The 1,153,433-nt window shown below is 40.2% G+C and overlaps 8 protein-coding genes, 2 long non-coding RNA genes and 2 pseudogenes across 33 annotated transcripts; 6 read left to right on the plus strand and 6 right to left on the minus strand.

Annotated features, from left to right (window-relative positions):
- The first annotated feature begins 12,623 nt into the window (after window positions 1-12,623).
- Window positions 12,624-65,883, plus strand: MRPL3 (mitochondrial ribosomal protein L3). Of its 2 annotated transcripts, none has more exons than XM_045503639.1 (10): window positions 12,624-12,894; window positions 14,390-14,574; window positions 15,604-15,695; window positions 23,998-24,096; window positions 31,725-31,824; window positions 34,142-34,202; window positions 47,578-47,686; window positions 50,641-50,718; window positions 55,048-55,125; window positions 65,526-65,883. In XM_045503639.1, exons 1-10 carry the CDS (start codon window positions 12,803-12,805, stop codon window positions 65,676-65,678), a joined length of 1,047 nt encoding a protein of 348 aa, XP_045359595.1. In that variant the 5' UTR covers window positions 12,624-12,802; the 3' UTR covers window positions 65,679-65,883. The 2 variants fall into 2 exon arrangements, with proteins under 2 accessions (XP_045359595.1, XP_045359596.1); XM_045503640.1 differs by having other exon boundaries at window positions 12,645-12,894; window positions 65,504-65,883.
- Window positions 36,700-118,922, minus strand: LOC123611569. Its single transcript, XR_006718735.1, has 4 exons — window positions 118,820-118,922; window positions 47,888-47,960; window positions 45,261-45,416; window positions 36,700-36,807 (listed from the first exon to the last, which is right to left on the minus strand). It is a non-coding gene; the product is annotated as an uncharacterized LOC123611569 (long non-coding RNA).
- Window positions 118,923-147,887: 28,965 nt separating this feature from the next.
- NUDT16 (nudix hydrolase 16) lies at window positions 147,888-150,544 on the minus strand. Its single transcript, XM_045503641.1, has 3 exons — window positions 150,353-150,544; window positions 149,979-150,248; window positions 147,888-149,231 (listed from the first exon to the last, which is right to left on the minus strand). Exons 1-3 carry the CDS (start codon window positions 150,488-150,490, stop codon window positions 149,052-149,054), a joined length of 588 nt encoding a protein of 195 aa, XP_045359597.1. The 5' UTR covers window positions 150,491-150,544; the 3' UTR covers window positions 147,888-149,051.
- A 7,914-nt stretch (window positions 150,545-158,458) lies between these two features.
- Window positions 158,459-434,078, minus strand: NEK11 (NIMA related kinase 11). Of its 13 annotated transcripts, XR_006718736.1 has the most exons (19): window positions 433,970-434,078; window positions 430,718-430,986; window positions 389,176-389,341; window positions 374,853-374,971; window positions 344,913-344,977; window positions 343,585-343,711; window positions 323,835-323,984; window positions 323,620-323,698; window positions 323,160-323,195; window positions 320,736-320,821; window positions 317,595-317,714; window positions 315,125-315,218; window positions 309,167-309,281; window positions 288,709-288,744; window positions 268,263-268,423; window positions 244,065-244,125; window positions 215,119-215,215; window positions 158,751-159,619; window positions 158,459-158,496 (listed from the first exon to the last, which is right to left on the minus strand). XR_006718736.1 is itself a non-coding variant. In XM_045503655.1 (18 exons), exons 2-18 carry the CDS (start codon window positions 430,885-430,887, stop codon window positions 166,444-166,446), a joined length of 1,953 nt encoding a protein of 650 aa, XP_045359611.1. In that variant the 5' UTR covers window positions 430,888-430,986; window positions 433,970-434,078; the 3' UTR covers window positions 163,120-166,443. The 13 variants fall into 13 exon arrangements, 11 of the variants coding, with proteins under 11 accessions (XP_045359620.1, XP_045359615.1, XP_045359616.1 ...); XM_045503655.1 differs by lacking the exons at window positions 158,459-158,496; window positions 158,751-159,619 and adding an exon at window positions 163,120-166,714; XR_006718737.1 differs by lacking the exons at window positions 288,709-288,744; window positions 323,160-323,195.
- Window positions 317,610-323,080, plus strand: LOC123611576. Its single transcript, XR_006718738.1, has 3 exons — window positions 317,610-317,698; window positions 320,792-320,954; window positions 322,818-323,080. It is a non-coding gene; the product is annotated as an uncharacterized LOC123611576 (long non-coding RNA).
- A 136-nt stretch (window positions 434,079-434,214) lies between the features above and the next one.
- ASTE1 (asteroid homolog 1) lies at window positions 434,215-448,037 on the plus strand. Of its 5 annotated transcripts, none has more exons than XM_045503651.1 (5): window positions 434,215-434,415; window positions 435,704-437,025; window positions 443,424-443,634; window positions 445,474-445,669; window positions 447,413-448,037. In XM_045503651.1, exons 2-5 carry the CDS (start codon window positions 435,721-435,723, stop codon window positions 447,741-447,743), a joined length of 2,043 nt encoding a protein of 680 aa, XP_045359607.1. In that variant the 5' UTR covers window positions 434,215-434,415; window positions 435,704-435,720; the 3' UTR covers window positions 447,744-448,037. The 5 variants fall into 5 exon arrangements, with proteins under 5 accessions (XP_045359607.1, XP_045359605.1, XP_045359606.1 ...); XM_045503649.1 differs by having other exon boundaries at window positions 434,222-434,505; XM_045503650.1 differs by having other exon boundaries at window positions 434,235-435,562.
- On the minus strand, window positions 445,117-616,099 carry ATP2C1 (ATPase secretory pathway Ca2+ transporting 1). Of its 4 annotated transcripts, none has more exons than XM_045503646.1 (28): window positions 615,672-616,099; window positions 539,663-539,773; window positions 537,173-537,289; window positions 535,738-535,827; window positions 532,531-532,566; window positions 529,043-529,104; window positions 523,919-524,027; window positions 505,967-506,122; window positions 504,742-504,810; window positions 503,711-503,786; window positions 499,313-499,379; window positions 494,034-494,158; window positions 493,061-493,158; window positions 491,011-491,106; window positions 490,834-490,923; window positions 488,890-488,994; window positions 484,509-484,665; window positions 481,413-481,583; window positions 479,768-479,865; window positions 470,443-470,493; window positions 469,324-469,490; window positions 467,895-467,963; window positions 467,151-467,267; window positions 466,171-466,318; window positions 465,537-465,632; window positions 462,690-462,831; window positions 461,358-461,452; window positions 445,117-445,699 (listed from the first exon to the last, which is right to left on the minus strand). In XM_045503646.1, exons 1-28 carry the CDS (start codon window positions 615,777-615,779, stop codon window positions 445,628-445,630), a joined length of 2,898 nt encoding a protein of 965 aa, XP_045359602.1. In that variant the 5' UTR covers window positions 615,780-616,099; the 3' UTR covers window positions 445,117-445,627. The 4 variants fall into 4 exon arrangements, with proteins under 4 accessions (XP_045359602.1, XP_045359601.1, XP_045359603.1 ...); XM_045503645.1 differs by having other exon boundaries at window positions 461,328-461,452; XM_045503647.1 differs by lacking the exons at window positions 445,117-445,699; window positions 615,672-616,099 and adding exons at window positions 581,275-581,457; window positions 581,748-582,039 and having other exon boundaries at window positions 460,659-461,452.
- Window positions 612,062-613,129, plus strand: LOC123575972 (annotated as a pseudogene).
- A 90,081-nt stretch (window positions 616,100-706,180) lies between the features above and the next one.
- PIK3R4 (phosphoinositide-3-kinase regulatory subunit 4) lies at window positions 706,181-785,778 on the plus strand. 2 transcript variants are annotated; one of them, XM_045503642.1, is made up of 21 exons: window positions 706,181-706,241; window positions 709,898-710,511; window positions 711,254-712,030; window positions 720,094-720,227; window positions 722,492-723,074; window positions 726,149-726,283; window positions 727,853-728,074; window positions 734,543-734,716; window positions 738,837-738,982; window positions 741,424-741,627; window positions 751,410-751,611; window positions 753,896-754,083; window positions 755,075-755,285; window positions 758,334-758,499; window positions 774,151-774,315; window positions 778,453-778,664; window positions 780,327-780,458; window positions 783,340-783,440; window positions 783,970-784,058; window positions 784,369-784,477; window positions 785,209-785,778. In XM_045503642.1, the coding sequence occupies exons 3-21, from the start codon at window positions 711,298-711,300 to the stop codon at window positions 785,377-785,379; spliced, it is 4,077 nt and encodes a 1,358-aa protein (XP_045359598.1). In that variant the 5' UTR covers window positions 706,181-706,241; window positions 709,898-710,511; window positions 711,254-711,297; the 3' UTR covers window positions 785,380-785,778. The 2 variants fall into 2 exon arrangements, with proteins under 2 accessions (XP_045359598.1, XP_045359599.1); XM_045503643.1 differs by lacking the exon at window positions 706,181-706,241 and adding an exon at window positions 709,238-709,491.
- A 2,939-nt stretch (window positions 785,779-788,717) lies between these two features.
- On the minus strand, window positions 788,718-954,607 carry COL6A6 (collagen type VI alpha 6 chain). The gene is made up of 37 exons (XM_045503667.1): window positions 954,395-954,607; window positions 908,252-908,349; window positions 905,370-905,969; window positions 903,456-904,076; window positions 901,633-902,193; window positions 900,306-900,863; window positions 897,587-898,162; window positions 894,610-895,179; window positions 886,757-887,100; window positions 886,595-886,673; window positions 882,479-882,633; window positions 880,347-880,439; window positions 878,900-878,953; window positions 877,116-877,187; window positions 877,003-877,029; window positions 876,411-876,455; window positions 876,270-876,323; window positions 875,154-875,216; window positions 869,180-869,245; window positions 867,678-867,731; window positions 857,985-858,020; window positions 856,089-856,151; window positions 854,416-854,478; window positions 847,271-847,333; window positions 842,817-842,879; window positions 841,976-842,026; window positions 839,826-839,861; window positions 839,037-839,099; window positions 826,794-826,856; window positions 825,694-825,729; window positions 825,542-825,578; window positions 823,641-823,652; window positions 819,965-820,458; window positions 812,758-812,854; window positions 808,823-809,494; window positions 805,832-805,925; window positions 788,718-789,321 (listed from the first exon to the last, which is right to left on the minus strand). The coding sequence occupies exons 2-37, from the start codon at window positions 908,310-908,312 to the stop codon at window positions 789,129-789,131; spliced, it is 6,789 nt and encodes a 2,262-aa protein (XP_045359623.1). The 5' UTR covers window positions 908,313-908,349; window positions 954,395-954,607; the 3' UTR covers window positions 788,718-789,128.
- A 28,843-nt stretch (window positions 954,608-983,450) lies between these two features.
- Window positions 983,451-1,109,386, minus strand: COL6A5 (collagen type VI alpha 5 chain). 3 transcript variants are annotated; one of them, XM_045503668.1, is made up of 41 exons: window positions 1,107,006-1,109,386; window positions 1,077,140-1,077,229; window positions 1,075,342-1,075,944; window positions 1,070,661-1,071,281; window positions 1,064,207-1,064,767; window positions 1,060,570-1,061,124; window positions 1,057,597-1,058,172; window positions 1,054,376-1,054,951; window positions 1,051,938-1,052,278; window positions 1,051,743-1,051,824; window positions 1,049,472-1,049,614; window positions 1,048,567-1,048,659; window positions 1,047,167-1,047,220; window positions 1,045,326-1,045,397; window positions 1,044,915-1,044,941; window positions 1,044,760-1,044,804; window positions 1,044,617-1,044,670; window positions 1,042,679-1,042,741; window positions 1,041,726-1,041,791; window positions 1,041,219-1,041,272; window positions 1,037,516-1,037,551; window positions 1,036,941-1,037,003; window positions 1,035,248-1,035,310; window positions 1,034,136-1,034,198; window positions 1,032,500-1,032,562; window positions 1,031,019-1,031,069; window positions 1,030,853-1,030,888; window positions 1,029,158-1,029,220; window positions 1,027,827-1,027,889; window positions 1,025,452-1,025,487; window positions 1,025,298-1,025,334; window positions 1,021,959-1,021,970; window positions 1,019,445-1,019,932; window positions 1,016,577-1,016,664; window positions 1,015,368-1,016,027; window positions 1,012,110-1,012,200; window positions 1,009,676-1,009,884; window positions 995,832-996,521; window positions 994,384-994,480; window positions 993,376-993,620; window positions 983,451-984,054 (listed from the first exon to the last, which is right to left on the minus strand). In XM_045503668.1, the coding sequence occupies exons 2-41, from the start codon at window positions 1,077,198-1,077,200 to the stop codon at window positions 984,035-984,037; spliced, it is 7,821 nt and encodes a 2,606-aa protein (XP_045359624.1). In that variant the 5' UTR covers window positions 1,077,201-1,077,229; window positions 1,107,006-1,109,386; the 3' UTR covers window positions 983,451-984,034. The 3 variants fall into 3 exon arrangements, with proteins under 3 accessions (XP_045359624.1, XP_045359625.1, XP_045359626.1); XM_045503669.1 differs by lacking the exon at window positions 993,376-993,620; XM_045503670.1 differs by lacking the exons at window positions 993,376-993,620; window positions 994,384-994,480; window positions 995,832-996,521.
- Window positions 1,109,387-1,142,005: 32,619 nt separating this feature from the next.
- Window positions 1,142,006-1,144,300, plus strand: LOC123610402 (annotated as a pseudogene).
- The last annotated feature ends 9,133 nt before the right edge of the window (window positions 1,144,301-1,153,433 follow it).

Here is a 1,153,433-nt window from a genome sequence, read left to right on the forward strand (position 1 = left end):
TGAACAGACACGATTTCCCCCATTTTTCTCCCATCCTGATGGCCGGGGTGAGATTTCTAAGAAAGGAATTTCTTTCACAGATGATTAAAAGGTACATTATGTTTCAAAAGGAGATCTTTTCTTCTCTCTCACATATTGAATGATTTTTCCAAGTAACATAAAAATGCTAGAAAGGACCTCCTGCATTCATTAGCAGCCCAAAGGTAAATCCTTAGCAACAAGCTGGGATCCACTGGGATTGAAATCCTTGCATCACGGAAAGCAATCAGAGCACCAAATGTCAAACCCAGGTGGACTGGAGTGTGGGATATTAAAAATACGTACACCCGGAGAGACTGGATTAGGCTGAGAAAATAATTTCATAATCTAAACTAATTCATTTAGAGTTTAACAGGAATCAAATGAATTGAAAGTGGCTAAAAATATCATTAAATATAGCCACGACCCAGAAATTACCACCACATTCTGTCTCGGTCTCTTTATTTAATATCCTCAGGATCAGAACAAGCTTAGCTGAGCTGCCATTCTGCAGATCGCACTTCACCCTACGATGTGCATTTATCCATTCTAGCAAGGATAGTTAACAAGCTGGCCTGACCCTCCTGAAGAAGGCAGAATCGTGACGGTTATGAGCAAGAGTTTTGGTGTCAGGCAGAAATATGTTTCCCAGAGAATATAAATTGAGTTACCCTCTCTGAGGCTCAGATTCCTCACCTGTAAAATGGAAACAATATCATCTGTCTCTTAGAGTTCTTGTGAAGACTTAAGGAGATATCTTTAAACAGTCAGGCTCAGGGCTCCTAGGTGGCTCAGTCAGTTGAGCGTTCAAGTCTTGCTTTTGGCTCAGGTCATGACCTCTCAGTTTCATGAGTTCGAGCCCCTTGTAGGGCTCTGCGTTGACAGAGTGGAGCCTGCTTGGGATTCTCTCTCCCTCTCTGTCTCTCTTCCCCTCCCCCCTTGCATTCTCTCTGTCTCTCTCAAAATAAATAAATAAACTTAAAAATTTTTTGAAAACAAAAATTACAAAATGTCAGGCTCAATGGATGGCACACAGGAAGTGGACTCTAAGTCATTATTTATAGTATACCAGGTAAGCTGTGTAGCCCAGAAGACAAAAGCATGGTGAAAAAAAATAAGGTAGGCTAAAAAAAATACAAAACACTGCAGCATTTAATGGCCCTCATCATAGTGACTGGCTCACGGATAAACATGTTAATCCAAACCCCAGACTTGCTGGAGCTCTCAGGAGAGGGTAAGTTTTCTTTGCTGTGGCTACACCAGGAGGACATGAATCTTCATGGGCAAGAGGCCATCCTGCCACCTCATGGGGATGAGGCCAAAACAGAAGAAAGCAGAACTAAGTGGTAAAATAAGAAAAAGAGGAAGATGGCTGCCTGATGACCTTCTCCATCAGCCTCCGGATCCAATTCATCACTGGAATTCTTAGCCACCAAAGCCCATAAATTCCCTTATCACTTAATCCAGTCCAAGTTGGATTTCTGTTGCTTGCAACCAAAGATTTCTGGTTGATGTAGCTTGACCTTGGGCAGAAAGGAAAGATGGCTGGGGCTGGAAGCGGGCAGCAGGGGGTGGGGAAACAGTGCTGCACAGCCATTCTTCTCCATTCCTACCAGCCACAAACAGAACCCAATTCCCAGACTTCTTTCTGGTCACTGAACTCTTGTAGGGATGAGAAGTCTCTAAATTAATATATGGCCTACCTATTACTATTTTACTCTACATATTCTGCCTTAGGACCTTGGAGAACAGGTTCATCTACGATTTCCCTGTAGGATCTAGCACACAGACAGCAGATGGCACATAAGATTTGGGACATACAAGGTACTTGGATATTCGTTGAGTGAAATAAACATGTTGCCCATCCAACCAGCCTCTACTCCCCTTCTTATGTGAGATGGAAAAGAAACAGAAGAGATACAGGTAATTTGTTCCTAGACTGGATAAAATCAGTTGAGTTGCCACTGCAAGGAAAGGGCAAAAGGACAGGTGATTATAGTGTCCCCTCTCCTCTGGGAAACCCACTGTGCTCCTTCCTGGTAGTCTATATTCTACCACTTCTTACTATTTCCCCTTGACGTTCATTATATGATGACCCACTGCATTTTTCACTTCAGGACTTGGATTAAGATCACTCAGATTTATAAGCATGGAACAATGGAGAGATTAAGGTCAAAACTCTCTCACGTTCTTGGAAAAAGGAGGGAAATGGCAATTACAGTGTTCTCCAAATTTGCTGGAAGTTTGAGGTGGGAGGAAAACTGAGGGAAGTTAGAAGGAGAATGGCTCCTTGTCCTATGAACTGGCTTCTTTGTTCTCCTCAGGAAAGGCCACTTACTTTTGAGTGCAAGAAAGCATTCATTATGACCAGCAACCTTTCTACTGCTTGAGGCCTCCCCACTGCCCAGTGCTAGGACCTTCCCCTGAGCCCATGAGAAAAAGCGTCAAGTTTAGGTGACAAATTCAACTTCCCCAGGAATCAATTTCTAATATATTCTATTTGGTTGCCTGACCAAGTCCCAAACTCCCTTTTGCAGAAGGACTTGCACACTCAGAATGACATTTTACGTTAGACACTTCCAATCTGTTGATATTTCACTTTAAAGATCATTTTTTCCCCTCTCCTGCTGGCCACAACTTAAGCAAGGAGACATTTTACAAATAACTTCTTTCACTCATCCAAAACAGCAAATCAAAGGCCCAGCATCATGTAGAGTGGAAAAAAAAAAAAAAAAAAAAAAAAGGCGGGCCCCTGGGTGGCTCCGTCAGTTAAGCGTCTGATTTTGGCTCGGGTCATGATCTCACCATTTGTGAGTTTGAGCCCCACAATGGGCTCTGTGCTGATAGCTCAGAGCCTGGAACCTGCTTCAGATTCTGTGTCTCCCTCTCTCTCCACTCCTCCCCTGCTTGCACTCTCTCTCTTTCAAAAAAAAAGAAAAAAAGAAAGAAAAGAAAAAAAAAATACAGAATGAGAATTAGGAGACCTGGGTTCAAAACCAGACTCAGCTAAGTATGCATAGCTTTACTAGGGATGTTTATTTACTAGATGTGTGGTCTTGGACAATTTACCTAATCTCTCTGGCCACAGTGCTTTCCTCATAGATTATTCTGAGGATTAAATGAAATAATATTTGCAAAACATTTAGCATCACACCAGACACTATATGAATGTCCTTAAAAAGAAATGTTTTATGAGCATGTTCATTAGTGTATTACTACTTTTATGGTATAACAGCAGTTTCATTTCTGAAGGACACGTTCTCTCAAATGACTGTTCCCGTCATGACTGACTCCCTTGATGGAGACTGTTTTCCTTTAAGGCAAAGTTTGCAGACCCACGCCTGGCATTCTCTGCCTTGCTCCTGGGCTGGGGATTGCAAATTCCAAGGAGACAGAAAGGGATGGAAGGATATGGAAGGCAGAGAGAGAAGTGGGTTTGACGTGCACAGCTGGTCCAGAAAGGAGCCCTGATTCCCTGACTGTGGTGCATATCTGATGATGACATGGTGTTTTTTAATAATGGTAACACTGTTCCTGCCCGTGTTGTATCTCTGTAGCGATGAGAGGAGATCAGCACGCACAGAGATAAAGGAACTTGAGGCCAAAGAACAATGAAGAGATCCCCTAACCTCTTGTTAGGGACCTGGCATGATTGTGTCATGATGAGATTGTCCATGTAGAAAATACCAATGGGAAAGTCAAAAAAGGACGAATCAAGGTTTTTTGTAATTATTGTAATATCTAACAGAAGGTGAATATAATTATATTTTTAATAATAGGAGTAGTCAGCACTTGTTTAGTTCTTACTATGTGCCAAGGACTGCGTTAAGTACATCGTGTGCATCATTTCATTTAAGCTGTACTATTGCCTGGGGAAGGACATTTTTTTTTAATCATATTTTACAAATGAGGAAGCTCAGAGATACTAAGTGATTCACCCGGGTGCATGGAAACACTAGCACTGATCTGAACCCACTTCTAAAAAAAAGACTATTGCTAGCCATTACATGGGTATATCAAGTCCTCTGCTTCTCTTCCTGTGGGTGAAAGAGGAGGCAGAAGGAGCATGTTCGTGGGCAAGGCAGAGCCCTTTCCCTTCTGTTAGACATTTGGTGGCTCAAGTTCAGGCCCTTTCATCCCGGCTATGGCTCCAGGGTTGCCTGTACCCTGGTTGCTGTGGTAATTCAGCCCGATGTCAGTATTTTACATCCGATTTCCATATATGTTCAATTTTCTTGTTAATGAGGTATAATTCACAGAACATAGAATTCTCCCTTTCAAAGCGTGCACTTCAAGGGCACCTGGGTGGCTCAGTTGATTAAGTGTCTGATTCCTGATTTCATTTCAGGTCATGGTCTCGCATTTGTGGGTTCAAGCCCCTCATTGGACGCTGCGTTGATTCTGCACGGAGCCTGCTTGGGATTCTGTGTCTCTCCCTCTCTCTGTCTCTCTCCCTCCCTCGCTTGCTGGCTATCTCTCTCTCAAAATAAATAAACATAAACTTAAAAAAAAAACAAAGTGTACACTTCAGTTGTCTTTGGTATATTCACAAAGTTTTGCAACTATCACCACTAAAATTTCCAACTATCTCTGGAGCTCTTAGTTTAAATGCAGCATTTCTGGGAGAGCTGAGGGAATATACATTACCCTGCCTTTAAAGAGTTTGCAGTCATGTTGAGAATACCTGGTTTATAAACTTGAGGCTTCTCCCTACTTATAACAAAGACAATAACACGGTGTGAGAACATGTGTGCATAGGGTAGGTGCTAAGACAGGACAGGAATTCACAGCCAGGGCTACCATTATGAGGTGATTGTCATGGAGGAGGCAGGCCCTGGGCGGACCTTGCAGATGAGGGAAAATTGGAGAGGCGGTATGAGCTGAGAGGGGGTCAGAGGCAAGGACTGTCAGGCTAAATGACCTGAGCGTTAAAGTCTTGCCAAGCATAACTATTTACCCTACTGAGAGACTGGGTGAGGCTGCAGGAGGAAACAGAAAAGAGATTAGATGAAGCCCAGTGATTTCAGCCAGAGATCGCTGGGTCTATTTGAAGGTAATTTATACAATAATGACCAGCACTTCCTCTCAGAAAGTTGGCGGTGACGCTCATTGGTTGCAGCGGGATGTGTGCTTCACAGAGTGAAGACAGCATTTGGCCCTTGGTTGGAAATTCCTGCTTTAAAAAGCCATTTTGTTCCATTTTGAAATAAAGTGGGAGTGAAAGCCATGCCCCATGATGCTTCGTGGCTAATAAAACTGCAAAGGCATTTCTGCCTGGGCATAAAAGATTATTTTAAGCATCATCTCCCGGGCTCCTCGGTTACTAAGGGAATCCTGTCTCAGCTCAGCCGCGCAAACGGGCGAGTTGCCATGACGACCCTGCTAGGCCTGGCTGGAGTCTAAATACAGGAGAGAGAGGAGCCACAGTCCCTTCCTGACTCCTGAGCAGTCCAGCAGTGCCCTCCCTGCCCCTTGCGGTTTGCGGCTACTCCTCCTGCTGGACGCACGTCACTACCCAGTCCTCGCCACTAGGGGGCACAGGCACAGTTGGAAGGGCCCTCAGGGTCACGGGCTCACCCTGTTTGCCGGTCAGTCTCCCCTTCTGTTCCAGAGAGTGTCGTTGGTGCCAGTGATATTCAAGTCCTCTTTGGCACATCCTTCAGTCCTGGCCTTTGCCTCTCTGACTAGAGGATATACTAGACGCCTACCCAGAAGCTGTACTAGGAAGCAGAAGAAAATCTGGAATAAAATTTAGTTCCTTTCCTGTAAACCAGCCGGGCATAATCTGGAACTTTTTTACAGGGTCAATCTATCATGGTAAATCTGTCAGCAACTTCTCAATTCCTGCAACTACCTAGGTGCAATTCTTTTTCTTTCACACGGAAATACACGTGGTGTTTGTGCCAGATTATATTTTCTGAAGATGGCTGTAACAATGTTTCCCACCTCACCTGCTCTTCTAACAAGGTGGTCTTGCCATGTTCACACCCAGGGGTGGGTTTATGTTCTTTCCCCCTTGAATCTGGGCTACCTCGTACCTGAAGTGAAGTAATAGTACGTAATTTATGAAGATAGGTCATAAAAGGTGACACAGCTTACATCAGGTTCTCTTGAGATGCTTGTTCTTGGAACGCAGCCACCATGAGGAAGCCCACGCAGTCCCACGGAGAGACCATATATACATGTTCCAGAGAACAGCCTAGCTGAGGTCCTGACTGATGGCAGCATCTAGCACCAGACATGGAACGAATGAGCCTTCAAATTATTTCAGCCCCACAGCTAACATCACCTCCAGTCTTTGAGTCATCCCAGCTGAGCTCCCAGACGTCATGAAGCAGAAACAAGCCGTTCTCCCTGTGCTCTTTCTGAATTCCTAACCAACAGAAGCCACACAAATAATAAAGTGGTGGTTGTTCTACGCCAAAAAGTTTTAAGTGGTTTCTTACCCAGAATAGCAGCTGGAGCCATGTTCCCTTTACTTAGAATGTCCTTTCACTACTCTGCCCCTGAGCACTCTTACTCTCCTCTCAAGGAGTAATTCAGATGTTACCTTCTCTATGAGTAACCCGCCTGGACACTTTGAACATACACCTTTACTCTGGCACTTACCACCTTGACTCTTTACCTCCTCTGTCTTGCCTGCTTTACTGTAAGTTCCTCAAGGACTCAGGGTATTTCATCTTGCATGTTTGAAGCAGAAGCCATAGAGTAGAGCGTCTGGGGATTTTGGAGTCAAACATACCTACATTTTGAATTCCAGCTGGGCTACTTATTCGCTAATTGGCCAGTTACTTACTCTCTGAGGAATCTTATATATAATCACCTCTGTAAAATGGTGACCATACCTATCATTGTGAGGAGCAATCTTGATGGTATGTATTCTGAGCCCAGCGCTTGGCATAGAAAATGCTCCATAAAGAGCAAGTATCATCATTATCATTTTATTACCCCATGCATTTAGTGCAGTGTGATTCAAATTCATTTGATTATTCAACCAGTGTTTGCTGAGTACTTACCATGTGCCAAGCACTATGTATTTCATAGTCGATGGTCAATAAACATTTCTGACATACGTATGTACAAAATAACGCAGTTGGCAATGGATACAAACCTTCTTACCAAGAATTATCCTTCTCAGACTCAAAAGCGAACTTGAAAATACAACAGTGATTTTTGCCTTTTTGTCACATCTCAAAATGGTCCAAAATCAAGGTCTGTTTATTCCATGAGTTATCAGCATTTAGGACTTTGGGCGTAAAGGTTTATATTAGTTTTCTATTGCTGCCATAACAAATTACCACTTAGTAACTTAGTGGCATAAAATGACACCAATTTATCATCTTACAGTGTTAGAGGTCAGAAGTCCAACACAAGTCTTAGCGAGCTAATCTGAAGATGTCGGCAAGGCTGCATTCTTTTGCGGATGAGAGAACCCACTCTTTGCCTTTTCTGTCTTCTATAGGCCACTCACATTCCTTGACTTGTGGATTCCTTGCTCTATCCTCCAAGCCAGCAGAGACGGGCTGTATCCTTTCCACCTTGCATCTGTCTTACTTTTTTTTTTTCTATTCTTGCAGCCAGGAAGATTCCCCAAATTGAGAGACTCCTGTGATTACGTTTAAGGCCCACCCAGATAACCCAGGATCCTTTCTACATCTTGAGACCCTCAACCCTACTCACATCTGCAAAGTCCTTTTTGCCATGTAACAGAACACATTCACAGCTTCCAGGGATTCAGATGTGGATAACTTTGGGAACCATTATTCTGTCTTCTACAAAGAAGTTGACTTAAAAAGCCTGGAAGGAACCTCAGCTGAAAAAACCCTGCTCCTCTGCCATCTCACAGATGGACAAACAGGTAAAGTGACTTAGTGTCATTTTAGGTTGGATCCCAAGTTCAGAATTCTTTCTACAATGCTGCTACTCGGAGTTGGTCTGCTCACCAGCACCTACATGACCTCACGGGCTTGGTAGAAAGGCAGACTCTCAGGCCCCACCTCAGTCCTACAAAATCGGCCTCTGTATTTTATCAAAATCCCCCAGGTAATGTCTAAGTACCTTTAGTTTTGAAAGGCACTGATGCAGGACATCACAGAGCCTCCTGTTTCTTTCCCAACAAGAAGGTTATACGAGGTTATAACAAGAAGGTTACAAGTGAGTGAGCATCTCAAGCTATTGACCTCATTGTTCTCTCTTGAGCCCGACTGATTCTGATCCAGGCTGATCAAGTCTCTAAAGATGCAGACTGAACACGACAATCCCCAGTCTTTGTTTGTCCAGGGCAACCTCTGAAAGCCAAGTTCAGTGTTCCAGTAGCGTGTCATGTGGTTTTTTCTTCTTGGGAGAGAGGCAGTACCACAGAGCAGTTAGGCACTTGGACTGTGGAGTCACCTTGTATGGGCTCGACTCCCGAATCTACCACTTACTTAACAAACTTAAGGTTTCTGACCTTGAATGAGCTCCTTGTTTTCTCTGGGGCTCGATTTCCACATCTGCAAATGAGGATGAAAATAATAGTAGCTACAATGATAAGCGAGGAGCTACTCAACATATGTAAAGCCCTTAGAGCGGTGCCTGCCACTCAGCAAGAGTGACATGTTGGTTGTTTCTCATTCTTCTGGGACCCCTTCCAAGAATGATCAAAAATCCCAAATGAACTCAGCCCCTATGAATTTCTCGAGACTCTGTATCTTCTGGGCTCAGAGGGGACACCCTGACCGTGGTTCCAGGTGACAAGAATATTCACTGGTCTAGAGTCACACTCTAGCCATCAGAACTTCACTGGCATCAGAAGAAAGACCGGGGAGAAGGGCCTGCCTTTGGTTTAAAGCATTTGGTCCCCTGGGATGTGATGCCCCATTGGAGATAACTAACACTTCTGTTCAGTCATCAAAGAATTTTAGAGAAATGTAGATGGGCTTAATTACATTGAGGTTCAGAACCATTCTGAATGCAACATAGGGGGGACAGGACGCTGAGAAACTTTAAACCCATATCACTACATGGCCACACTCTTCCCCTTTCTCCATCTCCTCCTTCTCCTCCTCCCCTACGTTTCTAACTCCAACTCCTCCTCCTCCTCCTCCTCCTCCTCCTCCTCCTCCTCCTCTGTCTTCTTCTCTTTTTTTAGGCTTTCCAGTCTGGTCATCTCTTGGACCCCTAAAGTCTGTGAGCTGACTTAAGAATTTATAAATAAAATCATGTTTTCAAAAGCTTTATATTAAAAGTGAAAACTATAATTTGGTCTTGCTGGAGGACACTGAAGCAGAATTCATCATCTTACTGAATGAGCATCTGTGGATTTTGCAGCATGGTCTTTTAAGCTTTCTATGCAGCCAGCAATGGAGTCTCAAAGTTCAAGGTTTCTTAAAGTTCATCTCATCTACTGCCCTGTCCTATACTCAAATCACCTTCATAAGATCTCTATTGATTTTAGAACATGCTAAATTCTCACTTTTAGAAAAAAGGGAAGAAACCCACGATTAATTAAAAAAGTCTAAGCTCACTTCAAAAAGATTTTTAATTTCAAATATAAGGCATGTTATGAACTAAGAGACAGCATAAATGAATATAAAATGCAAATTAGACAACAATGAAAAATTAATTATTCTGCAATAATCCAAGCATATAGGACATATCACAAACATTGTAAGAACTAACTGAAGAGCCTAACGGCAGAAACACATAGCAAAGATATTTCCAATAAACTATTGGTTTGAAACCTACTCCTTCTGTGGTGAATCTCTTTTGTTGGACATGGCTTTAGAAGTTCAGAAGTGAAACTATGCTTAGTGTCCTACTCAATAAGGGGAACATTGGTTATATCAGCTTTTTTAATTACAGGAATAAGAAGTATAGAACCGTAGTACTAAAAACAGATTGTGGGGGTTATCTTTGTTCCAACAAGGAACTGAAGTCCCAGACAGGAAAAGTGCTATTAGGGGTAGAGGTGGATCTGAAGGATGACATCAGAAAGGATAGGCATCTTGAGCTCCGTGCCCGAGTGCAGTAAAGGAGTCCTGGCTGGTTCCCTCAAGAACTGGACCTGGTCCTTGCCACTTAGGAGCATACTGCCATGGCAAAATCAAATATGATGACACCTCAGGCCGGCTGGCACACAGGAGATGCGTGCTATGTACCAGCAGACAAAGCACACTTTGCTAAGTTCCAGTTAAGCAGTGGTGCCTGCTAAGGGTTTCATTGACTCAAGGCCTCTATTATGGACCAGGAGAGAGCTGGCACCAGGGGCAAAGGCTAGAGTGAATAGCCACCTCCTCAATCCTCACAGACCACTGTGTGTGATAGGTTTTCTTACCAATTTCCCGCTTTAGCCAGAGAGAGATTCTATGCAAGGGAAGTAACATATTGGTCACAGAGAGCCAAGGAAACAAAATTGCTCGCATTGCTCACAAAATTGCCCTGTGCTCACACTGCTGAAATTTAAATCTTGGCTCTACCTTTTACTGGCTGAGTGACCGTATTTAAGTTATGTAATCTCTCTGTGGTTTTTTTTTTCCTCTTGACTGTAAAATAGAGATAATTATACTATTATCACACAGGGTTGTTATAAAGATTAAGTGGGAAAATAAACCGAAAGAGTGAAAATGAATTGTTAGTAATCAGACTGCAGTGTTTATAATGGAACGTCAACACAAGGTTTCTAACATATCATACTCAAGGCCACACGACTGCCACGAAATGACTAACAGTTCCTTCTTCTGAGTAATTTCTGCCTTCATCCCAACATCATCCTGAGTCTCACTTTGTTCTTCTTGTCTCCAGAGCAAAATTTTTGAGATGCCCAACGTCCTTGATTCTTTTTTTTCTAATTTTTTTAATGTTTATTTATTTCTGAGACAGACAGAGCATGAGTGGGGGAGAGGCAGAGAGAGAGGGAGACACGGAATCCGAAGCAGGCTCCAGGCTCTGAGCTGTCAGCACAGAGCCCGACGCGGGGCTCAAACTCACAAACTGTGAGATCGTGACCTGAGCTGAAGTCAGTCGCTCAACCGACTGAGCTACCCAGGCACCCCCCAATGTCCTTGATTCTTGATAGCATTCCAAAACAAGTCCCAACTTCCCTGATGCCCACTTAAAATCTCCTAGCATAAGTCCAAATCTTATAACAAGCCCTACCCAACTCATTTGTATGGAGACACCCTCTGGTGTATGCTCTCTCTTGCTGTAGCAAGCTAATTGAACTTAACTTTGTATGAGTTCAGGTGTGGCCCTGGTGGTCTTTGAGGGATTGCCACAACACTGAGCATATACTGTATGCACAAGAAATGCTAGCTATTGGCATTGATAGTAAAATCTTTTTTCCTCTGGCTTTTTATATGTAGCATACTTCAAGGCACATTTGTTCAAAGAAGAGCCTTTCTTATGTAACTGGGAAGCCAGAGAGCATGGCTAGAATTAAGAGATGTAATTTTTCCTCTAAGGCCCAAAGTGTTGTTTGAAAGTGTCCAGGGTAACAGCAATAGCAATTGGTGGAAAGGAAGAGCAAGCAAAGCTTTTGAGACTACTGAATCCCAAGTAGTAACCAGGAATTGACCACCGTCTGGACATTTTAAGCCAGGCTAGCCAGATCACTAATAAAAAGAGCTTTTGAAATTGCTACACTTTTTAAGTTCTGATTCCCAAATTTCTACAAACACCCATTTGGCAAATAAGGAAATGGACTTTTGGAGAAGTAGAATGAGCTCCCAAGGCACACACACTATGATTGGGTTGGGTCTGGAAACCAGCACAAGGGTTTATTTGTACAGAAGGTATGTTGGCTACGTATTGCTGCATCACAAATCACCCTAAAACTTAAAAATAAGAGTCATCATTTATTCCCTTTGACAATTTTCTGGTCAGGAACCTGTGAGTTTCTTGGCTGGGTGGTTCAGGCTCGAGGTCTTTCATCACATGCAGGCATCTGAAGGGTTGCCTGGGACCAGAGGATCCACTTCTAAGAGGCTCACTCCTGGCTGAAAAGTTGGTTCCTCTTCATATAGGCCTTTCTACAAGGCTGTTTGAGTGTCTGCGGGACATGACCACTGGCTTTCTCCACAGGGAGCAATCGGAGACAACGCAGAAGGAGCAATACTCTGTATAATCCAGCCCTGGAAGTCACACATGATCACCTTGGCCATATTCTGTTGTGAACACATGCCAGCCCTGTTTCAGTGCCAGCTCTGTCCATCTGCCAGATGTACTATTTTGGACCGGCACCAAAATTCTGAGTCTCTGTTGCCTCATTTAGAATATAAAAATAACAATTTCCTTTTGGAGTTGTTTTGAACGTAAACCAGTGTAACAGTATCAAGGGCTGTTTAGTACAATGCGCTGCCCAGCAGAGAGCATTATTTAGAAGTGACCTGGCCTCCTTAAGGAACCTGTCCCTAGTTCGCTTCATTCTGGCAAAGTTTAAATTCCGAACATTTCCTTATTTCCCTCCCCCCGCCCCCCGCTTTTTTTTTTTTTTTTTTTTTTCCAAACCCTGGAGAGACAAATCAGTTAGACCCCGCCATCCCTACCCTAACTGGGATCCAAAGTAGGACTATCCGCAGGCGGAACTCTAGTTCCGGGGGTTGACCTCGGTGCCCGGAGCGCATTAGGAAACGGACCGGAAGTGGCTCCAGCGGCTCCTTTCCGACCTGGGAGGGCAGCGGTACAAAGTCAGCGGGAGGATCCCGGAGGGCTCCGGTGGATTCGAGGCTGCAGCGTGGGGACGTCTTGAAAGCAGAGCGGCGGGGCGACAGGAAGAGCGGCGGGCCGAGCCCTCCCCGGCTACTCCATGCCTGGTTGGAGGCTGCTGGCTCAGGCCGGCGCCCGGGTGCTGGGCTGCGGCGCGAGCGGCCTGGGTGCTGCCCGGGGCTCGGGAAACAGGTGGGTGTTCGAGACTGGGTGTGGAGGTGTGGTCCCTGCGAAACACTGCGACCCGGAGCAGTGCCATGGCCCAGTGCGGAGGGGTCTGCCCTGGGTGGAGGAGAAAGGGGCTGTCTCCAGACCGCAGGCACACAGGAGTTAGGAGCGGTACTCCAAGGAAGCGCCGTTTAAAGGACTGAAGGGGTGGTTTTTTGTTTTTAATGTTTATGAGCCAGCGACTGGCAGAGAGCATTACCAACAGCAGTTATATTATCTACCAGTTAGTGGGCGTTTTCTCTGTACCGAATGCTTTGTTGAGTATGTTAGGCGTCTTAGTTCTCGTAGCCTTATGAGATAGAACTGCTGTCGTTATTCCTTCTACAGATACTATCATTATTCCGTAGTCATGATTACGTTTTGCAGATAAAACGGCAGCCTGGGGAAGTAAGATAAGTCAACTAATTAGTGCAAAATTTGTGACTCTAACGTGGATGCACCTGACTACAAAAGGGGCATAGACGACAGAAAGCTTTACTCCTTTTCTGACCCTCTCTGCAAGAATTACACACCTCCTTCCCGACTTTCATCCCCTGAAGTCTTCCTTGGTACGTTCAAGTGGTCAGAGACCATGTCTTTTATGTATCTTCTGAGCTTTGGCAATGTCATTGCAGGGAAGAGGTGAGCTTATCAGAGAAAGGTCAGCATCCCACATTCTGCCACCTCCACTGGATGTAAACTATTAAGGGACATATACTAATGGGTCAGTGGCTTCTCCTTTGTAGGACAGCTCTGTTAGAAATTGGTTTATACCATGGGGCGCCTGGGTGGCGCAGTCGGTTAAGCGTCCGACTTCAGCCAGGTCACGATCTCACGGTCCGTGAGTTCCAGCCCCGCGTCGGGCTCTGGGCTGATGGCTCAGAGCCTGGAGCCTGTTTCCGATTCTGTGTCTCCCTCTCTCTCTGCCCCTCCCCCGTTCATGCTCTGTCTCTCTCTGTCCCAAAAATAAATAAACGTTGAAAAAAAAAATTAAAAAAAAAAAAAAAAAGAAATTGGTTTATACCAGAAGAGAAGATGAAGACCTTTTACTGTAGGGTAATCATTGACAGTAAATATGTGAATCCCGGGGCGCCTGGGTGGCTTGGTCGGTTAAGCGTCCGACTTAGGCTCAGGTCATGATCTCATGGTCCGTGAGTTCGAGCCCCTCGTCGGGCTCTGTGATGACAGCTCAGAGCCTGGAGCCTGTTTCAGATTCTGTGTCTCCCTCTCTCTCTGCCCCTCCCCTGTTCACGCTCTGTCTCTCACTGTCTCAAAAATAAATAAACGTTAAAAAAAAAAAATGTGTGAATCCCATTTTTGTCATAAGAAATGTGAGGGGAAAAAAAAAAAAACTTGCACAGATTCCAGACCCTTTCCTAAGGGCCAGACTACACTTTCCAACGCATGTGACCTCCCTTCCCCATGTTAAATGGGGGAACCTTTTATACTGTGGTTTGTTTTCCAATTTTTGTTTTTACAGAGCAGACATCTGGCTTTTGGTTAGAAGTCTCCATGGCAGGAGTGGTACTTGGTGGGATGAGCATCTTTCTGAAGAAAATGTCTCATTTGTTAAGCAGTTGGTCTCTGAGGAAAATAAAGCCCAATTAGCAAGTAAACTGTGTCCTTTAAAAGATGAACCATGGCCTCTACATCCTTGGGAGCCAGGTAGTTATTTTATATTTGAGAAGTTCTCATTCCCTAATGTGACTGGCATACTCAAAATCATAGTGACTGCGGCGAAATGATAAATTTCTTGAATTTATTTTTCATGTCTCAAGTGTGTCTGTTTCAATGTAGTTAGGTTTGCAAGTTTATTTCTAGAATGCTGGTCTACTCTGAGTGAATGTCTGATGGTAATCAAGATTTCCTCAAGAAGCTATTTTGCAGGTGAAAGGAAAATCCTTCTGCATATGTCTTCTTGTTTCCTTCAGATAAAAAAATAAAATAAAATAAGTCAGGGAAGGAAAGCTGGAGGAGTGTAATTTAAACTGCAGTGTTTCACAGTGATGTTTTCAGTTGGGGTTCTAGCACTCCAGGTTTGCAAAGCATAACTCCAGAATCAGCAACTTGTAGCTCGCAGAGTATTAAACCCATGTGTAGCCAGACCAAGAAGAATAAGGCCTGTCTTGTTGAGAGTGTGGTCTCTGGTTGGGGTTTATTGTGTCAGTTGAATTGTATAGTGATCAGAAGTTCTTAGTGGAGTAACTTTCCGAACTTATGCAAAAAATCTAAGGGGCATGGTGGAGGCTGACATATTTTAGCAACGTGACCTCTTGTGTATCCCTGTAACCCCACCTAAGTTCTTAGAATTTGAGTGGTAGATGTTTCCCAATTAATGAGGTTAGATATAAATTGATACTAGGAAAGCAAAGTGTAATGATAGATTTATGCCCTCTCTTAATAGCATTATTTTAAAAGCAGAATATTATCAGTTTACCTATTTTCTTCATTTTGTATAGTTCTCGTATATTTGTTCATTATACAGAGATTTATGAAGTACCAATATCTTACCCAGCCATGGTTGAAGTCTCTTACATCTCTAAGGAGCAGTTGTATTTTACTCTATGAATATATTAACATGTGTCTTAGCTGCCTATTGCTCATATTGAAACCACAGTGTAGGAAATACTGTTGTATCATGTTGACGAGTGTTGAAAAAGTTTGTAATAACACTGATTTGTGTTTAATTACCAGGTTCCTCTAGAGTAGGCCTTATCGCCCTAAAGCTGGGTATGATGCCTTTATGGACCAAAGATGGTCAAAAACATGTGGTCACATTACTTCAGGTAAGACAGAAACAGAAGATGTAACAGATCTGTACGTGTACCAAGATCTATTTGTGCAAATCTGAACGGGCAGTATTTGTATCCTAAAGTACATAAGTGTATGGTGAAGAATGGGCTAATGTCAAGCATAAATACTATTAAAGAACTTCTGATTATTTCAGTAAATGTTTCACTTTTGCCTGAGTGGTGGTCTTCGTGATACTGGCTTTGGATTTAACTAGGGCAATGAATAAAAAACAGTGTAACCTAGCTTCTCACAGAGGTACCAGTTTAATTCATAATCAGAAAAAATCTGTCCCAACTTATTTTCATTCTTTCCTCTCAAAATTAACATTTTGGTCTTGTATATATACAATGGAATATTACTTGGTGATCAAAATGAATGAAATCTTGCAATTTGTAACTGTGGATGGAACTAGAGGATTATGTTAAGTGAAATAAGTCAGTCAGAGAAAGATAAATATATGATTTCACTCGTGGAATTTAAGAAAACAAGTTAATTTAGGGGAAGGGAAGGAAAAATAAGATAAAAAGAGAGATGGAGGCAAATCATAAGAAACCTGATTTTTTTTTATTCTTTTATTTTTTTATTTTTTTGAAATGTACATCCAAATTAGTTAGCATATAGTGCGACAATGATTTCAGGAGTAGATTCCTTAGTGCCCCTTACCCATTTAGCCCATCCCCCCGCCCACAATCCCTCCCCTAACCCTCAGTTTGTTCTCCATATTTAAGAGTCTTCTCTGTTTTGTCCTCCTTCCTGTTTTTGTATTATTTTTGTATCCCTTCCCTTACATTCATCTGTTTTGTCTCTTAAACTCTTCACATGAGTGAAGTCATATGATCTTTGTCTTTCTCTAATTTCAGTTAACATAATACCCTTCAGTTCCATCCACATAGTTGCAAATGGCAAGATTTCACTCTTTTTGATTGCTGAGTAATACTCCATTGTATATATATACTACATCTTTTTTATCCATTTATTCATCGATGGACATTTGGGCACTTTCCGTACTTTGGCTATTTTTGATTGTGCTGCTATAAACATGGGGGTGCATGTGTCCCTTTGAAACAGCACACCTGTATCCCGTGGATAAATGCCTAGTAGTGCAATTGCTGAGCTGTAGGGTAGTTCTATTTTTAGTTTTTTGAGGAATCTCCATACTGTTTGCCAGAGTGGCTGCACCAGCTTGCATTCCCACCAACAGTGCAAAAGAGATCCTCTTTCTCTGCATCCTTGCCAATATCTGTTGTTGTCTGGGTTGTTAATGTTAGCCATTCTGACAGGTGTAAGGTGATATCTCATTGTGGTTTTGTTTGTATTTCCCTGATGATGAGTGATGTGGAGCATTTTCTCATGTGCCAGTTGGCCATCTGTATGTCTTCTGGGGACAAGTGTCTATTTATGTCTTTTGCCCATTTCTTCACTGGATTCTTTGTTTTTTGGGTGTTGAGTTTGATATGTTCTTTATAGATTTTGGATACTAACTCTTTATCTGATATGTCATTTGCAAATATCTTCTCCCATTCTGTCAGTTGCCTTTTAGTTTTGCTGATTGTTTCCTTCACTGTGCAGAAGCTTTTTATTTTGATGAGCTCCCAGTAGTTCATTTTTGCTTTTGTTTCCCTTGCCTCCGGAGACGTGTTGAGTAAGAAGTTGCTGCAGCCAAGATCAAAGAGGTTTTTGCCTGCTTTCTCCTCGAGGATTGTGATGGCTTCCTGTCTTACATTTAGGTCTTTCATCCATTTTGAGTTTATTTTTGTGTATGGTGTAAGAAAGTGGTCCTGGTTTGTTTTTCTGCATGTTGCTGTCCAGTTTTCCCAGCACCATTTGCTGAAGTGACTGTCTTTATTCCACTGGATATTCTTTCCTGCTTTGTCAAAGATTAGTTGCTCATACATTTGGGGGTCCATTTCTGGATCTCTGAGTTCTTTTTTTGTGCCAGTACCATACTGTCTGGATGATTACAGCTTTGTAATGCATCTTGAAGTCTGGGATTGTGATGCCTCCCACTTTGGTTTTCTTTTTCAGGATTGCTTTGGCTTTTCAGGGTCTTTTCTGGTTCCATACAAATTTTAGGATTGTTTGTTCTATCTCTGTGAAGAATGCTGGTGTAATTTTGATAGTGATTGCATTAAATTTGTAGATTGCTTTGGATAGTATCAACATTTTAACAATATTTGTTCTTCCAATCCATGAGCATGGAATATTTCTTTCATTTTTTTGTGTCTTCTTCAATTTCTTTCATAAGCTTTCTACAGTTTTCAGTGTATGGATTTTTTACCTCTTTGGTTCAATTTATTCATAGGTATTTTATGGCTTTTAGTGCAACTGTAAATGGGATCGATTCCTTGATTTCTCTGTCTGTTGCTTCATTGGTGGTGTATAGGAATGCAACCGATTTCTCTGCGTTGATTTTATATCCTGCAACTTTGCTGAATTCATGAATCAGTTCTAGCAGTTTTTTGGTGGAATCTTTTGGGTTGTCCATATAGACTATCATGTCATTTGCGAAGAGTGAAAGTTTGACCTCCTTCTGGCCGATTTGGAATGCCTTTTATTTCTTTGTGTTGTCTGATTGCAGAGGCTAAGACTACCAATACTATGTTGAATAACAGTGGTGAGAGTGGACATCCCTGTCTTGTTCCTGACCTTGGGGGGATAGCTTTCAGTTTCTCCCCATTGAGGATGATGTTAGCGTTGGGTGATTCATATATGGCTTTTATGATCTTGAGGTATGCTCTTCTATCCCTGCTTTCTTGAGGGTTTTTATCAAGAAAGGATGCTGTATTTCGTCAAATGCTTTCTCTGCATCTATTGAGAGGATCCTATGGTTCTCGTCCTTTCTTTTATTGATGTGATGAATCACGTTAATTGTTTTGCGGATATTGAACCAGCCCTGCATCCCAGGTATAAATCCCACTTGGTCGTGGTGGATAATTTTTGTAATGTATTGTTGGATCTGGATGACTAATATCTTGTCGAGGATTTTTGCATCCATGTTCATCAGGGAGATTGGTCTATAGTTCTCCTTTTCAGTGGGGTCTCTGTCTGGTTTTGGAATCAAGGTAATGCTGGCATCACAGAAAGAGTTTCATAGAAAGGAGTTTACCTTCCATTTCTATTTTTTGGAACAGCTTCAAGAGAATAGATGTTAACTCTTCCTTAAATGTTTGGTAGAATTCCCCTGGAAAGCCATCTGGCCCTGGACTCTTGTTTTTTTGGCAGATTTTTGATTACTAATTCGATTTCCTTACTGGTTATGGGTCTGTTCAAATTTTCTATTTCTTCCTGTTGCAGTTTTGGTAGTGTATATGTTTCTAGGAATTTGTCCATTTCTTCCAGATTGCCCTTTTTATCGGCATATAATTGTTCATAATATTCTCTTATTATTGTTCTTGTCTCTGCTGTGTTGGTTGTGATCGTTCTCTTTCATTCTTGATTTTATTTATTTGGGTCCTTTGCTTTTTCTTCAGGATCAAACTGGCTAGTGGTTTATCAATTTTGTTAATTCTTTCAAAGCACCAGCTTCTTGTTTCATTGATCTGTTCTACTGTTTTTTTTGGCTTCGACAGCATTAATTTCTGCTCTAATCTTTATTATTTCCTGCCTTCTGCTGGTTTTGGGTTTTATTTGCTATTCTTTTTCCAGCTCCTTAAGGCATAAAGTTAGGTTGTGTATATGAGATCTTTCGTCCTTCTTTAGGAAGGCCTGGATTGCTATATACTTTCCTCTTATGACTGCCTTTGCTGAGTCCCAGAGGTTTTGGGTTGTGGTGTTGCCATTTTCATTGACTCCCATATATTTTTTGAATTCCTCTTTAACTTCTTGGTTAGCTCATTCATTCTTTAGTAGGATATTCTTCAGTCTCCAAGTATTTGTTACCTTTCCAAATTTGTTCTTGTGGTTGATTTTGAGTTTCATAGCATTGTGGTCTGAAAATATGCACGGTATGATCTTAACCTCTTTGTACTTACTTAGGACTGATTTGTGTCCCAGTGTATGGTCTTTCCTGGAGAACGTTCCATGTGCACTGGAGAAGAATGTATATTCTGCTGCTTTAAGATGAAATGTTCTGAATAGATCTGTTAAGTCCATCTGGTCCAGTGTGTCATTCCAAGCCATTGTTTCCTTGTGAATTTTTTGATTAGATGATCTGTCCGTTGCTGTGAGTGGGGTGTTGAAGTCTCCTACTATTATGGTATTACTATCAATGAGCTTCTTTACGTTTGTGATTAATTGATTTATATATTTGGGTGCTTGCACATTTGGCGCCTAAATGTTTACAATTGTTAGGTCTTCTTGGTGGATAGACCCCTTGATTTGATACAATGCCCTTCTGCATCTCTTGATACAGTCTTTATTTTAAAGTCTAGATTGTCTGATTTAAGTATGGCTACTCCAGCTTTCTTTTGTTGACCATTAGCATGATAGATGGTTCTCCATCCCCTTATTTTCAATCTGAAGGTGTCTTTATGTCTGAAGTGGGTCTCTTGTAAACAGCATCTAGATGGGTCTTGTTTTCTTATCCATTCTTTTACTCTATGTCCTTTGATTGGAGCATTGAGTCCTTTGACATTTAGAGTGAGTACTGAAAGATAGGAATTTATTGCTGTAACGATGCTTGTAGAGTTGGAGTTTCTGGTGGTGTTCTCTGGTCCTTTCTAATCTTTGTTGCATAAATTTTTTTTTTCATCTTTGCTCCCCTCAGAAAGTCCCCCTTAAAATTTCTTGCAGGGCTGGTTTAGTGGTCACAAACTCCTTTAATTTTTGTTTGTCTAGGAAACTTTTAATCTCTCCTTCTCTTTTGAATGACAGCCTTTCTGGATAAAGAATTCTTGGCTGCATATTTTTCTGACTCAGCACACTGAATATATCCTGCCACTCCTTTCTGGTCTGCCAAGTTTTTGTGGATAGGTCTGCTGCAAACCTGATCTGTCTTGCCTTGTAGGTTAGGGACTTTTTTTCCCTTGCTGCTTTCACGATTCTCTCCTTGTCCGAGTATTTTGTGAATTTGACTATGATATACCTTGTTGATGGTCAGTTTTTGCTGAATCTAATGGGGGACCTTTGTGCATCCTGGATTTTGATGTCAATGTCTTTCCCCGGGTTAGGAAAGTTTTCCGCTATGATTTGCTCACATGTCCCTTCTACCCCTATTTCTCTGTCTTTCTCTTCTGGGACCCCTATGATTCTGATGTTCCTTTTTAATGAGTCACTGATTTCTCTAATTCTTAAATCGTGCTCTTTTGCCTTAATCTCCCTCTTTTTTTCTGCTTCATTATTCTCTGTAAGTTTGTCCTCTGTATTGCTGATTCTCTGTTCTGCCTCGTCCATCCTTCCTGCCGCTGCATCCATCCGTGATTGCAGTTCAGTTACAACATTTTTTATTTCATTCTGACTATTTTTTACTTCTTTTATCTCTGCAGAAAGAGATTCTAATCTGTCTTCTACTCCAGCTGGTATTCTTATTATCGTGATTCTAAATTCTGGTTCAGACATCTTGCTTATATCTGTGTTGGTTAAATCCCTCTCTGTCGTTTCTTCGTGCTCTTTCTTTTGGGGTGAATTCCTTCGTGTTGTCATTTTGAAAGGAGAAAAGGAATTAATGAGGTAGAAAAATTAAAATTATAAAAACATTAAAATTAAAATATTAAAATTAAAAAATAAACACACACACACAAAATCTAAGAAATGATGCTAGATCCTAGGTGTGTTTTGGTCTGGGTGTTGATAGTGGTGTGACATAGGAAAAAGGGGGGGGGGGGAGGAAATCATTTGAGAATTTGAAAAAATGAATACACTGATGTAGACTAAAATGAGATAATGGGAGTAAAATAGAATTTGAAAACATTTACACAAAAGTAAAGAATATAGTAGGAAGAAAATTAAAGAAAAATATTTCTAATAAAAATTAAAAATGAATTTTTTTCTCTTTCTATATTCAAGAGAAAGAAAAAAAAGGAAATCTTTTGTGAATACAATGTGGTAGACTAAAATAAAATGATGGAAGTAAAATAGAATATGAAAAATTTACCTAAAAGTAAAAAATATAGTAAGAAAAAATTAAAAATGTTTTTAATAGAAATTGAAAGTAAGAAATGAAGTTTTTCACTGTCTGCATTCAAGAAAAAGAAATGAAAAAAGAAAACACGGAAATTGTTTGAAAATTTGAAAAGCTGAATACACTGAAGTAGACTAAAATAGAATGATGGAAGTAAGGTAGAATTTGAGAAAAATTACACAAAAGTAAAGAATATAGTAAAAAAATTAAAGGAAAATATTTTTAATAAAAATTGAAAATAAAAATGAATTTTTTGTCTTTCTGCTGAATTCTGTGGTTCAGGTTGTACAGATTGTTGTGTTAATCCTCCAGTCAGTTTTCTAGGTGTGTAGGATGGTTTAGTGTTGGTCAGGCTGTATTTCATGGACGCGAGGCTCACAAAGAACTTCGATGCTGTTCTGCCATCTTGCCTTCTCTCCATAAGAGACTTTTAAATACAGATAACAAACTGAGAGCTGTTGGAGAGATGTTGGGTTGGGGGATGGGCCAAATGGGTGATGGGCATTAAGGAAGGCATTTGTTGGGATGTGCAATGGGTGTTATATGTAAGTGATGAATCACTAAATTTGACTCCTGAAATCATTGCACTATGTGTTAACTAACTTGAATTTAAATACAAATTTTTTAAAAAATTTGATCTCTTTGCTAACTTAGAATGTAACGCTCTTGTCTAGGGAAGCATTTTGTTCTCTGAAATGATACAAACTCTAATTGTTAAAAATGTGGTTGCTGGGACCAGAATACTTTACTTCACATCTTGATTCTTCCACTGCGTAGCTGTGTTCCTTGGAGCACTGTGCCTCCTCTGTAAAAGATAGAATTGTATTTGGTAAAGGAAATAACTATTACCTACCTCAGAAGGTTTTTGTGAGAGTTGCACAAGGTATAAATGTCAAGCATTTAAAATAGTGTTAAATGTCCAATTTATATTGGCCGCTGTTGTCTTTACAATTATTATTAGAGAAAGATCACTGATGGAGTTAGGAGACCATCATTCCCCAAATTGGGTTGGACATCTGAGTTCATCTTTGGGGCCTAATCCTAGACAGGTGATTGGACAGATGGTGGTGATTAAAATGAGTGCTCATGCACAGAAGTACGCTGAGTGCTCATAGGCCCCAGGGGGCCTTATAGGCCTTAGGACATTGTTATTGACCCTGAATGATCAAAGGGAGGATTATAGTTTCTAAAACTCTAGGGAACTTTGAGAGCTTTTAGGAATGCCTAGTTGGATTGTAAATTGGTACAACCGCTTCGGAAAACAGTTTAGCATAATTATGTAGTAAAGTTGAGATTGGTGAACCTTGTAGTCTGGCCATTTCACTCCTGAATGTTTAACAGACAACTTGAGCAGGATACCTCTACAACAGTTATTATAGCAGTATTGCTCTTAATACTTCCCCAACTAGAAATAACCCACGTGTCTAACAGAATGGATAAATAAGTCATGGTATTCACACAATGGAAAGCTGGATAGCAGTGAAAATGAACAGAAGAGAGCTACACACAACAATATGGATTAAACTTAGAAATATAAACAAGTGAAAGAAGCAAAGCATGGAAAAGCACCTACAGTTTGATTCTATTTGTACAAAGTCTAAAGCAGGCAACACTAAACTACATTATTAAATACTTTCAAAGGTAGCAATTATAAAGAAAAGTAAGTAAATGATTACCGTAAGTGTCAAGAATAGTAGTTATTTCTAGGGCAATGCTTCTCAAATTTTAGTGAGCCTCAGAATCAACCTGGAAGGCTTATAAAATGAGATTCTGATTCAGTAGGTCTGGGCTGAGGCCTAAGGGTCAGCATTTTCACCAAGTTCCCAGGTGATGTCGATGCTGCTTCTTTGGAGACCACACATTGAGAACCGCAGCTTCGGGGTAAAAAAAAAAAAAAAAAGGCAGGGAGGTTATTGGGAAGAACCACGCAGAGGTTTTGTGGATTCTACTTCTTGACATGGGTGGTGGTTAATGCCCATTTTCTTCACAACTACGCGTTCTGTTGTATATTTTTGTTTTAGGCACTTTTCTCTATGTGTTGTCTGTATGCTCTGCCTGTACTTGACTTTTTTTTTAAGGGTATTTCTATAATTTAAGATTGTGGTTGGTGTTAGAGGAATGGTGAGATAATTAACTTTAGGGAATTCCTCATTGTCCTAAGGCTTTGGTGTGGCTGGTATGATATGTTAAAATGTATCTTGGCACATAACTTAGTTTTTTTATATTTGTTTTCTTAGGTACAAGACTGTCACGTTCTAAAATATACTCCAAAGGAAAACCATGATGGAAAAATGGCAGCCCTAACTGTAGGAGGAAAAACTGTGTCACGTTTCTATGTAAGGATGTATTTTCATTCTTTAGAATAGTACATTTCAGGGGCGCCTGGGTGGCGCAGTTGGTTAAGCGTCCGACTTCAGCCAGGTCACCATCTCGCGGTCCGTGAGTTCGAGCCCCGCGTCAGGCTCTGGGCTGATGGCTCAGAGCCTGGAGCCTGTTTCCGATTCTGTGTCTCCCTCTCTCTCTGCCCCTCCCCCGTTCATGCTCTGTCTCTCTCTGTCCCAAAAATAAACGTTGAAAAAAAAAAATTTTTAGAATAGTACATTTCATAGGCTTCAGATCTGAATTCTTTAAGGCTATTCCGTAGTCACAAACTTGTGTTTGTCCATGTGGTAAATTATGGATTTGGGGTAGAGGTAGTTTGTTGAAGCCCTTGAGCCCAGCATTCTCTATTGTTCCAGTTCCTCTCTTTAGTATTTGGAACAAGTAACTTTACCCTCCATGCTGAAGTATTTACCCATCTGTACAATGGGGATAAAAATACTACCTACCTAAGAGATTTGTTACCAAGATTAATGAGATTTTTCATATGTATCTTCTACAAAGACACATGGAAGAGGGTATGTGTGCTTGGGAAGAGAGGTGTGGTGTGGGAGATCTTAGTGTGTGAGCGTGGGGGAAGGTAGTTAAGGTGCAAAGGTACACCTGTCTGGGTAGAGTGCTGAAGGGTTCAGACTTTATCCTGTAGACTCCCAAGCACTTTCTAAATTCTTTAAAAAAAAAAAAATTTTTTTTAATGTTTATTTTTGAGACAGAGCATGAGTGAGGGAGGGGCAGAGAGACAGGGAGACACAGAATCCGAAGCAGGCTCCAGGCTCTGAACTGTCACCACAGAGCCCCATGCGGGGCTCGAACTCGTCAACTGCGAGATCATGACCTGGGCCGAAGTTGGATGCTCAACCAACTGAGCCACCCAGGCACCCCAAGAGCTTTCTGAATTCTTTAACTGTGGCAGTAATGTGGTCAAGTCGTTATCCTGGTTAACTAGATAAGAAGAATCTGGATGCGAGGAGGACATTTAGGAAGTTGTTTTAAGCTCTGGGAAGAGTGGACAAAAGGCTTTGAGCCAAGGCAGTTGCATTGGGCTTGGAGGAGACAGGGATTTAAAGAAGACTGGGTGAGTATATGGTGAGGGGATGCAGGCAGAGAGTGGTTCCTAAGTGAGCACCTGGTTCATTGCTAATGCTGTAACCTGAAATAGCAACAAGGAAAGAGGAAGTTTTGGAGGAAAGAAGTGTGTGTGGCGTTTATAGAAAATTCAGGTGGGGTTGTCCTGTAAATAGTGGGATATACATGGGGCGCCTGGGTGGCTCAGTCGGTTGAGCGTCCGACTTCGGCTCAGGTCACGATCTCGCGGTCCGCGAGTTCGAGCCCCGCATCAGGCTCTGGGCTGATGACTCGGAGCCTGGAGCCTGCTTCTGATTCTGTGTTTCCCTCTCTCTCTGCCCCTTCCCCGTTCATGCTGTGTCTCTCTCCGTCTCAAAAATAAATAAACGTTTAAAAAAAAAAAATTAAAAAAATAAATAAATAAATAGTGGGATATACTGATCAGTGAATTCAGTTATATGGTTAAAACCATATAGAATCATCAGAGTCCTATAGTTTGGTAGGACTAGAGTCCATTTAGGCCTGTCTCATAAGTGTTAGAGAAGTTAGTTACTTTTGCATATTATACTAGTATAGCCTATTTATATTTTTAGTTCTGCTAAAAATTCTGCTATTCACTCTTGACAATTTATTGGCTAATAATTTTAGGATTTAAAATAATTTCACAGTAATGAAAAGCACAGTGAGGTATTTATGGAAACTTTTTTTAGATGTCAGATTTTTTTCAAATGTTTGAATATTTTAAATGTATATATGCTAGTCTTCACGTGAATAATTGTTTGATACATGTTTCCTCATTGATTGTGCTTCTGTGTTTTTGTTATGTCTAGCACCATCATCTTTATTTTCATTACCAATTTTGTAAATTCATGACTTTATTGCCTTGATACTTGTAAATCAAACATAAAATTGGGATAATCCACTCTGCTCCAACAGATCTGTGAACATTACTTCCCAGAACTGTGAGCCAGTGGAAAAAAAAGTGGATGTGGGGTCAGAAGAGCTGAGTTCTAATTCTCACTTCTACCATTAGCTCCCTTCACTCTACTTTCTTGAACATCTGTTTTCTTATACATAAAAACAGGGAATTGGACTTGATGGCTGCTAATCCTCTTTTGGTTCTAAAAGTCTCACATTAACTCTCAAATATTTTAGTTCTCAAGGAAAAACAAAAGTTCCCCTCAAAAATGTATTTGGCAACTCATTTTATTCTATTTTACTTAATGAAGAAAGTGTCTTATAGATAAGATTTTATTAGCATAATACTAATTAAAATATTTCAGAAATGGTAGTACTACATTTTCATACTTGAGACTGTGGTCTACACATTTTAAGCTTTATTCTCTTTCGTGAGTATACCGCACAGCAAGGTGATTTGGATGCTCTATTGTGGGATTTCCACCCACTTACCTTGCACAGATTTTTTTATTTACTCTCTGGTATAGGAAGTGCTACAGAGACCTTTCATGCTCTTCAAGATATAAATTTTCTAGGTCCAGAGAACATGTATTAAATACTAAGAAAATCTTTGTCTTTGACCTTTTTTTTAGAGTGAGGTGTGAAAATGAAGTTTTAGAATTCTTTATAAGTAAAGAATTTTGGTTCAGAAAGGAAAAAGATTTTCAAACCTAAAAGTAAGCAGACGTCCTTTTGCGTATTGTATCCCTCAGAGAAACTGCAAGTACGTTGGTTATAGAAGGTTTTAAAAACAAATACACCGATGAATATAAAATCTCAACTAGTTAAGCATTCTAAAATGATTGATTGAATCAGTTTTTTTTTTAATTTTTTTTTTTTTCAACGTTTATTTATTTTTGGGACAGAGAGAGACAGAGCATGAATGGGGGAGGGGCAGAGAGAGAGGGAGACACAGAATCGGAAACAGGCTCCAGGCTCTGAGCCATCAGCCCAGAGCCCGACGCGGGGCTCGAACCCACGGACCGCGAGATGGTGACCTGGCTGAAGTCGGACGCTTAACCGACTGCGCCACCCAGGCGCCCCTGAATCAGTTTTATTTATAATAGGGCTAGAACTATTTTGGGTTTTGTTTTGTTTTTTTTAACTCTGTAAAGACTTTTTTAGGCCTCCCAGAAATTAGACTGTTTTGCTTTTGCTGTTTTTGTAGTTTATTGTAAATAAAAACATAGTGTTTTTGAATAAGGACGTTAAGTGGCCTTAAAAGTTGATCGAATCAATTCATCTTAGGAGCAGAGAAGCATTTTCATTGTGAGAGGGATAATTGCAAAGAACTTTGAAGAGGGAGACAAAAAATGCAGCTTCATAGATGGGATTATCCGAGTGTGACATTGCTGTCAGTCTTTTAAATTGCCTTTTGAAATCATTTATTTGGAAGTCAAAAAAAAAAAAAAAAAAGCCTTGTGTTACACCACTGCTGCTTTCGGATCCACTTGAGCATTTGGTGTTTTTCACAAACAATACCTAATTAGTTTTATGATATTTTGATTTTTAAAAGAAAATATTAAAGTATTCAATTTTACTGAAATTAAAAGATAATCAAGAAGTATGTTATATATTATCTTTTATGTCTCAGTCTGTAGTTACTTAGGGCAAGATGTTTATCTTTATTTTGTGTTGCTGAAAAGTAAAAGACTTTTCTTAGAAGCTCCCTCGCATACTTAGAAGCTATTAATAAAATGCTTTTTAAATCATCAGGTAGAATATGTGAATGTCAAATAAATTTGAAATCTATTCTAAAATGTAATAAATCTAAATCTGAACATCAGTAAAATAATTGCAAGGAGCCACATTTTTATTCTTTTTTTTTTTTTTTTTTTTAACGTTTACTTTTGAGGCAGAGAGAGACAGAGCATGAACGGGGGGAGGGTCAGAGAAAGAGGGAGACACAGAATCAGAAGCAGGCTCCAGGTTCTGAGCTGTCAGCACAGAGCCCGACCCGGGGCTCGAACTCACAGACCGCGAGATCACGACCTGAGCCGAAGTCAGATGCTTAACTGACTGAGCCACCCAGGTGCCCCAAGGAGCCACATTTTTAAATGAGAACTTATGTGTTTGCTTTTGTTGCGAATGAAGTGTGTATGGTTGATGAAAAGTAGGGGACTTAATAAGTGTGTTGTTGAATATGAGTGTTGGATTTGAGCATGTGGGAGGTGAAACTATAGAGAATGACTGGGATGAACTTATGTCATCATTCTTTTGGAGGAAAGGAGGAAAGGATAGCTTCTTGAGGGAACACTGAAGTACAGAACAATCTTTTGTAGGCATCCAAAGCAGGGCTTCTCAGCATCTGTTGCATGGTTCCACTAGAGGGCTCCAGGGTTTGTGGGCTGACCCAAAAATTAACATTCTATACTTACGGGCCAGTGCCACCCAATTTCATGTCTATCAAAGGCAACCTTCTCAGTGTTACAGGGTGGCCCTAACAGTCCACATTTTAAACTGAAATCAAGGAACTGCAGTTTGCTGCATATTCACATATTCTACAATTAAGTCTGGCTGTGCAGATACTCCATTGGATTGGGTGTGCAGTGATGCTTGATTATCCGTTCATCATCAGCATCCTCTTGAGTCGGCTAGGGTTTTTCAGTTGCTGCTGTGCTTGCTTTTTTAATTACAAAATTACTCTTGGTTTGGTTTCATAATATAGTTTCCTGAAGATTTGCTCATCCTCAGAATAAGCTGTAATGTTTATTTTAGGCCTGCAATTTTTTAAATAACTAGACTCGAAGATAGCATTGTAAACACAGTAATATTGTGTGCCAAGAACTGATGCAGCAGCAAGCGTGGAAAGGCGGGGTGGCTTGGGAAGACAAACCAGGACTTCACGTCTAGACGGATGTCTGTCCTCCATCTCTTGTGTCTTCACCATTCACTTAGCTCACTTCTGCAGTGTCTGACTTGCCACTGTGCTTAGCTCTAAAGTTACAGATACAGGTGAATAAAACAGCTCGCCACCCATATGCTCCAGCAGACAGGCAAACATTCACTGGTAAATGTAAGGTAACATGAATAATAATTGAGATGTATGCAAGGTCTAGAGATAACAGACAAGGAAGTAGTCTGCTCTGGCAAGGCGGCCCAGGCAGGAATCTAGACAGGAAATATCACTGGAGCTGGGACTAGACATATATTGAACAGATTTTTAACATGCTTTGGAGGTACAGAGGTGGAGAAGAATTACAGGCCAAGGGACTGGCGTAAGCAGACATAGGTGAGCATACATAGAGTACTATGGCTTGTTGGGCTGCAGGTGTTTTTTTTGTGATGAGAGAGGAAGTTGAAGGGGAGAGAGCATCAGGAAGATAGATACACCTATGTTGGTTATAGTCGCATGAAAGAGGTACTCTTCACACCAGAAAATGTAAAGTGGTACAACTCTTTTGGTAAGTCTTCCAGCAATCTATATCGAGAGTCTTAATTAAAAAAAAGACCCAGGACATCATTTTAAGGAAATGAGGTGTCCATGAAGTTTTCCATTCAAAGATATTTTTTATTCAAGGATATTTACAGTAGCAGAAAAAAGGGCAAGGGTGAAGGGAAAAACAGGCAGCAGGACCTACCAGGAGCTGGGGATGTAGCAGCAACTAAAGTTTCTGTTCTCAAAGCTTACATTTTGGTGGGCTTGGGTGTGAAACAGGGAGGCTGTAGCATAGAAGATAAACAATAAAAAATGGCTGTAGAAGTGCTTCTAAGACTAATAAAGTAGGTTGAGAGGATTGCGAGTGACAGAAAGTGGTGGTATTTTAGACAGAATAATCAGGAAAGGTAAGTTAATCTTTGGATAGAGGCCTGAATAAATTGAGGGAGCAAGGCCTGGAAAAAATCTGGCAGGAAAGCATTTCAGGCAGGGGGGACAGTATGTGCAAAGTACCTGAGGCCATTGTTTAATGTGTTCTTGGACTGGTTAGGAGGAATGCATTGTACCTGAAGCAGGGTGGCCAGGAGGAGAGTAGTAGATGAGGACAGAATGTACAGAACCTTGTAAACCGTGTTAAGGATTTAGGATTGATTCTGCATGAGATGGAAACCATTGTGGAGACATGAGTTAGCTTGAGTTTTAAAAGGGTCATGCCAGCCTGTGACTAGAGAACAGAGCGTGGAGCCAGGAGTGTGGATGTTTGGAGACCGACTAGGAGGCTATGGAAATAATCCAGGAAAAAGATGGTGGATTGGGGTGCGGGTGAGGAGTAGTTGATGTGGGCTGTATTTTTTTCTCTTTTGTTAGAGAGAGAGCGTGAGCAGGGGTGGGGCAGAGGGAGAGAGAGAATCCCAGGCAGTCTCCACACTGTGATGGTGAGGACCCTGTCATAGGGCTTAATCCCAGGACCTGTGAGATCATGACCTGAGCTGAAGTCAAGAGTCAGACCCTTAACCGACTCAGCCACCCAGGCACACGTGGACTTTATTTTTAGAGTCTACGGGAACTGCTGATCAGTGGGACGTGGGACGTGAGAAAGAAAAGAGTCAAAGGTAATCACAAGATTTTGGGTCCAAACAACAGAAGTATGGAGTTGCCCTTTGTTGAGATTTGGAAGATCAGAGGAAAGCAGGCTTCTGGGGGGAAGTTGAGTTCAATTTTAGACATGTCAGATTTGAGTTGCTGTATGACATCGAAGTGAGATAGTGAGTTGTCATTTGGATGAATGAATTTGCAGTTCAGAATAGAATTTGCAATTGAAGTTAAAAATGTGGGGTTTTTAGCGTGTGAAAGAACAGAGAGTGACAGCCTCAAGGAGAAAGTGGTCACCTGTGCCGAGCATTGCTGATAGAGCCAATAAGATGAGTATTGACTGGTGTGTTTGACCACATGGAGATGGTTGGTGACCTTGACAAGCGCTTTGCATTGAGTATTAGGGGCTGCAAGTATCTAATTAAAGTGGGTTTGAGAGAATGGGAAGATAGAACGTAGATTCAGCAAAAGTCTTTCAAGGAGATTGTAAGGGGGAATGGAAAGATTAGCTAAAGGAGGCTGTGTGGTCAAGAGAAAGTTTTGGGTTTTTTGTTTTTTGTGTTTTAAAGTTTTTGTTTTTTTAATTAATTTATTTTGAGAGAGTACGCATGCACACACAAGGAGGGGCGGGGGGGGGTGGGGGAGAGAGAGAATCCCAGGCAGGCTTCATGCTGTCAGCACAGTGCCTGACGTAGGGCTCGATCCCGTGGACTGTGAGATCATGACCGGAGCCAAAATCAAGAGTCGGACGCTTAACCCACCGAGCCACCCAGGTGCCTTAGGATTAGGTTTCTTGATACTTACAGTCTCCAGTCAGAATTCACATATGATGACAACTCTTTCTTTTCCTACAGAAGAAAAGTCTTTCACCATTTAGTGTATATGAGCTCCACCATGCACATGGTGGATCCTTGGTGTAATGGGTTATAGATAAAAATCCCACCTCCCCAAATAAGAGGAATGTGGTGCTCTTTGTTCATTAGGGGAACAGTGTGCTCTTAATGATTTGTTGATAACTTGGTTTAGATCTCTGTGTATTGAACTCCACCTTTAGTATTAATGAGTTACTTATGTGTACTGCTTTTCCTCTAGAAATCTCCATCTCTATTGGAATTTTACCAAGAACTTGGATTGCCGCCAAAACAGAAAGTTAAAATCTTCCGTGTAACAGATAATGCTGTGATTAAACCAGGTAATCTGAGGTTGGGGAGAGGAGGGAGGCAAAAATACCCAGATACGTGGTTTGTTTAATGTTAGTCCTTTTGGTAAAGTTGAATCCACAATACAAAGCCCCAAACATTTATTTTTAAGATTTTTTTTTTTTTAATTTTTTTTTTTCAACGTTTATTTATTTTTGGGACAGAGAGAGACAGAGCATGAACGGGGGAGGGGCAGAGAGAGAGGGAGCCGCAGAATCGGAAACAGTCTCCAGGCTCTGAGCCATCAGCCCAGAGCCTGACGCGGGGCTCGAACTCACGGACCGCGAGATCGTGACCTGGCTGAAGTCGGACGCTTAACCGACTGCGCCACCCAGGCGCCCCAACATTTATTTTTAAATAAAAAATGGCATCTAATTTAATCACTGGGGACAAACAAGCCATTTTCTTTTTTGACTAGAAAGAACTGTAGAGAACTCTTTGTTTTCCATTAAAGAGGGAGGGGCGCTTTTGTTTTTAACTTGTACAGAGAGTTTTACATTTGGAAGAGTCACTCCAAATAAATACACTAACTTTTATTTATTTTTATGTTTTATTTTTTTAAATACACAAACTTTTAAAATGTGAAGTTCACTCGGTGTAGGGTGGCATTTTAGTAAGTCAGGAACAGCTAGACCCCCGTTGAGATAGAAGAATTTGAGAAAATATGAAACAGTAGAGTGACTGACCATAGCACCTCGATCCTTACTTAAAAATTCCAAAGTATTTTACTTTACAAAATGTCAAAAAGTACAGTTTGGCAATGTGTTTATGTCGGTTTATGTAGTTAACAACATTTTGACATCTTTGAACTTCAGAAAAGCTCCCTCATGTCTTGAACTTGAGTTCTAACAATTAGACAGTCAGAGGGTGTCTTGAGATTTAATACTTTAATATCTGAACTGAATTTCATGAAGTAAAATACAATTTCAATAGGCCTTATTAATTGGAATGACAGAGGATCAGCCTTGATATAAGCTAGAATTAAAAGTGTTTTTTGAAGTGCAAGTTTTATAGTTTAAAGCTAAAGTGAATGGAATTAAGGGAACAAATGTAAAAATTAAGTCCATATTAACTTCTGTTGTAGCTCAAACCATTTAAAATTGTTTTTGTGGTGAAAAGTGTTCATGTATCAACAGTTCAAGTCATTCAACCTCCTAGAAATTTAGTCAGTTTTAATCTCCCCTATTTTTTCTTAGTTCAATGTTTTTCTCTGCCCATACAAATCTAGGTTAAGTCCTTCATTAAAGGATACTACCCCTCTGATATCCCACAGAATCTTACTCCCTGTTTTAAATGAGCCAAAAATAGCATTCAATTATATTCCCTATTACATTGATTATGGCTTTTTTTTGTTTTGTTTTTAAGAAAAATGTCTCTTATTTGATGATGTTAATGTTGATTCTTCACCTATATAATAAATTCTTGAGGTCAGGAACCATGTCTTATACTTCTGTATTTCTAACTGTACATATGGTAAATGTGTAGTATTTGCAGATTATCAAATTAAATAGTTCTCATAGTGTTAACTTTAAATTGATGCAAACAAAATGTTGTGAAGGACTTTCACTTACAAAATTCCTTTAAATTTTTCTGGTGTATTTTAAGTAAGACTCCATTTACATACAACTAGATTTGGAAATGTTAGTATATAAAACTAGGGGTATCAATAATAGCAATTTTTCAGTATTCTAAATGATCCAGGCATGCTAGAATAACTATATTTTATTGATACAGTGACCATTCTACCAAAAATAGATACGTACGGGCTATACATGGATATCACACATCCAGTGTACAATGAAGCTGGGTTCAAACACTTAAGTTCCTACTTTTGGATAACTTATCTCTAATGGTTAAAGATTTGATCCAGCCAGAACATTTTTTTGAGTCATTCTTTTATTTTTATTTTCGTTATATGAAATAGGAAAAATATCTTGTCAGTATATTGTTATTTACCAAAGCAACAAAAAATCATCAAACCCGTGTATTTACCAGCAAGAACACAGTGTCTGTCATGTGAATTACCCATTTCAACCAGTACCACGTTGGCCTCTGTGAAGGCACAAGCCCATCCGCCAGCCATGATCTGTTGGCCCGACATCCTGGGACACATTGTTCTTCAGCCCATGGACAGTCGATTAAAACATGTTTGATGAACAATTTTAATTATTGATGTTTCTAATAATTATAATTGCAGAAGAAAATCTTCTACTTTTTTGGAAACCTGATAGGCTTTCTAGATGTAGTTTATGTTCAGTGACGTTGTTCTGGGCCGACATTTCATATATTGCTTGTTTTCTTTTCATAAAGGCACTCCTCTTTATGCTGCTCACTTTCGCCCTGGACAGTATGTGGATGTCACAGCCAAAACGTAGGTCCGCTTAACAGGTTCTTTTCCTTTTGTTCTTCTCATATTAAAAAATTACAGAGCAAGTGAAAGTATAGCCTTTCAAGTCAATGAGTAAAGATTAAGTAACCATTATTCTCATTCGTAATTCTATAATGTTACTGATTGTACTGGATTTTAAATTGCACTGAATTAGTTGTATGTGAAGAGTTCACATCAACTTACAGGTTTTAAACTGAGACGCATGCTTCTGGAAATGAGACTGAAAGAAAGGTCACATTACTCAGGTTCTTTGTGGGTTGGGCCCGCTTCTATTTTTAAGACCAAAGGCTACCTGCTGTTTGATGGTGAAATATAAATGAACAGTGCTATGCAGTTCTTTTGAGATTGTGTCATCTAGTAATTGGTGGTTCTTTCCAACTCTAGGAGATGGTTAAATTAGAAACATTACAAACATTTTATATGGTTTGTGATGGTTGTTTTGCTTAAGGTTCCCCCAGGGTAACTATAAAACATTTTGTTAACTGTGTTAAAATAAAAGCCTATCAAAAGCTGCAAGAAGTAGCATTACACCTTAGACCTCTAGCAGTGTGGGGTTATCTCTCAGTGCTGGACAAGTGAGACTTCTTCCATAGAAACAGAATATTTTTTTATCCTTAAACAAGGGTTTAATTTGGCAGAAATCAACACTTATTTGTGACACTAACAGAAAAATGCTGACTTTGAGTCATTTTCAGACTGGGCAATGGTATTTCTGGTACTGTAGTTTTTTCATATCTTACTGTCAGATGACTTAAGATAAGTTCGGTACTGGCAGGATGATCTCCAGGAAACATTTAGCTCTTAGAGAAGCAGCAGTTCAAAATTTGGTTAAGGTTACTTCACTATGGAATGAAGTAACTGATCCCCCATCTATGTTTGTGTAGAAATTGTTCAGTATATGTTAGTAGAATCCACCTGACCTAGGCTAAACCAAACTCCAAATATCAGCTCTTGGCTCTTCTTGTTTCTTGTTCTGTCACCACAGATGATAATTTTACTTCTTTTGTGTGCCTTTTTTGTCATTTGAAAAATGGGTCTGGGAACCGTTTGAAAATTAACGGTGGTCCACAGGTGCTCTGGAACAGTCTGACAATCACAGTGACTGAGCCAAAGAGCTTTTAAGCAAGGAAGCCAGATGAGTGCCAGCATCAGTTTCCTTAATGCAGTCAGATGCACTTTATTTCCACTCAGGTAAGAGCCATAGCAAACAGCTCTTACCTTTGATTAGCTATTTAGAAATGGAGTCCGGATAGATGGACAATACAGTGGGTCCTCTTTTTAGAGAGATTATGGACTTCTCCCCCTTTTTTTCCTGCATCCTGATTGTTGCAGACTCATTCCTACTTACTGAGGCCTCTAAAATTACTTGGTAACTTTCTTTGTTCTGTCTTTCCTTGTCAAGAACTCAGAATATTGGAGCTGTAAAACTTTCGTTACCTAGGGAGATGTGTGTGTCGTGAATCAGATGATTTTCCTTTTTAATTTCTGAGTTGATTATTACGTATAATAAAGTACCTCAGAAATTTTGTTAATATACACACAGCTGATAGTGCATAAATTCCGTTACCTAGTTTACCGAATATATGAGCTATTCTGAGAAGTCCTGCAAAGTCAGAGGCCTTTGTTAGCAGGTGCCTTGTGCTGGGATTTGTGACTAGCTTGGACTAAAGCCAGCTTTTCAGATGGCTGTGTTCAGCAAATGCTTTCATTTCATATGCTGCTGTCAAGTTTCATTGACTTCTTAAAAGTTAGTTTTAAAACTTCATCCTTTTTATTACGAGTATAAAATGAAAAGGAAACTGTTTTAATATCATGTACCTAGAAAACTGTAAATCCTTGTGCCAGTCTCAAGACTAGATGGCTGATAAGAGCTGGGGGAACAACTAGCCCTGGGATTTAAAGTAGTTGCCGTTCAACTCTGGAGAAGGGAGGACCTTCATTTGAGAAGATCTCACTGTTGTGTGTGCTGCAGTCCAGGATTCTGTTTGACTTTTCACCAGGTAACTGGCAAGAGTTACCCCACACAAGTGTGCACTTTAGTCTCGTGGGCGTGTCTTTACGTCGTATTACTTCAGATGTGATGAAATAAGACTTTCGCTTTTTGCTGAATATTTCCAGTGACTCTTGTAGCTAGCATGTTATTATGGCCTCAAGATGCTTCTGAGTGTTTGTAAATTAGTGGGACTCTGTCCTTCTCACGAGGAGCCGTTTTGAATTCCTTCCAGGGGCAGCATTGGATCCTCAACTGCATGCAGTCCTGGTGGCTGCTGCCTCTCCCTTTTGCCCTTGACAGATAATGGAGGACACACACACGCATCTGCTCGCTTTTCTTTTTCCTTTTTAAATCCTGTCTCCTTTTCCTGATGCTTCTCAGTTTACGGAGTTGAAGTTCTTTACAGCCAATGAGAATGTTCTTCTCCTTGTTGACTATAAATGAAACCATCATCTTTTGGGAATAGATTACGAGTACTCTCGGTCCCTTACTATGTCTTGCTTACGGCCAGAGATTTGCTTCTTTGTCCTCCATTTCCAGCCCCTGTTTTAAATGTTTTGATATGTCTGGACCCCTTTTTCTTGATTATTAATCCTGTTAGAAAAAAATCGTACAGTGACACAGGTCACACGATGAAGGATACGGATTTACAGGCAGGGGCAGTGGTTGTCACACTTGAGTAGGTTTCAGAATCTGCAGGAGGGCTTGTTAAACACAGATTGCAGGACACCCCACCCTCCAGGCCAACCCCCCCCCCCCCCCAGTTCTTTTTTTGGTAGGTCTGGGGTAGTACCTGAGAATTTGCATTTCTAACAAGCACCTACTGAAGTAGATGCTACTAGTCCAGGGACCACACTTTAAGAAACACTGGACTAGAGAACAGTCAAGGGCTCACCAGTGGAACCACATTCCCTTCCTACTCCTTCACCCAGCTTGGAATCCTAATCCTTTCCTTTTCCTAAGTCTGTATTCAAATTATAACACATAAACATCTGTTTTACAGCAAGCAAATTTAATCAATCCAGTTTTGAGTAACAGGGTCAATAAAAGTAGGCCTATTTATAACTCACATTTTAGTTAACATAAAACTGAAAATTGGTCTCTTTAGTAATTAATGGTCTTCATCATCTTCTTTCCATTAGAAAAAGAAAAATCGGAAATTAATCTCATTGAAAATCTTCATTTTTCTCACATTGTAATATTTATATTTAAGTGTTAAATCTGTACTTATATTTTGAGTATTTCAATTTTTTTTACTTTATACCTTCAATTTTAATTGCTTGACTAAACATAGTTTAGGAATAACTAAGAAAATTTGGGGCGCCCAGGTGGCTTGGGCATCCAATTCTTGATATCAGCTCAGGCATTTATCTCAGGGTTGTGAGTTCAGGCCCCTCATTGGGCTCCCTGCGGGGCATGAAGCCTACTTTACAAAAAAATTAAAATTAAATTAAATTTGAAAAGAGGGCTTAGTTGGTTGGGCACCTGATTTATGCTCAGGTCATGATCCCAGGGTAATGGGATTGAGCCCCACATTGGGCTCTCTGCTGAGCATGGAGTCTGCTTTAAGATTCTCTCTCTCTCTTTTCTCTCCCTTTCTCTCTCTCTCTCCCTCCCTCCCTCCCTCCCCCTCCATCCCCTGCTCCCTCCCGCCCCTCTACCTGCTCACACTGTTGATTGATAGATAGATAAGAAAATTTAAAACAAAATACTACCTAAAATAAGAGAATACAGTGTTAATAGAAACTACTTCAAGGATGAAATCGTCTGCATTTTTTTTAAGTGACCAGTGACCAACAGTAGTAACTTCTTCTTGAAGACTTTCTTAAATTTTTAAATGTTTCTCAGTTAATAATTGCATTGGAAAATCTGCTTGCATTGAAAGATACATTGTATTTATCTGTGCCAAATTTGGGTATGATTCTCTGTATAAATAAGTATTTAGCGTCACTTTGGAATATGAGGTAAATACATACTTTCCAGAGTTCATTTTAATTTTTACTTTTATACCAGAAATCATTTTTCATCCAGAGGGCTTGAGAATCTAAATTTAATTTAAATTAATAGGAAAGGTTTTTACATCTAATATATAAAACCATTCTAGGAGGGGCGCCTCGGTGGCTCAGTCAGTTAAGTGTGTGACTTTGGCTCAGATCATGATTTCACGGTTCGTGAGTTCAAGCCCAGAGTCGGGCTCTGTGCTGACAGCTCAGAGCCTGGAGCCTGCTTCAGATTCTGTGTCTCCCTCTCTCTCTGCCCCTCCCCCGCTCACACTCTGCCTGTCTGGCTCTCTCTCTCTCACAAATAAATAAACATTAAAAATAGTTTTTTAAAACCATTCTAGCAGAATAATTTTTCAGTTTCATTATCCTGTTTACAGCTATGCTGTTAAAAGCCCTGTCTTTGAAATATGACAGTTTTATGTAATTCATTCTAAATAAATATTTAAGACTAGCATGTACAGTGATGTGTTCCTCACGCCCTGCCCTAGCATCTTTTAAAGTTTATATCCCTGTTCTATAATGGCAATTACATTCCAGTGTCACTTCTAATAGATGTTCTCCCTTTCTTTCACTCTCAGCTTTGAGAAGGAAATGGCTATGAATAAACAGTAGGTGAGATGAGAGTGACTGTTGATTCTGTCCTCAACATAGGATGCTTAGCCCATTGTTTTCTGGTGAATCCTAATGGTGCTTGTCATATTTTATAGGGTTTTTTTTTAAAGGAAAGAAATTAGACAAGAATGAAAGAATAAACAAAAAACTGTAAAAATGCACTCTACATTGTAGGGAAAAGCGGTCAGGTCTTGTCTGAAAGGACTGGAAGGACACCCGACGGTGCTGATACCTCTATGATGTGGGCGTGGTGCCCTTTCCTGCTAAGTGTTTTATTAAGCTTTATTATTATTTTTAATGTTTATTTTTGAGTGAGAGAGAGTCAGAGTGTGAGCAGAGGAGGGGCAGAGAGAGGGGAGACACAGAATCCAGAGCAGGCTCCAGGCTCCGAGCTGTCAGCACAGAGCCCGACACGGGGCTTGAACCCACAAACCGTGAGAGATCATGACCTGAGCCGAAGTTGGACGCTTAACTGACTGAGCCACCCAGGCGCACCTTATTAAGCTTTAAATCGTGACAGTGACAAACCTGCAGTAAGCTTTTTTTCTGCTTGTCTGGAACTTACTTGTTCACTTATCTATTTAAATTCTGAAACCCAGAATGAAGTTAGAAAACAGTTCATTCAGCTATTTAAAAGATTTTTTTCTTTCTGTACAAAGGATAATCTAACAATCCTGTTTACAAGTCTGGGCCAATTACAATAACCTGTATATTTTCGGGCATAATCTTAATCCCTTAAACTCATCACTGCTCTTTCAATTCTTACTGCCCTTTGGCCTTGAAATAGAAAAATAGGCATTTACCTTGATAATGTTATCTTTGGTATTAGAAATGAAAGGAGTGGGGGAGATTAGGTGACTGGTCCAGCACCTTTGCCCATTACTGAGATTTGGTTAATTTGGGTTCTTTCATTAAAATACCACATTATATACAGAAATATGGTTGCCCTTCAAAGTCTTAAGGTGATTAAAATGCCAGGTGGATTCTTAAAAGAGCAAAGACTCTTTGGGCTCTATGCCCAGTCCTGCATACTGTCAGAAGGGTGCCTGTATCCTGGCAGAAACCTTCCCAACTAGCCCGTTATTCTTCTTTCTAGCGGATGCTTGCTCTGAACTCTAGGAGGAGAAAACAAGGCATGTGCTGCCTTCAGGATACAATTGCTGTTTAGCCCTGTACATTTTCAATTTTAATTCATTTTTAGTAAGTTACTTTACTATTATTCAAAGCAGTACATTTTTAAGCATAGTAATGAAACAGTTTCAAAATGAGTGATTAAACTATAGAAGAAAATAACCTCTATAAAAACTAATCCCTCTTAAATCGGAGTGAATGTGTGTTTCAAGATAAAGGAGAGTTTGGTGGGTAGTGTTTTGGGGTTGTATTTTGTTGTTTTGTTTCTTTAAAAATTTGTATAGTAGTCATCTATTATCGCCTCACTTTTAAGTATACGAAATAGCATTTTTTACTCAAAATCAGCAAAAGTAAGGCCTAATGTGAGGCAGAATAGGGAATGGCCAAAAGCACGGGCTTTGCTTCCCTTTAGCCGTGTGACCTGGGCAGCTTTCTCAACCTCTCCGTTGCCTCATCTTCAACATGAGAATAATTCTAGCACTGCCTCATAGCCGTGTTGTAAAGATTGAATGAGAATGCACAGAAAGCTATTAGCTCAAGGCCTGCCACGTATTAAATGCTCAGGAGTATTGGCTGCATTCACTATTGTTGATATTACTGCTTTTTTATTTGTTTTCAGATTTTAGGGGAAAAAATGTTTTTTTCAGTAGGAAATATCTTTTAAAATGAATAAAAAACATTAAGTCATTAGGAATTCTGGTGTGGTGGTATTTTCTGATACATCTAGTTATTGCCATCTTAAGATTGACTTGCATAGCAAAGTTGGAGCTTTACAAAGCACTCTATGTCGTTTTAAGATTACATACTACCTGCTACATCTAGAATTTACAGAGTAATGAGGATGCCTTTAAAGCTTTGTGACCCTCCAGCGTACTGGATATTTTTGTGTTTTTGCTCTAATCTGGTTCCCAAGAGGCAGTATGACCTCGGTTGAAAGCATGGCCAGATGCTTCCATTTACCAGGGATTTGTCCTTGGGCAGGTGGCTTAACTTGTCTGAGTGTAGATTTCATGCTCTTCACCGTAAGGGCATGAGACTACATGGTTTGGCATAACTCACTCTTATCTATATTAATGAAGAGGAAGACTTAACAGTCGATTCAACAAAATAGCAATATGGTCTTCTGATCTATTGAAGAAAGTGATATGGCTAAAGACCTGCAGAAAACTATTATGTCCTTTCAGGATATTATGAAATGATACAGTTATTTGAGGGTTTTTTGTTTTTTGGGTGTTGTTGTTGTTGTTGTTGTTGTTGTTGTGTGTGTTGTGTTTCAGAAGCACACAGTGAACTTAGGACAGCAAATATGGTTTTCTGAGTTTATTTAGGACAGCCAGGAAGTGCTCCCTTTTATAAGAGGATTCAAAGGAGTCACTGCATATTTGGTTCTTTGTACTGTTGAATAAGCTGGATTTGAAGTCAGGAAGCTATACGCCGTGCACTCCTAGCAGTCACTTGTTGATAAAAATGTTCCCAGATATTGATGGGAGGTGTGTGGTTTTTAGACAGAAACAGTACATTCTACATTTCGGGTCATGCTGTCACAAACTCATCCTAGACGGTAACCGCTATACCGCTGTTCGGTGCCAGCTTTTAACTAAATGTGATAGAACATAAAGCAACTGAAAAATTCCACTGTGCCTTGTGGGCTCAGGAACTGTATATCACTGATTGAATAGGTTTAGACAACAGTGAATCAGGTACAAATTGATTCCTAAAGTTTATGGGGGCCCTCGGAGAGATGCCTTATCCTTGGAATGTGCAGAGATGAAAGTAGCATGAGTTTGTTGAAATGAGAAGCTATAATGAAAGATTGAAACATTTGTGCCTTATTAGTTTATCATAAATTAAAGGCTAATCCTGATAGAGATCATGAATTAGCTAATAGGGCCTTTTACGTGTATATAATTTATTTTCTTAAAAATTTTCCTTTTTTGTTTACTAGTAAAAAAAAGTTTTAATTAAAAGCTTTTGTCTGGAGGAGGGAGGGCTCCTGGGTGGCTCAATCGGTTAAGCATCCGACTCTTGATTTAGGCTCAGGTTACGATCTCCCAGTTGTGAGATGGAGCCCCGAGTCTGGTACCACACTGGGTGAAGATTCTCTATCTTTCTCTCTCCCTCTGTCCCTGTCACACAAACTCGGGCTCTCTCTTTCTCAGTCTCTTTGTCTCTCTCTCTCATTAAAAAAAAGGAAAGAAAAAAGCTTTTTGGGTGGTTTGAATCGAAAACATAGGAAAGTAATATCAAATTATATCCTACAAGAGAGTCTTTTGATTGTTAATTTGGACATTATGCCTTTATATTTCACATTACTTTTTCACAAGTAAAGATACCATCTTACTCTAATTCAGTTGCTCGATTTCATAAAGAAGCAGCCCAGTCATGATTTTGGTGAGGACCTGATGTGAGTCTCCATTTCCCTGTATTCATAGGAATGTTTAACCATAGAGAGGCTGGTTTTCAATCAGTTGATTTCTTTACTTTCCCACCCTCACCTCCATAAAAATATAGTCTGATCTTGGGGTATCTTGAGACAAGTCAAGAGTCCTCTCTTCCATTTAGTACTCAGTTATTTTTTTTCTGAGAGATTATGTACAAGTCACTTAAACTTTTTACAGCATAAATCAGGTAAAGAGAAAAAGTAAAACTCAATTTAGAAATGGTTCTGATACAAAAACCTCTGCTTACAGTATGGATTTTGATTATTTTTAATAAAAAAAAATCAAGTACTCTGTAGCTGATGTAACACATGACGACAAACACTTTCAGTTCTTTTTCATGGTAAAAGTAGAAAGACAATGCAATGAGAAGGGTATTTGAGGCTGAGGGAGCAGAATGAGCAAAAACAGGAAAGAGAGTGGCATACTTAGGGATTCACAGAATAATCTGCTATGACTAGGATGGGCAGTGTTTGAAAGGTAGAGTGGACCTAGTTATAAAAGGTCTCGTATACCCCAAGCTAAAGAAGTTACTGACTGACAGCCACCTAAGGTTATGGTTTAGTTTGCTTGTTTTTGTTGTTGTTGCTGTTGTGCTTTTTAAAGCAGGGGAAAGCTTGTGTGAAAAGACTGTTGTCTTAGGAATGTCACTCTAGTGTCTCTATAGGAGCATAGCTTGAAGAAAGAGAGATGTTCAGTTTCTGTTTCTGAAACATTATGATTGAATGGCTGTGATACTTCTGATTAGTTATGGACAGTACATGTTTGGAATGCGATAGTAGCAGAATTCTTGCCAGAGGGCAAGGTTTGTGAAACCCTGGCTTGTTAGTAATAGGTTCAAGAGTCAGCAGACTTTTTCTCAAAGGGCCAGATTTAAAATTTTTGAGGTTTACAAGCATTATGTTCTCTGTTGCAAATTATAGCTCCATAGCAGCCGTAGGCAATAAGTAAATAAATGTACATGGCTATGTTCCAGTAAAATTTTATTTACAAAAGTGGCCACTATAGGCTGTTGTTTGCCAACCCTGATTTAAACCATATTGAAATGAGGGTCAGCAGCAGGACTCTTAAGACCATCGTTTCATGTAGCAGCAAGAGGTAAGAAACTTCTCAAAGAGTGTTAGAGAAGCAGAAAAATAGGGAGGAAATGATGACTGAGAGTAGTGAGGGGAAGGGTGGTAAGCAGGAAGGATAGAGGACAACTCTATTTTTAAAAAGGCCATAGAAATTTGAATACTGACTAGTTATTTGATATTAAGAATCACTAATTTTTTTAGATTGTGATAATGGTATTGTGGTTTTGTTCTTGAAAAGGATCTTTAAAAGAGATCCATATTAAAATGTTTATGGATGTGGGGCGCCTGGGTGGCGCAGTCGGTTAAGCGTCTGACTTCAGCCAGGTCATGATCTCGCGGTCCGTGAGTTCGAGCCCCGCGTCGGGCTCTGGGCTGATGGCTCAGAGCCTGGAGCCTGTTTCCGATTCTGTGTCTCCCTCTCTCTCTGCCCCTCCCCCGTTCATGCTCTGTCTCTCTCTGTCCCAAAAATAAATAAACGTTGAAAAAAAAAATTTTTTTTTTTAATAAAAAAATAAAAAATAATAAAATGTTTATGGATGAAATGATATGATACCTGGAATTTGTTTCAAAATAATTCATTAACAGAGGAGGGGAATAGATAAAACAGAATAAGCCTTGAGTTGATAATATTTGGCCCTGGGTGATGGGATACATAGGTTATTCATTGTACTTGTCTCTCTGCTTTTGACTAAGTTTTGAAATTTCCATAATAAAAATTGATTTTTATAAAAGTCTTTGGATTTGGGAATGAAAGGGGAACCATTTGCTTTCCCAAGAAGGAGAAAAAGCAATACCAAGGAAAGAAAGAAGAAGCCCATGTCGAGGGAAAAACTTGGTGATGAGAATTTGGGAGGAAGTTCTCCAAGGACTCAGAATGAATGGAGTTGAGAGCATTCCTCACCTGTGGGCATTCTGTTTTATCACCTATACAAATATATCTAGAATCATGCAGTCAACGGTCATACATGATGGATTTGTATTAAAATCTGTGTGTCTATTGATAGACATTTATGCTTTTGACATAATACACCAAGGGAATGAAATTCACATAACAGTGATCTCTAGAGATTTATAAAATGCAGTGGGGAAACATTAAATTATGCATTTTCTTCTGTGAGATACTATGATTGTCATACCTTTAAGCCCCTCCTCCCCCTTTTTTAACACCATCATCTTAAGGCATGCCCGTTATATACAACGTTTGGCAACTATAGGACAAAATATAGGAAAAGAATTAGCCTTCTTCCTAAGACACAGCTATAGTCAGTAACAAAATAACTGACTTTTCTAGGTTGGGTACAGGGGTTGAATAAAACACGATCCCCTGCCCTTCATGAATTTAAAGTATACTAAGGGGAAATGGACTGAGAAACAAGGGCAGTATTCTCCTAAATTTAATAGGATCTCTGAGCTTACTGATGAATTTTTGATTTATCAAGTATAAATGCTTTAAATAAATTTTTATGTTTTTCCTAATTTTCTGATAAATCTCACGAAATTAGGAACATCTCACATTGTGTTCTTTCTGACTTGAATTTTCCTTTATTTGATATTTTTTCTGCTAACTAAAACCTACACCAGAAAAGGGGTAGGGAGGTAAAGCATATGTGTTATGTGCTGTGTATCCTTTTTAGTAAAATAAAGGTTTTCTTTTATGTGACCTGTGAAACCTTATATTTGAAATGTGACCGGGTATGCTAAGTATATAGTTCAGTTCTCTTCTTGGCTTTTGTTTTGTTTTCGTTCTCCAGTTGGGTGACAACTGAGAGAAGCAGTAGAATAGATACCTGTACCGCCCATGGATCAACAGGTGCAGTCTCTTCTCCATCATCTGAATTGGGCCAATAATTTGTCATGTCATTTGGATTTATCCTGTTGTTTAAAGGTTATTTACTGAAGAGGTTCCCATTGTTCACAGCATAACAACATGATACATTCTAGAACTAGATTGAAAAACAGTCTGTAATTAGTCAACAGATAATTAGCACTTTCAGGATGCCGCTTTCGTCTTATAAGCATGTACTCTTAAAACGACCTAAATTATCTTCTGTAATCTACCTGGCATTTGTTTTATTGGTACACACACTAGCACTCTTTAAGTAAGCGATGAATCAGTTTGAGAACTCAGAAGGTACTAGTAAACTTTCTACCAAGAATGGCCAGAGTTAGAATGTGGTATTTTTAAAACATGTTCAGTTTAGATTAGTGTTGCTAGTCCCCTCTCTTTTTCTCTTTAAAGTGTTATTTGCCAGATACTATCCGGAGGGTCAAATGACTTTGTAGGTATTTCTTCTTTATTTTTAAATTGCCAAGCATTTTATTTTTCAAATGTTCTAAAATGCAGCATTAACTAGAAATATTTAAGTTTCAGAAGCAAAATTTCAGTAAAACATTTGATTATCACAGTTTCTGTTCTTAGATGATAATCTCCTCGCAAAAGTTATAGTGGATTTCTCATTTAATATATGTTAAGTTACTATTTTAGCTCTTTGACTAGGAATAAACATTATCTTGAGTTTTTGAGGCAAGGCAGAATTATGTGCACATCATCAGTGATGCATTCAGTTGATTAATGTGAAGAAAATGGTGTAAGCTACATTTAAATCATTCCTATACAAGTAACTTTTGACCTGTGATTTGATAATATTCAGCTGTTAGGTTCTACACATACATAGTTCATATTGTTTTTATGTTGAATTACTGACTTAATTTAAGACAAACTTTTACTTGTATGGGCTTACTTCAATCCATTACTCTCTGATAATTGACAAATACTTAACAAAGTCCTTGTGGAAAGAATATGGTTTTTATGATCTTGTGCTTTTTGTCCATTTTGTAAGTGGCCTGAACTATGCACTAATAATATTTAGCTTTGTTAACATTAAGGAATACAGCATTAAAAATATGTTGACATATTATCTAGTGAAAGGCGAAAAAGTTATTATCTTAAGAGTATACAGATACATTTGGTACAGCCTTGCAATGCATTCTAGCCCTTTCATTGTATCTTTGTACTGATATATTTGACAAAGACAACTTTAATAATGCTGAACCTTAGTATTATCCACTTTCTACTTGCATCACAGAATGTTTCTCTACTGAGCAGAATTTGAAAACAGAATGGTTTTATTTAAAAATTGAAATACTAGATTTTTAAGAAATTGCTAGTCTCTGATTCTATTTCTCTGTGAGCTTCCTATTCAAACCTTGAGAGCAAGATCCGTCGGATAACTTATAAAAGTAAACTTTGTCCAGCATTAGGGCATTGTTATAGTTTTATTTAGTGTTCTATTACCTATTGCCACCTAACACATTACCCCAAAACATAACAGCTTAAAACAACAAACATGTATTACCTCACAGTTTCTGGGATCAGGAATCCCAGTACAACTTAGCTGAGTGCCTGTGGCTCAGGGTCTCCAACAGGGCTGCAACCAGGCAGTCAAGGCTGTAGTCATCTCAGTTCAACCTGAACACTGCCTTCCAAGCCCACTGACCTGGCCTTGGCAAGGCTTAGGACCATAGCTGTTGGCTGGAGACATCTTTACCACATGACACTCTATAGGAAATGGCAGTTGACTTCCTCCAGAGCCCAGCAGGAAGAGTGTGCCAAGTAGTAAGCTACAGTCTCTTTGTAACCTAATGTCAGAAGTGACCTTTTATTGTTTTGCCACAGTTTATTCCTTAGACCTGAGTTCCTAGGCGCACCCAGACTCCAGGGGAGGTGATTACACAAGGGCATGAGTACCAGGTGGTGGGGATCTTAATGGTTGCCTGCTACATAGCTTATGAGTACTTTGGAATTTCTAGAGATTTACCCTTGTTTTACAGGATAATAAAACTCCCTGTTCAGATAGAACTTCCTCTGCTTAGCTTGTCTCATAATTTTGAATTAATCATTTTATATGGAATGAGGCTCCAGGAAGGGATGCAAACCAGGACATAGGTAAAGAACTGTTCATTTGCAGTTTTCCTTGCATAGCTTTTCCCAGTTATTTAGATAAGCAGCGTTGTTAAAATTCTAAGGTACTATTAAGAAAATGCACAGTTGGGAATATTTTATGCTCTGTTTATTATATAAATTCTAATGTCTACCTTGTTCAGTATTGGTAAAGGTTTTCAAGGCGTCATGAAAAGATGGGGATTTAAAGGCCAGCCTGCTACTCATGGTCAAACAAAAACCCACAGGAGACCTGGGGCTGTTTCAACTGGTGTAAGTATAACTTGAGTGACCTCTTTTTAATGCTAAATATTCAGCTTTTGCACATACAGTGCTCTAGTCTGTTCTTGGGATCAAGTCACATAATTTTAATCTGACTCCAGGTGGGTCATAGTACTTGTCACATTTTTATGAGTCCTGGTCTCACTTTCCAGAGCCAGACGTGAATCATTTCATAATAACCCACATACTTACAGCCAGTCTTCTCAGTACTTTTCCTTCCTGCTTTCTCATTTCTATCTCTGTCTCCCATCCTGCCCTCTGAAGTCTGCGGCAAGAAATCAGATATTAGAATGCCCTTCCAATCTGCCCCACTGGTTCCTTCCCAGAGTCATCTTTGCCTTAACAGACTGTTGGGGAAAATTGTCAAGAATGGTACCATGCAAGGGAGAGGTAGTAGAAGAAAAATGGAGAAACAAACAATAAGAACATAGAAAATGGAGAAGGAATTTTGTGTTCTGAAATAATTTCCTGTAAATTATAGGATTGAATATGATAAGTGAATATATTGATAATGGGAGCAAATTTCTCACTATTAGAAAAAGATACTCAGGTATGAAAAGGAGGGAAATTAGAACAAACCCTATAGGGTTGAATTCAGATTGTAGATATCAGTATACATTTACTGTATATGTATGTAAGAGAAATAGATATGTTCATATGTGTGTATTTATTTGTTCCTTAGCTCTCTGTCTGCTGAATATTCATAGCAGTATTCATAATAGCCAAAAAAGAGAAATAACCCAAATGTTCATCAGTTGATGAATAGGTAATTAAATGTAGTATATTCAGGGGCGCCTGGGTGGCTCAGTCGGTCAAGCGTCCGACTTCACCCGGGTCACGATCTCACAGTCCGTGGGTTCGAGCCCCGCATCAGGCTCTGGGCTGATGGCTCAGAGCCTGGAGCCTGCTTCCGATTCTGTGTCTCCCTCTTTCCCTGCCCTTCCCCCGTTCATGCTCTGTCTCTCTCTGTCTCAAAAATAAATAAACGTTAAAAAAAAAATTTAAAAAAAAATGTAGTATATTCATACAATGTTACTTAGCAATAAAGTGGAATGAAGTACTGATACATGCCGCAACATGGATGAACGTTGAAAACATGCTAAGGGAAAGAAACCAGTCACAGACTACATATTGTATGATTCCATTTACGTGAAATGTCCATTGTAGGCAAATCTGTGGAGATGAGAGTAGATCAGTGGTTGCACAGGGCTGGGGGGAGTTGGAGGGAGTGACCACTAATGGGTTTGGAATATCTGTTTGAGATTGAATGAAAATGTTCTAAGATCGTTTGTGGTAATACACGACTCTCTGTGTATACTCAAATCTTTGAATTGTATACTTCAGGGGAGCCTGGATGGCTCAGTTGGTTAAGCCTCCGACTCTTGATTTCGGCTCAGATCACGATCTTATGGTTCAGTTCGTAGGATCGAGCCCCGTGTTGGGACGCCACGGAGCCTGCCTAGGATTCTCTCTCTCTGCCCCTCCACCTCTCACATACACGTGCTCTCTCAAAATAAATGGGTAAATTTTTAAAAAATGTTTTTTATTTTAATTGTATACTTTAAAAAGAGTAAAATGTGTGGTATATGCATTGTACTTCAACAAAGCTCTTTTATTTTTTAAAATATTTATTTATTTATTTACTTAGAGCTTGAGCAGGGGAGGAGCAGAGAGAGAGGGAGAGACAGAATCCCAAGCAGGGTCCATGCTCAGCTCAGAGCCCTACATGGCACTCAGTCTCACACCGTGAGATCATGACTTGAGTTGATGTCAACAGTCAGATGCTTAACCCACTAAGGCACCCCTAGCTCTTTTAAAAATCAGGCTTGTTTTCTCTCTCTCTGTCTCTCTCTCTCTCACACACGCACACACACAATTAAAATAGCATGTGGAAGAACATGACTCGTTAGTTAATTGTCATGAAATAAATGACATGTAGAAGAACCTATTTTTATCACTCAGCTTAGTTATTTGTCATGAAGTGCACTGTTCTATGTTTGTAAATACTGCCATTCAGGATTAGCTGGTAAATACCTTTATAATCCAGAGAGGGTGTACTTTTAATGAGAATGTAAACTTAATCGGGGAGGGGGGCGGGCAGAGTCCTTTTTCAGTAATGTAATGTTAAACAAGGTGTGCCTATCACTGTGTTTCTAGAATGAATAAGAGTGATAGTCTGTAACATGCAGAATTGTCTTTAATCTGTGTTGGTTACATAGTAACCAACTCTAATGTATGGTGAGCAACTTCCGTGGGAGTTTTGCGGGTTGTCAGATTAGTGATACAGAAGTGTTTATATTCCAAGAGTTCATGTGTCATGAGAAGCTTTCCCATTTGAGATGTAATTCAAATTTGCTTCTTTAGATGTAGTATTATCCGTTACCAAAGCCAGAATCAGGGAGACTGTGTGAAGCTGTTTGAATTATATGAATCAGAGACAACCAGGACTGGACAAACTCGATATTCTAATAACTAATTCTGTCCTTTAATCATTCTGGGGAAGGAGAGTAACATCAAAAGCAAGAGTGGGGGAGTGGAACCATTCCAGCAGCAGTGGTGTAGATGGATAATACAGAACATTAGTGAAAACAGACCAGGCAGTCAAGTCTGCCTTGAATGGTGGTGTGACGTGTATTTATGTCCTGTAATTTTTCTTTTCTCCTTCTCAACTGGTGTTAGCTCAGTTGCTACTCTCTTCTTACTGAGTTTTTCTCCTACATATGTTTCTTAGTCTGTATTTATTTTGTTGCTCTAACTTAATTTAGAAAGGAAATCCTCTGGGGTAAATATGTCTAAATCCATATTTAGTTCCTTACTGGGCCCTAGCAGAATGAGGAAAAAGTCCAACATTTTAATAACTCCTATCTCAGTTTGCATTTCAGTTTGATCTGTTCTATTTGAAATTGAGAGTACTTAACAGTGCTAATTTTGGTTTTCTCGTGTAGGATGTTGCCAGAGTCTGGCCTGGAACTAAAATGCCTGGACAAATGGGAAACAAAGATAGGACAGAATATGGACTAAAAGTAAGTTTCTGAAGTGACTCTTTTTTAGGAATAGTTAAATTAATGCCTGAATGCAAAGGCACCAGAGGATGTTCTGCATGTGTGTCTGTGTAGAATCATTCTGATACTTGAACTCTGTGTGTGTGTAGCCATAGTCTGTGTTGGTAATGTGTTCATCTAACACCCAAGCTGTGGAATGTGCCGTCATAAAAAGAAAAAGTCATCTATTTGACCTGGTAGGTTTCTACAAGAAGACAGCGTGTGAACAAAAGTCAGATTCAGAGCATTGTGTAGAATACTGCCCTTTTATCAACTAATGAACAAAAGCTCCCTACATGTATATGTGGCTGTGCCGTTACATAAGCACAGAGAAAAGTGGGATTACGTGCCAGATTATTTTGGATTATATGTCAAAGGTGTGGATGGATAAAAGTGGATGTAGAGGAGGAGAGAGGGAGACCATCAACACAGGAGGGAAAGATAGTACTAAAAAAAGGATTGTGGTATATATCCATCTTTATAAAATAATTATATATATTTAAAGGGGAGAAGTTAAATTCAATCCCCGCTAATCTGAGGAATTTGACAAATAACCAATGTTTCTATATGTATGTGTATACATTTCAAAGTATAGAAAGTACAAAGAAAATAGCTATTCTTGAAAACAATACCCCAAGATAAACACTATTAACATTTTGGTTCATGTTCTTCCAGCCTCTATTCTAGATATATATTTTTTTACTTATTTATAAATTTTGACCAGCAGAGTTTTTTAAACTTTATGTAATTAAATCTGAAGGTTTGTTCCCTTTTTTTTTTTTTAATTTATTTTGAGAGCTTGCATGAGTGGGGGAGGGGCAGAGAGAGGGAGAGAGAATCCCAAGCAGCAGAGCCCAATGCAGGGCTCAGTCCCACAAACCAAACATGTGATCATGACCTGACTGAGCTGAAATCAAGAGTCAGACATTTAACCCACTGAGTCCCGCAGGCACTCCAAAGATTTTTATTCCCTTCTATTATTTTTACATCTGTGAGAGATCACCTGTTTGTATCTGTTTGTGGATATTTTCTTTGTATGTCCAGGGTGGGGTGGTGGTATTTGCATGTGTGTATATGTGAGATATTTCAGTTTCCATAGTATGTTAACAGCCTTTATTAGCTATGAACTGTGGGTCAGACTTTATTTTCACCTCACATGCTTTGTTCTTTCACTACCATTTCTTGACCATTCTCTCCCTTTGTGTAAATTTTTTTTTCACATGAAAGGCCATGGACATGAGAGCCATCTCCTCAGCACACTTATTTTGAAAATGAGACCCAGAGAAGTTGTAACTTCCCTAGTTTCTATTTGCAGGAAGCTAGTATTAAATAAAATTGAAACAAAATTACTTTATTTTCAAATTTTTATTTAAATTCTAGTTAGTTAACATACAGTTCAGTATTGGTTTCAGGAGAATTCAGTGATCCATCATTTACATCCAATACCCAGTGCTCATCACAGGTTCCCTCTTTAGTACCCATCAGCCTACTACTTCCCTCCATCAACCCTCAGTTTGTTCTCTATCTTTAAGAGTCTTTTGTGGTTTGTTTCCCTCCCTCTTTTTTCGTTTCCCCCCCTCCCATATGTCCATCTGTTTTGTTTCTTAAATTCCATATATGAGTGAAATCATATGGCATTTGTCTTTCTCTGAGTTATTTCACTTAGTATAATATACTCTAGCTCCATCCACGCCGTTGCAAATGGCAACACTCAATCTTTTTGATGGCTGAGTAATATTCCATTGTATCTGTATACACACCATATCTTCTTTATTCATCAGTTAATGGACATTTGAGCTCTTTACTTTGGCTATTGTTGATAATGTCGCTATAAACATAGGGGTGCATGTACCCCTTCAAATCTGTATGTTTGTATCCTTTGGGTAAATACCAAGCAGTGCAATTGTTGGATCATAGGATAGTTCTCTTTTTAACTATCTGAGGAACCTCTGTACTGTTCTCCAGAGTGGCTGCATCAGTTTGCATACCGACCAACAGTGCAAGAGGTTTCCCCTTTCTCCACATCCTTGCCAACATCTGTTGTTTCTTGTGTTGTTAATTTTAGCCATTCTGATAGGTGTGAGGTGGTATCTCATTTTGGTTTTGATTTGTATTTCTCTGATGATGAGTGATGTTGAGCATCTTTTCATGTGTTTATTAGCCATCTGGATGTCTTCTTTGGAAAATGTCTTTCATGTCTTTTGCCCATTTCTTCACTGGATTGTTTCTTCGGTGTTGAATTTGATAAATTCTTTATAGAGTTGGGATACTCACCCCTGTATTAGATATAATCATATTTATATTTAAAATGAGAGTTGGGGCACCTGGGTGGCTCAGTCGATTAAACATCCCACTCTTGGTTTCAGCTCAGGTCATGATCTCACACATTCACGAGTTTGAGCACCATACAGGCCCACACTGACTCTCTCTGCCCCTCTTGCACATGCTCTCTCTCCCAAAATAAATAAACTTAAAATGAATGAATAAATAAAATGAAAACTTGCTACCACGTTTTTTTTTTATAATTTACTTATTTTTTAATTTCCATCCAAGTTAGCATGCAACAATGATTTCAGGAGTAGATTCCTTAATACCCCTTACCCATTTAGCCCATCCCCTCTCCCACAAACCCTCCAGTAACCCTCTGTTTGTTCTCCATATTTAGTAGACTCTTCTGTTTTGTCCCCCTCCCTGTTTTTATATTACTTTTGCTTCCCTTCCTTTATGTTCATCTGTTTTGTCTATTCACGTCCTCATATGAGTGAAGTCATATATTTGTCTTTCTCTAATTTCACTTATCATAATACACTCTAGTTCCATCCATGTAGTTGCAAATGGCAAGATTTCATACTTTCTGATTGCTGAGTAATGCTCCATTGTATATATATATACCACATCTTCTTTATCCATTCATCCATCAATGGACATTTGGGCACTTTCCATACTTTGGCTATTGTTGATAGCACTGCTGTAAACATTGGGTTGCATGTGCCCCTTCGAAACAGCACACCTGTATCCCTTGGATAAATACCTAGTAGTGCAGTTGCTGGGTCATAGGGTAGTTCTATTTTTAATTTTTTGAGAAACCTCCATACTGTTTTCCGGAGTGGTGCACCAGCTTGCATTCCCACCAACAGTGCAAAAGAGATCCTCTTTCTCTGCATCCTCGCCAACATCTATTGTTGCTTGAGTTGTTAATGTTAACCATTCTGACAGGTGTGAGGTGGTATCTCATTGTGGTTTTGATTTGTATTTCTCTGATGATGAGTGATGTTGAGCATTTTCTCATGTGTCAGTTGGCCATCTGGATGTCTTCTTTGGAGAAGTGTCTATTCATGTCTTTTGCCCATTTCTTTACTATTCTCCCTTGCCTCTGGAGACGTTGAGGAAGACGTTGCATGACCAAGGTCAAAGAGGTTTTTGCCTGCTTTCTCCTCAAGCATTGTGATGGCTTCCTGTGTTACATTTAGGTCTTTTATCCATTTTGAGTTCATTTTTGTGTATGGTTTAAGAAAGTGGTCCAAGTTCATTTTTCTGCATGTCACTATCCAGTTTTCCGAGCACCACTTGAAGAGACTGTCTTTATTCCATTGGATATTCTTTCCTTCTCTGTCAAAGATTAGTTGGGCATACGTTTGTGAGTCCATTTCTGGGTTCTCTATTCTGTTCCATTGATCTGAGTGTTCTTGTGCCAGTACCATACTGTCTTGATCATTACAGCTTTGTAATACAACTAGAAGTCTGATGCCTCCTGCTTTGGTTTTCTTTTTCAAGATAGCTTTGGCTATTCAAGGTCTTTTCTGGTTCCGTACAAATTTTAGGACTGTTTGTTCTAGCTCTGTGAAGAATGCTGGTGTTATTTTGATAGGGATTGCTGCTACCACTTTCATAACACATCTGTTATACTCTTATATTACAAGTCATCCATAGCATTTGAATTTTTCCTATTCTCATTCAACATTTTGAAGTGCTAGGGGGTGCCTGGCTGGCTCAGTCAGTTGGGTGTCCCTTCGGATCAGGTCTTGATCTCGCAGTCTGTGAGTTCAAGCCCCATGTCAGGCTCTGCACTGACAGCTCAGAGCCTGCAGCCTACTTCAGATCCTGTCTCCCTCTCTCTCTACTCCTCCCCCACTCACACTCTGTCTCTCTCAAAAATAAAAACATTAAAAAAATTTAAAAAAATTTTTTTGAAGTGCTAATATGATTACTTTTTAGGCTACTTATAGACTCAGCTTGTAGTAACATATTGCTTGTTTTAATACAAGTATATTCTCAAATTTTTAACTATTGAAATTGCATTTCTTACTTTAGGTGTGGAGAATAAACACAAAGCACAATATAATCTATGTAAATGGCTCTGTACCTGGACATAAAAATTGCTTAGTAAAGGTATGTATATAAAATGTATGTAAACTCTTTATTTTCCGTTGTTTGGATATGTGAATATGTGCCATAAATTCTCCTTTGGCCCATAAATATGGCTTGAAAATAAGTGGCTGTTTTTCCATAATCTTTGCCAAATTAAATTTTTTGCCACTTTTCAGTAGTACCTGACTGAAAAAGTTGTACAAAATATCCTATACCTGTGTTCATAAAAACATGAACCTGTGAGAATGGTAGGACCAATAAATAGAGGCTCTTTAGAAATGCAAAAAGGTGGGGTGCCTGGGTGGCTCAGTAGGTTGAGTGTGTGACTTCAGCTCAGGTCATGATCTCACAGTTGTTGAGTTCAGTCTCGGCTTCAGGCTCAGAGCTGAAGCTAACAGCTGTTAGCTCTGAGCCTGAAGCCTACTTCAGATTTTCTGTCTCTCTCTCTCTCTCTCAAAAATAATATTAAAAAAAAAAAATAGAAAGGCTCAGAGGGGAATATGGTGGCATAGGAGGACGCTGGGTTCACCTCATCCTGCTGATCACTTAGATTCCACCCACATCTGCCCAAATAACCCAGAAAACCACCAGAAGACTAGCAGAATGGACGTTCCAGAGCCAAGCATAGACAAAAGGAGCATGGGAGAGGGTAGGAAGGGCAGAAAGGTGGTGAGTGCTACACGGACTGGTGGGAGGGAGCCGGGGTGGTGGAGGGGCAGCCTGCCCAGCAAGACAGAGCCCCTGAAGTCTGGCTTCAAAACGGAGGGGCCAGACTCCGTGAGTTCTGACAGCCAGTGGGCTGTCATCTGGAATGTTAAAATTCAACAGCTTTGCTCCCAGACAGCAGGGAGGGCAAGAGGACATCGGGAGGGAGAGTTGCTGAGCCCAAGAATACAGAGCTCAGCTTGATGGGAGAACAAAGGCACTGGTAAGCACCATCGCCCTCTCCCATCCCCCGCTGAAATTCAAAAGGGAACCAGTTCCCGTCACTGAACTTACTTGCACCGTGCAAACGCCCAACGCTGTGATCCTGTGGATCCATCCCTCTGGCGGGTCGGCCTCCCTCCTGGTGCTCCTCCCGGTGCTGCAGGGCCCCTCCTGCAGGGGACCACTGAAGGCAAATGGAGCTAAGCCTGCCCCTCGCGGCCCTGTGCACCTTGCAGATCCACCCCGGCTAATACGCCAGATCCCATCAAAGCAGCACCACAAGCCTGGCAGTCTGCAAGTAGCCCAGACGGGCCACGCCACTCCACAGTGAGTCCTGCCCCTGGGAGAGGAGAAGATAAGGTACACACCAGTCTGACTGTGGCCCCGACCACCAACACAAGTTACTCCAGACAGCACAAGGGAAGTGCCCTGCAGTTTGGAGCCACTGCAGGGACTACCCAAAATGATGAAACAGAAGAATTCTCCTGAAAAGAAACTCCAGAAAGTAGCAACAGTTAACAAATTGATCAAAAACGATTTAAGCAATATAATGGAACAGGAATTTCGAGTAATAGTCATAAAATTAATCGCTGGGCTTGAAAAAAGCATAGAGGACAGCAGAGAATCTATGCTACAGAGAGCAAGGGACTAAGAGATAGTCATGAGGAGCTAAAAATGCTATAAATGAGGTGCACAATAAAATGGAGGCGGCCATAGCACAGATTGAAGAGGACGAGGAGAGAATAGGTGATTTAGAAGATAAAATTATGGAAAAAGAGGAAGCTGAGAAAAAGATTTAAAAAATCCAGGACTATGAGGGGAGAATTAGAGACCTAAAGTGATGCAAATGGAACAATATCCATATCATAGGAATTCCAGAAGAAGAAAGAGAGAAAGGGGCTGAAGGTGTACTTGAACAAACCATAGCTGAGAACTTCTCTGATCTGGGGAAGGAAAAAGGCATTGAAATCCAAGAGTCACAGAGAACTTCCTTCAGACATGAATTGATCATCTGCATGACATTATCATAGTGAAACTGGCAAAATACAAGGATAAAGAGAAAATTCTGAAAGCAGCTAGGGATACACAGGCTCTAACTTACAAAGATAGACACATAAGAGTAGTGGCAGACCTATCTACTGAAACTTGGCAGGCCAGAAAGGAATGGTAGGAAATCTTCAATGTGATGAGCAGAAAAAAACATGCAGCCGAGAATCCTTTATCCAGAAAGTCTGTCATTCAGAATAAAAGGAGAGATAAAGGTTTTCCTAAACAAAAACTGAAGGCATTCATCACCACTAAACCAGCCCTACAAGAGATCCTAAGGGGGATTGTGTGAGTGAAATGTTGCAAGGACCACAAAGTACCAGAGACATCACTACAAGCATGAAACCTACAGATGTGACAATGATTCTAAACCCATATCCTTCAATACACTGAATGTAAATGGACTAAACGCTCCAACCAAAAGACACAGGATATCAGAATGGATAAAAGCACAAGACCCATCCATTTGCTGTCTACAAAAGACTCATTTTAGACCTGAGGACACCTTCAGATTGAAAGTAAGGGGATAGAGAACTATCTATCAAGCTACTGAAGTCAAAAGAAAGCTGGAGTAGCCATACTTGTATCAGACAAACCAGACTTTAAATTAAAGGCTGTAGTGAGATGAAGAAGGGCATTATATAATAATTACAGGGCCTATCCATCAGGAAGAGCTAACTATTATAAATGTCTATGTCCCGGATATGGGAGCCCCCAAATATATAAAACTATCACAAACATAATTAACCTTATTGATAAGAATGTGGTAATTGCAGGGGACTTTAATACCCCACTTACAACAATGGATAGATCAACTAGACACAAGATGAATAAAGAAACAAGGGCCCTGAATGATACATTGGATTGGATGGACTTGACAGATATATTTAAAACTCTGCATCCCAGAGCAACATAATATACTTTCTTCTCAAGTGCACATGGAACATTCTCTAAGATAGATCACATACTGGGCCACAAGACAGCCCTTAATAAGTATAAAAGAATTGAGATCATACCATGCATATTTTCAGACCACAATGCTATGAAGCTTGAAATCAACCACAGGAAAAAGTCTGGAAAACCTCCAAAAGCATGGAGGTTAAAGAACACCCTACTAAAGAATGAATGGGTCAACCAGGCAATTAGAGAAGAAATTTAAAAATATATGGAAACAAATGAAAATGAAAATACAACAATTCAAACGCTCTGGGATGCAGCAAAGGCAGTCCTGAGAGGAAAATACATTGCAATCCAGGCCTATCTCAAGAAACAAGAAAAATCCCAAATACAAAATCTAACAGCACACCTAAAGGAAATAGAAGCAGAACTGCAAAGACACCCCCAAACCCAGCAGAAGAAGAGAAATAATAAAGATCAGAGCAGAAATAAACAATATAGCATCTAAAAAAACTGTAGAGCAGATCAATGAAACCAAGACTTGGTTTTTTGAAAAAATAAACAAAGTTGATAAACCTCTACCCAGGCTTCTCAAAAAGGGAGATGACCCAAATAGATAAAATCATGAATGAAATTGGAATTATTACAACCAATCCCTCAGAAATACAAGCAATTATCAGGGAATTACTATGAAAAAGTATATGCCAAAAAACTGGACAACCTGGAAAAAATGGACAAATTCCTAAGCACCCACACACTTCCAAAATTCAAACAGGGAGAAATAGAAAACTTGAACAGACCCATAACCAGCGAAGAAATGGAATCAGTTATCAAAAATCTCCCAAAACATAAGAGTCCAGGACCAGATGGCTTCCCTGGGGAATTCTACCAGACATTTAAAGCAGAGAGAATACCCATCTTTCTCAAGCTGTTCCAAAAAATAGAAAGGGAAGGAAAACTTCCAGGCTCATTCTGTGAAACCAGCATTATTTTGATTCCTAAACCAGACAGAGACCCAGCAAAAAAAGAGAACGACAGGCCAATATCCCTGCTGAATATGGATGCAGAAATTCTCAACAAGATACTAGCAAATGGAATTCAACAGCATATAAAAAGAATTACTCACCATGATCAAGTGGGATTCATTCCTGGGCTGCAGGGCTGGTTCAATATTTGCAAATCAATCACTGTGATACACCACAATAAAAGAAAAGATAAGAACCATATGATCCTGTCACTTGATGTAGAAAAAGCATTTGACAAAATTCAGCATCCTTTCTTAATAAAAACCCTCGAGAAAGTCGGGACAGAAGGAACATACTTAAACATCCTAAAAGCCATTTATGAAAAGCCCACAGCTAATATCATCCCCAGTGGGGAAAAACTGAGAGCTTTCCCCCTGAGATCAGGAACACAACAGGGATGTCCACTCTCACGGCTGTTGTTTAACATAGTGTTGGAAGCATAGCATCAGCAATCAGACAACAAAAGGAAATCAAAGGCATCATAACTGGCAAAGATGAAGTCAAGCTCTCACTTTTTGCAGATGACATGATATTATACATGGAAAACCCAATAGACTCCACCAAAAGTCTGCTAGAACTGATACATGAATTCAGCAAAGTCGCAGGATACAAAATCAATGTACAGAAATCAGTTGCATCTTATACACTAAAAATGAAGCAACAGAAAGACACATAAACTGATCCCATTCACAATTGCACCAAGAACCATAAAATACCTAGGAATAAACCTAACCAAAGATGTAAAAGATATGTATGCTGAAAAGTATAGAAAGCTTATGAAGGAAATTGAAGAAGATACAAAGAAATGGAAAAACATTCTGTGTTCATGGATTGGAAGAATATTGTTAAAATGTCAATACTACCCAAAGCTATCTACACATTCAATGCAATCCCAATCAAAATTGCACCAGCATTCTTCTCAAAGCTAGAACAAGCAATCCTAAAATTTGTATGGAACCCCAAAAGACCCCGAATAGCCAAAGTAATTTTGAAGAAGACCAAAGCGGGAGGCATCACAATCCCAGACTTTAGCCTCTACTACAAAGCTGTAATCATCAAGACAGCATGGTGTTGGCACAAAAACAGACACATAGACCAATGGAATAGAATAGAGACTCCAGAATTGGACCCACAAAAGTATGGCCAAGTAATGTTTGACAAAACAGGGAAGAATATCCAATGGAAAAAAGACAGTCTCTTTAACAAATGGTGCTGGGAGAACTGGACGGCAACATGCAGAAGAATGAAACTAGACCACTTACACCAGTCACAAAAATAAACTCAAAATGGATAAAGGACATGAATGTGAGACAGGAAACCATCAAAACCCTAGAGGACAAAGCAGGAAAAAACCTCTTTGACCTCAGCCACAGCAACTTCTTACTCAACACATCTCCAAAGGCAAGGGAATTAAAAGCAAGAATGAACTATTGGGACGTCATGAAGATAAAAAGCTTCTGCACTGCAAAGGAAACAATCAAGAAAACTAAAAGGTGACCGACAGAATGGGAAAAGATATTTGCAAATGACCTATCAGACAAAGGGCTAGTATCCAAAATCTATAAAGAAGTCACCACACTTCACACCCGAAAAACAAATAACCCAGTGAAGAAATGGGCAGAAAACATGAATAGACACTTCTCTAAAGAAGACATCCGGATGGCTAACAGGCACATGAAAAGATGCTCAATGTCACTCCTCATCAGGGAAATACGAATCAAAACCACACTCAGATATTACCTCATGCCAGTCAGAGTGGCTAAAATGAACAAATCAGGAGACTATAGATGCTGGAGAGGATGTGGAGAAACGGGAACCCTCTTGCACTGTTGGTGGGAATGCAAACTGGTGCAGCCGCTCTGGAAAACAGTGTGGAGGTTCCTCAAAAAACTAAAAATAGATCTACCCTATGACCCAGCAATAGCACTGCTAGTAATTTACCCAAGGGATACAGGAGTGCTAATGCATAGGGGCACTTGTACCCCAATGTTTATAGCAGCACTTTCAACAATAGCCAAATTATGGAAAGAGCCTAAATGTCCATCAACTGATGAATGGATAAAGAAATTGTGGTTTATATATACAGTGGAATACTACGTGGCAATGAGAAAGAATGAAATATGGCCCTTTGTAGCAACATGTATGGAACTGGAGAGTGTTATGCTAAGTGAAATAAGTCATACACAGAAAGACAGATACCATATGTTTTCACTCTTAGGTGGATCCTGAGAAACTTAACAGAAGACCATTGGGGAGGGGAAGGGGAAAAAAAAGGGGGGGAGGGAGCCAAACCCTAAGACACTCTACAAAACTGAGAACAAACTGAGGGTTGATGGGGGGTGGGAGGGAGAAGAGGGTGGGTGATGGGCATTGAAGAGGGCACCTGTTGGGATGAGCACTGGGTGTTGTATGGAAACCAATTTGACAATAAATTTCATATTAAAAAAAGAAAGAACTAGAAAAAGGATATTAGGATAACTGTTGCCAAAATATCAATATCAAAAAAGAACTTCTAATTTTTTTTAAAAATACTTTGACACAGGAACTGAAAGTACGCAAAATGGCAATTCAGTGAGAGAGTCAACAAGACCATTTGGTAAAGGGGCACTTGACTGGCTCAATTCGAAGAGTATGTGACTCTTGGTCTTGGGATTGTGAGTTCAGGCCCCACGTTGGGTGTAGAGATTACTAAAAAAAAATAAAACTTTATTTATTTATTTCTTTTAAAGAAAGGTGGTAGGGGCATCTGGGTGGCTCAGTTGGTTAAGCATCCAACTTTGGCTTGGGTCATGATCTCACAGTTCGTGGGTTCAAGCCCCACAACTGTGCTGACAGTTCAGAGCCTGGAGCCTGCTTCGGATTCTGTGTCTCCCTCTCTCTCTGCCCCTCCTCTGCTCACAGTCCGTCTCTCTCAAAAATAAACATTAAAAAAAAAAAAAGGTGGTAAAAGGTAAACATTTTAAGGAGGGATTCATTGTTACTAGCATTGTTATGATTATACTTTTAGTATTTTAAAAATATTCACATTCATATTTATGTTCAAAAACAAAGTAAAAGAAAAATAATAGCATAAATTGGGGGGAAAAAACTCTTGTACTCTCACAGACTTGTTTCTATCAAATAAAATAGAAAGTAAATATTTTGCCTGGGATTTAGGCCAACATAATACAACATATAAGAAATCACTTTGGGATTTTGTTTTTTTGTTTTTTTGTTTTTTTTCCAACGTTTATTTATTTTTGGGACAGAGAGAGACACAGCATGAACGGGGGAGGGGCAGCGAGAGAGAGAGACACAGAATCGGAAACAGGCTCCAGGCTCTGAGCCATCAGCCCAGAGCCTGACGCGGGGCTCGAACTCACGGACCGCGAGATCGTGACCTGGCTGAAGTCGGACGCTTAACCGACTGCGCCACCCAGGCGCCCCTGGGATTTTGAATCATACATTCTGAAAATAAATTTGTAGTAGAAATAATACCAGCTTATTCCCAGAAATTTTCCAACAATAACAACGAAAATAGATTGAAACTTCAACCTCTGATTTTTCACATTGGGTCTTTCTCTATGTATTCTTTTCATTTCTTAAAGTAGGTTCTATTAGTAGCATAAAGTATAACACTTGTTTTAATCCTACAGTAATTAAAATTCCCTTTCTGTAGTTCACTTTTTGACTGAATTGTTCTGATTTTTCTTAAAGAAAAAATACATCTTATGAATTGTTGCAAGAATTTTTTTTTTTTTTTTTTTTTACTTTGCATGTTTTCAGGTTTAAGTAGATTTCCAGTCTCCAGATGACCTGGTTGTTTACACAATGACAGGTTGTTGAGACTGACAAGTTGGCATGGTACTTCCTATAACAGTTTGTCTTCATAATTAAATGTACCCCCTCCACATTACAGGTTTATTATATGTTACAAATATCACAACCTAATAAAAGAGAGAAGAGGGAAATTAAATTATTTTCCATAATAAAATTATACTGTACAACAGATGAATTTTTATATGTTGTCAGATCTTTTCTCCCCATTTTGCTGCACACATGGTTCTAGGATTGCTTTCCAGCTGAAAGTGGAACACCTCAGCATTTTCTTTGACACCAGTATAGATGAATAGGTCAGCTGTCTTGAAAAACCATAATATGTGCAGTGATATTCTGACTGGTTGTTATAAACAGTTTATAGTCAACATTTATTACTCTTCCACCTACTTCAACAAAAAATTGCCTCCAAAAACTCAACTCTGTTGATGATGGCTCGCCATTACTGAAGACATTCAGAAGGTAGACCACAGGCAATTCCCAAAGGGTAGTCCAAGTATATTTCAAGAAACTAGCATCAAAGAATGTCCAGTCCACTTCGAAATGTTAACACACCAATGAATGTATTTTCAAGAAACATATTTTGATTAAAAATAGAACGCATCTTGAGAAAATCTTCGAACTACAGTGTCTAAACAAGTCTTTTGTAACCTTACAGAAATGTCCGTCCCAAACATTAAGATGTGGGTTTGGGGGTGTTTTGTGGGCTTGTGTTTTAAGAGAAGTGGCGGTACACAAGTGTGGTCCACTTTTTGAAAACTTTTTCTGTCATCCCACTTGTTCTATCCTTCCCAGTGATTCCATAGCAAGTGAAAAGAGCCCCTTTGCCCATGGAGATTGAGGCTCTTCCTAGTGGACAGGCAGCCTCTTCAGCATTCTCTCATCCCACAGGAACTTTTGCACCCCACCCCCAGAGTATAGGGCTGCCAGTAAATTTTTTTTAATGCTAAAGTTAGTAAAGATGGTCTTAGGGATGATCAACCCGTTTAATTAACGTAAGCATTTTTTGTTGTTGTCTAGATTCACTAAACGTATTAAAAAAAGCCTAAAGAATATGTTTACAGCATTATGTGGTGTATATTAACTAATATTTGTGTGTGCTTATTCCTGTAGCCTAATTTATCATTTAAGTGTCTTCTAGATTTCCTGTTTGTGTGTGTGTCCTACCCCTCATCTTTCCTCAGAGGATTTGAACTGCCTTGCCAATATACAGAAATATAAAAAGAATGAGCCAGAGAGTTGAGAGAGTTTTGGTGAAGGTGGGGAAATAATGAAGCCAGAGGTTAGATTAAATGCACAAAAATACATACTGTTGAGTCTTACACATTTGTTAAAGATGGGATGCAAACAAGCTTTAGAACCACCAAGACAAAAGAGATTTAAATAAAATGTCATTCATGTTTCCAATCAATGAATTATAGTACTGTAACATTTATAGTTAGAATATATAAGTAGTGCTTTTCTCTGAAATGTTCAAGTATGATAGATCTATCAAAATGTAAAAGCAACTGAGAATTTGCTGTTTAGATCATTTATGACTAAATTTTCACAGTTATCAAATTAGCACAGAAAGTTTTGCTGTTGTTGGTTTGGTTGTTTATTTGCTTGGGTTTTATTCTCCATTCTAAATTCTGAAACAGTTTAAATCAGTAAGAATATGACTCCCCCTGCCCCCACCCAAGTTCAAGTTCAACCCAAGATTAGTGACTTGGAAAGAAAAAATTAAATGAGTTTATTTTCTTCTGAGCAACTAACTGAAAATTCCTTGGAACAATTTTAATGAGAGAGATTAAAATAGATGTGTTTCTGTACATAGCTGTTCCTAGCAGCTGTGTACTTATTTCAACCAAATTATTCGTTTCTTATTGCCAAAATGATTATGCCGTGTTTTACTCTGTGTGTATAATTACATGTAATTTTTTTTTAATTTCTCGCTGAATGAAAGCTGTAGAATGACTCAGAAGCTTTAAAGAACCAGTAATGTTTTCCAAAAATAAAACCCAACATTTTAGATCATACCAACATCTGAACTGTTTCTTGGTTTATGAATTTACAGATATAATTAGAATATTTTTAGATTAGAAAGAGCTTATAAGACTAGTGTAAAGACTTATGGAATGATTGTTTTTTGCTAAATATTATTTTGTCCTTCTCTTCTCAGTGATAATGGTACTTGTTAAATGTAAGCTTATTTCCTTAATAAAACTTGGCATTTTTGGTTATGTGCCCTTTGATATAAGACTAACAAAAATACAGGTAAATTCTTTTTTAAAACCTCAACTCAAAAGAATCTATGGTAGAAAGTAAAATAATAAAAATATATAATAATAAAATAAGATCAATAAGAAGTAGATGGTAATAACTTTTAGGCACATAGTTTGGATATAGTTGATACCTAAGTAGTAATTTTAAAATATAATTTATCCTCCTGGGCAGTTCTAGAGATTTGTAAGTTATGAGTAAGATATGTAATTATCAGGGTAATTTAGAAGGCAGATGACTGAGTTGAGGAAGGTTGTATTTCTGATTGGATTAAGTTTATTGGAATAAAAAGAATACATTGAGTTCCTTTCACTTTATGTAACAGTTGTGTTATTCACATTAGAAAATGTAGGAATAGATATTGTTTATTAATAATTAAAACATACTATCTTTAAGTAACTTAACTGGTACTACTTATTAATAAGGTCTTTGTCCCCCTCCTTCCAGATCAGAGATTCTACACTGCCTGCATATAAGGACTTCTGTAAAAATCTACCATTCCCTACATATTTTCCTGATGGAGATGAAGAAGAACTACCAGAAGATTTGTATGATGAAAATGTGTGTCAGCCTAGTGCACCTTCTATTATATTCTCCTAACCTCTGTGGACATGGCAGAACGTCCTGTATTTTATGAGCTTTGATGAGCCAGAGCAATATATAACCAGGAAATATATTTTCCTTTCGTAATCACAGTACCACACTTGTCATCTTTGTCAAGGGCATAAATACATCATTCCATCCCCCAAACTAAATTTTGGTTTAAAAAAATTACCACATTAAATAAATCAGTTAAATAGACTGGGTATGCCAGATGTCGATGGACCGGCCGTTTGCATACGAGCAAAGTCTTTTGTAATTTGTGAGCTTCATCCTTTTTTACTACATATTCTAAAGTTATCTTAAGATGCTTATGAATCCAGCCTCTTTTGTTAAAGATATTTCTGTCTTTCTGAAGGGGTAGATGTGGAACAGTGGCAAACTTACACTTTCTAAACAGAAAGGAAGTAAGATTTTTATTTAAATTATATTTTAATCATTTTTCCTTGCTTTCCCAGAAGGATTGGAAGTGGCCTGGGGTTGTACATTCAACAAACTTATGAATCACCTATTTTTAAAAATATTAATGTCCCCTGGGTTTTTTCATTGTATGAAATTAAAACGTGTTTGCTAATGGCTACATTATGTCAAATAATCAAGCTTAACAATGCAAGTATAAGCAGTCCTTATTGAACCACTGGATTTCCTCTGAACCCAGATTCCTGAGGACCCACAGGATCTAACTTTTAACTCAGGATGTTTTCTGAGACTTGATTCATACAGCAACCCAAGAGACATTAATCCTACTGCTAGATCACCATATAATTTCCTAATAACTAATGGATTTGTATTTGAAAGGTCCAACAGTATTTTTTTTTTTTTGCTGATATTTCATTTCTCTCATTTTTTATTTCAAGTCCAAATATAGTCACATCTTTTTTAAAATTTCCATTATTCTTCACCTAATTCCAGGAAGATTTGTTGCAATTGACAGAAAATCCATACAATAAAATAGTTGGGGCACCTGGGTGGCTGAGTTGGTTAAGCATCCAACTCTTGGTTTCAGCTCAGGTCATGATCTGGTTCATGGTTCAAGCCCTGCATCAAGCCACTTGGGCTTTCTCTCTCTCTCTCTCTCTCTCTCTCTCTCTCTCTCCTTCCCTCCCTCCCCCTCTCCCTCCCCCCACCTCCGGCTCATGTGTGTGTGTGTGTGTGTGTGTGCGCGCGCATGCTGTCTCAAAATGAATAAAAATAAATAGAAAATAAAAGAGTAAGTGAGGGAAAAACACCTAGGATAACATAAATCAGTATTCAGTGGGGAGTTGGGAAAGAATGGTAACCATATGATACAGATGAGCAGACTATGACATGCAAAATCATTGGACTCAGTTTGACTCTGAGCTGCCTGGATACCAAAGTAAAACAGCATTGATTTTGTTACATATTACTCTTTAATCATGAGTTCCTCAAGAGGAACTGTTTTAAACTGGAGTAAGTCTTGGTCACCATACCATTTTTTATTCAAAAAATAACTTATCAAACTGGAAATTCCTAGACTTGTTAAAAGATTATCTCAAACATATTCAAGGGTAAAATATTAGACACATTCTTGTCAGATCAAACAAGGATAGATAATCTTTACTACTGCTGTTCAACAGTGTTCTTGGAAGTCTTTGTCAGTACAGTTACTAAAACAAGAAAAAGTAATGATATAAATATTAGGAAGTGAGAAGATTGTAAGAAATATCTACCTGTAAGACAATCAACTGACAAGTCATTAGAAACAATGAAGGAGGGCGCCTGGGTGGCTTAGTCGGTTAAGTGTCTGACTTCAGTTTGGGTCATGATCTCACAGTCCATGAGTTCGAGCCCCACGTCGGGCTCTGTGCTGATAGCTCAGAGCCTGAAGCCTGCTTCGGATTCTGTGTCTCCCTCACTCTCTGCCCCTCCCCTGCTCAGTCTCAAAAATAAATAGAAACATTAAAAAAAAAAAAAAAAACGAAGGCAGTTCAGCAAGGTGACTGTAAAGATTAATATATAAACATAGCAATATTGAGAAATTTTATGGGGTGGGGGGAAATGGCTACTATTCCAATAGCAATTTTTTTTTAAAGCTTACCTAGGAAAAAGCCTTACAAATGTGCTGGAGTCTTATTGGAGAAGTTAAAACTTCATTGAAGAACATAAAAGAAGACAAATAATGGAGGGGATTATCATGGTTATGAATGGGGAGACTTAATATTGTAAAGAATTCAATCCTATTTTTAAAATCTCAACAGGTTTTACCATAGAACTGTTCAAACAGACTCTAAAATGGATGTGAATGTGTACATTCAAAAATAGCGAGCACATGAAATCATAACTATTAGGTATGTCCCCATACTATGCTTACTTACGCTTTACTTTGAAATTCGGCATACTGTATGTCTTAACTACTTAAGTTGCATTTGATCAAAAGATTTTAATGAACTTAGAGATGCATGAAATTTGCTGATAAACCAATGGGAAGCAGCTGTTACCTTGCAAGACAAATGAACAATTATTGCTGGGAAAACATAAAAACCTTGTTTCCATATAAAGCATCTGCAGAGGTGGAGAGAAAGGAATCCTAGCGTCTGAAGATAACCAGGTGGACAGCAGAGCAAGGAGCCATTCAGCAGCCATTTGCCCAGGACATACAGTGTTTTGAAGAAGGCAGGGAGCCCTTTGCACTAGAAAGCTGTCCCTAGACCCACCACCATTTGTCTGTAGAGTCTTTAGTCTTTGGATCTGCACTTGAGTTTAAAGGAGAAAATTTCTGATCATCTTTTAGGGTCATGAGTGTGAACCCTACCTTCTAGAGTCCGGGAGCAAAGCATCCACTTACACCCCCCACCTTCGTACACCTCCTACTCCCCACTGCCAGGGCCTTGCAGCAATCAAAGAGGATCTGGGGCCCATCCCTGCGAACTTTTTCAGTAGCCCAGAAGTAACCCAAGATGTGTTCTACTGACCCAGGTGGTAAGGAGGAAGCCTTCTCTACAGCTATGGAATACATAAGCCAGGGTCTGCCTGGTCCAACACTAAGGAAGACAGGGAATTTGCTAAGAACCGTGGGTCACTCTTTATGGCTACAGTGCCTATCATCAAATGTTCAGCTCGAGGAAAATAGAACTTAGCCTATTATGGATAAGCACATGGTCTGGACACTGCTCACCTCACCGTGTGGAGTCCAGGCAATAAGGGGCCGCCGCCTCCACAGTAACGGCCAATGCTCAGGTGTGGAGGCAGTTCGGTTCTCAGCAGCGGAGCGCACTCGGCTCCTAATTTGGGCTTGAACTTGATTTCTATTTTAGATTTGTTTTGGGAACTTTTTATAACTAACTTTCATTCAAATTACACATTGGTTCCAGCCTTTGTTGGTACTAGCTATTAGTTATAAGATCAGTAAGCGCTGAATCTTATAAAATTGGGAGGCCTGGGGAAGTCCAGCCGGTCAAGCATATCCACTTTAAGAGTTACACTGGGCACTGGTTGTCCTTCCCTCCAGGACCCTCACCTTACTGGAGTAGCTGAAGCTGAAACGTTAATGCTGATTAATCTCGTCTCCACAGTGGGCCCTGGCATGGGGTGAAAAGTGGACGGTGACAAGCTGTCACAAGCACTAAAATGTCAATGAAAGCGCTTCTTACCCACAGCAGATGTAAGGATATAATTTGCAAGGAGATTAAGTTTTTCAAAGTCAATAAATTGTGCTTTCAGTAACCTTTAAGGCTGAGATACAGACCTGCTTTTCGGCTTTTCACAAGGGACGGCATAGAAGGGTGACTTTTACAGCTTATTTCCAAAGGTGAATTTGTGAATGGAACCTGAGTGCATCTGAGAATATAGGATGAAATACATACACAACTATGGGGTTTGGGTTGGGCAGGGGGGTGTTTTTAGTGTGAAGCATTATGACACACGCTAGTTAAAGCAGCCATTCAGGGTTCCTGATACTACAGAAGTTCCACCAGCCTGTGTAAGAACACTGTTTTATGCTCAGCAACATCTGTTTGAGTAATCCAAAGAATGTCTATTTGAGAAAAAAATAACATATGTCAAAATGAGAGCCTCTCCTTTTTGCAGCGAGACCGGACCTTGGTCCTAAGTCACTGCCCACAGAGAACGGAGTCAGCCGCACCACGGTAAGACCCACTGCGGGAGAAAAGAGCAGCGTTTGGCTTGCAGAGGCAATCTGGCCTGGTGTTCGGGCCTCTGGGCCGGATGTTCACGTGAATGCCTTTCTTTAAGTGTCTGTATCACTCCTCCTCCTTGTCAGAGTGGAAATACACCACCACAGCTGCTGGTGCCGTCCCGCCTTGCAACACGGTCTAGCCTCCCGTGTGAGGTCTTCCAGCAGCACTCTGTTGTTTGCTTTTCCGTGGCTGGTTTCTTTCTCTTGTTATTACTCTAAAAATGCCCGCTACTGCCTGTAGCGGTCGGTACTTCGAAGCTCTCCCCTCCACTTGCAGGAAGGATGGCAGGGAGAATGGACTTCAACTGCTTATCTCGTTTTTATAAATAGTTGTGCAGTGGAGCCCTTTAGTGACGAGGAAGGGCATGTTGCTGATTTCAGTCTTGCTGAGCCAAAAGAGGGCATTTAAATACAGACAGACAGAGGTAGGTCACTGTGCTGTGAGGCCCCCTTGGGCAAACGTCTCCAGGAGCTTTATAATCAGATGTGTCACTTTGGGGCTACCTGTTTTCTAGATGGGAAGCAATTCTTCACTTGACTAATGATGGATAAAGTTTCTTCCGCCTTTGGGAATTTTCTACCAAGTTGACTCTTGTAACAATCCACATTTCTCCTTCAGTTTCCAGCTTTACTGCTGTATGAGCTGTAATACCTCATCTGCCAGCTTCCAGTAATAATTGCTGGCAGAGCAGGTGGGAGCTTGGCCCCAGAAATGGCAGTGGTCTCTCCAAGCGTGCCTCACGAAACAAATGCTGCCTGCCGTCCAGATTCTGCCTCTAGCAACTGCCTAGGACTCCCTGAAATAAGAGGACCCAATTAAAGTGTCATCATCTCCTCCAGAAAATAGCCAGAGTCCTGAGTGCAGGTTGCCAGCCTCCATTTCATCATTTTGTTTTCTGCTTTTAAATGTTGTTTCCACAGAACTTACAGAAGCCCACCTCACGCATTGCTTTTCACTCTTTTTAAGACTAATGAGGTGACCTGTTCAGGTTAGACAAGCCAAATTAATTTCGACGAATGCAACCCATAACACCATAAAAGCAAATAAATGATTCTACCTCAGCTGGCTAAAACATCTTCTTGGCATGGGAGGCACAGAGTGCCATTTGACTGGAAGAGTGAAAGTGACAGTTGTGCCCTGATCCTCCAAAAGTGGACTTCATATAAGCACCAGAGTATGTGCTAGGGCATCTAGAAAGTTCATTGTTTTGGTTTTTAAAAAAAAAAATTTGGGGGGCGCCTGGGTGGCGCAGTCGGTTAAGCATCCAACTTCAGCCAGGTCACGATCTCGCGGTCCATGAGTTCGAGCCCCGCGTCGGGCTCTGGGCTGATGGCTCAGAGCCTGGAGCCTGTTTCCGATTCTGTGTCTCCCTCTCTCTCTGACCCTCCCCCATTCATGTTCTGTCTCTCTCTGTCCCAAAAATAAATAAACATTGAAAAAAAAATTAAAAAAAAAAAATTTAATCATAAAGCATCTTTTTAAAAAAAATTTTTTTTTTAATGTTCATTTTTGAGAGAGAGAGGGAGTGTGAGTGGGGAGGGGCAGAGAGAGAGGGAGACACAGACTCCGAGGCAGGCTCCAGGCTCTGAGCTGTCAGCACAGAGCCCGAGGCGGGGCTCAAATTTGAGAACCATGACATCATGACCTGACCCAAAGTTGGACACTCAACTGACTGAGCCACCCAGACGCCCCTAGAAAGTTCATTGTTTTTAAAGAAAAAGGATAAGATGCCAAGTTGTGGCAGTGCCTCAAATCTGCCTTGAGAAGGAACTAACCAAATACTCCATCACAGAGGTCCTGACAAAGATGCAAGGATGACTGTGTAAAAGGGACTGTGTCAGAAGGAATAATAATAAATGCCTCTCTTGGGCAGCCAACATCCATTTCCTCATCTAAAATGGCGTGATAAAGCAAAGATGGCATCAGAGCCTTGGCTGGCAGTCCATCTTGTTCTGCGAAGTGCAGAAACACTCAAGTGTGGAGTGCCTCGTGGAGGAGTGCCGGGCCTGGAAGAAGGGCGCCCTTCCCCTCCGCCAGCAGAGCGGTTCACAAGCGGCTAGTAACAGCCAGCCTGCCGCCAAAATATCTATGAATGAGAACCAAGGCGACAGGATCCACAGAGGAAAATGCGTGTTGAGGAAAACATGAACCAAAACTGAGGAAGTAAGCAAAGGAGAAAGAAAAGTGATAAAAAGGAAGGAAACAGGAAAAGATGTTCCATAACAACTCGAACCTTTTTCTACCTGTACAATTACAACAGGGAGTATCTCTTCCCTGCTTGCATGGTTCACTCCTCTAGCCAGTAACTGATAAGCACAGCTCTACCATGGGGGAAAAGGTTGTGATTTAATGATCCAAAGCCCTTTGTTCAACTCCACCTCCCATAAAAAGAGAGGCTAAAAGTGCTGTGGCCCAGGAGCCCTTGAGCTGCCCACCCAAACAACTGGACCCCGGAAGAGAGCTCCTCAGGCACAGATAATTCTCACAGTGGTTTACAAAGGCCGGTCTCACCTTCACCTAACACAGTGCTCCTTATCCCTGACTGCACGTTAGAACCACACAGGGGGCTTGGAGAACCCCAGCCCAATGTTCTTGGACTCTGTGGGGCTCAGCCCCGGGCACCAGTATTTTTTAAAGCTCTCCAGTACCAGTGTACAAAGTTCAGAACCACTGGCCTAAAACAACATGATGTATAGGGGGGCAAGTCATTTGTGGTACCCAGGCCAGTTATTTGGGAGCCATTCACATCGGAGAAATATTTATAAAAATATAATAATAGGGATGTTTTATATGTGTGTGGTGCTTTATATTTCAAGGTGTTTTTATGATCTTATGAGAGTACCGCCCTGGGAAAATGCTTTAACATCTTGCAAGAATATATATACATGTTAGATATCATCCATCTTGTATGACTGAGAAAATATGCAGACTGAGAAGTCTAGGACTTGGTTAGGGCCTCACTAAACAAGTGGCTGGCAGAGCTTGTGCTAAAATCAGGTGTCCGATTTCCCTGTACCCTTCCACACCGCAAACTGAGATTCATGACTTTCTTTAAAGAGAATCTAATATATTGATATAGTTGGTTTCCTCTGTTGTGAACTGTGATTTAGCCTCATACACATATGTATTGAATTGTTTCAGAAATGTGTGACTTTAGTACCTCACCTCTGATTAAAAAAAAAAAAAAAAAATCACAAGTGAAACAAGCTGTCAATCTTAGCTTGTCTGAATTTTTCAGTTTATTATTGTTGTTGCCAATATTTTCTACTTTGTTTATTTCACTTGTCCTGCACCTGTGGCAAGTATCAAAAGCTTTGAAAAAGTCACTGAGAGGAAATATTGAAAATGGAGAGAATTTTATGCATAAACATACTTTCTTTTTCTGCAAATTGGGATAGATCAAGACTCTCTTCCGTTTTCATGGCTGAGAGCTTTAGAACAACTCCAGAGAAGCTGATGTGGAGATGGAGGGTGTTGGATGTAGGGTGAAGTTACACCAGCAGATTCCTAGGGGTTGACATATTAATCAGTGAATCCTCCCTCTTGGGCCATATCTGGACCCCTTCCCTTTATGCCTTGAAGGTTAGCAGTCAGAACTATAGGACATTTATTGAACACTCACTGAGCGTCAGATGTTTTACATGGTCTCTTGTTTAATCCTCAACCACCCTGCCAGGTAACTGTTATCACCTCTACTATATACATGAGGAAATTGAGACTCAAAGATTATGTAGCATTTCCAAGTCAAATACCTAGTGAATGACTGAGCTGGGACAAGAACTGAAGGTCACCTCTGGACTCCAAGTCATGCATTCTGGACAGAGCCCCAGCTTCCAGGCACCCGAGTTTCCTAAACATCTGATGGAAATCACTGAGTTAGCCCTCTTTTCCACTGTGGGGAGAGAGGAGCCCTGTGCCTGTTTGCTGTACCTGTAGATAGAATTTAGACAACTTCTCTGCGGGGTAGTTTCTACCATGGAAGTCAGTGTGAGGGGATGAGCTGGGCATGAGTGTGGGGGTCTCTTGCTACCAGACCGTGGAACTTTGGTGGAGGCCCCTCCTATTTAGAATGGAGTGAAACTGCTCCACTGGCAAGGCTTTCTTCACCATCCTCAAAGGGGAAAAAGATTGAGGGTTTGGGGAGGATGAGACCTTCTGCCCTTTCACTCCAGGTACAGGTCAAGATGATCATATTACCCTCTCAGCTAGCTCCAAAATGATTGTTTGGAACTGAGCAAAGGTCTTAAGCTTGACTAATAGATATTGATTGGACCTGCAAGTAGCTCCAGGCAGTAAAACAGTATGAGACCTAAAAAAAAAAAAAAAAAAAAAAAAAAAAAAAAAAAATCCTGAGTTTCCAGAATATCAAAGAGGTCAGACCAACTAAAACTGCTGAATCAACTTTAAAAAAAATAAGGCATTGATTCAAAATTTAATTGAACAGAGAACTCTCGCAGCTTTTATACACAATATCCCAATTTTCTCTCCATCTCATGGGTAGTAAGGTGCACAGGACCCGTCTTAATGGGTGGACAGGCCTAGGAAAAATATCTGTGGATATTGATAGGATTTATCCTATTTATTTCATAAGTTGGGTTGACCTAATTAATCAAACACAGAAGGTCAAGGATCTGGCAGGTTTTAAAATGTTCCCATGGGGTGCCTGGCTGGCTCAGTCAATTGAGTATCTGACTCTTGTTCTGAGGGTCGGGAGTTTAAGCCTCACACTGGGCATGGAGCCTACTTTAAAAAAAAGAAAAGAAAAAAAATGTTCTAGTGACCCTTTTCTTTCACCATCAGGTGGGCAAGTATCTGAACTTTTAGGATGGTGATGCTCCCCTGCCATGGAAATCCCACTGTTTGCTCTTTGCTGGTCTCTGTGTGGAATTATTTGTCTGGCCAAGGTAGGGGTCCTCCTTGTCACTTCCTGGATTCTTGGTTTGTTGAGTCTGTGTTGAACCAGAGTTAGTTTCCTGTTCTCACTGAAATGATAAAGAGACATTCAGAGAATCCACCAAAGGAGTAAATAAAGATTGGGAGAAGGTCACTATGGATCAATCACCCAGTTTGATCTTTATGAAGACTAAAAAAGGAATACGATTTTTTAAACTTAAAAATAAACTGTCTATTTCCCATGATAAAAGCAATATTTGTTTACTGAAAAGATTTGGAAAATGAGGAAAACACTTCATGATCCCATCTTGCAGTTATTAAGACTGTTGACCTCTTCTAGAACTTCCATGCCTATATATGTGCACGTTTGTATAATAAATAGGATGACTGTTCCTGCTCTTTGATAGTCTTTTTTTTTTCAGTTGATAATATATCTTTTTGTGTCATTAAAATTTGGGGTTTTTGTGGTTTTGAACTTCTTTTTTTTTCCCCCCTTGCAATTGGAAACCAGGCTGTGATGGACATCTTTATAGCTAAATCTTTGTGGCCATCAATAATTATTTTCTTAAGTAAATTACTAGAAGCAAAATCACTGGTTCAGTTGATGTATAATACTAAATTGCCTCTGAGAAAGATTGCTCCAGGTTAAATGTGTTCAAAATATCCTCTGTTTACTTACAACAAAAATAGCTGGTCTGTCACTTCCTGACGTGAGGTGTGTTTAGGCATCTTCCTCAAGCAGTTGCCCTAGTATTTCTCCCCTGGTTCCAGCTGGGGGGTTGCTTTTATCCTTTCCTTTCCCAAGTTCCAGATGGTTCAGTTCCCAAGTATCCTTTATTTCACTTTTCTCCCTCCACCCCTAAAGATTTATCTCCTTAGTGAGACATGCAAGGTCTCTCAATACCAACTTGAGATTTCCAGAATCTCTAGGAAGACGTCATGCCCAGATGATGTTAGTAGGCCATTGCATGGAAAGCAGAAAGGAAAGCAAAAGCATATATCACTTCCACCTCTGATACTGGATGGGTCCAAGTATCTCCATCAGAGCCCCAGGAAGAATGTTCCATTGCACAGCAAGGGAGGAAGGAAGCTGGCTTCACTGGGTCTGCTGGTGGAAGATGGTATTCGGACTGGCCATATTGGAATGGTACTAACACTGGACAACCATCACTGGCGTCTCTCCAGTAAACCACGCCTGTGAGGCCAAAGAGGGCAAGTGTCGTCATGAGCCCTACTGCTAGGACACTGTCCACATTGTGTACGCAGGGGGCTGCATGATACATTTTCTCAAGGATTAATATTAGAAAGATCTGTTTTCTCCAGTCAAAAAGAGGACGATTCCTTGAATCGGGGAAAGGAAGGTTGTATCTTTAATGTGCCTCTACCTTGACCTCACGCAAAGAAGAGTAAGGTGAACTGGCTATTCTTAGCCTAGTTTCTAGGACGATTATCTCTCTTCACCCCATCTTTCCTATCCAAGTTGCATGGCAATTAATGTTTAGTTGTATACTTTTAGGTATACGCAGTCCTACTCCATCTGTGTCTCTTAGGGGAAGTCGTAACACCTTTTCAAAAGAAGGAAAGAAGAGGATTTCATGAAAGAAGAGGAGCCAAGATGGCGGAACAGCATCGAAGTTTTTTGCTTCCCTCACGTTCATGAAATACAGCCAGACCAACACTAAACCATCCTACACACCTAGAAAACTGATTGGAGGATTAACACAATTTGCACAACCTGAACCACAGAATTCAGCAGGTACACAGCACGGAGGAGTGAACTTGGGGAGCGAGAAGCTGCAGAGGGCAGGGAGGTGCTTTTGTGGGCGGAGAGAGGATGGAAACTGCAGGGGGGGGAATACAGGAAAAGCACCCCCCCACACACACAAAAAACAGCTGGACAGAAAGTGGAAAATTGGAAACAGCTGCAGAGACTAAACTAAAAAGGGAGAAAGGAGAAAGCAGAGGGTTTAAATTCTGTTAAGACTGTAAACAAGGGGAGTGAGTGCAAAGGCTACAATTCTGCAGCTCGATAACTGGCGATGCTCTGGTGGGAAGGGCAAATACCCAGGAGCAGAGTGGGGTCCAGGAGGTTCTCGGGCTACACAGGGAAAAGCGGTTCCACTGCTGGAAGGACATTTGGTAGAGACTGTGAGGCAACCTGGTCCCAGCAGACCCCAGAGAACAGCCACATTCACTGCTGCTAGAACAAAGTCATTAAGGGTGAAGTCTGGTGTCAGATGTGTGTTGTGGTTTTCCATAATCCCTGAAAAGCTGCTACTACACTGTCTCGTGAACTTTTTCTGGGGCGGGCTGGCACCTGGCCATAGTCTCGGGGCACCGGGAGCAGCAGGGTCCAGCAAGCGTTCCTGGGTGTAGCCGACATTCAGCCTTTGCTTATTCGACCACTGCTCAGTGAGACCCTCCCGCAGAGGGGCGGAAGTCCTTCAGAAGTAAGGGGCCGGGGAAAACAGATGAATCTGAGACAAAACTCAAGAGAGAGGTACTGCCTGGGGCCTGGTCATGGACAGTGAAAAAGGAGGGAGTGGAGGAGAGCTGAAGACAGAGGACCAGTGCACAATTGCTGATCTGGGAGAACAGAGTTCCGATGCTAGAGACTGGCTAGCTGGGTGATGCCATTTTCAATGCTCCCACGCATGTGCATAGGCACCTACAAGCACCACAGCAATCCACCCCAGTAGGTTAGCAGCGCCATCTAGTGGAAAACGGAGCCATTACACTGACCCTGCCCAACTGGGCCAACCTCGCTCTTCAAAATCACAAGTCTCACAGCCTACATAGTTTATGGACTATAAAGCGCTACATACTCTGACTTCTAGGGGAAAACGAGGTAATTTCAGTGTCATTTCAATCTGTTATCAGGTTCATCTTTTCAATTTTCCTACTTTTTTTTCACCTTTAAACTACTTTTCTTTTTCTTGAATACAGAAAGAGAAAAAAATCATTTTTATTTTTCAATTTTTATTGAAAATATTTTTAATTTTTTTACTGTATTTTCTACTTCAGTGTAAATTTTATCAAATTCTATTTGACTTCCATCATTTTATTTTAGTCTACTACAGTGTATTCACCTTTTCAAATTTTCAAACGATTTCTTTTTCTTATTTCTCTTTTTTATTTCCTTTCTTTTTCTTGAATGCAGAAAGAGAAAAACTTCATTTTTACTTTCAATTTCTATTAAAAATATTTTTCTTTAATTTTTTCTTACTAATTTTTTTGCTTTTATGTGAATTTTCTCAAATTCTATTTTACTTCCATCATTTTATTTTAGTCTACTACACTGCATTCACTTTTTCAAATTTTCAAAAGATTTCCTTTTTTTACATTCCTCTTTTTTCTCTTTTTCATTTCTTTTCTTGAATACAGAAAGAGAAAAAATTCATTTTTACTTTTATTAAAAATATTTTTCTGACTTTTTTTCTACTACATTCTTTAGTTTTGTGTAAATTTTTTCAAACTCTATTTTACTCCCATCATCTTTTAGTCTATTTCAGTGTATTCATTTTTTTTTATTCTGATTTCCTTACCCCACCCCTTCCATTTTTTTCTCTAATCTGTAAACCCACTTTCAACACCCAGACCAAAACACACCTAGGACCTAGCATGATTTCTTCAATTTGTGTGTGTGCATGTGTTTTTAAGTATTTAATTTTCATTTTTTTAATTTTAATTTCGTAATTTCAATTTTTGTACCTCATTAATTCCTTTTCTCCCTTCAAAATGACAAAACGAAGGAATTCACCCCAAAAGAGAGAGCACGAAGAAACGACAGCCAGGGATTCAACCAACACAGATACAAGCAAGATGTCTCAACCAGAATCTAGAATCACGATAATAAGAACACTAGCTGGAGTTGAAAACAGATTAGAATCTCTTTCTGTGGAGATAAAAGAAGTATAAAAAAAATGCTATACCTGACCTGCAATCACAGATGGATGCCGTGGTGGCAAGGATGGATGAGGCAGAACAGAGAATCAATGATATAGAGGACAAACTTATAAAGAATAATGAAGCAGAAAAAAAGAGGGAGATTAAGGCAAAAGAGCATGATTTAAGAATTAGATAAATCAGGGGCGCCTGGGTGGCTCAGTCGGTTAAGCATCCGACTTCTGCTCAGGTCATGATCTCGCGGTCCGTGGGTTCAAGCCCCACATCAGGCTCTGTGCTGACGGCTCAGAGCCTGGAACCTGTTTCAGATTCTGTGTCTCCCTCTCTCTCTGACCCTCCCCTGTTCATGCTCTGTCTCTCTCTGTCTCAAAAATAAATAAACGTTAAAAAAAATTAAAAAAAAAAAGAATTAGATAAATCAGTGACTCATTAAAAAGGAACATCAGAATCATAGGGGTCCCAGAGGAGGAAGAGAGAGAAATAGGGGTAGAAGGGTTATGTGAGCAAATCATAGCGGAAAACTTTCCTAACCTGGAGAAAGACACAGACATCAAAATCCAGGAAGCACAGTGGACCCCCATTAGATTCAACAAAAACTGACCATCAACAAGGCATATCATAGTCAAATCCACAAAATACTCGGGCAAGGGGAGAATCATGAAAGCAGCAAGGGAAAAGTCGCTAACCTACAAGGCAAGACAGATCAGGTTTGCAGCAGACCTATGCACAGAAACTTGGCATGCCAGAAAGGAGTGGCAGGATATATTCAGTGTGCTGAATCAGAAAAATATGCAGCCAAGAATTCTTTATCCAGAAAGGCTGTCATTCAAAACAGGAAAGATAAAATTTTCCCAGACAAACAATAAGTAAAGGAGTTTGTGACCACTAAACCAGCCCTGCAAGAAATTTTAAGAGGGACTCCCTGAGGGGAGAAAAGATGGGAAAAAAAATTTATATACATATATATCTCAAAAGCAACAAAGATTAGAAAGGACCAGAGAACACCACCAGAAACTCCAACTCTACAAGCATCATTACAGCAATAAATTCCTATCTTTCAGTACTCACTCTAAATGTCAATGGACTCAATGCTCCAATCAAAGGACATAGGGTAAAAGAATGGATAAGAAAACAAGATCCATCTAGATGCTGTTTACAAGAGACCCACTTCAGACATAAAGACACCTTCAGATTGAAAATAAGGGGATGGAGAACCATCTATCATGCTAATGGTCAACAAAAGAAAGCTGGAGTAGCCATACTTATATCAGACAATCTAGACTTTAAAATAAAGACTGTATCAAGAGATGCAGAAGGGCATTATATCATAATCAAGGGGTTTATCCACCAAGAAGACCTAACAATTGTAAACATTTAGGCACCAAATGTGCAAGCACCCAAATATATAAATCAATTAATCACAAACATAAAGAAACTCATCGATAGTAATACCATAATAGTAAGAGAATTCAACACCCCACTCACAACAATGGATAGATCATCTAATCAAAAAATCCACAGGGAAACAATGGCTTGGAATGACACACTGGTCCAGATGGACTTAACAGATATATTCAGAACATTTCACCCTGAAACCGCAGAATATACATTCTTCTCCAGTGCACATGGAACGTTCTCCAGAATAGACCATATACTGGGACACAAATCAGCCCTAAGTAAGTACAAAGAGGTCAAGATCATACCGTGCATATTTTCAGACCACAACGCTATGAAACTCAAAATCAACCACAAGAACAAATTTGGAAAGGTAACAAATACTTGGAGACTGAAGAATATCCTACTAAAGAATGAATGGGCCACCCAAGCAGTTAAAGAGGAAATTAAAAATATATGGAAGTCAATGAAAATGATAACACCACAACCCAAAACCTCTGGGACACAGCAAAGGCAGTCATAAGAGGAAAGTATATAGCAATCCAGGCCTTCCTAAAGAAGGAAGAAAGATCTCAGACACACCACCTAACCTTATGCCTTAAGGAGCTGGAAAAAGAACAGCAAATAAAATCCAAAACCAGCAGAAGACAGGCAATAATAAAGATTAGAGCAGAAATTATTGCTATCGAAACCAAAAAACAAAACAAAACAAAACAAAACAAAACAAAAAACAGTGGAACAGATCAATGAAACAAGAAGCTGGTGCTTTGAAAGAATTAACAAAATTTATAAACCACTAGCCAGTTTGATCAAAAAGGAAAGGGCCCAAATAAATAAAATCAAGAATGAAAGAGGAGAGACCACAACCAACACAGCAGAAATAAGAACAATAATAAGAGAATATTATGAGCAATTATATGCCAATAAAAAGGGCAATCTGGACGAAAGGGACAAATTCCTAGAAACATATACACTACCAAAAGTGAAACAGGAAGAAAGAGAAAACTTGACCAGACCCATAACCAGTATGGAAATTGAATCAGTAATAAAAAATCTGCCAAAAACAACAGTCCAGGGCCGGATGGTTTCCAGGGGAATTCTACCAAATATTTAAGGAAGAGTTAACACCTATTCTCTTGAAACTGCTCCAAAAAACAGAAATGGAAGGAAAACTTCCAAACTCTTTCTATGAAGCCAGGATTACCTTGATCCAAAACCAGACAGAGACCCCACTAAAAGGAGAACTATAGGGGAGCCTGGGTGGCTCAGTCGGTTAAGCATCCGACTTCGGCTCAGGTCACGATCTCGCGGTCCGTGAGTTCAAGCCCCGCGTCAGGCTCTGTGCTGACCGCTCAGAGCCTGGAGCCTGTTTCAGATTCTGTGTCTCCCTCTCTCTCTGACCCTCCCCTGTTCATGCTCTGTCTCTCTCTGTCTCAAAAATAAATAAACGTTAAAAAAAAATTTTTTTAATAAATAAATAAATAAAAAGGAGAACTATAGACCAATCTCCCTGATGAACATGGATGCAAAAATCCTCAACAAGATATTAGCAAACTGGATCCAACAATACATTACAAAAATTATTCACCAGGACCAAGTGGGATTTATACCTGGGATGCAGGGCTAGTTCAATATCTGCAAAACAATTACCATGATTCATCACATCAATAAAAGAAAGGACGAGAACCATAGGATCCTCTCAATAGATGCAGAGAAAGCATTTGATGAAATACAGCATCCTTCCTTGATAAAAACCCTCAAGAAAACAGGGATAGAACAGTGTACCTCGAGATCATAAAAGCCATATATGAACGACCCAATGCTAATATCATTCTCAATGGGGAAAACTGAGAGCTTTCCCCCAAGGTCAGGAACAAGACAGGGTTGTCCACTCTCATCACTGTTATTCAACAGAGTATTGGAAGTCTTAGCCTCAGCAATCAGACAACACAAAGAAATAAAAGGCATTCCAAATCGGCCAGAAGGAGGTCAAACTTTCACTCTTCGCAAATGACATGATAGTCTATATGGAAAACCCAAAAGATTCCACCAAAAAAACTGCTAGAACTGATTCATGAATTCAGCAAAGTTTCAGGATATAAAATCAACGCAGAGAAATCGGTTGCATTCCTATACACCACCAATGAAGCAACAGACAGAGAAATCAAGGAATCGATCCCATTTACAGTTGCACTAAAAGCCATAAAATACCTAGGGATAAATCTAACCAAAGAGGTGAAAAATCTATACAATGAAAAGTATAGAAAGCTCATGAAAGAAATTGAAGAAGACACAAAAAACTGGAAAAAGATTCCATGCTCATGGATAGGTAGAACAAATATTGTTAAAATGTCGATACTATCCAAAGCAATCTACATATTCAATGCAATCCCTATCAAAATAACACCAGCATTCTTCACAGAGCTAGAACAAATAACCCTAAAATTTGTATGGAACCAGGAAAGACCATGAATAGCCAAAGCAATCTTGAAAAAGAAAACCAAAGCAGGAGGCATCACAATCCCAGACTTCTAGTTGTATTACAAAGCTGTAATCAAGACAGTATGGTACTGGCACAAGAACAGACACTCAGATCAATGGAACAGAATAGAGAACCCAGAAAGGGATGCACAAGTGTATGGCCAACTCATCTTTGACAAAGCAAGAAAGAATATTCAATGGAATAAAGACAGTCTCTTCAGCAAGTGGTGCTGGGAAAACTGGACAGCGACATGCAGAAGAATGAACCTGGACCACTTTCTTACACCAGACACAAAAATAAACTCAAAATGCATGAAAAACCTAAATGTAAGACAGGAAGCCATCACAATCCTTGAGGAAAAGGCAGGCAAAAACCTCTTTGATCTTGGCTGCAACTTCTTACTGAACCCATCTCCAGAGGCAAGGGAAACAAAAAGCAAAAATGAACTACCAGGACCTCATCAAAATAAAAAGCTCTGCACAGCGAAGGAAACAATCAGCAAAACTAAAAGGCAACTGACAGAATGGGAGAAGATATTTGCAAATGACATATCAGATAAAGGGTTAGTATCCAAGATCTATAAAGAACTTACCAAACTCAACACCCAAAACACAAAGAATCCAGTGAAGAAATGGGCAAAAGACATGAATAGACACTTCTCCAAAGAAGACATCCAGATGGCCAACTGACACATGAGAAAATGCTCCACATCACTCATCATCAGGGAAATACAAATCAAAACCACAATGAAATACCACCTCACACCTGTCAGAATGGCTTACATTAACAACCCAGGCAACAACAGATGTTGGCGAGGATGTGGAGAAAGAGGATCTCTTTTGCATTGTTGGTGGGAATGCAAGCTGGTGCAGCCACTCTGGAAAACAGTATGGAGGTTCCTCAAAAAACTAAAAATAGAAATACCCTAGGGCCCAGCAATTGCAGTACTAGGCATTTATCCACGGGATACAGGTGTGCTGTTTCGAACGGACACATGCACCCCCATGTTTATAGCAGCTCTATCGACAATAGCCAAAGTATGGAAAAAGCCCAAATGTCCATCGATGGATGAATGGATAAAGAAGATGTGGTGTATATGTACAATGGAGTATTACTCAGCAATCAAAAAGAATGAAATCTTGCCATTTGCAACTGCGTGGATGGAACTGGAGGGTATTATGTTAACTGAAATTAGTCAGAAAAAGACAAAAATCATATTACTTCACTCATATGAGGACTTTAAGAGACAAAACAGATGAACATAAGGGAAGGGAAACAAAAAGAATATAAAAACAGGGAGGGGGGGAAAACAGAAGACACTCATAAATATGGAGAACAATCTGAGGGTTGCTGGAGGGGTTGTGGGAGGGAAATGGGTAAGGGGCACCAAGGAATCTACTCCTGAAATCATTGTTGCACTATATGCTAACAAATTTGGATGTAAATTTAAAAAACTAAAAAATAAAACAAGTTAAAATAAAAACAAAAGAAAAAAAAAAAAGAGGATTTCATGAGAGGCTAATTTGAAACTGAACTGTGAGTCTCAAATTCCATTCTGATTTACCTAAATACTGGAAAGAATTTTCTGCCTTCCATTTATCCAGGACTAGATGGAGAAAATAAATGTTCATTAAATTCTTGTGCGCTGAAGACTTAAGTGTGGGAGTTAGGAAAACACTTGATGTATTTTTTCCCAAAAATCTGTGGGAAGGAGAGAAGGAGAGGTGGAAGGAAAGAGGAGGGAAGAAGTCAAGAAGGCGGTGGAAATAAGTTATGGCCTGGGGGCATCAGTTTAAACCACAGAGGGAGCTAAAGCCTACAATCACTGCAGCACGGTGAACATAATGCTTGCATCTGGGGACTCAGGGTTAGTCTGACAGAGCGACAGGATCCGGGCCACACCCAGGAGTTTTCAGCCTCCTGAAAGGTGCTGAGAAGCTAATAAACCCTAAAGAAATTTGCCGAGAACTTTTCGGCCCCCTACACTGTAACTGCCAGAGGTGTCCAAAGATCTTAATTGCTTATTGCAGAGCCCGGAAAGCAGAGGCCTGAATGCTTTCTAGTGATGCCGTTGGAAGTCCCTGCCCTTCCCAGACAGTTTTATCCCTTGGAACAGGATGTAAAGAGTGGAGATCTCAGGAAAAGTTTACAAATTTTAAGTTATTTTTTTTAATGTTCAAAAAAATTGTCAAATATACCCCCTGGACTTTTTCTGCCCCCTGTGCTTTTATTTGGCAAATGTGCCATTTCCCCAGGCTGTAAGTTAACACGTTATGAATTAGTCAGATAGCATTTTATTGACGCTCATCAACAGAACACATTAATAATTTTCCAGCCAGCACTTTACCACCTGCTGTATTAAGCAGCGTTTCCTATTACTTACCTAAATCCACTGTCTTCAAGCTACAGGAAGCTGCACTGAGTCAAGATTTTTGAAATTAGATAGACAAGTTCATGATCATTCCGTTCCCACTTCATTAGGCATTAACCCTATAGCCCCTTAGTCTTCTGTGGACTCCCAGGGGGAGGAGCTGTGGTTTCTTTTTTTTTTTTTTTAATATGAAATTTATTGTCTAATTGGTTTCCATACAATACCCAGGGCTCATCCCAACAGGTGCCCTCCTCAATACCCATCACCCACCCCCCCCCTCCCTCCCACCCCCCATCAACCCTCAGTTTGTTCTCAGTTTTTAAGAGTCTCTTATGCTTTGGCTGTCTCCCTCTCTAACCTCTTTTTTTTTCTTCTTCCCCTCCCCCATGGTGTTAAGTTTCTCAGGATCCACATAAGAGTGAAACCATATGGTATCTGTCTATCTCTGTATGACTTATTTCACTTAGCATCACACTCTCCAGTTCCATCCATATTGTTACAAAAGGCCATATTTCATTCTTGCTCATTGCCACGTAGTATTCCGTTGTGTATATAAACCACCATTTCTTTATCCATTCATCAGTTGATGGACATTTAGGCTCTTTCCATAATTTGGCTATTGTTGAGAGTGCTGCTATAAACATTGGGGTAAAAGTGCCCCTATGCATCAGTACTCCTGTATCCCTTGGGTAAATTCCTAGCAGTGCTATTGCTGGGTCATAGGGTAGGTCTATTTTTAATTTTCTGAGGAACCTCCACACTGCTTTCCAGAGCGGCTGCACCAATTTGCATTCCCACCAACAGTGCAAGAGGGTTCCCGTTTCTCCACATCCTCACCAGCATCTATAGTCTCCTGATTTGTTCATTTTAGCCACTTTGACTGGCATGAGGTAATATCTGAGTGTGGTTTTGATTCGTATTTCCCTGATGAGGAGCGACGTTGAGCATCTTTTCATGTGCCTGTTAGCCATCTGGATGTCTTCTTTAAAGAAGTGTCTATTCATGTTTTCTGCCCATTTCTTCACTGGATTGTCTTTCAGGTGTGGAGTTTGGTGAGCTCTTTATAGATTTTGGATACTAGCCCTTTTTCCTATATGTCATTTGCAAATATCTTTTCCCATTCCATTGGTTGCCTTTCAGTTTTGTTGATTGTGTCTTTTGCAGTGCAGAAGGTTTTTATCTTGATGAGGTCCCAATAGTTCATTTTTGCTTTTCATTCCCTTGCCTTTGGGGATGTGTCGAGTAAGAAATTGCTATGGCTAAGGTCAGAGAGGTCTTTTCCTGTTTTCTCCTCTAGGGTTTTGATGGTTTCCTGTCTCACATTCAGGTCCTTTATCCATTTTGAGTTTATTTTTGTGAATGGTGTAAGAAAGTGGTCTAGTTTCAACCTTCTGCATGTTGCTGTCCAGTTCTCCCAGCACCATTTGTTAAAGAAATGTCTTTTTTCCACTGGATATTCTTTCCTGCTTTGTCAAAGAGTAGTTGGCCATACTTTTGTGGGTCTAGTTCTAGGGTTTCTATTCTATTCCATTGGTCTATGTGTCTGTTTTTGTGCCAATACCATGCTGTCTTGATGATTACAGCTTTGTAGTAGAGGCTAGAGTCTGGGATTATGATGCCTCCTGCTTTGGTCTTCTTCTTCAAAATTACTTTGGCTATTCAGGGCCTTTTGTGGTTCCATAGGAACTATGGTTTCTTCATTCTGTGTCCCCAGGGCTGGCAGTGTCTCACAGGTGACATGGGAGGGCCTCTGAAATGCCCTATATAAGAAGGGAATGAAAGGACCATATTGAAGCCTTTGTTTTTCCTTCTACTCATTTAACTTTATTTGCTCTTCTCTGGTCTGGCTTCCCCTCTGTGTCCCCATGTCTAGCACAGTGCCTGGCAGGTGACAAGTAGAACCTTCAAAAGTCTTATTTGGTCAGTGAATGAAATTAGCATATTGAAGAGTCTTCTCTCTCTCTAAAGAGTCTTTACATGTTCTTGGTTATGTTATTTGCTTTTCTCTTGGTTGAGTCCAGCACCATAGTGACATACTTATAAATGTTTAAAATCCTTTGAGAATCACACAGACCAATAGCACATCTGTGTACCTGATGCTTGTAGAAAATGTGTTCATTATAAATGTTACTGGTCAGATTAAAACTTCAATAAATAGAGAGCAGACTTGCTCATGATAAAAAGACCACATATCATAATATTGTCTGTTATTTCTAAATGGGTTTGTAGGTCCAATACAGTGGGTTTTTTTGTTTTTTGTTTTTTTGAGACAGGGAGAGAGCATGAGTGAGGGAGAAAGAGGCAGAATCTTGAGCAGGCTTAATGCTTAGTGCAGAGCCTGATACTGGGCTCTATCTAGTGACCCTGGGATCATGACCTGAGCCGATATCAAGAGTTGGAAGCTCAACTGACTGAGCCACCCAGGTGCCCCAGTCCAATACAGTCCTACCAGAATTGCACCAGAATTGAGGGAAGGCAGTGAAGAGAAAAGGCATAGGGAGTAAAATTTCATAAGAATGGTCCTAAAATTCATCCAGAGTAATTAACTGGAAGAAATATCAAAAAAATTATAGACAATGAGTAAGGGGGAAAAGATTTATCTTTCCAGATTATAAACCATAGATGCTGCTTTAAGAATGAACAAAGCCCGGGGTGCCTGGGTGGCTCAGTCAGTTAAGCGTCTGACTTCAGCTCAGGTCATGATCTCACAGTTCGTGAATTCAAGCCCCATGTTAGGCTCTGTGCTGACAGCTCAGAGTCTGGAGCCTGCTTCAGATTCTGTGTCTCCTCTTTCTCCGACCCTCCCCTGCTCATGCTCTGTCAAAAAATATATATATATTTTAATTAAAAAAATTAAAAAAAAAAAAGAATGAACAAAGTCCTTGTGGTACAGGCACAAGATATAAATAGGTTTTAAAAATTAAAACAAGTATAGAAAGGTATTTTTGAAAGTCAATTAATTTTAAACCACTTGAAAATAGAGGAATCCATGAGTCCATACCAGTAATAGGTATAAATAAGTGAGAGAAGGGAGGACTGTTACTTGCAATAGAATGTTGAATGCCAACATTCAGTAAGTGTGGAAGGGGTGCCAGAGGTGGAAATCATCATTTTATAGCCGTCATGGTAAAGACTGGCTCACACAAGAATCATCAATGGATACTAAATCAAGGGGGAGAGGGGATAGAGTGATGGGGAGCAGGGTATTTGCATGGCCTTTAAGTGGCTTCCCAGGGATTGCTTGTTCATCGAAAGGGGAAAATACCAACTGTAGAGTGATTGCCAGGTGATCAAAATTAACATCACCAATGAGGGACAGATGAACATCCTGTGTCACCAGCTATAATACAACGAGAAGGACATAATGTCATTTGTATAATAGCCCAGCTGCGAATGCATAACCTGAATCTAATAATTAGGGAATGTCAGGCAATTGTCTCCAAAAGAAAAAACTGACTGAATTCTTAAAAAAAAAAAAGTCCAACGTTATAGAGGCACCCAGGTGGCTCAGTTGGTTAAGCATCTGACTTTGGCTCAGGTCATGATCTCACAGTTTGTGAGTTCGAGCCCTGTATCAGGCTCTGTGCTAAAGAGTCTGGAGCCTGCTTCACATTCTGTGTCTCCCTCTCTCTCTGCCCCACCCCTGCTCACTCTCTCTCTCTCTCTCTCTCTCAAAAATAAGTAAACATTTAAAAAATTGTTTTTAATGTCTAATGTTATAAAAGACAAAAGAAAAAAATTGACTATATATACCACAGTAAGAGATGTGACAACAAAATGTAATACCTGATACTAGATTGAATCCTTAATTGGAGAGAGGAAATGCTATAACAGACATCACTAGGCCAGTTGGTACAATGGGAATATGAACTTTAAGGTACTGTGTCAATGTCAAATTTACTTCAATTGATAATCCTATTGTACTTATGTAAGAGAAATTCCTTTTTTTCTCCCTTTTTTTGTTCTATTTTATTTTTCTTTTTCTTCTTTTTTTATTTTTAAACTTCTAGGACATGTACCCTGAAGTATCTAGAGGTAAAGAGCCATGGAGGAGGCAACCTACTCTCAAATGTTCAGGAAAAGGTGCAGGAGGAAATACTTATGTAGAAGATTATAGATAGATGATAGATGATAGATAGATATATAGATACACAGATGATAGGTAGATAACAAAGTAAATGGGGGGAAAGTGTTAGCAATTGGTGAATCTGGGTAAAAGCCACATGGAGTTCTTTGTACTGTTATTGTACCTTCTCCATAAATTTGAAATTATTTCCAAATAAAAAGGTTTTTCTTTCTAGTTCCGTTTTGTGGGGTTCAAGAATAGGCAAAACTAATAAATGATGTTAGGGGTCAGAATAAAAATCTGGAGGTTATCTCTGCAGAGAGGGGAGAGGAAACTGGGAAGGAACTCACAGGAACCATCTGTGGTGTTGGAAACATCTTGTACCATGATCTCAGTAATGGCCACATGAATGCATATGTATCTATGTAGTGAGTTGTTGACTTGAAATTTGTGTGCTTATACTATATATTATATCTCAATTACAAATTAATTTTTTAAAATTTCATTGTGAGTTGAGAGCAAGTCACATGTATGATAAGGTAGGAATGGTAAGTGAAGGATCCAGTGAAGGGGGTGGGATGATACCAAGAAATACATTCTTCAAAATGTGCCTCAGAAATTTCACACATGAAACAACTAAACGGTTCTAGAGTACCATAGAACCATGTGCAACAGGGTGATATAATTTACCCATCACTGCTGAAGGATTGGCAGGGAGGTTGGTTAGAAAAATTTCCAGGAAACTTGAACTGAGGCTTGGCAGAAAATACAGGAGTTGGAGAGGGAGAGGAATGTAGAACACACGTCCTCCTAATTTCCCTTCTTTGACCATTTATGTGAGATTTTACATTTGTGAGGCTTTGATTTGAAACTGCTTTGGTCTTTTTTAATGCACAAATACGAAACACAGAAAACCATACCTATGGAGCAAAGAAATAAACAAGCATGTGTTATCTCTCTGAGAATAAGCTTTTAAAAAGACTACGATCACGGATTCTCAAGACCTGAGGCTGCAAAAGGCAGCTGGCACGAACCAGGTCAGCATACTTAATAAAAATCCACGTTTATGGAGGAGCCTTTCTCATGTCCTCAACACTGGGCTAACTCTGGGGACACCAAGTGTGCTGTTCCTGGCCCCTGCCCTCAAAGAGCTTACACACTCATGGGCCTATATAACAGAGACACATTACAAACGGCAAGTTGGGACATCTCACCAACAAAGTGAAATGAGATCACATTTTTTCGCACCCCCTCTGCTCCAAAACACAGTAGTGATAGTTGAAATATATAAATTGATATAGCCAGGCCCTACAACAGATAAACCAGAAAAGGGGGTGAAGAAACAAACAACATAAAACAGACAACAAACTGAAGCATAAGCCTCTTAAGACATGGATAAGAAAGAAAATGAGAGGGGAGCCTGGGTGGTTCAGTCGGTTAAGCGTCTGACTTCAGCTCAGGTCATGATCCCGCGGTTCGTGAGTTCGAGCCCCATGTCGGGCTCTGTGCTGACAGCTCTGAGCCTGGAGCCTGCTTCGGATTCTGAGTCTCTCTCTGTGTCTCTCTCTTTCTCTGCCTCTCCCCCTATTTGCACTCTCTTTCAAAACACATAAATTAGGAAGGAAGGAAGGAAAGATGGATGGAAGGAAGAAAATGAGAGCATGGGGTTAAAGGGACCAAAATGCTTGACCCAAGAAGGGAGACTAACGTAGAACTTGTTCCATGAAGCTTGGTGAAGGGCTTTGCCATTCCAATACCCTCGCCATATGAAGACAAGGGAAAAGAAACAAAAACAAAACTAGTGCTGTCTGTGGCACTTGCTATGTCAGAGGTTACAGCCTAAGTTTTATAACCGAGAGACATACCACATTCCCACTAACCCAGTAACCGGATTTGCTCCATTCTCCATTATCACCAGAGATCAGGATCTTTTGAAATCGTTTTGGACTAAGGGCCCCGAAGGGAAGTAGAAGCAACTGCAAACCATCAGATGAGGACAGAAGGGCAATGAGGTAAAAAATAGAAAGAGAAAATGCATTTTTAAGAGTAAATAAATGTCTCCCTTTTAAAACCAAATCCTAAAAACACAAGAAATCAAATGGTAAGAAAAAGCCAATACAATCAGCAATCAGAATGAAATCCCCCCACGTGAAGTTAGTCATAAATAGTACAACAAAGAGCTTAAAATTAATGTGTTTATGATGTTCAGAGAGATGACTAAAATTTAGATTCTATTCAACATGGTAAAAAAAATAGCAAAATAAAAACAGACAGGAAACAAGAATAGATTGCTATATCATGAAATGGTATACTCCTAACAATTTAATTCAAATGACGTAAAGCACGTACAAATAAAATTACAAGAGAAAAATAACAAAATTTGAACATATTTCTATCAGGTATGTTAAACTGATAGAAGAAGCAAAAAAAAAAAAAACACAAAAACAAAAACAAAAACAAAAACAAAACAGTAAGGACATAGGAGATTTGAACAACACAATGAAGAAGTTTAATCTAATGGACATTTATAGAGCCATTACTTCCTGGCAGCACAAAGTTCCCTCTGGACCCTTCGTGGCGTTAATTAATATTTTACTCTCTTCTGGAAAATTCATCTCAGCTTTAGTCTAGATGAGACTCCTGTCATTTCTGCCTTTATTGCATCAGTGACAATAATAATAGCGAAAACTTATTGAGCCAGGCCAAGGACTACTAACTACCTTGTTAGCTAATTTAATCTTCAAAATAACTCTCGAAGGTTGTGCTTTCCAAAATGGGAGCTACTAGCCACAGGTGACTCATGAATAGTTGAAATGTGGCTGATCTGAAATTGAGTTGTGGTATAAACTGAAAATGCACACCGGAGTCCTAAAACTTAGTACCAAATAAAAAGGTAAGCCATTAGTAATTTTTATGTGTCTTACATTTTGGACACAGACAACTTCATCTGCCCAGCAGCAAACAAGGCGCCTCTGGGACTCTGGTGGAGCAAGGCAAAAAACAAGATCACTCTGAAATTGAACACAAATGAAACCTTTAATAAACGTAACTAAGTATCCACCTCTCCTGGCTCAACTAAATGACTACTTCGTTACCAATTACAGCTTTTATCCTTTTGTTCCTCTCACCTCGGAGTGATGAAAGTTAGTAAGGTTTAATAGAATCACTCCTGCTCTCAGCACCCAATAAAGGAAAACCACACTATTTTTTTTTCTAAGAAATGGTTTATCACTTCTATTTTTTTGTATAAAACACGTGGGAGAAACCCAGCCAATCACCACACAGCTGCTCCCACATGGGAAGTTACTTTCATCAGACTTCCAGTGAAAGAGCATGCAAATGAATGTTGCTTTCTGTGTCTACAGTGATTGTCTCTGCTTTTCCAATTAACTGGGTTTTTTTTTTTTTCAGTTTATTTATTTTGAGAGAGAGAGAGAGAGCAAGGGGAGGGACAGAAAGAGAGGAAATGAGAGAGAATCCCAAGTAGGCTCCACACTGTCAGCACAGAGCCGATGTGGGGCTCAATCCCACGAATCATTAGATCATGACCTGGGCTGAAATCAAGAGTCAGACACTTAATCAACTGAGTTACCCAGGCGCCCCTCCATTTAGCTGTTTTTAAAAATCCACACATCCCCATGATTTCCTCCATCCCAGTTATAGTACAATGACGAGAGGAAGAGGATTGGTTAAAACAACTCTCTGAGCAGTCTTCTGCTGTCCTTTCTTTGCAATCAGAGATTTGTGGAGGTAAGGGTCACACCACCCCCTGGCTACGACAGCCTTGGTAAGAGAATCCAAGCCGTCATCAGCAAGGGTGAATCCGCTTTACTCTGACATGGTGCGAGCATCAGCTGCCAACAGGCACATGGGCAGTGAGGCACTCTGGCTGTGCTGTGCTGTCCCTGGCAGCAGTGGCCACCCCTTCTGTGGCCTGTGGTGTGGCCAGCTCTCTGAGTGAGACGCTGCCTCAGACTTGGGCTCCCCCCAGTCCTTTCAAGCTTTGCCTCCAGCAATGGTCTCCAGTTCTCCCTCCTGCCCAGCCACAGCCACCAGGGAAAACCACACCTCTTTGAATTCTCTCCCAAATCACCTAATGCAAGTTCACATCTTACAACAATCCCTTCCTAACACCCTCTTTCTGAAATGCCTTGTGGCTCTCGGGGGAGTGTTACTTCCCTCATTGCTGCAAGCCACTAAATCAACTTTGTTCACAGACAGTGATGGTCTTTAGCTGGAGGGCATTAGGCAAGCCCATTTAACAAAGAAGAAAATTGAGGCACAGAGAGGCTAAGTAACTCATTTAAAGTCACACAGATTACAGGCCTACAATCCCTGATCTTCAACCCTGCCTGTATATCAGAATCTCTGGACATGGGACTCAAGTATTCATATATATTAAAAAGCTCCCGGGGTGCCTGGGGCGCTCAGTGGTTGAGCATTCGCTCTTGATCTCACCTCAGGTCCCGATCTCAGTTTTATGAGTTCGAGCCCCATGTCTGACTCTGTGCTGACAGTGCAGAGCCTGCTTGGGATTCTCTCTCTCCCTCTCTCTCTGTCCCTCCCCCATTCACACTGTGCCTATCTCTCTCAAAATAAATAAATAAACATAAAATAAATACATAAATAAATAAAAAAGCTCCCCACCGTGATAGCCAGCCAAAGATATGTCTACTGCAGCACATCTCAAACTTTAACATGTCAATTGATCCCCCGGGGAAATCTTATTAAAATGCAGATTTTGATTCAGTAATTTGGGGTGGAACTTGAGATTCTGCATTTCTAACAAGATCCCTGTAGACTCTGATGCTGCTGTTCCAGACCATATTTTGAATAACAGGGTTTAAAGTCCCTTACAGCTGACTTGCCAGAAATGTGCTTTGTCTCTCTACTTTTTTAAGTAATTTATTCATTCTTCTGTTGAGCACCTATATATAATTCATTAAGCACCATGTGAGACATTAGCGACCCAGCAATAAACCAGACAGAACATGTCTCTGCCCACCCAGAGCTGACTTTCTAGGAACTGAGAGGGAAGTATCATATCTGGTTGAAGCCCAGAGTGTAGTTTAGAGACCTAGGACCACCATTTTACGCTCTAGGCTGGTGATCGTGGTGATTAGGGCCCTAATATCTTCCTTTGGGCATCAACATTGTATTATTTCATTTTACCCTGAATAGCATGAATTTGGGAATAATATAGTATTCCAGATGTATTCATTTGCTAAAATAACTATAATATTGGGAGGTCACAGTATGTTCAAGGTTATGAGAATGGTAAGTGTATTGTAATAAAAAACCAACAACTGTAATAGAACTTAAAAGTAAATTATTTAGCATCCATGAGATAATCCCCCCCCCCAAAAAAATTATCACAATTTTAAAGTAGGTCAACTTCTGGAACTATGTGTCTCTAGACTGTACCTATGATAAGTGAAACTCAAATGTTTTCATTGCTTTTGTATTTAAAGGGTTTTGACATGAAATTTTAATTAGTCTTCAAAAGCCATCATATGTCTACTGCTGGGACCTTGGGAAATTTGTTAACCCTGCCTTTTTTTTGTTTCTCTGGAATGTCAGAATGGCAGCACCAGTTTGTCGAAAGCTGGGATTTCCTTCCTCTTAATGTTTGGTCAATTGTGTGGGTGAAAAGGAAAAAAGGAGTCCTTGACACCTAAAGGCTGGCTTGGTGCTATCGGTGGGGCGTTGCTGCCCTCTCATCAAACAGAACAGGTGCACAGAACGTCTGCACCAACGAGGAGCAAGGGAGAATCAGGAATGGGGGTGTCATCTTCAGAAGCACTGGCTTCCAGGGAATAAAGTGGCATTTCGAATGTCTTTGGACAAGAAGGAACAAATCCCTGTTTGGAGCGTGACCTTTTACTGCCCATCCCTCAAGATCTGAGTCATCCCATATATAAGCCCTTTTATAATAATTTATTTTTTTAAGGTGGTTTTCTCTTTCTTTCTTTCTTTCTTTCGTTCTTTCTTTCTGTTTATTTTTGAGAGACAGAGACAGAGTGCGAGTGGCAGAGCGGCAGAAAGAGAGGGAGACAGAGGATCCCAAGTAGGCTCCACGCAGAAAGCAAAGAGCCCAATATGGGGCTCGAACTCAAGAACCGTAAGATAATGACTTGAAACAAAGTTGACACTTAACCGACTGAGCCACCCAGGTGCCCTCCTTTGCCAGCATTTCTACTCTTGACCCGTCTTTGGGTGATGTGGGTCACTACCGAACGGGAGGCAGAAAAGTTCATAGCTTTATTGTAGGATTTTTTACCTCAAAACCCGGGTTCGTTGTCTCGCCGCTTCGAAGAACGAAGAGGTGGACACGGAACGAGCAGCAGGCAGAAGTTTATGAGAGTATAAGCTCAGAAAGGAAGAACAGCAGGAAAGCTCTCTTTACAGAGAGGGGGCATTCGAAGGTGAATGCCTTCTATAGGCAAGGGGTCCTTGTTTTATCAGGTTCTGGCTGTCCCCTTCCCTGCCCCCTCGTTCCTTCTCAGGTTCTACCCTTATTGGCTTGATAACTCTAGATGCTGGGTTGTCCACTCCTGATGCTGGATTCCATTGTATGAGGGGTGGTCTATGGCCATGATGTTCCTTGTGGGTCATTTGTTTTATGGTCTACCACATATTTTTAGTCAGGCCGTTTGTCAAATTCCTGAGGGGACCCTGAGGGGGAGCAGGTGGTGTCTTACAATCTTAAGAGGAGCCTTATGCCTGAGGGGGTTTGCTATGGTCAAACACTCCCAGCATTGTTCCCAAATAGGTGTTTTTCCCCACCCAGGGACCTGAGGTCCTAACCTGTCCCTCTCTGACTACTCAATCCAATCTTTTCCTATTATAGCTTCACATAAACCCAGAAGCTCTCAGCTAGAAACTAGCATCTCTCAGCAGGGTGGGTGGGGACCATTTCTGGAGTAGAAGTTGTTTTCAGGGAATGCCTTCAGGGAAGTGACCTTTCTTGAAATGTCATAGCCTACGCAAACTTCCAGAGTTTGGTTGAGCAAACGTAGGTGCCTGGGGCTGACAGGAGAGGAAGGCCCTGGGGAAGACCTGTTGACATTACTGAGGACTGTCTGTTTAGAAGGGGCTGGGAGCACAGGGGCTTGAAACCTTTTGCAAAAAAAAAGCTCTTTCCTTTTTTCAAAGGATCCCTGAGTTTACCTAACTTCAATGTTGTCAGGTGCTGAGGAACCAAAACTTTCTCCCCCAGGCTAGTATGAATGGCAAAAAAACATCCCTCCCAGGGTGTGAGCCCGTGCTATGCCCAGGAGGAGTCTGGGATCCCTTAAACCAACCGTTCTTCCTCTTTTTAATAGTTATTTTTCATAGTTAAAATCCATAATCATTTTACAGAAACTACAGTAAAATAGAGACTAGAAAAGGAAAAAAAAAATCATACACCCATCTCTCTAATGGACCCACCCACTGTTAGAATCTCAGAGTATTTCTTTTTTCGCATGGTTTTTCTGGGTTTTAGAAAGCTGCAATCAGAGAACAATACAGCTCCATAAGGCCACCTCTCCCGAGGGCTTGTGCCTGACCACCCAACCTGAAAAGGCCACACCATCACTCTGCCCTGCTTTCACGTTCCTCATCACCCTCATCATAATCTAGAAGCCCATGTGTTGTTATCACCTCCCTATCTATTGAATGTCTCTTCCCTTTCACCCCATGTAGGACTACGGCCCTGCTCCACCCCAGATTGTACCCAGGACCTACAAGAGCACCCGTCACAAATAAGTGTGTGATGCATTCATTGGACGGATGGAAAAATTCTGTATATTCTCTTTTCTCTTGTTTTTTTTTCCCGCCTATACAATTGTTGGACCTACCAGAAATAGGATTAATGTGCAGTTTCCTCTGAAAAATAAAAATCAAAGCCTGGTTTCCAAGCATTCTCTACCCAGTGTTCCTCCTCCATCTGTCTTTTTACCCTAATTACCCTGTGTTAAAAATAAAACCCAAGGCATCTTCCAGGAGGTGGAAGGGAGACATCACAAAGGTGGAGTGTGGGCAAGGGAGGCAAGACAACGTCAGGATGAAGTCAGAAATCATGTGGGCTTTTACCATCAGATTGGCCTGGTTTCCAATCCCAATTCTGCTGCTTGCCTGCGGTGAGATCCTAAGTAACTTAACTTCTCTGTGACTCTGTGTCATCATCATTTCTCCTTCCACTTGTTGTAAAGGTAAAAAAAAAAAAAATTTTTTTAACATTTATTTTTGAGAGACAGAGAGTGAGCAGGGGAGGGGCAGAGAGAGGGAGACACAGGATCCAAAGCAGGCTCCAGGCTCTGAGCTGTCAGCCCAGAGCCTGACTCGGAACTCGAAATCATGTGTCATAAGATCATGACCTGAGCAAAAAAGTCAGAAGCTTAACCAAATGAGACACCCAGGTGCCCCCACTTGTTGTAAAGGTTAAATAAGACCATGTATGTAGAGTACCTGTGTTTTTTTTTTAGGCAGTTAAAGGTATCTTTATTGATATTACCATGAAACAGACACAAGAATAATTGTTAAGTAAATAAATTACTAAATTCTCAATAAATTACACACTTCAATATCATACTGACAAGGCAATGCTTTCATAGAGAAATAACTTATGGGGTAGGCAATTATAAAGCTCATGGTTGGTAATAAAAAATTTGTTGTGTAGAAGCAATTTGTCCCCCATCTGTATGTAGAACCACTAGCAATGGGCATGGAACAAGAGAATAAATAACAGCTTTATGCTTTCTTTTCTTTTCTTTCTTTTTTTTAAAATAATTTTCATGTACAGAATTCAAATTCATATGTCATTTTGCTTCAAACAGTGCTGTTTGCAAAATGCAGAATCAAAGAAGGAAAATGTTACTTGGTTTGTGTCACAACAAATACACACATTTGACTTGTTAATACTGATAGAGATGCTATTGCAGATATCACTGGAGAGATACATACATTTGAACACTAAATCCTGGCTGCCTCATAGAGAAAATGCAATGTCAAGGGTTCTTTCCCTAATTAGCCCCCCTCTCTAGCATGCATTATATGCCAGGTTGTGTTTACATGGATTATCGGATCTATCCTGACCACAACCTGGGAAGATCCTATTGTTCTCCTGTGGGAAGGAAGGGAGTGATTCATTTTCAGAAACAACAAATAAAAGCTGTGCTGTCCAGTTAACAATAGGTTTACAACCTAATGGAAATATGTACCAACCTCCCACTCCCACCCCACAATTCACCTCCTAGTTCTTCTTCCCCTCTCCATTCTGCCGGCTTATTTTCACTGGCTTTGCAATGAGCATACACCAAATAACAGAGGGAGGAGGGACTGAAAGTCTCTGCATCACCTCAGGAAATGTACATTTGTTCCAATCAGACTACTCTTTGGCCTTACGTGGGCATAGGTGACGACCAGGTAAGGCTATAACCTCTGCAGAACTCAGCCAATGAGGAATCAGGGGAGGGACTTCCTGCTAGGAGATAAATTGTCTGCTGTTAGTGCCCTGAGTGTGCCTGTCCATTAGACACCTGCTCTTCCAAGAATGTTGGTTAAAACCTTGTTTCACTGTCTCTTGAGTCTCCATGTCCCTTCTTTGTTTGGGTTCAGTGGGCTTATTTCTCACATCCTCACACTGTACAGATGCCGATGGAGTTGGATTCAAACCCAGGGAGTCAGGTTCCAGAATTCATTCTCTTTAGAGTCAGAACTGTTCTACCTTTTTAAAACTTAGGCAAGGAAAAGAAAAGGTTTTCAGTGACATAAAAGTGACATTAGACAACCCTCTAATAGTGCACACTATCTGTGGTATAATAAAACATATATGTGGGGTGCCTGGGTGGCTCAGTCAGTTAAGCATCTGACTCTTGATTTTGGATCAGGTCAAGGTGTCAAGGTTTGTGAGATGGAGCCCTGAATCAGGCTCTGTGCTGACAGATGTTGGGATGTTCTCTTTTCTCTCTCTCTCTCTCTCTCTGCCCCTCCCCCATTCCTTCTCACCCTCTCTCTCAAAAATAAATGAACTTTAAAAAAAAAAATGCATATATGTGGTCTTTCCTGGAACAGAGCTCCTAAAATCCCTGGAACTTCCCAAGTGATGAGAGTGTCTTTTGTTATTCATAATGAGCCTCTTTTGATCGCACTTGAGTTTGTGTCAATAAGGTGACTTAGGGTGGGGTCCCTGACGGTCAAAGATGGGGCTAGTGACCAAAGAGACCAAGTGAGTAAAGGGTTGGAACTCTTAGCTCCAGCCCCACCTCCAAGGAGGGGAAGGGGATGGAGACTGAGCTCCATAAAAACTCTTGAACAATGAGATTCCAAGAGCTGCTGGACTAGTGAACATCTCAAGGTGCTGGGAGGCCCAGACAGGGCATGGGACTTCCATGCCCTCCCCTCCTGTATTCTTTATGCATCTCTTTCATTTGGCTGTTCCTGGGTTGTATTCTTTACAATAAACCAGTGAACAGTAAACATAAGTAAAATGTTCTGAGTTCTGTGAGTCGTTCCAGCAAATTATTGAATCTGAAGAGGAGGTCATGGAAACCCACAATTTGTAGCCAGTCATAAGTAAAGGTAGCCTTCCAGGATTTTCACCTGTCATCTCAGGTGGGGCTAGTCTCGTGGGATGGAACTCTTAACCTGTGGGGTCTGTGCTAACTCTACCTTTTAGTTATCGTGAATATGCTGTTCGAGCATATAGCATACAGCATATGCTGTATAGCAGTGTATGGATATCTGTTCAAATCCCTGCTTTCAGTTCTTTTGGGTCTATACCTAGAAGTAGAATTCCTTGATCATATGGCAATTTTATGTTTTTTTGAGGAACTGCCTGATAGTGTTTCTGAGAAATCCCTTTAAGAGGGACTGGTTCCGTGGGGTCCACACCTTTTCTTTTAACCCCTCCCTTATTCCTTTGCTTCCTTTCTAACATAGATGCAACAGCCGGCGCTTCAGCAGCCATCTTAGAACCTGAAGGGACTTTGAGGCTGGAGATCAGGAGCTAGGAGAGAGGAAAGTATCCTGATTAGATTGTGTAGTATAGAAACAGGATACTGCTGGTCTTCAGGTTTCTTTCATGCGAGAAAAAACTCCAGAGTCTAATTTGTTTTGGCAGGGGGTGGGGAAGAGTGGTCTCTGATACTTAGAGAATACAATTCCTAACTGATACATCTCTCTTAATACTGACATCCATCCTGGGGTAACAGTGGTTCAGTTTTGCTCTGCTGAAAATGATCTGTTGCCAAGAAACAACGCTGATGCGTCCTGTATGCTCCAGAGCTCCCAGGGACCGGGTTGGCTGTGTACCACGGTCATCGTGTGTCAGTCATGTACTACCGTTCTCCTTCCCCCACCCCATCCTGATTCTTCCCTCTGCTTCAGGAAGACTTGAGCTGATAAACACCATGCAAGTTAAGCAAAAACAGTCTGACCCCTCATGCTTCCCAGCTGTGTGCCATTCAGTAAACTACTTGAATTTTTACATCTATGAGAGGCAGATAACCATCTCTCCTTTGGACACTTATTGTGTGGATTCAGTAAGTTAATGCATGGAAAGTGTCTAGCACTTGTAATGGCATATGCTGTTAATATTATTATAACTTCTTTTGGCAAAAATCTCATTGTCCATTCAGCTTCACACAGGGATTCACAGAAAAGAGCTACATATTGAGTGTTCATTAAGCAGCAGACAATAGGATTCATGTGTATTTTCCCATTTAATCTTCATGAGAACCCTATAAGGTGGTTATCATTAATATCTCCATATTATAGTTGAGGAAGTTGAGGCTCAGAGAGATTAAGTAACTTTCCCAAGGTCACACAGCAAGAAAGTAGTGGAGCCAAGATTCAAAGCTGAGTCTCTCTGTATCCAGAGGTGTGAAATATTAAGAAATATATATATTGGTCTCTGCCCTTGATTCCTGACACAGAGCTCCTAAATAAAACCCTTATACATAAGGGTGCTAGGAAAATCTTTTGTTCTAATATTTAGTCTTTGACTCCAGTTCCTGACACCAAGATCAGAATTTCCCCAGGTAATAGGAGCATCTTTTGTTCTAATGAAGTGACTTGTGGTAGGCTCCTGACTGGGGGCTGGTCACAGGAAAGACGTGTTATCACAAGCAGTGATTAGAAGCTTGGAACTTTAATGCCACCCTCCCCCCCCCCCCCCAATTCTCAGGAGAGAAGGGAGGGGCTGGAAACAGAGTTCATAATTTCTCATGCCCACATAATGAAGCTCTATAAAAACCCCCATTGTCCGGGCTTGGGAAGCTTCGAGGGTTGGTGAACACATCCACGTATGGGGAGGGTGGCGCATCCCAACTCCACTAGGAAAGAAGTTCCTGCACTCAGGACCCTTTCAGACCTTGATCTATGTAACTGGCTGTTCATTTGTACCTTTTATCTTATCTTTTATTATATAATAAACTGGCAAACGTGTTTCCCTGAGTTTTATGAGCTAGTTTAGCAAATGATGGAATCCAAGAACAGAGTCATGGGAACTTCCAATTTGTAGAAAAGTTGGACAGAAGTTGTGGGTAACCTGAGGACCCACTATTTGTGTGCAGCTGGCATCTGAAAAGGGGGGCAGCCACATGGGGCTGAGCCCTTAACCTGTGGGGTCTGCACTAACTCCACTTAGTGTCAGAATGGAATTGAATTCTAGGACACCCAGCTGGTGTCACAGAAAATTGCTTGGTGTGGGGGATACTCCCACACATGTGGTGACCAGAAGTGTCAGAAGTGAAGCGTTCTCTGTGAATTATAAATGAGGGACCCAGGAGTGTGCTTTTCCTGAACAGGAAGCCAAAGGTTTAACCACCTTGGGGCATAGCCTTCTGTCCTGTGGCTTTTTTCTCTACCATCAAACCCTTACTGAAGCAGCAAGGGCTAAAATAAGGACTGTTAGCTTAATATTAGCATTGGGAGGTCTTGGGGAGAATACAGATTTAGATATTTACTTATATATGTATATGTATATTTATATATTTTGAATTGTATTTTCACTGTGGGAAGATAACCCTCAGTACATACTCTAGACCAAACTAGGGCAGAGCTGAAGAATGAAATTGCTCTGCATGTAAAGTTGGAAGCACTTTGAGCTTCTGTGGGAGCCCCAGGGAGGAAGAGAAGGGGCTAGAACCAAAGAAACTGGGCAAGCTGATTGGAAACCAAGCAAGATGTCAGTGGGACCCAGAAGAGACAGTGAGAGGCAAGGTACATGTGACATGTGTGGCTGAGGGACTTCTAAGAACAGGCACACCCAGTATCTGACATTAACTGACCTGCTATGCTGGCCCAAGTGCCCTCCAACCCAACCTATGGTGGTCTGCAAATCTTAATAGCAAAGATTTCACACAGTGTGAGTGGTGCTGGGGGAAGCAGAGAAGGGTGGCCAGGTCTAATGTTTGGGCAGATGCAAGGCAGAGAGAAGGAAACAGCGACAAGAAACAAAATGGGATCAAGAAGTCAGCAGAAGCAGGAAATCAGAGCAAGCAATAACCAGGAGAAACATGTGCACTTAAGACTGTCACTAAATATGTAGGAAGGAAGGATTTTGGAGGACTTAGTCATCCAGGTGGTGCTGGCTCAGACTGACTGGAAATTGGCTGGTGGCCTCCTACTTGGTGTTCATGTCCCTGCAGTGGGAAAGCCAGGACCCGGGACAAGCACGGCCTTGGCCTCCTCCAACCAAGTCCCCTAAAGAATCCTACAGGAGAGTGACACCGCCTCACCCCAGGTCACCTGGGAGCATGCGTGTGTGTGTGCATGTGTGTGCAGGCAGGAAAAATTCTCCAGGACTGGTGCTGCCACTACCTTCCTCTCCCCTGAGGATCAGCCTTTGAGAACTGAGGTGGGAAAACCACAGGCTGGGTTGGTGAGGGCTGGAGGGAATCATGCATATGAATGGACTCTGCAAGGACCTAACCTTTTCCCTCCTCCGAACCCTCTTCCAGCCCTGGTAAAAATAAATGCTGCTGACATCAATACTTAATGGGACCAGGCCTTGCATACTAATGAAAATCTCTGCAGGGCAGTCACTGGAGAAAGAAAAAACAGGGGACTTATTAGCCATCAAGCAGCAAGACCACGTTCCCTTGCCTTCTGCCCAGGCAAGGAGGCCCTCATGTCCTCCATCTAGAAGTGAACCTGTCTAATTATTCCGTGCTGTCGAGGGCAGGGGAGCAGGGACGAGGGTCTGACCATCTTGGGGTTTGACCCCTCCCCTACCTGCCTCTTTCCTACCCAGAGTGACAAAGGGGAGAGGGAGGGAATGCAGCTGTCACAGGGCCCTTCTAGTGCTTTACTTCCCACATCTCACAGCAAACGCCAACCTAGTCCCCCCTCCTTTGAATGTTGTCTTCTGAGGTGTGGGAAGGGAAGAGGACTCGGCTGCCTCCATTTTGACCTTGAACTTCCCAGCTGGCTCTTCTTTCCAGCTTGTCTCTTGGCTCAGGCAAACTCTAAGACTCTAAGGCTAAAGCATCCCCTAACAGGAGCCCAAACTACCCTCCCAAGCAACACAGACTGCCCTGAGTCAGCAAGACCCGGCCTGATCCAAAACAATGACTGACTGAGCCTCGCTGCCCACCTGCATGCACCCATCCACCTTGGCCCCACATTTTCCTTATATAAACCCGGAAGTATTTTTGGCACCTTGGAGACAGTCTTTGAGACATCAACCCACTGTCCTCCTGGTGTTGGCCTCCCTGAAATAAATTCCTCTCTTGTTCCACACTACTCATTTCTCTGCCTTTGGATTTTGTCAGCGGTGCCTGGCCAATCCTGGTCTGTTTGGGGCCCTCAGGGTCAGGTGCTCTTGCCCCCCTGCACCCTGGCTACAGAGGCAGCAACGTACAGTGGAAGAACAAGACAGCCTTGGGTTCAAAGCCCACCCCTGCTGCCCCCCCGGAACTTGCAAGGTGGGAGGTCTTGTATAAGGAGCGACCCATTTCCTTCCCAGTAAGATGGCGTTGGCAATCCTGCGCTCACAGGAGAGTCCTAAAGAGGGCAGCGGATTGTGAACGCAACTTGCTTGGAATGGAGAACGTGACAGCTTAACATTTGCTCTGAACGAACCCAGAGCACTTCCCCACAATTTGCTCTTCTGCCCAAGTCAACTAGAAAGGCAACAGGAGGCCCGTAATGTGATGTGAAGGAAGAAAAATATTTGCAAGTACCTCCCATGAATCCAACAGGGGCTGAGGGCTTTCCTTAAATGAAATAGCAAATGTGTGGGAGAGCCTAACAAGGAGCCCAGGTGCTCATCACCAACCTGGGCTGCTGCCTCACCTGCTGGTAGGGGGGGCTGCAAGCTTGCTGTCTCCGGGGCACGAAGACCAGTTGCATCTGGGGGAAGTTAGGGAGAAGATGAGGCTGAAACGGTCTTGGGGGAAGGTAGCTGCCATGCTGTGGGAACACTCAAGCAACACTGTGTAGAGGCTTGTGTGAAAGAAAACCTCGAGGCCCTTGGCCCACAGCCAGCTCACGTTGTCAGCTGCACAAATCAGCCATCTTAGAAGAGAGAACAATCTGAGGGTTGATGGGGGCGGGGGGGGGCGGAGAGGAAAATGGGTGATGGGCATTGAGGAGGGCACTTGTTGGGATAAGTACTGGGTGTTGTATGTAAGCAATGAATCATGGGAATCTACTCTCGAAGGCAAGGGCATACTGTATGCACTGTATGTTAGCTAACTTGACATTAAGTTAGGTTTTTAAAAAAAAAAAAGAAGAGGAATTCTTGTATCTTGCTGCCCTAGTCAAGCCTTCAGCGGGCATCTGACTTCGACTTCAAGAGAAACACCAAGACAGAAACACTCAGCCAAGTTGCCTCCGAATTCTCAACCCATCATGGAAAAAGAGATAATAAAATATTGCTGTTGCTTTAAGCCACTAAGTTTCAGGGTGATTAGTTATGCAGCAATAGAAAACCAATACACTGTTTTAATTCCAAATAATATTCCAAATAAAATTGCATTTGAAAAACTCTGCTGCTTAAAACAAAACAACGGCAAACTGAAGAGTTTATAAAGTGGTCATCTAATCCAACATTCTTAATCCATTGATAATGAACAGCCATGATCAATCGGTTAAGCGTCTGACTTTGGCTCAGGTCATGATCTCATGATTCGAGCCCCACATCGGGCTCTGTGCTGACAGCACAAAGCCTGGAGCCTGCTTTGGATTCTGTCTGTCTGTCTGTCTGTCTCTCTCTCTCTCTCCCTCTCTCTCTCTCTCTGCAGCTCCCCCACTTGCTCTCTGCCTCACTCTCACTCTCAAAAATAAATAAACATTAACAAATTTTTTTAAAAAAGTAACAGAGCCATATAAGGTCAGGATGTGGCGATATAACTAAGTCATAGCAGAACCAAAATCAGCACTCAACTATGATTTCTATTTCATTACAGCTCATTCAACAAGATCAGGTATTCAGGCAAGGAGGTATTCAGATTTTGATTTAGGGAGAAGAATGGTTTATCCAACCTGGTAATTAAGGCAAGTACCAAGATATTCATGAGTGACCATTAGGTAAATAACAGTCTTCAGTTTTGATTAGACAGCAAGAGTTGAAACAAACGATTAAAAAGAGGAGCCAAGATGACGGAATGACATGGAAGTTTTGGGTGTGTCTTGCGTCCATGAAATACAGCCAGAGCAACACTAAAGCATCCTGCACACCTAGAAAACTGACTGGAGGATTAACACAACAATCTGCACCACGTGAACCACAGAATTCAGCAGGTATACGGCGCGGAGAAGTGAACTTGGGGAGCAAGAAGGAGCAGGAAGAGAAGTGCTTCTGCAAGGAGAGAGGACGGAGACGGTGGGGGGTGGGGGGGTCGGGAGGAATATGGGAAAAGCACCCCTCTCCAAAAGCAGCTGGAGAGAAAGTAGAAAATTGGAAACAGCCGCAGGGACTAAACTAAAAGGGGAGAAAGGAGAAAGCAGAGAGTTTAAATTCCATTTAGACTGTAAACAAGGGGAATGCAAAGTCTGCAACTCCACAGCTCCATACCTGGCGGTGCTTCGGTGGGAAGGGTGAATCCCCAGGAACAGAGTGGGGTCCGGGAGGTTCTTGGGCCACACGGGGAAAAGCGGTTCCACTGCTGGAAGGACATTTGGTAGAGACTGTTGAAGCCACCTGGTCCCAGCAGACTCCAGAAGGCGGCCACATTCTCTGGTGCTGAAACAAGGTCGTTAAGGGTGAAGACTGGTGCCAGATGTGTGTTGTGGTTTTTCATAATCCCTAAAAAGCTGCTGCTACGCTATCTTGCAAGCTTTTCTGGGGTGGCCTGGCACCTGGCCGTAGTCTCAGGGCACTGGCAGCAGCAGGGTCCAGCAAGCATTCCTGGGTGTAGCCGACATTCGGCCCTTGATCATTCGGCCACTGCTCTGTGAGACCCTCCCGCAGAGGGGCGGAACGGGTCAAAGCCGCAGTCCTTCAGAAGTAAGGGGCTGGGGAAAACAGCCGCATCTGAGACGAAACTCAGGAGAGATGTACTGCCTGGGGCCTGGTCACGGACAGTGAAAAAGCAGGAGTGGACGAGAGCTGAAGACAGAGGACAGGTGCGCGACAGCTGATCATGAACAGAGTTGTGATACGAGAGAGTCGGTAGCTGGGCGACATGCTCACCGCTCCCGCGCATGCGCATACGCATACGCACCTACGAATGCCAAACACTCCACCCCAGTAGGCTAGCATCGCCATCTAGTGGAGAATGGAGCCGTTACACCGAGCCCCGCCCAAGTGGGCCAACCGCGCTCTTCAAAAGCACAAGTCTCACCGCGTACTTAGTTTATGGACTATAAAGCACAACATAGTCTGACTTCTAGGGGAAAATGAAGTAATTTCAGTTCTACTTCAATCTGTTAGCAGGTTCATCTATTCAATTTTCTTTCCTTTTTTTTTTTTTGTCTTTTACACTACGTTTCTTTCTCTTGAATGCAGAAAGAAAAAATTCATTTTTATTTTTCAATTTTTATTAAAAATATTTTTCTTTAAATTTTTTTACTATATTTTGTACTTTTGTGTAAATTTTTCCAAATTCTATTTGACTTCCATCACTTTATTTTAGTCTACTTCAGTGTATTCACCTTTTCAAATTTTCAAACGATTTCCTTTTTTTCTCTTATCTCTTTTTCGTTTCCTTTCTTTTTCTTGAATGCAGAAAAAAACTTCATTTTTATTTTCAATTTCTATGTGAAATATTTTTCCTTAAGTTTTTTACTGTATTTTTGCTTTTATGTAAATTTTTTCAAATTCTATTTTACTTCCTTCATTTTATTTTAGTCTACTACAGTGTATTCACTTTTTCAAATTTTCAAAAGATTTCTTTTTGTTCTTTTCTCTTTTTTCTCTTTTTCATTTCTTTTTCTTGAATACAGAAAGAGAAAAAATTCATTTTTATTTTTAATTTTAATTACAAATATTTTTCTTAATTTTTTTTCTACTACATTCTTTACTTATGTGTAAATTTTTTCAAATTTTCAAATTGACTCCCATCATCTCATTCTAGCCTATTTCAGTGTATTCATTTTTTTTAATTCTCAAACGATTTCATTTCCCCACCCCCTTCCATTTTTTTCTCTAATATGTCAAACCACTTTCAACACCCAGACGAAAACACACCTAAGATCGAGCATCATTTATTTGATTTGTGTGTGTGTGTGTAATTTTTTAATTTGAATATTTTTTACTTTAATATTTTTTTAATTTTAATTTTTCTACCTCATTAATTCCTTTTCTCCCTTCAAAATGACAAAATGAAGGAATTCACCCCAAAAGAAAGAGCATGAAGAAATGACAGCCAGGGATTTAACCAACACAGATACAAGCAAGATGTCTGAACCAGAATTAGAATCATGATAATAAGAATACTAGCTGGAGTCGAAAATAGACTCGAATCCATTTCTGCAGAGATAAAGGAAGTAAAAACAAGTCAGAATGAAATAAAAAATGCTATAACTGAGCTGCAATCGTGGATGGATGCCCCGGTGGCAAGTATGGATAAGGCAGAACAGAGAATCAATGATATAGAGGACAAACTTATAGAGAATAATGAAGCAGAAAAAAAGAGGGAGATTAAGGCAAAAGAGCATGATTTAAGAATTAGGGAAATCAGTGACTCATTAAAAAGGAACGACATCAGAATCATAGGGGTCCCAGAAGAGGAAGACAGAGAAATAGGGGTAGAATGGTTATGTGAGCAAATCATAGTAGAAACTTTCCTAACCTGGGGAAAGACACAGACATCAAAATCCAGGAAACACAGAGGACCCCATTAAATTCAACAAAAACCGACCATCAACAAGGCATATCATAGTCAAATCCACAAAATACTCGGGCAAGGAGAGAATCATGAAAGCAGCAAGGGAAAAAAAGTCCCTAACCTACAAGGCAAGACAGATCAGGTTTGCAGCAGACCTATCCACAGAAACTTGGCAGGCCAGAAAGAAGTGGCAGGATATATTCAATGTGCTGAATCAGAAAAATATGCAGCCAAGAATTCTTTATCCAGCAAGGCTGTCATTCAAAACAGAAGGAGAGATTAAAAGTTTCCCAGACAAACAAAAATTAAAGGAGTTTGTGACCACTAAACCAGCCCCGCAAGAAATTTTAAGGGGGACTCCCTGAGGGGAGAAAAGATGGGGAAAAAAATTTATATATATATACATATATATATATGTGTGTGTGTGTGTGTGTGTGTGTAGCAACAAAGATTAGAAAGGGCCAGAGAACACCACCAGAAACTCCAACTCTACAAGCATCATTACAGCAATAAATTCCTATCTTTCAGTACTCACTCTAAATGTCAATGGACTCAATGCTCCAATCAAAGGACATAGGGTAAAAGAATGGATAAGAAAACAAGATCCATTTAGATGCTATTTACAAGAGACCCACTTCAGACATAAAGACACCTTCAGATTGAAAATAAGGGGATGGAGAACCATCTATCATGCTAATGGTCAACAAAAGAAAGCCGGAGTAGCCATACTTATATCAGACAATCTAGACTTTAAAATAAAGACTGTATCAAGAGATGAATAAGGGCATTATATCATAATCAAGGGATCTATCCACCAAGAAGACCTAACAACTGTAAACATTTAGGCGCCAAATGTGCAAGCACCCAAATATATAAATCAATTAATCACAAACATAAAGAAGCTCATCGATAGTAATACCATAACAGTAGGAGACTTCAACACCCCACTTATGGCAACGGACAGATCATCTAATCAAAAAATCAACAAACAATGGCTTGGAATGACATACTGGACGAGAAACATATATACTACCAAAACTGAAACAGGAAGAAGTAGAAAACCTGAACAGACCCATAACCAGTATGGAAATCAAATTAGTAATCAAAAATCTGCCAAAAAACAAAGAGTCCAGGGCTGGATGGTTTCCAGGGGAATTCTACCAAACATTTAAGGAAGAGTTAACACCTATTCTCTTGAAGCTGTTCCAAAAAATAGAAATGGAAGGAAAACTTCCAAACTCTTTCTATGAAGCCAGCATTACCTTGATTCCAAAACCAGACAGAGACCCCACTAAAAAGAAGAACTATAGACCAATCTCCCTGATGCATATGGATGCAAAAATCCTCAACAAGAAATTAGCCAACCAGATCCAAAAGTACATTACAAAAATTATTCACCACGACCAAGTGGGATTTATACCTGGGATGCAGGGCTGGTTCAATATCCGCAAAACAATTAACATGATTCATCACATCAATAAAAGAAAGGACAACAACCATAGGATCCTCTCCATAGATGCAGAGAAAGCATTTGACGAAATACAGCATCCTTCCTCGATAAAAACCCTCAAGAAAGTAGGGACAGAAGGAGCATACCTCAAGATCATAAAAGCCATATGTGAACGACCCAACGCTAACATCATCCTCAATGGGGAGAAACTGAGAGCTTTCCCCCCAAGGTCAGGAACAAGACAGTGATGTCCACTCTCGCCACTGTTACTCAACCTAGTATTGGAAGTCTTAGCCTCTGCAATCAGACAACACAAAGTAATAAAAGGCATTCCAAATCGGCCAGGTCAAACTTTCACTCTTCGCAGATGACATGATAGTCTATATGGACAACCCAAAAGATTCCACCAAAACACTGCTAGAACTGATTCATGAATTCAGCAAAGTTGCAGGATATAATATCAACGCACAGAAATCAGTTGCATTCCTATATACCACCAATGAAGCAACAGAAAGAGAAATCAAGGAATGATCCCATTTACAGTTGCACCAAAACCCATAAAATACCTAGGAATAAATCTAACCAAAGAGGTGAAAAATCTATACAATGAAAAGTATAGAAAGCTTATGAAAGAAATTGAAGAAGACACAAAGAAATGGAAAAAGATTCCATGCTCCTGGATAGGAAGGACAAATATTGTTAAAATGTTGATACTACCCAAATCAATCTACATATTCAATGCAATCCCTATCAAAGTAACATGAGCATTCTTCACAGAGCCAGAACAAATAACCCTAAAATTTTTATGGAACCAGAAAAGACCTCGAATAGCCAAAGTGATCTTGAAAACCAAAGCGGGAGGCATCACAATCCCAGACTTCAAGCTATACTACAAGGCTGTAATCATCAAGACAGTATGGTACTGGCACAAGAACAGACGCTTAGATCAATGGAACAGAATAGAGAACCCAGAAATGGACCCACAAACGTATGGCCAACTAATCTTTGACAAAGCAGGAAAGAATATCCAATGGAATGAAGACAGTCATTTCAGCAAGTGGTGCTGGGAAAACTGGACAGTGACATGCAGAAGAATGAATGTGGACCCTTTTCTTGCACCATACACAAAAATAAACTCAAAATGAATGAAAGACCTACATGTAAGACAGGAAGCCATCAAAATCCTAGAGGAGAAAGCAGGCAAAACCTCTTTGATCTTGGCCACAGCAACTTCTTACTCAACACGTCTCTGGCAGCACGGGAAACAAAAGCAAAAATGAACTGCTGGGACCTCATCAAAACAAAAAGTTCTACACAGTGAAGGAAACAATCAGCAAAACTAAAACTAAAAGGCAACTGACAGAATGGGAGAAGATATTTGCAAATGACTTATCAGATAAAGGGTTAGTATCTGAAATCTACAAAGAACTTATCAAACTCAACACCCAAAACACAAAGAATCCAGTAAGGAAATGGGTAAAAAACATGAATAGACACTTCTCCAAAGAAGACATCCAGATGGCCAACCGACACATGAGAAAATGCTCCACATCACTCATCATCAGGGAAATACCAATCAAAACCACAATGAGATACCACCTCATACCTGTCAGAATGGCTAACATTAACAACCCAGGCAACAACAGATGTTGGCGAGGATGTGGAGAAAGAGGATCCCTTTTGCATTGCTGGTGGGAATGCAAGCTGGTGCAGCCACTCTGGAAAACAGTATGGAGGTTCCTCAAAAAACTAAAAATAGAACTACCCTAGGGCCCAGCAATTGCACTACTAGGCATTTATTCAAGGGATACTGGTGTGCTGTTTCAAAGGGACACATGCACCCCCATGTTTATAGCAGCACTATCCACAATAGCCAAAGTTTGGAAAAAGCCCAAATGTCCATCAATGGATGAATGGATAAAGAAGATGTGGTTTATGTATACATTGGAGTATTACTCGGCCATCAAAAAGAATGAAATCTTGCCATATGCAACTATGTGGATGGAATTGGAGGGTATTATGCTAAGTGACATTAGTCAGTCAGAGAAAGACAAAAATCATATGACTTCACTCATATGAGGACTTTAAGAGACAAAACAGATGAACATAAGGGAAGGGAAACAAAAAGAATATAAAAACAGGAAGGGAGAGAAAACAGAAGACACTCATAAATATGGAGAACAATCTGAGGGTTGCTGGAGGGGTTGTGGGAGGGAAATGGGTAAGGGGCACCAAGGAATCTACTCCTGAAATCATTGTTGCACTATATGCTAACTAATTTGGATGTAAATTTAAAAAAATTTTAAAAACCTAAAAAATTTTTAAAAAAGAAATAAATGATAAAAGAGGTCACTGTTTATCACTATCCTGAACATAAGGAATGATGAGTTGGAACTTTAAGGATCTTTTTTCTTTAATGTATTTTATAAATAAGCTCGAAACTCATCAATCCATTAAGCGTTGCTGCCCAAACATGGCAATTTCCCAAACACCAAATCAGTGATTTGCAACATAAATAAAGCAATCAGAGTGATGAAAATAGAAGGCTTCCAGCAAAATCCACTTCTGAGAGTTGCCATCACAGGGAGAAGGAAAAGCATTTTCAGGCTAAAATCTTGACTGAAAATGAACTGAGAATACACTGAAAATTGTCACCTCTCTCTGAATCCCAGTGGTTAATTATGCTGTTCTCCAGCAAAGTGGGTACAGACATAGCTGGGATAAAGAAAATAAATGTGTGGAAGGAATTCAAACCACAGTTCCTCTGATGGTACAGTAGTCGTTTTTTTTTCCTACTATAGGCCAGGTCACAAATGCCATGCTGACTTCTCTCCATGGTGGACCCCAAATTGCTAGTAAATGGCGAAAGACCTTTGCCCTGTCTCTTCAAATGACCAGCACTCAGACCTCTCATTTGAATACTTCCTTTTCATTGCTATTCATGTTGCCCTCTGGAAGCCTACGGCAGCATGTGGGATCAACCCCAGAATTTTCTGGGGTTCCTGGTGCTTCCTCTGGCTGTCTGAAGAGTGATGACGTGTAATGTTTCAAGTGCAACAGCTGAGTCACTACCACTCTCAACGGATATTTTTTCCCCAGGACTCAACACATGATTTACATTACGATGTAATTTATGTAAATACCACCTACTTACATACAAAGACAGATAAAACGGGACCATTGAAACAGTCTGAGCATCACTGTAGCCCAGGCAGCGGAGTCTTTCACTGAGGTTATCAGTTTGTGGATTTCCACAAGTCTCTCCTGCAGTTCTAAACTGGCATCAATATTTCCTTGCCTCAGGGATTATTGTAGATAGAGAAGAACACAGGGACTGCTTCAAGTTGAAGGAGCCTCTTGAGTTTTGAAAACACTGGAACTCAAGAAAGAAATCAGCCTGAGAGGAGCAGAGAAGAGCAGAGTCCCCAAGAAAGTATCAGGAGAGAGATTTCCAGAGGTAGGAAAGATGAGAGATCTGTGAGCCCCAAACCCCCACCCTGGCCTGGGGCACAGTCTGGAAGAGACAAGGCTTCAGATGGGCTGGACCCAATTTGGGGGGCCCTAAAGCTTCTACAGGACTCTCTTTAAGAAAATATATAGAAATTAAGACATTAATAGTTGTTTAGAATGAAAAAAATCGATCACAACACGTGAAAAAAATACAATCGTTATGACAAATACCACACCTGTCATAATATTGAGAAAAACAATATAATATTTTTATTAATTTGCTGCTCTTTACACCTAAATAATCACCTCTACAACCTTTTTCCCCTACATTTTTGGGAACTTTTTTATCTCTTTTTTCAGATGGCCATTTGGCAACATCATTTCCTATGGAGAAAATGTAAAGACAGTGTTTGGGAGGAAAAAGTCTTCCGGGACCCTCTTGAGGCCTCTGGTTGGGTCTGAAAATTAAACTGACAAAAACAGATTAACCGGAAAAAAGCAGGCACATTTTATGAAATTTCTGCATGTACTTGGGGGCTTTCACAAGAGAATGAGGTCCTGAAATGCCCAGAGCAGGAAGCTTTAAAAAAAAAATCTTTTTTAATGTGTATTTATTTCTGAGAGATGGAAAGACGCAGAGCATGAGCAGGGGAGGGGCAGAGACAGAGGGAGACACAGAATCTGAAGCAGGCTCTGGGCTCCAAGTTGTCAGCACAGAGCCCAACGCGGGACTTGAACTCACGAGCTGTGAGATCATGACCTGAGCTGAAGTCAGCTGCTTAACTGACTGAGCCACCCAGGTGACCCAAGAGCAGGAAACTTTTGGACAAAGAAACAATACATTTGTGAGGAATTGACAAGACAGAGGGCTTTGGGCAGGGGGTTGGAAATGATGAAATACCTAGGAAAATAAGGGTTAGACTAACAGGGTTTGCTTTTATACCCATTATTAGGCTCCAACTTCCCTGTCTCTGGTGATAAGAATATCTCCCTTCCTCCTGGTGCAGGGAAGGTAACTTTCACCAGGGGATTTTAGGACCTGTTTCCAGGAAGAAGGGCGAGGTGGGGCAAGTCAGAGTACCCCTCCTGCTTCTGCTGTTTTCTCAAACTCCTTCAGTTTAAGATATATGATATTCCAAGGTGGTATATTTTGGGATAGTATATCTTGAGCCTCATCATTAATTTATTCTCTTCTCTATCATAGTTGATTAAAATTAATTATTATTATTATTGATAGCTTTGAAAAGTTTTATCTTTACTATTCATTATTAGTAAAGGTATGTGAGTTTCTTAGATTTATTAACAAATTAGGAAGCTATCGATTTTCTTTCACATGCCTTGGAAGATTTCAAGGCATGTCAGGTTTTCCTGCACAAAGAATTATCACCTCATGGGGCTCCTGGGTGGCGTAGTCGGTTGAGCGTCAGACTCTTGATTTTGGATCAGGTCATGATCTCATGGTTCATGAATTCGAGCCCCACATCAGGCTCCACACTGAGAGCACAGAGCCTGCTTGGGATTCTCTCTCTCTCCCACTCTCTCTGCCCCTCCCCAGCTCGCACATGTGCACGCTCTGTCTCTCTCTCAAAATAAATACATAAACTTAAAAACATTGTAAAAAAAAAAAAAAAGAATTATCACATCAGTATATACCTAGAAGTCATTCCTATACCCAGTCACATACAACAGACCCTCTGCTAAGGGTCTGACTTTATATGTGAGGCCAATGCCTTCAAAGTTCTCCTGGGAAGTTTTGGCCTGCTGCCTGGTTGATGAGGCCCCAGACTCACAGGTGGTAACAAAGCTCACACCGGGGCAGGCCAGGGTGCCTAAAACCCTGAGAGGATCTCAAAAACAGAGGGATTTACTAAATTTACAGGTTCTCCAGGTTAAATGTGGCAGGCAGAATTTCTTGGGCTTGGTTTCCAAGCCTCAAAATAGGAAAGAAAATAATACATTCCAAAGTCTAATTGTGACTCCTGCTCCATATGGTTGCCCAATACCGCATGGCTCTAGAGTTGCAAAGCAAGCCCAAAGCAACCTGTGTGATTATTTAACACTCTTACTGCACCTCATAAATTATCAGGCCAAATCGAATGAGAGCAGCCTTTTCTGTGATCAAAAATAATCCTTGCATATTATTTATAATCACAAAGGGGGAGACTGCCTAGAAACATTATCCTAAAATTGAAAATAAGCAAAAGAGATTATTGGGCATTCCTTCAGAATATATTGACCAGACCATTTTACAACCCTTGAGGAGTAAAGGCTAATGGTAGGAAACTGGTAGCAATGCAGGTGATGCCTGACAAATGCAAATTTCATCTGATAGTGAGACAATTGATTTCCATTGGTAAAAATGATAATCCCCAACACCCTTTGTTTGTAGGGTATTAACCAATTTCACATCTATGAACAAACTCATTTTGGCTTTTTTTGTTTATTTGCTCTGACTATTGTAAAGCTCTGTTCCTCAACTTCTCGTTTGACTTAGTTTTAACAAGGTATGGTTGCCTAATGAGTAGAATAAAATCTTTGACACATTTATTTTATATTTGTATAAAGGTCATATATTTAGCTTTTTGAAAAGTATTCTTTAGCACGTACACTAAAAATATTCCAGAAATTTTGTAATGAGGCTCTGTTGCCCAATTTTACCCTCCAATTCATACTGCAGAGCCAGATTAAGCTTCCCATTGTCCAACACTGATTATATCACCTCCTTGCTCCTCTTGATACAAAAAGGTTCAAATGCATTAGGTTTGTATTCCAGGCCTTTTCCAATCATGCCCCAACCTCTCTAGACTTACCCTTAGCTCCAGGTAGACAGTAAGCACCTGATAATGCTTGGTAAAAAAATGGATAAATGAACTCATTAATATTATTTTCCTGAAGGTAGTGGTTTGCTTCTTATTGTTAAGAAAGAATGAAAGCTATTCCTTTCCCTTATTGGGCACCCCACCTAAAATATTTTGGTTATCCTTGTCTCAGTTTGGTTATTCTGAGAGACAGACTCAAGGTTCTAAGACAAAGATTCAAGGACAAATAGTTTGAGAGGTGATCTGAGAAAACACCAGCAAAGGAATAAGAAAGTAGCTGGGGAGGGACGTTTGGGTGGCTCAGTTGGTTGAGCATCTGACTCTTGATTTCAGCTCAGGTCACAATCCCAGGGTCATGGGATGGAGCCCTGCATTGGGCTTGTGCTGAGCATGGAGCCTGTTTAAGATTCTATTTCTCTCCCTTTGCCCCTCTGCCCCCTTGCACTTTCTCTCTCTCTCAAATAAACATTTTTTATTTTTTTTAACGTTTATTTATTTTTGAGACAGAGAGAGACAAAGTGTGAACGGGGGAGGGTCAGAGAGAGGGAGACACAGAATCTGAAACAGGCTCCAGGCTCGAGCTGTCAGCACAGAGACCAACGCAGGGCTTGAACTCACGGACCACGAGATCATGACCTGAGCTGAAGTCGGCCAGTTAACCAACTGAGCCACCCAGGCGCCCCAAATAAACATTTTTTAAAAAGAAAGTAGCCAGGGAAGAGAAAGAAAGCAATAAAAGGTATATTATTAAGCCAGTTTCCATAGTAGGTAACTGGAGTGCAGTTCATTTGGGGTGCTCTGGGGATAGAGCAGGACTCTCCTCAGAGATGTACCAGCCAAGAGGCAAGGACACAGACTTTATCTACTAATTCCCCACCTGTCATTGGTTGAGTGTTGCTTCTAAGGATATGATCTCCCGACAGTTCCAAGCATGCTCCCTCTACCAGACGAAACCCCTCAGGCAGAGAGTCAAAGATCTTCAGTTCACAGCACCTACAGTCTGGGCTACCACAATGGAAAAGCCAAGTAACTCAAGGTGTTTCTTCAAAGACAAAATCTATTCTCTTAACACCTCTCTGTCAGAAGCTGAATTTTTTCCTGATTATATTCTAGCACTATTGAATTCCAAACGGTCCTAAATTTAGGCATTATAGCTTTGCAATATACTGGAGGGTCTCAGGAGTCTGGAGTAACTAGTAGGAAAAAAATGGATTAAAAAATGGACAGAGGACCTGAATAGACATTTCTTCAAAGAAGACATACAGATGGCCAACAGACACATGAAAACATGCTCAACATCACTAATCATCAGGGAAATGCGAATCAAAACCACAATGAGATATCATCTCATGCCAGTTAGTATTGCTAGTATCAAAAAGACAAGAAATAATAAATGCTGGTGAGGATGTGTAGGAAAAATAAACTCTTGTGCACTTTTGGCTGGAATGTAAACTGGTGCAGCCACTATGGAAAACAGTATGGAGGTTCCTCAAAAAATCAAAAATACAATTACCCTATGATCCAGTAATTCCACTTTTAGTATTTATCCAAAGAAAACAAAAACACCAATTCAAAGAGATACATGCTACCCTATGTTCACTGCAGCATTATTTATAATAGCCAAGTTATGGAAGCAATCTAAATGCCCATCAACAGATAAATAAAGATATGGAATATTGCATAATTTAATTTAAAAAAGAATAGAATCTTGCCATTTGTGACAACATGGATGGACCTGGAGAGTATTATGTTAAGTGAAATAAGCCAGACAGAGAAAGACAAATACTATATGATTCTACTTACATGTGGAATCTAAAAAACAAAACAAATGAACAAACAAAACAGAAACAGACTCATAGATTAGAGAAACAAATTGTTGGCAATCAAAGGTGGGGAGTTTGGGGGGAAGCAAGAAAATAGGTGAATGAGATTAAGAGATACAAATTTCCAGTTATAAAATAAATCACGGGAATGTAAAGTACAGCATAGGGAATATAGTCAAAATATTGTAATAACTTTGTATGGTGACAGATCATAATTAGGCTTATCATGGGGATCATTTCATAAGGTCTAAAAATATTGAACCACTGTGATGTACACCTGAAACTAATAGGATATTGTATGTCAATCATACTTCAATTTTAAAAAACGATTGTATAATGAGATTGGTTCGGAATCCTGCTGGCCTTCATGGCATTACTTCTCCATGCATTTAATGTGCTCCCTCTGGGCTCTGTTTAGCATGCAGGTCATAGTGTGGGGAAGCAGAGGGAAGCGGAGAGACCAAGTGCTGGAAATCAGAATCATCTTTGTTAAAAGATATTCTACATGCAAATGAGGAAGGCCAACAGGAGGCTCATATCTCTCTGCAGGAGATGCTTGAAAAGCAATCACAGGAAGCTATCTGTTCACCTCTGGAACGGAGGCTAGAATGGAACATAGCTTTGGAAACTCATTGGGTCATGAGAAATTTTAATTGGTGGCAAAATATAACCACCATTGTGGTACGATACAATTAGAACAAGGCTGACTTCCAATTTCGGCTGAATAATTATACTTGGAGAAAAGCTGTAACCCGTGAGCTTTCTTGCCAAACTGCCAGGCTGCTACCACATCCCTCTGCCTCTCCTCCCCATATTCAGGAAGTTCCTTACCTCCCTGGGTTCTCATGTTCTTAGACAGACATTCAGGTTTGCAGTAATACTTGTGAACATTGGTTCTTAAATGTTAGCTGCATCAAAATCACTGGAGGTTTGCTAAAATACAGATTGCTAGGTTCTACCTCCAGACTTTCTGATTCGGTAGGCCTGGGGTGAATTTACAGCTCTAAGAAGTTCCCAGGCAATGCTGGTCCAATGATCATACTTGGATGACTACTGCATCCCAGACTTACTGGTTCAGGGTTTCCATTTTGGCACGATCTTTAGGTGGTCCGTGTGCTCAATGAAGTCTGAGAAGCACTATTTCTTCATTTTTTCCAAGGATCGTACCATTCTAGATGCATAGAAGAGAAGTTAATTTATTATATACAATGGATGCTTTGGGCATTATGATTTAATTTTCCCCTAAAATGATTGGTAAAAGCCGAAATGTCTAGAAAAGGAGTTCCCAAGTTTGTCAAGAATAGAATCCCTTTATAAGGTCAAAGTATTTTATATGCACTCCTCCCCATGTGAGTATCCATTTAATAGGAAAATAATTGACCCATTAAAACACCCAAGTATCTAGTATGCACAGTGTGAAACTCCTACTCAGGTGTTAGAGACCCCAGTGGACCATGGTCAGACAAGCCGCAGGGACAAATAAGTGAAAGCCACCAAGCTGAGACAGGAAAGGCAAAGCAAGCAGGCAGGGGCCAGGAAGCTCTAGGAGTTCTGAGAACTGGAATAAACTGAAAAGTTAAGAAAGTCACAGCATAAGCAAGAAGTTTTGCAGCTGAGGGAGACATGGCTACCTTGCTTCAGCCAGAAAGTCTTCTCTATGCCTGCGGCCATGGCGGCGTCTTCTGAAACTAGGACTTGGTGTCTAGGGCCCAGGACCCAAAGCAGAGCTTGATGCAACAACACCTCCATACATCACAGGGTCTGACTTTGTGGGCCTGGGAGAGAGAGGGCTGAGCAGCAGCAGAGCAGCGAGGAAGATTTCTGGAGCCAGACTGCCTGGGTGCAGACTCTGCCGGTACCACTTGCCAGCTGGCCATCAGACCTGCCCTGAGCAATGGGCCGCAGCCGGGCTGACTGGCTGCTGAGAGCCCTGGTGCACAGACTTTCCCAGCTCCCCACTGGGTGGCAGCCTGTCACCCATCCCACAGGATTCCCTGCGGTTGGGTATTCACACGTGGAAGAAACCAGCTACAAATCAGGGCTTCTTCCGCACCACCCACCCCCACCCCCAGCCAGAGTTGATTGTGAAACATTTACCAGCACAGCACTGCTCACTGCTAACTATGGGGATCCAAGGAAGAGTATATATACATGTAGACTCAGGTATGTCTAAATACTGAAAAATTATAAATCACATTAACACACTGTTTTATAGAATAGTTCTATCCTCCAACCTGGGCAAACAGACCTTCATGATGACTGGAAAGCCATGTTCATATTTAGAATTTTATGTGGCAATACCATGCTGTCTTGATGATTACAGCTTTGTAGTAGAGGCTACAATCTGGGATTGTGATGCCTCCCGCTTTGGACTTGTTCTTCAATATTACTTTGGCTACTCAGGGTCTTTTGTGGTTCCATACAAATTTTAGGATTGCCTGTTCTAGCTTTGAGAAAAATGCTGGTGCAATTTTGACTGGGATTGCAATGAATGTGTAGATTGCTTTAGGTAGTATTGACATTTTAATAATATTTATTCTTCCAATCCATGAGCACGGAATGTTTTTTCATTTCTTTATATCTTCTTCAATTTCCTTCAGAAGCTTTGTATAGTTTTCCGCATACAGATCTTTTACATCTTTGGTTAGGTTTATTCCTAGATATTTTATGCTTCTTGGCACAATTGTGAATGGGATCAGTTTCTTTGTCTTTCTGTTGCTTCATTGTTAGTGTATAAGAATGCAACTGATTTCTGTACATTGATTTTGTATCCTGCGACTTTGCTGAATTCATGTATCAGTTCTAGCAGACTTTTGGTGGAGTCTATCTGATTTTCCATGTATAATATCATGTCATCTGCAAAAAGTGAAAGCTTGACTTCATCTTTGCCAATTTTGATGCCTTTGATTTCCTTTTGTTGTCTGATTGCTGATGCTAGCACTTCCAACACTATGTTAAACAACAGTGGTGACAGTGGACATCCCTGTCGTGTTCCTGATCTCAGGAGGAAAGCTCTCAGTTTTTCCCCATTGAGGATGATGTTAGCTGTGGGCTTTTCATAAATGGCTTTTATGATGTTTAAGTATGTTCCTTCTATCCCGACTTTCTTGAGGGTTTTTACTAAGAAAGATGCTGAATTTTGTCAAATGCTTTTTCTGCATCGATTGACAGGGTCATATGGTTCTTATCTTTTCTTTTATTAACGTGATGTATCACATTGATTGATTTGCAAATGTTGAACCAGCCCTGCATCCCAGGAATGAATCCCACTTGATCATGGTGAATAATTCTTTTTATATGCTGTTGAAGTCGATTTGCTAGTATCTTGTTGAGAATTTCTGCATCCATATTCATCAGGGATATTGGCCTGTAGTTCTCTTTTTTTGCTGGGTCTCTGTCTGGTTTGAGAATCAAAGTAATGCTGGCTTCATAGAATGAGTCTGGAAGTTTTCCTTCCCTTTCTATTTTTTGGAACAGCTTGAGAAGGTAGGTATTATCTCTGCTTTAAATGTCTGGTGGACTCTTATATTTTGGGAGATTTTTGATAACTGATTCCATTTCTTCGCTGGTTATGGGTCTGTTCAAGTTTTCTGTTTCTTCCTGTTTGAGTTTTGGAAGTCTGTGGGTGCTTAGGAATTTGTCCATTTCTTCCAAATTGTCCAGTTTGTTGGCATATAATTTTTCCTAGTAATTCCCTGATATTGCTTGTATTTCTGAGGGATAGGTTGTAATAATTCCATTTTCATTCATGACTTTATTTGGGTCATCTCCCTGTTTTTTTTTGAGAAGCCCAGCTAGAGGTTTATCAATTTTGTTTATTTTTTCAAAAAACCAACTCTTGGTTTCATTGATCTGCTCTACAGTTTTTTTAGATTCTATATTGTTGATTTCTGCTCTGATCTTTATTATTTCTCTTCTTCTGCTGGGTTTGGGGGTGTCTTTGCTGTTCTGCTTCTATTTCCTTTAGGTGTGCTGTTAAATTTTGTATTTGGGATTTTTATTGTTTCTTAAGATAGGCCTGGATTGCAATGTATTTTCCTCTCAGGATTGCATTCGCTGCATCCCAAAGCATTTGGATTGTTGTATTTTCATTTTCATTTGTTTCCATATATTTTTAAATTTCTTCTCTAATTGCCTGGTTGACCCATTCATTCTTTAGTAGGGTGTTCTTTAACCTCCATGTTTTGGAGGTTTTCCAGACTTTTTCCTGTGCTTGATTTCAAGTTTCATAGCATTGTGGTCTGAAAGTGTGCATGGTATGATCTCAATTCTTTTATACTTATTAAGGGTTGTCTTGTGACCCAGCATGTGACCTATCTTGGAGAATGTTCCATGTGCCCTCGAGAAGAAAGTATATTCCTTTGCTTTGGGATGCAGAATTCTAAATACATCTGTCAAGTCCATCTGATCCAATGTATCATTCAGGGCCCTTGTTTCTTTATTGATCCTGTGTCTAGATGATATATCCATTGTTGTAAGTGGGGTATTAAAGTCTCCTGCAATTACCACATTCTTGTCAATAAGGTTGCTTATGTTTGTGATAGTTTTATATATTTGGGGGCTTCCGTATTTGGTGCATAGACATTTATAATTGTTAGCTCTTCCTGATGGATATACTCTGTGATTATTATATAATGCCCTTCTTCATCTCTTGTTACAGCCTTTAATTTAAAGTCTAGTTTGTTTGATATTAAGTTTGGTTACTCCAGCTTTCTTTTGACTTCCAGTAGCAGGATAGATAGTTCTCCATCCCCTCATTTTCAATCTGAAGGTGTCCTCAGGTCTAAAATGAGTCTCTTGTAGACAGCAAATAGATGGAATTCTATGGCTATTTGGGGATGAGCTGAGAGATGGAGGGACAGCCTCATGGGAGATAAGCAGGCAATGTCCAGTCTAGGTAGGGCCTCACAGACCACAGAAACGTAGAGTTTGTTTTTGTCCTAGAAGCAATGGGAAGTCATTGGAGCAATTTAAGTGTGGGGAGTACAGGATCAGATTGCCACCTGGATGGCTCAGTAGGTTGAGCATTGGACTCTTGATTTCAGCTCAGATCATGATCTCACAGGGATCATGCTGGCATTGGGTTCCTCACGGGGTGTGGAGCCTGCTTAAGATTCTCTGTCTCCTCTTTCTGCCCTTCTCCTGCTCACATGCTCTCTCTCTCTCTCTCTCTCTCTCTCTCTCTCTCTCAAGTAATAAAATAAAATATGTGCCTAGAATCCACCCTAAACATTCTGATATAGGAGGCTTGAGTTGAGACCTAGGAAATCTGTATTTGTAGCAAGCACTCCGGAGGATGTTGTCACATCAAGTAGTCACTGAACCTTCACATAAAGCAGCACTGGGATATTCTGATTCTTCAAAGTGTTGCTAAGCATCCAATGACTCTAAACAAGACTTGGGCATTGCAGAAATTTGCCTCAGAAAAGGACACCAGTAGGGTTTTATCAAGGCCAGATGGCTTGACTAAAATAGAACCAAATGCACAGAGCAGTGTGCTATTTTGCAGGGACAGAAGGTAGGGGACTTTGTCAGCTTGGTAACCATATAGTGTGCCCTGAGACAGTCAGGCCTTGCACTGTTCTTTCCTGTTCTTGAGGGTTAACCCCAGAATGACTTTTTAGTAGCCAGATTTCAAAATGGCAAGTTCACAATTCCTTGCTCATCCAGGGAGTCCAACAGAGGCAAGACAGGGGTTTGTAGACCATTAGCTCCAAACTTTGGGCAATCTCCATCCAGGTTTTTCCCCAACTTTCCTTAAAGCTGAGAAGCCAATGCCTGTGATATTTTGTCTTCAGCTTGCTAATTTGTGTACAATTATCACTGTATCTCAGCCTAATCTCTGTGGGGTGAACAGATCAGGTGGAAGCCAGCATTGCAGGCAGTGAGAATTCATCCAAAGCAGAACAAAGGAGATAGATGTTTATTGAATACACTACAAGGGAGCATTAAGCAGGACAGCAAAAGAGAGACCGTCTGCCATAAGGCAGTGGAGGCGGGGGGGGGGGGGGGTAGGGGGCAGTGAGGAGGTATGGTAATGAGTGGAATTTTCCTTTTTTGTTAACTGTTCCTGGATTTAAGTAACCAATTGGTCAGCAAGGGCATATGGCTATTTTGAAGTGGGTCGCCATAATGAACCTGTTTTCATTCAGCCTAGTGGTCACTGTGGGCCCTTTTACCATACTCAGGGTTCCATTGCTCAAGCCTGTTGCCTAAAAGTGTCCTCTACAACCCCTAGTTTTCCACACAATGATTTGTCTGCATGACACTTGAATTTTAAAACTATAAAATAAGCCAGCAGAGACAACCAGCAACACTCGTGGCTCTGTCTGCTCTCTGCCATGAGAAGATACAAGAAGTCAGCAGTCTGCAAGCCAGCTAGAGGGCCCTCAACCAGCGCCCAAGCATGCTGGCACCTTATCTCAGACTTCCAGATACTTCCAGAACTGCATTACTCCTGATGAGGCCTAGTGTTGGAATTTGCTTTGTCAGCAAATCTCAACACCACTCTTTAAAAAGATAGGAGCCAGTACAATATGGTAAGCAAAGGAGATCAAAGGAATCTATTAAAAAGAAAGCCATTTTACCTGCATGCAACATGATCATCTTTGTAAAATATCCTATGGAACCCTCAATAAAGCTATAATAACTAGCAATGCACTTGGCCCTTCTCCGTGCAAGGAAAAAGAAGATGAATAGAAGTTGCTCTCCTCCCCTCCCCACCGGAATATTTTGACTCTGCAGCTCAAAGGGACAGCTTAAGTTGTAGAAAACTTATGTAGATACAATTGGATAGAGTCATTTTTTCCTTCAGAAGTTTAGAGTGTATAAACTAAGAAACCGAAGTTTGCAACACCTAAAAATCCAAACAAGAAGAGAGGTAAGCAGAAAACTATTAACATAGAGTGAAAAATTGAAAGAGAAAGAATGAACACATCATAACACCACTGATGGTCCTTGATCTCTCCGGATCATTTTCTCCTTTTCAGACGTAAAGAAAATATGGGCTAAAAGTAAGCAAAACAATAGCCACAAGTAAAAAACCATCACTGCCAAAAAAAACAAAAAAACAAAACAAAACAAAACAAAACAAAAAAACCAAAAACCAAGTTTGAACATTTATGAAGAAAAATACTTGATAAGAAGGGCAGAATTGAAGTCAGTCAATAAATTGTGAAATCCCTTAGCAAAATGTTTTATATTTATTAAATTAATCAAGTATTTTTAGGGGGAATATGTTCTTACAAGAAAAAGAATAGACTTCTTTAGCAGTGGGTTTGGGAGATGGTTTATCAATCAAGTTTGGAAAATAATAAGAGCTCTTTTTGAAAAAATGCTCTCATAGATACAAATAAAAATGTTAAAAAGCCAAAAAATATGAATTCATTACCTCTAAAGTTTGAAGAATTAATTTAAAAATAAACACTAGCCACTGGAAATAAAGACCTGAAACTGATATATGTTATGGCAGTTATACCTCAGTTAAAAAAAAAAAAAAAAAAAAGTGATTGGAATAAATTACTAGATGTAAAAAATTAAAAAAAGAAAGGACTTAGGAAAATAAGACCAAGTTATGCTAAGGCTTTTTCCTGGTCTCATGAGAATCTGGGCAATGATGGTGGCTTGAACTAGGGTTGCAACGATAGGAGATGGAGAGAAAACCGTGAAATAGTTTGGAGGTAAAAGCTTGCCCAGATTGCAAAAAAAGTCCTCACCTCATTACTGGGGTTGTTCAGGGTCAGAGTGACAGGATTAGGACAGGCCTGCCCCTAAATCCCGTCGGAACGCAAATCTCCCAGAGAAAGATAGCCTTCATCTCCGTCCTTATCGAGCCTTGCCACCTCTGTGTGGCTAACGCGACCAGACCTGACCCCGAGGAGAAGCCAGTGCACAGTGGAATGACGCTAAATGCCAGGGCACGAGTCCCCAGCTCAAAGGCCTACCTGGGCCGGCAGGTAAAGTGGGTGAGTGGAGCCGCCATGGTCGGAAAATACGAGGCAGCCAAAGCCGTTGCCAGGCAACAGGGGAGCCTGGAGAACAAGGGACACAGGCTACCTGGGAGGTACAGCCCTATGCCAAGCCCAGCCCCTGACGAGCCCGGGACAAGGTGGCCACAGTATTGCTAAAGATTCCGGTTTTCTAAGAGGTGCCAGAAATGTAGATTTTTTTTTTAAGTGTGAGAACACTCGATGTTTAAAAATTGGAACTAATTCAAATTTTAGAAAAAAATCAGGGGGTGGGAAAGGGGAAATAGGATCCATAGGTCAAACCTTGCAATAATTTTGGAACTTCTAGTCTACTTTGTTAGACATTAACTCATTTAATCCCTACATTAATCCTGTGAGTTTAAGTACAATTGTCCCTACTTGGCAGATGAGAAAATTTAGGCTCAGAGGGCATGGGATTTGTTACAAAATCAAAAATATTCAAAGATTGTGGTTGGGTTTCTTCTGGCAATGTAAGAGCCGCACCTTTTGTCATTTTTCCTGGCATTCCTCTTCAAAATTTGACTTAATTTCCTTTAAAAAAATGTTTTTTTTTAATGTTTATTTTTGAGAGAGAGAGAGAGAGACACAGCATGAGCAGGGGAGGGGCAGAGAGAGAGAGAAAGATTCCGAAGCAGGCCTCAGGCTCTAAGCTCTCAGCACAGAATCTGATGTGGGGCTCAAACTCACAGACTATGAGATCATGACTTAAGCCGAAGCTGGATGCTTAACCGACTGAGCCACCCAGCTGTCCCAAAATTTGGCTAAATTTTTTATGGGATTGTCTTTTTCTTTACTTCTTTGGTATTTGTCATATTGTTCACGGTTTTCTCCACAAGGAACAGTTTTAAAGGTGGGTGCTTCAAGAATACATTGTTCAAGACTGATTCTGTTTGAAAAGATGTTTGTGTCCTTTTAATCTCAAAAAAGAAAAATTGTGTCCACCTATCCTGGCTTATTCTGAATCCCCCGTGTAAGCACAGGAATGTGTAGTCCCACAGGGGTTGGAGACACAAGCCGCATCTGAAGTGAGCTAGAATTACTGAGAACCATTATAATTTACTTTTGAAGCAAACCTGTGGCTGAATCCATGTGTGTTTGAGGCCAGTCACATAACTAGGATGTGAAACTTACACGTTATTAAAACTCAGTCACAGCACTATCTTAGAATTTAGGCCAGTGAGAGACTTTTGAGGGGAGCAGTGTTGTTAGCATGACCTGTGTGTGATGACAGTAAAAAGCAAGTTGACTTTTAGTCAGTTTATTGTTTTTATATCCTCTATATACAATGCAACCTTGTATTGCTTTACCTTGGGCAACTGCTCTCACCATCTACTCTTGGTATGCTGCTCTACAGATGCCGATTTTCAAGCATAATTCTGGAAAAATCCAGAGGTGTGATAGCATCTAATGCTGGCCAGGATTTGGGGTGTCTGGGGGGTAGGAGAGAGACAGAGGGGGAGAGGAGAAGGCAGAATATACTCATGTGTTGCTGGAGGAAATGGGGATCATTGGGCGATAGCTATGAATATTAAACATAAAATACCTTTTAATTCAATAATCCTACTCCCAAGAATCAGTTCTATAGAAATAAATGTCCTAATTCTTAAGGAGCTATGGGCAACAACATTTATTGGGGATTGTTTGTGGAAGGGAAAAATGAAAAACAGCTGAATGCACATCAAAACATTGTCATATATCTGAACCATGGAGTTCCACATGGCCACTAATAAGCTACATCTGTTTTCATGATGTTTTATTAACTGAAAAACTCAAGAGGGCTAAAATTGTTCACCACCATCAAGACCCATGGGTATGGGTCTAGGAGCCAAGAGAAAGGCATAGGATTCACACACATCTCGCTTATTAGGAGAAAAGAGGTGAAGGGTCAAAGCAAGAAAAAGTATGCCCTAGGTAAGAGAGAATAACAAAAGAGTCCCACAATAAAAAACAGCAAACAAAATATTCCATTATATAGCATTGCATGTATTTGTTTGTTGTCCCAGGGATCTATGAAAAAAGGCCACCAAACTATTCAGCGCTGTCCATTAGAACTTTCCACATGATAGAAATGTTTTCTATCTGTGCTATCCAAAACAGTACCCAGTAGACACATGTGGCTATTGAAGTGTGGTTAGTGACTCAATGGGTTCAGTATCTGACTCTTCATTTAGACTCGGAGCATGATCTCATAGTCGAAAGATCGAAGCCCGCATCAGGCTTCACACAAATGGCACAGAATCTGCTTAGGATTTTCTCTCCCTTTCTCTCTGCCCTTCCCCTGCTCATGCTCTCTCTCAAAATAAATAAACTTTAATAATAATAATAATAACAGAAATGTGGTTAGTGTGACTGAGAAACTAAATCTTTATTTTTTAATTTCTTTAAATGTTTATTTTTGAAAGAGACAGAGTGCAAGCAGGGGAGGGGCAGAGAGAGAGGGAGACAGAGAATCCAAAGCAGGCTCCAGGCTCCGAGCTATCAGCACAGAGCCTGACGTGGGGCTCGAGCCCACAAACCGTGATATCATGACCTGAGCCGAAGTCAGACCCCTAACCAACTGAGCCACCCAGGTGCCCCTAAATCTTTAATTTCATTTAATTTTAATTGAATTTAAATAATATAGCTATAGACAATGATTTTCTATAAGCAGTAGAGTTGCAGTTCATTTGTATTTTTTTCCTTCTACTATTCCATAGTGTTTGAATGTTTCCATGAAGAACAGTTATTTATGTAATCAGTAAAAAAAAATTGTCAAGAAGCAGTATGTGTAGTGATTAAGAGTTCAGATTTAGATCCAGACAACCCAGTTCAAATCCTGGCCTTGTTACTCATTGCTAATAATTTTGGGCACATTACTTAACCTCAAACTACTTTCTCCATTGTGTCTCAGCTACCTCACCAGTAAAATGGGATTGATCATGAAACCTACCTCATGGGGTTATTGTAAGGTATAAGTAAGTTCATCCATGTAAAGTACTTAGAACAATTCCTAGCACATGACAATTGATATTATTAGCTGAACTTGTCAGATGTCTTCACCGTAAGCGGTAGAAGACACTGGCTAAGGAATTTACTAGACACTGGTGGCTTCACAAAAATGTTGAGATATCTGGGGGAACAGGTTCAAGACTAAGAGAGGAGACCCCAAATGATGTCTCACTACTGGTTCTGATAGAGAAGCCACCGATTCCAACATCTGTTGTCTGGGAACAATTGCTTCCTTTCTATTCCTGAGTGGAACTCCCGCCTAGGTATATCAGATTGGCAGAGCCTAGGTCACATGTCTGGGCCTTAGCTGCAAGGAAGTCTGAGAGAGAAAGGCCTCTGCCTAGCACTCTTGGCTTCTGTCAGGGAGGTGGCCATAAGATGTGGGGGCTCCCCCCAAATAAGAAAGATTTCATGTGCTGGGCAGCCAAAAACAAAGATAGAAAAGACATTACGAATGCTATTTAAACCAGGGCAAGAGTGGGGAGAGACAGGAACGAATGCAAATGTTCCAAGTAGACCTGTGTTCTGGACTCATTAGCTCAAAGTAGCTTTGCAACTTGCCGAGGTAGCTGTAGCTGTCGGGACCCTGGTTTTCATACCTGTAAAATAAAAGTGTTGGCTCAGTGTCTGGATGTTGGCAGCTGTGAAATGTCACATTCTCTGTGACTGTTGTCATTTGAAAAGAAAGAACATCCAGAAGATCTCATAATTATGCTGGGAAAAAAAAGGTTTTCTCCAAAGTTGCCTCAAAATCCATTTTGGGAAACAGGCAGTGTCTACATTTTTATAGGAGTTTTTATTCCTTCCTTTAAAAATACCTTGCCAAAGTTACACTGTTGGCTACTGGAAGAATTGAGAGCAGACCTTCAATCTCTAGATCCCAAAGTTGGAAATGGCCCCAGTTGTTTATAAACAGGAGAGACAAAGTTGTCATGAGGTGAGAAAGGGGACCCAAAAAGGTGGACTCTGCTCTTGTAAATGTCCTTTGGAACTTGCTGGCTGTTTCTGTTTTAGCCGCATCTGGAAGTAAGGAGAGGAAAGCTCTTGTTGTCTCTGCCATTTGCCCCACGAAAGTTGCTAGGCCTCTCTCAGGCTTTCCTTCTGAATCACTATAATATAGTTTTAGGCCAGTTTCCATGTCATTCGGAAGTTTTTCTTCCAATGTACAGTGCATGTGCATGTGTCTAAGTTTCACTCACACCTCAAGTGAAATTCCATGGCATCTCAATGTCTTTTTTGGTGGGGGGACGTATCTCTTAATTTGTAAGCCTAATTCAGGGGTTTCCAGAGGTTTTCACATCATGGCACTCAGGAAAATGGTATTAGTATAGTAGATGAGGTAACTTCAGATCCTGAGGTGGCTGTCCAGTGGCTCCGGCCTCTAGCTTCCCTTGTCCTAGCCCAGCGGCCCTGAACACTGACAGCATCGACAAGGCCGCCATCTGTCTCCCATTTGTGGCTCACCTATGTGTGAGCACTTCTCCAGAAACTCTGGTCTAAGCCAGATAAACCAATGGGTTTGATAGACCAAAGCACTCTACACATAATTTTCCCAGAATGGATCTGTTGATGTGTGCAACAGATCAGAAAGGGTAGATCTCATGAGTGGACAGAAGAGTGGAATGGCCTGGTGTCATCAACAGAAGAAGAGTTAAACAGACTGCAGTATATTCATACAGTAGACTTTACTTGGGAATAAAAAGGAAAGAATATGGACTCCATGCACCCACATGGATGAATGTCAAACACATGCTGAGTGAACACCACACACGAAAGAGAATATACTTGTGTTATTCCATTTATATGAAGTTTGAAAACATCTGAAATGAGTCCATGGGGATAGGGTGGTAGGGATGGGGGGGTTGGCTGGAAGGTACATGAGGCAACTTTCTGGGGTGATGGTCCTGTTCTTTATCCTGATATAGGCTTGGGTTACACAGGCATATGCACTTGCTACCTAAGATTAGTGCGTCTCACAGTACATTAGCTTATTGTTTATTTATTATTTATGTTTATTTTTGAGAGACAGAGTGCAAATGGGGGGAGAGGGGAGAGACAGAGGGACAGGGAAAATCCCAAGCAGGCTCCACAGAGCCCACCCAACACAGGGCTCCGTCTCACGACCGTGAGATCATGACCTGAGCTAAAATCAAGAGTCAGATGCTCAAACAACTGAGCCACCCACCCAGGCACCCCAACACAGTACATTAGCTTTATCTTAAAAATAAATAAATAAATAAACAAGTAAATAAATAAATAAACAGATATTGAAACTCTAGTTAATACTGTGCTTGCTGAAAAGTTTAAGGGTGAGCTATACTGGCATCTGCAACCCACTTCAAGTTACACCAAAAACATGTGATGGGATGCAGGACAGACAAAGGAACAGGTAGGTGAATCAAACTGCGGTACAGCAGGTGAAGGAATATGTTAATGGTAGCATGTAGGTGGTGGGTACACAGAATCTGAGTGGCTGTTGCCTGTGCCATTCTTTCAACTTCTCTGGATGTTTGAAAATTTTTATAATAAAGTGTTAGAGAAGACATAAAAAAAAAGATATTAATGTGGGCAATTCATAAAAATTATTCGCTGTATTTAGGGTAAGGATACTCTTGTGCATTTGTAGATGGTAAAGAATCCCAGAGAAGGAAAGGGTCTTAGAGATATATTCCAGTGATCTCATATGACAGGTAAGTAAACTGAGACCCAGAGAGTAAGCTACTTGCCGTACGTCACAGCTAGCTGATGGCAGGCCGGGCCTGGAACTGAGGACCTTCTTGGGTCTATCGTTTAGAAAGTGTTTTTGCCTCAGACTGAAGCATTGCTATCAAATGCACTTTAGAATCCTGGAGTTTTATATCTGTCTAAAAATATACTTTTGCAAAAGATAATCTTTGGTATTACCCGAGCAATTAGTTCAAACACTGTATTTTTAAAGTTTGTAGACACTGAGGATTAAAAAAAAAAAAAAAGAATGAAATGGTACTTTATTTTAAGCAGCTTAATTAAAGTCTTTAGCTACTTATCTATTTATTGCTTTATTCTAAAGTGTTTTTGCAATGCCCAACTGCTTTGGCAGAGCAGAGAGAGAAATACAATTATTAATTACTATTATCATAACCACTTCACAAAGTGGCAAGTACTTAGACCTTCACCATACTTCCCAGGAGCAAAAGTTTTGCATCAACATTCCTCAAAGACAAGCAACTTCAGAGTAAAACATTCCTATGAATCATCAAGAGCTATTCTTAAACCCTTTGCAGAATTTCTGAGTCATTACCTAAAAGAAGATTCAACTTGGGTTTCATTTGAGGAGAAAATAGAGGGCTAAAATGTAATATTTTTCTTCTCCCTTAAAAAGTTCTGGTCCTCGACCATGTTTCCTTGTACTGCCCATCACCCCTTCTAAGAGAGAAGTGCCATACAGCGGCATGCTGACCCCTCTGTAGAGCTGAAGTATGTCTGTGAACACGTTGAGGCCTCTTCCTCACTAATAATTCACTGACTGATGCCTCTAGTCTCTCCTTTGTTTTATCCACTCTTTGCTGGGCAGTTGCCATGGTCTTGCTAAAATATTACATACATATATAAATTATGATTCCATTTATATAAAGCTCTAGAAAGTAAAAACTAATCCCTACTGACAAGAAGCAGATCAGTGGTTGCCTGGAGATAGGAGTTGAGGAGAAAGGAAGGACTGAAAAGGGGCAGGAGAAAACATTTGGAGATGATGGATCTCTCTCTCCACAGTGTTTACGGCCTCAGTAGCATATTACATAGGTGGATACTTATCAAAATGTATACTTTAAATACGTGCAGCTTCTTGCATGCCAACTATATCTCAATAAAGTTGTTAGGAAGAAAATGAACTTAAAACTTATTGACAAAATAAAAGGCAAATCCAGTGATGTAGCTGTATTTTACACTTCAGTGGTTTCCCCACTTCTCTTTGGGCAAAGCCCAGTCTCTACAATGTTGGCTTGGAAGGCTTGATGATGTAGGGCTTTTCAGTCTTAGTGCAACCCTTATCATATCCAACCTCTCCAACAGGGGCCCTAGACATCCTGAATTTCTTCCAACTCTTGGGCCCATTCTGGGCATTTGCATCCTTTTGCTTCTTGGAATGTTCTCCCATGATCCACTCCTACACATACATACATTACCTGGATAATTGCTTTAGGTTTCTGCTTAGATGCCCCTTCCATGGAGCTTCCACTGACCATCTTCCCCCACCCCCATGACTGAGCTCGGCACCTCTCCCATGTGCACCTGTAGTACACAGGGATTTCCGTATCTCAGCACTTATTCTTCTGTCTTGTATCTGCCTTTTTGTTTCTCTGAAGCCCCTCACCATCCTGTAAAATTATGAAAGCAATAAATGTGTCTGTCTTATATCTCATAGCTCCAGTGCCTTGAACACTGTCTAGAACATGGTATGTTTGTTGAATGATTTGATAATTAAATCAATGGTATACAGATGATCCAAGGGTATATCTTTTTTGTTTTGTTTTTGTTTTTGTTTTTGTTTTGAGACAGAGAGTATGCACGTAGGGGAGACGGACAGAGAGAGAGAGAGAGAGAGAGAGAGAGAGAGAGAATCTTAAGCAGGTTTCATGCTTAGCACAGAGCCCAACACAGGGCTCAGTCCCATGACCCTAGGATCATGGCCTGAGCCCAAATCAAGAGTCAGCCGTTTAACCAACCAAGCCACCCAGGCGCCCCCCTTTCCCCCACCAAGAGGATAACTTAATCACTAAACTTAAAGAAGCCCCAGGCCAATCCTGTAAATGGGGCAGACACATGGTAAGGGCTCAGTCTTCAATACCACGTAGACTTGCGTTCAGATACCAGCTCTGTCACTTAGTGGTGTAAGTTCCCTAACATCATTGTGCCTCAATATTGTCCTCTGTTAAACGGAGACAGAGTGCTACCTGTCTCATTGGGTTGTTTTATGGATTAAACGAGATAATCTATGTAACTTGAGGTCTGGTGCCCAGTTTGGCCCAATAAATGTTAACCACAACTAAGCATAACAATATCATAGTCCTTAGGAACAAAAGGAACTAAATCATAATAGAAGCCAGTCACATAAATGTTTCTTGTATAACCAAAATGGGGAGCCTCGTGTCGGGCAAAGTAGCTTGCTTACTTAAGTTTGGTGACTCAAACTTACACGTCTGCCTTTGAGGCTTTCTGTGCAATTTTCCTGAAGTGTTTCTTTGGTGACTCTGAGGCTGGTGAGGTCTTTGCGTTTCTGCAAAACCCTGCTGAAGTAATACATGGAGGGGAGGAGTCCATAGGAATGCTCCATCAGGCAGCTGTCACTCTCAGCATACCTTGAGTAGGCTCCTTGCTGTGGAGGCGGTGGGGTGCTTCCCAGCTTCTAGATGTGTTGGCGGGAAACACTCGGGTGAAACCCTCTCTGGGAACTGCCATGGCCGAAGAGGGCCGCCTTACCCAAGCCACACTTCTTCCCAGGGGCAGCTGCACCCAGTGACTGGCTGATATGGGGGGGTACAGAGGCCTGGCTATTTTGCCCCACTTAGAGATGGCTTTGAAGGTCATTCCAGCTCCAGAAGTCCCTGTAGGACTGGCTTCTGTTGTGGCTGCACAGTGGTTCAACATTTCCCCCTGCCCAGTTTGCATCTGAGAGCACTTCTCAACAGACTTCTTGCCTGCACGCCTCTGGTTTGGAATCTTTTCCCTTGGAAACTGAACGTGTGATGCCCTTTAAGTCCAACCAGCCCTCTCTTGAGTCTCTGGACATCCTGATGCCCATATACTCAGGTGACCCTGGGCAAACAGCCGATTGAGGGCCCCGGCGCTTCCCTGAAGCCAACACAATGGAGGAACAAAGGGTGTTTTGGATCAGAAGAATAAAAGCAAATTCCTACTACCCTGATGAATTTGAGATGTTAGTTATATTTCAGGGCAAGTGGCACTTGGGATTGGAAAGGTTAGTGAGGGTGGAAATCTGGGAGATCAGGACACAGGCAACCGAACTGGTCTTACTAAAATGTAAGCACCTGAGGGTAGACATTTTTGTCTATTTTGTTCACCACTCTGTTTCTAGCATTTAAAAACCATGTCTGGCATATAGGAGATGCTCAATAAATATTTACTGAGTCAGTGAGTATAGGGTTTGGCAGGGAGGAGGTGGACAGGGAGGGAGGCAAAGCTGAAAGCAAAATGAAAAATATAACTTAATTCAAGTCCCATAGAGACAGCGAGGGAGGGAAGCTTGGTGGGTCAGCTCATAAGCTGTGACCACATACAGACCTGAGTTCAATTCAGGCTTTGCTACTTTTAGCTCTATGGCTGCTGGAAAATTGTTTAATCTCTCCAAGCCTGTTTCCTTAGCTGTACAATGGAACTCAGATTTAATAAAATGACCGCAGATTAAATAAAACGATTTAGTAAAAGGCGAAAGATTTATACGATCCGAAGAGAAACCAGAGTATATAGATTAAATAAAATGATTTAGATTAAGTAGCTAGTACATAGTAGACACTCAATTCTGTTCACAAATGAGGACATAATGATACACACGTGCACATGCGTGCACACACACACACACACACACAATCTCATGGGAGTCTAGGGTGACAGTGTTTGAAGCATACCTCCAGACGCTCCGGAGGAAGGAGTATGGTCCACTGGCAATTGTAAAAGGCTTGATAGCCTGTTGGCTTTTAGGATGACAAAAACAGACGCAAAATGTTCTGGCCAAGTAGAGCCTGTGAAATAAACTCACAGGGCTACACCAGCCCATTAATTTGAGTCCTAACCACATTACAAATTTTAGAGTCACTTAAGCAAATAAATGTTTCGAAACACCCTTTGGAGAACGGCCTAATTTGTAAGTGATTTTTTTTTTAATTGGCCATTTGAGATACTGCTGCTGAGGCTTGAATATTCGGCTCTGACTTAGAGCAGAAGGGCTCCGATCTCTGCCCAAGCATTCCGAACAAGAAAAGCAACGAACACAGGATTAGCTATGGTATCTAGTTAGCACAGTATATAAGCTACAAAATCCGTTTCTGACTTCAGTCTCTGGCTGAATGCGGGTGGGAGTGGGGAGGCTGCCAAGGAGAGGCAACATTTCACACAAATCCTTCAATTACAAGGGATTGTTGGATATCAGGCAGAACAATACTTTTCATTTGTGCCCCTCCCCCACCCCAAACTGTGATTGACAAAAATAATCATGTTTTTAATTCAGAGGTAAAGTTCTGCCTTCTGTGGCACCTTTATTGCAAATTTGGGCATTGTGGTTTTCTTCCCTCTCTCTACTGAATGGCAGCCATGAAATCTGAATAGAATTGACCCTCACTTAATCCCATGCCCCGAGGCAGAGTCTCTGACTCAGGTCTGTCCCCAGCCTAAGCCAATTAGCTCATGGCCTTCCTTTGGCCACAGTGATTGGCCAGGCCTGGCCCATTCATGGCAAAGCGAAAGACTCCTCCCTTGGGTACAAATAAGGGGAAATAGCTGGAGATGGAGACTTCACTCTACAATACAAGTGTAGTGAGGGAATAGAACCAAGTCATTGAGCGTGTGGGTCAAATATTCCTGAAATTGACATACTTCTCAGATTTCCAGGTATATAAGCTAAAAGGTCTTAAATTGGACAGTCTGTTACTCACAACCAAACATTTCATGAATAATATAGGCCCATCAGAATGTGGAAATGTATTTACATTTCCAAAATTACCTTGACTTCCTGCATTTCGTGAGAGGGGGCTTTGCCCACAGTTCCTGGTAGTAGCATGCATAATCAAGGTAGAGGATCTTACTTAAGCAAAATGATTGTCCTTCAAATCTGAAGTAGAATCTGAATCCTGAATTTGCAACTTGTTTGTATGTGAGCACCGCACATTCTGATTGCCTCTGAACGGTGATGATGTTCACAGGAGATGGGAAAACCAAGGCTCAGAGAGGTTAGGGAAATTGCCCAAAGTCACACGAACACTGGGCTCGTAAATTCCAGTCCAGGGCTATTTGCCACAACATGAAAAAAACGTGTTGAAAAGAATTATTATAAGTTGGTATTCAAAATGAGCTTCTACAGGCTTGTTTAACTTCCCTAAGAGAATATACTTTTTAAGAAGCATGCATTCAATAAGCATTTTAGACTGCTTACTGAGTCTATTTTATTAGCAACATGCCAGATGCTGGGGAAATAAGGTCGTGTTCTAGTAAGGCCAAAAACAATTTAAAGGAAGAATCCTGGTCAGTGGGATGGCGCCATTGTGGAGGCATGCTCAGGTTGCCATAGCAACCCAGCAGTGAAGGGTGAAAGCTGCTCTATTGGGGTGATGAGCTTTGAAGGACAGGCGGGCATTACAGAGGCTTGGGGCAGGTGGGAACTTCCAGAAATAAACAGCATTTAATGTAATTAACATGTTACTAAAAAGAGGATTGGCATTTTCTCAGCAGTGCCTGAGAGCCGGTGCCTGATGCCTATGGAGACCATGTGTCCAGTTTCAAACATTTGGCTCTTTTGTCCCCAAAAGTTGGAGCAGCTTCAACTGGTGACAGATCCTAGTTTGGGAGATGGGGTAACAAAGCCAATATTTGAACACATCTTGAAGTACAAGGTGCTCAAATCACTACAAGTGTTTCAAGTGGCTAAGTTATTCTACCCAAATCATCTGTCCCAACCACAAACTGAAATGCAGTTTTAACTCTTTCCATAAGCTACAGATCCGTAAAGGTTATCCTTCCACCCGTGCTTGCCCTCAGCCAGGCAGCTCTTGAAACAGTTCCATGTCTACTTGGGATCCCCTGCCCTGCTTGTCCAGGTCCTGTGAGTCCCCCTGACGGGATACAGGGGGCTGGGCTGGTCCCTAAGGGCACAGACAGGGAGAAGGCCCTCCCAGCCTGGTACCTCAGAGCCTCCTTCCTGTTCCGTCACCCAGCACTATCCCTCGCTAGCCCAAAAGCCACTTCAAGCCACACTGTTTGGTCTCCATCATGCCACCTCTTCATTTCCATGTTCATTGCTGCCCTCACCTGGCCTCTGTCTGGTGCCTCGGGTAGAGGATGAGCCAGAATGGCCACATTGTTGGCATTTCTGACTCCTTGTCTCTCAGACCTCACTGCACACCATGGGCTATTTCTTACAAGTTGCATATGACTTTGGATGCCTCCAAGGGGAAAAATGAGACTTCTACCCCTCCTGGATTTCACCCACGTTAAGGCCTCACTGATTGCAACACGCCTTGTTATTTATGTACCTCTAAGAAAGAAAATTACTACCATTAAGCCATAACACAATGCTTTCCTATCACTTAGACTTTTTTTCTAAGTTTTCTATATATTGAAAGAGATTTTGGGGGCATTTTTAGATATCACTTTTCATCACAGATTACTCTTGTGTATACACAGAAAGGAACTACAAGCAAAATCAATTGACTCAGATAGTCCTAAAACTTCTGCACGGTGTCCAGCTCTTTCAAATCGTTTTTCAACTTGGGGTCATAGGTGTCTGTGTTTTTCTACACAACGTTGACTTCTGTGCCATCAAGAGCCATACTGGTGGCACATGTCTTGGGAGTTCTCCACAGTAGTCTCTGGGATTTCCTCCTGACTGTGGACAGTTCTTCCAAATGTTTTCAGGTGGTGTGCAGCAAGGACAGCTATGTTGAGACCACTACTTGGCATCAATGGTAGGACCATCCTGATTTCAGAGATTTCAAAATGTGCATATTAGAATAATGGAAACAACGGCAAGTCTAACCTCATGTTTCTGAGCGCATTCTCCCTGCTTTAAAACTTATCATAGAAGGGACACCCGGGTGGCTCGGTCAGTTAAGTGTCTGACTTTTGATTTCAGCCCAGGTCATGATCTCATTGTTCGTGAGACTGAGCCCCGCGTCGGGCTCTGCGATGACAGCACGGAGTCTGCTTGGGATTCTCTCTCTCTCCCTCTCTGTCTGTCCCTCCCCTGCCTGCTCTTTCTCCCTCTCATAAATGAATGAATGAATGAATGAATGAATGAATAAATAACTTATCAGAGAAAAAAAATCCAGGACCCCCAGCCACCTTGTGTCCATCTCCAGAGATTTCTAATTTGTGATTTGGCTCTTCTCGGCAGCCTCTTCCCTGTCAGGCCCATTTCAGGTAGGAGAAGTATGAGAACTTCAAAGCCTGCACCATAGCAGGACGGACCCACTGTCAAGGACTCTCTGATTTTAATCCAGCCCAATTCGTGCCTGGATCCATCTGAAGAGTACCTGGGGCTGAGTACTGAGGTAGGGTAGGCTTGCAACAAGCATTCTCAGATCCAATATTCTCTTTTTATAATAAACATTTCTAGACACCCAGTGGCAAATTATATTTTCCAAAGATGGCCACAAAAATATCTGTCCCACATGATCTTCTAGAACTTTGTCCCTCCTATATCAAGAGATGGAACCTAGTGCCCCACCCCTTGAATCTGTGTGAGTTTACATCTTCTTTGTAATCAATAGAGGGGGACAGAAGTGAAGTTGTGTCTTCTGAGACTAAGTCAGACAAGGCCATGTGACTTCCATCTTGCTTGCTGGAACAGTCATGCTGGACCCTGACCTCACAGCCATGCTGTGAGGAAGTCCCCAGAGACTATGTGAAGAGAGACAGAGAGAGAGAGAGAGAGAGAGAGAGAGAGAGAGATTCCTGCTAGCCCCCCACTGCTCAAGCTCCAGCCGCTATCTGACTCCAACCACAAAAGATAAAGTGATTGTTGTAATTCTAAGCCACTGAATTTTGGGATGATTTGTTATACGACAATAGTAACTAGAAAACATCCTTTTGGGAGGGGGTGCCACTCACACGGAGGACAAGTGGCCCAGAGTTATTAAAGCCTTCACATGACCAATACCAGGGAAAGGCTTGAAGCTCAGAGACCACTGTTTCCCAGACACGTTATGCTCAGAGATTCAATTATTCTCTCTCCCTCACCTCTTCTCTTCATCATTCCTAAGTTCTAGAATAGAAAATTTAGACAGCTTACCATCTATTGCATAAATAAGGAATAATTTGAGTTAGCTCTAGAAGCTGAAAAAAAGTTAAACAGATGACTATGAATTCCCTATTTAGTTGCACCTCGCCTTCTCCTTTGGGCACCTGGGCGGCTCAGTCAGTTAAGTGTCTGACAGTTCGTGAGTTCAAGCCCCATGTCAGGCTCCTCTGCTGTCAGCCTGGAGCCTGCTTTGGAGCCTCTGTCCCCCTTTCTCTCTGCCCCTCCCCTGCTCATTCTCTCTCTCTCTCTCTCTCAAATAAATTAAGAAAAAACAATTTAGAATATCAAAACACAATAAACCATAACTTTAAAAAGCTGAAAAAGACCACACAGTTGACAAAATCCAGGGAAAATTACAGAAAATTACAACGAATTGCCTGGTACACCTTTCTAATATTCTTTCCTACTTTTGGGGGGTTGCTTGTTCTTTTATTCTATTTTATACTATCATTTTCAATATAGTATGAGGGAAATTAATCTAGTCTGAAAGGTCAGGGCCAGAGAATGTTTCCCTCAGGAAGTGACACTAAGGTCAGAGTCAGAGTTATGGAGGCAAACCATGCCTGAGGCAGGCAGGTGAGAGCTGAGGGAGGGTGAGGGCAGTGGCTCCTGGAAAGGCAGTGGGAATTGATCCTCAGTAAGCCTGAGCTCCGAATGGTTTTCCTAGCTCCAGAGGGTTGGAGGATAAGCAACTAAAGAGGAGGTGATGATTTGGGGTGTCTGGGTGGCTCAGTTGGTTAAACGTCTGACTTTGGCTCAGGTCATGATCTTACATTTCCTGAGTTCAAGCCCTGGATTGGGATCTGTGCTGATGGCTCAGAACCTGGAGCCTGCTTTAGATTCTGTGCCTCTTCCCCCCACTCACTCTTTCTCTCTCTCTCAAAAAATAAATAAGCTTTAAAAAAAAAAAAAATAAAGAGGAGGTGATGAAAATGTAGAGAGACATCTCTGGGAAGCACTAGCACTGCCCCTGTCTGAAAAAGGAGGAAGTTTGGGTGCTTGGCCTTTTATTATTATTATTATTATTATTATTATTATTATTATCATTTAATGTTTATTTATTTTGAGAGAGACAGAGAGAACATGAGCAGGGGAGGGGCAGAGGGAGAGAGAATCCCAAGCAGGCTCCATGCTTCAGCAGGGAGCCTGAGGAGGAGCTGGATCCCATGAGTGGAAACCCAGAGGCAGACGCCCCAACAACTGAGCTACCTAGATGCCCCAAGTGCCGGGCCTTTTAAAAAATCAGCTGTGTGACATAGGGTCACTGCCACCTGCCTTGGAGAGCTGTTCCTTGCCCACATCTGCTCCCCACTCCCCAGCCACCCAGAGGGGCAGCACCCAGGCCAGCAGGGACCCAGGGACAAGGGACCCACACCTGCTCCCTCAGGACTCTGCTTGCATTTTCTCTTTTGGGGTTGGAGAATGTAGGTCCCCACAACTCAACAAATTCCCCCACTATTCTAGGATGGGTCCCTTCCCACCCCCAAGTCCCTTCCTTGTTTTTTCAGATGTTGGGGGGCTGGTTTTCTGTAAAGTCACACATAAAAAATTATTTTTTTAACTAGTCATTTATAATGAATGAATACATAGTGTAGAAGATTCAGACGATATGAAAAAGCCTAAAAGAAAAATCAGAATTTCTGTCATTTATTTTGCGTTTCATCACTTTGTGGTCACACAATGTGATATGTACTCTGTTCAGTTTGGAGAAGGGGGTACAAGACTGGAGAGGATTTACTGAGGTTTTACAAGGCCCAGTAACTAACTTGCTAAGTGTTTCCTGGGTCCTTAAAGGTATATTCTCTGCTTCAAGTTAGAGTTCAGTCTTTATCTATTAGGCAAAGTATATTAATTATTTTGTTGAACTTGTGCCTAAGTTTCTTTATTTGGAGTAGGGAGATGACAGTATTTCCATTTCATATGGTTGCTTTAAGGACTAACATGTTCATTTATGAAAAGAACTTGGTCTAGAGCCTGCCAGGCAGCAAACACAGCCAAGGACTGAGGAAACGTGTCTGTGGTCTCCAAAAAATATTGTCGGTTCTTCCTTGCATTTCCCATAGATCTTGCTGTGCATAATCTGAAATTCATGACAGTTATGTGACCATTGTGGATAATCTCCTCGTTGGTTCAAGAATTCGTAGGGGCACCTGAGTGGCCCAGTAGGTTAAGCGTCCCACTTCGGCTCAGGTCATGATCTCACGGTTCGTGGGTTCGAGCCCCACCTTGGCCTCTGGGCTGACAGCTCCAAGCCTGGAGCCTGCTTTGGATTCTCTGTCTCCCTCTCTCTCTGCCCCTCCCTTGTTTGTACTCTCTCTCTCAAAAATAAACAAAAGTTCATAGTTTCACTTAATGCTTTTGACCCTGCATTTTGATATTAATATTATGACAATTATTTGCTTTTTGACTATAATTGCCTGGTATTCTTTGCCCATCTGTTCACACTCAGCCAGAATCCTATTGCTCTGGCATGCCCCTTGAAATATTAAAATTTCATGTTTTCATCCAATCTAAGGTCATTATCAACTTCAGAAACCAAACAGTACCCATTCATTTCTCCAGTAAAATTAGCATATTTTTATGTTTCTTCTCATCTCCTCCCTCTTAACTTTTTACTTAGAACAGTCTACAATCTGGGGACAAGCATATTAATCAAATTATTATTTTATTTTTACATCAGACCTATTTTCTTTCAGTCAGTAGCATTTGTATTACTTTAGACCCATCGTTAGCACAATTACTTGGTACTAAGTATGTATCCTCTTCTAAGAGGAGGTACCGCTCACAAGTTTCTTACACAATTTCCCCACTCATTAGTGTTTCCCTTTGATTGATTCATCTTGGAGACTGCCAAGAACGCTTCTGTTGTTTCCCAGATAGATTACGTTTTGCATTTAAGTAACAGTTTGGGTAGATGGGAAGTTTTTGCTACTGTAAGTGACCTAATTTTCCTGCCTTCCAATTGTCTTGAAATGAAGAACGCCATCCTAATGTTTTTCAGTTTTTATCTCATTTCCCTCTTCTGAACACATCGAGTCCTGCCAATCCACAGGTTTGGGTTTCTTTCAGTTTAGGGAAGGGTTTTTTTTTCCCCTTGTTTCCTAAAATACTGTTTACTTTACATGCTAATATTTAAGGCTTTATTATTAGAGCAGTACCAGGTTCACAGCAAAATTAAGAGGGAGGCCCCCTCGCCATGTGCCCCCCACCCAAAGCATGCACATGTGGCCCCCAGGTGCCCCCCACCCAAAGCATGCACAGCCACCCCGGTGATCAACGCCCCCCACCAGCAGTACGCTTGCTAATTGATGAACTTATATGACAGATCATTCCACCCAAGGGTCCAGAGTTTGCCTCAGGTTCACTCTTGGTGTGGTACACTCTATGGGCTGCCTGTTAATATTTTCATTCTGTCAATTAGCAATACTCTGGATTTCCATTGTGTAATCTCTCCATCTCCTGGGTTCTCTCTGGTCACTTTCCTTGTTTGGCACTTGTATTTGAGGTGGTTTTTGTAAGCCTGCTCTTCACATCAGTGGTAATTTCCTCCGGTGTGGGTGGCACTCTTCGCTGTTCTAGTGTAATTCTGAGCTAATGGAGAGACCTGTCTCCTTAAATCCGTTCCTTTGTGCTGCCAGCTGCTTCTAATCTTTCACCTCATTCCAGAGTCCATGTTTTTCTTTATTCCCTGAGCAAATCCTGCTTCTTTTTGTTGGAATAAATCTTCCAGAGCACGTTCTTTATCATTTACACCCAGGATTCTTCCCTTTTTTTGAACAGACCTCATAATTTCCTATTTACTTAAGTAGAGGCAATCTTCTATTCTTTGGCCCTCAAACAAACATGGGATGACGCACCTGCCCCCGCTTCCCTGTCTACCTGGACTTTGCCTATTCCCCACCCTGAAATTAGTCCTAGACAACAGGAGGCTGTGCATTTATCAGTCTGTCCTCAGTGGCCTGAAGGTGGTGGGCAACTGGGGCTGTTGGGTAATAGCCTTCCGCACTGTGGTTTTCCCAAGGGTTCTTTATAATTATTGAAAACCCACTCAGGAGTCATCTCCCTTAGTGGAAAGAGGGGTATCCTTGCCACTTCATCAGCTGGGAATGCCTATGGAGAGTAACAGAACCCGTGGCAGGAGAGAGGGCAACAGAGGTTTGCGTCTCTGCATGGGGGTGAGCTGAGCACTTGGGGGAAAAACCTGCACGCTGACTCCGTCTGGTGAGGGGCTTCCTTTGCAGGGTCAGACCTTCCGTGTATCCCTCTGCCAGTGTTGCTTTGTCTAGAGGTGATTTCAGCTTTCTGCCAGGCTGCCTTTAACGCTGGAGGGATCCTGAACTTCCTTATTCAAGCTGAGTCAGATAGGAAGTAGGAAGACCAGGGGAGGTGAAGCCACATGGTTTGGGGGGTTTCCCTTAAATCCAGTGGATGTTTCTCTTTTTCCTCTGCCCTGGCGCATGCCCCCCGTTCTTCTTCAGAACTGTTTTAAATATAACACCCCCACCTCCTGCTCTCCTGCCCCGAGATGGGCCAATGGCCAATGTCTGTTACTTTGATTCAAATTCTGGTGCCGACTGCTAATTTCATCACAGGTAAAATGTTTATTCCTCTCATTTTTTTCCTATTCATTTTGTCTGTTTGGGGTAGAAAGTATGGCAAATGAAATGTTCTCTGTGCAATAAACTGAAACTCGCAGAAAACACCCCCTCCCACTTCTCCATCTCTGCCTTAATCTGTTTCACTTAGCAGCCTCCGGGGACCCAAGTCACTGGGAAGGACCAGCTACTCTCCCCTCAAATGTTTCTGCCTAAAAATAGGTTTACCAGAAACTTGATAACTGAGCAAGACTCTGGCTAGGGACAGCATGGGGCCCAGAAGTGTTAACTTAGCACCAGCAGCCACACACTCCAGGAAAATGCACAGAACTGAGAAGTGTGAACATGTAGCTGATTCCGCTGAGAAAAGCAGAAACATGCTTGGAGGAGAGGCAGCCTGGGCCACTCTGCTTCCAAGAGAGCAACGTGCTAACAAAAGGGAGCGAAACGTGGATGGCATGAGGTACCGATAAATAGTGCTGGGCACGCCTCTTCAGAGCCATGTCCCAAGTGCAGCCGCATTTAACCCTCACCACAGGAGCCAGTGTTTCAGATAAGGAACAGGTCTAGCTCCTGGCTGAAGGTCACTGCAGCAGTTTAAGGGGAGGAGGGGTGAGGACTGCTAGGAAGCCTCCTGTTTTCCTCCCACCCGATGACTGGTTTCACAAGGCCAAGGACATCCCACATGGGCAACCATACCCAGGTCTCCTCATACCCAGCAGCAAGATGGCAATGGGTGAGAGAGGGGGAAACCAGAGGGAGAAACTTGCGTGGACCCCTGGCCCGCCTGTAGACTGGAGGGACGAGGCAAATGACATGCACTCAAGCCACAGAATGATGGACACCCTTTAGGATGGCTCACCGAGACAAGAGCTCCTGACTGGGAGGGTATGTGTGTGGGATGATACAGAAGGCCACGGATTCTCCCTCTCAACAACATCAGACTTACAAAAATAAGGAGATCGAGTGTGAATGAAAAAGCAAGCCAACGACTGAAATGCCAGGAGGCACCCAGCCTGGTCGCTGCAACACTCCAGCAGAGTACCACGCGGCACTGTGAAGAGGCTACATGTAGGCCGTGCGACCCTGGGCCAGATTACACCCAAGAATGAGCTCCAAGAATGAGACCTGCCCAGGCCGGATCTCTGCCGCTGCTCCCCACCCCACCGCCTCCCAAGGCCAAGAACTGCCACGGGACCCACACTGCTTCCCGCCGCCCCTCCAGACCACTACTCACCCCTCCCTTGTGCAAAAGCCCCTCTTCTTGGAGGCTCCTCTCGCCCTGTCACGCCTCCTGTCTCCTCCTGGCAGCTGTCACTGGCCTTTAGGTCACCCCTGTTGTTCACTGAGGATGGTGGCTTCTAGTTCACACTATCTTCTCCAACATCTGTCACTTTCTTGCTTCATCACATGGATCTTGACTTTACCTGTGACGGCTCCACCTCTCAATTTCAAAAACATCCCTCTTTGGCTCAAATACACCTCCCACTGCACCCCATGGTGGAGTCCTACCTCATCGAGACTTCTAATATGTTAACCCCCCTGAAGTCACCTGCCTTCACTTCCCTTTGTACCCAGATTAAACCTCTTACACCACAGCCCATCAGTTCGGTTTCTCTCGCACATGTCATCTTAACCACCTTGCCTCTGTCCCTTCTTTGGGCTCCTCTGTAAAACCCCGGGTCAGCACAAGGGGCTTCACCCTAGCTGATCAGAGAGGATGGGAACACGTGTATGCATGCAAACCCCTCCATGTCCCAACACGTCTGAGGGCCTAGATTCCTACTGTAAATGGACTCATGACTCAACCTGGCCCCGCCATTCTGTTTCTTTCATCAATTTTCTTTTCTTTTTTTTTTTTCAATGTTTATTTATTTGTGTGTGAGTGTGAGAGAGAGAGAGAGAGAGAGAGACAGAGAGAGAGAGCAAGCAGGGGAGGGGCAGAGAGAGAGGGAGACACAGAATCCAAACCAGGATCCAGGCTGTGAGCATAGCACCTGATGCAGGGCCTTGAAATCACGAACTGCTAGACCATGACCTGAGCCAAAGTTGGACACTTAACCAACTGAGCCACCCAGGTGCCCCCATCAACTTGCTTTTCCATGCCATGATGAAGGACCACTTCGTACCTTCTGAGAACATCACCCATATCCAGCTGGGTGGATCTCACTTCATTTTACCAAGAAGAAAGTCAAACTCGATCATCCCACCACTAATTCAGCCTCTTCATCCTCTACTCTTGCCCCTTCTTCTCCTTGAGCCCTGTGACTCCTCAGGACTGTCCCCCCTCCTATGGACGGTCCACCCCTCCTCTTTGTTCAAGGACTGTGGCCCTTTAGCACCGCCTCTCTCTACCTCGATTGTTCCCATCGACAAACTCATGCTCCGTCTCCTGCTGTAAATGCTCCCCTTGACCCTGCAGCCCTCTCCAAGTGTCAGGCCATTTCTCCACAGCCCTTCAGGACCAAATTCTCCCTCTGTCTAGTCCCCCACTACCCACCCACCCAACTCTGGGCTGCCTTTCACTCCCCTCCCACCAAAGTCATCAAAAACCTCCTGCTACCAAATCCAGTGGGCAGTTCTGTCCCTCATTTTACTACAACTCTCCTAAGCACTTGGCAGAGTTCACTTTCTTCAAGCAGGTTCCTCTCAACTTCTGGTTCCCTTCAGTATGTCCTGCCCCTCATCCTGAACCCCGAGGCCTAGGCTTCCTCAGGGCCCCATCCTGAGCCCTCTTCTTTTTTTCTCTCCCTGCCTGACCTCATCTGACAAACTGCCGTACCATCTTTATGCAGAGGACTCACAAATTTATGTCTCAACATGCCCAGAATGATCTTGATTCCGTCCCCTGCAAAACCATCTCTACCCCCCCCCCCCCCACCCAGGCTTTCCTCCCATCCACAACTTGCACAACTTAAGACACACTGAAGTCATCCTTGAATCCTCTTTTCCCTCACCTCACACCACACGCGGTCCATCAGAAGGCCTGTCAAGGTCACCAACACTTCTCTCGAATGCATCCACTTCTGCCCACCTCCTCTACCACCGTGGCTCCGACCACCACCATCTCCCACGTGAGCTACTGTGGCAGACTCCCCTGTCACCGACTCCCTTTTCCTACCCCTTCCAGGCCACGCTGCACACACCACCAGGCCCTGACCCTGCCTTGGGAGCCCCTGTATCCTCTGGCTCGTCTGCCTCTCCGGTGTCCTCTCCCCTTGCTTACTCTAGCCTAATTACACTGGCCTTTCAGCATTTCTAAGCCATGCTCTAGTAAATCAAAGATGACTGCAAATTCTTTGCATATCCCTCTGCCACACCAATTGAGAAATGGAGTTTAATCCCCTAACCCTTGATGTGGGATAATCTGCCAAGATTCTTCCTCAGAACCCTAACCCTAGGCCTCCCTTCCCTAGTACCCTACACGCTACTCCCTGGAATACCTAGACTACTCTTCCCACGCTCCTACCTAGTACTTCCTTCTTATCCTTCAGCTTAAATGCTCTTCAGAGAGGGCCCTTCCAGACCACCTCAGTGAAAAGTAAAAAAATTTCAAGGCGAGACCTATATCAATCTTTTATTTCCTTCTTAACACTGACATACATGAAACAAGTAAATAGGCAATATAATTAAACTGACTACTTATCTTCCTCTCTAGAGCAAGCAATGGCACACTACTGCCCTCAGGCTGGACACCTCCTTTTACAAAGAAAGTTTTACTGCAACACAGCTCCGCCCATTATGTTCATCGATACTTATGAAATGATAAGAGTTGAGCAGATGCTACAAAGACAATGTAGCCCATGAAGCCTGAAATATTTGCCACTTTAGCCCTTTAACTCTGTAGAGGGTAAGAGCTATGGCTCTCTCATCCCTAGATCTCCAATACCTCAGAGTGTTTGTTGAAAAAACTGAAGGGCTTTGAGGCTTTGCTGTAAGTGCTTCAGCTGTAAGCCAGGGCTAGACCAGGGCTGGGTCCCTTCGGATGTCCCGGATCTAAAGGGTCCTAGATGACGGCTTTGGAAGAGATACAGCAGGACTCATAAGTCTCAAGTCCAAGGTCAACCAAGGAGACCAAACCATTTCTCTCACCCCTTCCACTCAGTTTCATGAGAGGCCAGGAGGTTGATTAGGACCCTCTACCACCTTTTGGGGGTATATCGCTTTTGCTAACACTCGGGCAAGGATGCAACCATTTTCAAGGGGAAAAAGGGTCCTCTGCTTCTCTGTCCTCCCCAGCAAGCATGGGCTGGACTAGACCCTGGAGAATAGCCATGTAGGAGTGTGGGAAGAAATGTTGCCCTGGTTCAGAAGCTCCTCTCCAACATGGAGATGGCTCTGGTGACAAGCCAGGCCCCACACGTGCCACGTCCTGTTAAACTGCACATGGGGGTTATGGGGAGGAGTGAGCTTGTGCACAGGCACAGACTGTACATTCATATGTCTGGGGGCTGCCATGCCATGTGTGTACAAACGTACGGAGAGGAGGCAGGCTCTGAGAATGTGCCAGGTCCCTGAGATGAGCTGCAGATTTTTGTGCCAGATGTTGAGTTACTGTGGGGGGGGGGGGGGGGCTCTGCTCAAACATACTGCACATACTTCTCTTTTTAATCTGTTATCATCTGTCAGGCCCAGGGCCAGAAGAGAAAGCTTTCCCTGTTCCTGCCTCCCTTCCCCAATACCAAGGTCCTCATCTCAGGTTCCGTGGGTCCACGAAGGGCTGCATCTAGCGAGGTAAGGAGATCTTACGGGCTGTAAGAGAGCCGGATTCCACCAGTTCTAAATCCTGGATGGCTTCCAGCAGCTGCTCCCGTGCAGTTCCAATAAAGGAATTCTCCAGGAAGGCAGGCAGGCCTCCCACACCATCCCGCAGGGTATACAGGGGCACACGTACTAGGCCTAGCACCTGTGAAAGGAAGGAGACAGGTGACAATGAGACAGGTAGCTCATCCTAGACAGATCTTTCCAGCTCAGAGGTCTCACCACTTATCAGTGCAGCAGAACCAAGCCTGAGGACTTACGCCTTATACCTAGTGCGCCCACCTCTCTACCGACAAAAGACCCAAGTCATGCTATTCAGCTTCAAAAATGCTAATCCTTCCTACATCACTAAACTTTTGGTGGCTCTTTGCCTCCAGGATGCATGCTTGCCCCTACACCAAGTAGTTCTCAAAAATACACCAGACCAGTCATTTCAGCACCATTTAGCAACTTCTGAAAAATGCAAATTCTCAGGTCCTTTTCTCTCTCCCCCACTGAACCAGAAATTCTGGAAGTGGGGTCAGTAATAAGCCTCCCAGATGATTCTGATACCTGCCCAAGTTTGAGAACCATCTCCATACACAATCTGTCCCCCTACTCCCCTAGCCTAACGACAAAGGTTTCCCCACAAAGTATCAGGCCACATTTCCCACCCAAGAAAATCACGGGCCAAGGGTGCAAGGCTTAGCCAAATCTATGGGGAGAAGGGAGTCTTGGATAGGTATGTTCCAAAATAACAACTGCAGAGGTCAGTAAAAGGGGCAGACTACGCCTGCTGTGCCTAGTCAACCAGATGAAAGAAGCCCAAGGCCCCAGCTACTCCAGGAAAGTGGGGGAGCGGCTTTCGGGGGGCAGGGAGGCCATGGGGCTGGGGTTCCCGGGCCGGCCCCACCTCCAGCCCGTGGTCCTTGGCACGCGTGGCGCCCATCTCCACCGCAACCAGCTGCTCCAGCGTCAGGCGCTTGGCGTAGAAGTGGGCCACGACGTGCGGCCCGGACCCGGCGTGCGAGCTGCGGTAGTCGGCGCGCTCCACACGGAAGTCGGCCACGGCCTCGCCCAGCTCCTCGATCAGCTCGCGGTTCAGCCCGGCCTCCAGACTGGTGTCCTGCAAGTTGACGAGGCCGCCGGGGAAGCCGAGGCGCCCATCAAAGCGCATCTGCATCTGCGGGAGAGGGAAGCGGGGTTGCCCGGGCGCCCGGTCGGCGTCCCCGGGGGAGGGGGAGGGGGAGAGGGAGGGGACGGGGCGGGGCGCGTCCCCCCTCTCACCAGGACGGCGTAACGGAGCGGGATGCGGCCGAACAGCAGCGCCGGGTCCGGCGCGTAGAGCAGCGCGTGGCACGCGTGCCGCCAGCCAGGCCCCAGCGCCAGGGCCTGCTCCAACGGCAGCTTGCGGGCCCCGGCCATGGCCTGACGCTATCCCCGCCGCAGTCCGGAGGGCCCACGTGGGTGGGCGGGCCGGGCGGCCGCCAATGGGGGCGGGGCTTGCAGGCCCCGGGGGCAGGTGACGGCCGCATCCGGATTGGGCCCCGGGAGGGGCGGGGCGGAGGCGTGGCCGGCGCCCTGGGCGCAGAGCTGGCGCGGAAGTAAAGCTTCAGTCACAGTGCCGGGCCTGAGGGGTATCCTGGCTGGCTGTCATTAGGGCCGAGGCCTGCGGCTGGGGGCGGCACGCGAGTCTGAGGGAACTGCATCTGGTTTGGTTTGGGTGGCACTCGGAGACCGGAGCTGGGGCCGGGGCTACCGAGGCCGAGTTGGCTTTAGACACTTGGCCTGCCCTTGGAGAGTGGGGATTGGAGAGGAGCGATGGGTGTTAACAGCTGCCCTGCGTGGCGGAATTAGAGGGGACTCAGTGGAAGTTTGAACGTTGGGGGAGAGTTGTGCTAGGATGAGTTCAAAGTTTATGGCCTGGGTGGTTGGTGGCGTATGGATGGGTATCGTAGGACAGGGGTGGTCAAGAAGTGTGGTTCTAAACAAATTGCGAGTGGTCATAAGCAGCGGATAGGACAGGTAGGATAGGAAAGGATTGATGTGATTTTCAGGGGAAGAGTTAAGTGAGGAAAGAGCTGTGGGTGAAACCCTGTGGGCGCAGGAAGTGTCAGATTTAGAAGTGGATGATAAGGCTTTCGGGCTTTTACCCAGACACACTCAGACCCTTGAGCTGTGAAGGAAGGAACAGCCCATCCCCAGGGCAGGGCACTACTCTGGGCTTGATGCCGAGGAACTGGGATTCAGAATCCCTCACCCCAGACCACTCCTTCCCCACGTTTCTCAGGTCCTGTGCAGATAGATATAGCCTCTACAAGAGTCCGTGTTTATTACACAAAGGAAGGGAGGAGGCAGCTCCTTGAGAGGGCTTGAGCTTAAAGTCACAGCCTGTAAGTGACAGCACATGATAAGAAAGAGCCCACAAACCTGCACAGATGCAGGCTTGGGACCTTAGCAAGTCATTTAACTCAGATCCCTAGTTGCTCATCTGCTAAGTGTGGATGATACCAACCTTTTAGGGATAGTGAAATGTTTAAAGCACTAAGAACAGTGCCCAGCACAAAGTTAATGTAGCCATCCTTGGAGTCGAGGGTAGGTGCAAAGTGATGTGTCTAATATTAAAGACCTGTGGGTTGGAATTCAGCCAACATCAGGCCTCAGCATTTGGAGGGGAGAGGGAGTGTCCCTGGGATCATCTTTCCTAGCTTAGTCTTCTGAATAACATGGCAGAGACGGCATCCACTAGTATCAGGCAATTGAACCAAGGTGATGAGACTGTAGGTGTGCCACAATTCATTGGCCTGTTGGAGTACTAGGGGTTTGGAAATCGCCCCTGTTGCACATTAGAATCACCTTGCAAAAAGCTCGTGAAAACTGCCAATTCCAGGCAGATGCCCAAGACCAACTGAATCAGCATCTCTGGTGGTGGTTTTAAAATTTGATTCAGGTAACTACTAAGCAACCAGTGCCCTAACCCTTAACCCCTAACATTCCAAAGTTGACTTGCTTTTTCTCCTACATGGGCTTCCTTGATGGATTTAGGGTCAGGCATGCCCTTTCCAAGCTTCAGGCTATTTTTCTTTCCTGGTTCCTTGAGGAGGCTTTTAAAGATGGATTCAGCTATATCTAAGGCAATGTGGAAAACACTATGAAACCAAGGCAACAGCTATTAGAGAACTAATGAATGACTTTGGAGACCAGAGCTTTCTCAGGATGAATGAATATGGAAGCCCTCAAGACCCCCCCCCCCCGCCTCACCCCCTCCACACACACACACACACAACCTTGTCATCCCTTTACAAACTGCTCCCTGCCTCTGCCGGTGAGTGCAGTCTCCATCCCTTTCCCCCATTCCACCCTCCTGAGGCAGACTGTCCAGGGGTCAAGGCTGGAGGTAGATAGCTGAGAGCAATTCCATGTCCCTCAAGAGCTACTCCCAAGTTCATAATGACACTCAAAACTAAAAATAAATCAGTGGTCAGCCTCAGAAGATGCTAAAGAATGAATTCATTTGAAAAATAATCAGGAGGAAGGGGTGGGAGGGCTAGGCAAAATAGGTGAAGGGGATTTAGAGGTACAAAACTTGCGATTATAAAATTTGGTAAGTCACGGAGATGCAAAGTACAGCATAGGGAATATAGGCAATGGTATTGTAATAACACTGTATGATGACAGATGGTGACTGCACTTATCACGGTGAGTGCTGAGTAATGTATAGACTTGTCAAATCACTATGTTGTACACCTGAAACTAATATAACGTTGTACATCAACTATACTTCAATACTAAAAATTAAAAAAAATTTCTGAAATTTAAAATTTAATAAGTACATTTTTTACTTATTTTAAATGAAGCCTGATGTTCCCAGGCAGTGCACCATACCGACTTTCAGGGGCATTGAGAGATACTTTAAATTTCCTGAGAAACGTAGCAGTCTCTTTCAGACATCAAGAGCAGTACTAGCTTCCGTTCAATGATTAGATTCGACAGTAGATGGCTACGTCCTTTTTGATGATGTCCTATCTTTGTGAAGCTGGGTTTTTAGCAGTTGTGATGAGAAGCAAATATGAGATGAGAAAATCAGTGTGGAACAGGGAATGAGGGTTTGAGATGTTAGATGGTGACAAACGGGTGCCATGTTGTTAGGATATAACACTTATTAAGATGTTTGGATCTAACCATTTAGCAAATGACATTGTTAGCTATTTCTTTTGGCTTAAGGGGACCGTGAAAAATTTATGGACACCCTAAATTACAGAGAACTGAGAAATTTTGGGAGTCTCTGAGATAATCAATCCATTAATTCAATAAATAGTATTTGAATCCTGAAATAATAATAATAAGGAGGAGGAAGAGGAGGAAAAGAAGCATTTATCCTGTCTTTTTTTTTTTTAATATGGGCTGTCCCTCGGGACTCCCAAATAGTTGATAAGGGCAAGTTTATGTAGGGTATTCTAGTCAAAGAAAAAAAGATAGAGCCAATCATAATTTTACTATTTTTAAAACTTAGGTAATAGATAGTAGGAAATGATCATCAATGACTGCTAACATCACTAAAAGAAAATCGGATCTTTCGTGCCTCACAATGGAAGAACGCACCACCTTCTATGAAATATTCTTACCAAAAAACTGAATTTGAATCTGGATCTGATGACAATTTTATAAGAAATACAAAAGAACATCTTTTTTTAAATATCAGGAAGAAGCTAAGAAGATCCATGTGGTAGTGTATCAGAGCTGGAGACAGCAGTATGAATTTGTGTTTAGCTTAACTTGGATACAGATGATTACGCATAGAAATAGTTATGGCTATGTGAATATACAAGGGTTAGTGTACACAAATGTCCTCACTCTGTCAGCTGACAGGGAGTAGAAGCAGTGGTACCCCAGCAGCAAAAAGCATGCCCAGAGCTTGATTACCAGTACCATTTTCCTTTTTTTATTAAAAAAATTTTGAGTTTGTTTATGTATTTTGAGAGAGAGACAGAGAACACAAATGGGTGAAGAACAGAGATAGGAGAGAGAGAATCCCAAGCAGGCTTCACACTGTCAGCGCAGAGCCCAATGCAGGACTCAGACTCATGAACCATGAGATCATGACCTGAGCCGAAACCAAAAGTCAGATGCTTAACCGATTGAGCCACCAGGGGCCCCTCTTTTTTTTTTTTTTTTTTTTTTTTTTTTTTAATGTGTAATTTTGAGAGAAAGCAAGAGCATGGGCACACATGGGGAAGGGGCAGAGAGAGGGAGACAGAGGATCCGAAGTGCGCTCCGTGCTAACAGCAGAGAGCCTGATGCAGGGCTCAAATTCATGAACTGCAAGATCATGACATGAGCTTTAGTCAGTCACTTAACTGACTAAGCCACCTAGGTGTCCCTCCAGTATCATTTTCTAATGAAAGGAACTAAGACTCCTTGGAAAAAAGGCTGATTCTAGCACTGGGACAAGAAATATACCTGATAGATACATGATAGACCTGGAGCATATTGTGATGCCAGAATTTTTTAATGAAAAGAAAAAAAATAAAACATATTGATGGGAGTATGTCAAAGTGACAGGGATACAGGAACCAATTAGAGTTCACAATGGCCAAAGCTGAAACAATTTGAGCAACAAAATAAAGTAGTATTGGATTGTAACCCAAATTATAAACTAATATCTAGCTCTCTGATGTAAATAACACATAAGTAGGGGCACCTGTCTGGCTCAGCCGGTAGAGCATGCAACTCTTGATCTCAGGGTCCTGAGTTCAAGCCTCATGTTGGGTGTATAGTTTACTTAAAAAAATAATAATGCATAAGTAAATAAGTGGAAAGAGACAAATTTCTCATGCAGAAGAATTTGAAATAATTTATATAGATACTCTGCCCTCCAGAAGGTGAGGCACAATTGCCCATTCCTCAAGTTTGGGTTGTGAATAATGACTTCCTTCCAAAGAGGACAGTAGGAAAAGGGGGCTGAGGAGCAATTTGGTAACTTTGAGGAGAAACCTGACAAACATTACTTTAGCCAGGTGATCAAGGTCAACATCAACAGTGATAAGTCATGTTGATGGTATGCACCCTTGTTATGATGTGATGAACATGGTACTTAGTTGTCTTCCTCCAAAAATGACATAACCCTGGTCTAATTGTGAGAAAAGCATTAAACCCCAATGGAGGGACATGCTACAAAACACCTGCCCAGCACACCTCAAAACTGTTGTCACTGAATATGAGGAAAGTCTGAGAAACTGCCACAACAAAGGGGACCTTCAGGACTCATGATGTTTGAATGTAATAAAGTGGTATCCTGGATAGGGTCCTGGATTAGAAAAAGGACATTAGATCAAAGCTAAGGAAACCTGAATAAAGTATGGACATTGATTAGTACTACTGTATTGAGGGGCACCTGGGTGACTCAGTCGGTTGAGCATCCGACTCTTGATTTTGGCTCAGGTCATGAGCTCATGATTTATGAGATGGAGCTCCACATCAGGCTCTGTGCTGACAGCATGGAGCCTGCTTGGGATTCTCTCTCTCTCTCCCTCTCTCTCTCTGCCCCTTGCATGCTCACTCTCTCTCTCAAAATAAATGAATAAACAAAAAACAATATATTGATATTGGTGCATTATTGTAACAAATATACCATGCTAATGTGAGATATTAATAATAGGGGAAACTGGGTGGACCGTTTGGGAACTTTCTATACTACCTTCACAACTTTTTCTGTAAGTCTAAAACTTCTACAAAAAATATTTTTTTTAAAAAATGAGGAGGGTATAATCAGTAAAATCTAGACTAAAGGAAACTCAACAAAGACAAATGACCTGCTTCCTTCAATAAATGAATTACAAGGGGGAAAAAGAGATGGAGGAGGCATATCACTTGAGGCAATTGGGCTTTACTTAGATCCTAATTTGAAGAAACAACCTTATAGAAAAAGTAAGACCGGGGGAATGTGAATACTGAGTGGATATTTGATAGATAGCAATTATTGATAATTTTTACGTGTAATAACAGTATTGAAGCTTAAAAAGTATTCTTTTTTTAAATATGAAATTTATTGTCACATTGGTTTCCATTCAACACCCAGTGCTCATCTCAACAGGTGCCCTCCTCAATGCCCATCACCCACTTTCCCCTCCCTCCCACCCCCCATCAACCCTCAGTTTATTCTCAGTTTTTAAGAGTCTCTTATGGTTTGGTTCCCTCTCTCTCTTTTTTTTTTCCCCCTTCCCCTCCCCCATGGTCTTCTGTTAAGTTTCCCAGGATCCACATAAGAGTGAAAACATATGGGGGCGCCTGGGTGGCGCAGTCGGTTAAGCGTCCGACTTCAGCCAGGTCACGATCTCGCGGTCCGTGAGTTCGAGCCCCGCGTCGGGCTCTGGGCTGATGGCTCAGAGCCTGGAGCCTGTTTCCGATTCTGTGTCTCCCTCTCTCTCTGCCCCTCCCCCGTTCATGCTCTGTCTCTCTCTGTCCCAAAAATAAATAAATGTTGAAAAAAAAAAAAAAAAAAAAAGAAAACATATGGTATATGTCTTTCTCTGTGTGACTTATTTCATTAGCATAACATCTCCAGTTCCATCCACGCTGCTACAAAAGGCCATATTTCATTCTTTCTCATTGCCAAGTAGTATTCCATTGTGTATATAAACCACAATTTCTTAATCCATTCATCAGTTGATGGACATTTAGGCTCTTTCCATAATTTGGCTATTGTTGAAAGTGCTGCTATAAACATTGGGGTACAAGTGCCCCTATGCATCAGCACTCCTGTGTCCCTTGGGTAAATTACTGGCAGTGCTAATGCTGGGTCATAGGGTAGATCTATTTTTAATTAAAAAAAATGATTATCTTACAGAGATACATGCTGAAATATTTATAAATTATATGATAAAAATAATCAGTGAGGTGGTAGTGGGTGAGAATATAAATAAAATAGAATTGGTCATGAATTGATTATTTCTAAAGCTGAGTGATGGTTCTGTAACGAGGATATTATATTATTCTCTTTACTTTTATACAGTTTGATGTTTTCCATAGTAAAAAGTTAAAAATAAAAAAAATCTTTGACTTCTCCTGAAGCTAAAGGTTATAATTTACATTTGAATAAAGCTTTGCATTTCACAGAACTCTTTCACAGACAGGATCCCTTTTGGTCCAGGAGAGGGAGAAAAAGTTAAGGGTCTAAGTCTCACTTTTTAGGCCTAAAGAAGTCTGTGACCAACATCTATCATCTACTGGGAAATTTTTAATTATTCCACTTAATCCTCATGAAATTTTCCAGATGTTGCAAATGCAAAACCACGGGTGAGAATCACTGCTTTTGAAGAATATACAATGGGGGAGTGGGGAGGAGATGCCCCCAGCAGAGAGCTGCCAGATAAGATGGGGTTTATCCCAAAGGACTTACTAAAAGGGCTACATGCTGTGATTATTATTGGGGGGGGGGGCACTCACATATCTGAAGTCAAATCTAGCAGACTTAAAAGAGGTGGCATTCTATAGAAGGCAACTCTACTCTTAGTTGTCTGCAGGTCCAACATTGAAAATATCCACTGTGTTGTCTGGAGCTCATTAGGTGGACCCATTGATTATAAGAACTTTCCAGACACCTCCAACTTCATGCCCAGACCTCTTCACCTGAATATCCCACAAGCACCCCAAACCCAACACACCCAGGAATGGACTCAGTGTTTCTCCCCCCGCCACCAAACTCCCCCACATCTCCTGTATCCCTAGGTCTGTGAATGGCCCAGTCACCCATGCTGGAAACCTAGGAGTCCTCACAAACCACCCCCCACAAATCAGTTCTCAGTTCTTCTGATTCCCTTGAATTGATTCCATTGTCAGTGATGGGGTTTTGGGGTGATGGTGGGGTTTGGAGTTGATGGCCAAGAAAGAATTCTTGAAGATGTCTTTGGTGCAAGGTAATTTTTATTAAAGCATGGGGACAGCACCCGTGGGCAGAAAGCACTGCCTAGGTTTGTGAAGAGTGACTGATTATATACCTTCAGGTTGGAACAGGGTTAGGGACAGTGTGAATCTCTAAGCAATTTTAGAAGCAAGGTTTCCAGGACCTTGAGAGGCTAGTGGTTAGTAGGAAAACATTGTTATTACTGTTTAGTAAAACCTCAGTCATGAGACCCTTCAGATGTGTATCATGGGTCATAGGTTTGGAGTATAATTGCTAACATATACTTGGGGGTTAAAGATAAAGGGGGCTTGCAAAGGAATTTTTATGTGTTTAAGGAGACTCACAGGATCCTGGGGGATCAGGATAATGTTAAGCCAAGCCCTAGCAAGTGTCATCATCAAGGCAACTGAGCTCCTAGAGGAAGGTCACTCTACCTGTTTCAAGGACTTGTCAGTGGGGTGTAGGCAGTAAGGAAATTTAATTTTTCATTGCCTTTAGTTTCCCACATTACCATATCAAGCAATTAAACCTCCTTATATCTTTTTTTTTTTTAATTTTTTTTTCAACGTTTATTTATTTTTGGGACAGAGAGAGACAGAGCATGAACGGGGGAGGGGCAGAGAGAGAGGGAGACACAGAATCGGAAACAGGCTCCAGGCTCTGAGCCATCAGCCCAGAGCCCGACGCGGGGCTCGAACTCACGGACCGCGAGATCATGACCCGACTGATGGATCGCCCGGTTACGGACGCTTAACCGACTGCGCCACCCAGGCGCCCCTAAACCTCCTTATATCTTGATGAGGGTGATATTAGGGCTCCAGGAAATGGAGTCCGTAGGTTTCTAGAGATTAGGCTATGGATAAGATTGCCTTTTCTTGCAGTTTACTAAGTTATCCATAAACTGAAGGAGACTCCTGTCCTGCATGGCCATGATCTCTATCAGTCAACCATTTGCTTTCTTTCCTTTCTTCTGTTTTTGGGCAGCCAGGAGTGCCTGAGGACTATCACACATATCCCACCTGGTGGGGAGAGGGGATGCTGTTGGCCTGTACTTTGCTTCAGCTTGACTTATGCTCCCTCATCATCAGTGCCCTGACTTGAACTTTTCTCACCTGGACACAACTAACTGCCTCTCCGTCCTGCCCCCAGTCTCATGCTGTTCAAACCTGCCCTCCACACAGTTTCATGAGGCAGCTAAAAGCCATGCCCTGGTGATATCTCTTTAGGGGCTGCCCCTGGCTATAGAACACAGCAGCTCAGATCTGAGCATTGCCTTCTATATTAGTGATCTATTACTGAATCATATTGGGAAATGTAGTGGCTTAAGACAACAGTGAACACTTATTATTTCACATTGTCTGTGGGTCAGGAATTAAGGAATGGCTTAGCTGGATGGCTCTGGCTCCAGAGAGTTTCTTGTGATGTTTTAGGCCAGATGTAAGCAAGGGCTACAGTCAAATGAAGGCATGATTAGGGCTGGAGAATTTGCTTTCCTGGTGGCTCAACTTGGCGCTGGCTGTTGGCAGAAGCCTCAATTCTGTATCACATAGATCTCTCCATACAGTTGCTTGAGTGTCCTCACAAGATGGTAGCCAGCTTCCTTCAGAGTGAGTGATCCAAGAGAAAGCAAGATGGAATTCATGTCTTGTGACCTAGTCACAGAAGTCAAACGCCACCATTTAGACAGTATTTTATGGGTCACATGGGCCGCCCCTCAGGCCATGTGAGAAGTAACTGCATAAGACAGGACTATCAGAGTGAGGATCATTTCGGAGGCCATCTTGGAGGCTGCCCACCACACCTTCCTCTCAAACATGATGTAATCATTCTCACACTTTGTATACCACCAGCACAAAAAGATTTCAAACTCCTAGAACCCACATGCTGTGTCTTGTGTCTTCCATGTTTGTGTTCTTAGGCCTGCAAGATCTTGCATCCCTCTTATTTGCCTGATGAAATTTTTCCCAGCTTTATTGAGGTATAATTGACAAAAACTTTATATATTTAAGGTGTTTTGATATACTTAAACAATGTGAAATGATTACTATAATCAACCTAATTAACATATCTATTACTTCACATTGTTACCATTTTTTGTGTGTGGTAAAAACACTTAAGATCTATTTTCTTGGCAGATTTCAGGTATATAGTAAGACGGTATTCTAACTAGAGTCACCATGCTGTACATTAGATCTCGAGAGCTTACTTGTTCGGTAGAACTAAAACATTATAAATTTTATTTTTAATGTTTATTTACTTTTGAGAGAGAGAGAGAGAGAAAGAGAAAGAGAATCTGAAACAGGCTCCAGGCTCTGACCTGTCAGCACAGAGCCCGACACAGGACTCAAATGCACAAACTGCAAGATCATCACCTGAGTTGAAGTTGGACACTCAACCGACTGAGCCACTCAAGTGCCCCAAACATAACTTTTGATGAACATCTGACAACCTAACCCCAGCCTGGCAACCACCATTCTGTTCTCTGCTTTTATGAGCTTGACATTTTTAGACTCCACATATAAGTGAGATCATGTAGTATCTGTCTTTCTGGCTTATTTCAGTTAGTATAATGTCCTCCAGGTTCATCCATGTTGTAAAAAATGGCAGGTTTTCCTTCTTTTTTAAGGCTAAATCATATTCCATTGTGTATATTCATAAATATGCCACATTTCCTTTACCCGTGCATCTGTCAACAGACATCTGGGTTGTTTCTATTGCCTGTTGAATGCTTATCATTCAAAATTGTGTGTCTAAATGCCTGGTATGGAATGAGAACTCAACACACGTTGATGTAAAATCCAAAGAAGAATGAGACCATATCTGCAGATGAAGTGGTCTTCGTAGGTTCCACACTCCTGCACGGCATTGTCTGGAAGCATGCTGAAAGCCAGGAAAGACATTTCGTGGTTCACCATTTTGAAAAAGAGTATACACATTTTTTCTGAGAAACCACTAAATCATTATCACTAAACTTTACCCAAATTTCTAAAAATCAGTGCCAAGAAAAAGGAAGCCCAAAGACTTGATAAAAAGTGTTAAGGGATAGAGAGCGATATCGGGTATATTGGTTAGCTTAATGCCATAATAATGCAGTGTAATAAACATAAAACCTGAGTAGAGCATACAGCAATGAACATTTGCTTCTGGCGCAAGAATCTGCAGATTGGAGTGCTTCTGCCTTCTTTGTTGGCTGGGGTGACTCTACCGGTTGGCTGGGGTGGTTCTGCTCCCGGTCCCTCATCCTTCCCCTGTAATTGGTGGGCTGTCCGGTGAGGGCAGAGGCACAAGAGAACATAATGGAGTGCCCCTGCATGCTTCCTGTTCCTAGTGATCACTCGGCCAAAACAAGTTCCATGGCCAAACTCAGAGTCAAGGGGTAGAGAAATCCACTCCCCCTGTGGGGGTGGGAAGACCTATGAAGTTATAAGGGAACAGTCAGGGGTCCAGGGAGGGGCGAATTGGAACCAAAAGTTCAAAAGTTCAATCTTTCAGAGCAAGAAAAGGTCACAATATTTTAGAGAGAAAAAAATGTCTAGCTGTTGGAAGATTGTCTCCTAATCTAAACTTACAAATCTACTTTGAAAATATTCCTATGGGAGTGAAGATTTCAATTCTGTATAAATGCTAATGACTCTGGCATTCCTAATGAATATATTATTTTATAATGCACATTTGTTGGACCAGATTTCTGATTTTCCTTCTGAAGTTAGGGAAGAACTGAGCTTCCTAAGGGTACTGGTAATGTTGCTTGCTTTGGGGTCACACGGGGCAGGGTAATGAAATGTGAAATGTGTTGCAGCATTGTGTGGACTCAGAGCTGGCCTCAGAGCCCACTTGCTTGCCTCTCCAGAGCTGCTGCCTTCATGGCCCTATTAGCTCTTAGCTGACTGTCAGCTAAATTCTAGTCGAGCTGGCTAAAAATGGCTAAAAATGTATACTTTTTGGGGTGTGTTTGTATGGTAGTAGTAGAATCTTAGAAGCCTAAGGGATGAATCTCCAATGATGGGATATCAAGGAGCCTGACAAGAAAGCTAGTGATTCCTTCTCCAAAGTTACGGGAATCTTCCAGATTGAAAGCATCTCCACATATCACGCTAAACCTCCTTGCCAATTTCATGTGATTCCGCTTATTACATTATCTTACTTGTTCTGTACAGCAGTCTTCAGACAAAAGCAGGAAAAGGCTCGGAGAAAATGACTTGGCCTAGACCACACACAAGGGGGAAGAGGGCATCTAGAATCCAAGTCGTATGGTATTAAGTTCTGTTTGTTTCCTTACGCAGATTGTGGCAGAAGCATCTTAAAACCCTCTTCATGGTGTGTCCGACCCTGCCCCCTCCACTGTCTCCCTCCCCTCCCCCACACCCCTTCTCTTTGCCTCATTTTTCATTTTTTGCCTCTTTATCCTCTGGGTGTCCTGGCCCCATCTTCTGACACATTAGCTAGTGATCCCATCATCTGGAAAGAGGAGTGGGGTGTTTCCCCCCTGGAGCTACTGTTTAATTTGTCAGCCTCCTTTATCCTGAGCCCACTGTGATGGCTGGACTTTATAATAGACCTAGAGCTTTCGCTCTGGCCTCAGCCCCAAATACATTAAATAATTAACTTCCATCACTCTCCTGTGTGTGCCTTATCTCCGCATCATCCAAAATAGCCGATGGCATTTCCTCTGCATCAATAGAAAGCAGAAAGGTCAATTGGTGTTCGTGAAAATAAAGATATATATTTTACAAAGCAGCAAGGTAGCAGGGTTCCTTTATTCTCTCATACCTGTGACTACTTCTTAACAAACACCTTCTGACTTCTTTAATCTCCAGCCAGTTTCCACCCACCATCTTGCAGTTTGGTTAGTGGTTAATACCAACCTGGGAGTCACCCCAAATCCAGACTGAGTCTGACTGAAGGAGAAAGTACTTTCCCAATAGTAATAATACAAAGGTACTTTCTTCTAGTCACCTTAAATCCTGCACCACTGCCCTCACTCCCAGTAAACCAAATGAAAAGTGAACCTGAATGAGTTTCTTTTATAAGGCATGGAGTCATGATCCAAGATGGATTTCCCACTCTCCCCCCCCCCCCAGCTTTCTCTTTTTGAAAGCTGATATAATGTATAGCATAAATCTCAGGAGGATAAGATGTTTTCAGTCTGGACCGATCTTTCTAAACATTGTTGGGGGCCAGGATATACCACCCCCAAAATAAGCCGTTTTGGCATAAGGATTATTTTGAGCTGAAAGCGAGTGAGAAACAGCAGATGCAGGAAAAGCTTTGTGCCTTCCCCTTCCTGCCTAAAACCATACATTTCCTAGGAGAAAAGTGCCCTCCATGAGCCAGAAAAGCCCATTCTTATCATTGGAGATGGCGTGTCAACCCTGAGAAGGATCTGTACAAACAAACCTACTAAAATGACCTTTATCTTCCATTAGTTTCCCCCATATATTTCCTCGTTACTGTCCCACAATTTGCCTCCCTTAGGAGCTTAAATCCCCTTCCTTTGTCTTGTTACTTCTCTACAAATTGATTCCTCTTGTCAAAATGGTATATAAGCTCTCAGAGCTTTGAGGTTTTCACTTCTTCCTGGAAAGCCCCCTTCTGCCATGTAAAAATATTAACATCAAATAAAATTTGTATGCTTTTTCTGCTGTCAATCTGGTTTTTTTTTTGTCAGTTCAACTTGTAGGCTCCAGCCACAGAGCCTATAGGGTAGAGCTATGACCCTAACAACATGTTCTTAAACCCAGGCTACTGTTCCCTGGGCACATTCATCGGTGAGAGATGGTAGAGGCTACTTGAAATCTGGCTATTTCTTATTCTGACCCAGCAACTCACACAAGTATTCTGTTCTGATGTTATGAAAACCATTAGTAAAAAGATTCTGAAACTTTTATTAACTTGTATAAGTTGCTACTACTGTCTCCTTCTTCTAGATCCATTTGAAATCAGGTTGGTCATAAAAGGATACGGGAGCTTCAAGGAGCTCTTCTCGGGGGTGAGTTTTCCTCCTTGTTACCATGATGGCAATGTCCCGGGTTTTCCAGGGCAAACCTGATCTTCAGTGTTCTATGCTAGCAATGGTCACAGGTTCTGGATTTTGGCTTGAACAACATATCAAGTTCAGAATTCTGCAAAGTCTCAGATTCCGCCTCCAGGAAGGAGCCCATGCTTGAGGCCTATTTTTCCTGTCCCAGACACAGGAGCTGTGAGATAAGCAACATGACTGTCACCGGCCAACCAGGAACAACTGCACAGCATGCAGGGGTGGGGATGGGCACCATCAACTCTGGGAAGAGGCAGAGTGAAGATCTGTGCCGGCCCCAACACCCCTCCACAGTGTGAAGTTGGGAGTTGAGGGAACACAGAGGAGTGATGTTCACAAGCCCTTGAGCATGGCAGAGGTTCACTTAGGTACCCCGTGGTTCGTTCGGCTGCTGGACAGAGGTGGGAATGGGACCTAGAGCACAGTGGCCGTGCTCCCTTGTCCTTGAACTGACCCCATCAGATTCCCCAAAGCCTAGTCACACTTTGACCTTTTCTCTCCCAAACGCTGCCTCTTCAGAGTATTCACTGCGGGGCATCTGAAGTGTTTGGGCCCTTCTTCCCAGTCCTCACACGACCTTCAGAAATGTTCGTGAGATGAATTAGCCCCAAGGAGAGCAGGCCAGAGTGCTGCTCCAAATAAAGACAGGGGACACAACAGGAAGAAGGGTCTGAGTGTGGTTCTCACACCAGGAGCGTCAACATCACCTGGCAACTTGTGAGAAATGCAAATTCTCAGCGTCCACCCAGACCTACTGAACCAGAAATGCTGGGGGTGGGCCCTGTCATCTGTGTTTTAACAAGCCCTCCTGGTGATCCTGATGCTCAAATTTGAGAAACACCGACTAGTCTAAAAGGCACTGCATCGTGCTGGGGGCGCGGCATGTGGACAACAGGTGGGTAAGGCCACAGGCCTCTCTGCCTCAGTTTCTTCAACTGTTAGCAGAGGGCGGACACTGAACACTATATAATCTGTGCATCAGATTCACCAGGGAGTTATGTAACAGAGACGTGCTTGGGCCACGTACCTACCCAGAGAAAGGAGGGTGTGGGGCTGGAGATGGCCAAAGGTTCTCTGTTTGACTGAAATTCAGACAGGCTCCTCTGAGCACTCTTTTGGCTAGGCCTCCACCTGGGCCCTATCTTCAGGCTGCTGAGTCCAGCTGAGCAGGAATCCTGTCAAGTCAGTTTATTGAGAATCACCACCCTTGATATCTGATCACCCCAGCCTGTCTTCAGCAAGAGTCCTGTTAAGTCAATGTGACAAAAGTCTCCCCTACTCTAGATGTCTTCTCCTAGTAACTTTATATCCCCAGAGTCCTGCTGTGCCCCATCCTATCCCTGGTTATAAATCTCCAGCTTTCTGTGCTATGTTTGGAGTTGAGCCCTGTCTCTCTCCCCTATTGCAATAGTTCTGAATAAAGTCTTCTCTACTGTTTTGACAAGTGTCAGAATAATTCTCTAACACTATGTTTACACATGTGCATGTTTCAGAAGCTCCTCAAGCAAGTCTGATGTAGCCTCTTGGTTGAAAACCCACATGCGTAGCGGTTAAGAGCATGGGTGGTGGCATCGGAGAGACCTGGGGTGACAGCTCAGCTCAGCTCTGGTAACTGAGTAAATAAGCACATCAGCTAAAAGAGGGGGATAATGTCTCCTCTCTCTCCCTGTCTCCCTCATCAGTGAAAAGATCCAATGACGTAGGTCCTTAAACTTGGAAGCTCAGAGCACAGCACTGGCACGTGACAGGCACCAAATAAATCCAATGTTAGCTGCTCTGGGGAATAATTATTACATAGATGTGTTACATTCATCAATATACTTCTAGATAAGGAAAAGATAAAATAGGTGATTTACTTTATAACCATGGGAAATATATTTATTAGAATAAATGTCTTGAATACTCCATGGATGAGCTTGGAGAATAAATCACAGAAGAGAATTGCTTTTTGGATTTTTAGTCCAGGTCCTTATATATATGCACATCTTGCTTGTTAGCCAGGAAAGGGCAAAAGTGGACCCAAAATGGGTCACCTGAAACAAATATTTGTGACTCCTGGTTAGCAGCTCCGTGTGTCGGAGGCCAGTGTTCAGCGACCTTCAGGAGCCAGCTGGCCACAGAACACTGTGACTCAAAGCAGACAGGCACCGAGCCTGTCCTCCAAGTGGAAATGGTAAAGAGTAGATGATTCTCCAGGCCATCACGGGGAGGTCCAACCCTCTGGAAGCCCTGAGGGCACGAGTGCGGGAATGCTGTTCAGCAAGCCACGCTTGGTCCAGAAGCTCACCTCAGAGTGTAGACCAAACACCAACTGGCCCGGGGTTCCAGGTACAGGCAGATATGTTTACTACTCTCTAAAGGACTCCCTCCTCTTGATAAGGAATTGAAAGTAGAGATGGTAGCTCCAGCTACGTACTCATTTCCCATAACGGAGTCCAGCTATGTGCTGAATGGATTTGTCCCCTTGAACTTGCTTGCTTTTGGCAGTTGTTGGTGTGGGTTCCAGAGTGTGGGCCCTTTACCCATTGTGATCAGCAATTGCTCCTCAAAGTACAGGAGCTGGTCAACTTCAAAACAGTCACTGGCATGAGGCACCACTTTTTCTAGAGCTGCCCGGATCTCGGCTTCGCTGGCATTCTGGTGCCTTGCTGTCTTGAGGTAGTTATAGACCTCCTCAAACACTTGTGCTCCCAGCTTCTGCATGGCTGATCTGCCATACAAGTCAGAAGAGGTAGAAAAGAGTTATGCATTCAAATCGCCCACAAGAAACGTCTTTTTAAATCATTAATTACACAGACCACATTGTGGCTCTGAGATTAGAAATAAAGGGAAAAAATAAGACGTGATGGCTCTACTGTGAACATTCAATAGTGTTCAAGAGACCCTTCTTGAATATGTATTATACACCAGGTGCCTTCTAGGAACTCGGAATACGACATTGGACACATTAGGTAAATTCCTGACTTCGTAGAGCTTCCCTTTTAGGGGAAGAAGAAGAAAGCAGAGAAATTAAAAAATACACATGCAATAAAATATCAGGCAGTGCTATGTGCACTGAAGAACAATAAAGCCAGGTGATAGGGAGAGAGAGAGAGACAGACAGACAGACAGGCGAGGAGCTGGCCAGTCCCCTGTGAGGAGGTGTCATTTGAGCAGAGACCCACATGAAGCGAGGCCAATACTGGGGGGAGAGAACTGGGGCCCTGAGGCTGAAACATGTTGGAGAAATATCGAGAAGGCTGGTGTGGCTAGTCAGGAGAACAAGGGAGAAGAGGAGAGTGGGATATGAAGTCAGAAAGTCCATTATTAATATTAATAATATTAATGAGAGCAATATAATAACAATGAGGAGGAAGAGGCAAAGGAAAGGTAGGCACTTTCCTATGCACTTAACCTTTACAACAGCTCTGGAAGGAGGCATTTTTAAAGTCCCCTCCCCCCCTTTTTATCAAAAACATTTTTTAATGTTTATTTATTTTTGAAGGAGAGAGAGACAGATGATGAGCCGGGGAGGGGCAGAGAGCCAGGGAGACACAGAATCCGAAGCAGCCTCCAGGCTCTGAGCTGCCAGCACAGAGCCCAATGGAGGGCTCGAACTGACAGACCATGAGATCATGACCTGAACTGAAGTCGGATGCTTAATCAACTGAGCCACCCAGGTGCCCCTCGCCCCCCCTTTTTTATACAGATGGAGAAAATGAGGCTTAAAGGGGTGAGGGCAATTGGCCAAATTCCCACCAAGACTCATGTTTGTATTTCTGTGCTCAACTCCGGCCCTTGTCCTTTCGTGGCCACAATCTGGGCATCATCATAATAATGTCACACCTGCTATGTTTATTTTGCCTGCGTTTCCCTTGACCTCCAGCTAGGGTCACAGACTAAAGGCCTGTGAGCAAAACTAGGCCCAGGGCATGTTTTGTTTGATCAGCACTATGCTTTATGTTCTTCTGGTTTATGATTATTTTTTAGCCTTTTAATGTGGAAGTCTAGGCGCGGCCTGTGCTCCCCATTCTCCATTTCTTTACTGTCCTGCGCCCACCTTCCTCATATCATTTTAAAACAGGCTGCTTCTCATGTTTCGCCGACCTGCCTGACTCAAGGGCATTCAAGTTTTATGAATTTCACTCTATGGTTCAAAACTGTCATTTTTAATGCCTCCATAACTGTTACACTGAATTTATGTGCCGACTTTTACCTAGTCATTCTTCCACCAAAAATTTAGTGTTTTTCACTGTAACACTGAGTGAACATCCTTAGGAACAAAGCTTTTTCATCCGGGGGAATATTTGCAGGCATCACATTTCTAGGAGTGAGGCTAATTACAGGAGTGTGTTCCCTCTGTGAAGAGTCATATGGGCATTTGTGATTTCTGTACTTTTCTGTATATACGTTGGGTTGGATTCAAGGATTTAAAAAAGTTTGTGAGAATGGAATTATTAGGTAAAAATGTATACATTTTCTTATGACTTTAACCTTAAGAAATGCTTCTTTATTCTTCATTTCAGTGGATTTGGTGAAATGAAAGGTCAGAGTTTTGGGGGTATTTTTTTCCTAGAATTTTCAAAGCATTACTGCTAGACAGTGCTGATGGTGATGCTGACAGTAACCACTGAAGGCATTAGTCACAGGCTCTAATTCATTTTATAAGCTGTTATTGATCAGTACTATTCAACACTGCAATCTCCAGAACATAAGCCAAAGGTATTGTGGCAGACAAATGTATCTAGTTTAGAGGCTAGAAATTATAATGTTACGACACATACATTTTAAATTTTAACTTACTTTTAAACGGTACTTTAGAGTTTGTATAATACTTTTACATTCATTATTTCAAATGATCCTTGTGAACAAGGCAAGTCATTGAACACCTACCTCTATTTGATGGATGAGAATAAGTACGTTGGCTTTTGCAAACTCACACAGCTAGTGGCTGACGGAGCTTAAACTCAAACACAGGTCCTGTAATTCCAAGTGCTGGGGGGATCCGCAGCCCTAAGGCCCTGGGCTGTCCGGCTTGAATCAATTTCCCACCTTCTGCCTGGAGATTATCAGGACCCATCCCAGGATGCCTCACATCCCTAGTCACCTCATTCACTGCTAGAAACCCAAGCTTGCCTCTTGCTGACATTTAGCAAACCCTGTCACTCCCCCCGTGCATGGATGACTTCGGCGACCCGCCCTCTTTCTCCCATACCCTACTCCTCTCACCATTCTTGTGGTATCATTATTCTTGGTCTCTCTGACTTTGGCCGTTCTCATATCCAATTACCGTTCTCTTTACCCTCCTCAGTTGTCCACCCCCATAATCATTCCCTTGACCTCCTTGGCACCAATAACCCTGCCTCTTCTGGACTCAGCTTCAAGCCTTGCACTCTACAACCATCTCTTTATACTCTTCCACCATACTTACTCCAGCTCTTCTACTTCATGGTCACCTGCAGTCTTTCGGCCTGTCGCCTGACACCCTTGACTCTTTCACTCCCCTCTTCCTTTGTCAGACTCCTCGAGCAAAGCTGTAAGTTAAATCCAGACATCTACTTACTTATGCCTGTACCTCAACAAAAACATTCCAGGAGAGAAATACCCAGTTCTCCAAAAGGTCCTGTTTAAATAATTACTGATCATAATTCGAAATGGCCCACATCACTGCCCATGATTCTACTATACTTCTCTGGTATTCTTATTTTCCATGGCTCAAAGTAACTATTTCACACCTTCTTTATTCTACAACTTGCTAAGTCCCACCAGGTGATGACTTTACCTAATATCCCATTGAGAAAATAGAAATGAACACATAGAGATTCCCCATCTTCTCAGTGCCCAAATTACCCACCTCCCTGAATCCATCACCACTTACTTGGCCTTCCCTCTGTCCCTAGTGAAGGGACCATCCATGCTCCTGTAAAAGACCATCCTCTCTCTGAGTGCTTTGGATCTCAGCCTCTGTCACCATCCCAGTGACCTTCCCTCCAACAGCTATCTTCTTTCCTTTCCTTCTCCTCTATTTCTACGTCTACTGGAGCATACATATCAGGACAGAATATGATCTCATGCCCCATTTTAAACAAGAAGCTTCTCGGGCACCTGGGTGGCTTAGTCAGTTAAGTGGCTGACTTCAGCTCAGGTCATGATTTCACGGTTTGTAGGTTTGAGCCCCGCATCAGGCCTGGAGCCTGCTTCAGATTCTGTGTCTCCCTCTCTCTCTGCCCCTCCATTGCTCATGCTCTGTGTCTCTATCTCAAAAAAATAAACATTAAAAAATTTTAAACAAGAAGCTTCTCTTGACCTCCACACTCAATCAGTTCACTTGCTTCCTGATCTATCACTTTGACCTCCATTGCTAGCAAAGCTTCTTGAAAGGGTTGCGTGTGGCTGCTGTTTCTACTTTCCGACTGCACACTCTCTTTTAGTCTACTCCTCTTGGGCCTTAGTCCTCCTTCCTTTCATAAACTACTCTTGTAATGACCTTCATGTGGCCAATTCCCCTGGCATCTTTGTATGTATCTTGACATCTCAGTGCATTCAACAGCTGACCGCTCTCTTCTGCAGACCCTTCCTTCTGTTGCTGTTGGTGACACTGCCTTCACCAGGAGTTTTTCCTATCATGCTGCCTGCTTCTTTTTAGCCTCTTTGGCCTTTAGCCTCTTCCTCCTCTACATTTCAGAGTCTTTAATACCATTTATAGACCGAGGACTTCCGGTATGTCCACCCTGTCCTTCACCTATAACTCCAAAGCTTGTGAATCAACTGCCCAGTTGGTACTGCCAACTGGATATCTAAAGGGTATTTCACTCAACCTCAATATGGTGACAAAAAGAACTCTTAATTATAAGTAAAATGCTATGAAAGTTGGGAAAATAAAACCCCCCATGGAGGAGGAGAAGACACTATCTCACTTGGGCCATAACAGGTGGAGGGAAGCCAGGTGGCAGCGAATAGTGGGAGTGCTGGCAAACCAGTGAGTCAGTTTGGCATGTGAGAAGGGCGTGTGAAGAAGTGTGAGAACCAGATGACCGTAACAAATGTTAAAGAAACTTTAGAATCTGACCAGTAATTTCACCTGTTGATGAGAAAGAAGCCCCAAAATGTCCCCTGAAACCACAACAACTAACAGTTTCTGAATCTTCTCTATGTGCCGGGATCTATTCTGAGCATCTCCTCAGACCATCCCATTAAGTCCTATGGATATGATATTGTTATTTCCGTTTTACAGATGAGGAAATTGAGATATAAGAGGATATCGAATAACTTGCCCACTGTCACGTAATTTTTAAGAGGTGGAGCTGGGACATGAATTGCAGTAATTTCTCTCCAGGGCTCACTTTTCATCACTGTGGATTCAGAGACCCTGGAGTTGAATATTGACTCTACCTGTCACTGGCCATGTGATTTGGGGCCACCTCCCTGAGCCTTGAATTTTCATATTTAAGTGCAGATTACACACATGCACACGTGCACACACAGACACACATATCTTAGCATAGCACCTGTCACCTACCACATGCTTATTAGCCATTGTTTTATTACCACAAACATTACCATTGTTTTCCTGATGGTGGATTGCACCATAGTCCGATTTCAGTTTAACTGCAAACTTTAAGCAGTTTTGTAGTTTTACCCCTGGTTAAGACACTATTTTAAATATTTTTATCTTCTCTGAATGAATTTGGAAGAAAAAAAAAGACACAAGAGAGCCAGTGGCAGAGTGGAAGTAAAAAAAAAAAAAAGTAATTTTGTAGGAATAATCATAAAAACCTATTTTAGCAGAAAGCATTAAGAGAACATAGATTATTCTTCAGGCATAGTTTAAGGAAAGCTTGAAAATGATTTTATAGAATATAAGAAATCCCTGAACATCAAATATGTATGAGTCACTGCAGGAACAGAACAGTGCAAATGTATTTCCCCATTAATACTGTGGCCTTAGTGATCATTCAGCACTAATTAGCAGTAGGAAACTTTATCAAGGATGGATTTTGTACCCCTCCTCTCCACATCTAGTATTTCAAACGGCTGTCTCTGAATCTGGTGGGCAAAGACAGAACAGATCTCTCTACAGAGGCAGACAGCTGCACTGTTGATGCTTGGGTGACATGTGGCACCCTTACCTCCAGAGGACATGTGACTTTCAGACCCCTTTTTGTAAATGGTGCTTGCCTTCTGCTCTGTCCTCCCTGGGCAGTAGAATCTTGAGCGCAACAGTTGGTTGGAGACCCTGGCAAAGCTAACCTTCCCTGTAAGGATTATTTTGTTTGTGACTTATGTACCCTCCATTGTTCATAACCACTGAACATGTAGATGGATAAATACTGACTAAAACCCAAAATCTGGCTTGTTTACAAGAGATACACCTAAAACAAAGGGCATTGAAAGGTTGAGAGTAGACAAATACATTTAAAAAAAGATATGCCAGGCAAATAACCAAAAGAAAGCTGGAGATAGCTAAATTAACATGAGACAAAATAGATTTTAAGAAACAAAGCATTATTAGGATAAAAAATGCCTCTAGATAATAAAATAGTTTAATTCACCAGGAAGAAAAAAATTCTAAACTAGTATGCATCTAATAAAGTAGAATCAAAATATATAAATCACTACAGGGAGAAATAGTCAGAAATGTCCCCATAATATAGGTTTTCAATACACCTTACTCAGTTACAGACGATAGGTAAAGCTTTAAAAAATTAGTAGTGATACAGAAAACCTGAATATACTTAATAAGCTAAATGTAATAAACATATATTAGACCCTCTCCCTCCCTGACAATTAGAGAACCCTCATTCTTTCTGGGCTTTCATAACATTTACAAAATCTAACCATATTCTAGACAGCAATTCAAGCCTCAACATATTTCAAAGAATTGATTTTATACAAAATCTAGTTATCTGACCACAGTACAATTGATAGGAATATGTAACAAAGATACAGATTAAATAGTACTGTGTTTGTAAATTTTTTTATTCTAAATAAATTACAGGTCAATGAAAAAGTGAGGCATGCTATAAACAAACTCATTTTAAGTCAAAAGAAAAGTGATAGGTACTCTAGCATTATAATATTTCAGTGTAAATTTATTCTGACACTCAGAAAACATGCTGTAATATCTCTGCAATGATGCATCTGAGTATTTTAGAAATCATAAAATAGAAAATTCTATTTAAGGGGACTTTTGCTGTTACCTAAGATGTGAGAAGAGAGGGGAGTACTCCTTATGCAGTTCAAATTAAGGAAGAGACTGTAAGTTTGTTTTTTTCTACTGGAGGGAGGGAGGGAGAGACAGGGGGCAGGAACCACCCCTTCCATTAGGTGGGTATCTCAAATTAAAAACAAAACAAAACAAATGCATATTTTCAAATAAAAAGAACTACATGTTTTCATTCTTTCTCATCTATTTTTTCCTATGCTCCACATCTTTAATCAATTTTATTCTCTTGTTCAAAGTCTTTTAAGTATTTAAGGGATCCTAAAGGTCATGTTAGTCCAGATGCTTCAATTATAGGCCAGAGCTCTTTGGGCTGGATCTCTGTCCTGCCCAGATGGATGGCAGACACAGGGGAGCTAGAGAAAGCCTCCCCAGGCTTCTGAAGGAGCTCCAGCTTCCTGGAGCCTACCTCCAACATGTGTTTGGCTGATTCCCCAGCTAAAAACTTCATTAAACTACAAGAGAGCACTTTCTCCCCTGCCTATTTTCTCCAAACTCAATCTCTCATCCTTCAAATTCCTTTACTGACTAACCTCCTCTCCTGTTTACTTATAATTTGCAAACAATATATTTTATCTCCTCTATTTATTTACCCATCAATATTGACTGCTCTGTGTGCCTTCTAATTATCTATCTCTCTCAGGAGCTTGGAAGAAGATGCCCAACAAAAATATCCTCATTTTTTAAATTTATTTTTTTAAGTGTATCTATTTTTTAGTGATCTCTGTACCCAACTTGGGGCTCAAATTCACCACCCCGAGATCAAGAGTCTCATGTTCTACCAACCACGCCAGCCAGGTATCCCTGTCCTCACATTTTAAGTATTATTTTAATTTTGCAACAATCTCACCCTTAGAGAAAAGTTACAAGTATAATACAAAGAACCCTTTTTTTCACTGAGCCTTTTGAGAATAAGTTGCTAACCTGATGCCCCTTCCCCTTTATACTTGGTGTGTATTTTCTACAAATAAAGACACTCTATTACATAACCATAGAATGGCCATTAGGATCAGGAAATTAACACTGATACATTACTGTCATCTAATCCTCTAATCCATTCAAGTTTCCCCAGTTGTCTAATAACGTCCCTTATAATAAAAGGATCCAGGTCAAAATAATCATGTGCTTTATTTAGTTATCATGTCTCTTTATTCTCCTTCAATGACTATTTTGTAGACTGTCCCTCATTTTTGTGTTGCCCTTGCTTCTGGGAGTTACCGACTCCCACCCTCTGGCTATCTCTCTTTTTATATATCAGCCTGAAAGATAGGAGTAGAACCTTCCATTATTTTGGGACATTATTAGAAAGCTCCAGCTACACCAGTTCAAGAAGTTTAGCTCTTCTCTTGGGTCCAAAAAAATGCTTTGGTAATAATAGTATCTTGTTACTTTCAGGTGCCTAGTTGTTAATTCATCCCTATGGCTTTGTTCCCTGTATTCGGTAAGAAATAAGGGATCCTCATAGGGAAAGGAAGTAACTTGTGAATTAAGTTTCCAGAGACTCAAGAAAGAATGCCCTGAACATTCTGCTCACTTTGTATCTACACTTGAACAACAGGTAGAAATCTTATAGTTGTCATGACCAATTTAATTTCCAAGCTTCCTCCCAAAATATCCTAATGCTGCAGCCTTCCCCATTTCTGTTCATGTCAGCTCCTGCCTTCCAACTGCTCTGGCCAAAAACCTTAGAGTCATTCTGGTTCCTCACTTTCTCTCCTACTCCAGTAGTCCAGCATCTCTCATAACCAGACCAGTTAGTAAATCCTATCAGCTCCATTTTCAAAATGTATGCAGGACTCCCACACTTCTCACCATCTCCATCACATCTGCCCTGGTCCAAGCCACCACACTCTCTCACCTGATTGTTGCAATGGCAATGGCATCTCAGTTGATCTTCTGCTCCTACCCTTGCTCCCCTATAGTCTGTTGTCAATTCAGCAGCCAGAATGAGTCAGATCCCTTCACTCCTCTGCTCAAAACCCTTTCTTGGGCTCCCCATCTCACTCAGAGTGAAGTCAAGGTCCTTCCAGTGGTCTACAATATCCTGAACGATCTTCCCACCATGCTCTCCAAATTCATTTCCTCCCCACCTCACTCCATTCCCCCTTACTGGCCCCTTGCTCTTCCCTGAATACCTCAGGCACATCCCACCCCAGGGCCTTTGCACCTGCTATTCCCTCTGACAAGAATATTCTTTCTCCAGATATCCATATCTCCCTCATTCATCTTCTCCAGGTCTGTGCCCTCATGTGATCTTTTCAGAGAGACCTACAGGACCACCCTTTTTAGAAATGTAACTTTTACACCCATTCTGCACTATTATCTTTCCCTGTTTTTTTTTTTTTTTAGCATTTGTTACTTTCTAGCACAATCTGTTCTTCCCTAATATTTTACCATCTGTCATCACCCCCATTACCGAATATAAAATCCATAGGGCATGGATTATTTTCATGTTTCTCGTTCACTGATCCCATTACCTAGAAAGTTCCTGGTATATAATAAGTACACAATAAACACATGTTGGATGAATGAATAGATGCTTTGAAAGCCAAGTAGAAAAGAAATATGGTGATATCATATATTTTTTACATATTTATTTATTACATACATATATTACATAATTTACATATTATATTTTACATAATATTTATATTATGCATCTCCAGGGTTTGTTCCAAGAATTAGCACATAATGAAATTGTAACCTAATTTTGCAAAGTATAAGATCACTTTTGTGATCTTTAGTTGTTGTTTTTCAAGATAAATCGCCAATCAAGTGTAGCTTTCAGTATTATTATACTTTCATCCCTATTTCAAATGGAATGGCTTTATGGGGCCTATACAATCATCCCTGGATAAAGATGAAAGGACTGAACTTCATGCTTGACACACGGGGCCATCTGGAAAGCAGCTGAAGTCTGCCCCCAGCTGCCAAAAGCCCCCCTCCCTGCTGCCCATGTGAGGCCTTGGAGAAGGAGAGCTCCAGAGGCCCTCAGCACCTCGGAGGGAAGAGGTGGCCAAATCAGCACTGTTTGACAGATGTCACCGTCTGCCATGCGAGTTAAATAAGGCAGAGAGCAGCAGCTGAGGGGATGTTAGCCTCCTGGTCCAAAGGACATTTTAGTGGAGCAGCAAAAAATGTTTAACACGTTCCCCCCTCCCAGAAAAACAGCAAGCAATTTCTCTTCAGGGAGAGAGAAGGAATGAGCTCCCACCAGTTCTGGTAGGTCATCAGGTTGAAAAGCTCCCTCATTCCTTATCTGTTTAGACAAGCTAACAGAAAAGTATCTTCCCTTCCTTGGAGCCTACTTGCCTTGTGGATCGCTTCTCTACCCAGTAGAAGCTCCCTGATGATGGCTACATTTACAGTTTTATTTTCTGACTAACTAACCACTTGAGGAGGAAAAACTAAAAGCAAAGGGTTTTATTTGTTTTCAGGTTGGCTCCCCAATGAGGCTTGAAGCCTTGGGGACAGAGTCTTTCTTTCTTTCTTTCTTTCTCTCTTTCTTTCTTTCTTTCTTTCTTTCTTTCTTTCTTTCTTTCTTTCTATTTTATTTTGTTAATTTCATTTTATTTTTAAATTTACACCCAAGTTAGTTAGCATATAGTGCAACAATGATTTCAGGAGTAGATTCCTTAGTGTCCCTTGCCCATTTACCCCATCTCCCTCCTACACCCCCTCCAGTAACCCTCTGTTTGTTCTCCATATTTAGGAGTCTCTTATGTTTTGCCCCCCTCCCTGTTTCTATATTATTTTTGTTTCCCTTCCCTTAAGAGTCTTTCTAAGTCACTCTCGCATCCAGTGTGGTCCTGGCACCGGGCTGCACCCGACTTGTTCGTTCAGCACATTTTTAATGAACACCTGGTACATGCCAAGTGCGGGGAACGCTGCCATCAGCTTGTGACCTCACAGAACTCATATTTTAGTGGGAAGATGACAGATATTAAACAAGGAAACACGGTTTTTATCAGTGCTGCAAATAAAATGAAAAGGAAATGGAAGACAGAGTGGCTTGCCCAGAAAAGGGTTTGGACCCCTAGGAAGAGTGGGGGTAGAAACGATGGTTGGTGCCAGCCCCCTTTTGACCACCAGGCCCTGTCATGTGAACCAGCACCCTCCTCTTCTTGGTCGGCCCCCACTTCAGAGGAAACATTTGTGGGGATGTGGCGAGAGTACAGAGGCCCACGCGTGTCCAAATGATGAAAAGTTATGAACCAAGTTAACAAACTGTTCAATAAAATATGGTCTACTTCTTACCCAAATTAACTTTCTAAAGACCTGGAAGGCCAGGTCTGCATTCAGCATTCTCAAACTCCTCAGAGCTCTGCATCAGAATAGGGCAGAAGGTGTGATCCCGCCCCTGGCCCTTTGCCCCTGGATGTCGGCCTGTCCCCTTGTCTTCTAGTCTGGCTCTGTTTCTGGTTGCGAGGGGGTGATTTGCATACACATTTGATACCTCTATCCCTATGTCCAGGATTCACCTATGCTTTCTTCAGATAGCCTTCCTGTGATCTGCCTCAGGGTTAGGGGAGCCTTAGGGGCAGCCCAGACCTCGCATGGGAGGAGAGTAGAGGCCCTGTGAGGTAGAGGCCCACAGACTCCGCAAATGGGTTTGGGGCCCTCTGGAGGAAAGAATTGTAGGGCCCCGGGTAACTAGGGCTTGGTGTAGAAGAGGAGAAACAGGCTTTGAGTATGCAAGTCCCCTTGGCCCCATGGTCTCCTTGCTTTACGGGGAAGGATATGGCTGGAGGATGACCATACTGGCACCCTCTATAGCACAGACCCAGTATCCCCCTTTTGCCTGGGGCTAGGGTGGTACTGGAGGAGGGAGGCTACTCTTGCTAATGTAATTAAGAAAGACCTCTCTGAGGGGTGGGAGCAGGGCGGACATTTGAAGGGAGACCTGAATGGTAAGGACAAGTCACCCCTGCACGACTCCCAGGGTGTGGGAGAAGAGAATTTCCCAACTAAGGGAAGAGGAAATGCCCTGTCACCATAAGCCCTGTAAGGAAGAAAAGAAGGCAGTAGTGGTTCGGGCCAGATACGGAGGAGGAGATGACAGGATGCGAAGACAGATGGTTAGGCAGGGGCAGGCCCTGGAGGAATCCGTAAGGAGTCCTCCATCTTGATGCAATGGGTGGCCAGTGGGGGACAGACATGATCTGAGCCCTGCTATAACCATAGCATGCTGGGGGCTGTGCAAAACAGATGAATACTAAGGAACCACTGTCAAGAGCAAATCAATAGAAGCACTGCACAAAGCGGTCCAGTGCCCTTTATGTAAGGGTCCTAGCGATTAATTCCTCCCCAAATTTCAGAAGGAAGAAAAACTCAACTCTCCTACTGAGCTGGTTTTTGTAGCTCGTCGGGGTTCTCCTCTTGCGCAGACCACCTGAAAGCATAGAGCTGAGCTGGTGCTTATTTCCAGAGGTGACTATTCATTTCTCGATCTGGCATCCAATCTCAATTTTATATCTCATTACCCATATGTTTTCTCATAGACTTTCCTCAGAACAGCATGAATTATAAGTAAATGGCAATAGTAATTACATATACAAGTAATCGCGGCTCAAGAGACTGATATCCGACCGATAGTGCTTTTGGCAATTGTACACCGAAGTGTTTTGTTTGTCTGGTGTATTGTAATTGCAGGGCGGGAGGCAGGAAGATTCCAGTGTGTGCTGCTGGCCTTGGCTACTAAAAAATTATAGCAAAGGCTTGCTATAGTCTTGCTGAGACTTGCTGAGCAAGTTTGCTGAGACTGTTTCCAATCTCTACAAACAGATTTGTGCTATATCTTTTCATGATCCTCCTAACTTTATTATAAGGATGTATAAAATGTTTGTACTTTAGACAAAAAGTATAAAGCATAATACAATGAACACTCACATATTTAACTCCCAGTGTAAGGAACCAAGCAATAACGAATACAGCTGAAGCTCCCTGAATTCCCTGCCCAAATCATAAACCCCTTCCAGTCCCCAGAGGTCACCACTATTTTGAATTTTGTGTTTTATCATCACCGAGCATTTAAAAACTACTTTTACTATATAGTAAGTGTGGCTCTTTGGAAATAAGTAGAACTGCTTTGTGTGGTTTTACATTTTGTGTGGTATTAGACTTAGTCTTTTTTCTTGCTCCCTTTTGCTTAAAATTGTTGACATTTATCCCCTTCAATTCTGTAGTTCATTGATTTTCACTGTGTGCCATTCCATGACTATTTCTATATTCGTTCACCTGCTGAAGTATATTTCGGGTTGTTTCTGTTCCTCCCCCACCCCCTGCCCACCTTTACTAATAAGGCTGCTACAAACATTCTTGCATGCATCTACTTGGATTCATTATATCTTAAATTACAAAACATAAGCACACCTGGGAAACTCAGCTCTTCAGACACAGTTCTGACCTGACATCATTATTGTCAGATTGGTTTCCCATCACTCATATTTGGTCCTTCATAATAGCATCAAGATGGATGTTTATAATAAGAAGATATAATCCAGAGAGGGATAGAATGATTTAAAAATTAGAACTTGGAATTTTTGAAAAGCCCTGTAAGTTACCAAGGAGTTCATCTAGTCAAACACTTTCATTGTATAGACAAAGGAAGTGATTCCAGAATGGGACTAAGGACAGTGGATCCTATCCTGGGTCCCCGGTGTGATGGCCATACATATGAAATATAGAAAAAGTAAATTCCCTTGCTTTTCCTTCTATTCACTAAGCCCCCCTAAACCATGCACCATGAAATGGTGACTGCTCAACAAAGTCCTTCCTAGCTGAATTATAACTGTGTTTCCCTTAATCAATTCAAACCACATTTTTTATTTTTCAAAAGTCATTTTTACCACAGCTTTGCTGAAGTAGAAGCAAAAGACCTGAAACTAACATAAATTTCCTATTCAAACACAGTAAGAACAATTGGATTTGCAAAGGAAAATAAAAAGAAATCACAAAGGAAAAGAAACTAGAACATTAATATGTTTGGAAGAATTTGTTGGGGACAGGATGTGGGAAACTATGAATTTCCTGGGAGAAGAGTGAATTTCAAAAGCTGCCTGTCATTTGGTGAGATTCTCCAAGGGCTCCCTCCTTGACCAAACTTTAGTCAGTCCCTACCCTTGATACCTAACCTAGTTCCTATTAGTAACTCTCCATCCACTGACCCCACTAATACTGTCCGTTGACCATAAATCCCCTGCTCGTGTGTTGTGTGGGGCTGCGTTCAATCTCTCTCTCCCCTATTGCAACAGTCTTAAAAAATCTTCCTCGCCTGTTTAATTCTGTTAGGTGCAGTTTTTCTTGGACAGATTTACCTCTCAATGCAGAGAGGATCCAGACTGTCACTGGGTCCCACATTACAAGCTGTCCATGTTTGCAATAACCTGAGACAGTCTCAGTGTGTGCCTGGCACGGGAGTATAATCACCAGTGGTACCCATTCCACTGTCAAAAGTGCCCCAGTTTGGACAATAAATCATAGAATTACCCACACATGGTGTGAAATTTACTGGCTAAATTGTCATTGGGACTCTCAGTGCCAAGAGGACCTGCTGGACTTTTAAAATGGTGCTACAGCAATTCAAAGAACAAAAGAGAGCAGACTCCTTAAATGAGAACACCCCTTTCCAGTCCTGACCCCTGAGGCATAGTTACGTTAGAATTGTATCATTTTATGTCTAAATTAAAACATTTCTCCATAAACAAAAAATGATGATTTTCATCACTTTGTCTCTCAAACATGTTCATACATTGCCTTTATTATACCTCTCCTTCGATGACTATGGAGGGGTTTATCACAGCACGCTTACCAGGAATGTGACATGCATTCCAGAGCAATGGGGAGAGAGGGAGGGAGGAGACAGAGAGACACCAGGAAGGCCAATGTGGTGCCGGCCTTAGGAAAAACAACTGAGAATGGGGAATCGATACCTCATTCTCCCATGAATTGCATTAAAAGGCTGAAATGAGTTTGCAAAACAATAATCGAAGCTGACAGCTGCTCTCGACAGGTTGGGACAAATGAAAATTGAGCTGGGCTTTCACATGCTGTGGGGAGCGGGCAGGACAGGCAGGAACCTCCTAATGCCTTTCACTTGGAAACACTGGGTTTCCTAATTGTCTCCTGTCCTGAAGCCAAAGGAGAAGATCCCTCATTAAGGTGACGTTTGCCGAGTGGTTTTGAGAAATGGACGTTTTAGCTCCTTTCACTTGTTTGAAAGTATCTGCAAGAGGCCCATATCGTGCAGGGCTTCCAGGAGTCCAGAGGGACAGGAGAAGTCAAACTCCATCAGCAGGATCTCAGGTAGGGGCCTTCAGGCACAGGCCAGGGTGGGGGTGGCAGGGGGAAGGGCTGGATCAGATAATCTCCAAATTTCATCCTATTGGGAAAGTCTATGATTCTGCCTCCATGCACTCTCGGCATGAGTTTGTTAACCCCGTTTTATAGGTAGGAAGATTTGAATGAGGGAAGAGCAAGGACACTGAAGGGGAGCTGAGCCTCCTGACTCAGCTGAGCTCAGTATGAGACCTGAAAGATGAGACTGTTGATTTAAAAACAGGAGACTGTTGATTAAAAAAAAAAAAAAGGAGTTGGGGCGCCTGGGTGGCTCAGTCGGTAAAGTGTCCAACTTTGGCTCAGGTCATGATCTCATGGTTTGTGGGTTCGAGCCCTGTGTCGGGCTCTGTGCTGATAGCTCAGACCCTGGAGCCTTGCTTCGGATTCTGTGTCCCTCTCTCGCTCTGCCCCTCCCCTGCTCATGTTCCATCTCTCTCTCAAGAATAAATAAAACGTTAAAAAAAAAAAAAAAAGGAGCAAAGGCCATCAGGAGGTTGCTTTACTGAAACCTCACCATTCAAAACGGGGTCCTGCCTGCATCATCACATCTCTGAACTGCTGGTTAGAAATGCAGAATCTTAGATCCCACCCCAGACCTGCTCAATCAGAATCTGCATTTAACACGATCACAGTGGATCCAAAACCTTTGAGATGCAGCAAAAGTGGTTCTAAGAGGGAAGTTTATAGCAATACAGGTCTATCTCAAGAAGCAAGAAAAATCTCAAATAAACAACCTAACCTTACACCTAAAGGAGCTAGAAAAAGAAGAACAAACAAAACCCCAACAAAACAGCAGAAGGAAAGGAATAATAAAGATTAGAGCAGAAGTACATGATACGACACTAAAAAGACAATAGAACAGATCAATGAAGACAGGAGCTGGTTCTTTGAAAAGATCAACAAAATTGATAAACCTCTAGCTAGAATCAATAACAACAACAACAACAACAACAACAACAAAACAAAAAAAGAGAGAACTCAAATAAACAAATCACTAATGAAAGGGGACAAAGAAAACTGACACCACAGAAATACAAATAATTGTAAGAGGATATTATGAAAAATTATATGCCAACAAACTGGACAACCTAGAAATTCCTTGAAATGGATAAATTCCTTGAAATATATAACCTCCTTAAACTGAAGCAGGAAGAAATACAAAGTTTGAACAGACCAATTACCAGCAACGAAATTGAATCAGTAATAACAAAGACCCCAAACAAACTGAAGTCCAGGACCAGACAGCTGTAGGTGAGTTCTACTAAACATTTAAACAAGAGTTACTACCTGTTCTCAAATACTTTCAAAATATAGAAGAGGATGGAAAACTTCCAAAATCATTTTATGAGGTCAGCATTACCCTGATATCAAAATCAGATAAAGACACCACACAAAAGAGAGAACTATAGGCCAATATATCTGATAAAAATAGTTGCAAAATACTAGCAAAATGAATGCAACAATACATTTTAAAAAATCACTCACCATGATCAAGTGGGATTTATTCCTGGGATACAAGGGTGGTTTAATATTTGCAAATGAATCAACATGATATATCATATCAGTAAGAGAAAGGATAAAAACCAAGCATTTGACAAAGTACAACATTCATTCAGGATAAAAACTCTCAACAAAGTAGGGTTGTAGGGGACATACCTCAACATAATAAAGACCATATATGAAAACCCCACAGCAAACATCATACTCAGTGAGGAAAAATGGAGACCTTTTCCCCTAAGGTCAGGAATAAGACAAGGATGTCCACTTTCACTACTTTTATTCAACATGGTGTTAGAAGTTCATGAGATCAAGTCCCGCAGAGCCTGTTTGAGATTCTATCCCTGTCTAAACAAACAAACAAACAAACAAACTTAAAAACAAACAGGGGTGCCTGGGTTGGCTAAGCATCTGACTTCAGGTCAGGTCATGATCTTGCAGTTTGTGAGTTTGAGCCCGCTTTGGGCTCTGTGCTGATAGCTCAGAGCCTGGAGCCTGCTTTGGATTCTTTGCCTCCCTTTCTCTCCACCCCTCCCCTGCTCATGCTCTGTCTCTCTCTCTCAAGAATAAATAAACATTAAGAAAATTAAAAAAATAAAAATAAAAGGCAAGGTACTGAACGGAAGAAGAAATTTGCAAATGACATATCCGATAAAAGGGTTAGTATCCAAAATATATAAAGAAGTTATACAACTCAACACCCAAAAAACAAATTATCCAATTAAAAAATGGGCAGAAAACACGAACAGACATTTCTCTAGAGAAGACGTACAGATGACGGACAGACACGTGAAAAGATGCTCAACATCACTCATCATCAGGGAAATGCAAATCAAAGCTACAATAAGCTATCACCTCACACCTGTCAAAATGGCTATAATAAAAAAACACAAGAAACAACAAGTGTTGTCAAGGATTTGGAGAAAAAGGAACCCTGTGCATTGTTGGTGGGAATGCAAATTGGTGCAGCCACTGTGGAAAACAGTATGGAGGTTCTTCAAAAAATTGAAAATAGAACTATCCTATGATCCAGTAATTGCACTACTGGGTATTTACCCCCAAAATACAAAAGCGCTAATTCAAAGGGATACCTGCATCCCTAAGTTTATTGCAGCATTATTTAAATAGCCAAATTAATGGAACAGCTCAAGTATCCATCGATGGATGGGTAAAGATGTGGTATGTAAATATATGTACATATATATCCATATTTATCCATAATTATATATATTATATATATAATGAAATATTATTCAGTCAGAAAAAAGAATGAAGTCTTGCTGTTTGCAACAACATGGATGGATCTAGAAAGTATAATGCTAAGCAAAATAAGCCAGTCAGAGAAAGACAAATACCATATGATTTCACTCATATGTGGAATATAAGAAACAAAATAAAGGAGCAAATAAATAAACAAAATAAAGGAAAAAAAGAGAAAAAGAGAGGCAGACAAACCAAGAAACAGATTTTTTTTTAAGTTTTTATTTAACTAATCTCTACACCCAACATAGGGCTTGAAGTCAGGACCCTGAGATCAAGAGTCACATGCTCATCTGACTGAGCCAGCCAGGCGCCCCAAGAAACAGACTCTTAACTATAGAGAACAAACTATGGTTACCAGAGGGGAGGAGGGCAGGGGGATGGGTGAAATAGGTGAGGGGGACTAAAGAGTATACTTATCATGGTGACAAAAAAAAAGAAAAAGAAAAAAAGATCACAGTTCCTTCACATATTCATTCACACTAGCCGAAGTCAAGAATTTCTAGGAAACGGTTTATATTCTTAATAAAGAACAAAAGTTTTTGAACCAAAAAGGAAAAAAAAAAACCCAACAAAAACAAGAAAGCACCCTTCCCACCATAAAACAAAACCCCAAGTCATTTGTAGGCACTTGAGAGTTTGAGAAGCAATGACTGGAACTCTGGATCACACTTTGAATAGCAAGACTCCAAAAAGCATTTAAAGCTACAAATTCTCTTTTGACAGAGTTCTGAGGCTTTTATGCAATCAGGCCAGCTTCCCAAGCTCTGAGGCATCATTTCGCATACCAGCACCCTCTGCAGAATTGCTAAATTTGCTTTTTTACAACATGAGTTTAAATCTGATAAGAGTCATAGGAAAGGGACCTCCATCAGTTTCAGACTAAAGCACTCTCTTTCTCTCTCTCCCCTCTTCCCTTTCCTTCTCCCTGGAGACCTGGTGCACAGATTTGGGTTGGTAATAATCTTGTATTCATAACACATTCTTAGCATCATGTTTGTTTCAAGAGGAAGACTCCAGCCTTGCTCAGGTTGAAGATTATGAATTACAGTTTGTTTGGTAGTTTGCTGGGTTTGCTAGAAATCTCTTTTTTGACTAAGCAGGAAATCGGTTTTTCCTTCATTTCAGGAAATATTGTGTTCTAATTTTATCTTACTGATGATCTGACTGGGAAGTGACAACCAAGCATAAGCCCATGTTAATAATTTTGTCTTCTTTTCTTTGTTTCTGCAAAAACCACTTGGTGTGAAATAAAGTTTCAATTAGGTCTAATATATGGGTTGTCTTGGGATACACTTGGGAAGACACAGGAAGAATTAAATTGCAGGTTTTAGTTGAACCATATGAAATTGCCACTTTCACAGGTTAAAGAGCAGCGAAACATTGGCAGCTTCTTTTAATCAACCTAATTATAATGTTTCAATTTAGAATTTCTTGACCTAGGGAATATCAAGAGAGTAGCAAGTGCTATTTGTGGAGGCTGGGCTGTTCTATTTCCTTGGAGATTTTTTTTTTTTTGGAGGTTAGGACAAATGCTCTGAAGGCTAGATAACCATTTTTTCTATTCTGAGAAGCCAGGGAGAAATGGTGTTAGAAGGTCAGGTTTGGTTATAGATTCAGGATGAAAGTATGTATCCTTGAAGGAGGCTTATCACCTTCCGAATCTGTGAAATCTATAAATGGTGCCAAACCTTGACACGACAAACTAGGGTGAATTTCTTTTCTACTTCCTTGTTATAGTCAAGTGCAGGTAATGGTTTAACTCTGATCACAGCAAGAAGAGCTTTTCCCTATCACAAACTAACACCACTCTTTAGTCAGAATGTGGGAGTGGAAGAGTCAAAGGGAAGTGTAAGAATCTAGTCCCTTTCTTATTCTTATCACAATTATACTGTAGGCATGCTGTGTTCCATGGTACTCTAAGACTATTCTATCATATTCTATGATTCTATTCTATGAATCCCATCAGAGTGTAATGAAGTATTTAAGCATGCTGGCCCAGGATCATGCTTTAAGTAGCAAAGGTAGGAACCATGTATTATTTGTAATGGTGTGCATTGTGCTTTTAAGAGATCTTGGCACACAGAAGGCATTAACAACTGTTTTATCCCAAGTTTTAAGATTTGTTGAGGGGCTCCTGGGTGGCTCAGTCAGTTAAGTGTCTGGCTTCAGGTCAGGTCATGATCTTGAGGTTCATGAGTTTGAGTCCTGCATCGGGCACTGTGCTGATGGCTCAGGGCCTGGAGCCTGCTTCAGATTCCGTGTCTCCCTCTTTCTGTCCCTCCCCTGCTCACACTCTGTCTCTCTCTCTCTCTCAAAAATAAATAAACATTAAAGAAATTAAAATAAAAATTTGTTGAATAATGGGGTGCCTGGGTGGCTCAGGCATTCCTTTAAGCATCTGACTTCGGCTCAGGTCATGATCTCATGTTCCTGGGTTTGAGCCCCGCATTGGGCTAGGTGCTGACAGCTCAGAGCCTGAAGCCTGCTTCGGATTCTGTTTCTCTCTCTCTCTCTCTCTCTCTCTCAAAAATAAATAAACATAAAAAAAAAGAAATCTGTTAAAATTTGTTGAATAAATGGTGACTTTTAATAACCAATCACATTACCAAGAATTGAAGATATTACATTAAAAATCTTTGTGGATCATAAAACCAATTTGGCAATAAATATCAGGAGTTACATTCTATGAACCAGTAATTATAATAAAAGGTCATATCCTATAAACCAGTAATTGCAAGACACTTATCTTAGGAAAGTTAAATTGTTTGAAATGTTTGAAAACACCATTAGGTAAAAAAATATTTACCTTATATACATGAGTTGAAAAAAACTGAAAGCCTAAAACCCAAGAATAAGCTATTATAAAGTAACGATATTTTTAGACTATTTAATATTTAATAACCTTGGGAAATACTCGAGAAAGGTGAGGGTGAAAAACCTTGACACCAATATCTTATCCTTCTTGTTACCTAGCACTATATCATAAAAATGTCCCAAATTACTTAAAATTCTGCCAAAATAGTATTTTTAATGGCTGTAGAATATTCCATTGGATGTAAATAAAGTTATTAACTGTTTCGTGAATACACATACACACACATGCACTAAAAAATAACATGCAGATGGGATCATAGCATCCCTATTGTTCTGTACATTTTCTTAGTTGATAATATAGAGAGCTCATCACATAAGCACACACAGATCTTCATTAATTCTTTTCATCTTCAATGCCAGGATAGTATTCCACTGCAGAGATACATGTTGATTTTTCAAAATAGCTCTTATTGATTCCTTTAGGCTATTTATAGCTTCTTTGCTATTAAAACAACCCTTCAACAGATACATACATTTTTGTGCATGTATGCAAGTATTTCTGTAGGATAAATTCTGAAATTGCCAGATCAAAGAGAATGCCCATTTAAAAAATTTGAATAGACATTGCCAAATTGCCCTCCAAATTATCGCACCAATTAACATTCACTTCAACAGTATATGAAAGTAACTGCTTCATTTTAAAGTGGAAACAGTGAGGAATGCCTGGGTGGCTCAGTTGGTTAAGTGTCTGGCTTTTGATTTTGGCTCAGGTCATGATGTCATGGTTTGTGAGTTTGAGCCCTATGTCAGGCTCTGTGCTGACAGTGCAGAGCCTGCCTGGGATTCTCTCTCTCCCCCTCTTTACCCCTTCCCCATTCCCTCTCTCTCTCTCTCAAAATAAATAAACTTAAAAAAAAAATAAAGTTGGAACACTGGATGGGATACAGAGTTGATGTCTGAACAACATGGGTTTGAATGGTTTGTGTGGTCCACTTACATGCGGATATTTTACAGTATAGTACTGCAAATGTATTTTCTCTTCCTTATGATTTTTCTTAATGATGTTTTCTTTTCTCTAGCCTCCTTTATTTTAAAATACAGTATATAACACTTACAGCATACAAAATATGTATTAATCGACTGTTGATGTTATTGGTAAGGCTTCCCTTGAACTGTAGGCTCTTAGTTAACTCTTGGGGAGTCAACATCATATGCAGATTTTCAATTGTGTGGGGGTTGGCGCCCCAACTCCTGCATTGCTTAAAGACCAACTGTATTTATGTGTATATGTGTATGTGTTTGAAATAGATCTCGTGAACCCCAACCATACTATGGCATGATTGTAAATGAGGTCCCCTTTTCTCCTTCCCTACATCCCTTTCCACTTTTTCTTCCTTCCTACCTTACTTTTTTCATTTTTTTCCTTCTCTTTCCTCCCTCCCTTTCTGCCTTCCATCTTTATTATTTTATCTAACGGGAAAAGAGACAGAGGGAAAGTCAGGGTAAGGTGAAGGCCAGTGAAGAATTTATGTGGCATTTAGGGAATGGGAAGAAAGCAGGAAATGGGCTTCAGATGGAAGCAAAGTGCTTATTTTGGCAGCATATGGACCAAGATTGGCAATCATGCCACAAAACATACATATAGCAAACCATCGCGTTGTACACCTTAAACTTACGTAACGTTACGTCATATATATCTCAATAAAGATGGAAAAAACTCAGAAGCAGAATGTTGTGGGAAATACCTGGAAATGTGTGGTGTGGGGCAAGTCAGACATACTGGGGAGGACGGTTTGGATGTGCATTGCTAATCTTCATGAGCACAGGATTCACCTGAGGAGCTTGTTCAGATTCAATAAGTCCGGATGGGGCCTGACAACCTGCATTTCTAATGGGCTTCTGGGCAACACTGCTGGTCTGGGACCACACTGTGAGGAACAGAACTTAGTCGACAAAGCCAGCTTCCAGAAACAACAGGCAGAAGCATTAGTAAGCAGTGAGAAGAGCTGTGAGCATTACCATTTGGAGCCAAGAATGCCTTCTGCAAATGTTACATACAAGGTGATAAAAGTCGTGAGCTGGCTCCTTCCATTACTACTGTGTCACCCACCCAATTCAGCTTGGCCCACACCAGCACTGGAACCAGACGCTTCACTCAAACCCATGCTTGTTTCTTCTACTCTTGCAGGAATCCTGATCTGGAGATCAGATTGTATTTGATTTGCTTCATCTCCAAAAGTTAGTAATGATGTCAGTCACACAGAGTCCTCCAACGTTTCCTTCATTCACATAGCGCCTGGTGCTGCTGACACTGTGCAAGGTTTAAGTGGCAAGTGCCCACCTTAAGTTCAGTCCTGAAGGTGCCCACAACCTGCAGCTGGCAGGATTGAGGCCACACCTTGTTGCTTTCCATGCTGGGTGAGGACAAAATGGGAACTATTGCCCAAAGGCCCTGTGTTAAAGTCCTTTGGACTTAAACCATTTTAAGGCTCCTCTACAACTTTCCCATGTTCCACAGAAATGTTTTCTGAAGCGTTATGTTGCGGCAAAGCTAGGATTATTGATGTATGTTTGGGAACTGGGACGTTTTTATATCTAATTCTTCCTGTGGGATGATTTCTTTGCCATCAGTCCTTGTAAATCAAGGGAAGTACAAATGCTAGCTTTAAAAATTCACAAGCTGAGGTTGACAGAAACATTTTTCACCTCTCTGATCCAAGCCAGGCAGTGTTTGATGCTGGCACACCTAGATTTTCCCTCTCTTAGTTTCTGCCTAAGGAAAGCGAGACATGAAGTTACTGGTACACACACACAGGCACACACACATGTGTGTGCTTGCACACAAAAGCTCAGGCTTCGAGCCTTAGGGAAACTAGTAAATGAATAGTCTCCTTTTCAAAACATAATAAAAAAGACAAGACTCAGTGCAGGACTTAAGAACTTTGTCACCTGTTGAGGCTGTTGTTTGCATTTAGGAAATAGGTTCAATGTGAGTAAAAGTGTGTGTTTCTCTCAATCCTGGAGGGACATGCAAGGTTAGCTTTATGAGTGATAGGTACAGACTAAGGATACATGAGAAAAGCTTCTAATATGCTTGTATTCGCTTTAAATTTTGCTCTAATAAGGGATCATTAAAAATATGATTAGCAATTAGGTTGTTTTTATGCTTGAATCACACTTTCATTTGCATTAAAAAGTTCTATTTGAGTAGAAAAGTCAGAGAGGCATAATGTTTCTTCTCTTTTTCAAGAAATCAAGCTGTTTAAACTGTACAACAACCGCAAAACTACATCTACCTGGTGAACAAAAGAAAAACCAACAGCGGAGAGTTATCTTTACATATCACATAGACAGCCATAAAAATGTTTTGTGTTAATGACTTAAAAGAAATAGAAACATGGAAGTTGAGAGAGCCTGTCCCAGGACCACTTAATGTCAAGGCTCTGTCCCACCAAAGATGTTGGAGGAATTGCTGAAGGTTCGTGGCAAAGCAAGAAGCACATGAACACAGTCTGTCTCAAGAATGCCTCTGAGGTGTGATGGGCTGGTAGGTGGTGCCAGTTTATTAACCTATTGCCTTGGCTCCAAACCCACGCTTCTGGACTCATTCTTCTGATGCTGGGCCCCAGACTCTGTGGACCTTTCTGTCTTGCCCACTGCCCCTTATTAGGCTCCATTAATAGAAGGTTCTGGAGGAAAATGGGAAAGCTGGAGCAGAAAAAAGGGATTTGATCTCCAGTTCCATCAGATGCTCTGGTGACAGCACATCTTCTGTCTTCCGGCCAGCAGCAGCTCACTTCAGTGTACGGTGTCTCCATTCCTCGCGGACCCAGCCTCATTGGTTCCATTCCGAGACACCAGCACCAGCGGCTGGCACCGTGTCCTCCAAAATCTGGGTACCATTCCATGGAACCTCTCCTCAAGTTCAGAGACACCAACATGGCCCAGCAATGGCTCCTCCTCAGGGGTCTGCACCCTGGTCTGTGGGCCCCTCCTCTGAGCCTCTGAGTCTTCATGGTCCCAGCCTCTTCCTTTTATTCTCCAGGTCTACGTGGTAGCTGCTCCCCACATTTGTTGCTCCATGATATGCCAGCATCTTTTTGTCTTTTTAGTTGCCCTAATACTTGGATAACAATGCTATATTAAATTCTCTCCATTAAAGTAATTGGTGTGGTTTCTTTCTCTTAATAGGGCCCCGACTGATAGACAAGCTGAGAAAGGCTGGGCAGGATTCTTTTTCAAGACACAACATTCTCTAAGCACGAAAGATTTTCCTGTAAGATTTGTTGTGCAATTTGGTTATTGAATCAGGTATGGGTCAAACTACCTGATCCTTATTTGGAACATCAGAGCACAAGAAAAATCCAGTATCTTGTAAATGGTTCCATGAGCTTCCACCTCCATCTATTGTTGTTTATGCTCTAAAAGGATAGATAGGATGTAGAGTGACCTGAGATGGTGGTTATGGTATTCTCTAACTTAACTTCCTTAATGGAACACACACACACACACACACACACACACACACACACACACACACACAGTTTCTTCTATGGAGAAGATGGAAGAAAGCAATGAGAGGTTTCTGGAGATGAATCTGGAGATTCACAACCAGAACTCCAGGTATGGTTAGATGAAGAGAATTCTATGTCATTGAAAGAATAAATGCCAGCTTTGTTGGATTGGCAGCTGACACTAAGTTCTCTATAGAACGGACTAAAAAGTAAATGTATCCTGATTTGAAAACCTTTCAGATGAGTGGGAAAAACTGTCATTTCATTTATTTTTAGTAAAAGCACAATGTTGAAATGCTACTTGATTCAGATGACAACGTGGGAGACAGGACTGCACCCAGAACTTTGCACTACAGTCATTGTAGGAGGAAACACCTGGTTGTACAAGTCCTGGTCACACACATTCCTGAGATCCTTTAGTTTGTGCTGGTTTAAAACAGCAAGATTGCGTATGGCAACAGTGACAGGAAACACTTCAGATTTCTTGCTTTGTCTATAACAAAGTGAGGACTGTAAATACTTCCTTTGTCTTGTCTCTTGTCTACAGATGATAAAACTAATCTCAAAGACGTAATGCAACTAGCTCAAGGGCATATACTTGTTTAGTGGCACAAAGTCAGAATTTGTATCTGGGTCTCCCTGACTCCAAGAACCAAGCTTCTAATATCTCAAGGCAATGACACATCCTCAACCAACTCTTCCTCCTCATTTTGGCTTTAGGTACTTTCCTTTGGGTGATCACAATTCATAGTCTGGTTACTTCCTGAGCTTCTCTTACCTACCTGATATTTATGATAGTTTCTAATATTTTCCTAAGATGAGTTAAGCCAATCAGTTCTTTAATTAAAAAAGTTTAAAATATCTCTAGTCTTTGTGGTCTTATATTGAATTAGCCAGTATAGCTCTCTAACACACCAGCCAGTGGTTTTACAACTTTTGCTAAATCCTCACCTTCTCCAGGATGTTTACTACTAGACTTTACTGATTTGCACACACCAAATGTTTTCAAGAACTATACCCTTCAAAGATTGTCCCTCCAAGTGGCAAATCTGCTGCCTTAGCACGTTAATACTTCTGCTCTTGCATAATCATCCATTTTCCTAAACATTATTCACTCATCAATATTCAGCCAACACCATGGAGTACAACGGCGTGTTTCTGTATGCTTTACTGCATTTAATTCAAGGTTCATAATAAACAAATGACAGTAGGCAACATTATCTTTCCCGTTCTCTGGAGCAGAAGGAGGCTCAGAAAGTTCAGGCAGTTTGTGAGAGAGCTACAGAGCTGGTGAGTCACAGAGGAGATTTGAGAGTCCCAGGCTTCCAAACCCAAAGGACTGATTCAGTTGTGGACACACGTAAACGAAGGATGAGGGATCCCAGGAACCACACTGATCCACTGTGGAGCCCATGGGAGGGAAGAAATAACAGGGCCAGTGGATATCTCTTGCTCCCTAACCAGGGCTGAAGAGGCGGGTGGTGCTCATGCTGGGGGGCTAGAAGCAAATGCTGGCTGCACAATGGCAGGGCAACAGCAGCTCCAAAGCTCATTTCAGAGCAGAGTTTGGATGACGCAAATAGCTTGAGATGCCCCAGTGTGTCGTTATGTAATTCCTGTCTGTCCCTGTATTCGTCATTTTTCCTTATAGATACACACTGCACTTTCTTCTATTGATTTTCAGAAACAGCCAAGAAACACATCCCACTGTGGCTGACACTCAGAAGGTATGAATGCTAGGGCTTCTGCCATTGCTTTTCACCTCTAAGTTTGAAAGTATCTTGGTCATGTAAGAAGGAAATTTCTTTAAATTAGAAACAAACAACAACAAAAAACCTCTGAGATGCAAGAGATTTAAAAAATAAAATGAGGGGCGCCTGGGTGGCGCAGTCGGTTAAGCGTCCGACTTCAGCCAGGTCACGATCTCGCGGTCCGTGAGTTTGAGCCCCGCATCGGGCTCTGGGCTGATGGCTCGGAGCCTGGAGCCTGTTTCTGATTCTGTGTCTCCCTCTCTCTCTGCCCCTCCCCCGTTCATGCTCTGTCTCTCTCTGTCCCAAAAATAAATAAACGTTGGAAAAAAAATTTAAAAAAAAAAAAAAAAAAAAAAAAAAAGAAAAAAAAAAAATAAAATGAAATCTCTAGAAGATAACAGTGAAATCATTCATCGGTGATGCTGTCTACAAAATGTCTCCCCACCTAGACCTGAGAATTCACCTTGAAGGCCCCACTGTCTTCTCGAAACACTTCATGTCAGGCCTCACATGAAAACTGCATCTCACTGCAGCCCTACACACCATCCAGAGAAAATCAACCTATGCATATCTGAAAATTGCCCCTATAGCCCATTTACCTTAAGCCCACTCACGATCCACCCAGGGGGTTATCAGAGATTTATGAGCAATCTTTTGCAGATTTAAGGATGCAGTTAAGGAAGGAACTCATTTTTTTTTAATTTTTTTTTTCAACGTTTATTTATTTTTGGGACAGAGAGAGACAGAGCATGAACGGGGGAGGGGCAGAGAGAGAGGGAGACACAGAATCGGAAACAGGCTCCAGGCTCTGAGCCATCAGCCCAGAGCCTGACGCGGGGCTCGAACTCGCGGACCGCGAGATCGTGACCTAGCTAAAGTCGGACGCTTAACCGACTGCGCCACCCAGGCGCCCCAGGAAGGAACTCATTTTTGTAATGTCCTCATATTTCATTCATTCATCCACTCATTCATCCACTAGTTGTTTATTGAACACCTGATCTTTGTGCTGAGAAATCAGCAATGAATCAAAGAGTCCTGTCAAATCATCTCAGTATCTTTTTTCTTTTTTAAAAAATAATTTTTTAATGTTTATTTTTGAGAGAGAGAGACAGAGCATGAGTGGGGGAGGGGCAGAGAGAGAGAGGGAGACACAGAATGTGAAGCAGGCTCCAAGCTTTGAGCTGTCAGCACAGAGCCCAACATGGGGCTTGAACTCAAGAACCATGAGATCATGACCTAAGCCCAAGCTGGACATTAAACCAACTGAGCCACCCAGGCACCCCTCAGTATCTTTTTTCTATTGACAAAACGCAACAAGGAAATCATACAATCATATCTGCCTTTCAGATTTCAATGTTCCACCCTCACATTTCTGAACATGAGGGGAGTTTTCTCTGTAATGTTCTTCAGGCTGTCTGACAAATGACTCACCCCCTAAGTTAACTTACTCATTACTCATTATCACAGATAATGAGTAGATTTAGTGTCACAAAAAAACAATATTAGAAAGCATTTTTCTTGTATCTGAATGTACCAGTCTATGAAGAATCTTGGTGTGATTTGGGGGGGAATGAAATGTCATTGTCTGGGAATTCTGTTTAATGAGAACACCTTCCTGAGCTACTGTGAGCAGGGGGAGAGGAGTGTCATGGCGTCCATGCCTCTGATAGCAGCAGATCCACATTAGCCTGGTCTCAACTAGGAAATTATTCTTTTCATGCCAATGATTTTTCCTTCTCCTTCTTTTTTCTCATTCTTCTCCTTCTTCCTCCTTCTCCTTCTTTCTTTTCTTTTCTTTCTTTCTTTCTTTCTTTCTTTCTTTCTTTCTTTCTTTCTTTCTTTCTTTCTTTCTCCTCCTCCTCCTTCTTCTTCTTCTTCTTCTTCTTCTTCTTCTTCTTCTTCTTCTTCTTTTTCCTTCTCCTTCTCCACCGCCTCCTCTTCCTCCTCCCCCTCCTCCTTTTTAAAATAGACTAAATAACAACTTCAATTTCAGAGCCCCAACTTGTGTTACTTTGGTTTTCTGAAAGACTCAAGTGGGAAAGAGTCTCTTCCAATGAATTTTAATATGTTTTTCCCAATACCATGGCAGGTAGAATATTCACGCAGAGAACAGGAGTCCTGTATTAAAGAGAGCTATATGCCAAGCAAACAGAGCATACTGGGGGAATTAAGTAGTACTTGGCATTTTACAGAATGCTTTAGAAGGTGCATGAGTTATATATAAAAGACAGACAACAATGACAACACTTAAATTGAATCTTGAGAATCCCCAGGTGCAAGTATAAATAACTTTTGCAAACTGTAAAAGGGCCCTGATACAAAGAGTAGATATCATAGTCCAGAACAGAGTAGGCAGAAGACTACCAGCAAAATGTGTATCATACAAGGAGGAGAAAAATGAAGCCCAGACTGGAAGAGTCACACTGTAAAAGGGTAATCCCCAATTCTTAGAGAGGATGGAGATTTATTGTGCTCATTCTCCCTCATCCTCTGCACTCTTTCATTTAACCATCAGAATTTGTTCTTATATTCTGTGTTAAAAAGCTGTTTACATGCCAGAGGATAAAGTTGATCATACTGAACAATCCCTGAGATGTTTAAAGAGTTCTGAGTTAAGAAACCCCTGCATATTTTAGTATATTAAGATTTTCCTGGGGCGCCTGGGTGGCGCAGTCGGTTAAGCGTCCGACTTCAGCCAGGTCACGATCTCGCGGTCCGTGAGTTCGAGCCCTGCGTCAGGCTCTGGGCTGATGGCTCAGAGCCTGGAGCCTGCTTCCAATTCTGTGTCTCTCTCTCTCTCTCTGCCCCTCCCCCGTTCATGCTGTGTCTCTCTCTGTCCCAAAAATAAATAAACGTTGAAAAAAAAAATTAAAAAAAAAAAAAAAAAAAAAAGATTTTCCTGGCGGTTATGGTAAGATTCTACTGCCTGTGTATGGGCAAACCAACCGAGCAGAATCCCTAACCAGAGTCTGATGAGGCTCCACATTAAGTTATGAGTGGATGTTTTTCTGTGTCCTGCTTGTCTTAGAACATCTCTAATAGTGACTGTACTTTAACACTCCTTGATTAGGAGATGACCATAAAAATAGAAAGTCAAAACACTATTAGTTAATTAACGCATGATAATAGGGAAACATACTTATCAAATCAGCCAAGGGCATCCCTGTCATTTATTCCTCAGAGAATTTAAATTAAAATCTGCCTTCAGTTTTGCTCTTATCCTTTCTTCAAGGGTCACATATTTTTAATTTAAAAAATGAGAAGCAAACATTTCATTCTAATTAAAATCAATTGACTGTAAATTCTCTGGGTAATCTTTTACCTTTAAATGGAGTTAGACCCCTAGAAAACTACATGGCTTAGTTAATCATAAAACAGCTTTTTATTTTACCAAAGAAGCCACCTTTATAAAAGCACATCTACATTTCCTGCAGAAGGATTGTTGAGGATATGAGTTTACTCAATATGCCATGTATAAAACACCATGTGAGGAGCCCTGTCTTCCATAAGGACCCACATTCATGTTCCTAATAATGAGAACTAGGAATTATATTGTATTTCCCCTTTTTGACTTGACTTTCTGGAAGCTCAGGGCCATATTACACACTCAGCCATAGCAACCATGGTCACACATTGACTTCTTCACTCTCTCTGATCTTCATATTATATATATATATAGTATATATAGTGTATATATATATATATAGTATATTAGGATGTGATGTGTATATTATGATAGTACATAGGATGTGAAAATGGATTAAACAAACTTCTCTCAGGTATTAGAGGTAAACTGTGATCAGCAAAGCATGCTATTCATATGCGTCAACTGGTAATTTGATTTTCAAATCCTTTTTCACATAGAGTTAGAGAATAAATTTTTAAGTAAAGTAGATTTTCAGTCTCTCAAAGGCAAAGATCGTCTTCCATTTCTCTCTTCATTATTCTCTGCAAACAACAGGGGCTCAACAAAAGCCACCAAAAGCAAACGAGAGGCAACGCTTGCTTACTGAGGGTTTGGTTCATATTTCTTGGAATTTGAGGTAACCTGGGAGGCTATCCTGAAATAGGAGGTTCAGGATAAGAGGTAGATGAAGAAGATCCTGATCTCGCCAGTGAGCAGTTATCTGCTCTTACGGAGGCGGGCAGATGTGTAGGAGTCTGGGTGTGATTACAAGGTGTCCTGAGGCTGGTGCATCGTCGGGTGCAGAGAGCTCTGGTGGAGCTGCAGAAACCTTGGCAGCACCGTAGCAGCAGGAGACCACCCTGAGCCTCACTGAGGAGCACACCTGCTCCCACGCCCACCCAGCTGGTTTCAGTGGGCACAGGTGCACAGAAAACACCTCTTTCATATGGAATTGAAAACACTATGATTCTGGTATTCTTCCAGTTTTTCTAAGGTTTGCCCATTATTCTGTATCTGACTCCACTCAGGGTGCTTCTGGCTATTCCGTTTGCACACTCAGGTTATACAAGAGTGACATGGTCGCCTGTGTCCCTCACACCCAGAGGGGCTTAGGGAAGGACAGCTGCGACTCCCTGACTCTATGCCATCTTATCAAGAATCAAAAATAACATTTGTTTCAATTATTTCTTTGCCAATATCTTCATACTGTACTGTCAGAAGGAGTCTGCCTTCTTCTTAAGGTCCTGTGGGTTGGGAGCCCAGATGTGACAGCTTGTTCCATGGCTGGGAATTGTAAAGGTCGGGTTGCATGATTTCTTTTTCTAATTTGGCAAATTGAAAACTATTAGAGTCAAAGCTCAACAAATACAGCAATAACATGAGACTTCCTGCTTAACCTGCAGTACGTGGAGGTGTTTAGGGTTTCCAGCATCAAACACATTGAAGATATTTCAAAATATTATAGGAACAGCTGTGTGAATTTATTACAGCTTTATCCTAAATGTGCTTAATTGTTTCAAAATAATGCTTATTGCCCCAGCTGGGAAAGTACAAATTTACTACAATTCAGGCATGATCTTAATGGTGATCAAAGACAAGTAACACATTTGATTTTTGGCTCTAAAAGGAAAAAAAAAAATACATCAGCAAGGAAGAGTAAACAAGGGATACTAGGAAGACTGAGGCTCTGATACTTCTTACCTAAATAGTCCTTGAACTTGTGCCCCCACCTGGTCCCCACTCCCCGACTTGGACATCTGTTTTGCAGTTGACAACAGTTAAAGGGCCCTCTTCAGGACTGTTTGCTTGGGAGCAGGATTTCAATTTTGTGTGGAGAAAAAAAGAATATGCATTTCATAGTCAAGTAGATACCAATTCATAAAGTCAGGGACCCGCTGGGTGGCAGTTGAAAGATCCAGAAAGAGGTGTGAAAAGAGCCATCTAGCATTTATTGGGTGCCCACTTAGTACTAAATAGAGTGATATATAGTACTTATGCTCATTATTTCTCCATTTTGCAGGTGAAAAAACCAAGGCTTGAAGAGGCAAAGGGACTTGTCCAAAACCAGAACATAAGAAGGGGAGCTAAGTTGTAAATTCAGATCATTCAAATCCTAAGGGGCGCCTGGGTGGCGCAGTCGGTTAAGCGTCCGACTTCAGCCAGGTCACGATCTTGCGGTCTGTGAGTTCGAGCCCCGCGTCGGGCTCTGGGCTGATGGCTCAGAGCCTGGAGCCTGTTTCCGATTCTGTGTCTCCCTCTCTCTCTGCCCCTCCCCCGTTCATGCTCTGTCTCTCTCTGTCCCAAAAATAAATAAACGTTGAAAAAAAAAATTAAAAAAAAAAAATCCTAAAATCCACCTCTGCTCATTACAGCGATTTACCTATGATGCGCCCTGTTGTTACTGAAATGGAACAATTGGAATTTGGGTGCACGTGTGTTAAGCTTCGGTTGGTGTATACACACACACACACACACACACACACACACACATGCAGTATTTTGAAAAAATACCTAGAGAAGACTTTTTCAGGGAAGATGAAATCCTGATGACACAGATAAGAGCAAAAGCCCAAGAAGTAGAGGAATTGCCAAGGTGCCTGGCATGAGAACATTCTATTTTACTCCTGAGAAAGGGATGAAAGCAAAAGATGCTGGAAAACTGGAGTGAAGCTGGGGTGGAGACCTCTGGGAGTATAGCGGACTTTGGGCTGTACCCCAAGATCCCCCTTTAGGACTGAAGTCTCATTCCCCAACTTTGGCGAGTGGGCATGGCAGGGAGCCCTCAGCCCATGGACCTCTAGAGAGCTGCCCTTGTGCCAGGGCGAACACCCCTTTCTGTGGCCCTGCAGCCCGTGACTGGTGTGCACAGGGCTCTCAAGCTTAGTTCCCTCAAGCCAACTTGGGACAACTTTGCAGGGCCGTTCCAGCTTTAGCACATCCCCTCTGGCCAACGAGGCCTTGATGAGACAGTACCACAGCCCAGCTTCTCCTTCTGCTCAGTCTGCCTTCCTTCCATCCCCCAACACGAGTGGACCCAGAGAGCCAGCCCCCATGCAGGAAACCTTCTGCAGGAAAATGATCTCAGAGCCTGCTTTCCAGTGAGCGGCCCTGCAACAGGTGGCTACCGAGCACTTCTTTAAGAACAGGGGTGCCTAAGTGACCTTAAGTCTTTGTGACACGATGCCTTTATCACTGGCTTCCAAATTTCCAAAAAAGTCTAGTGCCCTCACAAATGATTTGGTTAAGTAGAAGTATTGGGGAAAATGGATAAAGAGGTTAGATTTTCAGTCTAGACCAATATGGTGCAGCATGGGGACATGGGAGACAGAAGATGAGATATGTACAACTTGTAGGGACTTTCAGAACTCCCAGAAAGGGCTGTGAACTACCATAGGACATGGACATAGGGCCTGAGCCAAAGTTGCTGAGACCTAAGGGCCAGAGACAAATGGGCTGACATGTGGGTTAGCAATAATGAGGCTGAGCTTCACCTTCACAGAAAGGAGATAAGTAATTCCTGGGCCAGGCAAGTAGACGTTAACGGGTCCATGAGAGTGAGAAGGCATCATGTGAGCAGTGCATGGACCTGTCCATCCCTTTGAAAAGACGGATCCCTCTCCTGAACTCCCTGGGTGTTGGCTGCACTCAGGTGATGCTTGACATTCTCCTCGGTCTTGTGAATCACACTTCAGGTGCCCAGTCTCCTTAGCTAGGGTGTAAGGTGTCTCCCTCATTATGCACCTCAAGGCACTTAGCACCTCACATGACAGACTCTCAAGAAAAACACAATTAATTGATTGTAGATCTTGACACAGCTGAGTATGAAGTCTGACCAGCTCTGTAAAGGCTCTCTTAAACCTAATAAGTAAATTTGGAACCACTGCTCCATAGGCAAGAAGCCCTCATTTGCTGGTCACCAAGCCTTCCTTTCCTACAAGTTTTTGTTTGTTGTTTTGCAATTGAAATGCTGGTTTCAATCAGCAGTTCCTTCGGAAGTGCTGCTGCCTGACACTGACCTTTTATTAAAGGAAGGGAATGTTGGAGGCATAACTAACACCTCTTCAACGAGATTTGGAAAGCGAAGAAGAGAACATCATCTATTTCTCCACTGAAAGGTTATTTCAATCAGTGAGATAGAATGAGCTTTATTCAGAAAGCACTTGGAAATCCTGCAATGCCAAGTTCTTTGTATTAAAAACATGTGTTTAACAGAGGAGAAGCCTGGGCTGAGACGATGAGATGCTGTCAAAATATAGAGACCAAATACCCACCAACTGAGAAAGGCATGGAACAGGACCTAGGATTTGAGAGCGGCAGACCGAGCCTGGAAGCTAGCTTTGGCCTTGTGTGTCTCAGTTGGCCTTTCTGTAATCACAGATTGTTCATCTTTAAGGTATGGTTGCATGTACTTATGACAACAAAATGAGCACAAGTAGGTTCCAGAACATGATGCCAGGCACATGGAAGGCTCATGGGAATGAAAGGCTCCTTTAGAACATTTAGGGTTCTTGATGGGGACCCGGGCTTTTGTGTCACTTGGCTCTCACTGGCACCATCCGACCCTGGCTGTGGTTAGCAGCACTAGTTTTGGAATTACCCATACTTCTTTTTTTATTTTTTAATTAAAAAAATTTTTTTAATGTTTATTTATTTTTGAGACAGAGACAGAGTGCAAGAGGGGAGGGACAAAGAGAGGAAGACATAGAATCGAAACAGGCTTTAGGCTCTGAGCTGTCAGTGCAGAGCCCAACGTGGGGCATGAACTCATGAATGGTAAGATCATGACCTGAGCTGAAGTTGGAAGCTTAACCGATGGCCACCTAGACGCTTATTATTATTATTTAAAAAAAAAAAATTTTTTTTCAACGTTTATTTATTTTTGGGACAGAGAGAGACAGAGCATGAACGGGGGAGGGGCAGAGAGAGAGGGAGACACAGAATCGGAAACAGGCTCCAGGCTCTGAGCCATCAGCCCAGAGCCCGACGCGGGGCTCGAACCCACGGACCGCGAGATCGTGACCTGGCTGAAGTCGGACGCTTAACCGACTGCGCCACCCAGGCGCCCCGCTTATTATTATTTTTTAATGTTTTATTTTTTAGAGAGAGATAGATAGATAGAGCACAAGTAGGGGAGGGGCAGAGAGAGGGGAGACACAGAATCTGCAGCAGGCTCCCGGCTCCCGGCACAGGGTTCGAAATGGTGAACCGGGAGATCATGACCTGAGTGAGCCAAAGCTGGCTGCTTAACTGACTGAGCCACCTAAGCGCCCTGGAATTAATCATACTTCTATTCTAAACATAGCCTTGCCACTTACTAGCTGTGTGACAGTAGGGAGGTTTCTTAACCTCCTGAAATACAACTCCTTTGCTTATAAAATGGGGAGTTTTGCCATCTCACAGATGTGTGGTGAGAGCCGCCTGTGGTAGCAGGTGTCTGGCTTAGCACACGTTCCTTATCACCCCTCTGGGCATTGAAAGCAAGCTTCCCTTCACATAAACATTGCTATGGCTTTGGTCCAGTTTAGAACCTGAGCTGATACTATTACAAACCTCATGCTACTCCATCTTGGAAGTATTTTAGCAAGTGCTTAACGCTCCACCACCATTTTCTTTTACAAGTGATTGCTACTGCATGATGAGCCATGTATCAGGTTAACAAGAAGAACAATAAAGGTCATGGGCTTCTCATTTCCAGTTTGACCTTCTTCGGTCAAGGTCATCGTGTGATTGAAAGTGAAAGAAAAATTTCAAGAACTTCTGAGGCAGCTAGCTGAGACTGAACCAATTACTATGTTTGACCTCAGGGTTACTATAGAACCTCCTTGTGCCTTCTGCAGCCTCTAAATAGTTGACTTCAGCCCTCATCACAGCACTCGGCCAGAGCTGTGCTCTAACCTTGCCCAGACCTTTTCAAACAGTGGACAAGAGAGTTCAACAATGAAATTGCCAGAAAATTCTCCACAGCCCTGCAGCACTCAAAGAGGGCTCTGCAGCTGCAGCAGCTAACACAGGATCCAGTGCCATCTGGCCAAGGACAGGCCTCTATGATGCACACCCACAAATACGTAAACCAGTTCTGAGTATCAAAGTGGCACGCACTGTGTAGGGCATGCTCACACAGGTAAGTCGTGAGTGCATCTCACCAAACACACTAGGCAGCTCCACGGGAACCACCTTTCCTCCCGTCCTCTTCAACAAAGACTATCTATTCACTGCCTACTTACAGGAGAGCAATGCCCAATGGGCATGATGCCGCACATCACCACACCGACTCTAGGTGTTCAACAGCTACGACCGGTGACACCAAAACCAACACTTCTGGAAAAGCGATTCCTCCGACATGTTAGGGCACCGTGAGTTTCTTCACCTCATTTAGATAATTCACAAAAATCACTAACCCTCTCCCCCCTGTCAAAGTGTCACTTTTTATTAACCCATGTGAGCAACAGCAGTTGATTCTCAATAAACAATATTTCTGGTAAACTGGGTTGGAAAGCTCAGCTGAACCCTGAGGCCAAAAGTGGCTTCTTCTCTTCCACTGCAAGTCTAGACTTAGAGACATTTTCTGTTCCTGACTCTCAAGTGTGTTTGCTGACAGAGATGAAAATACAACTTCCTATATTCCAAAAAATATACCAAAAGCAAAGAAAATAGGTCACAAGGTAAAAGACTAAGTTTACTAGAGAGAGGGAGAGAGAGAGAGAGAGAGAGTGAGAGACGAAGATAGTAGAAAACATAAAATCCAAAAGTTTGATAACATACTCTGTGGAGAAACCGGAGAAGAGGCACTTGCATACAATGCTGGGTTGGAATGCAAAATGGCATTCGGTGATACCTACCAGAGCTATATACGCATTTACTTTCTGATCAAGCAATTCTGTCTCTAGAAATCTATCTCAAAGATAAACTGGAAATAAAACAAAAAAAGTAAATGCACAGGGTATTCATTATAGTACTACCTGTAATAGCTAAAGCCTGGAAAAACCCATATGTCCATCTGGGGAAAGGGTGAATAAACAGTCCCTCCGCACAAAGGACATCTTGGAAGCTGTGAAAAGGAATGGCGCCCATTGCTATACACTACTGTGAAGTAATCCCGAGGATATATTGCCAGGTGAAAGAGACCAAAGTGTGTATAATGTGTTGCCAATTTCTTAAGAAGTGAGAAATATGATACCTTTATTTGAATATCTTTTTTAAATGAAAGGATGAGCCATACATTTTTTTTAATGATTCCCATTTGTGGAAGGGAGAGAATAGGGTAAGGGATCAAGGATAGAAGCTATCTTCTTTAAATATGCCTTTTTATGGATTTGACTTTGGACCCATGGAAGCACTTTACATAATTAAGAAACAAAAGTAATAAAACAAAAGCAGTTTCTAAATATGTGAACTAAATAAACTTTTATATACCCACATGGAGCCTAATGATCCAGTTAAATAGAAATGGGTTGCATGCACGTGAGGAAATTACTGAGGTGAAGGAAAGAACCATGCAAAAGAGTTATAAAGAGGAAACTGCTTTATGAAACTTTTTATGAAGACTGCCTCTTCATACCTGCCAGGTTGTCATTTATTATGAAACCCGACAACTCACTGGTCATTAGGTAGAGTACACAGAAGGGTCTCGCCTCAGTAATGGGCTATGATCAGCCATAGCTTGAAGGCTGCCGGGGGTCCCACCTGACAAAGCTCAGAAGTAAGACCCAAATGTATCAAATTGTTTCCTACTCATTTAACCGAATCCTAAAACAAAACTTGAGACTACTTTTTTTTTTGTTGTTGGAATACAAAAATACAAAAATAACCAGCACTCAACAAAGTAAAATTCACAATGCCAGACATTCAAGCAAAGATTACCAGGAATACCAGGCAGTAGAAAAATATTACCTAAAATTAGGAGAAAGATTAAATCAACCAATTGACACAGAAATGACACATATTAGCATTAGCAGATAAGAACACCAAAATAATTAAACTATATTATACTTGTTCAAGTAACTAGAAAATATATTGACCATGTTAATCAAATACGTGAAAAATATTTTAAAAAGAGACTGAAATCAAACTTATAGAGATGAAAACTATAGTATCTCAGATCAAAAATATACTGATTGGGATTAACAGCGGATCAGACATTGCAGAGGAAAAGACGAGTTAAGTTGAAAACATAGCATTAGAAACTATTCAAAATGAAACAGAGGGAGAAAAGGCCTTAAAAAAGACCAGAACATCAATGAGCTACGGACGACTTCAAGAAGCCTGATACATGTGTCACTGTATTTTCCAAAGAGAAAACACACATCTATGCAGACAGATACTTTGTTTTTCCTGTGCCTGTGCATTAATTATTAACGCAGAGGTGATTCAGAGCTGTGGTCACCACAAAGAGCTCCCATCCCTCTCATTAAGAAAATTTAGGGCCCGGATGTTTCTCAGGGCATTGACTTCCAACTGGAGAAATGGGCTCAGAAGCTCCCTGAGACCTTTAGGCCTTCTCCATAGGTGCCCCTTCTCAGGCTGAGTCTTAGTAAGGTGGGTCCCATGCCTAGAACTTTGTCCCACTGAGCAGGATGTTAGAGTCCACCCCTCTGCCCATGGTTTCCAGGCAGTAAGACCTCTTGGCCACTGTAAGAACCTGATGAGTCCCTGACAGGGAAACCAGAAGTTCATCTTCAGAATTTCCCGGGTAGTGAGTCCCTCTAATAGCAGGCTTAGTGGGTCCACAAACCTTTAGGACAAGTGCTCATGAGGTGCCTGAAACTATACACTAAACCTGGCTCTCCTTGTAACAATTCTATGGGAAACAAAGGAAAAAAACTACTACAAATGTCTAACATATCTAGTTCACAGATTTAGATCCATATCCACAACTACCATCCATTTACAATTAGGACCAATAATGCTCAGTGATGAGCCCACTTACATGATATTCTGGAAAAGATAAAACTATAGGGACAGAAAACAGATCAGTGGTTGACAGGGGCAGGGTATGATGGGAGAGATGGGTTACAAAGAAGAAGCACAAGGAATATTTGGAGGTTCTATAATCTTCTATAGAAACTTCTATAATCTTGACAGTGATGATGGTTATATAGCTATATGCACTTATCAAAACTGATAGAGCTATATGGTAAATAGAGTGAATTTTATTGTTACACATTTGTCAAAACTCATAGAACTATACAGTAAAAAAGGTAATCTTTATTAGATATAAATTATACCTTCCTTAATAAAATAGAAAACAAGTAAATAAAAAAGAATAAAAAATTGAGGCCTTAAAGACATAGGTATATTTTTATATTATATTTGGCTTTTATTAAGGTGATCCCAACTCATACTCTGGTAACAAACTCCCTCCAGGTAAAATACTTTAGATTCAGTGCTTCTCAAACTTTAATATGGATATGATTCTCCAGGGAACTTATTAAATGCAGATTCTAAGTTAGGAGGGGTGAGGGCAGAGATTCTGCATTTCTCACAGCTTCTAGATGATCTCCATGCTGTTGGTCTGTGGACCATACCTAAGTAGCAAAGCCAAGGATTCTAGTGAGATTACTTGATATATAAAGGTCAGGAGAACTATTCATTCAGGTTGAAAAACACCTTCGTGGCATGACACGTTGTCTTGGCCTGTGTATTAGAGTTAGAGGATCGATCTTTTAGCAATAGTGTGTCACTTACTCCCCTCAGAGCTGAGAGCTGACCAACTGGACCATTCTGGAGCCAGGCCTCAAATCAAATCCAGCTAATGGTGGTAAAGAAAACTCTTCTCAACAGAAACCCTTTTGGATTTCTACCCTTCTACCCTTGCTGTGAGGGTAGAAGCTTCAGGAGTTCTTTGAAGCCACAGAAGCCCATGAAGTCACAAAGGGCCATCCATCCATCCATCCATCCATCCATCCATCCATCCGTATATGAATAGCAACCTTTCTTCACATGTGCATGGAAATTACTTAGTCAGGAAGGAAGTCAATACTGGTTTCTTGTGATTCTGCTGACAATCTAAAGACTTTGAGCGGCACCACCTAATAGCTGCTAACACCCAGTGCTGTCCATGCCCCCAGCAGTGAGATTCATCTGTGGAGTGGTCTCCCAACAGGAGTAAGAAGTACCTGTGACAGGGAATTAAGTGTTGGAGGATGGTAAATCGCTGGTTTTTATATTCAACAACTTCCTGATATTTTCCCAGAGACCTGGCACTTCTTTTTGCATGCTTAAAAAAACCCACAAAAACACTATATAAATATCTTCACAGCTTCTTCGCCCACAGATGCCCTTAGGTATAAAACATCACTTAGCAGACTAACACATGCCAGCACCTTCAGATACTTCACTTGGGGCTTTTCAAGAGGCAGCAACCACATGGATATTGAGAGTCATATTATAAGTTGTTAACATTTTATTGAGTATATGCTATGTGCCACAAACTATCCTAAGTGCATTTCATACATTCATGATCTCAACATGAGATCACCTCACAACAACCCTGTGAAGTAGGAACCAATATTGGCCCTACTTTCTGATGAGAAATCTCAGGTACAAGGAGGTTGGGTAATTTGTCCAAGGATGCACACTAGTAATGATGAGCAGGGATTCAAATTGCAGCAATTGCTGTCTCCCTGCTTCACGCCCTCCATCCTGACCACTATACCAGGGTCTGCTCTAGGCCTGGCACTGCATACATGAATGCTCCCTAAACTTGACGAGGGAGCTTGGAGAGAACTAGAAGAAACACGGCAGGGGGTCATCACATGCATTACTCCCCAGTTTCCTTAGAAAGCTTTACTTTCTCACTGTGGGAGATGATGAGGCCACTTGTCTGACACCCCTAAACCACCACACACTAAGCCTTTAGAAGCACTGATAACTGAACTGGAAGGTTTGTTCTTCCCTAGATCTTACCTTTCTCATGTAAAGATGGGGAAGGCTGTGAAGGGAGGAGGTTTGGGAGGGAAACCAACCAGGAGTTCAGTTTTGGACATCCTGAATCTGAAATGCCTCAAGGACACCCAAAGAGAGATGTCAAGGAACAGGTTCAAATTCACATATTACTGAAAAATTAATGGATGAAAAGATACGGTGAATGGGAGTCCCTTAAAAGTAACATAGGTGAATAGTTGGAAGTAGAGATAAAACAAGGTTTACCATGGGTTGATAATTGTTGAGCTGACTGATGAATCCAATGGGATTAACTATACTATCCTGACTACTATCTGTAACTTCCCAAGTTAAATTTTTAAAAATTCAGAAGGACACAGCATCATTTATATAGGATACCATAACAAAAAAGTAAAACCTAGATTTAATCACAAAGGAATAATAGACAAACCCAAATTGAGGGGCATTGTACAAAATAGCCCATCTTGTACTCGTAAAAAATGTCAATGGCATGAAAGACAACAAATAACTGAGGAGCTGTTTCAGAATAAATGACACCAAAGAGACCTAACAACTAAGAGTCTCATGCTCTACCGACTGAGCTAGCCGGGCAGTTGAGACCTAACAACTAAATGTAATGTGTGAAACTGGCATGTATCCTGGGTCGGAAAAAAAGTATTGCTACAAAGGGTATTATTCGGTCAATCGGTGAAATTTGAATGTTGGTTAGTATAGTCTATGGTATATATCAATGCGAAATATCTTAAATTTAATAATTTGCTGAGATTACATAAGAGAATATCCATGTTCTTTGGAGTTTCACGCTTAAATATTTAGGTGTGAAACATCATGATGAGTGAAATTTATTCTCAAATGACACAGTAATAATTATTATAATCATGTATAAATTAGGATGTGAACAGCTAATGCAAATGTGACAAAATGTTAACAACTGGTGAATCTAGGTGAAGCATATGTCAGTATTTACTGTGCTATTCTTTCAACATTTCTATAGGCTTAATATTTTTGAAAATAAAATTTGAAAAAATTAACACTGATATAATTAGTATCCTGATATAATTAGTATCCCTGATATAATTAGTATCCTGATATAATTAGTATCCCTGAAATACATCGCTTGTATGCCCTTCCTTATAGTCTTTTGAATAAAAAGCTATCTTCTTTACTCCTTAATGATAGGCACTAAATACTTGATTTTTCCTTAAGAATGCCACTTGTATGTATCAGTTTGATATGCATTACATCACTTGCTCATCGTAGCAGGCCCTGCAGGTACTCTCCCACTGTGGGGGGTACCACTGGTGGAGAACCTTGCCTGGAGAATGTCCTTTTCAGTCACAATCCCTTCCTAGATGGCCCATATCCAGTCCTTGACTGACCTGGGGCTGCAAAGGCCTGGCCCTCTCACCCGAACTCTGGACAGTTCTGCAGGGCCATCCAAGCTTCAGAGTTCTCTGCAGGGTCCGTCGAGGCCTCCACTGAGACCACGGCACAGGCTGATGTGTCCCTGTGCATAGTCCACTTCCTTCCCCTCCTTTCTACATGTGCTGGCGTCATGAACACCCCCTCACAGACCTCCTGCGCAGTAATCCCCACCTCCAAGTCTACCTTCCCAGGGATCCAACTGTGGCAATAATGTTATAACCATTTTGCAGATGAGGAAACTGAACCTTTGAAAATCACTTGCCTAGGGTCTAAAAACTGTTTATTGGTGAAGTCATGACTCAGATTCCATATATGCTGGCCTCCAGCCTCACCTTTCTTCTATTTACCTTTCCAAATCCTACCTCTCTAGTAAGGACAAAGCCAAGTTTCCACTTCTCCCAGAGGCCTCCTTGACTTCCCCTTTCTGATCCGGAAGCTCTCACCACCTGCTCCATTTGGCACATGGCCATGGTCCCACTTGGGGGCTTTTCTTAACTGTTACCTCATATAATAAAACCATTGTGTTGTTATTTGGCTTTCCACTTTGAAGTTTGGTGCTTTCTCTGCCTTACACCTTCCCTGGGACAAAGGTCATTCATTGGTCTTTGTGCCCCAACAGTTGCTGTCATGTGCAGAGCACACAGTAAGTCACTGCACCAAGAATGTGAGAGCATGTGGCAAGGCCCTCTCTCTTCTGGCCATGCTCTGCGACTTAGAAGAGGAAACACAACAGCCTGAGAAGATACTCAGCCCTGATAGAGGGACACTGATCTGCAGAGGCACACCCGTTGAAAGATAACCAAACAGAGGGAGGAGCCAAGATGGTGGAACAGCATGGGAGTTTTTTGTGTATCTCATGTCCATGAAATACAGCCAGACCAACACCAAACCATCCTTCACACCTAGAAAACTGATTGGAGGATTAAGAAAACAATCTGCACAACCTGAACCACAGAATTAAGCAGGTACGTGGCGCAGAGAAGTGAACTTGGGGAGCGAGAAGCCGCAGAGGGCAGGGAGGTGCTTTTGTGGGCAGAGAGAGGATGGAGATGGGGCGGGGGGGAGGGGGGGTGGGTGGGGAGAATACAGGAAAAGCAACACCCCCAAAAGCAGCTGGAGAGAAAGTGGAAAATTGGAAACAGTGGCAAGAACTAAACTAAAAAGGGAGAAAGGAGAAAGAGAGGGTTTAAATTCCATTAAAACCATAAACAAGGGGAGCACAAAGTATGAAACTCTGCAGCTCCATACCAGGCGGTGCTCTGGTGGGAAGGGCGAATCTGCAGGAGCAGAGTGGGGTCTGGGAGGTTCTTGGGCCACATGGAGAAAAGCGGTTCCACTGCTGGAAGGACATTTGGTAGACACTGTTGAAGCCTCCTGGTCCCAGCAGACCCCAGAGAACAGCCACATTCGCTGGTGCTGGAATGTCGTTGGGAGTGAAACCTGGGGCCAGATGTGTTGTGATTTTCCATAATCCCTGAAAAGCTACTGCTACACTATCTCGCAAACTTTCTCTGGGGTGAGCTGGCACCTGGCCGCAGTCTTAGGGCACTGGCAGCGGCAGGGTCCAGAAAGCATTCCTGGGTGCAGCTGACATTCGGCCATTGTTCGGCCATTGCTCGGTGAGACGCTCCCACAGAGGGGCAGAATGGGACAAAGCCGCAGTCCTTCAGAAGTAGCAGCTGGGGAAAACCCAGGAGAGAGGGTACTGCTTGGGGCTTGATCACAGACAGTGAAAAAGTAGGGAGTGGACGAAAGCTGAAGACAGAGGACAGGTGTGCAATTGCTGATCGGGGAGAACAAAGCTCCGATACTAGAGACTGGGTAGCTGGGCAACGCCATTTTCACTGCTCCCGCACATGCGCATATGCACCTAGGAGTTCCACAACACTCCACTCCAGTAGGTTAGCAGTGCCATTTAGTGGAGATGGAGCCGTTACACTGAGCCCCACCCAACTGGGCCAACCTCGCTCTTTAAGAACACAAGTCTCACTGCCTGCTTAGTTTATGGACTATAAAGCACTTCATAAACTGACTTCTAGGTGAACACAAAGTAATTTCAGTCCAATTTCAATCTGTTAGCTGGTCCATCTATTCAATTTCCTTTTTTCTCTCCCTTTTTCACTTCTTTTTCTTGAATACAGAAAGAGAAAAAATTCATTTTTATTTTCAATTTTTATTAAAAATATTTTTCTTTGATTTTCTCTATTATATTCTTTACTTCTGCGTAAATTTTTTCAAATTCTATTTTACTCCCATCATCTCATTTTAGTCTACTTCAGTCTATTCATTTTTCAAATTCTCAAATGATTTCCTCCCTGCCCCCGTTTTTCTCTACTCTGTCAAATCACTTTCAACACCCAAACCAAAACACACCTAGGATCTAGCATCATTTATTCAATTTGTGTGTGTGTGTGTGTGTGTTTTTAATTTTAATTTTTCTACCTCATTAATTCCTTTTCTCCCTTCAAAATGACAACACGAAGGAATTCACCCCAAAAGAAAGACCATGAAGAAACGACAGCCAGGGATTTAACCAACACAGATATAAGCAAGATGTCTGAACCAGAATTTAGAATCACGATAATAAGAATACTAGCTGGAGTCGAAAATAGATTCGAATCCCTTTCTGCAGAGATAAAAGAAGTAAAACATAGAATGAAATAAAAAATGCTATAACTGAGCTGCAATCACAGACGGATGCTGCGGCGGCAAGGATGGATGAGGCAGAACAGAGAATCAGCAATATAGAGGACAAACTTATAAAGAATAATGAAGCAGAAAAAAAGAGGTAGAGTAAGGCAAATAAGCATGATTTAAGAATTAGAGAAATCAGTGACTCATTAAAAAGGAAGAACATCAGAATCATAGGGTTCCCAAAAGAGGAAGAGAGAGAAACAGAGGTAGAAGGTTATGTGAGCAATTCATAAAGGAAAACTTTCCTAACCTGGGGAAAGACACAGACATCAAACCAGGAAGCACAGAGGACTCCCATTAGATTCAACAAAAACTGACCATCAACAAGGCATATCATAGTCAAATTCACAAAACACTCAGGCAAGAAGAGAATAATGAAAACAGCAAGGAAAAAAAGTCCCTAACATACAAGGGAAGACAGATCATGATTGCAGCAGACCTATCCACAGAAACTTGGCAGGCCAGAAAGGAGTGGCAGGATATATTCAGTGTGCTGAATCAGAAAAATATGCAGCCAAGAATTCTTTATCCAGAAAGGCTGTCATTCAAAACAGGAGAGATTAAAAGTTTCCCAGACAAACAAAAATTAAAGGAGTTTGTGACCACTAAACCAGCCCTGCAAGAAATTTTAAGGGGGACTCTCTGAGGGAAGAAAAGATGAAAAAAAAATTTATGCAACAAAGATTAGAAAGGACCAGAGAACACCACCAGAAACTCCAACTCTACAAGCATCATTACAGCAATAAATTCCTATCTTTCAGTACTCACTTTAACCGTCAATGGACTCAATGCTCCAATCAAAGGATATAGGGTAAAAGAATGGATAAGAAAACAAGATCCATCTAGATGCTCTTGCACTGTTAGTGGGAATGCAAATTGGTGCAGCCACTCTGGAAAGCAGTGTGGAGGTTCCTCAAAAAATTAAAAATAGACCTACCCTATGACCTAGCAGTAGCACTGCTAGGAATTTACCCAAAGGATACAGGAGTGCTGATGCATAGGGGCACTTGTACCCCAATGTTCATAGCAGCACTCTCAACAATAGCCAAATTGTGAAAAGAGCCTAAATGTCCATCAACTGATGAATGGATAAAGAAATTGTGGTTTATATACACAAGGGAGTACTATATGGCAATGAGAAAGAATGAAATACGGCCCTTTGTAGCAACGTGGATGGAACTGGAGAGTGTGATGCTAAGTGAAATAAGCCATACAGAGAAAGATAGATACCATATGGTTTCACCCTTATGTGGACCTTGAGAAACTTAACACAAACCCATGGGGGAGGGGAAGGAAAAAAAAAAAAAAAAGAGGTTAGAGTGGGAGAGAGCCAAAGCATAAGAGACTCTTAAAAACTGAGAACAAACTGAGGGTTGATGGGGGGTGGGAGGGAGGGGAGGGTGGGTGATGGGTATGGAGGAGGGCACCTTTTGGGATGAGCACTGGGTGTTGTATGGAAAACAATTTGACAATAAATTTCATATACTGAAAAAGAAAAAAAGAAAAAAAAAGAAATTGTGGTTTATATACACAATAGAATACTACTTGGCAATGAGAAAGAATGAAATATGGCCCTTTGTAGCAACGTGGATGGAACTGGAGAGTGTTATGCTAAGTGAAATAAGTCATACAGAGAAAAACAGATACTATATGTTTTCACTCTTATGTGGATCCTGAGAAACTTAAGAAAAGACCAAGAGGGAAGGGAAGGAAAAAAAAGGCTAGAGAGGGAGACAGCCAACATATAAGAGACCTTTAAAAACTGAGAACAAATTGAGGGCTGATGGGGGGGTAGGAGGGAGGGAAGGGTGGGTGATGAGTATTGAGCATGGCACCTGTTGGGATGAGCACTGGGTGTTGTATGGAAACTAATTTGACAATAAATTTCATATTTTAAAAAAAAGAAAAAAAGAACTTCAAAAAAAAATAAACTAAATGAAAGTTCATGAAAAAAAAAGAAAATACATTACCAGCTTTAAGTTTAGAAATAATTTTCATCACTTTTTTCTCCTTTGCTTCCTTCCTTCCTCCCTCCCCCTTTCTTTCTTTCCCTCTCTCTCTTTCTCTCTTGTTTAAATAGGCCCAGCATGGAGCCCAAGGCAGGGCTTAAACTTATGACCCTGAGACCAAGGCCTGAGGTACAATCAAGAGTTGGATGCTTAACTGACGGAGCCACCCAGGCGCCCCTCTCCTTTGCTTTCAAACATCAACCTGTATGATGATGTGTGGTGTTGCAAGAACAATCTAAATGCAAATCGACTGAAAAATAATTTTTGCCTAACTTCCCTAACTGTTCATGAACAGCGCCAATACAGGAAGTAGACTTTAGAAGTTTAGCAGGGGTCTTCAAACGATAGAGCCACAGGCCAAATCAGTGGCCTGTCACCTGCTTTTTGTACATTTTGTGAGCTAAGAATTGTTTTTACATTTTTAAATGGTTGAAAAAAATCAAAATAATAATATTCTGTGATACTTGAAAATTGTATGAAATTCAAATTTCAGGCTGAAACAATGTTTTATTGAAGCACAGCCACGTTTACTTATTTACATATTGGCTAAGGCTGCTTTTGTGTTACAACAGCAGAGTTGAGTGATTGTGACAGAAATTCTAAGGCCCACAGAACCTAAAGTATTTATTACATCACCCCTTATAGAAAGAATTTGTCAACTTCTGATCTACAGACATGAATTGTCCAGGAAAATTTGGACTAGGAGGCTGGGGTTTCTTCTTTGCCCAGAAGCCTGTCACCGGTGCTGTCTTTATTCTTCAGGGCTGCTACAGCCTACCATAGACTGCGTAGCTTGTCAACAACAGAGATGCATTGCTCACAGTCCTGGAGGCTGAGAAGTCCAAGACCAAAGCACCTGCATGGTCAGCTTCTGGTGAGGGCCCTCTTCCTGGTTCAAAGCCAGCAACTGCTCCCTGTGTCCCACATGGCACCAGGGGCTAGGGAGCTCTCTGGAACCTCTGTTACAAGGCACCAATCCCATTCATAAGGCCTATGTGCCAGTCATTAAGTGCCATGATTTAAGTACTTCCCAAAGGCTCCACCTACTATTAACATGTCCTCTGGAGGTTAGGATTTCAACATATGAATTTGTGGGAGGGGGGCACACATTCAGACCACAGCAGGAGTTTTTGATGCAGATTCAGGCCTTTCCAACTGAGTTTTTACACCGGCTTCTAGAAGAGCACAGCTGTTATGTCTGTGGTGTCCAAGTGGAATAGCATTATGTGATAGGATCACACTCCTTGTCAATATGGTCTGATGTTCCACTCTCCTAGGGGTCAGGCAACATGCTACTTACTCCCTCATGTGTTTCATCTTGGTCGCGGCCACTGTGCTGTTGAACATTGTTAGTCCCGGGGACACGTCTGGAGCCGTGCTGGGGATCGTCCTCGCATCTGAAAATCAATGCACAGCCCTTATTGACTTCATCAGCACCCTGGCAACTTCCAGGCAACATTCAAGGGCAATCAGAAAACAGAAGTTAATCCACCTGTGCCACTAGGTAATGCTACATTAATTAGAGGTGAATTCAGTTATGACATGAACATTAAGGAGATTTATTCCTAATGACAGGATTATTTATAGTTTTAATATGCACAAGGAATTCCAGGGCCAAGCCTCTGTCAGAAAGGATTATTTAAATGGGACACTGCTATTTAAAAGACAGGATTTTATAGGAGAGAACTCAGGGGAAATGCATCTATGGAAAAGCAAACGTTCTCGAGGAGCCTTTGGCAGTCTCTTTCGGCAAGTGTGGTATGAAATCATACAATATGTATCCTTTTGTATCTGGCTTATTTCATTTAGCATACTGTTTTCAAGGTTCATCAGTGTGTGGCATGTATTAGGCCTTCCTTTCTATACCTGAATAATATTCATTGCATGTATATATCACGCTCTGTTTAACCATTCATCTATTGATGGACACTTGAGTTGTTTCCACCTTTTTAGTGTCATAAGTAATTATGCAATAAACATTGGCCTACAAGAATCTGTTTGAGTACCCATTTTCTATTCTTTTGAGTATATATCCAGGAGTGGAATTGCTGGGTCATATACTAATTCTATACTTAGCTTATTGAGCAGCCACCAGACTGTTTTCCACAGCAGCTACACCATTTTACATTCCCTCTATTAGTGTATGAGGCTTTCCACATCTTCAACAACACTGTTATTTTCTGGTTTTTAAATTATAGCCAACCTAGTGGATGTGAAGTGGTATCTCATTGTGGCTTTGATTTGCATTTCCTTAATGAGTTTTCATGTGGCTTTTGGCCATTTATAGATCTTCTTTTAAAAAAAAAGGTCTATTCAAGTACTTTGCCCATTTTTAAATTGAGTTGTTTGTATTTTTGTTGTTGAGTTGTAGTTCTTCACATATTATGGATATTAAACTTTTATTTGATATAGAATTTGCAAATATTTTTTACCCTGTTCTTTGTGCTTCCAAAGTTGATCTCAGCATAAGGCATGTATCATATTAAATTTATACTTTTTTGATGCTATTTTGATGCTATTTTTGATACTTAAGTATTTTATTTTGATGCTAATTCATTCTTGAAATGTTCACTGCTAGTGTATAGAAATACAACTGGTTTTAGTGTATTGATCTTGTATCCTGCAATCTTCTTGTTTATTAGTGTTAACAGTTTTTAGTGGATTTCTTAGGGTTTTCTATGTACAAGAACATGTTATCTTTATTTTTTTTAATTTTTTTAACATTTATTTATTTTTGAGACAGAGAGAGAGAGAGCATGAACAGGGGAGGGTCAGAGGAAGAGGGAGACATAGAATCTGAAACAGGCTCCAGGCTCTGAGCTGTCAGCACAGAGCCTGACGCGGGGCTTGAACCCACAGACCGCGAGATCATGACCTGACCCGAAGTCGGACGCTTAACTGACAGAGCCACCCAGGCGCCCCAGAACATGTTATCTTTAAATAGAGATAGTTTTACTTCTTTTCTAACCTGGATGCCTTTAAAAAAAATAATTTATTTATTTTATAATTTACATAAAGTTAGCATATAGTGCAACAATGATTTCAGGAGTAGATTCCTTAATGCCCCTTTCCCATTTAGCCCGTCCCCCCTCCCACAACCCCTCCAGCAACCCTCTGTTTGTTCTCTGTATTTAAGAGTCTCTTCTGTTTTGTCCCCCTCATTGTTTTTATATTATTTTTGTTTCCCTTCCCTTATGTTCATCTGTTTTGTATCTTAAAGTCCTCAAATGAGTGAAGTCCTATGATATTCGTCTTTCTCTGACTAATTTCGCTTAGCATAATACCCTCTAGTTCCATCCACATAGTTGCAAACAGCAAATTTCATTCTTTTTGATTGCCAAGTAATACCCCTAGATTCTATATAAGATATGTAATCTTATCTTCTTTATCCATTCATTAACCTGGATGCCTTTTATTTCTTCTCCTTACTTAATTTCCCTGGCTAGAACCTCTAGGACAGTACTAAATGGAAGTGGTGAAAGAAAACATCTTTGTCATGTTCCTGATCTTAGGGGAAAAACACTCATTTTTATACCAAAAAGTATGAATTAGCTACAGTGTGTTCATAGATGCCCTTTATCTGGTTTAGGAAGTTCCTTTCTATTCTTAGTTTGTTGAGTGTTTTTTTTTTTTTTTAATCAAGAAAGGATAGGGGAGGAACCAAGAGGGTGGAAAAGCATGGAAGTTTTTGTGTGTCTCGTGTCCATGAAATACAGCCAGACCAACACTAAACCATCCTAGACACCTAGAAAACTGATTGCAGGATTAACACAACAATCTGCACAACCTGAATCACAGAATTCAGCGTATGTGGAACGGAGAGCTGAACTTGCGGAGCAAGAAGCCGCGGAAGGTAGGGAACCCTTTTGTGGGAGGAGAGAAGACGGAGACTGGGGAGGGGGGGAGCATACAGGAAAAGCATCCCTCCCCAAAAGCAGCTGGAGAGAAAGTGGAAAATTGGAAACAGTCGCAGGGACTAAACTAAAAATGGAGAAAGGAGAAAGGAGAAAGGAGAGGGTTTAAATTCCATTAAGACTGTAAACAAGGGGAGCGCAGTCAGCCAACTCTGCAGCTCGATACCTGGTGGTTCTCTGATGGGAAGGCTGAATCCCCAGGAACAGAGGGAAGTCTGGGAGGTTCTCAGGCCACACAGGGAGACATGATTCCACTGCTGGAAGGACATTTGGTAGAGACTGTTGAACCCACCCAGTCCCAGAAGACCCCAGAAGGCAGCCACATTCGCTGGTGCTGGGGCAAGGTCTTTGAGGGTGAAGCCTGGGGCCAGATATGTGTTGTGATTTTTCATAATCCCTGAAAAGCTGCTGCTACACTGTCTCGTGAACTTTTTTTTGGGCAGGCTGGCACCTGGCCGCAGTCTTGGGGCACCGGCAACAGCAGGGTCCAGCGGGCATTCCTGGGTGCAGCCGACATTCTGCCCTTGCTCATTCGGCCACTGCTCAGTGAGACCCTCCCGTAGAGGGGCAGAATGGGTCAAAGTCGCAGTCCTTTGGAAGTAAGGGGCTGGGGAAAACAGCCACATCTGAGACAAAACTTGGGAGAGAGGAACTGACTGGGGCCTGGTCACAGAGAGTGAAAAGTGGGGAGTGGACGAGAGCTGAAAACAGAGGACGGGTGGGCGATTGCTGATCTGGGAGAACAGACTGGGTAGCTGGGTGGCGCCATTTTCACCGCTCCCATGCATGCGCACCTACGAGCACTGCAACAATCCACCCCAGTAGGCTAGCAGCGCCATCTAGTGGAGGGTGGGGTTTGGTGTAACAGTTCAACTGAGCCAACTTCACTCTTCAAGAACTAAGCTCACCTCCAGCTTAATTTATGGACTATAAAGAGCTACATGGACTGACCTCTAGGGGAAAACTAAGCAATTTCAGTCCTACTTCAATCTGTTAGCAGGTTCATCTATTTAATTTTTTTTTTCCTTTCTTTCTCTTTTTTCTTTTTCTCTTTTAAAATTCTTTTCTTTTTCTTGAATACAGAAAGAGAAAAAACTCATTTTTATTGTCAATTTATATTAAAAATATCTGTCTTTAATTTTTATTACTATATTTTTTACTTTTGTTTAAGTTTTTTCAAATTCTACTTTACCTCCATCATTTTATTTTAGTCTACCTCAGTGTACTCACCTTTCCAAATTTTCCAACATTTCCTTTTTTCTTTCTTTTTCTTTTTTTCTCGTTTTCATTTTTCTTTTTCTTGAATGCAGAAAGAGAAAAACTTCATTTTGCTTTCAATTTCTTTTAAAAATATTTTTATTTAATTTTTATTACTATATTTTTTGCTTTTATGTAAGTTTTTTCAAATTCTATCTTACTCCCATCATTTTATTTTAGTCTGCTACAGTGTATTCACTTTTTCAAATTTTCAAATGATTTTTTTCTTTTTCTTTTTTTCTGTTTTGTTTCTTTTCTTTTCTGGTAAATACAGAAAATGAAAAAAAATCATATTTCTTTTTAATTTTTACTAAAAATATTTTTCTTTAATTTTTTTCTACTATATTTTCTATCTTGTGTGTATTTTTTTAAATTCTATTATACCCACATCATCTCATTTTTGTCTACTTCAGTGTATTCATTTTTTTAAATTCTCAAAGGATTTCCTTTTTTTTTTTTTATCCCGCCCCCCACTTTTTTTCCCTCTAATGTGTCAAACCACTTTCAACACCCAGACCAAAACACACCTAGGATCTAGCACCATCTATTCGATTTCTGTGTGTGTGTGTGTTTTTAATTTTGAATTTTAATATTTTTTTATTTTAATTTTTTTAATTTCAATTTTCTATTCATTAATTCCTTTTCTCCCTTCAAAATGACAACACAAAGGAATTCACCCCAAAAGAAAGAGCATGAAGAAACAACAGCCAGGGATTTAACCAACACAGATACAAGCAAGATGTCTGAACCAGAACTTAGAATCACAGTAATAAGAATACTAGCTGGAGTCGAAAATAGATTAGAATACCTTTCTGCAGAGATAAAAGAAATAAAAAATAGCCAGAATGAAATAAAAAACGCCATAACTGAGTTGCAATCATGGATGGATGCAGCGGCTGCAAGGATGGATGAGGCAGAACACAGAATCAGCAATATAGAGTACAAACTTATAGAGAATAACGAAGCAGAAAAAAAGAGGGAAATTAAGGCAAACGAGCATGATTTAAGAATTGGAGAAACCAGTGACTCATTAAAAAGGAAGAACATCAGAATCATAGGGGTCCCAGAGGAGGAAGAGAGAGAAATAGGGGTAGTAGGGTTATGTGAGCAAATCATAGCAGAAAACTTTCCTAACCTGGGGAAAGACACAAACATCAAAATCCAGGAAGCACAGAGGACCCCCATTAAATTCAACAAAAACCGACCATCGACAAGGTATATCATAGTCAAATTCACAAAATACTCAGGCAAGGAGAGAATCATGAAAGCAGCAAGGGAAAAAAAGTCGCTAACCTACAAGGCAAGACAGATCAGGTTTGCAGCAGACCTATGCACAGAAACTTGGTAGGCCAGAAATGAGTGGCAGGATATATTCAGTGTGCTGAATCAGAAAAATATGCAGCCAAGAATTCTTAATCCAGAAAGGCTGTCATTCAAAACTGAATGAGAAATTAAAAGTTTCCCAACAAATAAAAATTAAAGGAGTTTGTGACCACTAAACCAGCCCTGCAAGAAATTTTAAAAGGGGCTCTCTGAGGGGAGAAAAGATGAAAAAAAAATACATATATATATATATATATGTATATCTCAAAAGCAACAAAGATTAGAAAGGACCAGAGAACACCACCAGAAACTCCAACTCTACAAGAATCATAATGGTAATAAATTCCTATCTTTCAGCACTCACTCTAACTGTCAATGGACTCAATGCTCCAAACAAAAGACATAGGGTAACAGAATGGATAAGAAAACAAGATCCATCTAGATGCTGTTTACAAGAGACCCACTTCAGACCTAAAGACACCTTCAGATTGAAAATAAGGGGATGGAGAACCATCTATCATGCTAATGGTCAACAAAAGAAAGCCGGAGTAGCCATACTTATATCAGACAATCTAGACTTTAAAATAAAGACTGTATCAAAAGATGCAGAAGGGCATTATATCATAATCAAGGGGTCTATCCACCAAGAAGACCTAACAATTGTAAACATTTAGGTGCCAAATGTGCGAGCACCCAAATATATAAATCAATTAATCGCAAACATAAAGAAGCTCATCAATAGTAATACCATAATAAGTAGGAGACTTCAACACCCCACTCACATCAATGGATAGATCATCTAATCAAAAAATCCACAAGGAAACAATGGCTTGGAATGACATACTGGACCAGATGGACTTGACAGATATATTCAGAACATTTCACCCTGAAGCAGCAGAATATACATTCTTCTCCAGTGCACATGGAACATTCTTCAGAACTGACCATATACTGGGACACAAATCAGCCCTCAGTAAGTACAAAAAGATCGAGATCATACCGTGCATATTTTCAGACCACACTGCTATGAAACTCGAAATCAACCACAAGAAAAAATTTGTAAAGGTAACAAATACTTGGAGACTGAAGAACATCCTACTAAAGAATGAATGGGCTAACCAAACAGTTAAAGAGGAAATTAAAAGTATATGGAAGTCAATGAAAATGATAGCACCACAACCCAAAACCTCTGAGATGCAGCAAAGGCAGTCATAAGAGGAAAGTACATAGCAATCCAGGCCTTCCTAAAGAGGGAAGAAATATCTCTGATACATAACCTAACCTTATGCTGTAAGGAGCTGGAAAAATAACCACAAATAAAATCCAAAACCAGCAGAAGACAGGCAATAATAAAGATTAGAGCAGAAATTAATGCTATCGAAAGAAACAAAAAAAAAAAAAACCAATAGAACAGATCAATGAAACCAGAAGCTGGTTCTTTGAAAGAATCAACAAAATTGATAAACCACTAGCCAGTTTGATCACGAAGAAAAAGGAAAGGACCCAAATAAATAAAACCAAGAATGAAAGAGGAGAGATCACAACCAACACAGCCGAAATAAAAACAATATAAGAGAATATTATGAGCAATTATATTCCAATAATATGGGCAATCTGGAAGAAATGGACAAATTCCTTGAAACACATAGACTACCAAAACTAAAACAGGAAGAACAGACCCATAACCAGTAAGGAAATTGAATTAGTAATCAAAAATCTGCCAAAAAAACAAGAGTTCGGGGCCAGATGGCTTTCCAGGGGAATTCTACCAAACACTTAAGGAAGAGTTACCATCTATTCTCTTGAAACTGTTTCAAAAAATAGAAATGGAAGGAAAACTTCCAAAATCTTTCTATGAAGCCAGGATTACCTTGATCCAAAACCAGACAGAGACCCCACTAAAAAGGAGAACTATAGACCAATCTCCCTGATGAACATGGATGCAAAAATCCTCAACAAGGTAATAGCCAACCGGATCCAAAAATACATTAAAAAATTATTCACCATGACCAAGTGGGATTTATTCCTGGGATGCAAGGATGGTTCAATATCCGCAAAACAATTAACATGATTCATCATATCAATAAAAGAAAGGACGAGAACCATAGGATCCTCTCCATAGATGCAGAGAAAGCATTTGACGAAATACAGCATCTTTCTTGATAAAAACCCTCAAGAAAGAAGGGATAGAAGGAGCATATCTCGAGATCATAAAAGCCATATATGAATGACCCAATGCTAATATCATCCTCAATGGGGAAAAACTGAGAGCTTTCCCCCCAAGGTCAGGAACAAGACAGGGATGTCTACTCTCACCACTGTTATTCAACATAGTATTGGAAGTCTTAGCCTCTGCAATCAGATAACACAAAGAAATAAAAGGCATCCAAATCGGCCAGGAGGAGGTCAAACTTTCACTCTTCACAGATGACATGATAGTCTATATGGACAACCCAAAAGATTCCACCAAAAAATGGCTAGAACTGATTCATGAATTCCACAAAGTTGTAGGATATAAAATCAACATACAGAAATCGGTTGCATTCCTATACACCACCAATGAAGTGACAGAGAAATCAAGGAATCGATCCATTTACAGTTGCACTAAAACCATAAAATACCTAGGAATAAATCTAACCAAAGAGGTGAAAAATCTATACAATGAAAAGTATAGAAAACTTATGAAAGAAATTGAAGAAGACACAAAGAAATGGAAAAAGATTCCATGCTACTGGATAGGTAGAACAAATAATGTTAAAATGTCGATACTACCCAAAGCAATCTACATATTCAATGCAATCCCTATCCAAATAACACCAGCATTCTTCACAAGGCTAGAACAAACAACCCTAAAATTTGTATGGAACCAATAAAGACCTCGAATAGCCAAAGCGATCTTGAAAAAGAAAACCAAAGCAGGAGGCATCACAATTCCAGACTTCAAGCCATACTACAAAGCTGTAATCATCAAGACAGTATGGTACTGGCACAAGAACAGACACTCAGATCAATGGAACAGAATAGAGAACCCAGAAATGGACCCACAAGTGTCTGGCCAACTCATCTTTGACAAAGCAAGAAAGAATAAAGACAGTCTCTTCAGCAAGTGGTGCTGGGAAAACTGGACAGCAACATGCAGAACAATGAACCTGGACCCCTTTCTTACACCATACACAAAAATAAACTCAAAATGGATGAAAGACCTAAATGTAAGACAGGAAGCCATCAAAATCCTCCAGGAGAAAGCAGGAAAAAACCTCTTTGATCTTGGCTGCAGCAACTTCTTACTCAACACATCTCCGGAGGCAAGGGAAACAAAAGCAAAAATGAACTACTGGAACCTCATCAAAACAAAAAGCTTGTGCACAGCGAAGGAAACAATCAGCAAAACTAAAAGGCAACCAACAGAATGGGAGAAGATATTTGCAAATGACATATCAGATAAAGGGTTAGTATCCAAAATCTACAGAAAACTTATAAAACGCAACACCCAAAACACAAGGAATCCAGTGAAGAAATGGGCAAAAGACATGAATAGCCACTTCTCCAAAGAAGACATCCAGATGGCCAAACAACACATGAAAAAATGCTCCACATCACTCATCATCAGGGAAATAAAAATCAAAACAACGAGATACTACCTCACATCTGGCAGAATGGCTAACATTAACAACTCAGGCAACAACAGATGTTGGTGAGGATGCGGAGAAAGAGGATCTCTTTTGCATTGCTGGTGGGAATGCAAGCTAGTGCAGCCACTCTGGAAAACAGTATGGAGGTTCCCCCCAAAATTAAAAATAGAACTACCCTCTAACCCAGCAATTTCACTAATAGGATAAATATCCAAGGGATATAGGTATGCTGTTTCGAAAGGACACATTCACCCCCATGTTTATAGCAGTGCCACTGACAGTAGCCAAATTATGCAAAGAGCCCAAATGTCCATCCATGGATGAATGGATAAAGAAGATGTGGTGTATATATATATATATATATATATATATATATATATATACACAATGGAGTATTACTCAGCAATCAAAAAGAATGAAATCTTGCCATTTGCAACTACGTGCATGGAACTGGAGGGTATTATGCTAAGTGACATTAGTCAGTCAGAGAAAGACAAATATCATATAACTTCACTCATATGAGGGCTTTAAGAGACAAAACAGATGAACATAAGGGAAGGGAAACAAAAATAATGTAAAAACAGGGAGGGGGATAAAACAGAAGAGACTCATAAATATGGAGAACAAACTGAGGGTTACTGGAGGGATTGTGGGAGGGGGGATGGGCTAAATGGGTAAGAGGCATTAAGGAATCTACTCCTGAAATCTTTGCTTCACTATATGCTAACTAATTTGTTTTTTTTCTTTTTCCTTTTTATTTATTTATTTATTATTATTATTTTTTTCAATATATGAAGTTTATTGTCAAAGTGGTTTCCATACAACACCCAGTGCTCATCCCAACAGGTACCCTCCTCAATACCCATCACCCACCCTCTCCTCCCTCCCATCCCCCATCAACCCTCAGTTTGTTCTCAGTTTTTAACAGTCTCTTATGCTTTGGCTCTCTTCCACTCTAACATCTTTTTTTTTTCCTTCCCCTCCCCCATGGGTTTCTGTTAAGTTTCTCAGGATCCACATAAGGGTGAAACCATATGGTATCTGTCTTTCTCTGTATGGCTTATTTCACTTAGCATCACACTCTCCAGTTCCATCCACGTTGCTACAAAGGGCCGTATTTCCTTCTTTCTCACTGCCACATAGTACTCCATTGTGTATATAAACCACAATTTCTTTATCCATTCATCAGTTGACGGACATGTAGGCTCTTTCCATAATTTGGCTATTGTTGAGAGTGCTGCTATAAACATTGGGGTACAAGTGCCCCTATGCATCAGTACTCCTGTATCCCTTGAGTAAATTCCTAGCAATGCTATTGCTAGGTCATAGGGTAGGTCTATTTTTAATTTTCTGAGGAACCTCCACACTGTTTTCCAGAGTGGCTGCACCAATTTGCATTCCCACCAACAGTGCAAGAGGGTTCCCGTTTCTCCACATCCTCGCCAGCATCTATAGTCTCCTGATTTGTTCATTTTGGCCACTCTGACTGGCGTGAGGTGATATCTGAGTGTGGTTTTGATTTGTATTTCCCTGATGAGGAGCGACGTTGAACATCTTTTCATGTGCCTGTTGGCCATCTGGATGTCTTCTTTAGAGAAGTGTCTATTCATGTCTTCTGCCCATTTCTTCACTGGATTATTTGTTTTTTGGGTGTGGAGTTGGTGAGCTCTTTATAGATTTTGGATACTTATGCTAACTAATTTGGATGCACATTTTAAAATAAAAAATAAAATTAAAAAAATAATAGTAATAAAAAAAGAAAGGATATTGGATTTTGTCAAATACTTTATCTGCATCTATTAAGATGATCATATAATTTTTCCCTTTATTCTATTAATATGGTATATTTCATTTATTGACCCTCTGATATTACATGACCCTTGCATTCTCAGGCAAATCCTACTTGATCATGTGTAATCCTTTGTTTTTTTTAATGTTTTTTAAATGAATTTATGTTAGTAGTGTTTTGTTGACGATTTTTGCATATCTATTCATGATGGATATTGGTTCATCGTTTTATTTGTTTGTTCTTGTGATGTCTTAGTCTGGTTTTGGTATCAAAGAATGGCCTCACAGAATGAAGTCGGAAGTGTTCTTCAAATTCCATTTTTTTGGAAGAGTTTGTGAAGAACTGGTATTAATTCTTCTTCAAATGTTTGGCAGAATTCACCAGTGAAAGCTTCTGGGCCTGGGCTTTTCTCTACTGGAAGTTTTTAGTTTACTAATTTGATCAACTTCTTTTAGGTCTGTCCAGATTTCTTCTTCTTCACTCAGTTTTGGTAACTTGTAACTTTCTAGAAATTTGCCCATGTAATCTAAGTTCTCTGATTTGCTGCCATACTGTTGTTCACAGTATACTCTTCTCATCTTTTTCATTTTTTTAAGGTTAGTAGTTATTCCTCCCCTCTCATTCCAGATTCATGAATTTGAGTGTCCTTTCTTATTCCCTGGACATTATAGCTAAAAAATTATTAATTTTGTTGATCTTTTCAAGAATATTTGGTCTTATTGATGTTCTGTATTGTTTTTCTATTTTATTTCATTCATTTGCTATTTATTTCATTTATTTCCACTCTTGTCTTCATTATTTCTTCCCTTCTGCTTGCTTTGGGTTTAATTCACTCCTCATCTTATAGTTTCTTAAGGTAGGGATTATATTTTTGATGCTCAAAGTTAGGAGTTAAAGTAATGTAAATAGTAGCCATGGTCCTTAACCCAGAAAGAGCTTAATCTATTTCTAAAGACAGGGTATCTGTCTAGATACTCACCAGGAGTACTACTTTGTATGTATACATAAGACACTTGGTGGGGGGACTACCAAGAGGTGTAATGAAGATCTGTGCAAAAAGCACCAGCCTTCAAGTTAGAGGATCATAGTTATTGTTCTAGCTCTACTCTCACCAGCTATGTGGCCCTCAGGTCACCTCTCAGAGCCTCATCTTCCTCATTTTATATTTAAGTGGCTTCATTAGACTGACTGCCTTCTCTCAATGCAAACCTTCTATGACCTGGTATGAGACATCTTCCCGGACCTTTAGGGGGGTGGAATTTCCCTGGGAAGACAACACTAATACTGACAACACAACAAAAAGCAATCAAAAGGACCAAATGTTAAGAGGCAAATGGCTGGGACGAAACATAAACGCTGCAGGCATTACAAAAAGCATCAGGCAAATCATCCTGAAGTCTTTCCACACCTGTGAAATATAGGATGATGAGGATTATAACACTTGATACTACCCCATGGGCTGTTTTGACACTGAGATGAACACAAGATGATATGAAGAGTCGTTAAGCAACTAGAAGCTGTGCTTCTTAAGACTGCGGAGCACAGCTCCTAATAGTAATATTGTCGGGATTCCTCCTACTTCTGTGGTCTCTTACCAGCAGAGCTATTTTCTCTAAAGGAGTGACAGCTTCATGATTCTGCCATTTCACCAGCAGAGAGAGATTCTTCTCTCATTTCCAAAATTTCCCTTTACTCATTTACTTTACTCATTTTTTCCCCCAGCTCAGTTCCTATACAAATGACCTTGATGGTAAAAGAGAAACCTGCGTTTTCCCTCCCTGCTAAACATCCTGCTGTGGGGGTAATAAATGAGCTGATGCAGGGATTGCAGGGGTGGATATTTTGGCAAACAAGATCCCACTTAAGGACATTGCTTACTCAGGAATCCTTGCAGACGCTGCCCTTGGTGCACAGTATGTTCAGGATGCTTCTCTCCTCATCTCCTTTGACCCTCCCCTTTTTCGCAACTGCCCAAGGAATACTCCAGAAATGTTACTTGACAGACACCTCTCTTGGCCCAAATTATTGCAAAGGCATGTCCTCATGGCCCATATTGTTCCTTCTCCTCTTTAGAATGGCACGTGATGGAAGATTTGCCTAGGGGATGGCAAATTTTTTTCCGTAAAGAGCCAAGTAATAAATATTTTAGACTTGCAAGACAATCTCTGTTGCAACTACTCAACTCTGCCATTGTTGCATGAAAACAGCCATAGACAAGAGGCAAAATATATGAGCATGGCTGTGTTCCAGTAAAACTTTATTTACAAAAACAGGTATTGAGCCAGATTTGGCCTGTGGGCTGTAGTTTATTGACTCCTGGCCTACATGTTGGAGAAGCTTCATGATCCTGAGCTGGAAGTGACCACAGACTTCTTCATGCCAAACTATCTTATCTTATGGATGGGGAAACTGAGGCCAAGACAGGCTGTGTGGCTTGCTTAAGGTCACAGAGCTATAAGGAAAGAGGCAGGGTCAGGACTGGAACTGTGGTTTCCTGACTGCCAAATGTATATTCTTTCTAATCCCCCACAGAAGTGCCACACCCAGATAAGAATTTTCATGAGCTGATTTTTAAAAATCAGTAAATTATCAGAAAAAAATCTCTCCTCCAAAAATGGAAGTTTGGGAAGAACATTGCATCTGCCTTCTCCTCTCTCCACCGCTCCAGATGATGGGAGCCATGAGCCAGTAGGGAGTGTGAAAGCTGTCCCACTCTGCTAAGAGGCTTGGCTGGCCTTCATCTTCATGAAGATTTTCTCCTTGAGATGTTCTTGTGATACACTGGACCTCATGATGTCAATAAAATTGCCTAAGAATCTGCAAAGCAGGCTGTTCTCTGTCTTCGCTATGTTATCTCAGCGCCTCAGGGATAGCAATGTACCACCCAAGTTTCTTTCAAGGAAAGAATTGTTCCACAGCTGCTAGAAGCCTCCAGCTGTGGTCCCTTCACGACCTGCCTTAGCCACAGAAACCTGCCTTGCTCAAGATCATGTCCCTCCCCAGACTTCAAACGGCATTACAAAGCTGTAATCATCAAGACAGTATGGTACTGGCACAAAAACAGACACTCAGATCAATGTAACAGAATAGAGAACCCAGAAATGGACCCACAAGTGTCTGGCCAACTCATCTTTGACAAAGCAAGAAAGAATAAAGACAGTCTCTTCAGCAAGTGGTGCTGGGAAAACTGGACAGCAACATGCAGAACAATGAACCTGGACCCCTTTCTTACACCAAACACAAAAATAAACTCAAAATGGATGAAAGACCTAAATGTAAGACAGGAAGCCATCAAAATCCTCCAGGAGAAAGCAGGAAAAAACCTCTTTGATCTTGGCCGCAGCAACTTCTCACTCAACACATCTCCGGAGGCAAGGGAAACAAAAGCAAAAATGAACTACTGGAACCTCATCAAAATAAAAAGCTTGTGTACAGCGAAGGAAACAATCAGCAAAACTAACAGGCAACTGACAGAATGGGAGAAGATATTTGCAAATGACATATCAGATAAAGGGTTAGTATCCAAAATTGATAAAGAACTTATCAAACTCAACACCCAAAAAACAAATAATCCAGTGAAGAAATGGGCAAAAGACATGAATAGACACTTCTCCCGCAAAGAAGCCATCCAGATGGCTAACAGACACATGAAAAAATGCTCCACATCACTCATCATCAGGGAAATACAAATCAAAACCACAATTAGATACCACTTCACATCTGTCAGAATGGCTAACATTAACAACTCAGGCAACAACAGATGTTGGCGAGGATGCGGAGAAAGAGGATCTCTTTTGCACTGCTGATGGGAATGCAAACTGGTGCAGCCACTCTGGAAAACAGTACGGAGGTTCCTCAAAAAATTAAAAATAGAACTACCCTCCAATCCAGCAATTGCACTAGTACGTATTTATCCAAGGGACACAGGTGTGCTGTTTCCAAAGGGCACATGCACCCCAATGTTTATAGCAGCGCCATTGACAGTAGCCAAATTATGGAAAGAGCCCAAATGTCCATCCATGGATGAATGGATAAAGAAGATGTGGTATATATATACAATGGAGTATTACTTGGCAATCAAGAAGAATGAAATCTTGCCATTTGCAACCACATGGATGGAACTGGAGGGTATTATGCTAAGTGAAATTAGTCAGAGAAAGACAAAAATCATATGACTTCACTCATATGAGGACTTTAAGACACAGAACAGATGAACATAAGGGAAGGGAAGCAAATATAATATAAAAACGAGGGGGACAAAACGTAAGAGACTCTTAAATATAGAGAACAAACAGAGGGTTACTGGAGGGGTGGTGGGAGGGGAGATGGGCTAATTGGGTAAGGGGCATCAAGGAATCTACTCCTGAAATCATTGTTGCACTGTATGCTAACTAATTTGGACGTAAACTAAAAAAACAAATAAAATAAAATGGTAAAAACAAACAATATCATGTCCCTCCCATGTGGCCCACATTTAATGACCTACCATGGTATAGGTTTGGCCCATGCACACAATTCCTATAAGTCCAGAACTCCCCATGGGGCTGGGGAAGGATCATCAGGCCTGCATCAATGCACTGTCCTTCCTCTAACTGACACTGCTTCCTTCCCCTCCTGTCCACAGGACTCTCCTGGGGGCACTCCCAGATAAAGGTCCTGCCCGCTCAACTTTACGTCAGAGGCTGCTTCCTGAAGAACCCAGGCCATGACACATGGGTACCTGGTTGGGGGGATGTGGGGGCATAAAGGTGGTTCTCTCATTGACTTCAACAAGTTGAGTAATAAATAAGAATGATAATAAATATACAAATGGAACCCTATACTCCCCCCCCCCAACCACACACACACTTTTGCGCTTCTTTCAGAGTACTATTCTGTAGGCACAGGGCAGAAACCACCAACCAAGGAAGTTGTTGCCAACGGTGCAGCAACAGCTGTGTCTGAGACAAACCCCATGAGGAGGCTGGCGAAGAAAGCAGTCAGGGGGAAAGAAGAAGGTCCAGGAAGGAACAATCTCCGGAGGCTTCCAGTAGGAAGGGAGCCAGGGTACATTCAGATGAGCACTGTGAGCTGCCTTAGTACCCTAAGTCTTAGTACCTTAGACTCTGTGATGTTTGCCTAAGTTATAAAACTTCCGTGACTCAGTTCCCTCACCTGTGCAAAAAACCTGTACAAAAAGCACTAGTAAAGCTCAAATGCAGCGATTATACAGAAAGGTGCTCTGTTGTTGGTAAAGGCCCAAGGTGGATTTACACCACCTCCCTCTTCCCCATGGCCCCCACCATAGTGCTTTGCACAGGGCAACTTCGCAATAAGTAAATAGCACCCCATTCTCTCCACCAAAATTAAATTAGTCAGAAAAGGTGGGTCAGCTTGAGAAAGAAAACTTGCTACCCATAGGGGAGATAATAAATACCAGAAGATAGGAAATAAACTTTCTATTTTTACTACATGGTTATTTCACACAACAAATATTCAGCTGAACTGTATGGAAGACTACAAACAACAGGCGTTTGAGGTTTGCAAATGCTTGTTTCCTTTCAACCTTTCAAATGTATCAGAAGAGGCCTCTAAGAATAGCACCTATTAGTATAACACAAAAGTTGGGGTGGTGGGAGGGGGGAAGGGTGTCTGGTTTTTAAATAAACAATTAAATGTGGATATAGGTTAAGAAGTTTGTGGAACCCAGACTCTAACTTCTTCAGCTGCACTTACTCTCTGGAGCCAGAAGCCAGTATTTATGGAGTTTAATTATTCTAAGGGGCCAATGCAGAAAACCCTGGCTTTAGAAACAAAACCTGCTTTTCTTGTAACGGCAAGACTGACTAAAGTACTTAAGGTGAATGTGTCAGTGCCTCTTCTTTTAGTAGAAACCGATCACATAAGTCATCCATGCAGATGATGTTAGAGAACCGCAGACAAGTTAGAGAACACGGAAGGGAAAAGCTGCTTAACAGAACCATTACTAACACTTTGGTGTTTCCAAATGCACACACACACACACACACACACACACGCACGCACACACACACACGTGTATGTGTGTGTGTGAGTGCATGTACGGTGAACTACAGTTTTGAATACTTTATAACACCTTTCATGCAAGTGAATACGTAACTACATCATCGCTTTTAATAAACTGTGAAGAACTTTTTTCTAGAAGATGTACTAGCTCCCATTGCTAGGCATTTATTTTGATTCCAATTTAATTGGAATTCATTAATTAATTAAATTAATTTCACTATTGTAAGAAACACTGCCATGAAAACCCTTGTATATTTATTTATACCACTCTCGTCAGTGGGATCATAAATATATTAAAAATTGAATGTGGGGTACCTGGGTGGCTCAGTTGGTTGAGTGTCCAACTTCAGCTCAGGTCATGATCTTGGGGTTAGTGGGTTTAAGCCCCATATTGGGCTCTCTGCTGTCAGCATGGAGTCTGCTTTGGATCCCCTTTGCCCCTACCACTGCTGTCCTTCCCCCACTCACACACACACACACTCTCTCTCTCTCTCAAAAATAAATATTAAAAAAATTGAATGTGAGGCATTTTTATTAAAAACTTGATTCAATTTATCAAAATTTGTCAAAAATAAGCATTTTGTTTATAGAGCCACAGCTGGAAGAGAGTGCTTCTAGCCCAGTGGATCTCAAAGTATAGTCCCTGGACCAGCATCATCAACACTGCTTGGTAACTTGTTAAAAATGCAGATTTTAACCTGGGGCACCTGGGTGGCTCAGCTGGTTAGGTGCCCGACTCCTGATCTCAGCTTGGGTCTCGATCTCAGGGTCGTGAGTTCAGGCCCCATATTGGGCCCATGCTGGGCATGGAGCCTACCTTTAAAAAATGCAGATTCTCATGGGATGCCTGGGTGGCTCAGTCGGTTGAGCGACCGACTTTGGCTCAGGTCATGATCTCATGGTTTGGCTTGTGGATTCGAGCCCCATTTCGGGCTCTGTGCTGACAGCTCAGAGCCTGGAGCCTGCTTCTGATTCTGTGTCTCCCTCTCTCTCTGCCCCTCCCCCACTCATGCTCTGTCTCTTTCTGTCTCAGAAATAAATAAACATTAAAAAGATTTTTTAAAAAATGCAGATTCTCAAGACCTACCTTAAACCTACTGAAGCAGCATCTCCAGGGGTAGGGCGCAGTGAGCTGGTGATTCTGATCTTCCCACTCATCTTCACTGATGTTTACTACTTCCTGCCTGGAATTCTAGTCATTTGGTCTAGAGATGTTCACACCACTAATTCCTTGAAAATATGAACTGTGAATCATATTCCTGTTTGCACTCTACCACGGTTCTGTGCCAGGAAAGCTCAATAGACACTTCATCACCAAGTGATTTGTAGTTAAATGCAGTCTTACCCATATTTCTAACTTTTTGTGTAAATAACCTTATAGTTCTAAATGAACCAGAAAAGAAATGCTCTGCCCCTGCAAATAGGTGGACTAATTCCCTCTCTTCCAGTGACACAGCTTTACTGACCCAACTAGAAGTGGTCTCAAAAAGCAATTGGTCTGGTACATAATTACTGCCAGAAAGAACAGCTCAATATTGTCCTTTCCAGAACAAGTAGTCTCTAAAGTTCAAATGGCCAAGTTAATTAGTTCATTTACTGGGGTCCAGGAGCAGCCACCTCACCTAGGAAGGCACATGGATGGTCATCTGTGCCACATGCAGTCAGACATACCTAAGAGCATTACTGAGCCCCTTCTGGGGCTGGGATGGACGATGGAGGGTCTGTGTCCCGACTACCTCTTTTCAGCTGAATAGAGTAGAACTGGGGTCTCAGCTGAGCACTCAGCAAAGCAGATCCAGGATCATATGTCTTGGTTCTGCACGCAGGCATTCACTCTGCAGAGTTTAACCCCACTGGCTTGGCCCTGGTCCTCTGTCCAGGATAAGTTCGCACCTTTTATTAGAATGTCAATCCTGACGGCTGCTGTCCGAAGCAGATGGCTCCCTCTACAGACAGCAGCGCAGAAGATAAATCGAAAAAGAATTCTCTTGAATCATCTATTCCTTCTGTGAAAGCCAAAAGAGATGTTTCCACAAAACACTGCAAGGGCCATCTCTCCTTCCACATCTCCTAGAACAAGAAAGTTCACTACTACAATAGATATGTATTATTATCTTTGGCCTCACATTCTTCTTCTGTTGTTCAAAGAATCTTCCACTTTGTGAGACAGAGTCTGGCTCCCACTAAAGAAGCTAAAAATACTGGACGCTCATTCTCCCAGCCTCCCTTATTGTAGGCACGTTGTGTAGGCGCATGACCAGCCTCTGCCAATGACAGACATCTTCTGCAGAGTGTCCATCAGAAGTTAGGTAATGTCAAGGGACAGAGATCACATGGAATCCATCCAGACAGGGGTAGGGCAGGAGTGGTGGCCACAGCCAGGTTCCCGAGGTGGCAGTGGTAGCCAGTCTAGCAATGATGCTCAATGTCCAGCATTAGTGGCCTTGAGGATTCTCAAGTCACCTTGTGAAAAGGAAATGCATCCTCCAGAGTCAGTCCAGCCTTCAGATGATTGTGGTCCTGCGTCTGACTATGGCCTCATGGGCGCCATATGAGCCACAACCACCCAGCCAAGCCACTTCTAAATTCATGACCAAAGAAACTATGAAAAATAGAAAATGATTATTGTTGTTTTTAGCCAAAAAGTTTTTGGGTAATTTTTTATGCAGCCACAGATAAGCAATATAGGCACCGACTTTTATGAAGTATCAGGAAAAGAAACAAATATATGAAGACTGCTTCTGCATTGACCTTAACACCAGTTTTGAAATCCCTGTTGTACTGCAGCTTGGTTGCTTTAGAAATGCTATGCTACTCCGCTCTAGAAAACAGTGTGAAGGTTCCTCAAAAAATTAAAAATAGATCTACCCTATGACCACCAATAGCACTGCTAGGAATTTACCCAAGGGATACAGGAGTGCTGATGCATAGGGGCACTTGTACCCCAATGTTTAGAGCAGCACTCTCAACAATAGCCAAATTATGGAAAGAGCCTACATGTCCATCAACTGATGAATGGATAAAGAAATTGTGGTTTATATACACAATGGAATACTACGTGGCAATGAGAAAGCATGAAATATGGCCCTTTGTAGCAACATGGATGGAACTGGAGAGTGTTATGCTAAGTGAAATAAGCCATACAGAGAAAGACAGATACTGTATGGTTTCACTCTTATGTGGATCCTGAGAAACTTAACAGAAGACCATGGGGGAGAGGAAGGGGGAAAAAGTTACAGACAGGGAGGGAGGCAAACCATAAGACACTCTTAAATACTGAGAACAAACTGAGGGCTTATGGGGGTGGGAGGGAGGGAAGGGTGAGTGATAGGTATTGAGGAGGACACCTGTTGGGATGAGCACTGGGTGTTGTATGGAAACCAATTTGACAATAAATTATATTTAACATAAAAAATGTAAAAAAAAAAAAAAAGAAAGGCTATGCTACTAACTTTGTAGAACTTATTAATAGAAAACAAAAAGGTGTCCTTTGGAGATAGATAAATGTTCTTTTTTTTTTTTTTTTTTTTTTTAATTTTTTTTTTTTTTCAACGTTTATTTATTTTTGGGACAGAGAGAGACAGAGCATGAACGGGGGAGGGGCAGAGAGAGAGGGAGACACAGAATCGGAAACAGGCTCCAGACTCTGAGCCATCAGCCCAGAGCCCGACGCGGGGCTCGAACTCACGGACCGCGAGATCGTGACCTGGCTGAAGTCGGACGCTTAACCGACTGCGCCACCCAGGCGCCCCTAGATAAATGTTCTTAAAAATCATGTGGGAAAATAAATGTCAGAAGGTAAGAGCATTTTGAAAAATTAAGAAAGTTGGAAGGTAATTGTACTATCAGACATTAAAACGTTCCATAAAGGCAGTGTGACTAGAATACTCCGGTACTGACAGAAGATGAAGAAGCTAGAACAGTAGACCAAAATAATCGGAAATGGACAATATCCAGGAGTTTCAATATGACAAAAGGAGAATTTAAGTGGAAAGGAATAATTCTACTGCTATAAAAATTATGAAAAATAAGACAATAAGAATCCTAGAAGAAAATTTAGGAGTTCATATATATGACTCTCTTTAACAAACAGGAGAGCTAGAGTCTATCAAAACATGATAGAAAGGGAGTAGTAATATCTTTGTAAGTATTTAGCTTAATATATTGAACATTGAATCAGGAGCAAGTAGTAGGAACATTTTCCTCTACATAAAAGGGTATTAGATATTAAATGTCCTAGTAAACACTTTTTACAAAGAAAAGAAGACCTTATTTGTTTAAGAAAAATAATAAAAATTCGGTGTATCAATAGTTCATGTTGTATTAACAAGGGTGATAACTCAGGCAAATAACACCAAATGGAACCACTTTCCTGAGCAAAGTCCATCTGCTCCTGCCTGTTTCTGCCTCTCTGTTCCTTCTTACCCTGTCCCTTGCTCCTGCAGGGCCTTCATCTTCTCATGGCCAAACTATGCCTATGTCAGGAATGATCTCAGTACCTTCTCCTGGAGGCTTCCTTGATGACTTCTATTCCCCCAAATAAAAGCAATCTCCCCATTTTCTGAATCCTTACTCTTGTATAGTTATTTATGCCCTCCTTAGTTCTCCTCTGAAATGATAAGCCTTTAGTGGCAGGATGCAGGCCTAAGACATCATTGTGACCTAATATCATTCCTCTACAAAGTACTCCGTTGGTGGAGGTCATCGAGAAGACCTGACTGCTGGCTGATCAGTGAGCTAGATCTTGGCAATCAGAGGCTCCTCATCCCTTCCTCTGTCATTGGAATGTTCATTCCATTTACCTTCCCTGCTCCCAGAGACTCCTCCAAAGACACAGTCTTGAGACAATGATGTGGTATTGAGACCATCTGGATAGTCAGTACACATGACTAAACCCAGTTAAGACCTCTAATAAATTTTTAATATTTGGTGGATGGCTGTGGAAATCTAATTGTCTTGCAGCCACTCAAGACAAGCCTTGTATATAAGTTCTCTTGCTTATTAAACCTGCCACCTACCAATCTGGACTGGCCACTCCCTTTCTTTAGTCTCTCCTCCCCTGCCTCGGTGTGGGGCCAGTTTCAGATTATACACAGGAAGCTCCCAAGGAGCTTACAAACCAACGTATATTAACTTGGTGAAATCATAATGTGTGAGTAATAAATGAGTGCATGATTACTGAGTTTCTCTCTTAGATAAATTTGATCACTGGAACTTTTTTTCTAGATAGTAGTAATAGACAGAATGTTCTTTGCTAAGAGTATACTATTAAGAATGAATTATACTATAGTTTCAGGGATTTATTTATATTACAAAGCCTTTTCCCTTCCCCTGTCTGTATCACCACACATCTGCCAAATGAAAGTGGCATGGGTATATTCATGGTAGCAGACACATAGTAGGTTCTCTATAAATTGCCACTAATTCTAAATCTGTTACATCCTTTCAAGGATTAAAGGACTCAAAGGAAGTATTAAATTTCTTTAATATATAAACAGAAGGGATACTGGCAAACTGATATTGTGCCTTGTGCACCCACATCAAAATGATTCAAGTAGTTTATGATCCAAAATAATCCTCCCCTCCTCAAATGTAGCGGTTCCAGTGTGCCATTAATGAAGGATAAAACACTATGTTGAAATCATTCTAATTAGTATGAGAAATTCATTTATTTCAAGGTGAAAAACACAACAGTCCAAGGTTAAATGGCTATCAGTCAACTCTACAGTTAACAGCTTAGAGTTTGAAGAGCTTAAGCAAAGAAGTTTCTAAAAGATTCAGAAGCCCTGATACCTTCTCTGGTCTGTATCAGTCACATTGTTTAGTAGAGATTAAGTAGTTATTACCAAGGTTCAATGGAAGAATTGAGAGGTAACAATTTTCAAAAAGCCAAACTGATCAGATATCTGAACACACTAAAGAGTTGGTTCTTAATGGGCAGAAAAGTCATGACGCATCTGTCATATTCTAATTACTTCCGTGACAACATCCAGTTTGGATCTACAAAATAAGCCTTCTTATATAGTTTACCAACGACTTATATCATTCTGCTGATGACTTCTTTCTCTAGAAGCACAGCCGATTTCACAAACATTTAAAAACATTAAATTTCATATGCTGCCTTGATTCATAATCTGGCTACTAAGAAATATGGAGACATAATTTTCCTTTCTAAGTTCGATGAAGAGGAAGTCAGAAGTCATTTTCTATTCTCACTCAGTAGAGAGGGCCTCAACAGTTACTATAGTAACACCATCTACTGTCTGTGTAATGAGAGCCCATAACCTGTTCATCATCTCAAGTCACTCCTTTCAAAACAACCTCCTTATTGTTTGTTAAAGGTAATCTTTTCTGACCATGTTTAAAAACCACTGGTGCCCTAACCCACAGGATAAAATTCAAGCTCCTTAACCTAGCATGCAAATTATCCATGGGTTTGGCCCTACACAGCCAGGTTTGTTGATCCCTTCCTCACATCTTATATTCCAGTAATACCAAACTTATTAATAGTTCCATGAATATACCCAGTTGTTCATACTTCTGAGCTTTCATGCTGCTTGATCCTTTCCAGAGAATATTTCCCCCTCCAACCACGTGGCAACTCTACTCATCTTTCTATTAATTCATCAAAATATTATTGAAAAAATACTATGTGCCAGCCTATATGTTAGACTTTGAGAATACAACAGTAAATAAAATCTTGGGAGGGGCGCTTGAGTGGCTCAGTCGGTTGAGCATCTGACTTCAGCTCAGGTCATGAACTCATGGATATTGGGTTCGAGCCCTGCATTGGGCTCTGTGCTGACAACTCAGAGCCTGGAGCCTGCTTCAGATTGTGTGAGTGTGTGTGTGTGTGTGTGTGTGTGTGTGTGTGTGTGTGTGTCTGTTCCTCCCCTGCTTGTGCTCAGTCTTTCTCTCTCAAAAATAAATAAAGATAAAACAATTTTTTAAAAATCTTGTACTGCCTTTGGCACAAAAACAGACACTCAGATCAATGAAACGGAATAGAGAAGCCAGAAATGGACCCACAAACGTATGGCCAACTAATCTTTGACAAAGCAGGAGAGAATATCCAATGGAATAAAGACAGTCTCTTCAGCAAGTGGTGCTAGGAAAACTGGACAGCGACATGCAGAACAATGAACCTGGACCCCTTTCTTACACCATACACAAAAATAAACTCAAAATGGATGAAAGACCTAAATGTAAGACAGGAAGCCATCAAAATCCTCGAGGAGAAAGCAGGAAAAAACCTCTTTGATCTTGGCCGCAGCAACTTCTTACTCAAGTCTCCAGAGGCAAGGGAAACAAAAGCAAAAATGAACTACTGGGACCTCATCAAAATAAAAAGCTTCTGCACAGTGAAGGAAACAATCAGCAAAACTAAAAGGCAACCGACAGAATGGGAGAAGATATTTGCAAACAACATATCAGATAAAGGGTTAGTATGCGAAATCTATAAAGAACGCATCAAACTCAACACCCAAAACACAAAGAATCCAGTGAAGAAATGGGCAAAAGACATGAATAGACACTTCTCCAAAGAAGACATCCAGATGGCTAACCAATACATGAGAAAATGTTCAACATCACTCATCATCAGGGAAATATAAATCAAAACAACAATGAGATACTACCTCACACCTGTCAGAATGGCTAACATTAACGACTCAGGCAACAACAGATGTTGGCGAGGATGCGGAGAAAGAGGATCTCTTTTGCATTGTTGGTGGGAATGCAAGCTGGTGCAGCCACTCTGGAAAACAGTATGGAGGTTCCTCAAAAAATTAAAAATAGAACTACCCTACGACTCATCAATTGCACTACTAGGTATTTATCCAAGGGATACAGATATGCTGTTTCAAAGGGATACATGCACCCCAATGTTTAGCAGCACTATCAAGAATAGCCAAAGTATGGAAAGAGCCCAAATGTCCATCCAGGGATGAATGGATTAAAATGATGTGGTATATATATACAATGGAGTATTACTCAGCAATCAAAATGAATGAAATCTTGCCATTTGCAACCACATGGATGGAACTGGAGGGTATTATGCTAAGTGAAATTAGTCAGTTAGAGAGAGACAAAAATCGTATGACTACTCATATGAGGACTTTAAGATACAAAACAGATGAACATAAGGGAAGGGAAACAAAAATAATATAAAAACAGGAAGGGGGACAAAACAGAAGAGACTCTTAAATACGGAGAACAAACAAGAGGGTTGCTGGAGGGGTTGTGGGAGGGGGGATGGGCTAAATGGGTAAGGGGAATTAAGAAATCTACTCCTGAAATCATTATTGCACTAATTTGGATTTAAATTAAAAAAAAAAAAAAAAAACTTGTACTGCCTTTATTGACACAGACACAGAAATTAGAAACCTCACCCTCCTCTGTAAAGTCTTCCAAGCTGCACCCCACTAGTGGACCCTTGTCTTCCACTTGCCTTGTTTATTCTGTGTTGTCCTCATCACAGGTGCCTTGTCATTATCAGCCTCCCTGGCTACACTCAGAGTTCATTAAAACAGGGACCTTGTTTTCTTCATCCTCTATGATATTTGGCTTATGTATGTGCTTTATAAACATTTTGAGGAAAGAAAGGAACAGAAGGTGGGGAGGTAGGATACACATTTAAAGCATGGAAATTCCTTGTTTTAAAAGTATCTGCCCTTGGTGAAATGGCCAAGAATGACTACATTCTTGGCTGTTTCCCCCATGTCCTCATTTCTGGATTTTCCTGCTCTCTTTTTAATTTCCTTTCTTCCTCTCTGTCCTAATTTCATGTGGGATCTCTCGACATCCTGTTCATGGCTAGCCGTGTCTTGTATACCATGGGAAATTTCAGGGGGGATTTAGGGCTTCAGAAATGAGTTGCCTCCATTTGGGACAACAGGTCCTCTATGTGTGAAAGAAGCACCTAGTGGGTGCTCTCTGGTATCATTATAAAGCTCTGCCCTGGTTTGTCCAGGACTCCACCTGGTAGCTGGGACTATGTCCCAAATAGGTCTAAAAATCTGACTCCTCACACAGTGCCTTGAACACACCAGATCTCCCTAAATGTGTGACGCAGATGCTGAGGATGAGGCAAAAATACAATATTGCTTCCAAGGATGCTCAATGACTCTTATGTACAGTGCCAAATAGCTCAGCACACAGACAGTACCACATAAAGAGGAAAAAAGTGTAGGAAGAAGCTATTTTCAGTTTAGCTTATAGGCAAGTTCTCTATAATTTTAAGAAATAAAATTTTATTTTATACTTTAGTAATATTTTATTTGGGCTATAAATCGGGGTGGGTGTGCATGGTAAGAATTTCAGGGCTTAATGGCTTTAAAGCTATGGTTCTTAGAATGTGGTCTGGATCTGGACCATCAGCATCACTTGGGAACTTGTCAGAAATACAAATTGTCAGCCATGTACCAGACCTGCATTTTCACAAGCCCTCTAAGTGATTCTGATGCATGCCCAAGTGTGAGAACCACTGATATAAGGGCTTTAAAATGACCTCATGTATAGAGGATACTAATATACTGAACTTGGAATTCAAAAGAACACCTTAAAATCCAGGATCTCTTGAAGCTACACAAATGCTAGCTCATTCACTCTCTCTACTTCCCATTGATACAGGCAGGGAAAATACCACTGCCCCTGTTTTATATAGAAATAAAACTAAATCTGGGGTTGGGTTGGGGTAAACCACTGCATACAACATTTTCAGGGCCGCAAAGTTAAAATTTGCATGGTCCAAATAACCAGAAAGGACATTTGCACCTGTTGTTTCTCTTCTCTTGTTGAGGGTTGGAAGAAACTCTTGAAAACATCTTAACATGCTCAACAGGCAACTGGACATTTCCCAAAAGCATAGGCTGATGCTGAATGTGAGCAAAGCCTAGCTCAATTCACAGAGGTGTGTTTCATTTCTGAGTGACAAGGCTTATACTCCGACATATTTTAGTTTAAATTGTCCCTTGTATCCTGTTAACATTCTGACATATATGAACACTACAGTGATTATCGTAGCTGTGAATCTCCCCAAAAATGTAGTTAGAGCAAAACAGGTACTGGCTACCCGAACAGGCTCATCCCCTGTAAAACCGCACAAGGATATTTCTTCAAGGCTTCTATGTAATAATGGAAGCCCAGAGTTCGGAAAGTAATAATATTCTCATCTGCAATGAGGGCCCTGCTGTGAGCATCTCCCCAGACAAGTATTTCAAAAGCATGCTTCCTCATCATCTATCAAAGTCTGATAGCCTTTATCTGCTCTCCTTTCCTGCATACTCTTAGGCATTTAGCTTTCACCTTGTGTCTTCTAAATTGCTTACCACATATCCATCTGTTTCCTCTCTTCTCAAATGAGCTAACATCTCCCACCTGCTCCCATCTTTACTGTTCCCTTTGTCCAATAAGTTTATACTAGCTTTATTCCCTTTCTGTCACTTGAGGGGAGCTCTAGGCAGAGATAAATGCAATTTTTTTCAAGTTTTATTTAAACTCCAATTAGTTAACATATAGTGTAATACTGGTTTCAAGAACAGAATTTAGTGATTCATCACTTACATACAACACCCAGTGCTCATCACAAGTGCCCTCCTTAGTACCCATCACCCATCTAGGCCATCCCCTGCCTACCTCCCTCTATTTACCCTCAGTGTGTTCTCTATAAATGCATGTTTTTGTTGCATGTTCCTAATGCTCATTTTTATAAAATCATACAGTCTAAAAGGGAATTTAGATATCATCTATCCAATCCAGTGTTAATTTCTTTTTTTGTAGTGGAATCTAGCTTTTTCAAGACACAACCTTATGTGTAAATCTAATATATAAAACAGATAAGAGTGAAACTATTTTGGTTGAAGCTGGTAAAGGAGCAGGGTATGCATCTCATTTCTCTTCAAAATATTTAAAAATATCTGTTAAGGGCCTCCTCTGCACCAGACGCTGTGTCAGACTCTGGAAAAACACAGATGAGCAGTGCAGACATGGGTTCTGTTTAGCTGCTCAGAGCCTTGCCCACTCTTCCCCAAGGAACCCAATTTGAAACTTTCTGATCGAATCTGAGATCCAGAGAAGAAAAGTGACTTAGCCAAAAGAAAGATTTCTGGTCTTCAAATCCACACTTGGGAGCTAAATGTACCTAGTAAGTGTTACTGATGTGCAATTGAACAGATCATACCATGATGATCAGGAGAAAAAAATCCAGGAACTATGTTATGACTGAAACTTCACACAGAGAAGTGGAATAAGCTACAAAAGGCTATAAACTGTGCATAAAGCTTCTAATAAAATAGTGGTGAATGCCTGCACATCTGAACACTTTATTTTTGAGAGAGGGAGTGAGAGGGGTATGAATGAGTGAGGGGCAGATAGGGAGAGAGAGAGAGAGAGAGAGGGAGAGAGAGAGAGAGAGAGAGAGGGAGAGAGAGAGAAATATCCCATGAAGGCTCCATACTGTCAGCGCGGAGCCCAAAGCGGGGCAGGAGCTCACCTGAAGCAGAGTTCAAACTCTCCCAATGCTGGGCTTGAACTCACAAACTGTGAGATCATGACCTGAGCCAACGTTGGATGCTTAACCAACGTAGCCTCCTGGACACATGATCTTTATTCCTGCCACTCCCTTTTAAGAGATCACTTTTGGTCATGAAATTTAAAACTTTAAAATAAAAACTCACAATCAAATTTCAAAGAAAAAAATCTCAGCCCTTTTCACCAGGGCCTATAGGTATAGCCTCTGCTAGTCTACCAATATTAGGTGTGACAATTTATCATCTAGTGCTAGAAGTTACCAAAACTGGGCTTTTTAGATTCAAGAAAAAGAAGAAAAACTAAGAAATAGGGTTTTATCCTTGAAGCTCAGCAATCCCATTTATCATACAGACAATGCTAAAGAAATTTCAGCTTTGTTTTTCAGACCAAATCACTTCCAATAACTGACTGACCTTCAGAGTGATGGTCACTTGGCTGCATGCCTAAGTGTGACCTGTTTCTACAGGAAGAGTTACAGGTTCCTCTTCCAGGGAACCTGGAAAGCCTGTTATGCACTGCCACTGTTGGATCACAATGGATCACTGAATTTCAACTATTTATTTCACCCTTGGAGACTGGGGATCACTTACACTAAGAAATTTTGAGTTGCCTGGCCCTATGCCAGACTTTCAACTTCTCTTGGCCTCACTTTCCTCCTGTATAAAATGAAGACGCTGGACTGAAATATCTGTAAGATTCCTCCCAAGCTTTTCTACTCCTTGGATATTCCATTAGAATCAGCACATATCACTACATTTTGGAATCTGAAGCAACTTACCTGGAGAGGTGCAACCGAGGACATTTTCCAAACACCTGACCAGTGCTTCAATATCACTGTCCTGTCAAAACAAGACAGATTTACTTCCATGTATGACAGAAGAATATTTACTGACATAGAAAAATGTTCTTGCTACATTTAGGCAAAACAGAACACACATACACACACACACAAAACTGGTTGTAAAATTATTTGACGATATGATCCCATTAAAATTTTTTTCATTGAAGTATAATTAATGTACAGTATATTAGTTAACATACATAACTAATATATATTAGTTTAAGGTGTACAATACAATGATTCAACATTTCCATATATTACTCAGTGCTCATCAAGGTAAGTGTACTCTCGATCTCCTTTATCTGTTTCACTCATTGCCCACCCCCCTGCCCCGGCACCTCCCCTGTGGCAGCCACAGTTTTTTCTCAGTATTTAAGAGCATGTTTTTTTTTTTTTGTCCCTTTTCTCTTTGTTGTTCATTTGTTTCTTAATTTCCATATATAAGTGAAATCATATGGTATTAGTCTTTTTCTCACTCTAGGCCCATCCATGTTGTTGCAAGTGGCAAGATTTCATTTTTTATGGCAAATATTTTATTGTATAGACATACCACATCTTCTTTATCCATTCATCTATTGATGGACACTTAGGTTGCTTCCCTAACTTGGTTATTGTAAATAATACTGTAATATACATAGGGGTGCATATATCTTTTCAAATTAGTGTTTTCATTTTCTTTGGGTAAACAGTCAGTAGTGGAATTACTGAATCTTCTGGTAATTGTATTTTTAATTTCTTGAGTAATATCCATACTGTTTTCCACAGTGGCTGTACCAGTTTGCATTCCCACCAACAATGCATGAGGGTTCCTTTTTTTCCCCATTCTCACAACACTTGTTATTTCTTGTATTTTTTATTTTAGCTGTTCTGACAGGTATAAAATGGTATCTCACTGTGGTTTTCATTTGCATTTTTCTGATGATTAGTGATGTTGAGCATCCTTACATGTTGGCCATTTGTATGTCTCTTGTAAAACTGTCTATTCAGGTCCTCTGCCCATTTTTAAATTGGATTGTTTGTTGTTTTAGTGTTGAGTTGCATAATTTCTTTACATACTTTGGATATAAACCCCTCATCAGATACATCATTTGCAAATATCTTCTCCCATTCAATAGGTTGCCTTTTTATTTTGTTGATGGTTTCTTCCACTGTGCAAAACCTTTTTATCTTGATGTAGAATGATCCAATTTTTTACAAGAAAAACACCTGTATGTATATGTATATCTGTATCTCAGTCTCTTCATATCAATCTATAGATCTATTCCTCTAGCTCTCTGATGGGAAGAACCTACACTGAAAATGTTAACAGTGGTTTTGACTATAAGGAAAGATTATGGATGATCTTTATTTTCTTCTTGGTGTGCTTAAGTATTTTCTAAATTTTCTACAATAAACAAATATTACTTATTTAATCAACAAAATAGTAAATGCTACTTAGGATGGGGAAATGGTTTTATTCAATCTATATCATCTATTCAATACATCAAAAATGAAGTGAATATTTTTTTTCCTAGGGAGTGCCTCTACCAGCTCTTCTTTGGAAATGTGTGGTCTTCATAGGGTCATAAATCTAAGAATTGTATTTCTTATTTGCCTTAACTCTCAGTGAGAGTCAGATACCCCCCTGAGGGCCACAGGGATCCCAGAACTGTATTTGGCAACAAATATTGTCTCTAATACAGAATAAATATCTGCCCTCTACCCAAGTGGCTAGAAATATCCACAACAGTGTCATAATGATCTGGGGAAAAGAAATCACTTACTTATTTTCAGATTTGTGACTACACTGAGGGAAGTTAATAATTTATGGCTCATCTGCTCCATTTCAAAACAAGCAACACATTTCATATTGGAGTAATTGTGAATTTTAGAAAAATGTACTATGGTATAATAGACTACTCTAAAATATTACATACGTGTGTTATTTCATAATATAACAACTGGTGGGATTTGGACCACTTTTTATGAATGTGGTGAAACCCAGGATCATTTCATGTGCGGATGTATAGAAGAGGCAATGATGAAGAAGATATGTCTGGTCAATCCTGGTCAATGAGGCCAAAGCACTAACTGAAGAACTTGGTGTCCAGCCCAGGAATAGGGAGGCAGGAAATCCAGAAGAAAAAACAGATCCCTTCCTTCTTCTGTACCCTTGTGGTCTCCAAACTTAACAGGGACAGCCTTGAGGCAAAGAGGAAACTGGCAGAGACATGCTCTGTCGGAGGAAAAGCAGAGCACCCATTGGCACACACAGGTGATGACACCACCCCAGCAAGCCCGGGTTCTAAGCCTTGCTGCTCTACTAAGTGTGCTGGCCTAGGCCAAGTAGTTTGACTTCTCAGGTCTTAGTTTCTGCATCTATATATGTGAGGCCAACTTGGTCCCCAGGCCAAGCTTCCGGCCAAATGCAGCCACGTGAGTGACTTCAAACAATATCACATGGAAAAGAAGAACTTTCTAGTGAGTCTAGGCAACCCACAGAATCATGAGACAATAAATCACTGTGTTTTTTTGTTTTTGTTTTTTAATGTTTATTTATTTTTGAGAGAGACAGAGACAGAATGCAGATGGGTTAGGGGCAGAGAGAGAGAGGGAGACACAGAAGCAGAAGCAGGCTCCAGGCTCTGAGCTGTCAGCACAGAGCCCGACGCGGGGCTCGAACTCAAGAGCTGTGAGCTCATGACCTGAGCTGAAGTTGGACGCTCAGCCGACTGAGCCATCCAGGCGCCCCAATAAATCACTGTTTTAAGCCATTAATTTTTGGAGCATTTTGTTACACAGTAAAAAGATAACTGAGGGGCGCCTGGGTGGCTCAGTCGGTTGAGCGGCCGACTTCGGCTCAGGTCATGATCTCGCGGTCCGTGAGTTCGAGCCCCGCGTCAGGCTCTGTGCCGACAGCTTGGGGCCTGGAGCCCGTTTCGGATTCTGTGTCTCCCTCTCTCTGACCCTCCCCCATTCATGCTCTGTCTCTCTCTGTCTCAAAAATAAATAAACATTAAAAAAAATTAAAAAAAAAAAGATAACTGAGATACTAAATAAACTGAGATGGCAGATCATGTACTTTACATTTTTATTTATCCAGCACCCCGCACAGTCCTGGGAACATGACCCATGCTAAATGCTCACCTGCCCAGGTCTCTTCCAGCTTCCATGATTTGCAAGTAAGTAAAACAGAAGACTGACATCTACTCTTTAGATCATAGTCTATCTCTAGGTGGACAGCAGGGCTCTTCCCACTCAAAATTCATCCTTACTGGGAAAGTAGAGGAAAAAGCATACTACTTCTTAATTCTATGGCCTTAGTCAAGTAGGTTAACATCTCCAAACCTCATTTTCCTTCATTTGTAAAGTGAGGAGAATAATGTCCTGTATCTCACATAGGGCTCTAATGAAAAGAGAATGAAATAATAAAAAGCCTTTAGAACAGGATATGGCTTGTTGGAAATAGTCAATGGGTGGAAGAAGAGAGTTGGGCAGAATGGGATGGGACGGGAAAGGGACAGAGACATAAAAGATTAAAAAGTCCCAATCACTGTGCCTGCCACAGAACATGGAGATTCACAATAAGTATTTGAGTTGAGTGCAAGCAACAGAAACAGCAAGAACCGGAGTCAGGTTGTAGGAAGCATCCAGATGGTTGGGACATTTCAGTTATATCTTCCTAACACAGAGGATAGGGAATCCTGTACAAGGGTGTGGGGAGGGCAGAAATAATTCTAATTCAATTGAATGAATGAATGAATGAATGAATGAATGAATACTAACTTTTACTAAGGTCTTAATATGTGCCAATGTTGCACCAACTTACATGTATTAATTTATTTAAACTCAGCTAAGTGGTACTATTGTTCTCCCCATTTAATAGCTGAGAAAACTGAGACACATACAGATTCCCTAATGTGACTAGGTTCATGCAACTAATAAGAGGTAGAAAGGGTGGTGTGTCTCCAGGGCCTGAATTCTTCTTAGTCACTACAATACACATATAGTCGAAGGCAGGGCTCCAAACCCAAGCGGAGCTTCACAATATTACTGAAGGAACCAGGGTGTAAATTCATGACAAAGACTCAAAAACAATTCCTTGCTGTTGACTGGAACTTGTGCATTTCCTCACTGTTTCATGATTTAAATTGATCTCTGCCAGAGCTAAGTGGCCTAAGAGAGCGACCACGTCAAGACAGATGCCAAATTACAGTGCCACCAGCCTTCACTCATTTCAGCCAAGGCCAGGAAGCCGACTTTCATATGCTGTGAAAATAACACAACGGTTCTTTTGCTGATGAATTTAGATGCTCTTCAAGTCTCCTTCTCCCATAACCACCAAATCCTCCCTAACAGGAACAGGCCTTCCAGGCATGAGGAACGTCTTGTAAGATTCAGTTCTGAAAAACTGTCCCACAGATTCAAGTTCAAACACCCAGATTTTATTTTATTTTTTTCAGAAATAGATGCAGTAATTTGGCCAGTGAATTAGAAATTACATCTTGGGGCGGTTGGTGGGGGCGGGGGGAAGGTAGCTGTTTTGAAAAGGTTAAGTCAGATCTGTAATGTATGTGAGAACCAGCAACGCCTGGCCAGTGGCCCCAGAGAGAGCTATGATATCTGGGGCCACCTCTCCTTTTAAACTGTGTTTATAAAGAGATATTAAAAATAATATGTCCTCTAATAATTTACACTTGTTTTTTATCCTGGAAAATACTAGGAAATTATCCAAAGAAAATAAGTATCACCAAAGAACTCATCGCTATGAATGCAACACGCACAAAAATATACACACATATCTCATCAGTGTTTTCTACACAGATCTTTCAGATATTTGAAGTTATAGTGCAGATGTAGAGTATACACAGAATACACAGACCCCCATGCAGTTTTGTCTGGACTTTCATCCCATGCTATTTTTTTTTTTAATTTTTTTTTCAACGTTTATTTATTTTTTTGGGGACAGAGAGAGACAGAGCATGAACGGGGGAGGGGCAGAGAGAGAGGGAGACACAGAATCGGAAACAGGCTCCAGGCTCTGAGCCATCAGCCCAGAGCCCGACGCGGGGCTCGAACTCACGGATCGCGAGATCGTGACCTGGCTGAAGTCGGACGCTTAACCGACTGCGCCACCCAGGCGCCCCTCATCCCATGCTATTAAAAATTCTTCAGAAACATAATTTTAATAGCAGCATAATATTGCACTCTAGTGCCATATCACATTTATTTACCCATGCCCCCCTCATTGGACCTCCAGGTTACTTCCACTTTTCTTTATTTTAAGTAATATTGCAGTGACTATCTTTGGACATACATCATTGCCCCATGTTTAATATTATTTCTTTAGGTTAGTAGAATTATTGAGCCAAAGACTGTAAACATTTAGAAACGGTCCTTTTTTCTCTGCTCTCGCCCTTATCTTCACACTCTCATCCATCCCAAGCAGAGCATTTTCTTCACAATGAGCTACTTCATACTTTGTTTCATCATCCTCTCATTAAAATTTGCTTTCCCTCAAGAAAAGATATGGCATATCCATTTAAAGCCAAGTTAATTGATAAGCCTCATGTGTTATCTCAGGATATTTGTGTTTCAATAAGGGATATAACCTCATATCAGAGGAATGAATTTCTAATAGCAAAAGTTTAGGCAGCAGAAAGCAAGCATGTCAAAAGGAAAAAGTCAGGTGGTATCTTTACAGGGCTGTAAAAATCATACCGCACAGATTCTCATTTAAATATCAGCAAGTTCTGTCTGACTAAATAATCCAGATGATCTCCTCACCTTAGAGCTAGTCGTGGTGAACAATTAGTTAGGACAAACACACACACACACACACACACACACAAAAGGTCACTTCATTACCCAGCTGTATTCCATTCAGAAAACACTTACTGAATACTAGTTACATGCCAAATGTATACAAAGATCAGGGAGAACAGATGAGCCTTACTTAGCCCATGGTTTGAGGACATATCACCCATTTCCATAGATGGAAGGGAAGAGGGCACATGAACTGAGGCCAGGAGGGATGAGCTTGTGTCCCAGAGTACAACAGACCATCCTCTTTCAGCAGGAAATTCCATTATTTCCCGTGCAATACGTCTTCTCCACAATCAGGTGGCTGGTAGGGTCACAGAAGCCAAACCAGGAAACCAATACAAAGGCCCTTTTTTTTCTATTAAAGGAGAAAGAGCCACATATTAAAAGTAAACAAAAATCCAATAACTACACTAGCTACCCTAGCTCAAGCTACCATCATCTCTTGCCTGGACCATGCAACAACTTCCTTACTCCTTTGCTTCCACTGTGGTTTCACTTCGATCCATTTCCCTCACAAGAGCAACTACTGCGTTGCTGTGCACAGAATAAAATCTAGCCCTCTGTGCATAGGATAAATCCTATCATGGCTTTTCCATGCTCTGTGTGATCCAGCTCCTCCTGATCTTTCCAACCTCACTTCTTTCGTATTTCCCTCCTGTTCACTATGCACCGACCACATTGCTCTCTTTTCTTCAAATGCATCAAGATTGTTTGCACCTTGGGGCCCTTCTCATTGGCTGAGAACGCTCTTGTGTCACATATTTAAGGGACTGCCTTTCTCATCCTTGAGGTCACAACATTCTCTCACATGCTCAGGGGTTCTCTGAGCACCTATCTGAATTATGTTTCCACCACCACAGCCAGCCCTATCACGGTGCTCTGCTTTGTTTTGACTCACTTTTCCAAAGAGAAAATTAATGTTCTGTTCATTATCGTGAGCTACATGAGTGCAGAACCATACCTGCTCAGAGCTGGGCACACAGGAAGCAATCCATAAACCTTTTCCAAACATGTTGATGAAAAAAAAGCCACACCAGAACAACAGACAGAATATTCTTGTTTCTACCTCACTGCACATTTTACTTAAATTCAGAGCTTCTCAATCCTGTGCAAACTTTGAGTGCATCTTCCCCACTGAATTCTTTTGGAGGATTTTATCCGCAGAGCTTCCTTTTGAGCCATCTGACTGTGCAGCTCGTGCTTCAACCTGTCTTTTCTTCTCGCCTCTCAGATGTCTTACCATAGGGCTATTTTCTGACTCCTTCTGAGCTGACCCCAGAGACAGATATGACCTGACAGGCTGTCCCCAAACTGGAGCTTCCTTTGGTGAAATCCTTCTCGTGAGCCTTCTGGGAAACTTCCTGTTGCTACCTTCTGAATGTCCCCAAATGAGGCATGTGGTTTCCAAAGATGACCCCACTATGGGCCACAGCCTTGCCACCACAGGGTCCACACCACTGGGCACTGTGGGATGTATAACTGTTAAGGGATAAAAGCCTCACATGGAGCATGTGAGTGTCAGGTTTAGAATTGCTCATCCCAAATTTAGCTTTCTGCTCATTAGTCTCTCAGGCTTTCCTCATTTCATGGTTGGTTCTTCCTGGGGCTGGCTCACTATTCTTCCCAATTCCACATTCTAGCAAGCCTCATGTTACTCATCCTACAGACCCTGTGACCCTTGAGGAACCGGAACCTTTACTCCCTGGGTCACAGATTCATCTATTGTGGCCTCAAGAAAACTATCCCTCATCAACTCAGTCTACAAAACCATCCCTGCTGCTACTGTTACGAAACATTTGCTGATATTTACCAAAGTATGAGCCAAAGAACTTTAAAATTTTTACTTAAAGTTTATTTATTTTAGACAGAGAGACAGAGGCAGAGACAGAGCATGAGTGGGGAATGGGCAGAGAGAGAGGGAGACACAGAATCGGAAGCAGGCTCCAGGTTCTGAGCTGTCAGCACAGAGCCTTATGTGGGGCTTGAACTCACAAACCATGAGATCATGACCTGAGCTGAAGTCAGACACCCGAATGACTGAGCCACCCAGGTGCCCCTAGAACTTTTTAAAAGGAATCTATGAAAATACGTCTCAGAAATACTGTGTATGATATCTTGGAGATTCACAACTTTCATGAACATATTGAAAGCTCTGAAAAGCTCTCTAGTAAAGATTTAAAATCTTGTTTAACACAGTATTTCCCAAACCTAATTGCCCATGAAAGCTAGTTCATTCTGTGAAAGTTGCAGGAACATACTTTGGGAAATCCTCATGTGAACAAATAGATTAACAGAGCCTCCCGTGTTAGTTCATACATTCTAGGATCCCCAAGCGTCTTTACCGAATTTAGTCCTGGGACTTCTGCAAGCTTCTTGTCCTTACTCTTTTGTTCAAGTAAAATTTTCTACTACGAGAACCTCTCTTCTGTTATACATAATAAGCTCCTCTTCATTGGAGGAAAGATTGTTTAGTTATCTTTACTAATACCTTTAATTTTTCAATTAAAGAATTTCTTTAGTTCTTTGAGATTAAAAAATAATGCCACTTTCCCACCATTGCCCTCAAATCTCTTTACTTAAAACAGTTAGCAAGAACTAGCATTTCAGCTAGTAGATATCTGCATGTAGTTATTTATATCCTGCCACTTCACATTAGAACCAGGATTCTTTAGATTCTGGAGCCACTTCTAGAAAAAGCATGGAGCACAGTTTTGCTCTTTTTCCTCTGCATAGATTGACTGAAAGGGTTTTATACTTTACCTTTACAAACATAGGTCACAGTTACCCAAAGGGTTTTAGGATGAAACTAGAAAAGTATTTTCAGAATCAGTAACTCACATTTGGTGATGGCAGACCTGTATCAAATCCTGTGTTAATTTGAGTATTAAAATTCAATGTGCTTCAATTAATTTCTCACTCCCCCCCTTTTTTAAAACTGAAGTGTAAAAAAAAAAAAAAAGAGGTTAGAGTGGGAGAGAGCCAAGGCATAAGAGACTGTTAAAAACTGAGAACAAACTGAGGGTTGATGGGGGGTGGGAGGGAGGGGGGGTGGGTGATGGGTATTGAGGAGGGCACCTTTTGGGATGAGCACTGGATGTTGTATGGAAACCAATCTGACAATAAATTTCATATATTGGAAAAAAACTGAAGTGTAGTAGACATACAATATTATATTCGTTTCAAGTGTACAACATAGTGATTCAACATTTATATACATTACAAAGTGATCACCACAGTAAACTAGCTACCATCTCACTCTCCTTTTAATTGCTGACCTGTGGAGAAAAGCCTAAAAGGGGCAATGGGAAAACAATTAACAGGAAACTGTTGCACGGGGCAATTTCTACCTCACACTTGTGATAGAGAGGCTTTCCAATCTTGTTTTGTATTCTTAGCAAATGGAGCTCTTGGCCTATCAGCTTTGGAGATGAGGTCTGCAAACATTTGTGGCTGACTATTCTCAGAGTTAATGTCATTAAAGCAGCCAATGAGTGTCTGGGAAGCAACTAGCTGTTCTTTTTTTTATTCAGTAGATACATAGTCCTCTTACCCGATGATTCTCAAATTTCACTGTGTGTAGGAATCATCCAGGGATCTGGTTAAGAATGTAGAATCTGATTCAGTAGGTCCAGTGTAGGGCTGAGATTATGCATTTTAACAAGCTCTCAGTAGCTGCTGATGCTGCTGGTCCACGGACCACAATTTCAAGAGCAAACTTTAACCAACATGAATGTTATGGACATTGAGTTCAGGTAGACTTCTGTAATGAGCGGGCCACGAGGATTGTTCTAGAAAGGTCTATCTGCCTCAGTGAATTCTCTTTTATTCAATTAGTGTGAATGTTACTTTAAGCTGGGAAGAAATGCCATGAGCACCTATTTTGCCAACTCAAGACTTTCTGACTACAGCGCCATTGACATGTTGGGCTTGGTAATTCCTTGTGTGGGGGACCCTGGTGTGCACTTAGGGTGTTTAGCAGTATCCCTGTCCTCCACCCACTACTAGTACCCTCCCTCATCCCAGGTTGTGACAATTAAACACACCATTAGACATTTCCAAATACCCCTGGAGGGCAAAACGCCACTGTGCTTACATGGAATCACATGGCATCATATTTGTTGTGTTCTATTCCAGAGTAGCTGAGTTTATAGTTTTAATTGACCACAATGTGGATGTAGCTTACAACTCTAAAGTCATCTCCATGAGGGAGAACTATTTAAGTACTAAGACTAAGACATTTCACCTTCCCTGCATGGCTGCAAGAACATGATGCCTTTTCTTTCCTGACATTTAGGATAGTGGGATGTGTGTGTCCAAACATATATATGTATATGCGGGGGGGGGGGGTGTATAACCATAGAACTTACATTGAAACCACAGACATTAATATATTAGACACATTATAATATATGTTTAAAACAGTAGCAAAATCTCCCCCTTTACTCTTATTTTCATTCAAGAAATACGTGCGGAACTTTGGTGTGGAAAGTATGGTACTAGATATTTTCATGATGAATTAGAGAGTGGCAAAACTCAAAAGAATCACTGAAGTGCTCAGTGTCAGACACTTTAATATTTTGACTCTTGCATACACTGGAAATTAAAAGTTAATTTAACTTTTTAAATTTATTTTTGAGAGAGAGAGACAGAGTGCAAGCAGGGAAGGGGCAGAGAGAAGGAGACACAGAATCCAAAGCAGGCACCAGGCTCTGAGCTGTCAGCATAGAGCCCGACGCGGGTCTCAAACTCACGAACTGTGAGATCATAACCTGAGCCGAGGTCAGATGCTTAACCAACTGAGCCACCCAGACGTCCCCAAAAGTTCATTTAAATGTTAGCTTTGAGTTAACACTTTTTTAATGTTCTGAAACCTTTCTTTGGGCTGTAACAAAACAAAACAAAACAAAACAAAACAAAACAAAACACCCTATCATTGTCAACCACTTCTGTTGCTTCCTTAGTCAACTTAGTATTGATATAATTAGAGAAGTATGACTCCTGGAAAACATAAAAATCTCCCAACCATAAAGAATTCAGTGGTGTAGAAAAAGCAGTTTTCCTTTACAGGAAGAAGACTTTCTATGAGCATTATTTTGTTGGGATCTAATACTCTGGTAGATGCAATGGACCAAATTCTTAATAACATTTGCATATGGATACTCAATAACAGGACAAGGTAGTCAAAACATAGTTACAAGGTATATATCAAACCAGAACTACAGGGCATCTTACATTTTCATAATTAGTGCTAGAGGAAAGCCCCAAATACTGTCAGCTGTGCATATCACAAGCATTGCTTTGTTCCTTGAAATTCAAACTTTTACTTGAAAGTTGACAAGAAGCTGTTTTGAAAAATATAATCCAATAACTACACCACCATATTTCTATGCCAATATTCTTGCTAGAAAAAGAAAAAGAATCTTAATTTAGCATCTATATTACCTAGGACAGTTTCAGCTACAACTAACGAAAAACCTACATAAACTGGCTTAAACAAAGAGCACGAGTATGTTACTTTCCATGCATTTGCAGACCCCCTCTTCTCCAAGAAAATATATCCTCACACTTTTTGGCCACAATGGATTGCATATTCATCTTAAACCAATCCCTCTCAAGTGGAGTCTGATCCCAGTGGCCAGACTGGGTGGAATGAAGCAGGACTTAGGATTTATCCAAAATCCTTTGGCCACTGGCACAAAGCTGAGGCTCTACAGAATGGACCAAGGGAGAGGAGCACAGCCTAGTGGTTAAGAGCATGGACTCTGAAACAAGCCTGCCTGAGTTTAAATATGGCTTTGCCATTTGCCAGTCTTGTGTCTTGAGCAAATTACTAAACCTATCCATGCCTCCATTTCCCCATCTGTAAAATGGGTTGTTGGGAGGATTAAATGTTAGCATCTGTAAAATGCATAGATCGATGCCTGGCACACATTAATTGTAATATGTGTTTGTTAAACAAAATGCTCAAAAATGTTTTTTTGGTACACAGCCAATATGGCTCAGCATCTTGGAGTGAACCAGCTTAACTTCCTGGTCAAATTGTTGGAATGGGTAATGCAGTTGAAGAAATCTCTTTCTGAAGCAATTTGCTTCTCAAGCTATTGTGGATAGTCACTTATTCCCCTGAGGGAACAAAGCAATAAGAACCCCCTCACAGAGAGTCCTAGTCCCATGAGGTTTGTTGTCCAAAGTCTAAGGACATTTGACCTTTATCTGGATGAAGAAGACACTGCAGAGGAAGGAGCCCAAAGAGAGGAAGGCAGAGACATAGACGCTGTGCCCTTCACTCCGCCACTCCCCACCCCACCACCATGAATGTCTTCCTCTCATTAAGTGAGAGAAAAAGAATTGCAAGTTGGCTAAAAAGAAACAAAGCACTTATTTAAAAGAAGTGTTACAGGCAGAGAGCCAAAGCATAAGATACTCTTAAAACCTGAGAACAAACTGAGGGTTGATGGGGGGTGGGAGGGAGGGGACGGTGGGTGATGGGTATTGAGGAGGGCACCTTTTGGGATGAGCACTGGGTGTTGTATGGGAACCAATTTGACAATAAATTTCATATATTGGAAAAAAAATAAAAAGTGTTACACAAGTCTGAAACTTGAGCAGTTGAAGAAGAGAGGCCTTAGTTACAAAGTTAGGTAAATGAAAACAATTTACACAGTTCTCTTTGAAGCTGAAGATAGATAGATCGATCAATCGGATCTAGCAGTTGTATCAGTAAAATGGAAACAAGTTCACAATGTTGTGCCCTTCTTGGAATGAATTCTGAATGAGTGAATGAATGAACAAATGAATGAATGAAAGGCAACTAGCTGTCAGAAGATCGTATTTTGGGATAAGGGCTCAGTTTGGGCACCAGGAGCCCTGAGCAATTGTATGTCTATCTTTAGGCATTCTCAAGAACGTCCCAGAGGGTTCTTGGTCTGCGCCTACACCTTGTGATGGCGAAAACTCCACCATCTGTCGGCATCTAGCACCATCAGCCCTCTGCCAGTGGGTGGGCTATGCTGACTCCCCAAGGCATATCCAGAGAAGCCTCAGCAGATAGCAGCACAGACATGAACAGTTTCACAGCTGTGAAGTGTCTTATGTCTCCAGGGGCTGAAGGCTGCCCAGGATAAATGGCAATGGATACCTACATGGTGTGCGGCCAGGCCTGACACCATTTCTGTCGGGGGAACGATCCGAAACAGAGCTCTATAAATGGATGTACAAAGTGGCCATAACCTTCCCTTACAGCTCCAGCCACAGAGGGGAGCTGGGCCTCATCTCACTCAGACCCTGGGGCACATCCTCCCACTCAAGGGTCCCTATGTCAGCGGCCGTGAGGGTGTGAAGGGGCTGGTTTCTTTTACCTCTTGGTCACCTCTTGTCAGTCATTCCACAGGGTGAAACTAAACCACACAGAACCCCTTTGCCCACTCATGCTCAGTCATTCCGGACTCACTTTTTCCCTAAGACACCTCATTTGAGTGTACCCGGGACCTCCCCGAAGCTGCAAAGTCATGCCCGGGCCACAGACTGCCGAAGAAGCAGCCTTGAGACAGGCTGACTTACAAGTGTCATTATATATGTATGAATATCACAATTCTGTTGTAGTTTTTTGGGGGGGAGGGTAGTTTTTCTTGTCTTGATGACTTTGTTGATGATGTATTATTTTTATCAAGGTAAGATTTGCATGCAGGGAAATGCCCAGATCTCAAGTGTATTATTGGCTAAGTTTTAGAAAATGTATACACTCGTGTAGCCACCACCCCAAATAAGATAAAGAACACCCCTGTCATTCCTGGAATTTCCCTCATGCCTCCTTCCAGCCAACCCCCACCTTCCACTGCTACTGTTGTGTTGATTTCTACTGCCATCGATTCATTTTAAGACTTTACTGGGGTACCTGGGTGGCTCAGTCAGTTAAGTGTCCGACTCTTGATTTCGGAGCAGGTCACGATCTCACAGTTCTTGGGACTGAGCCCCATGTTGGGCTCTGCACTGACGGCATGAAGCCTGCTTGGGATCCTCTGATCTTCTCTGCCCCTTCTCTGTTCATGCTCTCTCTCTCTCTCAAAGTAAATAAATAAACTTGAAAAAAAAAAAAGACTTTACTTCAGTTGCCCTTCACTGGATTGGCCTTGCACTTAAAATAAAATCCACTCTCCTCACAAGACCTTCATGACGTAGCTACTGCTAGCCTGACCTCTCCAACTAACATCGATCTTCTTGCTCGCTATGAAATTTCTCAAACTTGCCAAGCCCTTTCATGACCCTGGGCCTTCCTACATACCCTTCCTCCTCTCTGAGACTGTCCCAGCTCTGTTCCCTTACATCGAGGGGCTGGCTTTTCTGTCCTTCAGGTCACAGCTGGAAAGTCCATTCTAGAAATTCTACCTGACACCCCCCCTCAGTGGGCATCCCCGCCCTTCCCCCCAGAGCCCATTTACTCCATCATTTCCACTTCTTCCTTTCCTCATTGCCCCAGCTGTATGCATGCTGGCTTGCTGGCTACCTGTATCACTAGACTGTCCACTGGCAGGCATTCACTCATCCACTGATTCCACAACATCTGCTCAGTATTTGCTCCGTGCCAAACGCTGTTCAAGGTGCTGGGAATGCAGCAGTGATACAAACAGAATCTTTGCCCTACTAGCTTCCATTCTAGTGGGGGAAACAGGCCATAAATGAATAAGCAAATAAACAGTTGGAGGTCAGATGATGAAAAGACCTATGGAGGACAAGAAAGCAGGGAAAGGGCAGGACTTCTCAGGCCAGCAAGTGCTATTTTCTATAAGTTGTCTGAGTTCTCCCCAATATGATGACATAGAAACACAGACTTGAAGGTAGAGAGGGAGCAAAATAATTTGTGTATCTGGGGCAGGGGGGCATTCTAGGCTTTCAACGGCAGAAACATGCTTGGTGTGTTCCAGAAACAGGAAAGAGGCTAATATGACTAAAGGGGGATGGGTGAGGGTGATTCTCCCAGTGATGGAAAGGAGAGGCTCTTCCATGGGCAATGACGGATGCTGCAAGGTCATTTTGAACAGACTGTGCCTTTTACTTTGAGTCAAGTATGGGGTGGAGAGAAGGAGGGTTACTGGGAGGTCAATTAGAAGCTATTGCAATAATACACTGGGGAGGTGATGGTGGCTCTGGCCATAGAAGTAGAGGTGATCATATTCTAAACATTGAGTCAGCAGGTTTTGCTTCTGGACTGGATGTGGAATTTGAGTGAAAGGACATGAGTCAAGGCTGACTCAGGAGGAGCCAATCTGGACTGGGGCTGGGGTACATTAGCTCACTTTGGGACGTGCTTAGTTCAGGGTGTCTATTAGAAGTCCACATGATACCTAACCCCACTCCCAGGAACACCAGGTATGTGAATGTGGAGTTGTGGGGAGACAAAACTCAAGGATGGAAGACACATCTGGGAGCTGACAGACAGCCTGTGGGTACTCTGTAAATACACAGCACTGAGTGGGATGTCCATGAAGGTGGCATTGTGTCTCTTTTGTTCATTGCCTCATACCCAGTGCCTAGAACACTCAGGCGTGCGATGTGTAAATGAATGATCCAAGCAACAACCCACCCACGTTCTTTCCTGCGAGTTGCTTTACTAAGCTACTGTCTACTCTCCTACAAACTATATCCACCATATCCTAAAAAATGTCACTAAGTTATGGACACCGAAACACCTCAAGGTGACCTTATCCATTTGCTGCACACTCACATGTACCTTTCACATCTTGCTTTCATCTCATTAGAAGGCAAGCCCTCGCTTATTTGCATTCATAATTCATAGGAAGACAGAGGGTGCCGTTTAGTACAAAGCCATAGGACAGAGCGGATGGCACCTTCATGGAGCCTGCCCTGGAATCTGGAAGCTGACGTCTTCACTCCTATCTCACTGCCAATGGTCGCCTTCTGTCAAGGATAAAAGGTCTCCAAGTGTGTGTAGTGAAGGGAGCACAGAGCCACATCTGCAAAACTCAAACTGCAAACAAGCCCCTCCGGCTCCTGTAACACTAACCGCCTCTGTCACTGAATTCGGAGTCACCGAAACGTGACTGTCAATGTGTCCGCATTTCACTGCTAATGCCTTGTTTACTCTGCATTATTAAAACCTTCTCACTGCAGCTGTCTCGTATTAATGCCCAGGTTCTCAGCAAGTTGTACCTGTGGGGTTACATTCGGGTCACAGACATTCATAGGTATCCAATACAGGACTCTTCAGACATTTTGGATTCTAGTTTGGAAATGTAAAGGATGGAGAGAAGAGAAGAGAAAGTAGGGCCATTGGAGTGGCATCACGGTGCCCAGCCAGGAACTTGGGCAATGAATTTTTCAGGAGCCGGGGAGGCTGGTACCTTTGCTGTGATCCATTTCTCGAGAGGCAGCAGGCGCAGAGGGGCCTGCCCCCAGTCCACCCACTCCCTCCCAACAGCTCACTTGTTCTCGATGAACTGTTTTTCTCTTTTCACGCCACATGCCCAGTAGTCTAGGGAAGAAAGTCCTGCAATTTAAGGAACATTTATTGGTTCATGTTGCAAAAGGTAGCCCTTGCAACACATAGTTCTTTATTGCAGGTTAGTTACGATTTTTGACTCCAGTTCTAGCTTTATTCCTACATAAACCTCACAGAGTAAGTGGAAAACTTGGCCCTCTGTTTCCAACGTGGTTTAAAATCACCTGGTCACGTGTTCACACCTTTTGGAACTGTCCCTTATGTCCCAGGTGTCTTTTTTCCCTCTCCTTTACTAACTTCAACATCCAGTTCTATATGCAGCTCAAATGTCTGGTTGACAAGGAATATTTGCTGGTTTGAATTCTAGCTCTGTCAATAGACTGGGTGACCTAGGTCAAATCAGTTATTCTTTCTTTCTGTTTCACCCTCAGTTGTAAGGTGAGATGGAAGACGTTCATTCCATAATGTGTGTGTGACTATAAAATGGGATAAGGCACGTATAAGACTCAGCACGGCGCCAGACATGCTGCTAGGCTGGCTCCGATTTATTAGGAATGATTATTGTTTTCTCTGGCATGGGGTGGACCCATGTGCTTCCAGATTAGCAGGTTACATAGAAAGGACAGTCCCTCTGACAACGTCTCAGATGTGTCACACTCCTTTCTTCCTAGACTACACACCATGAAACGGTGTTCACTCTCTCTTCCCAGATGAATAAAATATTCAGAAAATAAGATTAAACTTCTCTGTATAATTGAATCACAAGGATGGGCTCCTTGCTTGCAACGGCTGTTTCGGAGGAACTTCCTATTCTTTGCAGACTCTCTTATACCCTGTATGGTTAGGGCACCTGAGGTCAGATGATAGCTACGGACGCAGGAATTGGTGTTGGCACAGTGGGTGGGGGTTTGCTGGAGAGGAAAGCCCCAAAGGTGCCATTCCGAGTAGGCTTACCAGCTCTGTAAAACCCAGATTACACCACTCCACCACACTCACCCCCAGCTCCAGGAGCAGCACGGCAGAGCGCGGTGTGGGTTACTGCTGTCCCCTTGCTCTCCCAGCTGCTGTGGACCTCTGCTCAGCCGCCAGCAAGGAGGTGGTGGAGGCTAGCGGGGGCTCCCACCACCAATGCTGAAAGGAGTGCACAGACTCATTACACTCCTGCTCAGTGTGGCTTTGTCTTTATCCACCCTATCGTCTTCCTTCTTCTTCCTCCATTCTTTGGGATTGGGGCAAAAAGTGTAGGTGTGATCCTCAACACGACAGTGGATCTAATGTAAAAGGTTAGGGACTGAAGGCCTTCTGCAAAGCTATGTCCCAGAGCAAGGTGTTGCTGGTCCCTGTCTGACCAGCAATGAACTATGCTTTATCCTGGACAAGAAATGGTAGAGAGGGGAGGGAGAGCAGCTATGATGGAAATGAGGGCTGGGTAGGGGCAGGGGTGGAAACTGTCCCATCACAGTCCACTAACACCTCAGCAAGGGTGGCTGCTTTATAGCCTGGGACATGGGCCAGGGGGATGCTGATGGAGAGATGACTAAATAGTGGGGCTAGCTGTTTCTTAGAACTGATGCCATCTAAGGTCAATTCAAGACCAAAACTGTTTCCTCCCACCCATGAAGGTAAATCAATCAAGGCATGCAAAATAGCAGTGAAATCAGCCCTACAGTTTGGACTCAAGAGCTCTGGCATCTTCTATTAAAACAAACAAGAAGATAGGAGGAGGAGAGAGATCTGTATCCCACAACAGATTTGGGAGGCAGGCTCCTTTTTGGTTTCAATTTTCACAATTCAACACTTTTCTTAGAACCAGTATCAATTTTCCTTTGTGCACAGCTCGTAATTCTGTTTGGTAAAACAGGTCAGATAATGCAGTGGCCCCTCAGCTATTCCCTCGCCTCCATGATGATGTTCATTCAATCATCACGGAAGAGGGATTATAATTGCTATAACTAAATTGTTGTGCCGGGAGAAAACTGTATAAGGGAGCGGCTTAACAATGTGTCAGCGTGGGCAGCTCTCTTGCTAACTGTGTGGCCTTGGAGACGTTACTTCGCTTCGCTATGCCTCAGTTTCCCCTTGTGCAGAGTGAGGATCTCACAGCAGTCTCATCTTTCAAGGGACATGAGTTTTTTGTTTGTTTAATTTTTTTTAATGTTTACTTTTGAGACAGAGAAAGACCATGAGTGGGGTTGGGGGAGAGAGAGAGGGAGACACAAGATCTGAAGCAGGGTCCGGGTTCTGGGCTGTTAGCACAGAGCCCGATGCGGAGCTCGAATTCACAAGGAGTGAGATCATGGCCTGAGCTGAAGTCAGACGCTAAACTGACCGAGCCACCCAGGCGCCCCTCAGGGAACATGAGTTTTAAAGTCAGTGCTTAATACGGTAATGAATTACAGACAAAATGTGCTGTTTCTTTTAGAGCAACAAATGAAATAGTTGAGCTGCACTTAGGAACTGCAGATTATGAAGAACAGTAGTTTTAAATACTGTGAGTCTAGGACAATAATTCAAAGCACCAAGATGTTTTCCATCTGATACACACGGGCCCTAAGAGGCAGTGGGAGAGTGGATTTATAGCTCTCAGCTCTCTTTCTCCATAGGGGACACCCACTTTTTGGTTCAAATGTCAGGCAGAACTGACTGAAATCACTAATCCACACTCTCTTCCTTTCTCTCACCCTCCCTGTTTCCTCACCCTCACCTTCTCACCTTCACCCTTTCTTGAATTCCAGCCAGTTTGATGTAGTTGCACTACAACACATGCATCAGAGGGTCTTTGCGAGAAGTGGCTGTGACAGTGGGGGGGTGGGGGTGGGGGCAGCATTTCCATTTCTCTTCAAGAGCCAGCCTGCTGACAGTGAAGCTGTGGAGTCAGCTGACCACCCCCGGCCACTGCCCCTCAGGATCCACTCTTCCTCGGCAGCTCCCAGCCCGTTCGAGCTTGGGGATACCAGAGGCAGGCCATTCCTGCCCAGTTTGGTTTCCTCTGATGGGCAGGGCAGTCTCTGCTCTGGGGCTCTCCTATCAATTGCCCTGCATGTTGACAATGCCATCCAGTCCTTCTTCCCCTTCCATCCTTACCCTCAAAGATGCAGACCAGCATTGTGGTTTGAGGCTCTCCCCAGTTCTGTCTTGTAATCCGCTTCCCAGAGGACCTGACCTGACACAACGTATAACGTACAGGGCATAGAATAAAAGGTTCTAGAGATGTTAGGCGTTAGTGTTATAATACCAATTGGATTTGATAAAACTAATAACTTCACTAACAGAAGACACTTGTAGAGGCACATATTCTCATGATGACCTGATCCAAGAGTCCTCAGTAGACTCTTAGGCCTTGCCTAGCCTGTATCCATTTCTCTGCCCCTGTGGCACTATTCCAAGAAGAACATTCTGCTCTTTCTAATGCTTCACTGTGTGGAGAGAATTTCAAAACCACTAGAGGATTTGGTGAAAGTTACAGAATTAGCTGGAAAAATGGGCCTCCACAGCCCTTCATCTTGGCAAGAACAAACACCATGGTCCTAAGAGCCTTCTTTTTTTTAAATTTTTTTTTTTCAACGTTTATTTATTTTGGGGACAGAGAGAGACAGAGCATGAACGGGGGAGGGGCAGAGAGAGAGGGAGACACAGAATCGGAAACAGGCTCCAGGCTCTGAGCCATCAGCCCAGAGCCTGACGCGGGGCTCGAACTCACAGACCGCGAGATCGTGACCTGGCTGAAGTCGGACGCTTAACTGACTGCGCCACCCAGGCGCCCCAACTAAGAGCCTTCTTAAAACAAGTATTAATGAAAGCTACCTTCATTAAACAACAGAGCCTTTCCCAGGGGAGTTCTGTGTGAAGTCATTATGGTCTACCTAGCGTGTGGATTCCTGGTGCACATGGGACATTGATTAGTCTTACCGGGGGAAATGATGGTCAAGGCAGCAAGGGAAACACATAAGGGTCTCTGAACACACCCATCAATCTGCAGCCCTAAAGCATGTCCATTAGAGCAAAACCCTTTTCAGTGACAGGTTCCACAAATACTGTTGAAAACCCTGTGATGATGACAGCTATAAACTCCGTTCTCCTGAGACCTATGAGGCTGGTTCTGATTCAGCGACCACAGACTTCACAGAGCAGCTATCAACGGTATGATAATGGTTTGTGATAAAGGTGCTGTTGATGTTCTGCTGAAAGCAGCAGAGAAACAACTGATGATCAACAGCAATTAGGTGCTTAATAAAACTGCTTTGGAGATGCTGCTGCTTGAAAAGATTGTCATGGGTGGCGCAAGGGACTCAGCAATCAATCCCAATGAAGCCCGTGCCTATCTTTCTTTTTGAAAGCACTTCTTCCATCGAACACAAACTGTGAGACTTTTGCTGCCTCCGAAGGAAGGAAAATCAACTTTGATCTGATTAGTCACATAAAAGCCTTGGGCACAATAATCACCTAGGCAGACCCTGGACACACTTGAGTCAAGGGTGAGACCGGGGAGAGGGCAGAAGAGGAAAATCCCAGTGAGGCCTGCAGGTTTCACCCAGTCTACACAGCCAACGGTGACTGGGTTTCGGCATGCACTTCTGTAACTATAATTTGTGTGTTGCTAATAAAATAACCTAGAAAGGGCAGAGGAGACAGCCATCACAACCCTACACTCACCACCTTTCAGGAGGGGGAAATTATTTCAAACTACTAGGCAAAACAAAAGGGATTGTAGTTACCTATCTCTAATTCTAGGTTGATACACCTTTTGTACCAGAAAAAAATACTGGCTTGAGGACATGACAGACTTGGGCCTGTGCCTGGTTCTGAGCCTTCCCTAGCTGTGTGGCCATGGGCAAGTTGCTTCTCTTGGAGACTCGGTTTCCTCATCTGGAAAGCAGAAATAAGAATAACTACCTGACAGAGTTTTGTGAGACAAAATACCAACATGTATGTGAGAGGCCTCAGCATCTTGTCCTTATAGATTTAAAATCAATTCACAAAGCTTAGCCTGTATCTGTTTCTCTACCCCTGTGGTATCATTCCAAGAAGATCATTCTGCTTTTTCTAATGCTTCACTGTGTGGAGAGAATTTCAACTATCATATCACATGTGACAGATGTGCAGCCCAGACAGCAAAACTGCTGGCCTATATTTATCATTAGCCTTAAGAAATAAAAAGAAGGGATTTTTTTTTTAATATTACAGTTGTAAAATCTCACTCTAACATTAAAGAGTTTTGGAAATATCATTAAAAAAACACAAGATGGCTGGGTAACTTCATCATAATAATAGCTAATATCTCATTATTAATTACTTCATTATTACTTCAATATAGACACTATTTTAAGTAATCTATATCGATTGCTTCATTTAACTCCCAAACTACTCTATGCGGTAGGAACCATTCGTCTCTCTCTCCCACCTTACAGATTAGAAAACTGAGGCACAGTGAAATTTTGTCTGCACAAGGTCACACAACCTGTAGGTTAACAAAGGCTAGTCTCATCTACAGGCACTTTGATTTCCAACCCTGTGTTCCCACAATTATGCCAAAGATGGGACTTCTAGAGTGGCTACTAAAGTTCTATTTCCTCACCTGGGTGGTGTTTGCTGTACATTTTATTCATGTGATCTTCTGAATCAGTTTTATACTATTAAAAAAGCATTTTAGGGGCGCCTGGGTGGCGCAGTCGGTTAAGCGTCCGACTTCAGCCAGGTCGCGATCTCGCGGTCCGTGAGTTCGAGCCCCGCGTCGGGCTCTGGGCTGATGGCTCAGAGCCTGGAGCCTGTTTCCGATTCTGTGTCTCCCTCTCTCTCTGCCCCTCCCCCGTTCATGCTCTGTCTCTCTCTGTCCCAAAAATAAATAAACGTTGAAAAAAAAAAAAGCATTTTAAAGTAATAATACTAGTAGCTAAAATTTTGCCACTCAATGCTCTGGGCAAAAATGGATGTGTTTTGCAACCATAGGCACAGAATTATGGTTCTATAATATTGTAACATTTGTCTCTCAGGGCACCTGGCTGGCTCCGTAGGAAGAGTGTGCAGCTCTTGATCTCAGGGTCATCAGTTCGAGCCCCATGTCAGGTGCAGATATCACTTACATAAATAAAACTTAAAAAAATATATTTGCCTCAGTTGCTTAGGACAGTGGCACAGAAGAACATGGAAACTGAATTTTCATTTTGTAGTCTTAGGTGCTACTTGGTCACCAGAGTCCATTGGAAATGGGGAAATAGTATAAGGAGAGTAATTTTTATTTTGACATGCTGAGTCACTCTCCGCCTTGACTATATTTTTCTCAGCATTCATTTGCTTGTCTTTTCCTGTATTTGTTCTTAATTTCTCTTGCTCATACTTTCTCTTTCTCCTTCTCTTTCTCTCGTCCCTTTCTCTTCTTAACCTCAGATCCACACCCTTCTGGTTCCCTTCTCCGTGCCTCTCTCTCCTTTTCTTTTCTTTTCTTTTCTTTTTTAATGTTTATTTATTTTAGAGAGAGAGACAGAGACAGAATGTGAGTGGGGGAGGGGCAGAGAGAGAGAAAGACAGAATCTGAATCGGGCTCCAGGCTCTGAGCTATCAGCACAGAGCCTGATGCGGGGCTTGAACCCACCAAAGTCAGACTTAACTTACCTGAGCCAGAGTCGGACTTAACTGAACCACCCAGGTGCTCCCTTTTTTTTAATACATAAATCATTTCTTGTTGGTCTTATTTATTGAATATTATGATGGATTGTTTAGTCTTCATTAAAAAGTGTTGAATAGATTATATACAAACTTCAATTAATCCTGCTGACTTAAGTTTCCATTGCCACATGTACTCCCTGATTGACTTCTATTTCAGTAGCTTAATGGTTCCCAGTTATTAAAAACCTTTTGTACCTTAAGAAAGCTTAGGACTGGAAAGGTTAACATGTTATGGCCTAAGAAGAAAATAAAGTATATGAGCATAAGTTGCCCAGAGTAATCCGCTTTGTCGTCACATACTTCTTGCTTTTCACTCTCTTGTAGACACCCAACAGAGAAATCACATGCCAGGGATGTTTCTTAGCCTATGACGCAACAGAGCTTAGTCTTGCCCATTAAGGAGATCTGTAAACACTGAGAGACTCTAGCGCTTTATGTAAGGATGGGCCCACAAAGGCTGGGAGTGGCCAGAAAGATCATCCCCTGAGCCAAGGATCTCTGGGCCTCAACTCCAGAACTAATTTGTGCGCTAGGACATGACTCAAAAATCTTATAACCAGGTAGAAAAGTATGCATGTGTGTGTGTGTGTGTGTGTGTGTGTGTATGTGTATGTATAAATTTATATATACATAAATATATATATACATAAATATATATATACTTATTTTTTTAATGTTCATTTATTTTTGGGATAGAGGGAGAGAAAGAGCCTGAGCAAGGGAAGGACAGAGAGAGGGAGACACAGAATCCAAAGCAGGCTCCAGGCTCAGACCTGTCAGCACAGAGCCCAGTGTGAGGCTTGAACGCATGAGCTGTGAGATCATGACCTGAGCCAAAGAAAAGTTGCCTCCAGAAGAGTATATTTTAAAAAATCCCCTTCTCTCTGCTAAAGAGACACTTGCATTCTTTATTCAACAGCTGTATATAGGGTGCTCCTCAGTGTAGTACATATCATCTTCCCACCTGCTTAAGTACTGGGTACTCTAGCCCTTCCCTAATCAACATGGTCCACAGCAGATTCTAAGAATTCCATGGGGCCCTGCCTTCCCCTGAACCTTGGAAATAAAGACCCATCACATGGCACCTTTGTAACAAATCCCAGTCCCCATCTCCCACTTCAGGTTCTAAGACTTCCTGGACCCTCTGGGAAGTCACAGCCTGATCGGTACCTCACACAGTTCCACTATATCCACTGGGGAGCAGCATATACCTGTTGGATTGTTCTGTAAGCAGGCTGGGGTCCTTCATCCTTAACCTCTTCCTCCGGTCCTGAGAACACTATTTCTTCTTCCTCCTCCTCACTTTCTTCAGAACAGGAATCAAATGCATCAGCATAATATTCTTCAGCCACAAGCGGGTCTTCTGGGATGTCTGAAATAAAGAATAAACAGCAATCAAGTCCTACCAGTCATTAAAATTGTAACAAATCTAGGATCTCCTATATTTTCCCAGAGATGTATATTATGTTTGTGCTGATAAAGCTCTCAGGAGGGTAGAGCTGAATCTTAGCTTCCTGAAAGTATCTGGTTGAATGTAATAAATACTCAGCAAAATTAAACCCGTAAAGGAAAGGAGGAATGACTCTACCAGCAACCATATTTTGAAGGTGGAAGAATAAAGCCATGAAACAAGAAGAAATGATCTCTTGGAGGCATAAATCTTTATTACAAAGGAGGGGATGTAGGAGCAGAAGCAGGATGAGATGCCTTGCCTGCAGGGCTCTCTTACACACCCACACAAAACTTCTGCAGAGGCAGCTGGAGTAGAACTATGACAGCACTCTTCCTGGGAATTTCTTTTTTAAAGAATAAGTGGTGAGACCAGGTAAGATGCATAGGATATACAGGAATGGCATTTTGGCAAGCTGGGGAAAACATCACGGTTCTTTTTTAATAGGCTATGAAGGCTTTTGAAATGGCGTTCACTCTGGGACCCTGCTTACTTACATCTATATGTGGCATTTATTGTTTTAAAAAGGAAGGATCACTCACTTAAGTTGATGCCAAGAAGTGACTACCTAAGTTACATGATGAAATGTTATTACTAACTAAAAATATAATCGGTGTTTATAATGGTTTTCAACCAAGAAAGGCCAAGACTGGATCACAAAAAAATAGTGATATCAACTCCAATTTAGTAATGAAGGCCTAGAAATAGGGAAATGTGCTCGGGGAAAGGAGCAAATTACAGAGTGACACCATATTAAAACCATGGGCATTTTAGGCTCTGCACCATTGTCTGATTTATAAACAAAATAATTCTTCTAAATAAATTCTTCTAAATCATAACAAACAGCACTGTTTTTCAACCTACTGTTGCTACTCTGTGTTTCTTGGGGGCGGGGGGGGGGGATATGGAATTTGGCGTCAGAGAATCAGGTTGGAATCCGGCTCTACTGCCTCTTACAGGAGAACCTAGACAAGGTATTTGAACTTATTGAGCTCCAATTTCTCCAGTAAAACTGGCATAAGGGTAACCTGGCAGGGTAGCTGGGAAGATTCAGTAATAGGATTCTTAGGAAACCACTGTATACAGGGAAGCTTTATAAAATGTTCACTCAATTTCCACATCTGTAAAAATGGACTTTTCATTAAGTGATTCCAGAATCCTCTGGAAGTAGGATACTTAGTAGAGGTAGAGTTCCCTGATAGTCTGACAGCGGGGTACTTTAAAATCTTCGCTAACTATGGTTTCCCATAAAACACAAGAGGCCAGTGCCATGACCTCAAAATTAACTCAAAATACAAAAATTACATATATTAAAAAACTGTCTTTGCCAATTCCTTAGGAAGGGGCACACTGGGGCTCCCATACTTCTGGTAACTCCAACACAGCCTGTTTTCCCTTTAGATCACTGGTTTTCTGTTGAGCAGCAAATGAAATAGATTATTTGTATATGGGAGCCATGTTTTATAAAAATCTTGACTCAACTCACACTCAGAATGGCTTGAGGAGTAGATGCAGCATATATGAAATATATGAGCAAGATAAGTATATGAAAACTAATAGCTCCCAAGTAGATAATTCAAGTCTCTAGTTTTGTCCTCAAGTAGGGGCACTTCTCACTGAATAGAATGGTGGACAGGACCACACGACTTCCCACCTCTGTTCCTTCCCCTCCACCTCTCCCTCCATCTCTGCATCTCTTTCACAGACTTGTCCACTCTGTCTTCTTCTTCCCATCTCCTCCTATTTCCTCTCCCTCTCCCCCCAGAGGCTCTCTGTCTCTTTGACAGTTATTCGTTCATTTATTTATTCCTATTTTTCTCTTTCTTTCCCTCTATTCCTCATCTCCTCCACGTTAGGCCAGAATATTTGCTTTCAAATTTGACTGTGACACAATAAGAATATCATTTACATTGTTTCCCATTACCCAGAAATGTGCTTATATTTGTGTATGAACATAAATATATTTGTAGTTGAAATGAAAGTTTCATGCATCCAGATTTACCCTTACTAAATATGACAATTCTGGTCTTTCACGTTCTATTCAAGAACACTGTTTTAAATGCTAGTTGCAACTTGTTGATTTCTCACCACACAATTTGAAAAACACTGGTTTAGAATGCTGGCTTTGGAATCAAAAAAGAGCTGCATTTAAATCAAGGCTCTAATATCAGCTCTATACCAGCTCTATTCCTGCCCTTCAGCTTTCTCATCTGTAAAATGGAGATGATAATGCCCATCTCTTAGAATTGTAGAGAACATTAAATAGTATAATGGATGCAAAGCACCATGCACGTTATGTACCCAGTAAATGTCATTACTAACATTTACCATAAAACTCTGTACACGTTTTGCCTGTAATACACAACACCAGGAAGAAACAGAAATATTGGACAATCACAAATATATACACAAAATAGAATCACTTCTCAAAATCCATACTGTACCCAACTCAAATGGGTAATAAGGCAAAAGGCCAAATCCCACAGCCAAACGGTTCTCTTGATAAATACTGAGCCCCACCTCCCATAACATGACTCCTTGTGCACAGAGTCTTGGTTTTAGAGGAAAGATTCCCTCTCTTACCAAGGATCCCCTCCCAGGAAGGAGAGGAAGGAAAGAAATGGTAAGGAGGAAAGTGCCCTCCTGCCACTTGTGCCTAAGTCATAAAGCAGACGGGGATGAATTCATCTCCAGTATTTCTTAAACGAGCACCACCATCTTGGTACAGCTCAGAAAAGAGATCATTTTCAAAAGGAAAAGTCAAAAGAAATGTAAGTCTGCTCAAACGGTGTTTGTCAAGCTGTGTGTTTTTCTTATGCAGGCCCAATTTGAAGCCTTGTTAGGCTAAGGCTCATTTCTCCTGTCATTGAGGGAAAATGGTCTGTGATAAATAGCTTTAATTTCCTCACACCCTGAAGTCAGCCTCATAGCAGATGCACTGGAGCGGCATTCCAGATCTCTACTAGGCTGGGTGGGCAGCGACAGTGTGTTTATGAAGGAATCCAGTTGTGGCTGCCTGAACTTGGGCACAGTTGTTACAGATCCGTGCTGGAGAAAAAGAGAAGCAATCACCCTGTTCCATGAAAAGGAGGCTCTTTGCCAGACCCTTCAGTTAAGACCCTAATAAATCCCTTTCTCTAAGACTTAAGTGAATATCAGGACCACCTGCAGGGCCTGTTAAAACACAGATCACTAGGCCCCACCCACTTGCTGATTCAGTAGGTCTGGGGTGAGGCCTGAAAATGTGCATTTTGAACAGGTTGCCAGGGGATGCTGGTCTGGGGCACAACGTCCAAACTGTTGCTATAGGATGTGACTAATTCAAATAAAAGTACTATCATATATCATTATATAGAAGCACTATAATAGAATATGGAAGACTACATCTTCCAACCTTATATGTTATAGACCAAAAAAATGAAGACATAAGCTTTACTTTAGAAGAGTTCAAATTGTTGTACCATTAGCTGTCACGATCTCTGTGGAGTTGTAGGGCACTCTTCCCATTTTTACTGATGGAGAAGAACAAAGCTCTGAGTGAGCAGTCCAAAGTCAAAGCACTTTACAGTTTGCACAAGCACATTGACATCCATTATCCCATTTAATCATTGCAACAGTTATTCAAGTTAGACCAGGACATTTTTATCATTTTTTTGGATAATGAAAGTGAAGCTCAGGCAGGCTAATAACCAATTGAAAGTCACAGAGCTGTATGCAGGGTGGACACTAGACCAGAACACAAATAACCTGAATCCTATCTTTCTTCCACCGAATTGGTGCTATTTCATGGTTAGCTAGGAACGTTCGTCTTCGTTAGTAAAACCACGTCATGGATAAAAGGTGTGATTGTCTTCCCCCATCGCTCTGAAAGATGTTGGACAAGGGATAGGCTTTCCACTTAGGAGACGGGAAAACTGAAACACTTATCCTGGTAAAGTGTCTGAAAGGAGCTGGGAATATTGAATGCCAAGGGCTCTCCCTCAGACTCAGCCCAACTGTCACTACCCTCAACCTCAGATGTGCTCAAACTGGAGTGTGCACTGGGATTGCGTGGAGGCCTGTTAAAACAGATTCCTGGCCCCACGCCCAGTGTTTCAGATTAAAAAACTGGTGGTCTGGGCGGGGGTTTGTGGGGGGGGGGGTGGCAAGAAGTCTACATGATGCTGCTGCCGCATCTTGGAGAACCATTGCTCTACCTTACAGGACCTTCAGGGAGAAAGTGACACACAGGTATAATTGTTGAATGAGAATTTCCCTGATACTTCATCTATTATTGTACCAGCCCTTTAAACTTCTCAAATGATCAGAAAAATGCACTAAAGAATTTATTTTTTATTTTTTAAGAATTTTTTTAAAAGAATAACATAAGAACTTTGCCTAAAGTCAAAGCCTCATTTCCTTTAGAGGAACTTAGTGATGTGGAAGGAATACCTCAGCCTGTGCACCTACCACCACGCTGAATGATTCTAACCATCTGTATGTCTTGAGTAAATGCATGTCATGAATTTAGCACAATGGTTTTCAAACGGTGCTCCCCCAGAAGAGCAGCAACAACATCACCTGGGATATTACTAGAAAAGCAAATTCTCAGGCTTCCCAGACTTGCTGAATCAGAAACTGAAGGAAGTGTCCAGCAATCTGCATTTTAATAAGCCCTCCAGGGGGATCCTGATGCAAACCTAAATTTGAGAACCGCTAATTTCGCACAATGACTGGCACTTTCTGCTCAAATAAAAATAGCTTCTACAGATATCCCCAGGTGATAAGCTCTTGGGAGGCAGGAGCCAAGACGGTCCTGTTCCCCACGATTTCTCAAACCCATGGCTCAAAGCAGACACTCCAGGATGCTCTGGTTTCTCTTCAGATCTATAAATCTTTTGCCTTTTCAAAGCAGACACTCCAAACTCAAAGCTTCCTGTCCAACAAATGAATGCCTACACCTCTAAGAGATAAGCACTTTCAAATTTCATGCAAAGAATTTCCTAATCTTTGTTTTGGGGAAGGGCAGGAAAAGGGCAGTGGGGGACATAAAGATTTTTTCCTCCAATAGTGTCAGAACTGATTGGTGACCAAGTGACTTGTGACTTGGGAAATCCAACAGATTCACTCACCACTTTTCTGCCCCTTCTCCTAGGAAGTCAACAATACCCGCAAGGTATTTTTTTTTTTTAAACAATTTTTTTCAATGTTTTTATTTATGTTTGAGAAGAGAGAGACAGAGCATGAGTGGGAGACGGGTAGAGAGAAAGAGGGAGGCACAGAATCGGAAGCAGGCTCCAGGCTCTGAGCTGTCAGCACAGAGCCCCACGTGGGGCTTGAACTCACAAGCCGTGAGATCATGACCTGAGCTGAAGTTGGAAGCCCAACCAACTGAACCACCCAGGCGCCCCTCCACAAGATATTTTTAAAATGGTTCTCATTATGCCTACCATCTCGGGGAAAGCATCTCCTCCTAAAGAGAGGATGTTCTCTATGTCAGCTGTGGTGGGGCAGCTGGGGGTGAGGAGGGGATCTCGTGGCAGGCAGCTGCCCAGACATGCCCTTCTTTATTTTTCCTTTCTTTCCTAGTTTTCTGAAGTGGGCAATGGCTTTATCTTGAGCCAGAAAATACTGAACAAAAGCTATAATAAGAACGAACTGATCTATTGTTAGATCTTGATGTGGCCTCTAAAGACCACGTTCTCACATCACAAACTGGAAGCAGCGGTGCTCAGAATGACAATAGTTATTATTACACTGACAAGGCAGTTCTCCAGATTTCTTATTTTCCTAAATATGGCACTTGTGGGTGTGAAAAAGATCGCCTTAATCCATTTTTTTAATGAAAACATTTTAAATAAAAACATCATCTTCTCATATGTTGAAGAAACCTATGATTAATATGCCACAACATTCCCAAAACTACTGGGTGAGAGAATGCCTTGAGAAGGCACTTAGATGCAGACACTGTCTCTGCTGAGCTGCCTCAGTTTCCCCAGGGAGCTCTATCTTGTGTAAGGTGCAGGCAAATTGGCATGAAAAAAAACCACAGAAATTGAAGCCCAAGTTAACTGGTGATGTCTGCTGCTTCTGAGAGATTAAGAGGATAAACTGTAGGGTCAGGCTGAGGTTCAAATCTGGTCTCTGCTGCTTATTGGCTCTGTGACCTTGGGCAGCTGATGTCACTTCTCTGGTGGTTTTTCCCATTTGTATGTAGGTGTAGTGAATACTACTGATGTGCCACCCAAACCTCCTTACCAGGCGCACCCCAAAATATAACTGACACACTCATCCAGCTGCTGTGAGCGCTGGCTGCTGTGTTAGTCTCTGCTGGGGCTACCGCAACAAAATGCCACAGACCGGGGACTAAAACAACATTTACTCTCATCGTTCTGGAGGCTGGAAGTTCGAGATCCAGCTGTTGGCAGGTTTGGTTTCTCCTTGGCTTGTGGGGGGTTGACTCTCTAGCACTGGTTTTTCAGGGTCCTAATCTCTGATCTCCTCTTCTGATAAAGACACCAGTCAGATAGGATTAAAGTCCACCCAACAGCCTCATTTTAAGTTAATCATGTCCTTAAAGGCCCCATCTCCAAATACAGTCACATTATGAGTTACTGTGGGTTAGGGTTCAAAATATGAATTTTAGGGGAACATAATTCAGCCCATAACAATTGCTAACAGGGCACAAATGCCCTTCTCCAGACAATTGCTCTCAGATCAAAGAATTTCCTTATCAAAGAGGTTATGTGTTCCCTACACCCTGGAGCAAAGTCCTGGCCAACGACTTAATGACTCAAGTGGACCTGGCCCCCTCGTATCCCTCATGCTCCAGAGCTTTTTGTGGGTCTAGATATACCCTCCCCCTGAAACCAAGAGCTCTCCCTCAATAAAACACATACACCAGAATAACCATTTCAGGCTCTGCATCTAAGGAGCCCAATCAAAGACTTGGGGGTATTATAATAATACCTTAACTCACAGCTGTAACATACAATTCTATACGAGGTGGGTGATGTTGTGCAATGATCTAAACACCTCTTAAAGGAAAATAGTCAGATGCCAACAAGGTCACATTCTTTTATGTTATACATTTATTCCCTCAGACTTTCTACAAACAATACCTACGGACACTGCTAAAGTGAGTCATTTGTCAGATATAAATTATATCTCAGACAGCCCAATTTTTTATCTGTTGAGGTCTAATATACTTGCCCTGCGCAAAGTTTTCTTTTCTTTTCTTTTTAAAGTTTATTTTTATTTATTTTTTGAAAGAAGGAGAGAGAGAGTGGGCACATGAGTGGAGGAAGGGCAGAGAGAGAGAATCCCAAGCAGGCTCTGCACTGCCAATGCAGAGCCTGATGCAGGGCTCGAACCCACAAACCATAAGATCATGATCTGAGCCAGATCAAGAGTCAGATGCTTAACTGTCTGAGCCACCCAGGCAGCCCTCAAAGTTTTCTTAAAATGCTCTATCTAGCACAGTGTCTAGAACGTAGTAAGTGCTTAATAAATGATCATTACTATTCCCTTAGCAGGTAGAGAATGTTTGTTTTCTTCACAGTTTTCATACCAAATATAAGCACCTATCATTCTAATTTTAGTAAACGTGCTGCTGAAGCAGGCACCCAACTGTAAGCATTTAGAAAAATACCTGATGAGAGTGCAGGGAAAGACAATACGATCCCTCTGCCAGAGACAAGAAGAGGACTTTGGCCTTACTCCAGAAAAGGGGCTGGGAAGGAGAGTAGGAGGGGTCAGAGCCAGCAAGCTGGTGGCACATCAAACACTTGGTGTAGTAGGCGAGAGACTGGGTTTGCTGTGTGAATCAAAAGGTGCCAAAGGAGGCCACCAGCCTCAGAACATGAGATGGAGGTGGACGGAGCCTGCCCATCAATTACAAAGAGAGCTCTGGACAAGCTTCTGTTTGAGTCAAGCTTCCCAAATCTTGGGACAGGGCATCCAAACTGATGTCTGGGTTACCTCATCCTTGGTACATCAAAGAAGCACTCATGTATAAAGGGTCAACAGCAGAGCTACAGCAAACTCCCCAGGTAGAGGCGACGTGTCTTTCAGGGAGACAGCTGGACTCCACCATGGCTGAGTCCCCAGCCTTTCATTCTCCCAGCAGCTAATAAAGGTACTAGGTCTGTCACCCTTGGACATATCTTCCCTTGCACTGTTAGAAGAAAAAAACTGGCTTGGAAACTTTGCTGTTTTGGAAAAGGCATTTTGCCAATTTCTAAACTTCAACATATACTGGGTTTATTTTTCCTTTTCAATTTTTAAAAGCCATCCCTCCCTGCGCTGTGAACCATGAAACGGGTTTTCAGGGTTATTCAGTGAGTCATCAGCGGGGCCAAGTTCTCAGGGTGTCCTAGTTCCCATCAGCAGCCATTAAGATTGCTCATGGGAGCTTAGAAGTCCTGGAGGGGGAAGGGTACGCTCGGAAAATAATTTTCCATGTGAATCATCCCCTTTTATGGATACCATGGGTCCCTGCTGGAGGGCCTGGAGAGGCTGTTACTCCATATTCCAAATGCTGCTGCATCTCTATTTCATTACAAAGAGCCCCCTTCTGGGCCTGTGGGAAGCAACTGTAATTTTCAATCACCATAGTGTTTAGTGGGGCTGGAGGCTTACAGCAGCACATTTGCTAAGGAACATTTTGAACCAATGTTCAGTCCAGGGAAAGATATGGACATCCCCCAGTGAAATGAACACACTCATACTCCAAAGCAGAAATAAACACTCCAGATAATGTCTTAACACGCAGCTTTTGCAATCACCTCCAATCTTAACACAGGATGCCACAAATTCTGCCTAATGCACTCACTACCATGTCTCTCTTCCCCATCTGTCTCCCCCACTGCCAATAAAATGGAGTATGAAATCTTCAGCTTGGCAGTCCAGGCCTTCTATCACCTGGGTGTACTCTCTTTCCCAGACCTGTCTTCTCTTACCAATGAATTCCGTAGCTCTCAGTTAAAGGTATGCACCAAAAGGGATTCTGATTGGGTAGTCCTGGGCTGGGTCCAGGCAGTTTTATTTTTCTGATGCTTTCCAGATGGTTCTCTCATGTACCTTTAGATCAGGACCTTGGCTTTTGTGACCTGGACTCTACATTTTCTCCTGAACTCACTCTTGCTGTCTAACCTCATTCCTTTCAAGAGCTCTCCTTCCAGAACTGCCTTGTCCAATATGGTAGCCAGCATGCACAAGTGGTTATTAAAATTGAAATTAATTACAATGAAATAAAATGACAAATTCAATTCCTTAGTCACACTGGCCACATCTCAAGCACTTGAAAGCCATCTGTGACAAGATCATAGAACACTTTCATCATCGCTGACAGTCCCACCAGACAGTGAGGTTCTAGAGTGTCCTCCTTTATATGTCTAGCTATGCTGGACTACAGCCTCCAGTTTGGATTTGCCTAGACTTCTTTGAAACCCTGGGATGTGGGTCACTTCACCTTTCTGACCTTTTGTTCCTCCTCTGGCCAGCACACCCTCCACCACCACCAATCCTGATCCCTGCAAACAAGAAGGTACAACTATAGCCCCAGAGGTTTTCTGACTCTCCTAGTCCTGGACTGAACAGGGAAGAGGCAGTGACTTGATCCCACCCTAATGCTGGGCCTCCTCTGCATGTGCCCAGAGCCACTTCAAAGGACCCATCAAATCAAACCTTCTCATCTAGAGGATGCCTTTTCCACCTTCTTTTATATAGGACCAACAAGTAGAGCTTTTCTACCCATTTTTAAAGTTTTTATTTAAATTCTAGTTAGTTAACATACAGCGTCATACTAGTTTCAGGTGTGCAATATGGTGATTCAATACTTCCATACAAATGGAATGTAGAATTTTCATAGATATTCATCTCCCTCCCTTCACCCCAGAGAAAGGTGGCTCATGGACCTCCTAGATCCCCAAAGTAGACAATGTGTTTTACTGCATAGCAGGTATCACATCTACTTTATTAATCAGATCACTAACTGTAAGTGGAACTAAAGCTCAATTACAAACAATATGTTTATAGTCTTGGGGACATGGCAGTTGCTTGGTTTTATGTCTTTTTGATGTTCTCTTCTCTCACACGATAAGCTATAGGTTAGTATTAATAGTGTGACCTATTCTAAAATAAAGCTTCAAAACTAAGGCTAAAATTAGTCTTGTTGATTGGCTTAGCCGGCAGCATCACACATGAGGCTGTGAAAAAATTTTCTTAGCCAAAATGCATATTCACGACCCTTTTTGTAAGGAGAGCTAAATTAAGTACAGTACAGTGCCTTTCTTATATATAGGACTGCAGGTTCTGCTATGAGGAGTTCTTTGGGTGACATCTGTTTGACTGAGTATACAAAAGCCTCCTCCCCCCCCCACCCCCCACACACATGACAGAAATAAACTCCCATGATCCGTTTGGAAATAGGTCTCCCTCAAGGTCTAAAGTGTGTGCTTTTATTCTACATCCCAATGTGATTCTCCCTTAGGCAAAACTATAACATTTCTCTGAACTTGTTTTTCTAGTTTAGAAAGCAAAAGTCAAAATAAGTAGGTAAGTTTGTCTTTCCTCCACCAGATTCAGAGAAATAAATATAGGCCAGAGAATCTACCCTCTCAAGGAGAAATATAGGGAGACTGAACAGAGACTCTGAAGGAGCTGGTACTCCCTGGGCCTTAGGGGTCTCATCTGTAAACAGGGGACAGTAATAATTCAGCACCCTAAAAGTTGGACACTGAACTACATGATTTCAGGCTGTTTTCCTGCTCTAAGATTTGCAAATGTAAGACATGGAAGAATCAATGAGATCAGCATGTATATGAATCCTCTGGAGCACCTGACGAAATATGAATTCTGACTAGTAGGTCTGAAGTGGGGCCTGGGAGTCTGCAATTCTGACATGCTTGGGGTGATGGAGATGCTGCTGGTCCACGAACCACAATTTGAGTAGCAAGAGATTCGACCACAGCTTTCTGCTCCTGGTCACCAAGTGTCTGTCAAGAAGTGAGATTACAACTAAGATTTTCATGAAGCTGAAGAATTTAAAGTGCTATCACAAGGAAGTGTCTGCCTGTGTCTTATTTTTCTTTGGCTATATTTCCTCATTAAACAGAAGCTCAGTTGCGTGGAATGCATTTAGCAATTTGTTTGTTGGCAGAAACAACACCTTGTGAGCCAAATAGGATTTCCTCTCTAATGAAATCCTGAAGTTATAATTTCTCTTTCCCACCTCTATTCTCCTGGAAAATGTGTTTCCCATTGGCAGCACCCCTCAGTTAACTGGCCAGCTGGAGACAGTCAGGAAACTGCCAGAAGATGCCTGCTGGTGTGGACGTGCTTAGCTCACCAATGTAAACAGGCAAACTGAATATGGCAAGATGGGCCAATAATCACAAAAACACGAGGGAAATCTACTGCACTGATACTGTGGGCATGGCATTCATTTAAATGTTTTAATTAAAGGAAGTGAATATTATACACATCGATTTAGGCAACTTTTTATGGTCCTACTGAGGAAAATTTCTATTGCAATGTTATATTTCCTGGGTGACCTACCCTTTCTGGACCTGGCTACTTCTTGTGGCATGAGATATGGTCTTAGAGAGGAAGGTAAGCCCATGTTTAAAAGGAGCTGTTTCATGGTTTATAAAGTCTAGACAAGCTTCCATTTACATATCCTCAAAACAGTAAGTAATAACAATTATTTACCTTTGTACAATCCTTCACAATTAAAGTGCTTTCAAATACTCTTTCTCACTTAAGCCGCCCTCACAACACGGTATGATACGGGTAGGTGGTGTTAGCCCCCCATGTTGCAGACAAGGAACATAACATTTAGAGCTGCTTGACCCTTTTTAAGTTAATTTGAAAGTGGCAGACACCAAACCACGTCTTCTGATTCAAAATCTAGTGCTCATTTGTATTAAGTCATGCTGACTACATAATTCTGTTTGGCCATTCCTTAGAGGTAGCCACTCGATTTCATCACATACCCACAAATGCAATATTTGCAAATGGTGACTTTTTAAATTCACTGCAGCCTCCAAGTCTTATCCATATGCCATCTCTTTCTCTTCCTCTTCCCAACCACTATCTCTACCACATGCATACCACTAAATACTACAGAGCACTTTCAAGTAATGTCTAGGACCCTGACCAGAGGTTAAAATGTAATTTTTTACACGTGAAGTCACTAGAAAGAGCCATTCAGCAAAAATTACTGAATTAGTTATCTATTGCTGCATAATATCTATTACTGCCCCAGACTATGACTTAAAACAACAACACACATTTATTATCTCACACATTTTCTATGAGTTAGGAATCCAGGAGTGGCACAGGTGGAACGTCTGGGTTCAGGGCCCACCATGAGGTTTCAGCCAAGAAGTCATCTGGGGCTATAGTCATCTGTAGGCTTGATGGGGACTGGGACATCCAATCCTAAGCTCACTCATGTGGCTCTTGTCAGGAGACCTCGTTCCTTGAACAAGACCCTCTCCATAGGGGAGCTGTGTCCTTACCACACAGCAGTTGGCTTCCCTCAGAGGGAATGGTCCAAAAGAGCCAGGCAGAAGCTGCAATATCTTTTGTTATCTAGCCTTGGAAGACACGTTTTTCAATTTCCACACAATCCCTACTGGTTACACAGGTCAGTCCTATTCAGCGTGAGAGAGGACCATTCAGGGGCATGAACACCAGGAGGCAAGAATCATTGTGAGGTATATTGGAGGATGGCCACAAAAAAACTATGTAGAAATTTCCAGCTTTTCTTTCATTTTTTAGGAAAATATTTATTTTATCATCATGTATAAATAGTTGAGTTGTTATATTGAGGTTACATAATGAATCATGACAGACTTTACACTAGAACTCTCTCCTAATATCCAAGTTGGTGATATCCCAACCTTTAAATGATTGTAAAGAGAAAAACATACATGTAACAGGATTAGGCTCATAATTAGGACACATAATGGATTTGAATAGTCACATACTAATGAAATTTCACATTGTTCCTCAAGTGGTCAAAGTCATATTTAGGGGAAGTAAGTATGTAATTATTTTTAGCCTCACATTACATTGCTAGAATTCTAAGTATTCACAAAACTCATGGGGAGAAAAGTGCCATAAAGCTAAGATGTGCCATAACCTACATGAAGGTGGGCATGAACTGATTAAACAGAGAAATGTACAGAATATGAGACTCTGACTGGGGGACATTTAATGGGATCTATGCCAGAATTCTCTGAAGAAACAGAACCAATAGGATATGGAAACAGAGAGACAGAAAGAGACAGAGAGACATAAAGAGACAGAGAGACAAAGAGAGACAGAGACAGAGACAGAGAGACAAATTATTTTAAGTTATTGGCTCTCATAGTTGTCGTGGGAGGCTGGCAAGTCCAAAATCTGTAGGGCAGGACAGCAGGCTGGGGGCCTAGGCAAGAGTTAATGTTGCAGTCTTGAGTCCAAAGGCAGTCTGGAGGCAGAATTCTTTCTCAGGGGGAACCTCAATTTTTTTCTCTTAAGATCTTCAACTGATTGGATAAGGCCCACCCACAGTGGTGTTGGAGCAAACATCTGTGTACCATAGTCTAGCCACATTGACACATAAACTTAACCATCATGAGATCTAACAGGAATATTCTTTCCCAACTTGGACTCTGGCAGAGAAGATGAATGGAGCTGGCAAAGAGAACTCAGATCTTCCATGTAGATTGCAGAAGTCCCAAATAAGTAGAATTCCAGGACACTTCCGGGATAAAGTGCCACCCCAACACTTAAATGCTGACTTGGGGACCGGTTACTTGACAAATGGAAACAAGAATCTACTTCCTACCTTGAAAATCTCTTGGTCTCTAAGTATTCATGGTAAACTGTCCACAGATCTCTGGTAGAGTTCTCTTTACAGTCATTCTCAGAAAATCTTGTCATCTTCATTTTGTTTGGAGTTTTAAAACCTTTTCGGTGAGTCTGACTGATTATTTGGGTCAAAACACTGATGGCCATCATGAACAACACCAAGGCCACCATGCAGAGTGGGATCTATGCAAGACTTCCTTCTGGCAGGCGTGGGTACCCAGTGTTGCACCATGACCATAGAGCAAGTATCTGCAGAAAAGGCTCAGGGAATATTAAAGTCATTTTTCCTTAACTATTACTGATTAGTGATTCAAATGGGGGTCCTTTGACAGAGACAGAAGACCAATAAAACCATCAAAGTGAATTTTTGAAAAAGCTTAATTCAGAAAAAAAACAGATAAGAAAAACTCCCCTAGGTCTCTTATAATAGCCAGGAACTACTTCCAACTTAAAAAAAAAAAAAAAACTAGGTGTCTTAGATTGGATTCCCCAGAAACAGACTCTGAGATGAGGACTTTCATCAAAGTTATTTGTTAGGAAAGGATCCCAGGAACCACTGGTAGGGGGTAAGGAAGTGGGACAGAGAGGGCTGGCAGCCATGCAAAGGGCCCATATCAAGCAGAGTCCCACAAGGGGTAATCATGGCTCACCACAGAGCTCTAGGGACAGTTGGTGGAGGCACTGGAACACTTACACTCTTGCACACATTCATCACTTTTAAAAGGCTGCCTTGGGTAACTCTGGGTGTGAGGTGGGGGGTGCATGGCAGGAGTGAGGGGCAAATTCCTAGGCACTTCTGGCTCTCTTTGAGTACTGGAAAAGCAGCCTCTGGGAGTCTGAGAGCAACCTTCCCCTCCCCCCACCCCCAACAAAAGAAACATAGGTAGGAGACTGAGTCCAAAAAAATGGTAAGGGAATGGAAGGGGATATGGATGGAACAGTGACAGCAGCTGCTATATGGGGGAAATGTTTTTCTGACACTTCCTTCTTAGTTAGAAGTTCTATTTACTTGGTTCATCCAATCTGATACCCTCCTGTCACATACCTCCTCTAAAAACAAGTAATGGAATCCCAGGTGTTTACCTGTTCTTCATCCCCAAGTGCCCCCCTGAAGCACTTAACCCGACTCACATCTTCAGTCACTTCTTGGTTCTCTACATTTTTGACCATCATCACTTTCACTTCTTAGTTACCACTTACATTTCAATTTGATCACCCAGTTGTGACTCTGTCCCACCAACCCAAATCCCAAATCCAAATGAAATTTCAGTTTGCTTTGCACCCAGTCCATCCAACCCCATCAACTTGCTGCACAGAGCTCAGTTCCTCAAGGACAGTGAACCTCCCCCAACCCTAGCTCCACTTGGTCTCTTGATCTGAACCAAGGTATTGCTGAATTGTTCAGCCATGGTGTTTATGGAATTCTAACTCATATATAGGTGGTAACATTCCCAAGAAATCAGCACCCACAAAGGAGAAGAAAAAAAATCTTGAAATCACAAGGTTCAGTGCCCTCTCCCTGTTAATATCCAGCTCCTCCTCTCAGCGCATATATGTTTTTCTGATCTGTGATTGTCCTCATCCAACACATAATGAAAAAGTCCAGGGCACGCCTACTGATTTGCATCAAAATCTTTTCACAAACAGCAATAATGCTAAGTCATCCCACTAGAAAATTAATGTCACCCTATTTAATAACTAAGAAGAAATGGATGTGCTATATATTTGCATGGTAACAGTATCAGAAGTGTTTGTTTCAGTGAAGCCAAAGCCAAGTTTCAATAAAGGAAAGGAGGACATCCTGCAAGCAAATTTCATTTCAAATTTACGTTTTCCAGTGCCATTAGTGAATTTACCAACATTCTCAGAACCCAAAGACAACGGGCAGAAAATTACTTAGACCAAGGGTCGGCAAACTAGGGCCTATGGGCTAAATCTGGGCCTGCTTTTGTAAACACAGTGTTCCTGGAACACAGTCATAGCCTCTGTCATCCATGGCTGTTTTCTCTCTATGATGGCAGAGTTCAATGGCAAAGTTGAGTAGTTGTGACAGAGATAGCGTGCTCTGTAAGACCTAAAATATTTACTATCGACCATTTAAGAAAGTTTGTCCACCTCTGCTATAGACAGTAAGCAGTTACTGGCCACTCCAGATAAATACATTCAGAAACTGTGGAGCTGGGAGCTGCCTCTCCTTCAAATCCAGGAGCCTTGAAATCCACCAAGAGTCATCTCAGTAGAACTAAAGATATTCCTATCACTCTGGAAATTCCAAAGGATTTAGGAACTTTGCCTCATGAATCAGGGTCAAAGACCAAAGAGTAGAACAGAAGATCATTATGGTACTCTTATCCCTTAGGATATTACAAGGGTTTTGGGAGCTCTGTGCCAGGAACTGGGGACAGAGAACAATATATACATTTTCTATTAACTTCACAGAATCCAGTTTATATCTGTGGCTGAGGGAAGGATTCTCTGAGAACAGGACATTCAAATTGAGGCCTGAAGAATGAATAGGCATAGACCAGGTACACAGTGAGATAACATGATGTGGCTTCCAGAAGAAAGAACATTTGCAAAGGATGTGAAGTGGGAAAGATATGGGCATATCCAAGGGAAAGAAAGGAAGCCAGTGTAGCTGGACCGTCAGGAATAGAGTGGCCAACTATTCCAGTTTTCAGTGCTAAAACCGAGAAAGTCCCAGGCAACCTAGGACGGCCAGTCTCCCTAACAGGAGTGACATGAATCATAACATTGGGCAAGGTTGGCCAAGTGGGGAGCAAGTAAGCAGGGCCCTTGTGGGCCCTGTGAAAGATTTTCTATTTTGTATTCGAAACACAATAGAAAGCCACTGGAGGACTTTAAGCAAAGCAATGACAAACTCTAATTTACATTCTTAAAAGAACATTTTGGCAGCCATTTAGAGAATGAACTAGTTGGAGGCCAGAGACTAGCTAGAGGCAGGTTTAACACACCAGGTGAGGTGACAGTTGCTTAGCCTTGGGCAATTGAGGCATTAGGTGAGTGGCCTGGGAATGGATTCTCAGAACCCATGTTAGAGATGACAATCTGAGACTTGCAAAAGTTAGAGGACTTGTCTAATGTCATACAGCCAGTGTGGGAAGCCTGGACTTGACCTTTCTTTGTATTTATCAGGCAAAAGACAAAGTTAAGAAGATACATCCAACTACATGATCCTTAGTAGGATGAAAATTTCTAAGAGAAACAAAAGGGGGAAATAGATTTTGTATTTTGTAAGTGATTACGGTTTCTCTGATTTGATCAACTGCAAAACTTAATTTAAGACACAAGTGAAATTCAAAATAAATAAACAAATAAATAAAGCACAAGCAAAATTCATTGCTAAAATGGTGGGATAATTTTTACCAAATTATTCAACAAGAAAAATTTACAAAAATGTGACAATGCAAATAGCATAAGTATTGTGCTGATTCCCTCCATAAAATGAAAAATGAGGATTGTAAACAACAGGGAGGAAGAAAAGGATTAATGTTAAAGTGAGAAAATGTTACGCATTTCTGACCTTAGGAACTGAATTAACAGGATCCTATTGAAAAGCCCCCAGAAAACTTAATAGGATAGAATAAATCTTCACAACGGAAAGGTATATATACATAAAGATATATAAATTCGGACCCATCCTTGCTTTTGCTGTGTATTCTACTCAAAATGAGAAAACTAGAATTACATTTATTCCATCAGTACATTAAATGCCTTTGTCAAATGCACCTAAAATTTTCATAGGCCATTCAACTAAAAATAATTTCATACCTTCCCAAGAGAAAATTAAACAAAATAAGAATATATTAATCTAAGATTATAACTACAGACACAAAAATAGAGATAGCTGTTGTGTAATTTATCAATGTTGACATAGAACAGTGTCCCTAAAGGTATGGTCTGAAATCCCACGCCTCCAGGGAAAGAGCACATTTTACTGTCTCCATACCTCCCAGTCTCTGGTTTTATTTCCATAACAATAAAAACGGAAAATCAACCTGCTCTAAAGCATTGATTGCATTTGCTGATGCTACAGCTCTCCAAGGACTATTTTTTGGAAAAGTGAAAGAGAAATACAAAATAATTTATCAGACAATTTGCATCTTATTTGGGATTCCTCAGTGGTGAAAACTGCTATGCATAGCAAATGCTGGAGCCAGGCATTTGGGTGGTTGACTGAGAAACTCCCAAGCTCTCTGGGGGTAAATCTATAAGTAAATGAACACACTTCACCACACAATTATCCCCACAGGAGGCCCCTCAAACAATTTCAAGATCTTGCATCCACCTACTTAGCACATAAAATGATGTCGATTAAAGCATAAAAGTGTATCATCTCAGTAAGACTGCAGCTTTTATGACCATTACAATAACACTGGCAACATCATGTCTGCTTATTAATGATTTCACACCTGTGAAATTCAAATAGAGTAGGTTTTCTACCTTAGAGCACCATATTCAGGAAAGGAGATCCTGCTGCTTTGTTATCCTTTATGCCGGTTTATTAAAAATTATTTAACAGGGCAGTACAAATGGAGAAATTATTCATGATACCCAGGAATACTTAATGCTGGCTTTTCCAGTATCTCACTTCATGACTAGAAGAACAGTCCTCAAAGAATAGTCCAGGGACCGTGGCAGTCCCCAAGACCCTTTCAGGAGAGCCCCAAATCTAAACTACTTTCATAAACAGCACTAAGATCTTGTCTTTTTCACTTTGATCCTCTCATGAATACATAGTTTTCCAGACACTATATTACATGTAATGTCATGATAAATCTAAATGAAAATCAGATATGAGAATCCAGCTGCATTCTATTAAGCCACTTTAAAAAAATTGTAAAGGTATAAAACAATGCCACTCTTCTCAATAAATTTTTTATTGTGAAAAATAGTCAATTTTCATAATAGGCAACAACATGGATGAACCTTGAGGACATTATGCTAAGTGAAATAAACCAGTCACAGAAAGACAAATACTGCGTGATTTCATTTACATGAAGTATCTAAAATATTTAAATTCATAGAATCAAAGCATGGCTTCCAAGGACTGGAGGAAGGGGGAAATGGGGAGTTATTAATCAATAAGCATAAAGATTTAGCTGAGCAAGACAGGTTCTAGAGATCTGCTGTGGAACAGTGTACCTATAACTGACAGTACTATAGTTCACTAAAAAACCTAAGAGGGTAGGGGCGTCTGGGTGGCTCAGTTGGTTAAGGGTCTGAGCCTTGGTTTTGGTTCAGGTCATGATCTCATGATTTCGTGGGTTCGAGCCCCACCTCGGGCTTTGAGCTGACAGCATGGAACCTGCTTGGGATTCTCTGTCTCTGTCTCTGTCTGCCCCTCCCCTGCTTGCACTGTCTCTATTTCTTTCAAAATAAATAAATAAACTTAAAATTTAAAAAAAAAATCTAACAGATTTTTATGTTAATTCTTCTTAGATTTCATGTTAATTCTTCTTACCACAATGAAATAAAAGTTTAAAAAATTAAAATAAAAAACTAGCTGCCCTGGCGGGGTGCCCCCTGAGAGGAGTGCCCTAGGACCATGCTCCCCCCACCCCAGTTTACATCCACTTCAGCTTAAGCTATTCTGCCAAGGTGACCTCTATGCATAAAGCCCTGGGACCCCATGGCTTGCACTCACTTCATTTATCTTGCCAGAGTGCCTTCAGTGATTAGAACCCTGGGCTTCCCCTGACCTGTACCCACATCAGCTTTAGCTACCCTGCCAAGGTATTCTCAGTGCATAGGACCCCGGGACCCCCTCCTCCAATCTACACCCACTTCAGCTTTAGGTATCCTTCCAGGGTACCCCCTGCATGGAGAGTCTCGAGACATCCCCAGCTCACACCAGCCAGCTCTAGCCAGCCAGCAAAAGTCACCATGCATGCATAGTCTTTTTTTTTTAAAGTTTATTTATTTTGAGAGAGAGTGTGTACATGCATGAGTTGGGGAGGAGCAGAGAGAGAGGGAGAGAGAGAATCCCAAGCAGGCTCTGTGTTGTCAGCACAGAACCTGGTGTGGGGCTTGAACTCATGAACTGCAAGATCATGACTGGAGGTGAAATCAAGAGTTGGATAGTTAACCAACTGAGTCCCCCAGGTGCCCTGCACACATGTTCTATATAGGGGACACCATACATGAGACCATTTCTCCAAGTTTAGAAGTAATTGTTCCACCTAATCTATAGAAACAAATAGAAAGTAAAGCAAAATGGGGACACAAAGGAATATGCTCCAAAACAAAGTCCAAGACAAAGCCTCAGAAAAATAACTAAACAAAACAGAGATAAGCAATATACCTGATAAAAAATTTTAAGTAACGATCATAAAGATACTCACCAGACTGGGAAAAAGAATGGAAGAACTCCGTGAGACCTTCAATAAAGAGACAGAAAATATGAAAAAGAACCAATCAGAGCTGAAAAATACCATGACTGAAATAAAAAAACACACTTGAGGGAATGAACCAGTAGATTAGCAAATGCAGAAGAACATATCAGCAATCTGGAAAACAGGGTAATGGAAAGCACCCAAGCTGAAAGCAAAAAAAGAGAAAAAAAACTAGAAAATGAGGATAGGTTAAGGGATCTCTTGGACAACATCAAGGAAACAAACATTCCATTTTATGGGTCCCAAAAGAAGACAGAGTGAAAGGGGCAGAAATCTTATTTGAAGAAATCATAGCTGAAACTTCCACAACCTAGGAAAGGAAACAGACATCCAGGTTCAAAAAGCATAGAGAGTTCCAAATAAGATTACCCCAATGAGGTCCACACCATGACATATAATAACTAAAATGTCAAAGGTTAAAGATCAAGAAAGATTTTAAAAGCAGAGGGAAACAAAAGTTTCATCAAGGGATACCCTAAAAGTCTATCAGCTGATTTTCCAGCAGAAACTTTGCAGGCCAGCAAGGAGCGGCATGATATATTCAAAGTGCTGAAAGAATAACACCTATAACCAAGAATATTCTACCTGGCAAGGTTATAATTCAGAATTGAAGGAGAAATAAAGAGTTTCCCAGACAAAAAAAAATCTAAAGAAGTTTATCACTACTAAACCAGTCTTATAAGAACTGTTAAAGGGACTTCTTTAAATGGAAAAGAAATGGCCATAATTAGACATAAGAAAATCATGAGTAAAAGATGTACAATATGACAGCATACACAAAAAATGTGGAGGAGGGAGTTAAAGTTTTTTGTTAGAATGTGTTTAAACTTAAATAACCATCAACTTAATATAGACTACTATATACTTAGGATGTTATACATGAACCTCATGGTAACCACAAACCCAAAACTTAAAATGGATACCAAAAAAATAAAGAGAAGAAAGCCAAACATTACACTACAGAAACTCACCAATCACAAAGAAAACAAGAGAAGAAGAAAGGAACAGAGAAGAACTATAGAAACAACCAGAAAACAATGAACAAAATGGCAGTAAGTACATACCTATCATAATTACTTTATTTTTTTTTAATTTTTTAAAATGTTTTATTTATTTTTGAGATAGAGAGAGACAGAGCATGAGCAGGGGAGGGGCAGAGAGAGAGGGAGACACAGAATCTAAAGCGGGCTCCAGGCTCTAAGCTGTCAGCACAGAGCCCGACACAGGGCTTGAACTCACGGACCGCGAGATCATGACCTGAGCCAAAGTCGGACACTTAACCGACTGAGCCACCCAGGCGCCCCTATCATAATTACTTTAAATGTAAATGGGTTAACTGCTCTAATCAAAAGACATAGGGTGGTAGAATGGATAAAAAACAAGACCCATCTATAGTCTGCCTACAAGAGACTCACCTCAGGACTAAAGACACATACTGACTGAAAATGAAGGAATGAAAAAACATTTACCATGCAAATGGAAACAAAAAGCCAGGGTAGCAATACTTAGATCAGACAAAATAAAAAACAAAGACTGTAACAAGGGACAAAAAAGGGCATTACATAATGATAAAGGAATCAATTCAACAAAAGGATATAACAATTGTAAATATCTAGGCACCCAGCACTGGAGCACCTAAATACATCAAGCAAATAAATACTAATGGCATACAGAGAGAAATTGATGGTAACACAATAATAGTAGGGAACTTTAACACCCCACATCTAGGCAGAAAATCAATAGGTAAACAGTGTCTTTAAATGACACATTAAATCAGATGGTCATAACAGACATATACATAGGACATTTCATCCAAAAACAATAATACATATTCTTTTCAAGTTCAAATAGAACACTCACCAGAATAGATTACATGTTAGGCCACAAAACAAGTCTCAATACATTTTTAAAAAGTGAAATCATACCATGCATCTTTTGTGACCACAACAGTATGAAACCAGAAATCAATGAGGAGAAAAAAACTGCAACAAACATAACATAAGCACGTGGAGGCTAAACAATCAATGAGTCAATGAGGGAAAAAAAAAAAAAAAAAAAAAAAAAATATATATATATATATATATATATATATACACATACATACATGCAAATGAAAATAAAAACACATGGTCCAAAATCTTTGGGACACAGCAAAAGCAGTTCTAAGAGGGAAATATGTAGTGACAGAAGCCTACCTCAAAAACAAGAAAAAGCTCAAATAAGCAACCTAACCTTCCATCTAAAGGGACTAGAAAAAGAAAAAAAACAAAACGAAAGGTGAATAGAAGGAAGGAAATAATAACAATCAGAGCAGAAATAAAAGACATAGAGACTAAAAACACAACAAAAAAAATCAATGAAACCAAGAGCTGGTTCTTTCTAAAGATAAACAAAATTAAGACATCCTAGGCTGGACTCATCAAGAACAAAAAAGAAAAGACTCAAAATCAGAAATGGAGGGGGAGAAGTAACAACTGACACCCCAGAAATACAAAGGATTATAAGAGACTCCTACAAAAATAATAATAATAATAATAATAATAATAATAATAATAATAATAAAAACAAAAACAGTAAAAACACTAATAAATAAGCAAACAGATAAAATTAAGAACTCAGAAATGAAGAAGCTATGGTAAAAAAAAAAAGTTTGATAGGTTCATTGAGGCCCTTAGTTCAGGTTAAAATTCCAAGACAATCTCCCTATTTAAAGAATAAAGATCTCTGGGAATTATGGTTTTAGAACAAAATTATGGCTGTCAGCACAGAGCTAAAATTACAAACTTTAACAATGTAAAAACAAAATATAATTAGAATTGGGAGGTAAGGGAAGTCACCCCGGAAAAGCCCTAATGTTTTGACTTACCAGGAAGAGCAGGAATTCAATAAATATTATCTAAAGTGACACACATAGGGGTGCCTGGGTGGCTCAGTTGGTTGAGCATCCGACTTTGGTTCAGGTCATGAACTCGCATGTCGGGTTCTGTGCTGACAGCTCAGAGCCTGCAGCCTGTTTCAGATTCTGTGTCTCCCTGTCTCTGTACCCTCTGCTCACTTGCCCTCTATCTCTCTCTCAAAAATAAATAAAAACAAACAAAAAATAAAAACAAAATAAAGTGACATACATAGCTAGCAAATACCATAATGACTCTAGCCTTCACACATTTTTATGATCATTATTTTTATCCTTAAAGAATTATTTTAGTAACTAATATCTTTTGTGATAAACATTTATCTGAAGTTCAGCAATTACTCAATTTCAGTTTTTGATTTGTTAACTTCAAGTAAAATTACATTTAATACCTAGGGAAAAAAATACCACATTGCTTTTCTATTGCTGCTGTAACAAATTATGATGAATGTAGCGGCTTACACAACATGTTTATTATCTTACAGTTCTAGAGGTTAGTCCAAAATGGGTTGAACTGGGCTCAAATCAAGGTATTAGCTGGGCTGCATTCCCTCTGGAGGCATTACAAACCTTCCTTTTCCACATTCTAGAGGCTGCCTGCCATCCTTTGCTTATTGTCCCCACCCCACCTCCAGTTTCTCCATTTTCAAATCCACCAATGTCAGGACAAGTCCTAATACTGTTATCCCTGTTTTTTTTCTCTTCTTCCCTCTCTCTTCCACTTTCAAGTAACTTTGTAATTATACTGAGCCCACCCAGATAATCCAGGAAAATCTCCCTACTTAAAAAAATTTTTTTAATGTTTATTTACTCGAGAGAGAGAGAGAGAGAGAGAGAGAGAGAGAGAGAGAAACAAAATGCAAGTGGGGTAGGGGCAGAGAGAGAGGGAGACACAGAATCTGAAGTAGGCTCCAGGCTCTGAGCTGTCAGCACAGAGCCTGACATGGGGCTCAAACCCATGAACTGTGAGATCATGACCTGAGCCGAACTCAGAGCTCAACTGACTGAGTCACCCGGGAGCCCTGATAATCTCCCTATTTTAATGTCATCAGATTAACAATTTTAATTTTCCTTTGCCATGTAAAGTAGCATCTTAAAAAATTCCAGGGGAGGAGCCAAGATGGCAGAACATCATGGAAGTTTTTTTGTGTCTTGTGTTCATGAAATATAGCCAGATCAACACTAAACCATCCTGCACACCTAGAAAACTTATCTGAGGATTAACACAACAATCTGCACAACTTGAACCCCAGAACTCAGCAGGTATGAGGCATGGAGAGGTGAACTGGGGGAGAGAGAAGCAGTGGAGAGCAGGGAGCTATTTTTACTTGCGGAGAGAGGGCGGAGATGGGGGTGGGGGTGGGGGTGGGGGAGAATATGGGAAAAGCACTCCCTGCCAAAAGCAGCTGGAGAGAAAGTAGAAAGCAGAAACAGCCACAGGGACTGAACTAAAAAGGGAGAAAGGATTTAAATTCCATTAAGACTCTATAAACAGGGGGAGTGCAGAGTCTGAAATGCAGCAGCTTGATACTTGGCTGTGCTCTGGTGGGAACGGCAAATCCCAAGGAGCAGAGTGAAATCTGGGGGTCTTCAGGTCACATGGGAGAGGCGGTTCCCCTGCTGGAAGGACAACTGGTAGAGGCTCCCCCAAAGGCAAGGCCCCAGTGGACCTGGGAGAACAACCACATTTGCTGGTGCTGGAACAAGGTTGTTAAGGGTGAAGCCTGGTGCCAGATGTGTGTTGTGATCTGCCGTAATCCCTGAAATGCTACTGCTACACTAACTCGTGAACTTTTTCTGGGGCGGGCTGGCACCCAGCCGCAGTCTCTGGGCATCAGCAGCAGCACGATCTCATGAACTTTCCTGGATGGGGCCAACACTGGCCACTGCTCAGTGAGACCCTCCTGCAGAGGGGCAAAACGGATCAAAGCTGCCGTTCCTCAGAAGTAAGGGGCTGGGAAACACAGCCACATCTGAGATAAAACTCAAGAGGCAGGTGCTGCCTGGGGCTTGGTCACAGACAGTGTAATGTGGGGAGAGTATGGAAGCCGAAGACAAAGGACGGGTGTGCAATTGCTGATCGGGGAGAGCAGAGCTCTGATACTAGAGACTGGGTAGCTGGGTGACACCATTTTCACTGCTCCTGCGCATGCGCATACACACCTACCAGAGACACAACAATCCACCTCAGTAAGCTAAGCAGCGCCATCTAGCGGAGAACATAGCCATTACACTACGACCCAACCAACTGGGCCAAATTCATTCTTCAGGATCACAAGTCTCTGACTGCTTAGTTTACGGACTATAAAGCGCTTCATAGTTTGACTTCTAGGGGAAAACGAAGTAATTTCAATTGTATTTCTCTCTGTTCACCAGTCCATCTATTCATATTTTCTTTTTTTCTTCTTTTTTCTTTTTTCTCTTACTCATTTTTCTTTTTCTTGAATAAAGAAAAATTTATTTTTATTTTTAATTTTTATTAAAAATATTTTTAATTTTTTCCTACTATATTTTTTACTTTTGTGTAAACTTTTTCAAATTCTATTTGACATCCATCATTTCATCTTATTCTACTTCAGTGTATTCATTTTTTCAAAATTTCAAACGATTTCCTTTATTTTCTTTTTCTTTCTTTCCCCTTTTTTCTCTAATCTATCAAGCCCCTTTCCCACCCAGACCAAAACACACCTAGGATCTAGCATCATTTAGTTGATTTTTGTGTGTGTGTATTGTTTATAATTTTTTAATTTTAATAGTTTTAATTAAACAAATTTTAATTTTAATACATATATTTTTTTTACCTGATTAATTCCTTTTCTCCCTTCAAAACGATGAAACAAAGGAATTCACCCCAAAAGAAAGAGCAAGAAGTAATGACAGCCAGGGACTTAACCAACACAGATAAAAGCAAAATGTCTGAACCAGAATTTAGAATCATGATAATAAGAATACTAGCTGGAATTGAAAACAGATTAGAATCCCTTTCTGCAGAGATAAAAGAAGTAAAAGCTAGTCAGGATAAAATAAAAAATACAACTGAGCTGGAATCTCGAATGGATGCCACAGTGGCAAGGATGGATGAGGCAGAGCAGAGAATCAGCAATATAGAGCACAAACTTCTGAAGAATAATGAAGTAGAAAAAAGAGGGAGACTAAGGCAAAAGAGCATGAATTAAGAATTAGAGAAATCAGTGACTCATTAAAAAGGAACAATCTCAGAATCATAGGAGAATCATAGAAGAGGAAGAGAGAGAAAAAGGGGTAGAAGTGTTATGTGAGCATCTCATAGTGGAAAACTTCCCTAACCTGAGGAAAGACACAGACATCAAAATCCAGGTAGCACAGAGGACTCCCATTAGAGTCAACAAAAACTGACCATGAACAAAGCATATCATAGTCAAATTCACAAAATCCTCAGGCAAGGAAAGAATCATGAAAGCAGCAAGAGAAAAAAAAGTCCTTAACCTACAAGTGAAGACAGATCAGGTTTGCAGCAGACCTATCCAGAGAAAGTTGGCAGGCCAGAAAGAAGTGGCAGGATACATTCAATGTGCTGAATCATAAAAATATGCAGCCAAGAATTCTTTATCCAGCAAGGCTGTCATTCAAAATAGAAGGAGAGATTAATTTTCCCAGACAAACAAAAATTAAAGGAGTTTGTGACCACTAAACCAGCCCTTCAAGAAATTTTAAGGGGGATTCTGTGAGGGGAGAAAAGATGAAAAAAAAAAATAATACATACATACATACATACATACATACATACACACCAAAAGCAACAAAGACTAGAAAGGACCAGAGAACACTACCAGAAACTCAACACCTATTCTCTTGAAGCTGTTCCAAAAAATAGAAATGGAAAGAAAACTTCCAAACTCTTTCTATGAAGCCAGCATTACCTTGATCCCAAAACCAGACAGAGACCCCACTAAAAAGGAGAACTATAGACCAATTTCCCTGATGAACATGAATTCAAAAATCCTCAACAAGATATTAGTCAACTGGATCCAAAAATACATTACAAAAATTATTCACCACGACCAAGTGTGATTTATACCTGGGATGCAGGGCTGCCTCAGTATCGGCAAAACAATTAACGTGATTCATCACATCAATAAAAGAAAGGACAACAACCATATGATCCTCTCAATAGATGCAGAGAAAGCATTTGACAAAATACAGCATCCTTTCTTGATAAAAACCCTCAAGAAAGTAGGGATAGAAAGAGCATACCTCAAGATCATAAAAGCCATATATGAACGACCCAACGCTAATATCATCCTCAACAGGGAAAAACTGAGAGCGTTCCCCCTAAAGTCAGGAACAAGACAGGGATGTCCACTCTCACCAGTGTTATTCAACATAGTATTGGAAGTCTTAGCCTCAGCAATCAGACAACACAAAAAAATAAAAGGCATTCCAAATTGGCTAGGAGGAGGTCAAACTTTCACTCTTTGCAAATGACATGATAATCTATATGGAAAACCCAAAAGCTTCCACCAAAAAACTGCTAGAACTGATTCATGAATTCAGCATAGTTGCAGGATATAAAATCAATGCACAGAAATCAGTTGCATTCCTATACACCAACAATGAAGTGACAGAAAGAGATATCAAGGAATTAATCCCATTTACATTGCACCAAAACCCATAAAATACCAGGAATAAATCTAACCAAAGAAGTGAAAAATGTATACACTGAAAACTATAGAAAGCTTATGAAAGAAATTGAAGAAGACACAAAAAAATGGAAAAATATTCCATGCTCCTGGACAGGAAGAACAAACGTTGTTAAAATGTCAATACTACCCAAAGCAATTTACATATGCAATGTAATCCCTATCAAAATAACATCAGCATTATTCAGAGAGTAGAAGAAACAGTCCTAAAATTTGTATGGAACCAGAAAAGGCCCCGAATAGCCAAAGAAATCTTGAAAAAGAAAACCAAAGCAAGAGGCATCACAATCCCATTTGTATTACAAAGCTGTAATCATCAAGACAGTATGGTACTGGCACAAGAACAGACACTCAGATCAATGGAACAGAATAGAGAACCCAGAAATGGACCCACAAATGTATGGCCAACTAATCTTTGACAAAGCAGGAAAGAATATCCAATGGAATAAAGCCAGTGTCTTCAGCAAGTGGTGGTAGGATAACTGGACAACGACATGCAGAAGAATGAACCTGGACCACTTTCTTACACCATACACAAAAATAAACTCAAACTGGATGAAAGACCTCAATGTAAGGCAGGAAGCCATCAAAATCCTTGAGAAAGCAGGAAAAAACCTCTTTGATCTTGGCCACAGCAACTTGTTACTTAACACTTCTCCAGATATAAGGGAAACAAAAGCAAAAATGAACTATTGGGACCTCATCAAAATAAAAAGCTTCCGCACAGTGAAGGAAACAATCAGTGAAACTAAAAGGCAACCGACAAAATGGGAGAAGATATTTGCAAATGATATATCAGATAAAGGGTTAGTGTCCAAAATCTATAAAGAACTTATCAGTGTCAACACCCAAAAAACAAATAATCCAGTGAAGAAATGGGCAAAAGACATGAATAGCCACTTCTCCAAAGAAGACATCCAGATGACCAACCAACACATGAAAAAAATGCTCCACATCACTCATCATCAGGGAAATACAAATCAAAACCACAGTGAGATACCCCCTCACACCTGTAAGAATGGCTAACATTAACAACTCAGGCAACAACAGATGTTGGTGAGGATGCAACCTTTTGCCCTGCTGGTGGGTATGCAAGCTGGTGCAGCCACTCTGGAAAACAGTATTTTTAGTCCTCAAAAAACTAAAAACAGAACTACCCTATGACCCAGCAATTGCACTACTAGACATTTATCCAAGGGATACAGATGTGCTGTTTCGAAGGGATACATGCACCCCCATGTTTATAGCAGCACTATCAACAATAGCCAAAGTATGGAAAGAGCCCAAATGTCCATCGAGAGACGAATGGATAAAGAAAATGTGGTATATATATATACAATGGAGTTATTACTCAGCAATCAAAATGAATGAAATCTTGCCATTTGTAACTACATGGATGGAACTGGAGGGTATTATGCTAAGTGAAATGAGTCAGTCAGAGAAAGACAAAAATCATATGACTTCACTCATATGAGGACTTTAAGACACAGAACAGATGAACATAAGGGAAGGGAAGCAAAAATAATATAAAAACAGGGAGGGGGAAAAAACATAAGAGACTCTTAAATATGGAGAACAAACTGAGGGTTACTGGAGGGGTTGTGGGAGGGGGGAATGGGCTAAATGGGTAAGGGGCATTAAGGAATCTACTCCTGAAATCATTGTTGCACGATTTTCTTTTTCAGGATTGCTTTGGCTATTCAGGGTCTGTTCTGGTTCCATACAAATTTTAGGGTTATAATTATAATCCAGGTAATTTCATGTGATGATCCTTACCTTAATTACATCTGCAAAGACCTTCTGAGACCTTGTGTCTCAGAAAACCTTCTTGATTTCATTATAAACCCAGGGCAGAGAGTTCCATTAAAATAACTGCATGTATTACCTGGATATTTTCATTGCAAAATTCATAGTTATGCCTACCAATATCTGTATTTTAATCTGAATTTGGCCTAAATCCCACATGAGACTACAGTGGAAAACTAATATATATTCTTGCCCTAATTAGGCTCCTTAGTACAAAATATATTTACATTTATAATGTATTTAGGGAAAATACTTGGAAATTTTAGCTGCCAGTTTATGGGCTCAGGATGGCTGGCAAAGAAGCATCTTTTTGAGAAAGAACTTTGTCCCTCCCAGGTCCTACTTCTGAGTATAACAGTGGCATTCCTGGCTCACCAATGGGAGGACACACGCATCTCTGAGAATCTGACTTGGGTTCTGCAGGCTGTCTATGGTGTTGACAAAGAAGATATTACCTATATCTATATCTATATCTATCTATATCTATCTATCTATATATCTGCTAAGCTAATCAGCACAAATGGACATAATTCAGACCATAATTTGACAGGTGGAACTAAGCAGACTGAGTGATTTTTATATTTCTCATAAATACAAAAACTACAGCAAATAGAGTATTCCAAATCATACTTCATTCATATTGTAAAGGTGCTTTTAAGCTATAATCAGAAGGTCTCCTGGGTAGTTAAAAACTGAAATAGTATTCATCCAATTCAGAGGTTTTATGTGGAAATTGAGAAAATATTGCAACTTGCTTTGACATTGTATTTTTTTAGTAAGATACTGTTGTACACTTTCTGTTTCATGCACTGTTCAAAGTTCTTTGTTTATATCTAATTTATTCTTTCCTTAACCCTAGAAAATTAAGTATTATTCCATTGTGCAGATGAGAAAACTAAGGGTTAGCAATTTCTTCTGCATTCACACAGCTGGTAAATGGCTAGAAGTGGGAAAAAGACAAAGTCTGGCTCCAAATTTCTTTCAAGCACAACAGTGGCTTCCAGTCTAGTGGATTTTTGTAAAGTGTCTATGGATATTCCAGAAGCTTTAGTTATTCTTCTTTTACATATAGTGGAGGTAAGTTTCTCTAAATTAGAGAAAAGTACTGCATATAGATTGCTAACTGAAATACTATTTTATTCACCTCAAGCATATAGAACAACTCAACTTGACCACTGTGGCATCTATTGAGGGGAATGTGTCAGCTGTCCTTCCAAGAACTTGCCAATTAGCTGAAGAGCATGTGGTGAGCTGGCAGTCTCCAGCTGTAGCATCTGAGGATCCATTGAGCAGGAAGGGATAGTAGGGCACAGCATTTCTGCACAGTGCAGGATTCCTCTATGGGCAATCTTTGATCCAGAACTCTCCATCGGAGCTATAGTAAGGTCTGAGCCTCTTCCTACCCATTCATCCTTCCTTCCTGCTCACATCTCACAGGTGTCAGACCCACAGCGTAGTCTAGAGGCTCTCTTTGGCTACCCCTGATCCCACCCCTCATTTTTCTTTCAACAAAAAGTACCCTCAATACATCTCCTGCACTTCTCTTAGTGTCTGCTTCCCAGATGACCCAACAGATAAAACCACTAAAGAGTTACGTTCACATACAGGCTCAGGGGACCCAACAGATAAAACCACTAAAGAGTTATGTTCACATACAGGCTCTAGCAAGCCTGTTATAAGAGTAATCTACCAACCAGCATTTGCCCGTGCCCTGTCATCTATAAAGTACAGTCATAGATTCCATGGGGATACTAGGCTGATGCGAACAGAAGAGACTTGGGTGCACCTGTAACAGACTACACTTCATAAAACTCCTTTATTCCCATTGAATGTGTACACTTAATGAACACATGAAGGGGTCTGAGAGGATTATTTTGTGGGTGACCACTTCTTTAAACTAAATAGTATGGACATTGCAGAGGAAGAAACCCTATTTTTGCACTGTGGCAACTCACATTAAAGATTATCTAAATGGAGGGGTATCTATAAAGAAAGATGCAATGGCTAGGGGGCTCAAAAAGCATGCATGGAAGATTTCTATTCCCATGTCTCCGACACTATTCCTCTATTTTTCATCTTTCCAGTATCCATCTGGTAAAATTAGATTACCACCTTCCTTAAGAAGAAAGAGTAAAAATTATAGGTGAACACCAATATACACAAATTAGCCTCTTCTGGCAACTTGTTATTCTACTGTTTTCCCAAATGAACCAATCTCTGCAAGAAATGTAGGCTGCTTATGACAAAAAGCATTAGTGTTCTTACAGAACTTTTCTCCTAGATGTAATCGTTTATTTAACAAATATTTACCGAGCACCAACTCAGAGCCAGTCACTGTCAGCAGGTGGGAATAAAATGATGAACAAGACAGACATAGCCCATGCTCTTGTGGAGCTTAGGGTCTAGCTCAGGCTCTTGGAACTTGAATGTGCATACACATCACTGGGATTTTGCATCTACTGATCCAGGAAATCTGGGGTGAGGACTGGGATTCTGCATTTCTGACAAGTTCTCAGGATGCTAATGATATCAGTCCTCAGACCATGCTTTGAATGACAAAAGACTGGCCTGTTTGCTCTCAGTTGCCTTGGTGTGACCTGCTTCTGTACTGCAAGTGCTTCTCAGAGGTGCCATCAATTGGAATCGATGAGTATTGCCAATATAATAGGAAACATAGACTTTTATCATGATGCCTATTTAGTGGAATTTTGAGTTGACAGATCAACATTTGTAGGAGTATGATTTACAGAGAGTAAAAAGTTAAGAGGTAAGGTATGGAATGACATCAAGATGGCATTCTGGGAATAGGTGAGAGCATGGCCTCTGAACACGCTGGCCCAGTCAGAGCACTGACTCACTCTCCTCATCAATGACACAGAGCTAATGGGGCTAAGGGGAAAATTTATTTTAATTTTCTTAAAATTAAAACTGCTTTTTCTTAACCAGTAGTCACTTTATAGCCCTCTCTAGTATACCACTAAAATTTCTCATCCAGAATGCTAATGAACACACAGAGGTTAGTCTTCTTCAAAATGTGTAATCTCACAAATTAAAGGCAGCCAAATATACAGCTACAGACCATACGCTGATAAGCAACCACTTATGACAACTGTCAAAGTTATCTCTTAAAATGGGGGTGTGAGGAGATGGAAGGTAGAGGGAAGGGAGTTGACTTAGTTCTAAGCTGTGTGAAGCCAGGAAAGCAGGCTGTGTGGAGTTAAGCTTTGGAGGGAGGTTGGGTTTGTTCTTTTTTCCTGTATTCAAAAGAGAAAATGAATCTGAGATAGAAAAAGGGTCAAGTCACTCTGCTCTCTCTCCAACCCCAAATGCCCAGGTACAAAGTGCAGTGAAAGCCTGCACGCATCTTAAACTCCTCTACAAACATGTACTTAGCTGCCTAACCTTGAACAGTGAGAACTCTCATTAATAATTTAAAGGAGCCATGGCCAGAAAAAGAAACTGGGACAGGTCAAGGGATTAGCAGGAAATACATGGTTAGCTGTGAAGCTAGGGATGCAGAGTTACACTACACACTCCTATGCACAGAATAATAATGTGAGTTTCTAAAGAAATCTTCCCACAATCTCACAGACAAGTCTAACTGCAAATGCTGCAAATGCTGAGAATGTCACAAACATCACTTTCTGCAGCAGATGTGGGAAAACTGACTTTTTCAGAATAAGTCAAATTCATTATACTGCTCGTACACAGACACACTACTATGAAACATGGCAATCACTCTGAAACTTTCTGTATGGTTCCAAGTTTTCTTTGTCTTCTTATTTTTTTTTTTTTTGGAAGTGAGAGAAGAGAAGTTCAGTGGAAAATGCTGTTAGTCAGGAATGACAAAAGGTATTAGATACTGCTGCCACGGCTCCTTGCCAGAACGGTTTTTTGTTTGGGAGATGTGCTATTTCACTTCAAAAACCGACAGACTGACAATTGAACACAGGAGGTGGCTGATACTGCCATGGCCCTCACTGCCACAAAAGAGCCTCTCTACAAAGATCACACAAGACAGATTTAAATTCCCATCACAGATACCTACATTAAAGTCTGGTTTAAACAAACACCAAGATACAATATTTCAATGGATCAAAGATGGTTAGTTGACTGGAGGCAAAACACCATCTGAAATAACAGTCTTAGTGTTCTGTGACAGCGTTACTACCTTTGGGCATCATAATGATATTCTCTTGGTGGCGGGTGCAAGAGCCCTGGGCACAACTGTGAACCTTGTGTGCATGGGAAATAATTTCATCAACCAAAGAAAAGTCATATTGTGGTATGTCCAAAATGCTGCCTGAAGCACACATTATGTGAGGGTTTAGTCTATTATATTTTGTAGTCTATCTGACCTGAAAGCCATGATTGATGCTTCTTTAATTTTCTGCTTAATTGATTCATTCCAAACACGACCCATGACAGGCCCAGCAAGGCCATTTAAGGATGCTCTCTGACCTACCTGCAACACCTGTAGTTGAATAACTACTGTATAATTTGTATTTGGCTAAAGAATGGACCATGGAGTCACATACAGCTGAGGTGAGAAGCTTATTTTGAGGTGTCCATGGGTACTGATTTTCTATATGAGTAACTGATGTTCTTGGGGACTGATTTTCCTCTTATTTTTATAATGCCTTTTAGGTCCCAAGAGTGAAGTGGTCGGTTGGGCAGGTGTTATTCTGCATCCACTTCAAGTTTTCAAATTGGATACAATCTTTTAGATTTCAGTTAGAGGCACCTATCCAGCTTGTCTTATGGAAGAAACATTCTAAACTATTAAATATGCCTCAGGGTGGAGAATTGGCACATCTTTATTCAATAGATTCATTTTAATTATCCTCTTGAGCTGAGGGAATTAGAGAGCGTCCGTAGGACCCTTTATTCCGGGGCGTAAATATGAGAGTCAGGTGGAAACACTACCATGCAACGCAAAAGTAACCCAACGGAATATGTGACAAATATGAAATAAAACCACCATCAGTTTATATTTATAAATCAAGCCTTTAAGACATGTAAAGCTCTGGGAGTGATGGGACATCTAGGAACACAGAAATGGCCGCCAGCACTTAGTCTTTTTTTTGAAGGCTGATAGCCAGGGGGCTCTACCAGCTTCTTTGTCCTGGGCTGGGTTTAGCAGCCTCGGCTGTTACTTTTTGTTCTAGTATTTTGGGGCTGCTTTCAGAGGACACGAGGTCCTAAGAGACTTGCTGGTATGGGTTCCTTGCCACAGCAGTGTGATCCCTCCAACTATAAAGACTGAAGAGAGGAGGTAAGGGATCCCAGCCCCTCATGTTTAAGCCAATTTTCCTCATGAGAGAAGACCTCAAAGCTCTGTTAATACTCTCTGTGGAAGGTAACATTGCTTAGCTGACATTAGAATAAAACCCCTGATCACTCTCCAGACTAAGGACTTTGTGTCCCAAGTAATACTAAAGATCTTCCCAGTTGCCTTCTATCTCCACGACGTTACCAGGGTCTCTCTGGGCCATTCATTAGCTAAAGCACAGACTGATGGCCATTACTCATAATGGGTTTTTCCTTTCTTTTTTTTCTGGATATCTTATCAATGTTCTTTTTACTTATCAACTTTGTTGAGGTATAATTGATAGACAATAAAAGGCACTCATGTAAAGCATCGAGTTCAGTGAGTTTTGACAAATATATACGTCAAAGTAAACTGCCATCACAATCAAGGTATCAGATTTTTCCATCACCACAAAAGGTTCTCTTGTGCCCTTTGAGTTAACTCCCAATGGCCAGACAACCCACTGGCCTCATTTCTATCACTACGGATGAGTGCTTCTGCTTCTAGAACTTCACAGAAATGGACTCATTCAGTATGAACTCTTTCATTTGTGGCTTCTTTCACTCAGCACAATATTTCTGCTGTTCATCCATATTGTTGTGTGTACTGATAGTTTGTTCCTTTTCATTGCCAAATAGTGTTACATTGCATGGATAAATTGCAAGTTTGTTTACCCATTCACCTACTGGTTGGCCCTTGACTTATTTCTAGCTTTTGGTATTATGAATAAAACTTCTAGGAACATTTGAGTACAGATTTTCTTGTAGACATACTTTCATTTCTCTTAGGTAACTATCTAGAAGTAGAATTGCAGAGCTGATAAATGTTTTCATTTGTAAAATGAAAACAATAAAAATATATCATTGTCTAACAGAGTTCAAATTACTTTATTTCCATTTGGACGTTAAAAGGGAAGAGTTGACGCCGTAAGTCACAGAGCAGCCCTCAACTGCAAAGGGCATGTGGACTTCATACGGGCAAGCAAAGCACAATTCCCTTGAGGGTGGCGATTTCTCTGAGCACAGGGAAGGGGCCCCGGATTTGCTTGTGGAGTAGCTGAAAGGGTAATTAAGTGACAATTGGCCAGGCTATGGGCGGGCAGCCGAGGCCCACATCACTGAAGCCTTCGCATCTGAAGAGTTGAGACCCATGCTCTGCCTGGACCATGCTCATGAGCCTCAAGCTATCCCAGCTTTGCAAGAAACCCTATTCTGAAACTCAACTGTGAATTGCTGAAAACAAGGCTAAAGTGCAATGAAATTGCTGAAAACAAGGGTAAAGTGTAATGAAATTCTGGCAAAAATTAACGTTCAAGAAATCATCAGTATTACATATAAAGAGTTAAATAGGGATCATTTCTTTAACATTCCAGTTGTGCCTTCTCATTTGATTATAATGGTTATCCATGACTTTGCCTATATTAAATCAGCTGTAGTCAACTAAATGCATATCAAATGTAAATAATGTCTTACTCTGTTTTCTTTCTCTGCAACTAACTCCTCACATCCCAAAGGGAATTTCCCAATTCAACATCAAAGACTGATTAAACATTTGGTGTAGAAGCTTAAAAAAAAAAAGACTGTAATTTTATTCTACATATACATGCTAGATAAAAAATAAACAAAAACTTCCTCTGGATGCTGAATGTTTGGAGTCATATCTTCTAAAAGGCAAAGAGAACAGGGGGACGCCTGGGTGGCTCAGTTGGTTAAGCGTCTGACTCTCGATTTCAGCTCATCATGATCTCACGGTTCCTGAGTTCAAGCCCCCTGTTGGGCTCTGTGCTGACAGCATGGAGTCTACTTGGAATTCTCTCTCTCCCTCTTTCTCTGCCCATTCCCTTGCTCTCTCTCTCTCTCTCTCAAAATAAATAAATAAACATAAAAAATAAAAAAGGCATAGAGAATGGGAGAAATAACAACTTCAGAACTCATCAACGAATTAAAGTCTCATGCCTCAAAATTTTATGATTAAGATATGTGGTCACTAACAATCTTCTGGTTGCCCACAACTCTAATCAATCATCAACACAAAGAACATTTTCATAGTTCTAAATCTCCCTTTTTGGCAAGGGAATTAAAAGAAAAATGAACTATTGGGACCTCATCAAAATAAAAAGCTTCTGCCCTGCAAAGGAAATAATCAACAAAACCCAAAGGCAACCGACAGAATGGGAAAAGATATTTGCAAATGGCATATCAGACAAAGGGCTAGTATCCAAAATCTATAAAGAACTCATCAAACTCCACACCCCAAAAACAAATAATCCAGTGAAGAAATGGGCAGAAAACATGAATAGACACTTCTCTAAAGAAGACATCCAGATGGCCAATAGGCACATGAAAAGATGCTCAACGTCACTCATCATCAGGGAAATACAAATCAAAGCCACACTGAGATACCACCTCATACCGGTCAGAGTGGCTAAAATGAACAAATCAGGAAACTACAGATGCTGGTGAGGATGTGGAGAAACGGGAACCCTCTTGCACTGTTGGTGGGAATGCAAATTGGTGCAGCCGCTCTGGAAAGCAGTGTGGAGGTTCCTCAGAAAATTAAAAATAGACCTACCCTATGACCCAGCAATAGCACTGCTAGGAATTTACCCAAGGGATACAGGAATGCTGATGCACAGGGGCACGTGTACCCCAATGTTTATAGCAGTGCTTTCAACAATAGCCAAATTATGGAAAGAGTCTAAGTGTCCGTCAACTGATGAATGGGTAAGAAGATGTGGTTTATATATACAATGGAATACTAGTTGGCAATGAGAAAGAATGAAATCATGCCATTTGCAGCAATGCATATGGAATTGGAAGGTATTATGGTTAGTGAAATAAGTCAGTCAGAGAAGGACAGATATCATATGTTTTCATTCATATGTGGATCTTGAGAAACTTAACAGAAGACCATGAGGGAAGGAAAGGGGAAAAAAATAGTTACAGAGAAGGAGGGAGGCCAACCACAAGAGACTCTTAAATACAGAGAACAAACTGAGGGTGGACAGGGGGGTGGGGAAGAGGGGAATATGGGTGACGGGCATTGAGGAGGGCACTTGGGATGAGCACTAGGTGTTGTATGTAAGCCAATTTGACAATAAATTATATTCATAAAAAAACAAATCTCCCTTTTCAATTTAGAAAATATGAATTTACAGGGAGGAAAAAAAGGGAATGTTTAAACTATTCTACAAGGCATTTGGCTCAATTAAAACTACAATGCATCTTTTGGATCTGACAGTTTATTATGGTAGTGTTTCCTTATAGCATAAACAAGGTAGTCATAGGAGTAGATTTGACCATTTCCAGTGTGGCTGGTAAATCAATACCTGGTCTACCATATTGAAACCTCCATGACAAAAGATAAAGGAGGATATTGGCTTGAGTTTCCCAGTAGCAGGTGCAACCTGTGGTCAGGGCTAGCCAAAGAGTAATCTGACTACTACAGTTCACAAAAATTAGCATAGGGATACACAAAGACTCTACCTTTTGAAAGTCCAATTCATTTGACTCCTGTCTGCTTCTTACAAACCTATTGCTCCCATCCACCACCTCCAAATACATACACTTTGGGGGAATGGAAAGGGTGCTGCTCTAGAAGTTAGGCACTTCTGAGTTCTTGAGCAAATTACTTAATGTCTTTGGTTTCTCCTCCATGGAATGAGTAGTAAATACTTTTCCTACTTAAAAAAAAAAAAACTCTTTTACCGTTTATTTATTGTTGAGAGACAGGGAGAGACAGAACATGAGCATGGGAGGGGCAGAGAGAGGAGGAGACACAGAATCTGAAGCAGGCTCCAGACTCTGAGCTGTCAGCACAGAGCCCGACACGGGGCTGGAACTCACACACCGTGAGATCATGACCTGAGCCGAAGTCAGACGCTTACCCGACTGAGCCACCCAGGCACCCCGGTACTTTTCTTATTTGAGACACAGAGGTTGGGCCCAGACTTCTTGATCCTAGACCACCCACTCAATATCCTGTCCTGGGGATTCCTCTTTTTACATAGTGATGGCTCTGCCTTATATAGCAAAGCATAAGCCTTCCATATCAAGTGCAATCCAATGGCCTCTCAGTTTTATATTTTTGGAAGGAAAGGCCCATTGGATATTTCTATTCTCCCAAGTTTTACCTTTGGAGAATAACAACATATTAAAGAAATACTTGAAAAGGATTTAAGATGCAAATCCACCTGATACATATACATTTGTTTGTCAATAATACCTGTTACCAGATGGCTTCCACAGTACCATTTTAAAATGTCAACCTAAAAAGCTTTAGATGCTAGTTTCCTTACAGGTGAAGGAGACAGCACAAGCTTTAATGGCTCTGGCAGGAAGATATCAAATGTGAATTTGGGCTGTGATGACCAGTTAATCCAAATTTCACCACTTTCACCCTCAGTTTGGAAAGAGAACTCAACTACTGCCAGAGAGCTGTTACACCATTGTGCAGCCATGAGGATGCACCTTGAAGACCTCCCACTGCAAGGAGTGTAACTGGCCAAGGGCCCCAGGGCTGTGTTCTGAAATCCATCCCTGTGTTCTGTCAGAGGCCACTACCACTGCCAGAGTGCAGCAGGGATACTCGGGCAAGCCCCTAGCGACTGACTTTGCTTGAAGACTTCCTGATGTCTTGGTTGCCTCTGTCTGCCTAGCAGACTAGTACACATCCACCAAACCTTGCTTTTTTTACTTGGAACATGACTTGAATCATGGCCTGATGATTCTCTCAGCCTTTTCCAGCTCCTTCCCTAATGCCTTCCATGTAGCCATTTCCCTTAATAATATCCTTGCACTTTTAGTCCCATGTTGACATCTGCTTCTCAGAGGTCGAGACTAACATATCATTCATTTATCTATTCATCCATCCATCCATCCATTCATTCATTCAAGAAATATTAATGGAGTTCCTACAATATTCCTAGCACTTTGTGCTAGGCACTGGGGATAGTGGTACAAGACTGAGATGGCCCTGAGATAGTCATAACCCTTCCTCTCAGGATCATAAATGCTTCCCTTTCTTTGGCTCTTACTTCGTGTGGGGCACTAAGGTAAGAGCACATCACATGCCTACTCTCATCTGCTTTTCACAACAACCCTTAAAGAAGATATTATTCTTGCTTTATGGATAAGGAAATTGAGATCTAGAAAGATTAAGTTGCCAGGGGCTTCCCTAATACAGGTAGCTTTTTCACTCCTAAATCATGTTTTTAACCATTAAGCTAGGATAGATCTCCCTCATTTGGGTAACAGTTCTGAGCACTTTTCTTCTGGTATTGTTTGCACATCCATTATCATCCATATAGTTGATTTTCCAAGGTCTGACTTCATTTATTCACTTTACATTATGAAAGCCAGGGAATCACTTATAGAAGAGGGACATGGTAATTCAGCACATTCACGGTCCTACACTATTCCAAAGTCAGTTAATTATGACATTGTTTAACTCATGTAGAAGAGGTTTCTCGCCTGGTGTGAGTTTCTAACTCATCTTCATCTATCACAAAGGAGATAGGAGAGGACAAACAAATCCCTTGGCTTCTCTGCTTTTTATCTTGGTCCCAGCTCAGCTCTGGAAAACTGATGGAAGCTGGTCACATGCATCCAAAGCTTTTCTCAGAAGCCAGCCAGGCCTACTGGAGGGTCAGCCATACCAACCTATGTGCCAACCCTTCTGAATACTGATGCAAACTCATACCATGATCTCCAAGGTCAGCTATGGTGTCTTCTATACTTGACTCAAGTGGGCCAAGATCCAAGGAAGGAATGGGCTGAGACTCAGGCAGGTTCTCTGAAGTCAGGTCATCAGATTCCTTGTGGAAGGTAATTAACAATTCATGAGAAGCTGATAGAAAAAAAAAACAGCATTACCACAAATGAAACAATATTGTTTAGAAGACTATTTGGAAATAAAAGTCTGCCTAATCCTCTCCCTTAAACATGATACCATCTCAAATTTTAAGAAGGCAGCTTGAGATAAGAGAAACACCAATTAAGGTGACCTTAATCTTCTACACCATCAATTTCAGCTCCATGACTAGGGTGAGGCAGGAGGAATGGCCATGAACACAACTGAAGGGGGTACTGACTTTTAGGCTCCTGAAAGAGAAGGAGTGATCAGCAGCTAAGAACAAATACCCTCTTCAATTCTGCATCCAGGGTATCACATCTACCTCACCCTAGCCCAGCCCTGCTCAGTTTCCTCATCTCAGAAGTACAGCTGTTGCCTTGGATGACTTCCACGTTCTCTTCTAGCTTTAACGGTTCCATGATGCTGTGAATTCCAGTTTCCTAAAGAAAGAGATCTAAAAGACCACATGAAAGAATTCACACTTGGGTGCCTTGGGGGCTCAGTCAGTTAAGTGTCAGACTTTGGCTCAGGCCATGATTCCATGGTTTGTGAGTTCCAAGCCTCGCATCGGGCTCTCTGCTGTCAGTGCAGAGCCTGCTTTGGATCCTCTCTGTCCTTCCCCCACTTACACACACTCTCTCTCTCTCAAAAATAAACAAACATTTAAAAAAAAGGAAAGAATTCACACTTCGAAAAAAGTAAAATTCTCAAATATATATATCGGTATTCCAATAGATCATTTTGCTTTTTTTTTTCCAGTTTTTTTTTTTTTCAGTAGAGCTAATGTTGAACTGACCTATTTTCCTTGAAAAGTGGCTTTCATGGAGAACTACTCTGAGAGTATCTTATTAAAAACAGAAAGTTAAATTCAAACTAATCTTAAATGAATAAGCAAAACAAAGCTTGCCATACTGTGGTATGGCATTTGTGAAAACAGTCATAAAATATTTTTAAGAAGTCCATTTTTTGTGCTGTATACTTGTTGCAGGAGGTGAAATTGGTTCCAAATTTGAAAGGTTCACTGATAGCACACAGGCAGCTTTAAGAACTTTAAGCACACAGAGACTGCGCGAAATGTGTTTTCACTTTTACATCAGAAATCATTGGAAAATCAGTACCTGGACCCTCAACGAACTTTGATTCACTAAGATTCTCTTTGAAAAAAACAGATAGAATTGTCATAATTGCTTCTCTTAGCAAGAACTTGATCCGATCGTTGATTCCCATTATTATTTCATTCTTGGAGACCTGAGCTATTACGCACTTCTCCACAGAAAGCCAGTTCTGGCCCCATCACAACTGGATGTGCCGCAGGATAAAAGAAAGATCAGGCTTCTCGTGTGTATTACAGGAATCTAGTTTCTGTTTTGTTTTGTTTTGAAGCTACCATCCTTTAAAGAAATAGTGCCTAACCTGAATCCACATTCAACTATGCTTCCAGATTTCAACACCCAGATTCAGCCAAGCAGAAAATGCCTGCCAAAATAAAAGGCCTCTGTCAGTTAGGGTCTGGAAAACAAAACAAGCTATTCTCCTAAACGCCTTGAAGAATTTTTATAACATGTTTAAGAAATGACAGAGCCAGCCCATTTTTCTCTCTTAACTCTGATTTTTATCTTATATGACTGCTTTTGAAATATAAGGTAGTTTGCTTCAGCTGGCAAGAAAAGGAAGAAGGAATTGAGAACAGAGCCCCAGTGAAATCAGGATGAAATTAAATCCTAAATATGTGTATGGGTGAAGATGGGAGCATTTTCCTCTTCCTTTTCTCTTCATCACGTTTTTCTTCAGCTTCTTGCATCTGATTAATCCAATTTGTTTCTTACATTTTATTTCATCTTTTCCAGCTCACTAGTGCTTTTCCTTGAGATGTTTAAAGCTCTCCAGTCCCTCTGCAAAGTGTTTAGCTTCCCATTTTCTCTCTCCTTTGTTCTTTGAGTATCATTAAACCTGCCTCACTCTGTGCCCATGAATATGATTAAATGTGTCTCTTGCCTGCTCAGGCCCCTCTCTTCATCCTCCTTCTGGGGCCAACAAGGAAGGCCAAGGTCACTTCCCCTTTATGTCTGTTCCCTTTAAATGCTTTTTCCTAAATAGTCTATAAGAAAGTGTTCATCGGTGGCTTTTCCAAGCCTTCCTTCATCTGAAGGTGAATGGCTTTCAAGAGCCCCAGTTCCTCTCCATTATTAATCAGAATGTGGTCCTACACCGGCAGGTCGGAATCACCAGGGAGCTTGTTAAAAATTCAGCACCCTATGCCCCATCCTAGACCAAACTAATCAGAATCTGCCTTTTAACAAAATCAACAGATGGTTTGGGTGAATTTTGAAGTGTGAGAAGCACTGCTGTAAGCCCTAAGAATTTGGAGGAGAGGGGCACATGGATGGCTCAGTCGGTGAAGCATCCAACTTTGGCTCAGGTCCTGATCTCGCAGTTCCTGGGTTTGAGTCCTGCGTCAGGCTCTGTGCTGACAGCTCAAAGCCTGGAGTCTGCTTCCGATTCTGTGTCTCCCTCTCTCTCTGCCCTTGCCTTGCTTGCTCTCTCTCTCTCTCTCTCTCAAAAAATAAACATCAAAATAAAAAAAATTAAAGAATTTGGAGGAGAGCCAGTGGTTGCTGACCTGTGAGGTCAAAGAAGATTTTTCTGAAGAGAAGGTGACATTTGAAATTGAGAAGGTGGGATGCTAAGAATGTGCAGAAGGAAGTGGCTGAGAGAACTTCATGAAATAGGGCAAGATACCTGGGGGTGGCTATGCAGCCCTGTCTGTAAGACTGAACCAGCTAGAAGAAGATACTGTCTGCAAGAACCACGCATCTGCTCGCAACATTTCCTGTCCCCATCAATATGTAAACTTAGGAATGTGCTTCTGGAAAGCTCAGAGTCAAAGATGTTCATGACACTAAATCTCAGCTGATCAAAGAATGAACCAACACCTCTGGACAAGACAGCATTAGGCACTTCCCCTCCTGCTCCTTTTGCTCCTTGCTGATGGAAACGAGATAGAATTAGAAAGAACTAGGTAGACACTGGGAAGTTGGGGGTTGGGACTTCATGAGATCTTTATGAAATCCTTACTTTCCTTGTCTGAGTTGAGCCAAGATCTAGACTATCCTGTCTGGATCTCATGTTCTGTGGGATAATATACAATTAATAAAATCTCCCAAGATTCTGCCTGCCATAAGGTCTCAGTTTTTTTTTTTTTAATTTTTTTTTAACATTTATTTATTTTTGAGACAGAGAGAGACAGAGCATGAACGGGGGAGGGTCAGAAAGAGAGGGAGACACAGAATCTGAAACAGGCTCCAGGCTCTGAGCAGTCAGCACAGAGCCCGACGCAGGGCTCGAGCCCACGGACAGTGAGATTGTGACCTGAGCCGAAGTCGGACGCTTAACCGACTGAGCCACCCAGGAGCCCCAAGGTCTCAGTTTTTAAAAACATGTTTATTTATTTGTTTGAGAGAGAGAGAGAGAGAGACAGAGACAGAGACAGAGACAGAGACAGAGAGAGAGAGAGAGAGAGAGAGCGAGCAGAGCCCAATGTGGAGCTCTATCAGTGCAGAGCCCAACGCAGAGCTCGAACTCACAAACCGTGAGATCATGAGCTGAGCTGAAACTGAGAGTCGGACACTTAACTGACTGATCCACCCGGCGCCCCCATATGGTCTCAGTTTTACCTTAAAGTTACTGCAGGATCCCCCAAGGATCCCAGCTTACAGGAGGACAGGATCACTTATAGTGTATAGGATCACTTACAGTTGTTTAACACTGATAATAATATCCGAAATGAAAAAATAACTCACAAATTATTATTTTGAAAGGTCAATGCAGAAAAGCAAAAACATCAAGTAAATTATCAGACACTAAAATGTAAGATCATACTTGAAACTACATTTGTATTTGCCATACAGCAACTTCAGGAATAAAGAAAGTTATTTAGGTCTTATACAACAAAATATTACCACATCTGTACTTCTCAATTTCTAATCTCTGAGGATAAAATCCCTTAGAAGCAAGGGTCCTTTAACATTCCAGGGAAAATGTCCCAGTTTTATTCAGATGATTAACAAGTAGTTTCACACACACTAACAAACACAGAATCTCTATAATCATGCCAGATTCCTCCTAAGGACCTTGGCAATTTGCAATTCTCAGTCCCATGGCAAAGAAAGCTGACAGACCTAGGAAAAGTCATGCACCTCCAGAAGTTATCATTTCAGGGCCTAAAAACTGAGGAGCTGAAGACAGGCACTCAGTGCTTAGAGGGGGCTCAGGTCCTTCCATGCAGTGGTGAAATCAAGACCTTTCTCCAAGTAGGGATCCAACATTGCTGCTGACCCCATCTCTTTCAGCCAGCAATTTCTCTGTTCACTAGGTTTCATGAGTGGGAATGATACCAACTCCCATGTCTCTGGGACCCATAACAGATCCCACAGCTGGCTTCACGTAATGGAGTGGGCAATGGGAGGAGAGTGGGGTGAGTGGGATTGAGCACATGTCAGCAGTGTCCCTACATTATCTGCTAAAGGGTCCAAGAAAGAGATACTCTTTTTTAAAAATGTTTATTTCTTTATTTTGAAAGAGAGAGAAAAAGAGTGAGCAGGGGAAGGACAGAGAGAGAGGAAGAGAGAGAGAATCCCAGGCAGGCTCCTCACTGCCAGTGCAGAGACCAACATGGGGCTTGATCTGAAAAACCTTGAGATCATGACCTGAGGCGAAATCAAGAGTCAGATGCTTAACCAACTGAGTTACCTAGGCACCCCAAAGGAGAGAAACTCTTAAGGTCAGAGAAGCCTGGGCCCCTCAACTGGTCCAACTTTGGGTTTTCAGAAATCTACAACACTCACAACCACTAAATATTTCAGAAAGGTGGATTAACAAGTGATTCTAAGCTCTGCCTGGTTGAGAGTTTGGTGCTCTCTGATCACTGAGCTACAGCAAAGCTAGTGTCCCCAGACTCCAGGGATCATCCCACAGCTTCAGGGGGCTTGGTTCTTCCTGCTAAAGAAAAAGAATCAGATGCAGAGATCTCCAACGAATGAAAAACCAGAATTTGAGACAGTAAAGTTCTCCATGAAAATGACTCCTTCCCATGTTGCTTTTACCAGAAGAGATAGGAAGTTGGAGTTGAAGTCTATTGTACAAATACGACCCTGAAGAAAGACTTCCTTAAATATCAGAGCCTATACCAAGACCCATGATGTTTTTAACCATTAGGGAAAATGGTATTTGTTATTCAGGAGCTTGGGATGCAGGGGACATGATTCAGGGTCCATTTCATGGGACTCCAAAACCCTACTTATTATTGGACTTCTAAGGTAATTATTCAAAGTTCAAAGGGGTATTAACACAATGCACAATGATACAGACAGGAGACAGAAAATAAAAACTGAAAGAATAAAAGATAAGACAGAAAGAGAACGATGGACTAAAGAGGTAAAGCAACAAGAGCATGGCTGAAATTCAAAATTAGAAATGAACACATTTGCTCTGCAAAGTCATAATTTTACTCCTCAGTTGTTCATTCCGTGCTGATTGAGTTATCCTGAACACAGTGTGCACTTGGATGTTTTTGGATGAATCTATCCATCCATCTCTAAGTACAGCTGCTCTGAATTACTGTCATCACTAACCACTGGCCTGTATTCTAAAATAAACCCTACTACCTCCTCCCTGAATGGGGCAAAGTTGGTCTGGATGCCTTTTTTCTCCCCTTTGTCCCTCTTCCTGCCTGATCAGCCACATGAATGTGATGAATCTGAAGCAATTCAAAGTCTGATGTGAAATTTAAAACAAGAGAGCACTTACATGGAGAACATCAATAGTTAGCTGCTCAGAGTTCCGAGATCTCAACTCCTGCATTCGTTTGTTATTTTCTTCATATTTTTCTTCTGCAAGCTTTCTGCAGATTTAAAGTGAATGTAGAAAAAACAGCTGCATTTTGCTAAAGCCACATCTATACTATGCAGGTAAGCGTGATCCCTGTTTCAACAGGCAAACCGGGGTGTTGGGAAACCAGGTCAATGGGTCTCTCCCTCATCAAGGAAAATGCAGTGCAGAACCCACCTGATTCTCTTTTAAGCACACATGATAATGCTCTGGCTCCTCGTCCATCCTTAAGGCCCCTAAAATGAATGCCTGAGGCATGCCTCTGAGGCAAAAGAAGGTGGTTCTTTCTTTGATCCCTGGGCTTCTCTGTGGTGGCAGGGGTGTGCGCCCCTGACGTCCAGACAGTGCCCAGCACATACTGATAACTCGACTACTGTTCTCAGGATGAATTAACCCACACACAAGGAGATTAGAGCTAGATTTCAAAGAATTTACGCAAAGAACTTGAGAGTCACTGTAAAGGGGAATTTTTCTCAGACACATTTTGTTTTGCGTGTAGTATAGAAGAATAGAAAGTAATAGACCTGCTACTAAACTGAAAGAAAGATTTGAGTTCTGGTGATTACTTGTGTGCTAATTTCGATTTCGATTGTTGAAAAGTCACTGAACATCCCTGTAGTCAAATTTTGTTTATCAAGTGGGTACATTATATCCCTTCTGACAATAGAGTCTTTTTATGACTGCACTTGAATCCTAAAATAATGATCAAAAACAATTCCAATGTAATTTATTCACAAAATTAGGACCAAACTTTAGTTAAAACCATTGCCTTTAAATAAGAAACATATTGAATGTCATGTGGAAGATGGATGACTTACTTTGTGTATAAAAAAGTTTTAATCTGAAACATAATTTGTAATATGCGTATAAGTTATTAAATTGCCTTTTTAATCTGTTCCTGTCAGAGATTTCATTTTCCTCTTACCCTCAAACAATGACATGAGTCATGGTACCTCAGGAATATTGCCATTCCCGAAGAGTTAGAAATAGGCCTGGGACTGTGACAGTGGCTCAAGGGATTTATGTAAATATATTTTCTCAGTAAAACCCATACTCAGTGGTGCCGTGGTTTGCAGAAACCAGCTTGCACTAGGTTCCCAAGAGCAGATTGTGTCCATATCTTCCAACTGAACATTCGATGATATCATACCGGTGGCTTGAAATTGGCCATCATGGGAGTATTTACACTCCCTGCCCCACAACCCCAGAGGTGGTTGTTAAACATTTACCAGCACACGACTACCCCTGATGCACTCTGACAGAAATACCTTTCCACACTGATTACAGAAAGCGTGTGTTAAGGGAAAAGTAGTAGTCTCACCGATTCTTACTTGGTTCCACATGATAACGCACTGCAAGTGCGAGAATACCTCTAAATCCTCTTTCAGATATGCTACCAAGGTCACAAAATGAACAGATTTGAGTTTCAGGTCTTTTCTGTCTCTCTAGTTGTTAGTTGGGGCTTCTAAACTACTAAAAAGTTGGCAGAGGAACAAAGAAGAAAAATGAGGAAACTGGATAATCTACCAACTGAAAAATCTGTCTTTCAGAAATTGGGAGTCTAGGTCTCTTTGGAATTTTCCCTTTTCACGCAAATACTTTAATTCCTAGTGATACTGTCCACCAGCAGCCCGCCTTGAGCATTGACTTTTCAAAGGGTTTCACTTGGCAGAACAGAGCTGCTTCCAATCTGCTTCCTAAAGCCAACAATTTCCTGCTGGGACATTCTTCTCCCTATAGACCAGCTAGGTCTCCTAGCAGAGGGAGTACAGCAAACATCTGGGGAGTGAGGACAAGATAGTGAAGCCACCCTCTTCACTCTCTTGCTGGCATATGTACAAGAGGTGTCAGGGGCGCCTGGGTGGCTCAGTCGGTTGAGTGTCCGACTTCAGCTCAGGTCGTGATCTCGCAGTTTGTGAGTTTGAGCCCCGCGTCAGGCTCTGTGCTGACAGCTCGGAGCCTGGAGCCTGCTTCAGATTCTGTGTCTCCCTCTCTCTCTGCCCCTTCCCTGCACATGCTCTGTCTCTCTCTGTCTCTCAAAAATGAATAAACATTAAAAAAAAAATTTTAATAAAAAAAAAAGAGGTCTCAGCAACAATGAGGCTTCATTTGTAGGCTGACTCTATATTTTCATCACTAATTACCTCCCTGATAGTCAATCTTTCTTTGCACCCAAGACTAAAAGCCTGACATTAATGGTGGCTGGCATCCAATAACCACCTATGGCTGAAATAACTGTCTTTTGAGGGGACGAGTAAGTGACGAAACAAATATAAATGCGTATATGCATTTTGATTTCTTGTTTTTGCTTTTGCTTTTCTTTAGTAAATTCCTTTGGAGTCCTGTGAAGTGGCCAGAGCCCAAGGTACCCTAAGGAAAGGCAACTTACTTCAGCTTCCTGGCCTTCTCATCAGCTGCCTGGAGCTTCCTCAGCCGCATCCTTTCTCTTGGTGTCATTTTCTGCACTTCAGACAGCGCCCGCAGAGTCTGCAGGTGGATCTTTTTTTGCCTATGAATAATAAAGATCCCCCACATGCAGCTCATCCCAAACATGCTCAGAAAAATTAAACAAATATTTTACAGAAGTATCATTACATTACCGAGAAGGGGGAAGCATCTGGAGACAGGCCAGGCAAAAACTAATAAACTCAGGGTAGGTAATGAGCCAACCAGGACTGTGGTTAATTGGCAATATTTTTCAAATTAGACTTTTGTTTAAAAGCAAATTACACATTTAACAAATTTCTGCTCATTTCATTGCCTATGACTGCTTTTTATAATGTAAGGATCAAATTAGGATCTTGGCCATCAAGGAATAAATGGACTGGCAGACTAATTCAACCATGTGCATAGGATATACTTTGGAATTAGGCAGGGTTTGAACCCCATCTCTACCACACATCAGCTCTGTAGCCTTGGGCGAGTTACTAAACCTCAGTTTTCTCATCTGTAAAGCACAGGCTATGGTGAGTACTATATGAGATAACGTATATACAGTATGTGACACATAAAAGGCCCCATATGGTAGTATTTTAGTAGCTACATTTTGTTGACTATGTTGTAAATTCTATGCTTCATACAGTAGGTAAGCATGGCACAGTGGTTATCACACAGATTAATAACAGTCTCTGGGTTCAAATATAGTGCCCAGGTTACATGTATAGGCCCTCAGGGGGTAATGTTTTAGGCATGTTCCTATAACCTAGTTTCCTTGAGTTGCTAATTATTCTTTCCCGAATGCCTGGATTCTTATTTTATTTTATATTAAGTTAGAGATGTGACAGTAGTGGATATTTTTAAAAAACTAGACTAATCTTGGCTATTACTTTGTACTGCAACTGTGAAATAGTTTACCTGATGGCGCTTACAATTAAAGTTACTTAACCTCTCTATGATCATTAAAATAATAATAATAATAATAATAATAATAATGACACTTAAGTCATAGGGTTCTTGTGAGTTTCAATGAGTTGACTCATGTAAATGCTTATAACAAAGCCAAACACCCCCCAAAATATTAGTCAATATTATTATTTAAGAGCCTCTTTCTTCAGGTAAAGAAATGTGCTTACATTACTCATGTATTGAAAGATCTGCAACCATATTCTCAATGACATTTGTTTCTGTGCCTGACTTGGTCAGGGCCTGATACTGCAGAATGGCTTTTGTATTCAACTCCCTCCTTAAAAAACACTAGAGAAGTCTCCTCTATTTCATTTATTCCCACTCTAGTCTTTATTATTTTGTAATAATTCTAATTATTTTGGAATATTTTGTGTAATTATAATGGCTACTTGTAGATAGCTCTTATCCCTCTGGAATACAGTTGGAGCCTCTAGAAGACACAAAATTTTCTGGAATATACATCCTTTATTTTGTAAGATCAAATAGAGATCCCTAAAACATAGTCATACATAGTGAAAAAAGTGACAACTTGAAATCATATTTTATGATGAGAAAGACCACCCAAACAATTGGATTCCAGCACACTTTAATTGTAAGTGCCATCAGGTAAACTATCTCACAATTGCAGTGCAAAGTAATAGCCAAAATTAGTCTAGTATTTAAAAAATACCTACTACTCTCACATCTCTAGTTTAAAATAAAATAAAATAAGAATCCAGGCATTCGGGAAAGAATAATTAGCAACTCAAGGAAAGTAGGTTTCCCCTAGTTAGCCCCTGAGGTACAGGGTATTTTAACTGGAAATCATGCATTAAACAAAGACTTTGATGAACCAGTTTCCTCAGTTTGAATGTGAAACTGGAAAATAGTGCAGTTGAAAACCACTGGACTAAGGGGTAGAGTAACATCTGTGTTATTTGGCCTTGAAGATTAGGCTAATGAGGGCTACTGTTCCCACCTACAGCCTTGCACATCTCTACCTTTGCACAGGGTCATTAAAAATTAAATAGAGAGTTCCTTCAGCAAAACTGTAGATTTGGTCTTTATAAGTGGTGCTCCCTGGAGTTGTGCAGTCCACAGCCTGAAGGGCGATACATGGCTGTTCAGAAGTAACCTAGTATTCTACGCTCTTGTATGGTATAGCACAGAAATTTTGAATGAGGTAGGAGAGAGAAGTTAAATAATTATGGGGGCGCCTGGGTGGCCCAGTAGGTTAAGTGCCTGACTTCGGCTCAGGTCACGATTTCATGGCTCGTGAGTTCAAACCCCACATTGGGCTCTGTGCCCAGAGACTGGAGCCTGCTTCAGATTCTGTGACTCCCTCTCTCTCTGCACCTTCCCTGCTCACACTCTGTCTTTCTCCCTCTCAAAAATACATACAAACATTAAACAAATTGTTTTTAAGAAATAATTATGCTTGTTGGGGCATCTGGGTGTTCAATCAGTTGAGCGTCTGACTCTTGGTTTCAGCTCAGGACATGATCTCACAGTTCATAGGATTAAACCCTGCATTGGGCTCTGCACTGGCAGCATAGAACCTGCTTGGTATTCTCTCGTTCTCTCTCTATCTGCCCCTCCCCGACTTGTGCTCTCTTCATAGTTATATATCTCTATATTTATAAATGAACTTTCAAAAAATAGTAATAATTATGTTTGTGAAAAACACATTCTCTAGTTATATGTGTATCTGAAGAAATAAATTTTGGCTTATTTTCAATTGGCCTAGGACTTTACAATGTTGTCTTCTCAAAAGATACTCTGCCAGTTCCTGTTAAACAAACAAGATGTGAAAACCATTTATGCTTAATATAGAAGGTTCATTAGCATAAATATCACTAAATGTTTGAGATATTAATTTCTCTATATACTTACAAGGCAACTGCAGAGCTACCCTGCAGATCTGTAAGCTGTGCAGTGGTTTAAAACTTTTATAATTCAATTTTCTACCACCTGGGGCAAAGGGGCTTTGGAACGCCAAGATACTGAAGCTCCTTAATTTCTTGGCAAGACTTAAGTGAATTCTAGGAAACTCCAAGCAGTCAGCTTAGCACTAATAGATTTTTAAAGACAAATGCATTTAACATTTATGCTCAATGGGCTTTTTAAAAACAAAGCAATTACTTACATGGCATTAATTATCTGAGCAGCCTCCTCCTGACAATTCAAATTCTTGTCTTCCAGAGTCATCTCCGAATATCTACACATCAGGTGCTAAAATAGAAAACAACCCTGATGCACCTTAAATACTCCTCTTCAGGGATGAAAGGGCATAAAACTACCAGGGGTCTTTTCTGATGTGCAATATTAATGACCATGCCTGGGAGCTTGAAAATAAAACCCACTGGTAACTATTTTTCCTTCTATAAAGTGTTACAAAAAATTGCATGGTAGTTTACGCAGCTTATGCTTGTCTCTCCAAGTTCATCTTGCACTGCCTGCTCTCTCACTCCCTGCTACCCACCACGGGCAGGCCTCCCATCAGCTCCGTGAACACACAGGCTCTCCCCGGCCTTGGGTCCGTGTCCCCACTCCTGGGGCCAAGACTAGGATGGGACAGAACGAGGCACTCACTGCAGGTGCAAAACTGAAGGGGCACCAAAAGACTCAGTAACCAAGATAAGTCATATTTTAAGGCAATATTATAAAAAATCAAAATTAATGCAAAAAGCCATGGAGAATACAATATCAAATGTTTAGATCTTGCCATTTGCAACATGGATGGATCTAGAGGTATAATGCTAAGTAAAGTAAGTCAGAGAAAAACAAATATCATATGATTTCATTCTTATGTGGAATTTAAGAAACAAAACAAAGGAAAAAAGAGACAAACAAACAGACCTTTAACTACAGAGAACTGCTGGTTGCCAGGTGGGTGGGGGATGGGGAAACGTGACGAGGATTAAGAGTACACTTACTGTGCAATGAGCACTGAATAACGTACATACAGAACTGGTGAATCACTGTATTGTACACCTGAAGCTAATATAACTGTTAACTTTATGTTAATTATACTAGAATTAAGAAAATAAAATAAATAAAAATTTATAAAGACAGGACCCAACCCTGAACATGCACCAGACTACCTCATTTGCATCACCCTAATCCCAGCCCTGTTGGATCCCGTCTTTGAATTTTTGATATTTTGTTACCATGGACTTTTAGAATTTTTAAAATGTTTATTCATTTTTTTGAGAGAGAGACAGAGTGTGAGTGGGGGAGGGGCAGAGAGAGAGAGAGAGAGGGACACACAATCAAAAGCAGGCTCCAGGCTCTGAGCTGTTAGCACAGATGGGGGGCTCAAACCTAGGAAACGTGAGATCATGACCTAAGCCAAAGTTGAATGCTCAATGAGCTGAGCCATCCAGGCGCCCCATTAATTTGGATTTTTTACAAAATGTTTATTTTTTTATTTTGAGAGGGGTGGGAGTGGGGCAGAGAGAGAGAGAGAGAGAGAGAGGAGAGAGAGAGAGAGAGAGAGAGAGAGAGAGAATCCCAAGTAGGCTCCATGCTGTCAACACAGGGCCCAACGCAGGGCTTGATCCCATGACCCTGGGATCATAACCTGAGCTGAAATTGAGAGTCGAATGCCCAACCAATTGAGCCACTCAGGCGCCCCTAATTTGGATTTTTTAAACACTGCAATCAAATGTTATTTATCCTGATTACTGAGTTTTTGATGGTCTCTTTAATTTTGTCCAAGGGTAAATGCCTTACTCACCTCATGCTAGTCCCAGCAGATCCCCTTGGATTCCTTTCAGCTTTTTTTTTTTGGTATGCTCACAGCCCCATCAGGGTGGTTTTGATCCCAACAGTTAGTACCTGTGCCTCTTTTTCAGCGGCCTGCCCTTAGGCTAATGGAACTGGCTTTGCATAGGGAAAGTTATACACAGCGAAAGCCAAAAGTCCCTGGGAATTTCTACCTCCCTTCCATCCCCTGTCCTGCTCACCCCACTTTTCCTCAGGGGCTTCTGTAGAGAGCACATTGTTGCATAAGAACCCTCCCCTCCATGTCTCCCTTTAGCAACATAATCTGACTCTGGGCTCTGTCCCAGCTAATTCCCTGTGATTCCAACATTCTCTCAGGCTCTTTACATGTCTGGGTGTTTCTCACCATCTCACTGGTAGAGAAATGTAACCGATTCTTTCTTTGACCACCAAAGCCATCCCCTTCCCTTACTTTACAGCATCCTGTGTGCTTTCTTCCTAGTGTTCCTGATAATGTATGATTACTTTTTCTTGGGTACTGGGTCCTCTTCCCAGCAATCAAATTGCAAAAGACGGGAGCCATAGACCTTCCTTTCAGTTGTGCACCCAGCACACAACTGATGGGTGCACATCAAGTCAGCATCCTTGTTTCCTGCCAACGTAGAAACTGGACGCGGACGAAAAGGTGTGACCATTTTTGAAGGTGAATGACTGTTTGTGGGTCCACTTAAAATTAGTCATAAAATTAAAGGAAATTTGCCTGAGGCACTCACAAAAGCCTAATTTAAAAAACAAGAACAAAAAAAAAAAATCTCCAATAGGGTACTGTTTGCTTTTTTCTTACCACCAGAGGTAGATTCTCTGCATCAAAATTTCTAATCTACAGGAAAACAAAATAAATTCACCTGATCAATAAAATGGATTATTAAGACCCATAACAAAGGAGTGGAATAACAAAGACTCAGTGAAAACCCCAGATTTTAGTAGTATTAGTAGCACATTCTTGCCTTAGCAGAAATATATTTGCAAAGTAAACCAAGAGCTCTATGGGTCAATGTTGAGTTTGGGCCAAAAATGACAATCCTAACTTCTCATATCTGGGGCTCCAGGTAACTGTGGAGTTCACACACCTTCTTTTCCAAAGAGATTGTCTGACTAATAATTTCCCTCAGCTTAAAAAAAAAATCTTATTTCTCCTTTCTCACTGATTCTTGATGCATCTTATTCTCACAGCATATCTTCAAGTTCTAGAATGTATATAAATGCTAATACATGTTTCCCAGTATCCCTTCCATTTTAAATACCTGTAGTTGTTCATCAATGTAAGGGATTTTTAAAATTTCTATAGCAGATGGTCTCAATGAAGGACTCTTGTTCAACATGCTGTAATGTTTAAAAAGAAAATTATTTTAAGAAAAGAAAAAGAAAAAAGAAAAGAAAAAGAAAATTATTTTTCAAATGAACTAAAATATAAGTACAATTTAAAATTGTTTTTGTGGCAACATATTTATTTTCATACCGTTCCATGATGGTATTCAGTTCTCTTGGGTATCTCTGGGGGAGAGAAGGCGTGTCACCTTCAACAATCTTTAAAACAATGGACAAGAAATTGGAGCCAGTGAACGCATGGTTCATGCAGCACATCTCATATAAAATGCATGCCAGAGACCTAAAGACAAAGTCAAAGAAATTAAATAAGGAACAAATGCCCTATTTTAAATTTGATCACCATATAAAACCTTGGATGTATCAGGGCATTGGTTGTGAGACACTAACATATCCTTTGATTTTTTTGTTTGTTTAAAAGCTTCAGTACTATATTTCTTTTCCATTTAAACACATGTTTAATAAATGAAGAGGGTAAAGTGAAAAAAAAACCTTACAAAATGTAAGTCTGAATGACCACTTTTTGTCAGAGGAAAACAAACAAACCTACTATGTCTGCACACAGTAGGGTAAATAAACATTTGATCAATGTAGTAAAGAAACTCTATGAAGGAACAATAAAATACAGCTAAATATCTTTCTAAGGCAGTTTTGTTAATTATATGCAAAATAAAATTTTAATTTATCAGCCTAAACTTCCCTCAAATGTGTATCCAAACATTTTGAAAAGGAAGCTGGCATTCTTTATTAGTTTTCTGAATAGAATCCATTTACAAGTAGGGTGGAAAAGCAGCTACTTGTAGCTCACATTAAAATGTATATAATTCTCCCTTTGAGGGTATGAAATAAGAGTATTAAAATTCTAGATCAGTCTGACACTGATAGGATTAACCATGCAAATCAGTAACCTCTAAACCAGCAGAATAATCTTTTAAATAACTCCGCATCATTAAGAAAAGGGGGAAATCTTGCCTGAACTTAATATTAAGAAAGAACTGTACTTCTCCTAAATTAATGGATTATTTTTAATCTCATGAGTATTTCGGATTATGTAACTAGCCAGGTCTCCCTTTTCATGTTAGTTGCTAGAAAAATCAGGAATAAACTTACAACCAACCTTGTGTAAGTTGTGTTTCATGTAACTTTAAACACTGTCCCACTTTCTTATAAAAGGTAGTGTCTGTATAAATAAATATATACATGAATACTATCATTTTAACCATTTTGTGGGTATCATAAAAATGTTCACTAATAAGAGAATCCTGGATATACTGAATACAATGAGATGTTTCTGTTTCAGTACATAACAGTAACACTAAACATTTCTATCTAATTCGTACTTTACATATATTACAAAGCAACTTCCAGATATAACTAAACAGAATCTCATAACTTCATAGTGACGTACAGCCACTATATTTTTCCCATGCAACCTGGCTCTAAGAAGTTAAACGGCTTGATCAAATTCATAAGGTATTTTCCCTTCCACATTCTAGACTATTTTTATTACAGAACGCCAGAAAGAAGGAGGATGTTAGGAGAAAACCCATGATAGTGACTAGAACACCAAGATCAATGTAAATATTATAAATTATGAAAATTAATTTTGTACCCATCCATAAGACTATTAAATAATGTAGCACATATTTAGGTTTCTATACTAGGAAAAATTTCCTTCAATAAATGTGAAATAAAGACATTTTTAGACAATCAAAAATTAAGAGAATTCGTTGCCAGCAGGACAGCACTAAAAACAACCCCAAAATGGAATTCTTCAATTTGAAGAAAAATGATTCCAGGCAGAAACAAGGAATGCAGGGAGGGTCACACCTGTCAGAATGGCTAAAACTGACAACACAAGAAACAACAGGTGTTGGTGAGGATGCGGAGAAAGGGGAACCCTCTTGCACTGCTGGTGTGAATGCAAACTGGTGTAGCCAGTCTAGAAAACAACATGGAGCCTCCCCAGAAAAGTTAAAAAAAGAACTATCCTATGATACAGCAATTGTACTACTAGGTATTTACCCAAAGGATACAAAATTGCATATTTGAAGGGGTACTTGCACCCGAATATTTAGAGCAGCATTGTCAACAATAGTCAAACTATAGAGAGGGCTCAAGTATCCATGGACTGATGAATAGCTAAAGAAGATGTGATATGTATATATAAATACATATTGAAAGTTTATGCTTTTATTTTGACATTGAGAACAAGATAAGTATGCCTACTATCACTACTTCTATTCAATATTGTAATGAAAGTGCTATTCAGAACAATAAGGCCAGAAAAAGTTAAATGAAAGTGTGTGTGTGTGTGTGTATAAAATGACAAATAAAAATACAAATATACAGTAATTATGTTAAATGTAAATGTATAGTTTCAATTAAAAAGACTATCAGACAGTAAAAATTATATATATAAAGATTAGAAAAATATATTAAACTGTTATTAGCATGTCAACATGGTTATGTATGTAAAAGGTCATTCAATAAGCCTGTGACAAACATTTAAAAAATGAAATGCATAATGCCATTTACATTAACATCATACAGTGTCAAATACCTAGGAATAAATCCAATGAAAGATATACACCCTACACTGTAAACCACAATACATTGCTAAGAGAAATTAAAGAACCTAAAAAAGGGGGGGGGCAGTGTGGAGGGGGAGAGATCCACACGTGTGGTTTGGAGGAGTCAAAATAATGAAGATGTCGATTTTTCCCAGAATGACCTATAGACTCAATGCAATATCAATCAAAATCCTAGCAGACTTTTTGTGGGAATTGACAAACTGATTCTAAAACTTACATGGAAATGCAAAGGGACAAAGATAGACATGGTACATTGGAGGTCTTATATTATCAAATACCAAGATTCATTATAAAGTTACATTACTTATGAAAATGTGATATTAGCAAAGAAGAAAAAATAGACCATGGAATGAAACAGAGGGCTGAAAAACAGTTCCACACAAATTCAGTCACTTGACTAATGCAAAGACAAACTGCACTATGGTAAAGAAAGAAAATGATCCTTTTAACAAATTATGCTGGGCCAACTGAATACACATATGGAAAGTAATATATGTGGACTACTATCTCACACCAGACACATGCACAAAAATCACCAATTTTTACTATGAAAAATAAGATCATAAAGCTTGTAAAATAAAACAGGAGAATATCTTCCTGATCTTGGGGTAGGCAAAGACTTCCTAAACAAAACATAAAAAAACACTGGCAGTAATGTTATGGACTGATAAAATGGACTCCATTATAATTAGGAACTTCTATTCATGAAAAGACACCACTAAGAGAGTGAAAAGGAAGAAACAGAGTAGGAGAAGACATTGCAGCTCAAATATTCATCAAAGACTGGTATCCAGAACTGGTTAAAGTTCATTAATTAATTACAACTCCTACCAATCAATAAGAAAAAGGAGAGAATCCAATGGAAAAATGGACAAAAGACTTGAAGAGACACTAAATGGCCCCAAATCATGAGATGTTTGACATTATCAGTCATCAGAGAAAATGCAAATTAAAACCACAGTGCAGCACCATTACACACTTTCACCGTAAGAATTGGTGAAAATGAAAAAGACAATATCAAGTCGGTACTTGTTATACTATGAGAAAAGTTTTCTTAACAAAAAGAGAGGGGAAGGCTACACATTACTAGTAAAATATAATCATCAAATCGAATCAAATACTTTTATTTGGGTGGATATGTGTAAAAGATTTGTGTGTTATCAACTCTGCCCCAATATGCTGACTTATTTTCCCCAAAGAAGAGTCTAATTTGAACCTTGAGAATGTTTAAAATAGTAGACCTACAGGTCTACCAAGATTTGCTAATTCTAAACTCTCATTGTATCAGTGAGAAAACCAAAACTCAGAGAAAGGAAGTAATTTGCCCAGAAAGGTGCCATATTAGATCAGCTTGTTTGGTATTGGTATTGTTCTCATTCAATATATCTTAAAAATGTTTTCTAAAAAATTTACACTAACTACATACACTCTGCTATGTAATCTAATGCACATGTAGTAATTTTAACACTGAAAAAAAGGAATGAAACTCACAGGTCTAAGTGTAGAAGGCTATCAATCACTCAGCACCCACATACTCTTCTGAGGATTTAATTCAGCTCCTCCTGTGGGCTCAGAGTCTTCTTCAGGCCTTGGGTTAAAAGCACAACAAAGCCAGATAATCTCTCCTGGCTCTGATAGGTTGGAAGGGTTGGATAAAAGCAACAATCTCTGATACAGGACATTTTGAGCTGACTTGGGAGCAGACTATTATATTATCTCTATCAATAATACAAGTGGTAACAATAATAATTGTAATCAGAAAAATACTAGCTGAGGGGCGCCTGGGTGGCTCAGTCTGTTGGGCGACCGACTTCGGCTCAGGTCATGATCTCGCGGTCCGTGAGTCTGAGCCCCGCATCGGGCTCTGTGCTGACAGCTCAGAGCCTGGAGCCTGATTCACATTCTGTGTCTCCCTCTCTCTCTGACCTTCCCCCATTCATGCTCTGTCTCTGTCTCTAAAATGAATAAACGTTAAAAAAAATTAAAAAGAAAAAGAAAGAAAAATACTAGCTGAAATTTTAATAGTGTTTACTAAAAATTAGGCCCTGTTCTATATTCCTTACATATATTAACTCATTTAATCATTCTCATAACAATCCTAATGAAGCAGAAACTATTATTATCACTCCCATTCTTCAGATGAGGAAACCACAAGATTAGGTCAATTGTTAATGTTTCCATATTGAGTAGCTGGTGGAACTGGGATTGCAACACAGTTTGTCTGGCTCTAGAGACATGAAGTCTATGCCATCCTGCCTCTCAATGCTGTATTTCTGATCATTAAGGGCTCTTTTGAATTGGAAATCATGGCTAAACCAATGGAAGACCTTCAGGCAGGGGCTGATTTCCCAAGCTTACTTTGGGTTCTACCTGGAACCATAATTCATCTTCAGGGATCCCTAGGGCCTAAGACAAGCCATGCAGGGCATCAGACCATGTCAAATATAGGGCATACAAACAATGAGACCCTCTTTGGCAAAAGGAAAGGAAGGTAGGCAAGTTTGGCTTTTGTTTTTCTGTTCCTTCTCATGTAAAGGGAGTTAGTGGTCTATTAAGTACAGCGAGTAGATCATGAAGTCAAACTCTACTTTTATGGAGACATAACTCTACCAAAGCCACATTTTATGGATATACTAGGGTTATAAAAAGCTGTGGAATTATCTGGCTAAACAGATTATAGAACAATTAGATGTAGAGACTAACTTAGTAATCAATTAATTTTGATACAAGACTATTCTCTTTCTTGGAAATCCTCTCAGCTTCACTAAAGGCATTCTGTTTTCCATTCACCTGTCTCATTTTGATCTAGTGAGATTTACTTGCACTTGAGCACATGGAAGAGTGACTTGTAGAAAGGGACTTTCCCTGGTCCCTGTGCACCTGCCTGCAATAGATATAATCTGATTACAGACACCACCAGGACACTTTGGGCAAAAGATTTTTGATTATCCTGTTACAAAGTTGTTTTTTTTTTTAAGTTTATTCATTTTGAGAGAGAGAGAGAGGGAGACCGCAAGCAGGGAGGGGCAGAGAGAGAGGATCCAAAGCAGGCTCCAGGCTCTGTTCTGTCAGCACAGAGCCCAATGTGGGGTTCAACTCACAAACCACGAGATCATGACCTGAATCGAAGTCAGATGCCCAACTGACTGAGCCACCCAGGCGTAGCTATCCTGTTACAAGTTAAAATTTATCTACTATATATACATTTTATTCTAGTAACTATACATCTATGTACCTATGGTTTTAATTTTTTTCCAATTTCCAGCTAAACATTTCTAATGGGAATAATTATATAATCTTGAACTCATCAATTCCATCCTTTTTGAAGATGTTTATCTTACTTGACTCCCAGTCTTAAATCTGGCAGTGAGGAGGTGGTTGAGGGGAAAGTAGAGGGCAAGTTGAAAAAAAGAAGGTGCATTTTATTTAGAACCCTATGATTTGTATTCCTTTTTTTTTCTCCAAAAGATAGCTAACTGTGAAGAAGTAAGCAAATAAATCCCTGAAGGAGGAAATTTAGCAGTGAAAGGGAAATCTGGGATCAGGTGCGTGTGAAGCAAATTACACCTGAACTCCATAAACTCACCATCTGTCCAGCTTGATCAGAACTACCCAAAGGATTTCAGGAGCACAGGTTGGTAATGAATTGCAAATGAAACTCAGACGTTGTCTTGTCTCAAGGAACTAAACTTACCCTTTGAAATCTGTCCAGACTCTGCAAACAGAAACCTATCCCACCATAGCAATGCATGACTCTGGTTGGGGCAGCTTTACTGATCTTTTAGATATTTTTATTTTACATAATCGATGATCATCCTGATATCCATCTAGAAAAGAGTACACAGGGGCGCCTAGGTGGCTCAGTCATTTGAGCATCCAACTTTGGATTTCAGCTCAGGTCAGGATCTCACAGTCCTGGGGTCTAGCCCCACACTGAGCTCCATGCTGGGCATGGAGCCTGCTTAAGATTCTCTCTCCCGCAGCAGACCTATCCACAGAAACTTGGAAGGCCAGAAAGGAGTGGCAGGTTATATTCAGTGTGCTGAATCAGAAAGATATGCAGGCAACAATTCTTTTTTTTTTTATTTTTTTAATGTTTTATTTATTTTTAAGACAGAGAGACAGAGCATGGGTGGGGAGGGGCAGAGAGAGATGAGGACACAGAATCTGAAACAGAATCCAGGCTCTGAGCTGTCACCACAGAGCCTGATGCGGGGCTCAAACTCATGAACTGTGAGATCATGACCTGAGCCGAAGTTGGACGCTCAACCAACTGAGCCACCCAGGCGCCCCTGCAGCCAAGAATTCTTTATCTAGCAAGGCTGTCATTCAAAATAGAAAGAGAGATAAAAAAGTTTCCCAGACAAACAAAACTTAAAGGAGTTTGTGACCACTAAACCAGCCCTGCAGGAAATTTTAAGGGGAGTTCTCTGAGGGGAGAAAAGATGAAAAAAAAAAAAAATATATATATATATATATAAATACCAAAAGCAACAAACATTAGAAAGGACCAGAGAACACCACCAGAAACTCCAACTCTACAAGCATCATTAGGACAATAAATTCATATCTTTCAGTACTCACTCTAAACATCAATGGACTCAATGCTCCAATCAAAAGACATAGGGTAACAGAATGGATAAGAAACAAGACCCATCTAGATGCTGTTTACACGAGACCCACTTCAGACATAAAGACACCTTCAGATTGAAAATAAAGGGATGAAGAACCATCTATCATGTTAATGGTTAACAAAAGAAAGCTGGAGTAGCCATACTTATATCAGACAATCTAGACTTTAATATAAGGATTGTATCAAGAGATGCAGAAGGTCATTATATCATAATCAAGGGGTCTATCCACCAAGAAGACCTAACAATTGTAAACATTTAGGCACCAAATGTGCAAGCACCCAAATATATAAATCAATTAATCACAAACATAAAGAAACTCAACGATAGTAATAACATAATAATAGGAGACTTCAACACCCCACTCACAACAATGGATAGATCATCTAATCAAAAAATCCACAAGGAAACAATGGCTTGGAATGACACACTGGACCAGATGGACTTAACAGATATATTCAGAACATTTCACCCTGAAACCGCAGAATATACATTCTTCTCCAGTGCACATGGAACGTTCTCCAGAATAGACCATATACTGGGGCACAAATCAGTCCTAAGTAAGTACAAAGAGGTTGAGATCATACTGTGCATATTTTCAGACCACAATGCTATGAAACTCAAAATCAACCACAAGAAAAAATTTGGAAAGGTAACAAATACTTGGAGACTGAAGAACATCCTACTAAAGAATGAATGGGCTAACCAAGCAGTTAAAGAGGAAATTAAAAGTATATGGAAATCAATGAAAATGATAACACCACAACCCAAAACCTCTGGGATGCAGCAAAGGTGGTCATAAGAGGAAAGTATATAGCAATCCAGGCCTTCCTAAAGAAGGAAGAAAGATCTCAGATATACAACCTAACCTTACACCTTAAGGAGCTGGAAAAAGAACAGCAAATGAAACCCAAAACCAGCAGAAGACAGGAAATAATAAAGATTAGAGCAGAAATTAATGCTATCAAAACCAAAAAAACAGAACAGATCAATGAAACCAGAAGCTGGTTCTTTGAAAGAATCAACAAAATTGACAAACCACTAGCCAGTTTGATCATGAAGAAAAAGGAAAGGACCCAACTAAATAAAACCAAGAATGAAAGAGGAGAGATCACAACCAACACAGCAGAAATAAAAACAATATTAAGAGAATATTATGAGCAATTATATGCCAATAAAATGGGCAATATGGAAGAAATGGACAAATTCATAGAAACATATAGACTACCAAAACTAAAACAGGAAGAAATAGAAAATTTGAACAGACCTATAGCCAGTAAGGAAATTGAATTAGTAATCAAAAATCTGCCAAAAAACAAGAGTCCAGGGCCAGATGGCTTTCCAGGGGAATTCTACCAAAAATTTAAGGAAGAGTTAACACCTATTCTCTTGAAGCTGTTCCAAAAAAATAGAAATGGAAGAAAACTTCCAAACTCTTTCTATGAAGCTAACATAACCTTGACTCCAAAACCAGACAGAGACCCCACTAAAAAGGAGAACTATAGACCAATTTCCCTGATGAACACGGATACAAAAATCCTCAAGAAGATATTAGCCAACTGGATCCAAAAATACATTAAAAAATTATTCGCCATGACCAAGTGGGATTTATACCTGGGATACAGGGCTGGTTCAATATCTGCAAAACAATTAACGTGATTCATCACATCAATAATAGGACAACAACCATAGGATCCTCTCAATAGATGCAGAGAAAGCATTTGACAGCATCCTTTCTTGATAAAAACCCTCAAGAAAGTAGGGATAGAAAGAGCATACCTCGAGATCATAAAAGCCATATATGAACGACCCAATGCTAATATCATCCTCAACGGGGAAAAACTGAGAGCTTTCCCCCTGAGGTCAGGAATAAGACAGGGATGTCCACTCTCGCCACTGTTATTCAACATAGATTTGGAAGTCTTAGCCTCTGCAATCAGACAACACAAAGAAATAAAAGGCATCCAAATCGGCCAGGAGGAGGTCAAACTTTCACTCTTCACAAATGACATGACACTCTATATGGAAAACCCAAAAGATTCCACCAAAAAACTGCTAGAATTGATTCATGAATTCAGCAAAGTTGCAGGAAATAAACTCAACACACAGAAATTGGTTGCATTCCTATACACCAACAATGAAGCAACAGAAAGAAAAATCAACGAATCGATCTCATTTACATTGCACCAAAACCCATAAAATACCAGGAAAAAATCTAATCAAAGAAGTGAAAAATCTATACACTGAAAACTATAGAAAGCTTATGAAAGAAATTAAAGAAGACACAAAGAAATCGAAAAAGATTCCATGCTCCTGGATAGGAAGAACAAATATTTTTAAAATGTCAATACTATCCAAAGCAATCTACATAGGCAATGCAATCCTTATCAAAATAACACCAGCATTCTTCACAGAGCTAGAACAAATAATCCTAAAATTTGTATGGAACCAGAAAAGACCCCGAATAGCCAAAGCAATCTTGAAAAAGAAAACCAAAGTGAAAGGCATCAAAATCCCAGACTTTAAGGTATACTACAAAGCTGTAATCATCAAGACAGTATGGTACTGGCACAAGAACAGACACTCAGATCAATGGAATAGAATAGAGAACCCAGAAATGGATCCACAAATGTATGGCCAACTAATCTTTGACAAAGCAGGAAAGAATATCCAAAGGAAGGAATAAAGACAAGTCTCTTCAGCAAGTGGTGCTGGGAAAACTGGACAGCGACATGCAGAAGAATGAACGTGGACCCCTTTCTTACACCATACACAAAAATAACTCAAAATGGATGAAAGACCTCAATGTAAAACAGGAAGCCATCACAATTCTCGAGGAGAAAGCAGGAAAAAACCTCTTTGATCTTAGCCGCAGCAACTTCTTACTCAACATGTCTCTGGAGGCAAGGGAAACAAAAGCAAAAATGAACTACTGGAACCTCATCAAAATAAAAAGCTTCTGCACAGCAAAGGAAACAATCAGCAAAACTAAAAGGCAACCGACGGAATGGGAGAAGATATTTGCAAACGACATATCAGATAAAGGGTTAGTATCCAAAATTGATAAAGAACTTATCAAACTCAACACCCAAAAAACAAAGAATCCAGTAAAGAAATGGGCAAAAACACGGATAGACACTTCTCCACAGAAGACATCCAGATGGCCAACCGACACATGAAAAAATGCTCCACATCACTCATCATCAGGGAAATACAAATCAAAACGACAAGGAGATACCACCTTACACCTGTCACAATGGCTAACATTAACAACTCAGGCAACAACAGATGTTGGCGAGGATGCAGAGAAAGAGGATCTCTTTTGCCCTGCTGGCGGGAATCCAAATTGGTGCAGCCACTCTGGAAAACAGTATTTTCAGTCCTCAAAAAACTAAAAATAGAACTACCCTAAGACACAGCAATTGCACTAGGCATTTATCCACGGGATACAGGTGTGCTGTTTCAAAGGGACACATGCACCCCCATGTTTATAGCAGCACTATCAACAATAGCCAAAGTATGGCAAGAGCCCAAATGTCCATCGATGGATGAATGGATAAAGAAGACGTGGTGTATATATATACAATGGAGTATTACTCGGCAATCAAAAAGAATGAAATCTTGCCATTTGCAACTACGTGCATGGAACTGGAGGGTATTATGCTAAGTGAAATTAGTCAGTCAGAGAAAGAGAAAAATCATACGACTTCACTCATATGAGGACTTTAAGAGACAAAACAGATGAACATAAGGGAAAGGTAACAAAAACAATATAAAAACAGGGAGGGGTACAAAACATAAGAGACTCATAAATATGGAGAACAAACTGAGGGTTACTGGAGGGGCTGTGGGAGGGCGGATGGGCTAAATGGGTAAGAGGCACTAAGGAATCTACTCCTGAAATTATTGTTGCACCATGTACTAACTAAACAGATGTAAATTTTTAAAAATAAAAAATAAAATAAAAAAAATGATTCTATCTCTCCCTCCCTTTCTGCCCCTCCCCCAGACTTGTGCTCTCTCTATCTCTCTCTCAAAAAAAAAAGAAAGAAAGAAAGAAAGAAAGAAAGAAAGAAAGAAAGAAAGAAAGAAAAGTATACATAATTTAAGCAGTTGAATAGAGAGTAATATAAATTTAATAAAAGAATAGTGGGATTTGCTTTAGTGTGTTGTACCCTAAATGAAAATGTGTAGTGAGGTGGAGTTGAATATCAATATAAACTTTATCTAAATAAAATGAAAGACACTGGACTCCTTAAACTAATACTTCAGAAGCAGTATTATATAGCAACCATTTTATAAGGGCCTAACATATCCCAGAACCTCTATTAGTTCTCCCTGACCTTTAAGACGCATACAAATCACCCAGGGATTTTGTTTAAATTTTGATTCTGAATATTTGGGGGAAAGTGGCAACTACATCAGAAGCATAGTTTCTGCATCTTCCTTAAATTCACATGGAAAGCAGAGCAGCTAGATAGCAAAACCAAAACAATGACCAACATTTTCAACAAAGTTAGGTGGCAAGGTGTCCCTTGAAACCTAGAAATACAAGGAAGTGGAGACAAACAACAGTCACCATGTGACCTACACAGTATCAGCATCTTTGTGAGAAGAAGCAGAGAGAATCAATGGAGCAATTGAAGGACCCCATAACAGACGAACTTCAAAATGGCCCCAAATTACTTACTGAAAAGCACAGTAGACCCATTCAAGAATAGCTTCTGAAAGTATTAGGGGATCTGCCCAATCCAAAAGCTGCATGAATGCAAGAAAATCCCAGGGTAAGCCCCAAAGGGTCTGGAGCAGAATATTCCAGGACTGTCCAATACAATTTTTTTGCAATGTCAGAAATATTCTATGTTTCTGTACACAATAACCAGTAGCCACATGTGGCCACTGAGCACTTGAAATGTAGCTAAGGTGTCTGAGGAACTGAATTTTCAAAAGAATATTTATTTTTTTTAATGCTTATTTATTTTTGAGAGAGAGAAAGAACATGAGTGTGGCAGAGGCAGAGAGAGAGGGAGACACAGAATCCGAAGCAGGCTCCAGGCTCTGAGCTGTCAGCACAGAGCCTGATGTGAGGCTCGAACTTGTGAACCATGAGATCATGACCTGAGCCAAAGTCAAACGCTTAACCGACTGAGCCATCCAGGCACCCCTCAAAAGAATATGTAAAAGCAAAGGTGAATGTATTCTTTCCACCCTATCATCCAAATATACTATCATGTTTGCAGGAAGACTCACAAAAATTCAGAAGTAAAGTTTGGGTGAATTTCATCTTGTACATACCAGCTCTTTTTAATTACTTTCCTCCATTCATTGAGCACAATGTTTGAAAGAAGATCATCTGCTCTTCCTCCTGTGTGGTGGTCCTATGTCCTCCACACCATAAAAATTTGGCCAATGGAAAAACAGAAGATGGAAGCAACAGCAAGGGGAGAGAGGAGGACAGGGAAATCACAGTGTGGTTGAGGAGAAAATGAAAGGGAAATGTGTTTTTCTTTTGCATCTTTAGCTACTCTTGGGGTCATGATCACAGATTCCATATAAACTATAAAGTTTGGGAAATGAATATGGGCAGTGTTCAAAGTTGGGGTGAGAAGGTGGATTGGCAATGGAAATGATGATCCAAGTATTCCTCCATTGCCGATTATTATTCACTCAGCCGCTCCATAAAGGCTGGATACGGCAACAGCCTGCACCGCTTCACATTTTGATGGAATGGCTGTGCTCCAACTGCTTTAATCATCTCTGGTAGTTTCCATAGGGTCTTTTAAGATGGACAGAGCATTAGGAGTATGGAATATATGAAATTAATATAAGTCCTGCCTATCTCCCTTCTTTAGGTTCCATCAGCCTCTCCCTGCTCCAGTCTATTTTTTAACACTGTTTAACAGAGGAAACAGATAAATAAAAATCTTTAATTCCAACAGTAAGGCCTTGGGGAGAACAGTTCCAAAGTGGTGGCATCATGAGGAGCTCAGCAGACCTGCTCCTTAGCAAAACAGCTGTAACTAGTGAAAATTACCAAAAACCCCCAACAATTTAATGTCACTGAAAATTGTCTTAAGGACATACTGTAAATGAGGAGACATTTATTCAAAAAAATCTATTAAGTCTCTGTAAAAACAAGAGTTTGTGGCACCTAGCCACTCCCTCAGCTTAATGTGACAAAAATTTCACTCTGAGCAAGTGTGGCCGCGAAGATGGGGTTCCCCCTTCCTCCAGAAACCAGTCATGGGCTTGGATATCTCTCCAGGAGGAACAAGCTTCTGGCATTTCTCATCTCCCCAGCTTTGTTATACAGATTAAATGCCAGGTGAGTGTACACAAGACATTAAGGGCTCCTTTCCTCTACCTAGTTCCTACTAGTAGAATGGGGGCTCTACCCCAGGAACAGCAGACAGAGAATACTGGGGTGCCCTGATCACCTTTGCTCACAGGGTAGAGGTTCCACCCCAGAAGAGGCAAGCCAAGAAGAGAGGCTACTGCCCCTGGCCAGTACCCTGCTCATGAGCTGGAGTGTCACTCTAAGAAAAGTGGGCCATGTCCCTACCTCCATCTCCTGAGCAGTGCTCAGATATTTTGCCTAGGGCTAAGACAGGCCATAATAAGAGAGGGTTCAGAAGCTCTCCCCAAAGGGACTGATTTTATTTGGAACAGAGTGTAGGAAATTTAAGCCTAAACTCCACTCTCAGAAATGATGAAGATTTTGGTGGCAAGCAATTAAGAGGAGATTGGCAGTTTCATGAGCACAATAAGCTACTTCACCAGAGAAAATCAGGGAAAGAGATAGTTAAAAACATCCAAATTTCAAACCTGAAAGACTGGCCTCAAAAACTACATCTGCAAAGAGGCTCAAATTTAATTGGAACAGACTGGAGAGCAACCTCAAGGCATTGTTGAAAATAATAGAGCAATGAGTTGGCAATTAGTTAAGGCTAACAACTGGGTGTAATACCAGCAGAAACAGCTCAACAGAGAGATAGGGAAAGGGACAGAGAGCCTTTCTAAAACCACGGTCATCCCAATGCTCACTGCACACGTGCCCAAGGCTATACTCTTTGAGGAATGACACTAGAGGTTTCACATTGGAAGGGAAATAGGTTTCAGTAGAATAATCAGGTATGTCACTAAGTGAATAAGGAAGCAAACAATAGCAGGGCACCTGGGTGGCTCAGTCGCTTGAGCACACAACTCTTGATATTGACTCAGGCCATGATCTCACAGTTCATGGGATCAAGTCCCATGTTGGGCTCCATGTTGACACCACAGAGCCTGCTGGTGATTCTCTCTCTCTCCCTCTCCTTCTGCCCCTCCCCCACTCATGCACTCTTATGCTGTGTCTCTCAAAATAAATAAATAAACTTAGAAAAAAAAAGAGAGGCAAACAATAGTAAGCCTCAGAGAGGTGGGAGGAATGCAAAGAATAAATATTCAGAGTTGATACAATGCATTATCTAAAATGTTCAGTTTTCACTAATAGTGAGATATGCAAAGGAAAATATCCATATACAGAGAGGGAAAGCAGGAAATAGAAACTAACTGAGAGGTCTCGGATATCAGATTTAACAGACAAAGACTTCCAATCAACATCATAAATATGTTCAAAGAACTAAAAGAAACCATGTTTAAATAAGTAGAGTACGATATAAATGTGACACCAAATGAAGAATATTGGTAAAGAGATAAGAAATTATATTTAACAAAAAGCACCAAATAGAAATTCTGTAGTTGAAACGTACCATAACTGAAAGAAAAAAATTCGCTACAGGGGCTCAACAGTAGACTTTAACTAGCAGAAGAATCAATGAACTTGAAGATAGATAGACAGATATTATACAATCTGAAGAACACAGAGAAAAATTAAGAAAAATGAATAAAGCCTTAGAGAAGTGTGGGAGACCATGAAGCACACCAACATATGCATAATGGGAGTACCAGAAGGCAAGGAGAGAGAGAAAAGAGAAGAAAAAATACACAAAGAAATAATGGCTGAAAACTTTTCAAATCTGAGGAAATACATCAATCTATATGTCCAAGAGGCTCAACTGACTCAAAGTAGGATAAATGCAAATCCACACCCATATACACTGCACCCTAAAAATGCTTAAATACAAAAACAAAGATAAAATCTTCAAAGAAAACATTAAATAATGCTTAATAAACATTACTGGTTGAAAAAATGATTGTATCCAAGTATAGAATACTATGCAAACATTTAAATGATATGTAGATACATTTTGTTAATGCAGAGCAATATTTCCTTTTGCTAAGTGAAAAAAAAGCAGGTTGTAAAATTATAAACTGTATGATTTTTTTTTGTAGTGACAAATACACTTATTTGGATAAAGTGCTTAGCACATTAACTGTCAATCACAGAGTAAGCACTCGATAGACAATTCTGGTTCTGTTGCTGCGGCTGTATTATGACCTTTAGTAAAACTGACCAGGCTGGATATTATCTCCAGATTTTATATCAGTCATTTCATGCTAGTCATTGAAAGCAGGTATTAATATCCAAATCTACTGCACTTGACTGAAATGTTTTCCTACTTCGCTTCTGTTGGGTGAAAATAATGACACCAGTTGTCACTCCCGAGGAAGGCATTCCTTGCCTAACAGCTTAGTTCTAAATCCACAAAAGAATTTCTCAGACCATGGGAAGGTGAGAGAAATGGGCTCTCTTGCTCCAGAGCTTCCTTCACCAAGATGGAGCTGTTGGCTGCCAGCTACTTGCAGGCCCCACATTAGCTACACGCACTGCTGCCAAGTTGGCCTTGCTTTCCTCAATCCTTCACCCGAAAACAGACTCGTTCTCCCCCCCGGCCCCTTTCCCTGTCCAGTTTGGGAACGCTCTCCTATGAGGATACTTTCTTAGTTCTGGTAGATCAGGCAGGTGCCAGTTCTTTGTTTTCTTCTACCTGTGGCTAAGCCTTGTCTGACATTTCTGCCCAACATCACTAAAGTCTGACTTAGAGTGTGAACTAGACTCCTACCATGTCTCTTAAGCAGCCAACCTTTGGAGCAGATCTCTGAGCAAAATCCTGAGAGCTTCGCATTACACTCTGATACCCCTACTATGCCCACCATCATTCCCTCCACTAAAATTGTCCAAAGAACATAGAGGCACAAGATTAAAGAGCCATCTGGTTGCCTTTCTTTTTTTTTTTTTTTTTTAATTTTTTTTTTTTCAACGTTTATTTATTTTTGGGACAGAGAGAGACAGAGCATGAACGGGGGAGGGGCAGAGAGAGAGGGAGACACAGAATCGGAAACAGGCTCCAGGCTCTGAGCCTTCAGCCCAGAGCCCGACGCGGGGCTCGAACTCACGGACTGCGAGATCGTGACCTGGCTGAAGTCGGACGCTTAACCGACTGCGCCACCCAGGCGCCCCATGGTTGCCTTTCACAAGAGAGGTAAGTCCAACAATGAAATATTCTGTTTCTTTTCTGTTTAATTATAGAACCATTATTCCAATAGTATTGTCCTTTATTTGTTTCTCCTACCAAAACAATAAATTCTAACTATTCAAAGTTTAAATCAGTTGCGGGGCGCCTGGGTGGCGCAGTCGGTTAAGCGTCGGACTTCAGCCAGGTCACGATTTCGCGGTCCGTGAGTTCGAGCCCCGCGTCGGGCTCTGGGCTGATGGCTCAGAGCCTGGAGCCTGTTTCCGATTCTGTGTCTCCCTCTCTCTCTGCCCCTCCCCCGCTCATGCTCTGTCTCTCTCTGTCCCCAAAAAAATAAATAAACGTTGAAAAAAAAATTAAAAAAAAAAAGTTTAAATCAGTTTAAAGAGCTGGCCTAGGAACCCAACTCCTATATTATATTTTTTCTGTGGGGGAGAAGTGTTCAGCAACTGCTTATACAAATCAGCAGTGTTCAAAGTACTGTTCTCAATGAACCTAATTATCCTAACCTTCCAGTGTTTATAAACTTTTGGAACCTCACCCACTTTTAAGAGAGAGACTTCTCTTTACTTGATTGCTATAAATAAATGAATCCCAAAAGGTTTAACAGATTGCAGAAAGAGGATAAGGTTACAATGGGCAAACATTAGCAGATGAAATATAATTAGTAGTATACCAATTCTTCATTAAGTATTATAGATATCATAAGTACAGCTATTAGTGTTAAAACAAAACACCTGTCAATTATTCACAAGTATTTCCAATTATAAGAAAATATTCCACAGTAAACATATGCTACACACTGAGATTCGGAAAACAAATTCTCAACCCCATTCAATCTATTTTTTCTGAGTGCCTCCCAAAGATTACTCATCACACTTATGTATATGCCACTATAATTAATAGTCCTCTGTTATTCTTTCCACTTTAGGTTTGGCAATAGAGATTTCATTACCAGATAAGCCTGTTTTGATTCAGATACAACTAAGGTAATTACCAAATTCATAATAAGGTGGTTATTTGGGGTCAGGGTGATGATAAGTCCTTAGCTTGTACTTGCTGAATAGTTAATAATATCTGCAAGGAGAGCTGACCTACTGCTCACAAAAAATACATTAAAATTCTCCTGCATTTTTATATTTGGGAGGTTTTAGGTTTTTTTAAGTTTTGTCTGAGACAAATACCATTTTTATAAGCTTAAAACATTATAGCAATACTATTCTTATTATTCTATAGCCCTGTAATTCTGATATTCTTGATAATTCCTATATTCTTTATGATATTCCTATAATTCCCGTATTAGGAATATTCCTATAATTCTTTATGCAATACTGATATTCCTATAATTCTTTTGCAATATTAGGAGCAGGGTTTTTTTTTTAATGTTTATTTATTTACTTTGAGAAACACAGTGTGAGTGGGGGAAAGGCAGAGAGAGAGAGAGAATCCCAAGCAGGGTCCCTGCTGTCAGCACAGAGCCGGATATGGGGCTCAAACTCATGAACCATGAGATCATGACCTTAGCTGAAATCAAGAGTCAGATGCTTAACTGAATGAGCCACCCAGGTGCCCCTAAGAGCAGATTGTAAAAAAAGAACTACAATAGACCCAATGAAGACCAAAAGAACTGTGTGCTTTTTACTCTTCCGTCTGTGGGTCCTGTTGCCCAAGTTTCTGAGGGGACATACATCTGATTCGGCAAGCAGATGTAGATACCCGACCAAAAGAGCCAGCCTTCTTGCTACATGTAATTCCAAAGGCTTAGCAATGGGCTTCATAAATTAATTTATTCTTAATTCAAATGAGAGGATGTAACATCTTCCTGACGTACCATGTAATTTTAATTATGAAGAAATTATAGATTTGAACCTATTTTTAAATGTCCAAATAATAAACAAAATTAAGTGCAAAGAGAGTTGTAAATATGCAACCCAAATCCAATCCAAAGCCCAAGACTGATCTTCTCGAACTGAAGAAAGCTACTCAAAACAGAGCAAGAAGACTTCCTAAGGGGCATCTAGTAGTAGATGCTCGATAAAGCAAAATCTAAAGAAACGCATTCCCTGGAACATACCTTTGTGGTTTTTGTTTATTTTGTGTTTGTTTTGGGAGGAGGGTATTAGGGGAAGGTTATGATAGAGGAAAGATGGTAGGTAAATTGGAAAAGACCATCAGGGTAGAAACGGGCTAACAATGAAAAAATAAAAACCACTGAAGAATGTAGAAATGAATAATCACAAGAATGAACTGAAGGGACAGGATGGATGGCTATCTGCCATAGCCAGACCTAATGTTGACAGTGTTCTCTCCCACTTGGGAGGCACCAGAACAAGAACACGAGTAATGACCCTTGTGAAAATCCAAAGTCATATCCACTGTTGTGCTTACTTTTCCCTAGCTGCAGGAAAGGTAACTTTCTACTTTATCTTCTTTAGAAGAATGAAGTAGACATAATCTTTCACTGCTGCTGCTCATCTTTGAAAGCTCAGAAGTACTTAAGTTGATTTGCATACAATAATTATTTACTTAATTAACAGGCTCTCAACTAGATTGTCCTTTCAACCCTTAACAAGCTGAAAATTATATGATTCCTCTTCAAAGAGAAGAGATTTTCCCTAAATAGGATCTATTGCTAACAATAGAATACAATTTTCCACGAGGCTTCTGTACTGAGATTTGACTGGTTCCATGACAAAGAATGAGAGATTCCTTTGGTACAAGAGCACATATAAATGGAGAAATCTCAGATGCATCTATCATTGAAAACCCAGACATTTTTTAATTCACATTTATTCTTAAAAGCTAGTATCTTCAGTAAAAATTCTTATATGCAACAAGAAGAAAAAAAATAAAGCTGTACATTCTCCACAGAAGTGGAAGCTAATCTTAAATAAAATAAAGCACAGTGTTTAAGATTATAACTACTTTATATAATAGGCTAGCAGAAATCTATCAACATTTAATGTTTATGATACATTAATAACTTTCCCTTGTGGTTCAAGAAGAAAAAAATCCAAACTAACCAATTAACCTGTAAATAAAGAGAATTTTTGAAATTAATATAATGAAAATAGCAAGTTCGAAATCCAAAAAAACTCTCCTTTACTCTGGTCAAAGAATGACTCATACTTCAAAAATAAAGTGAGTGGATGTAGCAAGTAAATGAGCCTAAAACCAAAATGCATTGTTCTCTCAGTGCAGCAGATGTATACGTCATCAGGACTAGCCCACTGCCCACTCACCAGATGTCCGACTTTGTGTTGTAACCTTGGTGTTTCAGAGCCTCTGGACTCATGTAATGAGGAGTTCCAGTTAAAGTGGTGGCTAGATCACAGGATCCCATTAGGAGTCGAGAAACTCCAAAATCCCCTTGAAATAAAAATTAATTTTTACAAATACTTTAAAACAATGAAAACCAGCCTGGAAATTAACAACTGTCTAATTTGACAATTTTAAATATGCAATGACTCATACCGTTTTAAAGGAAAAGAGAAGAAAAATAATATCTTTTAAATCACACAATGCTGGTGAATAGTTTTAAAAAACATAGCCTTAGGGGTGCCCGGGTTGCTCAGTCAGTTAAGTGCCTGACTTTGGCTCAGATCATGATCTCACGGTTTGTGAGTTCCAGCCCCGGACTCTGTGCTGACAGCTGGGAGCCTGGAGCCTGCTTCGGATTCTGTGTCTCCCTCTCTCTGCCTCTCCCCTGCTCACGTTCTGTCCCTCTCTGTCTCTCAAAAAGAAATAAACATTAAAAAAAACCACATAAACACAAAACATAGGCCTTATAGGAGAAATAAGACTTTGAGCCAGAAAAGCTAAAACTTTTTATTTCTGGAATTACGGAGAACCAGCAACTTGAAACAAAAAGCTACTTCAGGTCTGAAATAACAAACAAACAAAATTATTCTGGAAGGGCTGAATATAATGCTCTGCAATTGCACCTGAGGGGGGAGTGTTTGTTCTTCATTTACAATAAAGAAAAAATTTCATATAAAAGACCTGAGACTTTTGAAGAACACGACTATAGAAGTTTGAATCTATTAGCTTCTCTTTACTCACCTAACTAGTTACATGCTTTTATGCTTTCCCTTTCTAAGAACATCTGACAGGAATATTAAACAATCCAGTAACCATTATGAATGGAAGCATGGTTCTGAAGAACTAAAAATTAACAAATCTATTATATCAACATTTTAATTATCTGTGATAACTGCCAGTTGCTTGTGATAAAATAAGTGGAAAACCTGTACTAATTAATCAAACTAGTAAAACAGGTCTAACTACTTGCAAAGTGCCTGGCATGGAGTAAGAAACTCAAAAATTATTAGTTCAATTATCAAGTACATAGCAAATGTCTTACACTTCAATTTACATCAGATACTTGGAAACAAAATAATTGGGACTTTTGGCCTCAACCAAGAAAAAACAAAAGTTTGAGAAGTTAAAAATAAGCCAGAAATTACTCTAACACTTCTAGATATGATATACTTTAATGTGATATATTTATTGATAACATCTAGAATATACTCTCCCATGTTTCTGGAATACATATTTTAAAAAATCTTACCAATTTTAAGCAGATTATTTTTCAGAAATATATTCTTTGATTTCAAGTCTCGATGAAGTATCTTCCTACAAAAAGGCAAAAAAAACAAGATATAGAATTTCATGCAAAATATAAATTTTTTTATTCCTAACATAAATAATATATATAGGTATATGTGAAGTGATTCACACATAAATACATATTCCCATAGATATGTCTTTCAATGCTTAAAAGCTACAAATCCACAGCATTTTCTAGTTCTCCTAAGGAAATAAGAGTTTAAAAAACATTTTTTAAGTGAGCAGAACTTGTAGTTGGGAGAAGAGTGATGTGGTTTAAACTCTTTCAATAGTTCACTGTGTTTCAAATTTTATTGTGTTTCTGTAGCTGATATACACAGTACTGTATGTACTAGCCATACACTTAGTGGACAGACCAGTTATCATAAAGTTTTGCAATCTACTATAGATAATCTATTACATATTATATGTTATACTTACATATAACATTTTTGTAGAACATATAATAGTTTCATATTCTAGAAATATTATATATATATAAACTATTATATGTATTAAATCAAAATGTTCAGGTTTTATGTGTTTGTGGAAATAATAATGCTGATGGTGATATTTAAATAATAGATAACATTTATTAAGTCTGACTGTATAAGCCAGCAATATAAATTATGTCAGTTAAGACTTTTGTTTCCGGAATTATGAAGAACTAGACAACTTGAAAACATTTACCTAAGAAACACCTAAAAACGAGTCATAAAGTGTACAAATATCTTCACATATGCACAGCTGAGCCTACAAGAAAATGAAACAAATTCCTGAGGCTTTATACAAAAAGAATACTGAAAATCCGAGTGGGCAGTAGGTACTGATTTCTCAGCTGCCCCAGGGGGTGTGCTAAGGTCAGCAACCAATGGGCCAGTTTTAACGGCCTCATAGAAATAAGAGCCAAGACCTTGAGTCCATGTAATGTGGAGACCCATTAGTGGTTTGTACCTTAACTGAAAGGATGACCCAAGAAACACTGACTCACAAGTAAACAAAATGACAAAAACTTTATCTGTACAGGTCTGAATTCTGAGTGGTAAAAAAAAAAAAAAAAAGAAAGAAAGAAAATCTCTTTTTTTTCTGTAACCATACCTCTCTGCTCACTCACATTTGGGATTCAAATATGCAATAGCTGTATGGCTTCAGAAATCCCAAGCCAAGAAATTAACATAAAAATTGGTTCTCAGCTGCTTATACCCTCTTGGGGCATCTACCAGAAGCAAATGCAAACTAAGAGTCAGCAGATAACACACACTAAAATTATACCCCTGAGATTTTCAGATAAGCCAGAAGGATTCAAACTCTGAAATAAGTTTATTTTAAGAGATTAAAATCATAAAGAAAGGAATAGAAAACAAAATAGAAACAGGATACTATCCAGAAAAAGATGATGCTGATTTGAAAAACAACCAGATAGAGGGACGCCTGGGTGGCTAAGTCAATTAAGAGTCCAACTCTTGGTTTTGGTTCGGGACATGTTCTCACGGTTTCTGAGTTTGAACTCCATGTTTGGCTCTGTGTGCAGATCCTGCTTGGGATTCTCTCTCTCTGTATCCCTCTGCCCCTCCCCACTCATGCTGTCTGTCTGTCTCTCTCTCTCTCTCTCTCTCTCTCCCTCAAAATAAATAAATAAACATTTTAAAAAAGAAAAAGAAAAAAAGAAAAACAACCAGATACAATTTCTAGGGGAAAAAATGTGATTGAAATTAAAAACTCAAAAATAAAACCTCAGCTTCAGCTATGATGGAGTAACTTTAACACTAAGTCTCCCACTTTCCATAGCTGTACAGAGAACACTGAAAAATTTAAACAGTGTAAAATCTGAGTAAAATTTAAAAACAACAACAGGTCTTTGAAGACATCGGAGATCAGCTAAGGCAAACTTAGGCAGTCAGCACCTGAGGAGCCAGACCCTGGAGAAAACAGAAATGCTGTGAGGTGAGCCCAACACTTAAGATTGTGTGTTCCTCTCAGGGCAGTTGACACAAGCAGAATGCTCTAGGCTAGAGCTTGCAGCACCTTCCCTTGGCTTAGAAGACAAAAATTACAGTTCAAATCTACCAAGGCAGCTAGGACTTGAGGGGGAAATTTTCCAGCAAAAAAGGGAACAAAAGAGAAGTGAGTGACATTCTGCAAGGCTTTTACCCTTGAGGCACTTACTGAATTCTAAATTGTTAGGGGAAGACAGTAAGGAGAAGGTGGCTGCTAAGAGGTTAAAAACTAAGTAGAGCTTTAAGTAGATTAACAAAGATGAGGCTGGGTCTTGGAAACCTTGAAGGACTACTTCTTAGATACTGGAACAATACCAGCCTTCACAAAGTCTCAAACCAGCCTTAAACCAACTCAGTACCCGATTAGTTCAAGGTGATCTGCCCCTACTATAACTACCACCCAGAAAAACATTAGATCCTCTCCAGAAGAAGATAATACCACCCAACATATCTACACTATTTCATATATATTGTCCACCATTCACTCAAAAACCAGCAAAAGAAAGTAGGGAGAGGAGAAAAAGGTATGTAACAAAATACAACGGTAGAAATACATTCCCTATATTGTTAATCACAAAGGATTCAAATCATGAATTAAAACACAGAGAAACAGGACTAAACTAGTTTTTAAAAACTGATATGAAGAACTTAACAGAAGACCATGGGGGAGAGGTAAGGAGGAAAAGTTACAGAGAGGGAGGGAGGCAAACCATAAGACTTAAATACTGAGAACAAACTAAGGGTTGATGGGGGGTGGGGAGGAGGGGAAAGTGGGTGATGGGCATTGAGGAGGGCACCTGTCGGGATGAGCACTGGGTGTTGTAAGGAAACCAATCTGACAAATTATATTTAATAAATAATAAAAATTAAAAAATAAAAACTGATATGAAGAACACACTTTTTAAAAAACATTTTTTAAGTTTATTTATTTTATTTTGAGAGAGAGAGAGCACAAGCAGAGAGAGAGGGAGAGAGAATCCCAAGCAGTTCTGCACTATCAGAGCACAGCCTGATGTGGGACTCGAACCCATCAACTGCAAGATCATGACCTAAGCTGAAATCAATAGACACTTAACTGACTGAGCCACCCAGGTGCCCCAAAGAACATCCTTTTTTAAAAAACATAAGGACAGGGGCACCTGGGTGGCTCAGTCGGTTAAGTATCCGACTTCGGCTCGGGTCATGATCTCACGGTCCGTGAGTTCAAGCCCCGCGTCGGGCTCTGTGCTGACCGCCCAGAGCCTGGAGCCTGTTTCAGATTCTGTGTCTCCCTGTCTCTCTGATCCTCCCCTGTTCATGCTCTGTCTCTCTCTGTCTCAAAAATAAATAAACGTTAAAAAAAAAATTTTTTTTAAACATAAGGACAGAGGTTGAAAGCAAGAGGACAGAAAAGATATTCCAGGCAAAAGAAAGCTGGTAAAAAGAAGTATTAGGTAAATTAAGGATAAAGAGTATCAGTACATAATGAATAAACCAATAATTTATTGGGAAAAATTTTAAATTCTGTACTTGTGTGCAACTTATGACACAAGCTTAAATACACTATGAAAAGTAAATATTAATAGAACTTTAAGGAGAAATTGACAAATCCACAATCACAAGGGGAAATTTAACATATTTCCCTCAGTAATTAATAGATTCAGTAGAAAAAAATTAATAAGGATATAGACTTTAACAAAACAATCAGATTTGAAAAACACAATTAGGTTGAGCTAATATACATAAACTGGATATTTTATCAAAAAACTTAAAAATGCATGTTCTTTCAGGAATATATGGAATATTTTCAAAAACTGACAATTAACTAATCCATAAAGCAAGCCTCAACAGATTACAAGAATCAGCACCACATAGTCCACACATTCTCTGGTCTCAGTGAAGTTACGTTAGAACCCCATCAGATGCTTAGAACAGTGCCAGGCACTGGCAATGACTGATCAAGACAGACAAATTCTCTGTGTTTATGAAGTTTTCTGGTCAGGTAAATAGAAAACAACTAAATGAGTGTGTGTGTGAGTGTGTGTGTGTGTGCGTGTGTGTGTGTGTGTAGTGTCAGCTAGCTTAATGTTATTAAAACAATAAAGCACAGCAAGGAGCTAGAGATTAACCAGGGTAAAGAGGTGCTAGTTTAGATCAGGTGGTCAGGGAAGGCCTTAGAGAAAGTGACATGGGACAGAGATGTGAATGAAGCAATGGAATGAGCCATGGTTGTGGCGGTTGTTACCATTACTGCTCATATTTCTACTGTTATTGTTAGCACCGATATATCAAAAAGGAAAGTCTGTGCGAGGCTATCAAGCAGAAATGAATGATGAACTACAGGGAATAGTTGAAGCCACATCGTCCTTCCCCCTCACTCTTTATACCCCATTCCTTGCTCAAGACCCTCTGTGACCCCTACTGTTGGCCAAATCAAAGACAGCTTCACATTTGGAGTCTTCCTTTTCCAGCCTCCTCTTTCACCTATTTATACTTCTGTAAGAAAAGGCCTGATAAAGGATTTTTTCCAATTGGTCATTTATTCATACAGAAAAATTTAATGAAGAAATAAACATTTAGTTACATATTTGAAGTACCTTTTAAAAGGGGGAACAAAACCCTGAAGAATAATTACAAGCCAAGAAAATCCAGGCTAAGAAATTGTCACATCTCTGTTGAAGCCAATAAGGCACTTGCTTTATCTTAAATGCAGCACAATGTTTCTTCCTCTATGTCACAGCTCATATTAAAATGCCTTCCTCTTTCATCTCTGCCTCTCAGAATCCTGTCTGTTTCTTCAGGACTATATTGGATACAAACCTCATGTACCTCCTTGGAGTCCCCTGACTCCCCCCTTCCTTCCAAAGATGCTGGTACTGGAGGCTAATTAGTCACTTGCCTGGGGATGCCAGGCCTTCTGGCTCCTGCCCCATCTGGACTGGGATGAAACACCACACTGCAGGATATGGAATCAAGCATTCCAATTGGCAATGTAAGGAACTAAATGACACAACCAAAAAATGCAAGGGTGTTAATTCCTTTGGAGTGGACCAGTGAGAGACAAGAGGAGATAGTAGCTAGGCAATCCATTTCTCTTTTCCCACCCAAGGTATGTTACCCATGTGTCTATAAGTCATATAAATATCCCTGCCAAGCAACCTGTTATCTTTCCCCAGGTCTTTGTGAAGTGATGGCTAGTGCCGTAACACACTTCTCTGCCTCACATCTTCGCCTTGGTTCAATTTGTTCCTACTCTCACCATCCTGGGTCTGTACCACCTAAGGCAGATATCAGCATTTCAATCCTTGCCTCAGGCAGTGTTTCCTAGAGGCCCAAGCTTAGAAAAGGATCCACCTGTATCACTTTCTGCTAATTCTTAACCAACACTCCTACCACCATCAGCAAGTTAGACATACTCTTCCACTTTTGTTCTTCTTTTTTTTTTTTTTTTCAACGTTTATTTATTTTTGGGACAGAGAGAGACAGAGCATGAACGGGGGAGGGGCAGAGAGAGAGGGAGACACAGAATCGGAAGCAGGCTCCAGGCTCTGAGCCATCAGCCCAGAGCCCGATGCGGGGCTCGAACTCACGGACCGCGAGATCGTGACCTGGCTGAAGTCGGACGCTTAACCGACTGCGCCACCCAGGCGCCCCTGTTCTTCTTTTGACACCATATTCTAAAATTGACCAATCATTCTTGCTAAATTATAAGCTCTACAAGGTCCATATCTTACCTGACTATATTATCCCCTGTAATACTATAAACTCTAATTAAATTGGTAGGTTGAACTTGATTGAATCCTTGGGTTTACATATGTCTGAACTTTTCAAACTATTTTTAATATCTTTCCAAGTTAGACTATATAATTCCCCAACTTCATAAACAAAGGATGTTTTTATCAACTCATGATTATAATATGCATCAATTGTTATCATGTATCTAATCACCAGACCTATAAAGGAAACCCCTATTTGGGACCAGTATTTCTGAGACTTAGGCTTGGAGCAGGGATATGGCTTTATAAAATTAAAATCTGTTCTTGAACCCCTAACTTAAAACCTTTCCATGGCCCTGCACTGCTTCCAGAATACAATGTAAAATCCTATATGTGGCCTATGACAGACTAGAAGATCTGGACATACCAATGCCTCCAGCAGCCATAGCAAAAGCTCAGGCCAGGTCTGTGTCATCGTTTCCTCTTCCACACTGTTCTTTACTCATGGTAAGAGGCTCAATAAGTGTATGTTAATTTTAGAAACACTGAACCTTGGCACAAAAATGAATACCATCTTGTGGGGCTCATTCATTAATCCAAAAAAAACAATTAACGAGTGCCAACTACATGCTATGTGCTGTATTACATTAAGGTGAAAAATATAAAGATACATAAGACAAGGCCATGCACCCCATAATGCTTACAATCAGGTTGGAGAGATGCACAAATAACTATAAGAGATGGCAGAAGGGAACCCAATCATCATCACTTTATAAAAAATGATTTATAATTATAGTTACCAATACATTCACATTCAGAAGGAAACTTCTCTCCCAACAAATGATTACTCTTATGAACATGCTGACAAAATTATACTATTATCAGTTAATGCTAGAAATATTAGTTATAAAAATAATTAACTTTTTACCACTATAATTAGTGATAATACAGGTGTAGCAGTGTTATCTTGCTACAGTGGTCAGACCTCAGCCATCCAGAGCAAAGCTGTAAAGCATGACTGAGGAGCAGAGCCAAACAAAAGCCACTCATGAAGTTCATCTACTTTATATCATGGAGACAAATGGTCACATGCTCAAACAGAGAATGCAATTAGAATTGTACATAAAGAATCGAGAATGATGAAAGGGGTTTCCTCTAATTTAAATAATCTTTATTGTCTTGAAGTCTTTGGAGTATTAGAAAGGAACAAGCAATCTTTCAAGAGTGGAGAATAAAAGGAAGAATAAAAGTGGACAACACAGATCTGGGCCACTTCATCTTAGGGTGAATAACCCCAGGTGCTATCACCTAAAGCACTATGCTATAGTCTGGAGATGAGAAAATCACAGCTTAGAGAGGCTAAATAATTTGCCCAAGGTCATATAGCCTGTGAGTACGAACAAGTCTGTTTGATTCTACAAAGTACTATAGGTCTTTCTTACTCATGGTAAATACTCAATAAATGTATATTGATTTTAAAAGCACTATCCTTGGCACAAAGATGAATACCATTTAGTGGGGCTTATTCATTAATTAAAAAAATAGGAACTTTGCCTTTAATCAATATTCTTTGCCTTCTTATATTCCTATAACATCTAAAGCTGGTCTCTATGTAAGTATGTTTACCACTTAAAAATTAAAGGGAAAACAATTATATTTAACAAAAGAGGGTTAAGTAAAATTTGGCCTCTTCTATGCCCACTTCTGGGGTTCTCTTGGTATGGCAGGAACTGTTGAGTACCTACCCAATGACCATTTTCCTGCTCTTTTCCCTTGATATCAGAACCCCATGAGCTCTGGGGAGGCTGGGCATCCTCAGTCCTGGTAGATAAGAGCAATGAGGAGGGAAGAGAGTAAATGTGGAACAGATTATGGGAAATACATTGAGGTAATCTCTTTTCCCTACAGGGTGCATGGTTTAGGTATGTGATGTAACCAAAGTCTGGCCAATGTTAAAGTATAATTTTCAAAAAGGTAAAATCATGAATATCGTGAAAACATGACATGAATACGTGTCAAGGATTTTGTTCAATTCATTAATCAATGAAGAAACTGGTAAAATGTTAAAATGGAGTCAAAGAGTCTTTGACAAGATACATAGCTGGATTAGGAACACAACTGGTTAGTGGCCAACAGGACTGTAAACCACATCTCCAGAGTTACCTATTCCAGTGAACAAAAATTATTTGCATCTCTTCTAGACAAAAATATTCAAGTTAACCTCTGCCTCTACAGAGTTATAAAATAGCCCAGATGATAGGAAATTAAGTCCAGCACTGCACTGAAAGAATACCCAGTGATCTCGTCCACCTTTTCTAAGTTTTGGAAATTATTTCTAACACCAATGAAACATAAGGAAGTCTAGTGGAAGCTTATAGTTAATATTTCCCCACTCTTAGAAAAGATGAGAAAAGATGGTGACATATGGCCCTTTTGCCTTTTCTGGCTTTTGGTAATAGTTGTTTGGGGGGGGGGGCGTGACACATGGCGGTGCTTCAACCATCGGGTCAACTACAAGAAGACAATTTTGATTACAAAAGCCAACCATACTGACAATGGAAGTAAAGAGATAGAAAGAACTTGAAGTATTGCTGAGCCACTAACATCAACCACCCCCCTTGGACACTTCTTGTTAGGTGAGTTAATGAATTTTCTTTCTTGTTTAAGCTGCTTCTGTTACTTGCACTTAAAAACATCTTAAGTTGATTCACTTGGTCCCTGATGCTGTTGATTTGAGATCTGAGGAGAAAGTACTGGGTCTCTTCCAGCTACAAGTACCAGGGAGTCTGAGAGTCCAAGGATTTAGAATTTGGAATAGCAAGCTTTGGGGCTGACCAGGAGACCAGTACTATAAATTTGGAATAAGTAATATGTTCAAGAGAAACTTACCCAATGACACCTAGAAAGGAGAAGATGAGTTTCAGACAGCAATGCATCAATAGCCCTCACATATATAAATATAGATGTATGTAGATCAGCACTAAGTATTTTAAGAAGAAGGCAAACAATATGTTAGAAATGTTATGAGAAGTAATTGGTTGGCACCATTGCAATGAAATAATAAATTCTATATAACAGACAAGATATCGAACTATTTGGTAAATTTGGATAAAATATAATTTACTGGCTTTCTGGTTACAGTAAGCAAAAATAGTTCCAGCAAGAAAGCCTTGTCATATACTTGGTTAATATCCTTTCCTTTGAAGCATATAAAAATCAAATCCAAGAAATAGCAAGGTAACTGGCAATAAAGGCAATTTATATAAAACCTTTCTTCTAAAAAGTTCAGAGTAGCCCTTCATCTATTACATCATATGTCCCATGCCATGTCTCTAAGAGTGGTGGGTCCCTCTCATTTCTAAGTTTCATGATCCTCAAGAGAGATAAGTGACTGGGCAAAATTAGATGACACTTGTGCTCAGATACATGGCAGAGCTCCTGCCTCTGTCTCCTCCATCAGGTCATTTTCTGCCTCCAGGACCACAGGAGAATGAAGAACAGTCTGTGAAGGTAGATGCAGTAGGTGTTTCTCAGGCTCTCAACCCAGGATAGGACTGTGGAGAAGGTAGGCACAATTTAACCTTCATCTCCACTTAAAATCTTATCTTCATAGTTTCTGAAACCTCAGCTCCCTCTCCATCTGGTAGGATCTCAGGGTAGATCACAAACTCTTCCTGACAAAGGTACTGGCACAAACAGTGACTCCTTGGTGATGCATGGCTCAGGAGGCCCCCACCGCTGGTCTCTGCCATGTGGCATCTGTCCTAGACTCTGAGGCACCTGCCTGGCTTTCTCACTGGTACTATAGGCCCTCAAGACCAGGACGATTCCTCTGTGTTGTAAGCGAGGGGTGGAGTTAGGCCTCCTTCAAACCTGGCTACTGCCAACACAGCAGGAGCTGCATACACCTGGCACTGGGATGGGGATGGGAGTCTCCTTGAATAAAGTGACCTCAGGACATCCTCAAGAAGTAGGAACCAGGAGAAAGTAGGAATCACAATACAAACACCACAGCTTCCTACTGCTTTTTCATCTACAAACTTGGGGTAGCATACCACCATCCCCCATCATATTTACCAACCTGGATTTCCAGATTCTTCTTGGGAGCCTCACTACATTAAAAATAAATTCCGGGGGTGCCTGGGTGGCTCAGTCGGTTAGATGTCCGACTTCAGCCCAGGTCACGATCTCGCGGTCCGTGAGTTCGAGCCCTGCGTCGGGCTCTGGGCTGATGGCTCAGAGCCTGAAGCCTGCTTCTGATTCTGTGTCTCCCTCTCTCTCTCTCTGCCCCTCCCCCGTTCATGCTCTGTCTCTCTCTGTCTCAAAAATAAATAAACGTTAAAAAAAATTAAAAAAAAAAAATGAATTCCTGGTGCCACCTCTCAGGGAATATTTAGCCATTCCAACACAATACCTCACACCAAGCTGGCAGGGAAACTGTGTGGGCTGCCAGGTGATGAGGCAGTCACCTTAGGGAAAGTGCCCCCTTCCACCCCTGCCCCACTCCACTCTCTCCTCCACTGTGAAAGCACCAAAATCATCAAGGTCTCAAGATCACTACCAAAGAGGCTCTCTGCAGAGAGGCTACTCTGTCCTTCATCCTAAAAATTCTAGGATAACTAGACTCCTCCCTCTTCAAGAGGAATGAGTTTGGGGTTTTCTTTGGTTTGTTTGTTTTGTTTAGTGGTTTCCATATTAGCACTGGGCGGGGGGGGGGGGGGAAGATGAGCAAGACACAGTCTCTGCCCCCACGAAGCTCTCTTTTGCCCAATTCTGCTGTGGCATCCAGAGAAGATGATGTTTCAAACATTAGCCAATTAATTGGACCAAAGAGAAGAAAGGCTACAGGACTACACTTTCAGAGAGAGGATGATTCAAAGTTCCAAAGCCCCTCAAATACTGGACTAGCCTATGGAAACTTGAGATAGTTGGCAAGCAGCCTCAGAACACACACACCTTTAAAAAACTTCCATCCCTTTGTGAGGCAGAGGTGCGGGCCCACTGGGAAGAATAAGTTTTAGTGCTACATTCTCAAGATAGCTTTTAGTGAACTGTGAATATTCTCAGCTCTTAGCATCATTATTTATGAGTGTTCATGCCATATGCTATAGATTTAGCATATTACATATTTATAAATAAACCAAATTAAAATAAGTACAGGACAGCTCCAAAGGAGTAAACAAAATCTTCATTTCTTCTGTTAACCTCACTTTTCTTAGTTTTTCCTGGGTCTTCTTTATCTCCTCTGCTGATGCACTGTATTAGTCAGGGTTCTCCAGAGAAACCGAACCAATAAAGATATAGATGAAAGATACAGATATAGATATGGAGATTTATAATGAGAAATTGGCTCACACAATTATGGACGCTGAGTAATTCCACGATCTGCAAGCTGAAAACCCAGGAAGGCTGGTAGTATAACTCAGTCTGAGTCTAAAGACCTGAGAACCATAGGGAATTGACTGTCTAAGTCTCAGTCTGAGGACACAGGAAAAGGGGGCAAATTCCTCCTTCCTCTGCCTTTTGTTCTATTTAGGCCCCCAAGGGATTGGATGGTGGCCAACCACATTGGCAAGGGCAATCTACTGAGTTCACTGATTGAAATACTAATCTCATCAGAAACACCCTCACAGACACACCCAGAAACAATATTTAATCTGGATACCCATGCATGGCCCACTCAAGTTGACACATAAAATTAACCATCACCTGCACTAAAATAATATGCAAGGCATTTTCAACAAAGGAGCCAAACCTAACTTCCTCACATATGTTTTTTCCAAGGTAATCTTCCTAACTCATTCATAAGCAATCTATGTCATTTTCAAAATACATTTTAATATATACTATATACCATATGAGGAAAAGGTTGGAACAATGTTTTGTAGACCTATTTTTATTGGCTATGATTTGAAAGAAGCACAATGAAGCATTGTGATAGGCTGTACTCTTGCTCCCAAATAGTAACACCTCTTGTGGCTTGCCCTGAGTCCCCTTTGGGAAGAATAGACTCCACCACTCTTCTGACATTGGGTTTGATCATGAAATTTGCTTTATCAATAGGGGTGACTGTCAAGTCTGAGGAGAACCTTTAACTGCCAAGGCGACTGGGTGGCTCAGTCAGTTAAGTGTTGGACTCTGGCTCAGGTCATGATCTTGCAATTCCTGAGTCCGAGCCCTGCGTCAGGCTCTCTGCTGTCAGCATGGAGCCTAGTCTATCTCCTTTTCTCTCTGACCCTCCCCCACTCATTCTCTCTCTCTCTCTCTCTCTCTCTCTCTCTCTCTCCCTCTTTCTCAAAAATAAGTAAACGTTAAAAACAAAACAAAACAAAAACCTTTAAGAGCCATTGTGTGTTTCTGCTGAGTCTCTGGCTTTCCCTTTGCTGTGACAAAAGCTTGTCTCACAGGGGAGCTGCTCCTTCAGCCTTGATACTGGAACGGGAGGGCAGGTAGAGCTGACTTGCACCTCCTATGTGGCTGCCAACATGCAACATGAGTCAGAGATTGTTGTAAGCCACTGAAATTGGAGGTTTTTTTTTTTTTTTTTAATATATGAAATTTATTGTCAAATTGGTTTCCATACAACACCCAGTGCTCATCCCAAAAGGTGCCCTCCTCAATACCCATTACCCACCCTCTCCTCCCTCCCACCCCCCATCAACCCTCAGTTTGTTCTCAGTTTTTAACAGTCTCTTATGCTTTGGCTCTCTCCCACTCTAACCTCTTTTTTTTTTTTTTTTTCCTCCCCCTCCCCCATGGGTTCGTGTTAAGTTTCTCAGGCTCCACATAAGAGTGAAACCATTTGGTATCTGTCTTTCTCTGTATGGCTTATTTCACTTAGCATCACACTCTCCAGTTCGATCCATGTTGTTACAAAAGGCCATATTTCATTTTTTCTCATTGCCACGTAGTATTCCATCGTGTATATAAACCACAATTTCTTTATCCATTCATCAGTTGATGGACATTTAGGCTCTTTCCATAATTTGGCTATTGTTGAGAGTGCTGCTATAAACATTGGGGTACAAGTGCCCCTATGCATCAGCACTCCTGTATCCCTTGGGTAAATTCCTAGTAGTGCTATTGCTGGGTCATAGGGTAGGTCTATTTTTAATTTTCTGAGGAACCTCCACACTGCTTTCCAGAGCGGCTGCACCAATTTGCATTCCCACCAACAGTGCAAGAGGGTTCCCGTTTCTCCACATCCTCTCCAGCATCTACAGTCTCCTGATTTGTTCATTTTGGCCACTCTGACTGGCGTGAGGTGATATCTGAGTGTGGTTTTGATTTGTATTTCCCTGATGAGGAGCGACGCTGAGCATCTTTTCATGTGCCTGTTGGCCATCCGATGTCTTCTTTAGAGAAGTGTCTATTCATGTTTTCTGCCCATTTCTTCACTGGGTTATTTGTTTTTCGGGTGTGGAGTTTGGTGAGCTCTTTATTGATTTTGGATACTAACCCTTTGTCCGATATGTCATTTGCAAATATCTTTTCCCATTCCGTTGGTTGCCTTTTAGTTTTGTTGGTTGTTTCTTTTGCTGTGCAGAAGCTTTTTATCTTCATAAGGTCCCAGTAATTCACGTTTGCTTTTAATTCCCTTGCCTTTGGGGATGTGTCGAGTAAGAGATTGCTACGGCTGAGGTCAGAGAGGTCTTTTCCTGCTTTCTCCTCTAAGGTTTTGATGGTTTCCTGTCTCACATTCAGGTCCTTTATCCATTTTGAGTTTATTTTTGTGAATGGTGTGAGAAAGTGGTCTAGTTTCAACCTTCTGCATGTTGCTGTCCAGTTCTCCCAGCACCATTTGTTAAAGAGGCTGTCTTTTTTCCATTGGATGTTCTTTCCTGCTTTGTCGAAGATGAGTTGGCCATACGTTTGTGGGTCTAGTTCTGGGGTTTCTATTCTATTCCATTGGTCTATGTGTCTGTTTTTGTGCCAATACCATGCTGTCTTGATGATGACAGCTTTGTAGTAGAGGCTAAAGTCTGGGATTGTGATGCCTCCTGCTTTGGTCTTCTTCAAAATTCCTTTGGCTATTCGGGGCCTTTTGTGGTTCCATATGAATTTTAGGATTGCTTGTTCTAGTTTCGAGAAGAATGCTGGTGCAATTTTGATTGGGATTGCATTGAATGTGTAGATAGCTTTGGGTAGTATTGACATTTTGACAATATTTATTTTTCCAATCCATGAGCAGGGAATGTCTTTCCATTTCTTTAAATCTTCTTCAATTTCCTTCATAAGCTTTCTATAGTTTTCAGCATACAGATCCTTTACATCTTTGGTTAGATTTATTCCTAGGTATTTTATGCTTCTTGGTGCAACTGTGAATGGGATCAGTTTCTTTATTTGTCTTTCTGTTGCTTCATTGTTAGTGTATAAGAATGCAACTGATTTCTGTACATTGATTTTGTATCCTGCAACTTTGCTGAATTCATGTATCAATTCTAGCAGACTTTTGGTGGAGTCTATCGGATTTTCCATGTATAATATCATGTCATCTGCAAAAAGCAAAAGCTTGACTTCATCTTTGCCAATTTTGATGCCTTTGATTTCTTTTTGTTGTCTGATTGCTGATGCTAGAACTTCCAGCACTATGTTAAACAACAGCGGTGAGAGTGGGCATCCCTGTCGTGTTCCTGATCTCAGGGAAAAAGCTCTCAGTTTTTCCCCATTGAGGATGATGTTAGCTGTGGGCTTTTCATAAATGGCTTTTATGATCTTTAAGTATGTTCCTTCTATCCCGACTCTCTCAAGGGTTTTTATTAAGAAAGGGTGCTGGATTTTGTCAAAGGCCTTTTCTGCATCGATTGACAGGATCATATGGTTCTTCTCTTTTTTTTTGTTAATGTGATGTATCACGTTGATTGATTTGCGAATGTTGAACCAGCCCTGCATCCCAGGAATGAATCCCACTTGATCATGGTGGATAATTCTTTTTATATGCTGTTGAATTCGATTTGCTAGTATCTTATTGAGAATTTTTGCATCCATATTCATTAGGGATATTGGCCGGTAGTTCTCTTTTTTTACTGGGTCTTTGTCTGGTTTAGGAATCAAAGTAATACTGGCTTCATAGAATGAGTCTGGAAGTTTTCCTTCCCTTTCTATTTCTTGGAATAGCTTGAGAAGGATAGGTATTATCTCTGCTTTAAACGTCTGGTAGAACTCCCCTGGGAAGCCATCTGGTCCTGGACTCTTATTTGTTGGAAGATTTTTGATAACCGATTCAATTTCTTCGCTGGTTATGGGTCTGTTCAAGCTTTCTATTTCCTCCTGATTGAGTTTTGGAAGAGTGTGGGTGTTCAGGAATTTGTCCATCTCTTCCAGGTTGTCCAATTTGTTGGCATATAATTTTTCATAGTATTCCCTGATAATTGTTTGTATCTCTGAGGGATTGGTTGTAATAATTCCATTTTCCTTCATGATTTTATCTGTTTGGGTCATCTCCCTTTTCTTTTTGAGAAGCCTGGCTAGAGGTTTGTCAATTTTGTTTATTTTTTCAAAAAACCAACTCTTGGTTTCGTTGATCTGCTCTACAGTTTTTTTTAGACTCTATATTGTTTATTTCTGCTCTGATCTTTATTATTTCTCTTCTTCTGCTGGGTTTAAACTGCCTTTGCTGTTCTGCTTCCATTTCCTTTAGGTGTGCTGTTAGATTTTGTATTTGGGATTTTTCTTGTTTCTTGAGATAGGCCTGGATTGCAATGTATTTTCCTCTCAGGACTGCCTTCGCTGCGTCCCAAAGCGTTTGGATTGTTGTATTTTCATTTTCGTTTGTTTCCATATATTTTTTAATTTCTTCTCTAATTGCCTGGTTGACCCACTCATTCGTTAGTAGGGTGTTCTTTAACCTCCATGCTTTTGGAGGTTTTCCAGACTTTTTTCTGTGGTTGATTTCAAGCTTCATAGCATTGTGGTCTGAGAGTATGCATGGTATAATTTCAATTCTGGTAAACTTATGAAGGGCTGTTTTGTGACCCAATATATGATCTATCTTGGAGAATGTTCCATGTGCACTCGAAAAGAAAGTATATTCTGTTGCTTTGGGATGCAGAGTTCTAAATATATCTGTCAAGTCCATCTGATCCAATGTCTCATTCAGGGCCCTTGTTTCTTTATTGATCGTGTGTCTAGATGATCTATCCATTTCTGTAAGTGGGGTGTTAAAGTCCCCTGCAATTACCACATTCTTATCAATAAGGTTGCTTATGTTTATGAGTAGTTGTTTTATATATTTGGGGGCTCCGGTATTCGGCGCATAGACATTTATAATTGTTAGCTCTTCCTGATGGATAGACCCTGTAACTATTATATAATGTCCTTCTTCATCTCTTGTTACAGCCTTTAATTTAAAGTCTAGTTTGTCTGATATAAGTATGGCTACTCCAGCTTTCTTTTGGCTTCCAGTAGCATGATAAATAGTTCTCCATCCCCTCACTCTCAATCTAAAGGTGTCCTCAGGTCTAAAATGAGTCTCTTGTAGACAGCAAATAGATGGGTCTTGTTTTTTTATCCATTCTGATACCCTGTGTCTTTTGGTTGGCGCATTTAATCCATTTACATTCAGTGTTATTATAGAAAGATATGGGTTTAGAGTCATTGTGATGTCTGTATGTTTTATGCTTGTAGTGATGTCTCTGGTACTTTGTCTCACAGGGTCCCCCTTAGGATCTCTTGTAGGGCTGGTTTAGTGGTGACAAATTCCTTCAGTTTTTGTTTGTTTGGGAAGACCTTTATCTCTCCTTCTATTCTAAATGACAGACTTGCTGGATAAAGGATTCTCGGCTGCATATTTTTTTCTGTCTAGCTCACTGAAAATCTCGTGCCAATTCTTTCTGGCCTGCCAAGTTTCAAAAGAGAGATCAGTCACGAGTCTTATAGGTCTCCCTTTATATGTGAGGGCACGTTTACCCCTTGCTGCTTTCAGAATTTTCTCTTTATCCTTGTATTTTGCCAGTTTCACTATGATATGTCGTGCAGAAGATCGATTCAAGTTACGTCTGAAGGGAGTTCTCTGTGCCTCTTGGATTTCAATGCCTTTTTCTTTCCCCAGTTCAGGGAAGTTCTCAGCTATTATTTCTTCAAGTACCCCTTCAGCACCTTTCCCTCTCTCTTCCTCCTCTGGGATACCAATTATGCGTATATTATTTCTTTTTAGTGTATCACTTAGTTCTCTAATTTTCCCCTCATACTCCTGGATTTTTTTATCTCTCTTTTTCTCAGCTTCCTCTTTTTCCATAACTTTATCTTCTAGTTCACCTATTCTCTCCTCTGCCTCTTCAATCCGAGCCGTGGTGGTTTCCATTTTGTTTTGCATTTCATTTAAAGCGTTTTTCAGCTCCTCGTGACTGTTCCTTAGTCCCTTGATCTCTGTAGCAAGAGATTCTCTGCTGTCCTCTATACTGTTTTCAAGCCCGGCGATTAATTTTATGACTATTATTCTAAATTCACTTTCTGTTATATTATTTAAATCCTTTTTGATCAGCTCATTAGCTGTTGTTATTTCCTGGAGATTCTTCTGAGGGGAATTCTTCCGCTTGGTCATTTTGGATAGTCCCTGGCGTGGTGAGGACCTGCAGGGCACTTCCCCTGTGCTGTGGTGTATAACTGGAGTTGGTGGGCGGGGCCGCACTCCAACCTGATGTCTGCCCCCGGCCCACCACTGGGGCCACAGTCAGACTGGTGTGTGCCTTCTCTTCCCCTCTCCTAGGGGCGGGATTCACTGTGGGGTGGCGTGGCCCGTTTGGGCTACTTGCACACTGCCAGGCTTGTGATGCTGGGGATCTGGCGTATTAGCTGGGGTGGGTAGGCAAGGTGCACAGGGGCAGGAGGGGCAGGCTTAGCTCACTTCTCCTTAGGTGATCCACTTCAGGAGGGGCCCTGTGGCAGCGGGAGGGAGTCAGATCCGCTGCCGGAGGTTTGGCTCCGCAGAAGCACAGAGTTGGGTGTTTGCGCGGAGCGAGCAAGTTCCCTGGCAGGAACTGGTTCTCTTTGGGATTTTGGCTGGGGGATGGGCGGGGGAGATGGCGCTGGCGAGCGCCTTTGTTCCCCACCAAGCTGAGCTCTGTCGTCCGGGGGCTCAGCAGCTCTCCCTCCCTTTGTCCTCCAGCCTTCCCGCTTTCCAAGCAGAGCCGTTAACTTATGACCTCCCAGAGGCTAAGTCGCACTTGCTGTCGGAACACAGTCCGTCAGGCCCCTCCGCTTTTGCAAGCCAGACTCTGGAGCTCTGCTTGGCCGGGGAGCCGCCCCTCCGCCCTGGCTCCCTCCCGCCAGTCCGTGGAGCGCGCACCGCCTCGCCGCCCTTCCTACCCTCTTCCGTGGGCCTCTCATCTGCGCTTGGCTCCGGCGACTCCGTTCTGCTAATCCTCTCGGAGGTTTTTATTCAGACAGTAAGACCTCCTTCAGCAGGGAGACTTTCAGTGTCATATTCTCAAGGTAGCTTTCAGTAAACTGTGAATGCCCTTAGCTTTTTACATCACTATTTTAAAGTGTCTATGCTAGGTGCTAATAGAATCATTCTTTTGGGAAAAAAAAAAAGAATCATTCTTTTGGATTGAAATCTCTTTAAGAACAGAGAATTAAGGGGGCGCCTGGGTGGCGCAGTCGGTTAAACGTCCGACTTCAGCCAGGTCCCGATCTCGCGGTCCGTGAGTTCGAGCCCCGCGTAGGGCTCTGGGCTGATGGCTCAGAGCCTGGAGCCTGTTTCCGATTCTGTGTCTCCCTCTCTCTCTGCCCCTCCCCCGTTCATGCTCTGTCTCTCTCTGTCCCAAAAATAAATAAATGTTGAAAAAAAAAATTAAAAAAAAAAAAAAGAACAGAGAATTAAGATAGTTTGTTTACTTTTTAATTAATTATTTCAAAAATTTTTAATTCCAGTATAGTTAACAGTGTATATTCATTTCAGGTGTATAATATAGTGATTCAACAATTCCATGTGTTACCCAGTGTTCATCAAGATAAGTGTACCCTTAATCCCCATCACCTATTTCACCCATCCCGCCACCATCTCCCCTCTGGTAACAACCTGTTCTCTATAGTTAAGACTATGTTTCGTGGTTTCTCTCTCTTGTTCTTTTTCCTTTCTGTTTGTTTGTTTGTTTGTTTGTTTGTTTGTTTGTTTTTTGCTCATTTGTTTAGTTTCTTAAATTCCACATATGAGTGAGATCATATGAGACCTGTCTTTCTCTCACTGGCTTATTTCATTAGCATTATACTGTCTAGATCCATCCATGTTGATACAAATGGCAAGATTTCATTCTTTTGTACGGCAGAATAGTGTTCCTTTATATATATATATATATATATATATATATATATATATATACACACACACACGCACATAAACACGTGTATATGTATGTATATATGTATATATGTATATATATACATATACATGTGTATATGTATGTATATATGTACATATATGTACATATATATGCATATATATACACACACACACACACACACATATATATATACACACACACGCAACCTAAGTGTTGCAACCTAAGTGTTGTTTAGATACATAAATGGATGGTGTGTGTCACACCACATCTTCTTTATCCATTTATGTATCTAAACAACACTTAGGTTGCTTCCATAATTTGGCTATTGTAAATAATGCTGAAATAAACATAGGGATGCATGTATCCCTTTAAATTAGCATTTTTTTATTCTTTGGGTAAATACCCAGTAGTGCGATTACTGGATCATAGGGTAGTTCTATATTTAATTTTTTGAGGAACCTCCATATTGTTTTCCACAGTAGCTGCACCAGTTTGCATTCCCACCAACAGTGCACAAGGGTTCCTTTTTCTCCACATCCTTGCCAACGCTTCCCGTTTCTTAAGTTTTTGATTTTAGCCACTTCTGAGGCGAAAACTCATAGTAGTTTTGATTTTCATTTCCCTGATGATGAGCGATGTTGAGCATCTTTTCATGTGTCTGTTGGTCATCTGTATGTCTTTGGAGAAATGTCTGTTCATGTCTGCTGCCCATCTTTTATTTATTGGTTTTGGGGTGTTGAGTTGTATAAGTTCTTTATATATTTTGGATACTAACCTTTATCAGATATGTCATAGGCAAATATGTTCTCCCATTCCATAGGTTGTCTTTTAGTTTTGTTGGTTGTTTCCTTTGCTGTGCAGCTTTTTATTTTGATGTAGTCCCAATAGTTTATTTTTGCTTTTGTTTCCCTTGCCTCAGGAGACATATCTGGAAGTATGTTGTTACAGCTGATGCCAGAGAAATTACTGGCTGTGCTTTCTTCTAGGATTTTTATGGTTTCAGGTATCACGATTAGATTCTTAATCCATGTTGAGTTTATTTTTGTGTATTGTGTAAGAAAGTGGTCCAACTTCATTCTTTTACATGTCACTGTCCAACTTTTCCAATACCATTTGAAGACACTGTCTTTCATGAATAGACACTTCTCCAAAGAAGACATCCAGATGGCCAACTCACACATGAGAAAATGCTCAACGTCACTCATCATCAGGGAAATACAAATCAAAACCACAGTGAGATACCCCCTCACACCTGTCAGAATGGCTAACATTAACAACTCAGGCAACAACAGATACTGGCGAGGATGCGGAGAAAGAGGATCTCTTTTGCATTGTTGGTGGGAATGCAAGCTGGTGCAGCCACTCTGGAAAACAGTATGGAGGTTCCTCAAAAAGCTAAACATAGAACTACCCTACAACCCAGCAATTGCACTACTAGGCATTTATTCATGGTATACTGGTGTGCTGTTTCGAAGGGACACATGCACCCCCATGTTTACAGCAGCACTAACAATAGCCAAAGTATGGAAAGAGCCCAAATGTCCATCCATGGATGAATGGATAAAGAAGATGTGGTGTATATATACAATGGAGTATGACTCGGCAATCAAAAAGAATGAAATCTTGCCAATTGCAACTATGTGCATGGAACTTGAGGGTATTATGCTAAGTGAAATTAGTCAGAGAAAGACAAAAATCATATGACTCCACTCATATGAGGCCTTTAAGAGACAAAACAGATGAACACAAGGGAAGGGAAACAAAAATAATAAAAAACAGGGAGGGATACAAAACAGAAGAGACTCATAAATATGGAGAACAAACTGAGGGTTACTGGAGGGATTTTGGGAGGGGGGATGGGCTAAATGGGTAAGGGGCACTAAGGAATCTACTCCTGAAATCACTGTTGCACTATATACGAATTTGGATGTAAATTTAAAAAAATAAAAAGTAAAACAAGTTAAAAAAATGAAGACACTGTCTTTTTCCCCTTATTCTTTCCTTCTTTGTCAAAGATTAATTGACCATATAATTGTGGGTTTATTTCTGGGATTTCTGTTCTATTCTATTGATCTATGTGTCTATGTATGTTATGTGCCAGTACCATATTGTTTTGATTACTACAGCTTTGTAATATAACTTGAAGTCTGGAATATCTCCAGCTTTTTTTTTCTTTTTCAAGATTGCTTTGGCTATTTGGGGTCTTCTGTGGTTCCATACAAATTTTAAACTGTTTGTTGTAGTTCTGTGAAAAATGCTGTTTGTAGTTTGATAGGGATCGCATTAAATTTGTAGACTGCTGGGGCGCCTGGGTGGCTCAGTCTGTTAAGCGTCCGACTTCGGCTCAGGTCATGATCTCGCGGTCCGTGGGTTCGAGCCCCGTGTCGGGCTCTGTGCTGACAGCTCAGAGCCTGGAGACTGTTTCAGATTCTGTGTCTCCCTCTTTCTCTGACCCTCCCCTGTTAATGCTTTCTCTCTGTCTCAAAAATAAATAAATGTTACAAAAAATTGTAGACTGCTTTGGACAGTACACACCTTTTATTTTTTATTTTTTTTATTTTTAAAAATTTTTTTCAATATATGAAATTTATTGTCAAATTGGTTTCCATACAACACCCAGTGCTCATCCCAAAAGGTGCCCTCCTCAATACCCATCACCCACTCTCTCCTTCCTCCCACCCCCCATCAACCCTCAGTTTGTTCTCAGTTTTTAAGAGTCTCTTATGCTTTGGCTCTCTCCCACTCTAACCTCTTTTTTTTCTTTTCTTCCACTCCCCCATGGGTTTCTGTTAAGTTTCTCAGGATCCACATAAGAGTGAAAACATATGGTATCTGTCTTTCTCTGTATGGCTTATTTCACTTAGCATAACACGCTCCAGTTCCATCCATGTTGCTACAAAGGGCCATATTTCATGCTTTCTCATTGCCACGTAGTACTCCATTGTGTATATAAACCACAATTTCTTTATCCATTCGTCAGTTGATGGACATTTAGGCTCTTTCCACCATTTGGCTATTGTTGAGAGTGCTGCTATAAACATTGGGGTACAAGTGCCCCTATGCATCAGCACTCCTGTATCCCTTGGGTAAATTCCTAGCAGTGCTATTGCTGGGTCATAGGGTAGGTCTATTTTTAATTTTCTGAGGAACCTCCACACTGCTTTCCAGAGCGGCTGCACCAATTTGCATTCCCACCAACAGTGCAAGAGGGTTCCCGTTTCTCCACATCCTCTCCAGCATCTACAGTCTCCTGATTTGTTCATTTTGGCCACTCTGACTGGCGTGAGGTGATATCTGAGTGTGGTTTTGATTTGCATTTCCCTGATGAGGAGCGACGCTGAGCATCTTTTCATGTGCCTGTTGGCCATCCGGATGGCTTCTTTAGAGAAGTGTCTATTCATGTTTTCTGCCCAATTCTTCACTGGGTTATTTGTTTTTCGGGTGTGGAGTTTGGTGAGCTCTTTATAGATTTTGGATACTAGCCCTTTGTCCGATATGTCATTTGCAAATATCTTTTCCCATTCCGTTGGTTGCCTTTTAGTTTTGTTGGTTGTTTCCTTTGCTGTGCAGAAGCTTTTTATCTTCATAAGCTCCCAGTAGTTCATTTCTGCTTTTAATTCCCTTGCCTTTGGGGATGTGTCAAGTAAGAAATTGCTACGACTGAGGTCAGAGAGGTCTTATCCTGCTTTCTCCTCTAGGGTTTTGATGGTTTCCTGTCTCACATTCAGGTCCTTTATCCATTTTGAGTTTATTTTTGTGAATGGTGTGAGAAAGTGGTCTAGTTTCAACCTTCTGCATGTTGCTGTCCAGTTCTCCCAGCACCATTTGTTAAAGAGGCTGTCTTTTTTCCATTGGATGTTCTTTCCTGCTTTGTCGAAGATGAGTTGGCCATACGTTTGTGGGTCTAGTTCTGGGGTTTCTATTCTATTCCATTGGTCTATGTGTCTGTTTTTGTGCCAATACCATGCTGTCTTGATGATGACAGCTTTGTAGTAGAGGCTAAAGTCTGGGATTGTGATGCCTCCTGCTTTGGTCTTCTTCTTCAAAATTCCTTTGGCTATTCGGGGCCTTTTGTGGTTCCATATGAATTTTAGGATTGCTTGTTCTAGTTTCGAGAAGAATGCTGGTGCAATTTTGATTGGGATTGCATTGAATGTGTAGATAGCTTTGGGTAGTATTGGCATTTTGACAATATTTATTCTTCCAATCCATGAGCACGGAATGTGTTTCCATTTCTTTATATCTTCTTCAATTTCCTTCATAAGCTTTCTATACTTTTCAGCATACAGATCTTTTACATCTTTGGTTAGATTTATTCTAGGTATTTTATGCTTCTTGGTGCAATTGTGAATGGGATCAGTTTCTTTACTTGTCTTTCTGTTGCTTCATTATTAGTGTATAAGAATGCAACTGATTTCTGTACATTGATTTTGTATCCTGCGACTTTGCTGAATTCATGTATCAGTTCTAGCAGACTTTTGGTGGAGTCTATCTGATGTTCCATGTATAATATCATGTCATCTGCAAAAAGTGAAAGCTTAACTTCATCTTTGCCAATTTTGATGCCTTTGATTTCCTTTTGTTGTCTGATTGCTGATGCTAGAACTTCCAACACTATGTTAAACAACAGCGGTGAGAGTGGACATCCCTGTCGTGTTCCTGATCTCGGAAAAGGCTCTCAGTTTTTCCCCGTTGAGGATGATGTTAGCTGTGGGCTTTTCATAAATGGCTTTTATGATGTGTAAGTATGTTCCTTCTATCCTGACTCTCCCGAGGGTTTTTATTAAGAAAGGTTGCTGAGTTTTGTCAAAGGCCTTTTCTGCATCGACTGACAGGATCATATGGTTCTTATCTTTTCTTTTATTAATGTGATGTATCACATTGATTGATTTGCGAATGTTGAACCAGCCCTGCATCCCAGGAATGAATCCCACTTGATCATGGTGAATAATTCTTTTTATATGCTGTTGAATTCGATTTGCTAGTATCTTATTGAGAATTTTTGCATCCATATTCATCAGGGATATTGGCCTGTAGTTCTCTTTTTTTACTGGGTCTCTGTCTGGGTTAGGAATCAAAGTAATGCTGGCTTCATAGAACGAGTCTGGAAGTTTTCCTTCCCTTTCTATTTTTTGGAATAGCTTGAGAAGGATAGGTATTATCTCTGCTTTAAACGTCTGGTAGAACTCCCCTGGGAAGCCATCTGGTCCTGGAATCGTATTTGTTGGGAGATTTTTGATGACTGATTCAATTTCTTCACTGGTTATGGGTCTGTTCAAGCTTTCTATTTCCTCCTGATTGAGTTTTGGAAGTGTAGTACACACCTTTTAATAATATTTTGTTTTTCCAACCCATGGAAATGGAATGTCTTTCCATTTCTTTGTATCATCTTCAATATCTCCCATCAATGTTTTTATAGTTTTCAGAGTACCTACCTGTACTCTGAAACCTAACTCTCATCTCTTTGGTTAGGTTTATCCTTAGTTATTTTATTATTTTTGGCACAATTGTAAATGGGATTGTTTTCTTAATCTCTCTGCTGCTTCATTATTGGTGTATAGAAATGTAACAGATCTGTACACTGACTTTGTATCCTATGACTTTATTGAATTTGTTTATCAGTTTTAGCAGTTTCTAGTAGAATCTTTTGGGTATTCTAAATATAGTATCATGTTACCTGCAAATAGTGAAAGTTTTATTTCTTCCTTAACAACATGGATGTCATTTCCTTTTTCTTTTTTATTTTTTTTGTCTGATGGCTGTGGCTAAGACTGACAGTACTATGTTGAATGAAAGTGGTGAGAGTGGACATCTTTGTCTTGTTCCTGATCTTATGAGGCACTCAGTTCTTCCCCACGGTGTATGATGTTAGCTGTGTTTTTCATATAAGGTTGAGGTATGTTCCCTCTAAGCCTACTTTGTTAAGGATTTTTATCAATGGATATTGTGCTTTGTCAAATGCTTTTTTTGCATCTACTGAAATGATCATATAGTTTCTATCCTTTCTCTTACTGATGTGATGTATCACATTAATTTGCAAATATTGAATCACCTTTGTAACCCAAGAATAAATCCCACTTGATCATGATGAATAATTTTTTTAATGTATTGTTGGATTCAGTCTGATAACATTTTGCTGAGGTTTTTTGCATCTATGTTCATGAGAAATGGTGGCCTGTAGTTCTCTTTTTTTTGTTGTTGTGTCTTTATCTGGTTTCGGTATCAGGGTAATGCTGGTCTAATAGAATGAATTTGGAAATTTTCCTTCCTCTTCTATTTCTTGGAAAAGTTTGAGAAGAATAGGTATTAACTCTTCTTTAAATGTTTGGTAAAATTCACCTGTGAAGCTATTTGGTCATGGAATTCAATTTGTTTGGAGTTTTTTTTTTTTTTTTTTTTTTTTTTTTTTTTTTTTTTTTTCCTACTGATTCAATTTCATTGCAGGTAATTGGTCTGTTCAAATTTTCTATTTCTTCCTGCTTCAGTTTTGGTAGGTTACAGGTTTCTAGGAATTTATCCATTTCTTCTAGGTTGTCCACGAGATAGTTTATTTTCTATAGAAGACATATTTAGACCTATACAAATTAAATATTTTGAAATGTAGATTATAGATTTGTGATCAGGAATAACATATAGCATTTCTCCATTTAAAAACTATTCTAGAGGTTGCTTATGGTGAATATAGTATAATGCATATACTTGTGGAATCACTATATTGTACATCTGGAGCTAATGTAACACTGCATGTCAATTATACTCAGAAATACCCACAAAAAACTAGTCTAGAGGGGCGCCTGGGTGGCGCAGTCGGTTAAGCGTCCGACTTCAGCCAGGTCACGATCTCGCGGTCTGTGAGTTCGAGCCCCGCGTCGGGCTCTGGGCTGATGGCTCAGAGCCTGGAGCCAGTTTCCGATTCTGTGCCTCCCTCTCTCTCTGCCCCTCCCCCGTTCATGCTCTGTCTCTCTCTGTCCCAAAAATAAATAAATGTTGAAAAAAAAAAAAAAAAAAACTAGTCTAGAGATTGGATCAAGATAGTGATAACTGCCTCACTTTTCCACCCAAAACTCCCAGAAATATGAGGAATTTTCAAGAGGAAATTCATAATAGTGTTAGAGAATTGTTATATGTGGGCAAGAATTTTCATAAATGTTCTAAAAGAATGCAAAAAGAGGAACCCAAACCTAAAACACATAGAAGAATGTTGCCTCTACGTCCCTCTTCCCACAGCAGCAACCAGCTCAATAATATGCCCTGTATGGCTTTTCTCACTTCCCTGTCTCCCTCACTCTCCCCACTCATTGGCTCTGTTTCATGAAATCACCCCCTAGATAAACTTCTTACACTCCATTTTTTGTTTCAAGGCTCTGATATTGGGGGAATTCAGACAAGTTTTGGTGTTTCCCCAATATCTAGGACCTCAATTCTAACTTCCTTCCTTCTTTCCTTCCTTCTTTCTTTCTTTCCTTCCTCCTTCCCTCCATCACTTCCTTCCTTCCTTCCTTCCTCCTCCCTCCCTCCGTCACTTCCTTCCTTCCTTCCTTCTTCTCTGTCTCTCTCCCTCCCTCCCTCTCACCCTTCCACCCTCCCTCTCTTCCTTCCACTCGCTCTATCTCCCACCTTTCCTCTCTCAATCTCTCTCCAGATTTCACCCAGGATATTCACTATTAAACTCAGCACCATTACTTCAAACCTATCTTTCCAACTTCTCACTTGCCTCTTTGGGTGATGAAACTTGGGTTCATCCTTGACCTTCTCTTATCAATCTGACATATCCACATAATTTCAAGCCGAGTCATTTGAACTTATCAAGTTAACTCTCATCCTTCCATGTCCTGCCCACTGCTGCCATATGGTTTCAGGTCATACAACCACATGCATGGATATTATAAAAGGTTCCAGACTGATATTCTGCGTTCCAATCTCTCCTGTCTATAATTTATTACCCAGTCTTCCTGAAGCTCTGATCATAGTTCCACTCAAAAGGATTCTGTGGCATCATTGTCTATAGTACAAAATAAAGCCCTCTACAACTTGATGTCAACCTACCATTCCTCACAACTTCATCCATGTATCCCAAGAGTCATTCCAACTGACCTACTCATCATTCACTCTAAAAGTACCATGAGTTCCCACATCTGTGCCTTTTCCAACTCTGTTCCCTAAATCTGGAAAGCTCTAACTCATCTTTCACTTTATTCAAAGCCTACATTGGGTCAAATATCACTTCTTCCAAGACCTTCATTGATTCTCCCAAGTAGAAACATTATCCCTTTTCTGATCTACTTTAGCATTTAGACTGTACTCTTTTTGGCACTCTTATCACTTGTTTTGAATTAGAGTATAATTTACATTAAAATGCATAAATCTTTAACTTGATGAATTTATCACCCTTGTAATCATCCACTTGGGTCAAGATATAGAACACTTCCAGCATCCAAGAAATTTCTTTGTGCCCCGTTCCAGTCAAAATCCCCTTCAAAGGGTAATCTCTATTCTAAGACTGCCTTTTTTTTAAAAATTTCATATAAATGGAGCCATAGAAGATGCACTCTTTTGCATCTGGCTTCTTTCACCCAACATCACATCTCTGAGATTCATCCAGGTCATGCAAATCAGTTGTATGTCCTTCTTTTACTGCAGAGTAGTATTCCATCATAAGACTATACCACAATTTATTCAACCATTCCATTATAAATGGACATTTCTCAGTGTTTTGCTATTACAATTAAGGCTTCTATGGATATTTTGTACATGTCTTTTGTTGGACACAGGAACTCATTTCTCATCTCAGGAACGAATTACTGGATCACAGGGTATTTGAGTGTTTAGGTTTTTTCTAAAGTGATTATACCAGCAATGTAAGAGAGTTCCAGTAGCTCCACATCCTTGTCAGCACTATTATTGTCAGAATTTTTTTTAGCCCTTCTGGTGACTATGCTTTCATTTCTATATAAATTACAACCACAAACAACAACATTTACAGAGTGCTTAACAGACTGCCAACTTTTTAAATGTGTAACATCTCAGTGAATATTACAGTCCTATAAGCAAGTAGGGAGAGTCCCATCATTATTCCTATTTTATAAATGAGAAAACAAAGGCTCAGAGAAGTTAAGCAGCTTGCCCAGGGCCATAATGCAGGATGTAGCAGAGACTCTGCATCTGATACATCCACTTGTTACAGGGTTTATAGTTATTTGGGTACATGTTTTATCTCTGCTAGTTCGCTAACAGTTTTTAAGGTTAGGTCTTATTTTTAATTTATCTCTGTTTAATAAATGAATAAATGAACCTAAGAATAAAATTTAAATTTCTGTCTTTGCAGAAAAACTTTACAATGTTTGGTTATGGTAACAATAAATAAACACCACAATTTGTTATCTGAATCACAAAGGATGGTATTTCAGGAACACAGACACACAAATATCCAAAAATTTAGCTCCATTTAATAACTTTCTTAAAATGTTGAAGGATTAAAAAAAAATTTAAATCCTCTCTTTGAAGGACTATTTTAAACTCATTTACTATTAACTCATTAACTAGTAACCACACCAAACATATTTCAAATATTTGGATTACTAAATCAACCAGATTTCAGTTTTATATTTTACACAGAGAACATAAAAGCTGTCACTTTTATATGTGAAGATGACATATACATATGTGACATATACATATTTCCTTATGTATAAGCTAACAAATATGCATGGAATAGTAGAGAAAAGAAAAGAAACACCAATACAACTGTATACACATATGTCTACATTCAGCAGCTTTGGGTAGTTTATTAAAACATTATTTGATATTCTTTTATCATTGTTTCTTAGGAAAGTTTAACATCATTCAGAAAATTTTTATGAGTTGTCAATAAATCAGTAGCTATTTGTATCATCGAGCATGTGTTTATTTTTTTGTTTTGTTTTGTTTTGTTTTCTACTTCTGTATTTTCTTTTTTCTCCTATGAAACTTATTGTCAAATTGGTTTCCATACAACACCCAGTGTCGAGCATATGTTTAGAAGATACATGGCAAAGCTCAGTATAATCTGGTCACTTTTTATGCATCCAGAAACCATAGGGAACACATGTGAGCTATCTGACATCCATGGGTAGCCAGACCTTGATGTATTCTATAAATTTCAACCTTTGTTCAAGAATGTTATCACATGTTCCACCCAGTCCTAAGTTGAAGGCTAACAGGGACAACTCCGAGTATCTGCTTTTGTCTATGTGTGTTCCTCTTTTCAAATGTGGTCATGCCATTTTATGTATCTATAAAACCCCCCAAAATTATTACTTTTGACATATAAGAAATATAATTAAAAGTTTTAAAATACATGTTAAGGCAGAGATTATAATTGCAAGTTACAGACAACTGAACTCATAAAACATACTTTGACCTTCTGTATCAGATATTTCACATCAAAACTGACTTGGTCTAAATATTTATCTCTCTAAGTCCCAAGAATAACTTTTGCCTCAATTACTCAGCTCATGTTGGGATGTGAACACAGCTAACTTGTGCACTGACACATTCTAAGTTGATTGTGCAATTGATTTAGAGCATGCTAGGTATTTATAGTTCAAGCCTGTTGTAAAATATAATAAATTCATAGCATGCTAAAGGTATCTGAGAATCACTTGTAAACACAGGAGATGATCAGATAAATGAGAATGTGTTTAATACAAATTTCTGTCTTGTATTCAAGGCCAACTTGATTTCTAGAACAACAACAAAAAAGGCTATTCAAGTAAATCTTTTATATTGAATCATTCAACAGTTTCTTCATGGAAAAGCATATTGCAGATGTTTAACTACAGTCATTTACCTTTCACGATTGCTTCCTTTCATTCTACCCCCCAAAATTCATTTTTCAGGTTCAGACATGACTGTTAAAATCGTGTCCCTCAGTAACAAATGAACATACCTTTCATGCATGTAGTCAACTCCTAGCAACAGCTGGATAAACCATTCGATTATCTGACTTTCCGGAAAGGTTTTTCCAGCTTCTTTATATTCCTGAATTTTACAGTCCAGGTCTCGGCCCTGAAACATAGTAGCATAATTTTTCATGTTTTTCTTTCAGTTAAGATTTTAAAATCAAGCTCTCTTTACAATAATTAATATATAACAATCACTGTTTATCACAAGAATGTGAGGGCACATTGCCACTCTGAACTATCACTGACAAAGAGTCTCTCCTTGGCCGAACTCTCGCCAGGCTCCTTTGAGCTCTCTTCTCAACTAGGCCTCACCCTTGGCTTATAAAGACTTGAATAAATACAAACACACTTCTAATAGTTCAAGGCCACATCCCCAGGATGACCCTAGTCTTCCTTAAAGTGCCTGCCTAAGAAAACTTACAGCTGCCAAAAGAATTTACTGTTTGTTCCTGCCCGCATCTCGAGATAGGGATCCCTGTCTCCTGGTTTCTGTGGAAGGGTAGGGACCTAATTTCAACTACTGCCAGTTAGCAAACCCAGATACATATGAACCAACTGCCTTCCTGCCTTCTCAGTGTTTCCCCTCCATGACTGTTCAGGTTCCCACTGTTTTCTCCCTTCTTCCAGTCTCACTATTTATCTTCCAGTCTCACTATTTATCATCCAGGCACTTCTGCACATATCAGAATATGTGCACAACAACAAGAGGTCAGCTCTTTCCCTGAGTGCCAGTTACCACATAAACTGTTTTCACCACTTTAAGTAATGCCCGCTGTGTTTATCTTTGACATCACTCAAGGACAAAACCTTTCTAAAAGGTTTTATTTTATTATGTTACTTAAATATTACCTAAAGTGTATTACATTACATTACATCACATATTTACATGTGTCCACATAAAACTAGGAATGACTTTTCTTATGCTTAGAGTTTTATACAACTATAGAAGCCTGACATATATACAAAGTAAAAATAGAAAGCCAAAATTAAAAATGAATGCTAAAATTAAAATGAATGCTATTAATTTAATATAAAGTGATGATGTTTTGGTGAAACTAAATCAGTCCTTATGTTGTGCATATGGCACTGGCTGCTGGAGTTCAGATTCTTTTCAGTTTGGCATGTCCAGACTAACATGTGTTTGGGATGACTTAACTCTCCTTTTGTCTATTATACAGCAACTGTTGATTTAGGTGGGGTCCAAACACATCATTTAAACATTTAGTCAGTCTGTTCTACTGCTCATTGGTGATAGAAAGAATAATCCTCAGTGCCAAAAATGAATCACGATCACAGTGACAAACATCTAAAGTTACCTAGCAGAGTCTGATATAAGGCCCTTTCTGATTGTGCTAATATTAATGTATTTCAACTACCATAGAAATGAATACACAAAATGTTAAATTTTCTCAGAGAAGCCCTATACCTGATCCCTTTTACCTTAAAACACTGAACAATTAAAAACAATTCAGGAAGTGTTTCTCTGAAAACAAGGAGGAGTGAAATGCAAGTGTTTAGGATATGCCAACAACACAGCCCCACGAGAGAAGAGAGGTACAAGCCATGTCCCTAAGGAACATAAGGACCAAACATTAAGCTACTTACAGACTATGCCTGACAGAGTTTTCTTTGTTAAATGCAAAGGAAAAGCATTTATAAGCAAAGAAACAACCAAAGGGAAATTACTTCTAATCAAACAACATTAGGTCAACCAATCGACTCGCTTGTAATGATTTTTTTATTTCCTTTCAGTGCAATATACAAATAATTTGCCTCCCATATTCTCACCTTCCATAAGGGCATGACAAACGAGAAGGGGCATATCAAACCTTCCGCTTGTATCTTAGGTCACATTTAATTTCCTGCTGGATTTTCTGGGCTAAGGAGATCAAAGCTTGCTGGAATTCAAAAATACAGTGAATTGAATATTTGACTCCTTGTCAAAAGACTATCATTTTCTTCTTTCTCCAAACCTACCTTTCTTTATATCCCCTCTTTTTTTTTTTTTTTTTAATTTTTTTTTTCAACATTTATTTATTTTGGGGACAGAGAGAGACAGAGCACGAACGGGGGAGGGGCAGAGAGAGAGGGAGACACAGAATCCGAAACAGGCTCCAGGCTCTGGGCCATCAGTCCAGAGCCTGACGCGGGGCTCGAACTCACGGACCGCGAGATCGTGACCTGGCTGAAGTCGGACGCTTAACCGACTGCGCCACCCAGGCGCCCCTATCCCCTCTCTTTTTAATCCTAGAGTTTATCAAAGTTCTATTGGATCATACAAGCTGTACTATCATAAGGTTTCTATAAGTTGCACAAAACATTTTTTGACAATAGAATATTACAACTTCCTGTGAAGTAGACACGAAAGCCCTTCAGATGAAAGGTAAGCTACCAATGTATATATATATATATATATTTCCAATCCAGGCTCTTCTATCCAAGAGGACTCTAGCAAAACCTCTCTCTCTCTCACACAGACACCTCCACACCCCCACATACTAATTTTAAAACAAAAAGCAAGATATCCTTTCAATATCCCATTTAGATTCTCTGAATATGATCAAATATCTCCACTGTCAGAAAGATAATTATATATGTTGCTGTGTCCTTCCTTAATAGCTTCAGATGAGGAGTAATGGATGGATGGATGGATGGATGGATGGATGGGTAGAAGGAAGGAAGGAAGGAAGGAAGGAAGGAAGGAAGGAAGGAAGGAGGAAAGAAAAAAGAAAAACTTGCCTTATAGAAATATAATCCAACCCAATGTTTCTTACTTTAGAAAGGTCATACAAAAGTACAATTGTCCCTATGAAAACAGACTTTGCATATGTAATTGTCTACCCCAATTGTAATAACACTAAAATTTGGAAAAATTCATGTGTTAAAATAGCATTCCTTTCAAGAATTTATCCCAAATAAATTATAAAAATGTGAATGTTTTACACATTTGTATCAGCTTTGGTATTGCTTTCTTTGTGAGTGAGTAGAATTATGTCCTTTGTGAGTTATCTTGCCATGACAGGAGCACACTCCCTGAGTGACATTTATTGTTAGTCTGACAATTACCTCCTAATGCTGTCTCCTCAAGTGGTAACTGAAACTTGCTTATTTGTTTCCTGCATTGATATTAAGTATGTGCACGATTTCTGGTGACTATATGTATGTATGTATATATACATATATACATACATACACATACACACACACACATATATGATTTCTGGTGACTATATATATATTTAGACTATTAAAAAAGAGAAAAAGAATAGGGCCTTCAATAGTAGAACTCAAAGTGAAATGTCAAAAGGATCAAGCTCCCCCTCGCTCTCTGAGTAGAACCATAAGAAGGAAAACTGAACCAGTTCCTAACATTAAGCAAGGAACCTCTTTAGTTGACAAGAAGATAGAACACCAAAAAATTAATCAGAGAGCTGGGCCTCATGCTCATCAAGTTGCTACCCCTACAATTTTCATTTTGTACGTTTATCTCTAAGAAACATTATTTGCTTTGTATGTACTTTGTTCTTTAATAAATACTCTGTAGATTATTTTCTTAGGATTTAAATTAGGTAATCAAGTCCCTCACAGATTAAGATAAAAAATTATGCTTTTATATCACAACCAAAGAAATATATTTTTTGTGAAGCAGATGGATTTTGAAATATGAATATGGAAAGCATTTATGACTTTCTTTCTCTAAGCCATCTTCCAAGTAAAAATCAAATGTTTGTGATAAAATGTCTTACCTCAGTTTAAGTTCTTATTACACTATCTGCAGGCTCATTGTTTTCTCAACTTTGTCTTTGAGAAATATTTAATGATGACTTTTATTGCTAAGAAAAACTTTAGTGAAGAATATTGACTTTTACTTAAACCAATATTAATGTTGCCTCAAGTCTATATTGCTCACAGAAAATGCTCTTTCAGTAATATCACCCCTTGAAAGTTGCAAATAAAGCCTTGATGTTAACTTCTGAAGTTTTGAAAATCTGTAACCCAAAATGCACCATTTGCTGGTTTACTGGCCTCTCCTCCCTCCCCCAGCCCAATTAGCCAACATCAGATTGACTTTGAAATGCCAAGACCTTGAAGGAATGAAGAACAACTCAAATACAGTGTCTAAACTCCATCTTTGATTCCATTAAAAAGTTTTAAATCCTAAAAGCATTTAATTACAAAAAATTAATCCGTGTTTTTTTAAGTCTTCAACAGAAGCACTTACAACCAGTTTAAAAAGCCAAAGTAGAACCTTCTCAGAAGTCTGAATACAACAAAACTGCAATGCCCAGAGCATATACAAAGCATGAAATAACCTCTGGATTCTAGGGTTGGGAGGAGCTTGAAAAACTGTTCTGCCCTACTTCATTTTAAAATTAAAAAGTTGCTCCTTATTAAGTCATTTGGTTGACATCTTCAATGCTGTTCTCTAACACTCCACATCACCTTTCAATAAGCTTCTAATACATCCTTTCAGTGGACTTCAAATTTTAGCAGGCATCAGAATTATCCATGTTTCTTGTTTAAAATGCATATTCCTGGACCGCATCAACAGACACTCTGATTTAGTAAGTCTGGAGGTGACAAAAGAATCTCTATTTTTAAACAAGCATCCTAAGTGACTCTGGGACAGGTAGTCCATGGACCACATTTTAACAAATGTTGCTAGATAATAACACAAATGGGCCATACACTTAATATTTCACCCATCACTGGCAACATTTGGTCCAACAGTTTGAAAAATTCCAAAGAAAAAAGATGTACTTTGGACAGGGCTGAATAAGAATCTTTTTATAATGACATATTTTTTCAAAAACACCAATAAATGGAGGTGGAGGGGGTGTGAAGATCATCTGTCGTTATGTTGTAGAACCCGAAGACATTCCCTTGGCATTTTGGAAGTGCACTGCAATGGAGTGCAAAAAAGTGGAGGAAATGGTAGGCCACACCATGCTCTTAAAAGCAAGATAAGAAAACTCGGTTTCTAAATAGGTACTAAATAATGCCATGTAGTATCATGATGTTCAAGTCTGATAATACAAATGAGAATTCCTGGGTTTGGCTGCTAATTTCTTTTTCCAAATTCTTTTAGAGTAAGTGTTCTTCCTGGTGATAGAAATGTACACGAATAAAAATAAAATAGAACTTATTTTTATCTCAAGTGACATGAAATGCTTTCTTCTATAAATCACTGGGTTGCTTTTAAAATAAACTATTTGAAGTGGATTATTCCATTTTTGAATACTTATATTTATAATTATATAAAGTCATATGTCAGTTAAAGCCACACCCCCAATGCTGTAAATTCTAATGGATTTATGAATTGCTTTGTATTAGTGTCTTAAGACACATCTTTTAAATAAAACTAATTTTGCCTTTCAATTTTTACATTAACAATTTTAAGTAAAAATTTGTGGCCTTCCTTTTTTTTTTTTTTAATTTGTATTTTAAGTAGGCTCCACACCCAAATGGGGCTGGAACCCGTGACCCTGAGACCAAGAGTTGCATTCTCCACTGACTGAACCAGCCAGGCACACCTCAGTGGCCTTACTTTTTAACTTTGTTGTTAAAAGGTTAAAATATATCATGGCTTAAACAAAGAAAGTAAATAGAACAAATCAGATTAATTAATTAAAAATCATGAGTAGATCCGTTCAGGTATATAAAATCAGACCCTCGGGCCGCCTGGATGGCTCAGTGGGTTAAGCGTCTGACTTGAGCTCAGGTCATGATCTCACGGTTGGTGAGCTTGAGCCCTGCATCGGGCTCAGAGCCTGGAGTCTGCTTCAGATTCTGTCCCCATCTCTCTGCCCCTCCCCCGCTCACACTCTATCTCTCTGTCTCTCTCTCTCTCCCATATATAAATAAACATTAAAAAATTATTTTAAAAATCAAACACTCACATGATTTACAGTCCTCCCTAACTGCCATAGAACTGACACAGAGCAAATTCAGGAAGGCCTACCTTCTCCAGGATGGAACTGCCCAGAAAAACCAGAGAGGCCTGATAGGATATACCTTTCTAAAGATAATGTTTAGTTCTTTCAATCAGCAGCAATCCCAGGAAAGCAGGCCATTGAAGACAGCCGTGATATGTGGCTACCCGGAGCTCATACTGGGAAGGATGGTGCTATAGACTGAATGTTTGTATCTCCCCAAAATACCTATGTAGAAATCCTACCCCACCTCAGTGTGATAGTATTAGGGGGTGGGGACTTTGGGATATGATTAGATCATAAGGGTGGAGGCCTCATGAATAAAATGAGTGTTTTTATAAAAGAGACCCCAGAGAACTCCCTCACCTCTTCTTTTTTTCTTCGAGAGAGAGAGGGAAAGAGAACGTGGGCACGCATGTGTGCGTGTACACACATGCACACACACACAAGCCGGGGAGGAGCAGAGGGACAGGAAAAGAAAGAATCTTAAGCACACTCCACACCCAGCCCAGAGCCTGACACGAGGCTCAATCTCACAACCAACTATGAGATCACGACCTGAGCCGAAAGCAAGAGTTGGACACTTAACTGACTGAGCCAGCCAGACACCCCTCGCTCACCTCTTCTAGCATGTGAGGACACAGCAAGAAGATGACCATTTATGAACCAGGAATCCAGTCTTCCCCAGATATTGAATCTGCTGGAATCGTGATTTCAGACTTCCAGCCTTCAGAACCGTGAGAAATAAATTTCTGTTGTTTATAAGCCACCGGGTCTATGGTATATTGTTATAGCAGCCTGAATGGACTAAGACAGACGGTCACGAATCAATGTCACAATAATCAATAACCTACGAGTCTCCCTCAACTGTAACAAAACAATTTGGATGTTAGTGGCCCCAGACAGAGCTTCAGGACAATAAGCAGTGGCTTTAAAAGGACAGAAAAAGATTTTTCTTTAATTGCAGACCCAATGCATACCCAGTATTATGAAGTTACAAGGACTCTCTGAGAGCTGAGAGCTAGTAAGCCTGATTGCTACATGTCATTGCCAAATTCACTACTGACACTTACTAGAAGTTCAAGATTGTTAAAACTTAGCCTACTTACTTCGTTTATTTAAATAGTTTTAAATAAATAAGAAACATAAGAGAAAATTTCAAATTTTCTTTTGTACAGTACAAATAAATCTTTGGCAAGTACTTGCTTGAAAGTTGCTATCAGACTCATTAGTGTTTAAGAATTTGCATGTTTCCTCCTTCTGGCATGAATCATACTAAAGGTTACAAGTCAAACTCAGAGTTAAAAATGAGCCTGCCTTCCAGAAAACAACTGGAAAGGGGAGAGGGGAGCAACAATGAAATAATGAATGATTATAAATAACAACTTCCATTACTGGCAGTCTACTAGGTGCAAGGTCCTGAGAGCCATTTTTTCAATATTCATTATTTCAAATCCCTAAAAAAACTAACAAAAGAGGTGTTGATACACTATCTTAATAGCAGGAAAAGGATCACAGAAATGAAATAACTTCCTTAAGGAAATAGACCAAGATCTGAACACAAGTCAGTGTAATGACAAAGTCCACCCACTTTCCACTATTTCAAGCCCTACCTAGTCTCCTACTGAGAGACGTAAATTACTTAATAACATCATCATCATCATATTAAAATATGTATGTGTGTACAAACTGATATACTTGTGTTTTTGTGTTTATGTATAAAAACAAAGATAAAGATACCGAGTGTAAGTGAGAAAAAGCCAAGAAAAGGAAATGCACGTATATATACATACATATATATATATATATATATATATATATATATATACACACACACACACACATATGAATTGTGAGATGATTACCACATTCAAGTTAACTGACACATCCAATTCTTCACATAGTTATCTTTTTTTTTTTTTTTTTGGTGGTGTGTGAGCACTTGAGATCTACTCTCTTGGCAAATTTCAGGTATACAGTACAGTATTGTAAGCTATGTCCCTGTGCCCAGAACTATATTCTAGATTCCCACATCTTGTTCATCTTATAACTGGAAGTTTTCATTTTGTATAATTTACATAGGCTTGATTAGTGTAGCTATGTAGAAATTTGTGCTTAGGGCCACAATTTGAAACATGTTTGGTTAACATTGTTGGTATGAGCAATAAAACAACCAATGTCTTCTAATTCATGTCCATGTACAGGTAGATAATTACATGCTTGGGGAGGTAGGAACCATGGACTATTTGGTTGACTCTATGAAATATTAAGGAAGGAATTAGAGCGATCCAAGTAAAAGAAAAAAAAAAAAAGGAGCAATTTTCCCAATACCCCTGGTCCTCGTTCTGCCCTAGATGAAATTCAATATTCTAGCCATGTGACTGCCAGAAAATCACTCCACCTCTCTGGGGTCCTGTTTCCTCATCTATAAAATGAAACTAATTAATAAGAATCTACCTCTCCTTGAAAAAGGATAAGGGCACGTTAAGAGGACACAAGAGCCAACCTGAAGGAACCCCAACAGCTAAAGTTGGAACAGTTTGAACAACAAAACAAAAATGACAGTATTGGGTTATAACCCATAGAATAAAATAAATATTCATGAGTTCATGCTGATATAAATAAATAATTGAATACATAAATGGGAAAGGGACAGTAGAACAGCTCTTCCTTATAAGAGAATCCCAATTAGTAAATATAGAAAGAGTGAGGGAAATACATAATCACCATTAGTAAAATATCACAGTATAAAGTACTCCAGGCAACCTTTACTGAAAGATGCTAAAATCTATGGGTGAAAGTCTGAGGAAAAACAGGATATTAGCATAGTCTCAAAATATTTTTCCCAAGATACTTATCCATTACAAAAAAAGAAAATAGTAACACCGTAGTGGAGAAATCCAGCAGACACAACTTCAATCAGTCAAAGTTAACATCACCAGTAATAAGCTGAACTAGCATCATGTTCCCTCTTAATATGATGTAGTGAGAAGGACATCACATCACTTGTGTGCTTCCTCAGAATATAGAACCTCAATCTAATCACAAGGAAACATCAGGCCAATCCAAACTGAGAGGCCTTCTACAAAATAAGTTACCAGTAGTCATCAAAAGTATCAAGGTCATAGAAAACAAGGCTGGAAAAGGGAACTGTCGCCGACAAGAAAGGAATAGGGAGATGCAACAATTATACACAATGCAGGATCCTAGATTGGGCCCTGGAACAGACAAAGACACTAGGAATAAAAGTGGTAAAATATTAATATCCTGGTTTTGATTATTATACAATGGGTATATAAGTTGTTAACATTAGGAAATGCAAACACATTATCATTAAAAGTGAAGTATTAGGTTCTTAAATCATGGCCCATGCTTTTCTACTTCTTAGCTTTTTATCACATTATTCCCTTTAACTAAAATGTCCTTGCCCCATCTCCCTTGACTAAATTCTTTCCATACTTCAAGTTCAAATATAATGCCAGCTCCTCCATGGTTTCCATAGTCCATTTCTCTCTAGTCTTAACTTGCACAGGACTTTAACCACCTCCTTCCCTCAACACTTACCATATCTAGCTTGTACTTTTGCTATTGATAGAAATGGTTTATTCTACCAGACGGGTTCATTAAAGAAACATTATATTATCTCTGTTGCCCCACACTCTCTAGAATTATATCTGACACAGATTTGGGGCTCAATAATGGCTTTTGGAAAGACTCTTGACTATCATTGCCTTGGTGAATTTCAAACTGTTAAGGAACCAATAAATAATCTAGAATGCCAATTTATTCACATGCAGTGAGAGCTACAGCTGCCAAGACAACAGGGAGCTCATGTCAGTTTAGCCAGAAGATTTTTTCCTGTTAGAAGAGGCATATGTGGAGAGCTGAATTATAATCAGAAGTTGCACACAGAGCAAGGAGAACAGGCCAGGTAATTATCATAGCACCTAATGAGGTGGCCTGAGCATAAAACCTAACCCACCACCAGAGCCAGAATTCCCCGTTCTCCAGTCCAGGCCTCATCTTTGTTCAGTGCTCCATACACACTGACCAAGTTTTCCTTTATGGCCCCATTTTTCTGCTTCCACACTAACCATTCAACTTTTTTATGCAGCTCTCAGCCCTGGCTACACATTAGAATCACCTGGAGAGCATTCAAAACTCCTGACGTCCAGATAAAAATCCAGATCAATTAAATCAAACTTTCTGGAGATGGGCCTCAGGTCTTGTGATTTTTGAAATCTCCTCATGATTCTAATGTACAGCCAAGGTTGAGCACTACCATTACACTAAGATAGTTTCTGTTTAGTTATGTTAATATCACTAAGCAGAAAATAGGCGTGCCTGGGTGGCTCAGTGGGTTAAGCGTCCGACTTTGGCTCAGGTCATGATCTCACAGTTCATGAGTTTAAGCCCCACGTTGGGCTCTCTGTTGACAGCATGGAACGTGAAGCCTGCTTCAGATTCTATGTCTCCCTCTCTGTCTCTGCCCCTCCCTGCTCTCTCTCTCTCTCTCTCAAAAATAAATAAACGTTAAAAAAATAAATCAATAAAAATAAAATTTTAAAAATATCACTAAGCAGAAAATAGACAAGTCCAACCTTTCCTGCTTTCAGCTGATAGCATTATGGTCTCTCTCTGCTGAAGATACATGGGCTATATTCACCTATACTCTACTGCATCTCCTAAGTTAATGCCCAGGTTTCTGGGGATGCCTTGTCCTCACCCAGGTGGGTAGGTAGTACCTCACAGCCCTCCAGTGCAGTACATTGTTAGGTGTGCCAGCAAAATAAGGTAGGACAAAATGCTTTGGACATATGTAACAGGAAGAAGGATCCAATACTTTATCTTTTACCATTAGTTTTTGACAGAAATGAGGTGGGAGGCAGCTGCAAGCAAGTAATAAAGAATTCGTCAGAAAAAAAAAAAATTTCTGATTGCTAATTGCTTTGTGGCTCACTACGTGGGTCCCTGATATGATACAAAAATTAATCAGAAAAAGATCAATCCCACACATCTAAAGTCTGAGACGGTTCATACCATGCATAATGTACTGAGTGCCAGGAGACATATAATGCTATGTGGTGGGGGTGGGGAGGGATTTCCACCAGGAGATTATTGAAGTCTTTGTAGAGGAGGTACCATTTCTGCTGGGCCTAAGAGGATGAGTAGGATTCGAAGATGTGGGGCTATGAGAAAGGACACTCTGAAAGGAATGGCCCAAGCACAGATGAAGAGGTGTGAAACTGTGCAGGACACACAGGAAATGGCAAGTAGTCCCACTTAACACTGGGTGGTGGGGGTGGGGGCGAGGGAGAAGAGAAGGCGTCAATATTTGAAATACTCTTCCATTTTGGCAGTTTTGGAACTATTCCCCATCAAAGATTTGGTTAGATCTTGACAAGAAGTGGTGAGAGTTCAGTTGTTTGCTTTTGACGCTCTTATCTGATGTTATGTGCCCAAAGGGTTGAGTGGTAGATCCAGCAGTCTCACAAATGCATTTATATATTTGGATCTTGCAAGGTCCCAAATTAAATTACAAAAGAGCAAACTTGGAGAGAAAAAAGACCAACTATTTCAATGGTGATAGCATTTTTCTATGAGCTACAAGTTTGGCCATCTGCTATTTCCAGCATGATTTTACCTCAATAAAGAGAGGATAATGCCAGAGTTGTGCGAGTTAAGAGCAAATGTGGGTCTGATAATGAGAAGTATCTCTGTTAACAACAAGAACCAGCGATCCGCAAACGTCATTCCTTAGAAGTCAGATAAGTGACAGTCTGACAGCTCAGCAGCCTGGAGCCCAGGAAGACCCCTCAGTGGTTCCCCTGCCTGCCTGTGGCTGTCACCATGGCAACGCCCCTCCAGGGAGAGTAGCTCAACCCTTGGAAACCACCAGCATTTAAAAATTAACGCAGATGATCCTGGACTGGATCCTGCGAGAGAAAAAAACATACAGAAATATCCTTTCCAAGGACGTAATTGGGACAAATGGGCTAAATTTGAAGATGGACTGCGGATGGGCCTCACCTGGTGGGCTTGTCAAAACACAGATTGCCAGACCGCACCTCCAGAATTTCTGATTCAGTATGACTGGGGTGGAGTGCCCAAGTAAAAATGATGCTGCTGGCCTGGGATCACATTTTGACATCCAATGGATTACATACTAACATTGTATCAATGTTAATTTTCTAATTTTGATCATTGTATCAGGGCTATAAAAGACACTGTCCTTGGCCTTAGAAAATATAGTAGTATTTAGAACAAAGAGGCATTGTGTCTGCAACTCCCTCTCAAATGGTTCAGGAAAGATAGATGGATAGATGATAGACAGATGGATAGATAGATAGATAGATAGATAGACAGATAGATGAATAAATAGAATGATAAAGCAATTGGCAAATCTGGACAAACAGTATATGGGAGTTCATGTGTTATTCTTATAACTTTTCTGGTAGCTTAAAGTTACATTAAAGTTAAAAAATTTTAAAAATAAGGCAGGGAAAGAAAGTTGTAGCTTATCACCTAGACGTGTCCAATATGGTAGCCAGTAGCCATATTTTGTTATTTAATTTAAATATATCAAAATTAAATAAAATTTAACATCTGGTTCCTCAATCACACTAGCCACACTTGGTCAAGGGCTGAAAAGTCATGTGTGACTCCTGACTATTGCATTGGACAGCACAAATATGGAACATTTCCATTATCACAGAAAGCTCTATTGCACAGGAATGACTACAGTGAAAAATATTGTTAAGACCAGGAAAGAATCTTTGGAAAATCCAGTGTGCTAAAAGCAGCAGTAGAGCTACCTCTATGGTCATAAGCAGTTGATTAACTGAAGGGCTAAAGGAAGAAAAATGATTAAACTGTAGCAGACGGATCATATTGTAGCTATATATGGAAATACCTGCAGTTTTGCATGGATTCATGACATACGTGCCCGAGTAGCTGGTCGTTATCACTGCTCTGCACAACTCATCATTTTACTTTTCTTAATAGTCCACTGATGAAGGAGAAGCGGACATCCAAACTCCCTGTTTCTCTCCCCGCCCCTTCTTTTCCCTTACTTTCCTTCAAGCAGAAGAGTGGATGAGGAAACACCTGGCAAAGCTGAGCTGAAGAGGCTGACCTGCAGGGAAATAGCTGACACTTGGAATATCTCAAACTTGCAGATATTTAAATAGGGCTTTTGACTTATATTGGTTAATATACACCAGCTGATGTGTAAAGCAGAAAAGGTTGACTTTTGTTGCTATCCCTACTCCTTCCAAGCTTCATCTCCTCTTGCCTTTTCTTTTCTGCTTCTCAAACACATGGCACCCTCTGGCTGTCCAAAGTTTCTGACCCACACAGACCTGTCTTCCATTCTAAGGAGCATCTTCTTTCTCCCCAGCATCTTTTCATTCAGGCCCCAGCAACACCCAGGTGATGAACTGGCTAAATTCACTCTAAAGTATAAATAGCACCAAATTCTCCCAAAGTGCATTTGCCTAAGACTAGCTCCCAGAATGTTCTGGAAGATACTTTTTAAGCAAGGTCATCTTTACGTACTCTCTGCCTGACCCCGCCCTTATAACTCCCCTCTACCTAGCCTCTCAGGGACAAACATACAGATTCATATTATAGATACACCTTGGCACTTTCCCCCTCTGGTACCTTTCCAAGCAGCTTCATATTTGGTTGGGGCTCAGTAAAATGCACAGCTATTACTTGCAGAGAACATGGAGTGGCAGGGAAAATTGAAAATATCTGAAGCCATTAATCACAAATTTATAAGTATGAAGAAATATTTCCATGAGGAAAATGGGCCATATTTGCATTTCCAAATTTCCATCGAGGAAAATGAGGAATAAGCCTAGAACCCAAAACTCAAGAGATGGACCTCTGCTCCATGCAGGACTCCATTATAGCATTTAAATGGTCTGTCCAATGGACACACTGTAGAAGGTTTGGGTGACATTCTCCCTAAAATACATCCCCAAGAAGCATTCTTCTGCAGCAAATACTCCTTCTTTGGAAGTGAATTTGTCAATTACCTAAAGATTATAATTCTCAGTTGCAAGACGCGATATCCCGGGTCTTTATAGTCCAGCTTGAGGGGTTCTTTTCTTTTCAATTTTTATTTAAAATTCCACTTAGTTAACATCACAGTGTGATATTAGTTTCAGGTATACAATATAGTGATTCAACGCTTCCATACAACACCAGGTGCTCATCACAACATCCTTAATCCCCATCCCCTATTTAACCCATCCCCCCACCCACAGGCTAGTGATTTGATAATTGAACTTATGAGATGTCCCTTTACAGAGTGCCATTTACCATGAAACAGATTTTTATTGAGAATTCCAAAAGAGGAGAGTCTCACCTCACAGTACTCTGTGATAATGCAGAAATTATCTTGCTCCACAAAGCTTGCATGGAACTTGACAATGGCTGGGTGGTCCAGCTTGGAAAGGAGCTGGGCCTCCAAATTGGCCTGCACAGTCTCATTTGGATTGAGTTCTCCCACAGAGATTTCCTTGAGTACTTTTCTGCAGCCAAAAACAAAAACAAAAAAACAAACAATATTTAAGTACATTTAGATTTAAAAAAATAATTTATATGAACAAATGGTTCAGGGCCACCTAGTTAATGCCCAGGCTACGACCCAATCATAGGTCTGGTATTGGCTGTTATGACACTGAGTCTCCTAGTGGTCCCTGGGCCTGCCTGCCTAGCCCGGTCACTGACACACCTGTGGCACTACAGTTTTGATCAAACTGGGCAGAGACTGAGCTAATCTTAAGCAACATTGTTGAGGTGGCTCTTCCTTGGTCTCTATATGTCTCAGTTTCTCTTTGTCTTTCACATGGTGTCTCTGCTTCCATCTGTCTCTGTGTGTGTTTTATCTCTCACCTTACCTGTTTTCCTCAGCTTTTCTATTTCTCTCTATTCCTATCTTGGTATCTATCTCTGTCTCTCTTTGTCTCTCTCTCTCTCACTTATATATATATCTGTCACTCTGTCTCTCTGTGTTTTTCTTTGACTTTGTCTTTCTCTGCCTCTTACACACACACACACACACACACACACACACACACAAACACACATGCTTCTATCTCAACTCTAAAATTTTCCAAATCTATCAACTTAATACCAATAGGGCCATTATCTATATCCTTTCTTTTTCAAACTATTCTTGGCATAGCATACTTTATTGCTATTAGTGTTTAAGAGAAAAAAAAATCTAAAAACATTGATAGAGGTATTTAGGGTCTCAAGCATGTATAAATGGAACAAGAACTCATTAAATCTCCAAATTATTAATTTTAAACTGTGATAATTCAATGAGGAGTGGACCAAAACACTATCTCTTCCCATCTAAGAAAAAAATAGTCTGATGAACAAACCAATTACGGTACCGAGTATAAACCAGATTGCCAGGGAAAAGCACTTTAGAGCACCAATTACATGTGAGACAGATTCTGCTGATTATAAGTAAACGTTGGCTATTCATTAAGGCAAGTTCTGCAAAACCCATGCTAGAAAACATTTTACAAAGATAGTCTTTAAGAGTTACAGCCTATGCATATTAATGAAAATGTATTTATAGTAGAAACAGTCTTAATTAAAGGCCCTTCAACCAACTCATAGATTAAGCAGAGCTCTCCAGCCCTTGCTAACAGATGCTGACAGCAGCTTTTGCCACAAGTAATGCCTGTGCCCAGTAGGTGCCCAGGAGGTGCTCTCTGGCACACCCGTTAACTCCTCCCTTCCAGGTAAGATGTGTGCTTACCGAGTCATTGTGTTTACTCCCAAACTTGTTTACGCCAGTTGTGCTTACTACTGTAAATTTGTGACTTAAATTTGACAAACTGATGAAGGATGAGTATGAGTGTTATCTTTGTGAGGAAAACTAAGTCAAATGCTTACCGAAAAACTTCACAGTGACAAGTTACAAAAAAGAATTGCGGTTAAATAAGTAATTGACAAGATAGCGCTACATTGGTTTAAAAATGTAAAAATGAAGTATTCTGAATTCATGCTGCTAAATTTTCATTCCGTTTTAAAGAAGGTAAACCTGGAAAACGTAACATACTATGGATGTAGTTTATGCAAAAAAAAAAAAGATGAAGGGACTTCTAATCAGAAAACATTAGATATTGGCTGTGCATCAAAAAATTGGAGAAAATGTGCAATAATGTTTTACATTGATGTAAATATTTTCATTATGTCATTGCATTTAAAAATTGTTTCCTCTGTTTACCCAAGTACCAGCCCCAATCACAATGGATAGGAGAGCTCCTATCATCCTTAAAAATATGATTATACTATACATTTTTTCATTGATTCAAATAAGACTCCCCCCTAGTTGTTTCACTGTGGAAGACATTTCCTCAGGCAATACCAGAGACAGAGCCTGTTTCTTCGCTCAGATGCAGGGCCTAGAAGTTTTAATACTGCAGTCAGCACTGTCTTGTGCAGTTTTTGCCTCTCCTATTCCTCAATGGCAAACATTTCATAAAAATTCTAGGTTAGACAATCTGTCCTAAAAGCTGAGACACTACGTAGGAAAACTTAGAAAGTGTCCTTATCTTACTGATCCGTATCGCGTGTTGGGTGACAGTTGGCTTTTTTTCTTGACCAATAAAAGCTTGTTGTTAAGTTTCCATTCTCCAAAATCTGATTCATCAGGAGAATCTTCTATTTCAAGATGGCCATTATTGGGAAATCAGTTTTCCTAAAACTTGAATCATTTATAACATTTTATTCATTTTAAATGTTTCTCATGGTCTTCCCATTGTGAACCCCTAAAAGACAACCCCAGCAGGCACTGGCTGCATTAGATAGGAGGGCCCTAAACAGGGGGCCTCACAGGCTCTGCTTTGCCATTTACAGGTGTCTTTAACTAGGACTGCAATTTAGAAAGTCGGAACATTTGGTTCCCTTCCCCTAATGGAGCTTTCCCTTTGGTGTTGTTAGGTAATGAACACCTTCTCAGGCCCCTACTTGATAATGAAGTGATTCTAAAGAAATGCTTGCATGGGACCATTTTCTATAAGAAGACCAGTTCCATCAAGAATTTGGTTAAAAATGACCTCATGTTATTAAGAGCGGCATCCAGACTGTTAGTAAAAGGAGCTTGAAATGACATCCGTAGTTATGTTTTTCTGTAACTTCTGAAGATTACCACGCAGCTAGCAAAGCTCAATGACATCTTCATAGTGCCTTTCCAGTAATTTACTGTGCCCAGCTAATATGCAGTTGTAAAAGTCACAGTGGTTAAGCATGACAACATAAAGCCTTACACAAACTTGCAATATTCTCTTGCTGTGAAGGAACAAATGCTATAAAAAGCTTAAATATACTTGTTTTTCCTCATAAACACCAACTATTGTGTAACAGAGCTTGAGATTTTACATATAGTTAACCTGAGTCCTGTCTGGCAGCCTGATGATAAAGCATAAAATCTCATTTGCCCACAGCTTAGCAGACGAAGGTACGGCTATTAAGACAGGTGGTATCTAATACAATCATCTCTAGCTGACGCAGAGACATTCTACCTTCCTTACCTAAAATCATGTCACTGAACCAACAGAGGAAACTCTCATTACCTATCACAAAATATGAGATCAATATCAGTCGAAGGCAGCATGGAAACATACCAAAACAAGGACAGCTTGTCACCTGCTTGGTGACTCTCAGCCTGTCACCCACTCCTAAATAACATGACAGATATTTATTTTATCAGAACTTCAACTATTTGGGAGAAACTTTATGACAGCAGCAAAACGCAACACAACACAACAAAAAAACCTACACACACAAGCATCCCTGCAGACCCACTTAACTTACAAACTTTCTGTTCTTTTTCCCAAGTGGCATGCTTCTTTCTTTCTAGAATCAGTAACAAACTGACAAACTTTGGAGGGTGACTTTGGAAATCTGGGATAACTATAGCTAATTTCATTCCCTTAAAATTCACCCACTCATCATATAAATGGGGCAGATTTTATTTTTGAGATGTTAACCAAGGGTTGTTCCCCCCCCCCCAAATATCCTCTTATTCTTTCACATGTTCCCCATCGAATCAGCAGCATATGCTGCCTCAGGAAAAAGAGGACATCTCACAAACCAGAGGATAACTCAAATCCCTGGCTTTTGATTTTCCACAGGAGAGACCAAGGATAGTGAAAAGGTCTGAAGGAATATGTGGCCAGTGGGTGAGTGTCCTCTCCACCTCCAGGTGAGAAAGAGACCCCCTGGACCAGATGAAGGGAAGGCAAGAAAGTTAGGTGTAGCTGAGCCCTTGAAAACAGTTCATGTCCCCTAGGCAGGGTCCAGAGAGGAGAGTAGGAACAGGACTCCAAGATGGGTAGGAGAACATGAGAACAGAAGAACTGTGCTCTCTTTCCAAAGCAGGGCATAGAAAAAATAGCAGCACCCTCTCATTTTCTGGTGTCCAGCTAGGGGTAGGAGTGAAAAAAAAAAGGTCCTCAAGGGGCAAGGAAGCTGATGAGCCCAAGAGAGTTCTAGAATCCCCTATGTCCCAGTGAGGCACGAGGAGCAGTGGGATAAGGTCCCATGTAGCCACGACCATCTTGGTGAGGGCTAGTCAGCTAGTGGGTGTGGAAAGCTTTGCAGTTAGTCTGGAAAAAACTAGCTATGTCCCTTCCCTTGTGATTTAAGCATTAACAGTCATGCATTGCATGCATGTTGTAAGCACCTACTACGTGTCTACAGTGTAGCAGGCACTGGAGATTCATAGGCCCTGCCCTTGTATCTACCGGGAAAGACAAATATTAAACAAAAAAATAAATGTACGTGAATGTGCAAAAATACATATATTTTCAAAAACTTCATATCGAGATGAGCGCTGTTAAGTTGGAGTAAATAACATCTGAGGCTCTCCTCATTTAAGATGTTATGACGCTTTGGGGCGCCTGGGTGGCTCAGTCGGTTGGGAGTCCGACTCTTGATTTTGGCTCAGGTCATGATCTCACGGTTCGTGGGATGGAACCCCATACCGGGCTCTGTGCTGACAGCAAAAATAAATAAATAAACGTTAAAAAATATTTTTGCGTATTTCCTTCCCATCTTTTTGCTACAGTTTTTTTTAAACAGTAGAGGGCAAACCTTTTGCACAATTTGCCTGCTGTTATTTTCACGTGACATTATTACAGCAGAAACCTGTCATTTGAGGCTGCCCGGCATCTTTAGACAGCCTCCCTACATTGCACTAGATCCCTGGACTGTGGGTCCTGCCTTCCCCAGATAGATAAAAACACACAAAAAACGACGAACAAAAAAACTCCACATCTCCCATCTCGCTTGAGCTGGGGCACCCAAGGTGTGACCTAGGTTCTACCAATCAGCTGCACTCACCTGAGACTGCTTTGGGTGTGAGCTGAGTGAAGAAACAGGGTGGGCACAGGGCCACCCTTTCATTAACATAGGTGGCATAAGAAATGGCGTGGCCCTGGTGGAAGTGGCAGCAAGCCACTTCAGTGGCATGGTTCTGGCTGATGTTCCTGGAAATTTAGCCTTTAACCTGCTCCCCAGCCCTCCTGCTGCTGATGTGAGCTATCTGTGTTCTGGAACAAATCCCCTTCTGCTCAAACCACATAAGGAGGCTGCACTTATCTGTACTGGGAGCCCTGACCAATGCAATGAATTTATCATTCTTTACTATTTGCCCTGTAAAAATCGATACCCAGTAGAGAAATGTATTTGAATTATTTGAATAGTTTATGAAAGTTAATAAGCCTGTGAGTTTTTTATAAAGAAAACTACTTACAAAAACTAGGCAAGAATTTCTATATCTATATACCATTCTTTAGATACACACACCCACACAAACACACAACCAGAGTATACATTATGCAATGTGGAATGAAGTACTTTTTAAAAGACCTGTAAAACTAGCAGACTCACAAACCACTCTTTCCTTCCTTCCTCCTCACCCATCTATGTATCCTCAGTTTTTATCCAAATATGTTTTATATAACAAGATTTTAAAAATAAATGTGAGGAACCATGAAACCATGCTCTGCTCTAGAGGATTCTTTTAGTTTGGGGTCCCCAAGAAGCAAACCTTGAGACACAGGTTTGTGTGCAAGTAGTCATTTAAGCAGTGAGAGGGAGTGGGGAGAGAAGCTGCTCAGGGGCATTACCAAGCTAGTCACCGCTGTAGCAACTGGAGCTTAGTTCTGTGAAGGAATGCTTGGAAGCCAGTGTAGGCACCTCTGAGTCCCCTGACTGAGGTGCAGGGACCAACTCCCTTCATTCTCTGGTTAAGGCTGCTCCCTGGGAGCATTAACTCCCCCACTCTCCCACCATGCCAGAGCACGGGGCCCTACTGGCCAGAGAGAGGCCTGTGCTAGCAGTTGAAGGCTGGACCCATGCACAGGAAACACTAATTGCCCAGGTGATATAGGTAGGGCACCAACACTGTCTTCCACAGGGATAAAAATGAAGTTCCTGCAAAATGGAAAATCTGGTCGATTTTATCTATATCCTGAAAATGGCTAAGATATAGTGATTCCTAGAAAAAGTAAAGGGTCTTTATAGGGAATAATGAAACCGAAAATCACTTATAACCTATAGGTGAATTCCATACCCTAGACTTTTCAAAACTGATTTAGTTTACAAACACATGAGCAGTGTATAGGAGTATTGCACACAGATAACAAGCAAAGAATAAATAATTAACAATAACTAATACTACAGATAATAAACAAAGAACAAATAAATAAGAGTAGAATTATTTCAGACATTTTATTTTGGCAAATAAGCTATCCTGGCTCCTGTCTAGATTATATTATCATTTGTGGTGACAACTTCTATCCAGTGTTTCAAGGCTGGTACCATAACATTATGCAAGTTGCCATTTATTTTTAAGGAACTGAAGAGAGTAAACAGAGATTTCAGGAGTAGGAGGTTTGGAGACAAATATGGCCCAAATAAAAAATTTCTAATAACTATGTGAATTCACTGACTTTCCCCATCTGTATAAATTTTGAAAAGTAGAAGTGGTTTGAGCACATGTTTCAAGGCTGGAAACAGCACTGGTGCTCACTGTAAGAGCTCTGCAGAGAATCTCTGGTGTCAGTACAGGAATAGAACTGACAGGCACCTGGTGGCTCAGTCGGTTAAGCATCTGACCCTTGATCTTGACTCAGGTCATGATCTCACAGTTCGTGAAATTGAGCCCTGCCTTGGGCTCTGTGCTGACAGCACAGAACTGTTTGGGGTTCTCTCTCTCTCTCTCTCTCTCTCTCTCTCTCTCTCTCTCTGTCTCTCTCTCTGTCTCTCTCTCTCTCTCAAAATAAATAAAGAAATAAACTTTAAAAAATAAAGAATAGAACTGGCTTCAGGATATGCCATATCCAGTTCTTTTCCAGAGGACTCCTTGGAGGTTATTTGGAGAAGATATAACATGTCTAACTGCTCTGTTGTGAAAAGCCCTTCACCCAGGGGTTTTTCAATTCTCTTAAGCAAAGAGCCTTAAGCCGAGCCAAGAAATCCATCAGTGAGTATTAATTAATCAGATAGTTACAAACCCAGCATTGGTTTTGGCCCTATTGAGAAAGCCTGTGTAGTTTGCACTCACTACAGTGGATCTATTCCGCCCCCTCCCCACCTCCATTTCTAAACCACAGCCTCCATAAAAGCTGCTGGGACTGTCTCATGAAAAGCTTCATTGGGAACAAACTGCCCTTCGCTCTCCTTTTAGCTAAAAAAAATGAGTGGATTGCCTTCATGGTGAACAGCTTTCTGGAGCTTCTTTAGAGGAGACTCTAAAAGTTCTCCTTACAACCTGGGATGTATTAGAATCAACTCTAATTTCCCCCTCAAAACCAGTTATGGCTCTTCTCCCCTTTCCTTCTCCCCTATACCTCAACACAAGTGGTCAGGCCATTCTATTTTTCTTATTTATACAGATGAGCCAAGTCACTGAATATTACATCTTGATTATTTTAAGAGACACTGACTGTCTACCCATCTCCCCACAACTCCACCATCATATGATCTAAAGAGGACCCTTTCCCCAGCCCCTGGGATGAATCATAATTCACCTAAGTCTATCATGTAATCCTATTCCCCTTACCAGTGATTAGTTTTGGCGTGATGTAATTCTGGCCTAGAAGATATGAGAAGTCTTTGGGGTTTTCTGGGAAAGATGTTCCTTGGTGATAAAAAGAGAAGCGTGGGAGGAAACTCTCCTTTAATCTGCCTCTGCATGTCATCATCTCCATGTGACTCCTTGAACTTTGGCAGCCAGCTGGGGTCATGAAGGAAGCCACCCCAAGATGACAGGCTGAATGATAGGAAACAGTAGGCATCAAGGGCCTTCATGATATTATGAGCTGCTAATTTCATCAACCTGGAACTTTCCTCTCTTTCTAGAGTTCTTGTTAGTGACATGCCTTTCTTTTTCTTTTTAATATGAAATTTATTGTCAAATTGGTTTCTATACAACACCCAGTACTCATCCCAGCAGGTGCCTTTCTCAATGCCCATCACCCACTTTCCCCTCCCTCCACCCCCCATCAACCCTCAGTTTATTCTCATTTTGCCTCCTTCCCTCCCTAACTTTTTTTTCCCCCCTTCCCCTCCCAAATGGTCTTCTGTTAAGTTTCTCAGGATCCACATAAGAGTGAAAACATATGGTATCAGTCTTTCTCTGTATGGCTTATTTCACTTAGCATAACACTCTCCAGTTCCATCCACGTTGCTACAAAAGACCATATTTCATTCTTTCTCATTGCCAAGTAGTATTCCATTGTGTATATAAACCACAATTTCTTTCTTTCTTTCTTTTTTTTTTGATCATTCAGGGCATATTTATTCCAAGTGAATAAAAGGCAGATGACTTGAATCAACAGCAAAATAGTCACAAAATTAAATGCAAGGAATGACATCATAAACCACAATTTCTTTATCCATTCATTGGTTGATGGACATTTAGTCTCTTTCCATAATTTGGCTATTGTTTTTTTTTAAGGCTTTATTGCAATTTTTTTTTCAATATATGAAGTTTATTGACAAATTGGTTTCCATACAACACCCAGTGCTCATCCCAACAGGTGCCCTCCTCAATACCCATCACCCACCCTCCCCTCCCTCCCACCCCCCATCAATCCTCAGTTTGTTCTCATTTTTTAAGAGTCTCTTATGCTTTGGCTCTCTTCCACTCTAACCTCTTTTTTTTTTTCCTTCCCCTCCCCCATGGGTTTCTGTTAAGTTTCTCAGGATCCACATAAGAGTGAAAACATATGGTATCTGTCTTTCTCTGTATGGCTTATTTCACTTAGCATAACACTCTCCAGTTCCATCCATGTTGCTACAAAGGGCCATATTTCATTCTTTCTCATTGCATAATTTGGCTATTGTTGAAAGTGCTGCTATAAACATTGGGGTACAAGTGCCCCTATGCATCAGCACTCCTGTATCCCTTGGGTAAATTCCTAGCAGTGCTATTGCTGGGTCATAGGGTAGATCTATTTTTAATTTTTTGAGGAACCTTCACACTGTTTTCCAGAGTCTTTCTTATTATTTAAGCTGTTTTGATAGCTAAAGACACTCTAATACCAATGCTTTGCTACAAGAAGGAAGAGGAGATTTTTAAAGAAGAGATTAGAAGCAGAGAGAGAGAACTGGGTGAACATTCATTTGTACTTAGAAAGCACTAAGTCTCCTAATTTAAACTGGAAAAGGTATAATGGCTCTTTTCTACTTGAACATCAGTATTAATCTTCAAAAAATCATAACAAGGTGAACTATAATGAACTACACAAAAATGGATCTATAGCAAGAAAATACATCCTAATAAATGACTAGAAATTATTTGTCATTAGTAAATCTGGAAACTAAGACAACACCGTAATTGTTTAAATAATTTGAAAACACAATTTTTGTCATTAATTCAAAATTTTCATATGCCAAAATTTTTAGCAGTTATCAAAAAGTATTAGGATTCAAAATGATTAAAATGTCACCACTGTCCCCTTCCTTCCCTTGGGTATAGATATGGGAGCTATAAGAGCAAATAGGAGATCTAGAATGAGTGGCAAGGAGGGAAAGAGTGAAGTAAAGGGCATGGATAATTTAGCAAAAAAAATAGAAAATATATAAATCAGTGAAGTGAAAAACACCAAGAAAAAAGAATTCCTAAAATTTCTAGTCTCTCCCCTCTTCTTTTCTCCCCCCAAATTAAGAAAACATACTTTAATAGATAGTAATAAGTATACTTTTTTCTACAATTCTCTGGAGATAGGAGAGAAAAATTTACTGATATAAGGAATTACTTTGTTTTACATGATTTGAAGCCTCCAACTTAAGAAATCAAGAATGAAGTCATTAGGTATTAGAAGCACAATGATGATCATTACAATTTTTAGAAGGTAAAACAAAGTTCCAAGAACAATAGATGACATTTATTCATATTGAGGCATTTATGAGATGCTCATCTGATGGTCTTTCTTGACCCCTCCAGGACTAAGTTAAGGGCCTCCCTTCTATGCTCTCACTGCATCCTGTGACAACATCTATTCTCATAGGAACTCCCTTATTGGACTGCAGGCACCCTAAAGGCCAGGGTCACACTTTATTCACTACAGAATTCCCAGCACCTGGCAGTATCTTATCAAATTTGAAGGAGACCAAGTTTGCACACTCTTCACCTTCAAAATTCAGCTTGCTCATTACCTCTACCATCAAAAGTGTAACTTTGACAATTACATATTTTCATATCTATCTGTTCATCTCCACTCCCATGCTGAGAACAATTAGATTTCATTCATTTCTGTGTCAGTGTCTAGCACAATTCTTGGCACATGGTGGATGCTCCACAAATGTTTGACTATTGAATGATTAAAGTCAACAACACACCAAGCATGTAGCTAAGGTAGTAGGATCACAAGTCCTATGCATGATTTTGTCCTTTATGGAAACATACCAGTTTGTATACTGGGCATCAATCTGAAAGTGAAGTTTATAAAAATTTGCTTCGTAGATAGAACACCTGCTGGAATAGCCCTTATCTGGAAGCTGACTTACCTATGGGAGCTGATAACAACATTAGCATTGACAATGAAAAATGGCAACCTGGAAAATGGTTTTGTGCAGATGTTTCACATTATCTCAGAGATGGTAACACCCACTACAATGACCTGGCCCAAGATAACACAAAGCTACCCGGTTTTCCATATCCCGTCCCCTTATTCAACTTCTTCCCCAATTTTTGGAATGAATTTTATGTTTTTATAGAGTTTTAAAGCTAGACAAGATCTTCCCAGAGCATAACAATCAATACACCTGAACATATTAAGTCCTGAGAAGTTACATATTCGTCCAAGATCATATAGCATGTTACAGCAGACCCACCATTTACCTCTTGAAAGAGGAAAGACTACCAATTCCAAAGAACCAAACTTTGTCTCCAGATTTAACAGTTTCCCCTCTCCTGCTTTAGTACCTAATAACTAAGATGGTATAAAACTTTTTCACTTTTCAAACCATGTTTCAAAGAACAAAATCTCCTGCTCCCTACTCTATTCTTCCCCTCCTTAGCATTAGAGAAAAAGGGAAAAATAAAAACAGAAAGCCTCTTCTTCATAGTGATTGGAATAATGGTCTTGCTCTTGATGAGGCACTAATAGGGTTATGTCTGTTTTTAATTAATTATCATATGAGGGTTATAGACAATCTTATCAATAGTTGGGAGTCTTCGCCACTTACAGAGCCCCAGATTTGGACTGAAATGGGATGAGACCATACAGAAGAGGAAGAAAATGTTTTTTAACTTACCTTTCCTAGAAAGGTGGTGAAATCTGCTTTTGTGAGGTTGCCCTAGATACCACAACCCTACAAGAATAATTTTGTGTGTGAGAGAGGTCAAGCATTTAAAAAGTTCAATTGTGCAAAGTCATTTGATCAAAACTGTTAAAAGATGTAGTAATATGCTCTAAAAATAAAAATAAATAGATAACACTCTGTACAACAAATCATTCATTCACTCTATTACACTAAGTACTAAGCCTAGAGCAAAGAGTCTGTTTATTGTCAGCAAGAAAATTAAGGAGCATGACAATGTCAGTAAGGATGTGAAAGAATAATTTACCATAGATAATCGGGTTAGCTTTTGTTATGATTGTTATATGCTCCAAATTTACAATTAATGTTAGGTTAATATTCAAAATGCAGTATTCTAATGCATAATTCATGTCAAGTTTTTATTTTGAACGTGATGGAAAAATACTAGAATTGTGAATTTCAAAGAGATAATCGGATGTGATGCAAAGCCTACCATGAAATCAAGATACAGTGACAAATTGAGTTTTAAAAAGCAACAAAAACTGATTAGCTCCATTTTCTTGACTAGGTAAAACCAACACAGGATAAACCCTGTTTAAAGTGAAATTAAATTATGATCAAGGCAAGAAGAAGGTTGATGCTCCAAAAACAAAATGAAAAAATAACCTAGGGTTTTAGTGAAATAAAATCCCCTAATTGTATTTATAGCAGGTGCTGGTGGCTGCCAGTTAACGCAGAGACAGTCAAAACAGCAAAAAGTTTGTATTTCCAAATTTCAGTCTCTATTTCATCACCATGGTAAGCATAAAATATGGACTTAAGCTAAAACTCTAACTATAGCATAGAGCAGATTACTCTATTTAATTTTGAGATGCAAAGGGAGGAAAATGAAGCTCCGTATTAGCATACTTTCATTAGTGGGTTTAAGCAACTAATTCTGGGTCTTACGTTTTGCTGAGTTGTGCTTATGCAAAAAAAAAAAAAAAAAAAAAAAAAATCTCTTAATCTACCAACAGAGCCCAAGTTAGAATCTACTACTAGGAAGGATCTAGTTTCCCTGAACAGCAGCTTATGGATTTAGTCATTGATTTGCAATGGACAAAAAAGTCACAGTCAACTGTGTAAGCAGGGGACATGAGGACACATGGCTAGCCTGTCTCTGATGACACAAGTCTTCATACTTCCAAGTCCAGAGGGTGGAGGGGTGCCTGGCTAAATAAGGTGCTCCAGAACCTTCATACTCGCTGAACCTCACCGAGATGGCTGTGCAGAGTTTGTTCTGGCTGCCCAAGCAGTCCACAGGAACCCCACACATGAGATGGCCTCCTCAGGTCATAGCACAGAGCAAAGGACACTAAAAACTGTCTTAGGCATGGTCTTCCACCAGCGCTGTTTCTAGAGGTTCTGAGTCTCTAGAATTTATTTGAGGATAAATCAAAGTGTTGTTAAGTTCACACAATGAAAGAAAAAACTGTTAGATTCATGAAGTATGTTATCTAAAGAAGCCCCAAGGAAGGGACCCAGGGTCTTCGAGCAGTGCCTCTCAAACTTCACCATGCATCCAAATCACCAGGGAGTTGTTCCAATACAGGTCTAGGGGAGACCCGAGACTGCACATTCCTAACAAGGTCCCAGGTGATTCCCCAAGCTACTTGTCCAGGGGGCACACTTTTGAGTAGTAAGGTTTAGAGTAGGTAGGGGTCCAGAAGACTGCCAGGGCTGAGTGTTGAAGAACCCCAGAGTTTTCTAGAGATTTGGGGGTAGGGCAGGTTTGAAGAGTAGCCCAAATAAGAGACTATATGTGTCCCCCTCCCAGCCCATGAAGCATGAGACCTCACTGGACGAAAAAGGTTTGGAAACTGCTGCTGGTCCAGCCCCCTCACTTTACAGATGAGGACACTGGAACCCAGAGAAGCCGTGAGACTTGACTATACCCTCTCCTGAGAATATTCCATAGCCAACACCAAGATGATTCCAAAACTCCAAAATGCCAAAAGCCAGTTTTAAAACACCATTAGGAAAACTTCCCTTCAGTTTTGGCCCATACCCTAAAAACTGCAGTTTGCATTGGTTTTCTCTTGTTCTGTTCCCATTAGTGATAAGGTACAGCTACCCATTGGCCCTTTGAACATATGGTTACATAATCTATTACTTTAATGTATTTATACTCAGCCTCATTCCACAAAGGATTTGACATAACTTATATAATAAAATAGAAAATTGAGACAAGCAAGAGTAGGTGGAACTAAGAAACAGGGAAAAGAACACAGATATGCTGGCCAAAAATTGTGGCTACAGTTGAACTTCAAATTTAATTCCAAACTTCTTAGAATGTATGATGGTTACCATTGCTGTTACTATTGTTGCTGATATTAATGGTAATGTCAGAGGTGCAAGTTTTGCCTATGACAAGAGGGTATTTCAATCTTTGGATCCTTTATGACATAAGCCAGTTTTCGGTTTAGACACAAAGCAGTGGAGGTGTCCCCAAGGCGGACGTCAGTGATTCTTTTAAATAGAACTCACTCAGAAACAGAATTCCAACTTACACATGGACTAATGCACTTTGATGTCTCATTTAAGAAAAGCTTCTCAACTCTTGCCTTAACTCCAGTTTCTATAGTCAGTACATCTATATAAAGCACCTGCACTGTGCAAAACATTTTACTTGTGTGAGGCACAGGCTCTGCCTTTGAGAGGTTTGCAAGCCAAAGGGAGGAAGACAAATAATTACAAGTTATAAGAAAGCAGCATGCACCTTCAAAGGATGAAATAAATATCCCAAAGAGAGAGCCAAAGGCCAAGATATGAGATAATCATAAGAAAACCTCCAACTGCTAAATAGTGATACTGGTGTTAATTATGACAATACCAAGTGCTATAGAAGGGCCAGTTATTCGGCGGCCTGCATTGTGCTATTATAATCCTCACTTTTGAAATGAAAAAACTGAGACACAGACAAGTTAAGAACTTCATTTAAAGGCACATGGTCAATCAAGTGGCAAATCACACCTAGTAATGACGAAACGGAGACCCCACTTCTGAATCCTGGGTACCTCCACACTGTGGGATCCTGCCTTCTGAATTTACAAAGTTAGACCCAAATGAACTACAACTGAGAACACAACTTGAAGGTATATTCTCTGCACCAAGGTTGATAATCTGAATAACCAGGAAAAAAGGGAGGGATGTCCTCCTGTTCCCCACCCCAGCAAAGTACATGTTCCAGTTTTCATGACAAGAATCTTTCAGAAATTGTATAGCAAGAGGACTGACATGAATCTCTGGCAAAGTTGAAGAAATGATGATTAAACAGATGGCTTGTGAGCATTTATAACATGAAGCAGCGGCCAGCAGGGGCTCACATGGGCTTATGGAAAATAAACCATACTAAATTAACCTAATTTCTTTTTGTGAGAGGGTTATTTGATTGGTTGATGAAAGAGAAGCAATTAGTCATGGTATAGCATGATTTCAGCCCATCTGATGAAGTCATGTTAACAGATGTCAGTGAGATGAGTCTTGTGATATCCTTTTAATATGGGAGATATGGAATCTTCATGTGGACTCATGGCTGGTTGAGCAAACAGACCAATCATGCTGGAGTCTTGGGTCTCTGGCCACTTTGCAGATATTCCCTCTTATGATGCTATCAGGATCCATCTGTAACAATATTCTCACCAACATTTTATCAATGATTTAGATGAAGATCCAAAAAGACATATTTACCTAGTTTGTAGAAGCCACAGAGCCAGGGAGCATAACTAACAGACACAGGCAGAGTCAATGTTTCAAAGTGACTGAAAGAAGTCGAAATGTGAGCTGGGAACCACCCAAGTTAAATTTTGCAAGACTAAACCTTAAGTTCCATAGTTACAGGTGGGGAAATCAAATTCTCAAATCTAAGATGAGTGAAACCTGGCTTAAGAGTAGAATGGCTGATCCATAAAAACTCTGATGGTAGTATATAGGAAGGAGAATAGCTGACCCCAAGACTCAATATGAGACAACAATATGATGTGACTCCCAAGAGCTCCTGAGATTCCAAGCTGATCCTGAAATGTATGAAAGGTTGTGGTATCAATATACTTAGTTTCATCAGGCCTGGGAAACTCATTTCAAAAAGAATATTGTCACCAAAGTTAGACCAAGGAATGATGACTAAGATATTTAAGGGTGCTAAAATTAGGTTACCCAAGGACAGAGAAATGAGAGGGACAGAGCTAATATATTTTGAGCAATGACTTGTGACAATGGGTTAGAAATGTTTGCTTTGTTAATATTCAATATTTATAACCATATAGATATTTATCATTTTCTCCATCATACTGATGGGAAAACTGAGACTGATAATTTATAGTAATTATCCAAAGTGAGTGGAGAGATTAGGATATGAATGCAGAAGAGTCTGAATTAAAGCCAAGACTCCTTCTACCTCATTATTAATTAAACCTCTACCCAGTAATTAAGACATTGATAATATTGAGAGCAGATTAGATTAACAAGGGACAGGATAACAATGTCATATGATTCTTGTACATGCCACGATTTTGTGCCTTTACTCATTCTATTTCCCCTGCCTGGACACCTCTATCTACCAGGTTCATATTCATCCTGTGAGATTTGGCTTCTATGTTCTGTCTTCTACAATGTCTCCTCCATTCTATAAAAATGGGATAAGTGTACCTCCATCTAGCATACCTCCCCTGCAAGCACCCAGAAAGGCCTATTTACATCCTGGTTTACATGACTGGTCTGTAAGTTCTTTGAAAGCAAGAGCCATGTACAACTAGTTTTTATTTGTTCTTCACAGCAGCTTTATTGAGATATAATTCACCTACAATAAAACTCACACTTTTGAAGTGTACAATTCAGTGGTTTTTAGTAGTACACTCCCAGAGGTTTGCAATTATCATAACCATCTAACTGTAGAACATATTCATCATCTTTGTTATGGACTGAATTGTATGTCCCCCACCCCTCAAATTCACATGTTGAAGTTCCAACACACAATACCTCAGAATAAAATCAGTTATTTAGAGAGAAAGTCTTTAAAAAGATGATAAAATTAAATTGGGGCCATTAGGGTCAGGCCCTCATCCAATATGACTGGTGTCTTTATAAGACGGCCACACCAAGGGCACACCCGACAGAAAGGCCATGTGAAGTAAAATGGAAAGGTATTCATCTATAAGCCAAAGAGAGAGATCTCTGAGGAAACCAGCCCTGATGGCACCTTGATCTTGGACTTCCAGCCTCCAGAACTGAAAGAGAATACATTTCTGTTGTTTAAGCCACACAGTCTGTGGTTTTATGACAGTCCTAGAAAACTAATACAATTCCCAAAGAAACTTCTTACCCATTAGCAGTCACTGGTCCAGGCAATCAATAATCTATCATTTCTGTCTCTGTGGATTTGCCTATTCTGGATATTTCATATAAATGGATCATATGACATATGGTCTTTTGTGACTAGCCTCTTTACCTATCATAATGTTTTCAGGGTTCACCCATGTTGTGTCAGTACTTCATTCCTTTTCATGGCTGAATAATATTCCATTGGATGGATACAGGCACATACACTACATTTTGTTATCCATTTATCAGTTGATGGACATTTGTGTTGTTTCCACTTTTTGGCTACAATGAATAATGTTGCTATCACCACTTGCGTACAAGTGTTTGTGTGGGTATATGTCTTCTTTTGGTGTTCAACTAGAAGTGAAATTGTCACCAATTGTCACCTGTGCATGATTTAATGTTCTGCTGTCACTGGCTTGAAATTCTTAATAACTTTTAACAAAGGGCCCTGCATTTTCATTCTATACTAGGCCCTGCAAATTATGTAGCCAGTCCTGCCTGTGTAACTCAAGCATAAAAGCTATTTATAATGGACTCTTGCTAAACAAACCAACCTCATTCTTGGTCACTGGGTCAATTTTGCTTTTAAACATCTGATTAAGCTAGAGAGGGTTCAAATCTACTAATCCTCTATGTGTCTATCACTGCTATAAATGTTCTTAACACGGAAGGGGTACAAGACCATGATGACAGATGAGGAAGTCAAGAAGCTATGGGAACATTTAGAGGAACTGAAACATCTTTATCTGTTGAAGCCAATCAGGTGCTCAGAGCAATGCTACCACCAGTGGGGCCACATAAAAATTAATCTTCTAGAGTCAGTACAAAGCCAATCAGATGGGAATCAACTGTGTGCATCCTGTGATACAAGTGCTATTAACATACACACCTCATGCCATGTGGACAGATCTTAATTTGGTTCAGTTCCCGAAAGGGCTACATGGAAGAGTTAAATGCACATTGACAGTTTTGGTGAATGGCAAGGCTCACTAATAGGATTTTTATTACATTTTAAAATCAGGTTTATTTCTTGCGAGTTACACTCCTAAAATTCTAACTTATGTCCAGGAAATATGGCTCTTAAGTCATAATGGTTTGAATCTCTTTAAGGATGTATGTAAAAAAACAAAATTAACATATATAATAAAATTTCCTCTTATATTTGAATCTCCAGCTCCAGAAAAACTACCCTAAAATAAAATTGAAGCAACTTAGTACTTTCAATGAGATAAAACATACTTTCACAAGAACCAAGAAAAATAATGCTTCTCCTTAAAATAACCTGAAAACACATTTCAGTGTTAATGACAAGTTCTCCCGAACTAGAGATCAGTATACTTTGTAGTTTACCTGAAATTTTTTAAAAACCTTTTCATTTGAAGCATCCTTACAGATCAAATAAAACAATTCTGTTGAAGTACTTTTTCTTTTTAAAGGATGAAGTTGGGGTACTGGGTGGCTCAGTCAGTAAGCACCCGACTCTTGGTTTTGGCTCAGGTCATGATCTCATGGTTATCAGTTCAAGCCACACTAACAGTGCAGAGCCTGCTTAGGATTCTCTCTCTCTCTCTCTCTCTCTCTCTCTCTCTCTCTCTCTCTCTCCCTTCCTCTCTGCCCCTCCCCTGATCATTTTCTCCCTCTCTCTCTCTCTCTCCCTCCCCCCACCTCTCTCAAAATAAATAAACTTTAAAATAAATAAAGTTACATTATTATTGATGAGAAACAATATAAAACGACAGATTTCTGCGATCTTCTGGATCAACTCTGATCAATTTTATATTCATAGAAAACTAAGACAAAAGAAAATTTAAAACTTCATCTTTCATCAGTTATAGAATTTGTTTTTAAAATTTAATGGTTAAATCCTTAGTGAAGATCCAGGAAATCTTACTTTCGGTCTCAGTTCTGTAGCAACCTTACATTTGAACTAATCACCTCTCTGCAACACCTCAGCTGTAACCCAGGAAAATTCCTGTCACCCAGACAGACCTATTTGTGAGGATCAAGGGGCCAACAGGGATGACTGTCTTAGAATCTAAAGTTGGGGGTGATTTCCCTCTCTTGTTCATACTACACTATAACTTATTTAAGGGAACTGTGATGGAGACTTTGAGACATCAAGAGACGGAGATGAGTCACTGGGTTTTATTCACATAAAATAGAATGATAAGCTATATCCAGATATTACACCAACAGCGTTCAGACCTCCAAAGAGGGGATTCTTCAGGATCTGAAGAGACCTGATCCAGGGCTGGTTATGCTTTCCCTCACACTGGGGGTCAAGGACAGGAGAGGGTTCCAGCCTTTGTGGAGGGCATCTGCTCTGACCCCTTTGTCATCTTCTCTCAAGGAAGAAATTGGGGGCCCTTAATGACCCAGCTCTACATCTGGACGTATGACAGCAAGCTTCTCTCTGTTCCCTACTGGAACCAAAGATAGCACACTGGCATGATTTCTGACAAAGAGGGACATCACTCATAGAGAGTTTCAAACACTATACGTTTTCCCTCACTGTAACACATAGCTTATCTTTGGGGGGGGGCACCTGTTCTTGGGGTAACACTTAAGAATAATAAACAGTGGGGCGCCTGGGTGGCGCAGTCGGTTAAGCGTCCGACTTCAGCCAGGTCACGATCTCGCGGTCAGTGAGTTCGAGCCCAGCGTCAGGCTCTGGGCTGATGGCTCAGAGCCTGGAGCCTGTTTCCGATTCTGTGTCTCCCTCTCTCTCTGCCCCTCCCCCGTTCATGCTCTGTCTCTCTCTGTCCCAAAAATAAATAAACGTTGAAAAAAAAATTTTTTTTAAAGAATAATAAACAGTAGTCACTGCACTTTAGATCCATCTGCTCTCAAAAAGAAACCATTAATGAAGGTGTCTAGAGACTTTCAGGCCCCAACTGAAAGAACTTCCTGAGGGCCTCCATATCATTGACTCTGATGAGGGGAAAACACACAAAGCGTGCTGGCCACTGAGGGAGGAACAAAATCTTCACAGGAAATGAATGAAGCCTAAGCCTGGAAAACTGAATGTCTGTCTGAAAATACCTAACTCCTAACATGTCTTGGGTGATCCTATCTGCAAGGGCAGGAACAGGGACAGCTTTCCCCTCTGAGATCTCCCCATCCCAATACCATGGCATCCATTCATCCAGTATGAAATCTCTTCTGCAGAGCAGAGAAAGCTACACAATGAGACAGACACAGAGGGCAGAACTAGCCAAAATTTCAGAAGTCTCCATTGACTTGCAGGCAATGAAATGAAGTTAAAGCCCGTCAGAAGAAAACTTGAGCACCTTTCAACACACAGTCATCCTTATGCCCCTGAAAAATGGCCCCAGCTTTCCAGAGAAAGGAACCGAATAACACAAAGCATAGGTGGTCTCTCTGCACTGTTGCCCACACACAGAAATATAAGCATATGGAAAAAGGTTGTCTCCTTCTGCTATTGGAAAAACTAGAGCTTTAGTGATAGGTTTTGCTCCAAAATTCCTTCCAATGATCTTTTGACTTGGATATTTTTGATATCCAAGAGGGACTATTTACTATTATTTTAACGCCAAACATAATACAAAGTATCAACTAGCATTTATTAGATAGACGCATACCCACCCTCCCTGTCCTCTTTCCTGTTTTATTTTTTCCATAGCACTTAATCACATATTAGTATATGATTTTACTAATTGTCTAATCTCTCTCCACAGCCCCACCAGAATGTCCTCTCCCTGAGGATGACTTGGTTGTATCTGCTGCTGTGGCCCATGCCTAGAACAGTGCCTGATATTGTTAGCAATCTATCCAATGACCAAAGACTGAATGAAGACATTAGCATCGTAGGTTACTTAAGGTAAAGGCTGCTTCCTAATTGTTGCTGACTGAATGATTCTGTTGCACTAAGTACTTGACTGTTATAAACTGGATCCCTTTATTTTATTTTATTTTTTCCCTGCAGGACATGGAGTAAAAGATCTTCAAATCAAAAAAGTGATTCCCTCCCCACCCAGGGAATAGCAAGATGTCACGACTCTCCTGTTCCCATGGGTGGCATACGCCTGGCCAGTTTATTAAGATATCACCCTTGGCTGAGGCTGGTCTTTCTGCTACAGTAGAGGTAAAGCAAGTTTAACCTTGGAATGGGGAGGTGGCAGGGTCAGGGTGCAATGCTGCCCAAGTACACCTCTGAAGGGTCATTTCAAACTGGGGTTTCACATACATCAGGACATTCATCAGTCTAAGTTATAACCCCCACGCCCCACCCAGGGCCATCTTCAGCAATTCCACATCCGTCAAGTAGGTCCAAAGGTCCTTCACTAGAAGAGCCTCCTCTCCCTGTAGCTCCTCTAGGTTTATCTTCTGCATTAGGTTTATCCCAAAGTGGCCAAAATGGCTTTTTATTCAGTGCTGCACATTCATGAACTTTTCAAAGGTCGACCATTGACAAGAGCTCCAAGTCAGATTATACCCTCTGTCTCACAGACACACTGACAATTAGGAAAGAGGTTCCCCATACAGGTTTAAATGTATTTCCCATCTCTGGGCCATCCCAACTGTGATACACTAAGAATTAAGATTTAACTTAATTCCATAATTATCCTGTGAGCAATACAGTCACAGTGCATTGCATTTTTGCATATTAAATTTTTTGTTGTTAAATTTACATTTAACACATACCCCATTTTTTGTTGTCCTATTTTACACAGTTTTACATTTAAAAGACCTCAGTGGGAGAGCCTGGGTGGCTCAGTCAGTTAAATGTCCAACTCCTGGTTTTGGCTCAGGTCACGATCTTAAGGTTCGTGAGATCAAGCCCTGCATCGGGCTCTGTGCTGACAGTGCTGAGCCTGCTTGGGATTCTCTCTCTCCCTCTCTGTCTCGGCCCCTCCCCACTCATGTGCACACTCTCTCTCCCCAAATACATGAATAAACTTAAAAAAAAAGTTTTATAATTTAATATACCTCAGAAGAATGGAAGTGATCCATATCTCTCCCAGCCTCAAAGAGACTCTGATCTTTCCTACTCTATGGCCCTTCTAAAAGAGCTGTTTGCGTTCACATACTACTTTCAGCCCAGATGTCATTTTCTGGAGGACAAAGACCGTGGCTGCTTCATCTCTTTGTAGCTATCAACTAGATGCTTGTTGAATGAAACTGCTCTTTGCCATTCTCATCTACAATGGAGAGTTAAGTTTAGCTAAATTTATGGCTTTTTCTTTCGAGACAGAGCACACATACATCTTTATGTACTCACAAACTAGGAGATGTCCATCTAATACAAAGATAACAACAACAAAAACCAACAATAAACCATGCCAGTTAAAATGGTCTGTGGAAATAAAAAATTTTTCCCAAATATATTTCTCAGCTGACTTGTGCTTTTCCTAGGAAGAAGTTAAAAGTATATTAATGAGCTGTTTTTAGCCTTTTATTCATCTAACTAGTGAAATTAAAATATTGGCAGACTGTAATTAAATGAAGACGACATTATGGACCCTGAATTAATACTGTCATTGGAAACACTGCTGTGTATTACTAGTTGGTCTGCGTGTTACATTACCACCATCTGCTGTTCATAATGGTCAGTTTCAAAGTAGTGACTTTCCTTCTCATTCCCCTTACTAAACCGTTGGTAAATTTAATACCACATATGCCGACCACTAATTTCAACGCGTACCCTGGTGTCCTGGGTAGTATTTCCTAAGTTGAGCTCCTCAGTACACCAAGCTAGTAAGAGGAACCTGGAAAGAAAGGGAGTTCAGTTGTTGAAGGAGTTTGGGAAAAGCTCTTGAAGGGTCACATTTTACCCCAGCAGATTGAAGTCTGTCAAGAGTCCCTCAGTTTAAAAAAAAAAAAAAAAAAAAAAACTGATTTAACTTTGTGGAACCAAGTGTTTTCTAAACTTGCTTAATCATGGAACTCCCTTTTTATATAGGACACCTATTAACATTTTCAAAGGTGCCAGCATTTGGTGGTTCATAGCTGTAAATGTGCAAACTAGGCAATTTTACAACATGATGTTTGCTTATAAATAATGTGCCACCAGATTTACACATGTCGTCTTATATCACCTCCAGAAAACACAGGATGGCAAAGTAACGTTGTCACTATCACTTCATAGCAAAGTTATTTCAGAAAATGAATCCTCCCACTACTAGGCCTCAATAACAACTTTCCAGCAGTGCTTCTTAAGTTCTTCCAGGAAAATACCTCTAATAGCAAAGAAGGATAAGCTCACACCCCTGGAAAGGGACTGTCAAAAACAAGATATGTCTCCGAAATCTCATGCTTTGCTTTTAAAATTCGTGCAAGAAATAGTGCCATGTTGGTGAAGTGACAAATGTTCATGATTATCCACTGCAGCAGTGTTTTTAATTACAAAACATTAAAAACAACCCAAATGTACATCAACGGGAAAGTGGATAAATTATAGGACAGCCATATAATGGAATATACAGCTGTTAAGACAAAGAATGGGAACATTCTCTACATACTAACATGGGAAAAGTCCAAAATAGTTAGGCCTATGAAAAAAGCACATAACAGAACTGTGTAAAATGCCAGTTTTTATCAGAAAGGGGCAAAAATCAGAATTTCAGAGTTGCTTATATATGCATAAGGCAACTTTGGAAAACTCCGTAGGAAATTCTTAACAGTGCTTACCTTTTGGGAAAGAAGGTAGGAACTCAGAAAAAGGAGGACAGGGATGAGAGGAGACTTTTAACAGTATATCATTCTATATCTTTGGGACATATGAATGTGTAACCTATTAAAATTATATTAAACATTCAAAAAGCATACAAATTTTCATTCCATGACATATTCACATCTGTACTAATGTTTTTTAATTCCCATATATTTTTACAATAGTAAAACTAAATCCATCTTTAAATTCCTGTTTGCTGGGACATCTAGGACATCATATGTGTGGTTCAGTGTGAAAGGTATGGATTTAGGCCATTTAAAACTTGCTTAAACATTTAGCTTTCATTCCATTTGCAGAACCAACATCAACACAAAAAAATCTGGAACCTCAACTTAAAAATACTTGCTCAAACAGTTTGGGATTTTTATCAATAAGCTGGAGTTAGAACGCTGATGCTCAAAATCAGTACTAACTTACTTCTGGAAGTGACCACACAGAAAATGCCACAACTCAGAAATGGCAACCTCGAGTGTGAAGCATCACAGACTGCTGCCCATTCTTCAATGCCAGAGTGCTCAAGGGCAAACCTCTGCTTTACTGCCCAAAGTAACTGGAATTTCAAACTCTCCCAACTATTTTCAACACATTTTTAAAAGCTTGGTGATTACGAAGCTATACTACAAAGCTGCACTCATCAAGACAGTATGGTACTGGCACAAGAACAGACGCTCAGATCAGTGGAACAGAATAGAGAACCCAGAAATGGACCCACAAACATATGACTAACTAGTCTTTGACAAAGCAGGAAAGAATATCCAATGAAATAAAGACAGTCTCTTCAGCAAGTGGTGCTGGGAAAACTGGACAGCGACATGCAGAAGAATGAACGTGGACCCCTTTCTTACACCATACACAAAAATAAACGCAAAATGGATGAAAGACCTCAATGTAAGACAGGAAGCCATCACAATCCTCGAGGAGAAAGCAGAAAAAAACCTCTTTGATCTTGGCCACAGCAACTTCTTACTCAACACGTCTGTAGAGGCAAGGGAAACAAAAGCAAAAATGAACAACTGGGACCTCATCAAAATAAAAAGCTTCTGCACAGCAAAGGAAACAATCAGCAAAACTAAAAGGCAACTGACAGAATGGGAGAAGGTATTTGCAAACGACATATCAGATAAAGGGTTAGTATCCAAAATCTATAAAGAACATATCAAACTCAACACCCAAAAAACAAAGAATCCAGTGAAGAAATGGGCAAAAACATGGATAGACACTTCTCCACAGAAGACATCCAGATGGCCAACCGACACATGAAAAAATGCTCCACATCACTCATCATCAGGGAAATACAAATCAAAACCACAATGAGATACCACCTTACACCTGTCACAATGGCTAACTTAACAACTCAGGCAACAAGAGATGTTGGCGAGGATGCAGAAAAAGAGGATCTCTTTTGCACTGCTGGTGGGAATCCAAATTGGTGCAGCCACTCTGGAAAACAGTATTTTTAGTCCTCAAAAAACTAAAAATAGAACTACCCTACGACCCAGCAATTGCACTACTAGGCACGGGATACAGGTGTGCTGTTTCAAAGGGACACATGCACCCCCATGTTTATAGCAGCACTATCAACAATAGCCAAAGTATGGCAAGAGCCCAAATGTCCATCGATGGATGAATGGATAAAGAAGATGTGGTATATATATACAATAGAGTATTACTCAGCAATCAAAAAGAATGAAATCTTGCCATTTGCAACTACGTGCATGGAACTGGAGGGTATTATGCTAAGTGAAATTAGTCAGTCAGAGAAAGACAAAAATCATATGACTTCACTCATATGAGGACTTTAAGAGACAAAACAGATGAACATAAGAGAGGGGACACAAAAATAATATAAAAACAGGGAGGGGTACAAAACATAAGAGACTCATAAATATGGAGAACAAACTGAGGGTTACTGTAGGGGTTGGGGGGGATGGGCTAAATGGGTAAGGGGCACTAAGGAATCTACTCTTGAAATCATTGTTACACTACATGCTAACTAATTTGGATGTAAATTTAAAAAAATAAAAAATTAAATTAAAAAATGGAAATGAAATAAAATAAAAACTTGGTGATTATGTAAAAAATAGTACTAATCAGTCTAGCTTAAGCCAAAAAATTTCCCATTATACTTCCTAAAAAAATAATAATAATTAGGATTCTTTTGGTTATACCTTCACAGCAATTTTATAATATGCTTTTTATATATGTGAAAAGCATGTGTCATTTCTTTATATTGAAGATATAGTCCAGGAAGCCTGGGTGGTTCAGTCAGTTGAGCATCCGACTTCGGCTCAGGCCATGATCTCACAGCTTGTGGGTTAGAGGCCTGCATCGGGCTCTACGCTGACAGCTACGAGCCTGGAACCCGCTTCAGATTCTGTGTCTCCCTCTCTCTCTGCCCCTCCCCCCACTCATGCTCTCTCCTTCAAAAATAAGTAAACATTAAAAAAATTTTTTACAAAGATGTAATCCAATAAATAAATAAAATACAACACAGATATTACTCTAATGGAACAAGCAAATGCAGTATGACTAATGTCAATAAAATGTACTATAGTGCCTGCATTTTATACCATGAAAGATATTCTGAGGACAAGTTTTGTATCCTTATTTACTTCCTAAGAGTGGTTTAACCAACCAACAGTGCCATAGATGTCTTCTAAATTCTCTTAAACTGAAATTTTATTTCTAGGTATAAATAAGGCCAGAGTAAAAAGACAAACAGTGTGAATAGATGAACCAATACAGCACAACCAGCAGGGAGTCATTTGTTACCACTTTCATTGATTCTGATTCCATTTTAGAAGCTGTTCGCTCTGGAATCCCTTCAGAGCAACAAACAGCCAGTGGCGACCTCACAGACTTAAAACTCTACAGCAATCTCCTGATGATCTGTTGGATATTCATAAGTGGCAGAATGATCCCACCTTTAGGTTTTATTTCAGTTGTAATAATGAGTTATGAATAATTGATCACTGGGTAATAAATTATTCAGGCAAGCAGGCAGTTTCCAAGGAATCCTGGAGTGAGTCTAGCTAATGGCATAATACAAGTCAGTGGCAGCTGCTGAGGGGACACCCCACAATTACCCAATGCTGCAGAGGCATGGGTAGTTGGTGCCTCTCAGCGTGGGCTTTCCAATGAGGAGCCACACTAATACCATCTGAATTTTCATAAAGTAGAAATCCCCATAGAGTACTCTAGTGTCTTTCCAAGTATGATTATGAAGTATTGAGCCCTGACTTCTTCATCCATCAAAGCAGGATATTTGTTATCAGCTGAGTACAACCTTGGCTGCTGAAACTAGTGCTGAACCAAAAAACTGTGAAATCAAGAATGTATGTCTACATACATGCACGCACGCACACATACATATGCATGCACGTGTGTGTGCACATATACATATATATAGTTGTCAGGTATATTATGTACATGCAGACGTACACACATACACAGAGGTTTTTTTTTTCAATATATGAAGTTTATTGTCAAATTGGTTTACATACAACACCCAGTGCTCATCCCAACAGGTGCCCTCCTCAATACCCATCATCCACCCTCCCCACCCTCCCACCCCCCATCAACCCTCAGTTTGTTCTCAGTTTTTAAAAGTCTCTTATGCTTTGGCTCTCTCCCACTCTAACCTCCTTTTTTTTTTTTTCCTTCCCCTCCCCCATGGGTTTCTGTTAAGTTTCTCAGGATCCACATAAGAATGAACACATATGGTATCTGTCTTTCTCTGTATGGCTTATTTCACTTAGCATCACACTCTCCAGTTCCATCCACGTTGCTACAAAGGGCCATATTTCATTCTTTCTCATTGCCACGTAGTACTCCATTGTGTATATAAACCACAATTTCTTTATCCATTCATCAGTTGATGGACATTTAGGCTCTTTCCGTCATTTGGCTATTGTTGAGAGTGCTGCTATAAACATTGGGGTACAAGTGCCCCTATGCATCAGCATTCCTGTATCCCTTGGGTAAATTCCTAGCAGTGCTATTGCTGGGTCATAGGGTAGGTCTATGTTTAATTCTTTGAGGAACCTCCACACTGTTTTCCAGAGAGGCTGCACCAATTTGCATTCCCACCAACAGTGCAAGAGGGTTCCTGTTTCTCCACATCCTCTCCAGCATCTACAGTCTCCTGATTTGTTCATTTTGGCCACTCTGACTGGCGTGAGGTGATATCTGAGTGTGGTTTTGATTTGTATTTCCCTGATGAGGAGCGACGCTGAGCATCTTTTCATGTGCCTGTTGGCCATCCGATGTCTTCTTTAGAAAAGTGTCTATTCATGTTCTCTGCCCATTTCTTCACTGGGTTATTTGTTTTTCGGGTGTGGAGTTTGGTGAGCTCTTTATAGATTTTGGATACTAGCCCTTTGTCCGATATGTCATTTGCAAATATCTTTTCCCATTCCGTTGGTTGCCTTTGAGTTTTGTTGGTTGTTTCCTTTGCTGTGCAGAAGTTTTTTTATCTTCATAAGGTCCCAGTAGTTCATTTTTGCTTTTAATTCCCTTGCCTTTGGGGCTGTGTCAAGTAAGAAATTGCTACGGCTGAGGTCAGAGAGGTCTTTTCCTGCTTTCTCCTCTAGGGTTTTGATGGTTTCCTGTCTCACATTCAGGTCCTTTATCCATTTTGAGTTTATTTTTGTGAATGGTGTGAGAAAGTGGTCTAGTTTCAATCTTCTGTATGTTGCTGTCCAGTTCTCCCAGCACCGTTTGTTAAAGAGACTGTCTTTTTTCCATTGGATGTTCTTTCCTGCTTTGTCAAAGATTAGTTGGCCATACGTTTGTGGGTCTAGTTCTGGGGTTTCTATTCTATTCCATTGGTCTATGCACATACACGGAGTTTTTATGTAAGCTAGCCTTTATGCAAAGCTAGCAAAATAATGCCAAAATAAGCTTTACCTAGAGGAAATTATCTGTTTTTCTTGGTTTTCAAAACCCTTTGAATATAACTCACACCTTAGGAGCTCAAAACTCAACTTCTTCAGAGATAGTAAGGTTTAGTTAAAAGGCAACTTCAGTTAGGTGTCAGATATCAAATATCCAAGTGCTTTACTTCCTAAGTATTGTTAAACTGCCTGCAAATCACATCGGTCATCGATATAAATCTATAAATCACAAGTTCCAAAACTATGATTTCATTTGTAAAACAGTCCTAAAACTAATAAAACTACTCAATAATCATTGTGCTGAAATATGCTTGAAAGAACATGAATTAAAAACAGATGATCAACAAATGGCAAATCCAATTTTGTAAAAAGCAGACTGGTTGCCTTTCTCCCAAATCCACCGTATATGCATCTGTGCAAGACCAATGAGATGGGAGAGAAGGGAGTGAGGCAATGGAGGACTTTTGGGCCAAAAATCTTCCTCAAATCCCCCCTGAGGGAAGGCACATGTAACTACCTGATTAGGTTTTTAAGGGTTTCTCCAAATTCAAACTAATAGGGAATGGAAATGTCAATCAAGCTGTCATTAAAATACTGAGTGCCCACCAAATATTGGAGAAGCTGAGGAAACTGACACCCAAACACATTCTAATCAAAGCTTAATGTTCCAAATTTTTGACTCTTAGAAATTGGGAAACCTAGCATACATGATAAGAGTATCAACATAAACCTTAAACTTCCTCATTTGCTCAATAAAGGTCATGAGAAGCAAAGACTATAATTGTTCTCTTAACTAAAAAAAAAAAAAAAAAAAGAATATTGATTGCTCTGAACCTGAAGATTAAAAAGCAACATTCAAGGGTGCCTGGGTGGCTCAGTTGGTTAAGTGTCTGACTTTAGCTCAGGTCATGATCTCACAGCTCCTGAGTTTGAGCCCTATGTCAGGCTCTGTGCTGACAGCTCAGAGCATGGAGCCTGCTTTGGATTCTGTGTCTCCCTCTCTCTCTGTCTCTCTCCGCTTGCAGTCTCTCTCTCTCTCTCTCAAAAATAAATAAACATTAAAAAAACATTTAGGGGTGCCTGGGTGGCTCTGTCAGTTAAGCATCTGACTTCGGCTAAGGTCATGATCTCACAGCTAGTGAGTTCAAGTCCTGCGCTGGGCTCTGTGCTGACAGCACAGAGCCTGGAGCCTGCTTCAGATTCTCTGTCTCCCTCTCTCTCTCCCCCCTCCCCTGATAATACTCTGTCTCTCTCTCTCCTCAAAAATAAATAAAAACATTAAAAAAATAATAAGTAAACAAACAAATAAAAAAAAAGCAACATTCAGCTTAAACTACCAAATTTCACAATGACTATCACTGGCAACTAAAAAATCAACCAGTTAATGATCTTAGAAGTTTTCATGTATCATGGTCCAGGATTTACATTTTCTAAACACATTTATTAAGGTATAATTGATACACAGTATACTACCCATATTTAAAGTATATAATTTGATAAATTTTTACATTTGCCCATGAAACCATCTCCACAATCACGATAATGAACATGCCATCATACCCCAAAGCTTCCTCATGCCCAAGGTTTTGCTTTTTCAAAACTTCAGGTGGATTTTTCACATAATTACGAAATAACAGCATTGCTGTACCAACTATGTTCTATAGCATGTCAAAGGTTTCATAATTATTCATTCATACTTATGAGTATCAGGTATTAGGGTATTATGAAAGCACCTGTGGGACAAAAAGTGGTTGAGTTCTTATTAAACTATGGAACAGAAATTCAGTGTCATGGTATTTTAAAGCAATGAAAGTCACATAATATTAACTGCTTATTCTTAACACTACATGCAATTTTTTATACAATATACAATTAGTGTAGCACACAAGCTACTTTTAGAACTTTGCATTGTCAACTATGTCTATTTCTCACATAAAGATAAATTTACAAATTACTAGTTCTAAAAACTAAGAAATAACTGACTAAGAAGCTAACCTAAGGGTCGTTGTTCTCCCTTGTTGACTTATAAGTCATCTACATCACTCGAAATTACTATTTAGACATGGATGTCATGGCAACTAAACTTTTTTCCCAGGAAAGTTGGCAGTAATAAAGTGAGCCAGAAACGAATCTCAGTCTGAGAGTTTTCCACTTTCTCATTTCTTTGATGTTTACTTTATAGATGTATCTTATTCCAAGTTCCTTAAAGGTGAATGATATCACAACTCAAATTTTCAGTTCAAAATAGTTATAAGGATGAGTGCTAGCCAAATTGCCCATACCTACTCCTGAGTCAATGCATGTGTCAAAAAAGGAACCAGATCAGTTCAGAAAGGGCAAAACTGAAAAAAGAAGATGCCTCCCTCAGGTGATCCTGTTGGAGTGAGTGATGGTACAGGGGGACTGCCTGCTGTGTGTCAGGCAGAGCGCTGGGCTGCTTGACCCACCAAAAACTACTGGAGCCTTCACAAGATGGCTGCTTGAAGGCTACTTACGCATGTCATGTTTGCTTTGAAGAAATTAAAGTTAGAAATTATATCGAAAAATATTCTGACACCAGCCATGAAAAACCCTGGATTTGGTTATTGAGGTTCCTCTGGAATCCATAAAAAATTAGCTCATCTCTCTGAAAAAAGTCCATTTTTGATTGGGGAGGGAGTGAAAACTTGAACTAGTCAATACCTATAAAGTTTTGTTCTTATATATTATGCACTCCTTAAAATATTTTGTTTTACCGGGGCGCCTGGGTGGCTCAGTTAGGTAAGTGTCCGACTCTTGATTTCAGCTCAGGCCATGATGTCACGGTTCGTGAGTTTGAGCTCCGCATCAGGTTCTGTGCTAATAGTGTGGTTCATGAGATCAAGCCCTGTGTCAAGCTTTGCACTGATAGCATGGAGCCTGCTTGGGATTCTCTCACTCTCTCTACCCACTCCCCTGCTCTCTCTCGCTCTTTCTCAAAATAAATAAATAAACTTAAAAAAATTTTTTAATATTTTGTTTCACTTATTGAATAAATGAAACAAAACAACATTTAAATAGTAGTAGGCTTACACAAATCTTACATTTTAAAAATTGGGAGCCATCAACAAGGACCATGTAAAGGGACCAGCATATCTAATTACATTTTTAAATTATAATTCACCAAAATAACTTATATATTCCCCACCATCTCATATATTTAAATGAATAATATTCCTTATTTCCTAGGGTATTATTCAGTGTTGACAAAACCATTAGCTTCCCTATTCACAAATCCAGCAAAACATCATTAGAACAGAATGGGATAAGTAAAGAATGTAAAAGTCTAAAAATCTAATATATATACCATAGTAATTTGCCTACATTCTTTTCCTGTCAACAGTCTACTTGTGGTATTTTCAATAATTCACTTTTATTTTCTTTCAAACAATAGCAATGCAAGAAAAAAAAAAGCATTAAAAAAAAAGCCTTTTTGTGTAGTGTTGTCTTCTTTCTAAATGTTTCTCAGGGATTCAGTCTTCAAAGCAGGCTTTTTGGCCCCTTGCCCCGGCCAAAATGAAACTGCAGGTTTCCCTGCATCCTACTCATCCTAAAATATTTTATTTATTAGTCATCTATCATCTGTAAACATTAAAAACCAGATTATAAGCTCATGGCTTCTTTTATGCTAATACATGCAGGAAAGGAGCCTCAGGATAATGTAAATCACTTACCCCAAAACATCGTCGACTTCATTACCATGATTGAGGCAAGTCAAAGTAACTGTGCACCTTTGCATTTTATTCTCTTTTTCCTTCCTACCTCCCGAACCTTCAGTGTTATAAGATGGCCAGAAGCTCAGAGGCTTGACTTTATTACAGACAGAGAACTGGCAAAGCCCAAAGTGAAGTCCAAGTTCAAATTTTCCCTTCCCGCATTTACCTAAGATGAGCTGATGCACAAAATCCTCCAGAATGTGAACTGCTTTAAAAGAAACTTTAATATCCTTTCATATTACAATGTCTCTTAAAGGATTGAAGATTAAGGGAAACATGATCACTATGTGAAAACCTGATGAAAACTGTTTTCTAGCAGGGCAAATTGGAAAGAAATCATTCCTTTCCTCCAAATTGTTTTCATGACTCCATTGCATAAACCACTGAATCCTATTAAACTAAGTCAGCCCACTCAATAACCCAATCCTCCCATCACAGATACCCACTGGGGAGAAAGTCCTGGTACAATACAGGAATAATAGCTTTAATAAGAGTACATAAAATGGGCTCAAAGTTGGACTCATTAAATTTAATGTTTTGTTTAGAATGAGTCAAAACTGAAAGTACAGATATGCTAAAATGATTAAATAAGTCAGACAAATCCACAAAGAGGTGCTCGTGGTGCAATATATGCATATTAGCTTTGCAAAAGGCTACCAGCTATTAAATAGTGGAAAGTACTGTCACATCCTGAATCACCGAAAGCTTGTTTCAAGTATTATAAAACTCTATGCATACTGGTAAGAACTACTACTCATTCTTAATTATGTTTTGACACTGTCAGGCTACTATAATCAATTTATTAATTCGCTAAGAGGAAATAATGTCCTGTCTTTTTATAAACAGTGAAAACTTATACACAGAAAAGGCAGCTTTCAATGCATTCCTTACAATATGAAAACTGATTTCTCCATTTCTCACTGTGTCAGAAATAAGCTTGAAAATGGATGAAGTCCTTTTTTTTCTAATTACAACTGAGTGTGTCAGCATATGTGGCCATAATTCATAAGTGGCCCAAATATGCTTCAGAATGGAACAGAATGCCCATCATTTCTCAGTGATTGAAGCTTGGTTCTTCATTAGTTTTCCAGGGTGATACCAGTGACAGAAAGGGGATATGCTGCAGTGATCATGATATCAAATCTCTGAGGATGCTAAAGGGCACAATAGTTTTTAACTCCTACTTCAGAGAGGTTACTAGAACCAACTACAGGGAGCCAATTGATAGTAAAGCCATACAGCGGACAATTATGCAAGCATTTATTTTTTCTTAATGTTTATTTTTGAGAGGGCGAGCAAAAGCAGGGTGGGGGGGCAGAGAGAAGGTGACAGAGGATGCCAGCGGGCTTTGTGCTGAGGGCAACGGGCCCATGTGGGGCTCAAACTCACAAACTGTGAGATCATGACCTGAGCCAAAGTCTGAGGCTCAACCAAATGAGCCACCCAGGTGCCCCGCAAGCATTTTAAATGATGCTATTAAGGGGTGCCTGGGTGGCTCAGTCAGTTAAGCATTTGACTCTTGATTTCAAACCATGAGATCAAGCCTAGAGGCGAGCTCTGTGCTGACAGTGAGGAGTCTGCTTGGGATTCTCTCTCTCCCTCTCCTCCCACTTGTACATGTGCACACGCTCTCTAAGTAAATAAGTAAACATTTACAAATAAATAAAGTGATGTCTGTAAGAGGACTTAGTAACATGGGAAAATACGGGGTTCCTAGGACATTTAAAAAAAATATGTGCCACGTCACAAATTTCTAAGAAAGCAATTGGTCAATGTTTTAAACTTAGTTTGAAAGCTTCAGAAACCAGTGTGGATTTGATTACAACTGGGGACTTCATGTCCAGGTTTTGTTCCAACCTTTGTCTTCTTAAACAAGTACAGATGGCACCTACACACATAGCCCATAAAGCTGTGGAACTGGACTTGGTTCCTGGAAGGAAGGTTCCTGGTATCTGTGGCAGTGGCAATCATTTACATGGCCTCACAGGCCTCCACTGAGAAGAGGACCCAAAAAGAAATTGGGGATGTCGTTGGTGTTGCTGATGTTACAATCAGACAGTCCAACAGGCTTATCTATCCTCGAGCTCCAGATCTGTTTCCTACAGACTTCAAATTTGACACCCCTGTGGACAAACTACCACAGCTGTAAATCGAGGCAGCTGATGTCAAATTCTTATGAACACTGAACTCGGCCTGCGTACATAGTCCACAGCAAGCGCTGGATTGAGCCTTTCGTTAGTAAGGAAAAACACATGGTATGCATTCCAGGGCTAAATATTAATTGCATGGCATTCTATATGTACACACGAGTGAAACATATTTAATGATATAAATTACTTATTGAATTTGCTTTCTTTTGTAGCAACCTAGGAAATTGTATTTTGGAAGATATTTGAAATTAAGTAATTCTCAGATAAAACGTTTTTCAAAACCAAAAAAAAAAAAAAATAATAACATGGGAAAATACTTATATCTTAGTGCTTCAAAAAAAAAAAAAAAGATGCAAACTTATACAGACACTGAGCAGAAGCGTTCTCTCGCCCTGTTGCCTAGTTCGGTGGTCCGGGAAGTGCAGTCTTCAGGTCAGCAGCAACAGCTGGTAGAGACGTGCATTCTCAGACCCCACCCAGACTTGCCAAGTCACAATTTTGGGAGGAGAACCCAGCAATCTGTGTTTTAACAGCCCTCCAGGCAATCTTCTGATGCCCAAGAAAGTGAGAAAACCACTGGCTGGTTCCTAATCATCCTTCAGGTCTCAGCTGAAACAACATGTTTCAGCCTTGCCTGAAGCCTTGCCTCCCCCAGTGCCACCCTGCCAGCTTAGACGGGTCTATCATACCTCAGAGCAACCAAGACTTTCCTTTCACAATGGTGATGGCAGCTTGTAATTACTTTTATGATTATACAATTAGCATTTTTCCCTCTCACTAGACCAATATTCTAAAGCCTAGCTGCACATTCAAATCACCTGGAAGCTCTCGAAGATCCAGATGCCTGGGGTGTGGTCCAATTAACACAATGTACTGGGGTATGGCTCAAACATGTATTTTTTTTAAATACTGTGATTCCATTCTTTGGCCAAGGTTGAGAACCACTAAACTCAAGCTCCTTGAAGAGCAGGTGACCAGCAAATAGTGACCAACATCTGTTGAATAAACATGTGGAGTTATTTTTTTACTTTTATTTATTATGTGGGTGTTTTTTTTTTAATCTTGCACATGGTACAAAATTACAAATGTACAAAAAGGGTTCAGTGAAAAGTAAGTCTCCTCACTCTCACCCTCCATCTCTGAGGCAACCACTGTGACCAATGCCATATGTTTCCTTAGAAGAGTGAATAAATATTTGTCAACACGTACGGAAAAGACCAGCAGTTGGATGGCAGGATTATACATTTTCCAGCTTTATGCACACCTGCACTTTTTATTAAATGTATGTATATTAGTATCAATACAGGAAAAGGAGGTACCCTAAAGATAACTGAATGTACGCGTATCCAGAGCTATTTAGGAGATATACCCTGGGTCTGACGGTTCTGAGAAAAATGGTCACTTTGGAATGATGTTCTGTGTTATGAGGAAGAGACCCTTTATTTGGCTTAAACAAATAGCTGTCTATTCCACCCACTTCATTTTGTTTTATTTTCACTTCTGATTAGATATTCAGCTTCTCCAGAACTTGCATCAGAAAATGGTTGAGGGCACATGGAAAGAGATACTATTCATTCTAGGCCCTGAATTAAGAAGTGGCATCACAATTTGCAGATCTGCCTTGCCTGAATCTAGTTAACAGGAAGCCCTATCAAGACTGACCATGACTAGGTATATTAAGATGAAAAGCTGAGGACTGGATCCTAGTGTGGTGGCTAACTACGGTTCTGTCCTGCAAGGCCCTGACCTCCTCAGCTCCATCCCTATTGATGACTGTATCTCAACACCACATGCTGGAACCGGGGTATAAATCTGAGATGCTCTCAGAAGAGACTGCGCTTAGGAGAGCTATCTTCCACTAATGGACCCAGATTGCTGTGGGTTTTATTTTTATGATTGTTGTCACCCTTTTATGACTTTTCACCTCCCTTACTTTTAAGGTCTAAGACCTCTCCCCTCTGCTGTCAGTGTGACTAATTCTAGCAGCAACTCTTAGCCCACTCTCCTCAATCTTGTTTCTGTGGCTGGGTGGGAAATCTGCCTGTTAGAACTTTTAAAAATCTGCTCTACTTCAGGCCCAAAAGCTCTCCTGGGAGGCGAGGACCTGGGCTTGAGGCCATTTCTCTAAGGACTTGTTAACCTTTCCTATTTAACTCCAGTCCTTATCTCATACTGTAGATATATGATACTGGGAGGAAATGCTCTGTGGAGAGAGAATGCATTTGCATGGTAACCATGTTGGCCATATTTAGGCAAAGGCCAATGTGTAGGTGCACAGATAAAGAAAGAAATATTTGGATATTTACACCACAGGACCAAGAGGGGAAAAAATGAAAGCTCTCTATAATGCACAGAAACTAGCAAAATAAAGACTGTAGGTAGCTAGGAAGGGATCTGGGCACTGGCCATTCCAACATCTCTGAGAGCAACCTGCCACACAAGTGTTTAAACCCTGTACCATTTACTAGTTGTTTTCTACAGGTTAATTCTATCCCCCTTCCAGACTGGAGGCTCCTGAGAGCCAAGTCTTATCTCCTATTGCTTCAGTCTCCTTGCTGGTGTTCAGTACAAAGCAAAGGTTTAATATATAAATTAAATACTTATGAGTCGACAAACTTTTACAAAAGACAACAGCACAAAATCAACTCTAAATAATAATGTCACTGTATTTTAAGTTGATGAAATTTAAAACAGCATTATAACCAGCATTCAATGCTAAGATGAAAATTTTAAATTCATTACAACTGTGGCCATGATTAATCATGTACAACTAATCATGTACAAGTTTAATCATGTATCTTAGGGTAAAGTAAGATTACTTCCTTAACATCTCTTTTCTATTAAGTTACATGCACTATGCTAAGAACCAAAGACCTTCTTAGCTCATCACTTATGGATTTGCTTTTAAAGAAAAAGGTCTGACAGGGGCGCCTGGGTGGCTCTGTTGGTTAAGCGTCTGACTTCGACTCAGGTCATGATCTCACAGTTCGTGTGTGAGTTTGAGCCCCACGTCGGCTTCTGTGCTGACAGCTCAGAGCCTGGAGCCTGCTTCAGATTTTGTGTCTGCCTCTCTCTCTGCTCCCCCCACCACCCCACTCACATTCTGTCTCTCTCTCTCTCTCTCTCTCTCTCTGTCTCTCAAAAATAAACATTAAAAAAAATTTTTTTAATTAAAAATAAAGTCTGACAGCTTAACAAAAATATAAAATTATGAAGTTGAATTAGAACAATATTTAGGAATATGAATTAACATTATCACATCCCCACATTCATTAGACCAGTTTCTATAATCATGAAAGAAAATATTCCCAAATATTGGTTTATAAATTTCATGATGCAGAATAAAAAAAACCCTCTGTGTCATTCAATACTCATTTAAAGTTTAATTTCATACTACTGTGATAACCAAAAAAGGAATGCCTGATCTTTATGCCAAAGAGAAAACTCTCTCCAAACACACACTAATCAAATGTCATGGCTATAGTTTTTTTTTGTTTTATCCCATATCAAATGCAGAAAGTCAATAAAAATGTAAAGGAATGTGGTATTTACACTGTAATTAAAATTCACAAATTCACAGAATATGAAAAATGTCAATGGTAGAGTGATGCCCCCAAGTGGCATAATGATAAATTGCAATACTTTGACGGAAAAGTTAGAATAGCTATTCCCTTTTGTCAAATTCTTCAATTAAATCTAAAAGTGCATATTACGTAAACCTGGATCTCAAAGGGGCTAGTGATAAGTGTCCTGTAGACCACCTCAGACTCATAGTACACCCAAGTCACTCTTTTAACTAGAGAAGAGATAGTCTGGTATATAAAGGTTATGGTATACTTTCCTTATAATCTCAAACAGTTAGGGGTATGTCTGCAAAACAATGAAGGGAGTCAGATCTACTTTGATTTATTAAAGGAGAAGCATTCACAACATTATATAAATCTTTTCAGAAAGTATTATTTCCTACCCATCTCTAATATTAACCAATTCCCTATGTTTATAGCCCAGTATGTAAAGTAGAATCTAAAATTTTATGTAACCAAATTGCTTGGACAATGGGTAGTGCTAATTAATGTGCTTTTCTCACTAACTAAAGATTCAATTGTCAACACTGTGGGGAAAGAATCTTTAAAAAATGAGTTTAGTTTCTGCCTCTGTAACATGTATGAAACATAATCACTGATAAGTTGCTATCTTATGGAGCTAAAAAGTCAACATTCTGAGGATCAATTGCTTTTGGACAGTCATAGAGATACAAAAGAATATGACAATAGAATTGTTACAATCTCAAGAAAGATTCTTGAAGAAGATTTTAAAATCACATGCCTGATAGCAGATTGCTTGGAGAGATTTCTCTCTTAAAAGTGGAATACAAAAGAAAAACTTCCTGTTAATAGAGAGTAAAGTTATTGGGTCGTGACTAGATAAAGTTTTGATAGGCTTCCTTTAATTATTCCTATAACTTGGATTGTTTATAAATAAGATGAACCTCAACTGTTATTGAGTGATAATTATATATAAGGTAATGTGATATTCTATATTTTATGCATATATTTACAAATATATCTTATATTTGTTTTTATATTATATATTCCTTATTAGATAATATATGTTTATCTGGATGCTTTATACATACATAGATATTTTATTTAACCTTATTTCAGTCCTATGAGGTTTAATACCCATTTTACACATAAAACTGAAGCTCAGATGAGGAACCTGCATAACGACTGGCTTTACATTTGACCTGTTCACCTCCAAACCCTGTGGTCTTAACTGTGACACTTACTGACTTCCTTCTAGCCTTCTAGGATTTTGTGAGCAGCCACAGCCATGATTCTTCATGATTTTAGCAGAGGTGTAAAATCAGATGTCTACAGAGATAGGCAGCGGGTATAAGAGACAGTGAAGAGTGGTAAGACACGGCTAATTGAAGAGTACAGGTTCTGTCTGTAGGGGGCAGCTGCTACCCAGCTCCAGCCCATATTGGCTATATAGCATCAATGTTAGCAAATGTTACCAAATCTTTTTTTTTTTTTTTTTCCAAGAGAAGATGAAAAGCTCAATCTTTATGAGAAAGTACATTTTTAAATACTGGCAACTAATTTAGACTAAAAAAAAAAAAAAAACCCACTATGCAGGCCAAACAAAACACATCTGAAGGCTGAATGTAGCTTGTATGTAATATGTTGTAGAGATTCTGATGATGAATGATTCCTTTTCAAGAGATTCTATACCAGACTTTTCGGTGTCAAATAATTTGTCAATTATCCTCACTGTTGGATTCACTCCACAGACTGAGGCTTCATCTGCCATCTTCAGTTCAAATCAGGTATTTTTAGACCAATGCAAGTACAGGAAAAGTTACTGGCAAATCACATCCCAACCAACCAGCCCCTTCCTCTCTCATTTCTGCACCCTTCCTCCAACACACGCATATACACTACACTCCCATATACTATGGGTGCATATACACCCATCGTCTCAAGTCTGAAGCTTTCAAGTTTGGTCTTCATATATCTTATTTTACATTCCTTTAATCAACTTTTTAGCCCTTCTGTGAATTTCCTTAAAATTCTTCATATTCCTTACTCATTAAAGAAACCAAAATTGGATATGATCTTTATGATGAGAGACAGAAGAAGAAAAATGTTCACTTTTAGCCCTTTTAGCCCAGAAGACTGATCTATAGCCTGCATAGTTCCAATAAGGATCAAAGACGTACTGGTTGCTACATTCTTAAAGGGTCTCATGACTGCCTGCACATCTCACGAATAGTTAATATCGAGCTGAATGATAAGCACCAGAGAAATCTTGTGAAAGTACTTTTACAAGCAGAAATTCGAAGAAAACCTTTATGATCTACTACTCCCTGCACATCCCCTCCCCCTTGAGCAGTAGGCATGTAACCACCAGCTTCATACAACAAAGGTGCAGCTCTTTCTGCCCACAGGTCCTGTCCCTGTGCTATAATAAAAGCACCTTTTTGCACCAAATACGTCTCAAGAATTCTTTCTTGACTGTTTGCCCGTGGCCCCACCTCATTTACAGTATGATGTACACAAGTCCTGGGTCAGATTTAGGTCTTACTCTCAATGTTTCCATAAAGGTACTCTGGTAATTTTCAGAAATTTATCATCCTGTTCTACATGGCTGGAAGAGCACCTCTAGGATTTATGGAAAAGAAGTCTTTGATAGGAGTCGTGAAACCTGTTCTAAGGACACTGTCGTCATTCCTCATAGAGGAATTCAATGAAAACTATGGATTCTTGATAATTACTTTGTAAAATTCTGGACACAGAGACCATTTAAAAGGTTGAGTTTGAAAATAAAATAGCAGCACCAACATTTACTTTTCTAATTCCTATGTAATATTAGGAAGTAGAAAATGTTTATCACACTGATATTAAATCCAATGAGCAAAAGCTAAAAGAATTTTGAGTTGACTTAAAACCTCCAAATAAAAGAATAGATTACGGGATGGAAATTTGTTTGCCTAGAGTCAAAGGCTGACATCTTGGATCATTTTTACTTCTGCCTTCTCTTTTTTTCCTGTTTCTGACATACAAGACGTACAAGTTTTTTATCCTAACTCCAATTCCAACTAACTTTTCATTGTAGCATATTCAAACAACTTCAAGCTAAAAATGAAGATTGATCCTTATCTGTAGCAGACATTTTCTCTACCTTGACAGTTTAACAGTCCCATCAAAATCAAAGAAAAGGAAGTAACCAGAGGATCCTCAATATAAGTTAATTTTAGATGGGAGCTCCTGTTTGATTTAAATGTCCTAATTTGAGAGTTGTATGACTACAGACTGAAAAACTCCTCCATAGAAGAAAGCCAAAGAAAATTAATACCATATTTCGTTTTAGTACACCCTATTCACCTCAAGTGTGAATTATCATTTATTTGCATTTCATAAGATTTCTAAAACTGCCTTCATTATAAACAATTCTTACTTTCTCATTCAAGAAGTCCCAATCAAGTTAAGTGGAAGCAACGTTGTAATTGAGACTCTGGTATGCATAAAAATCTTATCTCCACTTAATCTACTCCATCTCCCTTCTCTAGGTCGTTAGGGTACTTCACTCACCTACTGAAATGGCTTTAAAAACCTTATCTGGAGACATCATTCAAGAAGCTTTTCTGTTGCTTATTCAATTCTGACCACCTTAAATGCAAAAAGCAAATGGTACTCCATATTCTTAATCAGCTAAGAGCAATGCATACAAGGCAGTCAACTCAAAATGCGTATGAAGTATTTTTACTTACAATTCCTCTCCTTGTTTTGCTTTCTTGTCTGAGACCAGATAGACAGTTCCAAAACTTCCACTACCAAGTTTCTGTTGAACTACATATCTTCTTGCAATCAAGGTCTTTGGATAAGCAGAAAGGGCTATTGGTCCACTCACACACTTAGCAGCCTCTTGGAACTTCAGCATTGCTCCAAATGAGAGAGAACTAGTTTATTTGTTTATAGAAATTTAACTTCGAGTCTCCTAGGAGATCGTCAAATTAATCCAAGTAGCGTCAGTCAATCCCTGAAAGATGAAAAGTCCAGAGGTCAGGTCTAAAGAATGTCGACAGATTCCTAACTATGTGTATGTTTCTGACCGTGATGCTTGCACCCTGAGTAATGGATTCAATGACACCACATTTAATGACTTGAGAGAAAAATGTTAAAAGGTAGAGATATTGCAGATTCTAATAGAAGACAGTCACAGGAAGAGAGCCTTCCCTCATACATCTGAATGAATATAGCAAAACTGAGTTACAGTTAAGATTTATACTCCCCACTTACTTAAAAAAAATCCAAATTTAAGAACATTATAATTCCTTAAATCTATACATTTGCATTAATCTTTTTGTAATTCTTTAAAAAAAAAATTTTTTTTTAATGTTTATTTATTTTTGAGACAGAGAGAGACAGAACATGAACGGGGAAGGGTCAGAGAGAGAGAGGGAGACACAGAATCTGAAACAGGCTCCAGGCTCTGAGCTGTTAGCACAGAGCCTGACGCGGGGCTTGAACTCACGAACCGCAAGATCATGACCTGAGCCGAAGTCGGATGCTTACCCGACTGAGCCACTCTGGTGCCCCAATCTTTTTGTAATTCTTTCTTCCTACCTTATGTCTGTTTTGATTAACAAATAGTGAGTTAGGATTCGGGGCGCCTGGGTGGCTCAGTCGGTTGAGTATCTGACTTCGGCTCAGGTCATGATCTCACGGTTCGTGGGTTCCAGCCCCACGTCGGGCTCTGTGCTGACACCTCGGTGCCTGGAGCTCGCTTCAGATTCTGTGTCTCCCTCTCTCTCTGCCCCTCCCCCTGCTCATGCTCTATCTCTCTCTCTCTGTCAAAAATAAATAAACATTAAAAAAAAAAATAGTGAGTTAGGATTAGACTAGAAATCAGCATAGAATTTCTTTCTGTAGACATTAAACCATTGTATTTGCATCTATTAGAATACATGTGAAGAGGAAGAAAGACTTCGGAATAAATTATTTCCCCTCCTAAACAATTTCTGATCCAGTTTCTGAAGTTATTATACACACTACGTAGAGAGTAATCTCTCTGGATTGGAAACAAGAAGTGTCACAAATCCAGTTCAAACCAAAAATTGTATTTTAACGATAACTGAATATAAATGTGTTGTGATTCCTCAAGAAACTATAAATGCATAGCAGGATTATGAAAAGTAGGGCTATTCCATATGAGTGTGTGCCCAGTAAAGTCATTTCTATTTCATCAAAATGTAAATGTCTTTAGTAATGATGAAGAGTGGGTTTTGTTTTAAATCTATGAAAATATGATTTTAAATTGAAGACTGTCTATGCCTTGGAGTCAAGTTTCCATATGCAACTATTCCAAAGCTGTAAGACAAAAACCACTTGTGTATAATGATAAAACAAGATGTTATCTGTGTTTTGGGGTATATGACCAACAGGCTTCACATGGTGGTGGCAATTACAAAAATCCTCAGAATAGAATATAAATGGTAAGTGTCCATTTACAGCATTTTTCTTCTTGAAACAATGCATTAATCAGTTCAGTTTTACCTGATGCCAGTCAGAAGTATTCTAGTAACCAGCTTTAAAAAAAAAAAAAAGAGAGAGAGGTGCTTGGCTGGCTCAGTCAGTACAGCATGTCACTCTTGATCTCGGGGTTGTGGGTTTGAGCCCCACACTGGGCGTGGAGATTAGTTAGAAATAAAATCTTAAAAAAAAAAAAGGAAAAGAAAGAAACCAAATTATCCTGTGGCTGTGTCTCATGAGAATACTAAAACAACATTAACATTGGGTTAGAACTTCAGAGCTGGTGCCTATACCTCAAAATCCCTGAATAAATAAAAAATTATGTCAAGTTATCAAGATCACAGAAAATATTAGTGAAGTCTACTACTGAAAAAAACAACTGGAGAGCAGGCCTCCAGATGTGTATTTTATTTGCTTTCTGTGCTCCCATAAAAGTGATACTTTCTGGCCAAATTAAGCTGTTAAGATAAATGTATGGACTTAACAGCTTTTTCAACTGAAAAGGACCCTTCAAATCACCCAGTAATTCTCCTTATTTTAGAGGTGAGATGAAGGTCCCTGTTTAGTGAGAGACAGAATGGTTCTGAAAGTCCAATTTCCCAGTGGCTCCTATTTGTAAATGAGCTTTTAAACCCAGCAACGTCTAAGCAGTCTGGCCTGGGCCACAGAGTTTCCTTTGGCCCAACCTCCCAGACTCAGCCCTGCCGCCCCCTTCCCCAGGCCACCTTCAGACCGTCGATTCCATTAGTCTCCTCTCTTCAAACACAGAGCTACCCTAGTAGGTAGAGGGCTGTCTAGATTCCAGAACAACCTGTTCTCTTGTCAACGTTCCCTCGCGCCCCCCTCAACGAAGGTTGTGAATGAACTTGAGCGCCAAGGACACACTTCTTTATCTGTCTTTGGCGCCTGTCATCTAGTAGGTGTTCAATAAATTTTTTCAGGGCAAACAAGCGTCCAGCCGACCGACTGTGGCCCAAGGGAGAGGGGGAAAAGAGTGCGTGGCGTGAGGAGGAAAGAGATTTACAAAGTTGGATGGGAACCGTGAAAAGGTGAGATTACCTCCTTGTGCAACTGACCCTTAGACAAAAGACTTGAGAAGGAGTGTTTATCATAGGCTGAAGTCAAATAGTTCTCCTTCCTGAAATGAGAGGAAGCAGATTTGACACCAGATTCTGCTAAAGTACAACGCTAACCTTAAAGGTAAACTTTAACCTTAAGTTTAACATTCCTTGCCTCAACTTCTTTAAAAAAAAAAAAAAAAAAATTACACTTTCGCAAAGCGGGTTAACATATTTCGAGGAGGCGCCGGCAACCGTTATTCTCCGGAGACTGGAGCAGATCCGGGAGGAAAGGAGCTGAGGGGAGTGAAGAGGTCGCGGGCATGGAGGCCCAGGGATGCGGATCTTGGCTGGGGCAGCCCGACGCCATCACCTTCCCCGGCTTTGGGGAGCCCGGCACGCCCCGAGGAGCGCCCTTTGCCTTTCGCATACCTTTCGTTGTCGAGGGCGCAGGAGCGGCGGCGCCGGGGCAGGCCCACAGTCCCACTCGTAATTGGGACGTACGTTGGGCAGGTCCTTCGTAGGCGCGACAGCACCGCGGAGCTCCAGGGCCTCCCGGCAAGGTTGTTGGGGACCGTTGCCAGGGAGACAGCGTGAGGCATGCTGGGAAGCCGGGGCGAGGCGGCACAGAGCCAGTCCCCGAGGCGGAAGTGTGCACCGACCCAAATGGGCGGGGAAAGGGGAAGAGGCCCGACCCGCCCGGCTTCACTAACATGACAGCGGCCATTTCGGAGATTACTTCCCGGCCTTCCTTAGCGACCTGACGTCTCCGGGCCCGGGAGCACCTGTTCCCCCGGCGCGGTGTGGCACCACTGGCTTCATGGAACCCAGCTTCCCAGTGACGTCATACGCGGAGGCTTCCGGTTCCCGCTCTTGAGGTTGGACTCTCACGTGCAGGCGTTTCCAGGACTCCCTTGGCTCCTGCAGTCTTTTAGTGGAGGGGCTGGTCCTCTGGGAGGACCGTGCAGGTGGGCTCTGCCGCTGGTCCGGGTAGCGGGTTGTAAGGGCTGGGGTGGCGTAATGTACGGAAGCCTGTGTTTGACGACTTACAGCAAACGTTTTGTGCGCCTTTCTCCCATCCAGCAAGCATTTGTTCAACAGCTATTGCAAGGTCCTGTAATTAGTTTAGGATGAGTTGACACGGCCTCCCTCTGTTCGCATGTATTTCACAAGACCCACTTACAAATAAATGACTACTATACTGGATAAGGAAGGGCCAAAACTGGGGTGAATTGAGTTGGGCGCAGAATGCAAAGAGGTGCCCCCGAAGTCTGTAATCCAGATACATATATTTTAATGCAGTGTATTTAAACGTCAAAAATAATGCAAAAGAAATACATGATTGACAAAATTTCATTATTTTAAATAAAGACAGAATCGGTAACCATGCCATGCTGAGCCGTATTGGAGCGTGAGGCCAAAGGAAATACTAGTAATACACACCCTATGACTTCAGGTAGCCAGATGGGGAACGATATTCTTGGTACTGAGCCAGATAATGCAAAGATGAGAAGATGAAAGGGCCTCTGGTTAAGGTGAAACTGAAGAGTTTTAAGTTCTTCCAGGCATGAAGCAGTAATTATCCTTACTCAAAACATTGCCAATTAAGATAGGACCACAAGCCAAGGCCTAAAAGAAATTCCCAGACCCTGATTGTCAGTAAAGAAAAACTGGATCCGTATCATTGACCCTACACACTTTAGTTAACTGAAGCCTTGTGCTCCCTGATTTATTAATTATGAGATCGAGGAGGGTATCATTTTTATAGCTTAAGACGCTTTACCTTGACCCCACAAAAATATTCTTTGTTGGAAGACGGTGACGGTTATCTATCTCAATATCAAAGTCCACAGTAGTCTCTATTAGTCTGTCAGTAATGGACTTTAATGGATTCTCTTTTAGAGCCCCCGTCTCTATCCATAGGTTAAAGTCCATGAAACCATTGCACTTGTGCCTTGTAACATACGGGGAAAGCAAAAGAGAATGAAAATGCACTCAGCTAGTCGGTGGTGCCTGAGCATCTAGGTAAGAATTGAGATGCTGATACCTAATATATTGGTTAAAGAGCTGTTCGTGACATTTGCTGTTGGTTTGTGGTGCTGGGAATGATAACTTGGTCCCCAGTAAAGAGCACCAATTGAAAGTGTGTTCCGTTGTTTTAATTAGGCAGTTCTTCAGTCATCATGGGTATCCGAGGACTAATGAGTTTTGTAGAAGATCATAGTAATGAGTTCTTCACTGATTTGAAGGTGCGGGACACAAAAATTGTCATTGACGGCTATGCTCTCTTCCACCGGCTTTGCTTCAACTCAAACTTGGAACTTCGATATGGAGGGGACTATGACTCTTTTGCAGATGTTGTACAAAAATTCTTTGAATCACTGTTTGCTTGTAATATCTGTCCATATGTTGTGTTAGACGGAGGATGTGACATTTCAGATAAAAAGCTTAAAACTTTAAAGGATCGAGCCAGAGAGAAGATCCAGATGGCTCATTCCCTTTCTGTTGGTGGGGGTGGGTATGTGTGTCCCTTACTCATCCGGGAAGTGTTCATACAGGTTTTAATCAAACTACAGGTGTGTTTTGTCCAGTGCTTTTCAGAAGCAGATCGGGACATTATGACACTGGCTAATCATTGGAATTGCCCTGTGTTATCGTCAGATAGTGACTTTTGCATTTTTGACCTAAAAACTGGGTTTTGCCCACTGAATAGCTTTCAGTGGAGAAATGTGAGCACTATCAAAGGCACAGAAGACTGCTATATCCCTGCCAAATGCTTTTCCATTGATGCACTCTGCCGTCACTTCAGCAATATGAATAAAGCTCTCTTACCTCTCTTTGCGGTGCTATGTGGAAATGATCATATCAATCTACCCATCATGGACACATTCTTAAGTAAAGTCCGTCTGCCTCTTGGAGCTACCAGTTCAAAGGGGAGGAGACACCACCGAGTTTTGGGACTTCTGAATTGGTTATCTCATTTTGCCAACCCTACCGAAGCACTAGATAACGTTCTGAAATATCTCCCAAAAAAGGATCGAGAAAATGTGAAGGAAATTCTCTGCTGTTCCATGGAAGAATACCAGCAATCCCAGGTGAAGTTGCAGGACTTCTTCCAGTATGGTACTTATGCCTGTCCTGCCGCCTTGAATCTGGATTTACCAGAATGGGTATTAGTGGCATTGGCCAAAGGCCAGCTATCTCCTTTCATCAGCGACGCTTTGGTGCTAAGACGGACCATTCTTCACACACAGGTGGAAAATATGCAGCAACCAAATGCCCACAGAATATCTCTGCCCATCCGTCAAATCATCTATGGGCTTCTTTTGAATGCTTCCCCACATCTGGAAAATGTGTCCTGGAATGCGTTGCCTTCTCAGCCTCCAGCTTTCAGCGAAGTGGAAAGGATTAATAAAAATATCAAGACATCAATTGTTAATGCAGTAGAACTGCCCAAGGATTATTCTGACTTAAGCAAATTGACTGAGGTAAGCGTTTGTAACACTAATGTCATTTTTGTAAAGTACTTCACGGGTTAAAACGTGCTTTCATGTATACTATCTCTCGTAATGTAACCAAATGAGGTTGGTTGCTACTCCCCCCGCCCCCCCCCCCCATTCGTAGCTGAGAAAGCTAGGACTCAAAATAGGTGTGTGATACCTCAGCCAGAGAGGTGCAGTGCTAGGACCCAGTCGTAGGTCTTTTAGCTCCCAATCTGCCATTTCCACTCTACTTCAGTAGTCTTTGTTATCTGTGCAGTTATTACTACTACTCTGTTGACACTAGCTATTCATAAATTGGGGGTGTGTGCCTTTAAAAAAAAAAAAGGCAAAGGAAAAAATTCTGAGCTACAAAAACAGTGTGCGTTGGTAGGCATTTGTCATAGGCGTAGCTGATATCTTAGACTGCATCAGGTTTCAACTAATAAGATTAATATGCTTGGGTCTTAATTTTTCATTTTTATCTATGAGGACCTGTTTTTTTAGGCATTAGGTTTATGGCCTCATGATTATTAGTTTGATACTGAAAACAGGATTCTTTGCCTAATTCAGTGTTGTTTAAACCTGAGTAACACTCAGACCAACCCCCTTTTGAAGGTTAAAAAAAAAATTGTGGATCCAAGCGTTTATTTTTTTGTTTACATAAATATATTGAAAATTGCAAGTATATATGGAACTGCTTAGGCTAACACAATTAAATGTACAGATTAAATGCAGATAAATTTATACCAACTGCAGGGCCTATTTGGAGTTTTTTCTTTTGTTTTCGTTTGTTTTTTGAGAGAGAGAGCGCGAGCAGAAAGAGGGGCAGAGGGAGAGAGAGAATTCCAAGCAGGCTCCATGTTCAATGCAGAGCCTGACATGGGGCTCGATCCCATGATCCTGGGGTCATTGACCTGAGCTGAAATCAAAAGTTGGGCGCTCAACTGACTGAACCATTCAGGCACCCCTATTGGGAGTTTTCTTACAACTAATATTCCGATTCATGAGACTGTCACAGACCACTCCTGGTACCAGTCTACTCAAGGATATAGGATAGCAACCATTGCTTCCCAGCAGGTTTGAATGAAGCTTTTCTTTCCTGTGGGAGTTTTTTGGAACAGTCTACACCACTGGTTCTCCGCTGGGGGTGATTTTGTCCCCTTACCCTGCCCCCCCTTCCCCAGGGGGCATTTGGCAATATCTGGAGACACTTTTGATTATCACTGCCTAGGTGGTTGGAGGGGGGGAGGGTGTTGCTACTGGCCTCTAGTGGGAGAGGCCAAGAATGCTGCTAAATATCTTAAAATGCACAAGACAGCTGCCCATAAGGAATTATCCAGCCCAAAATGTCAGTAATGCCAATCCCTGGCCTACAGTGCTGAACAGAGAATAACCTCTCTAGTCTCCCCATTAGTACCAGCTCAGGCAGGAGGAAATGACATCCATATTAGCTGGGTACCAGAGCCTCCTTGGCAATGGGGAATGACTACTAAGGGGAACAGGGTTTCTTTTTGGGGTGCCAAAATGTTCTGGAATTAGTGATGGTTGCACAAGCTTATAAATATACTAAAATCACCTTGAAAGGGTGAATGTTACAATATGTGAATTATATCTCACTTAAAGAAAGAAAAAGTCTCACTGGCCTCCTTTCCCCACTCCTTTCTTCTAACAATTTCATAAACACAGTTTCTGAGCTATGCCCCTCAAGGGCCGTGCCTAATTACAAGTCACTGCACTCAGGGAAGCCCCATGATATGATGTCCCCATCTGGTGTTTATGGTTCATTTATAGTTCAAATCTAGATGCAGTTTTACAAGAGTCCTTTTTACCATGCTAAGTAACACAGCTAACTTTATCACATTTCTAGGGTTTCAGAACTAGAAAGTTGAGCATAAGTCAAATTCCAAACAGAAGGGATTTGTTAAAACTTTACCCACAGCAATAAAATTGAAATTAGCAGAATTCTAAAGGGTGACGTTTGTTGCAGTTACATTTCTCCTCACAACATAAATGGTGCTGTGGAGAGTTTTTCTAAAACTTTTTATGGCTCTATTGAAAAACGATGTACAGTGAAGGGCCCATGTTTAAAGTGTGCACTTTGATGAGTTTGATGTATGTTTACGTCTGTGAATCCATCCTTGCAATTAAAATAACGAACGTATGCATCACTCCGAAAAGTCTTCCTCCCTGAGTACGAACACACAGCGAAGTACACAGATGAGTGTAGAGCTTGATGAATTGTCACCAACTTGACACTTCCATGTAGAGAATGTCCAGATGAAGACTCATTATCAGCATCCCAGCAGCTTTCCCTAATGTCCATTTCCAGTACCCCCTCTCCCACCCCCTGTAATCGCTATCCGGACCTGTAATAACACTGAATAGTTTTAACTGTTTTTATATTTTTATAGATATGGAATCCTGTAATGTGAATCCTTTCATCTAGCTTCTTTTATTCAAAGTTCGTGAGGTTTAGATCACTGTGAGTAGCTGCAGATCACTTATTTCTCATTGCCATATGTTACCACATTGTGGGAATTTACAATTGATCTTTCCATGTTGCAGGTGATGGGCATTTGGGTAGTTTGCAGTTTGGGCAATTATGAATAGTGCTATGAACATGCTAGTGCACATCATTTCTTGAAAATATGGATACTCTATCTGTTGCAGATACTACTAAGAGTGGAATTGCTAGGTCGTGGGATATGCATGTTTAGTTTACAAGATACGTTGCCAAATGGTCTTGCAAGGTGGTTTAACCATTTAGTATTCCCACCAGCAGCTTATGAAAGATCGTCTTACTTTACACCCTTGCTGACACCTGGTATTTTTTATCCTTAAAAAAATTTTTTTTTTTTTTTTAGCTATTCTGATGGTTGGATAGTGGCATCATTTTAACCAATTTGGTGGGTGTTAATTTGTATTTCCCTGATGACTTATGTGAGCACCTTTTATGTATCCGTTGGACACGTGGATACTCTGTTATAGAAGTTTCTGTTCAAGGTCTTTTGCCCATTTTTCTGTTGGCTTTTTGCTTATTTCTATATATGTGTCCTTTGTCAAATAATATATATTGTGAACAGACTCTTGCATAGTGTAGGTTGTCTTTTCACTGGAGTATGTTTTGATGAACAGAATCTTAATAGAGTCCAATTTAAATTTTTATTAGTTATAGTTATCACTTCTATAGCCTACTTAAAAAATTATTACCTACTCCAAGGTCATGACAGTTTTTTTGTCTTTCATATTTAGATCTACAGTCTATCTACAATTGATTTTTTTGTGTACGGTGCAACATAGGATCAAGGCACTTTTTCCCTCATATGAAAGAAAATCCAGCTGAGTCAATGAGTGTAACATGCTGATTATACTCTTTGCTAAGTGGAGATGACAAGTGTTCTCATCACTTACCTGTATTCAAAGTAGGGTGAAAGTCTGGTTCACTTTCTTTGTGGTCGTATCTTTCAGCTTTTCCTAGGCATAAACTAATCAATCCTGTACTTAGTTCAGTGTTGCTAGCTCTAATTAGCCCATGATAATTCTTTTTTCTTATTTATTTTTGAGAGCAGGAGAGAGGCAGAGATAGAGGGACAGTGAGAGAATCCCAAGCAGGCTCTACACTGTCAACACAGAGCCTGACGCAGGTCTCGAATTCACTAACCATGAGATCATGACCTGAGCTGAAATCAAGAGTTGTACCACTCAACCAACTAAACTACTCAGGCACCCCAATTCTTTTTTTTTTTTTTAAGTTTCTTTGAGAGAGAGAGAGAGAGAGAGGATATGAGTGGGGGAGGGGCAGAGAGAGAGAGAAAGAGGGAGAGAATCCGAAGCAGGCTCCATGCCGTCAGCCTGGACCCCAACGTGGAGCTTAAAGCACGAACCATGAGATCACGACCTGAGCCGAAATCAACAGTCAGACGCTAAACCGACTGAGCCACCCAGGCACCTACAGCCCAGGATAATTCGAAATGGTATCAAGTGCAAATGTGATTCCAAAGACAAATGCAGGTATAAGAGAAATCTTGTGATAGTTCTCTAGTCGTTTTGTTTTTCTTAACATGAGGCAGTAATAATACTTTATCTGCTTTGTGCCAACGGTTGTAATAGCAACTTTATACTTATTTAATTCTCACAGTAACCACATAGGATAGGGTTTTCATTTGGTTATTAGCTGCAGTGGATAGAGATCCATTCAAGTTAACCAATGAGAAGCTAATTATAAGGAGAGATGCAAGTGAGTCTTTCTTTGGGAGTAAGCGCCATGACCAGCCTCTCTCTGGGTGTCTCTGCTTCTCTGTGGGATCTTCTTCTACCGGCTTGTGCTTTCCTTCCCCTCTGGGGTAAGGGGAAGTTGTCACTGGGCTAAAACCTAACCAAATTTAAGGGCTGTGAGCAGAGTCATTCCTCTTTTGGAAGGGGCTAAGAACTGGTGGGTTCCATGAAACATCTTGTGTAATTCATTGTAATGCCCATTTACAGATAATCTGACTGATGGTAGAAAAGCTCAGAAACTTGCCCAATGCTGTACAGTTAATGAGAGACAGAACATTTCTAAAGTCAAAGCCCAAACCCTACTTTGTTCATAAAAATTGTAATTTGTAATTGAATTGTAGACAATTCAATAATTTAAGCATTATATGTCAGAAAAGAATTCATGTATTTTCTTAGCTTTACTTGGTGTATTTTCCTACCAGTTGAGATCATAAAGTTTTTGTTTTAAGTACTTGTTATTTCCCGTAAGAGTGGTGGCTTAGACTGTAAAGCATCTTGCATATTTCTAATTTTAAAAAGTTTATCACAGTATCGGGGTGATACTGTGGTTCAGTCAGTTAAGCATCCAACTCTGAGTCCGCTCAGATCATAATCACAAGGCTTTGTGGGTTTGAGCCCCATGTTGAGCTCTGTGCCAACAGCACGGAGCCTGCTTAAGATTCTGTCTCCCCCTCACTGTCTCTGCCTACCCGCCCACCCCCCCAAACTCACGCTCTCAAAAAAAAAAAAGTTTTATCACAGTATCAAAAGTTTAAAATGAGTTTTATAAATTATATTTAATGCTTTCATGCATCGATGGTGGAACTATTTTATCAATTATGATGTTTTATTTCAGGTTGCCATGTCCATTCCCAGCTGTCAACACACTGATTTGACTACAAACTAGGTTTTAGGTACTGAGAAATGTGTCTCATCCTTACATAAAGTTAAGAAAGAAATCCTTTTCTGGCTGCATGCAGACACTAGGAACACCAGTTTTTTCTTGCTTTTTTTTTTTTTTTTTTTTTTAATTTTTTAGTGTTTATTCATTTTTGAGACAGAGAGAGACAGCATGAGCAGAGGAGGGATGGAGAAAGAGGGAGACACAGACTCTAAAGCAGGTTCCAGGCTCCGAGCTGTCAGCACAGAGCTGGACGTGGGGCTTGAACTCATGAACCACGAGATCATGACCTGAGTTGAAGTTGGACGCTCAACAACTGAGCCACCCAGGCGCCCCGTTTTTTCTTTCTTAAAGTTTGGTGGTAAAGTCCTCCTGAAGGTACCCTGTTAATAGTACACACTTCCTTATTTGTTTGTGTGACCTAGAAGGTCCTTATGGTTCTTAAGATTCATTAAGGTAAAGTTATTTCAAGAAGCCCAAACCCCTCATAGCTGTTAACTCCCTTTTATTTGAAGTGTACTCTAACGCATGAAGTAGAAGTGAGTGGGGTGTGTTAGTGCAAGCACAATGCAGGTAGTCCTTAAATATTCCCATCTCCCTTGAATATACCTCTCACCTACAAGCAGCCACCCTGGAACAATCCCTGTGTGGGAAAACAAAAAGACAAAATAAAACATTCAACTGGGTAGGGACATGAGACAAGACCCAAACAAATAGAAGGCTGTATGATATGCCACAGAGGGTGCATATAATCTAAGTTTGCCTTCCAGAGGTGATCAGAAATGGCATCGTGAAGAAGGTAGGGCCTCCGTAGTCACTGGCAGTTAAGAATAGGGTTGAGTATAGATCTTTGTCTCTCAACGCAGAATAGTTAAGCTGCAGATTCCTTGGTTGCTCTCACATTTACTGAATCAAAATTCAGGGTGTGGGACCTGAGGACTGAAATTTTTAAGCTTCCCAAGTGACATACACTGAAGATGTTCACCAGCCTACATGGAGGGTGGAGTGACATGAGCAAGGGCCGTGTAGTGGGAGTACACAATATATCCATTCAACCATATTTATTAAGCACCCAGTGTTTTAAATGCTTTGAGTGTGGCTAATCTCTTTCTTTCCACAGGAAGGTAAGAAACTGACAGAGCAATTCATCTGCACTAAAGTCTCTTTATACTTGGGGGGGGGCGGGGCGGGGGGGGGGGTGGAGACATTCCCCCAAGTAACTTGCGGGATGTTCGGTATGTATTTTCAGCTCTCCTTGGCCAAAAGGCAGATACTTCTGTTAGAAACCCTGAAGGTGAAACAGACCATCCTGGAGCCAATCCCTTCTTCACTGAAGTTGCTCGTTTCAGTCAGTTGCTACTGGTTGCAGCACACAGAGGCCAAGGCAAAGCTACATCACCTGCAGGCCTTACTGCTAGGGATGCTGATGGGGCCCTTGCATGTCATAATCAACAGCCCTGGTAGGTATCTGGAAATTCCAGGAGGAAAGTTTTGCACATTGCTTGCATATAATTGCAAGTTTAAAGAAACAAACAAAAATATTCTTCGTTGTTTACTCCCATCGGTTGTATTCAGAACTCAGGGGTGGAGCCACCAAAACATCATTCATTCACTGGCAGATGTTTTTGAGCACTTCTGTGTGCCAGGCTCAGTGCTGGAGTGCTTGACTCCAAGGGCACAGCAGTGAAGGTATGCTGCTACTGCCTCATCCCACGCGAAGTGTGCATGTGTAACGAACGTGCCAGTTACATTCTGGACTCCATGTACCCTATCCCTATTCCCGAGCATCAATACAGTGGCAAGATCATCACTAGAAATTTATGTAAAATTGTCCATCGGTAAAGCTTCTGAATTCCTACAGCCATAGTAAATATTCGTGCTTGTGCTGTTGTTTTACTTTTTCTCCACTGTAAGTTTCAATTAGTGTGTTAGTGATGACAGAAGTAGTAACTTTTTTTTCTGTTAGAGAAATACCCTTTAAGGTAGTTTCAGCTGCATGTAAGTATCAGGTGAAATAAATGCTGATGCCTTGGAGCACTTCAATTCTTTAATAGAATTATTCCCTTTAAAAGATTATGAATGCTGTAACTCCTTATCTAAACACATATAACAGTCACCACACCCAGAACAGTGCTGTCTGATATCTAATCTAATAGCCATTAGCCATGTGTGGCTCTTTAAATGAAAACTTCAGCTTCTTGGCCACATTTGAAGTGCTCAGTAGCCACATATGGCTAGAGGCTACTGAATTGGACAGCAGAGACACAAAACACTTCCGTCATTGCTGAGAGTTCTGTTGGACAGTGCTACACTGGAGTTTACTTTTTAAAACACATTAAAGGAAAGAGTGAACTGGTACAGACTCCAGGACACCCCAAGTGTGAGAACAGTTGTCAGAAGTGGCTCTTCTTATAAGAGCCAACTGAATGAGTTAACGCCCACTACTAGTGAAAACACAACTTTAGGGTATTTCCACCCATTGAATAATACTGTAGTTTAAGAACATTCTCAGAGCACAAGCCTGTTAACTTTTTACCTGAGTCCAACAGAAGGGGCACGTCAAGGGTCTGTTTCTTTTCTTTTAGGAATTGTGGACCCTGCACCCAGGCAGGCTCAGTGCCTTGCTGCTCGCTAATGGGTAAAAGGTGGGCCTCCTTTTTATTACTTTCAAGTTGGTCCAACATCATTTTGCACGCCCCTACTCAAACCTGCAGGAGCTTACAGCTGAACGCAAACAGCACTCCTCATTGCCTAGGCTTGTTGCTTCTTGCCTCTTAACTTCCGCTATGTGAAGTAGATGATTTGCCATATTCTCGAGTCAGTCATGCTTTTGTTTTCCTCCCATAAAGCAGAGGTTAAAGTGTGCTTTGAACACAGGCTGTGTAAGTGCACTATAGCAAGGGGCGGGTCTCCATGGAAGGAAACTTAGTGAACGAGAACAGTGAAGAGAAGGATATTTAATAGTAATTTGTATTTTTCAGAGAGACAGATTTTGGGTTTGGAGAGTTCAGAAGCAGATGTATTTTAAGTCAGAGATACTGTTTTAAGGAAAAAAATAAATAATTTAGGGTTGAATGAAGTTAGGTTGTCATTAAAAAGGCATTTCAGTAGAAATATTTCAATGTATACAGCAAGGCTTTTACATTGACGTTAAAATAGTAAAGAGCCAGAAGAGAAAAGCATTTTGGTTATTTAAACTAATTTTTTTCTTTATGGAATTCAAAGTTTTATAGAGAGAGAAAATTACAAGCTATACAGTGTTTTTGGAAATACTGCCCTCGGGTTGTTTCTTTGTCTAGATAAGGAAGATCTGCGGGAGGATGGTGCTAGGATGTTGTATGAAGAGTTCCAGAGAGTGAAGGAGCAGACACGGCCGGGCACGAGACTGGACTTAGACACAGCTCACATCTTCTGTCAGTGGCAGTGCTGTCTGCAGATGGGGATGTATCTCAATCAGCTGCTGTCCGCTCCTCTCCCGGAACCAGACCTAACTCGGTAAGCACCACGGGAAACTAGTTCAGATGGCTGCACACAGAAGTAAATACTTTTATTTATACTTAAAGCAAATAAATTTCTAAAAATTAATCTTAGTATAATTGGTCTTGGATTGCTATTATAGCTGAAGAGCTGGAAACATATAAATTTTTGTCCATATTCCCAAAGAAAATTGCCATGATTAGATCAAAGATTAAAAAGCCAGTCCCTTAAAGTAAAAAAAAGAGGCAGTTTTTGGTAGGATAGAACTCTTTCCTTCATTTCTCTCAGGCCTTTGATCAAGTATCACTTTATAAAGCCTCTTTCTGGTTATCCTCCTGGAATATTACTCTCTACTTCCAGTCACTGTAGTCCTATTACTCTTTTGGATTTTTGTAATTGCATTTCTTAACACGTGGCATACTGTTCATATACTTGTTCAAATATTTATTAAATGCCTACTCTGTGGTAGGGTGTAGTGAACAAAATATTTCTTTTTAATCTCTGCTGTCACGGAGCTTTTATTCTAATAAGATGACTCCTAGACACTTAAGTGGACTTTATTTAGGGTTTTTGTTTTGCCAGGTAAGTATGAAGAAGGGAGAGGCAGCCTGTATGCCAGGAAGGGATTATCATGTTTGAGTATGGAGTTTAAGCTGGTAAGAAAGAAAGGATAGCAGTAGGGTGTGGGTACTACGTTCAGTGGATTGTACATCCAGGAGATCCCAGAGGGAGGGAGAGAGGAAGAATAAAGGGGAGATTGTTAGCAAATGGAGTTGAGATTGGAGATACACTTTGTCTCTCTCCACTTGAATGGAAGCTCTGTGAGGAAGGCACTTAGCTATTTACTTTTGTAGCCCCAGTGCCTAGCATTTAGGAAAAACTCAAATATTTGTCAAATAAATGAATGATGTTTGGAGGCATATAAAATCTGCTGGTTTGACTTTTAAGTGTTTTAAGGTATAAAGCTTCCTAGCAGTAAATAGTGTTAATACATCTCTGGACCTGATAATCTGAGTCAACCCTAGAACCTTCTACCCAATAAGATTAACTAGCCTTTGACCTATGGATTCTTTATGCCTTTCCTTTTTATTTATTTTTATTTGTCTTTTTTGTGCCTTTCATTAAATAATTGAGGTCATTCTAGACTGGATCCTCTCTAGCTACCACAAATCCCTTTACGACAAAACAGGGGAAAAAACAAGACCAAACAGTTCTCTTCATAATGATTTCAGCAGGACTGTTTTTGCATCTCAGCTTTACTAAAGCTTTTTAAATGATGGTTCTGCATTAGTTGCTAAGGCACCAGTTGATCAACTCTGGCAGTAAGTTATGTATTAAATTTGTGGCTTCCAGTTAACCACATCTTACATTCCTGCAGTAGATTCCCAGTGCAAGTGAATCAGTGAGCTTGCAAACGATGCCACTAAATTTTCTCATATTTCAGCAGACTGCCCGTTTGGCTTATCAGACATTTTTAATTCCTTTTCTTTGAAGTGGTAAGAGGCCTGCTCAACTTTCAGCTGGTTGCAGAACCAGCAGGCATCTATCTCATTTGTTGACAAAGAGTTTTTAAATACCACCAGCCAAATTTGTACTAACAACTCAGTTCCTTCCTTCAAGGAACAGGTTTTTAAGTAATTTTAGTACTAATTGTATTGAAGAGCTAAGTGTTTAGCTGCATTTGTTAAAGCCATGTTAATGAGCAAAGTTCTCCACTGAACGTATGCTTTAACAACACTCTTTTCCTCTCCCGTGAGACAGACTGTACAGTGGAAGCCTGGTACACGGACTGTGCCGACAACTGCTAACATCGACTTCTGTAGAAAGTCTCCTGAGCATGTGCCCTGAGGCGAAGCAACTTTATGAACATCTGTTCAATGCCACAAGGTCATATGCCTCTGCCGAATTATTCCTACCAAAGGGTAAATCAAATTCAAAAAAAAAAAGGCAAAAGAAACAAGGTACCAGCTGGTCAAAGAACAGAGTGGGAACCACCTCAGACACTAAATGCTGGTACGAGGGAAGCAATCGGTTTGGGCTACTAACGGTTGAAAACTTGGAAGAACATATTGAGCTCTCAGAGCTTGAATAAACTCGGTCTGCAACAAGATGTACAGTTTTTTCTTTTTTTTTTTAAAGTAGGCTGTACACCTAATGTGGGGCTTGAACTCACAACCCTGGGATCAAGAGTCCCAGATGCTCTACTGACTGAGCTAGCCAGGCACCCCCAGATGTGTAATTCTTAAAACTTTGATTACCTCCCTTCAAATGATTAACTTTTTTCTTTACAACTAATCTGTTAGGGGATAAACATTGTAAGAGGCGATCTTTGAATTCGAGGGTATTTTGTATTCTGTTTTTAATAAATACAATCTGATTTAAGAAACTTCTGTATTTTCTTAAACACACTTGAAAGCATGTTTGTACTTCTCGTTCCGTTTTAGGAAGTTAATAAGTCTATAGCCTTTACATTGCAGCAACTCAGCCAGCTATGTTTTCAAAAAGAATATAAGTTCTGCTTCAATTATTTCCCATAAGCAGAAGCTGGGTTATTATCATTTCAAAACATTTTTTTCCCAAATGTTTCCTCTTCATCCTTTATGCTGAAAGATCTGAGCCTTAGAAGAGAGAAGTTGAGGATGCCAGACAGAAAGTAAACACCTTTAAGTACTAGGAAAATGAGACCCATGGCAGGCTTGAGGAACACTTTATATGCTCCAGGTTTTAAAGCAGAAGTTGAAATTGTAATGGCTCCAACAAATTAAGAAATAGCATCCTGAGCTCCTAGATCTAGAGGAGAAGGAGGAAACACTATGAAGAAATTAAAATATTAGTGATATATGCAGCAATACCAGAATCTTAGGCCATTTTTTTATACTGCAATTATTGACCTATCAATGGGATATGAAACCAATGAGTCATAACCAGTATTTTTTAAGTGGAAATCATTAGGCATGCATATCATATATTAAATGGTTGTACAAAATGTATTTCTTACTGTGGATTGCAGTCAAAAGACTTTGAAAGGCACCGCTCTGGAACACACTAGAGGCTGCTAAAATTAGAACTACCAATAGAATTGGGAAAGTGCTGGCCAGTTCCAAATAAAGAACTTGAAAATAAACAAGCAAGTGGAATCAATCTAATTGGGCAAGATCTAGAGATCTGAAGGTGTATTCCCAACCTTTATTTTATTTCTATGCATACAAATTGTGTTTTTCCTTTCTTCTGTACTGTCTCACTGGGTACTTTCCATCAGTAAGAACCCTAAACACAGTTTTAAGCTGCCATGTTGAACAGGCCTATATTCAGTTCCTAACATCTGGCAAACAAGTCTTTCCACTTCCCTAGTGAGAACCATTCTCTTAGGGGAGTACGCCTAGCATCAGCCAGTGTTCTATACACACTTTCCAAGTGTTTGCTGGCTTTAGCCATTTATAAAAGACAAAAACACAGTCTTATTTGTTCCTAAAGTTTTCAACCCTAAAGACTGGCTTCTGTTTCAAATAAAGAGTTCTTGAAATAAAATTTTTGTTTATTTTAGGAGGAGTGCATGGGGCTCTGTACTAAGGTGGTTTTTATGTCTCTAAAGAGCTGATTCTTCACAGAATAATCAAAAAAGCAGTCATATGCTCTATTATTGATACATGTTTTTCCAACAACTAGATCTAGGCACATCTAAGTAATTACAAGCATATTAAGTCCTTTGTTGTATCAAAATTCTTTTTCTTGATTCCTGCAGTTGGGGGCCAATCTGGAAGTTAGACCAGTATGAATGTCCTATTTCCTGGCTTTATCATCAACCCTGCCTTTGCAAACGACCAACCTTGCATGAAAGACTATTTCTACCTCCACTCTGGCAAATAAATGGTTTGATAGGCACCCAACCGAACAGTGTATAGGCTACAGAGTTTAATTACAAGTCAACTTCATTATATCATTCATCTTTTTCTTTCATTAAAAGGAGTTTTTCAAGCAAAGGGGCCCTCCTTCAGTAGACATAAGAAGTCAGGTTCCCTTCTCTAGCCATTATAATCAGGGCCATTTACTTAAAATTATCCACCTAGCCTTCCAGTAAAGGAGTTAAAATCTAATAATGTCCATCGACTCTTACTCTCTGAGAATTAAGGCGTTACCCCACCCCATTATATATCTTATCTTGGATGTATGAAATGAGAGGTCATAAGCACTCCACAGGGTATCTCAGGGGTTTACCAAAGAAATACGATATAGAACCTGATCCCCAAAGTCATGCTTGTGCAAGCTGTTTGGTGAGACAACATACAATGAAATAACAAGAACATTTTATGAAGCAATCTGTCAACTACAAAATGGCAAAGTGAAACTGAATGCTACGATAAAGAGACAGGAGTCACCAGGATGAGGAGAGGTTAAGTCACAAGATTCTCAGCTTTGGCTTCTGAGCTTGGCTTTAAGAGACAGGGATGTAATTCAGAGGAGATGCAGGGGCAATGGAAACACCTCTGTAGAAGCAGAATGTTATACATTCCACATTCCACTTGGAAAATTTGTTCCCTGTTTTTAATCATGTCTTTAGGTCTTGCTCTTTCTGATTCAATTCTAGCTAATCAAAGCTCACCCGAGGCTTTGGAAATGTAAGTCTTCAGTTACCAGTTTAAGTATGAAAGGAACTCTGGACAGCTTTTTTAAATGAGTAAATCTTAGGAGTAAAGTTGGAAGAAAAACACTATAATATAACCATGTTCTGTGTCTAGTTGTGATAAAATTATACTTGAACTTTATTGGTACAACCCCTTTTTAAGATACCTAGACCTAGGAAGTTTAATGTACGTATCCTGTAAATATAAACCCTAAAGGCATTTCATGATGATTGATCATGACAAAAAATTCAAATTAATTTTAAGATTTAAGTTTGTATTTATAATTCAAATTAATTATAATTTTAGAAGATAAAGACCTTTATAGCTAGAAAGATCTTGGAATTATCTTTTCTTCCTCTGTGCATAAAATAAATGAAGAACTATGCCTCAGTTACCCTATCTATAAAATGGGGATCAGAATACTTTCAAGTGTCACATAAAGATAAAATGACATGTACTTTTAAATTACTAAGCACAGTGCCTGACACTAACAACAGTAGTAAATGATAGCCATTATTGTTACATCCACGCAAGAAAACCAACAGCAAAGCAAGGGCTCTGGGCAGGAGTGAGAGAGGGCTGAGCAGAAAGATCACCACCATGAGACCAATGGCTGCCAGAGATAATGGCAGAAATTCTGCAGAGGCAAGGAGGTCACCACTATCAAATATGGTGAGAAGGGCAAGAACGTGAAAACAGCAACTTCAGCAGAGATGTCAGGCTGAAGCCAAACTAAAAAGAGAAGTGCCAAGAGAATGTGAATAAGCAGCCAAGCTCACTCAACCTCAGAAAACAGGGGGGAAAGACCAGAAGGAACAACAATCCCTATGGGTATTTGTGCCCTTCCTGCGCTTTTTTCTTGCTATCGAGGAATTTTCTATATTGTTTTTGAAACCGAATTTGAAATATACTCGGTTTTAAAACTATGTGTAAAGACAGGAAAAAATGAATAGCAGATATGCCTTACCCCATAATCCTAAGGAGGCCAAAGTCAGTTTCCCCCTCTCAGTGAGATTTCCAGACTTCACTGGGTACCACCACTCCCTAGTACATGGTACTTGGCTGGCTGGCACACCATGAACCCAGAGGAGCCCCTGGAAAGCAGTCACCTCCAAGACCAAGAGAAGCAATTTCACTTCCCTAAAAGGACAAACTCTGTCCTTTTAGTATCTGACTCCAAATATAGTGACCTTGTATTTTTAGTGAGGTGGACATAGGGTACTTGGTATTTACTGCATGTCTTACATTGATGCATTTCAGTCAAGACAGCTGAAAATGATTCTGCACCTTGTATCTACTTGAAATTAAATACTATTTATTTTAAAAAGATTATTAAAAAGATGCCTCCCCACTTTCAGCAACAGCTTTCTGAATAAAACGGTAAGCTGCTTTGGCATTTCTCTCCAGGTCTGAAATATGCTAAAATTCAAGTTCATTCAACTATAAAAATTCTAAGATGAGGACCTCATGCTGAGGAAGAATGTTTTAAAATTCAAAGGCATGACTGCACCAGGCCATGTATCAGTCTGTTAAGAGGGGAAAATAGATGAATGAGGTAATACATGGAAAAGAATTTCTAGCTTGTTTCATAGGATCTAGTTTTCAGAAAGAAAAATCAAACTTCACAGGAATGTGTTATAATACACATGCAATCACTTTTATTCCTACCTAGTCTTGATAACATTTTAGATATCTGGTTAAAATAGATAAATCATACTCTCAATGTTTATATGTGTACATATATGTATACACACATACATATACACATATACATATTTTAACAAATAATTTTCTCATTATGACTTTGGAGACACTTGGGAGATTTCTTTGTACAATATAATTCACTGTCGTCAGGATCAGGAAACACCTAGGAATATTTTTGTAAAAAAAACAAAAAAAAAACTGATCAGAATGTATTAATATTGGAATTTTGATAATTTAGAAGACTGAAACATTTGACTGTGAGAAAATTAAGCCAATGTGATCTAGCATACAAGATTAGGAAATCTTTTCCACTATGTTTTTTCATATAATTGCTGCTTTTTGGAGGATGAACTGAGGTGCTGTTTCTTCCAGGAAAACTGCTATATGTCGATCTGGGCATTACCCTCCCCATAACTTCTGTCTGATTCATGTGTGTTACACATTATGGGGGGATAAATCAAAGGATGTTGATAGGGAAAACAGAAAGTCTCCTTTCCAGTGTCTCAATGCTTGCTAACATGGATACAGAATAATAAACTATATTCAATGATACGGAGGGGTTATATGTGGATTAATCCACCTTTAGAAGAACTTGCTCTGATGTGGGAGCTTTTTTGAGTGAATACTTACTAACATCACTCTGAAAAAACGGTGTTTATAAATGTATCAATGAGGGGTGCCTGGGTGGCTCAGTCGGTTGGGAGTCTGACTTCGGCTCAGGTCATGATCTCACAGTTGGTGGGTTCGAGCCCCACGTCGGGCTCTGTGCTGACAGCTCAGAGCCTGAAGCCTGCTTCAGTTTCTGTGTCTCGCTTTCTCTCTGCTCCTCCCCTGCTCATGCTCTGTCTCTCTCTGTCTCAAAAATAAATTTAAAAACCTTAAAAAAAATTTTTTTAATAAAAATAAAAAATAAATAAATGTGTCAATGAGAAATGCTATAAATTATATGGTAAAATTATTATGCTAAAATTGCTATGGTTATACAACATTTTTGTGCCTTCATAAAATACTGGCAGGAACCTCTCTGTTTTCCTATTTCCTATCCAGTTGTGATTCATTTGTGTAGGGTGAGATGTAGTTGGGAATTAGGGGTTCTGTTGTGGATATGTTAAGTTTTAGGCGCTTAAGTGAAAACATCTGCTGGGCAGCTGGATCTATGTCTGAAGCCTACGTTAAAGTCTTTGGGTGTTGAGATTATAAACTATTTTCCTCCTCCTCTATGTAAAAACACCCCCAGTGAATATGTTGTGCTATTTTATGATCAGAGAGAGGCAGTAGTTGATGCCTCTAGGAAGGATGGCATCAAGAGAGCAAGATTCTGGGGGCGCCTAGGTGGCTCAGTCAGTTAAGCATCTGACTTCAGCTCAGGTCATGATCTCACAGTCCATGAGTTCGAGCCTCGCATTAGGCTCTGTGTTGACAGCTCAGAGCCTGGAGCCTGCTTTAGATTCTGTGTCTACCTCTTTCTCTGCCCCTCCCCTGCTCATGCTCTTTCTCTGTCTCAAAAATAAATAAAAACATTAAAAAAAAAAAAAAAGAGCAAGATTCTGACGTTGCCTTATCTTGTCCCAAGAAACTATGGAAAACAAGAGGTAAAAACGGGGGTGGGGTGGGAGCCTTTGTTGTTGAAATCTGAGAATGGTGATGTCCACAAACCTAAGTTTCCAATCACAAAGTACTGTAGCCCTTCAAGGTATAAGATGTATGAACTGTGTTTTAAAAGATGAACTAAAGAGGGGCGCCTGGGTGGCGCAGTCGGTTAAGCGTCCGACTTCAGCCAGGTCACGATCTCGCGGTCCGTGAGTTCGAGCCCCGCGTCGGGCTCTGGGCGATGGCTCAGAGCCTGGAGCCTGTTTCCAATTCTGTGTCTCCCTCTCTCTCTGTCCCAAAAATAAATAAACGTTGAAAAAAAAAAAAAATTAAAAAAAAAAAAAAAAAAAGATGAACTAAAGAAACTGACCCTATTATAATAACCATAATCTATTTCATAAAGTGGTAAGTCTGACCTTTCAGAGGAATCCACTAAGAAATATTATAATTTTACCTTTAAAATATGATAAATACTATGCAAATATATTTTGATTTGGAACGTTCTGTTCTGAGAAAATGAGAGTGTGCATTTTCCTCTAATACTGCGCTGACAAGGATATTTTGGTTTCTACCATTAATAAAATTCGTCTTCCCTAGCAGGATGATATACAAAGGTCTACTCAAATTAAGCTTGTTTCTGTGTGTTAGGAAGAAACAACCAATGAGAAGGAAGTCCCCACTTGTGTGTGTGATGAAGAGCACAACTCAGATGGAACAACAGATCAGAACTTTCTACCCAATCATCATAAGAACAAGGAGCCTTGGTGCTGAGGTAGGACTGATTACAGTGGGCACATCCTCCCTGTTGATGATGATGTTCTGAGAACAGACTAAGACCTTCCTCCACATAGGAGCCTTGATGGAGACTCAGAGGAGTCAGTAACATCAAATTTGCTATCAAGTTCATTCATCCCAGAGATAATATCCTGTTAGAGGTTAGAAGGTAGAGAAAATTGACGCCACTTCCTTGCTAGTCCAATGAATGCAGTGCATAGGCCTATTTGCCTCTTTCTGAATATCTATATGAATAGGCAGCCTCTTTCTATAAAGGGCCGGAGAGTAAATACTCTAGGTTTAGTGAGCCATATGGTCTCTGTTACAACTACTCACTTCTGTTGTAGCATGAAGCAGTGATAAATAATGCATAAATGAATGTATATACCTGTGTTCCAATAAAACTTTATTTACAAATCCAACAGCAGACTGATTTAGTTTGTCAACTCCAAACTAAATCAACAGCCCATGTGGGTGACTTAGGCAAAGATTAAAATAAACTGTTTCCCTAATTTGTAACACACTGGCTAATTCATGGGCCATCCAGACCTGCTCCCTATATAAAGACAGTCATAAATTCTAAGGCAATCCTATTATATAACCATATTGATGAATATGAGAAACATGAAAATATATTCAATTATAACTCCCTACAATTGATCTAATAATGCTTAAATATAAAGTCGTCATGCTTTCCTATCAAGCAAACATTTTTTACAATCATCTATTTGGTTGGGGTCTGTATAAATAGCTCCAAAGATAATATTTTGGCAGACTCACATAAGTTGTTTCATATTGTGCTTTTAAAATGCAGACTTGACGAAAAAGAACAAATGGTCAAGGAATTACAGTATTTTCTTTATGACCATAAGATGGCACCAAATTGTTACTATTCAACTAACAAGCACTTCGGCATACTTATCATAGGAAGGCCTTAATAGAAAATTGTTTTTAATGTAGTTGAGTAGATTAGTATTTTTTAAAAAAGCACTGTATTAAAAAAAAAAAAAAAAAAGCACTTTGTTTACAGTTAAAAGCTAGAAATACTTGGAACCCAAAATGGACCTCCAGGCTCATGCAGAACCACTCGACCAATTTCTGGCACTATGTGCTGTTAAGACTGTGAGATACAGTTTCTACCCAAAGGGTTAGAACAATTCAATTATTGCTGAAGAAATAATGGTGATGGGGCAACCCTGATTTTGATACGAAAGGCAGTTCTGCCAGGTCTAACAGCCATGGGACCAGCACAGAAATGTGGTCCTTTGCCCAGAATATTTGTCAATTTGGCTAGATTCCAACCAAAAGGGAAAGAAACAGCAAGGTCGGGTGTGTTCAGTGATCTGCACATGAAACACTGTCTACCTGGGGCAGCTGTACAAATGCAGGCAGGTACCACGCTCGCAAATACTCAGGAGCACTACCAGGTTTAGATCAGAAAAGAATTTATAAAGATCAAAACTAATGGCTCAAATCATTTTTTATTTTCCTCCCCAAACTTCACCACTTAAACTTACTTTGAATGAGGAGGAAGATTATATCAAATTTCTGTCTAGATTTATCAATCTAGAGGCTTGGACTTGAATTTTTAATGCTTTCTAAAAAATAAAATCCAACAATTTTATGCCCAATCTTATGGATGGATTTATTCTTAATAGTATTTACAAGAAACTGCCCCCCACCCCCCCACACACATATCTTTAGAGTAACCTATAAAGGCCAGGATGGCGGGCTCTTCAGCTGGGCTTTGAAGAACAGGTAGAAATTGTAATTCTCAAAATTGAGGCAGAGGAAAAAGGTTCTTAAGTTGAAGGAACACTGTCCCAAATGATCAGTAAGTAGATTGTGTTAGAACACTGTGTGAGGCAGGAGGCTAGAAAGATCCAAGGAAGAATTATGACTAAAATGGAAAAGAAAAACAAAACAAAACACTGTTTTCTATTCTTCCACCACAAATCGTTTGGGGCAAGCAGCTAATATCTAATGTTAATGCAATTTCTCCACAAACAGCAAACTTCAATCTAAGCTATGCAGTTCTTTGCTGTATATTCTCTCACCTCTTAAGAGAGTGTCTTATACTGCAAATATTAAAAAGATGTGCTCCCAATAATTCAGATGGGTGCCTTCCTGTCAGTAATCTTAATAATAACAGATTTGTTTTGAAAGCTCTGTAACAAAGCTAAAATGTTATCTTTCCCCCAGCACTTTGAATTTATGTTTGCTGAGTCCTACATAATAACTATACTAAAAAAACTATTTTCAAAAAAGTTTATTCTGTCAAAGCCAAGTTTACATTCATTTATTGCTTTACTTTTAGCAAAAGAATAGATAATGCCTGTAACAAGAAATGATTTTCCTACATTATACTTGGTCAGTCATGGCTTTTATTTTTAAGTTTTTCTTTTACTTTTTATTTTAGAAAGAGTGGAAGTGGGGGAGAGGAGCAGAGGGAGGGAGGGGGGGAGAGAGAGAAAGGGAGGGAGGGAGAGGGGGAGGGAGGGGGAGGGGGAGACGGAGACAGAATATTAAGCAGGCTCCATGCTCAGCACAGAGTCCGACAAGGGGCTCAATCCTATGACCCTGGAATCATGACCTAAGCCAAAATCTAGAGCTGGACACTCAAATGACTAAGCCAGCCAGGTGCCCTAGTCAGCTGTGGCTTTAAATCATTCTGGGCTAAAACCTCATCTAACATGTCTACTGGGAAATAAGGACAGCAGAAACTTCCATTTCAAATTGACCTGTGTCCCATTAAAGGCTGCTCAGCTTCAGTAATTCTCCCAACAGCTCTACCTTCCAAGCCAGAAAGCACGAAACAGGTATTTTCCACATTTTTCTTTTCTCCCATGTCAATGCTCTCTCTTAGAAGACAGAAATGCCATGCCTTTCTTTCCATACTGACTGCCACAGCTCAATCAGTCCCTCTCCCACTTAAGCGTCTACAATTCTCTTCAGCAGTCTCCCTATTTTGTCTTTACAATCCACCCTCTACGCTTCCAAGAGTGTATTACAAGACAAAAATCCAAACTCACATCATACTTCAACTTGCTACCAGTCTAATATGTCTTTACCTTCACCACTAGGCTCCTATCTGTCCAACCCCTTACATTATATACCTCCTGCCTTAAAAGTCCCAAACTCCTTGTAGTTTTCACCTGTTCCTTCCAGCACCACATCCGCCCACCCCAGCCAACACCTCTGTAGAGGTTGTGCACTTGATTATAATATTCTGCTGCTTCTAGGCTAGAGATTCCTAATTTTTTAAGGTTTGATTCAGATGCTACTAGTTCTAGGAAATTTCTTTGACAACCTCTTCCCATGAAGTTGTTTATCTCCTTTGACTACTGTAACATTTCAGCATTTACCACTGTGCTGAATGTATCTCATATTGGTCTCCAGGGTTAAGACTGAGAACTCCCCAAAGGCAAGATACTACCTCTTATTTCTTTATAAATCTAAACCTGTAACAATATTTGCAGCCTATTATATCTACATTAATATCAAGGACTGGTTAGCCATTATCCATTATCAACAACCAACTCTGAAAACCAAAACCAAAAATAAGGTTGTCCAACAAGAGTTAATCTTCATACCAAATTCTAACTGACCTCAAGGAAGCTTAATGATGGGGATAATCTGCTTGTCCAGTCACATACCAGTTAGGATTAATATTTACCCACTCTGTTTTAGTATGCAAATCAGCTGTCTGGACTGCATCTTAGTCTAAAAAGGCATTTCAAAGATTTCCAAATGCCAATGTCAAGGGAAACTTCCAGTAAAATGTGTGCTGGGTTCACCTTAATGCATGTGTATTTTTAAAATAAATGTGCAAAGGGGCACCTGGGTGGCTCTGTCGGTTAAGCATCTGACTTTGGCTCAGGTCATGATCTCACGGTTCGTGGGTTTGAGCCCCGCATAGGGCTCTGTGCTGACAGCTGGGAGCCTGGAGCCTGCTTCAGATTCTGTGTCTCCCTCTCCTTCTGCCCCTTCCCCCACTCGTGCTCGCTCTCTCTCTCTCTCTCTCAAAAATAGACCTTAAAAAATATTTTAAAAAATAAAATAAAATAAAATATAATAAAACAAAACAAAATAAATGTGCAAAGACCATTACTAACTTTCATGAAATAGGTTGTTAACAGTTATATACCCTGCTAACCATGTCCATGAGCTCTTAAAGGGCAGGGATGCCATCACCTTTTTATTCTTAGCACACTCTGGGTACTAAGTAAAAGTTTACTGAAATGACAATTCATCCATCCAAGTTTTTGCATGAGTCATATGTGGAAGTCAAATGCAAATGAACTGCCCAGTGACAAAGGCAGTAAGTAAGGTAAAGTTAATTAAGGTTCTCAGATACGGTATTTATGGTTTGCCACCAATTCCTTTCACTGAGAAACTATTTGGAGTATGGCCAAGACTCATTTTACTTATGTTCTATATAAAAGAGATCAAAATTTAAAGTGATTTCAGAAAGACTACCAATGTGAAAGATGTACCCTACCTTTTATAACGTAAACAAAATGTGTTTATGCTTTCTGAGTGTGGTTACTATTAAATAAAGCCTGTATCCTGAAGGCAGGGTGAGGGGAGGGGGTTTAGGTTGCCTGATTTCATCTCTAGGTCATGCTATGCCCAGTACAAATACTAGAGAACATGCTAAGCCTTGTTTCTTTGCAGCGGGGAATTATCTAATTGGTGAATTATTTCAAGTTCCTTTCTTTTCTTCCCAGATGTGTAATCACTTGGGATCAAATGACTCCATGAGGTAGTCTTACAGGAAAAAAAAAATCAAATAGGTTAGTATTATTAAGGGCTCTAGGAAGTCCTAGGGCTAGGAAATGGGGTAAAAATTTTAAATTTAGATACTAGTACATTTAAATAAGCAATGCTAATTTGATGATATATTATGGAAGATATATATACAAATATTCTAATTTGTTGTCATACTATGGAAAATTGAAACCTGGATGTAGTATATCCGTACTGTACATTTCACTTCTTTTTAAATCACAGATTCTATGCACTGTGAGTAGTGCCTAATTTCTGTATCTTCAACATCCCTAAGATTTTAATGTTAACAGCCCCGACTGGAAGGTCAGTAACTTAAGAAAAGAAATAATTTTTTTCCTTATGGTTTAAAAACCAAATGAAAAGATAGGCACATTTATTTCATACAAGTCATACTCTGAACCTAAAATGGAAAGCAAAAGATTGATATGCACTTAACATATTTCAAGTCTTTGTAATAGACAAAAAAGTCATACAAAATTTAGGTATGAGACCATGTCACTAAAGATAAAGTTGACTAGACAATGGCTTCTATGTTCTATCTAATGAGAAAAATATACACTTGACTATTGAGCCTTAAAGAATAAAGCAGAATAAAGTAGAATAAATTGAAGACATCTCAGCTCCTTATACTCAACTGTTTCAATTACAAGAACTCAAAGAACCAATATTTTCCCTGTCATTAACAACAATATTTCAGTGCTAACACTGGCAGGTTAATATTGGTGATAAAAACTGGAGAGTGGTTTATCCTGACAGTTTAAAAAATGGACAATAATTATAAAATACAAAACTCACTAATTTCAAGAATTAAACATGTAAGAATTTGAAACCCATTTCTGTTTCAGAGAGAAATATTCAACAGGAAAATGGACTTCAAATTTTGAATTTCTGCCCATATTTGCCACAACACACTAAAAAAAATTACCTACACTTCATCAAGCTAGTATAAAAACCGATGGCATTTCAAGAGTAAATCCAACTATTTCTTCAGCATGCCCAGTGAAACAGAAGGCAGGGAGAGAACAAATGATAGAAGTACGAAAAGGGACAGGCTCAGGGCAGTGCTGCAATCTAAGCCAAAAAAGATGCAGATTCACGAAGATCAAGGCAGCACAGAATCTTCCACACAAACCCTGGTTCATGAACCATCTATTTGAGTTTAGGACTCTTTGAAGTATAGCACTCTATATTTCCTAAGAAAGATGCTTAAAAACATACATAAAAAGACGTTAAGAAAAATAAAATCCAGTTATTCATGTGAGGTACTTGGATTTATATTTAAGGGATGACAAAATGATACTTGACAAAGTGCATATTTATATTTAACTCAAAAAAGAGGCATAACATGTTAATATAATCTGTTATAAATTTCAGCCCCATCACTATTAAATACTTTTGATTCTATAACTAAGTGTTAATTATAGACAAAGCTACTCTACCTAGAATGTCACTTGATAACCCTGTAGTAATTTTGCTAGACCAAAGACTCGTAACTTAAAACAAAACAAAACAAAAAAAAGCAACCATTTACACTTACTAAGAAAAGCAAACATTTACTTCAAATTGCAGTATAGGCTTTTCAATCACAAAAAGAAAGAAAAGAACAGTGATCTGACAGTGGTCACATCCTGTGCAAAAAACGTGATACAAAACTGGTAACACAAGGTATCTGTGCTGCTTACATTGCAGGAAAAAGGAAATACAGTAGCTGAAATATGGCACTCCTGGGAATCAACTTCTAAACCAAAAGAATGCCTTTGAAATGACTAAATTTATTTGTGTATTAGTAAGAAAGCCCCACCACCATAAATAGTACAATATTTAAAAATTAAAAAAAATTTATATCTATCTAAGATAGATAGTGTATTGTTAGACCTCTTTAAGTGCAGAAGGTGGTTCAGATTTTGTCTTTTTTTTTTTTTTAATTAAATAACTGCCCATATGCTTTATAAAGTTCCACTCAATTGCAAAAGCCAATTTAAATCAAGAAATATGTTATCAAAGTTGCATAATTTCATTTGGGACTGCCAGCAGGTTAAAGTCTCAAATCAAGTCTTTAACATAACACTCATTTTTAGTCAATGGAAAGTTAAAAAGTTCTCAAATCTTCATTATCCTCTGGAACTTGCCCTTCTAAATGATCCTCAGACTGCAATTCCTAGTTTGCAAATAAAAGAATGCAATATGCATCATACTTCAAGAAAAGACGACGATGTCGAACTAACATGCTTCTGGATCTTTTCCCTGCTCCTTTCCACCTTCTTTATAATTTCGGCTACTATGCATACTGACGAGGTGAGACCCAAAAGAAACAGCAGATCTGCAAGAGAAAATAAGGTGCATTCTTTGAAACACAGTTGCAAAGTGTAATAGCTTACATTTTTCCAGCATTTTAACAGAACTTTTTAAAATACACTGTCTCACAGCATTCCATAAGTTCTGACATACAATCAGCCTCAGCTTAAAATTGAGGAAAGTAAGGCTCAAAACGTATTAATCCCAAGTTATATAGCTAGAAAAGGCAGCAGCCAGAGCTAGAACCCAAGTCCTTGGACTACTTTCCCAGAACCATAACCTCATAACCATAACCTGTAACAACAATACAAGAGGCCTTTTCTATTTAATAGACCTTATACAGCCTTTTTAAAAGGCTGTTCAAGCAGTGGTAACTGATTTGACTGAAAAATGCCTATCTAAAGACTACTTAGAAATTTCTATCTATTCCATTCAAGACCCTAGAATTCTACTCATCATTTAAAGATCATGTCTTTACAATCGTATCCACATTATCTCATTCTTATTCATTGCTTGAAAAACTGCAGCTATCTCCTTAAGACTCCACTTTTTTTTTTAAGAGGAACAGTGTAAATATGAAATTAAAATACTATAAGCCAGTTCAACTTTAAGGTAAATTGTAACTTATAGCATAAAACACAGTGAGACTTCAGAACTTATTTTCATAAATACCCAAATTAACTTTAAAATACATCAGCCCTCACACTTACATAGGAAGATTTATTTTTAAATACACTGTATCCTATACGTTTAATACATAGTATGTGAAAGAATAATGCCTATCTTCCATACAATCTGATTAAAATTTCCTGCTTTCAGGGTCAGACTGTTATTTTGTAAATAATGAATTAGCAAGTAAGAATAGTGAAATATTCGTTTAATTATTGAAACTAACTTTAAAGAAGAGCAATCTGGTTTTCAGTGAGCTTCAATCTAGATTTTTCTTCATACAAGATTGAAAAGTTATAAACTACAATTACTCCATAACAAGTTTTTGTTTGCTGTAGTTCAGAATCATCAAATACAATCTGACAACTGATAATCTATAAAATATTACAGGAAAAAAATTACAAAAAAATTTTAAAGTCTAGAGTGAGGCAAGTGTCTCCCCTAAACTTGCTTAAATGAAAAAAAATAGATCACAAGTCTCTCACTTTTTTACCTCACTTTTTAAAAGGCAATTTTTATTCAAACAAATGCATTAGAAAATACAATACTTCATCTAAAATATATAAATTATAAAAAGATAACATTTTCTTTACCCAGTATACTTAGGCTCTCGGTCTGAAAAACTTTTTGAAGTGGAGGAAAGTAAATAACTAACAACTGTCCCATGATGGATCCAAGAACTGCATAGCAAAACATTTTATTACTGCAGAGTCCAATCTCAAATACAGACTTGGTCTGTTGGCAGAGCAAAGAGATAAATATTACTCCCTGGTCCCTGAAACAACTTCTTTATTATTACAATCATCTCCAATTATTAATAAGCTGGACTGAATTTCACAATGGCAATAGCACGAAATCTCTTAATTTTAACTATTATTTTGGAATAATTCAGATGGAATAAGGGTACAAATTAAAGCAGCTTCTCTTCGGAGCGCCTGGGTGGCTCACTTAGTTGAGCGGCCAACTCTTGATTTTGGCTCAGATCTTTTTTTTTTTTTTCAGGATTTTTAAAAATTTTTTATATGAAATTTATTATCAAATTGGTTTCCATACAACACCCAGTGCTCATCCCAACAGGTGCCCTCCTCAATGCCTATCACCCACCCTCTCCTCCCTCCCACCCCCCATCAATCCTCAGTTTATTCTCAGTTTTTCAGAGTCTCTTATGGTTTGCTTCCCTCCCTCTCTACTTTTTTTTTTCCCCCCTTCTCCTCCCCCGTGGTCTTCTGTTAAGTTTCTCAGGATCCACATAGGAGTGAAAACATCTGGTGTGTCTTTCTCTGTATGACTTATTCCACTTAGCATAACACTCTCCAGTTTCAGGTCTTGATCTCATGGTTCAGGAGATGGAAACCTGCATCGGGCTCTGCACAGACAGTGCAGAGCCTGCTTGTGATTCTCTCTCTCTCACACATACGCACATTAAAAAAAAAAAAGATGCTTCTCTTTATCATGAAAGATTTTTCTCTAAAAGACTGAAGATTAACAGCAAGACCATAGAAAGAAAAGAAACTTTAGCATTCCAAAACATAAGAAACTTTATTTGTATGATTACTTTGATAAATCATTTTTTAAATTAATTTATTTATTTAAATTTTATTTCATTTACAGTGCAATATTGGTTTCAGGAGTAGAATTCACTGATTCACCACTTACAGACAACACCCAATGCTCATCACAACAAAAACCATTTCTATCCATTAAGGTAGATAATCTAAAAGGTTTTTTGTTTTTTTTGTTTTTTTTTTAATGTTTATTTGCTCTTAAGAGAAAGAGAGAGAGACAGAGTGCAAGCAGAGGAGGGCAGAGAGAGAGGGAGACACAGAATCCAAAGCAGGCTCCAGGCTCTGAGCTGTCAGCACAGAGCCCGATGCGGGGCTCAGACCCTCAAACTGCAAGATCATGACCTGGATTGGGGTCAGACACTTAACCGACTGAACCACCCACGCACCCCCTCTAGAAGTTTAGACCTAATTATATGTGTACTAAAAATGTAAAACTGCCTTTCATAAAACAAAAAATGTAGCTTATTCAAAACTTAATCTAAATTAATGATAATTCATTACACTTGGAAAGTTCCAGGATGGCAAATAGTAAAAGACATAACTGAGGATTTATAAGGTATTCTAAAATTGAAATGAATGGTCAGGCCTCAAAATGGAACCAGTTTTCAAAAACAATTATGCTCAAAAGTACTACTAGGTTCTAGCCCATAGCCCATTATTTTCTATCAAAACACTTCAATCAAGAAAAGGCAATCACATCTTAACATATAACATGGGAAGAGGGGCCCCTGGGTGGCTCAGTCGGTTAAGCATCCGACCTTGGATCAGGTCATGATCGCCCAGTTTGTGGGTTCGAGCCCCGCATCAGGCTCTGTGCTGACAGCTCAGAGATTAGAGCCTACTTTGGATTCTGTGTCTCCCTCTCTCTGCCCCTCCCGCGCGTGTGTGTGTACATGGTCTCTCTTTCTCAAAAATAAAATAAACATTAAAAAAAAATTTTAAATGGGGGCACCTGGGTGGCTCAGTCGGTTGAGCGTTTGACTTCAGATCAGGTCATGATCTCACAGTTTGTGGGTTCGAGCCCCGCATCAGGCTCCGTGCTGACCACGGACAGCTCAGAGCCTGAGGCCTGCTTCAGATTCTGTATCTCCTTCTCTCTCTGCCCCTCCCCTGCTCACGCTTTGTCTCACTGTTTCTCAAAAATAAATAAATGTAAAAAAATTTTTCTTAATTAAAATTAAAAAAAGATACAACATGGGAAGAAAATCAAATTTAAAATGTCCTAAGCTCTGACACACTGACAGAAGTAATGAGAAAACATTAATATACACAAAATTGTTCTTGTACTTCTAACAACACTGTCTTCTAAAATGAGACTAATACCAGGGTGCCTGGATGGCTCAGTCGGCTAAGCATCTGACTTTGGCTCAGGTCATGACCTTACAGCTAGCTCATGGTTCAAGCCCCAAGGGCTCTGTGCTGACTGTTCAGAGCCCGGAGCCTGCTTAGGATTCTGTCTCCCTCTCTCTTTGCCCCTCCTCCACTCGCACTTTGTCTTTCTCTCTCTGTCCCAAAAATAAACATTAAAAACATTTTTTAAATGAGACTAATACCATCTTAACAGAACCCATGAGTTTCGTCTAATACTCTCAGATATGTTAACTTGAACCTATCGTAAAACTACAGATAATAAGAGAATAGAAAGAAGAAACACCAAGTGCTGACACCTATGATTTTCTTGGATCTTCTGGTCAAAGTTAAGGCTATCATCGTCTCAAATGCCCCATCCCCATTATGACATGTTTGTGGGTAGATGTATCTGTATCTGGGGCTGTAATCTGTGGTGACAAAATCAGCTAAAACCCCACAATCCTTGCCTACTTACAATTAGTATTCTACCAATTCAATCAGCCAGCTAAGATCACCTAAGCTTACCTGGGATCTGGAACTTAGTGCATTGAACATATCGAAAAATACAAAGCACGTGAACGTCATTGTTGTGTCTCGAGGTGTTATCACATTGTCTCGTAGCTGTCACGAGGAAGAAGAATGATTTTCAGTGGGTGAATTTAATGGACAAATACTGGATGCTTGTAAAAGGTTAATATTTTCTTTGCTTTAAAATGAAAGAGCTGTAGTCTAAGATATAAAACATAGAAGCTGGCTATACTTCCTATATGCCATTTAAGAAAGTCACTAAGGAATAGCTGTAATTTAAATAAAGTAAAAAGTCTTCTCACAAACCACATATTGGATATTAAAACAACTTTCTTTTTTGATGTAATAAAATAGCAGTAAGGACTCAGATTTTCTAGTTTCTCCCCCAATTTTAATATATTAATTTTTATTGTACTGGTATGTCTCTGCAGATTTAAACTATTCTAATAAATGAATAAGCAATTCTATTAACCCATAAAGCCTGAAATCAAACTATTTTTAAATGTTTTTGTTATCATGTTTTCCAAAGAGCTCTCTTAACTTTCCAGGCTTCTATGTAAAACACCAAAAAAAGTGAATCCTATCATACAAAATGCATGTTATTAAGGCAGAGCTTATCAAGTAACTATACCTCCCGCCAGAAGACAAACAAAGTCCCACAAACAATGATTATAGATGAAACAAGTATCTTAAGTATCAGGTTTTTGGTCAATATGCTGTCCTTCCAGTTTCGTGGAGGTTTACGAATGACATCTTTATCCACTGGTTCTACTCCAAGGCTTCAAAACAAATAGAAAAGTGAATTACTTTAAAGTTTTAGGTTTTGATTTGTTATTTGCATAATCCCATTAACCTCAATTATCCAGGAAATGAAATGTTTTCTTATGGAAACAAAATGTTGACCATAAAAACCTTGGCTATAATTACTCAAAAATAACCATGGATTTTATCACTCTTCCTTCTTTTACTCTTGTTTATTTGGCATAGTTTGATTGGAGATTGATGGTCAAATTTCAAAAAAATTGTCCAACTTCATTTACATATAAATTTACTTATTTCAAATATGGCCTGAAATACTAAGCTACCACGTAAACCCTGAAATACCTTTTCAGGCAAGGAGATTTTAAGTAGGATGACTTATTGTAATGGCTGCTGACATGCATCAGTCAATTATTCTTTCTGCTGGGAAGCAGCATCTAAGGCCCCATTACAGAAGAAAATACTTACATGCTTAAGTCTCAATACTTTCCCAAAGTCTCTAAAATTGACAAAAGAACCCAGGTAGTAACACTAAACTCAGGATTTCTCCATTACATCCCATTCTTAGAGACAAAAGCTTTCTTCCTGAGAACAGAAACTGTACCTATATACCCTGATCTGTTCTCAACTTAAGAATGGGCATCTAACACAGTGCAAAACCTCGGTCCATGACATGTCAACAAACACCCAAAGAGAGTAAATGATATACGCACACATCACACAATGTATAACAAACGTGTTGCTGCGTGATAGATTTCCAATCCTATCCATGAATAAAATATTAAAACTTAATCATCAGGATCTCACACCTTCCTTGTCTTTCTACTAGCTCATGCATAAAAAAACTCTTACCTCTGAGCTGGAGGTCCATCCATAATTATATTGATCCACAAAATCTGCATGGCATTGAGAGGATTAGGAAAGTTCATTAATGTAGCCAATGAGATTAAAGTTAATGCTGCTATACTCCTGTTGAAAAAAAGTAATTGAAAAAAATCTGTCAGCATAGTATACTTCCTACTACTTTTATAGCACTTCCTTAGCATTTGAAAATCTCATTTTACTACTGCGCTTTTAAAGGAAGTCTGTATATCCAATTACCCTATGCTTCATTCGGGTGTGAATATTCTGAAGCTAAAGTTAAACTTTATAATCCACAGCATTTAAATAAAGGATTTCAAGATGTTTAGATAATAACAAATAGAGGAAGATTTTAAACACTGAGTTCAGAATAGCTGTTACTACAGTATAGTTAACAGTTTCAACAATATTTTGGCAACTATTTTTTGACTACAGAAAAGCCCTTCTACTTTTGGAAAAAGATACCAAGGAAACACACTAAGATTTGACACTGCTTCCTTGGTTATTTCTGGAGCTAGTAAATAAACCACAAAGGTTTATATATTTTGATGATGACTTAGACATCATCTCTTTATCTTGCCATTTTTAATTTTAGGATAGAATTTTCATTTTGGAAAAGTTACATATGAACAACACTCAGAAATAGCCAAAAAGCTTCTAAGCATTCTGCTTGAATTCTACTTGTCACATAATTTATCTGTAAGACCCATGGTGACAAACTTTTTATAAACTTACGTGCTCAGTTGGAATCTAACAAAATTTTTAATGTTATTATAAATCCCTTTACCCTCTTCAATTGCAGACCTGAAAGTTAAAAAAAAATAAGTGATAATTATCATACAAAAATAAAGATATATCTACTCTAAAACACCATAGACCTACTTTTGAAAACAAGTTTCCAACTGATATAACACATCCATCACTAAAAAAGAGTCTGTTATTTTCTTCACATATTAAGATTAGAAACAAATATGGAAACATTATTCTGGTAAAGAATTAAAGTCACATCTGTGAAGCTCTACCTGAACTAACTTCATTATACAATATTAAAATTCTTATTCTTAAAGATATTTCAACATTACAATCATAACACTGTCTTTTTACACAACAGACAATACTACACATTTATAACACTAAAATAATGAGCTTCTTTACCCCTTCAATTTTATTTTTCTTAAAGGTAAAGACGCATGCATGGTAAGGAATTAAATTAATGTATGTCAGGAATTAAATGGCAATAAAATATATTAGAAATCTAGCACATAAGCTACTATTGTTCTTACATACAATTAGAAATTCTGCTTTAGCAGAATTATATAAAGAATACGGTTTACAAAGATTCATTTAAATTCTCATTTGGTTAAATCTAGGAAAATACATGTTTTTTAAACAACTTCCCCTTCAAGATTTTTATACAAGTCTCAGAATGCAAAGAAAAAAAACCCTATATCCCTACAAAAGCGTGGCAATTCAGAGCTCCCACATGCTCCACTTCAGGCCCCGATGGGTTAATGAAGTACCCTGGACATATAATTAGCATGTGTCACTGAACTGAGGAGGACTCAGGTTATCTAACAGCTGATTATCAAGTAACAAGAGTCAGGGGACCCCCACATGAACATTGTGCAACTGACATTACCAAGTATAACGTTAGAATCTTAAATCAATTAGAAACCATGGCTGAAGGAGACAACGCTATTTAAAACATAATCACTTGTATCACTGACAACAGGGACAATTACAGACAGAAGGCAATAGGTATGGATAGAGATTTGATTATTTTAATACTTATTGTAAAGCCACACATATGCATATTTCTAATAGACTGAATTTAAGTAGAATAAAGGCACCATTAAGGTTTACTGCTGTGCCACTACACTGGTGGCCAGAAAAATGTGACATCTGGCTGGCACTCAATAAATATTTCTTAAATGAGTGACTCTGACATTTATTATATCCTTTTCATTCCATACAAATAATTTTCTTCGAAACTATACACTAGGCCATAAATAAGATTAATTAATCCTAGTAAAATAGTTCATCCACTGTGCACATATTTAAACAGTGACTATACTAATTCTTTTCCAGTTGAACTGTCTGGAGATGGGTATAGAAAAAGATGGGAAAAGATTCTCTGATGTGCATTCACTGAAACAAAACTTACATTATGGTTTGGAAATCATCATCCACAAGGATCATGTCTGCTGCCTCTTTGCAAACGTCTGTGCCAGTCTGACCCATTGCAACTCCAATGTCTGCAGCCTTCAGAGCAACTGCATCGTTGACTCCATCTCCTGTCATGGCTACAACTGAGCCGTTCTTCTGTAGAGACTGGAGTGGGGGGGGGGGGCGTGGATTCTGATAAAAATGTTGCTTCCACAAAGATAAAGGGATAAATAACTCCTATTTTACTCATATAATAAAGACTGGAAACAAGACAGACCACCAATTTTTCAACAACCTTCAATATATGGAGGTGTTAAGATAAAGTTTAGAAAAAGTTTTTATTAATAGTCTCATGTGTGAGAACCATGTCTAAAGTCTGATCTAGAGTTAATTATACAGTGGCTCTCAGGGGCAATTTTGCCTTGTAGGGGACATTTGGCAATGTCTGGAGATATCTTTTACTATCATGACTGGATGCTACTAGCATCTAGAGGGTAGGGGCCAGGGATGCTGCTAAACATCCTACGAGGTACAGGACAGGCTCTCACAACAAAGAATCCAGCCCAAAATGTCAATAGTATGAAGGCTGAGAAACAGTATGAAGGCTGAGAAATAGTATAAAGGCTGAGAAACTAATGCAATGGAGGGCTATTGTGATTAAGAACTTAAGCCCTTTAACTAATGGATACTATGTCAGTTGCTTTGTATATATTTACTGATTAATATAAATAACCATAAGTTTTAAATATTATTCCCTCATAATATCTCCTTTTCTTGCTCTATTTATTCAGTTTCTAAGCAATTACTGCTAATTACACTGGGATGATCTGGCTATGGATTCCTGTCAGAACGTACAACTACAATGTCAATGGTTTAAAGAAGGTTGTACTTGCAGATATTTCATTCAAGGTTTCTTCTACATCTTCCTTTGCTAACTACATTCTCTATTAATGCTTCAATTTCAAGCTCTAAAAAAAAAATAATAATCACCTCTTTTGCTTCACAATACCTTTTACTTTAATGTTCGATCAACATTCTTAGTAATGCAATCATAATGAAAGACAAGAAGTAGCATTTTGGAGATAGCGATAAAACAATTGGATTTTTAGAGACCCACCTTAATAATTTTCATCTTGTGCCTTGGACTAGCTCTGTAAAATACCGCAACCTGTAAAAACACAGGATACACTAAAAATCTTCAATGTTAAGAAATATCAGAATAACTCATGCATTTATGACCCAGATTTTTAAAAATTATCTATTTAAAGTATATTTACTTTGCCACAGAGATCAAGCTTAAGCAATAGGTCATATCTGTTAAGACACTCATTTGACATGATCATTTCAAACTTTACCAACAGTAGCACCGGAAATACACAATCTAAACAAGTTATCCAATTTAACCCATTATGTTTAAAGTCTGAAGAGAAACAGCCTTATTCTTGAAATGTTTCAGAGACAGAGAAGGAAGAATTCACCTCCATATGTTTCTTCATTACACTGGCAAACAACAAAAATGGCCTTTTCCCTTCGTTCTGTCTTCAGGAAGGATAAAGAACAGCTGCCTTTTTTGCTGTTGTTGTGGTTTTGTTGTTGTTGTTTATAAAGTGTCAAGTGTCAGGGAGCCTGGGTGGCTCAGTTGGTTAAGAATCTGACTTCGGCTCAGGTCATGATCTCACGGTTCATGAGATTCAAGCCCCACATCGAGCTCTGTGCTGACAGCTCAGAGCCTGGAGCCTGCTTTGGATTCTGGGTCTCCCTCTCTCTCTCTGCCCCTCCTCTGGTCATGCTCTGCCTCTCTCTCTCAAAAAATAAATAAACAGGAAAAAAGTAATAAAAAATAAAGTGTCAAGTATGTGCTCATTCTCCCTCTTCATTTTAATTCTTTAGGTTCTCCTACACTATATCTCCAACAGTTTATATGATCTTATCCCTCCAAACCATGCATTTAATTCCCTCTTCTGATGCCATCTCCTGGTCTCCTCAAACCCCTTCACTGTGCCCCAAAGGCAGACATCAACAACATCCCCTGTATCCTCCACTTTTGCACATTGCTCTAACCTAATTTTGCACACAGCAAAGCCATCCCTACGGTCCTCTCAAAGAGTACCACCAGGAAAGCCTAGACAGGGGTAGGTGTCTTTCATTCCCCCTTTTTTACTCATAAAACCTCAGTTTTGAAGGTCACAGGATACTATACTTCCTACTAACTGCAGGCATTCACTGCTCCAGGTCACTCCCCCATGTTTCACAAAATGTTTTTCAGATTTTTTTTTTAATGAATACAATGTTGTATTAGTTTCACGTGTACAACACAGTGATTCACAATTCTATACGTTACACAATGCTCACCATAAGAGTAGTTACGATCTATCACTACACATTATTGTAACACTATGGACTATGTTCCTTACACCGTACTTCTCATCCCTGTGACTTAATGAACTTCTGCTTCACTGTCACTCTTTCCAACAACACTCTTTCCAACAACACTTAAGTCACGGCGATTTTAATAACTACATAATATACCATTCTTCTCCCTACTGTCCTAGAGGATTAGTTCATACTAAGTTTTCTCTCCTCATACTTCCAATTTATCACCATCTCCAACCCTAGGCTCCGTTGACAACTTTGCTTCCCACTTCAAAGAAAACAGAATGAGGAAAGAACTTCCGTAATCCCCACCATCCAATATCTGTATCCAAGCACTATCCTTTCCTTCTCTCCTTTTATTATAGATGAACTAAATATGCTCCTAGCACACGAGTCAAATATTCTACCTTCTGACCTATTTAAAGATCATTGCTCCAGAAATTCTATCCTCTCTTGCATCAAAATCTTTTCCTCACTGATGCAGCGTTATCATCAGTATACAAACATTTGATTATTTCTTCCATTTAAATAAAAACAAAACCAAAAAGTTCCCTTCTTGTTTTGGGCACTATCCTACATTTTCCTCCTTCTTGATAGCAAAACTCCTCTGTACTTGCCATCTCCCATTTCCCCTCTTCTCATGCTCTCCTGACTCCATCCCAGTTGGGCCGCTGCCCCCACCACTGCGCTGAAACCCCTGCTGAAGACTATTAAAGACGACCTGCTTTGCTCACACCAGTGGTCATTTCTTTCCTGACTTACGCTCTCAGCAGCACGCTAACATAGCCGGTAATTCCCTCCTCCTGAGACACTTTCTGCTCTTGGCTTCCATGATCACCCTATAGTCTCCTGGTCTTCCTCCTACCTTTCTGGCTGCCCCTCTTTTGCAGGCTCCTCCGGACCTCCCTGAAGTCTGAATCTTGGAATATTTCAGGACTCAGTTCTTAGATTCCTCTCTACAAAAGGTCTGAGAATCTCCACCTGTCCCTAGGTGATCTCATCCAGCCTTAGAGATTTAGATTTTATTTTTATGCATTTTTGTCTTCAGCCCCAGTATCTCTTCTAAAATCCAGACCAGTGAAATTAATCCACCCACCTATTCCAAAGTTCCTTTTGGATGTCTCATCTAAGACTTAAAAATATCACAAACTGAACCCCTGTTATTTCCCAAAATACATGTCCTTCATATCCTCTGCTAATGGCAAGTATATCCTCCTAGTCGCTCCGGCTCAATTCCTCCTCTTCTCTCACAGGCCACAAGCAGTTTCACAGCAAATCCTATTGGCTCCATCCTCAAATAAATCCAAACTTCAACCTCCTTACTCTAAACCCATTGCCAATACTCTGGGCCAATATATGAACTGATTTTTTATTTCTGCCTTTGTCTCCTACAGTCTCTTCTCAATGAAGTGACCACAGTGAAACTGCTAAAACAGAAGCCAGATCACATCTGTCTTCTGCTCAAAACCCTCCAATGACTTCCTATCTTCCTCAGAATGAAAGCCAAAGCCCATTACTACCTACCCCTTCCTCCTCATTTGTCTTTTTTCACCTAAACTACACCTACTCGGCCTCCACCCTGTTCCTTAAACACACCAGGCACACTCGCCTCAAGGTCTTTGCACGTGTGTTCCCTCGTCTGGAGTGCTCTTTCCTCAGATATTACATGGGCTGCTCCTTTGTCAAGCAGTTTCTTGGTAATAAGGTCTTTCCTAGTCATGTTATCTAAAAATTTCAATTTACCTCTTCAATCTTTCCTCTCTCTACTCCCTGCTTTTGTTGGTGCTCCTTAGCACTTATCTGACACAATGTATATATTTACTTATCTTAGACTATAAGCTCCCTGAAGGCAGTCCTCTATAAATACATATAAAATGAATAAATCACTGAATTTAGTACCATCAAATAGACTGTACCCAGTTTCTCTCCCAATTTTAATAAAGGTCTAAAACAAACGAGGATTATTTTCTTAGGCAAAAGACTCAATTTAACTGTTAACATCACATTACTACTTATGCCTAGGGCCTTTACATACCATGAATCACATAAATCATATTTGGAGAATATATTTCCTTTTTAAAAAGCTCAAAATCTTTTGGACTCTTTAGTATGTCATTAAAAAGGACTAAAGGACATCTGTATTGAAAGTATATTGCTACCTTCTGAGTGACAATTCAATATAACTGCAGAAATTAATCATATAGCACACAGCATTGAAATACAGGAGTATTTAGCAAAGACTGCAGATTTTCCAGAATATTTAAATCAAAGGCTAATTACCACCACTCAGGTTGAACAGAGTAAAATTTTGCCTTTGTTACACTCACTGCACGTCATTTGAACCATCGCAAATCATGCCATTATATCACTGACGATGGCAGCCACGAGGACATGCCAACTGTTGGACTGAAAGCATATTTCTTTTGTACACTAACAAATTACTTGACGTGCAGCCGGTATACCTACGACCTGATATAAGATTTTAGTATTTCAAAGGTTTGATGGCAACTCAAAAATAAGAGCAGCAGTTTCGAGACCAAGCAGATTTTAATGAAAACTCAGTTGGTGCTTTGCATGTGGTACAGAGTAAAATTTGTTCTTAAAGCACCAGAAGAGCAGATCAATCTTTTAGGTGACTAAAAACACTAAATTTAGTGACTCAAAATTATGGCCTAAAGAAATAAGATTTAAAACAAAACAATATGGAAAGGACTAGAGACTGAGCTACATCACTGTTATCACAGAGCTAAGATTAGACTTGGGGGTAACTGAATTTCCTCTATTCATAATCTTTTCACCTTTATATCCGTTTCTCTACCTAACAACAAAAAAAGAATATACGGATTAAAGATAAAGCACACAATAAAATCATGTACCTTGGAAGCAAGAGGGAAAAAGATAGGATGAGGACAGGATGGTAAAAGGACGGTGGAAAAGAAATAGAACTTTGAAAAGGAGCAGGTTTAGGGAATAATTTTTTCTCTTCTCATTGGTCCTTCTTTACAGTGTCATATTTGTGGTTAGCACTCACAGGTTGTTTTTTTTTTTTTTTTAATGTTTATTTATTTGAGAGAGAGCGAGCAGGGGAGGGGCAGAGAGAGAAGAGAGAGAAGGAATCAAAGAATCCCAAGCAGGCTCCACGTTCAGCACAGAGCCCAATGCAGGGCTCAAATTCACAACCGTGAGGTCATGATCTGAGCAGAAATCAAGAGTTGGATGCTTAACCAGCTGAGCCACCCAGGCACCCCATCACTCACAGTTCTCTTGATCAACATTAATAGACAAGGGTGCTAGGAAAAGGAAATTAAGAAGAATACAGGAAAATACTAAAGGAGAAATTAATGAAAAATATTCCTGGAATTAAAATAACCTGCTGAAGTTTCCCCAATCTTCCAGGAAAGATATAAAGATACCAGATGCATTGAAGAGAAGAAAAAAAACAAAAACAAAAAACAGGTGACTGAAATAAAATATTTACAACCTACCAAAAACCAAACAGCACACAGATTGGGGATTCTATTACAGGAATTTGATGAATAGTTTTGGTAGTAATACAAATGAAGGTACTGCTATTAAAAAGAACAAAAGAGGATGTCCACTTCTATTGATGGGAAATATAGGACACACTACAAGAAATCATAAACAAAAAACATTGAGAACTCCTAGATGGACTTTCTAAATAATTAAACAAAATTAGTTTCCATGCTACTCTTTTGTTGGCTCTAGGTTAAAAGGACAGAGTAATGTTAGAAATGAAATATGAGACTGAATTATGGAAAGAGGAAGCTAAAAAACATTTTAGTAAGGAAAAGAATTAATATGATTTAATACATGTGGGGAAATCTCAGTAAGCTGGCAATTTAGAAGTTTTTTGCTTTTAACGCTAATAAAAGAAAAGCCATTCAAACTGGTATGAAGTAAAAGCATTAGACCAAGTATATATGTTGGCTGTAAGAGAGTTCCATAAATGTAAGATGAAGTGGGGAAGAAAACAAGTTACAGGATAAGGACAGTCCACCTAAGCTCAAAGAGCTAAAATAATTCATTAATAGTATTTGCAGAAAAGATTTAGGTATTCAAAAGAAATACCTCGAAGGGAGCTCTGGTATTTATGGAATTCCTCCTTAGAATAGGACAAGGTGAAGCAATTCAATAAGCTTCTCACAAAGCTTAGGTTTTATATTGTTTTAGTCTCTTTGGAATAGCATCAGGGTATCTGCCATAATTAATGCATAAAAACTGTTATCTGGAAAAGACGTAATTTGCCTAGGCTGATGGTGTAATTTGTAATTTGCAATTTGCCTCTTCCTTCTCTAAGTACCTTGAAGTTGGTTTCCAGAGTTCATTAGCATTTTTATCAGAGAGCCCAGAGAGTGAACCAAGAAAGCAAATAAAATGAAACTTCAAATCTGTCAATTTCACTACTTGTCACCATCTCTGGGAATAGGTTTGGAAGAAAAGGTTGAACAAAGGTCTAATGGGAAAATGTTTAATTAACTGCAGATTTCACATATATTGACTAATGTACACTCTGTCCCAATACCCCTAGGTAACCTAGTACAGAATTTATTCTTTCAGAAATAAATGTCAGGAAGAAACTATCACGAAAGGACACACACACACACACACACACACACACACACACAAAGTCGTGTTCAAATATGGAAACAGCTTCCTCACTAAATGTAAAATAAAGCAAACACACACACTGCTCCCAGATGCTCTGAAAACAGCATTCGTGAGTAACTAGAGCTTGAGCAAGAGAAAACAAATGAGTAAAAGAGCGCATTTCTACTAGTTACTGTATCTAAAATCTAAGCACAAGTGAGGCTGATGGCCCAGGGACTTAATGCTACTGTAAGCAGCACAGTTTGTGGAAATATAAGCTAAACCTTTTCAGAGGACAATTCACCAATATGTGCTAAGCATTTTATAAATGTGTTGGTCATCAGTCCAATCTTTTCACATGAAGAAATTTATTCTACAGAAATAATCAGAGATAGGCACAAAGTCATGTACAATAACATTTAATGAATCAGTAAGCAACAGATGACAAAGTCAGAAGTCACACAGACCTGGACTCCCAGTCCCAATGCCACTGCTATCACTTATCAGCTCTGAGATTTCAGATTAGTATCCCAAATTCTCTGGGCCTCAGTTTCTTCATCTGTAAAAATGGGTCTGCCCATCTCTTATAAGATGGCTATTAGAAGTAAATATATAACGTATGTAATATATGAATTGCCTGGTACATGGTAAATGGTTGCTTATTCTTATTATCCTTGAAGCATTGTTTACAGTAACAAAAAATAAATGGAAGTTAAAATTTCAACACGAAAAGGATTATATAACCATGTATTTGCTGTGTGTTTATACACACATAATATATCCAAGCAAAATACTGTGCACCCATTAAAAACATGTTTTATAATGATAACTTACGATTACAGAAATGCTGATGTTAAATGAAATGTTCACATTTATAACACTATTAAGTTCCAACCAGGTTTTGTCAAAACACATTTTTTAAAAAACACATGGGTTGGGGCACCTGGGTGGCTCAGTCACTTAAAGCAGCCGACTTCAGCTCAGGTCATGATCTTGCGGTCTAGGAGTTCGAGTCTCATGTAGGGCTCCATGCTGACAGCTCACAGCCTGGAGCCTGCTTTGGATTCTGTGTCTCCCTCTCTCTGCCCCTCCCCTGCTTGCTCCCTATCTCTCTCTCTCTCTCTCTCTCTCTCTCTCAAAAATAATAAACATTAAAAAAAAAAAAAAGACATGGGTTAACTTATTTTATTATTTTGGATGCTCTGCACAACCTTTGAGTATCTGGATTGTTTGCAGGTAGTTTCCATTCTAGCTCTTTTCTAGGTTTTCAGTTTTTCTACAATGAACATATACTACTAATGAACAAATTTTCTAATCAGAAAATTGTATTATAAAAAGCTTTGAGTTAAGATGTGGAATTAACCTAAGAAAATTCAGTGTTCTAACTATGTAACTTGCAGTTTTGAGTGTAAAATAAGTGAAGAAGGTAACACATTTTATTACTGTCAATGAATAAGTAGAATATGCCTAATAAAATAAATGTCAGATGATAAGCACTTATTTTAAAGGATACATAATTACATGTACATAAATAGGTTGAATAACAATGAGGACAAGAAATTTGAACTGTCAAGACCTTAGATATAATAATGCTGCCTATCCCTTATGGGGCGCTTCCTACAGGACCTGTGTACCCACAAATCAGTCTTTGAAGTCCCCCGGAAAACATCCTAAGATAATAAAATAATCTTACACTTGAAGGCTCTGAAGAAGTTGCCTGTGTTACAGAAGAGGAGATACTTGTCCTATAAACAATTTGTTAGAAAAGCATTACAATCAACGGTAAAAAAGGCATTTCAAAGAAAAAAAGCAGTCTTTTTTTTCCAATTTATTTAAACTAAAAGAAAAAAAAAATAGTCTTTTCAACAGATGGTGCTGAATAATTGAACATCCATCTGCAAAAAACTGAACCTTAACCCATTTCTCACAACACACACAAAAATTCAAATTGGATCACAGACCTTAGTGTAAAACCTAAAAATGTAACACTTTTGGAAGAAAATATAGGTTAAAAAAAAAATCTTTGTGACACTGGGTTAAGCAGACTATTCTTAGAGAAGACATCAAAATCATGATCCATAAAAGAAAAATAAATTAGACTTCATCAGAATTTGAAACCTCTGCTCTCTGAAAGAGTGCTAAAAGAATAAAAAAATAGGCCACTAGGAAAAAATATTTCAAATCAAATATCTGGTAAAGGACTTGTATATATAATATATAAAGAACTCTCAAATTCAGTAAGAAAACAGACACAATTTTTAAAAAAAATAGGCAGAGCAGACACTTCACTAAACAAGGTATCTAAATGGCAAATAAGCACATGGAAAGATACTCAACATCATTAATTGTAAGGGAAATGCAAATTAAAACCACAAGAAGATACTACTATAAACCTATTAGGATGGGGTGTGGGGGAACTAACAATCCCATGTGCTAGGGAGGATGCAGAGCAATCAGAACTTGAAAACATTGCTAGTGGGAACGCAAATAATAAAGCCACCTTAGAAAACAACTTGGCAGTTTCTTACAAGGTTAAGCATATACTAACCATGTGACCCAGCAACTACTCTTAGGTATTTATCCATGAGAAATGAGAATTTATTTTCATACAAAAATCTAAACACAAATGTTTATAGTAGCTTTATTAATAATCAACAAAACCTGGAAATAATACAAATGTCTTTAAACCGGGGAACAAGTAACATTCCCCCAAACACTGGTATACTACTCAGCAATTAAAAGAACAAACTATTAATACTCACAACCAACATGGATAAATCTCAAAGCATTATGCTAAATAGAAGAAGAAATTCAAAGCCTCATACTATAGGATTCCATTTTTAGAGTATTGTGGAAAAGGCAAAACTATAGGGACAGAAAACAAATCAGCAGTTGCCAAGTGCTAAAAGTAGAGAGAGGAGTTGACTATAAAAAGGCACAAGCGAATTTGGGAATACAATGGAACTGTTCTATATCTTGATTGTGGCTGGTTGCAAGACTGCACGCATTTGCATTTGTCAAAACTTAGAACTGTACATTAAAAAGGGTAAATTCTACTGTATGTAAATGATACCTCAATTTTTCAAAAAAGCATTAAACACTCATGCTACAATTAAATCAAAGGGGTAAGAAATACAAAGTAACGGTCTCTCTCCACTCTGTATTTTTTACATACAATACAACTACTTAACCTTCATAGCACCTTCCTCAGAGGAAAGTTGGTTCCCGCTAAAGTTAACAAATGTGTGCTGGTATTCATAATGATCATAAATAATAAATACTCTCAATACATCATAAATATTCTCAATGATAAGGCTGACTTCAGTGCTAAGATTTAATTTCAGGATGTGGTTCAATAAATTTGGTGGTCCTGTCTCCACTGTTCCCAAACAGTTTCATTAAGATAACAGTAGAAATGTTAACACTTAGAATAAGGTTTTTCCACCTAAAAGGTGGCCTACCTTTGGTACTATCTGTGAAAGCTGCTGGACATCCATTGCATCTATTTCTTCTCCTGAGACTGATTGGGAAGTTTTGGAATACAATCCAAGACGACTAGCTAAAGTAAAATGGGAGAGAAAACATAATTGAACAAACTAGTTTTGCTTGGGGCCCCTGGTGGCTCGGTTCAGCATCCGACTCTTGATTTTGGCTCAGGTCATGGTCCCAGGGCCATGGGTTCAAGCCCATATCAGGCTCCATGCTGAGCATGGAGTTGGCTTGGGATTTTCTCTCTCTCCCTCTGCCCCTCTCACCCCCACCCCCCCGACCTCCTGCTCACACTCTTGCATTCTCTCTGTCTCTAAAACCAAAAACAAAACAAAAAATTAGTCTTGCTTGCTAGGCTACTCAACATAACGCTCACTTAATGTGATTTGTTATCCATTCTCTTTTTAGGTATAAAATGTCTTTGTATCAAGGGATCATAAGACAAATTACTAGTAAGGCAATCCTATATGAATTAGTAAAAAGTCTGGCGTTTTCTGTTTGTTTTATTTTTGTTTATATTTAATAAAGAATTTTCACTATTTAAACTACTATACCTAAGAACTGAAACAAGGCCAATAGCTTTTGCTTAGCAGCTCGATTTTTTAAAATTTTTTTAAGTGTATTTATTTAGTTTGAGAGAGAGAGAGAGAGAGAGAGAGAGAGAGAGAGAGAGAATCCCAAGGAAGCTCCACACTGTCAGTGCAGAGCCAGACGTGGGGCTCGAACTCATGAACTGTGAGACTGAGATCATGACTGGAGCCAAAGTCAAGAGTCAGATGCTTAACCAACTGAGCCACTCAAGAGCCCTAGCAGCTCAATTTTAACATAGATCTGAATGCATTTTAAGTAAAGTATCCAAAGCCAGACAAAACAGTGGTGGATCTGTGATAATCATGTAGTATATGCAAGTGAAAATAAATGTTAAAAGGTTTTTCTAGCTATAACTTTCCCAACAATGTTGTTTCTGACGACATATTCTTCTTAGATAGCATAAAATATGAAACTCCTATTCCAGGCTCTCATCATATTATTAAGATCAGAATTAATGGACTTAGCAAGCTTAAATTTATCAGTATGAATTATAGTTTACAAACTCCAGAATATTAATTTTCAGTGTCCTTTTTTTCCTCTTATTACTTCTTAAGGTAATCTTAAATGGCATTCAAGCGACAAAAGCATATACACAGTATAATAACAGAAATATTTATACAAGCTATTTTCTTTCAAATTAGGTCCAAGTCAAAGTCTGCTTTAAAAATTATCCTCAAGTTGAAAGGGAAAACTAAATTTCGTTTCCTTTCATGTGCATAATCCAGTACTTTTATCCACAGCACAGTGGATTATGAGATTAAAAATAATAAACTATTCTTTTGTGAATAAAATACATGTGATTTCCTAACAGTTTAGCTATGTATTTGCAATTAACAGCATTACTTTTGAACCTAAAATAAATTTTTCCCACAATTTTATATAGAATATGAGCAAATAAGAGTCCATTTTAATTGCATAATGTCAATATTACATGTACATGCTTCATATCTAATGGTTCACAAAGCTATGTGCACTGCAGTTTTAAAAAAAAACAAAAAAACCAAAAAGACAACAGCCTAGGTATACCAATTGCAACTGCAGTCTCCTGTGAGTCTCCAGTAATCATTTTTATTGACACTCCTGAGGCAATGAGTGTTGTGACAGCTTCTTTCACACCAGTTCTAGGAGGATCAATGATTCCCACCAGGCCAAGAAATGTCAGCTGTCCCAGTTCTGGACCAGAAGCTAAAGCTAGAACTGAGGAAATAAAAAAATCGAAAAAAAGGAAATGTGAGTCGCATAGCATTACAATTTACTTGACAAAAGCTAGAGACAAATCACTTAAGACTGTAATCTCATAGTAGTTATTATATAATCATTAAATAACCAAATTATTACATGTTAAAACATTAATTTAATGGTTCTAGATAATGGGGTTGCTTTAGGCTATTAAAAATTAAAAGGAATCAGACTAAAGAATAAGTAGAGATGGCAAGTAAGAAGTGAAAAAGAATGTTTTTATAAAGTGACTACGTGTGGCTCCTCTAAATATCACCTATTAGATCTTTAGAAAATATAATTAGTTATTTGGAGAAACTATGGGTTTGCTGAGCTTTGAAAATAGTTTTAAACAGACACCTCAAAGGGGGGTTGCTACTAATGTATCTTCATCTTTCCATTTTATAGGTCTCCAGAACACTGAAGGCTTGGAGAGAAGACTTATTAATTAATTACACATAACATGTAACAATTTCATACATGACAAACCCTGGGAGGTTAATTTAATCTGTAAAGTGACTGTAAAACCACTAATAACAGTAGTTTGATTTCTCTCACTCTTTTCATAACATTGACAGGTATGTCTTATTTGTAACTTTGGTTCTCTAAGAATATCTAAATAACACCACCATATCATTATTTGTGTCATCCCTGGACACTTAAGATACAACACAAACTACTATTCATTTCCAAATATCATTTAGCTTAGTCTCACAACTCTGGTAACTACCTTATGAGCCAAAGAGATGTGTCTCCATCTGGAATATTATTAGACTGAACAACTTATAGAAAACACACACACACACACACACACACACACAAAGCACACCAACTGAACATATGTATCTCCTGGGGAAACTGAAAAGTCATAACCATGATCACGAACAGTATCCATTCTTATTTAAGCAGAAGGTTCAAAGGATTAGATATATTTGGAAAACCAAGGTTAGAGGCAAATGACTTCTATTTTTCCGATGTCAGAGTCATAGACCTAACTATGTAGATGTGTGCCCCAAAGGCTTTCACCCTGGAGACAATGAGCCTCCTGACAGTCCCCGGTGTTGGAACAGAGGCAGAAGACAACAGAAGGAGATAGTGAGTACCAATTCCTATGTCACCAAACCCTAAGAAAGGGAGACCAGCTCCTGGCGCTCTCAGTAGAGGGGTGGTATTAGCCTAAAGGTTAATATCCTGTATTTATTTGTTTCCTCAGCACAAATGAAGATGCACTGCTGCTGTTCAGGACAAAGGTAGGTAGACTTGTTTCGTGTGGAGGGTCCCCGACTAAAACATAAAAACAGAACAGACTCTGACTTCAAAATTAAGAACCACGTGTATTTAAGAAACTTAAATTTTGTAAGATGTAACCTAAGTATGTATCAGGTTAAATCTGAAGTCTTCCTATTCCCCTTATGTTAATTTCAGAAGGAGGAGAAAGCGGAGCTTAAGCACAGGAAAAGACATGCAGCAAGAGGCAAAAGACCAGAGTGTTTCCTAAAGCCCTGGGAGAGAGATTTTCTCACTACCAACTCTGGTCTGTTTCACAATGTTACAACACCAAACCACACACACACACACACACACACACACACACACACACACACACACACACACCAACAAAGACCTCCATAGTCCTTCAGATGAAAAGAGTCCAAATAAAAACATACGAAACCTCTGAAACTTCTCTAGGGTCCCTAAATCCAAGCCAACTTTGGACCCTCTTGTTAAGAATAACAAAACTCTGCCTTCAAAGCCACAAGAATACCTTTCTAAACCTAGCTTATTGTAAGAGCAGAAATCCTGTAGACCTATCCAAATGTTTTATACCCACAGAGAGCCCTTGCTTAAGTGAACCGTGAATAAGAGGAGTATCTTTTTACATTAAGTTGCTTTCTCCTCCCAGGATTGTACTTGACTTCTATTTTGTAAAAATAATAAGACTAAGAAGGCCAACTCTTCCAGTTTCTTTGAAAGAGACTACAAGCCAGAGGACTATCGAGAAGGTAAAAACCAGGTATGGCCTCAACCCCTGACTCTTCAATCCTACACATGCTGTCCCTAGGAGAAACGGCCTAATGTGTGTGTATGGAGAGCAGACCCTCTCTCCCCATCACTGTTCAGTCAGCAACACAGACATAAAGCAGAACGTGGGCACTTCTTTCCCTGTCTGGTGAACGGCAAAGGAAGAAGGTCAGCAGAAGAGGAATAAGTAAACAATCACCAGAGTTTAAAGGACAAATCAGAGACTTAACATTTTAATATTTAGGGAATTATTTTAGATCTTGTAATAAATAAAACAGTTAAAATGATAAAACAAAGAAGGAGTAATATCACTTTCCCTTCCTCCATTTCTTTTCTCACAAGATAAGTTTGTCAAAAATAAAATTTCTATCACCTACTCAGAGACCACTGCACGTCTGTAAGAATTAGAAATTTCATATTTTGCTACATTCCCAACTTCCCAAGTTTTGGGGGCCAAATAGCCAACTAAAACATAAGACTTCAGAAAGGACAGTGTTCTATAAATAAACCCTGGAACAGAATGGGGCAGCTCAGATGTGAAGCACAAATTCATCTACAATTAAAACAAGGTCTCACTGGGGTAGGGGTTTGGGAGGGATGGGTCAAATAGTTAAATGGGATTAAGAGGTACAAACTTTCATTTATAAAATAAAGTCATGAAGATGAAAATTACTGCATAGGGAATATAGTCAACAACACTGTAACAGTATTATATGGTGACAGATAGTAACCATACTTACTGTGGTGAGCATAGCACAATGTATACACTTGTCAAATCAGTATGTTATACACATGAAACTAACATAACATTGTATGTCTGCCTCAATAAAATACAATAATAGTTACTTTTCCACCCTAAGGAACTATGTTAAATGGCCTTACCTCTGAGCCCTGCAGAGCCCATTCGTGCTTTCTCCTGTTGGTACAGATCTCTTTGTTGCTGGGTAAGTGCCAACATCTGCCCTTTGCTATAGTATGTAGTACAATACTTAATCACCTGTTCATAAGCACCTTTCATAAAACAAATCTCTGGTCCATCCTAAGAAGAAAAAACATTGCAACTAAATTCAAGTTAATGCCAACTTGTATATATCTGTCACTGGAGTCAACAATACATGGCATACATTTCTCATAATAACCAGGGCAGTTACTCAAATGTAAGGCTTTGAATGGCACTTCAACTCTGAAGATTAAAAGTTCATATGTGGAAGCTTTTTTTTACCCTCAAGAGAAAACAGCATCTACTCCCCAACCACCCTCACCTCCATACCCTGAAGGCAATGCTACCCTAAGCCCTGGATTAGCCACTCTGGGATTTGGGGAGGGCCTTACAACGTAACAAGAGAAGGAAAGAGATCTATCATCAGCCCACAAGCAGTGGCTCAGGCTTTCCATCAGCTGCTATTATATGCACATTATGTACGTGATCCCATTTAATTCCCAAAGCTACCTTGTAATTATGGGTATTATCAGAACCTTTTACTTTTTACCTTAGCAAAGCATTATACAAAAGCTTACAATGAAAAACTACAGTCGCCTGCCCAAATTTTCACACCTCTAGTCCTACTCTACTAGAACAAACCAATTTTAACTGTATTCCTTCCTACTTATCTCCATATTCTTAAATGCATTTACACTGCTGCTTTTTTGCTGATCAATTTTATACATGGTCCACTGTGACAGGTGATAGTTTGCCACCCTACTATCTATTCCTCCTCTCCCCATTGTTACAATGAAGTTAAAGCAAAAGTTGTCAGTATTCTGTGTACTTTAGGGTTTCCCACCCACTGAGCAAAGGAAAATAACTAAGAACAGTTCACAAACATCCCACTTCTTGCAGGTACATGACAGGAATGTATTTCTCTGCCCTTGTCTCCCACTTTGAAGTCAGAGGTGACTTGCTTTGACCAATAAATATGAACAGCACTGAATCACTGGCAAATGCAAATAATGTGCTATTCCTCTGGCCCTGCTAGGACAGTGTATGCTCACACTGAGACGGAGCCTTCATCTGCCTTGGGTCCCCAAGTAACTACTGAGCAGATATTAGGAGGTAAGGAGGCAAGAAGAAGGTATGATGCGGTTTCCATTAACTCAAATATATTTCTTTTCTTATTTAACTTCTTCTTATTTGTTTAGTTTTATGTATACCTATTATATTATCCCCAAACTCTTCCATGCAATATAAACCCCTTCTCAATGATATTTTTCGTATGATTAAATGAGCAGGTAAACTATTCCTTCCACATTATTACTGAAGACCTCCTCCTTGGGTATTGTTCTCCTTTCCTTTCTAGTTTGAGTTGGCCAATTTCTAAGCCTGCTACATGACTGGTATGCAGGACTTCCCTTCACCTCTGTCCTGGGGATTCTTTGCACCCTTGTCCTGGTTAGAACTCACTGGGTTCAAAGTCTTCATTTTCCTTAGTTGTGTTTTCTCTTGGAATAACATATCTGCAAGTACCTAAGAAAAGGTATGTGGGATACACATTTTGGGACGTGGAATATCTGAAAACATTTTTATCCCATCCCCACATTTTTTAAGTTCAGTTGAGAATAAATTTCCTCTCAATGTGAAGACATTCCTCTATTATCTTCCAGCCTCCAGAGTCCAATATTACATTTGAAAAGTCTAAGAGGCTACTTTAATTCCTAAACCTTTATATAAAATCTCTCCTTTGCCTCCTCTCTGGCCCCAAAAACCAGTGGAAGTTTTTAGAATTCTCCTTTAGTGTCCTCAAATTTCTTGATTATGGGCACTGTGTTTATCCCTTCACCCCACCCTTCTTTAATATAACTCACTGTGCTGAGCAGCTGGTGGGCAGTTTTATTCTAGAAGCTGAGGTCCTTACTCTGGAAAATTTTGGTGTTATTTGATAAAACCTTCCCATTTTCTGTTCTCTGTTACCACTAAGTTGGCTATCTTGTTTATATTCTAATTTTTGTACCTTATCTTTTATATTAAGCACCTCTCTGACTTTTTGTACCCCTTTCTGATAGATTCGTTGACTTTATTTTCAAAACATTCTACTTAAGGTATTTTGTTGTCATTTTCTAGGGTCTTTGGAAATTTCCTTCAGTATCCAGCATTATCTTTGTCTTGCTGAGACCCCTTTCCCTTTTGGTTTGGTCTGTGTCTTTCATACTGAAGATAAATATTTAGCAAACCTTGACTGTCCATTTACTTTAAGACTCAGGAAATTAAAGGTCTAGAAGCTCCATGGGCACTGATAGCGTTTATCAACTGATAGCCCTTGCTGTAGGGTGATGAGATGATGACCAAGAGTCAGTAAGCTCTACCAGTGAACAAAGAGCTTAGGTAAGAATACTCCGTATTACTGGGATCTCCCTGAGACCAGTATGCTTCCCTACAACTCTTCGATTTTTGGCATCAGCGAGTGAGGGTAGGAAGATACCTCCCTGCAGGCATTCTAAGAAAGTGGAGTTAGATGCTGGAGGCATGCTCTTCAGGACAATGACTTGCCCTTAATCACTCTGTTTTCAGTTGTAAGCCTTAATTCTGCCCTCCATTCTTGTTCCCAAGATGGGATTGCTGATATTCTACTGGGGTAAAGAAGGGCTAATGGTTGGGCCTCAAGAAACAGCGAAGGTTCTTGGGGGATTTCTACTGGTTCCTCACTCAGAACTTCAAACTGATCTCTTGTTTTTAACCTTATGTCTTAATCCCCACCTTCAAAGATACCTATCATACTGAGTCTTTTCCATCCTTTCTCTTTTTTACATCCTTTACTGACTGGCTGTCATTTTGACAGGTTCCAGGAAGAGAGTATAAATAAACGTATACTGACACACTCAAATGAAAGTCCTCTTAAGACAAACTATTTGAGCCACTGGGGTTATCTTTATGGTAAGTCTGCCATATCTGTGCCAGGCTGACCTCTTCTAGATCCTGAGGCACATCAGTGGGTTTGGGTTTTGTTACACTGGTTGGTTTTGTTTTGTAAGAGGAGATTTTTAGATCAGCATATGAGAAGAACAATCACATACGTCTTTCAAACTTATACCCTGCTGCTACCTATCCCCCACTCCCATAACTGAGATCAGTTCTCAAGCTGTAACATTAATGTACAACTTCCAAAGAACAACTCTGGTGAAGTTAGACTCAAAATTGCTGAAGTCAAATCATTAAACTTTACATGAGCCACATTATCTTGAAGTACTGAGTGACCATATATAAAACATAAAGAAACAAACTTTCCATATAAACTCATATACGTATTCTTGCGGTCAAGGGACTCCTTTGGTCCAGGACAACAGGTGAAAATTATTTAACTCTAATGCAATTTTTGAAAGCTTTATGTTACAAGGTTTAAAGGCATTTTATTTTTACACTTTTATTTATTTACTTGTCTCCCTTCCCAGGAGTTCATAAAAGTTCCTTTAAAGATCAGACAAATCTTTTTTCTCCTCATGAACAGAGTTCCTGGCAGACATCTATTGACAAGTTCAATGTTGGCCAACTTGGCCTTTCTTTTAAAATCAGTTATGTTTCCTATTTATTATGAGTGAGAAATCCTCTCACTCATTCCTGTCTACAGAGATGTAATGGCTTCAAACTATTTGCTCTTAGGGGAAATCACATAACGAATTATTAATTCCTAATAAAGAAAATACTAAAATAACATATATATTTTTTAAGGGCATGGCAAAAGTTTAAGCATCAAACTGGTCACAGCAACTATGAGTGACATACTTTGTAGATAACTAAGAAGTCTTATTACACTAACTTTATAAAAATTTCTAAAGCACCCAGGGACAAAGCAGTAGCTTGAAATATCACTGCATGTCATTTTGCCAGTTTGTAAGCTGGATCAACTAACATGAATTATACATATTTGGTAACCACTTTTCCACAAAATAATGTGGTTTTGTTTGTTCTGAAGACAAGGCATTCCTTCAGTGAAAGAATACTGATTGACACCAGAGAGCAGAAACCTATAATACACAGTCATCAAGAACAAAGATGTTGATAGAATCTGATGTCACAAGTTCTAGGACACTGAGACTAGGCTCCAACTCATTTTAAGCTATTTGCTCACGCAGCAAAACCGGGTATCCATACGCATGAAATCAAAGGGAGCATGAGAGCAACAAGGATGAGTTACTATGAATTATACACACTTTAAAGAAACAGGCCTTTGCTTTGCTCAATGATCACTTAAAGCCAAAGGGGGATAATGAGAGCAACACGGTCATCTATGTTCAGCAGGATTTAGTAAGCACTCGTTACATGGAAAGGTACCTGCTGTGTCCGGTGTACACACTTAACAGCCATCCACTTTTGCTCAGAGCTAAAAGGATATTCAGCTTTTCTGATATAGTCCTGTTGAAGCCCATCAAGACCCATCTGTATGACACAAAAAGAAAGTTAATTCTCACCAACATGGGACTATTTTTTTTCTTTAACACAACTTACAGCTAGGCTGGCTAGATATCTGTGGAGTATTATTCAAATAATGGTGACAGAACAGCAATGCTCCTTCCATTTATACTGTATTTTTCTGAATGACAGCATACGTGATCAAGATGAAAGCCTTGGTGTGTACATACAGTGTAAGGCATGCTCCCTGGACAGTATGCAGACCAAATCTTCAACAGCGACTATATTAAAATCTCTGTTGGCTCAAATTCTGGAAGGAAGCAGGGTACCCAAACCATAAAGGTACCCAACTGATACTGAGTATGTACTTTTGTAATCAACAGAAGCTTCAGATTCAATTCCTTACTTCCTCGGGATCTAAATCCATCTTTCTTGTTGCTACCATCCTACTCCCGTGTACCTTACTGCTTGATATTCTACTACTACCAGTGTCATGTAGCTGTTCTTCCCAAAACCCTCTGCATTTCCCTCTACATATTCAAACTACTCAAAAACCTAGCTTAATGCTTTTTGTTCTTTGTTATCTACTGAAACATGTTCAGACTTTTCCTCCTGGCTTTCAAAGATCCTCTAGAAACCCACCGTGCAATCTCTTTAACAATCCTGTGGGTTACTCAAACTCCTTTCTTGTCATCCAGGTCACCAATACATAAGCCACCATGCAATCTATGCTTATTTATTCCTCCACGCTTTTATCCTTGCTCTTTCCCTAGCTTACTGCCTTTCCAAATCCTGCCTATCCTTCAAAACCTAGGTCTCCAGTCTGAATGTGCATTGTTCTTATATGTGGCTCAATGTCTAAGACTTAACCATCTACTATATTGGTCTACCTTCTGTTTGTTTCCAGTATGTCAGTGTCAACTCCCTACCCTAAAATGTGAGGTCCTCAGTCATACGGAGGTGGTTTCACACACTCTCTTAAAAGTTAAGAGTATAAGGTTAAGTTTAACACAGTAAATAACAGATAACAGATTCAACTTTTAAATATCCTTCAAAAAGCTATACGATGCTACTTCAGTTACAAGAGAACAAATGATAAAGAAATGTAGCTTTCTGAAAGTTAAGAAAACATATATTCTAAAAATATCAATTTTATTAAATACAATAACCTAAACTTCTATACTGGATCTCAATTCAAACAACCTCATTTAGAGGTATCCTGTTTCACACAAGTCTCAAAGCTTTCTAAGACTGCTTTTAAAAGTAGGAGTTTTAATTTTTGTTATGGAAGTGACAGAGTGGGCTTTAGGTTTCATATTTAATCAAAGGTAAGACTTAGAAGAGGAGACCAACTGGGAAAGACAAAAGGGTCACAAAGAACAGCACCCTATCTCCCCAACACAGATTCTAACTCTATACTCGTTTTAAGAAATTGATAATGGAGGAAATGGGAAGACTGGAAAAAGAAAAGCTATGTCTTAATATCTTCACATGGAAATACTTTAAAGAATGTTTCCTTTTACTCATTTGAATGTTATAGTACTTCAGCAATTACACCCATTTATAAAGCTTTTCACACGAAACTCTAAATATTATGGAAAACAAAAACATTCTTCATGAGAAGAAATCCAGTCACTGGTCATTAATTTGTTTCTTGAACGTAAGGCATAAAGCTATACTGAACAGGCTGTATTGGCTCTGTAGTTCCAAGAAGAATAAAACTAGTCCCCAAAAGGCAATGTAAACAATGAAACATTGTGAGTTGTCTTCATTCTACACCTAAAAACTAGTAATACTGAAACTGATAGCCTCACATTCTCTTGTGAGGGTAGTATCTTGTATACTGAAGAGAGATCAGGCACATACCTTCATTGCAAGAGCGATTAAAGCTCCTTCTGTTGGCTTCCCCATTAGAGTGTTGTTTCTAATTACAGCATCATTGCATACACAGCCCGCCTAAAAGAAATACATGGAAACTATGAACCCATCATTGTGTCCTAAATCGTTATGAAAAGTCACCTTCTTAGGGAATAAAGTAGTTACCTCAACAATTCTGCTAACAGCTGGGTTATAGAATCCATGAACTACATCACCATCAACAATCACTTCCCCAAACGGATTGTAGCCAACACCAGTAACCTAAGGAACATAAAGTGGGGTCAATAATTCAACCGGAAGACAATGACAATACTCATGAAAACTGAAAACTATGATGAGTTATGTTCATTTAATTTTATACATTATGATACTATTAGTGTATATATTTAGAAAAGCACTTGTCTGAAAGAATACTTAACAGTTAAAAGAATATAGATTCTAATTTTTACCATAATGACAAACCTATAATTATACTAATAATTAAATTAATAATTATGACAATGTACAGTATAAGAAGAAATATTGTTAACATAATCTTATATTGTTTCTACTTATACTATAAAAAAATATAAACCATGAAAATCTCTATATGTAAGTAAGCTTTAAATTTACGTAACATTATATTTATGTAACATACTAAATTTTCCAAGAATTCAAATCCATTTCCACACCTAACATTTGTGACAAACCTGAGACCCAGAAAACAGCAGAATTCTTTTTGCAAATATGCAGGAACAGAGACATTATGTGATTTATCCCAGCACTTACAAACTACTTTAACATAATATATTACAAGCCAGTTTTAAAAATCAGAGGTCGAAACAAACCAGATACTTATTCTGTATGGCTAGAGCAAATCAAGTTAAATTTCACAATAAAATAAAATTAAATCAACAAACAAACAAAAAAATAAATCAACAAAAGTTAAATTTCACAATAAAAGTAAGACAGTTCAGAGAATGTTAACCAATTAACAAATGGTTAATGCTCAACATATCAAAGTACGGGCTTAAAACAAAACAGCAACTTATATTCTACCTTCCATATCTGAACCATAGAAGCACATGTAACCCCAATGACCCAGAGTCATCCACAAAAGGCATATTCAACAACAGAGTATCAGGTATCCTTCCTTAACCAAATCTAATACCCTAAATAAGAACAGTCTCATTTCAAAGCCTATGTAAAATGGAATTAAATAAACCTAAATGCAACTTCTGTCAATTTGTCTAATGCTTACTTTGCTCGGTGAATTGGATATAAATACAATTTAAAATACTGTACCCATCCTAAATGGTGTGAATGGACACACCAGCCAGAAATCCAGTAAAGACTGGGGGGGGGGGGGAGGGGTGGAGACTGGAACTTGTCCTCATCTAGCTTCAAAATTAACCAATGCACACACACTGACATGCACTTAAGAAACTGCCAAAATGTAAGTTTTAAAATAAAGTAATTCATCTATTCATTTATTCTTTCAACAAGTATTTACTACTGTGAGGCAGGCCCCATGTTAGGCAACTTAGTTCTGCTCTACTACAACTTCTAATATTTTAGAAAATTTTATCTGGGCTAAAAACTAAGAGGCACGGAGTGCTATGAAAACAAATAAAATAGGACCAGTTCTGAGTGGTCAGCAAAGCTTTTCTAAAGAAGTAGGGTTCGAACTGCAGTGCAAAGGATAGAGAGACATTAAACTGTCCTGTGCAGTGAGAACAGCAGCGAAGGTCCTGAAGTAGGAGGAATTTTGTCACACTGAAAGAACATAAAGCCAGTATATCTGGTGCACAGAAAGTGAAGTGGAACATATAAGGCTGAAGAAGGAAACAAGGAACAAAATACGTACGGCCTCAAGAGGCCACACTTCAGGATCCTGGTCGCAGTGGAAACATCTTAATTAGGGAGTGACTTGCTCAACATTTGGTTCTGAAAGATCCCTCAAGCTGCGTATAGAGCAAGAATAAGAGTTTGGTAACAAATGGATAGCAGGGGTGACTGGAAGGTGCTAAGGATGATGCAAAGTTTCTGGTCTGTAGAGTGTACAGCGTGTGCAAGTGGAGCGGGATCAAGACTGGTAAAATAAGGGAAAGACTCTGCTGCTGCTGAATTTATAACCCTTTTGAAGATAAGACACTAGAACTATGAGGAATGTCTACACACCAAGTTTCTTAACAAAGAAATGCTGTTGTTAAAAAAAAAAAAATCTATAGAGTACCTCAGCATGCAGACCGTCTGAAGTAAATATGTGAGTAACAGTCATTTCATTCTTTGTCAGTGTTCCAGTTTTATCTGAACAAATCACATTACAGCAGCCTAAAGAATAAATCATTACATGTCACCAAGAGTCAGAGGGAAATAAACAAGTTCACATTGAAAACAAATCAAAGACTCTGAAGCCTGTCCTGCTGCTCTGAATTTTGAACAAATCAAATTCACTGATAATTTTAGATGTTTTCTCATTATGATTTCACCATAAAGTGATTACTCATGTTAAAATTAAAAAAACAGATTAACTGATATATGTTGACTTTTTCTTATTAATTTGCAGTTGAATTTCTACAAAGCTTCTCAGTATTAGCTTTATATAATATTTCTAGAAAGTTTAAAGGTACCTAAATTTAAACCCATATAATTGTTTCAGTCAGAAATTTTAAGATATTTTGCCTTCTCAGTACTGTAATGCAAACTAAAAATTAAATTCAACATTTTTAGAATCCTAAATTAAAAAAAAAAAAGATATTTCACAGCATACAGAAAGTTACTGCAATTTTCATATCACACATAAAGTTGTTACAGCAACACTTAGCAACTGTTGGATATTTACTGTTATCAGAAATTCAACTCAAGTACGACATTCTGGGATCTATAATTATCTTTCTTGAGATGTCAAAGGAAAGTAATTCTACTAATTTTACTCTAAAGTTTCACTGGTTAAACAGATTTTTTTTTTTTACATGATTTAAGCATTACAACATCTCTGATACAGAAAGATTTCTCTGAAAGTCCCCTATCCTGAATGATACGCATTTTTAAGTACCTTTTCTGGTTGTGAAAACCACACTTAACTTTGCCACAAGTCAAATACCTCAAGCCTCTAAGACAAAAATGGTAACAACCTGCAGATGATTCACTATTGATGTAAACTCACACACTATTGCATAAGTATGCTCACATTACCACATACTTACCCAGAGTTTCGACAATAGGCAGTTTTTTCACAATGGCCCTTTTCTTCACCATTCTCATAACACCAAGAGCTAGAGTCACTGTGACCACAATGGGAAGACCTTCAGGAATTGCTGCTACAGCCAAACTGTAACCAATATATACTTAGTATTGAAGCATAAAATAAACAGTACCTACAGCAATCAGTTCAATTGGCTGTGACTTAAAACTGAGGCTAATAAAAACACAAAATCAATATTGTCAATACTCAAAAAGTGGCCTCAAGAAGAAGGGAAAGTTGATTACCATTTATTGGATAACCTACTAACTGCCAGGTTAAGTGTAGTGGTTGAAGAATACAGGCTGTGACATCAGATTACCTAGATCTGTACCCCTGGCTTCCCCAATGTTTACCTGTTTGACTCTGAGCTATTATCACTCTACCCCTGTAGTTTAGTTTTCACATCTGTAAATACAGATAACAGTAATAGGTATTCAGACAAAAACTTACACATGACTGGTCATACCAGCACTATTTACAATCACCGAAAGATGTAAATAGTCCAAATTTCCATCAACTGATAAATAGGAAATTGTAGTATAGCCATACAATGTAGTATTCTGCCATTAAAAAAAAAAAAAAATGAAGTACTGATACAACCTACAACACGGATGAACCTCAAAAACATTATGCTAAGTGAGAGAAACCAGACACAAAAGACACATGTTGTTTTGGTTCCATTTATACGAAATATTAACAGTAAGCAAATTCAGAGACAGGAAGCAGTTTAGTGGCTGTCAAAGGCAAGAGAGAAGGAAAAATGGTGCGTGATCACCCAGTAGGCACAGGGTTTTCTTTTGGGGTGATGACAAGTTCTGACACTTGATAATGGTTGTAGCTGTACAACACTATGAATGGATTTAATTCCACTGAATTGTACATTTTAAAATGGTAAACTTTATGGTATGTGTATTTTATTACAACAAAGAAATGTACTTCACAGTTTCCCTCTGCAATTTTTTAAAAATCAAATTAAGTCTCGGGGTGCCTGGGTGGCTCAGTCGGTTAAGCGTCCGACTTCGGCTCAGGTCATGATCTCATGGTCCATGGGTTCGAGCCCCATGTTGGGCTCTGTGCTGACAGCTCAGAGCCTGGAGCCTGTTTCAGATTCTGTGTCTCCCTCTTTCTCTGACCCTCCCCTGTTCAAGTTCCCTGTCTCAAAAATAAATAAATGTTAAAAAAAAAAATCAAATTAAGTCTCTATGTTTTATTCCACACCAAACTCCCCTATAGGTAAGGACATATGTGTTCCTGTTCCTCCTTCTAACATTGTTCTCTCCACTGCTTCTACTTCCCAATTTCTATTACCTACCTTTTCTTCAGAATGATCTACCTTGACATCATTAGCATCCTGTTCTATAAGCATTATTAAAGGCTTTCAGGCTCTGTTTACAGGTTAATTCTAAAAGGTGAAAGCCTATGAATGACACAATACCACTGGCTAAACAGTATACACTAAAGTCAAGAAATATGTGCGATCATTAATGTTCCCTTCTCTCTTTTGAACTATTCTATGCTCAAACAGAATCCTCCTTTCTTATGCTTCCATTAACCCTCACTGTATCAGGAAATAGGCATCAGTTACAATCTAGATCTAGTGGACCTTTCCCTTCTTTTGTGTCGAAGTTTCACTTTATAAATAATTTGCAAAGGAATAAATGGATTATGAAAAACTTCAGAAATTTTTAAAAATTTTTATATATTGTTTAAATTTATCTTGAGAGAGGGGAGGGGCAGAGAGAGAGAGAGAGGGAGAGGGAGAGGGAGAGAGAGAGGGAGAGGGAGAGGGAGAGAAAGACACAGAATCCAAAACAGGCTCCAGGCTCTGAGCTGTCAGCACAGAGCCCAATGCAGGGCTCGAACACATGAACCGGGAGATCATGACCTGAGTCAAAGTCAGACACTTAACTGAGCCACCCAGGCACCCCTAGAAACTTTAAATTTTAACCCCAAACTATATTTCTGGATTTGAAGGTATACATATATCAGAAATATGCAATGTCCTTTGGATGCAACTAACTGCTTGTCAACTGTCATGAAGGAACCTAGAATATATTCACTTTACAAAAAGTGATTTCAGATTCAAAAAACATTTCCCACAGGTTATAGGCTTATCAATTCTGGTTTCACTTTTCGCATTTGTATCTTCAAAATGCAACACTTCTGAAAATGTTGATGGTTCATAACTTTGTTGAAAAGATATGTCATCTCTGTAACATAATTTTTAGATTAAAAAACACCAATTACAAGGGGTGTAAATGAAGTTTTTCATTACTATATCATCTATTTCCGTTTAATCACCTTTATATTAATACCAGCCTTCAGTATTTGTCCACTTATAAATGGTATAAAGTAAAAGCTGGCAAACAAATATCAGAAAAGATGAAAGAAAATGGTCACACATCCTTTTAACAAAAAGGGGTGGCCTAGGTTCTTGTTGGAAATGCATGATAAATTCCTTGATGTAGAATGACTAACTGAAAGAGAATACCTGTCCTTCCCTTTTTGTCATAAGAAATAAACTTTCACTCATTAATTCAGGAGTTAAATTAAATTGAAGCTACCATCACCCAAAGAGTCACAGTATTAAGATTTCACATATATTATTAAATTTCACCCTCATCATTAAGAGCCTACAGTAGCTCTTTGTCTCTTTGCATTTCATCTTCCGGTTTGTCCAATAATTTTCCTGTCAATTACTCTTTGCCATTATGTGGGAAAATGAAAAATTACGATTCTTAATTTTAATGAGTGCAAAAAAGGGGTGGAGGGAGAAGAAAAAGACAACAACAAATATATCTCCGGACTTCTTTTATACCTTTGTAAATGATGATGTAATATTTTGGGCAACATAATAAAAGAATTAAAGGATAACAGAATAATGATGATTTACTTTATTATTACATCAACCTTGTAAGTGATCCCATCATCCTTCTGCATTCTTGTTTTACTGATTTTTAGCACAAATGGAAATAATTATTACAATAATTGCTATTTCATTTGCTACAATGAAATAGCAAAATGTTTTAAGACATAGGAAAAATAAGGTCACAAATATCTTAGATTTATAAAAGTACAATGGACCCATATAATTATTGCAAAATAGAATGAGTTTTATTCTATTAAAATATATTTTTTAATACTTTGTCCTTTGTAAGACTTTGAAGTAGGAATAAAAATCATGATTAAATCAATCTTCACAAAGAGCACTGCTCAAAAAAATACTCAAAATCTAAAAATGAGTCCAACAGCTAATATGCTAATGTTTATTATCTCATCCTTATGCCCAATTTTAAATTTATTTCATATTTAACCCATCTTTTTTATACAGATTTAAGCCAAGAGTTTCAAATTGTATTTTTGCCCCTTTTAAGAAAAAAATATACTCCTTCACCCCATCACAAATGTCTTTTAGCTTCTTACTCCATCTACCTAGTCCTTGTAATCCATTTGATTTTTTTTTAATACATTGTTTTTGTTCTAATATTTGAACTATGACTTCCTATGCCTACCATAGAGCTATCATCTAGAATTTCTTTTCCTTATTAGGTACCTAGGTGAATTCCACTCTTACTTATATCCCATACATGATCATCTTCCTTTTTTTCATCTTTGTTTTGCTGGAATTTATACAGGATGGGGAAGGAATAAATTTTCTGATTACCTGCCTATTTATATTTGTAATAACTGGATCGATACTTTGGCTAGGCCTAGATTTACTGACTTAAATTCCTTTCCCCTCATACTTTGATAGCATTGCCCCCACTATTTTCTAATGTAATCCAACGTTACTATGGATGAAGGGTAGCTCTGTTCCCCTTGTGACCTGGCAAGGGTAGTATATCAACTATGTTGCCAGGCAACACTGCTTATGATAAAGGGATCTCCTGACTGATAAATTATCTATGGACTGGAAGAATTATAATTTATCTTATAGAAGCCATTGCTTTGGGTTTCCAGACCGTAGGTGACTCTTACAACTGGACATGTTTCTTGCAAGCACCCTGGAAAGTGTATGTTCCCAGAGATGCTGGCTCCTGTGGAATATGAAACAATTTAACCCAGGGTAGCCCCTGCACTCACAAGGCCATCCCAATCTTCTTGTACCTAAAGCTGAACTATTGCACAGACTCTCTCATAAGAGGCATGCCTTAAGTTACCCTGCTGTTCAAGGCACAGGTGCCAGATAGAACATATGAAAGTCTTGTGCAATGAAATGTTTAATAGAGTCTAAAAAGACCCCTTGGTGGAAACTGCAGTTGCTAACAAGAAGTTTGATACCAGTCGAATTATCCTTCCTTTATAGACAACCTGACTGGTTTTCTTTAATTTCATATGATGTATCTAGTTTGGAGTTTTTTCCATCTTGTTTGGCATTTACAGAATCCATATAAACTATAAAGATTTCACGTCTTGCTTCAGAGACAAAAAATATTCATGTATCATTTCTTATATAATCTCTTCTTACCTCTTTTGAAACTCCTATTAGTTAGATTGGCATTTATTAAATTATTCTTCATCACTTTTATTTCATTCTCTGTTTCAGACACTTTAGTCTATTTTTAGGGAACCCTTTTTAACTTTATATTATAGCCCTTAAATTGAATGTTTAATTTCAACAGTCAAAATCATAATTCCTAAAAACTTTTTTTCTCTGATCCTCTTCTACAGCAATCTGTATATCATAAATGCAGTTTGTTCACAAATCTCTGAAAATAAAAATGCTTTCCAGTTTTAATTTTTCTGCTATTTCTTGAAATTTTCATTTTCCTCTGAGATTGTTTATTCAGTTTCTATTATTATGGTCTTTCTCTTTCATGCTGCTAGTTTTCAATTTGGCAGTCCTTAAGTGTCTATAATATATAAAATTGCAATATTGGGGGCACCTGGGTGGCTCAGTTGGTTAAGCATCTGACTCTTGGTTTCTGCTCAGTCATGATCGCCCAGTTTTTGTGGGATTGAGCCCCATGCCAGGTTCTGCACAGTGCAGAGCCTGATTGGGATTCTGTCTCCCTCTCTCTCTGCCTCATGTGTGCACTCTCACTTTCCCTCTCTCTCAAAAATAAACTTTTTTTTTTTAATGTAATATTGGACAGATAACACCAGACATCTAGTGTGCATTTTCTCCACTGCTAGACACATGGTTTGCATTTTTCTAGAGTTTATTTCTATACACGCCTATTAGAGAAAAAAGAGAGAAAAAAGACTTCAATTTATAAACAAATGATTATTAGAACTTACCTTACACTAATTGTAAACATTTCCAGGATATCTTTTCCTAGTAACCAGCCAACCAACATGATGATACCTGGAAAAGAATCAAATAGCTATTTCTCCCTCTTATATAAAATCACATCAGTATAAATGGGATGCTGAGGGCAGTCAAAAAGTTCCATAACATAAAGGAGAAGGTATATCAGATCACAGTTACAAGATTTTAGAAAAATTCATTAAGCAGGGGAGATTAAAATTAATGCTGCTTAAAGATAATGTTGTATATGTGAACATGCGTGCGCACACACACACACACACACACACACACACACACTTTCCCTTCTGTTGCCACTGCTGCCACTCACCCCTTAAAGCAATAATATCTGAGAATTACCACTATAAGAAAACATTACCAGTATTCTCTCACAATAGGGAAAAAAAAAGAAGGTAGCATAAGACAGAGAGGTCCTCTATTTATTATCAGCTTTGCAAATATAAACCTTGGAACTTTACTTCTCATCACTAAATATCCAGGCAATACATACAAAGTTTATACTGCAAACAAAGGAATACTTAGGACTTGGCTGAAAGAGTTATACATCTTACTTAAAATATCTAAAATTACATTATAACATTTAAAAATTAGCCGGGTGCCTGGGTGGCTCAGTGGGTTGAGCGTTAGACTTGTTTCAGCTCGGGTCATGATCCCAAGGACATAGGATCAAGCCCTGTGTCCGGCTCCACGCTGAACGTGGACCCTGCTTAAGACACTCTCTCTCTCTCTCTCTCTCTCTCTCTCTCTCTGTCCCTCTCCCCAACTTGTGCAAATTCTCTCTAAAATTAAAAAGGAAAAAAACTACTTTTATGGCATTTACAAATAAGAAATCAATTAACATGAACCAAACAATATACTCTCTTGCTTTGACCTTTGCCTCTGAAAAGAAAGGGGGCAAGGAGTGCACCACTGGTTTTGTGAGAAAACACACACAGTATCATCACAGTTTTAATAAAGTATAACAAATTCAAGATTGTATTCTAGCGTAATATAAACATTTAAAAACAGGTTTTTCTTCTTTCTATAGCTACAGGGGCACACCTGGGTGGCTCAGTCAGTTAAGCATCTAACTTCAGCTCAGATCACGATCTCACGGTTCATGAGTTCAAGCCCCACATCGGAGTTTGTGCTGACAGCTCAGAACCTGGAGCCTGCTTCAGATGCTATGTCTCCCTCTCTCTCTGCCCTTCCCATTCTCTCTCTCTCTCAAAAATAAATAAACATTAAAAAATAAATAAATAATCCAGACTGTGATTCTCTAACATTCTATCCCAAACACTATCCTGACAAAAGAAATTATGTCCAATGAACTATACCAGAAGTCAGCAAACCATAATCTGTGGGCCTCCTGAAGGCTTTTGCAAATAAAGTTTGTTGGAACACAGTTATATCTATTTGTTTAGGTACTGTCTATGATAGCTTCCCTGCTGATGGCTGAGTTGAATATTTCCAACAAAGAATATCCGAGGGGCGCCTGGGTGGCGCAGTCGGTTAAGCGTCCGACTTCAGCCAGGTCACGATCTCGCGGTCCGTGAGTTCGAGCCCCGCGTCAGGCTCTGGGCTGATGGCTCAGAGCCTGGAGCCTGTTTCTGATTCTGTGTCTCCCTCTCTCTCTGCCCCTCCCCCGTTCATGCTCTGTCTCTCTCTGTCCCAAAAATAAATAAACGTTGAAAAAAAAAAATTTAAAAAAAAAAAAAAAAAAAAAGAAAAAAAAAAAAAAAAGAATATCCGAAATACTTTGGTATGGACCAAAGGCTAAAATATGTACTACTGGGCCCTGTACTCCCCCACCCCCAAAAAAATCTGTTGACCTCTGATTTTGACCTTGACCTTTATCCTATTCCATATACTATCCTAGCAACAAAAATTAGGTCCTATGTATTAAATTAAAACCAGGTAATGATAAAGTTGAAAGATTTTTATCACTAAAAGTGAGGTGGTTTCATGGTACGATGTTAACATAAACTGAGATTTAATTGGCTAAATGCCCTAACAGTTACCAAATTCCCTATAAATTCTAGAAAATAAACAGCAATAATCAAATTAAGGGAGCTATGACAATATACACACCAGTTAAAAAAGAGGAATGAAATACCTTTCTATCTTCTACTTTATGATATAGACAGACAGATCAATAGAATATTTAAAAAATGATTTAACTGAAACTGTGTAATGCAAATCTATTTTAATTTAGAACTGCATTATTGATTTTGAAATTTTAAGCTAGCAAAAATAATTAAAATAACATCATGGAAAAACTAAAGAAAAGGAGAAAAGACTCCAAAATTTATTCAAGTATTTAATATATGATAAAGATGTCATTTAAGGGGCGCCTGGGTGGCTCAGTCGGTTAAGTGGCTGACTTCAGCTCAGGTCATGATCTCGCGGTCCGTGAGTTCAAGCCCCGCGTCGGGCTCTGTGCTGACAGCTCAGAGCCTGGAGCCTGTTTCAGATTCTGTGTCTCCCTCTCTCTGACCCTCCCCCGTTCATGCTCTGTCTCTCTCTGTCTCAAAAATAAATAAACGTTAAAAAAAAAATTAAAGAAAAAAATGTCATTTCAACTGAGTGAATAAAAGAATGGACTATAGAGTGCATGGTGGCTCAGTCGGTTAAGTATCTGACTCTTAATTTCAGCTCAGGTCATGAACTCAGAGTTTGGGAAATCGAGTCCCATGTCAGGCTCTGTACTAACAGTGCAGAGCCTGCTTGGAATTCTCTCTCTTTCTCTGCCCCTCCCTGTGCTTGTGCTCTCTTTTGTTCTCAAAATAAATAAATAAACTTTAAAAAAACATGTTAAAAATAGAATGAACTAGAGAATTAATGGTATTGGGATAATTAACTTTTGAGTAAAAATGTTATAACTCTACCTTAAGTGTTTTGTTTTTTTGTTTTTTTAATGTTTACTTATTTTTGAGAGAGAGAGAAAGCAAGCACATGAGCAGGGAAGGATCTGAAGTGAGCTCTGTGCTGACAGCAGCAAGCCCAATGTGGGGCTTAAACTCACAAACCATGAGATCATGACTTGAGCCCTGAAAATCAGGTGCTCAACCGACTGAGCCACCCAGGTGCCCCCACCTTAAGTCTGATACTAAAATAAATTCTAAATAGTAAAATAAAGTGTCAAAAATAAAAACTAAGCTGTAGACTGATGTTTAAGTAAATATACTTATAAAGATAAACACTCTTCACAATATGGGGTTAGGAAAGCTTCTATGAATAAACCAGAAACTGTAACTGCAGAGATTATCAAGAGGACAGTGCTATCACAATGTCAGGACAATATATTTCAATCACATCTCCCTCCTTCATAACCAAGTTTACTATATTTATCCCTCAAAGGGAATTTAAAAAGTGGGGGAAATAAACTTAACAAAAGGGATGGCTATCCAAATTATACAAAGAGCTGTTACTGATCTAAGACCCAAGCCACAAGAGAAGAAGGGACAAAATAAATAGATTGGAAGGTCATAAAATAAAAAGGACCAACACACATATGACAACTGTTCAGTTTCTCTATAATGAGTTGTGAAATAAAATAATGAGAAGCCTTTTATTCATCTGTTAATGACAACAAAGTTAGCAAGAGCGCTGGAAGAGGAACACCTTTACCTTGCTGATGAAAGATACTATTTAGCAATATGAAACAAAAACCTTCAAAATGTGCCAAAAATTGAAAAATTACATGCATATTCTTTGCCCCCAAAATTTTACTTCTAAGAATTTTTTTCCCACATAATGAAATACTATACAACCATCTATTTCATGACATCTATATAAAGAGCATCTACTTAATGGCAAGATGTTTATGAAGAAAATATGAAACAAAAAAGGAATAGTAGTCCATAAAACATTACTATCAATTTGTTGAAAACCAGGAAGACAAATAAATACTAAAATGTTTACAGAAATGCTATATGATTACGGGAATTACATGAAGTTCTAATTTATCTTTTCAGAAAAGGACAATGGCTGGGGGCTAGTTTTATAATTTTTAAAAAGTAGTAGTAAATTAGGGGCGCCTGGGTCGCTCAGTCAGTTAAGTGTCTGACTTCGGCTCAAGTCATGATCTCATGATTCGTGAGTTTGGGCCCGTGTCAGGCTCTGTGCTGACACCTCAGAGTCTGGAGCCTGCTTCAGATTCTGTGTCTCCGTCTCTCTCTGCCCCTCCCTGACTCGCACTCTGTCTGTTTCTCTCTCAAAAATAAACACACATTAAAAAAAAATTTTTTTTAGTAGTAAATTAAAAATCAATTAAATGAATAAACAAATGTATCTATCTAAACTCCCCCTTCCCCTTAAAAATAAAAATAAATAAATAAAAATAAACCCTAAGTAAATATATGAGATATACATACTCACTCTTCTCTTACCTATTATACCAAAGGAGTAGAAGGAAAGTTGTTTTCCTAAGAGGTCCATGCTCTTCTGCAGAGGGGTTTTTGGTGCCTTGACAAATTGGAGAAGAGTTTACCACAATTAGCTAAATTTAGGAATATATACTATGTGCCAGGGACTCTAAGTGCTTGACATACCCAGGTTAGTTCTTAACATACCCATAACATACACACCTCTCCCTTAAAGATAAGTCTCATCCCCTTCAATGAGGAAACTGAGGCTGAGACTTTTAAAAGCCTGTTTAAGGTCCATGTTCCCTATGCCTATTTTCGAGAAGGAATCTATTCTCCCTATCAGCTTCTCCAGGACTTCATTACCATCAGCTGCCCCTCACTTTTTCAATCTTCTCCCTTCCGTATCCACAAACAAGCTTGTAATCCAAGTCTTTTTATCCAGTGGCTCCCTGATCTGCTAACTCCCTTCTCTAGCAGTCCCCTCAGTGCCAAGCACCTTGGAATGGTTTTATACACTGCATCATGTCCTGGAATCTTGGCAGGTTACCTGAGAAATCCAGATGATTTGGGGAGAATATGACATTTGTAGAATGCAACTTCTTTTTCATATGTAAGAAAGTATTTTAAATGAGAGAACTAATCTTCAATATTCTTAAACAAGAATATCTTCCATGTTATTTTACTTTATAATCTTTTTTTCCCCATTACTTGGAATTAAATAAAGTTGGGAATTTTGGTAGAAGACAAATATGCCATTTAGTAACCATTAAAATTAATATGATAAAGTTAATTTTAAAAAAGAATAGGCCCTATAAATAATTGGCTATAAACCTTTTTCTCCTATAAACAATGAATAAATATAAAAATGTTTTAGAACATTAACAATGTCAACTAAAGCTCCAATTATGTTTTTAAGCACAGACAGCTGAGTGATATTCTAAATAAAATACCACTTCAATAGTACATAAAATAACCCACGATTATTTTCTTTTCGTTTACTTACAATGGAGAATTTCAGATTTGAAATTAAACATCATTAACAAAGAACTTACTTCTTCTGCTTGCATCATTTTAAAAACCTCTCCAAATTCAGAATTTTCTCCAGTTCCAATGACAATACCCTAAAGAGAAAAACAGGAAAATACATTTACAGTCATATGTTATTACCTTTCTCAAGCAAAGTAACAAAAACCCTTCATTCCCTTTCTCCAAAACTTTGCCCACAGTCAAGATGACTAACATACATATCCAAGGTTCCCTTAGCAAATTAACTTTGTGATATTACTATAGATCATTAGTATTTATGCCTTACTATACAAACCTTGGCCCAATTCTGAGGCCCATTCTTTGTCTATATTAATATTTCTGAAATTCAAAACTGTCTTATCCTTGAGAGACATTCAATGTAGCTTCTCTTTCCCCCTCAAATGCTACTGGATCATGCCTTTTACGTTTGTGAAATGTCAGAATCCAGTAGGTGAATGATACGTAGTTGGAATATTATAGCCAGTACCATATCAACTAAATTAAAATTTTAACTAGTAATGAACATATCCATGACTCACTGTTTCTATCTAAAACAAAAAAAAGAACAGATACCGAGGACTATGCTTTTAAAGGCTTCATTATCTGGCAAATGGCAGAAATATGGACATATTCTACCTCAGGGACATAGTTTCTCTTTAGTATCAAAAATAGATGCTATGGGTTAGGTTCAATTCTGCCATTTCTTTGTCATATATTTTTTTTAACTTCATTTATTTTTGAGAAAGAGACAGCACACACATGCAAGCAGGGTAGGGACAGAGAAAGAGAGAAAAAGAGAGAGAATCCTAAGCAGGCTCTGCACTGTCAGCATAAGCCCAATCCTGAGCCGAAATCAAGAGTCAGACACTTAAACAACTGAGCCACCCAGTTCCCCTTATATATATTTTTTCATGTTTATTTATTTTGAGACAGAGAGAAAGAGAGCACAAGTGCACATGCAGGTCGGAGAGGGGCCGAGAGAGAGAGAGAGAGAGAGAGAGAGAGAGAGAGAGAGAATCCCAAGCAGGCTCTGTGCTGTCAACGCAGAGCCCAACATGGAGCTTGATCCCATGAGCCATGAGATCACGACCTGAGCCAAAATTAAGAGTCTGACGCTCAACCGACTAAGCCACCCAGAGCCCCTCTTTGTCATATATTTTTAAAATAGCCACATAAAATTAGCCACATCGAACTAAAATAAGGTTGAAAACAAAGGAGTTGCTATTTTCAAAACAAGAGAAAAAAAATTACCTTAGCTTTGCCACATCTGACCAGTGTTCCCATGAAGGCAATGTTACTTCTTGATGCAAGATCTCCATTAGTTGCAGCTGGCTGAGGAGCTGTCACCTTAGAACAAGGTGTTGTCTCTCCTGTCAAGCTGGACTCATCAATGGAAAGATCCACAGCCTTGGAAAACATAAAGCATCCCATTAAGTTCAAGAATGAAGACTCTCTGGGCTCCATTCAATATCTAAAGAGTTTGTAACCATCACTTCTTCCTCAAATATCCCCTTTCTTAATAATCATCCAAATCTTTTATTATATCCATTACTCTAAGAAGACCACAATAAGTACAACCATATTTAAAATATGAAGTAAACTTGGGCTGCCTGGGTGGCTCAGTCAGTTAAGCATCCAACTCTTGATTTCGGCTTAGGTCATGATCCCATGGTTTGTAGGATCAAGCGCTGCATCAGGCTCTGTGCTGACAGTATGGAACCCACGAGAATCTCTCTCTCCACCCCTCCCCTGCTCACACACTCTCTCTTGAAATAAATAAACATTTAAAAAAATAAATAAAGAGGCACCTGGGTGGCTTAGTTAAGCGTCCAACTTCAGCTCAGGTCATGATCTCATGGTTCCTGAGTTCAAGCCCCGCATCAGGCTCTGTGCTGACTGATGCCTCAGAGCCTGGAGCCTGCTTTGTATTCTGTGTCTCCCTCTCTCTCTCTCTGTCTCTGCCCTCCCCTGCTCATGCTCTGTCTCTTTCTCTCTCTCTCAAAAATAAACATTTTTAAAAATATATTAAAAATAATATTAAATACAAAATAAATATTAAAAAATAAATTAAAAAAAATAAAAATACAATACAAAGTGAAGTCAATAAAATCCGACATGCAAAGTAGAATGCTATGAGACAAGATTAGCCTAAATTTCAAAATATAACCAGAGAGGGGCGCCTGGGTGGCGCAGTCGGTTAAGCGTCCGACTTCAGCCAGGTCACGATCTCGCGGTCCGGGAGTTCGAGCCCCGCGTCAGGCTCTGGGCTGATGGCTCAGAGCCTGGAGCCTGTTTCCGATTCTGTGTCTCCCTCTCTCTCTGCCCCTCCCCCGTTCATGCTCTGTCTCTCTCTGTCCCAAAAATAATAAAATAAAAAAACGTTGAAAAAAAAAATTAAAAAAATATATATATATATAACCAGAGAAAAGGAAACATTAGCGGAGACATAATCTTTACCTAGAGAAAACAACTTTCACAATAAAATGTTATTACTTCCTAATTTTGCCATCCCCTGAAGTTCTGAAAATGTATTTGGCAGGTTAAAAACAGGTATCCAGAAAGAGAAATATGAATAAAAGGTATATAATGTACTGAGAAAGAAATCATTTCATCATTTTGGGTTCAATTTTCATGAAATTCTGCTTTCTATATATGCATCCTTACATTGATCCCAGACGTACATCAGCAAAAATAAAAAACATATATAAATGTTTCCATGCAAATCATGAACATGGTATTATCTTCCAACTGTGCAAAAAGAATCAATTCTGAGGGTTTCATTCCTAAGACAGTTTCAACTCCTAACAATTAAGTTTTCACCTACCTTAGCATGCCAAAAAAAAAAAAAAAAAAAAAAAAAAAAAAATCATTTTACATGTGGAAAACACTGCAGATGTTACCTGGCTTTGTTTCTAAAAGTATGACCCACAGAACAATAGTTCCAAGGATGTGAATAGACACTCAGTATAATGTGACAGACGGAGGACTGATAGACACACACACACACACACACACACACACACACACACACACACACACAGTAGAGGTACTAAAGTCAAATATGTTTTGGAAATACTGAGTTGAGTTAAACAGCTTCCTCTACTTAGGCAGTGCTTCTTTAAACCTTCACTAGATTAGTGTGAATCACCTCAATTAGAATACAGACACAACAGGAGTTGTCAAAGTGTGGTCCCAGCAGGACCAGTATCACCAGCATCACCTATATCTACCTCCTCAGAACTTTTTAGACATTCACTACCCTCCTCCCAAAAAAAGAAAAGAAATTCACTATCCTACTTCAAATGCATAGGTGGGGAGGGTGAACCTAAAAGACTGTATTTACAAGCCCTCCAGGTGATTCTGAGGCACACTCAACTTTGAGAATCAATGGAATACTGTTTCACAAATTTCTTTGACCCATTTTATTCCAGAAGCTCTTATTCTAGGGTCTTTAGGACACTTTGAGAAACTAGGACCTAGTTCATGATTTTACTCATTTTACATGTTAATTCACTCACCGAACAAACATTTATTGACTACCTTAACTATGTACCAGGCACTGGAAAATAAACAAGATAAGGAAATGAACCCAAAGCAGTTAAATGACTGTGCATTCCTGCTGCTATTATAAACTGACCTGGTGTTCTCAATCAGGTCTCTTGATTGGCAGTCCATATTATATACAAAATACTCTAAATCCTGCTGGGGGAGAGGTACGAGTGTGGAAATAATCTCATCTTTTCTTTTTTTAGTTTTAATTATTTTTTTTAACATTTATTTATTTTTGAGACAGAGAGAGAGCATGAACAGGGGAGGGTCAGAGAAAGAGGGAGACACAGAATCTGAAACAGGCTCCAGGCTCTGAGCTGTCAGCACAGAGCCCGACGCGGGGCTCGAACCCACGGACCGCGAGATCGTGACCTGAACTGAAGCCGGATGCTTAACCGACTGAGCCACCTAGGCGCCCCTCTTTTTTTAGTTTTAAATGTGAGTTTATTTTGAGAGACAGAGCCAGCATGAGTGGGGGAGGGGAGAGAATCCCACACTGCCAGCCCAGAGCCCAACGCAGGGCTTGAACCCATGAACTCTGAGATCATGACCTGGGTTGAAATCAAGAGTTGGTCTCTTAGCCAACTGAGCCACGCAGGTGCCCCTAAAGCTCTTCTTTTTAAATGGTTCATTTATCCATGAGCATAAAGTATCTCACAAAAAAAAAATACATTAAAAATCAATTCATATCATATCATATCAATTCCCATCTATACAACAATACAGTATTTTAATTTGATCAATGTCATTGATCCATTCACTTAACAAATATTTATTAATGCCAGATCCTGTACTATATCACACACAGAGGGAATCAGCAGTAAACAAAACTAAGTGCCTACCCTCCCTCTTATTCCAATGGGAAAGTGATCTAAAAATAAACTAACAAGGGTATGTAATATAATACCTGGTAGTGAGGAAAAAATGCATAAGGATAGAAAGTAACATTTTAGATAACGGAGAGAACCTCTCTCAAAAGTAAACAACTCTTTTGCAGAGACACAATTGACCTGAGGGCCCCAAAGGTGGGCCACAATCAGGATGAAAGTATTCTAGGCAAAGAAAGCAAAAAGTACAAAGACTATGGGGGTAGGAACATGCCTGGTATGTTCATGCCCTAGGCAGACATATAACTTTACAAATATAATCAAGAGTTTACAGACTAGATCATGAAGTTGAAAAATGTTCAGAATGAAAATATACTGTACCCCATAATTTCAAGGAAACTAAACTATGTTATCTCTGGAAGGTTAGTACCATGTAAATGTTATAAAGCACAGATCACCAATCCTTGAGTCTTTAAAAAGCTTCCCTTTTTCTATAATTATGTATGCAAAGACAGGCCAGGTAAATCTGGGTTCATTACCTCAACCCAACTACAGAGTAAAAAAAAAAATCCACCATGTTCAAAGGCAAAGGAATTTTTCTTTATTACAGGAACATATCTATTTGACTTTTCTTTCCAAGTTAAACTTAGGACTGTATAATTTTCCACACTAATAAATTCCACTACCAAAGTAAGAAGAAAAGTTTATGTTGTTCTTCAAAGATGATGCTAGTACTAAAAACAGTTGACATTTCGTTGCTTACTATCTGCAAGGCATTTTGCTAACATACATATACTAAGTTTTCTATTAACAACCACTAGCTAGTAACAATCCAATGAGGCAGGACTGTGATTTTCATTCCCTCTATTTTACAGACACTTTGAAAGGTTAAGTAAGTCACCCAACATCTCCACCCAACCTGTGGAGACAAAACCCAAACATTGAAAGATCAACTCCAAATTCTTATTAAATATTTAGAGAATCAATTGCAATCAATTTGCAATTAACTATTTAGAGAATCTCCCTAGCTTTGTAACTACTTCTAGAAGACATTAAGAAAAGATATATTTAGGGGCGCGTGGGTGGCTCAATCGGTTAAGCGGCCGACTTCGGCTCAGGTCGTGATCTCACGTTCTGTGAGTTCGAGCCCCGCGTCGGGCTCTGTGCTGACAGCTCAGAGCCTGGAGCCTGTTTCAGATTCTGTGTCTCCCTCTCTCTGACCCTCCCCCGTTCATGCTCTGTCTCTCTCTGTCTCAAAAATAAATAAACGTTAAAAAAATTTAAAAAAAAAGAAAATTATATTTAAAAATTATTTTTCTGAATTACAAGTCAACAAAAAAATTTATTTCATTTAGCAAGCTCCTCTTTAATGCTTGTTATAAAAATCAAAACTGCATGTCATCTTGTGAGCTCTTACTTAAAAATGAGACCTGCTAATATTGAAAACATTACATTGGGGTACAAGTGTCCCTATGCATCAGCACTCCTGTATCCCTTGGGTAATGGATAAAGAAATTATGGTTTATATACACAATGGAATACTACTTAGCAATAAGAAAGAATGAAATATGGCCTTTTGTAGCAACATGGGTGGAACTGGAGAGTGTTATGCTAAGTGAAATAAGTCATACAGAGAAAGAGAGATATATGTTTTCACTCTTATGTGGATCCTGAGAAACTTAATAGAAGACCATGGGGGAGGGGAAGAGGAAAAAAAAAAAAAAGTTAGAGAGGGAGAGAGCCAAACCATAAGAGACTCTTAAAAACTGAGAATAAACGGAGAGTTGATATGGGGAGGGGGGAGGGTTGGAGGGAGGGGAAAGTGGGTGATGGGCATTGAGGAGGGCACCTGTTGGGATGAGCACTGGGTGTTGTATGGAAACCAATGTGACAATAAATTTCATATTAAAAAACAAAACAAAACAAAACAAAAACATTACAGAACTCCTTCTCTCTGAGAAAGGCAAAATTATCATTTTCTCATTGAAGACTTTCTACTTTAAACAAAAATCTTAAATATGGATGAATACTAAACATTTGGTGGTTGTCTATCAAAACAAATAATATGAAAATAATCTGACTTTTTAAAAAGAGAATAAATGCATAGCTTTATTGGCTGTCAGTGGCCTAGCTCTTCAGTGTCAGCCTTAGCAGTTTAATAACCATCCAACCAAAAGTAGGAATTTTTGTTCAAATCAGGTTTTTCTATGAAAAAGATATCATTTTTAGTAGAATAGCAATCAGCTCTGTCTAGTGAGAAAAAAAGAGCTTTGGATCTTTATTTTTTATATATATATTTAATATATATTATAAATCTGTAAAACTCAAATCAAGAATATATTATTGATGGGGTACCTGGCTGACTCAGTCAATACAGCATGTGACTCTTGACTTCAGGGTCATAAGTTCAAGCCCCACATTGGGCATAGAGCTTACTTAAAAAAAAAAAAAAAAAAAAAAAAGAATATTGATAAAAATTAGTCCAAATCATATAATGTAGCAAACTGCACAGATCTCAACTGTCTGTTGAGTAAGGGTATATTTTTTAATTTATTTATTTGTTTGATTGTTTAATCTCTACACCCAGCATGGGGCTCAAAACTCAAGACCCAGAGATCAAGAGTAACATAGTCTTCCGACTAAGCCAGCCAGGCCACCCAGAGTAAGAATATTTTCTAAGTTACAACTTATTTTCTCTTAATGATGATTAGTTTTGAGGGAGTGAGGGGAAGGAAGTCATATCTAAGAAGGTGGTATTTAATGAATTAGGCCAGCCTATCACAGTTTAACAGTCATAGTTTAATTCATCCAGAAGACAGATATTAGAGTCATTTATCCATTGCATTTATGAGGAAAGATAAAGGTAGGATAAAACGAAATCAATGAACCAGCCAGCTCCATGCCTTCTACCCAAAAGTTTAAACATTAAACCTTCAGAAGAGCTGTTCATAAATAGGGAAACTGATTATGTTTCACTTTCTCTTTATTATTCTTCAGGTACTTTACTGGTGTGAATAAGACACAGTTCAAAAGTCAGAATATAAATAAGAATCTAGATGCATACATAATCTACAAGCTGAATATTTAACACCTATAGAATAAAAATGGTTGGAAAAACTTCACAGGACTATTCCTACAAAACATTAGGCAGAAAGAAACTAGATGCCAAAGTCAGTAAGTTTTCCTGAAAAGCAAACAATTTTTTGCTTTTCAGGAAAATTTAAAACTGCTTATAAAAAGTACACTTAATATGAAAAATTGGCAGCTACATGTAAGTTCTTAAACTAAAGAAAGGCTTAGCGTACTGTATGCTGCTAAATCAATTACCTCTCTAGAATGAAAAGCAAATCAAAAATGGATTTCTTTCCCCAGAAAAGAATTCCAAATTATCCATCTGGCAGCTACCTGATAATGACAAAATGTCTTACTTTTAGTCTCAAAAATTAAGATTCCTATTACTGTTTATTCAAATGAAGGAAAATGTAATTAAAACGTTTTCATGAGTTCTAGCTTATTAAACATCAAAGCCTAACCAGCTGAAGTAAGTAGGAAAGAAGTGACTCCATTTTAGAAAGGCTCCATCTCTGCTGTTTTTCTGTTAGGCCTCACTTACTCATGTTCTGAATTCTGTCTCTGAATCAGGAAAAGAAACTATGTTCCCACTGCAAGGGGGAAGTAGGAAAATTAATCATTCTCTGAATTTTGTCCCAGGCCACAAACACCTAACAACATCCAAGAAGAGTCAGATCCTGAACACGTTCCAGGACACTAGCTTTGAATAAACCTCAGATGATGCTGGCATCAACACTCCCACCTTCAGTAACTTATGGTATAACAACTATTGTTCATCTGACACTGGCCTTTGATTAGACCCTACCCTGGATTTCTGAAGGAACATGTACCCTAGATCTCTTTCCAATATAAACCCCTAACCCCCAAAAATGCTGAGACTCATTCTCCTTTCCAAGTCTCCCAGACACTCCCTCTGCTATTCTCTATCACTCACACTCTTCAATAAACTCTGTTTTCACTTTCTCCAACTCACATTTGATTTCTATCCTGCATGAAGCCAAGGACCCTCTTGGCTGGTCCTGTGGGAGCCTCCCCTGGGTTAAAAACACCTACAATGAAATGGATTTTATCCCATGGTAAATATTTACACGAATTGTTAACTTTCTGACTTAAGTGCATATATTCAATTTGACCAAGCTGCCAATAACTTCAACACCAGTATTTAGTTAACAATGATTTCTAGGATATTTCTCTAAGACAATGAAAAGAAACCAAATTTCAAAAAGGGATCTACTTTTGCAACAGTCCTTTCCTACCAGTGTGAAATGACAATCTTAAAACAAAGAGACTAAATCTCATTTCAAACCCTCCCATGCTGTATTTTTAAATTCTAGTGACTTAAAGAGAAAAAAGTTTTCAACGTTTTAAACATAAACAGCATTCCTCAGTTCACACTGCTTTTTAACCAATGATCTATCAAACAACAAAACACTAAGCATAGCTCAAGCTTATACAATCTAACAGAACCAACACTCCCAGTGCTCTATGCATGGAGAAGTTCAGAAATATACTATTACAGAAATAGACCTCCTTTCCAAAGCCAAAATGAGTGATTATATCAGTTTTTAGTAAACGGGAATGTCTAAATACCACAAATGCAGAATAATCTACTCAATTTCTTTTGATGGCTAATTTAAAATCTCTACTTCCTGCAGTACCTGAGTGGCTCAGTCAGTTGAGCATCTGACTCTTGATTTCAGCTCAGGTCATGACCTCACAGTCCGGAGATTGAGCCCCATATTGGGCTCTGTGCTCATAGCATGGAGCCTCCTTGGGATTCTCTTCTCTTCTCTTCTCTCTCTCAAAAACTCAATAAATGAACTTTAAAAATTAAAAATTAAATCCCTACTTCCTAAGATGTTTATAAATTGTTCTTTTTTTTTTACAAGTCTATCTGTAAGTTTAATAATTCAGAAACTTTTAAAACCAAAGTTTCAGTGATAAATTACAATAAGAGGTGGAGTAAGACACCATAAATTAATCAAACTGACCTATCAAAAAAATACACTGAAATCAATATAAACACTTGTGGAATAGGGCAATCAAACATTTGGTCCCTCTATTAAAATGATCATGGGCTGGCAAAGACTGACAGACAACTCTGGAATCAAAAACTTAAAACAACCAGGGAAGTGCTTAATAAAGAAAAAGGCAGCTAAATTTAGGTAAGAAGGTACCATGGCATTTTTGTTCACCTGTCTACTATTCACCACTGCCCAGAGAAGCAGTGCTCGCTGTGGGGACAGAAGTGAGTCTTCTTGTTACAGATTATGGGTAGTCAGGGGCTAACAAAGACCTTGTTCTTAAAATATTGTAGCTGCGTGTTTTGACCTGTCTGGCAGTTCCCTGGGAGACTAGTGCAAAGGCTAATATTTATCTCACAACCTCACGCCAAGCCAGCTACAGTGACTTTCCAGGTATCTGCCAAAAGATTAAGGACACATACTAGCAGGCCAGGGACCAGGAATAAGGCAAGCAGCAGATACAACCAAAAGACTGGGAAGAAAAAAGCCAACGAGGAAGTTCTGTGAGGGAATAAAGTTTTGTGAGGGAAGTTTTGGAAGGGCCACCACTTATGCCAGGAAAGACAGAGGGCAAAATGCATGCCCATAACCAGAGGCATGCTCAGAAAGCCCTGAGAAGACCCGAGACTTGCACCTCTGACAGGTCTGTTGATTTGGCACAAGTAGGTGAAGGTGAAGGCAGAGTTGTAGGCAGATGATCAATGATCAAGAAGTGCCCCAACTCAAAGACAAGCTGCAGAGACCAGGAGAACAGTATTTCATTTCTGTCTTTGGCTCCAGACAGGTAAGACTGACTGCTGAGATAATGGAACAGAAACTTCAGTGACCATACACACAAGCAAGGGTCTTTGCAAACCACCACCCTCCCCCCCACCAAAAAAAATTCAACCACTGCAATCCTCAACAATAAAAAATAACAAATTTTGAGGAAGGGCACAACCTCATTTACAGAATTATGACAGCATAATATTCAAAATACAAAGTTTTCAACAAAAAATTATAAATACAAAGAAACCAAAAAGTATGATCTATTCACAGGAAAAAATAAACTGACAGAAATCATCCCTCAGCAAGGCCAGACACTAGACTTACTGGAAAGACTTCAAATCAACTGTCTTAAATATGCTTAATAAGCTAAAGAAAACCATGGACAAAAAACTAAAGGAAATCAGGAAAACAATTTTTTAAAAAAGCATTACAATGAAGAGAAAGAAAATATTTGCAAGAAATGGAAATCCTGATGCTGAAAGTACAACCACTGAAATAATAAGTTCACTAGAGGGGTTCAACAGCAGATCTGGAAAAGGAAGGGGGGAAAATGAGCAAACAAAAAAACAGGGCAATTGAAATTAACCAATCTGAAGGACAGAGAGGAAAAAAAAGAAAAATGACAGAGCTAAAGGTACCTGTGGGACATCATCAAACATACCAATATAAGCATAAGGTAAGTCTCAGGGAGAAAATAAGAAATGGGTAGAAAGAATATTTGAAGAGATAATGAATGAAAACTTGCCAAATTTAATAAAAGATATGAAATCTATGGATCGGAGAAGCTCAATAAACTCCAAATAGGAAAAACTCGAAGCCATCTAGACTGAGACATAATCAAACTGTTAAAAGACAGAGACACAGGGGCGCCTGGGTGGCGCAGTCGGTTAAGCGTCCGACTTCAGCCAGGTCACGATCTCGCGGCCCGTGAGTTCGAGCCCCGCGTCAGGCTCTGGGCTGATGGCTCAGAGCCTGGAGCCTGTTTCCGATTCTGTGTCTCCCTCTCTCTCTGCCCCTCCCCCGTTCATGCTCTGTCTCTCTCTGTCCCAAAAATAAATAAAGTTGAAAAAAAAAAAATTTAAAAAAAAAAAAAAAAAAAAAAAAAAAAGACAGAGACACAATCTTGAAAACAGCAAATGTGAAGCAACTTGTCATGTACAAGGAATCCTCAATAAGACTAGCAGCCTATTTCTTATCAGAAACCACGGAGGCTGGGACCAGTAAACCTATCTAAAGTACTGAAAGAAAAACAAAAAAACTAATGAAAAGAAGTCTACATCTAGCAACACTATCTTTTAAAATGAAGAAGAATTAAGACATTCCCACCTAAACAAAAGCTAAGATAATTTATTTCTAGTAGACGTGCCCCACAAGAAATGCTAAAGGAGAGTCCTTCAAGCTAAAACAAAAGTAGAGTAGAGAGTAATTCGAAGCCATATGAAGAAAAGAAGAATTCCAGTAAAGGTAACTACACAGAGAAATATAAATGCCAGCATTATTGTATTTTGACTTTGTAACTCCTCTATTTTTCCTATCTGATTTATATAAAGCACTGACAAATTTATGGTTAATGGGCAGAGAATGCTTAAAAACGTAATTGGCGACAACAACATGAAGGTGGTGGAAAAGTGAGCTGCAGAGGAGCAAAATTTTTGCAGGCTATTGAAGTAAAGATGGTATCAATTCAAACAGCTGTTCTAAATTTAAGATGTTAATTGTAATCTACACAGTAACCACTAAGAAAATATGTAAAAAAATATACAGAAAAAAAAATTTCAGGAGGTACTCAAAGCGTATTTTTTTTAAATAGCAAATACAAAAAAAGGGATTGGAGGAACTTAGGAACTTAAAAACTACATATAGAAAACAAATAGCAAAATGGCATTAGAAACTTCTCTATCAAAAATCACTTTAAACATACATGGATTTACAATTGTATGGTATACACATACAATAGAACACTATTTGGCAATAAAAATGGATGAAATACTGATACATGCTACAACAGAGATGAACCCTGGAAACACCGTGAACTGGAAAAAAGCCAGACACAAAAGACTACAATGTATTTAATCCCATTTATAATGAAATGTTCAGAATAGGCATGTGTATACAGACAGAACAAGCAGATTAGTGGCTACCAGGCTCTGGGGCAGAAGAGAGAATATAGAGACTACTAAAAGGTAAATGTTTCCTCTTGGGAGTGATAAAAATGTTCCATAGCTAAGATTGTGGTGATGGCTGCACAATTCAAACTATAGGGAAAACCAATGAATGATACATTTTAAATGTGTAAATTGTTTGAATGTGAATTATATCTCAATAAAGTTGTTTTTTGTTGTTGTTGTTTTTTTTTTTTTTTTACCTTTTTATATGTGGTAAATAGACCAGCACTTTGGGCATGGACTAAATGCTAGTTAAGAATGCAAGATCTTGTGCTCACCATCACTCATCATCAGGGAAATACAAATCAAAACCATGATGAGATACCACCTCATGCCTGTCAGAATGGCTAAAATCAACAACACAAGAAACAACAGGTATTGGCAAGGATATGGAGAAAATGAACCCTCTTACACTGTTGGTGGGAATGCAAAATGGTACAGCCACTGTGGAAAACAGTATGGAGGTTCCTCAAAAAGTTAAAAATAGAACTACTCTACAATCCACCAGTTGCACTACATATCTACCCCAAGGCTACAAACATACAGATCCCAAGGGGCACATGCACCCCGATGTTTACGGCAGCAGTGTCAACAACAGCCAAACTATGGAAAGAGCCCAAATGTCCACTGACTGGTGAATGAATAAAAAAGATGTGGTATACATATAATGAAATATTACTCAGCCATCAAAAAGAATAAAATGTTGCCGTTTGCAACAACACTGATACAGTGTATTATGCAAAGCAAAATAAGTCAGTCAAAGACAAATCATGCAGAACTTATATGATTTCACTCATATGTGGAATTTAAGAGACAAACAGGTAAACATATAGAAGGGGGGAGAAGAGAGACAGAAATTAACCATAAGATACTCTTAAAGACAGAGAACAGACTGAAGGTTGGTGCAGGAAGGTGGGGGGGGGGGGGCAGGGATGGGCTAGATGGGCAATGGATATTGAGGAGGAAACTTGTTATGATGAGCACTGGGTGTTCTATGTTAAGCGATGAATCACTGAATTCTACTCCTGAAAACAATATTGAACTGTATGTTAACTTAACTAAATAAAATTTTGACAAAAAAAAAAAAAAAAGAGAGACAGAGAGAGAATGCAGAATATTGGACCCACACCTGAGCTGCCAAAACAGAACCCAGATGATTCTTTTTTTTTTTCCCCAATATATGAAGTTTATTGTCAAATTGGTTTCCATACAACACCAGTGCTCATCCCAACAGGTGCCCTCCTCAATACCCATCACCCACCCTCCTCTCCCTCCCACCCCCCATCAACCCTCAGTTTGTTCTCAGTTTTTAAGAGTCTCTTATGCTTTGGCTCTCTTCCACTCTAACCTCTTTTTTTTTTTCCTTCCCCTCCCCATGGGTTCCTGTTAGGTTTCTCAGGATCCACATAAGAATGAACACATATGGTATCTGTCTTTCTCTGTATGGCTTATTTCACTTAGCATCACACTCTCCAGTTCCATCCATGTTGCTACAAAGGGCCGTATTTCATTCTTTCTCATTGCCACGTAGTACTCCATTGTGTATATAAACCATAATTTCTTTATCCATTCATCAGTGGACGGACATTTAGGCTCTTTCCATAATTTGGCTATTGTTGAGAGTGCTGCTGTAAACATTGGGGTACTGATGCACAGAACCCAGATGATTCTTAAATGTAATGCCCTGGGGCAACTCTCTGTCACAGTTGGAAAACTGAGACCCTAAAAATAGTTAAGTGGCTTACCTAAACTCACATAGTCAATTCATTTCATAAGACACATTTTATTCTTTGAATCACAACTGTTTGCAAGTTGACGTCTCCCAGCAGAAAGGACAAAAACTGTACCTTTTTCAGTCCAAGCCCTGAAGCCTGGTACAGTGTTCTACACACAATACTCAAACATTTACTGAACGACTAAAATGACCTCATAACACAGACTGATATCCAAAGGGAGAGATTATATTTGCCTATATTAGCTTCATTACCAAAATAAGTAAATTTAACATATCATGACATGTTTGTATTCTAGCAAATGTTTGAAAAGATCCTTTTTTTTGAAAAAGCACAGCAAACAATATTAGAATTGAGTTTTACCAGAAAATCAAGGCTTTCATTGAGTAAATGGAAAATTTATTCTACAACTCAGGAAGTCAGAATGCTCTAAACACAGAAAGCTCTTCTAATGAAATTAGCCAACAAAGAGGAAGGTGCTTGTTAGTAGTTAACAAAAATATGTGAAAGAGTGTGAGCTTTACAGAAAAGGATATAACAGCTAAGTAAAGTTGCAGTCAAGGAGACTATCTCTGACTCCTTGAGTTGGTAGTTAGCCAAAGTAGATCTGTGCTCATTATCTTTGTTTTTTACTTGGGAAGGAAGAAACAGGGAGGAACGATCATAAAGACACCAATAACTACTCACTGAGCTGAACTGCTATTCTATAAGAAAGTATATGGATTCGTAAGGTTAAAAGGCTCACTGTATAATGCCAACTGCCTTGTTTTAAGTTTGGACTTCTGACCATGGCCCCAGTAGACTACGACTCCTAATAGAGATATCTTTCAGAGATTTAATTGCTCTGATAATCTAGTGTCCTAAAAATGGCTAATTCTTGGCTCCCGGGCATATAAGTGGTAGTTCTCTTTATAAAGTTTTATACATTCAGGGGTGCCTGGGTGGCTCAGTCGGTTAAGCGTCTGACTTCGGCTCCGGTCATGATCTCGCGGTTCATGAATTCGAGCCCCACGTCGGGCTCTGAGCCTGGAGCCTGCTTCAGATTCTGTGTCTCCCTCTCTCTATGCCCCTCCCCTGTTCATGCTCTGTCTCTGTCTCAAAAATAAATTTAAAAAACATAAAAATAAATAGATAGATAAATAAATTAATTAAATAAATAAATAAAAAGTTTGATACATTTAGAAAATCAGCATATCAAAAACTGGGTTCAAAAATAGAAGGCAACTGTACCCAATACCTAGATCTTGAAGACAGTTTCAAAGAATGACCTAAGCTAATCACAAGCACAAGAGCCACCAGAGAAAGTGTCAATGGACTTAATCATGTAGAACTTCAAGTAAAAGAAAATCTTGCTACATTTCAGACAACATTTTGGGCCTAGTTAGAAAGTTAAACGTGACAGAGGTAAAATATTTTCAATAGAAAAAAGAAACTCTTTTCCTCCGATTCTTAGATTGTTTTCTCTTATAAAGAACTCTTTGTTCAAATACTGATACAGACTTTACCTGAAACAGTAAGAAAAATATGCTGTGTTTCCAAAAAGGCGAAATACACTGTTATGCAGACATGGTCTATAAGACTCCTTCATCTAAAGTCATTGTCTGAGCAATCCATTGACTACCAATTAATGGCCAGTGGTGCCTCTTCTCAAATACTACTAAACATTAAAATAAAAACTCTCCGAAAAGTACTGAAAAACATACCCATAGTTCAATTCTCTAAGTTTTACTGGCCCAGCTCCATGAGTAACTCTAAGGCTAAGTCGACAAGGTTAGTGCCACCAACACATACTGGTTCATTCCTTGGTTATGGAAAATGACGCAGGCCAAGAAACAAAATACAGAATGCCTTAAGTTATCAATATTAATCTTCTTTCGAAAGAAAGAAATGGTAGTCTCAGACTGCTATGGACTGAATTATGTCCTGCTAAAATTCATGTTGAAGCTTTAATCTCCAATTTTGGCAATCACCTTGGGAGGTAATTAGGGCTAGATAAACTAGTCTGGATGAGGCCTTCACAATGGGATTAGTGGCTTTATAAGAAGTGGAAGAGAGAGAGCAATCACTCTCTCAACCTGTCCAGTCTATGGTATTTGATTATAGCAGCCTGACCTGACTTCAGACACAGCTTATAAACAGGTAATACTACATAAAAGTTGTATAGCAGTCAAATCTCTGAACATGCAGACCAGATGCAACTGAACGCCCAGGCAAGATTTATAGTCAAAATCTGAACCATCAAAATTTATGACAGGAACCCTAGAGCAGCAGCATGACAACACTAAAGTGGCAACCTTGGTCTTACACCACACCCACAAGAAGAGAACTCTACTGCAAAAGTCCAGATGTTTGCTTTTTCTAAAGTGAAATCCACGTTTTATTTTGAGAAATTAATAGTATCTCAAGGTAACTGAATTTTTGGTTTCCTTTAAATCTTAATGAAGAGCTTATTTCACATAAGAATATCAAACAAATGACCAAGTAGCCTTAAAAAACCATCCAAAGATCGCCATAGCCTAATTCAGCAAATAACACTCCAAAAAGCCAACTTAATTCCGAAAATAGCCTCAGTGGCCAGAAGAACTGACCTCAACAGCCTTATTATGTTGTAGGTTAATATGTTTAAATCCAGAAGCAACACAAAAGTTTCAAATCTTTTTAGAAAATTGTTAGAAGTCTGCTTGAGGTACCAAGGTTATAGGTAAATTGAGTAGGGCAGAAAAGTGATAAAGGATTCAGAGATGTTCAACTATATACATAAACATGGATTAACTAGAAGAAAATCAACCTAACTATATATAGCACTGCCAAATCAAATATGTGCTAATGAAAGTGTCTGAAAAGTTAACAGATTGGGGGAAAACATTTAACAACAAATTACTCCACAAAGCATATGCTTTCAATTGTTACATCAAACTTTAAAAATGTCAAAATCTCCCTTAACGAACTCACAATAAGTCTTCAAAGTATATTTGCTGAGTGGATAAAATACATACTAATTCAGAACTCTTGACTAGTTTTTTTCCTACTTGCACATAAAATTTGAAATAATTCTTAGATCAATTAACCCTTATTTAAGTAAAAACCCTAAAATACTTTATCAAGTCAAATGGTGTTTTGAAGTTGCTATGTCATTATACCGCTCAAAATGTTCAAACATTGGGAAACACCATCTTCTGACTATCCCACTGAGGAGGTCTGCTTCTCAACTGGAAGAGAAGCACTCAAGTGCTTCTGGACATAAACTCCACGAATTCAAATTAGGACCCTTTGGGGAAAGGGAAAATGATTTATATCAAATGACAGGCCTACCATATCTCTAAGGAAGAATAATCCAAGGTCTTGTCATAAACTAGGTATTAAGGATAGAAGAGAGAAAGAAGAAATGAGTACAAACAGATGTAACATAAGAAGATAAACTAAGGGCAGAAATAAAGCAAAATTCACAACATTCCCTATACTTGCTATATTATCAATTATTTCCATTCACCCATTAAAGCAGTATGGTATCTTCTTAAGGAAAAATTTTAAGTATTTGAAAAAAAGACCATTACTCCAGGATTAAATGAAGTCTGTTCTTACTCTAGTTCAAAAAAGTTCTTCAGGCTTTCTTACCTCTGAGAACAATCAAATTTGGGGATACTATAAGTACTCAAAAGACTGACAGCTCTATAAGTGTTAATGAACAGCCTGTTTATTCCAAAAGTAGATGAGACTGGCATGCTAATAGGCTATAAAGGCCTCTTAAACTAGGTGCCAAACTCTATTTTCTAGCCCATCAATCTATTCTACATACTGCAGCCAGATTAAGGGCAAGATTATTTGCTGGCTGCATTATACCTTGAAAGCTAATTCCTAATCAATAAAATCTGAAGTAGAGCTTTGCATCCAAGGTCCCCTGAATCTTATTCCACCATACATTTTCTACCCTTAACATATTCTAGCCTGGTCCTACACACTGGGACATTCCCAGTGATCTGAATACTGTTGCTTCATTGTCTTCGTCATCTCTGGGCAGTACTACCCTTCAATTCTCACCACCAAAGCCATGTTGTCTGAAGCATTATCTGACTTGACTGAAATCAGAAGTAACCACTCCTTTCTCTAAATTTTCACACTCCATACTTTGTACTTCCCTTAGTCACTTACCAGGTTCTATCTTATTTTATGGTGAGTGGTTTATGTACACAAATAGTATACTCCCTGATCACAAGAATTCATTACATCATCTTTGTGTCTCCCACAAGGCCTAACACACATTTCCGTAATGATCAGCTGATTCACTAATGGACACCTCAAAAGACTCTGTGGTTAAGACACATGTATTTTAAGAAAACATGTTGTATCTGTCATTTTTTAAACTCGAAAACCGAATGTTCAAATTAACTATATATTAATATTTTTTAGATACCAAGAGAGTGAGAGGGGGAGAGGGACATAGAGGGGGAAAGGGAGAGAGAGAGGAAGGGAGGGAGGAGGGAGGGAGACAGAGGGAGGGAGAGAATGAATCTTAAGCAGAGTTGGACCCAGGACTCAATCCCACAACACTTGGATCATAACCTGAGCCAAAATCAAGAGTCGGACACTCAACTGACTGAGCTACCCAGGTGCCCCAACTGAATTCTTACAACTACTAATGTCTATCCTTTAATCTACATCCGAGTATTTGCTCTGCTCACACACAGATCACCAAATGCTATGGTCTGAATATCTGTGTCCCTCCCAACTTTATATATTGAAATACTAACTCTCAAACATGAGGTATTAGGAGGTGTGACTTTTCAGATGTGCTAAAATGAGGGTGGAGCTCTCATGAATGGGATTAGTGTTCTTATAAAAGAGACTTCACAGAGCTCCCTCACCCCTGCCACCATGCGAGGACAGAGAGAAGTCACCAGCTATGAACCAAAAAGATGGCCCTCACCAGAATGCAACTGGGCTGGCCCGCTGATCATGGATTTCCCAGCCTCCAGAACTATGAGAAATAATTCTCTGTTGTTTATAAGTGACCCAGTCTGTAGTATTTTGTTATAGCAGCCCAAAGAAACTAAAACACCAAACTTACCTCAAACAAACGTAAGTCAGCAGGAACTCTGTCCCCAACAGAAAGGTAAACTGTATCACCTGGAACCAAGTCTCGAGCCAGCGTATGTTCCAATTTTCCTTCACGCACACTGCGGTATGAAACAGAAACAACCATGGCTGAAAAAAGAAAGCCATGCCACTTACATAAAATAATTCTAGTGGGCTTGCCTAAGGAAAAATATATTGTAGTATTACTACTTCAAAGAAGGTAAGTCAAATATAAGAAACCACAAAATAATTATCTTTCTACTCTTGGTAATGAAGATGTTCACATGACAAAAAAAAGCACTAGAAAAAGTGACCCGTTATTGTCCAAATTGAAGATGTGAAAACTGAAGCAATCTTCTTATTCATCTGAGTCTGACTGAGCATTACTGCACCCATGACAGTGCTTAGCACACAGTCTCACACAAAAACAACTCTGTTGAATAAATCCATGTCTCAAGAATCGCAATATTAGTACTTTAAAGTTGTAATATTACAACTTGCTACACTGAACAGAACATGAAGTTTTCATGTTAGATTAACCATTTCTACCTTATTGTCAGACACATCTGGTGCCAAAAGGTATACTATACTACTCACAATCAATTCCTAAGAGTGAAAATCCATTTTCATTTGTCTCCATGTATTTTTTTATTTCCTCTTGGATTTTTTGGTTGGCCCATTCTTTAGTAGCATGTCATGTAGCTTCCATGTATTTGTGTTCTTGCCAGATTTTTTCTTATGAAAAAAGTTTCAGACCACTGTGGTCAGAAAAGATGCATAATATGATTTCAATCTTTTTTAGTTTATTGAGGCTTGTTTTGTGGCCTAATATGTGATCTATTCTGAAGAATGTTATCTGTGTACTTGAACAGAATCTGCAATCCACTATTTTTGGATGGAATGTTCTGAATATATCTATTAGGTCCATCTGGTCTAATGTGTCATTCAAAGCCACTGTTTCCTTACTGGTTTTCTAAAAAAAAAATCAATGGTCCAAAATCTTTGAGACATAGCAAAAACTGTTCTATGAGGGAAGTTTATAGCAATATAGGTCTATCTCAATAAACAAGAAAAATCTCAAATAAACCTAAAGAAGCTGGAAAAAGAAGTACAAAGCCTAGAGCCAGCAGAAGAAACAAAATAATAAACATTAGAGCACAAATAAATTAAATGGAGACCAAAAAAACAATAGAACAGATCAATAAAACCAGGAGCCAATTCTTTGAGAAGATCAACAAAATTGATAAAACCTTTAGCCAGATTCCTCAGGAGGACTCAAGTAAATAAAGTGAGAAATGAAGTAGGAAAAATAACAATTGACACCACAGAATTACAAAGGACTATAAGAGAATATTATGACACAATATATGCCAACAAACTGGACAACGTTGAAGAAATGGATAAACTCCTAGAAACATATAACCTTCCAAGACTGAATCAGAAACAAAGAAAATTTAAAGAGACTGATTACTAACAATGAAATTGAATCAGTAATCAAAACATTCCCAACAAATAAAAGTCCAGGACCGGAGAGCTTCACAGGGGAATTCTACCAAGCATTTAAAGAAGAGTTGAAGGGGCCTGCCTGGCTGGCTCTGTTGGTTAAGCATCCAACTTCGGCTCAGGTCATGATCTCACAGTTCGTGAGTTTGAGCCCCACATCGGGCTCTGTGCTGACAGCTCAGAGCCTAGAGTGGGCTTCAGACTCTGTGTTCCTCTCTCGCTCTGCCCCTCCCTTGCTCACGCTCTGTTTCTCTCTCTCAAGAATAAATAAACAAAACATGAAAAGAAAGAAAGAAAGAAAGAAAGAAAGAAACAGTTAATACCTATTCTTCTCAAACAATTCCAAAAACATAGAAGAGAAAGAAAAGCTTTCAGGTTCATCCTATAAGATCAGCATCATCCTGACACTAAAACCAGATAAAGACACTACAAAAAACAAAAACTACAGGCCAATATCTCTGATGAACACAGATGTAAGATCCTCAACAAAATATAAGCAAACCAAATCCAACAACACATTAAAAATATCCTTCGCCACAATCAAGTGGGATTTATTCCAGGGATGCAAGAGTGGTTCAATGTTTTCAAATCAATCAACAAGATGCATCACATTAACGAGAGAAAGGGTAAGAACCATATAATGATCTCAACAGATGCAAAATAAGTATTTAACAACCTACTCGTGACAAAAACCTCAAAAAGGAGGTTTAGAGTGAAGACACATTAACATTAACAAAGGCCATATATGAAAAACCCACAGCTAACACCATACTCAATGGTGAAAAACTGAGACCTTTTCCTCCAAGATCAGGAACAAATCAAGGATGTCTACTCTCACCACTTTTATTCAACATAGTACTGAAAGTTCTCACCACAGCAATCAGACAAGAAAAAGAAATAAAAGGCATCCAAATTGGTATGGAGGAAATAAAACTGTCACTATTTGCAGATGACAAGTTATTATATACAGGAAACCATACAGAGTCCACCTATAAACTACTGGAACTGGGAACACCTGGATGGTTCAGTCAGTTAAGCATCCAAATCTTGACTTTATCTTAGGTCATCATCTCATGTTTGTGGGATCAAGCCCCACGTCAGGCTCCAAGCTCACAGAACAGAGCCTGCTTGGGATTTTCTCTCTCTGCCCCTCCCCTGCTTGCATGCTCTCTCTCTTTCTCAAAACAAATAAATTAACATTAAAAAAAAAAAAATACTGGAACTGATAATGAATTCAGTCAAGGCACAAGATACAAAATTAATATACAGTAATCTGTTGCATTTCTTTTTTTTTTTTAATTTTTTTTTTTCAACGTTTATTTATTTTTGGGACAGAGAGGGACAGAGCATGAACGGGGGAGGGGCAGAGAGAGAGGGAGACACAGAATCGGAAACAGGCTCCAGGCTCTGAGCCATCAGCCCAGAGCCCGACGCGGGGCTCGAACTCACGGACTGCGAGATCGTGACCTGGCTGAAGTCAGACGCTTAACCAACTGCGCCACCCAGGCGCCCCTGTTGCATTTCTATACACTAATAAGGAAATAGCAGAAACAGAAAACAATCCTATTTACAACTGCATCAACAAGAATAAAATACCTAGCAATAATAAACTTAACCATAGAAGTGAAAGATCTACACTCTAAAAATTATAACACACTGATGAAAGAAACTGAAGCTGATACAAATGAGAAGACAGACACAGACCAATGGCACAGGATAAGAAAGCCCAGAGATAAACCCACACTTATATGGTCAATTAATCTACAACAAAAGAGGCAAGAAGATAAAATGGGGGAAAGACAGTCTCTTCAACAAACGGGTACTGGTAAAACTGGAGAGCTACATGTAAAAGAATGAAACTAGACCACTTTCTTACACCATAAATAAAAATAAACTCAAAATGGATTAAAGACCTAAATCTAAGACCTAAAACTATAAAACTCCTAGAATAAAAACACAGGCAGCAATTTCTTTGACCTCTGCCATAGAAACAATTTTCTAAATGTTTCCTCAGGCAAGGGAAACAAAAGCAAAAATTAACTATTGGAACTACACCAAAATAAAAAGCTTATGCACAGCAAAGAAAACCATCAAAAAAACAAAACAGCAACCTACTGAATGGAGAAGATATTTGCAAATAATATATCGAATAAAGGATTAATATCCAAAATATATAAAGAACTTACACACCTCAACCAAAAAAAACCCACAAATAATCCAATTAAAAATGGGCAGAAGAATAAATAGACAGTTTTCCAAAGAAGGCAAACAGATGACAACAGACACATGAGAACATGCTCAACATCACTAATCATCAGGGAAATGCAAATCAAAACCATAATAAGCAGGGTCCCTCGGTGGCTCAGTGGATTAAGCATCCAACTCTTGATTTCGGCTCAGGTCATGATCTTGTTTCATGAGTTCAAGTCCCACACTGGGCTCCGCACTGGCAGTATGGAGCCTGCCTGGGATTTTCTCTCTCTCCATCTCTCTCTGCTCCTCCCCATTTGCACATACACCCGCCCTCGCGATCTCTCAAAATAAGTAAACTTAAAAAGGAAACACATAGTAAGGTATCACTTTACATCCATGAGAATGGCTACAATCAAAAAGACAAGAAACAATAAGCGCTGGTGAGCATGCAGAGAAGAAGGAACCCTCACGCACTGTTGGTAGGAATGCAAACTGGTGCTGCCACTGTGGAAACCAGTATGGAGGTTCCTCAAAAAATTAAAAAATAGAATTACCATATGATCCAGTAATTCTACTACTAGGTATTTACCCAAAGAAAATGAAAACACTAATTCAAAAAGATATATGCATGCCTGTTTATTGCAGCACTATCTGCAACAGCCAAGATACGGAAGCAACCCAAGTGTCCATCCACAGATGAATGGATAAAGAAGATGTGGCATGTACATACACATATGTACGCACACACACGCGCTGGAATATTACTCAGCCATAAAAAAGAATGAGATTTCACCATTTGCAACATGGATGGATCTAGACGATATAATGCTAAGTGAAATAAGTCTGAGAAAGACAAATACCATATGATTTCACTCATATGTGGAATTCAAGAAGCAAAACTGATGAACAAAGAAAAAAGAGACAAAAACAAAACAAAACAGACTCTTAAATACTGAGAACAAGTTGGTGACCACCAGAGGGAAGATGGGTGAGGTTAAGGTGAAATAGATAAAGGGGATTAAGAGTACCTTACATGATGAGTACTGAGTAATGTATAAACCTGTTGAATCATTATACACTTGAAACTAATATAACACTGTATGTTAATTATACTTCACGTGAAAAAAAAGAGGGGTACCTGGGTGTTTCAGTCGGTTAAGCATCCAACTTCGGCTCAGGTCATGATCTCACCATTCGTGGGTGTGAACCACGTGTCCAGCTCTGCACTGACAGCTCAAAGCCTGGAACCTGCTTCGGATTCTGCGACTCCCTCCCTGTCTCTCTCTCTCTCTCTCTCTCTCTCTCTCTCTCTGTGCCCCTCCCCGGCTTGTGTACACTCTTTCTCTCAAAAATAAACATTTCTTTTTAATTTCTTAATTAAAAAAAAAAAGGTAGAACATATCAGAAACAAGAATCATACCAATGGCATTCTGGTGGCATAAGTTTATTCAGTTCTTCAAGAGATTTTTCTGAACGATATTCCTATTTATAAAAAAAAAAAATAGAACATAATATTAAGAGAAAACATTTATAAAGAAATACAAACACATATGTTCCTATGTATATGTTTCATGTTAGACTTAAGTAAATATTAATCTCATTTCTTAAAAACTTCCCCCAGTTCTTACCTTTTCCTTTACTTGCTTTTATATTCCTAACACATAAAAGCTTGTCTCTTACTAAATGTTAAATTATAGTGACCAAACAATTTTGATAATTAAATATTCCCAATTTTATATGTTAATATTCAATATGAAACCTAGGTCAGTTTATTTATAAGAAAATGAACAATACTCATTAGTGTGTCCAAAGAGTATATAATTTTCAGTCATTAAAAGTTAAGATCATTGAACCTCAGGATTAAGATAATTTTACTTTTAGTTTGTAATGACTAAGAAGTCAAAGACAATTAACTGCAAACAACATCTGCTTTGAGGATTTAAACACATGCTAACTGCAGAGGTTTATGGAGTAAGTTTGCTTAGAACATCTGTTCCGTAAGAGTTAGTTGCGGCTGGCATTACTTTGACAGACACCTTTCCCATCACCCTGAATTATCCAAAAGGGAACATTCTCAGAAGCCCTTACTCTGTGATGCTCCAGCCTTCCTCTGTCCATATGATCAAAGCTGAGGGTCAGAGACATCCCTCCCCTCACCATACTATTTAGTCCACATTTCCAGGGGCAGTCTTGCTTTACCCAACATCACTGCTATTTTTGTCTGTCTGCACTGGGCACACCAATCTTTTGATCTAAGTTTAAGAAGGGAGAAGGGAGTGCTCTGAAACGACTGCAGTGCTAATACTAATCAAAACTTCACACCCATCACAAACTTTTTCAAGTAGAAAATACAAAGCTGTGTAAGAATAACTGAGGATTAAATCAGTATTCACCTAGACAAGAGGAACAAGTGTAACGTAAATCCATAAATATGGATTTATAAATTGTAAGATACCCCCCTAACCGTAACAAGGATATTAAGGAATTTGAAAGTTTTACCCAAAAGTTCCACAGAAGGGTAGAAAACACCAATTCTAGATCCTAGTAATAAAGGACATAGAAGCTGCCCAATCTTTACCTCCCCTTTCAGACTTCTTAGGCTTTACTCCCTACAACTACAGAGATATTTCTATATCAAAATGACCATTTAACACATCACCAAAAACCTGACAGCCATCTCTAATGAACACTTAAAAGTTATATTTTAAATTTATTGTAAGGTGGCATCAATGTGTGACTATATAAAACAATCAGCTGTTTTCATGGCTATGAGGGTATACAATGGGGTGAGAAATGGAGATTTGAAAAAGGGAAAAAGGAGTAAATATAAAAACATAAAAGTACTCTCCTAGAAAACATAAAACACAAATACTAAATAAGATATAGCATTAACAATTTCAGATAGAGTTTGGTAGTTTTCTTTTTTTTTTTTTTTATTTTTTATTTTTTATAATATATGAAATTTATTGTCCAAATTGGTTTCCATAAAACACCCAGTGCTCATCCCAAAAGGTGCCCTCCTCAATACCCATCACCCACCCTCTCCTCCCTCCCACCCCCCATCAACCCTCAGTTTGTTCTCAGTTTTTAACAGTCTCTTATGCTTTGGCTCTCTCCCACTCTAACCTCTTTTTTTTTTTTTTTTTTTTTTTTTTTTTTTTTTCCTTTTTTCCTCCCCCTCCCCCACGGGTAGTTTTCTGACAAAGCATTATAATAAGTTCAACCGGCAACAAATAGGGTATTTTTAGAGAGGGGTTTTAACTTCTGTTTATACAATATTTTGTTGGTTTCAAGGTACATTTGGGTAAAAGGCTCATATCTGTATAATGCAACTGGGCTTTTCATAAATGTTTTGGATTTTTTCTTGAGTTTTCCACCAAATGAACCTACCACCAAGATATTAGCAGTTTCTGCCACTGCATCCACAGTGTATATAACACACTATCTTTGTGGAAAATTCCACACTATGTTAAAATCGTAATTTTGTGGGGTTTTCTGAGGTAGGCATTTTCTATGTGCCAACAGAACAACTTACTACAGTCTTCCTATACATAGTGATAATACCGTAGGAATCCTTCTGCAAAAGTCACTCCATATTTCTTAAGCGTTATTAAAGATGCAAAAGGTTCCGGTTACTGGTCAAGTGGGTAGTACCACCCATATGGCTGAATGAAGAGATGCCTTGAAGGACGACCAGCCTGGAATGTCCTCTGCTAGACTAGCTCCACCTCCCCAAGGCAACTTTTATCTGTTCTAAGCAAGATGATTCCCTGGAAACAGAATCCCTGAAGGTCCACTGATGGAGCTACATATTTGCTACAGATAATCTGATTCCAACTAACTTTTCTAAAGAGGATTACTGTAAAACTAAGAACTTACTAAATTAGAGATTGCCATAGGAAGCCTGGATAATGATAGCAAATACCCAAGGAACTAACCGTGCATAGGAAAATAACCACAATCACTTAAAATAGTCTGAAGATTCAAAACAACATGAACTTGAATATCATATATTACATTTTCCCTAAACTAGAATAATCCTTCTATTCTAATCCTTTAACTATGCTTTAAAACCTTTAATGAGGGGCACCTGGGTGGCGCAGTCGGTTAGGCATCCGACTTCAGCCAGGTCACGATCTCGCGGTCCGTGAGTTCGAGCCCCGCGTCGGGCTCTGAGCTGATGGCTCAGAGCCTGGAGCCTGTTTCCGATTCTGTGTCTCCCTCTCTCTCTGCCCCTCCCCCGTTCATGCTCTGTCTCTCTCTGTCCCAAAAATAAATAAACGTTGAAAAAAAAAAAATAATTAAAAAAAAAAAATAAAACCTTTAATGAGTCTTGCCAACACTGTTCTAAAATATAAAGTTATCAGATATTAAACATAAAAGCCTACATTTTTATCTATGCCTACACTTACAATAAAAATCCTGACCATCTCCACATTATTCACATTCATTTTTAAAAGGGGTTCTTCATCATGTTTTATTTACTATTTCAATGTCTATGCTGAATAGGAAGTTTGATCCAGATCAGGATGTTCTTTCTGTGGAGGAAATGAGGAATTTAACCCCCCTGGACCAATTTTCTAATTGCAAAGAGTTTTTAAACCTGTTGCTAGATTTTATTTCTATTACTGTGCTCTTTGTTTCCATCTGCTTCAATTACCTTTAACTTCGTCAAATAAAAAGCTACACTTTTTTCATGCTACTATCTAAATCAAAGCAGTTAAGTTAGTCCCACAAATCTCCTTGGGGAGTTGACGGTTTCTGAAATCATTTCAAAAACAATAAATTGTTCTGCCCAATATTATCATCTCCCAATAACCACAGATTTTACCATAAGCCACCTTAGTTTTTTTTAAGCAATTAACTAAAATACCATTTTCATGTTGACAAAGTAGGCTGCCTACTCACCTGAACAAAGGCAACTGTAACGACGATAAGTATTGCCTAAACAAAACAAAGAAACCACCTTTTAAATGAGACATTTTAACTTCAGAAATAACTGTTTATGGTGTTTTATTTTTCTAACTCTGTCCACAGTCCCCAGATACCAGACTCTAAGCATGGAGATCAACTGGGGAAGAAATCACAACTTTGCCTTGGGGAAAAAGACTGATAGCTGACAGTGGCTTGCGTTCCCTCGGAAAGCTTCTCAAATTTGGTCTCAAGATCCAGATACGCTCTTACAAACTGAAGGCCAGCTTTTGTTTATGTGGGTTATAATCTATTGACATTTACCATAATCAATACTTTCTCAACTGCTCAGTTTTAACTTCTCCTTATATCTAAAAAGTAATAAACCTATCACATGTTAACACATATAACATTTTTTATGAAAAAATACGCTTTTCCAAATAAAAAAAAATTTGTGAGAAAAGTGAAGTGTTTTCAATTTTTCTATCTTTAATGTCTGCCTTAATACAAAACTAGGGGCACGTGGGTGGCTCAGTTGGTTAAGCATCTGACTTCGGCTCCGGTCACGATCTCACAGTTGGTAAGTTCGAGCCCCGTGTAGAGCCTGGATTCTGTGTCTCCTTCTCTCTCTGCCCCTTCCCCGCTCTCACTCTATGTCTCTCTCTCTCTCTCAAAGATAAATAAACAATAATAATTTTTTTAAGGGTGCCTGGGTGGCTCAGTCAGTTAAGCGTCCAACTTCGACTCAGGTCATGATCTCATGGTTCGTGGGTTTGAGTCCCGCTCTGGGCTCTGTGCTCATGGCTCAGAGCCTGGAGCCTGCTTTGGATTCTGTGTCTTCCTCTAGCTCTACCCATCCCCCGCTCATACTCTGTCTTTCTCTGTCTCTCAAAAATAGATAAAACGTTGAATAAAAAAAAATTTTTTAATCTTAAAAAAATAATTTTTTAAAAAGGTAGACTCTCATATTTGCTTCTGCATTCAATCTATTATCATATGTTGATTAGGATGAAATATATGAAGAAAACCTAGGCTCATACAGATATTGCTGGAAAAGGAAGGAGTATTTTAAAAGCTTTTTCAGATGACTATGGATATTCCTCTTAGCTACTATACCATAATTAAACAAGTGTTAGTTACTTAGAAGTAATTTGCAATGTGGAATCTAAACTACTTCAGTGAACTTTTCATAATCTATGATAGTAAAATCTATTTATCTATTTTGCATTTTGAAAGGATCTTTGGGGCGCCTGGGTGGCGCAGTCGGTTAAGCGTCCGACTTCAGCCAGGTCACGATCTCGCGGTCTGTGAGTTAGAGCCCCGCGTCAGGCTCTGGGCTGATGGCTCGGAGCCTGGAGCCTGTTTCCGATTCTGTGTCTCCCTCTCTCTCTGCACCTCCCCCGTTCATGCTCTGTCTCTCTCTGTCTCAAAAATAAATAATAAAACGTTGAAAAAAAAAATGTTAAAAAAAAAAGGATCTTTTATCACTGAAAATATTGTAACATCTTGCATTGGTCATTTAGAAAATATTGATTCACTTGGTTATTCAAATCTTTAAGTAATGACACATTTCATAATAGAAAAAAATCATATTCATTGAAATCACTACTGATCTCATTAGAATAATCTTAAATATCAGGAAGCTATCTAGCACATAGTAACTCATAAAAATTCTGCAGAATTCTATCACTTGAATGCTTGAATTTTATCACTGGCAATAAATGCTGCCAGTTATTTTCTTGAAATGACAGGTTCATTTCACTCACTCTCCTTAAAAAAAGTATGCCAGTTATCTAAGTTTTAATAACCACAGCTTGTCAGGGTGCCTGGGTGACTCAGTCGGTTAAGCGTCCAACTCGGTTTAGGCTAAGGTCATGATCTTGTGGTTTTATGGGTTCGAGTCCCGCATGGGGCTCTGCACTAACAGTGCAGAGAGGGATTCTCTCTCTCCTCCTCCCCCACTGCCTGTCTCGCTCTCAAAATAAATAAAAATAAAAACTTAAAAAATAACTATAGTTTGTCTATCATTCATTCTTTCTAATAAAAGTCTAGGTCAGCTCAACACAACTGCCCTTCTGACACAACCATTGTACTTCAACATACATAAGTCCTTTATGCATATTTCCCATTCAATCACATAGAATATTCAAAAGGTATGTACTCAACTGTCAAGATTTAATGAAATTAATTTTTACTGCTTTATCAAAAACACTCCTAAGAGAAACAATGAAAGAAAACGATGACTACGAGTATAGTTTGGTGCCATTATTCTACCTTGAGCCAACACTCTTAATAGTTTTACCTGCCACTGCTTTGCACCATTGATGCAAATATCCATAGCAAAAATGTTTTATTATTATGAAAATAGTTTTGACCTTGCACGCTCCCTGAAAGGGTCTGAGAGACCCCTGGGAGTCCACAAACAAGAGTTTAAGAACTGCAGCTCTAGAGGCACCAGGGTGGCTCAGTCAGTTAAGCGCCCAACTCTTGATTTCAGCTCAGGTCATGATCTCATGGTTCATGGGATTGAGCCCTACACTGGGCTCTGTGCTGACACTGCAAAGCCTGCTTGGGATTCTCTCTCTCTCTCTCTCTCTCTCTCTCTCTCTGCCCCTCCCCTGCTCTCTCTCAAAATAGATAAATAAACATTAAAAAAAAAAAAAAAAAAGAATTGCAGTTCTATATTAATTTCTACTGTGTTCTTAAGCACAAACAAGTTGGCTTTAATCAATACTTGTACTTGTTATAAATTTTTATACTACCATAAAACAGGACAAGAAAAAAAAAGAAGAGGAAACTTTCAATGAAAGCTAAAAGAGCTTAGCCAGAAAGAATAAAATCTTACATAGTAAATATAGTGTTCATGTTAAGTAATATTTTTAATTTCATAATCATCAGGCTTTAGTTCACAATTAGTCAAAACATTCTCAATTAGAAAGTAAAATAAATTGAAATTTTAACCAGAAAATTACTGTAAGATATTTCATATCTGTAAAATCAGAAGGTTGTTAAATAATTCTCATGCATGCCCATCACAGACCTTGAATATTATCTGAGATTGTTGCAACGAAAAGCAGAATTTGGATATTAACAAAAAATCCTGAAGTAACATTAAATCATTTCTCAATTCATTTTCCAAAATAAAAGCCAATCCTAATTTAAATGATTATCCAGTAGTTTAAAAATATACATATTTTTTCTTACCACAGTGATACTGACAGCATCATCAAACTGATGCATTAAAACACTGATGACTGCAGAAGCCAGAAGCAGCATAATAAGGGGATTTTTAAACTGAAAGTGAAAACAAACAGCAATTCAACAGTTTTGTATGAACGGCAGTCGTATTCCATCACAACAAAAGCTTATAAAAATAAACTACTGAGGCATAATTAGAAAATTACGGAGTCTACATCTGAATGAGATTTTATATGTCTCTTCAATTAACAAAAAAAGTATTTACTTATTTAAAAGTTCCTTTTCAGAAGGAAAAGGAACAGTTTCCTTGATAACAGTTCCTTTTCCTTCTGAAAGTTCCTTTTCAGAAGAAAATTAAATATCAATACTTAAAACTAAGAATTTACCAATTCCTTATAGTACACACATATTTTTAGCATATTATTTTAATAAATATAGCTGGTTTGAATTCTACCAAGGCTAAAATAAGTGAAAAATGATTTTGAAGATAAAGATTTAAGTTAACACTGAGTAGGAACACCTAAATTATGAGACTCAAACATTCCTATACTTAGTAAATTAGCATAGATCACAATTCGGTGGTTGACCCACATGCCACAGGAATAACCCCTTGGTCAGTTAAAAGCAGACAATTAAAATCCACTCCACGGAAGCTTAAGATTTTCCCAGTGCTAGTTTTCCTGATATCTATCTAGAAGAGCCAACAGTATCTAAAGAAACAGAACCACGTGGACCCAACCAGGCAGCATTTAAATGACCAAGCACCAGAGCCACCCTAAAAATGTCAAGAGCTTCTGGCAACAGAAAAAGCTTCTGTTGCCAGAAGCTCTTCCCCTGATAAAGTGGTGCCAATCACTAATCAAAGTTGCAGAGTAACTAGGCTACAAAGAATTCATCCCACTGGGGAGCCCAAGCCCCTAGATACCACAGCTCTGAGATCACATGCCATCACCTCCCACTACCTATATGGCTCCATATCCCTCCATTCCCTGGTTCCAACCCTGCTGCACATCAGAATCATGTGAAGAACTTCTACCAAATGCCCAGGTTCACACCAGGCAAATTAAATCAGAATCTCTGGGCATAGGGCCCAGACTTCAGCTTTTTTTAAGCACTCCCAAATGGCCATATTACTTTTAAAAATATTAGCATTCCTTATAATAAAACAAGCATAAAGTAGACATCTGTAAAGGCAACTACTCTTCATAGTATCACTTCCATGTTATATGTCCCTCGGTTCTTAAAGGTTTGCACATTAAAAATTATAGAAATTCCAACTTAACAACAAACCCTAACAAAAAAATGTAGGTAAAAGACATTTGTAAAAATTATTTCCTTTTTCCAAAAAAAAAAAAAAAAAAAAATCACAAAAGTGAACAACTATACTGACAAAAATACGTGTAAATTACACAGCAGAGGCACAAATTTAAAAAAACCTCACCTGAGAAATATACTTCTTCCATAGTGGCTCATCTTCACTGATATCAAACTCATTCCAGCCATGGAAGGCTCGCCTATGACTTACTTCACATTTGTTTAGACCATTCTGAAGATCAGCCTATTAGATTTTACACATACAAGTTACTGAAAATGTTAGCAGAGGACAAAAAAGAAAAACAAATGTACATATTGTATGTTCACATTTAAAAGAACTTCTACAACAGTCAAAACTAATCTGTTGTAACAGAAAGCATTATCGGTGATTGCTTGGGGCCAAAAACAAAATCCACTTAGAAAGATTAACTGCTGAGGGACCTGAAGGAACTCCTAGGAGTGATGACAGTGTTCCATATCTTAATTCTGGTGGTGATTACATTTGCCAAAATGCAAACTGTTCATTTAATATGGATACATTGTATTTCATGCAAATTACACCTTGATGAAAAAAAAATTTTACTCAAGTCAAGTAACATACAATATTATATTAGCACTTTAAAAAATTTTATAAGCAACAAGGCAAAGTTTAGTAAACAAACTTAACGATTCTCTCTGGGAAAAGGGGAATAACAAAAACCAGCCGCAAAACTTAGAGAAAATGAAATATATATACATTTTAATGAACTTTCTTTGCTTTATTCTATTTTCTAAAATTAGTTTCTCCAAAAAAACATTCAAAGGACCATAACTGCCTTTCTTGTTCTCTGAGCCTAACGAAACCCGCAGGTTGGTATTACTTTTTGCTCCTGGACTGTATAATTATTTCAAACAGATAATTTGTGGTTCCTAAATTACTGAAAATAATTATGTTCTATGAACACCACCTACATTCTTCAGTCACTGTGCTATTGTGATTTATAAGAAGTATATACGCATCTGGTCATTCAGATGACCAAAACATATTTCTCAGGTGTATCTGGTCTTCCTCCAGCTTCCTCTAGCTCCTAAAACCCTAGAAATTTCCTGCAATGATGGCAATAAAGGTGTCTTCTGTTAGATTAATGAAGGTCACTTTTGAACCCCACCTAAGAGCAGCAGCTGGTAGCTAAGAAGACAAACCATGTGACTAGAAAGTTAGAACTTCCAGTCCTAGAACCCCCACCACCATCCTCCCTCACCTCTGGGGAAGAGAGATAAGATGGAGGTTGAATCAGCGAAAGGTGAATGACTTAGCCAATCATGACTAAGAAATGAAGCCTCCATAAAAGCCCCAAAGGGCTGGGTTTGGGGAGCTTCCAGACTGATGAACACATGGAGACTGGGGTGAGTGACACACCTGTAGAGGGCATGGAAGTTCCAGGCTCTTTCTCCATACCAGACCTACATATGTCTTCATCTTGCTCTTGATTTCTATCCTTTATCATATCCCTTTAATAAACTGGTAAACCTAAGTGCTTCCCTGAGCTCTGTGAACCACTCTAGCAAATTAAATGAACCTAAGGAAGAACCTCTAATTTGAAGTGGGTAGGTCAGGATCATAGATAACAGCCTGGGGTCTGTGACTGACTTCTGAAGTCAGGAATGAGAGTGTTCTAGGGCTGAACTCAACCTATGGAATCTGATGTTATTTCTGGGTAGTAGATATTGTCAGAATAGAGCTGAATTCTTCAGTGTCCAAGAATTGTTTTGTGTTATGTGTGGGAGAACCTGCCCTCAACCCCCCAGCCACCATGTTGGAACTGGGTCTGTGAACCTTAGAAGAGTCACTGTCTCTCATGATTTACTATAGCTATCATTAAGGAATAAAATTACTTTCATCCCTGAAATAATCAGTTTCTCTGGCCAAAAGCTTTATAATAGAGTTTAATAACGGAGTCTTGCAACACTTAAAAATATTTAAAATACATGGTTTTAAAACAGTTATAAATACAACCACCCTGGAAAAAAATGGATATCCCCTGTTTTTAATGCCATCATTTGAATACATGAATTACGAAGGAAAAATTTAAAAAAACTGTATTCCTGTTACATTAGATTGTGCTTTTTAAAACTAGGAAAAGATTAAATTAAATAAGCAGTTAAGGTTTACTTGCAGTTCTTATCATGTACATGGCTTTTACTTAACTTCAGAAAATACCTATTAAAAAAAATGATAAACTCCTAACTCTACTTATGCTAACAATTGATTATTTTATAATCCAACTAATCCTTACACAGCACTAATAGTTCCTGGCAATGCTAATGACCTTAAGTTGCACTGTCCAATCAGGTACTAGCTACATGCAGCCATTTAAATTTTAATGAATGAAAATTAAATAAAATTAAATTCAGTCCCTTATCTAAATATCCACACTTCCAGTACTCAGTAATCATGTTTAACTATTGACTACTGTTCGAACAGTGTAGAACATAAAAGCCCATGTTTTTTATGGGCTTTACTTCATCACAGAAAATTTACTTCATCACAGAAAATTCTATTGGGCAGCAGTTATCCATAGAGTCTAATAAGCAACAGATTTTACTATCTACTCCCTTCCTCCCACCAAGTACTTACTTGGAGAATGCTTGCAACTTCGCTGACTGGTAATTCACTTGCTTTTTTTGATGTCAATACAGGAATCATTGTCTCATTTTCAGCATTAGGAATTTTTTGAAAACGTGCAACCTAGCAAAGAAAACAAAGGCAAAATATTTGAATATACAAAAAAAATTCAAATGCAGTCTAGAATAAATGAAAATCTAAACGTTCACAGAAACTTAGTTTCCAGTTACAAAACATTTTCAGAATAATAAGTATCTAGTTCTAAGAAGATAATTTTATATTAACCATGTGCTATTTTTCCAGAGAGCACATTTCAAAAATTAAGCCACCAGTGCCAGCTAGAACACAAAATCATTTTCACATTAAATAGAAAAGACGCTATTTTTATACCAATGTAATGAGTAAAAAGTAAAACAGATGTCCCGTCTCGCAGATCCTAATAATTACATGTAGTCATAATCCTCTAAACTCATTATGTTTAACAGCAAAGACTGAGAGAACAGCTAAGCTTTCTCCATTTTAACTATTCCTGTTAGGGTGCCCGTTTCTTAACTGTCCAGAAAAACACCTATCTACTCTACATAAGCACCAAGACAGCAAGTCAGATTTAAAAATCTATTCCCAAACTAGCAGAAAAACAAAGAAAAGAGACCAGACAAGCAGAGGATGCACAGTTTAGTGAAGGGGCTGTGAACAAGCAGAGATGGTGGTAACCAGGGTACCTACTTCATGCAGCTTCATAAGCAAGTATCTAGAGAAAAGTTTTTATTTAACACACTTCCAGAAATAAATCTCCAATCCAGACTTGTCTTGGGTCCTAAGCTGACAGATTCTTAATAGACAAAAAGTTTTGAATAAGTAGGAGAAAGTAAGACAAAAGTGAAACTTCAGCAAAGAAAACTTTTCAGTTGCTATACTTCCACTGATTAGAATACTGAAAGTGAAGTGATCATCTTACTGCCAAGACACAAGTCTTTAAGCTTTCAGATGGAATGTCTTCAACCTTGGATAATCAACATTTTTAGGATAAAAATATTCCCCCCAAATTTTTTTGACACTTCTTTAAGACAACAAATGACACTGATCAAAAAAGAAAATTTTAAATTTCTATTATTTTAAGATAATAACAGAGGCCTGTGTGCTGTCATTATAGAATCTTTACACTTACTCCAAAAATTAGTAAATAGCTGTGGAAAAAAGTATTCACTCAGTGTAACTGAGTTCTGGAACAATCAAATACATGTTTTCTAATTTCACTTATTAAAAGGCACTGCTGAATGTTTAAGTACTTTAAAGCAAGAAGCAGAAGTATTTTTCTACTTTTCATGATAAGATATTAGTGACTAAAAATTCTGAGGAAATTGGGAGACACATTACCTTACTTTCATACAAAACAAAGCCTTGAAATTATTTAAAGCATATTTTTACATAATTAAGAAAGCTTAAACCTTAGAGAAAAAACTGGAAATTTCTTAAAAGTTCCAAACGTTTCAGAACCACTGAATATCCAAACCTATAAAACAAAGTGGGACAAGGGAAAGATTTCATTGAACCATCCTTAAGTTAAACACTGGAAAAAACCCTACAAAAATAACCAGAATCTTCTTAAAGCAATGAGAACTACAACAGTGTGATGCGGTTATTTATCTTGTGAGATGTTAAAGCAAAATTAAGAAGGATCAAGTATATTTACATTATCTGTGATGTCAACGAGACTAGTATCATTTATTTCTAAGATTCCTGTACCTCAGTTTCTTCATATATAAAATACAGATAATACTGCCTAAAGTTGTGTCAAGATTACATCCATTAATAAAGCACTTGACCCAATAGTAGTAAGTGCTGAAATAGCTATTTTTCTCCAAAAAGTATTTAATACTTACATATATATTCAATAGTACAATTAGCTTAATCCAGAACTAAATTACCAATCGTGGCAAATAAAAGTTAGATTTGCACTAATTTTTCTATTAAAATATACTTTTCTATCACTGATATCTTAGAAATTGCCATCTCAAGTACCCAACATGTGGTACAAGAGCTCTTCTCATAAAATCTTTTTAAAGTAATCCTTTGGTAGTTGTTACATAAGACAGGGTCTATGTTGGAATACACTCTACATAAAATCCCTCAGGAGCATTCTGTGGGCCCAAAAGAGTTGAAAAATCTCAACAGAAGAAAGTGAGTTTCACTTAATAATGAGTAAGACACTGAAGGGACATGATAATAACTCTTTAAATATATGAAGGGCTGGCTGCCATGTGAAAGAGGGAAACACCAAAACCAAAGGGTAAGTTTACAGCCAACCAACTTCTGGAGTTAGAATGAAGAGCACTGGATGTGTTCTGGCAAAGCCATGTGATAAGACAGATTTCACTGAAAGAATATAGGAAATAGGAGGCTATAGCACAAAATTCTTGGCCAAAAGCAGAAATCGCATCTATATTTATGCTTACTGGATTCTATGTCAACCTACAATTATGGATATTATTGAATTTTAATCCTATTTTCTTTTAAGCAAATGTTATATTTAGTAGTTCAAATGGATCATTACTTCTATGGCTTATAAGAATACTTTGTTTATTCACTTACTCTTTCAACACTGCATTTATTGAGAATCTGACTCTGTGGTAGGCCCTTAGTATTAACAATGAGCAAAAACATCCTGAAGGGGAGGAGAGAGGACAAAGGGGACAAATGTTATCAAAGAATACCACAAATAAATGGAAAACAGCAAATGACTGCTATTATGAAGAAGTCATCCAGGGGCATGAGAGCTTACACAGAGATTGCAATCGGGACAGGGAAGTTTTCACGAGGAAGTGATGCTTATAGAACTGAAAGACAAGAAGCTGCCTAAGGGAAGGAGTGGAAAAGCAGAGGGAAAAGAATGTGCAAAGTTCCCAGGAAAGGGGGGTGAGCATGGCAAAATGAAGTACTAAAGAACGAGTACTAAAAGAAGACCAGCATTTATTCATTTACTCATTCAGTCTTTAAACATCTAATCAATGGTCCTGTGTGTGCCACGCACTGTTGCCAATAATGGGGACACAAAACAGACCAAAAATGTAAGAACTCCAGCCTTATGAAGCTACATACCAATTGGAAGCAAAAGACTACAAATAATGAATTAAACAATAAAAGCTCCAGAAGGGTAAGGGAGGGGTTGCTTCATTGTATACAGGGGTGGAGGGGAGGACCTCTCTAGTAAGGTGACATTTGGGCACAGAGACCTGAAGAAAAAAAAAAAAAAAGCAAAGGAACTATTACCTCTAGCTATAAATGTCCAGGAGGTAGATGGGTATGAGCACATACAGGAGAGGTCCAGGTTGAAGATACCAATGTGGGTAAGTCATGAGCACATAAATGGTATTAAAACTGAGAATAAACCACACTGGCACAGAAGAAAGGGAAGAGGTCTATGGGCTGACCCTAGGGCATTATCTCAACATAGTGATCAGAGATGAGAATAACCAAGAAAAGAGACAAAGAAGAACCAAGCAGTGAGGTAAAAAGGGAACCACAAGATAAGTCAAGTGAAACGAGTATTTCAAAGTGGGTGTTAATGGCTGGACTGAATGTCACTGAAAAGTGAAGGTGAGGACTGACAACTGACCACTGAAGTTGGCAACATAGAGATAAATAAAGAGAGTGGTTTCAGTGGAGTAGTGATGCACACAAATCAGACAGGAGTGGGTTCAGAGAAAACAGCAGGAGAGAAGGTGAAGACAGCCAAGTATAGATAATCCTTCCCAATTCTGCTGTAAAAAGAAGCAGCGAAATGGGATTATCGTAGCCAGAATGGAGTATAGGTTCCAAGAGTTGGGGCTTTTTTTTTAAATGGGAGAAATGTTTGCATGTTTGTATTTTGATCAGAATTATCTGATAGAAGAAAAACTAGTAATGCAGAAGTGACATGGGACAACTGATAAAGTGATGCTCTTGACTAAATGAGAGGGGATGGAATCTGACATATTTGTAGGAGGACTGGTCTTAGATAAAGGAATAGACCAGTTCATCCACAGTTACAGATGAGAAGGCAGAGTAACATGGGAAGGATGCACACATGTTGGCAGCTGCAGTGGAAGGAACATATGGAAATATTCTAAGAACTATCTGGATTAAAAAAATCAGGACATGTAAAGCAAAAATAAGCTATAGAAGTAGGTGGGGATCCTACAGTGCCTCATGGGTCATATTATGGAATTTCTGTCTTAATCCTAAGAGGAAAAGGAAGACTGCACTGTAGTCTTAAAAATAGATAAATAAATAATAAATAAAATACACAGCTGGGAGGAAAACACACACACACACACACACAGAATATAAGTAGTGAAAATATACCAGTTTGGACACTATTACATACATCTAAATAAGAGATAAACGTAGCTTGGACATGGGTGGTGGGGTGCAGAAAAGATGTAGAGGTAAAAATAACAGTACATGATGATGAACTAGATACATACATTGAAGAATTACACTAGATTCCTAGCTTGTTTACATACTAAATAGTAATGCTATTCACATGGTAAAGAATATTAGAATATTCTTTGTAACAAATGGTGCTGTGACGACCGGATATGCACACAAAAAAGTACTGTATAAAGCTGGACCCCTCCCTCACACAATATATGGAGATTAACTCAAAATGGATCAAAGACCTAAATGTGAGGACTTGAACTATTAAACTCTTAGAATAAAACATGGGCTTAAATCTTGACCAAGGTTTCCTAGACATGACACCAAAAGCACAAGAAACAAAAAAAGACTGAACATCATCAAAATTTAAAACTTTTGTGCTGCAAAGGACACCATCAAGAAAGTGAAAAAGACAACCCACACTATGAGAGAAAATATTTGCAAATATATTACAATTCAGTAATAAGAAGACATAACTCAACTTTAAAATGAGTAAAAGATCTGAATATATATTTCTACAAAGTAGATATACAAATGATCAATAAGCACACGAGAAGATCTTCAATCATTAGTCATGAGGAAAATACACATCAAAACCATAATGAGATACCACTTCACATCTACTAGGATGCCTAAAATCAAAAAGACAACAAGAGGGGCGCCTGGGTGGCGCAGTCGGTTAAGCGTCCGACTTTGGCTCAGGTCACGATCTCACGGTTCGTGGGTTCAAGCCCCGTGTCGGGCTCTGGGCTGATGGCTCAGAGCCTGGAGCCTGTTTCCGATTCTATGTCTCCCTCTCTCTCTGCCCCTCCCCCGTTCATGCTCTGTCTCTCTCTGTCCCAAAAATAAATAAACGTTGAAAAAAAAAAAAGACAACAAGGGGCACCTGGATGACTCAGTTAGGCATCCGACTCTTGATTTCAGCTCAGGTCATGATCTCGTAGTCTGTGAGTTCAAGCCCCACATTAGGCTCCAAACTGACAGTGGGGAGCCTGCTTGGGATTTTCTCTCTCCCCCCCCCCTCTCTCCCTCTCCCACTCCCTCTCCCTCTGCCCCTTCCCTGCTTGTGCGACCGCACACGCACACACACACACTCTCTCTCTCTTAAAACAAATAAACTTAAAAAAAGAGAGAGAGAGAAAGAATAACAAGGGTTGAAAAGCATAGAGAGAAACTGGAACCTTTATATCCTGCTGGTGCAACTGTTAAAAGGTGCAGGTACTATGGTAAAGTTTGGCAGCTATTATAGATATATGGATATGCAGATATGGATATAAAGATATACAGATATATAGATAAGTATTATGCTATTATACACACATGGCATTTTAGCTGGCTAAATGAGGACTGTTTTCAACTTAAAACAATCTTTGAGTGATTTAATAATGCTTCGATTTTGAGAACTATGAAATACAAGCAAGATCACATAAGTTTAGTTGAAGGTAAATCATCTTAAGACACAATGTTACTTCCTTCACGTGTTATTACAAAAGTTCATTGTGTGTGGTCCCAGGTTTCAAATATTAGGTATTATCTGTTTACCTCTTACCTGACCCTGAAGATATCCTGGGCTTAGCTATATCTTAATCTCCTCATAATAGCTTTACATTTGTTTCAAATAATGGCATTTATTAGGTCTAAACCTTGGATTATTTAACTCATGCAACCAATAAGCATTTCCTAAATAGACCACACATACAACCACAGTCCACAGTTTATACCTTGCAGAGATGAATAATTCAGCTGGACAGTCGAGTCATACCAGAACACACACCTATAAGAGTTGCCATACATTAGTCAAACCATCAGAATGCAAGTAAGTCAGTCAAAAAATTCATGAAGGGAAGACTGTTACAGCCCTCAGTATTCTGGGAAAACTTCCCTGAACTAAGCCATTAAAAATGGATAGCAGGGAATGGCTAACACCTGCCAAGGAAACAGTCTAAAAAAGAGACGAACACTGGTAAAAGGAAGAACAGTAGAAATCTAATTTGTATGTGACTTGCCCAATCTGGCTAGAATAAAGTAAGTGTTTTACTATGCACTTCTACTTCCATTAAATGACCCAGATCTAGCCAGATATTAAAACAAGCTATACAGTTTTTAATTGAGTGCATTTAAAAACTGCAGAAACTTACATTTTTAGGACGTATCAAATAATTCAGCTAAATACAGACCCTTATGCATCAGGACCCATCACAGACCAACCGTACCCAAATTTGCATTTTAACAAGAGTCCCAGGTGAATCATTCATATATTTTGAGTTTAAGCATGTTATAGATCAGTTCCCAAATCTGATACATACCAGAATTATATGGGGATTGCTATGGATCGAATTGCCCCCACCACAAATACATATGTGGAAGTCCTAACCCCCACTTTAACAGTACTTAGATATGGAGCCTTTGTGAGGTAATTAGGTCATGAAGGTGCAGCCCCTCATGATGGCATCAGTGCCCTTACAAGAGACATCAGACAGCACTGCATGTACATGTCTCCTCTCCCCTTCTCCCTCTCTTCCTTCCTCCCCAGCCTTTAGAACTGTGAGAAATAAATGTCTGTTACCTAAGACACCAAGTCTATGACATTCTGTTGTAACAGCCAAAGTCGACTAAGACAAAGGGGTTTTTTGTTTGTTTATTTGTTTTTGTTTTTTCATTTTAATCCAAGTGTCTAGACACCATCCCTAAAGAGTGTGAATCATTAGGTCTGGGGTGGAGCAAAAACATTTATTTTTAAAAGCTCCCCAGGGGCTGCCTGGGTGGCTCAGTCAGTTAAGCCGCTGACTTCAGCTCAGGTCACGATCTCGACGTTTATCAGTTTGAATCCCATGTCAGGCTCTATGCTGACAGCTCAGAGCCTGGAGCCTGCTTCGGATTCTGTGTCTCCCTCTCTCTCTGCCCCTCCCCTGCTCATGCTGTGTCTCTCTCAAAAATAAGTAAACGGAGCAGGAGGAGGAGGAGGAGAACAACAACTACTACTAGTAAAAGGGGCATCTGGGTGGCTCAGTTGGTTAAGTGTTCAAATCTCGATTTCACCTCAGGTCATGACCTCAGTCACAGTTTGTGAGATTGAGCCCCTGCACTGGCCTCTGCTCTGCTAAGACGACACAGAGACTGCTGAGATTTTCTCTCCCTCTCTGCCCGTCCCCACTCATCCTCTCTCTCTCTTTCAAAATAAACTTTAAAAAAAAGAAGAAGAAGAAGAAATAGTGAATTTTCAAAAGGTGACCAAATGACTCCAAGTTTCTTTAATTGATCTTTTGGTTGAGAACAAGGCTGCTGGTACTTTTCTTCAACACTGTATATATAAGTCCACTTATATCCACATTTAACATGCTCAGCTGGATGGGGTGATAGTATAGTGCAGCAGACATCAAACCAAACATCGCCTTCTGAGCTGGAAAAACAGGATAGGTCCCAGACCCCATTCCCACTTCAGACACAACAGCTTTCCTTTTATGTATTATATGCTTTGGCTTCAGAAAAAAAAAAGAAGTTAGTATTTAAACAAAGAGCTTTACAGCTTTAAAAGGGGGGAAGGGGAGACTTAAACACTCCAGGACTGTGGTTTTCAATCTTACTAGTTAGCATCAGAATCACCCGGATGACTTGTTAAATCACAGGTTACTGAGCCCTAACCTCAGAGGTCCCAAATTAGCAGGTATGAGGTGGGTCCCAGAAAATTCATTCCTAACAAGTTCTCAAGGAATGTTGATGCTGCTAGTTCAAGTCACACTTGGAGAACCACTGCTCTAGTCAAGGTCAGACTTGACTAGATCCTAATTTATAATCACAACTCTATGTCCTAATAACTGTGTGACCCAGGACAAATTACATAACTCTCTGTATGGTTTTCCTCAGTGGAAAACTGGGATAATACCAATTTGATTTCAAAAAGGGAAAAAAAAAACTTATAGAAGTGTGTGCACAGTACCTAGTATATGATGGATATTCAATGCTGGTTCTGTTCCCCTAAGATAATTATACTAATCATATAATTATGCATTTGCCTCACCCCTGCTTCACAAGGGTATAACACGGTTTCTGTCATCTTGGTATCCTCTGCAAAGTTCTTAATATCCAACACTAAAAGGACTATTAGAAAAAAAAAAAATCCTGGGATTTGTCTCAATGGACAAAAGAATAGCCCTGTTATCCTGAGATATACCTATGTCTTCTTTTTTTTTTTTTTTTTTTAAGTTTATTTATTTGAGAGAGAGAGAGAGAGAGACTGAGTTGGGGAGGAGCAGAGAGAGGGAGAGGGAGAATCGCAAGCAGGCTTCGAGCTGTCAGTATGGAGTCAGATGCAGGGCTCAAACCCACGAACCAGGAGATCATGACCCAAGTCGAAACCAAGAGTCAGGAGATTAATCAACTGAGCCACCCAGGGGCCCCTTTATGCCTTTTAAATGACCTTTCATTCAAAGAACAAAAATATGGCAGAACTGATTAGAAAAAGAATTTAATCATCCATGAATTCATCTTCTACAAGCACTAGTCAAGTCCATGTGTTTCACCTTTGAAAGTGTTGAGTTTAAAGTTTCCAATCTCCAGGGGCACCTGGGTGGTTCAGTTGGTTAGGCATCTGACTTAGGCTCAAGTCATAATCTCGTGGTTTGTGAGTTTTGAGTTCCACCTCAGGTTCCTCGCTGCCAATGCGGAACCTGCTTGGAATTCTTTCTCTTCCCCTCTCCGACCCTCCCCTGCTCAAGCTCATGCTCTCTATCTCTCTAAAAATAAATTAAAATTTTTTTTAAAAAAACTTTCCAATCTCCAGACGTTGAATTTTATTGGCAAATGTAGCAGCCATGCAAGCAGGAAAAGCCAACCTGTCCCTGGATGAAGCATTTCAAGGATCAGACTGCTGGTGTGCAGCAGCCCTATCAACAAAGAAATGCTGGCATGGGAAGGAAAAGGCACTGAAAACACATTCTTATAAAATATTGTATTACCAGAGGAGCAGGTTTAAGAACACTTGAAATACAAAGTGAAAAGTGCATATTGAACTAACATATCTAGGATCACATACATAAGTAGTCAGAAACCTCCACAAATGCCTCCCCTAATATGCAAGTTCCTACTTTTTACACCAACTATATCTGACAAAGTCACCAGCTCAGTCTTATCATCTAAAAGGCAAGATGGAATATGATCATTTTCAAACTTTAGTTTTCAGAATCAGCTGGGAATGAAATGATTAGGAATACAAGTATTCTCAGGGCACATGGGTGGCTCACTAAGTGTCCAACTCTTGATTTTGGCTCAGGTCATGATCTCATGGTTTGTGAAATCGAACCCCATATCAGGCTCTGCACTGACAGTGTGGAGCCGGCTTGGAATTCTCTCTCTCCTTCTCTTTGCCTCTCCTTCTCTATCTCAAAACAAATAAATAAAAACATTAAAAAAAAATTTTTTTTTAAAGTACAAGTACTCTCACCACTTTTATTCAGCATAATACTGGAAGCTTGAGCTGCAGCCATCAGACAAGATAAAGAAATAAACGGCATCCAAATTGGTAGAAGAAAAACCTTCACTATCAGATGTGATACTATAGACAGAAAACCCTACAGACTCCACCAAACCACTAATAAAACTGATAAAATGAATTCAGTACAGTTGCAGGATACAAAATTAATATAAAGAAATCTGTTACTTCTATACACAAATAATGATATAGCAGAAAGAAAAATTAAAAAAATAATCCCATTTATAAATCCACAAAAAGAATAAAATATCTAGAAATAAACTTAACCAAGGAGGTAAAATACGTATAACTCTGAAAATTATAAGACACTGATGAAAGAAATCAATGATACAAATACTAAGACATTCGATGCTCATAGATTGGAAGAACCAATATTGTTAAAATGTCCATACTACCCAAAGCAATCTACAGATTTAATGAAATCCCTATCAAAATACCAACAGCATTCTTCATAGGACTAGAACAAATAAAACTAAAATTTGTATGAAACCACAAAAGACCCCAGTCAAAGCAATCCTGAAAAGAAAAACAAAACTGGAAGTATCCAGATTTCAAGATACACTACAAAGCTGCAGTAATCAAAACTGTATGGTACTGGCACAAACAGAGATACAGAGATCAGTGGAACAAAATAGGGAGTCTAGAAATAAACTCATGCTTAAATGGTCAATTAATCTACACCAAAGGAAGCAAGAAGATAAAATGGGGAAAAAGATAGTTTCTTCAACAAACAGTGTTGGGAAAATTAGACAGTGGTAAGCAAAAGAATAAAAACCGGACCACTTTCTTACACCATACACAAACATAAACTCAAAATGGATTAAGGACCTCTGGACCTAAAACCATAAAATCCCTAGAAGAAAACCTGGCAATAATTTCTTTGACACTAGCCACAGAAACATTTTTCTAGATATGTCTTCTCAGGCAAGGGAAACAAAAGCAATAATTAACCACTGGAACTACACCAAAATAAAAAGCTTGTGTACAGCAAAGGAAACCATCAAAAAAACAAAACAGCAACCTACTGAATGAAAGAAGATATCTGCAAATGATATACCCAAAAAGGGGTTAAAATCCAAAATGTACAAAGAACTTCTACAACTCGACATCAAAATAAACCCAAGTAATCCAATTAAAATGGGCAGAGGACATGAACATACATTTTCAAAGAAGACACACAAATGGCCAACAGACACATGAAAAGATGCTCAACATCACTAATCAACTGGGGAAATGCAAATAAAAACTACAGTATCACTTTACATTCTTGGTTAAAAGCAAAAAGATAAATAACAAGTGTTGGTGAGGATATGGAGAAGAAGGAACCCTCATTCACTGCTAGGGGGAATGCAAACCAGTACAGCCACTGTGGAGAACAGTATGGAGGTTCCTCAAAAAATTAAAAGTAGAATTACCCTATGATCCAGTAATTCCACTACTAGGTATTTACCCAAAGAAAACAAAAACACTAATAATTTGAAAAGATATATGCACCCCTGTCTTTACTGCAGCATTATTTAGAACAGCCAAGATACGAAGGCAACCCAAAATGTCCATCCATAGATGAAGAAATAAAGATGTAGTACAGACATACAAAAGAATATTAACCATAGAAAAGAATGAGGGGCATCTGGGTAGCTCAATGGGTTAAGCATCCAACTCTTTTTTTGTAAATTTTTTTTAACGTTTTATTTTTTGAGAGACAGAGTGTGAGCAGAGGAAGAGCAGAGAGGGAGACAGAGAATCCAAAGCAGGCTCCAGACTCTGAGCTGTCAGCACAGACCCTGATGTGGGGCTCAACCCCATGAACGTGAGGTCATGACCTGAGCCAAAGTCGGACACTCAACTGACTGAGTCACCCAGGTGCTCTAAGCATCCAACATCCAACTTCTTGAATTCGGCTCAGGTCATAATCTCACTGTGAGATAGAACCCTGCATCAGGCTTCATGATGACAGCACAGAACCTGCTTGGGATTCTCTCTCTCTCTCTCTCTCTCTCTCTCTCTCTCTCTCTCTCTCTCCCTCTCTCCTTCTCTCTTTCTGCCTCTCTCCCAGTCATGTGTACACGTGTGCATGCTCATTCGCACTCTCTCTCTCTCACTCTCTCTCTCAATAAATAAATGAACTTTGGGGCACCTGGGTGGCTCAGTTGGTTGAGTGTCCAACTTCGACTCAGGTCACGATCTCACAATTCATGAGTTCAAGTCCTGTAACGAACTCTGTACTGACAGCTCGGAGCCTGGAGTCCACTTTGGATTCTGTGTCTCCCTCTCTCTCTGTCCCTCCCAGCTCACGCTCTCCCTCAAAAATAAAGAAACAAATAAACAAAAACTTTTAAAAACATGAGACCTTGCCATTTGTATTAACATGGATGGGCCTAGAGGATATAATAAGTGAAATAAGCCAGACAAAGAAAGACAAATACCATATGATTTCACTCATATATGAAATTTAAGAAACAAAACAAACAAAAATAGAGACAAGCAAGAAAACAACACAAAAACAAAACAAAACAAAACAAAACCCAAACTCTTAAATACAGATATTAAACTGATGGTTGCCAGGGGGGAGATGGGTAGGGGAATGGGTAAAATAGATAAAGGAGATTAAAAGTACACTTACCCTAATGACCACTGAGTACAATGTACAGAATTGTTGAATTATTATATTATACACCTAAAATATAACAGTGTATGTTAATTATACTTCAAAAAAGAAAAAAAAAAGAAGAACACAGGTACTATACAGGTCTCAGCAAAAAAGCTAAAGCTGAATATGACCAGTGGTAACCAAATCTAGAGCAATGGTTCTCAACCCAGACTGCATTTATGTGAACTGAACATTAAAACCACCTGGGGAACTTTGAAAAATTCCTACAGCTGGAACTCCAGACCAATTAAATCAGAGTCCATAGGGACGGTGGGTCCCAAAGATGTGGAGATCCCAGGAATAGGTCTTTTTTAAAAATCTCCCAAAATGACAATGTACAGGTAGTGCTCTTAACCTACCCATAAATTAAACAGGAAATACAGGAGATAGAGGAACATATTAAATTACCTCAAAAGAAGGTACTCAGCAAATTCCAGGCTGTGGGAAATTGTACAGGACAAACAACCTGCTTTTGTCAATAAGTTACAAGGAAAAGAGGGGATTAAGATATTTAAGAGAAATGTTAACCAATTATTACAGTGTTTGGGCCTTATTTCAATCTTGATTCGATTAAATAAACTGTTTTGCTTTGTTTTGTTTTAATCAATCCAGGCTCACAGTTGCTTTTAACTATTGTCTCTAAGAGTCTCCTTAAATCTGGAACAATTCCTTAGTTTTTTGTCTTTCATGACCCTGACACTTTGGAAGATTAGAAGCAGGTTATTTTGTAGCATATCCCTACCCTACAAATTACAATTTGAGATTGCCTGATTTTCCTAATTAGAGTCAGGTGACACATTTTGGGGGGAGGGGAAACACCACAGAACACTACATCCTTCTCAAAACATATCAAGAGGCATATGATGTTTGCTATTGACTGAACTGTCTCCCCAAAATTCACATGTTGAAGCTGTAACCCCCACAATGTCAGCGCATTTGGAAACAGGGCCTTTAGGAAGGTAATTAACAAGAATATAAGGGGCGCCTGGGTGGCTCAGTCGGTTGGGCATCTGACTTCAGCTCAGGTCATGATCTCATGGTCCGTGGGTCTCAGAGCCTGGAGCCTGCTTCAGATTCTGTGTCTCCCTTTCTCTTTGTTCCTTCCCCACTCACACTCTGTCTCTCAAAAATAATTTTTTTTTTTTACATAAGAAGAACATAAGGGTGGAGCCCTAATCCAGTAGGACTAGTGTCATTATAAAAGATAGAAACACCCCCAGTAAGCACACACAAAGGCCATGAGGAAACAGCAAAAAGGCAACAATCTGCATGCTGAGACCTCACCAGAAACCAACCCTGCCAGCACCTGATATTAGACTTCCACCCTCAATTTCTGTCTTTTAAACCACCCAGTCTATGGTATTCCATCATAGCAGCCTGAGCCGACTTAATACAATGTGGTTTGGTCCCATTAATGGCGATGTTATTTTCGAACATTTGGCTAAAGTGGTACTTGCAAGATTTTCCCACTATTGTGTTACTATTTTTCTCTTTGTATGTTTTCCCCTACAGGTTCCTTGTAGGTAGATATCTTGAGATTAGTAAAATATCCTGTACCTTATACTCTTTCTTGCTCAGTAGGTAACTCTTGCCTGAAACAATTACTACAATTGTAGCTACCAAATGGTGATTTTTATAATTCCATCATACTGTCTACATTTATTAAATGGAATCCTATTGTAATAAGTTTCCCTTCTTCCCATTTATGTGTGTGTTTGTATATATATTCTTTTTATATCATGGATTCCTACTTTATTCTACAGGTTGTAAAATCCATTACTATTTTGTTGCTCAAATTGTCCCAGTTTGGGCCAGTGTGGAGCCTTGAATAGGCTGCCTCCTATGTCTTTGTGACATGTTCTCGCCAATTTTAAGCACTTTCTCACTTTTTGGCACCACAAGATGTTCCAAGCGTTATCTTTGCATTTTCTCTGCCCCATCATTGGAATTAGCCATTTCTCCAGGGAGTCTTGTTGCCTTTTACTGATGAATAGTATTCAGAAGGGTCATGGCTTCAAGGCCTTCACAACAGACTAAGGAATGTATATGCATATAACACAAACATAATAATTTTAATATTTACCTGTAAACATGTTAAAAACATTTAGTGCATACTGAAGCTACCAATTCTTTTTTCTTATAATTTTTTAAAAAATGTTTATTTTTGAGAGAGAGAGAGAGAGAGAACGAACACAAGCTGGGGAGGGCAGAGAGAGGGAGACAGAGGACCCAAAGCAGGCTCCACACTGACAGCAGAGAGCCGGATATGGGGTTCAAACTCACGAATTCGAGATCATGACCTGAGCCAAAGTCAGTTGCTCAACCAACCAAGCCACCCAGGCACCCCCTGAAGTTACCAATTCTAATCTAACTCCATAGAGGTTCATTTCACCCTTTCCCCTTGTTTGTAATTCTTTAACAGTGAAAAACCTGATTTTTGTTATCTCCATTATACATACTTGTTTGCTGTAATCTAGAATACGTAGAATAGTTTTGGAGTTCTAACCATACCCTTGTAAACAATATTTTACTAACTAGAGTACAGTATTTGTATACAGTTCTTTTTGTCTCTACTCTTAGGTCTGTTTACAGTTCTTTTTGTCAATAGCCTTATATAGTCAAAATCCTGTACTCCAAAATTACTTAGGTTAGTTCTTTACAAGCATACCCTTCAGTGGGATTGTCATTTAACTGAAATAGTTAGATTCACTTGTTTGTTTGGGATTTTCCTCCCATCTTTGTTAATTTTGAGTATATGACACATGAACTAAGTTCTAATACTCAAAGATTTTCAAAATAGGTAGAATCAGATTAGTGTCAAACCCTATCCCTTCGATTCCTTCAATCTCTACCTCACCCTCTTTATGTTACCAGTCACATTAGTCTCTAGTGTATTTTTCCTATGTTTCCTTTTGCACAAATGAGCAGCTGTGAGTCTATTTTATTTCCTCCTCTTTTCTTTAGAGTAACAATCTATAAATAATTTTTTTCTCTAAAACATATCCTGGAGATTAATCCATCAGTTAAGAGATCTTCCTTTTTTCCTTTCAGAGCTGTATAGTACCATTATGTGGATATAACATATTCAACCACTCTATGCATGAAATTGCAAACAATGATCCATGAATAACTTTAAGTATGGATATTCATTGTTGACATTGCACCTTCAGGGAAAATCCCTAAAATTGAAACTGATGGGCCCAAAGGCAAATGCATACGCAGGATTCCATTGGATACTGCCAAGTCTCGGGAAGGGAGTGCCCTCTCCTCAGGAATGTATGTGTCTGCTTCCTCACAGCCTAGCCAACAGGATGGATAATTATATTAATTTCTGTCAATCTGAAAACTAAAAAGTGGTATCTCAGTGTATTTAAATTTAAATTTGCATTTTTCTAATTAGAAGTCTGAAATCATTTCCTGTGTAGAAGCCATTTTATATGTTTTGGGGAGAATTATCCCTTACATATTTTGATCATTTTTCTATCAGGTTACTGTACTTAATTCTCTTAATAATGGTTTTTGATGGATAACATGTTTTAAGTTTGATGAAATCCAGTTTTTCTCTTTTTGTTGCTTTTATTTTTGGTGTCATATTCAATAATCCACTGCCAAGAATCCAAGGTCAGGAAGATTTATTCCTGAGGTTTTTTATAAAGAGTTAAATGGTTTTAGCTCTTATATTTAGATGGTTGATCCATTTTGAGTTAATATTTGTATATTGTGTGAAGCCGGGGCACATCATTGAATTTTGGACACACTGATTTTCTCCTTAAAGATTCTGTATTGTTACATTGGGCAGTTATTTTTTGAAGTTTACCTTGCATAATATTTAGTCAGTTCATCCTTAATCACTGAGTATCAGACAGTTCATGGAACTGGGCACTGCAGCTCTTAGAACATGCTGTTAATATTGAGTCTTCAAGAATGATTCAAAATACACAGGGATAATAAGAGAAAGGACTGATACATTTTACTACCTAAAGATGAAACTTTCTTGCAAGGCCAAAAAACATACAGTCAAGAAGGCTAAGGGACTAAAAGAAAGTATCTACAACGTATCACATGTATTTGTATGCTGATGTTCATTACAGTGTTATTTATTCACAACATCCAAAAGGTGGAAACCCAAGTGTCCACCCACAAATAAATGGATAAATACAATGGATTACTATTCAGCCATAAAAAGAAATAAAATTGATACACACAGAAAAATATGGATGAAACTTGAAAACATTTTGGTAAGTGAAATAAGCCAGAAACAAAGGGGCAAATACTGTATGATTCCACTTACATGAAATCTTTAAATTTTTCTTTTTTTTTTACGTTTATTTATTTTTGAGACAGAGAGAGACAGAGCATGAACGGGGGAGGGTCAGAGAGAGGGAGACACAGAATCTGAAACAGGCTCCAGGCTCTGAGCTGTCAGCACAGAGCCTGACGTGGGGCTCGAACTCACGGACCGCGAGATCATGACCCGAGCCGAAGTCGGCCGCTTAACCAACTGAGCCACCCAGGTGCCCCCATGAAATCTTTAGAAAAGGAAAATTCATTAGAGGCAGGAAGTAGATGAGTAGCAACCAGGGGCTGCAATACAGGAGGAAATGGTAAGTTATTGCTCAATGATTACAAAGTTTCTATTTGGAGTGATGAAAAAGTTTTGGAAATAGTGGTGATGCTTGCAAACACTGTGAATGCAATTAATGCCATTGAACTGTAACACTTAAAAATTTTTTTTATTTTGGTATCGCCCCTTCCAATTTAAAGAACTAGGTTGTAACATTTAAAAATTAACCAACTGAATCTAGTTTATTACTCTGGTACACATTATTAACAAATATTTCAAAATCAGGGTCACCGCTATGAATGCCACAGAGACTGATGGTAGGGCTAATTATGACTCCCTGTGGATCAAACGTTAACGCAGAATTCATATACTATGGCTACTCTGACATCTTCAGGTATCTAAAAGCCTAAAGGTGAGGGTTCATTCTTCATGCATTCCTAAATCTGAGCAAAAATGCAAAGGTAAAGGTTGTTCCCCAAAATGAAAGCCCAATCTGAAACAGTGGTTTATATCCATGTCCCAGTATTTCCTCCTCTATCTCTATTCCTTCCACTTTAGTATTTTACATCTATCCTCAGTCTCAGCTTTTTTTACCCCACATATTATAACGGTCTCCCTCTTCCAAAGTAGACAGCTTCCCATACTTGTCTAATTCATGCTTATCAGAATACTAAGGACTTCCTTAAAAAAAAAAAAAAAAAAAAAAAAGGTAAATATAGTAAAAATATGACAGCTACAATTCCAAAAGCTTTTTACGTATTAATTAGTTCACCATACATTGAATAATGTTTTACATGGGGGCAACCGGACTTTTTTCTGAGCCATTTAGTCAATGTTTAACTCTGGCATCAATACTGACAGCCCTATGCCACCTTCTAGCAACTTCTCCACTCTACTGGGCAGAAATCTTAGTTCTTCCGTACTTTCTTCGGCAAATATACTTCATTTCTTATCCGATTATGACAACACAGGAGTGAAGGATGGGATCACTGACCCTTTCCAAGTTTACCTGTATTTACCACATTATCTACAACTTGAAAAGAACTTCAATCTACACACTTCTTCAAGAGTAAAGTCTTTGAAGTGCCTTAAAATGTTAAGTTTGTACCTATTCTCCAACAATGCAATAAAAAATCAATCATACACGTTCTCTTGTTTAGAATTTTTTTTTAATGTCCAAGTCAAATAAAAGTCAAAGAGCTTCATTTTAATGTTCAGCACACAATACTCTTTAAGCAAGATTCAGAAATAGACTCTGGCATTTATTCCCAACTGTTGTCTGTTGAATACAATTGTAACCAATCTGTAATCCAAGTGAGACCACAGCTTTACATAAAATGAACAACCCAATCCAAAGGGGCTCACATTTTTAACCTGCTGTCTTAAAAAATGCCCTTCACTCATTAGTTAAGGTTTATTTTCTGTAGAACACCTTGTTTCTTCTACTGATGACCTTAGCTGCTTCTAAGGACACAATCAGGGAAATGGATTCCTCATCAGTACATACTAACAAAAACCACATTTACAAAAACCAATCCTCAACATGAATAAGGATAGGCAAGAAAGCACTAGTTTGGTATATGGACAATAAAAAGGCAAAGAGAGCTGGGGGGTCAAATTACACAGAAAGCTTAGACATCATAGATTGAGACAGTTTCCCACTTTACTAATCAGGCAACCTAATCCACTGCACGGCCTGCATTGATACCAGCTGTTTCAACTCTAAGTCAAAAGAAACTGGTATTACAAAGTAATACACAATGGTTTTGAAAAGCAAAGGAAAAAAATATACAAATCTAAGCCTCAATTAACTTTACAACTATCACATTCTGAGCCCAACCCCCAAGGAAATCATAGCTCCTCCCTCACTTCAAACACTCGCGTCACATTCCATGAGTACCTCTAAAACAAATGTTACCTAACAGAAGTCCATGAGAATCCTATTAGCTATAATTAAATATTTTGCTACTTGACACAAATAAGTTTGCTTTACATATCCTAATAATGCTATCCTTCACATCACAGGTTGACTTATCCTCTATTATTAAGATATTTAACTCATTTGTTTAGTGACAATTGGATCTGAACTTAGAAAACCTTAGAGATGGCAAAAGAAGTACAAAACCACATTATCGTAAGCAGTCTATGTCGGAAAATACCACTTGGTCCTACGGCCTGAAATGCTTGCAGAACATCTCTACAGAAAAGAGGGATCGGGTCCAGACCACACACTCCCTACCTTACCATTCAGGCTTCATTCCTTCTGAGTCTTTTTGTGACATCTCCCTGTGACTTCGCATTAGCTATCCACCCCCTCCCCCACCCCAGTACTCTACTTCGCTATCACAGCTCCCCCAAACACGTCTTTTTCCCTCCGCTACATTATCTCAATGGCTACAAGAACTAAGGGTTGCACAAACCAACACTGGCCATGTCAGGCACATACTTGGTTCTTGATAACTGTTAAAAGGATAAATGAATAACTAAGCTAACAGACTTTTTCCTTAACTGTTTCAAGTAACACTATGTCCCTAAAGAAAAACTGTACATTCTTACAATTAAGAATTAATTAATCCCTGGGGTGCCTGGGTGGCTTAGTCGGTTGGGCGGCCGACTTAGGTTCAGGTCATGATCTCGCGGTCCGTTAGTTCGAGCCCCGCATCGGGCTCTGTGCTGACAGCTCGGAGCCTGGAGCCTGTTTCAGACTCTGTCTCCCTCTCTCTGACCCTCCCCTGTTCATGCTCTGTCTCTGTCTCAAAAATAAATAAACATTAAAAAAAAATTTTTTTTTTAAATAAAAAAAAAAATTAATTAATCCCAAAAAGTTCATTAAATCTCTTCTTTACTGATTTCTATTGGGGGTGGAAAATACTCCTGTCATCCAAAGTACCTACTGAGTCAAAGGAAGATGCAATGATACAACTGCTTTCACTTAAATGTATGTGCTCTATTTGGTCTGCATTATATATAACTGCAGAGTATTTTTATGGTTCTGATACTTGCTCATGAATAATTAGCTTTCTTTCTATTGAAATATATGTTCTCATGAAGAAGACAGGTGGAAGGGAAAAGGACAATCTAAAGTCGCTTTAGTCCAGCAAGCTACTTATTCCTCAGCATCTATCTGCATAACAGGTAACTTATATCACTTCATCAGTAACTCACATGCGTATTTTTAATTCCTTGCTTCAATCTCCAATCCTCTTATTATCAAAGACACTAAAAAATGATACCATTAGCAATCCCTATCAAAATAACACCAGCATTCTTCACAGAGCAAGAACAAACAATCCTAAAATTTGTACGGAACCAGAAAAGACCCTGAATAGCCAAAGCAGTCTTGAAAAAGAAAAACAAAGCTGGAGGCATCACAATCCTGGACTTCAAGCTGCATTACAAAGCTGTAATCATCAAGACAGTATGGTACTGGCACAAAAACAGACACTCAGATCAATGAAACAGAATAGAGAAGCCAGAAATGGACCCACAAAGGTATGGTCAACTACTCTCTGACAACGCAAGAAAGAATATCCAATGGAATTAAGACATTCTCTTCAGCATATGGTGCTGGAAAACCAGACAGCAACATGCAGAAGAATGAACCTGGACCACTTTCTTACACGATACACAAAAATAAACTCAAAATGGATATAAGACCTAAACATAAGACAGGAAGCCATCAAAATCCTAGTGGAGAAAGCAGGTAAAAACCTCTTTGACCTCAGCCACAGCAACTTCATACTCAAAACATCTCCAGAGGCAAGGAAAACAAAAGCAAAAACGAACTACTGGGACCTCATCAAAATAAAAAGCTTCTTTCTGCACAGTGAAGGAAACAATCAGCAAAACTAAAAGGCAACCGACAGAATGGGAGAAGATATTTGCGAATGACATATCAGATAAAGGGTTAGTATCCAAAATCTATAAAGAACTTATCAAACACAACACCCAAAAACAAAGAATCCAGTGAAGAAATGGGCAAAAGACATGAATAGACACTTCTGCAAAGAAGACATCCAGATGGCCAACCAACACATGAAAAAATGCTCTACATCACTCATCATCAGGGAAATAAAAATCAAACAACGAGATACTACCTCACACCTGGCAGAATGGCTAACATTAACAACTCAGGCAACAACAGATGTTGGCGAGGATGCAGAGAAAGACGATCTCTTTTGCTCTGCTCATGGGAATGAAAACTGGTGCAGCCACTTTGGAAAACAGTATGGAGGTTCCTCAAAATATTAAAAACAGAACTGCCCTACGACCAAGCAATTGCACTATGAGGTATTTATACAAGGGATACCAGTGTGTTGTTTTGAAGGGGCACATGCACCCCCATGTTTATAGCAGTGTTATCAACAATAGCCAAAGTATGGAAAGAGCCCAAATGTCCACTGACGGATGAATGGATAAAGGTGTGGTATATATATACAATGGAATATTACTCAGCAATCAAAAAAAAAATGAAATCTTGCCATTTACAACTATGTGGATAGAACTAGAGGGTATTATGCTAAGCAAAATTAGAGAAAGACAAATATCTTATGACTTCACTCATATGAGGACTTTAAGACACAAAACAGACGAACATAAGGGAAAGGAAGCACAAATAATATAAAAACAGGGAGGGGGACAAAAAATAAGAGACTCTTAAATATGGAGAACAAACAGAGGGTTACTAGAGGGAATGTGGGAGGGGGGATGGGCTAAATGGGTAAAGGACATTAAAGAATCTTCTCCTGAAATCACTGTTGCACTATATGCTAACTTGGATGTAAATTAAAAAATAAATTAATTAAAAAAATAATAAAAATTTTAAAAAATGATACTATTAAACCCCAAGTGGCCAAAAGTAATTTGGTATGAATAGTAATTTAAGTAAATTTTTTAAAATATTTTTTTAGTATTTATTTATTTTTGAGAGAGAGAGACAGAGAGAGACAGAGTGTGAGTGGGGGAGGGGCAAAGAGAGGGGGAGGCAGAGAACCCAAAGGAGGCTCCAGGCTCTGAGCTGTCTGCGCAGAGCCCAACACGGGTCTTGAACTCATGAACAGTGAGATCATGACCTGAGCTGAAGTCAGTCGCTTAACTAACTGAGCCACCCCAGTGCCCCAATAAATTTTTAGTTGTAAAATTACATGGCTTTCGCCCTGAACTGTAAATAACAAAAATATCAAATTATGAAACTTTTACAGGGCATTTTCATTAAAAAAGATGAGCTATTTGTTTTCAAAAGATCTGCAAGAAACATGGTTATTTTTGACATTTTGAAACTTTGAGTTAAAATAAAGTCTAGGGACACCTGCGTAGCTCAATCGGTTTAGCATCCGACCTCAGATCAGGTCATGATCTTATAGTTCATGAGTTCGAGCTCTACATCAGGCTCTCTGCTGTCAGCACAGAACCTGCTTTGGATCCTCGGTCTCCCTCTCTCTCTGACCCTCCCCTACTTGCACTCACTCTCTTTCAAAAATAAAAATAAAAAATAAACATTAAAACAAATTTTTTTTAAGTCTAAAGATCAGGATCCAGCATACTGGTAGTATAAGTTATCACAGTAGTAGTTTGAGGAAGCATAACAGGAAAAGAACTAGTACTAGTAAGAGGAAGAGATGAAGAGTTACACCTTTCACTTGCTAAGCACCAGTAGTGATACTGAGTACTTCTATTACTTCATGCAATCCTTAGAAAGCTCTTTGAAAGGGGCATTATTATTCTTCCTCTTTATAAATAAGGAAACTAAAGGTTGAAGAAGTAATTTGCCCAAGATAAAAAGAAACTAACAAAATTAGTAAGCAGTATAGCCAGGAACTAAACCAATATCTACCTTAAAAATCTTTTTTTTTTTTTTTTTAAAGTAGCTCTATGGGAATGTAAGCTGGTGCAGCCATTCTGGCAAACAGTATGGCGGTTCCTCAGAAAACTGAAAATAGAGCTACCCTACAAACCAGCAATTGCACTACTGGGCATTTATCCAAGGGACCCAGGTGTGCTGTTTTGAAGGGACACATGCACCCCCGTGTTTATAGCAACCCTATCGACAATAGCCAAAGTATGGAAAGAGCCCAAATGTCCATCGAGGGATGAATGGATAAAGAAGATGTGGTATATATATACAATGGAGTATTACTCGGCAATCAAATAGAATGAAATCTTGCCATTTGCAACTATGTGGATGGAACTGGAGGGTATTATACTAAGTGAAATGAGTCAGTCAGAGAAAGACAAAAATCATATGACTTCACTCATATGAGGACTTTAAGAGACAAAACAGATGAACATAAGGGAAGGGAAACAAAAGTAATATAAAAACAGGGAGGGGGACAAAACAGAAGAGACTCATAAATATGGAGAACAAACTGAGGGTTACTGGAGGGGTTGTGGGGGGGGGGTGGGCTAAATGGGTAAGGGGCACTAAGGAATCTACTCCTGAAATCATTGTTGCACTATATGCTAACTAATTTGCAAGTAAATCTTAAAAAAATTAAAAATTAAATAAAATACAATAGACTCAAAATAAATAAATAAATAAAATAAAGTAAGCTCTACACCCAGGTGAGGCTTGAACTCACAACACAAAGATCAAGAGTCACATGCTCCACTGACTGAGCCAGCCAGGCACCCCTAAAGCCCTCTTTCTTAATGAATATACTATATTTAAATTAATCAGAAAACCCACAAATTCCAAAGTAAATCGACTTTAGAGGACTAATTTTACTATGGTGAAACGATTTAAAATCGAACAGCAGGGATTCTGGGAAGATGGATGGTGGAGTAGAAAACACCAGGAATCTATCTCCCCACCTAGATAACCATTATACTGGCAAAATCTGTTTGATGTAACTATTTTAGAATGCTAGTATCTGTGGAAGGCTCACAACTTACAAAAGGCTTGGATGGTAAACTGCAATTAATTTCAGTCCATTTCAGCTCTTAGCACAATAGAAGCTACCCATCCCACACCCTTACACAAACACACACATACAGACACACATCCCTCTCCCTCACCCCCAACCTCTGGCAGCCAGCTGTGCACATATTCCTGGAGAGCTTGCACATAACTTATGGAAGCCAGGGTAAGCAAAAAGCACTTGTCCAAATATTGGGAACTCTGTACTATGATCACTGATTATTGCTTATGATCACAGAGGTGCAAAGAGGTGGCCAGCCATTGTTGTTCCACCTCTCTACGTCATTGCAAACCCTTCTCCATCAGGCTGAAGTGACTTCCAGAGGATTTAAAGCTCCAGCAGCCATTCTTTTCCCCTATTCATTTTTCTCCTTTCCCCTTTTGAGAGCCAGACACTAAAGACTAGGACATTTAAAAGCAACCATATATACAGAAGAAATTAAAAATCACTGTGAATGCCCAGGGAAATAAATGCACAGGCTCAGAAATGATATACAAAGACCTTAAGTTTATACTCCAGACTGATCACTGGCATAAAAATAGCTTATAACAACTTAAAAAACAAAGCAAAACAAAACAAACAAACAAAAAACATGTAAGAGGAGGCAGAATCTGATTTCTAGAGTTACTACATTATTAGAGTCACATGTCCAGTTTTCAACAAAAAAAAAAATCACAAGACATACAAAGAAACATAAAAGTATGGCCCATTCAAAGGAAAAAAAATAAACGGAAACTGTCTCTAAAAAAGACTTGACGGACAGGGCGCTTGGTTGCTGTACTCTTAATCTTGGCTCAGGTCATAATCTCACAGTTTGTGAATTCAAGCGCCGCACAGGGCTCAGTGTGGTGTGGAGCCTACTTGGGATTTTGTCTCTCCTTCTCTCTGCCCTTCTCCCACTTGGGCTCTCTCTTTCTCTCTCTCTCAAAATAAATAAATAAACTTTAAAAAAGAAAGGAAGGGGCGCCTGGGTGGCGCAGTCGGTTAAGCGTCCGACTTCAGCCAGGTCACGATCTCGCGGTCTGTGAGTTCAAGCCCCGCGTCAGGCTCTGGGCTGATGGCTCAGAGCCTGGAGCCTGTTTCCGATTCTGTGTCTCCCTCTCTCTCTGCCCCTCCCCCATTCATGCTCTGTCTCTCTCTGTCCCAATAATAAATAAACGTTGAAAAAAAAAATAAAAATTTAAAAAATAAAAATAAAAAAATAAAAGAAAGGAAGACATGATAGTGGACCTATTAAACACTTTTTTTTTTTATGTTTATTTATTTAATTTGAGAGGGTGAGAGAGCACAAGCAGGAAAGGGCAGAGAGTGAGAGAAAGAATCCCAAGCAGGCTCCATGCTGTGAGCAGAGAGCCTGACACAGGGCTCAATCTCACCAACTATGAGATCATGACCTGAGTTGAAATCAAGAGACCCTAAACCAACTGAGCCACTCAGGCACCCCTAAACAAAGACTTTAAAACGACGATCTTAAAGATGCTCAAAAAACTTAAGATGTGGATAAGTCAAGAAAACAATGTATGAACAGAAAGGAGATATAAAACCTAAAAAGAAACCAGAAAGAAATTCGGGAGCTGAGAAGTACAATAACTGAAATAAAAAATTCACTAGAGGGATTCAAAGACTGATTTGAGCAGGCAGAAAAAAGAAACAGTGACCTTGAATATATGACAATGAAAATTTAGAATCTGCGAAACAGAAAGAAAAAAGATCGAAGAAAGTGAACAGGTCCCTTATCCACCCGAAGGACAGCATCAAGAGAGGGATACCATCAAGAAGACCAATATGCACATTATGTGAGTCCCAGAAGGAGAATCGAGAAAGGGACAGAGAGAATATCTGAAAACATAATGGCCAAAAACTTCCCAAATATATTTGATGAAACACAAATATAAACATCCAAAAAGTTCAATGAACTCCAAGGACAATAAACTCAGAGATACACCCAGCGACACTTGATATTCAAAAACCAAAGAGAGAGGGGCGCCTGGGTGGCTCAGTCGGTTGAGCGGCCGACTTCGGCTCAGGTCATGATCTCGCGGTCCGTGGGTTCGAGCCCCGCGTCGGGCTCTGTGCTGACAGCTCAGAGCCTGGAGCCTGTTTCAGATTCTGTGTCTCCCTCTCTCTGACCCTCCCCTGTTCATGCTCTGTCTCTCCCTCTCTCAAAAATAAATAAAACGTTAAAAAAAAAAAAAAAATTTTTAAAAAAAACCAAAGAGAGAATCTTGAAAGCAGCAAGAAAAGCTACTCATCATATAAAAGGAACCATCAATAGGATAATCACATTTATCATCAGAAACTTTAGAGGCCAGAAAGGAGTGGACCAACATATTTAAAGTAATAAACACAAACACAAACCTACCTCAACCAAAAACCCTGTATCTAACAAAAGTGAGGGAAAAATTAAGATACTTCTCAATAAACGTAAGTTGAAGGAATTCATTACACTAGAACTGCCTGCAAGAAATGCTAAACAATGACCTGCAAATTGAAATAAAATGACACTAAACAGTAACTTGAAGAAACAAAAATCTCAGTAAAGTCAAGTACATAATAAGCATTTACAAAAACTAGGATTATTGTAACTTTGGTTTGTAATTCCATTTTTTGTTTTCTACATGACTTAAGAGTCTAATAAATAATCATTAGTCTAAAAACTAGTATTATTGCAACCTTGGTTTATAACTCTGTATTTTGTTTCCTTCATGATTTAAGACATTAGTATATTTTTTTAATTATGTTTTTGGAGACACCCTGTATAAACTACTTTGGGGACATCAGCAACAGAAAAGAGGGTGGAGATATAAACAAGCAGAGTTTGTGAATGCTAATAAAGAGAAATTGGTATAAATAGAAATTAGAGTGTTATAACTTTAGGTTGTTAAATGCAATCCTCACAATAACCACAAAGAAAATAACTAGAATATACACAAAAGGCAATGAGATAGGACCTCAAGTATTTCACTATAAGAAAAAAAAAAAAAAAAGGAGATAAGGCAAGTCATAAAGGACAAAAAAAGCCAGAGAAGATATCAAAAATAAATAGCAAAATGACAGAAGTCCCTACTTATCAGTCATCCTTAAAAAAGGAAATAAATTCTAAATTATGCTATAGTATGGATGAACTTTGAGGACATTACACTAAATGAAATAAGCTAGTCACAAATACACTGTATGACTCCACTTCTATGATGAACTTAGGCAAATTCATAGAGACAGAAAGTAGAATAGAGGCTGGGAAAACTGGAGAATGAGGAGGAAGTGTTTAACCATTACAAAGTGTCAGTTGGGGTGATGGACAAGTACTGGACATGGCCAATGGTGATGGTTGTACAGCACTGTGAATTAACTTAATGACACTGAATTATGTACTTAAAAGTGGTTAAAATGGCAAATTTTTATTATACATATTTTATAATTCTTAAAAAATTAGTAACATAAAATACCAAAAACCACTGAACTGTATACTTTAAAAGCAAGAATTGTATGGTCTCTGAATCTGTAGCTCAGTAAAGCTGTTTTTTTCTCAAAAAAAAAAAAAAAATCTAAAAGCTTCTTTTTAAACAAAAACAATCTTGGTTCAAAGAAGATTCTCTCATCCCCTCCCCCAACCCATACCCCCCAAAAATCTTGGATACTGCAAATGATTTTTGGATATTGTGAAAAGGAAAAACAGTGACCATTTAAAACCAATCTGTGTCTAAGAATTTCTCACAAAGTAGGAACACTAAGATTGTACAGTCTTCTAACACCCACAAAACATTTTATAAATTGTGTCACATGACACAAACAAAACCACATAGGCTAAACTACATACATAGGTAGGTTTCTGGCGAGGTGAACCAACAATATTAATAACTTAATACACATGTGCCACCAGGCTCTATCCTGTTTAATATTTTATCAGAAGCTCAGACAAACACCTAAATAGCATGCTTATTAAAGATGACATCAACTTAAAAGCTGGAGATCTCACGGACCGTGAGATCATGACCTGAGCCGAAGTCGGACGCTCAACCGACTGAGCCACCCAGGCGCCCCTGTTTTGTTTTTTTTAATCACAAATAGGAATACATAACTACAATTTGTTTTTTTCACTCAATACATCTTGGACTTCATCGTATTTCACCACATATATTGATCTGCCTCATTTTTTTTTACTGCAGTGTAATTGGCACACAATATCCTATCAGTTTCAGGTATATATAATGATTTGATATTTTTATACATTAAGAAATGATCCCAGGGGTACCTGGGTGGCTCAGTCAGTTAAGCAACCAGCTTTGGATCAGGTGATGATCTCACAGTTCATGAGTCTGAGCCCCACATTTGGCTCTCTGCTGTCAGCACATAGCCCACTTCAGATCCTCTCCCTCTCGCTCTGCCCCTTCCCTGCTCTCTCTCAAAAATAAACATGAGAAAAGATATGATCCCAATGATAAGTCTAGCTACAATATGTCGCAAAAGTTATTAAAATATTATTGACTGTATTCTCTATGCTGTTCACACACACACACACACCCCCATGCACAAATCTCTTTGTATGCTTGTGCAAGTACAGGTATAAGATATATTCCTATCCAGAGGGCGCCTGGCTGGCTCAGTCAGAGGAGCATGGACTCTTGACTCTTGATCTCAGGGTCATGAGTTCAAGGTGTGTGTGGGGTGTAGAGATTACTTAAATAAATAAAACTTATATATATACGTATATGCACACATATATATGTAAAATGTATATTCTCCTATCTAGTACCCAGAATATGTAAAGAGTCTTAAAACTCAACAGTAAAAACAAGTAACAAAATTACAAAATGGACAAAGGGTTTCATTAAACATTTCTCCAAAGACATGCAAGTGACCAATAAGCACATGAAAAGATGCCTGATATCATGAATCAGTAGGAAAATACAAATCAATACCAGAAAATACCATTTCATACCCCTCAGAATAGCAATGAAAGGAAGGAAGGAAGGAAGGAAGGAAGGAAGAAAATAACAAATGTTGGAAAGGAAGTGGAGAAACTAAGTGGAACTCTCATACATTGCAGGTGGTAATGAAAAATGGTACAGTTTCCATGGGGGTTCCTCAATAAATTAAATCTAGAATTACCATATAACGTAGCACTTCCACTGTAAGTATACACCCAGAAGAATTTAAACAGGATGCCAGGGTGGCTCAGTCGGTTGAGCAGCCAACTTCAGCTCAGGCCATGATCTCACAGTTCATGGGTTCAAGCCCCATATCAGGCTTGCTGCTGTCAGCACAGAGCCTGCTTCAGTTCCTCTATGGCTCTCTTTCTCTCTGCCCCTCCCCTGCTCGCACATGCATGCTCTCTCTTTCAAAAATAAACATTAAAAAATTTAAAAAAATAACTGAAACATACATTCACACAAAAACTTGCACATAAATGGTCACAGTATTATTCACAATAGCCAAAAAGTAGAAATAACCCAATGTCCATCAAGTGATTAATGGATAAACAAAATGTGGTATATCCATACAATGGAATATTATTCGACCAAAAAAAAAAAAATGAAATGATACATTCTTTAACACGACTGAATGTTGAAAACATGCTAAAGTGAAAGAAATCAGACAAAAGGTCACATATTCATGATTCCATTTACACCAAGCACCAAGAATAGGCAAATCCACAGAGACAAAAAGACAATAGCAGTTGTGAGGAGCTGGGGATAGGAGAAAACACAAAGTGATTGCTAATGGGTAAGGGGTCTCTTATTGGGATAACAGGAATGTTCTGGAATTAGACTGATCCGTAACTTTGTGAATATACTAAAAACCACTCAACTATATGCACTTCAAAATGGCAAATTTTATGGTATACAAATTGTATCTCAAAAATAAAAACCAATAAATGACAGGATCTGCAAAATATTTTAATTTACGCCAGACTGTAGCTAACTTTGGATCTAAAACTATGCATCCAGAACACAGATTTAGTTGGAGACTGATTTCAACCACTTCTGGGACCACAGATGGAATAAATTCCCAAGTGGAGAAGATGTAGAAATGAAAGCTGTAACTAAGGAACCAGGTGAGTGAGCCCAAGAGAATGATCACCAGAGCACAGCTCCTTTCAACTGAACTGCTGTCAGCCAAAACAATTACAACTGTACCTAACTCTAAGCAAATCCAGTCCTTTTAAGAATAGATCTTTACTACAGAAAAATGGAGGAGGGATAGGGCCACCATTTACTTCAAAACGATTTAAAAAACTAAAATCAAACATGATGTAGGAAGATTCTAAAATAAAATGCAAAAAGTTAATAAATACACCTCATTTCTCCTAATTTCATTACAAATGAGTAACATAACCACACAGAAACAGGGAAAACGAGAACTAACCCAAGTAACTTTGGAAAACAGATTTTGTGCACTGTACAGCTAAAGACAAATATACTCTAGTTTTTAAATGTGTCTCTCACAGGGAAATAGGTTAGTCATTCTGAAACTACTTGTGTGTGTGCGTGTGTGTGTGTGTGTGTGTATGTGTGTGTGTGCACGTGCTACAGTTGAGCAGTAAGTAAATATACTATGGATAAGAACCAAGTTTCTCACCTTTGAAGAAAGAAGTAACAGGGGGAAAAGCAAAGGGAAAAAAGTCTAGAATAAATCCTGAGGTCATGGTTTTCAGTTTCTATAGATGGATAGATAAGGAAATAAAAATATATGTATGTACATTACCATATATCTACTTGCTAGCTCTATCTACAGAGAGAACCGAGAAACATTGTACCGAGTCCTGCTGACACTCAGATCTTGGTTTCTAGATACCACTCTCTACTAAAATGAAGATGCTTTCCTTGGAGAAATGACTGATTGTGGCTGGTATAAAGAAAAAAACAGGAGATGTACCTGAAACATCTTCTGGTGCCAGAAAGTAAACTGGAAGTCACAAAATGATAGGGGCATTGTAGAAAGAACACAGGAGCAAATTTAAAAGTGTTCTCAATAACCAAGGCTGGAATGATCTGAGCAACAAAATATTAAATTCTAACCTACACTGTAAAATAAATATCCATAAATCCATGTAAATAAATAATTGGATAATAAATGGAAGAAAAGGGACAGTTCTTCCTTAGCAGAAATCCAGTTAATATGGGGCATCTGGGTGGCTCAGTTGGTTAAGCATCCAACTCTTAATCTTGGCTTAGGTTAGGATCTCACAGTTCATGAGATTGAGCCCCGCATTGGGCTCTGCACTGAGAGTGAGGAACCTGCTTGGGATTCTCTCTCCCTCTCTCTCCCTCACCCTCTCACTCACTCACTCTCAAAAATAGATAAATATTTTTAAAAAAAATCCAATTAATAAATATAGAAGGGATGAAAGAAACAAAACCATCATTAAGCAAACGTAGTAGTAATGGAGGCCAGCAAGTAACACTGATAGATGCAAAAATTGACCCATGAAACATATGATGAGATGCAAGATATCTGCAGTTTCAAAGTACCTCCTCACAAGAGGAAAGTATTAATTACAAAGGAATGATTACATTACTAAGAAAATATTACATTCATTATTAATTACAAAGGAAAAAGCAGTAACCTTACAGTGGAGAAACCTGGCAGATACCACCTTAACCTTAATTATAGTCAACATGATCAGGCATAAGACATACTAACCATGAGTAAACATCAGACAAATCAAATTGAGGGCCATTCTAAAAAAATACCTGACAAGTACTCTTTGAAAGTGTCATGACGAGAAAAAAAGACCAGAGAATTTTATAGATGGAAGACTAAAAAGATATAATAAACTAAATGCAAGGTGGAATCCAGAATTGGATCTCAGACCAGAAAAAGGATAGCTTATAAATGTGAATTCCTTGGTTTTGATCATTGCACTATGATTATATAAGATGTTAACATTAAAGGAAATTTGGAAAAGGGTTAATGAAAACTCTTTATACAAATTTTGCATCTTTGATGTAAGTCTAAAATTATTTCAGTTAAGAAGTTTAAAAGATTTTAGAAACATCTCTGAAAGTAAAGTAAATCTTTCTTCTATAGTTAGAAGTTAAACAAACAACACTTTAACAACAGATAATTACACATGGGAAGAATTTGGCTTTTTTTTTTTTTTAACTAAAAGGTGGGCATGATACTCCATATACTGATATATCAGTTTGTAGAAATTATTCCAAGTTCTGAAACAAATTTGGTACAAAGATTGGAGAAGATGTATAATATCATCTATGTATTTTTAAAAATTTGTCCTTTTTTTTAATGTTTATTCCTTGTGAGAGAGCACAAGTGCACACAAGTGAGCAGGGGAGAAAGGGAGGGAGAGAATCCCAAGCAGGCTCCATGCTCAGCACAGAGTCCAACATGGGGCTTGATACCACGAATTACAAGATCATGACCTGAGTAGAAATCAGGAGTCAGACTCAACCGACTGAGACACCCAGGCACCCCAACATCTGTCCATTTCGTTGTTACCTTACACTAAACATACAGCTACATGTTTTAAAGCTTGCAGCTAGCAACAATTATTTTACTAGTAATATCAGAATAAAAAAAAAAAAAAACAATAACTTGTACTAGCCAGTAATTTGACCATGGAAACATGGTTGATTCCTTCATTCCGTCTCCTAGTTCCTCCATATGGCCAATGGCATTCTTTTCACATAGCAGTTAACTGGTAGGCTTAATTTTACAGGCTATGGCAACCAAACCCTTATGAAATCAAAGACATGACTGCAGCATCCTTCACACCCTATACTTAATGGACCTAAATGGCTACAGGTACAACAGAGAACCATGTAAGCCATTAAAAGCAAGTTGTGGTCAGATACAATTTAATATTATCAAAAACTATCAACTTTGGGGTGCCTGGATGGCTCAGTCAGTTAAGTGTCCAACTTCAGCTCATATCACGATCTCACAGTTCATGATTTCGAGCCCTGCATTGGGCTCTGCACTACCAGTGTGGAGCCTGCTTGGGATTCTCTTTCTCTCCCTCTCTCTCTGCCCCTCTTCTACTCATTCTCTCCCCCTCCCAAAAATAAATAAATAAACTTAAAAAAAAAAAAAAAGCTACCAACTTTGAATCCTACAGGTTTAAGTTGAATGAAAATTTTTCTGCTGCCACAAAATGTACTCTATTATCACATACATTATTTTCCATTTTAAGTGGTTTTCCTCAAGTTATTTAATTTTTCTAACCAACTATTTAATGAATGTTATGTTTAAATCATCTTAGTTTAATATGAGAAACAGGAAGAATGTTATTTATAAATTCCACTGCCATTAATACAAGAAAAACTAGTAAGAGTCCAACAAATAGTTCAATAAACTCAAACACCTTTATCTATTAATCTCATATTTTTTTAAGTTTATTTATTTTGAAAGAGAGAGAGAGCACGCACACAAGCTGGGGAGGAGCAAAGAGAGGGACAGACAGAATCCCAAGCAAGCTCTGAGCCATCAGCGCAGAGCCCGATGCAAGGCTCAAACTCACAAACTGAGATCATGACCTGAGCTGAGCTGAAGAGTCAGGCACTTAACCGGCTGCGCCACCGAGGTGCCCCAATTAATCTCACGTTATATGGGGATGTTAAAGTATAGGGAGACAAAACCAATTTTTTCCTAAAGAGACAGCAACAAAGAACTACTTAAAAATGAGAATGCTACACAACGACGTATATGTAAACATGGTGAAGCTATGGCTAGATGCATTTTCAAGGTTATGGTCCTTGTATTAGAATTGTAAATATATGTATTCTGTCGCTAGCATGAGAGAGCTAGTGGTAAGGTCTTCAACTTTACAAAAGAGTAAAAAGTGGGACAACTGGGTGGCTCAGTCGGTTATGCATCTGACTTTTGGTTTCAGCTCAGGTCATGATCTCATAGTTTCTTGAGTTTGAGCCCCACGTCAGGCTCTGCACTGGCGGCATGGAGCCTGCTTAGGATTCTCTCTCTCTTCTTCTCCCTCTGCCCCTCCCCCATTCATGCTGTGTGTGTCTCTCTCTCTCTCAAAATAAATAAATAAACTTAAAAAAAAAAAAAGAGTGAAAAGGTACTTATACAAAAAGAAAGCCACCTGGGGCGCCTGGGTGGCGCAGTCGGTTAAGCGTCCGACTTCAGCCAGGTCACGATCTCGCGGTCCGTGAGTTCGAGCCCCGCGTCGGGCTCTGGGCTGATGGCTCAGAGCCTGGAGCCTGTTTCCGATTCTGTGTCTCCCTCTCTCTCTGCCCCTCCCCCGTTCATGCTCTGTCTCTCTCTGTCCCAAAAATAAATAAACGTTGAAAAAAAAAAAAAAAAAATTTTTTTCAAAAAGAAAGCCACCTAATGAAGACCTTAATAAATAAATCTGAGGAACAGTTCTGACTTCAGAGAGGAGTCTATTTGAAATTTTATAAATAGATAAAAAGGGAAAGGACATTATAGACACAGGTCTGGCATTTTCCATAAGTCAACTCCCAACACTTCAGCCTTGATTTCAAAGAACAGTAAAATTGCTTTCAAACAGTAAAAGGTCTTAGAGCAAGTGAAATTATGAGTTTAACCTCACTGATTAGTAGGTAAAACTTTTAATCCAAATTTCAATATTTTTACCTACTGCTAATTACAAATCATGAAGTACTCAAACGCCACAATCATAATGTGATGCAAACATGACAGAATCATTAAGATTATAAAAGCTACTATAGGTTTTCCAGGCATTCCACTCATCTCTCAGAAAAATATAAGAAGCCCTGATATTAGAAGTTGTTTTATAGACAAATGACAAAAATAATTTCTTCGTATCTTATTCGTGAACCAAAGTAAGGAAAATTGGCATTTGCTGAGCAGCCCTTTCATGCCAGGCACTTATACACCTTGCCCTATTTAATTCTAACAAGCCTGAAGTAGAGTCACCATCATCCCTTTACAAGTGAGGAAACCAAGGCTTAGAAGAGTTAACTTCCTGGCATCTGGTTGAAACAATTTTTCTCAACCTCAGCACCACTGACATTTGAGGCCTGATAATTCTTTGTTGGGGGTGGAGGTAGAAGGGACTATCTTGTATACAGTAGGATGTTTACCAGCATCCCTGGCCTCTACCCACTGGATGCCAGTAGCACCCCCCTAGTTGTAATCAAAATATCTCTAGACATGGCCAAATGTCCCGGGAGGGCATAATCACCACCAAATGAGAACCACTAAGTTAAACTGAAGAAGCCAGCATTTTCATTCAATGGACAATGGCCACATGCCAAATTCTATTCAAGATGAATTAGGGACAACTGAAGGTCTTTGCCCTCAAGAGCTCACTTTGAGCCCTGGTCTTCGAGCCCAACTGGTGTTCAATACTCTGCTTGGCCTGTCCCCAACTCAGCTAACTCCTCCAAGTGGTACCTCCCTCCACTCACCCATTTAGGCTGGCTTAACAGCCTGGACTCATGTGACTCAACCTTCTCCTTTATTTCCTGTATCTAGTTACTACCCAAGTTGTGCTGGGTTTTCCTAAGAGTAAAATGTCTCTTTCATCCATCCCCACTCTCCATTTCCATCTTCTAATATAGACACAAGCCCATCTCCCCTCTATTTTCCTACCAACAGATCAGAAGGAACCAATCTCTCTTGGTCCCTCAAACGAATGAAGGATATACATCAAGTTCATAACTGAACTACCTCTAAGGGTAGGGGGCTGGCAGACCTCAAACAGCGGTGGGCAAAGACCACACCCTCTTTTTCTGGAGTGGGAACAGAAACTGGAATCTCCCATCTGATCATGGACACTTTCACAGTCAGATGTTAACTCTAAATAAATAGCAAACCCTGACAAGCATTAAGAAAAGAACATAGCAGAGATTGTTTTGCATGCCATTAAAAAGTGGTTTGCGTGCTATTTCTGGCACTTGTGCCATGAATGGCTTTTGCCGGTTCTTAGGGAATGTACAATTGACATTCAACAAAGAGGAGGGAGGTGATTCCCAGAGAAAGTTTGATCCAACTAGCCTTTCTGCCTCTCCCAATATATAAACCCCGATGAAGGTGGGTAAAGCAAACATTCCACTATGAAAAGTCTAGATGGTCAAACAGTATCTGCTGAAATAACTGCAAAGGCACATAAAGATATATTCACAACATATATGAATATACAGCAACAAGAGGCTTATTTATACTGCATTTGATTTAAGATGAGAGGAAATCCAAGACCTGTTCTAAAGTTTATCTCTCCCGTAAGCAGGGAACAGAATTTTATTGCATTAATGATCATTAGGAAATGCTTTATGTTTTTTAACTTTAAGATCCCAAAATCAAGATAACTTTAAATCCAATATCTGAAATTCACAACCTAGCCAAAAGTTTTAATTTATACTTCACAGTTTTTAAAAAGCAATATTCAAGAAAATTAGGATGGCTGACATCCTGAATATTTCTGCTTCCATTACTATTTGAGTTTTCCGATAAAATGGCAAATATATTTAGTGTGAGGATCCTACTGCAATTCCAACTTTGTCAGGTTGTTCATTTTAAGTAAATAAATAAGTGACAATAATTTCTACAAGGATGTCTCAATGTCTCAGAGTTTCCAGAAAGAATAAAGACACATCATGCATGTCCTCTTGGGGGGCACCAGTTTAAGACAGCACCTTTATGAGAGGATCAATGCCTTAATTAAGCAATTATAATTAACAGGTAATATTAAATAATTCCAATTCACACATTCCCTATTACCTGAAGCAGAAAGAAAAAGCAGGGATTGAACTTGAATTACATGCCCAGTTACAGCCATCTTAATGTGATGCTTTTGACCTACACTATTACTTTCTATTACTTTCTTTCTGTCTATAACCTATGATATGATATCCTTAAAACATTTCACTCAAATTTCTCCTAAATGTATCCAATAGGCTTAGCCTAAATCAATCTAATTCAACACAATTTGAGTAATTTCCTTGTCATTCTAAGATGTACGCCTTTGTCAACAGTAACTCAAAAGCCTGAAGATGGAAGACATAATTAGCAAATGCATATAAATACCAGCCATAAAAATTCAAAAGGAAATGCAATGTCAATTTAGCCTCCCATTTCTTTTCAGAGAAATCCTTTCCTGTACAACAGGATGGCATTAATCTAGAGCTCCCCCAATCAGTTTTTACTTTACTACCTTTTACCAACACTTGTCCATATGAAAATCATAAAGATAATCTTGTCACAAGTGACTCCTGAAATCACTATAAAAAGAATGTGTCTTTTAACAAAGTAAATATGGGAGGACCTTTTGAACTGACCCTTAAGAGTTAAGATGCTACAAGTAACAACACTGTAATTTAAAATTCACACCAGCTAACTTTACCATCAAGCTATGGTATTCTTTCCAGCTTTAGAACAAAATACAACCTTGTTAAACATATTATGGTTAACCAAGATCTCAAAAGAAAATCAACCTTGAGCCTCAAGGGGTATATTCCCAGGAGACTATTTTGATTGATACTGCTGCAGTTAACAGTTCAATTCCGCTGACATTAAATGAATGATAAAAACATTAAAACAAATCAAGTATTTAGAATTCAACTGTCAGAAAGCTACTGCTTACAAATAATCTGTGTAGCATCCTTTCTCTGGGTTAAATTACTACATTTTATAAGATGCTTTTATATAAATAAACCTCAGTTTTGCCTCTTTTCTAGAAATATTAAGAATATTACTTTATTGACAAAAGTGCAAGCAAAATTATGTTTTCCACACCTAAAGGTATAAAATATTTTTATAACCTGGCTTCCTATTTCTAGTTAAAGGAAGGCAATTAAGGTGGTTTCCCGTCTGTTTTACGGGCAGTTCCTCCAACTATCCTTATCCTAACATACAATCTTTTCTTGAGGCATTCTTAGATGATTAACAATTTGACCAAAAACTATTTTTAAAGTAACGAGTAAATAAACATACTATCATTTTCAAATGCTATCCAAAGAGATCAAAGGAATTTATTCTAGACCTATACCAGCCCTGCTTATAGCTATAAACATGTCCTGAAATCTTGAAGATTATTACATTTCTATCCACTAGTCAAAGAAATATTTAAGGCTCTATTAGTTTCCTGTACATTAAGTTTATATTTTTCTATGAAAAAGACCAAATATATTCAAAAGAAAAAAATCCATTAGTGGGAAAAGTAAACTATTTGCAAAATTCTCCAGCTAGAAATATCTTTTCTAATAAGCCATTCTTTTAAACACAAATAATTTTTTTTTTTAATCAGGAAAAGAGCCATTTACCTGTACATCTCAGACTCCTAGGTGGTATCTGTTTAAATTCAAAATAAACATGCAAAAGGAGTTCTACAAATAGATGTCTAGGACCAATCCCTGAAACTCCAGGAAATTAACCCTTCAAGTACCTCCCGTGACTGGCAGGAAATATTCAGGAAGCATCCTGGAAGCTAAGGCTCAAAACCGGTTAAGCTTTGCTGATACAATTTAAATGAGACATGGGATAAAGGTCCAGAAGAATTGAAACTGAAGTGCCAAAGAAAATTTACCACCATTGTCGAAAGGAACCACAAGGATGAAGTCATTCCCCCAACAACCATTGCAGACAATGCACACTACCTAAGAACCTCCATGCTAGTGGCCTCTGGGAGCCACCATCAATTCTTCCCCATACATTCCTAGAGATGTAATTTATCTACATACCAACTAGAGGAGTCAATCACTCATGCATGCTAACCATGTGTCAACCATCATTCAGGGCACTTCACATACCAGGCTTCATTTATTCCTCACATCAAACCTCCAAGACGGCACTATCCCATTTACAGATGGGAAAACTCAGAAGCATAGTAACTCATCAGATTTTTTTTAGAAGAGGAAAATGTTACCAATCAGGATTCAAATCCAAACCTGTCTCCTTCCACACTGGCCCCTGGTTTCTTGCTGGAGCCCCAACTTTCTCTACAGAATTAAAGCTATAACACTGTAGAAAATCCTGTACTTAACTCACCCATCCCCTAACTAATAATGGCAACTTCATAGAGCCACTACTATTCTTCCTCTCAACATTCAACTCTTATGACAACATTAATGCCAGATGGCATACTAGCGGACAAACACTGGGTTAGGCTATTTATAACAATTATTTATTGAGCACTTACAATATGTCAGATATTGTTCTAAATGCTTATAACAACCTCATATGGTAGGTCTTATCAATACCCTTATTTTATAGATGAAGAAACTGAAGTACAAAAAGCTTTAATAATTTGCACAAGGCCAAATTATGCTAAGTGGCGATTTGGCATTCAAGTCAGTTTGCCAAGCTCCGCAGTGCATGCTCTTAAATACCTTCTTCTCTCCCTAGAGGAGGTTTCTGATTGTACCATCTTAACTATGTAAGCTAAGTATCACCAATCCTAATTTATAGATGAGGAAACAGAGGCTAAAAAAGGTGAAATACAGTTGACCACTGAACCCAGGTTTGAACCACATGTGTCCACTTACATGTAGATTTTATACAGTAATGTGAATGTATTTTCTCTTCCTTTTAATTCTCTTAACATTCTTGTTTCTCTAGCTTACTTTCTTGTAAGAATACAGTATATACTGTGTTAATCAACCTTATTATCAGTATGACTTCCAGCCAACAATAAGCTGTTAGTAGTTAAGTTCTGGGGGAGTCAAAAGTTATAGTACATTTTTAACTGGGGGGGATGGCGCCCTTAAACAGCACATTGTTCAAGGGTCAACTGTAATCTGCTTAAAGTCACACAACTTTTACGGGTTAAGGCATGATTTAAATCCACTTTTTTTTCACACTCCCAAGATGTTACTACACCATATCAAGGGAAGATACTAACTATAAAAAAGGAAAGCAATGATATTCTATGTATTTCAAAATAGTCCACTGAAAACTCTAGATTTATAAAAATTCTCCTTAAAGATGTTTAACTATGAAAAAAATTTTTATGGTAATGAGAAACTGACAAAAATGGCTTCTTGATTATTATGAGGCCAAAAAAAAAAAAAAAACCCTTTAAGTTTTTAAGAACTGTATAATCTTTTATTATGAGGCCACATAATACACTCAGTCAGACACAAGCATGCACCATGCTCCCATCTCACAACCACTCCCTCACGTCAATAGACAATATGAGAGTCATCTTTATTAGTCATGCTCCTTTTCCTAAGAGATGAAGAAACAAAAGCAACATTTAAGAATACACCTACTTTAGGCTACTCTCTTAAATCTGTTAACATTCTGAAAGCAGAAATTCAAGATACAGATGTTATTTAAAATACAACTACCAAGAAACAGGTACATGAATGAATGCATTTAATATTCTTTGTCTCTTGTGAAGAAAGGATTTGCCTTTCTGAAATCTGTAAACCAAAAAACAAAGAAGAGAAAGCCTCAGAAAAGTGATTCGTCCATACCACCAGACAAAAACATCACTGCTTTCAAATGCTGTTTCTAAAGACCCAATTAGATAGTATAACTCCTCTGCAGTTAGGTACTTTGGTATTTCAGAAAATGTCTTCCACCAGTTATCCATCCAGAGTAAAATTGAGCAATATAATCGTGACTCTCTTAGTTCCCACATATCCCAGGGGTCTCAGGCAGCAAAACAGATTATGCGTATAAGAAACATCTATTCTAAACTACCGGTCCTACTTACGACAATCAAGCTTACATTCTCAAAAAACGAAAAAACAAGTGAGGAAGCAACCAGTAAGCTCCACTGCAGCTCCTTTGTACCAGATACAGATTTTAAAAACCAAAGGATACAAGAGGACACACTGTAATCTGTAAGTATCTTTTATAGCATCTTGCAGACCAGGGGGAGGGAAAAAAAGATCATCGCACACAAGACCATCCAGAGAATAAGAGTGGTTGTTTCAAAAGGAAAAAAACAATATCCAGAGCTGTTCAATGCTTTTGAAAAACAGCCAGTGCGTGTAATGAAAAGAATTAAATATTTTAATGAGGCCAAAGAAATCAAGTAACATGTGAATGATAATTTAGTGGTCCAAAGTGTAGTGGACAAATTCTACCATCAACCTCCTTCCTAAATGATGCTTTGAAATAGGGAGGAACTTCAAGAAAGGAAATCACTTCATAACATTCCATTAAATTCAGAGTTTTGTGTGTGTGTGTGTGTGTGTGTGTGTGTATATGTGTGTGTGAGCTGAAAAACAAATCTGCGTTAATAAAAAACTGTTTTCGTTCTTACAAGCGAATCCAGTCACAGACCATTATCAAGTCTTGATATGCAAATACAGAGATGCAGTCCATCCCTTCCCTCTCCATTTCCACTTCCCTTCCAGTGATTCCTTTCAAATAGCTATTTAAACAAGCACAGATGCTATCTGAAATGAAAACTTCCCTTCCATTCCCTAAGCTAAAGACAGTAGCTTTCTCAGGAAAGCAGAATAAAGCTCGGTCAGCCCACAGCACCTCGAATCCCGAAATGCCCTGTTCGAAAATAAAAGCGAGTATCCTAAGAAAGCAATTCCTTGTGTACTTCACAAAGGAAAAATAAAACAAAATCTGGAAAATAAAAAGGTGCAAACAGGCAACTAAAAGCAAACCACCACACCCTCAACTCCGCGGTGCAACCCGTCTGCCAGGGGCCTTTACCTTCATTTTCCATCGAAACTGCACTTGGGTTGATGGCTACAAAGTCTTTAGTGTCAGCCGTGGCCACACTGGGAATAGAGAGCAGAAGGGGACAAGGAAGAGAAGCCCCCGGAATCCCAGGCTGTCACCCCCGCTCCCGGCCACACGTCCCACGGCTGCTCCCACCACCCCTAGCAGCAGCATCTGCAAGAGAAACCAGGAGAAGCGGCGCTGACGACAGAGAGGGCGAGGAGGGGGACCCCCGCCCCGCCACCACCTCAGGAGCCCCCAGATCGCGCGCCCACCCCCTCGGCCACCCGCAACGCCCCCAGCTCACGCCGGCGGGGCGGCGCCCTAGAGACACTCCCAAGCCGGGGTATCCCCAGATGCCCCTTCCCTTAGGACCTGGAAGTTTCTGGAAATGGGAAGCAATAGGTAATACTGGTGCCCTCCCAAAGCCCCAGACTCCCTTCCTCCGGGCTGCGGGGACTCACCCGCGGGGCTCGCGGGAGCGCCCCGCGCGCCTGGGGCGAAGAGGAGTGGCTCGCCGAGCGGCGGCGCCAGGCGGGAGCCTACTCCCGGCGTGAGGAAGGAGCGAACGGGAGGGCGGTCGGGGAGGGGAAAGGAGAGGAGGTGAGGGGACCCGTCACGGTCGGCCCGGCCGGCTCGGCGCGGCCGCGCTGGTCTGCTCCCGCCTCCGCCTCCTGCGCTCGGCCCCTCCCCGCCGCCCCCCGCCCCAGCACGCCCCGCACAGCCGGGCCCGCCGTGGACCGAGCTTTGTCGCCACTACTTCCGCTGCGAGAGGAGGGCGCGCACGCGCACTGGCACGCACAGGCGCAGACGGCGGAAGTGAAGCGAAGGCCGAGCGGTCCGCCCCGAAAGGGCTCTGGTTGGGTGCGGAGCGCTCCCGGAGGAGGGCGTGCGGGGCCGGTGGCCCGCCCCGGCCCTACCTGCCCTGTGGAGGTTCCTCGCTGACCCCCGGGAACGGTGCCCGCCCGTTTCTACGCACCCACTGGGCGCGAGGGTCGGAGACCCGCCCGCTCCCCAGCCCCGGCCACACATTCTCAAGAGGCAGCCGTGGGGTCGGGCCAAGCGGGCAGGCTCGAGCATGCTCCCCGTCCCGGAGGTATTTGAGCTCCCTCAACAAAGGCGACTTAGGAAGCCCCTCCCGTCGGGGTGGCCGTCACAATCTCGGCAGACGACGCGAGGACCTCCGAGGGAAGGGGCGAACGCAGAGAGACTCTGGTGTTCTCACTGGTACTTCCCCACCCTCACTGGCAGACCCCTGTACGGCCTCTTTGCTCTAACTGCGGGAGGAGGTCATCGCCGGGCGACTTCCCAAAGTTCTGTCCCGATGAGGGATCTGCTTCGGTGCCTGTATGTAATGAGAGGGCAAGGATCAGCCCCAGAGCTCAAGGGAGGGCTCAGCCTTTTTTACTCATTTCAAGTGTGTGGAACTCGAAAGATTGGAACAACTAGAAATTGAGCGTCCAGAGATAGAAGCCGAAGAACGGGCGTTGCCTTCGGCCACTGGCTATGTTTGTTTTTTTGTTGTTGTTGTTGTTGTTTTGTTTTTGCCAGCATCTAATCCAGATCCCCCAATAAGTGATTTTTATAGATGGTTGATGTTACTAACCCTTAGTAAACCAGGCACAGGAAACTAAACTGAAGCCCTCTCGCATCCAAATCCACTAGAGGGCAGGGCTACACCTGCTGAGTTCGACCGCATCCTCCACAAAGAATTGTCTAGAGACCGCAGAAGAAAAATCCTCCCTTGTGTGCTAGAGGTATTTCTCTCCATCAACACGTATTCTCTTTAAAAACTTGCCCCTTATCTCAGGTCCTGTGACACTTCCCAGTATGTTCTCTGACCACATGTTCAACGTCAAAATAAGCAAATGGACCGGGTTGCCTGTCTTCCCTGTTTAATCCCAAGTAAGTGAAACTAGTCTAGGATCAAAAGTCCTGGACAGTTTTCTAGATTTACTTTTCAATTAAGAAACATTGAAATTTTATTCAACGAAGTCACTTTTAAATTCCAAAACAAACCATAAAAATTAGGATGAACTAGTTTCTAGTCTCAGAGTTACTATCTATGACACACCTTTGGCTTACATGGTTAGTGAATTTTGTCTACCCGGTGGTGTTACAAGTCTCATTTGTACAACGATGAATGTGCTATCTCTTGCTCAATGTTGTAAACAATTTGTAATGATTATTAGTTACTATACTTATTGGACCTTGACAGCACAGCATACTACCAAAAACATTAGCATCTAAAGTAGAAACTGTAAAAGGAGACATTATTTGATATGAACATATGATCTTACAAAAAGTGTAATTTCACAGTACAGAATTTGATATTGGGTTTCTTTAGTTAGCTCAGACATTTTATCTGAGGTAACTTCAGAATTATCTGTTGTGTACTCCAATACCCCAGCATTAACACTAAATTCATAATTAACTCCCCAAAGGATGTATCACCCCATGCCTTACACCCAAAGTAGCCGACACGGAAATTTTACTTTTTGGTTGCCTAAATTGTGAAGGCCATTGTTCCTATTGCTAAGGTAAAAAAGAAACTGGATAAAACCGGCTTTGTCCAGAAGAAGCGTTATATATTGCATTCTTATTCCACCATTAGTCATCTCACAAATTCCTGGGCGTGAGAGCAGCAAAAAGCCTTAAAGGATAGCTGGTTCAACCACTCAGCAGATCTTTCAACCTCACCAACACATCTTCACAGTGATGTTCTGTTCTGTGTCTGAACACCTCTTCCACCAAACTAGCCAACATCAGTAGCACCAACTTCGACTTCCTATGTATATGAAAGACAGCATGTATTAACACTATTCAAGCCAGAGCAGTGGGGAATGCTTTAGCCATGAGCCTCGGAAACCTCTTCCTTTTCCCAGCGTTTATTCCTATGACCAGCTAACCTGCCATGAGACTTTTGTGTAGCAATCTCTACGTCCTCATCTTGGGGGAAGGGGACTAAACTATATGTACACTGCACAATATACATACATAGAATGATATTTTAGATACAGATGTAGGCATAATAACTATCCTTCTATCCCTCAAAAGATTGTTGTGAGGATCTGATAAAGTGAAGGCAGGTTGTAAATTATAGGCATTATAAAAATATAAGATTATTATACAGAGAAGCAAGCAAAAGCATTGACTCTTAGCTAGAATGAGATTAATGGCAATGAAATGTATTATGTTCAAGTTCCCTCTTATTTCTTCTTTGTGAATCAATGCTCTGCAAATCTACTCCTGTTCTGAATATTTAACCTACAAAATTAATTATGTATCTGATACAAAAAGTGTTCACATATGAGCAATAAAGGAGAATTTGTCAGGCATCTCTGCTTGGGGGAAATGTTACAAATAGGGAAGATTGAGGAAGGAACAGTCATGGTGTTCTAATTTTATTTATACTATGCCTTATTGCACAAAGGATGTGAGCATCTTGTTTTTAGTATGAAATTTGATAGCTGGCATTTTTATAAACCTGGATAATAACGGAATATGTGGGCTTTTGGGATGTAAAAATTAACCTGGAAAAGGTTATTTCAAAATACTTCCTCAATGTTTTATTTTAAAGGCTATTTTAACCTTGTTTTAAGTACCAAAGGTTAATAGTTAAGGAATTGTATCTAGGGGCTAGAAAAGAAGTTGTCATTTTTTTTCAAGGTAGGTATCTTAAAAGCATCTAAAGACATGACACTTTATTTTTATAAGCTAACCCACTCAACGGAAGAGCCGAAATATTTTTCTTCCTATGGGAAAAGGACATGCTAAGGGCCAAATTTGGGGAAGTACAGCCTTTGACTATAAGCAGTGTCAGGCGGAATAAGTGTCTAACAAACACCTGCCAGAATTGCTATCCATCTGCTTGGTTCTGTGCCTTAGCAGTGCTGGAAGAGTAAAAATTAGAAGCAAGAATAAAAATGAGCTACCTGTGTTTTGGCTTTATTAGCACAGAGATAGGCAAGTACTTTACAAATATTTTATTAGCCCACAAAATTTCATAGCTTCCACCCTTGCTAGCATTCTAAACATGAAATGCTTGCTGAAACTGAGCAGAAGAAACTAGAGAATTTAAAGTGTACTTTTTTAATTTTTAAAGTTTATGTGTGACTCAGTTTCCCCATTCAACACGTTCTGAGCCTATGGTGATATTTGGGATCTTTGGTATTTACTACCAATCTTCTGGATTGGAGGGGAGGGGTGGGGGGGCAGAGATAAAGATAGAAAGGGAAGGAAAAAGAGCAAAGTGAGTTGGAGTCCCATATCTAGAGGTTGACTCTGGACTTCACTATTTCCACACAAAACAGACACACAATATACCATATTACATACACTCCAAGATTTATCTTGAGGTAAAAATGTACCCATTTAAAAGATATTCTGTCTATGGGGCGCCTAGGTGGCTCAGTCGGTTGAGCATCCGACTTCGGCTCAGGTCATGATCTCCCAGTCTGTGGGTTCGAGCCCCGCGTCAGGCTCTGTGCTGACAGCTTGCTCAGAGCCTGGAGACTGCTTCTGATTCTGTCTCCCTCTCTTTCTGCCCCTCCCCCGCTCATGCTCCGTGTGTCTCTCTCTCTCTCTCTCAAAAATAAATAAACATTAAAAAAAAAATTTTTTTTAAGATATTCTGTCTAGTTTCCAAACCAGCCTAATTCATCTCTGTGCCAAAAACTATTTTGTCTGTAGTAAAGACCATAATAAAGACCTATTGAATAAATAGGTAATCTGGAAAATGGTCATCATAAATACATATTTGTTGCTGAATGAATAAACATAATTCCACCTTTAAAAAAAAAAACAATCCAATCTTTGACTTTGCTACTTGCTACCTATGATCAAACTAAAGCATGAGCTTCTACTTTCCTGTAAAGCAAAGAAGAATTCAGGGATTTTCCAACGTTTAAAAGTAAACTTAAATCTTCAAACCACAAAGAGGTTAGCTAGGACAACTTGGTCTGTACAAGAAGTCCTAATCATTGTAAGAAGTATTAAAACCTGAGCTGTGCTCAGAGAAGATGGAATTTCACACCCAGATTTTGAACCCAGGTAACCATGGGTTTAATTGAAATTAAAAGATAACAATGTTGAGATGGCTGCTTCCATGCACAAAGGAAATGTCAGCTGAGCTTGTGCTTTGGATTTTGATGGCATGTGTATCAATGCCTGACAGTCAAAGCGTTATAATTTCCTGCACAGTCCTCAGTTATTACCTTAGGATCAAAACACAGAATTTTAATTCTTAGACAAGACAGCTTGGAGACTAGGTTTAAGCAACAGGCCTTAGAATAGCCAACTACATTAAATTGGCACTGGCCAGCATCTTCTACTAAGTTTGAAAGTTTTGCAGGTGGGTTGGTTGTCATAAATTAATTGAAATTATCAAACAGATTCTATATTTTATCTGCTGGCCCCCTGCTGTGTCTGCAGTAATAGCCTAGGCCTCCTCCCTCCATTTATATGCTTCCTCAATTTCTCATCAAAAACATTTTTCATCTCTTTTTACTGTGTTGCACACTGAGGTCTGAGAGAGCCTTGGGAAAGGTTGCATTTCCTCACACTGCCAAAATGGTACATTTTGCACTTAGAAATTTTCTAGCCCACCATTTTCCAGAAGTCAAATATTTTTTGCAAAGCTTGCATCTTTGCCTGAACTTGTCTCAAGTCCTTCCAGGCCCCCTGCAGAAATCATCTCTCTCCACTGTGCTTCCTGATGTGAGAACAAATGAGAAAAAAGGCACAAAAAATGCCATTATGGTAATAAATTAGAGAGGGTGATCAGCTCAGAAATTGCCTAAGGTTTTATGAGGATTCTGAAGTTTAGCCCTGGACAGTCAGGCAAACAGACCATATTCATATTGAGCATACTACACAAAATAAGGAAGCCACACCAAAAGGTTTATTATGAAATAGCTAACAGAGAAAGGAGAATTGCAACTTGATAAGATGGTTTGCAAGACTGATGATAGAGAAGGAGAATTACAAATTGGCAGGAAGGAGTTTTTGCAACACAAGCAAACTGTTAAATCTTCAGGTTAGAAAATTCATCACTACAAATAACAATCAGATGGAAAATTAGATTAGCAGGGCTGCCTGGATAGCTCATTGGTTAGGCGTTCTGCTCTTGCTTTCAGCTCACGTAATGACCTCCCAGTTTGTGGGTTTGAGCCCTGTGGCAGGCTGCAAGCACTGACAGTGCAAAGCCTGCTTGGGATTCTCTCCCCCACTCACTTGCTCGCTCTCTCAAAAATAAATGAAACTTTAAAAATATATATATATTGAAAATTAGATTAGCAGCACATTATATACCTTCAGGCAACTTTGCTTTCTTGGTTATAAAAGGCAATGTTTACGTAACCTATTTCACAAGATATTAGAAATAACCTAATATTGCCAAATATTCTATATTTGGGAAATTAAGAAAATGGGGATTCTGGAAAGAAAGGGGAATAAAGCTTTCTACAGGACAGGAACAAATAAGCTGAAGTACAAACGTGGGGCTTGAACTGGCTCAACCAGTCCCTGGTTCAAACAGTTGAATGCAAAACGATTTTCAAGAAACTGCTACCTCAACCATAGGACTATTGATATTCTAAGTGAGCACTGTCCCTCTGTAGAATATTGAACAGGAAGCTGACAAACTAGAAATGGCATCAGGCCTTATGAGGAGAGCAAAAGGAACTCTCTGTTATATTCCAAATGATAAAGGACATCTTGTAATGAATGTTACCAGTGATCCTCAATCATCCATTCCCCTCCAGGATCTTTAGTCTAAATTAGTGTTTCTCAATGAGTGGCCCCCACTACCAGGAGCAGCAGCATCACTTGGGAACTCATTAGCAATGCAGATTCTCAGTTCCCACTCAGACCTACTGAGTCAGAAATTCTGGGTGGTTGGATTTAGCAATCTGTGATTTAACAAGCCCTCCCCATAATTCTGAATGCTTGGAAGTGCTGCAGCCACCTTATTACCCATCTTTCCCCTCTTCTTCAGAAAAGCCACCACCACAGATGACAAAGCAGTGATCTGAGGAAGCCAAGTCTTTTAATACATAATTATGCTAACAAATCAACCAATCCTGCAGCCTGTCCTACCACAGGACTTCCTTTAATATGAGATAGTAAATTATATTTTCTGTTACTTGCAGCTAGAAGCATCCTAATTGACAGAGTTCTAAATGAGAAAAAAACAGTTTACTTTAGATAAACAGGTTAATGTATTGGTTGATGCTTTGGCTGCTCCTACACAAGTTAAAAGAATTCAAAGTACTATGTCATATGAAATTATAAAATATTAAATAAAGTACCTTAATATTAAAGGCAATGTTAATCAGTGGGAAGTTACAGAACAAGATGTAAGTCAGAAAAAACTGAACAAGGGAGTGTTACCGGTTTGTTTGTTTTTTAATTTTTTAATGTTTATTATTTATTTTTGAGAGAGACAGAGCACGAGCAGGGGAGGAGCAGAGAGAGAGGGAGACACAGAATCAGAAGCAGGATCCAGGCTCTGAGCTATCAGCACAGAGCCCGATGCAGGACTCAAACCCACAAACTGCCAGATCTTTACCTGAGCCAAATTCAGATGCTCAACGGAATGAGCCACCCAAGCACCCCTCTGTTTTTTTAACTTAAAGGTTTTCCATATTAGCATATTAGTAAAAAATTGGCTATTAATCTCAAAAACTCCTTTAACAAATTTTACTTATTACTAATCAGGAGTATTTTTAAATTATGTAACTGCACATAACTCTTGAAAACTAGTTAGATTTTAGAACTTTTAGGGGTGCCTGGGTGGTTCAGTCAGTTAAACCCCGGACTCCTGATTTCAGCTCAGGTTATGATCTCATGGTTTGTGAGCTCGAGCCCTGCATTGGGCTCTGCACTGACAGTGTGGAGCCTGCTTGGGATTCTCTCTCTCTCTCTCTCTCTCTCTCTCTCTCCCTCCCTCCCTCCTTCCCTCCCTCTCTCTCTCTGCTCTTCCCCCACTTGTGCTGTCTTTCTCTCAAAGTAAATAAACTCAAAAACAAAAAAAAAATGTTTTATTATACAGTTATGTGCCCTAACATCAGGCTTTTTCTTGTTTAATTTTTTTTTCTTGTTTAATTATTCAGCTAATGACTACTTAGTGATAGATTCTACTGTGAAATTGCTAAAATAAAATTAAGTTTACACCTTCCTGAAGTATGCCGGTCATTTTTTTCCAAACAAACTTGACAAAAATATTTATTATTTTGAAGTTTGCACATCAACTTGTTTTTGTTTTCTGACTTAGAGCAGTTAAAAAGCTATAATGTTAAGAAAAATATCTTAAGGGGCGCCTGGGTGGCTCAGTCGGTTGAGTGTCTATCTTCGGCTCAGGTCACGATCTCACAGCTGGTGAGTTTGAGCCCTACGTCCGGCTCTGTGCTGACAGCTCAGAGCCTGGAGCCTGCTTCTGCTTCTGTGTCTCCCTGTCTCTCTGCCCCTAACCCACTCGCATTCTGCCTCTGTCTCTCTCAAAAATAAATAAACATTAAAAAAAATTTTTTTTCAAAGAAAAAAAATCTTAATATATTCTTCCCTGGTTTAAATGATTAAATTGTTCATTTTAACCCTCAAAAAGCACTTGGAAAGGTAAAGATTGCATATTTGATTAAAGAATTTGTATTACTTTTAGGGAAATGAGAATCAATTTTCAGTGAACAGCCAACAAAACTACACATTTGTTTAGGGCTTTTCAGTTGGCCTAACAGTTCCATGTACATAATTAAATTTAATCCTCACAACCATGTGAGGTAAGCAGACTAGATCTTGTTAATTGCTTTTCATAGCTGACAAGGCTGGGACTCACACAGGTGAAGGAAGCTCTTTGCACAAGAATTTCTCACTCCTCAATGTCAAAGTCAGGAGTCAAATACCCATCTTGGCTTCAATTTCCTTAATGCTTCTTCAGTGACCCACGAGAGAATATTTAAGAAGCTGCCCTGTTTATTGAATTACCTTTTACAATTTATCATTTGTTTTGTTAAATTCTTGCATGTTTCAGCTCAATGGGGCAACCTGCAACTCTGATGGCCATTAATTCCCGAACCTAAGATATCTGTCCCATAGCTCGTTTGATGACATTCAAGAATGCATTAATTAATAAGGGCTTTATTTTACAACATCATTGGTCATTGTCTACATCCATTCACTTATTTAACCTTCGGACACTGGGGAAATCATGCCAAGCAGAAGCTATTCTAGAATCCCTTGGGTTTATCTTCTCAGAGTTGAAATTACTGCTAAAATGAAAGTATAATCCTAAGAGTAAATAATTACAGACAGGCATTTTAGAGAGATTATTCAGTAGGTAATTGAGACATGTTCATTAACATGCCTTATTAAAAAAATCAGCAGAATACATATAAAGCACACGTTCTGAGGATCTAAAAGCCACTGAAAGGTATAGGAATACTTATCTTTCTGAGTGGTAAATTTTTCTTTCTTCCGAGCTTATAATTATATTTACATATTAACCAGACTATGGGCAAGGAAAAATTAAGAGATTTTGTTTTTAATATTAAAACTTCATAATGGCTTTAGATAGTATGGAGGATATACAACTATTATATTCCATAATTTAAATTAACAATTAAAAATCTCAGTTGCAACGTCATTTTAGTGACTAAACAGCTACAAAAGAAGGAATTAAAAAGATAAAGAGATTTTAGATTATTCTTATGATGAGGGACAGAAGCAGAAAAATGTTCACCTTTAGCCCAGAAGGCTGATCTACAGCCTGCATAGTTCTGATAAGGATCAAATACATACTGGTTGCTACATTCTTAAAGGGTCTTATGACTGCCTGTACATCTCACCAATAGTTAATTAATATCCAGCTGAATGATAAACACCAGAGACATTCTGTGAAAGTAGCTGCATGAGTAGAAATTCAAAGAAAACATTTATGATCTAATACTGCCTGTACATCTCCTCATACTTGAGCATTAGGCATGTAACCACCAGCTTCATACAGCAAAGGTGCAGCTCTGTCTGCCATGCATGGCTCTTATCTCTGTGCTACTTAAATAAACTTAATAAGTTGCACCATGTCTCAAGAATTCTTTCTTGACTGTCTGGCTCAGGGATCCCACAACACTTATAGCAAGACACTGTTTAATGACTTCTTGCATTACGGAAAATTATATGATGCTACTAGGCATGGGCAGCCTAAGTTAAGAATCTGTGAAGCTTTGGGGTGCCTGAGTGGCATTTAACCATCCGCCTCTCGATCTCTGCTCAGGTCATAATCTCACAGTTTGTGAGTTAGAGCCCCACACTGGGTTCTGCACTGATGGCATGGAACCTGCTTGGGATTCTGTCTCTCCTTCTCTCTGCCCCTCCCCTGCTTGTGCATGCTCTCTCTCTCCCTCCACCTCTACCTCTCTCTCTCTCTCTCTCTCTCTCAAAATAAATAAACTTAAAAAATTTTTTTTAAGAATCTATGAAACTTTAAATCATCATCACTATCCCCCAGACTTTGGAAATGACTCTCCATCTTCCAAATGGTATACATGCTCCAGAAGGTACAACCCCTGTCAGCTCTGGTTTTGAAAATATGCATCACCAAATGATCTTCACCAGTGGTTCTCAAACTGTGGTTCCTACCACATGGGAACTTCGTACAAGTGTAAATTCTGTGGCCCCACCTCAGACTACTGAATTAGCAACTCTGGGAGTAGCACACGCATACTATAATTTAACTGTTCCTTCATATGATACCAGTGTTAAAATTTGAGCACCGGTTTACAGGAAACTTAAAACTTTCATCTGAAAATATTTTGATCATGCCAATAGTCCTCAATTCTAAAAAAAAAAAAAAAAATAGCATGAGAATATATCTGTTTATCAGTATTTTAAACCTCCTCCAGCATTTCTAAAAGAATGACTTAAATTCTTAAAAGAATTTTAACTCTTAAAATTATAGGGCTTTGAACTTCTTTGAGTAGATACCTGTTGGCCTAAAATGAGTTATTTTAAATGACCAGGAGAAAGGGCATTAAGACCATAAAGAGATCATATTTTTCCCCTCTTAAATAACCCTGAGCATCATATCATCATAGCCACAGTTTGGCATGGAGGAAAACAAAAATTAGAGGGACACCGCATGGGCAATGGAGCATTAGTTGTGCTCCAGCCATAAGCTAGTCCTTGTTTTCTAACTTCAAGTCAGAACCTTTGGAACAATGCTTCTTTGACCAGGTGTATCAAGTTTTAGCAGCCCAGTTAGATGAATGAAGTGGGGGAAATCTTCATAAGTGGAAAATGCCATTCTATTGAAGCAGTTTATTCCTTAGAGAAATAGTTTGATCCTTTAAAAATAAAAAAAGCTATATAACATTTCAGAGGCTATACACTTTTTTTTTTCTGAAGTACATTATACAGAAATTATGTGTTGGGGACAGAGCAAAACAATTGTTTTAAAGACTAATGAAATAGGGTTTTACCTGATTCAATCAATGTAAGCAATTTGATTACAAACTATGCCCTCATATATAAGACCAAAATACTACTGTGATAAGCTTTATTTATTTTGATATGTACTTATAGGTCATAGTCTAGTTTAGTGGCAAATATTATAATAGAGTTAATGGTATAGGACGCAATTATAAGGACTGCCAACATTTAAGGACAGTTATTTGTATAATGAAGGAAGAAGAGGAAGATGAGTCAGGAGTTTCTAGCAAGAGGAAGATGTACATGAGAAAACTGGGCATTTGAATACATCACCAAGGAGCAAAATTAAGCAAAGAAATCCAAAATAAAGGTGATTTTATCCAGAGACAAGTTACAGTAACTATATTATAATTGCAAATAACAGATGAGTTTGCAATAGCTTGATTACATCTTAATGAATTCTTAAAGACTTTCTTTCATGCTATAATCTTTCTGCTCCGTAGTCTTTAACAACAATAAGATGCTTTTTCTCTGTGTGTGTTAACTAGCCTGCTTGGAAGGATAGTAAACGGTGTGTTTAATACCAATTACACCAATATGGGAGTTTTGAGATCTGTTGTATTTGCAAATTATTCCATAACAAATAACAAATATAAATGGGGTTGTGTGGGTGGGTGAACCTTTGAGTTTTAGCAGTATCAGAACATCCCCATCTTCATAGTGCTACTTACTACAGAGCAAAACACACTGAAAGAACATCCTCTCATTCCATGGAGTTGGGAGCTGCTCAGAGTAAGACCACACACAACATTACTTTTAAAGCCACCCTGTGGCATTGACTCTTGTGCATCAGTGTGGTATAAATGTCATTTTTTGTGTCATACTTTCCTCCAGAGCTAATTTTCTTGGAAACCAAGGAAACTTAAGTTTCAGAGCCCTTCACTTACAGAGGCCCCTTTAAAGGCCCTTAAAGAGATTCTAGCAAAGTTTTGATGGTCTTACGGCTTGGTAACATTTGCAAAGGATGTTTTTACTGCGGTTGATTTTAGAGTTACTCTTTTGCCCGACTTTTCCTCTGTCACAATTCTCCTATCAGGTAGCATTGGAGTGCCCTAGGGCAAAATTTTGGATCTGGCTTAAAGGAAGTTGAGATGGAGATACGTTTAGGTTTCATTTGGATTTGGATTTCATTTATACAAATGTGGGTTGTGCACATATCTGTGTATGGTTAAGTTATTGCTGGCTGTGCTGGTAGAGAAAGGACATCCAAGAATATTTCTACTTCCTGCTATTCTAAATCACAAGGCCTGAAAACCTTATTATAAATGCATCCACTGGTGCCCAGCACCTGAAGTATGTGGGTGGAGAAAGAGATCCAGAAGCTAGTTTATGGAGCTTTTTTATACTCTAATAAAAAACAAATATTAGTTAAATATGTTAAAGGAGTGCCTGGATTATTTGTTGTTATCTCTTTAGAGACTATTAGAAAATCATTGCCATGTAAACTGGTCATTAAAGAATCTATAGTCCAAAAATGTATGAACAAAACATCCTAGGATGCATTAATTAGTTAAACACATATTTTGTGACCAGATTTTGTGATCTCAAATTTGTCACCCAAATTTGTTGTGATTTCTTATTCTATTCCAATAGTCACTATGTCTCTAATTTAATAGTTACAATTTTGTATTCTTTTTCTTAAAAGAAGTTCCCCCAAATTGAGTAATTTTTAAACCTCTGTTAAAAAAGGGACAGCAGGCCGAAAGTGGAGTCATTTATGCTAAGTCTCATGTCACCAAACTGAGACCTAATACCCAATTTAATTACAGTTTTAGCATCTCCCAGGAATGAGATCTTAAATTAGTCAATTTGGAATCACCTGGTTGGCACTAGTGGGGTAATCTGCCTGATAGACCCCTGCTGTCCCCTGAAGGAAGATGACCTTGCCACAACCAAGGTCAGTTTGAGCTGGTAGAAGAAGTTTCTACCTGGAACCTGAGTCATTAGCCCTTGGTTTGTCCACAGTTCCTCATTTGGTTGGAATCCTAGTCCCCAGTTCCCATTTGATGGGGTATGCTGGTTCAGTCCTTTCCCCAGTCCCCCAGTTCTATGTTGGAAATTGCCGGTGGTACCCATAAGGCCTTTTATCGGTCAGTCTGCAGTAACATCTCTTTGGTTACTTCTGGTGTGTTATTCTGCATATGCTTGTTTGTATTGTTTTGTGTAGGTAGAGGCTATTGCTAATGATAATCTCACAAGCCAAAAGCCATAAAGTTGTTACGCATGAGTCAAGCACTTAAAAATTTCTGTGCAACAAGGTACACTGTAAAACACCACACATACCCCAACCTGGAGTCACATCCCTTTTAGGTATAAATTTGGCTCCCAAAGACCCAAGCTGTAGCTAAAGAAATAAGATCCTTAAGTTCCAAAGAACTGAGTGTGCCACCTTCTAGGGCACCTGCTTATTTTATGTCTAAGAACTATGGTCCCAGAAACTGTAGATATCTACAAAAATGGGAAAATCTTACTAAAAACAACCAAGAGTTACAATGGCCATTACAGGGACTGTACCAACTAGACAATATTGTTCATTTAAAGTGTACTTGAAAGCAAAGGTTACTAAATCAAACAAACAGAATTGGATACCTATTTTCATTGGCATGCAGAAGCCTTCAAAAGGCTGCAAAATTCCAAAGTAGCTTCATGGAAAGATTTGTTGCAAAAGGCTGATGGAAAACTAAAGACATAAGAGATACTCAAAACAAAAGATTATAAGAATGACGTAACTCCTACCACTCCCCTCTATTCTGTATTTGAGCACTCTTTCTAGTAATCCTCTATCTGAATTATCGTTCCACTCTGAAGAGACTACAAGACTGTTAACAAAAGTCCAACAAGGTAGTGGCCCTACAGATGCCCCCATATCTACCTTGGAAGAAGGGCTCCCATATGGACCCTTGCAGGGTTGACAGGACTCTGAGGGATTTTCTGGTAAACTGCTACATTATTCCCCTAAACAGCCAAGAGAAACTAAAATTAAAATTAATTGAAATCTTTACTAAATTCTGATAAATACTAGAGCCTACATATGGGATCCTGGAAAAGTTGGCAGAAGCCAGCAAAGGGTAAGAATTCATACCAGAGTCAGCTCTCCCAAACCTCTGTCTATAATGCCTGGTGGAAGGAGGAAAATAAAATTTCATGCTGTCCCTTCCTCTCCAAATCCAGACTCATTGGTATTAATCTCTTCTCTCCCAGTGACAGCCATTACCTTCTTATTTGTCTTGTTTTGTGCCCTGAGAACTTGGTTTGGTAACTGTCAGATTGAGGACTCCAAAATATAGCCAGTTGTACCCCATTTATGATTAGATATGGCTGGACAGAAATGTGAGTTAAACTCCGTTTGCATCTAGGGTCCTACCAAACTGCTGCCAGCCCTCAGAGAAATTACCTAAGTCTTTCTTTCTCTTGGCTGCTTTGGGAGTGGCTCTGGATCTTGGGAGGTTAATATCTTGTGTACCCTCTTTGGGGATGCCTCTTGCATCCAAGGGGCTATTCAATACTGTCAGGAATATTCACTGTTTGTCCCAGCTGAAAACTGAGAAGATACCTGAAAGGATTTTTTTTCAAAGTTGCTCTGTGGTCAGAAATTGGCCAGATTGGAAGCTGATATTAAGGGCCTGATATAACTTTTAAAATGCTCTTCTGAACTAAATGTACCCACAGGGAAATAAACGTCCTGAAATCTTTGTGAAAGGATTTACCAAATCATTCCAAAGACAGTTCTAAATCCAGAACATAAGAATCTTTTTGATTTCCATCTTAGTTAAAGATCTCCCTGATATAAAGGGGCAAACCGAGGATAATGTAGTTGGATGAATGGTTTAGCCCCTTGATATGTAGGCTAAAGCCTAGTTCTTTGAGGAATTAAAACCAACTGTCCTTATCTTAGAAAATTTTGGGGGCACCTGGGTGGCTCAGTCGGTTAAGCGTCCAACTCCGATCAGGTCATGATCTCATGGTTCCTGGGTTCAAGCCCTGCATCAGGCTCTGTGCTGACAGCTCAGTCTGGAGCCTACTTCAGATCCTGTGTCTCCCTCTCTCTCTGCTCCTCCCATGCTCGAACTCTGTCTCTCTCTCTCTCTCTCTCTCTCTCTCTCAAAAATAAATAAACATTGGGGAAAAAAAATTTTTTTTAAAAGAAAAGAAAATTTGGCAAACCCAGAAATAGAGCTCTAGAAACAATTCAAAGTGCACCTATCCTTTTTGCCAGTCCCAAGATTTCCCCCATTCGTTTCCAAAGGCTTGTAAATATTGTAAAAATTCTGGCCTTATGAAACAGAAATTCTTCTTGGAAGAACTTATACTCTTTCCCTGTGCTTTAAGATGTAAATGTCCTACCTGGTCTCTTCCAGGAACTTATATCTAGGCCATGTCTTTGAAATGAAAACTTCAGGGAAATAATTCTCATCAGAAGGGAAAAAGAGGGTAAGGCTGTTTGGAACTTGGATGAATAAAAAAAATCTTGTCTTTTCCACAAATATTAGTAAAAAAACAAAACAAAACTGTAGGTATGTGAACAGATGAACATAACTTATTCCATCTGCCAGCAATGTACTTTCAATCCAACTTCATTTATAACTAATGAGTTTTGAGAGCACCTGGCTAGCTCAGTTGATAGAACATGTTACTCTTGATCTCAAGCCACACGTTGGGTCTAGAGCTTACTTTAAAAAATAAAATATATTTTTTAAATAATCGCTGAGTTCTGTATTATTTAGCTATAATTTTGTAACCAAAGCCGTAAGTTCTCTGTATCTATCTGTACGTTTATGTGTGTGTATACATAAATTGTGTTGTAGATGTGTGTATTTTCCTACACCTGGGTGATATTGCCAAAATTAATTTGTAAAACAACTCTATTTAATTGCCTTAAAGAAAATCGAGCACTTATATGAATTAAATATTCCTAAAATTCTCAGAAATTTAATGGGAACTTAACCTAAATGATTTTCAAAATTGCATGATCAAGGATTAATCTTTAATTATAAAAACTAGTTTAAGTTTGTAAGTTTAATTGAAGCAGGCATGTCTTTAGAGTCATTAGCCTTAAATATAATACTTTTATTTTACCTAGGTTTATTAAATGTCGAATAAGTTCATGTTATCTCTTACAAAATTTGTCAGAAAAAAAAAAAAAAGCTTGAGATGTTTTGTCTAATGTCTCATGAAGTTTTCTTAAGTAGTTTAGACATAATTGCTAAGAACAACTGAATTAAATAGATGTAAATGGGATAAGAGTTTTTTGGTGAAATGTTCAGCAATTATTATGTTTTATGGTATGTTTGTCTAGAAAACAGTTTCCAAACCATTTTGGTTACTTGAAACTTTAAAAGTTTTGCTGAGCTAAGTTAAGTGATGAATTAGGTTAAATTCATTGACTATCTAGACCATTTCCAAATACAATAAAATAGTGAAATATTAATTACCAAACATAGTTTACCTACTTTTGGCTTCTTAGTACAAAGGAACTAAAGACTTTTGGGTTTTTTAGTAGACATATCTTGCAGCACACTGGAAAATTTACTATGAGGAAGCATGTATTTCTAGACATTATGAAATGTGTTCATATATTTACCCATAAAAAGAATGCTGGCATAACAGATTGTTCACAATTGTTTACTTCTTGATTTTCACTAGAAATTCAAATTTTAAGGGGTAAAAATGCTACTGTATGTAACTGAAGCTACTAGAAATAATAAGGGAAACAATTTTGTGGAAGAAAGGTAGGATGTGTGTTTTGGCTGAGAAATCATCAGGTATAGATACGTGTTTTTCTTAGGGAGAAAATAAATAAGTGAATTTGTCCTGGTTGTTTCAGAATGGAAAAGAGAGGAAAAGAGAGAGTTTTACCTTGTGTAGTCAGTTGGCTAAAATTGTTTCTTAAAATAAGTATTTTCTTAAAAGTTTTTTTTTTTCTTAAAATAAGCTTTGATATCAATAATGTACATATGCTTGACTAAAATTAAAACTTAATTTCCTATCCTGCTGAAAAGATAAAGTTTTCCTGGCTCATTGGTCTGCTCTTGATAATAAGAGATTGTTGAAAGGTGTTTTTTTTTGTTTGTTTGTTTGTTTTACTTTTTAAGTAATCTGCCTTGAAAACAAAGATTCTGTGTTTTATCAAAATGGTTTCCTGTGTTGCTTGTTGTCTTTGTCAGGTCATGATTACTTAAGAAAGGAAGTCTTATCTATTAAAAGAACTAAAGTTTTGTTTTGTTTATAACAATTTAACTTGCTGTATCTACCTGCAAAAAATCTTTAATTAGCACTCTGATGAAATGGATAACTAAGTATGTTTCACAGTGACCTATGATCCTATTTGACCAGTGTTTTTAAATCTTTTGATATTTTTGACAAACTTCCCCAAAATCAAATTCTAAATGAAGATTTTTTTGCATTGGAAGTAACCTTGGGGTTTTGCAGAGTCCCTGGAAAGTTGCAAATGATTTTTTCTCTCTCCTTGTAAAAAGAGAGAAGTTAAACTTTTATATGATTTGTTAAATTACATGGGAAACATTATCAAATGAGAGGTGATGCTAAATCTTTTTAGCTATATTTTTATGGATGTATGTTATTAATTTAAGTGTTCTGGAAATTATATGATATTCCTAGAAATCTGATACTTGTATAATGTTATCAGTCATAATTCTAGTTCATATCTTAAAATGTATGTCACAGAAATTTCTTTTCTGTAAATTTTTTTAATGTTTATTTATTTTTGAAAGAGAGACAGAGTGCAAGTGGGGGAGGGCCAGCAAGAAGGGGAGAAACCTAATCTGAAGCAGGCTCCAGGCTCTGAGCTGTTAGCAGAGAACCCGGTGCGGGGCTCAAAGTCAGGAACTGCAAGATCATGACCTGAGCTGAAGTCAGACACTTAACCAACTGAGACACCCAGGTATCCCAGAAATAACCAAATTTCTTTGCCAATTGCATTATAATGAGCTGTCACCAGGTCTTTAACCATGGCCATTTTAAAGTCTTTTATCATTTACAGTTATTGTTTACTCTGAGGCTTTTGCAATAGTGCTCCATCTTCAAGGAAATTCATAGAAAGGATTTTGACAATTACATGTGTCTAATAACTTTAAGATTATGAGAGTGACTGGGTAAGAATTTGAAGAACTAATGGAAAAACTGGATTCAAGCAGAACAACTATTAACTACACAGGACTGAATGAACATAATTTTTTTATGACTTTTTCTTTGTAACAATGCTGGTTCCTTAATCTTGCTCTCCCACCACCCCCCCCCCCACCACCACCCCCTTGCCCCAGATTTAAAGAAACCTTTTCTCTTAAGTGAACTATGACTTCAAGCAATTTGATAAAGTATACCTTGGTAAACAGAGATAAGATTACTTTTACTCCCTACCCAATCCCTCCAGAATTCAGAAACTCTTGAGTATTCTTTTCACGGCAATACAGTTAGTTACTTGCATAAGTTCAATAAGAATCTGTTCTCCTTGTAACAAAACACCATTAGAAACACTGGTTATATTGCCAAGGCTTTGACTGGAGTGTCATATTTGAAGAGACATGCATAGACTCAGATATGACCAGACAGCTTTAAAGACCTAAGGTTGACTTTATGGAGCCAATAAAGCCCTTTGGAAAAAGTGACCCGGTCTGGTACCTTGCTTACAGGAGTCCCAGCAGCTTTACTAGACGAGTAGGGAAGGTCACTTCCTGGCAGGTCCAGGAACCTCAGGATATTTGGGAGACCTTGAGAAGAGAGAAATTCACCCAGACTGTAGACATTGATAGTAAAATCTGATGGAGAGTCCTTGGTTTGGCTGCTTTGCCTCAAGAGATTTTAAGAGTTTAATCTGAGATCCCTTATGTAAAGTTCCAGCAGAAAAGGCTTAAAAACAGCTTATATGATCAATTGCTATTCTTCTTGCATTTATGTAGATAATCAGGCCAAGTTTACTGCAAACAAATTAGTCTTACTATGGTCATTTTTCTAAAAAATGAGGGTGACTGCAGAGAGAAAAATTATGTTTGCACCTCTGTAGGTATTACATTCTAATCCTGGTAATTGTCTTTAAAGTTTTGTTATATACCTACAAACTGGACTGGATGCTGAATTCTTCTGGCTTCCTTAAATATCAAGCTATGACTCTCCAAACTGACTTTTTGAATTTTCTCCCATTTTTCTGAATTGGAATCACTTGAAACAAAGACTGCCCTCAAATCTCCTTGGAAGGGTCTATATTAGGTCTTCCTTACTATCCAGATGGCAGTCAAACTTCAGAGACTTGAACTTTGGGACGACATCTCTGAATTAAAGTGTCCCTTCAGGGGCACCTGGGTGGCACAGTCAGTTAAGCATCTGACTCTGGCTCAGGTCATGATCTTGAGGTTCATGAGTTTGAGCCCTAAGTCAGGCTCAGTGCTGACAGCTCAGACCCTGGAGCCTGCTTCGGATTCTGTGTCTCCCTTTCTCTCTGCCCCTCCTCCCCCCTCTCTCTCTCTTGTCTCTCTCTCCCTCTCTCTCTCTCAAAAATAAGTAAACATTTAAAAAAATTAAAATAAAATGAAATGAAATAAAAAGTGTCCATTCAGACTCTAGGAACACCACTCCAGCTGGAGACTTCAAAATAAAAATGACCAGGAAAAGGGGAGCCTGGGTGGCCCAGTCGGTTAAGCATCCGACTTCAGCTCAGGTCATAATCTCACGGTTCAGGTTCACGAGTTCCAGCCCTGCGTCAGGATCTGGGCTGACAGCTCAGAGCCTGGAGCCTGCTTCCAATTCTGTGTGTGTCTCTCTCTCCGCCCCTCCCCCGCTCATGCTTTGCCTCTCTCTCTCTCAAAAATAAATAAATATTTAAAAAATTAAATTAAAGGGGCGCCTGGGTGGCCCAGTAGGTTGAGCGTCCGACTTCATCTCGGGTCATGATCTCACAGTCCGTGAGATCAAGCCCCACGTCAGGCTCTGTGCTGACAGCTCAGAGCCTGGAGCCTGCTTTGGATTCTGTGTCTCCCTGTCTCCCTCTTGCTCTTCCCCTAACCCACTCGTGCTCTGTCTCTCTCTGTCTCAAAAATAAATTAAAAAAAAAAAAGAAAAAACATTAAAAAAATTAAGTTAAAAAAAAAAAATGACCAGGAAGAGACGTAGCTGACATCAAGGTAGATTGCTTCCTCACAAAACATGGGATCAAGAGGATCAAGAATGTTCCTTTCCATTCCTCTTTCCCTCTCCGACCGTCCTTTTGCTCATTCTTGCACCATGAAGGTCTTTGTGATTCTTTTGTCTCCTCTGTGTTCTGGTTTTGAAAGGTAATGCCATTGTTCCCATATCTCAAGTCACTGCAAAGGAGGTGGATAATCCAAGCTACAAACTATTGGATTTGTCATGATGTTGGTGATCCTGTAGTTCTGCCCATTACAAACTTTTCTCTGATTTCCAATGCCTCAGTTTCTCTGGAACAAAACTCAGTCCTCTGTCATGTCAGACTCCCCAACCCTCAGGGTCCCTTTCCCTGTCTCTGATTAACAATCCCAAACCCGGGAACCTTGCATCCAGGCTCTGTATAAAGAAAGGGGTAACCAGAATAAAATCACCTGTGTAGTCTATAGACCCTCAAATATTACTGGCCTCTATGGCTGTCACTTTTCCAGTCCTGAGCCACAGACTAACCTGGAAATTACCAGAAGGCATCCATGATTCAAAATTAGCTTCCACTGGTAGATCACTGTTCTCTTGGCTGGGAGTAAGTGCAAATGAGGCTACGGTCAAGAACCTCTCCTTAACTCTTGGGGATATTGTAGAATCTGTTGCTAAAGCAATAGCTGTGCCACAAAAATCCTTAGACTCTCTGACCAAGGTTGTTCTTGATAATAGAATAGCCTTTGATTATCTTTCAGCTGAGCCAGGAGGTGTCTGTAACAAATACCACCTGCTGCGCTCAGATTAACACTTCTGAGGAAGATGAAAAGGCTACATAAGATCACTGAATAAGCCACTTGGCTTAAAAAAGGGACTCCTTCTGGGGTTGCCTGGCTGGCTCAGTTGGTTAAGCGGCTGGCTTCAGCTCAGGTCATGATCTCACGGTTTGTGAGTTTGAGCTTGGAGCCTGCTTTGGATTCTGTCTCCCTCTCATTCTGCCCCTCCCCTGCTCTCTCTCTCTCAAAAATAAACATTTAAAAAAAAAAAAAAAAAGAAAGAAAGAAAGAAAGAAAGAAAGAGACTCCTTGAATGGAATCTTTCTTTAACTTAAGTGATTTTGATTGGTTTGAGTCTTGGGGGACCATGGCTCCAAAGCACACTCCAGATATTGGGAATTATCCTGCTTATAACAATCATAGTAGCCTTGCTGGTGTGCTATATTGTCTCAAAACCTTTAAATGCCTGTTCCCAGCCACTAGCCAACAAGCAAATGATCTCCCTAAGACTTGAACATCAGAAAAGGAACAAAGAGAATTACCAACTTAAAAAATGTGAACCTGAGGTCATGACCAGTGAATACCACAGAGATCCAGCAGAAAGATGTCACAATGTGTAAACACCACACAGAAGATCGGCAAAAGTTTCGAGAACTTCAGAACAGTGGCTAGGAGTGGCACCAATGCCTTAAATTTGGATCACATCTCTCAGGCTGAAAATCTTATCAAAAGGGAGGAATTGTTAAGAAAGAGACAACAGGCCCCAAATGGAGTCACTTATGCTAAGCCCATGTCACCGAGCTGAGACTTAATACCCAACTTAATTGCACTTTCAGCATCTCCCAGGAATGGAATCATAAATCAGTCACCGTGGAATCATTACCACTAGTGAGGTAATCTGTCTGATAGAGCCCTGCTGTCCCCTGAAGGAAGATAACCTAGCCATAACCAATCCACTTAAAAATATATATATATTTATTTTTGAGAGAGACAGAGCATGAGCAAGGAAGGGGCAGAGAGAGAGAGGGAGACACAGAATCCAGAGCAGGCTCCAGACTCCAAGCTGTCAGCACAGAGTCCGACTTGGGGCTCAAACTCACAAACCGTGAGACCATGACCTGAGCTGAAGTCAGCCGCTTAACCAACTGAGCCAGCCAGGCGCCCCATAATCCACCTTTTACTAGCTTGTGTTCCTGTTCCTCTCCCTTCTGCCTGTAATAGTCTTTCGTTTTGTACAACCCCACAGAGCTTTTACCTGCTGGGTGGGATACTGCCCAATTCATGAATTGGCAGTTACGTGAGGTAGTTAAAATTTACTCAGCTGACTTTTGTTTTTTAATACCTCTCAAAAATGTGGATTTCAACCTAACAGGATTTAAGGTATTTTCCCTGCAGAGTAGTTACAATGGTTTTATTTTTAAAGAAAGAGTGAGGGGAATTAGGGGAGAAGGGGACACTATCTGTGGGAAGTAGCTCATTATGAGATAGTGAATCAGGATTTGGAGTCAGACAGACCAGCAAACCTGGAGCTAAAACCTTCTGCCATAGCTTATGAGTATGTTCCAGCGATCCCACTTCTTTAAACCTCAGTTGTCTCATCCATAAAGTGGGGATAATACCACCAATTTTGTAAAGTTATTATGAAGATTAAATGGCAATGTCTGTAAAGAAACTTGCCAAGTTCCTGACACATGGAAGCCATTTAATAAAAATGTAAAGTTCCTTATTCTTGAAGCCATGATCCAAGATGTATGTCTTTTTTTTTTTTTAAGTTTTGAGAGAGACAGAGACAGCATAAGCAGGGGAGGGGCAGAGACAGGGGGGACAGAGGATCTGAAGAGGGCTCTGTGCTGACAGCAGAGACCCCGCCATGGGTCTTGAACCCACGAACTGTGAGATCCCGACCTGAGCCGAAGTTGGCTGCTTAACTGACTGAGCCACCCAGGTGCCCCAAGTTGTATATCTTGAAATAGCCTTACTAATATGCTGCCTTTAGGATGAGCAGGGACAAAATGATTCCAGCGTTTTTTCCTGCTCCCTTCACAGCAAATTAGGAGCAGTACAACATACGTGGGAAGTTCATTTCTTTTTCTGTTAAAGCATGGAACTGTCGGATGAGGTGAGAAAATACGTCATCTTCCATTCTGAATAAAAGTCAGCAAATAAAGTGTTGCAGGCAAACTGAGAAGTGGAATAGGGTAGCAAATTTAGGAATGTGCATAAGAAGCTACATTGTAGTTCATAAAAATGGGTTTTACATTTGAGTTAATGGCCTTATTTCAAGATAAAGGTTTTGGTGTTTATCCGTTTACTGGCTCCTGTGTTTCAAAGGCATCTGTACAGTAGATTAGGAAAGTTTAAGAGCAAATAACAGGATTAGAAATAGCTCAAAAGTCAACTCAGCATCCAGGTATCTCCCAGACATGTCTAACACTTCACAAAAGTAATATATGACCTATGATGATGTGGACAAGAAGGATGGAACCCCCTCAGAAGGGACCATAATAAGCATGAACTTGTCAGCATTAAATGTAGGAAAAGGGAATGGAAGGTCAAAGAGGCTTGATATTAAGGAAAAGAAAAAAAAAAGCCGTGATTAAAATATAACAAAATACCTAAAATTTCTCAGTATCCCTGTTCATCAATGACAACATAAGTATACTTAGTTATTTATCCTCATACTGGAGGGTGTTTTAAAACCCATAAAACTATGGGTACAAGTAGTTCAGCGGTCAATCAGGCTCAGAAAAGCTGGTCACTGGTGTATAAGCGTTTCACCAGAAGTGTTTTCTGGAGGTAGCTACACTTCCCTTCCTTGATAAAGGAGTACATGCTACCTGAATCTCCAGAGCCATTTGATTCTGTCTTCTTTGGCCTTAAATTCCAGAGAAACATGCTCTGAGGAGTATTTTCCACTAACCAAATAAAACAAACAAATTCTAACTATGTACCGGTATCTGGTCTTTGTTCCTTAGGTATCTGAATTGTCCACCTCTCTATTGCTCGTTGCACTAGAGTCCTTGACTGGAAGGGGTCTAATAAGTCACCTAATCTTTCATGATGGAGAAACCATCACTACAACATCTCCCAAGGAGATACCCTGCCCTCTACAAATGGTAGCCCATTCCTTTCCCTCTCGTTTTTAGAAAATTCATCCTTATGATTGTATCACAACCTTTCCCTGAAATTTTTCCCATTAGTTATGGTTATTTCCTCTGGAATGTCTCAAGTGCACCTCCATTTTTCTCTACAAATTAGCCTTATAGGTCTTGTGAAACACACAAAAATAAACAAATACATATAGAAAACAATCATATCTTAAATTTCTTCCTCTCAAAAGCTAACATCTAGGATCCTTTCAAGCACTTCTGTCTCAGGATAACATTTATTATCCTCCTAATCCCTTCCCCGCTGATGTCCAGGAACCCCATCCCATGAACCAATTCCACAAACCTATATTCAGTGCCTTCCATCCAACAGGCACTTTGCTAGTCATCCAGAAAATACTGGGTATCAAACAGTCTTCCTAATACATTCAAAATTGGGGCTCCTGGGTGGCTAAGCTGGTTGAGCAACCGATTGTTTGGCTCAGGTCGTGATCTCACGGTTCATGGGATTGAACCCCACATCAGGCTTTGTGCAGACAGCGTGGAGTCTGCTTGGGATTCTCTCTCTCCCTCTCTCTCTCTCTGCCCCTCCCCTGTGCATGCTCTTTCTCTCTCTCTCTCTCTCTCTCTCTCAAATAATAAATACATTTTAAAAAATACATGCAAAATTACTACTGGGATAAGTACAACAAAGGAGAGTTACACAATGCCTCCAAGGTAGGAAAAATCAGAAAAGCCTTCCCTAAGGGCCTTAAGATTGAATTAAGTTCTGAAGGAAGAGTAGATATTAACTAAGGGAGGATAGTGAGGGGACAATTAGAACAAAGACCCTGGCTGGCAAGTGGCAGGGGAACAGGAAGAAATAGAAGAGGGGCACTGTAGTTGGGGTGCAGAGAGCAAAAGGAGGCAAGGTATGTGTACAGCAGGAGAGAGGATCAAGGCCAGACCACGCAAGGCCTTCCATGTTGAGCAACTTTGTCTTTATTGTACAAATGAGTAGAAGCCAATGAAAGAACATAAGCATGGGTCTGGGGAGTTTCCTGTCAGGTTTGTGTCTCCTGTAGTGTGAAGAACTGATTGGACGGGCCAGCAGTGGATAGAGGAAGACCAATGAGAAAGCTACTACAGTATTTCAGACAAGAGGTGATGAGGGCTTCTGGGCTAAGGTGCTGAGAGAGAGAAGATGACAGATTGATTGAAGGAATATTTAGGGATAGAATTGAAAGATTTGGCAATAAATTAGATACTGACTCAGGGAGCAGAAAATGCCAAAGAGGACTCTTAGGTCTCTGCCTGCATGGGTAGTGATGGTGCCATTCTCTCAGATAGAGAAGACTGGGTTGGGGGAGAGGAAGCACAAGAGCGTGAGTGCTGACTAGGAAGTCATTCATCTTCATGCAAGCTACAGTTACAATTCTCAGGCATCTTACAGGTTATGGAGTGCCACAGACTGGGGGTTTGTGTCCCCTCACCTAACATTCACGTGCTGAATCCCTACCCTCCGATGTGGTGATGGTACTCGGAAGGGGCCTTTGGGAGGTGATTAGGTCATGAGGATGGAGCCTTCATGAATGGGATTCCTGCCTTTAAAAATGAGACTCTGCAGTGGCGCCTGGGTGGCTCAGTCGGTTGAGTGTCTGACTTCGGCTCAGGTCACGATCTCGCGGTTGGTGAGTTCAAGCCCCGCGTTGGGCTCTGTGCTGACAGCTCAGACCCTGGAGCCTGCTTCAGGTTCTTTGTCTCCCTCTCTCTCTGCCCCTCCCCTGCTCATGCTTTCTCTCTCTCTCTCTCTCTCTCAAAAATAAACATTAAAAAATAAATAAAAAATGAGACCCTGCAGAGTTAGTTCCCTTGTCTCTCTCTGCCATGTACGGATACATCTGAGAAGTCAACAAGCAGTCTGCAACCAGGAAGTGGGGTCTCACCACACATCGAATCCACCAGCCCCTCTATCTTGGAATTTCAGCCTCCAAAACGGTGAGAAAAAAATGTCTGTGTTTTATAAACCACCCAGTCTGATATTTTGTTATAGCAGTCTGAATGGGCAAAGACATGGAGAAAACCACTGGAGGCTTTTTTGGGTAAATAAATAGCTCTTTTCTTTTTTCTGTGTAATTTCTCCCTTCAGATAGAGGACACTGTTATTGTTACAATGACAAAACAATTCAGCTTTTTTTTTTTAATGTTTATTTATTTATTTTGAGAGAGAGAAAGAGAGAGAGCAAGTGCAGGAGGGGCAGAGATAGACGGAAAGAGAGAATCCCAAGCAGGCTCCACACTGCCGGCACAGAGCCCAATGTGGGGCTCGAACCCACAAACCGTGAGGTCATGACCTGAGCTGAAATCAAGGGTTGGATGCTTAACCAATTGAGCCACCCAGGTGCCCCAAAACAGTTCAACCTCAAATGTCATATTTAATAGTCAGAAATATTAAGGTTCAGCTTCATATTATTATAGCCATTTAACTGCCAATGTTACCTGTATATAATCACACAAATTCCTCCACAAAAGTAGAGTGTAATCTCTGCCCTCTATCTTACATTTTACCCAGATAATCTTTCCCTCTTGGTTCTGGAGGATTAAAGCTTTTTTCCTACTCAAGCCCAAGGACAAGGGGCAAATGCATTTAATTTCCCCCCTGAGATGTCATTTGTACTATCAATAGTATTTCATGACTTTTTTAAAGAGGCTTTAAAAAATGGGTGGCTTTTTTATACTCTCAAAATATAACCAACTCGTGGCGCCTGGATGGCTCAGTTGGTTAAGTGTCCAACTTCGGCTCAGATCATGATCTCACGTCTCGTGGGTTCAAACCCCACATCAGGCTCTGGTGCTGACAGTTCAGAGCCTGGAGCCTGCTTCAGATTCTGTCTCTCTCTCTCTCCCTCTCTCCCCCCTTCCCCCACTCACACTCTGTCTCTCTCTCTCTCTCAAAAATAAAAAAATAAACATTAAAAATTTTTAAAAAATATAACCAACTCACTTTAAGGAGCTAAAACCTCTTAACATTCTTAAACCAAGCTGTGGTGAAACTTATATCATTTCACCTACGGCCTGCATCCGCCACTCAAAACCCTTATGTGACTTTTCAAATCTTAACATAGATTTTTGAGAGAGTATGAGGGGGGTCCTTAATTTTTATATTGTTATTCAGAGCAGGTATAAGATGAAGGCAAAGTTTTTAATGTTCAAATTAAATCCAAATATTTATTTAAAAACCCAACTTTGAGGTTAACATTCATTAAGGAACCCAGCAAGAAATAAAAACCCAGTGACCCTGTTTGAACTAGAAACGTTTTCTTAAGCCATTGAAGAGAAACTTTAGAACAACCTCCAAAAACTTTTTTGGTTCTAATCCTTAATTAAAATACAGCTACTGTACATGCCCCCTGGTCCTCAAAGACCACTTTCCTCATTTTAAGCAGATTAATCAGAGCAGATCTTGAGCCAGATATACCCACTGTGACTGCACTGTGTGGTTTTTGCCTCATATTATAAACATTTGAATCAGCTCTTTCTACTCATTGAGACTGGAAGCATCATAGAGGGGCCATGTAGGTCATTTTTACATTTTGATGACTTATAAATATGTTCCACATACTATACGTGAGAAAGGTTGCTAAATAATTGAAGGGTTTAAGGAATCCTGTAAAACACGATGACCAAGCAGAGCTCTGTCAGCTCTGCATTCAGTCTCATCCAGGTCAATATCTGATGTCTGTATTTATATGAGGCTATCAATAATAGCATGATTATATTTTCAGATAAGAATATAGAAGGATGGTAAAAAAAATTGGGTGGATTAATTTTGTTGGAAGATGATATTATACTGTTTCAAGGGTCTAATTCCAATAAATACATATGTAATGTCAATATAATATCATATATATATGTATATATATATATATACACTACACACACACACACACACACACACACACACACATTATATATAATATGGTTTTTATACATGTCTCTGGCCCCAAAGACTGATCTCCTTATTTTAAGCAGATTCACTGTGCGATGATATTTCTTAGATGGATATTTCTTAGATGATATTTCTTAGATGATATTTCTTATTTGGAAAGAAATCTTTCTTTTTTTTTTAATTTTTTTTAACGTTTATTTGCTTTTGAGACAGAGAGACAGAGCATGAACAGGGGAGGGTCAGAGAGAGAGAGGGAGACACAGAATCTGAAACAGGCTCCAGGTTCTGAGCTGTCAGCACAGAGCCCAACGCGGGGCTTGAACTCACGAACCGCGAGATCATGACCTGAGCTGAAGTTGGACGCTTAACCGACTGAGCCACCCAGGCGCCCCTGGAAAGAAATCTTTCTATTGAAGAGAGCAAAGCACCATCAGCACAGATCATCACAAAACCTTGGCTATTAATTAACCATCCTGTATTTTCCAACCCCTCATCTGTGGAACACATAGAAGAAGAAATTCAAGTTGGCAAGGCTGCTGCAGGGCAGTATAAATTGATGGACAAAAGCTCAAACTAGTAGACCCTTCTTTGTCTTAGTCTTTCATCAGGGGGTTTATTTATTATTGACAAGTTGACCTTCAGGCATTACCTGCCGTACGGACTCAGCCTATAGAATCCTTATCTCTTTGCTTGGTAGTCATTTTGCCCCTTTTCTACATCTCTGCTAAGACTCCCAACACACACTGGAAAGAGCACTGAACTGGGAGACAAACAGGCCAAATTCTAATCCCAGCACTGAGTCAAATGAGCTGTGTGACATTGGGCAAACTTCTTAACCTCTAGTTCCACATTCATAAAATAAATTGCATAGTTTTCCCTAGGTCTCACCAGTCTTTGTTTACTAAAAATAACCCTATTTTCACCATCTCTTGCCTCACCTGCATAATAGCATCCTTAGCCTCTGTATTCCCCAACCTCCACGTTTACTCATTCAGTTATATGAATTTATCACCTACTATGTACTTTATTTATGTTTGGCACTGGGGCTAAGATGGCCAGTGAAAACAATCATGTTGCCTGCACTGGGGTGAAAAAGATTTTTACTTAATGAAGAAAATTCTGACTGCTATAAGGAACTTGTATTGTAGGGTAACAAGAGTGAATGTAGGGACACAAATTCAAGTGCTATTGCAATGGTCCAAGCTAGAGAAGAGGATGTAGCAGTGTCGATAGGTGAAGATGTGGGATTCAGTAACTATTTTAGGAGTAGAATTGACTAGTCTTATTAATAAGATTGCAAAGGAGGAGGAGGTGAGGGAGAGAAAGGGAGGTACCAAGGTGACTCACATGTTTCTGGTTTGAGCTTTTGTGCTGATTGATGGACCTTGGGAGTGACAGGTTTGAGGACAGAGCTTGTGAGTTCTCTCATTCAGTCTGCAACATCCACATTCATTCAGATGGAGATGTCAAATTGGCAATTGTGTATACAAGGCTGAAGTGCACTGGGGATAAATATTTGGGAGTTGTCAGCAAATAGGTGGTGTTTGATGCCATGGGAATGGAGGAGCTCACCAATGGAGAGAGAGTAGACTGTCCCATATAAGCTCACAAACTCTCTTCTCTTACCATTTGGTGCTGGCATCCGTGAATAACATCTCTATCAGTGGTGCTAACCTCTAAGGGCAGCATTCCCTGGGGGTTCATAGGGCCCTCAATCCTCTGTAGGATTCGCTGGGCTAAAGCCAAGTCTACAGTCTACCCAGAAGTGAAACCAATTCTCCCTTCCTCATTTAGTGTCCCACTTGGTCACCTGAATCACGTAGCAGGCTGCTGGGTCTCTAGTACTCAAGAGATCATTGCCTGTAAGCCCTGTTCATTTCTCACAAACTCAGACATCTACATCTGAACCAGACCCTGGCCGGTCCCATGAAACCAAATACCCTTATGAATGTGCTAAGCCCACCTGCCCAAACTCATCTGAGAGCTCACTTAGGCTCAGACTGTGTCCCTGCAATGACCACCACCACACCATTTGAAGAATACTGTTCAAAAATGTTTCATTGTCTAATTTTCCCAACCTTCTGCATGCTCATCTAATTAATGACCTTAATCTCCTACTTAGGGACTTGGCTTTGTGAAATGCCAGCTATAATAGAGTTCAGGAATGCAAAGGATGAGATACTTGTTCTCAGTTTGGTATATAACCTGCCCACCCACCGATTGGTCCAGCACCGTAGGAATAATAACAAAAACTACCAAACAAACGAACCCTTAGGTCAAACCTTCATGTTTATATGACACCGAGTGCAAAGTCCTGAGGAGAAGCTTGAAACAAGAAAGCATCTGTGGACAAGGCAAGTGTAACAGTGACCATGACCGGGATCTATGGGGACCCTCCAGGCCCCATCAAGACATGGGTAGAGGCAAGAAAGGAGGTGTGCTCCACAGGCAACTGCCTGTGTCGTGAGTCACCCCTACACCAGCCTGTGTCAGGCTCCAAGGTAGGTCTGAGAGAACAAAGAACAGGAAATCGCCCAGTGTCATATGTGTATGGGTGATGTATATACACATGTAAGCAATGGCTTACTACATACAACATAGTAAGGGACCTTATTAGACACAGACAGAATATCTTAGAAAAGGATGGGCTGTGCTTCCCTCTTCCCAGCAGAGTTGGAGAAAGGTTTTTTTACGGAGCCATTTAACCTGAGTCTTGAAGGGTGTATAGGCAGTCTCCAGGTGGGCAAGTTGTAAGTTAAGAACAGAATTCTAGGTTACAGAGAGGAGTGTATTGGAAGGCACGGAAGTGGAGAAACAGATGGTGCGCCTGAGACAATATTCTCCCATGTGTGTGAACACAACATGGATGGGACCCAATGGTGCTAGATGGCATAAGAGAAGATTTTAGGTAGCCTGCAGACACTACATTAAGTGTAGGTTTCAGGCTCAGAGGTTTCAAAGGTGACAGTATCTGGCTGGAACTTAACATTATTCTATTTTTATTCTATTTATTTTTCTCTTACGTATATGGTAAATGGCAGTGGTTTTCCACTTACGGTAGTTATATGAAATTTTCTTTCTAAACAAACAAGTTAAAAAGTAAGTAATTTGCTTGGCAACCGTGGTGCTGTGTGGTTCGAGATTCTGCCTGGGACAGGTGTCATGGCCCGTGCTTGCTCATCCCTGGCACAGCCACTGCACACATCCACTGGTTCACTAACAAGGGCCAGGAAAAAAGGGTTGCCTGTTATTCACATGAGTGGAGTTTGATGGAAAGAGATAGGTGCGTCTCTGGAGTTATGTGTTACTATGTGTCAAAGTGTTTAGAGAATATCGACTAAGGAAGCCTTTTCCTGATGGATGAAAAATAACTCGGTTATGCTCACCTACCCGTTCTAGAAGGTTATGCAGTATATTAATGTAGTGCATAATAAAAACAACAAAAAAGTTAAAAAAAAAAAAGTAAGTGATTTCAATACAAATTTAGAAAAATATTAAGAAGTTAATCACACCAGGGGCTCCTGGGTGGCTCAGTCAGTTAAACATCCAACTTTGGCTCAGGTCATGAACTCACAGTTGGTGGGTTCGAGCCCTATGTCAGGCTCTATGCTGACAGCTCAAAGCCTGGAGCCTGCTTCAGATTCTGTGGCTCCCTCTCTCTCTCTGCTCCTCCCCTGGTCATGCTCTGTCTCTCTGTCTCAAAAACAAATAAACATTAAAAAAAAAATTTTTTTTAAAAAGAAATTAATCACACCAAACTTCGGGTAAGAATTATGACATGAACATCTGAAGCATTAGAAATAGTCTCTAGGAGAAAGGTTAGCAGTTTGCTATGTTGCTATCACTGTGTTGGTATAGATCATTCGGAGATCAAGCATGGTAATATGGGTCATTTTTTTTTTCTTTTTTAAGTAAATTCTACTACCAACGTAGGGTTGGAACTCATGACCTCCAGGTGAACAGTTGCATACTCTACCGACTGAGCCAGCCAGCCGCCCCCAAATGGGTCAAGTTTAAAGCTAGGCAAACAGGAATTCCAATCTCCCTTCAATACTTTTTGGCTGGGTGGCCTTGGACAAGGATTCAGGTCTTTGTCTCTCTTCCCTCACCTTTATAATGAGAGTCTGTATTACAGGACTGTAAGCATTAGAGAGACAACAAATATGAGGTCCTAAAATTGTAGACGTTATTAATCTTCTTTATAACTTTCCAACAAGCTTTTCAAGGTTAGCCATCATTGACTCTGACCTAATTTCTCTAATTCTGTGAGACCGTCTGTCTGCAGCGCTATTAATTGGTTTCAGAAAAGAAATGAATGTATTATTTGTTTTTATTTCTCCATCAATTTGTATAGAAAGTTAAAAACTCAGCACAATGTTCCCAGTCGTTCCCAGGTCACCCCCAATGGTTGTCAGCTGGGGAGAGGACCACCCACCCAGTGCCAGTCCAAGAATCCACGATACATTCTCATGTTCTTTGGAATGCATTTTGTAACAATTTTTAAGCACACAAAACAATAAACTGCACAATCACTATAGACACATCTCTGAAAACTTATAGCACTGAGAAAAGGGGGAAAAAATCACTTAATCCACATTCCGCAGTTCCAACCCTACCCTTTCAGCCACTCCCCGCTCCCCACTGTAAAGAAGCCTGAGGAGGCCTGCGGAGAGGGACTTAGTGAGTGTGGCAGACAACATCTCAGAGCACCACCACCGGGGTCTCTGGCTTTCCTCTTCAAAAGCAAGCAAGTGCTGAGACTGGAAAGAGATTCTTTCGTAATCAGGACACCTTGCCTGAGTAGGAGATAAATTGGACCAGCCCAGCCCCCTTCTTCGGCACAATCTGAAGTTCCAGCTCTTGTAAAATCATCAAAGCACAGCACAAAAGCAGTTTCCTCTGGAACAGTAGTAATGATTTTCATCTTCCAAATTAAGCATGGACTTTTTGGGAAACCTATCATTAGAGGATTTTCTGTCTGCTGACCTTTGCTTTCACTTCCTGGAAGTATTTCATGAAGTAGGTCACCTCATTCAGATGCAGAACACCACAGTTATCTCCCATATAGTTTGCAATATGAGTTACAAGCATGATGTGCAAGCAGTTTATGATCTTTGGGTCTTCTATGTGGCTATACATTTGTCCTTCACCATGGTCATAATTTTTTTCTAAATGAGCCACTAGATTTCAATAGATCAGATACAGCTATTTCTTCTTACAGTTTGGTACAAGTCAGAAACGCAGTTTTTAGAAATGCCTTTTCATAGATGATTGTAAGGGATAGAATGAAACAAATCTCCACATAACAGAATGAATGCATGATGTTAAACAAGAAGTGATCCAACATTTTAACCAATTTGTTAATGTTTATACTCCCACATGCTAGAGTCTACTACTAAAAACCCTAACTTTTGATTGGCTAAAAAGTGCTGTATACCCTTGCCCTCCACAGAAAAAAAAGTGTCTAGTTACTTCTGAATGATTGTCATCGCTCATTAGTGATCTATTTGAAGCTATTATATTTACAGTGCACACAATGTTTTTTGTTTTGCAAATCCTGGTGATACTAACATAGCCATAAATACATGGCCGTACAGACGAGAAGACAAGTGTATTTCTAGGGCCTAATCCTTTTGTTTGTCAAGATATGGATAGTTTAAATTTTATATTTGAGGGCCTGGAAAATTATCAAGGAGACTACAGTTTAACTCTGACTGGGTAGTTTGGTCTAGCTATTCAGAAGAAGGAGAAGCACATGGTTTTATTACAGAGCTTGAGCTTAATGTCAGGATCCAAATGTTCCAAGTTCAAATAAATCTTCACAAGCCTGCTTGCTTCTCGGATTGCTAAATCCGAATAGCCGCAAGCAGGAGCCTATAAACATGTAAACTAGCAGAAACAAAATCACGAAGGCACATAGTAAAAGCAACACCCAAAAGCAAACATCCGTTAACCTTAAAGATAATATAAACAAGATGATACCTGTTCTTCAGCTTTTTGGTTTCTCAGCATCGATAAATATTTCCTAATTGCATGGAGAGGATATTTTTTGAAGTAAGAGAATCTAGACTGAGGCAACAGATTATCCATGGTGAGGAAAGTAAGAAGGTTCTCGTCTGCCCCACCCTGTCAGCAACCATATGAAGTCTAGAAGCTTCACAATTCCTCAGATGCCTAAAGATTTGCTTGTAGCTCAGTCACTTTCCTGCAAACAAAGCAAATGTTCTTCTCCTTGCTGCTTCCTCTTTCGAGTGGGTTCCTGGTGAAACCAGACAGCCAAGTCTGAGTACCGACCATCTAAAAGCGTCCAGAAATACAATGCCCAAAGGGCAGCAGGAGCCAGGAGGAATGTAGGGGCTGGTCCACAGAATGCAAATTGCTTAGTGGTAGTGATGCGATCGCCCTATTTCTAGCAACAGCGTTCTGTTGCAAGCTATGTTAATATTAGCTAGCTGGTGACTTTCCACACCCACAGACTCTCGTGAGGCTTAATCTTAATTCTTCTGACAGCTTTTCTGGCTCTTAAAGAGGACATGACGTGTGGTTTTTTCTGTTTCCTTCTAGATTTTTTATCAGCACGAGCACACATAGGGACATCCCTTGGCTGCGTCTCAGCTCAAAAGTGTTGATTCATTCAGTCTCAAGAAGCTTTGTTTTAGGGGACTTCTAAAAAAAATTAACAATTTACTTCACTCTTCACTGTTATCGAGGAGTTCAGTGGCAGCACTTAAAAGGTTTGGTTTACGCTGTCATGCATTATGCAACACGCCCGGTAACCAGATACTTTTACCTTAATTGAACAATAGCTGGGAACAGATTCTGTTCTGAGTTAAAAGGCTTCTCTCCTTGAATCCTTATCTCAAATCCACAGGCCAAATCCAGGAACATTAAATTTCCCTAGGCTTTATTCCGAATGTAAGGGAGAAAAAATGTTATACATTTACTTTCTAAGTATTTTAAAAAAGGATTCATGCTTTAAAAAGAGAACAGGGTAAGAGGACTGTGGTCTTAGAGGACACGAAATCATGAAATTTGAAACTTCAATATCTTCTTAATAGTCTATAGAAGCCACGGGGTTTCTGAACAAAGTTTCCAAGTAGGCCTTACTGTTTTATTATCCTTGTTAACACTGTAGTAGCTGGTTCATCGGGTGGAAACATTTGGCCACTTGGGTGAGGGGCTGTAGTGTAGAGTCTAGGCCAGACATCAACCCAAAATCATAAGGCCTCGAGATTTGCTTTCAAGTGGAAAGAGAAAGAACTTGTCTCTTCCCCTTCAGAGACTGCACTGTTGGGGAGGAAGGGTAAGCAGAGCTGGGGACCCACTTTGCCTCCCTAGCTGCCCCCCTGGACATCCGCCCTGACACTCCTGGCTGGGCCACTTGCCTTCAGGGAACACACTTGATGGGCCTAATGTGGGTCTTGCTGCCACAGCCCAGACCATCTGTCAAGCTGGCCTTGGGCCCACTCACAAGGTGATCTTCCAGTCTCACCAGGGCCAGGCTGGCAATTCCAAGAAGTCGTTTATATAATGCTACTGGGGCTGGCTCCCAGGAGGAGGAGGCCCTGCCCTCCTGTCCGCTCTTTAGGTGCACACTGGCTGGCTCTTGAGTCTCCTCTGTATGCTGGAGACAGCCAGCGGACTCTAATGAGGGCCAGAGCCAAGCCCTGTGCTGTGAACCACCGGAATGCTAAGGGCAGTGTTGTGCACTCCCAGGCAGCTCACAGCCCAGAAAAACAAGAAGCGTGGAAACCTAGACACCCTGGCCCTGGAAAGAGGGGAGGCCCCTGGAGGCTTTGGGAGGAGGAAAGGTGTCATTTATACACACCCTCGAGGAACCCACAAGCTGCCCTCTTCCCTTCCTTTTTTAAAATATCTAAACCTTCAGAGATGCCTCTTCTTATGGAAAGAAGCTGGCAGTCTGCCAAACACCCACAGCACGGCTGTGATCAAAGCCTTTTCCCAACGGATGAACACAAAGCAGACTTCATTTCAAATGGTTGTTTCATGCTCACCTTCTCCAGGTTTGAGGAGGTCAATGAAAAGAGATGGGGAAGGGCTGGGTCTGGGGAGAGAAAAGAAAACCCAGACAGAAAACTGTCCTGGCTAGATTTAGCATAAAAAGAGAAGCCGGTGGAACAAACACAAGGAAAATCCCCTTAGGCGTTCAGTCGACAACAAAAAGCAAATCGTATCTAACATTTATTGGGCCCTTCAGCCAGACACTGTGCTAAATTCTTTACGTGCATTATCTCACGTAACCCTACAGCACCCTATGGGGAAACTGAGGCTCAGAGAGGGTAAACAACTTGCCAAGGTCACACAGCGACAAAGCAGGGGAGAAGGGACTCCAACCAGGTAGGCTGACACACCAGAATCCCCAGAGGTTCCGTTCCCAGTCAGTACACTGCACAGTCTCTTAGCCCACATCCCGAAATGGATTCCTAAGAACCTCTTTACAGATGAATCTAACAAAGGAAAGGCATGGGGTTGCCTTGTTAAAGAGAAAGACAAACTTAGACTGTTAGGAATTTGCAGACTAAGATTATTAGATTAGAGATCAGGTGCATTTTCGTGCAAAATCATATAACTTCCTATCCTGGATTCTGCATAAATAAGGCTAATACTCATTATTTATCACCTAAAAGTTCCTTTCTGAAATGATTCTGGTGATCTTGAAAAGAAGTTGTACTATAGATTCAGATTTTCTGCTTCACAAACTTTGAAAACTACCATATTCTCAGTTTCTGTTTGAAATAGATTGCAATGGTTAATTCCACTCCATATTTATTACAAACATAATGGGGAAGAGTCACGGTCCCGTTGGATGGTTTGATTGCCACTGTGACTCAGTTGCCTCGGTAAATGGCAACGGACCAGAGATTGGGTGGCTACAGTACATACCTGCAAAGACCGAAATAGCCCAGTGGAGCCACCCAGTGGTAAGGGGTTTATTCCACCGCCCTGCAAAATAGCACAATAAGGAGTGGGGTGATTACCTGTTATTTCAACAATTCATTCCCACCCCTTGTCCTAGCACAATAACCAACAGGGGCGCCTGGGTGCCTCAGTCGGTTGAGCGTCCAACTTCAGCTCGGGTCATGATCTCACAGTTCATAGGTTGGAGCCCTGCGTCGGGCTCTGTGCTGACAGCTCAGGGCTTGGAGCCTGCTTGGGTTTCTGTGTCTCCCTCTCTCCGCCCCTCCCCTGCTCACGCTCTGTCTCTCTCAAAAATAAATAAACGTTAAAAAAAAAAAGAGAACAGTAACCAACACAAAGCACAAACCCAGGAAAGCACTAGATCCAGGCCTCAATCCACTGTGAAAGTGATGCGTGTTTGGAGTGGTGGGGGTCTGGAGCTGACCGCCAAGAAAGAATTCTTGAGACATCCTTGGCGCAAAAAAGGTGATTTTATTCAAGCACAGGGGCAGGACCCGTGGGCAGAAAGAGCTGCACTGGGGTTGTGCAGAGTGACTGGCTATATACTACGGAGCTGGGGGAAGTAAAGGCAAAAGACCTTCCAGAAGGACTTTGATATGCTAAGAAGGACTCATAAGATACCTGAGGCCTTGCTATTGTCAAGCTAAGGTTGTTTTTCCTTTAGTAAGGTATTAACATTAGGATAGTAGGGGTTTTTGGAGAAATGTTAGACTGTATTTGCCTCAAGTATTTGTCAAGGGCTGCAGGTTATGAGGAAATTTAATTTTATCCACCATTTCCTTCTTGTCTTTGTTCCCCACATCACAGTGGAGGGGAGGGTGATATTAGGGCTCCAGGAAACTGAGTCTATAGGTTTCTGGAGATTAGGCTGTTGATAAGATTGCCTTTTTCTTATAATTTACTGAGATATTTGTAAACTGATGGAGACTCTTATCCTGCAGGACTGTGATCTCTATCAGTTAACCATTTGTTTCCTGTCCTTTCCTTTGTTCTTGGGCATCCAGGAGTGCCTGTGGAATGTCACACATATCCCACCTAGGGGTGGGGGCGGGGTGCTAGCTTGTGCTTGGCCCTCAGCTTGCCTTATGCTCCCTCATCAAGAGGATAGTCATGTGTTCTCTGGTTTCTAAGAATTACCAGCTTTTTCACAAATAGCTTAAAAATATGGGTATCCTCATTTCTTTGCTCAAAGAGCATCATACGGAGGCGAAGCTAAAGCCAAAAAAAAAAAAAAAATAGTGACAAAGGTATGAAGAAAGAGCTATTTTACAGTTTACTCCTTTCCAAATGTTGGAGAAGATGGGATGAAAATGTGGGTTTGCCAGGCCATCAAGTACTGTGCACTGCACACAGCAGGTGTTTCATTCATATGCGCCGGTACCTATTTATTAAAGGGGAAAGACAAAGAGAAGAGAATGGGATCCGTTTAACATCGCAAGTGTTAAATTCAGGATGAGAAACAGGAAATGAAAACAGAAAGTTTGTCTCCAGGATGCCTTTGAGTGGACAGCGTTTCCAAATTGCATCGGGACAAAAACTAAAACCCTACTAATCCCTTCTCTTTCTCCTTCCAATCAGTGCTGAGAGTTTCTATCAGGAAAATGACTCCATGCTCTGGGAATTAATCCAGCCCAGATGTAAAATGAAGGGCAAGCAGTGAGAGTGATGGAGAAGCAGTTAGCCCAGAAAACAGAAACCATTTTTTATCATGAATTCCTCTGAGAAATCATTCTCATCCCACTAGGTCTGTGGATATTGGCTCCATTTCTTGCTCCCCCAAGGACAGTTCTAAATGGAATCAGGAGAGGGAAAGGGAGGCATTTACCATTGCTTCTCAGGGCTAGTATATGCAGCACCAATATTCCACCTTTTGCATGATGACATCTTTTGTGCTACTTGATATGACATTTTCTTGGTGCTCCCACCGTGTAGGGAGTAATTATCTCAGACCTGCATATGGTGCATTTTACTTTCCCCAAATTCACATTCAACCACCCTGCCCCCGCCACACCATGCTCCTATTACAACCACAATTCAACCACTCTGGTGTTTCTATAATTTTTTAAAGTTTATTTATTTATTTTGAGAGAGAGAGAGAGAGCACACACTCATGGTTTGGGGAGGAGCAGAGAGAGAGAATCACAAGCAGAGCTGGATATGGACTTGAATTCACAAACCATGAGAGAGCAAACCTGCTTTGGCTTCAGGTATTGATTTCTCAAATTTCACAACAACTCTGCATCCCTGGGACACTTGTTCTCCACTTAGGAAGAAAACATTTTTCTGCATAGTTTAAAATAGACTTGAACAGGGGTGCCTGGGTGGCTCAGTCAGTTAAGCGTCTGGACTTTGGCTCAGGTCATGATCTCATGGTTGGTGAATTCGAGCCCCATGTTGGGCTATGTGCTGACAGCTCAGAGTCTGGAATCTGCTTCAGATTCTGTGTCTCCCTCTCTCTCTCCACTTATGCTCCACTTATGCTCTCTCGCTCTCTCTCTCTCTCTCAAAAATAAATAAACATTAAAAAAATTTTAAATAAACTTGAACATGCATCAGAATCAACTGGAAGGCTTGTTAAAGCACAGATTGCTGGCCCCCACCTTCACAGTTTCTGATTCAGTAGGTCTGGGGCGAAGAGTGAGATGTCACATTTGTATCAGCTTCCCCCACAATGCTGATGCCGATGACCCCTGGACCATTGGTTTAGGTGCTGTCAGGCAGGAGACGTGGCTGTGGAGAGATTTGTCAGGTGGAGTTTGAAGGATAGATACCCTGTTTGCTGGAGCGCTTTGAGAGCTCCCATCAGATTTGCATTTTAAAATGCACTTCCCTGGCAGTGGTGGGTTTTCTTCAAGCTCATCTCTTTTTTTGTAGCCACTCTTCCGAGAGTCAGCTCTTGCAGTTATCAAGCTTCAAGTGAACCTCTCACCAAGGTCTGTCTTCTCTGATATCTTGACTTGATATCATATTGCTCTCAAACTCTCACTCTTGACTTGATATCATATTGCCTCTTATCAAGCTGAAGCAGCACTATCAGTAATCTTAGCTCGGGAGACAGCCCTTTCTTTAAGCTCAGGGCCAGAAACCACAGCCAGCTGTACACAACACTACCTCCCTCCGTCTTCTGCACTAACACCTTGTTCCATTCCAGTTGGGGAAGGAGGAATCTTGGACTTGGAACAGGCAGCCCCCTCATGCCAAGAATCTCCAAAATCATGGTTTTCCACAAACCCATCCCCAGGCATAATTTATTCGTCTTTGTCTTCAATGCTACTGTAGTCTGGGCAGGACCCACTGCTAACTCTGTCTCCTCTCATCGAGTCTTGAGTTTACTGCAAAATGGTCCTTTAATAGAAACAGAAGATGTCCCCAGGAAGCTTACCATTCTTGGTGGATTCAGAGACACCTTCTCCTAAGGACCCATGTCTGGAGCTGTGTCACCTTCTCCTCATGACCCTGACTTCCTTCCACCTTCCCCTTAGCAGCCATGCTTTGCTCTTTTTAGGAGGAGTAACACCTAGAAAGAGAAGACAGAGGTATTTCCTCTTAAGAGCAGTGGTTCAACCCTGAGGGAACTTTCAGATTGGTGGTTGTGCTTCCTATAATTCTCTATGAAAACTAAAAATATGGTTTCAGCAATAAGGAAAATAAATACATTAATTTGAGTAAAGGAGCTTTGGCTAACTAGGCGAATGGAAGTGGGGGTGAGTGGGCAGGTTGGTATGTTCCCTTGTAATACTTGATGGTTTGAAAAGTAAGGATGTAATTGAAAGCAGATGTCTGGCTGGGCTGGGCCAGGCCTACCCTTGGCACGGGATGGCCCTTGGAATAAACAGGCAATCCAACTTCCCTTTCCCATTTTTCTGACTCTGTTGCGTGGATGGAAGTTCAGTGGCCAGAGAACATGGAGTCTAAAATAATTCTTAAATACTTGTCTTGAGTTCTAGTGGAAAGGCCCAGGTCAGAGGTGTTTATGTGGCTAACTCACTCAGTTTTCACTGCCACCTCCTGTGAAAAACCACCATTGGGGATAAGAGTAGGGGAGTCTGATAGGAGTAGCAGCTCATGTTAGCTAAAAGAAAGATAATGTGCATGCAATTTGGAGTAGACAGACTGTTCATCACAGTGATGTTTATAGTCATGTTCTTAAACTCCATTATCCTTGAATTTTTATTAACTACGAAAGATAATTATCTGGGGGGCCTGGGTGGCTCAGTCGGTTGAGGGTCAACTTTGGCTCAGGTCACGATCTCATGGCTAGTGGGTTCAAGCTCCATGTGGGGCTATCTGCTGACAGCTCAGGGCCTGGAGCCACCTTCGGATTCTGTGTCTCCCTCTCTCTCTGCCCCTCCCCCACTTGCTCGCATGCTCGCTCTCTCTTTAAAAAATAAATAAACAGGGGCGCCTGGGTGGCGCAGTCGGTTAAGCGTCCGACTTCAGCCAGGTGACGATCTCGCGGTCCGTGAGTTCGAGCCCCGCGTCAGGCTCTGGGCTGATGGCTCAGAGCCTGGAGCCTGTTTCCGATTCTGTGTCTCCCTCTCTCTCTGACCCTCCCCCGTTCATGCTCTGTCTCTCTCTGTCCCAAAAATAAATAAACGTTGAAAAAAAAATTTTTTTTTTAAAAAAATAAAAAATAAATAAACATTAAAAACATTTTTTAGAACAGGTAATTATCCAACATGGAAATGATATGTCTTCCCTTGGTTGGATCACTAAAGACCATGAATATTGGTGCAACCCAGACTATATATAGGTACAATAACCTGAGTAATCGTTACCAGAATGCCAATTTGTCTTTATTGTTAAATCTTAGGTACCAGGGTATCTCTCTTGGTGTCTCAGTCAGCTGAGCATCCAACTCTTGATTTTGGCTCAGGTCATGATCTCGTGCTTCCATGAGATCGAGCCCTGAGTTGGGCTCTGCGTTGACAGCACAGAGCTTACTTGGGATTCTCTGTCCCTCTCTCTGACTGTCCCTCCCCCACTTTCCCTCTCTCTCTCAAAATAAATAAATACACTTAAGAAAAAATCTCAAGGGGGGCGCCTGGGTGGCTCAGTCGTTTAAGCATCCAATTCTTGATTTCCGGCTCAGGTCATGATCTCCCTGTTCATGGGATCAAGCCCTGCGTTGGAATCTGTACTGGCAGCATGGAGCCTGCTTAGTATTCTGTCTCTCTCTGTCTCCGCTCTTCCTCCCACATGCATGCACATGTTCTCTCTCTTGAAAATAAATATTTTTTTAAAAATCTTAGATATCAAAGTCAGAGGCATATGGAATCACTTATTTATTTATTTATTTTCACATAACTGGTTACATGTTCTTTTGAGCCTCGCGGCTCCTGTGGTCCACAGACCAGCAGTGTTAGCATCACCAGATCCTGGGATCTTGTTAGGAATGCAGAATCTCAGGCCACACCCTGGATCTCCTAAATCATAATCTGCATTTTGAAAAGATCCCTAGATGATTCATATGCACATGTAAGTTTGAGACCCACTGGCTAGGAATGAATACAGGGCTCCTATACACTCCTATTGTACCCCCCCTCCCCCCCCCACACACACATAACTTGACCCTACCACTAATTCTACAAGAGTGACTGTTTCCTGTCTGTAGCCCCTTCCTCACTGACCTCCTTCAGGGCATTGACAGTGTCTTGTCCATTGTTACATCAGTGTCTCACAGTCACTCAATAGATCTTTGTTTAATGAATGAATGACTGATGATACATGTAGTGTAGCATCTGGGTATGAACTGCCTTGAGCTTTTCCAGATCTTGTTGGCTCCTGGATCCAGACTAGTTATACTAACAGTAACAGCCCAAATTTCACTGGTTCATGTCTTTTTTTTTTTTTTTTTTTTAATGTTTATTTCTGAGAGAGAGACAGAGCAGGGGAGGGGTAGAGAGAGAGAGAGAGAGAGGGAGACACAGAATCTGAAGCAGGCTGTGACAGAATCTGTCAGCACAGATGCAGGGCTTGAACTCACCTGCTGTGAGATCATGACCTGAGCTGAAGTCAGACGCTCAACTGACTGAGCCACCCAGGCGCCCCTGGTTCATGTCTTAATGTAGGAACTTCTTCTGCTATAAACTGCCACCCGAGTATTTCAGGGAGTTTTCAGATGCGCCTCTCACATAGTCTTAAGCAAATCCTGGCCAGCAGCCATGGTGCTCCCTTCCTTGTTCCTGTTCTGGGCCCCCACCTGTCACTGCTGTCACCACCTGGTGTGTCAATGTATTCCCACAGTGCAGCCTTGAGGTTCCTGAGATCCAAAGCATCCTCCAGGCCCTCTCCTCATTTAACCCACTACGCTTTGTCCCTCCACAATGCAGTCATGAGGTGTCCTCCACATGCTCTATTCAGACATTCTTGGGAGGCTCTTCAGTAGCAACTCCCAGGATCCCCTTTCAATCCTCCCCTGCCCATCTGTCTTCAGCATAACTCAGAGCCCTTCCTGTGGGTTCCTCACCTCACCAACTGCCCTCTGGGCAAGATCCCTTTCACAGTGTCCCTGGGCCATTAGAATAAAATACCTTTGACCTGCCACCAAAGGAGAACAACATTTTTTTTTTACTAGATACAGTGCTCAACCTTGTTGCCGTGGACCCCTTCTCCATTTCTCAGGTTAGTCCTATCAACTGCTCCAAGTCCTTCCATAAAATAAGGGACAAGAACTGACCCTTTCTCCTGCAAGGGGTGTGGGACGATTAGCACTATATGGATATCTCCAAAGAAATACTTCTCATAAAATTGTTTCCTGGTTTTTCCACTTGCTTGATTTTTTTTTTTCAGTTGATAAAGATTCTTTCCTTGACCAAACTTGAATCAGCTTCTCTGAGTTTTGTCTGACTAGGTCCCAACTTTGCCTCCTTAGTCCAGTTTTAGCAATAATCCTGTTGGGTTAGTTTAGTGTAACCCCACTGCCGGCCACCCCACCGCCTTGATATCTAATCACCCTGGCCTGCCTTCAGCAAGAATCCCCTAGCATGCAAATGGCCTATTTAAGGGGCGCCTGGGTGGCTCAGTAGGTTATGCATCTGACTGCGGCTCAGGTCATGACCTTACAGTTTGGTCCTGATCTCACAGTTTGTGAGTTCGAGCCCCGCGTTGGGCTCTGGGCTGACAGCTCAGAGCCTGGAGCCTGCGTCAGATGCTGTGTCTCCCTCTCTCTCGCTTCCTCTCCCCTGCTCGCACTCTGTCTCTCTGTCTCAAAAATAAACATTAAATTTTTTTTAATAAAAACATAAATAAGTGGCCTACTTACAATTCCAACTCATTTCTATTTGACTCCAAGTCACAAACTCTTAACTGTTATATAGTACTACGTCCATCACTATTTTGTATCCCTGTCCATCTCCAAGCAGGTTGCCTTGTGCACAATAGTTACCTAGTATATGTGCTTATGAAACGAATAAGCTGAAAGACAAATCCATCAACTTTTATATTGTAATCCTTTCTATTTAAAGCCGTGTGACTAGTGAGCTACTTTAGGTCAGGATTAATTGTAGTTAAAGTAACAGATATGTGGTTAGGGTCCTCTCTCTCCCCATGACACATAGAGCCTGTGCTTCCAAATAATGACAGTCACTTCTTCCTTCCTGTATGCTCCTGGTCTTTAACATAATTCCTGGGCTCAAACCAAGCGCCATTATAACTGTTTACTTAATGCTACCATTTGTCAGTGTGCCAAGCCAGTGCCATAAAATATTTTCATTTCAAGATCAAAAATAAAAACACCTTTTGTGAAAGAAATTAGCGCAGAGACAATCAACAAATGCTAATTCTCCATCACTGGAGAATTTATGCACTGGTTTACCTATGAGCACTATACTGTATAACAGTGTGTATTATTTGTTTGGCTGTCGTAACAAAACACCACGCTGGATGCCTGAAACAACAAACATTTATTTTCTCATGCTTCTGGAGCCTGGGAAGCCCAAGACCAAGGTCCGACAAAGTTTGTTTCCAGAAAGGACTTTCTTACTGGCTTGTAGACAGGTACCTCTTGTTATGTCCTCACATGGTCTTTCCTTGGTGGATATGGACAAAGACAGAAAGAGAGAGAGAGAGAGAGAGAGAGAGAGAGAGAGAGAGAGAAAGATTGAGGGTGTTCTAGCGTCTCTATTTTTTTTTTTAATTTTTTTTTTCAACGTTTATTTATTTTTGGGACAGAGAGAGACAGAGCATGAACGGGTGAGGGGCAGAGAGAGAGGGAGACACAGAATCAGAAACAGGCTCCAGGCCCTGAGCCATCAGCCCAGAGCCTGACGCGGGGCTCGAACTCACGGACCGCGAGATCGTGACCTGGCTGAAGTCGGACGCTTAACCGACTGCGCCACCCAGGCACCCCTAGCGTCTCTCTTTAAAAGGCACTAATCTTATTGGATTAAGGTCCCGCCTTTATTGCCTCATTGAACTTTAATGATTTCTTTAGAGGCCCTGTCTTGAGGTTAGGGCTTCAACACAAGTTTGGTGCAGGACACAAACATTCAGCCCATACCAAGGGTCAAATTGTCTTAGGGTGAAAACGGAGGGTTAAGGCCCATGAGGATCATAGCACATTGTTGTGCTCAGTAAGTATGACTAGAACAATACTTGTTTCTACCTAAATTGTTTTATCTTTCTTCTATGTGAGGATCCATGTCTCCATAAAATTTTGAACAATATTGCCTACTTAGAATTTATTTATAAATGCTTGAGTTTCCTGGATGAATGATCTCTGTATTATTTAATGATGTAAAAAATTTCATCAAAGTGAAGTCAGTCTCCATTACTTTCCAGTTTCAGCGTTAAAATGTAATTCTCATCCTAATTTACAATTGCTTTATTTAAAATCGGCTTTTTGGAGTTATTTCCTTGAACTATCACAAACAATTTCTTCCCTTCCTTAATATTAGTGTTCAGACACTTACATATAATTCTATCTCCCCAGAGGCCTTTGTTTGCAGTTATAAAATCTTTATTGCTACAGAATTCCTTCCAGCTTTTTATGATCGCTCTTGCTCCAAGGTCCTGTCTAGATCTGGCATGCTATGATTTCAAGATGCTCCATGATGAAAGCAATGTTTTAAACTCTAAGCTTGTCAAGCTTAAAAAAGAATATAGGGTCGAAGAGGTGGGGAGAGCAACAGAAATGCTGTTATTGCGGTTGTTCCACAGAATTGTAAAAGTAGCTCAAAGTGACAGCATGGGTTGATTCTCCTTTCTTCATGGAGTGGTAAATCTGTCAACAAGTTATTTTCCAAGAGTTTGTCAAGGGTTTCTCCTTCCCAAGATTTTTCTCTCAAGCGTGTTTGATGGCTTTCTCCCAGGCATATCTTATGTAAAACAGATTCCCCACCCCCCTTAACAGCAGGTGCCCAATTCTCAACTTCCATCTGCATTGTATTTTACACGTTTGTCCTTTTTAGGAGTTTACCTCTTGTGTTTTTCAAAGGGGCAGGCTTGTAACAGGTGCCTTCTTCACTTGGCAGGGAAAGAGTGCCAGAGTTGCTAAGTTCCCTCCCGTGTGTGGCTGGGTTTCTTGCTATCGGTGGAGGCAGGTGTAATGCTGAGACCACCATTTGGAATGTAGTATGCATCAGACACGCTATAACGTCCAAATGAAGAATTTCATTTCGCTAATTTTAAACATGGAAGAGCTAAAGTGCCCATTTTAAAAGAATTTTATCGGGCAACAGCTTTTTGATAGTGTCCGAGCTTAGGCTCTTCTCCATTCTGAAATGCAACGTTCACCTTGTCTCCAGAAGAGATGTCACTTCTGACAGGAATCATGTTCTGCTTTCCCTTCTGAAAGAGCAAGCAGCTCCATGACATCACCAAGCGAGACTTAACACAGCCTTTCCTCGGAACCACAATTCCCGATCAGAGGCACAAGAAGAGAGTGATAAAGTCCACCCTTTCCCCACCAGGCAGAGTGTACCAGTTACTGCATACTTGTCTCTCAGCTCCAAGCACATCATTCTATCCTCAGTGATGCTGGGATTCTATAAACCACATTGCCATTTGCCAGCTGTTCTCCATTAAGCTCTGCCAATGGAGGGCAACTGCAAGTTTGAAGGAGTAAGAAGGGACTTACTCCTCTCTGTTTCCGTTTTGCTTTCTGCTCTTGAGAGTCTCACCAGCAACACTTCTTCATCCTGGCGGCAGCCCTTTGGCAACAGGCGTCCATCTCTGTAATAATGTTTTTCCAACATTCTCAGAATCTGCCTCATTGACCCTCTCAGAGGTCCAGCACAGTCAGCCAGTGCCCTCTCCTCAGGTCCAGAGACAAGACTACCAACTGGCTAGTGCCCCTCTCTTCAGGGGTCCTAGCCTCTTTCTTGACTTTGAGCTACGAATGTCTGGTGGACCCAGATTCTAGGCATTCGCAAGCAGTGGATTGAAATTCAGGTCATTTTATTGAATATTAAATGTAAGGCGGTCACAAGAAGGCTGGAGGGCTTGGGGACATTCAAATTATGTGTTAGGGACTCCCAAGCATGTATCTGTGTGCCAGACATCTTTCCTAGGGTAAGTGGAGAACCCATATGCAACTCAAACTTGGAATGTCTAAAATTAAATCATTGTCTTCCCCCGTGGCTCAACGAATTCTAACACCACCCACCAGTTGCCAGCAAGAATGAATTTTTAGGTTCACAGCCTCCCAGTACTATCAATTTTACTTCCTAAATGTATCCAACTTTACATCTCTACTTCACAACCTTAGTTCAGGGCCATTGGCTTACTGCAATGAAGTTGCTTCTCAACTCTTTCCCTTCTAATCTAATCTCCCTAGAGTGTGTATGGCTTTTAAAAGTTCTAAAGAGATAATAAAAACTTGTACCTCTCTGAACACAGTCCTAGATCTGTCCAGTGACTTGGAAAGACTCAGAAGTCCAGTGCCTTCCACCACTCCAAATCATTTAAAATTTTTCTTTTTATCACTGTTAAGGACAATTTGATGATGTGCCGTGGTGTTGTTTACTTCATGTTTCTTGTGCTTATTGTTCATTGAGCTTTGATCTGTGGATATATAGTTTTCATAGTTTGGAAATTCTTTGTCCATTACTCTCTCAAATGCTTCTTCTCCCTCTCACTTTCAGAGACTCCAATAACATATATATTAGGCCACTCAAAGTAGCCTCACAGTGCATTGATTCGCTTTTTCTGTTTTGTTTTTTCTCCCTGTGTTAGTTTGTATACCTTCTATTGCTGTGTCCTCAATTCACTAACCTTGTCTTTTGCCATGTCTAATCTGTCACTGATTTTTATCCAGTGTATTTTTCATCTCAGTTATTATAGTTTTTGTCTCTAGAAGTCCTACTTTGGATCTTTTATTATATTTTTATATTTTCCATGTCTCTACTTAACATTTTGAACATATGGAATACAGTTGTAATTGACCATTTTAATGTGCTCATCTTCTAACATCTATGTCAGTTCTGAGTTAGTGTCAATTAATTGATTATTCTCCTCAGGAGTCATATTTTTCTACTTCTTTGTCTGTCTGGTAATCTTTGTTTGAATGCCAGACATTGTAAAATTTACCTTGTTAGATGCTGGATATTTTTTGTTCCCATAATTATTCTTGAGCTTTATTCTGGAATGTTAAGTTAGTTGGATACAGTTTGATCTTTTTTGGATCTTGCTTTTGTGATTTATTAGGTGGGCAGATAGCCATTTTCAACAACAGCTAGCTATTTCCTGCTACTGAAGTAAGATCTTCCTGAGTTTTCTACCCTTGCCCTGCAAGTTATGAGTTTTCCTGTCTGACCTGTGAGCATATACTACTCCTGGCCCTGTGTGAACTCCAGTTAGTATTTTCTAATCCTCTTAGATGTTTTTCCCCAGCCTCAGGTATTTTGCTGATCATTCATGGGCAGATCAGTACTTGGCTGAATGGTCAAAGAAGACCTCAAAGATTTCTTGGGCCTATCTAGGGTCTATACCAGCTCACAGAGCATTTGTGAAAACACAGATCAAATATTTTCATATATAAAAAGGCCTCTAACTTAGTGTCTGACACATAATTGGGGCTCAATAAATATTTTTGATCTTGGTTTAGATCTCCAGATATCTTTAGTGGGCATTTCTCATTCTTTTCACTACCCAGTGTCTGTAGTTTATTTTCATGAAACAAAGCTTGTTTCCCAACACAGAAACTGAAAAATTCCAGACTCATTTTTTCTAGCATCCTTGCTGCTAAAATGAAAGCTTATGACCTAGCCCTGGTCCATGACCATGACCAATATCCAGCCTTTTTGTATGCTTTAAAGAAGCAAGTCCAGGGAAGAAGCAGAACCCACACTGAGTTAACTCTAGGGATAGGAAGCAGCAGCAGCAGTAAGAGCAGTTACATCCATTCTTTAGAGGTAACATTCCTAGTGACCATAGTAACAATGGCCTAGCATATGGCCATCTGGTACCCAGCAGCATAACAGTAGGGTTTTCACTGTTCTTCTTCTGTGGTGAGGTTTTGGGCTTTTTTAAGTTGTGTAATGTGCCAGCCTGATTGTGTAGTTTTTCTAGAGATTCTGCATGCCATCCAATATTCTTTAATGTTTATGTTATTAAAGTATAATATACATGTGTATGAATAAAAGTATGTGTGTGTTTATATGTCACATAAGTGATAATTTTTCATAAACTGAACTTTAATGAACTGAAAGTTTATAACTGGTACCCAGATCAAGAAACAGAATATTATAGGGGTGCCTGGGTGGCTTAGTCGGTTAAACATCCAACTTCAGCTCAGGTCATGATCTCACAGTCCATGAGTTCAAGCCCCGTGTCAGGCTCTCTGCTGACAGCTCAGAGCCTGGAGCCTGCTTTGGATTCTGTGTCTCCCTCTCTCTCTGCCCCTCCCCTGCTCATGCTCTCTTTCTCAAAAATAATTAAAAACATTTAAAAAATTTTTTTTAATTAAAAAAAGAAACAGAATATTACCAACATCCTAGAAGTTTCCTTATTCCCCCTCCAATTCACTAACCTCTGCCATCCAAGGTAACCATAATCATGACTCCTCACATCTTATATTAGTTGTGCCTATTTTTTCTTTTTCTTTTTTTTTTACTTGATATAAATCAAATCTTCTCACATATTCTCTTGTCCATGTCAAACATTGTGTTTGTGAGATTCATCCCAAGTGTTTTTTATAGTTGTAGCTTGATCTTATTGGAATAGTAAAACATAGCATTTTATAAATACACTACAATGTGTCTATCCGTTTGTATCAGGTGTCCCCAAGACCACCCTTAGGTTCAGGGATTTGCTAGAAAGACTCACAGAACTCAGAAAAGCTGTTATACCTACATTTGAGGTTTATTACAGTTGAAGGATATAGAATCAGCAAGGGGAAAAGGTATATAGGGCTGAGTCCAGAGGAAACCAGGCACAAGCTTCTAGTTGTCCTCTCCCAGTGGAGTCACATGAACAGCCCTTGTTCCATAAGTATGTGTGACAACATGGACAAAGTGTTGCCAATCAGGGAAGCTCATCCAAACTTTGGTGTCTAGGGTGTGTTGTTGTTGTTGCTGTTGTTTGAGGCCAGTCATGAAGGCATGCCGTGTCCGTAGTGTCCGTATTGCTGACCTTACCTCCTTGAGTATCTACTCCCCACGTAGGTCAAACTGACATATCATTACTTAAAGTCTCAGGCATACAAAAATAGGCATTCACATAAATCACATTGTTAGCTTAAACTAATTGGCATAGCCTACACTTTAAGCATACAAAGACACTCATTTCAGGCATCTTGTTGCAAAAGCTCAGAGATCTTTCAGCAGCCAAGCCAAAGGCTAGTCCTGAAGACTTTGGGAATGTGCAACAGTTCAGTTAAACTTTTCAGTACACTATTACAGTGTCAATGGGCATTTAGGCAGTTTATATTTTTAATATGAGCAGTGCTGCTGTGAGCATCTTTTTACATGTTTTTGGTGAAGATTTGGGTGCATTGTTATTGGGTGGTGACTTAGGAGTGGGGATGATAGGTCATAGGATATGCATTTGTTCAGCTTTTATAGACACTGCCAAATCATTTTCCAAAGTTACAAATTTATACTCCCATTATCAACTTACAGAAATTTTCAAGATCATTTTAGAAAAACAACAGTTTTATTGAGGTACAAGTGACATACAATAAAATGCATATTAAAGTGTACAATTTGATAAATGTTGACATATGTGTATACCCATAAAACCACCATCACAAAAGATAGTGAACCTGTTATTCTCCCCTAAAAGTTTCCTAATATTCTCATAACGAATTTGTTTTCTCTTCAAGTCAACCAGGGTGCACTTCTGTTGTTTACATCTGAGACTTTCTAGCTGATATAATCCCACTTGAGTTGCCTTGTATTTGCACCCAGCTTGGTGTTTTGCATTTCTTTTCTCTTCTATCGATTCTTGTTGAGCATCTATGATGTATGCTAAGAATGTGGACTCTGTTCTTTGCCTATCTTAGTCAATTTGGCTGGACTCCAGGTCCCCCGTTTGCAGCTTTGTCCTCAAGACTCCTAGAAATTCCACACATCTTTTTATGCCCTGTTCTCTACACATTCTTCTTCTTGGACAACCTTATAGCCCCTGGTCCCAGTCCTTCCTGGTTGGCCCAGAACCAAACTTTCCTAGACCAACTCCAACAGAGGATTACCCAGATGGTAAGAGAAAGGGCCCCTCCCTCAGCTCTTCCTTAAGTTGCCTAGACCAGTGTTATGGGTTGAATTCTGTCCCCCACAAAAAGATATGTTGAAATACTAACTTCTGATGCCTCAGTGTGTGACTTTTTTTGGAGATAGGGTCTTTACAGAGGTATCAAATTAAAGCATGATCTTTTTTTTTTTTTTAAGTTTATTTTTGAGAGAGAGAGACAGGGCGTGAATGGGGGAGGAGAAAAGAGAGAAGGAGACACAGAATCTGAAGCAGGCTCCAGGCTCTGAGCTGTCAGCACAGAGCTCAATGCGGGGCTTGAACCCACAAACCATGCATGAGATCATAACCTGAGCCAAAGCCGGACACTTAACCAACTAAGCCACCCAGATGCCCCTAAAACCTGATCCTTAAGGGTTGTCTCTAATCCAATGAAATGAGCATTCTTTTTTGGGGGGGAGGGCTTGAGTGAGTGAGGGACAGAGTGGGGGGCGGGGGAGAGGGAGAGAGAAGCAGGGCTCACCTGAAGCGGGGCTCAAGCTCACCTGAAGCAGGGCACAAGCTCATATGAGCATTCTTATGAAAAGGAGAAGTTTGGACACAAAGACAAAGATAGAGGGGAGATGCTGCAAAGAGGCACAGGGAAGGTAGCCATATCCAAGCCAGGGAGAGAGGCCGGGAACAAACCCCACGCACATCACCTTCAAGAAGGACCAATCCTTCTGACACCTTGATTGTGCACTTCTAGCCTCCAGAACATGAGACAATAAATTTCTATCGTTAAGCCCCTCAGTTACAGCAGCCCTTGTAAATTCACACAAACAGGTGGGATGCGTCTGCTTTTCCTAATCATTTGCAGACTATGAGGTGTGCAACAGAGGATCGGAGGGTAGTGGCTAGTGGCTGCCCTTTTGGAAACACTGTTAATAAAAGTTGAGCATGGGAAGAGAAGAACATGGGAGGAGCATGCTAACTCCAGATTATTTGACTTTGGCCGTTCATGAGACCCTGAAGGAGGCCTGGCTAAATCATGAGGTTCTATACTCCCTGTTCTTTTCTTTCTGTTTTCTCAAACTGATAAACGTGAATCAGTTTTCAGCAGCCATCTGTGGGAGCGCATGGACTCCTTCACTTAGTAGCTATTAAGATCTGTTCCACAGTCTGAGGGGGCGATTTGGGAATGTTTTTCTCCCAGGTCCTTTTCATGGGAACTTGTCCAAAATCGGAAGATTAATAAAAATTTGGTGAAGGCAGTACAGCATGCCTTGAAAACCCCCTGAAATCTTCTCACCACCTTTAATCAGGTCATCTGACAAGTTACCTTCAAAGAAATGGACTTCAAGCTGAGTCCTTTACGAGGACTGGATTTTGCTTTATTTGTAAAATGTTGTGAAGTTCCAGAACTCCTATTTGCCTTAATGGTCAAACTCTTGATTAAGGAGGGAAAAGCAGGGAGAAAGAGAATGACATAAATAGAAAATACAATGAAAATGTTAAATGTGTGCAGAGCAGTTGACTTATCGCCCTTCCAGTTGAACCTGGCAATAAAGAATATAATAAATGGGTCCCTTGGGGAGCTCCTTTTTCATTTCAAGTGCTTCCTTTGGCTCTTTTTGCCCTTCCGTCTCCACGCCCTTTTTTGGTCTTTCGGTCTGGATTTGAATCTATTTCAGCAAAACTGCAGAAAAGACCCACTTGGTTGAGTCTTGGGGGTCAGATTCTGAATACTGCTTGGAAGCAACTACAGTTCGCTCCCCTCAAGACTTTGTTCTGGTGTTGTTAACAGTGCCTTGGGTTGCTAGAGATCAAAGATCCCCCTCTGCATCTCTGGCTCAATTCCCCTTGCTTTCATAGACTAATGCACTGCTCTGTCCACAGTGGTTGCTTTTAAAATTGAGATAAAATTCACACAACATCGAATTCATCATTTTAATGTTCTTAAAGCATACATTTCAGTGTTTTTCAGCATGTTCACAATGTTGTGCAACCATCAGCGCTATCTAATTCCAGAACATTTCCATCACCCCAGAAAGAACCTTGCACCCGTTATCTACCACTTTTTGATTCCTCTATCCCCTATAGGCCTCGACAACCACGAATCTACTTTCTGTGTCTGTGGATTTGCCCATTCCAGATATTTCATATCATATAATACACGGACACTAGGTCTGGATTCATTCACTTAGCACATTTTCAAGGTTCATCTGTGTTATAGCATGTTTTCCATTCTTTTATATGGCTGAATATTATTTCATTATATGGATACACCTCATTTCATTCATCCATTCATCCACTGATAGACTTTTCATCCTTTTCCCATTTTGCATAATACTGCCATGAATATTCATATACAGGATTTTATGTAGATGTATATTTTCAGTTCTTTTGGATATGTATCCAAAAGTGAAATTGGTGGATCATACGGTAACTTTGTGTTTAACTTTTTGAGGAATTGCCAACTATTTCCCAGAGTCTTTTTTCAAGGAGAATAGGATAAGATCGATTTTAGACACACTGTTGTTGAGGGGCAGCTGAACTGCCAGAGAAAGAGCCCACCATGAAGTTGAAGGTAAAAGGGCAGTGCCCAGGTGAGATAAGGTTGAATATTTCAATTTGGGCATTATCCATATGCAGTGGTTGTTAAAGCTTCCGGGGTGAGGAGGTCTCTGGGGGTGATAACAGGTGAAAGACGGGGAATACAAGGAAACGTTCATCAGCTAAGCACTGTCTAGGATTGTTCTTTATGTATAGTGTCAATTTAATCATCATAACACAATTAAGTGGATGATGTCATTAGCCCCATCTTATAGGTGGGGCAACTGAGGCTCACTGAAGTTAAGCATGTGGACTGGTTTGCAAAGTTTGTATATAGCAGAGCCAGGATTTAAGTACTGGTAAAGACCATAGAAACAACCTGAAAAAAATTTAAGGGATTAGAGGTAGATCTTATTGTATCGTATTGTGTTGTATTGTATTGTACTGTATTGTATTTTAAGTTTATTTTAGAGAGAGAGAGCATCAGCAGGGGAGGGGCAGAGAGAGAGAGGGAGAGAGAGAGAATCCCAAGCAGGCTATGCACTGCCAGTGCACAGCCTGATACGGGCCTCGAACCCATGAATCATGAGATCATACCTCAGCCAAAGCAGGACGCTTAGCAAACTGAGCCACCCAGGCGCCCCAAGGTAGATTTTAAAAGAGAGAGTACTGGGGCACCTGGGTGGCTCAGTTGGTTAAGCATCCGACTCTTGGTTTCGGCTCAGGTCCTGATTTCATGGTTTGTGATTTCAAGCCCCCGAATCAGGCTCCTCGCTAACAGTGAGAAGCCTGCTTGGGATTCTTTCTCTCCTTCTCTCTCTGCTCCTCCCCCTCCCCACTCACCCTCACATGCATTCTCTTACTCTCAAAATAAATAAATATAAAAAAAAAAAAAGAGTAACTGCATTAAGTGCGACAGGATGGGATAAGTGATATACAGTGTTCCAGAATAAAAGTGAGATTTTTTTGCTCTTTATTTTAGAAGGTTGTCAATTATTCCAACTGTTACAAAGGTGTCATGTAAACACAAATGTATGTGTTTAATAATATCTGATTATCTCATATCTGACCCATTATATGCCTCGGAATGTTTCCTATTCAGATTCTTATATGCTGCTGCTCTATGTGCGTTTCCCTCTGCAAACACCCAGGACACCGAGTCTCTATTACATAGACAATAAGTGCGTTTCAGAAGGAGTAAGAAAACCCATTATTTACAGAGAAAACAGCTTCACAAAAACCAGAATTTCAAAGCAAAATGAGATTTTTCTCACATTAAGCCATGAAGTAAAAGTTTGAGTGCATAAGACTAAATAACTCTTAGTGCTAGAAGGAAAAAGAATTATATCGCAGCGTTGAAATAAAACCATATATTATGGGTAATGAAGCAGTACTCTCACCTTTCCTCAGTATTTTATGTCTTTAGCTTTTTTCCCCCTTCTTCAGACAGTGATGGGTGGACCTGAGATTAAAGTGCCATTATTTCAGGGCACTGAAGCACAACCACATAATGGTGACATCCCGAAATCCCAGGCACTTGCAGCCGGTTAAGCTTTTTCTTTTTTTTTTTTTTATTTATTTTTGGGACAGAGAGAGACAGAGCATGAACGGGGGAGGGGCAGAGAGAGAGGGAGACACAGAATCGGAAACAGTAAGCTTTTTCATTAACAATCTTGATACTGTTGGGCGAGAGTCTTTCCCTACTTTAGATTGTTGGTTTGCTTGGCACTTGGGGAGGTTTTCAAGGATAAGACAAGGTTGGAGCTGGCTCCGTGTAAAGCAGCCGTGAAGCTCTTATACAGAGAATTTCCAAGAAAAGATGAGAAAAAAAATTTTTTTTGGAGAAAAATACGGTAAAAATAAAGTAAGTTGATGCCATAATAGATGACTTTGTTCTATTTAGTTGTTTAATTCTTTTGTTTTCTACTCAGAGAAAATTAGAGTTTCGTTTTTATAGAAAAGTTGCTGCTGCACATGCACTTTCAAGTACAGAGAGTAGGGAAGCCTCTTTGGTCCTTCTCTGTGGTGATCTTGTGTCTGCTGAGGTGCCCTCCCAAGAATGGCTTGGCTGCTGCTTCTATAGCGTTTGCAGGTACCAATGCCTGAGAAGGTGTATCCTTTCCAAGTTAGACTGTGGAAATACAAGCCACAACGTATAGGAGAGCATTGCAGGAGAGCAGCCATTGCTGCTGGGGTCCATGGCTATCAGGTGTCCTTACTTAACTCCTGAGAGGAATACACATCCTTTCAAAAGATCTTAATATTTAGTAATTGAGTTTTCACTGTGCAGACAGACTCTAAGGTGGCCCTCCACGATTTAAGTCTCCTTAGCTAAGGACGTTCACAACCTTGTATAATCTTCTTCCTTTGAGTGAAAATGAGACCTCTGATTGGCTTCTAACCAATAGGATATGGTAAAGGCCATGAGATGCCACGGTCATGATTCCATTATGTTATATGAGCCTTTGTCTTACTAGCAGATGTGCTCTAGAGACTGTTCTTGTTGACTTGATCAAATAAAGGGCCACTTGGGAAGCACATGTGGCAAAGATCTACAGGCAGCCTCTCTCAGTTGAGTGTGGCCTTCAGTCAATAACCAGCAGCAAGCCCTCTGCCTTAGCGACCACAAGTAAATTCTGTCAACTTCCACTGGAAGTGGATTCTTCCCCAGTCGAGCTTCTAGATGAGACTGCAGCCTCACCTAACACCTTCAGTGCAGCTTGTGAGATCCTGAGCAGGGGACCTTAGTTAAGCTGTGCATAGACTCCTGACCCACAGAAACTGAGGTAAGAAACATATGTTGTTTTAATCCACTGAGTCCACGGTGATTTGTTTTGCAACAATGGAAAACCAACACATTCACATATTTATTATATCTTCTGATCCATAAGCTTAATTGTAAGTTTAGTAAACAATTGTATTCTTAGATAACAACACTTAAAGAATGGTTGACTGCTTTGAGTGAGCTCTGTAGAGTTTCAGGAGGTATAAGCGGTCTCTGTCAAAGTGGTTTCTTCCCCTACAATTTCTTAATGGTTATGAAAAGGCTGACATAATGGGACCTTGTCCTGTTTTGAACATGAAAGGGATATTTGTATCAAACTGAACCCAAAGGGAGTGCTGTAGGGAAAGGGAACAAATTCATTTGAGCCTTCCAGTTGTGGCCATTTCCAAACATTAATTGCACTTGTGTTGATTACTGCTTGTTGATTATTCAAATTCCTTCTAATTGGTTATCTATAGATGGACTCTGCCTCTTACACAAAAGGAATTTGGAAAAGGTAACAAGGCCTAGAATCAAGTTTGGGTAAGCAGCACATCCTACAAAAAGCAGAGTATATGACTTTGGGTAGTAGAGACAATCAGGTTAATATGGAAATTCTCAGAGGGATTTGTGTTCACTCTTCATCTATTTTCTAGTTATCTTTTTCCTCAGGTTGTCTGTTTTCCTTATCACTGGCACTTTTTGGTCTGTGATCTATTTGATCTCTTCCTTGAGGTTTCACTAGAGCTTTAACACTGACATTTGATATTTTGAACATTTTGCATGTCTTCAAATTTTTAAATATTTGACTAAGTAAAGAATTCTTCAGAATTATCAGGTATATGCAACTTTTGAGTAATTACTGAGTAACTGCACATTTGGATTAGTAGAGCATTCTTGTAAACACTGCAGTAACTTCAAAATGGAAGACACATCTTGACTTTAATATCACACGTAGAAAGTTCAGAACTCAGGTTTTAAAGATTAAGTAAAGAAATGCTCGGGAACCCATTCATTTCACATCTGTCACTTGCTAATGCCTACAGTTACTAATGACCTACTGTGGTTTTCATTGCATTTGCATGCCTGTGCATGCATTGTCCAGATTGATTATGTGAAGCCACTCGGGCTACACTTTGGGAGAAATCATGCCTAGCATTTCAGATAGAGAAATGACCAGCTTAGGGAGAGAATCAACTGTGCTTTCAAGATCACCATGAATAAGTAGTCTTTTTAAAAAAATATTCACTGCCTGTCACCATAGATGAGCTGATGTGACTTGGGCCACCTGGACCATATCCCTTACCACAAAATCTTTTTAGCATTCAAGAAGATTCAATACGGGCTATTTGTTCTCTGCTCCATAAGAAGGGAGTAACAAGGCCTCAGCTGTGACAGTCAGGAAAGAAAATCATAGTATCATCAGTGGGAAAAAATAACCTGTAGTCAGCCCACCATGTGTTAGCCACTAGAACTGCTGCCCCTATAGCCCATTCATCTAGTCCAGAATCTTTTTTGTAGTTGATGACAATGATGCCATTCAGCACTAAATCGGCAAAGAAATACATGTTAGCCAGAATTTCCTGTATTAACCAGATAATCTCTGCTGCCCAAATTCTTGTACTTTTCCTTCTGCAGGATGATGGGACATCAACAACCTTTAGGATTGCTCCCCCAAACTTGTTTCCAAGCTTTTTTCCTTCTTAAGTCCTTTTTAGGTGAGAAGTAGAGTCTGTCTATTGTTTGGTTGCATTTTATTTCCACAACCAGTCAATTCCTTACCTCTTCTCCACTTCTGTTCTTAACTCTCCTTCAGCTTAAAAGATTTTTCTTGTTGGTGGGAATGCAAGCTGGTACAGCCACTCTGGAAAACAGTATGGAGGGTCCTCAAAAAACTAAAAATAGAACTACCCTATGACCCAGCAATTGCACTACTAGGCATTTATCCAAGGGATAAAGGTGTGCTGTTTCAAAGGGACACATGCACCCCCATGTTTATACCAGCACTATCAACAATAGCCAAAGTATGGAAAGAGCCCAAATGTCCATCGAGGGATGAATGGATAAAGAAGATGTGGTATATATATATAATGGAGTATTACTCGGCAATCAAATAGAATGAAATCTTGCCATTTGCAACTACGTGCATGGGAACTGGAGGGTATTATGCTGAGTGAAATTAGTCAGTCAGAGAAAGACAAATATCATATGACTTCACTCATATGAGGACTTTAAGAGACAAAACAGATGAACATAAGGGAAGGGAAACAAAAATAATATAAAAACAGGGAGGGGGACAAAACAAAAGACTCATAAATATGGAGAACAAACTGAGGGTTGCTGGAGGGGTCGTGGGAGGGGGGATGGGCTAAATGGGTAAGGGGCACTAAGGAATCTACTCCTGAAATCATTGCTTCACTATATACTAACTAATTTGGATGTAAATTTTAAAAAATAAAAAATAAAGTTAAATTATAAAAAAAAAACAAAAATAAAAATAAAAGATTTTTGTCTCCTCTGGGTACACAGTCACCTTTGCCCTTCCATATTAGAATGATTCCCTAGCTGGCTCCTTTCGCTAGAGAGAACTTTGACCATAGGGCATATAGTGACTAACGCTTCATCTTCCTACCTATACAGTCAGGTGATAGCCAATTCCTTCCCTTTCCCAACAAAGAAGGAAACGAGATTAGAGCTCAGCACTTGGGCTATTATTTCATAAAGAGTTCAGTGCTTCAGCACAATTGCCTGATCTTTATCATCGCAATTCAATTTTCAGGATGCAGTGGAGAGAAAAAATATGTTCAAGTTATCTTTCTCTTTGTACGAGAACATCCAACAAGGGCCCCCTCCTCCCAATTCCCAGGAGAGAACAGCAGCCACTACAACTACTGAATGCCATCAGAAATATCAAGATGAGTCCCTTCAGTTTCGAGACTTGACAGCTTTGTGTTTTTTCAGTCACAGGGAGTTGACCTGACTTTTCTTCTTCTGATAGCTTTGCGCACAGCCCTGCAGAATAGCTTTTGCTTTGATTACCCAGTGATTTACAGCCTTTCTCATTTGATTCTCATATCTCGTTTTTCCAGAGTATAGGGAGCTCTCCTCTAACCCTGTTGCCTCACAGCAATTTTCCTTACCATCTTACGGAAGTCCAAGGCCCATCGTCTTTATGTACTTTTGATTCTCCTGAACAATGCTTGTTTTCTTCTTTCCTTCCTTCCTTCCTTCCTTCCTTCCTTCCTTCCTTCCTTTTTTCCTTCCTTCCGCTCTTTCTCTCTCTTTCTCTCTCTCTCTCTGTCTCTCTCTCTCTCTTTCTTTCTTTTCTTCTGGCATCAGTATTTTCATCACCAGGTAGATTTCATATAATCACACAGAACTCTAATGCTGATTCTTTCACAGAGAAAAAAAGAGTGCTTTCTTCATCTCACATTTGCCTGGCTGGGCATTTTCAATTATTTTTGTGGATTACAGAGCTTTGTGGGGAGAGTTATCTTAAAATTCCTGATATGTTTGAAAAATAGTATGCCAACACTTAGATATAGAGAGATATGTTAAAGTTTCTCCCAGAAGCAAAGCTGAGAAAAAGATCGAGTGCACATAGTTTATTTGGGATAGTGGGCAATGTTGGCAGAAGAGTGTGTATGTTTGTGTCCAGTAGGGAAGAAAAGGCAGGATATAAGGGGTACGCTATTAAGGCAGCTATCATAGTATGCAACTGAGGTTCAATCCTGTGGGGAAGTTGTGAAAGATGGTGTAAAATGCATACTTCACTGTGTTCCTACTCAAGGGGCAAGGGAGCTGGGGTATTTACACATTCAAACCTGCCAAGTTATTGATTAAGGGATGCCCCTAATGCGTTACAAATTACCCAGGCACTTTGAGCCTGTCTTGCATGCAGGCAAAATGGGTTCCAGCAGCCCAAGGGCAGCCTTCTGACAAAGTTGTAGGCTCCAGCTGTTGGAGAGCAGACTGGTACACACAGAAGTGAGGAGCTATGCAGGGAGCACTGGTGTATCCATTGTAGGGGACCGAAGGCCAGAGCTTGGAGGGCTTTGTTCATCCCATCACCTTGCTGATAATCAAGCAATCTGAAAGTCACAGTGGTGGTAGACTATGTTGTGATTCAAAAGTTCTCCAAAAACAAGAGGCTCCCATAAGCAGGTAATCAGTACAGTAGATACTTGCCATTTTTCTGGCCTCTCACCTCCCTCCCCCTGACCACCCAGCCTGATCTTTCCTACTTGGAGGGTTCTACATCATTAAGTGACTTGGTAAAATGATCTCACCCCAGAGCCCCAAAGGGCCAAATAAAATCTTCTTTCCTTGCCTCCTTGCAGCCAACGTCTAGGTAGGTGATCTGGTCTTACCCATTCCAAGATTCCTGCCTGGGACTTTCTCTGGTCAGTTTGGGCTGCTATAACAAAGAACCATAGACTAGGTAGCTTAGAAACAACAGATTTTTATTTCTCTGGAGGTTGAAAATCCAAAATCTAGGTGCCAGTATCCTTGAGTTCCAGTGAGAACTCTCTTCTGGGTTGCAGACTACCGTCCCTCTCATTGTATCCTCACATGGTGGGAAATGGGTGAGAGAGCTCTTAGGGTGCCTTTTATAAGGGCAGCAATCCCATGAGGCTCCACCTTCATGATCCAATCACCCACCAAAGACCTCATCTCCCAATACCATTATATTGGAAGTTAAAATTTTGGTATATGCATTTGGGGAAAGGGGACATAAACATTCAGTTCATTACAGACTTCTAATCCTCAGGGAGTAAAACAAAGATGCAGAAGCTGTGGAGAATTGTTCTTGATGGTGCCGTTGGGATGCAGGAACAGAGGAGTCAGTGGTAGCAGCCTAACAGCAGTGGTACAAACAGAACCTGGATCCCCACCTCTCCTGCAGCCTGCACCGCCCCCACCCCGCCCCAATTTGAGCATGTGCCTCCAAGAAATTAATTTTCTGTTTCACTTCACAAGTGTTGGTTTCTATTGTCTGCAATTAAGAAACCTGGTCTTTAGAGAATGACAGAAGTTTAAATGCAGGCAATGTCCTGCTTTGTATAGAGAGCTTTTCTATGATCTGGAGAGGAGCTGAGAGAAATAAAGGCAATAGATGATAAGTGTTCAACCTTCGACAAGATCACGATCTAATTGGACAGATAAGAGTAAGGTCATGTGAAAAACGTGAAATATACACACTAATCTTGTTTACGTGTGTTATCTTTTACTCAGTTATCTTTTATGTACTTGGGATCATTTATCCTCAGTAACTCTGTATGGGAGGCACAATTCCCTAGGTTTAAAAGAGGAAGAACCTGAGGCATGGAGGAGCTAAGTAATATTCCTATAATGCTACTCTTGGGACATGGACAAAATCGAGACTAAGATGCCATTGTGTCCTCTCTGTCACGTGCCTTTCCCTTTAGAGTTCTGTTTAGGAATAAATTGTTGTACACGGGCAAAGGTCTAGAGCAGGGGCTGGCAAACTATGGCTTACATCCAGCCAGCCAATTCTTTTGTAAATAATGCTTTATTGGAACATAGCCACACCCATTTGCTCATGTATTATCTAAGGCTGCTTTTGAGCTACTGTCAGCAACGTTGAGTAGTTGCAACGCATACCATGTGGCCTGCCAGCCTAAAATATTTACTATCTTGCTCTTTGTAGAGAAAATTTGCCAACCCCTGGGCTAGGGCATAGTTACAATTAGTTTCACTGAATTAAGCTTCTGAGAGTCCTCTACCTGGTGTCATTTGTTCTATACTACTCTACAGACGTTAATGAGTACACAATGAACTGAAATCTAGTTACAAAGCATCAGGTTAATATTAATATTAACAACAACAGCTGTCATTAGTGAGGACTCCCTGTGTTTAGGCTCTGTGATAAAAGCTTTTACTAACCTACTTCTACTAGACTGATTCCAAGTTCAAAGAGGTTAAGTAAATTGTTCAGGAGCAGAGGAGTGGCATGACTCCATTTATCCCTCACGTCTGTCTCCAGAGTCTGGGCTCTTAACCACCATGCTTTGCTGCACTGCCCTTTATCAATCATGAAGAATGAAAGCCAGGAAAAAGAAGGACCCCTCATGAACTTGACATGAATGGGATGGTGGATGTCAGATTGCCCAGAGCAAGTAAGTTTGTGATGGGCACTTTACCTCCCAAGTTGTCAAGGTAATTATCAGTGTCATTTTCTGTTTTCTCAATGAAACGTGTTGACAAACCACTCAGGGTAGCATTACTGTAGATACCTAACAAAGAGGAAATAGTAGCCAAAGCTTCTGGTCCCATTGACATTTGATTTTCAAGAGTTTCTCAATTTTGATATTTTCTGATTTTTTTTTTTTTTTTTTTTTGAGAGAGAGAGAGGGAAAAAAAAGAGCATGAGCTGGAAGGGGCAGAGGGAGAGAGAGAATGAGAAGGAGAATCTTAAGCAGGCTCCATGCTCAGTAAAGAGCTTGATGTGGGGCTTGATCCCACCACCCTGAGATCACAGCCTGAACTGAAATCAAGAGTTGGATGCTCAACTGACTGAACCACCCAACCACCCCGGTATTACTGATATTTTGAAGTTTTATTTTATTTATTTTTGAGAGAGAGAGAGAAAGAGAGGGAATGAAAGTGGGGGAGGGGCAGAGAGAGACAGAGAGAGAGAGAGGAGAAAAGAGAGAGCACCCCTCTGATATTTTGGATGACCAACCACCCAAGCCTTTACAACTTGAATAGTAAGATGGAGAGTATACCTGCTCTTCCCACACTAGCCCAGCAAAGGAGTGGCTCATGAGTCCTCTTAAAGGGGGTTTAAAATAAGTCTGCCTTGTCTTGGAATATCATTAATTCAGTGTCCAACTTTGTTGGGAGCTTCCAGGTGGTTTATAGAGTGATACTAAGATCCTACCTCATTTCCTTGGTGTTAGCTCTCACCTGCTTCCTGTAGGTAGGTTACTCATGCTCCACCAGAAAGCTCAGCCTTACTGACCCCAGGTTATCCAAGGATGCAAAAGGCTGAAAGGCCCCGCTGCAAAGCACATGCACTGGAGGTTGGCATCGGTTGCCCTCAGATTTTGGAATCCTGGGTCTGAACACAGAATTCCAATGTTAGTCTTACAGCCCAACTTGTGGTCACTAGCCTGGGAACTCTCAAGGGCAGGGAGAACTTCATTCCTCTTGGCCTTGTTTGTGCCTAGCCTATTGCTGGGGACAGAGTATATGACCAGAAAAAGATTTAATAGACCACTGTATCAGCCTCAGGAGGAGCTGAATCAGAAGGACAACTGATAGTGTTTCCCTTTATTTATGCATAAATTCCTCTGGGCCCACAGGGGCTAGGGCTCAGGATGGACTTTAGCTCCTGAAATCCAGCCAGTGCTGTGGGATTCATTATCCTGTTCTGGTCTGGCCACAGCTCACATAACTGCCTGCCAACGGATTTTTGAGCATCACTCATTTAGAATTCTGATTCAGTGTCTTACCTACCCATTAGGACTCAACTCTTTCCCCTTGGATCTTCAGTGCTGACCATTGTCTGTTGGATGTGTGGGCCACCATGCTTTGCCCTTTGCTACACTTCTCTGGTTGGTCCCAGGAGTAAGGCCATTTATTTATTTATTTATTTATTTATTTATATTGTTAAGTAATCTCTATGCCCAACATGGGGTTAAAACTCAGGACTCCAACATTAAGAGTTACATGTTCTATCGATTGAACCAGCCAGGTGCTCCAAGGCTATTTCCTCTAAATGCCTGCCCAGCCATATGGTGTGTCTGGTAGGGCCATGTACCCAGAAAAATAACAAGATTACTAATAATATAATAAAACAACTACTCTTTTAGTAAGAGCCGCTATTTCATTTATAAGTAAGTATTATCATCCTCATGTTAAAGATGAGGAAACTGAGACTTAGAGAAAGAAAACAAACTTGTTCTAGATTATTCTATTAACTTTCTATTGCTGTGTAGCAAATTACCACAAACTTAGTGCCTGAAAATAATACACATTCATTATCTCAAAGTTCCTGTGGGAAGAGTCTGGGCAGGGTCTCACAAGGCTGCAATCAAGCTGTCAGATGGGCTATATTCTTGTCTAGATGCTTGACAGAGAAGAATCCACTTCCAAGCTCATTCACATTGTTGGCAAATTTCATTCTTTTCAAAGAAATTTCAAAGAAAATTCATTTCTTTGTAGCTGTGCGACTGAGGGCCCCGGCTTCTTACTGGCTGTCAGTTTAAGGCCACCCTTACTCAAGGCCACCGATAGTTCTCTGACACACTGCCTGCTTTATAAACAATTCATAGGGTTGTTTGTTTTTTAAGGATAGAAGAATAATCTCTCACCCCAGTGTGCTAAGATGGGGTCTTTTTTAAAAATTAATTAATTATTTATTTTTTTAATGTTTATTTTTATTTATTTTTTAAAAAAAAATTTTTTTTTCAACGTTTATTTATTTTTGGGACAGAGAGAGACAGAGCATGAACGGGGGAGGGGCAGAGAGAGAGGGAGACACAGAATCGGAAACAGGCTCCAGGCTCTGAGCCATCAGCCCAGAGCCCGACGCGGGGCTCGAACTCACGGGCCGCGAGATCGTGACCTGGCTGAAGTCGGACGCTTAACCGACTGCACCACCCAGGCGCCCCTATTTTTATTTTTGACAGAGAGAGAGACAGAGCATGAGCGGGGTAGGGGCAGAGAGAGAGGGAGACACAGAATCTGAAGCAGGCTCCGGGCTCTGAGCTGTCAGCACAGAGCCCGACGTGGGGCTCGAACTCACAGACTGCGAGATCATGACCTGAGCCGGAGTCGGACGCTCAACCAACTGAGCCACCCAGACGCCCCAAGATGGGGTCTTATATAAGGTAACATAATCATGGGCGTGACATTACCTCTCTTTTGCTATGTAATGTGACATAATTGCAACAGTGACATTGCATCCCATTTGCCATATTTAATAAGTTAGAAGCAAGTCCTAGATTTCACCTGCCCTCGAGGAGAGAGGATTATACAAGGGTGTGATTCATTGGTGGTGCCCTCAGGGTGTGTCTGCCACAGTCCCATAGCTGCTAAGTCGCAGATGAGGGGCCAGAGCCATGCCACACTGCGTCCATGGAGCCCCAAGTTCCTTCTTTTCTCATCTGACCCTGTTGCAGATGAAATTGTCCTGTCCTGCGAGTCTCAAGTTGTGAAGATTGGAGACACCTCTGACATTGTTCTCAAGGTCATGTCCACCATTTGTTGTTGTTGTCGTTGTTGTTAAATCTTTTAGTTTTTCAATATAAACCATCTTGAAGAGGGTTTGCAATAGGCCTGCTTGTTTTGGAATGTCATTTACGTAGTACTCAGTCCTGTTGGGAGATTGAGGGTAGTTTATGACAGCAAAACCACTAGCGGAGCCCTTGGAACAAACCTGGGCAGGTGTGCTACATAAACTCACTACTATGTTCATGGGGCTGGATTCTATTTCTCCCAAGGACCGCTTCTGTAAACACGCAAAGACTTCACAAATATCCAAAGAAGAAGAAAAAGACCTACTGCTTTTTTCAATTTAAATCAATTCAGAAATATTCATATCTGGGTGGAATTTAAATTCCTTTCTCAGTGACATGCAAAGGAGATATGAGAGCCGTAGCCTCCCTGAAGAGAATTGTCAATGCGTTAGACACTTTTCTCTCACAGTGTCACATCACCCTTTTATTTCTGGGGAGGCAGACCCTGTCACCCATTGCACATGACAGCCTTATCATAGAGGCTGCTGTATATCCGTGGGTGAGCCTGATTTCTTGGCCCTCCTCTATTTTAACTTTCCCAACAGTGATACAGTGGAGATCTGATGTGGTGAGCGGACTCCACAGAGAGTTTTGTCTACTGTTTATTAGTTTGTGAGGAAAGACAACTCTGCAGAAACATAAAGTGTGTTCTATTCCAGTGTCTGAGATAGATTCTAAGTTCATTCAAACTCATAAAAAAAAAAAAAAAAAAAAAAAAAAAAAAAAAAAAAAGCTCAAAAAGGCAATAGCAACACAAGCTGGTTTTGATAGAAAATCAGGATCGCATACAATTTTTAAATATGCTAGTACATTGTTCAGTGCTTCCATCAATCATAGCAGAATAATGTCACAGTAAAGAAAGGGCACAGGGAAAAGCAAGGAGTTCGGCAGAACTGAATTTATGCAAGTGGTATAGAAACAGATACCCGCAGTGCATGCAAAGCTCAAGTCTTAAAACACATTGTGTACATAAGAGAAGACAAGATATCTACATTTTGCCACCTAAACTGTAAAAAATACATATCATTGACAAAAATGTATTGCCTTTTGAATTGCTTTTGAATTGGGGGAAATATTAAAACAAGTTAAGCCAAGGAAGTAAATGACAAAATAATATACAGTATCTTACAAAACTAGAAACTTCCATAAAGAAGGGGGATTGGAGACTACTTCATGGAAAGTTGCCATTACAATGACTTTATGCCATTCCTTTATGACACGGGCCACAGTCAGAAATTGTAGGAGTTCTTTTGGAGAGTGGCTCCTAATTCCTACAAAGTCCTTTGTTTTCTGAGCTTACTGGAGTCAGGATAGGGCTTGATGGCTCAGAGAGAGAAAGGGAGAGAGAAAGAGAGAGTGGGCAGAGGGAGGAAGGATGCAGATGTGGAGAAATTTAGGCCCACTATGGCTGGGCACCAGATGAAGGCTATTTGGAGGTGGAATCACCCTGTAACCTCACCCCATTGCTCCCCTGACCTGACACTAGAGAAAAGCTGAAAGTCAGAAGGAAAAAAGGTGAAACTGATAATTACTTGATCCCTCAGGCTAACTTATGATACAATAGAAAATTAGATTGAAGCAATGAAATTTAAATGTCTCATGTAAGTCTAGAGGAAGGAGATCCTAGAGCTGGGTCAGCATCTTAACATGAGTTAGCACTGAATTCTCTTGGCGTTCTCCTCTAGCTGCAAGATGGCGGCTGCTGTTCCAGCCATCACCTCCTCATGGGGTGCAGGGTGGAGGTGAGGGGGAAGGGATGCACAGAAGACAGTGAAAGAGGTGAGTCTCATATGATGGTGAGAAGAGCTGAAACACACAGAAGAACTGGAAATAGAATATCCTTTTTCAAATGGAGGGATTTAAAGAGGGCGAGAGGAAGGGAGGAGAGAAAGGGGGAGTAGTGTACAAATTCTGGTGAAATGCTCTGATCTGTCCTTAATAGACCATTGTTTAGAGGAAGCAAAAGAAAAACCAATCACATGCAATTTCCTTCCAATTCAAAAATCTGGATTTATAAAAACTTGGAAATGGGCCAGCCCGAGACCAGAATGAGCTGACAGGATTGCAGTTAAGGCGTGTCATCAGAGCAATGAGTAAAAGCTACACAATGGCTCAATTCAAATGCTTTAAAAGTAAAAGGGATTTCACTCCCATTATCTAGGCTTTCAGTAGAACCAAAAATTTCAATTCACAAAGGCTCACAGTTTAATTCCACTCTGTGGTGCTTGTCAGAGTTTCCCTTCCCTGACATTTCTTTTCTTCTTCCTTGTTAGAGCAATACCATACTTTTCAGCCTGTTTTGTGTGTGTGTGGGGGGGGGGGAGATGAGGGGGGTAGGAGGGTTTTTTTTTTTTTTAATTCTTTTTTTAGGTCTCAACTTTCTTTCCTCTCTAGTTCGGTGTTGATGCTGCCTCACTTTTCACGGAAACAAATTGTTTCGGTGTGAGTACAAATTTAGACCAATCCCCAGGAACCTTGTTTGTTGTCAGGAAAAGAATCCTGGCAGGCAGCTGTGGCTTTTAAAAAACTCTCCATGTGTTTGCGTATCAGAACTGACAGGCACAGGTGACAGCAGATGAGCTTTTAGAGACGTAGTATAGTGTGACGAATAAGAGCACAGACTCTGGACCCAGACTGTCAGGGTTTAACCCCCAACCCTAACACCTATCCCTTGGGTGATGTTGGAAGCTATGAAATTACAATGCTTCAGTTTTCTCATCTGTAAATAGGAGTGATGTTAATGGATACCTCATAATGTTATTGTGACAATTGAATGAGTTCACATCTCTAGTATCCAACTACTTACCATCTCCATTACTACCTATCAAGGTGTTGAGCCACCATCATCTGTTTATGGATTCCAGCCTCCTAACTAGTCTCCCCATCTCTACCTTTGCCCTACCACGCCAAGGTCTATTTCCCAACACAGCAGATAGACTTATCATTGTCTGATATAAGTCAAATGTAATGTTACGCTTTCGCTCTCCATCTTGCAAGAGCTCCCCGTCTCCCTTACCAAAAAGACAAAGTCTCCACAGTGGCCTAAAAGACCCTACATGAGCTGGCCTCTCATTACCTCTCTGACCTCACTTCCTATGAGTCTTCCCTTCCCTTACTCTGTTCCAGCCACACCGGTCTCCTCTAGTTCCTTGCACATACCAGCTGCTCTCCTGCCTTATTGGTTTGCTTTGGCTGTTCCCTCTGCCAGAATATTCTTCTTTCAGATATCTTCATGGCGTGGTCCATTACCTTTTTCTCAATAGCTTTATTCAGGTAAAATTTGCATACCATAAAATTCACCTGTTTTAAATACACACTTCAATGGTTTAAAGTATATTTACAGAGTGGTGTGACCGTCACCCCAATCCATTTTAGAACATTTTCATCACCTCAGAAAGGAATCCTGTGGACTTTAGCTATCATTCTATTTCCCCATCCATCCCATCTTAACACAACCTTTAATCCACCTCTGTGTCTATATATTTGCCTACTTTGACACATCATGTAAGTAGAATCACGCAATATGTGGCCTTTTGTGATTGGTTTCTTTCACCTTGCATGTTTTCAAGGTTCATCTATATTGTAGCATGTAAGAATACTTTATCCCTCTTCATTGCTGAATGCTATTCCATCATGTGGATAGAGCACATTTTATTGACTACTTAGTTCGTGGACACTTTGACTGTTATGGCTAATGCTATTATGAACCCCATGCACAGGTTTATGTGTGGACATATGTTTTTAATTGCCTTTGGTATATACCTAGGAAAGGAATTACGAGGTCATATGGTAATTCTATATTGAACCATTTGAGAAACTGCCCAATCGTTCCCCAGAGTGGCTGCATCATTTTACATTCCTACCAGCAATGTATGAGGGTTCCAATTTCTTATCTCCAACACTAATTGTTATTTGATTCTAGCCATCCTAGTGGGTATGAAGTAGTATCTCATTGTGGTTTTGAATTTCATTTCCTGAATGACCAGTGGTATTAAACATCTTTTCATGCACTTCTTGTCCATTTATATTCCTTCTTTGGAGAAATGCCTGTTCCAGTCCTTTCTCGATTTTTAATTGTGTGATTTTTTTCTTGTTATTGAATTGTAAAAGTTCTTTACATATCATGGATACAAGTCTCTAATCGGATATATGGTTCTCAGAGATACATGATTTGCAAGTATTTTCTTCCAATCTATGCACTGAGTTTATTGTTTACTGTGTCCCTTTGCTAAAACATAACCTCCACAAAGCCAGGTTTCTGTTTTGTCCCATGATGTATCCCCAGTACCTAGAACAGTGTATGGAACATAGCCATTGTTCAAAACATATTTTTTGGATGGATATATTAATGTGTTTTCAAATAGCAATTGTTTATGAGTTGTTGTTTTCCTACATGGAGAAAGCAATTCAAACTGTGGTGCTGAAATCATCCTGTGAGTCAGCTCTAGAGGCCCTTGCTGAACAGGCTCCTAAGCTGTTTGAGTACTTTTCTCGTATACTTTTAAGAGCTTTGTTTTTCATCGTTTATAAAATAAAGAAAATAAGATCCCAGTATTTACTTCATAGGTGCCATGACAATGGAGTGAAATAATGTATGTGACATGTGATTCAAACTTGATAGAAGTCTATTTCTCCCTCATGTAATAGTCTAGTACAATCAGGTCTCTTCTGTTCCATGAGGTAGGCTCAGGCATCATGTTTCTTCCATCTTGTTCTTCCTCTACCTCCTAAAGTGTTGCCCTTTATATTATGAAGCTATTGCTGCATAACAAACTACTCCAAAACTTAATGACTCAACACAATATTTATTTATTTATTTATTTATTTATTTAGTCAGTCAGTCATTCACTGATTTATTATTTATTTATGCTCTTGGTTCTTAAGGTCTGCAGTTGAGTTTGTGCTCAGGTGGATGGTTCTTCTACTGGTCTCATTTGGGATCACTCATGTAGATATAGTCATCTGGTGGCTTGACTGAGGCTGGATAGTTCAAGATAGCCTACTCATGTGCCGGCTGTTAACTGGACATCTCTCTCCATGTGGTCTCTCACTGTCCAGGAGGCTAACTCAGACATCTTTACATGACAGTCACAGTATTCCAAGAAAGAAAAAGTAGACATTGCATGGCGCTTTTAGCAGAGTTCTAGACTTAGAACGCTGCTGTTATTGTCACTTTCCCCATTCTATTTGCTAGAGAAACTGGAAGGGTGGAGAAAGAGACTTCACCTTTTGGTGGAAGGAATGGCAAGGTCACATTGCAGAGAGACATATGTATATAGATGGGATGAATTTGTGGCTATTGCAGTCTACCACATTTCCTCCCCTGTTTGATTGAAGCTATCCCTTGAATATCATATTTGTATCTCAATAGCTCACATGTAATTGCCAGAAGTGAGTCCTGTGGCTACCTTAAGTCACCCTAGACCTACTGAATCAGGAACCCTAGGGGTAGGGGTTGGCAATGTGTATTTTAACATCAGGTGATTCAGTTGCACCCCAGTTTGAGAACCATGCTCGGTTGCATACTGTGGTGCTGGGCCCGAGTCCCTTCATTAGGGCCAATACAGCAATTCTCAAGCTGCAGGAAATCTTCACTGTTGACATAGCTGTGTTCCTCACTGGGAATTGCCCTCACCTTCAGGTACCTGCCTTGCCCAAAGTTATACCCTCCACTAGCACATAGTCCATGGCCAATGACTAGTTGATATAAGGGTATAGAAGCCCAACCTCTTATCCCATATTGGGACAATTCTTTTTTTTTTTTTTAATGTTTATTTATTTTTGAGAGAGAGAGTGAGGTGCAGAGAGAGAGAGAGAAACAGAGGATATAAAGCGAGCTCCTCACTGACAGCAGAGAGCCTGACGCAGGGCTCGAACTGACAAACTGTGAGATCATGACCTGGTCCGAAGTCAGATGCTCAACTGATTGAGCCACCCAGGCACCTCCCACATTGGGACAATTCTAAAGAGCTTTCTCAGCTTGGAGCTCTCTGTGGATCAGCTGAAGCCTCAGTTGTGACCACACTGCAAGTCAGCTTCTTTCTTTGTCCAGTCCTACTCTTTTTACTGCCTTATAGATCTAGCTCTGAAGAGCACCTCCAATATAGCTTTTACACACAACCATCCATCTCAGAGCCTATTTCCAGGGAACTAATCCAAGACATATTTAAAATAACATATGCACAAGGATTTATAACAGTAGAAAATCAGAAACAAATGCCCACAGTAGAGGACTGCAGTCTGTGAAGAGAATTATCAGTGGACATGGAAAGATCTCTGAAAAAATAATGATGATAAAAAAGTGTATAGCACTTGCTATGTACTGGGCACTGTTGTAAGGTCTTTATGCATACGTGCTGTTACTGTGCTTAGGTGAAGAAGAGTAGAGAACAAATCAAGGAAGAATCTCCCAGGTATATGAAATAGCATATCTGAAGGTCCAGGGGCAAGAGAGGACTTGAAATATTTAAAAAATTAAATGTATATATTTTATATGTGATGATAAAATGTTATATATTATGTCATATATAATGGTTTATATGTATAATTTGTAATATATATTATAATAGAATTATATAGTACTAGTGGAGAAAAGACCAGAGATAAGACCAGAGAGTTAAGATGGAACTGGGATGAGGATGTAGCCTGACTGGAGCCCAGAGGCCACTTAAGAGGTTGTTACTCTGGTCCCAGTAATAATAGTAATAATAGTATATTAGTATAATAGTATAATGTAATATATTAATATAATATAATAAGATAATATAATAATATAATAGTATAATAATAGTATAATAGTAATAATAGATATGGGGAACAAATTCATGAGATAAAGTTAATCCAGTTCAGTAACTTGGATCAGATGTAGGAGGAGGAAGAGAGGCAGATTTGGGTTTTTTGTATGTTAGCACTGGGATACTGTCAGGAATTGTGTTTGATTATATTAAACTGGGGATCCTTAATAGACATCCAAGTGAAGATGTCAAGTAGACAGTTGGGTATGAATTTTGAATTCAGTCTGAACTGGAGATTGAGTTGACAGTGTTTACATGTTATTTAAAGGCATGAGATTAGATGAGCTCATTTAGGAAATTAGTGTTGGTCGAGAAGGCTTCCCTTCTGATCAGCCTGAGGACTGACAGATCAGTCCTACATATATACATATATATATTAATTAACAAATATAAATGAATAGATGAAACTCTGTGAGACACCTATCTTTAAGGGGAAGATGGAAGAGAAGGAACATAGCAAAAGTGATTAAATAGGAGCATGGAGAAAATGAGAATAGCAGGAGAGAAGTAACCTGGAAATCCAGAAAGGCAAATGTTTAAAGGTGCCCAATGGCTGCAGAGAATTGTAAACTGGGCCCTTGGGCTTGCCACTTAGGAGGTCATGAGTGACCTCAACAACAGCAGTTTTGGGCAGTAGAGCCCAGATTGTGATGGATTGATAGTGGAAGTGGGGAAGGAAGGTACCAAGTGAGGAAGGAAGGAGGGTGGAAGGGAGAGGAAAAAGGAAAACTGAGTAGGGTGTGTGTGACAAGAAGTCATTTAGAAAGAGATATATAGTATTCAATGACAAATTCCCCGTCTAAAATAATGACTACTAAGATCCTAACTATGTGACTTTGAACAAGTTATTTAACCTCTACTTCATCTAGTGGTTGTATTACATACTTTAATATATTATGAAATACCCATAAGAATGACCCATAATAGTGTCTAAGCACACAAAAATGGAAATTCTTAAAATAAAATAGAAGCTATCATTATTATTTTTAGCATTAAGTAACTATCATGAAACACCACACTCTCATAAGACAGGAAGTACGCCTGAACATGAAATAGTATTTAAAAAAAAATTTCATTAGTACCAAAAACACATAGACAAATTAAATAAAGATTAGACAAGAGCCACAGGGGTGAGAATTCATGTCCTTATTACTTGTTATTTGTCATCCTAATTACTATCAATATTGTTTAACAGGTAGCCTGATCTCTTAGGAATCAGGGTGACTGAATTTCTGACTGAAAGTGAAATAAAAGTTCACCCCTGAGAGGTGTTATTTTTTTCGGCTCCAAAGAACCAGCTGGTGCTATGAAAACAGTTAATTGGATTTTTCCATCTCCCTCAAAAAAGCTTCTAAAAGAGCTCATTTTCTTTTCATACAGGAACATTTTATTCACAAAAATCTTGGTTTAGTATCATGTAGCCAAGTCTATAAGAAGAATTTGGTACTCCTTCTATTGGATCCCCGTGCACCATTTTGACCAAATCAATACCAATGATTATTGAACGACTTTTGTTTGTTGGGTGGGAGGGGAAATGTTTTCAAGAAAGTCAATACAGGGCATCTGGATAGCTCAGTCAGTTAAGCAATGGGCTTGGGTCATGATCTCGTGGTTCATGGGATTGAGCCCCACGTCAGACTCTGGGCTGTCAGCTTGGACCTTGGGGTTCTCTCTTTTTCTTTCTGCCCCCTTGCCCTCCCCATCCCTCCCCGCTTCCTCACCTTCATGTGTGTTGCACATGCATGTGTGCACATGCATTCTCTCTCCTCAAAATAGATAAATAAACATTTTAAGAAAATCAATACAGATTTTTTTTTTGCCTCAAAAGTAATAAATGTTAAGGGAATTTATGGTTCTGTCTATTACAGACCTACTCAGAAAAATCAGTTATAAGACCTATATCTAAAAAAAAAAAAAAAAAAAAAAAAAAGACCTATATCTACATTGTACTGTCTAATACAATAGCCACAATTGCTGTTGAGCACTTGCAATATGTCTAGTACAACCAAGAAACTGAATTTTTTATTTTAATATTTATTAATTTAAATTTAAAAATTGAGGGGCGCCTGGGTGGCTCAGTTGGTCAAGCAACCGACTTCGGCCCAGGTCATGATCTCATGGTTCGTGAGTTCAAGCTGAGCGCCATATGTATCGGGCTCTGTGCTGACAGCTCAGAGCCTGGAACCTGCTTCGGATTCTGTGTCTTCCTCTGTCTCTGCCCCTCCCCCACTCATGCTCTGTCTCTCTGTCTCTCAAAAATAAATAAATGTTAAAATAAATAAGTAAATTTAAAAGCTGATACACAATTAAGTTATTGGAAAACTTAAGTTTGGAACAACTGTAAGGTATACATTTACTTTTTCTTCACTGTAAATTTTGTGTAATATAAATACAGATTAAGAATTTTTATTTTTTATTTATTTATTTTTTAAATATACTCTCTTTTTTTTTTATAACATTTATTTATTTTTGAGACAGAGAGAGACAGAGCATGAATGGGGGAGGGTCAGAGAGAGGGAGACACAGAATCTGAAACAGGCTCCAGGCTCAGAGCTGTGAGCACAGAGCCCGACAAGGGCTCGAACTCACAGGCCCTCACGGACCGTGAGATCATGACCTGAGCCGAAGTCGGCCGCCCAACAGACTGAGCCACCCAGGTGCCCCAGATTAAGAATTTTTAATAAGGAGTGCCTGGGTGGCTCAATTGGTAGAGCAGCTGATTCTTGATTTTAGCTCAGGCTCAGGTCATAGTCCCAAGGTCATGGGATTAAAACCCGAGTTGGGCTCCATGCTGAGCATAGAGCCTGCTTGGGATTCTCTCTCTCTGCCACTGCCCTTCTCCCCCATTCATGTGCTCTCTCTATCTCTCTAAAATAAAAAAATTTAAAAAATTAAAAAAAAAGAATTTTTAATGAAAATTTAGCATCTGAGTTGAGATGTGTTATAAGTATAAAACATATAGCATTTTGAAGACTTGTTATGAAAAGAATATGTAATATCTCAATAATATTTCATATTCATTACATGTTGAAATGATAATCTTTTGGATATGTGGGGTTAAATAAAAAATATTTTTAAAATTAGTTTCACCCATTTATTTTTAATTTTTGTTAAGGTGGCTGCTGGAAATGTTTTAATTACATATGTAGCCTGGAGTATCTATATATATATATGTGTGTATATATATATATATATGTGTGTATATATATATATGTGTGTATACATATATATACACACATATATATATGTATACACACACACACACACACACACACACACACACAGACACATTCCAAGCTTCATTAAAATCTATCAAGACTACTGAAGAGTATATAAAAACAGGCTGGCTATTATTTTATTTCAAGATAGTGGACTTTAAAGTTATTGTGCTAATCTTTTACTAATAGCTAATTTTTTATTAGTATTGGAGAGCAAGAATTCTTGTTTGCTCAAAGGTCCTTTTAGCTGGATTAAGAATCAAATTGACACGACATCGATTAACAGGAGAAAATCCAATTTAATAGGCTTACACATAGGGGATCCACATAGACATGGAAATTCCAAAAACAGGTGAAATGAGGTATACATGTCATTCTAAACTAAGGAGAAGGGGTAGGGGTCTGGGATTTCAGAGGAAAGGTATGTGGTGCCTTCCAATTAGATAGGGGCTGGTGGCAAGGACAATGAAAGAATTCACCTAAAGTAGAACAAAGGAGATAGAAGTTTATTGAATACACCACAAGGGAGCATCAGGCAGGACAGTAAAGGAGAGACTATCTGCTAAGAGGCAGTTTGAGGGGCTGTAAGTATAGGCTGGGTGGAGTGAGGAAGGATGGGAATGTATGGAATTTTCCCTTTTTTGGTAACTGTGTCTGTTTGTAAGTAGCCCATTTGTTAGCTAGGGCTTATGGCCATTTCAGGGTGTGTCCCTTAATGAAACTGTTTGCATTCAGCTTAGTCACTGTTGGCCCTTTTGCCTTATACAAGTTTCCATTCCTCAAGCCTGTTGCCTAAATGTGACCTCTAACAAGGAATGAACTTTATAGAGTGACAAGATGTTTGGTAATTAGATGTTTGCCCTACCATACAAGGGGGTTATTCAGATAAAATTTATCTCTGCCAGTAACCCTTATTCTGGGAAAGACTCTCAATTTAGAGTCTTCTATGTAGTTAAGGGAGAGGCAACAATCCCTCTTGAGCCCACAGGGTCTCAAATGCTTTGGCTCAAAATAATCCACATGCCAAAGTGAAACATTCTGTGGGGATCCTGAGGGATCCTACTGAAGGGTTAGTAGTGACTGAATCAGGCACACTTAAGAATAATTGTAGTGAAATATTTGGAAATTTGCCTGAGAAAATATCAAAGTACAGAGAACGTTTTGTTTAAGGTACAATTCATGGCAGCTTCATAAGTAATCAGGAAAAATTGAATATACAACAATAAAAGGTGGTTAAGTCTTAGAAATTATATTAATATCATGAAATTATTAAAAATACTTGTGAAGCTCATAGCAATAGGTAAAATGTTCATCACCCAGTGTTAAATGTATAATGCAGTGTACAAAATTTGTATTTGTATTAAAATTAGGACAAAATTTAAATTATATATATAGGGAGAGAGACATGAATTAGAGAGGAACCTGAAAAAAGAAAAATAATTGATTTGTTAATCTAGTGGAAATGCTTTTGTGCCTCCTTAACAAAATGGGGACATTGTTTTGTATAATTATTACATAATAAACATTATAATTGTTATATTACAAACATATAATTCATTATAATGTTTGTGTAATAAATAGGTATAAAGTAAATCAGAAAAATACGTTAGAGTGAATGGAAACATGTAAACATTTCTTTTAGCAATTGAAAATATTTCCATTAAATCACAATATTTGGATTAAATTAATTGGGTATTGCCATGTAATTCAGGATAAAGCTTCCTTTTCTTCTAAAACTGTATCAAGGTTGGGGCACCTGGATGGCTCAGTCGGTTGAGCATCCGACTTCGGCTCAGGTCATGATCTTGCGGTCTGTGAGTTTGAGCCCCGCATCGGGCTCTGTGCTGACAGCTCAGAGCCCGGAGCCTGCTTCCGATTCTGTGTCTCCCTCTCTCTGCCCCTCTCCCACTCATGTTCTGTCTCTCTCTCCCTGTCAAAAATAAACTTTAAAAAAAAAAAAATCATAAAACTGAAGCAAGGCTAAGTGTTCTTCTCAAGGTCACACGACCCAAGCAGATCCTATTTACTATATATCCTGTTGGTGGTTTTAGAAAAAAAGAGATCACAAAGGTGTTTGGAAATTTAATGCTTTGATTGTCAGAAGGAAGACTGGGTTGAGACTGTCAGTGACATTTGCAAATGTGTGAAAGGCAGTATTCCACCCAGAGAGAGAGGAAAAAGAATATCACCATGAAGATAATTTTGTGCTAATATAGGGTGACAGCACCATGATGCTTCCTTCTCTTTTCCCGACCAGATTTTTCATTTTTCTTGTTCCAGTTCATTCTGACAATGATGTGCAGCCTAATTACTTTTTTTGGCATGGCTTTAATTGAGGCCCTTTATCCCTTAAACTCAACATTACATAATTGTTTGCATTTTTTTAACTTTTAACCCCTTCCAATAAGTGCTTAGTCAGTGAATTTCTACTGATTTTGAAAGCAAAAGTTGTTCATTTTCCTATATTTTGAAATTTAAAGCAACCTTGTCTAAAATCAGTTAATCGACAAGACTTGAAGTAGAGTTATAAAAATGTTATTAGCATATGCAAATCATTAATCATTTCTATATTATAAGCCATTTGACCCACATCACTTCATAAACTTGGCTTTAGAGGAGAATTAAGTTATTGGGGGGGGGGGGCACAATCTGAATACTGAAGAAGGATAGTTTGTTTTAATATATTAACCTTGAAATGATTCCCAAGTGACAGGCTTACAGGTGCTGATATTTATTCTTTCCTTAAATTAACATAATGTGCAGGAATCATTTTTATGCACCAATTATACTTGGATTACTCGAGCTAGACTATTAGTATTTTAGAGGCAGTTTAGCTTGTTGAAAATAAAGCAGGCCTTGGAATCCGAGAATCCTGGGTTCTAATCCAATCTCTGCTATGTCATGCTTGGGGGCAATTTACTTAACCTCTCTGGATTTCAGTTTTCTCATCTTTAAAATATGGGTAATATCACACATCTTATTGCATTATTGTAAGCATTAAATTCGCTAAAGAATGAAGAACACAAAGTCTGCTGGTGCATGATAGGTTCTCAATGAACGGTAGCTACAGTGAGCACTGGGCTCCACTGAGATTGTTACTCCACTTTAACAAGACATTCTGAAACGCTGAAGAGCACCCAGAGAAGAGAAATAAAAATCTTAAAGGAGAAAAATAGGTAATTCTCAGCAAGTTTTAAGAAATAAAAGGAATTCAAACTATTTGAAATGGGTGTATGACAGTTGCAGGCATTATCTAATAGCTCTCTTCAAATACATGAAGGCGTGTGATGAGAGGAAAAGAAGGGGTTCGTGTCTTTCCAGCTCCATCCTGAATAAAAGAAAAATAAATTAGCTTAAATTGCAACAAGAAATTGAGGCTCAACAAAATGACTACCATTTTAACTGTGAAATGTTAGAGAACCATTTCTAGGAGAGATTTCAGAATTTCTGGGGTGGAGATGGGTGATTGCCTACACAGTGTCCATACCTACCCCTTTCTTTTTTAATTTTTTAAATGTTTATTTGTTTTGAGGGAGAGAGAGAGCACAAGTGAGAGGAGGGGCAGAGAGAGAGAGAAAGAGAGAGAGAGAGAGAGAGAGAGAGAGAGAGAGGAAAGAGAATCCCAAGCAAGCTCCACACTGTCAGCAAAGAGCCCAACACAGGGCTCGAATTCACAAACCATGAGATCATGACCTGAGCAGGAATCAAGAGTCAGACGCTCAACCGAGCCACCCAGGCACCCCCTACCCCTTTCTTAACAGTACCCAGATTCTCCTTTGCTTATGTATTCATCCTTCATGCAGCCCAAGAGTTTGGGGAAGGGAAGCTCCCTCTTCCCCTAGTTCTAGTGGAGGGTTTGCAGTTGTCTTAGGTTAATGAACACATCCATTACCCAAGTGGTCATGGTAGTTACGATGTTCAATCAGAATCAATTTCAGGACTCTGGCTTGTGTTGCTGGGAAGTAAGTTCTCTTTTTGTTTTTATTTTATCTTAAAAAAATGTTTTTTAACATTTTATTTTATTTTTTGAGAGACAGAGAGAGACAGAGCGTGAGCAGGGGAGGGGCAGAGAGAGAGGGAGACACGGAATCCAAAGCAGGCTCCAGGCTCTGAGCTGTCAGCACAGAGCCCAATGTGGGGCTTGAACCCATGGATGCGAGATCATGACCTGAGCCGAAGTTGGATGGTCAACCAACTTAGCCACCCAGGCACCCCAAATTCTCTTATTTATTTATTTATTTATTAAAAAAATTTTTTCTTAATGTTTATTTCTTTTTGAGAGAGAGACAGAATGCAAGTGAGTTAGGGGCAGAGAGAGAGGGAGACACAGAATCGGAAGCAGGCTACAGGCTCTGAGCTGTCAGCACAGATCCTGACGCGGGGCTTGAACTCACCAGCCGTGAGATCATGACCTGAACCGAAGTCGGATGTCCAACCGACTGAACCACCCAGGCGCCCCCCAAGTTCTCTTTTTAAAGAAGGGCATTGTGATGTTCAGATGTGAAGCCTGATACTGTGGTAACCATTTCAGGATTATGAGAGAAGCCAGCCTAAGGGAGAAAGAATGGAGAGACACCAGAAGAAATTAGGACTTTGATGATATTGCAGAGCTGATCAATCAAACCAACGGTTGTCCACCTGACCTTTGGACTGGTCATGTACATGAGCCCAAATCCTTCCGTTGTTTAAGTGGTTTTCTCTAATTGCAGCAGAGGATGTCCTAATGAGACACACATCTATTCTGAAGTTTTATCTCATTTTCAAGTATGTTTGTGTTTCTTCTCCCTACAAATGGGTTACAAACATTCTCAGGAGTAGCATTTTTGAGTTCTGTTTATTTTGGATCTCCTTCAACACCTAATATCATGACCTTTGTGCAATAGACCCTCTAGAAATGTTTGTTTACTGCGGATCGTGGCTGTCTGCCCCATCTTCAAATCATATTGTGTCCTATAAGTCTCAACAGGTACACAGATTGGTTTTGAGGTTATTTTCAAATCTTTTTCCCACGCTGGGCTATCACTGCCATTATCTTTCAGACTGGGAAAACGGTTTCACTGAACAAATTTACTACCTTTTATTTAGCTCTCTGCCACTCCAGTGTTAGCCAGAACCTAGACTGGCTGGGAAAAAAAATTAAAGCTTTTTGGGGAGTTCTACTAAAACCATCACAGCAGTTATAGCTCATTTTAAGGATGTGCTAAATATCTATAGAAATAAAACTTGCAACTCCCAGAACTCTTGGAAAATTAATATTTTAATTCAACTTTATGCATGGCTTGCTATTGCAGTATTGCATATAACAGAAAAACTGAACCATTAACTAATTCTCTTTCAAATAGCTTGTGATGTTAGCATTTGAAATATGTCTATGGTATGAAAAATTATGTGTGGTAAAAACGTGATTAGCATAGTCCATCACATGGCCATGGACTTCAGAATCAGTGCTGGGTGAATATCAAATTCTGATCCTATGTATGATCCTACAATGTCCTGCTATTCCTAGATGTTTGAGCATCCCTGTGATTGTTCTGTTCCTTCCAACCAGTCTTCTGAACAAACTAAAGCCATGGGAAGACTTCCTTTTTGTCCTCCCAAATGAAAGAAAGCTCATGACCAAAAGCTTTTGTAATTAATTCATGTACATACGTAATAATAATCTAGCTAACTCTTTTCATTTCTCTGAATTTACTTTGGCATAACAAAAGCCATCTCCATCCTTTCCCACTGAAAAAGACAAATACAATTGAAATCACATTTCCGTTTTTTCTCTGACTGGGAGGCACATGTAATTCTAGGTGGAGGTTGAAGGACTTAGGACAGATTATAGAAAATATCCTGGTTTGTTAGACTCATGGCATTAATAGAATTGAAGTTCTTTGTTTTTGCACAGAATAAATAAAGAGCAAGGGCTGACAAAGTGTAGGCTTATTGCCAAGTTCCTGACCTTTTAAAGACTCTCAAAGACTTGGAATGTGTTTTCAACCTAGTGAAGTTTCAAGGCCACAGAGAAAAATGAAACTATCAAATCTGACTGATTTTTTTGTCAGAATGTCCGTAATCCCTTTCTGATGGCATCCAACAGCCTTTGGTAAGATACTATACCAATTCTGTTCTTAAGCATTTTTCCAAGCATCCCATTTGTAATGGCTTGCCTGTTTTCCTGGCCACGTAGCCCCCCACCCCCCATACCATTTGCAGCCTCCACCCTAAAGAACTGTTGATATTTACATTATGTTTACCATATATGAGCCACTCTTCTAGCCACTTTGCATATATTAGCTCAATTCTCCTAATAACCCTATGAAGTACATAGTATTATTAGACCCAATTCACAGATGGGGAAACTGATGCACTAGGTCATACAGCTAGCAAGTGGCAGAACCAGGATTTGAACCGACACTGACTAGCTCTGGGGGTCTATACTTTTAACCACTGTGCTCCACAGTCTCAAAGCTGACCTTAGGGTTTGAGATCAAACTGACCAGCAAATAGGGAAAAATTATAGGGCCACATTAGTAACCTGTCAGGCCTGTAGCTCAGACTTGATCTGTGTGGCTCGGACCTCAGTTTCCGACACCTCTCATTTCTCCCAAGCCATAGTCCCTGCCCAGTATGGCTAATCCTTTGGAACTAACATTTTGGGTGGAATCCCTAAAACCTGAGAGCTGCCTGATCCTAGCTTGCTAAGCACTCTTTGCTTCCTTATCGGCTCACGGACTCTGCTGTTTGCTTCTGCCTGTTGCCCATCACAGACCTCTCTGTGCCTGGCGTGGCCCAATCTTGGTCCAGTTTGTTAGCTCTTTGCCCTTTCCAGCGCTGGCAGGACAGCTCTCTGGACTTCTTTCATGCCTCTGTTGGCACTGTCTTGACATCTCACCGGCATTGTTTGTGGCCTTTGTCACCCTCAGAACTCACCTGCCAGCCTCAGTTCTGACCCTTCCTGCTCTTTCCCACTTCTCTTCATGAAAGGGTCTTTGTCCTCACCCCTCCCCAAACTTTCCTCTCTCCATTTTTCCACCTTTTTTATGAACCACACCGTTTTATGTCTTCTCTCCATTTTGCTTATTCTCCCAACTCTTCACAGTATCAACTTCTTTGGTTTCTCCTGTAAACATCCAATTTTCTCTTTGTATATTCGCTTCTAATTCTCTGTTTGTCTCAATTTTCACATGCTCTTCTCCTACTACTCTCTGATTCTAAGAAGTCTTTTACCAACTTTCTATAGGCTGGAAAAAAATCGTATTTTAGAATTGTATTTGTCTGACTTAAATCTCAGAGCTTCGGGGGCGCCTGGGTGGCGCAGTCGGTTAAGCGTCCGACTTCAGCCAGGTCACGATCTCGCGGTCCGTGAGTTCGAGCCCCGCACCAGGCTCTGGGCTGATGGCTCAGAGCCTGGAGTCTGTTTCCGATTCTGTGTCTCCCTCTCTCTCTGCCCCTCCCCCGTTCATGCTCTGTCTCTCTCTGTCCCAAAAATAAATAAACGTTGAAAAAAAAAAATTAAAAAAATCTCAGAGCTTCGGTTTCCTCATCTGTGAAACAGGGATAATAATACTACCTTACAGAGATATTGTAGGAGTTGCATAAGATCATGGAAAGCACTTGGAAGGCTATGTTACACTAAATAAAGGCCAGGCATTGTTAATACAAAGAACACGATGGAGTCTTTAAAATACGGGAAGAGTAAGTAATTTCTACTCTGCATCATAAAGCAGCCCAAGAATTAGCCACTTTGTTCCTGTTCTCTAATCTTTATAGCGGGTATTGATATACAGAGCAGAAAGAACCAAATGCATTAGGAAACCTAACAGCCTATAATAGCCATAGGCTATAATAACCATACAGGTCTCTGGAGTCTCTCAACATCTTTGTGAAATTCTTCAGCACCTCTGTTGAGTCCCTGCTTTCTTCACCAGAAGGAATAAAACTTTTTCTTAGACTAAGCCAGAGATGGCAGTTTACTGGCTAAGTTTGCTTCTCTGATATGCTTTGACAGAACAGTAACCTTTCTTAAAAGTTCCGTGTAAATGCATTTAGATCCTATTATAAGTTGGGTTCTCCCAGAAGCAGTGTCTGACGCAAGGATTTGGGTGCAAGTAATTAGTTAAGAAAGTGCTTTCTGACAGAAACTGATAAAGGGGTCAGGAAGCAAAATAAGGCAGGGAAAGAAGCCAAACAAGGATATGATTTCAGGTGACATGCCGGACAGCCTGATTCCACAGGGAACACTACAGCATAATTGATACTTCAGAGTTTATCTTTCCTAGAGGTAAAAGAAATGGGTTTTTATAACCTTTACCCCATTGGCCATGGATGACCAGGAAGAGGGGAGGCCACAATCTCTAGGCACTTGTCTTTATCAGGAATTAACTCCAGGGCCCAAGAACAAACCTCCAAAGCTCACAGGGGTGAAACACTAGCAGCAAGGCACGTAGGGGCTGGGCTGGGCACACAGAGCTAGTAAATGTGATCTGAGGGTTCCAGATGGGGTACATGGTCTCCAGTTTGCCAAAGTCCAACCACTCCCAATACTTGTCCTTGGCTAGCTGCAGCATCAGGGGTTCTATAATTGAGGGGCCTGAGTATGGCACTGTAGTTGGAAGCAGGTGCTGGGGGCAGGGGCCCTGACTTGAGGCTATGCTTACTTAGTCCTTTGTTCAAGATGGAAAACCTGAAGTTGTCCATATCTGAGAATGTAGAATGTAATGAAGGGGAGTTGATAGTAAAGTCCTCCCTTCCCAAGTCCCCCCCTCCTCCCCCTTGTCTTCAACATCATATTCAGCCACTTCATTTCTTTGGCCTGGCCTCCAAAGACGTTTCAGCTTGGTAACTATATACCTTATGTGATGAAAGATTAATGGGATCAGAATGTCAGATTTGAAAAGACTTAGAGTTTTTTTTTTTATTAAAAAATTTTAAAAACCTTTTTTAATGCTTACTTATTTGTGAGAGAGGGAGAGATAGGGCACAAATGGGGGAGGGGCAGAGAGAGAGGGAGACACAGAATCCGAAGCAGGCTCCAGGCTCTGAGCTTTCAGCACAGAGCCCGACGCGGGGCTCGAACTCACGGACTGTGAGGTCGTGACCTGAGCCAAAGTCAGATGTTCAACCAACTGAGCCACCAGGCACCCCTAAAAAAAATTTTTTTAAGTTTATTTATTTATGTTGAGAGAGAGAGAACAAGTGGGGTAGGGGCAGAGAGAGAAGGGAGAGAGAGAATCCCAAGCAGGCTCCGCACTGTCAGCACAGAGCCTGATGTGGGGTCTCAAACTCATGAACCATGAAATCATGTCCTGGGTTGAAATCAAGAGTCGGATGCTTAACCAACTGAGCCACCCAAGCGCCCCAAGACTTAGAATTTTAGATACATCCCGTAACTTTATGGTTTGTGAAAGGCAGTCCTAAAAAGTTGTGACTCTTTTTTTTTTTTTTTAAACATGAGCTATTCATGGGCTTTGTGTTAGATGATTTTGTCCAACTGTAGGCTAATGTAAGTGATCTGAGCATGTTTAAGGTAGGCGAGACTAAACTCTGACACTTGGTAGGTTAGATGTATTAAATGCATTTTCGACTTACATTTCAACTTTGGATGGGTTTATCAGGAAGAAGTTGTAACTCTTACTATAGTCACGGAGCTAGTCATGGGACAGACTATGGGAGCCCCTACGTCTCCTGTGTTCTGTGGGGTTGCTTCATCCAGAGATCAGCTTTATCCAGCACCTCTACACATGCGTCACTGGGCTGACTCCACGGGGAAACCGAGTTGGATGAACTTATTAAATCGTAGAGTGCAATGTAAATGTTTAAGTGTGGTTATGACCTCAAGAAATGTCTTGCCCTACTGAAACTGTTAAGTTTTGAGGGGCAGCAGCTACAGATTATTGCACAGAAAATGGAGGGCATTAAACCAATTCTCTCTATGATGCCTTTCTAATATTGCCTAAATGTATTTTATATCCTTAATGTTTCCCACAAATTCACCCATAAAGGTCTACTTGATTTTAGTCCACTAGAGCTGATGACTGAGGTAGTTTAGGAAATTGGCTTATACTTTGCATTTAAGAAACATAAATGAATCCGTAATTGTAACCTTCTGAACTGTTCCAAGCATTAGCTTATTGAGGATACATCCCTAGAAACATAGAAATGCCAGTTCAATAAGATAATGCCCAAACTAACATTTAGCCCTGTGCTTGGCGTACAGAAAGCAGCCAATGAAATTTTTAAGAAACAGAGAAAATTATATAAAGCACTGCAGGCTTTTGAATTAGATTGGAATAATATCTTGAGATGTCTTTCATTTTAATTTTTTCCAAAACCTACATGGGAGGCAGGAAACTTGACCTGTCTGCTAATTGAGATAGTTCTCAAGAGGAGATCCAGGGAATTTGGGCTGACTGGTGATGAATTAGACAAAAGACTGGTGATGAATTAGAACACACATCTGTGGGTTGAAATATGGGAGTCCAGGTTGACTGATGGGCTGAAGCTGGAGTTGGGGCAGACACACTGGGAACCTGGGAAGGCGTCGCAGAGGGTCAGAGAAAGGGAGGCTGAGTAGAGAGTGGAGCTTGAGACTCAGCACTCTCGATTTTGTAGCATGGTGGACCTGTACTGCTCTGGAGAAGAAGGTAAAAGCAACAGGCTCTGGCCTGAAGAATTGAGGATCACGCATTTTGAACACCTGGAAGTCAAATGCTGCCTGCAAAACCCAAGGTTGTTCTGGGCGGCTAAGAACTAGTCTGGCATAACAAGCTGTCTCATATGTCTGTCTTCATGACTGACATCTGATGGAGTCATTTGATTCTCATCAAGCTCCATGACAAATGATGGTGGGTATGACTTATTTGGCTCTTAAACAATGTAAGTGCAACCCAGGCGGTCTCCCTCCCTTCCCCTTTCAGAAGGCAGTATCCTCTTAGCTACAGGGACAAGCAGAAAATTCCATATTACCAGAGTTCCCCCAGCATCTTAGGTGTTTCCTTCTGTTCTGTTAGCTACCCTCCTCCTTCTGTGTGTAGTGCTGGTGTTTCTAAGGTTCAGTGCACATGATAGGCTGAGCTGCCATGAGGATGGGTGGTTAAAGCCTCCCTTTTTTGCCCCATGGATCATTCAGTTATCCTAAGACTGTCAAATCAAGACAAACAGGTAGAGTCAAATTTCATTTATGAAAGGGTTAGGCAATTTCTGCACCTTTGTTTTTTTTTTTTTTTAACATTTATTCATTTTTGAGGACAGAGAGAGAGCACAAGTGGGAGAGGGGCAGAGAGAGAGGGAGACACCGAATCCGAAACAGGCTCCAGGCTCTGATAGGTCAGCACAGAGCCTGATGCAGGGCTCGAACTCACGAACCATGAGATCATGACCTGAGCTGAAGTTGGACACTTAACCGACTGAGCCACCCAGGTACCCCAGCACAGGTTTCTAAGGAAGGGAAATAAAAAGTCAATTTCTCTTTCCCCTGGATGAGGGGAAGAAGTGGCTGCCCTTTTGCAATTCCCTGTATGAGGCACAGACAGACCACTTCCTTTTGTTAATTATACCAAGTACAAACATACTGCCCAAACACAGACATTCTCTTTCTAGGCTGGGAAAAAAATAACCAAAACCCATTCGGAGGAGTAAAATATTTTTTCAATTAGCATAGAGTCTTGTCCAGCCCTTGGAGTCAATGAACCCTATTGATTGTGTAGAAGTGTATTTGATTTCTCTTCTGCTCTGTTCTCATACCTACCGGCATAATAGAAAAGCTGTATTATTAGTCTTCAATGACTTTTTTTTTATAACATATGGATTAGATTAAACTCTTCTGGTTTAGCAGTAGGGAGCTATTTTAACTCTTCCTTGCATCTACAACACCCTATATGCAAAAAATGTTCCATAAACGTTGCTTATGGCGATAACAAATGAGGGAGACTGACTTGGGTCTTTTTCTATAATCATGCTTCTCCTTTTGCCACTGCCAGTCTCTTTCTGGAGAGAATTGCAAAATAGATCAAGATGTCTTAAATCATCTTTGCTCTCTGTCTTTGCTGCCTCCCAGCATCAGTGGCAGAGGGGTCTCCTGGTGGTCCTATTGCTTCCAGTAAAACCTGTTCTTGTCTGAAATAAAATTAATAAGCGCTTAAAGAGTTACCCTTCCAAGGCCTGTACTTAGAACAGAGATTACCAACTAAAATTCCCACCGGAGTAGACGGATGACTTAAACGAGGAGAGGGGGTAGATAGCTCCTTCTCAGCTCCAGTCACATACTGTGATGAGGAAGGGAATGCTGACCTGGTATTGCCAGTTATTTCAATATTTAAAGACAAATTTTTAAAAGCTTTATTTATTTTTAAGAGAGAGAGACAGAGCATGTGCAGGGGAGGGGCAGCGAGAGAGGGAGACACAGGATCTGAGGCAGGCTCCAGACTCTGAGCTGTCAGGACACAGCCCGATGCAGGGCTTGAACTCACTGACCACAAGATCATGACCTGAGCCAAAGTCAAATGCTTAACCGACTGAGTCACCCAGGCGCTCCAGGGTTTTTGTGTTTGTTTGTTTGTTTGTTTGTTTGTTTTGACAGAGACAGAGAGAGAGAGAGAGAGAGAGAGAGGGAGAATCCCAAGGAGGCTCCACACTCAGTACAGAGCCCGATGCAGGGCTCAATCCCATAACCCGGGGATCATGACCTGAGGGGAAATCATGAATTAGACGCTTAACCAACTGAGCCACCCAGGTGTCCCAGTTCTCTTAATTTTTCAAGAAAAGCTGGAAAGCTTGATTTTATGTAAAATCTTCAAATTTTTTAAGTGAGGTATATAACATGATACCATTTAGGTAAATTAGAACACAAGGACACATTGTGTGGTATGTGAATTATATCTCCATAAAACCACTTTAAAAATCACATACAGGGGCGCCTGGGTGGCTCAGTTGGTTGAGCATCCGACTTCAGCTCAGGTCACGATCTCGTGGTCCACGAGTTTGAGCCCCGCGTCAGGCTCTGGGCTGATGGCTTGGAGCCTGGAGCCTGCTTCCGATTCTGTGTCTCCCTCTCTCTCTGCCCCTCCCCCGTTCATGCTGTGTCTCTCTCTGTCTCAAAAATAAATAAACGTTAAAAAAAAAATCACATATACACACACACACACACACACACACACACACACACACAAGAATACAAGCACACAAGCCCACTCCTAGCTACCTATCTAACAAAAATGGATGGATACTTCCATAAAAACTCCAGTATAAGAAAGTTAAAAGCAGCTTTATTTGTAAAAGCCAAAAATGAGAGATAAGCCAAATGCCCCTTGTTGAATGATGGTTCCATAAATTATTGCCAAATCAACTATTGATAAGACAAAACTGAGTTAAAAAAAAAAAAAAGGCAAAATTGAGTCAAGAACTACCCTCACAAAATCTTTGTAGTGCTTCATGGTGGGAAGGGCAAACAAAGGCAAGATAGTTACTGACATTTTGAAGTCTGCTTTGAGGGGAGTCTTTCAACATAAGGAAGTGGATCTTGGTTACAACTAGGTAAGGGTAATGATGCAATAGTTTAGGACTGATAGACCCAGCAAGGCAAAGCAAAGGGTTTAAAGCGACGAAAAGTATAAATTATTGTTTGATGAGTTTCTTTCAGGAAGTTGCTGGAATGAGTAAAAAAGTGGTTTGCAATTTTTATCTTCCTGGACAAGAGTTTACTGAAGCAGTAAAATCATACTGATGATACCAATGGAATAGTAAAGTCACATTAACGTAGACAGTAAGCTGTATGAATGTAAATGGTTTGGGTTCTCACCTTCCATAAGAGAATGAATACCTTGTGGTAGATTTATAAAATGAATACTACTCAGCAATAGAAAATGAATAAACTACTCCTACGTGGATGAATTTTAGAGGCGTAATGGTGAGTGAAAGAAGGCAGATGATGAAGAGCATATACTGTATGACATGTCCAAGAACATGTAAAATATTAAAAAACAGGCAAAACTAATCTATAGCAATAGAAACTGAATAGTGGCACCTCTGAGCGGGGAGGGGCAGGTGATAGCTGTATTGCCCGCTCATATTGCCTGAGAAGGGGCACAAGGGGACCTTAAGAGAGTGTTGGAAATATTCTATGTCTGGGTGGTAATTACGTGGAGATTCACTGAGCTTTATACCTAAGATTAAGAGACTTTATGCACTTTAAAATATATATCTGACCTCAATTAAAAAACATGAATGCATTCAAAGAAAAAGATATGTATTATACACATTAAAACAGTTTTCTGGGGTTGGGGTGGGGAAAGAATGGGAGGTATAAGGATAAAAGGAAATTATGAATGTAAACAAACAAGAGAGAGACCTGGCAAGAATCAAAGACGCCAACACATCAGGAACTGCAATTATGTAATGACTCACTCAACTTTCTCCTCTTGATATCCCAAATTATGTATATTTAAAAGATTTTTTTCTTGAGAGAGCGAAAGAGATAGAGTGCAAGTGGGGTAGGGGCAGAGAGAGAGAGAGGGAGACAGAGAACCCCAAGTAAGCTCTGTGCAAACAGTGCAGAGCCCAACGCGGGGCTTGATATCATGAAGTGCGAGATTATGACCTAAGAAGAGATCAAGAGTTGGATGCGCAACTGACGGAGCCACCCAGGAGCCCCCAAAGTTAATTTTTTTAAAAAGATAAAATCAACTATAAAATGTACATGCGTCAAATATTTTGTTTAAGTCGTTAATAAGGTAACCAGTAAGATGTTACAACCAGTTCAAGAGACAGTTGATTAAGAGCAGAAACTTACAGGGCATAAAGAATTTTGAAATGAATTTTCCAAATAGGTGCAAAGTGGATCCACCAAGTGGGCCTATCTATTCATCTATGCAACAACCAATTGCATTTCACTGGACACAATTGAATTGTATTTATCTGGACAAGAATAATTTATATTATCAGTTTTCTAAAACTAACATAATTTTAAAAATAAATAAGTAAATAAATAAAACAGGGGCACCTGGGTGGATCAGTCAGTTAAGCTTCCGACTCTTGATCTCAGCTTAGGTCTTGATCTCACAATTCATGAGATGAAGCCCCGCACTGGGCTCTGCATTGGCCATGCAAAGCCTGCTTGGGACTCCCTCTCTCCCTCTCTTTCTGCCCCTGAAACACATTCTCTCTCTCTCTCAAAATAAATAAATAAACTTAAGAAAAAAGTTAACCAAAATTTAAAAAATAAAAAAGACCAAAGGTAGTGAAAGGAAGAGTTTACTTGGATGGGTGAGCTAGAGAGGATACCACCACTGAGCCTTTTATACCCTTTCTTAATATATATGTATATATACATACATATGTTCATAAAAAGCATGTTACATATATGTATACATACAAATACAACACCAGGAGTTCTGAGTAAAACATGTATACAGGCCTGTTTTAGCCCTTGAACCTTAAGTTTTCAAATGCTGTTTTAAAAGGTTAAATGTTTGAGTTTCCTAAAACAGCAAAATCATACTGATGATGCCAGTGGAATAGTAAAGTCACGTTAATGTAGAGAGTAAGCTGTATGAATGTAAATGTTTTGGGTTCTCACCTTCCATAAGAGAATGACCCTAAAGGGGTCCCTAAAGGTCAGGGACCCCTAAAGGTCATCTGTTTTAAAAATGCCTCGAGGGGCGCCTGGGTGGCGCAGTCGGTTAAGCGTCCGACTTCGGCCAGGTCACGATCTCGCGGTCCGTGAGTTCGAGCCCCGCGTCGGGCTCTGGGCTGATGGCTCGGAGCCTGGAGCCTGTTTCTGATTCTGTGTCTCCCTCTCTCTCTGTCCCTCCCCCGTTCATGCTCTGTCTCTCTCTGTCCCAAAAATAAATAAACGTTGAAAAAAAAAAAATTAAAAAAAAAAAAAAATGCCTCGAGTTACAAGAATGACACCATCTTGCAGATTCTTGGCCACCAGTCAGCAAAAGGGGTACATTTTAAGAGGCATCTCTGTCTTCCAACTGTCCAGAAATCACCCCCTACTTCCCAGCCACCTTTCTTCCTGCTGGTGTGGCTGGTCCTGATTCTAAAATCTAGGTGGTTTTTTGTTTGTTTGTTTGTTTGTTTGTTTGTTTAATTTTTAAAGTCTATTTACTTTTTGAGAGAGAGAGCAACAGAGCACGAGCGGGGTAGGCACAGAAAGAGAGGGACACAGAATCTGAGACAGTCTCCAAGCTCTGAACTGTCAGCACAGAGGCCGACAAGGAGCTCCAACTCACAAACCCATGAGATCGTGATCTATGCCGAAGTCGTACGCTTAACCGATTTAGCCACCCAGGCACTCCTAAAATCTAGTTTCATTGTGTGTTTTTATTTTTGGTTTTTTAATTTTTTTAAGTTTATGTATTTATTTTTTTAGTAATCTCTACACCCAACAGGGGCTCCGTCCCATGACCCCAAGATCAAGAGTCACATGCTCTTCCAACTGAGCCAGCCAGGTGCCCTTCGTTGCATATTTTAAAAAAAACCTTACATAAGAGATGCTAATCTGGATTTCTGATGGAATATCAAGATGTCTTTTTCATGGTCATTTGTCTTGTTAGGTTTCTGTCTCAGGCAGTGGGAGAAGATGCAGTCCAATTCTTGATCATGAGCCAGGAGGAAAGGCAGAGAGCTCTCAATTTCACAAAAGGAACAAAGCTTCATTTATAGCATGCCACTGCACATGATAGAATTTCATGAGTCAGTCGATAAAGATAATTAAACAGTGTAGGTCAAGGACTAGATACAACCATTCAACCTCCTTAAAATCCATTAGGCAAAAGCTTGAGGAATATTATTTAAAAGCTGCAATATTTAATCATTGGTGCATTTCTTAAAGTGCCTTATTGCTGCTAAGCAATGTTGAGAAAGTAATAAAAGCCCAAACCCTCAGCAATATTACTATATTTTGAAATTAATTTTTTGATAAAGGAATAATCTTTTCTTTTCTCCCACTGTCTGAATTCCTTACTCTTGGCCTTCCTTCCTGTGCTTTACTCTCCTTGGACTGGTGTTTCTCCCCTTCAAAATCCTTTTTCCAGGAAGCATGCTAATTTTTCCCCTCATCTTTTATCACTCAAGTTTTTCAACCCTTTAAAAAATTTTTTAAATAATTTTTTTGTTGTTTATTTATTTATTTACTTAGTGCAAGTATGAGTGGGGGAGGGGTAGATGAGAGAGAGAGAGACAGAGAGAGAGAGAGAGAATCCCAAGCAGGCTCTGCCCCATCAGCACAGAGTCTGACGCAGGGCTCGAACTCACTAAACGTGAGATCACGACCTGAACCGAAACCAAGAGTTGGCTGCTTAACCGACTGAGTCACCCAGGCGCCCCTCAGCACTTTTAATACATAGTTTCTTGCAGCACATTTTAAAATATCAACTTTATTGAACTGTGATTCACATATAAAATGTACCCGTATTGAACCCAAGTTTGCTGGGTTTTGACAAATGTCTATACTGCTATCGCCATCACCACAATCAAGATCGAGAATATTTCCATCACCTCAAAAAGTTCCCTCATACTCTTTGCAGTTAATTTCCCCACTCCACCTCCACTTTTGTCCCCAGTATACTATTGATATGACTGTAAACTAGCTTTGCCTATTCCGAAGTTTCATATCAATGGAATCATACAGTATGTTCTGTTTGGTGTCTACCTTATTGGGCTTTGTAGAATGGTCTTGAGATTTATGTGTTATTGTGTGTATCAGTTTTTCTTCTTTTGATTGCTGTGTTGCATTCCATTGTACAGATATACCACAATTAGTTGATCCATTTCCTTGCAGTTGGAAATTTGGGCTGTTTCCAGCATTTTGCTACTATAAATAAAGCTTATATGAACATTTGTGTACAGGTTTTGTGTGGACATGTATTTTCATTTCTCTTTGGTATATACACATACATATACATGCACATACACACAAATATATGTGATTATATGATAAAATGTATATTTAACTTTATAAGAAAACTGCTCAGTTATTTTTTGTAGTGGTTATACCATTTTATATTCCTACCAGCTGGTATGAGATTTTTCAATTCTTCCACATTCTCACCAACACTTGATATTGTCAGATTAAAAAAAAATTATTACATAGCATTTTATTTTTTTATTAAAAAAATTTTTTAGTGTTTATTTATTTTGAAAGAGAGAGAGGAAGAAACAGACAGACAGAGCACAAGTGGGAGAGGGGCAAAGAGAGGGAGACAGAATACAAATCAGGCTCCAGGCTCTGAGCTGCCAGCACAGAGCCCAATGTAGGTTAGGGCTCGAACCCACGAACTGTGAGATCATGACCTGAGCCAAAGTTGGATGCTAACTGACTGAGCCCCCCAGGGGTCCCATATAGCATTTTATTTTTTTAAAAAACTTTCTTCTCATAGAAAACATGTTCACATTAAAGATTCCTAGAGTGTGAAAATAACAATTTTTTACTTACAGTTTTATATTTGTAGGCAGATTATTTTAGGACAAGTAAAATAACTGCATTTTAAGATTAAATCTGTTTAGAATCTGTAATATTTTGATCCATCTCTAAAGGGGCCTCTTTCCTGCATGGAACTTCTCTATACTCAAGCTCTCCAGACTCTTCTTTCCAGGATTTAGAAATTAGTAATGTGAAATATCAGTATTTCCTCATTTTAAGGTTTTCCGAGGACATGTAACCATCTGTTACTGGTATCGACTGAAGAGAGAGAGAAGTTTTTAAAAATTAAACACTGGGGCGCCTGGGTGGCTCAGTTAGTTAAGCACCTGACTTCCATTCAGGTCACGATCTCATGGTTTGTGAGTTCGAGCCCCACGATGGGCTCTGTGCTGACAGCTCAGAGTCGGGAGCCTGCTTCAGATTCTGTGTCTTGCTCTCTCTCTGCCCCTCCCCTGCTCACACTCTGTCTTTCTCTCAAAAAAATAAATAAATAAATAAAAATTAAAAAAACATAAAAAAAATTAACACTGACTGATTTTCTGCAAAGTCTTTACTTATGAGTTAACAATCTTTCCCTTTCTCTGTCATTCCCAGGACAAATACAGAAGTTTGATCATTTATTGATAGCAATAAAGCTGAATTCCCTTCAAGAGTTTGATTAGCTAAAAGGCAAAAAGCTCATATATGATGTTTAGTTATCCTGTGAGTCTTGTGAGAAGCTGGGAGACAACCCCATAAGCTCACCAGAATAAGGAACCCGGTCTCCAAATTTCTTGGATACAATTCCTCTTGAACCTTTTCCCCAAAGACTAAATTCTAAAAATAACCAGGTGATTAGGAGAAGAGGTTTGTCTCACCATTGGACTTACCTGTTATTGCCTCTTTATCGTGAGTTGAATGGTGTGACAGAGCAGAGGCAAAGAGGTGTACAATCAGTTCTCAAGGTGTTGAGTCAAAAAAGGTCAGAGCTTCCACGGTGTGGCAACAGCTTTGCAGATGCCCACATCATGACAGTTGAAATAACAAAGCCCAACAAAGGTGGAAGCCGAGAGGGCCCAAACACCTGCCTTGGCAGCTTTTTGTAAAGCATCTCCTCGACCATAGTAACCACTTGTCCAAGGACCCAGTGACTATGGAGACTGAGGGCTGCAGTCAGGGGTAGTTCATCACAGAACCAGGATTCAAATAAGCAGCTGGAATTAGGCCCAGGAGCAAAACACTGCCAACCCTCTCACCAGTCCAGCGGAGAGATGCAGCCTTGGAACCCCAACAGCGGTTGGGTTGAATGTGCTGTGTTCTATACCATCCTGGGGCAGGTCAGTCCTGGAGAAATGCTGAGACACGAGCCAAGTCTGACCACTGGGATTCGTAGCAACAGAGCTCAGTCTCCTCCGGCACTGCCCAGGACATGCAGCCTCCAGAGACTCCCCATCTCTCTCCTGAAGGCTCAAGGTCACCCCCAGATTTAAAAATTTTTGTTGCTCTAGTGGATGTGTAGAGATATCAGATTGTAGTCTTAATTTACATTTGTCTGCATGCCAATGGTAGCACATCTTCATATGCATATGTCTTCTTTTGTGAAGCCCCTGGCACTGTTTTGATTTGCAGCTTGGGGCCTTTTTTTCTGTTTCTCAAACACTACTAACTTGTTCCTCCTCACTATCCTTGACTTGCTTTGCATTTGCTCTGAAGTTCTTCCAGATTGTCTCAGACTGACTCCTTTTCATCAGTGAGATCTCATCTCAAATAACACCTCAGAGAAGGCTTCATTTTTCATCACCTTACCCTCTATGGTTGTCTTTAGAAGACTTTTATAACTGCCTGCAATTATCTTATTTCTGTGTTTGTTTATTTTCTTTTGTTTCAGAAGTTTTAAAAAAGTTTATTTTGAGAGAGAGAGAGAGTGAGAGAAAACAAGTAAGGGAAGGGCTGAGAGAGAGGGAGACAGAGAATCCCAAGCAGGCTCCACCCTCAGCACAGAGTTGATGCGGGACTTGAACCCACGAACCGTGAGATCATGACCTGAGCCAAAATCCAGAGTCTGATGCTTAACAGACTTAGCCACCCAGGTACCCCTATGTTTGTTTACTTTCTTATCATTTGCCTATCTCCACTGGGATGTAAACTCCACAAGAGTGGGTCTTTGTCTGGTTTGTGGTCAACGAGGAAAATGAAACTATATAATCAAAGACTGGATACAACCATATGACCTCCTGAAAATCCATTAGTCGAAAGCCTGGGAAGCATTATTTAAAAGCTGCAGTATTAGATTGTTAGTGCATTTTTAAAAGTGCTTTATTGCTGCCATTAAGAACAGTACATGGCCCACTGTAAGCGCTCAATAGGTATTTGCTCAACAAATGGCAGTGCAGAGTTCACAAAGTGCTCTCATAAGAGTCTCACTTCAATCGTCCATTTATTCCATTCACATTTGCTGAAAACTATGGAAATATGCCAACCATTATGAGGATATAAAGAGGAATAATTATTCCTCCTCTCAAGTTGCTTGTGATATTTTTTTAAAAAATGAGTTCTTATTGCAATATTAATATATGTTAATGATAGAAAGTTAAATAGTACAGAAGAGAAAGTCACTGCTTCTTCTCAGAGATAACCATTATGAGTAGTTTCCTTTGTATCCATCTAGAATGTAGACAATTATACACATGTACACACACGTACACATATACAGACACACACACACACATCCCCCAAAATGGCATCTTAAGAAAGCATAGGGGCTTTTTTTTCCCAAAAATTTTAATGTTTATTTATTTTTGAGAGAGGGAGAGAGAGTAAGCGGGGGAGGAGCAGAAAGAGAGAGGGAGACACAGGATCCGAAGCAGGCTCCGGGTTCTAAGCTATCAGCACAGAACCTGAATCAGGGCTCGAACCCACGACTGTGAGATCATGACCTGAGCTGAAGTCGGATGCTTAACTGACTGAGCCACCCAGGTACCCCAGAAAACATAGTTTTTAAGTTGTTCATGACGTTATGGTGGAAGCTAGGGTTGCCAGACTTAGTAAATAAAAATATAGGGAGCTCAGTTACATTTGAATTTCAGACAAACAACAAATAAAAATTTTTAGCATAAGTATGTCCCAAATATTGCATGGGATATACTTCTACTAAAATGTTATTAGTTGCTTAGCTGAAATTCGAATTTAACTGGTTACCCTGTGTTTTACCTGACAATCCTGGGTGGAGACAGATGTTCCAAATGATCAGTTACAATATGGTGCTATATTTTCAGTAACAGAAGTCAAGACACAGGTTGAGGGACCACCGAGGGGAGACTGACTAACTCTGCCAGGCAAAAACAGCAAAAGCAGACCGTTGCACTGGGACCCAGTATATGGATAGGAGCCTGATAGATGGAATTAGAGAAAAAGGTCAGGAAAGAGCATATGCAATTGAAAGCTGTGGAGAGATTGGGCAGATTTGGAAAATAGTATGACATTTAATGCCAGAGAGGTTTTAGGGCCCAAGAAATTCGTGGGGATAAAATAGCTGGGATAGGAAGAAGGTAAAGGGCAAATGGGATCAGATTATGATAGATTCTATACACAGGTTAGGAGGGGAGTTATTATTCTGTAGACGAGCATTTGCCAGACTCTTCTTACCTCAGCCTTTAAAAAAAGAAGTTGTGGAACCCCTTTCATAGAAATATGTAATCTTTCAAATCCTTTTTGAATTTATTTTTTAAATCATTTTTATGGTATATTGTAATTGAGCGAACCGAAGCAAAATTATATAGCTATTGTATTATGAAGTTTATTTTAAATACGCTCCTGAATGTCAGTAATATATGGAGACAAATCTTGAGTATTCCCCAATTAACAATGAATGCATGCTGCTTAATTTACTTTTAATTCTGTAATAAGTTTGATTTGTCAACTAATAAATTAGGATGTGACATATTATACAGTTTGGCTTTGAGGCCAAGTATATACAAAAGTGTGGAAGTGAAATTTAATTTTGTTCTATGGCATCAGAAACCGTTTATATTCTTTTCACGACCTGATGTGTGGAATTCTTGCACTTTTGCAGCTTAAGAGAACAGATTTGTTTTGTCTTTTAATGTTTTGTTTCTTTTTTTTTAAGTTTATTTATTTTGCGAGAGAAAGAGAGAGGAGAAGTGAGGCAGAGAGAGAGAGGGAGTAAGAGAATCCCAAGCAGGCTCTGCACTGCCAGTGTGGAGCCCTACTGCAGGGCTTGAACCCACAAACCATGAGGTCATGACCTGAGCAAACCAAGGGCTGGCTGCTTAACCAGTTGAGCCACCCAGGTGCCCCTAACATTTTGTTTCTTAATGACAGGATAGGAGACAAGGTTTCAGACTTTTCTTGGTAAATAACACATGGCTTGGTATGCACGGGATTTTCATCCAGCAAAGTAAATTACATTCCAGTCAAAGGGAAAAGAATTGCCACTATATTCCCTCTTTTTAACACTGTTTTTGTAATTACTTGATGCACCTTCAAAGCTTTTGATAAGAATCATGCAATTTACAGATCTATTGATGTACATGAGGCAAATTGGTATTATTATAGTTTTTTCTTCCCATTATCTTGTTATATTGCAATATTTATGTTCTACAGGCTTTCTGTCTTTAACCAGTGGTTATACAGGGTAGTGAATTATAAGGCTAATGTCCTTAAAACCACCATTCATGTCAGAAGACAGAGATTTTCCTCCACATGTTCTGTCCCAGTCTCAACTCATCCTTCCCTCGGGACAAAGCACTATCTTAACTTTATGATATTTACTTCCTTATTTTTCCTTACAGTTTTATAATCCAAGTGTGCTAGACTTGAGACTGAATTCTATAGTTTTGCCTGTTGTTGTTTTTTTGTTCGTTTTAAGGTTTGCTTTTTGAGTCTTTTAATTTACAGGTTTCCTCTTCATATCTCTTGTTTTTCTCTTCGCAATTATTTGTTCTAGAAACATGAGAATTACTCCCGTAGCTGCCCACAGTCTAGATTTGTTGATTATATTCCCCTTTTAACATGTGCCTCGGTCCTCTTATTCCTATAAATTGGTATTTGGATCTTGAGGCTTAGTGAGATTCAGACTTAATTGTTTTGGCAAGATCATTTCACAGTTGGTGATATATTCTTCATTAGGACGCACATAATGTTTGATTGTCTCTCTTTTGTACCCTGAGCCACTATACATGCTTAATGTTCAGATGATTTAGTTATTTAGAGGTTGCAAAAAGTAATATTCTTATTCTCACTTTTCTTCTTCATTTATTTGTTGGAAATCATTTATAAAGAGAAACTTTGCCTCAACTATTATTTGATTATGTAGTATAAAGTTCATATAGGAAAGGCAGATTAAAGAATTCTTTCCTTTAACTTCCTGATTTTCTAAATGAATAACATCTTCAAGGTGACCAACTAGCTGTGTGTGTGTGTGTGTGTGTGTGCAAGTGCGCACGTATGTGTGTGATACTGAACTCATGAATTTAAACATTATTGATGTGTTCAGACCTCCCATAGATATTATCCTTATTCATCCTAAAATCATCTCGTCTTTAAGACAACTCTTCAAGTGGCTTCCAAGTCCTCAAAAGATACATTTTTGAAGTCTGTTAACAAGAAGAATTTAGGTGGAAGAAAAGACCACAAAGGAAATAGGAATTTTGCACCAAAAGGACTTGGTTTGGCTGGCTTAAGGAATTTTGTTTTGTAGTCTGTGCATACCATATTTCATTGGAAATTGAATTTTCTTTAATATTGTTAGTCTCATGCCAGTGTGGGTGGCAAGATTTACCAAAGACAAGCACTATTAGAATGTGAGTCATAGAAACTCTACCTGACTGAAGAGAAATAAGAGGTTGTCTGACAGGTCCAAACTATCTTTCTTGCTGGGAAATAACCATGACTGGCCTTGAAGAGGAACCACCCTCTCCTGTAGGTGATGCATAGCTGAGCTTTGGCAATAATTTACAGTCTCTGGAGCATTGGTGCTGTCTGATATGTCCTCAAGCCTCTTTGCCGTTAATTGCAGCTTCTCTTACTAGACTCTATGTTTAACCCCTTTGAAACTGTTTAGTATAGGGAAGTGTTTGCTTTCTCAGTGAAGTATTTTAAACACACAGAAAAACAAAAAGGGTAACATTACAAACATCTGAACAAGATGTTTGTTTAGATCTGAACAATCTAAAATTCACAAGTTTTAGGGGAACCTGTGTGGCTCAGTCGGTTAAACGTCCAACTTCAGGGGCGCCTGGGTGGCGCAGTCGGTTAAGCGTCCGACTTCAGCCAGGTCACGATCTCGCGGTCCGTGAGTTCGAGCCCCGCGTCGGGCTCTGGGTTGATGGCTCAGAGCCTGGAGCCTGTTTCTGATTCTGTGTCTCCCTCTCTCTCTGCCCCTCCCCCGTTCATGCTCTGTCTCTCTCTGTCCCAAAAATAAATAAACGTTGAAAAAAAAAATTTTTTTTAAAAGAAACGTCCAACTTCAGCTCAGGTCATGATCTCACGGTTTGTGGGTTTGAGCCCTGCAACGGGTTCTGTACCAACAGCTGAGTCTGGAGCCTGCTTCAGATTCTGTGTCTCCCTCTCTCTTTCTGCCCCTCTCCTGCTTATGCTCTTTCTCTCTCTCTCTCAAAAATAAACAAACATTAAAAAATAAAATAAACTCTGCCCCAATTTATTTATTTTTTTTAACGTTTTTTTAATTTTATTTTTGAGACAGAGAGAGACAGAGCATGAACGGGCGAGGGGCAGAGAGAGGGAGACACAGAATCAGAAACAAGCTCCAGGCTCTGAGCCATCAGCCCAGAGCCCGACGCGGGGCTCGAACTCATGGACCGCGAGATCGTGACCTGAGCTGAAGTCAGACGCTTAACCGACTGAGCCACCCAGGCGCCCCTAAACTCTGCCCCAATTTAAAAAAAATAAAGTAAAATTCACAAATTGTATTATTTTGTCATACTCGCTTTAGACCATTTTTTAAAAGAAAGAAATAGTAAGCATATGGTTCTCTTTGTTCTCTATACTAGTCCTGTTTACCTCTCTCATTGTAGAAGCAGTTGCTTCCAATGTTGACATATCCTTTATTCGAATGTTGACATATCCTTCCTGTGCATATTTTTATGCTTATGCTTTAGATGTACATATCTATGAAAAATATTTAGAATTGTATGTTTTCAAAGTTTATATAAATGTTATGATACTGCATGGCATCTCATCAACTATCTTGCTATTCTCACTGAACATTTTGCTTTTGTAATCTATCTATATTGACATATCAAGTTTATTGACTTCACTGGTACATAGTAGTCCGTCATTTGAATATACATGAATGTATTTATGTATTCTCTTATTAGTGTACACTTACGTATCTCATTTTTTCCTATTGCAACCCAGTAGAATCCTTGAATATGCATGTGGGAGAGTTACTCTAGGGATATATGTGGAAGCAGAATTCCTGGGCACAGTGTATCATAAATCTTCAACTTCACTAGATATTACCAAATTACTCTCTGATGTGGTTATATTAATTTATATGCTCACAAGCAGGGGTTGCAAGTTCCTATTTCCCCATAGTGAGTGTGATGAGACTTAAATTTTTGTCAATCTGATGGATATGAAGTGGTATCTCATTGACATTCTAATTCTTTATTTGCCTGATTACTAATTAAGTTGAATATCTTCATATATTTATTAGTCATTCTTTGTTTTTTCTTCTTCTTCTGTGAGTTGTAGGGCAATGCTATTGAAAATGTTAGAGGGTCGGAGTGTGTGGGTGGCTTAGTAGGTTAAATGTCTGACTTCAGCTCAGGTCACGATCTCATGGTTCTTGGGTTTGAGTCCTGCGTTGAGCTCTGTGCCGACAGCTCAGAGTCTGGAGCCTGCTTCGGATTCCGTGTCTCCCTTTCTCTCTGCCCCTCTCCTGTTCATACTCTGTCTCTCTCTTTCTCTCTCAAAAACAAATAAACATTAATAAAAATATGAATGCATGCCATAGCAAAAATCAAACTTGAAAGGTCACCACAGAATTTCAGAATAGGGCAAACCTTAAATAAATTTAAAAAAATGTCAGAGGGTAATGACTGTAATGGGCAGGGACTGGCAGTTCTCAGTATCCTTCTCCCCAATTTATATCTTTACCATGTGACTCAGTATCCTTCTCCCCAATTTATATCTTTACCATGTGACTTCCCATTCTCCTGTACATTTCTTGTGTCAGGTATCCAAGAGAATAATATAAGGCATATCAACTAAAGAAGAAAAATAGAAAACAAACTCAAGGATAGCCATAAAAAGTTCTCTCTTCCTTAACAGAGACACTGAAATCTGCTTGGGCTTACGCATTTAGCTTTTAGGCTTTGACTTCACACTCCATAACTTTGCTTTTCAGGGTCTCCACTTCTCTCTTTCCAGTCTCTGAAGGTACATCTTCATTGTCTGGTGTTTTGCGTAGATGAACAGATTATTCTTGGAGGTGGCCTATGTTGTGAGTAAGAACAACACTGGGGCTCTGGAATCAGATACTAATTTGGTTGCTGTTTCTGTCACTTAGTAGCTTTACCAACTTGAAAGAGTTTCTTAACCATCCTAGACTTAGTTTCTTCAAGATAACAATAGTCCCTACTTCATGGTGTTGTAATAATGATTTATGGAGTTAATATATATAAGTACTGAGAACAATTGGGCACAGTAAGTCCTCAAAGTCAGTTATAACAAATCATCCTAAAAAACCACATAAATAAAAATACGCTATTTAAATTCAATATTCTTATCTTGAGTGAAGAACTTTGAAAGTCCGTATGACATTCCTATAAGTGGATGTGATGTTTTCCGTGAATAATAGACATAGCAGTAAATTTAGGGTGATTTAAGTGAAAATGATTCAAATGCTAACAGAATTTCAACTTGGTGCTGAGGAAGAGATGACTAAATTATGAAAACTTTCATTCATTCATTCATTCATCAAGCATTTATTATGACTTACAACATGCCATGCATGAATGAATGTTCTGCATAAGACGATGGAGAAATAAAAGGGTTAAATGATGCTTAGTATCTGCCATTAAGAAACATTAAGAAGTTGATAGGGGAAAAAGCTGCATAAGTAAATTAATTAATTCAAGAAATTTTACAACAAGGATACAGTAGAAGCATAAAGGAAAGAGTTGCCAATTCTACATGAACATGTTGGTAAAACTTCCATAGAGAATAGGTGATGAGGAGGGAGACCTCTCCAGTGCCTTTCAACTTCCAATGGGTAGTTGCTGTTGGGTTGAGCCAGCAGGGAGCTCTGGGGTTAAATGGTATTGGAAGAAGAAGCCTGGGAACATAGTCAAGGTAGGAAGGTGCTTGAACCAGGTAGTCTGTGGCTTCATTGTCAGGCCAGAGATGCCAGGTAGTCATTAGGAAGATCCAAAGTCATGGTCAGGATTGTGAAACCTGGTTCAAGGCACAGCCAAGGCCTATCAGGCAATGACAGTGGAGTTGGAGGTACATCCCAAAGAAATAAGAGGTTTGTTGTCCAAGATCTAGCTGGTGATTTAGGCTCATTCAATCAACGAGCCTCTTTGACTATACTGAGTGCAGGCCTTGGGATAGTATAAAGTTATGTCTGCCAAGTTGAACAGATGTCACCTAATTTGCCATCGCATAAGTCTGGTTTCCTGGTTATTTTTCCTTTTTATTCTAGTTCATGTGGGTGATCTCATCCTTAGCATAATTTTTGCTAATATGCCTAAAATTTAAAAATCCTGCTTAACAAGAGTCTCATTTCCATTCAGCCATATTCAGACAGTAAAATACATGAGTTCCCTGTATTATGTGAAATGTATCCTGTGGAAATTGTGTTTAGTGGTTTTGGTGTAAAATTGCATCATCCTATTTAAGGGCTTAATGAGGGATTCCGGGGGAAGGTGACCAAACAGTGATGATACAATGTGGAGGGTGGCCCAAAAGGAGAGTTGCTTGATATCTCAGCTACTGGGTTAATGGACCTGATTTAAATGCTAGCATAATGTCCAGTAGTGACATCTATCACCTAATGCATGCCTGGTGGAGCAGTGGCCCATTTGGAAAATAACCTGCATCGTATGCTTTGCCTTCTTACTTGTGCTATTAATTTGCTTTCCATGGATCAATGACTGTGAAGTGTGATAAGAATTTTGGCCAGATCAAGAATGAGTTATCAGTATCTATAGAAATGGCTTGCTTTCTGGCAGAGCAGTAACACCCGTGTAACTTTGTTAAAGTTCACAAATGGGGAGAGATCATTGAACCCAGGCACGAACTTCTGAATTCTTTGAAAGCTTCTCATAGAGTTACCTTCTACTTCATGATTCGAGGCTAAATTCAGAGGTCGTCCTCTGAAAAATTAGAAACCTCCCAAACCAGCTCATTTAAAATAACATTACTAAATAAAACCTCCAGACAGATTTCTTATCATTAATTCAAAGAACACCTGTCTGTCTCCCTTTATATCTTCTTAATAAATTACTTTTACCCCCTAGACAAAGACATCCTCTGTCACTCTGCCAAGGCCTTACCTACACACTGGATCCACATTAATAGAAGAACACAGATGGATGCTAATTGCTGCCGTAAGAAAACTTAGCCTTCCTGGATATGAGGAAATTAGCTTCTTTGCAGTGTGGGTCTTTCCTGGAATCCATAGTCCGAGATGGCACAAAATTACTCTGAATCTAAGGTATCGAACTGTGCAGGAAGAACCTTGCTCACACACTAAGAATAGTCCTAAAATTCTATATTCTCAACTTCCTACCTTAGTGGAAAAGCTTAGGACTGAAGACAGAAGCCAGCTCAGCTTTTTTAAGTCTGTATGACCTGAAGAAGAAGCTGTGTGTGTGTGTGTGTGTGTGTGTGTGTGTGTGTGTGGTGGGAGACAATGGAAGGTCATGGTGTGGTACTTAATTTGTTTGAATAACAATCCAAACCAAAGAGGAAGATCTACATAAATGTCATGAGCAGGTATGTGAGAGGGTGTTACGGGCAAATCTTGAGATATGTCATTGCCAGTTATGTGCTTTCCTTTGTCCTGTAGCAATGCACAGGCAAATCAGACACATTTAAAGGGACAGTGTGGGATGTGTTTCCTTTTATTTCCTCTGTTCTGTTCGTTTGGCTTTATGTGTCCTGTTATAATCTGTTTCCAAGGTGAGAAGTAGAATTTTATAATTTTTCTTTCATCCACTCTCTTCCTAGTGAATCGAGCATTGATTGAATCAAGATTTGATGTCCTTGGAAGCCCATGACATCTTCTCAATCTTGGCTCGCTGAGGCTCGGCACTGGGGTATGAAGCAGAGGATAGGAGCATGGTGGCCAGCACGTGGTGAAGGCACGTGGAAGAGGAGTGTTGGAATACGAGCGATGGGGCAGACTGTGTTATTCAAGTGTTCATAGCAGAGGTCCTCTGCCCTTTAGCACGGGTGGGGGTTTTAGCAACGATGGAGGCTACCACTTTTGAGTTTCTCTCTGCCTGTTGACATGTTCTTTGAAGTGTAGATATTTTATCTGAGTACAGACTGGCTCCTAATTGTTATGGTAAGGTAGAGGTTGCTGAGAAATTTTTGTTTAATGTTTATTTATTTGTGAGAGACAGAAAGTGGAGAAGAGAAGAGACAGGGGGACAGAGGATCTGAAGCAGGCTCCATGCTGACAGCAGAGAGTCTGATGTAGGGCTCGAACTCATGAACTGTGAGATCATGACCTGAGCTGAAGTCAGATGCTTAACCAACTGATCCACCCAGGTGCCTCCAGGGTTGCTGGGAATTGTATTGAACTATTATGGTAACTAGATTAGCCTTTATCTGTTAGGAGTGCTATCTCAGCAGCTATAGAAGTGGAGAATCTCTGAACCCAAATTTTGTGCTCTATTGGATAAATGATCTAGGAAAGGCAGGGAAGGAAGTTGGAAGGTTTTTTTTTGAGGTCTTTAAGTAGCATTCTACAAAATAAAAATATAAAGAAGCTAGTAGAGTCAGAAGCTACGAGGATTGGCTCTTCTATGGAGAGACATGATTTCCTTGATGATCAAAGAGGCAGTAGCTGGTACATATGTTGGAGGGGGACAGTGGTGGAGGGGGAATACACTTTTTTTTTTTTTTTAGAATAATCACAAGTAGGATAATGTTTTTGTCTGGGGGAGGGGAGAAATCTGAAATAAAGTCATAAAGTCCATTGCCAGAATGTCCCCTTTTAGGTGTAGAGTTGGAAAAGAATGTATTAGATCTTCACATCACCTTGACCTATTCCTAACTCTTAAAGTCTCTGATGATTATGGTTAAAGGTTTTTAAAAATAATTTTATTCATTTATTTTAAAGTAATATATATGCCCAGTATGGGGCTCAAACCTATAATGCCAAGATCAAAAGTCACAAGTTCCACTGACTGAACCAACAGGTGTCCCAATGGCTAAAGTTTTTTTGTTTTTTTGTTTTGAATTTTCATTTATTTTTTAAATATCATTTATTGTCAAATTGGCTTACATATAACACCCAGTGCTGATCCCAACAAGTGCCCTCCTCAATGCCCATCACCCATTTTCCCTCACCCTCCCCCCAACCATCCATTGTCAGTTTTTTCTCTGTGAGAGACTCGTAAGAGTCTCTTGTGGTTTGCCTCCCTCCCTCTCTGTTTGTGACTATATTTCACCTTCCCCTCCCCCATGGTCTTCTGTTAAGTTTCTCAAGACCCACATATGAGTGAAAATATATGATATCTGTCCTTCCCTGACTGACTTATTTCACTCAGCGTAATACCTCCCAGTTCTATCCACGTTGCTGCAAACGGCAGGATTTCATTCTTTCTCATTGCCAAGTAGTATTCCATTGTATATATAAACCACAGCTTCTTTATCCATTCATCAGTTGATGGACATTTAGGCTCTTTCCATAATTTGGCTATTGTTGAAAGCGCTGCTATAAATATTGGGGTACATGTGCCCCAGTGAATCAGCAGTCCTGCATCCCTCGGGTAAATTCCTAGTAGTGCTATTGCTGAGTCGTAGGGTAGTTCTCTTTTTAATTTTTTGAGGACCCTCCACAGTGTTTCTGGTTAAGATTTTAAATGGAGTCATCTAGGGTGGTTTGTGGGTGAGAGTTTTTCAGGTTGTGAAACAGAGCCCATCATCCTAGAGACCAGAGGCTTTTGAATCCTTGACCCCTGGGCCTCTTTAGCAGAGTTCTGGGACTCTGATAAGACCTACAGCATCTTCTTGGTCAGCTGAAAACTGGGGCCGGAGAGCTAAAGAGTTCTTGCACCAACTATGTCCCAGGGCCTGGTGGTCTCCCATTGTCACCCATTTTAAATTGAGTTTAATGCCTTTGGGGGCCATAGCTAAGCAGGGAGACGAGAAGACAGGGATTCCACCTCAGGCTCTTAAGAACTTATTTCTTGGTCTGAGCGCACAGTGGGCCTATTGCCATTAGCCAAAGTTTACTCAGATCAAGGAATTTTGTGATACCAGGATTGGTGAAGAGAGGAGGCTATCATCTATGTCCTGTGGTTCTCAAGCCTAGAGAATCATCAGAATCACCTGAGGGAGCTTTTAAAATTTACAGAACTTGGAGCCTCTAGAACTTGTTTTACAAAAACAAAAAAATTAACCTTCCTGACATGGTTCTTTTTTTTTTTGAATGTTTATTTATTGGGGCGCCTGGGTGGCGCAGTCGGTTAAGCGTCCGACTTCAGCCAGGTCACGATCTCACGGTCCGTGAGTTCGAGCCCCGCGTCTGGCTCTGGGCTGATGGCTCAGAGCCTGGAGCCTGTTTCCGATTCTGTGTCTCCCTCTCTCTCTGCCCCTCCCCCGTTCATGCTCTGTCTCTCTCTGTCCCAAAAATAAATAAACGTTGAAAAAAAAATTTTTTTTAAATGTTTATTTATTTATTATTTTTTTTGAGAGAGAGAGAAGGAGAGAGCGAGTGCAAGTGAGCGAGCATGAGTGGGGGAGGGGCAGAGAGAGAGGGAGACACAGACTCCAAAACAGGCTTCAGGCTCTGAGCTGTCAGCACAGAACTTGACATGGGGCTCGAACCCATGAATTGGAAGATCATGACCTGAGCTGAAGTCAGATGGTTAACCAACTGAGCCACCCAGGCACCCCCTGACATGGTTCTTATTATCAGCCAGGTTTAGGAAACACTATATAACTTTCAGATCCAGAATGTTAAAGAGAGCCCTGTAATTTAGCAAATTAATGTTCTTGTAAAACTGGTGAAGAGTGCTGGGGCCCTGAAGATCCAGGGCCCCAGAAGGGTGACATCAGCGGGTAATTAAGTTGAAGCTATTGTCATATTTTATACACACTGAGTTTCACATTCATCTCGATACTTATGGAGGCCCTTGTTTTCTGAAGTAACACCTACTGATGAGAACTTCCCTTGGGATCCATCAGAGCACCTTTGTGACTGGCAGGTGGGTGGGAGGACAACTCCTGGGCTTCCTTCTCTGATGATATTTCCGAGTAGTCATCATGACCTGATGTTCTAAGAGTCTTTCCTGGTTTAGATATGAAGGTGTGTACCTGCCATCTTTTTATTATTTTTTTTTTAAGAGGGACAGAGACAGTTCAAGTAGGGGAGGGGCAGAGAGAGGGAAAGAGAGAGAATCCCAAGCAGGCTCTGCACTGTCAGCTCAGAACTGGACATGGGGCTTGAACCCACTAACCAGGGAGATCACGACCTGAGCTGAAACCAAGACTCAGAAGCCTAACTGACTGAGCCACCCAGATGCACCCCCCCGCCATCTTTAATTTCATAAGGATGTATTCTCATTTATACCTGAGGTTAAAGATTTTTTTTAATGCTTATTTATCTCAGAAAGAAAGAGAGAGAGAGAGTGCAAGCAGGGAAGGGCAGAGAGAGAGGGAAACACAACTCTGAGATGTCAGCACAGACCCCAGTGTGGGGCTTGAACTCACGGACTGTGAGATCATGACCTGAGCTGCAGTCAGACACTCAAGTGAATTAGCCACCCAGGTGCCCCTATACCTGAGGTTAGAATACAATAAGGTATAGGAAATCCCTAAGTAATTTTCTTCCCCTCAATTAATAGACCAGGTAGGATCAAATAGGGAGGGAGATGAAAAAAGTATACAATGATCAAGGCAGAAGGAGTAACGGTGATGGTAGAGATGATGGTCAGCTTGGTTCATTGGTGATGTTCCTGGTGTAGGAATGGTGGTTATAATTCAGGCAAACGCCTGAGATAGTAGCTATTGCCAGGGGCTGGATTTTTGATCTTTTTCTTATGATAAGTAGTGAGTCAGCTACTTTTAAAAGGCTAAGAACAGAGTGAACAATATAAATCAAAGTTTTATAAATTAAATATTTCCAGTTTGACTCACACTATCATTTCAGTGGCATTAAATCTTTATTTCTGAATGACCTTTCCTTGTCAGTGATGGAATATTTTCGCCTTAAGTCACTCTGCCCTGTTTGCCTCTGTAACATACAGTTACTTTGCAAAGGAACACCTAAATGATTACTGGAACTCATTTAAAGAGTCATTTTGTTATGAGTAATTGGCATATGTGACAATTTACTAAATATTTCTATTTTTCATCAGATAAAATTTTTTAGACTGAGAGTTCTAAGAGAAATATACTATACCATGCCTGAGGCGACATAGCTCATTAAGAATAAATTTAAGACATTTAAGTTTAATATTTTAAAATATTAAAAGATAAATTATATATTTCGTTTTTCCCTCAGGATATTGACAGATTATTCAGTTAGGAAATGAAAATTAATAGCAAAAATGTGATAATAACATTCAAGATATTAAAATGACAAAAATAACATTTTGTAGCAACATGAAAGTTTTTCTCTTTGAAATTTAAAAATGCTGAAGATAGGGTACCAGAAAAAACCAGAATGCTTATGAAAGAGAATAGTTTCATGTAAAGCCAATTAAAATGTACATTCTACTACATACTCTCCAATAAAAAACCCTAGAAACAGCTTAATCCAATAACTTAAATTATTCTAATTTTCCTATGCTTGTTTTTAGTACTTTTTTTTTGTCATTATCATCATCATCCTGTTATTTTTTGTTGAGCAACTATATGTTTGGCACTACACTGGACATTTTATATAGATGATTCCTCTTAATGCTCACAAGAGCCTGTGTGATGTCTGTAATTGTCTCACTTTTACAGATGTAGAAACTGAGGCTTAGAGGTTTTTAAACAATTGATTCAAGGGCGCAGAGCCAGTAAGTGATGGAGATAGGGATGAAGCCGAGATCTGATTAAGATCAAGATTAAATTCTTAACTACTATGAGATTCTTGTGCACAAACATACATGTTTTTTTTTTAACAGAGTATCTGAATTCTATTTTGTTTTCACTTAACAGTATCACAAACATTTTTCACATTCGCTACACAATCTTAATCATCCTAACAACCTGTGAACATTGGCCAGGATCCTCCACTGGGATGCACTGCCCTCTAGTGGAATTCTGTTCATAAAGCGCTTTTCACCCTTTCCCCAGCCCCCAGGATGAAAAGAGGTTTTCTACTGCATCAGTCTCTATAGTTATTATTTTATTTTAATTAGAATAAAACATTAAAAAGTCTTTTTTCCTGTCTTCATTAATATGATTATTTCCAATTGGCAGGGGGTGGGAAAATCAAGAGAACCTCAGAGAAGTTCAGACATGCACTGTAAGGAATGAGATAAGGATTCATTGTTCTTGGCATTGAAATCAACATGGCTTCTCTGTTCCCCGAAGTAACAGGATATTTCAAGCATCTTCCTTCAAATTACATTAACGGCTTGAGGACATGTCCTTCAGTGTTAGGACTAGCACTGAAAGACAAAGTAGACTCTCTTAGGATCCATACCAAACTTGAAAATACATTTACATCACAGGGAATTAAAACAGATCAGAATGTGTTATCCTCTGAGCTGGCATTAATTTTTCAGTGTTACATATTTCTCTAATGAATATCTTTCACTTTAATACTGTTAAAAATCATCATAGTATTAAAATGCATAATTGCGTGGCTTTGGTTAGGAAAGACTTGGGTTAATATTGTATTGTTTCGGAGAAAACAATAGGAATAGTTTTTTTTTTTATTTTTTCAAGTGACTTAGGCCATTATTTCTGCTATTGTTCATAAAAAAAAAAAAAAGAAAAAAAATCCCTGAGCAAAATTGCTGATGCTATCGCCTGGAAAAGGGCTGACTGGTGAGTTGTAATTGTTTTGTGTGCAGCCAGTGGGGCATACTGTGGAGAGGAGGGGGAAACCTGCCCGTTTTATCTTTATTCGAGAGCTGCCTCTTTAAAATTAGATGCCTTTTTACGCTTAGTGAATGACCAATAGGAAAAAGGAAGAACAGCAAGGACAGTCTTATATAGCATGTATGGTACTTAATAAAAGATAAGAGTTGTTCAAGGGTCCTTAAGGAAATTACATCTCTTCATGCCCTATATTAAAATTGTTGATTTCCTCTGAGCTTAGATTTCAGGAGGAGGGAGAGGATGGCGAAAACTGAACAAAAACATTTTTTAAGACAAATGGGCTAACAAGTAGTACACAAATAACGTACTCATACAAAGGGTAACAAGCCTATGACAAAAATGCCCTTTAGGTGTAGAAGTATAAGGTAGGTAAAAATAATGGAATATATATTTAATAGACTCATTTCATTCCCTGAGAGTTTTTTCTTTCTGTCCAGCTTTCTTGAGGTATATTTGACATGTAACATTGTATGAGTTTAAGGTGTTGACTTGATGCATATTCTAAACGATTAGCTCCACAGTGTTAGCTAACACCTTCATAATCTTGTATAATTGCCATTTCTTTTTATGGTGAAACATTCTATAGCTACGCTCTTAACAACTGCCTAGCACACAATACGGTAATGTTAACTATAGTCACCTTACTGTATGTTAGATCCCCAAAACTTACTCATCTTATCACCAGAAGTGTATACCCTTTGACCAACACCTGCCTATTTCCCCTATCATCCAGCCCCTGGTAACCACTACTCAATTCTTTTTCATCAGTTTGGCTTTTTTAGTGATATCATACAGTATTTGTCTTTCTCTGTCTTATTTCACTTAGCATAATGCCTTTAAGATCTATCTGTGTTGTCATAAATGCCAGGATTTCTTTCTTTCTCATGGCTGAATGACATTCCATTGTGTGTATATACCACATTTCTTTATCCATTCATTTGCTAATGGATATTTAGGCTGTTTCCCAATCTTGGCTACGATGAATATATTGTAATGAATATGGGAGTGCAGATAGCTCTTTGAGATCTTGATTTCATTACCCAGAAGTGGGATTGCTGGATCACCTGGTAGTTTTTTTTGTTGTTGTTTTTTTGTTTTTTTTGTTTGTTTTTTTTTTTTGTCCAAACTCCAGACAGTTTTCCATTGTGGCTTTACCATGACCAATTTACATTCCCACAAGCAGTGAACAAGGATTTCCTTTTCTACACGCCCTCACCAACACGTGTTGTCTCTTGTCTTTTTTACCATAGCCATTTTAATAGGTATCACGTGATAACTCCTTCAAGTTTTGTTTTGCATTTCCCTGATGATTAGTGATGTTGAGCACCTTTTCATGTGTCTGTTGATCATCTGCATGTCTTTGGAAAAATCTGTATTCAGTTCCTCTGACCATTTTGTAATTGGATTGTTTGTTTTTGCTATTTAATTGTGTGAGTTCTTTATATATTTTGGATATTTACCCCTTATCAGATATATGATTTGTAAATATTTTCTTCCATTCTTAAGTTGCCTTTTCATTTTGTTGGATTTTGTTTTGCTCTGCAGTAGCTTTTTGAAAAAAAATTTTTTTAACGTTTATTTATTTTTGAGACAGAGAGAGACAGAGCATGAACAGGGGAGGGGCAGAGAGAGGGAGACACAGAATCTGAAACAGGCTCAAGGCTCTGAGCTGTCAGCACAGAGCCCGACGCGGGGCTTGAACTCACGGACCGTGAGATCATGACCTGAGCTGAAGTCGGACGCTTAACCGACCAAGCCACCCAGGCGCCCCTGCAGTAGCTTTTTGTTTGATGTAGTCTTACTTATTCCTTTTTGCTTTTGTTGCCTATGCTTTTGGTGTCATATCCAAAAAACCACTTCTAAGATCAATGCCAAAGAGCTTTTCCCCTATATTTTCTTTTAGGAGTTATCTGGTTTTAGGTCAAATTGAAGTCTTAATCCATTTTGAGTTAATTTTTGTGAGTGGTGTAAGATAGACGTCCAATTTCATTCTACATGAGTTTATCCAATTTTTCCATTATCATTTATTGAAGAAACAATCCTTTCCCTACAGTGTTTTCTTGGCTCCTTTGTCAAATATTAGTTAACCATATATGCAAGGGTTAGTTTCTTGGTTCTCTGTTCTGCTCCATTGGTATGTGTCCATTTAAAATTTTTGTTTAAGTTTATATATTTATTTTGAGAGAGACAGAGAGAGGGAGCAGAGGAAGGGCAGAGAGAGAGGGAGAGACAGAATCTCAAGCAGGCTCCGCACTGTCAGCGTGGAACCCAACGTGGGGCTCAAACTCACAAACTGTAAGATCATGACCTGAGGCGAAACCAAGAGTCAGATGCTTAACTGACTGAGCCACCCAGGGGCCCCAGTATGTGTCCATTTTATGCCAGTACCAAAGTAATTTTATTACTGTGGCTTTATAGTATAGTTTGAAATCAGGAAGTTTATGCCTCCAGCTTTGTTCTTCTTTCTCAGAATTGCTTTGGCTATTTGGGGTCTTTTGTGGTTCCATACAAATTTTAGGATTGGCTTGTCTATTTCTATGAAAAATTGTCATTAGACTTTTGATAGGGATTACATTGAATCTATAGATGGCTTTGGGTAGTGTGGACATTTTAACAATATAAATTCTTCTGTTCCACAAACAGGGGGTCTTTCTATTTATTCATGTCCACGGAGAGTTGATGTTCATTCAGTATATCCTATTTGGAATCAAGGTTTGATTAAGTAACGACCCTTGCTATTTGTAGATCATAAACAACACATAATATCAAATATCAAAGTAAATGTTTCAGTTGGAAGACTTTCAGGATTTTGATGTTTTCTATAGGTCCCTCTACTTTCTGTCTTATTATTTTAAATACATATAGAGTGCTAATACTCTAAGACAGGATTCCTCAACCTGTTTTGAGGCTAATTGTGTGTGTGTGTGTGTGTGTGTGTGTGTGTGTGTTCTGTACATTGTAGGATGTTTAGCAGCATCCCAGGCCTCTAACCACTAGATGTCAGTAGCAACCCTGCCCCTCCCCCCATCTTGTTAAGACAATAAAAAATATCTTTGGACATTGTCAATATCTTCAAAACACTTGTGGCATGGCTGTTTATTAATGAGGTGGGATAACAGTATAGTATGGCAGTATAATATAGTATGGTATGTTTTCCAAAGATCCTATCCCAATGTCGTATATATGCTTCACCACACTTGCTCTTCTTGTAAGGTGACCTTGGTATGCCTTCATCGAGAGGTCTATTGATTTTTTCTCTTGAAACTGGGTGGAACTTTGTGACTACCTTACCCAATATAAGGTGGCGGATGTGACATTGTGTCACTGAGGCTAGATTATAGAAGGCAACACAACTTCCCCTTGGCTCTCTCTCACTGGAGGCCTGAACTTGGAGCCTACCTACTATGTTGTGAGGTCAGCCAGGTCACTTGGAGAGGCTGTGTGTGGCTATTGCAGCAGACAACTCCAGCTAGACCTCCACCACAGCCGGGACCAACCTCCAGACACGGGAGTTACAGAGCCTTCAGATGAGTTCAACTGCCAGCCTTTATGTCTCCGCCTGAGACCTCAGGCATCGTAGAGATAAGCTCTCCCTGTTTGAATTCCAGGTACACAGAAACCATGAGAGATAGTAAATTCTTTTTATTTTAAACCACTATGTCTTGAGATAATTTCTTATACAGCAATAGATAATTAAAACATGTAGTTAAACAGATTCTTCACCATAGAGAACAAACTGGTTATTAGAGGGGAAGTGGGTGGGGAGATGGGTAAAATAGGTGAAGGGAATTAAGAGTACACTTATCATGATGAGAACTGAATAATGGTATATAGAATTGTTGAGTCACTATCTTGTATACCTGAAACTAATATAATATATAATGCTGTGTGTTAACTATATTGGAATTAAAATTAAAAAACTTAAAACAGGTAGGTTAAATCAGTCCCCTAATGTGCATTATATACATATATAAGCAATTAAGAGGGTATAATATTACTTGATTAGGATTAGGATTAGCCCCTAATACTGATGTTATACTGTCTCTCCCTTCAACGCACAGGCATTCCAATTCCTAAAAGAAATAAGTCTCAATCTTCCTGAATTCCATTAAAAACAAAACATTCAAAACAAACATATCTATACTGTAACTACCAGATTCTTCTCTATACCATCATCTTTATCACTAGTCCACAGAAACATCACGATGTTGATTCATGATATGGCAAGCACTGTCAAACTGAATCAATTAACATTTTAGGGGAATTTATATTCCTACAAGCAAACCATATGCAGCTGTTAGAAACACATGAACTAAAGGCCATGAGTTTAGTTTTATTTTTTATGCCACATGGGCATACTTGCCTGCTACAAACAAGAGACTGTAAAGGTCACACTGTAATATGAAAGTCATCTTCAGTATAATTGCAAACTCAACACTGGTGTCCCCTGGAATTAAGTGACTTTAAAATTCCAGAATAAAATAAATTAGTTAACTTTTTACAGGATTCTATCAGTTAAAAAAGACTTTTGGTTATAAGTAATAGAAAATCTAGGCAACAGTGGCTTAAACAAATGTTTATTTTTCTCATGCAATCAGAAATTTGAAGACTGGGACCACTGACATTGGTTCAGAGGCTTGACCACTATTAGGGCCAACATTATTGGGATTATCTTTGCCTTTCCCTCATGCCTCTTGGATCATGGTAATATTATAGATACTGTAGCTCTGAAGATCTCATATGTCATCAATGTTGGAAGGTCAGAGGGGAAAAGGTGGTGCCAGCAGATTTCTCCTTATATCTTGTTGGACAAAAAAAAAATCCCATGGCCATTCCTAGTGCAAGGGAGACTGGGAAGACAAATATACAGCTTTCACAACCTCTGTGCAAGAGGCAGGCAAGGGAGAAGTTTGTTGGAGGAGTCTGAAGTGTCTGAAATGACTTCAGAAATGATCATTTATCTTGGTCAAATATTCATAAAAACATTGACCAATACAATGTATAGATATATAAGGTCTTCTATATACTCATAAGCTCATCCATCTTATTATAACCCATATACATTATACATCTCAGGTTTCCAAACTGGGTGAAATTTTCATTGGTTAATCAACATATATAGTACGAGCCCATTTTTGTGAAAAATAAATGTGAACAACTAGAAATTAAAAACAATGCGGAAGAATAGATTCACACTAAAGTATTACCAGACTTATACATCTGTCCCATTTTTATGTTTTCTCACATATCTATAATGAAACATATTAACTGTAAGACAAAAGAGTAATACATATAGAAAATTAGCATTTAAAATTTTAACTTTAAAAAATATAAACCAATGAGAGAGAATTTCTTTTAACATTGGTATATTGTCTTTCAAATGGATAAACCCACGCATTTGAATGCGTAAAAATCCTATACATGTTGGCATTATCTCATTTAGTACCATTATATCTCATTATCTCAGTCATGTTGTAATGGTGCTACAGGGACTCTTCATTTCTCATGTATTTATTATCTAATGCCCAAAGTTATAATGCTGAGCATAAGAACAATGATCATTAAAAAAACTCATTAATGAACAGACCACCAATGAACTTACTGCCTGGTCAAATATTGTTGTGTACTCAAAAACTAGCACATGTTCTTGTTTAACACATCAGTATCTTTGTGTTTCTCATCTACTACTTTTGACTTACTGAGAATGTGATCTTAGGTAAGTTATTTACCTCTGTCTCCATTTTATCTTCGGAAAAATGGGGATGTAATGGCATCTACTTTGTGGAATTAATTGGCAGTTTAAATGAGTTAATATCTGGCACGTTTTAAGCCCTATATAAGTGGGAGATTTTATTATTTTTTTCAAGATTTTATTTAAATTCCAGGGGTGCCTGGGTGGCTCAGTCGGTTAAGCGTCCGACTTCAGCTCAGGTCATGATCTCGCGGTCCGCGAGTTTGAGCCCCGCGTCGGGCTCTGGGCTGATGGCTCAGAGCCTGGAGCCTGCTTCGGATTCTGTGTCTCCCTCTCTCTCTGCCCCTCCCCCGTTCATGCTGTGTCTCTCTCTGTCTCAAAAATAAATAAACGTTAAAAAAGAAATTAAAAAATAAATAAATAAATTCCAGTTAGTTAACATACAGTGTAATATTAGTTTCAGGGGCAGAATTTAGTGATTCATCACTTACATATAGCACCCACTGCTTATCACAACATATGCTGTCCTTAATGCCCATCACCCATTTAACCCATTCCCCTTCCAACCTCCCCTCCAGTAACCCTCAGTTTTTTCTCTGTGGTTAAGAGTCTGTTTCCTGGTTCACCTCTCTCTCTCTTTTTTCTCTCCCGTGTTCATCTGTTTTGTTTTTTAAATTCCACATATGGGTGAAATCATATGGTATTTGTCTTTCTCTAACTGGTGTGTATATATATACATGTGTGTGTGTGTGTGCATATATGTATATACACCACATCTTCCTTATCCATTCATCAATTAATGGACATTTGGACTCTTTCCATAATTTGGCTATTGTTGATAAGGCTGCTATAAACATCTGGATGCATGTATACTTTGAATCAGTATTTTTGTATACTTTGGATAAATACCTAGTAATGCAATTTCTGGATCGTAGGGTAGTTCTATTTTTAATTTTTCGAGGAAACTCCATGCTGTTTTCCAGAGTGGCTACACCAGTTTGTATTCCCACCAACAGTGTAAGAGGGTTCCCCTTTCTCCACATCCTCGCCAACATCTGTAGTTTCCTGTGTTGTTAATTTTAGCCATTTTGACTGGTGTAAGATAATATCTCATAGTAGTTTTGATTTGTGTTTCCCTGATGATGAGTGATGTTGAGCATCTTTTGTTGTGTCTGTTAGTCATCTGTATGTCTTCTTTGGAAAAATGTCTGTTCATGTCTTTTGCCCACTTTTTAACTGGATTATTTGGTTTTTGGGTGTTGAGTTTTATAAATTCTTTATAGATTTTGGAAACTAATCCTTTATCAGGTATGTCGTTTGCAAATATCTTCTCCTATTCTGAAGGTTGCCTTTTAGTTTTGTTTCCCTTGCCTCTAGAGATGTGCCTAGTAAGAAGTTGCTGTGGCCGAGGTCAAAAAGGTTGCTGCCTGTGTTTTCCTGTAGGATTTTTATGGTTTCCTGTTTCACATTTAGGTCTTTCATCCATTTTGAGCTTATTTTTGTGTATGGTGTAAGAAAGTGGTCCAGTTTTGTTCTTTTGCATGTTGCTGTCCAGTTTTCCCATCACCAATTGTTGAAGAGAGTTTTTTTGATTGGATATACTTTCCTGCTTTGTCGAGGATTAGTTGACCATACAGTTGTGGGTCCATTTCTGAGTTTTCTATTCTGTTCCATTTATCTTTGTGTCTGTTTTTGTGCCAGTACCATACTGTCTTGATCACTACAGCTTTGTTATGTAACTTGAAATCTGGAATTATGATGTCTCCAGCTTTGTTTTTCTTTTTCAAGATTTCTTTAGCTATTTGGGGTCTTTTGTGGTTCCATACAAATTTTAGGATTGTTTGTTCCAGCTCTGTGAAAAATATTGGTGATATTGTGATAGGGATTGCATTAAATGTGTGGATTGCTTTGGGTAGTATAGACATTTTAACAATATTTTTTCTTCTAATCCATGAGCATGGAATGGTTTTCCATTTATTTGTGTCATCTTCAATATATTTTATCAGTTTTCTACACTTTTCAGAATACAGATATTTTACCTCTTTGGTTAGGTTTATTCCTAGATATCTTATGGTGTTTAGTACAATTGTAAATGGGATTGATTCCTTGATTTCTCTTTCTGCTGCTTCCATTATTAGTGTGTAGAAATGCAACAGATTTCTGTGCACTGATTTTGTATCCTGCAACTTTACTGAATTTGTGTATCAGTTCTAGCAATTTTTTGGTGGAGTCTTTAGCGTTTTCTACATGAAGTTTTCCAGTATTATGTTAAATAACAGTGGAGAGAGTGGACCTCCCTGTCTTGTTCCTTACCGTAGGGGAAAGCTCTCAATTCTTCCCCATTGAGTATGATATTAGCTACCAATCTTTCATATATGGCCTTTGTGATGTTAGGGTATGGTATATTCCCTCTGTCCCTACATTGTTGAGGGGTTTTATCTTGAATTGATGTTGTACTTTGTCAAATGCTTTTTCTCTCTCTTCTTCTTCTGAGACTCCTATGATATGAATGTTACTACATTTGATGGTGTCTCTGTGTTCCCTAAGTCTACTCTTGTGATCCATGATTTTCCTTTCTCTCTTTTGTTCAGCTTCATTATTTTCTATAACCATCTTTAATATCACTTATTCATTCCTCTGTTTCTTCCATCCTTGTGGTCATTACATCCAGCTGGTTTTGAATCTCATTTATTGCATTTTTCATTTCTGCCTGATTGTTTTTTAGCTTTTTATCTTTGCAATAGAGTTTTCCTGATGTCTTCCATAGTTTTCTCAAGCCTAGTGAGTATCCTTATGATTGTTGCCTTAAGTTTTCCATCAGGTATATTACTTATATCTGTTTTGATTAGATCTATGGCTGTGACCTTTTCTTGTTCTTTCTTTTGGGGTAAATAACTGCATCTTGGCATCTTGTCTAGGTCTCTGTCTTCTCTGTGTTAAAAAAGCCTGTTATATTTCTTGTTCTTGAGAGTAATTGCTTTATGAAGAAGAGGTCATATGATGTCCAGGGCCTGGTGCTTCAGGCAATGTCTTGATATATGCTGTGTGGACTCTACTGCTATGCTTTGGCTGCTCTATCCCTCAGGTCAGTCATTTGCAGAGGTTCTCCTTGCCTGTAGTGGGCAGTATTTGGACCTTGGCCAGAGTATGGCACATTTTAATGAGGTGTGCTCTAGTGCTTGTTAAATGAGACCTCATGCTTCTTCCAGTAGAACTGAAGCCTTGCAGAACTCTATGGTTGGTAGATGTGGTGCATGCAGAGGTTTCTGCTGGTCTTCTGGGGACAGGGTCCACTCTGTTGGTCCTTAGGCACACTTATAGGAAAAAAGCAGTAACAGCAGGGTGCAAGAGGGCAGGACTTGGTGTAAGCAGGCTGGGCAGCCAGTGTTGGCGCTGTTCTATTTACTGAAGTTGGTTTATGCTGAAGGACACAGGAAGGATATGGCCCCAGCCAGCTTCTTTGTCCCTGGAGAGGGACTCAGTGCTTGCTGCTCTCAGGGAAGCACCCCAGAAGAGCAAATAATTTCCCCTCATGTATCCCAGGCATTTTTCAGATCTCTGTCTTATGTTGTCTCTGGGTTGCTTGCCTGCCTTCTCTCCAGGAGCAGCGCAGAACCCTCTGGACTCTCTCCCAGGCAAGCCTGCTGACTTTTAAAACTCCAACCTTTAGGGACCTGGTGTGGCAGGGACTGGTGCTGGTCCTCTGGGAAAGGGTCTGTCCATGCTGGGACTGTTGCAGGTTTGATCGAGTAAGGAAGCTGTGCCAGAACACAGGCACATGGGATTTGGAGCAAAGCAGCCTAAACAGCCAGTGTCTGGGTTAGCCACCCTCAACAGGTGTGTCCGGGCCTATGTTGAGGGCTGGGTGAGGGAAATGGCAGCTTGGCTCTTTCGACCCTGGAGAGGTGTCTCTGCGAATGCCACCTATCTCAGATGTGCTCCAAGAAGAGTGAAAAATTTCCTCCTCGTGTTCCTTAGGTGATCCTCTCAGATCTTGCTGTCAGCCCTAGGGTTGCTTGCTTGCCTTCTCTCCAGGAGTAGGGCAGCACCTTCTGGGCTCTATCCCAGCCAAGCCCACAGACCCCTAAAATCCCAGTCTTGAATCCCCATGGGTTACAAAAACTCATGAAAATCACTCCCTTTCATTTTCCCAGCCTGCCTTTGGGGAAATGTTCTCCTTGTGCCTTGCCCTGGGTGCCTCTCTCTCTCTTTCTTTCTCTCCCCTCCCCCTTGCTTTTCTCTGCAACCAGGGCTTCCTCCCCTCTGCAACATCCATGATTCTTTTCTCCCTCAAACCACATCTCCATACTTCCTGCCTTCCTTGATGTGATCTCTTCTCTCCCTTTGGTTATGCAGTTCGTTCTGTCAGTCCTCAGGTTGATTTCTTGCGTATTTAGAATGATTTGATATTTATCTAGCTGTGTTTAAAGGAGAGACAAGCCTAGGGTCCTCCTACTATGATGCCATCTTAGCTCCCCCCAACTTAGCAAGTTATTACTACAAGCTCAAGTATAAAAGTCAAAAGGATACTGGATACATGAGCTCAGGGGCCAGGTAAGGGTTTGAGAGAAAAAAAAATAGCATTATCAGCATATTGATATTTAAAAACACAGAACTAGAAAATGTCACCTAAGAGGGAAGTTAGATGGAGATCAAGTATCTAGAAAAACAGAAGATGCTCTAAGCATGCTATTGAATGGGGCCCAACTAGTAGGCACCATATTTGCTGAACCATTTACTCAACACTAGAAAAATTCTATTCATGGTGCCTCCTTAACTTGATAACTGGTGTCTTTTCTACAAAGACTCAAAGAAAGAAATCTCACCTTGAAGTTGGTCTAGGGAAAATGTGTGGTTTTTTCCCCTATATTAATTAGTCTGTTTTTCTTTACCAGACAATGAGAACTATGTGAACCACAAATTTACTTTTTGGGATTTGTTGTCGTAATTTCAAAGCTAAATAGAAAACTCATCTGAAGTTAAAGTACTATTTCTTTGCTCCTTTTAATAACCCTTTATTGTTTCCCTTTTCATCATCTGACTTAAACTTGTAAAGTCAGTTTAAATCCTTTGTGGGAGAGAATTGGTACAGGAGTAGAAGTGGGAAAAAAGTGGCAAAGTAGAGGAATGGCACTCTAGATGGATTCTGTTTGCCCACATACATCATCTCTCACTGTCCTTCTCAGGCCCCTGCAATGGCCTCTTTGCTTCTAACCTGTCAAACTTCTCCCCACCAGGAGGCCTTCACATTTACTCTTTCCTTTGCTTAGAAGATTCTTTCCCCTACTCTTTTTGTAACCAAAACTTGCTCATCTTTCAAGTCCCGGATTAAATGCCAACAGTTCAGGAAGCTCCTCCCTGAATGCACCCCTCCCCCCATTACATCATCTCACACACCCAGTACTTTATCTTATAGGACTTATTATCATTACAATTATTTGATTTTCAGGACAACTATCATCTTCTTTTAAAAACTTGGTTTAGGGGTGCCTGGGTGGCTCAGTTGGTTAAGCATTCGACTTTGGCTCAGGTCATGATCTCATGGTCTGTGAGTTGGAGCCCCGTGTAGGGCTCTGTGCTGTCAGTTCAGAGCCTGGAGCCTGCTTCACAGTCTGTGTCTTCCTCTCTCTCTCTGCCCCTCCCCCATTCACTCTCTGTCTCTCTCAAAAAATGAATAAACGTTAAAAAAAAAAAAACAAAACCAACTTGGTTTAGCCTTTGCATTCCCATTTTTTCAAGAATAAAGTTTCACCTAACATTACACATTTGAAGGTAACTGGGGGCTAGCTCTCTCTCTGTCTACTAATCCCTTATGTAATTATGAAACAGCTGTAGGTCAGGCAGCCTAGGTGTTTTTAAATAAGATACAGAGAAGTGATAGCAGAATGAAATAATTACCAATTTTAATAACATTTTCTGCCATTTCTTTCACTCTGAAATATTCAGTCCATATTTAAATTTCCCCAAATATGCATGAAATATCTTCATAGCTTTTTTAATCCTGGGTCAGGTTGAGGTTTGTACATTGCATTTGAGTCTTATGTCTCGAGTCTTTACTCTAGAAAAGTCTCTCCATGTTTTTCATAGTATTGACTTTTTGAAGAATCCAGGCTGATGTTCCATTTTCTGGGTTTGTCAGATTGTTTCCTGATGGTATTGCTTAAATTATTCCTCTATCTCTTTTACTTTTTATAAGCTGAAGTTCAGTCCAGAGAGAGGCTATCAAATAAAAATGTAGCATGAGCCACTTATAAAACTTAAAGTCATCTGGTAGCTACACTTTAAAAAGTAAAAAAAAAAAAAACCAAATTAGTTTTAATAAGATATTTATTTAAACCAATATATCTGAAATATTATTTTAATATATAGTCAATATTAAAAGATATCAATGATACTTTTTTCCATTTTTTTTTTTTGTGCTAAGTTCTTTAAATCCTGTGTGTGTGTTTTTTTTTACACACTTACAGCACATCTCAATTTGGAGTAGCCACACTTCAAGTGCTCAATAGTCAGATATGGCTAGTGCCTATCATATTGGACAGTGAGGTCTAGAGGCTTGATTAGATTCAAGTGAAACATTCTTGGTAAGAATGCTTCCTGGGTGATACTGTGTACTGTCCATTGCATTATATCAGGAGCCTTGCAATACTACTTGCAATACCTACTCTTAGCAATATTAAGTTTGATCACTTTGAGAAGGGGTTCACTGCCAGCATTTCCCACTAAATGAATGAAAAGATTCATTCTCCACGCTTCCTGATCTAGAAAGTAATCTGTAGCTATTCCTTGGACACCATGAGTCTATCTTGTTGCCCCAACCCTTTCTGCCCGATGCATGTAGAATCCACTGATAGTCTTTGTGGCAATCAATTATTATATTGCAGTTACACAGTGATAATTTCCTATGATTCCCTCTCCCTCTGTTAGCTGGCAATTTCTACAAAAAAAGAAAATGTTTACTATTACATTAGGAATTCTCTTTTACTCCTTTTCCTTAGGATGCAAGGATTACAGGGAATCCACATGGATACCTCACAGGATTGGAAGTGCACTGGTGAGGTGAGTAGCCCAGAAGAGGCAAGGAATGATAGAGATTTGGAAGATGAATGTATTGGTTAAGGTAAGACTAACAACTGTAGCAAACGATGTCAACATTTCACTGACTTAACACATAGGAGTTTACGTTTGCTTATATAAAAGTCCTGTTTGGGTATTCCTATTTAACAGGTGGTCTTTCTCCAGGTTGTGATTCAGGAACATAGGCTCCTACCATCTTGTGGCTCTGGCATTACCTAAGGCCTTGAAGTTCCCTGCATCTAGGCTGAAGCAAAGAGAGACCAGAGAAGGTCATTCACCTCTTAACTGCCTTGACCTGGAAGTGAAATACATAATTTCCACTTATACTTCCTAGTAGAGAGCTAGTCATTTGGCATCCCTCATATGCAAGGGGTGGGGTGTTCCTATACAGATACTCTTCTGTGACATCTATTTTCTGTAGAAGGGAGTTAGCCATTGCTGCCACAATGCATCTGAGAGGCTGTTGACCAGAGGATAGAAGAGTGTTTGCTGGCTCTTTACTCTTTATACTCCACCAGTGGCAAGCAAATTTATTTTTTTATTTATCCTCAAAAGGACTAGGTGAGATTCCTTAAAAAAAAAAAACAAAAAAAACCCCCAAAAAACCTCCTGGGCAGCCATGATTGCTACTTAAAAACAGAAAGAAAAAAAAAGAAAAAAAAAAAGAAAGAAATAAAAGGAAAGAAAGCCATAGAAGTTCTTATACAAGGCATTGAAAAATAGTTCATGAATTATTTCACAAAACATACTGGTGGGGAAAAATAGATGTGGGGAAAATGCATGATTGATCTAAATTGAGACAGATTTATCTCATTTCTATACCATGGGTTCTCTGTTGAAGAGATGTTTAAAGCACCTACATACATGGAATTCAACCTCTGAGATATAAACATAATCCTAAAATATTATCTGCTAAACAACTGTGTGTGTGTAGCAATTCTTATATATTCCTAGTCCTAGAACTCATGATCTTGGCCCTAATGGTCACAAACCTTATAAGGTTTCCACTGATTCAAATCCACTGATTCAAATATCCACTAATTCAAATATCTATTGATTCAAATATCCACTGATTCAAATATCTATTGAATGTCTACTGTGTGTCAAAAACTGTTCTAGTTGTTGAAGATACCTTGGTGAATAAGAATTACACAATCACTAACCTCATGGGGTTTATGGTGCGGTGGGAAAACATCCATTAAACAAATAGTTCCCATTTCTCAAAAATCAAATGATTTCAATGGTAATAAGTGCTATGAAGAAAAAAGTTCATTGTCCATGAGATTATGTAATGGTGGTTGTGGGAAGACTTCAAGAAAGACCTTCCAGAAGTACTGGCACTTAATCTGAGACTGGAAAGAAGAGCAAGTTTTGCTATATAAAGAGTGGGGGAAAGGGTGTTCCAAACAGAGGAAAGAGTAAATGTGAAGGCCAAGTGGTAGAGGGAAGCTTGACAGGTTAGGAACAAAGGGAGGCCACTGTGGGGGACTAAGAGGGGCAGTGAGTGATGCCAGTTATGGTGGGGGGTGTGGTTAGGGGTCAGATCATGCAGGGTCTTGTAGGCCAAGCTAAAGATTTTTAGCTTTAGCCTAAAATCAGGAGGCAGAACCTGGAAGTATAATCCTTATGATTATAGTTGTATCTTAAAAAAAACATTAGTAGTAGACATGTTAGACATTACAACATTTTACAATGATTAAAACAATGTGGATAACTTGAATGGCAACTCGATGTATAGAAGAGAAAGTCCAGCAGAAGATCCACCCAAATATATAAAGGAAATTTGTACGTGGTAAATATGACATTTCAAATGAGTTTGGGGGAAATGGATTACTTATTAACATTTTTGGATACCTTCTTGAGTATCCTTCTTGAGAAAAAATTAAGCTGGACCCGTACCTCAGAAATTTCAGGACACAGAATGAAGTCACAAAAGATCCAGAAGAAATCATGAAAGAAGTACAAAAAATAATATTGTAGGTGGGAATGCCTTTTCTGAGTAGGTTTCAAAATCTACACGTTGCAACAATGATGGCTTGGACTAAGCCCTGGAGAGATGGCAGTGGATGACTTTAAGGCATGTTTTGGAGGCTGAATCATTAGGAGCAGATGATTATTGAATGGTGGTGGTGGGGATTGATGAAAGAGGGAGAGAGTAGAAAGATGTCAAGGATGACTTAATGACTTCTAAATTGGAAGTTTGAGGAATCCAAGGTGGTACTCTTGCCTCCTGAGATGGGAAATAAGGGAGGAGGGGATTTTAAAAGGATGACAGAAAAAAAATTCAGCTTTGGGTTAAAATATTTTGTGCTAGAATGTTTTGTGTTAAAATATTTCAAAGGACAACACCAATAAAGTGAAAAGACAACACAGAGAAAAACTATTTGCAAATCTGATAAGGGACTTGTACCCAGAGTATATAAAGAACTCTTAAAACTCAATAATAAAAAGACAAATAACCCAAAGAAAAAATGGGCAAAATATTTGGAGAGATATTTCTCTAAAGAAGATATATGAGTGGCCAATAAGCACACAAAAAGATGATTAACATCATTAGTCGTTAGGAAAATGCAAATAAAAACCACAGTGAGACACTTCACACCCATTAGGATGGCTTTAATCCAGAAGAAACAAACAACAGTCAGTAACAATATGGAGAAAATCAAACCCTCACATATTGCTGGTAGGAATGTAAAATGGTGCAGCAACTTTAGGGGTGCCTGGGTGGCTCAGTTGGTTAAGTATCCGACTTTAGCTCAGGTCATGATCTCACAGTTCATGGGTTCGAGCCCAGGGTCCGGCTCTGTGCTGACACCTCGGAGCCTGGAGCCTGCTTCGGATTCTGTGTCCCCCGCCCATCCCTCCCCATCCCCCACTCCCTGCCCCACTTCTGTTCATGCGCTCTCTCTCTTTCTCAAAAATAAATAAACATTTAGAAAATGGTGCAGCAACTTTGAGGAAATAACACATGACCACACAAAGCCTTCTACAGGAATGTTCATAGAAGCGTTATTTATAATAACCAAAAAGTAGATAGAACCCAGGTGTTCATCAATCAATGAATGGATAAACAAAATGTGGAATATATATACAACAGAATATTTGGCAATAAAAAGAAATTAAGTACTGATACAAACTACAGCAGAGATAATCCTCAAAAACATGTGAAGTGAAAAAAGTCAGTCGGGAAGACTACATATTGTATACCACGTATATGAAATATCCAGAATAGGTAAGTCTATAGAAATAGAAAGTGGATTAGTGATTGCTTAGTGCTGGGAGGGGTAGGAGAAAGGGAGATAATGGGAGTGACTGCTTATAACTACTGAATTTCTTTTTGGGGGTAATGTGAATGTTCTAAAATTAAATTATAGAGATGATTGAACAACTCTGTAAATATATAAAAAGCCACTGAGTTGTGTATTTTAAACAGGTGTACTTTATCGTATGCAAATTATATCTCAAGTAAAGCTCTTAAAAATTCAGCTGGGGGATATATTAACCCTCCTAAATAAACCTGTGAATTCTCTTAAAGAACTCTGTTCCGGGGATGTCAGAAGCCACAGAGTTCAGGGAAAGATAGGTAGAAGACCAGGGTGGAGAATAAATTGACAGCACGTTTTATTTTCTTCCTCCAGGCGTCAGCGTGAAGCCACGCCCCTTCCTCGTTTCCTAGCAACCAACTCCACCACCATTCGCTTGCTTCCTTAAACCTCTCTCCGTCGTCACTTCCGCTCTGAGACAGGAATGAGGTCAGAGCCGGCAGCTTTCCCGGGAGTTCGGCGTTTGTGTCTGCCTCAGCTGGAGAAGTGTTTCCCTGGAACTGGCGGCCTCCCGTTCTATCCCGAGTCCCACCTCCCCTCCTGGTGGTGAGGCCCTCCAGGAGTCTAGAGGCCTTCGAAGGTCCGGAGAAGGTCCGCACGAGGGGAAGGCGAGGCCCAGGAACGCGTGGCTCCCCGGGCGGAGTAGGGGGCTGGCGGGGGCAACTCCCGGGGTATCTCTGGAATCGCTTCAGCTTGGCTTCGTTCATCTGCGGCACGTTCCCCCTTCTCCGCTGCGGGCCACCGTGGTTTCTGGAGATTGGCATTTTTCGGCGTCCCTCCCCCAACGCCCCACCTCCTGCTTTTGAAGGAAGATCTTTCATACCGAAGACTTGCCCGGCTGCTGACCCCCAATCTCAGACCCTGAAGTGACCCGTCATGACCTCAGTGTGAGCTAGTGACCAACTTGTGACACTTTACAGAGTCCTGGGGTAAATATTTATATGTGCGCATGGCCGTGTGTGTATGTGTGTCTTTTATTTCCTGCAAAATACGAGCTAGGAGAACCCTGGGTTTGTTTGGCAAGTGTGTATTTCGGTTTACTTTTCTTTAACATCTTTGCCGAGGGTTCTTCCCTGTTGTTGCCCATGAGACAACTTATGCCTTCTGTTTGCTCGTGGGAAGAAACACTGGAATTAGACTGGAAGGGCCCAGGAGTTACTGATTTTTTTGGATCTTAGGTTGGTCTTTGAGGAGTTCAGTAAATCTATTTGTATTAGGCGATTTTTAGTCTTAAGTTTTTAATGTGTTTGCGTCTTACATCCAAGACTCCAGGTTCTTCTTGGACAAAGACTGTCTCATATAGTACTGTTGTGACCTTCGTAGCCCCAAGCACAATGCTGAACACAGACAGGGTAAAGGCTCATTAATTTTTAAATTTAAAAAGCAGAAAATGCACATTCTAACATTTTCAGCTTAATATTGAAGAGGTCTCTTTAAATATAGCTCAGGTTCTGGAAGGACAACATAAAACAACAAGATCTTTTTAGATAAATGTGTCTAAAAGTCAGAGACTGCCTGCGACACTGGATACGGTGCTCTCAGTGGAAGAGAAATACAGTGCATCTGTCTTTTAGGAAGAGAATACATAAACAATGGTGTTTCATTGCTTATTTCTTCTTTTTCTTTTCTTTCTTTCTTTCTTTCTTTCTCTCTTTCTTTTTTTTTTAATAGGGGCTGTATCCTGACTTACTGACCCGGAGGTGCTTGCTGCCATCATGGGAAATCAGCTCGCTGGCATTGCTCCTTCCCAGATCCTTTCTGTGGAGAGTTATTTCTCAGACATCCATGACTTTGAATATGATAAGAGCCTGGGGAGCACTCGGTTTTTTAAAGTTGCTCGAGCAAAGCACCGAGAAGGCCTAGTGGTTGTGAAGGTCTTTGCAATTCAGGATCCTACGTTGCCTTTAACCAGCTATAAACAAGAGCTGGAGGAACTGAAAATCAGGCTTCATTCTGCACAGAACTGTCTACCTTTTCAGAAAGCAGCAGAAAAAGCATCTGAGAAAGCAGCCATGCTCTTTAGGCAGTATGTGCGAGACAACCTCTATGATCGCATCAGTACTCGTCCGTTCTTAAATAATATAGAGAAGCGTTGGATTGCTTTTCAGATCCTAACAGCTGTGGACCAAGCACACAAATCTGGGGTCCGTCATGGGGACATCAAGACTGAGAATGTAATGGTTACCAGTTGGAATTGGGTCCTTCTAACTGATTTTGCCAGTTTTAAGCCCACTTATCTTCCAGAGGACAACCCCGCAGATTTCAACTATTTCTTTGACACTTCACGGAGGAGAACTTGTTACATTGCTCCTGAACGTTTTGTTGATGGTGGATTGTTTGCCACCGAGTTAGAACATATGAGAGATCCTTCAACTCCACTTGTAGACTTGAATAGTAATCAGAGAACAAGAGGAGAGTTGAAGCGGGCAATGGACATCTTTTCAGCAGGTATTTGAATTGGTCAGATTGGCCAAGGGGGGGGATGTGCGTATATTTTAACTCGTGAACATCGAAATGTAGCTTTTTAAAAATCCCATATGTTGAAAAATTAATTTCTTGGTACCTCATACACTATTCAGATAGATACAGCAGTCTTTCATTGGACATGTTTAAATACCTATGAAATGCAGAGTGGTTCATTCAAATATTTAAGAAATATTTGAATTCTTCTGTTTGTATCAGGCACTGTCTTTTTTTTTTTTTTTTTTTTTTTTAAAGTCTATGCACAACATGCTTGAATTCACGACCCTGAGATCAAGAGTCACATGCTCTACCTACCAAGTCGGCCAGGTGCCCCCAGGCACTGTCTTAGGCACTAGAGACAGATGAATAGTTCTGTCTCTCAAGGTGTTTACCTTTAATGGGGAGATAGATGCGTTATTGAAAAAGGACACTTTAGTGCAATGTGATTTGCTATGGTGGTGATAAGAACCAGGTGCTATTACAGGAACCTATAAATATTTAAATTAGTCTCCATGGTATTGATGGATAGAGAGGCAGGATCAGGAAAGGCCTCTTGATTGGAAGGATGATACTTAAACTGAGACCTGAAAGATGACTGGGAGCTAGCTATGGTAAGGGTAGTTTGTTTCAGGCAGAGGGTGTTGCTTATACAAAGTCTTGAAGACCAGAGCATGATGCACTGATTTATTAGGACACTTGAAGTAGTTTATCTGAAACATAAAGTATAGAGTGTGAGGTAAACAAGCCCCAGATCAGAAAGGGTCCAGCAGGCCCCTGCTAGCCTACAGGGATATTGTCAGATATGTACCTTCGGTAAATAGGATGGAAAATGGGTTGCAGGGGAGCTACCCTGGAGCCCAGAAAACCAGCTAGAAGTAAACTACCACCGTCCAGATAAGACGAGACCCTGACTGGCTTAAAGTTGTGACAGAATTGGAGAGAGAGTGGTGAAGAATAATGCTTCAGAGATAGTAGGTAGAATTGTTAGGACTTGGTGATTGATCGGGGAGTAAAGTCAAGAACACTTCTTTCACTCTAGCTTGGGAAACTGGGTGGATGCCGGATGTTGGGTGATGGTCACTGACATTGGAGACATAGGAGGAAGAACAGGTAGAGGGGATGAGAACATGATGAAGTCTCTTAGATATATTGAGTTGAAGGTGCCTGGGGGATATCCAGGAGAAGATGTACAACAGACAGTTGATTATAATAAAGGTTTGGTGCATAGAGATTTGGGATAGAGGTGGAGATACTACCAGGAAATAGGTAGTAATTGTAGTCAAGGGAATGGATTTGTAACGAGGGAGAGTTTGTAAAGAAGTGATTCTTAAGCTTTTTTGGGGATCCCCTTAAGTAATTTGATGAAATCAGTGGCCTCCTTCTCTAGAGGAGAGTACCGTGCATTAATATCATACACAGACCACTTGAAGCCAGGCCATGGATTTCAGATTATCTGTGAATTTTTAGGAAGAGAAATGGGCTGAAGATGGTATCCTGGGGAATACCGTGTGAACTCTCGTATCAGTGCCATTTTAAGTTTTGCAAAGGTTGGCTTTAATCTTTTTCCCACCTGTAGGTTTGCCACAGAGAAAACTTAAACTGTTTTTTAGATTACTTAGGAAAAGTAACATAATTAATGAATAAGTGTGTTTCATTGAGGGGATTGAATAAGAGTTGTTACACAGAATTATACCCGTGTTGGTACACTCACTAATCTATGTCCCAAGGTAATACCAAGGGGTGTTTTGGATAAGATAGAGTTAGCTTCTACGCTGTAAGTATAACAAGATTAGAAATGTAATTCATCAGAGTCCTAAAGTTTTTGGTCAGTGAATTTATCTAAATTTTGAACCATTTTTACATTTTAAACTTACTAAGTATTCTGTAAATAGGACTCTTTTAGTGTAGAAATGTGATCACGTTTTGACCTTGGCATCACTTGCAGGCTTAAAATTTTTTTTTAAAATTATTTATTTTGATACAGGCTTTTTAAAAAGAAAATGAGGTGTGATTGGCACATAACATATTATATTCCTGTGACTTTTAACTGGAAGTTTGTTTTAAAATTTCAAGGGTCGATGAGATGTGTATATTTATCCTTTCTGTGTGCATTATAGTTCCATAAACTTCAACAGAATTCTTACTCAGTATTTGTTTTTCCAGGCTAGAGTCCTGTGCTGTTTTGGTTGAAGATAGACCCTTTCATTTCTTTGAAAGAGGTGGGTGGGATGTGTCCACCTCCTACAGCTCGGGTTTTAAATGTTAACTTTCCCCCATCTTGATGCATATCCATGGTTCCTGGCTGCTAGTTTAGGAGAATAGTATATATTCTCTGGTCATATAAACGGGCAGAGCCTTTTTCCTGGAGATCTTTCATTCATATGCTTGACAAATATTTGAGCATTCTGTGTTTATTATGTATGAGACACTGTTGTAAAGATGTTGGGAGTATGGCTGTGAATAAGACTGACAATTTTTTTGCCCTTAAGGAGCAGAAAATGTTCTAGTGGAGGAGAGAGAATAAACAAGTAGGGAAGTTAATTTTTATCAGTGATAAGAGTGTGACAAAAGTTGGACTTCTAAGTGTTAATGACAAGGGCTGGCAGGAGACTACTTTAGATAAAATGGTCTGAGAAGACCTCTCTAAGAAGGTAACATTTGAGCTAATATCTGAATTATAAGGACTTAGTGTTGATAAAAACACCTTGAACAATTTGTTCCATAGGAAAATACCACCTAATAACACCTATTCCAGAAGAACGTTCTAAAAATTGCAAGAAAAAAGTCCTGTATTCAACTCTGTATTAGTCTGCTGGGGCTGTCATGACAAAATACCCCAGCCTTTGTAGCTTAAACAAGAGTTTATTTTGTTCCAGCGCTGGAGGCTGGAAGTCCAAGATCAAGGTGCCAGCAGGATTGATTTCTCCTGAAGCCACTCTCCTGTGTTGCAGATGGCTACATTCTCACTGTGTACTCATATGGACTCTTCCCTGGTACATCTTATAAGGACACCAGTCAAAATGACTAGAGCCCCATCATGTAACTTCAATTACCTCTTTAAAGGCCCTATCACCTGTATTTAGTTAGGTTCAGGTACTGGGTGTTAGCGCTTAAATATATGAATTTTGGGATGTGGGGAGACACAATTCAGTTGTAAATAGTGAAACATAGTTATGTTTCTTTCTCTTTCTGACTATTTGGAAATTATTTCAAACTTACAAACTTGAAAAACTTGAAAAAATAAAAATAGTACATAGAATCCCCAGATTCATTTGTTAACATTTTGCTCCGCTTGCTTTATTGTGCATTATTTTTGCACTCCTGCCCCGCCCTACCCCCCATGATTTTTTTCCTGACTAAGTTCTGTACATCATGGCCCTTTACCTCTAGATACTTCAGTATGTATTTCCTAAGATACTAGTTTCCTAACACAACGCTTATGTAATTGTGTGTTGCAGTTAAGAACTGCAGCAAATTTAACATTGATAAATAATTTACAGTTTTAATTCTAATTTTGTTTTTGACCCAGTATTGTCCCTTATAGAATTTTAACTGCTCCAAGACAGGACCCAGTCTAGGGTTTGGTATTGTATTTAGTTGTCATGTTTCTTTAGCTTCTTTTTTGATGTGGACCATTTTTTTTTTTTTTTTTTTTTAATGTTTGTTTATTTTGAGAGAGAGATGAAGAGAGAGAATCTCAAGCAGGCTTTGCACTGTCAGGGCAGAGCCTGATGTGGGACTCTGAGATCATGACCTCAGCCAAAATCAAGAGTTGGACACTTAATTGACTGAGGCACCCACCCAGTCACTCCAGTGTGGAACATTTGCACAGCCTTTTTTTTTGTCAGCATGACATTGACATTTTTTGAAGAATACATCTCCTCTTAAATTTTTAAAAATTATTTTTAAACTTTTTATCTTAAACAATAGAAGTTGCAAAAATAGTGAAGAATGCTTCTCCCAGCTTCCCCCACTAGTGATACCATATATGACTGTAGTGCCACATCAAAATCCGAAATTGACATTGGAGCATTACTGCTAACTAGATACAGGCCTTACTCAGTTTTCACTGGCTTTTACCTGCATTTTGTGTGTGTGTGTGTGTGTGTGTGTGTGTGTGGTTGTGTGCACTCATGCACCTCCACCTCTTTGTTTTTTAATAGAATGTACCTCATTTGGGGTTTGTGTGATTTTTCCTTTTGAATAGATTGAGGTTATTAATTCTCAGTAGTATACTATATATGTGATGATGCATCTCACAGTATCACATCAAGGGGCAAATGGTGTTTGTTGGTGATGTTAATTTTGATCACCTGGTCAAGGTCTTGCCTGATTCTCCCCTCTATTGCTACTTTCTGTTTTTTTGTTTTTTGTTTTTTTGTTTTTTTTAGTCCCTTGCAACTAATAAGCAGCCTGTGGGAAGAAACTTTTAAGACCATGCAAATACACTGCCAGTCATCACAACTTCTTGATTTGGCATCTATTGATGATGCTTGCCTGATCTTGTCTTTACTTGACGATTGCAAATGATGATTTTCCAACTCCAGCACTTCCTTCACATTTACCAGTAGGCGCTCAGCATTCTAACATGCTCAGGTGTCTTCTCTTTCCTTTCCTTTTTTTTTTTTTTTATTATTCGTATGGACTTGTTAGCATTTGGGGGGGGGGGGATTTTTGTGTCTGTATTCATTGGAAATATTGGTCTATAGTGTTCTTTTCTTGTGATGTCTTTGGTTTGGTACCAGGGTAATTCTGTATTGAGAAGTGTTCCCTCTTCTGTTTTTGGGGGGACAATTTGTCAAGAATGGGTAAGAATTTTAATGTTTGACAGACCGTGAAGCCTCTTTTAAGGCATCTTGTCTGAGGCTTTTCTTTTGTGGAAAGTTTATTATTAATTCAATTTCTTGACTGGAAGGTCTATTCAGATTTTCTGTTTCTTTTTGAGTCAGCTTTGATAATCTTTATCTTTCCAGGAATCTGTCCATTTAATTTAGGTTATCTAATTTGTTGGCATATAGTTGTTCAAAATATAGTTCTTTTTCATTTCTGTAAGGTTGGTAGTATGTTCCCCCCCTTTTTTTGCCTGATTTTAGTAGTTTGAGATATTTGTCTTCTTTGTAAGAGTTTGTCAATTTTGTTGAGCTTTTCAAAGCACCAACCTTTGACTTTGTTGGTGTTCTCCATTGTTTTTTATTCTGTTTCACAAATTTCTGTGCCAAAGTATTTATTATTCCTTTCCTTCTGTTTGCTTTGGTTAGTTTAATTTTCTTGTTTCTTAAGGTTAGGTTATTGTTTTGCTGTCTTTTTTACCATAGGTATTTATAGCTGCATATTTCCTCTAAATACTGTTTTATTGCATCCTGTATGTTTTTTTTTTTTTTTTTTTTTTTTTTTTTTTTATTTGAATTCAAGTTAGTTAACATACAGTGTAGTCTTGGCTTCAGGAGTAGAACCCAGTGATTCATCTCTTACATATGACACCTGGTGCTCATCTCAAAAATGCCCTCCCTTACTACATGGCAATGAGAAAGAATGAAATATGGCCTTTTGTAGCAACGTGGATGGAACTGGAGAGTGTTATGCTAAGTGAAATAAGTCAGGCAGAGAAAGACAGATACCATATGTTTTCACTCATATGTGGATCCTGAGAAACTTAACAGAAATCCATGGAGGAGGGGAAGGAAAAAAAAAAAAGCGGTTAGAGTGGGAGAGAGCCAAAGCATAAGAGACTCTTAAAAACTGAGAACAAACTGAGGGTTGATGGGGGATGGGAGGGAGGGGAGGGTGGGTGATGGGTATTGAGGAGGGCACCTTTTGGGATGAGCACTGGGTGTTGTATGGAAACCAATTTGACAATAAATTTCATATATTGAAAAAAAATTAAAAAAAAAATGCCCTCCTTAATGCCCATCACCCATTTAGCCCATCCCCCCACCCACCTCCCCTCCAGCAACCCTCAATTTGTTCTCTGTATTTAAGAGTCTCTTATGGTTTGCCTCCCTCTCTGTTTTTATCTTATTTTACCTTCCCTTCCTCTATGTTCATCTGTTGTTTCTCAAATTCCACATGAGTGAAATCATATGACACCTGTCTTTCTCTGACTGGTTTATTTTGCTTAGTATAATACTCTGTAGTTCCATCCACGTTGTGCAAATGGCAAGATTTCATTCTTTTTGATCAAGTAGTATTCCATTGTGTGTATGTGTGTGTGTGTGTAAATATACACACCACATCTTCTTTATCCAGTGGACATTTGGGTTCTGTCCATATTTGGCTATTGTTGATAGCACTGCTATAAACTTTGGGGTGCATGTGCCTCTTTGAATCAGCATTTTTTTATCTTTTGGGTAAATATCTAGTAATTCAATTGTAATTAATTAAAAAATTAGTGTTTTTAACTTTTTTGAGGAACCTCCATACTGTTTTCCAGAGTGGCTGCACCAGTTTGCATTCCTACCAGCAGTGCAAAAGAGTTCCCCTTTCTCCGCATCCTCACCAACATCTGTTCTTTACTGAGTTGTTAATTTCATCCTATATGTTTATGTTGTGTTTTCATTTTCATTAATCCAAAGTATTTTTCTAATTTCCCTTTGATTCATTGGTTATTTGGGAATGTGTTAATTTCTACAGAGTTTTGAATTTTTCAAGCTTTCTTCTGTTACTGATTTTTTATCTCATTCCATTGTCATTTGAAGGACATGATTTGTATGATTTCAGTCCTTTAAAACTTACTGAGGCTTGTTTTATGACCTAGCATATAGTCTAATCTGGACTATATTAGACACACTTCCATGTGTCCCTGAGAAGAATTTGTATTCTGCTGTTGTGAGATATTCTTTTGATGTCTGTGTTAGATCCCATTGGTTTGTTAGTGTTGGTCTGGTCTTCTATTTTCCTTCTTGCTTATGGTGTTTTTAATAGCTATTTTAAGTCTTTTATTCTAAATCTTGACACTGTACAGGAAAAAATTAGAAATTTATTGAGTGTTTATTATGTATCAGGAACTGTTTTAGTTCCTGGAAATTTTTTAGTGAGCAAAATAGACAAAAATCCCTTCCTCATGGAGTTTACATTCTAGTGGGTATACAGACAATAAAGAAAATAAATAAGTAATATATTTAATTTATCAGTTGGTACTGTGGGGAGAAACAGGGAAAGGGAAAAGGGAACGTGTCAGGCAAGAAGTATGGGGTAGTTTATGTACTGCTAATCTCCTAAATGACATTTGATGAGAGATCTGAAGGAAGAGGAGGTGTAAGCCAGGTGGATTTTTGGGGGAGTAGCATTCCAGGCAGAGGGACCAGCAAATGCAGAGTTTGTGAGCTAAGGTTATTTAAGGATATCTTTCAGGCTCATGAAATGCAGTCATATGATTCAGTGAAACTTTGTCCTTTTGGGAATGTAGATACATTTTTTTTTTTATTACTTGTTTGAAGATTACGTAAGTGCAAAATGATTGGGTTCTCTTTCTCCCTCTCTAGTCTTGGAGCCGTACTTTGTAGCACTCTTCTCATGTTTGTTCACTAGTTTATTTTATGTCTCTTTTCCTAGAATGAAAGCTTCATGAGGGCAAGGATTTTATCTGTTATATGCACTGCTAGTGTATAGTAGACAATAACTTTTTGTTTGAGGTGAAAAAATGAGTGGTCAGATATGACTTCTCAGTTCCTTCTGAACTTAATGTCTGCAAGTCCATACTTTAAAAAAACATCGTGTTTCTTGTGGCTTGTACTCTGTCTCTAAGTATATGTGTGTATAATATACAAACGTATTCATTTTAGATGAGAGAGCTAGGAAGTAATTTTATTTTTTTTAAGACCGAGAAAAATTCTGTGGGCTTCTTTTGACTTTAAACTTTTAGAAACTGATACGAGGCAGTAGACATTTTCCCTGTCTTACTTGACTATAGTTGTATATTGCATTAAAATTTTTAATTCAGTTTACTTTGAGTTTTGCATTTTGAGTTTTACAAATATTCTGAATTCTTGATCTATATTACAGGTATCTTGCATTGCATTTTTAATGGAATTGTATCTGCTGTTTTTCAGGTTGTGTTATAGCTGAGCTTTTTACAGAAGGTGTACCGCTGTTTGATCTTTCTCAACTTCTGGCTTACAGAAATGGACAATTTTTCCCGGAACAAGTACTAAATAAAATTGAAGATCGCAGTATCAGAGAATTGGTAACTATGCAACAAGTATTCTCCATTAAGTTTTAATAGAATTATGTTCTCACTTTTGCATTAGATAGCTCTCTGGAGTTTTATGAATTTGGAGCAAAGCAGTAAAGCATAGACTATTATGAATAGCCTATTTTTTTTTTAATGTTACTTTGTTTTTGAGAGTGAGAGAGAACACAAGCGAGGGAAGGGTAGAGAGAGAGAGGGAAACACAGAATCCAAAGCAGGCTCCAGGCTCTGAGCTGTCAGCACAGAGCCCGGTGCGGGGCTCGAACTCATGGACTTTGAGATCATGACCTGAACCAAAGGTGGATGTTTAACCAACTGAGCCACCCAGGCGCCCCTGCCAAACAGCCTATTTTTGTTTGTTACGGGGAAATGTATAATATTTTTCCCTTTTTTAGGCATAGAGCTCATTTGGCTTTTATTTTATTTTATTTTATTTTATTTTAATTTAATTTTATTTTAATTTTATTTATTTTAAAGTTTATTTATTTATTTTGAGAGAGTCAGAAACAGAGCAAGTGGGGAGAGGCAGAGAGAGAGGGAGAGAGAGGGAATCCCAAGCAGGCTCAGTGCTGCTAGCACAGAGCCTGAGGTGGGGCTCGAACTCACGAAACTGTGAGATCATGACCTGAGCCGAAACTGAGTCAGATGCCTAACCGATTGAGCCACCCAGGTGCCCCAGAGCTCATGTGGCTAATTTCATATGTATATAAACACACATAATTTTATACATACACACATGTCTATAGCTCTGCTTTGGATAGATTTGGAAGGAGGTGCCTGGGGGTTAGAGATGTTGTCTAGGATAGAACTTCTTAGTAAGAAATGAAGAAGGCATATATCTAAAATGAAAGAGACAGGAAACATCAACTTGAATATAATGCAGTAGGATAACACCATTTCATATAGAAGCACCTAGCTTGGTATGCCTCCCTTGACCCTCAAGGCTGTTCTGGAAGGTAAAGCTATAGAATCACTAATTAGTATAGCAGAACAGATACGAGGACTTCTGTTGGAGGTTACATAAGCCGTTTATCCACCTTAACTGTTTGAGGGGATCTTTATTACATCAGTACAGTAACTGAGGCTTGTGATGATGACTCTCAGTCATGGAAAGTTCATAGTATATTTAAAATATTCTATAGTAAGGTAGGGGATATAGAATACATTTTAATTTCTCTTACAAATGGCAAGTATGAAAAATAAGATGTTTTAAAGGAAGCCAGTTTAGCTCATTTTCAGTGAAAACTGCCCTGGCTGTTCTGTCTTTGGGTACGTCACTCATGTGTCATGTTACATTGGCTAAGTGACTTCCTGAATTTGGGCCTGTGTTTTCTTAACTCTGAAAGGAGTGAATTTGGCTAATCTTTAAGGCTTAATCTGAATGTGAAAGGAATTCTGTCAAGTCACTTTTCCTAATATTTATAGTGCATTTGATTCCCTGCAAGTTCAATGCTAGGTTCCTATTTACAAAGAAACAGAAAGCTCAAATAACTAGATATATTTTTATGGTATTTTGAGCATTTAAGTAATGCCTGAGTATGAGGGTCTAGGAAAAATAAAACTGTGCTCTCTGTATATTGAGAGAAAGTTATTTCTCTAAGACACCAGAAAACGTATGATAAGCTCAAGTTAGATATATCATTTCCCGTGTTTGTAGGATTTAACAGCTTTTTTATATTGCTTGAAAAGTTTGAATCACTTATCCCCTTTTTGACCAGAGTCTAGAGCTACACTGAAACCATATATTCCCTTGGGCTTGTGGTATTAAGACTTTAAATCAGAACTCTGATATGTAAATAGATTTTAGTGGTTCTTTTATTCTTTTCAGATTGTGTATAATTTTGTATGTAAAAATATTGTGTATACATTTTTTTTTTCTAGAGAAAAACCCATTGTTTTTCTCAGATTCTCGGTGGTATTTCCTGCTGAGAAATGTTTTAAGAATCCTTGAGTTGTGGGCACCAATGTATTACTTCCCTGTCTTAATAAACAGGGAATGCTGAACAGGGTATATCTCCTCTGTGTGTCTGGGCCATCTGTAATACATTACTACATAATTTCCTGTTGCTTGGTAGGATGGTTGTAGATCATATATTACAGTCAGGTTTTGAAAGTAGTTTGAAAGGCAAAGATGGTGAAGAGTCTGAATTACCTCAGAAATCCTTTATGTCATGTGTAAGTTGCCCTTGTAGCTGTCATCTGATTTAATCTGCTGTTCTCAAATCTGTTTTTTACTCCCTTTTCTCTCCTTGGTGTAGGTAACTCAGATGATTCATCGTGAGCCAGATAAACGTTTAGGGGCAGAAGATTACCTAAAGCAGCAGCGTGGCAATGCCTTTCCTGAAATATTTTACACTTTCCTTCAGCCCTACATGGCCCAGTTTGCCAAGGAGACATTTCTTTCTGCCGATGAGCGCATTCTGGTTATACGGAAGGATTTGGGCAACATTATTCACAATCTCTGTGGACATGATCTGCCGGAAAAAGCAGAAGGAGAGCCTAAGGAAAATGGGCTGGTTATCTTGGTGTCTGTTATAACATCCTGTCTGCAGACCCTTAAATACTGCGATTCCAAACTTGCTGCTTTGGAACTTATTCTCCATTTGGCCCCAAGATTAAGTGTAGAAATTCTTTTGGACCGTATTACTCCATATCTTTTGCATTTTAGCAATGACTCTGTTCCTAGAGTGAGGGCTGAAGCCTTGAGGACATTGACCAAAGTTCTTGCCCTTGTCAAAGAGGTTCCTCGAAATGATGTCAATATCTATCCGGAATATATTCTGCCAGGCATAGCCCACTTAGCCCAAGATGATGCCACTATTGTTAGACTAGCCTATGCTGGTAAGAGTTTATTGTCCAAGAAATAGCCACTCATGTTTTTGAAGTTAGTGACTCTAATACATCTTATTTCTCAGATTTCTTTGGGAATTCCAAGGGTGCATTGTGGTCCTTGAACCGTTTGTGTACAGTGTAATAATTTTTATAGCTGATCTCTTCCTGGGACTCAACTTTTGTGTGTATTCTTTTTTGATCAGAATTATCAAGTGAAAGTATATAATGCAGAATCTTACGATTTTACTGGGTATACTACATTTAATTGGGAGTGAGACTGATGTTTACAAGTATGTGCTCTGATCTAGTGTCTTTAGGCCTTTATAAAATTTCTCTGAACAGATCTGCTAGTTTGAATATCAGCTTTAGGATACAGGTCTATTGCTGTTGGAAAGACAAATTTTGCTGGATAATTTGATGTTGAAAGAACTTAGCCTATTACTGAATTTTTTTTTTTTTTTTTAATTTTTTTCAACGTTTATTTATTTTTGGGACAGAGAGAGACAGAGCATGAACGGGGGAGGGGCAGAGAGAGAGGGAAACACAGAATGGGAAACAGGCTCCAGCCTCTGAGCCATCAGCCCAGAGCCCGACGCGGGGCTCGAACTCACGGACCGCGAGATCGTGACCTGGCTGAAGTCGGATGCTTAACCGACTGCGCCACCCAGGTGCCCCAGCCTATTACTGAATTTTAAGGTCCTTTACTATAGTGCTTAATTAAGGTGTGTGACTTCTTTGTGATGAGGTTATAACACTCCCACATGGTTGTTGTTTTTTAAATTTTTTGTGATGTTTATTTTATTTTTGAGAGCATGGCGGGGGAGGGATAGAGAGAGGGAGACACAGAATTTGAAGCAGGCCCCAGGCTCCGAGCTGTCAGCACAGAGCCCAGTGCAGGGCTTGAACTCACTGCGAGATCATGACCTGAGCCAAAGTCTGATGCTCAACCGACTGAGCCACCTAGGCGCCCCACACACCCACCTGTTTTACTTGTAATTCTTACTCATAAAATCAAGTGAGACAGATTGATGTTTTTAGCTCCCCAGATTAATTTTGCATACTTTTTTTTGAGTGGAAAATGTCCCTGAAACATTAACATAATTTGTAGTTTATTTCCAATATCTGCTGGAAATCGGGGATTCTCTTTTGGTCTTTGTAAATAGTACATAATATGTGGTGATGATACTGTTACTTTTTTTGAAAGATACTAGGTTTATTAATTGTAGTCTTAGCCTGTCATTATCTTAATGGAAGATATGAAAAATGGTCTTTGGACTCTGGCCTTATCTCTAGGCACATCCACAAAGTGATTGGTGTTTGTTGAGTTTTTTTTTTCTATACGTATATTTTTATTTATATTTATCCATTGCCTATTATTTATGGTTTCTGGTTTCCATAGCTGTACATGTCAGGCCTAAAAAATGCAGAATTTCTTTAATATACATATATTTTAGTTTATCATTTGTAACAAGCGTATTTATAATTCATTTTGCAAATATAAATAATTGAACTAGATAGAATTAAATAAAAATGTATAAGTTTTAAAAACAAGTTTTATCTTTCTTTAGCGTTTTGTGACCTACTGTTGGTCTTAGTTTGTTCTCAGTTGTGTTAAATAGTTAAGGTTCTGATGTGTAGGTGCTATATTAACATAGTGACAGTTACTAATAGTGATAGCATAAAAATAATAGTTACTATTTATTAAAAACCCTGTGTGTCAGAGCATCTACTGCTCAAGGTTGCAAGGATTGGTTGCAAGAGATATATAGATTTTAAGGTAGAGTCCAGATTCTAAGATACATGGGTTTTAAGAGTCTAAGATTTATATATCTCTTGCAACTAACCCTTGCAACCACCTTGAACAATAGATGTTATATTACTTTCATTTTATAAGTGAGGAAAGTGGGACTGGAAGAGGCTAAATAATATGACCTAAATGTATCTGGTCTCATTCTTTCTCAGTTCTCAGAGCTGCTGGTCTGTACCTTGATTCTTAAGCAGCTCTGCTTTTCTTTGGTCTTCTGGCTCTTTATAGTGGGAGTCCATGGTAACCCAGGGTCAGTGCTGGTACCTTGCAGTGTTCCTTCATCATGGCTTAGTACATGATAAAATTGCCTTTTTTTTTTTTTTTTCCAGTAGAGCCAGAAATCTATTTGAACTTGAATGGGCAAATATAATTAAACCACACATATCAGTAATTATAAAATTTTAAAATAAATTTTTGAATTTCTTTCACAGTATTCTTTTAAAATTCAGAAGTGGTATAGATTTGTATTTTGTGTGAACTTTGAAGTGTGTTGTGTCTTAGATGGGGAAATAGGCATAGATATACTAAGGTTTCAGAAGTGCCCAGGAAAGTAAGAGACTTTTCCTAATAAAGATACATTCATTAAAGTGGGGACATTTCATCTAGGATTTTGACATTTTATCAGAGGATGACCCAGATTCTCCCATCTATAGGGTAATGGCCCAGATTCTCCTATCTTTAGGCATTGCACGGTATTCACATCTTGGGTATTTAGAGGTAAATTTTTGTTCTATTCAGAACAATGTTGAACCTGGTGGGGGTGGGGAGCGGGACTCTTAAGATGAGGGTGATCACTGCATTTGACACACTCACAATGTCAACTCTTGTGAGATGCACCTCGCTTGTAGTAATGTTAAAAATTAAGGAAGAATTGAATAAGATAGTTAAGCTTTATGTTCAGTGGCATTTACTGCTAAGAAAGAAGAGAGTGCAGTTGTTGGTTGGTGTGATCATATGTTAAGCACAGAAATGGGGGCACCTGGGTGGTGGCTCATTCGGTTAAACATCTGACTCTTGATCTCAGCTCAGGTCTTGATCTCAGGGTTGTGAGTTCAAGCCCTGTGTTGGGCTCTACGCTGGGCCTGGAGCCTACTTAAAAAAAAAAAAACAAAAAAAAACCCACAAAATTGGAAGACGAAGAAGGATGGGGCACAGGCATAAATAAAAAATGGAAGGGAGAGGAATTTTATGATTTTTACTTATATCAAGACAGGAAGGAAAAGTTAAACATTATAAGGATTTGAGATTATAATAATAAATTTCTCTCTTAATATAGAAAACATAGCTCTGCTGGCAGAAACAGCTTTGAGATTCCTGGAATTAGTACAGTTAAAAAATCTCAATATGGAAAATGACCCAAATAGTGAAGAAATAGATGAAGTTACACATCCCAATGGAAATTATGACACAGGTAGTATGACTTTCTTTTCCAGACTTATTATTTATAATGAATTACTAATGTGGAGTTGTAAGAAACTATCATAATTTTCATGTAAGGTGAAAGAATACCATATATGTAGGTGGTAAAGATCCCTGGTGTCTGATTGTCCTATTCTCATACACTGTTATCTAACCAGAAAATGATCAGTTTGTTGTTTTTCAGCTACAATTGATTTGTGTCAATGGTAAAGCTAGCCGAATCGTATAATTCTTAAAAGATGAAAGAAAAACATTGAAAACATCATAGCTAAAGAATTTAAACCTTTTCTCTGTATGTTAGCATACCTTGAGTATTCTCAAATCATAAACGGTGTTTGTTTATGTCATACTATCTCTGATTTGTGTATCAAAACCCACATCTTTTACTTTAAATGAACAGATGTGATGGTAAACTCTTTGAGGTCAAAGTTCGTCTTAAGTTCTTTATATACATACAGCTTTTAGCAGGCTGTTAGTTAATGTTTATTGAGTTAAAGATTTAGAAGTAAAATAATACACTTAGTTCTAGTATGTTTCTGGTTCACAAAAGCTAGAGAAATCGAGTTTTGACGTTTTTATGCTATAGATGATGGTAATGGCTCTGTTGTTAGAATGGCATCATTTTTAGACAGCATATATTATCTGCAGTTGAAGGCAAGGGAATAATTTTGAACTTACAGAAGGTGTATCAGAAAGGAAATCTCCACTTTTTTCATGGAATTACTTAGAAAAGAATACTGTCCTACATTCTATAACCCTGTAATTGGACCTTTATAGATAAGGGAGTTAGGTGTTAAGCCTTTTTGGGAGTTAATCTAAAGTTTGTCTTAATGTGAACATAGTATTTTGCGTATCAGACCACCACATCCCTTAGCTGCACCAGGAGTGGCCTCTGTCCTGATTCATTTAGCTAAGGGATAATTGTTAAACTATAAGTTCTACATCAGGCAATTGTGTATCAGGCAATTGTGTGCTTGCTCTAAACACTAGAAATACACAGTGGTGAGTAAGAAAAGATCCTCTTGTTGAACTTACATTTTAGAAGAAAAGGAAAAGGGGGAGGGTGAGTTGGAGAAGAAGGTGGTGGCCAGATCATGTAAAGCCTTGGCAGGATTTGCAGTGTATTTTCTGCTTTCTAAAATAAATAAACTGACCTTAAAAATGCTTCTAAAAGTATTAATTTGTACCATCAGATTATATCCTTAACCAGTCTGGTATTTGGAAGTCCTTGGTTAAGTTAACTTTATTGGTGGCAGTATGATCTTTTTCATGCTTTCCCATAGTTTTCTCCTTGAGCCTTAAAAATAGGCATGTTTCATTAGTGAGATGGTAACCATGCTTGTGGCACCTGCTTATCAGATGTTGTTCTTCAGTTTATATTTCGGTTTCCCATCTATCCTTCAGAGCTTTGAATAGTGGAAACATATAGTGATTATAGACTTTTTATGGTGTCTTCTGTTAATCGTTCTGTTTCTCCAAGGAGTAAGAAAGAAGACTAGGTCTGTATCTTGAGGGAAAAAAATGGATCCTATCTTTACTTTTTTTTTTTTTCTTTTTTTAGAGCTGCAAGCCTTACATGAAATGGTCCAGCAGAAAGTTGTCACTTTGCTAAGTGACCCTGAAAATATTGTGAAACAAACCTTAATGGAAAATGGAATAACACGGCTGTGCGTATTCTTTGGACGTCAGAAAGCCAATGATGTTTTATTGTCGCACATGATCACTTTCCTAAATGATAAGAATGATTGGCATCTGCGTGGAGCTTTTTTTGATAGCATAGTTGGTATGTTTTTCCATTTGTTTTAAAATACATCTTTAAGATTTTGAATTATTCTCTCAAACAGTACTTCCATGAGGTCTGAGAGATAGGTGACAGTACTACCAAATTTCATTAATAATGAGATGAGCTCCTAGTGTGTCTGTCTTTATGCTGCTTTTGGATAATGAAAATCTTAGCCGATCAAGGGATTGGTTAATTGAACTGTGATACGTTCATATGAAGGAATACTATGTGGTTATTAAAAACTGTTTTAAAAGAATATTTGGGTGGCTCAGTCGGTTGAATGTCCCACTTCAACTGAGGTCATGATCTCATGGTTCATGGGTTCGAGCCCTGTATTGGGCTTGCTGATGTCAGCCTGTCGGTGCAGAGCCTGCTTTGGATCATCTGTTCCCCTCCCTCTCTGCCCCTCCCCTGCTTGTATGTATGTTCTCTCTCTCTCCCTCTCTCTCTCAAAAAAATAATAATAAATAAAAGATTAATGACTGGGAAAGTACCATTGAAATACTATTAAAGTGACTGAAGTAGGTTCTAGAAGGTAACAATAACAAATCATATGTTTATAAAGAGGTCTGGAATATACTAAGATTTGTATAGTAATTATCTCTGAGGCTGGGATTGTAGGTGAATATTTTCTTTATGTTTTCTGTATTTATCAAGTTTTTTACAGTAAACGTGCATTAGAAAATAACTGTTGCAATCCGAAAATAAGTTAAGATACAAGTATGATTGAATATCAGTTAAAAAAACCAATTTATTTATTTTTTAAAGTTTATTTTTGAGACAGAGAGAGCAAGCATAAGCAGGGAGGCAGAGGGAGACACAGAATCTAAAGCAGGCTCCAGGCTCTGAGCTGTCAGCACAGAGCCTGACATAGGGTTTGAACTCACAAACCATGAGATCATGACCTGAACCGAAGTCTGATGCTTTGCTGACTGAGCCACCCGGGTGCCCTGAAAATCAGTTTCATTAGGAAAAAAAATTAAAGCTTGCATGCTATGCTTTGTGTAAACTGAAAATGTATGAAAAATTATGTAGTTTTTTTCACTTTTTTCAAATTCTACAATTTTTGATTTTTAGATTTATCTGCAGAAGAGAGACATTTTGTATTAGACCTGCATGGCTCCAATTACAGTTAGATTCAAAGTTAGGAAAAAAAATGGACCTTATGTTGAATAGATTGTCATGTTTGATCCAAGATTTAAATTTTTCTTTTTGAATAGTAACTGATCACTTTCTACCCATTTGTACTGAACTTTTCAATTTTATATTTGGTCAGTTATAAAATTGTGTGTGTGTAGTTACATCTGTACCATACGTTGACTATATGCCCTATACTGTACCTTTTATCCCAGTGACTTGTTCATTCATAACTAGAAGCCTGTATCTCCCACTGCCCTTCACCCATTTACCCATTACCCCATCCTACATCGCCTCTAGCAACCATGAGTTTGTTCTCTGTATTTATGGCCCTGTTTCTGCTTTTTATTTGTTTTTTAGTTTGTTTTTTGGATTCCACATATTAGTCAAATCATATGGTATTTGTCTTTCTCTGTCTGACTTATTTAGCTTGATACCCTCTAGTCTTCCATGTTGTTGCAAATGACACTATCTCATTCTTTTTTGTGGCTGAGTCATAGTCCATTGTGTGTGTGTGTGTGTGTATATATATATATGTTCTTTTTTGCCTCTCGTTTTTGCCTTGTATATATATACACACACACATATATATTTACATGTATATATATATACACATATATACACACACACATACATACATACATACATACACACACACACATACACCACCCTTTATCCGTTTATCTATTGACAGACACTTGGGTTACTTCCATATCTTGGCTGTTGTAAATAATGCTGCAATAAAGACAGGGGTGCATATATATCTTTTCAAGTTAGTGTTTTTAGTTTCTTTAGGTAACTACCCAGTAGTGGAATTACTGGATCATAAAGTATTTCTCTTTTTAATTTTTTAAGGAACCTCTATACTGGGTTCTTCAGTGGCTGCACCAATTTACATTTCCACCAGCAGTGCACAAGGATTCCTTTTTTTTCACATCCTTACCAATACTTGTTGTTTCTTGTCTTTTTGATTCTAACCATTTTGACAGGTGTAAGGTGAGAGCTCATTGTGGTTTTGGTTTGAATTTCCTTGATGCTTAGTGATGTTGAACGTCTTTTCATGTATCTGTTGGCCATCTGTATGTCTTCTTTGGTAAAATGTCTCTTCAGGTCCTCTGCCTGTTTTGTAATTGGATAGTTTGTCTTTTTGGTGTTGAGTTGTGTAAGTTCTTTATATATTTTGGATACTAACCTCTTACCTGATATATCATTTGCAGATATTTTTTCCCATTCAGTAGGTTGTCGTTTTGTTTTGTTAATGGTTTTTTCTACTGTTTTGTATTAGTTCATTGATTCATCTCAGTCTTGCATCTTGGATTCATCTAACTGTTCCTACTATACATGGCTTCTCAAATCTTTCTGTCTTTCTTGCCTTCTTCTTTCGTCTTATTTTTATTTCTTTTCTTTCTGGAAAAGATGGTGCTTAGAACTGCCATCTGTTGATCAATTCATATGTGCTTTGAATCATGCCTTTATGTTATTTTTTTATTTTAAAATAATTTTTATTTTTATTTGGTTTATAAAAGTAATACATGCTTTCTATAGAAAATTTGGAAAATACAGAAGCCAAGAAGGAAATAAATCACTTCTAATCTTACAACCCATTATGACCTCTGTTTATGTTTTGGTGTTTTATTTCTGTAGGGTTTTTTTGTTTTTTTTTTCCTGTTTCTATCCCATTTTTGCCATTTTGTTATGTATGTCATGAGGCACTGTTGTGTACCTGGTAAGAGTAGGCACTTTGGAGCCAGCCTGTGGGGTTCATATTCTGTCTTTGTCATTTATTAGTTGTGGTTCTTGGGGGAAATCATTTAGTCTCTTTTTTGCCTTACTTTCCCTATTTGTAAAATGGGAATAATAATAGTACCTATGTGTCGTGAAGATAAAATGAATTAACATGTAACTGTACTGGGCACATAAGTACTATGTATATATTATATTACTTTTTAATCTTATTATTTCTTAATTCCTTTTCTGGTAACATATATTCTAAGCATTTTCTCATGTCATTAAAATTTATTTATTTATTTATTTATTTATTTTTTTTGGGACAGAGAGAGACAGAGCATGAACGGGGGAGGGGCAGAGAGAGAGGGAGACACAGAATCGGAAACAGACTCCAGGCTCTGAGCCATCAGCCCAGAGCCTGACGCAGGGCTCGAACTCATGGACCGCGAGATCGTGACCTGGCTGAAGTCGGACGCTTAACCGACTGCGCCACCCAGGCGCCCCCATTAAAATTTTTTTAAACCATAATTTAATAGATTAAAATATTCCATCATATTGTTTTACCAAAGTTTATTGCTTTTGGATATTTAAGTTATTTTCATTTTTTCCTAGCATATAGATAATATTTTACGTAAATATTTACTTCTGATTTATTTTCTCAGGATAGAAGTCTGAAATTTTAATTAATGGGTTAAAGAATATGAATATATTTTTTAAACTCCTGATACATTTTAATAAGCTTTTCAAAAAAAGTTATGTCATTTTCCATTCTGGTCAGCATTGTTTGACCATACTACATAGCCTTCAGCATGGAATAAGCTTTAGTTAATCTTTGCCTATTGGTATGGTAAAATAACTTGTTTTGATATCTATTTCTTTGCTTATCAGTGGAGGTGAAAAATTTTCTCATGTTGATTACTCATTTGTACTTCTATTAATTTTTTATTTATTTTGGCTCATTTTTTTTCCTGATGGCTTTATGCCTTTCTTGTTGATGTTTTTGAAGCTTTCATAGATGTATATTAAAAACATTAACTTTTAATCATTGGCAAATACTTTTCCCAAGTAACTTGTTAGGTTACTAATCTGTTGGCTGCACATCTTTTTTTATAATGCTTTATTTTTCACACTTAACAGTTTAATTGATCTTTATTTTGGTCTGTGGTATGAGGTGAAATCTAATTTTCCTCAGATAAATAATCAGTTTTCCTGACGCTATTTATTAAACCTTTCATTTCTTTCCTATTGATTTATGAAGCTTATATTATCAACTGTTGCACGCTTATGTCTTTTAGTTTTAGTTTTCTGGGTATCTGTTCTATTCCCTTGATTTCTCATTTCTGTACTCAATATCATACACTTATATTATATTTTAATTATATCCTACTTAATTATCATAATTTAATTGTTTAATTTAATAATATACTTATTTTAATTATATTTATAAACAACTGTAGTATCTGGTAGGGTAAGTTCTCAAGATGTCAGTCTTAATTTTCAAAATATTTTGAGTTATTTTGGCTTATTATACATTTCAGTTTATAAAGTTCCTAAATATAACTCACTGGAATTTTAGGTAGTATTTTTCCTTTTATTAAAGAAAAAATAGCTTTTTAAAGTGTTTTTTATAATCTTATTTATTTTTTGAGAGAGAGAAAGACAGCCCCAAGCAGGATCTGTGCTGGCAGCATGGAACCTAACCTGGGGCCCAAACTCACGAACCATGAGATCCTGACCTGAGCCAAAATCCAGAGTTGGACCCTAAACTGAGTGAGCCACCCTGGCACCCCAAGAAAAAATTTCTATAATTACTTTTTCAATTATAGGAGAAATAGGTTTTTGTAAATTATTTAAAATCTGTAAAGTAATGTGTGAAAAACAATAGTTGCATTTTCCAGAGGCTTCTGCTCTGGATTTTATTTTTAGTTTGATATCTTCACATTGTTGATTCCTGTATCTAACATTTTTATACTGCTTTTAAGAATTTTTGACTTTAAAAAAAATAGAAAAGAATTCTTGACTTTAGATTTTGTCTCTTGATTTTTTTCTGTGCTGCATGAAGATTTAACTGATATCATGCCCTGATCCCTCTTCCCCTCTGTTTTTGAGATGTAGATCACTATTTTCAGTGCTTCAGTTTTTCATGTGCTATTTTTATAACTTTAAATAATTAAACCTACTTCTTACTGATCTTCTTCCCATTTGGACTATAAGGAGATGAGTGCCCCTTTCTTTCTGTCTTTCCTTTTCTTTGTTGGTTGGATATTTCAAGCAGTTATTAGTTGACAGTTCAACTAACAAATATAGTGTTACAGTTGATAATATTTACATTTTTTTCTGTAGTCAGAATAAAGTCTTCTGCTTTGTACAGACTGATTCTGAAAATTCAAAGCTAAATTTACATGATTATAAGTATGTAAATTTTATTGTCTTTAGAGCCAAGTAATGTACTATATTTATATTTGCTTTCCCATAGTTCCAATGCCACAACTCCTTTATCACTTGAGAATGTTTACAGTGTCATCAATAGATTTTCCTTTATGTCTTCAGATTATTAAGGACATTATACATTTTAATTTACTTTTTATTTACGCCATGATTTCTTGAAGACTTTTTTGTGCTGGAGTTTCAGATTCCTTTGTTTTCCTTTTTGAGAGAAGTAATACTTCTTCACTTTGTCTATAATATCAAACTTCTTTCTTACCAATTTTATCTCTTGCTTGTAATCTATTCCATTCTTCTATTTTTTAAAATTTCTTTTTAATGTTTGTTTATTTTGAGAGAGAGAGAGAGCACGTGGGGGAGAGGCGGGGTGGGGAAGAAAGAATCCCAAGCAGACTCCGTGCTGCTAGCATGGAGCCTGATACGGGGCTTGATTCCACAAACCATAAACGAGATCATCACCTGAGCCAGTATCAACAGTCGGACACTTAACTGAATGAGCCACCCAGGCACTCCTATTCCATTTTTCTTTTTGATAACATTTTTGAAATGTATTGGCTTTTAGTTCTAGTTTGGCTGATTGGTTTCTGAATCCTTGCTAGCAATTATCAGTTTTTCCCCTTGAATTCCTAGGTTCTATTTGCCATTTTGTATATTCTGCATTTTCTTTATTTTGCTGAAGTACATCCTCAAGAAACTTTCTTAGGAAGGGTTGCATGGGAAGTTAACCTGGGTATTCCTTGCATGTTGCAAAATAACTTATTTTTGTTCTCTTATTTTACTGGCAGTTTAAGTGTAAAATTTATTTCATAACTTTGGAGGTCTTGCTCTGTTGTGTTCTAGCTTCTGTTGTTAAATATTGTTTCATGAAGATCGTTTTCATTGTTTCTCCTTCCTTTTTAGGGGACATGTTTGTCTTTCCGTAAGTTCATAAGATCTTTTTTTTTCCCTTGGTGTTCCAGCATTTCTTGGTGATTTGCTTTGGTGTGGATCTTTTTCATTTATTGTGCTGAGTAGGACGTACGATGTGCTCTTCTGGATTGTTGCTCAATATATTTGGGTTTTGATTAATTTTATTGTTTAACTTAATGGTATTTAACTTAATAGTATTCTACACCATCAGGTGTAGAATAATCATGTAATGTTGCTTCTCTTTTTCAGGTGTTGCTGCCTATGTTGGTTGGCAAAGCTCCTCAATTCTCAAACCCCTGTTACAACAAGGTCTTAGTGATGCTGAGGAATTTGTTATTGTTAAAGCTCTTAATGCCCTTACCTGTATGTGCCAGTTAGGGCTACTACAAAAACCCCATGTCTATGAATTTGCCAGTGATATTGGTAAGTGTCTATTTCCCAAAATTAGAAGGAGAAAATTAGGATGTTTTAAGAGAAATAAGTGATAGAGCATTGTAAAAGTTCTAGGAAATACAGAGTCAGATTTTCAATTTTATTGTCCCGTGTGTGTGCGTGTGCATGAGCACTTGTGTTTGCATGTTTACGCATGCATGCTTCCCATGTATATTAGAAACAGGCAGGCAAACAAACAGGATCATTTGGTCTTCTAGCCCAGCTTGGGAAATACCTCTTTGTTTTTATCTGTAGTTAAGTATTTAACTTGAAAAATAAATTTTTTGTTTTGTTTTGTTTAACATGATGTAGATAAAGTCCTTAACTGCTCTGAAGAGTCAACTTATTTTTTGAACACTTGACCACTAGTTAAGTTGAAATTGAATGTACAGGATTGTCTAGGACATCTCTCATTGCACTGATTGCCAGTTAAGAATTCATAGTGTTCAAGTTACTACTGTTAATAATTTTATTTATTTATTCATTCATTTATTTATGAGAGATGGCGCAAGTGAGTGAGGGCAGAGAGCGAGAGGGGGCAGAGAGAGGGAGAGAGAGAGAGAGAGAGACACGTAGGGTTCACTTGGAACAGAGCACGAGCTAACCTGAGGTGGGTCTCGAGCTCACCAGAAGCAGGGCACGAACTCACAAATCATGAGATCATGATCTGAGCCAATGTCAGATGCTTAACTAACTGAGCCACCTAGGCACCCCACTGTGAATAATTTTATTAACCAATGAAAAGAATTAATGTTTGGTTTTTTATAGCATTTATCTGTTTCCCTCAACTTAAAATTCAGAATAAAGGCAAACAAACATCATACCTACTAAAATTAAGAATATTTGGAACTTTTAGTCTTCTTATCACATTTTAAGAAAGTAAGCAGTGTAAGGTATCTCTGTCCTAAGAGGACATGGAATCTTGGAAAATTGCCTTTTTTGGATAAAATGTTTAATTGCTGTTGAATGTTTTGATAAGGAAAATCAATAGAAAGCCAAAATTGGTCGGTTATAGGTTATTCTTTTTTTTTTTTTTTTTTTTAATTTTTTTTTTCAACGTTTATTTATTTTTGGGACAGAGAGAGACAGAGCATGAACGGGGGAGGGGCAGAGAGAGAGGGAGACACAGAATCGGAAACAGGCTCCAGGCTCTGAGCCGTCAGCCCAGAGCCTGACGCGGGGCTCGAACTCACGGACCGCGAGATCGTGACCTGGCTGAAGTCGGACACTTAACCGACTGCGCCACCCAGGCGCCCCGGTTATAGGTTATTCTTAAGGCAATCCTCAGAAAAAAAGACAAAGGAGTTAGTATTTATTTTGACTTTTGGGACAATAGGTAGTAGCTAGTAGAAATGCATACAATTTCTGGAAAATATAAAGCCATGACTGTAGCTTTTTAAAAAAAAACTGTGACAAATTTAAGTATATAGGTTTCTTACTTTACACTCTAATATCTATAATTACTGTTCTTTTAGTTTTTAACCCTAATTTGGTTTGAATTTTTGATGATTATTGTAAAAATAATTATAAATTTAATAGAAATTGTTGAGTATTGGCACCACAATCATGATGAGAATCTCTATTACATTGAAATGTTAAGCTATAGAGTGCCATGTAGTATAAGGCAGATATAGAAAGCAGTGTTTCCATAATAATATTAAGTAGAAAATGTATTGTCTTAACATGCATATCTTGCTGTGTGGAATATTTTCCTGCTTATTTTCATTTTCTGAATTCTCACATCAGTGTTTTCTTTTTTCTCCTGTGAAAGTGGTATTACCTTTATGGGTCAAGTTTTTCTGGCTTTTGACTTTGAACTTCCTTATTTTAATGAATATTCTCTGCGTATAAATATGTACTTGTATGTTCTAATTTCATATAATACATTTCTTCTGTTGCCTAATTACTTGGAAACTATTTTTGAGACTTTATAGTTTATAAGTAGCATTTTATTTTTCTGAAAAATGGATGTCTGTCAACTTATAAAAAAATCATCATACAGTATTTTACCTGTCATATTTTTCAGAGATTTTTCTGGGTTCTGCTGTTTCTTGTCATTGATCATAGGATGAACAAATGGAACACTCTGTGTCTTTAGTTTAGCATCAAAATAAATGATTGTCTTTAGGTATAGAATAAACCCAATATGGTACAACCTCTTGGATGGAGAACTGCCTTAGAACTGGAAATGAATTTGGTACTATCTGTTGGGGGGCAAAAAAAGCCTTGCTGAGAAGAACCAAGTAGGCAATCATTGGTTGGCATTTTGAACTATTTCAAAGAAAAAACAGTTTTTAGAATTTTAGAAACACCTAAAGTGTGATAAATCATACACATCTCTCTGTTCTGTTTTTATACGTAGTCTGTTGTAGTGAATCTTAAAGGGAATGATGGTGGTGATGATGGCATCATGATTTCTTTGATGGTTTTTGAAAAAACTATATTCTTCCCACTTAGATATCATCAATACTCCCTTCCCTTGTGCTTGTCCCCAGATAATTGGAATGTGTTGGAATAGAGAAAAGATCAAGTACACTGTTTTATAGGAAATCCTCTTGAATATTTTAGGTTCTTTGTATCAGTTAGCTACTTACTGATACAGTGATGCTATACAGCAATCAACCACAGAATCTCAGTAAATGCTTCAGTAATGTCAACTGTCATGCATCTGTGGGCTGTATGGGTGGCTCTGCTCTAGGCTTTGTATCTCCAGATTGTCTGGGGTGACAGTAATCCATCTGCCTCATTCTGGTGCCCATGTTAGATAGGGAGCAGTTTTCCAGGTTATGTTCTGGGTGATGGCAGAAGCATGAGACAGCAAGCTTAGCTGTGTAGCACATTTCGAGCCTCTATTAGTGTTGTATCTGCTAATATCTCATTGGCCAGAGCAGGTTAATAAGACCAAACTAAAAGCAAGAGGCAGAGAAGTACCCTTTGTATACCATGAGCACAGTAATAGAGGTAATGTAAAGAATTAGGACCAATAATTCAAGCTCATGCCTAACTCCTGCCAAGTCATTTTGAGTTTAGCTACTTTTTGGAGGTTTTTCAATGCTTTTCCAGTCCTCATTTTGCCTGTTGTCAAAGGGAAACTACCAACCCTCCTTTGTTGGATGTATCAGAGGCTGCATGGTGCTTACGAAATTATCTAACCTCCTTCACGTGTAATTAAAAGAATTGGAAATAGCAGAACTTTGGAAACATACTTTGAACAATTTTTTTTTCCTTTTCTATAAGTAATATTAGCATGTGACAGTGTTATTTCTCTGTTACCCTAAATTTCTTACAAACTTAATATCCTCTCAGTGCTGATGCTTCTGCATACTCAGAACAAATATGTGTCTCTTTATGTGTATGTATATTTTTTTGCTTTTAGGAGTTTAATTTTTTTTTTTAATGTTTGTTTATTTTTGAGAGAGACAGAGACAGAATGCGAGTGGGTTAGGGGCAGAGAGAGGAAGACGCAGGATCCGAAGCAGGCTCCAGGCTCTGAGCTGTCAGCACAAAACCCGACGCAGGGCTTGAACTCATGAGCTGTGAGATCATGACTTGAGCCGAAGTCGGACGCTCAACTGACTGAGCCACCCAGGCGCCCCTAGAAGTTTTATCTAAATCACGTGTTTAAAAGTTTGAATTTTATTCAAAATCTTTGATTAGTTGAAGTCATTGATATTCAGGTGTAATACACAATATAGTTAAAATAAAAGGGGTGAAAACATTCATTTACTTCTCTGGTTTAATCGTATATTTTAATCTCTTTAAGGATGGGCATCATGTTTTCTGCCTTTAGTTTCTACTCATAATGCCTTGTGAATGAATTTATGAAAGATATATTAGACTTGATCAAACCTTTTCATTAAAAAGAATGTCAGAGTAGTACTGTTTATATTCTTTTATGGTATTAATGCCGATATTTATGATAGGGAATATTATAATATCAGTATGTTGAGTTGAGTTTATGCCTTAGGATAATTGAGTATGTGAAAGCAGCTGATAGTAAAGTAACATTGTGGTATAATCCCTTTATTAGTTGTGTTATAAGGTTAAAATTTGTTTATCTTAAAATTTATGAGCGTGGTTTAAATCCATACCTTTTTCTTTTCCTTATTAGCCCCATTTCTGTGTCATCCCAATTTGTGGATACGCTATGGTGCCGTAGGATTTATCACAGTGGTGGCTCATCAAATAAGTACAGCTGATGTATACTGCAAACTGATGCCTTACCTTAACCCGTATATTACTCAACCAATAATACAGGTATGCTTGTTCCAACTTGGAGTCAATCCTCTCCAAACTGCACCCCTTAATAAAAGGTTTAGAGAGTCCTATTTTTATTTAAGTTTACAAAGATTTAAATTGGGCTACACCATTTTCACGTTCTTGTAAGTTAATGTTATTGGAACAAACAGTATTAAGGTGAGAAGTTCAAGAGACTTATGTTATCCATCATGTTATGCATAATATAGCACTTACTAGTTCATACTTTATTTTCTTATGTGCAGTGTTGTGAAACATCTACTGTTAACGGGAAATGCAGTGGAAACATATATTGATGGACTTCTGCTTTTATTGTAAAAAAATATAACTGATTTCAGCCAAACTCAGCATGTATAATAAATTGGAAAAAGCCTTTTACGGATGTTTGGTTTTTTGGACCACTAACTGGTTCTGATTTCTTCTCTGTTCTTTTTCTTTTTTTAAAAAATCTAATCTTTTAAAATCTTATTTAATCTTTTTTTTTTTTTTTTTTTTTTTTTTTTTTTTTTAATCTAATGACTTGTCTCCCCTGCTCCCTTCCCAGTATAGCACTTGATGATAAACTTTGGGTATTTGGTTTGTATAAGGCAGTTTTTTACCCAGCTTGTTATACCCTTCATCTTCCTGGAAAGCTCATTTTCAAAATACATACCTATCTAAATTGAGTGAACTGTTGAGATATGATTCTGTTAAAATACTGTGAAATATCCAATTTTTTAGTAAAACTGTGTTTCCCTTTTGCAAATTCACATGCTTCTGGCTCCTAGTACTTTTATGTTCCAATGTACCTTCCTTTGGTTGGAGAAAATGACATTGGATATCTTCTGGAGATGAGGAGGCTTGGCTTTGCCTTCTGTCCTTTTCCTCGTAGATTTATCCGTTTCTGAGGGTCATCATTCTTTTATTTCATAGTTTGTAGAATTTCTAATTTTTATCTCAGCAATTTATATACATATATAAGGTAATATTACTAGAAAGTATGCCTTTTTTATTTCTTTTATTTTTTTAAGTTTAAGTAATCTCCACACCCAATGTGGGGCTTGAACTTGACTCCAGGATCGAGAGTTGCATCTCTTCCAACTGAGCGAGCCAGGCACCCCATCCATCTTCCTTCCTTCCTTCCTTCCTTCCTTCCTTCCTTCCTTCCTTCCTTCCTAACAGCACACGTGGGAGTAGGGGAGGGGGAGGAGCAGAGGAAGAGGGAGAGAGAGAATCTTAAGCAGGCTCCATGCTGAGCATGGCACCCCTTTCTTTTAAAATTTATTGAAGTTCCCTTGGAAATCAGGTCTAGAGAGTCTTACTACTTTTAACTAGTTATTCTGTTTAGAAGTTTGTGAGGGGCACCTGGGTGGCTCAGTCATTTGAGTGTTCTACTCTTGGTTTTTAGCTCAGGTCATGATCCCAGGGTTCAAGCCCTGCCTTAGGCTCTCCTCTGAGTGTGGAGCCTGCTTAAGATTCTCCCTTTGCCCCTCTCTCCCTGCTTATGCTCGCTTTCTCTAAGATAAAAATTTAGAAGTTTGTTTATTAAACTCTTATAAAACGGTGTGGAGAAAGTATCCTTGGGAATTAAAAATTACTTGCGTTTGTAATAACTTAGTGGTGGTTTATTATAATCTGACATTAAAAAATAAATCTGACATTAAGTGTTTTTTAAGAAATCTGCACCACTCTCTTTGTTTTCTCAGGAAAAAATATATATTTCATATTTCATAATAAAAATCTGTATATAGTTTTATTTTTTGAGAGACCAGGATTAGGAGTTGAGAGGCTAATGATACATATGCTTCATAAATCTTACCTTTCTACAATTTGAATTAGACAAAAGATACCATTTTATGCTGGTTTCGCCTGGCTAGTTTACCAGGTAGTTAAATAGGTCCAAAGAAAGCCCTCTTGGTTACTGTTAGTATGCTCATCCTTTTTATTATATATGTGTTGACAAGGAGGGTGTCCTTGGGGATAATAAAAGGAAGGATTTTATGAGCTCTGTGGAGAGAGTAATATTTTTTAGAAGTGGTTGAAGCTACTGAGAAACCTAATGACTGATGGGCACCCCTGTGATGATTGAGCTTCTTTTCTTGGTCAGTACCTGTTGGCTGTTAGACCACGGGTACTTTTTTGATCTAGGAGGTCATCACATTTGGCATCCAGAAAAAGGCTCTTTGTCATTTTCTAAATTTTTCCATCCTGGGTATATATTGTTATTCTTCCAATATGAAAGACACAGATGTATACTCAAATGCTAACAATGAAAAGAGAAACCTTAGCTCTTAAAGGTCGTTAGTATTCTTTTTTCTTCTAAGCAAAATCGCAAATGTTGGTATCTCCCATTTTCTTAGAAAATAAATACCTATGTTAACACAGGTTGTATTTACTGAATATAAAAATAACTGTAATGTATGTTGTATCTTTGGTTGATTCTTTTTATTTTTCTAATATAGATTGAAAGGAAACTTGTTCTACTCAGTGTTTTAAAAGATCCAGTAAGTCGTTCTATATTTGATTATGCTTTGAGGTCTAAAGATATTACTAGCTTGTTCAGACATCTTCACATGCGCCAAAAGAAGCGAAATGGGTCTCTTCCTGACTGCCCCCCACCGGAGGATCCTGCCATAGCACAGCTTCTGAAGAAATTGCTCTCACAGGTTGTATCACCTTTCTGAAATCTTACATTTAAACACAAATTCGCTAAGAACATTCAAGCATCCATTTAGCTATTAAATTTTTTTTGGTTGATTAAGTCACATCATAAAAAAATGAATAAAACCTGGCAAATATATACATTTGCTTTGGCATATTGGAGATGCTAGGATGATGATAAGGCATTAGTTTGAGCTAAGTAAGGAATCATGGGAGACCTGTTAAGTTTCTTTTGTGATTATTGTCTATGTAAATAATGGAGAAAGTAGATATAACCTTAAGTTTGAGTAATATTCTTGATTCAGTTCCATATTTCACACACAAAAAAAAAAATTCAATTAGAGGAAACATTGCAAAGCACAGATGCACCACAGAAAGATATTGGTTTATTTTAGTTCAAATGTAAAGAGTTCTCACTACATGCAAACATCAGAAATGATTGGGATTTATAATGCATCTTAGATTGAATAAACCAGTTTCTGTTGTATATTAAAGCCTATGAATTTGTATCATTTAACAGGTGATGTCAAAACTAATAAGTAATCTTTTTATTATCCTTGGAATTAGTAAGGCCTCTTTAGAAATAGTCCAGATTCAGTGCCCTGTCTTAAGAGGGATATATGGAACTTCGAGAAGTCAAGATAGAAATGAAAATGGCTGGAAATAAAGAATACAATTTATGAATAAATGTTCCATGAGCCTTAAAGCAAATACTGAGAGATAACTTTAATGATGGTCTTTAAGTCTGCAGGACATTTTGGTTAAGAGAATACTTGTCAGTCATGTCTTGTCAGCAAGAACATGAGAAAATGCTTCAGTTGCAGAGAGAATTAGATCAATTTGAAGATATAAATCCTTTCTTGTATTGTACTAGTTACTGAGTGTCCAGTGCTGTTTCAGGCTCATATGTTGCTTTAGGTGATTGAATATTGAATTATCCCATCTCCTATGGGATATTGAATATCCCATCTCCTAGGGAGCCTGGTCAATAACCATTTTGGTTCTTTTAGGTCTCAATTTGCCTGGAGGCGGGAGCTGCCGCTGAATGCCTCTTCCAGGCCAGTGGTTCTATTTCCTATATTTTAGAAGACCTAATTTGATATGACTTGAATTACTAAAGAGCTTTTTCTTTGGGTCTTCTTTTAACCTTGTCTCATACATTAGATGTATTAAATATTTTAGAAAGCAATTTATGGAAAATTGGATATTGAATCACAGTTTTCTATTGTTTCTCTTGAGTAAGTAATCCTTATCAAAAAGACTTCAGCATATAGTAAAAACCACCCCAATTTAGATGTTTCTTTGGGTTTGGATGGTGTGATTCTTTGTACTCCTCTCTCTCCTACAAATTCTGTGTATTAAATTAAAAGCTTCTGTACTAAAATTTCACACTAAGTCATTGGTTACTTCTTGGAGCCTCTCTAGCCCCTCGTTCTTGCTTTTCATCTTGCTGTGGGTATAGGTTTTGCCACTGCCATGGGTGAGAGGAGGGAGAGGGAAGGAGCAGTTTCCGTAGCCTTTTTACCTTCTGCTTCCTATTCTAAACCCTTCTACCATTGCTGCTTCCAGAGTGCCAGCCCTCATTTTTGGGTACCATGATGAAATCACTAAACTCACTGATTTGTATTCCTCTGAATATTAGTGCTTGATGTATTCATTTGTCTGTCACTTGTACCCACATTTGTATCAGGAGGGAAGGAGGAACATGTTTCCCTGTGTTTTATGTTGTTTCTGTTACTAACAGTTTTAGGAGACTCCTAAGGGTTAGTAGTACTCTGTTTCAAGGGACAGGTGCTGCTAGTAGAGGGGAGAGCAAGCCAGAGTCTCTGAGGTCCTCAGAAGAAGTAAGAAGTAACAGCAGAACAATACTAGGCTCCATTTTTTGAGGACCTTCAACAAATCTACCACTGCAGTTGGTGCTTTCCATATTTTGTGACTGATCTTATAACAACCTTGAACAACAGATGTTATTCCCTATTTTATAGTTAAAGAAACTGCAGCCCAAAGAGGATAGTTAAGTTGCTTATGCTCACACAGTTCATTCAGCTTAAAGCTGACATTTGAACCTAAGCCAGTCTAACTCCAAATCCCTTCCTCCTTCAACATGCCATCTGGCCTCAAAATAAAGGACAGGGAGCTAAGACTGAGAGACTTGTTTGAGGTTTTTATGGACTTAGGAAGATTCCATGTGCAGTTCATCTCCTCCAGCCCCTTGCACGCCTTTTATCTGCTTCGCTTCTTTTTGGTCCCTGTGCTACCTTTCTTGGCATTGTTTGCAGAGGCTTGGAGTCAGGGGGAGGCTTTGGAGCTGGGAACTGAGTCCCTATTCCTAATGTCAGGGATACAGAGGGAAGGATGCTTTTAGCCTCTGCAAATGTGAAATCTGAATACGCCTACAATTTTTCCCCCCTTGGGGTTTTACGGTGCTTTTTGTATAGGACTATACTTGAGATGCATCATGGGTAAAATAGACTTTTCTAGACTAGCCTAGCATTGTTTCTATGGGAAAATATGTTCAGGGTTCTGGATAATAGACTTTTATTTTTTTAATTTTTAATTTAAAAAAAATTTTAAGTTTGTTTATTTGAGAGAGAGAGCGCGAGTGGGGGAGGGGAAGTGAGGATGGGGAGAGAGAGAATCCCAAGCAGACTCTGCACTGTCAGTGGAGAGCCTGATGCGGGGCTCGAACTCATGAACCGTGAGATCATGACCTGAGCTGAAGTCAGATGTTTAATTGACTGAGCCACCCAGGCGCCCCATGGAAAATAGACTTTTAAAGTACACTTTTGAAATATATGGTAGTTAAAATCTGCCTAAACTCCAGATTTTTAATAGGATTTACCTTCTGGAGGTGATACGTGGCAGGGCTGTTTTGGAATCTCATTCACAAGAACTGTCTGTTTTATTTGTATCCATTTGATCACCCGCTAATACAGAATAAGAATATTCTGATTTCTGGGACACCTGGGTGGCTCAGTTACTTGAGCATCAGACTTCGGCTCAGGTCATGATCTCACAGTTCGTGAGTTTGAGCCCCACATCAGGCTTGCTGCTGTCAGTCTGTTAGCGCAGAGCCTGCTACAGATCCTCCGTCCCCTTCTCTCTGCCCCTCCGCACTTGCACTCTGCCCAAAATAAATAAATATGAAAAAAAAAAATCAATCCTCTTTAAAAAAAAAAAAAAAGAATATTCTGATTTCACTCCTTTAAAAAATGGCATATACTAAACATTTTTGATTTTTAAAAGATTTTTATTTGAATACGTTTTGACTGGTAGTATAGACACAAGGTGTAAAATTAAAAAGATATTGGAGGGGCGCCTGGGTGGCTCAGTCAGTTGGGTGCCTGACTTCGGATCAGGTCATGATCTCATGGTTCATGAGTTCGAGCCCCACGTCGGGCTCTGTGCTGACAGCTCAGAGCCTGGAGCCTGCTTCGGATTCTGTGACACTCTCTCTCTCTCTCTCTCTCTCTTTGTCCCTCCCCTGCTTGTGCTTTGTCTCTCTCTCTCTCAAAAATAAATAAATATTAAAAAATATTTTAAAAAATAAAAATAAAAATAAAAAATAAATAAAAAGATATTGGAAGATACATAATAAAATGTAAGTTTTCCTTCAATCTCTGATCCCCAGCCACCCAGTTTCTCTTTCTGTTGATTGTGAATTTTATGTTGTTAGAGTGCTGAATTTCTTGATACGGTGTTGGATTGTTCTGTTGTACAGTTAACTTATTTGGAATCAGTTTGAATCAGTTTGATCCTTTTAAGCCTTGTTTTTTAAAAAAGTTTTAAATCCGGTATAGTTTACTGTGTTATATTAATTTCAGGTGTACAATATAGTTATTCAACAATTCTGTACGTTATCCACTGCTCAAGATAAGTGTACTCTTAATTTCCTTTACCTGTTTCACTCATTCCCCCACCCCCACCCCCACCTCCCCTCTGGTAACTATCAGTTCTCTGTAGTTAAGAGTCTGTTTTTGGTTTGTCTCTTTTTTTTCCTTTGTTCATTTGTTTTGTTTCTTTTTTTTTTTTTTTTTTTAATTTTTTTTTTTTTTCAACGTTTATTTATTTTTGGGACAGAGAGAGACAGAGCAGGAATGGGGGAGGGGCAGAGAGCGAGGGAGACACAGAATCGGAAACAGGCTCCAGGCTCCGAGCCATCAGCCCAGAGCCTGACGCGGGGCTCGAACTCACGGACCGCGAGATCGTGACCTGGCTGAAGTCGGACGCTCAACCGACTGCGCCACCCAGGCGCCCCTTGTTTTGTTTCTTAAATTCCACACACGAGTAAAATCATACAGGATATGTCTTTCTCCTTTTTTAGCATTATACTCTAAATCTATTCATGTTGTTGCAAATGGCAAGATTTCATTCTTTTTAATGGCTGAGCATCTATCAGTGGACACTTGGGCTGTTTTCCAAGTTTTGGCTTTTGTAAATAATGCTGCAATACACATAGGAGTGCACATATCTTTTCAAATTAGTGTTTTATATTCTTTGGGTAAATACCCAGTAGTGGAATTACTGGATCATATGGGTAGCTCTATTTTTTTTAATTTTTTGAGGAACCTCCATACTGTTTTCCACAGTGGCTGCACCAGTTTGCATTCCCACCAACAGTGCATGAGGGTCCCCTTTTCTCCATATCCTTGTCAACACTTACTATTTCTTGTCCTTTTGATTTTAGTCATTCCAACTGGTGTAAGGGGATATCTCAGTGATTTTCATTTGCATTTCCCTGATGACGAGTGATCTTGAGCATCTTTTCACATGTCTGTTGGCCAGAGAGACAGACAGACTGAGTGTGAGCTGGAAAGGGGCAGAGAGAGAGGGAGGCACAGAATCTGAAGCAGGCTCCAAGCTCTGAGCTATCAGTACAGAGCTCAACTTGGGGCTCGAACCCAGAAACCATGAGATTATGACTTGAGCTGAAGTTGGACACTTAACTGACTGAGCCACCCAGGTGCCCTGACCTCTGCCTATTTTTTAATTGGATTATTATTATTTTTTTTTGATGCTGAGTTACGCAAGTTCTTTTCTTTTTTTTTTCTTTTCTTTATTTTTGAAATATTTTATTTATTTATTTTTTAATGTCTATTTCTTTTTGAGAGAGAGAAAGAGACAGAGTGTGAGTAGGGAACGGGCAGAGAGCGTGGGAGACACAGAATCTGAAGGAAGCTCCAGGCTTCGAGCTGTCACGCCGCGGGGCTCGAATTCACGAACTGCAAGATCATGACCTGAGCTGAAGTCAGATGCTTAACAAATGGAGTCACCCAGGTGCCCAAGATTTTATTTTTAAGTAATCTCTATACCCAATGTGGGGCTTGAACTCAAAACCCAAGATCAAGAGTCACGTGCTCCACTGACTGAGCCAGCCAGGAGCCCCTATATATTTTAGATACTAACCCCTTAATGGATGTATCATTTGCAAATATTTTCTCCCACTCGTTAGGTGGTCGTTTTTGTTTTGTTGATGATTTCTTTTGCTGTGCAATAGCAAAAATATTTTTTCCCATTCATTAGGTTGTCTTTTTTGGTTATTGATGGCTTTGTTGATGCCTTCGTTTGCTCTGCAAAAGCTTTTATTTTGGGTAGTCTCAGTAGTTTATGTCTGCTTTTGTTTCCCTTGCTTGAGAAGACATATCTGGAAAAATGTTTCTATGGCCCATGTCAAAGAAATTACTGCCTATGTTTTCTAGGAATTTTATGGTTCCAGGTCTCACATTTAGGTCTTTAATTTATTTTGAGTTTATTTTTGTGTATTCTGTAAGGAAGTGGTCAGGTGTATTCTTTTGGATGTAATTGTCCAGTTTTTCCAGCATCATTTATTGAAGAGACTAGCTTTTCCCATTGTATGTTCTTGCCTCCTTGTCATAGATGAATTGACCATATGAGTATGGGTTTATTTATTTTGTTTCATTGATGTATGTGCCTTTTTTTGGTGCCAGTATCATAATGTTTTGATTACTGCAGCTTTACTTATTATTTAAAAAAAACTTTTTTAATGTTTATTTTTGAGAAAGACACACACATACACACACACACACACACACAGAGCATGAGCGGGGGAGGAGCAAAGAGAGGGAGACACAGAACCTGAAGTAGGCTCCAGGCTCTGAGCTGTCAGCAGAGAGCCTGACATGGGGCTCAAATTCACAAGCTGTGAGATCATGACCTGAGCCGAAGTCGGACGGTTAACCAAGTGAGTCACCCAGGCACCCCTACTGCAGCTTTATAGTATGTCTTGAATTCCTCGATTGTGATAGCTCCAGCTTTTTTTCTTTTTTCTCAGGATTACTTTGGCTATTTGGGGTCTTTGGTGATACCATACAAATTTTAGTATTATTTGTTGTAGTGCTGTGAAACCTGTTGGTATTTTGATAGGGATTGCATTGAATCTATAGGTTGGTTTGGGTAGTATGGACATTTTAACAATATTAATTCTTTCAATTCATGAACACAGTATGTCTTCCCATTTGTGTCATTTTCTTTAATTGGGTTTTGATTAAATTGAATTTCCCATTTAATTCATCAATGTATAGTTTTCAGAATATAGGTTTTTCATCTCCTTGCTTCAGTTTATACCTAGGCATTTTATTCTTTTTGGTCCATTGTAAATGGAATTTGTTTTCTTAAGTTCTTTTTCTGCTGCTCTATTATTAGTGTATAGAAATGCAACAGATTTCTGTGTATTTATTTTGTATTCTGCATTAGTACTATCGGTACTAATAGTGTTTTGGTGGAATCATTAGGGTTTTTTAAATATAGTATGATATCATCTGCAAATAGTGACAGTTTTACTTATTCCTTACCAATTTGGATGCCTTTTATTTCTTTTTCATGTCCATTTGTATTCTGCATTAGTACTATCGGTACTAATAGTGTTTTGGTGGAGTCATTAGGGTTTTTTAAATATAGTATGATATCATCTGCAAATAGTGACAGTTTTACTTATTCCTTACCAATTTGGATGCCTTTTATTTCTTTTTCATGTCCATTTGTATTCTGCATTAGTACTATCGGTACTAATAGTGTTTTGGTGGAGTCATTAGGGTTTTTTAAATATAGTATGATATCAGCTGCAAATAATGACAGTTTTACTTATTCCTTACCAATTTGGATGCCTTTTATTTCTTTTTCATGTCCAATTGCTGCAGCTCAGACTTTGATTATTATTGTGAATAAAAGTGGTATGAGTGGACATCTTTGTCTTGGTGGATCTTAGCAGAAAAGCTCTCAGTTTTTCACCATTGAGTATGATGTTACCTGTGGGTTTTTCATATAAGGCCTTTATTATATTGAGGTATGTTCTCTCTAAACCATTTTGTTGAGAGTTTTTTATCATGAATGGATGTTGTATCAAATGCTTTTTCTGTGTTTATTGATCATATAATTTTTTATTCTTCATTTTGTTAATTCTCCGAGATTTGCAAATCTTGAACCACCATTGCATCCCTGGAATAAATGTCCCTTGATTGTGGTGGATGATTTTTTTAAATGTATTGTTGAAATCAGTTTGCTCATGTTTGTTGAGAAATACTGTATCTATGTCAGAGATTTGGGTCTGCAGTTTTTTTGTGGTGTCTTTGTTTGGTTTTGGTATCAGGCCATTAATGGCCCCATAGACTCAATGTGAAAGTTTTCCTTTCTCTTCTGGTTTTTGGAATAGTTTGAGAAGAATAGGTATTAACTCTTCTTTAACTGTTCGGTAGAATTCACCTGTGAAGCCATCTGGTCCTAGACTTTGGTTTGTTGGGAGTGTTTTGATTACCGATTCAATTTTATTTCTAGTAGTTGGTCTGTTCCAATTTTCTGTTTTTAATGTATTAAGTAGATTTTTAATATAAAACACATAAGTGTAAATATGTAATATATAGGTAATATAAAGTAATATAAATATTCTGTAAAATTTTTTTATAGTCTGGATTTTGTTTGCTGATATGTTGAGTATTTTTGCATTTAGATTCATAAATGATTTGTCCTTCAGTTTTCCTTTCTTATAATGTCCTTTAGGTATTTATACCAAATACTGAAAGAAAAATCCTGACTTATAATCTTGTCTTGAAATTACTCCTAATTCTTGAGAGTTTAATCTAAATCCTTCCTGTTTAGGGATGATTGTTTGCAGTGCTCTGATTTGGTGTGTGTCGTATGGGAGTCTGGAAACTGTAATATGATTGTATTACTGTTTTAAAAAACAACTTTGTTTTCCCCATGGTGCATTTCTAGCTTTTTTTAATGGAGAAAATTCGCACAGAAAATAATTCACATTTTCATCGTCCTGGAAAGAAACCCCATGCCCATTAGCAATTATTCCCCGTTTACTTCTCTCTCCAGCCCCTTGCAACCACTAAATCTACTTTCTGCTTCTAGGAATTTGTCTATTTTGGATATTTCCTGTAAATGGAATATATACAATATGTGGCACGTTTGTGTCTGGTTACTTTCACTTAGCAAAATATTTTCAAGATTGTTCCATGTTATATGGCATATGTTAATACTTTATCCCTTTTTATGGTTCTTATGATGACCCTCCTTTTGTGGGCTAGAACTGAGACCTCTCTCTTGTGAACTAAGATGTAGTCTAACAGAAAGAATAGAATTCTTACTACAGCTATGAAATTGTCTACGCTAAGCAAATTTTAGGAGGAGAAGTAAAAATAAATGAAGAATTTCAGGCCAGTGTTGGAAAAAATTCAGTTAGAGATCCCTCTATGATTATTAGACTTTAATGCAATTTCATTTTATTTTTTCTTAACTTTCTAATTTTCTAGGGTTTGTTTGTGTCCTATTGTGACTGTGGGTTGTGAATATTCATTTAAGCTCCATCAGGATTCTAATTAAAGCCTCAGGGGAATTGCTATTTTATTTTTTTTTCCATTGGCATTATAAAAACATTATAGAGGATTCTGTGGATGGTTTGAAAGTAAAGAAAAAAATGCAGAACTATTTTGTTTATCAGAATATTTCACATTGAATTATTGAAATTAAATATTTAGTATTAATTGGCTGTCAGTTTCAAGTATTCTAAGTGCCTTGAGTAGAATAACTTAACTACAATTTCAAAGTAGCCCCTCCCCCCAAATTGTAAGATGGGTGCTAATAATTACTTCATTATCTTCATTTTCTGGAATCAGTAGACGTTTAGAGAAATTGGGTAACTTGCCCAAGGTTACACATACAGTAAGTAATGGAGCTTGAATGTACATAGGCAATCTGACTTTAATTATACTATTTCCCTAGGGTGTGTTGCTTGCATTTGCAGGTCAGCCAGCATGTATCCATTTCTGAGGTGTATAGAATGTTTTATATACCGTAGAGGGCCTTCACACGTAGTGTCTCATTTAATATTCTCAACACATCTAGGATAAGGGTGAAGCATATAGACTTTCTCTTGCTTAATATTGTATTTTCAGAATTTTTGTTTAGGTAATAAATGTTTGTTTATTCAGAGTTACATATTAAACATGTACTAGATACCAGGCACTGTATTAAGTTCCTTGGAGATTTCAAAGGTGAGTTATACTTGAATGCTCCCATTTAGAAAGAAAACTAAGATATAAATTATGATACAAAATGGAAAGTGCTATAATAGAGAGTGTTCTGGATGATCAGAGTAGAGATGTTTTTCTATATTGATACTTTCTTTTTCTCTTGTCTTTGTTTGCTCCATTTTACCATTTTGACTCTTAAAATTTTAAATTAGTGGTTTGACCCTTCAGTCATTCCAAGGCCTGTTATTACTTTTGGAAATAATCTCTATAACATATGTTTTATTTGGTTTTAGGGAATGACAGAGGAAGAGGAAGACAAACTCTTGGCACTGAAAGACTTCATGATGAAATCTAACAAAGCAAAGGCCAATATAGTAGACCAGAGCCATCTTCATGATAGTAGTCAGAAAGGTGTAATTGACCTAGGGGCATTAGGCATAACTGGGAGACAAGTTGATCTTGTTAAAACCAAACAGGAACCTGATGACAAGCGAGGTTGGTACATTTATATATGTGTATGTGTTTAGTGTGTTATTACTTCATAAGACTTATTTCATAAGGCATATTAGTTGTAGCTAATTAGTAGTAAAATAAGTCACATTTTCCAGATACAGAACTTTCAAGTACTGTATGTGACTCCATTACGTAACAGGCATATTTAGGGGAGGAAAAGTGGAGAATTGAATTAACAGTTAAGAGCTTATGTAACCTGTCACAATTATGGCTTTCTGTGTCAGAATCAAGAATCAAACCAAAGCTGGACTCCAAAGCCCTATTCTTTTTTTTCAACGTTTATTTATTTTTGGGACAAAGAGAGACAGAGCATGAACGGGGGAGGGGCAGAGAGAGAGGGAGACACAGAATCGGAAACAGGCTCCAGGCTCTGAGCCATCAGCCCAGAGCCTGAGGCGGGGCTCAAACTCACGGACCGCGAGATCGTGACCTGGCTGAAGTCAGACGCTTAACCAACTGCGCCACCCAGGCGCCCCTCCAAAGCCCTATTCTTAATAGAATAATGTTGCCTTTGTGGATTTACATGATTGAAGATGGAATCCTGATTTTTTAATCCTTTAAACACCAACCCAAGCCAATAATCAATGTTAAAACGAGATAATTATCTAGTGTTAGTAGGTAATGCCCAGTGAATTGAAAAGAACAGTCTTGTTATTAACAATGAAATAACAAAAGAGTAGAGACCAGAGAAGACTTAATCATTTCAAGTCTCTAGATTTAGAACTGTCAGCTCTGTGACAAGGATGTTGACATTGATTGTATGAGGTTTTTAAGATCTTGCGTATTCTTCCTTTAACCCTTTTTGGAGATGTACTTATTTCCAAGTACATGCATTTAAAAACCACTCTTTTCCAGTATCAGATTTTAAAGGCAGCTGAATTGTATTTAAAAATAAACCTCTAATTGTCAAACTTGGGGTAAAGTATTTGGAACTTAATTATCAGTGGTTTACATCCATAAGTAAAGCACTCATACAGATTATAAGAAAAACACAAGCACCCCAAAAGAAAAATATTGAAGGATTTGAACTTACAACTGATAGAAGAATAGAAATGCATGTTTGAAAAGGTAGATAAATGCAAAACAATGAGATGCCATTTTCTGCCTATGTGATTAGCAAAACACTGATGATATCTGTTGTTAGCAAGGTTGTAGGGAAATAGGCATTTTCATACACTGTTGATGAGATTATAAATTGAACATGTTCTTTTTAGAAAGCAACGTTCTTACTCTTTGAGTCACTATAGTCAATTCTGAAAATTTCTCCCAAGAAAACTGACAGGCATGTGAAGAAATATGTAGAAGAATGTTCTCAGTTTAAAAAAAGGAAATAATTGAAGTGGCCATTAATAGGGGAATGGTTAAATAAACATTCAGTGTATTCGGTTGAGAGGAAAAAGCAGATTGTAAAATACTTTATATTACTTTGTACTACTTTATTTTTTTAATTTTTTTTATTAAAAAAAAAGTTTTTTTTAATGTTTATTTATTTTCGAGACAGAGACAGAGCATGAACAGGGGAGGGTCAGAGAGAGAGGGAGACACAGAATCCGAGGCAGACTCCAGGCTCTGAGCTATCAGCACAGAGCCTAATGTGGGGTTTGAACTCACGGATGATGAGATCATGACCTGAGCTGAAGTTGGACGCTTAACCGACTGAGCCACCCAGGCGCCCCTGTACTACTTTATTTTTGCAAAATGATATGGTAGTACGTCATAAATGATACAGTGTATGAGATTTACAAAGTTATAGGGGCAACTCATTCTATATTTTGTAATTAATACTAGAATTTTGTGTTACCGAATGTACTTTTTGTAATTGGAGAAAGATGTTTTAAAAAGATTTTCTCATCTCTTTAGTCTGGAGGTAATATATAGCAATTGACTTTTACATTTTGTTTGTTTGTTTCCCAAGTAACGGATACTGGAAGTAGGTCATATCAGTGTGGTTGGTGACATTTGAGAAAGTTGTTTTTCTTGTTGGTTCTCGAGATAAAGTGGTTATTTGAAATTGAGCCCACCTTAGGAAACTAGGAAACAATTAGGTCTAATTATTAATGCACTGAAAGTGCATCTGTTCCATCTGCCCTAGAGATAAAGTGAGGGTTAAGGAATTGATATATAAATATAAATAAATTGGAGATCATAAAGAACAAATAGGATGTGAAGTCCATTGCTATCCCTCCCTAACCAAAAAAATAAATAAAAGTGCATATTGGTTTTAGAGGTTTCCTTTAGACTGACTATTCTGAACCTGTTTTTGTAGCTAGAAAACACGTAAAACAAGACTCAAATGTAAATGAAGAATGGAAAAGTATGTTTGGGTCACTGGAACCACCGAATATGCCACAGGCCCTACCTAAAGGGAGTGACCAGGAAGTGATTCAGACTGGGAAGCCTCCTCGTTCTGAGTCCTCTGCTGGCATTTGTGTCCCTTTGTCTACTTCTCCACAGGTACTGTCATCTAGGCAGTAATCCTTGTGTTTTTCAATCCCTTTCTGCTGCTTTGGTTGTTTAAAGGCTGTGTACTATACTGGGAAAACCAATATAGTGAGTTGTCCTTTAAGGGAGGACGTGTTTCTTCTTTCTTTCTTTTTTTTTTCTTCAAATTTTATTTAAATTTAACTTAGTTAACATATAGTATAATATTGGTTTCAGGAGTTGGTTAGTGATTCATCGCTTACATACAACATCAGTGCTCATCACACGTGCCCTCCTTAATGCCCATCACCCATCTAGCCCATTTCCCACCCATCTCCCTCCATCAACCCTCAGTTTGTTCTCTCTAGTTAAGGATATGTTTCTTTCTAAGACAGGTTTATCTTTAATTTTATAGCCAAGGGGAAGTCTAGTAATTGAAATCATCAAAAAGGGCCTTGCGTTAGAGTGCTCCCCAATAAAGTGATCTGAAATTGTGGGTTGAAGACATCATTATGGACTATAATTATAATTAGGTTGCAGTGAACCTTTTAAATCTTTTATTCTTTCTCTAATATAACATATCTGTAAAATAGCAAAAACATCTCTGGAAGAAAAGTCCCTAGTTTGCCATCTGTGAGAAATGTTACAATTTTTATGTATTTTAAGTATATTTGTAATTTAAGGTAACTCTTCCTTAAGCCAATATGTTTTAAGTGAAGAATACTAACTGAACCAACTGATAAATTCTATTTCTATTCACTTAAATTCTGTGGATTTTTGTTTAATGTTATTGCTATACTGATAGTTTTTTTAATAATGTAGAAGTTTGGAAGTGTAATACTTGCGGTTAAACTTTATTTTAATGAGATTTTCACTGAACAAATGTCATTATATTTAAACGGATTTAAAAATTGGCACGTTAATAAGGAAAAAAGCTGATATGATGAAAAGAGAACATCAGTACGTTTTTATCATCGAGTATACCTTGCTTTATAACATACATACTTATAATTCTGTTTTGCAGTTTCCAGAAGTGACAAATGTCCAAAATAGAAAACCAACAATACAGGTTTTAAGTAGTACAATTTTACCGTCTACGTACCAGATTCGGATCACAACGTGTAAAACGGAACTTCAGCAGCTCATACAGCAAAAGCGGGAGCAGTGTAACGCCGAGAGGATAGCTAAGCAGATGATGGAAAATGCTGAATGGGAGAGCAAGCCACCACCACCTGGTAAGAGTGCCGCCGCTGGGTAGTTGTATTCTAGCCCGGGTGCTGGAGCCTAGAGTCTAATGCAGGGTGCTGATAATTAATTACCAGGAAGTAAGAACAAAACTGTCACTTGAAAGCCTAGAGGAAGAAGCATTAAATGAGAAATTTTAAGTCATTTGTGGAGTTTGGATCTTCTTAGCTGTAAGGGCAACTCGCAGTGTCTTATTTAGGCCATGTAGTGTTTCCAGCCTGTGATCCATTTTCCCCATTTATAGTGCTAGGTTTTACCTGCCTACTTAGTGTCATGCCACTTTTTCATAGGATGTCAGGCTTCCTGGGGTAAGCTCCAGTTTTTATTTCTGAAGGGTCTGACATCTATTTTCTTTTAGAAAAGCAAAACATTTGGAAAGTAATGGGTACTTCTAAAAAGCAGACAAAATCAGTTATAACTCCAGCACTAAGTGATTATCAACATTAAGATTTGGGGGAAACGCTACTATATTTTGAGAAGATTTAAGAGATACTTCAGATGAAAATGTGGCTCAGCTATGTTAACAGACTTTCCCAGTATAAATGTAGAGCTAGAGCTAGTTTTTGATACTAGATTTGTAGATTTTAAAAACATTTTTAGTGAGTTTCTGTGTACAGATTTTAATAATAAAAATTTAACTTGAAAACTCTGAGAAGAAATGCATAGTGTGTTTATGCTTAGAGATTTAAAAATCATGTGAATTCCCATGTGCTTCCCATTGTGTACTCTGGGGAGAATGCTGGTAGAGACAAATGATTTTTTTAATGTTTATTTATTTTGAGAGGGTGGGGAGGGGAAGAGAGAGAGAGGAGAGAGAATCCCAGACGTGGCACAGAGCCCCACGTGCTGTCAGTGCGGAGTCCTGCACAGGGGTTGATCCCGCGAACTGTGAGATCTTGACCTGAGGTGAATTCAAGAGTGGGGTGCTCAGCCAAATGAGCCAACAGGCGCCCCTAGACCTAAATGACTTAAAGATTGAAATATTAAGTGGTTAAGTGGCCTCTCAGGTCACATGAATTTTAGCAAAATGTGCTGGAATGTTTAAGTTGTTTCTGTAATATATACCAGCTCTGCTTTAAAAACAAAAAAACTTAACCACAAACTGTCTACTTATTTGACAACAGAATGTCTTTATAAGTAGCATTTTATACTTATGTGGAACTATACCTTTTCTTCAGAAAATCACAGAAAAGGTATCAAGTTTTGAGGTTCAAAAAATGTGGAATGACTGTTGGACTTTTGATTTTTTTCTTTCCACACTTGAGTGGTTTTGTGAAATTGATTTTCTCTAGAGGGAAATGTTCAGTCTAGCCTGGTAGATTATCTAGACTTCACGGCAGAGCGTTTTCGATCACTTTCAAATCTAGCATATCCTCTTTAAAAATCACATTCAGTTGTTCTTCCCACACATGTGAGCTAGAGGTCCAAGGGTAAACATATTTTTTTTATCTTAGAATTAGCCAGGTTTGGCAGGAGTCTTGCTTTCATTTTTGTTTTCTTGTAAAAAAGAAATAATTTTATCCTAAAATGATACTGGTATTACTTAATTAGGCACTGTGCTGAATCTCAAAAAACAGGATGATCTTTTATTTATTTACTTTTATTATTATTATTTTCTTTTTAGAGAGAGAGCGAGTGCAAGCGGGGGAGAGGGGCAGGGGCAGAGAGAGGGAGACAATGAGAGAGCGAGAGCGAGAGAGAGAGAAAGAGAGAGAGAGAAAGAGAGAGAGAGAGAATCTTGAGCAGACTCCATGCTCAGCACAGACCCCGACATGGGGCTCAATCCCACAACTTTAGGATCATGACCTGAGCCAAAATCAAGAGTTGGATGCTCAACCACCTGAGCCACCCAGGCACCCCCCAATACAGGATGATCTTTAGTATAGCTTTCTGTTTTATTTTAAAATTGATTAATATTAAATATTAAATGTTAAACTAAATATAAAAGTTTACTCTTCAAACATTGAAGACATTTGTTTATATGCAAGAACCTATGCTAGATACAGTGAATGATTCAGAATGGATATGACATGGTCTCTGGCCTCAACAAATCTATAATTTATTAGAAGAAACAAATCATACACAAAAATATACATAATAAAACATGTGCATAGATGTCATAAAGTACTGGAAAGTCCATGGGCTATAATTAATAATACTACTTATACTAACATGTTGATATCATACAATAAGTGATTGCAAGTAGAGAAGACATCAACATTTGGGTGTTTACTGTGGATGTGGGACACAATATTAGATACTTTATACATCTCGTTTGTCCATATCCATCCTTTGGGTTCAGTAATAATTCCCTCATTTTACATTTGAGGAAATTGAAGCTCAGATAGTTTATTTATTTATTTTTTTTTAATTTTTTTTTTTTCAACGTTTATTTATTTTTGGGACAGAGAGAGACAGAGCATGAACGGGGGAGGGGCAGAGAGAGAGGGAGACACAGAATCGGAAACAGGCTCCAGGCTCTGAGCCATCAGCCCAGAGCCCGACGCGGGGCTCGAACTCACGGACTGCGAGATCGTGACCTGGCTGAAGTCGGACACTTAACCGACTGCGCCACCCAGGCGCCCCGAAGCTCAGATAGTTTAAATAAGTACCTCAAGGCCACACATTATATTATGATGGGTCTGGGTCTTTGAGACTATAAGAACCAGGTTGCCTCCCTAGCACCCAATTTCTGTAAATTAGGGTAGCCATTATCTCTGCCTGTTGAGCAAGTAGTCAGGGTTCTCCCAGGTAGTAAGTGACTATTGTTCCTTTTCAGATACTAGAGAAGGGCCCCAGGTACAGTCACTCTCAGGCTCTTTGAGCAACACTTCATTGCTATCTTGGATGTCTTACTCAGTAGATAAAAGTATCTGTCGTGGCCTAGTAGGCCACTCTGTATTGGCTAGCTCTTGGAACCCTTTGTTTAGTTCTTATGATTGGTTTCATGCTGGTTGTTGGTGACTGTAGCTGGGAGGTGAGAGAAGAATAGTATTTGTAAACTATAGTTCAAGACATACTCCTTTGCTTTTCCTTAGGGTGGCGTCCTAAAGGGCTGCTAGTTGCACATCTTCATGAACACAAATCTGCTGTAAATCGAATTAGAGTCTCTGATGAACATTCCCTTTTTGCAACGTGTTCAAATGATGGCACAGTGAAAATTTGGAATAGTCAAAAGATGGAGGGGAAGACCACCACTACCAGGTAATACGTGCTTGGGAGGAGAATCCATTTATTCAATCAACAAATATGTATTGAGTGCTCACTCTGACAGGTGCTTTAGGAACCAGGGATATATAGCAGTGATAAAGGGACACAAATACCTGCTCTGTGGGGCTTTCCTTCTCGTGAGAGGTGACAGACAATAAATAGTATAAAAAAGCAGAACATATAGTACGTTACATGGTAAAAAATGTTATTAGAGAAAAATATAGGAGGGAAGACAGATAGGGAATAGAGTAGGGGGTGGGGTAGAGTAGAATTTTAAATAAATTGATTGGAGACTGCCTCCCAGAGATGATGTCGTTTGAGGAAAGACCTGAAACAGGTGGAGGAAAGAGTTGTGTGGATCTCTCCGGGAAGAGCATTCCAGGCAGAGGAAAGAGAGATTTCAAAGGCCCTGAGGTAGAAAGATGGTTTGGCACGTTTTGAGGAACAGCAGAAAGGTCTGTGTGGCTGGCACAGAGTGAGCCAAGAGGGAGGAGGGAGAGGGGCCAGATCATATAGGGCCTCGTAGGCTATTGTAAAGGACTCTTGACTTTTACTCTGAATGAGATGGGAGCCTTTGGAGGGTTCCAGGCAGAGGAGAAACGTGGTCTGAGTTAAATTTCAACAGAACTGCTGTGGCTCTTGTATTGAGAATACTGAAGCAGTTAGAGGCTATGATAGTAACTCAAGAAGAGGTGGAGGTAGTGGGAAATGATCGGATTTGGGATAGATTTTGATGGTAGAGCCCAAATTTTGCTAAATGGGTTAGATGGAATATGAGGAAGAGAAAAGTGAAAGATGATGGAATGGCTAGCCATGGAAGGAAAACACTCACTGTACCATTGCCCTGCTGTTATGGTCAAGATGGAGTTTAGTTATGACTTTGAAATCCCTAAAACTGTTTGTGCTGATGTGATTTTGATAAGTGTGATTTAGATTCGTACATTTTTGTAGTTGTGTCCCTACTTGCTATGCAGTCTGTCTGCCAGCCCTCCATTTCCCCATCCCTGTCACTCTTACCATACTCATATTTGTTCTGTTCCTAGTTTGGTCTAGGTCTGAAAAGAAAGCTACTAGATGTCAAAATTGAATTTCATGTGGAAAAAAGAGATCTCTGGTGCTTTTCATGTTATCAGTTCGGCAACCGCAGTTAACCACAAAATCATCAGAGTATCTTTGATAACTAAAATAAGTGAAAAGTTGACCTTTTTTTTTTAAGTTTATTCATTTTGAGAGACAGAGAGAGCGAGTGAGCATGCGCGTGACTGGGGGAGGGACAGAGAGGGTGAGAGAGAATCCCAAGCAGGCTCTGCGCTGTCAGCACAGGGGGCTCTGTCTCAGGAACCATGAGATCATGACCTGAGCCAAAATCCAGAGTCGACACTCAACCAGCTGAGCCACCCAGACACCCCAAAAGTTGTCTCTTTAATGAACAATGTGATACAGTTTTGTGGTGTTTATTTTTTTAAAAGAGCTCTGCATTTTTACTCTATGCTTAATTGTTTTTCATGTTCATTCTTTCTTGGCATTGCATTGGTCGGAACATAAATCAAAAACCAATAACAGAATCCCAGAACCCAGGTTCCATTTAGCAATTTTTTGTCAACATTTTATTATGAAATTTCAAACCTGTAAGAAAAGTTAAAAAGTTTCACAGAGAAAATTCATATTCTTGCCTCACAGATTCTGTAATTTTACTATATTTGTTGTCATGTAATTATCCATCCTCCTCTCAATTCATCTTTTTAAAATGTATTTCAAAATAATTTGCAGATATCGGTACACTTCCTCTAAACACTTCAATTTATGTATCGTTAGCTAGAGTTCAGTCTGTGTTTATAGTTCTTTTTTTTGAATTTTTTTTTTTTTCAACGTTTATTTTATTTTTGGGACAGAGAGAGACAGAGCATGAACAGGGGAGGCGCAGAGAGAGAGGGAGACACAGAATCGGAAACAGGCTCCAGGCTCTGAGCCATCAGCCCAGAGCCTGACGCGGGGCTCGAACTCACGGACCGCGAGATCGTGACCTGGCTGAAGTCGGACGCTTAACCGACTGCGCCACCCAGGCGCCCCATATAGTTCTTTTTTTTTTTTTTTTTTTTTGCCATAAATTCATATGCTATGAAATACACAGATCTCAAGTGAACCATTTCATGAGTTCCAATAAAAACATACACTCTGCAACTTAAACCAGTCTCATGGCATGTAGCCATCATACCGGAATGTCCTTTGTGGAAAACCCCTGCCTTCCCCCTGCCTACAATCATTTTAAAAAAATTTTTTCCACCATTATTAGCATTTTTGTTAGTATGTTAAATATCTCTTCTGATAATTATTTTTCAAATGATCTTTGTTATATCATCATCAGTTGAATTCATTGCCCCCCTTAAAAAAAATTTTTTTTTTGGGGCGCCTGGGTGGCGCAGTCGGTTAAGCGTCCGACTTCAGCCAGGTCACGATCTCGCGGTCCGTGAGTTCGAGCCCCGCGTCGGGCTCTGGGCTGATGGCTCAGAGCCTGGAGCCTGTTTCCGATTCTGTGTCTCCCTCTCTCTCTGCCCCTCCCCCGTTCATGCTCTGTCTCTCTCTGTCCCAAAAATAAATAAATGTTGAAAAAAAAAAAAAAATTAAAAAAAAAAAAAAATTTTTTTTTTAATGTTCATTTATTTTTGAGAGAGACAGAGCATGAGCCAGGGAGGGGCAGAGAGAGAGAGGGAGACACAGAATCTGAAACAGGCTCCAGGTCCTGAGCTGTCAGCACAAAGCCTGATGCGGGGCTCAAACTCACAGACCGTGAGGTCATGACCTGAGCTGAAGTCGGACGCCCAACCAACTGAGCCATCCAAGTGTCCCTCATTGCCCATTTTATGAGGAGGGGAAGTTCATTTGACATGTGTAAACCTCTCAAGTAAGAAATTGGAATCATTGGTTAACTTTGCAAAAGTCTCATTTGTTAATTCCCAAATGATTTTTATTACTGAGCCATGCCTTCTGTATTCCAGTGTCATATTTTAGGGAGTAGTATCCAAGTGTCACATTTCAGAAAGTGGTACCCCCGAAAATGTGGCATTTTAGCTGACTGTATAGTCTTTGGGAAGTATGATAATTAGAGATTGGATTTCCTCTGAATGCAGCTGCTCTCTTGCTTTGTTGTAACACCTGCTGTCTTATTTGTGGAGTGTAGTAGGCCTTGGCTTGGGGGTGCTTCATTCCAGGGTGGGGAGGAAGGGAAGGGAACAGAATGTGTTGCCCTCATCACATGCCTTCATGAACTGGATTAGGGAAGAGGCAGGCCATTATTATTGTCAGATCCAAGTGGGGAACAGCTGGTGGCTGGGAAAGAGAAACAAACCTCTTTTTTCTTAGGAAAAGTTTTTTTTTTTGTTTTTTTTTAGGAAATGTTACTAGTACATTCTGACTACTGAGGTTTTTCCCCTATGCATTATGTTGGCTGACCACCCACTTCCCAGTCCTGACTTTCTCACTGAATTATGAATGGTGATTTAGGTCACCTGGATCTAGGCTCTTTTGGTGTGTCCCTTGGGGACTAGTTTGTGAAATTTGTTGTTTTTAACCTTTCACATAGATTTTTAAAAAACTTAATCCTTTATAGTATTCGAAATTATTTTCCATATCCTTCTTGTACTACCCTATTTTTGGCTCATTTAACTTCTCGATTTTGGGAGAGGTTGAAGAATTTGGTACTTGTTGAAAGTAATGATAAAACATCTCAGTGGAGTTCTGTCTTAATGAAAAGTTGATACAATATGAGAGGTGTGCAAGGAAGTTATCAGTGTTAGGGTAACATATAGAGTCACTGATAGTGTTTGGAGGTTGAAGTGTTTGAGTGGTATGGCTACTCTGAAGAAAAGGGAGCATAAAGGCCTATAAAAGCCCTGAGGATGCCAGAGGGCTTAATCTTTGCCAGTCGAATTTCAGAGACAGGAAGAGAATGGTCAGAAAAGGAGAGAGAATAAGCCAATCAAGTTACATCAGACTGCAATAGAAGAAAGTTTTTTTTTTTTAATGTTTATTTCTGAGAGAGAGCATGAGTGGGGGAGGGGCAGAGAGAGAGGGAGACACAGAATCTGAAGCAGGCTCCAGGCTCTAGGCTCTGAGCTGTCAGCACAGAGCCCGACAACAGGGCTCGAACTCACAGACCTTGAGATCATGACCTGAGCCAAAGTTGAACGCTCAACTGACTGAGCCACCCAGGCACCCCTAGAAGAAAGTTTTAAGAAAGGAACTTAGAGGCGACTCTGAAATGTAATAAGAAAACCAACTGGCACGATTGGGCATTCTCATATAGTGAGTGCCCTTTGGTGGAATGCAGTTGATATATCCATCATCCATGGAGGGCTTTTGACAATATATATATTTCAAGGCTTTATGATGTCCATATCCTAAGAAAATAACTAAGAATGAATTCAGAGATTTAGTTTTAAGGCTGTTCAGAGTGGCTTTCTTTATAACAGTAAAAAAAAAAATTAGAAACAAACTAGAGGTTCAGCAGTAGGGGTTAAATTGGATAAATAAGTGATGGTGCAAAAACAAAACTGATGTGGAAATGAATTTTTTGATGAAATATATTGATATATCGTGTGAGAAAATATGTTTAAGAAGTAAGTTTAAGAACCCATGTAGGGTTTCTGTTTTTGGAATGACAAAGTAAGGATTTCTAAAAATCTGTTCCTTCATAAAAATAGAACACTGGTAGATACTGTCAAAATCAACATTTTCAGAGCTCTAGAAATTAAAGGTCCTGCAATAGTCTGAAGAGTGTTATTCATGAAAATCAGCTGATTCTCAGAACACTGAGCCATGTGTTTCCTAATTTTATCCCCTTTTACCAAGCAGTGCAGTAGCTTTGAAAACTAATAGCTGCCCAACCCTTTATCAAGCTTTGCAGTAATTTTGAAATTCACAGTTCAACAACTATGGTAGCCATGAAAACCAGAAGCTTCGTTGTGCTTGGAGGGGTCATAATGGCTAAAAGCCCCATCTCTAGGGAATTGTCACTCTTTGACCTTTCTGCCAGCTTGTTGGAAGCTCCATTCTTAGGGTCTGTCTTTCTTTCACTGGGCTCATCTTGTTCTTTGAGAAAAACGATGCCCACAGTACATTTGTTGAAATTATCAATGCTATTTGTTTAACACTGCAGTGGCCCGAGGTGGCATTACCAGTTGTAAGGGGCCAACAAAAAACTTAAAAGGAAGAATTAAGGAATGAGATGTCTGAGGGGCCTTTGAAAAGTTCATACCCACATGCATGTGTAGGGTTGTTCACATGCCCAAGAAAGAACTGAGAAGCCCGAGTTCTCGCCTCTAGCTGACCTTGAGACTCTGTACAAGCAGGAAACGAAGGATAAGGCAGAGTTGTAACCCTCTTTGTGGAAGGTGTGCACAAACACAGAGAGCCTCAGCAAAGGCTAGAACACTTACTGTTTTAAGGCATGAAGGGAAATGTCTGTCCAGTCATTAGCTGACCACTAAGTTAACCCAACAAAGACTTTAGTGGCTACACTTGAAAAAGATACAGACTTTATAGAATTAGTCCAGGAAAGTCACTAAATAAATAACTTTGGAATATTATTTCCAAAGTTTACATGTCAATTAGATTATCTAGTTTCTATTTTTTTTTAATGTTTATTTATTTTGAGAGAGAGAGTGCATACCTTCACAAGCAGGGGAAAGGCAGAGAGAGAAGGAGAGAGAGAATCCAAGCAGGCTCTGCACTGTCAGCCCAGAACCCAGCGTGGGGCTCAAACCCAGGAACCGTGAGATCATGACCTGAGCAGAAATCACGAGTCCGACTTCACCGACTGAGCCACCTAGGCACCCCGAATATCTAGTTTTGAACAAAAAATTGCAAGTCAGGAAAAGAAACAGGAAAGTATGGTCTATACACAGGAAAACACAGTCAGTGGAAACTATTTCTCAGTAATCTTAGATATCAGACTTGTTAGAAAAAGATTTTAAATTAGCTATTAAAAATATGTTCAAAGAATTAAACCGTGTCTAAAGAATTCAAAGTAAGACAAATATCTCACCAAATATACCTATCAATGAGAAGATAGAAGTGATCCGTAGAAATTCTGGAGTTGAAAAGTATAACTAAAATAAGGAAATAAATGAAGTTCAAGTCACATGAGAGGATGAACAGATTTCAGCTGGCAAGAGAAAAAATCAGGGACTTGAGGATAGATCAGTTGACATGATCCAATCAGAGGATCTAAAAAAGAATAAGGAAAAATGAACAGAGCCCCAGAGGCCTGCAGAATGCCAACATAGACATAGGAGGGGTCCTAGAAGGCAAGGAGAGAGAAAAAGGAACAGAAAGAATATTTGAAGACACATGGCTAAGCATTCCCCAGATTTGGTGGAAAACATTAATCTACACAGTTAAGAAGGTCAGTGAACTCCAAGTGTGATGAAAATGAAAGAGAGCCATATTAGACACATGATAAGTATACTATTGAAAGACAGCATCTTGAAAGCAGTGAGAGAAAACTGACTTATCACATATGAGGGACCCTCAATAAGATTAACAGCTGACATTTCATCAGAAATGATGGAGACTGGAAGTCAGTGGGATGACATATTGAAAGTGTTGAAAGAAGAAGACTGTCAGCTGATAATTCTATATCCAGCAAAATTGCCCTTCAAAAACAAAGGACAAATTAAGACATTCCAAGGTAAAGAAAAATAGGGAACTTACTGCTAGGAGCTATTCCCTAAATGAAATACTAAAAGGTGTTTTTTGTGCTGAAAGAAAAGGGCATAAGACAGTAATTTGAATCCACATGAAGAAATAAAGAACATTGATAATGGTAAATACTATTTATAAATAAATATACAAGTACAAATTATTTTTGTAACTCTTTTTTAACCTGCTGTCTCATTTAAAAGATGACCACATAAATAATAATAAAACTGTGTTTATGGGCTTGTGGTATATACAGAGTTTGTGTGACAATAATAGTACAGAAGAGGGGGGGGGACAGAGAGATATTAGAGCAAAGTTATTATGTATTAATGAAATTAGTATTAATCTGATCATCTTTAGATGTCACATGTATTTCCCAGGGAAACCACTGGGAAAAAAACTTGTCAAAAACATATTATATAAGAAACAAGGGAATTAAAACGGTATACTAGAAAATATATTTTTAACACACAAGATAGCAGTAATGGAGGAATACAACAAGAATAACAACAAAACCTGTAAGACAGAAAACAAATAGCAAAATGTCAGACATAAATCCTGCCTTATTCACAATCATATAAATGTAATCAAAAGGCAGATTTGGCAGAAAGTATGAAAAAAACCTGAAATGACTATGTGCTGTCTACAAGAGACACACTTTATTTTTATTTATTTTTTCATTTTAAAGCATTTTAATTCCAGTACGGTTAACATACAGTGTTATATCAGTTTTAGGTGTACGCTACAGTGATTCAACAGTTTTATACATTATTTTAGTGCTCATTCTAAGTGTACTTTAATCCCCTTCAGCATATTTCACCCATCTCTCTACCCACCTCCCCTCTTGTAACCATCAGTTCTCTATAGTTAAGAATCTGTTTTTGGTTTGTCTCCTTTTTTATTTTGTTTCTTAAGTTGCAGATATGAATGAAATCGTACGGTAATTGTCTTTCTCTGGAAGAGTTTATTCTTTGAATTGAGTAGTATTTCCATTGTGTATATTTACCACATCTTTATCCATTCATCTATCAATGGACACTTGGGCTACTTCTGTATTTTGGCTATTATAAATAATGCTACAGTAAAAATGGGGCTGCATATATCTTTTTGTATTAGTATTTTCATATTCTTTGGATAAATACCCAGTAGCGCAATTCCTGGACCATAGGGGTAGTTCTATTTTTAATTTTTTGAGGGACCTCCATACTGTTTACCACAGTGGCTGCACCAGTTTGTATTCTCACCAACAGTGTATGTGGGTTCCTTTTTTTCCACATCTTCACCAACACTTGATGTTTCTTTTGTTTTTGATTTTAGGTATTCTGACTGGTGTGAGGTGTTATCTCCTAGTGGTTTTGATTTGTATTTCCCTGGTGATGAGTGATGTTGAGCATCTTTTCATGTGTCTGTTGGCCATCTGTATATCTTCTTTGGTAAAATGTCTATTCATGTCTTCTGCCCATTATTTGTTTTTTTTGTATGTTGAGTTGTGTAAGTTCTTTATCTATTTTGGATACTAACCCTTTATTGGGTATGTCATTTTAAAATATCTTTTCCCATTCCTGAGGTTGTCTTTTAGTTTTGTTGATTGTTTCTTTTGCTGTGCAGGTGCTTTTTTTTTTTCTTTTTTTTTTCTTTTTTTTCTTTTTAATGTAGTCCCCATAGTTTATTTTTGCTTTTGTTTCCCTTGCTTCAGGAGACATATCTAGAAAAATGTTGCTATGACCCATGTATAAGAGCTATACTTTAGATCCAAAGACACGAATTCGTTGAAATTAAAAGGACTAAAGAGGGTATACCATACAAACAGTACCTAAAAGAGGGCTGGAACAGCAATATTAATATTGGAAAAAATAAACCTTAGACAAACATTGCTACTATAGATAAACAAGGACATTTTATTATGGTAAAAGGGTTAGTGCATCAGGAAAACAAAACAATTGCAAACACATGCACCTGATAATGGATCCCCCAAATGAAGCAAAAACTGACAGAATTGAAGGGAAAAGTAAGATAATTCCACAATAGTTGAGACTTTAGTACTCTGCTTTCAATATAGGTAGATATAGACAGATAGAACAAGTAGGTATAAGATCAGCAAAGAAAATAGAAGACTTGATCAACAACATAAACTAATCAGATCTAACAGATTTTAATAGAATACCCAGCAGTAGCAGAATACAAATTCTTTTCAAGTCCATGTGGAACACTTTCCAGATCAAGCCATATATGAGGCCGTAAAACAAGTCTCAGTGATTTAAAAGGATAGAAACATACCAACATATATGTTCTTTAACCACAGAGGGATGAAACTAGATACCAGTAACAGAAAGGAATTTGAGAAATTGACAAATATGTGGAGATTAAACACCATATGGCTAAATAACCAGTGATTCAAAAGGAAGTTAGAGAATACTTTAAATGAATGAAGATGAAAATACAACATTCAAAACTTATGGAATGCAGCTAAAGGAGTGTTCAGAGAGAAATTTATAGCTGTAAAATCTATATGTAAAAAGAAAGATTTTTTTTTAATAGTTTATTTTGAGAGAGTGCAAGAGTGCACAAGCTTTGGGGAGAAGCAGAGAGAGAGAGAGAGAGAGAGAGAGAGAGAGAGGGAGGGAGAGAGAGAATCCCAAGCAGTATCCATGCTGTCAGTGTGGAGCACCGTACGGGGCTTGGTCCCATGAACCATGAGATCATGACATGAGCCAAAATCAAGAGTTGGATGCTTAACTGACTGAGCCACCCAGGAACCCACAAAAGAAGAAAGATCTCAAATCAATAACTTAGTCTTAACCTTAGGAAACTAGTTAAAAGAGCAAAGGAAACCCAAAACAAGTAGAAGGAAGGAAATACTAAAGAGGAAATAAATAGAAAATAGAAGAATGAAGGAGAAAAATCAACAAAAGCAAAGGTTCTTTGGAAAAATGAAAACTAACTTCTTCTACAGTAACTAATATAAAAAAGAGAGAGGACTCAAATTACTAAAATTAGGAATGAAAGAGGAGACATTACTACTGATGTGACAATAAAAGGAATTATGAATGGAATACTGTGAATAATTGTATGTCAACAAATTCGATAACCTAGATGAAATGGATAAATTCCTAGAGAGACACAAGCTGCCAAAAATGACTTAAGAAATAAGAAATAGAAAATCTGTGGGAATGCAAGCTGGTGCAGCCACTCTGGAAAACAGTATGGAAGTTCCTCAAAAAACTAAAATAGAACTACCCTACGACCCAGCAATTGCACTACTAGGCATTTATCCGAGGGATACAGGTGTGCTGTTTCACAGGGACATATGCACCCCCATGTATATAGCAGCACTATCAACAATAGCCAAAGTATGGAAAGAGCCCAAGTGTCCATCAACGATGAATGGATAAAGATGTGCTGTGTGTGTGTGTGTGTGTGTGTGTGTATACATACATATATATATATATATATATATATATATATATATATATATATATATAATGAAGTATTACTCAGTAATCAAAAATAATGAAATCTTGCCATCTGCAACAACATGGGTGGAACTGGAGGGTATTACGCTAAGTGAAATGAGTCAGTCAGAGAAAGACAAAAATCTTATGACTTTACTCATATGAGGACTTTAAGAGACAAAACAGATGAACATAAGGGAAACACAAATAATATAAAACAGGGAGGGAGACAAAACAGAAGAGACTCATAAATATGGAGAACAAACAGAGTTACTGGAGGGGCTGTGGGAGCGGGGATGGACTAAATGGGTAAGGGGCACTAAGGAATCTACTGAAATCATTGTTGCACTATATGCTAACTAATTTGGATGTAAATTTAAAAAATAAATAAAACAAGTTAAAAAAAAAGAAATAGAAAATCTGAATAGACCTATAATAAAATATTTAATTAGTTATTTAAAAAAAAATTCCCACAAAGAAAAGCCCAGGAGGATACAGTTTCATAGTGAATTCTACCAAACACTTAATGAAATAACACCCATCTTTCAAAAACTCTTTCAAAAAACAGATGAGGGAACATTTGCTAACTCATTCGATAAGGCCAGTACTATCCTCATGCCATAACCAGACAATTACGTCACAAGAAAACAACAGACCAAGACCCATAGTTAATAGAAGCATAAAAATGCTAAACTAAATACTAGTAAACTGAATCCAGCATATTAAAATGATTATATAACATGACTAAGTTCAGTGTATCCCAAGACTACAAGCCTTGTGCAACCTACAAAAATCAATTTAGGAATATATCCTATTAATAGAACAAAGTATGAAGATGTCGATCATCTTAACAGAAAGCTTTTGACAAAATCTAACCCCCTTTTATGATTAAAAACAATTCAACAAACTAGTTATAGATGACCACAGCTGACATCAAACTTAATGGTGAAAGACTGAAAGCTTTCTCCTTAAGATGAGGAACCAAATAAGGATGTCTGTTCTTGCCACTTCCATCCAGCACCATACTGGAGCTTTTAGAGCAATTAGATAAGGAAAAGAAATGAAAGGCATACAGATTGGAAAGGAAAAAGTAAAACTGTCTGGATTTGCGGACAGCATAATTTTGTTTATAGACCATCTTAAGCAATAAAAAGAAAAACTTAATAGAACAAATGAGTTCAGCAAAGTTGCAAAATACAAGATGATGCTGTATTTGTATATACAAAAACCAACTGCATTTCTTTGTGCTAACAATGATTGATCCAAAGGTGAAATTAAGAAAAGAATTCCATTTACAATAGCATCAAAAAGAATGGGAATAAATTTATCAAAAAAGTACTGAAAACTGTAGTATACTGAAGACCATAAAACATCACTGAAAGAAATTATAGATCTAAATAAATGGAAAGACAGCCTATGTTCATTTAATGGAATAATGGGATACTTAACATTAAGATAGCAATCCTCCCCAAATTGATCTACAGATTCAATGCAATCCCTGTGAAATTTTCAGTTGTCTTTTTTTTTTTTACTTTTTGCAGAAATTGACACCCTGATTCTAAAATTCATAAAGTAATGCAGATGATTTAAATAGCCAAAATACTCTTGAAAAAACCAAGTTGGAAAACTCAGACTTGGAGATTTGCTACAAAGCTACATTAGTCAGGATAGTGTTACATAAAGGTAAATATAAAAATCAGTGGAACAGAACTGACCTGCAAAAATACATTTATGATCATTGTTTTTTGTCAAGGATGCCAGGACAGTTCTATGGAGGAAAGAATAGCATGAACAAATGGTTCTGGTTATCCATATGCAAAAGGATGAATTTCCGTGAATTTTTAAAAAGGATCATAGACCTAAATATAAGAGCTAACCTGTAAAATATATGCATGTAACTATTCATGACCTTCGATTAGGCAGGAGTTTCTAAAAAATGACTTCAAAAGCACAAGTGACCAAAATAAAAAAAAAAAGACGTCATCAAAATTACAAACATTTGTGCTTCAAAGGACACTGTCAAGAAAGTAAAAGACAAACCACAGAATGAGAGAAATATTTGTAAATATAAATACAGAGAATATACAAAGAACTCTTTTAACTCAACAATAAAAGGACAATTAAAAAATAAAGGATTCAAATAGATGTTTCTCCAAATAGGACCCATATGTATACAGAAAGCTGCTCCACATGATTAGTCACTAGGGAAATGCGAAGCAGAACCACGGTGAGATGCCACTTCACACCCTCTAGAAGGGCTATAATCAAAGACAATAACAAGTGCTAGAGAGGATGTGGAGAAATTGGTACCTTCATACATTATTGGTAGGAATGTAAAATGGTGAAGTAACTGTGGAAATCAGTTTGACAGTTCCTCAAATGTTAAACATAGAGTTACCTAATGACCCCTCAATTCCACTCGTAGGCATAAACCCAAGACAGTTGAAAACACTTGTTCACATGAAAATTTGAACATACATGTTTGCAGCAGCATTATTCATAATGGCCAAAAAGTGCAAGCCACAATGTCTATAAGCTGTTGAATGGATAAACAAATGTGGCGTATCCATACAATGGAGTATTATTTAGCCGTAAAGAGGAATGAAATGCTGGTACATGCCACAACATGGATAACCTTGCAAAAACATTATGCTAAGGGAAAGAAGCCTGATCCACAGGTCAGCGAGCGTATTGTATGATTCGACTTATATGAAATTTTGGCAAATTTAGGCAAATCCACAGAGACAGAAAGATTAGTACAGACCTTCCTCAGTTTATGATGGGGTCATGTTCTGATAAAGCCATCATAACTTGAAAATATCATGTCAAAAATGCATTCAATATACCTAACCTGCCAAACATCATAGCCTCGCATACCTTAAGTGTGCTTAGAATCAGAACACTTACATTAGCCTACAGTTAGGCAAAATCATTTTAACAGAAAGCCTATTCGATAATACCGTGTTGAATAATCTCATGTAATTTATTGAATACTGAAAGACCAACAGAACAGTTGTAGGGGTTCATAATGGTTGTAAGTGTATCAGGTCTTTTTTAATGTTCGTTTATTTTGAGGTGGAGAGGGGCAGAGAGAGAGGAGAGAGAGAATCCCAAGCAGGATTAGTGTCATTATCGCAGAGCCCAATGCAGGGCTCGATCCCATGAACCATGAGACCATGAGCTGAGCTGAAATCAAGAGTCAGATGCTCAACTGACTGAGCCACCCAGGTGCCCGAGTATATTGGTTTTTTTACCCTCATGGTCACCTGGCAGCCTGGGAGTTGTGGCTTTCCTGCCACTGGTCAGCATCATGAGAAAATCATGTCACTGATCTTGCTACTGCATGTCACTAGCAAGAAAAAGATCAAATTCAAAGTTTGAAGTATGGTTTCAACTGAATGCCTGTTGCTTTCACACCATCATAAAGTAAAAAAATTGTAAGTCACGGATGGTTTACAGTTGCCAGGAGCTGGGGTATAGAGGATGGGGAATGACTGCTGATACGTATGGGGTTTTTTGGGGATTAGATAATGGTAACAGTTATAAAACTTAGTGACTATACTGTCAGTCTTAAAAGAGTGAATTTTATGATAGGTAAATTATATCTCAGTATCAAAAAAGAGGGAGAGAGAGCAAGCAAGCAAGCAAATGCAAGAGACTGAGTAATGCTGGAATTTTGTTCTCTCCCAGCTAGTCCTTGGCTCTCTTTACTCATCTACCGTACCGGTTGGGGTCCTGTAGGCACTATGTTTGAGAAGTATGTCCAGACATTTATGTGGAAATGTTTATAGCAGCATTATTCATAGTAGGTAAAAGGCAGAAACAACACAAATGTTCATCAGCTGATAACGGATACACAAAATGTGGTATTCCATACAACGGAATAATAGTTGGCTGTAAAAAGGAATGGGTGAACCTTGAAAACACTATGTTAAGTGAAAGAAGCCAGATACGGAAGGCCATGTAATATAGGACTACATTCATATGGAATCTCCAGAATAGGCAAACTCATAGCAAATTTAAGCAAATTTGTTTCCAGGGGCTGGTGGGAGAGGAAAATGAGAAGTGAATGCTGATGGGTGTGACGTGGATTTCCTTAGGAATGATGAAAATGTTGCAGAATTAGATACTGATCATCTGCAGAATTCTGTTAATATATTGAAAATCACTGAATTACTTACTTTCAAATACTATACTTTATGGTATTTTCTCACAACAAAGCTGTGAATAAGAAAGAGTGAACTAGAGATTAATGATTAATAAAAAAATACAACATATTCCATATTTATTTAAGAAGCAAATATGAATATATTGTAGTATGCATAGAAAAAAAACTCTTCAAAAGGATATATAACAAAAGGTTAGTAGTGCCTCTCTCTGAGTGGTAGAATTATAAATGTTTTTACTTTTCTGTATTCTTTTTTGTATTTAAAAAAAAAAATTTATTTTGAGAGAGAGAGAGAAAAGTGTGGGGAAAGGGCAGAGAAATGGAGAAAGAATCCTAAGCAGGCTCCACAATGTCAGCGCAGAGCCTGATGTGGGGCTCGATCTCATGAATCGTGAGATCGTGACCTGCACTGAAACCAAGAGTTGGACGCTTTACTGATGGAGCCACCCAGGTGCCTCTTTTCTGTATTTTAATAATTTTTTTGTAATATGTATTAGCTTGTATTATAAAATGAAATAAACAGAAAAGACAGAGATGAATACATTTGATGAATTAGGGGCTTGTGATCTTTTAGGAGTATGGCCCCTTAGAGGTAGGTATATGCGCCTTATGAAGCGGGTACTGAGGTACTGAAGGAAGGAATTGGTGATAGTGGGAAACACCCTGTGTAAATGATGTATTCAAGAAGTTTGGCAGTGAATTTGAGAAAGGAGAGTAGACAGCTTGAGAGGTCAGCACGTGTGTGGGAGAAACTGAATATTACAGTATTTTACATTTATGAGTGTTTTATGATTTATATATTATTTGAGCTTCACTGTGTTCCAAGTAGAAAAGATAGGGCAGTCCTGTTTTGTGGATGAGTAAACTGAGACACAGAGCAGGGAAGTGGCTTGACCAAGTCATATGGTAGTAAGTAGAGGAATTCAGGTCTTTGATCCCAAAGCCATTTCCTGCTGTGTCAGGCTGTATCCTAGGAATTAGAGAATTACTGAAGGGTGCAAGAATAGGGTTTAAGGTATTGCAAGAGTGGCAGGAGAACTAGATGAGGACAGTCAAGTATGGGAGCTCCAGAGTGAGAGGAGGATAGGCGGGCCTTATGTGACAGGAGGGAAGTGTGTGGGGGTGGCCATTTAAAAATATGAGAAGAAAAGATGATTTTGTGCCAGTGTTTTTGAGAGGGATTCTTCAGTTATGAGAGCAAGGAGGTGAAACAGACCTCAAAGTAGTACTTTCGTTGGCTGATAGCCATGTGGATATTTATTTAATATCAGCATTAATAAATGCTCTTGTGGCCCTTGCAGAAATGTAATGTTTTCTTTTGTGCAGATCTATTCTTACATATAGCCGAATTGGAGGACGAGTCAAGACACTTACATTCTGCCAGGGGTCCCACTACTTAGCCATCGCGTCTGACAATGGTGCCGTCCAGCTTCTTGCAATTGAAGCTTCTAAGCTGCCAAAGTCTCCTAAGATTCAGCCTCTGCAAAGCAGGTATCGATCTTTTGTGTTTTTTTAACTGCATTTAGTGCACTAGGGTAATTTAACCCTATCTTGCCGGTGTAGTTTGGATCAACTGAGGACCTATTAGATAGTACTACCTTTTTTTTTAAGCACATGAAATAAATAAAACTGTGTTTCCAGCCCAAATCTGTCACATGTAGTTAATTTCAGAAAACAGTGTCTGCATATCTTACTTTCTGTCAAAAGGTCAGAAGGGCAACTTTGAACTTGCGGTTCATCCCAGGCTGGAATCTGTTTGAATAACCTAATTATTGGCTACATCTTCTGTTTCAACTATGAAAAGCACAAGTCTGGCTGGCTGATTTTTAGAATGTGAATGTTCTTCATCAAAGAAAACGCAAACGTTGTCAGCATCTTTACTTGGCATTAAATTGTCTGATGTTGATGGGAAATGGAGTGCTGCTTTTAGTCAGATGACTTGCTTATCATTTGAAAACAAAATACTGGCTGGTTTTACTTAAGAATTTCCTCACTTCTTACAAATTGTAGTTGCCCACAGATTAAACACATACAAGGTAAGAGATTTTAAAGATAAAGCAGAACAGATTTTCAACTGATGAGTAGGTGCTACACACTAAGGATTACAAATACAAATAAGATATGTTATGCTCTTTAAGACACTACAGTCTAATGGAAGAAACAGAACAGTTAACAGATGATTTTACTCGCAGTGTGATCATGTGCCAGTGTTACAGGGACAGCTGGAGCCAGCTTGAAGGGGTAGGGAACAAGGCCTGGAGGAGGTGAGACCAGATGTGAGTTAGCCAGCCAAAGCAGGGTGGTTGAGAAGGGCGTGGCAGGCAGAGGGGGTGGATCTCACAGGAAGAAAGCAGAATGAGCAGGTTCTTACAGGTAAGTGGATTGTAAGGTATGGCCATTGGGTAGCTGAAGAAGAAAAGGATGTACGTTGGATCATCTAGGACTTGATTGTTTTATTGTTTGCTTATAATTTTGTTTTGCCTTTGCACTTAAAAATGTGTATTATTTTTAACACATTCACCGAACAGATGTGGGCAGCTTTCGTCTAGGACATATTATATATTGTCTTTAACTAAACAACCACCTGCCAGTTTTCTTTAAAATTGTTTCAGCAGAGGATGGCTGTACAGCAGTGTACCTATTGAGATCCATGTAAATTAACAAAGAGCTGTTGGCAGATTGTGTTGTGTGATGACTGTGCTGGCAGGACACACACAGAGACATGCGCACTCCTTCCACAGGTGCCACTCAGCCGACAGCACTTTTCACTGTGAATGTTACTGTCTTAACCCTAAGCAAACATGGCCGACACAGATTGGGAGACTGTGCCAGAATGTTTAGATTTCAGTCTGCCTGGCAGCAGTTGCTCCAAAGAAACCCAGCCATGAATCTTTTTTTTTTTTTTCCCCCTTCGGTTTGCTTCATTCGGTCAGATCTGTTGTCATGGCTTTTAATAATTAGGATTTATAGCACCTTTTCACATTTTATTTGGCATTTGGACTTTTCATCATCCCTCCAGGGGAAGTATTGTCAGTATTAGAATGTTTAAGTTGTTTATCTAAGACACAGAGGTCAGCAAACTGTAGCCTGCAGTATAGCCCATAGCTAAGAATACTTTTTGCATTTTCAAAAGATTGTAAAAAAAAAATGAATATGCAGTAGAGATATGTGACTTGCGAAGCCTAAAATATTTACTATTTGGCTCATTCCAGAAAATGTTTGCTGACTCCCAATCCAAGAGATAAAACTAAAATAGTGTATGCGCAAAAGCCTGATATGTACCGATCAGGGAGGCTGGCCAGTGTGTTTATTATATTCCTTTTAGCTTAAAAATGCCTCAGCTTGAAAAAATAGATACACCCATATAATGGAACAGTACATAAAAAAAAATAAAAAGGAATTTGATATTATCAGTAGTGAAAGGAATAAATTATGGAATCATGCAACAACCAATGCATCCTAAATCCTTTTTGCTAATGAAAGAAGTCAGACCCAAAAGGCTATTTTTTGTATGTTTCCAACTTTTTGTGATATTCCGGAAACCATAAAATTATAGGGAAGAAATGAGATTAGTAGTAGTCACAGGTTGGGGATGGGGTAGGAGCTGACTACAAAGGGGCCTGCACAAGATAACTGTTGGCCTGTGGACTTGTTCTCTGTGGTTCTGTGGTAGAAGGTACATGGCTATGCATTTGTCATTATGCACAGAACTCTGTATCACAAAGAGTGAATTTTATTGTATGTAAGTTATAAAAAAAAAAATCAACCCGATATAGGAGGAAAGGTAGAATGCTGTCTATGATAAATCAATCTCATTGTATACAGATGAATCTTATAGTCACAGTGAAGACTGTGGGCAATAAAGGAGCCAACCTAATATCTTTGGAAAAAGTGGTTCAGTTGGATACTGCAAGGCTAATGACCGAAGGAACTGAACTCAGACACTGTGTTCTAGTTGGCTTTCACAGGAGTGTGTTTTATCAATTCCAAACCTACTTAGTTGTATACTAAGGTTATAAATAAGAAAAGGGAGATGGCTAGAATGAACTCTGGTGCTGGATAGATATCAATCTGGATTCAGTGTGAGTATGAACTCAGGATATATGTATATGCATGTGTGTGTGTGTGTTTGTATACATATGTACACATACACATAAAAAGATATAGAAGTACACATATGCATGTTGGTATGAGGTACAGTATACATATTAAGAGACTGGAGCAGGGACATGTCCCCATAGCAGTGAGCACTTAGCACGCAGACCTTGGCTTTTAAATACTATTTTTCCATAAAAGGAACCAGGGTTCCTTGCAGAACTGGTTGCCCAGGGCTGGGGCAGTGAATACGCAGGATGAATCTTGTGCTGCCAGAAAGTTAGGAATTGGTTAAAAAAAGCACATTGAAAGGGCATTGGGACCAACCTGAGAGAGTTTCCCGTGGCCAGAGTTGGAACAACTTGAGCAACAAAACAGATAACAATAGTATTGGGTTACAGCTCACAGGATAAAATAAATGTGTATGAGTCCGTGTTGATAATAAATAAGTAAATAAATAATGGGAAAGAAATGACAGTTCTTTATAGAAAAATTCTAATCAGTAAGTATAGACGGAATGAGGGACATAGTCACCATTAGAACACCATAGATATGGTCTATCAATGGATCCTAAAATGTGTGGACAAAATTTTAAGCAGAAACAGGATTTTTACACTGTCTCAGAAGTATTTTTTTAAAGATTGAGTAGTTATAGATGGAAAATAATTCTACGGTGGAGAATCCTGGCAGATAGTACCTTAGTCAAATGATCAAGGTACTATTAATTAACTAATTAATATCAGGTACTTGCTCATACGTGCACTGAGAAGGATGTTATTTCATGGTCTCCTTCCCAATAAGGTATAAACTGAGTCTGTTTGTGAGAACACATGAGGCAAACTCAAATGGAGGGACATTCTATAAGATAACCTATAGTCTTCAAAAATATCAGAATCATGAAAGATAAAGACTGAAGGTCAGATTGAAAAAGACATGACAACTCAATGCCATGTGGTATCTTGTTTTGGATCCCAGAACAGTAAAAGGACACAAGTGGAAACTAATAAAAATCCGAATATGTTCTGTATTTTACTAGTATTGTACTAGGATTAATTTCTTAGTTTTGATAAATGTTCTGTGGTTATGTAAGGTGTTAACACGAGGGGAAAATGGGTGAAGGATACACAGGAATTTTCTGTACTATTTTTGCAACTCTTCTGTAAGTCCGAAGTTATTTTAAAAAATGCCTTGGGGCGCCTGGGTGGCTCAGTCGTTTGAGCGTCCGATCTGGGCTCAGGGCATGATCTCACAGTCCGTGAGTTCGAGCCCCGCATCGGGCCTCGTGCTGACAGCTCAGGGCCTGGAGCCCACTTTGGATTCTGTGTCTCCCATTCTCTCTGCCCCTACCCTGCTCATGTTCTGTCTCTGTCTCAAAAATAAACATACATTAAAAAATGCCTCAGGCATCATTGGCTTGATGGATCAGAGTTATTTCTTGACTATGCTTAGAATAAATTCATCTTAAATGGAGGCCGGTGCTATGTTTTCAGTGACTGGAAAAGTTTTTGCCTTTTGCTTTGTGTATTTCTTTAGAATGCTAGACCAGAAGGATGATGGCTGTGTCGTGGATATGCATCACTTCAACTCTGGGGCACAGTCTGTTCTGGCCTATGCCACTGTGAATGGCTCTCTCGTTGGTTGGGACCTCCGGTCTTCAAGCAATGCATGGACTCTGAAGCACGATCTGAAGTCAGGCCTCATCACTTCCTTTGCTGTGGACATCCACCAGTGTTGGCTCTGCATTGGTGAGCTGACTTTGAAGTCATTGACTGGGTTGTGAATGCCACTAAGGTCTGGAATTGCCTTCTTGTGAAAGTTGTTTCCTTTTTCCGCACTGGTAATTTTTTCCCATCTCCTTTTTTGAATGATTATTATGTTATAATCTCTTGACATTTAATTTTTTTCCATTAAAAATCAGATTTGAAAGAGTGATAGCAGTATCTCAACGCATGCACATTTCCTTTTTCTCTTTGTTCTTAAATGAGCCTCTTTACTTTATAATCATTATAGTGATCAGATTTGCTGGCATTCTGTTATCCTGCCAGGGAAGCAGCAGGCTTGGTTCATGCATGAGAGCATTTGAGTTCGGTCAGACTCGGTTTCAAATTCCAGTAACCCCAGGCAAGCCACACAACTCTCTGAGTTTCAGGAGCCTCATCTTCAAATGGGGCTAATCCGTTCAAGGGCTGCTTTGAGGATTTAATGAGGTAAAAGCATCCATCACAGGCCCTGGTACTGGAGAAGAGCTAAGCACTGGTTTCTTGCCTTATTATTCCTCTTTGCCCTCCTTTTCTCGGAGGTGAAGGTGTACCATGTGATCTTGCTGACTGCTTTCCTCTGTTTTAGCTTCACGTTTTGCCCCCATAGGGCTTTGAACCTGCCCCTTGAAAATGTATCACATCTTATTTTCTCCCACTTGGCACTCTTTCTGAAGAATTATAATCTGTTGTCCTTGAATTTTGGTTTCTAGATTCCGTGAATGACATTAGGACATTGTTAAGTATATGCCCTCTCCTTTTTCATATATAGTATATATGGAATACATTGTGTTTGCCTTTTGTGTGAGTAAACTGAACAGGTGCAGGAGGATGTGACGCCAGACCCACAAAAGTAGATATGAAACTGCGCAAATTAATAAATGGCAATGATGGCTCTCAGGTACCCTGATCAGCTTTGAGCCAACACAACCTGTGGCTGTTGGAGCCATTGTCCCGGAGTGGGGCAGGGTGACCGAGGGACCCTGTCGGCCTGCGTCTTTTTCTGATCCCAGTATCTCTGTTAGAATTGGAGACCAGTCCAAGACGACACTGTGTGCCTCTGTCGGGAGCAGCTGTTCAGTGTCAGCGTTGGCGTTATTCTTTTGGGATGGGGGGGCTTCTCTGTGGGGTTGGTCATGGGCAGATGTGCAGGTACTGACCACCCCAGTGTCTGCTGTGATTGGATACCCACACTTGGTTCCAGAATGTTTTGGAGACAAGGGCACAGGGAAATGATTGAAATGTGATGACAGCTACAGAGCTGCAGCCACTGTGGGGTTGGTTAAGTGGTCACTGAATGCCAGTAAAACATCTTCGGTGATTTAAGGCATTCTGCACGTTTTGACCTATCAAATTCAGTTTATGTCTTCTCTAGACCTTTGTTTTTTTTGTGAGTGCCTTTGGCAATTAATACCAGTGTGATAATCATTCATTTTCAGCTTAGGTTTAGTAGCATTGTGATGAGCACTTCACATCTGTATTTAACAACTAGGAAGTGCTGTTTGATACCAGGGAGATAGCTTGACAGATAGATGAGAATGAATAAAATACATTCACACAAAGCGAATGCTGTTTGTTGTTTGTATAAATGCAGCTTGATGTACTTTAAGCATTAGACGGTAATCTTTTTGACTTTTTTTTTCCTTTAAGGTACAAGCAGTGGTACCATGGCTTGCTGGGACATGAGGTTCCAGTTGCCAATTTCCAGCCACTGTCACCCCGTCAGGGCTCGAATCAGACGCCTCTCAATGCACCCTCTGTATCAGTCCTGGGTGATTGCAGGTAAAATGGAGAGGGCTGGCTTTGAGGCGGTGGGGGATTTTTAAAGAAAGTACATAATACCCTGCTGCGACGACTCATGTTCTCAGAGTTTTAATGTTATGTATGAACCAAATGCTTGATTCTGTTTTGCTCTGATTATGGAAGTTCCCACCACTGCTATCTCACTGTCATTTCTTATTTATTATCTTTAAAAATGACCTCATTAATCACCACCGTCACCTACTGTCTGCCACTGTTTCCCCTCTCATTTGTTTTCTTTCTCCCATATTTTTGTTAATATTTTGCCACCACCTTCCTAGAAATCTAAGTTAGAAACCTTGACTCATCCTTGTCTGTTGCCAATTCTTGTTGATGTGTTTCTTGCCAGCTTCCCTTCCCTATCCTTACCAGGCATTCTCCTAGTAAGAACTGGAGATAAAACATGTGAAGCACACAGTCTGGCACACATGTAGTGCTTGATAAATAGTAGCTCGTTATGCTTATGCCTTGTCCTTGGTCGTCTTGCATGCAGGCTCTCCCCGGTCCCTTCTCATACACGTAGTCCGACTCATATACTGCTGCTGTTGGTGGCCATTACTCTGCTCGCCTCTTACCTGACTCATTGGTCAGTTGATAGTTTCCTCTTTCTGGAATAGTTCCCTTACCTGACTTCAGGGACATCACTTTCTGATTCCACCTTATCTTCCTTCCGACTTTTAAATCGTGCCCTACCTCCCCCGCCTTAGGGCTCAGTCTTTGGTCCTTAACCCTTCTACACTGATCTCGTCCCATGCTTTAAATACCATATTTGTTCAGATTTTTATAGCTACTTAAAATGTTCAGAATCTGACCACTTTTTGCTGTTTCCCTCACAGTCTCTCTCATCCCAGCCACCATAACCTCTTGTCCCTATTAATGCAGTATCCTTGTAACTCCCTGCTTTAATCCTTACTTCTTCAAGACTGTTCTTTCTGCTACTCAGTACCTTCCCATTCCAGGTTACAGCCAGACTCCTCATGGGGATCTGCCCCTGCTACCTCTCTGACCTTCTTTATCGGTCAGGGTTCCAGCAGGAATCAGATGGCATACCCAGCGTAGGATGATTTGAGGATTTATCTTCAGAGGAACTGTTGATGAATGTGTGGGTGTAGGGGCATCATAAAAGCACAATGAAATAGGGCTAGTACCAGCAGGAGGGGAGGGGATGGTTACTGGACTTTGGAAAGAAGATGAATAGAGAAGGCCACCGTGCGAGGAGCAGGGATTTTGATGTTGGAGTTTGGAAAGAAGATAAATAGAGAAGGCCACCTTGAGAGGAGCAGGGATTTTGATGGGAGCGACACAACCAGCCTGAGCTGGGACATGCATCTATCTATCCCTTTGGTCTCCTGCTGGGGCTTCCATAGGCCTGTATTTGTTTCCTACGACCATTTTATTCTTCTGTGTAATAAATTACCACAAAGTTGGTAGCTTAAAACAATACACATTTGTTCTACAACCGTTCCAGAGGCCAGAAGTTTGAAATGAGTTTTGCTAAGCCGAGTCCAAGTTGGCAGCAGGGTCACATTACCTCTGCAGGACCCAGGGGAGAGTCCGTTCCCTTTCTTTTCCTGCTTCTGGAGCTGCTTGCCTTGGCTTGTGGCCCCTTCTTCCATCTTCAGAGCCACCACGGTAGCACCTTGCTCCATTGTCCTGTTGCCTTCTGCTGTCAAGCCTGCCTCCTCCTTATGACACTGTGATTGTATGCAGGGCTCCCCTGGATAATCCAGGAAAATCCCATCTCAAGGCCCTTAATCATCTCTGCAATGTCACTTTACCGTATAACATAACATTCACAGTCTCCGGAGATGAGGACGTACTTATTTTAGGGGCTGTTAGTTTACCACAGGCCAAACCCATGTAGAAGCCCGAGGGCAAAGGAGCCTGTCCATGTGGCACACACGGGTCAGCCTGGCAGCGGGGAGTGGAACGTGCCAGCCCTATGGGCCTTTTCCTCCTCCCCCAGGCCCAGTCGGCCCCAGCCACATGGGCTTTCGGGCTTTCTCCTCGAACTAGACACATTCCTGATGCAGGGCCTTGCACCTTCTTGGTTTATTGCCCCCATTAGAATGTAAGTTCTATAAAACAGTATTTTTTCCATTGTTTGCCTCATTTTCCTCAGCATGTAGGCCAGCGACTAGCTCATAGTAAGTATTTTTGCTTCAGTAAATATTAATGAAGGAATGAAGCCTGAGGTATTATCATTCACCCTGCTCAAAATAATGTCTTTCTCAGGCTTGCTGTTGCCTTTTTCTATAATCTTCCCCTGCCTTCATTTCCCACTCCTCCCTGTCACGGATTTGCTTCAGTCACACTGATTACTCATTTTCCCAGGTGCCCAGAAATTGGAATGAGCACAAACAAAACATTCTTTCTGCCTGAAATGACTTACCTGTATGCCACTCGTATCTGCTCAGCTTTACTTTTCTTTCAGTCCCAGAGGAAACCTCTCCACGAGTGACATTGATGCTTACCCACTGGATGGGATCTTTTCCTTTCCTTGAGTTCAGGTGGAATTTTGCAGTTGTTTTTGCTCTCATTGTCTGTACATTTTTCCTCTACTTCCAGACTGTAGGTTTCTTGAGGGTAGAATCTTTACGATTCACCTTTCTACCCCACAATTCTTTTCACTGTGCTGTATGCCAGTAAATATTTATTAGTTTATTAAAGAACATCTTTTTTTTGCACTCCAGTCTGGTGACAGGGTCACAGTGTTATTTAAAAGTAGTCGTAGTGAGCATTTTTTGCAGGATGAGAAAAAATGTAAATAGGCACAGGCTGAGTTGGATTATCTACCAAGATGTGAAAGCTCTCAGAGCTGGCTTGTGGTGTGAGTAACCGTTCTGGCCTGTGCTTCCCTTAGCCGTGCAGGGCAACAATGAGGTGTCCATGTGGGACATGGAGACTGGCGACAGAAGATTCATGCTCTGGGCCTGCAATGCACCACCACTCTCTGAGTCACAGGTTTGTCTCCAGTTTTCATTAGGCCAATCGAATTTCCCCCATTACAAGCATTTTCAGACACTCTACCAAAGCTGGTATCTGTTGGGCTTTTGGGTTGTGTTTTAAATTATATCGAGGCTTTCCAATGTCTGGGTGTTTTGGTTGCTATAGTACCAGGAGGTTTGTGATGTGGCTGTGGAAGCCCGGTAAAAACCTGGGTTAACTGGAACATGACCATCTTACATACACTTTTAACTGTCATGCTACCACCATGGGTGCTTCACTGGGACAAAAGGTGCGAGAGGTTCATTTCTCCTTTGGTTGGAGTCCTTCTCCCGAATAGGCAGTTTTCAGAGGCTGAACAGGTTTTGCCTCTTTATTCAGAATGATATAAAGCCAATGCACTTATAGAAGATATACATAAATGGTCTCTCATTTCTTCAGTTAACCAGGTGCCCAGCAGCCACTGCCACTGACTTGTTACTAGAAATGACACCATCTATGGAATACACTGCTGTCTTTAATTTGATTCCTGTTTCTTTCTTTTAAGCCTGTTCCTCACAGTGTCCATGGTATCTATTGTAGTCCTGCAGATGGAAATCCCATCCTACTAACGGCTGGCTCAGACATGAAAATAAGGTACAGTATCTGATAAGTGCACGTAGTTAGGTATCCTTTAAAAGGAGAAGGATAATAAAATGTGGATGGATACTGTGGTTAATACTAGGGTGCTTATTCTAGATACTTGCAATGTTGTCATGTTTAACATCCTCCATATCTTGCACAGATAGCTGTTAATACTTCATTTGTACCTAATTTTAGTCTATGCTAGGAAAATCTCTTTTCCTCAGGCACAAGAAAATAAGTTATGCATTGGTGAATGTAAGCTCATGACCATTACTTCCTCCCTCCGTCCTGAGATTATCAGCACTTACTTCCTCTTCCCTAGGTTTTGGGACTTGGCTTACCCAGAGCGGTCCTACATTGTTGCCGGAGGTACTAGTTCCTCGTCTGTGTCCTACTCTAGGAAAATAATTGAAGGCACTGAAGTCGTCCAGGTACAAGCAGTCTTGTTTTCTCTCAATTTCTATAGGCACACAAATGACTTTGGCCAAGAGTGGCAGTATTTAAGAAGAACATTTATTTTCTTTGGGCTTTTCTGTGATTTTTAAATTAACTTTTATTAAGGTAAATAAACATATAAAGGGCACACACATAAGTACCTAGCTCGAAGCAAGCACTTTATACGCTTGCTCAGTCCTTACAACAATTTATAAGGAAGTACCTTTATTAGAAAGTTCAGCACCATGAAGTAACTTGGCTGAGATCATCCAGGTAGTAGGCAGCAAAGCTGGGGATTCAGACCTGGCTGTTGGAACTCCAAATCTTGTGTTCTTGAGTTGGGTAAAAACTTCAAAGGAGGTAACATACCTGAAAGTGCCTGGGTCCTAGAAGGTGCTCAGTAAATGAATGAAAGCTTCCTTTATGACAGATACATATTTACATCCACCCCTCTATTATATACTTTCTCTTTTTTTTTTTGATGGTGGCAAAAGGTAATTTGCACAGATTATTGATTGGCCTCTTTGTAAGCCACTACTCATGGGAAACAGAAGGTCATTTGGACTCTCTTTACTCCTTGTCTTTGTGAAGGGAGGACTACCTCACAGGAAGTTTTAGCTTTAAAGACAACCACCACCTGTCTCAGAAGAACAATATTCATAACAGGTACAGTGTGGTACAGGCTTTTAACTTCTGGCTTTCTCCTTGACTTTTAACCATGAAACAGGAGATTCAGAATAAGCAGAAGATGGGACCAAGTGATGACACCCCTCGAAGGGGCCCAGAGTCTCTGCCCGTGGGACACCACGATATCATCACAGACATCGCCACCTTCCAGACAACACAGGGCTTCATTGTAACTGCTTCTAGAGATGGAATTGTTAAGGTGTGGAAATGAAAACTTAGTGGTCTGTATAATTTGTAATAAAGTTATAAGTTTACTGTAACTTGAGAGCAAAGGTATTTTTAGAGGACAGAAGTGAGATTCAGTTCTTTCATTTTCAAAATTATGTCTCTATATAATACTGTCTCATGATTAAACAGATCCCATCCAAGGTGGTTAAGAAGGTTGCACTCAACCAATGTACTTACACATTATCTCTGCAAGAATCAGCCAGACAACAGTATCTGGGACTTCCTACTGTATATGTCACAGAGGTGAGGAATTTAAAATGCTAAGACTTCTATGATCTAAGTTTGTACTAAAAAAGATGGGTCATAAGCTATAATAATGTAAACACATTTTTGCTATTAAAACTGCTATTCAAACCAGCCAATAAAATGTATTCAAGCATCTGAAGAGTTTTTTGTGTTTTTTTGGTGTTTTTAACAGTAAACTTTAGCAGAAGAATGAACTCTCCAGCAGCATTTGTTCTCAAGAAATAAGGCACTCAATGTCACAAGGAATCGGCGACAGAACTAGGCCTTATGCCCACATTTCTGGACTCTCAGTATTTTGTTCTTTCTGCTTTGTCATCTCTTTCTTCCTGTTTTACAGTCTGCCTTATTATTTAGCACTAGAACTGATCTCCTGTGTACCAACCCTAGAAAAATGGCTCTCCTTGGCCATTACTATTTTTTATAGGCTTTCGTATAAATTCTGAAAGTTGGCCCTTCGGCTTGCTTTTATCCAGTGTCAATTATTTATTAAATGCATGAAAAAGAAAAATGAAAGGATTAAGTTGTTAAAGACATGCCAAAAATCTGTACTTCCCGAAAAAGACCAAAATTGGTCTTTCCCGCAAAAATAAACCCTTCAAGCTTATCACTTATTATTTGTACATGAACTTAATTCTCTGTCTACATTTAACTGTCCTCCATTTGCAGAAGGGTTTATGCTGTTTGAAATTAGTTACATGAGTCTGTAAACCAAAAAGTAATCTGACTCAGGGGAAAATACTACTTAAATACTTCAAAACCTTAATTTTCTGTAATTATATGATTCAGTTATGGTACATGACAGTGCATAGGTATGGCTCCATGATTCAGTGCACTTGGTTTTGTTTACCTGTCTAAACTCATCAGAAAACCCTGTCATTCACAAAGGTCTGAGGAGTCTGGATGTCAATGAGGCCTTATAGCCTAGGGGAGCAGTAGGATTTGCAAATCTGACATTGTCATGTTACATTGCCTCTGTTTCTCTTCATGTCTGTTAAAGACCATATCTGTGGGGTTTCTAGATTGAATGTCTGCAGAGGTTGGGGGACACTTGTTTGAGCTGAGAAGGGCTTCAAGCCTGGAGACATTAGTGAAGCCACACCACAGATCAACATTCTGAGGGGAAGAATGGAGTGGGCCGACGGAGATGTAGTCCTTTCCCCCCCGATCTTGCCACCATCCATTCTTCTTCCCGCTTCAACTCTCCCCTTAAAAAAAGGGGTCATTTGGTTGAATTGTTAGTTACAATCTGATGCCACATTGAAGTTGCATCTTTTTTTCGACTTTTTTTTTAATGTTTGATTCAGAGCTCAAGTACAGAGATAATAGGAGGCATGTCTTTTAGAGTCAATTAATTTACATGTTTAAACCAAGAAGGACCACTGCTTATTGAGTCTTGGTTTCAATAGGGTTTTATTTAGGGGCGCCTGGGTGGCTCAGTCGGTTCAGCATCCGACTTGGGCTCAGGTCATGATCTCACGATCTGTGGGTTCGAGCCCCGCATCAGGCTCTGTGCTGACAGCTCAGAGCCTGGAACCTGCTTCAGATTCTGTTTCCCTCTCTCTCTTCCCCTCCCCTGCTCACACTTTGTCTCTCAAAAATGAGTAAGTGTAAAAAAAGAAAAAAAAAATTAAATAGGGTTTTATTTATTTTTGCTGCTTTTCCCTTTTAGGAGAAAGAGGTGAATCATGGAAAATGTTTTTTTTTTTTTAAGGAATTTTTTAAAAAGGAACTTAATATTTATAGTATGTTTTAGATCCTTCATCTATTAAGGATTAAAAAGACCCAAACTGCTAAAATAATCTCAATTACCAAGGGCAAAATTTTTTGGTGTATTTTACTTACCAATGCAGAAAAAAATAGACAAATACATATTAAAAGTATTTCTAGCAGTAAATAGCAGTTTTTGCTTAATCCAAAGTTAACCAGAAAAATCCCTTTTAAAATACCTTTTAAATATTGCTCATCAATTTGTTCTACTTGAAGCATAAATTTTTCCTAAACTCCGAAGCACCACTTAGGATATGAAGAAACGTGATGTGCTTTATTCTTCTCTATTTCCTGAGTATGAATGTGACATTTTAACTCCTTCCCCCTCTGAAGACATTGGGAGCTATCTCTATGGAATTGCCCGAGTACGGATGGCAGAAGTGGTTTTAAAACACAGCGTAGGTGACCCTTCTTTCCTAGCTTTTATGAAGAGTGATACAGAAAAGAAAATCACCTACTGGTCTTAGGTGTCGGTAGCCATCTGCCTGCCCCCTGCGTCCAAGCAAAGTCTCCCCCACTGAAGAGAGGTTCTGCCAAGCAGGGCCATAGTTACCAACACTGGAGCCAGCTCTGAGAATTGGAGGTAAGGTCCAAACATTGTGTCTCAAATAATGCTACTCTCGCATTTAGTTGTTGGAAATATTAGCCCTTCATAAAGGTTAAGAGTTATGTGATCCTGATGGGGGGGTGAGGCAGGAGCAAGCTGTCAGAATGCTATTAGATGCTAGGCACTTCCAAGACCCTTCCTGCTTTAACTTACTCTAATCTCTTTACATCTCTGCAGCCCCGGATGGATTTGTGGCTTAAAACATGAACAACTTTATCTTTTCCAAACTCAATACACATTTAAGACTCTAGATCTCGGTCAGTCCTGTTTGGTACTGTTCACCATTGACTAAATAGCTACCTGATGGGTAAAAGTAACTCAGCTTCACCCATGACAAGTTGTCTTGACTCTTCTTGCCTAAAGAATATAGAGATTAATAAAGAATAATATATGACAATAATGGTAAAGAATAAAAGCCCATAAAAATGGCCAGGCACGAGGCTCTCTATATCATGAGGGAACTTCCGGCTCAAAAGCAGTTATTTATGTTTTGGGGGAATTCACAAGTTTCTCAGAATGTTGTGGTGTGGCTTCACTAATGTGAAGGTTAGCCATTCTACACAGAGACAGTGGTGTATTTAAATGGCATCACGGGAAGTCAAATTATCAAAATTGACACAGAAGCATCGATTTCGAAATGTAAATATTGGGGTCTCTCAGAACGTTAACCTTTGGTTAAACAGACGAGCCTTTAACAGTACTAAATAGAAAACAAAATCTTGGTTTGAAGAAAGTGGACTGAACAGACACCTGCAATCAAAAGAATTAACACTGGCTCATATATATATGTTTAAATTTTACCTTCAAATTATACCTCTATTAGACTTTTCAGAACATTTCTTTCATTCTTCCATCTTTTAATAAGTCCTTGAAAGTATCAGAGTGCCGGAATTATCAGGAATGCTCAAAGAAATGGACAAGAAACGAATGCCAGGGGTCAAGCTGCCTGATAATCTACAATCCGTGTTTTGTCCAGCCCTCCAGAGTGGACCTCTGGATATGGCTGCATATCCAAATAAAAGTTGTCCATAGTTAATGGCAGTGAACTGAGTTACTCAAAACCAGAGGCTTACCATCCTTTCAAAGGCTAAATCCTTCAAGCACTTCCTTTATCATTGTTGTCTTGGAGCAGTTTTTATCACCTTTCTTCCATTTTTAAAGGTATGGGGTGTGTTTCTGATAAGATTTTGAACAGTATCGTCTCTGCTGCCTCTTGCTACTCTTGAAAGGTATTTTTTGTCTTGAAAGAATCTGGCTCTCTGCAATGCATCCCTGAGAGCAGCTTTATGTGATCCAAGAACAAAGCTGTACAACGAAAGAAGAGAAACATCACAGAAGATAAATGCCATTTCTACTTTAATAGACTATGTTAATTCCATCTTCCTCAATGTTGTCATCTCCTTCCTTGCTACACCCTCCCTTCAGGGTAGTTTTATTAAGACTATGAAACTGAAGACTTACTCTGGGCAGATCTAACAGAAGCTGAGAATAAGACAGGAGACATTTGGTCACAGTATCAAGATCATTTCAACAGCAAAGTTTCTTCTTTATAGAACATGTTCCACCCAGAACTTCATATGGCTGGTCCCTGATTATTCAGATTTGAAGTCAAATGGTACCTCATTAGAGATGACCGTATCTATAGTTCTTCTCCCAGGCTGCAGTCTTCTGGATGCCCAGCACAATATGCTCACTTTTTTCATAACACATCACTGAGTATTTATTTATTTATAAATTTCTTTGTGATGTATTCTCCTCTATTCTACCTGCCCAGGCAGAAAATTTCACAAGACCATGTCATGTAATCCTAGCAATCCTAAGAACCTTAGAAGCTAGGCATATAGTGGATACTCAATAAACATTTATCTAATGGAAACATGAATGAATGCCACTCCTTTCTTCCCTCCCTCCTATCCATCCATTCTTCACTTCTTCCATCTGTTCATCCATCCATCCATCCAAATGTTGACTCTCTATGGAAGGCACTGTTACATATAATGGGAGACATAAAAATTATGCCCAGTCTGGCAGGCACATAAAGAGTTTGGGGGTCATGAATATTTCAACAGAAAAGGACAGCTGGGGTCAGACTCTGGAAGGCCTTGAATGCCAGATTGAGAGGTCAAGGAATCACAGAAGCCAAATACTACAATTCTAACCTATTCAATAAAACCGTGCTGGTGGAAATGTCCTATAATCTTCACTGACCAGTAAGGCAGCCAATAGCCACATATGTTTACTGAGCACTTGAAATGTGGCATGACTGAGGAACTCAATTTATAATTTCATTTAATTGAAAGCTAGTGGTTACTGTATTGGACAGCTCAGGGAGGGAGGCATTTCAGGCAACCTTATTTTACAGGGAGGTGTTGGAAAGAACTTTAGATCCATAAACATCTTATATTCCAGCCCCTCTACTTACTGGCTGAGTAGCTCTGAGAAAATCATTTAACTAGAGTGATTCTTGTTTCCTCAGGTGTAGAATGGGAATAAAAACAACCTATGTTGTGAGCAACATTTGAAGTTCTCTAGACTAGTTACCATGGTGCTCTGGCGATTACAGATGAGGAAATAGCACATACAGAGGTAAACATCAGGGACAGAACTGAGACTAACCCAACCGTCTGATAGTAAGAGCTTTGTGTTACTTCCAATGAACCAGGTTTTAATTTGAGATACTATGGAAAACTATCAAGGTATTTGGAATAAGAAAGTGAAATGAAAAATGTCATGCTATCAGGAGCATCTGGATATGGGTGCAGAACCACAGGAAAGCAGATGGCCTGGGGCAGGTTGGACAGCTACGAAGGTAGGAGGAGCTTGGCACATAAATTCTTTGTAAATATTTTTAGAATGAATGTGTGAGAGCCTGGTAGCGTAAGATGAGAAGGCTTATCAGTACCTATAAGCCTCACAAATTTGCTGTATTGTGGTCAAGGGAAGAGTCAAGAGAACTCTAAAACATTGAAATCAGGAAAACAGTACCAGTATTCACTATAAGTACCATTGCTTCATATTTGGATTTTTCTGCTTTCATCAGCTTTAATCTGATCTCTCATGAAAAGAAAAATATTTAGAAAATGAGAAAGCAAAAGACAAAGAATTTAAAATTACTACACTTCTCTGCCTCACATACACATGCATGCATGCATATGTGCACACCCTTCCGTCTTCCCCCTCCCCATATTCTTGCCTCTATAATGAGAGAAGTGAAAGAGACATTAAACCAACAGAGAACCATGCCATTATATACTCTATGTCTGGGCTTCTGAAACTCCAATCCCAAAGTGTATCTCCATTCACTTCCATCAGTGCTATTAGGAATGTACCAAGCTGATCAGCAAACTTCTCCCAGTTACCAAGAAAGCTAAATTTTAGTGCAAATACAGTTTTCTCACACCTTCTCCCACTTTTGCTCTTCTATTTTCTTAGTTCCAGAACTAAATATTAGGAGCTCAAATTCTCCAAAGTCTTAATTGTCTATATGCACAGAACATCTCTACCAATCATGGAGTATGTATTCTTCTGAGTCTGGAGCACACTGTTTTTATGTCTCGGGTTTATTTTATCTACACTGGTCTCTCCACCCCTCCGCCAACTTCCCCTTTCCATTGGATCCTTTCTATGGTAAGTTATCTTTCTTTCATCCTTCTTCCTTGTTAAGAAAAAGCTGTTAAATTGCTAACTGCTTCTATAGCATGACATTGCTATCTTTTTTCCTTCCTCCAATACTTTTATTCTCAAAAGTGTTGAACATGATAAATACAATATCTCTGAATTTTTTCCCCCACAGTTGTACACAGGAGCTTGTATTTGATAAGCATCTGTTAAGAATCATTTGATTACCCTGTTTGGGAATCAGAATTTCTGGTTTTCCTTTTACTCCGTATTATTGAGGTGCTTCTTTACCGATTGGTAACTCCACAACAGGCAGTCAAGGTAAGAAACAGGAATGAAATGCAGCCAATCATTTTGCATCTTGTGCCCAACTCCAGTAAAGCTTGTGGAAACGTGGCGGCTAGACAAAATGAGGTGGGTCGTACTAATTGGAGATTTCAGTTCTCTGTGATCACAGATTCCTCCATCTACGCAGATAATCGGGAGTCAGCTATGCTAAATTTACTAGTTGACTGGATGTGCTGGAGTAGAAAACACAGACAAGACTGCTTCTATTTCCAGACACTTTTTTTAATGCTCATCTTGTGTGTCTAAAACACAGATTTTGGAAGGCAGAATTACGACAGATGTATTATTCATATGGCACTGGTGACTGTGTCCATTTTTTACAATTTGATTGTTCTGGCTCTGGTGTGTCACCGCTTTGAAGTCTGGCACGAGAGCTCCCCTGACTGGATGAAGCAATAAGCAGGTGGCTCTCTGTCTTTTATTGTCTCTGAGCAGATCTAAGCACTTAAAAAGAGGCTGCCCTACAATCTCACCCTTACTGGCCATCTGTCTCTTTGGTTGCTTGTGTTCGGTTCCTTCCTTTTCCATCTGATAAGAGCCAGCTTCTACCTGTATTTCTTACAAATCTCACAGTGGAATGATCTAATTCTCGCGCACCATTCTGAGACATGGCAAGTCACCTTTATGGCAGGCAGCTTGCCTCGCAGGCATTCTCAACTCCCTCAGTCATGTGCTCAATTCTGCCTCACTTCTCGTGAAAGGCTCAGACAGGGAGTTTCAGAAGCAGCTAGCTGTGTGGCTCCTTACCTTTTATTACAGTCTTTGGTGACTCAGAGAAGGCCTACGGTGCCCCAGGCTAATGCACCATCAGGGAGTTCAACAGCAGTCTGGATTTCATGTCTCAATTCCTGATGCCCCAGCCATTTCCCGTCATTTCACCATTTCAGATACATAGGAGAAGCTGAGCCTCCAGTCTATCTAGGGCAATGTGGAGAAAGGAGGGGGGCGGGGGGAGGGAAGAGTCTGTCCAAAAGCACTGTGAATCTCCTCCACTTATACTGATCTTTAAACAAAATGCATTTGTAGGAATGGTTTCCAAAAAATGCCTTTTAATTCATACAGGCTCGCTTCCGCATCTGCCTTTGACAGTTACAGCCATTTACAAAATAGATGAAGCCCAGTGCAGATGCAAATGGGAAGCTCCTTTCCATGCTACCAGACACCTGCAGCAGGGGGAGCCCTGCTCTTTGTGGACTGACTGCACAGGCTTGTTCTAGGCCTGAGTTCAGGCAGCATTTGCTGCTGGACAGTTCCCTGCTTCCCAGCGAGGTGAGGAGACTGGAGGCAGAGTCTTCTCAGAGCTTCTGGAGCTGGGACATCTGGATTGGGAGTGCCTCTCTCTGGCCCTGACCACCGCACAGAAATGCAGACAGTGCACACTAAAAGTAGGCACGCTGTCCAAGACATGTGCCTAAGTGTGATTCCCCAGGGCTGGTACATATTTCATTTCACTCAGATGGGTAGCATGTGTGTGTGTTAGTACAGCATAGCTTTCCACTGAAACACACTTCTTAACTACTTCAATTATTTCTAATTCTGAAAAACTTCATACATGCAAAAACTATATATGTATATTGTTAAGTTTTAAAAGAAATTTTGCCTTTGTTGATACTCTTAAAAATATCTTAATTAAAAAACACAAAGTTCTCTTATTCCTTTTCTTTGCATATATATATATATATATATATATATATATATATATATATATATATTTCTTCTATAACATCTCAAGAGCAATGTTTAGCTCATTAATTTTTAGAGTTTTAAACTTTTCCCTAAGAATTAAGACTATGAACTTTCCTAAATAAGGACTTCTGACATATCCCATAAATGTTGACATATGATCTCTTGATTATACAGTTCTAAATATTTTAAAGTTTTCATTATAATTTTAGCTCATTATTTAGAAATGTGATTTTAATTTAAAAATGTATACACTTTAAAAATATCTTTTATTAGTTTCTAACTTAATTGAATTCTGATCAGTTTGGATCATATGACACCATTCTTACAGATTTGTTGATACCTGCTTGATAAGTTAAAAATGAGGGGCCCCTGGGTGTCTCAGTCGGTTAAGCATTCAGCTTCGGCTTAGGTCATGATCTCACGGTTTGTGAGTTCGAGCTCCGCATCGGGCTCTGTGCTGACAGCTCAGAGCCTGGAGCCTCCTTCGGATTCTCTGTCTCCCTCTCTATCTGCTCCTACCCATCTCAGGCTCTCTCTCTCTCTCAAAAATAAACATTAAATTTTTTTTAAATATTGCACAATGAACACCTAGTAAACTCTCCACTTTGATTCAACAGTTGTTAATGTTCATGTCTTCTTCAGAAGAATGTCTCATTTTTCTATGAATGGTTCTAAATGAGCCTATTAATTCAAGTTTGTTATGATTAAGTCTTTAATATCTTTACTCATTTTTGTCTGCTTGACTGATCAGTATTCAAACTTATGTACTGAAATCTCCAACTCTGATGACAGTTCAAGGGCAATTTCTCCTTGTAGTTTTTCAATTTCCACTTTGTATATTTTAAGATTATTTTAACACCCTCTTAGAAATTTAGAATTGTTATATCTTCTTCATGAATTGAACATTTAGCTTTTCATTCCTGCAAAATGGTTTTATTTTGGGGCACCTGGGTGGCTCAGTCGGTTAAGCATCCAACTCTTGATTTTGGCTCTGGTCATGATCTTATGGTTGGTGAGCTTGAGCCCCACATCAGGCTCTGTGCTGACAGTGAAGAGCCTGCTTGGGATTCTCTCTCTCCCCCACTCTCTCTCAAAATAAATAAACTTAAAAAAATACCAAAATGGTTTTGTTTAAAAGAGTATTTTTTCTGATATTAAAATACCCTTTCCAGCTTTCTTTTTATGGTTATCTTTAGGTTTGTATATGTCGTCTTCTGCATATAGCAGTATATATTAAGTTTGTAGCTTATTTAAAAAAAATATATTTGCCTGGTGTATTTTTTTCCATAATTTTACTTTCAGCTTTTCCCATGTCATTATTTTGTGGTCGTGTCTCTATAACTGAAAACAAGTATAGCTGGATTTTATTTTCATTCTTAAATCCATCAATCTCTGTAACTGGCATGTTTAGTCTGTTTATGTTTATTATGACTCCTGCTATATTTAAATGGATTTGATCCTGCTGTCTTACTTTCTGCCTTCTACTTGTCTTCCCTCCCCCCCTTTCTTGCCTTTTTATTTTTAAAAAAACTATTTATTGGGGAACCTGGGTGGTTTAGTTGGTTGAGCTGTCAACTCTGGATTTCAGCTCAGGGCAAGATCTCACAGTCTGTGACATCAAGCCCTGTGCTGGGCTCTCTGCTGGCAGCCAGAGCCTACTATTTATCATGCTGTTGTTTCTATTCCATTTTCCCACACTACATTTTTGGTAGTTAGCTACTTTCCATTTTTTTTTTCCACATGTGCCATCAAAATTTCTAATGAATTTTTAAGAGAGTCTTAAGTTTTTCAGTAGCCTAACTGCCAGACCAAACTATTCAAGTTCCTAGAACTCTTGAACCCTTTAACTCCATTTATCTCCCGCTGACGTATATTATTGTCTCTTTTTTCAGTATCATCTTCTTTACCCTTAAGGCTCAACTTCATTTTCTTAAGTAACAAAAGGTGATGTTATTGTTCAGTATATAATTTCAAGTTTAGTAAATATTTATTAATATTTGCAGTATTAGTACTTTTTTTCCTGTTAAACCACTAGGTGCCAACAAATATGTTGTGTTCATACCTTTGTTAATAAGTTCAGCTTTTTTGTAATCCTACAAATTAGATATTACTATTACTTAAAATATAACATTTAGATTTGCCTAAATATTGACAAATTTTGATCATTTATTATTATTGCATCTCAGCTCTTCCTTCTGCGGTCATTTTCATTTTCCTTGAAGTACATACTTTAGAAGTTCCGTTAGCAGAGGTGTTTGTGGTGAACTATTGTTTTTTGTTCATCCTAATTCTCTTTCTTTTACAATTATTATATTTCTATTTTATTTCCTTTTTAATTTAAATTTTAGTTAACATACAGTACAATATTGGTTTCAGAAGTAGAACTCAGTGACTCATCATTTACGTATAACACCCAGGGTTCATCACAAGTTCCTTCCTTAGTACTCATTACTCATCTAAGCTCATCCTCCCATCTCCCCGCCTCCATCATCAATCCATAGTTTGCTCTGTATCGTTAAGAATCTTTTTGTGGTTTGTTTCCCTCTCTTCTCTCCCCACCTTCCCATATATTAGTCTGTTTCTTAAATTCCACATATGAGTGAAATTATATGGTATTTGTCTTTCTCTGATTGACTTATTTTGCTTAGCAGAATCCACTCTAGCTCCATCAACATCACTGCAAATAGCAAGATTTCATTCTTTTTAATGGCTAATATTCCATTACATACACACACACACACACACACACACACACCATATATTCTTTATCCATTTATTGGTTGATGGACATTTGGGCTCTCTCCATAGTTTGGCTATTGTTGATAACGCTGCTATAAACACCGGGGTGCATGGACCTCTTTGAATGTGTATTTTTGTATCCTTTGGGTAAATACCTAGTAGTGCAACTGCTGGATCACAGGGTAGTTCCATTTTGAAAGAAAAATTTTTTTTCTACATTTATTTCTTTTTAAGAGACACAGCACTAGTGGGGGAGGGGCAGAGAGAGAGAGAGACAGACAGACAGACAGAATCCAAAGCAGGCTCCAGGCTCTGAGGTGTCAGCACAGAGCCTGACACAGGGCTCGAACTCACAGACCAGACCGCGAGATCATGACATGAGCCGAAGTCAGAGGCTCAACTGACTGAGCCACCCAGGTGCCCCCATTTTTAATTTCTTCCTTCCTTCCTTCCTTCCTTCCTTCCTTCCTTCCTTCCTTCCTTCACAAGTTTACTTATTTATTTTGAAAGAGAGAGAAAAAAGAGGAAGGGGCAGAGAAAGAGAGAGAGAGAGAGAGAGAGAGAGAGAGAGAGAATCTCAAGCAGGCTCCACACCATCAGTGTGGAGCTTCATGCGGGGCTCCAGCCCACGAACTGTAAGATTATGACCTGAGTCCAAATCAGACCCTTAACCTACTGAGCCACCCAGGTGCCCCTATTTTTAGTTTCCTGAGGAACATCCATACCATTCTCCAGAGTGGCTGCCCCAGTTTGCATTCCCACCAACAGCGCAAGAGGGTTCCCCTTTCTCTGCATCCTCATCAACACCTGTTGTTTCTTGTCCTGTTAATTTTAGCCATTCTGACAGATGTGAAGTGATAGCTCATCATGGTTTTGATTTGTATTTCCCTGATGATGAGTGATATTGAGCATCTTTTCATGTGTCTGTCAGCCAGCCATCTGGATGTCTTCTTTGGAAAAGTATCTAGTCATGTCTTTTGCCCATTTCTTCACTGGATTCTTTGTTTTTTGGGTGTTGAATTTGATAAGTTCTTTATAGATTTTGGATACTACCGCTTGTCCTGATATGTCATTTTCAAATATCTTCTCCCATTCGGAAGGTTGCCTTTTAGTTTTGTTGATTGTTTCCTTCACTATGCAGAAGCTTTTTATCTTGATGAAGCCCAATAGTTCATATTTGTTTTTTTCCCTTGCCTCCAGAGATGTGTCTAGTAAGAAGTTGCTGTGGCTGAGGTCAAAGAGGTCACTGCCTAAGTTCTCCTTAGGGTTTTGGTGGTTTTCTGTCTCATATTAGGTCTTTGATCCTTTTGAATTTATTTTTGTGTATGGTGTAACAAAGTGGTCCAGTTTCATTCTGCTGCATATCACCATCCAATTTTCCCAGCATTACTTGTTGAAGAGACTGTATTTTTTTGATCGCATATTCTTCACTGCTTTGTCAAAGATAAGTTGACCATATAGTTGAGGGTCCATTTCTAGGTTTTTTATTATGTTCCATTGATCTATGTGTCTGTTTTTGTGCCAGCACCATACTGTCTTGACTATAGCTTTGTAATACAGCTTGAAATCCAGAATTGTGATGCCTCCAGTTTTGTTTTTCTTTTTCAGGATTGCTTTGGCTACCTGCGGTCTTTTGTGGTTCCATACAAATTTTAGGATTGTTCTGGCTCTATGGAAAATGCTGGTGGTATTTTGGTAGGGATTGCATTAAATGTGTAGATTTCTTTGGGTAGTATAGACATTTTAACACAATGTTTGTTCTTCCAATCCATGAACATGGAATGCTTTTCCATTTTTTTGGGTCTTTTTCAATTTCTTTCTTAAGTGTTCTATAGTTTTCAGAGGATAGATATTTTACCTCTTCAGTTAGGTTTATTCTCAGGTATCTTATTGTTTTTGGTGCAATTGCAAATAGGATTCCTTGATTTCTTTTTCTGCTGCTTTGTTACTGGTGTATAGAAAGGCAACTGATTTCTGCATGTTGATTTTATATCCTGTGACTTTGCGAAACTCATGTGTTAGTTCTAGCAACTTTTTGGTGGGGTCTTTCAGGTTTCCTACACAGAGTATCATGTCATCCGCAGATAGGGAAAGTTTGACTTCTTCCCTGCTGATTTGGATGCCTTGTATTTATTTATTTATTTTTTTGATTGCTGAGGCTAAAACTTACAGTACTATTGTTAAATAGTAACAGTGAGAGTGGACATCCCTATCTTGTTCGTGACCATATGGGAAAGGCTCTCAGTTTTTCCCCACTGAGGATATTAGCTGTGGGTCTTTCAAATATGGTCTTTATGATGTTGAAGCACGTTTCATCTATCCCTACTTTGTTGAGGGTTTTTAACAAGAATGGATGCTATATTTTGTCAAATGCTTTTTCTGTATCTATTGACAGGATCATATAGTTCTCCTTTTTTAAATTTTTATTAATGTGGTATATCACGTTGATTGATTTGTGAATACTGAACCACCCCTGCAGTCCAGGAATAAATTCCACTTGATCATGGTGAATAATTCTTTTAATGTACTGTTGAATTCAATTTGCTAGCATCTTGTTGAGAATTTCTGCATCCATGTTAATCAGCGATATTACCCTGTAATTCTTTTTAGTGGCATCTTTGGTTTTGGAAGCAAGGTAATGTTGGCTTTGTAGAATCAGTTTGGCAGTTTTCCTTTTATTTATATTTTTTTGGGAACAGTTTGAGAAGAATAGGTATTAACTTTTCTTGAGATATCTGGTAGAATTCCCCTGGGAAGCCATCTGGCCTAGGACTCTTGCCTGTTGGGAGATTTTTAATTACTGATTCAATTTCTTTGCTGGTTATAGGTCTGTTCAAAATTTCCATTTCTTCCTGTTTCAGTTTTGGTAGTTTGTGAGTTTCTAGGAATTTGTCCATTTCTTCCAGAATTCCCAGTTTTTTGGCATATAATTTTTCATAGTATTCTCTTATAATTGTTTGTTTTTTTTTCTGGTGTTGTGGTCTTTCCTCTTTCATTCATGATTTTATCTATTTGGGTCCTTTTTCTTTTATTTTTTGATGAATATGGGTAGGGGTTTATCAATTTCATTAATTCTTTCAAAGAACCAGCTCTTAGTTTCAATGATATATTCTATTGGATTATTTTGTTTCTATATCATTTATTTCAGCTCTAATCTTTATTATCTCCCTTATTTGACGGCTTTAGGCTTTATTTGCTGCTTCTTTTCTAGGTCCTTTAGGAGTAAGTTTAGGTTGTGTATTTGGGACCTTTCTTGCTTCTAGGGATAGGCCTAAATTGCAATGTACTTTGTTTTAGGACTGCTTTTGCTGCATACAAAAGGTTTTTGGACTGTCACATTTTCACTTTCATTTATTTCCATATATATATATATATATATATATATTTTTTTTTTTTTTCTTCCTTAATTTCCTGGTTAACCCATTCATTCTTTAGTAGGATGTTCTTTAATTTCCATATATTTGAGGGATTTCCAAGTTTTTTCCTGTGGTTGACTTCAAGATTCATAGCACTGTGATCTGAAAATATCCATGGTATGATCTCGATCTTTGTGTACTTGTTGAGGGCTGATGTGTGACCCAGTATATGATCTATTCTGGAGAATGTTCCATGTGCACTTGAAAAGAATGTGTATTCTGTTTTAGGATGAAATGTTCTGGATATATGTATCTGTTAAGTCCATCCGGTCCAGTGTGTCATTCAAAGCCATTGTTTCCTTGATTTTTTGCTTAGATGATCTGTCCATTGTTGTAAGTGGGGTGTTAAAGTCCCCTACTATTGTTTTATAAGCAGTGTGTTTATGTTTGCTAGATGTATATATTTGGATGCTTCCAAGTTGGGGGAGTAAATATTTATAATCATTAGATCTTAATTGATAGACCCCTTAATTTTAATACCTTTTTCATTTTTTGTTAGTCTGTTTTAAGATCTAGTTTGTATGATTTAAGTGTGGCGACTGTCTCTTTCTTTTAACGTCCATTAGCTGGTTGGATGGTTCTCCATCCCCTCACTTTCAATCTGTAGGTGTATTTAGGTCTGAAATGAGTCTCTTATAGTTAGCTTATCAATAGATCTTGGCTTTTTATCCATTCTGATACCATATGTCTATTGATTGGAGCGGTTAGTGCACTTACATTCTGAGTGATTATTGAAAGATATGAATTTAGTGCCATTATGTAACCTGTAGAGTTGGTGTTTTTGGTGATGCTCTCTAGTCCTTTCTAGTCTTTGTTGATTTCGGTTTTTGTTTTTTTTTTTCCTCCAAAGAGTCACCCTTAAAATTTCAGGTAGGTCTGGTTTAGTGGTCACAAACTCCTTTAATTTTTGTTTGTCTGGGAAACTCTTTATCTTTCTATTTTGAATGACAGCCTTGCTGGATAGGGTAGTCTTAACTTCATATTTTTTTCCATTCAGCACATTGAATACATCTTGCCACTCCTTTCTGGCCTGCCAAGTTTCTGTGGACAGATCTGCTACGAACCTGATCTGTCTTCCCTTGTAGGTTAAAGACTTTTTTCCCTGCTGCTTTTCAGGATTCTTTCCTTATCTGTGTATTTTGTGAATTTGACTCTGATATATCTGGCAATGGCTCACTTTTGTTGAATTTAATGGGAGCTCTCTGTGCTCCTTGGATTTTGATGTCTGTGTCCTTCCCCAGATTAGGGACATTTTCAGCTATAATTTGCGCATATAAACCTTCTGCCCCTTTTCTCTCTTTTCATCTTCTGGGACTTCTATGTTATTATGGTATTAAAAAAAATTTTTTTTAATGTTGGTTTTATTTGAGAGACAGAGCATGAGTGGGGGAGGGGCAGAGAGAGAGGGAAACATAATCTGAAGCAGGCTCCAGGCTCTGAGATGTCATCCCAGAGCCTGACGCAGGGCTCAAACCCACGAACCACGAGATCATGACCTGAGCCGAAGTCAGATGCTTAACCGACTGAGCCACCCAGGAGCCCCCAGTGTTACTACGTTTTAATAAATTGCTGAGTTCCTTAAGTCTGCCTTCATGATCCCTGACATTTGTTTCTTTTTTTCAGCTTTATTATTTTCCGTAATTATATATTCTACATCGCTAACTTGCCCCTCTGCCTTGTCCACCCTTGTTTTATGGCCTCTATTTGGGTTTGCATCTTGGTTATAACATTTTTAATTTTGGCCTGACTAGATCTTAGTTCTTTTATCTCTGCAGAAAGGGATTCTCTGGTGTCTTCTATGCTTTTTCCAAGCCCAGCTAGTATCCTTACAGTTGTTGTTTTAAATTCTAGTTCAGACATCTTACTTATATCTGCATTGACTAAATCCTTGACCATCTTTTCTTTCTGTCCTTTATTTTGAAGTGAGTTCCTCTGTCTTGTCATTTGGGAGGAAGAAAAAAACAATAATAATAATAATAGTGATAGAATGAAATAAAAAACTTAAAAAATCAAATAAAGGAAGCTAGATCCTAGGTGTGTTTTGGTCTGCTTGTTAAGAGAAGCTTGATAGGAAAAGGAGAAAAAAGAAGAAACAAAAATTAAAAATAAAAAAAATCAAATAAATAAAATTAAAATAAAAAATTTTGTCCTTTCTGTATCCAAGAAACAAAGAAAACAACAAAAACAAAACAGAAGCAACAACAACAAAAAAACCAAACAAATTAACAAAAACCTCCAAATGAGGTTTCCCCTAGGAACAGTTTCCCCTAGAGCTGAAACTTTGCAGCAGTCTACAGCCAGTAGCCTAGCTGGTGGAAAGGATATGTGTTGGTCTTCTGGGGGAGGGGCCTGCAGCTCTGATTCTCAGGTGGCTTGCCCTGGTGGAGATGCGCCTGAAAGCACAGGGTAGCCGGGGCTTGGTGTAACAGCTCCATTCTTCACTTGGTGATGCTGTTCATCTCATTGGGGTGGATCAATGTTGGTGGGCTAATGGTAAAAATGGCTTCACTCTGCTCTCCAGTCTCCAGAGCGGGTGGTTCATGCCCACACCGATGTGTGATCAGTCACCCCTCCTATGTCCCTGGTTTTCATCACCTCCCTACCTTTCCCCTGTGTCTGAGCCATCTGCCTACTAGGCGGCGCCTCCCTCCAGAGTTTTGTCTCAGGTGCAGCTGTGTTTCAAAACCCACACTTAAGAGACCTCTGTGGCTAGAACCCGCAGTGGTCCTCTGGGGGAGGGTCTCGCCAGGCTGTGGCTGGGGCTGACTTGTCCCAGGAAATGGTCACACCAATGCACAGCGCTCAGAGTTTATGGAAAACATAGAGCAGGTGCCGGGGTTTGCTGCCCTCAGCCAGCAACTTTGTTCCTATACCAGTGAGTGCGGTGGGTTGATGGCTCTCACCAGGTTTCCACCCATGGAGACGCCCTATCACCTTTATCCAATGCCCTCCAAGCAGGGAAACCACTTCTCCCTGCTGTGGCCCACACGGCCTGCTCGCAGGGCTCCACCCTGCTTCCTGGCTGAAGCACTGCCAGAGGCCGACTTCTCAAACTTCAGACTCTGGGCTCTGCTGTTTGTGAAAAAACTGGTGGTATTGAAACCCTCTCCTCTCCACCCCCATCACTGGTTTTGGGGAAATGTTTTCTTGTGCAGTCCCCTGGGCATGTGTTCACACTTCCTCTCTAGCTGCTTTCAGAGGGAGTGCTTTCTTAAACAAACCAGGAGTGCTGCCCTCTCTCCCCCGTCCTCTCTGTGAAAACAGCTCCCTTCCTTTGGGACGCTGAGGCTCTTCTCTTCCCCAGGTCACCTTTCTGCATTATGTACTTCGCATGTTCTCTCCCTCAAATTATGCAGATTTCTGTTAATCCTCAGATCGACTGCGGAGGTGTTCAAAATGGTTTGATGTTGATCCAGCTGCATTCGAGGGATGAGACAAGCCCAGGGTCCCCTCACTACTCCAACCACCTTAGCTCCTCCTTCCATGTTTCTACCAGTATTTTTTAAAGACAGTTTTTCTAAGTTGACAAAAAGGTTCTTCCGTTACTTTAAAAGTTCTTAACAGTTTTGTGGCTTCCACTTTTGCTACTGATAACCCAGCTGCCGGCCTAATTATAGTTTCTTTGTAGATGATTTTTTCTTTCAGGCTGTTTTGTCCTTTGGCTTGGCATCTGCATTTCCTTACACGATGTCTAACTGTTGCTTTCTTTTATTTGTTGTACCTTGTAATTTCTTCATCTTTTAATTCATGTCTTCCACAAGTTCTTAAAAATGATCATCTCTTGATATATTTGAATATTGTCTCATTAATTGTTTCTATTTTATCTGATCCCAAGAATTCCAATTTGATATAGGTTAGGTCTTTCTATTCCATTCTGTCTCTAAGCTGCTTACATTTATCTTCTCTGCACTGTGAGATTTCTTCAGCTTTATTTTCCAGTTCATTATGTTTCTCTTTAGACGTGCCTATTATTCATTCATTGGATGGATTAATTTATCCATTGAGTTTTAGAAATTATTTTTCTTTAACTCACAGACTATTGTAAAGAACAGAACTACAAATAAATACTTGTCCACTTTTAACCTATTTGGTTCTCCAGATGTTACCATTTTATTCATTACTCCGTATGTGAGTACACACACACACACACACACACACACACACACACATGTATATGCCCATACACTCATGTCTCCACAAATACACACAAACCCCATCTTCTTTCTTTTTAGGAAAATCACCTGGAAGCAGGCTGCAGACATTATACACATTACTTTCAAATACTTCAACATACCTATCTCAAGAACAAAGACATTCTCGCATACGAACCTCATACAATTACCGCACCAAGGAAATCTACACGAATCAATAATATAATCCTCAAGTTTCCCCAGTTGTCCACCAGATGTCGTTTACATAAGCTTTTTTTCTGACCTGGGATCAGTCAAGGTTCACACCATTACATTTGGCCGTTTTGTCTCTTTAGTCTCTCCCATCCTAGCATAGTACCCCACTTCCCCTGGCTGCTCATGACATTGAAACCTCTGAAAAGGCCAGGTTTTCTGAAGAAAACTCCACATTCTGGAATTGTCTAGAGGTTTCTTTATTATGAGACTTGGGTCAAACCTTCCCTGCAAGAATCTCACACAGGTGATGTAGCTCCCCCTGCATCACCTCAGGAGGCACATAAGTCAAATTTGGTAACAGTGGGTATTGCCAGATCTCACCAGGTACATGGACATTTCCTTTTTTTTTTTTTTTTTTTTTTTGTAATTAATAAGTTAGTAATGTGTGAATGGCTCTGGGACACTCTGAAATAGCTTGTTGCCAAACAACCTGTCACCCCCTGTTTTTAGCATTCCTTGATTCTTGTTTGACTCAGTTACTATATTGGAGATAACAAACTGGTGATTTTTTAATTCTATCATTTTCTTCTACATTTACTAGCAGCACATTCGATAAAAAAGAACTTTTACTACCCTCCTCCATTTTGGGGTCTCTATATAGACTTGTGGATTTTATTTTATTTTATTTACTTACTTACTTACTGAGAGAGCATGCACATGTGCACCAGTGTGTACGAGCAGGGGAGGGGCAAAGGGAGAGAGAGAATCTTAAGCAGGCCCATGCTCAGAGTGAGCCTGAGGCACAGCTCAATCTCATGACCATGAGATCATCACCTGAACAGAAATCAAGAGTTGGACACTCAACTGACTGAGCCACCCAGGCCCCCCTAGACTTGTGGATTTTAAAAACTCATTGTTATAATCCATTACCACTATTCTTTTTGATGTCAAACTGTCCAAAATTGGACCATTGGGAATCTTTTCAAGATTGCTCCTTTGTCCTTCTCACATGACACTGCTAGTTTTTGACTACTTCTTTGCTTTCTGGCATTATAAAGATTTGAGGGACACATTGTACTTTCCCTGCTACTGCCTAGAATTAGCTACTTATCTAAGAAACCATGGCTTCTTTGAGTGGGGAATGGTATTTAGAAACCAATATCCAGTCATTAGGTATGCTCATTGCCACTAAAGTGTCTCATTGGTTGTTTTAATTTTTTATGTTTATTTATTTTTGAGAGAGAGAGAGCATGAGTAGGGGAGGGGAAGATAGAGAGGGAGACAGAATCTGGAGCAGGCTCTGGGCTCTGAGATGTCAGCACAGAGCCGGGCGTGGGGCCCAAACCCATGAACCATGTGATCCTGACCTGACTCAAAGTCAGATGCTCAAACGACTGAGCCACTGAGGCGTCCCTCTCATTGGTTTATTTCAACATTTAGATTTTCCACTTTTAAAAACCGCTTGTTTTTCAGATCAACCTGGTCATTTTTGATTACCTCTTATTTCCTCAAATTATATTTTAATATCATGTAGCAATAGATTTTATCCAAATGGAATGGGGGAGGAGAAAGAGGAAGAAAAGGAAGAGGAAGAAACTATAGAGAATCAGGAGAAAAAAGGAGGACACATTCATTTATCAGGTTCTATCAAGCTGAAAATACCTTTGCAACTGCTGTGGGGGCTGCTTCAGATCTGTAGAGCTGAATCTATTGCACTTCATTTTGAAGTTTATTGGTGGATATTTGTTGATTGCACCTAGGAAGAGAAAAGTCTGTGATGAGTCTCTTATTCCTGGTTATTGACATTACAGCAAACTGTTCTGTATGCAAAGCATCACTTCACCTTTGCAATATTCGTAAAAGGAAGATACCAACTAAGGTGGCCATAGGAGATGAAAGCAAGTTTCTCAGGGGAGTCTCTAAAACTGGGTTTAGAAAATACATCTCTGCTGAATTTATAGGTGGAGCATTCAACTTACTTTCCAATAGATGCCTTTAACTGCTAAAGTTGGTCAAACACTGGAGGAGATATTATGAGCCAGTCCTAAAAGTCTGGTCTCTAATTAGCATGAACTAGTCAGAATAGTTATTTTTTATTTGCTCCTTTGCAATATCAAAATGCAAAGGGAAAGGGATATTCCCTTTATAGCTTCTGTATCATTAACAGTAACAATAGTGCCATCCTGGGTTTAATTCATTAGTGGTTCACTTCATTTGGAGGTATATTAATTTTGTATAATAACAAAGCATGCCTCTGCCCACACAATTTAAACATTTTTTAAAAATTTATTTTGAGAGAGAGAAAGAGTGAGCACGCATGAGCATGCCAATGGGGGAGGGGCAGAGAGAGAGAGGGACAGAGAGAATCTCAAGCAGGCTCCATGCTGTCAGTGCATGACCCGATGCGGGGCTTGATCTCATGAACTGTGAGGTCATGACCTGAGCCAAAATCAAAAGTCGGATGCTTAACTGACTGAGCCACCCAGGTGCCCCACACAATTTAAACATCTAGGAGCCATTTTTGATGGGACACTTAAAAAAGCGTATTATTTATTTCCTTGCAGCATTAAATTCAACAGACCTGGTAAACAATTCAATTTCTTCCTTGGTGATCAAGGGTTATTCTAAGTAGCAAGTTTGTCCTGGGTTGTGATACAGCACTGTCTCTAAAGCTGCTGTTGCAGACTGGACTGTGTGATTCTAGACTGAATGGCACAAGGCTATGATCTTTCCCCTCTTGTGCATCTGATTTTTTATCTGTCTTAGTTCTAAGCATCAGGTTGTTTAGCAATTTTGTTTCTCTTAGAAAATTTAAATCTGATGTGGGCTGTGCTTGATGGCTACCTCTGTCACTGCATTGAGTTAAGTAAGAGCCAGAAAGGGAGCCGCACTAGCTTCTCCGGGAGGGCAGTTATGGTGTCTGTTATGGTCGGTCGCTCCTTGCTAGGCCCACACCTGAACTGCGAGTGGCTCCGAGTAGGTACCTGATAAATATGTGTTGATGTTGAAGGAGTATGAATCCGTGGACTTGCGGTAAGATTATGTTAAAGCCTGTTTCAATTTCTACTTTTACTGCTATATTTTAAAGATGGGTGGTTTCTAGACAATGAAGTTCTAGAAAAGTGGTGTATAACTGTGTCACAGTAATGGCTTTCTGAAAGCACCTTATAGATCTTTCCCCTCCCCAAGTAATTCTTCTTAAAATATCTCTTCTCCTTTACCTAGGTGGTAACGGGGTGTTGTCATTTATTTAATTATACAGCTTGGCTAATTCCCGTGAAACATCACAAAGAATTTTGGGGGACTGAGGAAAGAAATTTCATCGTAAATGGTCTTGCAATTTTTTTTGCCTCATAAGGAGTTTTTTGTTTGTTTGTTTGTATACAAGATTCTCAGTCTTCCGATGTTTTCTTTGGCTTTACCCTTACAAATGCCTTGTAGTTACTTTTTTCAGAATGATCCCCAGGCCCATTTCCCCCCTTTCTGTTCTCTAGCTCCTGTTTCCGATTCCTATTCCAAAACACATCCACATAAATTTTGTCCTGGGAGACTGCTTCTCCAGTGCTTCTGGAACCATAATGTGCATATGAATCACCTGACGATTTGATAAAAATGTACATTCTGGTTCAGAATGTCTAGAGTAGGGTCTGAAGTTCTGCATTTTTCACCAGCTCCTAGGTAATGCTGATAATGTAGGTCCTAGACTCACATTTGGAGAAGCACAGGACTAGAGGACACAAAGTCAGTACCACCACCAATTTCCCAAGGTTCCTCACGCCTCACCTATATGGGACCAGACAGTCTTTGCAACCTCAACTTGTCTCATTGTGTAATGTCAGTGACAAGTTCGAGACACAATCAGAATCTCCCTTAAGCTACACTCGGGGGTGTTCTTCAGCCTGTGTGTTCATTTTTCTTTATCTGAACTCTAAGGGTTCATTCACCATGAAAATGTTCAGAAATCTGATTGAGTACTTTTCAACCTCCAGAGCCATTAGGACATGGCTTCTTTTTACCCATTCCATCGCATACAAAGTGAACTGCATAGTTTCAAGGCAAAATTATTCCAAGAAATACAGCCCATGTTTCCTTTTTATAGGCACCAGTTACACTAATAGCTGGCATCATAAAAAGTCATTAACAAGGCTGAGAAAGTTTTGCAAGGATGCATGTTTCACTCTGGCAGGTAAAATGGTATCTCCTAATACCTCAAACCTCTGCCTTTGGAACTTGTCAAACAGCAAAGTCGAGAATTGTACAATTATTCTTTGGCTCTTGCGTTCGGTGTGTTAACTGATGAAGCTTTCCGTTGAAGGGCAGTGTGTTAATGTTACATGGCAGGGATTTCTACCTTATAGCTAAAGTCCAGGCTGTGACTATATTGCTCTGTGCAGACAGATGTGTGAGCAGCTGCTTGTTATGATTGCTTCTCCATGGGAACCAGAGGCATAAAAAAGATGAGCCAGAAAATTCAATGCTAGAAATCAGAGGTTTCCTCCCTCTACCACCCATCATTACCAATTTTCCTTTCTGACCTTGCAGTGCCCTAGAAGACAGAGGTTTCCAGGAATACATGTCAGTTCATCAACCCTTCTTTTGGGAATACCAAATATACTTGTAATGTGTAAAAAAAGAACAGATTTTATGACTTACGCCTGATTGAGTTTACAAAGGATCTCACAAACTTCACACTGTATCTGTGGTCAGGTTTATGAATTCGGCCAAGCTGGACCAAGTGGTGATCCAAAGGATAGCTGGCTAAGTCTTCCAGTTCCTTGTCATTCCAAGCGGGGCCAAGGGAAAACACAAATAGGGCATAACCTTGACATTTGGCTCTCAAGGATTCTTTCTTTAAGGTTTCCCTGTCCAAGTGACTGGTTTCCCCAGCAGATATCACAAATATGACTTTGTTTCTTCTCATATTGGGTGTATTTAAAAAGATATTGTCCAGGGTCCACTGTAAGGCATGACCTATGAAAGCGTCTCCGTTTAGTTGTTGAACTGATTCTTCCAAGTGCCTCTTCATGAGGCGTTTACTGTTGTAGGTGGTAAGGTTGAACTCCGTTCTAACAGGACTCTTCTGAGTGTTGGGGAGGAAGTTGGGCGGAGCATGGCTTAATAGGGCCACCCGGTCTCCAGTGACAGAGGTCTCAGGCTCAGAGGTGATCTCAAAGTGATCTAACAGTGCTCCCAAAAAGTGTCTTATGTCTTCAAATTCAGCACTTCCCACATGGCGGGAGCTGTCCAGAAGGAAAGCAGCATCCACGTACGACTGCACAGGGGGTGGTCTGGCTTGATCGCAAAAAGCATCCGGCTTGCATATATCTGCAGACCAAAAGCCACGTAAGGTTACTAAAACAGACTGGACAGAAGAGAAAAGATAGCATCTTAAATATTTTAACATTTGGGAACTACATAATCTTTTATATTAAAATCGTTACTAAATACCTTTGATATCAACAACAGAAGATTTCCTAGTACATAGTTGGCATCTATATTTAAAAGGTACAGATTTTATACCCAGCCGGTGTCTTGAATTCCATTCACTAAGGCAGGTTACTTTTAAAACTGAGGCTGCTTTGGACAGAGGCTTAATCTTGGCTGTATTTTAAGTTTATAAAGATTGAAGTAGACAGCTTATCTCATATAAGAGTATATCTTATCATAACATAAAAGCTAATGATCTCTCTAGATAGACAAGACACAGGTTAAACCAATGGCCCTTATCATTATTCTCACACTGTTCTACAATGAAAAGTAGTCTGCTCAAAAAGAGTGCAAAAAAGCAATGAATCTTTTACTTCGATTTAAATAAAGGTTTGTAATTCAAAGTCTATCTGGGTGTGGACATTAAGGACAAAGTTGGAGCTCACGTTTGTATCTCCATTGTGCTCATTAGTTGAGAGCTCAATACATGTGTGTTAAATGAAAATAAATACTGCGTATTAGTGGACTTTCATAAAATATGGGGCTATTTTAATACATATGTATATCTCATTTAAAAAAGAATGTGTCGTAATAAAAGCAGAGAGTGAATTTCATTGAATCTGACCACAATGAATATTCAGAGAAATAAAAATAGATTTGGAAGTGGAAGGATCTTAGAGGTCACCTAGTCTCATTATACAGAAGAGACTGGGGGTAAGAGGGTACAATCATTCTGCCAAACAATACCCTAATGTTTCGAGAAGTTCCTACATATGAAATCAGGGTTTATTGTGAGAGACAAGGCCATGTGGTGTGGCAGCAGCAGGGAGGCCCCTTGGCCTGAGAGCCAGGATGTCTTACTGTGCCCAGTAGCAAACCTGCTGTGTGTCCCTACCCAAGTCACCACTGGGCTTCAATTCTGCACACTTGGTGGGTCATATTTGTCCAAAGAACCCTTCCAGGGATGACCTCTGCAATCCTGAGGTTTTCAGTAACAGTAGATGGTTAAGGATGAGAATGCCTCTTTGAAAACTCAACAGAAGAAAGAGAAACGGAATAACCAGCATGTGGACAGCTGGCACTTAGAAATAGGCCCGGGGCACGAATCAAAGCAGACAGATGAAAGGTTAATAACCAGAATGCAGATCCTTGGGGACGTAGCAAACTTCCTAACTTCAGTCTTGCTCACAGTCTCCATAAAGATGTGGCTTTGCACAAGTTATGTTACCCTTACTGAAATTCAGTAAAATTTTACGACCACGTTTAACGGTCAGATGACAGAACAGTCACCCGTGTGCAAGGCCGTTTCTAAAATCAGAGACAGCAGGCTGTCCATTTGCTCAATTTTGTGGGGGTTTTTAATTGCAGGAAACTACAGCCAAAATATCTTCGCTTATATGCCTAGGAGACAAAACAAGGATTTGAGCCAAGAAATGGGGCCAAAATCTATCTCCAGTCACACATGTCCAACTTCTGGCTGTGCACTATATCAGCACACGTGGTAACTGACATGTCTGAAAGCTTGGCCGAGAGCTGGGGCGGGAGGCCTCTCCCCACAGCACAATTAGCACTGCGGCTGCATTGAGTAGGAAGCCAGTGCCTGGCCAACCCCGTGCCAGAGGGAGAGAGGGAGGGAGAAGAGAAGAGAAGAAGAATGCCGGAGAGTGAGGGGGGGAGGGAGAGTGAGGGAGGGAGAAAGGAGGGAGAGCGGGAAAGGGTGAGAAAGGGAGGGGAGAGAGGGAGAAAATGGAGGGAGAAGGGGAGAGAGAGGGGGATGGTGGGGGGGGGGCGGAGCAGAGGGAGGAGGGGGAGGGAAGGGAAAGACACTAATGAGTAGAGAGAAACAGAGGGGAAGACAGAAACAGAGGTCTGTGTGAAGAATTTCCACTTCTCACTCAGAGTTACCTCCACACTGTGAGGTCATTTATATGCAAGCATTATTAACATGTCATTGATACACATAGAGGAGGAGAGGAAGGAAGCATTTTCTTCAAGGCCAAATACCAAGTACCGGGGAGAATAACGGGATCTCTGCTACTCATCAATGGCAGCGTTGTGAAGCCATCTTTCTTGGGTCTCCTCTGGCTCCGCTTCCCTGGGCAAATGATCTCACCTCTCTAAGACTCATTTTCCTTATCCGTAAAATGTAGATAGTAGTAGTTCAAATGTCTCAGGGTGCTCATAAGGATGGGATGAAACAACGAAAAGAGTGCTTGGAACAGGGGCGCCTGGGTGGCTCGGTCGGTTAAGCGGCCGACTTCGGCTCAGGTCACGATCTCGCGGTCCGTGAGTTCAAGCCCCGCGTCGGGCTCTGTGCTGAGGGCTCAGAGCCGAGAGCCTGTTTCAGATTCTGTGTCTCCCTCTCTCTGACCCTCCCCTGTTCATGCTCTGTCTCTCCCTGTCTCAAAAATAAATAAAACGTTAAAAAAATATTAAAAAAAAAAAAGAGTGCTTGGCACAGAAGAAGCACGACAGCTTCAGTATCAACCATCGTCAGCACCGCCACCAACGTTACACAAAGCAATCAGAACAGTACACAGCTCACAATAAATGTCTAGTAACTGTCACAAATCACACCCACCGCGGATGGCAGCGGCTTCCACGGTCTTCCTAATTATCAGTGCACTCAAATTACGAGCACACTCACCTACAGGTCTAGCCACTGGCCACTTCTCTAGCTGGGCCTGCAGACTGAGCATAAAACACAACAACGGATAAACCAGCATGGCAACTCACTTTGATGCCTCTTTGCAATGAGAAATGCACGGATTTGTACTCGTTTCCACTTGTGTACTGTAAAGCATTTCTTTGGGGTTGTGAATGCTTGAGATTTAGAAGACACGTAATTTTACTTCATAGCATGAAAAACTTGGCAATGAGACAGGTTGAGTTTTTCTAAAAATCATTCCTGTTTCTGGGAAGCTGCACAAGTGGAGAGGCCTGGAATGCAGTTCTCCTACTCCCATACCTGGGAGGAGACCCTGCTCGCTGGGGTTCCATCTGCGGACAATGCAGCAAGAGGAGGTGAGCGCAGAGCCCCAGGGAAATTTTGCCGAGGCCACTCGCATCCCTGCTGCTGCCAAGTTTCAGCCACTCGCGCCAACGGTGACTCAATGTGCTTAACAGGCCTGATCAAATTATGTTCGCTCTGTGGGTCTTACCATAGCAGAAAGTGCACCGCTGGAGTCTCTCTAACGTTGGCGTGTGGTCGGTCCCGGATGGAACCATTATTACTTGGAATGTGCCAGTGTCATCAATCTGCAAGAAGCAGAAGCAAGAGAAAGAACAGCTTAGTGGGCGGGGCTGCAAGAACCTCCCGGCATTGTTCAGAGCACTGAGATCTTCTGAGTGAAATCACAGAATGCACTTTACAACTGCCTCTGAGTTCTCATTAATGAGCCAGGTGTGGAAGCTGGTGTTGCAGACCCAGTTCCACATCCAGGCAGCTCTCCTCTGAACCCCTTCCAATTTAGTCCCATTGTCAGTAACCTCCCTGGGGAGTTTGAGACTGGAGGGCAGGGAGAAAATAAGGAGGCTTCAAATAATGAAGAATAATTAGCTTGTCAGTTAACCGATTCACAGATCCATTGACAGCTGAGGGGAAAGTACGGGTACAGTCGTATCTAGTGCCTGAGAGATGGGAAAGACGTTTCCCTACTCTTTCTCAGGGAAGTTTCCTGCCCATACTTTATCCATGAAGGTAGCACTTTGCCAGCCATGGTTAAGTGGGGGAGACTCCATCGCTCTGCAGAGCAGACTGCACCAGGGATGGGCCTGTGAGCCAATCAGATCCATCCTCTCAGGAATTTGGAAGTGGGGCCCTGAGAGCAGCGAGTCCCTCTATGTTGGTGGCAAACGCTAACAGAGCTGTAGGCTGGCCACGTTCTATCTGAGGAGCGATGGGAAGGAAATGAGGGAAGTGGGCAAGAGGAAAGGAAGTGGCGCTCTCCCCGAGGTTTAGCTTTGTTTCTGCCCATCTTTTATTCTGTGTAGAAGGGATGGAGAAATCTGTGCTCACCAGAATTCCTCCCGAGAAGTTAGAATTCTTTATGGGCAAGTCAAATTTCACCGGAAGTAAGAGGCGGTTGCCAAGCACATTTAGAGGGAAAACCTTCATGGCAAAACAAAGCTGAGACTGAGGTTTTCCCGGTAAAAAAAAAAAAAAAAATGGCCTTCCATTTCAGAAGGGAGGACTAGCTCATCACTCAGCTTGATACCATTATAAGAAATTTCCAAAAGGGAGGGCACAGTCCATGTGCTAAGGATTGTAGGGCTATCAGTGCTTGTTATTAGAGCATCTGCTTCCAAGTCCTGCTGCATGTGCCTGCACGGGTCCCAAATTTCACACTGGACTGCTGAACTCTCAGACAAATCAAGATTTAGAAAAGCCATGATAATTATGAACAAACTAGGGTTTTAAAAGATGGCCCCCAAGTAAAAATTCATTGCCACTAAATTGCTGAGTTCTGTTCTTAAAATAATAAATAACAGTTCAAGTGTAGGGAAGTACATCCGAACAGATCAGACAGAAGAAAGAAAAAGAGGGCAAAAGGAGAAGTAGTAACAATTTCCTTTCTGTAACACCAGGTAATGGTACTGGGTTCTCACAAACTTGTATACATGCCTCCATTTTTAGCTTTTCTACACAACCCTGTTTAGCTCCATCCTCTAAAGGTAGCTCCATGAGGGTGAATCTACTGGTTTTCCATTTTACTCTTATATCTCCGTAGGGTAGGATAGCACCTGGTATAGAGCAGGTGCTCACTAAGCATCTGCCAAATGAATGACCCTTGGCCACAATTCTGACTTCTGTTTGCATCTCTACTTCTTTGTCTACTCAAGAGGTGTTTGGAGCTAATGCTGATCATATTTAGGTGGGTCATTGTCAAGAATCTGAACTTCATTGGCGCTCTTTTGAGATAAATTCCTTCAAGATAGGAGCAAAGACGGGGTGCCTGGGTGGCTTAGTTGGCTGAGTGTCTAAATTTGGCTCAGGTCATGATCTCACAGTTCATGAGTTAGAGCTCTGCGTTGGGCTTGCTGCTGTTAGTATGGAGCCTGCTTCAGATCCTCTGTCCCCCCTCTCCCTGTTCCCATCTCCTGCTTGCTCTCTCTCTCTCAAAAAAAAAAAAAAAAAAAAAAGATTGTCTCTGCCCTTCTCCCCTGCTAGTACTCTCTCTTTCTAAACAAAAAAGAAAAGAAAGGAGAAAAGAGTCTGTAGGTGATTTGGGTAGGAACTCTGAGTGAGATTAATACTCAAAAGATATAAAAATGAGGCAACCAAGTATATTTTCTCAAGTTATATACTGTGCACCTACCTTTGAGTAGGTGGTGGAATTGTGTTTATTTAAGTTTATATCACAAGTACTATCAATTACTCGTGTTAGGATATTATCTCATGTTTTGTGACTAGATAAAGCCAAGGAATTAAGAGATACAAATTTAACCATAAAATAAATAAGTCATGGGATGTAAAATACAACATAGAAGATAAACAATGATATTGTGGTAACTTTGTATGATGACAGATACTACACTTGCCATGGTGAACATTTCATGCTGTACAACCTGAAACTAAAATAATGTTAATATCAATTGTATATAAAAATTAAAAAAAAAAATTTAACTATAAAGATGTCTGAAACAAGGAGACACAGTAATCTCCAATTTCCAACAAACCAAGAACAGCATATGACTTCAAAACTTTTCAAAGTAGAAAGTAACCTTTTCTCCAAAACATTATATGACAGCATTTGCATAAATATAAATACTGTTGCTATAGGACTTTCTTTTTTCTTTTCTTTTTTTGGGGGTGGGGGTGGGGGAGGGGAACAACCAAAGGCAAGCCTTTTAGCAGTTACTTTCCTAGATTACTGGGAACCAAAACCGAAACTCTACAGCTTTATGCAAGTACATAATAAAGTTCAGATACTAATGAATCTTTCCAATGTGTAGAATAGTTTTTAAATCTTTTAACAGACAAACTTACAATCATGTGCAAAATGATATAAAAAAGAGTTGGTAGCCATAATAACATAGCTTTGGCATATAATATTTCATAGGTGAATGAGAAACGAAGGACAAGTAATAACTGACACCACAGAAATACAAAGGATTAGAAGAGAAAACTATGAAAAATTACGTGCCAACAAATTGGTCAAACTAGAAGAAATGGATAAATTCCTAGAAACATACAACCTTCCAAAAGTGAATGAAGAAGAAAGGGGAAATCCAAACAGTCCACCTACTAGTAACCAAACTGAATCAGTCATCAAAAAGCTCCCCAAGAAGAACAGTCCAGAACCAGACTGATTCACAGGTGAATTCTACCAAATATTCGAAGAAGAGTTAATATCTATTCTCAAGTTATTCTAAAAAACAGAAGAGGAAGGAAAGCTTCCAAATATATTTCCTGACACCAAAACCAGACAAAGACATCACAAAAAAAAGAAGAAAAAAAGAAAACTATATGCTAATATCTATGATAAACATACACACAAAAATCATCAACAAAATATTATCAAACTACATTCAGAAAAAAAAAAAAAGGGAGCTTACCAAAAGCAAAACAGAAAATCAGACAAAAAATTAATGGAGGGGTGCCTGGGTGGCTCAGTTGGCTGAGCATCTGACTCTTGGTTTCAGCTGAGGTCATGATCTCACCATTTGTGGGTTACAGCCCTGTGTTGGGCTCTGCACTGGATATTATCTCACTGACAGCTTGAAACCTGCTTGGAATTCTCTCTCTGTTCTACATCTCTCAAAATAAATAAACCTTTACAAAAATTAAAAAAAAAAAAAAAAACCAAGACATTAAAAAAAAATCACTCGGGGCGCCTGGGTGGCGCAGTCGGTTAGGCGTCCGACTTCAGCCAGGTCACGATCTCGCGGTCCGTGAGTTCGAGCCCCGCGTCGGGCTCTGGGCTGGTGGCTCAGAGCCTGGAGCCTGTTTCCGATTCTGTGTCTCCCTCTCTCTCTGCCCCTCCCCCGTTCATGCTCTGTCTCTCTCTGTCCCAAAAATGAATAAACGTTGAAAAAAAAAATTAAAAAAAAAAAAAAAAATCACTCACCATGCACAATCAAGTAGAATTTATTCCAGAGACACAAAGATGGTTCAGCATTTGCAAATCAATATATCACATTAATAAAACAAAGGATAAAATTATATGATCATCTCAATAGATGCAGAAAAAAGCATTTGACAAAATTTAACATCTGTTCATGGCAAAAACTCTCAACAAAGCAGGTTTAGAGGAAACATACCTCAACGTACTAAAGGCTACATATAAAAACCCCACAGCTAACATCATATTCAATGATGAAAACCTGAGAGCTTTTCTGCTAACAGAAACAAGACAAGGATGTCCATTCTCACCACTTTTTATTCAAAATAGTACTACAAGTCCTAACCACAGCAATCAGACAAGAAGAAGGAATAAAAGGCATCCGAATTGGTAAGGAAGAAATAAAACTGTCACTATTGGGAGATGACATGATACCATATACAGAAATCTTAAAGACCTCACCAAAAAACTAGTGGAATTGTTAAGTGAATTCAGTAAGGTCACAAATGCAAAGTCAATGTACAGAAATACATTGCATTTCTATACACCAATAATGAAGCAACAGAAAGAAATGAAGAAACCAATCCCATTTACAACTGCACCAAAAAGAATAAAATATCTAGGAATAAACTTAACCTAGGAGATGAAAGACTTACACTCTGAAAACTACACAACACTGATGAAAGAAATTGAAGATGACACAAAATGTAAAGACATTCCATGCTCATGGACTTGAAGAACAAATATTGTTAAAATGTCCACACTACCAAAAGCAATCTACAGATTCAATGCAATACCCATCAAAATACCAACAGCATTTTGGGGGCACTTGGGTGGCTCAATTGGTTAAGCATCTGACTCTTGATTTCCACTCAGGTCATGGTCTTGTGGTTCATGAGTTCGTGTCTTACATCAGGCTCTGTGCCAACAGTGTGGAACCTGCTTGGGATTCTTTCTCTCCCTCTCTGTCCCTCCCTGCCTCTCTCTCTCTCAAATAAATAAATAATCTTAAAAAATTTAAATAAAAATACCAACAGCATTTTTCACAGAACTAGAACAAATAATCTTAAAATTTGTATGGAACTACGAAAGACCCCAAACAGCCAAAACAATCTTGAAAAAGAAAAACAAAGCTGGAGGTATCACAATACCAGATTTCAAGTTATACTGAAAAACTATCATAATCAAAACAGTATGGTACTGGCACAAAAACAGACATTTAGATCAATGGAATGGGACAGAGAGCCCAGAAACATACCCATGATTATGTGGTCAGTTAATCTTTGATGAAAGAAGAATATGCAATGGGAAAAAGTCTCTTCAACAAATGATGTTAGGAAAACCGGACAGCAACATACAAAAAAGAATGAAACTGGACCACTTTCTTACACCATACCCAAACATAAACTCAAAATGGATCGAGGACCTAAAGGTGAGACTTGAAACCATAAAAATCCCAGAAAAGAGGATAGTCAGTAATTTCTCTGACATTGCCATGTATTCTTTTTTTCTGGATGTGTCTCCTGAGTCAAGGGAAGCAAAAGCTAAAATAAACTATTGAGAGTACATCAAAATAAGAAACTTCATCACAGTAAAGGAAGCAATCAACAAAACTAAAAGGGGACCTACTGAATGAGAGAAGTTATTTGCAAATGACATATTTGATAAAGGATTAGTTTCCAAAATATATTAAACAACTGATACAACTCAACACCCCCCAAAACAAAGAATCCAATTCAAAATGGCCAGAAGACATGAACAGACATTTCTCCAAAGACGACATCCAGGTGGCCAGCAGACACATGAAAATATCACGCATCACCAGGGAAATTCAAGTCAAAACTACAATGAGATATCACCTCACATTTGTCAGAATGGCTACACCCAAACCTTAAGAAACAACGAGTGTTGGCAAGGATGTGTGGAAAAAGGAACCCTTGTGCATTGTTGGTGGGAATGTGAACCGGTGCAGTCACTGTGGAAAACAGTATGGAGGTTCCTCACAAAGTTAAAAATAGAACTACCCTACAATACAGTAATCAAACTACTGGGTATTTACCCAAAGAATATGAAATCACTAATTCAAAGCGATGCATGCACCAGTATGGTAACTGCAGCATAATAATGCCAATTTATGGAAGCAGGCCAAGTATCCATTGATAGATGAATGGGTAAAGAAGATATGGTATATATATACAATGGAATATTATTCAGCCATAAAAAGAATGAAATCTTGCCATTTGCAACATGGACGGAGCTGGGGATTATAATGCTAAGCAAAATACATCAGTCAGAGAAAGACAAATGCCGTATGATCTCACTCATACTTGTAATCTAAGAAACAAAAACAAACAAACCAAGGACAAGAGACAAACTAAAAAGAGACTCCTAACTATAGAGAACCAACCGGTGGTTTCCAGAGGAGAAGGGTGGGGAGATGGGAGAAATGAGTGAAGGGGCTTAAGAATACACTTACGATGAGCACTGAATAATGTGTAGAATTGTTGAATCACTGTCTTGTACATCTGAAACTAATATACCACCGTATGTTAACTATCTTGGAATTACAATAAAAAACTTAGTAAAAAAAAATAAGTTCACATCACAACAAATGATTTTATAATTATGTATGGTGAAATGTTAACTAGGTTTACTCTGGTTATCTTTTCACAATATACACAAATATTAAATCATTATGTTGCACACCTATTAGCTAATATGTCGTATGTCAATTTACCTCAACAAAGGTCCTCTTAATCCCAAGTGGTTTATTTAGGAATGTCACACAGTGAGGTTTTAATTCCCAACCTAAGAATCTATAATCACTAGGATGGCTTTTCTTTCATATAAGTGGGATATTTATGATTGGTGACGTTATAAAATCGCTCAACTGGTTTTCACGGTACAGCAACTGTTGTTACTCTGGCCACATAAGTGACATCAATGAATGTTTACTGGCCTTCCTGATTGAGTAGCTTTACACCCAGCGGCAACTCAGAATTTCTTGGAAAAGCACTAGAATAGCAAACCTGGGTCCAAATCCTGACACTGTCACGTCTTAGCCATGTGAACCTGGACATACAGATTTAGCCTCTCCTGGCGGTTTTCTCCTTGATGAAACGGGAATAGCAAGGATACCTATGCCACACATACTACTTGTGAAAATTAAACAGGATAATGCATACAAGGGGCTTAGCACGTTCCTGGCACATAGAAATAAATAGTGTAGCTCAATACTTTTTTACGGAGGTTTCCGAATTTAGGCCAAAAAAAAAAAGTTATGTGAAAGGCTTAACCATCTCACCGCAAATGCACGCTTGATGGAGGGCACGTTGCCGAAAGCGATCACGACCGGAATGATGTCAAGGGCACTGAACTCCATAGTGGCCGCGGCAATGGTCTGGGCATCAGTAGACTGACCACTGCTGAAGAAGGTGGCAATCCTTCGGGTGTGCGCCCCTGGCAGCGTTCGCTTGAAGACATTCCTGGAGATAAACCTCATCGCCTTGCCGATCTCCCTGCTGTCTGAGGACCTCTCGTAAGGAATAGCTTCAATCTTTCTGAGGAGCTGGCTCTTCTTGTAGGCGTCTGAGAAGCGGATGAGGTGCCGGGCGTGGGAGCTGTAGGTGAGGACGGCGATGCGCGCGCCCACCGGGCAGCTGTTCTCCCGGACCCTGACGCCCCTCACCAGGGATGACATCAGCTCCTTCATGCGCTCAAACTCCTGCCTGGTGACATCCCGGGACTGGTCCAAGGCAAACACCAATTCGGTGGGATGCACGGGGCATTCTGGTTTTCCTAAGAGGCAAGAACATGTTCCTTACGTAGCATGCTTAGTTAAAGAAAAATACAGAGCGAGCAAAGAAATTTTAAATGTTGAATACACAAATATTTAAACATTAAAGAAGCATTAAATGCTAAAATGAGCAGCTGAAATACTAAATATTTTCATCTTGAATAAAAATGCTATTTTAAAAACTGAATTTGCCCTTCTAAATACAGCGCAAGAGAAAGTCTACCATTCAATTTGAGTTTTTATGCAATTTTTAAGTTAATGACCAAATTCCTTCTAAATAATAAAAAGCGCACGATATCACGTTTATTGCTAGAACTTTTTACACAGTTAGATAAACAAAAACATACTTTTTTTTTTTTAACTTAATAAGGAAATGTAACAGGGGTTACAACAGGAGTGGGTCCAAAAGCTCTGTTAATTATTTCAGAGAGATTGGAAGTGTCCATTGGAATAGACATGCGCTATATAGAAGAGACGATCAGATGTGGAGAGTAGGAACCACACAGACACCTTAGAGCCCTGGCCCAACTACGCACTAGCCAAGTGACCTTGTCCAGGTGACTGGTCTTCTCTGTGCCTCACTTCGCTCATCTGTATAATGCTGTCCTAAGATCTGCCACTGCATAGCCCTGTGTTGAGGATTAAATAAGTCTACACAGGCAAAGCACTTAGGAAAATGGTGCCTGCCATGTAATAGGTGCTCAATTAATGTTAGCCATTAGTATCACAATTATCATTACAGACTTTTTCATTGTGAGAACTATATCACTTAACACAGGGAGGAAAGCTTTCACTGATATATTTTTATTTCACAGTTGAAAAGGCAAGTTTCATCAATAAACATACCTTATTACACAGAGAAACGGAATCATTAAACTTGAATGTTCAATGTTAATTTCAGATTTATTTATTCATCTCCATTCATTCTAATGAATCCCAGTACCCTGCACTTATCACAGTTGGCAATTTATATTTGTCTGATTATCTGATTAATGTTTTCCTCTCCATTAAGTGTGGAGATAGGGATTGTGTCTCTCTTGATCTGCCAGATTATTTCTTCCTGCCATTTATTAGGGTTCTAATAAATATTGGCTGAATGAAGAAGAACCAAACAAAGAACATTTCTTTTGCAACAAGTACAGCCATAACAACAAAACCTTAATAATGCGGGAGATGCCTGGTGTGGAGATGCAGGTTGGTAAAAGGATATCACAATGATGCACTTCTCTTAGAGAGGTGCCTCCTCTGGTTCAGATGCCAGCAAGTCAAATTCAGAGACAATAAATGTAGCACGAAGGCCACCAGCTCTTTATAAGAGCTCAGAAATTCAGACCTGATGGGGCTGGCCTGGGCTGGTCAAGGATCAAGTTCTCCTCTGTGAGGAGCTGGGCTTAGCCCCCACCTTGGTGCTAGATGATTATCTCCTTCTGGTCCTGGACTCTGTGACTTTACAGGCTAAAGGACCAGTAAGAATAAACATTTTACCTCAACTCAAAGTGTGAATCTCAGTGGAAACAGGACATCATTTATTAGTCTGAGTCTAACTTAGAAGGCTGAGCAGATATTTAAAAAAAAAATGAAGTCATGTCAACTTTGCAATAAAAAATGAATGGAAGTATGCCTCAACATGAAAGTGGTTCTTCCAGCTTCTTGTTTGGGCTATGATTTGCATATGGAAACAACACAACAATAATACAGCTTCAGGTATAATATAGAGATAAAAGGAAAAAAAAAAAAAAGATTCACAGTACTAGGCTGAAATAGGAAAAAATTCAAGTGTTCAGGAAAAAACACCTAAAAGGTAATTCAACTTCCAAAACACATGTTCTGAAATCCAGCAAGCTGTCAGGAACCAGAAGATCGTGAAGAACACTGGGCTGGATAGTAGTGGAACCTAGGAGGCCCTCCCTCACCAAGGCACGGATGGCCACGTAGAGACCTAACGTGGTTCTGTAGCCACACACATGTACACGGATGGCTGCTGATTAGCACAGAGCAGGCGGTGATGAGGAGCAAGACAAGCCAAACCACTGACATGTAACTAATGCACAGCAATGGCAGCCCTCTCCAGGCCACCACCACATTTGACCAGACTACCACAACACTCTCCTAACTAGTCCTCTGGCCTTTAAACTTATCCTTTCCTACAATCTACTCTTCCATAGTGGTCCAAATAAGCTGTAAAAATTCATTCATCAGCTCATGTTCCTCCCTTCAATACTTCCAATAAACTCTTTAATACCCTCCCATGTCAATGTGAATACAATCCAGCCTCCTTATCCGAGCCTAGAAAGTCCAACTTGATGTGGCTTCTGCTTACTTCCTTTTTTCACATGCCAGTCTCCCCCTCCCTCCCTATATCTCAGGCACACTGGACTTGTGTCAGTTCCTAGAAAATGTCTAGGTCTGTCTGTCCTGTATCATGGCCTTTGCATTTGGTTCTTTCTCTTGGCTCTTATAAGCTGGCCTTCTTTTTATTCTTTAGTCCAAACTCCAATGTCACTGCCTCAAGGAGGAGCTCTCCATCCTAAAGCATTTCTCCCGTCCCCTAACATTCTTCTGTGACAGAGCATCCTGTTCTTTCTCTCTTTCACAGCAACCTTTGGGTTCCATATTTCGTGCACGTGTTTATCATCTGGATCCTCTGCTAGAATGGAAGCTTCTGAAGACAGGAATTATGTCCATCTTAATCAGCCCTGTGTCCCCAGTACCTAGCACATAATAACACTTCCAATAAATATTTGTGGAGTGACTGAAAATACAACTAGAGGGCACGGGTCGATGGGTTTATACCTAAGGTATACGGCATAAAGGTGTAAGAGGGTAGTTGCCTACTACATCTTAATTCTTAACCATTAGATTACAGAGACAATAGACAGAGAGAGAAAATGAAGGGAGGGAGACTTATTATTACCAAAAAACCCTAATGGTAAGGTTAATGGTAATGTTACTCATTAAAATATTAATTAAAAGATCAAACCACTTGGTTGAGAAACAGCCGGGAGACTCAGCTAAAGCTGAGCGATTTAGTGGAGGCGGGTCTGTGCTACCAGTATGAGGCAGCAAAGGCAGCTCAGATAAAATTTATATCATTTGGCAGGCAACACTTTGTTTTAACTCGTCTTTCCAGACGTATGACATTTTGGAGCTTGATTATAACTTGCTGTAAATAAAGATTACTTACCATGTCCGCCAGCTGGGGAAGAAGAACAAAGGAGACTGGGTTATTATTTGGTAGAACAGAGTTCGGTACCGTGTAGGGAAGTCATGGCAGTAGAAGCTCTGCCCTGTGTGCTTTTTGCAGATGACTCAGACATCAAGGCAACAGAAAAGGTTTGGAGAAAATGCAGACGGATCCCAGCATCTTGGCAAAAACAAGATGGGAGAAGCGGGACAATATGCAGTCATAAATCAGCAGCCCGCAGCCAGCTGTCAGAGGGAAAGAACCTTTGCCTGGGAAAGAACATTATACTACAGAGAGGCACACGGAATTTGGAAAATTAAAAGGTCCTAACTCTCTTTAATTTTTTCCCCATGTGTGCATCTATAGGTGTTAATTTTATGTATAGACACACATATGAGTGTACAAATATGTATTTGTGTGTGTGTGTGTGTGTGTGTGTGTGTGTGTGTGAGAGAGAACATCAGAGGTGGATTTCCTCTGAAGTAGATGAAGCATAAATAAGCTTTAGGTCGGCACTGTCCAATATGGAAGCCACTAGCCACATGTGACTATTTACATTCGAATTAAAGTTAAATGAAACAAATTCAGGTCCTCAGTAGCACTAACCATCTTTCAAGTACTCAAAGTCACAGGTGGCTAGCGGCCTCTGTATTGAACAGTGTGGTGAAACACCTCTATCGCTGCAGAGAGTTCCACTCGACCGCGCTGCTTGTAACTTCTCACCTTTCACTTGCATGGCGCAAGACCCTGAGAAGGGACCTAGCCATGTGTTCATGTGATCATGTGCTTCTAGAAGAGGCAGAAGTCGCTGGTCGTGATTTCCTTTCCTGTTCTAAACCACACTTTCTTTGGAAATAATTTTGTACCTGCTTTTGGATTTATAATTTTGTATTAAGCCTCTCAAATTGTAAAAGATTGGGCATCACACTTGGATCTACCTTTGAATCATAATGGTTCACATGGCTCCAATGTTAAAAAGCCCACTGTGTTAATTCAGCCCAAAGCAACTGGCCTTCATGACCTTGTATATTTTGATTCTCATCATGGATCGTTCTGTTATGGTACCAAAGGGAGAGTTACGATCAACACTGCATTCAAAGGTTTAAAAAGGCAATGTCATTGAGACCAAGGCTCTCTGCAGAAACAGGCTCTAGTTTGTCTTCCTCAAAATACCTTGAAGGAATTTTTCAGTCATAGTGTTTATTTGGGAAGTCATTGTATATTTGTAGATGAACGTCAAATAGTCAATTCTTTACTCATCTTGTACCTGGAATTCCTTTAATGGTGCTAACATATATTTTTATAGAAGAGGCTGCTATTAGGGCCTTAAAGCAAATTCAAAAGAGCATTTGCCAATCAAAATGCATTTTCTGCTTTAAAAATTTTGAAAGAGAAAAAATATGTAGGCAAAATGAATAATTTTATAAGCAAATCAATCATTCCAACTAAAAGTAATCAAGCATGCCTTTCCAGAAAAGAAGTAATAAATAGTAAACCAAAGTAAATGCTCCCACCCATCAGGACACCCTATTATGACAGCTAGCTTCCACACCAGATGAACTCCATCCTGTGTTATTGTCAGGTGTTAATCATCTTTAAAAGTTCAGTGTTACTCTCCACTGATTGATTTCACCATCAGTAGAGTTCTGACCTCCTATCTCAATTTTCCCTAGGTTAAAAGCACTAGATAGATTATTAATTAGTGCTTGTGACAGGTTCCAAAAGACATGATGGCAGTCAGAGAAGGAGTTATGTCTATGCTGACTCAAAACATATGCAGTGGCGTCTGTAATCTTAAGAGATTGGCTGGTAAATTGTCTCAATTCTGAGGGCTTAATTCACTGCTCTTCTTCTATGAATGCTTTGACAACTTGGGCGATCAATTTAAGCAGGGTACTTACGGCTGTGGTCCCGTACATACTGAATGAGCTCACACGTCTGCAGTTCAAAAATAAAACAAAGAATTAACTGACTGACTGCCAGGTCTTCAAGTCTAAAAATAAATAAACTTAATGAAGTACAGAGCATTTTGTTGGAATCAGGAGATACGTACGGAAAATGAAGCCAATCCTCTGGCCCCTTTCACACCCTAGGAAACAAAAGAAATGTGGTCTCATTGCTCCACACACACATCAGTAGCCAGAATGTGCATTACCCTCAGAAAGTGAAATTTTCTAAAGTTTTCATTCTTAAGTTAGAGGGGAAAAAGGAATACATGTAGGAGGATCGTCATCACCAAGTTAAGAGTAACATTCTAGGGGAAATAAATTGTAAGCAGCAACCTTGATGAACACAAACCTCCAAAGGCCACCTTCCTCCAGCCCCATCTCTGGACAACAAGGGTCGTCTAGAATCTAAGGATGAGCTGAAAACACGGGCATGGAGAGGTTTGGAGCAGGTTTATGGCTTAGAATTAGATAAGGATGAACTATCCATTACAGCTGCCCGTCCTTAAGGGAGGTTCAGACTTCCTTAACCCTGTACTTTGCCTTGGCTACCAAACAGCTGAACTGAACCTTCCTCTGTTCCCATCTTTGGTTGGATGACAAAGGGACCAGACTCAAACCAAACATCTGGAAAGGTAATCCCAACAGTGTTCCAAAAATGAATGAATATACATATATACAGAACTGCCTGGATTGGGAAAAGAACAAAGTGGAATTGGTTTTAATTTCACCTATTCAGTTCCATCTTAGCAACAGGAAGAGTCTGGCTACTCTCAAAGAGAGACACCCAAGGAAAAACGCAATCAAGCCCCACCCAAACTCCTGGCAAAAATAAGTTCCATGTGAATGCAACTTTGATCATTTATTGCCTGTTTATTAATTTCCTCCCACTTCCCTTCATTCACTAACCACTTATTGAATATAAAAGGACAAGGATTGGGCAAATAAATTCACTGACAACTGGGAAATCACATTTTAATCCAATTCTTCTCATTTCCTCGCTCAAAATCCCCTCAACTCGCAAGAAATGGCAACCGATTTTTAATCAGCATTACCCCCTCCTATCTCAAAGCACATAAATGTGGAAAAGTAGTGAAAATAGTCACCAAGGTGCAAAGACAGAAAGCATACACATTTGGACAATGAAGACTCCATGCACTTTTTATTTAGAAAAGGATCTGGTGTAATTTAGGACTTTTCAACTTACCTTGCGTCCAGGAGGTCCTGGCTCCCCAGGGGATCCCATCTCTCCTGGAAGCCCAGCGGATATCTCAAAGCAGAATTTGTTTATTTTAAAATTATATTTATACATATACGTATAGGTGTCTGTGGTTGTGTTTTAAATGTCAAAGGCAATACGCTTTTATTTTAGAACACAGAGATTTCCGAAAAACACACAAAAGGAAGAAATCTTTAGTAACTGTTTTGCTCCCAAATAATCCTTGTTAACATTTGATGTCTTTTCTTCTAGTCTTTGACCTTTTTATTCTTTTGGTATTTTTATATGGTTCCATATACATATATTCTTTTAAAATCTAATTTTATACTCTTTCCCGCTATCTTTTAAACTAAATGTATCTCTGGAAATTGTCATGTTATTATTTTTTAAATCACTTTTCATGGCTGCATAATATTTCATTACACACCCATACCATGATTTCTTTCATTTGTCCCTTATTATTGGCAGTTAGGTTTGTGGTTGTTGTAATAAGCTACACCACTACAGAATTATATATGCAATTCTGATTATTTCCTTAGGGAAGATTGCTAGAACTGGAATTGCTGGATCAAAGGAGACATTTTTATCTAAATGAGATGGTAGATGGCAACAAACAAATCAAAAACCCAGAAACACAAAAATTTAAATATAAAAACCTTGAAACAAGAAGAAAATGCTTAAAATTTGGCTGCAGATATTTATCATAAAATAATGAATAACAGCTGTAATAAAAACAATTGATGTTGACTACTCACTACATGCCAGGAATTTTTCCGTGTGCATTTAACAATATAATTTATCATAAAGAAGGCTAGAATTTAATTTAAAAATTAGGGCAACATTCCTTAGTTCATTCAAAATGCCAAGGGATTTACAATCTTCATAGGAATGAAAAAATGAAGTTGGCTAAAATCAACTTAATTTTTACAAGCATTGTCTAGGAAGCAGGGAATAACTGTTGATGTCCTTTGGGTATTCTACAGAGTGTTGGGTTGAGTGAAAAAAACTTGCTGATCGTATTTACTTTAGAAGATACAGATTAGCCTCTCAGGGTGGGGAGGGAAATGGCAGATTGAACATATGCATTTACACTTCTGCTCCCTCTCAAAGTCGCATTAAAATGATAGTAAGTAGATTTTTTTTAAGGCCAAAAAATAAAAATAAAATAAATTAAAAAAAATGGAGAGAATGAGAAAGAAGACAATAGCCATAAACCTTCAGAGGCTAGAAAGCAGATGTGTAAGTTTTAAATGACTTAGCTGATCTGAAAAGGCTGTATCCTAAGCCAGCAGCAGGGAAAGCCAAGAACCCCTGTGTTTTATAACACACTTCTAGAAGGCTCAAGAATTGGCAGCACCTGGTGCCTCCAAAAGTGGAGGTGAAAGGGAGGGGGTGAAATAAGGAGGACTGGTTGCAAATCAGTTTAGGAATCCCCCAATCTCCTCTCTTTTGTCTACAGTTGGGTGAATATCCTTTTTTCCACTCCAACAACAGAAGCAAAACTGAGGCATCTGCACCAGGGAACTCCAGACAGAGTTGAGAGCCAACGGTACAATCCTACAAACAGGGCAATTCAATTAAAGTATGTGAAATAGATAGGAGACCCTTCACGTTTCCTTTTCCATGTGGCTTCATGAAAGCTACAGTCAGACCTTCATCTTCAGCAGGAAACTGAAACAATCTTCTCAGGGGAATATGACTAGACAAAGAAGACCTAAGATATCGATATCAGAGGTCTGGTCAGTAAAGAACTAACTTAGCCAGATCACTCTTCAGTAAAACTTGCAGTTGACCAGCTCTATCAATGTCTTTGGGGCTTCCAATTAGCCTTTTGGTCTTCAATTCTTAAATACGAAGAGATAGCCCATTCTCCAGACATGCTGGAAATAGAGATCAAAACAGAAAAACACAAACTGTAGGAAAAAGACTATGCTGGGCAAAGAAGACTGTAAAAATACTAATTTGTACCCTCAGAACGATAAGAGAAGATGTTTCAGCTATGAAACAAGGGAGGATAGTATAAAACATGTTTAGAGAACAACAACAAGCTCTTGAAAATTAAATCACGAAGGGAACATTGTAAAATAATGTCAAAGAAATCTCGCAGAAAGTAGAGCAAAAAGACAACCTGAAAAATAGGAGAGAAAAAAGAGATAAGGGGCAGAGGGATTGCCATTTTTTTCCCATCAGAAGCCTTGTAAAATTATATTTGGCTCTCTAAATCAGTGGTTCTCAACTAGGGAGAATTTTGTGCCCTTCAAGGGAGAGATTTGACAATGCCTGGAGACATTTTTGGCTGTCATATTGGGGCAGGGTAGAGAAGGGCAGTGCTACTGGAATCTAGTGGGTAGAGGCCAGGGATGCTGGTAACCATCCTATAATCCACAGGACATCCCAACAGCTAAGAATTATGCAGTCCAAAATGTCAATAGTGTTGAGGTTAAGACACCCTACCTTAAAGTATGTACATGTGTCAACCTGATTAAAAAAATAACCACACAAACACACATATAAACACAAAATAAAATAAGATAGGTTAAAAAATCATGGCAAAGTAAAAGAAAATCCTTCAGTTAGGGGGAAAAAAAAACAAGATGAAAATTTAGAAAACTAAAAATGTAATCATTCAAAGAAAGCCGAAGAGGCACTCAAAATTTAAGGCAAAACAACCAATCAAAACTTCAGCTTTTTCAGAAGGAAAACCTGGAGGTTTTCAGTGTTTAAACTTCAACTTCAAATACAGAAATATTCACATAGATATGGGAAAAGCAGCTTGGCAGGTGAAATAATAAATTACAAACAGTGATGAATTGTGGGGAAAAAAGGAAATTCAAGTAATCAGAGTCCAAAAGAAAAAGTTCACATGCTTCCCACTGGTTCATTGTTTTATAAAAATGATTAATGTGGCATTGGGGGACAAGAACCCAACAAACAGCTGAACTTGTTAGCATGCTTCCAATGTTCAAGAGTAAACTATTTCATTAAAAAGCTAAGGGAAAGGGGCGCCTGGGTGGCGCAGTCGGTTAAGCGTCCGACTTCAGCCAGGTCACGATCTGGCGGTCCGTGAGTTCGAGCCCCGCATCGGGCTCTGGGCTGATGGCTCAGAGCCTGGAGCCTGTTTCCGATTCTGTGTCTCCCTCTGTCTCTGCCCCTCCCCTGTTCATGCTCTGTCTCTCTCTTTCCCAAAAATGAATAAACGTTGAAAAAAAATTTTTTTATAAAGCTAAGGGAAAGGATCCAGAGATATTTCAATGCAGATGACATGTGGATTAATTTGCAAGTCTTTCTAATTATTTTTCTAATTATATCAGTCATTTATATTTGAGAGCCTAATGTTTAAAGGATAGTCATCCAAAAACATGTATGAGGAAAAGAATTATAGCTGAGATGCAGTCCTCTTAGGAGTAGCAGGATGGAGGGAAAGAGCAGTTTCTTTATTTTATCCCTAAAACCTATATAAATAACATCTACACAGGCAAGATATGTCCAAGATGGTGTCATGGTTAGACCCTGAACTTACCTCCTCCCAAGGTCATACCAAATCTACACCTACCTATAGAGCAATCTATTCTGAAGAACTGAGGGCTGACTGAACATCTGCACAACAAAGGATAGAGGGACCACAAAGAGAATGGCAGGAGAGATGGAAGAGAGACAGAAACCACAGAAAACCCACCCCTGAAGCCATGAACTGCAGTGCTATCAACATTCTCCAGGATAGATTACATTAGGCCATAAAACAAGTATCAAAAAATTTAAGAAGACTGTAATTATATCAAGCATCTTTTCTAATCACAATGGGATGAAACTAGAAATCGATCGCAAGAAAACTGGAAAAAAACATAAATATGTGGAGGCTAAACAACATGCTATTAAACAACCAATGGTCACTGAAGAAATCAAAGAGGAAATTAAAAAAAATATATACCTAGAGGGAATCCTGGGAAGATGGCGGCATAGGAGGATGCTGGGCTCACCGCGCATCCTGCTGATCACTTAGATTCCACCTACACCTGCCTAAATAACCCAGAAAACCGCCAGAAGACTAGCAAAATGGAGTCTCCGGAGCCAAGCGCAGATGAGAGGCCCACGGAAGAGGGTAGGAAGGGCAGCGAGGCGGTGTGGGCTCCATGGACTGGCGGGAGGGAGCCGGGGCGGAGGGGCGGCCTGCCAGCCAAGCAGAGCCCCCGAGTCTGGCTTGCAAAAGCGGAGGGGCCGGACGGAGTGTGTTCTGACAGTAAGCGGGACTTAACATCTGGAAGGTTATAAGTTAACAGATCTGCTCGGAGAACGGGAGGGCTGGAGGACAACGGGAGGGAGAGTTGTTGAGCCCCGGACGACAGAGCTCAGCTTGGCGGGGAACGAAGGCGCTCACCAGTGCCATCTCCCTCCCCCATCCCCCAGCCAAAATCCCAAAGGGAACCAGTTCCTGCCAGGGAGCTTGCTTGCACTGCGCAAACACCCAACGCTGTGCTTCTGCGGATCCATCCCTCTGGCGGGTCTGACTCCCTCCTGGTGCGGCAGGGCCCTCCTGAAGCGGATCTCCGAAGGAAAAGCGAGCTGAGCCTGCCCCTCCCGCCCCTGTGCACCTTACTGATCCACGCCAGCTAATAGGCCAGATACCCAGCACCACAAGCCTGGCAGTGTGCAAGTAGCCCAGACAGGCCATGTCACCCCACAGTGAATCCTGCCTCTAGGAGAGGGGAAGAGAAGGCCACACCAGTCTGACTGTGGCCCCAGCTGTGGGCTGGGGGCAGACATCAGGTGTGACTGTGGCCCCGCCCACCAACGAAAGTTATTCAAGACAGCACAGGCGAAGTGCCCCACAGTTCCCCACCACTCCAGGGACTACCCAAAAGGACGAAACGGAAGAATTCCCCTCAAAAAAACGTCCAGGAAATAACAACAGCTAATGAACTGATCAAAAACGATTTAGGGGCGCCTGGGTGGCGCAGTCGGTTAAGCATCTGACTTCAGCCAGGTCACGATCTCGTGCTCCATGAGTTCAAGCCCCGCATCGGGCTCTGGGCTGATGGCTCAGAGCCTGGAGCCTGTTTCCGATTCTGTGTCTCCCTCTCTCTCTGCCCCTCCCCCGTTCATGCTCTGTCTCTCTCTGTCCCCAAAAAAATAAATAAACGTTGAAAAAAAAAAATAAAGTTCAAAAACGATTTAAACAATATAATGGAAAGTGAATTTAGAATAATAGTCATAAAATTAATCGCTGGGCTTGAAAACAGTATAAAGGACAGCAGAGACTCTCTTGCTACAAAGATCGAGGGACTAAGGAACAGCCAGGAGGAGCTAAAAAATGCTATCAATGAACTGCAAAATAAAATGGAGACAACTATGGCTCGGATTGAAGAGACAGAGGAGAGAATAGGTGAACTAGAAGATAAAATTATGGAAAAAGAAGAAGCTGAGAACAAGAGAGATAAAAAATCCAGGAGTATGAGGGGAAAATTAGAGAACTACGTGATGCACTAAAGAGAAATAATATATGCATAATTAGTATTCCAGAGGAGGAAGAGAGAGGGAAAGGTGCTGAAGGGGTACTTGAAGAAATAATAGCTGAGAACTTCCCTGAACTGGGGAAGGAAAAAGGCATTGAAATCCAAGAGGCACAGAGAACTCCCTTCAGACGTAACTTGAATCGATCTTCTGCATGACATATCATAGTGAAACGGGCAAAATACAAGGATAAAGAGAAAATTCTGAAAGCAGCAAGGGATAAACATGCCCTCACATATAAAGGGAGACCTATAAGATTCGTGACCAATCTCTCTACTGAAACTTGGCAGGCCAGAAAGGAATGGCAGGAGATCTTCAATGTGATGAACAGAAAAAATATGCAGCCGAGAATCCTTTATCCAGCAAGTCTGTCATTTAGAATAGAAGGAGAGATAAAGGTCTTCCCAAACAAACAAAAACTGAAGGAATTCGTCACCATGAAACCAGCCCTACAAGAGATCCTAAGGGGGATCCTGTGAGACAAAGTACCAGAGACATCGCTACAAGCATGAAACCTACAGACATCACAATGACTCTACACCATATCTTTCTATCATAACACTGAACGTAAATGGACTAAATGCGCCAACCGAAAGACATAGGGTATCAGAATGGATAAAAAAACAAGACCCATCTACTTGCTGTCTACAAGAGACTCATTTTAGACCTGAGGACACCTTCAGATTGAGAGTGAGGGGATGGAGAACTATTTATCATGCCACTGGAAGTCAAAAGAAAGCTGGAGTAGCCATACTTCTATCAGACAAACTAGACTTTAAATTAAAGGCTGTAACAAGAGATGAAGAAGGGCATTATATAATAATCACAGGGTCTATCCATCAGGAAGAGCTAACAATTATAAATGTCTATGCGCCGAATACAGGAGCCCCCAAATATATAAAACAATTACTCACAAACATAAGCAACCTTATTGATAAGAATGTGGTAATTGCAGGGGACTTTAACACTCCACTTACAGAAATGGACAGATCATCTAGACACACAGTCAATAAAGAAACAAGGGCCCTGAATGATACATTGGATCAGAGGGACTTGACAGATAGATTTAGAACTCTGCATCCCAAAGCAACAGAATATACTTTCTTCTTGAGTGCACATGGAACATTCTCCAAGATAGATCACATACTGGGTCACAAAACAGCCCTTCATAAGTATACAAGAATTGAAATCATACCATGCATACTTAAAAAAAAATACCTAGAAACAAATGAAAATGGAAACACAATGGTTCAAAGTCTCTGGGTTGCCGTAAAAGCAGTTCTAAGGGGGAAGTTTATATCAATGCAGGGCTACCTCAATAAAAGAGAAACATCTCAAATAAATTATCTAACCAATACCTAAAGGAACAAGAAAATAAAAGAAACAAAGCCCAAAGTTAGAAGAAAATAATAAAGACCAGAGCAAAAATAAGTGAAATAGAGGCTAAAAAAAATCATAGGAAACATTAATGAAACTAAGAGCTGGTTCTTTGAAAAGCTAAACAATATTGATAAACCTTTAGCCAGACCCATCAAGGAAAGAGAGAGAGAGAGAGAAGACTTAAATTAGAATTAAGAGACAAGGTAGAATTGACAGCACAGAAGTATAAAGGATCAAAAGAGACTACTCTAAAAAATTATATGCCAACAAATTGGACAACCTAGAAGAAATGAATAAATTCCTAGAAACATATTGTTTCCAAGACTGAATCAAAAAAGAAAATCTGAACAGACCAATTATCAGTAATGAAACTGAATTGTTAATTTAAAAAAAAAAACTTATAACAAACAAAAATCCAGGACCAGATGGCTTCACAGGTGAATTCTACCAAACATCTGAAGAAGATTTAATACCTACCTTTCTCAAACTATTCCAAAACACAAAGAGGAAGGAAAACTTCCAAATTCATTCTATGAGGGCAGCATTACCTTTACACCAAAATTGGGGTGTGGGGGGGGAAACCCACTACAAGCAAAGAAAATTACAGGCCAATATCCCTGATGAATATAGATGCAAAAATTCTCAACAAACTATTAGCAATTCTAATTCAGCAATACATTATAAAGGTCACCCACCACAGTCAAGTGGGATTTATTCCAGGGTGTGAGACAGGCCCAATACCCACAAATAAAATAAATCAAGTTGTTGGATCAAGACAACACATTAATGAAATGAAGACTAAAATCATATGCTCATCTCAATAGATGCAGAAAAAGCTTTGACAAAATCCCAGCATCCATTCATGACAAAAACTCTCAACAAAGTAAGTTTAGAGGGAACCTGCCTCAACATAATAAAAGCCTTATATGAAAAATCTACAGCTAACATCATATTCAGTGATACAAAACTGAAAGCATTTCTTCTGAGATCAGGAACAAGACAAGGATGTCCACTCTCACCACCTTTTCCAACATAGTACTGGAAATCTGAGCTGCAGCAATCACACAAGAAATAAAAGGCACTCCAAATTGGTAAGGAAGAAGTAAAATTGTCACTATCTGCAGATGACATTATATACAGAAAACCCTAATGAGTCCATCAGAAAACTATGAAAATAAAGGAATTCAGTAAAGTCACAGGATACAAAATATAAGAAATCCCTTGCATTTCTGTACACTAATAACAAAGTAGCAGCAAGAAAAATTAAGAAAAAAAAATCCCATTTGTAATTGCACCAAGAAGAATAAAATGCCCCAGAATAAATTTAACCAAGTAGGTGAAAGACCTATACTATGAAAACTATAGGACACTGATGAAAGAAAATGAAAACACAAGGAAGTAGAAAGATATCCTATGCTCATGGACTAGAAGAATTCATATTGTTAAAAATGTTCATACTACCCAAAGCAATCTACAGATTCAGTGCAATCCCTATCAAAATACCAGTGGTATTTTTTACAGAACTAGAATAAGTAATCCTAAAATTTATATGGAACCATAAAAGACCCTGAATACCCAAAGCAATTTTGAGAAAGAAAAACAAAGTTGGAGGCATCACAATGTCAGATTTCAAGATATACTACAAAGCTATAGTAATCAAAATGGTATGATACTGGCACAGAAACAGACACATAGATCAATAACAAAAGAATGGAACACCCAGAAATACACCTATGCTTATGTGGTCAATTAATCTATGACAAAGGAGGCAAGAATGTACAATATGGAAAAGACAGTCTTTTCAACACATGATGCTGGGAAAATTGGACAGCTACAAGCAAAAGAATGAAAGTGGACCACTTTCTTATACCATACACAAACATAAACTCAAAATGGATTAAGGACCTGAATGTAAAACTTGAAATCATAAAACTCCTCAAAGAAAACATAGGCACTAATCTGGATCTGTCTCCTCATGCAAGGGAAACAAAAGCAAAAATAAATGAGACTATTATCAAACTAAAGAGCTTTTGTGCAATGAAGGAAACCAGCAACAAAATGAAAAGGCAACCTTACTGAACGAAAGAAAATATTTGCAAAAGGTATATCCAATTAGGAGTTAATATCCAAAATATATAAAGAACGCATACAACACACACACACACACACACAATCTGGTAAAAAAAAAACGGCAGAGAACTCGAATAGGCATTTTTCCAAAGAAAACATACAGATGGCCAACAGACATGTGAAAAGATGCTCAACATCAGTCATCATCAGGGAAATGCAAATTACAACCACTAGGAGATATCACCTCACACCTGTCAGAATGCCTAAAATCAAAAACACAAGAAACGACAAGTTTTCGTTGGAGAAGATGTGGAGAAAAAGGAACCCTGGTGTACTGTTGGTGGAAATGTAAATTGGTGTGGCCACTGTGGGAAACAGTAGAGAGGTTCCTCAAAAAATTAAAAATAGAAGTATCATATGGCCCAGTAATTCACGGATGCTTACCCAAAGAAAATGAAAATGTTAATTTGAAAAGGTATATGCACTCCTGTATTTATTGCAGCATTATTTTTTTAATGTTTATTTATTTTTGAGAGAGAGAGAGAGGGAGGGGTAGAGAGAGAAGGCGGAGGAGGGGGTGCCGGTGGAGACAGGGAATCTGAAGCAGGCTCCACACTGATAGCAGTGAGCCCAATGTGAGGCTTGAATTCACAAACTGCAAGATCAGGACCTAAGCCGAAGTTGGATGCTCAACCGACTGAGCCACCCAGGCGCCACTACTGTAGCGTTATTTACAGCAGCCAAGATTTGGAAGCAACCTAAGTGTCTATCAGTAGACGAATGGATAAAGATGTGATACGCACACATGCACACACACACACAAAAACAAATCTTATCAAAAAACGGGCAGAGGGGGGCGCCTGGGTGGCGCAGTCGGTTAAGCGTCCGACTTCAGCCAGGTCACGATCTCGCGGTCCGTGAGTTCGAGCCCCGCGTCGGGCTCTGGGCTGATGGCTCAGAGCCTGGAGCCTGTTTCCGATTCTGTGTCTCCCTCTCTCTCTGCCCCTCCCCCGTTCATGCTCTGTCTCTCTCTGTCCCAAAAATAAATAAACGTTGAAAAAAAAAAAATTAAAAAAAAAAAAAACGGGCAGAGGACTTGAACAGCTATTTTTCTAAAATGACATACACATGGCCAACAGACTCATGAAAATCTGCTCAACAAGCATTCATCATCAGGGAAAAGACTATCAAAACCACAGTGAGATATCACTTTATACCTACCAGAAAGGTTAGATTCAAAAAGATAAGAAATAACAAGAGTTTGCCAAGGATGTGGAGAAAAGGGAACCCTGGTATACTGCTGGTAGAAATGTAAATTGTTGCAGACAGTATGGAGGTTCCTCAAAATATCAAAAATAGAAACACAATATGACCCAGTAATTCCACTTCTGAATGTTTACTCAAAGAAAATAAAAACAGTAATCTGAAAAGATAAACATCCTTAGCAATGTTAAGTGTCAATCAACAGATGAATGGCTAAAGAAGATGGGGTATATATTGCAGTGGAATGTTAATCATAAAAAGAATAAAATCTTGCCATTTGTGGCAACATGGATAGACTCTAGGTTATTATGCTAAGTGAAGTAAGTCAGAGAAAGACAAATACCGTATGATTTCACTTATATGTAGAATCTAAAAAAATAACACAAATGAACAAAGAAACAACAACAGAAGCAGAAATAGACTCATGGATAGAAGGGACAACCAAATTGGTGGTTGCCAGAGGGGAGGTGGGTGGAGGGGTGGGTGAAGTGGGTGAAAGGGGCTAAGAGGTAGACTTCCGGTTATAAAATAAATATGTCATAGGGATGAAAAGTACAGCGGAGGAAATATGATCAATAATATTGTAATAATATATGGTGACAGATGGTGACTATACATCATGGTGAACACTTTGTAATCTATGTAATTTCTATGTTGCACACCTGAAACTAATATAATATTGTGTATCAATTGTATTTCAATAAAAATTTTAAATCCTGGAGAGTCATAGAGGTAGAAATGGCCAAGTGTAATGCAAAAGAGAATGAACACATAGGAGAGCATACAAGCCACCACACAATCCCTTAGAAGAGCAGGCAATTAAACAGTGGGGTTTTTTTTCCCTAAAAAAACCCAATCTCTGTACATAAAGCTGTTGTGCTTAATAAAAACTCAGTTCAGGATAAAATTAACCACAGTGACAAAACTGGAAAACCACCTCAAGTATCAAGTTATATCAGACTTTGTTTTTCTTTTCCTGTTAATTAATATGGTGTTAAGATCAGTTTACCGATCAGTGCTGTGCTGAAGAAAAAAAAACAAAGAAATTTATTGAGAGACAATGATTAGAAGAATGTCTCTTTCACAAAGCAGCCACATCATTTATACACAGTGGAAATATAAAAAGTCAACCAATGCAAAAATCCATTCTTAACCCGCTGGAACCCAAATATGCCAATGCCTATGAGCTATGCTGGACACAAGGCATTAGGAAATTTCCAAGTCCCCCTATGGAATAATAAGGACATATTCAGTCACATAATAAGTGGAAACACTTTTTCATAAAAATTAAAACATACTCTCTTAAGCTAAATGGGTATTAAGCTAAATACGTCATCAAAAGTAGTTTAACAAAACCTGAATAGTGAAGAACAAGACGCCAATGGGCCTTAGGCTGCACTAAATCTGCCAGGGAGACAGGATGAAACTGACCATATTTTCCAGTGCAAATTTTTGACTACAAGGATTCCTATAACAAAGTCTTATTTCCAGTGTTAAGAATGAAGGGGCGCTTGGGTGGCTCAGTTGGTTAAGTGTCTGACTTCAGCTCAGGTCATGATCTCTCACAGTTCATGAGTTCAAGCCCCACGTCGGGCTCTGTGCTGACAGCTCAGAGCCTGGAGCCTGCTTCAGATTCTGTGTCTGCCTCTCTTTCTGCCCCTCCCTCACTCACACTGTCTCTCTCTCTCTCTCTCTCTCTCAAAAATAAACTTAAAAAAAAAAAAAAAAAAGAACGGTACGTTGGCAGCCAGAATGGGTGAACTTGTTCACTAAGAGCCTATACATCTTTGCCTTCTTGCTGGAATTGAAGGAGGAGTCATATATCCATTTCCTTCCCCAGGTATGCCTTAACAAAACACACACACACACACACACACACACATTTTGCAAGTCTTGAGGAACATTTTGCAAGTCTTGAGGAACAAGTAACAACTCAAATGAGTATAAAAGCATGGGAAGGACTTCCCAAAGTAGCCGAGGTTGTAAGGCCTTGGAATCTAAGATGCTTACCGTTTTGCCTCTGGCTCCTTTGGGTCCAGTTTCTCCTGGACCACCACGGTCCCCAGTCTCACCCTAATTAAGTTCAGAAAAATAAAATGGTAATTAAAATCCAAGAGCCACATCTCAATGTGTTTTTAAACGGATTCCAACCCGAAGACATTTTTCATATACATTTTAATCTTCAAGAGTCTTCTCTGAAGTGTCTGCCCTCCCCCTCCTCCTTTCTCCCCTCCCCCGTTTTATGGCTCTCTACACAGCACAGGGCTGCCTCATTGTTTTACTCTGCCTCCCTCTTTCCAGCCACAACATAGTCAGCTCAGAGACATGAACTGTCCATGCTTTTTATTCTGCTCCCTGATCGAATCACAGAACTTGGCATTTACTGAACTCACTAAAGGTTTCCAGCAAAAGTGAAAGCTTTAAGGTAGAGGGCATCATTACTAACTTATTATCAGAAGGTGATTTATAATCACATTGGAAAAACCGAGCCAGGTGAAGGCAGGTTTTGGGTTTCTTTACAATTTACTTTCCTTTGAGCCAAGAAGAAAACACATTATGATAGAGGGGAAGGAGTCCAGGTGAGAAGAAAAATAAAGGTGATTTTTTTCCTTTACTTATGAATTTAAAAACTAGAAATGAAATTTTAAAAAAAGCCTGCTTCTCTCTCTCCCCCCTTTTCCTCATAAAGGTTTCTTTTTATTTGTTGATCATTAACTATTCTTCTATCATCCTAGGATACATTTCACAGCCTCAGGAGTATTTCTGATTGATATCTACTTAATATGAAGTGCACTGTACCTTAGGTCCACTTTCTCCAGGAAATCCTTCTTGCCCCTATAATTAACAGTATGGAAAATTAATATACGTATCACTGATGTAGGTTTTCCCTGACTTTGATTTTGCCTGCTGCCTCATTTGGTTTTAGTATCTCTGAATCAGCGAAGGGCCAAAACAACTATAAATGAAAATGTACAACATTATTTGAGAAACTAGCTCCAATTTCTAAATTAAACTGTACCAAAATATCATGACAACCTAAGTGGATAAATGCACACATCTGAGGAATTATAAAGCAGCTCTCCTTCTACTGGAGATACATAACAGGACAGCTGGTAATATGGCCGAGTGTCTCTGAAATAGTCCTCTTAGAACATATTTCAATGGAGAAATTTGGGAAACCTAGAGTTTAAATGTGATCATTTGTTTTCTGGTTCCCTGTTTACCTTACTTAGTCCATAGACTATAATTGAGGATGTCTGATAATCCCCACGTGATGAAAAAACAATGATTTAAACTGAAGTTTATTTTCTGATTATTAAATGTAGTATCTCCTCAAACATATATAAAATAGAAAAGAATGGAAAGAAGAAAAATTACTCAAATCTCACTACCCAGAACTAACCGTTAGAAATGGTTTGTCCTGTTTTCTTATTTTTAGGGCGCCTGGGTGGCTCAGTCAGTTAAGCATCCACCTTCAGCTCAGGTCATGATCTCACAGTTGACGAGTTCGAGCCCTGCGTCGGGTTCTGTGCTGACAGCTCAGAGCCTGGAGCCGGCTTCAGACATGTGTCTCCCTCTCTCTCTGCCCCTCCCCTGCTCATGCTCTGTCTCTCTCTCTTGCTCTCAAAAATAAACATTAAAAAAAGTTAAAAAAAATATTTTGTCCTATTTTCTTATTTTTTATTTAATTCAAAAAATTTTTTTTAATGTTTATTTATTTTTGAGAGACAGAGCACAAGCAGGGGAGGGGCAGAAAGGGAGAGAAACACAGAATCTGAATCAGGCAGGCTCCAGTCTCTGAGCTGTCAGCACAGAGCCCGATGTGAGGCTCAAACCCACAAACTGTGAGATCATAGTTTGAGCCGACGTCGGCGCTCAACAAACTGAGCCACTCAGGTGCCCCTAGTCATTTTTTCTTTAAGCCCTTCAAAATGCATTTTTTAGCATAATTGGGATAAGTATTCTTTTCTAATTTTTTACATAACTACAAACTTCATATATATTCATTTTAAAGAGGGTGAATATTCTAATGCTATTAGCTACTTAATATTTCTCTTTTATCAGATATTGAGATTGTTTTCAATTATTCTGTAAAGAAAATTTCACTGGAAATGCCTCATTCATTAGTGATTTTTTTTTTCCAAAGAAATTTTAGCTTTTTGGGGTTTATTTTTCCAGACAGTCTCTTGCATCATTCCTAGTGGAATTTCACGTGGAATTAATTGATCCTTTATAATGTTTTAGACTTTCCAACAAGACTTCGGTATGTCTCCATTTAGTAAAGTTTTATATTTCAGTAATTATTTGTCATAGGTCTCAAATATTTTGCAGAAGGGATATTCTAACTGCATAATGTTTTTGTGGATACTGTTATTATGATTTCTAAGTGGTTATTATTTATATACAAAAATCACTGGTTTTGTAAATTTATCTTACTTCCAGATCCTTAAATATTCAAAATATAAAGTTATAATTCTGATAAAAAGTTAAAAGTTTTTATTTTTGAGTTATTGCTTGGCTCAATGCACGTTAAAAAGGCCCCGTGAAATGTCTCACTAATGGTTAAACAGATTAAGAGAACAAATTTTGGAATGCCTCCCTGAGTAAACTCGAGCACAGAGCTGCTAAGATTAGAGGCACTGTTCAGGCTGTAAAAAGTCAGGCCCTGGCCGCACATCTCTACAGAGAACAGAAAATTAATTTCAAGTTTCAATTGTTGCCTGTGTCTTAAACCATCAAATTGTATTTTCGTCTACCACATTCTCCAAGGGATATCAGCAAATAAGTTATCAAAATCTATCTCTAAATATCCAAGACTGCCCTATTCACTGCTTTTTTTTCCCTCTTAAATGTAACAAAACAAAACAAAAAACAAAATAAACCAACAAAACTAAAAAAAAACACAAAAAATAAATGAAAATTTTCAGCTTCCAGTCAATGTGTCTTACCTTTGCTCCTTTCCTTCCAATGCTGCCATAACCTGGAGGGCCATCATCGCCCTGTAAATAAAGGCATTAATTACAAACATCCGAGACTACAGACTGGAGGCAGGCTTATCCACAAGAAAACAAGACACCCGGTTTTTTGGTTTGATTAGGAGAAATTAGGAAGCAGGATACTTCCTCTGGAGCTGGCCACTGACATTTGGTGATAGTAGCACTAAAGATAACTCTCAGTGACAGATATAGACCATGCACTGTCCCTTAGTCTCGCTTGTTTCATCTGTAAAGTGGAACTAAAAGTTATAACCACTCATGATGTTATTATGAGGACCGAATGAGAGAATCTGAGGCATACAGTCATGTCAATAAAAGGAGGTAGTGGTGCTTCTGTTTAACACCTGTATTTTTGACACCTCAGCTCTAATCCATTTTCAGTTTGCTAGATGAAAATAAGGCCTTCTAAATTCTTGGTCAATGGCTACCGTCAGACCCTTGCAGAAGGTCTTTGTGACAAGTCCTGAGCTCTGGGGGAGGGTGGGCTGGGTTTCTGATGAACAGGTTCTGATGGGCGGAAAGGATAGAAGAAGGGTTACGGGGATGCTCATGACACGTTTTTGTCCAGTTTATCATTTGGCTTTAAAAGCATCCTGGCCAGGGTGTTTGGTACGGGCAAGTGGCCACCTTAGGAAAGGAACTAATCCAAGTTAAGGATAATATCTCAGTTTCTGGCAAGCTAAAAGCTAGACTGGGGTGGTATCTTTAATACATGCCCCAGAGAACCATACGTGATATCTATTGAAATAAAAGATTCCAAGGGCCACGTCAAAAGTAGGGATCAAATACAAACCGGCAAGCCTCGAGGACCAGGGAGGCCAATAGGTCCTCTTTCTCCCAAATCTCCAGGTTCTCCCTGTCGAACAAAACAGTGAAATGTGTCTTTGTCAGGCTTGTTATTATTTTTTTATAAAGGAAATGAGCAGTGACGGTCCTAAGATAATAGTTAGTTATACAACTGCATCCATGTCATTGTACCGAACACAGTGACAATGGCTTTGTGGTCAGGACTGCGAGTTGTATAAGCAATGCAAGGAATTGGCTGTTGTTGGCTAGTGAGGTCTCCTACATTGACGAATCAAGTCCCAGCAAGACTGATACATCGTTTAGTGCAAGTTGCCATCTTGGCAGCTCAGTACCATGAACCGCACCCTTGGAAATGTCTTACCATGAGTCAAAGAGGAAGCTCTGTACTGTTTTAAAAAATTAACAAAACTGTTTTCCAAGATGATCCATCAAATCATCTGGCTGCTGCAAAGACAACAGACTTCTTAATCTAGTTTTAAGTGCTAATCAAGATAACCAAGTTAGCACAACATTCATGGCAATTGTTTCTGACTTCTGACTAGTAGACCATCTACTGTGGGTTATAAATCAATCTCAGGATTATGTTGAGTAAAGTCCAGCTACTTGGGAAAGTTAACACAGCTCTACAAAAGAAGGTTAACTCCTTTTCTTAAAAAAAAAAAAAAAGAAAAGAAAAGAAAAAAGATGTTAGATTTTAGATTTACATAAATGGCAAGGTAGTACAGAGAGTTTGTATACACTCCACATCTAGCTTCCCCTATTGTTAGCATTATATTAGTTACATTAGTAGGGCCCATTTATCACAATGCATAAATGAATACTGATTCATTCTTATTAACTAAAGCCCATACTTTATTCAGCTTTTTTTTTAAGTTTTTACCTAATATCCTTTTTCTCTTCCAGGATCCTATCCAAGATACCATATCATGTCTTCTTAAGTTCCTTTAGACTGTGACACAGTTTATCGGATTTTCCTTGTTTTTGAGGACCTTGACGGTTTTGAGGAGTACTGCTGAGGTATTCTGTAGAATGTCCCTTAACTGGGGTCTTTCTCATGATTACGGTGGATTTTATGGGTTTAGGGCGTAAAGATCACAGAGGTAAAGTGCCATTCTCATTACAACATAACAAGAGAACATTCTATCAACATGGATATCACTATTGATGTTAACCTTGACCATTTGGCTGAGGTACTGTTGGTCACGTTTCTCCACTATCTAGTCATTCCCTGTCTTTCCCATAATGTACTCTTTAGAAAGGAGTGTGGAAATGTACCCAGCCCACACTTTGGGAGTGGGAGTGGTTAAGTCATTTTTAAAGACAGAAAGGCAACCAGTTAAGTGTGAGAAGTGCAAATGGACAAATGTCCACTAGCACTGAACTCAGAGCTCATTACTGAACTCAGAGTAATACAGAGTTGGGTTCCATGGCTGGGAAGCAGATCACCTTTCTTTCAGGGTAGTGGTTCTTAAAGTTGGCTCTGGGGCCACCTGCCTCACAACTACCTCAGGTCCACATGCAAAGGAAATTCCTGGACTCCACTGGTATGGTCTCTCGTATTAGAGCCCAAGAATATGCCTATTTAAATAAGCTTCTCTGCTGATTATTTTAATTTTTTTTTTAAGTTTATTTTTGAGAGAGAACAAGCGAGCAAGCATGAGCCAAGAAGGGGCAGAGAGAGAGAGACGAAAACAGAATCTGAAGCAGGCTCCAGGCTCAGAGCTGTCAGCACAGAGCCCAAGGTAGGGCTGGAACTCACAAGCTGTGAGATCATGACCTAAGCTGAAGTTGGACGCTTAACTGACCGAGCCACGAGGTGCCCCTCCGCTGATTCTTATACACAGTGAAATTTGAGAACATCTGCTTTAAGGTACAGAAACAAGGGAAGCCAAATGGCTTGAACGGGGTCACTTTTACTATTGGTACAGTCAGGTGTTGAGCCCAGAATTAACCAGCAAGTTGCCTGTGTCCCTGGGTACTTGGGCTTATTGTAGTAAGGTAGGACTAAGGTAGGAGTAAGTGTTCGGGGCTCATCTCAGTTAACAATGAATCCAGAGGACTCAATTTATCTTGGGACTTCCCAAAGGATTTGGGTTTGCTTTGAGGGTACTTATTTGCAAATTCTTGCCTCTTCATCTTTAGAAGTCCCTGTTATTAATAATGATCTTTTGGGCACAACCACCCTGCTCCTATCTATCTCCTTCCACACTCTCACCTATAACTGGCCCAAGGAGCTCTCCATTCCTGCCGACCTATCTCCTGGTCCCTTTTGTTTCATCCAATGGATTGCTTTCTTCTCACAAGCAAACCTCTATGCATCCATGAAGCTGCACACAAACACACATCCTACCTCATTGTAAGATAATTGGTTCTCATCAGTGACACCACTTCCCCTGCAGCCTTCCCCAAGGGCAAGAAGGCAGCATTGTTTCTGTTCCAAACTTTCCTTTCCAGAGCACTATTGCTACACTGCATGCTCTAGCAATCCTTTCCTGTTGGAGTTGATTATCCCTGTCATCCACATATCTCATATTTCGCCCTCCAGTCAATAGTCCTTACAACTTGACTGCTGGCCTCCATCACTTCAGCCCTTCTTAGCAGTTCTCCATAACAAAGCTAACGCCTCTTCTCATGTTCTCATTTTCACCCTCTGTGTCAAGAAATTTCCCCACTAATTACCTACTCTGACATCTTCAATCTTCTCCTTTCTCTCTGCTCAGATGCGCACTACGGTCTCTCCTATCATTGAAAACAAATACCCAGCTTCAATCAGTCCTATACTGGTGGTTAATACCCTCTCCCTGCCCCCAAGTCTTGCTTCTTCAAAGAGTAGTTTATAGCCCTGAATCCATTTCTTCCTCTCCAACGCATTGTTCAGTTCTTTGTAGGCTATCTCCCTTTCTTTCCCCTTCTTTCAAATGCTACATTTCAAACTATTCTTTGGAGCATCTTAGCTACCAGAAGCAATGGCTTCTTCACTCCCCTTATCTATTCTGCACTAGCTGATACAATTGCCCTCTACTTCTTCAACTTTTCTTCTCAGCACCCAGTGTGCATTTCTCTTTCTTTCCCCTCCTTTCTAATGACTGTCTCCCCTTACCCTTCTTACAAATAGATATCACTAAGAGTCTTTTTAAGAATCCAAATGCCTCTGAAACCTACAACTCTGACCAGCCATAAACTCTTTCCTCTATTCCCCAAACCAAGTGGTTCCCTTCACTCCTACACTGCCCTTTCTCATGACTTTCCTGCTTCTGTGATGATGCTACACGCATGCAGGAAGCCCACAAATCGTGTAGCCCTCTTCTTTATACCTTAGTTTCCTACTAGAAGAGTCTTCCAGAATCATGATGAGTCCCTCCTGTCCGCACCCTGTTACATCATCCAATTGTTGCTTGTCTTAGAGACTATGAGAACGTACCCACTAGTCTCCTAGCTTCCTATCTCTCAGCGTTCCAAATATTTCTACACTGAGTGGCCTATTCAAAATCCTCCCAAGTCTGGCTGTGTTCATACACTCCATTAAAAAATTATAAATAGCACTGTACTTGCTACTTAACAAAGCAAGTGACCACAGACTTTGTCTTTTATGTGCCTACCAGACAGGATCATCTTCTTCCCCAAATACCCACTTCCCAGGATTTTCCAACCCTGTGCTTTCCTTCACGTGATTTCTTCTCCCTGAAACCCTCCATGCCTCCTCTCTGCTTGCCAAAGTCTTTAATATCTTCTAGGGTCTGCTCCAAGTCTGTATCCTCTATGATGCCTCTTTCCCGAGCCCGGAAATACTTCTACCAACACTATATTTTAACCTCCATTCTCAGACCTGTATCCTGGACTACTTTATGTCATAGATTATTGTCTTGAAAATATTCTAAATTCTGTGGGGACTGACTCCATGTCATCTTTATTATACAACCCAGAAATTCTTTCATTAAGCAAATATTTTCTAAGCAATTATGTGCCAGGAACCGTTCAAAGTACTAGGGATGCATCAGTGAGCAAAACAGTCAAAGAGCTCGACTCTCCTGAAACTGACTTTCTAGTCCAACAGAATGCCAGTACAGCGACTTTGTCTTTAAAGGTGTTCAGCAAAGGTTTACATGCATGGGAGGAAACAAATAAAGAAGAAGAGAGGAGGGGAAGGAAAAAGAGAAGGTCAAAGGAAGGCCTGTCCCAGAACAGTCCTCCTTCCCTGAGGTTCCCCCAGGCTAAGATTGGGTGTAGCCCCTCGTGAAATTATGCTGAGCTGGAATCCTTGACCTCATTGTCGTCCACACCCACGTCCTTAGATGTTGTTGGCTCTCTAAGAATTAAGCCAGGGTGTAGGGGCAATAAGATATTCTCCTTTGTGTTGAAAGGGCTCTGGCTAATACAACCAGACACACTTACTTTGAGGAGAAAACCTTAACTTTGGTGGGCTTAAAGAATGTGACCTACTTTATTTCCTTGGCTTCCCAAATGGCCTGGACTCCCTGCTTCTCCTCCTGGTCCTGGAGGCCCCTGAAACAAAACAAGGATTGCAAATATAGCAGAACATAAAGCAACTTCCCCTTAAACCCTCTGTGTCTCTTCTAAGAGGAAAATGAACCACAGATGGGAAAAGAATTATGGCTTTACTGATTTCTGCTCTGGAAAAAAGTATCACAGCTGTCAAATAAAAACGAGTAAATAAAAGAAAATTAATAAAGTAATTCATGCCAGATGTGGCCTAACTGATCATGCTTCCTTGTGAGTCTTCTTTTCCAAAGAGATTTTACATTCTCACTGTTTTGCTTTTACAGCAGATGTTGCTAAAATGTCTAACATTTAAAGAAGGCATTCCAAATGACATTTGTCTTTAACTGTATTCTGTTTGGTTCTTTGTTTTGCTAGAAAGCATTTTTTTAAAGGTAAACATATATTTATTTGCAACTAATATAATTTGTACAAATAGAAAGTTCAAGAAACTTCCCCCCAAATAATTAGCATTAATAACAAGATATGTTCAGGTGTACCAGATAAATGTTCTGAAATAGTTTTCCCTTCCCTACTGATAAATTAGAAAAGCAAATGTACATAAATCCCCATTTACCATTAGAAGAAAAAAACTAAAATATTTAGAATTTAACAAGAAAGATAAAGACCCATATAAAAAAATCTTTAAGATCTTATTGAAGAACGTAACAAAAGTTAAACAGGTGGATAAATATACCACATGTCAATATGGAAAATCTGCTTGATATAATAGAAGTTTCTTTAGCATTCTAGAAAGCATGTTTTATTGGAATAGCTTTAGAACTAACCATTTAAAAATCCCAATTCAGACACAGCCCAACTGCCTTCCCATGTTACTAACACTTGGGATCAAATTTTTCCTTGGGGATATCCAAACATATGGCAACACAAATCTCTTTTAGTTAAAATGTTTACATAGGTACTTGTAATAATTCCAACACCAATGAATGGAAATCATTTTCAAATTTCTTTTTTTGCCATGGTTACTGTAATTTAAAAATAAACAAACCATATCTGTGTAGTAAGCATGCTACTTAGCAAATTTTGTTCAGAAAAAAAAATTATGACATTAACCTTTTTTATCTTGAAAAAATTAAGGATGTACTAAGTTGGACATAAAAAATTTCCTAATAGGAAAGACTGTTAAATAGTATATTGGTTACCAGGGAAGATGATAATAATCTTTCCACAATCTTCGTTTTTTTCTCCCTCCTCGCCCTTATTTATCCTAAAAGAAGAATCTCAATTTCACTTTCCATAGCTGTCAATCCTTTCCCTTCTAACTCTCAGTCCTACTACTTCATGGAGCTAGCTCCCGTGACATCCACGGGATGTTTTCTGTTCTTTTCTGTTCTTACCTTAGTTGATTTTGATCATGTATTCTTTGAAATTTTTCCATTAAGTTCTGTAACACTGGTTACCATGGCCTTCCTGGTCCCTCTCTGGCCTCTTCTCAGCAAACTTCAAAGACTCCATTGGCCTCTTAAATCTCCATGTGCCCTGAGGCTCCTCTGATCTTATTTTCTCATTTAATCCTCTCTTCCTAAGTGATTCCCCCATAGATTCACGTATCACTTTACAAAATAACCCCTAAATATTTGGATCTCCAGTTCAGACCACTCAACTAAACGCCAGACCCATAAGTTAAAATGTCTATTGGAACTGATTACCAAAGATAATTAGATTTACTGCAAGTCATACTTGGGTTCATTCTCTTTATTAAGGAAGCCCAAGGTGGAAACTAGGAATCATCATAGACCCCTCCCTTAGCTTATCTCTCAAAACCTATCAAGTACAAGTCCTACAGATTCTATGCCTTTCTGTATACATCTCTCTTCTGTTCCTATTGCTATCATCTACCTTCAGGCCTTCCTGCATTCTGTCTAAATTCCTGGATTCCCTGACTGCAGCCTGGGCTCTCTCTAATCCATTCTTCATGACTTTTCCTTTGGATTTAAAATGTCAGGCTAATGCTGCCACTTTTTCTGAAATTCTGAATAGCTCTCAGAATAAAGTTTATGGTCTTTACTTATTAATACACAAAATCCCTCAAAATGTTGGGACTGCATGTCTCCATTGTCATCTGTGACTACTTCAATCACTGTATGTTTATGCTTAAACCATCTGAAGTCACCAAATACTTCTTGTTTTATATCTCCGTACTTGTGCAAGTTCTTCCCTTAGCGGTCCATTTTTCCATCTGGAGAAAGGTACAATCTCCCTGTTCTGAAAATCTTATTTTTAGCATCACTGTTTCAAGAATACCTGAACCCCCTGGCTATCCTGGGTCTCACAGATTCCTTTACTCTGTATGTAGTTCTTCATTCATTTCTTTCTCTCATCCACTAGATACTAGCCTGTACATTCCTTGAAGGAGTATACCCTTTTGACTTCATATCTCTGGAATTTTGTCTCTAGGTACTTAGTACAGTACCTAGGTACTTAGGAGAGTACTTAGAACCTCTCAATCCACCTATTCATTCATCTATCCATTCATTTCTCCAGGAAAATCCCCCAAGAGGGATGAAATAATGTGTTTAACTTGATTTTCCATATGAAATGTTTGTGTACTCACAGGACGATGAAGTAAAAAGATTTCAATTATCCTTGACCAAAGGCATAAATTGGAAGTCTGGCCTAGGAGTTCACTTTCTGTGCTTCCTTCAGACATAATGAGCTCTATGAGATGAAATAATTTCAGGGAGATTACTTCATGTGTAGTCACTTTGAGCACACATGAGCACAGTGAGAGATTATCTTGTTTGAAAGCCCTCCAAAATGGGATGGATGGGCAAATGGAGGGACAGAGGGATGGATGGATGGATGCAGACAGAGCCTGGTCATCAGAACATCAGAGAACCTGATCCTGTTTCCTATGCAGGACCACACAAAATACCAGACTGGCATTTGTGATTGCTTGAATAGGCCTCAAGCTTCATTGAATGGTTATCCAGATAGGTTACCTATTCAAATACTGCTGGTTGTATAGGGCACCATGTTTTTAAAGGAAAGGTGAAAAATTCCCTGCAAACCCAGGATATCAAAGAGCCAAAAAGTTACCTTGATTTGAGGCCAAGAGCAGCTATGGAATATAAAAAGAAGCTTAGGGCATTTAAAGGAAAAGGACACCAGCTAGAGATCAAATCTCCATCGGCTTTGTGGCAATGGCAGCCTTTTATTGAGTATTTTGTGCAAAGCACTGTGCTAAGAGGTATATGTTTACACTATCCAGACTTTCTCAATCCTTACAACAACACAGTGAGATACATATTATTGATACCATTGTTTACCAATAAAAAATAAATTCTCAATATATTTAACCCCAGATCACTGTTAATAAGAGGGTGAGATGGGAACTCAACTTGATTTTGACTCTGAACTCCTAGCTACCCTGCCTGCTGTTTTGAAGCCTGTTTGGGGACAGGATTCCCCAACTCTACTATTCATGCATCAGCTGAGATTGGAGTTTTAAAAATGTGAATCTCCAAACTTGATGCAGGAGGCTGGGGCCAGATCTACCCTGCAATATGAGGACTTGGGCTGGGGGTCTTTTGCTTGTGTTCAGACTCTGACAGAGTCTTCTGCAATCGCAACTGCTTAATACAGGTGTTAAGTGATGATATAAAGGAGATGTTTAGAGTTTAAATGTTTTAAAAATTGTCCTTAGATAGTATCTGATCAGAAAGGATAGCACTAGGATTTGGGGATTAATGGCTGCTACAGTGCCAAGGACACCTCGACTTTGGATGGGATGTGGCTGGGCAGGGACAAGAGATGCAGGCTCTTCTCATGCTTAAAAGGAATCCTGTCACTTACTATTTTCTTGGGGGCAAAACCTTGCCTACAAGGACAACCGGTAAATATCAGGCTGAGCAAAAACTACTCAAGGAGACTAAATGCTCAGCATCTTTAAGAGTCAGATATGAGCTAATTCTGAGAAAATCAAAAAACAAGAGGCCAGCCCTTGCTGGTGGACTAATGCAAGAACAAACCCCGAGACACCCGAGGTGTTGATCTTGACAGTGCTAATCTAGGACATAGCCTCTAACCCAACTTCTAATCCTTCATGCCTCCTACGCTCCATCCATACTGGATCATTTATCGTTCCCCAAACTCACTTTGATATCTCTTTTTAGATTTTCTGGCTCCTTTTCCCAGATGCCTGCCTCTCCGTTGGTCACTGGAAAACACCTCCTTATCCTGCAAAAGCGAAACCACTCTTCTGCTCTAAAGCCATCATTTCTCCCGCCATTCTACCTGAGGTGTAATTCTACATTAGCATTTAGTACATCACCTCTCAACTATTCGTTTGTATCGGTCTCCTTTATGAGATTGGGAGCGTGCACTTTTATCTTACTACAGAACGCGCACACAGGAAGCCCCCAGTAAATATTTGAGTAAAAGGAGTAGTTGATGGATCATTGAACCTAGATTATGCGGAATGATGAAATGCAATCACTGCAGTACAGATTATTAGTGTTAGTATTACCACAGCCTTTCTTACACTGGAGACTCCTCGCATACTTTGAGCATAAAATGTCCCTGCTAAATTAGATAATACTGATGCAATGCAGTAGTATTAAACATTTACATAGTGCTTACGACACCGCAGGCACTGTTCTGAGAACCTACATATATTAAACCATTTAATTTCCACCTGATGCAGTAGATACTATTACTATCCTTATTCTGCAGCAGAGAGAATTGAGGCATAGAGAGGTTAAACAAATTACCCAAAGCCACAAAGATAGATAGGAAAGTACAAATCTGGCCATCAAACTTAGGCACCCTGGCTCCAGACACTGTGCCCCTGATCACTATGTGACGCTTGGTAAAGATGACAACAGAAATTCTACTTTATATCCCAAATTGACATGGAATAATTCCAATTTTTCTGGGTATTGCCTGACATTAGTGATTATTTCACTAAAAACAAACAAACAAACTGAGAATAATTCCAACACTAACTAGAATTAGGATTGGTGTCTGATTTTCCTTTCCTCTTCTAGGCATTGGTTATGTTAGTGTGGTACCCCAGGGTAAACCAGACGAGAAGGAAGGTATGAAAGAAAATGCCATTCTTTTCAAGGTTATGTCTTTTTTCTTATGCCAGAGACTGTACTTCTTCATATCATAGCCATATACTTGGTTGGATTGGCACATTTTGATTCATGCAGAATTCCCCAACACTGCATAAATTAATAAGTCTTCAGAACACTGTCAACACAACTCACACCCTTTTTTCCAAATGTATGTCCTAAGAAAAGCCTTAAGGCCTGCAATTAAAAAACACTCCCGTTATTCCACCTAAATGGCTCGTTCGTGTGTGCTGTATGAAGCCTGTGTCAGAGGATTTATAGAGCCCATAAAGTATAACACTCTCTTGTATATATGATTGGTTTTGTCTCCCGTGGTTTTCCTTTGGAAACAACAATTTTGAAGTCTCATCCATCATGTCCTGAATATAGAAAATTCTACACACCTTTGAAATAGCACTTTCACTGTGTTGACAAGGGTATTTCAAGAAAAGCAAGCAAAGAAAGCAAGCCATGATTTCTAGCCAGATAAATGGAAGGGGTAGAGAGAAGTGGTGCCTTTTGACTAATGCTGGCAATGCCAAGAGGTTGAATGATTTATAACTATGATCAATCTTGCCAAAGCAAGATTAAAGGGGACTCACTCAGAGAAGTACACTATAGGGCAAATGGAATAGCTTATTTGAGTAACAGCCACTTGGATACAATTTTGGATTGTAGAGAAGGGAATTACCAAGCTCTTTGGATTTAACCCATCTACATTTTAATATTTTATATAAACAGATGAGATAATCACCTGATATACGTTTCCCTTGGCATTTGCTTTTTTTTTTTTTTTAAATCCCAATTGGTGGTGGCAGCGTTTTTAACGATTCAAGGATGTGAATGCAAAATAGTTACTTTTCATCAATTTAGTCCTACAATGAAATTTTAAAGTTTTCATGCTGTTTGAAGGAGCACATTCATCAAAATTGGGAACAAATATCCTCACGAGTAGTTATTCATATGCTTTAAAATACTGTGTCATGAGATACAGGTTTATGCAAATAGCTTAACTATTTTGATGATGAACACACCCACTTACGTGTTGGACCATTGCCTAATGGACACAAAGTAACGGATTCCCTTTATCCCATTATCCAAGTGCAAGTCCCAACTGTGTCTCATTCATTCATTTACTAATTGATTCATTATATAAATACATGTTGAGCTCCACTGTGTGGCAGCCCTGTTGTTTTAGGCTCTGGGATATACGCAAGACAAAATTCTGGCCCTCAGAGAGATTAAAGGAGGAGACAACAAGCTAAACACATATATACTATAATAGCAGTTAGGCAATGGCCAGATCAGGTAGGGCCTTTCTACTCAAAGTGTGGTCTGGGAACCAGCAGCATCGGTATCACCTGGGAGTTCATTGGAAGTGTAGAATCTCGGGCCCCACCCCAGACCTTCCGATCTGTATCTGCAGTTTAAAAAGTTGTCCAGGTGATTCTTAGGCACTTTGAAGTTGGAGAAGTGATGTGGGAAAGTCAGTCCCATCACAGGGTGTGTCTGTTAGAATCACCTGGGGAGAATTCAAAGTTACCGGTACCCTGTCCTTCCCTCCAGAGATTCTGATTTAAATGATGTGAAGAGGGTTCCAGGTGGTGGAGTGTTTTATAATCTTCCCAGGAGATTAGGACGTGAGTCTAGGTTGAGGATCACTGAAGTAGGTCGTATCCTGGATGCAATGGGAAGCCCCTAACGATTGAGATCAGAGGAGTGGCATGACCCCATTTCTACTGAGGAGGAATTCTTAACCTCAAAGTAACCGCTGAGCTGCTGAGGCAAAGAGGGCTAGAAGCCATCTCCACCTCTGGGTCTGACAGAATGACAGCCCATCCGGCAAGGTAGGGAACGCAATGCGATGTGGCCACCACACTGAACGCGGAAGTCAAACTTTTGCTGGTTCACAGGCAATGAATAGCTCCTTCTGAAGAAAAGACACTGCAAGGACATCCACATTAAAGCCAAGATCAAAGCCAGGTGTAGTCCCTTTCTCTCATTACATACCTGAGGACCTTTAATTCCCAGACTTCCTTTTTCTCCTTTCATACCAGTCTCTCCTCTGGGACCCTACATATAGAGAATTAAAGCATTATTTGTTTTCTAAAAGAGAACACTTGAATAATAACTTGAATATTAAATATGGACATGATAAGTCAGTCATGTGGACAGAAACTGGAACGAGAACTCTACCCATGCCCTTGGCTCTGTCTTGATCTGTGAGTGTCCCCTCTGTCCATGTATACAAGGGTCCAATCTGCGATTTCGGCAGTTGGGCATTTACAGTCAACTGAACAAATACTCAACGGTTGAATATTTCAGTATTGCTTTCTGATTATCCTAAGCGTCTTTAGACTCCAAATGCATATATTTCTTATGTGATAAAGAAAATAATCCTTAATTATGTAATCTGACAATGAAACATTAAAATAAATTTCAATTCAATAATCACACTGAAGACTGGTCGTAAGATACAGCATGTGGTAAGGTGAAATTTAGATCTTTCTACTTGTAAAATATTATATTGCCTGTTAATCATGGCTTCCATACATTAGGCAGATAAACCTTCATGCTGTGTTTGGCTTTTCCATCTCCTTTTAAATTTTGTCATGAAGAAAGAGTAGAAGAAGGGATGTTGTTTTATTACTTGTTTAGCATGAAATAAAGCCAGCCAATCTATTGAAATGCTTCCCCACAACCCCAGTGGCAAATATTTCTCACTTCAAGATAAGACAAGTGAACTTTCCTCAGTTGGCAAGAAAAACAGAAAAAAGCAATCAAGCTCAAAAGAGATAGAGGTCCAAGGGGGCAGATTGTTTACCGCTCTCAAGTCTTGGTAAAAATGTGGACAAAATTTTTCATCTGATGTCTAAGGATATTTTGCCCAACTTTCATGCACCATGGTGCCAACATACAATTGTTAATTTTTTAAAACTATGTGGATTAAAACCTTGAAAAATTATAGAACCATTGCTTGTTCTGCATTTGCCAAACAGCAAAATTATGTCTCAAGATTTCAATGCCAAGTTTGGGAAAAAATACGTTCTAACTTTCTATACTCTGACCTCTTTTCTTTCATCTCAGCATTTTCTAGGACTTCCTTTCCCTTTTCAGAATTATTTCAGGCTACATTTTGGCACATGCTTCCTTTCCCCTCATGTGATCAGTTTAAGAGCCAACCATGGGCTCTTCCTCAGAAAGGAAAAAGTGCTGGAGGCAGCTCTCTGGGGGAAGTGAACAAGAAAGACAGGCTGAGTGCCATGCTATAGAACACCCTGAAGACTTCAGCTGTATTTGGAACAATTCTTTCCTAGAGTAGAGCCAACTTTTCTACAACACAGAAGTCCAAATATGTAACACTGAGCTCTTACTGTGCTACATTGACCAAAATTCCCAGTTTGAGGCTCAACATTTTCTTTGGCTTAAGGTCTCCCTAGAACATCCCAGCTAGCTTGGAGTTATTGCACGGGGACCCTATCCAGCATGTTCATTCTCTTTTCACCTCTTGAGGCACAAAATAAAGGAGACTAAATGCTGGTCAAGTCAAGACAGTGTCGCTTCCTTACTTTATTACTTTGAAAACACTTTAAGCATCTGTAATTCTGCAAAGAGGTTTGATGAATTCCATCAAATCTCCAGATTCTTCATGTTGTCACATTCTGTTTAGTACTGATATGTACCTGAGGGCCCTTAAGTCCCCATGAGCCTTCAAGTCCATCTGGGCCTGGGATGCCTGTTTTCCCCTGTGGTGAGAGAGAAATCAACCTGTTAACACTGTTTCCTGAGAATTTTGTCTTCTTTCTTCATGTACAACATTGTATATTTTCAATCACAATACAGTGCAGGATCTTTGGAAAAAATACGAAAAATAAGGGAGAATACAAATAAAGAAATAAAATTCTTCTATAATCTTATAAAGCAGAGATAACCAAGGCTACTATGTTGGTACATTTGCTTTCAGTCTTTATACATATGCACACTTACATACTCCTTTTTTTTCTGTAACATTTCTAATATATCTAACTTGGGCGTTTGGCCTGAAAAAACTCACAATTTACTTCACATTTTCTTAATAAGTCTCTGGAAATCTTACATTATATTTATATTCAAATAAATATCTATGAATCAAAGTTAAGCATTATCTTCACATTGCTCTTGAACTCTGCCAAAGATAAGAGTTCCAAAAAAAAAAAAAAAAAAAGGATTAAAAGGCTTAACTTAGTCAACTATTGAAATAGCCTAAATTTATGCCTCAATTGTTACACAATGAGATGTGATTAGAGGTCCCCTGCTAATTAATGCTTTTTCCTAGATCTCAGAAAGAGGAAATTTCTCAACACTTTCCCCAGCCTCATTTCATTCTTTTCATGCCATTATTCTGGTTTTCCTCTCCTTTTTGTTGAAGTCTAACCTTGAAATGTGTGTGTGGAATGGAGTGATGTCTGTGGATGGTAAACTCTCTTAGTCTTCATCTGAAAACGTCTATATATTTATTCATAGTTTAGCTAGGTATGGAATTCTAGATTAACAGCTATTTTTCTTCTGCACCTGTAAAATATTACTTTACTTTCTTGAATATTTTATTGCTGAACACGAGTCTGCTGCAATATAATTTGTTACCCTTCTCATGGATAAAAATGCCTTTTCTCTCCGGTAGTGTTTAAGATGTTTTCTTTAGCATTCCAGAGTTTTACCATGATGTGACCGAGAGTGGATTTATTGTTTATCCTCATTGTATTTTCAACCTGAGAATGTGTTTTTCTTGAATTTTATAATTCCAAGTCATAATTTATTTTTCATAAATCCTATAGATGACATGTATAATACATCACTAACACGTACAAAGAAGATAGGATATGATATTTGGTATGGTCAAGTTTTGAACAAAACACTCAGAATGTCCAATTTGTATTAGAGTTTCACAGTACTCTCATTTTAAAAAGGGTTTATAGGGGCGCCTGGGTGGCGCAGTCGGTTAAGCGTCCGACTTCAGCCAGGTCACGATCTCGCGGTCCGTGAGTTCGAGCCCCGCGTCGGGCTCTGGGCTGATGGCTCAGAGCCTGGAGCCTGTTTCCGATTCTGTCTCCCTCTCTCTCTGCCCCTCCCCCGTTCATGCTCTGTCTCTCTCTGTCCCAAAAATAAATAAACGTTGAAAAAAAAAAAAAATTAAAAAAAATAAAAAAAATAAATAAAAAAATAAAAATAAAAAGGGTTTATATAAATTGTAAGATTCCAGAGTCAACCGAACAAAAATCTAAAGGAAAGATTACTCAACTGAGTTACTAGTTTGTACTTGATACCTGAACAAAGTTAAATTTAACAGTATTTGGGCCAACTTGTGTCTTATCATTGGTTTTTACAATCTTTGATTAGAATGGTCAAATTTTCATCTTAAGATTTGAGTTTTTGAAATTGTAGCCTAAAAGTTTTCTAGTATTTTATTCCAAAACCAGTATCATCAAAAAGTGAAAGAACTTTAGTCTTGAAAGAGATTTCCCAGAGCCTTTATTACTCCTTGACTGGACACAGAATCCTTATCATATGGAGTTAAGGAAAAAAAAAAAAAATCACTGTACCTGTGGGCCTGTATGTCCCCTTCGGCCATGAGCTGCCTAAAGTAGGAGGAAAGTTAGATACCATTAACTCTGAAAAAAAATGCTTTCTATATTTAATTTAAATTAGTAATAAACACGCTAAGGCATTTTTTTTAAGTTCTCACATATTGCTTAAAACATTTAATTATCCACTGCACCATGACAGTAAAATGTTGCCAACTCTGAATTTTTAATTTTTTTTTTTTTTTTTTTTTGAGAGAGCGATGGGAGTGGTGCACATGGGTGCGGTGGGGGAAACGGGCAGAGAGACAGATAGTATTAACCAGGCTCCATGCTCAGTGTGGAGCCCAACACAGGACTCGATCCCATGACCCTGGGATCATGACCTGAGCCGAAATCAAGAGTCAGACACTCAACAGGCTGAGCCACCCAGGCATCCTGCCAACTTTGAATTCTTACCCTAGGGCAATAGGTAATAAAAAATAATAGACAACTGAAATCTGTACATACTTAGAACAGATTGTGGTCAATAATTTGCCCTTCCCTAAACTATTACTAGGACTGGTCACAAGCTCCAAAATTGATTGATTCAAATTTAATTTCTTTTCACTTTTCCAAAGTACTAACAACCCAAAAATCAAGAGTGTAGTAGCCAAAAGGCAGGAAGCCAGAGAAAAAGCTGGGAGAATTGACTCCATGAACTTTATTATAATTTCAGAATCTAAAGATAGCCAGACTAATTTTATACCCCTTTACCCAAAAAGCCAAACAATATACTTACCTGTTAAAAATTAAAGAATCATCCCAAGCATTCAAAAATTCTCAATTCAGTATGCTAATGAAATTAAATTAAAATAATAGCGCTACACAATCAAGTGAAATTTTCCTAATACTCTCATATATAAGATTAGGGTCTGGGTATATTTCAGATCAACATATTATAGATCTGTAAATCACACAGAGGCATTTTATTGTCTAACTTATGATCTCTCAAAGTTAGAGCAAAATTGACACCAAGATTTGCAAAATTCAGTAAATATCAGACAACATTTTCTTGATGGAAACTTGAGAGATTCAGATCAAAATTCAGTGTGAGGCCAGACTTTAAATTCTTCCAATCACATTTCAGTTAACTTCTATTGTTATCTAGGAAACAGACTGTGTATATCTGGAGAAATGGAGACCCATTTCTTTAAAACTCTAATGAGTCATGTTGAGAGGAGAGTCTAAATCCTCTCCATCAGGAGGAAAAGAAATTCTCTCCACTCCTTTAGTACAAGAGTTTATCTGATCTGGTTTAATGCACTTCAGTCTCATTCAGAAAAATATCTACCAATCATCTACTACCCACACAAAGCATATTGAATGGGAACCATAAAGATTACACACAGACAGTTTGTGACCTCAGAGGATGCTCATACTTTGGATTTGGGGGGGGGGGGGTGAAGAGATAAATATTACAATATTTACAATGTATAGTATGGCAAATGCCATAAGAAAGGGGAAGATGGAAATATGGGTTTCGGAGAAAGCAATTATATCCAGTTTGTCAGATTAGAAAAATATTCCTACAAGATTTTTTTGTAATTAAAAATTTTTTAATGTTTATTTTGGAGAAAGAGAGACAGTGCACGAGTAGGGGAGGGGCAGAGAGAAAGGGGGACACAGAATCCAAAGCAGGCTCCAGGCTCTGAGCTGTCAGCACAGAGTTCAACCCGGGGCTCTAACTCAGACTGTGAGATCATGACCTGAGCCAAAGTTGGATGCTTAGCCAACTGAGTCACCCAGGCGCCCTGAAGAAGATTTTAAGTTTATGTAAGTAATCTCTATACTAATGTGAGGCTTAAATTCATGACCCTAATATTAAAGAGTCACATGCTCTACTGACTAAGCCAGCCACGTGCCCTAGAAGATATTTTTGATCTGAGTTTCACAGAATGTATAGGAGTTTCACAGGTAGAAGAAAATGAAACAACTCCTTCTAGTAAAGGGTATTACTTTCTAAGTAATGAAGTAGAGGCAGGAAAATAGGAAGTGTATTTAATGGTGGCATTTCTAGGACAAAGGTGTCAGAAGAGAGGGGAGTAGTAGGGTTACTTAACTGAAGGGTTCATACTCCATTTAGCAGAAACTACTGGCTCTCTTAAAGCAGGAAATGTACATGGCCAGATTTGAGCTATAAGTGGATAGATCTGGGTGTGGCAGGCACAACTTGAACCTACATTCAGTCAAAATAAAGAGCATCCTATATGATTTAAGGGATATGAAACAGGACTTTACATCCAAAAATTTTTCTCTGGTCCGTGGTCACAGTGCTTGAAATAACATCAATAAACATTTGGTGTCTGTGTCTTTAAGGTTCAACTTTGAAAGAGCTTGATTAAAATTAGTCATCTCAACATTGAGCTCCTGCTCCTTAGAGGCATGGGGGTGAGTAGTAGTAAGCAAAAAAGACTTCTGGTCCTAGGCAGGAGCTTAGAAGCCTGACAGAGGATAAAGATTTTCATCTACCATTCATGCACATAATGGAAACATCTCTAGAAGTAATCATCTAGCACTTTCATTAGTGGCTATTTGGGATTTAAACTTTATTTAAAAAATTTTTAACATTTTATTTTTGAGAGACAGAGAGAGATAGAATGCGAGTAGGGGAGGGGCAGAGAGAGAGGGAGACATGGAATCCAAAGCAGGCTCCAGGCTCTGAGCTGTCAGCACAGACAGCTTGGTGGGGTTCGAACCGACCAACCGCGAGATTATGACCTGAGGTGAAGTCAGACGCCTAACTGACTGGGCCACCCAGGCACCCCTGGGATTTTAACTTTAAATGGAAGTCATGGGTTTGAGATGCCTTGGGTAGGTGTGAGAGACTGAAAAAAAAAAAAAAGGAGGGGGGGCACCTGGGTGGCTCAGATGGGTGAGCATCCGACTTCAGCTCAGGTCATGATCTCACGGTTCGTCAGTTTGAGCCCCACGTCGGGCTCTGTGCTGATAGCTCAGAGCCTGGAGCCTGCTTCCAATTCTGTGTATCCCTCTCTCCCTCCCTCCCTCTTTCTCTGCCCCTCTCCCACTCGTACTCTCTCTCTCTCAAAAATAAACAAACACAAATAACCCAGTGAAGAAATGGGCAGAAAACATGAATAGACACTTCTCTAAAGAAGACATCCAGATGGCCAACAGGCACATGAAAAGATGCTCAACGTCACTCCTCATCAGGGAAATACAAATCAAAACCACACTCAGATACCACCTCACACCAGTCAGAGTGGCTAAAATGAACAAATCAGGAGACTGTAGATGCTGGCGAGGATGTGGAGAAATAGGAACCCTCTTGCACTGTTGGTGGGAATGCAAACTGGTGCAGCCGCTCTGGAAAGCAGTGTGGAGGTTCCTCAAAAAATTAAAAATAAATCTACCCTATGACCCAGCAATAGCACTGCCAGGAATTTACCCAAGGGATACAGGAGTGCTGATGCATAGGGGCACTTGTACCCCAATGTTTAGAGCAGCACTCTCAACAATAGCCAAATTATGGAAAGAGCCTAAATGTCCATCAACTGATGAATGGATAAAGAAGTTGTGGTTTATATACACAATGGAGTACTACGTGGCAATGAGAAAGAATGAAATATGGCCCTTTGTAGCAACGTGGATGGAACTGGAGAGTGTGATGCTAAGTGAAATAAGTCATACAGAGAAAGACACCATATGTTTTCAGTCTTACGTGGATCCTGAGAAACTTAACAGAAGACTATGGGGGAGGAAAAGGAAAAAAAAAAAAAGTTAGGGAGAGAGCCAAACCATAAGAGACTCTTGAAAACTGAGAATAAACAGGGTTGATGGAGGGTGGGAGGGAGGGGAGGGTGGGTGATGAGCACTGGGTGTTACATGGAAACCAATTTGACAATAAATTTTATATTAAAAAATTTTTTTAAAAAAAGAAAACAAGGAAATAGGGGAGATAATTCCACAATTTTGCTTTAAAATTTTTAATGTTTTAAATGGGGAAGATTAAGTCCCAAAATGTCTTAATGTTGGCCCATGGGCTTGCCGTTATGTGGTAACACATCCAGACAGCCGAACTTACCTGTGAAAGGAAACGTGAATGAACACAGCAAGAAAGAAAATATCCCCAAAGACATCCTGAGAGTAAGAAGACCCAGAACAGGATACTCAGTCTTGTTGGTCCCACCTAGCCTGGCTTTGGTAGTTTAGCCGAGCCCACTTTCTCAGATGGATATGGACTGATTTGAGACACAATCCCCGGGGAAAAAATCAGGGCATTTTTAATGGCGAAATATCACATTAATACTGAACATTAATGGCAAACACTCATTCACAATGACGAATGACTGCCTGGGGGCACTTCAAGCTGCCTCTACAGAAGTGCCAAGAGAGATGAAAAGGGCAAAGCGTAACAGCCCTCTAGATGGAATAGGACTGAAGGCCATGTTTTAGCTTGAGGCTTCAGTTGCTTCTCATTATCTATGGCACAAGAATCTGTTCTAATTCTCAGTAGATCTGGGCTCAGAAAGAGCCAGTCTCCCATTCCTGCCTCCCTGCCCCCAACACTGTGGCTTTCTGGCCCTGATCCTACTCCGGACCCCTACCCCAATCCAATCCGTTACAGACTGCTGGCAGAGCACCAGTTACAGCTTATCACCCCTGCAGGTCTGTCCCCTTCTACAACGGTGGTTTCAAACCGCAACTTGGGGATTTAGCAAACCCCCTTCTCTGGGAACATTTGGCAATGTCTGGAGATGGTCTTCACTGTCACAAGTTAGGGGTCCTACGGGCACCTAGTGGCCAGGGATAATACTAAACATCCTACAATGCACAAAATAGCTTCCGACAACAAAGAATCGTCTGGTCCAATGTCAACAGTAGGTTGAGACACCATCTATAGAATCCGTAACATGATTCTAAGTTCCTTGAGAGCAAGGATTAGGTCTTATTTGATTTTGTTGCTCTAGTGGTTAGTGGAGTTGTTGGTACGTTGTAGGTGTTCAGTAAATGTTTGTCACATGAATCAAGGCCAGATTTGGTCAAGTGCTGTTATTTCCCTGCATGCCACACTCTACCCCTGACCATCCTCCAATCACTTCTCAGTTCAGCAGAATCCTGTTGCACCAAGAAGTCCTCAATGCCTGCTATCTACCTACATTTTAGAATTCTTCCGTCAGTGGTATAGATTTTTCTTCCTTCTGAAAGGATAATGACTTTACTGTTACAAAAATGATACATACAGATATGTAAATATTCAAATGCAGAAAAAAAGAATAAAAATTTAAGTCATCCCAAATCCTCCATCCAATAGATATGACTATTATTAACATTTGGTAATCATGATTGCTTACATCTTAAAAAAAATTTTTTTTTAATGTTTATTCGTTTTTGAGAGACAGAGTCAGATCGCGAGCAGGAGAGGGGCAGAAGGAGAGGGAGACACAGAATCCGAAGCCGGCTCCAGGCTCCAAGCTGTCAACACAGAGCCTGACATGGGGCTCAAACCATGAACCATGAGATCATGACCTGAGCTGAAGTTGGACACTTCACTGATTGAGCCCATTGCCCCTCCTTACATCTTTTTATGCATTTACAGAGTCCTAAATAGTAGTACTTTTGATTAAAGAGGGATCATGGTATTTATGCTATTCTAAAATTAAAATCTTACATTTAATTTTACTTGAATTTAATAGAAAAACAAAATAAATGGGGGCTATGCTACTTGTAGTTTTAAAGGCTTTATCATGTTAATTACTTGTATGTTCACAGGCCAACTTGGGTGGGCATAAAAATCGTGGACCCCTGGATTTCCTTCAGAACTCTGTAGCTATTCTATGGGACACCTGGGTGGCTCAGTTGGTTAAGTGTCCAACTTCAGCTCAGGCCATGATCTCACAGTCTGAGTTCGAACCCTGCACTGGGCTCTGTGCCGACAGCTCAGAGCGTGGAGCCTGCTTCAGATTCTGTGTGTGTCTCTCTCTCTCTCTCTCTCTCTTCCCCTCCCCCACTCACACTCTGTTTCTCAAAAATGAATAAGTGTTGGGAAAAAAAAAAAAAAAAAACTCTGTAGCTATTCTACTGCTCTCCCTTTTGGCCCCAAATGTTGTGAAGAAGGCTGAAGACAGACTGAGTTTTCTATTTTTCCTGCTTGGAAATTCTCCTGATTCTTTCTTTACTTAAGCAGTTTGGCAATTTCACTAAGATGTAGCTCAGTGTTCCTGTTTTTGTATCCATTTTTGTTTTTCTGAGTCAGAGTATGCCTTTCAAACACCTCCATATTTGAGCCGTTTTACAAAAAAATTCTTTTTATTATACTTGTGAATATTTTTTACATTCATCTGTTTAACTTAGTAATACAAATTATATTACTCCTCACTGTTGGCTCTCCACTGTCTACCTCTATCACAGCTTCTGTGGCTTCCTGATTACCATATGCCCAACTGTATTCAATCTTATTTATTCTAATTTGTTTGTTGCTTATAACCTATCTTAGACTTTCATTGCTCCCCAAACACTAGCAGCTTACTTTCTTCACTTTCCATCATCCTGTCAGTTCTTTAGGCTTTTTTAGAGTAATCATATTGCCTTAGTTTTTTTCAGACTTTAGAGAACTATTTGCCAGAGGTGTTCCACCTTTCCCTTGAATAGTTCCTCTTCTAATGAGGGTTTGTTTGTCCTTTGCTCATGTAATTTTCCTCTTCTTACTATGCGTAGGTCTTAATTTGTAATCATTTCATAATGAAGATTAATATTTTTGATTATTAATCACTTTTGATAAGGGCCACCTATTTACTGAATACCTGTATGTGGTGTAGCTGAACCTGGGTCAGTAGCTTTGATATAGGTATGTTGAATCAAACCCTTTCTCATCATGAAGTATTTCTTCTACCTCATGGCTACAAGAGATTCATGGAGCTCACATAAAACCCCTCAAATCATACCTTCTCTGTATTGTTATAGTCACCATTTCTTCAGTCTTTATAGCCTCCATGGCCCAGACTGCTGGTTATAGATATTAAAAATGAAATATGCTTATGTTACTATTAAAAGCTGAGAACAAACTGAGGGCTGATGGGGAGTGGGAGGGAGGGGAAACTTGGTGATGGGTACTGAGGAGGGCACCCGTTGGGATGAGCACTGGGTGTTGTATGGAAACCAATTTTACAATAAATTACATATTAAAAAAATAAAAATGAAATATGCTTCAGTTTATCCATGATTTCTGCCTCCTCTGCTACACTGCTTCTATGTATATTCCTTAATCTTCTCAAAACCTGGAAGCTACTTTCAGAGAAACCTGATCCCTGCTTCAGTTTATCAGCTTTGCAAAGCCTCCCCTCATTAGGATCTAGACTTAAAAAGAATTGGCCAATATTTGCCATCACGTGTGGCTTGAAGTTGTGGTCATTCTTTGTTAATCTCTTTTTAAGTTGTGCTCTTTTTGGTAAGTTGCACAAAACGGAATAGTGAAAAAAACCACCTTGACTTTGCTATCTTAGTTGGAAGTCCTAATTTTACTCCTGAATGACATTGCTGAATCTATAACCCAAGACGGGGCCATATTTCTCAGGAGCTATGCAGTTTAAATAATATATGGTGATTCTATGTTAGCCTCTAGTGAGACTATAGTTTCTATAAAACAATAAAAGTTCATTTCCCATGCCAGGAAATATTGGATGATATTCTTTAAGTTCAAAATATTTTTCCAGGGTATGTAAGCTGGCTACACCCTTTTAGAAAGGGAAATGAATAGCAAATGTATTTCTTTATCTGTAGGTGCATTAACACAGCAGTAAAGTACTTTCCCAGCAACCAAATTCTGCACATTTTAAATGTAACTTCTATTTTCACTTCCATTTGCTCTGCCTGGCGAAGAAGAGGAGTGTTGTTTCAAGCTACAAAAATATTTTCTTGATGAAATATAATAGCTAGTTCTATGAACTTCTGCTCAAAAAATGCAATGCATAATAAATGCAATATATCAAACCAGTTTTTATTTGTGTTCGATAAGTAGCACAAATAATTGAGAACGAAGGTGGAAGGAATTGGAGAGAGCTAGATAACTAAGAATGGAAAGCAAATGCTGGAAAAGAAAAAAGACAAGTCTAATTTAGAACCCAGTCCAGGCATTTAAGTGTATTTTATTGGAGTTATCTCTTCTTATTGGATAAAAATTTTCATTTATAATTTCTGTGCTCTTCCAAGAAGTCAGGCACAGAATCTTTTTTTAAAAAGTACTCACTGAAAAAAATACAACCAAACAAAATAAGTAAAAAAGACCCCAAAATGTTAAATCAGCAATTTCATTCTTAGTATTTAGATAGTATGGAAGTTCCTCAAAAAATTAAACTTAGAGCTACCTTATGATCCAGCAATTCCACTTCTGGGTATATATCCAAAGGAAATGAAAACACTAACTCAAAAAGATATCTGCACCCCTGAGTTCACCACATTACTTACAATAGCCAAGACATGGAGGCAACCTAAGTGGTCCATTGATGGATACAGAAAATGTGGTATATATACAAAATGGAATCTTTTATTCAACCAAAAAAAAAAAAAAAAAAAAAAAAAAAGGAGAGTTGCCATTTGTGACAATATGGATGGACCTTGAAGGCATTATACTAGATGAAATAAGTTAGAGAAAGACAAATACCATATGGTCCTGGTAATATGTGGAGTCTTAAAAAAGCAAAAACAGAAAAAAACCCAAAAACCTCCAAAAACTTAACTCTTAGACACAGCGAACAGATTGGCAGTTGCCAGAATTAAGGGGTGGTGGGTGGATGAAATGGGTAAAGTGGTCAAAAGGTATAAACTTCCGTTTATAAATAAGTCATAGGGATATAATGTACAACATGGGGGACTGCAGTTAATAATACTGCATTGTATATTTGAAAGCCGCCAAGAGAGTAGATCAATCTTAAAAGTTTTCAGCACAAGGAAAAACTGGTAACACCATATGGTGATAAATGTTAACCAGACTTAAGGTAGTGATTATTTCACAACCACATATACATATCAAATCATGTTACACACCTGAAGCTAATAGGTTATATATTGGCTATATCTCAATTAATACTACATATATGTGTGTGTGTGTATATGTATATACATATACATATACACACACACACATATATACACATAAATATGCATATACATACACACACAGGTTTTAAAATTGAGCACAAATAAAAACCAGTTTAGCATACTGTATTTATTATGCATTGTATTTTTCTGAGAAGTTCATATAGCTATTTTACTCCACCAAAGAAATATTTTTGTGTCTTGGAACACACATCTTTACAAGGCACAGAGTATGGAAGTAAAGACAGAGGACTTATGCCAGGACTCACTTTCCTAACGAGCCATAAAATTCAGCAGAGGAATAGAGTTTTGGACTTAAAATGACATCACTGGCACCCTCAGCTAGCAGAGTGAGTAGGCCAAACTTTCACCACCCTTCCCCTAGTGGGCTGCCTTCTCGCTCTCTTTGCCTCAGCCTTTTCTCCTGATTGGTAATTTTCCCCGCAGCCAGCACCTTCCTGCCTCAGCTTCGGGGGCTTTCCACAGGCGCTTTGCCAGCTCTGTTCTCAGAGGTTTCCCAAGTTTCCTCACGGTCGTGCGCCCCACTACCCACAATCAGCCATTTTTATCACAGTATAGGCTACCGGAGCAGTGGGTCTCCTTGTCTAGAACGGCTCTTACTGTCTTTCTTCTGGAGCCTGGTGTTCCAGGGGGGCCTGGCCAGCCTCTTCTACCCTGTCAAATGAATAGACAGATGGGTTACAATAATTACACAGCCCTGACACACTTCCTCTTCAACATCAGCTTGTGCTCCAGAGAGGGTGGATGGGTACACACCAACTAGAGAGTTATCCTCCCTTTGGAGTGCTCCCACTGGTTATAAACCATACGTCTATGTGGGTAATGAGGAACGACAGGACAAAATGCTAATGCATGGCTTCGTCTGTTCATCACCACTGTATAACTTGTGTTTGGGGTACAAGTTATCAAGTATTTAAATCAAACGATCCTCACTGTGTTGCCACAGAGTGGCTAACTGAAGCATGCCATGTGTCAAGCTGGTTTGGATTTCTACCTTTTTTTTTTTTTTTCAACGTTTATTTATTTTTGGGACAGAGAGAGACAGAGCATGAACGGGGGAGGGGCAGAGAGAGAGGGAGACACAGAATCGGAAACAGGCTCCAGGCTCTGAGCCATCAGCCCAGAGCCCAACACGGGGCTCGAACTCATGGACCGCGAGATCGTGACCTGGCTGAAGTCGGACGCTTAACCGACTGCGCCACCCAGGCGCCCCTGGATTTCTACCTTTGGACTTCGTGTTCTGTTTTGTCAACCTTTGTAGATTAACATCCTTAGGTGAAAAAAACCTCACAATACTCTTAAGTCTTCCCAAAAGAGAAAATGAAGGAGAAATTATGAGTTTATAAGGAGATGTGTGAGACTTAACCTTTATCACTTAGTAAAAACGACAAATAGCATACGCTGGTTTATGATGTGGCAGGTTACATCATCAGTAGGCTGTTGATCCTAGTTTGTAGATGAGAAAATTGAGGTTTACACAAAGTGGCCCAAGGCCACAGAGCTGGTAAGGCACAGAGTATTGAAACAGGACCTGGGCCCCTCCCCAAAGTAAAGTTCTTTCCACCCTATCAGACGTCTCCTCCCAAGTGAAGTCACCAAGGGAACTTTCTCATCAAGAAGATCCAGAGAAACACATTTTCCAGATAATTATTTTTAAAAGTCTGAGAAACAAGGCAAGATGATCCAATTATGATCTCTGAGGTTTCATGACATTAATCCCAAGAGACTTATCTTGAGAGTATGGGCTGTATGGATCTACTAGATCTTTTCCTTTTTATCAGGAACTATGAATAATAGAATGTCTTCTTAGGGTATGTGACTTCTGGACCCTGGGAAGGCTAACAACTCATTGATTAGTTCTTTCTATCAGCTAGACCTACATTTTATGTTAGAGCTTAGACATTTGCATTCATAAATGAAGACCTCAAGGGTAGGGCTTGATGAAGCCAATCACCCCAAATTCAGAAGAACAAGAGTGCGTTTCTGGAGTCCTCGAGTAGCAGATAAGGAGGAGAAAACATATTTCTGCTCCTAAAAATATTCTGTCTGTATCAAGTAGGTCACATCCTAACAAGGTTACTCTCAAATGCCCACATAATTACTTGTCTTCCACGTTCTCCTTTCAAGCCCTTGGGTCCTTCTGTTGTGCTGTCAAATCCAGGAACTCCCTAAAAACCAGAAAATAGAACAATTTTGAATATTTCTCCTTAAAAATGTAACTATAACGTATTTACTCACTGCCCACTGCCTGCCCCCACCAAAAATTGACGAGAAGTCCAATCCATTTGAAAGCATCAACAGGAAAACATTACAAATGGCTTACATGTGATTTCTTTTCCTCCTGTGCTCTGCATTATCAGTAGAGAGTAGGGACCTAAGGTGAATGTGTGTGTGGGGGGAAGCAACAGCTCACCATACAAGGCATAGCCAAGGGAAGCAAGGGTGACATGATTTGTTTCTGACAATTCTCATCCTGGGTCTGGACATACCCCTTCTTGCTACTGCCCTCCTTTCTCTTAACTTTTGTTCTTCTTTCCTGGGGTTTATGTTAAGTCTATACTTGAGGGTCGGTAGATTTTTACTCTCCCTACTTTTGGGAGAAGGCAGACGTTTGTAATGGGTTCTACCACAAGAAAATAAGTACACCAGGGAACACTGAGGACTGTACCTGCCACCCATTCCCTCTTTGTCCTCTTGGATGTCTGGTAAGCCTTCTAGCTCCATATGGTCATTCCTACTTTTCCAATTTTCAGAAAATTCTGGAATCTCACATTTTCCCCAGTATTTACACAAACATTCCAGCAGGAACTCATTGAAAACAGGCAGATGTTGTGGGCTATTATCCTTAGCAGGCCAAACTGAAAGTTTTTTCGTGGGTAGTTAGGACCACCAATAGAGCAGTATCGCCATGGTGCTAGGATAATCAATTGAGCGAGTCAATTCAGTCAGTAAACTGAGAGGGGACAGGAATTATCCAGTCCTGCTGAGTGCCAGCTGTTGGGCTATTTGGCTGATAGCAGCCCAGATTACCTTCATCAATCAATGAGTAATTTGAGATCACCAACAGGGAGGTGTCATTGTTCCAGATGCTTAGAAAGATTTTTAAACAAATAGTCTATACACTCACAGAGTTTATAGGCTAAGAGAGCAAAGAAGATGAGTTTAGAATTTACTTTATAACTAAGATTACCAGAATTTATGTGAAAAATTACTTCTCTTCCCCACATACCAAAGCCAAAGATTGTGTTCTACATTTTATGTTTTATTTTTAAGTCTAAATATTTGTCTGTTAAATTCTCCAAGAGGAGTATAACTTAATTACAATATTAGAGAATTGTATTTTGGTGAAAATAGGAAAAGAATGGTAATGTAAAATCCAAAATTTTATTCCATTGGATGTAACACGACTTATTGTGATCCAACTCCGAACTATTTAATTGAACAGATGACATTTTAAAAGTCATACACTAGCACATTCTATAGAATAGAGCATCCTAGTTTGCATGTGGACCCATTGTTTGGTCAGTCTGGCTAGATGATCTATCCATTGTTGTAAATGCAGTATTAAAGTCTCCTGCAATTACCACATTCTTATCAATAAGGTTGCTTATGTTTGTGACTGTTTTACATATTTGGGGCCTTCCCAATTCAGTGCATAGACATTTATAATTGTTAGCTCTTCCTGATGGATAGACCCTGTAATTATTATATAATGCCCTTCTTCATCTCTTGTTACAGCCTTTACTTTAAAGTCTAGTTTGTCTGATATAAGTATGGCTACTCCAGCTTTCTTTTGACTTCCAGTAGCATGATAGTTCTCCATCCCCTCACTTTCAATCTGAAGGTGTCCTCAGGTCTAAAATGAGTCTCTTGTAGACAGCAAATAGATGGGTCTTGTGTTTTTATCCATTCTGATACCCTGTGTCTTTTGGTTGGAGCATTTAGTCCATTTATATTCAGTGTTATTATAGAAAGATATGGGTTTAGAGTGTGATATCTGTAGGTTTCATGCTTGTAGTGATGTTTCTGGTACTTTGTGGTCCTTGCAACATTTCACTCACAGAATCCCCCTTAGGATCTCTGATAGGGCTGGTTTAGTGGTGATGAATTCCTTCAGTTTTTGTTTGGGAAAACCTTGATCTCTCCTTCTATTCTGGATGACAGGTTTTCTGGATAAAGGATTCTTGGCTGCGTATTTTCCCTGTTCATCACATTGAAGATTTCCTGCCATTCCTTTATTGCCTGCCAAGTTTCAATAGATAGGTCTGCTATTACCCTTATGTGTCTACCTTTGTATGTTAAGGCCCGTTTATCCCTAGCTGCTTTCCGAATTCTCTCTTTATCCCTGTATTTTGCCAGTTTCACTATGATATGTCGTGCAGAAGATCGATTCAAGTTACGTCTGAAGGGAGTTCTCTGTGCCTCTTGGATTTCAATGCCTGTTTCCCTCCCCAGATCAGGGAAGTTCTCAGCTATGATTTGTTCAAGTACAACCTCAGCCCCTCTCTCTCTCTCTCTTCTTCTTCTGGAATTCCTATGATACGGATATTGTTCCATTTGATTGCATCACTTAGTTCTCTATTTCTCCCCTCATACTCCTGGATTTTTTTTTTCTCTTTTTCTCAGCTTCCTCTTTTTCCAAAATTTTATCTTCTAATTCACCCAATCTCCCCTCTGCCTCTTCAACCCGCACTGTGGCTGCCTCCATTTTATTTTGCACCTCATTTATAGCATTTTTAAATTCATCATGGCTAGTTTTTAGTCCCTTGATCTCTGTAGCAATAGATTCTCTGCTGTCCTCTATGCTTTTTTCAAGCCCAGCAATTATTTTTATGACTATTATTCTAAATTCTTGTTCTGTTATATTGCTTAAATCATTTTTGATCAGTTTGTTAGCTGTCACTACTTCCTGGAATTTCTTTTGAGGAGAAATCTTCCGTTTCATCATTTTGGCTAGTTTTCTGTCCCTTATGCGTTTTAAAAGCTTGTTGTGTGCTCTGAACCTCTTAGCAGCCATTGAAACCTCTGTTTACTCATCTGACTTCCCTGTGTGAACACCTCCTTGTCCTCCAGGATTTTCAATGCCATCCTTCTCAAAGAACTCAAGAACTTATACACGCAGAAATTTAATTCTGAAATTATTATTTGGGTATTTTCTAAATCTCAAGCTTTCAGCCCCAGCTTATGTGCTTCCCATCACTGGGTCAGCTCCTACCTCCACGCCTCCCTCCCTTTCGTTTTCATTTTCACTTCCCAGCAATGTGGGGAGAGGAGACAGCTGAAGATGCCAGTGGGCAGGTGCACCGCTGTGCCTTCTTCTGCACCTCAACTTGGGCTCCACTGGGTCTCTCCCACTCAAAGAGTACAGCGCCCCAACCACCACACAGACCTACAAACCCCGTGAGGAGGGAGTGGGAGGAGCAGGCGTGGACCTACTACGTGTCACCCGCCTGGCAGCCACACCAACGTCCAAACGTCAGCTCCCCTGTTTAGTCAGTCTGAATATGAATTGTCCAGTCTGTCAATTTCTTCCTATGCAACTGGACCAAAGAGCATCATCTAACACAAACTGATAAAATGTGGACTTCTAACAATGATATGCTTTAGAATGACGAACCTCAATAAACTGTAGCTGAAATGATCTAATTGAGTTTTCTCCCCAACATCACGTGAGATTACATGAGATTTTCAAAAATGGGAAATTCCCAACAGACAAACTAGCTTTCATTTGATCAGCAGTTGACTGAATAGGCACAGATTGTAAGGAATTTGGGCCATTTGTATGTATTCTATGAATAATCTGATCATATGTGGATTCTACATATCCAATCTTGCTCTCCAAATTTTCCTGAAATAGTAATCCACAAAAACCACATGTGAAAAAGCTCAGAGTGTTGTCTTCAATTCGAGATTCCCAAGTGGCTAGGAAGAATTACCATGCATTAAAAAACTATCTAAAATTAGTATAGTGGCAAACAGCCTATCACAAAAGTTCCAGAGGGTTGAATTTTCAGCCATCTCTAAGTCACTGAACATTAAAAACAAAAAACAAACAAAAAAACCTTTTACATTATTCAGTTTCTTTTGAAAGTCTTATGTAATCAAACAGACAATTTAACAATTAGGGGGGATTCTGACCAAAGTGAATGGCAATTTTATAGCAATATCCCAAGTAAATTTTTGGGCATCATATATAGATGACTGAAAGGTCTTTGCATTTGAACTAGTGTTTCTTATTTTTTTAATTTATGGATAGTTTTTGTTTTTGATTACATACTCTGAAGCTGTTTTAAAACTCTCAGGTTATCAGGCTATTATCAGAAGACGTCACTTAATCAACAATGTTGTCTTCATGTGTAAATTCCTCTGCTGTTTAAATAGTTATCTTCAATGTATACCACTTATATTTCTCGATATATTGTACTGAATTCTTTCTCTGATCGATCCTTTGTCTTTAATAACTCCTCCCCCAGTATACAAAGTCCTGTGAGATTCCCAATTGTCCACATCCTTACCAGCACTTGGTGTTGTCAGTTTTTAAAAAGTTTAGCCATTCTGATGCATGTGTACTATACCCACTATGGTACATTGCTGGTGGGAGTGTAAATTAGTATGAAGTTTTTTGAAAACTGGCTTAAAAGGCTGAAGCTTATTATAGGCACATACGTTATCATTAGGCATTCTACTCCTGAAGTACAGACCCAGTGGAAATGAATATAAAAGCCAATCAAAAGCCAAGTACAAAAACATTCATAAGAGTGCTATTTATAATAGGAAAAACCCGGAACAACTCAATTATCTATCGACAGTAGAATGGATAAATAAATTATGGTATATTCCCACACCGGATTACTATTCAGCAATGACACTGAATGAGCTATTGTTGCCGGCAACAGCATGGATAAATCTCACAAGCATAAACTTGAACAAAAGAATACAGAAACAAGGAGTGTATCCTATATAATTCCATTTACTTAAAGTTCAGGGACAGGTAAAACTATGTTTTAGGACACTGATTACCTTTGGGAGGGGTTGGTAATGAATGAAGTAGACATGCGGGGAGAGGGCTTTGGGGTTGCTCTACTGTTGTCCAATGTTCTATTTCTTTAGCTGGGTGCTGAGTGCACAGATGCATTTACATTCATCAAGCTGCACATTTATAATCTGTATACTTTTCTGATGTTATAGCTCAAAACTAAGTTCTAGAGATCCAATGCCCCACATAGTGATGATGGACAACAATACTGTATCATATGCTTCAAAGTTGCTAAAAGACTAGATCTTAAATGTTCTCATCACAAAGTTAGAAATGATAATTATTTGACATGACACAGGAATTAGCCAACCCCATGGTGGTAATCATATTGCAATATATAAATGTATCAAATCAATACCTTATGATATCTTAAATTTACACAGTGTTCCATGTCAATTATATCTCAATAAAAAGGCTTAATAAACATTTAAAAACAAACCTAAATCCTAATTCATTAAGGCTTTGGAGACTTATTTATGTGTGGGTGGGGCGATGAAAATCCTATAGTACTGACGTTCCCCGGGAGTTGGCGTATCCCCCACATTGGTGTGGGTCGTGCCTATTCAGCCAGGTTGTATCCGGGAGAGCAGGTACTTTTCGGTCATAGGTTTTGCTGAATACAGTCTTAGCTGGCTTGGAGTCAAGAAAATTAAGCTCATACTCTCAATTGAGAGAGACTGCTGAAGAACGGAAGAGGAGAGATGGCTTTGTTACTTCCATTCTGACCCTATTTTGAGGTATTCAGAAGAAAATAATGGAGGGTATTGAAGTTCCCTGATGGCTCTGAAGCACAACCATTCTGAATATGTAGTCTCAAAAAAAAAAAAAAATACATGCACAAATGATGGGCAGGGTCTTCTCACTGTCCATGTTCATCCCACAGATAGCACAAGGAACTGCTTTTAAAGTTCTACAACAGTTTTATCTATGATGATTTAAACTCAAGATTGTTGTATCTTAAAGTGGGTCTCTCTCCTTATCAGAAGCTGATGGGAACTAAGCTCTGTTTAGCTCACAGCCCACACAACCCCGACACTTACAGGGTCTCCTCGCTGGCCCTTTGCGCCTCGGTCACCAGAAACCCCTCGCTGTCCCGGGCTTCCCTAAAGATAATACAAATCAGAAGAAGGATAAGACGAGACTTTTTTAGTAACACTAGTAAGAACAAAGAGCTTCCCCTCTCCCTGATTTGAATAACTAAATATTCAAATAAATAACTAAAGCTTTTTCTAAACCAGACAGAGGGACAACCCAAAATAGTTTCAGGCATCATATAAATAATTTAAGAGTGACCTCAATTATTTACCACAGTAATGAAGTCTGTGTCCCAGACACATTTGTTGTCTTGTTTAGTTTTTACAGCTACTTTATAAACTAGGTATTGTTTCTATCTTTCTTGTAATGGAACAGCTGAGATTCAGAGAGATTATCCATTTCCCCCAAGGTGGTTCTATCAACTAGAAACTGGGGTTCCGACTCAACTGTTCACACCCTGAAGACAGATAAAGAAGATGATGGAAGTATGGCAGCTGTTGGTGTCTGTTCTAGATGGGAATGAGTGGCACACATTTTCAGCGTGCTACTCCGCACCACAGATTCTTGTCAACACCCTGTTACCATTCTTGGTGTGGTAGCTGTTTTTCATCATGGTCCCAATTCATCACTCCTCTCTGTATCTATGCTCTTTGCCATGGAACTCTGCAATGCTTTCCAACTGTGGTAGGGCAAGGGTCTCCACCCCCGAGTTTGGCCATGACTTCATCTGAGTTCCAAGTCTAGGCCTCAAGAGAACTTGTGTGTTTCTCCTTGTTCTCTTGTGCACCTGCCATGGCCACAGAAAGGTTACGGCCAACAGAGCCAGGCAGCGCTCTCTGGCCCCAGGAGGAGGATCAGAGACATGAGGAACAAAGCCCCCAGCCAGCCCATAGTCACACAAACCAAGGGCAGCCATGCTCAGCATAGACCAGTGATCTAGGCTGTGAACCTCAGACACATAGGAAATAATTTACTGTCGCACGCAACTGAGGTTTGGTGATTGTCACAAAGCAATTTTGCGGCACTAGCTGCCTGATACACTTAGGGTAGCGGTTCTACTCTGTTAGTCACACCTTTAATTGCCAGGACAGTTTGCTGTTGTCTCTTTATTGAATCCCTACCTGGGATCCTTCATCACCCTTTTCTCCTTTTTCTCCAGGAAGACCACTTTCACCCTAAAAGAGAAGGATAAACTCAGATTTCTGTCTTCTTCATGAGAAATAGCTCAGAAGGGTCTTTATGGGACACAGAGAAAGCTCTACCTGTTCTCCATTTAATCCACCAATTCCACTTTCTCCGACTTCTCCCTGAAAACACAGATGTGATCAGAAGAGTTTGTTACATTTATGTGGAAACAAATCTGAAAGTCTAGTTTTGTCTTTCATATACAGCCTGGTCCTGAGCAATAACAAAGATGACCGAGTAATAGAAACTGTGAACAGGGGCACCTGGGTGGCTCAGTAGGTTGAGCATCCAACTCTTGGTGACGGCTCAGGTCATAATTTCACATTCGTTGGCTCGAGCCCCAGGGTGGGGCTCCACACTGGGCGTGGGGTCTGCATGGAATTCCCTCTCTCCCTTTCTCTCTGCCCCTCCCCCACTGGCATGTGAGCTGGCTCTCTCAAAATCAATAAGTAAACTTTAAAAAAAAATTAAAAAAAAGAAACAAACTGTGAACAAATAATATGCATTGCCTGCAATAAAAGACGGGAATAGACCGAATCAAATGGCTGGCAATAAAAAAGGAAGATCAAAGGAAATTTCATTTGTATAATCTACTGGTCAGTAGTCTCGAAAATAAAAATATTTCTAGATACCAGGTGGGCAGATAAATGGATATGTTTGGTACCATACCTCCTGTCCATTTAGTCCCCTGTTTCCCTGAAAATAGAAAGGGCAGTAGTGGTTAGTGTAGGAGAATGGAATTCATGTTAGGGAGACTTCACAATGTCTCATGCAACCCTTACCTTCGGACCTTTGGCGCCATAGCATCCCTTAGTACCTTGCTCCCCGACTGGTCCACTGGCTCCTCTTTCTCCCTGAGAAAGACCACATACCTAGATAAGCTTTTCCTATTGTAATCTGGATTCTGTCTTAGAAATTTTTACAAGTTTTGTGTTGGAAAAAAATGTGTAACTGCTCATGGTTTACAGTCCAGAATTCATGCTTATTAAAGCTGAGCATGTAAGACAATCAGAACTACTCTGACGACAGCCCTTTGCTTTGGATCCCACCTGGAGACTGCCCTGGGTGGGGTGGTATCTAAATAAAACAGACATACAAATAACTGGCAGCTAAAATGTATTCTCAAAATTTCAGGAGATATTCCAGGAACAGATAATGAAGAATCAGTGAGGTATCAGAGGAAGATGCGCTGGGTATGATCTAAGCAAGATCTAAGCATGATTTCTAGTCCAAAATTTATCTTTTTCTTTCTTTCACCAAATATGATTCCTGCAGTGCTTGTCTTGGTAATCCCACTCGTCTGTGAGGTCTTGTGAGTGGAAATGAGAGGTCGTCCCCTGCTTCTCTCTCCCCAGGTCACCAAATTCCATACATTCAACATGTTTAACATATCCACTTATACTGCCCCCCAACTAAGATTAGGACTCCTCTGTCTTGCACCTACTACTGCAAGACTTCTACCTGTAACCCCTGCCTTACTAGCATCTATAACATTGTCTGAGTGTGCTTTCTAAAGCCATGCCCCCTCCATTTTTGCTTCAATGACTGCTCATCAACTAAAAGATACCATCCAAATCTTCTGCAGAATATTCAAGACTCCCAAAAATATGGGTCTTGCTTGCCACCTAACCTCCTCTCACCGTGTCCTGGGTTCCAGCCATGCTGGCCATGTGCCATTCTACACAGATTCGATTCTGACTCAGTTACATGCCCTTGAACACACTGTTGTCTCTCTAATAACATGTTTTTCCCCACATACTTTGCCTGAAGAAGTATCTATTTGTCCTTCAGATGTCTGCCTAAGCATTACCTCTAGCTTGCGGCCTTCCTCTCCCAAGATTCAACTGTTACCAAGGCTGTTATGGATTTGTTCTGCCATGCTTTGTCACAATGCACCTCATTATACCTTTAGTATAGTCCTTGTGTAGAACAACTGGAAACACAATGGTCTCATTTGCCTTTCCGCTAGTCTGCAGTTACCGGAGATAGGAATCATTTTTTCTTTTCTTTATTTATTTCTAGGGTCTAGCACTGTGCCTGAAGCATGGTAGAATTCCTTCGTATATATTTGTTAAATGAATAAATGAATGGGTAAGTTCATTCATGAGTGAGGTCTTTGATAAAGAATGTGACAAATGGTAAGATGCTCAACAGATCATTGTTAAATGAATGCATGGATGGAAGGAAGGAAGAAAGGGATGGTTAGATGGATGGATGCAAAAAAGAGTGGAGGTCCTTGATAAACAATGTGGGGAGTTGGTTTACCTGTGCAAAATGGATCAGGAAGAGGGAAATGGCAGTGATTTGAGTCCCCTGGTGAAGAAAAGAACTTTCGCACTGAGTTCATTGTGCAGCATTGGCGAACAGTCAAAGAGGAGACAGTAGGTTAATAAACCATTATTGACCATCAGAAGCAAAGCCCGATGAGGATTAGGAAAGACCTCAGATTTTGTACATGAATTCTTAGACTCTGACTTCTCTTTTTTTCCCTCCGAGTTAACACAAACGATTTCCTATTGTAGATATGTTCTCAGGAATAAATACAAGTGAGAAAACCTTGACTTACAGCAATGCCTTCCTCTCCCAGGTAGCCCTCACTGCCTTTAAAACCTGGGGATCCCTGGAAATAAGGAAAGGAAGAATGCATTAGCACTCCACAGACCAAAAACCAGAGGTAATCAAGCAAAAATCTTTAACTTTAGTTTCACTTTACAGAGAGCTGTAGGGGTTTGGGAAAAAAAAATAGTTCTTCCTCCACAACTTAGGCTGTATTTACACACATAAAAATAAATATAGTTTTGGGGTGCCTGGGTGGCTCAGCCAGTTAAGTGACAAACTCTTGATTTTGGCTCAGGTCATGATCTCATGGTTTGTGAGCAGAGAACCTGCTTGGGATCCTCTCTCCCCCCCTCTCTCTGTCCCTTCCCAGCTTGTACGTGCTCTCTCAAATTAAAAATGTTTTAAGAATGTAGTTTTGAAACAAGCATCCAGATAACTCAAGTGTATGTGCACGTGTGGATCATAATATTGTCCATAACTCTCTCTGGGGTTATATATAGTGCTGGAATTTTTTTCTCAGACGAACATTCAAGTGCACAGAGCTATATTTGCCCTTGACAGACTAGAATTATCCTCTTTTCATTAAAAAAATCTTTCAGGGTTTATGCTACACATAGAAAAATAGGCCACACACATTTCTTTTCATTCTTTCTGAGCCCTGCTTTAAAAAAATCTGCCATTCTCCTTACATGCAGTTGAAGCATTCAGGAAATAGTCTGAACACTTTATACAGAGACACAAACATGTTGATTTGGGAGTTATAGTGCCATCTATAAATTGTTCACAAATCAAACACACATGTAAAGAAGCAGTATTGAAATTATTAAACACATCCATATTATGTTTGTACATGTTTTCACATTTCCTAAATCCCCAATCATGTTTTTTTTTAGAAGAGTACATACATATTTTTTGGTTAGGAAATACACGAATCTATTGTTGGTTACGGTTTTATAATCGGCATGTTTGTGCATACATCTGTGACATTTCTGGTCTGGTTAAAGCTGACTGAAACATCGCCACATCTTTTGCTAGGCTAGGGTGATCTGACCTCATTTGGTTTTCAGAAGACTATCCCAAATACTCCCTACTTCACTTGTATCACTCTGTAGTCATTAAAAATGGAAATTGAAATAACGCTTATTTTCAGGAGGTTTTCATTATTCAACACAGAGATCGCAGTTGATTTCTCTGTGTCGTTGTCATTGCTGCTGAACACTGGATAAGCAAGGATCTTGGCAGCCATTGCTCCCAACACTTGTATAGAAGGTTCTTTAGAAGACTCCAAGGGAAAGCCATGACTATCTAATTTGACATAGAAGATGAGGAATATCCTAAGTGGTTACCTCACAGGCTCTATCTTGAAGTTAAAAACCATCCTTTATTTCTACCTAAACTCATGTCTTTCAGGCATATGACATTCACATATAGTGCACCATAAATCTTAAAATCACCTTTTTGCCCGGTGGTCCAGGATCTCCCATTGTGCCATCCCCTCCAATGCACTTGCAGAATAAACAGCAGCATGTCCTCTCAGCAACATTGACCTTGGCGGAGGGTGGGAAGTACATTACATTTGATGGCACTGCTTCCCAATCACACATACAAGCTTAGCCACGTCATTCAGACCTTTACCACCATATCAGAAGCCCGTTTGCCATTAAAGTGACCGTGCTCCACAGAGTGCCTGTGACATTCTTTAGCTGCTATCCTTCCTTCTGTGGTCTGCATTCTCCACCACATGAGGACTTCAGAATCAAATCAAATCCTTTCGTGCTCTCGAAATGCTTAGTTTAGCCACGGCCAACTCCTTGCATACTCATTTCCTGTTTCCACCCCATCCCAGCATTGACCATGATGTTGTTGATTACCTCATATAATTTTGCCCCCAATATTTTGTTCGATATAATGAATGCTGTTTGCTCCTTTCCCCCTTTTGTGAAATCTTTGTATGCTTGAGGATTTAGATAGTGTCCAATGTCATATGGCTTGCAATGGAGTCCAGTGGTAAACACTTCCAGAAAAGTTTGTAACAGGATTGCTAACACACCAATTACACACTCAACATTTCCAAAACACTTGCTGCGGGTGGGGGCATGGGGAGAAGATTCCTCTTTACACCCAGGCGGAAAAACCATATTATAGATTGAAAAATGTCAGTGAATTTTATCCTGAACATTGTTGTCCTTTGAAAAACTGACAGATTCCACTGCATTTTTATAATTAACCCATAAGATTAAATTTTTAGGAAAATTCAGTTCGCAATAAACACCATGCTTGGCCTTAGTAGGGTAGAATCAATCTTTGTGTTGAGAAGTTTCCCATCAAAATTCTAGTGTGATGAACAATGAAAATGTTTTGTTATAACCATTTAGCAGTTGTGCTTCTGTATTTATTATTATATAATGTTCCTTTTCAGCCATTAGAAAAAATTTCTCCACAGGGGCCTGCATGGCTCATCTGATTAAGTGCCCGCTCTTGATTTCGGCTCAGGTCATTATCTCATGGTCGCGGGACCAAGCCCCGTGTCGGGGTGCACACTGTCAGTACAGAGCACCAGCTGGGGAGGGGGCAGAGGGAGACAGAGAAAGAGTCCCAAGCAGGCTCCACACTTAGTTGTAGAACCCAAGGTGGGGCCAATCCCATGACCCTGGGATCATGACTTGAGTTGAAATCAAGAGTCAGATGCTCAACCAACCTGAGCCACCCAGGTGCCCCTCTATATTCCTGAAGTGATTATTTTTACATCATTTCTGCACTGAACAAATTGTGTTTAAACATCTATTTGTATGCAAATTCTATAGGTGAGAAACAGCAGGAGCTAGCATGTTATTGGAAAGGGTCTTGATGTGACTATAGATTTTATAAATCATCAGTGAATCACAAATTATTAGCCCGTCATTAAGGTGAAAATAGTGCCATGTAACTCAGTAACCCTTCCTTCTATTGAGTTCATGCACATTTCTGAAAGGGGCATGACTGGAATGCATCTCCCATCGGCACTAGGTTCTAAAAAGAGTTCACAAGGCAAACATCTCAGTGAACATACTGAAAAAGCTTTTGATCACACACACAGGACAACATTGGAGGTCTATCATCCCATCACTCATTCTTCCTCCAACATCGAAGCAGGTTGCTCTTTCTTTGGTTGAACTCCAAGTGCAATTGACTCTCCTTTACAGGCCACATTGCAGGGAAAACACACATCTTAAACACTAGAATTATACTCACTGTGGTAAGCTGGAACACTTAGGATCCACAAGGGCTGTGAACACTGGCTGGCTGAGGGAGCAGCGGATTCATCCTCTCACCCCAGATTCCCTCTGGCACTTATGTTCAGTGACTCTAATTCGGGCGGGACTGTAGGTGCTATTCAGTTTCTTCCTTCTTTTTTGCCTACCACATTAATTAAACTTGCTTTGACAGATCTCTATCATTTTTTTTTTTTCAAAACACCCTCTTATTTAGGTTGTTCACTAATTCAGAAAAGCTTTTTTCATTCCCAAGTGAAATTCGTAAGCATAAATATTAAATCTATATACAAGACAGAAAGTTTAAACTCACCAGCCTTTTCTAAGTAACATACCAGTTGCTTTGACAGTCGGCTCCCAAGGTCCCTCATTCCAATAGTGAGCTGGGTCCTATACTCAAACCCTTTCCCGAATTCAATGTAGAGAAGATCAGCCAGGTCACTTGAGTCGCTGGCTCCATCCAGAGCAACAGTTATGAGGGCATTCAGGCCTATCCAACACAGTTTACTCCGGGTGAGGTGGGTTTGGTTATTTTAATCTGTTTGCATACGTACCTAAATTGTTATTTTAGGAAAACAGTTGCAAGAGGAACACTCATTTTGTTGTCAACTTCCCCCAACCACGCAATGTAAAACTGACAAGTGACAAGATTATCATCAGAGAACACAAGGAATTACATTTTCTTAAAACTAGTTAAACTGGAGACAAGGGATATTACAGTAGAACTTCCAGTTCCCTCATGATTTGAAGTGAGATATAGTGATGTAAAAAGGGCCCAGAGAGCATGCTAAGATATACAGGGATGAATCTATCAAAAAAGCAAGTGTTCTAAATTTTTGCCATTCAAAGGGGGATCCTTCGACAGCAGGACTTACATCACCTGGGAACTTATCAGAAATACATAATTTCAAGCCCCATCCCAGACCTATAGAATCCGAATCTGTATTTTAATAAAACCACCACATGATTTGTATGCACATTGAAGTTTGAGAAGCACAGCTATAAAGCCCTCATAAGGAATCAATAATCCAGTTGGAATTATAATAGGAGACTGTTCGGCAGTAAGAGACCTCTTGTCAGGCAATTAGAAACAAATGACATATAATCATCCAGAGCTGTAGCTCATAAGCTTTGGAATTTTATAGACCAGAATATTTCAAAGAAAACGTTCAGGGACTGACAGTGGGTTGACTTACTTAGCACAGTATTAATTAATACAAACATGAAATGATAAATATTGATTGATATAACCTTGAAATGATAATGGTAATAACGTTGGCCATCATTATGGCGGAGGTAACCATAGTAACTACCGTGCTCTCATTTATTAATAGTTACTATGTGGCTGGGGGTTGGTTAAGTGCTTTCCATGCATTATCTTATTTGTAAGATACAAATACAACTGTATGGGTATGTAGGATTACAGCTGTATTTTACAGACAAGTGAACTGAAACTTGAAGAAGTTAAATGACTGGCTCAAGTGGTATTTTTAGGTTTCTACCTGGAAAGCCTGATTCCAAAGCCTACTCTCAAAGGATATCTTAGTAACAAAAACATACTAACAACATCATCAGAGTAAAGAGCAATCCTAAAATGGAATAAACTTAGCTTTATGAAAACCTGACTCCATTGGACTAAGTTTTCTCATTTCATTATGGATGGGTGAAGAATTCTTTAGATAGGACTTGGAAACCAATTAACTAGAAAAAGGAAATGTTCATGGACCTCAAAGTTCAGAACGCCTTCTAAGTGTAATACGATTCTGAATTATCTTGAATGAGAAGAAGAGAAGAATGAAGAGAACAAAGTTTCAGGGACATACTGGGGAGGTTCAAGTTATAGGAGAGGAAAGCAGAGTGGCTGGCTGAAATGGAAGGAAGAAAGAAACACCAAAGAATAGGGTGACGAACGTGTCCTGATTTGCCTGGACTTCCCTGGTTGTAGCGTTGACGTCTCTGGCTTGTCTCAAAGCAACAAGGCATTAGCCCCTCTTCCAGGAATGAGAATGACAAGGAGAAAAGGGATGGTGAAGCCGGCTGGGAAACAGAAGAATGTTGAGTTCATCAACAAAGTTTAATGATCAAGAGAAGGCATGCTAATGGATCTATTTATAAGGGGGGAATTTTTCTTATAAGTTCCAGGAAATATAAAAATTTAAGAGTCATGAGAACCATGGGATTGTTGTTTTGCAGGAAATATGCAATAACTATTATTTGTAACTGTTTTTCTCAGGATGGAGGACTCCGATTCTGCTCCTTTCAGACTCATCTAATAAGAAGTCAGATGATCTTGGGGCACCTGGGTGGCTCAGTCGGTTAAGCGTCCAACTTCGGCTCAGGTCCTGATCTCATGGTTCATGAGTTCAAACCCCGTATCGGGTTCTGTGCTGACAGCTCAGAGCCTGGAGCCTGCTTCGGACTCTGTGTGTGTGTGTGTCTCTCTCTCTGCCCCTCCTTAACTCACGCTCTGTCTCTGGCTCTCAAAAATGAACAAACGTTAAAAAAAATTTTGTAGAAAGAAGTCAGATGATCTTAAATACAATTTATAAAAATAATTTCAGGAAGAAAAGATTATAAAACCTGAAAGAATAAAAGAATCCCTGGGAAGACTCTACAGCACTAGATTTAAAAAATTAAATTCAAACTCCAGTCCATATGGATTAGTTATAAAGCCACAGCCACCACTGAGGATTCTTTTCTCTTGGTCTCTTCTTGTATCACGATAATTGCACAGTTTAGAGAGATAGACAGATTGATAGATAGACAGACAGATAGATACCTGGCCTCAAATTAGGGAGGCCTTCCTAGGTTAATAGATTATGGGGCCAAACATCAACTGAAATCATGTATGTTTAAATATAGGAAGCCAGAACTAGAGGTACTCCTTACCCATATTGAGAGCCATTTAACACTTTTAAAAAAGCATTATGGCCACCATCCCTTTATCAGTCCCATTCAAAGATTCTGAATTTGGGGGGTATTAAAAATCCAGCTTCTGGAGTTGAAGCTCATTTATTAGTTTTTCTTTGGGAGTTGGGAGAAAGAAGGTTGGTCTTAGAAATCTGGATTTTCCAAGGAAAACTTCATGGAGAAAACTCTTGATGTATCTTTTCCCCATAAAAGAAATGCTGGAAAAAACAAAAAACAAAAAACAAAAAACAAAAAACCCTAGCCACCCACACTAAGCACTCTAGAGACTTATGCTCAGTCTTCACTAATATCTCCACCTCAGATCATAAAAAAAGTCCAAGACTTGAAAGAATAAAAAGAAATCAGCTTTAGCAAATAAAGGGCAAAATAAAAATTACTTTCCAGCTGTAAATTCAGTTAACTTTGTAATTTGTTTAAGATTGAGGAGAGAGAACCAAACGAAAAAGACAAAATCCACCCAGCTTCTAGCAGCTAACTGGGGAGCAGCCTAAGCAGCTGTCTTAGGCCAGGTTCCCCAGAAGAAGAGCCTGAGATATGGATTTGGATGCATACGATTTATTGAGGAAGCACTCTTAGAAGAACAGGGTGAAAGCAAGATAGGGCAGGGGAAGGAGTGGAGCTCGAAAGTGTTTCAGCTGAAGACTAGCTTCACCCTGATCCCATGGAGAACTCTAGAACATAAATTACACCACAGAACTGGTGCCATTTTGAGGTAAAGGACCAACTCTTTTTACTCTACCTGCAGCCTAGAGGTGGGGTAGGGAGTAACCTCCCAGTGGCTTCCACTGGCCAACAGCAATTCTTCAAAGGAGAGCCTGTGAGTTTCTAGCAGCCAATAATCACAGCAGCTCGAAGATGGAGGAATCTGCTTGGAAAGGGGGTCTGGGTGGGGCACCAATAGCATGCACTTACAGACAAGTATTTCTACTCTTAGTCAAACCAAAACATGTGGATGCATTTTTCTTCCACTGATCCATACTTTAGTAAAACTGACAATAAGTCAGTCTGGGCACAGGTTCCCAAAATGAAAAGCCCAGCACCAGTGCTTGAAAAACTCATAAGCACCATGGTTGGTCCCTCTGTGGTCTGAAGGAAGGAACTAATTAGGAAGCTCCAAAACACGAGTAGACTTGTCCAACAATGCACGCAATTCTGAAAACTTTACCAGTGTCAGAAGAAAATAATCCAACTCTCCTATTCCTTGGTCAAGAAGAAATACACTGTTCACTTCTGCAGACACCAAGGGAGACAGGAACACTCTCCAGGAAAGCTCAGGAAGAAGAAACACAGCGATACAAGAGAAAGGGTATGACTTTGTATTCAGTGCTGTTCCACACGCACAGAGTATGAAGGAAAAAGTAGACGCCAAAATGTTTTGAGAGCTCATTTGTTCTCCCAAATGCGTATTGGTTGGCAAATTTAGGGTTATTTGAGTGCTTGAGAACGTAAGAGCCAGAATTAAGTTCTGAGGTTATTAAATCATTAAACACTCCCTTCCCACCTCTCCCTATGCTCAATACCTTCTTTTCTCAGTTCATCAGATTTTTGTTCCAGCTTTTCAATGTCATCATCCAATCCATCTGAAAATAAGAGAACCACCTAGGAAAGTATTCAAAAAGAAAAATGAGTAAAAAGGATGTCATTGAAATCACAGATTGACAAATAAAATAAAATCAGGTTACCTTTCCTCGAGCAGCTGATTTATTCTGAAATGCATCCCACAGAGAATTCAAGAGGTTTGTGTTGAGAAGAGATGGTCCTTTAACTGTTATATCCTTCAAGCTGTTCAGTATGTTTTCACTATAGATCTCAAACTTGGGGGAATATTTTTCCATGGCATTGGTCACTTGAAAAGCCACACTAACCTGAGTCTCTGTGCCCACCTCACAGCTTACCCCATTGAGGGAGCTGATGGCACGTAAGAGGTCTTGAAGGTAGGTTTGTATCCAAGGCTGACCTTCGAGCAAAGTCTGCCCATTCTCATGAGTTGAGATGTCAAATCCGACCACAACATCCACAAAACAATCTAGGGTTCAAGGGAAAAGTATATCTTATTAGATCCACAAATACCTTTGTTTGGCTTCGATGCCGTGTCTGAATCAAGGTACTTGAAATTCTTATTTCTATTCCAGTTATAAAGTTGGAAAACAAGGAAGAGCATGAGTGAATACAGGAAGAGGCTTAGAATCACTCTTGGACAACCTGTACAAGGATAGAATATTTTTTTTAACTGGTATAAAATCTAGAGGATTTTGTAACAAAGTTCTGAAAGACTTCATTTGTGGCCACTGAAAAAGCCATGCAAAATCATCTAAATATCTAAAATTATAGTGGAAATGGTAATAGTCTACAATAGGAAATCCATATCATACTACTTATCAATTAAGGTCGTTCAACAAATTTTAACTAGACGGGAGTACAAAAATTTGAATAGTCATTTAGAAAAAATAAATCATGATTTGTCTAAAGTGAGGACTATGATGATTTCTCTAAAAACAATCTTTGATTCTTCGTTTTGTCTTCTTTAAAAAAATTTTTTTAATGTTTATTTATTTTTGAGAGAGAGACACACAGAGAGAGACAGAGACAGAGACAGAGAACCAGCAGGGGAGGAGCAGAGAGAGAGGGAGACACAGAATCTGAAGCAGGCTCCAGGGTCCGAGCTGTCAGCACAGAGCCCGACACGGGGCTCGAACTCACAAGCCGTGAGATCATGACCTGAGCTGAAGCCGGACGCTCAACCGACTGAGCCACCCAGGCGCCCCATCTTCTTTTTGTCTTCTAACATCCACTCAGAAAGGAAAAAGTAAAAAAGAAAAACTCCAAGAGATCCTTTGGGATCTTTTTTAGTTTATGCCAAAGACGGTGTTGCCTTCAGAGCTCAGGCAGTCAGGAAGCTGAAACCTTTGCCATTCTGGGATTTGAGAAATACTTAGAGTTTTCCATTTAGAGTGCTTTGCTCTTATCCCTACTAAGGCCAGGGACATGTAAGCATTGGAGAAACTAGAAGGGACTTGATAATTTAAACTAAGCCTCTGAAAGGGAGTATAATCAGAGAAGGATAAAGTCGTAGGACATATGCATTCTTCTTTCCAGAACTTCAGCTTTCCAAAACTTCAACTTTTTCCAGCAAATTCAGCTGGATACAAATTCAGCAAATTTTACCAGTTTGCTTGGTTAAAAAAAAAAAAAAAATAGGTGGGAGGGAAAGTTTATTTTTAATTTGCTTTGTTCAGATAAGGAGTTTTTCAGATATCTGTTGTGTGGACAAATGCCCACCTACACTACCTCTAGACACACTGGTCAATTGTACATTTGCAAGTATTTGAAATCAAAATGTCATTTTCAAGTTTTAAAATAAGGGTCAGTAAACTTGATTCATTTTTATCCCACTCCCTTGTCCCCTTATTCATGTTTAATGAAAAAAGATTTGAGTGAGGGAAAAATAAAAGCCTTATTTGGTCATCAATTTTCACCATCACATTTGAGGTAAATCGCTGTTATCAAAAAAAAATCTGAAAGGTGGGTTTTCTTCAGTTTTTCTTTATTGCTTACTTTGCCATATATACTTATTGGAAAATCTCTTCTGCAATATTTAGAAAAGGAGATAAAGAGAAAGAAACTAGCCAAAAGCATCAGAATATGTCCTTTCCAAAATCCCTGTTGAATCAATATCGTTTCATTTCTATCTTGAGATTGCAAGTTTCACTGTTGGATGAACACTGTTTTAACCCCTGAACAGAAAACCATTCAGTAACCCAAACAGATCACAGCCTTCAAGGAAAACAGTTTCTTGTGAAAAAACAAACATTGGCAGCAATGCCAAAATGTCATTGAATGATCCCAGGAACTGTCCCCTCTAAAAATTAAGTGTTTTAACTTTTGGTCTAGATTACTGGAAGTACAAACTCTAGTAAATAAGTTCCTTGTATTTAACTAATTCAAATTGACAAATGATTCCATAATAATGTGATCAATGGAATGGAATTTGAGTAACAAGCCCAGAGTTGGCAGCTATAGGTCTGAATACAATTAGAGTAGACCCTACTCATCAAGTGGGCTCTCATGGAAGGAAGAGCCTTACCAAGTCTACAGAAACATTGGCCCTCCAATCAGGAGCCCTTCAGAGCTAACAAGAGGCAGGAATGGTTTTGGACAAGAGAAATAAGGAAGGGTTAACTTCGGATAGGAGGAAGGGATAGAAAAGTGGCAATAAACGCAAGGCAAATCAGGAAGGGAGTCCACAGGGCTGGCGGTGGAGGGAGATAACAAGGAGAAGCAAAACTCTTGTTTTGAGCACCCCCACAAACCAGGGTGGAAGCCTGGAAGGGGAAGGTCGTTAAGTGGGAAGGCTCAACGGTTACTCTCAGTCACGGACTAGTCACAACTCTGTTACTGTTAAATAACTTCTGGCAAATCTCTTAACCTTTTCGGGCATTAATTTTCTTGTTTATAAAAATCAGATTATACATTCCAAAATAAAAATACAAAAGAACAGAAAAGAGGGGACTGGACCAAACAGGTAGTCTTAACAGTTTTCCTGCCAGACCTAAAAACTCATTTTAATTATCTGATTTATAAAGAGAGTCCATAATTGGAGTTGATGGAAGATTCTTAGTATTAATAAATACTGTTAGGAAGGTAGGACATACCAGTAAGATTAGAAAACAATTCCTAAATATTTTAAAGGGGAAAGTTGGGCTATTGGCAGTTATTGGTTGGGATAAGAGAGAAATTTGTTCGGGGCCTTTGAAAGAAGGGGTATCTTAGATGAAAAAAGAATGATCTAGAAAATAGTTGGTGTAAGAGACCCAGTTCATATATTTCTCAGACTCACTACCTCTCCCCTACCCAATCCAGGACTTGGACATTTGTCCAATGGATAGTCTCAGCTTCCATCATCATCTGGTGTCCCAACAGTGTATGGCCGAGGGCAAGTCTTTGGCATGGCCTTCATCCTCAGTGCAGGAGGGCCATGATGACTCTGGTTCCCATGTCCATGTCAGCTGAACTCACAGGAACTCTGGCTCCTTCCACCACTTACCGCCACATATATAATTCACTGTGGGTCCTGTGTCTGGTTTCCCTGAAAGACTGGATAACACAACATAGTAGTATGGGAGAATTAACTCTCCTTGAGAGTAACTCTGATCAATGAAAGGCAGTAGTTGAGGGGAAACTGGAAGATAGATCCTCTTCTCTATTCCCCCTGATGGACCCATCTATGTGGTTGTTCCATACAGCTTCTTTGGTGGTATTCTGCATGACTAATGCACCAATTATGGTTTCTCAAGAAGCTGCAGCAAGCTCAGGAACATACCATCTTGTATTTACTTTTTGTCCTTTCCTAGATCACTTCCCTTACACTCATTCTTGCTTCCCTGGGACTGTACTCCCCAAGTAGTAGCACATAAAGGATTAGCATATAAACTTTGCTTTGAGCTCCATTTTCTACAGAATGCAATTAAGACATAAACCTAAAGAGATTCTGGTCAAGGAAAGTTGGAAATGATCATCTATTTTTGTCCTTACATTTCTCACATTCCTTGAATCAAATCCTCGTATTAATCAGACTAACCTCTTGTTTAACTCTTTTTGATTAATCTATCCATGATGATGCAAACGATAAGAGGTACCATTGATTCTTTTGCCACCCTAATCACGGCTCCATGAAAAAGGGAGCATTTCCATATCCCGAACACTGCCTGATATCTCCTCTAGATGGTCAGAATAAGCTGGCTCAAAGAAAAATCGGGAAAATAAGCATGAGTAAAGGTAAGAAAACAGACTTTGGAGTTCAGTTGCTTACGGGAATTTGTCGTATACTGAGACATAAAATTTGAATGTAAATCTGAACCACTGCAAAAATATTAATGTTCCCAAACTAAGGAACTCTTGGTAAATGGTACTTCTGTGAACTGACCCCATGATTCCATGTATTTGTATTTATCAGATCATTTCAAGATACCCTCTGCAATACTCTCTGCTAGTTACTAATATTCTGTGCATATATGTCATGTACTTCCCATTCATGATCTCACTTATCCTTATGAAACAGCATACGCTGAAACTCCTCTAATATTCATTTTACTGTGACTTACAGCGGCTTGTCCAAGGTCTCCCAGTTATTACCATGGATCTCACACTTGGGATTCAGATCCAGGTTTGTCTGGGGTTCATACACTGAACTACCTTAATCTTGTTTTACCACTTCCTGGGTGGTTAGTGTCGATAGGTTATGCAGGTTACAAGTTCTTCTACTAGAAGTAGAAGTGATATTTTCACAGCAAGTGGTTTCCTTAGGGGGCAGCAGCTTGTGGGAACACTTTCAGGACACACACCATGTCTTAAGTTCAGCTATTAATTGGCGAAGCACAACACTTAGACACCAGTCCTGTATAATGTCAGCATCAGATAACCTAGACAACTATAGCAAGAAGACAGCTTAATTTACCAACAACAGAAAAAGGGTTGGAGTCAGACAGAACTAGGTTTCAACATCTGTTGTCTGTTACTTCCTGTATGATCTGGGCCAGGTTACCAATATTCCTTTAAACCCTAGTTTCCTCATTATAAACAGGAAGAAAAATACAAACCACTCAGTTTTGAGAGAATTTAATCAGATAATGCATTTAAAATGCTTAGAGCGCCATGCTCAACCCTTCATGGATGCTCAAGAAACACTGATTCCTGGGGTGCCTGGGTGGCTCAGTCGGTTAAGCGGCTGATTTCGGCTCATGCCATGATCTCGCGGTTTGTGGGTTTGAGCCCTGTATTGGGCTTTGTGTTGGCTCAGAGCCTGGAGCCTGCTTTGGATTCTGTGCCTCCCTCTCTCTCTGCCCCTCCCCCGCTTGTTCTCTGTCTCAGTCTCTCTCTCTCTCTCTCTCAAGAATAAACAAACAAACAAAATAAAAGCAACGCTGATTCTTAGTCACTTCTCTCATATCTCTATGCAGCTGCCTGTCCTTTCACACACACTGAATCGTATATACAATCAGAGAAAGAGGATTTAACTTCACAAATGAGAGAAAAAAGGATCGGGACTTCTCCAAAGTTATGCGTATTTTAAATAAGAAGCAAAGCTAGGTGTTTAGGCTCTAAGCCTGATTTGCTTTGAGTCATACCAAACTATTATCTGATCTCCTTGACTTGGGGTTTATAGTTTAAGAAGAGCTGGTATTCTCTAGTATATTTTCACATGCTTTTGGGGTTTTATCAGTGTTCATCCCAGGCTCACCAGTCCTTGGTCTGCAGCTTGGCTACAAAGGCTTCACATTCTTGCTTGCTGCAGTAATGACTTCAAGTTTATCTTCATATAGAGTACTTTTATGTATTTTTACATTCATGACTCTTTCCTTTAAAGACAATTTAGTGACTACTTGGGAGTGTATACTCCTGGTTTTGACTTTCAACGTGGTTTTCTTTCACTTTCTCAAGTAGAGACTAGATGGTTCCAAGATAATTTTCTGCCTAATAATTGCAAATGGGTATTTCATCTCAAACAGGAAATTAATGTGGAAGGTCTGGCTGAGGTCACCAGACATTCCAAAGTATGGGGATATCATGCAGCAGAATTTATGAAGACAGTAGCCCCTAATCAATTATGCGACTCTTAACCTTTAGCCTACACACTGGGTCTTATAAAAAGGTTTGAGCTTAGAGCTTAGGAGAACATTTTTGGGAAAGAACTGTTGACGTGCTGTGAGGTCTCTCACTACATGTACACGTACACACACATAAAGGAAAGGAGGTAACTTCCTCTTTAAGCCAGGTAAGAGGAGCTTTAAGAGAGAGCTCAGAGATGAGACAAACCTAGAAATTCTAAAGAATGAGTCACAGGATGGCACACTGATCTCTCTGCAAAGGAGGGGTGACCACACTGAGGGATCTTAACTTCCAGTGTTTACTGGGGCAATGGATATGTTATTGTTACCCATGGAGCAGACATGGCTACATGTGAGGAGCTGTTGTGGACCCCTCTGATGTCCTGTCCAAGAAGGCTAACTGGAAGGCCAAAGAGATGACAGAATAAAGCTGGAGGGATCACTAGATGCCCAGAGGCTGAGGAAGGCATAAGACAACTCTGGAATTGAGACATGCTTACCTTTTTCAAGGGAACTATGGCTGAGAGATCCCCTGACAAATGTGCTTTGGTGGGGGGAGAGAGGGTGGAGGTCAAGAAGGGAAGTCTTTGAAGGACCCATGAATGGTCCTTTGAAGGACCCAGATTTACATGGTCACAGAAAACCAATTCTTGGCAAGCATCATCAAGCAAGAACTTTTCTGTATTTCTTTAGCTCTTCTTCCTTCCCTAACCCATTCTGGAGAGGCCAGAAACCATGGCTAGCAACTAGAGAACAGGGTCTGGAAGAGGTGGGTAGAAGTAATAGGTGGGGAACAGTAGGTAAATTGCCATGTGTGGCCTCCTCTGTTGTGGTGGGAGAGCAGCCTATGGGAGGCTGGGAAAGTGGAGTAACCTTAAATCAAGTTTTTAGTTTTAGTGGTTACCTTTTGATGGACATATTAATCACTGAGAAAAGGTTCACGTATTTCCCGAAAGTGACTAGGGGCAAGGAAAGAGCTGGCCCCCATGAATAAATTTAACGGATCAGTGGTAGACAAAAATGAAGTGACTTTACTCGGAATAAGCATGACACCTGGGACGTAATTATAAAGTTTAAATGCGCATTTTCTCATTTAATCTTGACAATGATCTTTTGAACTAGGTGCTGCTATCGTTCACATTCTACAGATGAGAAAATTGAACTTAGACAAGTTAAGCAACCTGTCCAAGAAAAAAAATGGCCATTTGAGCAGGGATTTGTAGCCAGGGTGCCTGTCTCCAGAGCTGTCTCTTAGCAACCATATAGCTTTCCTTTTCTTGGTGAAAATCTCGAGTTTATGTTTACCATAGGTAGTTACACAGAATCACAGCCAACCCATTGGGCACTTCTATAAAGATAGAAAAAAAATCATCCCTCTTTCAAGACCTTTTTTTCCATCTGTTGGGAAAATGTCAAAGCGGACTAATTTTTAAGAAGATATTTACTAACTTCTGCAGTAAAACGTTTCATATTAAAGATATAAATCTTCAAGGCTGTTCATTCTCTATATACCTGTACCACAGCACCTGGCAGCCCAAAGGCCCTATTGCCAGGCCACGAAAACCTGTAGAATAGTTTACTTCTTTGAGACAGTCTCCAACCTCTGAAACCAATGAGACTGTAAACAATGGCCTTTCCCTCACACCTTCTGAAGCGACTGCATTCTCATTCACAAAGGCATGCACTCGCAGGATATGGGAGAGAAAAAAAAAAAAAAAGACAAAGGCTCTCATATGTCCTGTTTTGTAGTCCACGAGTCACAAAAAAAAAAAAAAAAAAAAAATTCATGATGACTGTGAAAAGTTCAATCTGAAATCCAGAGGCACAAATCTGAATTCTCCTACCAGCCCCAGGGGATGTAAACAGAGCTTGAGGAAAATGTCAGCAAAGACAGGGAAGGAAGAAATATGAAGCACACAGTAAATACTTACTGCTCTCACCCCCCGAGGTACAGATGTTGCGAACTATCCTTTTCTTGACCTTTGTCAGTTCGTCAAAGTTATGAACTGTCAGTTTTTTATCTGCAGTCCCAGTGATCTGAATGAGCTGTTGGTCATCCACATCCCCAATGCCCACAGAGTAAATGTCAATACCTTTGTGTCGCAGCTCTTCAGCGGCCTGAGCCACCTCATCTTGGGACTGGCCATCTGTGAGGACCAGCAACACTTGTGGGGTACCTGCATTTATCCGGCTGCCCATGTCTGGCCGGAAGTAATGCCCCACCTGCCGGAGTGCGGCACCGATGTGCGTATATCCAAAGATCTGTTGGATGTTTTCAATCTTAAGCGATATCTCGGTTTTGCCTATGAAAGTTCCTAGCGGAAATTCCGGCCGATAGGTATGGCTAAACTGGGCAGCTCCTATGCGTACTCTGTTGACACTGACATCAAAGTCTTGAACAACAGATGCCAAGAATTCCTTCATCTTCCTGAAGTCATCTGGGTGAATGCTATTTGAGCCATCCATGAGGAAAACAAGATCTACTTTTTCAATTTCACAATCTACAAAGAAGAGGAAAGGAAATAACAACAACAAAAATCAGGCTGTTATTTTTTCTTGAACCTGGCAAGGTTATGTGTTCATTGCTATATAGAAATGATATTTCCGAAGACGGTTCCTTATCTTATCATATGCCATTTGGTGGTCAGATTAATTGAGAGGAAGTAAAAACACTCAGTTCATCCTTTTATGCCTTTCTTGGGTATTCCATTTGGTCTTAATGCCATTTTCTTTTCGGAGATGCCAGAGAATGCGGGGGGGGGGGGGGGGGAGGCACAGAAAATTCATTCTTACTTGCAACCTAGCCTTAACCCTTCCAGAAAACCCAGTGATAGTGGTAGCACAGCAAGAAAAAACAAAATAGTACACATCCATTTAGAGACTCAAACAAAAAGACAGATGGCCTGTATTATTGACTTGGCCTCCCTGGCTTGTTAAGCCAATCAATACTTTGCTGGTTATTACTAGGGCAAACTGAGGTTTTAAAATCATGCCTTCCAGTCTATATCTTCTCTGTATTCTTTTTCAGCCCCTTTTCTGGTCCATATAGGCAAGAGCATCTACTTGAGGAAAAACATTTTTGAACAATGCAACACAGTTTAGAGATGATTCCTTTGTGTTAATACAACAAATACAAAACAAAAAGAATATGAAGACCACTGCCAACGAATGAGTTATGCTTGGCACAGGCTCATGTGTATTCCTTAGCCTTCTGGTAAACATTATCATTTCCTTGAATTCCCCCAGAGAACTCACCACTGACTTAATTAATTCTCATGTTAGCCTAAGATGAAAGGTGTCTGAGATTCCAGCAGTCAAGATAAGCAAGAAAGGGATAAAGAGAAATAAGGCAACCAGAATCAGTTAACTTTAGGAATTGGTTAACTCATTAATTCCTTTGTTTTGGTTTCATATAAAGGAAATTAAACTTATATATATATTTTTTTTAACACCTAAGGGAGAACGGTCAATACAAAATTTCAATGTCAACTTCTGCAGTGGCCTTAAAAGGACACATCAAATTTTAGTCATTGGCCAACAGAAGCTAAGAGTTGTACCAGTTTTCAGTAAGACTGAGACAGATTTTGTTAGTTTCATGCAAGAAAAAGGTAGTAGCTGCCTTCTAAGGAGGCAAGGCATAGGAAAACCAGAAAAGGAACTGCACCCAAGATGTTGGAATCCTGAATCAATAGCAGTTCATCTAATGACAGTATTTTTAGTAAAACACACCTTAATAAAAATACTAAGGAATTTTAATAGACCACAGTGTCCCTTTAAAACAAAGGCAGCACTCTCAACAATAGCCAAATTATGGAAAGAGCCTAAATGTCCATCAATTGATGAATGGATAAAGAAATCGTGGTTTATATACACAATGGAATACTACGTGGCAATGAGAAAAAATGAAATATGGCCTTTTGTAGCAACGTGGATGGAACTGGAGAGTGTGATGCTAAGTGAAATAAGCCATACAGAGAAAGACAGATGCCATATGGTTTCACTCTTATGTGGATCCTGAGAAACTTAACAGGAACCCATGGGGGAGGGGGAGGAAAAAAGAAAAAAAGAGGTTAGAGTGGGAGAGAGCCAAAGCATAAGAGACTGTTAAAAACTGAGAACAAACTGAGGGTTGATGGGGGGTGGGAGGGAGGAGAGGGTGGGTGATGGGTACTGAGGAGGGCACCTTTTGGGATGAGCACTGGGTGTTGTATGGAAACCAATTTGACAATAAATTTCATATAATAAAAAAAAAATAAAAAAAATAAAAAAAAATAAAACAAAGGGGTAGAATGGCAACTGAATGAATGAGTGTATACATACATACATACATGTGGCAATGTAATCTCTAGCCACAGAACTAGAAACACATGGCAAACAAAACCCCCGTTCTCTGCTCTGGAAACACTGGGGTCCTGAATTTAATATCAGGCTCCATGTTCTAAACGAGCTTGTGCCATAACAGAAATAGGGTGAAGGGACTGGAGACTTCCAGTCTGCCAGAGAGAAGACTTCAGGCAAGACCTGCTGGCTCTGAGGAAGGGATGGAATGGATTTCTTACGTGAAAAGGAGGAAGAAGACGTGGGGGTAGAAGTGGGTAGGAAGGATGTGTCAACAACTTTGTGTTCTGATCAACAAAGCCTGTTCAAAGATGGTGAATTCTCCATCATTAGACAGGTTTAAGCAGGGAGTAGGAATGCTGTAGAAGATTTCCTCCACGGGGAGGAGGCCAAATGAAATGTCTTTGAGATCCTTCCAGCCCTGAGATTCTATAACATGGGGAGTTCTAGGACAATTGGTGCTCCTTCTCTCCTCTCTAGAGAACTTGCTCCTGAAGGCTATTGCTTTGGTTTCTCCCTCACTTAGATCTCAGCTGATAACTAAGAAAAAATGTAATTGACAAATCTTACCTACTTTCGAAGTGTTACATACACTGGCTGACACATCTGAAAATATCCCCTTCAGGCCTCCAAAAGTCTCCACGAAGAAGTACTTGTCACTTGATCCTGCCATAGCTAGCAGTTCTACAGGATTGGCACCAGCGATCCCCACAGCCAGAACAAGAATGCCTTTGTCCCTCAAGGCCTTGGCTGTGGCATTGAGCTTATCTGCATCGTGGGATTCCCCATCGGTGATCACAATGAGGACTTGGGGGACCCCTTTGTGCAGGCGGCTGCCCCGGGCTTCAGTGAACATGTGGTCTGAAAAGCCTAGTGCCTCAGCGGTGTAAGTATTGCCCCCCATGGGCTGGTCATTCTGGAGCACCGAAATCACCTCCCATTTTGTGCTGAGGTTATCCAGATAAAACAGTACCTCTGGGTCATCAGCATACTTCAGAGCCCCAAACCGGACCTGATTTTTGCCAACGTCAGCTTTTTTCACCAAGTCTATCATAAAGTCTTTCATGATATTATATTCGTCATAGTCAATGCTTCCAGAGCTATCAATTACAAACACAACATCCAGAACTTCAATTCGCTTGCATTCTAGAAGAGAAGGAGAAAGGAAAACCACATGAAATTAGCTTTGGACATCATGGGAGACTCCTCTCCCCACACCTGTGTTTTAATTGCCAGGGTGTCCTCTCCATGGGATCAAGTTGTACATTAGGATGTCCATTCCTTGGGTAACAGACACAATACACGTACATTTGTGCTGCTAGTATGTAGAAATACTCAGGCAAGCTTTTAGGACAAGGTGGATATGAAGCCTACTGTAGGGGCCACAGAGGGGGCCAACAGTCACAGGATCAGAGGAATAAACACTTCAAATGCTTTAAACTAAAAAGGAAACACAAATTCTGTAGAAATTTTCCTGTATAAATAGTTTCTTCAACATGTGTTTTCATTTACACAAATTTGTCTTTTTTTTTTTTTTTTTTAAGCCACAGGGATGCGATTTTTTTCTTAAAATAAACCTTGGGGAAATGACCACATGAAAATGAATTTGGGAACACTGTATATTTTTTCAGTTATATGACAGCTGATTCTTCAAGGTTACATTTTCTTTCTTTTCAGCTTCCTTGAAACATTATCTATTTTCATTATTGGGCCTCATCATAGAAATAAGCCCATCTCACACTTGGCCTAACTAATGGTCCTGGCATGATGCTCCTATTAACTTTTCAAACTTTGGGTCAATGGCATAGAACAATGAAGCTGGAAAGACCCAGTTAATTACTTAATCCTTGTGTGTGCAACACATTCTATTTAAAGGCACAGAGTTCCAAACTACAAGTCATTCATGCTGGAGAAGTCGAATCCTAAGATGGTTGATGATTAAGTCTTTCTGCAGCACAATCTCTCCACAGGCATTAGAAAGGTATGTTCCAGATGTTAACTCACCCACTCTGGAGAAACAGACTGGGGTCAAAATAGGCCCCCTCCCTAGAGGCTCACCACATTTCCTTCCTCTGCAAGCCACTTGCTTGCTATTGAAACTCTGTTGAAAGTCTCAGAGCCAATCAATGTGCTTATCTCACTGACTAGAGGCCATGTGTACATAGTCATAAACCAAGCTCTCAGGAAAGGCTGGTTCCACAAAAGAAGAAACTACATCTCTCTGGCCTTTGGCTGCCCTGGGGAGCCCGCTTGCATTACCCAAGGGACTAGGGTATAGATTGCTCAGTGTTGGTACCCTTTGAAGATTCAGATTTGTTCTGGATGGAATTATCGAGAAATACAATCCAGGTTTATTTTCTACAAAGCACAAACCACAATCACCAAACCTTCCAGTGGGAGTTGGACAGATCTGTTATTTGACCAACAATGTTCCTCTCTTTCCTCAAAACTCTGTTAAGACCCATCTTCTTCGTAGAGATTTTTCAGAACGCCTCAGGCATCAAGGCCCAGGGATCACAATGTCAATCAGTCCCTTCTATTTGCTCGACTTGTTTCATCACCTGCATTACTCTGCAGTTTCACGGGCAGAGAGGATTGGGACTCTACTATTTACCTCCTTCAAGGCATCCGTTGCTCACATTCCCATAGGATACTCCTCCTTGATAGGATTTAGTATCAAAGTGTTTTTACAAATGTTATCCCACTTCACAGAAGTACTGGCTTTTAAAAATTGTAAAACAAATAAACATACATTGGGTGTTAGGTCAAAGCCAGTCACCTCGCCCAGGAGGTTATGCTCCAGTACTGCTCGCCTCAAACATAGCCCAAGGACACCGGTTATACGAGACTCTGGTGTAACTCAGGCTCCAGGGTTCCCCATGGGGTCAGGCTGAAGCTGTACTATAGCTGAGACTGCCTCCTTGCTCAGCTCCCACCCCTGCCCTGTCCTACTTCCCTTACCCCCTTTCTGAAAAGGCCTTCAGTAAAATCACTTCCCCAAGAGCCTCTGACTTAGCTTCTGTTTCCGGGGAACCAGGCCTAAGACATTGCCCTAGTGCTCTTTGTCTACAAATGGGGAACAATCCAGGTGGACCAAAATTATTCTGTATTCATTCGACAGTTCTGATGAGGAAAGGTGCATTTTATACGTAGGTAAAAAGCCACGGGGATGAACATTCCAATTAAGCAAAGTTTACAAGGTTCAAATAGTAGTTTATTTAATTCAAGCAACAATGGCTAACACAGACGTATTTTGGAAAATGCCACTAGTGCATGTGCTCACACCTACCTTCACGGGGGCTGCATATTCCAAAAACAAGATCGTCTTCAATGTGCTGCAGAATATCAAAATTCTCAACATAAAACACCATCTCTGGCCTCCCGCTGATCTCCTCAAGCTGGGTGACATTGGAGCCAAACACCCCCACCGAGTAGATTATTATGCCTTCTTGTCGAAGAGCTACTGCTGGCTCCTTGACTATGTCCTGAGCTTCACCATCAGTGATGAGGATGAGAAACCTCCTGACATTGGGCCGGGCCCCCTTGGCAGGGCGGAAGTACTGAGACATAAAGGTCAGGGCACCACCCGTCAAGGTGGTTTCTCCAATGTGAGCCATCCGGTCTATTGCATCTGAAATTTCATGCTGGGACATGTATCTATCGAGCGGAAATTCCTCCTTATTGATGTCGCTGAACTGGACTACGCCGATCTGCACCCGATCTGCCCCAATCTGAGATTTGCTCACCAGGTTTTTCATAAATGTTTTCATTTTGCTGAAGTTTTCAAGTCCTATACTGCCAGAACTGTCCACCAGAAACATGATGTCTGCTTTCATCTCTTTGCAGGCTGCATGGAAGAAAACAAGGTGTTTATTCAAGTGGGCTTCAGGTGAAAAGATTAAGGGCAAACAAGAAATCCAAAACACAAATAATTCTACACTGAAGTTAAGTGTGAGTTTAGTGAGGATGGCTAACAGGTAAATAAAGCACTGAAGGCCATAACAGTGAGGCTATTCTATTTGTTATTAATATCTTTAATTTGTAATTCAGAGTATCTTAACCTTAGCACTATGATAATTTTTATCATGGAGGGCAGCCCAGGCATCATAGGGCACCGTAGGACATTTAGCAGTACCCTGACCTCTACCTGTTAGATGCCAGGAGCACTCCTCCAGTTACAACAAACAAAAGTTACTTTAGACATTGCAGGTATCCCCCAAGGAGGCAAAAATCACCCTTGGTTGAAGACTACTGACATAGTTCTAAAAGGTTTCATAGAAGTTTTATTAAAAAGCAACTTAAATACATCTGAGGTACTTAAATCAGGTATCATTTGCAGTGTCTAATTATAGGTCTAACCTAGCAGGGATCTGTGGGAAGAGGCTAATGAATATTTATTAGGGAGAACTCCTCCAAACACCTTTCTTACGCTTCTGATATTAATTAGAACACCATAATGGGCTCCTAGTTCTACTCTGGAGAACAAACATAGCTACTCAAGTCAACAAACATTGACTTGGAAATTTATGTTGTTTCTCTAAACCATGTGATGTCAAATATTGCAGGATAGTAATTTATGAGCTGAAGTCAAAAGGTAAAGTCACCATGTCTCCTACCTTCTTCAGCACAGATTTCCTGAACAACTTGGTTTCTTATATCTTTCAAAGCGTCGAAGTCATGCACGTAGTATACCCTCTTTTCCTCGCCTGCAATTTCTCGCAGCTGTGTTTGGTTGGCCTCCTTGACCCCAATGGCATAAACACGAATGAGCTCTTCTCTCAGTCTGTTTGCAGGCTCCAAGATGCTATCCTTGGACATGCCATTCGTCAGGACAACAAGATGACACGGCACTCTGTTTCCTCGCTGCTTCTTTGCTTTTTGCAATAGCCCTAGCGTGAAATTCAGGGCTGCACCCGTGTTTGTATTCCCACCCATCTGCCGGATGTTCTCAATGGCCTTTCCCAAGTCATGCTTGTTAGTGTATTTATTGATCTCAAATTCCAAGTCCCAGTTGTCAGCATACTGAACGGCCCCAACCCGCACTTTTTGGGGAGCGATGTTGAACATCCCTACGACCTCTGACAGGAAGGTCTTCATTTCATGGAAGTCGGTGGCCTGGGTGCTTCCAGAGCCATCAATGAGCAGATAAATGTCTGCTTCTTCAGTGTCCACACAACCTAAAATGGAATCAGAAAGGTTGGCTGTGGCACTGAGGCAAGTGTGAAGAAGGAATGAAAATAGATGGGAAGTGGAACAACACAAGCGTCTTGAGACAGAAAAACGGAAAACAGCTTCTAGGCATAAAAGACACTCTACTAGCTTAACGTAGGAAGAATTTAACATCACTGGGCCCAAATGAATTGCTTCTGACAGTTTACGACAATTTGGATAGTTCTCTGCCATGAATCAAAGCAAATCTGGATATAATAAAAGATTAGAAAGAAGACACGAAGATGATTTTTACAAGTCACTTCCCTCAATAGCGAATAACTGCTTAGCAAAGAGGCAAGTGGTATGTTGGGAAATGGAGAAGGTATTTAACTGGACATTGTGGACAGAGGAGCTCTCTTTCTTGAAAACCTGAACAAACTATTTACTCTCATCTACTCCTAGCCAATTAACAAAACTAGGGGTATCGTCGTCAGTGGTCTTATTTGTGTAGGACAACTACGCTTTTAGAGTAAACATGCCAGCAATGTTTGTGGAAGAATGTATACATATATATGTGCATGTATATCTATACATAGTTTATATAGTATGCACCTGTACATGCAAAATATTTAAAATACACTGCTGTCTCTCCAAACTCACAGATACTACAACAATACTTCACAACAAATCACTCTGTCCTCCAACCACGTCATGCTTCCTGTTTCTTCTCTAAGTTGGAATTTGAGGACGATGGAAGAAAAGGAGAGAAAAATACAGAAAGAAAAAAGAAACAGTAGTGCCCGGGTGGCTTAGTCGGTTAAGTGTCTGACTCTTGATTTCGGCTCGGGTCATGATCTCATAGTTTGTGAGTTCAAGCCCCACATTTGGCTCTGTGCTGACAGCGCTGAGCCTGCCTGGGATTCTCTCTCCATCCCTCCCCTCCTCTCAAAATAAATGAATTAACATTAAGAATAAAGAAATAAAGGAAAGAAAGGCAAAGGGGAAAAAGACACAAGTAAAGGCAGAGAAACAGCAAAGGATGGTGTTCTAGGGTGTTTTTAAGTCATGAGGAATCCTGGACAGGAAATCCCTCCTCCCCATTCCAGCACTACAATGGCTTTCATTCTCCCCCCAATTTACACTTCGAACCATCAAACAAAGGTAAGAAATCAGGAACTTATCCTCCCTACCCACAGCATGCCCTGCCAGTCCCTTCTCTATGTAGAATAACCTGAGAGGAGAAAAAGAGAAGGATCCGATTAATCCTTCTCTCAGCTAAGGACTTTACCAGATTTGAGCGTTTCAGTCCGTTCTGAGAAGACAGAGACCGTGTGCGTTATCTGGTTCCGCAGTTTCTTCAGAAATGTCTGGTTGTGAGCGGCCAGGTCAGAGAAGGTTTTCAGTTTGGACACATGCTGCTCAGCGGGGTGAGAGGCGATCTTCTCCAGCTGGCTGTCACTGGCCCCCTCTATGCCCATGGTGAAGATGGTCACGCCCTCGCGCCGGAGGTTAACGGCCGCCTTGGTCACGTTATCCTCTGATGGTCTGTGGGTCACCAGCACGGCAATCTGGGGCACCCCCTGATTCTTCCGACTGCCATTGCGTGCACTGAACACTTCCTTCCTGATCTTTCTGATGGCAGCTCCTGTGTAGGCCTTCCCAGCCTGGGGAGAGAGGTTCTGTATATTCTGGAGAACCTCTGACTTATTTACACCCCTGCTGAGGGAATTTATCACCTTTGTCTCATTGCTGTAGGCCACCAGGCCAACCCTCATGCAGTTCTCCTTTATGTCAAGAGCAGATATGCTTTCTTCCAGGAATTCCTTAAGATAGTCGAAGTTGTCCTGGCTGCCATTGATGGACACATCCAACAGGAACACCACATCAGCCACAGATGGGCCTTGGCAAACTGTGTGGACAAGGAATGAAGAAGCACAAGTTTAGCGAGAGGTAAGGCATCTTTGCTCAGCATTAGAAGGCATGGAGAACATCTACCAGAGCTTGGTTATACACTTAAAGAAAGAAGGCTGTATACAAAATGATTATGAAGCTGAGATCAGAAGGTCCTAGATTCAAATACCGGATCTTAGCTCAACTCCCAGCTTTGATTTCCTTATCTGTGAAAATAACATTTATCTCATGAAATTGCTATGGGGATTAAATGTGATACCGTGCTTCGCTATGGGAGCTGGTGCATAAAAGCCACTCAGTGAATAGCTGCTACTGCGATCATATTAAAGTATTATTAAAATCAATAGGTAGAGTCCAAATATTCCTAAGATGTGGTAATGGAATAGTGATTGCACTTTCTATTTTATTTGAGAAAGATGTTAGTAATAGGATTCGCATTTTCCTAGATTACCACAAGAAAATCATTCTCTATTATCAATAGACAATTATATTGTCTCGTTCAAGCAGATTTAAGCAGCAGTAATATGAATTTCCTATGTTACTTAGTAAGACTTGTACACTTGGAGCAAATTGTTTTTTCCTGGCTCTCCCCTGCCCTTCACTTGGATGATGTTCGTAAACTCCTGGCCCCTCTTGTTAACAGTACAAGAGGACAGACTGGGACACAGGGCAGCAGGTTAGAGGCAGAGCAGAACACAGGAAGCTCATCAGGATTAGAGCAGCAGGAAGGGAGAGCATGTGGGCTGAAGCTACCTGAGCCTGGGAATCCAAGGGCCCCATCTACCCGATTCCAAACTTCAGCCTGGCCTGAGACCAGGCCATGTCACCTCAAAGAACGCCTGGGAGTTTCTGCAGAAGCAAGGGTTTGGCCTTCCTGAAGCTGTTTCTAGTGCTATCATTCTGTGATTACATTATGTGGTTTGAGGAGGCAAGGATTTCTTTAGGAACAAATCCGGCCTTTAAAGGAACCAGTAAATAAAACTACATAGCAACTAAAGCCCAAGGAGACTGATAGCTCAGAGACAGGCTGGGTGGTAGGGAGGTGTCCCTGGATTTTAAGATGTGTCGATGACATGCAACATAAGTGAAACATGGAAAAACCAAGCTTTGTGAGGTTCACTGGATTTATAATGGTCACAATCCTTGGGTCCTCTTGAACACGTGAATATTTAACATCTGAAAATGCAGCCCAACTTTTGAGGAAAGGGATGCTCACAGTTTCAATCTTCTCCCCGTGCTTATTTTTCAAAAGCAAATTAATCATCATTCTATACATGTGCTCTGAACCCACCTTCCACAAGAATGTCATCTGCCGCTCCGTCCCTGTACTGGGTCGCTTCCTTGATGATCTGCGTCATGTTTTGGGAAAACGCGCCCAGGTCCCTGACCGACCGAAGGTTGAAGTGAAACTGAGCCGTGGCCATGGCCTTCAGCTCCTCCTCAGAAGCTTCCTGCAGCCCCACGGAGATGATTCTCACCCCGTCTTCCCGCAGGGCCTTGGAGGCCTCTTCCACGTCGTCGTCCTCGGACACCGCCGAAGCCAGGACCACCAGAATCGGGGGAAACTGCTTCTTGTCCCTCCCGCCGGCCGCTCCAGAGAAGAAGGTCCTGTGGGCCTCCCGGAGAGCGTTTCCTATCCGCAGGGAGCCGCCGATGAAGGCGAAGTTCTTCTTGAGGTGGTTCAGCATGGGGTTCCTGCTCTTAAAGGTGCTCAGCTGGAACTCACTGTGGAGCCGGTCGCTGTACTGAGCCAGGGCCACGCGGTACTTGTGGGCCTCGATGGGGAGACTGGTGATCATCTTGGTGATGAACGTTTTCACAAGAGGGAAGGACTTAGTTCCCAGGTGATCAGAGCTGTCCACCAGAAACACAACATCTGCATACTCAGGGCCTAAAAACCCAGAGACATACAAACAAAGCACAAACTTTAGAAATGTACTACCTGTTTAATACCAACCATTTGGATAAAACCTACTTTCCTTGATTTGTATTTTTAATACCTTCCCAATGAACTGAAAATAACAGTTTGACATTACATATTTGCCCAAGAAAAGAAATCTTTATTTCGTGGGCTTTTTCATACACCTTTGCATTTGAACTCCTCGCAAATTAAGTATCACTTTTGTGTGGAATTAAAAAAAAATAGGTAAATTTAGAGAAGTAGAAAATCCTGGGTTTTTATATCTTTAGTGGATACTTCCCAATCCCCCACCTTTTTTTTTGCTTTCAGAATTTGATCTCAGTTTATATAAAGAGAATAAAAAATTTAATTGAGAATCACATTGCTTTGAATTTGGGTGGAGAAATCCGAATGATGCCCTTTCATTGTGATTCCTCTTTAAGCAATGTAACATTGATCTGATTGACTTACAAACATATTAGTTTGTATTCCCAAATGTTAAATGAAGTTTAAAAAATACCTAAAAATCATAAAAATGTGGTAAATTTAAAGTTCTTTATAATATTTTTTGGCAAACCATGTGAATGATCATTATAATGCTCACATAAGTAAAATGTGATGGAAACCAGTATGCCTTAAGTTAGGAAAGGGATTACAGTTTTGGTTTCTATTAAAAACATAATTTGTATATAGGAATACAATAACTTTGCTGAACTTTGAAGGATTCATTCAGTGCCAGGTTCAATGCTAAGTACGTAGAATTATATTTTAATGTGATAGGGAATCACTGGATTCAAGCACAAAATATTGTTTATTGGTGACCTGCTCATTTGAATGCAGAGTCCTCCCCACTCTAGTAGAACATGTATGTCTTTTCTGTGGTAGGGAGAGGTCTGTCTGTCTGATGGTATATATTTAAGCAAATATAGTGTACTTGAATAATGGAAGTCCTGCCTTTTTTTTTTTTTTTTTTTAAATCAGCTAACTCCACCTGCCCTGTCAAACCATTCTACATACTTGGGCTTCAGGTTCCTCACCTTTCAAATGAGTGGATTCTACTAGAAAATATGTAAAGTCCTTCCTCACTTTGAGATTCTGATGAACAGAAGTGGTTACAAGATAAATTCTAATCAAAGGAAAATAACCTCCATCTCTTTCTGTCTACACCTGCTAGGAAACCAGCGTTGGCAACCCTGTGTGTGATTTCATTTTCTTGATAGCAGTCTGGTTGAGGCATGATGGATAACATCACACCTTGTCTTCTAAATAACCTAATTTCAACTGGTTTGAGATTCTTTTGATAATCATACAGTCAGCAGTGTCTTAATGAAGGTGAATCAATATTGTCTTCTACGAGAAGGCCAGAATCCCTACGAGGACTGTCGGGGAGCCCTGCGCAGGATGGCTTGACTTGTGACCAAAAGTGACCTTTCTATTCATGAATAAGCCCCCACATCTTGCATGGAAAAAGGAAATGTGGACAATTGGCATGTGAGACAGATTCAGGTTCTGATACAGCTCAGCGTCATGTCTGAACGTGGAACACTTGGGGAAAAAGCACTGCTTCTCTTTAAAACAACTTAATATCAAGCCCCGTGAGACATCAAAGAAAAATGTTTGCAGAACAAAGTCTAGTTTATCTCTTCTGAAAACTTGCTCCCAAGGTCACAGTCCTTGAGAAAGCTATGAAAGCCAATATAGGTGGCCCTGGACATGAAGTGACCGGTACAAGTAGTCACTATTTTGAGGTGGTCAAGGACTGAGGGTCAGGCCAGTATTTTGACTTCATGTCCACTGGACAAAGGTAACTGACAGACAGCAAACAGCTATGGAGCTTTCTCTTCAGGGCAAAAGCACTCTCTTTACAATAAGCTAACAGTTTAAATTGGAGCAAATCTGGATACTTAACTAAGACAATGTTTTGGCACAAATGAACTAGGAAGAAACATTCCAAATGTTCCAGGCCTGAATCTAATATTAAATGATAGAATTTTAATGCAACCTCCCCAAAGGCCTAAAAGGGGTTGAAATTGAGGACAAAATAATAGCTCTCATATCTTTCTATCATAACCAAGGAATAAGGTCCAGAACAAATGATCTTTAAAGGAGCACAGGATAACATCAAAAAGAAATTGAGCTACCATCCATACCTTCACCACCATCAAAAGCAAAGTAAAGCAAAGCAAAACTCTTTAAGTAGGTCAAACTGATCTATTTTCTGTAATAAAAATTAAGGAAAAGAACTCTATTTTTTTTTTTTTTTTTTTACTTACCAGGATCTTTGTTCATAGAGACATGGGAACAAATTATTATAAGGAACAAGATCAGCAGCATTTTCCTCTGATGACCTAAAAAGTCTCCAACTTGAAATCTGAAAAGGCAAAAACGAACACCTAAAATTGTGGATATTTTGTAATCAAGACACACAAATAAGAGCACATAAAATTTTATAGCAAACTGGGTGCAATAGAAGGCAGAATTTCTGAGGTGCCCCGACTTTCTGATCTGTGAAGAGCCTTAGAGAAAAAGATCCACAAAAATTCACACAATCATAAAATTTTTTCCTGGTCCAAGACCCTGCAGAAACATGAAATTCTGGATTATGAATGGAGGTAGCCAGCTGCCTTCTAGTTCCAACAATATTTTGTGTCTCTATTAGTCATTTTCCCTGTACCCTCGTGTTACCCTTGGTCTACTCTTTGCCAAGACAATTCAGAGTTCACGGCTGGGACACAGTCTAAAGACCTGATTTATCATTTCTCCATCATGAACATGTAGGTGTGTTTCATCTTTGAGCAGTAAGTATTTTTAGATGGGGTAAAAATTCCATCTTTTCCCCTATCCTACATAATTACAAAGGTAGCCATTTTCCCTTATCTTAAATTTGAGAGAAGACATAAAAGTAGTGACCCTCCATATTCCATATGATATCTTGCTCCTCAAAATGACTCAATTTGTACTATTTTGCTTCCAACTACCTAGAACTGCATGAGGCAAGGGTTTTCCAATTCTATTGACCTAAAGAATCTTCGGTCACCTATAATTATTCATTTCATAGAATGAAATAAAATATTGAAGACATTGAAAATAAATATTTTCATGAAGCAGGTTTAGCTCATTTATTCACTCATTCATCCACTGAATGAAAAACTAATTGATCCATGTTAAGAAACTAGCATCTTGTTTCTTGCTAAGTTCTTACCCAAACATGAATTTGCAATATTATATACGGCCATCTCACTCCTTGTCAGGCAGGCTCCCAGTGCTTAGTATTTCATCCCTTCAGAAAAGGGACCTGTGCCATGAGAAATTCCATCCCCATTTCCTCACCTACTCCATCATCCCTCTGACATTCTGGAATCTGGGACTTTGCTCTGTTCCTTCATAAGAAGCCTAGATGATATAAACTTTTCGGGCCGTAAGTCAATTTATCAATTCTATTCTGAATTATTCAGTGAACTGGAAGGGGCTCATAAGAGGTTGTTTTTAGTTCAACCCTTACATTTTAGAGGAAGGTTAGCCCTAGAGTAGATTGCCCCAGATGAAAACCAAGTCATAATATCCGTACAAATTTTGTACTAATGTGTATAACAACAACAAATCCTCCCACTTGTTGTGTCTTTAGTACGTGCCATGTCCTATGCTAACTGCTCCACATTTGCTCTCCTGTTTGCTATGGATAACAAACCTAGCAGCAAGTGAAATTATTCCGATTTTGCAGATAAGGAAACAGTTTCATGAAGGGGACATAAATAACGGTCTCAAAGTCACCTTGATAAAATGGGCCAGAGTTGGGCGTACAACCCACTTCTGTCCGACTCTAAAATCTGTCCTTGCAAACTGTTATCCCAAACTCAACACGGTGAACATAAAAAGTGTCTCCAAGTTTCTTTCTGAAAGTTAAAACCTGGATGGAACAGTGAGGATTAGGTAAAGCCATGTTAATCCCAAAGCAGCATGAAGCATCTGGAAATTTCCCCATGCAGATGATCAATACCAGTGATACGATAAAAGTTGAATTCTTTGGAACAGCATCTTGTGAAATAGTTTTCTCACATCCTTGAAATGGATTCAAAAAGCTGGTGTGTTATAAGGCCATCCCGTGTGGAAGCCCACACGCGAAAGGTTCTCTTAAAGTGCATACGGGCCCTGCTTGATGTGTGCAGTAAGACTGGTGGTGGGCTAAGCCTCTAAATTCATGTTTGGAAGGGCTGGGATCATTTTTATCACATTGAAACATGGATGAACTGCCTAAATCTGTATGCTGTTCTACTCCCAGACATGGCCAGGATTTATATAATTTTTTTCAGAATATCTGAATATTTAAAATAAATTTTAAAAATACCTGAAGACATAAAGGGAGAATAAGGAAACAGAAAATGTAAGTTCATTGTACGTTCTTCTTAATAGTGAAATTGACTGCTTGTTACAGAAATATTGTCAAAAGGTATAGTTCTCCTTAATCTAAATTTTGTTGTAATTCATTTATTCTGAATCAAAAAAACAAAACACAGAGGCCAATATACATCTTTTGGAAGTTATAGGCTATAAAAAGCTTTTTAAAAAATCTGGATCCCTGTAAACTTTCTGTTGAGAAGGTAGAATGTTTCTAATTTAAACCACAGCTGCAAAAGCAACACAGTCACCAAACACTTGGCTTCAACCCCAGAATGTTTAGAACTTGTGCAACACCTCTCTTGAGGCTACTAAGAACCAGGGGTTTCAGGGAGACCTCTGCCCCATGCAAGCCAATTCATAATCTAGGACATGTCTTCCAAAAAAATATTAACAGTCCAAGAGGGATACTAAAGAGACCTCAGCAAAATTAAGATAAATGCCTTTTTTTCCCTTTAAAATGAGCATGCAGGATACATCATTTCTAAGCATATGGACTGTATTTTTCTTCAGAAACAGACTATTGTCAGCCGCTGCACTGTGAAAAAACACTGGGTCTATTCCACAAAGGTCATGACAAATTGCCATTTGTTTATCTACCCCCACTCACAATCTCTCCACTATTTCCCTTCCTTGAACCATGCTACTTCTCAGAAGTCAAAAAGTAGAAAGAAAAATATTCTAAGTAAGACTTACACTCACTGAAACGCTGCAGTATGAAGCCTTCACATACAATAGGAAAAAATAAACACGAACCAATAACGGTAAACAATACAAAACACACAAGCCCTCATGAGGCAAGCAAATCACATAGTTTCACTGCTAATGTCATGTTTTTCCCAACTGCATTTTCTGGAATCACAAAAAAGAGACTGTGTATGTTGATCATATTGAATGAACAAGGTCATTATGACCCTGCCATTTTGTAAAATGTATACTCATATGTGTTGAGAGCAGTTGATTCAGTAGAAAGAGCACAGTCTATAGTATCATGACTTGGGTTTCACTCTTCCTTAGTGGTTGTGTCACTGGACATCCCACCTCACTCCTGTGGGTTCCTCATCTGAAGCACAGGGGTCACATCCTCTAAATTCTAGCATCTCCACACATTAACAGTTTTTTGACCTAACAAATAGTACTAGAAGAAAAAAAAAAAGTGACCAGTTAAGCTAAGATCACACTGAAATACAGAGCACATGTTCTGAAACAGTCTTATGGAGCAAAGTGCCCCTCAGACAACCACCTGTGCAGGTCTGGTCCTGTGTTAGAGGGACTATGACAGCAAGAAAAGGAGTAGGTCAGAATTATTGACCCTTTCTGGGTCAGAAATGCTGCTGGAATCCTTCCAGACCCAAGTACACCAACTGAAGGGGACTAAAATTTCAACAAGGCAAGCTTATTTTATTTAAGCTGGGAATTAAATGCCCAGCTTAAAAATTAGGAAAACTATAGAACAAACCCAAAAGGAATAAAGAGATACTTAAAATACTAAAAATCTGAGCAGAAATCAGCAGACTAAAAAACAAAGCTAAAAGAAGATCAAGATTTGAAAACGCCAACCTCATAATAGACTGATCAAAAAAAGATGACATAAATAATTATTTGAATTATATGAATGAAAAAGACATAACTATAGGTAAGACAGACTTTTTAAAAATTGAAACAGTAGTTAACAGTATTCACAGAAAACTCCAAGCCTACATGATTTTACTGGCACGTTCCAAGCTTTCAAGATACAGGTCATTTGAATCTTCTACAAATTCTTTCAGAGATCAGAAAAAGAGGAATATTAGCCATTTCCTTTTTGGGGGGCCAGTAAAATCTTGATATGTAAACTAGACAAAGACAGCATGAGAAAGGAAAAACATCCATTTCACTCATGAATATAAATATCAACAATAGCCAAATTATGGAAAGAGCCCAAATGTCCATCAACTGATGAATAGACAAAGATGTGATGTGTGTACACACACACACACACACACACACACACACACACACTATGGGATATTACTCAGCCATAAAAAAAGAATCAAACCTTGCCATTTGCAACAACATGGTTGGAGCTACAGAGTATTATGCTAAGTGATGTAAGTCAGCCAGGGAAACACAAACACCATATGATTTCACTGGTATGGAATTCAAGAAACAAAAGAGATGAACATGCAGGGAGGACAGGCAGGAAGAGAGGCAAACCAGAAAACAGACTCTTAACTATAGAGAACAAACTGAGGGTTGCTGGAAGGGAGAGGGTGGGGGGATGGGTTAACTGGGTGATGGGTGTTAAGTAGGATACTTGTTATGATGAGCACTGGGTATTATAAGTGACGAATCACTCGATTCTACACTTGAAACTAATGTTACACTGTATGTTAACTAACTGGAATTTAACTAAAAACTTGAAAAAAGAAAATCACTATAAAAAATCCTAAATAGAACATTAGCAAATCAACTCCTCAGTATATAAAAAAGATAATACACTGTTATCAAGTTGAGTTTAGCTCAGGAATGCAAGGATTGCATTTAAAAGATACAATCTAAACATGTAAATCTAAATATGTATTTAGAAAATACCTGACTATAACTTAACACATGAATAGACTAAAGGAAATAAAAAGTAAATACAAAAGGAAAACCACCCCAATTCATAACTTTAAGAAAAAACCTTTAGGAAACCAGGAGGAGAAGGAAACTTATTCTGACAAAGGATATGTTTTAAGAGACTTTTAAATATAGAGAATTGAGGGTTGATGGGTGGGGTGGGGGAGAGGGGGAAATGGGTGATGGGCATCAAGGAGGGCACTTGTTGGGATGACCACTGGGGGCTGAATGTAAGTGATGAATCATGGGAATCTACTCCTGGAGCCAGGAGCATAGCGTATACACTGTATGTTACCTAACTTGACAATAAATTATATTTAAAAAATAAAACAAATAAAAAATAAAAATAAAGTAAAAAATAAAGTAAAAAATATTTTTTAAATACATAAAAATCTTCTGTGTATATCACCCTAATGGGGAAATTTTAGAAGTATTTTTTAAAAATGTGAAGTACAATTAACACAGTGTTATATTAGTTTCAGGTGTATGATATAATGAATTCAACAATAATTCCCTATGTTACTCAGTGCTCACCATAATATGTGTACTCTTAATCCCCTTTATCTATTTCCCCTAACCTCCCCTGTGGCAATCATCAGTTTTTCTCTGAACTTAAAGGTCTGTTTTTTGTCTTTTGTTTTTTTTTTTTAATGTTTTTTATTTATTTTTGAGACAGAGAGAGACAGAGCATGAACAGGGGAGGGGCAGAGAGAGAGGGAAACACAGACCGAAGCAGGCTCCAGGCTCTGAGCTGTCAGCACAGAGCCCGACGCGGGGCTTGAACCCACGAACCGTGAGATCATGACCTGAGCTGAAGTCGGACGCTTAACCAACTGAGCCACCCAGGCGCCCCTTGGTTGGTTTCTTAAATTCCACATATGAGTGCAATCATATGACACTTGTATTTTTCTGTCTGATTTCATTTAGCAATAATACCTTCTCAGTCCATCCATGTTGTTCCAAGTGGCAAGATAGAATTCTTTTTTATGGTTAATATTCCACTGTAGATATGCACACATCTTATTTATCCATCTATGGATGGACATTTGGGGTGCCTCCACATCTTGGCTATTGTAAATAACGCGGCAATAAACATGGGGGTACATAGATCTTTTCAAATTAGTGCTTTCATTTTCTTTGGGTAAATACCCAGTAGGGAAATTACTGGATCATATGGCAATTCTTTTTTTAATTTTCTGAGAAACCTCCATGCTGTTTTTCACAGTGGCTACACCAATTTGCATTCCCATCAACAGTACACCATAAAACTCCTAGAGGAAAACATAAGCAGTAGTTTCTTTGACATAGCTATAGAAACATTTTTCTAAATACGTCTCTGCAGGCAAGAGAAACAAAGTAAAATTAAACTATTGGAGCCACACCAAAATAAAAGGCTGTTGCACAGAAAAGGAAACCAACAAAATGACAAGGCAATCTACTGAATGGGAGAAGATACTTGCTAACGATGTACCCAATAAGGGGTTAATATCCAAATATACAGTGAACTTACACAAGTCGACACTGAAAGACCCCAAATAATCTGATTAAAAAATGGGCAGAGGACCTGAACATTTTACCAAAGAAGACATACATCTGGCTAACAGACACATGAAAAGATGATCAACATCACTCATCATCAGGGAAACACAAATCAAAACCACAATGAGAGACCTCCTCACACTAGTCAGAATGGCTAAAATAAAAAAGACAAGAAATAATAAGTGTTGGTGATGATTTGGAGGAAAAGGAACCCTCATAACTGTTGGTGAAAAGTACTCTGTTTAAAATGAGGAAACAAGAATTTTGCTATGTTCTAGCAAAATTAAATCCATAAAGATTGTAAAAAGAACAAGAACACATAAAATTGCCATTGTTTGCAGTGACAGGATTGTTTACATTTACAGCCAAATTATTAAAAATAGCAAATATTTGAGTCTTTTCATATAACATCAAGATATAAAAGTCAATTCCATATATCCATAACTAGAATATTTAAGTGTTTCTATGAGAGTCAAGTTAAAATAGCAACAATTATATATCAAGAAAAAATAAAATATGTAAAAGATAGCAAAATTTATAAAACTTTACTGAAGGCCGAAGTGACCAAAGAAATGGAATCCACAGCCCAGACATACCAATGTAGAGTTGCCAGGCAGACCAGTGGGGGTGGGGAGGGATAGTTATTCACATGCAAACAGGTGAAATTAGATCTTTCCTTCCCACTGTAGACAAAAGTCCAAAGTTCTTGAATGTTAAAAGCAAAGTTTAAAATATTAAGTAAAAACCATATGTGGATATATATTTCTGACCTTAGGGAAGAATGTCTCAAACATTCAGGTCATAGAAAATACCAGGGCGGGGGTGGGGGGGGCGGGAATTAATAAATTATCCTATATGAAAAACTTCTGTTCAAAGATGTTTTAAAGAAAGTAGAAAGACAGGTTACATACTGGAAAAAGATATCCACAAAAGATTGGTATTGAAAACATAAATGTCCCTAGAATTTCTAGGAATAAATAACCCAAATAGGGAAAAGTCATCAACAGGTATTTCATAGAATTGGAAACCATACGGGCAGCAAACAGAAAGCAATGTTCAAACTCATTTGTGATCGGGGAAATAGAAATCAAGATTATACTGAGATACCATTTTACATTCATTCAATTGGCAAAATGTATAAAATATAACAAAATCAAGTAGTGGAGAGGATGTGGATAAACAGGACCTCATATACCTTGTTGATGGAAGTATAAATTAAACCACCACTTTGGAAAACAGTTAAGCCCTATCTTATAAAACCAAACATTTTCAAGCCCTATGACCTGGCAATTCTATAGTCCTGGGGAAGCCCTTGCACACCTATGCCAGGTGATGTGTTCAAGAATTTTCACAGCAACACTGACTGCAGTACCGCAAACTTGGAAACAACCCAAGAAGTTGTTATTAATAGGAAAAATGAATAAATTGATGTATAATATTTCTTTGTGTGATTATGCTACATCAATTGAACTAATTACATCTAGGTGCGAAAATGCGAATGACTTTTAGCAACAAAATGAGACAAAAAGCTCGAGAAAACTACATGCAGTAGGCTATCCTTTTAAGTTAGAAATAATTCTAATTGTTATATAGTTTTAAAGGACTATAACTGTAATAAACTAATTTAAGAAACAAAGGGATGGCTTCTGGTCCAACATGTTAAGATACTTGAAGTTGACAATCCATTCCAATAACAAGCAGAAAGTGAACAGAATGAAAAAAAAAAAAAAGTCAACAACTTTTCTTAGATCTGCAAGAGAAGTGCGGCCACAGGGCAAACTCCTGCCCTCCAAACTGAAGACTGACAGGCAGATTAAGAGAATCACAATTTACTAGAGCAGAAATTGATCAGCTAAAACCTCCCAGGGAACCAGTGGCTCAAGTAGCAAAACCTGAGCTGTAATTGACAAACTGCTGGAGGCTCAGCGTGGAGAAGTCTGAGGCATAAAAACTCCAGGAGGACCCAGTCATTAGGGGCCCCACACTCTCGAGAGTTTTGCCTTGGAGCGCTACTAGCTTTTTATAGTAAATATATGAGAAACATATCCCCCTGCTTCTGGCAAGGATGAAGAAAAAGGAACCATTCTGAAATACAGCACAGTATTCTGCTCTTTTTAACAAGGTCTACCCTCATGAAAAGCTTTAACTGGAATCTAACCAGTAGGGGGAAGGAGAATAGGCAATTTCAGCCCATGCTAGTCTTCCATGTGGGAAAAGGAAATTACTCAATCCCCACCCCCCATGGTCTCACCTAACAATTGAGAAGTTGCAGGGGAATGGTGCTGAGAAGCACTTGTATGGTTTACAGTCCAGAGGCACTGGCTCACTAAAAGACTGATGCATGCTCACAACTAGAGAACACTCCCCTTTGCTCCACATCCTAGCTCCATGTTGCTAAACACCTTTTTTGGGTTTTTTTTTTTAGTTTTTAAAAAATGTTTTATTTATTGTTGAGAGAGATAGAGACAGAGCATGAGCAGGGGAGGATCAGAGTGAGAGAGGGACACAGAACCCAAAGCAGGCTCCAGGCTCCGAGCTGCCAGCACAGAGCCTGAGGCGGCATTCAAACTCACAAGTCTCGAGCTCATGACCTGAGCCGAAGTCGGACGCTCAACTGACTGGGCCACCCAGGAGCCCCACTAAAGGCCTTTTTGACAGTAGTTCCTTTTACACAGTACATCAAGTCTGGCTATTAAGAAAATTTCAAAACCTACTTAAAGGTCAAAAACCAGAATTTCAAGAGACAGAACCAGAAGAACTAGACAGAACTAGACTCAGAGAGGACAGGGATGTTAGAATTATCAGACCACAAATCTAAAACAACTGATTGCTATGCTAAGGACTCTAATGGATAAAGTAGCACGCAAAAGCAGATGGCAATGTATGGAAAGAGAGAGATGGAAATTCTAAGAAAGAATCAAAGACAACTCTACAAGATGTAACATACATGTAATGGGAATGCCTGAAGAAAAAGAGAAAAAGGAAAGTAAGTATTTGTAATAATAATAACAACTGAAAATTTCCCCAAATTAATGCCAGGCATCAAACCACAGATCCAGGAAACTCAGAGCAGGATAATGCTAAAAAACGAAACAAAAATCTAAGCCTAGGCATATAATTTTCTAACAGAAAATCAAATATAAAGAAAAAATCCTGGGGTGCCTGGGTGGCTCAGTTAGTTGAGCATCTGACTTGTGGTTTTGGCTCAGGTCATGATCTCATGGTTCATGGGATTGAGCCCCACATTGGGCTCCACACTGGCAGCCCAGAGCCTCCTTGGGATTCTCTCTCTCCCTCTTTCTCTCTGCCCCTCCCCTGCTCATGCTTGCCTGTGTGCACTCTCTCTCTCAAAATAAATAAATAAACTTAAAAAAAATGGGGGGCACCTGGGTGGCCTCGTCAGTTAAGAGTCCAACTCTTAATTTTTGTTCAGGTCATGATCTCCCAGTTTGTGGGTTCGAGCCCCATGTCTGGCTCCATGCTGACAGTGTGGAGTCTGCTTGGGAGTCTCTTGTGCGTGAAAGGAACAATCCAAATGACAGCCCTACCTTAGTTTAAAGCTAGGTTCTCTTTTCTGCTTATTATGGATTTTTGATAAAAAATACAATTGCTGAGAAGTCTGTTTTGCTTGCTGTTTGCTATGAGCATTGTGAGACCTTTCCTGGATGTAACCCGCTGTGTAGTAGAATGGGTTGTAAACCTTCCTAAATGAATGTAGTCTGATATGTAATGAAATGAGTAATTGTAGTAATTGTACACAAACTAACTGGCGTCCTTCGCTTCTGTAATCTTGCTTGCTTAACACATTCCTCCCCTTCCCCCTTCTTCTCCTCCCACCACAAGTAACGGACAAAGCCTTCTCGCCGAAGGACAGACCAAGGACGCCCAATCTGAAAATAACAAATGTCCTTACTTTAGAATTTACCAATCCGGACCCTCACTCACCTATGCTGTTTGTCCCTGTCTATAAAAACCCTATACCAACTCTGATCGAGGCCTCTTAGCGTCACCGGTAACGAGTGCGCAGAGGTCCAGGTTCGAACCTGCAATAAATGCCCCTTGCCACTTGGCTTTGACTCACGACTCTGGTGGTCTTTTGTGGGAGGTTTAGAAACTTCGGGCATTACAGTGCGCTCTCTCTTTCTCTCTCTCTCTGCCCCTCCGCTGCTCACACGTGCTTGTGCTCACTTGCTGTCAAAATAAATAAACTTAAAAAAAAAGAAAAAAAATCCTGAAATAAGCCAGAAGGAAAAAAGAAAAAAACAGCTTACCTATACAGGAGTAAAAAATTATACGTGACTTTTTAGAAGCCATGCAAGCAAGAGAGTACATTATTTAAAATATTGAAGAGAAAAATCCACCAACTTAGAATTCTTCATCCTATGAAATTATCCTTCACAAGGGAAAGAGATACACTTTCTGAGACAAAAATGGAAGGAATTTGTTGCCAGTAGATTTGCCTTGCAAGAAATGTTAAAAGAAGTTCTTCAGAGAGAAGGAAAAAGATCTAGGTCAGAAGTTTATATGTGCATAAGGAGAAGAACATTGGAGAAGGAATAAATAAAAGTAAAATAAAAACTTTTCTTGCTTTTATTTAATCTAAGAGAAAACAGTTTGTTCAAAATAATAGCAACAACGTGTTCAATTATGTGTGATGTACATATATAGGCTCGTGTATATGTAAAATTAATGTCCATAATGATACAATGAATGGGAGTGAAAAGGTAGAATGATTTTGTTATTATAAGGTGCTCACACTACTTCTGAAATGGGATAGTGTCGTACCAAAGTGCATTTGCAATAATTGTACATATATTTTGTAAACTCTAGTGTAAACACTTAAAACATTTTTTTAAGTATATCGTAAGAAAGGGAGAAAATGCAATCATAAAATGCTCAATTAAACATCAAAAGGCATAAAAAGAGTGAGAGACAAAAATAGGACATCAGTGGTCTAAATGCACCAATTAAAAGAGAGAGATTATCAGAGTTGATCAGAAAACATGACCCTACTATATGTTGCCTACAAGAAACCTCTTTAAATACAGGCACAGATTAAAAGTAAATGGATATAGAAAAATACACCATTCTAACAACAATCAAAAGAAAGTGGGAGTAGCTATGTTAATTTCAGACAAAGCAGGCTTCAAAGCAAGAAAGTTTATCAGGAATAAAAAGAGGCATTGCATAATGATAAAGGGGTCAACCTTCTAGGAAAGCATAACAATCCTTAGCATGTATATACCTAACCAAGTGTGAAAATACATGAGGCAATAACGGAGAGAACGCCAAGAGGGAAATAGATGAATCTACTATTCTAGCTCAACAACCCTCTATCAGAGATGGGACAGATCCAGCAGACAGAAAATCAACTGGATATAATGGTTATCTATAAAATACTTCAGTGAACAGCAGCAGAATACATATCTTCCTCAAGCTCACATGGATCATTCACCAAGACAGACCACATTCTTGGCCACAAAGCACACCTTAAATTTAAAAGAATAGAGGGGCACATGGGTGGCTCAGTCAGTTAAGCTTCTGACTTTGACTGAAGTCATGATCTTATGGTTTGTGAGTTTGAGCCCCATGTCTGGTCTCTGCACTGACAGTGAGGAACCTGTTTGGGATTTTCTCTCTCTCTCTCTCCCCCCCCCCGCCCCTCCCCCCGACATGCACATGCAGTCTTCCTCTCCCAAAATAAATAAATAAAAGAATAGAAATCATACAACATATGCTCTCAGGCCACGGTGGAATGAAACTAGAGGTAACAGAATCTAAGCTTCTTAGGAAATTAGAAAAAGAAAAGTTAAACTCCTAGTTAACAGAAAAAATAAAAAATAGAGCAGAAATGAAATTAAAATGAAATTAAAAACAGCAAATCAGTAGAGAAATCAACAAAACCAAAAGCTGGTTGAGATCAATAAAACTCATAACCTTCTAGCAAGACTAAGAAAAAAAAAAAAAAGGAAGCACAAATTACTAATACCAGAAATGAAAGAGGGGACATTGCTACTGAACCCATGGACATTAAGAGGATAGTAAAGAAATGTTATGAACAACTATGCCCTCAAATTTCAAAACCTAGAGGAAATGGACCAGTTCCTTAAAAGACACTCTGTCAAACTCACACAAGAAGAAATCAGACAACCTGAACAGGCCTATATTCACTAAAGAAATTAAATCAATAATTTATAACCTTTCCTAATAGAAAGCACCCGGCCCAAATGGGTTCCTTGGTGAACTCAACCAAACATTTAAGAATAATGTCAATTCTCTACAATCTCTTCAGGAAGATAGAAGCAAATAGAGTAATTCCTAATTCATTTCATGAAGCTAGCATTTCCTTAATACCAAAACCTAATAAACACATTACTACAATAGACCCATATCTCTACAAAAACAGATGTGAAAATCTGATGCTAAATATTAGCAAATCCAATCCCACCATGTATGAAAAGAATTATACACTAAGACTAAATGACACTTACTCCAGTATGCAAGTCTGGTTCAACACTTGAAAATCAATTAATGTAATCCATTACATAGACAGAAGCTAAAGAAGACATAGACATAGACAGCTAAAGAAGAAAAATCACATGATCATGTCAATAGATATAGAAATATCATTTAACAAAATTTAACACTCATTCAGGGAGGGCAGGGTCAAGATGGCAGAAGAGCACAGAAATTTTTTTCTGAGTCTCTCGTCCCTGAAATGCAGCCAGATCAACACTAAACCATCTTGCATACCTAGAAAACTGATTTGAGGATTAACACCATGATTATGTACAACCTGAACCACAGAACTCAGCAGGTACCTGGTGCAGAAAGGTGAACTGGGGGAGAGGGAACTGCAAAGGGCAGTGAGCTGTTTGTACTTGTGGAGAAAGGACGGAGATGGGGCAGGAGGGAGAGTATGGGAAAAGTACCCCCTCCCCAAAGCAGCTGGAGAGAAAGAGGAAGAGTAGAAATAGCCACAAGAGAATGAACAAAAAAGGGAGAAAGGAGAGGGTTTAAATTCCATTAAGATTGTATAAACAGGAGGAGTGCAGAGTCTGAAACTCTGCAGCTCAATACTGGTGGTGCTCCAGTGGGAAGGGCGAATCCCCAGGAGCAGAAAGCGAGGTCAGAAGGGTCCTCAGGCCACATGGGGAGAGGCAGTTTCCCTGCTGGGAGGGCATTTGAGAGGTGGTGTAGCCTCCCCACAGGCAAAGGTTGCAGCAGGCCCCAGAGAATGGCCACATTTGCTGGTGTTGGAGGGAGGATGTTAAAGGGTGAAGCCTGGTGCCAGATGTGTGTTGTGTTTTTCCGTAATTCCTGAAAGGTTTCTGCTACATGATTGCACGAACTTTCTCTGGGGAGGGCTGGCACCTGGCCACAGTCTCTGGGCATTGGCTAAAGCATGGTCTCACAAATGTTCCTGGGGGCAGGACAGCACCTGGCCATGGTTCAGCACGACCCTCCCCTAGAGGGTCAGAATAGGTCAAAGCTGCAGTCCTTAGAAGTGAGAGGTTGGGAACCACAGCTCCATCTGAGATAAAACTCAGGAGGGAGGCATCACCTGGCAGCCTGATGGCTTGGTCATGGACAGTGTAGAAGCAGGGAGTAGATGGAAGCCAGAGACAAAGGAGGGGTGCCTGATTGCTGGTCACAGAGATCACAGAGTTCTGATACTAGCGATTGGGTAGCCGGGTGACACCTCCCCCGGATGCACACACATGCCTACACATGCCACAACAATCCATGCCAGGAATCTAAGCAGCACCAATAGGTGGAGAATGGAGCCATTACACTAAACCCCAACCATTTGGGCCAACCTCTCTTTTCAGGAAAACTACAAGTCTCTAAGCCTGCTTAGCTTACAGACTATAAAGTGCTTCATAGTTTGACTTCTAGGGGAAACTGGATGTAATTTGAGTAATATTTTATTCTGTTTGTTGGTCCCAATGTTCATTTTTTTTTTCTTGAATACAGAAAGAAAATTATTTTATTTTTATTTTCCATTTTTATTAAAAAGATTTTTCCTTAATTTTTTTCTACTATACTTCTTTCTGGTAAATTTTTATATTCTATTTTACTTCCATCATTTCATTTTATTCTATTTTATTGCATTCATTTTTTCAAATTTTCAAACGTTTTCCATTTTTTTTCTTTTTCTTCTTTTTCCCTTTTTTCTCTAACCTATCAAGTTTCCTTCAACAGCCAGACTAAAACACACCTAGGATCTAGCATCCTTTGATTTTTTTGTTTTTAATTTTTTAATTTTAATTTTTTTTACTTTATTGATTCCTTTTCTTCCTTAAAAATGATGAAATGAAGGCATTCACCCCAAAAGAAAGAACAGGAAGAAATGACAGCCAGGGACTTAACACAGATACAAGCAAGATGGCTGAGCCAGAATTTAGAATCATGATGATAAGAATATTAGCTGGGGTTAAAAAGATTAGAATCCCTTTCTGCAGAGATAAAAGAAGTAAAAGCTAGTCATGATGAAATAAAAAATGCTATAACTGAACTGCAATCTCAAATGCGGGCCATGGCAGCAAGGATGGATGAGGGCGAACAGAGAATCAGTGACACAGAAAACAAACATATGGACAATAATGAAGCAGAAAAAAAGAGGGAGACTAAGGCAAAAGAGAATGATTTAAGAATTAGAGAAATCAGTGACTCATTAAAAAGGGATAATATCAGAATCATAGGGTCCCAGAAGATGAAGACAAAGAAAAAGGGGTAGAAGGGTTATGTGAGCAAATCATAGCAGAAATCTTTCCTAACCTGGAGAAAGACACAGACATCAAAATCTAGGAAGCACAAAGAACTCCCATTAGATTCAACAAAAACCAACCATCGACAAGCACATCATAGTCAAATTCACAAAATACTCAGGCAAGGAAAGAAGCATGAGAGCAGCAAGGGGGAAAAAAAGTCCCTAACCTACAAGGGAAGACAGATCAAGTTTGCAGCATACCTATCCACAGAAACTTCGCAGCCCAGGAAGGAGTGGCAGGAAATATTCAATGTGCTGAATCAGAAAAATACACAGCCAAGAATTCTTAATCCAGCAAGGCTGTCATTCAAAATAGGAGAGATAACAAGTTTCCAAGGCAAACAAAAATTAAAGGAGTTTGTGACCACTAAACCAGCCCTGCAAGAAACTTTAAGGGGGACTCTGGGAGAGAAAAGATGAAAAACAAACAAGGAAAAAACAAAAACAAAAAAGACCAAAAGCATCAGAGACTAGAAAAGACCAGAGAACACCACCAGAAACTCCAACTCTACAGGCAACATAATGGCAATAAATTCGTATCTTTCAATACTCACTCTAAATGTCAATGGATTAAGTATTCCAGTCAAAAGACACAGGCTAACAGAATGGATAAGAAAAACAAGATCCATCTAGATGCTGTTTACAAGAGAACCATTTTAGACCTAAAGACACCTTCAGATTGAAAATAAGGGGATGGAGAACCATCTATCATGCTAATGTTCAATAAAAGAAAGCCAGAGTAGCCACACTTTTATCAGACAATCTAGACTTTAAAATAAAGACTGTATCAAGAGATGCAGAAGGGCATTATATCATAATCAAGGGGTCTATCCACCAAGAAGATCTAACAATTGTAAACATTTATGCTCCAAAATGCGAGCGCCCAAATACATAAATCAATTCATCACAAACATAAAGAAACTCTATGATAATAATACCATAATAGTAGGGGACTTCAACACCCCACTTACAACAATGGACAGATCATCTAAACAGAAAATCAACAAGAAACAACAGCTTTGAGTGACACACTAGACCAGATGGACTTAACAGATATATTCAGAACATTTCATCCTAAAGCAGTAGAATACATATTCATTTCCAGTGCACGTGGAACATTCTCCAGAATAGACCATTACTGGGACAAAAATCAGCCCTCAATAAGTACAAAAAGATCAAGATCATACCAAGTATATTTTCAGACCACAAATATTTGGAGAGCAAAGAACATCCTACTAAAAAAATGGATGGGATAACCAAGAAGTTAAAGAGGAAATTAAGAAGTACATGGAAGCCAATGAAAATGGTAACACCACAGCTCAAAACCTCTGAGAGGCATCAAAGGTGGTTATAAGAGGGAAGTATATAGCAATCCAGGCCTTCCTAAAGAAGAAAGGTCTCAGATACACGACCTAACCTTACACCTTAAGGAGCTGAAAAAGGAATGGAAAATAAAACCCAAACCCAGCAGAAAGCAGGAAATGATCAAGATTAGAGCAGAAACCAATGCTACTGAAACCCAAAAAACAGTAGAACAGATCAATGAAACCAGAAGTAGGTTCTTTGAAAGAATTAACAACATTGATAAATCCCTAGCCAGTTTGATCAAAAGGAAAAGGAAAGGGCCCAAAAAAATACAATGAAGAATGAAATAGGAGAATTCACAACCAACACAGCAGAAATACAAACAATACTAAGAAAATATTATGAGCAATTATATGCCAATAAAATGGGCAATCTGGAAGAAATGGACCAATTATTAGAAACCTACACCACCAAAACTGAAACAGGAAGGAATAGAAAATTTGAACAGACCCATAACCAGTAAAGAAATCGAATTAGTAATCAAAAATCTCCCTAAAACCAAGAGTCCAGGGCTGGATGGCTTTCCAGGGGAATTCTACCAAACATTTAAAGAAGAGTTAACACCAGAGCACCTGGGTGGCTCAGTCGATTGAGCGTCCGACTTTGGCTCAGGTCATGATCTCACAGTTTGTGGCTTAGAGCCCTGCATCAGGCTCTGTGCTGACGGCTCAGGGCCTGGAGCCTGCTTTGGATTCTATGTCTCCTTTCTCAGCCCCTCCCCAACTTGTGCCCTGTCTTTCTCTGTCTCTCAAAAATGAATAAATGTAAAAAAAAAAAATTTAAAGAAGAGTTAACACCTATTGTTTTGAAGCCGTTCCAAAAAATAGAAATGGAAGGAAAACTCTCAAACTCTTTCTATGAAGCCAGCATTACCTTGATTCCAAACCAAAGACCTCACTAAAAAGGAGAACTACGGACCAATTTCCCTGATGAACATGGATGCAAAAATATTCAACAAGATACTAGCCAACCGGATCCAACAATGCATTAAAAGAAATATTCTCCACGACCAAGTGGGATTTATAACTGGGATGCCGACCTGGTTGAATACCCACAAAACAATCAATGTGACACATCAATAAAAGAAAGGACAAGAACCACGTAATCCTCTCAATAGATGCAGAGAAAGCATTTGACAAAATACAGCATCCTTTCTTGATAAAAACCCTCAAGAAAGTAGGGATAGAAGGATCACACTGTGAGATCATAAAAGTCATATATGAAAGACCCACCGCTAATATCATCCTCAATGGGGAAAAATTGAGAGCTTTTCCCCTAAAGTCAGGAATATGACAGGGATATCCACTCTTGCCACTGTTATTCAACATAGTATTGGAAGGCTTAGCCTCTGCAATCAGACAACACAAAGGAATAAAAGGCATCCAAATCGGCCAGGAGGAGGTCAAACTTTCACTCTTCACAGATGACATGATACTCTATATGGAAAACCCTAAATATTCCATCAAAAAACTGCTAGAATTGATTCATGAATTCAGCAAAGTTGCAGGATATAAAATCAATGCACGAGATCGGTTGCATGCCTACACACCAACAATGAAGCAACAGAAAGAGAAATCAAGGAGTCGATCCCATTTACACTTGCACCAAAAACCATAAAATACCAAGGAATAAATCTAACCAAAGAGGTGAAAAATCTATACACTGAAAACTATAGAAAGCTTATGAAACAAATTGAAGAAGACACAAAAAAATGGAAAAAGATTCCATGCTCCTGGATTGGAAGAACAAATATTAAAATGTCAATACTACCCAAAGCAATGTACATATTCAATGCAATCCCTCTCAAAATAACACCAGCATTCTTCACAGAGATAGCACAAACAATCCTAAAATTTGTAGGGAACCAGAAAAGCCCCCAAATAGCCAAAGCAGTCCTGAAAAAGAAAACCAAAGCTGGAGGCATCACAATCTCAGACTTCAAGATGTATTACAAAGCTGTAATCATCAAGACACTATGGTACTGGCACAAGAACACTCAGATCAATGGAACAGAATAGAGAACCCAGAAATGGACCCACAAACGTATGGCCAACTAACCTTTGACAAAGCAGGAAAGAATATCCAATGGAATAAAGACAGTCTCTTCAGCAAGTGGTGCTGGGAAAACTGGACAGCGACATGCAGAAGAAGGAATATGGACCACTTTCTTACACCAAACACAAAAATAAACTCAAAATGGATGAAAGACCTAAATGTAGGACAGGAAGCCATCAAAATCCTAGAGGAGAAACCAGGCAAAAACCTCTTTGACCTCGGCTACAGCAACTTCTTACTCAACACATCTCCAGAGGCAAGGGAAACAAAAGCAAAAATGAACTATTGGGACCTCATCAGAATAAAAAGCTTCTGCACAGTGAAGGAAACAATCAGCAAAACTAAAAGGCAACTGACAGAGTGGGAGAAAATACTTGCAAATAACCTATCAGCTAAAAGGTTAGTATCCAAAATCGATAAAGAACTTATCAACACCCAAAAAACAAAGAGTCCAGTGAAGAAATGGGCAAAAGACATGAATAGACACTTCTGCAAAGAATACATTCAGATGGCCAGCTGGCACATGAAAGGATGCTCAACATCACTCATCATCAGGGAAATACAAATTAAAACTACAATGAGATACCACCTTGCTCCAGTCAGAATGGCTAAAATTAACAACGCAGGCAACAACAGATGTTGGTGAGGATGCAGAGAAAGAGGATCTCTTTTGCACTGCTGGTAGGAATGCAAGCTGGTGCAGCCACTCTGGAAAACAGTATGTAGATTCCTCAAAAAACTAAAAATAGAACTACCCTACGACCCAGCAATTGCACTACTAGGCATTTATCCACGGGGTACAGGTGTGCTGTTCCGAAGGGACACATGCACCCCCATGTTTAGAGCAGCACTATTAACAATAGCCAAAGTATGGAAAGAGCCTAAATGTCCATCAATGGATGAATGGATAAAGAAGATGTGGTATATGTATATACAGATGTGAGATATATATATATACACACACACACACACACACACACACACACACACAATGGAGTATTACTCGGCAATCAAAAAGAATGAAATCTTGTCGTTTGTAACTATGTGGATGGAACTGGAGGGTATTATGCTAAGTGAAATTAGAGAAAGACAAATATATGATTTCACTCATATGAGGAATTTAAGACACAAGACAGATGAACATAAGGGAAGGGAAGCAAAAATAATACAGAAACAGGGAGGGGGACAAAACATAAAAGACCGTTAAATATGGAGAACAAACAGAGGGTTACTGGAGGGGTTGTGGGAGGGGGGATGGGCTAAATGGGTAAGGGGCATTAAAAATCTACTCCTGGGGCGCCTGGGTGGCTCAGTCGGTTGAGCGTCCGACTTCGGCTCAGGTCATGATCTCATGGTCTGTGAGTTCGAGCCCCGCATCAGGCTCTGTGCTGACAGCTCAGAGCCTGGAGCCCGTTTTCAGATTCTGTGTCTCCCTCTCTCTCTGCCCCTCCTCTGTCATGCTCTGTCTCTCTCTGTCTCAAAAATAAATTAAAAAAACGTTAAAAAAAAAAAAAAAAGAATCTACTCCTGAAATCATTGTTGCACTATATGCTAACAAACTTGGATGTAAATTTTAAAAATTTTTAATTAAAAAATTTAACACCCATTCATGATAAAAAAAACTCAGTGTACTAGGAATAGATGGAAACTTTCTCAATTTGATAAAGAATATCTACAAAATACCCATAGCTACATCATAATGGTGAGAGACTCAAAGCTTTCCCAGCAAGTTCAGGAATAAGGCACGGTTTTCCCTTTTCACTTCTGTCTTTAACATCACATTGGAAGCCCTATCTAATGCAGTAAGATTAAAAAAAATATGTGGTGTCAATGAAATCCCTATCAAAATTCCAATGGCATTTTTCACAGAAAAAAAATTTTTATTTTTTTTATTATTTTATTTAAAAAAATTTTTTTAGGGGCGCCTGGGTGGCGCAGTCGGTTAAGCGTCCGACTTCAGCCAGGTCACGATCTCGCGGCCCGTGAGTTCGAGCCCCGCGTCGGGCTCTGGGCTGATGGCTCAGAGCCTGGAGCCTGTTTCCGATTCTGTGTCTCCCTCTCTCTCTGCCCCTCCCCCGTTCATGCTCTGTCTCTCTCTGTCCCAAAAATAAATAAACGTTGAAAAAAAAAATTTTTTTTTTAAATAAAAAAAAAATAAAATAAAAAATTTTTTTAATGTTTATTTATTTCTGAGATGGAGAGAGACAGAGCACGAGTGGGGGAGGGGGCAGAGAAAGAGAGGGAGACACAGAATCCAAAGCAGGCTCCAGGCTCTGTGCTGACACGGGGCTCAAACTCACAAACCGTGAGATCATGACCTGAGCCGAAGTCGGTCGCTCAACCAACTGAGCCACCCAGGCGCCCCAGAAATAAACAATTTTAGAAGTTGTATGGGACCATAAAAGATCTCAGGTAGACAAAGCCTTATTTAGAAGAACAAAGCTTGAGGTATTACACTAATTTCAAACTCTATTACAAAGCTATAGTAATTAAAACAGTCTAGTATTGACATAAACAGATACAGATCAATGGAGCAGAAGAGGGAGTACTGAAATAAACCATGCATATATGGTTAATTAATTTACAACCAAGGAGCCAAGAACATACAGTGGAGAAAGGACGGTCTCTTCAATAAATGGTGTTGGAAAAACTGTACAACCACATGCAAAAGAATTAAGCTGGAACTCTACCTCAAACCATACACAAAACTTGACTCAAAAAAGATTAAAGACTTGACACCAAAAGCAAAACTAAACAAGTGGGATTGCATCAAACCCAATACCACAGTGTGGTATTAGCAAAAGAATAGACAAATGGATATTGAAACAGAAGGGAGAGCCCAGAAACAGACCCATATAAATATGGTCAATTGATCTTTAACAATAGAGCAAAAGCAATACAATGGAGACAAGATAATCTTTTTAATAAACAGTGTTGGAACAACTGGACATACACACACACACACACACACACACACACACACACCCCTAGACACAGACTTACAACCTTCACAAAAAGAAAGACAACGTCAAGAGAAACAAGACAAACCACACAGATGGCTAGAAAATATTTGTAGAAGACACATCTGATAAACGACCGTTACCTAAAATATACCAAGAACTCTTAAAATTCAACAATAAGAAAACCAGCGACCCAATTAAAAATGGGCCAAAGAATCTTAACAGCCATCTCACAAAACATTTACAGATAATAAATAAGCATATGGAAGATGCTCCACATCACGTGTCATCAGGAAACTGCAAATGAAAACTAGATACCGCTGCACACCTACTAGAATGGCCAAAATCCAAAACCCTGACACCACCAGATGCTTGCAAGGATGTGGAGCAGCAGGAACTCTCACAAATTGCTAGTGGAAAATGCAAAATGGCATAGCCACTTTGGAAGATAGTTTGGTGGCTTCTGACAAAGTAAACATACACTTACCAAACGACCTAGCTGTGGTGCTCCATGGTATTTACCCGGAAGGGTTAAAAGCTTCTGTCCACACAAAAATGTGCACATGGTATTTATTGCAGCTTTATTCATAATTCTCATAACCTGGAAGCAACCAAAATGTCCTTCAGCAGGTGAATGGAAAAATAAAATGGGACAAATAATGGAATTACTCAGAGCTAAAAAGAAATGCACTCTCCAGCCGTGAAAGACACAGATGAAGCGTAGATACAGATTACGAAGTAAATGAACACGATCTCTTAAAGGCTACATACTGTATGATCACAACTATAGACCATCCTGGAAAAGGCAAAGCTACGGAGACGATAAAAAGTTCTGTGGTTGCCAGGAGTTAAGAGAGGAGGGATAGAGGGTTTCTACTCTGTATGATACTTTAATAGTGGATACATGTCATTATAAATTTGTCTGAACCCATAGGATGTACAACACCAAGAGTGAAACATATGTAAACAATGGACTTTGGTAGTGATGCCGTATCAATGTAGATTCATCAATTGTAACAGATGAACCACTCTGGTGGTGGGGGATATTGATAATGGGAGAGACTATGCATATGTGAAGATAGGGCGTATATGGGAGATCTCTGTACCTTTTGCTCAATTTTGCTGTGAATCAAAAACTGCTCTAAAAGATAAAGTTGATTTAAAAAAAGCAAAGGAATAATAAGCCACAAGATGCAGGCTAGTGATTGCGTAGGATGTAGGAGGCAGGGGGATGGAACTGGGAGGAAGTTTCTCATAGACATAAGTTCTTGTTGATACTCCAGTTTTAATATGGGGAGAGTTTCACAGGCTTATTACGTTACTAGTAAATTATAAGCAAATAAACAGAAAGTCTTACTTACAAGGACCTATGCATGAGAGTGTCCAATGAACTAAGGGTTAGGATTAATCCAATTTTGTGTACCTGAGATCCAGTAAATGTATAGAAAAATAATAAATTTTTTACTAAGTAGAGGAAAGAAAAAAAAATCAGGCAATTAGGAAAGTACCTAGTGACATGTCGAGGGCAGATATGGAACAGTTATAGGGAGAAATCTGTCCCCCCGTGGCTGTCATCTATGATAAGTTTTGTATTAGTGGAATAGGAAGCAGGGAAGCAAAAATGTGTTTTAACCAGAAAACTTTTCCCAAGTTCATAACTCTCCCTGCACCCTGCAGAACCCAATTAAAAGAGCACAGAGAAAACTTCATCGGTGATAAATCACCTTGCATCGTCATGATTCCAGTAGCAGGTATCTCGAGCTGTTCACCAAAATTTGTGCTGCTCCTTCTGTGTTGCAGAGTGGTCACTATGCCGTGTCTACAAGACGGGGACTGCCTTTCCCAGACCCACTCCACAATGGCTAAATGATGGCACTCTGGCTAGGGGACGGTGAGCAGAAGTGATACTCTCTGCTTCCCAGCCTGGCCTTATACCTCCCAAGGGGCATTCCCCTAGGGGGCTCTTTTCCCCTTCCAGTGGCTGGAACGGAGATAACCTCAAGAAACCAATGTTGAAATGGCAGAGGTACTCTCGGCCTGGGGACCTGAGAGATTGTGTGGAAAGGGGCTCCCCCACGCATGTGTTTATACGTCCACCTCTGTTAAATCACATGTAAGTTACCGTTGTGTTTTCCAATATTCAATTCTGGGTGCATTTGCCCCAGAATAAAATGTCACCAAAGAAGCTCCCAACACTTATAATGGTAGGACAGCACAAAATAGTAGGGGCAGGAGAGAAGTTGTGGTCAGGGCATAGGAGAATTCCTGAGGCACAGGGGGAATCACTCTGCCAGTCATTACTCTGAGGTCACACTTGAATGTCACAATGGACCAGTTGTAGGCTGTGTAGCCTGGTGGTCAAACTTATAGGTTCTGGCATCAGACTACTTGATTAAAATCCTGCTTGTGTGGCCCACTAACTGAGACCAGGCAAGTAATGTAATTATTTTGAACATGTTTCTCATCTATAAAAAGTTATTAGTAACCACACCCGCTTCAAGGGATGGCTGCAGGGGGTTTTATGAACTGAGGATGATACACGTTAAGGCGTTGGCACAGCCTCTGCCTTGCCATAATATTAGATAAATGATAGCTGTTGTTTTTATTCTTGTTATGCCATCTTTACAATGGGATGGCTTGTGTGTAGAGCAGTCTAGAAAAGATCTGGCCAAGGAATACCCTGTAAAGGAACAATATTTACCTCCTGTCCTCAAGTCTTTCCCTCACACATTTCTAGTCTTAGCGTTTGTACAGGCTTGTATAGGTACAACGTTGTGCATGTTTCCATGCCTTTTAATAACCATTATCCCCCGATTCCTGACAGCACACCTGTGAGGTAGATTGGAATTATTCCTATTTCACAAAAGAAACATCTGAGGCTTAGCAAGGTTGAGCATCTCTCCAGGCCACAGCCAGCCCCAGGGTTCTGGGGCCAGAACTTTTTCCCCACTACATTATAATTGCTTTCCTTGAGGCACAGCCTTGCATGCTATCCAGTTCTCTGAGGATAATGGAATTTTATCTAATGTGTTAGAATGTACCAGATAATCTATGTTTGTAATTATTTTTTTACTGGAAATTATTTCTTTGAATAGTTTTCTTTCTCAATGACTATCAACTGATGTGAATTTCTGCTGTTTACAGCTGATCCCATTAAGTCTGAATAGAGGCTTCTCCCCTCCAAGTTGCTGTTTTTCTCCGTTTGGCTAAAGCTACAGAAGGACAGCCATACTGACACAATTCACAAAAGCCAACAATGACATCAGCTAGTCTGAGATCTATCCAGTAATACCCAGAAGGACCAGAGAGGTAATGAAATATATTGGGTCATTGATAAAATATTTATTCATTGCAGCTAAATCAAAAGCATACATAGCTTAGGATGGGAGGAAATAGAAATTAGGTCTAAATGGTCCCGTTTAATATTCTGGCAGTGAAGCCCAAAGTAGACATTCAACAAATACCTACTAAATGTTGACCTCTTAAGTTTTAGGCTTAGAAAAGCAGGAAGTAACTAAAGAGATCCAGATACAGAGTAGCATTCTAAACTTGGCATAGATTTTCACTATCGGCTTTGAAAAATATTAGCTACCTTTGGAAAATATTCTGACTTGCACTAAGCAAGCAAAGTAAAGAGTAATTCCTAACATCCCTGGTTTGACTGCCTATAATGGGGAGCAAGGGAGGGTTCCCGGAAAGAATAAGAAAAGCGAATATTTACTGAGTACTTTTTATGTGCCAGGCATTGTTCTAAGGGCTACACTTAATCCTCTCAAAAACCCAGCGAGTATCAATAGATTCTAGACTCATTTTATAGATGAGATTGAGTCAGAGGATTAAGTAGCTTGCCAAAGGTCACACAGCTATTAATTAATAGAAGTGGAATGAACTAATCACATGTCAGTACAGTGTCTCCAACTGTTTGCCTCCACTGAGACACGAACCTAAATCTAATTGTTGAGTTGTAACAAATACACTAAATAACTAACCTGCATGATTTCACAGTTAATTGTTGGCTATTAAAATAAAGGTCCCACTACTACAAAGTTGCCCCACTAGAAACATAGAAGTTACTATTAATTCCTCTCTTTTGTACCCTTGAGCAAACCCTGTTGGCTTCTTTATAAAACATAGATCTCAGATCCAGCCATTTCTCAACACTTTGACTTCCACCCAATCTAAGACACCACTGTCTCACCTGTATTTTAGCAACAGCTTCCTAATTGGGCTTCCTGCTTCTACTCTCTCCCAACTACTGATTCTTCTAGAGCGCTTTAAGTTAAAAAAAAGGAGATCGGGCGCCTGGGTGGCTCAGTCGGCTAAACGTCGGATTTCGACCCAGGTCATGATCTCATGGTGCGTGAGTTTGAGCCCCGTGTCCAGCTCTGTGCTGACAGCTTGGAGCCTGCTTCGGATTCTGTGTCTCCCTCTCTGACCCTCCCCTGTTCATGCTCTCTCGCTCGCTCGCTCTCTCTCTCTCTCGGTCTCAAAAATAAATATTAAAAAAAAAAAAAAAAAGGATGTAATATCACACATCTACGCAAAATTCCTTACCTTGTCTCTCCAGGCCCTACATGGCCTTGATCCTATTAATCCTTTAACCTCATCTCCCTCCTTTCCCCTCCCCCACCCCACTCCGGCTGCACCCATCTGACTTTTCCTTGAACAGGACAAGCTTATTCTACCTCAACATAGAACATTTGCATTTTCTGCTTCCTTACTTTGCCTAGATATTTGTTTAAATATCAGATCCTCCTTAGACTTTTGGTTAGCATCCTATTGAAAATAATTTCTCCTTATATACTTTCCTCCATCCCCATCATAATACTATGAAAAATAAATTTGGGGTGTTTTAAAATCAAGTATAACTAAAGCACTTGACAACAATATGGAAGATGGAAGGAGGATATTATTCAAGAAAAAGCACAGATATTTACGAAGGTTAAACTCTGATAAAGCAAAAAAATCTCCAAAAGCAGTATGGCAAAATGCAAAATCATTATGACTTTAGAATAAATTCTTAAGGAAGATACAGTAAAGCACAGACCGACCGTAAAGGAGTGAATGGAAGCACATTCAAATGTTAAATGTTGACAAAAGAGGTCATAATAATCAACTAGACTACTAAACCCAACAGAAAAATGGGCAACGGATATGAATAGACAGTTAATGGCAGAAGTAATCTGAGTGGTCGACAGACAAATGAAAAGGTCCTCAACCTTACCAATGACAGGGAAATGTATATTAAAACGATAAGATACCATTTCCCTAAGAGTCTGGCAAAAATTAGAGACTGACTTACTAAGGGTGGACAGGATGTGGGTAAATCAGAGCTCCTGTACATGGTTCTAATGGTGTGAATATAATTTAATACACTCATTTTGCAAAGAAATTTCTAAATTATCTAGTAAAATTAAACAGGACCTAGAAACTTCATTTAAAGCAAATTCCCCAGAGAAATTCTGATACATGTGCACAAGAAAATGGCTATGGACGTTTGTAAAAACTGCAAATCATTTTACATGTTCATTAGGAGGAAAATGGGAGTAATTAAGCTGGAGCATACCCATACACGACAATATTACTCAAATGTTAAATCATTTAGCTCCACACGCCTTAATAGGAATAAATCTCCAAACAAAGTGAGAAAAATAGTTGTAGGTTAGCATGACTTACCCACAGCAGAACTTCCATTTCTGGATGAGAGGCTCAGGCAATAAGTCCCAGCAGTAGTATAAAGCCATCCACGTAAAATTATTAAAACACATCAAAATACTACTTTTTAAAAGCCCGTATATATTAAAGCGAAGCTGGGGATAACACAAAACTAAAGACCAATGGTACCCTCTAGGAAGGCAAAATGGAAAATAGGGTCCCTAATGGAAAATAGGATCCCTAGGAGAGGGATCAAGGGAACTTCAACCCTTTGTGTAATATTTTATTTAACAAAGTTTGAAACAAACATTGGGTGATGTTAAGTGATAAATCTGGGTAGCAGATATTTGTCACTCTTTCCAGTTGTAGATTTCATGAATGAGGAAGGAAAAAAGAATGCTAAACAATATAATGCAGCAAGTAAGGAGGAACTAACTGAGGCTCTTAAAAAAACAGAGTTTCCCAGTCTTATGAAAGCCAATCTGGTAAGAAGATTAAGTATCCCAAAATAATGAACAAAGAAATTAAAGAAATTTCTATTTTCATTCCAATATATGTTCTCTAAAAAAAAAAAAAAAAAAAAAAAAAAAAATCCTAATATGTGCAGATACAAAAGAATCACTGACAGGCAAGAAACCGTACTTGTTAGAAAGTGCGATCAATTAAATACAGTGATGAATTCTTTGCTACTGCTCTACTGCTCCCATTGAAAAGGGGGTCTAATTTCCCTCACTTAGAAGCTATGTTGCCTTTTGACTTACTTGATCGATACAATGTGGCAGAAGCAAGGCCTTAAGACTTTTAATACTATGTCACAAGAAGCCTACCCAGGATCATGGAGCTCTAGGAACACGAGAAGCAGCAGCCAATCATCATATAACAAGTTTCACTATCCTGGGACCACCATATTAGGAAGCCCAAGCTAGCCCCATGGAGGAGCTACGTAGGGGAGGGAAAAAAAAAGAGACATGCCTCACCAGCCCTCATATGATCCAGCCATCCAGTCCAGGTACCACAGATGTGATTGAACAAGGGGTGCCTGGGTGGCTCAGTTGGTTGGGCGTCCGTCTTTGGCTCAGGTCATGATCTCACTGTTCGTGGGTTTGAGCCCCACGTTGGGCTCATAGCTCAGAACCTGGAGCCTGCTTCAGATTCTACACCTCCCTCTCTCTCTGCCCCTCCCCCACTCACACTCTGTCTCTTGCTCTCTCTCAAAAACAAACATTAAAAAAAGTTAGAAGAAACAAAAAGGAAAATCTTTTTGAGGACACCAGCCCCAGCCACCAGTTGACGGAGACCTTGTGAAAGAACTGCCCGGGAAAGACCAGTCAACCCACACAACCATGAGACACAAATTATTTTTAGGCCGCTATATTGTGGAATGGTTTTGCAAAATTAGATAACTGGAACAGAAAGGAAGGTCCAGGCTTAGTTTTTTTTGAAATGCTGAATTTGAGATGTCTACATGTCATGAAGTAGAGACATCCTGCAGACAGATGGGCACATAGTATTGGAGCCCTAGTGAGTCATCTTCATACTCATGAATGCAGTGCTTTGGTCCCTGGGAATGCCAAATGCAGTCAAAACAGACCTGGACCTCATGAACTCAGTCTGATAGAGGAGGGAGTGAGGCAGATCTGTGCTATGATGCCAGTGAGCAAGCCCAGAGAACTACAGGGAATCAGACAAGAAGCATCTTGATGCCTTGGCAGGGAAAGGGGTGGGGGGTGAGAGGTGCAGAAAGGATTCTTCTAGAAGAGGACTGCTTCCGCCAGTTCTAAAGGACAGGCACTTGATCTCAAGCATGATGCTCCTTAAGGAAATAAAGATGTTGACAACAGGGGTAGTAGGGCTATTGATGAATGCCATCATTTCCAGGAACCGGAGGCCAGTAAGTAGGCAAACTGCACTGCCTTGGCAACTGCTCCATTAGGTAATTCATATATTAATCTCCAAAGGACACAGAAATGACCCTGCCTACATTACTTTAAAAGCTATCAGAAGAAAATAAATTAAACTGTAAGATATGATATGCAAATTCATGTACTCATTTGTTCATTTAGCATTTTCCAAGGTCATGTTTCATCCCAACTCCCCCTGTACTAGTTATTCTCTGACAAAAAAAGATATGAAAGCCACGGTTTTGCTTTTTGGGAAAAAAAGTATTTTTATAGTTCAAATAGTGCTTGGACTTTATAATCACTGTCTGAAGTAGACCCAACTATTCCCATTATGTAGATATTAGTACTGAAACTCAGGAAGACTGAGTGACTATCCCAAAGTCACTACCACAAACACCAGGATTTAGACTCAAATACAATAATCTATTTCTCTTACCACAGTTGCCCCTTGTTTTGAGGAGGTTCCACGGAAGCAGACAAACATAGTAAAAGTGTGAAAAGACCATTGGAAAACTGTGCGATCAAGTGAAATGGCCCAAGGAAAAAACAGGCATAGACATGAGATCTGATGGAGGAAGGACTATGAATGCCACCTTTAGTGGCAGTGAGTTTTGAGCTAGATTTCATGTAAAGGGATAAACTTGTTTCAGTGGGGAAGCGGAAAATGTGTGGACCACAGAGGCAGCAGTGTGGTGCTAGTTTAGTAGGGATGAACCAAGGAGAAACAGCTCCTGCGATGTAATAGTTACTTATACCCATGGTTCTCCACCAGCGATTTTGTCCTCAGTGGACATTTGGCAATGTGTGAAGAGATGTGTCATTTTTACTGCTGGAGGAGGGGGCAGTGCTACTAGCATCCAGTGGGTAGAGACCAGGGATGCTGCTAAATGTCCTACAACACACAGGACAGTTCTCCACCACGAAGAATTCTCTTGACCAAAATGTCAATAGCTGGGAAACTATACAGGTTGAGAAATCCTGACCTACACATATTTACCCCATTGTGTTAGGGATTTCAAGAGAAATAGAACCAACAGAGTGTGTGTGCAGGTTGATGGTCACTCCTGGGCAGTTCTCGCACAGGGTCTCAGTCAGGTATAATATATAGAGAGTATATATGCATGTGTCCATTGAGAGAGAAGGACTTGACTCATGTGACAGTGGGGACTGGCAAATCTGAAATCTTGAGGGCAGGCTGGAAATTCTGAAAGGAGTGGAGGTCACAGTTTTGAGTGGGAGGGGAGACCTGGAGGTCCCCTCCCTGGAGGGGAGACCTCAGTCTTCCCTTGGAAAGTCCAACGGATTCAGATGAGGCCCTTTAAATTATGGAGGGCAAGTTGCTTTGCCCAAAGTCCATTGATTTAGAGGTTAGTCACGTCTTCAAAAGCTCTTCACAGTAACGTCTTGATTGGTGTTTGAGCAAATATCTGGGCACCAGAGTCTTGCAAACCTGACATATATAATTAATCCATCACACAAATTTAACTTTCAAAATCCTATGAGGCAAAGATTTTATCCTTGTTTTACAGATGAAGGAAGTACAAATAAGACCTACAGATGGCCAACAAACACATGAAAAGATGCTCAACATCACTCATCATCAGAGAAATTCAAATCAAAGTCATAATAACATATCACCTCACACCTGTCAAAATGGCTAGACTCAAACAGACAAGAAACAAAAAGTGTTGGCAAGGATGCGGACAAAAAGGAACTCTCTTGCACTGTTGGTGGGAATACAACTGGTGTAGCCACTGTGGAAAACAGTATAGAGTTTCCTGAAAAAATTAAAAACAGAAGTCCCATATGATCCAGTAATTCCACTACTGGGTATTTACCCAAAGAACACAAAACCACTAATTTGAAAAGATGTACCTATATTTATTGCAGCATTATTTACAATAGACAAGATATGGAAGCAACCTAAGTGTCTATCCACAGATAAATGGATAAAGAAGATGTGGTATATACATGTAGCAGAATACTACCGAGTCATAAAAAGAATGAAATCTTGCCATTTGTGACAACATGGATGGACCAAGAGGGTATTATTCTAAGTGAAATCAGTCGAAGACAAGTATCATATGGTTTCACCTATATGTGGAATCCAAAAAAGCAAAAACAAAAAGCAGAAACAGACCCATAAATGCAGAGAACAAACCGATGGTTATCAGAGGGGAGGGGAGGTTGGGCAAAATGGGTAAAGGGCAAAGGGAGACACAGTCTTCCAGTTATGGAATGAATGAGTCACAGGAATAGAAGGCACAACATAGGGAACATAGTCAATTGTACTGTGATATGTGGTGACAGATGGTGGCTACACTTGTGGGGAGCATAACATAATGTATAGGGTTGTGGAGTCACCATATTGTATACCTGAAAATAATGTAACATTGTGTGTCAACTAAACTTCCACTGAAATGTGTACATATATATATGTTATATATATATATATACACACACACACACGTAAAGGAAAAAAAATAAGGATGAAGGAAGTAAAATTCAGAAGTTAATGAATTTTCCCATAGTTACACAGCTAATACTACTAACAGTTAACATATTTTGAGCACTGTGAGCAAGTGTTGTGTTAACAGCTGTTGTTAATCCAATTAAGATAGCTGCTATTTTCAATCATTTCCATTTAATGGACAAGAACATGGAGACAGAGAACAGCAATGTAAATTTCCCAGAGCCAAATAATTTTTAAGCAACAGAGCGAGGATTTGAAGCCAGGCAGTCTGCCTTTAGGTCCCATACCCTAACCTGTGTTCCTCACACAGAATTGCCAGGGAGGCCAACTGAAACAAACTGTGGGGCCCCATCCTGGAGACTGAATCAGTAAGTCTGGGATGGAGCCAAAGATGTGCATTTCCAATCAACTCCCAGGTGAATACTAATGTGGCATGCCCGGAGACCTGCTTTGAAAATAACCATGCTCAAGTACTATGCTTTAAAAAAGTTTTTTTAATGTTTATTTACTTTTGACAGAGAAAGGGAATGAGAGAGAGAGAGAGACTGCGCGTGTGCGCACAAGTGGAGGGGGGGGGAGAGAGGGAGAGGGAGGGAGAGAGAGGGAGAGAGAGAGAGAGAGAGAGAGAGAGAGAGAGAGAGAGAGATACAGAATCCAAAGCAGGCTCCAGGCTCTGAGCTGTCAGCACAGAGCCTAATACGGGGCTCAAGCCCATGAACTGTGAGATAATGACCTGAGCCAAAGCCGGACACTTAACCAAGGGAGCCACCCAGGCGCCCCTCAAGTACTATGCTGTAAAGGACAATCAGGACTGGGCCAAAATGCATGCATGCCTCAAACATTCCTGAGGCCCTGCTATAGACAAGTGCAGTGGTTCTGGTCACCAATTCATACGTGTGTGTATATTGGGGGGTGTGTTTCACACCTCCAAACATTCTCTAATAACAATTGGGTATCCTACGATCCAATGCAATTCTGATACTATCCACCTGGAAATCATCTCGCATCCCACAGGTTAAGGACTCAGTCCCACAAAACTCCCCCACGCCACCCTACTTCAGATGCCCATGGCAAGTCCAACTTGTTACCTGTGCTTCTGACCAACTGGCTACACATCAGAGGTTCCCATGACCCTCTCATGGGATCAATTAATTTGCTGTCATGGTTCACAGAACTCAGAGAAACATTTTCCTTACTGGATTGTCAGCTTGTTTAGAAAGGATATAACTCAGGAACGGCCAGATGGAAAATCACCATAGGGCAAGGCACGGGGGGAAAGGTGAACTTTAATGCCTGCTGTGAATACGCCATTCCCCCAGCATCTCCACACGTTCAGCAACCGGAAGCTCTCCAAACCCAGTCCTCTCGGGGTTTCTGTGAAGGCTTCATTATATAGGCGTGGTTGATTAGGTCATTGGCCATTGCTGATTGGTAAAACCTCCAGTCCTTTCCCCTTCCAGAAATCAGGGGGTGGGGCTAAAAGTTCCAACCCTCCCTTCAGGGTTGTTTTCCTTGGCAACCAGCCCCCATCCTCAGGTGCTTTCTAAGAGTCACCTCATTAACATAATTGGGGCGAGTCCCTTTCCACCAAAATCCAGTGGTGGTGGAAAGGGATTCATGAATAACCAGGCACCATTTCACCTTTCCTGCTCAGGAACTGAGGACAAGGGACCAAATATTATAACCAAAGAAGCTCCCATTGCTCTTATTGCTCGAGAAAATCCAAGGATTTGGGGGGCTGTGAGCCAGGAACTATAGATGAAGACCAAAATACATATTTATTATAAGTCAGAGTGTCACACTAGGTAACAGAGATAAAACGATGACAAGTCAGTCATGGTCCCTGCCATCAAGACTGCTCCCAGGCCTGGAAGATAAGTCTGTGTAAACAGAAGGAGACCAGGCTTTGATGGGGCACCCTCCTAGGGGCAGAAGGTGCTCCCAGCAGGGGCCCCTCCCCCGGGTGTGGGGTCAGGGAGGACATCTCAGAAGAAGCAGATGGCTAAAGTGAGACTTGATGTAGAAGCAGGAATTAGGAGATTCTAAGGGGGAAAGGAAGTGTGTCCAAAGCAGGGGGCAGCGACTAGCACACACCGGCAGAGGTCCAGATGGGAAGGAAGGGCTCGCACATTTGTTGAAACAAAGGTAGTTCAGCCAGTTAAGTCACAAGATTTTGCCTATATCTCCTTGGCATATCATCATACAATCTGTACATCTTCTGTGCTTCATTTTCTCCATCTGAATAATAGGGATGAAAGCACCGTATTTCTTCGATTCAAAGTACACATTTATCTCCCGTTCAAAAATCCATGAAATCAGAATGCTATTACTATAGATTTGTACATTTTCTGGTACATTTCCCCTTCCTTGAAAGCTTTTGGGCAACTGATGGTGTCTCAGAAATAAAGAAATGTGAGTTACTTGTACCTTACATACCTCCTAGGGCTAAGAAATTACAGACTATCAAACGAGATTAAGTGGCTCTCAGACCAGGTTGCAACTTAGGATCACCTGGGGAGATTTTCAACTCTGCCGATGCCTCGGCTCCATCCCTAGGAATCCTGATTTAACTGATGCAGAATAGGGACCTGGTGGGTATTTTTTGAAACCCCCGGTGACTCTCATATGCAGCCAAATTTGAGAGCTGATACGCCCTTATCCTACATGAGGGGCCGGCAAACTACCACCTTGAAGCCAAATCTGACTCTCTTTTGCCAAATAAAGTTTTACTGGCACACAGTCATACCATTACACTGACATGTTATCTCTGGCTGCTTTTACACCACAAGGGCACAGTGGAATGGTTACAGCAGAAACAGTGTGACCCACAAAGCCTAAAACGTTACTCTCTAGCTCTCCACAGAAAAAGCTTTGCCAACCCTTGCCCTACACTGTTTGCTACTCAAGGTGTGGTTCTTGGCTGAGCTTCCTCAGCATGACTGGGGGCTGGTTGGAAATGCTGAATCCCAGCCTTAGAGAATCAGCCGGTAGTGGAACAAGATCCCCAGGCAGTTGGTGTACACATCAAAGTTTGAGAAGCCAAGCCCCTGCCCATTTGACTCCTACTTAGGCCTCATCCTCTAGGCCTTCCTTGCAATACTACTTACGCAGGGAGGTCCTCTCCTCTCCTTATAGATTAGCTCTCCTTGGCGATTTTTCTCTCTCATGGCATCTTTGTAATTTTCTTCATAGCACATCATCTCAAATCTGTGAGTAAACGTTCATTTGAGTGTTTATCTCATTCATGTTTGGCCTCTCACTAGACTGGAAGCCTCAGGAGAGTGAAGTCTGGGTCTCGGGACAGGACAAAGTGCTCTGAAAGGTACAAAGTACATTGAGTGCTGCTTCCAAGAGAGAATAATGAAAAGAGAAAAGGTAATGTTGCAAGTAGCTTGATGGGAACGAAGAGAACCGATTACTATGCAGACCAGGGAGGGTGCAACCTAGAAGGTCCTGGATGATGAACAGCTAGTAGAATTAATTTCCTCTTTTTGTATTCCAGGGTTAGATATTAGTATTCAGTCACACAGAAACACTGAAATTCTTTGGTAAACCTCTGCAGACCAAGGATCCAATTTTACCAGCTGTTCGTTAAATGAAATATATATATATATATATATATATATATATATATATATATATATCTTGGGACTTTAATTAGAAAGGCAGCAGTCCAAGGATGTGATCATTGCTTGAGAAAGTTACATTTCAGGCAGCTTTTCCCTTCCAAGAGAACCGAGGAAACTCTTAATTATATCCTATTCTTTCTTTCCTCTTAATCACAGCTTGCCTTAACTGATTTATTTTTTCAAAATGCCCTTGGGGAGTGAACATTTTTGAATGGCTAACTTTTTATGGGGAGATTATGCACACCAGCTGCTCTTGTCTAAGCTTTAGTGTCTTTCAAAACAGGACACAGGTCAGATGGCTTAGGATGACCAACTTTGGGTGCTACGTATAACACTAAGAGTGGGATAAGATCAATGGTTTTCCTGGAGAAGAAAACAAGCTCAAAGGAGGAAAGAAGAAATGTCACAAACTCACGTTGCCTCCAAAGAGTCTCAAAAGTGATTAGAACAATGCCTGCCTCAACAGACAAGTCAGCCGTTGCGGATATTTGTAGTACATTTTGGTAATCCCTCCCTCCCCAAATGAAAGAGCATGGTGTTTGGGAGGGGCTCTAGTGCAAGAGGGAAAACAGCCTGAATGAGGAGTGTGGAGACATAGATTCTAGTCTGAGCTGAGAAACCTTAGGCCAGTCCTTTATTATTTAAAAAAAAATTTTTTAATGTTTATTTTTGACAGAGAGAGAGAGAGAGAGACAGAGCATGAGTGGGGGAGGGGCAGAGAGAGAGGGAGACACAGAATCCGAAGCCAGCCCCAGGCTCCGAGCTGTCAGCACAGAGCCCAACGCAGGGCTTGGACTCACAGACCTGTGAGATGATGACCTGAGCCGAAGTCAGATGCTCAACTGACTGGGCCACCCAGGTACCCCCTTAGGCCAGTCCTTTAAACTTAACCTCTCAGAGACTCATTTTGCTCACCTGTAAAGTAAGGTGATTTTAGTATATTTACCCATTCACTTATTTATAGGCACAGTGTTAGGTAGTATGTAGGCAAAAAAAAAAAAGTAAAACCAGACATGGTCTTTGTCTTCACAGATCTTCCAGTCCATGGAGAGAGTTGGTTTCGAAAGAGTTACATCAAGTGTAAAATTACAACTACGTTACACGTTGTAAAGAAGAGATTTCTCTGAGACTCCATAGCTGGACCATCAGTTAGTCTGGTCAACAGTACCTTCGAAATAGATTCCAGATCTAACCACTTCTTACCACCTCCCACCACACCCATGCCTCCATTGCTTCCTGTTGCCTGGATTATTATACTAACAGATCTCCGTGCTTTGACCCTTGCCCTTCTTCATACATTCTTCACACAGGAGTCAGAGTGATCTTTGAAGGCCACACATGAGGTCAGTATCTGCCTGCTCAAAATCTCCCACGACTTTCCATCAGGCTTAGATTAGACTCCCATGCCACACGTACGGCTCACGGGCTCTCCATGACACTGGCCATGCCCCACGAGCGCCAATATCATCCTCTTCACTCTGCCTCTCGTGCCCTTCACTCCAGCCACACTGGCCTCCTTGCTCTTCTTGAATATTCCCAAGTTGTGTCTGCTTGGAAACATCCTTTCCTTTCCCCTAAGGCAGCCTCGTTTCATTCCTGTGTTCACTCAGGTCCCTGCCCAAATGTCACCTCCTCAGAGAGGCCTCCTGACCACCCCATCCAGGACAACCTCCCATTTCGTCAGAGCCAGTAACTGACCCCCTAAATAACTGTTGCTTTTTGTTTTGTTGTTGTTGTTGTTTCCCTGGCATTTAACACCACCTGGACGTTCTTTGTGGACTTCTTTATTGTTTATATCCTCCCTGGAGGAGGGACTTTGTCCATCTTGTTTTCCATCACCTAAAATAAAGCTTATACATGAAAAGGTACTTAATGTATTTTTGGATTATTATATACTGTGATGAGATATAATAGGGGAAATTGATAACTCAGGAAAGGCTTCCTTAAAGGACTGCTGTTTAAGCTAGTATCTAGAGGAATAGTGAGAATTAACTCAGGGTGTGGTGCTCCAGAAGGGAGGAAAATTTGTGTAAAAGTCCTGTGGCAGGAAGGAGAACGGAGCGGTCAAGGATCAAAGGAAGTCCAGTATGAATAGAACACAGAGCAAAGCATGGTACCTGATAAGGCTGGAAAAGAACTGGCCAATGCATGGCTTTGCAGGATCTGTCTATGATTTCTGTCTTTATCCCAAGATCAGTGGGAAATCATCAAAGGGTTTTAACTGTGGGGAAGGGTGGGGGAGGAAGCAATCACTTTGTTTACAAAAAAAAAAAAAAATAGTTGAAATGATTTAAAGACCCATTTTTGCTCTGAAATTCTAGGATTCTATGAAAGTCAAACAGCAAAATGAGAATGGACTTTTGAAAATATTAACCAAAGTCAATTTCAGTGACAGAGAATAAAGCTACTGAGTTTTGTAGCTACACAAACATCATCTCTTTGGGACTTTATGTTCATGCTGAGTTCAGCACTCTCCCTTTCTTCCCTCCCCTAAAAAAAGAGTCAAAATTTCTACTTACCAGTGAAAATATGACTTCTGAACTATTATTCTAACCATGCAGGGATCTAAGTTGAGCATCAACAATGGAAGCTTCTAGGCTTTTGAAGCACACATTTTTTTTTTTTTTTTGGTATTTTTTTTTTTTTTTTGACATTTTTGAAGCACACATTTTTTAGCTTACCCAGCCAAATAGGTAGCAGTGTCGAGGACTGGGTTACCACATCCTGAATTCAAATCCTCCACTAGCTAGTAACTGATGCACCTTGAAACCTCAGACCCTCATCTGTGGGTCTGGTATGTTCCTCACTGAGTTGTTGCAAGGATTAAATGAGATAATATATATAAAGTGCTTAATAAGTGCTGAGGCAATTGACATAACGCCCTCGGTTTGGAGTATTCAAAGATCTGGCGAGTGAACCCAGAGCCATCCATCTCCCTCTACTTGGGCTGGTTCTGGCCAGGTCACCTCTTGCTTACTGGCTGAAGCTGGTGACGTGGCTACAGCTCTGAGTGCAGGGCACATGCCTCCTTTCTCAGTGAAGAGGTTAGCAGGTATGCAATGTATGAAATCACAACCTCTTTCAGTGTCCAATGCACTACCCAACTCAGTAACTTTTACAGCTGCTGATTGAGATGACAATGGAACACCTATGCCTAATTGCAACTCTCTCCCTGAAGAAACTGAAAGAATAGATGGGGCACTGAGATATAAAATAAAGGAAGAGATAAATGAAAACCCTCAAGTTTTAGGGAGAAAACAGACACCTACCTAAAGTATTTTGTATCTAGGGATACATATTTATGGATTTATGAGGCGGGTCTCTAACGGACAACACCATCAACATCAATTTACCCATTATTCTTAGTATAATGGCTGTTAGTTACAAATGACTACATGTGCCCAAATTGTTGGGATATGTGGAAACAAAGCAGGTTTACAAACTGTGTGTTGAAGACAGGCAGAGCACTCCTGGCTGGTGAGCTTGAAAGCATTTGCTATAGACCTAAGTAAGTGTGCCAAAGTGGTAACTTACCAAATAATACGTAAAAATCTTTAAATTGTGCTGATAGCTCCCTGAGGTGCTATTACTCTAATTTCCAACGCAATTATGTCTTTAACTCACTCCCCACTAGTAAAATCTAAAAAGTTCTTTGCCTTAATCATTGACCAGTACAAATCCATTAATTTATTTAGTACTTGCCTCTGCCCAGTTAAGTCGCCTACAAGCATGCATCAGGGTTTGTGAACATTTTCATGACAGGTCCCGGGGGGCCCAACAATTAGGCGCTTACTGGTGTTATAGGATCATGAAAATAATCATGGAAAAGGGGGGGGGGGATAAAGAAGGAATTGCAGTTGGGAATCGTTTTCTAAGGCAAAGCTCTTGGATAAAGCTCCTCTGGTTAGAAACTGGATTAATGGCATTAATCCAGGGAATACAGATGTTGAAGCTTGAGGATAAGGATTGTTTGGAAGAAACTATGTGAAGGAATTAGATACCATTATATATTATTATGTCAATTTCATTTCCAAAAACACACTCCATGCACAGTTTGAACGGACATCTGACAAGCAGGATGCTTTTGGCTAAATGACACTTTCTTTCCACTGGGTTTCACTCAAAGCCCTTAGTATAACAAAGTGGCCTTTTAACTTATACCTCCTGAAATGTGGCCTTTACTGTCTCAGAACACCACAGGGTCAAGAAGCATAGTACTTATAAAATTCTAGGTATTCAAAGGAACTATTATTTACTGAGGGTCAACTATGTGCCAAAAACCAAATATCCATAATCTCATCAGGTCTCCCTAATCATCCTGTGCTTGGATACGGTTTTTACTTTAGATGAGGAAAGCAAAGTTCAGAGAGCTTAAGTGACCTGCCCATGATCATCAGCTAGTAAGAAACCTAATCTCAGCTCATCTATTCATACAACAGATATAGCTACTAAGTGGCTAGCTCTGAAGATAGCTCAGTGAACATGAAAGACGAAATAATCACAGTTTAGTTGAAGAGCAATATGACTGGAAGCCTAGGGTACTGTGGGAACCCAGGGCAGGGTGCCTCCATACCAGAGATGGTCCAGTAATGCTTTCTCAACGGATAGACATATTAGCTGGGACTTCAAGGAAGAAAAGGAGGGGGCCAGATTCAGAATCTAGAGAACACTGTGCTAGGTAGGGGGAATCCAAATGCAAATAGCAGGAGGTGGGAGAGAGCAAGGTCTTTTTAAAGAACTTGTGGATAAGGAGAGAAATAGAAAGGCATGAGAAAGGAGAAGTAGATAAAGTTAGACTGTGGGAAGATTCTCAACCATGGTAAGGATTTTGGATTTTATCCAAAGGCACTGGAATAAACAGAGGAAAGTACAGGTTTCAGGAAGCTCACTAAGGCTGAAATATGGGGGCAGTAGGTGTGCTAGAAGGTAGTTGTTGTCTGGGGGAAAGAAAGGATGGTGTTTGGGAACTAGGAGCACAGGTGACGGGAGATTTTTTGGAAATGAAATTGTTAGGACTTGGAGACTGATGAAATGGGACTATTGAGGAGGGCTGAGAGAAGGACAGGGCTTCAGGGCTACTCCAGAGTGTTCCGGTGGAGCCATTGGGGTGTGCCATATGTAGGAAGAGGGGAAGGTGTGTGGGTAAGATAGTAAATACCATTTGGCACTTGTTGGGTTTGGAGTGGAAGACGTTCATGTGCACTGTGAGCAGTGAGATATCTGGGTCTGGAGTTCTGAAGAGAGATCTGGCTTGGGGGGATGGATTAGGAAGTACCTGGCAACTGTATGGATAATTTTATATGTCAACTTGACTGAACTAAGGGATGGGAAAACATTATTTCTGGGTGTACCAGTGAGGTGTTTCCAGAAGAGATTAGTATTTGAATCGATAGAATGAGTAAAGAAGATCACCTTCCCCAAAGCAAGTGAGCATCATGCAATCCATTGATGACCTGAATAGAACAAAAAGAAAGAGGGAGGGCCAATGTGCTCTTTTTGCTTAAGTTGAAACATCCATTTACCCCTGCCCTCAGACATTGGCACTCCCGGCTCTCAGGCCTTCAGTCTTGGACTGAGTTACACTACAGGCATTCCTGGTTCTCTGGTTTACAAATGGCAGATTATAGGACTTCTCAGCTTCCATAATTGTGTGAACCAATTCCTATAATAAATCTCCTCTTACATATTTCTATGTACCTAACTAATGATCTGGTTTCTCTGGAGAACTCTAACACAGTAAGCAAATGGTGACCAAACCTGAGGGAGAGATTGAAACACCCAACGGAAATATAGAAAGGGCACTTCCATCTTTACAGAGCATGTATTTGAGTTGCTTCTCATAACCAGCAGAATACACTTTTTCTCTAATAATGGGGTCACCTGAGTCCTTACTAATATCTCCCTCCATGTCCCCACAACATAGCTCTCAAAGGGCTGACAGGAATCCAGGACTGGGTCAGGAACAACAAACTAACTGTCCCAGATACAAGTGAACTACCAGTGGCTAGGGACAAAATTCTGTTCTTTAGTGTGGCAATCAAGAATTCCATTCTTGATTCAATTTTTGGCTAGAGTGGAATCTATAGTATACTTCATACCTAAGACACTGCATTTACTGAAATAGCTAACAAACTTAGGGTAGTTAGCTAACAAGATTAGGGTAGTAATCTGCTTTCGCCAAAAGCCGATTCTGGACTAGAATTTGTGCAATTACTTTATTTAGCAAGTGATCTCTGGAAGCACTGGTAGAGGAGCAGGGGAGTGAGACAGAGAAAGGAAGGAAGCCAATGTAGAATTAGTAGTGGACAGATAGGTTGTCACTCTTGGCAGCTGCAGCTCAATCCCTTGGGCAGAACCTCTGGAAGAATATACAGGTCATACCTCAAGGGCTGCCTTCCCCAAGAGAGGAGAAAGCTGGGATAGTCACCAATATACATGTGTTATTGGCTGAGGGGTTGCTCCCAGGGGTGTTAACTCCCAGGCCCTTGTGGCCTATTCCATGTGACTCGGGCATCCTCCCAAGGCCAGAGAAAGCCCTCAGGTCTTCACAGGTGCTTGATTAAGAATCCTGCAGTGTTTACCAAAACAATGAAAGCAGAGGGAATGGGGGGGGGGGGCCCGCGCTGTTCTGACGTCATCTGCTAGCCAGTGGAGAAAAGCCTGGACCTGAGAGAAATCTGTTCCAATGTGTAACATCATCTTCTTAGTATTATAGAGTCTAACTGTGCCAGAGAAGTGTGAAAGTAAATGTGCTTATAGAGTTAAAACGACACATCCTGGCTCTGGTGGGGTGGGGGGACCAAAAGATGGCACATGGGCCACTTGACACACTGTGGGATTATTTTCCACCAAATGGTAATAGTCAAATGTGACTATGACTCGCTCATGATCTTCAAAGTTCTATTGTATTTGGACTCATGTAATGGAGACTTTTAGTCAGGATTTCTTGCCAAACATTAATCAACTTGTTTTTAAAGAACTCAATAAGTGATTAGCTTATGGTTTTTCAAGCCAACACAAAAATCTTTGCCAACTAAGTCTGGCAAAATCTTTCCTCTCTAAAGTCTAGGATACAGTACTTAGAGCATTGCAAAAACATTTTAGAGTCAAATCAATACCCAATCCTTAGTTGTAAATGGTTGGAGAATGGTTAAATGTATATTTATTATGTCTTTGTGACTCAAAGAGAATGTTGAGGCTTCCATTCATAATACACAGTTAGTCTGCATGCTGTATCTTTCTGCCTTCCCCTCCACTGCTTGAGCATTTGGGAGAAAACTTTCTACTCGTGGCAAAATTAAACCAGTAAATCTCCTTGAACTTGTTATTTGGAAACATAAAAAGTATTCGTTTTTAGGTTTATCTCAGTCAGTGAAGACAATTCATAAAGGTCAGATTTATAGTCAGTTGCTTTTTGCTTTAGCAAAACTGTGTCTCAGAAGCCGAGACACAAGCAGAGGTCATGCTGCCTCCTTAATCTCCCTGAGGTTTTGCATGTTAGTGGATCTCAAAGGGCAACGGCTCCAGATTTATACAAGATGCATACTTCAGCCAGACTTTTGAAATTTTAGGTCATTCATTTATCACTTATTTATTGAGGTACTAATGCCAGGTACTGTGGAAGCAAGCGTTAGGGATGCTGAGAAACATAAGAGATCTCTTCTTGTGCACATGGTTTATGTTAGCCAAACAATGTCCATTTTTACTGGTTCCCTTCCAAATTCCTCTGCCAGGGCCTTGAGGTCACCCCAAGAAAAGGCAAGTTTGGAAGGAGGGAGAAGAATCAAGACAGGATGTGAGACCAAGTCTCTCTATTCCTTCATTAAAGAGTCTGGCCTTCAGTTAATTGCTGTTTTGTGAAGAAGAAAAAAAAGAAAGAAAGAAAAAAGAAAAAAAAAAAAGAAAAAATGTGCCTTTTTAATATATATAAATTTTAAAAAATGTTTATTTTTGAGAGAGAGAGAGAGAAAGAGAGAGAGAGAGACAGAGTGTGAGTGTGGGAGGGGCAGATAGAGAGAGGGAGACACAGAATCTGAAAGAGGCTCCAGGCTCTGAGCCATCAGCACAGAGCCCGATGTGGGGTTCAAACTCGGGAACAGCAAGATCATGACTTAGGCCAAAGACGATGCTTAACCGACTGAGCCATCCAGGAGCCCCTATCCTCTGTGCCTTTTAACTCTCCACTCCCTTAAAGAACTTCAGGTTGAATTGGGGTCTTTATCTGAAAATTCTGAAAAGCAGAAATCGCCGAAAGCAGAAAGGTATTTTCGTTATCACAAAATCACGATCCAAAGAAACTGAAACACTGAGTGCACTTCTCACAGCCTTCCACTTGCAGGAACAATTTGACTTCTCTAGAAAAAGTTTCCGAAATTGTAAAGCATAAGATACGAAGACATACACAGTGAAATCAGGGTAGGAACAACTCTCAAACATCTCTTCCAGGACAGCAGCACCAGGACCTGAGTGACAGGTCTTTCCTTAAGTGATCTCTACAGATTGGAACACTTCCAGGGGGAAAGGGAGATTGCAATGTTTGGCGAGTGACACGTTTCCATTAATCATGTGTTATACTCCATGGAAACAAGGTATTTCAGTGAGGTCAAAACATGGAGTAAAATTGGGCTCAACATCAACTGAATTATTTGGAACACTTCTATTTGCTTTGATCTGTAAGTGTTACCATCATCATCACCGCCACTTTCATTTACTGAGCACTTACGTCTGGCATTGTCTAAGGATCTTCTTTTTCCCACACATCCCTGTGAGGTAGGGAGGTATCATTGTTCCATGTGACAGGTGCGAGAAGCCTCAGAGAGGTTAAATGAATGTCCCGACTGATCTGAAACTTGAATCTAGACCTGTTTCAGAGCAAAGCTAAACCACTTCCTACTTTAAATAACAAGGACAACATCAAAAAGGTCAGGAAGAGAGGAAAAAAAGATATTGGCCAACATCTGATCACCCCAGAAAAGTCTTATATTCATGATAGTCATAAAAGTAGTATAGAAAACCGAATCTTCATACTTACTTCTTGGGACTGTAGAGGTGACCTTTCTTTGGTCACAAAAACATCCCCATTGGTCTGGACCACTTTTATTTATTTACAGAGGTTATAGGTAGCAATCACATATTTTTCTGAAATTCTAGCAATGGGGATATTTACTGACAGGGAATTTTTTTTCCAGCCACTTTTAAGACTGTTTCAGACATCAGACTGCATACAATAGTACGTACATAGATGAATAAATAACACACCAACTTTTATTCACGATTCTTATAATGTAACCTTCATTTGGTGACTTGATTAGCTGTTCTTAACACTGTCTATGCAAATAAATAAATAAATCTTTTCTTTACAAACATCCAATGATTCAAACTTTTCTGACATTCCAACTATCTGAAGGGAATAGGAAAAATGGAAATTGCAAGTATATTATATTTAACGATGGCCTTTTAAAAGAATCACAAGAACATTTAGTAAAATTAAAAGGCTTTTACTGGGGCGCCTGGGTGGCGCAGTGGGTTAAGCGTCCGACTTCAGCCAGGTCACGATCTCGCGGTCTGTGAGTTCGAGCCCCGCGTCGGGCTCTGGGCTGATGGCTCAGAACCTGGAGCCTGTTTCCGATTCTGTGTCTCCCTCTCTCTCTGCCCCTCCCCCGTTCATGCTCTGTCTCTCTCTGTCCCAAAAATAAATAAACGTTGAAAAAAAAAATTAAAAAAAATTAAAAAAAAAAAAGGCTTTTACTACTTAAAAAAAAAAAAAGCTGAAGATCCTTCAGTGGGTGTTTCACATAAAGTCTTTTATGTAAATCATAAAGTTTGATTTCACACTGCACAAGATCTGAAATCACATGGACTTCCGAGTGCCAGAAAAGCCTTCTTTTCAGGTTTTCTTGGGCACTTCTAATATTCTGGAATAAAATGAGGGAGGAGGAAGGAAACTGACAACTTTTACAAGGAAAAAAATTTAAGGCTTTAAACTTTAAAAGTTTTTACAAAGTGTTTTAAATCACTTTATGCAGACTCTTTAGGATTTTTATGTTAAGTGATCTCACCTATGGGGACGTTGAACAGTAAGTTTACATTGTAACTTCAAAATGGCATCCTTGAAATTTTCGTATTAAAAATACTGCTCATTAATAGCTCCTTCCTTTAAAAAGCAACATGACTGCTGATTCTGTAACTACAGAAATTCTTAAAACGACTTCTAATATTCTTGTATCTCAAATCTTAGTGATTTCTGCCAACATCTCCGATATTCCTTATCAACATCACCACCCCTCGCCCCTACCAAAACTTTTCCCCCACTGGCAAAGATCATCTTTAAATATCTCCATAGAGTAGATGCCTAAAAGGAGAAATGAGAGATTTTTACCACGAAAGGAAACAGAAGAAATCAAGAAAAAATCACTTTCTCGTTCCAATGTTTTTCCCTCTTGCAGCTTGCCTCCTCCCCTCAACAAAATTAGTTGAACATTTGATATTGAGCCAGGTAGTTGGGGTTCCACTCACTGCAGATGTTACTAAGCATTCATAAATGGGTGCATTTTTTTTTTCTTTCTCTCCTCCCCTGAGACAACAATAAAAAACCCAACCATCTTTAATAAATTTGGATGAGGTATACAGAAGCAAAAGTACAGACTGGGTCTGCACAGACTTGGGAGGGACTTTTGCCCGACCCAGGCTGGTTAACCTCATTCATCCCTCCCCATAGTCCTGGGTGCCTGCCACACACCGGCCCCTGTGCTGGGTTTGGGGACAGTGTAGGGTCCCCAAGGCACCTTTCGGGCTTCAAGGCGCATGCGTGTGCAGTGGGGGACAAGGGGCCCCGAGCAGAGAGTGACAGCAGAGTAGGCTGTATGTTTGCCTACAGAGGGATGCAGGAAACTAGAAGATGGGATGAGAAGGGCTAACTGCTCTGAGGATGTGAAAAACGCAAGGAGGCGATTCTGAGTTTCTGAAATTCACTTCTTTCCTTTTCACCACAATCTTCACGCAGCTCCCTCTCCATCTGGCCGGTCCCTCCCCTGCCACTACTAACCACTTGCAAACGGCTTCAGGACTTACCTCGGGGCACTCAGCCCTGCACTTGCCAAGCGCTGCGTGGGTTTCCTCCGCGCGCGCGCGCGCACTGAGCGCACCGAGCGCACCGCCGCCGGGAGCGCCGCGCCGAGTGCCGCCGACCGCGGGGGGACGGTGGGGGCCTCGGGAACTCGAGAAGGAACCGGCAACGACGCGGGCAGCCTCTCGCCTCCCGGTGTCCCGCAGGCGGGCGGCAGCTCCCACATCCCTCCTTGCCGCTATATAAACGTTTCTCCCCGCCCCGGCCCGACCTTTCCCCGCCCCGGCGGCCCCGGGCCCAGCGCACGTCCCCTGGGAGGGGGGCGGGTGACGGAAGCGGGAGTTGGGGGTTAGGGAGACTGTAATTGCCCCACCAACTTCTCCCCTGCAGGGAACCTCGACCCTCAACTCTAGACCCGGGAAGGGTACTGAGGGCGGGGAGATTGGGGCGTTCACCGTGCGCGCCTTCTCTGCGCCCCGCGGAAGGATAGTGCGCGAGATCCGAGGGCAGAGAGACTGCATTTCTGCTCCTACTGTGGGAACTGTCGCTTGGCGGCTTTGTCTGTGTTCTAGGGTCTTCCTGAAGAAGGCAGGGGCTAGCGAGGAAGCCCCAGAGTCTTTGGACGATGGGAACTTCCTCTTGGCTTGGGAGTGGAGTCCAGCCGCCGAGCGGCCCCAAGGTTGGAGGTCGAGCGCCGTCGGGGTGCTCAGAATTTGGGGTCTCGAAAATATCCTTGACTCTTTTCGTCTGCTGACTTTTTATTGCTCACTGTGCATTCCTTTATCCATTTATTCGTTCATCAAATATTTGAGCACCTCGTTTGTGCTAGTAGGTGCTTGGGATACAAAACCAAGTCTGGTTTTTAGCTCATGGTCTCAGTGGGGGCCAGACGTGGAAACAGGAATTGGGAATACAGAAAAGGGGATCTACACTCAACCTTGGAAGGCCAAAAGAAGCTTCTCTAAGGAAATTAAGTCCAAACTGAACACTGAAGAGGGAGCTAAGCATAAAAGCAGGGCAAAGAGGGTCCCAGACTAGTGGGTCAGAGCCTGAAAAGGCTGAGAAGAGAGAGGGAGCACTACCCTCCTTCTGTGGAACCAAGAGTATTTATTGTTTAAAATCTTCTGTTTATGGTCATCCTAAGTAAAGAAAAATTTTAAATTTAAAGAATGGTAATCTTGTAAGTCGTAGAACTGGCACCTGAATGCAAGCAGCCGGGTTCTGGAGTTGTCTTTTATAGCATGGACTGTCAGCCTGGCAGATGTGACAAGTTCAAAAGAGAGATTGTTCCCACGGAATGAGAATTCTTCTGGAATCTGAGGCAAAACTTCAAGTCTCAGACCATCACCAATTGCAACTTTGGCCAGGCCATTAACCTCAATTTCTTCCCCAGTGGAATGTAAACAGCAAAGCACTTTCTCATGTGCCTTATTCAGTGCCCTGGGTCAGGAGACTTCATATTCTGGTTCACAGACATGGCAGAGCAGCACCAGGACAGGTGACTTCAAAACCATGACTCTTCCAAGAGTCCTTTGGCTTCAGTGCAAGGGAAGCTGGGAGAGCATTCGAACAACAGCAGAAAGAGCAAACATTGGAACATCTCAAATTATTATTTTACCTAAAATGAGTAAAAGTAAGCAATTCAAGTTTTCATATTCTCATATAGTGTTATTATTTTAACAATATGCTTCAAAACACAAGTATATTTTTCTTATTCTGGGTCATTATTGAAAATGGCAGATGTAATTCCTGGTGGCAGGGTTTTTAGCCAATTGCCAGCCCATCCCAAGCTAGTTTTGAAAGTGTACCCCATGTACAAAAAAAATGCCCATTCTATTTTAGCCCTATAGAGAATACCAGTCTGATAGAAAAGGCAGCTGGGAGTCACATGCCTGTGATTCATGGCCCAACCAGGATCAATGATCACATCAGTTCAAAGGAAAGGCTTGATAGAACTGCCTTAACAGCAAGCCAAGTCCCCCCCGACATCTTGTTTGGGGACATCTGAAATCACTCTGTCTTCTGTCCTGGATCTTTTGATGTCCAAACTAATTTTCATGACTGGATCAAACTTTGACCATCACCCAAAGAATTAGGTTTCCTTTCACCTTGACTACAGCAACAAGGCAGAGAAAGAAGAAAGGTCTTTGAATCTTATAAATGCAGGTGGTTGCCTAGACTGGACTTAGTTTTACCCATTATGCAATCCTTGATTTCCAGAGAAATGATAGTCATCATATGATCAATGATAAAGAAGTAGCCTGTGTTCTTTGCTAGATTTCTGGAGCTTCTTGAGGAGCATCTGTAACTTCAGATTCCACTTCAGTGGAAGTGTGGGTGCCATATGTACTTGAATGGGCTTTTGGAGCCCATGACACCCTCATCAAAACTGGACATTAATTACATCAGAAGACAAAGGCAACAATTAACCTAAGCCATACATATGAGCTGGTTTGCCATGACAGTGCTGGGACTTTGGGAGCCTTGTCCATTCATACTTAGGACTTCTGTGAAGTGATAGAGGTATAAAAGAAACTAGAAGTTTGCAAAAAAGTAAAAAATAGAGTAGAAAAAATTAAAGAAAAATATTTTTAATAAAAATAGAAAATAAAATAAATGTTTTCCTCTTTCTGTATTCAAGAATAAGGAAAAGAAAAAAAATGAGTATTTGGACCAGCAACCAGAATGAAATGAGATTGAAATTACATCCAGTTTCCTCCAGAAGTCAAACTATGAAGCACTTTATAGCCCGTAAACTAAGCAGAGGGAGAGACTTGTGGTGTTTCTGAAGAGTGAGGTTGGCCCAGTGGGCAGGGCTTAGTGTAATGGCTCTGTTCTCCACTAGATGGTGCTGCTTAGCTTACTGGGGTGGATTGTTGTGGTGCGTGTAGGTATGTATGCGCATGCCCGGGAGGGGTGAAAATGGCGTTATCCAGATACCCAATCTCTAGCATCAGAACTCTGTGCTCTCCCTGACCAGTGATCAAGCTCCCCTCCTTTGTCTCCTGCTTCTGTCCACTCTCTGCTTCTACACTGTTGGTGACCAAACTGTCAGGGTGCCAGGTGCTGCCTCCCTCCTGAGTTTTATCGCAGATGGGGTTGTGTTTCCCAGCCCCTCACTTCTGAGGGACTGTGGCTTTGACCCACTCTGACCCTCTGGGGGAGGGTCTCGCTGAGAAATGGCCAGGTGCCGGCCCATGCCCGGGAATGCTTGCGAGACTGTGCTGCTACTAATGCTGAGACTGCGGCTGGGCACCAGTCCACCCCAGAAAAAGTCCACAAGATCATGTAGTAGCAGCATTTCAGGGATTATGGCAAATCACAACACACATCTGACACCAGGCTTCACCCTTAACATCCTTGCTCCAATACCAGTGAATGTGGCCATTCTCCAGGGTCTGCTGGGACCTTGCCTGTGGGGAGTCTGCATTGCCTCTACCAAATGTCCTCCCAGCAGGGGAACCATCTCTCCCCATGTGGCCCGAGGGCCTCTCGGACCTCTCTCTCTGCTCCTGGGGATTCGCCCTTCCCACAAGAGCACCACCAGGCTCCTTGCCCTCTGCAGCCTCTCTCTGCCAGTTCATCTCTCCATGCCATGTACCTGCCACGTTCTGTCGTTCAGGTTGTGCAGATTGTTGTGTTAATCCTCAAATCAGTTTTCTAGGTGTGCAAGATGGTTTAGTATTGATCTGGCTTCATTTCAGGGAGAGGGATGCAAAAAAAACCTTTCAGGGGCACCTGGGTGGCTCAGTCAGTTAAGCTTTCGACTTCAGCTCAGGTCATGATCTCACAGTTCCTGAGTTCAAGCCTCATGTTGGGCTGTGTGCTGACAGCTCAGAGCCTGGAGCCTGCTTTGGATTCTCTGTCTTCCTCCCTCTCTGCCCCTCCCCTGCTCATGCTCTGTCTCTGTCTCTCAAAAATGAATAAATGTTAAAAAAAAAATTAAAAGAAAAGCAAAAAACTTCCATGCTGTTCCACCATCTTGGTCCCTCTGGATTTGAGCAAAATCTTGAGTGAAGATGAGAAGTATGTCCTGAGAGATAGGAAGGAAGAGTCCTCCGTGTACTAGGAACAGTCAGTACAAAGACCCTGAGGCAGGAGCATGGCTGGTGCATTTGAGCAAAGGGAAGAGGCCAGTGTTGTTAAAACTTGATGAGAAAAGGGAGGAGTAAAACAACATGAGGTTAGAGAGGTCATGGGAAGGGGTCAGTCCATGGGGAGCAATGGGGTGTTTTGAGCAGAAGAGTGATATGGTATGATTCCTGCTTAAAAGGATAACAGACCCTAAGGAAGCAGAGTCCTAGGAAATAGCTGACATTGAAGGGATGGGCAGGAGAAAAGATTGTTCAGGGCAGTGGAAATGTTCCTAAAGGGTCAGATCCAGGTGATCCTAAAGATGTTAAGACCTTAGGACACTCCAGGACATGATGACAGGTTGTGCAAGAATGGCCAGTGAGGCAAGAGGGAACCAGAGATGAGCCCTCTTTCAAAGCCAGGGGAGGGTAGTTATATAGAAAGAGATTCCTAGATGGTGCCAAGTGTCACAGAGAGGTCAGGAAGGAGAAGCTTGGGGTGAATCTTTTGGATTTGGCAGTGCATGCAGCCCTATGGCTACTGTTATTGCAGTGGGGGGAGGGGTTGGAGTCAGAACTTGGAGCCCATAGAGTGAATGAGAAATGAATGTGTTGCAGGAAAGCAGATTCTTCTAAGAAATATGGCAGAGAAAGAAGAGTTAGGGTTGTGACTTCACCAGGGAATGATACTGAGGGGATGCTCATCTTATTTAAAAAAAATTTTTTTTTAATGTTTATTTATTTTTGAGAGAGAGAGAGAGACAGAGCTCGAGAGGGGAAGGGCCAGAGAGAGAGGGAGACACAGAATCCGAAGCAGGCTCCAGGCTCTGAGCTGTCAGCACAGAGCCCGACATGGGGCTCGAACTCATGAACTGTGCAATCATGACCTGAGCTGAAGTTGGATGCTTCACCGACTGAGCCACCCAGGTGCCCCGATGCTCATCTTATTGATGGTAGCATAGCTTTTCTCTTTGCAGACAAGTGAAGAACTTCTGTGCTCATCAGTAGACCCAGAATAGGAAGAGGAGCATGCAGAAGATGTCCATATTATAGGAGTTTGGAGTCTGCACTTTTCAAGAGTTGCCACGTTTTTATCTTTTAAAAAGAGCTCTAAGAATAAGGACACAATAAATAGGCTTAGAGCAGTCAGGAAATAGAAGGAATTCTAGGACTATCTCTAATTGCATCCTGGGGAATCTATCTATATCTATCTATCTATCTATCTATCTATCATCTATCTATCTATTTAAGTTTACTTACTAGAGAGAGAGGAGAGGGAGAGCCAGTGTGAGCGGGGGAGGGACAGAGAGGGAGGGGAAGAGAGAGAATCTCAAGCATGGAGCCTGATGTGGGTCTCGATCCCACAACCATGAGATCATGACCTGAGCCGAAATCAAGAATCAGATGCTCAACCAACTGAGCCACCCAGGCCCCCCCCCTGTATCTTAGGGATTTTAAAGTAGAGTAAACCCCAGGTAAGGTAGGTGACTTTGGGTGTATCACCATTGGCTATTGGTTCTTACCCCCAGTCTGTCCTCGTTCTTAGGCCACTTAGGTGGCCTTAGGTTTTTATCATGGATGGTAGAGAGGGAGAGACCAGTTAGGACATGACTATCTTGTGGTCACTGGGGAACTTTCCAGTCACGGGGCAAGTCATGAACAGTATAAATTTCATTATCTTTCCTTTTGTGCCCCGAGGGCATATAGAATGTCCAGAAACTTTGGTTATCATTAATCTGGTATTAGTGCAACCTTAAATGACATGCACTTGATTTTCAGATGCCACCTGCCATATCATGGCAAGTGTTTCATGGTACAATTACTTACTGAGGAAATGTGTTGAACCAGCCAGAGAGATTTTTTCTTTTCAAGCCCTGAGATTTTGAGTCAGCTATGAAGTCACAGTAGAAGACCTCCTCCCCACCACGATTCAGTCTAATAAATATGGAGAAGCTGGAGGCATTGAGTCAGATTCTCTCACTGTTTGATTTATTTCTCTGGTACAATTCTATGAGCGGTCAATTCACTTTTATAGGCCATTAGAGTATAATTAGGATGAAGAAGACATTTTCTGAATCGTCTTCTTAAGACTAAATGGTATGTACTCCATTTTTAAAGGGGAAAAAAAAGTTATACCCATAATGGAGTGAAATCTCTCTTACCTTCCATAGGAATATCTACTAGCTCCTGTAATCAAACCATAAACCTCCAAGGATGGCAAGGGAGGCCAGCTGGACTCTGTGAATCTGGCCATGACCCCAAGATTTATCTTGTTGATGGGAACTTTCTCCCTCATAGATGTTGCTGCCCCTGCCGAGTACCACACTTTAACCATTTGGCCCAGGAAGAGGTTCACAAACTTTCTCTTAATTGCTGGAGCACAATCAAGAAAGGATAAGACAGCCTATAGGACTGTCTAAAGACTCCGGAGAATAACAGAGAAATAATAACAAGGACAAAAACAATTATCCAATCCCATGAGGTAGGTAGGTGTCTTTTACAGAAGAGGAAGCAGACACAGAAATCCAAGGAAGCTGTCCAAGCTTCCTTGCTCAACTACTAACTGTTGAAGCCAAAATTGAAACTCAGGAAGTGAACCAGGAAGTGAAAACATGTATACCAAACAACCAAGCGACCTGACATAAGGTATGGCTGGTAGATTGTCTTTCTAACGATGGTTACAGCAATATCTCTTATGTTTTTGTCTCTGCAATTTGAGTAAACGCCATTTCACAGTCTCCTCGGTGCTAGCCATGAAGACTGTCTTAGTTTTCCCTCACTCCCACTGAAAAGCCAGCCTCTGAAACAAGGACTCATGTGCAAGTAGTTGATTTGGGAGGTGATTCTAGAAAACACTGCTAAGGGTGTGAGATAGAAAAGGGAAGATTACCAATGAAAGGAATGTTACCAAGCAACTGACCGCCATGGACAACTGAGGCTCAGTCCTACAGGGGAATGCTGGGAAACAGTACAGAACATGCTCAGTTATTTATCCACCAAATCTCTATGTGTTACTGGTTAAGAGATGCTCCCAGAGGGATTAATTCTCTGACACAGGCAAAGCTGCCTTTAGCATATAGCATTGAGTGTGGAGGGTTGGAGAGGGGCAATGACATCTGCTGTAGAGACCTTCTGAGTCTGTGTGCTTGGGTCACTGTGTAAGCTCCCAGAAACAGCAAAAAAAAAATTAAAGCATCATCAAGGCTCAACAGTTGTTTACCCAACTCAAACAGAATAAAAAATCCTCTTGAGATTGTGTGCAGGCATGCTCCCACACTGGCTCCTGACACTTTTCTCTTTGAGTCTTTCCGAATTGTCTCCCACTTGGTTTCCATCTGCCCCTGTCAGTCCTTGGTGCTCGTGGTGGAAGTGGGCAAACACCTTTATGCCTGCAGGAACATCACTTCAGAAACATTTATGTCTGAAGCATCAACATGGAAGAAGTGCCTTGCATTGTGTCATGGGGCACCTGGGTGGATCAGTTGGTTGAGCATCTGACTCTCGATTCCGGCTCAGGTCAAAATCTCAAGTTTCCATGAGATCGAGCCCTACATCAGGCTCTGCAGTGACAGCATAAAGCCTGCTTTGGATTCTCTCTCTCCCTCTCCGCCCCTCTCCTACTCGTGCACGCGTGTCTGTGCATATATATGTGTGCATGTGTATGCATAGTCTCTCTCCTTCTCTCTCTCTCAAAATAAATAAATAAATAAACATTTGAAAAACAAGAGGCTGGGTCATGCGCATGGGGATTATTAACTTTACAAATTTACAAATTGAAAATTATTCAATTTATAATTGAAAATTATTTAAAAAGCACACATTAAAAGCTACTTACAAATGTGATTAGCCTTTATCTAAGAAGAATTACTCTTCTTGGGGTGCTTGGGTGGCTCAGTTGGTTAAGTGTCTGACTTCAGCTCAGGTCATGATCTCACAGTTCAAGAGTTCAAGCCCTGCATCAGGCTCTGAACTGACAGCACGGAGCCCACTTGGGCTCCTCTGTCTCCCTCTTTCTCTGCCCCTCGCCGACTTGTGTTCTCTGTCTCTCTCAAAAATAAGTAAAGATTTGAGGTGAAAAAAAACTTAAAAAAGAATTGCTCTTCATGGTTATATCTAAAATAATTCAATGTTGACTGAGTCCCCAGCCCCAATGACTAAATCTTTCCAAATTAGAAATTACATAAAAGCATTGAGAAGGGTTTAACCTAATCCGAGTGCCTTAATATAGATGTTTTTTGCTTTTCACCAAGAGGTGGGTTTACCTATCATAATGCATTTTCCAAATATTTTTCATTTTTGAGACGAAAATGCCAATAATTTTTGTCTATTTAAATTTTATGACACGACTGTGAGGCCCTCCGAGTCTGTGAGGAAATCCCTGAGTAAGATACAGGATACTCTTTGGAGGCAAGTTTGCTTCACTTGAGGGTCCTTATCACTTTCCAATTACTTAGGAGTTTAAGCTAAGGCAGGCTGTCTTTTTATACACTGACCACAAATACTGAATTTTCCAAGGCTACGGTTTCAGAATATTAAATAAGGAGATTACAAATAATTGAATAGGTGTGGAGCGTCATCTCTCAACCTGCAAATGTCTTTTCACCATTATTTAAGGAAGCTGAGGACAGCGGTTGTAACATGTCCTGTGGGCAGCATGAGAGCTCTACTGAAAAGCTGTGTCCCCTGCTCTCCATTCACCTGAAGCTCTGAGTCATTTCAGGGACATGTAAAGAGGCAGGCTGAACTTGAAGGAAACTTGTTGTGGTAGGTATACCGTAAAGAGTTTGGATAAGCTTTGCTAAACTTGTATGTTAGGTTTCTTGTGGATGTGGGGGTAGACACCCTAGTCTATAGAAACCCTGCTCTCAACTTTGGCTCAGCCAGAAAAGACAGGGTTATTTAAGGTGCCTGAACGAAAGCCCAGTTTTAGGCATCTGAAAAAGCAGTCAATCTCTGTGGTGAAAAACAATAAGTAAATCAGATTTTTTGGAAGAGCATGATTTATCCACTTAAGAACAATGACCTACAGCATTGTAGTGTAAAATTTGAATATAAAGTAATCCTTTATAGTAATCCTGTATAGTAATCCTGTTGTAATCCTGTAGCTTTTAATAGTCTAATAGTAGACTGGATTAAGACCAAGAAATATAAACAAATTAAAAACTTCAGTGACCTTTGTTTTGGAACAAGAGTAATTAACATCACTGCAACTGATAATTTTTCTGTAAGAAAGGTTATGAAATAAATATGTAAACATCTCAGTTTTTGATTTATTTCAGGAAAGCCCTTGTAAGAAAGAATTTGCATTTTTCCTCCACAGTCTCACAAAGCTAACCCCTTCTTGTATATTGTTTCCATTCCAAGGTCTCTCGTGTTGGAGTTTGTTGTTATTAAACATTGGACATGATACTCTCTTCTCCCACCCTTTTCCCCAAAAGCTCTGAAGAAGTTCAGATTTATTGTGATTAGTCACCCATCCTCTGGGATCCCTGGTGCTGAATTATACATATTCGCCACACACACATGCTCAAACACACACACACACACACACGCACGCACACATACAGACATGCACACACACACAGACATGCACACACATGCACACACACATGCTGTAGAAATTTATACACGCATTCCTTCAATTTGCAGAGGATGCAGTTTCTGGGGACAAACCCCAAATTCCTTTGTACAGTAGTTGCAGGAGTGATGGGAAAGATAGCATTGGCCATGTATGAAATAAAAATTCTCCTAAAGAAATGGAGCACTCAGTAAATGCATCCAAGGGGCAAAGATTTATTTCCTATGACGTAAGCTTGGGGGTTATCTGGTCAGTGTTTTGCTGAGAACGGGGCCTCGGAGCATTATCTCTTCTTACTTATAACTTTGAGAACAGATGAGAACTTGCTTGCATAACTCCCCTCCTGCCCTTCTCACCTTCGTAGCTGATTCCTTCAAGTTAAAATTCGGGAGGTGAGAAGGAAATGACACAGGTACATTCTCCTGCTGACACTGAGGGCTCCCATGAATTCCAAGCTGGGAGTAATTTTCTGTTCGTGGAAAAGAATCCTCAGAGATTTCTTTTTATTTATCCTTACCAAGATTCAGAGAAGTTTCTGTTGCTGTTGTTGCTAAGCGAACACTAGGCAAAAGTGGAAAAGTCCACAGTTTCCAATCTAGCTTTTTTGAGGAGTGGGTCATTTAATAGGGGAGAATATTAATGAACAATTAGAGGTGTACATCATGCCATTATTTCCAGGAGAGCAGCTTTCTTTGTATTTGTGTTCAGCCTGACAGGTGAGGAATAAAGAAGACAATAATAAACTACAAGATAGTCTAGTCCAACCTCTTCCTTTTTTCACCTGAGGAAGTGGAGAAGCAGGGAGGGCAAGCAAGGTGACACAGAAGTTGGTGGCAGAGCCAAGCCCCAAACTACTGTTCCCTTCATCTCTTCTCTATGACCTGCTGCTTTGGTTTTAAGTTTATTTATTGTTGAGAGAGAGACAGAGACAGAGACAGAGAGAGCAAGTGAGTGGGGAAGGGGTAGAGAGAGACGGAGACACAGAATCTGAAGCAGGCTCCAGGCTCTGAGCCATCAGCACAGAGCCCGATGCGGGGCTCGAACTCACAAACCATGAGATGATGACCTGAGTCGAAGTTGAAGTCGAAGTGGATGCTTAACCAACCGAGCCACCCAGGCACCCCTGACCTGCTGGTTCTTACTTTGTGACCAGCTGTGCTCCAAAATATACAACCCAAACCAGTTTTTCTTTCCTGGGTAGTCTCCCTCTACATTTCCTTGATTGATTCCTTATTTGGAAATCACCTTTCCATAAGCCAACTTATGTAGCTCAGAAAAGTATAGGTTTTACTATTTAGTTTATACACAATGTGTGACACCAGGCTTCGGTTCCCACACGTTTTGTCCAGAAATATGCTATACAAAGTGAACAATGAGATCCTTCTGGCAATCTTGGTTCTCTTATTTTGTTGGTGTCCAAAGAAGAATATGGTTTGATCTGCTCGCTAGGTGAGTGTGTCAGACCACTGGTTTTTCCACCAAAGATCTGTGCTCCACCTTTCACAGTGTAAAGTGTTTACTGGGAAGCCAAGAACCACAATTTACCAACTCCTTTGCATCTGTAGGTGGGCATATGGCCACTTTTGGCCAATAGAAAAGCAAGTGAAAGCGATGTTTATTTGTTTTCCCGGACCAAAGAGCGTAACAAACACATATCCCTTCCCCGCTCACTTTTTCACTTAGTCTTTCCTCATAAAGCTACTGAATCCATAAGAGGAGGGTGGAATCAGAAGGTGAAAGAAGTAAGCATCCTTGAAATCTCAAAGTTCCCATGCTGAAGGCTCCTTGCTAACCGTAACACCAGTACTAAACCGCAAACAAGAAATAAATGTCTAAAGTACTATGTTCCATCAAGTTCCCTTTTGCTGTGCAACAAGCTACTCCAGAACTCGGAGGCTTAAAATAACATTATTTATTTTACTCACTAGACTAATCTGGATAGGGCTGTGAGGGACAGTAGTCCCCTACTCCACATGGCATCAGCTGGGGCAGGGCCAATGGGAGCTGGAGGACCTGTTTTCAAGATGTGTCACTCACATGGGTGGTAAGTGAGGGCTGGGTGTCAGCTGAAGCTCAGCTGAGGCTGCTGGCTGCTGGCCCCCCAGTTCCTCTGCATTCTAGCCTTTCCGCTAGATGGCTATTTGCCATCCTCATGGAATAGTATCTAGATTCTGAGAGCAAATGTCTCAAGAGACAGAGAGTCAAAGCCGACTTTTCTGAAGCTTGGGTCCAGAAACTGACACAATATCACTTATGCCATAATTTATTGCTCAAGTGGTCACAGAGCCGAGATTCAAGGTCACAGGACATAGATCCCACTTTCCAATGTGAAGGATGTCAAAGAATTTGGGGGCCCGGTCTTAAAATCATCACTTAAACCACTGTGATTTTGAGGGTTAGGTACTACAGCCAACCAACAACAAAACCTGTGGAGGAGGGGCGGTTAACTTTTGTGAATTACAAAATGAAGAGCTCTTTAAGGGGTTTCTGTAAAGTGTGGCTGAGTTCAGCTTTAAAAATCCTTGCAAATCTCTTGTATGGCAACAAAACCCAAAACAACAACAACAAAAACACTGCAGGAGAAAAATGGGCAAAGGACATGCATAGATGGTTCGCAGAAAGGGAAATGAACAGCCAATATTGAAGAAAGTGGTCATGGTCATTTATGGGGTTGTGTGCCCAGGGCCCACTTCCCCATCCTAACGACACTCTGATATCCCTTGAGAAGTTCTCGCTTTCCCTCTAGCTATGATTCGGTGGGATTGTAATCAGGGCACTGCCCATTCCCAGCCTGAGGGCAGGCATGTGGCCCAGGTCAACTGGAACTTGAATGTTAAGGGAGGAAGAAAGAGACCAAAGTTGTTGGGGTTTCATTTTGTTCTTACACTGGTTTCCTGAGTAGCCCCGACCCAGTAATGCCTTTCACATTGAGTCCATTGCTGGCGTGACTGCTTCCTCACCTCATGAGATGCCTGTGTCCCCACCATTCCTAAGCCTGGTCTTCTAGGCTCCCATTAATTCTGTGGGTCCCTGCTGTCTTTCCTCTGCATTCTTCCCAATATCCATCCAGAATTACTTTTGGTTGCTTGCAATGAAAGAACACTAATCTATACAAATATTCGCTCACAATAGTAATGAAATAAATCTATATTAAAGCAATGAATTTGCTTTAATAGTTTGCTAATCGAACTGTCAAAAATCTTCAAAAATAAATAGTAGTACCAGAGTTGTGAAGGTTTGTGAAAAAAGGACTGTGCTCATAATTGCTCGTGGGAGTGTAAATTGGTACAACCCTTCTGGGAGGGAGGGCAGTATATATTTAAAAAAGCTTAAATATGCACATGTTTTGATCGAGCCATATACAAATTCAGTATAAAGAGTTAGCTGCTAGGATATTTACTAAAGTGTTCTTTATAATTAGGAAATATTAGAAAGAATATATATAACTTGGGTGACCATATGATGTATCATCCACAAGGAGACAGTGTTGAGATTGAAAGAAGAGACTATTAATAATCATGCGAAGATAACAGGCATAAACCTGCTTCAGGCAAATTGAGATGATCATAGTCCCTTCATACATAGCCAATGATTAGGGAGTGGTAGCTTTCTTATCCTGTACTGTACATCCAAACAATAGAATTCAGTCAAGTTATTAAAAATTATAGTACACTAAAATTCTATATTTATTTAGGTCTGTTTCTGGAACTTTCATTCCATTGATTTGCCTATGCCTTTTTGAACCCATTTAAAAAATATTATGGCTTCATGGTATGTTTCAGTATACAGTAGAGCCAATCACCCATTCTTCCAGATGAAATTTGTAACAATTTTTCAAGTTCCAAGCCCACCCTCTCCAACATGTTAAATTATATAATACTTTGGGCACAAATGATATTTAAAAATATTCTATGTGTTTAAGAATGTGGCACGTATCTGCTTTTGCTTTCTTTGATATTGCTTAGTGGAATTTTATAGTTTTTCTGCATTTCTTGTTATGCTTATGCCTAGGTATTTTGCATTGTTGTTCTTGTTATAAATACTACCCCCTCATTATTGCTATATTAAAAATATATAGATTCTTGTATATGTATATAACCAACTATCCTATCAAACATCCTTTCCAATATAATGGCATTTAATTACATTTTATGGGGGATTTTCTAAGCAGCCACATTATCTGAAAATAATAACAATTTTGCCTCTTCCTTTCCCATTTTGTTTCATTGTCCCATTGTATTTGTTAGTATTTCCTGAATGGAGTTAATGATAGTAGTGTTGGGGCACTTGGGTGGCTCAGTCGGTTGAGCGTCCAACTTTGCCTCACAGCATGATCTCACAGTTCATGAGTTAGGGCCCTGCATCAGGCTCTCTGCTGTCAGCACAGAGCCTGCTTCAGATTCTCTGTCTCCTTTTCTTTCTGTCTCTGTCCTTTCCCTGCTGGTTTTTTCTCTCTCTCTCTTTCTTTCTCAGAATAAGTAAATAAACTTAAAAAAAAAAATAATAGTAGTGTTAACAGCATTACTGTTCATTTCTGACCTTAATGGGAAGGTACCCTATTCCCTGTCTTCTCACACATTGTTCTTTCTCCAGCTTACCTGCTCATGCTTCAGATCTCAGTTTATCACTTCTGCCCGAATGACGAACCCTCCAGATCTTGATCAGACAAGTCTCCCTATTACTTTCTCTCCCTGTATCGTGTTCCTTTACTTCACTGCACTCACCATAGTTGTAAGTTCAGATTTAGTCGTGTAGTTGTGTGATGAATGACTGCCTGCCTATCTGTAAACCTCATGAAATCTGAGAACTTACCTGATTTTGCTCACAATAGTATGTCCAGCACTTAGTAAAGGGCTGACCTGGTTGATACTTGACAAATGCCTGTTAAATTAATTAGTTCTAGCAACTTATCATTAAGTATGATGCTGTTCATTTTTCTATTGCACATTCTTTGCATTTTGTCTATTTTCTCTTGGTGCTTTATCATTGAGTTTTAGTAAAATGTTTTGTTTTTTGCTTACTGACTATGCAGAAATGGAGTGATTCCCTCCAATGCTCACCTCATGGCAAATCAGAGCTGTCATTCAAAAGTCAGATTGGAGGCATGGAAGCTTTCCTTTTGAAACCTGCCATCTAGGACAACTTTGCCTGCACTGAACTACGGAGTGGAAAGGGCTCACATTTGAAGGTTTCATCTCTCCTTCACCACCTTCCTTCTTTGTTTCAGTCTTTGCCCATCTGAGATCCTTTTTGCCAGAATTTCCTCCTTTTCTTTCTGCACAATTTCCTTGACAAAGGAAATTCGGTGTTGGTTCTTGGGACTTGATCAAAATTGCACTGTAACTTGAAAGAAGTCCTTGAAGTTCAGGCCCGTTGACGCCACTCTTTAATTTGAGAGGATCCTTCCCCTCCCCCCTTTTACCTCTTGGGGCTCATCTCAGGCCATTGAAGTGATGTTCAGCTTTGCTCTTACATGTATTTCTTGGATGGTTGGGAGAGTCATCCCAAAGCCTTCTGAGAATTAGTTTGAGAATAAATCAACACATAGCTAGTCAACTGGATGGAAACAACTGGATGAGCGAACACCAATAATGTCGCCTCTGTAATTGACTAGTAAATCATTTAGGCTTGCTGGGTGCCAGTTTTCTCATCTCTGAAATGGAGATTATAATAGTACCTACTTCATAAGGTAGTTGCCAGAGTTAAGTGAGTCTGCAAAGAGTTTAGAAGAGTGGTTGGTAATATGCTAACTAATTTGGATGTAAATTAAAAAAAAAAAATAAATTAAATTAAAAAAAGAAGAGCGGCTGGCTATTAATATTGGAAATATTTTGTGCTAAAGAATCATGTGAAAACAATATTTCAGGAAATAACCACAGTTATATACATGAATCTTTGCACAGAAGGCAAGTGCTAGAGAAAGGGGGATTATAAGAATAGTCTCACGTTTTGGTGTATTTTAGGGGGTTTTTAGTTTAGGAATCCATTTGGGAGCATCTCTGACATTAGTCACTTTGTCTTGGTTTAAATGCCTTCTCTGCAAAGAAGCTCAGTATCTCTCAAAATCTTGTTGGGGAGTAGAGATTTAACATTAAGTATGTCATATCTGCTCAAATAACTTCCTCAGTCTATCATTTCTTTGATCACCATACAGATTTTCTTAAATTTTGTAGCATTGAATAAAACTTTTTTTCCTTTGTGATTTTTTTCATTGCTTTTTGCATAGAAAAGATAGGAAAAATAATTAGTAGATAACAGAATCAGAAGCATAAATGGTCAATATATATGAGAGAATATTTAGTTTCACAGTAATCAAAACTATATAAACTAAAATCATAGAACTTTTTGCATATAGAATTAGTAAAAATAGAAAAAATATAATATTAATTGGTGTGATATGATGAGTTTGTATATTGCAGATGAGAATATAAACTATTACAAATGATTTGATAATATGTTTCAAGAACCTAAATTTAATGTGATGGTTATTTTTTTTTTTTTTAAGTTTATTTATTTTGAGATAGAAAGAGCACGAGCAGGCATGGAGCAGAAAGAGAGGCAAAGAGAGAGATTCCCAAGCAGGTTCCACACCGCCAGTACAGAGCCCCATGCGGGGCTCAAACTCACGAACTGTGAGATCACGACCTGAGCCAAAATCAAGAGTCTGACACTTAACCAGGTGAGCTACCCAAGTGCTCCTGTGATGGTTAATTTTATGTGTCATCTTGGCCAGGCCACAGTACCGAGATGTTTGTTCAAACATTATTGTATGCTTCTGTGAGGAGCGTTTATATTGTAGGTGAGATTAACATTTAAATCAGACTTTGAGTCAACTAGATTTACTCCATGACGTGGGTGGGCCTCATCCAATTAGTCCAAGTCCTCAATTTAAAAGACCTCTCTTGAAGAAGAGGGATTTCCACCAGAAGACTGCCTTGGGGCTCAAACTGTAGCACTTCCTTGAGTCTCTAGTCTACTGGCCAACTCTGCAGGTATTTGTCTTGCCAGCCTCCTCACTTGCATGAGCCAGTTCCTTCAAATAAGTCTCTCTTTCCATATATATCCTATTAGCTCTGTTGCTCTGGAGAACCCTGATGAATACACTTAGTAATACTCCACTTGAACTTAGTAATACCATTTCTAGGAATCTATCACAAGGAAATAATCATAAATATAGTACAAATTTATAAAGCAAAAATAGAAAAAATAGTAAAAAAAACAAAAGCAAAAAACCACATGTCCAGTATCCTATAATTAAATAGGTATATTTTGCCATATATACCCATAGAAAGAATGATAACAGTTTGTAATCACTGAAAGTCGTGTACTGGAATAATACTTATTGATATGGGAAAATGCTCATGTGTGGCATATTCATATCCCTATCCCTATATCTACGTATCTATGTACCTACCCACCTAGTTCTGCCTCATAAAGTAGCTAGCCAGTAGCCACATGTGGCTGTCAAGCACTTGAAACATAGCTAGTCAGAATGAGAAAATAAAATTTTCATTTAATTTTAATTACTTTAATTTTAAAAGAACGCAAATGTTAGAAACCTTTTAAGTGTGGAACAACTTGGATATTGTGATCTACTTTTCTTTTTCCTATTAAAACTTCATTAAAAAATAGTTTTGGGCTCACAATAAAATTAAAGGGAAGGTATAGAGATTTCCCATATACCTCCTGCCTCTACAGAGGGATAGCCTCCCTCATTATAAACATCCCCTAATAGAGTGGCACATTTGCTACAATTGGTGAACCTACATTGACACATTATAATCACCCATCTCTATAGTTTACATCACGGTTCACTGTTGGTATTCTACATTCCATAGCTTTGGATAAGTATATACATATGGATCCACCATTAAGTATCATACAGAATTTTTTTAATATGAAATTTATTGTCCAATTGGTTTCCATACAACACCCAGTGCTCATCCCAACAGGTGCCCTCCTCAATGCCCATCACCCACCCTCCCCTCCCTTCCACCCCCCCCATAAACCCTCAGTTTGTTCTCAGTTTTTAAGAGTCTCTTATGGTTTGGCTCTCTCCCTCTCTCTTTTTTTTTTTTCCTTCCCCTCCCCCATGGTCTTCTGTTAAGTTTCTCAGGATCCACACAAGAGTAAAACCATATGGTATCTGTCTTTCTCTCATACAGAATATTTTCATTGCCCTAAAAATCTGCTGTGCTCTACCTATCCATCCCTTCCACTCAATATACTTTTCCCCCTATTTTTTAAACCTTGAATTTTATGAAGTTTAAATACAAATTTAATACTTAAAAATTGTTTTTAACATTTATTTTTGAGAAAGAGAATGCAAAGAGGGGAAAGGCAGACACAGAGAGGGAGACACAGAATCCAAAGCAGGCTCCAGGCTCTGAGCTGTCAGCACAGAGCCTGAAGCGGGGCTCAAACTCACGAACCACGAGATCATGACCTGAGCCAAAGCCAGACGCTTAACCAGCTGAGCCACCCAGGCGCCCCACACATTTAATACTTTTGATGAAAATTGAAATAAGCTTTATAAGGCCAGGTTGTATTGCAAATTATATTTTTGAAGTTTTCTACCATGGACACATTATTTTTAGAATCAGAAAACAGTTCAAAAAGAAAATATAAAGTTATCTTTTACAGCAAGAAATAATGAAAATATTTCCAAATATGCCTTTCAGACATTCATAGTATAACTATTCTACTTTTCAGAAGTAAGAGTTTGTAGGCGGTTGGAGAGATAATATTTAATTGAGCAGTACCCAAAATTTGAGCAAATCAGTCAGTCTGAAGCTACATTTGGGAATTTCAGAACATTTGTTAATATTTCAAATACAACTATTCAACACATTTTGTGAAAACTCTTTTCTTGAGCCATGAATAATTTGTTACTATCTTTCTGAACCCTGGCTCTGAGTTAATGCTTTCTACTTCCTGAGGGATTTTACAATTCAGTTTTGAAAAAGATAAACTGTATCTGGAAACTCTGGGAAAGACTGATTTCTGAACAGCTCTATTCTTATGGAGAAGTCACAGTCTGACCAAAGGAAGAGAGGGCTTGCAATTTTTACTGGCATTTTTCTTCCTTTCTTCTCCAGTGTAACAGTTTGTGAGTTATCTTTGAGGATGGTTGTCCATCAGGACACTTCTCAAACAGGATGATTCTGTTAAGTTAGTGAAATGATCATTCCCAACATCACGGTTATTCCACACCATTGGGCAAAATGCTGACAGCACACAGGGATTACAGGAATTCGCCTCAACTGTTTGTGACTTTCTTACTCCTTGTGATCAAATCAACCCTAAATACTCCCTGAAGCAGAAATCACGAACAGTGTGCACTAGCATTGATTATTCATAGGTGGATATTTTCACCTCCCTTTAAAGACAAGGAGTATCAGAAACATGAAGTGTGTCGTACATGTCAGAACTAGGGTCTAGCCCTCTTTGAAATTCCAGTGCCAGCGTTCTTGTTTAACTGGAGGTTTCTCACTATACAGAGGGTTGTAATAGAAATAGTTGCAGCGTGTTGTGCATTGGAGAATAAAGGAAACTTCTTGGGCAACACGGTGCATGATGACACATCTCTACCTCTTCTTGAAAGCCCTTTCGATGACAACAACCAAAAGAATATTAACACACAAGGACAAAGAGAATTAAAGGATATTCATGGTGGGCAACATGGGCAACATGGTGGATGATGACACATCTCTATCTCTTCTTGAAAGCACTTCGATGACAACAACCAAAAGAATATTAATGCACAAGGACAAAGAGAATTAAAGGATATTCAGCCACAACTGAGAACTCACACTTTTTTTTTTTTTTTGAAGAGAGCAATCTCTGCAAGAGAGTGGTGACTTCCTTAGCAGAGTGCAGAAAGCTATAAGCTATGGGTGTCCGAGAGGGACATACAAGACATAATCTGATTCTTCTCTCAGAACCTTGGAAAAGCTTAAAATTTAAAGCAGCAGATACAGCAAGATGTGGAGGAGCACAAGGCCACCGTGGGAGGGACCGAAATCTTTCAGGCAAAAGGGTTGGGGCCTTAGTTCTTTCCTTTCTCCAGAGCTCGTTAGCAAGCTTCTCCTTCACAGAGAGTTTCCAATCAGCTGGTCACTGCTCACTCTTTAATACAGGCCACCAAGCATCACTGGGCGGTTGAGGTTAAGTTTCTAATATGAGAGAGATTCAAACAAACAGAAAGAGTAACACGGAGAACACGGAGGACCCAGAGCCAAGGAAATGGCTAAGAAAGTAGAACAAAAGCAAATAGGGAAGCAGCATAAGACATTTGGGAAGGTCGATCCGGGAGGTTTTAGCTAGTAACAAATTGAGGAGAAGGAATTTCCAAAGACAAAAACCACAAGATAATTCCCCAGAACTGAGAACTTGTCTTTCCAGATTGGAAAGGTTCTCCAATGTGCCCCGCTCAATCAATAAAAAGAGAAACACAGTCAGGTAGATATTTATGAATTTTAGGACACCAGGAATACAGAAATCTTCTAAAAGTTTATGGTGGGAGGGGCACTTCACATACAAAGAGATGGGCATTCAAGTGTTCTTTGACTTCTCCAACCAACGCTGGAGGCTACAATGCCATGGAGCAGAGCTGTCATAATTTGGAGGCAAATTATACTCAATTCTATGCTCAACATAGAATTGTACACATGGATAAACCATGGATTCTTTTCCGAGAGCTGTCATGACAAAGCACCGCCAACTGGGTGGCTTAAAACAGTAGAAATGTATTCTCTCAGTTTTGGAGACCAGAAGTCCAAAATCAAGGTGTCGGCAGGGCTGATTCCTTTTAGAGGCTCTGGGAGAGAATGTTTCCTGTTTCTCTCCTGGCTTCTGTGATGGTCAGTAATCCCGAACATTCCTTGGCTTGTAGATGCATCACTCTACTCTCTGCCTTTGTTATCATGTGGCCTTCTGTCCTCTGGTGTCTCTGTGTTTTCACATGACCTTCTTATAAGGACACCCATCATTGGATTTAGGGCCCGCTCTAATCCAATATAGCCACATCTTAACTAATTATATCTGTGAAAACACTGTATCCAAATAAGGTCGCATTCTGAGGTATCAGGTAGACATGAATTTTCAGGAGACAGTGCTCAACTCAGTGCAAACCATCAACCAAATATGAAGGCAGAATGGAGACCTCTGGGGGCATGTAAGGACTGAAAAATTAGATCTCCAAGTGCCGTTTCTTAGGGAAGTTACTGGAGGATATATTTTGTCAAAATAAACAAGTAAACTGAGAAAGAGGAGGACATGGAACGAGGTAACAGGAATCTAACAAGAAAAACAGAATTAAGAGCCCCAGAGTGGGGTGCTCTAGGAGTGACATCTTCCAGGGTGAAGGAAAGAAAATGCTAAATATGGGACAGCTTTGAGTATTTGGAAAATAAAATTGACCGTTGTTTGACAGAGCTGAAATTCCAAGATAAAACAAGTTGAACAAAAAAGAGAACATGTTCATAGTCTCTTCTTGGCTCAATATTAAGTAATCTTTACATAGTCATTAATAGTAACCCTAACTCTTGATTTAGTGAAAACTTAAGGGACTATATCAAGAAGATGACACTGGATAATTATGTTAAGTAAATTCCTAAATATTCATCAGTCATAATAAGAAGTCAGCAGGTGATGTCTAAAATTAAAAGGACGTAAAATTGCAGTATTAGCATCCTATTTAGAAACAAAAAGATACAAATCAGAGGAAGAAAGCAATAAAAGTTTATATGGTAACCTCTAGGCAATGGATCTGGGCAGGGGAGAGGAGGTGATCGTTGTCTTTTAGTATGTCTTTTAATATTATTTGATTTCTTAAAAATTTGAGCAATACTTTTATAGCAACTCAAACTAAAAGAGGAAAGTAGAATATAATATGTTTAACAATTACCCGAAGAATGTATTCAAATGCAACTTCTGTGTTAACACCCAGGTATTCTAATTTGGTAGGAAGGGGGGCCTGGAACTCTTCATTTTAACAAGGGCTGATGGAAGGGGTTTCCAGACCCTGCTTTGAGAAACATGTGTCTGGAAACGTCCACCCATTTCTGGGACATCAGCTCCAGCTGCTTTCTGGTAGAGACCAGGCGAGCTTGATCCTATGTGGGCATGGCCACCCCCTTATTGGCACTCATGCCAAAGCCCTGCTTAATTGACAGTTGTTCTAGCCTCTATTAGAGGTCAGTTAGTAGTTTTTCGCTATTGGTTATTTTATTCTCCAAGAATAAGTGCCAAAGTGAGAGACTTAGATGCCAAGGTCAGGAAATGTGTTCCAACGGTCAGAAAGTCTTCCAACCACGCAGGTTGCAAACATTGGCAGAAGCTCTGAGGACAGTCGCTCCATGTTTGCGTGAGGCCGAGTCAGTCGTGTGAGTTCCAGAAGGCTTACACAAAATGAAACACCATCGATTCTGCCCTGCCATTGCTATCGAAGAGTTGTGAGTCTGAAGGTGCCTGAGGTCGCATCCCAGCCTGTGTCCCAGAGAACCTTAGACATATACCCAGTGGAAATGCTGAAGTGAAAGCTGTTGCAGAAATTTGCTACTTAAACAGTGACAGAAGGTCACAGTGGCAGCAAATCTCTTGTAAAAGTCCTAATAAAGCCATGATCAGCCTTCTCCAAAGTTCTACACGACCCTGCTCCTGGGCTTCCCCTCTGTTGAGGAGCTGCTGTGAGTGTACTGTACCATGCACTTTATACCTGCCAAATCCCACAAAACCAATTTCACAGATGAGAAAAATACAGATTCCGGTAAGTGAAGCCACAAGCCCGGCATTACATAAGTGTATGTGACAGAACAAATCTTACTTTTTCCGTGATTCCAAGTTGCGTTCTGGACCATCTTTAAGCTTACGGGATGTCAAATAACAGAACTAGATCATCAGTATCGAAGCTGTGGAATATGACCCATTTGTCACTGCAAATGTGTTCACTGGACAGAAATCCTGCAGGTCTGGCACGAGACTCTCACACAGGCACTGCAGAGGGGGCTGAACGGAGCAGCCGCCCAAGACCCAACGGAGCTCCTGCAAAGGTCACCAAAACACTGCCACAGCTCTCTGTCCCAGCTGTGGGTGAGCAGCAAACATCCACAGCTGGCTGGACATCCTGGGGATGCGGAGGAGTGGGGCTGGGGGCGGGGGCTGGGGGTTACAGGAAGGGAGTGGCTGATTGTAAGCAAAGACCAGTTCTCAAGATGAGGTCACTGGTTAGTTTCAGAAAGTTGCTGCTGATACCAAAGAAAGTAGCAACTTTTTTTTTTTTAATTTTTTAAATGTTTGTTTTTGAGAGAGAGAGAGAGAGTGCGAGCACAAGTGGGGGAGGGGCAGAGAGAGAGAGAGAGAGAGAGAGAGAGGGAAAGGGAAACGCAGAATCTGAAGCAGGCTCCGGGCTCTGAGCTGCCAGCACAGAGCGTGACCCCGTGAACTGAACCCGCAAGGTCATGACCTGAGGCAAAGTCTGACACTTAACCGACTGGGCCGCCCAACTGCCCTGAGAAAGTAGCAAATTCCTCATCTCAGAATTTGTAAACTACAGGAATGTTAGGGAAGATGGTATGGATAATGATGATAATGAAGTGGAAGATACAACAGCTCACATGATTTGAGTATTTTCCATATGCCAGGCATTGTGCAGAGCATTATCTCATTTAATCCAATGAACTAGTTTGTATGCCCATTTATTGATGAGAAAATCAAGGCCCAGAGATATGGGGATTCACTCACAGTGGCACCACTAGTTAGGGACAGAGTTAGGACTAGAGTTTGGCACCTCTGGGTATTTTTTTTCTCTGTACCTTACAGCCAATTTCTCTTCCCATCACGATGTGTGAAAAGAATATGGTCTTTGGAAGAACTAAGCAGACCCAGATCTAAAGCCTGCATTTCCTGTGTCACCCTCTCTTTCTGAGTCTCAGTTTCCCCATTTGTAAAACGGAGATAATATCTTACTCTCTCTTTTGTTATCAACATTAAATGAAATAATGTATATCATGTACTTATTAGAGCATCTGGTACACAGTAAGGACTCAACACGTGTGGGCTTTGTTTTGCTTTGTTTTGTTTTGTTTTTTCCCTCTTCCTCTTGCCTTGGGTGTGGAAATAATGTCTACTAGGTCTTTTCAGTTATCTGCCCTCTTAGGTGGTAATCATCATATATCATATTGATATTCCAGATGGATCAACTATTTACTTGCCTACTTATAAGACACACTAAATGAAGCATTTGGAGGGAACAAGAAAATAGGAATATTATGCCAAGTTTTCGTAAATTTAAGAAACACCAAAATGGCTCCATTACCTGGGTTGCTAATATAATTAAGTGGTACTTAGCTGGTGTTCAGCTGCACAATAGAATCACCTGGAGCTTTAAAAATGCCCAGTGTTTAGGCTGAGACCTCATACCAATTTATTTATTTTTTTTATTTTTTCAACGTTTATTTTATTTTTGGGACAGAGAGAGACAGAGCATGAACGGGGGAGGGGCAGAGAGAGAGGGAGACACAGAATCGGAAACAGGCTCCAGGCTCTGAGCTGTCAGCACAGAGCCCGATGCAGGGCTGGAACCATGTATCGTGAGATCACGACCTGAGCCGAAGTCAGACGCTTAACCAACTGAGCCACCCAGGTGCCCCACCACGGTCCATTCTTGCCGGGAAAACTGATTACCCTGTGATTAGTTCGACTTTCCTTCAATCTCCTCTTCCCTCAGCAGCCAGTACCAGCCATAATAAATTCTAACTACACTCCTCTGGTGCCTCCGGAGTAGAATCTAAACTCTCCAACATGGCACACAAGGTCCTCTATGGCTGGCCTGTACCAACCTCTTTACGTCCATCTCCTAGCCTCAAGTTAGCGAGGGTCCATGCAGTCAATCTCCTTTGCCATGAACACAATGGGATTTATGGTTTAAACAAAAACCTATTTTGAGAACAAAGACCTGGGCGAGACGATTGCTTTTTGAGGGTACTTACTGATCATTGCTCAGCTAAATTGTATCCAATGATTTTCATTCAAATCAAAGGACCTCTTCTTGAAGAAACCTCTGGGTTCCCAGTCTGGGATAAGGATTCCTCCATCTTCTCACAGGGCTCTCTGCACACCTTCACCGCAGCACGACTACGTGGGATTGAAACGATCTCTTTCTGGGTCAGTCTTCCCAGGGGACCCTGCGCTCAAGGCATGTGTCACCTTTTATTTATCTCCATATTCTCCATCTCTGGCACAAGGCATGCTATCTGGTAGGTGGCATGTGGGATGCCAAGCTGAGCTGAAAGTCTACAAAATGCATCCACTCACTTGTAGAGCTTCAAGGAGGCGAATTCTAAGTCAGCACTTCCGGAACCTAGATGTGCATATGAATTGCCTGCAGATGTTAACATGTAGGTTCTCATCCAATTGACTTCAGGTGGGAGCCCACGAAGTCTGCATTTCTTACAGGCCCCCAGGTGATATTGATGCTGCTGGCTCACGGCCCATCAGCTACACCTTGAGTAGTTAGGATTGTGGCCTCCCCTCCAAAAGCACGAAATACAGGACACCTGTAACTCAATTTACGCAACAGAAGAAAGAACATTTTTACTTTGTAGAAGTGCTGGTAACGGAGAGGATAAAAGAAGATTTATGCCGTTTACTAGTCTATTTACTGTCTATTCCTATAATATCCCAGCAACCTGGAGTTGTGTATACTCTTTTAAGAGACTGCAAACGGGCGTCTTGTGAGCCAGGCCCCCACACAGATGTTGTTCTCCTCACAGGAGGCGAGAACTTCCTTATCGGCGGCATTTGTGGGCAGGAGAGCTTCTAGCTGCCACAGGAATTTTTCTCAGCGCACAGTCCAAATTCAGTTTGGAAAGTAGAAGCTGGAAAGAAGAAGTGAGGGAGGCCAACAGGATATTAGCCAGGATTAGCAAGATAAGTAAGGCTTATTCATTCATCCCTTCCCTGCACAAAGAAAACCAGTTACTGAGCACCTCCTACTCTAAGTTCCAAATGTGCTACAAAATGAGATCCTCTAGGGTTGTCAAGGTGGACAATGGAGGGCTAGAGAAAATGTTTAGTCCAAAGAGAATTCCAGACTTTGGGTCAGAGATGGAAAGATGTTTCAATTATAGAGTCCAGTAAGAGCTGCACAAATGTTCAACTGTGGTTATTCAAATTCTCAGCCCCGCTGCTCACACTCGGATAAAAGACCTAGGAGTCAGATTTAAGATGTCAAATGAAGTTTTCCAGAGATATCACAGGATTCTTAGTCATCTGTAATTCCGACCAGCTGTTCTGCAACGCGTGGTCCATGTCATGGAAGGCTGCTGTGCGCAGCTGTGGGTCATTTCTGCACAGAACCTCTAGGAAAGTATATACTTTCTGCCTGTTCCATGGTTCCTTTTGGGGGGCACGCAATTTTGTTGACGGGTCACTCCATATTCAAATAGACTGGCTATTATGGAATGGTTCAAGATTTTTTTTTTTTAAGTTTGCTGGGTTTTTGTTAAAGATTTTAAGAAAAGGCTTTTCAGCAACCCACCACACCTGCTGTGGCCTCAGCTTCCGCCAATTCCAAGATTTCCAGTCCAGTCACACTGACCCCCTTTCAGCCCTGCTCACACACTGCCCATTTCCCCACTCACGTCAATGCTCATACACACACACCCCGGCCTTGCTGGCTATTCTCCCCTTCTCATTGTTCATGCCAAGTCCCTTCCTACCTATCCAACCAAACCATATTTATCTTTCAAGGTGAAAATGTTTATTCATTCATCAAATCCTGGCCCCTTAAGGGCCAGGCACCATCCTGGGTGTTGGGGGTACAGTGATGGACAAGTTAGGGGTGCTCACTTGGGTGCCTCTTGGGGACTTGGATAAGTGAATTAGACACTTATAACCACTGTAACCCTCCTGGCAAGGACCTAGAGCAAGAGACCCAGTGCTGGGAGAATATGCGGTGTGGTGGGTGTCCCCTTGCCCAGTTTTGGAAAGTTTATGGAAGGCGCTCCCAAGCAGATGGCAGCCAGCGCAGAAAGATGAATAGGAGGTGCTGAGGGAAAGAGGTTCCTTGCAGTGGGAAGAGATTGGGCTGGGAAGGTGAGTAAAGGTCAGATTTTGCCGGGTCTTTTAAGGCATGGAAGGACTTTGTACTGTTATCTTCAAGGAAGTGGGAGGAGAGGGTTCATGATCTGTAAGTACAGATGTGGTGTGAATCTCCTTTATTCCTTCAAGTGTTCTCCCATGATTGGAATCCCAAGTGACTTTTTTTTCCTTCTTTGATTTCCAAAGCAATTACTGTCTTGACTTAGCAGCCTTACTCGGAATTTATGCACAGTATTTTTCATCATCCTGTGGTCATTCTCTGCTGTCGGTTCTCTACTTCTTTGTCCCCATAACACACGCTCAAGTATTATATTTGGGGCTGGACTGTCCAAAATACATAATACACTTATTTAAAAGCTCCTTATATTTACAGCGTAATTGTTCCTCCAGTGAAACAGTGTCACTTTATGTCACCCCTCTTACATCTTACCTGCGTCAAATTGTGCTGTTCAGCCTCAAGGGACCACTCAGACACAAAATTCCCGTGAAAAGTGAATGCACAGTCAGTGGTAACATAAACCAATTTTATACATTGGGATGCAGACACGTTTCCCTGGTCCTGGTGCTTTGTGTTCCAATTGTTGTAGGTTACCCAGCTCTAGCGACCTTGACTTAATGCAAACTCATCAAGGGAAAGGACAGTTATACGTACGTTTAAATTCCTCACAGTTCTTTTTCCTTTTTTCCTTTTTTTTAAGTTTATTTATTTTAGAGAGAGAGAGAGAGAGAGAGAGAGCACAAGCAGGGGAGGGGCAGGGAGAGGAGGAGAGAGGATCTCAAGGAGGCTCCATGCTGTTAGTGCAGAGCCCAACGCAGGGTTCAAATTCACGAACCGTGAGATCGTGACCTGGGCCGCAATCAACAGTCGACCGTTTAACTGACTGAGCCACCCAGGCACTCCCAAATTCCTCAGAATTCTTAGCACGATGCTGGATGTAGCAGAAGGATTTATTTGAGTTTTGCATTTATTTTTGCGACTGGGTTTAATTCTTTTTAAATTATGGAAATGTGTCAGGCTTTCAAAAATCTGTAAAAATAATACAAAGAACACCAGTTTTTCAGTACCTAGTGTAAGAAATAACACATTATAATGGCAATTGGACCTCTGCTTTACCCCTCCTCACTGAAAGATCACTACTGTCTTAAATTTGGTGTTCCATAGGTGGTGTCATATATGCTCTTACTCCAGTTGTGGGCATTCATAAACAGTAGGCCTTGTTGCCTCTCGGGTTTTAAGAGGTCGTATAAATGATGTCATAATGTGTCCTTCGGCAACTTATTTTGTTTCAGTATTACCTTTGTTGTTTGTCCACTGTTTATCAATGCAGCTGTAATGTAGCAATATGCCACACGTAGGACGATTCAGTTGGCCTCACCTCTTCACTGAAACACACAATGCTCTGGTGAACCAGTGCTTTCTTTTGCTTTGGGGTGTACATGTGTGACAGGTTCTACAGGCATAGAGACCTAGAAATGGGACAGCTGGGCAGGAGGATATGTGCATCAGCAACCTAACTAGATATTGCCAACCTGCTGTTCAAAGGTGGGACCATCTACTCTTCCATCAGCAGAGTGGGAGTTCTTCTGGCTTCACATTCTTGAGAACCCACGTTACTTTCAGATTGAGGGATCTGATGTATTGCTCCAGCATGCGTTTATACACACACGCACAGATCAGGATTCTTAGGGAAAAGCAGAACTTTACCGAAGAGTCGAGTTTGCTTTAGAACTTCCCAGAGACCAACGTGTGGCTACTTTAAAATTTTCGGCAGCCTAGAATTGGTTGGATTGTTTGAAAATTATTCAACGACAAGAGTACTGTTAAGGAAAATTATGTGGGAAAAGTACAAAATTGCCAATGGGATCACCCTATTAGCATAGTTACTTTTAAAATATACAAAATATACTCACTTGGCAATTACTAGTTGCCTTGATCAAACTGAAAGATTTAAAAAATGAATTCACTACTGGCTTATTTTACATTATATATACATTTTCCAAATATGTCTAATCCTGTACTGCTCTTCCAATGGGTCTGAGTTAGCCTACAGGTAAATAAAAATGAACAGAACAAGCTTCCGGATCAGACTTGCTTTTATTTTAGAACTTGTCTCTTGCTCCATTGTAATTCCCAAGAACAGCTCTGATCATATAGAATATTCATGCGTTTCCCAATTGTTTTTCCCAGCAAAAATCAAGTACATACAAAGCAAAGCATGCTAAAATGTAAAACAAATGATCACAGCACGAAACAACCACTCACAAAATTAGCCTCATCTCACTTTTTTTCTTTCTCACTAGTTCCATTCTTTTCTTTTTCTTTCTCACGAATTCCATTCTTTTCTAAATGTTCTGGTAAAGAGCAGGCTTTGACTATGCTGGTAGCAGCCTGCCAGGTAGCTTTTACAGGGCGCTCAGGTCATGAGGGTGGCACAAAATCGGAAGGATGGACGTGGGTTTCTAGTTCTATGAAGAGAGAGAAGACACTCCTAGTAAATTCTAACTCTGCTTTTTACTCAGCAGTCCAACTTGAGATGCAGACGTGATGAAAATGAAAGTCTTTAGGCAGAGAGAGCGTCAGAAGTGCTGCCCGAACCGTACGAGAGCTGTCAAAGAGAAACTTCAGTTAACTCTTCCTGGTCGGTTGTCCCCATTCATGGAGGAAATGAAGTCATTCCTAGTTTCTCAGTTCTGCTCGTCGATGTCTTCACTCGGAAAAGTCTCCCTCTCAGATTCGAAACAGAACAAGTTTAGCACGTCATTAGCTGATTGGTCTCATGAGAAATTCCTGCCGCTCGCCATTCTCCTTCCAGCAGATGATTTACACTTTCTAGTTAGCACCACGTGGAATCACACATTGCCAATGGAGCTGTCTTCCTTTCCTGCTCTGATCATCTTGGGGCCTCACCATCTGCAAAACATAAAAATATGAATTCGCTCTTAATGTCACTGGATTTGTTTAAAATGTTCCTCTTGACTCTTCTTTTGCCACATATGAAATGAGCACACGTTGTTTTGCCATTTTCGGTAGTCAAAATAAAAGGGCAATGTGATAATGGATACAAATGAGCAACATATAAGTAGAACTATAGATAGGCTTCCTCCTAGGAAAATGCTGGTGCGTTCATCATCTGAAATGCCACACTCAGCACATTCAGTGGCTGGTATCATGGATTCAGGGCTAGAAGGAATGTGCAGAGCTAGGACTCTGCCCAGAATCCTTCTGATCTTTTTTAGCATTGACTTGGAGGACAACATTGCTTCCCCTCCCATCCCTCTTTCCCCCTCCTTCCCGACCACCCCCATGTGAGCTTTTGCTTCCAGCATCTTAGGAGGGCTGCTGTCCAGCCACTGGAATGGCTTTAATCACATGCAGCATGAGTGCCTTGGAGCTTAAAGCCCTTCCCAAGACAACCCTTGGCCAGTCAATGATCCAGGAGGAGTAAGAAAGCCCAACTTCTTTGTTTCAGGTCAGGATGCTCTGCAGCATTAACTCAACATGCCGGAGCGCCTGCAAAGACCAAGTGCTCTACGGTACTTGGCCCGAGATGACACCCTTGTTTGTCTCCCACTCTTTCCCTGCTTGCTTCCTCCATTCCCTTTCCGCTTCTCCTGTCAGTGAGTGCTATCTCAATAAATCATATGCATGCCAATCCTCACTCCGGGGTCAGCTCCGGGGAACCTGGCCCAAGGCAGGATATGAGAGATGATCCCACCCACTTGTCTTCACACACTTGCTTACACACCCGCCTCAAAGGAAAACAATCATGTACTCTTGCCTTGCATATTTCAAAGTTAACATCTAATTATTTTTTCATTAGGATTTGAGGTATTAGAAAAGGATGTGTAAATCGTGACATATCATAAAAACTGATATTTAAAAATAAAACTGCCACATTTTTCTTTTTTTCTTTTTTTTTTTTTTTAATTTTTTTTTTCAACGTTCATTTATTTTTGGGACAGAGAGAGACAGAGCATGAACGGGGGAGGCGCAGAGAGAGAGGGAGACACAGAATCAGAAACAGGCTCCAGGCTCTGAGCCATCAGCCCAGAGCCCGACGCGGGGCTCGAACTCACGGACCACGAGATCGTGACCTGGCTGAAGTCGGACGCTTAACCGAATGCGCCACCCAGGCGCCCCTGCCACATTTTTCTTTTAACTTACCATATAGACTCTAAATATCAGTGATTCGATAGCACCATTATCTATTTAAAATACATGTAAACATGTTCACAGTTAAAAGTCAGATACTATGTAGTGTTTACTTTTCTCCTTAAACGTGTATTTCCATTGCACTTCCCCCATGGAATTTCATTTAACTGTAACATATTTATATGCTTTAAAACCTTTTATTGTCTGCCTAACAATAATCCTCTGCAGCAAAAAATATATTTAAATGCACATTTTTCATTTTATATGGCTATAAGCTTCTACGTGTTAACATTTTTTTTCTGATGGATTACCATCACAGCTTATCAAAACAGCATATATATTCAAATTTTGGTAATTTTATCATAAAAAAAGTAAAAATTTTATTGGACATGCATTTCTTATTGAGAGGCATAGTTTTTCCCTATCATTTTTACTTACTGCTACTACAATTTATTGTTAGAGTGAGGCAACATCTAATATTAATTCTATTAATATTTACTATTGTAGATTTAAGCACTGATAAATAGTTTACACAGATGGGTTTTGATAAATAGTTTACACAGAGCAACAGCAAATAGTTCTTTGACTTGTTTCTGAGTTATGTGTCCAAAATGACCCCATCATCTTTCAAGAGGTTTTACAAAGGAATGTTACCCAGTCACTGAATGACGTTTTGTCACTTCTGGAAAATGTACCCCCAAACGCTTCACTAAACTTATCAAATGGCTATTAATAATACCAGTTACTCCTTCATTTATGGGTATGGGGTTTAACTTGAGAAACTAAAATATGGCTGGAAAATTCGAATATTGTTAAATTAAGTACACTTGACATGTATCCTATTACTATATTTTTTGATAAAATAATAATATTTATTATAATGTTTTATATATTTTTTCTTCAGAATTTTGAAGCTCCAACTTAGCTCATTCACTTTATGGGACATATCCCCAGATAGCCTAATTGGCAGAAGTGGTCCTTCCAGTAAAACCAATCAACACCTCATTGTGTGATGATGTCTTATTTATGATTCCGTTCATAGGTAAATGATTAAGGCTACGATTTTTTTTGGCCTAATGAAACAATGCTTGCTCTCCATCAATATTTCATGTACAGACTCTTTGCTTTGTTCTCACAGATTTCTCACTTAGAAGCGATGCATCTTTTGGTCCCTCTGGGTGGCTCAGTGAGTTAAGCTTCCGACTTCAGCTCAGGTCACGATATCGCAGTTTGTGAGTTTTGAGTTTGAGCCCCGGGCTCTGTGCTGACAGCTTGGAGCCTGGAGCCTGCTTCTGATTCTGTGTCTCCCTCTCTCTCTGCCCCTTCCTTGCTCACGCTCTACGCGTCTCTCTCAAAAATAAATAAACATTAAAAAAATAATAAATAAATAAATAAATAAATAAATAAATAAATGAAAGAAGAGATGCATCTTCTGCCAAGATTTGGGAAATGGAAGAGGCCAGATTACTAAATGAAACTTATCATCACTCCTACCATCCTCCATTTAGAGTATACCTGAATTCAGAACATCCGAACATGACTTCAAATACCTCTTTTCTAGCAACACGCATTTTCCTTAACAGAAACACATACGAGATGGGAAAGACATGAAGCCTCATGTGGCTTCAAGGAAGCCTATAGATCCAGTATTTTGACTCCTTGTTTGACACCCACCCCCTATCCCATGCCTCCCTAGCAGGGTTTACATCTGGGCAAAGCACATAATCAGATTCAGAATGGCTGAGAAAGGGGCCCCTGGCTGGCTCAGTCAGAAGAACATGTGACTCTTGATCTTGGGGTTGTGAGTTTGAGTCCGACACTGGGTGTAGAGATTACTTAAAAATAAAATCTTTAAAAAGAATGGTTGAGAAATATCCATCTCTTGTGTGAGGTGTGTGTGTGTGTGTGGGGGGGTGGTATTTGTAAAGGGAGGCAGGAAAGGAGACCCTCCATGATTCCTCAGATAGAGACATTCTCAGTAGACAGAGTCCTTTAAGAGTAGTTCTCAGAAACCCATGCACTGGGAAGTCTTTGTGTGACCCCAGTAGCCCCCAGTATGAAAAACACTGGCCTTGACCAAGCTCCTCATACACAAATAAGAAAGCTGAAGACCAAGGCAATCTGGTGACCATTTGAGATCACAAAGCTAGCTGGTGACAGAACCAAAATTAGCATCTGGGTCGCCTCATTCCCAGTCTGACATTCTTTCCACCATGACCATCAACTCTAATGCGATTTGTCATCATCACTGTCATTATCATCATCATCAATATCTCAAATAATAGCTAATATGTGTTAAGCTTTCACTCCATACAAAGTGCTGTTCGAAGCACTTTACATTCATATAGCGATCACATTAGCCTATGATGTATGCTCTATTATTATGTCCATTTTACAGAAAGGGAAATGGAAGCTCAGAGAGACAGAATACTGTGCCTAAGATTACATGACTAGTAATTGCAGAAATAGGAGTCAAATCCATGTCCCAATTCAATGATCCCTGGATTCACTCTTTCAACTACTATTTCCCAAAGTGGTTTCTATAAAATATTAGCCCAAAAAGATGCCGTTACAAGATTTTGTGGTCATAGTGGTTTGACTGTAGCCCCTCTCTCAGAATCACAATGAAGATGAACCCATTAAAGGCACTGAGAAGTCCTGCAAAAATGATACCTACTTATCAACTTTTTATAGGAAAATTATTTTTTTCTAATTACCTATTAATGTCTAGTGAGAAGACTCCCATTAAAGAAGACTAATTTAGGCTCAATATCTGTAACAGTAGGTCAATGGTTCTCAAATTCTAGCCTGCATTAGAATCATCTGGAGGGCCCCAACTCCAGAGTTTCTGATTCAACAGGCCCATGGTGGGATTCAAGGATCTGCATTCCCAATGACTTCCTAGATGATGCTGACGTTGCTGGTCATTGCTGGACATTGATATTAGAAAAATAAAGACTAAGAAACAAGCCCTAACTTGGCATGATGGGAAAAGGAATACAGTTACACTTTTTAAAATCCACATTAAAATCTTGTGAATGACTACCCTATGACCCAGCAATTCCACTAGCAGGTATTCATCCAAGGGATACAGGTGTGCTGTTTCGAAGGGGCACATGCACCCCAATGTTTATAGCAGCGCTATTGACAATAGCCAAAGTATGGAAAGAGCCCAAATGTCCATCGATGGATGAATGGATAAAGAAGATGTGGTGTGTGTGTGTGTGTGTGTGTGTGTGTGTGTGTGTTTATGAGGAACTTAAGATACAAAACAGATGAACATAAGGGAAGGGAAGCAAAAATGATATAAAAACAGGGAGGGGGACAAAACAGAAGAAATTCTTAAATATAGAGAACACACAGTTGTTAGAGGGGTTGTGGGGGGGATGGGCTAAATGGGTAAGGGATAGGGGGCATTAAGGAATCTACTCCTGAAATCATTGTTGCACCATATGCTAATGAACTTGGATGTAAATTAAACAATAAATAAATTAAAACATCAATTAAAAATAAAGTAAAATAAAATCTTGCAAATGTACACTATAATGAGCAAAAAAAAATCTGTGCATTAAGTAGATGGATAAAATTAAAACATAAGAAACAAAATGGGCACATGAAAAGAAAAGCCCACTCTCTTTGGGAAAACAAAGATAAGCATAGCAAAGATAAGCATATAAAGGGTGATTCCTCTTCACAGTGGATTTTTATTTTTAATTGTCCAACATATTGTCAGACTTAGATCATTCATGCAGGGATAATACTAGCTGATTATGTGCCAAGCACAGTGTGTATTCTGACCTTCATATGTATCATCTTCAACCTTTCAACAACCCAAATAAATATTTTATTATCTTTCTTTCATGGATTAACTTTAAGGTGAACTTGTGTTCTATAAACAGAATTGTAGAGTATAAATCTTTGTGACAAAATGGTATGGAATAGGTGCTGTGAATATTCTTTGGTAAAGACACTTTTAGGTATCTATAGCTTCCGTTTTCTTCTCTGTAGAAAAGATACAGGACGACCCAGTGATTTCTAAAGTCATTCCAGTTTCAGATCCTAATCTTCCACGACCCAAGAAAGAAGCCAAACTGACACTGCCTGAAGAGACTCAGACTGATTTCTTGGAGCAGAGCTGGCCAAATGTTACCATATCAGGCTGTTGGCTAGAACTCTCTGAGCGAAATGAATAAAGACATCATCAACTTCTGGATGTAGGATATATAATTAAGTAGAAAAATGAAGAAAACTTCTGGAGGAAAGAAATTATGAAGAATACTAAACAAGAAAGTATTGGTAATGTTCACTTGATAATCCTTTTGAGTCTAGCAACCTTATGATTTTCAATAGGAATCTCACCTCAAGATATCTAACAGGACTGAATCAAAGGAGATTTATTGCAGTGTTTTTCAAACTTGTATGCACATTGCAGTTGCCTTTGGAGCTTCAAAAAAATGGATGCCTTGTCTCACTCCCAGAGAAGATGATTTAAGTGATGTGGAATGTGGGCTGGACTATGGAATTGTCAACAAATACCTTGGTCATTATAATGCACAAACTTGGGCAATGCTGATTCATAGGGTTCTTTCCTATGATTACATTGTTAATTATATCCCCTACTGTGGACTGAACTGTGTCCCTCCAAATTCATGACTGTATTGGGGTCAGGGCCTTTAAGATGGTGACTAAGGGTGAATGCAGTCATAAGGATAGAGATGTGATCTGATAAAAATATCGCCCTTTGAAGAGGAAGTGACACCAGGTCTGTCTCTCCACCATGTGAAAACAAAGCAAGAAAAGGTGGCTGTCTGCCAGCCAGAAAGAGAGCTCTCATCAGGAATCAAATTGGCTGGTGCCCTGATCTTGGACTTCCCAGCCTCGGGAACCGTGAGAAAATAAATTATTGTTGTTTAAGCCCCCTAGTCTATAGCATTTGTTATGGCAGCCTGAGCTGCCTAAGACATCCCCTCTTACACTCACTCTATTTCGGATCTCATTCCTTCCTCCAGCATTGGGAAAGCGTACTGAATCAGGAGCTGCCAGACCAGGGTCAAGTCCCAGGAAGTCACTAAACCTCTTTGAGCTTCAGTTTCTCCATCCAAGTATGGGGGGTATTAACTCCTGTCTCTTATTCAGGGTTTTGGAGGGAACTCAATGGGACATGTATATGAAATTACCTTGTAGACAGTATGGCTCTGTACATGGGTGAGCTGCAGGTGGTACCTGCCACTTTCTCTCAACCAGCCTCCCTTTCAAATCCCCTCATTGATCTCCCTCTGGGTTTCCTCCTCAGCATGTTCTCTCAGCCATCTGGTCCCACTCATTTGACCTCACCTCCAATTCCCTGGTTCTCCCATCACTGCTCTCCTGCAGCCCATGTCTGCTAGCCACAAATCCTCCTACTTTTCCTTTATTTGAGAAGATCTTTATTTTGCCTTCATTCTGGAAGTCTATGTTCACTGGATAAAAAATTCTGTGTTCAGAGTTCTTTTACTTCAGTACATTAAAGAAAAAGATGTTTCACTGTCTTCTGCCTTCATGGTTTCTGATGAGAAATCTATGATCATTTGAAGAGTTGTTCTCTTTTTTGGTAACATGTAGATTTTCTCTAGCTGCTTCAAGATTTTCCTTATGTTTTGTTTTCAACAGTTAATTATGTGTCTTGAATGGGTTTTTAAATCTGTAAAGTTTTTTATCTTTTACTAATTTGGGAATTTTTTGTCCATTATCTCCTCAAATGTATTTTTTTCTGAATAAATCTAACTTTCATCTCTTTCTACTTCTAGAATGCCAGTGAAACAAATATTAGGCCTTTTGATATTGTTCTATAAGTCTCCAAGGCTCTGTTAATTTTAAAAACTCTCTTTCAGATTACATAATTAGTCTATCTTCAAGTTTACTGATTCCTTTCTTTGTCATCTTCCTTCTGCTTTGGAGCCCATTCAGTGAGCTTGTTCTTAAATTTCAGACACTGTATATATTTTTTACTTCTAAAATGTCCTTTTGGTTCCTTTTTTAAATTATTTCTATGTTTCTGCTGAGAATGTTATTTCTGTTTATTTCAGTTGTTTGCCTTTACTTCATGGAGCATAGTTATCATAGCTGCTAATTTAATGGCTTTGTCTATTGGTTGTCTTTTCCTCTCAGAATCGTTCGCATCTCCTGGTCACTGTATGTTGCCTAATTTTGGATTTTGTCCTGAACACTTTAAATATTATGTTGTAAAGACTTGAAGTATTGTTATAATTCTCTGTAGAATTAATTGTTTTTTTTGTCAGTGGGCAATCAACCTGGTAGGTTCACAATGCAAGTGCTATCTCACCTTCTGTGGGCAGTGGTTCCAACCTCAGTTTAGTGCCCAAAACCTTCACCATCCTATTCCGGGTCTTTCCATTCACACACAGCTCAGGTGAGAGCCCAGGGCTTATGCAGCTCCCATAATTAGAATTAGAGGATCCCCTTCTCCAATTGTCTTGCCTCTGGGGCTACCCCCACATGCTGGCCAACAGGGCCTATCTTCCTAGTTCCTCTGGCCATAAAAACAGGGTTTCTCTTTAATTTTAGCTAGCTAGCCTTTCACTCAGCTCCGAATTGTGCCCACTTCAGAGCAAAACCATGAGAAGAAAGGGGGGAAATGGGGATTTCTTCCACCAACTCTGACAAACGAGGGCCCTTTTTCCTAGTTCTTCTGCCCAGAAATATGGGGGTTCTACTGAGTTTTAGCCTCCTGCCCCACTGCCATCACACAGTTCCAGGACTGGGTCTGCCCTGAGCACAAAACCACAAAAGAAAACAGAAAAGAAAATGGTAAACTCATGCCCCTTCACAATATATCTGCTTTTTGTTACCTTTCAGAGATCTCAGGTGGTTAGTTTTTGTATTTTCTCCATAGTTTTCAGTTGTAGTCAGTGGGAGAGAGGGGCAGTATGGGCTTAGTCCATCTTGACTGGAACTAGATATTTCATTGTATTTATATTTGATTTTTCTTTTCTTACCTTTCTCTCCCCTTTCTATATTTTTCTGTATTTCTTCTACTCTCATCGCTCTTATTTTCCATCATTTTGCTGATTTTGTTCAATATCTATACATTAGCTATGCTTACAATTATACCCGTCTCTAATACATATAGTGTAGATGTATATGTGAAATATCCATTTGTACCGCATACATATATAGCATTGTGCATATATACTGCATACCCATATGGTATTTCATTGCATAATCATACCAAAATTTATCTATCATATCTGCTGTTGGGCTACTACAAAGAGTGCTGTTATGAACATTCTAGTACATGACTTCTGGTGAATATATATTTTTCTGTTGTGCATATACATGAGAGTAAAATTGCTGGTCATAGGATATGTAAAGTTTCGGTTTTCACAGATGCCAAAGAAGATTTAGTTTAAAGTAATTTCCTATACAGTTTTGGTACACGGCAAAATAGCAGCTGAAAAGCTGCTCTAGAGCCTACTATAGCTTCCTGTTCGTCATCTCCCGTGTTTTCTTTAGCTGTAGGTCCAGAACCATCTCCTCACATAGCCTAAGAATCTGCCCTCAGCCTCCAAAGAGATCTCAGAACCACAACAGCCTTGTGCATTCTAGGCACCACGAGGGCTGGGGCTGAGCTAGAAGCCCACATCTCAGAGCAGGCAAGCCCAGGGTGCTATGGGAGATGGCAGACCCTCAAACATTAGAGGCTCATTGTATAGGTCCTCCCCACCCCTACTTTGCACAAGGATGTGGGGATCTGCTTGCCTACCAAGGACCTGTGTGGTCTTTGTTCTCACCCCTCCTGTCTCCGTTCCCTGACCCGACACCAAGTATTTACATCGACTTCTAGTTCTGGTTTTGTCAACACCATTGACTCCTTTTTTTTCTTTTTGCCTTTCTGGAGTTTTATCTGGTTTGCCTCCTCATTTGGGGAACCCCCTGCAGCCCCAGATGATAGGGTCCTCTATCTTGTCATCTCCACCTGTCCCAGTGAGTTCTCTTTGCTCATCCTTGCTCATTGTCCACTAGGGGAAAATCCAAACGAAGGTTCTTCAGGGTCTTCGATTCTACTGTACCCAAGGTTACCTTTTTTATCCTGTCGTTTACCATCTGCTAGAGCTGGCATTTCTTCTGCATGTGCCTCTTCCTTATCATTCATCATCAGTTCTCCAGTTGAAAAAAGCATGTATAACTTCTGGATCAAATCAGTAGTGGTCCCAGAACCATTACTAGGATCGTTCCCTAATACAAAGGAATGCTGCTCCTGGGAACCAAATTCATCAACCAGCTCACTGTTTCCTGTCTCTATTTCATACACCCCAGGAATAAGGCTGAGGTGACAGAGAAAAGAGATGAAAAACACATTAGCCAAGCCCCTTGCAGAATTAAATGTAAATACAGGCAGACATATAACAGCAATCAATTTTATGCATGTGATTAGAACAGTCCAAACGCAGTTTATGGATGAAATCTGACTCAGGGACAATTTTTTAATATTCCAAAGAGAAATTAGAATGTTGTGTCAGGGGTTTAGGACTCCAAAGCAATATTATTTTCATGACTGAATTTTTATTGAGTACTTAGGGTTGTACTTTGCAAAATCAAACTTAAAAGAACGCTTCCTACCAGTTTTCATATGGGTTCTGTTTTTTGAATGGCGAATGTTTTTGTTGCTTTGAAATTTTTTCTTTTGTGTTTTTCTTCTGCTCTAAAATTGCTACAGCTAACCTTTGATATCATAAGTTGTCTGTTTTGACAGTACTCAATGTTAGTGTGGTGTTATATAAGGTATTGATAAGAGCCTCTGGTTTTTTTTTCATAAAAGCAACAGAAATGGAAACATGGTTCTTTCTAATATGGTTCACATTCTATGTGCTATGAACCCTAGATCTGTGCAGCCATCACAAACCAGGAGTATTTCAAACGTGCGCGTGCACACACACGCACACACACACACACACACACACACACACCCTACTACATCCAACAACCAAACTTGCATCCCGAAAACTCAAACACCATTCATGTCAAGTTATTTTCATTAGGACTGTTTCCAGCTGTAGTATTACCCAAACTGTGACTTTGTCAACTCACAATACAGTGTTTCCTGAGCCAACGGTCTCTGGGTTGGGAGAGGTGATGTTAACACACTTGGCTATCAGATCTGCAGGGGGATATTTGTTGATGGCACCTGGAGAAAGAGTGGCTGGTTAATCTAAATTTTACCCTTCTGTATTCTATCGCCCAAAGTCAGTTCATCTTTTCTTGTGATGTTTTCAAGATCAAATTAATTTTATAAGGGACTCAGCAAAGTAGACACCCTCTGACATTGCAATGCCTCACTGGTAAAGTCAATGAGATACAGCAGTGATTCAGTAAAAAATTCTTAAGCTCTGCATGCCACAGGCTTGTGATGTGATTCAAGGATATCTCTCAACCCCTTCTAACATCTGTTTCTTTCCCTTTAACAGGAAGATCTCTCCAGAAGACACCTTGAGCTGTTGAAATGGTCTGCCCTATTTACCTTGGGGTTGGAAGAAGGCATCGTTTTTTTTTTTTTATGCTACTATATATAAATCCTGAATTCCAAGATTCCTAAGGGTTACATGAGCCCTGCGGCTTTGCGAGTGGCAGAAAATCTGCATCTCTGTCATTTCCTGGTAAATTTGCAGGAGCTGCAGATAACTACTCAAGGTGGCCTCTGCCTCACTCCTAATCCCAACCCAGGCCAGGATTGGCTTGATGCTACAAGCTCTTGGGTATACTGCTATGCCCATGTCTAAAATTGCAACACACGGACAGAGGCTGGGGCAGTCACTGTCACTATAAAAAGACACCCTTAAGCCCCTGCCTGGCTATGCCTGAGCCAACTGTCTGGGACAGAGGCTCTAGAAGAGATTCCTTCCCATGGCTGAAAAGAATTAAAGTCATAGCCAAAGGTAATTTATAGTGAAAGATAGAACAGAAGTCCTTGGAGTAGATGGAGGGTGGTGGCAGTGGGATATTACTGATTACAGCAGTGTCCTTCCTTAAGGGTATAGGAGCTGAAATGTAGTTTAATGAACAGGAACACGGATGGCTCTGGGGTCAGAATGCCTGGGGCTGAGTCTAGAATTCACCAACTATTAAACTGTGAACTTTTGAGCAATTTATTTAATGTCTCTGAACCTTACTTAGTATGCTCACATGTAAAATGGGGATACTAATACTTTCCTTTGAGGGCTGAACTGAGAATTAAATGATATAATCCATTTAAAGAATTTGGCACATAGTACCAAGTACATATTAAACAGATTAGGGTTAAGAGACACTTTTTACCTATACGGGGATTTTTCTGGCTAAGACTTTGACAGTGCAGCAGTAGAGTTCAAGGTCAGTAAGACCTGATATTTTTCTCTGGTTTTCTCACCCCTACTCACACCTTAGACTCTACCAGTCTCCACTGAAGTATGGAGTATATTACTATGTCAACTGGTGGACTGTACACAGAGACATCAAATCCATTGCAAAAGCAATAGAAGAGAAAAGGTTTAATGACTTACGTCTGATTAAATGAACAAATGGCTTGACAAACTTGGTGATATAGTTCAAATCTGGCTTGTGGGTTCGGCCAAGCTGGACTAAGTGATGATCCAGTGGGTGGCTGGCTAATTCTTCTAATTCCTTGTCGTTGTATACAGAGCCAAAGGAAAACACAAATATGGAGTAGCCCTGACACTTGGCTCTCAGAGATACATTTCTTAAGACTTCCTTGTCTAAGGGGTTGGTTTCTCCAGCAGATACAACAAAGATAACTTTGTTTTTCCTCAGGTTGGGGGTTCCTACAAAGACATTGTCAATTGTCCACTGCAGGGCATGGCCGATAAAAACATCTCCATTGAGCTGTTGAAAAGAGTCTTGGAGATGATGTTTCATTTGGTATATACTGTTATAAGTAACCAAATCAAATTCCAGGTAGACAGGGCATTCTTCACTGTTGGGCATATAGCCTGGAGGAGAGTAGCTCAGGACTGCCACTCTGTCTCCTAACATGGAGGTCAGTGGGTCTGGGGCAACGTGAAAGTAATCAAGCACTGAGATTAGAAAAGTTTTCACTTCCTGAAACTCCTCATTTCCTATTCTTTGGGAAGAATCTATGAGGAAAGCCACATCCATGTAATATTCTTGAAGAGAGGTATCTCCAGGTTCATAAGTAAGACCTGGTTCTTCTTTTCTGCCATGGTTTTCATGTCCTGCAATAGAATAGCTCAAGTCATTCTTTTTAGTAGAAGGCTAAACTTGGAGCTCCTAGCCAAGGATGGCCAATACACATCATGGGATTTTTGCCATGCTTCATTCCCACACCCATGGCAGACATCATTAATCAATTACAGTACTTGTTCTCAGATGCATTTTCCACACACTGCATGGGAAACCACTGGGCATTCAACAGGGGCCGTCATGTGAAAAGAAATGTTTGCTAGCCCATCTCAGATCTCTGTCAAAAAGATCTTTGATTGATCCTCTAGCTATTTTCATACGCAAGATGAGAAACATATAACTATTTTTAGTGCACTCTACATGATCACAAAATTTGCATGAGATCTAATTATTACGCAGTGACCCTTAAAGTATATATGTCAAAATCACATTTACTGATGTCACAAACACTTGGACCATTATATACATGTTCAAAATATGCGCCATAGTGTGATGTCATGAGAGCAAGTATAAATGCTGACTTTAGAATCCAAACTCTTTGTAAGACATTAAATACTCTAAGATGTTGGTTAAGTGCCAGTCTACAGTTTATTGGCCCATGACAAAATAAGGAGCTCGCGCCATGTTGTAAGTCATCTAATTACTAAGTATACTGTTTAGTTCAGCCGACTCCTTCTTTTTTTTTTTTTTTTTTTGTAGCAAGATTTTCTCAATGAAGAAACAGTGCCGTGATTTATATTCTGATGCTAATGTCTTATCTTGCTGCAGATCAGCACTTCAAGAAGCACTGATCTAAGCCTAAGGGATCATAAAACCACGTCTACAACCATGGGGATAGTGGCTGGTTGGTGAAGCCACAACAGGAAATCCCAGCTTAGAAAGACAGAAAGTAGGTCGCCAATATTCTTTTTACCATGAAAGAAGTGTGTCTACGAACCTAATCAAGCAAGAAGTAGATTTCTAACAGGCAAAAATTGATTGATCCCCATTTGTGCTCAACTGCATTATTAAAGCTTTATATTTATTACTTTATTTACTCCTCACAACAATCCTCACAAATGAATCAATTAACCTGTATTAATGTCATAAAAACTTGGTAATAGAAATAGAATGCAAGAACCACCATGATAGATAATGTTATTAACAGGGCAAAGGCTCCATTAGATGTTTATATGCTCAAATAACTGAATTGCTGGGGTAAGCTACACATTACCTTTTTATCTATTGTTGGATTTTTTTGACAAATAAAAATTATACATAAATTGTAAGGTTTACAATGTGGTATTTTAATAACACTATACCTTGTGTAATGATTACAACAATCAAGTTAATATTATTGGATTTGATTTACTTAAAATTTTGTTTTGAATTTTACATCTATGTTTATGAGGAATACTGGCATGTACTTTCATTTTCACATAATGCCTTTGTCTGGTTTTGCTATCATGGTAATCTGGCCTCAAAGAATGAGCTGGAAAAGAATTTCTCCCTCTTTAATTTTCTGTAAGTTTGTGTAGAATTAGTATTATTTCTTCCTTAAACGTTTTGTTGAATTTACCAGTGAAGTTATTTTGGCTTCCATATGGGAAATTTTGAACTACAAATCAATTGCTTTAATAGGTTTAGGGCTACTTAGATTACTTCTTGAATGAGCTCTGGTAATTTGTGAAAATTGCAAGAAATCAATCTGTCTATTTCACCTAAGCTACTTTAGAGGCAAAATATTATTTATCATATTCTCTGATTATCCTTTTAATATGTGTAGACTATGTTTACTCTCTCATTCCTGATTTAATAGTGTCTTTTCTTTTTTCCTGGTGAGTTTATCATTTTCTTAAAAAACTTTTAGTGTTTGTTTATTTTTGAGAGAGAAACAGAGCACGAGTGGGGAAGGGCAAAGAGAGAGGGAGACACAGAATCTGAAGCAGGCTCCAGGCTCTGAGCCGTCAGCAAAGCTGACAGTCACCCAATTTTATTGACGTTCTCAAAGAAACACCTTTTTGGTTTTACTGATTTTCTCTTTTCTATTTCATTGAGTTCCACTTTAATTTTATTACTTCCTTTCTTCTTCTGCTTACCCTGGGTTCTTTCTTTGCTGATTTCTGGAGGTGAAATTTGAAGTCACTGTTCTGAAAACTTTCTTCTTTACCAATGTGAGTATTTAATGCTATAGACGATCTTGTAAGTATTGTGTTAGTGGAATCTCACAAATTCTGGTATATTGTGATTTTATTTTCACTCATTTCGAAATACTTTCTAATTTCCTTTCTGATTTCTTCTTTGATCATGGATTATTTAGAAGTGTTTCATTTAGTTTCCAAACACTTGAGGATTTTTTGAAGATCTTCCTGCCATTGATTTTTAATTTAATTCTGTTTTGGTCAGAGAATATATTTGGCATGACTTCAATCTCTTAAACTTTTGAGAATTGCTTTATGGCCCACAATACGGACTATCTTGGTGAGTGTTTCATGTGTATTGAAAAGAATGTGAATTTTGTTGTTGTGTGGAGTATTCTATTAATATCCATTAGGGGAGGTTAGTTACTAAGGTTGCTCAAGACCACTGTATCCCTGCTGATAGTCTACCAATTATTGAGAGAGGGTATTGAAACTCTGATGTTCTTTTCACTTTTAAAAAATCTTTTCTCTCCCTTAGTTTTATTTTGGATAATTTCTATGGCCATGTCTTTAAGTTTATTGATAGTTTCTTTTACCAAATCTGATTTGCTATTAATCCCATCCAGTGTATTGCTCATCCTAGACATTGCAACTTTTTATCTCTACATGTTCTATTTGAATCTTTTTCTTATATCTTGCACATCTCTGCTTAACTTTTTCACATATGGAATACAGTTATAATAATTATTTTGATGTCTTTGCTAATTCTAATATCTGTGTCAGTTCCACTTCGTTTTAAGAGTGATTATGTTCTTGATTATGGTCATGCCTTTCATGCTTCTTTTTGTGCCAGATATTGTGAAATGCTCCTTTTTCTGATATGGGATACTTTTGTTTTCCTATAAATATTCATGTTACATGAAAACGGTTTGATCCTTTTGGGTCGTGCTCTTATGATTTAGGTGGCAAATCTAGAACAGTGCTTAATTTAAAGCTAATTATTCCCCACTACTGAGACAAGACCTTCCTGAGTTTTCTCCCCTAATACTCTATGAATTATGAGTTTTTCTAGGCTTGCTGGCAGGAAAAAGCATTGTTCCTGGCCCTCTGTGAACAACTGGCACTATTCTGTAATCTTTTCTGATGGTTCTTCCCCCAGGCTTCGGGCATTTCTTCATATGCATGTATCGTCACCATTCTGCTGAATAATTAAGGGGACCCTCTGCAGATCTCTGGAGTTCTCTTTCTTTGAAGCTCTCTCCTCTCTGGTATTCTGTCCTGGGAACTCTTACCATCTTGGTCTCCCTGGGTTCTCAGCTCTGCCTCCTCATCTCTAGGAGTGCATTGGGCTCCACTTGAATTCCTCCTTTCTGCACCATGGCAGTAAGCTGGAGCATAGGGTTTACCTCATTTGTTTCTGCCTCTCAGGGATCAATCTTTCAATTCCTGATGTCTAGTGTCCTGAAAACTATTGGTGTGCGTGTGTGTGTGTGTGTGTGTGTGTGTGTGTAGAGATATAAATATAAATATAAATACACATATACATATATATAAAATAGATAAGAACTGGCCATTTTGTTTGAGATGTTCCTATGTTCTCTTCCTTTTCACAAAGGGACTAAGGATTCATCATTTATATACCAGATTCTTCCTTTATCAATACACTTGTAGTAACTGAATAGGATTTTGTATTTCACAAGTATGTATAAAACTTGTGGGCCTCCCATTCCCCACCAGGAATCTAGTTTTAAATTCTTCTTAGAATTTTTTTTATCAAGATACAGGTCTCTAATGAAACTATTAAAGTGCAGACAAAAGCATTTATTTTATATTCTTCCTCGCTGTGATTGCTATGCAACGCACTTTAGCCCTAAAACATCACCACCAAAAACACTTCTAGAGTTCTTGGCTATAGTGTATTAGCAACTGTGAAGGTCAGTTAAATAGTCATTTCTGTCGTGTTGAAGTTTACCATCCTGGAGTTAACTAACCACCACCTGCTCTGTCATCAGTATCTCTGTTTTCCAACTAAAGCATTCTGGCTTCCTTATAAAGGTCAATCAACACACTTTATCAAAGCACAAGGAAAAGTATTTCACAAATGTTTTGACAGAGGAAGAGGGCTGACTTATGTTAGTGAAATATTTTTTCACACGTGCTCATATCAAAAAGATTACTGTTTTTTCCAATTTTCTCTTTATAACTGAACAAAATCTCAATCCTTTTCCAAAGTACCCAGCAGCATTAATTTCTAGTGGGGTGTATTTTCGCCTACAAAATCGATAAAAATAGGCTGTCTTTCTAAAAATTTTTTTTATGTTTATTCATTTTTGAAAGACAGAGAGAGACAGAGCACAAGCAGGGGTGGGGTGGAGAGAGAAGGGGACACAGAATCAGAAGCAGGCTCCAGGCTCTGAGCTGTCAGCACAGAGCCTGACGCGGAATTCGAGCTCACGAACCGTGAGATCATGACCTGAGCCGAAGTCTGACGCTCAACTGACTGAGCCACCCAGGCGCCCCTAGGCTCTCTTTCTATTTACAGGAATAGCATGAGACTCAAGAAGCTAAAAGTGGATGCTTATGGTTAAAAAACTCTAAATTTGTCGAACATCAAGAATGATTTTTCTACTTTGAGTTTAAATTTATTTTACTTAGGGAGAGTGAGCCTTCAAAAATATTTTCCCTCAAGAAAACCTGGCAGGAGTGTGGACACAATATACCCGGAGCTCATGGCAATGCTGTGTATTTTCTGGAAATGTCAAGAAGCCAAATTCCCATCTTCAAGTCTATGGAAGAATTTCCTCAGAATGGCAGAAGAGGAAGGGCTGGCTCACTTTATTGTGGAGGAGGCTTGGAAGGAATGAAGGATCCAGTTAGGTTTCCAGGGAAGCGCCCCCAGAGATTAGCCTAACTCTGGCCAACATGTAAGCCATAACACCATATGTGCTCCAGTAACTTTAGGGAGAAGTGGGGGTGGAAAGGGAACTCAGAGAGAAGGGAGAATCTTCAGGACCTGCGCCATTTGGAATGGGATTAAGTATGCTGTGAAGTAGCTATACTGCTTTTCGTGGCCTTTATGAGAAACCTCAGGATATGCATGAGTTATCCAGTGATCTGGCCCTCTGTCCAGGGGACAAAATGAGCCATATGTTCTCCACAGGCAAGCCACATGTACAACTGAGACTACCTTATGTGCATATTTCTGTCCACATGAGCTGTGGCTGAGAGGTTCAAGTTAACCTTGTTTTGTCAGACTTCCCAGGAGGTTAGCAATGTGTTCTTTGCTGCTTTCCCACCTTCTGAGTATTTAATTGAGCATTCAGTTCACTTTAGGTCTTGTGCTCAGCTCTACGCATGCCTTCTCTCATTTAACCTTCCACAAGGCACGATGAGGGTGGAATTATCATTATTCCCTTTCTGCAGATGAGCAAGTGGAGGCTTGGAGCAAGTAAATGACTTGGCCAAGAAATGACAGCCTCTAAGGGGAAGAGGCAGGATTTGAGCCCCGCTCATGTAACTCCTTCAGAACTGGTCATCAGACATAAGAACACTGCAGACACGTTAAGGGACACATGAACCACCTCGCCAAAGGCCCTGGGACCTGATCTGAAGAATGAGGTTCTTGGTCAACTGCTATTCCTTCTGACTGAAGCCACTAGAGAAAGTTTTCTTCCAAAAGTAGGCAACTAGATGAATTAAATACAATTTGCAATTTTGTCTTCTCTAGGCATCGTACGACAGTGGTTATGAGCAGAACCTTTGCGGTTTGTTTGAGTCCTGTCTCTGCCATTGGTTACCTCTGTGACCCTCCGTATCTCAGTTTCATTACTTAAAAACAGTAATAATAAACCATAACCTTATAAGGTTTTTTAGAGAATTAGATAAAGCTTGTACTGTGCCTAACATATCCCGAATACTCCACAAATACAATTTTTAGAGGGAAATAAACAAACGGAAAAGTCCCAGACATCTGAAAATCCTTCCCATGTTACTATATTTCACAAATCAGAATTTCCATAAGAAAACGTGCATAGTCAACTGGTGTTAGTGGAACACAGCTTGCACATGCGTACATGTGTGCGCTCTCAGAAATGAGAACACACCACATTCTGTTGTGTTTATGAATGCTTAACTATGGAGGAGTTGGCAATAATTTATGTACCTTTCCATTTAAAAATGCCACCCCTTGGGGTGCCTGGGTGGCTCAGTCAGTTAAGCATCCAACTTCGGCTCAGGTCATGATCTCACGGTTCGTGTGTTCGAGTCCCATGTCGGGCTCTGTGCTGACAGCTCGGAGCCTGGAGTCTGCTTCGGATTCTGTGTCTTCCTCTCTCTCCAACCCTCCCCTGCTCGCACTCTGTCTCTCCCTCTCAAAAATAAATAAGCATTAAAAAAAATCTAAAAAAACAGGTGCCACCCCTGGCCTGTCCTCCCTCCTGTCTGCTGAGGTCACTGGCCAAGCTCTAAGCTGGGGAAGCAAGGGAGGGAGGCTCAAGAGTATGTGTGGCTATGTGTCATGATTTTACACCAAAGAAAAAACCAGACACATTAAAAATTCTCTTGTTTTGTTGTATGAGGTCCTCTCTTCCCCATCTGCCTGAATACGTAGAAGGGATGGTCTTAAAATAGATTTCATCCTTTGCCCCCAAAGACTTAGAATAAATACCTTTCTTGGTGTAGACTCTTCTAGGTGGCACTTAGTCTGAAAGACTCACTCTTGCTGTCTGCTTCATGCTCTGAAACAACAGTCTGCAGAAGGTACCAGCATACTGAGAAAAAGTGATGCGTGCCTTAGGAATTATTTAGACCCAAACCACCCAGATCTGGCATTTTAGTCTTCATGGTGTTATTCTGCGCTCTGGCCTCTGAATGAGTTTATAAACAGTTTATGAAATCAATTTATTCTGGCCTGAGTGCCTCTGGATGAGTTTATAAGTAGGAATTTTTTTTTAAATAAAATTAAAGTTTTAAAATAAAATGGCACTACCAAAATGACTTAGAAATAAGTCTCCCAAATGATGACGTGATTGAACTTCTTCTCAAATTTGGCAACTGGATATATTTCTTCATCTGTAAATGCAGACAATGCCATCGGCAAGCAACAGGGAACACACCGATAAAAGTAAGTGGGCATGGGTTTGAATCCTGGCCCTACCACTTAAAGCTCTGTGGCTTGGCTTGAAGTTCTTAACTTTTGCATGTTAAATATCCTCATCTGTAAAGCACACAACGTAATAATAATAAAAATGATAGGCTTTTTGGTACAGATTAAATGAAATCATGTATGTAATGTGCTTAGCATTGTGCCTGGCACACAGTTGCGCTAAGTAAGCAGTAGCTTCTGTGGTTATGGTTATTCCTCACGCATTATTCAATAGTCAAGTGAGATAGTGCCCACAGTGCTTTGAGAATCGTACTGCATGGAATAACCAAAGCATTCCATTTGCACTTTTAATCAAACTGAATACTTTCTGACCACAAGTATCCTTGAAGACGGGGCCTCTGCGTCTTTAAAACAAAACAAAACAAAAGCTCTCTAACCCCCCCAAAGAGACTAGCTCAGGGCTTAACTCAGAACAGGAGCCAAATACATGTTTGCTACATGAAAGGCCATCTGAGTAATCATATAAGCACAAATGCTTAGTGCTTTCATATAGTTAAGCCCTCAGCGGGGGCTGTCACTATCACCTCCACCCCCATCACCTCCCCGCCAATACCAGTATCACCGTCCTGATCATCACCGCCCAAGTCTCATACCCTTACCTCCATCTCTGCCATCAACAATGTCACTGTCGCCAACATCTCTACTACACACCTCTACCCCCACCAGCAGCAACAGCTAACACCTTCACCGCCACTGCCGTCACCTCCACCGCCACCATCTCTATGGTGGAGATGCCAACACCATCTCTACCACCACCGCCGTCACTATGACCCAATTACTACTTCAAGCCCCCACGTTTTATTCCTTAAGAAAGAGGCCACATAAAAAAACGTCAGTCGTGCTCTAGAGCATTACTTTATCACTTGCAGTAAATAATTGCTTGAGACATACAGAAGCAACCATCATGTGCATCTGAATTCAAAAAGTCCACACGCCTTGAACCATCAGTTCACGTTAGTTTTGCCCACATGCAAAACCTTCAAGGAAGACAACCAAAACTGGTCGTCTTAATGTCTTCAGCGGATCAGGAAACTCAGTTGATTCCCCCAAAGAACGTCAAGATGGCTGAGATTTCCTAAAGAGTTCATGAAACATGAAAATTCAGGGGCTCCTGGGTGGCTCAGTTGGTTAAGTGTCGTATTCTCGATTTCAGCCCAGGTCTTGATCTCACGGTTCATGGGATTGAGCCTTTATCGGGCTCCACGCTGACGGTGCAGAGCCTGCTTGGGATGCTCTCTCTCCCCCTCTCTCTCTCTGCCCCTCTCCTCATTCACACATGCTCTCTCCCACTCTCTCTCAAACAAACATTTAAAAAAATAAAATAAAATTCAGGTATGACCACAATTTTATTACTGACCTCCTTTTTAGAATGTATACTGATATGAAAGTAGGACACTCCACTGGTGTTCCATGGGGGACTCAGAAGCCAATTCTGCTGCATTTAAGTCCAGCACAGATTTAAATTTAGCAGAAGTCAAGATAACATATTCAAGTTCAGTACATGACAGCAAAAATTAGAAGGTAAGTGTTCAACAAGAGATAAATAAATTCACTCATTGAAAGCAACATTATGAGGATACAGAAAAATCAGTATGAAGCCTGCAGCAATACGTAAAACATATGACATATTACATGGAAAACAGAATATCCAATTGAATGAAACTATGTAAACCTATATGCTATGGAAAAACCAAAGAATATATTCTACACTACAAATAGCTGCTTACTAATTTATTTGAGGTTCTCAACATTCAAATTTTGTGCTTTTATAATTTTTAAAAAATCAGCAGAATTTTGAGAGTCTAAGGGTGTAGGGATTGTGAGTCCCTATTTTGAATCTTCCTGAATGAACTTGGGGGCACGAAGTTTCTTCTAAAACAGGGTTTCTCCCACTATTGACAGTTTGACTGGATAATTCTTTGTTGGGAGGGGGAATTCTGGGCATTGTAGGATGTTTAGCAACATCCATGGCCTCTACCCATTAGATGTTAGTAGCACCCTCCAGTTGTGACAACAAAAATCATCTCCAGGGGCGCCTGGGTGGCACAGTCGGTTGAGCGTCCGACTTCAGCCAGGTCACGATCTCGCGGTCCGTGAGTTCGAGCCCCGCGTCAGGCTCTGGGCTGATGGCTCAGAGCCTGGAGCCTGTTTCCAATTCTGTGTCTCCCTCTCTCTCTGCCCCTCCCCCGTTCATGCTCTGTCTCTCTCTGTCCCCCAAAAAATAAATAAACGTTGAAAAAAAAAAATTAAAAAAAAAAAAAAATCATCTCCAGACACTGCAGTAAGTCTCCTGGGGCAGGTAGAGCGCAATTGCCCTTAGGTGAATTTGCAAGAGGTCATCACTAAATACCTTTTCAGCTCTAATACCCTGTGACTGAGTCGAAGTCAAAAGACATATTGGCTTAAAAAAAAAAGAAAAAAAAGCTGATTTGTAGATTGGAAACAGATTAAAGTTAGAAAAATAAAAAATGTAAAACAAAGACTGCAAATTCCCTTAAGCACGATACCAGATTAGCTGAAAGGGAGAAGTGTTGCTTCTCATCACCAGATGAAATTCATTGAAAAGAACATCAGTTGAAGTCATCCTATGGCCTCAGACCCCTTAAAGCTATGAGCGAACCCTAGGCCGAATTTGGGTTAATATTTAATGTTTCATTACAAATTATCCTGTCCTTCTTTAATCTTGAAGGTAGACGGACTGTATCTTAAACATTGGTCAACATAGCATACTTGATGAAAGTGCTATGCTTGCCAGTGGGTCAACACTTGCAAGATGCTTAGAATTAAACCACCCATTTTTGATTACATAATTCCAAAGAACTCATGTATTTCATTGGCACATCATTAGGAAGGACTGAATTTTCCACAGAATTTTTATATGGCAGATGTTGTGGTCAAAATGCATGATATTATCTCTACATTATCTCTATATATTTAGATCTTAAAAAGCGTTTTTGTTAGATGTTAGACGGAGGGAGGGAGGGATGACTGTTGAGTGGTCTTAGATGAATAAAATAAAACCGTAACGCAGTTCACCTGGAATCCTTCGGAAACGGGACTCCCACTCCTGTTCTGTGATACTAGACATTCGATTGCTTTCGGCTCCATTGAGAACGTAAAGCAAATCCGGGACCCCAAAGTGGTAGGGTAAGCAGTAGTTCTGAAGACAACCTGTGTAAGAGTCTCCTGGGTTGCTGGTGAAAACTCAGATTGCTGAACCCCAGCCCCAGAGTTTCTGACTTAGTGGGTCTGGGATGAATGCTGAGAAGCTGCATTTCTAACGAGTTTCCAGGGGCTGCTCATGCTGCTGGTTTAGGGACCACCCTTTGAGAATCCCTGGGATAGTGGATCTCAAACTTGAGGACATACCAAAATCATCAGTGGTTTTAAAGCCCGTAGCCTTTCTTCGCCACTCAAACCCCTAAATATAAAGCAGTCGTTCTGAGGAGGGTTTAGCAATCTGTGCTTAGGAAGGACTGACAGGTCATTCTGATACGGACTGTTCTTTAGCTGCTGATAAGGACTGGAGAGGGCCAGGAAAGGTGATGGAATTGAAGGCAAACTTGGAAATCAGAGCAGGTGGTAAGAAGCAAAGGGATGGGCACAGGTAGAGAGATGGTGATTATGCTTCCTGTGAAAGATACACAACTCACTGCCAGTGCACGGGACTCTGGAAACTATACATTTCTTAAACAGTTCAGATTCCCACTTTCCGCCAAGACTCTCAGTTCAAGAGCAGGAAAAGCAGCCATCAGCATCACATTACAAATGAGTAATAAGCACAGCATATGGAGGTGCTTATGCAAGGTATCAACCTTTCCTTTGTGCCATACATCTGAAACTAATCAAAGCTCATCTCTTAGCAACTGAATACAATATCTGAACCACAATGTACTTTCCGAGGACAGCACATTACATACAGAGTTCTCAGCAGGTTTTCGCAACTGGCTAAAGATGATGAAAGAAAGAGAAGGAGGGAACGAGGGAGGGAGGAAGAAAGGAAGGAAAGAGAAGGAAGGAAAGGGAAGAAAAGAAAGGGAAGGAAGGAAGGAAGGAATGAAGGAAGGGAGGGAGGAAGGAAAAAAACGAAAATAGCACAAAGTCCCTAGACAACGATCATGATCTGAAACTCAGACTTATTTTAAAGGTTAAAATATATATATTATCCTTAGGTCTGACACTCACACCGTTTGCAGGCACCACAACATGACAATATCCTCCACAGAACTCCCAATACACTTCAACCCATTCCAGGAGAAATGAAGTGGGGAGGGGCAACTAACAGTCTACATTTTTTCCTACTAGAGCCATGTACAATTGTTTGTTCAGCCAAAATGGACCTTCCGCTGGCTACAAGTATCTCAGTTCTCCAACATCTGGAAAACCAAATGAAAAGTCTTTCTAATATTACTGAACAATGGTTGTTAAAAATGGCAACAGGCGCGCCTGGGTGACTTAGTCGGTTAGGCGTCCGACTTTAGCTCAGGTCATGATCTCACAGTTCATGGGTTCGAGCCCCACATCAGATTCTGTGCTGATAGCTAGGGCCTGGAGCCTGCTTTAGATTTGTTCTCTCTCTCTCTCTCTCTCTCTCTCTCTCTGCCCCTCCCCTGCTCATACTCTGTCTCCCTCTTTCTCAAAAATAAACATTTTAAAAAATGGCAACAAGGATGAGTTTCTTTTTCTTTTTTTCTTAAATATCCAGTCATATCTGTCTTTTCCTGAAAAGATTCACATTTCTGAGTTCTTAGACTTTAGAATGCTTACCTCTAATGAAACAATCACAATTGACAGTTTGGTATTCTAACCCTGTCAAACAACTTATTTTTTTTTTCTTTTTCTTCTTTTTAAACCAAACCATCATAAATTCCTATACCATATCATTGAAATGAACACCCAAAATTAGCTATATCCATTAAAAAGAAGTATTCTATTCTCTTGCTTGAGCTATGTCTATAGGATAATAAAAATTGTTTAAAAATAGACACAATTGAATGTCATGATGCCACAGCATTACACACATTTGGTTTTACTGCATTACCTCTTTTTTTAAGCCTTATGTTTCAACTAATGACTGACCTTTTTATTCTTAATTCTAGCTTCAAAAGGGAAAGTTCAGTTGCTTTTGCGATAAATTCAAATATTTATATTTCATAAAGAGGGGGACAATTTATCCAAGGAAATCACTGAGAATGAGTGTGATAAGTGGCACGAAATTGGCTCCTTTTTCTATTAAACTTGTGCAGTCTAACAACATACATGATACTTAGGACATAATGCTTGAAACGCGAGCATTCTGGCCAAAGGAGCGTTTTGGAAGCCCATAGGTGCACAGCTGAAATGGTTGAAGTCTGTTTAGAACGTCACCCTTTTCAGTGAAAACACAGACAAAAGTCCTCTGTGTCTGATTGGTTTGAAACTATTAAACCTGCCGGAAGATAACGGTTTCTTGCTTTGCCATTCAGAGTAGGCCGCGGGGACGTCTGTGCTCTGTCATTTCCAAGTACCTCCAACATGACATACCTTCTCATGCAATTGCAATGTCTGAGGCCCTGGCCTGGCCAACTTTGAAAGTGATTTCAATCCTTCCTTTGCTCCAATGTTCTCTGTATTTTGTCCTTCTACTACATCACACTAACCTGTTAAGCTGTGGAGGCTAGAGAAATCTCAAGTTAGGTGAGGATATCAGGGACATTTCTTAGAGCTTGTATCAGTGATCTCCTCAGTGGTGCCTGTTGCCATCTAAATCTTCATTTTCAATAAAAGCCGTTGCAGCTACTATGTTGAACTCGAGAAAAGCTGCTTTAGATAACACGATTAATTTTACTTGATTCTCTGCTAGTGTTAAAAGGTGAGGACCCCGTCATTTAAAAATGTCCATCATCACGTTTCATTTCCTTACCAGAAGTGAAACTTGCAATTTCTTCAGAATCCTGACCTTTTTCATATTTAATCGTTAATTCTTGTGGCATCAGCATGTGGCTTGGGATGTAAACCAAGTGGTCACTTCCACTGTCCTCCAACACAAAGGATGAGTCTTTCCCAGCACTTAATTCCTGGGCAGGGAAGCTGTTCTCTCCCGAAGAAACCTCATGTGGCTCAGGAGTAACTCTAGCAGATAAAATGGGAGGCTTTAGGTGAATCTCCACAGCTTTGGGAATGCAAATAAGATTTCCTAACAATGTGATATATTACTTAATCATTTCTTAAAAGAAATACAGATTAGATAAAAATCTAAATGCATTTCAATACAATTATTAAGATTTTCTTATTTTTAAAAAGTATAAACTGATAAATAAAAATTCCCATTTATCCTTCCTTTTCCCCCATCTGCTTATTGCCTAATAACCATTACTTTGGAATAAACCAAGTCTGATTGGTGACAGAGTATTAGATAAATGACAAGAACCTCTATCATAGGTTATTTGGAACCACCATATAATCCCTCATATTGATATCAATCCCCATAGAAAATACAGAAAATAGTAATTTACCAAAACTGTTCTGAGCAGAATAAGACTGTACAAAACTTACCTCATTGACATCATAGCTCTTAAAATGGAATTACATTTATAGTCTTAGGAGTTTAAGAATTCTTTATAACTTGGTAACAGTGTGTTTTTGTTTAGATGATGACAGAAAACACATTCAATACAAGTTGATTTTTACTTTTATTCTATTTAGGCACCTTTATGCAATTTCAATGTCCATGTTCACATCTGTGTTTGCTACTAATATTCAGCACCCAGGAGTATTATTGCCTTAACTGTTGAGAGTTAATGAGGAAAGGGAAAAAAGTCAGATACGACACATGAATAATACGTTCAGCCCAAGTGAAAGCCAAATGATATCATGACACACAATATGCATAATTCTGCAACAGTACCAGGTAAGGACAAGGGGTGAGGAATTAAGACATCATGCAACAGAGTATACAAGCTGAAAGCAGACGTACCTCTGCAACATGCATCATATTTTACATTTGTTTATCAATATGTACTGTATTTTTTTTTTAGTTTTCAGGAATTTTATTTGGCAAAGCAGAATCATCCGTTATCTTAAATTAGTGTTTTAAATTTGTGTTTTGCTGGGTTTGCTTGGATGTGATGCACATTTTTTTTTAGTCTGATAGTGGCACAAGAACTGTAAACATAGCATTTAGGTTTACATGTTCGAGTAACATTATAATATTTTGTCGGCAGTTCCGTAAGAATGGATTTGCCTTTAAGTGAACTCATGACTTATCCAATGTAGGGAAATACTGCTTCACGTGACATCAGTGCCATATTGTTCTTCATGTGTTGGCTGCTGGACACTTTCTTGCTAAACTACCAAGTAAATGCAATCTGCCATTATAGGAATATGTACTTGCATGAGTTCTGAGAATGCTTCGTCTTGCTGTTTTGCTTCTGGATGTGTGTAAGAGACCTTATCTGTTCTGAGAAGCTCTTTGCTTAATTGCAATCTGAGAGGAAGCAGTAATTATGGGCTTAAATCTAGGCTTTTGCAAGGCTGCAGTCAGGGATCCGAGCTTGGGGAAATAAAGAGAGAAGTACAGAGAAACCAAAAGGGCTACTCATTCTGTTTGAGGTTCAAGATTCATTCTAATTATTTACATTGTTATTTAGGATACGACTTTAAGAAAAAATACTTACATGTGCACTTTAAGAAAAAATACTTACATGTGCAATTACGGTGTGGGGTCTTTTATGCTATCTTTTGGGGTATGAAACAATGAATCATATGCAACCCGAGACTTTGGTGAGACATGACATTGGGATATACTCTAATAAGCGCCTCCACAGCGGTGTAAGAAGGTACAAGAACGTAAGAACTTTGAAAGTAAAAATGGGCTTCAAAGAGGGGACAGCTTCAATCAGGGCCACGGTTGATGGGTAAGATCTCACTGGTAGCAACAGAGTTCCAGGCGGTGTGACCAGAAACCCAGGAGGGTGAAGCAACGGTTCACACAAGGCAGACAAGACTCCAATGTGGCCAGAACTTAGTGCTGACAGTGTGGAGAGAGGAGAAGGGAGGCCAAGGTGGTTGAGCCGAAACTGTGGGTTCTATTCTGGGGAACATTTCAATGTGGGAATTTCTCAGGAAACCATGAATTGAAAGACAAATTTGTAATAAAGCCCATGAGGATGTTATAGACACATCAATCCGGAAAGCACAGTTGCCGCGTAACAAGTGCTACAGAAAATGGAATACATGAAAAGCCTTTACTTCAGAGACCTTATTAGCCTCCTCAACCTAATAACCCGCCGTCAGCCAGTTGTATACCCATGAGTCAATTAACAGTCCCTTGTACATATAAGAGCTTTCTAACTCACAGGAAATCGCTGTATTGATTATCCTCTCCTTCTGAACCGATGAGTCTACAGGCATTCTCAAGCATTGGTGGTGGGTACTGGTTGAATCCCTCTATTGAGAGAGCAAAGTTATAGTTAGATTTTGAAATCAGAAATTAGGTTTGCTAAGGAACAAGAATCCCAACAGGAATTGGCTTGACGCAATAAATGTCACTAAAATATTTCAGCAAAACTTGGCTGGGGTGCACACAGAAAACAGTAGCAACTAGAAATAGCTTTCAAAATTTGATTTCAGAGGGCTTTGTAGCCAAAGAATTACTAGGCTCATGGAAACAAACCTCCTTGAATTGTTCATTTAAGGGTTAATTGTGAGGCAGAGACACGTGATTTCCACATGCTCAGGCTAACAGAATCTAAGGGAAATTTTATTCTGACGGGCGTTTCCACTCAGATTTATGCTAATAGATCAAACTAACATGCCCCGTTATCCCCTCGCCATTGCTTTTTTTTTTTTTACTTTTTTTTTTTACTTTTTTTTTTTTCAACGTTTATTTATTTTTGGGACAGAGAGAGACAGAGCATGAACGGGGGAGGGGCAGAGAGAGAGGGAGACACAGAATCGGAAACATCGCCATTGCTTTTCTATAAGCTATGGAATATTAAGAAGCGTATCAATTTTTCCCTTCATTCAGGAAAATATTTTTTAAAGGAGGCTTTTGGCCACTGAATGAGCCACAATTCCATGAAAATATTTCAGAATGTTTGTGGTTTCATAACAATTGTACTTCTTTAGTTCTTAGAGGAACATTTTTTCCCCTTTCTCTGAAATGACACTATGTCGTCTAATCAATTGCATTTGACAGCTGCTATTAGTGAGGCAGGAACTGTGATACAGGTGGTATTTCCCGTGTGTGTGGGAACAGCAAACGTGTCAGCACCAAAGCTTGTAGAATAAGGGTCAATAGTTTAGAAAAAATTCCCAGAAGTATGAGTAGAGGAGTCTTTTAACTCCTACAAACCTAGTGGTTATAGGACAAATTGGATACATTTAGCAACGCTGTGAAGGCGGAAATCAAAAACAAGCTAGTGCTACTAACTGCAACCTGAGGCATCCACCAAGTCCAGCTTTAATTATTCTATAGTCTTTTGAAAGTGCTGTGTCATCATCCAACTTGATGACATAAAGAACAATATTGCATGGAACAAGACAATCAATTCACAAGGTATCGGTGAATCTGAGTCAAGAAATAGCTCACAGGAATCCAATTTTGAATATAAAGACATTTTAGGAATGCCTCCACCAGTCTATTTTGTACATATTTCCTTTTGATGCATGCACAAGAGTGATATCCGATAGTCTATCTAAAATTTGAACTCTTTTAATTACTATAAAATATAAAACTCTAATAGGCAAGTTGGTACCAATAGTTAATTGGAAGCACTTTTTCTTTCTTTCTTTTTTTTTCTTTTTAACATTTATTTATTTTTGGGACAGAGAGAGACAGAGCATGAACGGGGGAGGGGCAGAGAGAGAGGGAGACACAGAATCGGAAGCAGGCTCCAGGCTCCGAGCCATCAGCCCAGAGCCTGACGTGGGGCTCAAACTCACGGACCGTGAGATCATGACCTGGGCTGAAGTCAGATGCTTAACCGACTGAGCCACCCAGGCGCCCCACTTTTTCTTGCTTTTTACGTAACATAATGGAATATCATACAACCGAAGGCATTTAAAGAAAGAACATGATATTCCCAAGAGGGAAGTTGTTGGGATTCTCCAATCAAATATGAGTTACAGCAAAAAGGTGGAGCTCTCTCTGCAATGGAGAGTGAACTTTCAAGATACCGTCACAATGGTACTGTTGGAGATTCCTTGAATGTCAGGGCAGCTTTGGAGTTCAAGGGTAGTGAGGTTGGCTCCACCAGAACCAAGGTCTACACCTGGTAAAGTCTCAGAAAGAAAAGGTTCAGCCCCGATTCTATGGGATGCCCTAGAGGCAGGGTTTCTCAATTTTAGTGCTATTGACAATTTGGGCTGGACCATCTTTTGCTTTACGGAGGATGGGATGGTATCCTGCGTCACTGGAGGATGTTTAGCAGCATCCCTGGTCTCTACGCACTAGATGCTAGTATCCTTTCCCTCAGTTGTGACAAAAAAAAAAAAAAGTATCTCCAGACATCTCCAAATGTCTGGGGGACAACATCATCCCCAGTTGAGAACTATTGCTCTAGAAAGAATATTTCTCAAACCATTTGTGGGGAAGGTATTTTTACTTCTCATCCTTTGCAGACTGATACGTGCGGTTTCTATCTTGTTACGTGAGACAAGGTACACTGCTCACGCACTTGTATGCTGCGGCGATGTCAAATTGCTTTAAGTTTCTAGATGTTTATTCTCAATTTCTGAACTTCTCTCTTGCAGATCAGTTTGTGGACTAGCACCCATCCTAGTGACATTTTGTAGTGCATTGGCCTAGAGCCTTCCTACTCACAATGTCATTCTTGGCCCAGGAGCACGGACATCATGGGAGAGACTGTTAGAAATGCAGAATCTCAGGCTCCACCCTATACATACTGAACTGGGACTTGCATTTTAACAAGATTCCTATGTGATTTGTATGCTTAGACTCTTCGGGAATAGCACAGGACTGTGCCATCTTTAAACCTTCATACAGGTCTCCAGGGCGTGCCAAACCAGGTATCGGGGGTGCTTGGGTAGCTCAGTCAGTTAAGCTTCTGACTCTTGGTTGCAGCTCACGAACTCGCAGTTCATGAATCCAAGCCCAGCACTGACAATGTGGAGCCTGCTTGGGATTCTCTCTCTCGCCCTTTCTCTCTCTCTACTCCTCCTCTGCTCATGCATTCTCTCTCTCTCTCTCTCTCTCTCTCTCTCTCTCTCTCTCAAAATACATAAATAAACTTAAAAAAAAAAACGAAAGTAAACCAAGTGCAGTAGGGAAAACTTTCATGTAAATGCTCATCAAAGAGCTGCTAAAACTTCTTCAGGTTGAACAAATGTGGCTCTGGAGACCTCCAATCACTCTGTGCTTTCTAGTCCTGAGATCTAATGTAAAAGACATTCTATCATGAAAAAAAGTCTCACCACATTATAACCAAGGTAAAAACAGGATATAACCAGGATATGTCCCATCTCTGTCTCCATCGCACCATCCAATGGGTATATTTGGGTTAGCTCTAGATTCAAAGATGTGTTAGGCTATCAATGCTATTAGCAAACACTAATTTATTAAAACAAAGAAGAAAAACAAAATAATGGCTTACGTCTGACAGAGTGAACAAATGGCTTTAAAAACTTCGTAATATAATTCAGGTCTGGTTTATGAATCCTCCCAAGCTGTATCAGATGGTGATCAAGTGGGTGGCTGGCTAACTCCTCTATGCCGTCCTTATGCGCAGAGCCCAGGGAGATCACAAACATGACGTAGCCTTGACACTTGGCCCTCAAAGCCACTTTCTTTGCGAAATCCTTGCTCTCACGATATTCTCCAGCTGAGATCACAAAGATGACCTTGTGTCTTCTCAAGTTGGGTGTCTGTGCGAAGAGATTCTCCATGGCCCATAGTAGGGTGTGGCCAATAGTGGCTTCTCCTTTTAGCTGTTGGAGGGAAGTCTGGATGTGCCTCTTCATTAGGACTTGGTTGTTATAAGTTATAAACTCAAACTCTGTTTTTACCACACCCTTCCTTCTCCTGGAACTATCCCAAGGAGAATAGCCCAACAAGGCAATCCTATCACCGAAGTCTGAGGTTATAGGTTCTGAGGCAACCTCGAAGTTGTCAATCATAGAGCTCACCAAGGTTTTCACAGCCTTAAACTCATCACTTGCTATAGTCCGAGAACTGTCTAAGAGGAAGGCTACATCCATGTATGAATTTTCAGGTAGAAAAACCTCTCTGATGCAATCACTTGGAAAACATTTATCTGGAAAGATATAGAGAGACTTATCAACGGTTCAATGTCTGCACAACAAGACACTGTTGTTTGAGATCTTATTCAAGGGACTCAGTAACTGATTACCAAGAGTTAATAATCTGACCAATACCTCTTTAATCTCACATTATTTAAGTTAATGAGGAATTCTCAATGTCCCAAAATTTCTGTGGCCACTAGAGGACAATTTGGGAAGGTCTTTTTGGAAGCAGATGTAGGAAGCACGCAGGCTTGAAGTCTACGAGTCATGTCTAAACTCATTTAGAAAACATTTTCAGCATTTTAGAGATTTTTGATACAAACTACCAAACCGTCCCCAAGAAAAGCCACATCATTTGGGAGAATATTCTAAACAACTTTCACCTTCTGTGGAAGCTCTAAATATTACAAAGATTAAAACTCTGATGTATGGCATTGAAAGACTAGGAAACTTAAAATAGAATCTATGATCAAAACTAGAAATATCTGATAAGGCCAGATTTAATAATTCGCTCAGAAGGCATTTGTTTCTGCACGATAAATTCTTCTCATGGGTCTCACCGTAGCAAATGGTACAGCGCCGAAGTTTTGAGACAGACTCCCCGTTTGGAGAAATTGGGATCACCTGAAAGGTTCCAGTGTCGTCAAACTACAATGAAAAACAAGTATATACTTATTGGCTCATTTTCTTTAACCATTATCTGGAAGCCATTGTGCACTCACTTTAAGGACTAGTTTGAAAAATCCCTAATGAATCACCATTACCTTGCATTACAGTCCAGTACATGTTCTCTCAACCTCTCTCTCTCTCATTCTCTCTCTCTCTCTCTCTCTCTCTCTCTCTCTCTCTCTCACACACACACACACACACACACACACACACACACACACACACCATCCTGCTCTTATTCCAGACAACACAAAGAAGTATATAGGACAGGTATCAGCAGTTTATTCTATGATGAGAAAACTATCCCAAGATAACCATCAGATTCACCTACTGGGGCAGGTATTAAACTCTCACACTTATTTCTAATTCTGCAATTCTTCACTGAATTTTTACATGCTTCTTTTTTCTTTTTAAGATTTTCAGTACCCAACGTGGGGCTTGAACTCATAACCCCAAGATCAAGAGTCATATGCTCTACCGACTGAGCCAGCCAGACACCCCTATATGCTTCTGATTATGCACCTGCTGATTATGTACCACAAGTCAGCTTCTGAAGTTGGATCCTGCAGAAATTGTATTTACGTACAAGTTCCCCTGGCTTCTTTAAGTAATGATCCCAACTATTTCCATCCCAATCACATTATTTAGAAGAAGGCACATCTTTCAGACGTCAAGTACGTTATTTCAGATGAGGACTTCCTCAAGCACAAATTCTAATTTAAAAGTTTATTTTGAAAGATTATAAACAGAACACACCAAGTCTCCTCAAAATTCTTGGTCGTACATGGCCTGATTTTGTCTGTCTCTTGATAGCTTTTCTTGCTTCAATAATTACTGAAATGGGCAATATATAGCATTAATTATTTAATTCACTCACTCATTCATTCAGTGAGTCAGTAAGTATTTATTGGGCATTTTCTCTGTCTGAGGCACCATGGAAGGCAGACAGTTTTATAACAATGAAAGAAATCTATCATTCCCAGATGGTGATGAAAGTATTTCTCAAGCCATAAGAATATTATACTCATACTTTTCCCCTTCTCCCTTGGGAAAGTAAAGGATTTAGAAAAGCCACACCCTGTTTTCTGCGAAGTGTTGAGCGAGCATTTAAAAATATTTATAATTATTCCAGCCTTACAGTCAGAAAATATTTACCACATTCCTACCATGTTTTTGTAAAATTGGATACTTTGGGTGTTATATTGTATTTGACTTTGTCCCCCGTATAAAGACTAAATGCTATCTTGGTAAATCAAGGAAGCTTATTCATAGAAATAAACCATATGCTCTTCATTCATTCATTCATTCATTCATTCACACACTCATTCATTCATTCATTCAATAGATATTTATTGGATGCCTATAATGTTATTTAGGTAGTGTCCTAGGTGCTGGGGATATAGAAATGAACAAAGCAGATAAAATCTCTACCTTAAAGTCTAGTGGAGGGGGGACATATGTCATAATATAACAAATAAATTATCTAGTATGTTGGGAGGTAATTATTTTATAGAAAAAAACTCTGACTTTCTATAATTCTTTTTGTCAGTTTCTATTGTAACACTCCCTGTCTTCTATTCCCAAAATCTTCTTGGATGTTTCATGAGCAGATTGATTTTCTGCATGTTATAGAGGGCTTCTTTTTCTTTTTGCAGTAGAAATATATGTATTTGTGTGTGTGTGTGTATATATATATATATATATATATATATATATATATATATATAAACTCTTGGATGACAGGATAGGTTCACCCAGGTCCAGGAGCACTTAGTTAATGGATAATGTGAATATATTTAAAAATAGTAGAACAGAGGGTGCCTGGGTGGCTCAGTCGGTTGAGTGTCTGACTCTTAATTTTAGCTCAGGTCATGATCTCAGGGTTGTTGGGTCGAGCCCCGCATCGGGCTCTGTGCTGAGCATAAAGCCTTCTTGGGATTCTCTCTCTCTCCCTCTGCCCCTCTCCCCCACTTAAGACCGCTCTCAAAAAAAAAAAAAAAAAAAATAGAACAGTAGATGGAGAAATTCTTCATTTGGAAGGGGAGAGAAAGAAACATAGATTCCCACAGGACAGAGCCTCTTGTGGGAAAAAGCTTCATATACATTAAATATTTTACACAACATTAGGGGTTCAAAGATCCCCTAAACTTCATCCATCATAAATTAACACCAGCTATTCAATGAGATTCAGCAAGGAGATGACAGATATGAGAAACACCTGATCTTCAGAGGGCTGGTAGAACACCGTATTCATGGCCCCTTCTATCAGACAGACCATAGTTCGGAGTTTGATTTAGCCATTTAGGAGCTATACACAATTGGACAAGTCACTCAAACTCTCGGGGCCTCAGTTTCCTCATTTTTATTTATTTAGTTTTTTAAGTTTATTTTGAGAGAGATAGAATGAGCGGGGGAGGAGCAGAGAGAGGGGGGAGGGACAGAGGATCCAAAGTGGGTTCCGTGCTGACAGCAGAGAGCCCGGTTCGGGGCTTGAACTGGCGAAACGTGACATCAGGACCTGAGCCAAAGTCCGACATTCACCCGACTAAGCCACCCAAGTGCCCCTGTTGCTTCATTTTTAAATAGAGGTAAAAACTGCATTCCCTTCAGAGGGTTGTGAGAATGTGTGAGTATGTATGGAAAGCTCTAGGGACAGTGCCTGGTGCACAGAAACCACGTCTCTCTCCCTACTTCCCACTATTCCCATCTTACTAGCTGACTCAGTTAAACATAAAGAAGTCGCCGGGGGAAGGTCTTACCTCAAAAGCCTCAGCGAAAACCCTTTCATTGAGAGCAAAGACAGCCGGACTGATATCTAGGGCATTGAACTCCATGGTGGCTGTGAGGATGGATGACCGACTGGCTGTCTGTACGCTGCTGAAAAACACGGCAACTTTCCTCACGTTGGCTCCCGCATACGTCCGCTTGAAAACGTTGCGGGCCACAAACTTCATTGCATTACCGATGTCTTGAGCTTCCGTGGGGCGTCGATATTTTATCTGGGAAAGAAGCTGGAGGAGCTGTTTCTTGTTACGGTAGTCGGACCCACGGATGAGATAGCTGGTGCCCGAGTCATAGGAAACTACAACAACTCTTGCTCCCACAGGGCAGTTACTTTCCTTGACGTCAAGATCATCGATGATGGATGTGATGATGTTCCTCGTTTCATTAAACCTCTGCTCTGTGATACCATAGGACTGGTCCAGGGCAAATACCAGCTCTGTTGGGTACACTGGGCACTTTTTTGCTAACGTGAAAGGCAGAAAGAAGTGTGACGTTACCTTGCTGCTCAAAAGCCCTTCCCGTCCTCTTCACCCCAGGGCTGAGGCTGATTCACACCAAGATCTAGGGAGATACAGGTGTTGTCTACAGCTCTGGAACTACAGGTGCACACAGGTGACACTTTGTTTGTGTGAAGGTGTTATATAAGTCTCTAGCAGTCATATTTGGTGGTAAAACACTCAGACTTCACAGCCCTCACTCAGTCTGCTATTTAAAAAGAAACTGAAGCGAGTGTCTAGGCTAATGGAACAGTTCTGTATCCTGATTGTGGTGGTGGCTACATGAATCTAGGCATGTGTTAAAACTGAACTCGCGCACAACAATTAATTTTACTGTAAGTAAAATTTTTTAAAAAACGGATGAAAGGATATGATAGCTTATTGAAGGTTTTGAAAGCTTACGGTCTTCAGAAATCTTCGGAAGTGATCTACCAATGATGCTAGTCACTTGGAAGATTTTCATCCGCTTATGCAACAAATATTCATTGGGTAGCATGCAGGGTGATATACACTGTGCAATACAAGCAAAGATGAACCGAATTCAGGACTGCCCTCAAGGCATCTGTCCCGGGGAGGACTGCTACACAGAAAGGTACGGACTGACTATTATTCTTCAAGAGCATTCAGAGGAGAAAGCGACTGTTTCCCAAGAGAGGGGATCTCAGGGCCTCCCAGAAGCTAGCTTTTGAAGGAAAGCAAGGGTGGCCAGAGGAAGGGAGCAGCTGGACTGCAGCAGGCTTACCATGAGCTGTTATAAAAATGGGGCTCTTTTGCAATTTCTAATTCAGCGCTACTAATTTTATGGTGATTTAACCTTAGGAATCTCATAGGGTATCAGCCCTACGTATCGAACCTAACTTTTCAAAATGCTATTAAAGTCAGACCACAGGAAGAGAAACAGGGATTATTTAAGAAATGAACGCCCTCGTCTACATAGACTGCTCTACTATCTTGAATCTGGCTAACTCTTCAAGCGCATTAGACTCTAATAATCCCACACCCCAATCCACTGTTCTCAGCAATTGAATAGGAGACTAGGGTTGATTCAGAGATGTGTTTTGAATCAAGGAATTTTACCGTGAAGAAAAAAATATCAAAGCCAATAATGAAAAAATAAAATATGAGAAATTCAGTAGCCTTAGTCTTCCTTTCTTAGCCCTAACACTAAAAATTATGAAAGAAGTAGTAGGCAAGCATCTTCAAGACTGACCTCTCATCACAGATTTTCCCAGAAAGCAGAACCGATTTCGATTTATTTTTATTCTCTCCTTTTCCTAGTGCCCAACAGGGTACATGATAAATTGAATTCAAATCCCTGAAATTTTACTGGGCACTTACATATATAAAGGGCTTCTGTTTTCGTTTTTCGCAGAATTTAGGTGAATGATGTCACTTTTGGATAAGCTCAAACTTTGGGGATAAGTCCCTGTGAGTCTACTTCAGTAGGCTTCTAGAAGACCAGGAGCTCTTGACATTGACAAAACCAGCTTCAGTGGCAATGGAATCCAAGGGATCTAAGGCTGCTAAGCAACACCCACTGCGGTCCAGGTTCCAGAAAGACCATCCACAGCAAGGTCAGGTGTACAAGCAGTGGGCACTTGGTGAGATGTGAGAGAAAGGAAAGGAAACGTTGCCCATCCAAGAAGCCAGTGATCACTGGGTCAGCAACACATCCATTAAAATGTGGTCATTCAGAGCCCTGTCCCTGAATTTCCCAGCAACACGAGCCTACTCTGTGAAGAAATTGAATTGTGAACTCAGACAGGACCTAGAAAGCATAATAGTGTAAAAGGGCTGGGAGCTGGGTGTCACCAATTCACAATCTGGTAGAAATGTGACATTGATAATTATAGCCATCATCAAAAGACAGATGTATCGGCATAGAAGGAAGAAGTCCTTTTTCCCATGGGGCTAAGAGTTTCTTTCAAATTGGTCTTATCAGAATGCAGTTAATTACTTCAGCAAGAAACACAGTATGGTAAAAATACTCACCATTCCAACAAGCTATAAAAAAGAGAAAGAGAAGAGTCTGTTACATTTTTGGCACACAGACTAAAAATAATCCCCCAAAACAAAATTTCAGCAAACCTTAACATTTTGTTTGACTCTAATTGCAAATGAGGCTAATTCCTAAATAACAGGCAGCTAAGGTCGAAGGACTGAGGAACACATACAAAGAATTCAGTTAATGGGTGAACCTTCCTGCCCTTTTCTCCTTGTGAGCCATGGCCAGCAGACTTCAGCAGAATCTTGCTTGAAATCTGAAACACTGATCACTTGTCTTAGAAGCAGAATAGATGAGCCTCTGATTAAATGGCAAGATAGCTCAAATTCAATTTGTTTCATCTCTCTTCTTACAGCCCTGAGAGTCATTCAGCAAGGCATGGCTAAAATATGAGGGCTTATTTTCTTCCCAGATGAACACCTTGGGAACCTCTCTCTTCCTGCAGAAATGTGGGGATTTCCAAATAAACTTGGTCTCTGCTAAAAAATACAGCTCCTACGTTTGAGTGATCTCCATATCTCTAGGGAGGAAGGAGAGCCCCCAAGGGTTTCTCCCGAGCAAAACAGCATCTGGTTTTTCTAAGTGATTTACTCTGTAAGCATGAGACCAATTAGAGGCAAATGTTGGAAATCTTTAGAAAGCACTGGTCTGACAATGTCCTTGCTCATTTGCTTCAAGAAAAGCAAATGAGTCACTCTGATATAACAAAAGATTTTATTAGCATTGGCAACCAGCTAGCCTCCCACAGCACTGCGCTCTCTCACATCAACCCCATTAACGCCTTTTGATGGTCTTAATCCTGTGGCTGCCGAGATGCTCACAGCCAGCAGACAGGGCTCCAAACCCACAGTCTCCCCTGCATCTCAAGGCCTGAAGAGGATCCCTTTTTCCTGACTGAGCACTTTCATACGTTAACCTCCAACCCAGCTGTGAGACTAGAAACAGGCACACCTATCTGGTTTGAGTGTGGCAAACCTTGCTTGATTTGGGGGAAACTACTTGATCTCTTTTAATATGTCTATCTTTCCTAAAAATCTTCTTTACTTGTGCCCTTCCCTCCAAAATTCTCATCATTTGGGCCCTCTTAGTTTATTTGCAACCACCCCCACTCCACATTCCCATCAGCCCCCTTGAGCTCTTATGCTATGTTGGGGATAGGGTCCCAGTGACCAGCTCAGGACCCGGGCCTCATCCCAGTGCCGGGGGACTGAAGAGGAAATGTGTTAGACCAGGAGTCCAACCAACCCAATTAGCTCTGAACATCTGTTGCCCAAATCCCATCTCAGTTTTGCACTCTGGAGTTCCAAGCTCACCGATCAAGCACCCTGTCTGGTTACAGAACCCACGCTCACCCTCACCCTCCGCCCCCTAATTTCCTGTCTAAGTCCTTTCACTCTGTGTTGGAAAACTGTCTTCGGATCCCTAACCCTCCCTGGGCCAGTACTCACCTCCCCCACTTCTTCCTCCTCCTTGGTTCTTCCCTGGGAAGATAGCTTTTGATTCTCCTGAGAAGGACTCCCCTCCCCTACAGTGGCTCTCCTTTTGTTCTCCCCCTGGGGCCCCAGGCCCTGGTTCTCACTTCCTCAGGGTGATGGAGAGCCTTTCTACTTCTCAAACAATGCCTTTCACCCAGGTCCCCTCCCCCGAATCTTCTGTCCTTCCTTTGTTCTTGCTTTTCAAGTGACCCACATGTGCAGAACTTCCTCATCTCTGCGATGCCATTTTCTGTCTTCTGGCCTCACTTGCTTTGCTAAGATGTCTTCCTGGATTCATCCCTTGGGTTTCTGTTTCTTTCTCTGTCGTTTCCCATCCTTAGAACCTCAACCCATCCATGTGGCCTTAAGGACCACAAACATCCCAGTCTCTTCTCTTGATCCTCACCTTTATTACAGCTCACTTCATTAGATGCCTGTAGATCATTTAATTTAGGGCCCACACAACATTCTCCTGCCTCTGAAATGTTTGAGGCCATCATGTTTTCCTACCAATGGATTTCTCTTCACAGTCCCTCCTGCCTTCTCATCTATAGCGCTACTTAGCTTCTCCTGCTCTGGCCTTATGCTTATTTTAAACTCAGTTTTGTCGTTCTTTTCTCACGCCACACTTGCAATGACCATGTTTCTATCCAGTGTTCTTCAGTAAGTCTCTCCAATTTCCCCATCTGACATTCTTCTGATTGTGATTGTATCAGCATCATTATAAGCCACAATGGAAGCATGAGGAAAGACAAATCACCTAAAATTCTACCACTCTAACACAGTAAGTTGTTACATTTTTCTCCCTTTGCTTCTAGAACTGGTTTCTATGTATATCTTTAGCTATATGTGAAATAATGAGGATCCAATTTAATTTTCTTTTTCTTTTTTTATTTTATTTATTTTTATTTTTTATTATATGAAATTTATTGTCAAATTAGTTTCCATACAACACCCAGTGCTCATCCCAACAGGTGCCCTCCTCAATACCCATCACCCACTCTCTCCTCCCTCCCACCCCCCATCAACCCTCAGTTTGTTCTCAGTTTTTAAGAGTCTCTTATGCTTTGGCTCTCTCTCCCACTCTAACGTCTTAATTTTCTGCTTTTTAATGACAATATTATTCACATTCTGACTGAGTCTTCAAAAAACCGTATCTGTTTAGTATCTGATCAGAAGATGATGCACCATAAACTAATTAGTCTCTAACTGCAAACAGTCTAAAGGTATGTTCATTTTGCTCTAATGAATAATGTTTCAATGACCATATTTGCCTGTAATTTTTTCTTTCTTTTGCTTTATTTCCTTGGGATAAATGTTCAGAAATGAGATCACTGGGCTTCGTCTACCTCATTTGCCCTTCCTCCTAACCAAAGACAATCTCTCCATTTGTTGACTCCTGCTTTATTCCTCTGGTGAAACTACTCTCTGCCCACTCCCTATCACTTCCCCACAACTAGATTCAAGTACCCCCATCTAAGGAGACTCTATTGACTAAGTAACTAAGCAACTAACCCCAAATCTCCATGCTCGTCCCTTTAACACCATGCCCTCGCAGACCTTTGTACAATATTGCATTAGCATGAGCTGATTCACACAACTTTGGAGTTGGTTTCCAACCATTTGCCATAAGCATGCTTTCTCTCCTGTATGAATTACACTTTACTTACATCCCTCTCCCTCCCACCTTTGATGTGAGCTGTTCTACTGCAAGTACTCAGGACAAGCCTGCTGCAGGGGACATGTGCCACCAGTGGATTCGGTTACTGACTCTGCATACCCACACTACACTCCTCCTAAGTGCTCTCGCCAATCACCGACGCCCTTGTTCCACGACACGCAGATACTCACAGCTATGGTTCCGCATGAACTGGATCAGATCACATTGCTGTAAAGAAAAAAAAGAGAAAGAGAACAGAAACATGAGCACAGCAACCCCTGAGAGGTCATGTTTATTTGCCAGTGGACTTGTTGGGTTTTCATTTGTGAATAAGGAGATACGTACAGAATACACAGGCTTCCCCGCCATGCCTTTCATGCCCTAGGAAAATAAAACCACAGCAAGTTATTGGTATGTGAATTGGAGTCTTTAGTGACAAAACAAGAGCGAAGAAAAAAAGCACGTTCTTAAAAGCACAGCTGGCAGAGAGCGCTTAAAGTATTCCTGAACAGATAGATTACAATGCTATTTCCCCACTTAAATCAACAGTGCAAACTTCTTTCTTTCAGTGTGAGATCAGTTAAGCGAATGTCTGCCCAGAGTGCACTGAATCATCTTTCTAGGTAATAAGTAAAGAAATTAAAGTATTTCTTGAAGATGTTTGTACTCAGGCTATGACACTTAAAAGGTACTTCTCATAAGAAAACTTGAAATGTAAACAACAGACTTCCCAAAGCATGCCACAAGGAGAGGAATTTACTGAGAATTCAGAGGTACAGATGTATTACAATTCAAGGAGTTGAAAATGCAGGCGGTAGCATACTTCTACGTAGGTGAAAGAACCAGAGATAATTAGTAGCAAAATGGGCTTTATGCAAAAGAAGACCATACACAGTGAGCTCATAAATGCTGAGAGGTTATAAACAAAGGAGTACGCATAACTGGGTGCAATGAATCAAGGAGGCTTCCTAAGAAGAGGCAGCGCTTTTTTGACAGCTTGAGCTTTTCCCTTTTCCCCTTATTCCTTTTTTCAGGATCAGGCTTCCCCTTGGCAGTGGTTCTTAACATGTTTAACACACCTGGGTCTCTTTGGGCAACTGGTAAATGCTAATGTGCTGGTTCCAGAAAATGCTATTACAGGCTCACAATCATACAATTTCACTGGCCTCAGAAGCTCAACCAGGGATGTCAGTGTAAGAACCCCTGTTCTAAATGACAACTGGGTCATCTGTTCATCTGTCCTTCCTTCCTTCCATCCATCCATCCATCCATCCATCCATCCATCCATCCAAGAAACAGTTAATTGTCTGCTGAATGCTGAGTGTTACCTGGAAATGCTGTGGCATCCATAATTCTACCCACTGGGACACAGGCTCTTCTGACCAGAATCAGGAAATTAACTATCTCACTAGGAGATGCAGAGGCTCATCCTTCCTTTCATAAGTTATGAAAAGAACGCACAGCCACTTAAACAGAGAGAGGAACAGTTTCTAGCTAATAAAGAGAGTAGGCAGACCACACCTTGCAGAGGATCAGAGCTGTAGAGTGTCTGTCCTAAAGGACTGAGTTGGAGAAGAACTCGGAGCAAGTTCTTGAGCAGAGGCTGAGGACTGAGAGCCCAAGACAAAGAAGTTGATCTGATTCTAGCAGACCCGAGATAGAGAAGCCACACTCTTGGGACCAGCAGCCCCAGGACAGCAAAACCACACTCTAGGGACCAGCAGGGCCAAGCAACAAGGCCGGGAAGATGCAGGACCCCCACGGGAGATTTCCAAAATCTGGAAAGGAGATAAATTCAGACCAGATCGGTACGACTCAAAGACGGGATCCTCGCCCACGTGACTACGAATGTTCACCAGGTCCTTAATGTGAAAGAGGGAAAGGTGTATCACAGCGTCCTCACAGCTAGTTGACTCTCATTCTGCTATCATCCCCAAAACATCCATGCTTTTGTTTTCTCTACAAGGTCCCAAGTTAAAGAACTCCTCCAGGTAAGTCTCAAAACGCTCAGCATGCACCAAACAAGGTAAGCAGTTTCTCCACTCTGTACACAATGCTTCCTACGCCTCTGACACAACACCCAGGTGCTGGCAACGTCTAGTTCTTACCTGACTGTGCTCATCAGGGGAGAGAGATGTGTAAATAAATCATTATGATAACACGAGAAGCACTAAAATAGAGATATGGATGTTCCGTCAGTGGGGGATGTGCCTGCCTCTGCCCGGAATGCTTCCAGAAGTGATATTTCTCTTCCAGTGGAAGCCTGCTGGGAACTAGCAGTTATATTTCCAAATCTCTCTAGAGTCTACATTTTGAAGACGGGAAGGCAACGGTGATCTGGGGAACTCTACTGACGTGTCTTACGTGACGGAACTTTGCCAGGAGCTCCTGTATGAAGCTTATCCCATTCTGATTTCTATAAACTTCAGTAAAAAAAGAAAATAATGGTAACAGCTAATATTTGCACTGAAATTTATCGTTCACAAAGAGTGCTCACATTTGGATATACAATCCTCCCAGCTACCTTTTGAGGTGGTAGGACAGGATAGGTCATCCCCCTTTTAGAGGTCAACTGAGAGACCAAGTGACTGGCCCAGGGGCACATAGCTAGCAACAAGATTTTGGATTTGGATCCAGTGCTCTGACTTTAAATTCTGTACCCCTTCTATTGAATATCTAGGAACCAGTATAGGCTACTTAGCTCTCATGGGTGTACTTACTTTCCGTCCGGGAGGGCCTGGGGGTCCCGGAGGTCCCTCTTCCCCTTTCGAGCCTCTAGTGAGCTGCAGATAGGAATATGCTTTAGTTTCCACACTGCCTACGCATGGAGAATACCTAAGTTTTAATGAGACTTTACAATTTAAAAAAGATTTTTAAAGAAAGCAACCATCAATTCAAGTCAAATAAATTCCTTACGTATAAATATAAATAGCCATTCTTTTTTTTTTTTTAATTCTTTTTTAACGTGTATTTATTTTTGAGACAGAGAGAGACAGAGCATGAACAGGGGAGGGGCAGAGAGAGAGGGAGACACAGAATCTGAAGCAGGCTCCAGGCTCTGAGCCATCAGCCCAGAGCCCAACGCGGGGCTCGAACTCATGGACCACGGGATCGTGACCTGAGCTGAAGTTGGACGCTTAACCGACTGAGCCACCCAGGCGCCCCATAAATAGCCATTCTTAACCATTGGTAAGTATATATTTCCCTCGTAGCCTCCCCATTTAGTGACATACTTTTCTCTGGCACTGGCTATGCATTTAAATCTAAATTAGACATAAACTAGGATTGGTGCTAAAAAAGAATACTAGAGCGCACAGAGATCTAATTAAAACCCTCCCATCTACAAAGGATCAAACAAAAAAGTCTCCACATACATAAGAGGACAGGGGTGGGCTGTGTCATTCCCATACTTCAAGGTGATGGATGTGGATGCTGATGAAATTTATCCAGCCAGATGGAAAATATCTGTTGAATTGCATCTCTTTCATGCTGATAATGACCACTGATACTACACTCAAACTTCAAAATGAAAAGATGCTTGTCTCAGCGTTTTGTTTTTTAAAAAAATTGTAACACACTACTCCACACTGTGCTAATTAGAAGATGTCAACACCCTTCCTTAAAACGAATACCCTAGATGACCTTGGTTCTGAGCAGTGGAATTGTCAGAAAACCCTTAGAGACACAGCGGGAAGATGTCGGCTTCATTCCCACTCAGGGTTAATAGTCTGGGCTTCAATATATGCTTTAGAAAATACTGGAAGGCACTGACATTTCTTGGAACAGCCAGCTATCAATCTGTAAATCTTTAAAATAGTTCAGATTCATGGAACCATGGAATTTTAGAGCTGAAAGTGACCTTTGGTGTCAAGTTCAAGTCTCATGTTAGAGAAACAGAGACCCTGAAAAGATGTGGTGAAGGTCACAGAGCCAGGAAGTGGCATTTCAGATGCTCTTGGGTTAGATCAATAATCCACATTTATTATCACAACATAAAAACCAGAGTCCTCCAAAGAAACATTTATTATTTCTGGAATTACAGGCCACTTACTGTTAATCCCTTAAATCCTTTGCGTCCAGGACCCCCAGGAAATCCAGGATCACCCACATCACCCTAAAGATTCAAGTATAAGAAATCAAGATATTAAAATATTTGCTTGAAATAAGAGAAATAATTCTTTATAATCTAAAACCCAATTGATCTTATAACTACACAATATATTAAACATTAAATGTCATCTTCTGTCGCTTGCTTGGAACAAAGTCGTTGACATACTTAAATATTCCCCCAAACTATTCTTAATTTTCTAATACAAATATTTATGCATAAATATCAGTGCAATGGCTACCCAATCAGTTATTAAAAATATCTAAAGCAAGAATGCTTGAAAATCAGGAAAAACATATGGAATATTAACCACAGAAAATACTAAACAATTAATTACTTCCTAAATTTATAAATCACTTCTTTTTTTTTTTTTTTTTTCAACGTTTATTTATTTTTTTTGGGACAGAGAGAGACAGAGCATGAACGGGGGAGGGGCAGAGAGAGAGGGAGACACAGAATTGGAAACAGGCTCCAGGCTCTGGGCCATCAGCCCAGAGCCTGACGCGGGGCTCGAACTCACGGACCGCGAGATCGTGACCTGGCTGAAGTCGGACGCTTAACCGACTGCGCCACCCAGGCGCCCCTATAAATCACTTCTGAAAAAGCTGAAGGTAATAAAAAATTTACTCTGACTTTGGTGGGAAATTAATTTTAGCACCTATTTATCAAAAAAACAAAAAAACAAAAAAACAACTAATCTCACATTTATCCCTAAATTGAAATATGCTAATTTTCTCCCTTTATCAGTAAATTAGAAAATTGGTCTTTTACAGTGAGAACTCTTGTCCTAACAGTTCCTTCTTGCACCCTTCTCTACCTAAGGAAAGAATCTCTTCTGGTAATTCAGCAATTAAAAGCACTTTTAAGAGGGTTCAAAAATTGGCTGTTTTCCTGTAGTTGATTTGATCTGCTTACACATTCAATTTTTTTAATCTATTTTTTTGCATTTTAATTTGGACACCAAGTATTGGAAAGCCACTCATCTGGACAGGACGCTTAAAAAAAAAAAAAAAAAAAAAAAAAGGAAATCTTATTACTGAATTCCAGTGCATTAAAAACAGATATGATAGGAGCTACTCTGGCTGAAATATAAGGTTATGTCTAGTTGGAGATCATGGAGACGGATTTTTCAATCTGGTGGGCAATGAGGAATTCTGGAAAATGTGTGATCAGGAGAGAAACATAACTAGGTTACATTGTGGAAAACATCAAGCTGACAGCAGTGTTTGGGATTAACTGAAGCAGTAAGAAGGTGGTAACGGAGACCAATGAGGAGAATGTTGTCACCTTTCAGGGGAGGGGAAGTGAAGGCCACAATAATAAAGAACAAACAGCAACGGCTGAAGCCAAGAGTTTTGAATGAGATTACGGAGGCGAGAAATCCAGAGGACAAGAGGAGTAAACTGGAGAGGAGATCCAGGGGTGGAGTTTCAAGACCAGGGCCGTCAGGCAACAAAGGACAGGACTGTCTTTTCCAACTTAAAGATTCATTCATAGTAGTATGGTCCTTTATTCATGAAGTCCTGGAAAAACAACTGCCCTTCTTTTCCTTCTCCTTCTCCTTCTCCTTTTAACTTCAGTTCTCAAGTAGAAAGTTAATATCATGGTAATTTCAAAAGAAGGACATGTGCACAGTACCTTTTGCCCCATATCTCCAGGGAATCCTCTTGGGCCCTACAATTTGCAGCGGAGAACATAAATAAATCAACATACCACTTCTGCAGTATGAATGGTTTTTCTTGTATTATTTACGTTTGTCTCATCAATTAAAGAAATAATTAAAGAAACAGTTTTCCATATTTACCTTTACTCCTTTTCGTCCCATTTGACCATAGCCTGGGATGCCATAATCTCCCTGTGGACATACCAGTTCATTTTAATTTCTCAAAAGTGAAACTTAATTGTAATCTATACTGGTGACAAGAGAGAAGCACTGGGCACTTCCAGGTAGAGGGGCCCTTACCAGTGACCTTGAACTCTGGGGTCATGCCCATTGTTGGGTTTTCCTCACTTGCTGGTATGTGCCTTGGTACTTTGGCCAGCTCCACTCTGCAAACATTGCAGGAGGCAGAGGGATGGTCAATCAAGACTAATGGAGTCAGTAGCAATTACTCGCCTGGAAAATTAGGAGCTGGTTCAAAGGCCATGGGTGAGGAATTCAATTCCCCAAAGACTTACAAATGGCTGAGAGACAAATGGAAAAATGTCATCCTCACTAGTAACCAAAGAAATGCAATTTGAAACAGTAATGAGAAACTATTTTTTGTTAATGAAATGGGTATAGATGAAAAAAGAAAGTGACAATACCCACTGCTGGTGTGGATGTCCTGAAGCAAGCATTTTCCTACATAACACAAGGGTGCATAGATCACTGAATATTCCTAAGGGCACCTTGCAAAAGAGGTGCATATTCTTTGAACCAGTTATGCTACTTTTTGAAGTTTTTACGTCGAGATTATGATTTTGTCTAAAAATTCAGATACAAGAATGCTCATTGTGGGCTACTTATGACAGTAAAAAATTAAAAACAAATTAAGTATTCAATAGCAAGAGATTGGTCAAGTGACCTAAGGTACGTACATTCAGCGGATTATTTTGAAGCTATTAAAAAGAATGTTTAGGGGAAAATGTAATAACATGGAAATGTGCTCATGATACACTGTTAAGAGGGAAAAATAGAGTGATTTTTTTGGTATCTCCAGGATGTTAATAACGAATATTTCAAAATAGTGAGATTATGGGTCATTTTGCTTCCCCTCTTCCCATCTGTTAAGCTTGGTAAATTTTCTACAATATGTATGCACAACATTTATAATAAACATTATCTTTTGAGAAGAAATGAAAAAATGTTCCTATATTGGCTGCTCCATGCACAGAGACCTTAGCATGGCAAGAGCCACTAGAACAGACGGCTCACTTCTTGGATCTAGCCCCCTCTCGTTCTTGCCCTAGAGTTTTGGAAGACAGGGAGAGAAATGCATAGTGCTGTTTTTCAGTGGACGTCCATTGACTTGGCCGTACTGGTTGTGAAAGTACTGAAATGTTATCCGTTATCCCCTCTGCATGCCCCCTTTCTATCTTGCCATTCTCCCTTCTCTTAACAGACAGACTAGCTATAGAATGAGAGCTGCAAGGGGTGGGAGAAATTCCCCCACATCTTCCTAGGAGGTCCTAAAATACCTTCAATACTCCGGGTGCTTAGGCTGATGGCCTCAGTTCCCTTCTCTTTACCTCAGAACTAAGCACTTGGAGCTGCAAATAGAGAAGGGTCCTAAAAGCTCATACCTGTTTTCCTCGCTGTCCAGCTGGCCCCACTGGCCCTGGATCTCCAAGAATTCCATGTTCTCCCTAGTAAGTGAGACAAGAAGGGCTTCAGGTCAGTAAAATCCAAACTGGCTCCCACTCTAGGAGGTTGAGACGGGAAATCTTAAGGCTCTCAGTGAGGGTTCAGTGCTCAGCCAAGGCACGGGGTGTAGGAAACCAATAATGATCTTTCCAAAGGTGAGCAGAAAATGTCAGCACAGCCCAAGCACTGCTTTCCTGGTATTCTAGAAGGACTGAAGGAGAACGGAAAGAGTGGAAAATTTACTCCAGCGAAAGTTGATTTATTAGCTGATTTGTCTGCCCATCCAACAAGTATTTATCATCCTGGAAAATGAACCACTGAATATGATAGATGTGGTCCTGCCTCAGCAAAAATAGTCTGGTTGGACAGAGAGACAATTAGACGGGCAGAAAATTATAAACTCAGGATGCTATGCCAGTGACGGGGAGGGGAATCTAAATTGGATTTGATAAGGGGCACCCTGATGGCCAGACTTCAGACTTCAGCTAAACATCAGACTTCAGCTCAGGTCATGATCTCACGGTTGTGAGTTCGAGCCCCACATCAGGCTCTGTGCTGACAGCTCGGAGCCTGGAGCCTGCTTTGGATTCTGTGTCTCCCTCTCTCTCTGCCCCTCCCCGGCTTTCTCTGTCTCTCTCTCTCTCTAAAATAAAGAACCATCACAACAAAATTTCTTTAAATAAATAAATAGATCTGGTGGGGTTAAGGAGGCGGGCTGCCTGAAGCACAGGAGCAGGGGTGTGAGGTTTGAGGGCGGAGTTGTGTGAGCGGAAGAAGGAACTGCAGGAGGGGTGAGGATGGTCACGGTCGGGGTAGAGGGAAGGCATTGTTGAGAAGCCTGGCGCGGGCACGTGGGAAGGAAAAGAGCTCTGAAGCCTCAGAATTAAACAGGGCCAGGGGGCCTTCCAAGCTACTTTAAAGTCTAGAGCTTTTCCTAAGAGCTACGGGGAAATTAAGACTGGCTGCCTAATTTGTGGGGCTCGGTGCAGAATGAGAGCGTAGGTCCCATCCTCAAATATGAAGACTTTCAAGATGGTGACGGCAGGACATGAAACCAAGCATGGGGCCCTTCTAAGCTGGGCCCCCAGGGTGACTGCACAGTTGCCAGTCACAGCTGGCCGTGGGACAGGGAGCCGCTTAAAGGTGTTCAGCAGGGAGTGGGATTCTGAAGAGGCCAACAGTCCGCTGTCTGACAGTCTCCAAAAGAGCTCCATCAGAGACAGTAGGGTGAATGAGAGAATGTTATGCAGAAGCAGATCGAGTCTGGACACCCCCCTTCTGGACTCTGCCCCGTGCATACATTCACGCCTGCAGGAAATCGGGGAGTTGAAGAGAGTTTTCGGAGTTATTTCACCACGGGTGAGATCACAGGGTCTCTCCTGGTGAAACAGGGCAGTGTCAGGAAGAGATAAGCATTTAGAAATTCTTTGCTCAGTGGAAGCAAAAGAATGTATCTCAGAAAGCAGGTGGGGGTATTGAGGGTGCCTGGCTCCTGCGAGGAATTAATATGGAAATCAAGAAAAGAAGGGCAGTACTTTTTTCTCAGTATTTGAATCTATAGGAGATGACACTTACTTTTTTCCCTGCGGGTCCGGGATTTCCAAGGCTCCCTTTAGCTCCCATCGGCCCAGGAAAGCCCTGAACGAAAATGGGAGACACGTATGTCAGTGTTGCAGCAATTCTTAGAAAGCCCATTAGATCAGTTTCGCTTTTCTTCGTGTCATTTCCAACAGCTCCTTGATGCCTGCTTAACAAGAGACCCAGCCACCCAGGGGAGAGAGACATCTGTGCTGAAAGCAGGTGACTCGGCTTACAGTCTGGCTTAGAGGACCACAAATCTTCATCTGCGGGGACACCACTAGTCCGCCCGGGGCCTTCGTGAGAAACAGAAAGGGTGCTCTTGACAGGACATATGCTATTTCTACATGCGCACATTGGTTGGAATGTACTGATGTTGTGAGAACGAGACATTGCCACTCGTGAGCATTACACCATGCGCGCATCTGGAACCGTATGCACAGTGTGTTTCAGTCCCAATCTGAAAATGGGCACAAGTGTCTTCCACAAACATGCCGGCATGATAAGGAGGCAAACACGGGTGTTCCTTCTGAATTCTCGCTGTCGGAGCTGAAGAACTGAACAGATTCAGAACATTTTTCATAGGAATCCCCTCACCAGCCATCCCCACTCTTATTACTCACTGTCAGAAACCTAGGGACCAAACAGATTCAGAGGGTGAGCTGAGGAATCAAGTCAATTTGGGTGGCGAGGGATCTTTGTAGAGTCCATTTTCAAACATCTACGGTCGGTGGAGATACATGTGGCACAGATACATTTTTAAAAGTTAGAAAAGTCAGCAGAGAGAATCGGGTTTTGAAATGTTCACAAGTCTGCGAGATCTGTACTCTTCCCAATGCTTTCTTGGGGCTGATGCGATGGGTCCGTGCTCTCCCAGTAAAACCCCAGTGAAGGAGAGAGAGGAGGGCTTGTGTGACGTGCAAGGAATCGGGGCTGTGCTAAAATTTGCTGCCAATTCTTTTTGTCCCAAATGTGTCCCAAGTTAATTGAAAAATAAAATACCCCAAACGCAGATAATATAAAATAAACTATGTATGACGAAGTTTTTGAAGTAAGAGAAAATGGTCTGATTGGAGACCACTGACTCCCAACGTTCCTGAGTCACTCACCTGAGGTCCTTTGTGCCCTGGGCTTCCCTTCTCTCCTTTGCTGCCAGGAATTCCATTTCCCCCCTAATGTGGTAACGAGAAGCATAATTACATGAAGCAATGAAAACGTACTTTCTTCTGGGGCGCCTGGGTGGCGCAGTCGGTTAAGCGTCCGACTTCAGCCAGGTCACGATCTCGCGGTCCGTGAGTTCGAGCCCCGCGTCGGGCTCTGGGCTGATGGCTCAGAGCCTGGAGCCTGTTTCCGATTCTGTGTCTCCCTCTCTCTCTGCCCCTCCCCCGTTCATGCTCTGTCTCTCTCTGTCCCAAAAATAAATAAACGTTGAAAACGTACTTTCTTCTTTAATGCTTTTGAAACATGTCCACAGAAAAGCGCTGGTCCAACACCACAAGTCACCTCGCAACTGTGAGGTTAAGCGTATCTTACCAAAGGGACTGAGCGGAGGCCCAGACTCCGTGGTACAGATCTTATCGAGGCATCTCTGCCTGGGTCTAAGACCTTCATCCCCCTCTGACAGGGGGAAATGAAAAGGAGACCAAAGGGAGAAATAAAACCCTTAGAAGAAGGGGCGAAGATGCAAACAACGGTCAGATGGATTCCTTTGTTGGGGCAGGTTACCTGGGCCAGAGTGCTCATCGTCAACGTGGAAAACGGAAAGCTAAGTTGTTTCAAGTTGGCCCAAGAGGACATTTTAGCAGCAGAAGCCCTACCAGAGGAATTCAAGCCTGTTTTCCACTATATTAGCATCTGATGCAAGGTTCTCGTATAGATCTCTTGCATGGAAGAAAAAAACGAGAGGTGCTGGTGATGTTTCCCCACTACCAAGGCACCAGCTGTACAATGGTTGCACCCACTGGACGAGCTGTCATTCGCTGCCTGGGTATCAAAGGGACCCTGGAGCAGCTGAGCTAATGTCCCCCTTCTCCCTACAAAGGGAGGATGGATCTGGGCTGGTCACGTGGTTACTCAGCCTAAAGGATTTGCTAGCTGGTGGTTTGATTCAGGGACCCCAGAACCCGCAAGAGAATACCAAATTCTACTTTGGCGTATCTGAAACTTCCTAAAAGAAAAATGAACTCTCGAGAAGGTCTTAGGTCTAGGCACACCTTCCAGACAAATCCTGGCTTCAAGCGGGCTCCATAAGGTAACTAAATACCCATGTGTTACAAAACCATTCTCTAGGGATGACCCCAGCACCTTCCCAACATGAAGGAGAGACAGAGATGTCCTAACTCCGATGCAATGGAGTCCATATCAGCAATGATACGATCAAGAAAAAATGGCTCATGTCTGAATCATGAGCCATTGATCACTCTCTGGACGGCAAAAGATAGGGCTCAGGTACCTACTAATTACTAATTAGTAATTGTGACTAATTAATAGTAATTCATTGATTACTAATATAATAGTAAGGTCCTAATAACTCATTATTACTAACAAGCTGATACAATACTAGGTGAGCACAAGAGCAGCCATTTTCTCTATTCATGAGCTGCAAAACAGGAGTGGGTCTGATGGAGCACAATCACTCTCCCATGATGGGAAATGGAGAATTCCAGAAACATGGACCATGGAGGAGGGCAGGAGCAGATTAAGCATTTCTCAGTTATTTATTTTTATACAGAACTACCCACTGGCTTCCTATTGGAATAACTCAGCATTATTTATCAGCATTTATGAACTACTTCAACATACCTGTGGGCCTTGTAATCCGTCAGCTCCCTGGGTACCTGGAAGTCCAGGATTTCCCGGCTCCCCCTGATGAACGAGTTTTCAGTGTTAATACTGTCTCCACATAGTTTCCATAGAGATTTTCTCTTTGTACTACCTAGTACCGTAATACATAGTACATGGGCAATACTTTGACTGAACCTTGGCTCACCCCTTACTTTGCCTAGGATTCTATTCATTTCCATACTAAAAAAATGGACACGAGATTGTTTCTTACTCTAGTAAAGAATTTCCCTCCCATGCAGTTGATTCCCAGTGCTTGTGAAAGGCAGTCAAATATATAACATTTGGGATCGCACAGATCCTCTTGTCTATGAGGTGCCTGTGAAGGAGGCTCTGCCTTAGGTCAGGCCCGTCCAGTTCCTGGCAGCTGAGCTGATGGGCCCTTCTGTTTCCCCTCCATGGGTGCGGCCATGTCTATTGCTCTACACTTCCTAGAACATCTTTGTCACATTCTTGTTCATTCCCAGTGCCATCTGCCCGTGAGGACTCTCCTTGGAACCAACTACCTCGCAGGGCAGGAAGTAAAGGGTACTTACCGGGACACCTGGGGGCCCCCTTTGGCCTTCCCTTCCCTGGAACAGAAAAGGCAGAGTGTTAGTGTGTACGTAGCCAAGTGGAGGGTTCTTAGAGGCAAACCAGCCTGTTTCATTCCCTGACAGACATAAGTAATGAGCAGCTCACAGAAATGGCTTCCCTGAGGCGCTTTTGAAAGACAAGTTTTCTCGCTGGGCACTTCATTATAGACTAACATTTGGGGGATTGATTGAAAGCCAATGTGAAAGTCATTACAGATCCAGCTCCAGTCTGACAATTATTCAGGAGGTTGTTTGGAGGATCAAATCATTCTGAAGAACCTGTCTTCTATCCTTCCCTCTTCAGCAAATTCCATAGAGTACTGTCTGCTAATCAGAGGCTTCCTACATGAGAACAAGCTGTGTCCTGTCTGTCTCTCTGTCCCAGGCCCTGAGTGTATCTTAGGGGAGAGTAAAAATTGTTAGGTTCAGTGCATCACACGTGGGCCCACTGAGGTTTGTTTCCAAGGAATTCTACAAGAAGGAAATGGCCGACGGGGTCTGCCCAATGACGTGGCGGTCCAGCGGCCGGGCCACCGGCCACGTTCACCTGATCTCTGAAGCCAGAAATCTGTTTGTACTTAACCAGCGGTGATTTCCATGTCACCAGCTCAGGCTCCCCACCTAAGTGTCCGCCTTTGTCACACCCTCTCCAGAGAGTGTTCTAGGCAGGAGAGGACTCAGACCCCAGATTTTAACTTCTTTTTTCCTAGACAGCAGCAATAAAATCTATACCCTCACACCCCCCTCACCCCTGCCCCTCTGAGAGAGCTATGGAACATCCCAATCACCAGTCTACTTTGTATTGTGATAAATGACTATGATTCCTTTGGATACAAGACAAATACTTAAAAAAAAAAATTCTTTTCATGCATTCAGAAAGGTAGCCATGGAAATTATTTCAGAATCGGTTTTCTTTCAACTGCCTACCTTCTGAATTTCCTTAGAATGAACTACCTGACCAAGTATCACCTCTACCACTTTGGATACTGATTCAAATTCCTCTCCTGGGGTTCTGCCCCCTTGATTCAGGTACTCTGCTTTCAAAATGCAAATGCCCTTTGGGAGAAGTTACCCATTGTAACCTGTGAGCTCTTTGTTCCTTGATGGGACTAATAGAGCTCCTGACAAATGAAAGTAGGGAAGAAACAGCAAACAAAGGTTGAGGCCACTACTATCCTGGGATGTCTCCATTAAAAGGATAAAAGAACTTCTGAACTACATGCAGACAATATTGCACAATGGTTAGGGTGTGCCTTTAGAAGTCAGGTACTCCTGAGCTCAAGGCTGCCCTTTGAAGCTTGTGTGGCACAGAGCAATTGCTCAGTAAGCCTTAGCCAGGAGGTCGGGACTCCAGACTCTGGTGTGAGACAGTCTGGGTTCAAACCCCAGTTCTGCCACTTGCTACCTATCCTGATCCTGGGCAAGTGTTCCAAGGGTCCTTGTTATTCTCATCTGCAAAATGGATATAAATAATAATATCTACCTAGTAGGCTTGTTATGAGGATTTAATGAATTAATATTTGAAAGTGATTTGATCAGGACGCGGCATAAAATAAATGCTACAGAAGTAGAAATACTATTATTTAAAAGCAGTTGTGTGTGTTTTTTTTTAATGTTAGCTTATCTTTGAGAGACAGTGCGAGTGGGGCAGGGGCAGAGAGAGAGGGAGACAGAGGATCCAAAATGGGCTCTGCACTGACAGCCGCAAGCCCCACGTGGGGCTCCAACTCACAAACTGTGAGATCATGACCCAAGCCAGAGTCCAACTCTCAACTGGCTGAGCCACCCAGGTGCCCGTATAAGCATCTGTGTGTAACAGGCCAAAAACAAGGGACCTGGACTGTCGATTCTAGTGCTCTGGTTCTCAGAATATCAAGCCCCCGTCTTGGCAACAGCCGGTACAATCAACTTGCATAAGTTGGAATTCTGTCCTGCAGGCGGCTTGTGTTTGCTTGTGTTCTTAGAATCTGTTATCTACTTAAGGTCCTCTGACCCTCAGAGAGAATTCTCGCCTTCGCTGGAAAAGTAGGGGAAGAGGTAGAAAAGCTTCATGTTGTTCTATATTCACATTGCCTTGTTCAGTTCAGGAGAAGAGAGGTTACAAAGGAGGAGCTGGGCAGGAAAACGGGTGAAGATAGGAGAGGGCGGCTGAGAGCCTCCTGCCTCTGAAGTGATTTAGAGTCACCGGCTGGTTTGTCCAAGTAGTAATCCCCAGCCCCATCCCTAGCATCTCTTTTCAAAAGTATTTGATTGAGGGGGACAGTTATAAAGCTATTTCAAACTAAGTGTATTTTCTCTTAAACCAAGAAAAATATATATTTATCTTTAAAATTTATTGCATGTAGGGGCGCCTGGGTGGCTCAGTCGGTTGAGCATCCGACTTCAGCGCAGGTCATGATCTCACAGCTTGTGGGTTCGAGCCCCACGTTGGGCTCTGTGTTGACAGCTCAGAGCCTGGGGCCCGCTTCGGATTCTGGGTCTCCCTCTCTCTCTGCCCCTCCCCCACTTGTGCTCTGTCTCTCAAAAATAAATAAACATTTAAAAAAATTTTTTTTAATTTATTGCATGTAGTATATGTTGCTGTTCCCTGGATTCCTCTGGTTAATTTTGATTCTCTTGTGTGGAGAAGAGGGCAAAGTCCCAGAGAATTTTTACCAGAAGCACCAGGAAGCCTAAGCCAACTGACTGTAGATCCTATCCCTTAATAACTATGATTCAAGATAAACAAAGGCAAGAGGAATTACAACACATTTCTCCACTATCTAGATCAGAGAAAAAGGCAATCGGCCATGGCCTTCAAAGTGATGAGAAGACTCCAGGTCTGCAACAGAAAAGAAGGCCAAGTATTTTCACTTCTCGATCCAACTAGGTGCAGGGTCCAATCTAGGAGACTGTGCGTTATTGTCTTTTTATGATCTCCATTCTGAGTGCATGACAAAAGGATTTCTAACACGTTATAAATATCATCTCCCACTTTAGTAATGCACAAAAAGAAAAGCGATTTCTTAGTCGTTCCATAAAAAGAAGGGGATATCCAGTATTCCTGTCTTAGGCCTGGCGTCACATGGGATGCTATAAAGTTGCCCTAGGCTCTCGAAGTTGCCAGAGGCTCGTCCCTAGTCACCGGTGTTTTGGTTCATTCAAGAATTTATCTGTGATTCTTCTTTCCCATTGGCGACATCTGAAGATAAAGAGAGTGGGTTTACCCAATTCATATTCTTATAGAAGCTCAGAGATGCTAAGCTACCGGAGGAGAACTTTCATGTTAAAGCACTGACTCTCTCCAAAGACATTCAAAAGCTTCTGGAAGGCGGAAAGAGGAAGGCAGACTGTCACATAGGTTCTCATCTAGGAGCAGTTTTGCCCCCTACTCTCACTCCCCACTCCCCCTCATCCCAGACATTTGGCAAAATCTGCAGCCTTTTTTGTCTGCCACAACTTGAGGGGAGTGAGTGCTACTGACATCTAGTGGGTAGAGAACAGGGATGCTCTTAGACCTCCTCGAATGTACATGACAGCCCCTCACACCATCTAGCCCCAAATGACAATAGTGACAATGGATCAGCCCTGGGCCGGCCAACTCTGCAGGGGCAAATATTGTGAAAACCTTTATGGCATCGTCAGATGATAAGGAGGGGAAATAAATGTTCAAGGAAAAACTTACCCCTCTTCCTCTGGAATTAGGATCACCTGGAGTCCCTTTCTGTCCAGTTCTACCCTAGAAATACAATTGTTCCCCCAAGATCATAAGGCAATATATTCTGACTAATTACATCAGCGTAAAAACCTCACGAACTATTAAAACAGCAGAGCAAATGTGTCATGCTAGAATCTTCTGCATGTTAACACTATTGGGTATATATCTGTTAATGAGGAAAATGGTGTAGTAACGTGCACTGCTAACTATCAGTTTCCCATTACAATAACGTCACCTGCCAGAAACTTAATAATTTAACCCATAAAAGTATAACCTACTACATATGTGTCCTGTTTTCAGAAAATAATGCTGTTTTAAATGTGAACTCGGGGCTGTTATTCAATTATAGAAGGATTACATATTTTATTAAATAATTAAGACTTCATGAAAGCCTCCGTTCAGTAACAGAATTAATCATTCATCTATATGTAAATAGGTCTATAGGTTCTCTGTACGTAAAACAGAACCAATTACTTGTCTTCCTTGTTCTCCTTTGGAGCCCTTCTGTCCTTTGATGTTACTGTTGCGTCCTGGATTACCCTAGAGGAAGATTTAAAAAGTATTTTAGAACCAAGGAATATCAGCTTTTTTTTTTTTTTTTTTTTCCAAATACAATGGTACAATGTTCACGTATTAAGCTAATTTGGGTTAAGTGAGGAGGGGTGAGAGAAAATTCTCCATATTTGAAATTCATCGACTTTTGAGAAAAAATACAATAATATTTCCCCAAGTTTGAAGAGGGTCTGGTGATCAACGAAGTGATAAGAGTGTTTGCCGAAGCCATGGCAATGATCTCTTCTCTGTATCGGCAGCTTCACTGATGGCCGAACATGCTTATGCTACCCCCTTAGAGGTGTAATAAGATTCCCTTGTAACTGAGTCTGCAAATAGGGAATCTGTGAGATTAGAAGCCCAAGAAGCAGAACGGTGGAAACGTCTCCCAAAAAGGACTTTGGAAGTCTCTACATAACAATAAGGATGATTAAGATGGAACCTGAGCTCCCAGCTCCAATTTTTTTTTTTTTTTTAATTTTAATTACTTTTTGAAAAGAGAGAGCGCAAGTGGTGGAGGAGCAGAGAGAGAGAAGGACAGAGGATCCGATGCGGGGCTTTGTGCCGACAGGCTGATAGCAGCGAGGCCAACGTGGGGCTCAAACTCACAAACTGTGAGATCGTGACCCGAGCCGAAGTCGGACGCTTAACTGACTGAGCCACCCAGGTGCCCCGAAATTTTCAATATAATCAGCTACAATCAGATGTGGACAGATTTTTCCCAAGCAGATAAGTCTCGGACAATACCTACTACCCCTGCTCCCAAGACAAGGAGACAAGCCTTCACCTAGAGGTTAGTGGGAGACACAAGGGAGAGGAGATAGGAGCTTAGAGCAACTACATAATTCAGAGCCAACTAGACCCTAGTAACTTACAGGATCTCCTGGGAAGCCCTTCTCCCCATATCTCCCAGGGGGGCCTCTGGAACCTGGGCTGCCCTAAAAAAAAATAAAATGAGCTTCTGAGTTAGCTTGTAGGAGGGTTTCAGAATGGTGTTAAAGAGTCAAGCGTGTGGTTTTGGCGGCAAGAAAGTCAATCAGACAAAATGATCCACGTTCCTTTATCCCAGCCAGTTTCCTCAGCCTTCTCAAGCGATACTCAGTTCAGTTTTAAAAGGTCAAGACGATCGCTAGTCAGGATTATCTAGAGTGATGCTGAGCAATGGGAAACTCTCATGATCTAGCATAGCGCTACGCCAAAGAACTTTCTGCCCTAATAGAAATATTCTCTGAGTTGTCTAAGATGGTAACCGCTAGCCATATGTGGCTATTGAGCACATGAAATGTGGCTAGTACAACTGAAGGGCGGGAGTTTTCACTTTCACCAATTTGAATTTAAATGTCATATATTGCTAGTGGGGATTGTACTGGACATCCCAGCCAGTAGGAACCTCTGACATGTATAATGCAGTTGCTCACTGGAAACCTCCACAGCAAATGCTCCAGTTGACAACTCAGACTCAAGTGTTCCCAACTGAGCTTGCCCAAGCCAGTACCATTCCAGGCATTCTGAATGACTCCTCACTTCCTGCTTCTCTGGTCACCTAGATCTAGAGATCTGTGCCGAAGCCAGAACTAGGGTGAGAGAAACAAGTCACCTGGGGTGCAGTATTTAGGGAGACACATTTGGCAGAGCTCTGAGAAGGAGTACGTCCGTAAATCCTGCACTCCACTACTCATTCCGGCCCAGGCCCTGCCACGTCCTTAGTATTAGTACGTCATGTGTCTGTTCTCACTGACGTTGCTTTACTTGAAGGCTTTGTCACTTCTCCCCTCGATTGTTCCAGATCCTCTCATCTTTGCCTTGCACCTATGTCATCTCTGACACAGTCTCCACACCACTGACAAGTAGTATGTTCAACATGCAAATTCAGTTGTGGCACCCGTACTTAAAATCTTTTAAAGGTTCCCAATCTCCTAATGTTAAAAGCCTAACTCCTCAACATGGCTCCCTGGTGTCTTCCCAATCTCTTCCGGCCACCGCTGGAACCTCACCTCCCTTTACCTGTACTCTAATGCTCAATCTGCAGTGCTCTCGAGCCTCCGTGTCTTTGCTTATGCTGTTCCTTCTGTCTAGAATGGCCTTTCTCCATGTCTTGCTAATTCCTATCATCTTCAGCTCAGGGATCATTTCCTCCAGAAAGACTTTCTGAACTCCCCCCCCACCCCCCCACCTGAGTTAGGGATGAGTTAGGTGCCCTTCTCTGGGCTCTCACGTCGTTGCCTACAACATGGCCTCAATCACATTCTGCACTGTCATTAGCAATTAATATGTCTGTCTTTCTACGTCTGGGGATCCTTGAGGACAAGGTCAGTGTGGTTCGTCTCCGAATCATCAGCATATAACTCGGTGCTCAGCGCATGCCAGATATTCAAAAATATTGCATAAATAAATGGATCAGAACATATAAGCAGAGCTGTTTGGAACCAACCGGCATATATTAATCAGTATTGAAATGAATTTAAGATAAAAAAAGTTTCACCGTGATTTACTACACCAAGGTCGCCAAAATAATTCTGTATCTTTCTTTTGATTTTTATGGTTTTTTTTTTTTTTCCTGATGCAATAAAGAGAACAAGGAAGCTACTGGGAGGCAAAAACAATCATTTTCAGACCTCTGAGGAAGACACCAAATGAAGAACCTTGCACGCTTTGAATCCCTCAATGGAATTCTTGAAAATTCCCAAATGGGAAGGCAGCATTTATTCGGTAGTAACAGGCCTTCATTGTGGTCAAGTCAGCTCTCAATTTTCTCCCTTCTAAGCACTCCCTCCATCACCAAATTCTCCTTCTTTGATTTACTGAAGATTTACCTGGGATCCTGGATCGCCTTTTTCTCCTTTTGTCCCAGGTAACCCATGAAAGCCCTAAAAGAAAACAAGGAAAACAAAATCCCCATTTAAAGAGCAATACGTCAACCTCATGATGATGTCACAGTACTTGAAAGATGGCTTACCTCCTCCCCATCCAGTCCGTTAAACCCATCTTCTCCTTTTTCTCCCTGAGGGACAACAAGGAGCACAATCGGGTCAGAGGGGAGCTCGGCCACATGCTTCCTGGGAAACGAATCCCGCCAGGAAATCAAATTCGACTGAGAAGACACTACAGTACCTTGTATCCAGAATATCCTTTGGCTCCCTGTAAAAGATGAAATATCTCTCACTGACACATCAAAGATAGTCAGCAGGTGGATTCACACCCTGTTGGGGCGGGATGTGGCTGCCTCCCTAAAGAGGGTGATTGTGTTGTTCTTTGGTGGCTTCTGGCTCTAAAATCACAGAGGTTATATAGGTGGGATTGAACACCACCTATGTTTTGAGGTGGGCTCAAAACTCATTGAGATTTCTAAGAAGTAGAATTAGTCTGAAGGGGAGGACACTAACATGTAATTGGAGAAAGGGAAAGGGGCGGGGCATGGGGGGATGGAAGAGAGAAAAGGAGGGAGGGAGGGAGCGAGGGAGGGAGGAAAGAGGCAAGAGGCTGTTGTAGGGAATTCAAAATCACATTTCCAGCAGGGCTTACCTTTTGGCCCTGCTCCCCTGGACATCCTGCAATCCCTTTATCTCCTGTGGGTCCAATTTCTCCTCGTCTTCCCTAAGAAAAGGCACCCAAACAGGTATCCAAAGTGACTCGTCTGCCAGATGCTGCCAGCAGTTTACTTTTTAAGAGAGAAGCTAGAGCAACAGCAGCACTCTGAGCTTCAGACAGAGCAAATCTTTCCACAAATGTGTTCATTTAACTCTGGTTTTCCCCCTCTATTCCAGCGTCTTCCATGCCAACCTGCAGGGCTTCCTTGCAGACCCAAGATCACACAGAAGTGCGGGATGAGCCCGGATGTTTTACCATCTCATCAGACAGCACAGCCAAAGGTTTGGAAGTCGATCTACTTTCCAGCCACCTTTCAAATACTCCAGTAATACGCGTTGGCCCTGAAATTGTGCCCAAGGTCCCAGTGCTGTTGGAAAAGTCAGTACTGAAGCAAGCCAGTCCCAGGGGACTGGGGCTGAGTCCAAGGAGCTGAAGGGAGGGAGGGGCCACTACCACAAGTGCTGGGAGATGGGAAATGCTCGTGTTCACGGAAATGACCCCCAGGTGAAAGAGCCCGAGTCAGATCATCCGCTCGGGGGAAGAGTGTTCAAGGTCAATGATGTAGGCATCTCCCAGCAATCCTGCTTCTCCCGGGAAATATTTAAACACGGGTAAATGCCGGCGTAAAATGAATCTCGAGGGAAAAGCAATGTTGTGCTCCTTGAGGGCAGGAGCCCCCAGCTATCTCTTTCCCCAACTGTGTCCCTGGTGCCTGGCTCAAATCTGGGTGCAGGGTGGGTGCTGACGGTTTGCTAATTGTTTGGATAACTAATTGTTTAGCAACGAGCTTGATTCTTCCCTTCCTGAGAGGTGATGGGAGAAGGGATTTTCCTTCTTCCTGCTTTGCTTTCTTTATTCTGAAGATTACTCCCAGGAAAGCAGGAGGCCTCACTCGTGGCCAAAGGTCGCGAGAGCTACCAAAACACTGCAGCTTCCCATTGACTAGACGGTCAGCCAGATGAGGGCTCAAGGCCAGACACCCCGTCAAAGCCCTCAGTGCTGCCTGGGTGGGCTCCGAGACCCCTCTGCAGCTACGTGGTAGGTGAGTTAGAACTCTCCCCGCGGTGGTCATTGTGTAAACTAGGATAGCACTAGAGTCAGAGGAATGTATAAATGTTTTACAGATCGGCAGACTGGGGGTCAGGAAGTTAAGTGTCCTGCCAAGGTCTCTGGTCCAGGTCATCCCTTGGCTGTCTGACTACACGGCCTGTGCTTTTCATCATAACTTGCCGCCCAGACGAAGAGCTAGCTTGCGGCTAAGGAGATGGAGGGGCAGGCTGGATGCTTCCTGAACTTTCCCTGCCCCAAACGGAGTCACCCAAGTGTTTCAGTTCCTTCAAATCTATTCTCCCAATTTGATTGATGAATCTAGTGAGAGTTCCGGTCTGAGGGTCAAAGATTGAGATTAGAAAACTTCTGTGTACCACGTAACCACAAAGCTGAGCCTTTCCATGTACTAAATGCTGAACTCTGGGTCCAAAGGCAGCCCCTCAAGATAGCCTTGCTTCACCCTGCAGGGGGACGTGGGGGGACCGGAGTGTGCCCGGCTCCCTGCCACTGATAAAAACATGCCAGGCAACGTGTAGGTAAGTGTGCTTCCTCCTTCCCCCCAAAAGTACGTTTGGCAAGTACTCATGACCCAGACAAATAAAAGGAGGGTGAAACAACCTATTTTCCTCCAAAACCACCAGAAAACCCCTTCTGTAGGAACATAAGGCTTTCCATGCAAAAGAAAATCACTGCTCATGTCGTGGGAGAGGGTCAGAAGAACTTACAGGGTCCCCGTCCTCTCCCCGATGTCCTCTGCTGCCTTTTATACCCGGAGAGCCCTGGGAGGGAAGAGAGAAAACGCACTTCAGCTGGCTTCCTCCAATTCGAACTTGTGAAATCGTTAGGCGTTATAGACAAGTCCCTCCCTTCAACTTGGTCACAGCGCAGGCAGGGGTGGCTGTGAGACTGGGGAGAGTCTGACAACCTCTGACCTCTACAGGAAGGTGACCTGTGGATTCCACGTTGCAGGTCAGGGCGTCCGGGTCAGTCTGCACCCGAGGCTGCACGGCCGGCAGCTGTGGCCACCGTAACTCTCCCAGTAGGCAAACTGGTCACTTTCCAAAGACAGCATTTTCTTCTGCTTTTCTGAGAGCTCAGGGAAGAAGCACTCCTCCCGGCAACAAGGCTACCTATCCCTTGCGATCATCTCTCCCTCTGCCAATGTGCTTTCACTGCCTTGTGGCCTATTTGTGGCAAAGATTTAAACTGAGGTTTGCTTTCCTCACCCAGTAACACAGGTCCTGACTTACCCCCAGACATACTCGATAGGTTAGTGTGGCCTGCTTTCAGACTTTTTATAAGTGGAACCAGACTATATGTATTCTTCTATGTTTTACTTTTTTTCTTTTTTTGGCTATTACAGTGTTTGTAACACCTATTCATGTTGTCGTATATACCTGTAGCTCATTCATTCTCATCACCTTAGAGCACTCCATGAATGAAGAGACCATATTTATTTAAGCTATCGCTGTGTAATTGATCTTGTATACTGCATTTTTAAAAAGCCTATTAATCTGCAATGCTTTGCTCTCTTTGTAGCTCAGTTTCATTCACCACCGATGAAGGACAACTTTCCCCACTGTTTCTAACACCTCTTGCACCCTCCAAACGGTTGAAAGCAGGTGCAAAAGTACAAATCGCAAAACTGAGGGGCCGCCTGGGTGGCTCAGGCGGTTAAGCGCCTGATTTCAGCTCAGGTCATGATCTCGCGATTCGTGGGCCCTGAGTTTCAGCCCCGCGTCAGGCTCTGTGCTGACAGCTCGGAGCCTGGGGCCTGCTTCAGAGTCTGTGCCTCCTTCTCGCTCTGCTCCTCCCCTGCTCATGCTCTGTCTCTGTCTCTCAACAGTAAATAAATGTTAAAAAAAATTTTATTAAAAAAAATTGCAAAACCGAGGAGCAACATCATGAGGGACGTATAAGGAAAACGGGAGTTACTCTTCACAGCAGTATTCAAAAGTGAGCCCCTCTGAACTGGCTCCTACACCGCAGGAGTCACAGGAAATACCCAAAGAAGACACAGCGAACTAAATGCCCGAAGCAATTCCATGAGGACCGAGTGAAGTCTGCACATTCAACCACTTGGCCTCAGCCCCACCCACCCTCTCAAGGCACAACTGAATGGCACCTTCAAGGCCTGCAGTCCTGGGATCCCAGGAAGACCTGCACTCCCTGAACACTTGCAAAATTTGCAGCAGCAAGTCCTCTCTGCAATGTTTCCCTGGAAAAAGCAAACAAGAGAGCAACAATTGTCAGGAACGTCACAACGTTGAGAACTATATTCACGCAGATCATCACGCACCAACTACACGGCCATCTTCTCTCTTTGGGGGAGGGGCTGCGGAGGATCAGAGGTGCTTTTTGACTTAATACTGAAGACAGGGCACTGGGCTAGCAAGTGTGATGCATGATACCCTCTCCCAGGAAATGACCTCTCTATAGAAAGGGGGACTGCCCCACAGAGGACCACAGGCTGAGTTTGCACACGACTGGCTGGCTCCTAGTTGACAGACTCCTCTTTTCTGAGGATTTCTGCAGCATAAACTGCTGGGTGATTTTTTTATTTAATGAGGGGCTAGTTGGTTTTTTAGTTCCCTGTGCATTCATTTGGTGAGACGATAAGGGCGGAAGGACACACAAAACCAAACATACGCGGCTTACAGGGCACCTGGGTGGCTCAGTCGGTTGAGCGTCCAACTTTGGCTCGGGTCATGATCTCATGGTTGGTGAGTTCCAGCCCCACGTCGGGCCCTGCTGTGCTGACAGCTCGGGGCCTGGAGCCTGCTTCGGATTCTGTGTCTCTGTCTTTCTCTGCCCCTCCCCTGCTCATGCTCTGCCTCTCTCTCAAGGGTAAATAAACATTAAAAATTTAAAAAAAAATATGCGGCTCAGGTCTTTCACACTTTTTCACATACTAAAGACCATGCGCTGAGCGTAATGGGGTAAGCAAGGCACTCTCTGGAAATGCTCGTCAAAATTCCAGTTTCGTTCCGATGGCCTTTTGAGTAACTGCATGTCTGCTCGACAACTCACCAGGTACTGTGATAGCATCTTGCCCAGTTCTCTTGTTCCAATGGTCAGATGAGTCCTGTAATCAAATCCCTTCCCAAATTCAAAGCTGGAAAACTCATCGTGGGCAGTCGTGTTTAGGGAGACCACCAGAAGCGCATCGAGTCCTGGTCAGTAAACATGACAGATTCAAAACAAAAGGGGTTGCACGTGAAAAAAGAGGAAAAGCCCATCCTATTTCTACTTGGTGAACGGTGTTCAGAGAATCAAAAAGGGGAAACGGAAACATTAAGAAGAAGCAGGACTCTTGATGTACGAGGAACCCAACAACTTTGCTTGCTTGCTCAGGCCTCAGTAAGAAATCCCCAGAGAAAAAGTATTCCAAGAGCAACTATGTACAAACCCGACAGAAAAACACTAGCAGAAAACTGTGTTTCATGCCTCACCACCAAGTTTTGATGCAATTCTTGGGCATTTGAAAGCAATTTATAAGAAAGGGAATTGTTCAGCTTCAGAGTTTTTCTGAATTTTTAAATTAACAGTAGTTCTCAGAGCACCTGGGTGGCTCCTTTGGTTGAATGTCCGACTCTTGATTTCAGCTCAGGTCATGATTTCACAGTGTGTGAGATCGAGACCCACATTGGGTTCCGTGGTGACAGAACAGATCCTGCTTGGGATTCTCTTTCCCTCTCTCTCTGCCCCTCTTCCTCCTCTCTCTCCCTCTCTCTCTCTTTCTCTCTCTCAAAAATAAATAAACCTTAAAAAAAAAAATAGTTCTCAAAGTCATCTCCACAGCCAAACACCCCTGGGGGCTCAGGCCCTGAGAGCCTGAGGAAAGCTCAGGGTGAAGTGTTGGCCATAACCAGACTTCATTCATTCATTCATTCATTCATCCACTCACTTGTTAATTCATTCACTAGTCCATTTACTCTGTCTATCCTTTCATTAAACAAATCTTTGTTTATTAGGAGCCTATTATGTATCAATCATTGTATCAGGGATACACGATGAATAGAACAGGCACACTGTGTCCCTGCAGAGAAGTACATACAGTCCAATAGAAAAGGAGGACAGGGATCAGATAGTTGCCCTGAGAAGTGATAAGTGTCCTGAGACAGAATGGCAGCATGCTTTGAAAGCCTAAAGGAGAAGCTCCTAACTCAGCCCTGGAAAGTCGTGGAAGGTTTCGGCCAAGCACTGATGTCTAAGCTGAGCCTGAAGGACGAATGGAAGCTGGTCAAGGAAGAGAACCAGAGACTGAAGGTGGAGAGAAGGACTGGGGAGGAGCTGAGATGGGGGAGAGTTTTATGTAGAAGAAAAGCGTATGCCAGGATAGGGAGGACTGAGCCATGAGGTGTACTGGAGGAAGAAGCAGGCGGCTCTGAGTGCCTGGGGTACTAAATGTGGGGAGTGAAGGAAGGCGGGAGTGGGGAGCGGGGGTGGGACCCTGCAAAGTGCCAGAAGCTGTACTAAGGAAACTGATGTGCCCAGAACAGTGGGAAAGGAGGGTGACATAACCCAGCAATCATGCAGGAGACTTTGTGGCCTCCAGGGAGGTTGCCCACAGAACCTAAACCCCAGAAGCCAGCGTGGGTCTACGCCCAGAAGTCTCAAACAATGCATCCCGTCTAATGATCAGTGGACCCTCCTGTCACTGCATATGACTCTCAATTTCTGCATTTAGCTTCCAGCTCAGTCTGAAACTACGACATGGATACTAAGACGTGCTTTTCAAGATCCGTGTGTCTGTCCTTCACATGGATAATCAGAAACAGGAAGGAGTGTCCTAGGTCAGGTGCCCTAGAAGCAGGATCTAACAGAAGAATTTGTGCGTATCTAGTTTATTAAGGGGGAGAAAGAAGGGGAAGTTGTAAGCAAAGATGTGTGTCAGTAAGGGCTTCACCTTAGTCTGATTCCTGAAGGACTCTGGGGTATAAACTGTATCACAGTTGACCCACTGGAGGCAAAGATGCTGGGTTTTTGTATCCCTATATCGATGCCCCCCCCCCTTCCGTTTCTAGGTGGGACGTGGTATAAACCCACCCCTGGTCCAAGGATCAGGTAAGGGTTCAGGTCAGTCAAGGACTCATGACTGTAGAAGGTCACAGGTGTAAGCCCTTGGCCATGGCATTTGCAGCCCCTGGGGGATCAGTGTGCAGGTCTAGGGGTTCTGGGGAGGCACCAACAGCATCTGTTATTAGTGGCCAGACAGATCCCAAGATCTTTGGCACCTGAGTAAGTAGGGACTTGTTTAGTACCTTCTGTGCTTCGCCACTTAAATTCACAACTCAGTACCTGCTTCTCTGAGCCTGTCTGATTGATTTTCAAGCATTATCTTGCTTTCACCCCCAAGACCATCTGAAAAGATGAGCAGCACCTAGAGAAAGAGGAAAGCAGAAAATGGGACGATGTGAAAATGAAACACATAACTGGGGAGGAAGAGACAAACAAAAGAACACGGAGATGGGAGAGAGACTGTGACGTGAGTACCTGTCCTTGGGATGTAGATTCCTTCTTAAACGTATTCCACAGAGACCTCAAGAACTGTGCATTCAGATGAGTTGGCCCATTAACGGTGACCTGCAGCAGCCTGTCAAATATTGCTTTCTGGTAGATGTGGAACTCAGTAGGGAATTGTCCATCGTCGTTCACCGCGAAGGCCACGTTCATCTGCACCTCTGCGCCTGCCCCACAGCTTACCCCCCTGATGGAGGTCATGTCCTGTAAGATGCCTGGGAGGTATGATTCCAGCCGGGGGTGGTCGTCGAACAACTGCGCCCCCGGCAGATGAGTGGAAATGTCAAACCCAACCACGACGTCCATAAAGCAATCTGGAGACCAAGGAAAATGAGGCCAGATTAATGAGTAGACAGGAACAAGGAAGGGAAGACGAGGCAGAAAATAAGGAGAGCAGTCATGGCATGGCCCAGGGCTGGAGGGACTCTAGCACCCACAAATGGTCAAGAAGGAAGATATTGGCTGCTTGATCAACATATAACAAAGGTGTTTCCTCTCTCCTTTTTCAAATATTACAAGTTCCGATAGCTATTTGAAGTTCCAGTCATGGTTCAGCCTCATTCTCAGAGGCTGGCTTCCTGGCTGGCTGTGTGTGTGTGTGTGTGTGTGTGTGTGTGTGTGTGTGTGTTTGCACATGCATATTTTCTTCTTTTAATGATGACATACTATGATTCATATGATCATATTAAATATTTGAATTATCCTTAGAGATGGTTTAATCCGGAGATCACACATTCAAATGGCTGTAAAGGCCAGGTGGATAATGTAAATGAGCTAAATGGGCAGGGAGAACAGCGGATGGATGGAGACTAACCACCCATCTGGTTACTGCTCAGCTCCAGCTGAGAGTCAGCCATGCGGGAAAAGGGACCCAGTGTTGTCAGATAGAGTTTTCAGAGAGAAGCCTGAAATCTAGATTTTTTTATGTGAAACCTTCAGTTTGTAAAAGCTGGCAATTAATCTTAACAAGTTGTCAACACTGTACAGGACAAACACAATTCAGCTACAAGTTGCCATTTGGACACCTCTGACCCTTCCCAGTTGCTCATTGTACACATGACGAAAGAATGATTCATGGAGGTTGCTGCTGTTGAACCAGAATAAGAACCCCGGATTTCTGATTCCAGTCCCAGGGCCCTTTCCCCCACCGTAACCTGCTTCCAGCTGAGCACCCCAAACGGGGTGGAGAAGATCTGGAGACCTTGAAAACACCAACCCATTTTGTGAAAGAAGAAGCTTCAGTCATAATTCTAGAAACAGAAGCACACGGAGCAGTTGCTGCACGTTGTACCAGTTCTACGAAATGTTATCATTCACCGATGCTTCCTGGTGTGCTGTCTTCCCAGCTCCCAGCCCAAACATACAGAACCCGAGTCCCACACGGTGACTCTCAGCTGGAGCGAGCAACACCCTCCCCGTGAGATGCGCCATTGCTCTCCATTCTTTTCCTTCCCTCCCGGCCTCCCTGACTCATTTATATTACCTTCCTGGCCTTTGCAGCCATTTGTGTTTGTGACCTCTGGGTATTAAATAATCCCCAGGACAGTTCAAATCTTCACCATGTTATGATTACACGAATGCCATCATGTGCAATTTAAGAAACAAAACAGATGAACATGGGGAAGGGAAGGAAAATTAAGATAAAAACAGAGAGGGAGGCAAAACATAGGAAACTCTTAAATACAGAGAACAAACTGGTTGGTTGTTGGGTAGGGAGATGGGCTAAATGGGCAAGGGACATTAAGGAGGGTACTTGTTGGGATGAGCACTGGGTGTTATATGTAAGTGATGAATCACTAAATTCTACTCCTGAAACCATTATTACACCACATGTTAAGTAACTTGGATTTAAATAAAGTAAAAAAATAAAATAAAATAAATAAATAAATAAATAAATAAATAAATAAATAAACATGCACATAGATAGGCTCATATAGACACACACACACACACACACACACACACACACACACACACACGAACACTGAGTCCCTTACAAGACAGTTTAATAGAGTTAAAATAGTAAAGCCGTCAACCTGCAAATGTTAGCTTTACTTACTTCCTACCAGTTGCAAGGCATTATTCTAGGACTTCCAGAAGTGGAAAGGGTAGAAACAGGAGACTGAGGTCCAGGTGCAAAGAGGGGCATAAACCCCGGGTTGGAGTGAAGGGACAGGGCTGACCAGAGGACACAACCCAGGGCCTCCTCCAGCCTCTGCATCCTTTCCCTTGTCTCGGAGGGTGGCTGGCTGATCTCAAGCTTCCCAGAAACAGAGAAAAGGTCTATTTTCACGGTGCACTATTCTAAAAATATGTTCATCTAGAGCTGGCCCCTAGGATACCTTGGGAAATGAAGCACTGGGAAGGTACAATTAAATTAAAAAGAAATAAAGAACAAGGGGAACACTTACTGGTTTTCCCGCAGCTCTGGCAGATTTCACGGACCATTCTTTTTTTCGTCTCTATATCCCTTAAGTTACTAAAGTCTTGGAAAGTGAATACTTTTTCAGAATTGCCTGTTATTGGCAGAAGTTGTGCCTTATGAACATTTCCTATGCCGTAAGCCAGGACACAAATTCCAAGGTTTTTCAGGATTTTTACTTCCTCTGACACATCATAGTGGGGATCTCCGGATGTGATAACTACCAAAATTTGAGGGACACCAGCGTTTCTTCTGCCACCAGAAGGTGGATCAAACATGACTTTCACTTTTCTAAGAGCCAGGTCAATTCGTGGAACCCCCTTGCTCTTGGTGATTTTTTGAATTTGAGTCTTCAACTTGGCTGTAGTCAGAGAGTTTTTCAACTCAATAATTTTTTGGAAGTCACGGCCAAATTGAGCCAACCCAACTTTTATTCTCTGAGATTCAATGTTAAAATTATCAATGAAGTCTGACAGGAAAGTTGTCAGGGCAACAAAGTCTGAGTTGGATACCCTGTCAGAGCCATCAAAAAAGAAAACCACGTCGGCTTCTTGAATGTCGCAGACTGCAATTGGAAAAACAAAACAATTATTTTCCTCATGAATGATTCAAAAATTTCTCTTTCCTTCAATACTTAAATTGCTTTACTAAATCCCCACATTAGTAGCAAATTGAAATAAGTTAACAGAAGGGAGAATCAGCTATTGGTGCTCAAAGAGAAGGAAACACAGTGGGAAGGAAAAAAAGGTAATAGACTTTGTTTCAAATTTTAAGATTTGCATGATTCATTTGAAAGGGCACTGAAAGTTGCTCAGAGAAAAAGAGAAGTTTGAATAGCTTGAAGCCACTCACTAAAAAGTGATGGCAAAGGCTAGAAATCCCCTCAACACACCCAGATTGGATGGTTCGCCAAAGTCAAGGTAATGGTACCCCTGTACTATATTCAGTATTCCTGTTACTAGTAATGCTACCACTCTGCATGTGTGTTGAGAAATACCATTTTTTAAACAATGCTCTTGGCATACAGTAAGTTAATATTCATGACCATGTTTTAATAAGTTAATCTAATTTTATAGATATAGAGGTGGAGTTCCGAGGTTAAGTAACTTGCCTAAGAATACGCAATTATTATACCGTGCAGCTGGTACATGGACCGCCTCATCGTTTTATCTCTAAATAAAAGTATTTTTTCTACTGCAGTTTTCTTATAATATCATACCCCACATATTAAAACTGAATGGGACAAGTGCTAATGGCTAGTAAACACAGCATGGGGTCATCTCCCTGAAATCCAATGAGAAATGTCCCATAACGAAGGGATAATCTTCTATGCTCTGTTCCAATCAAATGCAATGGCTGGGACAGGGCCAGCACTGAAGCGATTACTAAAGGCAATTGAAACAAAGGGATGCCCACTGCCACAAAATCATTTGTAAGGGTGGTCTGGCAGGCACACAGCTGGGCTGCCCAGATAGACTTTCAAGGAAGGATTTACTGCCTGGTTGTGGGCGCATGGTCAACAGAGGGCGTCCGGCTGTCGACTCCTTCAGGGTCAGCCTTACTACAGGGAGATGTCTTGCCAAAGACCGTGCCCTGCCCAGGGCAGCTCACATCTGGGGACTAAGTGAGAAGGGAGTATGACCGCCCAGCCAGCTTAGTCTGATGCTGGACAACGCTGATGGGCAATGCATGCTCCAGAGCTCTTTGCCGGGTTTGGAGCTCTGTCAAGCATGCATCACTGTTTCACTTTTTTCCACTTTTTTTTCCTAGGTGTGGATCCCTAAAAAACATCTTGCATCTTAAACTCCGCCTCAGCATCTGCCTCTGAAAGGTATGCACGGGACAGGAGAATAAAACCGCTTCCATCTCTGTAGGAAAAGACCATGTATCCTGGTGACGTACTAGATTTGGTGGGGACCCAATGATTAACAAGGGGCCAAGCCTGCCCAAGGAGGCCACAGTCTTGCAACAGATACAGATAAGGAAACAGCGAATCTGCATTCAGTGCTACCACCAGGAGCGACAGAAGGCGCAGGAGCTGGGAGACACAGTGGGGTCACCGCCAGGTATTGGGGCGGGAAACTGGCGCACAAAGGCTGCAACATGGCAGCTAAGCTAGATGTAGCCAGGGAAAATGCTGGGCTGGCATGTTTGTGGTGGGTAGAATACTGTGTACAGAGATGCCATTTCAGATCGACAGGAGAGATTGTGAAGGGGGGAGGGGCAGCAGGTGAGGCTGGAGCTGTGGGCAAGGCTAGATGGAACTCAGCAGGTCAGCAGTTGTAAACTGTGAGCAGAGCAGTGACACGGTCCAGTGTGTGTTAGGAAGATCACTCAGTGTTGAGAACGGAATCAAAGGTGGCAAGATGAAGGGCAAGGAGACTAAATTTCACGGTGGGAGTCCAGGGACAGGCTAGAACCGGCAGAACTGAGAAGGCCCCGCTGCCTTGGGAGAAGTCACAATTGTTTTTCTTACGGATAATACCATCATCATTCTGTATCTGAAACCCAGAAGATTAATTCATTGCTCACTTTGAGCTCAGGTGGCAAATCTTACACTTTCCTCAGGTATGATGCCTCCAGACTACTCCACCCTAGTGGTATCTCATGGAATCAGCTTAGGTCCCTTCCCTCCCTGCTCCTACCCACCAGCCTCCATGACTCCCTATTGAACTCCCATATTCTTTCCTCTGCATTAGTGGCCCTTATCCAGAAAAGCACATCAGACCACTTGAACCTCCTGTGGCCCTAGAGAATGTCTCTAATCCCAGTTAGAAGGCCCTGGATCTTTGAAGACAAAAGTCTATCTGTCAAACCGTGTAACTCTCCACCCGAGTCTGGCCTGAAACTGGTGCTCAGTGGTTGTGCTGAGACTATTATGCAAATGGAATAGTACAAGTGGCCCTGAAATGGGGTAAGGTGAATACAATCCTAAGTAGAGTTCCTTTCTGCCAAGGAAAAGGCAACAAGGTGGCAAGACCTCAAAGAGTATTTCTGAAACTTCCTTCCATAAGCTCTTCAATGCACACCGTGGTGGGAGGGGAACTTTCAGATCTTGTTCAATCAATGCATTTGAGAGATGAGAAAATATAGCCTGAGCAGAGAGATGTTCAGCCATGACACCCAGGTAATGGGAAGCCAAGATTTAATTTATTTCTTGCTTAACCTTTTATTGCTACCCCCACAGAAACTTTAAAAATCACAACTTACGCTCATGTGCGTTGATACACATTCTTTCTTGCAGAGGCCGGTAAAGATCTTCCAGTTTGGTGAAATTTCCTACATAGAAAGTATTGCTTTTATTCCCTGCGATAGCCTCGAGTTCAAGTTGGTTGGCCTCTCCTACACCCACTGCATAGATGTTGATGCCTTTGTTTCTTAACTTCAATGCTGTGTCATTGAGCCGACTTCGGTCATGGGACTCCCCATCGGTGATGATAATCAACATCTGCTTCACGTTTTCCTCGATGCGGCTGCCATGTTCTTTTGTGAACATTATGTTTGTGTGTTCGAGAGCCTTGGCAGTCCAGGTATCCCCTCCGGTGTGCCTGCGTGTCCTCAGATTCTCAACAATTGCAGATCTACTTGAGTATCTACTAAGGTGGAAAAGAACCTCAGGATCATTTGAGTATCTGAGAGCTCCAATCCGAACGCGGTCGATGCCAACATCTGCTTTCTTCACCAAATGGATAGTTAGGTTCATCATGCTTTCTTGCTCTTTTGTACCTATGCTGCTTGAATGATCCAGCACAAACACGATGTCTAACACCTTAATATTTTTACAATCTGGAAGAATAAGGAAGCAGGCATCACAATCTTTCTGCAGTATATCCTACACAGACAGTTGAGAAGGGGGAGCAAACCGACATTTGCCATGAACCTACTATGTGCCAGACACCGCGCCTTACTTGCTAGAGAGGGCTTACTCTGTTTTACAGAGTAAGAAACTGAGCCTCAGTGATGTACAAGCTACCCCTGATTCCAAGGACATTGTACTTGACAATGGCTCTGTGGTCAGTGTTTCTTAAGCCACGCCACTTTGTTCTGCTACATCTCATTAGGACACAGGATGTCTTTTGCTCGGCAGGCTTTCAACTGAAAGGAAATGTCAGAAGGTAGATCAATGTCAATGTAATGGTGAGACATGACTAGTGTTTGCCAAACTGGCTTGCTGTTTTAAAGAGCTCAGAGGCTCCCTGTATAAGCTGGGATTTTTTTTATCTTACTCCCTCTAGTTCCAGCTGTCTTTTCAGCTTCTGGTCGGCTAACTTTCCCAAATGCACCGTGCCTCTCGGCATTCATTTGTGCTCCTTCTCCTGATCTCCTGAGTTAGAACCCAGAAAGGCCCCAAGTAGGGAGAGCTAAGGCCCCTATCCCCTCACCTCAGCCCTAAGCTCTCCTCCACATCAGAAGCCAAGTGACCACTCTGGATAGGTCTCCAAAGTATGGGGTTTCTCTCCCCTTTTTTTCTTCCCTCAGTAACTTAAGCATATGCCTTTCGGAATTTCACTTTCTCCACTTTCTACCTATATATGGTAACTCCAATCCTTATTTCTGGCAATGAGGTCTCAAATTCTCAAGCCTAAGATGCAATGGAACCTGGGGCAATGACCCACCAAGATTTAGTGATTAGTCATGACTTGAGGTTTATGAGTCGATCTAATGTGTAAGCCAGGGAAATTTCACCTTATGCTATAGAAAGGGCCTCCACCAGCATTATATTTATCAAAATGAAGAAATGCCAGGAAAAGCCCCATGGATTTCAAAGGTGGGGATGTGACCTTAAGATAAACCTTTCTTAGAATGTCTCAACATTACTAAGAATTTGACAATCATTGCCATTTTTTTTTTTTAAGCAGGCTCACACCCAGCGTGGAGCCCAATGCGGGGCTTGAACTCACAACCTTGAGATCAAGACCTGAGTTGAGGTCAAGAGTTGGATGCATGGGGCACCTGGGTGGCTCAGTCGGTTGAGCGTCTGACTTTGGCTCAGGTCATGATCTCACGGGTTCGTGAGTTCGGGCCCCGCGTCAGGCTCTGTGCTGACAGCTCAGAGCCTGGAGCCTGTTTCAGATTCTGTGTCTCCCTCTCTCTACCCCTTCCCCATTCATGCTCTGTCTCTCCTCTGTCTCTCAAAAATGAATGAACGTTAAAAAAAAAAAAAAAAAGAGTTGGATGCTTAACCAACTGAGCCACCCAGGCACTTCACAAATCATTGCCATTTTAACTAAGCTGTTAAGAGAGAACTCACAGAGCCACTGTCTAAAACTCAGACTTAGACCAAGACATTTTGCTTGTTACCTTTGTAAAGATTTCTCACACATAATTCTGAATAATATAGTCCAAAGGTCTCTATGTTGCTAGGGGAACAAGATACAACAAATTTACTAATATTTCAGCATGTTCTCTTAGTGGTGCCCAAAAAACAGGTAACAGCACGTGGCAGATTTAAAAGCACAGGTGTTTTTAGTCTTACATGTGTATTTATAGCAACTTCTCTATTAAGAGCCATTAAAGTTGATGGACTCAAACTGAAGATTTGCTCAACACAAGTTTTAAAGTACGACAGTTCGTGAGATAAAATGATCCCAAGCAATCATTTTTAAAAAGTAACAACTTGAAATTTTCCAAAGCGATAGATACATGAAAAGGCAAATGTAAACTATCTCTCTGATAGTGGTGAAGAAGAAAAATGCAAAAGAATGAAAATACACACTATATCTTTAAAATACAGGGGATATTTAGGGGGTTATGCTTAGGACATTGGATTTAATTTAACTAAGAGGAAGATGAATTTGTGTCTCTAATTATTTACTATTTGACACTGGTTATTGGTAGGCCAGGAACAATTCTGGGCAATCATTTGAGATTAAAAATTGGCTCTGAAAAATCTAGGTATGGACGTAGTTAAAAATGTGGAAGTTCGATAAGAAATTCTGAGAACCTGTGGGAATATACTTGAAGTCACCACAGCCAGACTATTTTGTTGCCAAACTAGAGGGCAAAATTGTTAAACTGGAATATCCCTGGAGGTTACAGGTGTTTCCACAACACAGACAAGACAAGACTGAAACTTAACACTAAAGTCCAGATACAGTCCAAGCCCGTGGTACAGCCCACTGCTCATCCCATGAAGTCAACAGCCCATGCCCTTGAGTCCTGAAGAGTAACAGTGTCACTTACCGTGGAGAGCACATACACGAAAAATGAGTTCGTTTTCTATTGCATTTAGATCATCAAACTTCTCGACTTGGAAGACCAGCTTGCCATCCCCACTGATCTCCTCCAGCTCCCTCCTGTTGGCGCCATATACTCCCACGGAGAAGATGATGACACCGCTGTCCCGTAGTACTTTAGCAGGTTCTCTAACAGAATCTTGTGCCTCTCCATCCGTGATGAGGATAAGAAACTTTTTGACCCCAACACGGGCCCCCTTGGTGGGGGTGAAGTATTGAGCTACAAAGGTTAGTGCACTTCCAGTCAAAGTGTTACTGTTGATGTAAGACATTCTGTCTACTGCATCAGCAATTTCTTTTTGTGTAAAGTATTTATTAAGCTGGAATTCTTCCTGATTATAATTACTGAACTGAACGACACCAATCTGAGTTTTGTCTGGACCAATTTTAATCTTCGCCAATAGGTTTTTCATGAAGGTTTTCATTTTTCCAAAATTTTCATATCCAATACTGCCAGAACTGTCCACCAGAAACATGATGTCAGCCTTCATGTCTTCACATCCTGCCCGTTGTCAAAAAGACCAGGTTGATGTAATTTTCAAAACACAGAGAAGCAGCAAGCAAGAAAGAAATGCATTAGTCAGAAAACATCAAAAATTAACTCAAACACCTGCTATTGTATTTGAAAATTTTATCTGCTTCTATAGTAGAGGCCTGTTGACCAGGACCCAGAATCAGAAATCTACTGAATATTATCCAACAAGTTTTAAGAGAAAATGCCACTTCCAAAGTGTATATTCATTCACCCATGCATCATTCATTTAAGCATAGTTCATTCATTCATAATTCTTGAGGTATATGAAATGCCAAGTATCAGGTTATGTGTTAAAGGATGTGATGGTGATCAAAAAAAGGAATAAGAGAAAAGGTAATCAATTCCCTATGTCCATAGGACTAATATTTCTGGGTTTTATGTATAATCTTGAAACAAAAAATTCTAAGCAATCTTTACACAGCCTTATTTTCTGGGATAATTTACACTGATTTGATAAACACTATGAATCAGTATTAGAAACCGGGGTGAAAAACTTTTACTAGAAATAGTAAGTACATTAGTAAGCACATATCCATTCAACATGGATGTATAAATAAAGGATCATTCCTTTATACCTAAAGTTTGTAGATTTTCTACTGGTTAGAAATGGACGTGTGTGTGTGTGTGTGTGTGTGTACACACAGAAGACCAATTTCTGTAAGCCATAGAAAAAAATGGTGTTATTAATTCATGATACAGACGTGTGTGTGTGTATACAATGCAAATATACTGTCATTAGCATGTATCTCCTTAGTCTTAACCCTTTTCTCTACCTGCTATCACTGCCATTCTCTTAGCAGTCCTTCCCTTAACTCTCACAGAGTCTATCCCATACTATTTGAAAATGAACAATTAGCATTAGTCAAAGAGGAATAAGACAATGCTTATTATTTTTTAATAACCTGTGTAAGGACAACCAGGGAGCATTAAAGCCACCATGTAAGATCCAAGCTGCCTGAGGCCATCTTGAAAGTCATAGATAGAGAGGTCATTAAAGATGTTTGTGGCCTTGGCAAGGCCCCACTGCTGTGAAGTGTGGAAGCCTCTCCTCCATGAAACGTGTAAAAGGAGTAGACTTTTACATGTGGTTTGGTATACCCCCTTAGATCTGCTTGGGACAAGATTATTTCCTGTCCTCTAATATCTGGTCTCCCATTCTTCCATGCCGATATAATTTCAGCTAGACAGATGACTGTCCAGGTAAGTATCACTTTTCTAGCCTTCCTCGAAGCAGATGTGGCCCTGTGACTACGTTTTTCCAATAGCCAGGAGCAGAAGTGATTTGGCCACTTGTGGGTCTTAACGTTAAAACAGGGCAGTGTGATGGGCTCCCCTGGCTCTTTCTCCCTTTCCACAAGTGCAAGGTGAAGAGAACCGGAGCTTCACCATTGACCTAAAGATGGGAGCTGTATGCTGAGCCTGCAAGAGCCTCTCTGCTAAATCTGCACCCTGCTCCCCCTGGACTGTTATGCAAGACAGAAATAATATTCTGTGTTGTGTAGTTTGGGATCTTTTTGTTATGGCCTCTTATCTTGTCCCCTCAGCAATAGGTACAATGTGTCTCATTCCGTCTGCATCTGCCCTGAAACTAGTCAGTGTTTTTCTAGGCCCAAAGGCTTTGGTTCCTTAGCTTTCCTGCCTCTCTCTGTTTACCATCTTATGGATCATCTCCTTGTCCACAGCTTGTCTCCTCTTCCAGGTGTGCCAATGTTCAGGCACCTCAAGTGCAACCCCCTGACCTACAGGAGACGTGCCGTACCTCCTCAGATTGGCCCAGGGCTGTCTCCCTCGGAGTGACCAAGATGCAATCTACTTTATGTTTCCTGGAACCCTTTTACTTTTCTTTGCGTCATCCCCAGGAAATTCTGGGGAACTTTTTACTCTTGTACTCTTTCTAGAGCATCCTGAAGACCCAACTCTACTACTGTCTGTAACAGGGAGAACAATGAACAATAATGCGATTTAGGATTTTGCTGTGAGCTCTGCTGATTTATCTTTGGATTTTAGTGACTCACAACATTCCAGAATGTTCACTTTTGTAAGTTCAAATAAATGGAAATCCTTCTCTTTTTCTCAGCCGTGACTTTAGCCAACTTGTGCAATAGCTAATTTTTATGTAGCACTGACTAAGTGCCCACGTGCATTTTTCTAAGTGTTCCACATGCCTTATCACCTTCAAGCTTCACCTGGAAGCTAGGCCTACCCTCAGTGATTAAGGCAGGTGGATAGTAAGTGAACTATTCAAGGTCCACAGCTAATATAGCTGGGGTTTGAACTTTACCTCATTGCCTCCAGCATCCTTTATCTTAACCAATAAGGTAACATGCCTCTCAGCAGACAAAATTTTCATGTGCTAATATTAGCAAACCAACACATACCACCTTCAGTTAGTAAGTCGCTGCTCCTAATAAGAGAAATCACGATCGGGTACAGGTATTTGCAAATTGTTCTTCCTAACTTTACTTACGTAATTTTAGTCTGAACGAAAATGCAGATATGTGTTTCTGGTACAGATAAAAATAAACAATTGTTATATGTGTACTAGATAAGCATTCATAATAGAGGAATGATGGTTGATGTTTCTTATGCTGAACCTGTAAGGATTCTAGGATGTAGGTGTTACCCTTGCTTTATAGATGAGGAAGTCTGAAGGTCAAGCAGGAAAGTGGTTGAATCCTAACCTACTCAAAGCCAGAGCCCGTTTTCTTTCCATGTGCTCATCTGCTTCAATTAGTGCACACGCACACACACACACACACACACACTCTTACATGCCATACTGGTGGGCTTTGTCAAGGCCACAATACTCTCAGCAACCTTCCTGCTTACGACCCCCAAGATGGCCTCAGGGCATCTGTCTGTGGAGGGCTTCTCCAATCTTGGCAACTGGTTTAAAGTAAGGGGCTGAATCCTCCGTGGTGACAAAGGAAGTTAGCAACAATGTTAACCAGAAAACTGGTCGCATCACTCCTGGTCTCAGCCTGGCTATCAGCCTGCAGGAAGCAACCCATGAGGGTGCAGAGAATAAAGCCTTCTTTGTTTTGCTCACCTTTTTCAGTGCAGATTTTGCGAACAACTTCATTTTTTATTCTCTTTAAAGAATCAAAGTTCTGCCCAAAGTTAACCCTTTCTTCCTCCCCAGCAATTTGTCGGAGTTCTTCTTTGTTAGCCTCCCCAATGCCAACCGCATGAATGGTGATTTGTTCGTCCCTTAATCTCTCAGCAGGCTTCAGGACTTCATCCCTGGACTTCCCATCAGTCAGCACAATGAGATAATTGGGAACACTGCTTGTCCTACGCTTCTTTCCCTCTTTTATTATTTGCAGCATGAAACCCAGGGCTTTCCCAGTATCTGTGTTTCCGTTGAGTTGCTTGATGTTCAGAACAGCCTTTCTTAAATCCACATTATTAGAATTGTCATTGATGTGAAACTCCACTTTTATCTTATCTGAATACTGTACAGCTCCAACTTGGACTTTGTCTGGGCCAATGCTGAACATTTCTGTCACTGCCAAAATAAATTCCTTCATCTGCTCAAACCCCGTTCTGTTTATGCTAGTTGAGCCATCGATGAGGAAATAGATATCAGCCTCTTTTGTATCCACACAGCCTGAAAAAAAAAAATGTGGAAAATGCATTCTTCGTTAATTACAGAAATATCTGGAGGGAAGTTTGCAAGAGGGTTTGTAGAGGAACATGAGGCTGTGAAGGTTCTGGAGAATGAGAACTCTTCATCATTTACGCAGAGACCGTGTGCTTCATCGAGCCTGTTCATGCCCATTTTCTCCTTTGAAATTCACAACAACCTGGTGGGAAATTGCAACAGAGTGACACCTAGTACTTTGCCTGAGGTCACACTGAAAGTTAATTAAAAGGCAGGACCAGATTCCCAAGTCTCCAGGCTGTAAGTTAAATTGTATAGTATTGACACCTGCCTTTTCAGACAGTTTATGCCTTATCATTTCCCGAGAAATGCAATGGAGGAGAGGACCTGCTGCTCTTACTTCCTCAATATCCTCTTTTCCCCAGAGCAACTAGAACAGTATATTTAAAACTAGAGCCAGGGGCACCTGGGTGGCTCAGTCAGTTGAGCATCTGACTTCGGCTCAGGTCATGATCTCATGGTCTGTGAGTTTGAGCCCCATGTCGGGCTCTGTACTGACAGCTCAGAGCCTGGAGCCTGCTTCGGATTCTGTGTCTCCCTCTCTCTCTGACCCTCCCCCATTCATGATCTATCTCTCTCTGTCTCAAAAATAAACAAACATTAATTTTTTTTTAAACTAGAGCCAGATCATATTACTCTCCTACTTATATGGTTTATCATTGCATTTAGAACTTAAAAATATAAATCTGGCCTGAACTTTCTCCCTGTTTTTCTCTCAGACCCTATTTCGAGCAATTCTTCATCTTACTCGCTGTGCTCCAACCACGCCAGGCTGCTTTCTGTACTCTGAATGTACCCCAGGGCTTTTGTACTTGCCCTCCTCTCTCTTGCTGGAATAATCTTCTCCCTAAACATTCACATAGCTGATTCCTTCTTATCTCATCATGGATATACCAACTCAAATGTCAGTTCTTCAAAAAGGCATTCTCTTCCCCTCTAGCTAAAGCACATTGGTCATCGTCTACCCTATTACCCTCTCTATTTTCTTTATGATAGCCATACTTTTTGAAGTTACCTTACTCATTTTTTTTTTTTAATTTTTTTTTTCAACGTTTATTTATTTTTGGGACAGAGAGAGACAGAGCATGAACGGGGGAGGGGCAGAGAGAGAGGGAGACACAGAATCGGAAACAGGCTCCAGGCTCTGAGCCATCAGCCCAGAGCCTGACGCGGGGCTCGAACTCACGGACCGCGAGATCGTGACCTGGCTGAAGTCGGACGCTTAACCGACTGCGCCACCCAGGCGCCCCGCCTTAATCATTTTTTAATGAGCACAGACTGCTTCCTGCCAGAGTGTCCCCATGAGGGCAGAGATTGTCAACTTCTCTGCTTCTACCCAGTATGCCTGTTCCATCGCAAGATTTCAACCAAAAATTTTAAATAAAAGAACTCTGGGTGGCTTAGTCAGTTGAGCATCCAACTTCGGCTCAGGTCATGATCTCGCGGCTCATGGGGTTGAGCCCTGCATCGGGCTCTCTGCTATGACCATGGAGCCTGCTTCAAATCCTCTGTCTCCCTCTGTCTCTCTCTCTGCCCTGCCTTTCCTTTCCCAGCTCAGATGTGTACTCTCTCTCTCTCTCTCAAAAATAAATATCAAATAAATAAATAAATACACTCTCAATGTTCCTTCCTTCCTTTGTTGTTCCTTCCTCAATGTTTCTTCCTTTCTTAAAGCCCTGGAACAAAGTAAAACATGCTTTAACTTTACTAATAGTCTATTTATAACTCTATCAATTACTCATTGCAATTGGGTAGGAGAAAAAGCATAATTTAAAAATTTAGATTATTTACATAGTTATCTGGTTGAGTGTGTTGAAAGACCCTTAAAATACAAGACTATTTAGGTATTTCAGAAATAGTTTCTTTATTCACAGCTTTTTGGTAATTTATAGCTATTGACACTACTTTAGGCTATGGGGAGTTGGTCCCTAAGAAATCAGAAATACTGGAAATAAGTTTGGACCTGAGAATTAAACTATGAAATTGACATATAAAATATTAGGAGGAAGATAAGCAGTTATCTGCAAAAGACAGGGTTGATCCCAGGCCAGCAAAACCTGATATCAGTAAAGATAGATTGATTTATATAAACCTAATGAAGAAGAATGAGGTGTTCTCCAGAAGAAAGATAGTGGTGATCAGCAATGAAGGAGGAAAACAATATGAGTCACAGTGGGCAACCAAGGCAATGCCCATGCAACCCCCCTAGAACTGTGTTGTCCAATATACTAGCTACTAGTCAGATATTACTATTAAAAGGTAAACTGGAACTACTTAAAATTAAATAAAATTCAAAAATCAGCTCTTTAGTTGCACTAGCTATATTTCCAGTGATTAACAGCCCCAAATGGCTAATACCTATCATATCCAACAGTGTAAATACAGAATACTGTCATTATCACAAAACGTTGGCTAGACAATGTCAAAGAAGAATGTGTCCCCTGGCCCAAGGTCTCACCTGTACAGTTATACAGAGAGACAGAGAGAGAAATCTATATATTTGACTTTATTTTTTTAAATATTTTATTTTATTCTTTTTTTTTTAATGTTTACTTATTTTTTAGAGAGTGAGCAAGCGAGCAGGGATGAGCAGAGAGAGAGGGAGATACACAATCTGAAGCAGGCTCCAGGCTCTGAGCTGTCAGCACAAAGTCCGCCGCGGGGCTCGAACCCACGAATTCTGAGATCATGACCTGGGCCGAAGTTGGATGCTTAACCAACTGAGCCACCCAGGTGCCCCTGAATATTTGACTTTATTTTTTTTTAATTTTTTTTTTAATGTTTTATTTATTTTTGAGAGAGAGAGAGACAGAGCATGAGCAGAGGAGGGTCAGAGAGAGAGGGAGACACAGAATCCGAAACAGGCTCCAGGCTCTGAGCTGTCAGCCCAGAGCCCAACGTGGGGCTCGAACTCACGGACCGCGAGATCGTGACCTGAGCCGAAGTCGGCCGCTTAACCGACTGAGCCACCCAGGCGCCCCGCCATCACTCTTTTTTCTATACATCAGTCTCTTGGTTTGATTAATGTGAGCGTCTCCTTGATTCAATGAAGTGTGATTTTAAAAAACTGGATACATACTACGTGACAGATGTGGTGGATACAGTAACGAAGTCAATGTAGATTGGTTCTCTGTATTTTACCGTTCTGAAACTACAAAGCCGGCACCACACTCCAGACCATGGCAAATTCTCTAAGGTTGAGGTTCTTAAACACTGCTAACAGAAGTTCAAAGGGCGGCTTACTAAAATGCAAGCGCCCAGGCCCTACTCTGACACTAATTCATTAGATTTCGGGTAGGGCTTGGGCCAATGAATTAGTGATAAACTCCCCCAGGACACTCTGGTAAGTTTACAGCAGATGCTGTTGGTGCTTAGCCTGTATCCCCTCAAGCCCTTCACCACATTTGTGCCCACTGGCTCCCAGGGCTTTCTCTCTAACGGCTAGTACCTAGGGCTGTTTATGGGTGGGTTGCTCTCAGGTTCCTGGAACCCTCTTGCCAGGGGCTTGAAGAAGTGCCTGGAAATTTACATTCTCTCATGTGCTGGAATATAAATTCTCTAGCTACACTGCCCCCTGACAGGAGCAATTCTAAGATTTAACCCACATTGTCCCTAGGACGGCCCTGTGGAATTGAACTCTAGGAAACTTGGCTTATCGTCCTTCCCCTCCTGGTCCCAACTCTCCCTTTCCTACCAATCTCCAATTTTCCCTGGATATATTTTCTAATCAAAATCTATCCATTTCACATGAATCCTTGTCTGGCATCTACTTCTGAGGAACCCAACCTAAGTCAAGTACCAATATTTGAGAGCCATTGAATTAACAAGAAGCCATCTACTGGAGGCCTCATGGAGGATAGCTATCCCCCTTGGATGGCCCTTGCCATTAGCCTTGGTTCCATACCTTCCCATTTAGAATTTCTTTTTTTAATTTTTTTAAATGTTTATTTTGTATTTTTGAGAGAGAGAGAGAGAGAGAGAGAGAGAGAAAGAGAGAACACGTGCACAAGCAGGGGAAGGGCAGAGAGAGAGGGAGACAGAGAATCCGAAACAGGTTCTAGGCTCTTAGCTGTCAGCACAGAGCCCAACACAGGTGCTCGAACCCACGAACCATGAGATCATAACCTGAGCCAAAGTTGGACACTTAACTGACTGTCACCCAGGCACCCCCATTTAGAATTTCTGTAACAAAAATAAATGTGACCATTTTTTGGTCACATCATTTCAAAATCTCTAAGAGAGGCCACACTACACATCCCCCCTATGCCCTAATAGTTCATACTAGACCAAGGTGACTGCCATTCTGAGCAGCTTCCCCACCCGTCACTTAGGAGGTAACAGAGGACTTGTTTCTTGCTGCTATGTATACGGGCCACAGAAAACCCAGGGCCAGCCCAGGATGCATTCTTACTAAACCTTCAATTGACTCGTATGAGTTTAAAATCAGCCTTCAATGTCATTGGAAGATTACAATTCTTTTCCATGCGAATGCTGCCAAATTACAATTTAGGTGTGACACGTGACCAAGTTCTGGCCGTTGGGATGTAAGCAGAAATGATGTGTGTAATTTCTGGAAATATCTTTGAAGAAAAGGAAATGGAAGCCTGACCTCTTCCTTCTCTTTTCTCGTTCTTGCTTGCTGGATGTGAGTGGGATGCCTAGAGCAATGATCTTGGACTATGTTCCTGGGAGTTAAAAACCACAAACAGCAATAAATAAATAAATAAATAAATAAATAAATAAATAAATAAATAAAAAACAATAATGTCGAAAGAGACATGGTCTCTGACTCTGTGGTGTACCAGCTGTGTCTACCTACCTTAGGACTTATTGTGCAACAGAAAAAAACAGTTTTATCCCGATTAAACCACTGCTGTTTTTATTTCTGTTAGTCACACCCAAATGTAACTGTGACTGATACAAGTTACCCAACTGTATATTCCTGCACTGATACAGCAGCCATCAGCCACATGTGGCTATCAAAACTAAAATGAGTTCAAATCGGGGCGCCTGGGTGGCTCAGTCGGTTAAGCGTCCGACTTGGGCTCAGGTCATGATCTCATGATCCATGAGTTCGAGCCCCGCGTCGGGCTCTGTGCTGACAGCTCGCAGCCCGGAGCCTGCTTCGGATTCTGTGTCTCCCTCTCTCTCTGCCCCTCCCCTGTTCATGCTCTGTCTCTCTCTGTCTCAAAAATAAATAAACGTTAAAAAAAAAATTAGAAAAAAATAAAAATAAAAAAATAAAATGAGTTCAAATTAAATTAAATTTGAATTTCAGATCTTCTGTTACACTAGCCACATTTCAAGCGCTCAACAGTCACACGTGGCTAGTGACTGCCTTACTGGACATCACAGATGGAGAACATTTCCATCGTCACGGAAAGTTCTGTCGAACAGCACTAACATATACAAGGCTACACTACCTTTGAAAAACGTGTGTGTGTGTGCTTGTGTGTACGTAGCATAGAGAAAGAGAAGAAACTAAATGACATGAGAAATAAACGTTAAAATGGTTTTGTCTGGACGATAGGATTACAGATGATTTTATTTTCTTCATGTTCATCAATACTATCAAACTATTTTTTAACTAACACCTATTATTTTTTTACATTTAATTGCAGTACGATTGACACGCTGAAGAATTCACGCGTTGTAATCTTTCAATGATTTTTGGTAAATTCATCAAGTTTTGCCACCACAACCAAAATCTAGTCTTGGAACATTTTCCTAACTACTCATGTTCCCTTAGCCAAGTACAGTCAGTTCTCGCTCCTGCCCTTGCCCTAGGCCACTACTCATAGTACTTTAATAACAAGAAAAGTATTTTTTAAAAACTTACCAGTTTTGTCAAGGTCCACTCGCTCAGCACGAGTAGAAATTTGGGACCAAATTTCATTCTGCAGCTTTTTCTGGAATTTCTTACTGTAAGTTTCCAAGTCGGCATAGGACTTGAGCATGGAAACCATCTGTCTCGGAGGGTAAGACACTATTTCTTCTAACTGGGTGTCGTTCGCCCCTTGGATGTTCACGGCAAACACAGTCACGTCCTGCATCCGAAGCCGCAGTGCAGCATCACGTACCGTGTCCTCTGAGGGTCTGTGAGTGACCAAGACTGCGATCTGAGGCACCCCCTCTGCCCTTCTGCTGCCAGCAGACTCTGAAAAGGCTTCTAGTCTCATCTTCTCAATGGCAGCACCAGCATTGGCTCTCCCCGTCCGGAGAGAAAGCTTCTGGATTTGCTGCTGAAATTCATCCTGGGTTGTGTTTGATTTTAGAAAAGAAATAGTCTCTGCTCTATCACTGAAACTCATAAGCCCGAGGCGCGTGCAGCTGAACCTCACATCCATGGAGGCAGTAATATTCCTCAGGAAATTCTGCAGGTTCCTTAAGTTTTGTCTGGTGCCCACTGACTCATCCACCAGGAACATGAGGTCAGCTAATGAATCTCTCTGACAGGTCACTGCGAAGGGAATAGGGAGAGAGAAAAAGTAGGAGGATGAGTACAAACCACCGGCCCAGAGTGACAAGGGCACTTTACAGATTGTCAAAAGGCATTGGTGAAAATGGAGGCAGTCATGACAGATGTGGTTAGCACCGTTTTCTTTGAATGAACACCAGTTAAAATGCTGAAAAGAGTCACAAGGTGACGGACTTCAGAGTCTCTGCAATTATGTTCCTTCTGTCCGAAGAGTGCTTCTTACCAATTGTCCTATCAACCCCTCCACCACCACCCGTCTCAAGTGCTAGGATGCAGCGACGTGTTAACAGAAATATCTCTGACTTCAGGAAGCTCCTATTCTATGGGGAGGATAAATAACTAGGTTATCTTATTTCAGGCAGTAATAAGCATCACGAGGAAATAAAACAAGTGAGTCAATCGAGTTACTGTTCTGGGGACATGGGATGAGGACTAACTTACTTGAGATACAAAGAAGTCAGGGAAGGCCTCTCTAAGAGGAGCACATTTGGGCTGAGATATGAATGAAGGGGATTCAGCCACGTGTTCTGAAGGAAGGGGAATTCTGGCAGAAGGAACAGTAGGAGGTGGGAACAAGAAGCCCAGAGGGGCTGGTGACGGTGAGGGGAACAATGATGGATGAGGTCAGAGAGACTAAGGGCCTAAATCATAGGGGAGTCACAGGATCTTATTTAAATCTTTAAAATATCACCCCAGTTGCTGAGGATATTCAGGGAGAGCCATTAAGAAACAATCACCCTAGTTCGGGAAAGAGACAATGTTTGTTGGACAAGGATAATAGCAGGTAAGATGGAACAACAGGGTAGTTTTGATACATGAATTAGAGGTAGAACAGAGAGGCCTTGATGATAGCGGGATGCTAGTGTTAAGAGATAAAGAAGAAGTGGTAAAAACTAGGTTTTGGGCACGAACAACTGAGTGGATATTGGTGGTCTCTTTTTCCAAGATAGGGAAGACCATAGGAAGAAGCTGCAAGGGGGGATTCAAGAGTACCATTTGAGACATGCTAAGTTTGGGACAGTTTTGAAGACACCAGGTAAGCAGTTGGTTGTATGAATCTGGAATCCAGGGAAGAGTACATCCTAAGCACAGAAAACACCTACTCCAGGCACAGGGGAAGGAACTACATCTGTGGAAAGTATAGCCAAGGGATAAGCTCAATCTTGCCAAAAGCTACCCGTTAGGATTGTGAGCTCTAGAAACCAGAAGATACGTCTTGCTTATCTCTATCCCTCCAGTACCTAGTACCTAGCGAAACTCAAATTAAAAGTAATTCTCATAAATCTGCCAAGGTACTCTGTACCCCGCATAGTTGGCTAAAACAAACTCCCAGCATGACCTACTCAGGTTAGTATTCACTTCCAAATAGCTATCGATACTAATAATAGTAAACTGTGTTCCAAAAGCCATACAAGCCATCTCACCCATATCCAGGCAAGTACTATTATTCTCATCTTATAGGTAAGGAAACTGAAGCTCAGAGGTGAAATAGCTTACCAAAGGCCCTTAGCAGGCAAGCCAGAGTTTGAAGTCAGACCTAACTGACTCTGAAGTTCTTACCCTTAATCTCTAATGGCAATGATAGCGTCCCGTCAAGCAAAACCTTGCGGTTGCAAAACTCCGTGAAGTAAATTTGGAGGATAATCAGCACACAGAACCCTCTGAGAAGGTGGTAAAACCCCCTGTTCTGCAGAGCACAGACTATACAGCCTCCTACAGGGCTGAAGGATCTCCAAGGCCTCCAGAATGGAGGATCATAGGAGGGTTTCTTCTCTGAAAAAAAGAAGAACCTAAGTCATAAGATCTTGCTATTTCCCCAAGACAAGAGGAGTGAGAGATCAGGGGAGTGGAAGGAAAGGGATTCCCTGGTGTCCCAAGAGCAACACTAACTGTGGCAGAACCTTGTAAAACTCACTAAAATCTTGGCAGGACTCACTAAAACCCATTTCCTCCTCTTGGGCAGTGAGCTAGACCTGACTTCCCAGGCTCACTTGCAGTTAGGTGTGGCCATGGGACTAAGATCTGGATAATGAAACAGGAGCAAAAATAAGCTGATCCCACAAGACCCTCCCATGAGTGGTTTTCTCCTGCCCACCAGCTGTATAACAAGGCCCAGGGTGCCTTGGAAGGTCATATGCGAAGACCGAAGAGCCACCACTAACCCAAGTACCCGAAAAGACGAAAAACAACTAGTCACCTTGGGCACTGGCCCTATAATGTTACAATGGAAATAAACTTCCTACTATTCAGTGAGTCTGTTACTAAGGCCTGAACTGGTCTGACTACAAAACCAGGCCATCCGCAGAGCCATGGAATCCATAACGGTGGCGCGGAAAGGAAGTTTTGAGGTCATCCCAGCCCCCGTGTCTCACCAATGAGGATGCTGGTGCAAGGCTCAGAGAGATGACATCACTTCCCCAAGTTCGCACAGCCAGCTAGTGGCAGCATCTGGGACATCTGACCTTGTGTTCGGGGCACTTTGTACCGCACCAGGAAGCTTCCTTCAGTCTTAGAACTAGATAATTCCTGCTCGGAACGGCCCGTCATTGCCAACTGAGCACAGAGGCAGCCAGGAAAATCCATTTTGCCGGAAATCCTTCCTAGCCGACTCTGGCAGGAGTCTGTCATTAGCACGGCATACTTACTGAGTGCCTCCCTGGAGCTGTGCGCTGGCCGGTTCTGCCTGCTCATCAACACTGCAAGGGAAGCTTCCTATCTCGTTTTACTCGTTCCTTCCTAATGCTGTCTGGGATCACCTGCCAAGTAAACTATGTGTATTCAAGAGCCTTCTGCTTTGAGGCCTTCACTGAAGACACAAATAAGGCGTTTTTCACGTGAGACATTATAAGTCACGGGGTCATAAGTATTCCTCCTTTTGGCCTAGGGGGTCAAGAACGAAAGCAGATGAGAAGGAGGCCTTCTGCATTTCTGTGTGAAATGCAGGGATTTCCAGGAGCTGACAGGAATGCAGATGTGACCCCTGGTGGTTCTGGTGGATGGTTCTTAGAGAGAATGCCCTAGAAACAGCACCCCCCAAGGGAAACCAGCTGTAATGATTGAAGTAAGGTGTGGCTGTCAAGCAGCTGTGCACACAACAATCAACATGGAGGATGGAGCCTTAGAGGAAGGCTCTGTGCTGCCACATGAGAAACTCTTGGTGGCTCTCAGAAAATTAGTTGCGGAGAATTTTATGTTGGGGGACGTGACAGCGAAGATGTTACATTATATAAGCAAGGGTACTGAGTCAGTTCAACTTGAGCTATTAGTTGGCCTTATTCATAGCCATAACCTTGTCCGAGATATTTCCAATATTCCTTCAATTCAAAGATTCAGTCTACTGTAAGGTATACTATTATTTATGGCAACACTCAGAAATGAAAAAAAAAAAAAAAAAGCATTACTGCGAGACACATCCTAATGTCAAAAATGTGAAAATGTGAAAAAAAAATGTGTGTTTTACATGTGGAAAATATAGGCACAAAATGATTGCATGACTGAGAGAAGGAACGAGTCAAGCTCCTGGCTTTACCAGGCCCTGATACTCATTGGAGAGATTTTACTTGTAAGGAGAAAAAATCGTGCTGGAGGGGATAAGCCAACACAGCAAATGTAGGGCTCAAGACACTACTCTACAACTGAGGGTATCTTGTTCTCTGCCTCGTCTCATTCTAAAGTTACTGCTCCCGTTTAGTGTCGCTGTGTTATTAGCTAACGGGCGTTTTCGGGATATTTTCTATGTGCTTCACACTGTGCCAGGACTGCGAGGGCCAAGAGAACAGGCACAGAACTTACTTCTTTTTCTGGAAGAATTTCACTTATTCAATCATTAAGAAATAGAATCGTAGAATACTAATAGAATACTAAGAATAGAAATCACTGTCGGGCACAGTGTAGGCCCAAAGAATACGGAGACAAATATACGTTCCCAGTTCTGCCCTCAAGGTGCCACCAGTTCATGGGTGGAGGGGACCAACCCAGAAACGAGTAATTATTCACTATGGGAAGTGCTTCTGTCATCATCCTCGACCCAGGGCTTCCTCACCTTTCATATCAGCATCTGCCGCTCCGTCCCTGTACTGGGTCGCTTCCTTGATGATCTGCGTCATGTTTTGGGAAAACGCACTCAGGTCCCTGACCGACCGAAGGTTGAAGTGAAACTGAGCCGTGGCCATGGCCTTCAGCTCCTCCTCAGAAGCTTCCTGCAGCCCCACGGAGATGATTCTCACCCCATCTTCCCGCAGGGCCTTGGAGGCCTCTTCCACGTCATCGTCCTCGGACACCGCCGAAGCCAGGACCACCAGAATCGGGGGAAACTGCTTCTTGTCCCTCCCGCCGGCCGCTCCGGAGAAGAAGGTCCTGTGGGCCTCCCGGAGAGCGTTTCCTATCCGCAGGGAGCCGCCGATGAAGGCGAAGTTCTTCTTGAGGTGGTTCAGCATGGGGTTCCTGCTCTTGAAGGTGCTCAGCTGGAACTCACTGTGGAGCCGGTCGCTGTACTGAGCCAGGGCCACGCGGTACTTGTGGGCCTCGATGGGGAGACTGGTGATCATCTTGGTGATGAACGTTCTCACAAAGGGGAAGGACTTGGTTCCCAGGTGGTCAGAGCTGTCCACCAGAAAGACGACATCTGCAAACTCAGGGCCTGGCTCTGTCAAAATAAAATCACAACAAAGCTAAACAAGGCGATTGTTCAGCCTTTACATTTCAGACCCCAGGACTCATTTGAGACTATGTCCTAAGTTATGAGTGACTCAGCATCCCAAGGGAAGTGTCTTCTGGAGGTCAAGCAGCAGAAACTATACTGGTTTTTGTGAAAACATCAAACAAGAAGACTTTTAGTAGTTAAGCATAAGTCTTTTGTTTCTCAACTCCGTACCAGAGACATCTTTTTCTTTTTTGGTTGTGGAACCCCAAACTCTGATATTATACTAAAGAAAACCCCCAAGGTGGTCTGTGGACGAAGAGTAACTCTTATAAACCGTAACAAGTAGGCAGGTGTCTTGAGTTGGAGAGTTTAGGAGGGGGTGGGAGACAGGGATTGGGGGAGGGGCTTGATTGAGGGGAAGCAGGAGAAGAGCAACGCCAGATGTTTGCCTGATCTGAGAGGACTCTGGAGCATGTCGCTCTCTGAGGCGAGAGGGCCAGTCTGCTATATTCTTGTCTCGGTCAGTTACTGGCTGCAGACCATCCCCAGGAATTGCAGGGAAGGAGCAGAGGGCTACGGACCCAATCTCCTTCGTGAGCTGACTCTAGGAAAGCTAAGAGCAATTCTCCTCAGAAAGTGGGCCATGTCTGTGAGCTGTTGCAGGCAATATTCACAGCAGCTGGGCCAGGAAAGGTGGGGGACGGGGTGCCAGCCTGATAAAGAGAGTTTGGGTCAGGGGAGGCACCCCCAGCGTCTACTTAGGCAGTCATGGCCAACCACCTCCACGCTGGAAATTTGTGCTGTGCTAGTAAACGCCTAACAACTGCTCTTTCAAAGTAACTCAGAAAATTGTCAGGGAATCCTAGGATGCGGACTGACCTACAAAACCAATGCACTGATTCTATGAGAGTCATAGAGACATGGAACACTGGGACCCAAGTAAATCACTGAATAATTAGAATTCTTCTAGCCAGGTGTAGCATAATTCATGCCTTTTACCCATGGCTCTCGGTCATCTTGGAGAGATTAAGTACATTTGATATTACATACCTCCAACTACAACTCAATGCCGTCTACTTTGACTTTGTAGTGAATAAGCAAATAAACCCTCTGTTTCTGTGTATTAAAATAAACGTTCGTGAAGACATAAAAATGCTTATTTTTCCTAAATGACAATAAACGTAGAATATACTGGTACCTGGACTCTGATATGCCAGTGTTTCAGCCCAAAGGATTAACGTAAGTAGTAGGATCTTCATTTTGTTGGTGAAGATTTCTTGCTTTTATTCTGTAAGACATGTTATTTACAATATGAAAAATCTCTTCGTAGAACAAGAAATAACTACTGGCAAATCTGGATTAGAACACAAATCGCTGGGAGCAAGTACTTGTCAAGTAATGTCAGGTGTGATTAAAACACTCATTAAGCATGTGGAGTCGTTATTGAAAATATAGAATGCTAGGGGCGCCTGGGTGGTGCAGTCGGTTAAGTGTCCAACTTTGGCTCAGGTCATGATCTCGCGGTCCGTGGGTTCAAGCCCCGTGTCAGGCTCTGTGCTGACAGCTCAGAGTCTGGAGCCCGCTTCGGATTCTGTATCTCCCTCTCTACGACCCTCCCCTGCTCACACTCTGTCTCTCTGCCTCTGTCTTTCTCTCTCAAAAATAAACAAAACATTAAAAAAATAAAAAAATAAATACAAATTAAAAAAGAATAATTTCATAAAATGCAAAATAGAGTACATACATGGCATATACTGAAAATAGAAAATATGTGCCAGTTTATTAAAGTTTTATTCCAGTTACATATATGGTTTTATATATGTACGCGTGTGCTGGACCATAACATACACCGTATTTCTTGCTGTGCAATGATCCAACATGGTAAAAGCCCGGCTCTTATAAAACAGTAAACTGAGCAATGAGAGGGTCTGTGCAACCAGCTGAGGCTGATACCAGAACAACCAACATTCCTGTGTTGCGCACACACAGTGGTGACTCCCCAAGGCCAGGCACTGATCACCGTGTGATAGCTTCTCTTTTCTGGTTTGTTGTCACTTACCAAACTTTGTCTCCATTTCTTATAACTACTTGCAAGACTGGGAATTCTGCTCATGGCTTTCCAGATATTTACAGCTCCACCATCAGTTTAGAAGTTGTTGACTCATTCTTTAAATCTTTTTCTTTTAAAATTTTTTTTAAGGTTTATTCATTTTTCAGACTGAGACAAAACGTGAGTGGGGGAAGGGTAGAGACAGAGAGGGAGACACAGAATCCGAAGCAGGCTCCAGGCTCTGAGCTGTCGGCACAGAGCCCGACTCAGGGCTCGAACTCACGAACCGTGAGATCATGACCTGAGCCAAAGCCAAGACGCTTAACTGACTAAGCCACTCAGGCGCCCCATCTCTAAATCTTTATTTTGCCTATTCAACATAGAGCAACCTTCTTCAGCAGTAACGTGGGGACCCTGTTGCCCCTGCCTGTTCTATCATTCCCAATCTAACAAAGCACTGTCAGGGCGAATCAACAGACATGCGTGAATCTCATACTGTAATTTCCAAAAGGAATATGGTTTAACTGTTTTATATAGGAGTTAATACTCTTTTAACATAGCATATAGGCAATTATGCTGTCCTGTGAGAGCAAATCTGTAATTTTTCTAACAGCTGCCTTGCATTCTTTTCTAGATAAGCTTTGTCAACTTTGAAGTTGAGAAAATAATATTTGAACTAATAACGTTGAAATCATCAGCAGAAGAAAAGAGGTTTGGAGGTGCCTGGCTGGCTAAGTTGGTGGAGTATGCAACTCTTGGCCTTGGGGTCATGAGTTCAAGCCCCACAGTGGGAACAGAGCTTACTTAAATAAATAAAAATAAAAGAAAAAAATTAAAAAAAAAACAGGTTTGGGGGAGAATTGGGTTTATTTTTATTTTTGTTTTTGTTTTTTTATAAAACATAGAAGTAATAGGATGGAAAAAATGACTGTATATGAAAAAGAGAATGCATGTTTTCCATACAACAAGGTTATAAGGAACAGAGATGCATTTTTGGTAAGCGGAATAAAAGAAAGTAACTTTAGGGGCGCCTGGGTGGCGCAGTCGGTTAAGCGTCCGACTTCAGCCAGGTCACGATCTCGCGGTCCGTGAGTTCGAGCCCCGCGTCGGGCTCTGGGCTGATGGCTCAGAGTCTGGAGCCTGTTTCCGATTCTGTGTCTCCCTCTCTCTCTGCCCCTCCCCCGTTCATGCTCTGTCTCTCTCTGTCCCCAAAATAAATAAACGTTGAAAAAAAAAAAATTAAAGAAAGTAACTTTATCCTAAAGTGAAATGATTGTTGCCGAATAAGAAGCGAAAAGAACAAAACCTCTATAGATATAGAAAGCTGTAGTAGGTTTGTGGAAAAGGAATCTTGAGAAAGGAATTTTATGTGTGGTCAAGCTAAGATTAGAATGGATGTATTTAAGTTAAAGAGAAAAAAAGAAAAAAATGAATGTCAAAAGTATACTGATGCAAAATTAGAAGTTTGTTTTCTTTCTGTGAAAAGGACAGGGTTGTCTTAGATTTTGGTCTGTGAACACAGATTTTTCTTTACTACAAATGTATTCCGCATACAAAACAAAGATTTCATGTTTCATCTTTATCAGGTCTTTGAACTTTCTAAGAAAACCAAATCTTCTCTAATAAAAGAGCTAAATTGTTTATTTTTTTAAACAACTATGTAACTTTTGCGTCTGGTAAATTTCACGGAAAGCATTGTCAAAGAAGAAGTGATTCTAGGGGTGCCTGGATGGCTCAGTAGATTAAGCCTCCGATTTCAGCACGGGTCATGGTCTCATAGTTTGTGGGTCTGAGCCCCTGTGTCGGGCTCTGTGCTGACAGCCCAGAGCCTGCAGCCTGACTCAGATTCTGTGTCTCCCTCTCTCTGCCTCCTCCCCCCTCGCTTGCACGCTCTCTCTCTCTCTCAGAAATAAATAAACATTAAAAAAATGATACTCAACTTTCTTTAGGAAATATTTTCATGGAAGTTATTCATATAAATGTTCCAGAAATTATATGGAGTTCCTGGGAATCTGATGTGTGTCAATATGGGGTTATGAGGCATAATTCTAGCAACTGTCTTAAAATTTGATATAGCCCAAATAACCAAATTTTTCCTGTCAATTACATTATAATGAACTCTTATCTGATCTTTAACCATGGCCATTTTAAAGTCTTTGGTCATTTATAGTTACTGTTTTAATCTGAGGCTCTTATATATATGTTTCATCCTCAAAGAAATTCATAGGAAAGAACTCTAGAATGCAAGTTTCTGATAACTCTAAGATCATAATACTGAACTGGGTAAGAATTTCTTTTTTTTTTTTATAAATTTTTTTTTCAACGTTTATTTATTTTTGGGACAGAGAGAGACAGAGCATGAATGGGGGAGGGGCAGAGAGAGAGGGAGACACAGAATCGGAAACAGGCTCCAGGCTCTGAGCCATCAGCCCAGAGCCTGACGCGGGGCTCGAACTCCCGGACCGTGAGATCGTGACCTGGCTGAAGTCGGACGCTTAACCGACTGCGCCACCCAGGCGCCCCAAGAATTTCTAAAACTTTGATGGAAAACAGATGAATATTTAAAACTGCTAACGTAAGATCAAGATCCACAAGAATTATTACAGAAAACTAAATGAACTAATGAGGATGATTATAATTTTTATGACTTCATTTAAACATAGCTGGTTGTTTAATGTTTTGTTTTCCAGATTTAAAAGAGCCTATGTGGTGGGGTGCCTGGGTGGGTCAGTCAGTTAAGTGTCCGACTCTTGATTTTGGCACAGGTCATGATCTCATGGTAGTGAGATCCAGCCATACTGAGTATGGCACCTGCTTGGGACTTTGTCCCTCCCTCTCCCTCTGCTCCTCCCTTGCTTGTGTGCCCTCTCACTCTCAAAAAAAAAAAAAAAAAAAAAAAAAAAATTAAAATTAAAACTAATTTTTTGTAATAAATAAAATATAAAAGAACCTATATGGTCAACGACTATTCTTACTGCACTTACATAAATAATCAAGCCACGTTTATTACAACTAGACTAATTTACAAATTAGTTTTGCTATTGTTATCTTTGATAGAAATGGAAATGATTATGCAGGAAAACATTATATTTCAGTAATATACCTTCACAGATATAAGATTCGAACACTGTTCATTGTCTTTGAAGATTGTTTTCTACCTGAAAATGTCCTGTATTCTAACTTCCTCCAACAGGTGGCTCAAATTCTCTAAACTTACATTTTCCATTTCCTCCCGCTATTTTGACTTGCAATCACTGCGAAACTAAAGCTGCACTTTTTCCAAAGCCATGCCGGCTAAAGCTGGACAACTTGATCTAAACTTCGGAGACCTCACCACAACTCAGTGTGTGAACAGTTCTCGGCCTGTTGCTATGGGGCCACTTGGTGACCTTTCCATTCATGCTGCCAACCAGGAAAATCTGTCTGATTGCCACTGCTTGCCTTCCTTCATCTGAAGATGCTCAGAACCCGACATCTAGAAGTCTTCCCAACTCAGAACGCTGAATTTCTAATTTGCTCAAACTATTAACCTTTGGTTTCCTTTCATTTCCGCAGAAATGCCTCTCATTAAAATACCCGATTGCTCGCATCATAGAGGCCTCATTCTGAGGTGAGAGCCCACCCGCAATAGCGCCTCCTGAAATACGACGTCCTCAAGTTCACCCTGTCCTACCTGATCATGAGGATGTGTGTTATGCGAATACATCCTGTTGTGCCTGTGTAAATAACTTTTGGAAAAATTGTACACTCACTTAGAAAGGTAAAACCTGAATGTGATTAAAACCCATTTGATTTATTTTATTGGTTAAATCTTGGCTCCTGGGAATCTGTGCTCCGGGGAATTTTTCCATCCTTGGCTGTTCTCTCTACAATCACCATATTGACCTTTCAAGTGCATTGTATATTCTCGAAGTTTCTAAACGCTGTCGGCAGCCACTTATATGCCAAATGGTATCTGTCAGCATCAGACGACTGGATGAAATCAACAATAACCACACAGATGATGAAGAAGTGATTACGGGGCCCTCCGGCCTGATGACCCGACTAATGGAAACAGTGAATGTGGGATTCTTCGGCCTGACTACATCAACAGTGATAACTGAGAATAACCCTATAATGATTGGCCGGTCACACTCCCAGCCTGCTTGCTGAGAGAAAGCCTGAACAGAGGGAATCGTTAAAATCAAGGATGGATGGAGATGAGCCTTGAAGGTTCCCTGAGCAGACAGAACCAATTTCGTCATGCAGGCAAAGTGTAGGTTAGCTTATTTTGCCAGGCAAACTTGACCGGGATCACTTCTGGCTTGTGCCTCTAGAAATGAGAAGCAAACTTCAACTGTTTCTTGAAACTGATATGAAGTAACCAGAGAAAACTGTAATATCGTAACCAGTTACCGAGAGGAATCAACAGTCACTGCTTTATCACTCTATAAGCTGCCTTCTAACAATCCACCCCTGAGGCTCATTCCATGTTCTGGTTTGAGCGCTCCCGGTTCGCCAGCTCTGTGCACCAGAATTTTTACTAATTACTACTTCAGTGATTCCCTGGTTTTAGCTTGGCTATTTTAAACCTTTGACAGCTTCACAATCAGACAAAGCTCTGCTCTGCAATCAGACAGGGGCACAGGCTGTACCTCAAAGGTGTGGGGGATGTGGGCTGAGCTCTGCACTCAGACAGCCCGCTGGCTGTGCTCCACTATTGGGTGACATTGCTGCCCAGGCTCTCGACCTGGGCAGGGCCTCCCACTGGATCTTGCAGTTGGGTGGGCTGGAGATTATGTTTTGAGGTTGGGCGGGGTCACCGTCCAGGAGCCTTGGCAGATTGAAGCCACAGTGTCTGCACCTCAGCTGGGCAGAGTCACTGCCTGGGCAGTACCAGAGGCTGGGCTCCAAGGCTGCCCTCCGAGGCTGCCCAGGGTCACTGTTCAGTCTCTCGGGTCATGAGAGGCCAGAGGCTATGCTCAACCATTCGGCAGGGCTGCTGACTCGGTTCCCCACCTGATCAGGGCTGCAGGAAGGGTTCCACAGCTGCCAAGGCTCTCTGACCAGGCTTCTCATCAGGCAGGATGGGAGGCTGTGCTCAGCAGTTGTGTGGGGCTGCGAATTTCCTTCCTTGTCTGGATGAGATTACGGAACGGGCTCCAAGGCCCATTGGGCCGTTGGTTAGGGACTCAAATCAGGTAGAACTGTCGGCCAAGCTCCCTGGCCTCACAGGGCCAGCTGCCGGCTGGGATCTCACCCAGGTGCTACTGTATGCAGACATGTGATCCGATAAGATCTGAATGCTGGTTGTGCTAAGCCATGTTCCCCTTCATCTCTGTCTGACCCCCAGTGGTCAAGTCCAGCAGATTCCCGCAATGGTCCCTGTGCCAGCCTGGGGGGGGGGGGGGCGGGGGGTGGCAACGTGATCAAAAACTACTCCTCGTACTTTCTAATGCTGTCTTTCTCAATCTCTGTGGCCGCACCCACCCCCCACCCCATGTTCTGGAATTTTCACAATGCTGTCTTTGTCTATGGATAGTTGCCGGTTGGTCTTCTTGAGAGGAAGACTGAATTTGGGAACAACCTATGTCGCCATCTTGATGGCATCACCTCCAGGGACTCCTGGAATATGGCCAAGTAGGGCTCGAGATGATTTACAGGCCACTTCAGGGTCCAAAGGTAGGGATGACCCTGCCCAGGTCCCTTGCATGTGGTACCGGTGATCGGACCACAACCAAAGAGGCTGTAACAGAACTCTCGGGGATACACAGCTGTTTCTGGGTCTGTGGCAAGTCAGCTACCTACCTGGGTGAGAGCCTCCCTTCTCAAAATGGCTCTCCTCAGTCTTGCACTACACTGGGTTTCACAGTCTCCTACCCGGATCCCAGTACTCTCACAAAAAGACACTTTTGTTCAGAGAGGAATGCCGAATTATGGCTGCAGGGGGTCAAGGGGTACGAGTGAAGGGTGTCTTATCGGGGCATCTAGCTGACGTTTTTCACTTCACCTTCTCATTTGCTTTTTGTATTCTGCTTCCTTTAGTAGAAATTGTCCTGATTTGTCTATCTGTCATAGTGCTTGTGCTCTTGACAGAAATATGATCTGCGGGGTGCCTGGGCGGCTCAGTCGATTGAGCGTCCAACTTCGGCTCAGGTCATGATCTCGCAGTTCGTGGGTTCGAGCCCCGCGTCGGGCTCTGTGCTGACAGCTCAGAGCCTGGAGCCGCCTTCGGATTCTGTGTCTCCCTCTCTCTCTGTCCCTCCCCTACTCGTGCTCTGTCTTCTCAAAAGTAAATGAAAAAAATTTTTTTAAAAACCTTTTTAATGAAAAAATGAAATATGATTTGTGTGTGTGAGCTCATTTTTCATCCCTTGGCTAGTAATGGGTTCCTGAGGATGGGGTGAGATAGAAGAAAGCCTCCTTTCAGAGCAGAAAAAGTGCAGAGCTATAACCTAGGCCCACCACTCCCAACCCCATCTCTTACCCATGAGCTTCTACCCCGGGCCCTGTGCTTACTCTTGAGCAGCTATGCTTTATTTACTGTCTACGGCTCTCGTTCTTTGACAGCTCAACTCCCCAATCTCTCCTGTTTGGACTCGCTAGAGGAAGCCAGCAGCCATGCTGAATTGCCAACCTGTCCAAACTAGCAGAGCAAAAGTAAGGCAAGATGAGGATAAAGAGGCCCCAAGACAGCAGAGTGGGGGTCCCAGCACTACAGGAGAGGGTTCACTCACACCCCCATGGCTCATCTTAACTCTAAATGCCTTCGATCCTGTGATGTTATGAGGGAAGGTCCTGAAGCTGAAAGTAGCACGCACAAGTGATAGCCTGGGGAAAGTCCATCAGTCAGCCACACTGGAGGATTTATACCCCAAACCAGACGTGGGGCACAAAGAAACTCCAAGCTCAAATAGCTGCCATATGGACCGACTTGTACATTTTCACCCTTTCAAATGCTCAAACTCTCAGAGGCTGATCGGGAATCGAAAGCTAGCACTGTCTCTGAAGGGGGGGAATGTCCCCAGCCCACTTCAGGGGGAGTCAGTAGCTAAAGTGAACATCTGAAGAGAAGGTTCCACAGGCAGACCAGGTGGCCTTGCTACTTCTCATAGGGATTTTCAGCACAGATCACACAGACACAAAGAGATGGGAACGAAACTCCTCAGCCATGGCCAGGAGACAAAATAGGAGAGTAATAACAGAATAATGATTAATCATCTTCCTTCTTTTGATTACATTCCACAAATCTCATTCTGAATGGAAAACTGTACTCTCTGTGAGGCAGTCTGTTTTATAACAGAAGGCATGAGGTCTACACGTGACTTGGTGAAGCAAGGAAACAAAGAGGCTTCACTTAGTGAAATACAAAGGCACAATGCAAGGTTCCAACCTTCTCACGGGTGTAGACACTAAAAGAAAACAGCAATTATGCAGTGAGTTATGGCAGCACATCAAAGGCTCTCATGTAAGCCTTGAGCCCACTGGATTGGAAATAAGTATGTAAATAGTTTACTGGAGGTTTACACTGCTAAATCCTAAGTCAGATACAGTACAAATAGCATTCTAAAGCCACCAGGCTTAATTTCTCTCTTCCTCTCCTCTTGCAGCCAAAGGAGCAAGGAGCGCTGAAAGATGGGAAGAAAGCAAGCTCAGGCCATTTTGCCTTCTGTGCCCCACCCTGCTTCCCTTCTCCCCAGTGGCCGCCCTCCACTCTCCCTGGTCAATCGTCCCTCACTCAGGGCATCTGCACCACAGACAGGCCAGGCGCGGGCTCGGACCAGGATACGGAGCCCCAGCAGAGGGAGAAGGATGCGACTTAGGAACCACAACCTCCAGCTGGTAAGGGCCTAAAACCGCACGTGTGCCCCCTGCCCCCCTCACTTCCAGCTGAGGATCAGAGGCCCAGTAAGGTCGTATAGCACCTCCAAGGTGACACAGCTGGTCCGTGGGAGACCTGAGGCTTAAAGCCTAGGTCTCCACCTCCCTGGCGCTTTGGCCCATTTCTGAGAGCATCTGGAAGGCACCCAGGTTTCTCTCGCAGAAGGGACAGAGGCCGCATAATTACCCCGTCTTACTTTCCTGCGTGGTTGCCCACCGTGTGGGTTCCACGCGGCTCTGCCCCCCTGGGTTTTCGTGCTCCTCTTGTTTCTTCCACAGCACCACTCCTCAGACAGGATGGCCTTTCTCACCCACACCCCCAAACGTGTCATCACACCGACCCTCACGGCAGCCGCTCACACTTCCAAAACCATCCTCCTGCTTAGCACCGGGTTACATTTCACCCTGTTCTGTAGTTGCTGTTGGAGACAGTGCCTGTTGAAGGCAGGATGTGGCCTTTCACCTCTCACCACTGAAGGTCCCATTTGTCTAGGTCAGTGCCTGCTCCACAGCAGGTATTCAAGGATGTGCTGAATTAAGTTAATTACTTAGCCGCCGGAAGCTCCACCGATCCAGCCGTTTCTACTCAACAAACCTCACCCAGCAGCAATTCCAGGCTTTTCCAGAAGCAAATGGCCAGGTCTGGAGCATCCTGAGAGTGCTGAAGTAATGCCCTGCACATGGGAAGCAAACACCACCGGTCTGAGCAGCAATGTGGCAAAGCTATATTGGATCCATTCTAGACAAGTCCCCTGGGAGCCTGCTCTAGCTGCAGAGGCCACACTATGTGAACAGTCCTAGTTCCACTTTTCTAAAAGCAAAGACCTTCCAAACCCTCTGGGGTCAGCTCGTCAAGGAAGCAGATGGTAGGGGACGGAAGAGATTTGGCATCAGTACTAGGACCGTCTGTTCTTTAATATAGGCTAGGCAAAACAGGCGAGAAGTTAGGATCCAGGGTTCCAGATTAGCTAGGAACAGCTTCAGTTCAATGCCATAAACATTTACTGAGCTACCATGATGCATGAAGGTCAGTGTGGGAAACACGGGAAAAAGAAGGTTAAGACTTCGTCCTCGCCTAAAACAAGAGTAGAATCTTTGCCAGCAAAGTCCGACTCATGATTTAGAGCCTAACTTAGCAGGGCGCCTGGGTGGCTCAATCCGTTAAGCATCCGACTTCGGCTCAGGTCATGATCTCGCGGCTCATGAGTGTGAACCCCGCATTGGGCTCTGTGCTGACAGCTTCAAGCCTGGAGCCTGCTTTGGTTTGTGCGTCTCCCTCGCTCTCTGCCCCTCCTCCTCTCTCACTGTCTCTCTCTCTTTCTCTCAAAAATAAAAAGAACCTGATTCAGCAAAGTCTTCCTTCCTCTGCAGTCTTAATTGGACTTTATTTTATCCTTTCCATATATTTATATATACACCCATACATGTATATGTATACAATATATATGTATATACCTGTGCCTGTATATCCATACACACACACTTCCGATAGATTATTTATTCACTCAACAAACATTTCTTGAGTGGTAACTATGTTCTCTGCACTGCTGTAGGCCATGTGGATTCAGTAGTGGATAAAAGAGACAAAAATCTTCAGTCTCCTGAAATTTTCATTCTGGTGGCTTCCATGCCTGCCTCCTCTTCCAGACTGTAAACATCTTTGGAGCAGGGACCACAACACGTTTGATGCATCTTTATGTCCCTGGCACTTGGCACAGAGTGAGGGATCAGTAAGAAAGGAGAGGAGGAAGTTAAGGAAGGCCTGAAGGCAAATACTTATAAGGCAAAATGAGGCGTTGCCTCAAATGAGGACATGAACGAAATGCAGGGAAACGGCAGAATTAAGGAAATCTTCAAGGAAGTGGTGGCATTTGGATTAGACTTGAAGGATGCCTACGATATGAGAATGCACAGCTAATGGGAGGAGACCGTTCTGGTGTCTATGGTGCCATTACAGCAAAGACTGTGGACAGCAGCAAGCAGGAGGTGCATCCTGGAGGCTGCCGGCTTTTGCTTTGGCTATGGCGCATGATGTGCCATGAGAAGGGGTGGAAGACAAGACTAAAGAAGAAGGTAGAGGTTGAGGCGACAAGATGGCAGAGGGCTTTCAACGCTCTAAGAAGCATTTTAGGAGTGACTTCATTCTATTGGCAATTATGAGCTGATGATGGTCCTGGTTGAAGGAAGAGGGGGCAAGGAGAAGCCCTGGGGATACTGTGCAAGGGCTGATATTTGCATCAGCGGGACTCTGACTAGAGAGTCCCTTGGTGCACTTTCCAAGCCAAGAGGTCACATTATGCCCAAGGGGCAAGAGGAGAGATCGGGGATCTAAGATAGAGAGGAGCCCACAGCTAGGTGACACAGAACATCAGAACAAGGAAACATTTTCTCAAGTTTTCCTTATTTGGGGAACGACTGGTATCGCATTCTAAGTTCATCTTCCTCAGAGCAGATGAGATTAGGACTAAAGGCGGAAATACTTATGCCACTGTCTTCTAAAACCAAAACAAATAAGGTGTATAAGAAACATGGGCTGCAGTTTAATTAACAAGTCTACCGGCTGTTACTTGCCCAGCCATCCAACACTGCCATTTATAGATAATTAATGGAACTGTTGATAGGCTCTCGGACACAAAGAATAAAATACATAAAATAGTTCCTCTGAGAGTGTATAGTCTACTTAGGGAGCCAGAATAGTTGTATGAGAACATCAAATATAAAAAGCACCAAATGCTAAACTCCAAAGTATAGTAAGGGTCAGAACTTACTGGTTTCTAAAATGTCACTGCAAACTCCATCAGAAAGAAAGAAAGAAAGAAAGAAAGAAAGAAAGAAAGAAAGAAAGAAAGAAAGAAAGAAAGAAAAGAAAGAAAAGAAAGAAGGAAGGAAAGAAAGAAAAAAAGAAAGAAGAAAGGAAAGAAAGAAAAGAAAAGAAAAGAAAAGAAAAGAAAAGAAAAGAAAAGAAAAGAAAAGAAAAGAAAAGAAAAGAAAAGATTTATGGCACCTACTCCAGTACCTGGCACACACGAGGCACATGGTGAATATATATTGAAAGAATAGATGAACAGGGTATTTCAGAATAAGTTATAAAGAACTGAGTGAGAACTAACTTAAAAAAATAACGTAATAAAGTGTCAAATAAATTATGAAAAATATCAACAAAAGCACACAAAAACACTTCTAATGACTTCTACAAATTTGATCAGGATTTGTGAAAAAAAATTCATAATCAGAATTCATAATTCAAATGGTGAGCTCCTTTCTGAGACTTGGTTCCTTAATATACACAACAAGAGTGTTGGACTTCAGCTATAAAATGCTCTCATTTTGTGAATTAGAACCCAGTTCTTCTAGGAACACTGGCTCTGCTGAAGACAGAAAGGAAGCAGGTCCATCCCTCCAAGGTCTGGACCTCTCAGATGAGGCAGTCACCCTTCCTACAAAGCATCAGCAGAAACCACAAGAGTACCTCTAGAAGGCTCCTCTGCCAGAGACCCCCAGCATCAGAGATTTTCATTTTTCAAGTATTATTAATTACCTTTCAACCATCTAATCCAAAAGCTTCAGACAGACCAAATTTTTTTTTGAATGAACATCCCCAGAGAGAAGAATGTCTTGCTTATGCTTCTAATATTTCCATCTGCTAAAACTTGATAAGGCCTATTATATCCACATAGGAATAAATGACATTGAACCAAAGATGCCCTTCAAATCATAAAACTCCCAAATCAGTAACATCGCAACCTATATTCTCAATGCCTGATTTCCACTGGGCTTTCGGTTTGCTTTCCTGTGGTAGTTTGATCTCCTTGGGGTCTGAGTGCATGCCTCATTATTGGTGCTGCTGCTGAGAAAACAGAACTTGGCTCAGCCCATTGCTCTCATTACAACTTTCTGAAAAGAAAACAACCTCTGGGATGGTGGTTTTCGGCCAGGGCTGCACACTGGCTAGCTACTAAAAATTTTCGATGCCTGGTCCCACTCCCAGAATTTCTGACTCAACTGGTTGGGGGTGTTGGCAGAACACTGGGATTTTTTTAAAGCATCCCAGGTGATTCTGACGTGCAGTCAAGGCTGAGAACCACTGGGTTGGGCCATCCTAAAGGGTCTAAGCAAGCTGTCTGTAGAAAGTACAGGGGCACAGTCCCAAAGACAATAAAGTCTGTACTCCAGGGGCCTTATCTGTAAGTTGGGATCAATAATGGCTGTAGCATTGTGTTGTTGAGATGTTTATATGAGATCATATATATAACTATCTTGTAGTGGACATCTGTCGATTTGGTCCGCCCAACATTCACAACTGCTTCTGAGAAACCTCTTCCCCTACTTTCAGTACATGGACTGGACTCATGATCTCACCCCTACTCCAGGAAAGAACACCTGATTTAAGCCAGCACTGCTCCAGTCACTGTGATTAATCAAAGGATGAACACCTGACCTAGACCATCAGAGCCAATGAGCATCAGCCAATATGTGGGCTTTTGCTAGATCTACTGGGAGGGAGAAGCTCTCTTGCTTCGAGGATGCTAAACTGGTGGAATATAAGCCTACAGTTGCTGAGGTCATCTTGCCATTATGAAGGAGAACCACAGGATCCAGACACGTGTTTGTGATGGCCTCGACTGAACACCTCAATCAGCCCGACATGTCCCCAGACAACTTTAGGTATTTTGGCCAATAAGTCCCATTTTTTGCTTGAGCTAGTTTGATAGATCACAAGCAAAAGAATGTTGACCAACATGCACTTGGCAACTTTTTGAATACACTTAGACACTAGACCCACTGGGAAATTCAAGATTGGAGCCTCTAGGATGGTTCCTTCTTGCTACAATTTTCAAGAACCAGAGTCTCTGGAGAGCTCTCAAATTCTCAATCCCTCTGGAGCTGACCTAACGTCCTGGTGCCCACACTGTCTCTTCATCTGTCCCAAACCTGCAAAGCCCTTGTCTTCTACACAAAGTCAAATCACAACTTTCCTTCAAGACCTGCCTGGCCTGCCCCCTGATTACTGCAGCCGCATCTACCTTTCATGTTCTCATTTGCCCTGAACACTCAGTCTACACCACTAGTTTCTAATAGCTCATGTGTGTATTTTATTATCTGTATTGTTTCTTTCTGTGCACATGTTTGGTTGACCCATCTTTAGTGTAAGTTTTGACAGAAGGGATCATGTTCTAGTCTACTTTCAGGCTCTCCAAATACAATCCAAAGCAAGTAAATGCTTGCCAAATTTAACTAAAAGAGTACAGGGGCGCCTGGGTGGCGCAGTCGGTTAAGCGTCCGACTTCGGCCAGGTCACGATCTCGCGGCCCGGGAGTTCGAGCCCCGCGTCGGGCTCTGGGCTGATGGCTCAGAGCCTGGAGCCTGTTTCCGATTCTGTGTCTCCCTCTCTCTCTGCCCCTCCCCCGTTCATGCTCTGTCTCTCTCTGTCCCAAAAATAAATAAACGTTGAAAAAAAAAATTTTTAAAAAAAGAGTACAGTAGGTTAGGGGGTAAATGCAGACGTGTAGAGTGAGATCTCACTTTTCTTTAATTGTCAAATATATTTATTTTTAGGATACGGGGTTGAGGACATTTTTAGTTGATTTTAAATTAAAAAAAATTTTTTTTCCTGAGGAAAGCAAACAAAAATTGAGTAAAAAATCCACAAATATGTGATGCAGTTATCTAGAATAGTACCAATGAATGATTGTTGTTCCAGTATAATGATTCGTAGCACTCGCTTTCTCTCTTACCAGTGTCCAGGACTTCCAATTTCCTGTTTGTCATGTAAGGAGCCTGAAAGTCATTACTCTGTACTAATACAAAAAGATGGAGGAAATGAGTATCAGCAACTCTTCTTATATCCATCAGAGAAGTCAAGTCACAGGGCAAACCACTGCTCCCACTGGGGGGACAGATGGACACCGAGAATCACAACTTATCAGGGCAGAAATCCATGCGCAGAAATTTCTCTGGATACCTCTGTGGGAACCAGTGCCAGGGTATAGGAAACTAACCATAATTGACAAGTCATTGCAGGCTCAGTGTGGACAAATCTGAGAGTTAAAAACTCCAGGGGATGGCCCAGTGTTAGGGTGGCACCCACACTTTTCTAAGTTTTACCTCTAGTATCTCTACCAAGTTCTCGGTGAGGATCTGAGGAAAACTTGTTCTTCCAGCAGGGGGACGGCAAAAGTAACCATTTTGAAATATTCCAGAAAGTTATGTTCTTAACAAGACCTGCCCTCCTATTTGACCAAAAGCTATCCCACGGGGGTTTTACCAGAACCTAATCAACCTGGAAGAAGGGAAATACCTACCTCTAGCGTCCTATAGCCATCCTGTCCCACCAGAGGGGGTGAAAAAAACCAAGCACCTATGAAGTTTACAGGCCAGGAGCACAGCACCCAAAAAGACCAAGACTTAATCGTAGGGCTATGGATCACTTCCTTTCCATCCACATTTCACCACCACATCACTAAAATGTATTCACTGCAGTCTCTCTTGCCCACTGCATCACAACCGGCTTTCAACAACGACAACAAAAAAATTGTAAGACACGCTAAAAGGCAAAAACAGTTTAAAGAGACAGGTCAAGCAGCATAAGATACCAGACTTAGATACAGTAGAGGTAGTGGCATTATCAGACGAGGAATTTCAAATAACTGATTCATATGCGAAGGGCTCTAATGGAAAAAAGTAGACAGCATGAAAGAACAGATGGGAAATGTAATCAGGACATGGAAATTCTAAGGATCAAGAAGAAATGAAAGAGATCAAAATCACAGTTACAGAAATGAAAAATGCCTTTAAATGGGCTCATTAGTAGACCGGACACGGCTGAGAAAAGAAACTCTGGGCTTGAGGACATTTCAGTAGAAGCTTTAAAAACTGAAAAGCAAAGAAAAAAGCCTAAAAAAAAAAAATGGAACAGAATATTCAAGAAGTGTGAGACGACTGAAAAGTAGAACATACTTAGAGTGGAAATACCGGGAGCAGGAGAGACAGAGAAAGGAACAGAAGAAATATTTGAAACAATAATGACCGGGAATTTCCCCCAAATTAATGGAGACACCAGACCACAGATCCAGGAAGTACAGAGGATAACAATACCAAAACAAAACAAAAACAAACAGCAGCAACACCAAAAATTATACCCAGGCATATCATATTCAAACAACAGAAAATCAAAGCAAAAGTCTTGAAAGAAGTCAGAAGAAAAAAAGAACCTTCTCTATAAAGGAGCAAAGATAAGAATTACAACTGACTTCTCAGCAACGAGGAGTGCAGGAAGAGGGTGGAGTGGAATATTCAATGTGCTGAGACAAAAAAAACCACCAACCCGGAATTCCGCATCCTAGGATATTATTCTTCAAGAGAGAAGGAGAAATAAACATGTTCTCAGACAAATAAAAACGGGTAGAATTTGTCACCAATAGACCTATCTTGCAAGAAATGTTAAAAGAAGTTCTTTGGGGAAGACGAATAATATAGGACAGAAATTTGGATCTACATAAAGATTCAAGTTTTAATGGTACCCAGGATTTCTCTTAATCAGGTATAGTAAGATGCACAGACACAAAACTGATTGTCATGAAGGAAGAAGTTTTTATTTTACTCACAGCCCTCTGGAAACAGAAGACACTGGCACACCACCGAGGGCCACAAAGGGAAGGACTAAGGCAAGAGGGCAGGCAGAGAGGGAACTGGGGGTGGGAGCCTTTATTGTAGTTTTCCTGGGAAGAAATGAATGAGGCAAAGTAAACAAGCAAGGTGGATTTAGAATTGGAGAGTTTGAATCATCTCAGTGGGTTCTGTGCTGTCAGGCTGGTCCCTAGTTGTCTAGCACAATCCTGGGAAGATTAGGAAAAGGGGACAGTGTCCAGAGTTCAAGAGCCCAGTAAGAGTCAGGTGGGGGTATGGACCCCGGTTTGGTTGGTTTGCATATCAAAGGAGGGCTTGAAGGCATATCCTTTACTATCTCTAGGAATCAGTCAATCATGGGGACTGGCAGTCTCTCCCTAGTTGGGCGAAACTCCAGATGCCAGAGCCTCACGAATACAGACAATATCGGGACCTCTGGGTGGCTTGGTCGTTAAGCATCCGACTTCGGTTCAGGTCATGATCTCACCGTTTGTGAGTTTGAGCCCTAAGTCGGGCTCTGTGCTGACATCTCAGAGTCTGGAGCCTGTTTTGGATTCTGTGTCTCCCTCTCTCTCTGCCCCTGCCCTGCTTGTGTTCTCTCTCTCTCTCTCTCTCTCTCTCTCAAAAATAAATAAAAACATTAAAAAAAAAAGAATACAGATAATAAGAAAATATAGACAATACAAGAACATTAGAGAAGGAATACAGTTAAATACAAACTATTCTTCTTATTATTCTTAACCTAATTAACAGCTTGTTCAAAATAATAACGATAATGTACTTGATGATTATAGTTTATACGTAAGTGAAATGAATGACAACAATGATACAAGGGACAGGAGGGAGGAAGCAAGGATACTCTGTGATTATAAGGTATGCAGTACCCATGAAGTGATACAGTATTATCTGAAAGTGGATTTGGAAGCAACTGAGATGTCCTTCACCAAGTGGGATGGATAAACAGTGGGACACCTGGATATTATAATATTCTTCGGCGCTAAAAAGACATGAGCTATCAAGCCATGAAAAGACAGAAGAAGCTTCGATGCATATTGCTAAGCGAATGAAGCCAAGCCCAGAGGCTATGTACCCTATGATACCAACTATATAAATATCTGGAAAGGCAAAACAGTGGAGACAAAAGATCAGTGGTTGCCAGGAGTTGGGGGAAGGAGGCAAAGCACGGAAGATTTTCAGGGCAGTGAAACTACTCAGTATGATACTATAATGGTGGATACAGGTCATTATAAATGGAGTGAACCGTAATGTAAACTCAGGGCTCTCGGTGAATAAAACAATAACAAAACCAACTTGATCTGCTTTGTATTATCCCAATGAGCTGGAAATTCTAATCAAAGTCAGTAACAGTCTACTCCTTCCTAGTTGCATGAACTCCTTCTACACCTCCACCAGAGGCATACCAACGGATACATAGTCCCATTCTCCACAGATAAAACTCATACCAGCTTCATATTATTCTTCCAGAAACCTTCCTCTGCATAAATGAATCACAACACACATGAACCAAATGCAAACTTGATTCTTAAAATCAATATAGAGTCAAAACTGAATCCCCATCATAGTATAAATTTGAGGGATCCAAAAATAAATCTGAAATTTTATGCCAAACTTATAAACACTTATTATTATTTTAATTTTTTTTAAATGTTTACTTATTTTTGAGAGAGAGAGAGAGAGAGCACAAGTGGAGGAGGGGCAGAGAGAGAGAGAGAGAGAGACACAGAATCTGAAGCAGGGTCCACGCTCTGAGCTGTCAGCACAGAGACCGACACGGGGCTCAAACTCACGAACCGTGAGATCAAGACTTGAGCGGACACTTAACCAACTGAGCCACCCAAGTGCACCAACAATAATTATTTTCTTAAAACTTTAGAAGCAGAATTATAAACAATTGGTACTACCATTCAGGAATAATATTCTCAGCACGGTCATCCGCTGGCTTGTTCCTGATGTTACTTTCATGTCACACGAAGAAGATACTCGTTTGCAAATGACATTGGGAAAGACCACGTGTTTGGAGATATTTTTTTCCCTTAAAACTGTCCCTTTCCCATTCTTTTTATATTCTTTAGGATGTATGGGATTAAGCGAATTTAAGATAAATCTTGACTATTTGGTGATTTTCCTTCTCTTAAAATTTTGAACCCATAAAAACATCCCCCTTTAACAAATCATCAAGGCATGTGAAGAATTCAAAAACAGAACTTTTTGTCTTGAAAGGTGCATAATCTAGCTGAAATAATAAGAATAAAATCCAGGTCATAAGGACCATTCAGTTTGACATGAGTATTAACACACTAAGCCAAGAGTCAGCACACTTTCCCTGGAAAGAACCGGATAGTAAATATTTGGGGCTTTGTCTCCAGTATACTCAGTTCTGCCCTTGTAGAAGCGGCCACAGACAATATGGGTAAGCATATGAGCATGGCTGTAGGGCTGTGTTAGGATTTCTGTGGGTGCTATGAACTTTTGCCTTATAAGCCTCCTATCAGAATAAAATTAATTAAAATTATTTTTTTTTAATTTTTTTTTCAACGTTTATTTATTTTTGGGACAGAGAGAGGCAGAGCATGAACGGGGGAGGGGCAGCGAGAGAGGGAGACACAGAATCGGAAACAGGCTCCAGGCTCTGAGCCATCAGCCCAGAGCCCAACGCGGGGCTCGAACTCCCGGACCGCGAGACCGTGACCTGGCTGAAGTCGGACGCTTAACCGACTGCGCCACCCAGGCGCTCCTAATTAAAATTATTTTTGATATAACGTTTGATACTTAAAAGTGGGGGCACCTGGTGGCTCAGTTAAGTGTCCGACTCTGGATTTCAGCTCAGGGGACAATCTCACAATTCATGAGCTGAAGCCCCATGTCAGGCTCTGTGGGACAGTGCAGAGTCAGCTTGGGATTCTCTCTCTCCCTCTGTCTTTGCCCCTCTCTCTTACTCTCTCTCTCAAAATGAACATTGAAAAAATATCCTTAAAAAGGAAGATCTCTGCCCATTTCCCTTCATGAGTGTTGGTTTTGCATCGATCTGATATATGCTCAATAGTTATGAATATACACAGTCCTGGATTTTTTTTTTTTATCTTTCATTGCTTTGTAGATGGAATCTTTTCTTTTACTTACCTCACTAAATTATTATTTGTACTGGCTACTTTACTGAACTTTCCTGCTAACTCAGATTATCAGTGTACTCTTATTTTATTTTATTTATCTATTTTTTTTAATTTTTTTCAACGTTTATTTATTTTTGGGACAGAGAGAGACAGAGCATGAACGGGGCAGGGGCAGAGAGAGAGGGAGACACAGAATCAGAAACAGGCTCCAGGCTCTGAGCCATCAGCCCAGAGCCCGACGCGGGGCTCGAACTCACGGGACCGCGAGATCGTGACCTGGCCGAAGTCGGACGCTTAACCGACTGCGCCACCCAGGCGCCCCAGTGTACTCTTATTTTAAATATAAATAATAATACCTTGGCCCCTTCTTTTTTTAAAAAAAATTTTTAATGTTTATTTATTTATTTATTTATTTATTATTTTTTTTTTCAACGTTTATTTATTTTTGGGACAGAGAGAGACAGAGCATGAACGGGGGAGGGGCAGAGAGAGAGGGAGACACAGAATCGGAAACAGGGTCCAGGCTCTGAGCCATCAGCCCAGAGCCCGACGCAGGGCTCGAACTCACGGACCGCGAGATCCTGACCTGGCTGAAGTCGGACGCTCAACCGACTGCGCCACCCAGGCGCCCCAGTGTTTATTTATTTTTGAGAGAGATGGAGACAGAATGCGAGTGGGTTAGAGGCAGAGAGAGAGGGAGACCCAGAATCCAAAGCAGGCTCCAGGCTCTGAGCCATCAGCACAGATGAAACTCACAGAGCTGCGAGAAGATGACCTGAGCCGAAGTCGGATGCTCAAGGGACTGAGCCACCCAGGTGCCCTGACCCCTTCTTTTTAAATGTATATACAGTAGCTTGTATTATTCTCTTGAACTATTACATTTACCAGAACTTTGACAACAATGTTAAATAATGGTGTCGTTAATGTTCCTAACTACATGGCAGTATTTCAAGTTTTTCACCATTAAGTGTGATATACTGGCAGTTAGTTTATAACATATATTTCTAAACATTGAAATAAGAAAATGTCCCCTTTTTATTTTCACCAAAGACTTGAGAAAATCAAGAACGGCTGCCAAATTTTACCAAATACCTTTCAGCATCTACTAACTACAATTCTCTATTGAACTTGATTCGTGAATAGTTTATTACAGCTCTTCATATTTAATCAATTCTCCTTCTTCAGAACGAACTCCACTTAGTCATTCTATATTTTCTGGGCTATTGGCTTTGGCTTGGAAACAGTTGATTCAGATCTTTTGCGTCATTGTTCACAAGGGAGGAGTGCGTATTTCCCTTCTCTTTGTCGGGCTGTCTTGGTGTGATTTTGTATCAGCCCCACTGGATTCACAAAAATGACTTGGAAACCTTTCTTCTTTCTCCTTATTCCTAAACATTTTAAGTGACCTATCATTGCAAGTTTTGAAAGGTATTTACGCGTGGGATTAGCAGGCTGGAGCACATTAGCTTTCGGCAGTTTCAATCCCTTCCAGTGTCACACACCCCTTGGGTTTCTACCGCTACTTTAGATATTGTTAATCAGCATTCCTGCTTCCTTTTGCAACTTTCCACTTCACCCCGGCTTTGTAGCGTTTACGATAAAATCAGATAAAAATCAGATCCTCTCATTTTTCTCTACCATCTAAGGGTTATGTCTAATTTCTCATTCCTAGTATTATTCATTTTGTTTTCTTGCTCTTTTTCTGCATTATGATGACTAGCAGATTGTTGGTTTTACTGTGATTTTCTCTCCAAAAGGCTTTTTTCATTTATTAATCAAAGTGGTTGTTCTTCTCTGTCTCAGTTTGCAATTCTCTGTCTTTTCTTACGCTCATTCTGTGTCTTCTAACTTCCTGAACTGAATGATTAATCCATTTATTTCTATTATTATTTAGAAATGAAAGCTTTTTGAGCAGTGCATTTTTCTAGGTACAGCTATAACTCTACAACATGGGCCTTGAGAGGCAAGTATTTTCGTTATTATAGACCAGGTATTCTTCAATTGTGGTTTTAAATTTTTCTAGTGGATAGAAATTTTAAATCTGTTTTTTTGTTCTGTTTTGTTTTATTAAAGGTGTTTTATCTTTTAGTGTTAGTGTAACTCCTGCTTTTATTACCTAGTTTGGGTTTTAATACATTGCATTCAGAGAATGTGGTCTGTAATATTTCTCTTTTTTGGAACATAATGAGGTTTCCTTTGTGACCTGATATAAACTCACTTTTTTTTTCCTTCCTTCCTTCCTTCCTTCCTTCCTTCCTTCCTTCCTTCCTTCCTTCCTTCCTTCCTTTCTTTCTTTCTTTCTTTCCTTCAAATAGGCTTCACACCCAGTGCAGAGCCCAATGCGGGACTTGAACTCAAACCCCCGGGATCAAGACCTGAGCTGAGATCAAGTGTCAGATGTTTAACTGACTGAGCCACCCGGGCATCCCTAAACTCACTTTTTAAAATGCTTTATGGCTGTTTGGAGATAAAATATTTTCTCCTGATGATTTAGAATTCATTATTAATCTATTAAGTCATCCTTACTTATTTTTGTCTATCTGATCTCTTGAGGACTAATGTAAGTGGATCAACATTTCCCCTACACTGTCTTTTCATTTCTTGCAGTTTGAGCTTTATCTATTTCTATACCATGTTAGCTATTTCATAAGGTTTGTGACAGGTATATCTTCACTGCTGATTACATTTGTTATTAGTATACTATTATTATGTGACCTGTGGTTATAGTGTGTGCTACCACTAGATGGCACACTCCGTCACACAGCGACATAGACTTAGGCTCACTGTTGTATCACGTCTTTACTGGTGTCTGGTCAATAAATATTGGGGTGTTTGTTTGTTTGTTTAAGGAAGGAAGGAGGTTTAAAAATGCATGCATTTTGCCTCATTTAATATATTTGTTATTGATCTCAACATTATATAACAAACATCATAATTCCTGCTTTCTCTTGGATAGCATATCATTAATGTCAGTTACCAAATCTTTTTAATTTTAGATGCATCTCCGGTAGAGAGCATTTGGCTGGATATAGTCTTCTGATCCAATCTGTGAATCTCTTTCTTTAAGAGGGGGATTTAGGGGTGCCTGGGCGACTTGGTTAAGCATCGAACTGTTGATTTTGTTTCAGGTCACAATCCCTCAGTTGTGAGATTGAGCCCACATTGGGCTCTGGGCTCTGGGTTGAGTGTGGACCCTGTTTGAGATTCTCAGTCTCCCTCTGTCCCTCCCCAGGGAGTGTGAACGCACACATGCACTCTCTCTCTCTCTCTGTCTCTCAAAAAATGGGGGGCAGGGCACCTGGGTGGCTCAGGCTTTTAAGTCTCCACTTCAGCTCAGGTCATGATCTCACAGTTCCTGAGTTCAAGCTCTGCATCAGGCTCTGCACTGATAGTGTGGAGTCTGTTTTGGATCCTCTGTCTCCCTCTCTCTCTGCCCCTCCCCAGCTTGCGCGCGCTCTCTCTCTCCCTCAAAAATAAATAAGCATTAAAAAATTTTTTTGAAAAGGGGACATTTGAATTCACAGTACATTATATTATAAAATATATGTTTGAATTTGTATCATCTCTGTTTTTGTAGGTAATCCCTTATTTTTCCCTATTGTTTCTTTTGTTTAGCTTTTTTGCCCTTATTGTCAGTTTTTTTTTTATTTCTCCTCTATTGATCATCAATTTGGAAGAAAATATATCAGATTTTTACTTAGAACAAACTAATTAAAATTATTTGTAAATAAAACATTTTAACTTATATTTCTAAACTTATTAACTTTAGAAATGAAATTTATGCCCCCCTCCCCACAAAAGATGGGAATATTAGTCTGCTTACATTATCTTCCTCTTCTTTCATTTTTTGGATTGAATTCTTTAGAGGCAAAAGGAATCTCCTCATCTGTTCTCATGAAATTATCTTTTAAGGGGCACCTGGGTGGCTCAGTCATTTAAGCTTCCAACTTCAGCTCAGGTCATGATCTCACGGTTCATGGGTTCGAGCCCCACATCAGGCTCTGTGCTGACAGTTCAGAGCCTGGAGCCTGCTTCGGATTCTGTGTCTCCCTCTCTCTTTGTCCCTCCCCCGCTCGCACTCTGTCTCTCTCTCTCTCAAAAATAAATAAACAATTAAAAATTAAAAAAAGAAAAGAAATTATCTTTTAAACTTTAGGGTTTTCATATTGTAACTTTTTATTTTTAAGAATGTAATTCTTGGGGCGCCTGGGTGGCGCAGTCAGTTAAGTGTCCGACTTCGGCCAGGTCAAGATCTCGCGGTCCGTGAGTTTGAGCCCCGCATCAGGCTCTGGGCTGATGGCTCAGAGCCTGGAGCCTGTTTCCGATTCTGTGTCTCCCTCTCTCTCTGCCCCTCCCCCGTTCATGCTCTGTCTCTCTCTGTCCCAAAAATAAATAAACGTTGAAAAAAAATTTTTTTAATAAGAATGTAATTCTTGCTCTGTGATCACAATACCACAGCTATTTCAATTTTATTTCTAAGTTTAAATAGGATTAATGTGCCCTATAAGTCCATATCCATTCTTGGGTTCTTTATTTTGATTTGTCTTTTTTCCACCAAAAGCAAGCAGATCAGCATTGTCCAAAAGAAACAAAACGCAAGCCACATATGCAATTTTAAATTTTTTAGCAACCCCGTTAGCAAAGAAATACATGAAATCAATTAAACACTGTATTTTACATAACCCCAGTATATCCAAAATACTGAAATTTCAATATCTAATCAATATAATAATTATTAACGCAACATTTTGCTTTCTTTTTTCATACTAAGTCCTCAAAATCTGGTCACATTTCAAGTGCCCAATAGCCACACATGATGACTGGTTACCACACTGGACAGCACAACCATAGATCATGGTGCACAAAGAAAATGACATTGTTCTTTAGGTCCTCAGCCCAAGTTCTTCCACCCCACAGGTTAAGGAGATCAGTGTCTCAGAAGATCCACAGTCCTTGCAACACACACCAGTTACAAAGCAGTGGGCTAGAAGACTTTTAGGAAACGGTTAAGGAAGACAGTGTTTCTCAAGCTTTAATGTGCACATGAATTACCTGGGCATCATGTTAAAATATAGGCTCCGATTCAGTAGTTTGGGAGTGGGGCCTGAGATTCTGCACTTTTAAGAAGCTCCTAGAGGACGCTGGTCTTCAGAAAACACTTGAACAGCAAGGATTAGCTTACGGGCCCTGACATCTGGCATAACTGAGAATGTCTTTCTGATACCTTCCAATTTGCCATCTGGAGCAATCTAGATCGGTGCTAACGAAAATATAGCACAAGCCGTATACTGAATGTGGCTATTGAATTCCCTGGTCTTAATTTCTGTCATTTTCCCTCTAAGCCCTGATCATTGAGTCACTGTCTTCCAAAATCTGATGTTGCTGAGATCATTTATATGTCCAGTCTAATTTATTTTTTTTGTTTTTCTGCTTGGATATTTAATTCTTTATCCTTAAAGAACACCATACTAATCTTATTGGCGGGGGGGTGGGGGGTGGGGGGGTTGCTTATTTTTTCAGAAGATGATGAGACTTTTGACCTGCCAATGCAGATGTCCTTTTACTTTGGAAGTTTTCGTCTAATTCTGTGTTTTCTCAACTAAAAAATATATTATTTTACATTTCAGTCTTTCTCAAACTGCAAAATATCTTATGACACATTCATTTAATATAATTTTATTGTTCCATTTTATTTGCCCAAAGGCGATTTTTAAATCAAAGATACATCTTGAAATTCATGATAGTTTGAGATCATAGAAATACAATATGTTTTATATTTATTTTCAGTTCCCTTTTGTTGTTCTCTCTTTTTTTTCCAGAAAATTCACACAGCCTGATGCTGTTTCTCTCTTGTTCTCCATCACTATTATTCAAACCACTTTTTTCTCTTTGTCCTTGCCCTCTGCAATCTATGAGATTTTTTCCCCCAAAGTTGTCCTCTAAATCAAAATCTAATTTTCCACAAGGCTGACTTATACCTTCTAATTTGGGTTTTGGTTTTATGTCACTTCTGTGCTTTCCTTGGCTGTGTCTTTCATTACCTCTTACATTTCTTAGAGTTTAGAGTAATTTTCCTGTTTCCTGGAATAATTCTTAATCTTTGTCTTGCATATAACAGTGCTTCTTTTTTTCTTGGAAGTATTTTTGCATAAAACCAATACCGGTACCTTGGGTTTTCTGTGCCGCATCTGAATGTGTGTTTGGGGCAAGGATGGGGGGTAAAGTTCAGGCAGCAGGGATCCAACAGGACTTGGTCCTACACATTTCACATTCATAGTCCTCAGCTATTTTATAATTTGTTGTTATTGAGAATACACATTTTCCTCTCATTATACTCTCAGCTGCCTGTTACTACCGAAATTTATTTTGTAGTCAGCTATCTTAATTAGCTCGATTAATTTCCAATTTTTTCTCTTAGCTATGATCTATCTGAAGCACCAAGGCCTTGTAGCATGCATTTATTTCTTATTATGTACCAGTCACTATTTCTTGTTTTTTATCTTACAACATCTCCATGAGTACTACTATTACCCCATAAGACAGAAGAAAAAAGTGAAGTTAAATGTCTTACCCAAGTTTACACTGCTAGCAAGTGATTAAATGCTGATTTGAACCCAGGTATATGGGCTCTTAAATCATTAAATCATCTTTAATTATTAAATTACAACATTTCATTATGTTATCTCCCTCTTTCCAATTTTTTTTCTTGCCTTATTGCAATGGTAAAAAGGAAGTATACAAAGTTAACTTCATTCTCTCATTTTTTTCTACAACCTGACCCATCCCCATTAAGCAGATTAAATGGGTGCCAGAAAGGTAAGGTCTACAGAAACTGTGTGCTAACTGAGCATATGCTCTTAGACAAAGGCTTAATAATTCTAAGCCTCAACTTCCTTATCAATGAAGTGGTAATAAACACACATACACACACACACACACACACACACACACACACACACACACACACACATATATTTTTTACCTCTCAGGATTATTGTAAGATTTAAATATAGCCATTTATGTAAACTGCTTCAAGACCTAGACAGAGATATTATTACCAGCACAACTTCACACCCAGAGCACTTCTATTTCAGGGGCCTGTCTGCTTGACTTGAACATCCTCAAGCCATCCAGTTGCCTAGAAACATGATCACATTTTCTCTACCACTTTGTACTCCCCAATGCACACACATCTACGCCCCACTATCCACCACAACCATTGTCATTTTCCAATCTCCAAAGAACTGTTCTTGTCCCGTATCCATGTTTGGTAAACTTCTAGCTGCCTATTCATTACCTCATCTTCCCTCTTTATCCATAGAACCTCTATACTGATGGTTAGGGCAATGTGCTTAGCTATAAAAACACATTTCCAAACCTCCTTTGTAGCTAATGTTAGCTAGTGAAATATACACTGAAGGTGCTTGAACCAGCAGAAGAGTAGGTCTTTTTGCATGATGATTATACCCATATGATGATAAAGAAACAGAGGCTCAGAGTGGTGGTACAGCTTGTCCCAAAACTTGCAGTCTCTCTGACTGCAAAGATGATATTCCTTCCACTGAACTACATTGTTTTTATAAAGTTCTCATCCCACTATTCTGGTCTCTTCATGTCCTTTATTATCTTCCAAAAATTAGTTAACCATGCTAAGGAAGAAGGCTCAAAGTGTCACTTGGGTCCATCAAAGAAAGCAGAAATTTTTAAAGAAAATTTTTAATGTTTTTATCTTATTTTTGAGACAGAGAGAGACAGAGCATGGGCAGGGGATGGGCAGAGAGAGAGGGAGACACAGAATCTGAAGCAGGCTCCAGGCTCTGAGCTGTCAGCACAGAGCCTGACGCGGGACTTGAACTCACAGACTGTGAGATCATGACCTGAGCTGAAGTCGGACGCCCAACCAACTGAGCCACCCAGGTGCCCCAGAAAGCAGAATTTTACAGTTGCTTTTCAGAGACCAAGTCTTGAATTATGGTATGCCCCCAAAACAGGGCTCGAAGGATTAGAATTTGAGCAGGTCAAGAGAATCTAGAGCAGGACCACAGGGCACTGGCGATTGACAACAGTGACAAAAATGCTGGCAACTGCCCGTGCCCCACCAGCTAGCCCTTCCTCATAAGGTAGGCATGCATCTCATTTGTATCCTAGGTTCCAGCTTTGCCCAGCGCCTATCACCTCCTCTGCACCTGCTCAGAGAGGTCCTGGATCTGAGATCCTAGGAGATTGGCAGGGGGATCCGTAAAGCAAACAGCAATGCCATGAGAAGTATACATCTCAAGTCCCGTCCCCCACTCTCAGAGCTACAGGGTTCTGGATAAATGCTCCAGGGTTAAAAATTATTCTTTTAGAAGGTGAGTTGAACTTGAAGAAGGGAAATAACAACATAAAATATGACAAAAATAAGACCTATGTTGCAAACCTTACAGTCCATTATAAAAGGATGCTGAGGATACGCTCTTTGAATTCTTATGAGCAAACACTGTATGTAGTCATGATTCGGGATAAGGAATATTTACAATGGCAAGCTTAGTTTTCACAGGCACATGACATTCCTAGCAGTAACTTGGAATTTTAATGGACATTTCCAAAGTTGTTTTCAAAACAGAAATGAGCCTTTGAAATCTGTGAGGAAGCTTCTGAGATGTTTTAACTTAAAACATGCATACATTTTTAACTATGATCATTGTATTAAGTATTTTCTCTACTTTAACATATTAATAAGAATTCAATATTGTAACCATACGGCAAGTAGGGAACTCTGGGGAGACATTTTGGAATAATGCTGGCAGGTACCACATCAAAAGCATACATCCTGCATCCACCCATTGAAAAGAAGGGAAAACTGAGAAATATCCACAGAGATTTTTTCCAGAGTCTCAGAACGACTCAGTAGTAGATTTAGACCTAATATTTAAATTAAGCCACCAAAGGAGAATAAAAAAACACAACTAACAGCAAACCATTCATAAAACCTTCTTCATCAACTATTTCATGAGTAAGGATCTCAGCAGTGATGAAGAGCCCAGCTGCCTTATCTGCAAGAACGGTTCAGAACCTTGGAGATCAGGGAACAGTATAATTTGGGTCACAATGGCATCCATAATTGTTTCCAAGGGGCTTTCCCATAACAACTGATTTCTTCTCAGAGTTTGTATAAGGTAGCTAGCTCTGGTATTGGACTCATCAGAGATGATAAATTGTCTTTCTCACTGACTCCTAAAAAAAATCTCAGGATCCCGGGGTGCCTGGATGGCTCAGTCCCTTAAGTATCCCACTCTTGATTTTGGCTCAGGTCATGATCTCAGGGAGATTGAGCCCCATGTCAATTTCTGTCAATTTCTGTTCTGTCAGCCCAGAGCCTACTTGGGATTCTCTCCTCTCCCTCTGCCAGTCCTCCCGTTCGTGTGCATGCTCTCTCTCAAAATAAATAAAAGAGAAAATCTCATTAAAAGAGAAATCTCAGGATCCCTATATATTCTACTTATAAAATGTATCAAGTAGATTTCAATAGGAACATCAAAAAATATGTCTTGCCAATGTGAGCTTTTCTTAAGAACTCATAAAATAAATACATGTCTTTAGAATATCTAATCTGGCATTCTGGGTTAAAAACAATTAACAAAAATTAACTTCAGAAGGAGCACTTAAATACCAAAACCCAAAATAAATGTGGAGAGAAGCACTACACCAATGACAAAGATCTTGGTTAAAGGAAAAATATACCACCAGTTTGAAGACTTTAAAAGTACAAAACTCCCTCCTTCACTTTGAAAGAACCTCGCTTGGAACCTTGCACACAGTGGAAACTCAGTAACATTTCTTACAGCCCTGAGCGGCTGTTTTGAGGAAATCAAAGATCACAGTTCATAGTTTGACACGGAATAGCAATTCCCACAAACCAAGAGTGTTTCAAAGTTCTTACTGTGCCTGAATACATCCCAGCACCTAATGCCTCATGGTTTATCCTCCATGCACCCCTTTCGGTTTACCTGGGGGGCTCCTGCATGGAGTGAGGGGCCCAAATCTTAGACTAAATGGCCTCCAAGTCAGGGGGGGAGCAAACGTTAGCTGCATCAGACCCTCCTGGAGGGTTTGAGAAAAGACACATTCCTGGGACCCATACCTAGAGGTTCTGGTTCAGCAAGTCTGGCTTGGAGCCCATGAAGTTGCATCTCTACAAAGGCCCCCGGGGACGGAGATGCTGCTGGTCCTTGGTCCTTTCCAATTCTAAAAACCTAGCCTTCAAGAGCCTCGTCTCCCACCGTTTGAGAGATTCCTTCAAGTCCGGGATTTTAGGTGCAAAATCACCGGACTGGGACAATCCCACCCACGCCCACGTACCTGCTCTCTCCTCCCGCCCACCTCGGGCCGCAAGCCCCCACGCACGTCACACTCACCGAACTTCCCGGGGTCTGGGGCCCCTCAGCACCCCAGAGACCAACCCCAGCTCTGCAGAGGGCCGTGGGGCGCCCGCTGCGGGCCGGAGGGAGCTCGCGGGAAGCCCGGGTCCCAGCTGCGCCGCAGCAGGTGGTACCGAGCGAGCGAGCGCCGCCAGCCCCGCAGGCCCTTTAAAGCCGCCGCTGACCCCTGACCTTGGCCTGGCTCCCCTGCGCGCTGGGGCTTTTAACGGCTCTCGGGTTTTCTTGTGAGTGTCCAGAGGAGCTCCAGCTGTGTGTTGGCTTAGCAGCGATTCCGGAGAAGCCAAGGGCTGCCAAAAGAACTTAAGAAGTTCCTGAGAAACCGAGGGCAGGCTTTATCTGCGGCCACTGAGCTGAGGTCACTGCTGCTGCTTGGGCTGAGGGCTTACTAATTGGCTCCAACGGTTTACTCACTTGGTGGTGGCTTCAGAGCCCACCTGCAGAGAAGCAGAGGAAATTCCCAAAGAAGGTCGAATTCCCAAAGAGAAGGAGTACCTATGCTAAGGGTAGCAGTTCTCTCCAGGAGCTTCCAGGAAGGGCAAGGCTGGGAGGTGGAGAAGGAACAAAAATGAAGATGCGATTTAGCACATAGATCACACCGAAGAACTTGGAAAGCACTGCCTGTTCTTAGATGAACCGCTTGTTGGTTTGTTTGTTCCCTTGTTTTCCGTGGGCAGGTACTCACAGCTGACATTTTATATGCTCACACGTTCCCAGCCTGTGCGCTTGAATTCAGTCTATCAGAGCCCCGCTTCAGCCTGCCAGCCTTTTCAGGCTGTTGATGAAGAGACACGCTGAAATTACATCACACGGATGAGAATTTACGAAAAAGCCAAGAGGACACAAGAGAGTTGTGAGCCCCCCCTCACTGGGCATGGACCTCTGAAGGCACAGGGCGCCTTGATTCCAGGACGGCTTCCGACATCCATTAGGAACTTTCCAAGCATTTCTCAGAAAGGATGGGGTTGGAAGGATGGAGAGAAGGAAGTTGAATGAAGGCACTCACGACTTTTCCCTTTTATTATCTTTTTTTTAAAAACAAAGGGAACACAAATATGAGTAAACTAACAACTTTTTTTTTTTTTTTAATTATCAAAGTGGGGGGGGGATAGTTTTCCTCAGAAGACGGTGTATTTGCTCGAGGCCAAAGTTGTCCTGGACTTCTGGAATCCACTTAGTATAGTCGGGATTACAGGGTGTTTGAAATCCTGGACTTGAACACAGTTCTACTCAATTTGGGGAGGAGGCCTCAGCCAGGACCACAGGGGTCTGCTCCCTTGACTCCTCTCTCCTGAGGGTGTGTGTGTGTGTGTGTGTGTGTGTGTGCTGGGGGATGGGGAGGGTGCTGTGAGTAGTCACTGTTCCTGGCACCACCCACCAGGCCTGTCCTGACTGTCAGACCAGCCTCAACAGCCCTCCAAGGACTATAATGAGAACCAACACGCCCCAACAAAAGCAGAATGGTTGGAGGCGATGGGAGGCTGTGCATTTTGTACGCTGCCACGTAGCCTTGTTTCTAGAACATAATCAGGAAAAGCACTCCAGGTTCCATAGAATGGTTTCCCTGGTTGAGATGCACTCCCCACCCACCCCAAGACCCACCCTCTAATATCAGTGAGTCTCAGATTCTGTTCAGACTGTCATGGGGAATATGCCCTTGGCCGTCAGAGTGAATCCCAGAGAGTGACATTGAGGGCTGGCTGCAAGCTCCAAAAGCCGGCGTCTTGGGGACAAATTACACTTGCAGTTCACGTTCCTGCCTGGCCCCGGCGGATGCTTTGCTGGAGCTGTATCCATACACCTCCAGGGGGCAAAGATTTATTAATTGAGCCTCCCTCCTCAACCCAGAGTAAAATCCCAAGGGAGGAAAGGAGGACATTTCACTTCAGGAGAAGGGTGGAGCCCTTTCTTCACAGTGAGCGAAGAAGTATTCAAATAGCATTGGAGTCAAAAGGGGGTTGGCTTTCTTGAGTAAGGTTTTTGGAAAGTATCCTTGTAGGGATGTTTTTACTCACAAATACAATTCCAGTTTAGTTTCCGCGACCACAATATGATACAAAAGGGGCTTTGGGGATCTACAACCTGTTCCACAGAATTCAACACGTCCCTTTCCTTTCTTTTGCTTGTAAAATTTAAACAAGCCTTTTCCCTCGAGAAACTATAATGCAAAATTTGTCTTATATTAAGAATTACATTTCTCCTACTAAGGATGTGTTAGTCTCCTTTGATTTGTTTCACAAAGTAGCAGTTTAAGCTGGACGTTTGAAGGAATTCAGGCACTAAAATCCCCAAGTTTCAATTTCTTAACACAGAAAATAAGCCTAATTGGACTTATATTACATGTATCTGACTTTGGCTTCACCGGCCGTTTTCTCTAGAAAAGGAAAAGTTATCGAATAAAAGAAAAGAAATCCAAAATTTCAAAATTGTGGAAAGAGTACTAAATGTTTCGGAGAATGTAGTTTCTTTTTTTTTTTTTTTAATTTTTTTTTCAATGTTTATTTATTTTTGGGACAGAGAGAGACAGAGCATGAACAGAGGAGGGGCAGAAAGAGAGGGAGGCACAGAATCGGAAACAGGCTCCAGGCTCTGAGCCATCAGCCCAGAGCCCGACGCGGGGCTCGAACTCACGGACCGCGAGATCGTGACCTGGCTGAAGTCGGACGCTTAACCGACTACGCCACCCAGGCGCCCCGAGAATGTAGTTTCTAAGTGTGGTGTCTGTCCTATCAAATGGGGCCCCCAAATGTGGGCGGAAAATGGCGCAGGCAGTGAAAGAATTCACCAGAGGCGGAATAAAGGAGACAGTAGTTTACTGAACATACCGCAAAGGAATGGTGAGCAGGACAGCAAAAGAGAGGCTGGCTGTCTGCAAGCAAGTGGTGGGTGGGAGCTGTTTTTAAAGGTGGAAGGTGAGGAAGTATGGAATTTTCTCTTTTTTGGTAACTATTCCTGGTTGTAAGTAGCCAGTCGGTTAGTGAGACCTATGCATACTTTGAGGTGGGTCACTGGGACCTATTTGTATCAGCCAGGGGGTCGCTGTGGGCGCTTGCCACATTCCATTGCTGAATCCTGTTGCCTAAAAGCAGCCTCTACAGAGAATTCTCCACTAGTTATATTTGCTTTTCGTTAACCCAACCTCTACAGTCTGGGGATTTCTGCAACTGTTTTAAATAACGAGATAACATCACCTTTAGCAATATCAAATTGCATTCTAGTCTGCATTCCTTAGTTCCCACTGAGAAATACTGGTGGCATTTCCAAACATGTGAAACCAGTATGACCAGAAATATGCAGGATGATTTTGGATGGGAGATTATTTAAATGAACATGATTGACTTTCTCCTTGATACACTCATTATTCTTAAGAGATAGGGGGGAAAAACCACATTTCTTTCACCAAGCGACACTTGGCGTTACTCTCCCATGCCTGCATACAGGTAGATAGAACAATTAATAAAGAAAATGCAGTATCGATAACTAAGCCAACATGCTTTCCTGAGTGAGTCCTTCTTGCGCTGTTTCCCAAGTAACTTCAATTCAAAATAATCCATATGCTGCTGTGGCACATTTTGGGGTGGCCTGCCCTGCTCTTACAGTGAGAAGAAGTCTAAAGCCTCAAAGTACAAGTTCCCTTGACCTATCCCGCCAGGATAATAATTATGAGGCTTTCTAAATAGTCCAAAGCTGATTTGAGTTTTGTTTCTCCACCTTGATTTCAAAGGTTATAAAAATACGCCAAAATATCTTCGTGAAAATCCTGTTGAACAAGAATAACGATTTTATTATGTATTTCCAAGCTATTATGGGAAACATGTGCTCTCCCTGTTCATGCAACATCGCGTGAACCATAACATGAGTTTTGATAGTGACGTGACTTAAACTGGCAGAGATCATTGTGTTTGCCACACAACAGTGTCATAAGAATTCCATGCAATGCTGTATTTGTGTGTTTTCACATCATGGCTGAGAGCTTAATCTTAACGCTCACTAATAGAGGTCTTGATAGCAAAGCATTCCTCCGTGAGAAAGAACGTGAATATTTCAGACATGGCAGAATTCTAGGCTGACATCTTCCTTGCCCTCGCCTGGAGTGGGCAGGACACAAAGTTAGTGAAAGAGGAGCTGTAAGGATCAAGGACAGACAGGGCCCTGCAGGAAGTGGGAGTGCACATATGCCCCAAACCCAGTGGAGTTGCAGATGACCCCAAATAAGAAAGGACACAAGCACCTTGGACACAAGGACCAAGTAACGAGATGCTTTCTCGTTACTCGTAATGCAAACACTGGGTAGCAGGCAAGCCCTGTCACTCACTGGAGGCTGTGCCCACCTATCTTCAGCTACCATGGAGGAGAAAGCAGTGTTTGCTTTTTGCATATATGTATACAAACACACACACACACACACACACACACACACACACACACACAATGCACATCTATCTATCTATATACACATATATCTATACACACACACATATGTTATTTTGTATGTATTACTTTGGCCTGAGAGGAATAATAGAAGAAAGGAGGCGGGTTGAAACATAGAATATACAGCCTGATGATTATGGATTTCTGCTCTTGATTCAACATGGGCAAGCAGGAGAATTTTTGCTTTAAGAGTTTCACAGTCTGTCAGGTTCTCAAAGGCCAATGAAATCATGAGCCCCAGGTATTTGGCATAAAAGTCAGCGGCATCAAGGAAGGTGTTAAGGCACAGCCCAACAACATACTGATGTGGCTGCAATCTGTCTTTGACTTTCCATAACCTGCACTTTGTATCCTTTAAGGCTTCCTTTCTCCTTTGATACCTCGGCCACCATATTCGCCCCCATGCTGTAGAAGCTCAGAGCTGTGGACCTCCAGTAAAGAGTCGAGGGGCCTCCCGGAGGATGAAGTGTGCCTCCCCAGCAGTCCAACTGTCTCTCTTTACAAGTGCTCCTGAGGTATGACGCATGCAAGGAAGAGCCAAAAGGATGGGTAGCAAGCTGGGCTGCGGTTGAGCCTGGAGCTACGGGCCAATGTCAAGTTTCCAGATTGGAGTCTGAACTTCCTGGGCTGCTTAACAATCCTACAGTAACAGAAACCGGCTTTTATTTTATTTTATTTTTTCAGTTTTATTTATTTATTTATTTATTTATTTATTTTTATGAAATTTATTGCCAAATTGGTTTCCATACAACACCCAGTGCTCATCCCCAAAGGTGCCCTCCTCAATACCCATCACCCACCCTCCCCTCCCTCCCACCCCCCATTAACCCTCAGTTTGTTCTCAGTTTTTAACAGTCTCTTATGCTTTGGCTCTCTCCCACTCTAACCTCTTTTTTTTTTTTTTTTTTTTCCCTTCCCCTCCCCCATGGGTTTCTGTTAAGTTTCTCAGGATCCACATAAGAGTGAAAACATATGGTATCTGTCTTTCTCTGCATGGCTTATTTCACTTAGCATCACTTATGGAAAGAGCCTAAATGTCCATCAACTGATGAATGGATAAAGAAATTGTGGTTTATATACACAATGGAATACTACGTGGCAATGAGAAAAAATGAAATATGGCCTTTTGTAGCAACTTGGATGGAACTGGAGAGAAACCGGCTTTTAAACTCACCTCTTGAAAAACCTCAATGGCTTCCTGTGAAATTGTGATTCATAATAAGAAGTATATATTTGGTATTCATCCCCCATTCCTGGCACAGAGCTCCTAAAACCCTGGGAGTTTCCCTAGACAAGAACCAGAAAGGCATCTTGTTATGTTAATGAGCCCTTAGGTGAGCCTTGGATAGGGTCTGGTTGCCATGGGAACCAACCCAGTGATGAGATGATTGGAACTTTCAGGCCCCATCCCCACTCTAATTTCCAAGGAAGGGACAGAAGCTGGAGATGGAATCAATCACCAACAGTCCGTGATTTAATCAAATGTGCCAGGACGCCTGGGTGACTCAGTTAAGTGTCTGACTCTGGATCTTGGCTCAGGTCACCAATCTCACAATCTCACGGTTGGTGAGCTCCAGCCCCACCTCTGTTGGGCTCTGTGCTGACTGCACGGGTTCTCTCTCTCCCCTTCTCTCTGCTCCTGCCCCGCTCGTGCTCACTCTCACTGTCTCTCTCTCTCTCTCTAAGTAAATAAATAAACATTTAAAAGAAAAATCAAATGTGTCTATGTAATGAAGACTGCATAAAAACCCAAAGGACAGGGTTCAGAGGGCTCCTGGGTTGGTGAATATGTGGAGATTGGGGAGAGCGGCACGCTTGGAGAGAGCATGGAATCTCTGTGCCCCTTACTTCACCCTGTGTGTCTCTTCCGTATGGCCTGGCTCTTCCTGAGTTGTTTCCTTTCATAATAAACCAGTCATCTAGCAAGTAAAACATTTCTTTCAGTTCCCTGAGCTGCTCTAGCAAATTAATTGAACCTGAGGAGAGGGTCGTGGGACCTTTCAATTTGTAGCTGGTTGGTTTGGTAACAACTTAGGCTTGCAGTTGACATCTGAGGGGGACAGGGGACAGTCTCATAAGACTGAGTCTTCAACTCGTGGCATCTGACTCTGGCTCTGGATAGATAGTGTCAGGACTGAGTTAAATTCCCAGACACCCTGCTGGTGTCTGAGAATTGCTTGGTGTTGTTCGGGAAGCCCCCCAAAACCTAACACACACGTTGGAATTGGGCCCAGGAACCTATAAGACTACCCAGCACCCACAGGGTGGAGTTAAATTAGAGTCAGGTATAAAAGTTCTTTAGGAGCCTAGGTGCAGTCCACTTTTCTAACTTACATCAAAATCTAGGCTATATTGCTACTCCTCACAAACATGCCATCCCATACCTTCATACTTCTGCAAGTGCCGTTCCCATCTGCCTGCCCAGGAAATGTCTAGTGATCCTTAAAGACTTATTCAGATGTTACCTCCTCTATGAAGTCCCTTCCCCATACTCACCTCCACTCAGTGTCAGTTCCGGTCTCTGCAACAATCTATACAGATAGGTCTACCTATGGAAACACACAAACAAAGATCGTAGCATCGTGATTCTAACAGTTAACTTCCATGTCGGTACGGGACATCTATTGTTTTGGATATCCTCTCCTGCGACACATTTATTCTACGCATAGGATTTATTCTACGCGTATGCCATTGTTTCAGAGCCAATGAAAGGCCAATGAAATTATGAGCCCCCTACCTACCTCCCTAGCTATAGTTCTTGGTCTGGGGATCTTGGGTTCAGAGAATCTGTGTTTCCATTCCTCAGCAGATAAATGTGAGTCTGAGGCTGATGGAAGCTACATTCCAGTTATGGTGAAAGAAGACTGTCTGAAGGTTAGAGGTGGCCTTCAGAGCAGGAGGGAGAAATTCCTGTGGTATTAGAGCTCTAGGCTTCTGTCATCTTTAAGACTTTATCCTTCCCATAAGATGTGCACACTGGCCAGGAAATAGCTCTTCTTGGCCTAGTTAGTTGTGTTTCTCTCAATAAAAGAAGCCTGGCTAATGCAATGACTATCCGTCTACTGAAATACATAAACTCTCTCTTTTAAATGAAACTATCTCTTACTCCTCTTAGACCCTGTTTCTGAAAGATAAGCTCCAATACTCACTGCTGCTACCTTGAGCATTGTGATTCCCCATTGTTTCTGCCTGGCCCTAGAAAGAGAAGAACCCCAGGCATTTACCCCCAAAACACTCGGCTAATCACCATGTCGTTTGTCCCTGGAACTTTTGCTGCTTATGGCTTTTACTCTTTCTCTCTCTCAGCATGGACACTCTTGATCTACTTCTGTCTTTCACAGTAATGTTTTACCACTAATGGACTGGGCTGTAGATTTCTTCCTTAACCCTGGAATACCTAATTTCCATCTTTAGGAAATTTCTCACAGCTTCTGGTCCTTCAAGAGTTTCTATTTCTATTTGCAAGTGTATGTATTTACTGACTGGTTTGTTTGTTTATTTTTCTATCATGTCCAGGACTTTTGCATAAAAGGTTGAGCAGCACAAGCTCATCCCACCATCTTAAAATGACGTCCGTTATATGAATCCCATAACTGCTACTTACACCCTTGAAAATATCTTGAGTTTTTATTATTATTGCTGCCTCACAAATAAACACTGGTCTGGATGGCAAGAATCTAAAGAAGCAAATATAGACCTAAGGAAAATCAAGTATAAGACTTAAAAGAAATGCCAAATGCTCTGGATCCTTTTCTGCTCATTTTACTTTTTTTCCTTTTCTTCTCATTTACTTGGTAAACTTATTCCCTTTCTGATTGAGTAACTCAGCTCTATGTTTACATATCTGAATTCTTAATTATTGCTGAACTGCCAGACGTAAGCATGCCAAGCACAGCATGATAATTCTGTAAACATGTCTCTGAAGAATAATGAGAAGTTTCAAGCCCTCGTTTAATTCCACTGGATATATTCAATCACCAAGTCATACATGGGAAGGATGTCCTGAGGTCATGCTCACTATAATTATCCCAGCTGCATGCATCTGAAATTTCTGAGCCGTGCCGCATTAGTTCCCTAAAAAGAAAACAACATAACTGATTGAGGCAAGAAATAGTTAGGAGGTAACATGTGTACAAGTGGTTGAACCTTGGTGTTCTGGCTATAACAGAAGTCTATATGATGTCTTCAGCCCAACGATTAGGACGCTTTTGTTGTTACTGCTGTGGTTAGAAACATTTTTACAGGAGGATTCCAAATGCTTCCCAAATTTCTGTGTAAAAAATATGATACAAATGAAATTTACACTTATACCATATGAAATTCCTATGACTATAACCCATACCCCCACCCAAGAAACTTGGGAGAGAATTTATAAATAGGAACAAAATGTTAATAGTCAAGATCAGGGTTAAGATTTTATACTTCCAAACAAGTAAAGTCCTCTTGAGTTTCATTTTCAACAGGCCAAGGAGACAATTCTGGAACACTGTTTTAGTATTGACCAGAGAGCAGAAATCTTTGCGGGGCAGCTACATCTCACTTTGACCACCACTCTTAAAAAACAAGAGGGGCTACTTAAAGAAATTGATGCCTGACCCCGCTCCTATAGTAACCATACAGTGAGAAACTCAAGGGCATTATGACTGTGCCCATAACATCTCTTCAGTGGAAAGCCACATATTAGAAAATCTCATTCATTCATGTTTATGAAAGGTTCAATAATGAGGTAACTTACTTGCTTTCTTGCCACACTGTGCTTCCAGTGTTCAGGAATCTTCTGATTTCTAATCAGTAAGATAATAGAGTAAGTTAATTCATGAATCAAGACAAATTAGGGTTGTATCTAAACCCTCCTAACTGAATAAACAGGATCTTTTATAAGCACTCAGAAAACCTCCATTGCCTGTGAATTTTCCCTAAACTAGTGTCAGAAACTTCAGTGACTATGATTCCTGAAAATATCAATATCCCTTCCCAGAACTTCTTGTTATCTGTGAGAATAAATATATTTTCAATTTTCCAGGTAGGTCTGAGTTTTCTACGATTTTCTGCCAACATCCTAACTGAACAATTACTTTGTTTCTTGCTTTACCTAAATTGTTGCATTCTCCTGAGTTGTTATGTGGTATTAGGTTCTGTTGACCTCACCATGGAAAGTTTCCTCCTTTGTCTTTGGGAGACCATATCTTCTAGGTGTTATTTCCACATTTTGTGACATTTCTCTCATTATATTTCCTCCTTTAGTATTCTACCTGTGGCCATATTAAACAGGTTCATCCCTGATCTTCTGCTTTCCCTGCATGCTTTTGTATTCTCATGGCTTGATCCCTCAACTCGGAGCATGAGAACTCCATAACCACAACCCAGGACTCTGCTCAGTATTAGTACCACATCTCCCACTGTCTGCTGGATAGTTCTGTCTGGATGTTCCATGACACTGGCAAATCCACAAACAAGCTTACAATCTTTTTCCAAAGCCCAGCAATGCCATCAGGAGCTACCAGTATTCTCCCAGACTCAAACATTAAAGTATTTTTTATGGATCCCTAGAAAGATAAATAGCCATCAAGCATTTATGACTATAAGAACTCATTCAGACTGTCTGGCATTCCATTTTGACTGCCCTCCTGCTCCCACCCACATAGTTACTACCAGAGTTGCAATAATTATTCGAGAAGATCTGCCGCCTATCCACTGTTCATTGGTCCAGAGATAGAAACTGGCCCAACCTATGTTCTCAATCGTGGTTCATCTATGGGAAATAGAAACTTGGATCACTCCATTTCTGGATGCTTAGATTGAAATTTGGGATCTGAGAGCTGTCAGTGACCAGATTTTCTATGTATGCATGGGAGAAGTTGAGGAATCCTGACTAAAGAGAGAAAGGAACAATAAGCAAACAGAGAGAGGGGAGCAGAAATGAGAAGTGGAGAAAATACGTGATGGAGTTCAAAATTTGATCCTGGTTGTTTCTGAGACTGAGCTCCAGTCCTGACGCTGGGTCTGCAAAATATCTCCAAATTCCAACAGTGAAAGCTCTCTTATCATAAGTTAGTCCAAACTGAGTTTTAGTTACCCACAATGAAAAAGACATACTTTCTAGAAGACTTCTCAATTTTTCTTTAACACAGGGGTTATTTTATTTCTATCCTCTAAACCTCTACTTCGGGTTCTCATCCCCCAAACCTCTACAACAGTCGGTTCTTAACTAGGTTCCCTGTCCCCAGTATATTTCCTGATTAATATGTCCTACGGTCCAATTCAAAGTTAACTTTGTAAAATATTTCTTTGCATATGCCTTCGTCTTTCTCAGTAATCATCCATTGATCCCTATTGCTTGTGCGTTTCCATACAACTCAGTGTTTACTAGTGCTTTGCATAAGTAGCTATGCAAAGTCTTTGACAATATAGTCCATACTACTTTCAAACTTCTTCCACTTTTTATAAATGTGGATCATCTATTTCAGTTAACCTTGTCTTCTTATTTTTTTCCCTGAACATGCTATGAAGAATTTGATAACTGTACCTTCACTTACATTGTCTTCCCTGCCTGAAAGCCTGTTTTATGAATTCTGTTCCATTCCACTTTTTTTATGAATATCTTTTCGCTAATGTAGAATTCAGATCATACCTCTCTAGGAAGACCTTCTCCGGGGTGGTAGAGTGCAATATGTGTTCATGATTTTTTCTTCCTTCTACAACTTTGCCAAGTTCACTGTGAAAGAAATATATTTTCCCACTCTATTTATTTTGGACTTTGCCTTGTGACATATATTGGCCCATGGAATATGAGCAAATATGATGGTGCTTGTTCTAAGTTAAACTTTTAAGCGTTTAACCAGCCCTCTTGGAGATTCAAATCTTTGCCATAAGAAGAGTATAATTAAGGTAGCCAAATGAAAATCCATTGAGCAGGTATGACTGAATCAAAGCCTGAAATCCAGCCCAATCCAGGTGAGTCTAGCCAAGATCCACCAGTTTGAGTTTGACATTTACTAACAAAAACTGACCATTTACTGTTTTGAGCCACTGAGATTGTGGGGGGGTGCTTGTTATGCAGCACTATCACAGATACTAATCTAACAGAGATGTTGGGTGAATTCTTTCTTTGACCTTCTAGCACATTGATTGTCTTTATTACTGGTTTGGATTTAGAAAATGCCTTATTTTTGGCATCTTTTGATGTTTGTGATAGTAACTAATATTTATCAAGTATATTTTTTGCGTGAGGCACAGCAGATAATTTAAATATTTTATATCACTTATAGAAAAATATAGAAAGTAGGCATGAGTATTTCCATAAACTGATATGGATTAAAAGATTGAGTAACTTTCTGGGGCGCCTGGGTGGCGCAGTCGGTTAAGCGTCCGACTTCAGCCAGGTCACGATCTCGCGGTCCGGGAGTTCGAGCCCCGCGTCGGGCTCTGGGCGGATGGCTCAGAGCCTGGAGCCTGTTTCCGATTCTGTGTCTCCCTCTCTCTCTGCCCCTCCCCCGTTCATGCTCTGTCTCTCTCTGTCCCAAAAATGAATAAACGTTGAAAAAAAAAATTAAAAAAAAAAAAAAAAAAAAGATTGAGTAACTTTCTCCAAACCACACAGGTGGTTAATGGAGGAAGAAGCAGGATTCAAATGCAGGGCTGTATAGATCCAAAATCCATGTTCTGTATGTCTTTTCCTCTTGGAAGCTTTTGCCAGTTTGCCAAGGAGAGTAAAAACCATTAGTTGTAGCTCCTCAATTTCATCCAACCAAGAAAGACCACAAAAAGTGCAGTGAACTTGCAACCTTGTTAAATAAATGAGTCCATTTGTCCAATGTATAGATGAGGAAACTGGAACTCATAGGGGCAGGACTGCTCTGTTAGCAAGTTCACTACTCCTTCTATGTCTGCCGTAAGGCAACTGTAAGCCAGTCATTTTCTGCCTCACTCAACTTTTGATTCTTTCAAAGAGAAAGTGAAGTACGTTCATGCATGTGTTTTAGACCTCCATCTCTGCCAACAACATACGCCCAATAGGAACTAGCAAAGAGCCTGGTCCTTTGAAATTGCTCAGCACTTGCGTGTTCAATCACGGGAAGAAAAGGACAGAATTCTGCTCCCTGGTGAGTGGGGGGATCCCCTAGGAGTCACACTGAGTGACATGCCTACCATAGACAGTGAGATTTTAATATTTCCAATCTTTTATTAGCCTTCTCATCCACTAGCAGAGTGGGACCATGTTTTTGTTTCCATTTCATAAAACACACATTTTATGGGAGAAGGGAGTTACGTTCACTCATATTTGAGCAAACATTTCATGAACACCCTTTCTTTCCAAAGACTGGAGAAAGATTTTCTTTAATGGAAGAATCATCAAATTATATTATTAGAGAGGGATATGCACTGCCCATGATGCCCCATCGTTCCTGGAAATTGTTTAAGGCCACCACATTATTAACAATTACCTTGCTGATGATGGATCCCATAGAGCACAGCAATTCTCTACAAGGAGACTCTACCATTGCTTCTCTTGGGGAAAAACAATTATTTTCAGTCTTTATCTGAATTGGTCAAGTAGACTTAGACCTCTTCCCGGAATAGTGTTTTTGTTCAAACTAACAGCACAAGCCACAGAGTAGTAACTCAGGTGGGCATCAAAGAACAAGCTCTCTCATTAAGAAAATTTTCAATATAAAAAGTTTTACATGTTGCAGTGGGACTAAGAACCATTTTCTTTCAGGTCTGCAGCACACAAACGAGCTTATTCTCATGGCCTCTGTCTTCCATCGGCAGACAGATTTAGAGTTTATTTTAGGGCAGAATGAAATTATTTGTAGGATGTGAAACAGACAAAATGTAGTTTATGAGCCTTTCTCTCTCTCTCCTTCAGCCCACGAATCCTTACTGGGGTAACACAGCTTCTGGATACAGAAGGATACAGAAATGGATAAGTAAAACCTTCATCAACACATGCCTGAAAAAGTAAAAAAAAAAAAAAAAAAAAAAAGATTTGATAAGATCCATCAGTTGTTTTTGATAAAAGCTCTAATTAAAACTGGAATATGAGTAAACTTCTAAGCATAATAGAGTGTTTATCAAGAGCAAATAACAAATCTCTCAATAAATGGTGAAAAATTAGAACTTGTAGTCAGAAAAAAAGTAGAAGAATGTCTTCTTCCCGCCACAGGAACACATAAGTGATTTGTGAATATTTTCTCTCAAGCTATTTCTTGTCTTTCATCCTCTAACAGCACCTTTGAAAGAACAGAGGTTCTTCATTTTGACAAAATCTAGTTGATCAAATTCTTTTACGGATTGTGTTTATGGTATTCTGTCTAAGAAATCTTTACCTAACCTAAGGTCACTAAGATTTTTCTCCTATTTTCTTCTAGAAGTATTATAATTTTTAGGTTTTACACTTAAGTCTATGATTTATTTTTCATTAATTATTGTGTACCATGTAAAGTATGGATTAATAAATTTACTTTTCCATACGGACATCCAAATATTCAGCCCAATTTGTTGAAAAGACTATTCTTTCTCATAAGAATTACCTTTTACTGGGGCGCCTGGGTGGCGCAGTCGGTTAAGCGTCCGACTTCAGCCAGGTCACGATCTCGCGGTCCGTGAGTTCGAGCCCCGCGTCGGGCTCTGGGCTGATGGCTCAGAGCCTGGAGCCTGTTTCGGATTCTGTGTCTCCCTCTCTCTCTGCCCCTCCCCCGTTCATGCTCTGTCTCTCTCTGTCCCAAAAATAAAATAAACGTTGAAAAAAAAAATTAAAAAAAAAAAAAAAAAAAAGAATTACCTTTTACTGAAACTGGACCACTTTCTTATATCATACACAAAAATAAACTCAAAATGGATGAAAAACCTAAATGTGAGACAGGAAACTATCAAGACCTGAGAGGAGAAAACAAGCAACAACCCTTTGACCTCTGCCTCAGCAATTTCTTGCTCAACACATCTCCAAAGGCAAGGGAAATAAAAGCAAAAATGAACTATTGGGACCTAATCAAGATAAAAACTTCTGCACAGCAAAGGAAATAATCAACAAAACTAAAAGGCATCTGATGGAATGGGAGAAGATATTTGCAAATGACATATCGGATGAAGGGTTAGTATCCAAAATTTATAAAGAACTCACCAAACTCAACACCTGAAAAACAAATAATCCAGTGGAGAAATGGGCAGAAGACATGAGTAGACAACTTTTCCAAAGACATCTAGATGGCCAACAGACACATGAAAAGATGCTCAACGTCACTCATCATAAGGGAACTACAAATCAAAACCACATTGAGATGCCACCTCACACAGGTCCGAGTGGCTAAAATTAACAGCTCAGGAAACAACAGGTGTTGGAGACGGTGTAGAGAAATGGGAACCCTCTTGCACTGTTGGTGGGAATGCAAACTGGTGCAGCCACTCTGGAAAACAGTGCAGAGGCTCCTCAAAAAATTAAAAATAGACCTACCCTATGACCCAGCAATAGCATTACTAGGAATTTATCCAAAGGATACAGGAGTGCTGATTCATAGGGGCACATGTAACCCAATGTTTATAGCAGCACTTTCAACAATAGCCAAATTATGGAAAGAGCTCAAGTGTCCATCAACTGATGAATGGATAAAGAAGATGTGGTTTATATATACAACGGAATACTACTTGGCAATGAGAAAGAATGAAGTCCTGCCATTTGCAACAACATGGATGGAAGTGGAGGGTGTTATGCTAAGTGAAATTAGTCAGCCAGAGAAAGACAAATATCATATGTTTACACTTGTATGTGGAACTTGAGAAACTTAACAGAAGACCATGGGGAAAGGGAAGGGGAAAAAATAGTTTCAAACAGAGAGGGAGGCAAACCATAAAAGATCTTAAATGCAGAGAACAAACTGAGGGTTGATGGGGGAGGAGTGGGGGAGAGGGGAAAATGGGTGATGGGCATTGAAGAGGGCACTTGTTGGGATGAGCACTGGGTGTTGTATGGAAGTGATGAATCATGGGAATCTACCCCTGAAACCAAGAGCACACTGTGTGTATGCTGTATGTTAGCTAACTTGGCAATAAATTAAATTAAATGAATAAATAAATAAATAAATAAAAGAATTACCTTTTCACTTTTCTCAGAATCGATTATATATATGTTGGTCTATTCCTGGATTCTTTATTCTGTTTCATTGATTTGTGTGTCTTTATGCCAATACCACATTGTCTTGATTGTTGTAGCTTCGTAAGAAGTCTAAAATCAGAAAGTGTGAGTCTGTCAGCTTTATTCCTTTTTTATTATTTTTATTTTTTTAATTTTTTTAACGTTTATTCATTTTTGAGAGACAGAGACAGAGCGTGAGCACGAGATGGGCAGAGAGAGAGGGAGACACAGAATCTGAAGCAGGTTCCAGGCTCTGAGCTGTCAGCACAGAGCCTGATACGGGGCTTGAACTCATGAATGGTGAGATCGTGATCTGAGCTGAAATCAGACGCTTAACCGACTGAGCCACCCAGGAGCCCCCTGTCAGTTTTATTCTTTACAAACCTGTTTTGGCTATTCTAGATCATTTGCATTTCCATATAAATTTTAGAATCAGTTTTTCAATTTTCATTAAAAAAAATTACTGGAGTTTTTATTGGAATTCTGTTAAATCTATAAATCAATTTGGAGAGAATTGACATCTTAAAAAAAGAATGAACCTTTTAATCTGTTAACAGTTATCTCAACATTTATTTAGATATTTAATTTCTCTTAGCATACTTGTAGACCTCAGCATACAGGTCTTGCATTATCCTTTGTGAACTTTATGCCTAAGTAGTTCATAGATTTGAAACTACTGTAAATTGTATATTTTAAATCCAATTTCCACGTGTTATTTGAGGTATAGTTTATTTCTTATTTCTTGAAGTATAATTAACATGAAATAAAATTCACAAAATTCACATGTACATTTCAATTAGTTTTAAAAATAAGTAGTTGCGTAATCATCAACATAGAATATTACCATCACCACCAAAATTCTGTCATGTCACTTGGCAATCCCCTACACTTATCTCAGGTTTCTGGCAACCACTGATCTTTTTCTATCATTATACTTCCTAGAATACCATGTAAATGGAATTGGATAGTATGAGCCTTCTATATCTGGTTTATTTTACTGACTTTTAGAGTTCATTAATATTGTTGGTGTATAAGTATCTTGTTCCATTATATCTAAATAGTATTCCACGTAAATACACCATGATTATTTATTCATTTCCATGTTAATGGATGTGTGAGTTGTTCCCAGTTTTGCATTATGAGGAATAAAGCTGAAGTGAACATCCATGTACAAGCCTTTGTATGGACATATGCTTTCTTTTCTTTTGGGTAAACACCAGAGACTGGCTGATGGGGGTCCAGTTATTTTATCAGAGAAAAGTTAATACGAAAAATTGTTAACGAGGCCACTGAAAAGGCAAAAAATGACTACCATGAGACTTCCCTTCCTGGCACATGTAAGGGTATTAGAAGTCTCTGGTGTTGGGCTCTGTGCTGACAGCTCAGAGCCTGGAGCCTGCTTCGGATTCTGTCTCCCTCTTTCTCTGCCCCTGACCCACTCGCATTCTGTCTCTGTGTCTCTCAAAACTAAATAAACATTTAAAAAAAACCCCAAAAAACAGAAGCCTCTGCTTTATCCTAACAAGTGAAAAACTTAAAAGATGGAAAAAGTAACATTCCCTTCCAGGATCCACAAGAGACGAGGACACATGGCAAACTGCCCCCAAGATTAGAGAAACAGGTGAATTCATGGAGTCACGGCTTACCAAAGCAGAGACTCATGAGTGGAAATACCCAGGAAATAGGTGCCAGGGTAGGAAAGCCTAATTTGTCACTGATGAATTGTTGGAGTCTCAGTATGAACAACTCGGAGAGTTAAAAACTCCAGAAGGACCTGTCACAGGTGGGGCCCCATAATATTGTGAGATTTACCTCCAGGAACCTGAAATGTTCTCACAGTAAATATCGAAGAAAAATGCCCTCAACTTCTGGCATGTGGAGGAGGAAAGAAATAATCTTATAATATGCCAGAGCACTCTTTTTCTTAAGCACTGTTTTTCTTTTTTTTTTTTTTTTAATTTTTTTTTTTAACATTTATTTATTTTTGAAACAGAGAGAGAGAGAGAGAGAGAGAGCATGAACAGGGGAGGGTCAGAGAAAGAGGGAGACACAGAATCTGAAACAGGCTCCAGGCTCTGAGCTGTCAGCACAGAGCCCAACGCGGGGCACGAACCCATGGACTGCGAGATCATGACCTGAGCCAAAGTCGGACGCCTAACCGACTGAGGCACCCAGGCGCCCCACGCACTGTTTTTCTTAAAAAAAAAAAAAAAAACAGAACACTGTTTTTTTGTTTTTTTGTTTTTTTTGTTTTTTTTTTTTAACAAGGCCTGCCTTTAGGAGAAAGTAGTCAGCCAGAACCTAACCTGCTGGGGTGTTATCAGAGGCTAACTGACTTTGGAGAAGCAAATACCCAATTCCAGTCCACTCTAGCAATCCTGACCCACCTAAGAGAAGAGAAAAAACTGAGAAGCACTTGTAAAGTTCACAGTCCAGAGGCATAAGTTCACTTAAAAAATTGAGACCTAAGTGGGGCTCCTGGGTGACTCAGATGGTTAAGTGTCCAACTTCAGCTCAGGTAATGATCTCATGGGTTCGTGAGTTCGAGTCCAGCGTCCGGCTCTGTGCTGACAGCTCAGAGCCTGGACCTCCTTTCGGATTCTGTGTCTCCCTCTCTCTCTGCCCCTCCCCTGTTCATGCTCTGTCTCTGTCTCTCAAAAAGTGAATAAATGTTAAAAAATATATATTTAAAAAAATTGAGACCTAATCATAGGACTATAGAAGGCTTCCCCTTGCCCCACACCTCACCACCCCATTACAAAAGACCTATTTACAGAAGCTCCTTTTGCCCACGATATCATGTCTCACCACCAAGAAAAAATTACCAGGCATACCAAAAGGCAAAAAACACATTTTGGTGAGTCAGAGAAAGCATCTGAACCAGACATGTCAGGAATGTTAGAATTATCAGATGAAGAATTTAAAATAATTATAATTCATATGCTAAGGGCATATTCCAATATTATAATATGGTGGTGTGTTAATCACTTAACTCTAGTATAAACGGTATATGATAGAAATATTAAAAATAACTATAGTTCCAATAATTTGTTACGGGATATACAATATAAAAAATGTAGATTGTAACATCAAAAACAAAATGGGGCACCTGGGTGGCTCAGTCGGTTAAGCATCTGACTTCGGTTCAGGTCGTGATCTCATGGTACGTGAGTTTGAGCCCCGCGTCGGGCTCTGTGCTGACAGCTCAGAGCCTGGAGCCTGCTTCAGATTCTGTGTTTCCCTCTCTCTGACCCTCCCCCATTCATGCTCTGTCTCTCTCTGTTTCAAAAATAAACAAACGTTAAAAAAAATTAAACAAACAAACAAAAACAAAATGAGGTGTGGAGACTAAAAGGGGAGAGTTTATGTATGCAATCATAATTAAGTTGTTATCAGTATAAAATACACTGTAATATCTAAAAGATATTGTATGTAAGCCTCATGGCAACCATAGAGCAAAAATCCACAATAGATAAAGGATAAAGAGAGGAGATTCAAAGCATGCCATTACAGAAAATCATCAAAGGAAGAAAACAAGAGAAGAAGAAAGGAACCAAAAAAAAAAAAAAAAAAAAAAATACAAAGAACCAGAAAATAGTAAGATGGCAAGTTCTTACCTATTGATAATTGTTTTAAATGTAAATGGATTAGGGGTGACTGGGTGACTCAGTTGAACATCGGACCCTTGATTTCAGCTCAGGACATGATCCCAAGGTCGTGGGATCAAATGCTGAGCATGGAACCTGCTTGAGATTTTCTCTCTCTCTCCCTCTGCCCTCTCCCTCATTCATGCGTGCTCTATACACAAACAAACAAATGTAAATGATTAAATTCTCCAACTAGAAGACATAGCATAGCTGAATGGATTAAAAAAAAATTAAAAAAGCCCAAACCTATATGCTACATACAAGAGACTCACCTCAACTTTAAGGATACCTATAGGTTCAAAGTGAGAGTGCAGAAAGGTATTCTACACAAAAGGAAATCAAAAGAGAACAGAGTTAACTATAGTTATATCAGTCAAATTAGATTATAAGCAAAAATTGTAACAAGAGACAAAGAAGGTAATATCAAATAATAAAGGAGTTAATTCATCAAGAGGATATAACAATTGTAAATACACATGCACCCAATGTTAGAACACCTGCATATATTAAGCAAATATCAACTGAAAGATCTTAAAGGAAAGGGTAGACAACAATACATTAGTAGAGGACTTCAATACCCCACGTTTGATAATAAATAGATCATTTAGACAGACAATCAAGAAGGAAACATGAGACTTGAACTGCACATTAGACCAAATGGAATTAACACATATGTAGAACATTCCACCCAAAAGCAGCAAAATACACATGAAAGACTTGCCAGAATAAACCATATGCTATTTCATAAAACAAATCTTAGCAAATTTTAAAAGACTGACATTATACCAGGTATCTTTTCTGACCACAAAGGTATGAAACTAGAAGTCAATAGCAGGAGAAAAATTGGAAAATTCGCAAATATGTAGAAATTAAACAACATAGTCCTGAACACATAACAGGTTAAAGAAGAATTTGAAAGAGAAATTAAAAATCTCTTGAAACAAACAAAAAGGAAGTACAATATACCAAAACATCTGAGATGCAGCAAAGGCAGTTCTAAAAGGGAATTGTATAGCAATAAATACCACATAGGGAAAAAAGATATATGTATATATACTTTAAAAACCTTAATGTTTGAGAGAAAAAAAACCTTAATGTTATACCACATGGAAAAAGAAGAATAAACTAAGGCCAGAGTTAGCAGAAGGAAGAAGATAACAAAGATTAGAACATAAATAAATAGAGAGTGGGAAAAAAGTAGATAAGATCAACATAACGAAGCATTGGATTTTTAAAAAGATAAACAAAATTAACAAATCTTTAGCTAGACTTTCCCACTAAAAAGAGGATTCATAAATAAAATTATAAATGAAAGAAGAGATATTACCACAGAAATATAAAGGATGATAAGGGATTACATGAACATTAGAGAACTGATATGAACTATGAATTATAAACCAACAGGTTGGACAGCCCAGATCAAAAGGATTAATTCCTAGAGACATACAAGCTGATAAGGCTGAATCATTAAAAAATAGAAAATTTGAAGAGACCAATAGTGAATAAAGAGATTGAGTCAAAAACTTCACAACTCAGAAAAGCTCAAAAAAGCTGCCTTCATGAGGGAACTTGACCAAACATTTAAAGAAGAATTAATGACAATCCTTCTCAAACTCTTCCAAAAAGTGGAAAATGGAAAACTTCAAAACTCACTTTAAAAGACCAGAATTACCCTCATACAAAAGCCAGATGAGGGCACTACAAGAAAAGAAAACTACAGGCCAATTTCTCTGATGAATACAGATGCAAAAATTCTCAACCAAATGCTAGCAAAACATATTCAACAGTATTTTAAAAAGATCATACAACATTAACAAGTGGGATTTATTCCTGGGATGCAAGGATATTTCAACATACGCAAATCAATGTGACATACCATGTTAACAAAATGAAATATAAAAATCATATGATCATCTAAATATGTGCTGAAAAGACATTTGACAATATTCAACATCCTTTTATTATAAAAAAGAACTTACAGCAGAGAGGATTGAGTGGGGAACATACCTCAGTATAATAAACGCCATACATGACAAGACCACAGCTAACATCACACTTAATGGTGAAAAGGTGAAATCTCTAGAATCAGGAACAAGACAAGGGTGCCCACTATTACCATCCTATTCAACATAGTACTGAAAGTCCTAACCATTGCAATTAGGTAAGAAAAGAAAAGAAGATACTGAGAGTACAGAGGATTTTGCTGATGATTGAGTTCTAGAAGATGCAGTGAGAATTTAAGGAGACAGGTAGAAGAAGGGACAGAAGGATTAGGGGGTGCACAGAGCCTGATGGGGGTAAGAGTTCAGCTAATCTTGGAAGACCTGATTCCTATGGTGGCTAATATGGAAAGGACTATAGCACATGACAGAAAAGCCCAAAAGACTCTGAGAATTCCCAAAGCAAGTGTCATAAGGAGGAAAGGACTGTGCCAAGTCGAGTTCACCCCACTTACAGCCATTCAAATTAAAGCATTTTAAAAAACATTGTGGGTCCCAAAGACATTTCTCAGTGGATAGGGTTGGGACCTCTGCTGTCTATCCACTCTTCTCTTCCCTAACTGCCCCTCAAAGGCATATGGCGTAATCTCTTCAGTGAATTTAGGCTCCAACAAAGACCTGAAGATCCTTTGACTTCAAGCAGCTTTAGGTTCTAGCCTTGCCAAAATCGTTAAAGTGAAAAATAGATTAAAATTCCAGGAACTAGGGGTGCCTGGGTGGCTCAGTTGGTTAAGTGTCTGACTCTTGATTTCAGCTCGGGTCATGATCTCACAGTTGTGAGATCGAGCCCCACATTGAGCATGCTCAGCACGGAGCCTGCTTAAGATTCTCTCTCTCCCTCAGGGCGCCTGGGTGGCTCAGTCGGTTGAGTGTCCAACTTCGACTCAGGTCACGATCTCATGGTCTGTGAGTTCGAGCCCCGTGTCAGGCTATGTGCTAACAGCTCAGAGCCTGGAGCCTGCTTTTCTGATTCTGTGTCTCCCTCTTTCTCTGCCTCTCCCCGCTCATGCTCTGTCTCTCTCTCTCTGCCAAAAATAAATAAACATTAAAAAAAAAAGATTCTCTCTCTCCCTCTTCCTCTGCACCACCCCCCTGCCGCTTGCACTCTCTTGCACATACACGGGCTCTCCCTCTCTAAAAGTAAATTAAAATATAATATAATAAAATAAATAAAATCTCGGGAATTTTCTGGGCCTTAGATACTTGCTTGAAGTGGCAGAAGGAACAGGTATAGGAACAAGCACAAATTAATATTTTAACATATCACATAGCAATCGAATCTTATTAATTTGGACCTTATTAATTCAGAGTTAATAATTTAGACACTTGTCATGAATGGAAAAATATTTTAAGGAACAAAATCATGTTAGTCAGCAAATCCAACTTGTATACAATTTATTTTCTGATTACAAATGATTCTTCTCTACTCATTAAGGTTTGTCTAAGTGAGCTCTATTAGAGTCGGTATGGTAAATTTTGTTTCATTTTCATTTTGGAGATTCATCAAAAAATGGTCTATTTTGGGACGATGTATATATGCCACTTACAACTACATAAGCCTCAATCCTCCATCTATTTATGAAAATTATAATTCTTACTTGACAGAGCTCTGTGAGGATAAAATACAAATGCAGGGAAAGTTGAAAATACACTAAAACAGAAGGTTAGGTAATGTTTAAAATTTTTTAAATGTGCTGGGCAGCTCTCATGTCTAGAGCACTATGCAATACCTTGGAGATACAAAGAGATACATGAAAATACCAATCCTTGAGGGGCGCCTGGGTGGCGCAGTCGGTTAAGCGTCCGACTTCAGCCAGGTCACGATCTCGCGGTCCGTGAGTTCGAGCCCCGCGTCGGGCTCTGGGCTGATGGCTCGGAGCCTGGAGCCTGTTTCCGATTCTGTGTCTCCCTCTCTCTCTGCCCCTCCCCCGTTCATGCTCTGTCTCTCTCTGTCCCAAAAATAAATAAACGTTGAAAATACCAATCCTTGAGGAATTTATCAGGCTGTCCATGTTGTCCAGTTCCCCAACTCTGAGTTGGGTGTTATGTTCTGGGGGCCATGTAGACAGCACCCAATATGAAGAGATTAACAGGTACAAAACTTCAGTTACAAAATCAATAAGTCATGGAGATGTAATATACAGGGAATATAGTCAACAATATTGGAATAACTTTGTACCATGACAGATGGTTAACTAGACTTATCGTGGGGATCATTTCATAATGTCTAAAAATATCAAATCACTACGATGCACACTTGAAACATTTAATAGGGGACTGTGTGTCAGCCATACTTCAGTTTCAAAGAAAAAAAAAAGTGAGCTCCTGGTCCTGCATATTCATGGCTGCTCCAGAATCCGCTTATCTTTCTTTTTCTGCCTCCTGGTTCACTTCCTGGCCAGTTCCTGACCCTCGCTTCACTGTAGTCTCTCTCTCCACTTACCGTTTAGGTCTGAAACTGAAAGTGATCCTTAGGGACTCTGGGACTAACTCTTTTCATCCCTCCTCAGGCAGCCCTACTTTAGGCTATGTGTGCTCTCCACTGCTGTGAATAGTCACTTCAACTAACGAAGTCTTGCTCCTGCTAAGAATGTTCTCTGTCTCATGGAAGGAAATCAGGCACATAGCACACTAACCGTGATATGAGGTAATACCAACTAAGAACCCAATGAGGGACCCACAGATAAACAGTGCCATAAAAGTTCGGGGAGAGTGATCCCTGAGAGCTGGACAAATCAGGGAGGTAGGACTTGAACTGTTAGTTGTTGGAAGGGTAGAGACTGGACAAGCAGAGGGAAGGTGTGAGGCACTCTGGGAAATGGGAAGTAAATCATCACAGGGCAGAAGAGAAAGTGTGTGAGATGAAACCATCAGCTAAAGAGCAGATTCTTCAGTGGGTTGATACAATATTGTGTTGCTGGGTTGTTTTCACCCTTTACGAACACCATTACCAACTCAATTCCTACCGTCATCCCCAGGGCCCCCATCACCACCATCACTGCAGTGAACACATACATACATACCAAGAGATACCCACATACCCAAATTTTAGAAAAGTACTTTATCTTTTAATCCTAAGAACCAAAATCGTTTGGATGACTCGTGATGTTTGGTTTTCTTTTAAGGGCTTAATGATGAAAACTAGTTAGCCTGATCCCCGTCGTCGTGCTTCACTGTCCAAATATTTCGAAACCCCATAAATACAGCATCTTCCACATTTGTAAACTCCAGATTCAAACTTGCTCAGTCCATGAGGAAAATACAGGTCACTATATGATGTCAGGGTAATTATTCTAATGTCTTACCAGCGTGGTGTTCTTCTGGTCATTTCTGGGGCACTGGGCACGCAATATTTACATTCATTGCTTTATTTATCAATTCAGCAAACATTCATTTAGTCCCTGCTATATCCCAGGCACAGGTCATGCCGTAAAAAGTAAAACCTGACAGAACCTCTGCTGTGTAAAGTGTTGGGTGTTGGAGAAGAGATGGACGTTGTGTTGGTTATCTATCATTATCTCCTGCCACATCACAAATTTACCTCCAAACACAGTGGCTTGAAACCATGGTGATTATTTATTGTCTCAGACAGTTTCTGTGAGTCAGGAACTTGGAAATGGTTTCACAGGGTGGTTCTGGCTAAGGTTTCTCAGGAGTACAGATGTTGGAGGTGTACCTTCCCTCTCCAGGTGAGCCTTCAACAGGCCAACATCTGTATGTGCCCTCTAAAACGGTAACTCAAACAAGTGCCAAATTACAACTACATTATGGAGGTCTTTATAGTCCATGTCAAAGATATATTTTAGTCTTTATCCTAAGATTATTGAGACTCCATTAAAATGTTCTAAGTAGAGATACAAAGCTTACATTTTGAAAAGATCACTCCATGAGTCCTGTCTTGGGAGATAAAGCAGACTGGGCATTCTGAAAAGCCCCTCCTCCATTGTCATGAAATGATGAGCTACTAGGTAAATTACAACCCATATATTTTTTAATGTACTGCTGGGCCCCTAAGGAAGTACAAAATATCCCTAAAGGCCAGAAAAAAATAAAGAGTAAGTCAAAATTACAGGAGTAGGCAAATACGGACAAAAGCTGGTGCTTCTGGGAGAAAAAGCCAATTTCAGGAACCCAGAATTTGGGGGAATCCATGACTAGCTGACTTAAGGAACAGAAGAGTCGCCCTCAGACTGAAGGAAGTCAGGAGTCACTGACAGGATCATTGTAGAAAAGTCTGTGTACTTGCAAACGGAGCCAATATGGGAAGGAGCTCTTTCTGCTCCTTTTCTGCATGGAAAAAAAAAAAAATTGTAAAAGTAACAACAGACCTGCTGAGAAATGATTACTGTAGGCTTGCTCTAACGTGGGTCTGAGATTTATGTTTATATGATCTCTGCCTTGGTAATCCCCAGACCTAGAAGTTAGAGTTGTTCCGTGTGATACCCAACCAAAGCGAAGGCAAATTTTTCCTGAACTTTGAATGAGAATAGAAATACTAATTGTAGACTTTGTTGAGTATACAAGTTGTGTTTTTAAGAGTAATGACTTAGGGGGCGCCTGGGTGGCGCAGTCGGTTGGGCGTCCGGCTTCAGCCAGGTCACGATCTCGCGGTCCGTGAGTTCGAGCCCCGCGTCAGGCTCTGGGCTGATGGCTCAGAGCCTGGAGCCTGTTTCCGATTCTGTGTCTCCCTCTCTCTCTGCCCCTCCCCCGTTCATGCTCTGTCTCTCTCTGTCCCAAAAATAAATAAACGTTGAAAAAAAAAATTAAAAAAAAAAAAAAAAAAGAGTAATGACTTAGGAAATAGAGAGGACATAATTTCCAAATTAGTAGAGGGGAATAAATGGAATATTTTTTAAAAGGCGAAAGATTTACACGATCTGAAGAGAAACCAGAGTATGGGAATATTTTTTTAAAAATGCATTATTCTACCATAGGAAGGGTACAATACTCACTTTATAATATATGCAGAAAAAATACATTTATTATGTTAATTCCGGTTATCTCTGAAACCATACAATTTAGTGGTTAAGAGGATGAACTCTGGAATCAGGCAGCTGGGCAAAAATTTTACCCCCAGTACTTACAAGTTGTGTGATCTCAAACAAGTCATGTGTCTTCCCTGTTCCTCAGCTTTTTCACCTGTAAATTAGGCATTATAATAGCATATATCTTTTAGAGGATTCAACGAGTTAATAAATGCAAAATTCTTAGAACAAAAAGGGATATAGAGTAAGTACTTACAATGTTACTAAGATTTACATTTAAAAAAAGAGGGGCGCCTGAGTGGCTCAGTCCGTTAAGCCTCTGACTTTGGCTCAGGTCATGATGTCATAGCTTGTGAGTTTGAGCCCTGCGTCAGGCTCTGTGCTGACAGCTCAGAGCCTGGAGCCTGTTTCAGATTCCGTGTCTCCCTCTCTCTCTGCCCCACTCCTGCTCACACTCTATCTCTCTTTCCTTCAAAAATAAAGAAACATTAAAAAAAAAAAGAATAACTTTTTGTTTGCTTGTTTATATACAATATATCTGTGGAAGATTCACAATTCACTAATAAGCATGGTTGCCTGTGAGGAATAGTGGGAGACGGACTTAACACTGTACACCTTTTATTCCTTTTGATTTTTGATCCATGTACATTTAATACTATCTACTGAAAATTAATTTGTGAAATAGATAGGTAATATATATATTAAATGAATTATAAGTTTTAAAAGATCACTTGTGTATTAGAATTGGCTAAGTGCTGTAACAAATAGACCCAAATTCCACAGAAATATATACATTGTTCAATTATCCCTGGGTACCATTCCATGACTTTTTTCTATTCCTCAGCCTGATCTATACCTCTGTAAATAGTCCGTTTATTAAACTCTCTTCAAATTACCCAATTTGAGTCTGCCATTGAAGACTAAGAAAAGTGGAAACCACCAATCTGAGGGGTGACTGATGTGCCCAATTAGATGTGTCTCTTTTACCATTTCTTTGACACAAGTCACATGCTGACTGTCCATCCTCTGGGGTTTCTGGCGATTAAAAGGAAACACACCAAACTTTTTGGCTTAGCTACGATTTGCAGCTCTTCGCAGCTGTTTTCTCCTTAAAAACTCTCACAGCATTGAGCAATCTCTCAGCAAATTATAACATTAAGATTGAAGAAAGTTGAGATTCTTTTTTAATGTCTGACATTCTTCCTTAGTGATCAAGGTGGAAATAAGACATTTTGTATGATGTATTACGTATGATGCATACTTTGGCTGTATGATACATTGTATACTGCTACACACCCAAAATTAAAATGTTGAAAGACATATGTGTATGACTCTTCAAAAATCTAAAGACAGTGGACACTCTGGGAACAGTTCCAAGTTTAACTGGGAAAGACATATCTCTACAATAGCTAAACTCATGGTGCATTATTTAACTTCATCTAAGGTTAAATGCTTTAGTGAGAAAACTTAGAAATGCCATTGGTGTATGGCTAAATAAGAGCTGTCTGAACAATTCCACAGGCTAAGGCTGTGGGCTAAGCTTTGGTAAGTCTGCAAATACTATTTATATTCATCCCAATACAGCTGAACTAGGTAAACAATTTAGTAAACAAAGGTGTTGGGAGGGGTGGGAATAGCACAAAATGTACTTGGAGGGCCTGGCAGGGTCAAATATTATGTAGGCATGTGGTGGAGGTCGGATCTTACCAAACTCATTGAGAAATCTGTGAAGGGTTTTAGGCAGGAAAGTGACATGAGTCCATTTACATTTTAAGTAGAACACTGTCCCTACTTTGTGATAACTAAAGGAAGAGAATGGATGCACAGAAACCACACTGGAGACTACTGCAATGGTCCAAGTAAGAGGTGTTGTGACGGACTAGATTGATGGCAGTGAAATAGAGAGAAGTGGACAGAGTCTAGCTGCAATTTGAAAAAAAAAATTATTTTGGTTTGGTAACAGATCTGATGTGAGATATGAAGGGAAGCGAAGTGTTTAGAGCTGGTCTGTTAGTTTCTGGCCCGAGTTTCTGGGTGGATGACAGCTTTTAATGAGATGGGTGGGCTAAGAGAAAAGTGTTCTTGTCACAGTCCTAAGAGCTGAGAAAATGGGTGCTTCTAACTGGACGATGTTTCTGTTTTCTTAAACCAAACAAAATCACCATCTTCAATATGGAAGTTTTCACATACTTTGAAACCAATGTTAAGGAGCAGATGTGAACATGTGAGATCAAAACAGCTGAGTGGAAGTTGAATGGCTCTCTATAAAAATGTGAGAAATTGAAGGGAGACAGCTCTGTGCTGGGGCAGGCTGGCGGGGAGGGGTGGGGGAGATTGAGAGACCCTCAGCCTTGGTGTGAACAGTAGCTGAAGATCACCTAGTAATCTCCCTAGCTAGAGTGTGAGCTACTCTAGCTGTGCCTTGCCAAGCTGAGGAGTGGGCAAAGAGGCCGGGATGAAAGTTTAAATAATCCAAGGCTGGGGTAAGGGGCCATGCCATGCTATCCTCTTGGTCAAATGAAAATGGATCTTGAAAAGAAGGCTTTATCTTAAGAAAAAGATAAGAGAACTTTTCTACCCTCATTTGATCTTGAATACCTTTGTGAAGTCATACTGATAGTCAGCAGTACCAGTGTTGGGAACTTCTTCTTAAATCAATGTAGTCTCTGAATTATGTTTAATTAAACCATCGTCTCTATCCTGGCCTTAAGAAAGCTAGCAAACAGTCAGGAGTCATCACCTTTATGGCAATAACTTTAGGTTAACACTCGTAAAGGCTAAAGGAACCCAGAGGTCAGGTGTCCCCACATGTAGTCTCTGTTTTTGCTCTTGATGATGTTTGACCACCCCAGACTCAAAAACTAGTTGCATTCTCTAAAGAGAATTGACTCATATTAAAAGCATTAATGAGCCATGCAGATTTTGTTGATGGCTTTTGCAGGGGCAGCTGCTCTACTGCCCTTAATCAATATGGGCCCTGATCACACACCACAAAGCAAAGTGATAAAAATCCTCATTAGACATGTTATCCTAAGTCCCTTCTTCCCCCCACCATCTCCCCTGGGAGTTCTCCTTGGCCATTCCCTTATAGGATGCTCCATTTCTCTACGCTCCCCCCTCCAACCCCAACACCTCCCCCATTTTATTGGGCTTTTCTTTCTGAAGTGTAAACCACAACCTACCACAGATGTTAAATAAGAAGCCCTCAACGAGTGGAAGCCTTTATCCTATTTTTCTCTCACAATTTTATTCACTATTGAAGTTCTTAGGTTTTGCTCGGCTTAGCTAAATCGAGTACACATGGCATCTTTCCAACTTTGCAACCATAGGCACTGTTGTAAAACCACTGATTCCTCCAGCTCCAGCACCAGGAAAACAGGAAGGTTCCAATACATGTATGTGGTGCGTTAAATGTATCTGGGCTTCTTGAGGACGCAGTTCCCAAGAGAGTAAGTTGAGGCCGATCCACAGAGGGCCACAACTCAAAGGATGAGAGCCAGAAGAGATTGGGGATGCTCATTAATTGATGATCAAAGCCAGAGATGGCGCTGAATGGAAAGACAACAGGCCCACAAATGGAATGTGCAGGACTCCAGGTCCCAGACATGTCACCCCTTTGTCCTGTGTCTTATTAGCATTACCGTAGAGAGGATACAACATGGAAGAGGTAAAATACCATCCAGTCTTTCTCAACCTGAACCAGAGAAGACATATTTATTTGCGTGTCTGTTTCCCAAAATCTCCCAAGAATAATACATAATCAGTACAATTCTAGATACAAAGGGAAGAAGTTAATTCAGAGCATGCAAAGGATGCGTTAGGTCAGTGGTTTGCAATATTAGTGAGCATCAACCCTCCCCCCACCAAGGGCTTGTTAAAACACAGACTGCTGGACCCCACCTCCAGAGTTTCTGATTCAGAAGGTATAGGGTGGAGCCTGAAAATGTGCATTTCTAATAAGCTCCTGCGCATCCGTCTGGGAGCACACTTGGTGAACCACCACCTTACTAGGGAATAATTCCCTTGGAGAATTCTGGTTGCTGAAGGTCTCACTGGATTAAGTCGTATGTAGTTTCCCTTCCATGTATATCAGGGTTCTGACTCATGATTTTAGTGCCGTCCTTCCTACAGTGAAGGTTCTGTGACATTTAGAAGCCATCAGGAAATATTAGCAGTATGTAGACCTTGCCATTGGAATTGATTTTTTTTTTAATTTTTTTTTCAACGTTTATTTATTTTTGGGACAGAGAGAGACAGAGCATGAACGGGGGAGGGGCAGAGAGAGAGGGAGACACAGAATCGGAAACAGGCTCCAGGCTCTGAGCCATCAGCCCAGAGCCTGACGCGGGGCTCGAACTCACGGACCGCGAGATCGTGACCTGGCTGAAGTCGGACGCTTAACCGACTGCGCCACCCAGGCGCCCCTGGAATTGATTTTTAATTCTTTCCTCCAAAGTGCATTTATCAAACTTAACACCATAATAGCAGACTAGATGGTTCACAACTGAAAATAAAGTGGCTTTGAAATATAACCAAACGGGATATTACACTATACAGGTATACTGATTATTCAATCAATTTTAATTAACCTCCAATAATGTACTTGGGACACATCAGATGCCACAGCACAAATGCATAGGACACATTTTCTACCACAATCCAGCAGGAAAAAGAGATGAGGAGTATACAAATACCTCCATCAGTGAAGTAACATTTTAATGGCATTAACCCAAAGGCTATATGAGTTTTTAAAGTAAAAAACAAATACAAAAAAATTTTTTTTAAGTCTCTCTAGTGCATAAAAAAAGAAAGAGATTTCCCACCTCCCTTTTCTTAGAGCATTTACCTTAGAAAATTTGTATTTGTAAATTCTTTGACTGCCTTTTTGAGATATATGTAAATCTTCTAAAAAGCTAAATAAGCCTCATGACAATTTTACAACCCAGAAATGTTTTCCTCAAGGATTTGGGAGCTGTCTCTTTAAAGTGTAATGAACGAACATAGCGCCTCTAGCTTCCAGTTTCCATGGTAGGGTAGGATCCTAACTTTGGCAGGGCACCTGGCTTCAAGATGCAAAGCTTGGCATGCAAAGCACGTCCTACTATTTTTCCTTTGGATAAAGGCAGTTGCAAACACCCAATTATCAGATGAATTCAGGATGAACCGTGTGTGACAAAAGGTGCTGTCAGGTCTTCTTCCTTGAGAACTAGCTATTTGTCTCCAGAACACATGTGCAATGGGTTATACCTGCTTGGCTATACAAAAGGGTGAGGTTTTTTTTCTTTCTTTGCAACCGTACGGCAGATTGCCTGTAATGCACATCGCCATCTGGTTCAATCATGCCACCGTTTTCTTTCTTTCCTCTATTTTGTGGCGAGGAATTTCTGCATCAGCAAGAGATTTATATCCTTAATTACATTTCCTCCAAAGTAACACGCTAGGGAAAAAACATTTCTGACCAGGTAAATGGCAGATGGGAGAAAGTCTCCTAAGGGAGAGGCCCGGAAGGTGGGGTAGGATGTTGACTGAAGAGAGAAGGGGGCGTTTCAGGCAGAACACATGACCCAAGCAAAGGCTCAAGTGGTACAATGCAAAGATGTTCAAGGAAAGGTGGAGAAATCAACTTAGCTAGAGTGAAGGACGGCTCACCTGAGAAGCAGACTTAGAAGAGAGGGTCCTGAATACCACGCCAAAGCATCTGTTTTGTCTCAGAGCTTGTAATCAAAGCATACATGATTAACAGGGCTTCCCCCAAAGCAGACAAGTATCAAGTGAAGGTAAATGACTCAATACAAACTTCACCCAAACCAAAGAAGACTATTTTTCAGTGGAAATAGCCCACCCTTGGAATTTCATTTAGAAAGCTGAAGAATCTTTGAGGTCCCATTTATCAATGTCTCAATCCTAATAATTTAATCAACAAATTTTTACATAATATCCACTTTGTACTAGGTACTGAGCTAAGCACTGAAGATTTGGAAATAAATAAAAGAGAAATGGTTTCTGTCTTCAGAGAGCTTATAGACTATTGGGTAGGTACAAATGTAATACTTACATTTATTAATCTCTTTGCTATGTTAGGCATTGTGCTAGGCATTTAACCCAATTGCCAAAGCAAGCATTATTGTACTCACTTCACAGATGCAGAAACAGCCTCAGAGAGTATAAAGTGCTCAAACTGACGTAGTCTGAAATGCAAAGTAAGATTATAAATGCAGTTCTTTTGAATTCAGCCACCACCCTCTGTACTGCACGTTATGAAAGCACACATTCCTGCCTTGTTCCTATCCTCAGCAGGAAATAAGTCCGTTCTTCTTTATTATGCACGATGTCGGCTGTAGGCTTTTTGTAGATGTCCTTTATCAGTTTGAGGAATTTCCTTCCTATTTCTAGTTCACTGAACATTTATATCATTCAAGAATGTCGAATTTTGTCAAGTGCTTCTTAATCGTCTATTAAAATGATCATATGACTTTCCTAGTGTATTCTGTTAATATAGTGATTTACACTGATTCATTGCAAATGTTAAATCAACCTTACATTCCTAGGATGAACTCTAATTAGTTGTGATGTATCTTCCTTCTTGCTATCCCTTTTTACTAAAGTATAATTGATGTATGTGATCAGGTATACCGTATAATGATTAAATCTTTGTATATATTGCAAAACTATTACCACAATAAGCACATACATAGTTGCAAAACTGTTTTTTCTTCTGATGAGAACTTTTAAGATCTCCTCTCATACCAACTTACAACTATGCAATACAGTATTATTAACCATAACCACCATGCTGTAGATTACATCCCCATGACTCAGATATTTTATTACTGAAAATTTGTACCTTTTGACCCCCTTCACCTATTTGCTAATACTTTGTTAATGATTTTTATATCTATAATTATGAAAAATATTGATCTATGGTAATTTCTTTGAATGTTTTGATATAAAGGTAATGCTAGCATTAGAATAAGCTGTGCAGTGGTCACTTCTATTTTCTAAAAAAAGTTTGTATACATTTTTTCTTCATTAAATTTTTGATAGGCTTCACCACTGTAACCATCGGGACCTAGAGTTACCTCAGAAAGATAGTTTTCGATAATAAATTCAATCTTTAATACATACACTAGAACTATTGAGACTTTTTTTCCTGTGCCATTTTCTGGTAAGGTGTATTTTCCAATAAATTTGTCCATTTTGTCAAAAAAATTTTTAACGTGCTGGCAATAAAATTGTTCATAAAATTTTCTTATTATACTTTTAATTTTTGAAGGATCTGTAGTTGATAATCTCTCACTTCTGCTATTGGTGATTTGTATTCTCTCCTTTTTTTTAAAAAAAAATGTTTTATTTATTTTTGAAAGAAAGAGAGCAAGCAGGGGAGGGGGAGAGAGAGAGGAACAGAGGATCTGAAGCAGGTTCTGCGTGGAGAGTGCAGAACCCGATGTGGGGCTTGAGATCATGACCTGGGCTGAAGTCCAATGCTCAACCAACTGAGCCACCCAGGCACCCGTGTCTCCTTTGTTTTCTTCAGTCTTAACTAAAACTTTGTCAGTTTCGTTGATCTCTTCAAAGAGCCAGCTTTTAGATTTAATTTTCTCTATTGTCTGTTCCCTTTCAAGGACTTATTCTCTTCCCTTTATAATTTCCTTCCTTCCACTTAACTTTGTTTTTACTCTGCTCTTCTTTTCTTACTTTCTTAATGTGGGATCTTAGTCCTTGATTTTAAATATTTCTTCTTTTCTAATATAAGCATATACATCCATAGATTCTTTCAATAGACTGCTTTCTCTCTCTGCCTCCTATAAGCTTTGGTCTGTTGTATTCATTGTCATTCAGTTCAAAATATTTTTCCTTTTTTTTTAGTGTTTATTTATTTTTGAGAGAGAGGAAGAGAGAGGCCACAAGCAGGGGAGGGGCAGAAAGAGACAGACACAAAATTGGAAGCAGGCTCCAGGCCTGTCAGCTGTCAGCACAGAGCCCGGCATGGGGCTCGAACTCATGAACCATGAGATCATGACTGAGATCATGATTGGACACTTAACTGACTGAGCCACCCAAGTGCCCCGTCAAAATATTTTCTAATTTCCTTTGTGTCTTTGGCCCATGAATCATTTAGAAATATGCTATTTCATTTCTAGATATTCATGGTTTTTCTGGATCTCTTTTTTTAAGTTTATTTATTATTTTTTTTGAGGGGGGGGAGGGGCAGAAAGAGAGGGAGAGAGAGAGGATTCCAAGCAGACTGTCAGCACGGAGCCCGATGCAGGGCTGGAACTCATGAACCATGAGATCGTGACCTGAGCTGAAATCAAGAGCCAGACACTTAACCGACTGAGCCACCCAAGTGCCCCTAGATCTCTTTGGGTAATCAATTTCCATTTACTTCTATTATAGTCAGAGAATACAGTCTGTATGCTTTAAGTCCTGTTAAATTTATTGAGACTTGTTTTGTGGCCCAGCATGTGGTCTATGTCAGTGAATACACCGTGTGCACTTACACAGAATGCATATTCTACACTTGTTGGATGTAGTGTTCTACAAATATCCATTACACCAAAGTGGTCAACGGTGTCGGTCAGGTATTCTGTGGCTTTCCTGCATGTTTTTTGTCTGGCTGTTCTATCAATTGCTGGAAGAGAAGTGTTACATGTACAATGCGGTGATTGCAGGATTATCCATTTCTTCCCTTTCTTCCGTCAGCGTTTGCTACGTGTATTCTGAGATTCTATCATTAAAGGCTAACAGATTTATAATTGTTACGTCTTTCTGACGAACTGTGCCTTTTATCCTTAAGAAACATCCTGCTCAGATCCTGAGGGCGCTGCAGCCCGCAGCCTCAGCCAGGAAGTCCCGGCCGCTTTCAGTGGAGAAGCCTGGCCAGCCACAGCCTCAGCACCATCACCCCCGGCAGCAGCTGCAGCCGCGTCACCACCACCAGTATTTCTACAACCGGAACCACAGCCACCACCAGCATCACCATCACCATCACCAGTGCCCGCAGCATGGAGCCAAGGGTGGCCCCAAGCCCCAGCCCAAGGCGTTGAAACATGAGCACAAACACTCCCTCCAGCAGCACCAGGAGATGCCGAAGAAGGAAACAGGCTATGGTGAACTAAATGGTAATGCCGGAGAAAGAGACGTATCTTTAAAGAGCCTGGGTTCTGATGGAGCTACCGACCCTATTTCCAGGGTCCTCAATGGCAACCCACAGATCACAGACACTAATCTGAAGCAGACTGTAAAGGCTGGCACCTTTGGGAAAGCAGGAATGAAAACCAGGAATTTCATTCGGAACAGTATGGACAAAAAGAATGGGAAGTCTTAGGAAAAGAAATCTGGAGAGAACCAGTCTGCAGAGAAGACTGATACTGTAGCAATTCGAAATGGCGTTGCGACAAATAATTCTGGCTATATTGCTAGTGGTTATATGGGCAAAGGGGCGGATAATGATGGTAGTGAGATCTGAGAGCGGATGTACTACTCTTAAAAAAAAAAGAAAGCTGGGGCAATAGTGCCCAGGGATGTGAAAGCCTTCATTGAGGGCAGGACAAAATAAGGCAACAAGAGACCAGGGCGCCAACCTTAAAACAGGGACTCGAAACTTTCAGGCCTGACGACAGTGAACAAAAGGGAAATCGAGTAGATGGTTCAAAGCCCATTTGGAAGTACGAAACTGGGCCTGGAGGAACAAATCGAGGAAATCCTGCTATGGGTGATATGCTGCGGAAAAGCTCTGATATTAAACCCGGCGTGAGCGGCAAAAAGTTTGATCATCAGCCCTAAGGAAAGCATCCTTCTGCTGTTACCTCCAAAGAGGACTCTTGGACCCTATTCAAACCACTCCCCATTTTTGCAGTGGACAATGGCAGTGCTTAAAATAGTTCCTAAAGTAAGTTATGCAAAGCAAAGTGAAGGAAAACCTCAACAAAACTGTACAGAACTCTTCTGCGCCACCATCTTCTTCCTCCTTTTTGTCACCGGCTGGGGAAACTCAGACCCAGTCTTCAAGCCCATATCCCAGGTCCCTGTGTCAGCGCTGAAATCTGTTACTTCGGCCAACTTTTCTAATGGGCCTGTTTCAGCAGGGACTGATGCAAGCATGTATTCTCCAGGGGGTCAGCCACTGTTAACTCCTGCTGCTAATACTCTAACACCCATCTCTTCTGGGACTGCTTCAGTTCTCCGGGACATGAGTTCGACTTTAGCGGCTGTTGAACAAATGAAATCTAGCCTTTTCATCTATCCTTCAGATATGCAAACGGTGCTGTTGAGCACAGCGCAAGTGGATCTACCCTCTCAGACAGATCAGCAAAACCTGGGGGCTATCTTCCAGAATCAGTGGGGTTTATCAATTATAAATGAGCCCAGTGCTGGCCCTGAGACTTGGGAAGTTACTGGGAAGTCATCAGATCATAAAGTGATGGAGGTGACATTTCAAGGGGAATATCTGCCAGGATAATCCCTCAGGAACTGAGCATCCCATGTTTCCCAAGGCTTATGAGCTGGAAAAACGGATTAGTCCTCAAATTCTGGGTAGCATTCGAAAATCTGGGACTACTAATGAGAGTGGAGCCTTATCCTTGGAACCCAGTCATATAGGTGGCTTGCAAAACTCAGACACCAGTAGTCAAGGTGCTTTAGTGTTTTTCTCAAAGGACTACGAGACAGAAAATCAAAATCCTCTGGTGTCTCCTACAAACACTTTGTTAGGCTCCACCAAAGAACAGAGATACCAGAGAGGTCTAGAAACAAATGATAGCTGGGGTCCTTTTGACCTGAGGGCTGCTACTGTCTATCACACTAAAGAAATGCAATCTGTTTGGAATCTGCAGAGGCAAGAGCCTAAAAGGATGATCACTTACAATGAAGCCATGGATAGTCCAGATCAATGAAGGCCCAGACTGCCTATTTGTAACCTTTCTGCAACATTAGAGCCACCGTTCATGGGCGGGTTTGGGGGGGGAGGGGCATAGGCTTTTCTGCTCCTAGATCTTCAACGCAGCAGAGGAACCATAAGTAGAATCACAGGATAATACACACAAATATATATACATATATATATATATATATATATATGTATACACACACACACACACACATACATATATGGTTATTTTTTAAAAAGGCAACTGAAAGTAATTAGACTTCTTAAGGAATCAACATTTATTTCAAGAGACTACACATGGTTATTTAATCTCCAGTACTGAATAGTTTTTGTTTTCTTTTTCCTTTTGTTAGTTTTTAAGTGTGAATGCAAGTGATTAATGAATACAGATTTATTACCAAGTGTGGTTCTAAAGTTCCTGCTGTCATCAACTTGGGCAACAAATGACCCACTGGAAAGGCAAATCCACTTAAAAGATCTCGTTCTATCTTGTTCTGTGACTAAAGTGATACACTAATCATGGGGAACCCAGAATGATTCAACATTTCCCCCACTCCTCCCTTGATCTTTTGGTTATACTTTGAGCCCCGCAAGAATCCTGGATAAAAGCCTCCAAGTTTGCAGGGGTGTATTTATTTATTTATTTATTTATTTATTTTTAGCGAATATGATTTGCATGTCTTGCCAGGAGTTAAGCAGCCTCTGGGGGGTGTTGGGGAAAATTTTCCTTCTTTCCTTTTATTTTTGTTGCGGGGGGTGGGGGGAATTGGGAAGGGCATTGAAGTTCTATAATTCTGGAATAGTTGGTGGTACATAGATCACTTGGCTTTGGTTACATATTGGACTTCAACAAGTGAGGAATCCATGAATTTCATTTATTTATTTTTTTTTAATGTTTATTTACTTCTGAGACATAGAGAGACAGAGCATGAGTGGGGGAGGGGCAGAGAGAGAGGGGGACACAGAATCCGAAGCAGGCTCCAGGCTCTGAGCCATCAGCACAGAGCCCGATGCAGGGCCTGAACTCACAGAATGCAAGATCATGACCTGAGCGGAAGCCGGACGCTCAACCGACTGAGGCACCCAGGCGCCCCTCCATGAGTGTCATTTAAAGAAAAGTTATAGAACAATTGGATTTAGATATTTAATATGGAAAAATATTCCTTTGCCCATATTGTAATGTAATTGTATAAGTGGGAGCAGAAATATACTCTGCTTTTCAACTGTAGGTGCTCCTGACTTGCTCTCTGTCACTAACACTAAATGTGCTGTTTTCCTTGTTTTTTGTTGAACATCTAAACAGAAACTTCTGTACCTTTCTGTAAATTCTCTTCTAATCTCTCAGAAATATCTAAAAGGGGAAGAAAAAATTCCCTGAAAACTTTTCATGTGTTTAGCCAGTGAGGAGGTGATAAACCCTGCCTACAGAAGGTATGTTTCCATGCAAACTATACTTCTGAGCTTATTAGCTTCTAATCATACCTTAATAAATATATTTTATTACTAGAGCAACATGGGTTTTTAAGGAAAATAACGTGAAATTCTGGAAACTTTCTTTTGGGCAGAGAAGAGCATTAGCCCTGTCTTATCATCACATTGCCATCTGTTGCACTACAGCTTGTATATAGCATGCTAAAATAAATTTGTGTGTGTGTGTGTGTGTGTGCGTGCGTGTGCATGTAGAAAAAAATATATATCACTTTTAGGGGCACCTGGGTGGCTCAGTGGGTTGGGCGTCCAACTTCAGCTCAGGTCATGATCTCACAGTTTGTGAGTTCGAGACTCGCCTCGGGCTGTGTGCTGACAGCTCAGAGCTTGGAGTCTGCTTCGGATTCTGAGTCTCATTCTCTCTCTGCCCCTCCCCCTCTTGTGCTCTCTCTCTCTCTCTCTCTCTCTCTCTCTCTCTCTCAAAAATAAGTAAGTGTAAAAAATCATTTTTAATAAAAAAAAAAAATATCCCAGGGTGCCTGGGTGGCTCAGTCAGTTGAGCGTCCAACTTCGCCTCAGGTCATGATCTCATGGTTCGTGAGTTCGAGCCCTGTGTCGGGCTCCGTGCTGTCAGCTCGGAGCCTGGAGCCTGCTTCGGATTCTGTCTCCCTCTCTATCTGCCCTCTTCCCCTCACGCTCTGTCTCTCTCTCAGAAATAAGTAAATATTAAAAAAAAATTTTTTTTAAAGGAATATCCCTTTTATTTCTGGTAACATTCTTGTCTTGAAGTCTATTCTATGTAACATTTAAAATGATGATTTCATTCTTCTTATGATTACAGTTTGCATGGCATGTCTTTTTTCCACCCACTTGTTCTTAATCTTTACGTGTCTTTATTTCCAAGTGTGCCTCTTCAGGAAGAATATAATGTCTTGCTCTCTATCCACTCTGTTTATATTTGTCCTATAATTGGACTGATTATACCATTAACATTTAATATAATTATCAATTTGTTTGGATTCAGTCTATCACTGCCAGTTTTTCTCAGTCTAATTTTTCTTTATTTTTTTTATGCCATTCCCACTTTCTTGGCTTCTCTTTGATTCTTTGCCTATATTTAGCATTTCATTCTAACCTATCAATTGGTTTTGGCTGAATTTGTTTTCCTAAGCAGTTGTGCAAGGGATTATAAAACACAGACCTAGCCCGGGCTCTGAGAGTCTCCCTTTACTATCTGGCCCACAGGATCTACTTTTTCTGGCTCCTGAGCAGAAAGACAAGGTTTCTAGAGAGATTTAGCTGCCAGTGCTGCTGTGACCATCTTGCCTTTCCGTGAAAAGGAGTCTGCCCTTCAAACAAAGCTTTAAGAGAGGAACCAACCAAAACAAAACAAAACAAGAGGTGCCTGGGTGGCTCAGTCAGTTAAGCCTCCGATTTTGACTCAGGTTCCCCGCCCCCCCCCCCCCCCGCCCCGCCCCACCCCGTCCCGCCCCGTGCTGACAGCTCAGAGCTTGGAGCCTGCTTCCGATTCTGTGTGATTCTGTGTCTCCCTCTCTCTCTCTGCCCCTCCCCTGCTCAAGGTCTGTCTCTGTCTCTCAAAAATAAATGTTAAAAAAAATTAAAAAACAAAACAAACAAAAAGCAAATACAAATACAATACTATGTGGCCACTTCATATTTTAACTCCTCTCCAAAACCTGCATCCTTTTGTTTACCTTTCAGATCTCTAGGAGTTGTTTTAGTATTTTGTCTAAATTGCTTCATTGTAACCAGTGACAGGAACAGGTTATAGGGAGGTTTAAAGCGCCAGAGCAGAACCAGAGCTCTCTCTTTAGCTCTGGATTCATTCAAGTAACTGGAATACGTAATTGAGAAATTTTCCTAAGAAAGGAAGAGTAATTATTACTTTTCTGAGTTCTTATGTCAGGATGTCCCTGACTTTTGAACACTCAAAATGTCTGACAAACTGTAAGATTTTTAGGTCATTTTACTTCCCCTATAAAACATGGTTGGTATTACTCCGTTGTCTTGTTGCATTAAATATCATGGGGGAATAATCACAGCCTGCCTAATGTTTTTGTTTTTACACATAATCAATTCTCCTTTTCAACCCAGATGCTTACAAAATTTTCTTCTTCCTTTTTTTGATATTAAAATTTTTGCCAGGATATTCCACGTGTTGAATATTTTGTTAATTTCACCAAGAACAAAAGAGAGCCTCTTCAAATTTTGAATTTAACATCTCATTTAGCTCTGGGTGATTTTTCCTGTCAACCCAATGCCCTATCTTTTTTTCCTCATTTAATTTATTGAAACGAAATCTCTACTATCTCTTTGCCAGGATATTTCACGTGCTGACTATTTTGTTAATTTTACCAAGAACAAAACAGAGCCTTTTCAAGTTTTGAATTTAACATTTTATTTAGCTCTGGGTGGTTTCTCCTCACTGTCAACCAGTGCCATATCCTTTTTTTCCTCATTCAATTTATTAAAACGAAATCTCTACCCTCTCTTTCCCATCCATCATCTTCCTGATCATTTTCTTCTCTTTAGTTTCCCCCTCAGTATTCTGAAAGTGTTCCACATTTGTTTACTACACCATGACACCGTTTTCAGCCTTTGACTCTCACTGCTATAAAACTAATCTAACATATGAGATTCTTATACATTATTTCTTTATATAAGCCAGAGCACCTTGTATTTCTATCCTTACATTAACGTGTTCCTCAACCTTTGTGTTGCAGAGTTGTTTTTCCCCCCCATCTTTTAGGAAGGTAACCAACAACTGCCTTCTAAAATGTTCTTTTTTGGGGGGCGCCTGGGTGGCTCAGTCGGTTAAGCGTCCGACTTCGGCTCAGGTCACGATCTCGCGGTCCGTGAGTTCGAGCCCCGCGTCGGGCTCTGGGCTGATGGCTCAGAGCCTGGAGCGTGCTTCCAGTTCTGTGTCTCCCTCTCTCTCTGCCCCTCCCCCACTCATGCTCTGTCTCTCTCTGTCTCAAAAATAAATAAAAAACGTTAAAAAAAATAAATAAAATGTTCTTTTTTTGTGTGAAAAAATAATTTTCAGATATTCGCCCTTCTCAGAATCTTCAGGAAAGCATTTATTGTCCTTATGTTGCATTCTCTGTATAGTATCCATAGAGTTTTTCTGCTTACTTATTTTTTTTTTAAGCTTATTTGTTTATTTTGAGAAAGAGAGAGAGAGGCAGCAAGGGGCAGAGAGAGAGAGAGAGAGGATCCCAAGCAGGCTCCGTACTGTCAGCAAAGAGCCCAGTGTAGGGCTCGAAATCACAAACCATGAAACCATGGTCTGAGCCAAAATCAAGAATCGGTTGCTTAACTTGACTGAGCCACCCGGGTGCCCTTCTGTTTACTTACTTTAAATAGAGAGATCATTACTTAGAATTTGGCAACAATGTGGAATGTCCTTAGCTCTTTCCACCTTCCTCTCCGGTATGAAAATCCTCCTCATCTCAGAGACGAGAATGTCAGGAAAATCTGGACAGCCACTAATTTGATTAGTAGAGTCTAACAGTGTTCATCGAGTGGGAGTCTGCTGGCCTGAGACTGGCTGTTCGCTTGATCCAACAGTTGGAGAGCTCTAACACTAAGTCAGATGTTTACACTCCTTGTTTCAGGGAACCGTATTACATGGAGCATTAAATCCTATGTGCACACTGCTCCCCAGAACTCTGCCTGTCTCTGCAGCTGTTTGATGAATTTCTTCAATGGCAAGGAATCTAGGACACAATGAACCTCTGCCCATCTTCTACTCCTGTCATTTGTTGCTAGGAATATTAATCTCTCAGTGAATATAGAAAGAAAGTTGTTATTGGGGAAAAGAGAGGGACAGGAGTCTGGGCTTTGGAGTAAGATTCACTGTTTTCCAGTGAACCCCTGTGTCCCAGATTTAGGAATGCACCACTCAAAGCCTTCCTCAATTCTCTGAGGGGCTCGGAACTCTCTGGTTGCACAAGGTGGACAAGAAGGTGAAAAATCTAAGACAGTGCTCCTTGACTCTCCTAAAATGGCGTGTGTGGAAGAAATTCCACTCCAAGTCTGACATCTCTTATCTTCATTTTCTAGTGTGCTTGCTAGTTTTTATCTTTTTCTGTTTTTTTTTTAAGCTATTTTAATAAGTTGGGAGGAGGGGCGCCTGGGTGGCGCAGTCGGTTAAGCGTCCGACTTCAGCCAGGTCACGATCTCGCGGTCCGTGAGTTCGAGCCCCGCGTCAGGCTCTGGGCTGATGGCTCAGAGCCTGGAGCCTGTTTCCGATTCTGTGTCTCCCTCTCTCTCTGCCCCTCCCCCGTTCATGCTCTGTCTCTCTCTGTCCCAAAAATAAATAAAAACGTTGAAAAAAAAAAATTAAAAAAAAAAAAAATAAGTTGGGAGGAGAAAAATCGGGTCTGGCTGGCTGATCTGTCACCATAGCAACCCAGAGCCTTCTGTAATTGCCTTCTGAACACCCCGCTTATTTGGTATGATTATGTCGATGACTGTCTGTGTCATTGGTAAAAATAAGGCTGTCAGTGTGACAATTTTCCTAAGTCAAAGAATATGCCACCCCAAGGCTGGATCAAAGCTCTGATCCTCTAAGGGAGCTGATACTCAAGGGCAGAAGTGCTTGCTGTAGGCACACTGGCATTCACAAAGAGCTCCTGCCTCTAGGATTTCTGCTCTCCTCCTCCCTCATACCTCCACTGACTCTCCCTGGAAAGAGACGGGCAAATTTTTCAGTTTCTTTGGATCTGGATATGTTCGAGACAGAACACTGAAAAATTAGACTGTAGAGGCAAGCGGCTAAGTTTACACTTTAACATTTTCATTTATTCTTCCTTAGCTCCTCACCAATGCTGCTTTAGCTGATACATTTCTCTTGAGCTCCTGTTTACATTCATACACAGACTACTTCATTTTACTATCTTCACTATTTTTTCCTCCAATATTTTATTATAAAAATGTTCAAACATACAGCAAAGTTGAAGGAACTTTACAGTGAATTTTACACTATACCCTCACCTAGACTAACCATTAACATTTTACTCTATGTGTTTCAACACATTTTTCCATCCTTTTACCCATCTACCCACTTACTCATCTTATTTTTTGGACACATTTCAAAGTTACAGACATCCCTACACTTCCCCCTAAATACTTTAGCTAATATACCACTAGAATTGAATATTTGTTTGTGCTTTTGTCCTTTTTATGTAAAATTTGCATACAATGAAATACACAAACTTAGTGTCCATCTGCTGAGCTCTGATAACTGTATACACCTATGTGGCTCAAACACCCACTGCCATCCCCACTCTTGGCAATCACCACCCTCCAATTCCTCCCCTGCAATTCTCAGGTGACAGCTCTGTAGCAAAGATGAAGCAGTCTCAACTAGACAGAATCCAAGGGCAGGGGGCTCCAGGAGAGATGTAGCGAGAGAAAACCAATAGAGTAACTCATGCGTTTGAATACATTGAGAGAAGTGTTACACTTCGCACAGCATTTGGCAATAAAATAGGGACACATATATAAATGACTATCAAACAAAACAAAAAAATGGAAGTGGCTGTTACTCTCCCCCAAAACATTAAGTTATATAAAATGTATGACATGACTCTGCTAGGAATAATATTTACACATTGTAGTAATAGAAATCCTGAATGTTGGTATCACTTAAAGGTATAATTATTTGGAGAATGAGGAGAAGGGACATCGATATGTGATTAAGCAATAGTAGAAATTCAATACAGAGTATCTAAAAATGAAACCGCAAGGAAGGCTTGGGTAAGAACATTATACAAAAAAGAAAGAGCTGAATGTGATTCTCTTTGGAAAGTCTGATCGAGGTGGTAAAGGGCAAGAAAAGTCTGTCCTTTGTATGTAGTTACCTTGGTAGAAGCAATTGACTTTTCAATCCATGTACCTGTAAAATCTTCTTTAAAATTGAAGTTAAATTTTATGCAGCAGAAGAAATGAATACTGTGTGGCAGATTTCCTATTCCATTAATATTATGTGCTAGGCATATTTGGGGGAGCACCTCCTAGTAAAAAGCAACCAGAAATGCTGGTGAAATATACTAATCTTTTAATTCTATACCTGAGCTTAAAGAAAGGAATCTCCCAGGCAAAACCAAAAAGAAACTGAAAATTAGGAGGTACCTCTGCTCTGGAATCATTTGCCAATTACAGAAACCAAGTTGCTTAAAATGTAATGACCCACAGCGACAGGGAGACAAGATGTTGGGACTGTGCAAGGAGTTGGAATATGACCCCTGTAAAAACCAAGACTCTCAAAGAACTACTCTCTTGGTAAAAGAGGGTATTAGAAAAGAACCACTCTTGCCAGAAAAGAAAGATATTTCAAGGAACTTATCTGCCTTGACTTGAGTGGGAAGAAGAAATGTCTCACTTGAGAATTTACAGGCAAAGCCCTGCTTGTACACAGGAGAGGAGATCAAATACACAAATGCATGATCTGGGACTGCCAAGTAAACAAATTATCATAAAAAGTGGTCTTAGATTAAAAACAACCCTGAGATTTCTGGCAAAAGCCAACACAAATCATCTTTGGGAGACACACACTTAACCCAGGGCTCACAAGATTCTGACAGATAAAACACTGCCCAATATAAGCACATATACAGAATTAGAAAATAAATTTAAAAGTAACAAGAACACAAACAAAAATCAATCCATCATGAACAAGAGTCTTCAGAAACTACATATATCAAAATTAGAGCCTCAAAACTTCAGATAATGGAATTATCAGATATAAACAAAATATTGCATATACTTGAAATTATTAGTTAAAAGAAAGAATAACAAGCATGAGACAGGAACAAAGCACTATCACAAATGATAAGGCATATCTCAAAACCATACACAGTACAGCTAGATGTCAATGAAATTAAAACTCAGTGAAGGAGTTCTACTTTCAATAATAGTAATTTATGATCCAATAATTTCACTATTGAGTATTTACCCAAAGAAACTAAAACACTAAGTCAACACAGTGATGTCGGTAACTATGCTTACTGTAGCATTATTTACAATAGCCAAGATAAGGAGCAACCTAAGTGTCCATCAGCAAATGGATAAGGAAGGTGTGGTATACACACATGCATGTACACACACACACACACACACACACACACACACACACACACTGGAGTATCATGCAGCCATAAAAGGGATGAGACTGTGCCATTTGAGACAACATGAGTAGACCTGGATGGCATTATGCTAAGTGAAATAAGTCAGACTGAGAAAGACAAATACCATATGATTGCACTCATTAAGTGGAATCTAAAAATAGTAATAATAAACAAAAAGCAAAATCAGATCTGTAAATACAGAGAACTGATGGTTGCCTGAGGGGAGGGAGCTGAGGGGATGGGAAAAAATGGGTAAAGGGGCGTGGGATATACAAGCTCCCAGTATGGAGTGAATAAGTCACAGGAATAAAAAGCACAGCACAAGGAATACAGTCAATGACATTATTAACAATGTAACAAGACAGACGGTACCTACAATTGTAGTGAACACAGCATAATGTATAAACTTGTCAAATCACTAAGCCATACAGAGGGGCACCTGGGTTGCTTAAGTTGGTTAAACATCCAACTCTTGATATTGGCTCAGGTCATAACCTCACGGTTTGTAGGATTGAGCCCCACTATCAGTGCGGAGCCTGCTTGGGACTCTCTCTCCCTCCCTCCCTCGCTTGCTCTCTCTCTCTCTCTCTCTCTCTCTCTCTCTCTCTCTCTTATATTTACATATTTAACATTGTGTGTCAACTATACTCAAAAAAAGTCAAAACAAACAAACAAAAATAGTAATTTAGAATATCGCTCCCACTTAGATAAAAAGAATTATTTTCTGGAATTAACAATTATTA

This window comes from Leopardus geoffroyi, chromosome C2 (assembly GCF_018350155.1).
Source record: "Leopardus geoffroyi isolate Oge1 chromosome C2, O.geoffroyi_Oge1_pat1.0, whole genome shotgun sequence".
In the NCBI taxonomy this organism is placed as follows: domain Eukaryota; kingdom Metazoa; phylum Chordata; class Mammalia; order Carnivora; family Felidae; genus Leopardus; species Leopardus geoffroyi.

Coding starts and splice junctions, on each gene's coding strand:
- MRPL3 (XM_045503639.1), top strand. CDS start 12,803: ATGCCTGGTTGGAGGCTGCTGGCTCAGGCCGGCGCCCGGGTGCTGGGC. Junction 47,687..50,640: donor CTGGGGCTGTTTCAACTGGT/GTAAGTATAACT, acceptor TTTCTCGTGTAG/GATGTTGCCAGAGTCTGGCC. Junction 50,719..55,047: donor GGACAGAATATGGACTAAAA/GTAAGTTTCTGA, acceptor TTCTTACTTTAG/GTGTGGAGAATAAACACAAA.
- NUDT16 (XM_045503641.1), bottom strand. CDS start 150,490: ATGGCCGGGGCCCGCAAGCTGCCGTTGGAGCAGGCCCTGGCGCTGGGG. Junction 150,249..150,352: donor CGCTCCGTTACGCCGTCCTG/GTGAGAGGGGGG, acceptor CCTCTCCCGCAG/ATGCAGATGCGCTTTGATGG. Junction 149,232..149,978: donor CCAAGGACCACGGGCTGGAG/GTGGGGCCGGCC, acceptor TTCCTTTCACAG/GTGCTAGGCCTAGTACGTGT.
- NEK11 (XM_045503655.1), bottom strand. CDS start 430,887: ATGCTGAAGTTCCAAGAGGCTGCTAAGTGTGTGAGTGGACCAATAGCC. Junction 389,342..430,717: donor GCAAAACAAGGAGAGGAATT/GTAAGTAAAAAT, acceptor TTTTGGCTGCAG/AAAAGTACTCAAGGAAATCT. Junction 323,196..323,619: donor ACATTGATGAACAACTACAG/GTATTTAAAATG, acceptor GTTTTCCTGTAG/ATTAGAAATTTTGATGCAGA.
- ASTE1 (XM_045503651.1), top strand. CDS start 435,721: ATGGGTATCCGAGGACTAATGAGTTTTGTAGAAGATCATAGTAATGAG. Junction 437,026..443,423: donor ACTTAAGCAAATTGACTGAG/GTAAGCGTTTGT, acceptor ATGTATTTTCAG/CTCTCCTTGGCCAAAAGGCA. Junction 445,670..447,412: donor CCGGAACCAGACCTAACTCG/GTAAGCACCACG, acceptor CCCGTGAGACAG/ACTGTACAGTGGAAGCCTGG.
- ATP2C1 (XM_045503645.1), bottom strand. CDS start 615,779: ATGGATAATCTGTTGCCTCAGTCTAGATTCTCTTACTTCAAAAAATAT. Junction 524,028..529,042: donor ATGCCACCAGAATGCCATTG/GTATGATTCTTG, acceptor TTCATACCGCAG/TGTGCGTGAAGGAAAATTGG. Junction 494,159..499,312: donor ATGTTTACAATTAGTGTAAG/GTAAGTTCTAAT, acceptor TATTGGTTACAG/TTTGGCTGTAGCAGCAATTC.
- PIK3R4 (XM_045503642.1), top strand. CDS start 711,298: ATGGGAAATCAGCTCGCTGGCATTGCTCCTTCCCAGATCCTTTCTGTG. Junction 738,983..741,423: donor TTACTCAACCAATAATACAG/GTATGCTTGTTC, acceptor TTTCTAATATAG/ATTGAAAGGAAACTTGTTCT. Junction 774,316..778,452: donor ATTCAGCCTCTGCAAAGCAG/GTATCGATCTTT, acceptor GTATTTCTTTAG/AATGCTAGACCAGAAGGATG.
- COL6A6 (XM_045503667.1), bottom strand. CDS start 908,312: ATGCTGCTGATCTTGTTCCTTATAATAATTTGTTCCCATGTCTCTATG. Junction 904,077..905,369: donor AGATGACATTCTTGTGGAAG/GTGGGTTCAGAG, acceptor TTGTCCACACAG/TTTGCCAAGGCCCATCTGTG. Junction 867,732..869,179: donor AAGGAGAACGTGGAAGACAA/GTAATTATGTGG, acceptor TTCATTTGACAG/GGTAGAAGAGGCTGGCCAGG.
- COL6A5 (XM_045503668.1), bottom strand. CDS start 1,077,200: ATGAAGATCCTACTACTTACGTTAATCCTTTGGGCTGAAACACTGGCA. Junction 1,054,952..1,057,596: donor GTGTATCAACGCACATGAGC/GTAAGTTGTGAT, acceptor TTCCAATTGCAG/TCTGCGACATTCAAGAAGCC. Junction 1,042,742..1,044,616: donor AAGGCGATCCAGGATCCCAG/GTAAATCTTCAG, acceptor ATTTTTTTTTAG/GGCAGCCCAGGTTCCAGAGG.